Source organism: Brachyistius frenatus, unplaced genomic scaffold (genome assembly GCF_029030835.1).
Source record: "Brachyistius frenatus isolate BFR_SWC_R1_liver_20210118 unplaced genomic scaffold, ASM2903083v1 Contig_16, whole genome shotgun sequence".
Taxonomy (NCBI): Eukaryota; Metazoa; Chordata; class Actinopteri; family Embiotocidae; genus Brachyistius; species Brachyistius frenatus.
This window is the reverse complement of record NW_027210615.1, coordinates 2,399,610-3,551,794: the sequence shown is the minus strand read 5'-3', so window position 1 is coordinate 3,551,794 and position 1,152,185 is coordinate 2,399,610. Positions and strand designations below refer to the sequence as shown.

Below are 1,152,185 nucleotides of genomic sequence, written 5' to 3'. Positions count from 1 at the left end.
AGATAAAAGTTTTCGGTCAAGTCTCAGCAGAGTTGTTGTTGCTCCTTCCTTCCTGTCGGTTGCCTGTCTGCAGTGAACTGAGCAGCTTCCTCGCACTTTAGTTATTTTACACTAAAATAGTGTGAGTTATTTTACACTCACACTGGGACACTGCTGACGCCTCAGCGTGACAGATAACACCTGCTTGTGTTGACACTGAAAGACAAGTTGACCGAATGAAGGCAGAAAAAAAAAAAAAAGCTCTTCGTGCTGATAAGACGAGCTCTCCGATGCCCGACTTGTTGAGAGGCGTGGGGATGAAGCAAGCTGTCCTGTTGGGAAACACGAGGCCATGCCTGCCTGTGTTTACACGCAGCGAGCTTGAATATGGACAGACAGGAGAGATAATTATGAGTTATGACACGAGAGGTGAAGAGCTGCCATCAAAACAAGCTACAACAACTGTAGAGTGGAGTCTCGTGTTGATCTTCCTGGTTGGGCAGAATGACTGACGGATGTCTTTTCTATTAGACACTTGCTGTTAATTTGAGAATGAAGGTTGTGTGCTATAATTACACAAATTAAAGGCCCTCTTTCTGACTAATTCTTCTCCAAACAAGAGGACATAAAATGAAATGAGACCAGGTGATACTGAATTGTCAGAGATAAATATGTATTTTATTGTTGCATTACATTTTCAAATTTTTTTTTTTGGACAGCACCAGATGTCCAAAGTGCAAACAATTTAAGGCAAAACTTTTTTTTTTTTTTTTTTTTTTTTAGATCACAGCAGTTTGCATATTCGGCATCACAGCTCCTCTTTTCGACTCTTTGTGTCGTCTTCTTCATGTTCGTCTACACACGCAGGAAGTCCAGCACGTTCAGGGAAATTCACCTCTGGAGAGTAACACACAGAGCTCTGCTCTCTCAGAGCCAGTGATGACAGCGACATGATCAGCCTCACCTTCTGCTGAGGGTGCGTCGCGTCATTTTCAGCCTTTGAATGATGAATCAAAGTACATTTGCTCGGCTTAAGTTCGACCCGAGTCCTGCTGTTCTTACTCCTCACGGTCCATGAGGTGGTTTGATGAAGGGGTGAGGTGGAAGTGGAGGTGGCGGGACGGTGGCCAGACTCTGAATTACTCCCCTCATCACCGCTGGCTGAAACATACAGAGAATTACCAGGAGATGCTGAAGGAACAGTCTCGCCCTCTGATCCAGACTTACACCTACTGGGTTCAGTCTTTTGCATCTTTTTGGTGGTTTTCTGGTTGAATTCGATGTTTGCGTTGCTCTTGCTGCTGGCCAGCACAAATTCAGGAGTTGCAACACCGTTATACAGCAGCACAAACTCTCTCTGACTGGACAAAGAAAGGATGCTCTGCCGGAGACGACACTTGTTGAAGATCTCCAGAGTTAAATCTGAAGAAGAGAACGACGCAGTGGTGAGCAAGTACATTGATAACATAACACATGTAATAAAGAGAACTGTGGCTGTACCCTGCAAACAGTGAAATAATGTGAGAACATCGTTGGTTGAGTGGCTTTAAAAGAACATTAACTTGAGCTTCTGGCCTCTGAAATGTGCTACGAAGATGATGATGATGTGAGTTGTGAGCTCACCCAGTGTCTCCACAACAGTGCTGGGTATCACCTCCTTCAGCACCTCACAGTTCGTGTGTAGAGCTGGATTACAGTTCATCTCCAACAACCACACCTATTACAACCACATGATTAATACACATGTTGAACACCAGCTGTCAGTCAGATATTCAGTGACGCCTCATTCACCTGGAAGTCCTCGTCGATCATGAAGTCACAGCCGATCAAGTCAAAGAATCCCAGGCGGCAGACCAACTTGGACTTGACTGCCAGGAAACACTGGTTCATAATCTGCTGCATGCGCTTCTGATGCATGAAAAAGAAAACAAAGTCAATCATTAAAGTGCAATAATTCTGCATCTATATCTGAAAAGCAGTGGAGACGATTTATTTCAGTGCTATTTAGGAATGATTTGATGATTTCTTTACTCGTGACTGACTGGACTGATTGATTTGTTCGGCCACGGAAGTCATGATGCTCAGACTTCTTATGTGATTATCAAATAACAAATACAAAAACTTTGGAATTGCAGATACATTTGTATTTGTAATACAACAGCCTGTTTCTATTAAGCATATCAGACTGCTCTCATTCCCAGGGTGACAAATACTCCTGTTTAGTCACAGGGGGGATCAGTTAGATACGTACAAGGTACTTTATGTCTTATGCTCTGTGACGAGGTGGGTTGAAAAAGGTCATGTGACTTAGTACAATGTGTGAAAAATGTGTGTAGGGATGAGGTCATGGGTGGTTAGATGAAGCAAAGCCAGGGATATACCCGGGAAAAACAGCGTTTGAATCCATGAAAAAGCAAATCAAAGTGAATTTCATTTAAGTGACCCCAAACATTATCTTTTACTAACAATAACAAAGTTGATTTTGGTGCCTAAACATCAGGCATCCATATGAGACGCGAACAGCGTTAAATAAAAAATTTCAGGATTTGAAGCATTGGGAATAAGAGGGTGTTGCGTATATACGGACACATTGTGGATGTCTGTATGTACGTCAGAGTGTGTCACAATCAGGGTTTGAGGCATTATTCTGACAGGTGAAGCTAAAAATGCAACAACAACAACAAAATGTGGTGCACTGCCCTATTTGTTGAACTACATGGCAATCTGGAGAAAAACAACACGTGTGATGTTTCGTTGGAGTGATAAGACGATGCATCCTTCGACAGGAAGGAGCTCATCCAAACTTAACCATAACCTCAATTAGCTGCGAGTGCCAACAGCCGTCATTAAAACGGTAATTGGTCCCTGAGAGCTACGACACTCACTGCAAAGGCGCCCAGCACCCAGTCCCTGGGCAGAGCCTTGGCAACCTGAAACCTGTCGTTGACGTAAGTGTTGAAGTCCTCCATGGACCACACAGTGTCCTCCTTCAGCAGGCTGTACAGAGGGTTCTTCTTCTGCATGTACTGGAGGTGGACAGCAGGGGGACCAGAGACACACGGAGCAGTCAGCAGAGGCAGGCAGACGTTTAACGCAACAACTGAACTCTCATCTATTTAACCTCTTTAGAGACAAGTACTGAAAAGAAGGATGAGCAGTATTTTTTAATATCATACTACGTCTTGTTACTTTCAAGTAACCGTATCTTTAGCAGGTTAAATATTTAACATGCACATAAAAGATTCTACACTGAAAGTAGAACCAAAACTGATCTGTGATGTTGTACCAAGTTGAAATGAAAGAAAGTCAGCATCAGAAAAGTGTTGTCAGTCCTGATCTAAAATATACTTCATGTGGTCACAGTAATCCTTCATTCGTTATCTAAAGACCTCTACATGCTTCTCTCTGGTTCAGTAAAATGGATTGTTGCAGAGAACAGCAGTGCTGGATATATGACATGAAATCATCTGGTCCTTCAGCAGCATTTAGCAGCATTTCCCTATAAATATTATGAAGAGAGCAAAACATGTCCATTCACTGCTTGTTCATTCCTGGTTCTTCTTGTTACTGAGTGTGGGCATATCACTATTTGACAACCTTTCAACCACAGACCACTGAGGTATGTCTATGTGCGATTAAAAGACGTATTTAACAGAATGAGCAACCTGCGTTGATTTCGTATTCTTTCAGTGCAGGAAATTATTTTTAAAAAAGCAACATCAAGAAAGTTTAGAATGTTTGCTTAGCAGAGACATGCCAGTAGCATGAAGGCCAATACATTTATATATATAAATGTATTGGTCTTCATGTATTTCTACTATATATATATATAGAATATATATCATATATTCTATATATATATATAGTAGAAATACTAAAAGTCTCTTAATTCATATCACCAGACTGGAAACTATAAATAAGAGAGTAAATAACAGCTTTATAACAATGAGTCAGTGACACTTGTGTTATTAAACCTGTTGTAAGAGTTCTCAACTGCGATATGATGTGAAAAAAAGGACGTGCAACCAATACGACATCCAAATTAGTCATAACAGTATTAGGCAGACTATTCTGTGAATTTGCCACATTCAGCAACCTTCGGGAAATCACGGCATTTGAAAAGATACAGCTTGATGTCGGTACAGAGTGGAAGGAGTTAATTGGACTCATTATTCCAGGAATTCAAGGCTGTTTCGAAGCACCGCTGGAATGATCCATTTTTTAACCTGCTTTGATGAAATGTATCACGGAGATGTTTCTAACAGCCGTGTGATTTCCAAACAGCAGATAATCAAAAGCCAGTGTGGGAATTCTTCTGACCAGCCAGGGAACCTTTGATATTCTGACAGAGTATGTCTGGTGTTCGGGGTCTACCTGGTTGGTCAGGTGGGCAGAGAGGTTGTTGGAGCCCGGGTCATAGAGGTCGCAGGTCAGTCGCACGTATCCGTGACGAAAGAAGACCATGTAAGGCGCGGTGCAGGCGATGAGAAGGTAGGAGCGCACGTCAAACTTTTTGCCTTTCAGGAGCAGCGGGCTCCGGAGATAACTGAGGGCGAAATGTGAGGTTACCTTCCAGACAACTTCAAAAGCTACATTTTCCATTTTTTTCCAATTAGAAGATGTAAATGTTTGAAAGCAAAGTGCCTAAAAAAAAAAAATCCCATTGAATTCTGTGAATACGAGCACATACGAGTACAAACTTACTGAGAGCAGTATTTGTTAGTCACTCTTTTCTCTAAATGGGGCCGGCCTATTCACAAAAGGTTACCAACTTTTAGTGTTACGGTATGGTTTTCATGTCAGTTATATTGCTATTATTATTCAAAAATTAGGCAGAATGATGCAAAACCTCACAAGTGTAGTTGAGAACTCCAGCTGAAGGGTAAAATCATTTTTTGAGTCTGTTGGTGCATCTAAAAAAAATACACCAACCCTTCTGAAAGCAAAGCTCATCAGGCAGAAATCAACGGCATATATTTTCTATTCCTCTTGGAAGTTGCCTTGATGAGGACATCAAATATCAGTTGATATTAATTGTTCACCCACTGTTGGACGACGTGGGCCTGAGGCTGGCGGTGAAGCAGCTTCTTGTTTGCCCGGCTGTCCTCAATGTGCTGCAGCTTCAGTCTGAGGGCAGCGACGTCCTCGCTGCTCTTCAGCAGGAAGATCCCTCGGCCCTGGTTCAGACCGGTGGGCTTACAGATCCACATCTCGTTGTTGTTCACACCTGGCAGGAGTATCAAAGGGACATCAGATCAATGTTGTACAGGCTTTTTTTTTTGTAAAGTGCTATAATAACAGCTCTTATAAAAACATACGGCACGCAGAGGTATGTAATATACAGTAAGGCCCCATAGTGTCCCGTTCTATACTGTTTTTTTTTTTTTTTAAATAAGCTCTTTGCTCCTGTTATTTTTATTCTGTTACCTTTTTGTGTGTTTGGATGAGACTTGTGCTGTGTGTGAAATGAATTCCCGTTTGCCCCTGAGTGCGCTATATTTGCACTGCACCACTTTAGCAAGCGCTCACACCTGAAATGTGTGTAGTATTCTGCAATAGTTAAACATAACTAAGTTTATCTACTGGATTGAACTTTAAAGAATGTGTACTTATGTCTTTGCTTTTCTTTCTGTTATCATATTTATACTTTGCTGTTCTACTCCACTGACATTTCATAGATTAATATGAAAACAAACACACCAATCAGCTTCTTAATAACCCATTCAACTTACATACAGTATATAAAATAGAAGAAATTAGATACATTACTAAAATGCTGCTTACATCTTGATGCATCAGTTACAATTACGTCATTTTGCAGCTTTTACTTTTGTATATGTACCAGAGGAACATTGTGAATACTGCACTTACTTATAATAACGTACTCTCACACTGAAGTATTTCTACTTTGTTATGTGACCTACATCTCAGTGATGGTACACAATGAGGATACCCAAAGTCTCAATTTACAGACTCAGACCTTATTCTCAATTGTAGAGGCCGGTGGATCAGTGAATTGTGGAGCGATGTCAGTCTTTCTTTTTTTTTAAATTCTTATATATATTTCTGTTCCACTCTGTAAGGTTTGGTTCTCTGGTTTATTTCATTTTCTCCAGTCTTATCTTCCACTGATTCATCCATCAGCTACAGATCTAAACCAGCTGTCTGTGTCTTTCTGCTGTTTACTTAGTGATAACCATGTTTGTCAAAACCTGTTCACCACGTATCATAATGTTGTGTTTGTATTACTACAATCAACATAAAAACCCAGAGGAGCACCTCATATCCAGTCCCTAACATCAGGGTTTAATATTAAATGTGTTTTATTAGGCTCCGTTTCGTCCAGTGTTGCAGCAGCAGCAGCAGCAGCAGCAGCTCACTCAGATCCTGCTGAGCCGATCTCCTCCTGTTTGTGTCTCAGCCCCGCCCTCTGCTGACTCGTCTCCACGGCGACAGCATGTTCCCCTGGTGATTTTATCAGGGCCTTATGGGAGGTGAAGTGCATAATTGTCCAACGTCCTCAACCTTTTGATTAAACACTCACCGAGGTAACTGTTGTCTTAACACCAAGCACAGTTCCTTTCTGTTTCCTTTCATTGTTTGATGTATGACCGGCCAAGTTAGATTTATCTTCTGTTAAACTGAAGCCGGCAGCCCGAGGGTGAATCCAGCTCAACCAGTTTTGTTTATCGTTGAATGAGGATACCGGTGTGTAAGAGGTCAGCGTAGGTGAGATGTGTTCGAGCACTTTACCCTCCTGTTGGGCAAAGAAAGCCTCCCTCTCTTCCCTCACATCCATGCGGTAGGTAGTGGGAATGAAGTCCTCCATTTTCAGCCTCCTGCAAAGTAAAATACAGCAAGAAGGAACATGAACAGCTGAGCATGAACTCTTATGAAGGATCTGATGAGTGTGTCATATAAATTAAAGACATTACATTACATTTAGCTGACGCTTTTATCCAAAGCGACTTACAATAAGTGCATTTCAACCATGAGGGTACAAAACCAGAACAACAGGAATCAAGGAAATACAATTTCTTCCAGAAAGCCAAACTACAAAGTGCGATCAGTAAGTGTCATTTTAAGATACTAAAGTTCTGCCGTTCAAAGTAAAGTCTGAAGAGGTGTGTTTTTAGTTTGCGGCGGAAAATGTTCAGAGTTTCCGCCGTCCTGATGTCGGTGGGGAGCTCAAAATCGGGGAGAAATCAAAACTGCCTGAAAAAAATTGTTCTCGGTAGAAGTTACACGTCATGTTTAAACCACAAAATTATGAAGGATTTATAAGACCACATCAGTGTTCCTATGTTCTGTTTATATGTACCGTACGTGCAGATGTATTTCTAATCTCACAATCTTGATTGACTCATTAATGTCGGGTAGAACTTGTTCTGATGGAACACTTTCACGTGTAGAGATGAGACGTGCCAGTTATGCTTTTCGGCGTGTTGATTGTTGGCTCTGATGTAGTCATTGTTGTTTCCTGTTGCGACAGGATTTTAAAAAGGGTAACACGCAGGAGGAGGATAATGACTGAAATAGTCAACGTTCTACTTCCAGTGAGTCAGACTCGCATGTGGTTGCCCAGTATCTGTTCTGTTGACTCTTCACTTTGTTTTGTTTCTGTTTTCCTAAAAAAGTTACACTTCTTATTTAGTCAAAGGTGTGAGTGTATATTTAGGTAATACGTTCCTTCCTTTGACATTTCATGCATTCATTTAAAGAATCAGGTCGTACAACGCTCTGTTTATTATTTGAATGATTAACCACTTAAGTAGTTTATAATACCGAGACATAAAATGCTAAATAAAAAGCAGGTGTGATTTAGTGTCAATGCCCGATTTTTTTTTTATGATAAAATTTTGCCGTGCTTATTGTCGAGTATCACAGATTTTCTTCTAATCAGTATTTACAGAGCCGGGCCTCTACTGAGCCACCATGATGGTCCAGATGGTTGCTGGGAAATTTGTGACTCAATTATAAATCCTTTAATGGAAATATATCTGTGTGTTTATAATCAATACAGCCGGTCAGGATAAGAGATGAATATCAGAGGAGACAGAAACCGAAAAGAGGTCCAGTTCACCTGAGTTCTTGACCGTGGTTGACTTTGCTGCTGACTCGCTCGTACTCTCGCAGACTGCTGAGGAGGCCGATCTTCGTGGTGAGCACGCTGTTGTTGGGGATCTGGAACACTAACTGCTCGCCTGAAATGACAATTTTAAGCTTTCTTTCTGTGATTAGAAGACAATAAACCTCATAACAAGAAAAATAAGTACGTTTTTTGAGATACACATCATTTTCGGTCATTTTCTTTCTTGCTTGGTAAAACTGTGATATGTTTTTACCATAGGAGGCTGCAAATAAAGTGAAATACAGCATCCAGAGGACATCTTGTGCTTTCTCTCTACCTTCTCTGAAGTGGCAGTAGTTGGCAGTTGATTTGGTCTCACACCACTTCAGTTTGAAATCTTCCCTGTGCTTGTCGTAAATCCTCGTCCATCCTCTGCTCTCACAGTAACTGCTCACTCTGAAGGAAGAGTCCCAGAGGAAATCAAACACACTTGTTCTTTAATCACATTGCAGACCAGAGGTGAAGGGTCACATGTAAAACCAGCTTTAGACTCACAAAGGGCCATTTTTTGAATACTGACTACTTACATTTCACCCCCATTGGTTCCTCCAAAGAAGTAGAAAGGCCCCAGCCTCCGGGGCTCCTCTGTCTGCCCCTCCCTGTCCCTGTCTGTGTAGGAGCGCTTCGAAAAGACCCTCGATTTGGACCTCCGGAGGCGTCGCTGCGCCTTGCATGTACCGGATGCTTTTACATCCATAAACACATAAAAATCAAGCGTGCAAGATTTTATCACGTGCACATGTTTTTTTGTGTTGATGAGTAGTAATTGTCTTTATTTTTTTAAAGTGTCAAAATGTGCAGATTTGTATTTTGCTGTGTTGCAGCTAATAATCACTGAATGGACAGAAACTGCCACTTTTGTTCCCGCTCTTCCCCTCACACACCTGAACCTCCATTTTGCCTCTGCTGGTTGACAGTCAAGTGGGAAAGCCTCCCACTCTCGTCACGAGTCAGTGCCTCCTCCCTCTGGACCTGCTCCAGTCCACTCTCTGATGTCACCACCTGTATGCCTACATGGTCGGGTGACGGAGGCTGATCTGTTCCTGGCTCCTCCTGCTTCAGGCTTCCTGCAGGCTTCTTATCCCCACGGGGAACCTCAGTTCCCTCCATTTCCGTTTCTTCCCCTTGTTGCTTCTCCTGTCCGCTCTCCTCTGCCTATCCGTCGCTGCAGAGCTCCACCCAGCACTCACATCACATAACCTCACTTATAACTGTTCCAACACGGAGGACCGTCTTTTGATGTGCAGTGAGCTTGTTGAGAGAAAGTGAGAAAAAAAATTAGATGTTTTTCAAGTGAATCAGAGTACACCAACAACATAAGAGACAAAAAAACAAAAAGCCCCAGTTTACTCTTAATTAATAGTATCGTCCATTCGATTCGATATAGATTCCCATGAACTTTGTTGTGGGTATTTATAGAGCACAGAGTGGGGTTTCGTTTCCTGAAGCAACAGCATCTGATCAGACTGAGATGTCAACTGAGTGTGCAAAACATTTCGCAATCTAATGTTCCTGACTGTGTTAATGTCAGTGCGTTTGTATTCAGGTATAATCCCATTTCACCAAGGAGGCCCAGTACTGGGACCAGGCAGTATCTGCTATCAAAATGATCAAAATACAATTTAGCATTTCTTGTGCTATATTCCTATGGTATCATATTTAGTAGAGTTGCAGCAGAGGATTCTTTGAAAATGTTCAATAACATTTGTGTTTATTGTCTCATTGTTAAAGCTGTAATTTACTCTCCTTTGTACAGTTTTGATGAGGCAGAAGTAAAAAAAAAAAAAAAAAGTCCAAGTCACCAAAAAATAAGGCCAAAGTTTGGCCTTAGAGTTTTGCATCTGTTCCTGACTAAATATGGTGATGTTGTGTTCTGGAGGAAATTTCAAAAAAAATAACCTAAAGGCTTAAAGGGTTAATAAAAAATTCAGCTTCTGGCGGTAGCTAGCACCTAGCCTGATGTTTCCAGACCCAAATTCACTGTGTGAATATAAATGGGTCTGGGCATACATAAGTAATTGTTTCCTGTCGTTGCATCCTATGAGGTGAAGGCCTCAGGTTTATTTTTGAAACTATTGGACCAGCCTTTAACCAATCAGCATTGACCACCATATGCGCTCAACCGCACACACTGGTCACTGATTGGTCCGCCGTTTAGAGCGGCTGAGCAAACGTTAATGGATGGAACAGGATTTCCTGACTGATCACAGTGAGGAAAACTGAAGTTGTGAGCAATAGTCTGGCAGAGCCAGGCTAACAAGCATCTGCCAGTGGCTTATTTAGACTTTTAGTCTTGTTTTTGTCTGTATAGCTGAAATATTAAAATACTTTCCCATACAATTATAAACAAGAATTAATGTGGGGGAAAAAAAAAAAAGGTACCTCTTTAAAATGAACGTGGTGTTTTGCATTAAAAGACAGGAGCTGAAATACTGTAGCTGTATGTAGAAGTGAAGAGGTTTACCTGCAACGGCAGCGTCACACATGGACAGGCAAGACTCTGTGAAAAACCTCCACAGCTATTCTTCTTCCTCAATGTGCACTCGACCTTTCAGTCCAACTGCAGCGCCAAGACAAACCGTAAAAAACACAGACTGAAGGACAGACTGGACACGGGGTGAAATCACATGGTCTGTCTGCAGCTCAGCCCACTGAAGTTAGCCATCGTGTGCCACAGTGATAGTAAGCAAACCCATTAGACCAATGTAAACAAGCGCCTGTTACTAGGGTAATGGGACCCTTAGTAACAGTTGCTACCTTTAGAATGAATCTTACAACAACAGCGACTGAAGACAAACCAACAACTGAAGATTATGTATCCCACACCCACCCCACCTCCACGTTTAGCTTCATTCAATATTAATCACCTGTAAGCCTCTGTTGTGTGAACCCTACGGTAACACGAGAGCCAAGTGTCAATCAAAATGGATTTGCCCGGTTTCCAGGTTGTTATTATCTGACTCTAATGGTACAGTAATATTGTCTTGTCTGTTGACATTTATTTTGTAAAGTGTCCTTAAAAATGTTTTATTGGTTAATTATCAAACTAGAAAATCCATGTTATAAGTTTTACATTCTATAAGAAAAGTAAGGAGATAAAAAGATTATTGGTGCAAAACATAATAAGGAATTCTACCTTCAAATCTCTTTTAGATACAAAATAACTTGAGTTGTAAGTACACCTCCATTAAACCTAACAGAGCCAGACATAAACATCAGTGTATTTTAACATTGATTTATCCAGCTGAATCATTCCTGACTCCTGCTGACAATATCATTAATCACACAGTCTAGTGCCAGATCCAGCTGCAGGTATGCAGTTGAGCAACATAGCATTTGTCTGCTCGCATGGCAAATCCACTAATTACCTTCTGTCTCAGTGATGTGACTCGGGAGGAAACACCCAGGCCATGCTATGGTTGGCAATTATGCATAATCTCCCTTCCTGCAAACAGCCTGATAATTGACAGGGGAAGGTGACTCTTAGACCCATGCAACCATATAATTACACATATAGTAGGGTAACCATGAGCGACACATACACCAATGTACTTTAAGTACAAACCAAAAGTATAGTGCTTTTAATACATATTTAGAGACAAAGAGAGATGAAGAACTGAAGTGATATGTTTTTATATCGTCAGTGAGCTACAGCGGAGACCCAAACATGCGACGCTTTATGGGGGTAAGAAAAAAAATGTCTGTTATAAGTTATATCATTAACTGGAATGAAGACCAGAGAAAAACAGCAAAGTCCACAATGTGTCGGGTCAGCTTTGGTTTGACCGACACATTGCCAACATCTGTAACCTGATGGGATGACGGGCTGCCACAACTTCTTCCAGTAACCAAGCTGCTGTCTGGCTTCAGTCTAACGGCGCTGGTTTGCTTGTACTTGTACTAAACACATAGAGAAATGCTGCTTATCCTGCAAAATAAAATCTACAAGAAGGAGACAATTGTCACCAAACAGTCTGGTCACTTCAGTCATTTGCACACACACACACACACACACACACACACACACACACACACACACACACACACACACACACACACACACACACACACACACACACACACACACACACACACACACACACACACACACACACACACACACACTCTCTCAGTTGTAAATGTAAAATGGCAGCGATAAGACAGAGCTGCTCTGTAATGATGTGACACCCCAGTCATTAGACGCGGGCCTCCCATATTCCTGTTTAACAGAGCTTTGTGTGGAGCCACTGTCAGCCACACCTTGATAAAGAGCCGCCATCTGATAGACACACTGTACAAAGTGCTGCGTAGGTGGACAAAGAGAACAGGCTTGTTTTACAGCCCTGTCGACCTCATGGTTCACCATCTGCCAAGAGGTTCAGTGTGTGTGTATTAATATATGAGCTTACATGTAGATGATTGTGTACTCTGCTACTCTGTGTTCCTTTCTTTGTTTTACATATTTTACAGTTTAAATGTGAACTAATAACGTTCCCATTTTGATCTGAACTCCATCTGTTAAATGAGATACTTTTTACTTTTCCTTGCTTTTTCTTTACATTACTGGAGTTTAACCTTCTGTAGGTGTCGCTCTTCACATATTCATCCATGGCAGCCACCACTGCTCACATTAAAAACCTAGATCTCTAAAGAAAGCCAACACATCAGAGAGGATACGTCGCTACGTTACTTCGTTGGGAAAATCCTTTGATGACGGAGTGAAAATGTGAAAAGAAAAAAAAAGAAGAAACAAAACGTGAAGACGGTGATATGGAAACTAAACCCGTGAAAATAAAATATAATTATATAAAAAGTAGGTGTGTGCGTTTGTGCCTGTCTGTCAGTCTCGGGGCGGTGAGACTATACGTTGTGTGTGTGTGTGTCTTTGGAGACTCGCCCATTCTCATGTCATTTCAACTGCCTCCTACCAGGAAGTGCAGAGCAATTACAGGGATGCAGCCTGCAGCAATGGTGTCCTTACACAACCCATTATTTGGAAGGATTCTCCTTGTCATGGTGTTATAGTGGAAGAAATGGAGTTAAGTTACGATGTAAAGAAAAGCTTGTCTCAATAGGGTCTCTCTCTCTACCGCTATTCATGATTTCCTTACAGAATTACAGCGGTGAAGCAGAAGGGCTGTTGTAGTGAGGGGCCACGCCGTGTTCCCAGGGTCTTTATGCACTCACTCCCACTGGTGATAAATGCACGATGGAAACACAAAGATAGTCAGATTTCACCACGATCTACAAGCTATTATGTCATGTTTTTTGTCCGAACAGTTGTTTTGTCAAACTCCATGTTATCTTTTATACATTATTAAGTCAGACTAGACACAGAGTCTGTGCTACTCTTTCTATCAGAAACCTCCACAAACTTCCCTGCTGTGTCTTTTAACTTTAACATGCATGATGCTTGTTTTTGGGACACGGTGCGAACTGATGGCGAAACCCTGGATTAGCGTCAGTTGGTTACACCTTCAAGAGCTATGAAAAGACACGGGAGGAATAACATTTGATTTTCAGCTGGAAATGAGTCACCGATAACAGCAAAAACCTTTGGCATCAGAGAGAGATGGAGAGATGCTCCAGATTTAAAACAGACTTAAAATACAGAAACTAAAGAGGAAGTCTGAGTGCTGAGACCTCCAATCTGTGGTCTGTGCTTCAGGACTGAGGCAGGTCAGTCAGGTAAAACCTCTCAGCTACTGGACCAGGGCTTGTATGTGAATGTCTTATGCCTCCATTAATGGGATATAACTAAAACTAATATATCAATCTATCAAAAAAAAAAACAACAACACAAACACTTGCTAAAAACACATTATTCCAGCCAATTACCCTAAAACCCAGGATTTTCCAGGTTTCTGGAATTATGCATTTCCCCATAATTTTTGTAACTATTATCATTTATCTAAAAGTGCACTGTCTGGGATTAAAATAATAATCAAGAAACATTGGTAAAACTTAGGAGTGAGGCTGTAGTGGCTGTAGCGTTGTGTTATAACGGGGGAGAAACCCCGGAAACAATCCAAAAATGATCCACGCTGTCTTCCCCTGTTTGATGAAGGCATCGACACTTCTGTGTGTACAAAAGTAACCGGAGGTGACCGAGTTCAGCCACTACGGAAATTTTCCTGCAGATATGATGACATGGCAGCCAACTATGCAGATAGGCCTGCTCAAAAACAAAACATCAGGGGGAGACCTGCCATCTAATGTTCCTGCGTTTGCTTGTGTGCATGAGCTAAGCTACATTATCTCAGCATGTCAGTCTTCGTGTTTAACAGCAACACAAACTTAACAAACTAAGTCTCAGAAAGGTGAAATCAAAGTTACATGCGACGGGACGGGTCTGATGTGGAGCCTGTTGGTTTTTCTGTTGCATTTTACTGCATTGTAAGTAAACCAGCTGTTAGCTCTGGGAGCTACATACTGTATCACAGGACCAGTTTGGTGAAGTTGGATCAAATTCGTTCACTTTGTTGCAGGAAGTACGTCAAAATCAAGCACAAAAGCTGCCAACGCAACCTGCAACCTAACAGCACTTCATTTCTCTGCTTTGTGACGTTCACGTCGGCTCATGGTTGGCGTCGTCCACGTGGCAGATATCCTTCTCCTCAGCTGCTCGTTGTGAGTTTGTGTTTCTCCTCCTGTTTGTGTTTGGATGTGGCCTGCTGCTGTTGTTTATTGTGTTCGTGGCTGCTGGGTTAGCTGCACAGGACAAGGAAGGTAAGAAAGAGTCTCATTGATCATGTGGAACAACTTATCACATTATAAGATCAAACGTTATTCCAAGATAAATATGATATAGTTATATTATTATGAGTTTAGCGTAATAACATGAAACAATTGTATGTTGTGATAACGTGAAAATATCTTCTGACAACATTAAAATGTGTTTTTAACATGAAAAGCATCTTGTTTTAAGAATAGACTTGATATTGATCCGTTTTACGTAATCGTACGCCAACTACATTTTCACTGTTTTGAATGCAGCGGTATCCAGGTTGGGTTGGATGTGAACACTATTTTACTTCTTATGTCTTTCTTGAGAGCATACAAAGTAGTTATTGGTAAATTATTGTTGCTACATCCAATATTGTGCTTTCAAATATCCACAAAAATGTTAGCATGCTAAAATAGCCCTACTGTTCCCTTTTGACAAGTCGGAGTTTCAGAGCAAATGCATGAAGCATTATGGGTGGTCACATGTCTGAATAGATCATTTATGGACACGGTGATATATGAGATATGATAGGACAATATTTTAGGAAATAACAGAAGGAAACAATTACAATTATTGCTTGGAAGCTTGACATTTCCTCAATAATGATGGCAAACTGTTTCCTTTAATGACAGAAAAAAAAAATAAACATATAAGGAGAGACAACTCTGACGAATCAAAAAGCAGATGCAGACTAACATCTGGAGGAGGGTGCATAGAAAAGTAAAAGCTTTCCTGTGTTACTTAGTTATCTGTTACAGGCCTGCCAACCACACAGTGTGATAAATCTCTCACATCTCATGTCTTTATCTGCAGGTTTTATTTGATAGATTCTTCTATTCAAACACAGACCTGTCAATAGATGAATGATTGTGTTAAAGACTGAGTCATTATAACCGTTGTCATTATGCCTTTAATTCCTTTTACACGTCAGAACAGAGCACAGGGGATACAAAAAATGGGAATATGACGAGCAGCTGAGATTGCAGTGAAATCTTCATGAATGACTTATTTCTTTTGAATGAGAGTTTCAATTGAAATAAGTCACCCATGTAATACCGCGTGACAACTGTTCCTCAGATTAAGAGGGTTCAAAACCAGTTTTTTTGCATTACACGGGGCACCGGGTTTCAGAGTATGCTTTCTACTTTGTAAATGTAAAAGAAGAATATGAGACTTTATCCGAACGTTGCTAGACTCTTGAATTGCATTTTTCTCGTTAAGGCTCTGCTATGAAACTGTTTTTCTCAATCCAATCCTTGATGAAGGCATTCGTTTTAGTACTGCAGCAGGAGTTCTGCTTATAAACAGTTAAGAAACGTAATAAACCTATCAGCTCGACTCCTTTACCCACGAGGTTTTTAACTGCACATCAGCACACAGAGGTATGTCACAGCCGTTTAGCCTCTGCGGTGCTCTTGTTCCACCCCACTGACAAACCCAGCTAAGTGAAACAAGCAGGAATCTGGTCGGACTGCAGCAAGCATGCACAGACCAGTGTAGGAATCCTCCACCGGCTCTCTGCCAGCCAGGAACGTGACGTCACCAAGGGAGAAAGTAACTCATTACAATTACTGCTTTGAAGCAATTAGTTTTAATTTCACTGGTGCATTTTAACTTGTGAGTGCAGGGTGAACCATAAATACACTGAGAACCGACTGAGGCCCAAAGGTGGTCAAGAGATCAGTTTTTGGAGAGATACAAATGATTTATGGAAGGTGAAAAAAAATCATTTATACATTGAAGACGTTTCTGAACCTATTCTATTTTTTTTTTTATCACAAACAATATTTGTAGTGTTGGCTTTTCATAATAATTTAAAGACATCATGTTGATCCACACCGAGAAAAAGCGGTGCTTTTTAAGTCAAATAACCAAAATTCCATCCATGAACCTTTATCTGATAATCTATCTCTTCCTGTTGGTTGACTTTACTTTATATTCTATTGGATTATTTGAGGATTTATTTCCCAATTAACTTTATTTTACATAAAAATGTCTGACATTGAATAGAAATGTCAGAATATATTCCGGTGTTTTTCATAGAAAAAAGCGTACGAGGCCGAATTTTCCACACTATCAGTTCAAAAAGTAGCTGTTTGTCCTGCACTTTTATCTTTTAGTATTTTGGTCCACATTAGGCAAAATTATGTCTTAATTTTCTTCACACATTTAGATATCACATGTATTCAAGATGGCTGCCACCTGTTGTTTGTAACCCTATAATATAGTGCATCCTTTTCTTCCGCTGATGCTGCAATTAGTAAGCTGTACGATTTAAAATAGCTCTCCCAAAAAGTTGACTGTTTTGACCAAATCATATTAACAGTGTCTGTCTCAGTGAGCACCAAACACAACAGGCCTTTTTCACATCAGACGTTTGGACGTAGAATAAGGTGTTACTAATAACATAACAATGGCTCTGTTATATTCAAATGTCACACCCAATAATAAAACAATGAATCTAATTAATTATTCATTTTATAATCTATACCTGTACATTCCATCGTTGAACAAAATGACCTGTTAAGCATTCAGGCAGTAAATTACTGAACTTTGAGCATATGCTTTCTATAATGTACCGTATATGAGCAGACACTCTAGTCATATATGGGACATTGGAGTACATTATAGAGGACTACGCTTTCCTTTGTTGTTCCTCCTAAACTGTTAACTGTGTCTTGTGATCACAGACCTGTGAAATGTGACTCTACTGTGAGTGCTGGATGGAGATTAATGATTAAGTCAGCCTGAGCTTCGATTCTGTATTTGTGTTAAGTAGTTTATTTTTTTACCCTGTTCGTGATGCCGGACCGAAATCAGTAATATATTAGGAATGAGACAATGACTAGGAACTGGCATTGTAACATGAAACATTTCTAATCAGCTAAATGTTACATACAGATGGACATGCTGCTGGATCTCATCATGTAAGCAGTATTTCATGTAAAGTGTTTATCAAATGAAGAGTGACAATCATTAAGTCTGGGATATTGCTGTAAGGGATTTAACATTTCTGGGACTCACAAACTCTCTCCTCAGTATGGGAGATCAATGAGGCCTGAGGTCCGTTATGTGAAGAGGCTAAATGGTTTTTTTTTGTGTGTTTGTGTTCCAACTGATAAAATCAGAGCTGTGTTTAACCAGTCAACTGAAGCCCCGGGCTCACCGGCCTAATTAAACAGCACATCCATACTATTGGCTCTGCGTGTGTTGCTGTGAGAGCGAGCGACAGGGACAGAGTGTGTGTTAAAAATAAATACACCTTCTCGTCTGAGTCTGTAAGTGGAACCCCTGATTATACAGACTATGGATTTCTGTAGGCAGCCTACTGTTAAGTCGCCCAGGAACCTGGAAGTGAAAACGCGCCTTGTGCTGCTTCGCTTCTTATCAAGCTAGCCTACTGTGTGCTGCCATAGAGCGGGACACAATGAGGGCTTAGCTGATGGGGGGGACCTCACGGGTAAATTGAGGCATTTAAAAAGAAGCTCTGTTCGGCGGTAACCTGATCCACACCTGACTGGGGCTCGGCATTCCGGTGTGGCCGAGGGAAGAGTTCAGAGGTAGAGACTGCCACAAAGGAACAGCGCTATCTGAGTGAATAAAATAAAGACTCTGCAAATGTGCTCGGAAAGAGAAAACCAACAAGAGGGACATTTCAAGTGTTTTCCTACTTTATTTAGAATTTCCATTTCCATTACATAACATCACATCACAGTGAATGCAGTTATAATGTTATGTACAGAGTGTATCATAGATAGCAAAGTTTCAAAAACGGTGCGCATTGTTCTTCTGTACCTGGAGAAAAGCCAAGTCCCCAGCAGGAATTCAGTTATTACAGTAAGAGGAAGAAAGCAGATCTTTCAGCAGATAAAAGAACTTTTTTATAATACTTTACATTTACATCAACATTCCTGCCAGAAACTAATTTGGTGCGCAGCATTCATCTGAAAAGCCCTCTGTGAGTCGAGCAAACGTATCCTGGACTGCTGCTCAGTGGAGAAACTCTGACTCAAGTCACATGGAAGAAACCACAAGAAATCAATCCATCTTCCAGTGCGAGGATCATAGTTCCATAGTCATCATCACTCAGAACCATCTGCCACTACTATTAATATGTTGATGTGCTTCCCTGGACTGCCCTTTGTCAATACACCGCATGTCAGATGCACGAGAGCGAGAGAAGGGGAAGGGAGAGAGCAGAAGGTGATGCCATTCAATGGACGGCATTACCAGACAGTATTAGACACCAATTATTACATCTAACCATGTCTGGTAAGACGCCTATCAACAGGCTGGAAGGATGACCTCTGAGCTTTCACCTGTGCAAAGAGGAAGACGAGAGCTGGAGGAAAAACAGAACAGAGCAGCAGAAACAGGCTGGAATGAGCAGTTCCTCTTTCGTTGCGATCGCAGATCCTGCACGCAGTATAATGTCCTCTCATTCATACATTTAAACCGGTCAAGCATGCAGACAGAGAGACAATAAAACCCACGAGAACACAGACCAAGAAAAACAAGCAAAGTAAGCTTGAACGACACACTTCTGGTCCAATCTTTCTACATTTTTCAATGAATACAAAATATGTGACAACACAAAGCAAAGAGATAACTGGAGGGGGAAAAAAGAAGGTATTTCATGTTCTGTGGTTTGGATAATGGAGCTGCATGGGCAAATAAAGGCGTGGCTCAATATTTGTGGGGTAATTCACCCTCCTTTAACAAACACTGGGCTTCAACTCGCTCCATGTCTATTATTCGCTTTTGTTTCTGATGTCTGTTTGAATACTTTAAATTCACATCTGTGTCCAGATCATGATAATTGTTCATTGCGTAAATTAATCTCCACTTGTTTAAGTTAACAGCAAAAGATATCAGTGTAGGTTTTACATTCTAACACACTGCCTTAAGTTTGTTGTAAGAACTCTATTTAATATCTACATGAAATAGGTATCACGGGATTTTCTTTGGAAAGTTGGGGGGGGGGGGGGACAGAGCCTCTGTATTTTTTTTAGTTTTTTTTTTTAGCAGTAAAGCACTCTGAGATCAGGTCATGTGTCAGTTTCAGGATGTGCCACGCAGGTAAGGCCAGGTGGACCAATCACTGCCACACAACACAAAGACCAACGCTGTTTAGGGGAGGGAACAAGGAAACAAGGCCCTGCTGGACCGGTGGAACCGTCAACCAACTGCTATTCTTTAACTTGGGTGTGGTGGGGTTGCCATAAAAAAAAAAAATTAAAAAAAAAGAAACAGGACAGGGAGGTGAGGAAAGAAGTAAAAGAAAAAAAAAACATAAAAGCTGACCTTTAGGGCTATATCTGCATAAAAGATCTGCTCTTGCTCAAAGGAATCGGTCTCATGAAAAAGAAAAGGACAAAAGTTCATGTATTTTTACACAAACTGATGCCTTGTCTGTCAACACTGCATCTGTGCCGCGCTTCCCTTTTTAAGTTTGACAGATCGGCAGTACAGTGCAGCCTGGGCATCTATAATGCAGGTGTATTGTAAACAAAAGGCAGTGAACATTTCCTGGAAATTAACTCAAAAGGTAAAATGCGAGACACTTGAATATTTACTCACAACTCTGATCCAACTCTGCTTGCTGAATTTACCCTCGTAAACATGTTGAAATTTAAAGAGAAACGGTCACACAGGAGTCCATCGAGTCACCCAGAAAACATCGTTACCAGACAGTGTTAGAACAACAGTTGTACAATCCAGCACTGTCGGGTAAGATGGATCCTGGGAGCCATTTCTGAGTCGATCCAGGGGCCCGGGGTGGGCAGCACGTTGCTGCTAGCGCTGCTAAAGTGGTGTGTCTGGTTGCAGTCTGCAGATGACTATCATCATCATTACCAGGCAGTATTAGAGAAAGTGATGATATCCAATGCTGCCTCGTAAGATGGAGATACTCACCTAAACACGGAAAAATCTCATTACTACACTCCGAACAACACGCGCTGGTACAAAGGCGGTGATATCAGGTATTATATATCATACCTTTTAAGACCTTTGCCTAAGAGAAAAAGGGGAACTCGGCTTTAAAAGTTAAGTGAGAAATAAATTAGGATTTGACACAAACTGAATCTGCAAAATGATGCAACTTTTTCTTCCCACGACTCTAGTTAATCTATAGTTTTGTGATGGTAAAGTTGAAGCTAAAACTGCCCAAAAATAGCATCGTAAATAGGCGTGGGGAGGTCCATATCCGAGACCACGTCTCCTTTGTGTAACGACTGAGCCCTTGTTGTGTTTGGGCTTTTCATCTTAAACTCGCTGTCACAGAAGACTGGGCCACAGTGGTTGTTAATGATTGCCAAAACCTGTTCTGACTAGTCTAAATCTATGGCACGGCAAGGCTGGGAGGGCTGCTTTTCACACACGGCTGGCTGATACCGATTTCAAACGCCGCACATCCGCTCAAAAAGTGCCACAAAGTGTGACGCACGTCACCCAAGGGGGAGCCGCTTCTGTCCCCACATCTCACTGCGGCACAGCACTGTGTTTAAAAGTTACAACCTGCTGCTCTGCCTCTAATAAAGCGCTGTTGCCAAGTCGGGTTTCAGCAGATGTTTTTATGGAATCGCAGAAAGGAAGAGCCCATTTTTGTTCCTGTTTTCCGTTGGTGGACCTCTCAAGCCGTTGTCTTTGTGTTTGCCGAGTGATGAAAGGCTGATGGAATGCTGCTCAGCTCGACCTCAGCCAACGCTGTGTACGCAGAAGGTCACTGAAACAGCCCTCGTTTACTGAATAACGTGGATCGTTCGCAGGTACAGCGCGTCAAGTCCTCACACCCCATACTGACACCTTAATGTACATTGTTATTAGATATTTTAGCCATTACAGAGTAGTGGAGAGTTCCCCTTTTTCTTTGACAAAGAATCGACGAAATCTCGATTTTTGCTCTTTTCCTAAATAAAATGAACCCTCTCCGAGTTAAATCTCGACTAAAGTGACAACATTATTGTTCTCAGTAAGAAAGAACAAGTTTCCAGTCATCCTGCAAGCTATGAAAAAGTAGAGCCCAGGCGAGAGAGAGAGGGGGAGGGAGAAGGGAAAGAGAGTACAAGGGAGGGAAAAGTTCGGGAGAAAGAAGGTGGAGAAGGAAATAGAGAATGCACCTGTAACCTTACCGTCATGAAAGGTACCCCAAGGAAAGAATGTAACAAAACCAACATAAAGTGAGTAAAGTTGGAGGGAGGGGGCTGAAAAAAGAAAGAGAAAAAAGATCTTGAATTTCCAGCCCGCTGCCTGAGAACGCTCCGTCTTCCTCCCGGTCAGGCAGGCCCCATGAAATGAGAAAGCCAAGCAGACCTGCTCTCCCAGACTCTATTTAGTTAATCATCAGCATTATAAACCAGTGCTGTAGGCCCTCTGAGGAAGACAAGAGGAAGAGAGAGAGAAAGAAAGAAAGAAAGAAAGAAAGAAAGAAAGAAAGAAAGAAAGAAAGAAAGAAAGAAGGAAAGAAGGAAAGAAAGAAAGAAAGAAAGAAAGAAAGAAAGAAAGAAAGAAAGAAAGAAAGAAAGAGAGAAGGATAGAAAGAAAGAATGAGTGGAAAAAAGATTAGCCCAGAAAATTTGTGCTGGTAGAAACAAACAGTACCTGATCAAAGTAGAGCATGTCGTGTGTCACTTTACGAGTATCTAGCCAACCACTACGTCCTCTTAGTTTGTCCTCCATTTGTCCAAACACTTCCTCTGCTGCTCCTAGCCATGGGTATAGCCTGCGCACAGTTTCTTCCCATTGTTGCACGTAGCGCTCGGTGCAGTGGGAGTCGCAGGCGCTGAGGCTACCCACGCTTTTTGCCTGTTGGAAGTGAGGCGTGATCAGGTAACTCTGCCCTCTCTCCTGGAATGTGACTCTGCTGTGAAGTGAACAACCCGATAGGTAAACCGGCCTGGCCCTTAATCAATAGTTGCTGCCTTTGTGAGAAAACAATGGCGGGGGGGAAACCCAAAACCTTATTTAACTCCAGACCTTATCTCAGCGCCGCCTAATTGGGCCTTCAGACTGCCGAGGAGCAGCGTGGTAACCGCGATATCTGGGCCACGGTGCCGCTTATCGTCCGTGTGTCACTCAAGCTGCTTGGTTTGTAAATGTATTCTCAGTAAAGCAGGTTTACATGCGTTAGACTCCTCCCATCTCTGGCTCAGTCTCATTTGACCTCTGCGTTTTGAATATTTCCAACAAAGGAATAAAATATTCACCAAATTTGACTATCAAACGGGATGTCAACTTTTCCTTTCAAGCTTTCCTACATACGACCTCTTCCCCTGACCAGCAGCTTCCTTTGGCCTTTGTGTTCTGAATATTACAAATACAGTAAAAAAAAAAAAAAATTAAACTTATTATTTATACTGCTATGAATAGCTTCACAATTAGCATGTTGTCATCTCCCTGGAGACTGCAGAGTGATGCCAAAAACTGCCCAAAAAATATTTGAATTTTGTATTTTTAATTATATTACCTCATCAAAGAAAAAAAGTAAACTCCATGCTACAACATGTTAGCACAGCATTAACTTTTTGAAAATCCCCCGGGCCCATAATGCAGCGTCATTCGCCTTATCAGCTGAATCATAACCTAACCTCTCACCTCATGAGGCGACAAGAGCCGCACTTCCCTTTGAGTTCAAACCTGCGACTCAACAAGTCCACCACTTCTTCTGCTTCTCCCGATGATTAAATGTCACCCTGTTGAAATCCTATTCTGCACTTCCCGCCCTGCTGCCACACACTGGCAGGGCCACTCGCAACTCATGTGACTCGCAGCTATTCAGGTGTATGAAAAGAAATGAACAAATGTTCCTCTTTCCGCCAATCAGAGTCCTCCACCTCGCTCTGCCGTTGTCGCCGTACAGTATGCGGTCGACATTTTTCCCTCCATTTTCTTCTTCTTCCCAGACTTCCGCAGCCCTCAGCTGCTCAAAAAAAAACTCACTCTTAACATCGGCATAGACAACTTAAATCCCTTCTGTCTGGTGGGAATTCTCTCGCTCTGTTCAGTCCAAAGCTTCTCTCTGTCTCAACTTGCAGCCAAAACCTCAGAGGCAAGAAAAATGGATGAGCAGACATTTTGCGTCCCGACTCGCATCAACTTCGTAACAATCAGATCTCGACGTTGAAACGCCCAAAGAGGAAATCGGTACCAGGTTAAGTTATATCTGTACAAGATGAAGACTTTACAGTTCAACAAGTTGTAGAAAAAAAAAAGTTACCGTACGAGTTCCAGACTCAAAGGAATTACCACATATTGTTGTTAAATTAATCAGCTGTAGCTGTATTAATTTGTGAAGCAGTTTCATACCGTGATGTCGTGGATTTCTCCCGGTTTTAACGCTCTAAAAGCAGCAGACAGCCTCTGTCTTCATATCCTCTGACAAGTCTGGCAGTTTGCCTTTACCTGCCCCAACTGGTCTATCCAGTTTAGGAATGAGCGTTGGCCTCTATTGTTTCCTCTTCTTTCTCTCTGGTTTAAATGGAGCCGCAATTTGATACACGTTATTTTTGCTTCCCATCGAAACTACCCGGACCCTCCTATATCAACACGCATTCGCAGAGGGCTTCGTGCGATGACCTAATTCGGTCACCGCACGTTTTCCTGCTCTTAGCCGATTACCGAATATCCTTAAAAGTTTTAACCGTGCCGTCGCCGAGCGACAGGTTATGACGACAGCTCAGGTCTTAAAGATGGAGAGTGAAGACAAAGAAGGGATCGCGGTTGTGAATTTACCCGGTCCGTCCCAGGTGCGGTCACCGAGCCAGAAAGCCAAGACAAGAGGCATCATTGTATGAGGGCTCTTGACGCCCGGCTGGCGAGTCTTCCTCTTTTCCTGCGCCTGCTGAAGGACGGTCGACCTCTGGAGTGGCGATTATGAAGAAAACTAAAAAAAAAAAAAAAACTAAAAAGCCGTCCCCTCAGGTGGATGCAGCCGTAGAGTCGGAGGAAGAGCCAAACACCCCGGAACAAACCCGACCAGTTTGAAGCGCGTCACTTTATCTTCCCGCTGCCGGAGCGAAAACTTGTTTTTTTCCACGAGCTCTCGGTCGGTTGGTGTTGGGCAGTTAAGCTCCTCGAGAAGACAGAGGCTGAATTTGTAAAGGGCTTGGTTTACATGTAGCCTGACCCCCCCACCCCACCCCACCCCACACACACACACACACACACACACACACACACACCTCCTCCTCCTCCTCCTCTTTTCCCCCACAGGTGTAATTTTCAGGTCATAGCCAATCTCCTTAGCCTCTGGCGCTCACAGGTGTGTCATCCGCGCCGTCTTTAGCCAATGGGTGTTGAGACGAAACCCCCCCCACAACCCTTCCCACCCCACCGCTCCCACCTCACTGGTTAGTTCACCTGCGCCCTCCCCGTCGGCCCCCAGGTACCTTGTTGTGTGTTTTTATGATGTCAGCTCGAGCTTCTGTGGGAACGACCTCCTCTGTTCCTATTACAACACAGACAACAGCTAAACCACCATCATCCTCAACTGCCCAAAACACCCATCCTCTCCAAATACAGAAAATAAATTCAGAGGTCCGAGGCACTATGGAGGCCAAGTATTCCAAAAAACATATACAGTATGTGTAAGGTATTATCACCTGCATAAACCTTTACCTACTTCTCAGCTGAATAAGCCTGCTACAACCTGAAATACCTGCACTTTGCTCTCACGACTTCCCTCTGCCTGTCTTTGTGTCCACACACCTTCTTTTTTTTTTCCGTCCAAACAATAACCCGGTTGAGTTACAGCGGGAGCGACAGGTGAACAAAGTGCAGGTGAGTAAAACCTGAGAAAGACACACCGTCAGTTTTAGGTCAGTTTGAGTAGTGGGAGGTGGGGGGAGCAGCGACAGGGAGCCTGATGGGGCTCTCGGGCCCTAAGGCCAAGCAGGGGGCCTAATCCGAAGCCCGGGCCGGGGCTTGGCTGGGTGCTGGGCATGGCAGCCACTTTCGGTCTTGAGGTGTAATTGTCAGGATTAGTCTCTCAACAATGAACACAATGCCAGAGCCGTATTCTGTTTCAGCAGGGGCGTGGCGCAGGTTGCTGCAGAACTACATCGGCAAAGATGGAAGAAGGCGATTGTTTGAATGTGTAGGCTGTGAAGCAAACAGACATCTGTGATCCAAACTACAATAAAAAGCATCCATTATCCACCAGTCAGTCAGTTTTACCTTTAAATTCGGAGATATTTATAACGATAAAACAAGCCTTAGTTAACTGTGCGGAGGATATTGAACTCACTGAGGTTGAGTGGTTCTCTTTCCTTGACAGAAACCCTCGTTCAGACTGCAGCACCTTGTCCTATAAAATCTGAAAATGCAACAAAGAAGCAAAAGCATTGTTTGTGGGTAAACAACATTAAGGTGGCCGCAGTGTCGAGAGTCTGAGGAACCAGCTTTAACCAAAAATAGTAATCAGAATCAGAAGAAATTATATTTAGGCCTACACAATCAAAAGAACACCTCTTGCAGAATTATTAGACTTTAGTTAATGGTTTGCTGTTATTTACTATTTTCCCAGACCACTAGATGAGACAAAGTCCGGCCTTAAGGTATTAAAAATAATCTATTCGCTTTTTTGTCTTTCACACCATCAGACTTGAGTCTCTTCAAAGGCAGCAGTTAGCAAATTGCTCTGCTCTGAAAGGTTTGCTTTGTTTGGGCTTTTAATTTGCATCCCAAATGAGGTTTGGAGAGCAGCACAGGGGCCTGACCTGAACTTATTTGGGTACTGATGGCTATCTGGCCGGCCAGTCACGCAAGACAGGATGTAAGGACATCCATCAGCAGCACTGAGCCAGATGCACAACAAACACACACAGGCAAATACGTCTGCTTGTATACACATGCTCGCACACTAAAACTGCAAACACAATGCTGATCCAAGGCCATAAGAAACAATCAGGAAACAACCCCCCGAAAATGAATACTTTTTTTTTTTTTTATATACTGGAAGGTATACTTCAGGTTTTATCTTCGTGACCTTTTGAATGTGTTTTACAGGAGTGTTTGATGAAACTTTGACACTAAAAAGGTGATCCACGGCTTAACTTCTCCTGAATGTCTTTAAACTTTCCCCTGTCTGAACGCGGCACACAAAATGCTTTTGCTGCAACATGTGATAATAAATTAAGAGCAACAATAAAGTCATGTGTGCAACAGTTGTTTTTCCTTCATCCTGCTGGCCTTCATACAAAATAGATATGGGTGTGTATATTTTATTTTATGTGTTTGTTTTATAAGGCAGTCCCTGTAGGAATTCATAATCATGCAAGTCAACCACTCTCCGTTATATTTGCGGGAGTTTGCAATTTTGCAAAATTTCTGCTATCTCCTCACATTAAAGCTACTAATTAAACCTCTATTAAATGCACAGCCTTTCAAACAAACCCTGTTTTATCTACCAAAATAACTCATAACTCATTTACTGTGTACAAAACTCTTCAACCTCTCCTCTCATCATCAAAACAAACCTCATGACCTGCAAAGCCGGGAGTGACAGGTTTTATGGGAAATGTGGTTTCGTCATGAGAATTGGGCTCCTAATCATCACACTGTGTCAATCTAATCATTCAGTTAAAGGACATGAGTTTTATACACCTTACAGATGGAAGAAACTGCACTTTGTTTTTGTGCATACAGTATGTTCTTCATTATTACTAAAATCATTGGAAGCAGTTATTCTTACAGAAGATGTAGTCTATGTATCACATAATGCAGTTACAGTTACAGTCTGTTTTGTAAACATACAACACTTCTTTGACTCAGGAATGTGTTTGTATCTTTGAGCCCAGGGTACTTTAGGTTCAGAAAATAAAAAAGTGGATGATAACTAAAATATTTCCAGATATTTCTGTAATGTGTAGTATACTTATTATTGTATTGTATTATTATACTTATTATTATTTATTGCGATGACATATAACATACAAGCAAAGAAACCCCCCCAAAAAATAACAAATCAAATGTTGCACATTACAAAAGTGTTTATGTCTTTAACCGCGTTAACAATCCACTGGACAGAAGGGATTATATCTGGTATTGGTGTGTTTGCCTTTATGACAGCAGACGTGTGGATCGCAGCCTGGATCTGTGCCACTGCTTGTCATCTGAGAAAAGGAAAACAATGACTCGTGTTTTTTTTTTTACCCACGTACAGTTGCAGAACATTTCCATGTACCCCATTGACTAATCCGCATTCAGTATCCAAGGTGACTCGTAAAGCCGGACATGTGTCTCCCCCAGGCCTCTAACATAAGCCCTGATGTTGCTTTTATTGTTCCTCGCCAACTGAAAATCACAATGCACTCAGAGGTGACCTTTGAGTCACACTTAGTGCTTCAAAGCACAAGACGGTTGAAGAAAACCTGTTTGCTCCCAAAATATATCAACAATTATGAATTAATATTTTCACTTGACATAATACTGGATGTTACGTCATCACCTATTACCCAATGACACCTGACAAAGTTACACATGAATGTTTAAATCAGTCTGTTTTGTTTTTTTAAACGCATTACTTCATTGTAATAATATTACCACACAATTTCTTGTGCTTTATCCATTAAAAACATTTAAGTCCTCACACCTTCATCCAGTAATTTGTTTTGTCCTGATGATGGCCAGAGAACCAGAAGCCTGTCATTTAATGGACTGACAGAGTGGAACAACCTCAGCTATCAGTCTGATGACGAACAACGGCCAATATTTGTGGGGTCCAGTTTAGCCAGCGGAGATTCAGGCCAATAGTTCCTCTTCTGTGCACTGGTCACAGCTTACAGTCTGATTAGCAGCTTTAGATGTCAGACTAAAGTCAGTTAACAGTTTAAACCCACAACAACAAAGCTAATAAGAAGCTAAACTGTCGTCAGTCAATACTGCCGTTCAGCCAATTACCTGCAGCCACTCGTACCTGCATGCACCCTGTATGCAGCACGCTCAAAAGTGAACGTTCAGTAACACTCGGACAAATGGACTACAAAGAGAAATCAGAATGCTTCGGATACCTGAACTTTGTCCTACTGTATTGATATATTTTCATAGAAATTATGGAACATTTTTAAAACGATTATTTATATTGAAATGTGAAGGAAACAGGAAGTTTGTCTACATGTTGCATGTTAATTTACCGTACATAGAAAAGTCCTGCGCTATAGTTTAAAGACACACTGTGGAAAATAAGCATAACCTGCACTTTTTAATGACACTGCAGAACAGTGCTAGTGACAGCAACATCAAATCAGAGTCACAAGACAGAGGCGAGTTAGACATAATAAAATAACATCTAAAGATTAAGGTTAATCTGAAGCAGGTGGTTTATAAACTGTACCGTACAACTTTGTACAAGATTTTGGGCCTTCTTATACACACTGAGGTTATTACACAACACATAATCTGAGACTGTGCACTAAAACAACTCTACCAGCATGACAACTGTCTGTCAGATTACTGTGAGTATGCTGCTGGACTCAAATAGATCACAATTATTAAAGAATGAATAACAAACATGAATAAAGCTGTATGCTGATGCTTTGCGCTGCTTGTTTTGTAGTAAATAGACACCTCCTACTGTAAACCAGACAGCCCATGACACTGATCTTGAACAATACAGTATGATGTGTCTTATAACATATTCATCAATGATGAATAATGAATAACAATCTTTCCATGGTCTCTAAAAAAGTCACGGCCACAATGCAAAGCCATCGATGGCTGCTGTTCTCGCGGGTTTCCCAAATTAGAGACCTTATCACTGAATATGCAGCATCTGTCTGTTCGGTCCTTTCTGTTGTTTCATCCACCTGTCTCCTTGTGCTGCCCTTCTGGTCAGGTGACTACGGGATAATTACAGAGATTTACATTGTCTTAGAGGAAATTGGAGGACTTAGACCAGGTGTGATGTTTAAAGGGCCCCTCATTACACTGATCAGCACTCAACCACTGATTTCTACCAAGTCTCTCGCCAATTAGCTCTTTGTCTACCAGAGCAGCACAAGCCCCTCACCACCTTCCAGTACGTAAAAAAACAACAACAAGGAATACATCTTTTTTATGTTCTGCTTGACCTTTTTATACCGTACAATATCTTAAATGGGATATCAAACTTTTTGTCTTTGCCTGGTTGTGCTGAGAAACACATCTCGTTTCTTTCTTCACAAAGCCAGAGAATCACCAAGGGAGCAGCGTGCATACGAGCGGTCTAGCAGCCACAGCCGTGCTCCGACTTGCCGCCCGCCACCAGCAGCGGGTAATTGGCCCCGAAGGATTTAGGGCGGGCTGGTGTGTGTGGATGGTGCGGCCGTATCCCATAATCTCCAATGGGCCATGTTGCTATAGGGAAGCCGAGCGAGGCATAACAATTATTACTACATCTTATTTATGACACACCTGTTTGGCTCATCTGCTGGTTCCAAACTGCTGCTGTGATCTATCAGTGACATGCACAATGATAAATGAAGGCCCATCCAAAATCCAAACACAATCAAATAAATGGACCCATATTGTTATATGTAAATGTATAAAATACTCTAAGAACTACAAATATGATTCTACTTCATTTTTGAGGAAAAGCTATGTTTTTCTATGTTAACATGCACTTTTAACATTTCCCGGTTGGTTATGTTGCACTGTAAATTAGTTATAATCAAGCTAAGTGCACGTTCAGAAACTAAAGTCACTTTACTGTCTGGGAAAGAGGCTGATTATGGTTCAACAAGAAAACTGTCAGCATTGATAACTCCTGACCTCCACACTCTGCTCTCAACATGACACTGAACATTTCTATTTGATGTCATTTACTTGAAGATGTTCATGTGAGCACAGCTTTAAAAAGTAATGTATCCAATAATACTCCAGAACAAAGAACATCATGCCCATATGAAAGGAAATCCATGTGTTTTGAGTTTTTGTTTTTATTATTGAATCGACCAAAAATGCTTGATTTGATTTTTACGTGATTCTTTTACATGAATTTGGCAAAAATTCCAGGAATTTCTTCTTTTTTTTTTTTTTTTTTTTTTTTTACTGAGTCATATATCATATGTAATCACTTCCTGTAATGATAAGCATACTGCACATCACAGAAAGCTGTAAATCTTTTTGGTCTTTTTATTTTTCAGCTTTAAGAATCACTGCTCAAAGTTAGGAAAGGATCATAAAGTCATAAAAGTGATTTAGCTTTACAAACTACATCTTTAGTAAAAAATAAGTTCTTTAAATGCCTTTTAAATTACTTCAACACACAAGAGCTGATGGTCATTGACACCTATATTAATTCCTTGCTTTTATTTTGCACTGTAGTATCATTTTTTATCAAGTACATAGGTTGTAATGATTCTCACAAGAGAACTATGCCAAACAAGTCGATGTTCTTTATCATTTTAAACAGAGCGATAAAGTTCAGTGGGGAATTGCGTGATGCATCAAAGGGGCTGTAGATTAAGTGCTCGGTCACTGTCACAGCGCGTGTACGTGTGAAGCAAATCTTCTAATAGTATTGGCTGTCTTTCCTAGGCCTTCATGTGCATACACACACACACACACACACACACACACACACACACACACACACACACACACACACACACACACACACACACACACACACACACAGGTACTGAAGTTTTGCCAGTCAAACACACCTGCGCTCCGCAGGGGTCAAGTTTCAATCATTCACAGTGGAGACGTTGCAGTTTGTTTAGGAAATGAGCGTAGATGCTGACCTGAAGGTCGTCGTTCATTGTGCCCCGTTTTAAATAGCGTGTCGGCCTCGCCTTCCTCACGGCCAAATGTTGTATTGTGAAGCTTTAAAGAGTTTGTGTGTGCTCAGTTCAAGGGCATTATGAGGTGCTGTGTTTGGCGCACCATCTCCAAACACACCTGCCTGTTTCCTCCAAAAGACTTTCTATTTGGACTCATGTAATTAGCCCGCTGTGTAATGTGTTTACTGAGGCATTAGCATGAGGCAATGACAATGATTTTCAGAGGAAGAGCGATAAGCTTTAGTTTATATGCATGCTGAATTCATCCAGGTATGAAAAACTGTGAATTGCACCAGCAGAAGGGGAGGGCCTGTTCCAGCAGCCTTTAAGATGTTCGGGCCAGGATTATTCTGGAAGGAGGATCGTGTTCAGAGGCAGGGCATACAGCCGATTCGTGTTTGTCTCAATAGATACATAGATAGACAGATACTTTATTCATACACTGGGAAATTCAGGTTGCTCACACATAAAAAAAAAATCTAAGTTTAAAAGACGGGACAATAAAATAAACAAGTGGGTTAAAAACATGGGTAAGAACAGAGAGATTACTCAAATCAAACCATCAATAAATAAAGATAAATAAAAAGTGCCAATGAGGCCAGCGTCACGCTGATTATTATTACACAGAGTAAATAGTTCCTTAAAGTCCTTAAAGGACTTGGAAGTCCTGACACAACTAATACACAGTCCAAAGGAATGTAAAGAGAGAGCAGAGACAGCAGAGGACAGGGGACGAGCAACTGTCCAGGTCATGAGCCACAGCTCTGGCTGAGGGGTCGTAAAGCCTGATGGCTGTGGGTAAAAAAAAGTTCTAAACCTTTCAGTCCAGCAGCACAGCGAGATGAGCCGACTGCTGCAACTGCTCCTTTGACCTGCCACAATGTTGTGAAGAGGGTTTTCGTATTAGCTTAGTAGTTTTAGCTGCAATTACGTTTAGGAATAACTCCAGGTCAATCAAGCAAAGGGTTTTAATGTCAAAACATTTGGTGCAAGCTTTGGTAAGATCACCAGAAATGTAAAAAAAAAAAACCACAGGTGTTTTCCAGCAGCCGAAGTTAACCACTGCTTTCGATTTGTGTCTATTCAGTAGCCCCTTTCAACCAGAGGGTACCAGGAACCAAATATCACCCGGACCTAAACCAGGAAATAAGTGTTCCTTGTGCAATCCTGTTTGCTTTTCCACCGCATCAGAACAACACATGTCTGTGACAAATTAGAAAACGAAAACTTATTTTGAGACTCGGTTTCAGTGCACGATGGAACAAGAACCTGGAGTCACTGTCCCATGTCTGAAAGTCACACAACTGACAGGAAGTTGCTTTTAGTTTTGACTGTCAGCAAACATCCCATGAAATGTCCTCCCCTCGTCCTTATATTGATGCTACTGGTAGGCAGTATTTAAACGTCTTACTTTCAATGAATGCTGCTGTTGTTGTAGAAGCTTCAAAAGGTGTGTTGGAACAATAAGGGATGCTCAGTACAGGAGGCTGCATCCTGAGAGTTGCTGCTCCGTCAGAAAGTACAACCTGTAATGCAGGGACAATTAAGGGACCAGGGAAAATGGAAAAAGAAAAAAATGAAGACCTAAGTTTAAAATTATCAGTCCGTGAAGTCATAAAAAAGTTCCTGCACTAGACGTACTCTTTTTAACACTACTTCTGAGGAAACTAAATGTTAAACTAAATCATGGCCTTCACTTGACTCTGACCATATAAATGACTCTTTTGATAATGTAGTAATCCAATTTTAAAACTTGAAGTATCTATCTTTTTGGCTGACTGAACGCTAACTTCATAATTTTAGCAGTTTTTTTTTTTTATCCATAGAAACTGTAGGTCAGAAGATTCAAAAAAGGAAATTAATGTTAACTTTTGTTTGCAGTTGTGTTACTTGTCTTTAGTCGTAATATTCACACACAGTAATGTGCATTTAAGACACGTTAATGATCTAATACTGTCCATTTCTTGGTAGAAATTGCTTTGATGAAGACATTTACTGATGGAAATAAGTGAAAGTTTGACCTCAGTCGAAGCATTTATTACTGTTTCTATTATTAATAGATCTTCTTTATAACCTTTGTAAATCTACATGTTTCAGTCATACTATTGATCTAAAACTTTGACTTGTACAGTCCATTCACTGTGCTGAGCTGATTTCTCCCACAGACTGTATCATGGGGTTTGGTTGCAGGGTAACAGCAGGTCGGGCTAATGATGCAAGACGTGTTTGTGATGTGGAGGCTCTCTGGGGAGGCAGGGTTCAGGTGAAGACACCGTCAGGAAGCTGCCCACTGGGACCAGTTACCAAGCCACACAGACCTCCTCCACCCAACATCCTCACACGTACTGAACCTCTGCACTTCCTCTGCATGAGGGCTACGACCAAAACAAAATCTCACACTTCAGCAGATATCATGAAGTGACTGAAAAGAATCTGAAGTCAGTCGCTGAAATTAAACTAGTAGAAACACACAAGTAGGCTTTTAAAGTCAGAATATCTACCTTGGTGTAATGACAGCATGACCACATGACCCAGAATTCCCCCCAGAAGTAATTTGCTTTAAATAAAATAGTCATTATGACAGAACAGATATTCCAGCGACTTTTCATAATAAAAAAAAAGTTGGTATTTGTTTTATCCGTTGACAAAAATACAGATGTCCCTGCACATCCAATAAAATAAAAACTGATAAAAAAGCTGGCAGAAGCTGTCAAACTCATTGATGAAAGTCTAAATGTATGTATATAATATAATAGTACTATGTCAGAAAACCTATTTTCATGAACAAGGCTCAATCAAGAGGCTTATACTTTCCTTCTAAATTCACCACAAGGGGATTAACCATTACAACCAACATATATTGTATAATATAGAAGTGATGGCAGTTTCAAAAACAACCAATCATTTCTACAAAATGGACAAACATAATCCAGTAGTTCACACCGAGAAAATCATCAGCCTGTTGAGATGCTGCAGCTGCTGCATCCGGCTGAACGCTGCCTGTTCATACAGAGCAGCTGACATTAACTCCATGTAAAGCAGTATTTGCTTGATGTTTCCATATTCTCTGGGCTGTATAGACTTGGCAAAAATGTAATTGGCTGAAATGTCATTTATTGTTGCTATTTTGTGCAATAATCACAGGAAGATTCCTCTAAATCTGGCAGCAAAAAAACTTCTATTTGTGTCTGAACATTGAACATACAACACAATTTACTGCAAACTACTTTTTGATTTGTTACATGTGCAATGTTTCTGCATGACCTCATGATATAAAACATCAGAAAAACATGGTTTCTCATCACTGTCTGTTGCCAGTAAATTATTGCTGAGTAATGTAAAAAAAATATCCAATTAAGTGAGATTTATAGCTCAGAGAAATATGGTTGTTCTTTGTAAATCCTGATGGCCCCTGACAAAACATACATCTGACCTCGGCAGTGAGGAGGGGTGGGGGGGGGGGGGTACGGCGATACAAAGACATTCAATCATCCAACTCAATGAACTAACAGGAGGAGAAGAAGCCATAAAAAGCAGGTTCTTACTGATTCATTCGGTTCATTATTAAAGATTAATATCTATTGTCACAAAGCCTGAGCAGATGTGCAGACAGGTTATTCTAAAAGTAAAGCAGCTTCCAGTAAGTAGCGCTTCGCTATGTGGCTAAAATGAATGCAGGTAAACCAAATGACTTTGGTTCCAGTTGTAGCTTTTGTTCCTCATGCAGACAGTGTTTAGCTTCCTCTTCTGTAAATCATGAAAAGGGCTGTTAAGGAGATATTTTAAAGATAACAGATTTTTTTTTTTTACCGCACTGATTAGACTCTATTGTGCATTTATTTATTGTACAATATATCAGTAACAATAATTAGCATATAAGTACACCAGGTTCATCTCATATCATGTCATGGAGCATAAAAGGCATTTGTGTTGGACTACATGCTGGCGGTGCTTGTATAATGAGCTAGTCCTCCGTAGTAAATTCAACTTCAGCTGAACATCGTCAGTATATTGGCAGTAGTAATTAACCACAGAAAAATATTTGGTTTATAGGAAGTAGGAAGTAGATTGAAACTGAAAACTCCTAAATAGCTACAGGTGTCTCGGTCTGGAAAAAACCCACGATAGCTTTGACCCGGAGTGACTCATCACTGTGTCCTTAATACAACTCACTATGCAAGTAAATGATCGTCACATTTTATTATTTCACATGAATCAGGAAGAAATGAGTATCAAAGTCCACAGGCCTAAACATTATCTCAGCGTCCGTGATGCACAAACCTGCCGCAGTCAGAGAGCTACACATTAACACATTCAACACACTGGCTCTTTCAGCCAGCGTTTTACAACCCTCCAAGCACACCCTTTGGATTCGGGTGCCGCTCTGTCAACATTGCCGTTTCCAGACGCTAAGCTAGTAGGTTCATATACATAGTCCTTACAGCCAATCAAAAAGATGCAGCTAGGTGCGATACGCTCTCGTGAGAGCCTGTGGGAGAGCGGGCGCCATGGAGACCAGCTGTTCTCAGGGTGTTGGGTCAGGAAGTGTTTGGACTGCAGGTGACACTTGTATGTTGGTGAGCAGAGTGTGTACACTGATCTGGTACGATGCTGGTGTTTTATGGCCAGTATACTGCACATAGCTGTGTGTTTATAGAGTGTAATCTGTGATCGTTCATTAAAGAGGCTCTGAACCAACATCCTGACATTTAGTTAAGCAGCAGACTGCATAAAAACAAATGCAAATGCACAGCAATAAAAGTAACTATCTGATTCTGTCTGTGCATTTCCCATGAGACAAATCTCTCTTCTCTGTTTCCTCAGTCTGTTGGTTGGAGGGTAAAAACACTCAATAGATGTGGGACCACCTGCAGCTTTAACCCCAGCTGACCTACCTCTTGGTGAGCGTCACCTCTGGCCTGGAAGATCATCCAACCTCTCCATCTCTTCAAGACAAAGTAGGCAGAGAGGGAATCTTCAAACACGTCGTCTTAACTCCTATCTCCTCTTGACCGCCTCAGAACAGGAAACCCTCCAGCTCATCCAGCCCTGTAAGACAGACTCTATGTAAATGTGAACTGGGAAAAAAAACAAGGAAAAGATGCTGGCAGCTGTGATGTGTGTTGGGAGGAATGCACCGGTGTTATCACTCACTGAGTTATGCAAGAGCGACTCGGTGGAAACCTTTGCCTGGTACAGTATTGGGCCTCAGCCTCCTCAAGCACAGGCTAAACACACATTCAACAGCATGCTGGTACACACACACACACACACACACACACACACACACACACACACACACACACACACACACACACACACACACACACACACACACACACACACACACACACACACACACACACACACACACAGAGCCAAGCAGATCCTGCCCTCAGGACTTTCTAATTACCCTCAGTGAATGGGAGGCAGTCGGACACACAGAGAGCCGACTGCCTCGGTTATCACACACACACACACACCCAAGACTCCTCTTTCTTCTTCAGAGTATACAGGACTATTTTTAGCTTTCATCTATAGCCGAGTGGTCATGAGGTGTATGGGCGGCATCGTTAGAAGATGTGTTTAGGTGAAACCGTAGACTGTATATATAAGAGTGGACGTAGCTTCCGGGTCTGAAAATGAGGCCAATGAGGAAATGCCTTCAGCTGCAATACCACCAAGGGCCACTAGGGGCTAGCTTCAAAAATGCTATGGCTTCATACACTTTAATGAAATACAGAGTAAATAAAAAAAATTCTATAAGTTATCATGGTGTTGGTAGCCAAAGTCCCTCCTTAATTTTCAGGCAGTCTATCTGAAAATAATTTGTCGTTAATCAGATATTAGTGCTCAAAAAGATGTGTTTTTGACATGCAACCATCAAAAAATTCCCATCCATCACATTAACTGAGCTCTGTAAGAATGTCAGTGGGTGTAACTCCTCCACTTCCTGTATTGACCCAAACCAACAGCGTTTCTTAAGCAGGTATTCAACAGCATTTATTATTATTATTATTATTATTGCAAGTCATGTCCTTAAAATTATAAACACATCTCTTCAAACAGGCATTTTCCCAGATGCCTTCATAAGAGCTGTTGTAAAACCGTTACTAAAGAAACCCACCCTCAATGTCAATGCATTGACCAGCTACAGGCCAAATATCCAACCTTCCATTCATTAGTAAGATCCTTGAAAAGATAGTTTCAGTGCAAATAAACTCCTTTCTTAAAGAAAACAACATCTGGAGGAGTTTCAGGCTTTAGAGCACATCACAGCACTGAAACAGCACTTACTAAAATAATCAGAGACCTCCGACTAAACTCTGATGGAAATAAGGTCTGAATTCTGATCCTCGTAGACCTGAGCGCAGCCTTTGATACGATTGACCGTGATATCCTGATCAATCTTCTTGAGAAGTTGGTTGGTCTGTCCGACAGTTTCTTAAACTGATTCAAAACATACATCAGAGAGATGAAGTTTTATGTCAGCATTGGAAATCAAGTGTCAGAGAAACATGACAGCTGCTTTGGGGCTCCACAAAGAAGCTGCCTCGGTCCTTTTCTGTTCTCACTCTACATGCTGCCACTGGGGAACATCATTAGAGAGCACAATGTTTGTTTTCATAGTTATGCAGATGTTATGCGGAACCAAATGATGATGCAGCTATGCGCTCCATCACCAAATGTCTTTCAGCAATAAATAAATGGATGAGCAATCATTTCCTAAAATTAAACGAGGATAAAACAGAAATCCTCCTCGTCGGCCCCAAAACAAAAAGAGAAATCGTAGAAAATTATCTGGGGCAACTAACTCCGTGGATAAGATCAGCGGTAACACGTTTTGGTGTAATCTTAGACTCAGATCTAAGTTTCAAGGCCCACATTACCAAGGTGACTAAAACTTATTTTTTCCACCTTAGAAACATCTCCAAGGTGCCGACTGGACTACTGTAATGCACTTTTTACTGGCCTACCAAAGAAAACAACACAGCAGCTCGAGTATTAACCAGAACCAAGAGGAGAGAACATCAGTCCAGTTCTGGCTGCTCTGCACCAGCTGCCTGTAACACACAGGATTGACTTTAACCCTCCTGTTGTCCTCAGGTCAAAATGACCCACAGCTGTGTTCAACCAAGTTCTATTTTCTTTCTATATTTTTATATTTTTGGGGATTTTTTTGGGGTTTAAAGAAACTCTCACAGCATCCTTGTCACCAATGATCCCAAAAAATATGAAAATATAGAAATAAAATAGAACTTGGTTGAACACAGCTGCGGGTCATTTTGACCCAAGGACAACACGAGGGTTAAGGTCCTCCTCCTCACATACAAAGCTCTTAATGGGCTCTGACCATGTTACATCTCTAACTCTCTGGTTAACTATGTGCCTTCAAGAACACGGAGATGATCTGCTGCTGGTTTATTGGAGGTTCCCAGCAACAGCCGAAAGGAAATTGGGGATTCAGCTTTTGTCAGCTACGCTCCAAAGCTGTGGAACAAACTACCTGCAGATATCAGGGAAGCTGCTCAGTTGATACTGTTAGAAGAAAGCTCAAAACATATCTCTTTACATCAGCCTTTAACTGGCTACTCTTGAAGCTCTCTTGCACTTGCCTGCACTTGAACTACCGCACCTTTAAAATGCATATTGCTTATTTTATATTTGAACTCTATTTGTGTTTAATTTTATGCATTTGATCTGTTCTTATGCATCTCATTTCTTTTCTAGATTTTTAAATGTTCCTTTATATCTGTTTTTATATGAAACACTGTATGTCATTTTCTTGCTGTAAACCACTTTGAGCTGCATTTCTTATATGAAAGGTGCTATACAAATAAAGTTTATTACAATTATTATTATTTCCGCTTAGGTGCAAAAGCATTTACTGCCTGTTGTTTCTCCTTCACAGAGGAGCTCATCAGTCCTCGGTTTTCTGTCTTTAACTCATTTGTGGTCACTATTTAGTAAAAGCAACACTTACAGCGTCACAGGAATAAGTGATTAGTGATTAGTGATGCAAATTTCTGAATACATTTTAAATGAACTAGTTTACTGAAAAAAAACCTTCACACACAGTAAACCTGATGGTCTGGGGCTACTAATTGCCAACTTTACCCAACTGTTAATCCAGCCTTGATCACACTCCTGAATTCAACAAGTGTTGAGATCAGATGTGTTTCCTGGAAATTCTTGTCAAAATCTAGAGTTTTCTGTAAAAAATACTCGCAGGAACCATGATCGCTAACATATGTGCTTGAAAACCTTTGAATGTACTGAAACAATTACAAACGCTACTGCCGCTCAACAGTCAAATTCTCAAAATAGTAGTCTGTAAGTATTGAATCGAAAAACATTTCATTCAGCAACAAAGAAGCATCCTGATGCAGCACTCCTACTCATTTCCTAGTCAGCCTGCAACTTTCTAAAAGCTTTTTCCTCTCTCTCGGACACATTCGGAGGGAGCCAATGCCTCCGTGGCCTCTAGAGGTTGAACGCAGTGCGGTAACAAGCTGCAGCCTCGGGCCGCGGAGCTGAATGGAGTGACAGTAAGGTGAGGAAGAGTGGTATCAGATGAACACATGAAAGAGGGAGGTCGCTGGATTTAAGGCTTTTTGTCTTTGGCCGTTCAAAGGAGACAGCTGTCGACTGCACAAGGCCCGGCTCTATTCATTGGGCGGGGGGGGGGGGGGGGTGTTTGTGTGTGTTGGGGGGCGGGGGGCAGACAGAGACCACGCCAACATACACACACACACACACTTCAAAGGAAGGTGTGTGTGTGTGCGCGCGAGTGTGCATCTAACTCAGCACTTCTCCCAACAGATTCACACTGGATTCAAGTATTAATAACAGCAAATCTGTTCACATAATCTTAACGTCATTTATGTGTTATTTAGCTTTGTAACACCACACAGGACTTGTTCTCTGTCACACGAATGTACTGCGAGCTGTTTTAAGTTACTTCCAGCACCCAAACAGGTCCTGCACTTTAAAGGAAGCATCCAACATTTCCGGAAATTCCCTTGTTTGTTGTCTGGTAACATTTTACTGTCGTCTCTTTGTGTCCAGTGAGCATGTTAGCCTCGCTTTGCACAAAGATGAATTACTGACTTCATTACATGACATAGCTTGTCAGTATAATTAAATAAACACATAGAAATGAGATATATTGTTTTTAGAAGGTGTTACGCAGTCAGAACTACAGTATTTCTCGATAAACAGCCCTTTATTTGTCCAGTATCTGTTGGCAAACCATGGCTTCATTGTATGGCATCGAACCAGTGACGTCGGCCCACTCATGCAGGCAGAATGATTTATTCCTTTTCTGAATGGCAACACTTGAAGGCAGGACGTGAAACCTATGATCATAACTACACCTTTGGACAGCCTTTCCTCAAATGTCCTCCTGTTGTTGCTCTTGTTTGTACACAATAAAAGCTACGGAAGAAGTTCACTTGTGTAGAAGAATGAAAAAGAAGCTAATATTGGACCAGTCACTGCATAAAGTGGTCCGATTGTCGGATCGGAATCAAAAACTTCTTGGAAACAGACAGCCTTCCAGCAATCCCAACATCAGGGGGGATTTGAGGGTTTCAAACGCTGTTCACCGAGACCACGACCACTTAGTCTGAAGCATACTGACGCCTTTAACATGCAGCAGCTGGTGAGGCTCGGTGGGCAAACTGTAGGTGAGGCGAGCACCTGTGTTTGAACAAACGTATGGATCTGTCCCTCAAACCAGACACCCTGACTGTGTGTCATCACCACTTGCCTTATTAATGCAAAAAAAACAACCCACAAAAACAATCTTACTAGCTGCAAACTGTGTTGGAGCTTTGTTCACAGCAACCCTGCTGGACTGAACTTGGCTTCGAAATGTGAAACTACTTCTAAAAACCATATCCATATACAGTGGTACCAAATTCTGAGCAGGGGATTTATGGTTTACTTATTTAAACAGCACGGGTATGAATTACAAATCATTCATGTTACAATCTTTGATGTAATCATTCATTTTCCTCCCTGATTTTAGCCTTTCAATCCACAAGTTTTATAGCTCGCATAAATGTAAACATAAAGCAAACACATTGGTTCATTATTAAATTTGTATTTTATTTCTCTGAGCATTGCTGCTCTTTTGTGCGAACTAAACGTGATGCACACAGATCAGGCCGATATCAATCTTTTCGTCTATTTCTAGGCAGAAAACTGTGAGCAAAGGTTGAAAACTGAACATGGAATAACAAGACCTTCATGTTGAAACTTTCAGTTTCACCAGGTGCATAAAAAAGATCCCAGTCTGACGCAGAAAGTAAAATCTCTATTTGCCTGAAGCAACTTTTTGTCAGCCGCCTGAGCTGCGTCATCTCTGCAGCACGTCTTCAGTTGATATTTGCATCAGAGGCAAATCAGTCGGACTCGCTGAGGGAGAGAAACTAGCTCCACCGGCAGAGCTGCAGCAACTGAGCAGAACATACGAGCCATATGTTTGGTAGACGGAGCATGTGGAAGTCTTTTTGAACCTATTTATTCTTTATTTGTTGTTTACTTCAGCACTAATAGTATAATAAGTATAAGTAGTAGTATAATCTATTTCCATATAATGACTTGTATTTAATAAGCTATAAAAAGGGACTTTAACGACAAGCATGGATAAAGGCCCAGTAATATGTAATACAATTTACTATGTGCACTATTCATACTGAACCATGCAGTGATCGGTCACTCACACTAACACTCACGCAGGGGAGTCTGCTCTCAAGCACTGGCATTTTCCTATGCAAATAACTTTGCATCCACTGATGGGCTGCAGTACTGGCTGCAGGAGACAAGGCTGCTCTGTCATGCTCGTCTCTCTTCCTGACCTCTTTTGTTCAAATCAAACCGAGATGCAAAACTGGCTGCAGCAACAGAGAATCACTAAGGTAACCGCTTTTTGTCTACGACAGTTTGTCGAAGGAAACTGACGAGAGACGGCCGGCAGCGACGCTCAACTGAACTCATGAGGAAAAAGGTTGAAGAAATGTATGAAAAAATGGGATTCGTTCAAATATCTTTACGCTGCCTTGCAAAGAAAATCCTGATGTGATAAGATTTTACATTATATATGGTCTCCAAAAAATGTTTAGACATTAAAACCTCCCTGTATATTTCCATATAGTTAAGGTCATCTCCTATGAAAGGGCAACACATGTCATCAGGGTCTCATCAGGCCGTAAGTGACCTGCTTTCCCATCTAGTTTACCCATCTGCTGAGGGGGTCCCTCTACATATGGGCTGTATTATCCTATAGGAAATGTAATGACCACCTTCTTAACAAATCTGCTGTAAAAAGGGGCACTTTGGGCCAAAGCAACAGCAGGTTGACTACAATGAGGGCAGAGTGGGAGGAAGGGGGGGCTCGCAGGTTGTGGGATGGGTGGTCTATTGAAGTGTTAAGCAGGAACACAAAGGTGTGGCTGGTCTGCGGGGACTAAAAAGAAGGCTGTGCACTGAAACACGGCTGTTCAGGTGACCTATTATCACAATGGAGCCGTTTAAATTAAAGAAAACTGTGATATGTACTTTATGACAGTTGTAGAATCACGTAGAAATGATCGGCTGTAGCTAGAAAACACATACACACAGAAACAAGATGATGTCTCAGTTGTTTCAGACCTGCTGGTGTATCGTGAGCAAAAACACTTCAGACCAGAATTAGACGAGGCTCACGTACCCTGAGAGTTGAGCCAAGCTTGGCTGATGTTGCATCAGTGTGAATCCCATCGTAGCAACCGGGTGCCTGCAGTCAGCCTGGGAGGATGGAGGGAACAGAAACCTGAACTACTATTCATATCTGTTGTACATCTAGTTTCTGTAATATTATCAGCACTCTGATCGGAGTACAACAAAGTAGAACAACATACTAAACCTGAGTGTCATCAATCATTAACACCAATGAAGAATTGACCGCCAGCCCCTTTGGTTGATGTTGATGCTGTAATGGCAAACTTTCTAACCCACATCCTCAGACAATCATTATGTGAGACGTAATAACCTTGAAGATAAAACAATGACTGTTTGAAATGAAAAAAGCAGATGAAGACAGAGCTGTCTCAGGTGTGACTGCAGCTCAGTGGGTCTGGTAAGTTGGCTATCAATTAAGGGGTTAGTGGTTTAAATCTAATGCAGTATTAAAGTATCATTGGGCAAGAAATCAAGGCCTAAATATTAAGTGACTGAGGGATCAAAGTTACACGGTCGGCTGAAAGAAATTGTTTCTTGTATTATTCATCAATTACTGTTACTGAGGCAATGTATTGAGACTTCAAGGAAATGTAAAAAGCAGAGGTCAGAGTTATTTGAGATCTACTCCACCAAAACTCAGAAAAAGATTTAACCTGGTTCGGTTTGGTACATCATCCAACATGTCAGTTAAATGAACCCTCATTAATTTAATAACCATAAGGAGAGCTAAACAGCCTGCGAAGACAGTTATACTATAAAATGTCCTCTGTAGCTCTGCAGCACCTCATGAATTGTCTCAAGGCTGGGATCTGTAATACAAACTGCACGCGTTAAAAAAGGAGTTTAAAATATGTGGGTTTTCATTTGGCAATGAAAGAAGCTGACTTTGAATCCTGGGAAATGTAGGATGCAACGCGAGTTTGACCCCAGACAGAAATCCTAGAAGTCAGGATATCTTGACTTTTGCTGCTTTGGTTTGAACTTCTCTTTTTGTCTCTCGCAATTCTCCAAACTTTATGGAGGTGAAGTTGTAAAATAGTTGGAGTGCCCCTTTAAAGCTGCACATGTCAAACACTGGGCGGCACAGTTAACTGTGAAGAGCCGCTCTGCAGCTGCAACACGAGAACTGAAAGGGTTTATGAACACAGGGGACGTATATTGTCCTACTTGACAATTAAGCAGCAGGGAAGTCGTATCTTTTAGGATATAATTTGGTGATTTTAAGTTGTTTATTGATATAGTGAAGTGTTGTAAGTATAAACAGAATTATTTTTTTTTAACTTTTCCTCAAATCAACTGAAAAGACAAAAGCTATTGTGATAATTATTTACAAAGTGCTGGACAAAAAAAAACTACAAATTCTTTGCAAAGACGTGAATTATCAGATGAAATTGGGGGAAAAAAATTCCATAAAAGTTGATAAACACTATGGCAACAACCAGATTAAAAAAAATATGTGCAGCAACACACAGAATTTAGAGATTAAAAAAATGGATTTGATTCAAAGGATTGCAATTGCATAATAAAGTGTGTCTAAAAGATATTTATCTATTCATTGGATCTCCTTTGTTTTATCGCCTCAACCTCTACCAGAGGATCTCGGGCTGCATTCAGGCTGAACGGGTTTAATAGGACAGAGCTACAGTAGATGATTACAGGAGCCAACCACATACCTTACGGGTTTATTCTGACACATACAGGCAAACCAATGTAGCGATGTGAAGGGGGTTATCAGCATGCTTTTGGTTGGATCAGGCAAGATGTGATGCTGCTGCATTCTGGGCCCATGAATCTTGGAGAGGTCGTACTAACCTATTCACAACGTAATAAGCAGGAAGGATAGTTTCCATGTTCTTAGCAGATAAAAAAAAAAAAAAACTCTGAAATGTTAGAAGAGAGACCTCAGACCTCGCATGAAAGTCTGAATTACGCACGTTATCAGAGATATCACTTTGATTCTATTTTATGGGGTTTAATGCAGGAGGACGGAGAAGCCAAGAGAGACTCATCCTGTGATGATAGTGTTGCTTTATCCGAGTTGAACCGAAGAAAGTTTTGTGATCGCCTGCGTAATGGATAATAATGAGTTTGAAAAAAATGTGTCAGAAAGATTAAAAGGACTGAAAAATGAGCTTGAAGCTGTTAATTGTGTCTCCGGGATATTTAGAGGGTGAGAAGGGAGCCATCTTTCACATCTTCCTTCTCTTATTCAGCTCCCTGATCGTCTTATTTTAGTGAAATAAACTGTGTGATCTGGCACATCTGACTTTTTAAAATCAGGCCCCAAAACAGAAGGAACCTCCATCTCCTGTTCAGCACCTGCTCTTTTCCCCCCAGATGTCGCGTGAGATGAAGCTCGGGGTTCCCGTGGGGATCGCTCCGATTCTGCATTCACGAGACAACAGCAGCTCCCTCTGACCAAAACAAGCCTCTTTAATGACACAAACCGCATCAGCAGATCCTCAGCGACTGTTCAGCTGCCGCTGTTTCTTGTTTGTATGTGAAATGAGAAGCAACCGGTGCAGTGCAACTTGTTGATGGGACAACAGGTGTTTAGTGACAGTGTAAACAAAGCCACCTCGTATTGCTGGTTTCCTCCTGCGGCGGGGGAGTCGCGTCGCTAAACTCCCACCTGCTTTCCACCAAAACATCCAAACCTGATTACCGTACAGACTTCAGAGATTAAAGAGGTGAACATGCAGAGAGCCCAGAGGAAGCATTTTGATGTTTTTAAAAAAAGATTTGGTGTTTGTTTTACACCTTCATGATAAACTTCCTCATCCTGCTTGTGACAAACAGCTGACTCTTCGTGGACTGAGGATCTGGTTCCAGCTTTGTGCCTGATCTACATGTATCAAACAGATAAAGACAATTCTGCCTTTGAAATGAACGGGAAAAAGAGGCCGAATAATTATCTCCAAAGCTACTATTTATCATTTACTTATTTTGATCAAATGAAAGATTATTTGTGCTATCTGGTTACAATAAACGAGGCAACAAACATCAATAGAACTTCTTTTAAATTACAAGCTTTGTTTCCTTCTCTTTGGCGGCACCTACGGTGATAAGCAGTAATTGCAGCTATGTTTTTGAACTTGCATTAGTCAACTCATTTTGACTGTGACAGTTGGCAGTTGACAAGCTCCGCCTACCCTCTCTGGCAGAGCAAATGCTGGGCGATGGAAAGCACGTGGCTTTTCCCGGTAATGTCACCACAGACACGCCGTTCATTTCGTAACACTGTGAAGCGAAGGCCGTCACTCGACGGCCACCAGCCTGTGACGCCCCTCTATCCCGCTGCCTGTGGGTGTCTCTCTTTCGCTGTGTGTTTTGTAGGCGTGGCAGCTGTAGGAGGTCCGTCCCGTTGGTTGCTTGGGAGGGGCCGAGGAGTATAAAACGTCCGTGATTGCTTGCGAGTTGCTTAGTTTACTTTAAAAACCACTCTTTTCTTTTCGGATTTGTGTGTGGAGTCTCCCATTTGCTGTCCAGCCTTGAGTCGGGTTGCGACACCCGTGTTTCCTCATTCAGTGATAAATGGTGTCTTAACAGATATTCATCAAAATAAAAGCCTTTGAGATTATTACTTCAAGCCGGTTCACTTACTGGATCTTCCAACCAGATCCCACAGCGTTACTCAGGCCTTGTTTGATCAGAAATGTGTTCCAGAGGTCAACAAGGATGTTCACGCGCAAACTTACAGCAGCTAGCAGCTTAACCTGTTTTGTTTTTTCACGGTAACCAGGCACATGTACAGTAAACATAGTGAGTGTGAGCCAACCTGAAAAACCTGCCAACAACCTAAAACTGGAATCTGGGGCAGCATGAGACGAGTCAGCCGGCGGGTCCTGCTTCAGGCTACCTCGTGGCTGAATCTCTACCATCGTCGTTCTGTGCTTTTACTTTGGGTCGGCCTCCCTGCTGAGGTCAATTAAAGAACCTCCTTTCATTGGTTTTGCTGACAACAAAAGAAATATACGACATCACCAAAATGACCCTGTAAGTATTGATAATGGCGTGTGATCATTACAGGAAGAGCTTGTTTGATGCGAAAACCAAGTCCTGTTGGAGATGTTGAGAAACCATTAAAGGACCAATTCATAGAGTTTCAAACCTCATTTCTATCTATCCGAGGTAGGGATATAATGTGAAGAACAACAACAGTTGTCTCTGGGAAGCAGCTGCAAAATCTGTTGTTCTTACAGCACCACCACCGTCATTTGACATGTAGAAAAGAAACTACAGGCTGACTCAACTGCCTGGGGCGCCATGGGGCTCTCTACAAGCCACTCAAACGCAAAACCTTTTCCTATTTGTTCGTATTGAATCTACTACTCCCAAAACGCAGAGGATGCTGCGGTCAAGGAGTACGTCATTGGACAAGGACACATTTTACAGTGAGTATTCAGATGTATTCCAGCCAGAGTATACGGCCAATGAAATGCAGTGGTGAAAGGTCGAGGCTGCGGCTGCATTAGTCATGCATGAGGATGTGGCCGGGTGGGGGACCATTCGGCTGCCATGGCTCAAATTATCCTAAATGATCAGTGCTTGATGAATAACCACCTCCTTTCCTGTTATTTGCTTTCTGCAAACAATATGGTCCGGCTGCTGATGGTTCCTTTGTTGAGAGGGTGCGACAAGAGGAGGGACTTTGGCAAAGGGAGCCAAAGGATTGAGGCGTTTTACATCAGAGGTCCGCACACAGCGCATCTTGGTACATGTAGGCACCGCTCTGCTCGCTTCAATGGAAAACGTTTACCATCAACACCGAGTGGACGTCCCACACAAAAAGTGGCAAAACTTCCTTTACACGATAAAATCAGTGACACCAACCCACCGCTTTGTCCTGTCAATTAATATGATGCAGTCAGCAGCTTTTAACACCTCACCACCTACCGGCCTCGATTCAAATGTGAGGGAGACAAAAAGCGTGCGATCATCGACTGAATCCTCGACCGACTCAAATATTCAGAAACCGAACAAGAGTGAAGACAAACAACGGACTTGGACCACTTGTTTCAGAAACCTGGTCAGATGTAATGAAGCCGAGGACCGGAGTATCAGGAGGAGGTACGTGTAATGTATTCAACAGAAAGTAGAGCAGGCCTCCGACCATTTGGAAACAGATTTATGCGTAAACCCAGCTGGAGAAAAGAAGCTGGGTCTGTGCTGACAGTGAAGAATTAGTTCTTCACTCATTTTCATGATTTCAACTCGTCTTGGTGTCACAGGAACGTGACCAAATACCGGCAGGCAATTAACATCCCCCAAAAAAAGTTTGACTCCAATCTGTAATATATTTCCACAGTCAATATCCTGTGAAGAAGTCATTTCCTCCTCATTGAACCAATGGTTTCCTGTTTAATGCTGCACGCTGCACTAATTCAGAACCAAAGAGGAAACCTACTTTTTAACTGAGTGCACATGGCAGTCTGATATCTGACATATTTAATTCACAATAAAAACAACTAGCAGTTAAACTGGCGGTGCACAAACAGGAGGTTGTGAACAAGTTAACTTTATTTCACACTAACCTAACCGTTGCCTGCTTACAAAGTAAAGCCAACAGCAAGCTAAACCATTGGCGCGAGGAGTGATTTCACGCACACACGGCGGTCAGTAAAAGTAAATACAAAGACAATTTAATACAAAATGAAAAATAGAATTAAATAGAGTTGTAAAATACTTACATGCAGGTGAACACCGGGAGACAGCTGGCCTGGCTCTAAGCTAACGGCTGCCAGCGGTAGCTCCGAGCTTCGTTTTTCAAACATGCCAGTTGTATCTCGTGAAGTAAATAAACCAATTTACCTGAAGGTGGAAGACTTTCCTCACCTGACTGAAGTCCAGCTTTTTTGGCTAAGCAGCAACAGAGGCCGCTCCTGTAACCTGATATTTCTGTGACTGAGGGATCAAGGTCACATGGGCGGCTGAATGGTGACGTCCTCTATCCGGTGAAAATAAAAGCACAAGTTTCAAAATAAAAGCCCTCTGGCGTTTCATATAAACTGCTGCACAGCCTTATATCGCAGAGGTTTGGAGCAAGCCCTGTTCCACTTGCACTTGTTAGTTTAAGAAGTGCAAAGAAGAAAGTCAGTGTGACCCACAGTGTAACCTAAATATTCTGGTAATGTCTATCTGATCTCAGAATCATCTTCACCGAGTACAACCTTATCTGCTTCTTTCTTTTTTTTTCTTTTTTTTCATTTCCAGGGTGAGAGGCAGGCTGAGATCTCCTTCACACTGTACATCCATGAACTCACCTGAGATCCGGGGGCAGTTTTGTGAGCAAGTGCGCCCCCTGTAGGAGACATGAGGCAGTAAGCTCGCTTTACCAGTTAAATGTGACTTCCTGCTTCACAATGCAGTCCACTGAAGGAAATTGAATGGAGATAAATCACAATGTGTGCATCTGTGTGGTGAAAGTAATCAGGCAAGCAGGTCCAAAAATGGATCAAATGTCAGAAATAAACTCGACAGAAATGCACCCAACATTTTTTATAAGGTCAAACTCATTAAATGCGTTGTTTTCCATAAATATTCCTGCAAGCTGACAATGTGGCTTGTTGCGTAACAGGAAGCAGCTTTTCTTAGTGGGATTTTCCACTTGCCACTAGATGGCGCGCTCCCCCCATCATGATCACACGAGCTCTGCTGCTCTGAAATAATAGGAAACGTTTACCTGCAAACACAGCTTTAATAAAAGCTTAGAAAGTACTGGGTTTTCTTTTCAGAGTGCATTTTGATGTCCATCTGTAGCAATGATCTACGGTCAGAGTACACACATTTTATAACGGAGATAAACAATACAGGCGTTAAGAGTTCAAATCAAAGACAGAAAAAGACAGCAAATTCTATATTACACTCTGAATATGTAAAAACGAATAGAAATAGGTAGAACATATTTTTGTAATGACAGTAGAATAAATAACTATTTTTAAATTTAATTTGTCAAAAAAATAAGACGAGTACTGTATATTCATCAGGCCAGATAAAAATAACAAACCAAAAAAGACAGATTTTACGGAACAACTTTATTCCAAGCAATAATCCAGTGTGAAGAGAGATGTCATTTCATGTCTGAAATATCATTTTTCATAGTTGCCGTGACATTTTCCACCAGAATTTGTCATCTTCAAGTATATATTTAGAGAATTAAAGTGTGTTCAACTACTTTATCTGACTTTAAAGGCTCACACCTTAATGCTTTAGCTCCCGGTTGAATTTATGTGAATGAATAGGACAACCTTGCTGCATTTCTATTTCACCAACACTTCCCTTCCCACCAACATTAGCCCGTGTTTGTGGCAGCAGGCTTTCAATTTCATTTTACGGAACAAGAGAAGCATTAGCTTTGTTTTTAATTAAATTGAAATTAATTGAATCATTAAACCACATCATGTAACTCTATTAGAATTTGTAGGTATATTTTTTGGGGGATATAGCGGAAATATAGGCTTATACTTTTACTGTTAAAATATGTGCAGTTACACCAGTGAAAGTTTGTATGTTTTACCAAACTGCATTCACACATACTGCACACTGCAGCGCAGCCCACCAGTGTTACACTGAAACACAGATGACTTTTTTTTTTTTTGTAGCTTCTTTTTTAAGCATTGTATCTTTGTGACAATCAGCAAAAAAAAAAAAAAAAGAAAGAAAAGAAATGTGACTGTTATGGCTTCATGGTTGGTCCCCGTGTTCAAGTTGTCATCCCGTCCTCAGAGAGGACGTCACTGCTAAAGCGCTGAGTCATATGCCAAAGCCATCTGAACCGTAAGACAATTAACGACGAAGAGCACACGGAAGCGTTTAACTAGAAATGCTGCTCACATACCAGTCAGCCTAAGTGGGTTACAGTGAACACAACCTGCTCACCTGCTGTTTGCCTCCACGAGGAGAAGCTCGAGTGGGGGATGCGACTTGTGAATGTGAACACGCTGTGAGTCTTTTTAAACACTTCTCAATCATTTTGATGCTGCTGTGAAGATATTTCAACGAATTATCAGTTAGGTAGCAAACTTTAGCCGGCTGTAACTGACAGTTAAATCACAAAACAAATGTAACGCGAACACTTTAAAACCAGAAACGTTGGTTCCAATGAGGTATTTTGTGAAATAATACCATTTGTGATGTAAGATGAAGTGATTTTAATGCACTAAATCGGTAGCTTGTAGTAACAAGAAAATGCAGCAAAGAAATTGTTGAGGAAATATTTTGTGGCGGCAGCAATAACCTGCCATACACTCTGGGTTTTCCCACCCGCAGCCTTTGGTGGCTCATTTTAGCCAACGTAAACTAACGTTGGCAAACTTCAGCTCGATCTATTGTCACCGACAATAAGGTCGAGTTCACCGACCGGTCATTTTTCAACGCTGGAGAATCTGTTCAAGGCCAACAAAGCGAGCCAAAAAACATTTCTCGGTTGAAATTGAAATTTCCTGACGTAAAAAGAAATTCCAAATGGCTTCAAAACATAAAATTAAAAAACAAAAAAACTCAATAAAGCCAAACAAAACTCCACTATTTCCTTAGAAAACAGTTCCATATTTATTGCAAAATATTTTTGTACAGAATACAACTGAAAAAACATCAACAGAGGAGGAATGGACAGTAAGGCCAACATCAGAACTCCAAGAGCTGAACTGTACAAACACCAATAGTAATATTTGCTGCTTTAATAGTATTTTTTTTTTTATACATAAATTGTTTCCCGCCCTCACAGCGACCTCCTTAACGGGGAGAAAAAAAAAAAGAAAAAAAAATTCAAACATCTTCCCCATTTATCGAAAACATTATTGCCTTTGCCTGTAAACCCATCAACTTAGAACACCAATGGACAATCCTTAAAATGCTGAAACTTCTGTAAGAAACTTGTCCCTTGATTGATAATGTCTCACAAAATATAAATATATATACTTGTAAAAAGCTCCAAACCATAAGGGGCTGAATATTTTGGAAGTGAGCGTAGCGTCACCTTTCATTGAGAACACGAGGAGGTTCAGAGCACTACTACTACTAGTTAGAAGGCTAACACCATTAGCTCAACTGCTAACACCAGTAACCGAGTGTGCCGAGAGAACACGTCTGATTCTAAACAAAATACGAAGTCTGCTTTGAGTTTACTTCACACTGCTGGAATAATTGAACCCTCGCTTGAGCTTGGAGGGGTTTAGCATAGTGCGTCTGGGTTAATTTCGGGCGTGCATGCCCATGCACATCCTCATGCGATTTGGCACTGATGTAAAAGTTCTTTCTCCAACGTAAACCTCGTGGTACATCTCGCGTTCTCCAGCTCCCCCTCTTACATCTTTTTTCTTTACACGTTTAAAAAAAGGCAGAGTGACACAGGATACATTTTTTTTTTTTTTTTTCCCCAACATTCAAATGTACATCTTTAACATTGGCTCTCCCAAAATTTGGGATCTAATGAAGACAACAAAAAAAAAACCTCCTGTCTCTGGAAGTTTATCATAGAAAATAAAAATTAAATTAAGATTAAAATAGATACGATTTTTTTTCTCCTCATAAGCCCTTCAATAAAACACACCGAAACATTAGAAAGGATGAAGATGATGTACAATCCAGAACTCCAGTGGAGAGAGGGAGGGCTTCTTCTGAAATGACTGGACTACAAAAGGTAGACGTGGAACTACAGATGCAACACGACAAGTTCATGTTTTTGCCCTTCTGTTTCTATATCTTACAATACATCTGGTGGGTAGGAAACAAAACATGAATATCCTCCTTTAAAGTGTGAACCCGCTGCACTCTGGGCTTTTTACACCAGTCAGATGACAGACAGACTGTGGTCTTCAGACGCTAACAGGCAGACCAACACGATGCTTTCTGTCCCAAATCAAACACAGAAATAAAGCTGACTGGTGCTTCCGGGAAGCTTTGAGGACGTTTGTTTGTAGATTTTGGAGGAAAATGTCGGTTTTGTTGCAGCATTTCATCCGCAAACATTCATTTCACTAATGAGAATGGAAATTTGAGTTTCTACTGCATTTCTAAGTCGATACACAACTTCATGACTGGTTACTGATAACCGTTTCTTTGAGTGACCCTCCACTAAAATGATCTCATCCACTATAATGGTGTGTGTGTGTGTGTGTGTGTGTGTGTGTGTGTGTGTGTGTGTGTGTGTGTGTGTGTGTGTGTGTGTGTGTGTGTGTGTGTGTGTGTGTGTGTGTGTGTGTAGCAGGCCTTCTTTAACCCTGTATGGATATCCCAAGTGCTTTCAATGATTTGATACCCTGAGTAGAGGACATAGGCTTGGGGTGAACTTCAGTAGAAACAAAAACATTTTTGCCAAGCAAACACCAACTGAAAAAAGGACATTACTAAGTAATACCACCTCTCACACATAAATAAAAATCTGTACTCATCGGTACATTAAAAACCACAAATGTAACCAGAGAGAAAGAAAACAACGACGACAAATCACCCATGACGACACAGTCATTTTCAGCTTTACAATATGCATATATTCATGCATATATAGTGTGTATTTCCCCTTGCATACAGACAAGTGGTTGGGGACTATATAGAGAGCCTTTAGTTATACCAACTCCCTCTGCAGAGACTAACACTGATTATTAAGAGATTGATACAAATGAGAGCAAACAATTCACAGGACAAGCTGAGGAGCAAGAAGACGAGAACTGATTTCTGTGCAGCCTTGTAAACAGAAGAGGCCAGAAAGCCAGAGAGAATGATGGGTAACAGACATCCACTGAAAGCAGCAAAGATAGGACAGATGACAAGAGGTGGAGGCTGGGTTGGGAGTGAGGAAACTAAGAGGCGGGGGACCATCCCCCCCCCCCTCCCTCCCCCAGCTTTACCGATCAGAGTATTCAAAATGGCAGCATCGCCTCACGACCTCGTCTGATTCCTGTCGGGCTCAGCTGAACATCAGTTCCTCTACTGAAATTAAAGCGATCGACGTGTTCCTGCCTGCGCTGCTCGAGAGGGAAACTACTCAAAATGTAAGAAACAGTAGACTGTCAGCGGCGTATCACAGCGTCTTAGACTAAAGCAACCGATGGGCTGAGTGCGGATTCGATCGCGCTGGGTGGGTGCAGGGGGGTGCGACAGGCAGATATGGGTCATCGGGGTCATCAAAGGTAACAGCTGCCCTCCCTCCCGTCCCCACCCTCACTTTTGTCCAGCCCCCCTCCAGTATCCTCTTTGGATCGTTACGCGCTGAGGAGAGAGAAGCTCAGACGAATAGCTGGATCCGCTCGCGGATGGTCTGCCGGCAGATGGGGCAGGTCTTGAGCGCGGCGCTGCAGTCGATGCAGGAGGCGTGTCCGCACTGGAAGACCAGCTTGATGTGGTTGTCGATGCAGATGGGGCAGGTGATCCGCTCCTCCATCTGCCGGTAGCGAGACTGCAGCTGCTCCAGCAGGTTGTGCTGCTCCGAGTTCTCGGTGCCAGGGCTGCAGTCCACCTCCGTTTGGTCTGCGGAGGGAGGAGGTCATCGCAGAGAGTCAATTTTAGTCACGTCAAGTCATTTTTTTTTTATGCAAACTGTGCAGCCTTGTGCAAAATGAGACCGTACCGCTGTTCCACTGATAGCAAGGTTAGACACTATAGCAACCGAGCAGGGATATAGTATGGAAGTATGGATGGGCCACAGCAAACAGGAGCTTTGATTTATCCTTCAAAACCATGTTTCACTGACACCTCAAGACTTAATCACTCAACTTCAGGGCGACAGTCAGTCGCAACACTAAAAGCTCAACTCAAAAATGGTTTAAAAAGGATGTATACAGTAAAACATTTAGACAGCACATGCACAAAATTGAATACAAGATACAAATATGTTTCCTCTATTTAAAAAAACAACAACTGAATTAAAAGCTGTTAAATCGCTAATCTGCCCATCAAAAGTTAGACATATAATAATTATAATATATTATAATAAATCCATGAAATAAATATTGTTTTATCTGAAACCTTTCCACTGTATCCTGTTTGCAGAAAATAAGAATAAAATGATTTGTCTTACCTTGTCTAATTTTCTTGGTGATTGTGACCTGGCATTTGATGCATTTCTTCATGCGATGAGCACATTCTGTTTAGACAAAGATCAGGTCAGCCGAGATTTACAAAGGCAAAACAACAACAAAACAACAACAACAAAATGTACCATCTTATTTAGCAACCCAACACAAAGTGAAGCAAACCGTAGAGAAGAGTTTGTAAAAGATTTTTAAAATGTTAAATTGTTTGGTTTTCTTACAGACCAATTATAAGCTCCTAACAGTGGAGTCTGCCCCCCCCCCCACACACACACACACACACACTGTCACACACAAAATCCTGTTAGGTTTCCAGATCACCAGAGCATCTTCTATATTTAGTGGTTAATGCTGCTGTTTTGAGAACAAAGTTGCGTCTCCTGCCCACCTCTATTACATCACTGATTTTTCCATCAGTATTTTACATTTTGTGGGCCATGTCTCAAATCTGTAGTACCAGTTTTAGTTTTATTGCATGCAACAGCTTCCCTCACTGGGCTACATGTCTGTTTTTGCCCCCCCCCCCCCCCCCATCTCCTCTCCACCCACCTTCACAGGCCACGCTGTGCTGGCAGGGGCAGAAGAGAACCAGGAGAGCCAGCTCGGAGCAGATGAGGCATTCACTGGGCCCGGGCGGTGTGGGAAGAACCAGGTTGGTCATGGTGTTGGGGGTCGTGTGGACCCGCCGCAGGCTGGCGCTGCTCAAGCCCTGCCCACATGTGATGGCCTGCAGACGCTGCAACCTGACGGACAACACACAGCTTTAACAACACACAAAACCAAGTCCTTTTTTTATATATATATATATATATATATATATATACAAAGTGACTCCCACACACCATTACTTATTCCTTAGCAACTGACTTCAGCTCATCTTTAAACTCCCAGTTCATTTGCATATAAAAAGCCACTTTCAAACAGAAACTGTAAACATGGCCTTAGAAATCTTCTCTATGTTGTGAAACAATACCATCCAACGGCTTTATGAATTTCAACCCTCCCTGTGCAAACAACTACCTGTGCTTCTCTGAAAAGCTCTTGATGAGCTGCAGCATGGTGCTGTCTGCCACCAGGTCCAGAGGACTCTTGCCCTTGTGGTTGGCGTAGTTGATGTCGGCACCTTCCTGCGCTAGAAAACAGGCGATAGCTGTGCCAACACTCAGCTCGGTGGTCCCCAGAAGACCCGAAGAGTTCAGCTGTGGATCCACGATGATGATGATGATGAAGAGAGGATGCAGAAGACAAGGGAGAAGAAATCAAAGTTTAAAACAATTATTTTACAGACCCTGTTCTACAAGCGTACTCTCGATAAAGCCGAGGCCCGATCTCCGCGTAAATGGTGGAAGTTGAGTATAATTTAAAGACTTGGTTGAGGACACGTGTGAATTTGAGCGCAACAGAAGGTAACTGAGGTAAAAACGAGCACAATCCAGTTCAGGCTGACACATAAACCCTCATCTAATCAGCACAGAACAACTCCTCCAATAACTCCTCTGCTGACAGTGGCCAAAGCAGCCACAAGCACTCAGATCTAGCTACCTTCATGGCTGTGTGCGTGTGCATGTGCATGTGTTGGCTTGGCAGGAGGCCATGACGCTGAGTGGAGCTGCAGTGTTTGCAGTCATGTACACCAGAAAGGACATTCGCCATTGGAACAATGATACCGACACCGGCGGAGGGAACGATATCTGAAGTGCTCGTATAGAAAGTGCTGCTTAAACGGAAGAGCAGAGGCCTCTTAATGAGTAATATTAAACTTGTTCCTGTGAGTTAATGGCTCCCTGAACGCATGCAGGAGATTAAATGACACGCTGTGACTTCAGTATTCTGAAATTCATCACCCGGTGGGTACAATTACAACATTAACACCTGCTGAACAAATCCTTCAGCGGGCATTTAAAGCGTCTTTAATCAATATCTTCATTGATTAATAATGAGTCATATGACTATGTATCATGTGAAAGGTGTTACTAATCATGAATCCACTGAGAATTATCACCCGTCTCGGCATTTCTCAGAATTTTGCATCTTTTGGCTCGTTGTTTTGGATTTACCGAAACAATGAGCTGAAAGACGCTAAATAGCTGTACTATTTTGATTCAGTCTTGCTGAGATCTTTAGCATTGTTCAGAAGCAGCAGGCAAATCTTTTCAGCAAAAAAAAAAAAAAAATCTCTGATAAACCAACACTACATGTACAGATGACTTTAAGATGACCCGGTTACATAGTGGAGCAGATAGCAGGAGGAGGAGACCAAATACAGAATTAAAACAAGAGGGACTCTTAAGACTTTTGTACCAGGTTGCTTAAAACAAAACTCACTAATGACTTTATAAGGTGCAATGTCAGTGCTGTGCTCCCAAGAGATGAAAAAAAAAAAATCAGTTTAATATGACTAAACTGCAGTAAATAGTGACGTGCAGATTCCAGCTTTATACAACAACCTCATGAGTTCCTGTCTCTGCTAACAGTAGCGCTCCTTTCCTTCCAATAACATCTGTGCTTCTGAGGATGAATAAAGCCGCACGACTTCTTTAAGATTTCTCAGATAAATGAGTGCAGTCCTCTCCAAGTCTTTGACATCATGATTAAGACGTCCTCTGGGGCGAAAATGACGTGGTGTTTTTACACCGTATATTTATCACGGACATCTTAAGCAGAACTCAATCTTTGCCAAATCTATATCTCGCTTCAGAAAGTGGACCCTCTTCACTTCTCAACCCTTCAACACTTATTCGCTCCCTTTATTACACCATCAAATTCAGTCTCTCGCCAGTATTTTGTGATGAGATTGAATTCAAAAGCAAGGAAATCTTTATATCTTTGAAAATAAATGTCCTAAATTCTGAGGCTGAATTGCTCAAATTCATGTAGCTCTTCGGCTCTAAAATACATTTTTCAAGTTCTCTGCTTTTGTCCAAAGAAGCCACACACTGCTTTAATTTATATACAGTCGCACTTCTACCTTATTACTTTCTCCTCAGCTAACCCCTCTCTCTCTCGCCTTGTTTACACAATAAACCAGAGTCCTTTGTCCTCAGTTAAGACTCACTTTAAAGCCGTGTCATCTGACTTCCTTTCCCTCCTCTTCCCTTTCAGCCAAAGTTTACCTGGTAAAGCCAACTAACTCCTTTATCTTCAATTAACGCACAGGAAACATTCATTGCCTCAGGCTGTGTTTACCATCCTGTCCTTTGCCCTCCTTCGTCAGTCTTTATTTACCTCACTACGACACGTATTTACCTCCTTAAGACCACATTAATCCGTCTTCCAGACATCAGAGTACATTTACCATGGGTATTAATTTACCACCTTAACCAGTCTATATTTACTCCCCTTCTAATCTTTCTGTGTACTCTTCCTTTAGAAACCATCTCTTTTCTCTATATTTACCCTCCTGCCAGTTTCTATTTAGCCATAATGTCATCCTGTCTTCCCATTTTGTTGTGATGTTAATGGTCTAATAGGTCTTTCAATAATTCTTTAAACTGACAAGCAAGTAAGTTCATCACTTTGCAACCCCCCCTTCAGTTCTCACCCGGCAGTAGAGCGACGTGGCGGGGCACCCCTCGCTGCTCTCCTCGGTGCTGCTGGTTCCTACGGTGGGGCTGAGCACGACGTTGGCCAGCTGCGGGCGGAGGAGGGCCACGTGCATGGCCGTGTCGCCGTCCTCGTCCTCCATGTTGACGTCTGCGCCCTCGGCCACCAGCAGCTGCACCAGCTCGGTGTGGCCCTGCGTCACGGCCAGCTGCAGCGGCGTCTGGTTGCGGTTGTTGCGGATGTTGATGTCGCAGCGACCCTGCGGAAGAGGCGGGAGAAGCAAAACTGTAAAAACCGCTGGTTGTGTCGCAGTAGTAAAGGAAAGACGTGGAGGATTTGCTCCTGCTCTCACCTCCTTGACGAGGATCTCGGCGACATCCCTGTGGTTGTTGAGAGCAGCCAGATGCAGCGCTGAGAAGCCGTCGTCCTTCTTAACGTCCACCAGCTGCCGCGCTCTGGCCAGGATCTTCTCGGTGGCCCTGCAGCCAGGACAAACAACACGAGACTCAATCAGCCACAACACTCCTCATGGCTCATGGCTCAAATTAAGGACAGTTATATCTGCAACAGTTGCGCCCAAGCTTTTTACCCAATCAAACGCTTAAATCAGAGGGGAAAAACATACCCTTTCAGACCTTCAATGTCTCAATAAGCATTTTTTTTTTTTTTTGGAAGTGCCAAACAATATTTTGTGATTGCGTATGATAGTTTTTAAGTTTACTGGCAAAATTACATATTTTTCCTGACATGAACCTGACCAACTACTACAGACTGCCGACTATAACATGCACAAAGCACGAGGCCCACAGAAGAGAAGGCTCGTATTATCCTGTGTCTCCTGTGGATTTGACGTGAGCTCGGACGGAGCCGTTAAAAAAGCATCTGACAGCAAAGCTCGCCACCACGTTCAGTATTCAACCATTCAACCACATGGACAGAACATCACAAACATCACAATCAGCTCCTCGCAGCTCAACACGCAACACAACTGATGCTCCATTCTTTCAAGGTCGCAGGTTTAAACCGTCCTCATCGGCGTCCATTTTGTCAGATGACAGCGTGTTATTTTGAGTGTGAGGGTTAACGAGGAAGAAGAAGTTGAGTTGCAGTGAAGTGTGACTATTAGAACTTGTTGTCGTGCTTCGTGCAGCGGGCGGATGCTGCAGTGCGAGGCTGCGCTGCGCTGCACTGCTCGACTTGTCCCTCTGCTCCGGAGCCGAGTCTGCTTTATGATGTGTGAAATTGAAGCTGACAGCCTTCGCCAGGCGCCCAGGAAGCTGGCATGTCACCGCCGAGGCTCGGATGTGACGTGAACCAAACTTTCTCTGGATGTTCGGTTCATTTTCATGTAAGCTCTGCTGGGCGGAAACTCTGGTGCTGTTGAACATGTTGGTCTTTTTTTTTTTTCTACAGAAAACCATCAAAATGAAGCACACTGATGGACAGCACACAAGGGATTCGTACCGTTATACAAATACAACTAGATTCAATAATTCATAAACAATCCAGCAACAAAAAGCCAGATACTATATAACAAAACACAGCCAGTAAAGAAGCGGTTAATATGAGCAAGAACACATTAACAGATACAGATAACAATTGCGACTTGACAAAATTCTTACTTAGACTGTATGTAAAAATCTCTCTACCAAGAACGTACATCGCATTGATTTGAATCTCTCCTTACAGCAACTAAAAACCTTTTTTTCCAGACTTTTTTCTTAATAATTTCTTTATAATGGCTGACCCGATAACCGAGTGATCAGAGTGCATACTATGTGAGTACCGACGTCCCTGGTTCTGGTTCTGGTGTCCCAGGCCAGGCAGACCTTTGCTGCATGTTATTACCCTTCTCTCTTCATCATTATTTCCAGTCTCTCTCACACAGTCACTATGAAATATAGGCAAAAATGACCAAAAATAAAATCTTAAAAAATAACAATTACATTGTTTATTGCAACTGGCATGCCTGCGTGTCTGCACGTAGTGATTTATATTCTTGCTGCAAAGCATTTGCACAAACTACTAGACCGCAATATATTGTCTACCTTTTATTTTTAGTTGCAAAATATACCAAAAAAAAAAACACACAAAAAAAATCGTCCTACTTTAAATAAAAACATTCCAACACAGATGACTGTCCTGCTTTCTTTACCCGGGACGTTGTTGTAACATACTGGTGGCTGACCTGCAGCTATTTTTGCATCAGGGTAACGGGGACGGTTTTAATTATGAAAACATATTACGGCATTGACAGGCTAATTAGCAGCACACTGTAGATACATTTTAAAGGCATCACTTAGGTCTTGACAGGCGGTTTTGTTGCATGTGCAGTCACGTATGACTGGGATCGCCTCTGTGTTTTAAAGGATGAAGGCTGTTCGGGGGACGCTGTGTTAGAGGTCATTGGTACCTGCAATGCAGCTGTGTGTCTGCATGTCTGTGGCTGAGGTACTGAGAGAAGGGCCTGCATGCTTTCGAGTCGGCTCCAGACCACCTCGTCCTCTCACTTCTGAAGCAGCCTCTCAGACTGAATAACAGCCGTGTTCGTTGCGTGTCACCTTCGTACCCGCCGTGCCCCACAACTCTCTGCATTAATTCCATAATCGTTACTCCTGTGTGTTCATGAATATTCAGACCTGAGCTGGCGTTTTCAGGCAGTTTTGTACAAACATGCCTGCACACGGAACAGCCGGAGGGCATCTCTGGCACACTCGTAATGACTTTCCAGGGGACAGAAGTCATCAGTTAGTTATTTTCGGGAGTTTGCATCACTCTTGTTTGTAACTTGCTTCTTGATCAACGCTTGATAAAAGCAGAAGGAAATGCACAATGTGCAAGAATAAGCTGTTGGACTCTTAATTAAAATAAAAGATTTTGATTTCATGTATTATTTAGCTATGAGAGTGAGTATGCAGCGTAATCCAGCTGTCTCAGCCAGTCTACACTGCACACTGGAAGAAGGGGGTTTGAAGAAAAACGAGACAAGGAGGAACTGTTGAGGAACAAAAGGGATCTGGTGACAGTGAGGAGAAAACAATGATGCTACGAGGAGCTAAAATTGCAGGAAAAGAGGAAGAAATCCAGCCACGTCATCTTTCTTTTTGGAGTAAATAAATTAACCACATTAGCCATCCTGTACATTGACTCGCCTCTTCTGTCAAACTAAAAGCACCAGAAGAAATCTGGCTACATGCCTTGTTTCTTTTCTTTCCCAGGACTGTTTGTGAACTTGGCCTCTAGCCCCCTTTTTCCATTTCCTCACAATAAATAAATACTCTAATAAACAAAACATTCTTGTCTTTCTGTCACAAAGAACAGGGCCACAGCTGCTCTCAGGATCTCATCATGGATGCTCTTTACTTTTGAAGATAAAGACAGTGAAACAGTTTATGGTCATGGTAAATCAAATTGGGGATTCTCAGCAAAACATAGTGAGGAAATAAACATTTAAAAAAAGAAAACAGAATTTATCTTTAATTTACTCCACAGAGTTTAAAGCTTCAATCCAATGCCTGAGTACCTTTAACCTTGGTATTACAACTCCCACTTCAGCTACAACAAACTGGAGCTACATAGAAAAAACACAGTGATTGGAATGTATCAATGTGCCTTTGGCCTGCTGATGATATATGGTGAGCCGAGTTGATCCTGAACGCTGTAAATACTGCGTCTCTACTTTTGGTGCAGCTGCTGATGTCAGGTTAAATGAATGCTGGGGAGCGCAGCCTAAACTCCCAGAACTGCACATATGACACTTGCCAGAACAGATCAGACATTTATTAAATGACTGTCCACCGCGGCCTCTGCTCCTTTTCCTCTCTCGCCTGCAGTTATTGCCTGCCAACTGTCTTTTTTCTTTCTTTCTTTCTTTCTTTCCCACTGCTCAGTCGACGTTTGTTCACAAATTGCACTCATGTACAGGGCTGTTCTGAGATGACATTTTTTTGTATGATCAGCAGGGGCCTGCTTGTTGGGAATGTGGGTCACTGGGAGGTGAAGTTTGGAGGTCAGAATTTGGTACTTTAAGGCTTTTCTTTGATTTGTTTCCTACTTAACAGACTTGCAAAAAAAAAAAAAAGGTGGTGGAGATTCTGAGGGGAAATACGGTAATGTTTTTTTCTGATGACAATAACAGGGCTACCAGTCTTTGGAATATACATTTCCAGTATATTTTCCATCAAATTACATAAAAAACACTTTTGAAGTCTCTAATTGAAACCTTGAATGAAGTTGCATTGCTTCAGGGAGGAAATTTATAGTGATGCTGATGTTTTTAATTCTTACTTCCTGTCTTTTGTGGCACCTCTTTAAAAAGCGCCAGGGACAATTTTCCATTACATGGTTGTGTTATAATTTGGGAGGGAAAGTTCATGAGAGGTCGTAAAAGGCCCAGAGCGAAGAGGCAGGAAGCTCAACGTGGTCGGGCAGACTGGGTGAACTGAGGGAAACATCAACTCTTCAGAAGTCACTAAAGAGACATACAATCCTGCTCATCTTCTACTCCTATGTTCTTGATCTCGATCCACCTCCCTCTGACTTGTTTAAAGTGACTGACTGAACCGGAAACATCTCAGTTCAGATTTTCACTTGACTAAAAAAGGATTTATTTAAATATGATGTGATAAATCACCTGTTAAAGGTGTTTTTGAAGCATTTTACAGTAATGAATCAATTGATCTAATAAAAAATAATGCAAAAAAAAAATGATATTACAGATCACAACAACTCTGGTTAGCTGCAGCAATGCATGCATTAAATTTAGTCTGAGCAAAGGATCTGATGTTGCACCATGTAAGTAGCCTTTGAATATCTAATCTATGGAGAAAGTGCACAATTGCTTTAAAGACATTATAAAAGTATAAATCCTATAATTATTATACATTAGATTGAGACTTTAAATTCAGCAGTTAAATGATTTAAAACAGGCAGAGAACTCCTGAAAACTGTGATAAACTCTTAAGAGGAGAACCATGACCGTTCACTTTTGGCACACTCTCTCTATATTTCCAGGCTATTCGAAGTGTGTGGGAGCCGATGTGATGCAACATGGACAGAGGAGGACACAGGCTCACCAAAAAGGAGCGCGCCATAACAGTTGTGTTATGCCTGGCTGAAACCTTATCGTTGTGGGAACACTCGGTTATCTGCTGCGTTTTCTGCCTGCCTGCTCGCCGCCACGTCGAGGCTCTGCTTGTGATTAAGAACCTTCAGTGTCAAGCAGCTGAGAACCAACACAGACAGAAGACAATGGAGCCTTTGTGACAGATGTCAGTGAGGCATCTTTGATGTTTGGCCTCAAGCACCTCGGTGAGAGTAAAACGGCTGAGTTGATCTTTCACCAGTTTCTTATTGGTGTCACTTTTAGACACTTAGTTCCAGTGAAGGATAAAAAACAACTCAGAGCCTTTTCTGGAAGAACTAGGTCAAAAGTTATGATATTTTCATAAAAATAAGTGCAGTTAAACAGCAGTGACACAACAGTCGGGTAATGAAGGCTTTTGTAATTGCTGATATAAGCAAGTCTTTCCCAGGAAACAAAAATGTCTGCCACACTGTTTAGCATTTGTTTGGATTTTAGGAATTTTTGCCCACTCATGAATCCCGAATCTGCATTGCTGAAAAATGACGACAGCGAATGTAGTCTGGAAAAAATTTGGAGGATGAGAGACACGATGCAAAAGTAAATGTTGATGCATTTTTTATTTTATTTTTTTGCCTGATACTGACTGTCAGCCTGCTGACAGCAGCAGAAGCTGTGTGGGAGATGAGCTCTCTATCTGTAACGGATAGCGTTGAGAGTTGACCTTTGAATACTCAACTGAACCCACAGGAGAGGTTCCTGCGCACACACACACACACACACACACACACACACACACACACACACACACACACACACACACACACACACACACACACACACACACACACACACACACACACACACACACACACAACCATCATTTCCAATGTTCACATCAGATGCAAGCATTTAAACTACCAAGACACTGAGCAGACTGTAAGGAATGGAAATGACACATGATATTGTTCTGCAGGTGGAATAATTTGGTGCACATTCAGAGACTGCACATCTGGAAACTATGGCTATACCTGGGTCACTTCACAGTGTCCTAATAATCAAACCTACCTATATCAAGACTCCAAACTAATGTTTACTCACAGTTTGTTTCCTTTAAGGGCAGCATGATGTAGCAGGTTGAAGCCTCTGTGGTTCTGCTGGGTAAAGTCGATGTTGGGCACCAAAACCAGGATCTCGATGATATTGCGGAAATCTTTAGCGATGGCGTCGTGGAGCGGCGTGTCTCCGTATGAATCCTGGTGATGGTGTGGGGGGGGACAGACATGTAACCCGGTGAGTGAAGCTGTTGCATGCAATACAAGTAAAACTGGTACTACAGGTTTGAGACATGGCCCACAAAATGTAAAATACTGATGGAAAAATCATAGTGACGTAATAGAGGTGGGCAGGAAATGCAACTTTGTTCTCAAAACAGCAGCATTAACCACTAAATATAGAAGATGCTCTGGTGATCTGGAAACCTAACAGGATTTTGTTTACTAGAATTTACAGTATTGTAACTTGGTCTCAATCCATTTGCCTCTTTATATTAAAATAAACAAGCAAATTCTGGACTGGCATGTTTGTAGCTGAGTAGCCACACTATTCAAGCAGAAACCAATGAGTTAGTTAGTGAGTTGTGGGCATGGTTGCAGGCGTGTTAGACCATCTGAAAAATCCCCTAAAAGAAGCACTAAATTCCCTTAATGAGGCTGAGGGCTGAGACGGAGCAGGGTCACAGCCAAATACCATAATTGTTTGAATTTGTGTCACAACTGCTTGAAAGGGCAATGTGGGACTTGCTTATGACGTGTGTATGGAAATGACTGACAGCCAGAGAAGCTTACTTATTGGCTACCCAGGCACTCACTCAGTGGTTGACCAACTTTCATTGGTCAGTCGCTTAATGAGCTCAGTCTGTGTACTCTCCTGATGATGATGAACCCAGAGGGGCATGATATGAATTTTAAAGCCATTCACTCAATTGCTTTTAAAAAGACATTCTTGGGAGAAAACAGTAACGTGACTGATTGTTGTGAATTATGTTGCACAAGCAGTTCAAGAAGTATAGTTTCTGTGGATTTTGGACTTGACTTGTTTTTTCACAGTTAAGAATGAACTCGTCCAGTTGATATTAAAATGAAATATTGAGTGGAAAATGATCAAAACAACAACAACAATATCACAGGCTTATTCATTAAGCCCTCTCCACCCTCTCACCTGCAGGTTGACATCAGCCGAATGTTCGGTCAGCACCCGCACCACGTCAGTGAAGCCCTTGTTGACAGCGATGTGGAGCGCCGTGCACATGGAGTTGTTCAGGAGGTTAACATTTGCCCCCTTGCTCAACAGCAGCCGTGCGATCTCTGCCTGATTTCTAAACCAGAAAAATAGACACAAGCACATTAATCCTCAATTTGCTTAATTTTTGTTGATTAAAACTGTCCAAAGCATGCTGTGAATTATATCTATTTAAAGAAATATATTTTTTTTTTAAACTGAATTAATTCCAGGGGTTACACAAAACTCATTGGTTGTTGCCCAACTTAGACAAATATCCTTCTTAAACCTTGCCATTTTGTTTACATATTGAATACATGCTACAAGCAGGAGTAAAACTGATTTTTTTTTTTTTAATCTCGGAATAGATTTGATGAAATGCCAACATGCTGAGCCTGAGAAGATGTGGTGGACTTATTACGTTAATGCAGCCACTTCTGTGAACAGATTATCACATTACAAGGAAAGAGACAAGCCAGAGCTCTTCTGTACACCTGTCAGTCACAAGATTTTTCCACCCGGCAAAGCCGCTCATGTAGCGGACTCCAGCACTGTGTGTCTTATCCATTTCTCCTTTGTGTATGCTAAAATCCCTAAACGTGTGTGTGTGTGTGTGTGTGTGTGTGTGTGTGTGTGTGTGTGTGTGTGTGTGTGTGTGTGTGTGTGTGTGTGTGTGTGTGTGTGTGTGTGTGTGTGTGTGTGTGTGTGTGTGTGCGTGTGCGTGTGCGTGTGCTACTCCTTACCCGAAGGCAGTGTAGTGCAAAGCTGCGTCTCCATCCTCATCCTTGACTTCGATGGAGCTGTTGGCCTGCAGCAGGGCCTTCACCACCTCCATGTGGCCTTGGTGAGCACCGACCTGCAGCGCAGTCTTGCCCTGGTTCTTGATATCCACCTGCCAGGAGTACAGACATCAGTGAAGATTCATCAGAGGTGGAAGTGACCTGGACGCTAACAGAGCTGAGGAAAGTCTGGCCGGAAATAATCTGCGCATAAGAAGCAACCACGGTTGTCCTACACTCGGTACACGTAATCTCATTAAGTAGTGAAGTCATCACAGAGTGGAACTGCAGTCTCCTGAACACAAACAAATAAACACGTGTATTGTGCTCCAATTTCATCGTGACAAGGCATTTTTTTTTTCTCCGATTAAAAGAAATACACACTTATACATACTTTTGTTTATTTCAATTTGAATAGTTTAAGACAGTCACATGCAGTGAAAGATCATGTTAAATACAAAGCTTAAATTGCAAGGATTCAAAAGTATTTGGGCAGTTGGCCACGGTTTTGGCTGCTGTGTCATTTTAGAGTTGGTTCATGCTCAGAGGAGCTCACATGTGGCTGAGAGTTCACTAAGAGTTACCATTTAAAAGAACACCAAAGAAGATAACGATTCCTTTCAGAGACATATCAACAATTGCTGGTTTGCCAAAATTACCATGTGGGCAAATTTTAAAAAGCAGGTGTGCAAAGGAAGACTAGAAAATAGCAAAATATCTGGTAGACTGGGGAACACAAGTATTACATTGACCACACAGTCATCCACAAGTGTTGAATGACTGAATGTTCAACACATGGTGAAGAAAAGTGGTTTATGACTGCACAGCCAGGTGTACAGGTTTCCTTGTAAACAATCAAGACTTAGACTCATGTCTTATGGTGTCTGTCCATATGGGTTTTACTAATGAGCACAAAAAGACTGACAAACAATATATGTGATTTAATGTAGCAACAACAGTCAACAGAAGATATCGGAGCCTAAAACTCATTCACTGTGTAACTGTGTCTCTGCAGTGAACAGGTGAACAACCCTCACCACTAATCTAATTACCCAGAGGGATCGCAGGTGTGCAGTCTAAGTGACTGACAAATAAACAACACAAACTAAACATACACATTTGTCTTCTACATACAATGTCAGCTTGTGTTATACAACTGGTGACTTTTGTTGGATTCTACATCTGATCACTTATTCATTTCTATGTTATTGGTGTGTTGAAGCTTTTATGTAAATTCTCAACATCAATTTGGAGTGCAGATGATTACAAATGAGAAACAGTAATAACTGTAACAAATATCTTGTAATTCTGATGTCCTCATCGCCTGCTGAAAACGTAATAGAGACAATAGCCAATGAATTTAAGGAACACGAAGAGGAACCCAGAACAGGATGTAGTGCAAATAACCTGCTTCCCTATCTTTATTCATGAAAATGAAAAATGTTAGTGTGTGAACAAACATCTGACAACACGCTTCTCTTTTTTTTTTTTTGCTGAAGTATATTAAGAGACACCTTTAAAAGCATCCTGAGCCATCCAGGCTAAAAATCCAAAGAACAGACTCAAAGTTTCCCTCCAAGATCCTCCATCTGCCTGAAGTCTCAGATAAGATAACTTATCTTTGATGTGAACAGCAATGTTTCATCTTGTGGAACATTTTGTTGATGCTCATTTTTAACAAAGGTTTGGAAGTCATTTTAAATTTTTCACATCTTTGGAAAGCACCATGTCCAAACATGTCCATGTTTTCTAATAACAGGTCTTTGGGTGTCTCGACCAAACATGCCAATGAAATTCTGAGAAATAACTTCATTATTTATTAAAGAACATTCAGTCACCCTTATCATAGGTAGTGTTGACTATTCATCTCATTTCTGTATGTTTATTATATGTGTAAATATGATAAATTAACAACCAAATATGACAGAAGTTGTTTACTTTTTTGCGTGTGCTAATATCCTAACATGGGAGTGCCTGAAGTACCCAAGAACTAGAAGATCAATATGTTGTCTGGAAATATATTTCATGTACTTCAAACCTTACTAAATTAATTAATCCAATATAACAAACTACCTTGTGTTTTATGCTGTGTTGTGGCATAATATCATTGATTTGATAACTCCATCAGACAGACTGGTAAATACCAGACTATATAGTGTTGCCTCATCTGGCTGTGTAAACCAATCTGGCTCTTAAAATCCCCCCCCCCCCCCTCCCGTCTGGGTGCCCCGGTGGAAGGAGCTCTTGGAACAGGCAGTGGACTGCAGCAGAGAGAAGGAGTGCTGCACTAACCTTGTCAGGATACTTCTGCACCAGCTCCCGCACTTTGCTGGCACTGCCGTGTGCTGCCTCAATGACGAGCCGGCTGGGATTGTCCTGCTCTGTAGACTGAGAGAGCAGCTTCTCCAGCACCGAGATGACAGTACCTGAACACAGACACAGCCGGATGGAAGAGGAGGAGGAGGAGAAGGAGGAAGAGGAGTAGGTTGTGAAAAGGGGAAGGGCAGGAGAAGATAAAGAATTGAATTAGCTTTTTCTGTCCAACACCATGTTAGCCTTGCAGAGGGACAAAAAAAAAAAAAAAAAAAAAAAAAAAAAGCACCTAAAAGTCACACTGGTTAATGAATTTGTCAAAACTGAAGAGAAACCACAGGAATGAGTCAAAATGTCCCTCCATGCAGTGAAATCTGACCACACACATTCACAAACACACAAACACATTCACAAACACACACACATTCTCACACGCACACACACACACCACTCTGTTGCCAGCCTCCCATCCTCAGAGGTGACCACGAACACAGAGTAGATGTTTTCATGATTAAGAGACTGCTGAGAACTTCTGACACAATGACAAATGTCTGCTGTGCCACCAAAGCCTCTCGCTGACAACATGCAGGATGGTGACATGCTACAGAGAAGAACACTTTGAGAAATGGACACCCTGTCCAACACACTGCCGCAAAAAGACAAGTAATTGATGCCTGTATGAGAAAGCATGCGTAGCAGAGACATAGCTGAGGACATAAATGAGGACAGGGGAGGATGACTGGAAGAACGCAGGAGGTAAAGCTGGAGCCGGAGCGTTACAGATGAGCCCATCGTCCCGGTAGAGGCCTTACTTCCAGATTCGTTGGGGTTCTCGGCTGTCATGAGGTTGGCATCCACCTCCACGGTCTGGGCCGAGAGGCACGCGGGATTAAACGTCCATGTCTGGCCTCCAAATGCCACCCGCAGGTCACCATCAGCATATACTTTCAAAACCTTCCCGATCTGGCCAAGCACCTACGAAAAAAAAACAGTAAGTAAGGTGGATGCGGTGTGGGTATGTGAAAAAAGGGTTGACAAGGACAAATTAATTAATTAAACCGGATCCAGTCAGGGATTTTACAGGAACAGTTTCCGTCTCTCTTTAATTTCAGGTAAATAACCAGGTCAAACTCTAGGAAACGTCTCTAAACTTGCTAAGGTCCTGGTGTACACCCAAATGAAGTAGGTCAGTCTTAATTCAGACGGATCAGAAAAAAGGCTTTACTTTAGCAAGTGGCACAGTTAACATTGCGCCCACAGACAGGAAAGGACTCTGAGACGGCCAGAATACCGAGACAGAAAAAGGTTTCAAGCCATAAGTACGTTTCAGGTACTAGTTATGAAATCAGTCAGACATGCAAGTCCACAGTGGAGACCACCAAATCACAAGTAAAGTCTGTTCGGATAGTTAGCATATATATTAAATAGTAAATCATTTGTTGGTTATTCTAATTCAAAAGGCCGAAGGTCAAAGTTGAGTGACAAAGTTATCGCAACTTTAGATTAAAGATTCCCGTCCAAGTCATGTGATTTAAGTCCCCACCTGTGCTAGACCACCACATAAAGTCAGCTTAGTAACTAATGCTAAAATACCAGGTATACTATATTCGTATACTAGCATTATCAGGCTACCACTTCTTAATAAATGAGCATACAGGAGTCATGCTGTCTGTCCACTCTCCATGGCCAGCCTGCAGTCTCTTCACGCTCTCCATGTCCTCCAGCACTCTGACAAGTTCACCAACTCCAAAAGTGTTCACCTAAAGGAAGGACGGGTGGACATTTGTAACAAAGTCATAAAGCTATCATGTTGAAATCAAAACTGAACGTACGACCGTCTGACAGAAACGTGTCTGTATCTCAATACCTTGGTGAGTGCCCCTGGATGGAAAGTCCAGCGGATGTTGTTGCTGTACTGGACTCTGACATCTCCTCGGTCAGTGATTCTATGAACAGTCCCGATCCGGCAAATGTACTGCAAACACAAATAGGCTGTTTCACCTCTGCATGCCTGTGACCTTAATGTTGCCTTTAGCAGCTGTGATTTGAGAGTTGGATGCTCTGTTTCATTTCACTCTGTTGTAACATCCATCTGAGCCACTTATATAAATATTCGGTATGCCAGGCTCAAGAGGCACACGTGTTCTGACTCTCATGTTTGTCTAAAACATAAAGAATGTGTACAAAAGTCATTGCGACTTGCTGGAAAAACGCAGGAAGTACACTTTGTACTTCTACATTTTAGAAGGACTCAACGGAGAGTGGCATGAGGCTGTCTATTGTTAACTTGTATTGTGTTATTCATCGCACTGGCAGAAGGGAAGCTTTGAATACCTCTGCCATTTTGGGGTTCCACCCTCCGTGGCCTTCCTGCATCTGTCGCAGGATGTCCACTTCCAGGAGACATTTGACCTTGTCGCCCTGCTGGAAGGAGTGGCCATCAGCACTCTCCTGGCGCTGCAGCTCTGCATGTTCTCCTGGATGGACAGGTGTCAGCATCAACAGATGAGCACCAGTTATTAATGACAATAGTTTAAAGCCAGTATGTCTATATCTCCCGCTGATAATCACATTTTCAAAATTCTAATCATAGGTGTAGTGCTGCCGCAACGTAACCATGCTTTGATGCTTTTTTTTCTCCACGTAAGGAAATAACATTTTCACAGTTCTTTTGATCTGCTCCCGTCCGTCCTATTAAAGCAATTGCATTATAGACTGGTGCGAACCAGACCCAATTTCAATGCGGGAATATGTGGGACCGGCCGCACTCCACAGGGAGTCGTTTGCAGTCGTTTCATCCTACTGGGTGTAGACCTCGGGTTAATTTGGACCAATCAGCATGTGCCATAACCGGCCGCTATCGCTACAACTACCTAAGGCCCTTGTCCACTAAAGCGCTTTTTCCTGAGGATAGCATTTTTTGGACATTATTTAAATAAACACCAGCAGCTCGACGAGGCGCTGAGCGTTTATTCTGCGCTGAGCGCTGAACATGCAGCGTTTTATTTTCCGGTCACAGAGAGCCGCCCAATCACAGTGAAGGAGGGGCAGTGACACTCGCCGCTGATTGGTCCGCCCTTCAGAGTGGCTGAGCGTATGCTAATACGAGCCGGGTTACCAGACTGTATTCACAGCAAAGAAAAGCTGTGATCGACAGTCGATGCAGCCAAGCTAACTGCATTACAATGTTAATACAAACTCAACACTTCCTGTGTTCATCTCAAATTAAAAGTCCTATTGCTTTTCAGTAGAATGAAACTTTTATTTTAACAAAGCTTTTATTCTGAAACATTAACAGGAATGTGTTGTGACTGTAATCATACAATATTATTGACTATTCTGAGTAAACATGCCACTGTAGAAACAGTCGTTACACAACCTTAGAAACAAAGCCACCACTTAACCATGGGTTCACACGCTTCACAGTTGCGCTCCGGCACTAAACAGCACTACACCCGATTCTGAATGTCTACAAATGTCATGTCGAGACTCCAATGATTTATACATACTGCTTAAGTTTGCACTTTTGTGATCCATTAAATGAATAACTTTGAGTGTTAGAAATGCATGCTTTAAAAGAGTAATAAATCTGTCTTACCGAGCTTTGGTAGGTGATCTTTGTAATAGAAGCCTCCTTGGCCATCTGACACATATTTGAGGTCTACTTTGCCCTTGTGGCCCATTCGGTAGACATTGGTGGTGCCATTAGACCAGGTGACACTAGCCACGCTGCGACCAGACTCTGTGTCCCAGCCGCGAATGTCCACTACCTTCCCAACCTTACCCTCCCCACCTACACACACAGAAATGCACACAAACAAACAAACACGCGCGCGCGCACACACACACAGACACACACACGCACACACACACGCACACACACACACACAACATGTGCAAGAAACAACAATGCATCAGTTTGTGGGAGAAAGGGGGAGTCAAAGGCAATTAAAGGAGGACAGGTCATTAAAGGAGGAGAGGTCATTAGACAGAGAGAATTGTGGTGTTTTTAAGAGCAGAAAAATGTGTGAAAATCAGAGTACCGATGTAACAAATAAGGTGACAGACAGAGGTGTGAGAGAAATGTTTTCCCTGTAGGGACATAAGCTGCCAAATGTCAGAGTCATTCACTTATATTTTCTACAGCACCTGACGCAACACGACTTCCCCTTCTTGATTCACGTAACATCAAAATGCAAAATAGGAATTAAACAATGAACATTTCCAAGCCACATTATCACAGTTTCACATCTATACATCAGCTCATCTGATGTAAGGAAACCCTTGTAAAGGCATTCAAATCATCAAGCTGCTTCAGCGCCTAACCACACCAATTAAACCAGTGACCCGTAAGACGATATGGTGGGCTGCGGGGATTCTGAGCATGCTCAGAGTGTCCTTTATGCACTTACCACATATACCATTTAAGGCTGATGAGTGACTTAGCCCAAACCCCAGGGCGTTGATTTCAAAGACACCAAAAGGACATTTTGACTCATTCGCTCGTAAGGAAAAGGGAGCATTGCTACTCTGACAACAGTTAGCCCAAAACAGCAAATATAAAGGCACATTACCATTCCTTCTCTCTCTAAAGGGCACATTCACAGGCTTTCATTTAACCCACTGGTGGGGAAGATTGTTTTCAATTAAGACCGTTTCAAACATCAACCAGTGCAGACTGTTTGTATCTGAAAGAAAGAAGATTTATCAAAGCAGTGGTCACATATTGTACAACTGCAGACAATCATGGAGGCCATAAAGACATAATTCACTGCGAGAAATGTTCTCCACTTTCTCGAAACTCGCAGCACAGACTTTTAAGTAAAGATGTTTCTCAGTTTCTGCCGCTACGCAGGGATGGAAAAAGAAATGCACGCAACATAGTTGTTACAAAAAAAAAAAGAAAAAAGGACTCAATAAAGACAGACACAAACAGGCAGGCACATCTGTGGGACAGACTCAGATGAGTCACTGACAATATAAGTGCACGCAGACACATACTAACACAACACTTCGCAGGTTAATGAGACATGAGGTTAGAGTGTTATGGCTTGTGGATGATGAAAACACTTTGAAGAGGTACGCCTCCGCGCTCAAGGAGGCAGGGGGGCTTGCTGAGTTAGCAGTGTCAGGTTAGTGGTATGAACAGTCCCCACATACCCACCCACCCAAGCTCACACGCACACCACTCACCGTCTTGGTTGCCCCAATCCCAGTCTGGTCCACGAACCACTTTAACCCCCTGGAAGATTCCTTTGAGGATGATCCGCGGGAGGTTCTGCCTCGGTGCCAAGCTCACTCTGTGATAAGAGCACGAAGACGCAGATGAGCAAACGGCTCCACAGATCATAAGATGCACTATGCATTACTTAACACGAGACCTGCTCTGTGTATGCATATTAAAACCCCTGCCTACATCACAGAAGCAATATAGCACAAAAAAAGGTCCCAACATTACGCAACAGCTTTGAATCTGTAGAAACCGAAGCGGACAGATGTGCATAAACAAAGAAAATCACAAGATTTTTTAACAAATACATTTACAACAATATTCATGAAAACATTTGAATGTTTGGCTTTCGCATCGCTTTCTTTTTCTCTTCGACCAATTTATCATTTGGCTCAGTTTGTCGGATGATATTATCCTGTCATTGTCTAACATATGAATATCAGCGTATATCTTGTCTGATATGAAAACTCTTTTCAAAGAAAATAATGTAGAAAAAGATGTTTGGAGTAATTTAGAAATTGCTGTACTTGTTTTTGGTTTTTGAAAATATATAGTCATTTCAAATTATTACATTTCCAGTGAAGCTGCACTGCAAAATTTGTTTAACTGTAATAGATATATGGATATAGGAATTTGTTTTACTTCCTGATATCAGTAGTTGTATCGGCCCCAAAGATTTAGTACCAGCCAGGCTCCAATATTTCTATATAATTATATGTATATATGACCCACGGATATTGATCCACTGATCCCAGCTACTGACACTACGCCATTTAAAATTCTTTAAATCCTTGAACACATCTACTTTCATATCAAACCATAAATCCTGAGTTTCATCCATTCTGGTGTGATTATTCACAAAGTGTTTAAAAATTAGCAAGATATCGAACCTAAAACTGTCCTTTTGTGTCAAAGACTTTGAGGGACTGTGAACATCTAAACTCCAAAACCCACTGAGGTAACCAACAGTTTGTTGTCGTACTGATCAACTGCGACCAATAATTCAAAAGACAGGTGGGACAGTCACATCCTCAAAGCCAGACGTACCTTATGGTAAAGATTTGATCAGATCTCGGTGCAAAGGAGCTGCCTATTCCCATACTTCTTGACGAGATCAAACCCCAGCTTTCATTTCAACCAAGCAGTTTTTTTTGGATTGCCTTGAAATCACATAAAATCCAGAGTGACGAAAAGAAAAAGAGCTTTAAGAGAGCTTGTGTCGTCCGCCTCGTAGAGACTTCGCTGCTCCCGCATGTCTCTGGCGCCGGGATTCTTCTGAAAGTTAGCCTTGATTAACCTCATCCCCAATGTTGGCCAGATTTCCAAGTTCATACAGGTTACGACAGGAAACGCAGTTACTATTGGCTCTAACGGTGGATCTTAACGTGATACTGAGCTTGGACATGTCTCTGATGGTAATGGCGTGTATCTGTCTGAGCACAAAGCTTTGAGCCTAATCCTAGATAGCAGAGTGATCACAAAGAAGGCCGCCTAAGGTGAAGTCACTGAGCACGCACATGCCGGCGTGTAATATTGTGTTTTCAAATATGTATGTACATGTGTGTATGTATAGCATTGATGTATTACATCGCTTTGTGTGGCTTTGTTTTTAGAGATTCTCAAGGAATTTTTCATTTTTATGGTACAACTGTGACAAGGTAGTGTTGCTTGAAGTAAAAGACTTGTCGTATTAATTCATAGTATTTCGGGACGATAGCGAGCCGTGTCATTTTCCTCATGGCACAAATCAGAGTTACTTCAGACAGACCAGACTGACTGGAACAATATCATGACCGTTTATGGCAGTAAAGCTAGCTAATTAAGAGAAACTATTATTCTTACAACTTGACCAAACATTATTTTAAGGGTAGAGCGGTAATAAACTGACAGATATTCTATTATTATCTTATTGCTTCCTGTATGCTGCTGTAGCGAAAAAATGTCCCCTCGGGGATTAATAAAGTAACTACCTAACCTAACCTAACCTAGATGTCCTTGTTACATGTTTATTTCTCAGCGCAGCTACCCTTTCAAGGGATCAAGATTTCTAATCCTGCTCAGGCCAAATGTCACCTCTGGTCACAGACAGGATGAGGATGACAGACATACAAACAAAGGCCGGATCACCAGTTAGCAAAATGTAAGCGTTAACCTTTAAAAGGAAAAGCAGTGGCATACTCAGGACACTGAAGACAAATAAGAATTCACAAAAATAGGTGACATCCGCTAGAAAACCACAGTGAAGCTATGTTTCTATGGAAAAAAATATCAGGTGGGAGTGGTTTAAAATGTCAGTCCTATCTGCATTTACTGTACTCAATGTTTAAAACACCATAAATCCAGGCTAGAGTCTGGTCTTATTGGACAAATCTTTAGAAATCAATCCATTGTCATCGTTGCTTTACTCCTCACGTCACCTTTTAAAGCATCTTTTCCAATAAATTTAAGAACAGTTTGAAGCAGTTTTGTGATGGGATTAGTGATGAGAGAAAAACATACATAAACTTCAAACAGGAAATGAGCAGATAAATTCCATCTCGGCCACTGGAGCCAAACTTGGATGGAAACTCGATTCTGTCTCGCAAAGAGAAAGTGCTGGAAAACTGTGGCGGTGAGCGATGGGGACCGTTCAGATCTACTTTAAACGTGACCACATGGTGGAGAACTGAGGAGGTCAGGTGGAGCTTGATGGACAAGGAAAGGATTAAGGCATTGACTTGCCCTAATGGGTTCCCTGGAACTGCTTGTGTGTTGTTTGTGTGTTGAAGAGCCGATTAACCAACTGCATACCAACCATCCCCGTGTAAACATATGGTGCACACATATGCTGCCCTGAGCACTGTCAGCATGGACACACACCTCTACCAAGGACTCTGTGAGATACTCACAACACATATTACGTTTCAAAATAAAAGTCAGATCATGAAGATTCACAGAAACAAAATAAATAATAGAGTTAAATAAGGCCCCACAGCTATATATAGACGTCTAGCCACACACAGCTTAGTACTTTGTGACCAGCACGTATTATTACACCTTTATATCTCTGTATCCGACACCCGTTATCTAACACGTCTTCTAGGAAGTTGAAAATGTTAGAAGGCTAATCTGCACAGCGGATAATGGTATCCTGTTAATCCAATGAAATCTACTGTCATTACAAATGGAAAACTCATGTACAGTACATCTGGCTCAGGCCTCACACCACGTGTGTGATGGTGCAGCGCGAGTGTCAGCGATCTGCCAGCAGTTTGTAGGGTTGACCACCAGTAACGTTACCGTCACCAGTATACTCCGAAACTACAAATAGATCCACTCTGCTGAAGTCGCATTTAAAGCCAGACCCGTTTGACCCACATGAAAGAAGTCCCTCATAAGTACTCTGAGCACCGAACTACAGTCTGTTCACATAAATCAGTGCCGGCACTACATGCAGTCACACACGTTATGAAACGGAGTTAAATTTGACTTTCCAGGCAAATATCAGAGCGTCCCATGACTGCCAGATTATAAATTAGCTTTTTGAAATGCTGTCAGTGAAATATGGGTCAGTGTGGTCTGGAAATAAAGAGGCACTGTCTGTTTGGCCCCACATATTGGAAGACAGCTCCTCTATTTTATTCATCTGATGGGAACAGAAGTGATTTTCATGTGATGTTCTCCCAGATGTACACAGTGCTGGGCAACAATTACGACTTGGTTTTCCCTCTCGGTACACAAAGATGTCTTTGATAGAGATTTAGAAAAAAGGGCAAAGACTGAGTGTTATAAATGGATACAATTATCTTACCATGATGAGTAGAAAATTGTGAATTATAATGATCAAAATTTTACTTTTGATTTATTCATCTTTGCTGTCTTGCACAATCTGCAGTCACATGTTTCTTCACCACAACCCGGCGAGCTCAACACTGACAATGTGGTGACAGTAAAACTAAATGGAAGGATTACATACTCATTTTTGATCCAAAGAGCACACATACAGGAGTCTTTTCTGTCCAAGCTACACAGAAAGCAATGACTTTTCTAATCGAAAAATATTGATAAGTTGGAAAACTTGAAAATCACTATAGAAGACAGTAAAAAAAAAAAAAAATAGAAATTATGCTTTAATATGGTATTTGTTTGAAATTAATTTCATCCAAACCCGCAGTTTCAAGCGCAATTGTCCTTGTAAGGTGAAATTTCAATCCAATTCAACACTACAGTAAAAAACTTTATTTGTTTGCTGATATGCGATACTTAAGTATGTTTTCTAAAAGCTGAGGTTTCACTTTAAATTCAACCCCAGGAGGTTTATAATTGCAAATAAGACAAGCTTTGGAGAACTTGCAGGAATTATTGTAATACTGAGAGGAGCAGAATAAGCAATGCTGTAGTTAAACGGCTGAAAATATGGCAAATCATACTGAAAGAACAAACACTAAAACAACATTTGATACTCTTTCTCTAAAGTAACTAATGTTTTCCACAAAAAGCTTGAACCATTGATGTTTGGAGATTTAACTCCCATCACGGCTGGCTGACTGACTTCGGTTGAGTCACAGTCTTTTATGTCACTCATGGACATCACTCCATCAGTCATGTTTCAGACGACATAAAAGTCATCTCCCTGAGAGCCATACAGCAGAGGGGTCCGGTGTGGCATCACTGACGTCAATCCATTCAGAAGTGACGCTCACAAACCTGTTAAACTCAGCTCCATGTTATTAAATATTCAAATTAGTGAATCTAATTAAAGGTACTCCAGTATTTTAAAAAGCCACATTCACCCATTCGTGAAATTAAGTTCTCTAAAGAGGATTCTTTGTATCTATTACAACAATAACAGCATATAAATGATTATTTATAAAGTGTCCTGTTTGGTGGTCAGTATCAAATGACCTTGTATTTAGCAAAATCATATAATGTGCTATGTGGCTGCAATTTGATCCACATTCATTTGTGCTTCTACTGTGATCTCTAAGAGTTCTTCACACAAATTGAAAATAAAATCCCACAGTATAAAGATGAAAATGTATTACAGTAGGCAGGAGCATGTTAGATTAGTGTAATACAGTACTGGATAACACATTTAAATGGTCACGCTGATATAGAGGTGCTTCTTTTGACTTACTTTTAGCTGTCCAAGTTTAGCCTCGTCTCACTCCCGTTATGTACCACCAGTGTAGATGACAAAAACTTTTAAATAGCTCACACTAAAGCGGTAGATTATAAAAGAAGCACTGTTTGTCTCACTTACCAACAAGGGCCTACTGTATAAGCCATTTTCTACATCAGTTATAAGAAAACTGTCCATCTTTCAATCAAATGATAACTTAAGACACACTTAAACTGAAATTGTGTAATATTTTGAGAAACCATTATCTTTGTTAACATGTCTAAAAATGTTTTTCCCAACTCACTCAAATGAATAATGACCTGCCAGTTAGTATGAGCCATTATTTGTACGATGTTAACCGATGTCAGGCGGTGATCTACTCTGACCCAACTGGAGGCTCACACACACAAGGTGTTTCTTCTACCACATAACACCATCGTAATGAATCAATACGTTTGAAGAGAAGCTGAGGTGAGACTCGAAATGAGATTCCAACTACTGTCAGCATGTTAAATGATCCCTGCAAAGGCCAGGTTTCACTTTAAGATCAAATCTGCAATTGGTGCGCAGTTCCATCACCAGGACCACAAACAAATAGGTACCCAACCTAAATCTACAATGAGACTTTAATAAAAGCATTTCTCATATTTATTGAGAAAGATATTACATCAAATCAAAGCAGGAAGTGAGAACAAAAAGGCATGAAAGGAAATTGGATTCAAGTCATGACCATATTTGGAGGTCGGGGTGTTGCAATTCATTTGTAGCGGTGCTACATAAATAAAAGACTTTCACTGGCATATTGAAAAAAATAAAAAATAAATAAATGTTGTGTTGTCTGTGACGTTCTGGTTTTCATGAGATTTTAATTAGTTTCTACTTTGACTCTTCCGAACTGGATCAAATAATAGCTTCCAAACTTTCGAGGAAAAATAACTAGACCTGAATATTTCATCAAACCGAAAAGACTAACGAGTCATGATTCACGCACCTATTCGCAGCGCTCACTGGATAGCAAGCTCAGAAATATAAATGGAACCGTGCTGGACCTGGACCAGGCTGAACGATAGACGAAATCTGGGTCATACATATCACCTCGTTAAAAAGAGAACAGGCCATCCAGCTGACATTCAGACAAAGCCCGAAGCACTTTGCAGCGTTACTGTGAACTGATGCAGAAGAGCGGATTCTGAAGGGAGAACTCACTCCAGTAAATCTGGACACATAGGACACTTGGAATCAGCTCCATAAACATAATCCACAGCCAGGACACGTGTGGTTTGCCTAAACACATTCAACACTCAAACAACAGCACTATTTAATTGTTAAATCATATAAATGTGCTAATAATTGAATGGTAGTTTGTCTCGTATCTGGTTAGTCTACAAAATGTCAACCCTAGATTCAGCATTTGTCATTTTTTTATTTATTACATTTGTCTCATAAATGGGCATATTTCAAATAAATGCTGCACAGTATTGCAAAGAACTTTCAGTCAAACAACGTCTATTTCATCATGTGACATCGAGTAAGATTTACTGTTTATTTGTATAGAATATAGCTATGGCTGATTGAAGCACTTACATTTGTCATTTGGCCAGAATGGACTGTGACATAAAATACAACTGTGGAGAACTTTCTGCTTTACTTTATATTATTCAATCAGTCACTTAAAACCTTTGGATAGGACATCTTTGGTTTCAGTGAATTATGATGGACATCTTTTTACTCTTTCCTGATATTTTACAGATAAAACAATTGATTGATTAACTAAGAAAATAACTCCCAGAATAATCAATAAAGAAAGCAATTGTTACTAAGCTCTCGGCCTCTTACAATTATTACATAATTGCCTGATTGTGACTATTTGAGCTGACAGCAATCATTTTGGATAATCGCCATAATTGTTCATGTCCACGTTGTTTTCCACCATCTGAGGTTTGACTGGCGCTCTTTTAATGATGTCATTTCGTTGCACCTTCTTCTGTGGTTTAATGTCAAGAGTGAAGAATTAGTGACACCAACTGTTCATCTCGCAGAGATTAACCTCGAATGTTCGATCGAATGCATTTTGAAGAGCATCTATTGACTTTAGACCTTTAAATTAGATGGAAAGCTGAACACTGTAAACAATGAATGCTTCTTCTTCATAAGGTGGATGTGCATTAGTAAACTATGTAACAGTGGTCTAAAATGAACAGAAAAAGACAATTAAATGGCAACTAAAATTTTAAAAAAGTGATTGTAACAGCCCTAGTCTAAAGTTGGGTAAGACAAATGAAAAAGACAAAAGAAGACACTTCCTGGTCTCTTCCAGGTCATTCTACGCCTTGAAAAACAAAACAATGACTGTGATTACTGTTGGTACGAAATGATCAGCACAGACTATTTGACCCGATACTGTGACTCCGCTCATGAGCAAGGCTTTAGGCTGGACTAACACTGCTCTCCTTTAATATTAACATGTCAATTATCACTAATATTCAGTGTCATTAAATTAAAGAATAAATAATTTTGTTTACCAGCACTTTTTCTGAGAAAAGCAAGCAGACACGAACAGAAGCGGTAAAGTAACAGATACCTCATAATATTACTCTGACTGGACCTGCAGGTCTGTGTGGCAGCAGACTAATTAAAGTTAATTGGCAGAAACAACACTAATGACATCTTTCCTCCAATGAACTGGATTCGAACAGAGAAAAGTGATACAGACCATTTAACAGACGACACCATAATACTATACCGTAATTCATACTATAATTAGAATATAAATGAGGATCAGTGGTGCCGGGGAGCTGGCGGGCGGCGCTGTACTCACGGCTGGGAGTGTGCCGTCTCGTAACGTTCGAACGCGTGACTCAGGTCGTGTTTGTTGTTCATGTAACACTGGGTGCACAGGTCGTAGTCGAAGCACACCTTGCACTTCCACCGCATTCCCATGACCCCGTGCTTCTTGCAGCTGTCACAGATGATATTGGAGTGACGCACCCCTGGAGGGGAAGGAGAAGCAGAGTGAGTGGGGTCATACGTTCATCGTGTCTCTCTTTATATTCTATTTTTGTTGAAGAGAAATACATTTTTCCGGAGAACTTGCCATGACCCGCAAAGCAAGTACAACAGTGCTAGTTAGCTCCATTTCCAAGTCACTGAAACATTCAAGGCATATGCCATGTCCTCAGCGAGGTTACATATCACAGTGGTTAATACCATGAGATGTGGGAGAACTGAGGCACAAACAGCGTGACAAAAATACTCCCACCCCTTTGGCTTCCTCATCTCTTCTCCTCCTCCTCCTCTTTCGCTCCATTAATTGAAGGGCAAGCTTCTGAGGCAGAAAAATGTCGCTTTAAATGGAGCAAAATGCTAATGAGTCCTGCATTAATGTGTGTGTCATTCAAGTCCAAAATAGAGTCGGATGGCTGACGATGAGAGATGGCCTTTACTGTACCAGGCTCACTCAAAATGAGCTTTGTGAAGGTGACGTGAGCCAATACAATGACAAACGAGCACCAGAGTGCAAGACAAACAACAAAACAACGCGTGACTGTCACAGCTGATGGAGACGTGACTGAGGAGACTTTATATTCTTTGATGCTATTTAGAAAAAAAAAACTGGGTGGGAAAAATGGGGTGTTAAAGCAGAAACCAATATTTTAGTAATAATGTTCAATTATGACATTTTGTGCTGAAAATTAGCTCCAGAATTTGACCACAGGTCTGTGCGACTCGACATGAGCATGATGATGTCTCATCAGGTTAAGGCGGGGTTGTTCAGCCAATCACGACAGTTTTAGCTCCCAAATGCACATGACCCCAGCAGCAAAAGCAGGTATGAGAATTGAGTTTAACACAGTTTTCAAGGTTATTTGAACAAAATGTAAGCATTTTTACGTAATTTTATCATTACATTTATTTATAAATGCATGTCTGCCATAAAAATAATATAAATGTATAAATTTTACCAAACATTGGTAAAGAAAAAGCCTATAGTGAAGTTTAGGTGCTTAGGTGCTGTGAAAAAAAAAAAAAAACGTTTCAATGCTGCACCTAAATGTTATAACAGTAGGGACACAGGCAGCTGAATATTAATAAACACAAAATCCCCACTGAATTAATGTTTCATTAAAAATCTAAAAGTTCTCACTACTCAGAAATATTTTTTAGGAAACTACCTACATTGTTTCTGCAGTTCTTTAAAAAGCTTTTGGGAAATAAACAAAATGTATGTTGAGTATTAAAAACGGGTTAAGTACCAAAAGCTTTGGACATAATTCATTTAGAAAAAGTTATTGAACATGAATGCATTTGGCTTACTTTGTTAAGCTGAAAAAGTTTGAAAAATGTTTGTTATACTTATTGTTTCGGGTAAGTATAGAAAAAAAGTAAAGTTTTGGAAAATCACACTGCTGCTGGTGTTGAAAAATTTTACAAGAGATCCGGAGTTTCAGTACGACCTTCGGCTTGAGTGCTTACCAATTTGAGCGTTATCATAAAGCAGCAGGTCATAGGCACCCTGGTAGCCGGTGCGGTAGTTGGTCCGTGTGCCGCTGTCCCACTGCACCACCACTGTCTTGTCTGGAGTGGTGGTGCTGCCCTGCCGCCCAATCTCCACCACAGTGCCCACGTGGCCCTCGCTGTCGTCCTGGTTTCCCCATTTCCAGTCCAGACCGCGCACCACGCGCATGCCCACCTCCATGCCGCCTCTTTTAGGGCCCGGCCTACGGGCTGAGGGCACCGGCCGGGGCCTGGCAACGCTGTCACCTCCGCTGCTGCTGCGCCTCCGGGGCTTCTGAGGTGCAGAGCCGGCTCGCGCCGACGATATCGCTGGCAGGGACGGCAGCAGGGGTGTTTCCGGGAACAGATCAGGGGTGACTGCAGGTAAGAGAAGAAGATTCAGAAGAAGGTTCAGAGACATCTGGGAGATAGACAGCACATGACAGTAAAATGCTGCAAGCACAAAAAGTCCATAAATGGATGTAAAAAGTTCAAAGAAGCAACTTTACTCCACTTTTCCAGAACAAACAGCTCATCCTTTTGACTCCATTTCACTATTCTTAAACAAGCAAGTCAGGCAACCTGTATGTTGTTTCACTGCGCATCTGTCAGTGGCTGCTGGGGGACTCAAAGCAACATGCCATATGTCTCATTAATTTCAGAGCACTTTTCTCTTTGCTGGTAGATCATTCACTGGCAGCTTCGCTGTGTGTCATGGCACACTTTTGTAAAGAGCAGCTGGACACGACTGCTATGCCCTGCTGTGCTAATCAAGCCCTGACCTGACACACACACACACACACACACACACACACACACACACACACACACACACACACACACACACACACACACACACACACACACACACACACACACACACACACACACACACACACACACACACACACACACATCTTTAGCAGGTCAGTCCACTTGCCCTATTCTTGTCCCAAATCTCAGCCATAAAAGTAAACTAGCAGGGTGCAAGTTGTACACATGTAAGGTGAGCATCCTAAAACAAACAAAAACCTATTTTGACATAATAAAAACAGATTTTAAACTTTTTACAAGGATAGAAACTTCAGGTCATAGATACTGAGGCAATAATTTAGTCTTGCAGAGCACCTGTGCTGCCGCCTATGTGATCAGCCATTCAACCATCATGTTGAAATTTCCGGTGCTGTGGTTACTTCAACAAATGTTTATCACAAGAAAGACCTCGGCCATATTCCTCTAGCCAGCAGTTACCAACAAAAAGGTTGTTGTCACGTTTGTAATGAAGAAGTGAACACCCAAAAGTGTCAGCGAGTCACAGCAGCAACACCAAAGCAAAACCAAACTGCAAGAACATCTCACGGTCTCTATCAATGTGAACTTGTAGGGAACCTGTGTGAACCCATCTTTTTTTCAAGAGGACATAAGAAAAGTTTCATCACAAGGACAAAAGTAGAAGTCGCACATTTCACTGACTGATGCGCCACTAGTTTAAATGCATGCAGCTGGAGAAAAGAACTAATCCTGACAGGAAGCCGCATTTACAGTATGTGGAAGCCTGAGTCAGCAATACAGAAAGGAACTTTTGCTGAAGAGCATGTTCATCAGCAGACATCTAATCACATCCATTAATCACATGCAGAAATATTCTCTCATGCACTGCAGCAGTATCAATCTCCACCAATACGAAAGGTTTTTAAGTAAGTAAGTAAAGCATTCCTGCTTTGTTGATGACCAAACATACAACAAAAAGGTTACAGTAAGGGGACGTTGCAGTCGTGGAAATCTAAGACACTTCTCCTTTTGTACTGCCACAGACAAGCGTAGCTTTTGAACAGCAGCCCACAGAAACACATTGTGACCGTCTGTCTGTGTTTATGCTTCTTTCCTAAAACACACAATCAGAGGATGAAAGTTTGCTGATGATATTTGACATGTGGCACACAGGAAAGGCAAACAAGACCCAGTTCCTCAAAATGGACTGTTTGAGAATGCTGACGTACGATTGCAATTTTATAACTCATTAATGAATATCCAGCCATATCAACAGCCCGGGAGTCAACCATTAGTATCGGTAGAGTTTATGAACCTGAACCAAATCATTATGTTATGCTACACGAGGTGTGATCAAAATGTTTCCAGACTGCGCCCCAACAGAGTGATGTGTATAATGGATGGGGAAGGCAAAGACTTTTAGCAGTAAGTATTCCAAGTTATGTCACTTGATCAACACAAGCAACAGCGTAACATGTGTTTTTGAGACGAGTGGTTTTTGAACATTTGCAATTTTACCCTGAACTGGACCGGAGGGTCCACATCAAAGCTCGTGTGAAATTTGGAAAATCAGCAACAAAGAGTCTTGGGATACTTTAGAAACCCTACAGGGATGAAGCAATGAGCCAGTGAGGTGCTTCGAGTTGCATTCGCGTTTCAAGAGAGGCAGAATGTCACTGTCCAAGACTGGAGAAGGCGCATCAGGTGAGGAGCGCAGCCAGGTGGGTTTTCTTTGACATTTGCAGAGTTGTGCATCTTGAATTCGTCCCGCAGGTTCAGACCGTCAACACCTGGTTCTACTGTGACGTTCTGAAACATCTGAGGAAAAACGTTTGAACTGTGTCGCTATGGCAGTATGAGGTTCTCCAGTGTGCTCACAGCTTTCTTGCCTGCAATAAAACAATTGTCACTTCCCACCACTCCTACTTGCTGGAATTGGCTCCAATGACACAAAATTGTATATGTGCTCTTTGCTTAAGTTTCAGGTCCATGGTGAAATCACTAATGCATGACTATTAGTGGTCACAAGAACATGTGTAACACAAGTGCTGACGTTGATGAAGCAAAGTCACTTAGAATAATGAATGCTTCATCAGCATTAACGGTGCGATTATCTGCAGGAACCGTCTCTGTACCGTGTGATTGGTTGGACTGCAACTCAAAACAAGTGTCAACAAAGAGTGAGGTCAGATAGCGGTACTTATCCTGACATGAAGTACCATGTCTGTCAGAAACATGTATCTGACCACATGCTTGAGCAGACGGCGGTTGTAATCCATCAATTCCCTGTTTACAACAACCATTCATTTACATCATACGCACAATGAAGGGACTTCAGCGTTTTCTGTGAGCAGTGTGGACAGAGAATGAACTTTAAGTCCCGATGCAGAGAGAAATTTTCGACATCTAAATGTCATTATGAAGTTCATCTATATTTGTGTGAAATTACCCATAAATTGACCGAATACTCAGCACCCATCTGGTCATTTTTTTTTACCTGATATGCGTTTTAGTATACAGCGTAGTAGTTCCGCTATAGTGTTTGTTTAAAAAAATACACAAAAACAAATAACTTTCAGTAAGGTGGACAGATGTCTGTAAGCAGCTGAGATTACACCCGCACGCTCATCAAGATTACAATGTCATTTAGGTATTAATGGCATCTGTTTAGGCATGAAAACATATTGGATGAAGGGGATCAAAGGAGGGAAAGCAGGCTGCTTATACTCAATGTTCTGTCCAAAATGACAGCTTAGCCTCCTTTATGCACTGAAATAATACCCCAGTCATCTAATGTTTCAGCATGCACACAAGAGGAGCTTTCCAAGAAGCTCCGGGCATTTTGCACGAGGACGGGTGTCGGGAAAGTGACGGCTGACAATACAGTCATGATGAATCTCTAACTTCCACTTGAATCTGCAGTAAAGCAGAGTGAGAGAAAAGCAGCCGGCTGTGTACAATCTAGCATTCGGAGCTGAGGACGTGTTTTGCAGATACAGACAGCTAAAACCTAAACCTGCCACCTACATCTAAAGCCCACACGTACCAACACCCCCCCCCCCCCGCCCCTCTCACCGGCCCCCTCACTGCGTGTTCCAGAGAGAACTCGGAGCGAACGCTGATATCTTATCATTATTAAATAGACCGATGCTGACAAGTAGACACAACATGGGGGATTCAGTGAATGACTACCTACACAACAAGGTATTTTCCCACATCGTGCATTCAGTACTGAGACACAGGATGTTTATGCCTCTACAAAAAACGTCCTTTACAAATGCACCTGCAGGGAAAGGGTGAATACGCCGTTCACAGCTGCACTCAGCAAACGGATTTAGTCAAATATAAGGCAATTATCTTTATCCCCAATGCTTTCTTTTTAAAGGTGACAGATGGTCACCACCAGAAAATCTCCTCCACGCAGAAACTTTGGAGAAAATACGAGTGAATCCCAAAATTGCTTCTTAAACAGCTGTCAGTCATCAGTAAAACAAAGCTGTTACCTCTTGTGGAAATCTCTGGGGGGGGGGAAATCGGAAGAACCTCATGTTGCCCACGAAGTAAAGAACAGGCATGTTTTATGCCACCAAACCTTTCTGAGAAGTTTAAAGGTGACTGTCGCTCTTGTTTTGGGACAAAAGTTCTTAAGAAAGAAAGAAAAAAAAAAAGAAGCCTGCAGATGTATTCAGTGTGCTTCAGACCAGTCTGAACAGTGTGCACTTCAAACTTAAAGAAAACATTGAAAATATGTGATGTTTTGCAAATGCAAATATTTTATTTTCTGTGAGATCATGTTATCTGCAGGAGTCAGCAGGACCAAACAGGACAAAACAGGACAAAAACAGGACTGTGCCAGTTTACTAGTTCACAAACCAAGAGGAGGATCAACGGGTTTTTTTTAATCTTTTAAATACTTCTTTAAAAATGTTACAATTTTCCCTTTAAATTCTTTTCAATTCTGATCAGATCAAACAAGCGAAGAAAAGCGACTCAATATAATTGCAAGGTTTTGAGTCAGAACAGGCAACAAAATGGTGGTTTATAAAGTCACGCTTTTCGTAAAATGTAGAGTAACTGGTTGCCAAGGAACTTAGTATTGAAAAAAGTTTGGGAAATGTCAAAGACTTGCAGCCATTATATATTTTGTTGTTTGAAAAAGTAGGTCAAGTTATCAAATGTACAGTAGTCAACTTTGGTCACCAGCTTTACAAACAGCAAAAATCATAAAATGATCGCATGTGATGGATTTTAGTTCCCGGGTCTCTCTTTCATTTGGAAGTATCACAATAACAGCTAACATCTATTTAGGCTCAACAGGTGTAGCTGCAGCATGAGCTCTGTTGCTCCAGAGGTTGGCACGCCACCGTACATTCCTGCATTTCTGTGTGTGTGTGTGTGCGTGCGTGCGTGCGTGCGTGCGTGCGTGCGTGTGTGTAGGCAGTCCTGACCAGGCCACCTGTTGTGCCAAAATGTCACTGCCAATCTGCACCAGAGGAAAGACAGGCCCGCAACAACAGATGGGCTGGCTTCCGTCACATCCACTGCTGAGGACCAATCTGTGAGGGCAACGTCAACCCTCCTTCACACACAAACAACCAGACACTCCTTTGGCCAGGACACAAGTGTGCACTTCACCATAAACATATGCACACCCCCACAATTTTTTTTTTTTTTTTTTTTTTAAAGCCTCAGAAATATTATGTCATTTCCATAAAGCATGTGTACTATGTTACTGAGGATATAATTTGAAAGCTTGTTTCAAACTGCTACATATGGCATTCGATGTATTCAACATCAATACACAATTGACAATTTTAACTGCAAAATCATTTCAACTTTTTGTAAACAAAGTGGAGAGCAACTTAAGTGTTTTGCAGTTGTTACTGCATATATCAAAAACATAGTAAATGTAAAATATAGTGCACAATGGAGACACACAGGGCCTGAATTTCTAGAGGTTTGTGTGTGTAAAATCACGCGCAAACTCCACACCACCCGCAAAAAAAATGTCCAAGCAGATTTACTAACGAGGTGCAGTGAGGATCGCATCTTTCAAATGTGCAATTTAACACACGTTGTCCATTTTGCGTGTTTGCCTGCATGCATATGTAATATTGGGCGTTTCTGCTTGAAGGTGCAAAATACCAGGAGGGACCATTCAAATAGAACAATTTAGCACCCGCAACGATATTTGCTGAACCTGAAAGTAGAAACAGGAGAAGTGATTGAGTGTGTATTTTAGTATGACTGAAAGGAACGTATTAATCAGATGCGCACATCTGGAGAGACGGTTGCTTATTGTGGTGAGAAGGAGACCCAGAGAAAGCAAATAATACTTAGAGAACGTGTTTTTACATAAGTGGAAACATTTAGGAGATGACAGAGGGAAATTATTATTATTCAGAAATATCGTTTGTCCAGCGATGACATTTCTGAGTTATTGAATGAACTGAATGATGATTGACAGCCAACAACAAGGAGGACCCACGAAATACCAGCAATTAAAAAAAACTTCTTACGACTCAGCATTTTCCTGCCTCCGGGTCGTTCCAGCGTATCGCTGCTTGGATACTCCCGCCCGGTCCCGCTATTCAAGGTGTGCTGTCACAGGTGCTGAATGTGTCCCGCAGAATTCACAGGTAGCTTCATCAGGTTCACGAGCACTCGCGAGGCACTGAATGAAAAGTACCCACAGAAGGATCTGGACCTGCTGATCGGTGTTTGTCAGAGGATCTCATCCGCCGTACTTCCTGTTTTATTTGCCGACGTTTCATGATTAAGCCTTTGTTTCGCCTTTTTGTTCTTGTTATGTTAATATTTCTTAATTTCAATGGGATCAGATTTCCTTCTCCTTTTGCGGTCGCTCTGTTTTCCGTTGCTGGAATCACTTTAACACACGTAAACACCTCATTTAAATACAGCGATTTGCACCTGATTTCAATGACGCAATTACTCTCGAGTAAATCACCCGCAAAACGGGTGCAAAAAAATGTGCTAACATTTGGAAGGAACACCCAATTTAGCGCCCTTTATTTGAGATCTTAGTAAATCAGGCCTTCAATGTCCCGTTTGTAACTTTGTAACTGACCGCGTATCTCTTTGTGCTCTACAGCAAATAACCTTTATGCTGTAAAGCAGATCAGCACTTCCCTCTAAAATGTCACCCAGGTGTAGCCGATGTAAAATATAGGGTCTCACTGGTGGACTAAGCCACCGCCAAATGGAGGCCTGCAGTGGGACTGTGGTTCCACCCGTCCCACATGACTAGAACCTCTGAGGGAAGAAAGCGGAAGCGAGATGGTGGGTTTGTGGGAGGAGGAGGGAGTGACGCTCCCAGAGCCTACAGTCGCAGGGCTGAAAATAGTCCATTAAAGAAATGCTTCAGAATCAACAGAATAATGGCACACATGTCCCAACTTCAATGTTGAACTATGACAGTGTTGCATAAGCGTCAGGGGGCCAGCGACATTACAAACTATCTGCAGACACTGAGGGTTTCACTGAGCAGATATTCATAATGCAACAAGAGGACCCAGACCCACTCTGATAATAATCACCGAGCAGCTTCTAAATGGAAAAGGACTCAGGAGAATTATTATTGGCAAACTCAGTGCCATTAGATGCTGTGAAGCTGTAAAGGACTACTTGGGCTGCATGTCCTGTGACACATGGTCTAACTGGCTTATATACTCACTCTTATTTCTCATAACAAAAGCCTGTTTGTCTATTGCGCTATTTCTCTTTTATATCACTGTAACTGGAGCTAAATTCTTATCAATGTGTAACCTTCGCTAAAGAGTTCAGCAACATCAGCCTCGTTATCAGAAATAACTAAAGGCCTGCTAGAACTGGTTCAGGTCAGAAACATCTGGTGGCCAGAGGACTTTCAGGAAAATCAATAAGGACCCAGAGTAAATAACACATGTACAAAGATTTCTCCAGCGGATGTGTCAAAGCCTGGATGAAAACTCACTAGTTGTCCATTTCAAGTTTCTGTTTGTCCTATCTTCCTTTTCTTAAGTATCACTCAAAGGACCGCTGTGGATTTCAGTTCATATTGTCCACAAGGGAGTTTTGAGTGTTAAATGTTGAAGATTTCTAATGTTCGCATATTATTTCAATAACATGAAACTATTGAAACAAATTCACAACGTACTAAACAGAATTATTCACATATTTATCCTGTAACCTTTGTCCAAAAGCCTCCCCGCAGAGCTTACTGGCTGTAACAAAAAGCTGCTTAATACTCACAGAACAGTTCAGATGATAGCACTTTATCCCGAGTCTTTTATAAAAGCACTATCACAAAAAAATAAAACGCACTCCCACATCCCTAAAAACACTTACTATCAATTTAATAACCGTGTGTGCAGATTATCATGGCACGCCATCGTGGATTATCATACTCACTCCCCATGATCTTCAGCCCACTTTTGAACATGCTGGCAGCTGTATATGATCCCAGTTTGCCCTGACCTCCACAAGCTCTGTGCTGCTGTTGTCTCCACCAGCATCTGGCATCTGCAGCAGTATGAAGCAGTACAGCCCATCCACAGGGGAGTGAACCCTTTCCCAGTATTTGGTTGGCTGTGAACTTTGATCTTTGCTTTGGAACGTGCAGTTTTTGTTTCCTCTGATTGGTTATTTTTTTTTGTATGACAGATGTTGATCAAGGACTGGACTAACCTGATGCCTTATCTTTAAAAAAAAAAACACACACACACATCCTGGCTGAGTAGGGTACAGACAGATGTCACAAATGAGCAGAGCTGAGCCCACAACAGGACTGTGTTTCAGGGAAATACATCACTTTGTGAACGAGTGGGCATTGTCACATCAGCGTCGATCACTTCCTGTGTTTGATGAGGCGGGTTTCTTGTAAAGCGAGCTCACTTTACACTTAAAGGATCTGACGTGTTTACAATCTTTTTTTATTCTAACAGCACTGAAGCCATTGTCTACGTGAGATATCTAATTACCGAGTACCTCACGTTGTGATAGCTAATTCTAATAAAAATCGAATAACCGGCGATCCAGAATCCACACGCTGAAATACAAAACGACTTGCAGCGCTTTGACATGGCACCGCTGCGATGCAGCGTCAGGACAGACGTGTTTTTTTTTCTTTGCCTGTTTGATCATCACCAGTCTGCTCCACCAACAGTGACAGCAGCAGCCGAGCCAGCCAGATGTCTGCTTGCTTAGCTCGTCCGTAGCTTTACTACAGACCGCAATGACATGTGGCACAATTGTAGCAGCGTGGCCACGGACGCATACCAGCTGCATGCGTGTTGTCTTTGCACGAGATCGTTTCACCTTTGCACTGAGAAACCAGCCCGTCCGCGTGTTTACTGTGCCAGCGGGATGACAATGTAAGCAGTCATGTTTGATTTAAAGAGGAAGGACACTGTCGGTTTCATCATCTTCCAGAAACGTATTTTTCAAAAGATTCAAACTGATGAGAAGGACATATTTTTGCTGTTTCTTTAAATGTTGACAGCATCATTGGTTTCAACGTCTCACAGAAAAGACATGCTAGCATTTAATCAAACAGACAAGACTCACTGCATCACTTGATAAATAAGGCATGTGCTGTTGGCTGGTTTACCTGTTGGTACAGTGATGTGCAGCAGGGTGAACAGAGAGGAAGCGGCTAGTACGTCCTGCTACATAAAAAAAAAAAAAAGCTATCAGTGGTCCCACCAGCTTCCAGCGAGATGAAAAAATGCCTCTTCGGGGCTGGAGCTTAGCTCTGATGCGCTCCCTGAATGAACTGGCCGAGGAGGAGGAGGAGGAGATACAGGGGGCGGAGGAGGAGGACAGCCGGGCCGGTATTCCAGAGACGTGCTACACACTTGCAAGCGGTCTTACAGAAACAGCATCCCGGTGTACAGACGGACGGGCTGACTGAAGAGGATCAGAGCTGTCAGGGGAAGAGGACCGAGCCGTGCTGCTGGAGGATGCAGCCAGCATTTAGTCCTTTGTGCGTTGTGTCAGCACAGATTACCACCATGGAGGAGGAGGAGGAGGAGGAGGAGAGGAGAGGAGAGGAGAGGAGAGGAGAGGAGAGGAGAGGAGAGGAGAGGAGAGGAGAGGAGGACGGCCAGGCAGAGCGGCTGCCCGACCAGCGCTGCGTTCAGCTTGACGTTCCCGTGTTCTCGCATAAAAACAGGCCAACGGGCTTTGCTCTGTACAGACTCCCTCTGGTGCTGTGATCCATCACGGGGTGGGGGGTGGGGGTGTGAGGTGAGGGGGGGGGGGGGTGAGCATCAGTAACACGCGTGTGAAGCCGACACACTGTGTTTACAGATCAATATGTACAAACACATGCGCATCGAGCGCTGCATAAAGATGCACAGCCCTCTCTTTCATAGCCCATGGGAACACCATTCGCTCTGCTGCCAATGAGCAGACAGGCAGAGGACGGAGGGGGAGGGGCATACATTTCAGGGGGAGGGTCTGGATGTTGTTTTTTTGTTTGGGAGGGGGGTGGGGGGAGGGGGCTGCTCAGGGAGAAGGAAAGGGGTGGGGTTGGAGATGATTTTGATGAATGGGCACCTGCCACAGTCCTCATTTACAGTCGCGAACGGGTTTGTGCAACCGCTGCTGGTTTGGTAGCAGCACCAGCCCTTCCTCTTCCAAGGCTCACACAGGAAGGACAGATTTCTTTGTTTCCCAATGCTTTCCTGGCCTTGAACAATTCTCTTTAATGTGGCCACAGCTGTGGGAGACATCAACAATATGGTTCCGAAAACCAGCCAAAACGGCATGCTGTTGATGTTGGCACACACATGAATGTACAGCTGGTAACGCCACGACATGAACAGCCAACGAATGAGCGGGGGCTTCGGAAGTGGTTGAGGCCACAGGCTTATAATGAAGTTCATTACACCGCTCTCCCATCTTGTAAACAAAGCGGCTGCTGTCCATGTAAGAGGCGTGCTGGTCTGGGACATTATAAAAGGGGGCATTTATTCACACTGCTCCTCTTCCAATCGACACACACACACACACACACACACACAGAGAAACACACACAAACATGTTATCAAATGTTAGTCATATCACCGGGAGGACAGTTGAAAGATGGGCTTGTTACAGCCCAAAACAACAGCAAGTTTAGACGTTGGGATACAGCTGCAAAGTGTTTCTGATCAAACAACCGCCCCAGCAGGTGACCTAGCTTTATTTAGAGCATCTATCATATCAGCAAACACAACAGGGAACTGAAAACATGTTTAGGGACTACAAAATCAAATCATATAATCAATTCTATTTGTGTTCTGTGTTCTGGCTCAGGGTCTGTAAGCCATCCTTCCTGCTCAGGCTAACCCTCTTATGCGTTGTGAATTGTCACCTATGAATAGTACACGCCAGCCCTTGCCTCACTTATGTCCACAATTAATATTTCCAATGCTGGACAGGATTTATGGAAAAAGAATAACAAACTTTTAAGAGTTTGCTAAAGGTTAAATCAAGCCCCAAACTAGAGCCCAGCCCCAAAAGGCCCTCGGTGGTACTGAGCTGTCGGGCACTTCCGTATTGGCTTCACTTTTCAGACCTGGAAGCTGCGTCCACTTTCATACACAGTCTATCGGTCAAATCCTCCTCTCACAGCTCATGTACGTCATTTTATTTTGTGATACGGCACCTTTTGTGGAAATTCAACTGAGTAACTATAATGAACAGAATCACACGAAAGGAAGGTCTACTGTGGACACAATTTGACACGTGACAAATACATGGACTTCCCGTCACGTTAATCTTAAGATATTGTGACTCTAGTTTTACCATTCAGCGGTCACGCTAATTCATTGTCAGCATTGTCCACAATCGCATAATGCAAACAAAGCTTTATGAAGACAGACACCTTGAAAGAAATCAAAACCTTCAGCCCATATTGAGTGTCATCCGTCTAATCTATCCGATTTCTGACAGGTCACAGTGGCAGCAGGCAAAGCAAGTAGTCCAGACATCCCTCTGCCCAACAACAATTTCCAGCTCCTACTGGGGATCCTAAAGTGGTCCCAGACCAGAGGAGATATAACCTCTCCAGCGTGTTGCGGGTCTATCACGGGGTCGGAGACGAGTCCAGGAAACCTCAACAGTCAGACACCATGAGGCCAAGCTGATAGCCACCTAAACGGACTCCTTCCAACACAAATGAGCAGCAGCTCTCCTCAGAGCTCCCTCCCGATGTCTGTAAGATTGAACCCAGCCACCCTACCAAGCAAAGTCATTACCACCGCTTGTATTCACGATCTCATTCTTTCAGTCAACAATAGGTGTGGCGACGCCGCACCAATACACCTGTCCATCTCATGCTCCATTTTACCCTCACTCATGGGTCTAAAGATCTAAAGATACTGAAACTCCTCCATCTGGGACAGGGACACACTCCCAACCCACATGGAGGAATCCATCATTTTCTGTCAGAGAACAATGACCTTACTCTCAGGAAATCCCCAATGCAGTGGAGGGGTTTGAGCATCCCTGTCACAGACGACTGCCCCTGGTAGAGACAAGAAGGAAAACTGGTCTCAAAGAAGGACCCGGAAGAGGAGCGATTAAAATAATGGAGGTGTGATTAAGACACCCTGTGCCCCTCCTTCGTATTGGGATCGGGTGCAATGCAAGTCAGGCAGCAGTTTCATTGAACTGCTTCAGTTTGATGACATTTTCTGGCACAAATTCTGCTTTCGACAACCTCCATCAAACAACACAGGTGAAATACGTTGCTGTACTGTCAAGCTCCACATTTCAATAGCATGCCAGTTATTTTAAAATTTTGTCAGATAAGTTAATAAAAGAAGACACTGTATGTTTGAGAAGTGATGTGGAAACCACTCTCAAATGATTAATATAACCTTCAACGAATACCAGGAATTTTTGGGAAATGATATGTCCAGATATTAAGCACTAAAACGCAAACAAACAGTAACAGGATCCATAAAATCATCTCTATTAACTATTACTTTGTCTATTACTTTTACACTGATTGTCTTCAAATTGGCAAGACAGATAAACAGAGTCACAAAGCCTTCCCAAAAGTTAATCCAAGTATCAAAATGTCTTACCTTGAGTATTTCCACATAATGATTCCCCCATTTCTTCTCAACTTCAATCATCTGATCCCGGCTGCTACTCTGAACCGCGGGTCATCACTGTGATGTAAGCCGGCAAGCGTTTCAAACCTAACTATTGTAATGTAATGTAATGTAGGTTGAGCAAATAAGGGGGACGAAGACAAAGACACGGGCCGATGACTGAAACTATGCTCCCGTCCCGAGTAGGTGTGGCTGGGAGCTGCCCCGGTTAGGACCAGTTGCAGCTCCAGTGTGTGGCAGCTGCAGCTGGGCTCTGCAGGGCCAGAAGGATGACAGCTGTGCAGGGTTAGGTCTCACATAGTCATGTCACAGCCCCAACACATGTCGGCGCAGACAGACACGGAACAGTAAAACTAAGAGCAGCCAATTCTTCCTTTAACCTCCTTCCTCAGCGATGATGTAATATTTTCTACTTTTACTTCCCACAGTTCTGCATTTTCCAGCTGAAGTCAGGTGACCGTGAACGTCCCCCCACCGTCCGACACGAGGTAAAGTGGAGACGAGCACCTTCACCGGTGCTGACGGGTCCAGTTAAACCACCGTGACGCCTCACGAGTCGGGCTGCCCGTGATTACTCACTGACGAGTCAAGGGAAAGCCCGGACACGAGCCGGGTCCGTCATGAGGTGACGGCGGCACACCAAACCTCGTTCACAAATTGTCCGGTTTAATCGCTCCGATCGCCGCGAGGGGCACCGACACGACACGGGGAGGGTTTGAACAGCTGGCAGGACGAGTTTACTGGAGGACACGCGTGACGACTGACTTATTATAACCTCGGTGTCCGTTTCTCAAAGGACCAGCTGACGGGAACAGCTGAGTCGAAGCAGCTTCCTCTCGCACACCGGAACAAAACGGTGTTTTCATCGAGGGGGCTCTCTGACAGCTAAATAAACTGGACGCCTTTTCATTCCTCCGGAGGACAACAACAACAAAAAAACAAAAACACACGCAAATCCCCGTTTCGTCAGCAGCACAGTGTTGACATTCACCGACAACTCTTCATCGGTGGAAGTGAGGTTGTGCGTAGGACTAGCTCGAGTAACGTTGACGCTCGCTAAGCTAACTCACGTTTGGCCACCCTGCACCGATATATATATATATATATATAACAACAACAACTCCTCTCACTGTGCAGCTACTTACCGGCTCTGTGTCAAGAGTGTTTACTTTGTGGTCAAATACACCTCCATGTCGCTGTCCACTAACAAAGCTGACATGGCTAGTTAAGGGACAAATAAGTCAACACTGGACTGAAAGGCTCTGCTGCACACAGCCATGACAACACGCCCATGCGTTGCGTCACTACTCATGATGCCTTCACGTGCTCCTCGGAATAAAGCAAACCAGTCTGGGGTTCAGCTGAACGTGGTGTCAAACGACCGTCTGCAGAAGAAAAAAAAAAAAAAAAAAAAAACTGTTACCAGTGGTAAATGACAAAAGTATTTATTTTCAGTGTAACGCAAACAAAAGCATTATAATTAAATTCTAAAAGAAGCCACTTACTTTGGATAACATGGCTGACTAAATGTGTTATACTACCATAATAAAACCATTAAATATGCACCAATAATGTATGTAAGAGAAGCAAAACTGGACTAATTGCAATGTACAGTAGTGGAAAGTAACTAAGTTCATTTACTCAATTAATGTAGCTTTCTTAAGTTCAGTTTTGAGGTAGTCCACTTTACTTGCTTATTTATTTTTAAAGCTACTTTTTACTTCCACTCCGCTACATTTGAGAGGGAAATCTTGTGCTTATACTTAGGTGTTTTTCAGATGAAGACACAGTTGATGATATAACAAACTTTTAAAATACGACACATTGTAAAAGATTAAACCAATGGGTTCCAACCTTTTTAGTTCCTCATTAAAAGCAGTGTGTAGTTACTTGTCTTGAGTTGTTGTCGGTTCCAACAAACAGGGAGTTTTCCCTCTAAATAGCTCGTGATTCACATTTCAGTCCAAAACTTTAAAAGTGATTTGTTTTTCTTCTTTTCTCTCCCAGTAATCATCCGACTTCCTCTCAGATGTATCTGCTGTCCCTGCATATAAAAGAAGATATAAAGTAGTTTCAATAAACCCGGCAAACCCGCAGTTTACCCTTAGGGGGGCTGGCACTCTGTGGATGAGGAATTGAACCCTTGTCCGCATGAAGTCGCTTCCAGCTTTGAAGCAGCGTCGTAGAACACTGGACTATTTTCAGCGCTGATGAATAAGTCGCGGTAGGAGAAAGTGTTTCAGGGAGTTCACTCAGAGCTTCCAGGGACTCAACCGACAGTCTGGTTAACTCAACAGGTAAAAGATTCTCCTTCACCAAGGTTGATGTTAATGGTTCAAATTCCACCTTGGCCTGTTGATGGTGATTCGACTTTTAGTGAAGTTGAAACGTTTGGAGAAATTGAAAAAGTTTTGCATCCACTACACATGACAGGAAGATATTTAATATCACTGCAGACCCCCTTGAAAACATCTATATCTACTATCCAAAGAATGTCTGCGGCAATTTTGGTCACATTTGAATGAATATTTATGGACGGTGGAGTTATAGGTTAGTGAGCTAAAGATTTGTCACAATGCAAACTCTCTCCTGCGAAGATTTGTGCTGCAGTGGTTTGCACTGTTGCCTCTCAAATAGAAAGTTTGGGGTTCAAGCCCTCCTTTGACATAAGTTTAAAAATAAATAAATAAATAAATAAATCATACTATAGCAAAAAGTGACCCAAAAGTAATTTTTAGGTCACTTTTTGAATGACACGCTATAATATGACCTTTGGGTCACTTTTTGTCCGTCACGCCACAGGCACACCGATCTACGAAAACGATTTCTTTTGATAAATTTGAATTCCAAACATGTTAAGAGTGCACAGACTAAATTTCAAGTCGGTCCGACAAAATCTGTAGGAGGAGTTCGTTAAAGTACAATGTGTGAATCGCCAAAATGGCAACTAAATTCTAAATGGCGGACTTCCGTTTGAGTTGACGTAATGATGCAATGGAACTTTTTTGTACATCTCGGTGTGATACACATGTCTACCGAATTTCATGCATGTAGGTAAATGTCACCTTAAATTAACACACATCTGTACATTTACATCTGCAGTGGCTGTATATTATAAGCATGGCTGCATTTCATTTTATAGAATGATCAAATTAATATTGTAATCAAGGAACTTTTTATTTCGAATTTTGATAATTATTTACAAGAGGGGAGTGGCCATTTTCTAATTGCCTTAATTTCCCCCCCAGGTCCTGGGGCTATGGGTGGATATAGGAGCTCAGACAACCCACAGAGATGCAGTGGGAAGAAAGGTGATTATTAAAATGAAGCTTGGGATGAGTTTCTTAATAAAATCCAATTAAAGCATTGGACTCTAACCGCACTCAAACACTGTAACTAATGTGAAAAGGTCATGTGTTTTCTTAAAACCACACTGAACAGGGCAAAGATTTTGTGTAAATACAAGGTATTGAATCAAAAACACATACGAAGAAATTATATCTGTTAATTTTATGGCTTCGCGTTTCTACTCTCATATTAAAATTATTATTAAATTATGAAAATAACTTCCTTCAGATTGTTTTAAGGAGACAAGACAAAATTACAAAACAGAAGTTATGAGTGTTGTTTCACCACAAATCAAATTAGTGATACCAGAAGACATTTTGGATCTTTAGATACATGTTATGTACAAATAATTAAATATTACACCCGACAGTTGAACTGATCTGACCCTGCAGATTACACAGAGCACATTAACAGCTGTAGCTGCAGGTTTTATCAGCTGTTCAACACTGCCTCCTGCTGACAAACCACACAAACTCAAGTTTCTTGTCAATTTGCACTTAGTAAATGTTGAGAGTGCAAGTTTGACTGAAAAATTGTCCCAAGTATAATATCCCACAACATTGAAGCCCTTTATTCATTCATAGTGGCTTAATGTAAAAACAGTATCCTTATATGATCTACAGGACTCTTTCTTGAATTGACAAAAGAGGAGGTTGGTACTGTACGTGTCTCCGTATATATTTTGTCTGCAGCCAGAACATGTAACAAACGCAGAAACAATAAATAGACTTGTAACTTTTCCTGTAGTAACGGTCAGAATGAGCGGCCAGTCAATGCCAGATTTGTATCTCTAAATGTTAATGTCAGTATGAAGGAAGATTTACTGCTCTGTACGCGTGGTTGTAACAATACTGTTGTTTTCCTCTTCGTGCGGTCCACTCTGCACTTCATATTTCATCAAAGGTTACTGACACATTTAACGCCCACATTTTGAATGGAGTTAAAGGTGCTGCGTTTTCTTTTTAGTCTCCATTATTTTGTCACATCATAAATCAAAACTTATTGTAAATATTTGTCATGCTCTGAAACCCTTTTATTGTGTTAAAAGCTTATCTCAAACTCTTTATTTCAGTTTAGTATCACCCCATTTAACAATTTTCTCTCCTGCATGCTTAATTGTATTATCATATTTGTTTGGCTCAAAGACAATTTCATATCTTTGAAATGAAGATATGGCACATCAGCGTTAGTGAGTTTTATTACAATCCAATGAAATACTATTTGGCTGTAAAATCACAATAAACAAATGAACATTATGTACTGTACAGAAAGTACAATGTTGAGAAAAATGGTTCATTGATGGTTTTATGTACGTGTTAGATCTTGAAAGACTACAAATATGGCAACTGAAAGAGATCGTCTGTCCTTGAAATGATGAGAATGTTGCCTGCCTCCAGAAAATGACACCAACACTTCTTATTTTTACCAACACATTATAGCAGGCTTAATTTGGGAAAAAAAAAAACCAAAAAAAATACCCATTATGTCTTCAGCGTCACAGAGGAGGACCTAAACTAAATCTCTGCTCAACATATAAATTAAACAATAAATTAAAGCCAGTAAAAAGCTTCATCCAAATACAAAGAAGTACATATACTAGTCGGTATTAAAAGAAGCAAGTTAGAAATGAGAGTAAATGAATCACAGTAACGGCAAGCTTCCCGGAGGCGCCAGGATGATCCCGAACACGTAGAAAAGTCCCATGAGGAGGTTGAGCTTGGCCGTTTTCTGGGGGATCTTGGCGTAGTACCGGCTCCGGAACTGCTTCTCCAGCGGGAAGGCCATGGGCAGCGTGAGCAGAGGCAGCGCCATGCTGATGGTGTAGCGGGTGGCGAGGATGCAGAAGAGCACGTAGGGGACGAAGAGCAGGAGGTTGTAGAGGACGTAGGACAGCGTGGGGCCTACGAGGATGGCCAGGGTGACGATGCCCGCTTGCTTGTCCGAGTCCATGTCTCTGGTGTTGTTGCTGTGGAGGATGGCTTCTGTGTTGAGGGCCAGCGGGACGGCGTACACCAGCGGCAGCACCGACAGGTAGCCGACCTGCACGGCGTGGGCAAACATGACTGCCAGAGGGCCGAAGGTAATGAGGATAACTACGTCTCCCAGGGCCACGTACTTAAGGCCTATACCTGGAGAAAAAGAAGAAGAAGCCACGTTTAACCTCGAGATTATTACAACACCTGTTTTTACTGTTTAGTTCAAACTCTGCAGTGTCACGGGTGCAAAACACAGTTTAATTGATGGCAAGAATAAAATCTTGTGTTCTACTGAGCGTCACAGGAAAACTCTGGTGCCTGTGCAGAGTGTACACGTCTTAAAGGAGCATTCATATAAAGTTTGAAGTCTCAAAAACGTTTGACTAATAAACAATGGTTAAAATCACTGCATCCCACACTTCCCATGATGCAACTACTAATATCAGCTTATCATCGGACACCCCCCCCGGCCTGGTAAACACAGTCCTTCAAGCTCCACACTTCCTGGTTGGGACAGACTTTCTGTTGTATATGTTTAGTCTTACAGCTCATGCTGAGATAACAACACAGATGAAATCATCCGCATTATTTTCACACATTTGACAAAACGTGTGTGGAGCCACAGATGACACCTATTTTTACAGGCTTAGTAGGACTAACAATGATGAGCAAATTGTTCTTTTGGTTTAGGATGCACCATAACATCGGTACATAATCTTATTGGCTGATAAAAGGTTTTAAAAATGAAATATCGGCCCAAAAAGATCATTTCTGCATATATGACGGGCAGATAAAGCCATGCTTTAATTATGTCTAAGTGCTCAAAGCTTGACGGCGTGTTGACCGCCATGTTGAATAGGTGTTCCTATTTTGCCCAGTCAATGTGTACGTTTTTAAAGCAGTGTAGGTTTTGTCTGCCAGTATTACAAGAGAGGACATATTCATGTTAATTCCACTTCAGGAGAGACTCGATGTTCTCAGCATTTAGGTGGAAAATATATGTGCATGTATTAGTAAATACCAGCATATCAGATAGAGAAAAATAACGCATCACTGCTTTTTGTGCGCGAGTGATGATGGAGTTCACTCTTTAATGAAAATATATTTTTTCAATATCAGGAAATTACTTCTATAAAACTAAAACAATAAAAGAAAAGAGCAGCCAGTCGTTAAAACAAACTGGATGATTCCCCCCGTTTTCATCAGTGATATTCTGACGGAAAGTGTGCATTTCACTTCATGAAGTAATGTGACACGTCAGTGTCAAAACAATTCAGCCTTAAAGGGCCAGTTTACTCAAAAACCCAAGAAACAGGTGACTGTAGGGAGCGGATGTTTCTGTGAGAAGGTTTTCAGATATCCGTCTCTGCTGAGAGCTAAAAAAAAAAGGAAATTTTTCAGTGCCGAAAGTCACAAAGACGTTTCAGAAGAAAATATCTGACGACCTGAAATCAAAGTTATTTGCATTGCTGCAAACCACAAATGGTGAGCGAGACGTGTTGTGTTGTGTTGTGTTTAAAGTGAATGGATTGTTGCTCACTGCTCGTTGTTGGATTATTTATTTTTTTGCCCTTTGATGAAAGATGAACATGATGGTAAACATTCGTAAACTCTGCCCGCTTTCCTGGCACCGTCCCACCAAACAAGAACGTTGAAACGCAAGACGCGTGTGCTTTTAGTGATAAGGCCGATAAACAGAGAGGCAGCACTTCCGAGAGATTCACGTTAACATTTTACTCACCTCCGGTGTATAAAAAAGAGCTGGACAGTCCCCCAAAGTAAATCAGGGCCAGGTGCTCCAGTCTCAGTGTCGACAGGAAGTAGAGCAGAGTGGCACACAAGCACCCCAGAGAATATAACAAAGCGCCAAACATAACGACATCCTGCGGCGCCAAGATTTCATCCACAAGAGTCCTGTCGTCACTCTTCTTGTGGTCAATCCCTTTGGAGAAGTCATAGTAGGTGTTTACGAGGTTCCCCGCGCCGTGGACCACGAGGACGGCCACCGCGCACACCATCAGGATCACCAAGTCCACCGAGCCCTCCAGTTTGTACGCCAAGGCGCTGCCGAGGGCGACGGGCGTCAGCGAGGCGCTGAAGCTCCACGGCCTCAGCGCCAGCACGTAGGCCGCGCACTTGTGCCGGACGTCCGAGGCGACGCGGGCCATCCTCGACGTGCGGTTGGCGGCCGCCGGGTGATTCGGCAACAAGTCGCTCAAGCTGGTCTGCCACTGTTGGCCGTTGTGGCCATTGGATCCAGCCAGCACAAATGTTTCAGCCCTGCTATGTTTCTGCTCTCTGGCCATTCTTCTGCTTCTTCGTCTGTAACACGAGCGACGTTCCCAAATGTGTAGTCTGGTGTTCCTGCGGGAATAAAAACACATCGGCGCAGTTACACGGCGAGATTAGTTTATTCCATGTTCTAATATATCTGTTGACATGAAGTTATTTGTAGCCAATGATCGACAACATGGTGTGTGCGGTCCCTCGGTGATCTTCCCATCCGCCCTGTTGTTACCGTGTCTGAACTGTGATGGATCTATAGGACACCTGTCAATCAAATGCAAAGCAAACATCCCCGTTACCCAGAACAGGTGGAAAAACGTGGTCTATTATTCACATAAAAATATACTATACTACAGAAATGACCTAATCCCATAATATTTTCACATATTGTATGAATTTGGGGCTGGATCCTGCTATGTTCATTATTTTTGCAAACTACTTAGTTTTAAGGATGAATCTGACAAATACAGTTGCTGCATACTGAACCTGAGTTTCTGTCAACTCTGCTGAGACACTTTAAATCCAGTGAGGTGGTTTTGATGCTCAGCAGATTGTCTTACTCTTTATTTTGGTCAATACACGTCACATTTCACCTGTTTAATACCAGACACATTCACCTGTTGATGAAGCGACCGACCGACCTCCCTCCCTACCTCCCTACGTCCCTACCTATCTACCTCTCTACCTACCTACCTCCCTCCCTCCCTCCTTACCTGCTTCTCTCCCTCCCTACCTCTCTACCTCCCTCCCTAACTACCTCACTACCTCCCTCCCTATCTACCTCTCTACCTACCTCCCTTCCTCCCTCCTTACCTCCCTCCCTCTCTACCTCCCTCCCTCCCTACCTACCTCTCTACCTCCCTCCCTCCCTCCCTCCTTACCTACCTCTCTACCTCCCTCTCTCCCTACCTATCTACTTCCCTCCCTCCCCACCTCCCTCCCTCTCTACCTCCCTCCCTCTCTACCTTCCTCCCTCCCTCTCTACCTCCCTCCCTCCCTACCTATCTACCTCTCTACCGACCTCCCTCCCTCCCTCCTTACCTCCTTCCCTCCCTCCCTCTCTACCTCCCTCTCTACCTCCTTCCCTCCCTACATCCCTCCCTCCCTCTCTACCTACCTCCCTCCCTCTCTACTTCCCTACCTACCTATCCACCTCCCTCCCTCCCTCCCTCCCTCTCTCCCTCCCTCCCTCTCTACTTCCCTCCCTCTCTACCTCCCTCCCTACCTCCCTCTCTTCCTCCCTACATCCCTTCCTCCCTCTCTACCTCCCTCCCTCCCTCCCCACCTCCCTCACTTCCTCTCTACCTCCCTCCCTACCTATCTACTCCCTCCCTTCCTCTCTACCTCCCTCCCTACCTCTCTACCTCCCTTCCTCTCTACCTCCCTCCCTCCCTCTCTTCCTCCCTACATCCCTACCTCCCTCCCTCCCTCTCTACCTCCCTACCTATCTACCTCCCTACCTATCTACCTCCCTACCTATCTACCTCCCTCCCTCTCTTCCTCCCTCCCTCCCTCTCTTCCTCCCTCTCTACCTCCCTCCCTACCTCTCTACCTCCCTCCCTCTCTCTCTTCCTCCCTACATCCCTACCTCCCTCCCCACCCCATTTCCTCCCTCTCTACCTCCCTCCCTTCTTCCCTCCCTCCCTCCCTCTCTACCTCCCTACCTATCTACCTCCCTCCCTACCTCTCTCCCTCCCTACCTCCCTCCCTCCCTCCCTACCAAACAGCTTCAGGCTCACGACCGGGATTATGGGATTAAAGCTAGCCGGCTAGCCGCCGAGCTACCGCTCCTGTGACAGTCAAATGTCCGGCAGCAGCTCTTACCTGCTATCTCTTCGATCCGCGCCACGAACCGGGCTCCTCGCCGCTAAAAAACATTATTTCTGTGTATGCCGAGTCTGGTGCGGTGACGGGAAGTCGGACAGTTTACGTGTCAACTTCGAGGGTATTTGACTGGTCGGCCACTGTAAAACCTGCTGCCCCTGACGGCCGCCATTTTATCCGCCAGAAGTGCAACGTCGCACGCAGGTCGAAGAACACGCGTCGCGTCTAAATGGTTCCGCTATATATTCATTACTGCAAATCATTCCTAAAAAAAAAAAAAAGTTATAATAAATAAACAAACAGATAAGGCTCAAAGTAAAATGTTTTATTTATTTATAATATTCTATGTATATAGCCTACATCTAATTGCCGTTATCAGTCACAATGATGATCTCAGGCTATCTTCTCAGTCATGCTTACTGCACTGCGGGGTGATGAGGAAATGTTTGGGCTCCCAGTCATAGTGAAAGACACCCTATATGGACAAATCAAACTGTTGTGCAGGTGGGGAAAAAACAATGGCAAATCAGAATTATAAAACAACAAATACTAAAGTAGATATTGGCCTAGATTAAATAATGAATTCAAAAAAGGCTGCAGGAATCAGTACCATGAAGTAACTTTATATTTAGATCCAGTGTGTTTTCTTGTCTTAAACCTCTGTTTCACCTTCTTTTTCAACAAATGGAAATGGGCAGAGGATGTTTATGAGCAGGTGGAGGTATGAACTGAAACATCCCTCCCGCAGGTTGTTCAGTGGGACATTGACTACGACACTTTCATAAAGCAAAGGGTGAAAGCTGCAGATGCTTACTACTTTAGAAGAACGATGCTTTAGACAGCAGTGCAGCGGTGGAAGAAGTATTCCGTTTTTTTTATTATGTAAAAATACCAATATGCAATGTAAAAATACTCCATTATAAGTTTTAATCTGCATGAAAATAATTAAGTACAGACGTACAGCAAAACATAGTTAATGATATATTTCATATGACGTTAATAAAGCATCAGTGTGTCAGCAGCAGGTTACTGTTGCAGCTGCTGCAGGTGGAGCTAGTTTGAAGCACTTTATATCGTTTTAATTTCAGGGAAAGCAGATTAATCTGAGTTGGGTAACTACCGAGACAGGAAAGAAGAAAAAAGTTCTGATTCACAAATCTGTTTTCAGTTTTTGGACTTTTTCTCTCATATTTGATTTTTTTTTTTTTTTTTTTAACATGTTGGATCATTTGAATATTTGTTTGAAGTGAAACAAGGTCAGAAGTTTTGAGGGGAAAATTACTGTTTGGTGGAGCTGTTGATAACTCATAAACATCTGAGACGTGACTCTGGCAAGACACTGATTTTTCTAAGATGTCAGAAACTAAAAAGGCTAAAAGTTGAGGTGAAAGTACAATGTTTTTAGCAGTATAATGTAGCATCAAATTTAAATACTCAGGTAAACTGTACTTCAAAATTGTACTTAAGTAATTGAGTAAGTGTACTTAATTACTTTCCACCTCTGTAGCAGTTTACTACACATCCCATTATTATTATCCACAAGGAACCACTGTCACCAGCAGGGCTAAGATACAGTATTATTGCTTATTCTGCTGGTTCACAGTCATGTAACATCCCAGGGTGTCCCTAAACTGAGCCTCACTTTGACCCCCACCAGTCACCGGCCTTTGTTCTACATTCTCCATCAAGTTTAAAGGCCAACAGTGTTTCATTAGAACTCCTGTTTTCACCCACCGATGACATTGTCCACTTTCCTGTTTCAGAATCTGCTATGCACACTCTACATGAGCCAAAACTATATATATACACAACTATATATAATTATATATATATAAGACAGTGAGGTACACAAGAGGTGGGGTGTCGTGGATGCAGGTATCCCTCTCCTGAAAAAGGCAAACCAAACTAAAATGCAAACTAAATCATCCATTTAAAGTCAAGACGGGTCACAGATGAAAGTATTTTGTAATCTGCCTTTATAAATATCTTGGCATGCCACAGAGGTACAGACTAAACTTCTTCCCCCCCCCAGCAGCATTACATAAACCTCCGAAAATCATGTTCCGAAGAAGCCATCTGATTCTGCTTTAGCTGCGCTCTGCTGCTTTGCAACAAGTGCTTTGACGGACAGCGCGCGTTTGGTTTTCATTAGATTGTCTCGACACTGACCCCCTGCCCCATCTCCAGTAATGTGAAACCAGCCCGCTGGCAGGCGCGCTGTGCGGAAGCGAGCCGAGCAGAGCTGATGCAGTCTGCGCTGCTTTCACCACCCGGTCCGCAGGCTGGAACCAGAAGCTCCCCAAGTGGCAACTGGTAACACGCAATGGCCAACAAGTAGTATCCACGGGCACAGATGGCAAAGTAATCTGCGCAGAGGGATTATTAGTTTTTTTTAAATTTACTTCCTGGAGGTGTGATATCGCAGCCATGGTGTGCTTTCAGACTCCCAGAAGTTTACGAAGTGGCGAGCCGGGCTTCGCTTCTCTGCCGGCTGCTGCGCTGCTGCTGCCGCTCAGCCTGCTGTTTGCAGGGATGCATCAGACCTCGGCGTTTCCCTCCTGGAGGTTAGAGGTAGGCTGTGATCACTTTGTGACATGTAAGGGCTGAAACTGCACCTGTGAAGTCCGCTATATTACCAGGTTATTACGTTATATTAGTAAGATGGTACTTATCACTTCAAATAACATAACTCCTCTAATAATTCTGCTTCTGCAACATTTGCCTACATTTACTGTGAAGCCCATAAAGCTAAGGCTTAAAATTATTTTTGATTTTATCATTTTAAACCCTCTTTTTTTGAACTAAGGAGCTTTTGGAGGAAAAGGGTTCAATTCATGATTCCTGTCTTCATAGTTGTAAAGCCAAAAGTGAAAGTTTAAATCATATTGAAATAAAATAATATTCGGTGCATCTGTTACACACAGAATTTGCCACAAATACTTAATTGTGAAAAATAGTTAGCATTTTTTTATACAAGCAGTGTAAATTTGACAGTCAGATTCAATTATACAATTCTTTAGTGGAGTCTGCTCAACAGTGAACAGGTTAAAACCAGAAAATATCAGATATTTTCTTTCTCTGCAAGACTTTTAATGCTGTGCAGTTTCAGTCATTTTTTTGGGTCTCTTTAAACCCTTCAAGACCAGTTACGATAATAAGCATCAGATTCAATTAATGTTGGCTTAAGGTGCAGTTAGATGAATATCATAATTAGGTTAGGCGATGGAATGGATCCCCGTACGGTCATATCTGCACACACTTCAATCACTGCCACCCACCCACGGTGCTACAGAGCCTGAGGGATAGCTTCATGTCATTTACTCTGCCACACTCTCATTATGTGTCAATCAAAAATACTGCTGGCCGGGATTATATAACTGCATAAGCTTTTTGTAGCCTATACAGCACAAGTAAAATACATATTGATGTATATATTTATAAGTTAGTGAATAAAGTTGAGTCAAAATATTATCACAGTGCATTTTAGTGTGTTTCCTTTGATGGTTACAAAATATAATGCACTACTTGCATCATTCAAAACTTCCAAGATGTAACAAAATATGCACAAGTCATACACAAAAAAGCACTTCTGTCACTAGATCACGTTCATTTACTCTATTTTCTATAGATTTTGACAATTTAATACATTCTTATAATGTAATTCTTTGCCCAGCAAAAGGAAAAGTCTAACAGACAGGTTGTGTTTTGAATTCCGTCAGAAATAGCCTTTGTTGAATAGAGTCCTCCGTGTCTCCGAGACGGAGGATGAGGATCATAATCCCTGGTTTAGCAGTCTCTGGAACTGAGCGTAAACTCTTCCAGACTCCCCCTCAGGATCCTCTGGGACGTGTCCTCAGATGTTTTGCCCTCCGAGTCTGCGCTCACCCCTGACTTGTTTCGTGCCTCATGGTTCATCTTCATGTGTGCCAAAGTGCGAGATTAGATTTTTGGTGAATGTAACGAGACGTGACACCGAAAGAACTGCGCTGGCCTTACTACATTAAACACCTCATAAGTTACTGAACACATGGCTCCAGTGTGTCAGCTGAGGTCAGGAAAGCAACTGTAACTGTATAAAACAATGACCTGAGCGTGTAATTCAATGGAGAAACATTATTTTTTTGCATGAGAGCAAAGAGACGTCATTGAGTTCAACAGCAGTGTGGGACAGTGCGCTAGACCGCCTGCCACTGTTTCATTATTTTGGGAAGGAAATGAAGGAAGTGCTGCATCTATTTGTTTTGACTGGGCGAAGCAGGAACAGGAACCAGAGGATAGGGTGTAGAATACAAAATGAAGGGATTTTAGATTTTCTCTCGCTCTTCAGCAGGTTTCCCCTGTAAGAAAACGCTTAAGCAAAGGTTGCAAAGGGCCCAGTTTGTTATGACTGCATGCACTGTAAAAGGTCCCACTGTTGACACTTTTCACATGTTTAATTTGCAGTCTTGACATCCATATGAAGATATTTCTAGTGGTTTTAAGTACCAAAAATCATCTGGCCATAGTATTACGTCTATATACTACCAAGAACAGGCTGTTTTGTGTCTGTGTCTTTAAGGCAAAATGGTATCAGTGATCCTCTCTTCTGGTTGGCTGACTCTTTCCTGAGTGACACGTGCCCAGGCCAACCACAGGTTTTCTTCAGTCTTATAGCTTAATAGCTTCGCAAAAGAATGACCAGCCTGTGTTTTCATCTACATAAAAGGTTGGATTGGACAGTTGGACCACTGGCTGTGTTGAGGGTGGACAAATTACAGAGTGAGTTTGTGACATCATAAACGTACAGAAGTCCAAATGGCTCATTTGCTGAATATGGGCCGTGTGAATTTCTCCATGGAATGAAAATTTTGACACTTTCACAGTGTTTACATAAAACATAGACCAGCTCTATAATCAAATGGAAACAGAAATTTGAATTTATAAACTATGGGACCCTTCAAGGCTTTAAAAGAATATGGCTGCCCCATGTCTTGTCTGAACCAATGACCAAATCTGCCATTATATAGATTGGTAAGACACGATAAATTATACAAACTTTGCGTCAAATCTTCATAAAGGACTTTTGGACTCAAAAGGTGAGAGTAGTCAAGTGAAAATTTGTAAAAAGTTTAAGAGAGAAGTTTAAACCCTGTCAAAATTCACACCTCAACAGCCCTGGCTAGTATCTCCATAAACTTGGGGTCCTTGTCAGTTTTTTTTTGTTACGGAAAGTTATAAAAACAGTTGGACGCACACCTCAGCTGCATGAAAAAAGGTGTATGGAGGAGGGAGTTTCGGATGCAGCTGGATGGTCTTTCGGGCACTTTTTTTTTTTTTAAGACCGTAGCCTCCTCTTAGATCCGGAAATGACATCTCTGATGTGTTTGACAGTGTAGGAAATACTTAGTTCGAAGCATATCAAACCCTTTACACTTATTACAAGCTGTATCTGGTAGGCAGACTGTGTTCATCCAGAGCTGCAGTATTAGCTGTATGCTTTATGCACTGTATGTATGCTTATTAGTCTTGAAGTACATTGAGTTAAGGCTATAATTGTTGTACGTGCCCACGAAATGAAAGAAATACCCACTCACTGCTGTCTTGTTCCCCACTCTCCTTAGATTCTGTGTGGATTTAGCGTTTGAACCACAAAAACTCTGCGTTAAAAAAGAACTGAGAATAAGACAGCAATGTTCTTGGTTTTGTTCGTGTGGCCTATTGCCACCCAGCAACTGCAAAAATGTACGATGTGCCTGCACTTCGTGATGCTTGCCAGTTGTGTGTTTTTCAGTCTGAAGTTGCACCTCCTCATTAAAGTCATCAGAAAGGACAAGAAACGTTCCTGTTCTCAAGCAGAGAGCGGGCTCGTTGGGTCGGCTCTTCCTCAAGTGTTGAAAAGTGGATTTATTACTTAAACCCATCTCCATAAAAAGTTATAGATTTATCAACCGGTGTGATCACCGTTATGGAACATCGTGGCCAAGACGAACCGCAGCTTCAGTCAGGGGATATTTATGAAAGCAAAGCACCACAGACAGCCTTTTTAAAGCTATGAAAGTATGAAGACTCCAGGTGGGATTATTTGGAGTTAATGTTGCCCCGTGCTCGAAGATATTGTGTATCAGGTGTGTGAAGGATCCTTCTTGCAAAACAAAGATACAGCAGCTCAGAGCAGTTGTAACTGGGAAGCTGACACACGTGGTTTAGTGCTTTAAAAGTTACACCTTGTAATATTCATTGATCTGACCAAAATAGAGTCTTAATCTCATCGAATTCTTTGGGAAACCGAACTGGAGTTTATCGTATTTAGATGTTCGAGGCGTCGAGCTTCTGCTCCTAACTTGACTTCACAGTGTGAGGTGATTCATTAAAGGTCTTTCTTTGTCCAAGGAAGAAGCTCACACCACTGTGTTGCTCATCGGGATCCGCAAAGAGGCCCGGTCACAAGTGCTTCACCTCTCCAGGAACAAGCGCTACACCCTCACCCCGGAGCAGCTCAAGTGGGACAAGTTCAAGCTAACATACAAGTATTTATTTGCGGTTTCTCCTCTCGTCTGCAACAGCAGTCAGGCACAGTTGTAGAAAATAGAGTAGATAGTCCCGGCACCGTAGATGAAAAGCAGCTAGACGAGGCTTTGACACACAAGCACAGATTATTCTCAGCTAAAGTAGGCATTCATAAACATTAGTGCAGTTCTGAAGGTCTTGATATCTGAATAGTATTGATGTGCGTAAGCTGCACTTTAAAGGAATAATTCATTGCTTGCCAAATCTTCTCATCCCAGTCAACATGAGCATTAAACGTCATCCAATGAAAGTTTGTCAAACCACCAAAAGCTGGTCGAAGCCATCAATTGACAGCAATCTGTGCTTACATTTGTCAAAGAGAGAAAATAAAGAGGCGACTTCTGCACTCTGCAGTCGCTTGGCTTCATATTAATTTGGATTGCGCTGCACTAACTGTTTGGAGGAGTTCCAGCGACTTTATTCTTTCTGGAGCTGTAAAATGATCCCATAAAGTCCTCTAAGTAGAGATTGGATTGAACCAGAGAGCTTCAATCACCGAATTTTGGTGATGCGACAAACTTTGCTGGACAGTAGACAAAAAGCACTTAATTAAGCAAATTTAAATCAGTGAAATGGTTTGAATCGCTGATTAACGAGCTTTATCAAAAGCACGAGTGTCAGTCGAACCCCAGCTGAGGTACAAGAGAACATCAAGTCTCAGTAATGGAGCTGTACTTGCAGTGCTTGTGGGAGTTCTGGTGTGTCTGAACAGTAGCCATTGTGTTTTGGCAGTTCCCTCCGCTGTGGAGGAATGTGCGTAGCGACCAGTATTAACTACATGATGCTGTTGTTTCTGAGCAGGTTGCTCTCCTTCCCCACAAACTTGATAAATGCCAGCGACACGCGCCGAGGCTTCGCCAAGGCTTTTGGCATGTGGAGCGACGTCTCGCCGTTCAGCTTCAGAGAGGTGCCAGCCGACCAAGATGCAGACATTAAGATTGGTGGGTACTCCGCACGCGGCTGTATCAGACCCCAGCAGATGTTCCTTGGCTCGAAGCTCCAGACTTCATGCTTTGTCGTTACTGTTTTCTCTCCATGCTGTCATCGCTGAAATGTCTTTGCCCCTAAATCACAGTACCGTGACTATATTACCAAGCTTATAGTCGCCATGATTCATATTTCAAAATGAAAAAAAAACAACAACCCATAAATGCTTAACAACTCCCATACATGTCAGCTCATGGTGAAGCAGTCTAAATTATGCTTTATCTGTCCCTCTGGGTGCAAACTCCGGGGCTCTGCATAAATCCTCCGTAACAGTGAGAGGAATAGTTGTCATTCTGCGGGGTGAAGGCTGAAGAAACAGCTCTGTCTTTTGTAATTCATCATCTCCCTGCTGTAGTCCGCACAGAGCAGCAATAATGGAGCGAGGGTTTCCCTCCTCAGCTCTGAGGCGTGCGTGTGTCTCTCTCTCCGTTTCGGCAGGCTTCTACCCCGTCAACCACACAGACTGTTGGCACTCCCACTTGCACCATTGTTTCGACGGCATCACGGGAGAACTGGCTCACGCATTCTTCCCGCCAACAGGCGAGATCCACTTTGACGACCACGAATACTGGATTCTGGGAAACATGCGCTTCAGCTGGAAGAAAGGCATGCATCTCTTATCACGTTTGTTGAAACATCCAATATTTGACTCATAAGGTGACGGATGCAGCAGACACCGAGGGGAACTCGCGGGGTGCACGGCAACGGTGAGAGAAAATAATCAACGGTATCTTTGTTGCAGGGGTTTGGCTGACGGATCTTGTCCATGTGGCAGCTCATGAAATCGGCCACGTCCTGGGACTCATGCACTCCATGGACCCCAAAGCTATCATGCACCTCAATGCAACTCTGACAGGGCGCAAGCTAATCACACAGGATGAGGTGTGGGGTTTGCACCGTCTCTACGGTATGTTCACGGCTCTAATGTTTCTCAGTCTAGTGTTCCCAGACCCCGATTCGCTGGGTGAATATATGGGTCTGGCCCATTGACTGCATGTAAAAGTACACGTAGCTTCCGGGTCTGAAAAAAATGAGGCCGATGCAAAAGTGCCTTTAGCTGCAATACCCCCGGCTGCCGCAGAGGTTGGCTCCAAAAAAAAAACTCGGGCTCCGTAGACTCCCATTAAATCATAAAATTCTAAAGTCAATAAAATTTCTTCATGAGTTATCTCGTCCATCTGTAAATAATACCGTCATTAGTTAGAAAAAAAAAGCTTCAAAAAGCTTCAAAAAGCCATGTTTTTTGGGCGCACGTCTGTTTGATTGACAGGCCAGCGGTGCAGTTAGGTTACAGCTATCGGTGGGCGGGACGTAGTATCGGCGGGTTTGCAATCGGATCGAGTCAGATCCACCGCTCGGTCTCCCCCAGTTTCAAACTGCTCGGTACTAGCAAGATGGCGCCGGACAAAATCCTAAATCAAGGGTTCATAAAGGCTGTTCACAAACCACTGGGTGACGTCGCTGTTGCTTGCTGCTTGGTCTGGACACATCATAGGGAATCTTTTCTAGTGGTTTCACCCAGCTGTGCGTAGGTCTCGGATTCAGTTCGAAACTATTGAAGCAGCCTTTAACCAATCGGCATCGACCACCATGTGCACCGAGAGTCTACAACCGCTGAAACAAACTCATCCATCCCCTCTGGTCGCTGTTCAGTCCGCCCTTCAGATTGAGTGAACAAACCTTGATGCAACAGGGTTTCTAGACTATAATCGCAGCAAAGAAAACTGAAGCTTTGAGCGGTAGTCTGGTGGAGCCGGGCTAAATGTCTCTGCTGTTTGTGTCCTGGCAGAAACGCGAAAGGTTTCCTTCGGGCTTCGTCTGAGAATTTTGGACTTACTCGGTCTTGATGACTTTTCGTAGTTCATCCAAAAGCCTCTTGAATGAGTAAGAACCTGAACAGCAAGTCCATTTCTGGTGCTGGGGTCCAACTTCATGACGAGTCTGATCGCCCAACATGACAGATCCGATGTTTCAGCAGCTAAAATGAACACGGAGTACCCAGCGGTCATTCACAGTGGCAGACAACTGACGCCACATCTGGGCAGCCTCTCGACTTCCTGACAGAAAGACCGGCGGGAGAATTGCTTTGCCCGCTTTCACCCAGTTTGACAACTTCTTCAACAGATTCCATGATGTTGTCGTTAAACATGCCAAAGCGAAAGAGAACTGACGTTAGCGCTGTCAGGTGGAGCAGCGAAACAGTCCGTCCTCGACTCCGACTTCCCGATTCACTGCGTACGTCCTGAAAGACGGCAAGCTGCTAGTGGTTGCAATCCAACATGTAGTCTGTCACGTCAGTCAAGAGTAAGAATTTAAGGATTTAAGTGATGGCAAAAAAAAAAAAAAATCCAAACTATAAATGCAGTCTGATTCCGGCATTAGGAGAATTACATGTCGAAACACTTGAGAAGAACCAGCAGTGCAAAAGCTGTGATGCATTTTTGGTCAGAACTAAGTAGGATGTAGACCACAGTGTTTGTCTTTGACAACTGATACCGAAAGCCAACGTGGCATTAATGAATACTGTATAAAGTACTCATGAGTCATCACTAGCGTGTATTATGGTGAGTCATTTTCATTGGAAGAAAAAGCAGATTGGGGATCCAAATACTTTTACTGCTGACTGTCTGATCCTCCTCCTTCCCTCCCTCCCCCCTCCCCTCCCCCTCTCTCCTCCAGGATGTTTGGACCGGTTATTTATCTGTCCGGCCTGGGCTCGGAAAGGCTATTGCGACAGCAAGCGCAAGCTGATGCAGAAGCACTGCCCCTCCAGCTGTGATTTCTGTTACGGTAAGACGCAGCAGCAGCAGCCGTCCAGGGAAAAAAAAAAAAAAGAAAAAAAAAAAAGAGAGAAAGTTTTCTCTCAATTGAGCAGCGCAAGGAGCTGCTGTGAACCGTTTGCCAATGGAGCAATAGGAGCCAACAGGTCCAGCCATGCAGAGCTGCGATGGAGGTTTTCAAGAATCGGGTTTGAAGGGAGATTACACTTGCCACTGGAGGAGTTTGTGTTTTATTTCTGGGGAATTGCAGCGTCCCCACAGAGGCAATGTGCATTCGAGCCCCAGATAGCCGACACAGAGGAGCTGGTACCTGTTGGTCGCCGTCTCAATGCGTTACACCCAGTATGACATATCAGCAGTCTGACAGCCGAAGCCGCTTTAGGTTTATTGCAGGATGCTCTGGTGCCGAGGTCTCCCATTGCACAACAGGAAATGGCTCTTCTTAACCATCGCAGACCCGTAGATTGTTGTGGCTTTCTGAGATTTCTGTCAGCAACAAGGGACAGTGAGGAGAGAGGCAAGAGGATACGATTCCTGGCTCGCAGTAATCTGTTCCTCATTGTTGATTGGGAGACGTTGTACGGCTGTGGAAAATTCCTGAGCGACTCCAAACCGCTGGAATTTCAGACTGTGGCTTGAGGGTTAGAGACACACAAGGTCAATTTGGATTTTTGCGGCATTAACGAGAACGACTGGGTTTTTTTGTTTTGTTTTTGTTTTTTAGCAGACTTTGAGTTGATCGCGCTGTTGTGTTTGTCAGAAAGCAGATGGGAGAGATTACATTGATAAGAAAGCCACGGCGCCGGCAGGTCAGCTTGCCGCCTTAACGCCCTTAACCTTATAGGGTTTGCTTCAAAAGTGTTGACGCCGATCAGAGTTTTGGTGTTTGTGAGGGAAAACTGTGGCGTCTCCAGATTACAAAAGACATGAAGTTATATTGAAATCTTTCAGCTCTTCTCTTCTCCTAGACGGTCATTGAATGCTGAAGAACATTGTAAACTCATTGAAGTTTGGATCTTTGCATTTCTTTGGCGATGTGTTTCCGAGGGAAAGTTGTGGGATCTTCAGATTACAAAAGACACGGAGGTATATTGTTTCTTACGTATTTGATGCCGTTTTATCTCATTTCTTTTCTATATTTTTTAAATATTCCTTTATATCTGTTTTTATGTGAAACACTGCATGTCAGTTTCTTGCCGTGAAGCACTTTGAGCTGCATTCCTTGTATGAAAGGTGCTATACAAATAAAGTTTATATGGTAAACTCGTAGCTCCACTCTTGAATGTTCGAGAGCGTTGACCATTGAAGATTTGACCTTACTGTCCCACGCCAGCTAACGGTTTTCCCCTTTCAATCCTCTTCAGAGTTCCCGTTCCCCACTGCAGCTCCCACCCCGACTCCCCCGAGGACCAAACACAAGCTGGTCGTTGAGGGCAAGAAGCTGACTTTTCGCTGTGGGAAGAAGATCGCGTCGAAGAAAGGCAAAGTATAGTGAGTGTCTCTAATCTGCCATCTGGCTGCAGCGATGCCACCGTGCGACCGCGCCGTCTAACCTCTCGCCTCCCGTTTCAGCTGGTACAAGGACGGGGAGCTGCTGGAGTTCTCTCACCCAAACTACATCTCCCTGAAAGACGACCACATCACCATAGTGGCCAACGCCATCAACGAAGGCACATACACCTGCATCGTGAAGAAAAAAGACAAAGTCCTCACTAACTACTCGTGGAGGGTGCGCGTGCGCTTCTGAAGGCCTCGTCGGGATTCCCCGCACACTGAACAGGACACGTTCGCATACTTGGGTCACCAGGAGACCTCATTCACTAGGGCACATACTTCTGTTGTTGTTTTTAAGTGTTTTTCCAGTAACTTCCACATACAGCTGTCTTGTCGTTGACTCATTGTGTAAATGCATACGTGCAAATTAATAAATGTTCCGTGACAGGTCGTGTTTTCGTGGAAAGTCCTACCTGACTGTGACGAGCTGTTCTTGGTAGAGTTTTGAAGTTTGGATTTTTTTTATTTGGTGATGAAAAATCGGCGCAGCCCTCGTCAGCCGTTTGGGACGATAACGTCTACTCTGGATTAATGAAGCGTGAACTTCTGCAGAGCTCCTGCTGATAAGGCAGCACGGCTGTCCAAGGCCACCCGTCGGTTCTTGGTGAACGTCTGCAAAATGGAGACTAATTAGTTGGATAAGTGTTATAATTTCATTCGGAAGATATTCGCACTGCAGGGCTTTACAAAACCGACCCCGGGGAAAACATGTCATAAAAAAAATGATCCATGCTTCTTTTCAGAGGCCTTTACAGAAGCTCTTACATAGATGCATGCCATTTGAATAATTTACTCCCACCGACCGAACTGAGCTTCCAAAGCCAGAATAAGCAATGTTGTCTACAGCCTCTGCAGCTATTTGGACCTTAAACCGCATATGGAACACCTCAGACGTCTAGCTTACTTTACTAGCCTCGCAGCGAAGCCAGGAGTCTGTCTCCGGAGACGGCGCAGTCAGTTCCACTCGCAGCTCTCCTTCCAAGCTTATTCAACACATCAGGTGTAATAATCTGCAGAAGGGGCTCCGGTGGGGGCAGGGGACAGATAAAACTGATTAATGAGCATTTCCATTTAGTGCTGGCTAAAGGGCGGCCCGGAGACGAGAGGGTTTTTCTGTGCCTGTTCCAGTGAAAGCAGCGAGCAGTCTTGCAGGAACCGAAGCCGTACTGTTTATTTTTCTTTGGCTCAAAAATCAAAGAATTTATTGTTTAATTCTGAAGTCGCGAAACCATTTAAAAACAAAGGCAGAGCGAAGTCGGGGCCTCTTTCCCCCTGAAAGAACAAAGTACTGAGACAAAGTGTGCAGTGCAAAGAATGACATCACTTTTGGACAGCGACTTCCAAGTTGGGTTGAAGGCTGAATTTCTTTTAGGCTCGACTTCCCTTCATTTTTTTTTTTTCTCCTCTGGCAGTGTGCGGTGCTGTTTGCATAACTTGGACGGGGTTTATAAATATAGGGAAAACTGCAGACAAAACAAAGTTTCAAACTTTATTTCTAGCCAAAACATCGTCTCCCTGTCATGAGGTGAGATGACATTCCCAAGTAAATTTCTAAAATAATGCTGGATGGAGCCCACAGCGAATGCTGCATCATTATACAGTAGCTCAGGCAGCCAGGAAATACCAACCATTTATGAAATCTGGTCCTCTCTCTCATGAAGTATAAAAGGGAAAATAAAACAAAAGTCAAACATGAGAACTAAACTTCTGATAGATTTATGGTTGCGTCTCCTCCTTAAGAGCTAAAATAGTCACATTTGAAATGATGAAATGGCTTAAAAACACAGAAGCCGCCGAGATTCAACATGTTGGAGCCATCAGTCTCGCTGTTAGACAGTCCTGACTCAGATGCTGATCTGGCCTACAGCGAAACCAGTGATAGCGTCCGGTTCCAAACAAACAACAAGTCCCAGAGCTCTGTGCTCCATCTGTCTCTGTCGGACAGCCGGGCGTCCCGCGGTCTGAGACTCAGAACTTGAGGCTGAATCCCGGGCCGACTGCAGACACTCCCTGGTTGCTGGTTGTCAGGTGGAAGCCGGTGTCCTTTAGGTCGTCGTCGCCCTGGAGACAATGCAAACACAGTTGACTTGTGGCAACAAATAAAACAGTTCATCACACCTCTGGTATCGTTATGGGTTCATTTCTTGCATACTTATTACAGAACTGATCAATACTACCTGGTTATCTTTAGAAAACCTGAATTTATTGAGACATTTTGATTGTGATTTCACAAAAGTATGCATGAAGATGTTAATTATAAAGAATATTTTGTTATTATTCTTGCTGGGATTCAGTGGAGAGTTTTAATGTGCCTCGGTCTGTTTCACAAGCTGTTCCAGCCTGATACAACTGAAATAAACAACCGATACCTTTGCTCTGGTCTAATTTGTGCGCAAGGAAGCAAAGATAAAATATTAGTATTAGCCTTAAACTCTTGAGTGAGTGGGACCACTGCAGAAAACATTAGGAGCTAAAGGGTGCTCATCATGGAAAACACAAGGAGGAAATACACGGACAGAAAGCAGGAGCCTGTTGGTCTGTAATCTATTTAACACAGACAGCATTCAGAAAGCCTGGTAGCTGTATGTAATGGAGAAAGTGGAGCCTAATGTCCTTACCAGGTGACTGTAGCCCAGGCCTCCCTCGGGTGGACGAGGACTGGTGCCTCTCTTCACCCTCTGCTGCTCGCTCTTGGCCGGCCAGGTGGGGAACATGGAGGGGTCGATGGGGAGCGGCGTCTCTCTGAAGTACTCGTGCTTCAGACCCTCGTCTGATAAGATCCTCTTACTGGGGCAGAAGGTGAGGAATCTGGAAAACGGTCAATAATTCGTTTTAGAAGGAGTCTTTCAAAGTGGAAGCAAAAGTAGCAGGGCGGCTCTGGTTGTTGTGTGGTCTCTGATTACACTTCACTATGAATTTATTTTGGTAAAGAGGTGACCTGGTGCCGCTCTCACCTCAGATTTTCTTTCTGCAGTTCTATTAGGTCTGGTGTTTAGCTCATCGAAAGCCGCTTCCGCAGTTGGAAAACCAATCAGGGCTTTGTAGGGCGGATTAACCGTGGAGGAGTCATCTTTGTGGGCCAGAGCCAGAAAAATAGTGACAAGAAACGGCCAACACATGACGCAAGCCGGGATGACACTGACGCAGCTCTGCAGGTTGTTTTAAGGAAGCCGACCCAGCAGCCAACAGCAGTAACCACATCTGTGTCGACTGAAAGTGATGCTGATGAAATCTATGTTGTTGTTTTTTTGGTCCACCCCGATGCTTCTATCCGATAGCTACATTATCAGAAGTGGACGTGGGAGGACTGCAAGTCAACCAGCTGAGTTTTACTTTAGTTGCATGGGATGAAAAATCTCCTGCATTCATTAAACTACATCTACACAGACAATGTGGACACAAGATGCCGCCCAGACATGAGGGGCCAGAGAGTTTACACAGGGAGGCCAAATTGTACATGACAGGATCAACACAGAATAATAGAGCTGCTCAATTGTGATAATTGGCTTTCAGACGAACCGCGTCTGAGTGGAATCGCCCACATGTGAGCAGGGAGCTAAAATTAACAGCAGCCTGAAAAGATTTTACCAAACAAATTGTGGAATCCCTGATAGGGGTGAGTGACTGGGATTAGACTGATACCAGCTCTGTAACACATGGGGCCAAATACTGGATTTGAAGAGGACAATCTGCCACTTGTGTCCAAATCATTGTTTCTGTTTTGGAATTGGAGGAACGTGTGCTCTTCCCGCACCCGTGAGCTCGCTCCTCCTCAAGAACCCTGAGACCCCGCTGTTTTCATTTGAGCAGTACAGACCTATTAACACCTGGATGATGGAAATACATGATTTAATAGGATAGAAAACTGTATTCTGGGTCTTTAGGAAGGCGGTTGAAGTCAAAATCTCTCGACTCCTACATTTGAAGTAGTGAGTCTCAGAGGTTCGGAGATGCGCCGCGCGTTGAAGCGCCTCCTCGGGTCGAACACTAAACGCCGACATCTCCAAACGCCCTCCTACACAGGGGCGGGTGTGATATTCCAAACAGCTCTGCGATGTCTACTTGCCAAACTACACCTCCGTACGTCTTCTGCGCAGCTCTACTCTGAGGATTTTTCAAACAGTGTTGACCGTGCTGTGGTCCCAGTGTGTCCCGGGCTGAATGCTCCGAGTCTTCTGACAGCTGGACGGTTTCAGCGGCGCTGGACACGCGCCAAACTTCCACTGAACCGTGAACCCTCCGGCAGCACAGTGGACATGTTGTTACCCTCCTCTGCAGCCGGGAGCTCACCGAGCTGCATGGTTTTGTCATTTGCAGGTGTAGACAAAAGGCTCTGCGGGAGGGTAAAGACCTGAGAGGCGAAGCTCGTCTCTGCTCTTTGCAGCTGCGAAACAATACTGATCTCCTGAATGTGCGGGAAGAATTATGAACCCATTTACTCGCTGTGTGAAAATGAATTTTCCGTTTTAAATGTGTTTTCTAAAACATTTTCCTGTAGTGTGGCGCATCACCATGGTGAGTGTGTGTGAGCGTGTGTGAGAGCGTGTGTGTGTGTGTGTGTGTGTGTGTGTGTGTGTGTGTGTGTGAAACGGAACATGGGGATAGAACGGGACTCTTGCTGGGGCATGTTGATGAATTACCAATCCACTACCGCTGTCATGTTTTATGTCAGCTTGCCAGAAGTGCACTGGCTGAATAAAAAGTTCTGGAAAGAGCAACAGAAGTTGACAGGGAAGACATGTGTTTGTCCAAGTACGGCAATTTCCACTGTAGGAGCCTTGCTGATCGTTAGTTGATACATGCATGCCTTTCGTTGATGTATGATATTCAGGGCTTTCCCTACGATTACAACACTTAGCGCCACATCCAAGTGATTTTTCACAGCACCTTAAGGCCTCCAGAAACCTGAGGAAACCCTTAATGTTCTGTCACGACTGTACGCGGTGACATCAGATATGTTAAATCATCCACACAGGCGTTGTGTTCAAACCCAATTCTAGACTTTTTAAACTTTGAGAAATAACAGCTCAAAATCCTCAAATCTGGTCAATTATATCGTTAACAAATACAAGCACAAAAATAGATTTTTCAACTGTTTGACCATTTTTTTTTTTTTTTCCAGTTAAAAGCACAGGTCTCACATGGTATAATCACTGTGTATTAATACCTATATAGATTTTGGTGAACACGGTTAACTAAACACACAGATAACAGCTGGAGCCCTGCAGTCAGATTGAGGGGAGTGCAGTGTATGAGGAGCATTGTGAGTGTGTGAGCTGCAGTGTGTGAGTGTGTGAGCTGCAGTGTGTCTTGTGTGCGGAGGGAGACGGTCTTTGAGAATCCTACTTGTTCATGAGGTCGAAGCCTTGGTCTGACAGCAGCGCTCCAAAGCGCTTTCGCAGGTTGTTGTAGGGATACTCTGTGAAAGTCATCTTCTTCACAGCGGGCAGCTCGTTGTAGCCGGGCCAGATCTTCTCGCTGGGTGACCCCAGGTCCTGCAGGCAGCAGACATACTTTCAGTGCGAGGAGAGATGGATATGAGATATTCCCTATTTGCCTAATGTATTCTTCCACCGCAGACATGTGGCATCAGACCAGCCCTGAAGTGCATTTCAGTACTTGACCTGATCGCTGGTAGCGACTGTGACATGGGATGCCTGCATGACATCAGTCCACGTGGTTGTTATGCTTTACATAGATCATCTACTGAGAATTATTCAGCCAACTGTGGTGAGCCTCACTGTTTCATAACAGCTCCATCAGCTGGGTGGATGGCTACAAATGGCTCCACCCTCTGGTTCACTGCAGAACCGCATGCCGACATAACTCGATAGATTTACAGGCAGTAAACATTTCATTTTCATTTATTTTATTCTAGAAAAACAAACGAAGACATTTACCTTAAAAACCTTGTTAATTTGGTCAATTTCAGATTTTCCAGGGAAAAGAGGTTTCTGGGTAAGCAGCTCGCCAAATATGCAGCCCACTGACCACATGTCCACAGCTGTGGAGTACTCCTGCGGAGAGAAGAACAAACACAGTGGCAGTCCGCAGAAACATAAAGTAGACAGTCTGCCTGGCACGTTTCTCTCAGAGTTTGTCTCGTGTGTGAAAGTGGATGTGCTCTGACAGGTTACTGGGCCGCCGCCGTCTGGCTGCGTAAATCATCCACGCCGAAACTCAAATAGCATTTTGTGGTATTTGGTATCTTACAAGCCAAATGCTTCACAGATGTTGTCTCCTCATGGAAATTTATCTCTGGCTGAATCAATCAAGATGATGTAACCGCCTCTCGGAGAGTACATCACCTTAATGTTTGCGGTGTCAGATATTGCGCTGGTATTCGGTCCGGCTCCTGCGGTGTGGGCAGGCGGGCTGAACTTCAATTCTCACCTTGGCTCCGAGCAGCAGCTCTGGCGATCGGTACCACAGGGTCACCACGACGGGGGTGTAGGGCTTCAGGGGGGAGCCGTACTCCCGGGCCAAACCGAAGTCACCAATCTACAGTAAACGACACGGTGAAAAAACAAAAAACTTCAAGACAAGTAGATTTTATTTTGGGCAAAAGAACGACGCCTAAGCATTAAAAGGACTCCTGTTTATATTGTGATCTTCTGGCTTTTTACAGCAGATCAAATGATCATATACCCTGGCTACAGGCTTGAGGTGACATTCATAGTTTCAAGTGGCAATTTGCATAAAATTCAAAGATAAATGAAATCACGAGAATCACTATTTGGACCTTCTCTCCTCTGCGCACACAAAAATAACTTTATTTTAAGATTGATGTTTTTCTATTTTAGGTTTAAAACTTCTTTTCTTTCATATCGAGGTATTATTTAAGAAAGAAATCATAATCTCAGAGCTGGAAGTAGTTTCAGATTTTAGGTGCCACACCTCCATCTACAAATTCCCCACCTCCTTACACCAAACAAGTGACTTACTTCCAGACACTCGTGCCTCTTTCACAGCTAAAGTAAGACTTGTGTTTACCGTTGGTGTCAAAGAGTTGTTTTGCCACCGTGGCTCCACAAACATGCTCATGACCTCAGCTTCAATGTTGTACTGAGAGCCTGACTCTGTTATAAACAGGAACTACCACCAAATGGAGCGGATATCAACAACTTTAAATCACTCAGCCGCAAGGATCCCTGGACTTGAATTTCGAACATTAACTTTTCATCAGACAGCTGATTACCAAATGGTCCATATATGTGCTTAATCACTAGTGGTAAATAAAACTAGAGCGCTCGAGGTGAAATATGACAACCTTGTTCAGCATGCGAGGGTCGAATATTCTGTTACACATCATCTTGTGATGTTTTATGCATTGCAAGGCAACCAACTTCCTGTCATATCAGCTTCAATTAGGGAGTCTTACATTTCACAGGAAGTCAACTGTCGAACTGTTGTAAATGTATCATTTCCATTCAAAAAGTGGTTGTGTGGGATTATTATGAAGATGATTATGTCTGGAAGGCCAACTAGTCCTTCAAAACGATAAAAAGACTCACATTATTCGTAAGAAACAGCAGTGAACAAAACCTACTTCATTCTCTAATTATGAAATGTGACTTATTATTTTGCTGCGGGCTCCCGGAGTTGCACTCACAGTCCATCTAGAGTCATCTAAAGGGTCATTGGGCCTCATTCGCTGATATGTGCGCAGAAACGTTCTTGCTTTGCGCACAAAGTGAGCGCGCACGCAAAATCCCTGAGGGATTCATGACAACAATTTTGTTCTCACCACACCGTGCGTATGTTCGTGAATCAGAATCATTCCAGAGAAAAGGTACTTTTCAAAAGTGTTTTAAAAAATGATGCGTAGGCTGCCGTTACCGAGGCTGCCGAGTGCGCACTGTGACACAGGTTAACCCGTAGAACCCGATAGCGCGGCGAGTGTTTATCGTAGAGAGATAAAGCGGGTATCTCCGGAAAACTGCACGGCTTGAGCTTTCCAAAATTGTCGGTGCCTCGTCTGTGTAACGAAGCGTTGTGGAGATAATCGCAGTTGAAGTTGCGTCATCGTTACAGTCTGCGTGACGCTGCGTCCACCTCCACCGCCGGTATCGCCGCTGCTCTTAATTGAATAATTCCCAAAGTCCCAATCGACTCACGACTTACTGGATATCGTATGATAAAAGGTGTGTGCTTACATTTTCCAAGACAGGCAGGTAGTCATCATTTGTTTGTACGCGTTGTCTAAAGTCATTTGTTTGTTTCCCAGATTTGTGCGTCAAATGTTGGTACGCACGGTTTAAGCATAGATATGTGCGTACGCAGTGTTAGTGAATGAGGCCCAGTGTTGCCACGGTAACAGCAAACTAGCCCCTCTAGTTAGCAAGACTGAGAGTAAAAAAAACTGCAGTATTAGCGTACCTTTAGGATGCCCTTGTGGCTCAGCAGCAGGTTGGACGTCTTCAGATCGCGGTGAAGAATCCAGTTGTCGTGGAGATGCCGGACTCCTCGAAGCAGCTGAATCATCAGAGTCTTTACTTCTCCTGAAACAGAGGAGCATAAGAGCTTCTGTGAGGTAGAGGAGAGACATTCACTGCTGAAACACCCGTTTCAGACACAGAGAAACAGACCAAAGCTTCAAAGTGCTTGTCATCACCTGGCAGGAAGGGCTGCTTCATGGTTTCCATCAGACTCTTCAGGTCGTGTTCTACATAGTTCATCACGATGTAGATTTTGTCCATATTGCTTCCGACAACTATTTCCTAATAACGAAAAGGAAAGAGGAGATTAGATTTACCCAGAACACTTTTGGATGACCAACAAAATCATGAAAGCTAAAGAAAAGGTCCTCTCACCCTCACAGTGACGATGTTTGGATGCTGAGCTTTCAGAATGGTATTGATTTCTCTTAACGATGTGATGGGAAAACCCTCCTTCTCCTTTTCCATCTTCAGCCTTTTCAGGGCTACAATCTCATCTGCAAACATCACAAGGTATTTACTGTGTCATCAATAAACACGCCTGAAAACCCTGAAAAGATTAAATTGATCTGTATGTATATTTTCATACCGGTCTTTTTGTCCTTGGCTCTGTACACCACGCCGTAAGTTCCCTCCTCTATTCGGTTCAAACACTGAAATTCCTCAACACTGCGGCAACCCTGAACGCCAAATGTAATCAAAGACCGTATTAAACATGAAATAAATACACATACATGTAAGAATTTGTCTCTCGGGGATGGCGTGCAGAGTACTTGTGCCGTGCTGGCCCTGACCTGTAATGCCGGCAGATATTTGGGCAGCTCCTTCTTCAGCTCCACGGGTGAAATTGGGGGAGAGTCGGGGATGTAGTTCTCTTCAGGAGTGGGGGAGCGAGAGTGAGTTTGAGACTGAGGGGTGGGGTCATTCTCTCCTGCTTCATCCTCCTCCTCCTCCTCCTCCTCCTCCTCCTCCTCCATGTCCTCGCCACTCTCCTCCGAGTCGTGGTCGAAACGCGACTCTGGCACTGTGAGGTGATGGGTGAAGTCAGTTTAGCATTGGTCAGCGCGTTAAATGACAGCAGCTCGAATAAAGACACGGCCTGCTCACTGCCGCTGATTCACTCTGTACAACTGTGCTTCTGCAATTATGTTTACAAACACATTCAATTAGTGCAAAATCAACAATTATTATCATTAACAGTTAATATACAGATTATCGTCTTAAATGATCATTACGTGTACAAAATATCTGAAAGAGAGCAGGTTCATACATTTAAAAAAAATAAATTAAAAAAAGTTGTTTTTTGTGTGTGTGACCTGCAGTAAACTACTCAAATTGATTTAATTATTATCAAAGAAAACAACACATATCAAACTCTTCCAAATCTTGACATTTTAAGAACTGGAACCAGAATATTTTCCGTCACGTCCTGCTTGAAAAATGACTTAATTTTAACTTTGACATTTCTGCCCACTGATATTCAGCTAATTGAGTTATCAGCTGTTTTGGCTCCGATTCATGTTAAGATATCATGACGGTGGTTCAGTTGTCATCAAGGGACCCTTGTACAGAATTATGTTCCTCGAAATGACAGGTGGTTCGGGGCGACCCTCCCACCGCTGATGAAGACATTAAGACGCATCTGAAAGCTCCAGAAAAAGCCAGGAAATCAAATCAAGACCCATTTTTCTATACCATCTTTCAGATCGTGACTTAAACTTAGCACTGAGCTTTGTTAGTTGATATCTACTGTTAATAAATGTTATCCGAAGGCAAATGGACTTGCTTGATGTTCTTGAAAATGTTTCAACTCTCGTCTAAAAAGGCTTCTTCCGTCCTTTTTCAAGAATCTCAAACGAGTCCAGTTTCCTTCTCAGATAACACTTGGATCGTGACTTGGATGACTGAGAGTCTTCCCAGATACATTATTCACTGGTAGTCCCTGTAGTGTAGGACCTGCCAACAGCCCCGGCAGGAAAAGCACAGGTGTAAGAAACAAAATGAATGATGGCTAAATACCGTTTGATTTGGTTTCAGGGTCTTGTTATTGTGGACGGTGGCTCACTGTCACACGGTCATACTATATTCTAACCACACTTGAATGGAACATAGTCTTTGTTAATGGTTTTAACATCTGTGCTGGTCCAAGGACAAGTCAAAATGTCCGCCGTTAAAAAGGTCACGATATCAATCTTCACTTCTGCCGTGTTGTGAACTTGTGGTTTCGTTGGTATTTGGATCACAGACTGCAGCAAAGCTTTCACTGTTGCTGATGTGATTGCGCAACGCCACTCTTCCATCTAAACTGACTTCTAAATAAAAACTGGGAATTGTTCAACCTGCCGATGACTTTCCTAGTTCAGAAGATCTCAAATTAGATGCAGTCCGTACAGTGACATCACTGGTGACATCAGAGGTTCACTCACATGCAGGTATGTGATTTCCATTCTCTCTCTCCTCTTCGAAGTCTTCCTCCGACTGCTCGTCCTCACTCACGTCCTCTGACGGGGAGAAAGACGCTGCGTTAAACCTGGGACTTGACAAAAAAACACATAAACTACAGCATTAGATCACTTAAACATTTTACCTGCACTCTGCTCAGACCTTCCTGAGCCCGACACAGACTCCCCCTCCTCTTCCTCTTCTTCCCCCTCACTTGGACTGCTGGACTCCTCCTCATCGTCGTCGTCGTCGTCTTCCTCTTCGTCAGACCCCGATCCCGATGCTAAACAAGATGGCTTTTTAATAAATAATCACGAGCAGTTCAACTTCAACGCTAAAACTGCTGGGACATCCCATAATCATAGTTACGTGTTGGCACCAGTACATTCTTCTAGTCCAACTACTGCTGCTGAAAATCGAAACGACTAATGACGACTATGTGACCATGTTCATTACAGTCCTCTGATTATCATCTGAAGGAGGTTCAGCCATTTAAAGAAACAGGACAACCCTGTTATTACCAAACATTCGCTGTAGCTCGGTGTTTAAACGTGGTGTCAGCTGATTGCTAAAAGTCACGTGGTCCATTACCGATGGAGGATTCTGCAGTACTGGTCTTCCTCTCGCTGTCACTGATGTCCTGGAGGTCAGCGAGCAGGTCTTTGCTTTCTGGCTTTTCCTCCTTCGATGCTGAAGGAAAAAAAACATCGTGTGAGTGAAGCGGAAACAGAATTAGTCTCTCGTGAAGTCAGATACAGTTATGAGAGAATCAAATATGCAGGTATGATGATCAAATTACTTGAACTTTTCCGTGGTTCACTTTGGTCAGCCCTGTCCCGGGGAACGCGGGTGGGACTGCGGCTGCGGTGACTTTGTTTTGGCTTGTCCTCGTACTCATCAGGTAGCATCCGATGATGAGACGGCACTTTGGACGAGAACGTCTTACGTTAATCACTGCTGCACATCTTGTTTCGCAATTCACAGGGTTTAAAAATCACAAACTTTACAGTTGGTGGTAAGACAGACACCTTTTGTGTTTGTGCTTTTTAGAATAGTTCGATATTTGCGGAAGTTTGCTTACTTAGCCTAGCTTAGCATAAAGACTTACAGCAGAGTGAAGTGGGTACATGGTTTCGTTCATAGTGGAGAAAAAAAAAAAAAAAGGCCCCTGCTGTCCAGCGCGTTACAGCTGTTTACCTTCTCGTCGTGGCCCTCTCTCTTTGCGCCGCTCTTCAGCCCTTCTTTCCCGATCTTTAAATTCCCTTTGCTCTTTTTGTTGTTCGCGCAGTTTTCGGTCCCGCTCACGCTGGCGCTCCAGCTGCTCCAGCCGGTCCCTGTGGTCCAAAAAAAACCCAGGAGAGTCCACTCGAGGTCTGTTTAGATAACCAGAAGTCCAGTCTTGTCACCACTTTCTTTGGTTTGTAGTTAAGAGTTAACTTGATTCTGCATTATCTATGTGGCCTTGCATGAGTAAACACACCTACAATCTTGACTTAACGACTTGTGTTTTGTGTAACTACAGATGCAGTGAAAATTACTTCAAAGAAAGAAAGAGAGAGAAAAAAGAAGGAAATAAATCTAGACCATGTTTTGTGTAGCTTAAAGGCTTTAACAGCTTGTCAAGAAATTAATATATGAAACATACTGAATAGCAGTTCCAATCTAATTAAACATACGTGTTATCTTTAAAAAAAAAAAAAAATGTGAATGACTTAAACTCAGAAGACTAAATATATCTGTGTTTAACTGAGTAAATAAACGGTGTCTCTGGGAGGTCGGTGCTCACCTCTCTCTGCGTGAATGAGCTCTGGCCTGTTCCCTTCGTTTCTGCCTCTCCCAGTCTCGCCGGGTTTTTTCTTCTTCCCACTGACGCTTCCTGCGATCGCTCTCTCGCTCTTTTTCTTTATCTTTGGGGCGTGCGTGTTTCCCTGCTGTATTAGTTAAAACGGTGAGTGCAAACAGATCTGAAAAAAAAAAAAAACCCACCAGTCTCAAGCATGGTGTATTCAGCTGCAAAACATGTCTGCTTTGATGTAAGCGAGCGGCGCTGCCTCACCTCCTTCAGCAGAGTGACTGCGATGGCGTCTTTTATCTTTTCTCTTCTCCTCCTTCCGGTGGTGAGATTTGTCCTTCCTCGCGATCTGCTGTGGGGGCTTGATTGCTAGTGATTCATCTTCCTCTCCCCTACGATCAACACAAAGGAAACACTGTCAAACTGTAAAAATATTACAGATATACCAACTGCCACCATAAAAGTACTCTTTCCTAACTTAGCAATATATTTATTTGCTTATATTTGTTTCCTGAAATTCTGAGTACCTGTCCTCGGTTGAGTCTTCCCGTGTGTATGGGGAGTTACGAATTGTTATTTCCATCCTTTGATCCCGTAGTTCTCCTTCCTCCGGAGTATCTCGTTTGGCTTCCCGATCATCCGCCTGTGGAACAAGGCCCTGGGAGAACTGTGCCAGACAAGAGGAGCACAATTTTGGGTTAAAATGTCCTCAGATAATGAATTTAAGAAAATCAATAAAGGCACTACGACATTTGGATGTAGCTACTGGCATCATCAGTTTTAATCAATTTATTGCCAAAACATAAATACATTAAAAAAAAAAATTAAAAAAACATTACCTGTTCCCACCAGAACTGTTTCTTTCTCTATTTATTAAGCAAACGCTTCTAAAGCAGCATGCAGAGACTGAGACACTAACACATTCATTAAAGCACAGAATTATAATAAAAAATAACCAATATGGTGGATTTTACATATACAAATTTAAATACAAGGCAAATGGATAGCTCGGATATAATAAATCACTGTACACTGTATCAACATGCATTAATAATATGGGTCTGACATTAGCTTTGAGATACTTTACATTTTTCTGGCGCTTAGGATCTGTTTTCTCTTCTAACTCTCTTCTACGTTTTTTCTCTAGTAGGATTTCGTCAAGAGTTTTTACTTTCCAGGTCTCCTTTTCGTCCCCCATCAGCGTCCACTCTCCACCGCCTGTTTTAGGTCACAAACACACAACACAAAGGGGTCAGCACAAAGAGGTCGACTTAATCTGAACCAGGAAGAGAGTCTGAGGGAAAAGGTACAATAATCCGTCCTAAGTGATCGGATCACAATAGCAGGGATGTTGAAGCCAGGTGTGCCGAGCCCGACCGTCCTCTGTACTTCAAAACCGAATGAATCGATGTAGATCCAAGACAGAGAAGAGACAAACACTTTCTGGTGTGTTTCCTCAATGCAATATCCTGGTTGTTGTTTTTTACTTTTATGTAAGCTGTCAAGATAGAAATGATCCTGTTTCATGAGCCTGCTTTGTGCATCCTTGGCCAATACAAGAAAAACGAGTAAGTCTTTGCAAAAAAAAAAAAAGAAGGTGAGATTTGGAGGCCATACAAATGAGCACGTGTTTTAAATCCACCACAATAAGAGCTTTAAAACAAATCAAAGTAAACAAAAAAAAAGGTGGAGTTTACACCTGTTCAACGGCATGACGTGATGTCAGTGCATCTTATTTCAACGAGCTGCTGTCCCACCGAAATAAACAGGATGTGAATAATCCCGAGCTGAGACTCGAGTCCGCTCCGTGTTGTCCCCGAGCGAGGCCAGCCACGGAGACACAGACGGACTCTACAGCTGCTCAGAGCACCGACGAGCACATGGGGAACGAGCCCGCACGTGCCCGCACACCGAGCGAAGCGGTGGGAAAGTCAATAACTTCTCAACCCGATGTGTGACGTCAGTCCGACCGGCGATGCTAACGCTTCAGATAGCACGCGTTAGCAAGCGAAAACTAGCGACTGTTGCTAAACAACTTCTGGAGCTAACTCCACCGTTTTGACAGAAATAATTCATATGGCCGTTAAGAGTTATCAGCTGGGGAACATGTAGCAGCGTCCATAGCTCAAATTAAAAGCCTGAAGGCGACGAATGATGCAATTGTTCAACGAGCAGATGAAATTGTTAAACAAACCTGAAATATGCGCAGCGGTATTGTGGCACACCGGAAGTCTAAAAGCGTCGGTCTGAAAAAACGTCCGGTGTGAAACAACGACTTCCCTGATTCGATTATATTATATTATATTATATTATATTATATTATATTATATTATATTATATTATATTATATTATATTATATTATATTATATTATATTATATTATATCATATTATATTATATTATATTATATTGTATTGTATTGTATTGTATTATATTATATTATATTATATTATATCGTATTATATTATATTATATTATAATATATTGTATTATATTATATTGTATTGTATTATATTATATTATATTATATTATATTATATCATATTATATTATATTATATTATAATATATTGTATTATATTATATTGTATTATATTATATTATATTATATTATATTATATTGTATTATATTATATTATATTATATTATATTATATCATATTATATTATATTATATTATATTATAATATATTGTATTATATTATATTATATTATATTATATTATATTATAATATATTGTATTATATTATATTATATTATATTATATTATATTATATCATATTATATCATATTATATTATAATATATTGTATTATATTATATTATATTATATTATATTATATTATAATATATATTATATTATATTATATTGTATTGTATTATATTATATTATATTATATTATATTATATTATATTGTATTGTATTATATTATATTATATTATATTATATTATATTATATTATATTGTATTATATTATATTATATTATATTATTATTATATCATATTATATTATATTATATTATATTATATTGTATTGTATTATATTATATTATATTATATTATATTATATTATATTATATTATATTATATTATCATGCTGTCTTATTCAGACCATTCACAATATTGTTTGCAGAACACAAGTTCATTCACATTCACCTTTTGATGTTGCCTATAATCATTTTAAAGCCATGCAAAAACGTGAATTGACGTGACGTGAACCACAAAATTGTTGTGGTTGCTGCAGCAACATTTATGACAAAAATCCCTGGATCACCAAGACCTTTGTCACTAATTAACCTATTTCTCATTTCACGTTGATACTTAGATCAGTTTCCATGGTGATGCTGGATAAGGTCTGACATTCTGAATATTCTGAATAATTATGGGTGAATATAATATTTAATACAACAGATTCTTCTCAATATGACAGATCCGTAGCAGTTGTTTCAACCTTCAACCTGCCACTAAGGAGACAGCCGTACACAAAGCTGAAGTAAACAGATCCATCACCAGCACTGAGCCTTCCAGAAATCCAGAGTTACCGCCTTCTCCAGTTCTGAAGCCTGTGGGTGCCTTATCATGTACCATTGAGGCCCAAATTTACGGAGCTTTAACCTCTTCCTTTGGTGGAACAGTACAGTGCAACAATTTCATCCAACATTTGTCACAGAAGTTATTTTCTGTCTGGGTAAAATCAAGTGGAAGATGCAAGTAAATTTAACTCTTGATCTCAATGTAAAAGTTGAATCTGTCTAAACATACAAAAACAAATGACTGTTTGGCTTCTTAGAGTGTAATATACAGGTCAATAGATAATATTTACCATAATAAAATGAGTGAGTTCCTGAGATTACTGGATTTCATAACATCTACAAACCCAGCAGAGTGCTATTAATATAATTCCAGTGAAATCACTGAAAAGAAAAACATAAATTGGATTAAACCAAGTCTGGTTTTCAGTCACATCATGAGTGTCACGAAAATCTTCAACTCATAATTGTGTTGCTTGGTGAACTATTATCTGCACGGGATGTGAGGCAACCAGAGATGAGTAAACCACACAGGCCTTGAATTGGTCCTTATCATTGAGAAAGACAGATATACAACGAGGCGAATGACAATTACTGCCAATAGATTTATGAGGTGCTGACCTTGGTGAACACATGAGCTTGGGCTAAGGTCTCATACAGAGCAGGAGTTATGGCTTATTGTGTCAGTCGAGGATTTAAAAGTGTTGGAGAGCAGAGCTTCCTAAGCAGTGTGGCGACTGTTTCAGACTCATACAGGTGAGCACAGCTTTTATTTGAATGTTGGGATATGAACTGAAATCTGCTTCAGGGACATTAGCACTTAATGCATTATAATCCGATTATTAGATTTGATTTTTACAAAGCAATTAAATAGCAACGAATTACCTTTACTCTCCTAATCACATGACACGTAATGATACCATATTCAACTAGAGTTGTTTTATTGTTGTCAAGATGTCGCCACACTCGTGATGCACCTGGAAGGAACAAGTTCATTTCATTTGCCATTTTAAAGCTGGAACAACTTCATAAAATTAAGTAAATACAACTTTATTATAAGATAAGAGGTGAATACAAAGTAAACATGATAAATAGTTTTATTCAATGCATTTTTAAAGACAATCGGTTTCCTAGATCTTTTTAAGTAAGGTCAACTTGCCTATTTTATAGTGATTTTGTTCCACACAGGCAACTCTGTGTCGGAGTTCCTGTGTCCAGGCTGAAGGGTCAAACAGCGAGTGAGCTCTGATTCCAGCAGATAAACCTCTGAGGAAAGAAACGACTTCCCACATGGACGCCGACAGTGCCGGCAGGGTGCAGTATGATCGCTGGAACGAGAACAACATCCACATGAACGTGGAGGCTTCACAGTCTACTGCGATGAGGTGAGATTAAATAGTGCCTGCAACATAAAGATGCAGATCGAATAGACTTTGCATATTATTTATAATGTTCTGATGCTACCGAGGAGCAAACCCAGAGTTGTAGGACATGTATGGACTAAATTTGTGTCTGTGTTTGATGGCGCTGAAAAAGGGTAATTTTGTGTTACAAGTAAGCTTCTACACCCAACAGCCTGATATGCTTTGTAAAATCATTATAGTCAAACTAAGGAGACAATTTGGTGAAATCAGATAAAAGTGCGTTAGAGTGACAATATTAGAACAAATATTGTTCGACCTGACTCCGCCTCCCTGTCTATCACATCCACAGGATCTACAACACCGTGTGTGTCGGCAGCATTGGAACAGTGGTGAAGGCAGCAGGAGGTGTCGCTGCGCTGGTATCCATGTACATCCTGGGATACTTGACAGGATACTACGTTCATCGGTGTCCATAGTGGAGTCCCGTCAGGAGGAAAAGAGCTTGGACATTTCGAATGAACAGCAAAATACCAATGAGGAGGTTCTACGCTGAAATTCAATTCAACTGTGTTAAACACCTGAATAATGTTCTCATTCTTAAGGAAAATTACACAAATCCATGATTCATGGCGAACTTCACCAGTAGAATTGATCAATTTTGTAGGATTCTGTGTCTGATGAACCAATGTGAAAAATGTTCAATCAAAATTGTACAAAAGTCCTGATCAAAATATGTTGAAATAAAACTGCAGCGTTGCAACCCTGCAACGTTGGAGGGTTGACTGAATTTTAAAGAGCACTGGTTTGTGCTCCACCAAAGTGGCCACTTTGTTTTCTGCTACAACACAGCAATTTGATTTCCCACAACATTTTTTTATTATTATTTTATTTTATTGTACTCTATTAATCCCCGAAGGGAAAATTCTTTCGCTACAGCAGCATCCCGAGGGGGAGCTGCTGCAACAGGCTGCCACGACCGCGGCGCCAACTAACCTGAGGTGCATGTTTTGGGAGGAAGCTGGAGAACCCGGAGAGAACCCACGCAAGCACAGGGAGAACATGCAAACTCTGCACAGAAAGGCCCAGGACCGGATTCGAACCCGGAACCTTTTTGCTGTGAGGCGACAATGCTAGCCACTGCACCATGTAACCTATGCACAAAATGTGTTTTTCTTTACACAAAATGTGTAACACCTGGGTGATCATAGAGCAGCAGTGTATTTTACAAATACCTCTGGATCCAGTGATCCTGTCTTTGGGGGAGGGATGTTTGGTGGTTTGAACAAAACCCAAGAAAGATCTTAGCTAGGTCATGATCTTTATGAAGTTAAAGATTGATCGAGTATAGTTTTAATGTTTGTAACAGTGGGCCTGTTAATTTGTTGATCTCCAAGCAACATTCAACAACCAATATGCAACCTCACAGGAGAGCCATTCTCAAATCTTTAAAGTCTTTGATTATTAATTCATGCCATTTATCCTGACTGATATATTTGTAGACTTGGGTGCAAAAACGCAGCATTCAGTAATTTACACTTAATATGAAGACCAATTTTTACAACAAACATTCAAAATAAATAGAAATGATGGAATGGGTTTAGAATTAAACTGTAGATCACCGTATAGCATTTAAAATCCAGTAATCAAAAACAGGAATAAAGTTTATTAAGGCTCATTCTGACACTCTTGGCTCGTGCAGATAGAAACACACAGTCATCATTCTCAAAGTCCCATAAAGTAAATATGAATTTGTTAAAGCTACTTGGTATGGCATGTTAATCAGTGTAAAAAGGGTGAATACAAAAGGGTGGTCAAGATGGAGAGTGTTTTATTCTGACAGGTAGATCACCTTTGGGTTTACTGCTGGTGCTTCCTCTGCCTCATGAAAAGTCATGAAAAGTTGTGCCAGGAAACCCCTTCTCCTGGGAAGTAGTTTCTAATCAACAGAGCTGGATGTTAATTGTTCTCAGAGGATGAAGCCAAATATTTTTGGTGACCTGGTCCGGTACATGTATCCATCAGGACAGCACTATGCACAGCTCATATCTCAATGACTGAAAATCTCAGGTCATCTCTCTGAGCTGTACAGTACAATCTGCTCATCATGAGAAAAAAATTATATTACAGAGCATGTATTCTATATACATTATACCCATTATTTATATTACACCATAAAACAGAAACATTTCCAGACACAATCAGACGATATGGCACTAAGAAAAGCTGAAACATGCATTTCAGACAGATTAATGGGTTCATTTTTATGTTAGTCCAGATCAGTTCCAGTGTATCCGGTCCAAACGCTTTGACAGCATATAATTTGGAAGTGTCTCTTATCTGAGAACATAACTATGATAATGAGGAAGGAAATCCCGTGCGGAAGCAATAAAAGAACATTTCTGTGTGTCGCCTGTCCTGTGAAAACAAACAGCACATGTGGTGTTATCAGCCAGTCTCATTTTAAATTTCAATACATTTTTATAGTACTATGTAAACCCCCGATATGTTTAAGATAATTGCATGATGTCGGAGCACATCTGCTTTACTTTATTAAATCAAGATGACATTAAGAAAGATAAGTGTGTGGTTCTGGATTAAGATCAAACATTTGTGTTCACATATCTATCTGTCCTGTCAATTTGATCAACAGCTTAATTGTTACGCAATTCATTCCACATTTTGTAATATTTTGAACGTTGTATTTTTTTTTATTTTATGGTCTGATGAAAATAACCTGCTCTCACAAAGTGATGCCTCCTAAGATTATATAATGTGCACAGCTTTGTGAACACGTGGTTACGAAGATTTCTTGCCAGGTTTTTTTTATCAAGTGATTTAAAAACAGATTGTTCACACAAGCTCCAAACCGAGTTTGAGCCTTTGATCTAACTCTGATTAAAAGCATCAGCTGTGGTTCAACAAATACTGCCCCCATGTGTCCAAATAGAAACAGCCTTCTCACAATAGGACTCCAAACTGAGGCGATGCTTGATAGAACAATGTTTAAACGCTCCCAACGCAAACAAGAACGTGCATTTATTGTTCTTAGAAATGATTACTTTAAATACAGAGACACAAATAAAGAAGTAATCTGATACCTCTAAGTGGACTCATCATCTCTGAGACTACTGACTATTAAAACTATATGGGCTGTATGGGACGCTCCGAGCCTCAATGAACTTTATGTTGCAGCACACTGTAATCAAATTCCATATAAGTATGTATAGGAATCAGATGTGTTCATGCATACACACACTGAGTATGTTCATTAGACATCAAATATGTCGTCTGACACAACAGATTAAAATACTCATATTTAATTATGAGGTTTGGTTAAGAAATCTCTGCTGACTAGGCAACTGTCCTTCGATGTTTGTGTCTACAGCAGGACACACCAGGACATGATCGTCTAATTCTAATGTTTTAACACCACGGAAGAGTTGCGGGTTGCCGATATCAAACGGAAATGCTGTCTATATGGAAGTGAATTCATGTATGAGGAAACTTGAAGTTTAAAATGAGATGCTAAAGTAAAAGTTCCTGTAATTTAGTAATTAAATTTCCACCATATCTGAATGTCCAGATTTGAACAGTATCATAATCATGATTAGGATCATCATCATTGGAAGAGCTACAGTAATAAAGAGTATGTGAAATTACACCACCGTATAACATATTTGGATATGATGTATGCCCCTGTGTTAGTGGGGGGAGGGAGGTGAGGGGGGAGGTGAGGGAGGTGAGGGGGGAAATCCGTCAGAGTGACGTCACGGCCCGCAGACAGCCGAGAGGCGGACCTGAAGGAGCTCAGCGTGTCTGAGCGAAAATGAAACATGGATGAAGAGGTCGCTGAAAGTTGGGAGGAAGCCGCCGACAGTGGGGTAAATAACGAAAGCCTCGCGACGGCTTCGGTTAACGACGAGCGCGCTCGCGGGTGATGATTTTAATAACGACGGCTCCGCTCGCGGCGGGTCTCGTGACGCGGTGCCGCGGGCCAACAATGTGGCTACCAGCTAGCGTTAGCTCCAAGAAACTTGGGCGAAGCTGACGTCAAGTAGCGGCGGAGCTAGTCGGGCTTAACGCGGACGTAACGAGCCCCAAGCGGCTGTTTCGGAGTCATTCTTGCGTTAAATGTCGGTAATGCGTTGATGTTGTACCTCGTAAACGCCCAGCTGGCGGCTCGGCTCCGCGCGACGAGCTGAACCCGCGGGACGGGACGTCCAGGGGGGACCAGGGGGACATGCTAAAGGCTGAGGCTGGCTAACGCTGTGCTCGGAGCTAGCTGCCCCGTTGCGTGGCTCCCTCAGTAAACACGTCGTTTAAGAGCTCGTTTGTCTCCTGACAGGTGAACGCACGTCGCGGGAGACAACTGAAGGCCGTGTCCAGACCCGCTGTCGTCTTGTATTCAATTCGGCGTACGTCTCGTAAACACGGCAACTTTCTTTTTGAAAAAAAACCCCGTCACGTTAGAAACAGACTTCCTCAGAGACCCGACAGACGTGTTTCCTGTGAAGAGCTTCAAGAGGGCGGAAACGTGTTTTTGTTACGAAGTGAACACGTGGAAGACTTTCTGAAGATCGTCGCTTATTTGTCAACGAAGCTTTTTGACCCTAAAGCCAACCGTGACGTCATACCGCCACAGCGTCAGCGCGCTGTGAGTAACTCGGTGCTTTGCCCGGTTTGTCGGGTCCATGTCGAGCACAAGTTCCGGTGGTCCGAGCTGGTTCCGTTCTGGACCGGCGGGTTCGGGAACATCCACCGACGTCAGCGAGCTGACGTCACGTCAGTTCGGCCGGGGTCGTGACGTCAGGGACGTCCGGGCAGCTTCTCGGGGTTGGCCACCCCCTCCCCCCCCGCAGAGCTGTTCAGCGTATCTGGCTGCGACTACTGAGAAACCTCAGCTCACCTCGTAGTGGAAGTTGTCAGCCGGCTCATGTTGGTGAGCTGAACACGGTCTGTTTGGACTTGGCAGCTGTCCTACACGTTTATAAATAGGTAGTAACCGAACCCCGCTGTCCGTCCACTCTCCGTCTTTACTACCTGCTGCACCTCTGTCGATCAGACCGTGTTGTTTTCTTTACCTGGACACTTAACTGGACTGTTTTTTTTCCCTCCCCCCCCGCAGGAAATGGAAAAACGGTTAGAAGAGAAGCTGCGGATCAACCAGAGAGAAATGTAAGGACCTCAAACGTTGAAGAAAAAAAAAAAAAAAAGGTCCAAATGTGTGTTCTTTTACGCTTTCTTCAGTTCCCGCGGATAACTAGACTTTATTGTGTATTGGTATTAACACACACCTGAACACAACAACAGTAAAACATTTGACAGTGGTTTTCACAGTGAATTCATCATCACAAATCAGAAAATCACACCTTGTACCGAGGATGTACATTTTGCATATAAGCTCATTGATGTCTGCGTCACTTGTGTAAAGTTGCCTCACTCGTCTGTTGTCTTTAAAGGACACAACTTGTTTGCAAAAGGACAAAGCAAATAATTTTGTCGACAAGTTCTTCTGCCGTTCTTTACTTCGGAGGTCATGAGTATTCTTCAGTACTGTAATACCACGTGGTACAAGTGTGTGTCCACTACGTCAAAGTCAAAACTGCTCCATCGAATATCATTTGCCAACCATTTAAGAAACTGGTGTTGTGTCCGAAACAGAGAATACAACTTGTTCCCAATCAAACGCAGATACCAGCGTACGTGTTTGGACGGGTTCGACTGAAGCGGTGCACCAGTCAGTCTTAAAATTAGACATGGCACTTAACCCCAGATCAAATCTATACTTTTGTGTGTGTCTTGGTTATAATTCAAATGCAGCTACTGTGATGCACAAACTATTTTAGACTTGCCTGACCATAAAATATCATCATTATAATTCCTGCCTGTCATATTAATGACGTTAGTTGGACTGTGCCTTGTTGTTTTGCCCGCAGGGAGGCCAGCAACTCTTCCCGATCCCCGTTGAAGACCACCGTGATGATACAGGACGAGTCTTTACCAGCAGCACCCCCGCCCCAGATTCGCATCCTGAAGCGGCCTGCGAGTAACGGCTCGCTGGGATCCCCCTTGAATCAGAGCAGGCCCACACCGCAGGTCAAGTCTCTGGCCCAGCGAGAAGCAGAGTACGCCGAGGCCAGGAAGAGAATACTGGGCAGCGCCTGCCCAGAGGAGACGCCTCAGGACAAGCCCAACACTGACAGGTAACCGTCACCGAGCGTAAACGGCGGACGAGGTTTTCCTCTCTGCCTGATAAAAACTTGCTGAACTGCTCCGGTAACTACTTTATTTCTCGTTGTGCTTAAGACTGTATGAAGAGTATTTAACCGAGAGAAATGAAATGGTGTGATTTTAGAGTCTTTCACTCCACCGTGATCTCCAGTATTTACAGGATACGGCTGTCAGACTAAAACCTTGAATTAGAAATGTTAACGCGATAAAAAAAACAAAAAACTTTTAATGAGTCAAGTAATGGCAGCAACACAAGTTAAAAATCAGACCAACAACTACGGTAAACTACTAAAACAGTTGGACTCCTTTGAGCTGAATCAGATGAACTTTCAGGTCCCACACGTCTGCAGGGTTGTGACGTCCCGATCTGATGTGACTTTTGGTTTAACTTTCCGTCAGACTCCAGCCGGCAGCAGCACATTCTGTCTGTCCGTTGTTTTGGCTCGACCGTGTTTTGATTGAAAAGTGACTAACAATGATCGCAAAAAGCTTTCTGATGAAACTTTGCATCACGTGATTGCCTTTGAGTTAATGGAAGAGAAAGTGAAAGTGTTTCTGGATTTGAATGGCAGTGAATTGGGCCAAAAGGAATTTAAAAAAAAACAACAACAACCCCGAAGGTAGAGGAGAGAATAGGCCGTGTAAAAACCGCGTCAGCCTCAAATCATCTAATTCTGAAGGAGACTTTCCTAAAACCGAGGTAACACTGACTAAAATCCCGCGCGGGGATGTGTTTGATGTGAGGCTGCAGGGATCCACTTCTTAGGACAGTTCACCAGATTGGAAACCAGAAGTGCCGGTGAGCAGTTTCCGTCTCGCAGGTGGGAGAAGCTGCCGTCCCTGATTCATGTCCTCTTTTTTCCCGCCAGGCCAGGGCGCAATAACTCGACATTGCCTTCGGAGGACACCCGATCAAACAATCACACTCTCCGGCAGCCAGCCGGCCCAGACGGCACCCAAGGGTTCCGGCAGCACAGATAAGCGGGCCTCGAAGGCCCCCAGCCATCGAGGGGAGAGAGACGAAGGGCCGCCGGAGAGTAAAAGCAGTACTGTATTCTCGAGACTTCCTTCCTTCAGTTCCCTTAAATCAGATGGGCTGCGAGTTCAGCCGCATCCCTGCCCGGCTCCAGGAGGAAGTCCAATAGCAACGCGCTCTCTTCTCCCCCTCACTCCAGTCTGTTCGGCACTGTGATTATGGACATCTTCTGGACTCACTGTGATGATCCCCTTTAAGAGACGCCCCTCACCTCCGTCTCCCTCCTCCTTCAGCCCCCCCAGTGGCTCCGTCGAAGGACGCCAGCAAGGCAAGAAGCAAAGACTTTGATCAAAGGACGGCTCGGAGAAGAGGAGCCACGAGGGGCCATATCAAAAATGAGATGAGCTGGTACTTGTGCAGCAGCTTCTTCCCAGCAATAATACCAGACATCACCTTTCATGTTTTTAAGTTTTCAGATGTTGGCTCATTAAATTTGTATCTTTTGTTTTTCTTGCTTGTCTTTATCAAAACGAGGGATGCTCTGATGTCTAACAAATATAGATAATAGTCTTCATAGTATACATACACAACCAAGAATCTATTCATTTAATATTGAGATGATTTAAAATAAACTTCTGCAGTTTTTTTTTATGAAATAGGAAACATTTTTCTACCTTTATTTGGTGGCGAAATAGGTCAAATGCTACATTTTCATATGGTTTAAACTGCAGCTTGCGGTGTCTTGCATTAAAGTAACTCTTGAGTACTGAAGCGAGCTGTTAGGCTGATCAGCGCACCCCTAATATGTAAATGCTCATTTGTTTTTGAACGCTGACGAGTTGTGTATCTGGCAAGTTCTGTTTACGGTTTGTCTTTTGTTTTTTTTTAATTGAGCTTCTCAGCTGTCTTCCTTGGACTGTCACTTCATCGTTTCTATTTAAACGTAAAAGGACAGATGGAAAGGAGGATGGCGGATTTAAGTCCCATTTTTAAAATAGCTTTTCTGCCTATTTGTACAAGACGGCGACGGCGGCAGCAGCAGCGTCTGAGCAGAGCAGTATTTTAATTGAACCAAAAGCCCTTTTTAAAAATCAACTTTAAATGTCGTCATTATTGTTTGAAGTTGGTGTTGGCAGCGACTAAAAAAAAAAAAAGAGGAGGTTCAGACGGTGGACGAATTTACTGCTGTACTTATTAGCAAGCCTCTGTCAGCGGTGTGCATGTTTCTTCATGTCCTCCCTGAAGTGCAGCACGTAGGAACTCAGGTGCAAGTGAACGAGACTGAATGAATGAAATGAACTAAGATTGTATTTTTCCAGCCGGTTTGATCACTCAAACAGCTCCGCGCCGTATTGAAGCTTGGGTTGGCACTTAGGAACGGTGCTCTGTATAGTGAAATGTAACTGAAATTATGTCCATGTCCCAAAATGAATGAATGCCTGGTGGGTTTTTTTTTTTTTTTTGTCTTAACTGTTGGCATCTTGGTCAGTTTGAACGGTAACATCACTTCCTGTGTGACCGTTCAGTAACTGACGGGCCGCTGCTGACACGTCGACACGGCTGGACGCGAACAAGGGAGGAGTCGACTGCGGCTTTTCCAGGACCGTTGTGCCCAATAGATGTTCTGAAGTCTTTCATTTGTTCTTCAAACACGAGAGGAGATGTCAATAAAGCCATATTCTGTGGTGCAACATCATCAGTACAAAGTTCTTCTAATGGTTGAATTCAGCTTGTGCCTCCTGTATCACGTCTTCACATCCTGGTTGTTGATCTTATCGCTGTAGTTCCAGAAACCGAATCTATCCGAAGGCGAGTTCACACGACCGGCGAGAGATTTTAGTTCAGGAAATTTAGCGGCAGAGCAGGGAGACAGACGGGTTTTGCTGAGCTCTTAGTGCAAACACAAACTGCCTGTAAATACTGGTTTAATAAAATGATTTGCAAAAAAAAAAAAAAAGGTCGTTTGCATGTTGATGCAGTCATTGCGTTCAAAAAAAAAAACCACCACGACTCAATAACACACACACACGCTACAGTTTACAAAACAAATAGTTTAAATTACATCGAACATCAGGTAAACATAACTTTCTGTTGTTGGTGACGCAGCTCAAGATGCCGACAGCCCACCGGCGGGCCGGCGGACGCTAGCTGTAGCAGACCACTGTGTGATCCGCGGGCGACAGAGTTTGATTGATGGGCGGCCACGACGTGGAGTCGGACAGGAGGACGTTCAGACGCTTGTACAGTTTCTTGGACGGACGACTTCCACGCAGCAACCGCAGACAGTTCAAAATACCCAAATCTATCAGCAGCTGCGAAACAAAACACAACGGCGGCGTTCACGAGGGCCTTTTAGAAAATACAACACTGGCAGAGAAGATGAAAATGGAAACGCAGCGCACATGTTGATTCGTCATACCCAGAAAAGAAGTTACTGAAACATTACCAACGTCGACAATGACAGCTAAACAGCCAGCGTGCACAATACAAAGGATTCTGAAGGGATTATTGAAGGTTACGTTTCTACACAAACACAAAAGTAAAAGAATAAAACGCTGCATACCTCCAACACCTATTGTACATAAATAATGTGTGTAGGCTATTTTATGAAAAAAAAAAAAAAAAGGTGTTCTCGATACACGTGACGGTTTCACACTTTTCAGCCACGAAAACGTGTCACCGTTGGAAGTCCTTCACGACCGACATAAACTTAATATGACCGGAGCAGCCGTTTTTCTTCACAAAGTAGGATATTACAAACCTAATAACCGCCACTGTAATCGGTTTCCTAACGAATGAGCAAATCTTAAAAGCGTCCCTCTCGTCACTCACCTCCACAACGAAACAAATGAGGAAGTTGAGAGCGGCAACGGCAACGAGCAGCATTTTGAAATTCATGTCGGCGATGTCGTAGAGTTCAAGTATTCGGCTGAAGAAAGGCCCGGGATACAACACCAGCCAAGTCATCAGGGCAAAGTGGATGAACAGCAGAAAGAGGAATACCACTAGAGACAAGAAAATAGCCACTTATGACCACTAAATGGTTCATTTAACGATGATGATGATGATGATGATGATGATGAATAGCCAGTTTATCAGATTAATGTGTCACTTTCCCAACTCCAAATCACCCTGTGGACATTTGTGAAGACTTACCGTTGTGGTAGAGAGGTTTCTTGTGAGGGTAGCTCTTCGTGACCACCACGGCCATGATGATGTACTGGAAACCCGACAAGGCAAACACGCTGGTGTTCTCCATGTTGGGCAGATTGGCCGTTCCATACACCGTCGAATTGAGCGGGATGAACCTAAAACGCACAAGTGTAATGGCGCGTGTGAATATAGAAACCAGTATAAAATAGTTGCTTTGAGCTCCGAGCAGTCGTCTTTTTTTTTGTTTGTTTTTTTCTGACCAGTCCTGTGAGGTGGTGATGAAGAGCGCAGCCAGCTGGCCCAGGATGATCATGCAGGTGTGGATGAAGAGGCTCCCCAGGACGGGCACGGCCAGCAGACTGGCCGGGGGTCTGCTGTGGTGCAGCTCCTCGCTGGGGCCTCCTTTCCCCATCACGATGGCCAGCAGGGTCACCAGGAGCAAGTCACAAAACAGGAACTGCAGGTCAGCCACGCTCGTCCTCACCTGAACACAAAACATTTATGCAGGAAGTGATTGAAAGCTGCTACCGAACGTGATTTAGGCTGTAATTATGAAGTTATGCTCCCACTAAACGTGGATGCATCACATCTTATGATGTGTTTGTTGTTCTTACTACCAGCAGAGCAAACACTGTGTCATCAGCTCTACACCTGCAGTCCAGACAGCTGGAAGACGTCTATCCCCCCCGGTACTCACGGTGTAGAGGATGAGGACGGAGCAGAACTGAATGAGGCTGTACAGGGCCATGTACCGAAACAGACTGAAGGAGGTGACCAGAGAACATCGGCCCTCCCTGCAACGGACAAGGAAGGAAAGTGATTTCTTCTTCCCTCGCAGGTACTTCGCCAAAAAAACAGAACAGGTTTGTTCGGTGGACAAAGACGTCCTCCGCATTTTGCCTCCGATCTTCTACCTCGGGCTTCTAAGGCCTCCTACGTCCTCACCTGATGAGCAGCGGCACACAGCTGATGTCTTCGGTCTTGGAGGTGAAAGGTGAGGCGACCGAAGCCTCGGCTTCGGAAAGGGACACCCCGACATCGGCGGCTCTCAGGGCCCCGCAGTCGTTGGCCCCGTCCCCACACATGCCCACTCTGTAGCTGCAGAACGAGAAGCAGGGCTGAACTCATCACTTGATGAAAGTCAGGTCATCGCCCGTGCTGCCCGGCAAGCTTCATTCGCATAAATGACAAACGCTGCACACCGATTAGGTCTTTTTTTTCCCATGCCACTGTGGAAAGCCCTCAACTTCTGGTGCAACATTTTGTGCGGATTCCACGAATGCACCAGAAAATGATCAAACAGGATTTTTCTGTTTTTGCTCTGCGGAGCAAAGCGTTAAAAGTCAAAAGCAGACGCGCTCTAAGCTGCACTTCACGCAACGTACACGAGATGCTATTTTCATAAAACGCCCTCAGATATGCGCATTTTATCTACCAATCCATTTACCCACATGTAAACTAGATATTGAACCGTCTACGCGGGACATTGAAGATCGAGGTTTGATTCGCACTAATTGGCTTTCTTTTGGTATTTTCCAACTCTCGTTTTATTTCCTTCCTGAACTTCCTTTGGTTTCCTTCCTGTTGTTTGTCTGAACAGAAAACTGAACTCACTTCAGGTTCTGCAGCTCCTTCACCAGCTGGGTTTTCTGGTCCGGGGCCATTCGTGCAAACACCGTGGCTCGCATCAACACCTGCGACGGCAGCACGTCGAGTCATTAGTACATCGATGTGCTCCTTTGTCCGAGCAGTTCTGCTGGGATTTACACGGTTCACTTTACCTTTGGAAGATACTCAGGGAAGTGGTCACAGAGGGCAACAAAAGACTTGCCATTGATAGCCAAGTGATAGTCGAAACCACCCTGATATAAACCCTGAGAGGAGAGAGGAAATGATCATATGATGGCAACATCAATTCAATCAGTCTGTTGGAAAATAGGACATGACTGGACATGGAAGCTGCTGGAATAGAAACGGTCCTTTCCATGAAGTAAACCACAATCTTGTGTGGCTACAAGTAAAAACGAGCTTCTTGTAACACTGCTTGTGATGCAAAGACGAGGAGCAACAACATCACTGCTGCCTGTAAAAACCTAAAGCAGAGCCGCTTGGGGAAAGGCCACGATTCATGTTCAACCGGACATGTGATGAAAGTCAACCCGTCTAACATTTATCACAGAGTGGCACGAGTGCAGCTTCAGTCCAAACTGCTGCTGCGTCTCCTCTTTCTCGATCTCTAAAAATACATTTCAGCAGCGAAGGAGCCTTTAAAAACGACTGAGGGGAAGTGAAGTGCGGCGTTGTCCAACCTGGGTGATGACTTCTATGGAGCTCGGGGGGCCGGCGGCCCCCCCGTCTTCCACGGTGAACCTCAGGGTGGGCAGAGACTGGGCAGTGTGGGGGGTTGCAAGGACGAATATCACCTTCTCGTCACATCCCACCATCCCGCAGCTTTTTGCTACATTCACTGCTGTTAAAACGTTGTCGCCTGTGAGAAGGAGGAGAAGAAACAAAACAACAAGCTTGGACATTAAAGAGCGTATAACAATCTGGTATTTAGATATTTTATTGGTATTCATCTTGAAAAGGAAACACTGAAATCCGAAAGACAGAAAATGAAGGAAAGTAAACGCATGTTGATTCCAGCGCGACTCACCAGTGACCATTACGCTGCGGAGGTGGGCCAGTCGCAGGACGTTTATAACTTCTGCACTCTTGGGCTTCACCAGGTTCTTTAACATGAGCAAGCCCAGGAACTGCATGTCTTTCTCTACTTCCCCTCTGTGAACAGACACACAGAGCTAGTAGTTGTAACTTCATTTGCATTTTAAAGTGCGTGAAGAGTTTTAATGCAACAAACGAGCCAGAAATAGACATTTCTTCTCACCGTTCAATGTTCCTCAAGTCAGAGTTGACGTCTATTGGTTTACAGGCGAGTGCGAGAACCCTGAGGCCTTCGCTGGAGAAGCCACGCAGTTTGCTGGAGAACTGTGCCGGCACTGCAAACATAAAGCAACTCTTGTTTTATCGAGATGTCGCGTAAAAGACGCAGATGCATTTTACATGAATTTTGGGTGTTACGAGTTTCATTTCCAAATCACTTCAAATGCTGCACAAAAATAGTTCACCTATTTAAAACATAACCGAGTGAGGGCCGAACCTGTTTCAGCTCGACAGAGGCCGGCCACCATCTCTGGGGCTCCTTTGATGAAAGCGAGAGCGGAGCGCCCCCCGCGGGCCACCGTCACCACACTCATCCGCTGCAGGGCCGAGGAGAACGGAAACCTCTGAACAATGGCCGCCGCCGCCACGCCTGTGGCCTGAAAGAGAAGAACAAATGCAGAACATCCGGACAGACAGATATTTTTAGAAGCTCACTTTTTTTTTTTTTTTTTTAAAGGTTTCAAGTTTTCAAGAGAGAATGGAGACAATAACAAAAACCCGGACTGAGAACACCATTAAGAGGTCAAACTGCTCAGCTGCTGTATGCTGCTTAACTATATCGAGTTAGTTGTCAAAATAGAGCACCGACGCTCGGAAGCAGAAAGACCGATGGCTGTACGATGGTATTACAGGAGTTGGGATTCTGTCTGCTTTTTGACAAATAACCCCTACTGATCGAGCGATATGAGTGATGGCGGGGACACTCACAGTTCCGTAAGGAGGAGGTCTCATGACAGCCAAAACTTTGTGGCCGCCAAACTCTGCATCCAGCACATCCCCGTCTCCCTCTGGCTCCTTGAGAGCCTAGACAATTAGAAACATTACAAAAATACTGATTTTTAACATTGTTCTGTGATGCAAAACCAAAACAAATCAGTCCTATTAGTATTCTGTAATTGTGAACAAAAAGGAAACAGATGGCAGATTGCGTAAAAATACCAGTTGAATTTTCAAAATAAACTAAACAGCACCTTTATTTTACAAATACACATTTTCAAGTCAAACTTTGAATTATCCAGTCGCAGTAATGATGTGGTAGCTTAGTACTGATAATATTACTGAAAAAAAAAGAAAAAGAATGACTTACATTCAAGGTTAAGCCTCCCTTGAAATAAATAAAAGGAAGATTTCGAGTATCATACCCAGCCGGTGGACTCCACCATCTTGAGCTCCAGAGGGTCTCCCAGAGGCTGACCTCGCAGCAGCGTAACCGTGTGACAGCAGGCCAGGCCGGAGAGCATGGGCCCCGGGGGCAGGAGCCTCGGCTCTGGGACGAGCTCGGAGAAACCAGCAGACCCCCCCTCCATCACTCCCCACACATCCAGACCCTCCTCTGTCAGAGTCCCTGTCTGAGAACACAAGTGTACTCCGTTCAACTCCGACCACCACGGCTCTTCTCTGCATTCGCGGTAAACTTCTGCTTGCCGATCCCTCCTCACCTTGTCAAAGCAGAAGATCGAGACCTTGCCGCAGATGTTGATGCGCGGTGGACTGATGCAGAAGATACCCCGAGCCTTCAGCCTGCGCTGGGCGTAGATGGTGCCGGTGGTGATGGCGGCAGGCAGCGCCGGAGGCACGGCAATGGTCACAATATCCAGGCTTTTGATAACCAACTGCATCCACGTCACCTGGACACACATCCGACCCGAAGTCAGCGGAAGTACCATATTTATTGACGACACGTCAAGTACACGCGGGCCAGAAAATAAGCGTGTACTTACATTGGATCTGAAGAGGACCACGAAAATGTAAACGGTGCCAATGAGCGCTAAAGACAGAAGGACAATAAAACTCACTGATTATTGGCAACATAAATAGATTACAACAGCAGTAGCTTCTTTCTTGAAACATAATTAATCTGGTCGCTGTTGAAGCTCTTACCAACAAAACTCAGGATGAGCAGGAACTTGACGGCATCTTTGTAAAAGCGGAAGTTAATTGGCTGAGGATACAAAATGGAGCTGACCAGGTTTCCTTTGGCTGTGAAAAACCCTGCGGATGAGATAGAACCAGATGAACCGGCTTGACTCGGAGAACAAACACAAGCTCTTGAAGTTGCCCTCACGGGTGTATTAAGAAGTGAGATTAGCATGTTTGCGAGGTTTGTTGAGACTGAAGCCAGAGTTGTCAGTGACACGAAGGTGGTTCTCTTTCAAACTGGCTAGATCACCGTGGTAACTTACGCTGCAAACTTAACCTGATCCTGGGCAGGAGCTGTTGGGAGAGATCGGATCAAAATGTGCAAAAGTACCACCCAGTGACCAATCGGGTATCTTGAAAAAAAAAAAAAAAATGTCATCACCAATTGTAGAAGATCCCGCGGAGCTCGGTGAGTGAGACGGTCCTCAGCGGGGGGACAGAGAGTTCAGAGAAAGACAAACCTGTCTTTCCTCGTGATTCTTTTTTTTATATATATATAGGTTAGAGATATAGATTCTATTTCATTTTTTTTTTTTTTTACCAATATCCTCTTACAACAGAGAACAATTGAAGCACTAAAGCCTTGTACATGATGTACTTATAAGATGTGTCAGTAAGCCAATTTATTGCTTTGAGTGTTTTTATATTCATTTCCTTTTTGCTCCTCAGTCCGTTTGACACTGTAGCTGAAGGTGACAGTCCAAGACCAAAACATTCATACACATCATGAGAATACATTCATTTAATGAAACATGAACATGTAATTAGAGTCAGATGTGCACTGTGCACTTTATGGTAAAGTGATATTAGCCTCTCAATTTAGGCTCCACACTCACACAATCTGCGTTTTGTTTTTTACTTGCACATCCTTCCACCATTTAGCAGCTGTGCTGCTTTCAGCTGGATTATGTATTCAATTTCCTCCTATTTTTCTAAAATAAAAACGTTCTCGTTTGTAAAATATGTCACTCTGCTGTCAGTACACTTGTCCGTGTTTGTGATTGGTCAGATGCTGCAAACCCCGCCCCTTTTATGTGAACTCGCTCAGAGCCGAAAGCAGAAAGCCTGATAACCATCGTCATAGTAGCGATCACCCCTGACTGCGAGCAGCTCAGACAGAGAAAGCCTGGGTATGTTGAACTTGCTTCGTAGTACAGCCCTCCGAACAGTTTTCCTGTTACCAAACTTTCTGTTTACCTACAGGTGTTACTCACCAAAATGCAATATCCGCATCTTTAAGGCGTAACAAACGTGCTGAATGCATTTCGTTACTCATTTACAATCGCAAAGCTAATTAATTCGAATACTTTGAAAAGTTTATACTTCATAATATATATTTATGAGCAACAGGCTACGTAATAATGTGAAGTCATCGGCAGGACTGTTCACTGTGTGGAGAACCGGTCACGGAAACGTCGCCCCGTAGAGCCACGAGTGGTCAAAAACTCCAGATGGAGACCTTTAAACGGCATCATAAACACCAAATAGTATTTGTGTGAACTTAACGTGGTGCCTCAAGTTAGATCATCAGTTTCTCTACTCACCGGTGCTTGTAACCACAGCAACAGCACCGCCTCGTCCCGGCCGGAACCCTTTGGCCTGAATGAGCTGGGTACCACAGAAAAGCGTGTGTCTGCGCTCAGTTTCCGAGCTGTACCTCCCGTCACCAGGCGGCAGGGGGGTCTTCAGCACTGGGATGCTTTCACCTTGACACAGGAATAATGAGGACAGATTAATGCACCGATTCCTCACTGATAAAACTTTAAATAAACTAGCAGGGCAGACTGGAAAAACAACGCACAAAATGACAGATTTTCATAAGATTGTGAGGGGTTTGTCAAATCACAACAGAGAGTCCAGATTTAGGATTCAAAAACTGTGCATGTCTGAAGTCATTTGTGACGGGCAGCAAATTAAAAGCTTGAGGTCTCAGCACGGCGTCATATAATAAACATGGCTTCCTTAGAAGAAGTCACACAGAGGGGATTTTCCAGATGACTTCCAATCAGAGGATCAATTTGTGACTCTAATCAACTTTAAGATTGTGACATAATCCCACTTCAGACGAGTTTGTTTTTTTAATTGAATCCTAGAAAAGGTGAAAAAAAAGCTGAAGAACATGAAATCCCTCCAGATAAGGTGTGCCTGGTGTTGCTGTTGAGGTCTGATGATTACCGGTGAGCATGCTCTCATTGACGAGACACTCCCCAGCCAGCAGGGCAGCATCACACGGCAGCAGCAGCCCTTCCTGAGGGATGATCAGACAGTCGCCGGGGACCAGATCCTCCGAACTCACACTTTCCTCCTCTGAGAAAAAAAAAATACACACCACCAGGAGTGAATGTCGGAGTGGAGAGGTCTGGGTTTAATGCAGAATGACTTGACACAATGAGTCTGGCTTTACTTTACCCAGTAAAGCAGAATTAGCTCCTGATATACCTCCTTTCTTCTTCTTCTTCTTCTTTTTACATAATTAAGAAAATATAAGTTTGGGGTCTTTTTAGGCCAAGTCTTCTTAAAATAAACCATTCTTTGTTCCTTCAACCTACTAAAATTAAAACTCTTTCTCAACCAACAGTAATCTTATTTGCCACTTGTTGTGCAATTGTAATCCCTCATGACCACAATTTTCTGTTCTATATTCTTCCATGTTTGGGTTGTCTAAAACTACCCAAACATCAATTTTGACAAATGGTGAAGCAAAACATGAACAACAAATGTTAACAATGTCAGGTCAACTCAATTGTATTTTTATAGTACATCGCAAAAAATAAAGGCTTTACCCTTTATTAAATTCTTTCACAGTCTGCACTACATATATGATATGAGTGTAGACAGACGTGGATGGAACTGTCAACTTGATTGGTTGGTGGCGGCGTACAACCGTGAAGTTCCAGTTTTTAATAGCTGCTGAATGTTGCTAAGTTGTTAATTGGTGGGAAACAAAGAGCTCAGGTGGGTTTTAAAAGTATTTCTCTGAAAATAATTGCTAAGCTGATCTGGTGAAAGTTTTGAACCTTGCACTGTTTCCATGACTGCAGTTTTATTCGTTGCGCTTCTTTATAACTCGAATGGCTTTTGAAAAACATTTAGGACGCACTTGTACTAATGCTGTGATGGAAAGAAAAGATTGGTCTCTTCCTCTTGTTTGCATTGTGGCTCCGGAAAGTCTCTTGTCAAGCGGGCTCCACAAAGTCTCTTTTGTTTTATCTCTTATTTGCAAGTGATTACTTTTTGTTTTACTTTCCACACCTAATTGACGACTCCCCTTTGTCCTTATCTTGTGATCTACAACCAACTCAGTATTACCATACGAAAGCAGATACAAAGGGAATGGGAGTGACTGTCAACTGTATAAAAGCTACATGGAGGAGTGACGGGAGCACTGCTGGACACCTCTCTTTGAGGGCGGCATGTATTTGCTCCTTCTTGCAAGAATAAATGTCCGATATGTTTGATTTTGAACCAAGCCTCTGAGTAATTTTTCTAACATGCTGTAATTTGTAAACAAAAATATCACAGGGAATTTGTTGTGCCAAAGTCAGTCTTTGTTCTATCCTCCTTTATTATATAAAACTCTCAAGAAAGTTGAATAAATTACCACTTATCCATGGTCATTCTTATTTCAAATTTAAGGTAAATGGGAGAACAAATCTGTAATTCAGTTGTAATATAGAATCCAAGAAAAACTCTTACGACTGCTTCCTTCTTGCTATTAACTTTCAGTCCTGACAGAAGGTGAACTGAAACATCGATGGTTCAAAAGATGCACCTATTTATAGAGAACACATGGCTGCTATTATTGGCTTGTAAAGAACACCTGGGTACTTTCAGAATCAGTTAACAAATTAAAACTCATCTTTTACCGTTTCAGACTCGTTCAAATAGGCTTATTTATGAATACATAAACCTCTTAACCAACCTCTCAACACTGAAGATCAAAGTGATGCCCAAAGACGTCTCTCTCCGTCTCTCTCTGTCTCTCGCTGTCTCTCTCTGTCTCTCTCTGTCTCTCTCTCCGTCTTGTTCCTTTAAAGATTGTAAATTCTTTCTGTGCGAAGACTCTTTGTCTTCCACCTTCAGATGAAGCCCATTATTGCAGGACTCATGTCAAAATGGTCCTAAATTTTGATCTATTAAAATTCTACACAGATTATTTTCTGAAATTCTGAGAAACTCAAGAACATGTGCACAAACTTACCTCCGGAGTTTCTGCGTATTGTGACGTTTGTGACCAGCCGGGCCATGTTGCGAAGAGTGATGCTTTGCTGTGGAGTAAAAGCAAATTAAAAAAATTAAAAAAAAATAAAAAAAATATATATATATTACCATTTACATCCATATCCAGGGCTAAACACAACAATAATTATAATTAAATCATTTATGCCACTAGAGGCTCACCTTGCGTGTCTCATAAAGTGAGATACTGATGGAAATAACAGAGATAATTAATATACATAAGGCATAAAAATAATAATTATCGAACATCCACAGGGTGATGCTGAACACTTGGAACATGTAGAACGGGTTGAGGACCTACAGAAGAAAAAAAGAAAAAAGAAAGTGTGGGTTCAATTTCATACTTTATCTGAAATTTGAATAAATTACCACTTCAAACATTTCAGACCACCATGAAATAAATCAACCCGAGGCGATACAAATGTGATCCTTCATCTCACCTCCTCAAACAGCAGCTTGGTGTAAGGCTTCACAGGCACATCAATCAGGTTGGCTCCATACATGCGTCTCCTGGAAGAATTCACGTGGTGAATTACTCGGCTGTGCCTTCTGAGATTCAAGAAAGTCTTTGTCCATTCGTACAGTCCTACCTCGAGCTCTGCTCCACAGGACTCAGGCCCTTCTGGAAGCCATATATGTCTTTACAGGTCCAGTCTTCATTGAGGACACTACAGGCAGAGAGGGAAGAGTTCAGCATTGTTAGAAACATCATAAGAAAAACATTCATCAGCTGAAGCAACACGCTTTTCAAAAAGGCTAAAGTGTGAGGTACTTTCTTCTCCCTAATTGACACGAAAATGGCCAATGACGGAGCAAATACATGATTAATCAAACGTCTCAACTTAGTCTAGTTGGGTGCCACTAGTTTCTGTTTTTCCTGTTTTAGTACCTAACACGACAGAAAGCTCCCTTCCTGTCCAGCCAGACGTAACGCAGCCCTTCAAACAGGTAGTAGCACAGCAGTGTTTTCTGCAACGCAATAAAAGTCACTTTCAGGTCTGGGAGGAAAATGACGAAGCAGCTTACTTTGCAAGAAACTCCCTGAGTTGAATTCTTCCTTACCTCCTCCTTGTACAGCTGAACTGTGTCTTTCCATTCAGCATCCTCCAGCTGTGCCAGCAAGTCCAAACTGGAAGGAAACAAACAAGTAAGCAGAGCATACATAAAGTTTCCGTGGATAGTTTTGAAAGGCTGATGGTGATACTGTCAAGAGAATAGAGCCGTGGAGCTCACCTGCCCTCCCCTATCTCCTCTGTGAGGACCTGCACCACATGCTGCTGCCCAAAACTGTCCTGAAAGAGAGGATCATATACACAAATGTGATTGCTCAAAAGACAGGAAGCACAAAACATGGAATACTTCCTGTTTTTGATGGGTGATCAGAATATCATAAAACAGAATCAATAAATATGTCACAGTATGACATCAAGGTAAAAGTGTTTTTACTTCACACACACCAGCCACAGTAACTTGGAATATGAAATATACAAATATTTTTGAAGGACAATATTCTAAATTGAAGCTTGTTGATCAAAGTTAAAATTAAGTATACTGTGTTTTTTTGTGTCATTTATTTCTTGGCAGTGTCAAAAAAAACATTAAATGGACAATTCTTACAAGGTTAAAGTGACACTTTAAATGAAGATAAAACTCATTCATAATTCAACATTAAAGTCATTTGTAAAATGGACTGAAAAAGATTTCAAGGCGGGTTTTATAATAGCTGTGACTGCTTAATCTACTGTTTTAGGAATGGGCCTCTGTCAGCGATAATGAACCTAAATATAGTCCTGTATATTTCTTAGAACATAAAAGAACAATGTGGATCACGGTGATAGGCAGCTCAGCTGCAATTTTTGCAATGGCTGGAGAAATCCAGTTGTCAGGTATATCAAGTGGGTTTTAATTCGGCACAGGAATTGATTTATTTTCTCACTCTTAGCAGCAGAATATCTGCCAAAGCCAGAGGGCAGGAGCAGCAGCGGGCGAGGACAGCAAGCCGAGGGCGCCAGTGAAACAAAATCAGGAGGAGACCCAAGGACAGCAGGGCAGCCAGACGACACAACCACACCCTCCAGCGCACCCACTTATACCCCTGAACATCCTGGTGGGGCAAAGAGTCGAACAGTCTATTCAGATTCACACACACAGGTTCATTTTCACATTCAAAGAGAGGCTCATTTCCATAAATCTGGTGAACTTATCAGCACTTGCATTGCATGATTAAAAAAAAAAAAAAACATCGAGTCAAAAGACCAGATTGTGACAGCGGTGTGCTTTGGCCTTTCCAAGAGATACAGAAACCAAATGTGACAGAAATATCCACAACCACTGCCTCCTTTATATCTGAGCGTACCAGAAGGGTGGAGGCACCAATGCACATCCTTTAGTTCTACATCCACAGCAAAGCACACCACCAAATACAGCTTCAGCATTTCCATCTGTCACCAAAGAATCCTTTACTTATGTTGCCGGTGTTTTCCTTTTCTAGTCTATGATTTGCCACTCAGGTGGTTCAGCAGGAACACTTGAGGAGGAACTTACCATGTGGGAGTCAGGACTGAGCAGGGGGTCTCGTGGGCTGGGTGAGGGGAGTCCGCTCAGAGGCTCCACCACACTACCTACGGGACAAGAACAAGTCATTTGCGATGACGTATTCACCTTCAAAGTCAATATTCACACACTGCGAAGCCCCTGTCTGGTCCGCGTTGCACAATGCAAGAATATTTGAGGTGGCGTGTTCACACGATCACGCCGTTTGAATGAGCTCAAGCGCGGCGAGGTAAGAATATGCCAGGTGGCATCTGATGTGTCTGAGCCGAGCTCATAAATAAGCGTTTGTGGATGTTCAATTCATGTTCTTAATTTATGTACTTGAAATGCAGTTCAACTAATTCCGCTGCAAGAGGTATTTCTGGTCAAAACAAACAATGCAAACACTGCTTCACTTACGGGAAATAAACGGTTACGAGGTCACTAAACACATCTGACCGAAACGCTGAGCTCCAACAGAAACATCAACTTTTACAGGCTACGGAGGAGATGGATTATCCCTTAAAGTGTTGCACGTTTGCTATAAACTCAATAGCAGAGCCGGTAAATTAACAATTGACTGTAACCCGAGGACACTTAAAACATAACGAAGCGCAGCAAAGTAGGTGATTTGTTTGACTAGATGCTCACTTCCGCCTCCAAACAGCTGGGAAAGATCGAAATAAAACCGGCTTCTTTTGCAGTAAAACGCGCGAGGAAGAAACCGAGCTTACCGTCAACTCGGGACCAAGCGTCTCCAATACAGATTTCCCCGAGATGAAAAAGTTACTGGATGAAAGAAGACGTTGCAGCGCTGCCGGTGGAGAGTCCCACCTCACAGCTGTGCTCGCGCAGCTTCTTTTTTATTATTATTATTTTTTTTTTTAAAAGCCTGCATGCGCGGTGCCTCGCGCGCCCGCTACCTGGCCGCTGAGCTCGTTCGACCGGTTCTGGAAGCAAATGTGGGACACGATCCACCTTTTGTCATTTCTGACGACGACAAGAACCACCAAACATCCTCTCGTCAGCAAACACAGGGCATTTATTTGCCTTTTATTTGATTTTTGCCCGCGCAGACAACTGAAAACGGGTTCGGGGAAGTGCTGGGAGACGGACAGGCTTATGTTAATTAAAGGAAAGATTCACAGCAATATGTTTTATGATGACATCACCAACAACCAATAGGAAAGGCAGATATCTCAACTGTTTAGAATAGTTCAATAAAAAAAAAAAAAAAGGGTAAACTCTTCCTCATAGATATTTGATAGTTTCACTGTCCTTCGGTCACAATCTTATCAAAGCCACTGACATCGACAGTTAAACTATTAGTTTTAAGTCTGCTCATCCCTCTTGAATCATTTTTATTGAAGCAAAATGGGATTTTAAAGCAGACAGAATGATTAGGTAGGTAGTTACTTTATTAATCCCCAAAGGGACTTCTTTTTTTTTCCGCTACAGCAGTAAAATCACAGTAAAAATATGAAATATAAAAATGCACAGTATATACAATAAAGTAGAATAAAATGAAATAGAATAATTAAATTAAAACTAACTAAACAATAGTGCAAAGTTTTTTTTTAGTTTTTTTTTTAAAACAAACAAGAAAAACAGACAACGGTGTTATTGTTGTGTGATGGATTTAACCAGAGGTGAGTTATTGTAAAGTCTTATGGCAGTGGGCAGGAACGATCTCCTGTATCTGTCCTTGTGACAGCGGAGCTGGAGGAGTCTTTTGGAGAAAGTGCTCCGCTGTCCCTGCAGCAGGTGGTGGAGACGGTGGACGCGTCCACCCCCACCACCCGCAGCTTCTCACTCAGCAGCAGTGGTTGGATGGTGTTGAATGCACTGGAGAAATCAAAGAAAGTGATTCTCACAGAGTCACCGGTTCCATCCAGGTGAGACTGAGCTCGTTGCAGCAGGTAGATGATGGCGTCGTCCACTCCCACACGAGGCTGGTACGCAAATTGCAGAGGGTCCAGAGAAGATTTCACCAGTGGCCTGAGGTGGGCCAAGACCAGCCTCTCCAGCACCTTCATCACATGAGATGTGAGGGCAACCGGTCGGTAGTCGTTGAGGCCGGATGGAGTCGTCTTCTTGGGGACAGGAACCAGGCAGGACGTCTTCCACAGCACCAGGATCTCCTCCTGCTTCAGGCTCAGGTTGAAGAGGTGTTGCAGGACATCAGCCAGCTGGACGGCGCAGGTCTTCAGGACCCCGGGGCTGATGCCGTCAGGCCCTGCAGCCTTGCGCTGGTGGAGTCTCTCCAGCTGTCTCCTAACCTGGCCAGTCGTCACAGAGAGAGGGGGGGGAGGGGTGTGTGTGGGGGGGGGTCATGGCGTTGATGGTGGAAGAGCCCTTTGGAGTTGAGGGCTCTGTGTCCATGCAGATCACCAGGGGGGACAGAGGGGGGAAGGGGGAGGCAGCAGAGGTGTTTGGGAGGTTTGGTGTGTGGAGGAGACAGATGAGGGCGGTGAACTAAACCTGTTGAAGAAACAGTTTAGCTCATTGTTCCTCTCCAGGTTCCCCCTGGTTGTTCCTCTCCAGGTTCCCCTGGTTGTCTCTCTCTCCTCTTGAACCCAGTAATCTCCTTCATACCGGTCCACACCTCCCTCACGTTGTTCTGCTGGAGTTTGGCCTCCAGCTTCCTCCTGTCGGAGTCCTTGCACTCTCTCATCTTCTCCTTCAGGTGGCGCTGCACTCTCTTGAGCTCCTCCCTGTCCCCAGACCTGAAGGCTGCTTTCTTCTGATTAAGAAGAACTTTCAGGTCACTGGTGATCCACGACTTGTTGTTGGGGAAGCAGTGTACAGTCCGGGATGGTACGGTGGTGTGTTCACAGGATTTGATGTATTCTGTGATACAGTCCGTCACGCTGTTCATGTCTTCCCCATGTGGTCCACACAGCACATCCCAGTCCGTGGACTCAAAGCAGTCCTGCAGGGCGTCTTTAGCCTCCTGTGTCCACCTCCTCACAGTCCTGGTGGTTACAGGCTGCCTCTGCACCAGAGGAACATACTTTGGTGTCAGCAGGACCAGGTTGTGGTCTGATCTACCAAGGGGGGGAAGGGCAGTAGTACTGTATGCATCCATGGCATTAGTATACAGGAGAGCCAGAGTTTTATTGTTCCGGGTGGGGCAGTTCACATACTGGTGCAAAGTTGGCAGTCCTTTATCCAGACTGGTTAAAGTCTCCAGTAACTGCCAAAAATGCACCGGGATGCTGAGTCTGCAGTTTAGACACAGTGGAGTGGATGGTGTCCACTGCTGCCTCTGCGTCAGCTGATGGAGGAACGTACACAGCGATAACAATGGCGGACGTGAACTCCCTCGGCAAATAATACGGGCGCATCCCCACGGCTAGAAGTTCAATGTCCGAGCTACAGAAACGTTCCTTCACACACACATGGTCGGGATTGCACCACCTCTCGTTCACATAGACTGCAATCCCTCCACCTTTCTTCTTGCCGCTCCGAACAACGTCTCTGTCCGCCCGAACAGTCCTGAAGCCGGGTACGGCCACGCTGTGGTCCGGGAGATGTGAGTGCAGCCATGTCTCGGTGAAACACGTGATGCTGCACTCCCGGTACTCCCTCTGGGTCTTTACCAGCGCGCCGAGCTCATCCGTCTTATTAGCCAACGACCTCACGTTCCCCATTAAAATCGCCGGTACGGATGGTTTGAATTTCCTCCTCTTCGCCTTCAGCTGAGCTCCGGCTCTGCAACCCCGACGTCTTCTCCGAAGTTCGTCCGGGATTTCAGGCCTCGCTCCGGGCAGCAGCAGTAGAGGCCTACTCAGCGCAATCAGCTGATCACGAGAGTAAACAATGACCCCAGTCCACTGTGCGTAGCTCTCCGTTATGAAGAGGGAAAAAAGTAGAAGAAGAGCCACCAGAGAAGTGGAAAAGTTACGGTCCATTGTCTGACCGTCACTTAACAGAAGTGAAAGAAAGAAAAAAAAAACAACTCCGAAGAGAGGAGAAAGAAAGAAAATACTTAAAACAAAACACACTCGGGGGAGCTGCTGTAACAGCACGGCGCCATCTTAGGTCACTAAAAACTTGTCATAATTTTACTTGACAGATAGAAATACAAATAAAATAATATTAAATTGTAAAAAAATATATCAAGGTACTACAGTGCATGGACTCCCCCTACATCCCTGTCAGTTAGACATCAAGTTATCACTAAGGAAATCTTTCCTACATGATAAAAGATAGTGTTTGGTGTAAAGGTCACTATAACATGCTGCATGTGCCTAAGAAGAGCTTGTGCCCTGTACTGGAAACTCTAGCCGGCACAATCTGTGCACCAGAAACAAAAAGAACCAAGTCTTCTATTCAGTTGTTATGCTCATACTTGTACTACAAGGATGTGAAAGTTTATCGGCCGTGTTATTTTTGTCAAATCACATGCTCGTTTTGTTTGAACATGGCCTGAAACGGATCAGATCTGCAATCAAAAACCTTCTGGCTTTGGAAGTAATTTCCCACCGCTTGCTGTGTGTCAGAGTATTTGAAATATCCCATTTAAAGACACATCTATCAGGCAATAAAGCTACTCCAGTATAACCTTGATGTCTCAAAGTGGTATTGAATTCCAGCTGGTGTCAAGTGACCAATTCATTCACATTCCTCCGCCACATTCCTCCGCCAGGAATCTGAAAGTTGTCATTATACCTTATCTAATTCACCCTGAATTAATCACGCTGTTCAAAGGGCCTCGATTTTGAAGGAAGGAAAGCTTCTAACTGAAGGAAATCAGAATCAGAGAACTTTCCTACTATAGGGAAACTGCTTTTATACATTTGCTCCACAAACAGTTAGGAAAAGAGGAAATATGAATAAAAACAGAACCTAAAATGTAATAACAGCAAAAAGGATGATAAAAACAATTGTGTAAATTGAAAATGTACACGTGCAAATGTATAGACAGAGTACCACTTTATAAATCCTACATTGTGCAATAAGTTGTGGACAAACCTAGAAAAGTCCAGACTTTCAGTTTAATTTCCAGGCAGACCTGTGAAAACCTTCTGCAACGTCCAAAAAAGGGGAAATGTGGCGGGTGTGCACAAATAACAAGACAGACACAAGACAGTCATCTGAGCTGAGGAGGCAAAAAGCAATCCTCAACCTCAAATAGCACAACGGCGGGCTTCACTAACAGGCTACGCCAAGGCCAACACAGTGCATGTACACTCAAGGAAATTTCTGCATTCAAGTCTTTAATGAGCTGAGAAGGAGTAGATCAGGAAGTAGCAGCTTTTTACTACTGGCTGTTGTCCTGTACACAACTCTTCTCTATTTAAGTGGCCGTTTCTGCGTGTTCTTCATCATTTGTTGGCTATTATTCATAAATAATTCCACACCGTACAGAAGGACCCAACATTTTCAGAGCATATTCCTAAGGGGGAAACTTAGGTGAATTTTTAAGGATGGAGAAAATACTATTCTCTGTAAAAGTGATTGATCTGAACTTTTCACTCAGTTTATCTGTTTGTTTAATCATCATAGCTGTCTGTTTGTCCTTGACCTGCATGGCATCATAACTAGATATAGAGCTGGGATGACTATTGGTGCTTTCACTAAAAATATTTACACTATAAGATTTTATAGAACAGTCTGGTAACTTCACTTTACTGTAATTACAGCCTTTAAAACCAGGAAAAGACAAGAGTTATGCCATAACATGATATTACAATACCTAAAATCTAAGAAGCGTCATATGATGAATCATTGATATATCGCCCAATCCTAACTGGATGTTGAATTCACTCGTTTGTAGTATGTGGCAGTTGTTTTTGTTTGTTTATATTGTTTGTGTTTATTGTTGTAACAATGTTTAAACTGCTCTCTTGACCGGGGCCAATCTCAGTGAGACTTTTACCAGGTTGAATAACGTAAAGTGTACTGATCAAAGTCCAAGCAATACTGGAGTCGCTGCACTAATCCATTTTTCTCGATTAATAATGGGTTACATGAGTTTGTGAACTATAAAAGGAGCTAATAAAGGCTGGTTAACCTCACTAACACACATAGCATGGTTGTAGTAGGAGCACTAGTAGTCACTGTAGCGCTTGTATTAACACCTGTATCAGCAATAGTAGGGCAGGAGTAAGGAGGTCTGTGGATTAATTGAATTTATCTCCAGTTTTCTTTTCTTTTTGTAATTTAGTTGAAACAACTTCTTCTTTTTTTTTTTTTTTTTTAACTAAAACACAGTTCCTAAAAAATAAACAAGGCTGGTGAATGTTTATTAATTCAGTTATAGTACATGTTTTAGCCTCTTCTCTCTCCTTCTACTACACTACATAATAGTAGTGTGCACAGGTATTTTTTTTAATATATTGCTGGCGTTGGATTTACCGAAGAAAATGATGATGCATTTTGCAGACGAGCAGACAGCTTCTGCAAACCTGCACACTGGTCAGCACGCAGCGTCCTCCTTCAGCACGGAGCTAACACTTAGCCAGCACACCGTGCCGGCCCCTCCGGACAGGACTAGCACTACAAAAACAACATTCAGATACACTTACCACGCCTGTCCATCTTCTTGTCACGTTGTCAGCCACCACATATCTCCTGTCACGCCACCGTAACGGCGAGGTGTCTTCCGACCAGACAGGGACTCTCTTTTCAAAACAAACAGGGACCGCAGCTGGTGCTGCACACCTCGCTACGGCAAGTCTCATTGGACAAAATGGTCACGAGCGTTGCCGCGTATACACGCAGTGACTGCAAGGGCATGGCGTCTTGCAGTGGTGTTTAAAAAAAATAAATAAAATAAAGTGGAATTATAATCCCGACTAATATCTGCTCAGGTCCTCCATGCCGCACGTTTCTTTTTCCACTGAAATAAATGATAATTTATATGTGCGTTTTATCACATTCAGTAACTGAAAATCCCTTGATGAATTTAATTAAACATTTCTAACTGAATTTTAGTTTATCTCTCTTCAGTTTTTTTTTTTTTTTTTTTGGCATTTCCTTTAAGGCTTTTGCCAACAGCATCCTACAAATTCCAGAAATCCAAACATATTGCTACCTCTAGTGCATCGTTTGGGTTGCCGGTTTGTGAATGGCCTTGGCCAGTGTAACATGCATGATTGTTATATTAACCTGGATACTTTTTAGCAAAACTCTCCCTGCCGAGCATATTCAAGGTCAGAAAATATTTCTGTTTATGCTGTTTCTGAAGATACCACAGAATGCCTGGATGTCATTACATGGTACATTGTAATATACAGTACTTCTTACAAAGGCTCTATAAACTGCTCAGTACTCAGTAAATATCATTTAAAAACATACAAATTAGTGAACAATGAAGCTGAACTACAAAGTATTTTGATATTGATTATTCGTTTAATTAATTAAAAAAAATTAAATTCTTGGATTGCAGCTTCTTAAATGTGACTATTCTCTGGTCCTTTCATCCTCCATAATAACAAACCTAATGTATTTTGGTTATGGACTGTTAATCAGGACAAACAGGACATATTAGGTTGCACCTTCAGCTTTGAGAAAAATGAGTCACTGTTTACTGACATTTTAAAGACAAAACATCTGATCGTTTTGTAAAGAAAAAACCCCACAAGATTAATCAATAATGAAAATAAGTTGAAGCCCTATTGACCACGTCTCAATAACTGTATCCTAAAAGCCCTTTTCCCAGAAAATATTCCGTCTTCAAGCGTGATTGAAAGCACAGGAGTAAATAGTAACGTCAATGATGGAGGGTTTCCATTTAGCTGCTTCAGTCTCAGAGGTTGTGTTGCTGCACGCTGGCTCACAGTCATGTTACTGGGCCAACTGTGACTTTCCTACTTAGACAAATCAAAACATTTTGTTCTCTCTATGTAAACGTGGCCAATTTTCCTACCCTAAAACCAGACCTATTTATTTCATAACAAAAAAGATTTGGTATGCCATTTCCTGATTAGATCCTTCAATAGTGTTTATTGTACTTTAACTCGCAAAAGTCAACAAAAGGGTACTTTGTTTTTTTCTAATCCTAAATTGCGCATGTAACCCCACAATGATTTCAACACAACTTTAATAGAACACATATTTAAATATTAACAGTGTGTTTACAATATCATGCAAGCCTTGTAATTTCAGTAAGCAGACAAAGGCCAGAACTGTGGTCCAACATGTGGCAACACTCAATATGCAGCTGACTGAATATGTACATTAATATGTCTCATTTATTGTTATTGTGCTCTTTTTGATATTTATGATTTGATATTTGTTCTTTTCTTTTGTGGCTGGAATGGAAGGAAGAATAATAGTTTTACTGTGTAGTTAAACTCCCCGTTTGCTGAGAATATGACGATCTTAATGGTTCTTTACAGTACACCTTCCCTACAATCTTTTGTTTTCTGTTCCCTTATACAGTCACACTCACACATTCAATCACAATCATCAAAGGTGCTGATGGAGGCAAAAGTTTGCAGTTGGCTCCTCTCTTCCTTCTGACTCAGTTTGAGGTACTAATAGTGGATCTGGAGCCACTTTCTTTTTTATGTGTTCATGTTGCTGCTGCTTTCTTCTCCTTGTACGTCGCCATCATTTTCTTGATCTCTGCGATGGCCTTTCCCGGGTTAAGACCCTGTAGACAAACACACAGTGAGACACTAAAACTCTTGCAAATCTGTGTGTGTGTGTGTGTGTGTGTGTGTGTGTGTGTGTGTGTGTGTGTGTGTGTGTGTGTGTGTGTGTGTGTGTGTGTGTGTGTGTGTGTGTGTGTGTGTGTGTGTGTGTGTGTGTGTGTGTGTGTGTGTGTGTGTGTAAATGACTTTCAGGTACCTTGGGGCAAGCCTTAGTGCAGTTCATGATAGTATGGCAGCGGTACAGTGAGAAGGGGTCCTGGAGTTTAGACAGACGCTCCTCAGTGAATTCATCACGGGAGTCAATCATCCACCGGTATGCCTGTGGGAAAATAACAGGGTTTAGTGTTCCTGAAATTTTACATTCAACACCTTTGGAGGAACTTATTAGCACTTTAGTTTATGACACTGCGGGACCAAATTTCTGTCATGATATCTGGAGCCTCAAAGTGAAGCCTCAGCTGGAACAATGCTGAATGTAATCAACATCCAATAGATAATGTTAGCATCCCATCTCATCTGCATTAGAACAGCTGAGGCTGATAGAGTACACCAAAGTGTGAGATGTACAAAACAGACACAAAAGAGAGTTTATTTGGACTAAACTTGGACTGTACACTGCTTCCCCAACAACAAGCCGTGGATCACCAGCAACCTGAAAGTTCTTCTTAATAAGAAGAAAGCAGCCTTCAGGTCTGGGGACAGGGACGAGCTCAGGAGAGTGCAGCGCCACCTGAAGGAGAAGCTCAGGGAGTGCAAGGACTCTTTCACATCCAGTGATTTTCTTTCCCAGTGTGTAATAAGGATGACCGCCTAATTTAATATTTGAGTTATCGGGATATGTATCTCATAATTAAATATGATTGAGGTTTACCCACCTGCATGAGGACGGCAGGTCCCAGGTATTTGTCTCCGTTCCACCAGTAGCTGGGACAGCTGGTGCTGCAGCAGGCACAGAGGATGCACTCATACAGGCCGTCCTGTTGAGGTGCACAGAGTAAGATACCTGCTCATTCTATCTCTGTCTCTAAATGAATCAGTTATATTAGTGATGACATGATCACTTAGTCGCTTACAAAGCATTCGAGAACTACATCTTCTGTTATTGTCATGTCAGCCACTCATTCTAAGACATGTAGACCTCCAACATGGCTGCCGAAGGGTGTCATACATCGAGTGTGAGAGGAAGAGGTTGGTTTATTTACCAGTTTTTGTCTGTCCTCCACTGACTGGAAGTACTGCTCCTTCCCTTCCTGAGCATCATCCTTCTTCTTCAGGTAGGGCTCGATGGATTTGTATTGGGCGTAGAAGTTGCTCATATCCTGTGCAGACATCCGACATGAAATGAATGTACATGTTATAATCCTATTATTCTTTCATATACTGCCTTCTACAGTCGTAATATTCCCAGACTCATGTCAGTCCACATGATCCTCCAGTGTTCATGAACATCGGCTATACTCTATCAAACATATAAATCAGCTTTTTCTACAACTGCTGTACTTACAGGCACCAGATCTTTGACGACATACATGTGTGGCAGCGGGTAGATTTTGGTGGGTTTGCTAGCGTTGGTGTCGATTTTGTTTAGGCATGCCAGGGTGTTGCCTCCGTTGATGTTCATGGCGCATGAGCCACAGATACCTGAAAAGAGTCACAAATATCAGGTTGCTGATATCGAGGTCCATTCAAAAAGATCTGCTGTCGTGTTTTATTTGCTTTAATTTATCATCAAAGTGGAAATTGTTAGCTTCATCTTGTGCGAGTTGAATCCAGATGGCCTTTCTTTCTTACCCTCACGGCAGGAACGTCTGAACGTGAGCGTGGGATCGATTTCGTTCTTGATCTTAATGAGGGCATCCAGGACCATCGGACCACAGCTGCATGAACAGAGAGATGTCAGCAGACATGACAACAACATTCACGCAAGATCCTGCTCAACAATGCTCTGTTCTCTGATCCCGTCATGACTTACGTGTTGAGATCAATATCGTATGTCTGCATTCGTGGTTTGTCTCCGGCTGTGTCAGGGTCCCAGCGGTAAACCTGGAACTTTTTGATCCTGGGTTCAGGAGCCGGAGCAGCTGCAGTCTGAGCGTACCGCACCGTCTGGATCACACATAACAAACCAGAGATGCAGCATATATCAACACAATGGAAATGAAATACTGTATTCAGCCATTTTCTCAGGTATGTTTTATTTACTTCCTTTCAATAAAGCATCACAATAAAATAAAGAGCAATAGAAACAATACTTATGCACACATCATAATGTGACCTCGTTGTTGGTTACATCAACCAAAGTTAAAATGGGAAGCACTTGGTAATTGTATCCTGTAACCCAAGAGGATAGTACTGACATGTCAACTCATACGTTGGTGACACTTTATCTAAATTGCACACATCTAAAAGAATGAACAAGTATGGCTTAATATGAGAATGAAAAGACATTATAACACAACATAGTATAAATACCATGAGATCACATGAACCAAAAATAATAAGTCTTTAAATACAATATAATTAAACAAAACACAATATTTGAAATATTTAAAGTATAAAAATACACACACTATCAAGTTATATATCAGAATTGTTATAATTTTTTGGCCATTTGTATAACTTATTATTGTACTGTCCTTTTGTATGAGACTGTATGGAGTCTCCCCCTATTGGTAACTTGGATGAACTGACATGGACGTGTTACATCACTGTACGGTCTGTGGTTACCTAAGGGACTCTTTTAGGACAAAGAAACATGGACTTTAAAGCACAACCACTGAAAAAATTCGATATAGTTTATGAGGTGTATATTAACATTTATGCACTTTAACTGCTAGAAGCCTTCAGACTTGATATATGAGTTTGTGAGAGGACAGCTCAGCTCATTCACTATAGGGCGGTTGACTCAGTAACTCCTACAGAAAAGTGGACTGTTGAGTTAAATGTAAATAATATTCACTCAAATTTTACAGTCTATTAGATAACACTGCAGTACTCAGCAAACCAATGAAAACACGCGGTTAGTAATATTTATGTTTCTCAAAGAAGCCCCATGATGTATAGCTGTTCTAATACTAATAAAATAAATGTGTTGTACTTACCACCATCATACCAGAATTCCTGATAGCCAAAACATTTCGACTCAAACCGACACAAACCACCGACATCTTTCTGGCTAGATATGTTTCTGACAATTAACTTAAGCCGCCGGGCACGCAGCCTCAATGTTGTCTACACTACCCTGTGCGTCAGAGGAAGCCACGCCCCGTACGTACAATCACGTAAGGAGAACGTTGCCTTCATGTGCACTCTCCCAGCTCTCTCATCTGACCGTCAGTCTACAAACAAATACTGTGGATATTTTACTGTGCAGTTGACTCACAGAAATGAGCATCACGTTTGAACGTTTTTTTCAAGCAATGTTTTCAAACAGAAATATTTCTTCGTTCGATCACTGAAGTGGATCTTAATGTAAACATGATCGAAGAGTCACAAAAATACTATTTATCCGACGGCACCTGAAGGGCCCATACATAGTAAGTATAGTTCTTTCACAACTATCATTGTCAATGACGGTCAGTTATATATCCAATTGAAAACAGTACAGTGCTGCAGATTGTGTAATAAAAACGATTTTAATGATTATAATCTTTGCTTTGCCCTACCATCCCAATCATTCTTCCCGGATGGACTTGTATTAATCATTGACTTCTTTAAAAAGTTATTACTTTTCATAGAGATATTTTAGAAACTATGTACAACTCTAGTCTTCCATGTTTTCTTTTTCTATAGCCTACTGGTTCTCTGGAGATGTACAGCCATCATTATTTATATCCACTTGACCCTGAACAGGGTTACAGGCTCAAGCTTATCCCAGGTGACTTAGCGCGCGGTACACGTTGGACAGGTCACCAGTCCGTCAAAGGGCCAACACAGAAAGACAGACAGAAGATTTACAGATAAATAATCTCATATCATTTCAACAACGGGTTCAGTTAAACATGATCATATAGTCTTTTTTGTTTTGTTTTGGTGTATGAAGAAAGTTAGTATAGGCTATGATAGAGAGGGTAAAAGAAATAATCACTTGATGTCATGTTTGACTGAAAGATTTCTCGCCTTTTCATGACCTTAACCCTCATGTTGTCCTCGGGTCAAAATGACCCGCAGCTGTGTTCAACCAAGTTCTATTTTATTTCTTATATTTTTATATTTTTGGGATCATTGGTCATCGTTTCTTTAAAGAAACCCTCACAGCCTCCTTGTCACCAATGATCCCAAAAAATGTGAAAATAAAATAGAACTTGGTTGAACACAGCTGCGGGTCATTTTGACCCGAGGACAACATGAGGGTTAAGGTATTATTTATTAAAGTGAGGAGAAGAACGTGATTTAAGTTGTATTATTTGTATTACCAGCATTGATATAGCTGGTATGGTTCAGGTAACCAACAAAATAAAAAAAATAAAAAGCTGCAGATCCAAATTGATATTTGGTGCTATGGACACATGTTGTTCTGTACTTAGTAAGTAAATTAGTAGAAGGTATCGTTCAACATGAAAAATATTGCAAAATATGAACATAAAATATTCAAGTTTAAGGCCTATGGCTCAGGTAGACCTGAACCAACCCTTAGTGATGCTGTTATAGGCCGAGGCTGCTGGGGGACCTCGTTACACACCGAGTTTTTTTTCTTTCCTCCTACTCTTTAACTGACTCATACCTCACCATCTTTTTCTCTCCCATAGTTTCTTCTTATCGTATGTTGTCTCCATTCAGTTCCCTCGCTCGCGTAGTTTCTGTTCTTTCTTTTGCAGATGTCCCGTCATGGAGCTGCATGTCTCTGCCCTGCGCCTGTCGTCTCCACCAACAGTTCTTCTCTTCTATCTCTAGCCTGTCCTTTTCTCTCTCTGCTCTCCTCTCACTCCAACCGGTCGAGGCAGATGGCTCCGCCCACCTCTGAGCCTGGTTCTGTCGGAGGTTTCTTCCTGTTCAGAGGGAGTTTTTCCTTCCATCTGTTGGAGGTTTTTCTCCCTTAAAGAGGAGGGTTTTTTTTTTCCCCTCCTAGCTTGTGGGAATTGTTGAATTGTTGGTTTCTCTGTATATTCAAAACATCTCTCTTTGTAACCCAGTACAGTTCTACAGCACCACAAATTAAAGTCTCCAAAATGACCCATCAACATCAATCAACACCTCTCTCAATTAGACTGGATCTTTGTTTCATACTTCACCTCAATGGTTTGAATGCTATGACTGATCTCCGTATGGCCCTGACCTATATGAAGAAACAGCATGTTGCAGCTTCTCTTAAATGCTGTCAAGCCTAATAGAGATGAGACCCAATAACCTGCCTTACTAATATTCTAATTAGCTCATATCTGGCCTCTTAAGCAACAAACATGTTGCAATAAGCCAGCAAAGCTATTCTTATCTGAGAGCAACACAACAGATGACCTTGATTTAGGCAAATAAAAAGGATGTGGTTGTATTCTGTCTATTTCATCTATGCATCATGTATTTACTGTCAATCTTTTCTCATTCAGTGTGCATTTGTGTAGGAATTATTCATTAGTCTTTATTCACACAGTCAATAAAACAGAACCATCACTACCGACCCTCAGACATAAACTGTACCTCATTTGTGAAATTACAGCATATGAAGATGGCTCTCATCCTCGAATGTGTTACACCCCTATTTTCCCGTTAGATATTGTTGTCTGGTGTTATTTATTCTGAATTTAACACTGTTTCTATCTTGTATGAAATAATAAGCATGGATGTACTGAAAAGTAAAATATACATCTGAAGGCCTAAAGTAGGCTAATATTATTTTCAGAATAAAAGCTTTCACTTGTTCACCTTACCTTGATGAAAAACACCAAGATAACTTTTCCTAAGACACTTCAACCTATGGTGCCTTTTATATACAGTTTATGGTTGAAACCCTGTCGTGAATTGAAACTGACATTACCATCAGCTTTTACAGATTTAATGTGAAAGTTTTGACCGGAAGTTTATTTTTGTGGGCGTACTTTTTTCTGTGGTCCAATAAGCATTGTGTACAGGAGCACATTGGAGACACTGAACCGCTAAATCGGCTGTGATTTGTTCAGCTTTTAATGTTCTAGAAGTCTTTTCGATACACAGTATAAATGGCACATTACAATGTGACATTTTGAGCAACACAAAAAATATTTTATTAGTTTCACATCCAAAAAAACGTTTTTAAAATGACATTAACAAATTTATTTTGAAAGTTTTGGCCGGAAGTTTATTTTTGTTTGTGTACTTTTTAGGCTGGTCTAATAAGCATTGTCTACATGAGCACATTGGAGACACTGAACCACCAACTCCAACTTGTAATTCACACTACAGGAGCAGCATGTCGTGGCTCTTCGGATGGAGAAAGGGCTCCGGGTCGCCGCCAGCGGAGGACCAAACGGCCGCTGCAGCGGCTGAGGGGGTCGGGGGAGCTCCAGGAGCTTCAGGGCAAGACAAACCCGGGGACAAGTGGAGTAACTTTGACCCAACTGGGCTAGAGAGAGCTGCAAAAGCTGCAAAGGAGCTCGACAAATCACGTGGGTCATTTTACCAGTTTTGAATTAAAATACATGCTTTCTTTAACCGTTTTCAAAGCTCTGTTTTTTTTTTTTTTTTACTGGTCTGGACAAATTTTAAAAGTTTGGCACGTTCTGTTCTTTTCGGGTCAGAGTGCTTAACGCGGACTCCAATTCAAAATGTCAAGCTTTATCTTCACTGACAACTTGGCATATAATACACGCACTGAAAATGCTATTGTAAGAGCACATATTAACTCGAGGTGTCGTACTTTAATACGGCATACACCTGTCAGATTGAGCAGCACAATGTAGAAAACCTTTAAAAAAAAAAAAAAACTTAACCGGTAAAACTCTAGCAGGCTGCAGCTCTGAGGTGGGTGTAATTTTCCGGTGTGTTTAAATGGAGTTTGGTTGCACGAATCAGGCTGATGAATTGCTTACAATGTATCACAAGCTTGCTACAAATCAATAACAAATGCATCGCCGTACTGCGCGTGATTCCAACTGTCGCTACTTTGTCACAAGTGCACATGCAGTCTGCAAGCAAAGTTGGAGATATTTTGAATGGGTGTGGCAAAAGAGCAATAAAGAACAAAGTGTCCCAGGCAGCTCAGCCCCTCACCTGTTGCACACATCGTGCCCTTTCGCCTGAGCGCGCGTGTCCATGTGAACATGCGTCCTGCTGGTCACACTGTGGGGTAATTTTTTTTTTATCCTGACAAGCAGAGCACATTGTTTGTTTTTAAAGGTGCAGTATGTAAGATGGAGATCCTGGCTTGTAATACCGCTTTGTTCATTAGGAAGCGGTAGTGAGTCACTGCATGGTCCAGGTGGGCTGCCCTCTGTCCAGTTCTCACAGTTTAGAAAGTTTTGTTAGATTTTGTTTATTCTTGCCTTGCTTTTTGTAGTTTTCTTTTTTTTTTAACTGATGAATGTAAAGTTAGATTTTATGGACCAATTAGTGAATTGACTGTTAAAATGGTCATTGTTTAAGCCTATAATTTATTATATTGCTTTCTTATTTTTGTTTTCAGCATGACCGTATTTGCAAGTGAACAGCCATAGCAACACCATGTATTGATACCATTTGTAATGATGTTTAGTATGGGATGTGTTGCCATTAGCTGCACTGAAGAACTTGTCCAAACAATGTCAACACGCCTGGTTTGTTTTCTACATGAAATTGCTTCAGTTTGATAAATAGTGAGATGACGAGCTAATTGAGCTCATCACGCACGGCTATTCTAACTTATCTGAACTGCATATCAACAAGCAGTAAACTCAGCAGACATATATTAACACTGTCAGTGGTTATTCAATAAGCTACCTTTATACGCTTCATGGCCAACGTTGGCATTAACAGCTGTCTCGCCAATCTAGAGGAAATGTCGCAAGTTTGATGTCAAATTTCATTCCTTTCCTCGCTAATTGACTGTCTCCAGTGGTGGAAAGCAACAACAAAAATGTAACTTTTGTTTTTATTGTATTTTGCTAAGTGTCAGCTATTGTTGTGGTTACTGTTCTACTCATTCAAACAAAAGGTTGGAGCCAAGCGGAAACCCACAGTGACGTCAGTCAAACAGCAATGGCCCCAAAAGCACAGCTTTTTCAGGGCTCATTTCTAATTAATTACGGGATTATTTTCATATGGACTGTCAGGAAACTAATAAGAAGGAGTGACTTTAACTAACAACACCTAAATAGCTTGTGGAAAAAAAAATTGGGCTTCGTATTCGTAAGTCAAATGGGAGTCAGTGTACCCGAAGGCTTTTTGGAGCCAACCTCTAGCTGCACTTGGTGGAATTGCATTTTAAGGCGCTTGCGCATTGGCATAATTTTTCAGATCCAGAAGCTACGTCCACTTTTATATGCAGTCAATGGTTAGAACACACTTCATCTTCTCATTTTGGACTGATGGCAGACTGGACACAACACTGACTCACTATCGCCTCTTGAGGTGTGGGGTGGTATTACTAGGCGGCACGAGCGGGCCTAGCTGGTTAACATGCTCACTTCAGACATCTGTGCAACACAAAACATGGACGTCTTTGACATAATGTCAACACTGTAATTTATTCACATTTTGTTGATCATTTTATTCAATTACTGAATGTTTTAAGCAAAATGATTGTATATATTGAACCTTAAATAATGGTCGCTTAATTCATGTTTCGATTTCAGCAGTTGTTTTTACTAACTCCCCAAGAAACAGGTTCACTTGTGCACCGCCTTGTGGTGCCCGTCATAGGAATATTACACTCATAAGTCCAACTACAGTTACCTGTTGATGGTCAAAATTTAAATGGTTGAACTGTTCTTACCCGTTTCAACAGGGCATGCCAAAGAAGCGCTGGATTTGGCTCGTATGCAGGAGCAGACTGTACAGCTGGAACATCAGTGTAAAGTGAAAGTAGGTGTTGCAGATGTGATTCTGTGATGCACTGATACTGTTTCGATTAAGTGACTGTTAAAACTGTGTTGTCAGTAAACAAAACGGTAACCAACCCCCCCCCCCCCTCCCCCAAAAGGAGTATGAAGCAGGTCTGGAGCAGCTGAAGGGAGAACAGATCCAACTCCAGGGGGAGGAGAGACGGAAAACACTTGCAGAGGAGACAAAGCAAAACCAAGCAGTAAAACATGACAGCAGCAGATATATGTGCATTAGGATGATATGATCCATCTAATTTCCCTCTGATGTTTCCAAGTACTGCATATTAATATAATTGGTTATTTTTTGTATCACATCTAGAGGGCTCACTATCAAGACAAACTGGCTAGACAGCGGTATGATGATCAGCTGAGGCAACAGGTAATCCTTACACCCTCAAACAGACACTGAAAAAGAATGTCAGCTGTACCTGAATGGAGCGTTCATCATATGTTTTGTTTACCTACAGCAATTCCTCAGCGAGGAAAACCTTCGCAAACAAGAGGAATCGGTTGTGAAGCAAGAGTCCATGAGGAAAGGTAGAACATCCTTGTATTAGGATTAATTCATCCACTCATGATATTATATTTAAAAAAAAAGAAAGTATTTTATTATCCTTTTTAAAGATGCACTACGTATGATTTGTGTTACTCCACTGCAAATAATGACCATAATAAATCTGCAAAGGTCAATAATGTTATTGATCAGATGACTCAGCGATTGCATGGTTTGCTGTGAGATTTGTGGCCCTTTAAAGTCTCTCAGAGCCCCCTGCTCTCAGAATCAGGACAACCCCACGGTATTACTTTTATTCTAGTATTTATTATGATAATGAATTAGCTCTTCACTTTGCATTGTGTTTTTGTATATTTAATTAGTGAATAAACCAAAAATGTGTCTATTATTCAATAGTAAAAAAAAAAAAAAAACTACAGTGAGGATGGTTGGCTCACAGAACAGCTGATGTTCCAACAATTTATTTGTCTCAATTGAAGATGGTTGGATGCATTTTTCTATACATGAAGGGAGGTATGAAAAAGTAAATAAAGGGAAGACTCACTTAATTTACTCACTTGAGATTTTCATTATATTTAAGGTATTAAACAGAGAAGTCGAAATTGATATAGTACAAATACCGGACATTCAACACAACCATCGAACACTCATTACCATGAAATGACAACCAAATAACAACCAAATAAAATAACAGATGAGGTTAGAAAGTCCATGGTTCTTTTTTTTTTTTGGTCACAATGGTTTGGAGAGTTAGGTGTGGTGATTTCAGGATAGTTTAGGTATTTAAAACGTATGATTTAACAAATAGTGAAGGGGTGCAGATGGTGATCATCATTGAAACCATATGTGCTTTTGTTTTGAATGGATTTGTTGCAATGTGAAAGAAGTCACTTGTAGTGCCAATTTATCACTTGACTTTCAACTCTGCTAAACTTTTAGCCTCTTTTACTCAAATTGTTTTTGTTTTTCAGCTGACAACTTTGATGTGTTCATTCAGTCCCATCTAGATCACTGAGCTCCTCTCTGGCTGCAGTAAAGCATTTCATTTTTACATGGACAAAAAAACCAATTGATAAACCTCTGATATAATTTGGTGAGCATATGTGGACCTATAGTATTTAGCAAGAGCTGTGTGTTTCCTTCAGGGGTCAGTGGACACTATAAAGAGCTTGAAATTCATCAGGTGACAGAAACACAGCTCCAAACAAATCCTAATTTACTTTTTTACCTGTTAGGCAACTGTTTGTGAATACTTTAGCCATAATAATTTAATAAGATGATAAAACAGTTCGTTGTGTTGAGTGTATAGCTTGTTTCAGTGCCCTCATGTGGCAAAATCAATATATTGTTGCTTTAACTTGTGTCTCAACACAGTAAACTGACTGACCATGTGTGCTGTTTTCCTGCAACAGTAGACATTAATGGAACAGAATAGATGATACACCCAGAACAGTCTCAATAAAAGTTGTTACAAAAATTGTAGAATTGTTTTAATTTCTATGCAAATATTTTACATCACAAGTTAGAAAATGCATTTATAAGGAAGGAGCTGCTGTAAGCTGGCGTAAAGCTGTTATACTTCCTGCTATACATACATAGAGATTGATGAAATTGATATATTAGTTAATGTCCACTGCAGGGCCGAAAGGTGTCCCACATTACAGTAGAGGAGCCAAGAAGTACGAAGGAACTGCATCTTTAAATCAGATCAATCTAGTATTCACTTTGTGTAAAAATAATTTAGGCCTTGCTGATTAAAAGTAGGTCAAATGCTCAGTCCTGTCAGAAGTGGTCATCAGCAGGTAGTTATTAATATTTGCTTCTTTTTTATTTTTCAGCTACTATTGAACATGAAATGGAGCTGAGACACAAAAATGACCTGCTCCGGGTTGAAGCAGAGGCCAAAGCCCGTGCTCAGGTGGAGCGGGAGAACGCAGATCTGATCAGGGAACAGATCCGCCTGAAAGCAGCTGAACACAGACAAACTGTCCTTGAATCTATAAAGTGAGGACAGAATGACTTTCCACTTTCCTTAATCCTCAGAGTAACTGGCATGCTATCCTCTAGTATCTGTCTGAGCTGTAAGTCGCAGTTAAACACAAACCCCAGAGGGCAGCAGCGACTGTAGCTGCCACGGCGGAAGCAGTCGGTGTGATAATTATGTTTTGTTCCTGGCAGGACGGCGGGATCGGTGTTTGGGGAGGGATTCAGGGCCTTTGTCTCCGACTGGGATAAACTCACAGCCACGGTAGATCATGTTCGACCTGTCATGCTTTGTCACGCTCTCACCACAGCAGGACTACAGATGTTTGTGGGAGGCAGTGGTCTTCATTTATTGTTTGTTGGTTTGATGATGTGTTTTTTTTCCATCCTCAGGTTGCAGGATTGACCCTGTTGGCAGCAGGTGTTTATTCTGCCAGGAATGCCACATCGGTGGCTAGGAGGTACATCGAGGCTCGTCTGGGCAAACCGTCTCTGGTCCGAGAGACCTCCAGGTTATCTGTTGTGGAGGCTGTCAAACACCCAGTCAAGGTCAAATTACACTCAAATTTGTATGTTTTTACTATTTATTGTGTGGTTGGCGGCCTGCTGATAATATCTAACTAACATCATCTGCACAGGGATAAAATACATGCAGGATGTGTGTGTAAATGACATATTTTAATGAGGTATCTTTGCATAATACATTTTACATTAATATTATTTGATCATTAAGATGTTTTTAATAGCCACTGTCCATAAACAATAATGATTGTTGTAAATGAGGTATTTGACATCAGCCTGGAAGCTTAATTATTTTCCAAGAAAACAAATAGCTGAAATAGATTTGTTAATTTGTGTGTTGTCTGTGGTGCATTCTGTTAATTCTGCCAAATAGACTGAATGTGCAAAAATTTTAGGACTTAACATGAAAATACCAAAATCTCCAGAAATCATTTCTACCAATGATTTGTTGAATACATTAATTTTATTTCTCGGAAACTAAAATAACAGATCTTGGTCATTTGCTGAATGTTTTGAGTTATTTTCAGTATTGTTTTTTGTTATTTTTCACATTCTGACTGAATTATAGGAAATTCTGTTTATAGTTGAAATATAAATTCCCCTGACGAGCTGATAACCATGAAATGATTTGTGCTAAAACAAGTCATAATGCAGTTCCCTCTGTTTCTCTCATTTATAGACAGCCAAGCGCCTGAGAAGCAGACCCCAGGATGCTTTACAGGGCGTGGTGCTCAGCGTGAGTGTTGCACTATACATGGTTTTATGTATTCCATATTCATGTGTTTGGATGAGTGTTAAAACTTCCAGATGTTAACATTGTGGTTCACACAGGCAGGCTTGGAGGAGTGTGTGAGAGACATTGCCATCGCCACTCGTAACACCAACCAGAACAAAGGCTTGTACAGAAACATCCTGATGTATGGACCTCCTGGAACTGGAAAAACTCTCTTTGCGAAGGTATGGCGCCTTTTGATTTTCCTCACTTTCCATGTTTTTTGACGTGTCTGGCTTTAATGGATAGTTGAAGGTGTAAACTCTGACCTTTTATAGAAATAAAAGATTGTTTTGCTACTTCTTTATGCTGATTTACATACTGCAGTATTATTTTAACAAACAAAACTACCCATTTTATTCAGTTCAGTTAGTGTAACACAACAGTTAGTGTTGGTTATTTCTGGAAAAATCTCTGATTATGTAATGTAATGCTTCATATTTCTCTGATTTGGAAGCTATAGAAAAATTGTTAACTAGCAATGATGGCTTCACAGCAGTTATTGATTAAAAAAACATTTGACAAGAAAAACCTGATCCTACAAATATCATTCTTTGTACATATAATGGTACATGATAATATTTCCTCATACATTTTTATATTTCTTTCATTCTTTGAAGATGCTCAGTTGTGAATCCATATATTTTCTATATATTTAGCTTTATACTAAATGTCTTTGACATGACAATTCTATTTTTTGCCTCTCTCTTCATTGCTTTCAGAAACTAGCTCTCCATTCAGGGATGGACTATGCCATCATGACAGGTGGGGACGTGGCACCCATGGGGCGCGATGGAGTCACCGCTATGCACAAGGTGTTTGATTGGGCCAGCACCAGCAGGCGAGGGTAAGGCATTTGAATTCGCTTCATTAACAACCAATGAATTAGCACTATAATGTGTTTTAGCTGTTAAGTATGGACTGGACACAGTCTTACATACAGAGCTGCAGTTATCTTTCTGGCTAATTACATCAAAGGCCTTTAAGAAAAATGTCCGTTTGTAAGCTGCTTCTCTTTGACGTCCTCTGGTCTCTCTGCAGCCTCTTGCTGTTTGTAGATGAAGCTGATGCATTCCTGCGCAAGCGAGCCACAGTGAGTTCCGCTGCAGTGCCATATGCATGGTGTTGATGCCCTGTTTTTAATCATATATTCATGAGTCCTGATTTTTACATTGCAGGAGAAAATTAGTGAGGACCTCAGAGCCACGCTCAATGCATTCCTCTACCGTACCGGGGAGCAGAGCAACAAGTTAGTATCTCGCTTTATTCCTTGTGTATGGCTGGGCATGAAAAGGTCATCGTCATGACTGAAAAGGTCACTGGCCGGGTCTAAGTACTCTCATTTTTCTCTCCTCAGGTTCATGCTGGTGCTTGCTAGTAACCAGCCAGAGCAGTTTGACTGGGCCATCAACGACCGCATCGATGAGATTGTTAACTTTGCATTGCCGGGTCTGGAAGAGAGGGAGAGATTGGTGCGCTTGTATTTCGACAAATTTGTATTGGGTCCCGCCACTGCTGGGAGACAGTGAGTATTGTATTTCATTAAGAGCTAGTGTTGCTGCTCCGTAGCGCAGGTACTTTTCCATCGCTAAGGAAAGCATTTGTTCCTAGAGAGTGCCTTGCTGGCTCAAGTTGCATAATGGTGTGCATAATGTGTTCAATACGGAAACCACAGTGGTGTCTGAATCTTTCTGATTGCTTTCATGAAGTGGTGTTTAAGTAAGTCCTCTGAAAGTAGTCCACAAGCAGAGTGCTTCGGTCATTTGAAACCAGTAAATGTAAGGATAGTCAATTATAAGAAACATGTTAAAGCCCACTTACTGAACAAACCTCCTGTGCTTTAACTCAACAGGAGATTAAAATTGGCTCAGTTTGACTATGGCCAGAAGTGCTCAGACATTGCACAGCGAGCAGACGGCATGTCCGGTCGTGAAATCTCTAAACTTGGTGTGGCCTGGCAGGTGAGTAGGAAAGCCTGTTGACACAAAATATGAATTCAAAACAAACCCAGAAACAGTCATTGAATAAATGTGTTTCCTGTGAAGGCTGCTGCCTACTCTTCTGAAGACGGAGTCTTAACTGAAGCAATGATTGACTCAAGAGTTGATGATGCCATCAAGCAGCACGCACAGAAAATGGACTGGCTGCAGATGGAAGCAGGTGTGGGGGTTGGCAAGGTCGGCATTCACCTCCCCAAGGAAATGGCTGCAGGACTCACCACGCTGAAAACTGCTTCACTTGCACAAAGTGAAGATACAACGGCGACTATACAACAAGTCCTTCCACTGCTTGAGGTTGTAAGCAGTGCTGCCCAGGCACACGCAGCCACGCCACCTTCAGAAGTGCAAGCAGATGTTATCCTCCAAGAGGCAGCCGCTTTGGTAAAAGAAAGTGAGGTTGTTCATGCAACAACTGTAGATAAAACTATCTTGAATGAAGCAGAGGCAGTTGAAAAAATTGTGGAGACAGCTGCTGCTGTCCCATTGGTGCAGGAGGCTGAGGTTGTTAAGGACCCAACGGAGGAGGTTCTAGGAACGGCTGTAGCTGCAGAAAGTGTTGTACCAGAGGTTAAAGAGATAGAAGCTGAGAGCGCACCAGCTTCCACTGTACAAGAAGCTGCTGCTGTGAGTAAAGAAGAGCCAACTACTGATTTAGTGCAAGAAACCGGGGCCTCGGAAGTAGTCAAGGAGGAGAAGAAGGTTGCAGCACACCTTGACACATCAACACTCTCTGCTGTTGCCCTGGAGAAGGAATTAGACGCCGTCATCTCTAATGGTGTCCAGGAGCCAGAGGCTATAGTAGCCACACTTTCCCAGGACACTGTTGTTCAGGCAACCACTCCTACAGATGGTGTGGAAACTGAAGCCAATAAGGCTGTAGAGGAAGCCGCAACTGATTCTGTAAAGGTGGCAGAGGAAGTTGTAAACAATGTAGCTGAAATGACCGAGTCCTTGGCAAACATCGTAAAGGAGGCTGAACCTATAACAACTGATGTGGCCAAGGTGGTTGATGCTGTAGCAACGCTCACTGATGAGATGGAGGCAGCAGTCATGAAAGAAAGCGAACCCACAGAAACGGTGGTTGTCAAAGATACAAATGAGGTTGCAGTGGAATCAGAAACATCAGAGATTACTAAAGTGGCTGAAGTGACGGAGATGGAATCTAAAATTGTGGATGCAGAGATAGTTAAAGAGGTTGAACCTCCGATGACTGAGACAACTTTGAGCGAAGTTGTAGCCACGCCAACTGAGTCTGCATTGGAAACTGAATCCCTGGTCTCAGAGGAAACCAAGATCACTCAGACTACGACCACAGAGTTGACCACAGAGGCTGAGATTGCGAAAGAGCCTTCACCTGCAGAGATTGCTGCCAATGAATCTGAGGTTACAACAGCAGAGGCTTCCAAGGAAGCGGAAGTCCAACCAAGTGAGGTACTCTCTAGAGAAAATGGCATCAAAACTGAAGCCACAGCCTCAGAGGTAGCCAAAGAGGCTCAGGCAGTGGCTGCAGACTTTGCCACAGAGGATGCAACTGCAGAAATTGTCAAAGAACCTTCACCTGCAGAGACTGCTGCCAAGGATGCCGCAGAGGTTTCCAAGGAAGCAGAAGTCGTATCAACTGAACGGGCCGACACTGCGGTCACAGAAGATGAGAAAATGCCTGAAACTACTGAGGGTGCTGCCAAGGAAACGGAGGCCAAAACAACAGAGGCTGCAGTTGAGGTTGAAGCTGTGGTTTCTGAAGTCTCTGATGAGAAGCGCTCAGAAGCTGACTAATGTGAGAAGTCATCTGCCTCTTAGACTACCAGCAACGAAGAAGCTGAACCCAGTCAGACAGAAGAGCCTTTATCAGACAAACAGAGTGGGGTTGCCAGCGACAAATCACAAGCCAAACCTAAGCCAACAAAATGATCCTTTGGGAACTTTGATGCGGTGATACTGTGAATGAAGAGCTGTTGTAATTCTCCAACTCCTGAGCCTTGAATTCTTCCTGCTCTTCTATCAGTATGTTTGTGACTCATTTGCTGTGAATCCCAAGACGAAGGTAATAGTAGCAGTATAATGCCTGTGGGTTTGCAGTAGTCTTCGTAAAAGGATGTATAAACCACTGGGATTGATCGACTGTTGCATTCTTTCTTTCTTTGTCTCTTCTGGTCTTTTTTGCAATTTTCAAAGTCTGTGGATGAGCAACATTAGTTCAATTACATTTTGGCAAAATGCTCGTTAGCAGCATTTCTTGGCTGGCACTCAATGTCGTGTTGAATCATTAAAATTGAAAGAAAACTAATAAACAATCTTCTTTTTTTTTTAATTGCCAAACATTCCCGTTCACTCGGTTTCAGATTACTGTAAATGTTATATTTTTGGCTTCCAGACTGCTGGTTCAGCTCTTTATCACACCAAAGCCTGTAATAGACCTGGAGTCAATGAGAGGATACTGTCAGTGCCATGTTTTTGCCTTTGCGTGAAAAGTACACGCATGTCTGACCCTGGTCATGTGACCAAATACAAAGACTGATAATATCCATGTAGGGAAGAGGTTGGATGGATGGAACAAACACTGGACTTTTACCAAATAGACTGCTGTTCGTGTGAGAAAGCAAAGGTCAATAGGATTTAAAAAAAAAAGTAATGTAAGTTACTTGCGTAACATAATGTACTTAACTTATGTAATGTACGCTAAGTAACTTACATAATGTAACATCACTTACCTTTGGAGACTAATTTTAACCCAAACCATTATCTTCTAAACATGACTACATGGTTTTTGGTGCCCAAACATAAGGCACCTTACTTTTCACTCCTCGGTAAGACAAAATGTGACGCATTATCCTCTAGTGGACTAATGGTGTATTACACCCTTTGGCATGGTACTGGATTGGCTGGTCACAGCAATAATAAATTGTCTGCCTCCAAAAATAATGGAATACTGGAAATTTAGCACCGTCTTGAAAGATTAAAAAAATGTGTATCTATGACGGAACATCCAACCAAAGTAAAAGTATTCTTTCAAATGCCCTCGCTGCCTATAGTGTTATACAGTCTGATATCAGCATTATCCAGTCATAATACACCACTGGATAATAGTGGAGGGCATTTCTCAGTTGCATCAGGGTGTCTGTCATTGGTATTGTTAGTAATTTCAGAAAGTGTTGTTAGTCCGTGCTTTTGTAATTTCTATTTGACTTATAATAAAGCAAACCAAAGCTGTCAGCAGGACCTCTCTGTATAATCAGTCTGTTGTTGGTGCTCTGAAATAACCCACTCGCTCGGAGAACGTGCTCTCATCTCCGCTCATATGATTGGAATGACACAATCAAACATCAGAGGTCACTGTTGTGCTTCAATGGCACTTTTAATAAAACAGACATTTCATCCTCACAACAGCAATGTCTGGACAGAGAGGGCGAGGGGGGGGCTGGGTGAGGGTTCCCTCCGCTGATAGGCTGGTTGCTCCTGACAAGTGAGAGGGAATTGGATAAAGAAAATTGAACTGTGCTGTTGAGCACAGTGTGGCCAACATGGACGTGTGTGTGTGCATGTGTGTGTGTTGGACTGACTCATCTTGGCTGGCATTTATTTCTCCTCCCGTGTCTACTAAACGGTGATGATATAGCAAAGAGAACCCCAACCACGACTGTACTCGCTCCCCTCCCGCTCACATATTTACAGGAAAAATTAATACATTCAGTTAATTCACTAAGTAACAAAGCTAATTAATCTGTGTTTTAGCAGAAATCACATGGTTTCACATCCAGTTTTCAAACAGACTCGTCTTCCTGTATCATTCCTATCATCTATACCCACACAATCCATCGTTAGGTTTTCTATTGATAAACGACTCGCACAAAAATCCCCCCCACAGACCCCTTTTTAAAGACTGTTCAATCCCACTTGCCCATATTTATAACTATTTACAGAAGCAGCAGTCTAATCGTCACAAAAACCCGCCCACCCAACGGTCTCATTCGCCCCACCCGATACGCCAACAAAGACACCCGTTCCACCCAATAGAGAAAAAAATAAATAATGACACCCGTCTTGCCGCCCCGTTTCATACACTGCCCACATCTTACCCTGTTCTAAAAGAGCATGCCAAGTTTAACAATGAACACAGAAAATGTCTCTATACAGAAAAAACACCCTTAAAAATGTTTTTTTTTTTTTTTTTTTTTCCTCTTCCTCCTCCCACAACGGTGGACATGGACATAAGACAAGATTTCAGTGGCAACAAATAATCGTCATCTTGCTCCATTTTGGGATTTTTTTTTTTTAAAGTGCCGACAGGGACTGGGGGTAGTCATAAGAAAGTCCTGTCACAGGGGTTTTAAGGGGGCCATGTTATGAACAGTGGGAGGGCAGTTTTCCAGGGTCTCTGAGGCAACAGTTGGCCATGGGGCAGTTTGGGTTGGAGGGGGTGAGGTGTTTTGGAGAGGAAGGAAGAAGGAGTTTTAGGGGAGGAGGTGGGGTCAAGGTTAATTTTTTTTTATTGTTTAGTTGATTTTTATTTTATTTTTTTAGAGTCAGAGGTGGCGGGGGCTGGGGTGGCCGTTGTGGTAGAGCTTCTGCTTGATGTGGACCATGTTGCCGCTGGAGTCTTCCAGCTGTCTGAGCTGGGCGCGTCGGCGAATGTCTCGAAGGTTGCAGAACTGTGGCAGCCATGACCAGGACGGAGTATCTGGAGGAAGAAGACGAGAGGCAACAGGGAGATCAGAGGTGGTTAGCGTTATATAGGCGTTATGGTGTGGAATCAATCGGATCAACAAAATAACACCTCGGGTAAAATACACCCCAGCCAACATATTTTGTTGAGTAAACCCATTTATGAACATACACTTTTTAATATACATTGAAGTATTGATGGCTTTTGGCCCCAGGCCCCCTCTACAAGACAGAACCTCAAAATACAAGAATCCAAAAAGTTTTGATCCCTGATTTTATTACAAACTATAACAAAACACAACCTCCTGAGGCTCTGGGTCAGTTTCTCACCTGCCCTACTGGTTACACAACATTTGGTAACACAGAATTAGATTACTGCCAAAGTTCGTTATACAATAAATGAATTCACAATACATGTTTCTAAAATTTCTGCCTTTTTTTTTTTTTTTTATAACAAAGCAGAAGTCAACCTGTTTCTGCATTTATTTACTGGACTATAAAGTGCTTTCAGTTTATTAGATAATTGAGATAAAACAGGGTCTGGTCTGTATGGATTTGGAGAACTTTTTTTTTTTTTCCGTAAAAGAAAAAAACAAACCCAAAGTTTTCAGGTTGCTCAATTTAATCTTTTCCAGGTTAATGTATTAAGTATTGATGTCTTGTTTTTTTTTTAATGTAAATGTTATAAAAAGTACAATTGCAGAAGCACAAAGACATACATTTTACAATGTAAGTTTTATTTTATTTTTCAAATATGTTCTCCGAGGCAATCATTTCTTTTAATCCACACCACAACTGCACAGCACAGGACCTAGCGTATACTGTTTCACCATGGCCCTTGAACAATGTTAGTGTAAACCCTTCTAGCTTGTTTTTTTGGCATTTGCCCTTTATTCCACAGTGGACAGGAGATCTAGACAGAGAGCATGAGGAGAAAGTAAAGAGGATTGCTTGCAACAGAGGTTCCTGGTGAGAATTAGACTGGGGAAATTCAGATTACATACAGTAGTATGAGCCTTGGACAATAATATCAGGGTGACGCCCAGAGTCCGAGCATTTTCGACGCATATCATGAACAGGCATAAAATGGCCAAAGACAAAACGGCCAGGAAGAAAGGAAGGAAAGGAAATGCCTCTGCATCAGATTCAGCAATGCAACGCAAACTGTGATGCTGATGACACAGTATCGATATTTGGTCATAATCATATGCCACAATATTGATCGTGACATGTCCTACTCGTCTGCTTTACTCCTACTCAGAGTATCAACGAAAAAGTGAACTGACGTTATTCTGAATGTGCTTTTTATTGTTCTGCAACATTGTTTCACTCGTGCAGTTTTGCAGACATGAGCAAGAACAATTGAATTCAGGCTTTCAAAGACACCAAAGCTGACTAGCGAGACGACACTCATGAGATCAGAACACACAATGGTGTAAAATCCTTCTTAGCCTGGTTTTCTGGCTTTAAATCCAGTTAGAGGCAGACAAGACGCATCAACAACCGGCAGCTCAGAGGATTGATCTCTCTGCTGGCAACTGGTTTTTTTTTTTCTATGTAAATGAAGCACCTGTTTGTCACTCACTTTCTCCTGAGATATATATATGAAGTGACAATCAGGCCGACACTAGCTTTCAATACAAAATTAGATATTGGTTGTCAATTTGTACTTCTCAGATATAATGTACTTTTATTCCAATTTGATGCTCAGCTTCGGCGGAGAGATTAGGAGTCTCATGATGTTCCACATTCAAGTGGAAACCCGCCATGACGTCACCAGTTTGTTTTAAAGCTTCCAGTCTGACATTTTGGCCGTCGCTTTCTTGTGTTTTTTTGGAGCCAGTAGCGACCATATTTGGACTAGCTGGGAAGGAATGAGAGGTGAATCTGACTAAACATGTGGACACTAGTCCCACCCACCTTTAGCAGAAACCTGACCGCATCCCAGGCCTGTCAATCAAACCAGACATGCCACAAACATAAGCCCTTATATCTAATGAATTATGGAATTATTTTTATAAGGACCACCAGAACACTGATCAGGAGGAGGTAAATTAGCTAATGACATCACAATAACTTACAGAAAAAAATGATTTACTTTGTTTTTCATGAAACAGAAGTTGATGCTTTTTGAATGAATGAATGAATCTATTGAAGCAAGGTTTTTCTTGTTAGTTTTTTAGTGGCCCTGCACTTTAAGGTACTTCCACATTGACTTCACTTTTCAGACCCAGAGGCTGGATCCGTTTTTAGATACAGTCAATGTCCACATTTTGCTTTTTGATCTTTAATAAGAATATAATTCTGATTTCAGTGTTGAATGTGTATCTCAATGGCCAAATTTTAAAGTAAACCCAAAAAGGTTAAACTTAAAAATCAAAGGTCATGTGTCCATACACCATGCCATATTTTCATAGATGGAGCAGTTGTACCAACCCTCAAAACAGACCCAGTATGGGATGCATTAAGGTTTTTGTAATTCATGGTTCTAGGCATTGAAATGAGTTATGGGCTCCAGAAAGTGAATGAGCTGGTGTTTAATATGTTTCTCATCCACATGCGTCATCACAGCTGTAGCTTGTAATTCAGGGAAGTGGGGGTGAGTTCTTTACAGTGATGGGAGATAAAAGATTGGACCATTGAAGTATTGAATGAGAACAGTAAATGGCATCAATCTCTTGTAGTGCACCAGTGGCCTTGCCCTTGATCCTTCACATTTGTGTCTGGACTGTTGCACGTGCGACAACGTCCTGATATTATTTCTCCATGTTAAAAGGGATTTAACAGGTGACCGTGAAGACCAAACTCAAATGTACCTTTCTGTCTTTGACCAATTAGCAACCACCATGCTGTGCATGCAGAGTACACAGGCTTTTACAATAGAAAGGCACAGCCGCCGTGAAATCGGTGGGATTTCATGAATGTGGGGCGCATAACGTGATGGTGGAGCAGACATTCGAGCTCATCAGGTTATAAACTGGAGCCAGCGAGGCGGAGCGAGGTCCACAGAGACGGCAGGGAGAGAAAGAAAGAGGGAGAAGGAGGGGAGAGCCCCAGACAGCAAACCCAGAAGCAAATGGCCCTGCTAGAGGATGAGCAAGAGGGGGAGGGAGGTGGTGGAGTTAGGGGTGAGGTGCTGGGTGGAGGGGGAGGAGGAGGTGAGGAGGAGGAAGAGAGAGAAAGAGAGGGAGAGAGTTATTTATAGCTGTGAATGGGTATGCTGTCCACAAGGACTGCTCTGAAGGGTATCCAAAGGAAAAGGGGCAACGCAGACAGGTTTCTCTCATTTGAATAAAAGGATGGAGATGGAGATGCGGATGGAGGAAAGATAATGCACAGCAGAAAATGGGAGGCAAAGACACAATTGTTATGCTCTTTTGGAGCACAGGGAGGTGAGGAGGAGGGAGGAGTGGGGGGTTGGGGGGGTTAATGCTGGACGCCAAGTCATCATTTTCTTTCTTTCATTCTTGTGTTTGGCTTTCCTCAGTGTCTTTGCAAAAGAGACTTTGTTATCAGATATTCACGACAACTCAATGACAGAGAGAGAAAAGAAATGTAGCTGCGGGAGGTAGCATTGTAAAGGAAATGGCCAGGAGTAGATTCAATAAGTGAAGAGGGAAGGGGCGGAGCCAGAGATGGAATTAGGAGGAGAAAAAAAAAGAAAAAAGCAATGGGAATCAATGTGCATCTCAATGCAGTGTGTGTGTGTGTGTGTGTGTGTGTGTGTGTGTGTGTGTGTGTGTGTGTGTGTGTGTGTGTGTGTGTGTGTGTGTGTGTGATTCGCACTTGCCATTCCAGCTGCTCTCTCATTCTATTTATAGCTCTGGAGAAGCAAGTGTGTGTATGTGTGGGGATGTGACAGCATCTCCATCTTGCCTCCCCCCACACCTCCACCCTCTTCTCTCACACACGCACGCACGCACGCACACACACGCTCTCACACACACACGCACGCACGCACGCACGCACGCACGCACACACACACACACACACACACACACACACACACACACACACACACACACACACACACACACACACACACACCACCGCTCTGTCAGCTTCACCTTCACTCCTCATCTCAGAGAGGCTAAAGGAGTCTGACCCAGCACCAACGTCACAGTCAACACACACACACACACACACACACACACACACACACACACACACACACACACACACACACACACACACACACACACACACACACACACACACACACACACACACGAAAGCGAGGGGCATTCCCTCCCTGTACAGAAGAAGAAACCTATATCCCTCACTCTATAAGCGCTGCTGATGAATATGGATGTTCCCTCCTCTCTGGGTGTTTTTTTTTCTATTTTTTATGACGATGTATTTTACACTGTTGTACTAATGCACGGGAGACAACAGCATTGTCTCACTTGCAGCTGCAAAACCTTCCACACTTCTGTGCAAAGCAGCTGCCTGCAAACACCAAAGCTTGAACAATTCAAATACCTTGTTTATTGTTGCAACTTAAAACAGTGAAAAATCTAAATTTCACATAATTTTTTAGATCCTATGAATGACTTCTAAGTTTTAACCATCATTTTTTTGCATTCTTGTACTGTTGCTGGAAACTTTCCCCATCCTGCCTAAGGAGCTTTTCCATGGCGCTCCCAGTATCCAGGTCACATATCACCTACTTTATTCTTAAAACTGAAGATCCAGGCCACCTCCACGTCACAGCCCCGACACTGAAGCGCCGTACAGCAGAGAGACAACACAATCTGTTTGTTTCAACCTCTAAATTTAGCTCATTTGTGTCAAAAGAATGCTAAAAGATTTTTAGTGTTTCCTCACTTGAGTTTGATGCTGGTGTGTGTGTGTGTGTGTGTGTGTGTGTGTGTGTGTGTGTGTGTGTGTGTGTGTGTGTGTGTGTGTGTGTGTGTGTGTGTGTGTGTGTGTGTGGGGTGAGCCTGAGAAACCACCATGACAGTGAGAATCTAAAACACTGTAATCCAGGATGTAACACATCAGTTAGCATCTTCCCAATGCTAACAGATGAATCCTGTGTTGTGGGTGCCTGACGTGTCTTCAGCAGACCTTCGGGCTGTGAGGGGATTTCATGCTGTCACGTCATGATTTCACAAGTATGTCTAATAGCTGCTTCGCTTCAGCGTCACTGAAAGCCTTTTATTTCTTCGCTTGTGTCTGCAACAACCACACATGCCCAGTAGTGTTGGTGAAACCATGCACATGTTCTGTCTCATTAAATCTGCCGCATTCCTTTTCTTTTTCGCCAAAGTAACATGCATCCTTCATCTGTCAGGAGGAGAAATGAAACAGATATTTCAGAGAGACAGAAGACAGGAAATTAAGCAGCAACTATCACACTCGATTGGATTTAAACACACGGTATGTGGGACTGGAGCATTCACGACAGCGCAGCAGATGGTGGGAGTGAACTCATATCTCAATCTCTGTCATTCGGGCCTGATTTCAACCACTCCTAGTAACTGCTGTATGTCCATATGTGTAATATATTACTTATCACAACAAATGTTTCCTCAGAAATACCATATAAATTCCACATGTGCAAAAACTCAGGTGAGCACGTGACCTTGTTTATAGTGGATCATCTGCAGAAAGATATGATCATTTAACCTTTAAATAATATATATAAAAAAAACAACCTCCAACTGAGTTATAAATACAAATGCTATCATGGAAAAACAAGGCAGTTAATGATTAAAATGAACACAAAGGGCAGTCAAACAAAGTGTTTCAGTCACATATTTTTGCTCATTGGAAACGTGGTTTTGGAACATTTTCATGGTGTAATATTTGATGGCCATACAGATTTCCCAGGTTATCATATGTTGCAAAATGTGGTGTTTTTTTTCTGTAAGAGTTAGCTTTAAACAAATAGCGGCTTGTCTAAATTTTATTATTAGACAACAATACAGTGAAATATAAACTACAAATTTAGTTTGCACTTCACCCGAACTGCTTGTCTTTACACTGCAGTCGGAAAATCCCGCAAACACCCAGAGAGCACACATGTAACTCCCTTCAGAGGGTTTGAACTCGGACGTTCTTGCTGTGATGTAACAGCAATAACCACCAAAGAGCTGCACAAACATTCAGTGACTGAAGATAACCTGCAGACATTTCTGGGACAAGCAGCTACTCAGGCAGAAATAATATTGTTAGATGAGTTAACAGCGCTGCACACCCATGGTATACCCATTTTTAGTATTTGGCTGTGTTCAGGCTGCCTCACTCTCCTGTTAGCTTTGTTGGGTGGAACATACAGTATTACATCTTTATCACCGGATCCACTACAAAACCTGGCCACCATGTTGCCAATATGCGCTGGCAAGGTGTTGTTACCACTTGATTTCTCGTACGCATGCAGACATGAACTGACAGCTGTGTGACCAGGAAAGCCTTTACATGATCTACCAATAGACATATAAAGACATATTTCACGTGGCTGAATTCAGGTGGAAAATGTACCGGCTCTGGAAAGATTCATTTAATCGACTGATATTGATTCAACGTCATACCAGCCACCTCATATGCAACCTGTCCTCCGTTTAAAATGGTCTCCTGACCTTGCCATTGCGTGATAAGCATCACGCCCAAATGGAGCGCATCCATTCTTTTTAGTTCATGGTGTCCTGTGACCTCACATAAATCCTAGCGTAGCGCCGCCCACCTTCAACCTGAGAAAATGTCTAATCAGCAAGAATAATTGGAAACACCCGTGTTGGTGTGTGGACTTTCCCTGCTGAATGTGTGAAAATAAAACTCTTCATAGGACTCTTTCTGACCAAAGTGAAGGCCAGAAATCTTGATTTGCTTTCTGTGCGAATGGGTCAACGCATCATCCTGGCTCAAAGGGGTTTCTACAATAAGTATAGTATCACTGTAGGACCTAGTTTTTGATCCATTGTCCTTTAGTTGGAAATCATTTATTTTTTTACTCCAAATCTTTGATGAGAATATATCAATCTCATAAACACCACTGTGGACAATAGATGTTTGATGTTTCTCTCTGCAGTTCCCCTCACTCGCGTAGTTTTGGGCTTTATTTTGCAGATACCTCCGGCCCTGGAGCTGCATGTGTGGTCTGCGATTACTGGCCGCGCCAAGACTTCATTGTCTTGCTATGCTGTTCTTTTCTCTCTCTGCTCTCCACTCACTCCGACCGGTCAAGTCAGACGGCCGCCCACCTCTGAGGCTGGCTCTGTCTGAGGTTTTCTTCCTGTTAAAGGGGAGTTTTCTTCCTCCAAGCTGTTGCTCTCGTGGAATTTTTTGAAATGTTGGGTTCCTTTATACAATGAAGTAAAGTTCTGTTGTAAGAACTGGAGTATGTTGAGTGCCCTGAAGTAACTTGTGCTGTTATTTGGGGCTATATAAAAAAATTGAATTGAATTAAATGGGTCTCAGCAAGTGGCTAGAGCTTTGTCAAAAATACAGTGAGGGTTTGTTTCCTTAAAACACTGTATCTCAGTAGCAGTATGGTGATTGGTTGCTAGGCAGAGACTCTGAGAAGTCACTATACTCAAAATTATTTTAATTGTCCTTGAGTGTAGTTTGGTCTTTGACGCAGTCATTTAAGCTTTGAATCATCAGTGATGGGGTGCAAGACACAAGAAGTGTATTTCTTGCCCCTTATTGGGGCCACTTTTTTTCGTGGAGTTCCCTAAAGATTTATACTCGGCCCCTAATTATTCTCTATTTGCATGTTGTCCTTGGAGGATATCATTGACAGACGCAACTGTTATGCAACTGACACACAACCGTTGATTCTGAGAAAATCTTGTATTATAGATGTATTCTTCATTACGTCATGTCTCATAATACATGATAGATCTGCTACTAGCAAGATAAATTGGCTTATATAACAAAGCTGATGTTTAAGTGCAGAAGTTTTATTTTATTTAACTAGGGCACATAACATAAGATTACTGGATTTGTTTTTCTGTTTCTTTTTTGCAGCCCTGGACAAGGTCACACTCCTCCACGCTTGATTGTTGTGATGCACTTGAACTCATTGCAGGAGAAATATCAACACAGTTAATTGAGAACACTGCTCCTGGACTAATCATGCTCTTCAAGAGAGATGACTGCGTTACCTAAATCCTCGTCTCCCTTCCACACCGTTCTATCTACTCAAATGTAGAACTGATTTTAAGGTTTTAAGTAAGCTTATTTGTGTGATTGATTCGTTCTTCATGAGTGCTGCTTGAGATCCTTTTCAGAGGCCGTCCTCATCACCACGGGAGACTCTGGGCCCCTCAGCTGTCAACATCCATGAAACTCAGGCTGGCAAAGCTAGTGTCCTTTATGATTTGTCCACAAAACTCACTTTTATCTTCAGCATTGTCCTATTTATGACTCATAATTATATTTCATAATGTTCTCTTTCAATTTCTACCATGGCATTGTAAATTACTTTTGAGTGCATTTCAAAAGTGATACATGAACAACTTGGGAAAAAAAAGAAGCTACCTAGTCATGAATGTCATAACAATAAAAGTTAATTAAGTTAATTGCCATTTTACCCATTTACAAGCTGCAAAGCTGTTTCTTTAGTCTTCAGAAATAAAACTAAATGGAAGTATTAATTGGAGGTTGCATCATTTCTATTATTTCAGTTCTTATTAATATTCTATTTCACCTTACTGCACTGCTTTTCTATTTTGCTCTTGCAGTGTCCCCAATGACATTATTTAAGATTTAACTTAGCATAGGAAGGAAGCAGAGATATTCTGTTACAGCGGGCTTTAATACACTAAATGCTTAATCCAAACCGTTGCTGAAGAGCGATTGGACCAAACATGCTGAGAAGTGATTTTGTTTGACATGTGCTGTCACAAGGACATCAACTTTTCTATTTGGTTCATTGCTAATACAACATTTTGGCTCACAGGCTTATACTGAATGACCTACCAAAGCACAGCAATACAGTGCAGCGCTACTGTAATGTATGCCATCAAAATTAATTTAAGAATGATACCCTAAAGTAAATATCTGTGGGGAATTTCATGAGTCAGCAGTTTGTGAAAGACGAAATATACATATTTTCTGTTCTGAAAAAAGCCCTTCTGTTATGTCACTCGTCCATTTTTAAGCATCAATATTATTCCAGTTCTCATTAAAGTGTGATTGTATGTCGCTTTATTAAATAATTTTCTCATAACTAATGAGTTGAATTTATTCAAAGCATTGTAATTGCACTTAATGATGGCACCATTACATGAGCATATGACTGCTGCTGTTTCCTGAAAACAAATTAGGGAGGATTATTGGTGCAATAAGGTTTGAGGTATTTAGACTGTACAAAACAGAAAGGCAGACGTTTAAATTTAGCTTCACCTTAACTGATGCGTCTGATATGCCTATGTCTGAATCACCACACAGTTGGAAGGTTTCACTGGGATTTTTCCGAGAGGTCGCAGTAAACTGAGAGAAAAATCTGAGAGAAAAATCCGAGAGAAGAGCCAAAAAAAAAATGGGCCAAGCAACGGGGGGAAGGTCATTTTCCAGAACTCCACCAACTGCTGTGTTAACCTGGCAAGCACTTAGAGATGCAGAAGGTAGAAAAGCACACATACAGGTATTTCTGTATGCATTTTGATTATATAATTTGCCATGATAAGTCCTGCTTTTAAGTATAAATACTTTATATGATTTCTTTTTCTGTCATTTAGCAGTGCATTCCCACTTTAGCACACGCAACTAAAGTGAATAAAGAAATATTTGTATGACATTTTAAGGATGGCTGAGCTTGCCTTTCAGACCATGTGAATGTGCAGCAGATAAACAGCAGACAACGTCCATCTTACCGTAGTAACGGCTCGCCCTCCAGGCCCTGACGGCACAGTGTAGCACTCCGTCCAGCCACAACAGCAGCCAGCTGATGCAGAAGCCCAGCAGCAGCCCCAGCATCAAGTCCATCTCCTGCTTGGTCACACTGTCACTCACAAAGTAGTTCTCCGAAGAGTCCACCAAGGAATGGTCCCCATCGTACGGGATTACATAGTGGACATGATGCCTGGGGCGAGGACAGACAGAGGCAGGTGATGGAAGTGTTAGATACACTATATGTATGTACAGTATGTATCCAATATACCCTTTCTAACTCCAGAGGATGTCTGGAGATTTCTAAATTATGATAAAATTGCACTAATCCGCACTTTGCTGGAAGCCCCCGAGGCCCTCTCAAGGACCCTTGGGTGTCTCCAGGCTGCACTTTAGGCAGAAAAGTTTATGCTTGGGTTGAAATTTTAAATTTGCAAAAACAGCTAAGGGCTTGAAAGGAGAATGAGCAACACTTTCTTTACCTCCCTCAGTGAGTACTGCTAAGGTGCCTCTTCACAAGGCATCGAATCCAATATTCTACCTGGTCAATCAAAACTGTTCTGAAAAAAATAAACATTTTAGAAAAACAATATGCTACTTAAAACGTCCCAAATGTGCAAGCAAGGTTATGTTATAGCCAGCACTTATTTGGTCAAAGTGGGCTTTGTTTTTTCACGTCATTTTAGAATGAAAATTGTAGTTTAAATTTAAAATTTACTGACTGGAATGTCTCATTTAATTTGTTTTAAAGAGGAAAAACATTTTTTAATTGTTTTCCTACAAATTCACACAGTACATGATTGCTGCTAACCAGGTGTTCACATCTCAGGGGACAAAGTTGTGGTGAACAATTTAGAAAATGATACACAGATTTAAGACAGCAGATGTTTCTCGTAGATTACTGAACGCATCACTCTAAAAGACAACATACATGATAAACCCCTCGTAAAGCTCTGCACATCCACTACAGCAGCAGCTATCACCCAGAGACATTCCCTTCGCCTCATTGTCCTGCGTCGACTCAGCTCCATTGTAAAACAGACAATGCACTTGATATGAAAGCCTTACTGTACTGGTATTACCTGCCCTCCTGGGAGAGGATGAAGGCTTTTTTTTTCAATCTAACAACACAGGCAGCAGTCTGACAAACACCGTAAGGGAACACAGCGGGAGCAGAGAGATTTAACTGCTGGAAGTGAGTACAGAGGCACTCGCACACTTTGGGACATTACATTGATAACAGGGTTGGACTGATGGAGCTTTTTTGAAGACGGTCTACAATAAAGTAGCACTGCAGCGGTTTAGAGATGCACTTCTGTAAATCGGGCTTGCATGAGTCAGATTATAAAAATCAATGGTAGCAGCAGAGACTGCGATATTTTGACTTTTTCATGCTCCAACATCAAAAGATTCTACATTTTCTGTATGTCGTGTTTTTTAACTTGGATGTAACGCAGTTGACTGCTCCTTTTAAACTACTTATATCTGAAATATTTTTCAACTGGTCATTTAAACAAATGTAAAAATGGAGAATGGTCTGCACTTATGCAGCGCTTTATCACCATATCTGTCTCAGAGACAATTTAAACTATTTTGTTATTCATCCATTCGCACACCAATGGGAGCTAAGCTGCCATGCAAGGTGCTCGTCTGCCATCGGGTGCAACTCAGGGTTCTGTGTCTTGCCCAAGGACACTTCGGCATGTGGACAGGAGGAACCTTGTGATTAGTGTGCAACCCCGTCTACCATTGGAGCCACAGCCACATACATTTATTTTTCTATCTCTGACAGACGTTGTGATTCTTAAAGAAAACTTTTTAAGTTAATACTCATTGTCTGACAGCTTTTTACCTGAAAAATCCTTTGACACTTGAATTTAAATCGAACTTCTACTGATGTTTCCAGTTCATTTGGCATTAAATTGAGGAACAAATGAGCAGCGATACACAAAGAAACAGTGTCAACCTCCTGAAATTCAACTTCATTAATAGAAAATCCACCCACACTGTGACTGACCGATGATCTCTGGAAAATGCAGTGCAGGAATACAACAGCACTTCACTTTGGAAAGATAGAAACACATCTTGCAGATTAGCACCCTAAGTATCTTATTGAAGAAGTGTGGCCACATGGGGGATCAAAAACCCACCGTGAGACCTCCCTAACCTGAGCCATGGAGCCACCAAGGTCCATTAATGGCAAAGCATTATTTAAAAGAACATAAGGCTAACCTATATGAAAAGTTAATGCCAAATTTCCCCCAGGCTTCCTTCTTTTCCCTAAATACCTGTAAATATTACAGGATGATTTCATGCTTCCTGTCGTCAGTCCTGTGCCTTCTTTTCTATATGACAAAAAACTAAAAACGCTCGGCAAGAACTTCCGAAAGCCTCAACAAGAACATTTAGATCAACTCACTCTGTCCACTCTTGTTATCTCCCCTGCAACAGTGGCAGTCTTCAACCCCATCAGAGAGGCTACAACTACATCCAGTAGGATCCAAATCAGAGCACGGAGGCTGCCAAATAAAATGACACTGCCTGTGTCCTCAAGGTTGATAAGGTGAGCGCTGTGGGCGTCCCAACACCTCCACGTCTCACGGATGGAAGGGCAGGCAGGCGAAGCCCACAGCTCTCCTTCGATTCACTCCACGTTTCTGCTGTTTATGTGAAAACAGACGAGCAACTCTCATCCAGGACTGTTTCCAGGTCAGTGGAAGACACTGTGATTACAGTAACCTGAACACTAACAGGAGGAGAACAGGTTGGACTATGCAGTCTCTCCAGTGCCATTTGATCAGTGGCTATGGATTACACAAATACTCATATGGAAGTATAGGAGATTTGGCTGTATCGACACAGAGATCACTGCTTAAAGCTGCTGGTATAACTTTTTCATTTTCAGCATTCTGTTTGTTTTTAGAAGCAGAGGCAAGGATGACATGAATGTCTAAATACTTCAAAATAAGACTTTCAGTGATGCATCATCTCTTCTCAAAGCTACAAACAGGCTATTTTTTTGTTTGTTTTAATTAATCTATATAACCTCACAGTGTGTGCAAGTGTGTGGAGGAGGCCGCTCCAAACTTTGCCTCAGATTATCCTTCTCTGACAACCATCCTCTAATATGATTGATGATGACCCATTTCTGGATTTCCAGTCTAAAATAAAACAAAATAAAAGAACAGTGGAACTGGTGTCTGAATAAACTGCGAACACATCAGCCCCCTCACTGCAGCATGCACAGTATACACTGCTGTTTAGTTTTAATGTGCATCTGCTCAGCTTGCACCAACATGAAGAGTGAAAATTCCCTTAAAGCCCTGGTGTGTTGCCTGCAGGACATGAGCCAATCAGGATCTAATATCTGAGGACAATTTAGACCTTCATCCATGTGATAAAAGGAGTCCTGGTTTTTAAATCTTACTCCAACATTGTGGAGACTTCACACCAGAAAAAAAACAAAACAGAGGCCCACTTGTGCCTGTGCTGAGCTACACAGTCTAGTCTGCTGAACGACATGCTTACTGTTGATGGAAAACACAAAATAATGCTGATTGAATCCCAATGAATATATTAATGAGTGTCTTGCTGCTGTTTTTCCACACTTCAAACCGGGTCTCAGTGTGACAGCGAACAGCAGGTAGGAGCTGATGAGCAGCCTCAGCCCCGACTGCACTTCTTAAGCCATAACCACCTCACTTCAACACTCATATGTTCATAATTGGCTCCGCAGGTTTACATTGTGACACCGTGCAGGCCCGTGTGAGCCGCACCAGCGCACTTGATGCTCAGATTGTTTTTGAACGGCCTTATATTGCTCATAGTTCATTACCTATTTATGGCTCCGACACACACCTTTCGCATATGCAGCAAAGCCGAAATCCTCGCAGCCGGTGCAGAAAACATAATAAAATGAAATCACACCGCGATCAAACGTGAGATCTGTTAGAGAGCGAATAATAAAAAGCCTCTACGGAGACATCCGCCGCTATGTTCGCGCACAGACAGGCGGTGAGCAGGTTGGCTTTGCGGGGTTTCACCGCCAGAAATCTTCGAGGCCTCTTCAGCAATTAAGAATTGACGGGTAGAGAGAGAGAGAAAAAAAAAAAAAAAAAAAACAGAACACACAACACCATGTTTATCCCAGACATTGTAGAGGATGATGGCATTTACCTTCCACAGTTGCAGTGACAGACGCGGTCCTCCCCTCGTAGATGCGGTAAGATGTAGTTGTGAAAGCGATCCAGTAGTGCGTTCATGTCCATTAAACAGGCTATCGCCTGCAAAGAACCATGCCAGTCAGCTGGGACATGTCAAGCATTAGGCTAGGCTATTACTACAGACAGCCAGTGATTCTTTTCATTATCGTCATAACAATAAAGGCCATAAAAAAAAAAGGGCAGGAGGCAGATCCTCCCCATTCTAGCGGGACTTTTGCCTCAAAACGGACTCAGATTATTTATTTATGACAGCAGGTAATTATAGGTAGGCTAACCTACTTCCACATGTCATTGATAGGCCTTCTCTAAGGTAGTTTTCTCGTAAAATGGGATAAATGTAAGAGACATTTTGGATTTTCTGATGAAATATCTGCCTCCAGTGAGGAAATTAGAAAATCCTACTGTGGCTGAGGGAGGTGAGATGTCTTACCATTACAACTGAAGCACCAAGAATCATAAAAATCATGGTGGTTGTGATCATATGCATCAAAACTTCCAAACTGGCCGCCGTCCTGTAGCCCGGGGCTCTACCCGCGGCAGTGGAGACGCTCCGGCTGGGCTCTGGGCACTCTGTCCCGGCAGGAGCCGCTCATGGAGCCGCCGCGCCGCTCCTGGCTCCCCGTCCCTTCAAACTGCCCGGTCTCCCTCCGTCCCCTCCTACACACGGCAAGCCGCTCTCTCAGCCCTCACTGCACCCTCTCCATCCAAGAATTTTCTTTCCCCCCCCCCCCCAAACCCCCGGTCGGTCGGATGCGGCTGCCGCTCACTCCAAAGAGGCAGTCCTCACCTAATTACCGATGCAAAAGTGATCCGTTCCTCCAGTTGCGTTTCTATCTCTATCCCAGTTTAAAAAGAAAAAACATCAAGAAAAAAGATGAAGGACTCCCTTGATATCCTCTAAGCGGTGCCTCGGTATCCTCGCTCTCCTTTTCCAAGTTATTCCAGAGATTCCAGTGTCTGCGCTTTAATGCCGGTGAATCCTGTCCTCCATCGGTGAAAACGCTGGATTTCTCTCGCCTGGACGTCTCAGATAGCTGCACCAACTCCTCTCACGGCCATCGCCCTCGTCGTTCTCGGAATGCTTGATAACATCGACATGAGGTCCAGATGCTCCAGTCGATGGGGAACTAGACCCACCCTGCGCCCCGAGTCCAGTCCGTAGCCAGCGACGGCAGCTGCATCAACGCCCGGAGCCAGACACGCATGATTATCCCATCCTGGCTTCCAGCAGCTACGCGAGCATCCACTCCCACCTCTAAGTGCGTGTGCGCGCGCACGCGTCCGTGTCCGCGCGTTTGTGTGTGCGAGAGAGTGTGTGTAGTGGGCGGTGTGAAAGGGAAGAACTGCAAACTCCCTTTAAGGCATCGGCCTATAGGCTCAGTATTTATAGTGGATACCTGCAGATGCACCGGAGTGAGCTTCAAGAATGACACTCCTCGTGATGATTTAACCTTCTGTCTCTCCGGAGTGTTCACTCCTTTCACCCCTCAGTGCTGCCACACATGCTCACACGTGCCTCCTCCAGACATTGCTGCTCTTCCCTTTCTGATTCTGCGCCATTTCTGATCACTATCCTGCATGATGTCCAAAGTGAGTCTCAAGATTGTTTTAAAAATTCAAATAAAATCTAAATCTCAAAAATTCTGCTGTAAACCTCTTTTATGAGTATTACTTGCATTAAGACATCTGTGACAAAGCCCACTGAGCTTTCTTAGAGAAGATATTGTTCTTAAAAGCGTCTGTATCAGCGTCATATCCAATGCGGATGTGAAACCGTCTGCATGTAAACCAGCTCCAAGCCATCCAACTGTGAACCAATAAGGAGAAATGTCAAAATAAAATCTAGGCCAGCAGTTTAAGTCCCAGGTTCTTCCCCGAGTGTTGCTTTAATGAGTGAAACTAAGTAAATAATGTAAAACATCAAGTTGACAGAGAAATGTCACATTCTTCCATGTGACTTCAGCACCATGGACAGCAACCATCCAGCAGCCTCCATTCACAAGCATCATAAACACAGTCCTCCTCCCTCTCCTAAAATAGAACAGAATCTCAGGATTGTTATATTAATTATGTTATTTTAAATGCATGTTGAACCAACTACTAAAATGGAAACATTGCCCAAAAATAAAATAAAAACTCAATCGCCATTCTCACTGCGCTCTTTATCGTTGGTGGAGCAGAAATTCGCAAACATCTGCTGTCGTCACCCACAGGCGCACTGCTAGTGTTACTTCATTTTGACCTCCTCCCGTGAAGAAACGCAGCCGAGCTGCGCACCAGTGTAGCAGACTCTAATTAAAATCTACAGGGGGCAGAATGGGGGTAATGTAAACACTTAATAGTAAAAGGACCTGAAACCTGAGAAATCACATTTATGAGCGCAGCTGCAAGTTAAGAGCATATTAAAGTGGTCAGCAAATCAACTCCAATTATCTGCACACACAAACAAAGAAACATTAAAAAAAAAAAAAAAATTTAAAAAAAAGGCCACACAAACTAATGATAGGCCCGTTTTGAGCACTGCTTGCAATTGTAATTTCAAAAAAGAAGAGGTGGCCTCTGGTTCTTAACCATAGTTTTGCAGGTGGCATCCATTTAGACAAACTTGTGTCATGTCAAAAAGCCCTTGAGCAAGTCAGTGAAGCTTACACAGATGTCTCTACGAAAAAAAAGAAAAAAGAACCAAGGGGCATAGATTTGACATTGTGAAACCAGCTGAAACTGACTTGCTTTGACATGTTATGCTATTTTAGCCCATATTAAGTGCAGAAAAGGAAATTCTTATAGCATACTGATTTGATGTGCCCTATTTGCTGATCCAAACACACAAACATACTGCACATGCACATATTGTACATACAGTATAGATGACATGTTGTCCTTTAGTCACACTTGGCTGACTGCTCACCTGCTCCACTCAGGTGTATGACGCTGATTGCTGTACAAACGCATGGGTAGCCTTCAGACCGTTGCATCTGTTCACAGAACGCCAACACTCACTAAGGTCTATAATAAGCCATACAACAACTTACATCAGTAGATGTATGGCCTTTTTATTTATGCCAGCTGGTTTGGTACCATTTTTGTTTTCTAGTTTTAGGAAATAAGATAGTATTACAGCCTCCACTTGTTTTTTTGATGCAGTTTTATGTCTTGAGGCTATATTTTTTGGGTCTCAGTGAGTCTGCTGGTCTTTTTTACACAGCAAACATCCTGTTTATTGCTTTTCGGCCCACTCCTCCCCCACATAATATGCACCAACTGTGTGGAGTCATCAGAAGGAGTTGGTGATGAGTAGATTTATTTAGGCAAGCAGAAGGTGGAGGGATTTTCAAGTGCAAGATTTCTTTCAAAAACCTCCTACTTGTCCTGAGTCCTGAGTCACAGTCTACAGTATAAAATGACGAGATAGATAGATAGATAGATAGATAGATAGATAGATAGATAGATAGATAGATAGATAGATAGATAGATAGATAGATAGATAGACAGACAGACAGACAGACAGACAGACACACACACACACACACACACACACACACACACACACACACACACACACACACACACACACACACACACACAGGCAGAAAGAAAGAACAAATGGGGGATACAGTACTAATCCACATGATCAAAGTCACACACAAACTTTTCAAGTCGTGCCAATTAAAATCCCATTTTCGTTTTCAATGAAATACGTTTTTACGTTTTGCCTAAAGCAATTTTTAAATCGCCTTCGCCGTTTGGCCCATTCCCTTTCCCGTACGTTTTGACGCACGTGCCCCGACGTATGCGGAAGCTCAGTTGTAAACAAAAGCGGACAATCACTATATTTCTTTTCTGACCCAAACCATAAAAAAACAAAACATAAACAAGTCTCGTTGGTCGCAGTTTCTTAAAGGTAAGCACCCTTATATTAACTGCGTCAAGTAATCGGAAGTGTTACTGATGTAGTTCCTGTTAAAACGGGGGGAAATGGTTTGTTATGTAATATACAGCCGTTGATTTCTCTTCAGCTAGCTAACGGCTAACATGACGCCCATGAGACTCCGTTTGTTTCAGTGAGCTCACCGTTAACGTGACTCGTTAGTAGTCGGTACGTAGTTACACGTTAACGTTCATACCGTTGATCAGTTGTCTCAATTTATATTCAACCCACTGACTTGTTGTTCAGATTCAGCACCAACGTTACACGGAGATAGTAAAGAAGTCTGGAACAGTTCATGTTGTTTCACCAGAAATTATCTCTCCAAAACATCTTCTCTAAAACATCTTCTCTAAAACATCTTCTCTAAAACATCATCTCTAAAACACCATCTCTAAAACACCTTCTCTAAAACATCTTCTCTAAAACATCTTCTCTAAAACATCATCTCTAAAACATCTTCTCTAAAACTTCATCTCTAAAACATCTTCTCTAAAACACCTTCTCTAAAACACCTTCTCTAAAACATCATCTCTAAAACACCTTCTCTAAAACATCTTCTCTAAAACATCTTCTCTAAAACATCTTCTCTAAAACATCATCTCTAAAACATCTTCTCTAAAACATCTTCTCTAAAACATCTTCTCTAAAACATCTTCTCTAAAACATCTTCTCTAAAACATCATCTCTAAAACACCTTCTCTAAAACATCTTCTCTAAAACATCTTCTCTAAAACATCATCTCTAAAACATCTTCTCTAAAACTTCATCTCTAAAACATCTTCTCTAAAACATCTTCTCTAAAACACCTTCTCTAAAACTTCATCTCTAAAACATCTTCTCTAAAACATCTTCTCTAAAACATCTTCTCTAAAACATCTTCTCTAAAACATCATCTCTAAAACATCTTCTCTAAAACATCTTCTCCAAAACATCTTCTCTAAAACATCTTCTCTAAAACATCTTCTCTAAAACTTCATCTCTAAAACATCTTCTCTAAAACATCTTCTCTAAAACTTCATCTCTAAAACATCTTCTCTAAAACATCTTCTCTAAAACATCTTCTCTAAAACTTCATCTCTAAAACATCTTCTCTAAAACATCTTCTCTAAAACACCTTCTCTAAAACACATTCTCTAAAACATCTCTAAAACATCATCTCTAAAACATCTTCTCTAAAACATCTTCTCTAAAACATCTTCTCTAAAACATCTTCTCTAAAACATCTTCTCTAAAACATCTTCTCTAAAACATCTTCTCTAAACATCTTCTCTAAAACATCATCTCTAAAACATCATCTCTAAAACATCTTCTCTAAAACATCTTCTCTAAAACATCTTCTCTAAAACATCTTCTCTAAAACATCTTCTCTAAAACATCTTCTCTAAAACATCATCTCTAAAACATCTTCTCTAAAACATCTTCTCTAAAACATCTTCTCTAAAACATCATCTCTAAAACATCATCTCTAAAACATCTTCTCTAAAACATCTTCTCTAAAACATCATCTCTAAAACATCTTCTCTAAAACATCTTCTCCAAAACATCTCTAAAACAACTCTAAAACATCATCTCTAAAACATCTTCTCCAAAACATCATCTCCAAAACATCTTCTCCAAAACATCTTCTCTAAAACATCTTCTCTAAAACATCTTCTCCAAAACATCTTCTCCAAAACATCTTCTCTAAAACATCTTCTCCAAAACATCTTCTCTAAAACATCTTCTCTAAAACATCTTCTCTAAAACATCTTCTCTAAAACATCTTCTCTAAACATTTTCTCTAAAACATCATCTCTAAAACATCATCTCTAAAACATCTTCTCTAAAACATCTTCTCCAAAACATCTTCTCTAAAACATCTTCTCTAAAACATCTTCTCTAAAACATCTTCTCTAAAACATCTTCTCCAAAACATCTTCTCCAAAACATCTTCTCTAAAACATCTTCTCTAAACATTTTCTCTAAAACATCATCTCTAAAACATCTTCTCTAAAACATCTTCTCTAAAACTTCATCTCTAAAACATCTTCTCTAAAACATCTTCTCTAAAACACCTTCTCTAAAACATCATCTTCTCTAAAACATCTCTAAAACATCATCTCTAAAACATCTTCTCTAAAACATCTTCTCCAAAACATCTTCTCTAAAACATCTTCTCCAAAACATCTTCTCTAAAACATCTTCTCTAAAACATCTTCTCTAAAACATCTTCTCTAAAACATCTTCTCTAAACATCTTCTCTAAAACATCTCTCTCCAAAACATCTTCTCTAAAACATCTTCTCTAAAACATCTTCTCCAAAACATCTTCTCTAAAACATCAAAACATCTTCTCTAAAACATCAAAACATCTTCTCCAAAACATCTTCTCTAAAACATCATCTTCTCTAAAACATCTTCTCTAAAACAAAACATCATCTCTAAAACATCATCTCTAAAACATCTCTCTAAAACATCATCTCTAAAACATCTTCTCCAAAACATCATCTCTAAAACATCTTCTCTAAAACATCAAAACATCTCTAAAACATCTTCTCCAAAACATCTTCTCCAAAACATCTTCTCTAAAACATCTTCTCTAAAACATCTCATCTCTAAAACATCTTCTCCAAAACATCTTCTCCAAAACATCTTCTCTAAAACATCTTCTCTAAAACATCTTCTCTAAAACATCTTCTCTAAAACATCTTCTCCAAAACATCTTCTCTAAAACATCTTCTCTAAAACATCTTCTCTAAAACATCTTCTCTAAAACATCTTCTCTAAAACATCTTCTCTAATATGTGTAAGAAACCGATAAACAGCGGTAAAAGAAGTATTTAAATTCTTTACTGAAGTAAAAGTACCTACCAATACTGCAAAGTAAAAATACTCCGTTACAAGTAAAAGTCCCGCGTGACAAATCCTACTTAAGTAAAAGTACAAAACTATGAGCATCAACATGTAGTTGAAGTATCAAAGTAAAAGTGCAGGTTTTGTCCCTCTTACTGACGTGTTAAGTGACATCATTGCATTATTAATAGTGACACGTCAGTGTGAAGTACTTTATGTCCAGTTTTCAGATGATTACTGGGAGAAGAATGAAGAACAACAAAGTTCTGCTCTTTAGACTTGATATTTGCCGATATATTGGATCATTTGGACATTTATTGAAATGAAACCATATGAGTTTCGGGGGGAAGTCACTGTTTGGTGGAGCGGCCAACGACTCCTCCACATCTGAAACGTGACCCCGACGACACACTGCTCTTTGTACGACGGCAAAACATGAACGAGGTTGTGGACCACTGGTTTTATCTGCAACAATGAGTGGTTGTTATGTATTTTAAAGGATTTTATATAATCCATTGGGTTAAATCTTCACCTTAAAAGTAACTAAAGTTGTCAAATAACTGTAGTGGAGTAGAAAGTTCAATATCTCCCTGTCTATAGTGGAGTGGTCGTATAAAGTAGCATCAGATGGAAATATGTACAGCATAAGTACTTAAAACTTGTACTTGCGTATATTATTGACTAAACACTGCACCACTGTAGTAATACGATGTTTTCCTCCTATTTTGAATAGTCTTCGTTTTGGTACATTGAAAGTTTCAGATGACACTGGGAAAAAAAAAATCTATTTTAAATTAGCGAGTTATGCAGAAGAGAATCAGGCAAAAAAATATATAACTAATGACTTAATTATGAGAATCCTAAAAGTGGCAGATTTTCAGAGAGAGTCTGAGATAATGTCTTCAACATCAGACCAACTATAGCAGGATGTCCGTCTCTTACAGCTGAACAGAAGACTGATTGATTGATTCTGTATTTCAAAACAGGTTGCAGATGTTTGGCAGTGCTCAATGACGCGCCACATCATTACCAAAGGAGGGCATACTTTGGTTCTGTAGGCCCGCAGAAGCAACTGCAGCCGACATGTCCAGGAAACAAACATCGAAACCTGTACGGAGCAATAAAAAGAGTGAACTTGAACGCAAGCGGGATGAGCGGGCAGCACGCCGGGCCGTCGTGAAAGACCGCAAGAACCGCCCTCAGGACGGGGACGAAGGTGCCGAGTTTGTCAGTTTCTCCAATCAGCTCCAGGCGCTGGGGCTCAAGCTCAGAGAAGTCCCTGGAGATGGGTAAGAACAACTCTGTGTTGTTCCGTAGTATCTCTGATTCCCTCACATCTGATTATATGCTGATGAGCCGAGACATTACGACCACGACCGCCTAACAGGCTGTTTGTGCGTCGCACGCCGCCAAAGCAGCTCCATCCCACTGAGGCACGGACTCGTTCTACGAGACCTCTGAAGAAGCCCTGTGATATCTGGCACCAAGACTTTAAGCAGCCGAGCCTTAAAATCTAAAGTAAATAGTGATTTGGAGGCTCAGACTTAATCCAGCATCATCCTCCAACTCCCTGCTGCAGGTTCACGGTTTGTCCCTCCTCAGACCATTAGCGTTCGGTACTCGGTGTTGCTGGCTGGAAGCTCCCCACAAACCTTTGCTCCGACTCAGCCGCCCGCCTGATTTGGCTCCTACCCCGCAGATCTTTACACCCAGACCGACTCTTCGCTCGCTGTCTTAATACGTCCGAGACTTTCACATGCGCGGATGTTATGAGATAATCACTGTTACTCGCTTCAACTGTGAGTTGTCGTAATGTTTTGACTCGGCTTTAAGCCGGAGGCAGCTCTCTCTGTCCGTCAGTAACCAGGATGTACATAATGTTATCGGCCTGTAAGTCCATTTCTATCGAGCCCACGGTCAGTAACAACGTACTGTAAACTAAACCGCATTAATTTAACTGCATGACTGCTCAGTTCAGACATTTATGCCTTAATTTGTCCATCGGTCGTGTTTACCACCGGGCAGGAAGTGTTATTGGCCAAAACCCAGAACTACGCCATCCATCACCGTCTCTAACAAAAGCACCAGTGGAGTCTTAGCCTTTCACATCTGATAACTTTCCATCGAGAAACCTTAATTTTGTCCAACACACTGAGCAGTTGAACATTAGGCAGTGATGTGTCATACCTGCCTCTCTCCTTTTCTGCTGCAGGAACTGCCTGTTCAGAGCTCTAGGCGACCAGTTAGAGGGTCACTCCCGAGGTCACCTGCGGCTTCGCCAGGAGACTGTCCAGTACATGACGTCCCATCGACAAGACTTTGAACCCTTTGTCGAGGACGACGTGCCCTTTGCACAACACTGTAAGACCTCAGTGGGCAACCCTGACTAAATCACGATCGGGGAATAAGATAAAAGACTTTGATCGTTCACAATCAACTGTTCTATGATGTTGTGTGCAGAAAATTGATTTCAATGGGATGCAGTTTTGACTAGTAACCATGCAGTGACCCCTGGTGGTCATTGCTTCTGCTTGCAACAGAGAGACATACTTTATGTATGTATGCCTGTGGTTCCAAATAGGGGACAAATATGAAGCCAATATAGAGGAACCATCAAATTCTGTTGAACACAATTTTGTGTTTTGTGAATATTTTTCCCCTTTTTTCTGCATAATTTTACTATTTCAGGCCTCTAAAACGTTTGAAAAAGTAACTAAAACAAGGCGAGACATGGTCTTTACTTGACAGTAGCTGTTGATGAGGGATTGCATTTTGTTTAAAGGTAAAGGAATTTGTATTCTTGACCAATCTTACATATTTTACTACAATAACATTTATATGAAACCATAAATCACGTCTATATTTACTTTACAATTAGATCAGCAACAGAATTCTACATTACCTCGCTGTGCTGTAGAACGTTGATGTAACCAGTCCTGTCGGTGATAGTTTTTGTGTTTCCTTACCCAGTGTCCAACCTCTCTCAGCCCGGTACGTTTGCCGGCAACGACGCTATTGTGGCTTTTGCTCGCAGTCAGCAGGTGAAAGTGGTCATCCACCAGCTGAACACGCCGCTGTGGGAGGTACGGACAGACAGACAGGCCATTCAAGGACATAACATGATTTAATGTGTGGTATCTAACACACACACACACACACACACTTTCATTTGTTTTCATTGCAGATAAATGGTGTGGAAAAGCAGGTTTCCAGAGAGCTCCACATCGCCTATCGCTATGGAGACCATTATGACAGTGTTAGGCGGGTCGGAGACAACTCTGAGAGTCCTGCTCACCTCCGCATAGAAGTATAGGACACTTCTTAATACTTCTATGAGTGTGAAATAAATTCTTTTGGAAGTCAAGAAAGCATCGTGTCATGTTTAACGTTTATGGGCTCACGTATTGTAATGGTACACTTACTGATGTGTCTTTCACGTCATCGCTGTTCCCCAGAATCTGCAGAATTCACAAGGCCATCAGCGTGAGTTCGGGGACGGTCAGAGGGACAGACAGAAAAACCCTCCTCCCACAGCGTCTGAGGAGGACAACGTGATCCTAAGCTCCATCAGGAACCGAGGAATACAGGGTCAGAAGTTCCACTTCGCTCATTAACTGCAGGAAGAATTAAGACAGTCAGGAGTCAACTTAATTACAAACTTCATAAAACTTCACGCTTTCCTTCCTCAGCTCAATTATCCCAACGGTCACATTAACACGTCCGCCTGTTGGTACGCAGACTGTTTCTGTGACATTCACAGTGACGGATCACACCGACTGATTCTGCTCATGTGTTTCCTGCCTCAGGTGATGAGGAGAACCTGCTCCAGCTCAGCGCGGCGACGATCAATGCTGAATGGCTCGTTGGCTGTGTGCTGGGACAGTCCTGCCAGGGCCAGTGTGCCTCAGGATCCTGCTCGGCCTGCAGAGCGGCCGCCACCAGCTGCAGCGAAGACAAGCAGCCAGCAGAGGGCAGCAACGTGCAAAAGCATAAGGTGGGCACACAAGTCTCACCTTTTGGGATTCCTTTTATTCACAATGCAGCAATGTTACCGTTTTATGGATGTGAATAACAATGTGGAGAAAATAATACACCATTTCAAGAGAAGTTTCTTAAAATCTTACCTTTTTTTTTTTTCTTCTCGTTGTCCAGGTGTCCAACAAGCAGAGGAAAGAGCAGCAGCGGCAAGAGAAGAAGAAGCGTCAGGAGGATAGGCACCGGCAGAAGTTTCTTCAGAGTAAAGGAAGCCAGGACCAGAACCAGAACCTGCCAGATTCTGTTACTTTAGTACCAGCTCTCAACACTCTCAGTATATAGACTGGGGCATGGCCAAAAATGACCTCCTGCTACTCTAGCTACCAGTGGCTGTCCACAAAGTTTTGCACAGTCAAATTTGATTCAGTCACAGTGGCTAACTTTTCATAAACAGAAACCCTCGTTTCTTTGCAAACAGTATAATGGTGCCTGTAAACTTGTGTGAGTGAGTGAGTGAGTGAGAGAGAGATGTGTGAAAGCTGGAAGAATGACAGAGCATGACTATCTGTGTTTTCGTTGGATTACTTTTAATTTACTTCGATTCCTGGCTGGTGTATGTAGAAGCTCCTCAGACCTGGTCTGTCTACTTGTGCTACCTGGCCCCCCTTTTCTATGCTGGACATCTGGCTTTTTCATGACAACCATGCGGATAATCTTTGTGCAGCTGGGCTTTTTGATTTGCCACAGATTTGAGTTTATTCAGATGTTCAGATCATTCTGTTTGTGATTAAAATAGGAAGTCAAGGATGAAATGATTGTCATGCACACTGTGTAAGGAATGTGGCAATAAATAATAAATGATAATTTACCATTTTTGTGTGAACCAGATGATATATCACATAGATATTACAGTGAACGGTTTATGTTGTTTTTCCAAATGAGAGATGCATAATTACAAAAAAATCTTTACTCTCTGACATCTTTATCTTGTAACATGTTAAAGGATATTGATGACTTTATTTGATCCTTTTTAATGAGCTCTGCTGTTGGAGAAAATAGTAAAAAAAAAAAAAAAAATTAACAAAAGCAGACCTAAGGCACAAACTATCAAAAAAAAAAAAAAAACAACATAGCTAACGTGTTCACATTAATGTCTTGGGATTTTGTCCATTTTTTGTCACTATGAAGTGTCAACCTGATATTTACTGCAGGAAAAAAAACAAGCTGAGAAATTATACTCTAACTTACAGAAACTAGAGTTGCAACGATTGGTTAAATAATCAGTTAATTAACAAAACTATTTTGATAATCAATTATTGTTTATTATTGTTTTGAGTCATTTTGCAATTAATTAATTTTTTTTTTTTTTTAAAGAAATCTCTAATTCCAGCGTCTTAAATGTGAATATTTTCTGGTTACTTCATTGTTCAATGATCACAAACTGAAAATATTTTGGCTGTGAACTATTGTTTGGGACAAAATGAGACATTTTGAGCAGCACCTTCAGCTTTGGGAAACACTGGTTAACATTTGTCCTTGTTTTTATGACATTTTAAAGACCAAACAGCTTTTCGATTCGAGGAAATAACTCGCAATGAAATGGTTTGGTGTCTTAAATGAGGTTCATCAGAACTGGAAGTCATAGCAGCCGTCATTGAGCGTGTGTCCACTTTAAGGTGGTGGGTTATTTTGGGGTCTTTCAGTTGTGTGCATGTTGATCATTTTAACGAATCGGATGTCAGAAGTTCCCATTAAAATCAAGTCCTGATTTCTGACATACTGGACCCTCGGTTGACTGAGCTGTATTGCCAGCACTGCAACACATGGTGGAACGGAGCCTGTTGACTCAGAGGCTGCATGTTCATCACATTGGAGGCGGGGCATCAAGTCCAGCTTTACGTAAAATAGGAAATCCGTAGCGGAGACGACCGGTAGAAGAAAGATGCAAATACACACACTGGGAAATATTTAGAAAAGTTTGTCTTATTAAAACAGTGTAAAAAATGACGACTTGGAGTCAAGGTTGGGCACACAACGATAACTTCAGTCTTCAATAGACTTGACGTACTATGTACACTTATTCTGAGCACACTCCTCTGGTGGAAGGCAGCTTCAAAGACTGAAACCTTCAGGCTGGTGTTCAATAAATCACATTTTAAAGCAAGACTAAGCAACTTTTGCTGAGTGACATCACGAGGCATTTGCGGGAATAATATTAAATGCTTACGGTAGTAAATCATTTTCATTATATATCGAGAACCTTACAGCCAGTAGACAGACTGTCAGGTACACGGCGATATCTGTTGAAAGGCTGCTAACATTAGATAGCAAGTGAGGCTATAACAGCAACACCTGTGTCTCTTAAACTGAGTGAAGGGGGTGTTTTATTGCTTGTGATCAAGTTTTCATTTTTAAGATGCTGAATGTGTTCTATACGTACGTCGTCTTGCTTTAAACATATGTGACTCTTGAAGAAAGGTACCCTGATATATTCCATGACCCACCATTGTTTTTACAGTAGGTGTAAAATGTGTTTGAGGTTTCTGGGAAGCTCCTTCTTAAATGTATCATCCAGTTACTTTGTAATACAACTAAATCTCCTCCGTAGGGGTAACTTTCCGTCCTCGGGCTGCTTCCAGTCAGCCTTATTAAACAAGATGAAATCTGTCTGAGGGGTCCTTAGTCTGAGGATCAGCCCTGGGAGGGTGGGAGTTGTTGCCGTTGCTGCCCTAAAAGTCCTGTCGGATGTTCTCCTTGTTCTCGTCCCCCTGCTGTTGTCTCAACTGAGTCACCTCGTTTTCCAGCTGGACGATGGCCCGCTCAATCTCATAGTTCTTACTGACCAGGGACACCCAGCTGTGGAGGGACAAATACAGATGTTAAGACAGAGGTGGAATCCAACCTTCTTATTCCCTGTGTGCAGTGTTATGAACATGTAAGCTCTTCAAACGACATACTTAGACTCCAGCTCTCGCAGTTTGGCTCCTGCTGCCAGCTGATCGTTCTTACGCTGCCAGTTCAAATCTTGAATCTGCTTCCTGTGTACCAAAATAAACAAACAAATAAAGCGGTAAATGTGAAAACAGGTTTAACAATATTTTTAGTAAGCAGAGAACTTTTCAGTGATGAATTCACCTGAATTTGTGAAGTTCCTTTTGAGCCATCTCGATCATGAAGGCCAAGTTACTGAAGAAGAAAGCGGAGACGACGTGTTAGCAGTCAAATTGTATTCCCTGACTTAATGTCTGTAAGGAAAGGCTTACAGTTACGTACTCGTTGTAGTGCTTCCATGCATTGGTTCCATACTCCGACATGAGCTCCAGGTTTTCAATGCGGACTGCCTGGTGCTCCAGCTGAGCCATCGAGTTGTTCACACACTCCTGCCACGCTGTGATGTCGTTCTTCTGTCCCGACGATGGCGCCGGCAGCTCATATCTCCACAGGAATAAGATTTTTTTAAAAAGTAGGTTAAAATGCTAATGCGCATATTCTCTGAGGAACATAAGGGAAAAGCACAACTTGAATCTAGAGTTGCATCCGGCTGTTACAGTGTACAGCGTTTACCTCTTCATGCTCAGCAGGTCCATGGGCTGTCGGGCCGCCAGCCGCTCAAATTCATTCCTCATGATTTCTGTCTGAAGAGTGACAAGAAAAACAAAGTGCTGTTATTTCTGCGTCACGGGCCGATGCCACGAAGAAGGCTTCAGAGGTCGGATGAGTTTATCACCTCAAAAGTAGTAAAGTCAGGTGTGGGCATGTAGCTCAGGTAGTTCTTCGTAGGTCGGTACCTTCTGGTCTCCTCTTCAACCAGAGCTGCAGCCTTGAGGATGAAAACAGGATTTATGTTAGACGCAGGAAAAGCTCTGCAGCTTCCAAGAAGTAAATATTTATATTTTTGTACTGCAGTTTAAACATTCATTGGTACACAGAACACACGACTATTTAATGAGGCACTTTGCTGGAGGTTGTTTTACTTTCCCAAAATCCAGGACTACATCAGTTCATCAGTCATACACAGAGAACGAATGAAGAACTTCCCAATCATGTCACACAACAATATTAATATGTTTTTTTAATTTTTTTTAAAAGCACTAAAAGAGAAATGGTTCAGAAAAAAACTTGAATTAAATAATAAGCCTTCTTTGGTGTTTATGGGTTTCATAGCAATGCAATGTTATATGATGATATTTTGATCATCGTAGATTCAGTCAGAGCCGGTCTGCACATTATTTCCTTTGCGCTCGTGTTATTTAGATCGTGTCAACCGTTTTATTCAACCATGTAAAACGACGCGTTATGTTGGTGAATTGTGGTGAGTTATACGAATGTGTATTTTGTATTGCAACTGAATAAATATGAGGAACCCAGAAAGAACAGCTGCTACGATGCAAAGCGTAACTTGCAGGGCAGATACTTAAAGTGAAGTAGTTCAAGTTTAATCTGGTTATTTCATGACCAGAAACGGTCAAACTCATCATCTGTTGACTCCGACCAGCTGATTTCACTCATGATGCCTCACCTCTTTGATTAAAGATAGACTTATCAGTTTCTTGTCATATTGTAAAAAGATAAAGACTCTTTTATCACGCATAATTTCTCGTGGCTGACAGACACGGTCCCTTGTAATAGAGGGAGCCTAATTCAAGTGTCTGAAAAGCGGTGGGGAAACTCGCACAATTTGGAAGCACACACAGAAATATTGAACTCGGTCTTCCGAGAAGAAAATAAACACATCCACAACCACAAAAGTTATTCCTGCCATTGAAAGGTCTAAAACATTTCTAAAGAGGGAAACGGTTTCTACCAGACAGACTTTAAGGTTACACAGGTTTTAAACATGTGCTCTAATGGCAATGCTCCACAACTCATTTAACAAACGAGCACAACAGCTACATGTGAGTAAAAAAACCAACAAACAGCTGAGGGGGTTTTGAACATGTCGCCACTGAAATGCACCAGTGGGCCATTTCCATGCAGCACCGTTAGCTCCCGCGCTGTGGTTAGCAGGTGCCCCGAGGTGCCCGTGAACGGTGCGTCTACTCACCGCTTCTCGGACACCTGCCGCATCGTAGCCTTGGTCGAAATACGGCAAAGCGTCGACGAACACTTCACCAGCCACCGAAGCTGTTCCGGCCATGTTCAATCAGTCCGTAGATTGTCGAGTTTGACGACTTGGTTCTCCGAAAGCGACACAAACTCCCGGCTTGCCGAAGAGCAAAGCTTTTCCGGTGACGAACTTCAAAATAAAAGCCCGCAGCGCGGCGTTTGGCCGTGAGATTTTGTTTGGCGACATCTAGCGGAGTGGAAGGCAACTGCTGCTGCTGGATAAAGCCGCGAGCTGAATTGAAATACGGTGCAAGTACTCCGGTGAAAGTCTTTGGTTTGTGTGGCTTTAGCTTTTTCTTTAAGGAGCCTACTTTAATAATAAAGCAATGTTACAGTGATAGAAAATTAAAGCCAGTTGTTTAGGGTCCAGCTTAAAAAAAACTGTGCACTGTTATCCAGTAGTCCCAGAGATACCAAACGTATGTACAGTATACAGCTATTCATTATATATGATCTTTAAACAGTTATAAGAGGTATACATTTGGTTAGTAAATGACTATATTGACTGCCCTCAACACTATCCTGCAAACATATCAGCATCTGTTTCAATGGTAGTGCTATCTCACTTTTGAACTGTGGACATGAACGAGAGATACAGAATACTTTTTGTCAAAAAGTGGTTTATGACTTGATTTATGACCTGTCAAGTGATTTGGCCAGACCAGTGATTTGGCCCATAAGACCTGCCCCCTTTTATTCCTTCCTCCAATCACATAACCCCTTTGATCTTAGTAACCCCCCCCCCCTTTTTTTTTTTTTTTATGACATTAATCATGGCTGTCAAATGATTTATGACCTATTGATCTTAGTCCGGTGCCCTTTGATAACCCCAGGAAGGAAGGAAGGTATGATCCTTTGATCTTAGTTGACCTTAGTCCCCATGCACCCCCGCCCCCTTTTCTTACCTTGAAACCCTTACCAGAGATTTACACCTGAAACAGCAAACATTTCAACAGTTATTAGGTTTAAAATTAGCTCGTCATCCACAACCTGTTCCAGTACCTGTTTTACCGGTACCTGGCGACGTGTCGTGGACCGCACATATCTCAGAACGGGAACGGCTGGTAGGACTGTTGACTTTGTTTTACTACAACTGTCAAAAACAGAGAGCACAATTTGTGGCAGCATGAAGAAATGTACATATTCAGCTAACGTGTGCAATGAAGGAAAGTGATATATTTAATGTCTCTCTCATGCTTGTGGTGATTTAATGTGGATTACTTATAGTTTACGGTTGGAAAATGTTGACTTCCCTCTTCCCCGCAACATTCAAATTAAAAATTTGAATGGTTGAAATCAGTGAGTATGCAGAAGTAGATAGCGACCAAAAAAATGTTGTAGAAGAAGTCAGAAACAGGATCTCAAAAGTATAAATGCTGAATCAACATTCACACAATAAAGGCCAGTTATTTTTTCAAATTTCACTTGGATATGGGAGTGTTATGAGGTGAGGTGTAACAGGACCTAAATGCAGGCACACACACTCGGGTACAAGTTCAAAACACGGTCTTTATTGAACACAGGTGGTACCTACAGTCTATTTCCCCCCCGAGTCGGGAGGGCAACTCAACCGACTCTCACTGAGAGGGGGGGGGACTGGACGGACCGCTGGACGGACAGTTGGCAGGAGTGTTGTCCAGTAGCGCTTACCGAGAGCACTGACCGGGTTGCAGAATGAGAGCAGGGACAGGAGCCGGAGCAGCCACAACCACGGGAACGGGAACAGAAACAGACGAACCGGTGACTGACTGACGGACCGGTGACGGACTGGTGACTGGCAGAATCTAGCAGTAACTAGCAGTATGGACCGACACCGGATGACTGCAGGGGCAGGGCAGATATAGTCTGGTGAGGTGATCAGTGGAATCAGCCACCTGCAGGTGGTGATTGGGGAGAGTGGTGGCAACTGCTGAGACCGGTGAGGGGTGTGGCCATGGGAGGTGACGGGAGGCGGGGAGAGGAGGACACAGAACACATAGGGACACAATAACAGACAGAAAACATGAGGAGAGGTGATTGGGGACAAAACAGAGGAGCAAACAGTAGGAGCAGACAGGAATCCTGACAGTACCCCCCCTCAAAGGGAGCCTCTTGGTGACCAGACTGGGTGGGAGGAGGGGGACCAGAGGAGGGACGGAGGACCACAACACAAGACACGAGTAGGGAAGCCTCAGTGGACAGAGGACGGGCATGGGGCAGGACAGACCGGGGTGACCGCTCCAGAGGACGGCCGCGGGGCAGGACGGACCGGGGTGACCGCTCCGGAGGACGGCCGCGGGGCAGGACGGGCTCGGGGGACCTCTCCGGAGGACGGCCACGGGGCAGGACGTGCTCGGGGGACCTCTCCGGAGGTTGTGTTGGGGGTAAACAACCGCTTTCCACGGTCGAGAATAGACACTATATCTGCACACCGCTAGATCTAAATGCAAAGATCTGTTTGTTTGATTTTTGGGAAAATTTGAGTCAAACAACCCATTAATTCTCATTCAAGAATATCTCTGGGCATGTTCATAAATGTCAGCATATGCACCATGCGACTACACCACGATGTACTTTATCTGACTTTTGCAATAACCATGCATTCATTTCTAAATTTGGCAGAGATGCAGAATACAGCCGAGACAAGCTGTTAACTAGCAAACACATTCACAGTTTGGCAGATTTACCAGTTAACCTGACCTGCAAGTATCTAAACTGTGGCAGGAAAACAGAGCACTTGGAAAAAGCTAAGTAGACAACGTGAGACCGTACGACGTCCACACAGAGAAGCTTTTTGCTGTGAGGTGACCGTGCTAAGCACAGAGCCTGTATTTTCTTTATCATGAATTTAATTTTATGAAGAAACTTTCTCAGCCTGAACATATTGATCAAGCTGAGGGGCTTTCCTCTCTCACAGGGATCTGCACGAAAGGCTTGAAGATTACATTTCATTACCTTTTAAAAAGAATAGTAAGCCGTTAGTAGTCAAAATGCTTTAGCCCAATGGAACATGTATTGTCCCCATAATTATGCTAATATCTGGATAATAACTGCATTACTACACACTGTGCATACAGTTTTCCCCGGAGGAATATTAGTTTATCATCTAGGCTTTGCATCGGGGGATGCCCGGTCTCGCAGCAGCCCCCATTTTCACAGTAGTTTATTGGGGTAAAACAATTAAGCTGCTGTTTCCCCCTTATGACTGAGTGCCGGGAGGATAACTGCTCTCCCTGGTGCCTAAGATGCTCCAACCCAACAGTGACATGGCAGGACAACAGTTACAGTATGCGTCTTTGGCATGAAAATGGTAAAAAATGTGTTTGTTGGTCAGCAGGTGTGTATCGACCTGGCAGGTTAAAGGCCTGGTAAGACCTGGGCAACTTTAAATCATTCCAGTGGAACTGCTACAGCAGGGGAATTGCTTGCCGAGAGAAGGTAAATCCACTGAGTTCAACTTTTTTGATGAACTCTGACCGCCTGCCTTCTACAGATTTCTGACTCATTCACTTCTCTCTACATAAAGTACACACCATGGTTTACTAAATAGCGATCAGTAAAGTTTGTACACTTAATCATCATCACTTCGCATCAAAACCAGCAGCTGTTAAGCTGAACAATGGGAATTTCAATGTTTGGAAAATGTGTTGATTTCATTGTTGGCATAAAATTGTGGACACACCATAAACACTACTTTTTTTATTGCACGGGGACATTTTTGAATGCAATGAACAAAATTACACCGATAATTCTGACACTCAAATGAAATTGCAGACGGTAGTGCACTAAAAAGTAAACAGGAAGCTACTAAAACAAAGCTACATAGTCTGGGGGAAGATATATAGATTATTAGCTGTGTTGTATTAGTAACATTTATCAATCTTTTTCTGTCCAATAAAAACTGGTTTACAAAAAGGCAATGAATCGCACACTGGAAAGTACAGATGTGTGAGTTGTTCTTTTTAAACTGTGTAAACCTAAAGTCCTAAAAGTGATCACACTAAGCTAAAACATTTGGTAAGTGACCACCAGCCAGTTTGTTGGTTTTGTTGGCCAGGGACATGTGGGGACAGCACTCACCAGGGGTTGACAAGGGGGGACAAAACCTCACCGGGCACTGGATTATTATTATTATATTAAATCAAGTTAAAATTACAGATTGTGTTTCGTCTTTCTTCAAACAGCTTGTTTAAATTTTCCTATACTATGCCTCTCATTATGCGTGAATGGATTGTGCAATAATTAGCAAAGTCATTTAATAGTAATGGTACAAGAATTTGCGTTTAGTGACCAGAGGGTAGCAAATCACTGAGTCTTAGACCGAAGCGGAAAAAGTAATAGCTGCTTCAGATGCACTGGTAGCAACTAGCTGATTGTGAAGCAGTTATACATGGCTATACATGGACAGAATACATCAAATCCTGTGAACACACCACCGTACCATCCCGGACTGTACACTGCTTCCCCAACAACAAGCCGTGGATCACCAGTGACCTGAAAGTTCTTCTTAATAAGAAGAAAGCAGCCTTCAGGTCTGGGGACAGGGACGAGCTCGAGAGAGTGCAGCGCCACCTGAAGGAGAAAATGAGAGAGTGCAAGGACTCCTGCAGGAGGAAGCTGGAGGCCAAACTCCAGCAGAACAACGTGAGGGAGGTGTGGACCGGTATGAAGGAGATTACTGGGTTCAAGGGAGAGAGAGAGACAACCAGGGGAACCTGGAGAGGAACAACCAGGGGGAACCTGGAGAGGAACAATGAGCTAAACTGTTTCTTCAACAGGTTTAGTTCACCGCCCTCATCTGTCTCCTCCACACACCAAACCTCCCAAACACCTCTGCTGCCTCCCCCCTCCCCTTTCCCCCCTCTGTCCCCCGTGGTGAGCTGCATGGACACAGAGTCCTCAACTTCAAAGGGCTCTTCCACCACTGATGCCGTCACCCCTCCCCCTCCTCTCTGTGATGACTGGCCAGGTTAGGAGACAGCTGGAGAGACTCCACTAGCGCAAGGCTGCCGGACCTGACGGCATCAGCCCCGGGGTCCTGAAGACCTGTGCCGTCCAGCTGGCTGATGTCCTGCAACACCTCTTCAACCTGAGCCTGAAGCAGGAGGAGGTCCTGGTGCTGTGGAAGATGTCCTGCCTGGTTCCTGTCCCCAAGAAGAAGACTCCATCCGGCCTCAACGACTACCGACCGGTTGCCCTCACATCTCATGTGATGAAGGTGCTGGAGAGGCTGGTCTTGGCCCACCTCAGGCCGCTGGTGAAATCTTCTCTGGACCCTCTGCAATTTGCGTACCAGCCTCATGTGGGAGTGGACGATGCCATCATCTACCTGCTGCAACGAGCTCAGTCTCACCTGGATGGAACCGGTGACTCTGTGAGAATCACTTTCTTTGATTTCTCCAGTGCATTCAACACCATCCAACCACTGCTGCTGAGTGAGAAGCTGCGGGTGGTGGGGGTGGACGCGTCCACCGTCTCCTGGATCACTGACTACCTGACAGGCAGACCACAGTTTGTCCATCTGGACAGTGTGCTGTCTGATACGGTGGTCAGTGGTACTGGACAGTCTGGAAAAGGTGGTGGAGAGGAGGACATTGAAGACCACCCTCTCCACCACCTGCTGCAGGGACAGAGGAGCACTTTCTCCAATAGACTCCTGCAGCTCCGCTGTCACAAGGACAGATACAGGAGATCATTCCTGCCCACCGCTATCAGACTGTACAATAACTCACCTCTCGCCAAATCCATCACACAACAATAACACCCTTGCACTGCTGTTTTGTTTGTTATTTTGTTTTAATTCATTGCACTGTTGTTTAGTTTAGTTTATTTAATATTATTCTATTTCATTTTATTGTATAGAATGTGTATTTAAAAAAAATTATATTCAATATTTTTGCCCCGTACATGCTGCTGGAACGTAAACATTTCCCTCTGAGGGATTATATAGCATAGATGATGTTATAGATATCTATCTATCTATCTATATAGATATATCTATTGTATGTATCATAAAATCATTCCTTCCTTTCCCATGATAATTAAGTAGTTTTATTACAGGTCAAGAAAATCAACATCAAAGGACACCGGACTAAGATCAATCGGTCAGAAATCATTTGACAGCTAAGATCAACGTCATAAAAAGGGGGAGGACTAAGATCAAAGGGGTTATGTGATTGGAGGAAGTCATAAAAGGGGGCGGGGCTTATATGCCATAAATCACTTGACAGGTTATAAATAAAGTCATAAATCACTTTTTGACAGAAAGTATTGTGTATCTCTCTCTGACATGTCTCCCTATGTAACATTTTTTAGTGATCAAAAGACAAATTTAAAAACACACAAACACAATAAAAAAACAACGACAAACATTTCTGGACAAACGATCACTTTGTGACATCAAAATGGGTCACATGAGTGCAATTTCTCACACATAATCTTCTCCATACATTCTTGCAGAAGTATGCAGTAATACTAAACTAGACAGTATTTCATTTAAAGGCATCTACAAAACTCCAAAAAAAATGACAGATGATGAAGACCCAAGAAAAGGCAAAGAGTCAAGGACGGTCACAAGGCTTGGGTTCAAATCCAACCATTCTTGAGGACTCATGTACCACCACTGCTGACGTGACTATAAGTGCAGACTCACCACAGTACAGAGGCAGCATTTAGGACTAACTCACTCCAACCTCTAGAAGTTGTCCTTTTCAACTAGTCATCTTTAATGATGCCAATTTATGTTTGTCAGATTGTCTATATTATCAACTCTTTGATCAGCTGTTTGACTTTGCAATTTTACGGTCTAGATGTGTGACGAACAGTGATGAAAGCAACATTTCCTAATATCTTAACACACCACTGCTGTACACAGTGACAGTTCAGCCTATTTTGTTGCTCACTGTTTAATCTGTGTGTACATATACTTTTTTTTATCAAACGTAAAATATTTCATTTAATCAATACTTTCTGAATAATATCGATTTCACCAGTTGTAGAAGGAGATCGATCGATAGATAGATCGATAGATAGATCGATAGTGCATTCTGCATGATTACAGGTTGCGCTTCCTCATTGATGGGATTGAGTAAACAATCAAACTAACACGACTCTTATGTTACGTCATGACGTAAGCATACGTACTCGTGGTTCGAGAAGTTACGCAGGACGTGCGGTGCTTCTAAGAGGAAGGAAGATGGCGGATAACAAAGGCGAGGAGGATATGGAACCGTCTGTTAATTCGGACTCAGTGCCTTCAGCGCCGGACAACGAGGAGCCAGAGACGAAAACAGAAAACGCGGTAATAGTTTCAGAAACAAATACGAAAGGAGACGGGGAAACAGAGACCCGCGATAACGCGAACGACCCACCTACACCCGCCAGTGAAGGAGGGGACGTTAGCAGCGGCGGGGCTGCCGCCGCCGCCGCCGCGGTAGTCGAAACCAACGGCGGCGCCGGCAGCACCGTTAGCCCGGCGGCGACCGGCAGCAACAATGCGGAGCCGGCGGCGGCTGAAGCCGTCGGCGGCGGGGACGTCGCTGTCGGCGGACTCGCCACCGAAATGTCCCCCCCTCCCGCGGCTCCGGTGGCCGCGCCGGTATCCACTCCCATTAATCTGCTGGATACGTGCGCAGTGTGTAAACAAAGTCTTCAGAGCAGAGACTGTGAACCCAAACTTCTGCCTTGTCTGCACTCGTTTTGCCTGAAATGTATCCCGCAGCCTGACAGGCAGATCAGCGTCCAGGTGCCTGGACCGCACGGACAAACCGACACGCACATAGGTGAGTGTTTTTTTGTGTGTGTTTTTTTCTCCCTCTCTCTCCACGCATTAAGTAGATCCACCTGTGAGCAGGCCTCTCTCTGCTCGCTCATCGGCTGTTGGTCAGGATGAAATGTTGTCAGAAGTTTTTGGGCTTCAACAACCTGATAATGAGTTTCTTGTAGGAACAGCTGGGTCTTTTTTTTTAATTTTTTTTTATTTTTTATCGGCTGGGTTTCATTTCGTAGTGTTGAATACGTTTTACACGCGGGTTCAATTTTTTTTTTAAATAAAATATGTGCCTGCAGAAACTGCATCCTGCTTGAGGTTTCAATCTTTCTCACGTACCCAGTGAGAAACGGTTTGCACCTCGCTGGACCACAAAATCAGTCCTTGTGAAGATTTGACCACGTAATGGATGAGCTGAAGTCTACTCCATCATATATCCGCATTTAAAATGGTTTCCTTGATTAATCGCAATACTTGTATTGGTTTTACTCTTAATATTCGTCAATGTGTTTTAAGCCTAATTTAGGTATTCAGATTTATTCTTGTGAGGTTTGTGAATGAAAAATGAATATGGGATGTCAAATTGATCAAATTTTGCTGATAAAACCATTTGGTTCCTATCAAACTTAGACTTGAAGTGTCATACCGAGTGTGAAGAGGTGGATTATTCGTCAAAATGTATTGTTGTTGCCAAGTCATGTAACTCCTATTACATCAGCTTAGGTCATTATAAAATGTATGAAAGGAGACGAAACAGCCCACAGTAAAACTGATAAAAACCATTTGATTCACAGATCAGTGTGGACGGTGTAGATACACTCTTTGATAAAAAGGTGTGTTTTGTGAGGGTCTTGGCAGGCAGACCGAACTGAATGACACCGACACCAGAAGGGTTCTTCAGTACATGCAGTGCATTGATTTGTGCACACAGTAATGAGAAGGGGGGGACGTCTGTCGAGGCCTGCATACGAGGTGTTTCAAGATTTAAGAAAATACGCCTTTATTTATCATGATAAACGTATAATCTTCACAACAATTTTTGGCATTTATTGAACAAAGATATGTCAACAACCACCAATATGCTGTAAAAATCATATAACAATAATACGACGGCAATCAAAAAAGTCTCTGCCTACAACTCGCCAAAGGAAATTGTGTTTCCATTTGCTCTCCACCAACTCAGCTGTAAAATCAAACAAGCAATTTAACAAAGGAGCGTTTAGTTTTGGTTTGATCTGTGTCACAGTGCGTGACTGTTTACATCCACCTGGTGAGAGCTGGAAGTCATTCATTCTTCCTGTTCTTCATTCGTAACGGTCCTTTTCCCCTGAATTAACTTGCATCACCACACGATTGTATCGTCAGTGTTAATTTACTTAAATCTAATGACAATTTCAGTGATACAATAACTTGATCAAATGCTGCCCAAATAATACTGCATGTCAAGCCAATTTATCTGTGAAGGAATCTGTCAGTTGTCTTTGAGTTTGACAGCTTTCGCATGTCACATAGTAAGGCCGTCTCCAGTAAGGAGGAAACGATCGGTATTTATGGATTACCTACCGTCTTTGTTTCATCATCATCTACCCGATGCTTGTTGTTGCACTCGTTTGTGTTCATGATCAGCTCGGTGCAAAGTTTCTTGTTTATATGCTTTTACTCTCAGCTGTGTGAACTGACCTCAATATGAAGCGTCCTTTCGGAATTTAGCTAAAGGAAAAGAATCAGCCATCTGTCCGTCCGTCCACCCATCCATCCGTCCACCCATCTGTCCGTCCACTCACCCATCCATCCATCCAGCCACCCGTCTGTCCGTCCATCCACTCTCCTCTCCTCTCCTCTCCTCTCCTCTCCTCTCCTCTCCTCTCCTCTCCTCTCCTCTCCTCTCCTCTCCTCTCACTCTCCTCTCACTCTCCTCTCATAAAAAAAAAATCATCTCTAGCTGTGGGTCGTATTCCAGCAGCGGCGTACCGCAGCTGTTAGATGCATATAGGGGAAACACTGCTGTACCACTTAACACCTTAAGCACACTGACGCTTACAGGTGAGGGAATTGAATTTCAGACTATTATGTTGCAGAAGAAGGTAGCTGGTCTGTCTGTGCTTAGATACGGTCCCATTTCCCCCGAGAAGATGGTCAAACAGTAATCACGTCTTCCGACATAAACCCGCAGCAGTGAGCAACATGAACCTAAACGATCAGTCGAGTTTAAATTAGAAAGAAGACTGTTCGGGATCATATAAACACTGAATCAATTTTTGCTGCAGCCATAAGTACCAGACTTCATTTTATGTTCTGTCATACACGCCGTGATCAACAGCAAGGCCCTTTTACCTCCCTCCAGAGATGTAGTCATCATGTTTATTGCTGTGGCGGTCATACATTTCACAAGGAGCTAGATCACAAGAATATAAAGTGGATGCTGATCAAACATTGTGGGCTTAGAGTCAAGCTGAAAGTGCACAACTGCGTATTCAACCGGCGACAGAGGGACAATCTCTCACGGGGAGAAAATAATTATTGATAAGTTTTTAATGTTCACAAGAATTCATACTAGTTTCCCTAGAAATATCATGTTCACATGTAAGCAGCATTTTATAGACTTATGCATGCTATGTTGTTAAATTAATGTATCAAAATACAAATCCAAGATATACCTATAATAATGAATTCATAATTACCACATATGTATCTTGAAATCAGGAGATATTTTTATGTAATAAGAAGATTCACATATCCCAATCACTGTGTTTTTTTTTTTTTGACTTTCAGTCGGTACTTATGCAATATGGAAGTCATGATTACAAGATAAGGTCTCCAGTCTGTTCTGTCTTCAATGAATGCAATACATTATAATGTCTGAGGGATTGTAAGTGCATAGACAAACATGTCTTGTCAATAGGTTTGCTGCCTTACTACTTTTATAAGATGCACACATCAGTGTGTGATCACACCGATAGACTCCATGGTGCCGATACATTTTTGGATGGCTTCATTGTCAGACAGCTGTCAAAAGCCCCAAGAGTCGGTCCACAGCAGCTCAGCTGGTTTACGAACGCTTTATCCTGAGAACAGTTAGGCTCAAGCAAAACCACAGTGTCAGCAGGTTTATCACTTCTGTTCTGTCTAAACGGGAAAACAGACCAAGCTCAAAAGGTATATTTACCCTTCAGGAGAAAATGTATTTATTCTGTGTCATTTTATGCTGTCCAATCAAAGATGATCCCCACATTGCCTTTTTATCTAAAGGTAGAGTTCAGATTTAATCTCAGTCTTTACTGCCATCAGCTGACATTTTGCAGAGCATCTGAACTGCTAACATTCGGGTTGGTGCATTAACTGATTTCATATTTCTTTCAAGTTCTACACGACAATATGTTTTACTCCACTGTTTTGTGGAACCATAAAATGTCACTTCAACACTCCTGTAAAACCAGCCTGTAAAACTGGCTGCCTTAACTAAACAAGTGTTGAATTTCAAGTCTAATGAAGGGACTGTCTCATGGTAACATCTCCTGTTACTCTCTTCTCCCTCTTGCTATGCGTGTGCAACTTTACTTCCTGACAGTACCTGCCACCAAGCTCGATATCATTTTATTAGTCCGAGTCTCAGTGGAGAGTTTTAATAACGCGCGGTCTAAATTTTGTTTTCAGGAATTACATTAGTATTGGTTTCAGAAGAGGTTCAGTGTCACGTGGTCTGAATTGTGTTTATAGAGCTGCCTGTCACTGCAAAGTGTTGCTACTAGGGGGAAATTGGAATACGTTGTCTTTTAGGGGGATTTATATATTTACCTTTAGAGGATGATTTGATAAATATCATATGAAACCGGCATTTTCCCCAAGTTTGTGGAAGACTTAGGCGCTCAGAATTTAGGTGGGAGTTTTGGTGTCCTCCCCCCAAAAAAGGTACCTTTTTTCAACTGAGAATATGCAAGTTCCCATGATGTTTGACCATTATTATTATTATTATTATTATTATTATCATATCTGTGTAAAACCTTCCAAAATTTTGGTAAAAGTAGAGCAGATAATAAGCAACAGCCACAAAGTCAAAACTTGCTACAGAAGGCCACTGAGGAACAACTACAATGGGAAATCTGGGGGAAATTATTTAGTTACTTTTGATATTCTCCACAATAATTTTACAATCATTCATATTAAATGATGCCCAAAATGGGAGGGTGCTGCATCTTGCCCTTATGATGGACGGAGAACCCCGGACCGAGCCCGGCAGTGTGCGACTTGACGGGGGAAATGTCTTCACGTTAAACTTTTCTTCTCTGTCATACCTGAGCTAAAGTTTTGGAAATCAGGGTTTTAAAGCGCTGTCGCTCAGTTAATATAATAATGACCTACACAGCAACTTTCCACAGAGCCTTCCTCAGTTTGTGAAGCCCCTGACATTTGTTAATTGGCCACCTTTGCTGTAACATTTGAATCTTGTGAAGGGTTCGTTAGTAACCAGATTTACGGCTTGGATTAACATGATATTAAAGGATTTCAAATTATGTCATCCCTGCCTCAGCCACAACACTGAGCCAGACTGCTGATTGACAGTGTTAAACCCTGAGCTTTAACCGAGCGCAGGAAGTTGCTAAAATGTGTGATCACCAAATTTTTAAATGATTTATAAAAGCAGCCTGTTCTCTACGGCCCAGGACATAACGTGTTTTTGTTTTTTTAAATGTAGCATCACTACATTACACTTTCATTTCATACTTTTCAGTTGTTTCCAAGTTGATGTACATTTTAATACTTTTGAAAATGGATATTAAATTGTTATCAGGTATGTTTAATTTGTGGCTCAGTGTGTAATGAAAAGGAGTGACTGGTTTGGCACATGCTGGACTATGACACAATATATAGTGATTTTCTTTCTATTTATAGACTCAAGAATTGATTCTGAATAAAATTGAGGCATGAACAACCATAATCGTATGGTGAGATTGCCAAAGATTCTCATTTCCATCATTTTAAGTGATTATTTATTACTGAAGTTGAATGTAGAATGAATGAGAAAATTTAAAAGGAGGGCGAGTCAGCTGAGTTCATAAACAACATAAGTATTTTCCACTTGGGCCGGTCAATTCATCATTCGTCCATGTACTTAACTTCATTGTGTACTTCTTGTTCGTCACCTCTGCTGTAATAACTGGTAGCAGCTCGTTGTTGTTTACATCCTTACTAATAATAGACCTTGAAATATCTGGAAGTACCTGACGGGTGTGTTTCATACAATCCTGATTCACAGTTAGATGTGTCCGAACATCAACACACAATACTGCTTGATGACAAGTCTTCTTTTTCTGCCTCACAGCATTACTGACAGCTTCTGCGAAAGTATATTTTAGCTTTCACAGAAGATACAAATTTCTGCTCTACCAAAACATTAGATTACAATCTAAAAATTGTAGTAAGGTTCTTTAAAGCCAAATCTTAATCTCTACTTTGTGGTTACCACGTAGTTGGAAATAAGTGATAGTAACCAACACCAGGCAGAGTTGACTTGTAAAATCACTTCTGTGAAATAGGTTTGTCCTTTCTTGGTTTAATCTTAGATTAGGTTTTAATGGCAGCTTGTTTTGGTCTGTTAATTGTGCTACTGGCTTCTGGCACATGCAAAACAAATAGGTTAATAATTGACAAAGTAATATCCTGATTTAGTCCAACTAATGTAATTGGGGTTGAAACAAACCGTTATAGTTTTCTTTCCCGTTCATATTTTATTTAGCAGAGTGGTGTGCTTTTGTTGAATGTAAGGAAACACGACCCCCTAACCTGTTAAAAGTAAGGTTTTAATTTTGTATACGTGTATTATATACAGATGTGCAGCTGAGTTTGGACTGTACCAGGTCAAAGTGTGTGTGTGTGTGTGTGTGTGTGTGTGTGTGTGTGTGTGTGTGTGTGTGTGTGTGTGTGTGTGTGTGTGTGTGTGTGTGTGTGTGTGTGTGTGTGTGTGTGGTGTGGGGGGGGGGATTGTGGGGGATCCTCAACACAATCCCTGTCCAGATGCTTTCACAACCAATCACACAGTGAGCCTGACAGCTGGAGCTTACACAAACCGGCTGTGTGCTGCTCAAGTCGGTGTAGACCAGCTTATACCGGTTTTTACCTCAGCTGGCTGGTGACGGGGGATTTATGGTTAGTGAGGTAGAGAAGGGGCAACATATTATGCTGACTTAATTTAAAACATTTCTGAGAAGTGAAATCTTGTGACTAATATTATACTTTAGAAAATAAGTGGCAAATTTAATGTGCTGAACTAATTATTTATTGGCATCTATGATTATAGCAGTAATTCCCCTAATTCTATTAAGAAATCCAAATAAAGTGATTAAGTCAAACAGTCCTTGTTATTTGGCCTTGAAATGTAATATTCTAATAAACATGCCAAGGATGATGAGATTGAATCTCCTGGAGACAAGCGCTAAATCAATTAGCCTCCATGAATAGGCAGAGATGTCCCACTGTGCCAAGAATTTTTAATAACAACAGGAATTTACCTAAAGGAAATTAGAAGAAAGTCTTCTGAAGGCCTCTTATTAATCCTCTTGTTACAAGCAGAACTATTTTTAGTTTGGAGTTAAGGGACTTTATTAGTCAGATAAAAGATTACAGATGGGCTTCTCGTTGATTGTGACTTCTTGGGTTTTCTTTCCATTTTTCTTCAAAGATGAGTCATAAGTGATTTCTCACTTCGGCCTGAATTTGTTGGCCAGTCTTTGATCATTTGACTTCATTTGACCTGTCCCCCTCCTCTCTTTTGTCTCCAGTAAATGTGATGCGGTGTTCAGTTTGCAACCAGGACTACAAACAAAGTGACATTATCGACAACTACTTTGTCAAAGACACGACGGAGGCCACCAGCACATCTAATGAAAAATCTGCACAGGTATGTTAAAACTGTTGTCTTTGAGGCCCCAATGCTTTGCAGATAAATGTGTTCGTATCAATGCTCGTAGGCTCTTCTCTGCTGTTCGGTGGGGCCGCTGCATAACCTTGGGATTCTGATAATATCTTAATAAAGCAAAGACCCGATAAAATCTTTTCCACGCAAATGCTTATGTTGTTTTAAAGCAGCAAAGTGCAACGCTTACTATTACTTTTTTGATGTGAGGGCATGTCTGCAGCCATTCTGCTGCAGTAACTGTCACAGGTTTGTCTGAGGCTTTGCTGAAGAATAACGTTAGAAAATCTAATTAACTTTTATTCAAATTCTGCGTCTATTGAGAGCCGAGCTTTGGCGCCTTCTCCGGGTCTTTGCTTCTCTGACTCGGTAACGCAGTGCAATCTTTTATTTGGATATTTTTTTCCATCTGTCTCATTATTTTTTTTTATCATTAGTTCTCAGACAATCCGCCATCCCCTAAGGAACTATTGCTATTAGAAATCGGAAAGTTAGTTTTGTGGATATAAAAGACGTGCCGCTTCTCTCCTGTTGAGCTGCGACAAGACAAAAGGTGTAAATGTCAACTGGATTTTGAATGTGGTTTTCTTACAGAACCTGGAAGTTCCAGTTCCACTTCAGCTCTCCATCTTCTGACTTTACTTCTTTTTTTTTAATTTATTTTTTTTAATGAAAATGGTGTGCTTCTTTTTTTTTTTCCCTTCTCCAAAGCGTGACTAACATTATTCAGTCCCAGAATGAAAGTCTGTATTCAGTTTTCTAAGTCACAAAGATTCAATTATTGTCTTCAACCAGGATTCTTGCTGAGACATTAAGGTGAAAGATTTAGTGTGTCTCAATCATATATTATTCTACTCCTCATCCAGCCAGACTCAAATGTCTTGTTTGGGTAGCTTGTATTGTCCACTGATCTTTGGAGACAGACCCTGGTGGTAGTAAAGTATGGAATTAGTTTGGTTAGAGAGTGAAAATGTTTTACATTGTCCCAACGAAAGTGTTCACAAAGTACTTTGTCAGGAGAAAGTCGATATTGATTCTATGTAAAGCTCCTTCAAATGCTTAATGGTGTTGTCCTTCCAAGGTGTGCACAAGTTGCGAGGACAACGCAGGAACCATCGGCTTTTGTGTGGAGTGCGCAGAATGGCTGTGTAAGACCTGTGTGGAGGCCCACCAGAGGGTCAAAATCACCAAGGACCACAAGATTCGCACAAAGGAGGACGCTGACGCTGGCTCGGGTAAGATGGCTGACCCTCGGAGTGAAGTATCGATCCCTGCTTAGTGAGGCTGAAACTGCAAAAGCCTGAATGAGACAGCCCGTAGTTGAAGCACAGTGAATGTGGTACTGCTGATTGGCTGTTGCCATGGTAATGGTGCTGCAGATCTTGTTGCATAGATGGTACCTCTGGCTGAGAAGACAATACATCCTGAAGCTCTTAACAGAGTTTTTAGGCCCTCTCTGCCTGTTTTTTACCTTTTTGTTTGCAATCATGAACAAGCTTTGACAAATCTTTTGTTGCTTTTTATTTTTGTTATTCTTTTGTTCTGTCATTCTCGATGTATTTGCTTTAATATGCTTCATTGGTTCCTGTCTATTTCTCCTGAGCATCACTGGTGTCCTTTCTCCTGTGTGTCTACAGAGTCTGTCGGTCCATCTGGACAGAGGCCTGTTTTCTGTCCAATCCACAAGCAGGAGCCCCTGAAGCTGTTCTGTGAGACTTGTGACGCTTTGACCTGCAGGGACTGTCAGCTGCTGGAGCACAAAGAGCACAGGTAGCTCAGCATATACACTTTTATTTTATTTTTCTAATGAACTGTCCATTTCTTCTTTATCTGGTTGGGTGCCAGTATTTTTGGATTAACTGTGGCAACATTCAGTATTTTACACCGGCATTCATAATAACTCTGGTTTCTGCATTGGTTGTGTTTTGGTTTGACATGTCATAGCTCATTATTTACAGTTTGAATCCTCTTTGAATTCGTGCTGACTGTTTCCTACAGCAAACAATAAGGCTTTCACTGACTGTCTGCCCTGCAGGCAGCCCATTGGTTTCAGTTCATTTCAGTGTAAAAATCAGTTGCCGAGATCTGAAACATGCTTGTTGGTGCTAAAACTGATGGTGTGAATGTACATGGCAGATTTGATGTCAATTTAGCGGTCAAGATTTAAGTGTTGGTCACAAGCAGATTGATAAAGGAGCCACATTAGACACGGTCTTGGAAGAGGTAAAACAAGGACAAGAACAGTTTTTTTCCCATATTATTTTTTTTTTTATCAAGTCCTGTTTATTTGTGTAGCTCATTTTCACATGCTGTGCCCGAATGGATTTTACAAGACCACATGGACGATAACTTCCAATCCAGCTGACAAAACCTAAATATCTAAGGGATTAAATCATAAAAAAAAGTGCAGCCAAAGAAACTCAGAAACAGACTCCTCTCCTACCAGTGGTATAACTGAGGAATATACAAAAAAAGGAAAACGGTGTATATCATTTACAAGAACTACAAAACATCAAATGGGACAAAGAATCCAACAACTGGATCATAATATGTCCAATACTTAAAATAGCCCAAGGGGCAATTTGTGGGTTTAAATGTTTCTTCAACAGATGGATGCAGCTCAATATCCCCCCCTAAATAAAAAATAAAAATCATAAATCCCCTACAATTGACAACAAGAGACAGTAGTTGCATTCATGTATGTTGCTTGAGTACTAATGAATAATATGCAAAGTGTCAGAGCATCATTTTGGTAAAAAAAATAATTATTTGTCAAGTTTTTTGCCATTGAAACCTCATTAATATTTTGAAGCCATTTCTTGTTCTGTTTAACATTAATTTTGTCATTAATTTGAGTCATTCAGTTCATCAAAAGTTGTTGGTGACTCATTCCTAGGTACCAGTTTCTGGATGAGGCTTACCAGAACCAGAAAGGCACCATTGAGTCCCATATAGCCAAACTACAGGAGAAGAGGAACTACGTCCATTACTCTGTCTCTCAGGTGCAAAGCAGGTACGAGTTTTTCATGACCAGATTCCGCTCCAGTAATCCCCATTGACACCATTTCTGTATATACTGTTGGCTAGTATTGAATCACTTACTGTCTTTTTTTTCAAATCCAGGTTAAAAGAGCTGAATGAGACGCACAAGAAGGTGGAGCATGAGATAAAAATTGCAGTATTTACTCTTATAAATGAAATCAACAAGAAGGGCAAGTCCTTGTTGCAGCAGTTGGAGGTAAGAGAATATTAATGAATGTTAGTCTGGCCTTCATATTGTGCTTCAAAATCACTAGAACAAATAATTGCATTGTTGAAATGGATGTGGAACGGTACTTGCATGTATTTGAGAGCTCATGCTCTGCTTGTTGGTTCTCTGTAACAGTAATTTCACTCCTGAAGTTTATGTTGACATTACTGAAATTACACAGGTGTTCGTAAAAGGTTTGCAAAAGGACTTTGTGTTGTTTGTGTGTCTGGTCTCTGGTCATACATACAACTATAATGAGACATCCAAGAACACATTGTGTAACTATACTTTCTCATTTATTATAGATATTAAATCCATTCTTTACATACTCAGTTCTGTCATTGAATTCACTTCATGTCATATTTCCGACTACCTCCCCATTTTCTGTACGCTCATTTAATTTATTTGTTTGACTTTGTTGCATGCTATTACCTCTACAGAAGCATCCCATGGTGATGGTTAAATTGTGTAAATGTAATAAAATCTTAGGATCTATTCCATCTCCATGCATATGCTAACATATTTGTAGTAGCTTAGAGACTTGTCTCAGTCAAGATTCAAAAAACATTAAAACACCTGCAGAGGTTGTCTGAAATTATATTGAAATGTTGATCTGCATAATATGGAGTGGTTTCCACAAATCAAATCAAAGTTAATGGTGGAAATACGCTTGCTTTTAAAGTGTACAGTTGCCAAAAATGTCTGTCACTTATACACGTAGTCTTATCAGTTTCCTAAGAAGTCTTTACAGTAAGTAACTTTTAACCTCTTAATGTTACACACACACACACACACACACACACACACACACACACACACACACACACACACACACACACACACACAAATACAGTGGGTACGGAAAGTATTCAGACCCCTTTAAATTTTTCACTCTTTGTTTCATTGCAGCCATTTGCTAAAATCAAAAAAGTTCATTTTATTTCTCATTAATGTACACTCAGCACCCCATCTTGACAGAAAAAAACAGAAATGTAGAAATTTGTGCAAATTTATTAAAAAAGAAAAACTGAAATATCACATGGTCATAAGTATTCAGACCCTTTGCTGTGACACTCATTTAACTCACATACTGTCCATTTCTTCTGATCCTCCTTGAGATGGTTCTACTCCTTCATTGGAGTCCAACTGTGTTTAATTAAACTGATTGGACTTGATTAGGAAAGGCACACGCCTATCTATATAAGACCTTACAGCTCACAGTGCATGTCAGAGCAAATGAGAATCATGAGGTCGAAGGAACTGTCCAAGGAGCTCAGAGACAGAGTTGTGGCAAGGCACAGATCTGGCCAAGGTTACAAAATAATTTCTGCAGCACTCAAGGTTCCTAAGAGCACAGTGGCCTCCATAATCCTTAAATGGAAGAAGTTTGGGACGACCAGAACTCTTCCTAGACCTGGCCGTCCAGCCAAACTGAGCAATCGTAGGAGAAGAGCCTTGGTGAGAGAGGTAAAGAAGAACCCAAAGATCACTGTGGCTGAGCTCCAGAGATGCAGTAGGGAGATGGGAGAAAGTTCCACAAAGTCAACTATCACTGCAGCCCTCCACCAGTCGGGGCTTTATGGCCGAGTGGCCCGACGGAAGCCTCTCCTCAGTGCAAGACATATGAAAGCTCGCATAGAGTTTGACAAAAAACACATGAAGGACTCCCAGACTATGAGAAATAAGATTCTCTGGTCTGATGAGACCAAGATTGAACTTTTTGGCGTTAATTCTAAGCGGTATGTGTGGAGAAAACCAGGCACTGCTCATCACCTGCCCAATACAATCCCAACAGTGAAACATGGTGGTGGCAGCATCATGCTATGGGGGTGTTTTTCAGCTGCAGGGACAGGACGACTGGTTGCAATTGAAGGAAAGATGAATGCGGCCAAGTACAGAGATATCCTGGAAGAAAACCTCTTCCAGAGTGCTCTGGACCTCAGACTGGGCCGAAGGTTCACCTTCCAACAAGACAATGACCCGAAGCACACAGCTAAAATAACAAAGGAGTGGCTTTGGAACAACTCTGTGACCATTCTTGACTGGCCCAGCCAGAGCCCTGACCTAAACCCAATTGAGCATCTCTGGAGAGACCTGAAAATGGCTGTCCACCAACGTTCACCATCCAACCTGACGGAACTGGAGAGGATCTGCAAGGAAGAATGGCAGAGGATCCCCAAATCCAGGTGTGAAAAGCTTGTTGCATCATTCCCAAGAAGACTCATGGCTGTACTAGCTCAAAAGGGTGCTTCTACTCAATATTGAGCAAAGGGTCTGAATACTTATGACCATGTGATATTTCAGTTTTTCTTTTTTAATAAATTTGCACAAATTTCTACATTTCTGTTTTTTTCTGTCAAGATGGGGTGCTGAGTGTACATTAATGAGAAATAAAATGAACTTTTTTGATTTTAGCAAATGGCTGCAATGAAACAAAGAGTGAAAAATTTGAAGGGGTCTGAATACTTTCTGTACCCACTGTACATACATATACATACACACACTCTCACACTTTGGCTGGCCCAGGCTGAGTCACATCATCATAATCCTAAAATCCTAAAATAAAATAAGACAGACTTTTTATCTTTAGCTGTCTGAGCACAAATGATCACACAGAGATAAATGATATTATTATGAATAGATGATTAACCTATCAATAATTCACAAACATCCGTTCCTTAACCAAAGTAATCTTACTTTCTGTCCAGAGTGTGACCAAAGAGCGCAGTGTGAGGCTTGTAACTCAGCACAAGGACACCACCCAGCTGGCCCAGCAGATCCACCACGTGCTCAACTTCTGCCACTGGGCCATCACTACTGGCAGCAGCACCGCGCTGCTCTACAGCAAGAGGCTGGTATGTTTCTCTGCAGCTTAAGGAGCTACAGCTGACTATGGGCTCAAAAACAAAACAAAATTGACATCAGATGGCATGACTGGTTTACAACCAGGGAAAAGTGTTGAGTTTGAGAGGATCCCAACATTTTGTTGTACATCAAAAGAATTGCATTGAATTTTTTTTTTTTTATTCTTGAGTTGATCTTAATTGCCTCTGTTTGTGACAGAACACGTCACAAAGTGAACATCATCAGGTGTGAACAACAGTCTCTGAAGCCTGTATAAAGGAGCAGTCTATGAACACTGCATTATGTCTGAAGTAACCTGCTGGCCAAGTTTTGGCGAGATATATTTCAAGTTGCTGAACGGTCTCCTTTTTCCCCGAATTACGTTGATGTGGGTTTGTTTTCTTTACTCACACAAGACAGGCTGCTGTCCTGTGGATTAGACCACTCCCCCCCAAGACCATCTGCAAATTAGATAATTGCGCTAGTGTTATTGTAGGATTAGGCAGTAATGCTGCCAAAGGGCATGTTGACAAATGGGGTATTTGTTGCTGTCACGTAGTCAGGCTCAGTAACCGAGGAATATTGTTCTGTCTGTGCTTGCATTTAGATTATTTTCCAGCTTCGCCAGCTCTTCAAGGCTCGACTGGAGCCGGCACCACAGGCCAATGGAGTTGTGCGATTCTTCTGTGACCCCACCTTCTGGGCCAAAAATGTAGTGAATCTAGGTGAGAGAAATTTGTTACCTAATTATCCCTTATCAATCAGTATTTCCTGTATTAATTATTGACTTTCAGTTGCTTAATAATTTGTTCTGATTAAGACAAAGAGCATCTGATACTCTCAGTCTTTGGTTATTTCTTTGTGACAGATGAAGGAATATTTCAGAGCATGCGCTCTTCTTCCAATTCAGCTCACTAACGTCCACCTTCTTGTCGTTGTAGGTAATTTAGTAATTGAAAAACCACCTCCACCGCCCAACATGATGGTCGGAGGACCGCCTATTTCTCCAGGACAAGGTCACACAGGCAAACACCAGGGTCAGATCAATCTTGCCCAGCTCCGCTTGCAGCACATGCAGCAGGCAGCCTATGCACAGCAGAAGCAGCATCATCAGCAACAGCAGCAACAACAACAACAACAACAACACCAACACCAACAGCAGCAACAACAACAACAACACCAACAACAACAACAACAGCAGCAGCAGCAGCAGCAGCAGCAACAACAACAACAACAACAGCAGCAGCACCAGCAGCAGATCCAGCAACAGATGCGCATCGCCTCACAAATGTCCCAGCAGCATGTCCGACAGGCGGGCCCCCCCTTGGTTCAGCAGCAGGTATGGAAAACACTCGTCAAGGTACCACACTGGAATAGAAAACAAAACTGTGCTCTAATTCAACTAAACTTTACAAATCTGTTATTATGACTGTTATGATTATTTAATTAGTTACATTTTCACTCTTAATTTTTTTTAAATATATTTATTCATTCAGTTTTGGATCAGATTTGATTATAATTATTTTTAAGGGGGGCGTCTGAGAGGATTTGGTGACAGACCACCTTGAGAGCCTCATCCAAAATGAACACACTGATGATCACTGACTGAAATATCTCAAGAAGAACATGTACATCGTTTAAATGAATACTTTTTCTGTTTTCATTAACCACAAACGACCTGCTTAACATTGTTGTCAATTATCATCCGAATCATCCGATGATTTCAGAGAGTTCATAACAAGTAAATAGTTTCTTGTATTTACATTTAAAGTCATAATGCGGTGTGGTAATGAATTGATTAGCAGGAACTGAAAATTCTCCTTAGAGGTGCGTTAAAGGACAGAGACATCTAGAACGCAGCACAACACCACCACATGACAAGAACTTATGACATGTTCCCTGTGATGGATTATCTATCTTCTATCTGCAGGAGGGCTTTATTATGACTGCACAAATTATGATTTTTTTTTTTAAATGGTTTTGTTATTTAAATTGCTTGACTCCGAAGAGTGCCTGCTGTTTATATAATCCTCCATTGCTGTGTGTATTGAGTGATATGATTTTCACGCACAATTTATCTTTAACCAGCCTCCAAGACTCATCAGTATGCAGCAGCTACCAAGAGGGCCCGGGGGTATGAACGGTGGCCCCGGTCCCCCCATGTACCCTTCCACCCACCACATGCGCCTACCCGGTCCACCACAGGGCCGAATGGCCAGCTCTCAGCCAAGACATAACGGGCAGCAGTACACCCCTATGATGCAGCTACAGAGACAAGTTAGTACAAACACACACTGGTTTCATTTCATTGAAATAGATAAACAGGATAGTTTTGGTATTTTATGGCAAATTATGACTGGCGTTTTTTTTTAAACTCTCAAAAAGATTTTATTGGTCAAAATCTGTATTAAAATGAACATACACGTGTTGCTCAGAAAATACTTTTGAAGTCCGTCTGTGATTGATGGCTGAGGTGTACCGTATGGAGGCTGATGGTTTCGCTATCTATCTTGACTTTCCAAGGTATTGTGTTCTGAGATGCCATATTTAAAATGAAATAATTTAATCCAAGTGAAATCTCATTTGCTGTGTGCACATTCCATTTTCTTGTTTGAAAATGCATTATTACTGATCACATTACACTTAAAACTGCAGCTATCTAATTACTTTGAAAACTTACTGTCACGATAGGCCGGCGCTGACGGAAAGCCCTGAACGTACTGGAACCTGAATATACAATCACATCTTGAGCAGCGCCAAAATCCAGTTCCAGGAACTTGTGGATAGTTAACACTGGAAACAAGGCTGAAGCCTGCAACAGTGGCAACACACTAACATTATGTTTTGTGAAGTCCCTGCAGTGGAAAAGGGCGACTTCATGTTACATCTGCCCTCTTGTCTTGACTTCTGCATTTCCCATTTAGCATTCAGTTTCAGTACAATATCGGGAGGGTTAGTCTACAAAGTGAACGAGAAACTATTTGTCAGTAAAGTTTTGATTTTACTTCAGAATATATATTACCATGAACAGGAGATATTATCCTAATTTTGTGCACACAAATGGCAAATGAAATGTCAATGTGATGAATTATATTTAAATACAGGCATACCTGACCTTTATAGGCAAGATGACGGTGAGCCAACTGAAACGGTGGTTTCAGAGGAGGCTGCAAAAGTCTTCATTCAGCTCTGCCTCACCAATGTGTCTATCCATATCAAGCTGACTGTTTGCTCAAGTAATGTTTACAGTTCAGTATGAAAGTACATTCACTGCATGCATGTGAGACTAGGTAAGAGGCACCTCTACTATATCTAGCCCCTTTTTCTTTTTGTCCAGATGTCTATAGAATCTGAGATGAGCCACCCAAGGTTTCGTTTCTTACTACAATCAGGGGTTTGGCACCTTTTTCCTACTTTGTCATTTATGTGTCTTGTGTAGCATGTGTGGCCACTCGAATGCATGAGAAAGCAACCATGGTGTTTACACAACAATTTTTATTTTATTTTTTAAAAAACCTCAGTGAATGACCCCCCTCATTGTTGCTGTTGTCCCTCCTCTCGTCACTTCCTTCTTTCTATCTTCCCGACATCGCTCTTCCTCTCCACTTTTCCGGTGCTCATCTTTTCCTCCATCCTTCCTTCTCTCTTGTTCTGTGTAGCATTCCAACCCAGGACATGCGGGGCCTTTCCCGGTCGCGTCCCTGCACAATGCCAACCCCACGAGTCCCACCAGTGCCAGTATGGCCGGTGCCCATGCTCACCGAGGCCCTGCCAGCCCCATCATAGGTCCCATCGAGCTCATCCCCTCCGTCACCAACCCTGAGAACCTGCCCTGCCTTCCTGAGATCCCACCCATTCAAGTGAGCACAGTTTAACCACGGTTGTTTACAGTTTTAAATTAAAGAATTATAAAATGATCACTTAGAAAACATTTAAAATGTGATGGTGTTTCTTTAACGTATCACATAATCATTTTGATGTAGAATGAGTACATATATCTGAGATAAATATATATAACCTAGACAGATCAGTTTTACCTTTATTTATTCTAAAAATGTCATCAACATCAAGTCATTTATTCAAAAGAACACACGCAGCCTCAAAACTACAGAAGTTGCATTATGAATCTAAGCTACGAGTGTCTCCAATTTAGCAGTGTTGGAGTTTATTCTACTAGAAAGTTGTAACTGGAAAAAAAAAACACCTTTTAAAGCCAACTGATCTGGTTGTGTGTCTTTTAGCTCTGAACTCAACTAATGATCTGACATTTAGCTGTAGCTTAGACTGAAAGTTCAAAGTACAGGGAAAGTCCAATTTAACAGGTCAGAAAATATTACAAATATTAATCTCTTGGATTGTTATATTTTCCCTTGTTGTTTATAAGGTTTAATATATTACTTTTAGAACAATTGTTGACTCTTTGAGTAACATGATTCTCTGTTCATATTTTCTCGACCATTGTGCTTTTCTGGCATCACTAGTTGGAGGATGCAGGTTCCAGCAACCTTGGACACCTCCTTTCTCGTTACATCACAGCCAGCACGCAGCATCAGCTGGGCTCGATGGACATGAACCCCTCACCTGGACTCTCCACACACTCTCCTGGGTCTTCAGGTACCCACATGTTCAGGGAGAACCTCCAACAGAGCTTCCTGTTTGTCCTTTCATGCTTTACTTCCTGCATTCTTCAAGTTGAAAGTTGAAATAGTTTTATTGAATGTGTAAGACATTCTTGAATTAAATTGCTGTATAATGATAAACTATATGTCATTACCTTGTTATAAAATGGTATATACTATATTTTTTTACCCAATTTTTGCACCTTAATTATTTCTTTTGTGCTAAATGTCTGATTTTTCTCATTTATCACTGTGTACATGTTAAACAACCTTCATGTACTTGTACAAGAAGTTACCTTTGCTGTTTGATCACCCGTTTCATTTCTGTCTGCAGGTCTGTCCAACACTCACACGCCAGCACGACCTTCTAGCAATTCCAGCACAGGCAGCCGCGGCAGGTAAGAGAGTCTGAAGCTATTGAATGAGCAGAACACTTTGCCCTTAATTTAAAAAAGATTTGCTAGTGCACTAGTGTACGTTTGACCTGTAGCAAAAGCAATTGTGCTGGTTTACTTAATCGCAGGTTTAAAGACTTTGTTCAGTCCATTAAAATATGAGCTGTAGGGATGTCCCGAGCAGATCTCAAAGATCGGTGTCAGGGAAGTCATTTTTTTCAAACTGATTGGTATTGCCTACACTGAGCTATATTTAGCTCCTTGTTTTATGTCAACTGTCACACCGGTGGCATTAATGGAGAACACATTTTGTGTCAGGAGGCAGAGTATACTCTGGCATGTGGCATACGTGCACGACAAAAATACGTGCAGCATGGAAATAATTTAAAATTGAAAAGAATAGCAGCTCAACAGCTAGTTGTAGTCTCTGCAATTTAGCATTTTGTTAGGCGGTACGAACTGAGCTGCGTTCAATACTACTAATTTGATACCACACCTAAAATATATATGAACACTCAATGACATGCAGTAAGTTTACTCGTGTAACTTTGATCAAGTGGAATTGTGACATTAATAATTAAAAAACGGTGGTCTATGGAGCATTTTTAACACAAAAGCCATGATTTGATTTCATTTTCAAAGTGTTGAAGGACAAAGCCTAAAGATGAAACAGTTCTAACTTTCCAAATACTGACAATCTGTGTGATTTTAAGCTTGACAGCAGAATTGTACATAGACCAGACTGGGAGTTTAAAACAAGTCTTCGCACATTACAACGTCGTGCAGTTTGGTCGTTTAAATATAATGCATTGTTTTTCTTTCTTTATCTTTTACCCCACAATCCAGTCATAATTCACGCATTCGGCCGTTTCCCTCCACATTGGAACTAATGATGAGAACTTGAATAATAAAGTTTGTGAAAACAGGGAGATGGGTAACAAGGAAAGTCTTTCATCTTTATTTCTTAGCAATTAAATGAAAGATGGCAGCTCATAAAACTCGGTCAATGCTGAGGTGGAGGGAAAATACGCATTAGTGAGTGACACTGCTAAAAAAAAAAAAAATCAATAACACTATCAAAGGCACGCAAAAATGAAGAAATATTGACACAGACTTGCTCAAACATCAGATGCTCAGAAACGGCCACATATATGTATCTTCACCATTTGGTTTGACCCTTCATGTGTTGCAGCATAAATCAGGAACTCAGCGACAGGATGTGGACGTTGTGACACCTCTCGTTTCATACGAGAACTTAGCATTCATAGATTTCATAGTTAACACGGTTATTAAGTACAATCTTTCCCTTGTTGTCTAACCTTAACCAGCAGCTCCAGTAACAACAAGTGATTGTATGTTTGTCCTGTGCTCGACAAACGGGTTTAGTCAAAACGGTTAAGATTCCTGTGTTGTGTCCGGGAAGCTGTAGCTCTGCAGGGAGGGCGGGGCCAGGAGGTGCAGTGGAGCAGGTGAGGGTGAAGCAGGAGCCCGGTACAGAGGAAAGCTACAGCTGCCCAGCTTCCACTCTGAAGACGGAGCGGGGCAAAGATGCCGGGAGGAGCGCCTGCATGGTATGAGCGCGTCTTTTCACCCACCAGTTTTAAAACGGGCCGTTGGGTTCTGGAAAGTGATGACATCAGACTGCACTGATCTGTAATACTGGCAGCTGGTTATTTGTGCTGCTTTGAGCTTGTTGTCAGTTTACATCATGATATGGCAAACCGTGTTGGAAGGAGTCTCCTTCCAACATTATGGAAACAAAGGTCCAGGGGTGCAGGAAGATCAGTTTGAAAAGTTTGGTAAAAAAAAATATGTCAACAAGTGGAAATTCAACTCCACACTGGTGACAACAACTTAACTCAGATTACACAAAGGTCCACATTTAAGACAGATTCTGTCAGTCTTTTCCTCGGATATACTGAGATTCACACTTCTCAATGATATATTAGTAACAGAAAATGTTATTATTATGAAGTGTTAAAACAATCTAATGATTTTGTGTGTTTCCCCCCAGATGAGCAGTCCAGAGGACAGCCCCCTTCCTGTATTGGGAACCATATCTACAGGCCAAGATGCCCTCAGAGCTCTAGGGGAGCGCATCAAAACGGAACCCCAGTCGGACACACCTTGTTCTGGACTGAACGGCTCCAATGCAGCCGCGTCCTCTTCCTCATCTACCACTTTGACCTCCACTACCTCGTCGTCCACGGAGAACAGCGGCTGCACGATGGGCGCTCCCCTCACTAACGGAACAGAGACCAAAGAGAGCGGGACGTCCGCTGGAACGGGGAAAGAGGACGACCCCAACGAAGACTGGTGCGCTGTTTGTATCAACGGTGGTGACCTGCTATGCTGTGACCGCTGTCCCAAAGTGTTTCATATGAAATGCCACGTTCCCACCATAAAAATCTTCCCCACGTAAGTGATCAGTACGGCTCACTTTTTTTGGTGATGCAGTCTTGTTTTACATCAACACAAACACACGAACATGTTTGAGACATTGACCAAATTCATTCCTAATTTGCAGTTAGAGCTCCGTACTTGCAGACAGACACGTCAGCCTGAAGCTAGTAACATGTCTAAATGCCTTACTCCTCCAGCTGTTCTGAATGTCCTCTGTGTGATTTCTGTGCGTCAGGGGGGAATTTCTCTGCACGTTTTGCCGGAGTCAAAGCAACCCCGAAATAGAGTACTGTGACGACAGCAGGAAAATCAAAGACGAGCAGGCCCTGAGTCCTGAGGACCAACGGGTCAGTACAGCCACCCCATCCCAGACCTTCTTCATGAAGAGTACGAAGCAGCTAATTCTCTCTCTCTCTCTCTCTCTCTCCCTGTCTGCAGAGATGTGAACGCCTCCTGCTGTACATCTACTGTCATGAGCTCAGCATGGGCTTCAGGGAACCTGTTCCAAGCTCTGTAAGTGGCTCTACAAGACACACTCTCAAACACACACAGTCCTGTCAGTTACCAGCGCCGTCACAATCATGAAATTATAGATGCCAATATACAAATTTACAAATAACTGCGGTTAATATTTCGTGTTTTTCTGTTCTTTTCAAGCCATCACAATAGTATAAGCCCAATCATAGTTTGTTAATACAGATATTATGAATAAGAGGAGGCATTTATTGGCATTGAACCTCAGAATCCACAAATCACGACCTCTCGTTTTTAATTTAGCTTCAAACCATAATGTGCCCCCAGCAAATGCTCATCAAAATGCACTCTGTTGAACACTAGAAGTTAGGCGCCTTGAGATAATCATTTTCTGGTGCTTTCCTCTCATGCTGTTAACTAGAGCAGAGGGAGAGGGAGCAACAAAACAACGTCACTAAAAGAGCTCCAGTCAAACCTGGAAAAATGTTGGAAAATATATGTGGAAATATTGTTGGAAATATGCCTTTTTTCTTTTTTTTTTTTCATTTAATCCAGCTGTTTTCTACAGATGAATGCTTTTTTTTTTTTTTATTCTGCAGAATGATTGCAGCCAGCTGAAATAATTGTGATCGGGCCGTTATGTAATAATTGTAACGGTCATACCTGTTACAACTTGATGGCCCGTCATAAGCGTTGTGAAACATTTTGGTCAGCTTTCCAGTTGCCTCGTGAATCCCATAAAAGTTCTCCTTCCTTCTATTTCTCATGTTGCAGCAAAATTTCATCATTCTTCATTTCTTTTATTAGTCCACATCCACTCTCATCTGCGTCGTTGTTCTTCCCAAACAGTTTCACACAGTAATCAGAACATTTCCGAGGCAAAAAATAAAAGCCCATTTACTTCATTGTGGAACTAACCATAAACCTGGTTAAAATGCCAAGACATGTTTCCTCTTTTTTATAACCCAGGACCATCTTCTAAAGCTCTGACAAACCTGGAAGCACCTAATTTGTGTCCGGTGTGTGGACATTTTTTTCCTCGTTAAACTGTATTGTATAATTTCTTCCTCTGATCAATAATTGATGAGCTAGCTCTGTGCAGGCTCATTATTATTATATGACTCATAAAGTCCTTTGAGGGTGACTGAAGTTAATTTCATTCCACAGGTCTGTAGCTTATATAATGTACATAAATATAAATCAGGTCTCAGGAGGGTTGAAATGAGTCTGTGGAAATTTGCAATATCAAAGTTGATGGGGCAAAAAGAAAATGTTCTTGTTTGGTTTTTTTGACAAAATTCTGCTGTATATATATATATTTTTTTTAGCTTTATTTTTGTTTTCCTCCGTTAGTACAACATTTGACCACATTTTATTTACAGCTCAGGCCCTTTTTGGCATGTCTTTGTCCTTGTATAATTTTTTTTTAAACAATACAATAGTGTTTCGGGGTGCACTGTAAATGCTTGAATCCCTCGAACAACTCCTAAAGTTGTTGTTCTTCTTATTCCTGTCTCCTTTTGAACTGGATTTTAGAAACTCTTAAGCTACAGTTACCAGACTGAACAGGGAGGTTCAGATCAACCTGTAATCAACAGAAATCGGAGTATTTGAACTTGTGCTGGCAGCATAACAGAGTTTTGGTGTATGTAAATATCTTAGAGAGCCTCTTGATGGGTTTTATGCGAGTTACTTAAAGTTTTAAGTTGAATTTGTTGTATGTATATTGGACAGCAGTGTGGTTGCAGATCCTTGCGCTCCACCTTTGCATAGTGATATACACCTCACAACTTTAAGCACATGTTGTAACTTGAACTGATTTTGTTTTGAGGGTTGGTTTGCTGGAGCTGATTTCTGCTGCCTTTTAGAATCGTTTGATTTCTATGTTTCTGTTTCACTGCCAAAGGAAAGAAGAAACGATCATATGCAATAATCGGAGCTGTTATCTGACCCACTTTTGTTGAACCTAGGTGCCCAACTACTACAAGATCATCAAGCAGCCCATGGACCTGAAGAAGGTGAAGAAGAAGCTGCAGTTACGCAGCTCGCACTACTACCAGTCCATCCTGGACTTTGTGTCCGACATGCGCCTGGTCTTCACAAACTGTGCAAAGTACAATGAGGTGAGCAGCACGAGTCTTGAGCCTGCTTTTGGGGAATGGCATCTGCTTATATGTGCATGCAGACATGGGTTAGACTGATATGGTTTGAAGTCTTAGTGGCCACCAGCTGATTTGAAAAATTGAAAAATGACGAGGCAAATGATTATTACGAGTCTAAACTTCCTTTGAAGACGGGCTGATCTTGGAGAGGGAAGTGAGAAGTGGTGTTGAGGGACTATATTGTGCAACACAGTTGTTTCCACTAACTAACACTGGCTGTCGGAGCATCGAGTGTTACGTTGTCACTGTGCTCTCTTCACACTGGCTGCAGGTACACTGTCTGAACTCCATTAACACTGTGTATCACAATGACAAGTGTGTTTTTAATGGATAGCTGTGGTCATGTGATAGTTTTAACATCATATTTCACCACATTGTTCTTGGTTGATATGCAGGGTTGCAGCGGTATACTGGTTATCATGCCATGTAAAAAGCGTTTCTCCTTCTCAGCTTCCACTGCCTGCCTGTCAGACTCAACAGTGGGCAGCACACACACACACACACACACACACACACACACACTTAGCAGAGAAAGCAAAATCAAAGTGGGATACCTTTTTATGTCTTACAAATGAACATGGGCTTGTCCTCGAGGACCAAAGGAAGGAAACACATCCAACATGCTCGAGGATCCCTCCGCGCAGATCAAACCGTGTTTTATTTGTAACGTTTGAAAATGGGTCGCGAGATGTGCTGCCCACATCCCGGCCCGGCCACATCTGCATCATCGATCTGTTCATCTATCGGTAATCTCTGACGCGCGCGTATGAGCGAGTTTACGGTACAGACGGTTTCGGTCTGGCTGAGCTGTCGTGCACCTCCAGTGAACTGGCAACTATTCTGATAATAGTTTACAGCACTGGTGGCGGCATTACTCGCTATATTCTGAATCTTTCAAACCAAACAATATATTAAATTTAAAAAAAAAAAACATCCTTAGTGAAAATAGCTGATCATTAGTTGCAGATATAAAACAGTTGAAAAGAGTAAAACTACAGTAAAATCCTGCTTTTACATTCAAACATTTCATTTATTTTCAAAATGAAGACCCACTTCAGTTTAATAAAAGAAAGAGTAAAGCTTTTGTTTAATCCAAAAAGCCTTCAGTTTTTACTCCTTTAATGATCATTTAAACTGATAATAAATATAATTGTGAAATACCGTACACTGATGATATGTTTTAAGAGACGGTCATCGATCTCATACCGTTGCAACCCTAGTGATATAATGTATTTTGAAGTATAATGAATGCATTTATTTGTGTTGCTTCTTGACATTGAGATGCTGTTTATGATGTCATGTACTTTCTGTGTGTACTGGAACATTTACATACACTCATGCTTTTAATGTGTCACCTATATGGGTCAACTACAAAGTACACTGTATGTTCATGTACTACACCTTCCTACAACACCGGGAAGCTTCTGCTTTATCACCACGTGAACAACGTGTGGAACTCAGACTTCCTCGACATCACTTCTCTGTAACGTCTCGGAGCCTCGCTGGACAAACTCACCACGCAATATCATAGCGTACCTGAACTTAACAGCAAGTAAGGTCTTCACCTGTGAAGGATGTCGCTAACACTCAAGACATTTAGTTGAAATGACATGCTATGATATAACGAAAGACATTTCAGCCTGATATCACTGCAATGTCATTAGAATACAGTAATTAGAAAGTAAAGAGCGAGTGAGTGACGACTCGCCATTCGGGTGACACGGCAACATTAGTGGTTTAAAAACGTGTGAAACTGTTCTTCCTTGGACAACTCGATCCATCAAAGAGTCGCTTTTTTTTTTATATATTAAGTCTCTGAACTCCAAACAGTCGCCGAGCGTTGCTTTGCTCCGGTTCCATTTTTCCTGACTGTGGAGTCATTTTTCACTGCAACAGCAAGTCCTGCACCTCCTGCGGAAAGAAACAACACAATCCCGGTTAGAAGTAGGATTGAAATTAAAAACTGCTCTCTGCATCCCATCTCTTGTGTTCTCGACCTTCCAGTTCAGGTGAAAGTTTGTCACGTGACTGTTGATCTCAGCAGAGTCATTCAAGGCTTCCCAGTTGCGCTGAGGAGCACAGAGTCTTTGTTTTTTATGGGAAATGGATAACGCGAACGCTTTATTTATCATTTATTCACATTTTCTACATGTTCTGATACAACACTGCCTCCATAAAACAGAACATTGGATAAGAGAAGTTGTTCTGTTTGAAGCCTTTGATCATGTTAATAGACTTTTTCCGAGAATCCATCAATAATTATTGAGTATTTTGATGTGCATGATCCTGTATATGATCGAGTCATTAAAGACAACATACACACTCTCAATAGTGCATTTATCTACATAAAAATGGTGACGCACGAAATGTGGCTGTTAAAAAAAACAACCAAGTGTATTATATGGTGAAATGATAAATGTGCCACACAAAAGTGAATTGGTTGGATTCCTGAACTAATATTACCACTTGTTTCCTGTAGTTTCTTGTAGTTTCCTGTAGCCTATGTGACCTTTTACTTGCTGTTAACTTCTGCAGGAACAACTTGGGGACACACACCTCATATTTGAGGACAGTAGGCCATAAACAGATTTCTGATCTGTTGTTATCTAACCTGCCTGTGCTGTGAACTCTTTTCTTCCCGCTGCTGCTTCACTGTCTTTGTTGTAATGTTATTGCCCCTTTTAGATGTCTCGAATAATCCAGGTTTATGATGAGGAGAAACAGATTAATACGCAGGTAAGCCGTTTCGAATAGAGCAGAGATGTCCTCTCCTCTCCCACTGAGGCTCCAAGAAATGTTTGTGCCCTTTATCGAAGCGTAAAGAATTCATGAGCAGCGAACTGGGGCCGTGATACAGTTTGTAATTTTAAATATTATGCATAGAAGGGTGGAAAGTGAATTACTGTTCTGCTCTTGGGAAGGCTGATTTCATTCATCTTAATGAAAGGTGGGTAGGGACAGCGTGATAGATTACAGGTTGTCTGGAGGTCCTGAAAAATGTCTCCTTGTCTGATTTTGGTGGAATTTCCTTCAGAGGCCTTCAGACGTGTCGATTTAATGAGTTGACCACAGGGAGGAATTAGCGTTTTCAAAGTGGGCTGAACAAAACATAAGAAACCCTGGGCTGCTTAGATGGACTTGTTTTGCTTTCATTTTTACTCTCATTTTAAATATTTTCACTTTTAAAAGGATGTTATTTCTATTTTGCTTGCATGTGTTTTCACTTTTAAGTCTTGTCATTGGATGATACAGAATATGAGTGTAACGTGAGAATAAGGGATCGTGTCAGTAAGCTTCTCCACGCCGAATAAGTGGAAAATCAAAAGATGTGCGATTGTAGTGTATTTATACATTTTTGTGATTGTTTTGTTTTTGCAGCGGCTGTTCTTAAAAAAAAATCGCGCCGTAAGTTTGGGCAGGAAAAGGTTGTAAGATTGCAAGTGGAGGAAAAGTAATTGCGATATTTTAGTTCTAATCTTTCTTTCTTTTTTCTTTTAATTTTTTGAGTTCAGAGAACCATGGGGCTCAAAGTTACAAAAAAATTCAAAGAGATGACGCAGTTTAATAATCTGTGACTAATGCAGAATACAACTGCAAGATTTTCTGTAAAAATAATGGCTTTAAATATTTTTTTAGATAATAGTAAGTCGACACTAAGGCCTATCGTATGCACAGAAACAAAGACGACTAGTGCGTATACAACTAATTCAGTATATTCCTCATTTCACATAAACCCCTTCACTTCCAGTGGTTCCAGCTCGTCCAGTCAGCCAGCATGCAGTTTGTTTTGATGATGAGAGGAGAGGTTGAAGAGCTTTGTTCACTGTAAAGCAGGTATTTTTGTGTAGGTTTGAAAGTGTGTAAACATGTGAGTGAAGCTGCCGTCTGCATGCGAGAAGCCCAAACTTGAGTTTTGACTTTCACAGCCCTTTGTAGTTTTGACCACAAGTTCACCATTTTAGAAGCAAAAGAGCATCAGTTCTGATTTCATATAGATAGATAGAAATATATAGATAGATACTTTATTAATCCCACAAGGGGAATTTTTTTTCGCTACTTTAGATCTTGTGCTTTCTAAATCTAAGGGACTGGTAGCTCTTCATAAGAGTGAACCTCTGAGCTCAGGGCTCGTTTGACAATATATTGATACCCTAAAAAGTTGATTTACCGCCCAGCCATAGCAGGCGAGGTTATTAGTGGTTTCTGATGGATGCTGGACGGCATTTAGGCTTTTCTGTCCATGGAAGATCTACAGAGTTGCTTTTTATGTCAGTGGTATTAAAACTTTTTTTTTTTTTTTTTTAAATAGCATTAAAGGTTCAGATTCTGTATTTCAGCCTCACTGGTTGATTCATTGAACTAAGAGTTCAGTAGAAAATATGAAAGCAGCCGTATTGAAGCTGTTGACATTCAGTGAATTGATAGAAATGCTTCGTGGAGCCACAGTGGAGGAGGGCGGCAGGATATCCCTGCTCTGTACAGCAAGGTTGACCAAGGGGCCCCTCGCCACCAGACCTTAACCACATCTAATTTGTCTCCTCGTTCTCCTCTTCCTCCTCCCTGCTTCAACCCATTCATTCTTCCCACTCAATGGTACGCCCACACCTTCTTCATCCATGTCACTCCTTCTTCTCCTCTTCCTCCTCTTCCTCCTCTTCTTCTGACAGGTGGGATCGGAGATGGCGATTTCGGGCAAGGCGGTCAGCGTGTACTTTGAGGAGAAGTTGCAGGAGATGTTCCCAGGACAAATCTTCCCCGAAGCACCTGAACCTGAAACCACGGAAGAAAAGGAAAAGGAGGACAACGACACGGACGAGTCTGAGGACGACTTCGTACAGCCCAGACGCAAGCGGTTGAAAACGGATGAGAAGTTGTTCCACATCAAGTGAGAACCGAGAGAAGTGACAAACTGTCTTCCTCACGTCCTCCACTTCTCTTTTTATTTTATATTCATTTTTTGAGGCAGCAGACAAAAAGGATGAGGTTTTTCTGTACAAACTCTGCTTTATCTCATCTTTGCCTTTGAAAGAATCGCCGTCACCGACACAAGACGTCTGCTTTTCTGAGAACTCTCGAGGACAGCAAATAGAGGTTTTCCTCCTCGTTTAACGGACGTTCAACTCGCTTGTACAGATTTTGGAGTAAGACTTGTTTTGCAGTAGTTAGCAATTGGTCATTTTTTTTTTTCTATCATCCATTTTCATTTGTAGATTTGTTGTGATAATTTCTTTATAAAACATTTGAATTCCCGGTTCTGTTTTAATGTATTATATCTATTCTTTGACATGAAGCCTACCAAGTATTTGTATGACTTTGTGGAAACGTAATGTACATAAGAGAATCTAGCCGGCTGAAGGTATTCCTACAGTATAGATGTTTGGGTGCGTCATCAATAAAACCTGTTCTTGAAATATATTCGAAGGAAATGTGTTGTGTGGAGTAGCTGTGGGGTCGCCAGATCTGGCACAAAACTTTCTCACAAAAGCCGTGATGGTGTCGAGTCATGTGGTTTCACACGTCGGGGGGGGGGGTTTCACACGTCGTCTTCACAGCAATAACAAAATACATGTGCAACATTTGAACAGTTCGATTTCTTTGTAGAAACCAGTGCGCCCTGTATTCGGCCTCCTGTCGGAGGTACAGCAGGAAGATCACTGGTGGTACTAACAACGTGGCTCTATTTGGTTCACGTGTGCCCATAAGTTGTGCCGGTGAGCCTCCACGTTTCATAGCAGGACGCTCTGACTGAAGCAGCTACAAAGAGCTCAGACATCCTTCTATATTTACACTAGTAAGTTCTGTGGCGCTTAATACTGACTTACTGCTACACAATAAACACATTTCTAACAAATCATGCACATTATTGGTCAACAACAGAGTCAACAGAAGGTCCGAAACAAAATAACCGGACATATCGGGTGTCTTGTTAATCTCGTATAAAGTGGAAGATTTGAACTCCCGCAGTACTCCGTTAGAAGAAGTCATGATCAGCCAGTGGTAGAAAGTAACACCCGGGTATTAGTTTGATCTCCTTTACTTGAGCCTTTGAATCTACTTTATACTTTGAAATTGAGAAATTGTACTTTCTACTTCATTTATTTTGACGGCTTCGGTTGCTTTTCAGATGAAGATTTGACACGATGGATAATATAACGAGCTTTTACGATACAACACATTGTTAAAGATGAATGAATAAGCGGTTTTCACCCTTTTGTTTCTTCCAAAAAGGGTCAAATTTCAAATGTGTGAAAGTTGTTAAGAGCTTCACCAAATAGGGAATTTACCCTCTAAACTTCTCACATGCTTTCATTTCAGTAAATGTTCAAATTATTCAATAGTTGAGCAAAAATCACTGATTGGGAAAAAGTCCCCAAAAAAACCCTAAAACAGTTTTGTTGATCAGAACTTTGTGTTTTTCCTCTTTCAGTAATTGTCTTGACAACCTCACATTTATCTGCTGTCCCTGGATATACAGTAGTTCAAACTAGCCGCTACAACAGCCTGACTATTAATAATCCAGTCATGTCTTATATATTTATATGTGTCATAGGGACAAAAGCTGTACTCTTAATACTTCTGTACTTTAAGAAGGATTTTTTTTTTTTTTTTTTTTTCTGGCAGGACTTTTACTTGTATTGGACTTTTTGCACACTGCTGTACTTGTACTTTCGCATTAGTAAAGGATCTGACTTGTCCTTCCACCGCTGCTATTGGCTCTATAAAAGAAAATGCTGCCTCGGCTTCTGCATTTCTGTCCCCTGTCTTATGTTGTAATCACTGACGCGACGCCTGCAGCCAATCTGAAAGTAAAACCGCACGAGCTGACTTCTGTTAAACGAGGTGCTGAGTCAGCAGTCTGATCGAGCATCAGCTGACACCTCCGTCATACGACAAATAGCACGTATTATCTTTTCCCTTTTTACTCGCTGTTGGATTTAATCGGGTTGTTTTTTTTTTCCAGGTAGGATTTTTCCTCATCGTCTTTAAAAAATAAAATGTAGCCTGTCATGTCGAAGAAAAAGGTCCCGGCTCCAAAAGTGTCACAACAAACTATTGACATTTTCTCTCTCTCTCTCTCTCTTTGTTAAAGTAAACAAGATAATACTGACGAAAAATGTCCCAGATGGATTAACCTTTATGGATCTGATAATACTGTTCTTCACAGCCGCATACTAAAATGCAAAGTTAGTTTGAAGAATGTAGGAGGCCACAGGACTACTGGCGGCTCACAACTAATGACTGAATGACCATGTGGGGCCAAATAATCCAGTATAACGAGGCTTGTTGATATGTGACGAGAGTATGCGAGATGTGCGAGCTCCGCTAAATCGCCTCACTCCTACAGATCTGTAACATAACATTGAACTCAAAACATACCATCAGCTCGTTCCTCAGCCTTAATCAATCAGAGAACGTCATCTAGTGATAACTTTCAAATTCATCATGCGTTTAACACTCAAATGAAATGAGATCTAAAAATCTAAAATCACTGTGTTTTAACATATATGACCGATAGATTGGAAGAATGCAATCGATGGATATGATCGTTATTTCACCCTGTTGGGTGATGTCGGACTTTTATTTTGAAGGCCCTTCTGGTCTGTTTTGGAGCTCACAGGCGGACGTCCAAGTCACATGATAAGTGACGTTTTCGAGAAACGACCAATCAGCTCGCAGGCACAGCCCTGGCTGCTCATTGGTTGCTTCCGTGTTTACGTCCCAGTGTCTGAGACGTTGTTGTTCCTCTGAGGACTTGGTCGGACTCTCCATCAGGCAAGACTCATTTGATGCTTTATTCATATCCAGTGTGGTATTTTGTTGGTGTTTTCGACGTGAAAGCTACATACGCGTTGCAAGGGTCCGTTATTTGGTAGTTTTTGTTGTATTTTCGGGGTTTTGTTGAGTGTATTTTGTGTGAAAACACAGTTTCAAAGCGTCGCTCGGTGTATAAATGTAATTACTCAAACCTCCACTTCACTGAGCCACCACTGTCTTGATGTAATCAGCGGAACAACAACAGACATCTGGTTTAATCCGGCTGTTTGTTTTTTTTACACCGGGTTCAGTTTCCACAACCTTTGACCCCGTTACGACCTCGTTGAGGTGAAAACATGTAAGTCGACAGTTGTGATCCGGATGTGAAGTTGTTTTTGATGCGTGATGCAGCTGTGCTAACTCCACATCTGTTCCACACGGTTGAGATATTTATGCTCTCTTTGAGGCACCACGCAAACATCACCTTTGTGTTGGTGTTTCTGAGAGAGCCGAAGATGGAAGTTACTTTGAATTGAAGATTTCTCTCCCCGACAGAACATGCGGTCAGATGAAGTCCTCACACGCAACCCCTTTGGATGGACCACTGCAGGAAACTTCACTACTTTGTGTCCCAATGGGTCCAAATGGGTCTGGGACGGACTCGGGGAGTGTGCCCAGGATGCGCGGGATATGGCCAGCGTCTACCTCGGCCTCCTGTCCATCCTCTGTTTCATGATGTCTTCAGTTCCGTAAGTGTTGTTGTGTTGTTGTGTTGTTGTGTCTGTACCTCCCAGAGTGCATTTGCTGTTTCTATGTATAATTATGTCTGTTCTTTCCGCTTGCAGACAGTATTACAGCTCGTATAAAAGAGGGAATATGGACAGCGCTATTTCCGTTTGGTTTCTGCTGCTGTGGTTGGCCGGCGACAGCTGCAACCTGGTCGGCTCCTTTTTGGCAGATCAGCTTCCGCTCCAGGTGACTTGTCGGGATTTTAATGATTGCCTGACTGGAGTGTTTCTTCCATGACAAGAATATTATCAATTGATCTATAAATCGTCTCGTACAGGCCAAACTGGTGATCCATAAAATGTTGAAAGCAGTGATAAATGCTCATTAAAATGGTTTAAATTCAGACATTATGTCTTAAGAGTATCATTTTTTTGATTTAAAAAACAAAAATGTATGTGTTGTAATATTAAGACCAACAATACCAAAGTGTTACATTTTAGAGCTCTTACCAGGTAATTACTGTTTGTTTCTTGAGCAGTGATTTAAATGATTAATTGATTATTCAAGTTGTTAACGACCATTTTATCAACAGAATAATTGATTCAGCACAACAATGACCTGCCCAGAAATAGACAGATAACATTTTCTTTTGCTCAAACGATACACATGAAATACAAATTTGTGTGAAGAAAATCTAACTTTTGTTTTAATGTGTCTTTCTCCTTGTCATACAGAAATATACAGCAATCTATTACGTGCTGGCAGATTTGGTGATGCTGGGCATGTATATGTACTACAAGATAAAGAACAGAGCTGAAAGTGAGTGGTTGTTTTTTTTTTGCTCTACTACTCAATTGTCCACATGAACTAAATATCTCCCTTTTGTTTTGTAAGTTTCAGTACCTTATTTGCATTCCAGAGTCCAGATATTGACCTTTGTTCATGTTATCCCCAACAGTAAAACTAGTCATAATCTTGAATTATTCAGTTGTTACAACCTTTAGTTCTAAGACCAGTCTTGTCTTTGCTGAGTGGATCAGCTATTTATATCATTGCTGATGAGCCGAGATCCAGCATGAGTCCTGACAGAGGAAGAGGGTAATCCGTGCGACCTGTAAAGATGTCATCACATGCCTCATATTGCTGCGGAGTTTGTTCCTTTTCTGGCGACCTTTGAGGCAGTAACTCTTATCTATTGGAATGTGGTGAGATGTCTTTCTCAGTACTGATGGTGAACCCAGATGTTGTGTTCTCTCATCAGGCAGGACGGCTTTACACGTGGTGGGCGTAGTCTGCGTCCTGTGCTTCACCACAAGCCTCTCTCGCCTCCCCGGGGTTGGAACCCAACAGGAAATGATTTCTTCTGGGTTCAGAAGTCGCTCTCTTCTCTCAACCTCTGAGAGTGGTTCCATCCAAGTAAGTTCTTTTTAATTCAATTCGATTTAATTCAATTTATAAGGGCTTTACTGGCATCAAAGTTTCAAAAGCAATGTTGCAAGAGCATTAAAAAAATATGTATTTTAACACAACATCAAGGTTAATGTTACTGATATCCATTTGCTAAATTGAATCTGAAGGAGGTGAAGTTTTTAATGTATGATTGGCTTTTTTTTGCTGTTCTAATGTTGAATCTGCCACTTTGTCACTTCAGGCTTTTACCACGAAACAGATTATTGGTTTCTGCATTGGGTCAGTGTCGTCAGTGCTCTACCTCTGTTCCAGACTTCCACAGATGTACACTAATGTGAGTATGACAAAGTGGCCTCTGCTACTATTGTGTCAATTATTTAGTACTATACGCTGCATACGGCAGGCAGTAGACATCAACCGATGCAAATCTGTATGCTAATACTATAAATAAGTGGATAACATAGATAATTAGAGCAAGTATTTTCATCACAATATTACATCAACATTGCAAACTTTCAGAGTCTTTCTCTAAATGCACTTATTTTAAGAAAAATCTAGTCGAGTCGAGTCTTGTACAATCAATACTAAACATAAAATGTGACATAGAGGTCAAAGACAGTGTCGGATATCCAGTGGGTTTCAAAGAGTAAAGACAAATTAAAACTGCAAGCAGTGATGTACGGGCCCTCGCACTCCCGCGCGCCGTCTCCCCGTAGAATGTGAAAGTATGAAAAGTGTCATTTCCGGTGGCCAACAGGGGGCGCTATGACTATGAGCGAATATTACCCCACAGGGGTCTTCAGGGCGGGGCTGTTATCATACCTGTGATGTTTGGAGAAGGTCGGTCCATGTACATAAGATTTAAAACAACTCCTAGTTTCATGGCGAGACGCTCAAAATGGCCGCCTCTTTACAGGCACACGCATCGATGAAAACAAATTATTTTGATAAGATTTAATCCCAAACATGTTTTCTATCCATAGAAACTAAATTCAAGTCGGTCCGACAAAATCCCTCGGAGGAGTTCGACAAAGTACAACGTGTAAGAATCGCCTAAAATGGCGACTAAATTCAAAATGGTGGACTTCCTGTCGAGTTGACGTAACGGTGCGATGTAACTTTTTTGTGCGTCCAGGTGTGATACACGTGTCCACCGGATTTGGTGAATTTAGGTAAATGTGGCCGCTGGGGCATCTCTGTAGGGGGCGCTCTCGAGCCATTTGGCCACGCCCACTCGCGACTCCACTAGAATACGAAATTTGTCGCCGGGAGACATGTGTGTATCCACTTTCATGAGGTTTTGAATATGATAAAGCCTCCAAAAAGGAAAATCACTTTACGTAAGAAGAAGAACGTCGAACGACTAAGAACATTTTTTTACGAAAAACAACAGGGCTTTCGCCCTAAAAATGTAATTTACAGTTATGGGAAAATAATAAGAGAGACACGCAACAGCACGGGAGGATGAAATAATATGAACCCATTCCATAGAAGGAATGTCTGAAACATTGTCTGATCTTTTGCTCACTTCCCTTCTTGATGTCTCATCTCCCGGCAGTTCAAGAGGAAGTCGACGGGAGGATTGTCTTACTTCCTCTTTGCGCTGGTCATCCTGGGAAACACTACATACGGCCTGAGTGTCCTGCTGAAGAACCCTGATCAGGGCCAGACCGAGAAAAGCTACCTGATCCATCACCTGCCCTGGCTCATCGGCAGCCTCGGCACCCTCACCTTGGACCTCATTGTATCCTTTGAACGAGGAAAACGCGCCGCTGGTGCCCCTTTAATCCCACCTACAAGCTACATTTTAGACAATGCTGGGTTCGAGGCGGGTTTAGGTCTCATGACTGTGTGTGTGGAAGCACGACGAACAGCATCAAAGGTAAATTGGTTCGCCACCAGCAAAGAAACACGACTCCCAAGAGTCGCCCTGCTGGCCCCTGGAGTTCACCGTTTGTTTTCACCACATTAGTGGCAGACTTAAAGTATCAAGTTACTTGCTGCTTTGTTTTCATATGGATATATGTACATGGACAATGCAGAAGCGTGGGGCTTGATGATGCCGGGGCGGGTGCAGTTTTTTTATTAAGCTACCTCACAAAAGCAGCAGGTGAAAGGTTTTACTAAACGTATAGTAGGATTAATTTGGTTCTCTAAAAGTGGTTATAAGTAAATCTTAAATTTATCATCCAGCTTTGCTCTTACTGTCATCCGTAGTTTATTGGGTAGCCAAGGAGTAAAAATATGCTGTTGGGTCCCTTTTGACCTCACGCCAGCTCACACACAACATTTTGGGAAATGCGCTTCTTTTCTCTGTCGCAGAGTTCAATGACAAGTTTGAAACCGGCTGTCATATCTGGACGGTCAATATGATACAATATTTATATATATTTATTTATGATGCGTAAACTAACTGTGCGTACAAAAATCCATACTACCATATCATTTAGTATGACAGAAAAACATTTAGTATGTCCCAATAGATAGTGTGTGAAATGCAGCACGCCAAAAAAATAGCAGGACGTGCGACCACATCCAACGATCCTCTGCTCAGCGGAAGATGCATCGCACCGAATGAACCGCAGAGAGAGTTGGTGGCGGTGACGCTCCGCCTGTTTGCAATTCAAAAAAGAAAAGAAGAAGAAGAAGCATTAAAAAGAAGTCTAACATTCAGTTAAGTGTTGTTCCAAATCTGAAATGATTTTTCTTCAATTTTCACGGCACAGATTGTGACGCAAACAACGAAGAGGGTCAAAATTCAAAGCTTTAGAAATATATCTAATTTCTTTAATTTATAAACAACAAAGTCTCTCATCATTTTGTGGGCAAATATTCATTTAAGAAATTAAAATAGCTGTCATCCAGGTCATGGAAAAAAAGTGTTATCCAAAGACAACAATAAAGTCCAGTTGTGACACTTAGATTGAACATAACAGTTCTATCCTGCTCTTCATAATGGGTTATTCTTTTTTTCTCTGACACTTCCTGTTTTTCTGTTAAACAACTTCTTCTTTCAGGTTTTTTTTTTTTTTTTTTTCTTCTTGTTGTTTCCTCAACACGATGATTCAGATCTCGGTCCAGTTCATAATTTACCGTAATTCCCCACCGCGGCCGGACGCCGAGCGCGACGAGACGAGTCCTCTGATCGGCGGTAGACCAGCACACTGAGCGTGTACCGGTGGGACTCGGAGCAAACCCGCGCCTCCAGGGGAATCCTCCAAATCAACCAACTCCGGGATGAAAACAAAAACTACACTTATAGTTTCATAGTTTTATTTATTATGCGCTCACCCCTTCGTTTACAATTCATTTTTTTTTGTTGCCGAGTAGAGCGAAGTTCTTGAATTCAGCTGATTTTGATGTGCTGGGTAAGTTCAAGTTTTAAAAGGGACAGTTGACGGTTCGAGGCCTGGTTAACTCCTGTTCACCTGAGCGCTCAGTTTCATGTTTCATGTTTCATGTGCACGTACAACAGGGTGGATAAATAACCTGAGACTGCTCCTTTTTTTTTTTTTTTTTTTTTTTTTTTTTTGCGCTTGGATGGAGCGCAGCACCGTGACGTGCCGAGAGCGCAGAGGACCTTTCGTGAGCGAGTGTTCGTGGCTTGATCGTCATCGGCTCCTTCGTTACACGCGTTTTTGCGAGTGTCGGTCCGGCCGCTGAGCATTCATGTCTCTTGTTCCCCAATCGTTCGTTTTTCCTCGCTGCTCGGGTTTTCAGGTGCGCACAAAACCGCAGGCCGGCCCGGCCCGGCCCAGCCCGGCCCGGACCACCGCTCACAACGGCACGTGTAACTCGGCTGCTCGATTCGCATCAAGTGGAAGAAACTTGCTCACGAAGGTGCTCCGTGCACGTCGGAGCTGCGCCACAGGAGGAGTCTCTGAACTTGTTGATCGGCCCCTCGGAGATGTGAGGAACCTGCCGACGGGAGGGACCGGAGGCGTCTCTGAAATGGATTTGCCAAACACTTCCGACAGTCGGCTGAACCACTGCGTGCACGCCCGTCTGATCTGGTTCAGCGTGTTCAGAATACCTCATGTAACTTGAAGCTTTTGTTTTTCAGGCTCTCTGCACATGTAAATTCAGTGATATTTCTATTTAGTCCATTTTAATAGACGGTTATACCGAGTGCCATAATCCAAAGAAAAAAAACAACAACGATGTGGAGCGTTAATTTTTATTGTGTATTTTATCTACCTTTATCTTTGTGATTTTACGGTTGAATTTTCCTGTTTTCATCGTTTTGCACATTTTGACGCATAGATTGGTTTTGTACCTAAAAAAAAAAATGTTAAAATTTATTTTGTGGGTCAGTGTACTGTAAAGATTAAACAAATAAATAACACATTCTCTGTTCCTCCTTATGATTATTCCATTTCTTTCACTCTGCTGTTACAGTTTTTTTTTTCTTTGCTCTGATTTATGAATTTTATCGTAACTGCTCTTGAGAAGCAAACCTCTCTGGGAGTTTGGCCTCCCCAACAGTTCACTCTCTTTACCTCCCACTTTTTCCAGCCCTTGTGGAGGTCAAGGTCTGCTCTCAGCCTTAACGATGACCTTTGACCCTTTGGCTTCAAGGACCCAGCCACTGTGTTTGACCTGCCCCTGGGAGGCCTTGACAGCCATGTTGTTATTCTTCATTAGCAGATTCACCCTCCTCCCTCGTGACACCCACCCACCCACCCACCCACCCACGCACACACACACACACACATAATGCAGCCCCGCACGCTGCTAACGGTAAGGGCCCACCCACCGAGGAAGTCGGGTCAGGAGAGAACATATCAAGGGTTCAGTAAGTGTGTGTGTGTGTGTGTGTGTGTGTGTGTGTGTGTGTGTGTGTGTGTGTGTGTGTGTGTTCGGGGGTGTTACAGTGTGCGGTTGTGAAACAGTGGCAGAGAGATTATTGGGGAGTGAGCAGGAAGAGCAGCGATAGGGCGCCTCCATCCATCAACAGGGGTGAACAGGGGCTTTTTATAAACACTATACACGGAGAATTTCTTAATGAGATGATTCCAGGGGGGGTGGGGGGAAGGGGGGGGGGTCCTGGTTGCCAGTACAAATCCCCAGTCCAACTAAAAAGCCCCTCATGTGGGAAAATTGATGGAAAATGTTTGATTTTCTTTTATTTACCAGTGTTTTAATACACAGTGACACACTTTACCTCCAAACCCTCAAGTTCTCCAGATTTGTGTTTTAAGTTTTCCACAATTCTTCCTCATTAAATGTCTAAAATGAATCTCCTTCATGACAGTTTTTTTTTTTTTTTTTTTTTCCCTGATATACAGGAAAACAAGATCTTTGGTCTGGTTCCCGCATGTCGAGCTAAAACACACACATCTCATTTGAAAGGCTCTGTTTACTCTGTGTGTGTGTGTGTGTGTGTGTGTGTGTGTGTGTGTGTGTGTGTGTGTGTGTGTGTGTGTGTGTGTGTGTGTGTGTGTGTGTGTGTGTGTGTGTGTGTGTGTGCGTGTGCGTGCGTGTATGTGTGCGTGCGTGCGTGCGTGTGTGAGAATAGAGGCTGGACTGCTGTCAACATGACAAAAAGTGAAAGTTGGACAAAGTGAGAGGACGCTGGGACGCTGGGACGCTCCGCACGCCAGGAAGACTCCCACCACCAGCGGTGAGTCCACCACTAACACACATGAAAGCCACCACAGTCTCACTCATCTACAGAGATTTCATTAACTGTGTAATAGTAGATCTTTTTTTTTTTTGCTGCACAGTGTTAGTGTTTGAGATTTTCAACTTTATTTCCCACAGCTAATTGGAATTTGCTTTGGTTTGCCCACTTAAAACAGGAACCCAAAAGACATAATATAACCGCAGTGGAGCTATAAGAACATAAAACAACAGTAAAACAATAACAAATTAAACCGCTGATCTTTTAGAGATGTGTAATATACAACTTTTTAGTCTTTAAAAGTGAGAAAAAACAAAACAAAGTTGGTCAGGTAAGAAGCGTCCTGTAAAACCTCTGTGACCCCTTTTCCAACTTCGTGGCACATTTCTGGGAAGGCTGGTCGCCTGTGATTTTTAATATCACTTTGATTACGGTTACTATGGATACCATGTTCTTACATGCTGCATAAAGGTAGAGTTGGGTTGGGTTTCATTAAATCAAGCATCCATAATCGCTCTGTATAACTTACACAGAGGAAAATGAGCAAACAATGTAGTGTGAAAGTCCAAATGTCACAATAGCCTTTAGAGAACGGAGGAAATGCTTCCAAACAAATACTTAACTAACATTTGACAATTTACATTCCTCCCCATGATAGTCAAATACCCTCCCGAACACACTCACTCACATACGCTCAGACACAAGTTAGACACAAGGCCACTTTAGTGCTAGCGCCAGTGGCATGCGAGGGTCAGTAAACAGTGCAAGGCCATTATCAAGCTGCAGCAACCAGCCAGCAGCCGTGTGATAAAGACAGGATGACCACACGGAGAGGACGAACGGGATTTATGATGTGTTGAATTTATCTCCAGGCTTGTGCTGTGAGGGATTCAGGACTAATGAGTTTAAGGGTTAGAATATGCCAGCAGTTATTTATTTATTTTTTAATTTGTTTTGCTTTTTTAGCCACCATAGAGGGAAAATTATATTTTTCCAGTTTGTGTTTTGTAAAACTGCCAGACTATATTTGGCTTTATTCATCCTCCGGCGTACCTTTTCTTCAGGCATCGTGTTAGTTGGTCCATTCTTTGAGGGGATGTTCCAGAGTCCATGTGAACTCTCCATGCTTGATGTGAATGTGCCCTAAAAGTCTTTCCCTCTTCACCCCTCCTCCTCCTCTTCTTGTTTTTTCACGACACTCATCTCCCATGAGGCCGAGCGCTCGTAGTTAGGACTGCGTTCAACAATGTGTCACAGTGTGACACCTCCAGAAGATCCATGGTGACACGTGCACGCTCTCAGACATCGTCCCCATCATTTAGAGTCAGTCAGCGCTGCTGCCTGCTCTCTGCTCTGCTTCCACTCCTCAGAGGTCACAGGCAGATAGAGGGATGGGTTATTATTATTATTAATAATATTATTATTATTATTATTATTATTACGGCCTATTTTGTCACATATTTTGGGATGTGACACACTGCATTTTTAAGATACACTTCACTATACGCAGGTTATACTAATAAATTAGGTTATTAGAGAACTTTCACACTTAAACTGTCACCAATACATTTTATTTATTTAATCTATTTATACATTTCAATCAGTTTTACTATTTAGTATTTCCTTTTACTTTACTTTATTTTACTTTATTTTTTTTATTTTTTTAAATGGCCTATTTATTGATACATTTGGGTTATTTGTACTTCTTAATCTATCCATTGACTCAATTTTATTATTTCATTTAACTTCTTATCTTTCCCCTGGTGTTTCCTCCTTATAAATCTATTTAATCTGTTTCTATCGTCTTTTATTTACAGCGTAGTCTTTTAATGCTTATGCACGGATGTGGAGGATGCGTGTCTGTGTGCATGTGTGTGCGTGAGCATGTTTGTGTGTGGGGGTATTGTTTTGATCATTTTTACAATGCAAAGCAGTTTGCGTTACAATGGATTTGTATGAAAAGTGATATATAAATAACGTCTGATTGATTGAATCGTACTTTTAACAAGAGGTTAAACGTTCTGTCTCTGACGTGGTTTCACTGCATAAGTTCACTTAATTTCGGCCCGTTACTGAGTTGATGTTCCTTCCCTGGTAGAGACACGGTTGTAGGAATGGCCCTGTTGGTCTGTACACCACAGCTATTGATAGACAGCCGTGAACTTTGGTAGAAATAAACATGGTAACCTCATGACCGCCAACTTTTTCTCTGAAGCCACCAGCAGATATTTAGTGACATATCTATTAAAGTGGCACAACATTTTGTGACGATGTTCATGATACCAGAGGACGAATCCTGACATTTCCTCTAGCGCCACCATGGAGCTGACGTGTGGTTTCAAATAAATTGATTCAATATCAATCAATGCATCTAAAGATTTAAACAATTGTTTCCATAAAGTCAAAGACAGGATCTGTTCCTACCAGGTCTATTTTTTGCACATCTTCATGTTGGTAAATGATGATATGATAAATTCATCCAATCTGTTTATAACCGCCGGACATTATGTCCCTCAGTAATTTGTTTCCGATAGAAATCTATAGTTTAAAAATGTTTTTAAGACGCAATGTTTCTAGTTAATACATTTTTTTCTGATTTGCCCTTTAATTGTAATTCAAAAGATCTTCAAAAAACAATATTTGTCTCTAAATCCATATTACAGCAAAAGTTATTGTAGATTTATGAGAAGCAGGACACATTTTATTTGTTGTAGCTTTTGCTTTGTTTTAGTTTGTTCTTTTCCCTGAAGTTGAATTTCTCTTGAAGCAGTGTTGTCACCCTGCAATGTGACCACATGTACCAATCTACCCTTTGGACATGCTCTTCAAAGAAAAGACACCGTGTAGCTACAGCAACTAAATTCCTGTTTCATTTGTCACTGAGATTGATGGTGATCAGAGCAGTGAAGGTTTCAGTGAGACTGATGGACTCTCCCTCTCTGCTGTCCACCAGCGAGTCCTGGTTCCCATAATGATCCAGTGAAAGGCTGATAGGCGGGTGGGAGGACGTTATTATTCTTCGGTAAGCATGCTGCATGTCAAACGGCCCCCTCAGAGATCTACAGACCCATGTTGGGGTCAGACCTCTGTCTCCTCTTCGCTCTGCCCCGGCCTAGTTAACCGTCTGTGGGGGAGGCGGAGGTCCCCGAGATCCTTAAATTTAACTGCTGTCCAATATTAACCACAGCACAAACAGAAAAGTGGTAAACAAAAGGCAGAGTAAACACACTCCCAAGGCCTGGAGGACAAAACATGGACAGATACATTCTCAGCACTCTGAGGAAGTTTAGTCAATTAATACAAAAAAAAAAAATCAATTGGAAAATGTTGGAAATTCTTAAATTAAATTTAGAAAATGTTTCCTTTGCCCGGTCCTGCTGTTGCACTCTGGGATACAAACCTCTACATGCACACACAGTGTAGACAGACCATGATTGTTTGAGTGTCTCACACATGGAACAAGGTCGTCATCTTTCCCCTCCGTCTTCTGATCTGTGAAGTCCAGCTGTTTGGACTACATCCCTGTCCTTCCTGGGTGTCCCCTCTTTTCCTTTTGTCTACTCCCCTGAGACACTTAAGCCCTCCTCCCAACACATCATCCACCACAGACCAAGAGCTCAGCTGCACTCGTCCTCTCCCTGCTTTTTTTTTTTTTAATTATTATTATTTTTTTCTTAAATAGGCTGGAATATCAGCCTGGACAGCTAAGAGACCTGAACGCATCGTGGGGATTGAGGAATGTCTCTGCACTTCCCAGATCCTTCATATCTGTGCGAATCCTCTGAGTAATTGTCTGTGTGTGCGTGTGTTTGTGTGTGTGTGTGCAGATAGATCCTGTACTACTAGCTGGAGAGAGGATTTTCTGTCCAGATGAGAGAGTGGACTGAGTTGGAGATGAGCTTTTCAGCGGGGGGGTTTCTGTCCACCTCGGATGGTTACTGCTCCACGGAGCAGCTCCAGTACTACGGTGAGTCCAAAGTCACACTTGTGCTTCTGATTTTTTTTCTCTCTTTGTCTCCCTCTTCAATTTAGTTGCTAAAATATTGCCATGTTTTCACATCTGCTTATCATTGCCGTTACAGACATGTTAATGTTTACGATGATAAAACACTGACTGATGGACTGATGTAAGAATGTCTGATTCTCTGTCTAATCTGTGGACATGTCAAGGCAATACATTTAAACCAACACTTCAACATATTTAAATGACAGCAGGAAAGACTGAAAATTCAGACATTAATGTTCATGTCTTATGTGATTTGAATGTGTGTTTCCCAAGCACCTTCTGTATTACCAGTTTGTGGTAATTCAAATGATGCCGTGTGTGTCGTTGGTTTCTCCACAGCGTCTTGGTTCACTGCCATTTTCTTACTTATTTCTGGTCTTATCATTCATTGCAGGGTGTTTTGTTTTATTTTTTTGTTTTAATTTTTCATTCAGTTTTTGTCTTCATCCCAAAACAGTGAATCTGTGGTGCTCACAGAGTTGAAAATGTAACTTTACAAAGCTAAAACAGGAATATAATTTAACACGATTAGTGTCAATGAAAATATAAGTCTGGATAATCCACAGAACACGCAGTGAACCGTCGGTGCAGGGACTATTTCTTCAGTAGAAAATGTAAATGATGTGCGCGTGTGGTACTGATAGTTTTAAGAGCAAATATGTTTAAAAACTATCAAGCGCACTAAACTTCTGTGAACTCAGTCTGAACTGTCACTCAGGAAAGAGTCAGCCAATCAGAAGAGAGGGTCATTGATATCAATGATATCAATTAAGATATATGTATAAAACAGCCTGTTGTTAGTAGAGCTCCAGAGAGAATCTTAAGAGTCAAGATGTAAAACTATTTTGGAAAAAAAAAAATCTTCTTATGGAAATCAAGACTGCAAAAAAAAAAACCTAAAACATAACAGAAAAGTGTAAAATATTTTTAATGACAAAATAATACATCCTTCTTACAAATGGAATGTTGAACTCGTGTGCAGTTCACGACTCTCAGACATTGTGCTGCCACCGCTCATGACGTCCAATGTTCTGTTTACGTTGTTTCAATCCATGTGCAGATTCAACATTATCGTGATATCATCACTTGCGTTTAACCAAAGTTACGTAGCTGACGTGAGTTAATAGGTCGTTTATACATTATTTTGTTACACATTCAGACCTTGTGTGTGCAGCCTCGTTTCATTCACTCTGACAGTTAATGAATGAACGCGTAGCCTTTATGTACCGCCTATGAGAACTCAATGACACGGAGAAAAACAGTTCTTGAGGAGAGTCAGCCGGCTCGCTTCATTCACAGCACCCAGGGAGGCTGAGCGTGCATCTATTTATACTGACATGTATCATCAACGAAGTGCCCCTGTTGTCTCCCCTCCTGCCCTCTGGAGGAGGAGGAGGAGGAGGAAGAGGAGCAGCAGGAGGAGGAGGAGGAGGAGGAGAGAGAGAGAGCTATGGGGGTGGGTGGGGGGGTAGTTTGCTGGTGTCATTTGGCTCCCTACGCCAGTGCGTGGGATGGAAGGGAGGCTGAGGAGTGTTTAGACAGCGTTCAAACGGTTTACAAACACACAGCCCTGTCACAACGACACACACACACACACACACACACACACACACACACACACACACACACACACACACACACACACACACACACACACACACACACACACACACACACACACACACACACACACACACACACACACACACACACCCCTTCCCCTCCGCCAACCATCAGTCTGGTGAAGACAGGAAACATCTGGAGGGAGAATGAAAGAGAGGAGAGAAAAGGAAGGAGTGAGGAGGGTTAATAAATGCCCTTTAAACTGATCAGAGCAGGGACGACAATCCACTGAGATTAAAGATACAGCAGCTCTTCACACGTCGTGTCATTTATCATCCAGACTCTTGATAATGTGGCGCCAAACTTTGTCAGCTTTTGAAGAATCCTCCATCAGTTAGGAGTAAAGATTTATGACTGATCCGTGGTGACCGTGACGTGCACAGACTCTGGAAGGAGATCCTTGGGCACATGCAGGAACAGGCTTAAGTTTAAGTTAAGCGTTTATTCTGCCTGGGGTCACAGCAGAGGAGCATTCGGACCTTTCAAGAGAAGATTTGGTGCTCGGCATAGGAGCCAGTTTGAGATAATTATGATGGCAACAAGAACAAAAAAAGATAAATTGGAGGAAAGTATTGGGATTCCAGCTCTTTCTGTTTCACCAAGATAAGTTAAATTAACGACATGTAATTGATTAAAGGGTAGCTGCACTGATTTTACATTTCAAAATCATTTACTCATGATAGGAAGTTGTGTTCCCCTACTTTGCCAAGTCTAAAAAAGTAACCAAAGTGATGTCACCAGAATGGTTGAAATATGATGAGCACTGACCTTCACAGTAAAAGGCCTTCATTCCTAGCCTGGCTCTGCCTTTTGGTCCCAGCTTCAGGGTTTGCTGTGATTATAGTCTGGAAAACCTGTTCGCATGAGGGTTTGCTCAGCCACTGTGAAAGGCGGAAAAATCAATGACCAGTGGGGGTAGCTAAGTATGATTATGCTGAAGGCGAGCATTTGTTTATAAAGGAAGTTGCAACAATTGCAGCAGTGGTAGAGCAAGATGAAGTGATACAAACAGTTGTAGCGACGCTAGAAAATATCGAGGAACCAAAGCAGGAGCAAGAACAAAGCCTGGAATTCTGCAACGGTCATTTGCAGACATGTTATTGCGCACTGCTATCAATTGGCGGAGGTTCTCTGTTGTGAGTTTCTGTGCACGACATACGTCATATGTTGGTCAAAGCTGATGGGATAAAGGCTGCTCTAGTTAGTTTCCAAAATGTATCCAAAGTTCACACCCATTTTGATGCAACGACTGCAGACAGCGCTCAGTAAATTGTGTCCAGACTTATATATGCACACAGTGAGTTTGGGTCTGGAAACACAAGGCTGACTCATTCTTGGAGGCTCCTCTAGTTTCCTGGCAAGAAAGTCACTGATTCTTCATGTTAATTCGAGAGCTTCTGAGGCGCTTCTCGACGTATTTTATTCTGCTCACAGGTCCAGAGCCCACGACCGTCCAGCAGTCCATCCGTTGTCATTAAAGTAATCTCTGCTCGAGCCATTCCAGATGCTACTCGGTGTGATATTGTGACCTTCGCTGCTTTGATCCGGACCATTCTTTATAAAAACAGCGTTGTCTCCTGGGATTCACCAAACTTTATAGAGGTGCGGTTCTACCTCTGCTGTGCCATTTAAAAGTGCTACAGAGCTACAAGGATGGTTGGTTTCCCTCTCAAAGCTTGAAGGCACACTTCAATCACAGTTTCAAATAACATATATGCACATATTTACATTGATATTTTCCGCCCTCGTCTTCATGCCACATGTTTTTACCCCTTACATTTCCGTCTCCAGCAGTCCTGAGACTCCTGACAGTTGGGTGGGCTCTCCGTTTAATCAGTGACTAGCAGTCCCAGTCGTACTGGTCCAGCTGTGCTTTAAGAGGCTGCCAGTGGTCACGCATGTTTTCTCAACGGAGACACGACTTACAATACACAAACCTCTGACCCACAGTCCAAGAATTTTCGGGCCGTCACCAACACTGAACGGCCATTACAGTCTGAATGTAGCATCCAGGAAAAGAGGATCAAAAGGTCCAAAATGGCACTGGGAGCTCTCAGCTGCATCCTGTTTCATCAGACTGAACAAGTTCACAAAGGTCACGCTCAGCTTTTATCGTTTCCCTTTGGAGCCATAAACATAGTGAAGTCACACGAGTCACGTAAAGTCACATTCCTGTGACGCTCTTTGACTTTGACCAGCGTAACTGTGTGTCTTAAAATATTCATGCAAGTGTCAGTCACGCTAGTGCAATCTGTCTCCCTCCAATGTTATTCTTTCTACTATTTAGAAATGTTTCTGAAATATTAGCACTGTTTAAGTCACATTGACATATTAAAGTAATTTTATGAGTCATAATTTAGGTTTATGACAGCCTGAAATAAACATGTCGGCACTCATCATCCTCTATTATGTTGGCCATCTTTGTGAACTTGGATGCCACATTGCAGGATACACAGTGAGGTATGAATCTTGAAAAGACAAAACAAGCATTATTTGATGTTTGTCTTAAAACCAACAGTCTATTCCATTGCTCTTATTCATTTTCAATGTCCCTGTCTTTGTTTGTGGCTCTCAGCCGTCAGTACAATTGTTCCTCATTGTTATGATCACAGGAATCCTAAAATCTAAAGGTTACAGTGCCAATCAGCCTGTCCTGGAGGCTGTAAAAAGAAGTTGGTGTGCAGTTCATTTGCTGTGTATTTGCGGTAATTGTGTGTTTGAAGTTTTGGACTCTTCTTTTTACTTTATTGCAATGATGTGGAGGGTTGCTACCTTCAGCTCCCTCAAATTCATATTATTTTCTCTTTCCCAGTGATTTCCAAGTTTGCTTCTGTTTGTTTGGATCCAGTTCTTTTGTTTTTCTATCATTTTGATCGACTTAGTGGTAGGACACCCACAAACTAACTACTTGTTAGTTTCCCAACTAGCGAGCCCCTGTTTACCAGCGTTTTGTATTTTTGTAAATGTAACACTAAAGAAGATGGAGATCTTTCTTAAAGTTAGTTCCATTTTCCCCCAAAAAAACAACAAATGTTCATTTGCCACAACAGCTGCGTGCTGTAATTTTTTGCGTTGCCCAAGCATTAGTAAATGGTGAATTTGTTGGGGACAATTTTAAGCTTCGGATTTATACAGGTGCTATAATGACTGTTTTTCAAAAATGTTGTCGTGTAAACGCTGAACGCTCATGATTGAATCACAGTTTGGTATTATCAAGGAAAACTGAATCAAATCTAAATATGTCTGCAGGTGTAAACAGACCAAGTAAGAAGTTTTTCCCCATGGACTTCTATTTCAGACATGCTGGCTGACCCTCTGGGCTATCCCCTGCAGGACCCTGACCTCCAGCTGCTCCCTTACAGCCAACAACAGTACAGCCCTGCCAACGTGCCCTTCTCCCTCTATGGTTCTCCACCCTCCTCCACCCCCTCTCCTTCCTCCTCCTCTTCCTCCTCGCATCTGTGCCATCCTCCCTACCACTACAGCCCTCACTGCCTGGAGGCCCCCTCTGATCTCGGTCCAGAGCCCCTCTGCGGGGGTCTGTCTCAGGGGTTCGGAGGGGTGGGGCTGCCTGTCGGGCAGAGGGGCCGGGTGGGACCAGGAGGGAAGATCAGAGGTCAGGACGAGCTGTGTGTGGTGTGTGGAGATAAAGCGTCAGGGTATCATTACAATGCTCTTACCTGTGAGGGATGCAAAGGTATTTCTTACACTTATGTATATTTTCTTATCTATTTACTTATTTTTAGGTTTCAGCTGGTGCTTCTTTTCCTTTCGCTGTAGGTTTCTTCAGGCGTAGTGTGACTAAAAAGGCTGTGTATCACTGTAAGAGTGGTGGGAGCTGTGAGATGGACATGTACATGAGGAGGAAGTGCCAAGACTGCCGGCTGAGGAAGTGCCAAGCTGTGGGAATGCTGGCTGAGTGTAAGGACCATCTGGTTCAAATACATGAGAAGATCTGTTTAAAGGTCCCATATTGTATAAATTCAGATTTCCTCGTCCTTTTTTTTTTGTTTTGTTGTTATAAAGCTGGTTTAGTTGCTGTATAAATAGTGTGAAAGTGTAAAAACATTCAGTCCATGGAAAAGTGCAGACAGCAACTGTGTTGTGTGGACGAGCCGTTTGGACTGGAAGTTTGTGATGTTACCAACTCGCGCTCATGTCATATGTCTGCCGTCAGCGCAGCCTTCTGTCCAAACTTAACTTATTATCTGAAAGAAAAAACACCAAGCACTTCTGTTGCTGGGTTAGCAGCTGCAAGACCAGAGAAAACCTTTGATTGGCTCGGGCTTATATCATTTAGAAAAGAGTCAGCCAATCAGAAGAGAGAGTCACTGATATCAATTCACCTTAAAGACACGGACACAAAACAAGCTGTTCTTGCAGGAAGAAGCTAAAGACAGGAGATATAAAACTATATTCAGATGTTTGTTTTTTTGTAATAATCACAAAAATATTTTCTTATGGATAGCAATACTGCATATAAACCACAAAAGTGTCAAATATGGGACCTTTAATGTAATGTAATCAGAGAAGCTATAAATTATTAGTGGGATTCCCAAAACAATATATATATATTAGACTGGTTTGCTACTTTCAGTCTGAAAATGTATATTTCTTTCTTGCCAGGCCTTCTGACTGAGGTGCAGTGCCAATCCAAACGACTGAGGAAAGGAGGTAAAGGCAGAGGGCAGGAGGAAGAGGAGAACACAGACAGTAGGAGAGTCAGCTCGACCAGCAGGTTACCTGGACAGGTACTAAACAGCAGGACTGACTCATCCTGAGCTTGACTGGATGGTTGCCTGAGTGGATGGCAGTTTTTATGCACTCTCGCTGAGGGGGATCGAAATAAAACAATGTCGACCTGTCAGTACAACACACCGCTTCGATCCAGACTGAAATGTCTTCAACAACTAATGGTTGCATTGCCATTTCAAATTTTGCAAACATACACTGCTCCAAAAAAATAAAGGGAACACTTAAACAACACAATGTAACTCCAAGTCAATCACACTTCTGGGAAATCAACCTGTCCAGTTAGGATCAATACTGATTGTGAATCAATTTCATCTACTGTACAAATGGAACAGACAACAGGTGGAAATGAGGCAATTATCAAGACAACCCCTATAAAGGAACGGTTCTGCAGGTGGTGACCACAGACCATTTCTCTGTCCTCATCCTTTCTGGATGATTTTTGTATTTGTGGCCCAAAGAAGTTGATCTAGTCTCCACATTTTTGCAATCAGACTTTTCCTCTAGCGCCATCATGAGGTTTACAGCAATCATAAAATGGATTAAAATGTAATTTTTGTCCCCCTCGGGGTGATCTATTGATGTTAGTCTGTTAAACCAGAACCATCCTTCGGTCCAACATTAAACTACTGACATCCACATCAGCTATACTTCCTATTTGATATTTAGCTAATGTTAGCATGCTTAAATGATAAACTAAAATGGTGGTTGTTGTAGACATCACCTGCTAAATGTTCGTTATTTAAATTAAAAGGAGGATCATTTGACAAACTTTGTCTGGACAACAACTAGATGGGAAATCTTTCTTCACTCTAATGTAGCAAATTACATACCTGACAAAGCAAACATGGCCATGAAGCTGCCCTGCTCGTGGATTTTAAACATTTTAGACAATGGCCCTTGGGCCCTTGAGATCCATGACAACTGGCAACTGTCCAGTCTCGTTCTATATCTTCATAATGACTAACTGCTATTGGTTGAACAGTCTGTTGGACGGTTTGTTTATAATGGTGTAATCGGGTGTTTGCTTAGATGTGCGGATGGATGGTGGTTGGTTTATTTTTGAGTTAGATGGTGTTGGACTTGGGCTCCTGCTAGTACAAAGCCAATATGTGTCAGCCCCCAGTCCTGCGTGTTTTTTTTAATGAGGCAATAGGAGAAGATGTCAGGCTTCAAGATATTTATTGAACAGCCGCAGAATAATCAGTGTTACAGAGCTCTGGGTCCAGACTATGTTTCCCTGACCGCAACAGAGTCTGTGTCAGTTCATGAAGTCTGACCTCCTGACTTTCCCTGACCGTCTTCTTATAGTCCAGACACCAAAAAGTCACGTATGGTGATGTGTCCTTTGTTGGTTGGTCGAGGTGGTGGTTGTCTTCCTTCACACACAGCCGTCTGTTCCTGTTTATGCCTCAAAGAACAACAGCATGTGACCCCACAGGTTGCCGACCCCCCTGTGACCTTTTGGTTTGGCACAGTACTTTCACTCTCATTCACAAACACAGCCTTTCGTCTACACCTTCATTCACAAACACAGCCTTTCGTCTACACCTTAGGATTAATAGTTGATAATATGACCTATATATAAGTAATATGATATGGCATACATATATGTTGTATTATTGTAAACATAACCTAGCACAGAATCGCACAATGGTTGGGTTGGATGTTTGTCGAATGTTTAGTTGGCTGATTATCACGTTGACTGATGTTATAAAACACAGATGATGTGGTCAGTTAGATGGTTGGTTTAGCAGATTGTTGTTTGGTCTGCAGGTTGTTTTGTTAGATGGTTGGTTGGGTCCTCGGCTGGTGAGATTGTTTGGTAAATGTCGGACATTTGATTGTTCTGACGGTTTCTGGCTGGTTAATTAGATGATTGGATGGATTATTGGTTGTTTGGCTTCTATGGTGATTAACTAGACTGGTGTTACCAAACCAGAATTCACTGTGTGAATATATTGGTCTGAAAACTCTCTCCACAGGGAATAATTTCAAGTCGTTGCATCATACTGGATTTAGACCTCTGGTTAATTTGTATACTATTGGAACAGCTTTTAACCAATCAGCATTGACCATCATATGTACTGGAAGCAGCTGAAACTCCACCACCGCAGCAAGAACCTTTAGAACAAGATCCGCTTGTTTCAACGTCATGACACTGAGCCATCGACACTGGTTGTTGATTGGTCCGCCCTTCAGATTGGCTGTAAACATGAATGTAAACAAGGTTTTCAGACTAGAATCACAGCCAAGAAAACTGAAGCTGTGAGCATTAGACTGGTGGAGCCATCCTAATGATTAATCCTAATTACATATGAATGCCAAAGTAAACTCTCCTCCACTACTAGTGGTCAGATTCACATGCTAACATTTACCTGCCATCCCAAAGCTCTGTCTGCCTTGTATTTGTACCACCAGGAAATGATGTAATCCTGAGACTGTTTGTGTTTTTGTCATCCGCCCCAGGCTCAGTCAGCCAGTTTAACCAGTGAACAGAAATACATCGTGGACAGGATGGTGGAGGCTCACCGACTGTACCGAGCTCAGGACAGCAGCTGTGTCAAGGTAGGTCACACTACATACAGTCAGTGTGACCTAGGTCAACAGGGTTCATGTTGTCCTCATGTTGTTTGGTGTGTGTGTGTGTGTGTGTGTGTGTGTGTGTGTGTGTGTGTGTGTGTGTGTGTGTGTGTGTGTGTGTGTGTGTGTGTGTGTGTGTGTGTGTGTGTGTGTGTGTGTGTTCAGGTGTTTGACTGGTCATGTCCAGAAGGGGAAACTGTGTCGGATGTTGTACCACCTCACCTACAGAGACTGCTGCAGTTTACCAGGACAATTCCAGGTACAGTATGATGGGTGGAAAGCTGTCAACTTCAAAGTCTTTAAATTACTATTCTGCTGTGTTCACTTGAGGAAATTTTTGGAATTTAGAGGGGAAAAATATTCAATTGTAAAAGGAATGAAGGAGCGAACAGAAACTCTCGGCTGTCCTTTTTCAAAATGAAGAACCCCTGCCAGCTATTTCTCACGGCTTCTACGCACAGTTTCTAGAAACTCATTTCATACCAAAAATTATTTCAAAGGATAAGTCTGGAAATATTCTATATTTGTATATTTCTGTTCCAGTTGATAAATCCCGTGAAAAGACCAAAACGTACATGTTTGTCCGTCTCATAACACTGTCCAACTTACCTGAGCTTACTGTTGTACACTGCTCAAAAAAATAAAGGGAACACTTAAACAACACAATGTAACTCCAAGTCAATCACACTTCTGGGAAATCAACCTGCCCAGTTAGGAAGCAACACTGATTGTGAATCAATTTCATCTACTGTTGTGCAAATAGAACAGACAACAGGTGGAAATGAGGCAATTATCAAGACAACCCCTATAAAGGAACGGTTCTGCAGGTGGTGACCACAGACCATTTCTCTGTCCTCGTCCTTTCTGGATGATTTTGGGTCACGTTTGCATTTTGCCAGTGCCCTCACCACTAGAGGTAGCATGAGGTGTCTACAACCCACAGAAGCTGCTCAGGTAGTGCAGCTCATCCAGGATGGCACATCAACACACGCTGTGGCAAGAAGGTTTGCTGTGTCTGTCAGCACAGTGTCAAGAGCACGGAGGAGATACCAGGAGACAGGCCGGTCCACCAGGAGACATGGAGGGGGCCGTAGGAGGACAGCAACCCAGCAGCGGGACCGCTATCTGCTCCTTTGTGCAAGGAGGAACAGGAGGAGCGCTGCCAGAGCCCTACAAAATGACCTCCAGCAGGCCTCTAATGTGCATGTTTCTGCTCAAACTGTCAGAAACAGACTCCATGAGGGTGGTATGAGGGCCCGACGTCCACAAGTGGGGCCTGTGCTTACAGCCCGACACCGTGCAGGGCGATCGGCATTTGCCAGAGAACACCAAGATTGGCAGCTTCGCCATCGGCGCCCTGTGATCTTCACGGACGAGAGCAGGTTCACACTGAGCACATGTGACAGACGTCTGGAGACGCCGTGGAGAACGTTCTGCTGCCTGCAACATCAACCAGTGATGGTCTGGGGAGGCATTTCTTCGGAGGGCCGCACAGCCCTCCGTGTGCTAGCCAGAGGTACCCTGACTGCCATTAGGTACCGGGATGAGATCCTCAGACCCATTGTAAGACCAGATGCTGGTGCAGTGGGCCCTGGGTTCCTTCTGCTGCATGACAATGCTCGGCCTCATGTGTCTGGAGTGTGTCAGCAGTTCCTGCATGATGAAGGCATCGATGCTACGGACCGGCCTGCCAGTTCCCCAGACCTGAATCCAATCCAGCACATCTGGGACATCGTGTCTCGTTCCATCCACCGACGCCACGTCCACCAGACTTTCCAGGAGTGGACTGATACTTTGATCCAGGTCTGGGAGGAGATCCCTCAGGAGAACATCCGTGGTCTCATCAGGAGAATGCCCAGGCGTTGTAGGGAGTGATACAGACACGTGGAGGCCACACACACTACTGAGCCTCATTTGGACTTGTCTTGAGGACTTTCCACAGAAGTTGGATCAGCCTGTGATCTGATTTTTCCACTTTTATTTTGAGTATGATTCTGAATCCAGACCTCCATGGGATAATTATTTTGATTTCCATTGATCATTCTTATGTTATTTTGTTCTCAACACATTCCACTATGTAATGAGTAAAGATTTTCAACTGGAATATTTCATTCATTGAGATCTAGGATGTGTCGTTCAAGTGTTCCCTTTATTTTTTTGAGCAGTGTATTTTGGGCAGCATGGAGGTGTATGTGGGTTATAGACAGTGCCGATGTTCATGGCACTGGAGGAACATGGAACCAGGAACTGGAGGGTGCTGTAGCTTTTACTCAAGCAGGAGTGAACGATTTATTTGCTGGAAACTATTTTCCACCTGTGGCTTTGGTGAGCTTTGGTTTGCCATTCCCACAGTGTTACTGATAAATAAACAATACTGGAGGAACAACAATAGATTCTGGGCAACAATGGAGCTCTGTGGCACAGAAGACTAAACTACATCAATATATACTGTTATGTAGAATAAAAGCACTACAAGAGAGTGAGTACATCCAGGGAAAATTGTTGACTTTTTCACCGTATTTGAACAAGTAGATACAATAATTGATCCTTTTTAAAACAGTGCTTACAAATAAAGGTGATATACTTGGATAACTCCACAAGAAAATTTTGCTTTTTCAATTCAACAAAATTGTCCCGGGATATCATATTCTTCTGTGGAGAAAGTAATTACACCCTCGGCATCAGAAGCTAGTATTGCCGCTTTTAGCAGAAACATTTGTTTTGCATGATTGACCACTCTAACATTGGCTTGCAGAAATTTTTTTTACCACTCTTGTTAAAATTCAACTTTTCAATCACACTATCTTCAGAGCTCTTTAATACGATGCACTATTCATAGTTGAGTTTGTGCCTGAAGCAGCAACGTGACCCCAGACCGTAATATTTCCATCACCATTCTTCGGTTAGTTTGAGGCTCTTCTCCTGAGAAGCTTAATACAAGTGACCACAAGGCAATGAATGTTTTTCAGAATGATCACGCATTTGTGACCGTACACCTCAAAGGGTTGAAATGTTTTTAAATTTTGGTAGGAGATGCACTTGACAATTCTGACACCGATCAGGCCTCATCCACCGAAAATGACAATGAGACCGTTGTTGAAGAGATGAAGCGGCATGTACCAGGCCAAGACTGTTCCAGATGGAGCAGACAATAGCTCAAACACTCTCGTTGATGTTGTTGAAGATGCCGAGCAGACTCATCCGCACCATGAAGAGGACATATCTGATGATGATGATAATGATGATGATGTCATCAGCGATCCAGACTATACCCCATCCTGTGATGTGTCCTCTGCCCCAGAAAATGAAGACAGCCTAACCGTGGTGGCAACAACTCCAGAACAGCAGGACGAAGATGAGGACGTTGATTTAAACAATACGGTCAAAAGGAAAAGAAATAAACGCCTCAGTCCGGGAACATGGAAGCAAAATGGATCCAAGGAGAAACGTCTCAAAGAATGTCATGCAAGAGCCAAGGTGGCAAAGAAATAAGTGCAAAGGCTATGGGTCCTCCCTGCAACTCCAAGTTATGTCAGCGAGTCTCAACTCGAGACTGCCAAGTCATTACAGAAGAGCAGCGGCAGTGGATATTTCAGAAGACCTACAAAGACAAGAAGTTCCTTCACCCAGGCACAACCATCTCCCAACCACATCGGGAATATCAACAGGCAGCTGCAACTGCCGGAGCGATGGCCGCTGGCTGTCCTTCTCGGAGGGCTCCGCGTGGGAAGCACTGTCAGAGGGTGCAGGCGCCAAATGAGCCGATAGCGTGGATAAGAACGTTTCCATGCGCTCTGCCAATCAAAGAGAGAAAGTTCCAGGACCTCCAGTCAATGAAACGCGTCATGCCCGTCGAGTGTCATCACTTCGTTGACAATTTGCCACATCAATAGGCGTCAGTCAAGAACCCAGCAGAGAAGATCTGGAGGGACAAGTGAGGAGATGCACATGCCTCCTCAGCATTACGTTGAGTTCGTTTGTTAGTTGTTGCTTTATTGTTGACAGAGTTGAAGGTTTAAAATTGCTTAAGTCACGAAGGCGTGTTACATTTTTTTTGCCCAAGTCAATTTATTCCTCTTATGTTCCATAATTGACCGACATTGTTATTAGTATGTCAATAGTCATCTGTTGTCATAACCTTTTTGAGTGAAATCATTAGTAAATGTCATATAATCAACATTTGGTTAAGTTTTTTTGTTTGTGTTTCCTGAAAAACCTGAAAAATTGACTTGGGCCATTATTTTAGGAAGGTGACGAAATAAAGAGTTTACCTCCCATTCATCCACTCACACACCAACAGTGGCAGAGCTGCCACGCGAGGTGCTCCCCTGCCACTGGGAGCAACGTGGAGTTTAGTGTCTTACCCAAGGACAGTTCGGCACGGGGACAGGAGGACAGGAGGACCCAGGGATCGAACCACCGTCCTCATGATTAGTGGGAAACTCGCTCCACCATCTAAACCACAGTACCGATATAAAAAAAAAAAATAAAATAAAACAAATAATGATGTTGTCCTCGCAGGTTTTGACCTCCTGGGTTTCTCAGACCAGAGCGCTCTGCTGTCCGTCTCCTCTCTGGAGGTCATGTTCCTGCTCTCAGCGCAGCAGTTCTCCCACAACCCAACAAGCCCCAGTCCAGGTGAAAGAAAATCACGCCCGGCTTTTCACAGCATCTGCAGAACACGGTCATGATTCATATTTGAAAATAAATCTTTTAATTTGTCTCCATCATCAGCCCTGCAGCTTTTCAGCATGTCAACACACAACTGGCTCAGAAACGCGGAGTCGAAGGAAAACATCCACAGCAGGACGCCGATCAGCTCAGGTCGGTCCACACGTGTGCAGACTAAAAACGTAGCCTTAAAAGACGGGAAACAAATGGTTCGGTGAATAAGCGAGGGCTCTTTCTCCGTGTGCTGGTGTGAACAGGCAGCAGCGAGGATCTCTTCGGGCCGGTGCTCGGCTTCTTCCACAGCATGACGGCGCTGCGTCTGACGGAGGCCGAGTACGCGCTGCTCACCGCCACGGCTCTGCTCTGCTCAGGTCAGACCAGCAATCTGTGTGTGGGCGTTTAGTCTGAACTAATCAGCTGTCGAGTGAAGAACTGCAAAACTGCAGTTCGGCTGTGAGTAATCATTAACAAACTGTCTGGGGGCTCTTCACAAAGTTCTGATAGGAAAGTGACTGATTGATCCGCTCAGCGTGTCTCCAGGGGTCTGACTTTATCAGGGCTTAAAACTGACTTAAGCCGCTTTCATGCTCACAGTCTCGACAGCTGCGGGGGGGGGGGGGCTCCAGCGGATCAACACCGAGACGCACCCGCTCATGCAACGCATTTGATTTCTCATGTGCCGGGGTCTGTTTTGCAAGTCAAATGTCCGTCCATGTTTGGATATCAACACAAAGGAGCAGATCTCGGGGATGTTTCAAAGTAGTGAGCCCTCTCTCTCTCTCTCTCTCTCTCTCTCTCTCTCGTTCTCTGTCCCCGCCGATGTGCAGACCGGGCGTCCCTGCAGGCAGCCGGCTGTGTTGAGAAGATGCAGGAACTGGTCCTGGACCTGCTGTCCAGAGTGTGCGGGGCCCAGGGGGGAGCAGCGCGAGGGGGACCGCAGCGGTTCGGGGGCCTGCTGGGCAGACTGACGGAGCTCCGGACCCTCCGTCACAACTACCTCCTGCTGACCAGACAGCAGCCGGGACACTGACGGAGACGACCTGCATGGGGAGCTCCATGTCTTAACTTCAGCTTAAGGACAAACAATGTTAGTAATGCAGAAACAAGGTTTTCACCTGCTGTTGATGGGACAGTGTTGGACCAACAGCTTGCAAAATGGACACACAAGTCTTCCTTTTCTCAGTTGACTTCAGTCCTGCAGTCGTTATAGAATATTTGCCTCTAATGGGACAGAAATGTGCCCGTGGACTGCCGTCATTTCTTTGATCAATGACATTTTTAAAGGTCTTTTTATACCTGTTGTAAACAGTCAACATAAACACTTACAGTACTTTTCACTTTGCAGTGACGTTGAAATAAAGAAAAAAGAAAAAAAAGAAAGCCGATGTGCTGACTGGAGGTCATCTTGTTAACTCAGACTGATTGTGAGCTAATGTCCCGTATCCTGACTTGAAAGGCATTTCAATATGTTCCAAGGACTTTTTTTTACATACAAGAAAAAAAAAACAACCAAAAAACTTCAGGTGAGTATCCCAAAAGGTTTTTTTTTTTTTTTAATAGAGCATTTATTTCCCAAAATGAGGAAATACTTTTTACAGACAAAATATTTGGTGAGCAGGTAAAGTATGCAGGTAGTACAAGCTTATGAAGGTGTAGTTTATCCATCTGATAAAATGGGGCTCTTGATAATAAATAGAATCCTCTGGGTCGGGGGTCAACGGTGGCGGCTGGTCTCGAGCAAAATCCCAACATGTGAAGTCGTCCGTTAAAATGTTTTTTTTTTGAAACCTCACTCCATTTGTTTTAAATAAGATTTAACTCTCAGCTTTAACCAATATAACTATTTCTATAATTCTGTCTTCCATAAATAAATTATTCCTCTCTGTATCAAAAAGAGAATTCAAATATAAAGAACAATGGCTCGCTGTGTTGTATGCAGACACGTACGCACACGTACACACGCACCACAGTGAAATTACATCAATGATAAGCTAAGTACACTGCAGCAAGTCAGGAATTATTTTATCTCCACAAATATACACAGCTTCGCTTTGCCCCTCGTGGGTTGATTGAAATTCGCATTTTAAAACGGCAACATTAAATTAAATTGAATTTGATAATACACAAACATATGTACAAAAAGTGTGCCTTTATAATATACAAGTGTCTTTGTAAAAGATTAAAATGTAAAAAGCTATTGTATAAAAGATGGCAGTGATCCATTCATTAGTCTTCTGCAGTTCATATAAATATGTCAAATCTCGTCTTGACTATTTGATTCCTTGGCAGTAGCATTATACAAAATAGAGGGGACGTCGTCTCCGTGTGATGCGGACACGCAGCGCCGACACGTCCGGGTGGAGAAAGCTCTCGCCTCCCTGAACGGAGAATTCCCGCCGACCGACCGCAGCGACGGGGGGCCCTAAACACAACTTCATTCACATCTGGACTTCCACATCCTCAACAGCGACTCGAAGGCACGCCCCCCCCCCCTCCCCGCCCCGCCCCACCCGCCCCTCTGTGCCACACGCTAGTGGTTTGGTAAAGAACTCTGTGCTGCCGTGGCAACCCTCTTCGGACCACAGCGCGAATACAAATTCAACTGGCGGCGGGACTCGGCCCGCCTGCCGCTCCGACGCCCGAGCGACGCGTGGCGTGCTGGCTGGGAGCTCGCGGTCGCCCTCTACAGGTAGTTGGAGGCCACGAAGCCGTGGTTGTGGCTCACTCGGCTCTGGTGGATAATGGCGCGGTCGTACGCCACCTGCACGGACTTGCGAATGCTGGACTTGCGGCCCTCCATTATGCGCAGCTTGTCAGCCGTGTCGTCTGCACCCAAGGGCGTCACCTTGTCCCGGGGGAGCCACTGCCTACAACACCGAGGACAGAGATGCAGATTATTGAACAGGACTGACGACGCCTTCTTTTATTGCTGCAGATCAGATTCGTGGTTAAAATGGGAACCGAAAGATAAAACGGTGATATTTAAACTTGATAAGACACATTCGGCCACGGATGTATCGTGTGATGAAGATGAGTCTGTTGTTGTTTGTGTCGGGCAGCGGCTCGGACAGGTTACTGTGAACCTCCCTCCTCCGAGACGGTTGCTGCGATCTGAACGGTGTCCCCGCGTAACCGACGCTCACTATTTGGAGTGTATCAGTGCATTTGCCCCGTCAGGTACAGAAACCTGCAGTGAGCTACAACTACCAGGATGATGCAACTCCAAACGCCCCAAAAACAAGACGTGTGAAACGCTGGACGAGTCCAGATTCAAGTACCACACGCAAGTCCCGTGTGAGATTACTGTCTCGGAGCGTCCTCGGTGACGTACGTCGTCTGGGACGAAACGAGAGCAGCTCCGTGTGACGTCGGCGGGCGAGACTCACCACGTGCGCTTGTTGTCAAAGAAAAGCACCAGGTAGAGCCTCTCGTCGGCCTCCTCCTGCCGCTGCTCCCCCAGGCGCAGGACGTCTTTGGGCGGGACGGGGATGGGCACCCCGTTGTGCAACAGGCCCTCCTCGGGCATCTCCGGGTCGATGACCTGAAACGAAACGCGGTCCGACGGGGAATTTAGAGCTGCGCCCGTGCGTCGACGGGCTCGCGTGAGACGGTAATGATCGGGCGTTTACCAGAGCAGGATAGGAGGGGTACCCTCGACACTTGGCCCACACCAGCTCCAGAGGCTCCAGCTCCGGCTCGTCCTCGGACGTCTGGCTCCCGTTGCCTCCAAAATCAACAGCAGAAACTCAAAATGATTTCATGAACGAGAGACAAATTAAAAGGACGAAGAATGTAATTTATCTTCGAGGTGAAGTAGGGGAGTAAATTACCGGTGTAATCCGAGTCTCCGTTGACGATCTCCAGGAAGGGGACTTTGGAGAGAGCCGGTTTACCGAGGCTTCGTTTGGGTGGCGAGTTGCTGGAACAGTTAGTCGTATTGTTAGTTTGCGGTCGGCCGTTATCGCAACCGGACACGGGACGACAACAAGAGATACACTGTGTCTTACGTTTCTTTGTGGAGGACCGGGCACGGGCTGTCCTCCGAGTCGGACCCGCCGTCTTTGTGCTTGTTGAAGCCGTTTGTCAGCCCTCGAAGCAAAAGATAGAAATTACAGAACGGCTGCTGCTGAAATTATGACAGAAATCTGAGTGACGGTTGTCAATGGAAGAAGCACAAAATGTTTTGTTTTATGGACACGGTGGACTGATGTCAGCACAGACTGTTGATCAGCTGCTTTGTTTCCTCCTGAGAGAGCGCTGGAAGACGATTGCTTCTTTAAGTAGACCGTGAATGATACGTCAGCCAGCTGATCGTATTGGCTGACGTTGGACTATCACGGGTGTGTCGGTATCGACGTACGTGTTGGCCAATATGAGAACTGTCGTTTTACAAACTATGATGCAGAAAAGATGCTCGGGCCAATTTAAAATGGTTCTATTTGTGTTTTTTTTTAAAAAAATTTATAGTAATTTAGATTTGACTGTTTCAGTGCGCTGATGTCCGTGCGGACGATAAGCTGCAAAACATGCTGCTTTCATTCCACGCATTCGTTGCTCGTTTCAAAAATGTTTGCTGAAGCACGTTTTAAATGTACGAGGGAACAAATCAAACATCGTTATTGCTGAATTTTTCCACTCGCTGAATCTATCGATCCGGCTCCCGTGTAAATTAAAGCTGGACGTGTTGTAGACTGCGTGTTAAACGCAGAACGCTGAACATGAAAACGAATGAAAACCGGCGAAAGGATCGCTCTGATCCGAAAGCAGCGCGGCAGCTCCATTTAACACGACGCGGTAGAAAACTAACATCTGTAACATCTGTAACTGTAATAACATCCACTTCCCTCCGCTGTTTAGCTTTCTGACATTTTCATGACTTGTGCTTTGGCTGTTTAAACAATCTACCGGGAGCTAATAAGACATGCACAGTCAGCACACTCCACCTCATGTGGTCACATCCTGCTGGACGTCTGCAGTGTTTCGAGCAGCTGTTTCTGAACCGTCTCTGTGAAGAGGACCTCGACTTTGTTTAGAAATGTGTGTGGTGTCTGGAACAGAGTGAAACGTCTCACCACGTTGCAGCGCGTGATTTGGGTTCTTCTCCAGCTCGCTATCCGAGCACGCGTCTCGACCGGGGGTCCACCGCTCATTGAGAGTCGGGGGTCCTGGGCTTTTCTGCGGGGTCTTGCGCGGCGTGGACAGAGGGGTGGAGGAGGGGGTGCCGGCTGCCGATGCGGGTGGTGTCCGGTCGCCGCTCGGATTCTCGTCCCGCGGTCCCTTTCCGTTCAGCAAAGCATTGTCTCTCTCTCTGAACAGCTTGGCTCCGTTTTTTGCCTTCTTGAACAGCACGGAGGTCCGTCGCCCGACCCCCCCGGTGGTGGGCCGCGGGGGGGAGCTGAGCTCGGGCGCGCCGTTGGTCACCGCCGGCCCTTCGCTGTGCAAACTGGGAGGCGACGATGCCGACCGCTCTTGAGCTTTAGTGCAATTAATGTTCTCCGCGGCGCTGTTTGAGAGGTCGCCGTCCATCTTAAGGCGCTTGCAGGGCCAGCTGGGGGACCGGGACTCCCTCGTGATTGGCCGCAGGGTGGGGGGCTCCAGAGGTGCGTCCCCCAGGCGCGGGGGAGGAGCCAGCCCGGTCCGTTCCAGTGTGGGCGGCGAAGTGGATTTGAGGTCGTCTGAAAGATGAGGGGATAAATGACAATTAATTTCACTCGGCGTTTTTTTGACGTGAAGGTCCACTTAGCATGTAGTGATGTGGTGGTGTAGTAGTCACACTGGAAAATGGTGTCACTTCGGAATGATATACGTTTCAGTCTAACACTGACCACAGCCCAGAGGGAGGTGAGATATTCTGCAGATATGGAGGACCTTATCAAGACAAGTGAAGAGATAACTTCGCTCTCACAACTGTACACCAGCGACATGGTAGCATGGTAGTTGTTTTATGACTCGAATCACAGGCGTTCTGCTGCCGTCTTCTACGGTGGCTACAGACTGCTTGACGGGACAAGCCTGCGGTCAGAAGTGGGATGACATGGCATGACTGTACGTGGCCAATGGAGAGTGGTGAGTCCATGAGAGTGATGTATAGAAGAGGTGCAGACATAGAGTGCACTGGGAGAGAGGAGTTGTGAGGCAGCCATGGCTAACGAGACTCTGTGGGCCCCTACTTACTAGACTGGAGACAGTGGGGTGGTTGGGGTTGGTGCGTGGGGGGGACCCTGGCTCAATTACCTGAGGACAATGTTCCGTTAGCTCATGTTCACAACGGGTCTCATTGAAAAAAAAAAAAGAAGTGGCTTTTAAAGCTTCATGCATTGGCAATTTCATTCTGTTGGAACGTCGGCGCTTTTCGTCACCCACCTTTGTCCGAAGACGAAAGGCCGTTGTCCGCCTTGACGTCTTTGTCGTCATCTTCCTCCTCATCGTCGTCTTCGTCGTCGTCTTCTTTGAGATGTCCGTTGTGAAGGCCGTGACGGGGGTGTTGGCCCTGCCTGTAGCGGACGCTGTTGATCTCGCGGCGAAGCAGGCGGATGCGTCGAGTTCGGGCGCCGCTGCAGCGCATCGAGGAGACGAAGTCCATCTTTTCCAGCAGCTCCTTCAGCTGTTCTTCCACCGTCATGTGGAGCCGATTATCCGGATCCAGCACACTGTCGACTGAACGCAGAGATGAGTTACGCTGACAGCGAAGCGTGGATGAGTCATCGAGGCACAACAAATCAGTCCAATACGTATATATTCATTTTTAAAAAAAAACAAGACGAACACTGATTCTTATAATGAATTCAGTATTTACTGGCTGGATGGACAAAACCAAACAAAAAAAAACCCAACAACGTTGAAAGTGTTATGTAATAAGGCTCATCGCTCTGCTTCCCAGCAGAAAACCCCCTAAAGAAGGAAAAGTCAGGCTCCGCTGCAGTCTGGAATCTCAACAGAAGTGCAGTAAAAGATCTGCAACAGTACCACACGCTGCTCAGCACCGTGTTGTCCATATATACAGTGCATCTGGAAAGTATTCACGGCGCTTCGCTTTTTCCACATTTTGTTGTGTTACAGTTTTATTCCAAAATGGATTACGTTCATTTTTTCCCCTCAAAATTCTAAACACGATACCTTATAATGATGTGAAAAACTTTTGCAAATCTATTAAAAATAAAGAACAAAAATATAACACGTACATAAGTATTCACAGCCTTTGCTCAATACTTTGGTGAAGCACCTTTGGCAGAAATTACAGCCTCAAGTCTTTTTGAGTATGATGCTACAAGCTTGGCACCTATTCTTGGGCAGTTTCTCCCGTTCTTCTTTGCAGGACCTCTCAAGCTCCATCAGGTTGGAAGGGGAGCGTCGGTGCACAGCCATTTTCAGATCTCTCCAGAGATGTTCAATCGGGTTCAAGTCTGGACTCTGCCTGGGCCTCTCAAAGACATTCACAGAGTTGTCCCGAGGACACTCCTTTGTTATCTTGGCTGTGTGCTTCGGGTCGTTGTCCTGTTGGAAGATGAACCTTCGCCCCAGTCTGAGGTCCAGAGCGCTCTGGAGAAGGTTTTCATCAAGGATGTCTCTGTACATTGCTGCATTCATCTTTCCCTCCATCCTGACTAGTTTCCCAGTTCCTGCTGCTGAAAAACATCCCCACAGCATGATGCTGCCACCACCATGCTTCACCGTAGAGATGGTATTGGCCAGGTGATGAGCGGTGCCTGGTTTCCTCCAAACATGACGCTTGGCATTCAGGCCAAAGAGTTCAATCTTTGTCTCATCAGACCAGAGAATTTAGTTTCTCATGGTCTGAGAGTCCTTCAGGTGCCTTTTGGTAAACTCCAGGTGGGCTGTCATGAGCCTTTTACTGAGGAGTGTCTTCCGTCTGGCCACTCTACCTTACAGGCTTGCTTGGTGGAGTGCTGCAGAGATGGTTGTCCTTCTGGAAGGTTCTCCTCTCTTCACAGAGCAACGCTGGATCTCTGTCAGAGTGACCATCTGGTTCTTGGTCACCTCCCTGACTAAGGCCCTTCTCCCCCGATCGCTTAGTTTGGCCGGGCGGCCGACTCTAGGAAGAGTCCTGGTGGTTCAAACTTCTTCCATTTACAGATGATGGAGGCCACTGTGCTCATTGGGACCTTCAATGCTGCAGAAATGTTTCTGTACCCTTCCCCAGATCTGTGTCTCGATACAATCCTGTCTCAGAGGTCTGCAGACAATTCTTTGGACTTCATGTCTTGGTTTGTGCTCTGACATGCACTGTCAACTGTGGGACCTTATATAGACGGTGTGTGTCTTTCCAAATCATGTCCAATCAACTGAATTTACCAGGTGGACTCCAATCAAGTTGTAGAAACATCTCAAGGATGATCAGTGGAAACAGGATGCACCTGAGCTCAGTTTTGAGTGTCATGGCAAAGGCTGTGAATACTTATGTACGTGATTTTTTCCTTTTTTATTTTTAATAGATCTGCAAAAGTTTCAAAAAAACTTTTTTCACGTAATCGTGATGGGGTATCGTATGTAGAATTTTGGGAAAAAAATAAATTTAATCCATTTTGGAATAAAGCTGTAACGTAACAAAATGTGGGAAAAGTGAAGCGCTGTGAATACTTTCCAGATGCACTGTATGTGTTGACAGCACCTCCACCGTGACTTACCATCCTCCCAGGTGCAGCTGTAGAAGTCTCTTTTCTGGGGGGATTCTGGAAAGTGCATGCCGGTGTCCAGGTCCAGCCCAGTGTTGGTGGCTTGTCGCTGAGCGTGGCGCAGTATGGCTCCTCCGAGATCTCGAATACGCAGTGCTGCCCGGTGGAAGACTGTGTCCTTGGCGTTGTACAGGAGGCAGTTGGACACCATCAGATTAAAGTCGGCCTCCAGGTCAGCCACTGAGCGGTAAGCATGGCTTTCCAGCTTGGAGCACATAGATGAAAAGTCCATTGGCTGGCTGATAAACTCAAGGTAGTCTGGGACCTGAGGACAAAACAGAAACCCAAGACTTAATCACAAAAATGCACATAGTTTGAGCAGTAAAATACAAATTTGATGAAGTGCAAAAAAACGTCTGTGAAACGTAGCAAGAAGCACCACTGGAGTAACCTGATATCTGAGTGGTGCGGTTGCATGCAGTTCTACACACATGGCCGATAACCCCCAGAGCAGCGAGCTGCCAGTTCGATTCCCAGCTGGGCCGACTTTAACTACCCCTGTGCAGCTCTGCTCTCCTGCCCCACATTTCCTGTCTATCTCTACTGTCTCTATTAATTAAAGGCAAAAAATAAAATAGCACCACTTCTCATTCATAAATTGTACTTTACACTAACCTAGCTAATGTTCTGCCAGAGGCTCATTAACATCTCATTATGTTAAAGTCTGGCAAGACATTTTTCCAGCTGTTTGTGTTGCAGAGAACATTTGGTTCAAGTCCAACTAAACCCATCTCATTAACCCTGTGCAGTTCTGTTTTCTTCCTATAGAGGTGGTATTTTAGGTGCCCTGGTTCTACAGGTGTTAAACCCCATGACTTTTTTTTCTCATTGACAACAATACAAAACTCACAGTTGGAGCAATGTGTTTTTTTTTTGTTTTTTTTAACAAGTGCAACTGAAATGTTCTCAACTTGCTACAACTGATTTTGGCTCGGACAAACATCTTCTCCATGGTAACACCAGCCAAGGCTAACGGGTGGTGTAATATTCAGTGACGATATCTCCGAAACAAACGTGAAACAATTAAAACTGGAGCAGTGAACATAAAGCTCGAGGATCCTTACAATACCTGGAGAGCCCCATGTTTCTATGTGACAGTCCTCCTTAATTATAAAATGCGTCTTGGTGATTGTTACTTCTCTTTAATGTTTGACGTCAACTCTGCACAATGTGACATCCCAACTCGTCTGGAAGCCCCATTAGAACACGATATGTGTTGAAGCTTGCGTTGCATATACACTGAGTGGGCTCCCAATGATACAGAAGACAGCTTACATCCAGTCGTTAAACTTGTAAAATGAAAGGTTTTTCAGATTTCTCAGTGAGAGAGGAGGCACGGATGGAATTTTCAGAACTTCTAGACAGGTAATAAAAAAATTACGACACAAATTCCTCTAATTATTTATCAATGACTCAAGATATATTTGAAGGTACGACAGAGTGAGGAAACACACTTCCAGAACCAGCAGGCCACCCCACCTCCGAACACTACGTAACCTGTGCGTCTGGAGTCAGTGTTATAACAGTGACAAGCACAACATGTCTGACCTCCTTGATGTTCACTGGCTGTGAAAAGATCTGGGCGGAGTCCTTCTCCTGCAGTTGGTCCAGGGTGGAGCGCAGCAGCACCAGCATCGGGGTCAACTGCATCTCCAGAGCGGCCTGGTGAACTTTGACCTGTAGTTCAAGTCAGATGATATGAATGTGATGTCAACCTACGTAGAAGCTGCAAGCTACAAGGAATTCGGTCTGTTTACAGACTAATGTGAGGAGTAGCAACATGACCTGATAAGTGTGAATATGTATCTAACGCTAAACACCCAAGAAAGTGGTTGTCTGTATGAAACATGATAAATATTTCTCCAAAAGATATCCACCAACAACCAGAATATCATTTCAAGTCCTGATCTGGATAGAGTTAAAGATTCACACACCCCTGGCTGCTCATTATCTCATACAGATAATTGTTAACATTTAGGGCCTTTATTTTTAAAAAGGTATTTGCTTGTTTTCCTCCTGGGACGGCCAGTCCATATCCATATCCATAACCATTCAAAGCAGCCACCTGTTTGTTTTGCCACTCTGTGACAGAGAGGGAATAGCATTACCTTGAAAAGAGATGCCAGCATACTCTCTATAGAATAGGCTAAAAAAAAAAAAAAGGAGATCATCCAAACACAGAACTTCAGATTACACTGGAGAATATTTTAAGCATCCACATTTTCCAGGTACTTTACGTCTCCAAACTTTTGGTTGTGAAATACGGTATTCTGTATATTGTACATTTTTTAAAAGGTAAACGGTGAATTGACAGCGTCGCAGCCTGTGAGCATGATTCACCCGTGAATGTTACCTGCTCTCGTTTGAGTTTCTCCCTCTTGCGGATGAGCTCCACCAGCAGTCTGGCTTTTTCAAGATCGTGCCGAAGCTTCTGCCAATACCTCAGTGCTTCTCTTGCAGCAGAAATCTTTTCGTCCACTTCAGGCTGCAGAATACAGCGCATTTTAGAGCTTGTATAAACACGGTCAGAAATCAATTTAAAGCCAAGCAATAGTTTTTAAATTAGGTTGTTAAAAAAAAATGTAATCATCAGAGCACAGAAATAGCCACATAATGCCAATAGCTGTAGTTCTGTGTCCTGCCCTGACCTGTTCAGTATTCCTTTGGGACTGGATGTTAGAGTGCAACCGCCGGACCAGCGGCACACCGTTTCTTGACTGACGCTTGAGTAACCAATAGTTGTGCAGCCTCTGCATGAACTGGTTTTTCCTCTGGAGGAGGATTCCTTTGCAGATGATATTCAGCCTGTACAACAGAGGAAGATGCAGGTTTGTGTTACTGTGAATATGACCGACATCGATTCAGGCATCTCCACAAGAGAGCTGTTGTAATTGTACACTCTTGTTTACTTGGGACGGGTTAGTAAATCCCCAAATCTATATTGTGTTTTGACCATTTGCGTCTTCACTAGGTGTCTTGACGATCTAATTAAAACCCTCTCTGTGAAATGTTTCCCGAAAAGAAAGGATATACATGTTTTGTTGAACAACAGAGACATTTGATCAAAAATAAAGGTAGTCTAACCTGCTTGTCGGTATCTGGGGGACTATGACTTGTGGTGAAGTAGTCTGTTGTGCTGTTGACTCTGTATTCTTCTTCCCTTTCTTTTTATCTGTCTTGGCATCATCGTCACACTTTCTGCCCTTTTTCGGCGTTGTCGGACCCTCCGTGTAGGCACTCCGTCCTCTACTAGCCCTCCCTCTGCTGCCCACCACTCGTCCTTCACTCTCCTCATCTGACACTGTCTCTTGTCCAGGCGGAGAATGGGCTTCACAGAAGGCCGTCTTTTTAACTGAAAATGTGGTCCCGTTGATGTTTGTTTCTCGCACCGGATCGATCTTCATAAACAGGCCGGCACGCTGAGCACATGTGACATGAAACGCAGTGTAACAGTTGGCCTTGTGGCACTGAATAGATGCACCGTGGCCTTTCTGCTTGCATAGGTAGCAGGTCAGTTTCCAGCGAGCTGTGGGAATGTTATTGACTCCTTCCACTGGTTCCAGAAATACTGTGTTGGCAAAGCAGACTTCAGGGATCCATATAGCGCAGACCACATGTGCCCAGCGGCCGTCACTCGTTTGCTTGAAGGCGCCACCGCGGTTTGGACATAGAACACAGTCAACAGGTTTCTGAGGGGACTGGAGGCAGCAGCGGCACAGCCACTGGCCCTCCGGGATGTAGGGCACTCCGTAACACTCCTGGTGCACAGCCAGGTTGCAGGAGTCACAGAAGAGGATGACGTTGCTGTTGAGGCACTCGTCATCCAGGCACACGCAGCAGAAGGCATCGTCGTCTATAGTGCTTTGAGAGGGTGCCCGGCTGCGGGCTTCCCGGTATGCCTCCTCCTCCAACCGGTCCACCAGCAGCTCAAAGGTGTCTTGTGAGATAGCGGAGTAACCCTCTGATGTCCGGCCGTTATTGACCATCTCCAGCCAGGCGGTGTCCTCTTCGTCCATGTCATATTCCGCCTCAGCTTCTTGCTCCTCAACGGAGCGTTCAATATAACGGTAATATGCCGCAGGCAGTGGGGGTGCCTCGGCGGGTTTGAACGTTTCCAGCACACGAAACTTAGGTTCAGGGAGGGCCATGTGAAGATAGTGCGATGTGTTCAGCTTTTCAGGTGATTGCGGATGAGAATTGGAACAGTTGTTCTTAGAAGGTGGTGGCGACTTGAGAGAGGAACTTCTGCAGTCTTTCCTGCGGCCTCGGGGTGTGATGGTTTTGCGGGGTGTTTGGGCACTGCTGGTGGGAGGTGACGACTGCTCACTGTTCTCTTTGTTGCTGTTACACTCACTAATGTCCTGAGCCATCATCTCATCTTCAGTGATGACTTCCAAAGGCTCAAGAATAGAGATGCGGTGAAGCCGACCCTCCAGTTCCACCTCCACCACCTTCTGGGCCTGAGCATAGGTCAGGGTTTCTCTGCTTGGAGATGCCTTGAGGCTGTAAGGGGATGGTGATCGCTGGCGGGCACCCCCACGCCCGCCAACTGTCCCATTGGATTTTTTGACATCTACTGCACTTCCCGTGGCCACCTGGCCTTTTCGACGTGGCTTCCTCATAGGCCACCAATCACACGTTGCCTCCTGTTGGTTAAAAAGGAAATAAAATGAGAAAACTGTGGTGTCAGACCATTAAACAATAGTCAATACATAAAACATATTTTGTATAAGCACTTGAATATACTAAGTACCTACAAAATCTGTAATCTCCCTTGATAATGAGTCATTCATACAGGAAAGTTTCAATGCCTTTGTTATATTATATTTATTATTTATACAGCAATCGCTTACTCCTATCTATCTATATCCATGCTTTGCTGCTTCAAAAGATTATTTTCCCTTATAATAATTATATTTACATACATTACACTACTGCAAAAATATCACAAAACTAAGGCCAAGGAGGTTTAACTCGGACTAATTAGGTCATTCAGATACACCCCTGCCACACGTTGACTATTACTGCTGTGTTATTAGTGCTCAGTATCACCTGTAGTGATTCCTTCACACACCGGGAAACTCTTAGTCACCCAAAATAGATAAATAGGTAAACCACCGTATTGACAGTTGGCCAGATGTCAAGCAGACGGTTGTTCTTTTCGGACTAAACACAGGCGACCGGTAAAGAAAAATGATCTGTAGATTATTCTCAACTTTATCTCATAAACTGTTGGTAGCCACAACACGACGGTGGTTATCCAATCAGCGCGCAGGAAAGTTTGACTGACGCCCGCCGCAGCCAATCAGCTTCAAGAATGCCACAGTCTCAACAGATCGGCGTCCTTATTTCGGGAATAAAATGTCAGCCATATTTACAGTTTTTTAAAACAGTTAAAAGCTCTTCTACGGTTTACGTGTTTATCAGAAGCGCCGCGAGGCTGAAGCAGCGGGTTATATTTGTCAAGCCGCGATAAGTACGCGGCTTATTGACGGCGCTCTTCCCCCTAAAAGTACCGAGAGAAGTAAACACATCAGCTAGCCGGGCTGCTAACTTTAAAAGATGGGGCTGTTTTTTTTTTTTTTTTTTATATCTGTTCAACGTTGAACGCATAAACACGATATTAAACTAAAAAACCTGGATCAAATTAAAACAAAAAGTTCACACCCGCTCACTACGGAATTTAAAACACAGCCGTACCTATTATGGCAGCTGACAGGCTCGGTCGACAGCCGGCGGGGTGAAGCCGCTGCTCCGGTAATGGTCGCCCAGACAGCTTCCTCCAGCCGGCCACAGCTCGCTGCTACAGCCGGTGTGTTCCGCTCTTTTCTTTTCTTTTTATAAATATATATAACGCGTCCGTTTCTTTCACAACACTGCGCCTGAGGAGGGAAGCAGCCGGGGTCCTGAAGGCTTCCTGAAGCCGAGGCTGATGTGTTTGCAGTAACAACCCGAGAAACGGAGCTCGTAATCGACACAGTTTGAGTGAGAAGGAGAAATATTAGCCTCCTTCGGCTAGTTGGAGTCCAGAGTGCTACATCTCGACTAGCCAACGGAAAACACGCTACTTCCGGTTTGAGATTTCAAAATAATATCCCTCTCTCGGAGGTAGGGAGGTACTTTATTAATCCCCGAGGGGAAATGTTTTCGCTACAGCAACATACAGGAAGCAATAAGGTAATAATGGAATAATAAAAAGCAATAAAATAGCAGTAAAAAAATATATATATATATAAAATGCACAGTATATACAGTATATACAGTACAGTATATATCTATATATATATTATATACAAACAACCAAGAAACGCAGACAACAGTGTTATTGTTGTGTGATGGATTTTGCCAGAGGTGAGTTATTGTACAGTCTTATTGCAGTCAGCAGGAATGACCTCCTGTATCAGGAATGACCTCCTGTATCAGGAATGATCTCCTGTATCTGGAACGATCTCCTGTATCTGGAACGATCTCCTGTATCTGGAGCGATCTCCTGTACCAGGAACGATCTCCTGTATCAGGAACGATCTCCTGTATCTGGAACGATCTCCTGTATCAGGAACGATCTCCTGTATCTGGAACGATCTCCTGTATCTGGAACGATCTCCTGTATCTGGAACGATCTCCTGTATCTGGAACGATCTCCTGTATCTGGAACGATCTCCTGTATCAGGAGCGATCTCCTGTATCTGGAACGATCTCCTGTATCAGGAGTGATCTCCTGTATCTGGAGTGATCTCCTGCATCAGGAACGATCTCCTGTATCAGGAGCGATCTCCTGTATCTGGAACGATCTCCTGTATCAGGAATGATCTCCTGTATCAGGAGTGATCTCCTGTATCTGGAACGATCTCCTGTATCTGGAATGATCTCCTGTATCAGGAGTGATCTCCTGTATCTGTCCTTGTGACAGTGGAGCTGGAGGAGTCTTTTGGAGAAAGTCCTCCTCTGTCCCTGCAGCAGGTGGTGGAGAGGGTGGTCAGGATTATCCAATATGGATAATAGTTTGTTCAGCGTCCTCCTCTCCACCACCTTTTCCAGACTGTCCAGTTTGTAGCCGATGATGGAGCCGGCCCTCTTAACCAGTTTGTTAAGTCTGTTGGTGTCGCCGGCTCCAATGAGTCGTACGTTTCAACGTGTCACCACCAAAACAACTCAAAATAATTCCATTCAACGTGACCCCGAAAATAATGATCATATTTTTTTTAACCTCCAACATTACCTTTTCATGGTATTTATCTTTCTGTATGTGGCAAATTGTTGTAGTTATCAATACATACTAATATGTAGCAAAGTATTTTAGAGGTCGGCCCATGTATTTCAGTTGTAACTGATTTTAATCCACGTATATTTATTCTTGCTTTAACTATATGCAGGCTATATTTTTCTTATGTTTCTTATTAATTTCTAAAATAATCACAGGAAAATATAAATACTCATTTGTCTAATCGTGGTGTTATACTCAGTGTTCAAAGTTGTCTCATTTGTTCTGAAATGATGTTTTTACACTTAAATTTTGCTGTTGTAAATATATTAATTAAAAAAGTATAAGATTTACATTGTTTTATTTTGATGAGAGTGCCTCACTTCCGCTTTCATATCAGCCTGTGGGCTGCCTTGATAACAGCAGTTTGATACAAGTTTAGCCTGACCAGAGCCTGCCCCCTTCACGTCACCACGCCATGATTTTCGCGCTCAAGCTACTTTCAGGGCCAATTACGGATCAGTCTGCATTGATCTCAGTACAGTTTTATGTCTTCTAAATGTGCAGTTTTTAAAAAAATAATAAAAAAAAAATTTCAGATTAGGCCTTGCAACGCTTTGAACTATATGTTCACAGGAGAGGAAACCTGACACGTATCCGGTCCCTCTGTGTACACAAAACGTGTGCTCATTAATAGGAGTTCCTTATTCTATGTGAATGCACACATACAGACATACAAAAGCACTTAAAGAAAAATCTAAAGATTGTTCTCGTATTTCTTGTACATGCTTCAAACGAGTCCCACCAGCAGCAAGATTTGCAGTGCAGGATGGTTTTATAGATTAAACGAACACTTAACCTAATTGAATGATCCGGTATTATGCTATATGATACATGCTACAACAGTCATTTAATGTACTAATCTAGTGAAGTACATGTTAAAGCAATGCCTCGCACTGGAAACATGGGTTGTGCTGAACATTTTAAGTGTGCAACTGTGCATGATAATTACAGCAAGAAAAACATTACAGTGATAAATTATTGAACCACAAAGTGATCCACAAGTAGAAGCACAAATAAAAGGAATAGTTGCTTTCAGCATCGTACACACTGTAACAGGCACACATTCCAGCAGGCGCCGGTGACATATTGCACATTCACAGAGTAGCTGCTAATCTTTCTGAGGCCTCTGTGGCATCCATTGGCAAAACCCAGATCCAACACGGACAGAGTGCAGACACTGACAACATATCAAGATGCTATTTTCACCTCAAGGGAGAACTAATTCTCATGATGAAATATGTCAGTTAAACCCAAATTGTTTGGTGTAATTTCTCTGCTGCAGCAAAATTTCCTATTTGTTGCATAAAAACCCCCCACAACTTCATACACATTTTGTCTTATTGTTTAATTGGAAAACAATATTACAATAAATCATTTTGTCACAATGAATTTGCAACACAATTCACCGATAGGGAAATATGTAACACCAAAAGAATCTACATCGAGAAAACAACTGCATATTATAACAACAAAAAAGATGGGACAGTTTTAAAACAATCTTCTGAACACTGATTTTAAATCAAAACATATCCAGAGTAAAAGAACAACAGTGAATCCAGGGTTGGAAAATACAAGGGCACCATTGGCTGTGTGTTGTGTTGGTTGGGGCATCAGTAGTTACATGACATCGATCTGATCATGGAGTCATAGTCAGGGTGTTTTTCCTCTTGGAGTCCCGCCGTGGGAAGGGCACAAAGCTTTTCACCTCTCGGAAACATAACCCTGCGGGCGAAGGGGGAAACAAATATTTGTTTCTGTGTGTGCAGCGTGTCCACAAAGCTATTCATGATTTAAATAGGAAACCATTAAAGACATATTAACATTAATTATTCATTTTCACATGAACAGAAGCCCTGCAAAAGAATGTTAGTGTAGCTGTAAATCATCCAATGAGGCCAAAAGGGTGAACAGTTAAAACTGCTCTTCATGCTGTGGCAGAGCAGAAATGTAGGACAGTGATGTTGTTCCACTGTTTGCTTTGTTTGTTACTTGTGTTTTCCTATAGAATAAATTAAAGAAAAAGGAATCATTCTGACTATGAATGGCAACAGTGTACACTACAGTATGTCCGTGCTCTACTTAAGTTTGTACATTCATAGCTATTTCTTTCTGTTCGTGTTTGCGGTTTCTTTGTCACTTACGCTTCCACTCATCCAGAGACAGTGTGGCGTTGTCATGGCTGTCATCGTATGGTGCTGGCTCTGGAAAGTCATCAGGGTCCCGGAGGCTGTCGAAGTACGGGTGCTCCAGAGCCAGTTCAGCTGTGGGCCTCTCGTCTCCATCCAGAACCAGCATCTTCTCCAGCAGATCGATTCCTGCCGATGGTGAGCGGTGCAGAATAATGCAGCAATTTCATCAAACATTAAAAAAAAAAGGTCAAGTTACAAAAATATCTGAATTCATTGAACATTTTTATGGACGTTAGCCAAATGGCAGGTTGCTGCTGCCTTTTCAGAAGATTAACATTAAATCATACTTATTATAAACATTTTTTAGACACTTTGAGATTAAAAAAAGAAAGAAATACAAGAAAGAAGTGATTATGCCACTGCCAGAAACATAAAATACATCACTAAGGGAATTTATCCTGATTTGACCAACGTGACACTGACTATTTGGAGCAGTGAGTGGAAAAGTTTCCTTAATAGCGTACAGTCATTATCCTCATTCAGAGACACAAAGTGCAAACACTGACATTACATCCAAATGAAACACACAAGAATCTGCAGAATTTGTCCTACTGTGGTAGAAGAAGCACGTGGTTGAACTCACCGTGTACACTGGCTCTGGGAAACAACGTTGAGAAGTCTTTTCTGGGGTAGCGAGGAAGGGCCTTGACATAATTTTTGGCCTGTTTTTGAGATCAAACAATAGATATGCAAATCAAAAAAAAAAATGGTTTCATCCCTTTAAATATGGACTAGAATTATTGGAATGATATGCATTTTAACTGATCTACAAACTGTAACTAAGGGTATCACCTATCTCTGTATAAATGCATATAAAGATAGTAAACTTTAGTATGTAAGACATCAGTTGATTGTTAGTGATTAGCTCATGTGTAAATAAGTTCTTGAGTTTGTCTATAATTTGTGTGCTGTTGAACTCTGTTGAAGACATATTTTGTATTTATTTCACTGCATTCCCACCTTGCAGAAATGAATACATGTGATTTTATGCTCGTATCGGATCCCCAAGTGTCCATTGAAGGTGATTTCCATGTAAGTCTGTCTTTTATGCAAAAATGATTTCCACAGATGACAAAATTGAAATGGTATTTGTTACAACATGTTATAACACTAAAGTGGGCAAAACTTGGTCAGAGTCATTGAAAATTTGATTTCAATACTATCTGGAAACTAAAACCATGACTGAACCATCTTGTTTGTGTGGTGCTGAAGATTAGAAAGGTAATTCCTGGAATCCATCAAAATACAACAAGAAAACGGATTAAAAAAAAGACTCAAAGAGAAGCAACATGTAAAACGCTGATGTCACCAAAACTGTCTCAACTGAACTTGATTTTCTGTGAGCACATCCTGCTACATGATTTTGTTGATGCCCTGACTTTTCCACTAGTGCCCCCATCAGGACAATGTATATATTCTACTGACCGCTACTGGTAAAACTTGAGTAATGGCAATATTTTCAGTCAGAAAGTACTGTAGGATATAATGTATATAAGCACTTTATACTTGCTGGTTTTCACATTTCTTTAAAATGTTCCTGGTTTAGAGGTAGTTAATATTTGCAAAGCATTGGCTATTGGTAACAGGGCTTTCTGTCAAACGGTACCTTCATGATATACTTTAACATTTATGCCATCCATACTGTAATTTGTCCTACCTCTGGGCTGTCCAGCTTCTGTATGAACTCTGGTCCTGGCACTCCGGTCACTTTCATGATCTGAGTCAGCTGGTCCATGTCTGCTCGTGAAGGGGTTACAGTTAAGGATTGGTTCAAAAAGCAAACAGTCATATAGAGGCAGTCAAAAATATGGTTCCCAAGAAAGCCAATAAAACGGAATAATAAAGGAGTTGATGAAACAGTGACATCTTTATTTGCTTGTTTAAATCAGTGAAGTCATCAGGTGCATAACAGGACTTTAAAAATTAATATAAAACATGCAGAACTGCATAAAATATAGTGTAGAATTAGCAACTGCTTCGGTAAAATTTTGAATTTTCTGCATTGGATACACTGTGATTGTTCCATTTTGTGCCTGATTCATAGAGCTTATCATCAGATAAAACGGTTGCTGTTTAATCAAGTGGCTGTCAATGTACTACATTACTACAACAGTTTGATAACGTGATATTAAAACTTGATAGGGTCAATCATACTGTGTGTTTTCATCTTTTTATATGTTAGTTTATTATTTAAAATTGCACAGGATTAAAAAGTTGAGGAAGACAACGAGGCTGATGAAAGGATACAGTCTTTGCCTTTGAAAAAGGTTTTTCCATTGATCATTTCTGCCATGATGCAGCCCACAGACCAGATGTCCACTAGAATAAACAACAAGGAAAAAAATACATCGGTGAGAACCTGAGCAGAATACACATCAGAGTGTTTTAACTTTAGTTGAGTGCAGTAAAAATGAGGAAGGTGGCATTTATATGCAAGAGCAGAGTTCCTATTCACAACAGAGAGCTGAATCTGTTGTGCTGTTTAAACTGGGGGATGTTTGTTGAGTAATACTATCTCATGCAGGGCGTAAACCTGCCAGAGATGCTTTCTGGGCTACATCCCACTCTGTAGAGGCTGCTTACAAAATGAAAAAACACCATCTCCTAAAGAGACATAAATCCTGGGGAATGTCGGTTTCATTGCAGTGACAATTCTGTCATTGAGTCTCAGCACTATCAGGCAGCTGTCAGACCCATCTGTGACAACTGCGAACAGATTAAGGGAAAAGAAAGATTTATTTTTCAGAATGACATCTGAGCGTTTCAGGAACTAGCGACAGGATTACAAAACTTGCTGACCCATGAAGTGGCGTATAACCTAAAGCTGGAGTTGGGGATGTTTTAAAATGACACATATCAAACAGTCACAGCGCCGACCGACCAACTGTGTACTTAAGACGACAGCGAGGACGGAGGTAAGAATATGTAATAGCTACAATTGTCTTGCCAGTCTGGGTGTAGTGCATCCAGTTCAGAATGACCTCAGGCGCCCGGTACCAACGTGTCACCACGTAGCCGGTCATCTCTGCGTCAGTGCTGCGAGCCAGCCCGAAGTCCAGGATCTGCATCATCAGCAAAGAAAGGGATCTTAGTCTGGAGCATGTGCACTGCATGTCATACACAGCTGTTTATACAGTGTTTGACAGGGTTGTTTAGATTTACATGCATGACCACATATGTGGACGCATTATGCTTGGGGTGGAACGGTTTGGTTTGTTGGTCACAGTTTGAGCTGCATTATTCGCTTCATTTGAAATAAGCTGCGAGGCATAGACAGAAAAGAAAAAAAAAAATAGCGATTAGGAAAAAAAGTATTGCGCCAATAATGCAGTGAAACATTCACCAGCATCATTTCGGTCTGCTGCGTTGGTTTAGTGCGAGCGCTGCAACACGTGTTGCTTCTGCTCGCAGTAATACTTCCAATGATTAAACATTCAGAAAAGACATCACCCCAGTGATGTGACAGCGCCAGGAGGAGAGATTCGAGTGGGAAAGAGCAACTCCGAAACAGCCTCTCCATATTCAGATTCAGTCAGGGCAAAGTCCACTACTATAGTATTCGGGTAAAAGATGTGTAAACCTATGCAGTCGTGGAGGATGCAGGATTTCAGCATATGATAAAGCACTTGCGCCGGACTATAACATCCCTTCCCACCGACACTTCACGGCGAGGAATTGTGAAAGAATTTTCCAGCACAGCTTTCACAGCTCTAACTAAAGACTGATTGACCTCCGGGGCTACTCAACTGTGACTGCCCACAGCATCACTTGAGAGTGGCAGATAAAAAGGTCAGTTTTGTAGACAGTATTCCTTATTACAGAAACACAAGCAAGCATCTCTCTGATGCTTTTAATGTTGATGACCTGTATGTCTTTAATGCCAAAGCTGTATTTTTTGCCGGCACTAATTAAAAAAAACTATTCTTTTAATTAAGATTTGACAAAATTTGACAGAATGTTTATATTCTTTATGTTGTTAGCCAGAATTTTGTAAGGGCAATTTCTTTTTGCTATGTAAATGAAAAGCAGATTGAACAGGTCAGTATGCTCCTCACAAGTTTTAAAACATGTACTAAACTGTACAAAAAAAAAACACGATATGAACCAAACCGTAAATTTTGAGAACACTTCCACCCTTACTTTATGCACATGTTTCAATCTTCTTTGTGAGAATAGGGAAAAGGAAGACTGTTTTGACTTGATCTGTTTTGACTTGTTTATCATCATAGTCCCATAGCTCTAAACCCATTAATCCCTATTTGAAATACAAGTCTTTAAAAATGTGTCACACACATGGTCCACAGTTAAATTTTTGAAATGAGGTTCATTCATTTGTGTTTCTTTGCCAACAGCTGTATGTAAATTCTGCTGCATCCTGTGTATTGCTAATTACATAGACTATTACCAGCTGAATGTCCTTGTTTCTGCTGCTGCAGCCACCCTGTCACTGAAGTGTTGTTTCTAGTGTAATCTTTAGAAGTACACACCTTTAGTTCACAGTCTTGATTAACAGCCAAGTTTCCAGGCTTAAGATCCTGTAAAAGAAAATGAGTTGAGTGCTGGTTACTTAGTGCACATGGTAATTATAGTCATTACACAGAACACTCTTACTGGAACCAGTAAGAGCTTTAGAGCTCACAGTTGCTGTGGTCTAACATGGCTCAGCTGTTTGTCCCAATACGAGAACACTGTGGGTATTTTAGCCGGGGATTCACGGGTGTGACTCAACAACAAGCTGACCGTGAGACACACTGCAGCATTTCTGCAGTCAGTATATGACATAATGTGTGCCAAGTGTGCCACTGTCAGTGAGTGATAGTGACACCTTTATTGCTTTAATAAGTACAACAGTAACAGCAGAGGAACAGTTTTCTACACACTAAACACACATAGACACACAGACGTCAAACAAATGTTGAGAGCTCAACCACCACTCACCAATATTGCAGTTCGTAATTATCATACTGGATCAATGTGTTATGATCAAAGCATGAAAAATAAACATTGGCCCAAGACAATGCTCAAGACAAATCTTAACTACAGAGTGAAGATTAATCTTGGTGTAAAGTTACTCTTTTCATGGTAGGCTTTTCCCAGTGGCTCTTGTTTGTGAAATCCTGTACAAACTGTCATGGTATGCCTTCAAACAATAAAATCATGTTTTATGTTATTTTGGCAACATGTCAGTGTCTCTGGGAGTCCAACAGATAAAAAAAACAAGCCAACTTTTATTATAGTAATATAGTTATAATATTATAACTACTATTATTATCTGCCTAATGCCAGGCATATCTCAATTCCCTTGTTTACATCAAAGTGTAGGATTAATAAAGTATCTATCTATCTGTCTGTCTGTCTGTCTGTCTGTCTGTCTGTCTGTCTGTCTGTCTGTCTATCTATCTATCTATCTATCTATCTATCTATCTATCTATCTATCTATCTATCTATCTATCTATCTATCTATCTATCTATCTATCTATCTATCTATCTATCTATCTATCTATCATACAGTAAACAGTTGGTGGCGCTAATTGTCCACTCATGTGCCTTGACACCATAGTAGAAGAAGCAGGCCCAACGAGATGGAGCCAGTCGAACCTCAAACAGTGGAGGATGACGTGGAAATAGTGATGGAAATGTAACATTTCTGTTAGTTTATCCCAGCTGTTCTTATACAGATGAATGGAAACGACTCTAACAAATATTGTAAATGAGTACAGTCAGCTAAAATAATTGCAATCAGGTGATTATGTAATTATGGGGACAGGTCTATCAACATCACAAAAAATGTTAATATTTGCAATATATCTGCATGTTTTCAGTTTGACAAGCATCTGCAACTCATTAAAAACCTGTATTCTATATTTTTACAAAACAAATCGAATTGTAACATTACTGCCAAGACCTTAGAAGCATGAGCCAGCAACACTTACTATTTATTATTTGCCTCTCCATTTATATGCAATAATTCAGGTTATGATGAGGCCGTATCATAATGTTTTAGCATCTGTTTTAGAGAAAGTATACATTTATGTAAATGTAAGTTATGACAAAATATCCTTTCTACAGGACACACGGGGTTTATTACACTCAAAGAAACTGATATCTAAATAATGTTTTTTTACTGAAAGACAACTGCTCATCTCCCTGACTATAAGATTATCCATGATATGGGTTTGATTGTGGAAAATGACTGACTGACTGACAAAGAAAAGAAAAAAAATCTTTGATAAATGATGAAAGTTGTTTTATTTGATTTTATGAATCAGACTTACAGCCACAACAGATCCAATGATTTTAACCTTAATGCTCAATGAGGACACAAATCATTGAAAAAGATTGAAAGTCAGTGGTGATTCTGCACCTGAGTTGAAACTGTAATTTGTCCCGATGTGAACCATCCCACTCAACTGCAGAGTCTAATCACTAACAGGTTTCAAGCGAAGGGGTGTGTTTGTCTGATACGGCACTTTCAAGAAGAAGAGTATCATGTTTCCTTTCTCATGTCTCCTCAGAGATCACTCTTTGCTCTTTGAAATAAGAGCTTTGGAAAGAACTTCAAGATGGAGGACCGGAGTGATTTCCAGGTCAAGCAGAGATTGAAGGGCGAGGAACAACTAACAGCTGTGGGAATCCAGATTTACTGACAGAAGTTCAGGTCTAACCCTCCGTTCCCTGCTCCACACATACACCCACAGGTGTTTAAGGGTGTGGCCTGACGTCTCCAGACATGCAGTCTAAAATCAGAGGAGTCGACTCATCCTACCTGTTGGGGCAGGGTTTAATCTGACTCGTTAGCTGTGAATAATTAAATAAACATTCCCAAAGTACAGGAGTCTGCAATCTGAGACAGAGATATGCTCAGCACAAAGTACTGCACACAATACAATCTCCTTATATTACCGTGTAGAGGTCCATTTGTGAATATATAAAAAAAAAAATACTTCCAAAATATATTTTTTTTGGTCAACTAAATCTGTTGTAAGCACTCCACAATGACATAGTGATCTGGACTCACCCTGTGGATGATCCCAGCCTTGTGAATGTACTGCAAAGAGACAAAACAGAGCAGGTAGCAGACATCTTAATTGAACATCCAAAATTCGTGGCATGTATGTTTGACAAGCCTGTTTACATACAATTTTCTATAGCCCACAAGCAGCTGTCTGACATGTGTGTGATATGAGTGATGCAACTAAGGTATAAGCCACTGAGCTACATTAAGACATCTGTAAGGTGGAGGTAGGAATGTGCTTCTTGACTTATAGACGATCTATGTGGGTAACCTTGGCAACAGCATAGTATTGGGACCGGGAGGATCATGGAAACCCTATATGTGTTAGCGACATATGTGCTGGGATTTACTGCAATGGGAATACTACATCAGCTCCAGACCTGTCGAATAGAAAGTCATGTTAACTACAACAACAAGCTTTAAAAGTCTCTCTTTAAACCAAATAATGTTTAAGAAGTGATACTTCCGCCCATGGCTTCTGAACTGCACATTTGTTTCTTTCTTTTATGAGTTTGTGTTTTAATGACTAATTTAAGGCATGAAAGGTTGACTCTCCACTCATAATGCATGTAATTATTGTAACATATTAAAGTAAGGATTAGCTCTTGCATGACTGTGTTACACATGGTTAGCTTGGAAAGTATTCAGTGCAGCTTTAACTGGTTACAAATCTACTTCACAAGTGTAATGCTTCGAGATGAAGTTTAGGAAAGGTCATCTTCACCGACTCACCCTGAGTCCACAGAGCATCTGGTAGACAAGAAACTGGATCTTGTCCTCTGAGAGGTGACCTCGCACCTTCGACAGGTCAGTAAACAAGTAAGGCATCACCAGGTAGCTGAGAAAAAGAGTAATATGATTAACTCTACTGATTTATTCAGTCAAGATCAAAAGTAATACACGAGTAGGAGCTTCCCTTTGCCTCAATAAATCCTCCAACTGTTCATTTCAATACCCTATTAATACTGTAATCCATGTCTTCTTGTGTTTTTATGAAGATGCTTAGGTTCCTTATGTATGTTTACATAACCCATAATAGACAGTGCAGCCCGAGATTTGAACCTTCATGTATTCATCTAGCACACCAAACGTTGTCAGAAAAGTAAATAATGACTCAATTAACTAATAAATACATTCTAACAACAATTATAGATACTCTAGTATAGATACATTTAATAATAAATGGGGAAATCATTAATGTGCCTGCTGTGTCAGTGGGCGTTCATCAAATTCATCAATAAAACTAAAGCTTGTAGTTCTGTGTGTCTCTGAGTGGAAAGAGCAATAAGACTCTGACAGCCACAGCAGATGTTTGAGCAACACTCCCTGAAAACCACACAAACAGTCCGGTTTGGTATTTGTGATATTACGTCTATTATTAATTAACCATGAAATGATTCATCTGTTGGTTGACATCCCTGTCTGGGGCTGTTATTCACTGCTTAGGCATTGATTTCAGTTAATAATGGTACGGCACGATTTGAGACACCATTGTGCTTCCAGTTTTTGAGAAGCCTCTTTCACAGGCAGACTTTTACTTTAAAGCAAAATAAAGTACATTTGGATTCCTTCCCAGACTCTTAAGATGTTAAAGGTCCCATATTTTACATATTTCAGATGTTTTATTGTCTGGTATTGTCTCTGATATGAGTCTTAATATCCATAAAAATATATTTTTGTGGCCAAAAATATCATCCTGATAGTTTTATCTCTAGCTCTACCAAGAACAGGCTGCATTGTGTCTATGTCTCCAAGGGCCATTGATATCAAAGACCCTTTCTTCTGATTGGCTGACTCTTTTCTGAGTGACGCACACCACAGCCAACCACAGGTTTTCTTTCTTGTAGCTCGCTAACACCACGATGCAATGACAGCAACGTGTTTTCTTTTTCATAAAAGGTTGGGCCGTGGGCTGTACTGATGACTGACATATGATATAAGTGTGAGTTTGTGACATGAGTGGGTCCAAATGGCTCACTCAAAATGCAGTTACTAAATATTGGCTGAGTATTTTGACACTATTTATATGGTATCTAGTGCTTTTTTAATATAAAAAAAAACCACGTTGAAATCTGAAGTTAAACAATAGGAACCTTTAAGGGGATGTGTTACATAACAAACGGACAAAATAGTGAGGAAATTTAGGCCAAAATAAATTTTTGTTCATCACTCTCGAGATGGACCCGATGTTTAAGCGCTGGTTGTTTCTGCAGGTGATGACAAAACCTGAAGTTCATCAGAAGTGCTGTACTTACAAGTCCTGCAAGTCATCCAGGCTTGAGGCAGGTGTAAACACATCTAGAAGTCCTATCACCTAGTAGGAACGAAAGAAGGAGCAAACCAGTATTTGCATATTATCATTTCAAAAATTCACAACAATTGTGCTATTTAAAGGCCAACAATAAGTGTAAAACTGCTGAAAGTGGCAGGAGACATTTTGGGTTCAGTTCACTTACATTTTCATGCTTCATGTGTTTGAGTAGTCGCAGCTCTCGGTAGGCCCTCTTAGCAAAGATCTCTGACTGGAAGGGCCTGTGGAGCTTCTTAATGGCCACTTTCTCTTTTGTCTTCTCATTTATTACTGAGCTGAGGTGAAAGGTGGAGGAACAAGTCATTAGCTTTGAGCTCAGTCTGCATGCGCCTTCTTGTTTTCCTATCATTTCACCCTTTTGAAGTCAGAACAGACAGAAAACGACAGAGAATGGTCGATTTTCAGGTTTCACTTCTCATTTAGAAGCTTCCCATGAAAGAAGAGCAAGCAAGTGCTCAGAGAGGTCCTGTACATGTGACTCATTCTCTAACTGAGAGATGGTCTGTGGTTGATTGAGTACCAACACGTAAATGTTTGACAACTCGTAATGTGCGTGTTTGCAGTGATCTGCAGGGCAACACATCGTAGGAGGAGAGGCTTGTTAGGCTATTTGGAAACACATCCACCAACACACATAACACACACCACTTGTGCATCGTGTTGTGGACAACACTGAGGCAGTAACGCAGGATATTACAGTCCGTTTTACACACAGCAGCAGGTCCAGGCCACACAAACATCTACAATATGAAACTGTTATGTTTCTGTTTCTTGTTTCTTCCTCCTACTGCGCTCGCTGCCTCCCACATGTCAGTTAATTAAAGATGAGCAATTTGGTGATCCCAGTTCATCAGATGGTGCTTCTTTTAAAAGACAGCCATTTTAAGCTTTGACAGATTATAACTCCCACACTTTAATGCTGAAAACGGTGGTGAGCGTCGTCAGCGGGCCGACATTTGCAGCTTTGAAAACAGGAGATCAAAGTCCACTCTTAAAAATTACATCGTTTAGATTTTTTTGGACTAAATGTCTTAAAATGTGAACAGTTTTATGCAAAACTATTTAAAGTTCCAATCAATGAGAAAATAATTTAGTATTCTCTGTTACTAAACACTCTCCACAGTGTAGAGATGACTTTGAAATTGAAATTTGAAAATAATTCGGGGGATGATAAGGAAGACACTTTAAACAATGACAAATAAGACGCAACATTTTGAAAATTGTACGAATACCCAGAGAATTGTCAAATATTTCTCGGGGTTAGTGCGGATCTGAATCTTGGATTCATTCATGACCAGAATGTCTCTTGTCTTTAATATCTTTTTTCAAAAATGATGATGATGTGATGGGATGTTACCGATACGTCAATCCTAAAATTATAAATATAGTGCGTTACAAATTTATCACCCAACATCAAGCATTGGAGGACCTACACATTGATTTGGTTTGTATAGTCATCTGCATAAACAACATGGTGGTAGGACTTGAACTCAGCATTATTTTCATTGTTGATTAATCTATGAATTATTTTCCTGATTTATCGATTTATTTCAGCATCGTTTCATTAACAAAAGACACAACATCACGAATCACTTATCAAAATAATTGGTGATTAATTTTCTGCCAATCCACTAATCAATTAATCAACGGATAGTTGCAGTGTTATGTGGAAGCTGTAGATCATACATGATGCGTGATGGTTGTGTCCAGTGTTTGTACTAGGTGTATTTGTTTCAAGAACAGTAAATGTCACTGAAACTTGCTCCTTATGGCCTGCTTTCTTATGTATGCCGAAAATGTCATTCCATTCCTCTACCATGTTTGTTGCTATAAACAAGTACATTGATGCACACAATAAGTAATAATATACATGTTATATATGAACATACTCTACATGTGCATATATATTAAGCAATATGCGCATCTGTTTGTGATCTATTTTTATGGACTTCACAATGTATTACTGTACATGGTATGTAACTGTATGTAGACAGGAAAGTGGCCATCTTTAATACTGGCATAGCTCCTCTATTGGTCTGCAGGTAAATACATATGTGGTTGAAAAGTACGTGTTATGACATTTGTGTGTGTGTGTGTGTGTGTGTGTGTGTGTGTGTGTGTGTGTGTGTGTGTGTGTGTGTGTGTGTGTGTGTGTGTGTGTGTGTGTGTGTGTGTGTGTGTGTGTGTGTGTGTGTGCGAACACACACGCCACACGCCGTAAATGTGTGTTTTAACATGATGTCAGGTGAGTTTAGTGGAAGTGACATCACTGTTCACAGCGTGCTGGTGTACACAGGATACAACCCAGGCCCACCACAGGCTGCATGCACCCCGGTGAGGCTCACGATAATAAGTGCCGGCCTCACACCGGACACCATTTAACGCGGTCCGGTCCCAACTGTGACACACACACACACACACACACACACACACACACACACACACACACACACACACACACACACACACACACACACCGTACAGTAGAAGAGGAGTCACTCACCACACCGAGCCGTACGCCCCGGTTCCTATCTGTTTGAGGCGCGTGTATTTCTCCGGGACTTCCCACACCGTGCTGTTGATTTCCTCCCGGGAGAAATGTGCCTGAGTCTCCATAATGAGAAGAAGGCAATGCCAAGGCAAACTTCTCCTCCCTCCTCCTGTACGCCTGTCACTCGCTAGGAGGTAAAAAAAAAAACCCAACCAAAACACCTCTCAAGTACGAGAAACGTACCTCACGTCCTACTTCCGTTCACAGTTTTCAAAATAAGACTTAGACACTAAGACAAATAAGTGCAGGGGAGTTATGCACTTCACACGTTAAAGTGTTAACTATAGGAAGCATACTAATTCAAAAATGCCTGCTGTAGTATAAAATAATGCACAGAAAAACATTTATGTGTACATGATAATGCTTTATTTTCTTTAGCAAAGAGTTCAAACAAAAGGCTACATTTTATTAATCTCATACTCTCTGACCAAAAGCATTTAAAACGCACTCCTCAAATTTAATTTCATTACGTTATGTAATTGTAAATCGCTGTTGTTAAAAAAAATAAAAATCGAAAAGATTAAATATAGGATATATATAGGCTGTATAACACGTAGTTGTTGCGGTTGACTGAGTTTGTTCCCATTTCAATTTTCAGACTTTTAGTTTGTACATTTTCTTTTGTAATTTTCTGCTTTTAAAATAGTCATTTGTTTTTACTTAACAAACAAACAAACAAACAACAAAACAGAAAAAAAAAAAAAAAAAAAAAAAAAGTTGGCGTAAACTAATGCCAATGAAACAAAACGTTAATTTGAAGGCGAAATCACGAATGTTCCGGTCTAAGCCTACTGCAGGATTTATGTGGCGCTGTATCACCTCGTATCGTGTTGTATGTAATCTAAACATCCTTAATTGTAGGTAAGTAACCTGGAAGACTACATCACATGTTGACTTCCCTTTGCAGAACATTTCATCATGAAAAGTTCTGTCAATCGTGAGGAAAACAACTAAACCACGCCAAGACTGCACGAATCATGAGATCCCCAGTGAGAAAAGTCCGACGGCTTGCCTGCTGAAACATGTCACTATGACTCGATTTGCTCCCGCCCACACATAGTGTTACTTGTCATGAATAATTACTGTACCTTGCCAGAAGTTTATGAATCATGACAGCCTTCAGCAGGACATTCACACTTACACGAATCGACAAAAACATGCACCGTACTAAGCATTTGCATTTTATAGCCAATGTAGCTTTATATACTGTATAGCCTTAAAAGATCTTTATCTATTAACCTTTTTTTTGGTTTGTTTTGGTCACAATTGTCAAAGGTGTACACTGGTCATAAAGTTATGACATTTAAACACGAAATTTAAAAATATTTAATCTTTACTGCAGCTTTTCAACATTTGTGTAAAGAACATCTTTCACTTAAAGCCTAAAAAGCCAGAAGATAACACTGAAATCCACAGTGCCATGAAGATATACTAACCTGCTGCTGCTCAGGTGTGTGTCTGGGGGTTAAATGTATGGGTTGAGGTGGATGACTGAGTGGTTACATTGAACATATTAGAGAGTTTGTTTTTTCTCTGTCTGATGTTAGTCATGAGACAGATCTATGTAATCTTTGTAGGTAATAAAGATATTCTATTCAATGGGAGAATATAAGCAAATGTAATTGTGTGAAGGTGGTACCTATATAATCTCATCAATTGATTATAAAATAAAAAGTGGATAACGTGTGATTCTCAGGGGGTATTAATCTGTAATGTGTGTTCAGGATGACGCAGCACTCTTATTTTAGAGGCATCGAATACAGTAAAACAGGTTGATGTGACTGATTTTGAGTGTTTCTAAAAGCGCTGAAAAGTCATGGATCAATACCAATGACTCAGCTTATTACATGACCTGCTGCTGAACCTTCTCACTTCCAAAACCCACTTTACAGCCTCAGTTTTTGAAGTGTTTCAAGAACTCATCGACTGCCTGTTGAGTTATGTGAGACTAGCCTTAACAAGGGTGAAATATGTCCAAAACTCCTTTTGTTGACTGTTGTCCCACAAATTCTCCCTATCAATAACTTATTGCCTGTTGCCTACTGGCTGTGTCCGACCTGGTTTTAAAAATGCAATTGTTTGACCTCTCCTAAAGAAACCTACACCTGACCTTCTCATTGTAAGCATATTTAGAGCAGTTTTAAATTCATCTTTTTTTATCTGAAATGTTTAAAAAAGTATGAGGCCTCTGAATGAATCACACACATGATTAAATCATAATTTTCAGGAATATCAATCAGGTTTCTGTACCACGTATAGCACAGAAACAGATCTTATTAAGGTTACCAATGATTTAGTGCTCGCTGCTGATTCTGCGGCCTCTTCAATTTAATTTAGACTTTATTTGAGTTCCACATCTGATACGGTCGACCATAATATACAGCTCTGGAAAAAATTAAGAGACCACTTAAAAGTTATCAGGTTCTCTGATTTTACTATTCATTGGTATGTGTTTGAGTAAAATGAACATTTTTGTTTTATTCTATAAACTACTGACAACATTTCTCCCAAATTTCAAATACAATTTTTATCATTTAGAGCATTTATTTGCAGAAAATGACAACTGGTCAAAATAACAAAAAAATGCAGTGTTTTTAGATCTCGAATAATGCAAAGAAAACAAGTTCATATTCATTTTTAAACAGCACAATACTAATGTTTTAACTTAGGAAGAGTTCAGAAATCAATATTTGGTGGAATAACCTTGATTTACAATCACAGCTTCCATGCGTCTTGGCATGCTCTCCACCTCTTTCACATTGCTGTTGGGGGACTTTATGACACTCCTGGCGCAAAAAAAAAAATCAAGCAGCTCGGCTTTGTGTGATGGCTTGTGACCATCCATCTTCCTCTAGATCACATTCCAGAGGTTTTCAATGGGATTCAGGTCTGGAGATTGGGCTGGCCATGACAGGGTCCTGATCTGGTGGTCCTTCATCCACACCTTCACTGACCTGGCTGTGTGGCATGGAGCATTATCCTGCTGGAAAAAACCCTCCTCAGAGTTGGGGAACATCGTCAGAGCAGAAGGAAGCAAGTTTTCTTCCAGGACAACTTTGTACTTGGCATGATTCGTGCGTCTCTCACAAAGACAAATCAGCCCGATTCCAGCCTTGCTGAAACACCCCCAGATCATCACCGATCCTCCACCCAATTTCACAGGAGGTGCGAGACACTGTGGCTTGTAGGCCTCTCCAGGTCTCCGTTTAACCATTAGATGACCAGGTGTTGGGCAAAGCTGAAAATTGGACTCATCAGAGAAGATGACCTTCCTCCAGTCCTCTATGGTCCAATCCTTATGGTCTTTTGCAAACCTCAGCCTGGCTCTTCTTTGCTTCTCATTGATGAAGGTCTTTTTTCTAGCTTTGCACGACTTCAGCCGCCCCTAGGAGCCTGTTTCTAACCATTCTCGCCGTGCACTTCACCCCAGCTGCAGTTTGCTGTTCTTTTTGGAGGTCACTTGATATCATCCTACAGTTGTTGAGTGACATTTGAATGAGTTGGCGGTCATCCCAGTGAGTGGAGAGTCGTTTTCGTCCTCTGCCGGTCTGTAGCTTCGTTGTCCCTAATGTCTGCTGCTTGACCTTGTTCTTATGAACCGCCGTCTTTGAAATTTTAAGGATGGAAGCAACCCGACGCTCACTGTATCCCTCTGCCAGTAAAGCCAGAATTGAACCCTTCTTTTCCTCACTCAAAACTTTTCTTTTTAACTCTTTTGGCATGGTCAATAGTCACTTCTTTTATTCCAATTACCTTTGATGTACTACTAGCACTGTTTCTGCCATCAAGCTGGTCCTATTGCAAGAGGATTGGTTTTTTATACTTTTCTTCATTAAATAAGATTTGGTTCAGGTGATCACCTAATGAGTATCTCATTAAGTAGATTCAGGTGTGCCTGTATTGGAATTCAACAGACACTGGAATGGAACGGCTGTCATACACGTAGAGATGCTGATTTAAAAAAAAAAATAATTCCTGAGCTGTATTTCTAAATACCAACTGTGTTGGTATGAAGGACATTGCTCATTCCCTGGTTTCACCTTCCTTTCATACAGATTGTTCTCTGTTGTAATGGAAGAATTCTCCTCAACCTTGTAAAAGTCCTCAATGCTTTTATCTCGTCACGTTTGGATTACTTCCTGTATTCAGGGCTCAGCCAAAAGTCCATCTGCCGTGTCTAGCTCTTTCAAAACTCACCTGTCAAACTTCTGACAAACTCTAAGAGACCAGACCATATAACAACCATTTTTACAACTTTACACTAGCTATCTGTTAAGTATAAACTAATTTAAACTTTTGCTACTTACGATTAAAGCTCTATGTCCTTGCTCCTACATACATCACAGGTTTAGGGTGCACCCTCTGAGCCTGGCTGCTCTCTGCACTCCTCAGGTATAATCATTGTAACTGTTCTATCAGCTTGCCTCTCTACCAGATGAAATAGGGCATTTTCTGTTTGAGCCCTCCAACTGTGAAACTGCCTACCTGAGGAACTCAGGTTGGTTAACTTGGTACCTTCCTTTATATCACTCCTTAAATCGTACATTTATAGGAAGGATTTTTTTTTTAATAGTAAATCAGTTCTTTCTATCCCTCCTTTATCATTTTAATTGTGTGTACTACTTCAGCTGCCTTTTCTTTGATCATTTCAGGCCCTCACCTATCATCATGCACAGTTGGTCAGTCTCAGATAATCTGTTTAAGCCAGTGTTACAAATCAAAACCTGTCCTGCTGCAGAGAATCCTCTAAACTTTATGAAAAAAACTGCTGTTCCTCTGATAGGAAGGTGAATGTCCAACTGTGTACCTGTGTTCTGTCTCTCTCTTTGTCTTTGTTCAACAGCTCTCCTTCTGTTTCAGAAAGTACTGCTGATTACAGATGATTATTTATTCTATGCAAGGTCACCTGAATGGAAGTTAACTACAGCACACCCACATTTCCCATAAGGTTACCAGTTTATCACAGGAACAATCTGTACATACAGACAGATTTTTGGACTGTGTGGTGAAACCGGAGCACCCAGAGGAGCGCAGGAATGACTCATCCGAGGTCCCAACCCCAGACCTTTTAGCTTTAACCACCGTGGAGTACAGTAAATCAACAGTAATTTTAAAATCAATAAACTTCAGATGCATTTCCGTTCATAAAACACATAAAAGCCCAGTGTCATAATATCACGCTCATATTATGTGGTTTACAATGGGCTTTCTCTTGTAAAGTAGAATTAAAGGAATAATCTGCTAATGGCTGGGGCCAATGATCTTTAAAGGACAATTTAACACCTGGCACAGACTTAGTTTAATAGTCTAACTGTAAAATGAACCAAATGAGCTAAAAGTTTCATTCACCTTGTCTTTCACCTTGACCAAATGCTAACTTTAAATACATTCTGGCACCTGCACTGTCGCGCCGTCCTTCTGTGCAGTTTGGGTTTGTGAATTTAATTTAATAGTTTCACCTTACCACAGATATACATTGTAAGTAACTCTGCATACTTTCCATTGTTCTATATAATTACTTTACTTGCTGCCTGCTGGCTAATATATCCAATGTTGAAAAACCCAATTTGACAGACATCTGTTGTCTGTTCGCTGTTGCCAATATTGATCATAAATCCATTTGCTCTTCTCTATTTATTTGCAGTTTGTCAATCTTTTGAGGTCATTTCCAAAAATAGTTTTCGTCAACTGCTCAGACTGTCAGTCAGTCTGTGTAAATGTCAGTGAAATGCCAAATTTCGGAGATATTTTCAGAATCTTTGAGATCAGACGATTTTGATGAAGTTCTTGAGAATGAGTTACAGCAACCTATCTGAAATAATCACACACATTTTGTGTCTCTATTATGAACTCTTGACGCCAAAAGTATGACGGAGTAGTTGATTCTTGTTAATTAGCTAGATTTGAGCAGCAAGAATTGTCAGTATTTTTTTTATATAAGGTTTGTTGTAAGATAATCATGTTTCCATTCCTAGTTACACAGCACTTTGAATAATTTTCATGCCATTTGTCAGTCATATAGAGCAAAATGGATTACGTAAAAAGATTATATGCTTATGCATATTTAATATCACCCACACAGCGATTAAATAAATAGTTTATATTATGAAGGCTTCAAACAACAGCTATAATCATCTCAATCTACCGGTCTATGGTTAGCTCAAACAATGCAACGATCTCATTTTCAAACATGCAGCTTTATATCTCCTTTTTAAGCTTTAAGCCTGTTTTAAATGGGGCTGATAGAGCTCAAAGATTGGTGAAATCACCGGGCATCACCGTCTCCTGATCCTGCTGCACACAACTCCCTGTTCAAGCTCAGCTTGGCTGCTTGAACAAAAGCAATGGATGTGGAAATGTGCGAAGATGTCATATCCAGGTTGCAGCTCTGTATTTTCTTCAATTTTCTAAATGTAGCCCACAAGATGGAGCTGACGTCTAGCAGTGAGCCGCAGGATGAGCTGCATGGTGCATTCAGGCCATTTAATCAGATCAGTTACCAGTGCAGGTTTGTTTAGGCCTGGCTGTGTGCACAGTTTAAATCTGTCCATGCATTTACTATTTAGAGAATAATATAAAATCAGGTCAAAGGTGGGCTTGTAACTACATAAAACCTGAGTTATACAGTAGCAATCCAAAAGTCCATCTTTTTCCATCAGTTTTATTTCAATAATATTTGAGTTTGTATAGATGCTGCTTGTTTCTTTCAGCAACTGCGGCCGTCACTACTAATGCTAACTCTGTTCACGACAAATCAGAAATGTAAAATGCATCTGTTTCTGTGCGCAGGAGGATTTCCTTACAGGGAAAAGTCTTGCAGACTGTATAAAAGAGCAAACATAACAGCCTCATAGGTTGAATCATTACTCTGCTTTAATAGTAGGCAACTGAAACAAAGAGACTGAATGAGATAGTAGTAGATGACACATTTATTTATGTGTACATGTCACAGAGTATTACTTGAAAAAGTAAAAGCCTCTGGGTGCTGCATTGCATCAGCTCCTTTTGTACAGCGTGGATTGGTAGATAATAAAATAACTTGACATGTCCTCTATTGTTGCTTGTGATGCAGATGCCCTGGTATGACTAGTGGCTCACTTGCAAACCTGACAGTGTCACATACAAACATAAACATGCTTGTATACATGGCTGCGAACATAAAGGCACACACTGACAGTCATACAATCATTCAGAAACACACTCTGAGCCTGTGTGCCTCTTCTTTTCCCCCAATCGTGTGCTTCAAACCCATCTGCCAAAATCTTGTCAAGCTAAATCTGACTTGACATTTTCCAACACTGAATCAGCAGACAAAGTAGGCTAGCACGTAGACAGAACGACATAGGAAGTGAGAGGAGGAGGAAAGAGAGGGGGAAGCATGTTGTTTCACAAAAGGCCACGGCAAGAGGAAGACATCCATTTGCCCCCCATGCCACCCGGAGCAAACGATGGCATTAACCTAATGAGTCTTTACATAGTAATTAAAGGTTCCCCACTGAATGATACGCTGTGTCGTTCTGTACCGAAGGAGAATTAATTATTAGTATCAATCAATGATGTTATCTGGGGGTGTTACTTGGTTAAGAAGGGAGATGGGCAGACAGTGGCATTTAGCTGTGATTAATGAAGTGACCTTCCCTACAGCCTTGGCTGAGATCTAGAAAAATCTATTCCATTTCAAAGTGACCTCCGGGGGGATGGCTGGTTAGAGCACCCATACACTCAGCATCCAAATGCAACCAAACACACACATGCGCGCACACACACACACGTGCGCGACCTTCACTGTAAGCACTAGACAGTAGTGCAGATACAAAAGTTAATGTCAGAGAACATCACATCTGAAGTTCGTCACTGAACTTGCTCTCGTATTCAGAGGAACCTGACACATGACTGATGATTATCATCTTTGTAGGAGAGTGAGCTGATGTTATTCTACAGAAAACCTTAGCACACAATTCACTGGCATGACAATGGGATGGTGGTAGTCGTGGTGATTATAATGATATTAATGTGTGCCCAAAGACTTCGAAGAGAATTTACATATTTCATCCCATGGGCCTTAGTTGGTTAGAGCATGGCATTAACATTTTCATATTGGTACCATTCCCACTAGAACACGACAAGCCAGGCATGTAGGCGCCATTCATTCTTCACACTACAAAATAGCAGGATAGAGCTGTGTTTCCAACAGTCACAGTGGAGGCATGGAAGTATAGTTAAATGACTGTAGAATATACTGTGTATATATTTATATCTTATAGAAAAGCATTAACAGTTCAATTTTAGTTAATTGAGTCTTTTCTATTACATTTTTGACACTTTGAACATGTATCATGCCACATGTGAACAAGTACTCTTTTATGGCGAATGATAATTGCTGTATGTTTTGTGGTTTTATTCCAAATTTTATTCCGAAGGGCTCAAACCTCTGCCTTCATGAGGTCTTTTCTAGCTCTGAAGCGGTGTTGTAGACCGCTGGACTATCTTTGGCGCCTGAGAGTAAGGCGCGGTAGGAGAAAGTGTTTCACAGAGTTCACTCAGAGCTTCCAGGGACTCAACCGACAGTCTGGTTAACTCAACAGGTAAAAGATTCTCCTTCACCAAGGTTGATGTTAATGGTTCAAATTCCACCTTGGCCTGTTGATGGTGATTCGACTTTTAGTGAAGTTGAAACGTTTGGAGAAACTGAAAAAGTTTTGCATACACTACACATTACAGGGAGATATTTAATATCACTGCAGACCCCCTTGAAAACATCTATATCTATTATCCAAAGAATGTCTGCAGCAATTTTGGTCGCATTTGAATGAATATTTATGGTCAGTGGAGTTATAGGTTGCAGTGAGCCAAAGATTTGTCACAGTGCTGTTGAAGTCTGGGGAAGATTGGTGGTGCAGTGGTTACCACTGCTGCCTTTCAGCAAGAAGATTAGGGCTTCAATCCCCCCCCTTTTTCATGACTTGAAAAAAAAATCATACTATAGCATGTCGTCCAAATTATGAAAATAAAACCAGGATGACTTTATTTGTCCTATTTTAGACGACAGGCTAAAGTATGACATTTTATTGCTATTTTGGATGACATGCTATAGTATGACTTTTTTGTCACATTTCGTACAACATGCTTTAGTATGACTTTAAATTGTCACCCAAATTATGAAATAAAAGTCATACAATGACGTCCTCAAAAGGACAAAAGAAAGTCAGCATCACAGGCACAGTGGTGCAGTGGTTAGTGCTGGTGCCTCTCTGTCAGAAGGTAATTTTTTCAATTCCTGCTGGAACCAGGCATGTCAAAAAAATGTTGTCTGAAGTATTAAAAAAAAACCCTCATACAATAGCGTGTAGTTTCCAGGTTCTAAAATTTCAAATTTTTGACTTTATTTTCATATTTTGGATGATATGCTATAGTATGACTTTTTATTTTATTTCGGACATGGTACAGTATGATTTTTTTTTTAAACATATTTCAGACATGCTATAGTTTGCCTTTTTTATATTTGGGATGACATCCTATAGTATGATTTTTTTTTACATATTTCAGACGACATGCTATAGTATGACTTTTTTTTTTCTCCTATTTCGGACGACATGCTATAGTATGACTTTTTTTTTCCCTATTTTGGACGACATACCTTAGTACCACGCCACGGGCACACTAATTGACGAAATAAATTTCAAGTCGCTCCAACAAAATTTGTAGGAGGAGTTCGTTAAATTACAATGTGTGAATCGCCAAAAATGGCAACTAAATTCAAAATGGCAGACTTCCTGTTGAGTTGACGTTAAAGGTGCATCGGAATTTTTTGTACATCTCGGTGTGATATACGGCCACCGAATTTTGTGCATGTAAGTAAATGTAGCCACCAGGGCATCTGTTTAGGGGGCGCTAGCGAGCCATTTGGCCACGCCCACTCGCGACTCCACTAAAATACGAAATTTTGCACCGGGAGAGACGCGTGTACCAAAATTTTGAATATGGTAAAGCCTCCACAAAATGCAATTCTTTGCGGCGAGAAATAAGGAACGAAAAGAATGATAATTTCTTGGATAACAATAGGGCTTTCGAACCTTCGGTGCTCGGGCCCTAATTAGATGGGGTAACTGTGGTAAATGACTACAATAACATTAGAAATACAGGCCATATAGCAACCATATGGGTAGATAAACTTAATGACTAATAATATCTGTGTTCGCCTCAGTTTTAACAGTGTGGAAGTCTCCGACAGTATAAAAACCAAGGTAAAGCAACATTAATTATTTAATGTAGTAAAAGTAACATTGCAACCAATACCAATGACATGTTTCAGGGAAACTGCAAATAAATTCCTTTCATTTTCCTTCCTGTCTTTGTTTTTAAACCATAATCCATTTTTGGATTGTCTTTATAAATTTGTGCAATACCTGAAAATAAACCCTCATTAATCCACAAAAATGTAGTCCAAATAGATTTTTCATTGAATTATACAAGATCGCATTAAAATTGAAGTTATTAACGTTTTGAGGTGCAGTACATTTATGAATGGGGGCATGTCGAAACAAAAGTGTTGAACTGCACATTTTCATCCTTAAAGCTGCAATAATTTATTGTTTTGGCCACTTGTTGGCAGCAGAATAAGATAAGAGCCCAACATCTGGGATAGTATTATCACTGTTTAAAGTTGTTATGACCAGTGTTGCCTCCAGAGGACAATGGGTAACATTTGCATTCATTTGGAGTAGTGTTTCAGGCCATGTGGCAAATTAACGTCAATATTAAGTCTCCTTTTTGCTCAGTTTTTTGGTTTCTGCCAAGTCCTGAGGGAAATATGTCTGTCTCTTTAGCAGCTAAATGTTCCATTATTTAGCTGCTAAATGTTCACCAGCTATAGCTGCAAATGTCGCCTGGCTGTTGTTTAGTGCTGGCAGAGATGGTAGTGAGTTTAATGAGAGCAGAACTACAGGCCGGAAAACTAAAACAATGAGCTAAAGAAGGCTTAAAAGCTATGTAGAGCTCAGAGAAACAGCAGGATCTGGTTTTCATTCTTTGTGAGTTTTTCATTACGAGCATCTCATTTGGAGACCGTCCTTCGTAAAAAACAGCCCCATAGGTTTTTTTGTTTAAGCGGTTTATATGACCCACTGTTACGTTTTAAAGTTAAGCGACCTCTGGTGGTCATATAAATAAAAATAATCTGGTCTCTTTGACAAGTGATGCAGTTAAGATGACGTCTACACAAAGTGAGTTTGTTCTTGATAGGAGGGGGCACTGTGTGTGGATTGTTTATTTGAAATTTTAGTGAGTTAAAATATACTGTATCAAACATAAAATAAATCTCAATTTCAACATAACTCAGACAAAACAGCACAGGACGATTTGATTCCAATCCTGATATTTCCCTTCACGTATTTCCCTGTTTCCCACCCTTTTCTCACTTATTTACTCAGTAGATTCTGGTACAGTGTTTCATGGTAGGTTACCACTCTTTGTGCAAGGTATGAAAGTAGGGGTTACCAAATTGTGGGTGGATTGTTTGGATTACTGTCTGCTTTCCGTTTCCAACCAGTTTTACAAAAGAACATGTTTACTATTGCCATGACATCAAAGGTTACATAACTTTAAGAAAGTAGTAGCATTATCTTTCCCTTATCTTAACCAAAAACTACAGCCGTTTATTTAGCAAACACTGGTGTGATTTGTATTTGATGGTAAGATCAACCTATGGTCGTATGTGTTTGAGGACCTGTTGCCCATGTCATATCACACATTGTCACCTGATTCTTTGTTAATATAAAAATATTCAATTGTGCAGTTTTCCAGATGATTCAAGACCTTAAATGTCCAGTAGGTTTTGTAGCACAATAAAGTGGTGCAATTAAACTTGGGCTTGGCCATGTAGACAGCTTTCATTGTTGCCAATGAAAGCTGTCTACATGGCCAAGCCCAATAGGCACATCATCCATGATGATCAGGAGCCACATTATGGACCGTTTACAATCCTAAATGTGTCCATTGTGTTCAGACTGCCACCTGGCTCTCTTTACCTCTGACCCAACAGCAGGTCAGCTCATATCGCCCTCTAATGAGGGTGAAAGAGGAAAATACATTTGTTAAAATAACTCTGAGCGCTGCAGGTGTTGCATTTGTCTTTTCACAGATTACCTTTTGCTAACAGATGGGTATGCACACATGCGTATGCACACAAACAATGCCATCCTTAGCCAACCAGCTAAGCCTGGTTTATTGCCCAGACAATGACAGCTCCTCGTGCAGTACAGGACATCCCTGTGGTGCCACTTTACAGAGCCTTGGAAGCATGCAAGTCTTTGTGCCATGTTTCATCTCACCCACTCATTAAGGATGCTCGCTGGCCAGCACATGACAGACTTCAGCTTTACCACTGTTTGTCTGCTGGCTGCCTCCGTAGCAAAGCCAGCCAATTTTAATGGTATACATTGCATGTAATTGAAGCATTTCTGGAGAGTACAGCAATAATGGGCTATAGGAGGCAGTTACTTGGGTGACCCTTAGCATAATGACCCAACTAAGGCCTTATAAAGTATTCAGGACATTGACTCTTCATTCATGAGTGTGAAACTGAGGAGAAAGGAGATAATAATGAGTATTAGCCAGGCTAGTGTATTCATTTGTGAGACTGATGACCCAAACAGTGACAGAGGTTGCAAAGCCATGTGACTGAGGGGATATAATAAGACAGTTGTTCTTGTCTGCAAAATGTCTTCATGTCATTCAGTATGGCTTAAATGGCTATTTTATTGCAGCGGTGGAACAATGTGATGTTATTATGCTACTCTAAAGAGAAAGTGCAGCCAGTGCTGATCAATAAAACTTTACAATCAATCCTAAATAGCCCCGGTAGCCAATGAAGTGAAGCTAAAACGGAGTATAAGACTGTCTTCTCCACTTACCGCCCATCAAAGAGTGGCTGCAGAATTCTGGATAAACTGTAATCTGGATATAATCAGACGGGTTCGACAGCTTTCTGGGGAGGAGTAATGAAGGAGAAGCATGGGTTGCAGTTTTAGCTGTGAGTGAAGGACAGAAAACCTCTGGGGTTAAAGGAATGTGACGCACAGCAGCATAACTACCTCAACATGTTCCTCTAAACTTAGATAAGACTTGGAAAGGAGTTTGCCTTAGCTCAGACAGCAGGCACAATAGGATTTAATGCACATATGTCATACAAGTATGAACAAGATATAATGCACTGATCTTGAAATATAATTTTAGTTTATTAGAAAGTTGGTCTCATTTTCATAGATTTGGCTATAATTTATGGCAGTTATGATAACGTTATCGACATCACGATAAAGCCTGATGTGGAAGAAACACGAGCAGTCACACAATCAGACATGTTGTAAACAAAACAACAAGTAAATCCTGCTATTGTTCCTTCAAATTATAGCCAGAGTAAGAGAAAGTAACACTCAAGTTGTTAAACCAGAGAGATCCTTTAATCATGTTATTCATTTTCACTAAAAAGCCTTCTTGTATGTTGACAGATGATGCCTTAACTGTTAAACATGTGTTCGAAACAAGCAGGATTTCCTGCTGTTGGTTTTGTCTTGTTTCATAGTGCTACATTTGTCACAAGAGACACCAGCAGTGTCAGAGCAGTGTCTGCCATGTTGTGTGGTGTCGCTGTCAGCAGTCTTGTCCTCGTTTGCTGTTGTCTTGTTTCCATAATTTTTGTTTTCGACAGTTAGAAAATACCTGACAGCAAAACAGCGGGACTGCAGCAATACAGAGCCTAATAACTAAAATTGAAAACCCATCTGTGATCACCTTATAGAAATAAACTATAATAAACAAAAAAGTGAGGTAAGCTGGATAATTGCTATGCTTACAGTAGTATCTCTTAGATTTACAGAAATACAGAAGTGGAAACTAAAGTTTTGTGATTAAAAGCAGTTTCTTTCAAACGTTAACTTCACTGTGACATCTGGTATACTGCAAATACACTTTACTGGCTATTATGCAACACCATAGCTCAGGAAGCAAAGTGGAGTTGGTGACCACATTTCACATTTGGTCAGATACTGAATTGGTGACACTAATGTTGGGTGTCCACCTTGAAACTGTGGTGATTGGAGAGATCTTCTCTTCTTTCAGGAAGAAGTTATATTTGAGTCATCCACGTTTGTAGCTTCTTTGCAGCAACATGTATATTTAAAGCATTGGCCAAGTATGGTAACGCATGGGAGGAATTTTACTCTTTTTTTCCCTTTTTTCTTGATGACTTTACTTACTGATGCAGCAGACATACAGCAGAAGACCAACAACGCTTAACAATGTCAGTTCAAATACATTTTACTTATATATCCTAAAAAATACATTAAATATCTTCTACTAAATTTCTTCAAAGTCTTCATTACAAAAACTGTACAAGTCTCGACAGACATGGATTGTGGAGGTATACAACCGCAAGGTTGCACTTTTAGTCTCAGTTAAAGTAATACAAGCACATAAGCTTCAGACTGTCCAAACATGTGTTTTCATTTGCTTCATGGGTCTGGTCTGGCACATAAACAAACTGTGTAAAATTTTAATTTGATTAAAAAATCAACACAAAATTATAGATATGAGATTGTAACAGCTGCACAGCTGTAAACTAATTCAGCCTCCTCACAAACAAAAGGCTCATTACTTTGAAAAGTTTTCATTTGACTGAAGTACCAGACACGATTTTACATGCAGCTGTGAAACAGCAGCAAGGAGCAGCATGTGTGTAAAATCCACATGTTCCCCATGTGTTCCTGCAGTGTTCCAACGTGTGGCTTCCTATATTTGTACACACCACGCTGCACATAGCAGCAGAAATTCCTTGTGTATGCATGAGTTTTCACTGCAAGTGATTTTGCAGTACAGTTGATCTTTTCTATAACATACACTGATGTCACAGATACTTCTCATATCATGCAACATGCTGTTTTGGCCAAACCTTACCAAGAAAAACAAAATTATAATTTAGGGCAAATGATACACAACAAACAGTACAGACCACAGACTTTAAATGAACTTATATTGTTCTCTAATAGAAATGTACATAACAGCTGATCAGTTTCATCCATCTCAGGTATGACAGATGTACTATGTTTCATTGTAAAGATAATTCAATATGGAATTAATTTTGATGAACGTGATGAAAATTCGGAGCATTATGACTTTGAGTCAGAAGACAAGCATCCACATGTCTGAAGTCACTTTGAGCAGAAACAAATTTAATATTGTGGTAAATAAGAGATCCTGTGTGTAACTGAGCCTCTGAGTGGAGATGCACTGTGGGGATCTGATAAATGATTATCTAGAGGCTGAACATCCACCTTTGACTGAAACGTGTTGTTGGAAAGTTTTCCACGTTGACCCGGTCAAATTGTGAAGAGCTATGGCTACTGGCACTATACCTTTTATTCCTCGGCCTATTCTTTCTTTGTTGTGTTAAGTAATTTATGTATAAACATCAAGCAAGCATTCGGTTGATTGACGATAGATGGGTAATTACAGACACATAAATTACATGTTTGCTAAACATGAACTGACTCTGTTCCCGACAGCTACTCTGCAAACTGTGGAAGAACAAGTCAGGTTGAGGAAAGTGTGATACAAAGAGAACTGCAACAGTGAGTCACAAAATTACACCCGACACATTGTAAACATTATAGATTGATGATCCACGTAACTCCATAAGACAATATGTGGGTGGGAATTTTCTTGAGTTTCCTGGCCTGAACTTGCATGCCGATAGAGCCCATTAGCGCTCATTATGCTTGTTGATTGAGCTTACCAACAATAAAGAGTGGGGGATTTTTTTCCCCCCTCTAAATTGAAACTTGATTAAGAGAAACCAATGACTTGTAACATCTTTCTACTCCAAATACTTAATTTGTCATCTCAGTAAGTGGTGTTACAAATACATTAGAGGCTTCGTATCTGAGACTTCTGCAGCCGAAACACAGAAACACTCTGCAGCACAAAACTGGCTGTGCATCACTGACAAAGGTGCAAACGGCATAATTCCAACAAGTTCCATCCAAATCACTGGTGTTTCACTGAAAACATTGTGCGATGCCTATAATTAGTGTAGAAACTGTAATTGGTGAGTCCTGAGCCCGTGTGTGTTCGAGAGCATATGTCACAGTGTGTTAGCGTCCAGGCTAAAACGTGTTACTTACGCCTGTCATGGCCGTCCTGGCTGCCTGTCAGACCAGCCGTGAGGTGACAGTGATGCGTCTTGTCTGTCCAGCTCAGTGGCCCAGAAGACCTGTAACCTGTCAACACACACACACACACACACACACACACACACACACACACACACACACACACACACACACACACACACACACACACACACACACACACACACACACACACACACACACACACACACACACACACACACACACACAGTACACATACACACAGTACACATACACACAGCCTTTTCCCTCACAGATGAACCAAATACAACACACTGCTGCAACATGAGCAAGTAAAAACTCAAGCAAGTCTGTTTTCATGAAAATACACAAATGTTTTTTCCATAATCTCAATCAAAATCATTTAATATAATTTAACCACCAAAATTTAAGGCTGCAGTAATCAATATTTTTAGATCACTAGTGAATCAAATGACCATGTACAATATGATGGTGGTTGTTTTGGTTTTTCAGCAAAATGAGCCCTGCTCTGTGTCCTCTGCAAATATTAATACGGCCTACCATATCAACTTCATAAGTTGACAGCATGTGGTTTTAATATAGACTGTACATAAAAGTGGATGTAGCGTCTGTGAGTGAGGCCAGTGCGAAAGTGCCAGAAAGTGCAATACCACTGAGAGACGCAATGGGTCGGCTCTAAAAAGCCTCTGGCTCCATGACTACTGAGTTATTATGGTGTTATTAGCCAAAATCACTTCTTCGTATTGGTTTTCTGCTGGTCCATTTGAAAAAGAATGTCGTCTTTAATTAGATATTAGGCCTCAAAAAGCATTATGTTTGATTGAATACCTAATGGTACTGTCAAGTTTACAGTGCGGCTGTAAATGGTTTGCACTTAAATAGCAATTTATCACATTAGCCGTCCCAAATTGCTTTACAGTTTGCCTCCCATTCACCCATTTACACACACCAATGGCAACAGAGCTACCGTGCACGGTGCTCGCCAGGAGCAACTTGGGGTTCAGAGTCTTGCCCAAAGGACACTTCGGCATGATGAAAGGAGGAACGGGAGATCAAATGAGGTCAAGGCTTCAGAATGACACTTCACATACGGATGGGCGAAGGTACAGTTTGTTGCCACTTGGTTTTTTTAAGCTTGGTCTGCTGCCCCTGGTGGCCAAAAACAGAACCAAACAGACCTGACTGAATATTGAATTGCTAATAATTTACTGAGGCATTGCTAAGCCAAGCATCATGTTAATATATTGTTAAAATACAATATTGATAATTTCATTAAAGGACTCACCCTTTGTTGTGAATGACATGAAACAGTTTGCTTTTAATGGGATAGTGTTGATGTACAAAACACCAACAATGAGAATACAGTGCAAACTATTTTATATTCCAAATTCAAATCATTTAAGTACACTCACCAGCACGCTGCATTACTACCTGTGACCTGCAATTTGCTTTATTTTACATCCTCTCATTGTACCCTGCTCTTATGTTAATCCTATGTAGCTTCACTGTATCTAACAATCTGCAGCAACCTGTTCAAATGAGAGTCAGTGAGGTCTCATCTTATCTTATCACCATCTTTCTTCTCCATCTCTCCTCTGTCCTTGCGGATGGCCCTGGTCCAAACAACTGCCTTCCTCCCCGGAGCAGATCAGTTCAGCCACACTTGGTCCGTCTCTCTCACATCTCCCTCCTCTTCCTCTCTCTCCTGTCTAGTTGCCCTTGTCTAAGTGTGTATTTGTGTCTCTCCCTCTCCGAGGCCCAGTGTGTTAGTGCCACATGACCTGAAGCCACCCATGACCAGTGGTCCACGGCTAAAACGATAAGGCAGGGGACTTCTCTTCTTGCTGTACCTCCTAGTTGTTGTTTTTTTCATTTCCTTTTCCTTCCCTTCTCTATCCATCCAATGCTTATGTCCATTTTATATTTAAAACCAGAAGTGGAATTAGTGCTGATTGACATCAACCTTTCATGCATCGCTGTTTCCTTAATGTGAGTAGGACATAAATAAATAAATAAAACATCACGATATACCTTTCAGAAAATTAGCAGGGAGGAAATTTGTCATTAGTATTTGCACAAACACATACTTGAGATTTAGTTAGCTCAACCTAGAGACTAATAAAGAAAGCTGAATTCTTCAAATTCAAATGGGGGGCTCTTTCCTTTTTGCAGAAATGTATTTAATTATTAAGCATTACATTCATATTATAAATATGCCAGTAATTAGCATTTTTGTTCACATTCAGAACCCCCCATCCTTTTACAAATGCTGCACTGTAACTCAGAATGATTTTCTCAAGCCTCTATGACTGATCTCCAAACATCAATTCTTTCAATCCAGCTAAAAAAAAAAAATCTCGGCAGTATTGATCTACTTTTGGAGAGGCAGTCAACAGCTTTTCATGTCTCTGGTAATACCCATGGGAGTCTATGGGAAATCTATTTATTTTGTCTCCAAATCAAATCCTACGATATCTTTTGCAACCCAATGAAAGTGTTTGTAAATGATTTTGGGTGAAATGGTCCGTGTCCCCATTGACTTTGACTGCAGCTTTTCAGCCCCGTGTTGGCTTCCAGAAACCCCAGAGAGTTTTGATTAACCACATCTGGTCCTGCTCTTTATTATGATTCATCACTGCAAACTCTTTGGTAATTAGAAAGACCGTCCTTCATGTCAAATCAAAAACATGACTGATGGCTATTTGTAATCTTATGAGTGCACGTGTGTATGTGTGTGTTGGTAGCATGCAATAGAAAAATCTGATTAATGATGCTCATCTCGGCCTCCCTTGGCTGTCCAAATGTAAACAGAGGACTCAACTGTTTGCTTGCAGTGTAATTAGTCAGCGGTGACAGGTCTTTTCTCTCTCTCCTTCTCCCTCTCCATCTCTGTGCTCGTCCTGTCAACAGGACAGATACGCACCATGCTGTCAACAAACCTGATAGCCAGCACTGGTAGAAAGGTTAAGATTTACATAAAATATAGAAATCTGCTTACACACACTCCACATCAGACAGATTTCCCATTATTGTTTTTTTTTTCTAATCCTTTTTCTTTCTGAGCTCTCTACCTTTATTATTTATCTTTTCTAATGCAGTCTGTCGCTCTGAATGAATCTCACTCTCCCACATCAAGGAGGGAATGCATGCATGATTGAGTGCACACACATACACACAAACAGCCATAAACATTCCTCTTCTTCAAGCAGGTAGACAGCAGAATAACGATCATCTGTCACAGTCAAGGTAATGTCATTCTAGTACACCCTGTCCTACATAACACTGTATACAATATGTATATATATATATTTATATATATATATATATATATGCACCTTATTGTTTTATTGTGAAATCACTGCTGTCATGAAGTCATCCTTGGAAACATGAAAGCGCTCCATGAAAGACAGCAATAGACTGATGAATGTAGATTTTCATTCTCTAACAACTGCAAATCTAAGGAGCTACATTTTCTTGGAAAATAAACCTTGAGGATGGAAGTACTGTTGACTGCCTATTGTTACTATACAAAAATGTTTGTGGTTAATGTATAGAAGCTGTAAATACACAAAACTCGATAGATGGTCCCTCTCTCTGGTGACAGATTGTAAGGGTTGTATTTGGGGTCGACCGGTCACCTTGTTCCACTGAAATGTGTGCACTCGGCCAGTTCATTTTCACATTAAGGCAAACTTGCCCTTGACATTTTGCGATACACTGAGTATCGCTTTTAATAGGTGCACCTCATCATTTAGAGTAGCGCCCCGCTCCAGACAGTGAGTCACATGTGACTAAAGTGTGAAGCGTGCAGGCAGGGTTGAGAGTTCAGGTAATGTGTCTGTAACTTACTGAAGTACTGCTAGGTCCTCTATATCCTAAACAAGGTGTGTGATGGAGGAACTGTCTCTCCTGATAAATACATGAGCTTAAATCTTAGTTAAATCAATTTAATAACAAACTGAGCACACACAAAGGATGGGATAAAAGAAGTTGCAGCAGTAAACAATGTTATTATGAGCACATCGGCAAAGTAATAGTGAAAAATGTCATCTACTTATGGCCTACAGTATGACTATGATTGTTAGTGACAGTCCACACTGCTGATAAAATGACCAATTTATTTAACTGACTGCCTGCCATTAAGGACAAGATGGCTAACAACTTTTTACAGTTAATTGCAGATAAGACGGACATCCGTCTTAGCAACAGATAGCTAAATCTATGAGGTCGCTCAGTGTATTGGGTCCCTTACTTCAGCTGTACAGGTTACTCTTAGAAATCCCCATGTTGTATTTAATCAGGCTGTTTTGATCAACATATCAAGTCTAAAGTCTGCTTCATCACAAACTGAACAAGAAATGATCATTCATGCTTTTATATAATCTGACTGGACTACTGCAATTCCCTGTTCACCTAAAAACACTGCTGCGAGGCTGTTCATCAGGTCCAACAGGATCACTCACATCACATCTTTTCTGTTAGCTTCCCATCAAGTTCAGGATGCAGTTAAAGGTTCTTGTTTTTACATGTGGTGTCCTCTATGGTCAGGCACATGACTGTAGCTCGGACGTGCGCCATCCTTATGTAGCAGAATGGAGCTTCTTTCACTCTCTGGACCTTTGTTTTGATCCCTTAATCACAAGGCTATCACTAGCCAAATCACTGTGGATGGGCATCACATAAAATGCTGCGAGGGATTCCCTTTGCTCTCCCCTGATGTCAAACGCATGTCCCGCTTCCGGTCGACCTGACTTCCGCCGCTGTTGCAGCTGATCTCTTGGGCTCCCCTCATCCTGCACAGATGACTCACCCGTGGATCACTGTCGCTGCCGGTAGCAGCGCTACATGCCCTCCTCCGCCCTTCTGGAGTGGACAAACGTTGCTTGATCGGGGACTTTTGGCTGGGTCGGCGCACAACTTTGCCAGAAAGTGACTCTAGCTAACCCTGCTGCTGCTCTGCCTACCGGGCTTTGTCTTGGCCTGCCCTGCGTTGCCTACAGTGCTGTACCTGACGCCGCTTGTCTACCGAGCTTTGCTTGCTCATGACAGCATTGCGGCCCTGTTTCATCACTGTTCATGTCAGCTTCGACCTGTTGCCTTAACTGGGAAAAAACAACAACTCCTTTTACCTGAGCTCTTTAACTGGATGTGTATTCTGACAAGGGGGTTTAGGCTCACCTCGGTCATTTCTGTTTTGTATACCTGATCATCCCACCTGGATGATCAGCTAACGTGATCCATTTTGTTTTCTATTGTGTTCCTGATTTATAGCCACAAGTTTATTTCCTTCCAGTTTAATTTTTGTTCTGATCAGAAGTTTATCTGGCTGATTAAGCCTGGCAATTAACGCTTTTCTTTCAAAGAACATTTTGTTTAATTGAGTTAATATTGCTTTGTGTAGTTTATTTTGTGATTTATATTAAGTTGCAGACCTGCAGTTCACCCTTTAACAGTCAAGTGTGTGCGTGCTGGATGGTCTGCTTAGTTTCTTTTCTCCTTTTCTTGTTTTTCTTTCTGTTACGTGGAGCCTTGTTAATTCTGTTTCCTGTCTTTTTAGGAGCTGCAGGGCCTAAGGTGGTGGGGTTGGTGCCTGGGCTTACTGGTTGTCCCACGGACTCGACTGAAAACAAGTGGTCGTGTCTTTGACACTGTGGAACGCTCTACTGTTGACGCCTTTAAAAATGAGCTTGACCCATTTGTTCCAACTTTGTCTCGCCTAGCACTTGCAATTAAATGTTATTTTCAAAGTTTAATGATGCATGTTTTTATTGGGTTTTTTTCTTTATATTTATTTTTAGACATTTTTTTCTCTTTCTTTTGTGACGTATGTTGTGATTTTGCTCTGTGAAATGTGCTATATCAGATAAACTTTCCGTGCATATATACAGCTGTGAATGAACCATGATAATAAGATAAGATAATGTGTCCACAGCCACTGCAGGTGTTTTCCCTTTAGATTTTGGATAGAACTAACCACAAATCCACAAGTGACAGAAAATGATGGACTGAGACAGGGCCCTCACCAGCTCCTGTGCTCCACGCAGACATGTACACGCTCACACTAAAATAACAAAAGCATGCAAATACTGGAAAGGGTGTGCAAAAACAAAAAACAAAATACCATCAACCACACAATTAGGAATGTGAGGAGCAGGTGAGAGACCCAGTCACCAAACCCACCACCGTCAAGGTGACCACACTGCTGCCAGCCCCAAGCACTCCTAAAAGGAAAATCAAACTTAACGACTCAATATTATGGAAATTAAATTCTTTGGGGAAAATACCAAAAGGGGTTTAGTAAAGAACAGGAAACTAACACCAACAAAAGTAATCTAAAACTGAATGCAACAGAAATACAGAAACACAAAACAGTAACAGCAGTGGCTTTCACTTATTTCTGGCCTGAATGTCATGCCTCCTCCATCTAGGAGGGCTCACACCTGGTTTGGGCCTCCCTAAGGAGCTGGATCTGGAGTACAAACAAAAGGTAACCAACAGCAGCCGAGCTTTACTTTAAGCATGAACCTCAAAGACACCTACCAGATCACTGTGAATCACAATGTATGTAGCACTCAGACACCAGAAAGGAAAACCAGCCTGATAGCAGCTCATTTGGTGCAGCTTTTATACCCTGCCTAGCGGGTGCCTCAGGAAGTAGGAGGTGCCAAGGACTGCCTGAACCTAAATTAGGTCAGCAGGGACATTTCCTCACTGGCTACAATAAGACAAGATAAGATAGTACTTCAATAAAAAAGAGATATTAGCAGTGAATACATTTTTTATATTATCTTATTGAGCAATTTCCACATGAGCGATAGATGGAAGGAAAAACTCCCTTTTAACTGGAAGAAACCTTCAACAGAACTAATGTCAGAGGTAGGCGGTCATCTGCCTCAACTGGTTGGGGTGAGGAAAGAGCGGAGATGACTGATGGAAACTTCAGTTGAGGCTTCCAGGAATACCTGACAGATGAGGTGGTGATAGGTGAGAGGAGGGTTGTGCGTCAGAAGGTCTGGAAGACAGAATGAATTATAATGGCATTTAAAGAACAGGGACGAGAAACTGACTGGCTCTGATTAGAAAAATCATTGTGCAAGTCTGGTGACGACATGATTATGTGAGTGACTCGAAAGCATCGGAACGTAGGAGTGATGACAAAATAACAGCAGGAAGAGCACATGTTCACCCACAGAGAAATAAAAACTAAACATGAGGCAACGCTTTTAAGACATTGTTCAAAAGGTTAAAACAACATGTGAAAAAAAAATCAATAAAGGTAAAAGAAATACAAAATGTAATATTGCTTTTTTACATGATATTGAAAAGAAAAAATGGCTATGATATTAGAAAAATAACAAAAAGTAATATTTTTGATGATACTAAAAAGTAAGTTTAAACATGTTACTTTACACTTTTACTGTTTCAGGAGTAATTACTATACTTTTTACTTTGGTACACAGATGTAGTTGTTCTGCATCTAACATAACAGTATACAATCTTCTCTTGTCAGATACATGAGTATGAAGATGAAGAGATGACAAAACTGGAAATATGAAAAGAGTGAAATAAAGTTGGGTGGATGAGCTCCTACTGTGACATGTTAATGACAGAATCAGAAAAACAGCACAAATGACTAGAATCCTCTCCTGTGCCAAAACAAAGACCGTGGGTGATGCTGTTCTTTATACTGAATGCAGCGTTTTCCACAACAATGTTTTTGTAATTCTGTTCTCCCGGGGCCATCAATAAACGTAGCTATTAAACGAGCTTTTAGACTTCTGAAACCACATGGTGGCTTCTATTATCTATGTGTCTGATTTAGTGGAAGTGGTAGACTATGAGTCATGATCTTTAAGTGCTCAAAATGTATTGCGGTCGCACTCCAAAGCTCTTCAGCTGTTGTTTGTTCGTGGGATTAAGGTTGTTCCTGTAATGATTTTACTCAGGAAGGGAGGGACAAGATTATTGGAGGATGTTAGACCAGTAAAAACTAATCAGCAATGATCGAAATCTGCTCTCAGGCCCCAAATATGTCCCTCCTCCACATTTGTTTTTCTAGTACTAATGGAGCCAAAGATTGCGAAGTTGTTTTTTCAACAAAGATGAGTAGCTGAAAAGCCTCCAACATAACGAAAAGGGTACATGGAAAATTACATTTTATGAAACACGTTTACTGATGGAAATATGAAGGAAACAAACAACACAAGGAAAATGAAGTTCTTTAGCTTGGTATCAAACATATGAGCATACATGTACATGAAATGCAGAAAAAAATGGGATTGCATTCATATCATTTGTGAGCTGAATAACCACTTTGGAAAAACTAAATATGAAACTAAATAATGATCAGTCAATAAATCAACAAAAATGTAGAGAAATGAATAATAAAGAAGTAATACATTTAGTGAGTCAGTTGACTAAATCTTATATTTTATTAAGGAATGGGCAATCAATCATAACCAGAAGTCAAAACTTTAAGATTTGTAAACAAAACACACACACACACACACACACACACACACACACACACACACACACACACACACACACACACACACACACACACACACACACACACACACACACACACACACACACACACACACACACACACACACAAAAAGCAAAGGAATAAATGCTTTTCATATAAAATGTAATTAAATGCATGGTGGAAATATAATAATAGATAATATTCTCAGATCAATTCAGAACCTAATCACATTAGATATTAATCACTCAGAATATTTTTGCTGAGTCATCCTCAAACTCATCTGACATGAAAAACGAATGTGCTATGAGTAGGAAAAGTTTCAGAGTGTGACTGTAGCAAAGAGAAATGTGACAGGCACTCTCAAACCAATTTCAACAGAAAAAAAGTTTCCCCAAAGAAGCCCCTGGCTATCAAAATGTTTGACTTTGTTTAAATCTGTGCACATGACTTCTGCTAGTCAGAGACTGGCAAATACTTTAATCCGAGGGATCACCATGAAGGCAGTTGATATGGTGGGAGTTATACAAAGGTCTCACCAGTGGAGGAGGAAGTATTCAGATATTTTAAATATCCCTTCAGAGAAATGCAATGTTGAAATACTTCAAGTAAAAGTGCTGCATTTCAAGTTTCACTTAGAGCTTCACTAATCAACGTTTGTTACTTTAGAAATTATTTAAATGTATTTGAACAGTGTGAAAGAGATCACCTACTGTCGAATAAACCCTTTTTTTCAGTGGTGGAGTAAAACTAAATAGATTAATTCCAGGGCTGTGAATAACATTTCTAAGGTGCTTTTACTCAAGTAATAAGTTGTTTCCCCTACTTTATACTTTGCCTCCACTACATTTATTTCATTGCTAAAGTTACTGATTGTTTTGCAATTTAAAGGCTCTGCACTCCAACACAGGTGTTTCCAATTAGACCTTTAGTCTGGTCTAAATTGGGTGGAGCTATACTGGGAATTATGTGATATCACTGAATGTCAATCAAGCACAGCACAGAGGCAACGTAAATGAAAACAGCTGTGTGGGTGTGACTACGTGTGCAAAGCCTTTGAGATTTTACTCACAAATTATATGACATGTTTATAAAATACGATACATTACTATAAGCTACAAAACTGTATAATAAGTCATTTACATTAGCTCTATATCGATCAGTTGCATCATTATAATGCTGCTTTCACATAAATGCATAACGAGTGAATTTACTTTTGATACTTGAAGTACTTTTCCCCCCTTAATATTTATGTTAAGGATCTCACTATGGGACTTTTATGCAGTGTTTACACCAAACTATTACTGCTTTCACCATGTAAACCATCTAAATATGTGCTGCTGCTTCTGCTCCTTTCCAGCAGCAGCAGATTAACCCACTGTTTGCTTCAAGCTCAGCAGCAGTAGACAGATAAGGTTATTGACAAGCCATTACATTTTGAAGCGTTAATTCCATTCAATTCAATTCAGCTTATTTATGTAACTCTAAGTCACAACACAAACTTATTTCAGGGCGGTCAACATAGTAAAGTCCTTTCAACAGAATTTTATAGCATTATGCAACGAAACCCAACAATTCAATAATTCCCACGTGAGCAACAGCTGGGAGGAAAAAAACTCCCCTTTAACAGGAAGAAACCTTGAACAGGACCAGGCCCAGAGGTGGGCGGCCATCTGCCTCGACCAGTTGGGGTGAGAAGAGAGCAAAGAGGAAAAAAGAACAGCATAGCGATCCAGGACAATGAACTGTTGGTATTAAACTGCTAAAGAGAGTGATTTTCTCTCAGAAAGAGTTAAGTCAGTTAACTGACCACCTTAGTGATGACCACAGCAGATACAGAATATTTGACTAACACATGGTGGCCAGAAACTAAATAAAGGCTACTGTCACCAGCATGTTTTCAATAAACATGTCAGAAGTAAAGCACCTCATGCAGCACCTCATGCAGCTTTAAATATTAATATGCAAGCCTTTCTAAGGAATTGAACAGAGCCAGTGAGTAGTTAACACCTATACTACCAAATATGACATGTATTAATACAATTTTATTTGCAGCAACACTTACCTAAATGGATTTAACAGTAAACTGTTAAATGCAACTGTATTTTAAAAAGATGACTGTGAAAGCAACATTTTAATCTGAGGTTGGAGTTAATTTCAAATACTTTACAATTGCTGTCTAGTGTGTGCAAGAATGCATTGTATGTTAAAATTGGTTGCATATTTAAATCATATGTAAATGATTGTCTTATAAAAGTAGTGCACATTTAGTGCAATGTTAGCCTTTAAAATGTAAAGTGGTAGGAGCAGGTGTTAATAAGGGGAAGTTTAAATTGGCATAACATGATAGTAACAAACTTACTACAGTGAATTTGACTGTAAACTTTTGAAGTTCATGTTGCAACTTTAACTCATCACAGGGCAGATTTGACTTTCATGCCAAAGTGTCTCCTGGGTGTCTATTCTAAAACCCAGAACCTCCCAACCCCTTTTCCCCCTGCCCACCGCTTCCTCAAAAAAATACCCAGACACCCTGCTGGCTCTGAGGCACGAGAGAGTGAGCGAGCTGGCATTAGTCAACATTCTCGGTGAGATTTCTTCCCACTGATGTGCCACCCACTCCCATGAATGCCAAACAGTTCCTTTATTATCTCCGCATTTACATGATTTTCGGGGAGCAGCTTAAGCTCTATTCCTCCACGCATCTCTCTCCTCCCTTTCCTTTCCTCCTCCTTCTGCCTTTCTATTTTATCAAAGTGCTGTATCATTACACCTGGGATAATCCTGATCCCCCTCGCCCCTCCCTCCTCCTACAAGTCTCGAGCTTCACCCTTCAAATTCTTCTGTTTTACAGGGTGTTCAGCGTTGTTGGAGGAGGCGGAGGCGGGGAGAATGGGGGGGCTGGAATGTCTTTTTCTTGTGCTATACTGCAAAATGATGATGAAACCATATGGAGGGTGGTGGTATCGAGGTTTGCAGGGAGGGAAATGGGGAGATGGGGGGGGGGTTGTAGGGGTTGGGGGTTGGGGGTGGAGGGGTGGCTACACAGCAGCATAAATGACTTCTTAGCAGTGCAGCGAGATGTGAAGGACAGACTGACGTGAGATGGTGTGGCGAGCAAACTAATGAGCTACACATTTCATGCCGAGAAAGAAAAGGAAGGAGGGTGGGGCGGAGAGAGGGAGGAGAGACGGAGCAGGAGGGGGGTGAGATGATGATAGAGCTCGAGAGAGATGAGAGGAGGAGGAAAGGAGAGGAGGCAGGAAAGGGATAGAGGAAGAATGATGGAGGGGAGAGGAAGGAGGGTGAAGCCTTAAATTTGCAAAGTTGAGAAAAGAAAGCGGAAGACAAGAAGGAAGAGAAAGAAGGAGGGAGCATGAGGAAGACTGACATGAGAAATGACCTTTTTTTTCACCAGCTCTCCTCATTCATTCTCTCAATGACACTCCACAATAAAGTTAGCTTTGTTGAAATATTGCATTGATACACAATCTCACAGATGGCTCATACCTTTCATCTTTTTTCATTATGACTTTCAAAGATTTCTATTTCATTTGACTGCAAATGAAATAGGGATTTGATGCAGAAAGTAAAGTTCCAAAGGAATGCAGTGTATTTGTGTGGAGCTGATATATGGCTCTTACATGGACTGAAATATCAGATACCAGCTTGTCAGCAAAGTCCACATCTGATATGATGCAGTCTACTTAATTATATTTGTTTAATTAATCAATAGTACATTTGATGATTGTGAGATGACCTACTACTGGAGGCTTTACAAATCTAGCAATGATGAAATACAGAAACATCAATGAATATTACTTATTCGTATGAGAATGAAATTCATAAAACAGGCTAAATGATCAACGTTTCTAATAAGAGACAGACAATAATGTACTTGTAAAACAAAAATTGTAGTGTAAAATCCAATTATATTTACCTATAAGAAAACAGCATATAGTGACCTTATGCTGTATAAATATGTTTCTGATCAAATGTTTTTAATAAACATCAATTCCCACCACCCATCAGCTGAAACTTCACAGTTTTCAAAGAGACATAAGCAGCAGCATGTTGCAGCAGTACTTTCTGTTATTTTTGGCCTCACCCATACTGCCTTCTCTCACCCCTCCTCCTGGGCTTCCTGCAGCGCCAGTCTTTTAGTACCTGGAGTGATGGCTGTTGGAGGAAGCCTGTGGTCTTCAGTTACTGAATACAGGCTGGCATTCAGCTCGTCTGAGTCACTTCCAGTGTTTTTGTTTTTTTTTCTTTCCAACCCTCCCGACACCCCACAGTCCCTCAATGCATCAACATTTAAATTTAAAGCACGGGGTGTATATATATGAATGTGGTAAGGGAAAATACGGGGCTTTGCCTCAGAGGGTTCAGCCTTTGCTTGGTGGGAGCTAACAGCAAACTTTACTTTGAATCACATGAAGCCATGTACTTTGTCAACCAAGACGTGTCTAAATATAATCATCCAATAAGTTAGAGGGGAACAAGACTACAATTTGGACTGTGAAATAGTCGGTCCATCCACATCTGAATTGCTCTATTCTGCTCATGTGGTCAGAGACAATCCAGCTGGTGGAAGTGCACCTATTACAACCCTTTTCTTTTGCCACATGGCTCGGGAGTTTATTTACACTATCAGGGTCATATATTCCTAAAATCCTTTGTTTCAAGATCCCTCATTCCCAGGGTCCTTTGTTCCCTGAACAAAGGCCCTAAGTTTCCATTGTTCTATGTTCTCAGGGTCCAGTGATCCCAGTGTCCTATTTGGTCCCATGTTCCCAGGGTCTGGAGAACACAGGACCTGAGGAACATATGATCACTTCCCATACCTCTATGAATGGCAATGTCTGTTGGTTGGCACCATTAAGTTAGTATTTGTTTGTGCAATACTTTAGTCTATGACTAAGTGTTTAAAAAAAAAAAAAAAATCGAATTCCCAAAAGCCTGAGCTATAACTTTTGTTTAGCGCTAATCTGCAAATATTAGCTTGCCAACATGCTAAAGTCAGATGGTAACAGTAGTTTACATTTGCCCCACAACTCATTAGCATGTAATTGTGCTATCATGTTAGCATTTCACTCTGCCTCACAGCGCTGCTAGTATGGCTTCAGATTTGCAGACTATTAGCTTTGCCTATGATTTTTGGCAATGCTGCAACTTTTCTACGTCGGGGGGTGTTTCTCACCCTGGTGGATTTGGTTTGAGATAAAAAAAAAACAAACAAGATTTCTCTTTTCTTTTTCTTTCATAATCATTATTACAAATGGAATGAACAATAACATTATAAAAATGACACTCAAGTTGTAAACTTGACTTATATCACTTACACTTATTGCTTTGAAATGTAAAATTTGAAGCATAAATGAACAAAGGATGTGTTACAGAGCACCCACTGGTGTTCTCCAGATAGAGCAGTATGTTAGAAATATTCTGGTGTCTGAATAAAATCAGGCTCACATTTATCATCAGTGAAGACGTTCTTGATTTTTGATTGTGATGATGTCAAGGGTTGATGTACATGATCTCTCATTTGTGTGGTGGTCTGGTAGTGAGTTTACTCAGTTTGCTTCCCATATAAGGAATACATAATTTCATATATGAATGTGCTTGACTTGTTAAACGTATACCTTTTAATTGTCAGTGTAATAATAGAATGTAATTTAGACACGTGATTGTCCATGTTTCTGCAGTTTCCTGTTACCATAGGTGTTTCTGCAGTATAATTTGGTTCATCCTAACCAGAGGTTAAAAAGGGCTAATGTGTGAATAATCAGCTTTTCCTCTCTCTCTGTCTCTATTTATCTCTCAACCCCCCCCCCCCTCCTCTCTCGCTATGCTGATATATTATGCTATTTAAGTCTCCCTCTTTTCCTCTTTTGGTTGCGATAAGACTTCATTTCCACTGCCTCTTCTGCTTCTCTCATTATTGTAAAAGTCCTTCTTTTCATGCCAAAGAGCCTGGCAAAGAGGCAAATTGCTTGTCCTGCTAGTACTTTATTAGGGGCAACTGGTGTGCACGAACTCCTTTAAACTCAGTTGGACTCAGTCTCTCTCTCAATCAATCACACATACTCCCCATCAGCTTGCCCTATCTGGTGACCATTTGTGCTAAAAATGAACACACACACTCAGGCCTGAATGAAAACAAAAAGGAACATCCTGGTGTTAAACTACACCTCACATTAAATCATTTAATTGTATTTTCTTAATACACCAAGTTTGTCTTCAGTTTGCACATTTTTAGATCTCTTCAAATGAGTGTGGCCAATAAGAATGACAGTTACCATATTAAATTTTGATGTACTTTTTCATTTCCTTTTTCTATCACAGGTTATGCAAACTCCTAGATGTTTCCAATTTGTTCAGAACACACACAAACACACTTTGTAAACCTTTCAGCTTGATTTGGAGTTCATGCAAAATGCTTCTATTGAGTTGAATACTCCATTGGTAGCAGTGGTAAATCCTGCTTGTAATTCAACCTGTTATCTTGTTTAAGAGTTGATATTGATGGATATTTGTTGTTGACAACCTACTGCAAGTGAATGTGTGAATTTGTAACCACTGCATGGTGGGTGGCATTAGACAATACTTCAAAAAACATGTCATTACATTTTAACCAAATAGCTGTTGGTATATGTATCGCCACATCACTAAGACTGACTCAGGTAAGTCCTTCATGAGCAGCTCCCTGAGGTTTCGGAGGCACTGTTGTTGCTTAATTCTGGCTGCTACATTCAGAGAGCCGTGACCCTCTGACTCGTTTAGCTGGAGAGAGATGGGTCTGTTCAGAAGCCACACACTGAAGAAGTCCTCTCGGTATTCATTAGTGAAACACGCCAGCAAGTTAAAATTGTGTTAAATGCACAGACAAGGGTGTATATCTTTAAAGGGAGCCACAATGAAGCAGAAGAGTGGTAGTATTGTAAAAAGTATCATGTTCAAGGACATTTCCATTCAGAAATCATGTGGCTTTTGGTGGAGATATCTTTTGATCATCAGCAAGTGCTTCCAAACCATTGGTGGGCTGCTCGATAACTAAAATGGTTTACATTTTTTATGTCTACATGTTAAATACATGGTGTCATGGTTGTTTGTCTGAATGCTCTGTAATGTGTTTCATCCCAGCGTGATCACTGGCTACTGCACACGCAGGGCAGCAGATAGTCGATTTCTGTTGAAGTCTAATGTTGCTAAGTAGATAGCAAAGCGTATTGCGTCATGAACTGAAAACTGATGACTTCTGGTGCAACTTGTTCCACATTGATAGAGTTCACACAGACTTTAACTCAACACTTTTGTCCTCACACTTAAATACACCCTGACACACACACACACACACACACACACACACACACACACACACACACACACACACACACACACACACACACACACACACACACACACACACACACACACACACACACACACACACACACACACACACACACACACACGCACACATTACATGAGCACATTTAGACAAAAACACTGAGCAATAGGAAGCTTGTCTGAGTCTGGAGGAAGAGGAAGACCTGCCATGACTGCTGGAGGCTTTAACCAGTGTCTGACAGGAGGAGGTGAAGCAGCTCATCTAATTGAGTATAGACAGCATCTCTGCACTCAGGGCTGCTGCTGCGGTCTCCAAGACGCAGCATTGATCTCAAGGAGAACATTGTCTGTCTCTTACTTACCCTCTTTCTTCATCCATCTGTCCCCTATTCCTCTTGCTTCATTTCCTTTCTCTCTCTTTCATCCAGCGCTCCTCCTCCTCTCCTCCTTTCACTCTACTAATCACTCCTTCCTTCTATCTCCCCCGCTGCCGTTTCTTTCTTCCTCATCAACATATTTCACTACGAGGGATCTGAGCCAAGCCTTTAAGACAGATGGATGATGATGAATGGTGAGGCGAACCAGATCTCTCTCCCGCCCTGTCTTTTTCTTCCTCCCTTTCTTCTTTTCTTTTCACATGGTCTTGACTTTGTTTTCTTTGATGCACTTTTGAAGCTAATGAGAATATGCCATTGGGAGGGGGATGATGTTCTTTCAAATGATTAGGGCCAAAAGCTACTTCCGTGGCCATCGTACATCAATAGAACAAAGCCAGTTGGACACAAACGGGGTTGAGACAGAAAAAATGTTCAACTCAGAAGTCGGTTAAGAACCCTCATGTGGAAAACCAACGAGGGTTGTTGCCAACTTGTTAGAGCTTCCACCCCTCCAGTCTTCTTTACTTCCTTATGATAATGATGTGATTCTGCTTGTATCTTTATTGGATTCAAGGGCTGTGGAGGATAAAGATCTGTGAGCAGAGTGACATGTAGCTTTTGCCTTTGAAGACACATAGATGAGGCCTTTTGGGAAATCCCCCCAGGAACCAAGTTGGACTCCCCTTGGTCTCAATTATACCAGCCTCCGCTTGGTTCTACAGAGTTTCCTCTCTGCAGTCTCTATCTCTCTCTGCATGACATCTCTTTCTCTCCTGTAGCACTGCAGGACAGTTCTGTCCTTCACCTTTTGATCTGGGCCAGATCAAACACCACCTGCTCTTTGATGATAGCAGCGATGGTGGTGGTGCTCGGGATCCCGGGGCATCAGATCCCCTTCGGTTTATCACTGGGAAACCCTAACAACATGTAGCATCAGGCCTGCAGTTTTGCTGTTGATTGCTCATCGCAGGAGGCACCATTAATAATATCCGTCTGGCTATGGTGATGCAAGATGTGAGTGTAGATTTTGCTAGCTGTTGCGCTTCAAGGTGGTGTTTGAGGAGCTGCTCTGTTGGGGCGCACTGTGATGGAGGTGGTGGAGACAACAACTACGTAATACAAATTGAGTAGCAGAGGCCTCGGCCGACCCATCAAAGCTGTCAAAGCTGCTCAAAAGTTCTGTCTGCAATTGTACTAAACAATGACTTTCATGTACATACTGTACACTGAGCTGGTTTAAATTATGATTTATGTTTTGTTCTGATCGATAAAAGTTGAGGGGCAAAATTAAAGCGTTTTTAACAGTTTAGCTGCACCCAACAATTATTTTCAAATCATAAAATGAAATAAATCAATGTTAGTGGGTCAGTCACACAACCATTTGATGGTTGCCATCTATATGTGTACAAATTTAAGTTTGATCCTCTTGCCCCTAAACACACATACACACACACACACACACACACACACACACACACACACACACACACACACACACACACACACACACACACACACACACACACACACACACACACACACACACACACACACACACACACACACACACTCTTTCTCTAGTTCTCTACCCCGCCAGCGCCGAGCAGATGGCTCCCCCTATGAACTGGGTTCTGCTCAAGGTTTCTTCCTGGTAAAATTATTTCCTTGCCACCGTCTTGCCAGTGTCTTGAGAAAAGTTAAATAATTATTGCCGCAACACGAATAATTTTTTTTTTTTTTAAACTGAATTGAATTTGATGATCCCCAGACTTTTCCTCCTTTGCCACCAGCAGAATGGATGAATCTCCAAGACAATTCTGTTTACCTGATGAATTATAAAATGAATTGAATTATGAACTTTGAGTCTTCCCAAAGTCAGTAAAAAGCAAAATGAGAACATTTGTCATGTCCAACCATAGAGCCATCGAAAAAAATACCTGTACAAGCCCGAATTTTTGTTGTGAGCATGTTTGCATGCTGATGTTTTGGTCAAAGGATCCCCATGCCTGAGTACAACAAGGCGGCTCCAGCCTCCTCACTCCCTGCATATGTGATTACATAGAGATATTGGTGAGTGATAAGCAAATATCTTAAACCCTGAAAATACAGGCAGCAGGGCAGCAGTGCCTTTGACAGGCAAGGAGGAGAGATTTGTGCGGCTTAAATAGACTGCTAAATTAGGAGGGTGTGTACATTAGATCATTTTGGATTATAAGGCACGTCATATGATAAAGAGTAGAGATGCTCCAGTAGACGGCCTGAAGAAGCTTCCAAGCACCGTTCCATTTAGTAGAAACAACAACTGCCTTTCATGGCATTTTGGGACCACCATTAAATAGTATTCCAAATTGTAAAAGTTGTCAAGTCACATTTATTCATACAGTCAATTACAACGTCTCTTTGGGCAAAATGAAAGAAAAACAACAATAACAACCCCCTAAAAAGAACTGTGGGACTTTTAAAATAGGAAGTTGTGGCCCTGTAAAAATGTCTATCTATGGATTGAGTATATACAAAAAAAATTGAACCTCTGGACTGTGCCGACCTCAGCCCGAATTTTCTTATCTTATTTGGCTCAAAACATGTACCTTATCCATACGGGAACCATATTAAATCTTACAGCATAATGATAATTAATAATGTAGATATCCATATGACCTTTTACATTGTAGAAAACCATTAACCATCCAAATTACAACATATTAAACCAATGAACAAATTGAGGAAAAGATTAGAATGAGCACAGTGACTTTTAACACAACATATTAGGAGATTTATGACTATCATCATCATCTAGTCAGACCTTTTCATCACCTCGGGAGCTTACCTTCTCAAGCCCTGACTAATACAGCTCAGGACGGTGATATAAAATGATTACGGCTGATATGGTCATTTACGGTGCCCACATTCATACACAGAAGAGACACAGAAACCTGAAGGTCAAGTGGAGGGTGGGGGAGGGGGACAGTCAATTTCAAAGAACCTTTTGTCAAGTCCTTATTGAAATTCATCAATAAAAATGGGCCGCCCTAAGCCTTTTCAGAAATAAAATTGTCATGCTAATTCATTTTGATTGCCACATTGGAATGGCTAAACAAAATGAATGGCGGGGGCCAGATGCGCCCGCCGAAGCGTAACTCAGGATATTTCATAGTGAATTACCCTTGATCGACTTGCCCCATGGATCTTAGTGCAAATTCTGATCAAATGCCCACATGTGTGGAATTTCAATCACCGCTTTGCTAACTCATTGATTTGCATGCCAGAGAAGTACATATTAAAAACCCAACTGAAAAAGCAGCATTGCTGACTGGGGCAGTATTTCTTTTTTTAAATTGAAGAACGAAGAGAATTTTAATTTTCATCCCAAGTGTGCTCTTCCTGATAGTAAATGAAAAAAATTATTCACCCATTTGTGAACCGAGCGATGAATATTCCCCCTTATCACCTCCAGAGACATGCCAACATTTGCAGAGTAATATGTTTCACAAACTTTGGGGTTGATGTTTGTGCTTAAAGATGTGATATCACCTATCAGCACACTAAAGTTCTTTGGTTGCTATTCACACAGCCACTGATGCACATACAGAGCAGGGAGCTGATGTGTGCATCAAATACATGATGGGTCCTGAGAGCACAGACTATAGTATGGAGGAACAGTAAGGAATAACAAGCTCTCTGTGTTGCATGAGAAACAAGACTCTAGTGGATGAGGGGGAGGATACTTTCCAATGAGCCATCTGGACATGGACATCCCTGGGGATACGGAGCAAAATATGCTAAATGTGACTGCCTTTCTCGCCCTCTCATATCCTATTTATTTGTCTATCTATCTATCTATCTATCTATCTATCTATCTATCTATCTATCTATCTATCTATCTATCTATCTATCTATCTATCTATCTATCTATCTATCTATCTATCTATCTATCTATCTATCTATCTATCTATCTATCTATCTATCTATCTATCTATCTATCTATCTATCTGTCTGTCTGTCTATCTATCTGTCTATCATCGACCAGATGTATGCTTGGCCCCGCCCAGAAGGTAAAGCTCCGCCCATAATACAAAAAGAGAATGTTCACTGAAGAAGAAGAAAAAGGTTGCAATGCTAAGTTGTTGCACTCAATGTTTCCAATCCCAATTGACAATGTTTTGTCGACTCATCCATCCACCCCAACATCGTCCCTACCTGCGTTTTGTGGCTCTTTCAGTACCTCACCTTGTTTTCTACTTCATTCCTGTTATAATTACAATGGCCACAAGAGGGCGCTGCAACAATAAAATGTGTGGGTTGGAAAGTCAGGTGCAGAAATGATCTGTATCGTCATTTTTTTTTTTTTTATAGAAAGGTAAGCTCTAAAAATACTCTCCACTTTGGATACATTTGCAAACCTTCTTTGGCAATCCCACTAATTACTAAATGTTTCCGTATTATCAAGCTTTCAGAATGAAAACAGATTTGTATTAACGCAACACAAGAGATTGTGTTGGTGGGGTTGTGTTACTTCAGGCACTGGAGAGATAAAACAGTCCAGGTTAAATAACAGATCTATGAGTTTGAAAGTGTCTTAGCTGCCAAAATGCTGCTTTGAGACATGGTGGTTATCATGGCGAGTACTCTTTGATTTTTTTGCAACAATCACAAGGTAAAGTAGAAATAGGTTGTTCATTTTACAAAGTCATTCACCAGATTTGTACATTTGCATCTGATTGGTCATCACAGTGTTTTGCAATATTACATTGTGTTGTCATTCAGCTAAAATAAGCCAGGCTCACCTGTTTTGGTGAATGACCAAAAAAAAATTCCCCTTGGGGATTAATAAAGTATATACCTACCTACCTACCTACCATGACCCTGTGTTTTTTTTGGAACCATCTAAGTTGGAAACGACATGCAAATGAAAAAACATTTTTTTCACCCATAGTTGAATTATTTGTGAACACAGCCTCAGTGTGAACATTCCTACCATAATTAATGTCAATTTAGCCTCAGGGATGTTGCTTTGAGTACTGTAGTTGACACTTGGAGGGAGTCCAAACAATCTCAGTGCATCCAGCACACACAGAACATTCGCATTTATTGGAAACTGGAGAATATAAGACCAATATTCATTCTAATTTCAGCTGTTTTTGGTCTCCATCTGCTTCTGCAAGGAAATATCTGGGTTTTTATTTGCTAGCTTGTTGCTACATTTGTCTGCTATTTGAAACTGGCTGTATAAAGCAGTGACAGTGAACCAATGAGGTTAAATCCTGCAAAAATTCAATAAAGCAATGGAGCTTCAATTGGAGCAGGACTCCTGGCTAGAATATTCTTTCTTCAAAGATGTTTTTGCAGACATTTTCTCTAGTTCTTGTCACAGCTACTTTTTGTCAAGATGAGAGCTGTGGAGTTTCTAGTGACAGTTAGTCAGGCTGAAAACTTTTACAAAGTTTCCCAAAGTCGACTGTTGTCTATTTCTGCATCTGTCTGCCTTCCGTTTGCACAGTCCTAACAATGAGCTGAATGTCATTATTATTCTATTTTCCTCACTTAAAAAAACAAACACTTAGATAGAAATTTTAAATCATCAGAAGGGTTAGTTGTAGGAAAATTAGGCTCGGAATGATCTTCTAGATGCCACATGTCCATACCTAGCTTTGTTGAATTATTTATTATAAATCTCACAGTCTCAACAGTTCCCAACAATTTAGTCCCCAAACAAGAAGTATATATTTTGAGATTAAACATTAGACAAATATGGGAAGATAAATAAGACAAATTTGGGAACATAAATAAGGCAAGGGAAACTTAAGCTGCAAAGAAAATGTAGCACTGGAGTCTCATCCATCACTTTGCAAGTCATTTCTCCAATACACGCTCTTTGTCTCCCCTTCTCAGCCTTTCCTCAGTCACCCTCTGGTGTGTCTGTCTCTCTCTCTGTGCCGTTGCAGGAATCGGAGGCCCTCAGGGTATTGATTGGGCCCGGCTTAATGCTGTCAGACTGATGGGAGACGTGATTCACAGATGAGATCTTGGCCCTGGTACACTCAGCCTCCAACCACACACTCACACACACGTAAAGACAGCACATGTGTGTACTCACACTTACAGTATGTGGACAGTCAGCACATACTGTACTCACAACTGAGCACAAAGGCACATGTATGCACACACACTTAAATGGGCAGCCCACACATGCACGACTGTACACACACACACACACACACACACACACACACACACACACACACACACACACACACACACACACACACACACACACACACACACACACACACACACACACACACACACACACACACACACACACACATGCTTGTCTCTCTATACTTGTGAGGACACTCATTGACATAATGCATTCCCTAGCCCCTTACCCTAACCTTAACCATCACAACCTAATGTCTACCCCAGACCCTAACCCTAATCTAATTTGAACCTTAACCCCAAATCCAAGTTTCAACCCTCAAATTGCAATTCAAAGTAATGAGGACCAGCCTAAAAATGTACTCACAAAGTGTGTTTGTCCTCATAAATATGTTTTTTTACCCAAAATTGGTCCACACAACGATAGCAATACATGCCCCCCCTCCTCCTCCCTCTGCACACACACAGCCTTGGGAGTCCCTCCTGACACCCTCAATCTGTCATAGCTAAACCCCAGAGGACCTTGTCTTCAAGTCAGGAGGGCTGGGATTGTACATCGACCTCAGCGGAGTTTGAGCTAATCAAGACTGGCAATGACAGACTGCCTGCAATGACAGACATTTTTTTTCACTTTTACATATTTCACAGTTGAGGATATCTCATTTCTTTGGTTGAAGGCATGAAAAAGGGAGTTTTTCCTAGTGAGCAACTGTAGATGGTGCTTAATCACCGTCATGGAACAGAGGCACTGAAGCTTGAATGGACAGACAGCTTCAGGTTATTCAGCCATGTTTCCTGATAATAATTACATGAGCAATAAAGATTTTTATTTCAGCGCATTCTTTATGGTTAGAAGAAAAAGCAGGAAAATATTTATCCGCACAGCAAGTCAACACTGTGAGCAACAAGTTGATATTTAATGGTCAGGGAAGGAAATGTATGGGTGTTAAAGAACAGCAGAATGAAGGCCAATCATAGTACATCCAGAAAAACATGAATTAATGCCTGCCTTTAAAGAAGACTCAAGGGGTATGTTGCAATGTATCACCAAGCTGAGAATGTCCACATATAAGATTATGAATTTGCATATTAAATATATTTATGATGGGTTAGGCATATAAAAATAAGTTATATTAGGATCAGGCAACACAAATAACGTGTCAGCAGGACCGTTTCATGTTGGGTTTGGTCTTTCTATTGCCAGACTTGTCTTCTAGGGATGTTTTCCCCTCCACGGTTGTTGTCCTAATAAAATGTATAGTTGTTATTTTTCCTGAGCGAGCAGAGCGTCCTCTGTGACATGTGGATGTTCTCTGTGTGCGTCCCGGGGACAAGTAGCCGCTATCGAGTCCAAAGGCAATAAGCATTCAAATAAACAACCGAGTCCTCAGCAGTAGGCCTGTTAATTGTCTGCATGCAGGGCTGGGGATCAGTGGGACAGATGTGGCAGGAAGTAATCATGTGATGAATTGACCTCGGTGTTAAATGGTGTCACTCAACCTTTCAAAATTCGATAAACAAGTCAGTAGGCCCACATGGAGATCCATATCCTCATCAGGGTGAATTTCCTGCAGCGTGAATAGGTCAATAGCAAAATGTGACCTCTTCCCAGGGTGGTCCAAAAGGCAGGCCTGATACTTTCGATCATCATTAATGTTGTTTATCAAAGTCCCACAGTGCTTTTAGAATAGACACTGGGCTTTTGCGGTAATACTAATTATTTTTCAAGTGATAAACTGCTAAATGATACATGTAAATTATTTAATTAACAAACTCTAACGTGTCTTGCTGTTATGTAAGTCACCATTCTTCAACACCCATCTAGCTTAGATGATAGCCTATATGAAAACAGTTTTCTTTTGCGTTAAACTATTTCGCTATAGGACTGCTACATCCATACAACCCGCTTTGTTAGTCTGTAAATAGACAAAGCTAGATAATAATAATAGATAAAGCTATATGCTTGGTGCTAAATGCTAACATCAACAGGCTGATATGATCAAAATAACAATGCTAAAGTGTAGATAACGCTAAGTTTAGCAGATATGTTCACCATAGTTTAGTGTCTCAACATTTGGTAGGCTAAGTAACAGTAAACGTAAGTGAGGCTCATGGGACAAAACTAAATTTTGAACTACTGGTGGCACTAGAGAACAAGTCAAAGTCAAACAATTCACCCTGAAGGGGGAGATAAATTTTGTCTACCTCCAAGTAGTTGCTGACACATTTAACTTAAAGCCAAAGCATCAACCTGCTGGTAGAACTAAAGGAAAAGTTAGAGCATCACCAAAGTCAATAAAGGTCCTTTTTCACTGCCGGTGCCAGCTCTGCTCTTTTCAACTCTACTCGCTTTTGGTACCAAGTTTGATAGATTTTCGACTGCAGATAGCCCCCCTTAATCTGGCATAATTTTTATAGCCCCAATGATTGTGATGATTCTCTCTGACCAATCAGTTCTCTGCAGTGCACCTTTCAGTACCATCTGAGTTTGCATGAAACCTCAACAGAGGTGATACCAAATAGCACCAGCTCCCACGTACCAGATAATCAAGCTCAGCCAGTAAGGGTCAAGGGGGTCCAAAAGTCTTAAGGTCTGTCTTACATTTTAGTGCAATCCATCCACTATGTATTGAGATATTTTTTCTGGACCAGTGGTGTAAACAAAGCCAGCCCACACTGTAATCCATAGTACCTTGTAGCCAGCATGGCATCATATACCCATAACACTGGACATCAAGAAGAAATGACTGAAAATGATAATGCAAAAGATTTTGCCAAATTCTAATATAATACATATTAATGACCTTGACTGAGCTCTTACTAAAGTATCAACACTCCTTTTACGTTTCTTAGTTATCTGGCATTCACAATCTGAGAGTGCAGCACAGATCTTCAGAAAACATCCGAATGACTCTCATAAGATTTCGAATACCATCAATATTTCACCTCACTGTGTCCTATTAGTGTAAGAAACTGATGACTCCATTGGTTAAATTTGGCTCCGGCCCCTCTCTCCTTGACTCACTAAATGAGCCGAGTGAAGGATGTTGTGCTCTTCTGCATAAACGCTTGCAGCAAAATAGAGTTTATTAAGACCCATAAAAAACAACATTAAAATTCACAACCAAGGGAGCGTCGCCTGACCCCTGGAGAATGATAAATTAGCTTGTGTTGCTCTAGCAAAACGACCATTTTATACCTTCATCTCCCCCCCCGGAGCCGACTCCAATTCACAGTGGAAGCGTCACAATGGACTCCGGACTGAGAGGTTTTTGCAGTGAGGAAATGTTTTCAGATAACGCTGATATCATTCTGCCTTCATCTTTCCGCATAAGACATCACTCATTAGTGTGAAAGTCATTAAATTCAGCTGTGTGTATGTTTTTTTTTTACATTTATCGGTATCAAGTGGTCATAGCATAGTGCTGTCCTGCACATTCCTTCATCTACGAGGGTGGATCAAAAAATTCGGACATTGCTCCTGTTGCAAAAATGGAGCGCAGCAACATCATGTGCACGGAGCAGGTGGAAGCTATAACCTTTGTAAGTAAGTATTTCAAGTTTGGTCACTTGATGAACATCAGCACCTGAGTTACACACGTTTCTGTGACCACTGGTCCAAGCGCATCAGCGATTTTCCCAAGCACCTAAAATGCACCTTTAGGGACCAAAGAGAAGTCACGGGGAACAAAATCCGGAGTGGTGTAGAGCAACGGTAGTGTTGCTGATCAAGAGAAACTTTGTGTGTTTTCATTGCGCGGTGAGTGGGCACATTGTCATGTTGGACGCCATTGCACCACATATTAGATCGTTTGCACCAAATGTTTTCCCTCAGATGCCTCACAACATCATAGTTGAAATCGGTATCAGACAGTCTGGCCCTGTGGGCCAAATTCACAGTGCAAAACCACAAGAATGTCAAAGAAACCTGACTTGATGCGCCTTTTTTGGTCTTGGGCAGTGACGTTCTATTCCTCTTCAGGCTACGATTTCCCTGAGCTTGACAGAAAAGTTGCTGTGCGCCCTCTGCTCATGCAGAAATCATTGGTGAGCCTGGACAAGTGCTCTCAAAAAGATGTAACACAGGTGCTGATGTTAATCAAGTGACAAAACTTGGAATACTTTCTCAAAAAGGTTATAGTGTCATCCAGCTCCGTGCATGTCATGTGCTGCAGTCTGTTCACGCGCAGCATAGAGCTCATTACACTAAAACATTTGATAGTATTCTACTTTTCACTCACCATGTCAGAAGGGTTTTCTGCAGCCAGTGCTGCTCTGCTTATCTGGAACAACTGTAATTGTTGAGTGCTGCCTCCTCCTCATCGTTAGTTTGAGGGATGGTTTAACACATTTCATGTGACAGTGGCATGCCAATTTCCCAGAAGCCAAACATGCAGGTGTTTGAGCAGCATTTGAGAGAGAGAGATGGAAAAACTTTAGTGTTAGAACTTAACCTTACACATTAAAACTGAGGTTCATATTATAGAAAGGTCTGGTACTCCCTGGTACAGCCCTGCCCCTCTTTACATGTGGAGCTGTTGCCTTGTGAGAGTGTACCTTTAATGACGATTCGCTTGCTAACCCTAGTCCCTCGCGAGTCATCACCGGCAACTCATTAGCACTATGCTAAGCTAATGGATCAGTAAATGGATTTTTATGTGGGCATAAATGCTAATTCGCTACACTGTAGCACTGTTCAACGACGCTGTGTTTATAGCAAGTCAGTGTGAGCCTCGGGGGTGTGTTTGTGTCTCATTAGCCTCGGCCAGGGATCTATTGTGGATGAGGAGGACTCAGCGGAAAAACAGGAATACAATGACGAAGGCCTGCAGTGCTCAGGCACTTGTCCATCCTGCCCCTCATGGTTTTATTGAGGAGGACAAGTGCAGACACAATTACTTTTGTAAGCGGAAAAACAGCCTGTAAGACCAGAACAGATCAAGTGCGGCTTGTTATTTTGTTGCATGACGCTTGTTGCTTGTTTGCACAGACACAAACTGGAGCTGCATAATTACACTTGAGGATGTAGCTCAGAAATAAAGCTCTCATGCAGATCGGATGACTTACGGCCTCTCCGTTTTTCTGACAACACTTTTCCATTATTGGCATACATTTACTTTACGGCTATCCATCCACAAATACAACACATGCCCTCTTCTTTTTTTTTTTTTTTTACCGCATCAGTCAGTGAGCACATTCCCAGTTCTAACTGGTGATCATATTTTCTGATCGTTTTATGTGTAGGAAGGTTATTTACTATGATCCCTATATCTACTATGTTTGAGCCCTACACACAGTAACACATTTCACATGAATAATGTATCATAAGACTTTCTACAAGCGGTTATACCACATAATGGTCCCTTCAAACAAAGGTTAGATGTCAAATAGATCGTAATAATTATGTCACCTCATGTTGTATGAACACCACGGTACTTCCTGAAATCAGAATACACAGAGTGTAGTCACAGTTCGTCATAGCAGCTTCATAACAGCTCCTTGTTGGGTGCAGTAAGGGTTTTGTGATATCCAGTGAAAATGCTGCACTCTGCAATCGATAACAGGTGGGGAAGAACACCATCGTCATACCATTTGTTGATCTTGACAGAAGCCCACATCCAAAACCCTGAGACCGCAAAGACAGACATTGAAAATGGAGGGAATCAGCTGCAGGGCCCGGTTGAAAGAACATCTCTGACTGAGTGGGAGTTGAGTGGGAAACTTCTCTGATCTTTTACTGCCAACTAGAATATTCTTGATGATCCTGAGTGCTACATTTTGACCTGTCTTACAGAAAATAGTATTTGCTATTATGTCTGCAAGACGCTGGAGCAAAAATAAGAACACAGTCAATGAATCAGTCAGTCAATAATGGCTGGAGAAAGCATTTTTTTGATTCCTTAGTTTAACATTTCTTTAAGGTTTCCTGGAAAGAAGTCTGTAATTTGGTATTGAATGCAGGGAGGATGCAGAAAAGCAACAGTAGAGAGCCTTTTATTTGTGTTTAATGTTGAGTTTAGCTGCAGTCAGCAGTTCCTTTAAAGAGGGAAGTCTTTAAAAAGTTGATGTATTTAGGATTTGTTCAGACTGCAGGTAATTTGGATTTGTTTCTCAAATCAGATCTTTAAGACGGACTGTTCTCACTGTTATTTGCAAGTGAGCAGATCAGATTTGATGTCAGTAGACATCACCAACTATCTGCATGGGTTGCTGTGGTAATGACAAACACATAGCTATGCTGCTGACTCGGCTTTCCAGCACGGAAGCAAGGTGCCAGCAGACGATTATTTCAGTGTCTGTCCACAGATTGTTGTTCTAGTTGTCCTCCATAGTACCAAAATCTCCACTCTGTGCTAGTGGTAGCAGAGATTCTGCTCACTCTGTCCCTCCCATAATGACATCATCATTCTGTGTTGCGCTACGAGTGACACAATAAATCTAACAATATAACACTACGTCTATTTTTTAATGTATATTAATCGTTACCCAAAGCAAAAATTTGAAAACATTTTAAGCAGAATAGGTTAAGTGATAGTATGCAAATAAGCTAATTGACCAGGTACAGAAATTTGTGTGACCATATCAGCTGGAAAATGTATCACCGTGTTACATTTTGACACCTGCACTTTGTTTGTTTTCAGTAACTGCATAACACATTGCCTCACATAGAGGCCTATGGCACTTTTTGTAAAGTTACACGCCGCTGTTATAATGCATTATGCAGCAGTTCACATTACAATACATTGTATACTGTCAATTGGCTTCATAAAAAGTGTTACCAAGCTCCATTTTAGCTTCATTTCATTTATTGTTCTAATTTGTCTCAGATTTTGTAGCTGTGTCCTGCTTGGGGAATAATTGGCCTGCACTTTTTTCAACCAAAGTCTCTTTCAAGAAAAGGACAACTAAAAGCATTTATAGGGCTCAGGATTTATCGATGTCCGTGGTATGAGTGCCCACTAGATTTAGACATTTTTGACATACTGACCACCTAATAAGTAGAAGAGGAGGTCCAGTTATTTGAGCCTGTTTTTATGTAAATTTCACTAATATCCTGCTCTGCTCTGCCACTGCCCTGCTGAGTGCAGCTCCTGCACTGACAGTGAGTCAAATCAAAGGAACGATTTATTTATGGTGAGTGCAAACCAGAGAAGCAATAAATAACGGCAGCATGAAATCAAAGATATGGGATCAGGTGGAAATTGGTATTTTCTCACTACACAGGCCATTGTTGACCTGGAAAACACACATATGCGCACACACACATACACACACGTACACACCAAATACACGTTCCACAGCTCCCGGAGCAGATGCTCAATTTATATCCTCAAATGCATACATTAAGATGGAGATGTACAGGATTTTTTAGTACAAAGAAATGAAAAAAGGGAGTAGGGAGTAGGCACATTAACAGGAACACTGGTACAATACAGTATAATTCAATTCATTGCAATTGCCCTGTGTACACTACCAAAGTGAGTTTTCTTTTTTTTCTGAGACTGCATCAGAGAAATGTTAATTCATCCTGCAGAGCTTGTGTTGTGGTATTTGGGTTGTCTTTTATTCTATTATGCGCCTTGGAAAAAATCTCCCTGGTGTTCGTGTTATTGTGTCCACCTCTTGTACTTCTCTTGTGCTCCTCCTCAGAATGATACCCACAGAACATAAAATACATTGGTTGTATACATATATGTATATACATAATTTCAAAGCATCTAAATCAGCAAATAGCACATCCAGCTGGCCCAAAACATCTCATATCAAAATATAGTCAATTTAGACAAGGATTCGGAAATACATTTAATCACACATGAATAAATTTAATTACATAATTTAACTTATGTGACCGACTGTAGATCTTTCCCCAGTTTCAATAATATTTTCCCCAATATAAATATCTCTATGTACTAAAGAAAGGACGAGAAAGAAAAGAAAAAGTTAAATCCAGGATTCAAATGAGATCCAACATCTGTAAAATCCCAAATGCTTCCTTTTAACCAGATGGCGAGCTCTGGTGTGGGTGTGTCCCAAAAATATACAAGAGTATGAATAATGCATTGAATATGACTTATTTCACAGTGTATCGCTGGATGTGCACTCACACATTTTTACTCTTGGACAGATGCAAACATGCACCGGCCCCCACACACACACACACACACACGCACACGCACACACACACACACACACACACACACACACACACACACACACACACACACACACACACACACACACACACACACACACACACACACACACACTCATTAAAATGAGCCAGGAGTCCACATCCGCTAAATGCTCCCAGTGGTGTGTACAAGATGTGTGAGGTTCATTGACAAAAACTACTCTTCTAGTCTATGTTGGCACCACATAAAAAAAACATAAGTTGTAAGCTAAGTCATCCTACATGTCCACATCACGATCTTCATTCACTGAGGAAAGACAGTCAACTTGTCTCTGTCGTCTCCGCTGTGACTTTCATGCTTTTTTACAATGTCCATCCTGTGCGTGTGTGTGTGTATGCAGGGATTTTTTTTTTTTGGCGGCGTCGCCCTCGTAAAACTTCACCCAGCCAAATAAGAGAAAGGTGTTAGCGGCTAGAATCCAATAGACAATACGGCCCGTCTCAACCTCAGTAAAGTCACGACTCTTTAGCAGCGAACTGTCATTAGAGGAACTTGGCTGGGATAAAACCCCGGCTTCATTGCGGTGATAGTAAAGAAGATGAAGAGGCTGACTTTTGAAAGACGAATTTAAAATCAAACCACAAAGATAAAAAAAAAAAAAAACCTTCAAGGAGCCGTCCCCTGCAGATCGAGCAGTGGCTCACACAAAAACAATAAAACAAAAGGCCAAGTATTTCAATGAATATTCCTCTGTCTGCCCTGTTGATGTCTGTTCCTCACATGATGTTCTTCTACGATGAGTCCATGAATGGGAAAGTTTGATGTTGATGGTGTACCATGCTGCTCACTTAAAAAAAAACTTCTCAAAATGTTCATGAGCTTCAGCCGAAGGTTTTTCACTGTGGTGAGGCTGTTTTTTTTTTATTTTATTTTTTTATTGAAGGTCAGAACTGGTGTGAAGTTTGGGAGCCTCGTTGGTGAATGGACACAATGTTAAGGTGGAGTGATTTGGCCTCAGTTCCTTTTGTAACATGGACGTCACTGAACCTACAGTGGAGGACAGAAAGAAAAAGACATGAGTGCGATACAGAAAGGGTTTTCTATAAGCCCCTTTCAGACATGCACCTTGTGGCTTGATTCTTATATTTTTCTGAAAGAAAATTTCTACTCCTTCCTGAATACAGTCACATATTAAGTTTGTGTTCTCTGCCTCGTTGAGAACAATATATTACATTTATGAGTTTTATTCACTTCAATTCACTTAATTATCATTTCGCATGCACAAAGAAAATGAAAAACAGTCTTGTTTTTAATCATGAAGCGACTCTGATAAAGGCTTTTCACTTCAGTAATAAAGCAGTGTGCCGTGACTTTAGGGGAATTTGTTTCTGTTTTGTTGTTGTTTTTGATTTGTGGCCATTGATTGATCTGTTGTCTACCTGAGTTTCTGAAGCACCTGTTTTGTGTCACATTATTGTCAGATCTGGTAGCACTCCCTCATTTATATTTCTTTTAATCAAAAATGAAAGCAGTGTTAATAAACCATAAAACACTGAATGTACCAATTTAAAGCTGTTGAGGAATTTTTTTTAATTTACTGTCATTGTGCAGGGCGATGAAAAAAAAAGGTAATAAACAGACCAGCATCTCCATACACCTGCACTGAATTGTTTTTATCCATGCCAGCTCCGCTGTACATGCAGCACGTGAGCAAGCTAAGAATTAATTAACCCAAATTAATGCATTTGCTAATGCCTTGTTTGACATGAGTAAACAGCCATTCTACATTTGGCACATTTTACAATCTGTATTGTTAATTCTCAAAAAAATTATTGAATTCATGATAAATATCCTGTATTATTGGATTCACAGTGAGAGTGTCCCTCACACTGGTCACTGATTTTGCAGAATATGTTTTGAAGCCGGTGAGAACAGAAAACACTTTTCTTTCTGGATATAATTACCTCCTTTAAACTCACTGCTGTGCTTAGCAGAACTGCGACCACTCAACAAATATGTTGGTTGCCTTGTGTCTCTTTCCATGACAGTTGGAATAATGCCAAATATCTCGCAGATATGTCTAATTGATAAAAAGGAATGACTTCAACAGTATTATATATTTCATGTCTGAAAGGCAAAAAAAAGAGCTAATTTTATGAGGATTTCTGGCAAGGAATGAGTATATATATATATATATACATAATATATTTCTTTCCTTACGGAATATATTTTTCCTCCAGTAAAAATTCTGCAGTTAATGACTTTATTTAACCAATTATTTGATCAGGAAAAATATTTGAATAATAATGGAATTCCTCCATGAATGTGTTATATGGATAAATCCATAACTGTTAATACATAAATGATTCAGGGTGACAGTGGACAAATGTGACACCCCAGGACTGCCCATATAAATCATTCAGACACTTAAATATGAGTTGGCAAATCCACACAGAATTGCACAAATTCCCAGGGTTGGCAAATAAATATTTATGACGCCCCCAATTCCCCTTTTCTCCCTGTCCTTGGTAATTGCACGTGATTCATTTTGTTTTCTCGGTGGAGGAGGGAAAATCAATCTTAGAATATTGGCTAGGAGACATAAAGCATGCAGATTCCAAATGCCTGTGGTTTTGCAGAATATAAAAGCTTCACAGATACTTAGTCAATGTTCTCCACAGAGGAGTTCACTTCAATCTTTGGTACATTTCCTTGTTTTTTAGAAAGAGGAAAACTGTTTGTAGAAGTGATGTGAACTTGCCAGTAGTCGGGGTAACCTAGTACAGGTGTGGATGAATGTGTGATGGGCAGCTGAATCTTAGGGAATCTGTTATTGTGGTATTTAGAGTGACTTTTTTTTAAACATTAAAACTTGGTTTTTGCTTTTGTCAGAAACATTCTCCCATCCATTAAAGTTTTCTACCTTTGTCCTGAAAGAGAACTTGAAGTAGCTTCTCTTTTTGATGTCACCACAGTGCAGCTTTTAGGTTTCATCCTTATGCATTTTAAAACTGCCAAAAACTCATCTGATTTCCCTCCTTTTTTAAGCATTGATACATCAAAGTGACTACATCCTGAGAAATGGAGGACTGTATTGTGCATTTTTAAAGTCCTGGATGACCTTGGAAAATCCAAATGAATAGACACTAATGGCTGATTCTCTGCAGGTCGGAGCGACTCTGAATCTTTATACAACACAGCATTTGAGGCTTTTTTGTCTGCCTTTTTTTTTTTAACTTAGCATTTCTGCTTTCTACACGATCCACCAATCAAAATATCTTTGGTTTCTTGTCTTGAAGTGAACTCAGCCAGGGTTATGCATCCAGCATGCAAATCAGCACAAAAGAGTACATCAAAAACAAAAATTGAAAAATCTCATACTTGCTGTTTTCCTCTACATCCTACGATGGCTCCTTGGGCAAAGGCTGAAAAAGAGAAGTAGGTGGTCAGCATTGAGGGAACAGAGGGTCATCCTCACAAACACTTTATTCAAGTTTCCCTCAGCACACTGGCCTTGGACACAGAGCAGCATATGTCCATTTAAAAGCACAGATGGCACATTTTCCAATTATATCTAAGACGAAGGAAGCTGAAGGTTATTTTGTTTGTTACCAGTTTTTATGACCTCTGAGGACGCCGCTTCTCCCCTCGACCAGAAAATACGAGCGAGTAATGGCCACCTCATCATCTGCATTAACTAGTGAGAGATCTTTTTTCTCTTGCAGCACACAGAACATTTTGTCACATTAGGTATAGCACAGGGTGATAAAAAACGTTCCACTTTCTTTCTTAATGGACACAACTTCTTGCCTCCTATACAGTCATCTTAAAAAGGAAACCACAAGATGCTGTTTTCTTCTTGACCAGAGGAAGAAAAAAGCTTTCTTTCCTTCTTAATATTGGTGAATGAGCCACTTTTGTGTAGATAATGACTCGGCTAATCATAATCAGAAAGCTAATGGCGCTGCTCTTCTCGCGGCTGTGCCAGGCTCTTTTCTGCAGCAGCAAGGCCAACTTGGTATTCCGCTGCCCGCCCGGCCTGTCGTCCTGCGATCTGTCTGTCCGACCAGGCCGACTGGCCCCGGCGCTGTTGAAGAAATTCAGTTCTCTGAAGAGGCGCTGATCCATCACACCTCTGCAGCAGCATGTCATCTAAATGCTAAGTACTTCCACTGCATCTTTAAATCAAAACAAGAAAAGAAATGAGCACGCGGGGCGAACGGTTGGATGGAATACAAGCTTCTAAGGGCACAATAGAATCTGACGAGCAAACCCTTAGCTTTTTGATTACATTCATTTTTGAGGGCGAGGAAATGGGGGAGAGGCGAGAGTGAGTGAGAGGAATGTGCATGAGGAACCCAGAGACCGTGTTATCTCTTCAAAATGTACAAGGAAAAAAAAAAAGAGAAGGCATGGCTATTGTTACACTCGCCCCAAAGGTTCCTTTAAGGAAAATAGTTTGCTGTTTGATTTCTCTCCAAACATCATCATAAACGTACCTGAGCTGCTCCCACAAAAGGACTCCCTCCCTCTCCCCTATCTCAGGCCAAGTCCTAACTATCGATTGAAGCAGTTCTCGAAGTCGGAGCAGAGTGCTGAGGCGGCAGATGCGGCCGGCACTATTAACTGCTCCCACTAATTAAAAGGGTAACAAGGTGAGTTTGGCCCCACGGGACGAGCTGTGCAAGAGATGGAGCCGGCTGTTTGCCTGCCATGCACACCGGTAAACAGTGCTCACCGCCTATGGTGTTTACAAGACAGGAATCCAAGGACATGGAAGACATATTCATCTCCTGCTGGCACGAGGGATGAGGCAGATTCATGGATAAGGAGGGAGAGGGACAGAGAGAGAACGCGCACTATCAAACGCTTTGCTAATTGCTTATGTTGCGGTGAAATTGAAACATTTGGACCTTGTCTCTGAGCTGGGGGTGCCCTCGTTTCATCATCACTTGTAAACACTGAGCGCTGTGCATAAATGATAAAGTTTCACAGTTCAAATGAGGTGAACAGCGTGGTTTTTTGAGAGAGTGCCAGTGGAGATTGGCAAAAAATATTAAGGGATTCAATTAACTTCCTTCCTTATCATCAACGCAGCATATTTTAGGATCAAAGTAGTTTTAAGATACAATATGCCTCGCATTACACAAATAAAATGCTCAGCGAGGTAGTATTGCGACTGGCAGAAATCTTTGTAGCCGACAGGAAAAGCCACTGCAGGTACAGCAGACAGCTTGTTTTTCTCAGTGCTCGAGGGGGAAACAAAGCAGACATTGCATATTTGGTGGCACTTCAAGCTGCAAAAATTGTCACCAGCAGCCCTTCCTGCTATTGCAGACACAGGCGCTGTGCCATTACTGCAGTAACTAAAAATCTGTCTCCAGGGGTCTTTCCTAACAAGTGGACTCCTGACCAACTTTGGTTGGTTTAATCATCTGGAGCCTCATCGAGGTCCCGTTCATTACCTGCCACTAAGGCTGCTGTTGTTATCAGGCTAATAAGAAAAGCTATCACTGAGGACCCTGAGTGAATGTCTCATGGCCGCAGTATGAGCCTGATGTACAAAAGCATCAGAGCAGCAGACGTAGGGCGATCTCAGAGGAACAAAATCAGATTAGTTACAAAGCATCTGTTTGTGTTTGCTGCTTTATTTCTAGGGAGGCAGCTTCAGAAAAACTGAGCATGTGTTACCCAGATTTGAAATCCTTTACTGAAATAAAAGTAACAGGTTAAGAACAGTCCATTGCAAGAAAATAATTCTGCATGATTAAACATTTATTTTAGTTCTTTAAAGATGCATTTATTGATTTTTGTTTTTACTCTCTGGGGCAAAAGAACAAGCTGTAAACACATGAATGACAATATAGCGTAATAAAGTTGTTGTGTAAAGTTGATGTGCAACTAAAAATTAAATACACAGTAGACATAGAACATGAGTTGTTGAGATATGTAATCATTGCATTGCATCAGATTTTGTAAATGTTACATGGCCAAAATTAATGCACCCTTTATGTTCGCTGTGAGCGATAACACAAATAAAGGAAGTTTCAAAATCCTGCGTATTAATTTTTGTACTGTAAAGGCATTTTGTGGCCCAGAGGAGGCTTGAAAGGAAAGTTAAAACACATTTACATTCTTAAAATACAACATGCTTTACAAATAGGTCAGCTGGGATGTAACGTCAATGAGATGTGAAGTAATTCAGCTAAAACACACAAAACCATAGGTAGTGTCCTTTAAATCAAAGTATCATCAGCATATTGTGGAAGTATCAAAAATACACAGGATTATGCTGAATGGCCTTTTTTAGAATGTCATAGTCTGATCTATAACAATATATTGTATTTTATAGACTGACGACATGTTTTGTTTATAAAATCTTCACTTTCTTCATTTTGTGTCTTTTCTATGCAACCATAAAAACCTGTTTTAAGAACAAATGTCTTGCACAGCAATCAAAAATCACATTTGTAAGTAAAAGATATATGAACTGAGAATAAAATTATTTGGATTGTAAACAAATTCTCCTTGTTTACAAGTAAAAAACTTTTGGCTTTTTATTTTTTTATGCTTGCATAAAAAAAAGATACAAAAGTACTTCCATAGACAGGTTCCCTATGTAAACATGAAGGGTTCATTCTAAGACAACGAAAACCCAGTTATTCTGAGTTTCTGGTGACTACATGAAAAATATACAAATATATTAATATCATATCCCATTTCTGCCAATAGATCCCCTAAATTATACATACTGGTCCTTTAACTATAGCTGTCAAATAAATTGTATGTGGTAAAAGGAGTAATAGGAGTTTCAATGAAACCTAATGTACTAGAATGATGTAGTAAAAAACATCAAAATACTTCAAAAGTTCACTTTGTACTGCTAAATTTGTATTTGAGTGTGTGCTTCCTTTCTACCACTGGAAACAGGTCTGGGGATATGTTTTTAGGACAACTACAGTATGTTAAACAGGCAGAAATGTTAGCTAGTAGCTGGGTGCATCATAGGGCAGCTGCACAAAACAATTTATTAAAAATACATCCAAAAAAAAGATCCAAAGGGCTGAAAAGCATCACAGTGAAATAGGATGCTGCCGAGCATGCATGAACGTGCTCGGTCCGTAGTAGGGCTCTCTGCATTGCTTATTACAAAAACACTGTGCTGAAATGTGGCCTATGGCTCTGACAATTTCACACCAGACGCAACTCTGGAGATGAGCAGCATGCAGGGTAAAACACAAATGGCAGTTCAAAGCCTGGCAATGACAGAACTTCAAACAGAGGAGCGGAGAACAGAGTGCAGAAAGTGACAGCAGAGGGGACCGCATTCACTCTGGGTCTCAGACTGAAAAAGAGCGGGGGGCAACGCAAGCCTGCTGAAGTCAAAGTGACAAAACAACTCTTGTAATGAATAATGGCAGCACCAGAGGAAACAAAAACAACAACAAAAAGTAGGTGCTGCCTTTTTTACACTGTGTAAATGAATGACAATGGAAACATTAGAAACTGTAATCATGAAGCTTCCCGCAGTAATAACACAACACCTATGATGACACAAATGAAAAAAGGGAAATGGGATGGTGGGCTTGTGTTGGCTGTTTCTCTCTCTTTTCTCAACATCTCTATCAATCTAACCTATTTCAATATATTTTCTGCATCACTTCACACGCTATCTGCTCAAGACTGATGATCGTAGTGCAGCATCCGACAAACAGATGAATAGAAACCAAAGAAGCACATTCTTCTTTTCTGCTTGACAAACAGACGATCTGCAATTGAAAATGAAATAAAGAGTATATTTGCTTATCAAGCGTAACCTCGGGCTGTGTTTGGCAGGGGCACGCGTGTCTCTTGAACATCAGTCATTTTATAAACGTATATCCGAAGGCAGAGTAGCCGGGCTACAGTTTGTTATCCCCGTGGATGCAGAACGAGCCTCCCAGATATGACAGGAGAGCTGTCAGTTCACAAACAGAAAGCCTGGAGGTGGGCCAGAAAAAACATGAAAGCTGGACCCATGCTCTTTTGTCTGATGCAGGTATCAAAGAAAGGATGGTGGTGCATTCACGTCATCTGATTAGCCGTGAATTAAAAATAATAGTTTCAGTTAATTACAGGTTTGCATTCAACTTGGCAGGTACTGCAAGGAAAGAAAAAAAAAACCTCTGCTTCTTTAAATCCAATACTGCTGAAATAGATTTTAATAGTTGAGCATGATTGTTGGAATTTACTTGCTGCTGCACAGAATTCAACTGCAAATGAGACTGAAAGCCAGCAGAGCATTGAAGGACACGGTGCACATCATGCATATCTAATATTTGAGAATGTTCTGGCCTGGTTTTTCAAAGCATTTTGAGGATGCAAATATTCCTCTAATGACCTCCACTTCTGATTTCCTTGCTAATATTTTCCTGCTGTCAAAGAAACACGACCATTAATCACACATCCTCTTATTTAATGGCCATTTTTACTCTCTGTGTCCTTCAGAGCCTTCGGCAAAAGGAGTCAAGGAAGCACCTCCTTTACTCCTCTTATTATGCATCTTATTTGGGCTGAATGAAAGCTGCGGGTCACAGCGCTGCAGCACCGAATGAAAGGGATTCCATCATCACATAGCACCTTTATCTAAAGATGGCATCCCGCAGAGAAAACAAATCTGTTTGCAAAAGATTCTGAAGGCGACAAATAGAAGAGCCGTAAAAGTACAAAAAGCATCAATTTACATAACCTAAAAAAATACACTCAGATTCAGATACAGTCACATTCGCGCTAATGAAACTGCAAATAAGACTGAATATCAAAAAAGTTCTCCACGACCTCTTGAAAACAAGCTTTTATTCTCAGTCAGACGAGCTCTTTAGATCAAGATTTGGTTGAATCAAGAGAGAAACTGTGTTAATAAAAATTAAATTACCTTGGCAGATAATAGATAGGCTGATAACGTGAGCCATCACCACTGCCAACGTTCACTTTTGCAGCTTTTGCTTGTCTTTTGAAACCCTTTTCAGCAGGTTCGTATCGTCTGTCACAGGTTGTTTGCAACACTTTTGTTGTACATCAGTCTGTGTAAGATGTGCATGAATCACTGTGCAGGTTAGAAGGTTAAATATAACGTGCAAAAAATGTTTTCTCCTCAGAGACAAGAGGTTCAAAATAATAAATTAGGAGACAAGGTGACTGTTTTCTTGTCTGACTGATTTTGTCTAAACTGGTGCTGTTGCATCAGCAGGTTTACTTTAATAGCGTAATTGAAAATGAAAACAATTCAAGCATCTTATTTTTTTATATTAATATTTTGTTAACAAATGTGACATTTTTAAAAAGCAGGCCACATTTGAATAATGTATAAATTGTTTTCTAAAATAACTAGACTTGTGAGATTCTATATTTTCCTCTTTGTTAACAAATCCCATGAAAAAGCCAAAACTATCAGTATGTTAATCCATCTCACAGTACATGCTCCTCACCCCAAGTCCACTAGTTCATACTGAAAACATAAATCTTTGAAAGAGCTCACAAGGAAAAACGTTATTTCTAAACAGGCTCTGTATATTTCCCAGCAGTGGATCATTGTTGTTTTTAGAAAATCCAACTGGATAAAACTTCATATTTAGGGAACTATTTTCAGTGGTGGGGACTTGTCGCGACTACATTGGACTGTATAGTGGACAGGATCCGTTCTGATTGTCTGTGTTCATTTTAATGAAAAAATCTGTCAGCTGCTGGAAAAGTTTGGCTCAATGATGTGTTTTTAATCGGTTTTGGAGAATGATGGAGCTCTGTGCCAGAGGCATGAAACATATCAGACTTTGGCTTCACTTATGAGTAGATAAATTAATTGTTGGCGGTCTTAATCATTTATCACGTTTAAAATTTTGCCTGTGACGTTGGAATAAGTCCACATTTTTCTGATACAATTTGGAATATGTCCCTATTTTAAAGGAAAACATAAATTCAAGAAGAGCTGCATTGCATTTACTTGAAAGGTGCAATGATGTCGCCACAAAATTATTACCTGTTTTGAAAAATGGAACTCGATTTGATAAAGATGACATGCGAGGACATTTTTATCAGCCGCACCTGAAACTTAATTTGAAACCTTATTGCTTTCTGTTTGTTCTTCCTCAGACACAACTCCCTTTTCTATCCTTTTACACTAATGACACCAAGACAACCAGAGATCCGTCATCTCCACCACGATTCTCCAACCTCACCAACTAATCAACAATTCATTTCAAGAAGCCGCAGACAAACAATTGTTCCGCTGACAGAGCTTGGGAGTGGGCTGCGCTGCCTTTGAGGAGCGAGCTCATTAGAAGTCAGTCTGTGGTCAGATGGGCTGCCAGCACAGCAGTGACCATGGTGACACATGACTTGGCTGCCTGGTCATCTGGCGTAGACACTGAAGCCTTTATAACTGAGGTGCTAGCAAGTGTTACATAACGCCACTGTTATGAAAGAGGTGAGAATTTCATAACTCCTTCATAATTGAACAGGAACATTTGTACCCATAAATCCAGTTTTTCTCTTTGTTTTGCCTCCCTACATCCTATTTGTATTATTCTCTGCTCAAACACCTGCTCTCCTTTTCTTTATTTCTCATGAAGGTGCACCTATTACTTGTTTTTTTTTCCTGCACAAATCAAGAACTTTGTGTCATGTGGCATCCTTTCAAAAAGCCTGCAGTGCTAACTGGCTATGATGTCTTCATGTTTACAGCAATATGGGCAGGACTACACACATTCCACTAGTTTTTTGTTTGCCCTGGCTGATGCTGGAACAAGAAGCCCATAGCTGGAGGTGGGCCACCAGAGCAGAAAAAAATAAAAAATAAAAAATGCTAAAAAAAACATGATGCAAGCCTCGCTGACCTACTGGGTCGCGCAGTGTGTGTATGTCTGTGTGTACGCTGTTCATTTTGCTCCTCTGCTTCGTTTGGCTAAAAAACAAACAAAGCCCAACTACAACCGTTCTGTTTCCCTCTGGGCTGCACATAGCTGAGCAGTGGCATTTGTTGTGTGGGTGTAGAAAGATTTTTTTTTTCCAGCTACTGTCGAGTATTGCCTGTGGGATGAATGCATATGAAACCGCAGTCTGAATACGATCAAATTAGGGTTTCAACTACTTACATTCTGTAATTTAAGTTCCCTCCAACCCACGAAGTATATATTTAGGAAAATAGTCTAATCATATTCTGCAGTGAAGAAGCATTTCTGATATACACAGTTTCAATTTGAGCCCATCACTTTACAAAGGCAAAAGCATTAGTAAACGCTGGTCTTAGAGCTCAATAGTGCTTTCAACAGAACTCTCACTCTGCAGAGAGAAAGTGATGCAATCTCACAACCTTCTTGCTTGCCTGAAAGAGTAAAAATCAGTTTACTATGCAAAATTCTGCCTGTCTGTCTTGTCAATTTTCCACCTGATGGCCATTTCCATCCTCGGTACATTCACACACCCAACACACCACTGAGCTCTTATGTAGCCTCGCAATTCACATCCACACCCCACACTCCTGTCAAGTGTATGAAACCAACCTCATAACACCCCGCCCCGGCCCTCCTGAATTGCGCTTTTCCACCTCGGAGAATATCATATGTAGACCTTTCAGCGGCTCACTAGTGAAGACAAATTGCCAGCTTGTTTGGGGTGGGAAGAGGGGGGGGGGCCTCCAGAGAGTGATTCATATTAATGGGTAGCTGGCAGTGGAGAGCGGGCTGCATATGCAAACTCCATTAGCAGGTTAGGCTGAAGTGTGTGACCTGGCAGTGCCACCGTGAGCTGCACACGCAAGAGGGTGAAGCTGAGGGGACCGTATTTAGAAAGAGGTGCAGATGAACGTGTTCGACCAGTACATCACTTTATCAACACATCAAGTTAATCTTGTATTAAGACATTTACTGCAATATTCAGCAGTTTTATTGATTGTTTCTGTAGAACTGGTCAATCTTACACAAACAAAAATCTTAATCACAATAGACGGACATTCGTTTGTAATAAATAAGGAACACAGAGGGGGTACTAATTGCATTTTCTTATTAAATATCTTTGTTTTTACCTTCTCCTGGAAAGCAATTTGAACTGTGTTTTATGTACGAAAGGTGCTCGGCTCGGAGTGGGTGCAAAGGCCCTATTTTTTTTTCAAGGGATTATTATTCCCTATTATTCTTCTTACAAACAAATTGCCTTTTTGACAGCTTTAAAATACTCAAAAACTCATGAAACTTTTTTTTAATTTATGTATTTCCAGTTTTCTTTTTGCTATTGTTACAGCTATATTTGGCCCCCAAAAAAGCTTGTCATGAATAGGGCACTGAAGGAAATGCCATGGTGTTGTTAGAATAGTTTGTCCTCCTGTGAGTACGACTGTGTAGCATTAAATGTATGACAATATGCCTATTTCATTAAAAGTTTTATGGTATGCAAAGTTATGTATTTTGGCCTGCAGGTGGCTCATGTCCAGAATGCAAAGAGTTTCTCCTCTGAGCAGAACTTATGCACTCAGTTAATTTCCCTGCAGCCCGCTTTTAAAATTTCATATCTACATTTTGGCCAGATAGTGATGTGCTAGAGGTAATGTCAGAGAGTTCACAACAAAACCCAATTCATCCTGAAAAGACCACATCACAGGCAAAACTCAGCCACGTTTTTTTTTTTACATTGTTTAGGTGTTAATCAAATAAAATATTGGTGTCAGAGAGACGCTCGAAGAAAAGGCGTAATCAAAGGATTCACATCGGGGGTCATCATCAAACCAAATTACAGAGTAATCTATCCAATAATTATTGAGATGTCTTTCTCTGGACAAAAGTGATGGAAGAACAGGTTGACATGTCCATTGTAAGAGCTCCACCACAGACAACACGGTCAGTGGGTCTGCTTCAGTTAATTCCACTCAAAATAAAAATAGCATATGCTGGGTGACCCACTTCCCTTCATGTTGCTAACTCAAAACACTACAATAGAGATGGTTTCCAACAGAAAAAAAAAGAAGCAGAAAATGTCATGTTATTTATAAATGTATTAATTTATGAAAATCTGTAAATAAATAGATCTGATATATGAATTCTTATATGACAAAACTCTATAAACCTCTAACGTATAGTTAATATATATATATATATATATATATATATATATATATTTCATTAGATGCATGATTTTGCTGAATAATCTGCCACCATCAGGTATGTTTGCCTCTTTCTTTTATCTGTGAACTCCAGTTCCATCAAACCTGCACACCATAGCATGACTAATGAGCGCAGCCATTATCAGCTGTCAGAAACCTGCACTGTCACACTGAACGCAGGTATGTAAAATGATTTTGACCATGTTGAAGGCAGATTCTCTCAAAATTAAAACGCCCTCTCTGTACTCTCTTCCTCGCGGACACTTGCGTACAGATGTGGACAGACAGAGTTTGGCCAGTTGCCGAGCAGCATCCTAGCGCCCCTCTCTCTCCCTCCATCCTTTCCCGGCGCTCTAGTCTGATCAATCCTCTTTATAGATTTCTCATTTCCATTTATCTTCCAGAATGTGCTTTCCTCCCATTTCAGGTCTTACAACAAATACCTCTGAATACCCCGTCTCTTCTGCTGCCAAATCCTCCCTATCCCTATCGCCCACTCAAAACATAAAGAAAACCCAACACCAGCATCACTTGAGATTAACTTCTGCAATAAAAAAAAAAAAAAAAAAACAACTGCTCAGCAACAGCGAATTAAGAATATGCAGTAGGACAAGTAATCTACATTTTTGTAATATATGTACAAAAGCAAAAACACCAACCTAAGTGTGCTGTCAGGGTACATTACAGCACGGTGGGAATGTGTGCGTAAAATCTGCCACAGCTGCCCAGGGCTGCTGGACAGAGGGGGGAGGGGGGGGGGCAGAGGAGCGAGAGACATGAAGAGACATGAAGTCAGAGAGAGGCTGAAAATCAACAGACCCGGTCGCAGGTTGACCTTTGGCCCCGTGTACCTGACGACGGGGACGGCGGTTTCTCCCGTTCGGTCCATCTTGTCATCTCCTGCTGACATCACCATGCTGTATTGTGCCGTTTCACCCACACTGTCTCTTTAAGTAACATCCCTTCACTTCTTTCTTGAGGCTTTGTCTCTTAATGTTGACATCTTCACACCTAAGGCAGATATCAGCGTATCCGCTGCTACTCGAACAGATTTATTGTACATTACAATCAAAATGGTCTTTTGGTCCATATTTCAGATAAGTTGATATATCAGCCAATAAGATAAGATATTGGATTCTTTAAAGGTTACCGTTTTTGGCGTTTGACTTAAGATCGAGTGTCTGTGTGGATATATTGTAAATTCTCTACATTAAATGAAGCCAATGGCAATTTTTCTGGGCGGACTAACTAATAATGGTACATGTAAACAGGTAGTGAAGCACTAACACAAATTTAGAAGAGTCATTACGTCAGCCAGTTGACTCTGCAATGTTATTTGCACAATATCTATCTGGATTTTGATAGCAACAGCTAACGTCAGCCTCTATAGGTTGCTGGTCATACCAGAACAAGCTGGACTGCATTAAACTAGGTAAATTGTTTGAGAATTAAACTTGAGCATGCAATTTGTTATTTCAAATGTGACTGAGTCTTTCCTTAATATTTGTTTTTACTGGTGAGAGAGCCTTGAAGTTGGAGGCTATTAAGCCCTGACAATATTACATGTATTATTGGTTTCAAATGAGGACGAAATGAGGGTCAAATGGAGCAATTACTGTGAAAGGAGTCGGTTGTTTCAATGAAGCAACAAATAAATTACCTGACTCTGTAGGTCCTCTCGGCTCATTGTTATTCCAACTCATTTAACTCGGGCCACAGCTGGCAGTTATTTCAGTGAAAAAACTGCTATAAACCTAACAGCCAAACAGTAGATGGAAAAAGTTAGCGACAAGGTGAGGAACACAGTGGAGGATTTTGCTCAAGAAACAGATATTTCTCTCAGCAGTTGGAGACCAAAACCAAAGACTCTGTGCTTTACATTACATTAAAATTTATTTAATAAGTTATAATATGTTAGACTGTTTAAAGCTTGTTTCTACTGCCCTGAAATGGACAAAAAAAACAACAACAAAAAAAACAGTTACTGTTTGTTAAGGAGTTACCGTTTAGTAAAAAGGGATAATTTAATGGAAGTTCAGATTAGGTGGTTTAATTTTTTAACAGGTTTAAACTTTTTGCAAACTAGATCCTGTTGCTTTATCAACACCTTTGACAAAAATTTGGTCCAGTTATCCAACCCAAAAACAAATTCTCTTGCATACCGTTAATCTACTGTAGCTATTTAGAGAGTTTATATATTTCCCCACATCAATACACAGAGTTTTTATGAGACTATTTTTGGATAAAAAATTGTTCCAAGCCATTTTTTTTTTTACAGTGACTTTTGTGAATTATTCTGACTGATAAGGACTTTTTCTGATGAGGTCAAGTTGTTGTTTAACACAATAAGTTTCACAAACACAATTCCAATCACTCCCATTTGATCTCAAACCTGGGCAAATAAAAACAAGACTATATGCTCGGCTAAATACTACTCGAGGCACCTGTGACTCTAAAATGTTATCCAAGATAAAGCAAACAGTGGCTGTGAAGGGAAACCTAAACAACACAAGTTTTAAAAAAAATGCACACAAATTCCAGCAGTATAATGAGGATTACTTGAGAACTTTGGTAGAAGTGTGAAGGGAAAACAGTAATTGTGTCCCTTGGACATGTCAGAGACAGGTTATCTATCAGCACCATGTCGCCAAAAGTAATTGGTGGAGGTTATGTTCACCTGATGAGTGAAAGATCTTGCAATGCATCAAAAGAACAGAGAACTGCTCCATTTCTATTGAGCTTAGAGTTGCGTGGTGTGAAATTGCCAAGTCTTATAGTGTGAACTACACAGCAACAGTGAGACCTGTATCCATGGTGACTCAGCCGTTCGCGAGGCAAGCATTGGTGCCTGGTGAGTGATTATTTTTTTTTTTCACGAGTTTTTTTTTTCCAACACATTTATAATGATATTTCTGATATACTGATACAAAAAAACCCTGTAAAAGATCAAGTTAACCCTCTGACAGACTGGCAGGATACAGCATGATGGCTTTAAGCTTCCTGTTTATTGTTTCACAGCTGAATCAAATGAGAATTAATCAGTGCTCAGTCAGCACTGCAGCATTGGCAGCTCTGAGGCATTGGATGCATGTTGCACTATGAGAGGAGCCTACAGAGGACCAGATGACACCATATTGAGGGTTTTAAAAATTCAGCATGCTTTGTATTCATTTACAACTCTAACAAAGGGAGAGGTCATTGACTGTTATCTGTTTTCCAGCATTACAGTGATATTTTAAACGCCTGATCCATAAGATTTTCATATTTTACTTGTCTCGTTTAAACAAGTTAGTGAATTCTGTCCGACCAATCTGCTGTTAAACTGTCCCCTATTGGTAAAAAAAAAAAAAAAATCTGAAGTGTGTTACATTCGGGGCAACACACTGATATATGATATCCCAGCATATGTTTTCCATCAGCTGTTTATAGATTTTTACTGCTGTTTGTTTTTAGGATCCCCGTTAGCTTCCAATGTGCCCATGAATACACAAAAATAACATGGGGCAAAAATCCTGACATTAGCAAATAAAACTGAAAAAATAACAGATAATAATAACACACATTAATTTAAAAGAAACAGAATAATAACTAATGAAGAGATAAAAACAGGCCCAGAATTACATTTGACCAAATAACTTAAAATATATCATATTTTACTGGCAATTTCAAGCTCATGAGTTGGTATCAAACTCAGCTTTGTGTAGAGCAGTGATGTAGGAAGAGTGCACAGCTAATCCAGCTCTGTTCTAAACTAACAGATGGTTTTGTATTTCTTTCTTAGTTGCTGCAGACTGAACCAAAGATTTCACTGTTCATAGGATTTCCTTTTATGTTTATGCTCATGATCAGTGTGTCAGAGATTGTGATTTGAGCTTCATTGATTTGTTCCAGTATTTTTAGTTCATTGGTTAACAGGTCCTCTAACTTCACTGACTATGTTGAGGTCTGAAACTGAGAACTCTTCAAAGTTTTAAGCTCACACAGAGCAGGGAAGGATTAGTTGTCTGACCTTTGTGATTCAGTATTGATGCAGCCTTCGAAACCTGAAAGCTGGCCTGCTGTTCGACTAAAATGTTCTGCCTCTCTCCGAGGGCCGAAGCGTCACATGACACTACCAGCTCACAGGGGGTTACTCATGCTGAAAACGCGGGTGCGATGCTGTTAAGTGCATATGGCGTGTATTAATGTCACGTCTTGTAAATTACCGTGACGGTCTTGATGCGACCACTGCCCCTGGTGCAGGTCCAGCCGGATCGGTTGAACAGGAGGCTGCAGACCTCCCCCTCCAGGCAGGGAGCCATCTCACACCACTGCCGGCTCCGCACAATTCGCGCTGGGAGGGTGAAAGACAAGAGGGCAAACAGGCAAATTAGACAGACAGATTCACAAAGTCAGAGAAAACTTTGAAATGTCAACTTTTTCTGGAACAAACTGTCCTTTACATGCTCACCAGACAGAAAAGTATCCTTGTATGTTGTGCATAAAACACTGTAGTATAATGAGGTCCTTGTTGAAATAGCATGTCTAAATTGCCTGTGGTAGTAACCTTTACAGACCAGCTGGTGGTCCATAAATTACTCGCTTTCACTGCAACTGCATTCAGAGATTGCATTTTCTTTTTGACAATTTTTCAAAATAAATACTACTGAAAGAGATTTCTGGGTAATTCTAGGAAAAAAAGTATTTTTTAAACATCACATAAGTTGATTTTATTTAAAGCTGTACAGTTTTATTTGCCTCAAACACTCAATGGACAATATAACCGAACAAACTCACTGAGCTATTAATTAAGAAAACCTTGCAATCACGAGCAATCTATTACTAATAGCTCTGTTATCAATTCTACTTTTTACAAAGCTTATAAATGTTCCGTTTTTGTTGACATTGGCAAAAAGGTGTTAATTCTACTTTATGTTTATTATTGGGGTCATAGAAACTGATGTATACAAATTTGTAGACGTGAGTAATCTATCCTCATCATCTAAAAAATATATTTTGGGGGCCATTTTAATGAGTGTATTAAAAAGCGACTGTTGAGATGACAGGAAAGTGGTCAGAGAAAATGGCCAGAATTAAACCAGGGACATTGTGGTTCATCGTCAGCATCTGGTGCTCCCTTTGTTTTCAAAATAGCTGTGCTCTCAATATAATATCCCCTTAATGTAGGAGCAGAGAGCTCCACTGATTTATCAGAACAAACAGTAGCAGAGGTTTTATGTTTCATGCAATATTCCCAAATGGCAACCCAGTTGACAAACCAACTGCTGCCTGCCTATACACCAGTAACTTGACCCCAGACACCCCCCCAAACATAACCCTCCTTGAGGCCTAATATGTAAATCCCTATGAATGTATTTTCAGACCACCAGTACACTGATAGGAAGGAGTGAATTTAGCTAATCACACCATAATGACCTGTGTAAAAATGTATTGACTTTTTTGAATTTTATGTGAGAAGACGCTTTTTAAACAGGAGTCTATTGGAGCCAGAGGTTATTTGGAGCCAGCCCCTATTGGCCCTCACTGGTATTGCACGTTAGGGCAATTACGGAATGGCTTCACTTTTCAACCCGGAGACTACATATTATCTACAGTCTCCAGACTTGACCACCGATGGGTCAATCAAATGCTGGCCTCAACCTGAGATAGTGAGCAGGTTACAGAGGTCTGGTAAGTTCACTGTTTTCTAACTCCACAAACCTAAATCTTTTATTTTCAAACTTGTAGTCTTCAGCCAACTGAAGTTGAGTCAAACGAAGTCACGGTTTCAGTTTCTGTTGATCGTCTAGCCATTCATTCATGTAGTCATGTTAATCCATCAGTAACTCTCCTGCCATTTCAGACCCGGCTACTTCTCTCACTGCTTTCTTGCAGGTAATACCACCTGACCTGCCACTCTTACCTGCTCACCTGCATCCACTTTCCTGATTAGATTCTTCAGTATTTACTGTATACTCCTCGTTCACTGCCTAGACCTTTCTGGATGGTAGTTTTGCTCCTAGCCTTTGCATTGTTTCTCTGACCACCATGCTCCCACGCCACGCAGCCGCTCCTGAAATTCAGTTAGCGTGACGGTCTTTCCTGAGGAAAACCAAGGGTTGGTGGATTACTACATTGAGTTCCTGACAATGGTTACATAAATGAAGAGAAACTCTCCCTCTCTTTATGATGCGTCCTACCACAGCCTGATGAATTGCCCGCTCAAGAACTCATTAACGCTGCAGACTCACTGCTAGAACTTCTCTAGAAGTATTGATAATCGTATGAGGAAGAAAGAGACGGACAGCGTCCAGGCCAGTTTCCAGAGTTCCTCTCTGTTCCCTGCCTTGCCCTCGAGCGCCCCTGTCGACTTGGACACATGCAGCTGGGGAGGACCAATCTTTCCGTGGAGGAGCGTGCCAATGCCGCCTAGAGAACTGCTGCATGTACTGCAGCCAGTTCAACCACTGTTGTTTCCCGCCCAGTAAAAGGGCAGACCCATCACTAATCTGGAGGATACTAATGGCTCAGGGCTGAAACACCCTACCGACCTCTGATGCACACCCAACTGTCGCTAAGGGCACAGATTCATGCACCATCTGACTTTATTGACTCAGTGGCAGACCCAACTTTATGAATACTGAATTGGTCAAGAAGTTCAACAGCACCCCAAAAAGACTCCCGTTGAATACACTCCTGTTATACAGCTCAGCCTGTCAGGCAATCATCATGAGACACTCCACAGCTCTCTGTAATTTTTGGCTATTGACAGCTGGTTGAGCACATTGACCAGAGCAGTGGGGTGATTTGGGGCTGGAGAGAACATTATACTGTGTGTCTCAGAGATGAACCCTGTCCCAAGTTGTCCCTCTTCCTCTGAGTTCCCCGACCTGAGTACCCGGGACCTGAAGGAAAGCGAGCAAGATTCGGCCGAGCCAGTGAGTCATTGGTGGCAGGGATTGTTCAACCGTCTTCCTCGCTGGCAGGGACAGGACTCTTTATTGTGGAGGAAAAGAGCAAGACCCTGCACCCCCACATAGATTACTCTGGTCTCAATGCTGTCAAGGTAAGAAGAGTTCCTTTCTCCCACACATCTCGGCAGCTTCTGAACTGTTAACTACGATTTTCAAGGAACTGGACCCAAAAAATCCGTACCACTTAGTCTGCATCCGGAAGGGAAATGAGCAGAAAACAGCCTTCAATATTGTGGTGGACTCGATGAGTGTCTGGTATTGCCGTTGGGGCTGACGAATCTTGCTCGCTTTCAAACCTGTGTTAAGGATGTGCTCAGAGACGTGTTGCTTTATCCTTATGAAATCCTGATCTTCTAAAGGTCTCCACAGGAGCACGTTAAGAGGTTGGTGTGAAGTATGAACTCTATGTCTCAGAGGTCACTCTCCTGGGTTTTGTTCTCCAGTGGTAGCATCCAAATAGTTTTTTTGTGTGTCTTGCTTTCGAGTCTTCTAAACCGGAATACCTTGTCGAGAATTTGTGCACTGTAGTGGCTAACTCCTGGATTAAACGAAGGACAGCAAGTCAAGTCGTGTCTTTCTGTGAGTTTTAATTCAGCAAATGCAGATGGAATCACAGTCACAAGTTGAATTGAGAGAATGAGCGACGAATGACAGGAGACATCAATTTTTATAAATACTGACAAGACATGACATGAGATAGATGGTGAGTTACACATTATATTGATCAAGAAAGCAATTCAGCCCTCCTTATCTTGTCCTATCCTTGGACACTCAGAGGTGTTTTCAGCAGTTGCTTTTTGCAGTGACATCAAATGTGTTGAGCAAGAAGTAGAATATGAGGTTTTTCTTAATATTTTTCTGCGTGCATCGTTACAAAAGATATGGTTATATGTAAGTTCAAGGAGCAATGACATGACTGAGGGGAGACATGGAATCTAGAAAATTCCACCACAGCACATTCAACAGATTTCAAGCACTTTGAGCCAAAAAGGACATTATATAATTCTCTTTACATAAACGGTAGTGTTCCCAGCACATGTAAACACTCTGAAGTGTAAAACCATTACAAACCTGGTCATTTCATCAGGGACACTTATGCAGGCTAACAGCTAGTGTGATGTGTTTTGGTATCGAGGTGTCTAAAACTAAATTCATTCTTTCATATCAGTATCGTTATGCTGTTGGATTAATTACATTTGTTTTTATACAGTAATATATCTTCTATATCTGACAGCTGGCTCTGTAAACCTGAAACTAAAATTCAGTGAAGTTTCAATACTTAGATTAGAGGATAAGGATTACAGAACAGAAAGGCAATAAAAAAGCCTTTCTGCAGTCTTCTTAAAAGTTATTTGTCGGCAAGACATGTCAGACTGTCAGAATGTAAGCTAGTGATGCTCTCATTCTCCCACTTGCAGTCTGACTGCATGACATTGAATTAGCATTTGCCTGTAGTCGAGGCTGATAAGCACTGATTGTTCTTTACACAGCGTGCTAAAGCAACACTGAAAGGTTATCAGCTCTCTGCGGACCTGGCCGGGGCCGCTGCTCCTGCCGACCCACTCTCCCCCGGGGCAGCACATTGTGGAGCGAGGTAACATGGTCGGCAAATTGAAAGAGAGGAACTACAATTCGTTGAATGTCCACGGGAGAGCTGAGGGCGGAACGGAGAGGGAGCAGGAGAGGGAAAAGAGTAAAGAGGTGTGGAAAGGGAGGCCTTGTGACATTTTGCTGTGCGGTATTTCATGTCCAGGCCTTGTTAACAGTCTGAAATAGGTCTTTGGAGTGTCAGACCCGGACTGCTACTCTGCAATAAAGATCTGTCATCTTGTGGTATTTATCAAGCTGGCCGAACCGTCGAACAGCACCCTCATCTATGTAACCACACACACACACAATTACTGCTCTGTAAATATACTGTAAAGCCATTCTCCCTCAGCAAATAATAGATACTGTTGACACATCGCCAGAAGAACAACTGCGTTTTTTTAGTCTGCTCCCACAGAGACACAGCAGAGGAATAAAAGAATCCAGAAACCTGTCACCTCATTGAAGAGACCAAGCTTAAGCAAATATTAAAGCCTCACAACAAGATTTGGAGACAAAATGGCTATTTCGGCATCACTGAGTGAAGAAGAGGGAAATCTGAAGTGACCTTCCTTCCTGACACAGCAACATGCCGTGGTGAATTTATATTTTCACAGCCATCCGTCAGGCGCAACAAAGCGTAGATTTATCAGTCAGTTGCAGATGTAGTTTTGAGTACATTACAGGCCTAGCAAAACTCAATTTCCAGGGCACGGAATAAAAGCTGAGCTGGCAAAGCGGCGGGAGTGCTGACTAACCGTGGAGTGCATCAGCGTGGCCAGCCCAGAGTCGCGGAGGTTAGCTCAAATAAATGCATTTTTCAGCTCCCTCCACTGAATCCTGGCAGTCAATAGCTTGCCCTTGTTACTTTTTCAATGCCATCGTTGACAGTGTGAGTTGATCTGTGATGACTTGATGAATCTCCCCATGCCGAGAGCCGTGGTGTGGTCACATAGCGTTGGTTGGGATGAAAAGCGTTTGCTGTGATAACCTCATAAACAAACGGCGTCATGAATAACACAAAGCAGCACCAAAACGGCACTGTTGCAGTTTGGCTTCAGCCCGTCTCCATCCATCAAACCTATCTCTCCAATGTGCTGGCACACGCAATTGTAGAAACATTAAAAAGCTTATACGGTAGGCTACACCTGCCCACACACATCAACGGTATCCAGAGCAGACTTTCAGCTTTTGAGCTGAAGCTATCTGAAAATATCTGTCTGCTGCTATATTTCACCCTTATGTGTGTTTAACATGCTGCTCTTAATAAACCTGACTTGCTGGCTCACTCACATGGAGCTCATGGCTGGGAGATATTGGGGCTATCTTGGCATTATGTTTCTATTACGGTATGTATCTGCTTTGTGCTGTGTTTGAATACGATTTCAGGCCTGTTGCGTAATGTTTCCCTGTTTGTTATGGTGGCAGTGTGAAGCAGCAGTCAAACAGCTGGCTGTGGTGGTTGGATGAGAGAGAGATGGAGAGAGAGTCTGTGTCTGACGGGCTGACACCTGGGTGGCCTGTCCTGTTGCCGTCACTGTCGGAGTCCCGCCCGGGGACCGCGGACGTCAGGCCAGGCTTGTCAGCTGCCAGGATCCCTGTTGGGCTGTGGCTCCGGACCTCCATCTGCATCACACATATGACCATCTGTCTCTCCCCCCCCCCGTGTATAGTGCCAAGCTCTGCCCTGTACTACACAGCACTGCCAGACAACACTGTGAGCAGGGCAGAGGGCACAGCAGTGTCTTCTGAACCAGACCCACTGTTAGTATGATGCAATGCCGCCACTGCAGAAGAATAAAAATACCATCAAATTTGTACTAAAGCCACAGGCAGCTCATTCAAAATGTATCTACATGAGGTACAGCAAAAAAGAGACGGTTTCTCACCAGAAAGACACCGAAAGATTCATTAGATTGAAAAGGAATCAATCACCACAACAATGAATTATGCATCTCTTTTGCTAATTTAATAACCGAGCTAATACTTATGCTTCTTTTGCGACAGTAAGCGCCAGACAAGATTAGCTAACTTGCTTAGCTGTGCACCAAAAACACTAACAGGTTTTTATAGTCTTTCTGGCTGATGTAAATTAAGCTACAAATGTATCCGAACTGCATCGTCAAATTTTGTTTTGGTGAGCGAGCTGATATTTTTCTGTTTTTTGGGCATGTGTGTTTGGTTTTGATCACTAATTATTTTCTGTAGGTATTCGTCTCCATTTTTTTTTTTAATTAAAGCCCAGCTGATATATCAGCTAGACCATTTTACTGTAGTATATGCTGGCCAATATGCGCCGATATGAAAACTTTCCTTTACAACATTATGCAGAAAAAGATGCTTGTAGTAAATTAGAGCTCTTTTTTGTAATAATAGTAATTTATAATTTGTTATTTTCCAGTGAGGTTTACTGTCACAGTGCACTGATGTTAGTGTGAACAATAAACTATAAAATATCCTTCCTCCGTCTTTGTCACAAGCGTCAAAAGTCTTTGACAAACACATTTGATGGAACCTTGCAAAAATACATAAACTATATACACATATATAAAATATATTGCCCACGATTTGGATTTCAGAATGTTTTTCTCACTATTATCACTATCTGCATCTGTCCTAAAATCCAGTATTGATCTGGGTCTAGCTGAAATCACGGTTAAGCTACCATCAACGGTTTCTTTATATGTTTGAAATCAAAATCTTTCAAATTAAAGGAAGTGTTTTTACTCTTTGAACTGCTGAAAGAATTTTAATGTGAAACATAAATGCATGCAGTATTGTATTTTATTGACGGTGGATTAACAATTGCAAAAAATTGGAAGGAGAACTAATTTGAAATCATCAGGGAATGAAAACAGTATTTCTGCTAGAAAAGAGACGCTCAGAGCAACAAATTAGCAAGTCATGACTGCGTTGTCGTTCTCACAGAATTAGTGCTGTGAAATATAAATGTATATTATACTGAATTTATCAAGACCAGCGTAAAATGGTGGGAGTGTTGAGTTTGTATTACAAGTACAGCAGCAAATTAAAGTTGGATCAGAAACAAAGGAAATATGATGCAATCTACTTAACCGTTTTTTATTACTTGTGGCTCTGACAGAGACTTGTTTCAAATGAAGGACTGGTTTTCTCTGCAGTACAAGTAAACAAAGACTGCAACTATTCTTCTTAGTTATGTCTGAAACATGACTCTCATGAAACCTTTCCTTTTGTTGAATCTCTCTCTCCTCCTCAACTTTTTTTGCTCATTTATTGTCAATAATCATTTCACTGATTGTGAAAACCGATGCTTCCATCCAGCATATAAACATTCTCCCTGCAGCCTGCACACTCTTATCGGGGTAGCCATCAAGCTTCATACAATTACAGTGTGATGTGGTGGCATGGCAACAACAGGCCAAGCAGAGAAAGGGAGCGGGAGAGACTCGGGGAGCAGATTAGAGGGAGAGCAGGGAGACGAGCAAGGAAAAGCACATAATCCTCCTGTGTACAGTGTGCACACCAAACCTGCACAACGGTGACATGCAGCAGCACAAAAAGAGGCCAAAAAAGCCTGAAATATGTCCTGGAAAAGACTAACAAAAGATGAAAACTTGCAGGAAAACACACTGCGCTCGCGGCGCTGTCAGAAAGTGTTGAATGAATTAAAACCAATAAGGAATAACAGGGTAAACATGTCATACTGCACGAACAATGCAGCTGCCATCGGCGCCAATCACCCCATGAAGTAACTCACATATAACAAAACTTTTTTTTCACTTTGGGGCATAGGTAGGCTTGTTGGTATATAATTATGGAAGGGAAAATACCATCAGGAAGCAAGGTGCTAAAACAATATTTGTCCAATAGTCTCCTCTAAGCCACCAGCTGCAGATTTTTGTCACTTTGAAAATGTCCCAAAGGCTACATCAGACGTGCCTTAGATTTTAAGTTTCTATTCGTTACAGGAAACGGCAAAAACACTCAAATCCATCAGCTTATAATGGTGATTAGAACCATTCAGATGAGCTCCTCCAATCGGAGCTCACTGTATCATGTTGTCCGAATACACTCTGAAAGATCAGCTGCTCACACTGTCAAACATCAAACAGCGCACTTGATCAGTGTACCATGTGAAAAGTCTCTCTGCCGCCGTTCTGTTCGCAGAAACCCAAGCTGATGATCCCTAACCTCTGCTCGGCGACTGAGGTGATATTCAAAATAATAGAAAATCCATAAAACATAGACAACCTAAGGTAAGTTTGCAAGAATAGCTGTATGTGTGCACCACATGAGTCAGACCTGCAGGGTAGGAGGGGATGTTTCAGTCCTGATGTCAGTTACTATTACTGACAGTGGAAATGTTTGAAGGTTGCATTAAGACAAATCCTATCTCTCACTTTCATTAAAAGTCCAGTCAGTCTTATATTGATGATTGACAGCTTCCAAAATCTGATGATATATATACAAATATAATTTTTCCTCCTTCAAGACACTAATAAGAAATAAAGCATGACCTTCCTCAGTTCAGTGGCTAATGTTAGCACGGTTGAAAACTCAAGAGCTTTTCGGATGCATATTAACACCTTTGAGAATACCTAACTGTGTCACCTTTCTAGTGTGAACACACCACATACCTAAAACTAGTAGGAATTATGCAGGAGTGTGTCGTGTGGAATTGGGACACATCTAAAGTCTTTCCAAGAAAATGAATCCACTCAGTAAATCTGTCTTGACCGCTGTCCATGGTGCTGATCTGTGAGCCGTCTTGGGTGATTTTCAACATTTGTGCTGGCAGGCAACAGTCCCACTAGTGGGGAGTGATGGCTGGTAGCTTGCCGTAACTGATCAGCATCATCATATTGCCTCAGTGTTCAGCTCCCTATATGTCTGTCTTATTAATTCACATCCTGTTGCTGAGTCTTGGAGACATCTTACCAAGCAACTGTTATTCCTGTGCCTCTTTAAGAAAGTCAGATGCCTAATGTTTGCAGCAGGTTAAGTTATTCACGCCCTCTATATAAGAAGTATTTTGTTTACGTGTGAACGCTTTGTAAAGTTTTGAAGGCAGAAATAACATTTGTTATGTGTTACAGCTCCAGTATCTCAAGGTGATTTTGCATCCAAAAAAAGATCTGACGCCATTAGCAGCCATTATCACTCCACGGCAAACAAAGACGGACTGTGCGGAACAGATTGTGGAGTTTTTATTATCTCTGGCACTGTTTCACTTGTGAATCACAACTTTAGACAAATGCTCAATAATTTCCAAGAGATGCAAGTGTTCTTACGTTACTCCCTGTGAACAGTTTTTTTTCTTTTTGAATTTATTAGTGTTTTTTTTTTGTTTTTTTTTAACAATATATATGTTGTCAGGAAGCAGGGAAGCTAAAGAGGGCTTTGACATGAAAACAACATCCACCTCCAGAACTGAACCAGGGATGTTGTGGTTATTTGGTAGATACAAAGCTGTCAGGATATCTTTCAATTTTTCTGTCATCAGATGAAGACATGACATTTGTTCTCATCTCCACCATAATGATCCATGTTTAACTCACACATACAGTAACACTGTTCTCCCTCTTTACAAAAAAGAAATCCTACTAACCCAGAAGTGTCTCAGACTTCATGTCCTTTTTGTCTTGATACATTGCTTTGTACTCGTGGTTGTGAACACAAAGCAAAGCAACATGATTGTTTTTTCACGTTTACATTTTTTTTTCTAAATGACAGAAATACTACTTTTATGCTATTACAGAGATTTGGACCTGAACAAGTTGACAGTAAAATAGATGCCATACATACTGTATGTCTACATGTATGTTTCAATTATCAAACATCAGGCTGTAAAAGGACGGGCTTCTTAGCCTTTGTTCAGTCCCTACAGTCAGTCCGTGATGGTTCCTCTTTCATTAAAGGTCACTATTCTATTACAAGATCACAAAAAGGCAGTGGCACCCTCCTGCTGCTGCTGTGAAGGGTTATATTAGCTCCATCCAGATGACAGGTGAGTCCCTGCTGTGTTAATAAAAACAACTGAAGTATTCGCAAGCCTCAGCAACCAACACAAATGAACAAACATCTTTATAAGTCAGTGGATTGCTTCTGTGCTTAAGAGGGGCATTTATGGGAATTCACATTAGAAGAGAAAGTAACTGAATACGCTCTGAGCTAAAGGTTAAGAGAGGATATCTGAGCAGTGGCAGTACTAAATCCAATGCGTTCTCATGCAACATGCTTTAAATCCTGGTGATGATGGACACTAATTCAAGTGTCAGCAGAAAATCTTAATATGACCCTGCAAGCAACAAGTTCCATCTTTAATGCACTGGCTATTAATGGAGTGTAGGGTGTGGTGTGGCAGGAAGCCAGTTATAATCAATTTCCTGCAGCTGTAATCATAGTTCTCTGCAAATTAATTCGCATCTCTTGAGTGTTATGGAGAGACGTCTGCAGAGAGGGAGCGGTGGTTAAAAGCAGTGTGGGGAGGGGAGGTGTGGGGAGGTGACACAGGCTGCGGGACTGGTGAGGCTATTAGATTAAGGCCAACATGAGTCATTGCACGATGGAACTAATGTTGCATCTGATGCATGTGATCATGATGTAGTGACATCCAAACCTCCCACCCCTCCTCCTTCCCTTCAATCCGCTCATCTTTCTTATCACCCTTCTCTAGATAGCGTCCTATAACATAAAGAGGGCTCTAGGGTGTAAAATCCTATCTTCAAAGTGGATGAACACTGCACACTGTCCATTACAAGTGACCTTCATTCAGCTGGAATACATTCAATAATTCAACCTGTTACACCCCGAAGACAACGAAGGAAGCGTGAAAAGCTGTAATTTGATTATGTCACAGCGGCAAACTGGGGAAGGCCTAATGTAGACAACCAATCCCACAGTTTGGAGTCAAACAAGTCTAAAAGGCATCAAAAAGGAAGACATGCAAAGTGACTATCGATTGTTGGTTAAACAACCAAATTACATTGGCTCTTACTTTTAATGAAGCAAGAAGGAAGCCCATACTTTTTGTTTAACTGGACTTTTCATCTAGTGTCGAGTGTTGGGTGATACCGCTATAAATACAAGTATTTTTTAAGATAACTAACTGAATACTGACGGAATAAAATCCAGAAAACTCGTGTTTTTGGAGAACTTCAGAACTACCATATGATATTATATATGTAATACGATGGAGACTGTTTGATAAATTGCTGTTTCCAATTTTAAGACTAAACTTTGGATCGCACCTTTAAAGACAGTTTGAAGCTTGAACTTCACCGATTCCATTACAACTAAGACTTCATTGCTGAGGAAGATCATGTGACATGATCGGTGAATATCGATGCGTTCAAACGCAACTCATGAGCTCGTGGTTACAGCATGGGAAGTAGTGTGCACCGTATGCTTGGCGTTCAACTGGTTAAGTGGTAGGAACACCGTTGCTAAACAATGGCAACATGGACAATGTTTAGAAACCACAGAGACTAACAATCTAGCAAGTTAACAAGCGGGTAAAGTAATACAGGAAATGCAAAGGCACAGAGGGAAAAGATGAGGCGGTTGGGAAGATCAACGTTTTCCTTAGACGTAGGCTATTATCTAAGTTATGAGGACAAACTCTACATGACTAAAATTACAATTTATTAGCTTAACATCCAATTAAAAATGAAGTTCTATGGCCTCTGACATATTAGTAAATGTCAGCAGAAATGCCACAACTCGTGAACTCGAGGCACAGAAAATGTTGTGTTCCGGCGTCGGAAGATTGCATGCCAGATATGCAATTTTGTTTGTAAATGAATAAAGTGTGCTGTATTGTCCCCTTCTGCTGTTAAAGTATCTTCTCACACAGTTACAGTTTAGTTTTAGGCAAAGCACAGGTCTAATTGATCACAAAATTAACAACTGCACTTCATTCAGGTGTGCCAAATGTAGGTTCCTGGTACTGTGAACCGGTGCTTCACTGGAATGGGACCCATAATGGAACGGAGACATCATTACTGTTAATAGTTATACACCTGTGCTTTTCCTGTTATGATTTTTCATGATGTTCCTGTTATGTCAAAATGTCTGGCATGAAATAGGTCTGTGGAGGCTGTAGTTGCAGAGTTAATGATTCCACATGCTGTTACAGTTATTGCTGTTTATTTCATGTATTATTGGACATTGCAGTATTTAAGCTGCTATTCGCTATTTTATTTTAGAACTCTTATTTACAATATATTATATTAGTTTTACACTGGGACTTTTTCAATAAAACAGGAGAGCCCATGCAGACTTGAGTGATAAACACCACAATTTGTTAGCAGTCTATCCTGTCGGCTTGATAGGCTGGTTTGAAAAAAAAAAAAAAGCTGTTAAAATGCTTTGATAATGTTCTATTTAGTATATGTTTACTATATGTTGTGTGTTCTGTCTTTATTTTAACATTTTTCTGTTACCAGTAATAAACAGCTGGTTTGTCCAAAGAGTGGTGTTTTTTGTCCTATGTATTAAAAAAAAACAAGTAAATAACTGCTCCACTGAAAAAAAAAATGAAAAAAAATTTTTTAAATTAAAAACGAGACCAAAGTTCTCATTTTGTACCAGTTTACCTTTCTGAGTAACAAAGCTCGACATTTTGGGAAACACATTTTCCGCTAGCAGCACATTAGCCTATATAAAGACTGGAAACAGGAGGAAACTGCTAACCTGGCTCTGCCCATATAATAAAATCTTGACTTATTAATTTACACAACAAGTGTAAAAACAACAATATTCAATTTCAGAGAGGACCATTAAATATAAAACCAGAAGTCTAAGTATAAAGATTGAAAATGTGGGGAGCCAGGCACATCCTGGAGTCTCTCCTGGTGCTCTGGCAAAGCTAAACCGACCACTTGTGGTGATTGTTAAAGTGCTCATAAATTATTGACTTATACGGCTACTATTGGGGACACAGAGGTTCCTATTAGAGGAATGGCAATTGCAGTGAATTAAATATTCAATAGAATTAAAGTTCCTGATGTTCTTGAGGACCAGCTAAGGAGCCCTTTTTCATTAATTCAACATTTATTCATAAACATGTTGCTCGTTTCCTGACACACTTTCTATTTTAGTGCCTTGTGTAAAGCGACTGCAGCAGTTGTAAAAAAAAAAATTTTTTTTAAAAAAGGAAAAAACATTCACTTTTCTATGGGACAGCTCACTTTTTAACCACCTGTCTCAGTCAAACTAAGATGTGTAAAATTTCCTAGAGAGGTCATTGAACTCACCATCCACACAGGCTGGCCTCGCCCTGGTGGTGCCGGCGATCTGGCCTCTCCGGCAGGCGCAGCGGGCCGTCTGCCTGGCGATGGTCCGTCTGGGAACACTGCTGTCTCTGTTGATCGTCACTATCTCGCAGGTCCCCACCGCCAACTGGCCTGCCAAACACACAGCAGCGAGGAGCAAAGTACATCACATTAGCATAATGAGACTGTAATGAACATATTACAGAGTAGCAACTGGTGTTTGAAAGTAAAAACAACAGGCAGCCTGTTGTTTATGCAGCCTTTCTTTTTTGCACGGCACCAAACAGTTTAACAATCTCATTTATAATCTCAAATAGAAAAATGAGATACTGATTTCAGTGTTTTAAAAGCAGCAGGCTCCACTGCCTCTTTGGTTTTAATACAGTATGGCTGAGCACTCCGTGATAAGAGTGTCTTATAGTGATCATGTGGAAAACAAAGATCCCTCCAAGAATCTGTTAAAAGGACATTTTATATTTGCAAAGTCATAACTGCAAGTTAACAAGCCCACAAGTCAGAAGCTACAAGATATGAAAGTGCCATTAAGCAGGAACAACACACTGTTTTGCTTCAGGGATAAAATCTAAAGAGTTTTTCTGACTGGGAGAATGAATGTCCTCAGCAATTTTCAGCCCATTAATCAACGAAAATTCAAGACTGTCCTCGCCATGTCACTGACGGCAGTGATCATTTGTTGTTTATGTGTACCCGACGAGGACTAGGGCGTCACGATCATGAAGTTTCGATGATTAATTGTCATCCAAATAATTGTGATTTAATTTTTCGGTTTATTTTATGCCACTAATATGGTATAAAGCCTAATCATAGTTTAATAATATACCTAATGAGGAAGAGACCATTTATTGACATTGAACATCAGATTATATAAATGAGATGACGTTATTTAAAGAGTGCCAGTCAAACCTAAAATGGTGGGAAAGTATGTAGAATTAATGATGGAACTATGATAACATTTCTGTTAATATCATTTGGTTTTATACAGGTAAATGGAAACAAGTCTAAAGATTAAGCAAAATAATTGCAGTCAGCTCAAATAATTGCAATCAGTCGATTATGTAATAATTGTCATATAATTGGCTATAAGGTTTGTGAATAAAGACTTACATCAGTTAGAAGTCAAAGTAGAAAAAGCTTGACGTTGTTATAAAACAGAATCTCACAGAGAGACAAGTGTGGCCACAACACGCATAAAGGGAAATCAAAGCCACACCAAGCCTCACTTATTTCTGGTTAATGCATATTAACATATTGTTAGAGACCAGTATAATCTCAACTTTACATTTTGTCCCGGGAAGCACAAAATTATACTTTAAAGTATTGGTAGTTTCATTTTTATTTTTTATTTTTTTACTTGACTATTGAAATCAGTTCATGAAAAGTGGACCAACTGGCAGAAATAATATGTGACTTGGTTGAAAGAGAAGAGGCTTGAAGCCCTGAGCTCCTGCAACAGACGGGCCAATTTTCAAGCCAAGCTGAGCTCTACTGACACAGCAAATGGACAGAATGTCTTAAAGTGATGATTACCTTGCTCAGAAATCTCTGCGGTATGGATGTGCTATTCTTATACTTCTATCCAAGCAGAGACAATGACTTCAGAGTCCTCCAGGCATTACAAATTGATGGACAACCCCCTGGCCATAGCTGTGTCTTTAAGCAGGATTCTTATTTAAAGTTTCACGTTAGTCAGAATGGGACCTCTAAATTAATTACACAAATTGGAGAAACGTACATTTGGCGAGGATGTTTCACTGCAAGTGAACTAGCTGGGAGGGGCACAAGGAACAGGGGTGCTTCTTTATGTTTTTAAATGTAAATGTTCTTCATCTTGACTTTTTCATGTCAGGGGAATTAAAAGAGTTGATAAAACATTTGTCCTTTAAACATTTTCCTTAAAACTCTTAAAACGTTGAGCTTTTTCCAAATTTGTAACAGAACAAGATGAATTTCTTACATCAGAAACTCTTCTCGAGGTAAAGAAAGGAGCTTTGTTCCAACGGGAAAATCTGTAACAATGATGTTTTCTATGTTTGGATTTATTCAATGAACCTTCTGCATAGCCTTTTGTTGCAGCAGTTGTATTTGGGTAAATAATTTGGAAACCCGAGGGAACATATTTCATTATCTTTTATTTAGTTTGAGGGAGTTATTAGCTGTTAATAATATTGTGTCTTATAGATAAACAAGCTTTAATAACAATAAAGTGCTTGAGGGCAGCTGCTGCTTACAAAAACACATTTTGAAGAACAAATATCTCTGTGTATTAAAATGACAGATTTTTACTGCAGCGCTTTTGTCATTTAGCATTAAAGGGAGTTCCTTGGAGCCTCAAATGAGAACTAAAAAAGTAATCAATAACCTGCAGTTATGCAGTATTAATATGTGGGAGTACAACAAATGTGACTTAGGCTGAACTCATCACTTTTCTTAATAAATGTAATATAAGTACAGGTCAAGTTTGCAGACTGTCAGAACTTATCTGCTCCAGGTTGAGGAGTAAAACCCAGAAAAAATAGCGGAGACTTCCTTCACCTTTTGTAATGATCTGGAAAAAGTAACAGTTTCTTCCTTCTTTTCTATATTAAATGGAGAGCTGCCAGTGAAAGCCATTCAGGCTGACTGTGAAATAAAATCAGCTCAGGGAAGGGAGATTAGAGAAAAGTCTGTGCTGCAGTTCCTGTAAGGTCAATCTCTGGCATTCAGCAACCATCGCTCCTTTATACTGCTGCCTCCACTCACTTCCCTACACCCTCAAAGGTTCATTAAGTGAGACACTAACTGCTGTATAGCATGAAATGAGCGTAATAATGGCAAAGGTTGAAAGGGTTGTTGATCAACACAAATGGCTCATAACATTACCTGAGCCGCTACTGAGACACCCAAGTTTCAGGAGCTACAAAGTTTCATAGCGAGATATCTGGAACGGACTTAGTATCCACGTGCTCTGAAGAAAGTCACCTGACCCCTGAAGTGCAACAGCTGTAGCTGCCCAATGCTCCAGGTGTGTGTGTGTGTGTGTGTGTGTGTGTGTGTGTGTGTGTGTGTGTGTGTGTGTGTGTGTGTGTGTGTGTGTGTGTGTGTGTGTGTGTGTGTGTGTGTGTGTGTGTGTGTGTGTGTGTGTGTGTGTGTTTTTATTACGCACAGATGGATGGAGTGCAGAGGTCAAACTATTTATTTATACCGGTAATGAATAAAGATTGATCGTCTTCAAATGGCGAACATTCTAAGTTAAATGCTGATATTCATGGCCTCCAAAAGATGGATCTTATTTGTACTTAAGAGATATTTACTTCAGTGTAATCATCAGGTCAAGTTTCCCTGAACTTCCATCCAATTATTGTCTATACCCACTTTATCCTGTATACGGTCCCGGGGGGAGGAGGGGTTGGGGGGTGGAGCCTATCCCAGCTGACTTTGGGCGAAGGTGGGGTTCACCTTCAGAGGTTGCAGGTCCAATTTATGGCCAATTAGAATCACCAATCAACCTAATATGAGGAAGCCGGTGCACCTGGAGAAAACCACACAGGCACAGGAAGAACATACAAACTCCTCACAGAGAGGCATCGGCTGAGATTCGAACACAGAACCTTCTTGCTGTGAGAACCACTGCACCAGTGAACTTTGCTATGGGATCCTTCTTTCTCCACCCTCACATTTGTGAACCTGAATCATCAAATCAAATGACCTGACTGGTTTCGCTTTACACTTTTCACAAAGTACCTTTTCTCTTTCAGCAGCCACACTTGACACCAAGCGTTTGCCAGGCTCCTTGGACAAATCTGCATTTCAATTAATGGATTAGCGGACGGGCTGCTGCTCTCAGCGCCACCCACACGCTGTGATTTAGGGCTGATGGGGCTGGTGTATTTTTACACAAAATTATCACCTCAAGCATTCTTGGGAGTCATAAAACACAATCACCTCTACAAAGCACTGTGATGCACATTTCATTTCATAGCATCAGCTGTGCTGCCCACCACACCCCCATCCACCCTCCACCCACATCCACCCTGTTTTTATTTCCGAGGCAAGTCCCCGTATACTTGGTGGGTGCTCAGATATCATGCTCTCTGCCATGTTTCAACACTGAACAGATGAATGGGCTTCATACAATAAGCCTGAAGGGGGAGAACAGTGAGGCAGAGTTGAAGTGGGGAGCTGTGGGCTATGTGGGTATGGAGCTGCTTTGTAAAAGTGCCCGTAGCCACGTCCAGCGCTCCATCACACGTACAGGAGTTGATTCCTGCGACAGGCCGTTTTTGTCACTCAGCAGTGTGAAGACGCTCGGCTTCGTCTCTATATCACACGATGAAACGCACGTATGGCTGCGGCGGCGAGGCAGGTGAAGGATGGCAACGGTTGCCGACTTGGCTCCGTATATTGTCAGAAACAACGTATAGATGATAACAACATGCCGTTACGGAGCGCAGAGACCGACTCCCAGCACTTACTGGCAGTCTGATGACCTTATCAAGCGAATCAAAACAGTATACGAGTGCAACGTGGCAGCACAGACACACACACATGGGTCCAAACACACGCAGCTCAGAGCAAAGACTCTGTGCTCTACATATCAGCGCTTTGATCAAACACACTGCAGATCACCAAAATACAGAGACACAAATATCTTAATATCTGAAACAGGCTGCCAGGAGTCTACACTCGCTTTCACAATGTTCCCCTGATTCACAGTGCGTCATTGCAGGACTGAGAGCTGGTGGGCACGATAAAGTTATTAAACTCTAGATAAATTATACTGGCTGACCCCGGCACCAAACTGTAACTACAGAAAACCACCAAATATCATCATCCTGTTAACGGCGCAATCTGTTCGAGCAATATACTCTGTCTTATAAACAGCTGAACTCACCAATAAAACATTCAGTCCATTACAGCTTATCTTTTTTCCTTGTTTGTGTCTTTAATTAAGACTGTGCAGACACATCAGTAGTTAGCCTTAACTGATAAAATACCTTTATCAGGTTTAACAGGCAATCAGACGCAGCTTTTGCACTGCCCCTGTACAACTACAACTTGTGAGAAAGGCTGTGCTTCTCCTCAGGGAATTTTCCATAAAACTATATGACAAGCTGCACTGAATGAACGATGACGATTGTTTCCATATTAAAACAATCATCTTTTATAGATTATAATTACTTGCAGCCTGCTAAAGACGGAGGTGAAGTTTTAACTATGTTTTCCTGCAAAGAGCCCTTTTGGAAACTACAGTTTTGCACTGTATTTATTAAAAATTCCAGTTCTTGTAAAGCTGGTGCAGTTGATTATTCATTACAATATGTATTGTATTTGGAACTATTCCCCATAAAGACCCCGCTATAGCACAGAGCCCTTCTGTGCAGCCTTGGCTTAAACATCCTGGCATTGATTTGCACCAGTTTTCTAATCAGGCTCTAATCACTGCGCTGACATACAATAATAAGTCTGAGTGATTATCTTCATTCCATTATATGTTTCCTTCTTGACATGTGCCCTTCTCCAGGATGAAAATGGGGCTGCTAACAAAGCGCCACTTTAGAGAGCATGAAAATCATATTAACATGTATTCAATCAGATATGAATTCAACTGATCTTTTAGAGAAGATTTCAAACATTGCACAAGACTTTATAAATATTAATGGTGGAGGTAGTAATAAGTCAAAATTAATTTGTAGAGGCTGCAGTTAACACATTTTAAAATGTAATCAGAAGTTGCTAAACCCTCCGTACAGCACTGATCTGAGATCCAGCCGGCTATGTCACACTACTTCCAGCAGATTTATGCTTTTCTCTTTGAAAGCCTTGTGTTTAGCCATGCAGCTAATTATTATTTTGATCAAGGGTTAATTGAACTTTTTAAATGGACTGCTTTTAGAAAGTGCTTTTCAAGCTTCTTGAGCACTTTGCGGAAGTTTCTCATTCAGCCACAGATAAATACACTCACATACCAACGGTGGGAAAACGTGGGGTTCGGCACCTTGTTCAAGGATGCATCAACAAAAACAAATTGATACAATAACTTATAAAACTCAATCACTGAAAAAAAAAAAAAAAAAATCACAGTACAACAGTTGGCATTGACTGCATTCCAAATGACATACCCTTTGTACACATACAGTACACATAGTACTCGTACATCTAGGTGCACTTACTTGTGTAGTACTTGAATTTTGACACAGTAGTGTTGTCTCAGATTGTCATTATGCACTCACCGGAAATAATGTAACATTTGAAAGCATCACCGACCAACATATCTGGCAGCTTTTTAACCAGAAATCAAACGTTGTTTTGCCCTTCGTTCAACGCACACAATAAACCCACCGATGCCTTCAATCCAACAGCAGTATGGTGGTACATGCTTCCATAGACACAGCAATTTGAAAATTCTTTCCATCGGTGGTCCCGCCCTTTCTGCTACGTAGCCAAGATGGCGACTGTTGAGTGTGGAAAGTGTCCAGCTTTTTACACTCAATTGTTATACAGTTCTGAGTGCATCATCTGGGTACTTGTAGACGTAGAACTTGGAGAAAAAGGTGTGAGCAGAAGTGGGAAAAACAGGGTTTCAATTTCCTAATGCAGACTGCACTCAAATTATGGGTCAAATATAAAAATGAGGCTCATACGTTATTATTATATTATTATTGAATTCAATATGGAAGATCTCTTCCCTCACGTTTAATCTTCGTGTCTCTGTGTGAGCTATTTCCTGCTGCTCTGAGCCTCTTTATATCTTAGGTTTCTTGCTGTTAAAAGGGAGTTTTTTTCCCTTCCAGCTGTCTAAAGTTGTATTCTGTTAAAGGACAGTTTTCCACTTGCTGCTGCAGGAGGTTTTTTTTTCCTTTTAAAAGGGAGTTTTTCCTTGTAGCTGTCGGTCATGTGGAAATTGTTAAATTGTTGTGGTCTGGTCTACAGTTCCCTGAGATAACTTATGTTGTGATTTGTTGCTACATAAACATTGCTGATATCTGACAGCACTAATTCAAGCTCTGCCGTGTGAAATTCTTGTTGTAACTCCTGGCTGACATTTTTGTCAATGAAACTTGCTCACAAATTGAGCGGAACCACCAGGCTTTTATAGCAATTAGTGTATGTTGGATATGCTAATGAAAAAAAACTTCACAAACATGCACCCAATCATTACCAGATGGCAATCATCAAGTTGAAATCAGAGTTTCCTTACTTTAACTTGAAACATAGATAAAAGGGACAGAGGTATAGGAATATGTTTCTTCATGTGCCCCATTCGCTAACTGAGCAACTATTTCACCACCACTTAAGGCATATATTAGGTCAGCTAACCCAATAGTGACCCCTCTGTAATGTTACTGTGTTTCACTACTTTAACTCAACCCCAAAGTAGGTGGTCTTTGTGAGTTCATCCGGACTCCTCCTCCATTGCAGCCCTGATTTTGACTGCGGCGCTACGACCTAACCTTCCCTTCATGTCTGTTCTGATCTCACATGTCTGTCTGCTATTAACAACTCAGGATGACATCAAACAGCAATCTTATTTGACTGAGCATATGCTAGTCAAGGCAGCCGCAGCCAAGTGCATCTCATTACCTTAACACCACTTGACGCATGCGGTGCAGTAGGTAGCTTGTAATAGGACACCAGGTGAGAGAGGCAGATGTTTGACTGACCCCGTGCTTGCCGCTTCCTGACACCACCGTGATCCTCCGCTGCTAAACAAGTAGGGCAGCGGAGCAATGGAGCGAAACATGCACTTTATATAAATGTGTTGGGTTTAAAAGGCAATACCACCACTTGATTTCATATGCTAGTTGAATACTCTACAGCAGTCTAATCAATATTTATGCAAGTGAACAACTCACTGCTGATGTCAAAGGCGCTGTAATGGTACCTAAATATGCCATTTAATCTAAAGTAGTCAGAAATGGATCAGGAACGATGGTAGAGGGAAGTGTGGGAGCAGCTGGAGAGACTTCTGGATATGAAGAGGGTCTTTTTTTTGTGTAGCTATTACTGGATGAAGCTCATTTATCTGCACTGTGTTGGCCCTGCACTCACTGCACTGTTTATTGTTCTGAGGAGTGGTTCCAGCTCTTACATCCTAATCACAGCGCAGGCTGGAGCTTCTGCTCTACAAAAGCTGTTCACATTCGAATGTGCAACGCATTCGAAAGAGAGAATTTTTCAAGCTGCATCAAGCATGATTTTTATGCAATCACAAGCACCCAGTGGGGCTGCAGAGAAAGCAAAAGAAGCACCGCCCCCCCACCTACAACTGAGATGCCGGAGATGTGCTCTATTTGCCCAAATTTAATTCTCATGTCAGGTGTACACACTGCTCCCCCCACAGGGAATGACAAATTGAAACTTCTCAAAGCAGCACTAGGATGGCGCTCCTGTGGGAGAAAGTGGGACTCAACTGCTTTAGATTGTTTCCTTTGTCACTGGAAAGCAAGAGCAGGACTTCTAGATCCTTGAAATTCAGGTTTCTTGTACAGTTTGTCCACAACCACTGTGTGACATTGCCAAAGGCGGCTTTAAAATAGAAATTATTCCCCTTCCGAACATCCCCTCGCAGAGCTGACAGTGTAATTCAGGTTTGTCCTGTGGTACTGTACACACGACTGAGGTGGCTTCGGATAGATTTCTGTTGCAGTGATGCAGCACAGTTGCAGAGATATTACAATGTAGGGTATACTCAGAGAATTGGTTGTGGATGAATACAGGCTTGAGGCATAAAGAGTGACTGTGCAATATGCCTTGCAAAAGCAAACAGTAGCTCCACTGAATGCAACGCGGAGAGGACTGTACAGCCACAGTGACTCACTTCGCATTTCACTCAGATAGCCCTTTCACGACCCCCACCTCCTCTAATGCAAACACAGAGAAAACGGTGAACATCACAAGACTATTAGGCCCCATAAATACAGTAATACGTGATTGCCTGAACTGCGGCTTTAACGCTGAAACACAACCCTCTCGGAAAACACGATTGTTGCATCAGGCAGAAAATAAAACAGGACACAAGGCTGAAGGAACATAACTCAAATCATTTACACCACTCTGCCAATGATGGAGCCGTATCAAGCCCGGAGATTTCCGCAGAGAAAATAACAATGCAGAAATACACTGAGCAGCGCACTACAGTCAACCACAAGGGAGGTCAAAGCTGACGGCTAGAAAGAATTCATATTCAGGGAGCTATGAAATATGAGCTTTATGTGCTGCCAAATTGATTTAGCTGTAAAAATTCTTTTCATTTCGTTCCATAAAGATGCTCATACTTTTAAAGCCTATAGAAGCAGGCCTCGATGATTTGCTTACAATTTAAGCCAAGGTCATAATCAAAGTGGGTCTCCCTTTGCATGCCTAATGCCGCCTTGATGAAGACTAGAATGAAAATCATCCTTTCCACTTCAAAAAGTCAGTAATTCTCTGGTACTCTGATTAGTTTAATGCTTGGCTGGAGAGGCCCTGCTCCCTGAGTTAAAAGAGAATACCAACCATAGATTTTTTTTAATTCATATTTTGGTGCCCCAAGTAGACTCGCTGTCTCCCACACAGGAGTGAATTGGTTAGAAATGGAAAAAGTAACCATGATAATATACGGAATTATTTACCAGGGTGCAAATTATCTGGTTTGTGAGACTTTTGGACTGTGTGCCATCAGTGGATCTCTGTACGGATTGTGCAACCACGTTGAGTCACTTCAAAATCTAGTGACACATCCTGTAGACTTATCTCATGAAATGTGTGCTCAGTCCCATCAACAGCTTGTACTGCAGAGCAGGGTGACAGGATGGATTGTTGCACTGATTGGATCATTCAAACAAATCGAAGTGACATGTTAATTATGACATGTGACATGTGATATAAAGATATCGTCTGTTGCACTAATATAACACCAAGAGTAGTATACCGCTATTTGGAATAGTTGTTTGGTTTATCCAACTTTTGTTATATTAATTATGTTTCTCATTCTACACTTTGTAAATAAAAATCTGTTTTGCTGAAACGGATGTTGAACATTTATAGATTATCTGGAAAGAACAGAAAGAGCTATTTATTGACATTTTAGCCACTTGACAGCAGCAGAACAACCATGCTTAATATTTTATTCCTTTATAGATTGCATATAAAAACTGACAGTTTCTGGGTCTGAAAAGTGAAACCAACGTGAAAGTGTCTTAAAGTGCAATACCACTGAGGTCCAGTTGGGGCTGGCTCAAAAAAATGTTGGTTCCGATTGACTAATATTAAAAAAAAGCATCAACTTCTGGCATGGAATACTAATGGTGTCATTAGATAAATTCACTTTTGATCTGTGTTCTCGTAGTCCTTCTAAAAATAATTACATGAATAAATTCAATACTAGGCCTGAAAGAGAGGTATGTTTGGGGGCATTTCTGATGCAGTGGACATGCCTTGGGCTTGCAGTCAGATTGCAGATGTAGGTGGGCGGGCAGCCCATCCTCAGATTCTCAGTCAGAACGCCATTGAACTCACGAAAGTTGAAAAGATTTTCTACTTTGTTCCCCAACTTGTTGCTTACTTACTTACTCTCTCTACTATTTGGTGCTGGGTAATAGTGCTCAGGGTTGTTTCTGGTTTTTTTTTAATCAAAATTATTTACCTAAAAACAGTTAACTACTACTAGTCGAAATATAACGGGTAAAGGAAAAGTTTATGGTTTGACAAGTAATAGTGCTGCGTGTAGGAGGCTAAAAATCTCCGTTCAACCAAATGGAACCACAGAATTTTTTTTAATTTTTTTTTATCTTTGGCCGAGTCACTACAACCCTTTCATTTAATTCATTGTTAAAATATAAAACTAATGACGCTTTGAACTTCTTAGATGGGAAATCCAAAAAAGGATACTATTTTCTAACAAGTGATCTTTGGAAAATGCAGAGCAGAAGCAGTGCAACCTAGGATCACCTCAAAGTGTGTAATACGCCCGTCAGTCCACAAGAGGATAGTATGTCAGTGTCACGTTTAGCCTTGCTAAAAGTAAGGTCCCTTATATTTGGACACCAACGACCATGTGGTTTGGTTTAGGAAAAGATCGTGATTAGGATTAAAAATAAGTAATTTTACTCTCAGTAACATCTCGTACTTGACGTAACTTAAATACGTTACGTTGAGTAACAAACTCAAAAGAAATCATTGACTCTTGCTTTCTCGTGCACTCACATCAATCTCAAAGGTGAAAGTCCTGTGTTTGTTTCATCCAACTACCCCCAATCTCGCCCTTACACTGACTTTATCACTCTTTGTACTTTGTCACATGACCTCCTTCTTCAAACCTTGTCATATGTGAATGTACTTTTTACACCTAGGTGCGTTAAACTGACACAGTGTCCTCTAGTGGACTAAAGGGTGTATTACTTGCTTTGACATGATAATCGGCAGCACAATATTGTTGCTTGCCTTTGAATCAAAGGTGCATTAACATCTAAGATGCTTACTGGCCAGGTCTAATTGCATTATTTTAGACTGACTTTTCTTTTCATGCTCCCACTTTGAGGGGAAATTTTGTCTTGGCAGTACAATTCTTTGAGCTATTCACCTTCAACTTACATTTCCAAATTTATCGCTGAATAAACTGGCAACGTTGAGAGCAGCTGACAGGCCATTTATCGTGGCCGGCGCTGGCCCAATGGCATCCGCGGACAGGGCTGCTGTGCCTTGATTTCCTGTCCAGGCCGCCATGACAGATGAGCTATGGAGACTGTGGAGGCAGCACAGCCTCTAACCAGCACTAGGCTTCACCTCTCTGCCCACCAGTTCACCAACACTCAATGTGGTTTCTGGGCCCTCAGGGGCCATGCAGGTGGATGTGGTAGAGAGATGGTCGCGGAAAGTAAAAGGTGCTTTGAGTGGGTCAGTAGAGTACAGTCATAAATACTAAATAAAAAATATACTGGAAACCGAGTCTTGCACTTGCTGATGAAGTGCTATCAAGCAGTGGTGGTCAGAACTGCTTTTATAGCTTCACTGACTGGTCAAAGCCACCAGTTTCAAAGGAGGACTTGAAAGGATTTGAAGATTACAAGTACGGATTAAAAAAAAATAATACATGCTTCAAATTCCACTCAGAGCTGGAAAGAGGAGTGAACAGCACACATAGAATATCAACCCTCAAATCATATCCTCAGGTTTTAACCACCAGGCCATACAGAATCCATTTTCTCTGAGAATATTAAGGGGAGCAAAGTTCACAAGAAATTGATTGAGCGATTTGTACAATAATGCACTAATGAGATCATTTTCAGATGAAAATGAGACAATAACAAACGGCTGAGGGGAAGGGGAGGGCTGCTGTGGCTCCTCAGATAATATGGACAGTCTTGAGAGACGGTTCAGGGGTGGCAATAAGAGGCTGGTGACAGCAGCATTTTGGGAGAAAACACTGCAAATTAGAGGCAAAGGGAGCACATTTCAACACACGGGCAGTTCATTTTTCACATTACTGTCTACTTTTGTTCCCGGCAAGCTGCCAAAGACATTGATGTAGGCACTATCCCTCCTCCACAGTGGTAATTATGCTGCTGGCCAATGCTTGATTAAAAGATCTAATCTGCAAACTTAGTGTTCAACATCTCCCAACAAGTTGCACTGCTTTAAGCCAGTTCTCTGTGTCTTTGACTGCACTGGGATCCGAAATGTACTGTCATGGACAGCAGCCAATGAGGTGCAGGGAAACATCCTTTTGCTTTCTATTCTGTGTCAGGGTGAAGGTGTAATTGCACTACTGGATGTATTATTCAAGGAAAAGCACGGCATAGATGGATACAGCCTTAACCCAATTGAAATTACAAAGCTCTGTTGGCAGAAATCAGGCCTCTTTTTGTCGGCACCAAGAATTAAAAATATTAAACTGTGATGCTCAGTAATGGATTCACTAAATTATCATTCCACAAGGTAGCAGAGAGCCTGATTTATATTGCAGCATTAGATTACAATAGGGAACGTTATTAGGGTAGTTTGGCAATTTAAAATACATTTCAAATTTCACAGATTAAACTTTAAAAACGTGTCCTGTTGAGAAAAACAAATTAAAAAAAGATGGTCTCTAGCATCAGACAATATACAAATTAAACTATTTAAAATAATAATGTCACTATACACTGTTTGGGAATATTATTATTATAGAGATACCAATTCAGATTACAATACACCATAAGTTCAACAAGGTCACCATAAATTGACGAGTGATGAGCTGGGATACATTAAAGGCTGTTTTATTGGACATTATTATGGATTTATTTTTTTCCTCCAGGATTATAGGATCTGACCACACCATGTGCAGCTGCATCCCAATAAGAAGACCTCAGAGACATTGCTGCTGCTGCTGGCAAAGTAATAAATAGCTGTAAGTGTCCTTACCCTCTCTGAGCAGATGGGAGTAGATGAGCCAGAGGAGCAGTAGGCAGCAGAGTGACGCACCTCCACCTGCGGAGAGCGTCTTCACTCCAGACTGCATCCTACACCTTCAGCCTTTTAGATTATCCAAACTTTGAACGCTCGTGCCGCTCAGATGTCAAGCAGATCAACGGAAGAGTGGCTAATCCAGTGGCGTCTCCAAAGCCTGTCGTCGGCATCCATTTTGAGGTTATAATAGGAGAGGGACTGATAGTAATCCCCCCTTGCTTTTCAAATTCCCTCGGTGAGCCGCATATCCATCCAGGCTGCTCAGTACACACACTCTCTCTCTCTCTCTCACACACACACACACACACACACACACACACACACACACACACAGGCTACAATGTCGCCAGATCTGGCCAAGTTTACGCAGCTGTGGTTTCAGGAACTGGAATTCACTGGCAGGCTTCTGCCGAAAAAACTGGAAGTGTGCTGATGAAGAGGAGTGAGCAGCAGCACTGCCCCGCAGTTTTGATTCCTCACACGGAGATGCTGGTAGTAAATTCAGCCGCTCAACACCCCCTGAACGCCGCTGCCACTTCTCTGTTGGTCCTCTGCGCTACGCAGTTATTATCATCGTTCCCAACCAACTTCTTGCTTTGAGCCGGGCTCCGTGTGACTCTACGGAGGAACGCGTAAGTTAACCCAGGCGGACATGACTAACATACCAATCAGCACGGAAACTTCCGAAAAACGCGACACTCCAGCGCCCCAAAACCGGCTCTTGACAAACAGCTAAAGGCGCAGATGCGTCATATGTGGCCACATATGCACCAAAGCGCAGCGAAATGTCACGTCAAAACAGGAGCGGCGCAGGTCTCACGCAACGCACATGCCCCTGGACAAAACGCGCTCGGAGTGCGTCAACACACGCAGGCGGTGGAGGAGCGGTGAAGTTGGCCGCACTTGTCACCTGTATGAGCCTTTGTGGAGGGCTCTGGGAAATTCTAGGTGATGCCGCTGCTCCTCGGGTTCGAGGAAAAAGCTCCTCTCCTCGCAAAGTCAAGTGTCGGCTACAGCTGAGTGTGTTAAACCAGCCTTATTCTAAGAGGAGGGTATCCCCCCCTTTAATCCATGGAAACGCTGCTGCTGCTGCTGCTGCACCCTGAGTTGCCTTGAGTTACAGTGTTTTCAGATGCTCTCTCTGTGGGAGTCTCTCTCTCTCTCACACACACACAAACACCGTGCCCCAATTCTCCCTCAAAGTGCGCACAAACTTTTAGCTCCCGGGCTATAAATCCCAAACTGTACATGATGATGCTTATAAATACACATTAAGAAATCCAATCTGAGCCCACAGGGAGACACAGCGAAGTACCAGGCTCCACCTTTTGTGAAATGTTACTTTCCCCCCTCCATGTCTTTCATCCCTCTTTTTCAGAGGTGGTAAACGCCCTTGAGGGCTGCCTGGTCTGGGGACTATAGTAGTTAACATTTAGCACACTGGCATTCTGGGGAAATGTGAGAGGTCTGTTCCTTCAGAGGACCGCTGCCATGGCATGCAGGGTGCCTCAGAGCTCTTTAAAGCAGAAGCTTCATTATTATATACAGCCTAATATCACATCAAGACTTGAGTGTGCGTACAAAGGGCCACATTCTTCCCGGAGTCTGTGTAGCTATATATATATATATATACTGTATATGTATGTAAGTGTGTGTATGTGTGTGAGAGAGAGAGCTAAATCCCTGCAGATGCCAGTCTATCTTCTAAAAGAGCTCCATTTAGGACTCCCCTGCCACTCGAGGACCATTACAATAACTCACCCCCCTCCTCATGCGCACACATTCACCAGATTCCATGACCAGTGAATGTGCACTTTATTAGCAGATGGAGAAGTTCCCCCAGTGTGCTGCTGTGCTATCAGCCTTTCACTGAATGGCTTTTATGATGACGTATTGGCTCGGGCCACGGCCTGCCACATCAGCGCTGTAATAGATGAAAAATGACTGGTCCGCACACTGCAAAGACTATATGCATTTGTTGAGTATTAAAGGGATACTTTGGCCACTTTCCACCTTCAGGGCTCTGCGTCTTTATAGCTGCTGATGTTTTCTGCATTACTGAGACCAGGTTACCTTACTCGGACGATGGTTTGAGAACTATAAATGAGAGTTGAGCTGCTGAGACGAGGTTTGTTTTCCCCTCTCGTCTGCAGCTCGGCTCAGCTATCAGAGTGACGAACCACCTTTCAGTCTGTCTGAGTGATGTCCCAGCAGGGGTTGCAGTGTAATTAATCATAATCCATCACTGTGACTGACAGGGTTGTGGAAATTCTGCCATTTTTTTTTTTTTTACCCCTCATGTTTATTTTCATGTTTACCAATAATATCCAGACTTCTTTTTTTTAATTGCATTTGGGCATGTGTGGATTGTAAGAATGGTAATACCAGTGATACAATACTGTAGATGCATTTTAAAAAGGCTGTGCTCAACAAAAATGTGAGAAGATTAGGAATTATGACTCAAGGACGCTGGCAAACATGATTTATGCTTTTTAACTCAAGTACTGAAGTTTATTACAGTTTTGATTTCCTTGTGAGGATTTCTTTTTTATGCTATTCTATACTTCTTTTCCTGTCTGAGTTACCTTGAATATTGAGTTTACGTGCAAAACATAGTCATCTTAATGACCAAAAAATATACATAACTTTAGATTAAACTACTCAACACTATATGATGTGAGGAACTTCCTCCATCTCAACCAGCTGAGATATTACAATGTTTTTACATCAGTAACAGAAACCCAATACAGACACAGATCACTTTTAGGGTCCACCCTGCTGCATTTTGATACATTTTCTGCTAATAACTCTGTAAGTCAGTCACTTGTGAATGTAGTCCATGCAGTAAAGAATGAGCCTATTACACAGCCTTATTTCAGCTCATTGTTTTGGCTTTACAACCTTCAAATGTACTATGTTGGATTTGCTTTCATGGTGTCATTTTTGGGAGTTGTTTTTAAAAACAATCTACTATTGATGCAGACCAAAGCAGAGTTTAAAAGAGTAAATTTGGGGCTTACATTCATTAAGTGGTCAGAAATTAAGCTCCAAATCATTTCGTTTGAACTGCTGTTACACGACTAAATGGGCACTTATCAGCACACATCTGCCCCAGTTATATAGGCTAGCAGGGGTCTGCAGAACCTTCTGATAGCTTCAGGAGGCTATTATCAATGACATACACTTGCACTTGCACTTGACATGCACTTTTGTTTACACACGGGACACGAATGGGACAAGAACATTGATCTCCTTGGTAAAAGTGCTGTGATTCATTCATCCAAAAACCACCAACTGGCCTCATTATACGGATTTTGTCACTCTTTATAGGACATCACATGACTTTCTCTTTCACTCCCGTCTTAATTGCTACGACCACTAAAGTTCTCACTTACTGTGACCCTCTAGCCTGCTAAGGTAGTTGCAGTTGGCCTGATAAGTTCAGTATTTGTGTACTAGCCCATACATTTGTCACATATATCTGATGGTAATAGCCTATTCAGTCTGATAACAGTCAATTCAGATGTCCAAATATGTGCAAGTTGTCTTGTGTTTATTTTAGATGTAGTGTGGCATTCTAGCTTTTTTCTGCTGCGCCCAAGTGGGATTTTATTGTAGCCTCTGACTTGTTAGCTTGTGTAACTGGCTTCCTGCACAGTTGCCCATAGTTCCACCAATCAACAGGAAGCTGGACAAAGTAAATTTTACAAATACTTATTGCCTTGTTTGTACAGTTTAGCAGCTGTGGAGTCACTTATTAACTCACGTCACGCTATTTTGTGAGCCTGATTAATCAAGTAACATTTTAATGCAGTTTAGTTACACTCAGAAAATCCGACATATTACCAAAGGAAAAGCACAGGTGTTGGACATAATGAGATTAATGGTGGCTGCTTCACTTTCAGGGTCCTATTGTGCATGTTGACTCATGGTCACAGCTTCCTGGGACACTTGAATAGAACAGAGCCTTTGTTAACGTCATTAGTAACACCTGTGCTTTTTCCTGTTATGCCATGTCAAATTGTCTGATTTAAAAATGGGACTGTTTTGTAAAACTCTAATATGTGTGTGATCCTGCAGCTGTGCCAGCAGTGTTGACAGCTGTAAAAAAAAAAAAAAAAAAATGCAGATGACATCTTCAATTATCTGTGAATGCTTTTAAATCCTGGTGAGAAACATTATATATCCAAGTATACTGGATATAGAAAACATATTGTAATGTAGATTTGTAAAATGAACTGGGACTGTTTTGACAAAGCACTGCTGAGGAAATGCGACAGAGTGAGGCTGAGACTCAGGCTGCAGCACTTCCAGCTGGAACAATAAAGCTGAAGTGTGCTGACATCAGTGTAGAGGGAGTTCTCCTCTTTGACATAACAAGGGGGCTGAAGACCATCAAAGCTGAATCAAGAGGTGGAAGGATTTCCAACACGAACAAAGGAGCAATTGTATTTTTTAATCTAATTACACTCACATTTATTAATTTGGCAGAAATTTCTGTCCAAAATGATGTTCAAATTGAGTGCAGTCAGAGTAGATCAAAAACCCTTTGATTTTTTTTTTTTTTTAAAGAGAGATTGAAGGAGGGACAAATAGAGAGAGATTTAGATAAGCGCACATTAGGTAAACACATACTCTCAAAAGAGGAAGGTTCTCAACGCCGTTTTAGGTCTGGTGCATTATGTTTGTATAAAACTGCAAATTATATATTATACTAGTTGTTTTGATTATACGGTATGTAAACGCTGAGTGCAGTCAACACAGTTCTGTAATAAATGGCACGGCAAAGCTCAAATAACATGATGATGTTCTCACACACCAAACAAAATATTGCATTTGTTCATTTGTTGTGTATTATAGACCATGAAATGCTTATTATGTGAACATAAGACAGGTGAGAAGAAACAGTTGCTTGTGCAGGCAGTGCTGGTCTGTGTGTAGGTTAAGATAGGGGGTCTCCTGATAGGGAGGTCAGAGGTCAACTACAAAAAAGCAGCCGTAGGTCTGGTAGGATTCAGTTTCTTGCTCAAAGAAACTACAATAGGGACACAGTGGTGTGAACCCAAAGGTCAGTACAAATTTTGTTCATATGTTTACTCTCCAAAAGCTACCGTTGCACCTTGCAGCAGAGTTTTTGTTTTTTTAATTGTAGCTGTTCACAAGTTTTCTCATAAACATGGTTTTGCTGGAACAGGTGGAGAATTTGTTCCAGTTAATTTGCAACATTTGTTAAATTACTGGGGGGAAAAAAAGCAAATTAGGACCCCCAGAATTTATGAGCATGAACACTGGGATGTGTAGGCATCTCAGGGATGTGATTTGTTAGTATCAAACCAAGACAGGCCACAGCTACAGTACGTGGACTCATATCTCCAGCCCTCGTTTCCCGCCACCGGCTGTTCATCGGCTCTGCTTCTATGCCGGAGAGGAGCATATGGTGCCTCGGAGCAGCTGCTCCAATGGACCCGTCTTCTGCAAAATATTCAAACAGCGGGCAGATATTTCCTCTGCTGCACACTCGGTGTAGTCATCAGGAGAACTCAAACCTGAACACTCTAAAGTTGTGACTTTGTTTTTGCACTAGGAACTTAAAGTAATGCTTCACAGGATATATATACAGTGCATCTGGAAAGTATTCACAGAGCTTCACTTTTTCCACATTTTGTTATGTTACAGCCTTATTCCAAAATGGATTGCATTCATTTTTGTCCTCAAAATTCTAAACACGATACTCCATAATTACAAAGTGAACAAAGTTTGTTTCAAATTTTTGCAAATCTATTAAACATAAAGAACGAAAATATAACACGTACATAAGTATTTACTCTTCACAGAGCAACGCTGGATCTCTGTCAGAGTGACCATCGGGTTCTTGGTCACCTCCCTGACTAAGGCCCTTCTCCCCCGATCGCTCAGTTTGGCCGGGCGGCCGACTCTAGGAAGAGTCCTGGTGGTTCCAAACTTCTTCCATTTACAGATGATGGAGACCACTGTGCTCTTTGGGACCTTCAATGCTGCAGACATTTTTCTGTACCCTTACCCAGATCTGTCCCTAGACACAATCCTGTCTCGGAGGTCTACAGACAATTCTTTGGACTTCATGGCTTGGTTTGTGCTCTGACATGCACTGTCAACTGTGGGACCTTATATAGACGGTGTGTGTCTTTCCAAATCATGTCCGATCAACTGAATTTACCAGGTGGACTCCAATCAAGTTGTAGAAACATCTCAAGGATGATCAGTGGAAACAGGATGCACCTGAGCTCAGTTTTGAGTGTCATGGCAAAGGCTGTGAATACATGTGATTTATTTATTTTTTTTATTTATTTATTTTTTTTTTAATAGATTTGCAAAAAATTCCCCAAAACTTGTTTTTACATTATCATTATGGGGTATTGTGTGTAGAATTTTGAGGGGAAAAAAATAATTTAATCCATTTTGGAATAAGGCTGTAACAACAAAATGTGGAAAAAGTGAAGCGCTGTAAATACTTTCCGGATGCACTGTATGTTCGAGACAAATGAGACACAGGAAATATGCAGGTTCCTAAAGTTGCAGCCCCATTTTGAAGTTTAAACACATAATGAAAGTTGCACCATACTGTATGTAAAATGAGTGGACTCTGTTGACCTACATAGTAGACATAAAGTAGAAGTTTCAAGATAAACTGCATGTAACTTGAAGATTTCACATTTCTACCTTGATTTTACACCATGTCTTCAGTAAGAATGAAATAACTCAAAGTACTGTACTATATACATTTATATACATATTTAATTGATGGCTCATTGTGAAGGTTTTCAAGTCCGCCCCCTGGTCGTTCTGGGATGTTTCCGTTTCTTGGTGAAGCTGCAGTTACTCTGTTGATCACCGCAGGTCAGAACAGAAGAGAGGCTGGACGATGACTGACATGTCACGTTGACAGCTCTGGTCGTGATGGCCACGTTGGCAGATCTCTCAGTTACCAGCAATGCCATTTGTTTATTCATGACCACGTCTGCCTCTTTCATTAAAGCCTCCCTCATCTTCTGGATGGCAGCTCTCTCTTGAACGTAGGCTTTCCTCACCTCTTCCATCCTCTCCCTTTCTGCCTCCATCACCTCCCTCTCTTCATTCATAGGATCTTTTTCAGCATTGAAGGCGTTCCTCCTCTTACATCTGGCATTCAGTTCTTTGATGAAGGCTTTTCTTTCCTGTTCTATGTTTTGCTTCTCAAGCTGAAAAGTGTCTCTCATCTTCCTGATGCATGTCTTCTCTTGAAGGTAAATCTTCCTCAATATTGCTATCTCATCTTTTTCAATCTTGAACGACTCTCTGTCATCAGCCATGGCATCGTTCTCTGCGTTAAAGGCCTTCCTCCTCATTCGTTGTGCCCTGAGTTCTTTATTAAAGACCTCTGTTTCTTTTCTCATGCTCTCCTTCTCTGACTCGAAGGCCTCCCTCATCCTCTGGATATCTTCCTTTTCTTGAATGTAGGCTTTCCTCATCTCTTCCATCTTCTCCCTTTTTGCCTCCAACACCTTCTTTTCTTCATTCATAGCATCTTTTTTAGCGTTGAAGGCGTTCCTCCTTCTACGTTTGGCCTTAAGTTTATTGTTGAAGGCTTTTCTTTCTATTTCTATGTTTTTCGTCTCAAGCTGAAAATCTTTTCTCATCTTCCGGAGGTTTGTCTTCTCTTGAAGGTTGACCTCCCTCATGGTTGCTATCTCGTCTTTTTCCATCTTGAACGACTCTCTGTCATCAGCCATGGCATCTTTCTCTGCATTAAAGGCCTTCCTTCTCTTCTGATTCACCCTGAGTTCTTTCTTGAAGGTTTTTCTTTCTTTCTCCATGTTCTCCTTCTCCAACTGAAAGGCGTTTCTCGTCTCCATCATTTCAGCACACTCTTTTTGAAAGACCTCTCTCTCTCTGGTCATTGTTTGTCTTTCCATCTCCAGCTTCTCTTTCATTTTGTTTATGTGTGCCTCTTCACTTAAAAATGTCCTCCATGTTTCCTCAGCAGAGAGTTTGTTGGCTTCTGCCTCCATCTGGCCATCGTCTTTCTCCACAGTGTGATGCAAAGACTGTTTCTGCATCACTTTGATGATCTCAGGGTGGAGGTGAGCATATTTACCGTCACTGGTCATTTTCTACAACGAAAAGATAATCAGAGTTTATTTAAACAACTTTCAGTTTAAAAATCAACGTGTAGCTTTTCTACTTCTCAAATGTGCGTCATGTTTTGTCCTTTTGTGAGATACCAAAGATTCACTTTGACTTTTATTATTGGAGAAGAAATGATGAAACTGTGTTTGTAGTAGAAGCTACAATCACGTTAACAGTAAAACTGCTTTACTTCTTTGCTCTCCAGTTCTTTCTGGGAGACGAGACGATGAGCCTCGATGCTCAGATGGGCGTTTTGGGTCAACAGGTTCATCTCTCTGTCCTGTGCTTGTTGTTGCTGAAGCGCATAGGGTTCATGGAGATTCATCTGGAAACACAAAAACACAGCATTCACTTTAAAACTACTGACAACTTAACCTGTTTGGTTTAGTTCAAACAAACTACATAAAGTACAGCGTAAATGTTTTAGGCACTTATCTATCATGCACTAGTCAGAGGCAGCAGGACAATGACATACAAAAATACAGCCAGAGTTATAAAGAACTATGTTCAGAGATCAGAAAAGAAGTCCTGCAACAGTCACCAGCCCTGATCTCAACATCATCTAGTTAATAAATGGATCACTGTTTGTTTTGAAACATGTAATTCACTTTTAAGTGAACATGTATTTATTGGCAGTTGAAATTAAACTTTAAACAAGCATTTCATTTGTTTCTAAGGTTGTCTTCACTCACACACAGTAAGACTATTTATTTTGTGTTTGTAGTTTTGTCTCCGTGAACTCTTTCTGACACCAAGTTGAACAAACACACGAGGTGCAGAAAAGCACAGAGAGCCCACAGGGTCCATGTAGAGCTGCTGATGTAGGATGACAGTCCACATGGCTTCATGTTCACACCTCTTTGGCTGTTTGTAATAAGTTAATAGGGCTATGAATTGAACCTGAACTAAAAGGTTGTTTTTGATGCTTCTGACTAACTTTCACACTACAGGAGTGAAATTGTAACTAAATAAATGCAGAACACACAACCGAATGTTCAATATAGCCTGTGTAATACAGTGTTTTTATGTCATTTAACTATGTAAGTCAGCATTAACACTGAAGTAGTCCTGCAGCTGATTTTAACTCATGTAACTTTCTGTTTTTGTAAAAAAAAAAAAAAAAAAAAATCATATTCAAGTATTTAGTACTTACCAGCACAGAAGGAGGGTCCTGCGAGAGCTCCATTGATGAACTGTCAGAGGACAAACTAAAGTGAAAACACTATTTAGTTTCTCAGTCGCAGTATGTTCAGTGCTTGGTGGGCTGAAATGACTGTAGATCACCACAGTTCTCTTGAGCCACTTCCATTATGATGCTCTCAGTTCTGGAGCTAAGTTCTTTGTACACATCACAACAAGCAGCTTCCTGCAGTTGTAGCCATTCTAAAGCCATCAAACTTCCAAAGTTCATACAAGGCTGCATTGTTTAAAGTCAGATTAACACAAACGAGCCTGATACATCTTTTCCTCTGGAACTTCAAGAACTGATCAAATGACAAAATGCTACCATTTCATTCGCTTTCCACATCCTTCACTCGTTAAAACATGTAGTAACCAGCTACGTTGAGTCTTTTAGGCCATTTTAGTCTGTTGCAGCGCTACCTTCGTAAGGTGCCTACAGGCAGCATTGCAGAGTAACTATATCTATATCTATCTCTAAACTAATGTAATTGCACTCAGTTGCTGAGAAAAAAACCTGTAATTAAATTAGGTAATATTTAAAATGTTGGTGATTACAAAGGGGAATACAAAGAGCGGTGTCCAGCAGTGCTTCCCCCCCCCCCCAGAAGTGCTCAAGTCACTCCTCCGTAGGGCAGCTTTTATACAGTGTGACAAACAGTTGACAGTCACCCCCGTTCCCTTTGTATCTGCTTTCATATGGTAATACTGAGTTGGTTGTAGATCACAAGATAAGGACAAAGGGGAGTCGTCAATTAGATGCGGAAAGTAAAACAAAAAGGAATCACTTGCAAATAAGACAGACAACAAAAGAGACTTTTCGGAGCCACAATGCAAACGGCTTGGTTCAAAATCAAACATATCGGACATTTATTCTTGCAAGAAGGAGCAACTACATGCACCCTCAAAGAGAGGTGTCCAGCAGTGCTCCCCCCCAGCAGTGCTCTATGTCACTCCTCCGTAGGGCAGCTTTTATACAGTGTGACAAACAGTTGACAGTCACTCCCATTCCCTTTGTATCTGCTTTCGTATGGTAATACAGAGTTGGTTGTAGGTCACAAAATAAGGACAAAGGGGAGTCGTCAATTAGGTGCGGAAAGTAAAACAAAAAGGAATCGCTTGCAAATAAGACAGACAGCAAAAGAGACTTTTCGGAGCCACAACGTAAACAAGAGGAAGAGACAAATCTTTTTTTTCCATCACATTTGTTCTGTTGCTTTGCATTATTTTTGCTGTGCAGGAGTGTCTTCTGTCTACAACTGGACAGGTTTCATTCATTTGGCAGTATGAACTCAAATTTTGATTGGTTCGCTCTTTTGAATTTGCACCGCCTCTTGTTTGCCAGTCAAATCATTGTGCATTGCTCTCAACAACAACGGAAAGGCATTTGGCCATGTGGTCAGATAAAACAAAGAGATACTTCTAAAAGAGTCATTCAGGAACTAGTGTCCATAAACTGTAAACAGCACCCAGCTGTGTTGATAGACGTATCCTCACTCAGCATGGAGTCGACCTGAATGTAGCGTTGGTTTGAGATTCTGGAAACATTTTTCTTTTACTGCAGTCATTTGTGATCTCCATACTTGTGAGTTGTTTAGGTGGTTTCGCTGTATAATTAAATAATTAACACATTTAATCTTAATTCAAGTTAAATTGAAGAACTTTTCATCAATGTTAAGTTCTGTTGGCAGGTTTACACGGCCAAGTTTGAATTAATTTATTAGGACTTTTTAGCTTCGGTGCCCCGTATCTAACATAAAAAGTTACATTACTTTCATGAAGTAATTAAAATACATTTCTTATGACAGTTTCAACAGGGTAACTAGTAATCTGTAAACTATTACATTTTAAAAGTAACCTTCCCAACACTGACAATAGGCCTACACAGCGGGCATTATTTAATGCTCTGCAGGAGGATGTGTTCATGTTAAAGACTGAACATAGACCCACATAATAGCTCCCCAGAGGTGAAGCCAATAAGTCATTTGATGACAAAGGGGGTATGGCTCTGCATGATTGACAGATGATTTCAAAACTCAATCAAATGCATCAGACACTTGATGTTTAGTTTGTCCGTTCTGAGCTTCTGTATATATATATCCTGTGCACAGCCTGCCAGTACCATAACATATAACACATCGGTTAATGCGGCAGAGGATAGCGTGTCTGTGTAACACTGTGCCTCGCCTAGGTGGAAAAGCACACGTATGTATGACCAGGGTCAAGAGGGAGGTCATGTGACAAAGAACAAAGAGAGATGAAGTCCCATGTGTGAGGTCAGGTGTGGATGGATCAAACAAACACAGGACTTTCACCCAGGAGAAGTCGGTTAGAGAGCAAACGTGGACTTCTTTTAGGTTACTCATATAACACATTTAACTATGTGGCGTGCGTTACTTTTGTAAAATGATTCATTTGAACCAAACCATGATCTTTTCCTAAATGCAACAAAGTGGGTTTTTTTGGTGCCTAAACCTAAGGCCCCTGGCTTTTCACGCCTAGGTGAGACAAAATGTAACACTGACACGGTATCAGACTGATGAGTGTATTACACGTTGTGAAATCGGGGTGCAGTGCAACATGTCGGCCTCCATAGTAGGAACAGAGTTACATTTGTACCGTCCATACTGTTAATGTTGATTCCTTCCTTACTACCGAAACAACGGCCACATTTCTGTAAGTTTGTGTTCAACTCATCCTCCTAGTTTTTCTTGGTATTCTCCTCCAGTCTCTCTTTTTTGTCCTCTTCTTTCTGTATTTCTATTGCAGATCCATAAGTGCTAATTTTTGATTCAAGTTTGTAACATTTTGTACATTTGCATTTGTGTCTTTGCATTAGGTTGGGTCAAGTCCCCTTGTAAATTTGTGTCTGACTGTGTTTTTCCATTGGCCTCTCATGCAATCATACTGCCTCTAAAATTACCCTCACAGCAGGATTCAGCAATGAATAATAAAATGACTGTGAAGAAAAGGACATGGAATTCAGTAGCATGGGGCATTAGAGTGCAACTTACATCTTGATTTGTAAACCTAAATTCAGGGTATATTAAGTAAATTAGGACTGAATGAAATCTGGATACAGATTTAAATCAATGTCATGGCTGTCATCTTTTGCAAAGCTCCCACTGAGGGGCAAGCAAACAGATGAAAAGCTTCCAACTGTGCTTTAGGTATCTCAAAATGATCAAAATATGAAAGCATGTGAGCCCTGAGGACCCTGGCAGTATGATACGAGCTTGTGACCTATATCTCTTCATGTTCCACACAGATGTCTGCTTGGCTTTTACAAGCATAACTTCCTTCTCGCTTCCTTCATCCGGACAATGTGAGCGAGATGCCAGTCAGATGGGATGCGGAATGGACCCTTTTTTCTGCTCCGCTGGACAGAGAGTCGTGTTGACAAGTCGCTGCAGAAAGGCAAAGGAGCATGTGTCCTTTTAAGATGCAGCGGACCTTGAAAGAACAACACAAACAAATTTGAGCGCAAAAGCAAAGTCCCTCATGCAATTACTGAAGATGCAACGTGATCCCCATAATGATTCACAGTGAGGAGATTTCTGCTTTACGGCTTCTTCCTGTGTGGATCATCAAAAGAAACTAATCTGCTGCTGCATTCACACACGTCTGAGTGTCCCTCATGAAAAAAAAAACACATATTAAAATCAAGAATGGCATCTTGACATAAATAAATGTGTGTTTTTCTGGTCTCATATGCAGATAAATATGATTGAGCACAGACAGTTTGTGAGGGTGTTTATGTTTCCTGTTCCAAACACACACGGCCAATAATCTTTTCAGCACACCATAAAACCCTAATAGATCTCCCCAGATTTGCATATAATAATATTTGCATGCATTAAAATATTTATTAGCAGTAGCATGAGTACATGTAATGTGGGAATAAGAAGAATGCACGCTGGATCACACATTATACATGCCCATGTAATAAAGCAGTCTGATGTGATGGTTAACAACAACATCAAGTTATCAAACAGCGTCTGGAAGATATAGAGACTCTTATTTACAAACCAATATTAATACCGAGACCTGCTTTTTACTGAACGGGGCCATGTTCTTTGATTGACTGGAGTCTATGGAGCCGGAAGCTTTTTGGAGCCAAACTCTAGCGGCACTCGGTGGTATTGCAGTTTAATGCACTTCCGCATCGGCCTAATTGGTCAGAGCCGGAAGCTACGTCTACTTTTATATACAGTCTATGGGTACACCATGGACAGTGAGCTAGTCCATCACAAAGAGACAGACAGAAGACAGACAACCATTCTCCTAAGGGCAATTTAGAATCTCCAACGTCACCTACCCAACTTAATATTCATGTCTTTGGATGATGGGACGATGCTGGAGCACCCGGAGAAATCCCACACAGGCATAAAGAGAACATGCAAACTCCACACAGAAAGGCCCCCAGCCCCCTAGATATAACCATACAATTTGATATTTAACAAGTGATCTAAAAGTATTACGATGGCAGTAAAATTATGAGGAGGATTGACCGAATTTCACAGATTCCATCCCAACTCCACAAACTACATTTTAACATCCAGCAGTCCACAGGGCTCAAACAGAGGTTCGACTTGTTAACTAGTAATATTGACCCGCCAACTTCATATGAGTTGTGGCGATACTGAAGTCAGATCAATAGTACGAGTCAATAGAGTGGCAGTGATTTCCAACACCCCAGCACGCTCAGTGTTAGTGATTTACTGACCTGTTTGCATGTGGGATGGAGCCTCTGAGAACATTTCAATTACACACTGTTTTTCTTGTCTGTCCCCTCACAGCTGTTTGCATCAAAACTTGGCCGAATTCAATACAGCGCAATGCCCCGAGAAATCCAGCCTATTTTCTGGCCTGTCAAACTCTGAACTGTTAGCACTCATAGCCCAACAAGAGAAAACAAAGAAGCAACCCTGCAGACGAGGGAAGATGTTATTTTTTATTTTCGATTCAAACAAACATGCTCCCAATGTTGTTGCTGCTTATTGTTCTGCAGGAACTATGGCTTTGGAGTGTTTGTTTTTGATTAGGAATGTTTAATGGCCTCTACACATTCAATTATCAGCGGCCCGCTCCGCCAGTCGATAGTCATCCTTTCATTAATGGCCCAGAACTGATTACCAAGGACAGAGAGAGAAATGGGTGAAATGTTATTCATTCAAAGCGTTAATTAAATCCTCCTAGGTGGGACCCTCAATCCCACTAGAAACATCAACAACATTAGGCTGAGCACTGCTTTTAGTGAGAGAAGGCCTGAAACTAAAATCATGCATCTGGATTTATCTCTCTGTCTAGTGTTCTGGTTTCTGCTGCTGGTAGAGCTACGAAGTTGTGTTCTGGCTGCTCACATCTAATCTACCCCAGATGTAAACCTCTCAGACTGCCATTGAAACTTTCTACCAAGGAACATTGCTTAAATTGTTACCCTGCGGAGCAAAAGAGGAGATGAATATTGATGTCACATGAGTACCTTTGTCTGCGTGTGTTTGTTCTTATTGTTGAACACAGTGTGGAGTTATAAATGGCAGGAAAGTATTTCCAAGTGTTTTTGTTTCCAAAACAAAACCGTGCAGCTTTTTCTTCTCTCTCTTTATACGAAGCAAAATTTGAGATTCTGCTGTCAAACAAAGTGGAGGACCTCCGCTTGATGAACACTTTCCTCTATAGTCTGGATCAAATAGTTCTCTTCACATCCTCAAAGAGCATCATGGCAGCGCTGAGAGGAACCATTCAGCTCAAAACTTTCAAAGGCTGAAGTCGGCACACTGCCAGTGATCTATTGTTCCTGTACCGGGAAACCCAGACTGGGAAAAGAGGATTCACACAGGTTTGTGTGTCAGAATTAATGCTAGCATCATCAACAGGATCTTTTCTTTTTTTTTTTATCTCATGCTTCTCCACCTCAGAAGGCCTTGTTGCCATGCAAGACCAGCAACATCAGCTATGGCACACAATGAAAGGAATATCTGCCAGGGTCATTTTCCCTCTCACTTGAACAGCCTCATCATTTATTTTGTGTTCATTCATTCCATCCCGTTCATCTCCAGAGAATGATTGAAATGTGAAAAGGTATCCGAAGGGCGCTCAATGTCTTGCATCTTTTGTTGGATGCATGTCTATCTGTTTTTTTCAAGTGCACATTAAAGTTTCATAGGACTTGAAAAAAAGGTCTACAATAATTACAGCAAAATAATAAATAATAATAAAACCGAACAAGATGAATTATGAAGTTAAACAAAATCGAGGATAAGGTCGCAAAAAAATATCCAAATATAACAGTCGGAATAAATTAAGGAAAAATCAAGCAAACTCGGGATAAGCTCTCTGGTAAATGTGCTTTGCTTTCAGTTAATTGCCTCTATTGTCCACAATTTACAATTGTAGTGTAATGGCACACTGAATCTTCCTTCATTACCCAAGGCCATCCTGATTTGGTTGCTAAAAGACGTCATCACCGGCATTGAATGTGGATCGTGACGTGCAGATTCATCCAATTTCCCAAGAATACTGGGCTGACCGAGCAAGTCAGTCTGTGAGTTCATATGTTACTGGGGGACTCTGAAACGAGGTCGCCACGCTTGGACTTTCAGATGTATTGAACGTAGTACTGGGAAATATACAAGTACTGACAGCTGTCCAGATCCATAATTCATTAAATGGGCACAATGCTTGAGATCAGCTGCCTGTTGACTTCTTCAGTGCCCACATTTGGCGCAGATGACACCAGACTTGGCTCACTTGGTTACTCATAAATCAGTGCAATATTTTATGGATGTGACAGTAATGAAAAGGAATACAAAGAAAATGTTTGGTTTTCATCCAACTTCAGAAAACAGTTTATTATACATTGTCCAGCAGTAAATGAGTATTATCAGGGAAAGTTTTACCGTTGTTCTTTATTTAACTTCAAAGGAATAATAATGGTCTGGATTTTGAGGCTAAATCAGTCCGTGTTGGATAACTGCCATAACTGGATATCTATTATGAACGCATAATTAAATTTATAAAAACAAAAGGTGAAGGAGAGGACAGACAGTTGTACCGCTGCCATGAAGCCAACCATCCACTGTTGGAGCACTGTAAGTATTCTGCTTGTAACACTAGCATTAACACTCAATGTAAAACCTCCATGTCCAGTAAAATGTGCTACAACGAGCCTAATCAAAATCAAAAGTGACCGAACTGCCAGCACAGTTACACCACCTGCAGCTGGAGGCCCCCACAAGCACTAGAAACAAAAAGAGAAAGAAATTAAAATACTATCCTAGAATCAAAGCTACTATGAATATGACTAAAAACAATCAGACAAATAAGGCTAGAATGTCAGCCAGTGCTCTGCTGCTAAACCAACTGAGAGTTGTAACATATTTGGTGCAAGCTAAACACTGATCCTTGTAATATTAACTGCTCCAGCTGTCAGACAGTTCTGTTTTCAGCTTTGTAACCTACAATAAAAGTTATGTACCGTAATGATGAAAACATTTCATACCTAGGGGTTGTACGCTCCCATTTTACCTGAACAATGATTTACTAAATGAATAAAACATTACTGATGATAAAAAAAACACAAATTTGACTAACCAGTGGCACAACTGCACAGAATGCACTCTGTCATACAATATATACGTATAAAAAAAACATAATTTCCTTGCACGAGTTGCAAATATCAATACTGTAAAAAAGCCAAGGGTCAAAATTTTCACTTATATACTGAGACTGAGACTAGAGATCATGTCTCATAGTGAAAATGTAATTCCTTAGTGACCCAGCACACAGACTGAACATCATGATGATGAAAGCTTCAAACACCAAAGTGTGCGAAGAGTTGCTGAACACAGAAAAGGCTGAAAAGTTTATCCGTGCTAAATGGTGAAATACAATTAACATAACAGCAGCACAAGTAGAAAAGCGAATAAGTATTGTCTGTTAGACTCTAGTATCTGACTTTCTGACCTAAATGTAAGAATACAAGGAACATTCTTCTTGCCCGGCTTTAATTCCTTGATAGGTGCTACCTGTTCATATTGCTTCATTAAGCTCCACCACCAGCACCACTGTTCAAGCTACATTTTCAAACAAAGCAGTCTCTCCAGGATTTCGCAGAGTTTTTTTTTGTGATTGTTGCAATCAAAAATGCTTGCAGATTTTCTCAAAAATGTCAATGTAATTTGCAGAGGTTTTTGCTCAAGATTTCAGGAATTGGATAAAAATGCAAGTTGAGAAAGAAAAAAATATATTTTTTTTTAAGCACTACCTGATAAAAGAATAAATATGTAATCACTTCTTTTGATGATAATCATGCTGCACATCACAGAAATATTTTTTTTGTATTTATTTGTTTATTAAACTTAGAAAAGCATTGGGCCTCGCAATTTCAAAACAAATTCAGAAAGAAATTCTGGAGGGACTGACAAACGCTCGACTTCAACGTTATCACACTCCCACTGGTCGCTGATTGGCCCGCACCTCAGAGTGGCTGAGCAAACCTTAATGCTAACAGGATTTCCAGACTTTGATCACAGAAAATACTTTAACTATGAGAATTGGGTGGGTGGAGCCAGGATACGTCAGGCAAAACCCTTTAGTATATGAAATTGAAGTCGGCTGTTTTTGTTCCTAATGAAATTAACTTTTCATGTGTAATATTAATATTTTGTTATTTCACATACATAGCCTCACCTCAAATACTATATCTGAGTAATGCTGTGCTTTGTACAGTCATAGCTACTCAAGAGCCAGACTCATAAAGACAGGAGACACGTGGTTTGACGTCATATAACTGGAGGCCAATCATTTAGACGTCAACAATACTGTTATACATCTTCAAAGCGGCAGGTTTCTTTGAGCTGTGGGATTTCCGTGAACTGAGAGAGCAACCACAACTCACATGCTTTAACTCTACATGCTACCGACTGCAGTCACGTTCTGGTATCCTATTTGCCACGGAGGAAATGTTGTGACAGTCAGCAGTAGTCACTGCTGCATATGTTCCACTATCACTAACTCTCAACCCTGGCACATTTACTGCCTTATGTCTACAAGGCGGCCGTGAACGCATCCTCTGCCTATCTCCTCCCCATGGACAAACGCCACCTTGGATTTCCATCAGGGCTGCTTTTAATGGGAGTTGTTGTAATCACTGCCTGTAGGCCTACGGGCGTCTCTGGTTTAATCTTGGTTCAAAACTTCTCAAGCCCCGGGCTCTCTTATGCGTCAGCCCTACTTTCATCACACGGGGGAACTCAACATGGAGGAATACCTTCAAACCACTGAAATATGTATGGGCGTACCCTGGAACCGACAAATATGCTCGGTTTGTGCTGGTTGAGTGGGTGACTTGGGTGCCTTGAATTTCAACAGCACCTACATGCTGCGTTGCACTTTGGTCTTCACCTCCGACAGAAAGAGATGTGTGACAGGGCTTCCTGTCACAGCCAAGGAAAGCAACGAGGACAATCAAGAGTGCAACAGTACAGCAACAACGTATATCAGCCTTGTTTTCCCCCCCATCTCTCTCAGTTCTGTCTATCTTTCAGCTCCTTTGATGCGTTTCCATGAGAACAACGAGACAGAGCAGGTAGGTGTTGTTGCCCCTGGTCTAGGAACAACCAAACTGAACAGAGAGGAAGCAGTGCCGGAAGATTTTTGTTATCTGAGTCTCTTCAGCCCAAACACTGCAAGGAAATTCAATGCAAAGCTTTATTGGAGTACACATGTGGCATTGCATATGCACAAAATGCAAACACATAAATACAGCACACACCTATACACATGCACCGTGAAATTATAGTGAAATAATGCATATCAAGGCTGTCAAACGTGTTGCATACAAACACTTCACTTAACACTGCTTTTATTTGAAGCGGGCAGCAGCTCACACATGAGACTTTAAATCTCCTGGGTACGTTTGTATCAGACACCTTCAGAGATTCAGTCTGTTTTGTACATACAAGGTTACACAGAGCTGCAGAGATCCCATTTGTGAGTGCCTAAGCATCTCTCAATGCCATTTAGGTCCTTCTTGCACAACAAGACAAAGTGGAGTGGTGCAGCAACATTCATCTTTCAGCTGTGGCCAGGAGCCTCTGACACCCCAGCAGACAGGGGGAAATGAAAAGAGGGTGCAGCAGCCAATGGCGCCGTACTTTATCTGCCAAGAGACTTAGCTTATCCCCCAGCTGTGTGGGCACTGCCTTTGAATGCAAACAATATGGCTGCAGAATGTAGGGCAGGAAAGAGAGGAGGCGCGCACGGTTAAGTTGCGGCTGCAAGGACAGGTTGTTGTTTTTTTCAAAAGAAACTTTCTCTGCAGAGGATTTAGATGCAGGGACGTATTTATATTGGTGGTATTTGCATGACTGAACGTAGTGTTAAGTGTCACATTGTTTAAGTATAAATTTAGTTTACTACAACTTAGCTTTGGCCATAGGTTTATTGTACAGATTTATTTCATTCACAAAAGTTGCTGTTAAGATCAACTGATTGGCCGCTTGTGACCTCATTCAAAATAGCAGGTGTGAAAGTTGCCTTGAATCACGTTCCAGACCAAAGCACCCAAATTTGGTTCAATCCTAAGAGGTGGTCCCAGTCTGATTAAACTGAACCATCGTTCGACATCGTCTAAACCACTTTTTAAATGGTTTCGAAACAACTACAGGAAATTGAGGCAGATTATTTTTTACTCATTTGACAGTACGAGACAAAAAAGAACCAGAATAGAAGTAGAAATGTGCCCCAGTAGCCCATGGAGAGAGGAGACAAAGTATGAAATTGTAATTTGGTTCAACGAAGAAATTAAAAGACAGCTTTGGAAAACACACAAAAAAAAAAAAAAAGCTCAGACTTATATCTTATTTTCTGAGAGGAAACTAAATGCTAGTAACAATATCATAATAATTAAATAGTAGTGTAGAGGCAACAAAGTGACGATGTTCATCCTTTTTTCTGCTATACAAGTGGAAAAGGCTCCCGGCTGAATTAACAACATACCAACATCAGACGCACTTCTGTCCACCAATCAATGTTAAGTTTAGTCAGATGCAGCCTACGTAGGTGATGGCGACAGGATGTAGGTACAGTATGTCATGAAAAGTTCTTAGGCGCACTCGCAAAGTTGCAATGTGAAACCAAAACTAACCAACTCAAATATCTGCAATGTAAAAGAAACATGAACCTGAGTTTGGACTTTCAGGTGTGAAGACACCATAAGAAAAGGTTGAAATGAAGGTGTAACACGTTCGTGTTACCGTGTGGGTTTCCTCAGACACAAATTACACGTCAGCCACAGAGCTCGGTTCAATCGGTTTATTTCTTAAAGCAGATCCACCTGCCACTGTCCCGGCGCTCTCCTGCCGTGCCTCCGAGCGCCGGTCCAGTCTGTCTGTTTCCACCTGTGAAGAGTCTCCAGGTCCCGCACTCCTCGGTGTTTCCCTGCTCACTTTTTAAGGGAGAGACAATCAGTCATAATTCGGCTCAGCCGGGCTAATTACACTTTTCCCCGGCACCGTTCCCTGAACCACTTCCCCACTCTATCCCCTCTGCAGCTGAGCTAAACCACACCCCACCACCGCAGAAGAATTACGGGAAGAGTAGTAGGTCCAGGCTGAACCACAAATTTGGTCTGTACACTGTGATCAATATTTACAATGAAATAATTTTACCAGTCATCTCTTCAAAAATAACTTTGGCTTTGATAGCTTGTATTGCTATTTCAAAGCTCAAGAATAATTTTCACGCTCAAAAGTCAAAGTGTAAACCAGAATTATCCTTTAAAATGGCTCTACTGAGCATAAATGGCCCTGTCACAGCACGTGTCATCACTGTTCCACAAGTCACTCAGACCATATTTCCTCCACAGCGGGAGCAGCCAGCAGGTGAGCTCTCAGTCCTTCAGACTTCATGTAACAAGGCAAATTTATTGGCCACATTTAATCATTTCTCCAGTAAAAGTGTGAATTACAAGGAATGCTTTTTTGATGATCTGTCTGATTTTCTACAGCAATTTAAAAGTTATCTGTCTATGTAAGAGCTGCTGAAATGAGAGGAAGTAATTTAATCTATGCTCCTGAAATTGCACTTTGAGCGAGACAGAGAGAGTGAGAAGCACAGAGCGAGAAGTCTTGTGGGTCATCTCTCCGGGTTGACATGAGCTGAATCAAAGCTGCCAAACTCACTACTGTAGTTTTTCCTATAGTCAAATATTCATATCGTAATACGAGGAAGTGAGGCGACCTGTTCAACACCATGCAAGACTGCTGTACCTCTAAACTGCAAAACTTAACGCTGTGTTTAAAACAGTGGAGGGAGATTCAGGTTAAAGTACACCACAAAGGGTCAGTTCACTGAAGTTACAAAAACAAGACTCATTTATCCAAACCAAAGAGGTATCCTTAGAGAAAAAAAACTGAATTTCACATGTGCAAATACTCATGTGACCACATGCACATGTGGAACATGTAGATTTGGGACATTTTAATGGTGTAATGTACCCATGGAGATTCCCATGTTAAACTTTTCCACATCATTTTCCCCGTGTTGCAGCGTGTGGTAAACATGTGTCATACATGTGATCACATGAATGTGTTTTTTCTGTAAGGGTGTACGGTGCCCCAAAAGGTCATGGTGGAAAATATTTTGGACTACATTTCCTCGCATCAAGTTTTGCATTTTGCATTCCCCCCAAGCCATCAGAAGAGTAAAAATGTGTCAGTCAAGTGCACTAATAATAAACTGCCAATTTAGGTAATCACTGCAGACATTACAGAGATGTGGCACTTTTCAATAAGCATTTATTGTGCATTATTCGGCTGAAGTTGTGGCCGTTGATATGCCTGCTCAGATTATGGCTACGTTTGTGGTTCAAACGTCTGTTGTTATGAACATGGTTGCAGTAGTTTTCCCGTGTCCTCCCTTCACCGCATCAGATATGACAGACATGTTACCAATACTCCTCGGGAGCCCTGGAATATAATAGCTTCAATCCAACGCAGCCACGTCAGTTCACGGCACACACACAATCCATGTGGTGGTAAGTGCTACATCATCTATAAACTACTGTGTCACCTCCATAGTCATAACAACCAAGGCACAGCCTTAGCTGCTGCCGCATTCACAGCGACAGCAACAGCCAAGGCCACACTGTGTCACCCCGCGGCTACAGTCCTATTCACAGCGAGAGTCTCCATCGGCCTCTGCAGCTGTCATCAGAAAGCTAGATAACTATCTGTCTAGCTACAACGTGTGACCGTGCCCGACCTGGTCTTATTACAGGATAGATTATCAACTACCGTCACACTGGAATTGTCACTCGGAGGATACAATCATTCGATTTCATATATTATTTTTTGTTTTCAAAACAAGACGGTTCCCCCCAGAACAGGCGATTCCACAGAGAGACAGGGACAAGATCTACTAACAAGACCATTTATTTTCTGTAAAGTCAGTAAAATGCTCAAATTTGTTTTTATGAATATAAAAATACAGAAACTACAAGTGCTATAAAACTTGAATGTCTTTCAAGACAGCATCTAAAAACAATATCAGTTGACTGGAAACCTCAAGGGTAGGAGAAAATATATGTTTATTCTTTTTACACCAGTAGATATTTGAAGGTTATGTTATTAAAGCAAATATCTTTCTCCAAAAGTGCCCACTGTAATTACTTTGTTTATTTTCCGCCATGGAGTTAAACTGTAGTATGGCAGTCAGCCAGGCGCACAGTCACAGCAGGAAGTTTGTGTTTGCTTGTCAAGCAGTCGGGGGCCAAGTGACTCAACGGTCCTGAAACTGCAGTCTTGTCTCTGCAGCTTCCCTTCATGTTGTCTTGTTCTCAGCGGCGGACATTAACATTTTATGGAAAAGCATTCAACGCATCTACAGAAATATTGTTTTTGTTTTTTTTAAAGGGAAAAAGCTAATTGGAATTTGCAGTGGAAAATTTCGCCACCCTGACATTTGCCATCAACGTTCCTTTCACCTCCCTCAGGAGCTTGTGCTCTATTGTTGCTGGAATCACAGCGCTGTCCACTTAAATGTCGAATGGCTGCTTCCTTTACTTTTCATAGTGATTACAATGACTCATGCTCTTACAGAGCAGCTAATCTTAGCATCCATTTAGCAAAGAAGTGTTCCACCATTATGACAAGTGACCCCTATTTCTTTTCATGGAAACGACTGCTTCCTGCCTAAATCAGAGAATGGCCAGCAGGCACATAATTCAAACGCTGTCCAGAAAAGTGCTGTGGCTGCAGATTACAAAGGAGGCCTTGAACTGCATGAAATATTAAAGCATTAAGACCAGATGAGGAAGTAAGCTACAAGATCCCAACAGTGTCTGAGATGAGAGGATGAGAACTGGCGACACTGAGAGGAATATCTGGCCTTCCTCCCCCACCGGAGGCAGTGAATAAACTCCAGAAAGTGGACATTACATTCAGAGATTTGGAGGCTGATGGAAGTTGGATGCTGCGCAGAAGACGTGTAAGGAGGAGTGATTGTGAATGAGACATTATATTATCTGTTATTACATTCTAAAAGAAACGAATATGATACCGGTCACAGCTGAATAAATATAGTTTTCAAAAGAAACGAGCACAGGAAATGAGAAAAACATAAGTAAATGCACAGAGCAAAACAAGAGCAGAGGCAGCTCGAAGATAAAGAGAGAAATAAAGTAAAACAGACAAAATGAAAGGAGGCACAAAGAGCTGCAATGAAAAAGGGAGAGCGAAAACTCAGATCAGAGGTAATCAAGCATGAGGCAGCTGTGCAAAATTTACAGCCGTAATTTGGAGTCCCACAGCCTCTGCATCTGGATGAAGGGGGAAGCACAACGGACTCTCATTTGCCAGAAACAATCCATGCTTGGTGGGTGTTTCTGTCACTGTTTTCCCTCTCCCTCCACTTCTTTCTGCTCTCTCTGTCTCGCTCTCTCTATGTCTCCCCGGAGTATTTCTCCGTCCTGCACGGTGCACAAATGAAACCTGCGTCACACGACAGGCAGCATATCTCCACTATACCTGGGCAACCAGCGTTGAAGACAACGCCATGAGGGATCGTTTCAATTGTGTGTGTGTGTGTGTGTGGGGGGGGAATGGAAAATGTGAATTGATAGAATCGGCAGACAAAGAGAAGGACACATTTCTTCTCGGGCATGTTAAGTCCCTTCCAAACTGCTGTGGCATTTTGGATTTTCCTTTAAGTCGCAATCCGCAAACAACTTTATATCCATCTTACATGCAAATATTCTCCGGGGGAAGTTTTTGCCAATTTTCAACTGGGCCTTACATGTGGACAGCTTTGCCAGGGATTATAGATATGCACTGTTTCAGGGTCCCAAGAGAGCTGTTTCCATGGGGCCCAGACTTACTAGCAGCATCCCTGGAGGGAGAGGCCACAAGGCAGAGAAAGGAAGAGATGGCAGTGCTTATTAATTCTTCTGTTTAATCTCCCAGAAGGGCATTGCAGAAACCAAAAGAGATAAAGTCCCTTTACAGTAAATGCATTTAAAAATGTAATTGGCGAATGAACTCTCGTAGTCAATGACATTTACCTGCACTAAATTAGAATAATCCGTCCGTTCGTATTCGGTCTTAGCAGGCCCCTCTGGAGGCATCCAGAGGCATTTCCAGGTCAGACGGGATGCATAGAGTCCTCCAGGGAGTTCTGTTTCCACCTGGACTCTCATCCCAGGTGAACATCCCCACAATGCCTCCCAAAGAGGTGTACCATGTAGTGAGCTTGAATTGCCCAAGAGCCAAGTACATGCTCGGAACAAAATACGTCTTACGCAATCTTGTCTGACCTTGTCAGAAGGCAAGTGTTTCTACTTGATTTCGATGGGCGCACATGGAAGTGGAGGAGGTGGCGCAGTGAAACGCCAGGCAGCTGAGAAAAGCAGCAGACTTGATAATCCAGACAGTCTCTTGTGGAATGTATTCATAGTGTTGCCCTCAGTTGTACATATCGATTCTGATGTTGCAAAGGTGTGGGCGACGCAGTCTCAGATTCAACCATTTGACAAGCAGCTCTGACAAAGTATACTGAAGTCTTAAACAGCCTTGTTAAGCTCTTCTCATCATAAAAGAGCAGCAATACTTTTGTTTCCTGCCTTTAATACCAGCTAGTTGGTCAAATGTTACAGCACTACAGCTTACCGAAGTCGAATTTAAAGAAAAGGGCGAGTAAAGCACAAATCAGGCACAAGGCTGGTGTGTTCAGCTGTATACTGATGAGCCAAAGCGTGATGAACACCTGCCAAATATGCAACTATGCAGAACCATACACAGCTGGATGCAAAGCTCTGTGCGTGTGTGTGTGTGCACAATCCTCCAATAAAAAAAAACATTCAGATTTTCTGTGAGTTGTGCGACAGTACGCCTCCTGTTGGTTTGGACCAGGTAGGATAGCCTTTGTTGTCCTCAATGATCCTTTGCAACCCAACTCCCTGGTGGTATCTGGTTTGTGTCCTCCTCAGATGACAGTCAATAGGTACTCAAACCTGCTCTCATCCTAGCGGGTCAAATATTGACGTTTTGAAACAGCCGGTCGGTGTCTCAGGGATACTCACAAGGCATTTTGGTTTCTCATACATAGGCACAGATGCCTTAGGAAAGTCACGAAAAACCACGTGTCTAGGAAAAGATCACGGTTGGGGTAAAATCAGCAATTCTACGCAAGTAACGTTATATATATATTACATCATTTGATTATGTATACATTCGTAACTTAGCCATAAGTTCTGTTTGCTCCATCCAACCACCTGTGAATTTGACTTAGTTGTTCTCTCTTCTTCTTCACATGACCTCCGTCTTCAACCTGGCTGGTCACGTTGCTCATGGGCACCGTGTGTGTTTCTCTCTGACGTCAGTGACTTTAATAAAACAGCAGTACTTGTCATCATGTGAATGAGAAAAGGCTGGTACTCACCACTGCTGACCGTGACCATCCAACGAGCTTTGACAAGTCAGATATGCTTTGTCCCAGCCTGTCATGGCCGTAATGATCTGCCCTTGTCAGGTTTTTAAACACCTGCCAATATGTCCTGCACCAACACAATAACAACAGTGACTGACTGTTTACTGACCCACTAATTTATCCCAGACTTTAACACGCACTGGTTGTTACGAGATAATCAACGTAAGTCACTTTATCTGTGAGCAGTCATGAGGTTTTGGCTCATCATTGCAGATATCTCTTTCTTAAACATGCATTAAAGAAAAACAGCTAAAAAACATGGCTAAATTTCACTCATGTCAACAGCCTGTAAGTGTTGGAACAGTTGTTGCTCTGTTCTCGTGGTCGCTTCTAGCTTTCAAGCAAAACACTTCAAATCCCTCTCTTTGTTTTTTCCAAAAACTTGAGAGGGCATTTTTTCCAGACAGTAATCCATGTCTGCAGAGTTGAAGGTGCTGACCAGGTCACAACTTGATGAAGTCAGAAGAAGTCCATCATCAGCAAAACACAGAGATTCAATCCAAGGGTCAAGAATCTGGACGCTTTCCAGTCCTTGAAACTTCAACTATTTCGATGCATTATTGTAGCAACACAATCCACCCTGTACTTTGTCAAAAGACAAAATCAATCTTTAATTTAATATTTATAAAGACAAAAATCTGTTGCAACACCCACTGGAAGTGCCTGTCATTTGCATTTCAAATGTAACACACGTTTTTGTTTTCGGTCAGACTGACTTGCCAGTCACACTGATGCAACAGAGCAGAAAACAAAAACCACTCACTGTTCCTTTTTACAGCTGCAAGTCTCAAATGAAATTAAAAGAGGCTGAGCAACAGAAGCCAAAGTTATGTGCCAAGAAAGAAAGTTTCTGTTGCCTCCTACATGGCCACGTCTCACTGAGCAGATTTTTGGATTGGACAATACAGCGATCTTCAGCTGCTTTCACTTCTAATTTGTCTGGCTGTTTGATCACGGGCCATTACTTCAAATATATTTCTCTCTTGTACCTCATGAATAGAACAGCGAGGTAATTTGTTAAGTACAACAACAATCCACACCAGGACAAAGTCCGCTGTCGATAACGTTTAAAAAAAAAGCTAAACTGGGGGCACATTTCAGCACCACATCAGTGATATTCATTTGAATTAATGGCCAAGCGCTGCATATTCACTTCACAGCTTTCAAACTATGGTTACCCAGAAGAACAGCCTGCAGTTTAATTAGAAAGCTCTTGGCTCTGTTGTTCGGAGGAGGAGGGGGTGGAGAGGGAAGGAAGAGGAGGTGGAAGTAGTCACTGATTGAGCACTCCGTCTTCAAACCCATTTAGTAGACAAGAACTCAGGAAGAAGTCTTAAAGAGGAGGCTAAAGAAAGGCGTAGGGTGGGAAGGTGAGAAAGTAGAAGGTGTGATTGTATCAGAATCCTAATAAGGGGAGAAAATTAGAGGACTCGCTCTAAAACATGAATCTGCAAGTTTTCATTCAGCCAGGTGAACCCACTTATTAGCATGCCTGACATCAGTTGTCATAGTCTTCAATTCAAAACCTGGACCTGCGCATGAGTTTCATGTGGTTGTGGTTTCTTGTGGTTTCTTGTACAGCAAGATCTTCCAGCTGTTGCCACAGCTTGGCCTGAAGCTATCCAAACAAGCTGAATATGTTGTCTGTTTGGTTGGTGTCCGTGTTGCCCCGTGGATAACAAGCCCGCCGATGACACCGATGCCACCACAGGCCTTGACTGGGCCTGCAGCTGTATTGAGTAAATGCCATAATACTCCCATGATGTCTTCCTATGGAAGTAGTGGGCCACCACTGCCTGCTCGCCTGTGGTTTCGCTGCGTAATGAAATATGTCTCCCTTGATGTATGGCTGCAGGAGAAGCCTAAATCGAAAATTGAATCACACTAACTTAATTTGTGGTTGGGGCAATCAAATTACTTGTTTTGGCTGCAGTGCTGACGATGAATTCATCTTTGTGACAAAGCTGTCAGGACAGCGTAGAGGGGGCGGAGGAGACAGAGTGTATATGTGTGTATGTGCTGCATGGGGTAATGGTGAAAAGACGTTGCCGTCAGTGCTGCAGAATAAAGGTTATTTTTTTTCTACAGCTACAGAAGTAAGCAGCTTACACAGGCTTGGGGTTGCCCTGTGGAGTAGTTTGGTGAAAAAGTGTCAGAAAGTGTCGGCATCTACGGCATGTGTTCATTTCTACTGCAGCTCAACAGCTTGACATCAGTGCCTTAAGACCCAGAGCTTCATACAACTGAGGCTTAGCTGAATCGCTCATTAAAGGATCAGTTCATGCGAAAGGCAAAAAAAAACAAAAAAAAAAAACACATATGTCCTCACTTCCTCCTTTAGCCCATAAACTGGATGTAAAGAGGGATGTATGTAGCAAGTGATGATGTCACCCACTGGTTTGCATTGGAGCTGAACTGAAGCCTGGAAAATTGCTTTGCGATCGTCAGCATCTTTTCACATTGGAGCCAGGACCTTCCCAATGTGGAGAGCCGGGTGAAATGACGTAATGTCACTCGAAATCTGATTGGTGCACATAGCTATTGTATACAGCATCATTCGTAATATATCAACAGACTCTATTGATGAGATTCTATTTAACACTAAAGCTGTGCATTAAGTGCAGTTAAAATGAGAAACCATGAAGAAAACAGTCAAACATTTACTTACCAAATGGTAAATAGATCCCTTGAGCATCTGTTAGAAAAATTAACCAAAGAACAGGACATAATTGAAGTTAACTGAAAACTCATTAAGTCAACAAACAGCAATACTGTCTGTGGAAAATGTAACGCCTCAGGCGACGAATGATGAAAAAAATAACAGCCATTATAATTGAATCAAAACAAAGTGCATGTGAACTCAGTTCACCGCTGAATAACCCTGCTAACCTGCCTCGCACAAGTGATGTCAGTAACTCCCGACCAGGTATGTCAGTGAAGCCAGTCATGACCCAAAATAGATCTCTCTTTGATTGACCAAAAGCACACTGATCAGGAGTGAATTTATGAACTGACATTACAATGACTTGTGGAAACAATGAGTGGAGTTCTTTTTTGAGTCAGCACCTCTCTGGTATTGCAATTCAAGGTACTTCCGCATGGCCATCAATTTCAAGCCATGTTTGTTGCCATTCGATCTAGCCACACACCGATAGTTTCAGTTTTATTTCCGCATAAATTTTGAGATACAGTATTTGCCTTTGACATTTCTGCCTGCATTCTAGTACATTGGAGGTTAAGATTAGGTTTGGCAATTTGTCTTTGGTGCTCAAAGCTTTGAAAAATTATATTTAAATAACATTTTAGAACAAGGCCATCAGATCTCTGTGTACTTTGGCATAGCTAAATGTCAACATTAGAATTGATCCAAAATGACAATGTCAACATACTGATGTTGTTAAGTAATTTAGACGAACAAACCCATTAATTTGTACACTTTGAGTTTAACTAAAAAATGTGTTGTTGTTTTTTTGTTGTTTTTTTAAAAGGATTAGGCTCAACTTCATTTACATCCCTGGCCTTGGTTTGGGATGGATTCTGGTTGGTTTTCAGCTTTCATCCAAACTTCATGTAATAAACTAGAGAAAAAGAAAGTGTCTGAGAATGAGGTCAGCGACAGTGATGCACTGTACCTTCAGCAGGTCATTGTATGGGCTTCTTTATGGTGTGGCAGGGTCAAACTCAGCAGTGGACTTATCCAGGAAGTGAGGCTGATAGGAGGAGGCAGAGAGGTTGGGGGCAGCGTTTGTGTGTCACTCCTTCTTCTTTCCCTTCACTTCACACGTTGTGAAGACCAACGCCGCGGGCGTCAAATAGTTACGCATTGAATAACTCGGATAAATGCAGAAATAACGGAGTTTTTATTCACTGAGGTGAAGCAGAATTAACGAGTTGCAAGATTTGCTCCCTGTTCAACCAATTTCCCCAATTGGGAATAAGTGTGTGATGGGCCATCGCAAATAAAGCCTGTGCATGCATACATGAAGTATACACTTCACATCCATCGATTTTTCACGCAGACTGATGCAACACCTAAAAACTTGTAAAAGGGTGTGTACCCCCCCCCCCTTTTTTTTAAACTTTGGACAGCAAATTAGCACCAAGCAGCTTAAACTTAACACAAATAAAACTTACCAACATTGCTTAAACACTCTTGTATTGCTAGATGGTTAGTTGTGATGAAAACAGTGTAGGACGTGTGTTTCAGCGATGGGCCTTTAGATGAGTAAGCGTAGCACAGGGGTTAAAGGTGAATGGAGGCCGATAGCCGCTCCTTAATTAGTGAGTATCCATTTATTTTGGTATATCAGACTATATATATTTTCCTGTCAAGTCAAACTATCAACTGCAGATGATGTAGTTGGAGGGTTTGTGAACCCTGCTGCAGGACTGGAAGGCAGTCACAGGGCTAATAAAGATGCGTTGGTGAAAGTCTGTGAGAGTCAGAAGTTTCTTTTGATTTAGCTTGGCTGAGAAAAGATTTGGTAATAACAAACTGATTACCTTTTTCAAGCAACCTTCCCAACACTAAATGTTAAACCTGTAATTCCAGAGTTTTTTTTTTTTTTTTTTTAGGCCACTAGGGGGAAAAATGCCGTGACCCCGACACTTTCATACACTCCAACACCCGTCACCTCCCCCTCCCCTTCCAAGTGTTAGAAATCTACAGTGGCGGTGCAACATGACTCGTTCTACGGAAGTGGACCTGCTCCCTGTGTCGGTATGAAGGGCTCATTCTAAGGCAGATGTTCCCGAACTTTTCGGACCATGTATGATTACGTATCAGACCCAGTTTCTCATGTACCATTTCCCACTGCAGACACCAACAATATCCATCTGTGTCAAGCTAACGTTAGAGTTATGTTTGGATGTGACGTGACGTCACCCTCCTAAGCACAGGTACATTTTTCTACTAAAATAACTTAATGATGATTCAACTAAGTTTTACATCGTTCTATCATTTATATTAAGTTTCATAAAATGAACATTTGTTTGGACTCTGGCCAGTTGGAGTGTAATTGTTAGGCCGTTCAGCAAGATTCTTGCGTACTACCAGGTGAAGCCTTGCCAGAGGTACCTCTGTTAGACAGACAGGTACTAATAGACTGTATATGAAAGTGGACGTAGTTTCCGGGTCTGAAAAATGTGGCCAATGCAAAAGTGCTTTTAACTGCGATACCTCAAAACGCCACCAGGGCTTGGCTCCAAAACGTCCTACTTATGAGTTTTCTGGTCAATATGAAAATAATGCCATCATTAATTAGATATTAGGGCTCAAAAAGTGGAGTCTTTAGGGCATTGTCTGTTTGATTGACAGGCCTGTGGTGAAGTCAAGTTTCCATTATCAGTGGGAGGGGTGTAGTGTCCTCATGTTCCCAATCAGATCGAGTCAGATCCCCCAGCTCGTCCAAATAGGGACAACAGCTTAAATCCAAACTGAAGGCTTCATAATGGCAGTTCACAAACCAGTGGGTGACGACACTGTTGGTTGTCATTTGGTGGCTCCACAGTTCAGAAATCACTCCTCAAAGGTAACAAAAAAAACAACGATTCTTAGTGTCAGGTGCTTATACACTCATGAAAAAGTATTTTATGGATATTATATTCCTTTTCTGGCAATAGATCACCCTACACTCCAGTCCTTTAAACCGATATAGTGAGTGTGCTTACAAATCCAGCAGAAGCAGAAGCATTATTCATTTAGAGTTGTATTTTGAGGCACGTTATGTAAGTCCAATATTCTCTCTTTTTTTAGCTGTTTTTTGGTCTCTACCTAAAATATCTGGCTCTTTACCAGCGAGAGGGAACCGAAATAGTGCTTTCACTTACTGGACAGTTAAAAATCAAATTTGAAGTGATAATTCCTTGTAGGTTCCACACTTCCCATTGTACGTTAATGTACTGAACATATCTATTTTCACTTTTTAATGTAAGGAATTTGTAATAAATGGGCTAAAATACGCAAAACCTTTGGGATGGATTCCACAGTACACCTTCCTTCTTACACTGCTGGTCATAACATCTGACATAATATTACACATGATTGAAATTGGCTCCCAGCAGCACACCCTTGCATCCAATCCATCCCTTGTCTCATCAAGAACCACAGCAGAACAAATCTGGCCCCTCGACATCTTGATTACATATTCGCACACAGGAACCACACTGCTTTTGGCTTCGTAAAGACAGGTGACAGCATCCCTAAAAATAGTCCCTGTTTATCCTCCTGTGTTTTGTTGGGCCTGTGTCCTGCTGCGACTTTCTCTGCCAACTCACTGTTTTTGCATTGCAAGTGTCACCTTCGATCGCCTTAAGAGGAGAGTGAGCAGATGAGCTGTTGTGGAGAGAAAAGGGTGGACGCAAAACGACGACTAGAGATCGGCGATATTAAAAGGATAGAAAGATTCTTTTTTTTTTTTAAGAAAAGGGAAGACAAGAGGGAGAGAGAGGAGGCTGCAGAGGAGTCAAAGATGAAAGATGAAAGATGAGACATTTGGAGGGGTGAGGGGAGGACTTTAGAGCTTTAGAAAGAGACAGCTTTTAAGAAAGTGAGGGATATGGAGGGAGAGACTGAGAGGGAAAAAAGCTCGGGGGAGAGGACAGAGATGGAGTCTTAAAAAGGGCAGAAAGAGAACGACTCGGCAGAATGAATGGAAACAGCTGGAGAGAGAGAAGGGAATCGAGATGCAGAAGGAGGGAAGAAAAGTGTGTCAAAGAAAGCGACTGCTCTTTTGAGAGCTCTCTCTGTGTCCTGGCGGGGCACCACTCTGCTGTCAGGTCCACCTTCCCCGGACAAGGACTGCTTGTCACGTTAATGGCCTGGAAGGAAGACCATGTCACTTTATCACCTCACCACGTCGCCAACATGGCCGAGGCTTTTGTCTCCTCCACTCCCTCTCCGCTCCACAACTCCCTGGAAGTGACTAATTGATCCTGGGAGACGGGCTTTTTTTTGTGTCTCGGGGGCTGATGAACAATGTGAGAAAAAGCCGCTGATAAAGGAGGAGAAAAAAAAAAGAGAAAGAAAGCAGGATGTGCACCCAGCTCAGGATAATGTAGCCTACTGTCTGCTGCAGTGCTATCTCATTTCCCCACACAAAAGTAACATCGCCACTTTGTAAATGAAAGTCAGTCAGGCGAAAGATGCCCCTCACGCTCTGGCAGCCCCTTCTTGAGATAATGGGCGCATGCACATTATTTCTGTAGACACAAGATCGACAAAAAAAAAAAAGCAGTGTGTGGGTAGTCAATGAAATTCATTCAAGTGTGTGTGTGTGTGTGTGTGTGTGTGTGTGTGTGTGTGTGTGTGTGTGTGTGTGTGTGTGTGTGTCCCCTGTATCCATCCCCTCCTAGCATCCCTAAGTCTTCTCAGGAATGCAGATAACGAATGGTGGGCTTATATCCTGTAAAGATGCTTCACAGTACGACTCCATATCTCTGCTGGATCCAAAGCCCTTCTTGGCTGCGGCTACAGGAGGAGTTATTCTTTACTCATCTGCCTGTTGATGCTAAATGCCCCGGGACGCAAACAAGTGGGGTAAAAAAAACAGATGAGCAAACCAAACAAAAAAAAAAGAAGAAGAAAGAAATCAGTTACGTTTGAAGGAGTAGGAGGAGGAGGAGAAGAAGAAGAAAGAGGAAGAGGAGGGGGTTCAGGACACAGAGCTCCCGTGGAAACAAGCCAAGAGAACATAAGGGTAGAAACTATCTAAAAGAAGGAGAGAACCCCCTCCACCCCACCCCCTCTCCCCTCCAACCGCCACATACACACACCCTCCTTCAATAGCTCTGGCCTTGTCAGATATGGTTATGCTTATTGGAGACACAGGCGAGGGGGGGTCACTGCACCAGCATGCCTCAGAACATCAGCGCGCCCGGGATATGATAAGAATAGTGCACTGAATCATAGCTTACAGTGCAGTTATGTGTGTGGATGATGCATGGTGAATGAATTGAAGATAAGGCCATGGAGCTGGATGGGCCGGACACAGCTACACCTCTCGACAATGCAGGGCGTGTGTGTGTGTGTGTGTGTGTGTGTGTGTGTGTGTGTGTGTGTGTGCGCGCGCAGATCCGTTCGGCTTGTGAATCACAATTTTCAAAGCTCAAGGGTCCTTAGAAGGCTGAATTCCCCATGAGAGGAGTTTAAGTTTTCCTAAACTGTTTCTGCTCCTCATTTCTCTCGTTTCAGACTCGACATCTTCTGCTGGACAGATCAGAAATGTTGCTAAAGATTTCTGGTTACATGTGATTGGATGAGGGCTGAGGGAGGCAAAAATATGCTTATGTTTAGTGTATAAGATGTCTGAATTGTAAGTTCCCAGAGCCCACTGTGACAACTTCAAACTGCTCGCATTGTGAAAGTCCAAAACCCAAAGATTTGCAATTGTGTTAAATACAACAATCATGTCACAAGCAGCGAATTTGAATATTTGAGAAGCTTTGACGAACAAAGCTAAATTTCTGCCACACAAACATTTAGGAAAAAATAAAGCTCCTGTCTCCTTCATTATACACTAGTGTCCTCAAAATGTGCACAACACAATGAAGATAGTAGTATCTGTCAGGAGTCTGGTTTTCCTCCGTTTTGCCCCCGATCCTCTCTCCTCCGGTGTCCCCTCAGTCCTCTGTCTGCTTGTTCTGTGTCCTCCGCTCCTCACCTCCCGTGGCCACGCCCCTCACCGGTCCCAGCAGCTGCAGCCACTCACCCCTGATCACCACCTGCAGGTGTGCTGCATCTCCCTGATCACCTCCCCGGACTACATGTACCCTGCCCCTGCACTACTCTGGTTGTCGGTTCATTTGTTAGTCACCCGTCCGTCCTCCGTTCTGTTCCCGTTCCACCGGCTCCTGTTCCACCTGCGGAGCCACCTGTCGGAGTCACCAGTCGGTGGAGTTGCCCTCCCGACTCGGAGGATTACAGACGCTGTTTTTTCCATCGGTCCTGTCCGCTGGTCTGCCGGCTGTCCTGCCAGCCGTGTCTCCCTGGATCAGTCGGTTGAGTTGCCCTCCCGACTTGGAAGCAAGTGGACACTATAGGTGCCACCTTTTGGTTTGTTTGTTTGTTTGTTTTTATTTATGGAAATAAAGACTGTATTTTGGAACCGATACCCGAGTCTGTGAGCCTGCATTTGGGTCCTGGTAAAACACCCACCTCACAACAGTATCCATATAAAATATGAGGAAGATTGACAAGTGTCAGAGAATTCAATTCAACACTTTGTATAGGGTTAGTTCATTTTAATGCATAGTATTGGATATCTAGGTAGTAGGGATCAGAGATGTTGCCAAACCAGTGTATTTTGCTGCATTCAAATCGTCGTCATATTTACTGTGTACACGAGAAGAGTCCATATGAACTCTTCTGGTATTCACACCGTGGAACTTGAAATTGTCTATAAGCCTCCGTGTGACATGTTTGCTGACGTTTACGTAAATGGCAGAGGACATGGAATTGAATTTTTCTTTATAACTTGGATCAGAGGTCTTCAACAGGGGGTCCGTGACCCCTAGGGGGTCTGCGGAGGTACTGCAGGGGGTCTGTGAAATTTTTGGTTGATAAGCCAATATTTCTTTTCTTTTTTTCCCCCACAAATTTAAATGCCTCTAAATACACATTAACATGAATCCAACATATTGTAGCGAATGGATAAATGGAGGCAGAAGATGTTATCCTTCAGTCAGAAATGCACATATTCAGCGACACACAGGAGCTCTCAAGCTGGACACCGGTTCACTCAGCGCGAGACTAGCCTGGACCTGTCCCTCCAAGCCTCCTCCAGTTTAATATAAAACACAATTTTTATATATATATATATATATAGTAGGGAGTCCCTGCTCCATCTCTCTATCAATTTGGGGGTCCTTGGCCTGAAAAACACTGAAGACCCCTGACTTGGATAATAGTCCGATCATAATGTTGATCTTCCCAACGGCCTTATCTTTTCCTTTTGTGCCTTTGCATTTACTTTACCTCTATCCTACTAAATTCTTAGCCTACGTGGCTTCTAGACGCCGTCTGTGCTGCAGTTGCCTAGCAACGGTGTTTTTACAACTTAACCACTTGAACGCCAAGCATACAGTGCATACGATTTCACTTGTGACCAACAGCTCATGAGTTCCATTTCTATGCAGCAGTTATCTGTTTCTTTCTACTTTCCAATTTCCTTACCCTGTCCTCGAAGTCCATTCAGTCCAGCTTAACATGTGTCTTTAAAAACGGGTTTCATTTCATAGTTTTATTTCTAAATTGAAAAACATGTCTCTTTTAGCAAATGCTACTCAAACAGGACATAACTGTGATTTTGTATTGGGGACTGTTTGCAGCTTCTTTCATGAACATGTTTGTTGGAGCCCAATATTATGTTGTTTTGAGATTACCTCATGTTAATAAATTATGCATAAACATAATACAAATTCTGGCAGTGGCGATAGACTCATTATAAATGACTGTGTTAATGATAAATTGCTGTTTTAATGAATTGTTGCTGGAACAGTAAATACAGAAACTCCCCCTTTGCCAATCAGCTGATTGAAGTGATAACCGTAGTAATTGTATGGAAGACCAGAGCCGTCAGGAAGTCAACGTTCTTTGATTTGTAGTGAGTTTTTTTCTTTTTTGGACAGCTGAATGAAAGTAAATTTAGACGGTCTCTTTGACATCTACGCTTACGTACGTCATCTGGTAAGAACCACTGGAGTCGATAGAGTCTGAATGAGTGAGAGAGAAAATAAACATGACAAAAAAAAGCAATCAGTGCACTGTAAGTGCGTTGACCCTGATGCATCCGGGAGCAAATAGGCAGCGAATACATTCCTTGTAAGTTGCACTTAAATGTTAAGCAGTGTGTATTTTGTGCATAACAATGGAACACGATGGCACAAAGGAAGACAATCTATTCAAGTCGTTGTTTTAAATCTTTTTAAAGGAATCTGTCAGTGAGGGAAATATAGATTATCATTTCCTGTCAATCAACAAGCAGTAAATAAACATTTCTAGTTGGAGACAACAACAGACTTTCAGACTTATCACTGCAGGAAAAGCTCAGGTGCAAGTGGATGCTTCAGTGAGTTATGACAGTGATCAAGCCTGCACAATACCAGGACCTAGACATGGAGCACCTTATCGTATAGCAGCTTTTATTAAGGTTGTTAATTACACCACAGCTTTTCCCACTAGAACGTAAAAATGTCTGCAGTGAGAAAGGTTTATTCACTCACTTCGATCCTGAGTATTGAATGTTTTTGTTCACATTTCTAGCTGAGCTCAAGGTGCTGCTTTTGAGAGACACTGATTGGTGCAGGCTGAAAAAGAAAATTCCTCAAAGTCCAAGTATGATTGAAGAAAAGTAAACAAAAGGTAAGACCAACAGTTATGTAGTCATGTGAAAACATTAGCTTTCTCTCCATTTTCTCCACAGTCCTCCAATCCCACCTCATCCCATTCCTCCCAGCTCCTCACATCCTTTCCTCACCTCCAACCCCCACTCCTTCTTTCACACCCTAATCGTTGAGACTTACAGAAAAATCAATTTCCACTACCCAGTGGAGAGGCCCAATGTTTCACCACTGTGTCTGATTGATGACGCGCAGACACCATCTCACACCCCGCTGCTTTTTATAGCACCTCGGAGTTGGTTGCCATTCAGCGCATTTTTATGGCAAATAATAACAGGAGATGTAATAGCTATTCCCCGCGGTGAGTAAATCTGAAGGGGGAGACAAGAGGATGGCCCGCCCAGACAGCTGGAGGACAGTCCCACGTCAACAAGTTACTTAGGCTGAATGATCGGGTACACGGCTGTGAAGGGTTCGGGGCGATTCAACAATCAGACGTGAAGGCTGCTTCTGAGATCGCTGGTCTCCAATCTGAGCTTTCAGGTCCTCAAGTGACAACAGCGCTTTAATACTGCAGAGCTGCTAATGCAAGCTCCGGGGCCACCCTATCAGGTGCACCTCGGAAACACACAACTCGGTGCATACTGGAGAGCACGTTAACGCTTTCAAGAAGCTCACTTGCTATTTGACGACACGCTATTTAAGGGGACACGTGGCTGAAGTGCAGGCACGTAGGCTCTCAGTGATTCACCCTCCACCCCCGAGATCTTTACACAGAACATGGAGTGAAAACAGAAACACACTGACAGCTCTGTATTAGAAACACCTCGTCTCTGAGACGGATCGGAGAACGAACAGACAACAAGCTAAATCACCGAGCGGTGAAATGAGTGCTGATCATTTCTGTAGAAACGCTCTGATCTCCAGCCAAGGCTCAGTAGATTTAGTCTCGAGTTTAACTTCTTGTGTGAATTTGTACCATTGATCTGTTGCAAACTATCCTGAAAGTGCTGACCTAAACTCAGCCATAAATGACCAGTATTTTTTCATCCAGGCTCGTACAACTGCTGAATAGAGAGCAAGAGTGGAGCCTGAATTTTCAGGTAAAAAAAAAAAATCCTTTAAGGATGTTTCCTATTGTGCATTTTCAATAAGCGCAATTTAGAAAAAAAAAAAAAGAAGTTGTCCTGACAATTTGAAAGTGACTCTGGGATGCTGATTATCAGACAACAAGAACATCAGATGGGACTGTAAAGCTCCTCAAAGTGAAACATTTCCATTACATTTTCCACACAATGTTAATGTTTCAATGGCAACACAGTGGACAGTGAGTGCCACTGTTTGCCTCAATTTGGGGAAAACTTAATGCTCACAAAGCAGTGACTATGGAAATTGGCAAAAATGTAATGCACATCTGCCAGAAAAAGAAAATTCAGTTTGGCTACATTTTTTATGGAAATTTGTCTATTGACAGAATTAAAAATCAGGCCGAATTACATCATCTTTCTAAACACTGTGTTTGTGGTTCACCCCACAGACATGCCAGCAACAGAAGGGTTAGTAAGGGTAGAGAGGAACTCGTGCTGGAAGGGTTGGACATGTGGGAAATAAAGTAACGATGATGTGAGTAGCCACGCTGATGGGCTGGATATTTACCTGGCAGCGGTAACGTTCTCCTGTTCGACTTGTTAGTTCTCTTCTTTCTTTGTTCAAGCACAAATTAATCGTCTCATGTTAAAAAAAAAAAAAAATTCCCCTCGGGGATTAATAAAGTATATACCTACCTACCTTAAGCGCTGCCGTCCGCTATCTTAAAATATAGAAAGTAAGCCTCAGAAACACGTTTTATTCTCTCAAAAAGATTGCAAAAATAAATTTGCCACAAACGAATCAAGCCACGGCCAAAGGACAAAGTGGTCACCACAAAAAGAAGCATCCAACGTCTGCATTTCACAGGAATGTACAAACTTCTGTATCACTTTCTGGTGCTGCTGGTTTATTCCCCCGAAGAGAAGAGTCTAATCTCGCTCGGTGTCAAGCCAAACGCTGTAATACACCCGTCCGTCCACTAGAGGTGCGAGGTACAACGTGACACTGACACAATATCCTCTAGGGGACTGAAGGGTATTACATGCTTTGTACTTAATACCGGGTTGATACATTTGCATTGAGAGAATGGAAAAGTGAAGCTTGCCTCTTCTTCTTTCACAACTGAAGTATCGGTGAGCAAAGCAGGATTAGCCTCAGCTGCTTCTGGTGCTCGTTGGTGCAAAAATGCAATACGTAGTATGGTATTTAACAACTAAACAAAAGAATGCCGCAGAACAAAAAACTAAATTCTTGGACCACAACACTTATAGAGTTGTGCTGCAGCAGGCTGATGGCTCAGTGTCAGAAACAGTTGCTGGTAGACAGAGTGTAATGATGAGGGCAGTGATTTCTTGGCACACACGATGGCCACTAATAGCATCATTGGAATGCCTCGGACTACCTGAGCTGATCAGGTGCAACCACTTCTGAACAACAGCCTCCTCTTTCTGAAATGAACATTTTGGGATGCAGGATAAAAGAAAAAGAAAAAAGAGTCAGGAGGCCTTTTCTGATCTCAGGGTGACTGTAGGGGTGAGACTTCAGTCTGCCAGAGTCTCCTGCCATCAGCCTTTGTGATTATATTTTTAAAACTCTACATGTAACACTTAAAATGAAGGATTCAGTGATATCTATGTATTTATATCTACATCTAGTTATGCTTCAGGTAAGGGTTTAAACATCTATGCGTTCCTGTTGGATACTTGCTGTTCATATCAAGGCAAATACGATTGGAGTCCTGCAACACACACACACACACACACACACACACACACACACACACACACACACACACACACACACACACACACAGGTACATGATTAAGAACATTACACTTAGGCTGTGAATGTTCACTTACAGCATGTATAAATGCAGTTTCAATTGTCACAGAGCTTTCTGATCTGATCAGAGCCTCAGCTGCTGATTTTCACTTTTTAAGCCAGGTATGAAAATGTGTTTGAAAAAGTGCTAGTTGAAGCATCTGTCTCCCGTCTCTGTCTGCAATCCAATAAAGGTGAAATGTAATAGAAATGTCATATTGAATAGTGTCAGTCGCTGCGACCGGCGCCGCAACCAACCTCATCTACAGAGAGCACTGAGACAAACAATGCTTTAACTATCTTTATTTATCCGGGGAAGGATTTTGCTGAGTGTGTAGCCCTCCCTGAGCACATTCATACAGTCCCACACACACACTCACACCTGGGAGCTGTCACACACAAGTGCAGACGGCCGGCAGGCGCTGCGCCGCAATCTGCCGAGCAACTCAGCTGAAGCGAAACATACTGTTAAGGTCACTTTTAGTCAGACAGTCCAATAACTGCATCAGGTTTGGAATAATATTACCAGCCTGTCAGCGCTGTCCTCTGACTGCCCAACAACAACAACAACAACACCGCCTTCTGCCTGAGCCTCTGTAGTGCACTGTGCTGCTACAGTAACACATGGATGACTCAACTGTCCGGGCTCACGGCTAATGGAGACCTTTACCACGCAGTGACCTGCCGCACATCACTGGCGGTACACACAATGCTGGTGGGAGGACATGTTGACACATCACCAAGATGCCACCAAACACTAGAAACAATGCAAAAGGTACCTGCAAAAAAAAAAAAAAAACTAGATGTATCTTTATTTTGATTTGACTGATGCTGGACTCTCATCCAGAAGCACTGCTGAATCTCCAGATCTCAGCAAGGAAGACAGAGGAATAATGACCGGAACTACAAAACTGGATTATAAGTTTTGCCTAAACACTGACACTATTTTCTGCCAAATGCTGAAAACATCTCTGGTATCATGATACCTTTTCAACAAAAAAAAATAGCTGCTTCCTTTAAAGCTGCAGTGCGTAGTTTTTGTCTCCCCCCCCCGCCCCTTCTGCCAGTGAGAGTAATTACAAAAACACTGTTGAGCTAAGGTCATTGGCTCCGCCGCAGCTACTCCATCTCTTCTGTTGGAGCTGTAAAACGGTGGATAAATTGTATTGAGCTTCACAACCCTGCAGTACACCTGCACATCATGGCAGCAAGCTGAGCCATTAAACCACAGAAGGTCAGCAAAAACAAGTCACTTCTTCACACTCACTGAGACATTGGCACATTGGGAACTCCACACCTGCTGATGAGTTTCTACATCCACATCCATGTAAACTTTGTATGAATTTTCAAGCACCACTAAGTGGTTTGTTTACCACTCGATGTTAACATTATTTATTTAGTATGATTTTATGTTCATTTTAAAAATGTATTTAATAACGATTTCAATTTTTTTATTTATTTATTTATTTTTTATTATAAAACAGGTCTGGCTGCTTAAATACTGTGAAAGTGTCAAAACATTACAAACAGAACACAGCAATGCACACAGCAGCTATGTCATTTGGACAGTTTGTGAGTCTGCGACATGACTCAGACTCATGTCATGTCTCCTCTCGGCATGGCCCACTGTCCAATCTTTTTATCTGGAAGAAAGCACAGAGCAGTCATTCCATTGTTGAGTTAGTGAACCACAAGACCAAAGAAAATCTCTGATTGGCCTTGGTGTGTGTCACTCAGAAAAGAGTCAGCCAATCAGAAGAGAGGGTCACGGACATCAGTGGCCTTAAAAGGACAGACAGAAAACAGCCTATTCTTGGTGGAGCTCCAGGGAGAAACCTAGGAAACGTCAAAGTATCCCGTGATGGATTTTGGTGCTTTAAACCCCATAAAAAATCTTCTTATGGACATCAAGGCTGAAAATAAAACACCAGAAAAGTGTGAAACATGGGACGTTTTTTTCCACACAGCCACATCTATAAATACAGTTGTTACTTCCGAGTATGCCTCTTTGTCATTCAAAAGCTCTGACTCACATTTAGGCAAAACACTGTATGTACCTTCACCACCATGATTGTAGTTCATTTATCTGTTTAGTAGTGTGCATTTCTGTCTGCCTAGTAGTTAAACAGTCATGGGGAAATAAATCATATGCTACATACAGAAATTAGTTAATTGTCAACAGTATCTATTGTAAATATTTTTTTTTACCAAAGAAACAGCGTTAATGAATGGTCTATAGATTATTGCTACTGGAGAGCGATGAGAGATCTTCTTTTTAATAACAGCTTACTAGATATCAATATCTTGGTATAAATAAATAAAGTAAGGCAGTAAGAATGAGTGTCACCTATGATAAACATGTCATTTATTTAAGCATGCTATTTAGTCAGATAAAAAGTGGTGTCAGGTTTGTCATGTTCAGGTGTAAATGCTGAAAAATAGAAGGTGAATCTGTTCAGTTAGCTGCTGTCCTTCTGTATCTGTTGGTAGGAAACCATCACCGACCGGCAGACTTGGTCAACACAAACATGAGCATACTGTGTGCCATTTGCTGAAGTCACTGACTATTACACGTGTAATTTTTCAAACAGTTAGCTACAGCTCGATGCCATTTGGAGCTGCCAACATGCAAAATGCCCAGTGCTGGCTTCAGTTGGGACTGGCCCAGTTTTTCATTTCAACTGTCCTTGGCCTGCTTCTGTTTGTGTTTACAGCAGTTGCAGGAACTACAACAAATGTGCATTTTCACTTTTACTCACTCAACAATGAGCCACTGTTACTGCCTCGGTGGACTAAATCCATACTAACTTAAATGGTTCTACCGTTTGATAAAGAGATGATTAGAAACAGAAAATCGTCCCAGCTCTGAGGAACATTAACAGGCGGCGTAAACAAGGCCAAAGCTGGCAAGGAGAACATGTCTAAGAGTGCAGCAGATCTCAGGCGGCCTAAACTGCTGTCAAGTTCATCGATATCGGCTTTGCACCACAGTGCACAAAGACAGCCGGAGTCCTGGCTGCAGGCTCCGGCTTTAAACAACTCCAGAGCCTGCTATCGAATGGGCTCTGGTTGGCCGTCAATATCGCCTCCGTCTATGTCTTTCTCCTCACAGCTGTTAGCCGTGCCAGAGAGCGAGGGGGTGGGAGGTGGGGGGGGGGAGGGGGTGTAGTATGAGAGGCAAAGTGTTCTTATAACCGTAGGGAGGCAGAGGAGTGTGCCGTGTCTCGGTGAATAAGTCAGGTGGGAGAGCGTATCCAGTCAGCATGTAGTTCACTCGTCCTGGACTCCAGCTGAACCGGAGCCCTCCAAGTTTCTCCTCCAGCTCCACTCCTTCACACCTGATTTACATACCTTTAAAAAAGGGCCATAGGTTTTATACGACACCTTAATTAGATCCAGTTGTCACGCTGAAGCGGAGACCTGTGCTCCGTCTCACATCACCGGCGCTCCCCAGAGACAAAATGAATCGTGCCCCTCGTTCACCGGCCGCACATGAATTGTTCTGTTCCTTTGAACCTCGCACATCCCTCCGTATCGAAGGGGAGCTTCACTTGTACACACCGACATCAGTCCAGTGGTTTTGAGGAGAACTCCTCAGCCTGTGAGAACACTTGCAATAAAAAAAATTAAAAAAAATGACAGACCTGATGTCATGCTGAAGTTCCACTGACCTCCGTGTCTTTCTTTCATTAAAAAGTGATGCGTTCCTGGAGTGTACTATCCATTACTTTAACATAAAGGAGTAGTTAAACAATCCCAATACTTTAAAACTTCTTTTCACATTCTTTTCAAATATGATTTTGCAGTTTTATAGCTGAAATCTCTGCCTCAGTCCTCTCAATGATCCAGGATTTTAAGAAAATGGGTTTCATTGGAGACGGATACGAACTAATACAGTAAGTAAACTATGGTGTGACATTGTTTTAATAAAGACTGAGGGATAAAGTTGTGTTGCTGCCTGGATTTTGAGCTATTCATGTTATTATAAATGTTGCTGTGTCTTCATATTATAAGATTCATTGTACCGGTCTATAAAAACACCTCTATAAATATTATAACACTCTATAACAGACTCCTCCTGATTATTTATGCCTCTTGATTTACTTTTTCAAAATTTCTATTTATTATTGTTTGTTGGCATTTTGTACATTTTTAGTCACATTTGGTATTGTTAAATCATGTAGCAATTTTTGTCTCTTTTTGATAAATGTTTGGACCCTTTTTTTTTTTTTTTTTAAGTGTCTGCATGTGTTAACGTTGAGGACCCCCTGGAAAATAAGATGAGAATTTCTAATAAAGAATTTCCAAAATATGATTTGAAATGGAAGGTCTGTTGTTTTACCTGTTGCGTAAGCATCTGAGGATTTGTTTTTACCCAGTTAAGACTGTGTGAGCTGCTGTCAGTCTCACTTTATCTTATTGTATTCAGACACTGTAAAACAATCCTCAAAGTTTTTAAGTAATCTAAACTGATGGACTTGCAACATTTGTTTTATTCTTGATTAATATCTGACTTTCATATTATATTCACAATGAGAAATTTAAGGAAATCTGCTGCTTTCGCAGACGACTCCATCCTTGGTTTCTGTGACTGCACTCCAGGCACGGCAAGACTTGAACAGAGCATTTATGAAATCTCTTGGGCTCACGGGAAGCTAAAGGGGGTGCATGGATGTGGAATAACATTCAGAGGGGAGCTCTTGTGGAGGAATACAAGCTCAAAGATGGAGGACCGACTAACAAGCAACAGAGACAGGCTGGGGTCCCGGCGGGGGAGCGTCTACGTGTGAATTTATTGCTATTCCCATCATTCTTAATGTCTTGGCTCAGGATGCCGGGCCTGCTCGGCTTCATGTGACAACCTCAAAGGCTGATGGAGCGTGGCCTCCTGCCTCCCCCTGCGTCCCCCTGCGTCCCCCCTGCGTCCCCCTGCCTCCGCTGCCAAGCCTTTCACCTTCCCTCATTTCGGGGCATTGTCTCCCGACAAGTATCATTTGTCACCATCGACTTGCTCCATGCAGACACCTGTGCTGGTTTTCTGAGGCCACAGCCCATTTCCACAGTTGGTAAACAGCTAAATCCCTCTCCCAATCAATGCAGCCTATTTAACTTGAGCTATTGACTCGTCTGCCCCTCAACAGACTTGAGAGGCCAACAAAATGCAAACAAATTAGACGGGTGAGAAAGAACAACAGGAACGGTGGCGCGGACTATGAAAAGTCTCATTTTCAATAATGAGCTTTTGGCAGCAGGAGGGAAGAAAGTGACAGAGTGGAGGCAGGGGGAGCAGGAAAGCGAGAGAAAACAGAGGAGGGATGGATCGATATGAACAGATAATCACCAGGCCTCTGTCCCGATGTGTAAAGAGTGTGACATTGCAGCGGTGGGCACGGCAGGGAAGAGATCAATGGGCTGCTTTATGTTGATCCGTAATCCTTAACTATCTATAAGTAATTAACCTTCAGAGGAGAAAGCAGGGAAGAAATAAATGGAGAAATAAGCGGGGGAATAGCAATGAGAGCAAGTAAAACAGAAGCTACCTTGCACTCTCCAGATAACAGCACAGGAAACCAAATTAATAGCCGTCTCCAGTGCTGCCTCTGCAATTTGCAACATCAGATTCAGTTTTGTTTCTGTCAGAGACTGCATTCGCTGTAATGACTGTGTCTGCCTGTGGTCCCAAGATGACAACAAAATATAGTAGCTGCTTTTAGAACAATAAATCTCACCTCAATTCAAGAGCTCATGTTTGAAAATACAGGATTTCTGTGTTTTGTTCTGGTTTCTGTTTTTTTTAAGGGGAGAATCTAGTCTGATCTTAACATTTCTAGCCTGACGAGAGTCCCCCGAAGCCTTTCTTGAAAAGACGGAGGACAAAGATCTTATTAGGAGTCAGAGTGCCCTCTGTGGGTGTCAGAAGAAAAACAAGGAGAGAGGTGCACCGATGGAAACCAGTCTGATGACAGCGATGCTACCTGCTTACACCTGCTGTAGGTGTGACGAGCTCAGACAGGTCAACTATCTGCACAGTTAAATGAACGCAGCACAGTCACTGAGGTATCTGTACAGGGTTTAATGGCACACAGAGGCCCATACAGTACATTATGATGGTCTCAGCACATGAGCATCCTTTGACGAAAGTTTCATTTAGCAAAAGGCATACATGTTATTAAACTTTGTCACATTAATACACAAAGATACAACAGACTGGTGGGTTTGTAAGAAGCATACAGTGTGTGTGTGTGTGTGTGTGTGTGAAGTAAGAAATGTCATAAATTATTACAATATGGCCGCTGTAGAAAGCTTTTAGCAAGTGATTATGATGTTAAAATATCAAGAAGTTCATCTGAAGCAACGACTACAGCTTTACTTAAATTATGGTAAAAACAGAGTTCTGAAACTTATAACATGCCACCGGTGTGTCGTACACCTTTATACGCTGTGACATTTATCTGTGGATACCGGTCCGAGTTGAGTGCTGCTTCTCGGTTTATCAGTGAGAAAGAACGTCGGTGTGACCGTGGCTCAAAGACACGCCTCTTCACCAAAATGGACACCTGAGGATTCACAATAAAACGAGTCAAACGAAGATCGAGTTGTGATCGAGCATTTTGAAAAAGAGCAAACTCCAAAAAAGCTGACTGTGTACTGCCTTCCGTCGTGCATACATTCATATCGTCACGACGCGATTTAAGGCAGATTTCCGCTCTAACTGAACTCTGAACTCAAGAGAGGAGTACTGACCATCCGATGTAGCACTGGCACAGGTTTTCATGGGAGGTGGCTTGCTTGATGAGGAGCTCCACTTGCGTTGGCACATCCAGCGTCTCGTCGTGAGAAAAGTCTCGACCTGAAGAGGGAACAAACTCGTCACAACGCTGGAACTTTTTTTTGGAGAAAAATCAATCTGGTAAAACGTAAGTTCCTTCAGCGTTTGAGAACACCACGGTGTTTTCAGGACTGTGTAAGATCTGAACAGCCCTCCTCAACAGAAAAATGTGATGTGCTAGACAACAGTATAATAATATGTTTATAGATGTCAAAGTATGGATAACAACTTTGACAATGCGACAATTTCTTTACAGCAATTGACAAAAATATTGATATCTTTTATTATGTTCTTATTTCACAATAAATCTTTTTTGTTTGGTTTACATGTTAATTCATAAGTGGCGAGACAACGATGCAATATTAAGGTCAGATTAAGGGAAAATAATAAGAGGAGGACGATTTTTTTTTTTTACTTAGAATTTCAAGGGTAAAGTGGAAATGTTGAGAATAAAAATCTAAACTTTGAAAATAAAGTTGACATACCATTTCGAAAACAGAAAACATGTTTTATGCCTTGCTCGTATATGGCAATTTCAACTTTATTTAAAAAAAATGTTTTTAGTGGCCCGAATACTCTGTCGTAGGAAAGTGATGCTTTATGTACAGTAAAAACTTCCACTTGACCACAGGATTTTTAACAATGCGAACAAATGATTGAAACGAAGGGTTCTGTATTTGCTGCAGCAGCTTGTGTAGAAGAATGAGTATCACGACTTCAGCTGCTATTCATCTCTAGTTTTGACCCTCGTGCTTGTCGAGCGCTGCGCAACTCACCTGTAAGTTTGTCCCGCACCCTGTTGATGATCTGAATAGCTTTCTTGTTGAGTGCCTCGGGCTGCACCAACCCATCTCCGACTTAAAGAGACACAAACACGCCACCATCAACAACAACTGTTGACAACTGGAGAGGCTAATTCTGCTCACTCCACACCGAGCCTCTTTGCAGCTGAAGGAAATCGGAGCGGATCTAAGTGCTGCCTTACAATAGCGCAGCGGTTGCACCGATCATTTATGACAGCGCGGGCGCTCGGTATTGTCGTGGTGAAATGAGCAGAGGAAGACTAAAGGGTTGTATAACGGCACATAATCCATGAAACGTGAGGATAACTCACTGAAGGAGTGAATGGATTCAGGCACGGTGGTCCCTGGTTTCTTGTGTGTGGTCTCTCCGAGGTCTATTCCCTCGAGGGCCTCTGCAGACGACACCACACAGACACGGATTTAAACACAGATTTGCATTACTAAGAATAAAACAGGAGGCTCGTAGGGAAGACGTACCCACTGACTGTCCAGCGGTGTACGAGTCGGTCCTGGTGCGGGAGCGCTTGTTGCCTTTGGTATTTGCTGTGGATGAGACAGGCACTGCTCATGACATTAAAATGATGACCTTTGTGAGTACTCCTTATTCTATATTTCATACACCACACATGAAGTAGCAACACTACTCTGAACTTTATAGAGGCGGAAAAATGAAGCTTAAAACATTAACATGTCGACTGATCTTTACTAAAAATTCTGATGTTACAAAAATGCAGATGTGTTAAAATTGTGAATTGTAATACATAATTTTTATGATAAAAAAAATATACATCTACAGATGCCTGGATTATTATTATTTCTTTAAATAAGAAACCTCATTTATAATGAAACAGATGTCTTGGATAAAATGTCTTGAAGGCAACCTTAACAGCATTATTTGAGAGTGCCAGAGAGGTTCATTCACTTTGTTCGCTTGAGTTTTAACCAATGACCTTTAGATGTCTGCACCACTTCTTTAAGCGTTTGCTCAATTTCTCCTCAAAATACAAGTGCAACAGAAGTCCAACGCAGCCTGATGTGATTACATTTAACGCTGCACATTCCTCACCACCTCAAAGAAGTTGTTCTAGCTGTAAGTGGAGTAATTGACCTTCACAAGGATGTTTGACTGGTTTTTTTGGACTGTTGTGTTTATTTGAGGCAGAAATATGTCATTTTACTGTCAACTGTTTTCCTTTTTCTGAAACTCAGGCATTGTTCACACTACCAGCCCAAATCTGTTTTTTTTTTGGTTTGTTTTTTTGTCAGATCCAGATTGTGTCTTGAAAGTTCAGAGGGCAAATCCAATCCGCTAATTTGTAAACAGCTATGTGGAAAGTCCGTCCTAAAGGTTTGAATTGAGAAACAAATCCAGTTTGCTTGCAGTCTGAACGAAGCCTCAGTGAGCACCATTAAAACATCCTGAATGTAAATCTGATGATGTCTTACTGTCCATGAGCCTCCAGTTGAGCAGCGGGTCATAGACGAAGGCCTCCAGCACGGCCATGACGCTGTCCCGGTGCTCCCTCAGCACCTCCATCACTGTGTGGCAGGTGATCCTGTAGTTACCGTCCAGGCCCGTCACCTGACACACAACCAGACACAAACGTTACTAAAGGAAACAAACCCGTCACAACGTCGGACAGCTGTTTGAACGATAACCAGTGATCAGTGTGTTTGGTGTTGAAGAGCAGAATCCAAACTGGTGTTGAGGTTTAGTGGTGGTGCAGCCATCGTGTTTATATGTAGCTGACTGAATTGTACTTTAAGAGGCTTTTCAAACATATTTCTAACAAGAAAAAAAACAAACAAAAAAAACGTTTCCGGTAGCTTAAGCGATGACACGTCGTAAACCTCTTACATGCTGAATTTTATTTCTTAATGCTTTCGTATTTAATTCCTTTTCTTCTTTGGTCATTAAGTACAAGGTACAGTGAGTCATGGTTTCTGATAAAAACCCTGCATACTTGGAAAAGAGCAATTATTATTTTGAATAAAATAAGGCAGACAAAGGAGAAGCAGCTCAGAAACGATTCAGCTGAAGTACAGCAGAGGAACACTGCTGGTGTTTAATGTTGGGGACTTTCACACTTGAATACCTTGGAAAAATAAGAACCTATTAAAAAGATTTTTCTGCTACAAAGTTTTTGACTGAGCTGAGGCAAGCATTCTTTTAAGTTGTTTAAGCTAGCGCGCGCGCGCACACACACACACACACACACACACACACACACACACACACACACACACACACACACACACACACACACACACACACACACACACACACACACACACACACACAGTAAGTAACACACTTTAGAGCGTCTCTCACAACACAGCAGAGTTACGTACCTCCATCGCATTGGTCAGCATCCTTGTCAGCCGGAACGGGATCTTCTCAGGGAACTTTTCTCTGGTCATGGCCACCTGTTTGACGTTGATATGAAGGTCAGTCTCTTTAATAAATTAATCAAATGTATACACGCAGATGAGTTAAGAAGGCGTCTGTCTATGTTGAAGGAAATGCTGGCAAAGCATTTCCATATATTTTGGAGCCGTCCTGTTGGCAGGAGGTGTTACAGAATGTTCTTAGTGAGGGATTTTAGTGACTGCTCCTTCTCAAGGATTTATTTGAGCAATATTCCAGCTCAGTTATTAGTGCAAGACAAATATCTTTTAAAGATATTATTAGCAGCCAGTAAGAAGGCTGTAATATAAGAATGGCAACAGTCTGACTGGATAAATATTGTGACTAATGCTGAAGATATGGAGAGAATGACTTTTTCACTAAACCTGCAGGTTGATAGACTTTTGCAATATTGGATAATAGATTGTGTGTGTGACCCTAAGAGATGACTTAATGGGTGAACTAGCATGTATTTCCATCATTGTAACGTCTGAATGAAGACGTAGGTGACCAACTGTGTTTTATAATGTTGTATGTATTGTAATTCTTGGTTTCTTTAGAAAAACAAAGTATTACAAAGAAATTAAGGTCAGTCTCAAATGACTAACAAAACAAAAAACAGTTGAGAATGGACTGAAAGAAAATCCCCACTCACCTCAAAACAGTCTCCAAAGTCAATGTGGAGGATCTTGCCGCTTAACCGATCCAACATCAAGTTGGATGGATGCCTGAAGAATAGAAAGATCCTATTATTAATCATGTTTTATGTTAATTGATAGTTTTCTAACCTTTCAATCAAAACTGAAGCTCACCTGTCACCCAGCCCAAGGATGTAGCCCACCATGGACATCACAGCCAGGGACCGGGTGTAGTTGGTTCTCCTGTCAAACCACACCTGGAGGAGAAATAACATCTGTATTACGAGAGCTCTCCTGGTTTCTCAACATACGAGCAGAATATTGTGACAAATAGAGCAGACATCTCTAGCAGGCTGCTGAAAACATCTTTCCAGACACATAAACAAGTAGAACATCTGGTACACCGAGTACCAACGCTCCTAAAAAAAAAAAAGGATTCAATTTGAAGGTCTGTTAATGAAATCCTGCAAAGTCTGTACTTTGAAAGTAGGACACACGCACAACCCAGAAAAAGCCGTTCTTTAGGTAGAACTACAGCTTTATTTCATTACAACTGTATTCTTTCAATAATCAGAAAAATAAGTGACTAGACGGATCATGTTTCCTCCGCGTCTAATGAAATCCTTTCCGCAGTGTCCACCAGGTCGTCAGTGACACGCCGTCTCACTGAGAAACATGTTCATTTATAGATATGCGCTTTATCTGTTCTACAAATGAGCACACTTGACATTTTACCCGGGAGCCACTGAAATATGAAGACGGATCCTGATAAGATCAAGTACCCTCCATCATCCTCCCCCAGAGCTGACAGAGGGAAGACACGGCGCCTCGTTCTCACCTCCGAGCTGGGGCTCTTGAGCCACAAGAGCTTGGCCAGGTCGTCTCCGGCCGTGTTGTTGACAGCGTGCTCGAACACCTCCACCTTCTCCATCAGCGTCAGGTGGTCGTAGTCTGGGGCCATCTGAAATACACAGTTGAAATACAGACACCCCTTAAAGCAGCCTCTATGTAGTCCCAGCAGAAAGTCAATGACACTTAATTTTGCATGTTAAATAAAAATGGAAACAAAGGATATGAATCGAAAAAGGATATAAATCATTTTCAAAAGGTGTATGAAGAAATTGAACAACTTCTTTAGTCCTACCGCTTCTATACCAGATATACTAATCTACTGATAAAAGAGAATAAAGTGAGAATAAAGCCACCAGAGAGCACTGATGAACAGCAGCTTTTAAAGACTGCTAAATATTATTGGAAGAGCTTAGAGGAGACAATGATAGTTATTTCAACTTTAGCTGTCATCACCATGGTGATGGACTGTGTTCAAAATGTCATCGCTTACTTCACAGCAGTGATGTCATTTCAGTTACCAGAGGCGCTGCTGATTATTACACACCCACAAGGAAAAAGACATTTCCTTCGTTGACATACCTACTATACCTGAAAAAGTGAAATCAAGTGGGAAATATAGGCCCCAAAACATTCCCACATATTCCACATGTGATTGCCATGTAAAATGAATCTGCTTCAGGTTTTAGAAAATCACCAACTGGGTATGATCAGGTCCAATTGTAAGGGTATTAATGATCAAATACCGACTAATTGGCACGTAAACTTGCCATCTTGTAATTTGAAAGGCTTAAACTAAATGTAACACATCATTAATAATTCAAATATCATTTGCAAAAAAGCCATGTTATTGACTCTGCGACATTTCCTGTTTGTCTTCTCACAGTCTGGCAGTGTCTGTTGTTTTTTATTCTTGCGGAACAATGATTCAGGTCAAGGCTGGACATGATGTCATCATCCGAGTGTGGATCAATGAGAATTGAACTTCAGCTCCGTCCTTCTGCCTCGGTGCTTTCTTTCTGTTTGCCATGATTCCTTGAGGATACTCTCAATGAGCTCGTTGCACAGTGAGTGTCAAGGTCTTAACCTGCGGTTTCTCTGCTCCCACATGACATCTTCCTGCAGTGACCTTACAGCCAGAAAAATGATGTATTTGTGTGTTCTCCTTTGACTGATTGTGAATTCTGAGGCAGATATGTAGTTCATTTGGGACCATTGCGAACCTGTGAATGTGTTTTCATTAATGACTGATTTAATATTCATTAATATAATCCCTGAAAACAGATGCTTCCTCAGCTTTGATGAATCTATTTACGGTGAATCAATTTACATAAATATGAACTATTGCATTCACTATTATATATAGTATTTACTGAATGAGAATGAATACCATGTGAGCACATGAGCTAATTACCACAGCACGAATAAAAAACAGCTTGATGTTAAGTTAACTGGGTGAGACAGAGAAAATGGAACTATTACAACGTAAATAAACACATTTGGGGTGAGAAAAACTGATTTCACTTATTAAAATGGTGGAAGCAATGAATCTCAGTAGTCTCACCCTGAGCATGATGCGATGTTCAATGTTGAGTAAAATCTTTTTCTTCTCTCTGTAGTCTCTGATGAGGGCATGCAGGGTGTCACAGTGGGGCACCCAGCCAATCAGGCCGGAGTTGGTGGACAGGGGGATCACTGCGTAGCGCTGAATGCTGATGAATCCAACAAACACAAGAGACAGACACAAACACACAATTCTTTGTCAGATATGTGTGCTCAAGATGTGTACAACAGACTCAGACTTTGTGTGTGTGTGTGTGTGTGTGTGTGTGTGTGTGTGTGTGTGTGTGTGTGTGTGTGTGTGTGTGTGTGTGTGTGTGTATGTGTGTGTGTGTGTGTGTGTGTGCGTGCGCGTGTGAGTGAGTGAGTGTGTGTCTACCTTAGGTTCTTGCGCAAGGACGCCGGGTCATTGGCCAGCAGTGTGTTGACCAGACCAAACAGTTGCATGACTCTCTCATCCTGCCTCAGGTCCTCGTGGCCCTTCAACAGGAACATGAACTCGTGGCCATTACTACCTGCAGAATGGGCCATAAAACACAACATTGATGCACTGCTCATAGAGGGTTCGCGCATTATGTAGAAACCATTAAACTGTTGGATTTGGCAGCACTTGCTGTTTTCTCCTGGGGGCTCCCCTGCCGCTCTGCAGCTGCATCTCCACTATCATCACCTGAAGTAATGTCTAGGAAGTTTGTTGCAGGCAATAAATGATTCCATAGCAACCACATCACTTCTGAACTAGGCTTTGCTTTAGTAATCCATCGCTTCTTGGTAACCCTCGGTTTGGATGGTACTTCAAAACAACAGATGGAAGAGACGGAAATAAAAAAAGAATCCCCATTTGTAATTTCTATAACAGAACGGCCACAAAGCTTCACACAGCTTTATTTTTTTTTATCACAAAATGTGGATCATAAAATGCCGGCACACCTGCCTTCACAGATTACGCTGCTCACCCAGCTATGCTGCAATCAGCACACAGGTCCATGTGTGTCGGCCCTGATAGCAGCCACACCGCCGCTCTCTCTCTCTCTCTCTCTCTCTCTCAGTCAGCCGACCAGCTCTATCTCTGGGTGTCTGCTTAACCTCAGCGCTCTCCCCTTAGGTGATTTCAAGTCAACTTTTGACGCAATGGTACCCCAAAACTCTGAACAGTGTGGTGATTCAGTTCCCTCAAATAATGCTGCATTCAGGGAAGGTCAAAAATGTGTATTTTAGAATTTGTTTAAAGGCAAATGTCTTCGATCAGATTCAATAACAACTGAACATTATAATCCTTATGAGGGGAGGATTTATTGTTGGCCTGTTGTCTTATACTTTATGCCTCATCTGTGTCTGGTTTTAATGTTTTGGCGGATCAGTGTATATCTGGTGTATCTGGATGAGCTGTGACATCAATTCTGAAGTTTTCAGCATGACAAGAGAGGAAAATGTACTTAATCTATCTGAAGTACGGATGATGTCACTTATCTAAATGTTCCACTATTTCAGCAGTGCTGTGACTTCTATATTACCTTCAATGGAGTAAACTGATCCTTCCAGTGGAAAGACTAAAAACAAAGTCCATGTTCTATCCCGAGTCTGCGTCTAACGACAATCCCAGTAAGCAACGTGTTGTGTGCCACTCGGGGCACCGAGCACCGACAGTAAATCTCGACTGCCTGCAGTGGGTGACAGGTCTTAATCTGAAGTCTTGCTCCAGAGGTCAGTTGATTTATTGGCCATCATCTTTTACAGGGTGTGTTGTGTAACACTGATGGGATAGATCAGAACAAAGTATCGCATTGTCTAGCAAAAAAGTGTGAAGCAGAGGGAGCCATTTGTGATTGATATTTTATGAATTTGGCTTCAAGACAAGGTGACTTTATAGTGCTGTGCCTTTTTTAAAAGCACTTCACTGTCATATTTCACATGACGCAGCAGAGTAAGGGATAAAGTGTCAGAAATATCTATTTCTGGATTCAATTTAATACCAATGAACGGTGTTGGGAGGGTTTTTGTCTGCATGCACTATTTCTCCTGGGGCAAAAAACCCCCCAAAAAACCACATGACTTCTTTAATGACTGAACACTGAGCATGTTTTTTGTAGTGACTGGAATTCTTTTTTTTTTTTGTTGTTTAATTTTTATTAAGTTCATCACTGGTTTAATCCTGCTTTAGTTGGGACAAAAGATTTTTACTCTCATATTAACCACACAAAACTTCACCTTGACTGATGAATTCACAATAACCCGTGGCCTTGGAGCTGTTAATTGTTTGGATAAAGCTACTATTCATATTGAATTTCCTCTCCTGACCATGCCTGCTGAAAGCATACGACTGGAAATATTCTTTAATCTATTTTCCTGATGTAATGGGTTCAGCGCCACAAGGCCCGAGCAATTTCCTCCTTATCTTACCCATGATGGTCAGCTTGCGTGGGCGCTGCTTGGAGGTGATGACCTGCAGCGAGGGGGCGATGGACTGTATGCGAATGATAGGCTGGTTGGGGTCATAAGTGCCGGGTACAGCGAGCTCCAGGTCCCGACACATCAGCAGCTTCGGAGACACATATTGTAGCTCCAGGGAGGTCAGCTGTGCGGAAAGTTGAAGAGGTGGAGATGTGACACGGGAAGAGACAATTAGTTTTTAGTCTGTTGTGTATACAAACTGCACTGACAACGCAGCGCCTGCCAACAGTGCCATAAGCAATATGCAGATCGTAGCAGACACTGGCTCTTATCCAAATGAAGGTTGTATCTTGAAAAAAAAAGTTGTTTATACGGCAACCTTTTAAAATCACTCTGCAATGTTTCACTTTCTCAATGCATTCACTGCTCGTCTTCATTCAACCATCAGTTGTTTAAACTGCATCAAATCTGACTCTGGCAGACAATTTAAAGAGGTTTGTGGTTAAATTCTGATTGCACGAATGTACGTTTACAACCCCAACCTCTGGATCTGCTATTCATTGTATCCTGCAGAGGCTTTATTTCTATGTTAATGCCCTGTGGGGGAATACGGGCACTACTCCCAGCATGTTATTATGTTGCTGTGTATTTCATGCTGTGTACTATAATGTCCCAACAGGGTGCATCCCCCAGAGCAGCTCTTTGCCACAATGTCAAATAGCGATGCAGTCTCCATTTTTTATTTGAAGTAAGAGCTGCTGACAGAACTATCTTTAATGTCACTCCTCTACAATGCGATGACAGTTGTGAGGAATGACGTGTATCAGTTCCATTTCATCTTCTCTCCAAAAGCAACAAGACCTGCGCTTAGGAAAGTTTAGGGCATCTCCACTCGATCCTGTACCAAACTAACTTATAGTACGACCTGTGTGCACAGTATCCGCATCACTTACCATTACGCAGTTTCAAAAGTGAGCTTAATTATCCAGGTTCAGGTATGCAATATCATATGAGCAGGGAATATTTTAAAAGGAGGATTAAGATACTTACTGAATGTATTGAAATCTATAATGGTGAACATTAAATGGTTGAAATCTGATGGAAATCTCTGTGTTTTTCATGTTTACTTGTCTTATTTACTTGTGTTTTGGAAGCTATCGAGAGAGTTACCCAGAATAAACTAGAACAACCGCCTCGTGGTTGTATGTCTCTGCCAACCAGTCAAAATGCAGTTTGCATAGAAATCCTTACAAAGAGATATGTAAATAAAATGTATTTGACTTTGTAAAACTCTGTTCTTCTTTTTCTGCTGTATGTTCACTCATTAGTGTGTAATTTTGTTGAGAGAATTGAATTCCTTGAATGTGCTCACATGCTTTTAGATGTGTTCCTCAGATAACACGGTCATAATAAGTGATCAGACGTATACGTATGGACAGAGAACCCTAAAACATATTACCGGTGGCCACATCTGTCCCCAGCCCAGAGGCATAAAATCAGCAGTTCTTATGATAATTAGTTGTGTAAAAAGCTGAAGGATAACGGTACTATATGAGCAAGCTGAGCAACGGGCCAGAATAAGATAAGAGTACTTGTACCTTGTGAAATTCATGCCACAAAACTATTTTGACTTTTGTGAATTTTACCTGATATAATATTATAATTTAGTGAATGAACTGGCAATAAAAGCAGCGATGCTATTCAATGAGGTTCTGCATTCCTCTTGGACCTGCATCATCACCGTCTCATCCTGAGCTGACAACTTTCACCACTATTTTTGGCATCTGGTTCGATGACTTCAAGGGAAATAGAGGAATGAAAGAAGTTCTTTTATTCTCTATCGTTATCTTCCATGTATATTTGTATGTTGGCAAAAACACAGTATCCATCACTGCTGAATCTCTTCCCCTTCTCGCCACTTTGCATGACTGAGAGACAGTGTGTTGGATTTACCTGTCATCGGATCAAAGAACAAGTCAGGACAAGAAATGCAAAATATATCTCATCACATCTGATGAGAGATTGGAGTGGACACAGGAATGCAGAGGAGGGTGGATGTTTCCCCGGGAGCTATGAAAGACATGCTGCTTCAGCGGACTCTTAACCACATTTCTTTGATTTACATTCCTTTTTCAAAGATGAGATTCACTGGTTGAAGTTTATGCCTCTTTGTCCTTTGCTTATCTATGAATTGTACACATTCTTGCTGGTACATTTTACATGAGGCAGAAGGCAGATGAAGATAGTTTACAAAAAAAAAAGATAATAATTGCAGTGATTCAATATTTTCGCTCACCTGTGGCAGCTGTTTGGAGATGCGTCTGAACACATGGTAGTAGAGGTCCCAGGCCTGCGTCAGGTCTTTTACGTTTCCAGAGCGCATGTACTTTCTGCACCAGTCCTGAGCCTCCATCAGGTCCCTGCCGTAAGCCTGCAGCACGAAGTCAGGCAAACACGTGTACCGAGTGACTTATACAGTTAAATGAAAATGGTTCACCAAAGCAGGTCAATAAAACTGAATATCAGGCAATTGAACATCAATGTTCCAGCTTGATTAGTAAAGGATTTCTCAAGAGCATTTTGTTTTTATCGCACATCTGTAAAGAGCTTTGAAGCACAATTTATTAGAGATGCTGTTTTGGCACAGAATAACAGAAACTGAGATGTAAGAGTAAAAAATATCCCACCAAGCTGTGGAAATATAAAGCACAATAAACATTTCCTTCTCATCCTTCAGGAACTGAATGAAGAGCTAAACGCATTAATTTGTTGCATTTGTGTTTGAGGGTTTCTAGTGAATGTCAACAACAAAACCACAAGATCAGTTTGTGGACACACTATTCTGCAAACATTGAGAGGTGAGGTTCAAGACCACGGTTTAAAAACTCAACTGAGGATGACACAAACCTGGTTAAAAGAGGTTTCTTTGAGCGTCTGGGGTCCCCTCTCCATCATGGCATGTAGAGGTTCCAGCACAGCGAACATACCTTTGACGTTGCGCTCACCAAAGTACAGACGTGACGCTTCCTCGAGGCCCTCGTGCCACATCTCGTGCCACAAGATGGCCACTCGGATGAGCTCCTCGCTCACCTGGATGAAGAAAAACAAAGATGAAAAGAGAACACTGATATTGCCTCTCAAAAGTCAGAGGCATGAAATATCAGGTGTCTGGTCTTCATGGATAATATTTATAAAGATACAGTGGCAGCAGAAGGAGAAGTTCTTGATCTGCAGTTGATCTCATGTCAGGATGGGTAAACAAAATGAAAGGTTAACTGATACATGCATAAAAAAAGAACAAACAACCACAAGGAATGTATTCTATTGAGGGATTACAGACCAGCAGAAACTCCCATTGACCCAAAATGAACAAACGTACATCTTTTTTCTGTGTGAAGGTTCGGGATGATTTAATGTGGAATAAAAAAAACATAAGAGATTAGATCTCTGTACCATCATGGCCTGCTGAACCAGAGTGTTGCAGTGTTCACACATGTTCTTCAGGATCTTGTTAGCAGCATTGTGGCGGGCGGTGGTGGTGGACTTAGAAGCCACAGTCAGTGGGTAGATCAAAGCCTGCAGGTGAACAGAACAATCACTGACTTCTAGTGTTCCAGCTTTGAGTAACTCAAATAAAGTGCTGTATTGGTTCTGTTCTATATTGCGAAACAAAACACGTAGCAGTGCAAGCAGACTTACCTGAGGATGATACCGCCCAATGTCTGTGAGCAGCTGGTGGATGAGACGACCCACCAGGGCTCGCGGGGTGTCGATTCGAGCAATGAGCTGAGGGATCACCTGCACAGGTACAGAGAAAGTAGAAAAGATTGAATAAACGGGGTTGACGTTTGAAATATGAAATATATATTTTGGCTAAAAACACTTCAAATATGCGTTTATGCATGTGTTATTACCTGTAGCCAGGTGTCTATTTGAATGGTCTTGATGCCCTCCACCAGAGCTTCATTCACTTCGGGCCAATGACCGTAATCAAACCACAGAGTCAAAACCCTAAGCAGTTAAAAAAAAAAAAATCAAAAAAAAAGATCAAATCATGAAACAATGTGATCACATTCCACCACTAGAGGTCCTCCTATCCTCACAGACCACATCTGCTGGGTGTCCATGAATACGGATGTCTTTTGGTTGCTTGGACTGTGTTGCAGTCATTTAACTCACCTGAGTGTGTCCTGCAGGTTGTTTCCTCTGGATAGGGAAATGGAGCGGAAGAAACCTTGAACAGCAGGGACTGTGTACAGCAGCAGTGTCTTTGAGAGGTCCTGCAGAGGGACAGCACATAGAATTTTAATGCTTTTTAATGCATGGAAAAAAGAAGAAAAAAAAAAACAGAGGAACACACTGTACTGTAGATGTTGTTTGTAGGTGGGGATGTTAAGGTCTGGAGAGTTACTGTGATTCAGAATTTATCATTTCATCTTTACTGGAGACAGCAAAAATTGGGAAGATTTTATAGATTTTTTTTTCAAAGCTGTCTTCACAGTGAAGGGAGAAGATAATTGCAAGAATAATAATATGGTTGGTTTTTTTTTCCCATTTTGACTTATTTTTTCACTATAGAAGATGCAGGGTCTTTGTCAAACAAATTATGCCTTCTTAGAAAGTATATGTGCATATTCTGTAGTTGGTCGGTAGTTTTGAATGTGTGGCATAAACGTGTGCACAAGATCACACATTGCTCCCTGGATGAGGTATGTTGCATGTGAAGGTTAAAACACTGTGTGGACAATGCAGACTGAGAGAAAACACCACTGAATGTCGAATGTAGATTTTCTGTGACTCTCACCTCATTGGCCTTCTTCTGGCCCGGTGAGGGAACGGGACTGTGATCGGTGCTGTCCACCTCACTGTCGCTGTTGCTGGCTTCACTGTTAGCGCTGGCACCGCTGGCGTGTCGCAGCTTCTTCTTATCATCCCGTCCTTGGTTCTGGTGTTTGTAGTGCAGCACCGCCTCGAAGTTCATCACAGCCCAGGCGTGCCAGGCCTGCCGACAACATGGCACAACCTGAGTGAAACTGGTTCTCCCAACAGCTGGTTACTGGAAATAACTTGTACATTTGTTCATGATGTAATTTTCCAGTTAACCGTGGGACACATATCTCCCGGAGGGCTGTAATTTTTTTGGATCCAAACATATGAGTTTGATGTTTGCTGTGTTATGTAACCAGCTATTAAAGGCTGGAAGCTGAAGGGGGTTGGTGAAGATGGATGGTGAGAGGGCATGGTGACATGTTTCTAGCCTGAAGTAAAGGCATGGACAAGAGAAAACAGAGAGGGCTCTTTCATTAACTCGTATCTTTTGATGTGTCACAAGGGGAAACCACAAGTATACCGATGTAATGAGAAAAATAAATGAGCCTTGCAGACAAAAAACAAAAACTAAACAAACATCTATGTTATGACGTGTTTGGTTCAAGGGCAATAAACCGTAGGGGTCTTAGGTCTTCCCGGTGACACATCAGTGTCAGGGTCATATCTTACAGACACAGCTGGGATTTTACTGCAGCGAGCGAGAAGTCAAAAGTGAAAGGTCGGAGTTGAAAGGTCGGGACTGACCTTGTACCAGTTGCGGTCATGCTCAGTTGAATTGCTGTAATACTGCAGAACTTTGGGGATGGTGCTCTCATTAATGCCCTGCAGATTGAGCTGCCACTCCCCCAGCTTCAAGAAACATCTGCATGGAGAAAAAGAGACAAAGAGAGGGGGAAAATTAGTCTGATACTATTACTTAAATGACTTGTTTTCAACCGATCAAAATATTATATTTACATGTCCTCTATATTTACAAAAAGAAGCCCAGTATAGTGTAAATTATAAGCCTTATTAAATCCCTTAAAGGCAGTAAATAAAAACAAAGACATCTTTGGGCATTTCTGAGAAAAAAAACCAACATCAAAACCTTTCTAGTAGGTGTTAAAAGTCACTGAGGTGTGAGGTCAATGTCATGAACGCTGTCACTGATATGTTGCTAAGCACAACATTCCTGGAAGCGACCGGGACCAGATTTTTACCTTGAACATTTCTCTCCTGTTGAGCTCTACGAGCTAACTGCAATTATTTCCTCATCTGGATCATCTACCTGTCTCCTGGATAACATCCCAACTAAACTCCTCCAGGAAGTCTTCTCTTTAATTAATACTTCCATATTAGAGCAGATCAACCTATCTATTGTAACCGGCTATGTACCACAGAGTTTTAAAGTGGCTGTAATTAAACCTTTACTTAAAAAGCCGACTCTTGATCAGCTGTTTTAGGAAACTATAGACCAATTTTGAACCAAAGGTTTATTTCTAAAATCCTGGAAAAAGTTGTTGCAAATCAACTTTTTGATCATTTACAAAGGAATGGTCTGTTTGAAGATGTTCAGTCAGTCTTTAGAGTTCATCATAGCACAGAAACAGCTCTGGTGAAAGTTACTAACGATCTTCTAATAGCCTCAGATAATGGACTTGTCTCTGTACTTGTTCTTTTGGACCTCAGTGCCACTTTTGATACGATTGATCATACGATCTTATTACAGAGATTAGAAAATGTTACGAGGATCAAAGGAACTGCATTAGACTGGTTCAAATCCTACTTATCAGATAGATTTCAATTTGTTCATGTAAACAATGACTCTTCCAGACAAACAAGAGATAGTTATGGAGTTCCACAAGGCTCAGTGTTAGGCCCAATACTTTTTACTTTGTACATGCTTCCATTAGGAGATATCAGCAGGAAGCACTGCATCAACTTACATTGTTATGCAAAACCTCAGAAACTATTTCTCTAATCACTTAGTTACTCTAGATGACGTTCTCTCGGTCTCCAGCACCACTGTGAGGAACCTTGGAGTCATCTTTGATGAGGATTTTTTTCTTTAGTCACCAGATAAAGCAAGTCTCCAGAACTGCCTTCTTTCATCATCCTGACAGATCTTATAGAACCACATCATCCTGACAGATCTTATAGATCCACATCATCCTGACAGATTTTAAAGAACCACATCATCCTGACAGATCTTATAGAACCACATCATCCTGACAGATCTTATAGAACCACATCATCCTGACAGAGATCTTCTCTCTCAGCCTGCTTGTGGTTCCCAGAGTTTCCAAAAGTAGAATAGGAGCAGATCCTTCAGTTTTCAGGCTCCTCTCCTGTGGAACCAGCTCCCAGTTTGTGTTTGAGGAGCAGAAACCTTCTCTAGCTTTAAGGTTAGACCCAAAACTTTCCTTTTTAATAAAGCTCATAGTTAGAGCTGCTCAGGTGAACATGAACCAACCCTTAGTTATGCTGTTACAGGCCGAGTCCGCTGGGGGACCTCGTTATACACTGAGCTTCTTACCTCTCACTCTTTCACTCTCTATAACTCATATCTCACCATCACATCTCATCAACTTCATGCTTTTTCTCTCCCATAGTTTTTTACTTATTGTCTGTTGACTCTCCATTTAGGTCCCTCGCTCGCGTAGTTTCTGTTCTTTCCTTTGCAGATGTCCCGTCACGGAGCTGCATGTCTCTGCTCTGTGATTTTCAGCCCCACCAACAGTTCATGTTTTGTACCTCTATGCTGTCCTTTTCTCTCTCTGCTCTCCTCTCACCCCAACCGGCAGATGTTCTCCACCCCTGAGCCTGGTTCTGTCGGAGGTTTCTTCCTGTTAAGAGGGAGATTTTTCCTCCCTCTGTTGGAGGTTTTTCTCCCTTAAAGAGGAGTTTTTCCCTCCTAGCTTGTGGGAATTGTTGGATTGTTGGGTTTCTCTGTATAATGTTGTAAAGTTCTGCTGTAAAGACTTTAATGTGTTAAGTGCCATGAAATAACCGGTGTTGTGATTTGGCGCTATATAAGTAAAATTGAATTGAAATTGAAGTGTATTGAACAGAAGCTCTGCAGTGGCAATAACTCAATGACTACATGACTACATTAGTAATAAGGAAACAAATGCTCTGTCGGGACAAGCCAGAAAGAAATATCACAAGTTTATGAGTATGCTTATGTTGTCATTGCTTATTGAGAGTTGGCAGTGACGTTCTGTAAATCCAAGGGCAGTTTATTAAAAAGAAGTCATATAATGATACTCAACTCGCAAATCTTGAAAGCATTTATCAAAAGTATCCCCACTTAAGGCAGCAGTGCATTATTCTGCTGAAAGGTTGTGGGATCACATCTGGAGATTTTCAATTATCCAAACCAATTTTCCTTCAATTTCAGCCGACAGTGAGCTTTGTGGCATCCCCGAGGAGGACAAAGCTCGATCCATCACCCACAAACCCAGACTCTTACAGGCAAAAGTCAAACTCGCTGAGCTCAGCACGGCCAAGATGTATAATTCACATACAAGTACACTAGAGTGAGAAACTGGCAAGCGCTGTATTGTCGAGCCATCCATCAGAAGTTAGAAAACTGTTTGCAGAGCACCTCCAATAAAGTGTCTTTTGGGATTACGTAATTTCTTGAGTGCATTTCCATGCGAGCATACAGTTTGGTTTTAGAGCGTCAATGCCAAACTGTCAACTGTTCACGGGTTCCCAGGTTCATACACATGAGGAGGACCTCCTCTTGTGGATGTTGGAACAACATGTTTATTCAGACAGCAGACGCCAGAGTTATTGATTTCAAGTCAAGTATCAGTGAAATGACTCTGGATTCTGTAGGAAGAGCGGAGGTGTCCATGTTACTGTGAATGTGAGTGTCTGACGGAGCAGTCCAGGTGTGCTGCTCCATACCATAGCCGACCTTTATCATGAAAGTGTGTCAGGACGTCTGGCCCGGGATGCGTGTTGACTGACATTACACAGGTGTTATCCCTCACAGGCATTCCTCAGACAGCCACACGCTGTGTGGGGGGTGCAAAAATGGAAAAAGCCCCTTCGGCCTGTCGTCTCGCTTTTGTGTTGTCTTGTGTGATTTATGAGAGGGGAGGTTACACACGGCTGCTGTGTGTGTGCACACGGCCAGATGACACTACTGTATCATTTACTGTACACAGGATTATACCTGTCTGTTTCCGTGTCACGACTCTTGTTTGTTGTGAGTCATTTGACCAACATGATGCACAGCGCAGTGCGGCCAAATGTTATCATTCACTTTTCTGCACTGGCAGGCAGCTGATTTCTAACCTAAAGGACAGGGATTACATATCCTCCTCAAATATTTTGATGAGCCCACAAGAGCTTCGTAAACAACCTTTTCAGGACTTTGAAGTCGTTTCCAGCATTTTTGGGAATATGAAACTTTCCATTTTGTAATTCTCTAAATCAGCATGTAGAAACACATGATAGTTATTTGAATGTCAATATTTTCTAAACCTCTGCTGTTTTGTTGACAACTGTCTGGACAGACTCCACACTGCTGCATCTTTTCCCACAGTGCGGTGAGGTGATGATAGTGGAAAATGAATAGTACAACGCTCACGAGAAGTGATGAAGGTGCGAACCAGCAGCGCAGTGGCAAACCCGGTGATAACTGCAGGCACGGTGCCACATTTACTGCCAAACGAATCATTTTATAGAGAAGTTCGAAGTGAGACATTCGGAAGATCTGGCCAGCCCTTAAAAAAAAGCCCACAGGATGCCAGTGGACTTGTGAAAGGTGTGATGCCAGATTGGGTTATGCTCAGGGAAAAGAACAAACTGCACTGCACATGACCCTGTGTTTACTACACAAGGGAATTGAATACATGAGGCTACTTTTTTCTTGCCTCAGCATGTTGCTTTGTGTTTTCTCTGTCATGCTAGAGTGGGTATATAAATAAAAGGTAATAAATTCTTAGCTTGATTAATGTCAACATGGGATGAAATAACACAAGTTTAACAGTAAAGCTACAACATTTTGGTTTCAGGACACGTTCCCCTCCTCCTTCCCATCTGTAAAGGGAACTCAACATGCTTTTTAAAATGTAAGAACTGTAATAATTAAATCTGCATTGGGCCAATCCCACATTAAAACATTAAAACTGAACGTGTCTGGAAGGCATGTTGACATTTGATATCCATCGCAGGCTTTTTTAACACCACTGCACAGGCCACAGCTGTTAGTAATAATATTAACGATGGCTCTGTTCTAGTCAATTGTCCAAGTAAAGCCGCGACAGCGGGCCAGTGTGCAGGATGCAAGCATGCTGAAACTGAAGAAGCTCAATGGAATTTACCCATTATTAGTTTTATTGTTTCCACCTGTGCTTCTCCAACCGTGATATGTCCTGCATGATGAGTTTTATAAGGTGTTGAGCTGCTGATGCTAAAGAGCTTCCAGAAAGGGACAGACCTGGCCATCAGTTTGTGAAGCTCCTGCTTGCGCTGATGGTCCTCGGCCGCAATGGCGTGTTGCGCCTGCTGTTGCACACCTTGTACGAAATGCTGCATGTGCTGGAAGGCATCGATCTGGAGGGACACAACACAAATACCAACATTAAGTTAAGACTTGGTGTCAGTGCAGGAAAGATGATTGTCTGTTTTTGCACTTGTGTTTAACTTTTTGTTTTCTTGATTGATTTGTCAGTGGTACTCGTGTTTTGCCCAAGTTGGTACAAGTATTTGTTGTTATCCTTTTCCTCCTTCTGCAAGGTCGACAGTTCAGTCTAAAGCGAGATGACTGACAAGAAACTTTCTTCTCTGTTCATCGGTGCTGCTGGACTCACCAATGCTCACTGGGGAAAATTCGGCGACTCCATTGAGCCAGAACACCCCTGCTGTCCTGGCTGCACTGTTTTTGTTCCATGAACTTATCGGGGCCACTTTAACATTGTGTTTTTGATCTTAACAAAGTTGAGAGAGTCCATCCTGTATGCCATGAAGCTTCCACAGATTTTGGATGCTGATCACAACGACAGAATGAGCAACTCTGTGTGAATCAAATATGAACATCTACAAAAGTTTACATGTAAAGCTAACTTCATATAGATGTCTTGCCTTGAAAAGTGACTTCAAAATTAGAATCTGTTCATTGAAGTAAGTCTTGCCTTTACTACCAACTGACTAACCCGAGTAGATGACCAGTGATTTACGCTGCAGCATGGCACGTGGGATGAGTGACAGAGCCACAGTCCCCTCATATTTAAAGCCCCGGAAACAGTGGATGGGTTCTTTCCAGGTATGCGTGTGTGTTTGTGTGTGTGTGTGTGTGTGTGTGTGTGTGTGTGTGTGTGTGTGTATGAGACATGCAGCTGGCCCTGGCGACAGCAATGTTTAGGCTCACACTTACCTAAGTCCCCGAATGAGACATGCAGTCTGGAGTCACAAATGCTACTCAACACCTGGCAATAAACGTGGGTGTGTTTATGTGTGCTTTGGGGGTCTATACACAGTATGTGAATGGGTGTATACATGTGTGGCAGCCAAGTGACACAGGACTTCAATCCCATGCTGCTCTGGTGACACATAGTTTGAAACATAGAGACTAATGTTAGGTCACCAGTGCGGGTAGTTGGAGGTTTGGCAGGTGTTCATGTGCTGGATGCTGGACCACAGGAACCACAAAATCTTTCTGAACAAATACCAACATTTACTAGCCATCTCTCGGGTAAGCCTTACATCATCCACTGTTTCCATGGATATTCAAGATTATTAACAACATTCATCTAAATGTAACAGTTGAGTTGGTTTTAATGATCAACTTACCTTTCATAAGACGAGGTTTTCACAAAATCTACACCAGACTGAGGCGCATTAGTGATCTCTACAGGAATCACCATAATTAATGCAAATGATGAGCAGTTTCACTTTCTGAGTAGCTGTCAAATCTCTCTAATCACAGCACTCTGCAAAATGAAATCTTTTTAATTCAGAGCTGCTGTCTGGGGCCCTAATTAAATTAAATCTGACATTAGCAGCAATTAAACAACTGTTCAATACAAATATGTAACAATGAACAATTTGTCCCCCCCTCTAGCTCTGACAAATCAAATTTCAGCAAACAATTTGTAATGTTAACCATAATAACATAATGGCCTTCCTCAAACCTATGATTGTATTTATGGAGCTTGTTGGGGAAAATTTTACAAGCTTGTCTGAACATAAAATTACATCACACATTTCAGCTCCTGGCTGGGTGCCAGAACTGACTATAACAGGAATTTACCAATTAATATAACAAGCAGAGCTTATTACATTGTTAATAAAGCTGGTTAAAACCTGACATGACTGATGCTTTTAAGCTGTTTGAGGGCACATTCTACCTTTTAAGTTGACATGGTGAATGTGATAGCAAAGTTACATATTTACACATTCAGCAGTTAATTATCCAACACTTGTGGAGAAACACAATCATGTATTTTAAGTTTCTGGCCACCTGGCAATTTTTTCTCACAATGTCATTTCATACATTATAGTAATACTGATTATAGCTGCTGTAATCCACAAAAAAATCTGACTGTACTGTCAATATGCTGATATTATATAGACATCCTTTTAATGGCATCTTACAGATCTAGTTCATTTGTGTTAATATTTCCTTTAAATTCAAACATACATTTTTTTAGATTAGAAATACTAAATTTATATTTCATTTTACATAATTTACTGTCATTTCTCTCCAGTTTTAGATTTCAAAATAAAAAAAATCAGCTCTTTCAGCCACTAATCTGACATACAATAAACAAAACTGTAATGTAAGACTTCCCTTTCTGGCCTGCATGAAACTGAGCATAGCCTCATGTTCCACTAAAACCAAAACATCTATATAAAAGTGAAAATTAAACCTGCGGACATGTCTGCTATTTCTTAAAATGTAAAATGTGAACCATCTACACAACAAGTTCACTGTCCTACCTTGTGATCGCTCTTCCACATGTACTTCATATATGCGTATGTGACGTGTGGGTGGGTTGTGGGCAGCGGGTGATCGAGCTGCTTGGAGGGGTCAACGCCCAGAAGCAGCACCAGGGTCTTATGAGCCAGTGCCTGGAGGGATGAAGTGGAAAACAACAGGACAAAAAGTAACTGAACTGTCAGAGACCTTGATTCTTTTTTAGGAATAAAAGATTAAAATAGGTAAGAACATTCGTATTTACTTAATACTCTGTGAATATAAAACATTTTAAAAACAAAGAGAGACTGAGAGAATAAGAGAGCAAAAGAGCTCTGATCACATCACTCCATACGGTGAAAATCTTAGGTCATCTTTTCCAGCTCCTCGTAATCACATTTCCTGCCCTGTTTGGTGTTAGCCAATCACATCTTTTTTTTCAGTTACATCATAGCTGGTAATTCTGGCATCCTGTGTGTGCACTTAAATGTAACAGGAAGGTGGAGATAGAAAAATTGGCCGATTGTCCGCGATTCCTTGCAATCAATTAAAATAACAGTGAGGTCAAGGATGGAAAATTGCAACACTTTAATTGAGTAGATATGTGGCTTCAGGTTTCTAAACAGTGTGATTGAGGCTGCTATGCTGCTTCCATCAGTGCCAACTTGAAACAGGTTGAAGTTGGGGTGAATTTCATGGCTAGAGTTCATGGTGCCACTTCGTCAGAGCTCGACTTCCCTTTTCTGTCTGACAAAACTCATTTAATCAGCTGTGATTTATCCCCCCTGAATGTTATGGGATTCAAAATAATTAGGAAGAACACTGAGTGGATTTGTAAAAATATGTCAAAGTACTGACCAGGCGTCCGCTCTTGCCACAAAGGCTGGCATATTTCAACCAAGTTCGCATGTCTTCGTGGGGGCTGATGACCAGCGATCTGACCATAAGGATCTTCTGCCAATCTTCTACAATTCGCTGACAACCCTGGAAGGAAACACACAAAAACAAAAACACAAAAAATGTATTTTGTTACTCTCTTCAAAGAGAAACACATACTTGTTAAAACTCACGAGAAAGAGCACACGTGAGAGAGGTACGCTTCAAACCCTGGCGGCTACTATTACTACCAGTGGTCCCTGTGTTTACGGTGCCTCACACGCGAATCCAGGTTCACGTGCCAGAAAAAATAAGGACACACCGGTCTGAATTAATACATTTGTAAAAAAACATTTGCTGACTTCCTCTATTAAACATTTCCTAACCTGAACCTCATCATCGTGCTGCTGCAGAAGTAGACAACACAGAGAAGACATTGTAATCAAACTCTGATGTATAATATGCTGTATAATCCTTTCTGTATGATCTGAATTAAAGACAAATTTACAAGGGGGAGACAAAATAATATAACTTGATTGTAATTCCACTGCTACAAATAAGGTACAGATCAGGTTGCATGTAAACTAGTAACAACAAATGAGGTCTTGAAATCAGTACTTTGATGAGATTTTTTTTTTTTTAAGAGCAGCTTTAAAGAAAATTCAACCCATCGTTTTGTCTGAAATGGGGATCTATTTACTTCATAGTCCTGTTTTACCCTCACTGACCTGTCCTTAGATGGCAAAACTCCGTTGGGACAAGCCTTTTAGTAAGCTGTCAAAATCTGAGGCTAGAATTAGATACTACAGTTTCTGAAGTGGGCTTTACATGATGGGATAAGTGGCCGAGCGCAGGTCAGATCTGGCAGGAGCTTTGCTCGGTGATTACAGCCACTAAGATAGTTTGGTCTGGGTTTAACTGCAAGAAATTACTGAAATCATTCTGCTGTGAAGGTAGAAGGCCAAACGAGCCGCTTTATCCAGCTTAAATGAAGGGAACAAATGAACTTTAATGGGGGCATCATGGTGGGCAGGTGGCCAAAGATGAGCAACACATCATTGCGATGTGGCTGTGGGCATATGTTGCATGTTATCTCCTTTACTTTGTTCCTACACGGACATAGCGATGAACTAATTTCCTTTAGATATTTCAAATATTTTAAAATTTGCATTAATTTTTTTTAAGCAGTTTTGAATGAAAATGAACCGCTAGCTGTCTATATAATAGAACACAAACAAAACAATTAAGAGTTAAGAGAGCAGAAAAAACTGCCTTAATTTGCCAAAAGACATCTGTTTGACTGTCAAGGGATTTGAAAATGGATTCATAAATATCTAAAAGAGGTGCAAGATGAACATTAGTGAAAGAATACATGAAGTAAGTTCTGATGTCCTCAACTTTTTCTTGGAGGATTAAAATGTTTAAATGATGTTCCTTTGTTTGCCAAAACACCAAAAAGAACAGAGAACAAAAAAGATGAATAACGCTGAGCCGAGTCCAAAATTCAAACTGGAGCGCAGTGAAGTGCAAGAAATCACTCTGATACATTTAAACACAAACAGTGGGGCGCTGTGTTTTCATACACTCTTGGTTGTACCTCCATTCCTTTGATGAGGGAGAAACTGTTAAAGGAAGAAAGGAGTGAAGGAGCAGGACATTGACTCCATGACAGATGTGTGAGGTCAGCCTCCAATAAATCACCATCGGTGGGGGGGTGGGGGGGTGCAACCTGTCAGACACTGCTCATAAATACCCCTTATGATCGCAAATATTCTCTCCAACCAACATCATCCTCAGGAAATGCAAAAAGTCAAGAGTGTCTATATTTTACTGAGCAGCAAAATTAATGCTCAAGCTCATTTTATAGACATTTTTGAAAGGGAGAAAAGTAGTCGCAGTTAAGTGCATTAAGGTAATAACTGTCAACACAAATTTAGGGATTGTGCTAATATCAAGCCTTCATCGAAAAAAATATTTTACGTTCACAACACTGTCTACCAAAGATCATCAAACTGGCTTCCTTTATTTCCATCCACATTCATGTTTCACATCTGTTTTACATCCATGTGGGATTTTCGGGAACAAAGACCATCTTATTTTCTTTTTTCTGATGCAGTTGTACTGACAGTTCTAAATGACGTTCCCTCATTATCAAATGTTTTTTCATGCAGTTTGAATCTAGTGCTGTCCAGCATCCTCTCTCATTATTGTGACCTTGTGAAGTGGAAAGCTGACCTCCAGATGCATTAAGTGTACTGGTACTTGCACTCAGCACCGCATTCAACAGGCACTTTGTTATTCTGGAAAAAAATATACTAAAGCACTCTTGGCACATACAGTCTTCAGACAAGTACGATCTTCCAGGGCCGTGGCTGAGGTGAAGGATAAAGAGGATTTAAAAAAATGTCTGTAACATCTGAGCAGAGTAAGAGGGGCAGGATTGCCGACACGGACTCAGCTCAAGCGGCATTATACATTCTGTACTAAACTGACCACTGTTGCCATGGTGTAAAGTGTGCACCACAGATCGACAGCTTAACAGTTTATCTCTCTGACTTCATTTTTTCCCCTCAATATGCACATACAAGGCTGAGGTGCATTTTGATTCTAGCTGTAACTTGGCAACATGGAAAAGATGAACAGTATTATCTGAGATCAGATGGCATTTGTCTCAAATTCCAACGACTTGGCAGGCGGTAAATGTTTTCTAACTGCTTCTAGATTAGTGGTTCCTCCACACATTCTTTTATCTCATTTAACAGCATGTACAACACTGCAACTCAATTATGAATGGTAATACAAATAATCATAATCAGTCACAGGAAGGAGGGAGAGTTATAATATCTTAACAATGTGGATTAGAGGAAATGGGCTACATTTTTATTTCTGAAAAAATTCCTACAGCTTTATTTCATGCTGCCGATGGCAAGCAAGGCCACTATTAAATCAAAATGTATCTCATATTTTTTGTGTAGGTGTGTTTGCAGTTTTCTCAGAGTTGGACAAACTTACAGCCAGCTCATGAACTTATAAATCCATTTACTGTTTCTTGCCGGTGGTCACGACCTTCAAGTTGTTCAACAAAACAACCAGAAACAGAGTGGTTGAAGTCCTAGTTCACAAATCATTTTTTCAACAGGCAACTCACTTCTACCTCTGTAATCAGATTCCCTGGCTTTCATTCACATGAAATCATTTGCTGTAACTTCAGTGGGAGGCAACAAAAATGACGACAGTGATAAAATAAAAAGAGGAACAATTTACACCGACTTCCTAAGCTACTGGTGTAATCCACTAAAAGCAACCTGCTGCATGACTAGAAACAGCAGACACCCAGAACCATAAGCTCAGTGGGTAACATTAAATTTTGGCTCATATCATATTAGAGAACTTTTAACCTGCACAGTAGACAGTGTGCTAAAACCTGACATTTATAAAAAAAAATATATATATATATATTTTCCTGCTTTAGGAATGTGCTGTAGCTCCAGCAGTCATATATAACCAAAACTCAAAGGTCGTGACTGTGAATTTTAAATAGACCAATTTGGATTGTAACTGGTTTTTAATGGATGTGGAACATATCATTGACTTTATTACAGCTAACCTTCTGATATTTGGTCCAAGCAGAGAAAATAACACTTTACTGGAACACACAATGATTTCTATTTTTACAGTGTTGCTTTCAAATTAATTTAAAAATTAGAAATAGCAATATAAACTAAGGAGATGGGGACTGCAGGGCCCTTATTCACTGAGACATTAGTGTGTGTGTGTGTGTGTCTCTGCATGTACATATGGTGGCTGGCTTGTAATGTTTCCTATTAGTAACACTAGTCTTTCCAACATCTGCTTTACATTCCATCTGCTGTCTGTTGTTGCACACGTGACTCTGTGTGTGTGTGTGTGTGTGTGTGTGTGTGTGTGTGTGTGTGTGTGTGTGTGTGTGTGTGTGTGTGTGTGTGTGTGTGTGTGTGTGTGTGTGTGTGTGTGTGTGTGTGTGTGTGTGTGTGTGTGTGTGTGTGTGTGTCCATATATCATATACTGTAGTTACCTGAAGCCTCTCCCACCAGGTTTCCCTGATGATGTCCCTCCTCTCTGGCACCAGTTTATACTGGATCACCTCTTCTAGCTCTGACAGCATCTGGGAAGATACCATGGCCTGGGAAACAAACAAACAAAAACAAACACATATTAAATCTTATGTCACCCAGATGGAGCAAAAACCCTGTCTGTACAATATAACAGGATCATTAAATTAATCAGAATATGCTACTGAATGCATTCAGCAGCCCACTGAAGCTACATGTGAGTTATGTGTCATAAAAAGCTGGCTGTCTCTCACATTTCTACCATTTAAAGCAACATACAGAACATAGATGCCGACTGTGGTGTGTCTGCTGTCAGCCTTAATGGTAAACAGCTACACTGTGTAAAATCTACGAGGATCAAAAGGCTTTCATGATGATGATGTTGTCTGAAAACATGTGTACGAGAGGAACACTGTTGTTTTCAAGTTCGTGCGGTGATTTGAACTATTGTTTGGATACATATTGAGATAATAAAACAGGAACACAGCACGTTTTAACTTCCAATGACTGTAGGTTAGAGATGTGAATTTGAATATCATCACTTTAATAAAATGTTGTTGCTGTAACATAATTCCACTACACATGAGTGCTATAAAAAATGAGACGGTCGAATGAAAGCCAGACACTGAATATTTCTGTCTGTCTCGTAGGAACTCTTACCCCGTAAGCTCGACTGTAGCTCTCTCCAGCCATGGCGGTCAGCTCAGCATCCAGCAGATCTCTTGCTTTGTCAATACACTGCATGAAAACAAAAACATTTAGATTATGATTTTAACTTTGTCAACTTTATCGTCACTCTTAAATATAATAGTAACATATCTTTTTGTCCTTTTTAAGTATGGCTGAACGGTTCTTTGAGGTGCAATTGTGATTTAGCTTAGTTAGTGAGTTAAATTCACTGGTAAAAACCCAAGACTTCACTTTGTTCCTCTCCAACAAATATTTACAACTCCAAGGAAAAGCTAACAAACAGTAAAAGCAGCATTTCCTGGCATTAGCATGACCCCAGAATGTACCATGACAAAATGTCACACCCTCCTACAAAACTCTTCGCATCAGGACTTGCTGGGTTCATCATAAAAACACTTTGTACAAATGAACGTAAGCATGTTACTGCTTGCTGTTCACACCCTTCTCACTCAAGAGCTGCCAACAGTGGGACATTAGAGCATCGGGGACTAGAATGCCTGTTTGTGTAGCTAAATGATTTGATGCATTGCTGGGTGCCAAGTGTTTTATGAGGGAAGGTAAATGAGCTGTTGAGGGCAACAGTGCGAACGTTATGTAACCAAGGTTTTGAATTTCAAATGTATTTTCTAAAAAAAAAAAATAACAGCACATACGCACATTCAGAGAAAGAGAAGGCCAAAGAATAAAACCAACTGACAGCATGCATTCACTCCGAAAAAATGTTTTTTGTTCCTTCCTGTTTTTGAGTGTATTACTGTATGCTCCTGGCTCATCTGAGAGATTCCAGTTCTCTGACTTTTCCTACGAGAACAACACTTTTCCAAATTCAAGGATACTGCAGACATTCCATCACCAGCTTCAACCCTGAGGGGTGGAAAAATAGTAACGCAGAGAAAGACCTGGTCCAGAGGAGCAGGAGGGACAAACAAGGACGCAAGTACATTGGCTGGAAGTCTGCTGATTCCTTTGGGCTTCCACAGCCAATGTTTTTGGGAACTGTTATTAGAGGGAAGGTAAAATGTGTGAGAATGACTGAGGGAGCTCTCAGAAGCCAGGACACACAGCTGTTTTAGACCGACTCCCAACAATTATTTTTTTTCGTGGGGAGGGAAAGGAGGAATGGCATGCCAAAACACCTCTTCAGGCACGCACAACAAGAGGTGGAGCTGTGGGAGGATGGTGGGGACGAGGTGACAATGAGGCTGCTGCTTTATAGTCTCCACTCAGTTATGGTCCTGTTTACTGCTGAATTACTATGCTGGGGCCTCATTGGAAATGTGCAGTCCAGACGACTCCTGATAAATGCAGTGTCTGGCTTCTGGTAGCACAAACAAACTGGGACCTGATCTTCTATTCTCTTCGATAAAGGATGCACTTATGTAGGTTTTAGTCCAGTGATATTACTTCATCATTACAATGTGGTATGATGGCCTGTTTGAGTGTGGTTGGGGCCGAGCCGGCGGCTACAGGAAACTTGAAATGAAGCCCAAATATGACTGTGAAGTCGAGTTTGTAGAACCCACGAGACAATTTACAAATCAAACGCACACTGGAGAGCTGGACATATCATGAAACGACAGTCGAAGCAGCCTTCTGTGCCTACACATCATCGGTGGGACAGACCAAACACTGAGATTTATAAAGCAAAGCAACCTGAAACCTTTCACAAGGTCGCATGGCAAGACTCGTGGAGCACATGTCTGGTTGTTAGCGGTACGGAGGGAAGTAAAGAACAGGCCCGTGGAATCAAAAGAACTTAAGTACAAGTATTACCAACCACATCCGGAAAACTAGACTGAGCTCATGTTGACATTTAAGCTTTCACCCTCGCTCCATCTGCTTCTCATTCCTCTTCATTCATCGTGAGCGGCTCATTGTCGGCAAGAGTCAAAAGTCTTGCCTTCCCCATTCAGTTATGCAGAATCCAACAGACCACACCTTGACCTAATCTCTAAATTAGAGAAGGGGTGGGTGGGGGGGAATGTATGGGGTGGGGGGTGGCTCGGAGGATGAGTCCAGGGGAATCGAAGGAGCAGGTGTTTACTGGTGTGTGTTTGTTTGTTTGTGTGTGCGTGTGTGCGTGCCTGCGCGTGCGTGTTGAATATGCTGGCATCCAGCTTGAACAAATCCATCTCCAGGGACCGTAAACTCGTCTACGATCTCCAACCTTCATTAAGTGAGGAAAACACCCCCCCCCGACCCCCCTCGTTGACAGGCAGACAGACGAGTAACAGGCTGTTTTATTTGTTTGGAGCTGAATGCTGTTATATAACATTTCCACACTACGGAGGCACAACAGTATAAAAGAGAACAAAAAATAAGCCTGGTGCATTTTATTACTTTTCATGAAAAGCCAGAGCTGATGTGGGAATCCGATCCCGTCTGGAATAACCGTAAAGCTATTATATGCTGTTCCTTACTTCTCATACATTGACTATAAAGACTGGCAAGACCAGGCGAATTCCCATAAAGCATGTCTTTATAAGATGCTGTCTCAAAATATATACATTCAATCTACATCATCTCCATTGGGTGTATTTATGAGTGATGATGTAACCCACCTGCTGGGCCAATGAGAAGAGGTCCTGATGCAGAGCTAGCACGGCTCTGTAGAAAGCACCATCATGCGTGTCTCTTGGGATCATACACGTGTACTCCTCCATGCTGTCCCAGTGTCCTGGTGAAATATATATCAAGTAAAGAAAAAGAAGGGATGAAGCAGGAAGTTTGTGATAAGGAGAAAAACATCTCATTAAGGGTGTCTTTCTGAACTATTGAGACCTGAAGCAGATTAGCAGCCTGTCAAGGCTGCTTTGTAACACACACCAGCTTGCTATAATATTCTGTACTGCCAACATTTTGCTTCCCAACATGTTCAGATCGACAGGCCTGCTGGTTGGGTGCCACCTCAGAGTTTGCGGCTGAGTTTGAAAAGTCAAAGCCACAGAGCAGAACGCTCGGAGGTTGCCTCTGCAGTGTGGTCCCTGGTTCTCCACCATTGCACGTTACGATATGTCAATGTTATGACTGGATACCATTCCCATCTGGTTATGTGAGGGAGACTTGGCAAGAGATGTCACTGTTTTTACTGCAGTCAGAGTGAGAATGGCTTGATGCTCCATGCATGTCTCTTCCTCACCCTGCGCTGACTGTTTGTTCACTGTTGACCTTTCCCTCCAATTTACTATCTTTAATTATGACTTCATATCTGATATGAGGTATCCGAGTGGTTACCTAGACCCCACGCAGCAGCTGCGGCCATACGAGCCATCTTGGCCTGGGTCTCCTCGCTGACCAGCGTCCATTCTTCACAGCACTGTTGGTGCAACTGGCCCCTGGAAAACATGAAGCACAGGATTCATATGGTAGAAAAAGAGAGAGATAACATTAGATAAAGGCCACAGCATGTACAGAGGGATAGCTCAGTTCACAAGAAACAGATTTCAGGTACTCTTGTTGATCAGATGCAGAGTATTACTGTGTGCACTGCAGTATTACTACCATGGACTGCGAACAAGACATTAGAGCACAAAAGAGGGTGACACTAAAGTATGCTGCTTCATTGGACAATTTGAGAAGATTTGCATATCACATTGTTTGAAATAATTAACATAGAATATGCATTAATTAAATGGTGCTCTGCAGAACATGATGTATCTGGCCAATAGGTACAATATATGTATAAAGGAGTGATGTGATCATTCTTGACTGACCTGAATTGGATAATCATTAACTACTGCTTAAGACTTGTCTCCAGTGATGCTACACTGCACTGGTCTTCATCCTCAGCATATTAAAAAGGCTTCCGAACGCCCCAATGATAAAACATACATGTTTACTTCTCCTGCACCAAACTGAATCAAAGAAATCCTTTTCTAGAATAGCCAAGCACTTCTGGCCATGGATGAAAAGGAAACTGACTGGAGATAAGACTCGGGTTTCTATTACATCTGCTATTATTTATTTGTTCATTTGTCCTTACAGATGAACATCTTAAATCAGTGTACCGGTCCACGACGGTCTGATAATATCAAGTAACCCAGCAGAAACAGATGGCTGGTCCCATTGGGGTTGGGTGCATCTAACCAAGACTAATTCTTCATTAACAACAATCAGTGAATTGTCCAGGAGGAGATCAAACCCTCCGCATGTGTTTTACAGGCAGGGTGCCGGAGCGAGCTCGGAGAGGAGGGGCAGGTGGAGAAGAAGAGAGAGGCAGGTTTTGATGGGGGTCAGTGAAGCGGAGTCGTTTTCCATCTGCCTGGCTATCGTGAAAGTACAAAAAGCTCCGGTACACTAGCATATGTGTCTACAGCAGATAAACACAGTCCATCGGGAGGACGTGCTTCAGCTGCCGTACCACTCCGCCATCCACCATTTACTGTACATCTTTGGAATTGCAATTTAAAAAAAAAGAGGTAAAATCTTAAAAATATAATTTAGCAATGTAAAGAATTTTTAAGTCACTACATTACACACTATTTTTTAAACGCACTCGCATGTTATCATTTGTGCCTGATTAAATCTCTTCTCAGGAATGTGTCGTTGTGCACCAACCGTGCTTTACTGACATCTCCCTCACTCTGCTGGAACTGTTTGGACGGAGTAAACAAGTCTGTTTTTTTTTTAAAGCAGACATTTTGACCTGATGCTGCATGATAAGCACAGGCAATGTGGTCCAGTTCCATTAAGTTTTCCAGTGCTGACGACGCGGGATAACTGGAAACACCTTGGTGGGTGTGCAGAGAAATTAGAATACCATACGAGCAACATGCTAAAAACACCTGTTGTTTTTCTGTGTGTTTGTGTCTGTGTGCCTTAGTGTTTACATACTAAGGACTATCATATGTACCGGAAAAAAAACACCTTCTCAAGAGTTTAATCTTGAAAAGTGTTAACAATAGTAATATTACTTTTCAAGCTAAATGATCATTTACAGTTCAGCTATGTGGCAAAACATATTTAAGATAAGTGTGAACCAACTGGAGTCTAAATCTGCATAAATGGCTTTGTTACACGTACAGACCACTGCTGCCAAATCGATGCGCCCTGTGTACAAATTAGCTTTATGTGACAATTAAAAATCCCAAAACAATGTTACCATGCACCGACATAACCTGCTAAAACAACTGCAACATCTGCAGTGATCATCTTAAAATAACAACATTTCCAAAAACTGACAAACTACACTGACAAAGACGGATACTGGACAAATACAGAATGTTTATGAGTACATCAGTTCCTCCTAATATGACTCGGCATTGTAGCAGCGATGAACTACTAATTCTAAAGTCCTCTTTCATCAAGTTTGTGCAATTTAAGATAATATAATGAAGGACTTTAAACTTTAAAGATTCTCTTAACAAAGTGTCCAACTCTCCAATTGAAGTTTTAGTGTCAAAAACATGTACTGTACTTTAACAATGTGTCTCATCAGTTTTGGATTAGCAGAGAGAGGATCTGTACAATATCAGTATGTAACAATGTGTTCTCTAAAGTCTGACCTACTTTGACTTTGACCCGGTCAACTGTTATACCATCTCCAAGCCTCTACCTATCCTCACAAAAGCATAAACACAAAGCTCTATTTCAGCTGAATCATTTTCATATAAAATCACTGAATAATTTTCTAGTGAAATGATTCATAGAGTATACAACAATGACACAAACACAGCAGGTTATATAAGCAAAATTAACATCTGCTTTGCGTCACGAGGTCTATGACGATCTGCATATTTGGATCGTCTGGACATCTTGTGACTTTCTTTTTCCCTAAAAAAAATGCTGTTTGAAAGTGGGCGGCCGGTGTGGAGTTGAACCTCAGTTGTGGTGAGGTTTCATTGGAGTGGAGGCGCCTCTTACTGCCGATGGATGTCTGTTCAGTCATTTCCCGGTAGAATTACTTCGGTGAACTCAGAGGAACCAAAAGAGAGACCTAATGTCAGGACTCATTAAGAATAGGCTGCCTACACACAGCAGAGCCTGATGCTGTCTTCATCCATTTGAGCCAATGTTAGTAACTGAAGAACCCGATGCACTCATTATTTTATCACTTCAGCGAATCACATGATACCAAAAAGGCCAGGGCAGAATGTGTGGTCGAAAAAACACTTATGGTAAAATAAAAAGTCATTACAAACACAGACTTTACGAGAGGTATCAGTGAATGTGAGACCGAAAGGCTGTAACAAGGATTTGAATGTATTTTTTCAGCCCTCATGAATGCACATCACTGTAGGTATGACTAATAACATACCATTCTCCGAGGGCCTCTAAGCAGCGCATTCTGCCCAGGATGAGCTCTGGATCCTCTTTGTTCATGTCGATCTTCTTGTCATACGACACCAGGGCATCCTCCCACTCGTGAAGCTTCTCGTACCAGGTGGCTTGGATTTCCTAGTAGAGAAAATACAGTAGACGTCAGTCACAGAGGAAACATTAAACTGGAACCAGGCAACTATGAAAATCCACAGAACTACTAATCTGACATGGCCTCATGTTTTTATTTTATTTATTTATTTTTTATCTTGATCATTTGACAATTTATTTGTTTTCAGTGTGAGTAAAGCTTTTTGGAACAACAATACATGTAAATGTATAATCGGAGAAAGACTTTAACAGCTAGCTTTTATTTCAATATTATGTGACTAAAATTCCTAACTCCATCAACCAACACTGGATCTGTTACATCTATCGACAGACGCGTTTACATGGAGCCTAATTTTATTATCAAAATCTGTTTAGAAGCTCAAACAGAATAAAAATGCTCCATATAAACACCTCATTCAAAATAAACAAGCCAAAATTAAACTTCAATCGGCTGCAGACCGATACTTTTTCATAAACCAATCAAATGAAAAATTGTAGCATGCAAACAATGAAACTGATTACTTTCTGGCTGCCTTCTTTCTGCGTATGCTCTGTCTTGATGTAAATGCGTGAGGAAGTACGTTTATCCCTCCACTTACAAACAAAGGTAGCTTCCAAGCTGAGCTGGACCACAGCTGAGTTTGTTTTTGATACAAACTCTTGCAAAATTGAACATTATTGGACACCTAGCTTGTGTTGTTATTGAGGTATTGCTTAAAAGCAACACTAATGGCAGCTACTGCAGTGAACAGATGATATACACGCTCCCCAACTCATCCTCTGATTGGCTCTGATCCATCTCACCAGTCTAACAATGAAGGCAACAAGTACTGACCACTCAGAGGCTGACTAGCAATGCAAGTAAATAAAGCGATCAAACACGTAATGTATTCATCACCTCTGTGCATGTTACACATCTGTTCTGATTCAATGCCTTTGCACATGTAAACACCAGACTGTATGAGATCGCATCCGATGTAAACAGTTGACCCCATAACTTCAATCACAAAAAAAAACGCTTGCATGTGACCGAAGCCAATGGATGTATTTTGGGAGCCATCAACAATTGATTAAGTCCACAGATCCCCTGCTTTGCTATACTAATAATTTCTGAGTTGTATACACAACAGGAAAACATTGCATCCCTCCCACAGTAAAGCTTTCCAAATAGTCACCTCATAAATAGGGTTTCTGAAAGTCCACAGTGAAACTGTTTTTACCATGTTTTTACAGAGAAACCATAAATGCAGTTCACAAAGGCAGAAGGAAAGACCTTTTCCAGAGGAGTTCTCATAGTTCAGAACAGTCATTTGACTCAACTTCAGGCGAAAATGTGTTCACTTTCTGTCTTCTAAGATTAAATGTCATACTCTGAGCATTTTTATGTTGTTTTTTTGTGCTTTGTTCTTTTATATAGAATTTTTGAATGTTTGATTTTGATGCCAGTGTTTAATGTACTGAAGCATTTGTTAATTTGTAATAAAAATAAGTTATTGTTTTTAATAAAACAACAATTTAATTACATTTGCAATGCTTTATTATTTTTGTATTGTAAAGAAGTAATACTAAATATACCAATGCAAAAGAATAGTTTGCTATCCATTTATTTCTGGTAACAATATTAGGCTTTAAGTGGACGTGTTAATGGAATAAATGAACCACTGGCTTTGGAACTTAAGGGGAAGAAATATGACATAACACCAGTTCATTTAACTGATTGATAATGAGCCTAAAAAGAAGCCTGTCTGGTACATTTAGGCAAGTAAAAAAACAAAACCCACGTTTTCTAAATGATGCAATTTTGGTAAAAGGGAGGGAGACAGATCAGAATAAAAAAAGAATGTTTCCCGTTATATAATTGATGTGGAAAATCTGTGTGATCGTGTCCAATGCATGTCACTGTTTGACAGCTATTTCATGTGGACCAGGTCCATCTACAGAGAACATGACACACACCATAGTTTTCAGTAATATTAGAGAGGTCTACTCTCCGAAGTGAAAACAGACAAAAATATGACTCCATGGTAGAAAGAAAGATTTTGGGTGCGAGGTAGCTAGTATAACTAAGTGAATTCAGGTGACATAGGGACCTTAACACCCTTTAACCATTAACCGGTTGCATTTGGTGGGTTGAAGCATTACATCCTTACCACTGTAAAAAGGATGCAGTAGTCCCAGGTATTTTGAGAAAAATACACAGCAGAGACATAGAAAAGGAGTGTAAGAAAATCCAAACATCCCATTAACTGGACGAAAACGTCCATAATTCTGCTCCTTGCATGTTCAGTCTGATCAACTTAGCAGATGTCTTTTTCTCACACTGAACATTAAGAACATAGTGTTCTGTTGGTGTGCGTTTCAAATAACCTTCATCCCCGTGTTAAAATGTGTATAGGAGGAGAGGATACCCCGGGAAGAAGTATGTGCGACAAGAGACCTTGTATAAGAAGGTATTTAGTTTAAAAAAAAAAAAAGCATAACAAAATGCAAGCGTGTGATATTAGGGCTCCTGCTGCAGGTATTAGTGACAATATAGGATACCAATCAGTAAGTTGTGCTTTAAAATACATGACTTTAAAGACTTGTCAGAGCTAAAGACACTGAAATGTGGTTTACTTTAACGAGGCAGAATTCTAAAACTCTAGAAACTGGTTGGAGCAATAATTTCCTACTGTGTCATGTTGAATTAGCACCATATTACATATACTGTACATACTACAGGGTATTTTACCTCAAATATATGCTTGCATGTATTTAACAGGAGGGCCCAATATGTTGCCACATGATGCTGGATTAAGCTGTGGACTGAGTATGTTTTTTGAAAGATACATTTTTGGCCTTTTGGAGGTAGAGACAGAGAGGAAATGTGGGGAAATAGAGCAGGAGAATAGCATATAGTAACGGTTTGGCTAGCTAGGAATCAAACCAGGGCCTCACCATGTGGTATATGCCTTATGCTATTGGTTAATTGGGGTTGTCCAGTTTCAAAATTGTCAAAGAAAAAAAGAAAAAAAAGTTTGGGCCAAGTGTCAGTCTGAATTTCAGAGATACACTCTTCTTTTTCCATTTCAAGGCACAAACAAAAGAAAGAAACAAGACTCACCAGTTCACCAAAATGTTTCATGGCGTAGTCCAGCACCCCAGATGCTGCTTCTGGCTGCTGCAGTTTGTTGTTGATGCTGAAAGACATGACAAATACAATGACAGGCTGTTAGGCCAATTTGAACACAAAACGTGGATGTTTGACGAGAACTGTGGGTAAATTTTTGAACAACGTGTAGATGCAGTTATTATTGTTGTCAAAAAATGGGCAAAGGGAAGCCATTTGGGATGACATACATACATACATACATGTATGGCAACAATATTTTCAAATAAAGTACTGTGCTCTATGAAGCGTTATGGTTCCACATGGATTTGCAAGTCCTCCCTGTGAGTGATTATGCACAGGTGGGCTATTGAATAGATGTTGATACTATTTCAAATGTCCAACCTTTTCTGAGAAACTGCTGAAACCTTGAATGTGTTACCACACCTATAACTAACATTAGTTCAAAGAACAATCTGCTCACTCCAAAGTTGACCTGGGAGGGGTGTAGAGATTTAGCAGTTCACCAGCCAGTTTCTCAAAGAGGTTTTGGTCTCCAAGATGCTACCGCTTTACGTGTAAGAGCCAACTGCCCATTAGGAGTCAGTAGTATAGAGACGAGGACGTGATGCCTCACCAGCTTCCCTCCCACAAACAGTGCTGACAACAGACTGTATAAAACATGGACATAGCCTCCTTGACGTGGTTTCCTGATGAGTGGCTTTGAAGCTCAAAGTTACGGTCTTTGACCATTACCATCTCGGCAGTGCCTGACTCCGTCTAAGTCCTGGCTAATCCAAAATTAGGCAACGAGGTGTTGCGTGGGTGGAGCTGAGGTGGTGAATCCTGGTGGCTGAAACCAGCAACGAGCACAGTCTCTGTCTGTAGGGCTCTGTCTGACATTCAATGGCCAATTCTTGAAGGCAGTAAGCCAACTGACAGTACTCACCTGTCACTCAAAGAAGCCCACTCTAATTGTGTGCATCTTTAGGCTTTGATACAATTTCAGTGGGTGAGTTGTATAAAAATGTCGACCAGTGTACAAATGTCCTTAACGGGGTAATAAACTATTTAGAGTTATTTAGTTTTTTGATCGAAACATGTTTATTTCTGCTGTAAAGTCAGGCATTTCAACATGGGGGTCGAAGGGGATTTACTCGCTTTTGTTGCTAGCCCCAAGGGGCCACTCTGGGAACTTCAGGCACTTACGCTTGGTGCAAACTAAAATTTGTGAGGATACAGAATCAAGCCAATAGAAACACTTCCTTCCCTTTAACCCCAGCTTTCTTTAGGACTGGTTCTTCTAGGTTCCTTGAGAAAAAGTAATTCACACAACAATGAGGCACTCTTACCATAGCCAGTCAACTGAGAAGCCTGCCTCAATGCATTTTGGTGAAGCTAAACAAATGTTTCATCTTTCAGCAAAGGTGTTTATTGTAAAAAGCAAATGCACCTATTGACATTTGTCAAGCTTGTTTGAAAAACGACGCGTCATCTGTCAAGTGACCACAATTCCCATTTGTGCACCCTCCATTCACCCATACCGCCACCACATCTGGAAACACTCATTTGAGCCGCAAGTCTATTATATTTCCTCAACTGCAAAACCCGTGTGCAGCCACGGCCAATACATCTGTAAAATGTAGCGTTTGAAGAGCGCTGGTATGCAGTGGAGTTCCTGAGGATAGTAGGCAAAAGTTGATGAAGGATATCTGAGCCTGTCAGAAACCGGTTGGACAAAGGGCAAAGGCCAAAAAATTTGATGAAAAGGCCCAGCAAGGGGTCATGCTAAGGCTAAGGGACCTGCTGGTACTGACCTGCATGATGACAAGTAAAATAACGAAACATTGTAACAGGAGCTACCTGGTACGTAGTTGAAAACAGAAGGCAATCTGCTAACATTTAAACAGTTTTCGCGCTGGGTAAGATGAGTGTCCCTGTGCCTTCCTGGTCCCTGGAAACACTTGCCAACCACGGCCTCAATACTCCGAGTTGCAAAATTGTTCAAACACAAATAAAATATACAGCAACATTTTTGTTGGTCCACATATTTGAAGTCTGACGATACAATATCAGTGCTGTTTTGTTCTTTTCGATGAAAACTGCTCATAAACCAATATTCCATAGGCAGTATATTTCTTAATGATATACAGTGCACATATAGATCTGCATTTAGTGTATTGGATAGTTGGCTATGCGCAAAAACATATACAAGCAACACAATACGGTATAGAACAAGAACAATTACAGATGTGTGGGGATGCTTTAGGGAGGCAGCTACAGAGCGTCACTGCAGTCAAGCATATAGTGTATAAAAATATCCATAGATTAAATGAGAGATTATTACATCTTCACACTAACCCAATTGAAAGGTATTGGCCAATAATAGTTCTGAAGTGTCGATATGATTATGATATGGCAATTAAAACAGGGTCCTCAAAATTTTAATACAAGTTCAAACCAAATACAAATGAAACCAAGCAAGCTACACTTAATGTCCTTTAATCTTGCAGAACAAGGAATACTTTTCTGCATCTGAAAGGATTTTTTTTTCAAAGGCTAATGGTGTAAACAGACGACAGAGGGTGTAAGACTTAACGACCTAAATGAAATCAAACTCAACAGAGTGTGATTACATAACATGAAAAAATGAGCTCATTTTAGTAAATAAGCATTTGTCTGTGGCTCTCCTGATAGAGAGCCATGCACTGTTTCAGTGGCCAATTAAAGATCTATCCCACAGTCTTCAATAAACACAACTACCACCCGGTACTCTGACGATATCAAACGGGTATGTTGTGTACACTTTGTCATATAAATTGGACCTACAAAATGACTCCTTCTGTTGTCAAATAATCCTCTTTCACCACCAAATGACCAAAGAACTGAACGGCCTCCGTGCCCCACCACACACAAGCTGCTGAAGTATACTAAAGCCGCCCAGATGTGGTTTTATCTGGGAAGACAGACAAGAATACGGGCTTTCTCTCCTGCAGACCCAGGAGATTTCATTGTCCCTCAGCTGAAGCCATCTGGCTGCCAGCTCCAAGTACACGCAGTCTAAATATATCCAGATGACAAGGCTCACGTAACTTCTCCTCAAGTTAAAACTTATTAGCAAGCAGAAAACGTATTGAGACCTCTGCAGAGCCTCTTTCTGCACAAGCAAGTATCACTTCCTCACTTTTCTCAGATTTGCTCCTGTGAGGCATGAAGAAGTCCCCAAAACAAGAGGTCGAGCTGATGGTCTAACCTGTGAAGCTGTCAAGATTTATTACATCTGACCATGAAATTTTGACAATTTGCTGTGTATCCTAAATCATTTCTCTAGGTTTAATTCAAAATCTTAACTGAGGTTAGCATGACTTTCTTTTCCACAGTAGCTGAGAAGATCCTTGATACCACTTTTTAAATGCACAAGGCCGAACAGTAGACTCCATAATGTAAACAAAACAAATAACTACCACATAAAAAACTAAATACCATATCTGGCAGGACAAATGCAGACCATATATCTGAACAGCCATATGCTTGGACAAATTCAGATCGAACAGCTTCATTTTATCCCTTAGGTTAGGCCTGGGGTATTGCCCCTTCTTTACAGAAACAGAGCAAGGCACCAAAGCAATTTATTAGGCTAACTACTATTAAAATGACGGTGGTGGTATATGGAATGTATTTTCAGCATATTTCAATCAGAAATGTTTGCTCAATCTTTGAATTCCCGCCTAGATTCAGACATGTTATTTTTTCAACGGAGAAACAAATGACTTTACTCAGATGTTTCAGGAATGTAACAAATGATAAACCAGCACCTCCTGTATACATTAGATTCTGATTCATTTAACACATGGACATTATACATTCAGTTAGCAAGCACCAAGAGGGAGTAGAAAAATATATTTTCATTTCAAATGTAAAACTCTTAATCACAAATTACATCTAACGGTATGGGATAGAAAGAAAATCACCTGTACGCCAGTAAAATTACCCACAATCCCCTAACGCGACTATTCTAAAGTAGCTTGGCTTTTTGTTGAGAGGAAAAGTATGATCCTTGAGGAAACTATACATATTTCCCCCCTCCGAGGTCGAGATGTGAGAAGCTCAGAGGAAAAATAGGGCTTCACTACTGGACATGATCAAATCTAATTAGGAAGATATCCATTTAAGCCTTACTGATTTTTTGGCTTTCTGCTGGCCAATAGCTGACTCCAATCCCTAATGTTGAACATAACAAAATGTTCGGGGAAGGACTAACTTCAGATTTACTGAATTGAATCACTTTCTCTTTTGTTTCTTATTTATATGTTTGGATATTTCCTAAAAACATCTTGTGTAATACTGGCAGAGGATATGAACAGACCCAGAATGCTTATATACTAATTCATCACTTACGCCGGGTATACTCGTGTTTCCGGAAAGTTAAGTCCGGAAAGTTTGTCAGATCCCTTGTGATGCTATATTGTCAAGGAACGCACAACTAATCAGAGAAACTGTTGAATTCAACTATGTAGGTTAGATTCTTTATGAGGAAATCATACATGTAGACCCACATATGATTCTGTATGCTTGCTCAATGTTGTTGAAATGGCCATGAGTGAAGCTGTGGCCAATCCAATACAGGTGGGCAAACTGTACCTTCACAAGAGAGAAGAAGCTTAACTGTGATGTTTTTGGTTGACATTTTAGTTTGGTTGATGGTAGTTGGAAGTATGGCTTTGGACACTTGTGAACTATGAATTCTTACATGTGACCGATGTTAGCCAAAATAGCAATGGCTACCAAGAAAACTGACAATGGCTGACAATTCCCTGGCATTTGTGTCTAAAGAAGTTTAATTTTTGGGGCAGCCAAAATGCAATCAACTATATTCCCGGACAGAGAGGAGCAAACTATCTAGCACCTTGGGGTAGTTCTTTCCACTGCGTAGGCTTGGTCCGAGTCGGCCACAGATGAGAACACTGTTTGAACCGACCCCTGTATTTTAAACAAAAATGTCCCTGGCTAAAGGACATTTGGAGAAATTAAAAGGAGATGAGCAGGCAAGATGAGCTCATGTTTACGAGAAAATAAGCTAAGCAACATGAGATGCTACGTAGGGCCTCAATTGAGAACGGGTGGTACGAGTGTTAATAGGAAGTTCCCAAATATACAGAAAAAAAACACACACACAAACAAATAAAACAGCAGCTATAAAGAAGAAAACAATGAACCTGTGCAACTAGTGCTGCTTATAAGGTGTCAACAAGAAAGCAACAATTTCTTCAGAGAATTATAACCAGAGCAGGATTTACATTAGAGCTCTTGAAAGCATTGTTTGAGAGTATTTTAAAACGTTTGATAATATTAAGACGGTCTTTGCATTCAATTTGTTCCTAGTTTCTAAAACTTCCTTGAAAGAAATAGTCAGTTTCAGATTATCCTCATTTGTTCATTGTACCACAGTGACCGATATAGCCTGGACTGGCTTTGTTCTCCTTCTATGTCTAGAAAAGTTGCTCCAACAATCCCATTGAGACATCAGTCTTGGGCAATTGGGAAATGATTGACATTAATGGGTTGAAAAGATTCCTATTTTTTCTATTGTATATTGTTTTAGCAACATGTCTGAGTTTTGAAAGAAAATGATACGATTCAACTGAGTGTTGACGCGTGAATCAGAGGTGAACGAAGGCAAGGCGAGGTATGCTTATTTGGATAGTCCCTTTTAACCGCCGCTACAAATCAATGTGCTTTACATAGGGCACTGGAATTGAGAATAAATATACAATAAGGGAATTGCAAGAAAAGAAAATAGAACAGATTAAAATGCAAAAGGTGGAGCAATACCAAAGAACACCTTGTTGTACAAATTCGTTATTTAAACTGCTGTATTGGAACGATCTTCAACGCACTTTAAAATTCAATTCTTTGCTACCTTATAGCCACTTTAAATCCATGATCACAAGCCTCCCTGTCCAAACTTGTAACTGTTTTTAACTGATTTTCTTGGTGCCTTGTCTGTATGTTACTAATTAATTGAGCCAACTGGTATAGTTTTATAGCTTATTTAAGTCTTACCTATATTTCATTGTTTTAATTTAGCCTATTTTGTTTATTGTCAAGTTCTATTAGGCTTATTGCCTATATTATTGATTTAATCTTTTATTTTATTTTGAATGTAATCTCAGCATCACTGAAAATGGGAGTTCAATGACGTATCGCCAAGAATTGAATTAAAGGTTGAATAAATGACTGTTTGAAACTCACATTTTCCATTTTACTTCAAGCGTTTAGGGGTCTAAACCTGATGGGTCTGATTTTAAGCCAAAAACGAAATAATTATTTCAAACTGTTACATTAATTTCATGACAGCTAAACACTCTGAACAATACCATATCGGAAACAGTGTCAGTCAACAGTGTCTAAAATGAGAATACATAAACGCAACATAAATCTTCAAGTCTGAAGTAAGTAATGAGCAGCATGTTGTCACATTGTGTCATCCTCTCATGCTCTGGGTTTCTTAGAGACACAGCAGTACATCACTGCATGACATGAGCAGGCAGGAACAGGAAGTGATTACCTCAGCCACCCGCTTCCGTCCAGGTTGTCCTGGGATGTGTGTGGGTAAAAGAGGCTTGAACTCATCTCTGACACCATCTGACTAGCCCATTGTTTCTTGTTTCTCCACAAACGTCGAGACAAAAAGGTGGTTGTTTCGTCAGCAAGCAGATGCTGCAGCATAGGGAAACACTTAGTAACCCTCCACTTTGAAACAATATATTTAAAATGAACAAAATCAGCTCTACCACGGTTAAAGCTGACCGTAAAGATGACGAGGGAAATAAAGCATTTTAAACTTTTAACGAAGATGATGCACTTGATGCCAAAAGAATAAAACGGCTCAGTTAACATTATATTCATGGGGAAAAACGGATTACTAAAAAGTTGCATGACTTTACATGACATTTATGTTGTTCTTTTTCCTCAATGAAGTTAGGCGTGTTAGAGGACCATAGAGACATCAGCCGGAGAAACCATTCCACCCATGTTTACACCACGCTATCACCACACTAGGACGCTGCTGCAGAATGTGTCTCCTGGGTTCCTCACCTTCAGGTCAAAAGGCCGACAAAACAACGCGTCTCCGGTGGCCCAAGCGAAGAAAGAAAAAGCCCAACAGTTACCTCATTGGAATGCTGCTGTTGCTATGTGGATAAAGAGATCAGTAAACAATGTTTCTGAGACAGCTTGAGTTTACAGAGACTAAATATTGACTACATTTTCAGAGAAATTCTCCTTTATATATTTCCAATGAAATATGCCAGTTCCTCGATGATTTTTTTTTTTTGCTTTGATCAATTGAAATTAACTCCTGCTATGATTGATTTTTCTCCTAAACAATGGAAACAAGCAGTGGTTGCGGTGATTGTATTTAAAAAGAAGGATTACGCCAGTCATAAACAACAAACCGCCATCTGTTGGTATTTATATTTACAGTATTTACACTTAAATTGCTATTTGATTATTCTAATCTAAATGTAAACAGATATGGTGTGGTTTATATGGCTTTATGAAAAGGACAAAGTAACAGTTTTGGAAATTTAACTCACTTTAAGTAATAGAAAGAACTACGTAAATGCCAGAGATCACTTTCATACCAACAAAGCTAAAAACTCTTTAATGTATAGCAAAAAAACAACAACAATGGAATCTGTCGATGTTGGCACAAGTGTTTTTTGTTTTCTGTCCTGTGACACAACTGTTTTACATCCCAGTGTCACGAAACGTCTCTCTGAAGCAATGCCACATGGCCAACAGTGCTTACACAAAGCAGGGGGAACTATTCTTAAGGGATAGTGCATAATCCATCTTCTTCCCCTGCAGTACTCTGTGTCCCAGCTACTGGTTTGTAGGGTGGTGAGCAGACAGCCCCTCCCTGGCCCGCATCCGCTGTATGACAACAGACGCCACCTGGTAGCCATCACCAGCTTAAGCCATCGGACCTCTTGATGGTCTGCCAGGGCATGAAGTCTGCCACTCTCAGAGCTGGAGGATACCCTGGTGCATACGGTGTCCCTCATTATGGAAAATATGGAACAGTTTATTTTGCCCCTATACGTGACCAGTTTTAACTGAGCTGCCGATCATTATCCATGGTATTATTTTGAAGTTCAAATCTATGCTAACTCAGCTGCTAGTTTAAGGTGCCCATGCTTAGCTTACCATGGTGATTTTAGAATAGTTTGGTGACAAAGTCAGACATGTCATTTATATCCTTCCTCTTGGCTTTCAGACTGTACTATTAATCAAGCTTGACTGTGAATAAATAACTTCACAGACTGCAGAGTAGAAGTATCTATTTTATGTTGCAAAATAAATCCAGCAAGTGTGTTTTTACTTTAAAAGCAAAATGTCACCTTAATGGTCTTCTGCCTTACTTTGTTCAAACTAAATAACTGAATAAAAGCAAGTGCCGTACAGCATTTCCTATACATGCTCAGTCCAGCCATATATTAGTCAAGTCCTGTGTTTGGGGTGGGGATCCAAATTGGTTTGGATTTAAAATTAATCCAATAAAGGGGCTTTGCAGTGTAAAATGAGTATTTAATTAGCATTAATGTAGCACACTGTCTAGACAATAAAAATGTCTGTCCTGTAGTGAGTATCAATTCTTTTTATATATATATATATATATATATATATCGATTTAAAGATTTGCCTTATATTATTTCAACCGTCCAACAACTAATCAAAACTGTACTCTTACTATGATAAGCCAACATAAAAAGTTGAAGTGTTACTTGCAGCGCTGATATGTTTGGTTATTCTTAACACAGGATACATTAACGATTCTGGAACTACTGAGCACCCCAAGGAATTATAATGTCTTCAAATACGCCAAACTGACACCAAAATGTGTAAAATTCAAAGTGAAGAGCGTCTGTGCTGACAGGTGGAAGAGGTTACTGTTAATGAAGATTATATAATTCAGAGTTTTGAGGCAGAAGCCCTGGAATCCACTGGCTCCTGCTCTCACCTCCTACCTTTCCTATAATTGAACCCATGAGCGCTCTGCGGACAGCTTGGCCCCGCTGGTCACTGTTTGATTACAAAACCTTTTTCCAGTCGATTTAAGAAATTTCCCTCGGGGATTAATAAAGTGTATAAAATTAAAAAAAAAAAAAAAAATAATTAAAATTAGGGATACAAAAAACGCTTCTGAACATATTCTTACGAAGACACTTTTGGTTTTGTCAACTCGCACTTATCTAAGAAAGAAGACTAGAATTAGCACAGCAGGATGTCCAGCTTGTCTTTAAAAACAAAGGAAAAAGTCTGTTCAATGAAACGTGTGGGCTTCCAGAGGAAGTCATATAAAGAAAGGGCTTCGGTTAAAGTTTAGTGATTACCTCTAATGCTAAGAGGAGCCTTGCATTCTTCACAAAGACCCTGATGAGACACGGTTATTGCACAAATGGTGTTTAAAGAAGCTGTTCCGAAGGGGAAAAACAGCATAATGCTAAACGTATAAAACAGCAGTCGAGTCCAGCTGAACCTTTGTGTACTCTGACTGAGTGACAGAGTCCAGGGCCAGAGGAAAGTGATGCCGCTGGGAAGCATTGCTGGAGAGTGAGATATGACTCACAGAGCAGTTAAGGCAATGAGAAAATCCAGGAAGGCAAATTATCCCCATTTTTCCAAAAGAAACTGACGCATATCAATGATTTAAAGTTAAGATTTACGGGGAGGCCAACAAGCATTATATATAATCACACATTATAAATTTGAGCAGTTACAAAACATCTGAAAAACACTCAAAATAATATTTAGATGGGCTGAGACAAAAATGATGGAAACAGAGCAAATTGTTTTAAATGCAACACCAGTTCAGATTCGACTGTCTCTACAGGGGACGCTCAAAACATTTTAAGACGTTTCCTCTGGCACACAAAAGAAGCGCACCTCAGGGACGTTAACAAAGAAGGGGGAAGGCAATTCACTTTCATGACGCAGTATTCCAAGATACATCACTTGATCAACAACAGTACCCGTGTTACACGCCCTTTTGGTGACCAATGATACATATGAATTTGCAATTTCCCCATGGATCTGAAACTTGAGCAAAAAGCACAAAAAACGTGTCAAACCTGGGAACTCAGCAACGGAGACCCTTAAAATAGTTCAGAAAGCCTACCGCAACGAAGCAATGAGCTGGGTGAGGTGTTTGGAGCGGCATTTGTGTTTCAAGAGGGACAGAACATCACTGTCCGAGACCGAAGAAGACACGTCAGGTCAGGAGAGTAACCCGCGATGGCATTTGGGTTCTCCAACACGGCATTGCACCCACTCACAGCGTGTTGAAAACGTGTTCGTTTCTCAGCCACACCTACCCAATTATCACTTCAACCCACCCCTTCTTACCGGATTCGGCTACTTGAGCCCCAAAATGAAGTCAAATCTGAAGGGTCAGTGTTTTGACACTGTGGAGAAGTTATAGCGCAAATCGCAGATGGTGCTTGACACGCTTCCAGGGAACACTTGAAGCGTGCCAGGAGCTCTGGGAACGGTGTGGTGATGGCAACCAGATTCAGATCAGGTTCGGGTTTTGGTTGTCATCGGCGCCATCTCTGACCTTTTTGATTGCATCTCCTATGTTGGCAGCTGAGGTGGAAATGTAAACTAGTTTTTTTTATTGTAATTCAGTTATAATTAGCGTAACTGAATTACCTTTAAATAGCTTCTCTCTGGTAGATATCATCTGAAAACTAATAAGGTATAAGACTGAACATCCAGAATAACAGTATGTGGTAATTCAGCTTAACCTAAATGTTATAATCATCACGTTTGCTATTTTATGCTAAAAGTACTAGTAGATACATGTGACTGAGCTATAAAAGCCTTAAGGCTCACCACGACATTCTGGAAAGTTGTTGTAATAAGTTACTTTTGACAAATGGCCGAAATCAAGATGAAAATCATGTCTAGGATCTAATCAGAGTTTAGAAATTGTCAGACAATCAAAACCTTGCAGCGAACTGAACATGAAGGCTGCCTAATAGCTTTCCAATATGTGTGTATAATTATTACTCCCATATGCGTTTTGCAAATCAAACAAATACAGGAAACTAAAAGCACATGTCAACATTCAACAACAACAATATAAAAAACTGCAACGACTTAAGAGGAAATTACAAAGAGGTGATTATCTTAAAAAAAAAAAAAAAAAAAAAAAATGCCAGCAACAGACGGGGATCATGCGGCCCTGGAAAAAGAAGCACTACACATCCAGAATATTGAGTTTTAGACACGTCAAAACAATAGCCGACCATTTAATAATTAGGTAATATTTTTGGAATTTGATGAAAGTAATTTTCAATGAGTGCTCCAAACCGCAGTTCCGATGGAACAAAGATGATGATGAGCAGAAAAAGCTAAACTGTTTCCTTATTTGTTCGTCTGACCAATTGAGAATAAGTGAGGGATGTGTGCCAAACATTTGGCAGGACAGATACAAAGCGCATACAAACTAGTCGTGTAAGATTATGTAATATTAAGCTAAATAAGGATAAAGTGTCAAGCTTTGTTTCTGCTTTATATTTGTGATATTCTGTCAATTCCACCTGCACCGCAGTTCACAGCTCTGTGCTTCCAGACATTACATCATTTTATATAATTGAAAGGTTTTAGGTTTCTTTCATAGTTTTTAAGTCATGCACACACAAGTGACCAGTCCACAAACAACAACAAAAATACAGTTGCAGTGATGATATATATGTCAAGGTTCACTTTCTGAAACACATCTGAAAAAGTGTAACTCTTACATCATCATATAAGGAGAAACAAATGAAAAAAAGGACATTGTCTTCCCATACACACACGTTTCCTCACAGATATTAGATTTTTAGTTAAATTCTTCTTCGTGTGAGGCTAGTTTTCCATCAGTCAATATGTTCTTAATTTAGTTTTGTATGAATCATCAACAATCCATTGTTCATATTAAAATATTTGATTGTTTGACTGATTGATTTTTATTGTAGCGTCATGTAGTATAACCAAGCCAAACAGGCCCACAGGACGCCATTATTTAGAAGAAGAAACCAGAGCCAGAGTAGCAACATAAATTAAAAACAACACCAAACAAATAAACCATCCTGACCTTTTTTTCCACTCCCGAGTCACGTAAGTCACGCAACCTGTTCTCCTTCTGGGTATTTTTAAGTCTGCCAACTTGGAGGGTCACAGGAAGGATTCTTGCTCTCAGCTGTTTAACTATATACGTTTCATATAGAGTCAGCTATTTCTACATTTCTAATTCATTATTAGTAAGTCAATGCACTCATGCTTGGGCATTATCATGTATCTCAAATTGCAAAGAGTAGGGTACTCCAATGATTTACTATAGCACCTCTATAAAGTTAAAAAGTTCAACAATACAGATGAAAATAAGTTGAAAAGAGAACTGTCAATGGTCAACAATCAAAGTGTTTGGAACTGACTCTGAAATATCTTTACTTAGAGGCAGATACAGACGCCGGCATAAAAGCATCACTCCATTGTGCTACAAGTGGTCAAAACCTCCACAGGGTATCTTTAAGGCAAATATACAGGTCTTTAAAGACTTACAGACTGTAGTTCAGGGTTGTTAAATGCTACCTTCTCCTTACTGTACTCTACACTGTATTGTCAATGTTATTTACCATCTATAAACATGCCAAAACATCCTCATCCTTGTCTTTTCCAGACAGTTCATTTCCTGTCCATGTTGAAAAGGGAAGCGCCATAAAGATCAAGTCAAAACTGACAGGAATGTCCCGTTTCAGTAATGTCTCCGTTACCGTCCCTGTATCACAGAATACACACTTCATCTATTTTGCATGGCACACAGCACCACAGAAATCACGCCTGATATATTGCCTCAGTGGCCAAGGCATACTCTGGCACCCCGCAAACCCCACAACTATCCGTTTGGCCTCCTCTGCGAAGGTGTCTTCTTTAAGTTGGCAGGACAGGCAACTCCTCGGGGGAGTTGGGATGAGATAGAAATTCCACTGAGATGAGACTCCAGACAGCCTCCTGATGTTTGCAGACGTATTATTTCACCCCCATCTAATGGTCAGCACGTTACAAATTTAAAAACAGAAGACAAACGAGAAGCATGAACTGTGCAGATGTTACTAAGATGTCACACAGACACACCACATGTGGAATTAGAATTGTTTCAACCATCAGCGAACAGTGCAAGGACCAAATTCACCGGCCCAACGGCTTGTATCTTCCGCAAACTCCCAACTGCAATGATCATATTGAGTTTGTTCCAATAGTTTTTCTCTGCAGTGTTTATGTGCATTAATTACAGTTAATTAGTTAGCTAATTAGCCCCAGGAAAGCCACAAGAATACCACTTCATTTTGCTGCTCTTCAGGTTAACAGTGCACCGTTTAAAGTACTTAAAAAAGTACAATACATGTGTAATGGAAAAATGTTAAGCCTTTACACATGTACACAACATATTCAGACGTGGCCTGAACATTTCTTTCCACTTAATGCAAACTGTATTTTGGTCTAATTTTATCCCGAAGGTTTCACGAAGCCGGTTTCTCCTTGTATCGACGACCCTTTGAAACCTGATGCTGAAAAGCTCAGTGGAAAAAATGCTTGCCTCAACCTTTGTCAAAAAAAGGTAGAATCAAGAGAACACTTAACCGACAATTAAGAGTACTTAGTGACTTCACACAATTCTTGGCATGTGAAGAGCTCATTTACGGAAGAAATGGTCAGCCCCGAGGATATAGTAGAAATCTGTCATGAAGTGGTAAGTAAAGTGTGAAAACAGGTGAAAGAAATTATCTGCAGCTGTTCTAAAGCACAAAACAGGTATTTAAATGTTTCTCTAGTGTTTCAAGTGTTTCTGTATTGCTTAAATGAATTTAAATGAAATACAGTTGAAGCGTTTTCGCAGTTCCCCATAACAACGGTGCAACAAGTTCAGACAGTAGCCTTTGATGTGCTTTCTCAACCCCTTGCGTGGCTCTTCCAGGCAGAGGCAACAATACATTACTGCCCAGAAACCTTCAACACCTGACAAAGAGAGCAAAAACGTGGGCAGAATTTCTCCAGAATGAGTGAAAGTCAGATGAGGGAGGGTGCCACGAGGGAGGAGGAATGAGACATGTCCTCCACCCAGGAGGTTGGAGAGGGTCAGCACGGTGACGGGTGTGTACCAGGACAGAGGGGGCGGACCCACATGCAAAATATTTAAGGTGCTCAGGCAGAGGAGGGCTTCACTGAGGAAATCAGACAGAGCCCGGGTGAAAGGAGAGCGAGCTCCAACTCTACTGGTCAACACTTCTGTTAGCTGCTCGTGCCTTTTTCCATCTGCAGGGACTGACTGCTTTGCACCAAGAGAAATCAAGAAGACCTCTGTGAAGATCTCCAACTCTTGCATCTAAATATGGCAAAAATAAATTTGATGTTAGTAGCTTTCTGGGTGGCACTGCTCTTTTTAGCTGAGACGTGGGCCCAGAACCCCAAGAAGAGGATGGCACCTCCGAAGCCTCCCAAGGCTCAGTGCTGCGACGAGGTGCGCTCGCTCAAAGTTCAGGTGGCCAATCTGACCAGCATCCTCGAGGAGCTGAGTCGCAAGCAGGAGACCGACTTGCTGAACGTTGTGAGGCAAATAATGGAGCTGGACCAGCAGAACCGACAGCAAGAATCCAGAGTCACAGAGGCAGAGAGCAAGTACTCAGAGATCAACAACCGAGTGGAGATCATGCAGCTGCAGACCCTCCAGTCTGCTACTCAGACCTCATCAGGTGAGCATCAACACTCTGCTGCAGCTGTTAACAGAGGCGGAATTAAATCACACACAAGCTTAAGTTTTGTATTCAGCTTGTATCAGTAGATCTAAAAAGATTGTACAAATAAGTTTAATTAGAAGTTCGAAGTAATTTCCATGATAAAAAAAAATAGTCCTGGACTGAGGTTATAAAATGGTCACACATGGCAAACGTTATCCATCACAGATTCTAGCACACCATGACCTGTCTCTTACTCTCTCTGGCCTGTTGAACAGCTGCTGAAAAAAAATTCCCATTCTTGTAAATGGAAATTTAAAACAAACCTTTTGTCTGCCTATCTTTTCAGCCCTTCTCAATTATGTGTAGAATTGAGTTTAGTTTTAATACATTGCTTATTTTTGAACAAAACCAACTCAATCTGCTGTGAGAATCCAAAGTAATCATTTTACTGGGTGTACAGTTCCCAAATAAAACAACTGTTCTGCACGCACAAAATTATATCTTTATCTTAAGATGCAAACCAGTATAATCAGCCTGGTCCGTTGCTTTGTGGGTGCCAGACAGCTGCTGTGAATCAGTTGCGAGGCAGATTATAGTGTGCACACTAAGGTGAGCTGCCCGACAGCAGTAAAAAGCCTCAATTTGGAGCCGCTGAGCCCCATCTGCACAGCTGTCAATACAGAGCTGCATCAAAGCCACATCATCGCCACCATTCAACTCAACTCAACTTTAACACAACACTAATCAGCGCTGGCTTCCGAAGAGTGGTTAACCAGGCATTACGTTGTTTATTATTTCAATATCTTAACTGTGTGGTCTAACAGGGCCACATTTATGACACTAGCAAAGAAAACACAGAGACCCTTTTTAAAACTTTGGGTAATCAGAGAGACGAGAGCAGAACAGGAAGGGATGCAAAGATTAGAAAAAAGTATTGGGCTCATTGCTCCACAGTGATCTCATAGACCTATTCATGGCATCACCATACTGTACAGGGATATGGGGGGACATACAGTGCATATTGCCTTCTGTTTTGATTTCTTTTGCTTTTAGTCAGGGGTAAAAGGTCCTTTTTTTTCATCTGTCCAATCACTCACATAGCCATTAAGCTGTATTTTATTTAATTCGCTTTTTTGCTCATAAAACTACATATGGTTAAAGTATAATTTCATATATCCTTTTTTTCCCAGATGCCATATATGACTGTGCATCACTCTACAGCAAGAACTACAAGATCTCTGGCGAATACAAACTGCCCAAAGATGAATTTCTGGGTACACCCGAGCTCAGCGTAAGTTCAGTCTTCAATGTCTTCTTTGTTTACTTTTTGGTAAAGCATTGTGAGCTTTCCCTCTTCTCTGCTTTCTTTTATAATCTGGTAAATGAGTGTTATTTTTTTGGTTTCAGGTCTTCTGTGATATGGAGACAAACGGAGGTGGTTGGACTCTGATTCAAAGGCGCAAGGTTGGCCTAACATCCTTCAACCGCGACTGGAAGCAGTACAAAAGTGGATTTGGATCCATCCGCGGAGACTTCTGGCTGGGCAATGACCACATCTTCCGCCTGACAAGGCAGCCCACTACGCTCAGGATCGAGTTGGAGGTACGTGTTGGAAAGCATGTAGGCTTGGGTTTAAGACGCTAAAGAGCCAGAATACACAAACCATGCATAAACCTTTCAACAGCCAGGAGTAAAAAGGCATAAACACACACAGAACCACTTTATACCGACTTGTACTGAGCAAAAGAAAATTAATAATAAATCAGAATAAATAACTGTCCCTCTCTAAATCATCTTATATGGGTTTTCCAATGCAGGACTGGCAAGGAGCGACACGCTACGCTGAGTATGGCTTTTTCACTGTGGGTAATGAGCTCAATAGCTACAAGCTCTTCCTTGCCAACTACAGTGGAAACGCTGGCGACTCCTTGCGCTACCACAACAACACCAACTTCAGCACCATCAACAAGGACAACGACAAGTGTGTGGATGATTGTGCTTCCCTGCGCAAAGGTAAATAACGAGAGCAAACCCAGTCAAAACAATCCATGAGGTCATTTACGGTAGATAATACAGTTAGATATTTCCACAGTCTAATTCTATTCCCTCGCCTCCTCCCAGGTGGTTACTGGTACAACTGCTGCACCGACTCGAACTTGAACGGCATCTTTTACCGCTACGGAGAGCACACAAAGAATTCAGATGGGATCACTTGGTATGGCTGGCACGGGCCCAACTACTCCCTCAAGAAAGTGGAGATGAAGGTCCGGCCAGCGGGATTTCAACCATAAGTGCTTCAGCTGTGGGTCCTGGATCAAGATCATACGCATGAATGCTGAGAGATCTGACTAATACCTGCTCAACCAAAATTGGGTGGCTTTCCCTTGACGGCGAAAGGAATGAAATTGCTGTTTGTGATGGTCTGGTTGAATCTCAGTCAGATGAATGTGTATCGTTTTTGCCGTGTATGATTGTAAATTGTAGTTTGTTTTGTGTATTTATCAGTAAAATATTTTATTTTTTAAAAGCTTTGATAGACGCTCCTTTACCACTGACCCCTATGGGTAACTGGACTTTCTTTCATTTGTCTCCAAAGTGTTTCTAGTTAACACCAGCAAGAGTCAGTCCAGACTGGTCTGGTTCAGCTATAAATCATTAAGGACTGTTACAAACTAATTAAAGAGGATGTCTGTGAGTTGCTGGGATGGGACCAACCACCAAAGGTATTTCCTATAAATTACGCTGCATTTTTTGTTGTAAAACCCAAACCCTTCATGATGGGAATGTGTAACTTGTAAAATGTGTACAGCTATGTAATTATGTTGTTTTATGTGATAGAAAATAAAAAATATTTTTTAAAGGAAACATACCTGTCTCAAACCAAATTATACTTTTTACTTCACTGGATAAATAGCTTAGTTATAAGGTGGAAAACTCAAAGGAGTCTGAAAACAAGTCAAGGTCTTGTGTCCATTCATGTCTAATAATGGCTACATATTTGACTTGAGTCACCGACCTCTGACTCTGAGATCATCTCCTGACATCCCATTCAAAGGTCACCTGGTATTTAAGCCAAATGCAGGACTGAAGACCACACACACACACTCTACTCTTCCATCTAGTTAAACATCTCTATGTTTGCTACCTTAAAACCAATGACAGCATTTTTCTATGCTTAGAACCAACAAAGAATTCCTTAAAGCATTAAAATACCTACAAACTGAGCTCACTGCCTATTCAGGCTCAGAGGTCTGCTGATGCAGATTCTCCTCCTTTCACTAGGTGACACCTTCGGTCAGTGTAAACATCTAATTAAAGCTGGACATTTATCTCTTCCCTTTAGAAGAAGTGACCGCAGCAGAATAAAGGGCACTTGAAAAAGACCTTCGGATGGTGACAAATGACAAGGTCTTTCTATTTCAAGGGTCCAAAGTATTCAAACATGTGCCCCCAACAACAAAAGCAGACCTTAAACAGCGGTGGACAACGTAAGTGCAAGTAGAGGCCGGTTACTATTGAAGTAACCTCTGTTTACATAGAGGGAGTTCTAATGGTTGCCATGCTTTGTTTAGGAAACCCAGCTGCTGCACATGGCATGGATAGTTTTTCCAGTGATGCCTCAAGGGGCAGCTTTAAGTTAATCAAGATACTGCCTGAATGGGACTTGACCTTTGAAAACTATGGTGTGAAAATGGATTTGACTATCAAAATATTTTAATACAGTATGTCAAGTTTACCTCAATTTAACCTAAAAAGTTATTTCAGATTCTATATTATATTATAAAATGTTGAACTCCAGTCATCCTGGCTTTGTTATTATGAATTGGAACACAATGATTAAACAAATACCACTGTACCTTTGGAAGAGTAGTAGCAGAGCAGCTTTGCGAGACCACAGTTTTCCAGTTTGTTAAACTGAACTGCATTAGATTGTTATTCTAATACTTAGTAACAGAACAGCGCAGTAGTAGTATAAATAGTCGTATCATTATGTAGTACAATATACAATATGATGTGTTCCATCTGTTATTTTCCTCAGACCAGTTAAAGCCACACATCTAACGCAGTCATAACAAAATCAAAGTATCCTCTGGTTAACAAAGCTAGCACATATCAGGGTGGCTGGATTTCATCCCATTGTATGTGTTTCTGTTGTTGTCTCCACCCCCTCTACTCAAGACATTAAGTCCATTTGAGCAGTTGAGAGGTAAAATAAGATAATGCACAAGAGCCACACTGGTTGGCGTGCAGAGGATGAGATTTTGCTTAACAGCTTGCAGGCCTCTGTACATCTGAACACACTCAAATTTATTTAAAATTCCATTTCCAAGCATTACCATGGTGCACGGTAACATTATGGCTACACATATATTATTAACACATGGACCAGATGCAAAAAGGCCCCGCTCCAGTTGCTCCAGTGGTGATGGGAGCACAAAATCCTTATTTAGACTGTAAATTAACACTTCACTTTTACAGACCTGTATGACACCTAGCACACAGTTTTCACCCCAATCATCACACTCCACCAGATATTGTCAAATAAAGCAAGATTTTCAAAAATAAAATGAACAAAACAGAACCAGATGACTTCATACGAATGCATTTGAAGACACTGCATGATGATCGAATAACATCACAGGCCAATTGCCCAATTAGCAGCGTTCCTCTGTTGTTAGGAATAATGGGGAAAATGTGACCAATTTCCTGGCTAAATCCAAAACTATGGGGCCTGTGAATATATTTAAACCACAAACTAATCCTTTTGATTTTCTTAAAATGCCTCACACATTATTCGGACCAGTTACAACTCGTAAAATTTGTACAATTATGACTGTCATTAATTTAGATTTAAAACCCTGAGCTTTAACTGAGGATCCAAACGAGAGAACAAAAAGAAAAATTCCTGAAATAATGACAGTCATCCACAAACACAGCTTTAGTACTCATCTGGTACTCAAATAGCAATGACGATGCCAGCTCATCATCAAAACCTGTGCATCAGATATTAATAAATTTATATTTTTTCTAATACAGCCAAGACTCAGTAAAACCCAGCTTTCGGAGAGCTTTTTTTTTTTGCACACTAGCAAAGCGTCTAGATCTTTTTATGGGAAATCCTGGAGAGGTGAGAACCAGATGGGGATACTGAAAACACCAGAGTGCCGGCTCCCATCATTCATCATCATCAAGGCTCCTGAGAAATTGAAAACAGGCCCCCGAGAAACACAAGTCCAGACACTCGTAGATGAAAAGGAGGCAAGCATCCAATTAGATGCCTGGAAAACAGATTTCTCCGTGCTATGCCAAAGGCATAGAAATAAAGAAGGATGAGAAAACGGGATGGAAAAGATGACAGAAGATATCAAAGGGTTATGGGACAGGAGGATATGCATAATGTCATTTTTCTATCAACTTATGAGGTAAAAAATTGACTGTGAGTGGGTAGTATAACTGTTTGTTTTAAGCCATAACTTTTAATGCGATAACAGTTAATCACTGAGGACTGTCGAATAACGCACCAAAATAAAGGTGAGGTGGAATATTAAATACTCAGAGCTCGTTTGCTGTTTTCAGTCAGATAAAATGATGAAGAAAGATGGAGATCAACACCTCACAGTTTATAAAGGCCGTAGTTGTTTCCCTTAAAAAAAAAAAAAAAACTTTTTGTTCTTTGGAGATTTTCAGACCACCTACCTGATAAGAGATTCCAGGATGAGAGGAGAAGGACCTTTTTGGAACTCCAGCTCTTTGTAATGCAGCGCCTTGGCGTAGGCACGACATTTAGCAGCTCTCTCGCCGAGCAGCACAATGCCGTTATCGTCTCTGAGGGGCAGAGGGCCCTGTGGAAGGAAACACCAGCATGAAACCAAACCAAATCGAACCAAAGCTATTTTTCCTAAATAAAACTAAACAGTTGCCTGTAATTTGTAAGATTTGCACCGTCAAACGTCGCTGTTCTTTCCACTGGCTCATAATAGGACACTTGATATGTGTCTTTACTGAGGCCTCGCAGCAAGGGGTCCATGTTGAAATGCTATATTATGACCCAACCATGACTGTGTCAAAACTCAAAGCAACCGTACTGTCACCAATTAACTCAACATGTGGTCAAACAGTGGAAGAGAGAGGAATTCTCATCTTGAGACCCATATATAAGCCTCTGGGAGCCTACGGACTTACATGGATGCAAACCTATTCAGACCACTTCACTTTTTGCACACTTTATTGGGCTGTCAATTTCATTTTAAATGGATAAAATTGACATTCATGCAGATCAGTTTAGAGTTTTACCCACTTAAAATGAAAACGACAACACAATTAAGTGTGCAAAAAGTAAGTACATCTGAATACTGTCTTAATGTGATATCACGTTATAGTTGAGTCTCCAGCTGTGGTGAAGAATATCAAAACCTTGTACTTTTTAGATGGCAGTTTAAGATGAGCCTGTATGAGCCCTTTAGGCATCTAAATACTGGCTAATACCAAAAACCTTGAATTTAGAAGGATTTGAATGAAATTTAGAAAATGCAGCAATTTTATTATGTATCCCAGTGACTCCAGTGTTTAATGTAGTTCACTGCTCACCTTGTCACTGTGCTCCATGAACTCCGCCAAGTTAAGCAGCGTCTGCGTGACCTCGGCAATGTCTTGGGAGGTGAGAGCTAACTCGATGCTGCGGATGAGCTCGTCCTGCTGGTCCTCACTCAGCTCAGACCAACAGGACAGGAAGGCGGCGTTGAACAGGTCTCTGGACAACAGAAACCACATTTACACATTATAACCAACATAAACAATGTATGACAAGACATTACAATTTGGATATTTTACATAAACAGGCACCAGTTGCTGGAGTTTCCACAGCATGTAAATAAGTGTACAACCAAATAAAATATGAATGTATAGCTTTAAAGAGCTCAAAGTTTATAGATGAGACAGCATTTTAGTATGTTTTGGTACCTATCTGCTTCACGTGTACTGTTACACACAGTCCCATCTGGCCCCATCAAGTACATTCCGTCTTGTACGGCTAGTAACAGCAGTTCCACAACAGCTGTTGTTTTGGTGCTTACACAACAGTTGTGGTGTGAGCTACAAAGACCGAGTTTCAATTTCTTTTATGTCTCTAAGTTATAGGGACTTATGTGAACGTTTTTAGCTTTTGTGGTTTATCAGTGTTCAGCAGTATTAAAGAACTGACTGACGAAAAAAAATAAAGAAGGAACAGAAGGATAGAGGAGGAAGTGTGCTGGAAAAGTAGACATGACGGCAGTGCTGTACCTGGCGAGAGGGATGTAGGTCTGAGCCAGCGACCAGCAGGATCGCAGCGCTGGCGAGGACGACTCTTTGAGCAGGACGACACTCAAGCGTCTCAGCCACTCCAGCCAGTCATCTTTGGACACCTTCCTGGCTGCTCCCCAAGCCTGTGTACAGAACAGAAATCCTCCACTTTAGAGGCCACTGTGAACCTTGAGGGAGCAACAGGCTCTCCAGACTTGAGTGTCACGGGTTATGTGTGTGGGATGATCTGGCTGAGATGCACACATTCAACTTTTACTAATAGTCATCAAATGTCACAAAGAGTTCAACAGCATTGGACCAAAAGATTGTAGTGTTTTTGTTTTTGATTACGGTAGTGGAGTGGACTGCATAATGTGTCAGTCAACACGTCAAATCTTCGGTAGGTATTTAAACCCCAGCATAAAACTCAAAGTATTTTCATACTCATCAAGCCATTCAGTGGCCCTTTTTGCTCTACAAAGAAGCATCTGTATTTGTTGTGTTCTTTTACTCTTTTGATGAGGTTTTCTCTCAAATTTATTGACAGTCTGTTGATTCATATGTCATCACCACAATCCAACTTTGGACTTGTACTCAGGGCTGTTTACAGCAACACCAGCAACAAAGCCAGTGAAACAAACACTGAGCTCGTGTGTTATTTTTCACCACGGAAGTATGAATCAGGAAAAAATTCCAGTTATTCCCTCTGACCTTCTGAAGTGCAGTAGTGCTGACATGCAGCTTCTTCATAGGCCCCGCCTCCACTGGCCCGCTGACCAGAGCATCGCCGTGGTTACCGCGAAGATGGCGATGTTGGAAGATTAGAGGGTCCTCTTCCTCTTCTGCCAGAGTATAGCCCTATTATGGACACAGGGACACCCCCCCCCACACACACACACACACACACACACACACACACACACACACACACACACACACACACACACACACACACACACACACACACACACACACACACACACACACACACACACACACACACACACACACACGTTTTATGAATGTGGAAGTGCATTTCCTTCCTGAGGGACTGTTGATAAACAGTGCATGGAAAGGACTTGCTCATTGTGCATTGTACGTTTGTTATTTTGTGATTATGTAATGTACACCGCTTGACCATGTGTGGTGATTTTGTGTCATGAAGGGTTATAATACTCTGACCTGACTGGGTAAGAGGCAAAGAACAATGCACATGTGTTCATAAGTTCAGGGGACATGTTGGAAATGTGTGATTTGATTAATCTGGACACAGTGGAGAGTCTTACCTTAACAATGCGACATATGAGTATATCATAACGCTGGTGGTTGATCCTGTGCTTCAGCATCACTTTGTTCACCATGGGGATGAAGATCTGGTACTGAAAATAAGAGGGAAGGAACGGAGAGTAAATAAAAGGGTGCATGTGTGTTTTATGTGGTTCAGCATTGCTATTTTTTTTCCCTTCACCATAAAGTAAATAACTGGGTATCCAGCACTTGTATTTAACTTCCGTGAGTCTAAGATCAAAAGCTCCCCCTACACTTGTTGCCAGACATGGCTGCACGTGGGCCGGTGGTTCTGAAAACGATACAACGGTGTAGGGATAAGGGAGGAGAGGCAGGCGTAAATGTGACCTCATCCGCTCTCATAAACACCACCCCCTGCCGTCAAATGGCCAATGACATCAGCAGTCTAGCAGGAAGTAATAAAGACTTTGGGGTGGGGGTTACCAAAAGGCAGTTCATTTGAAGCCAACAGTAGGGAGGCTGGAAGTGGTCTACTGAATAATAGCTACATCTAAAAGAAGCCAGAGGGAGAAGTGTGGCTACCTTCTTGCCCAGCTGGAACACTAGCGAGGACAGGGTGTCCATGGAGGTGGAACGCAGCTCAGGCGTGCTGTCAAGAGTCCTAACAATTGGGTGGATAATGCGTGAGGCATAGTCTGTGAAGTCCAGGGACTCTGTCAGCCGGTCAAGTGTCTCCAAGGCAACCCTGAGCGACAAAGGACAAACAGAAAATGCTCAGCTTCACTCAAAAAATTTAAGACACAGAGACAGGTCCAAAAGCCCTTAAAGGCAGACAAGAAGAAATGTGAAAAGGTTGAAGAATTTGCCAGTTAGGAAAAAAAAAAAAAAGGACATAAAACAATTCCTGTAAAACCAGTGAACCCCTTTTTTTTTTTTGCTCATATCACAAAGCTGGTCTACTTTTCTCCTTCGGTGGTGCAGATGTAAATAATTGAAATCATATTTTTGCTGAATCAATAAATTCCATTGAGAAAATAAGTGAGAATGATTTTTAACTTCACACGAGATCCCTCTCTAAAACTACATGAGCACATGTGGTACTGACTTGCGGGCCTGCAGGGGAACATCAGGGGCATCAAACAGCTTGACAATGGGAGGCAGCAGCAAGTGGAGGTAGTCGTCTAAGTTGGCACCAAACAGCTGAATGGCATTGAGAAGCTGAAAAGGAGAGCACACATTGCTTAATCCCACGTACCGCAACACAGAAGCCATAAGCCGTTTTAATGAGCTTGTTATGGCTAACGGTTTTCTTCAGGAGCTCTAAAAGAAAAAGCGGATGGTGTTTTATTTCAGCGAGGTGCTGGCACACATGCAAGCCTTCCAGGAAAATTGTGAGTGACGAGGAATGAATGAGTGAGTGGATATCTTATTAGCAGGTCACTTCACAGGATATGGATCATAAAATTAAACACAAAGTACATGAGAACTACAAATATGGCACATATTAAATACTAAACAGAAACACACAATGTGGGGAGTTCTGCCAGGCCAGCAGTTATATACATGAATGGATAATACCCAACAAGTTATATGTTCCATGCCATATGTAACTTTGATCTCACTTCCCTGTTTTAAATATCTTAATTCATATTGCTTGTGTTGCTAAGTAGCATCTGACTGCACCCCAGACATGTCAATCAAGTCAGGTACGCCACCAAACATACCTCTGTTTGAGGCCAAATATGGATGGGTGGATAGGCGGATAGATGGATAGATAGATAGGTAGGTAGAAAAATGGAAAATGTACATTATATACAACTTGTATACAAATAAAACTAGAATAATATTAAATTAAACTAAACTAACTAACCAATATCTAATTAATCATGGAATTCTTTTCAGATGGACCACCAAAACACAGGTCAGAAGGAGTCAATTCAGCTAATGACACTTTAAGAACCTGTGGAAATAAATGAATTTATTTTTCACGAGAGAAATTGGGGCTTTTTGAATGTGAATCTAATAGAGCCAGAGGTTTTTGGGGGCCAGCACCTAGTGGCTGTGTGTGATATTACACTTTAATGCACAGTGCTAAGGTTATATAGGACTCTTTTTCTCAAAACAAGCCTCCACTGCAACTGAGAAGCTTTTGTTAGTTGGTGGTGGTTACCCAAATAACTGTTGCTTAAAGCTCTTTCCTGTTGTTGCCTTTACCTTCAGTTTGATGCTGGTGAAGTAATTTTGATCAGCGAAGCATCAACTGTCATAGACGTCCAATTAAATTGATAATTTTACTAAAAGTTAAACAACACTTTTCTAACCAATCAGCCACTAATGACCATTGAATTACTCGTGCATGAATACATTTCTATAAGAATCTGGTGGTGCTCGAATGTTAAAATCCTGTACAATATATTCATAACATCCCAATGACTGAAATGACTAGCTTAGCTGATATGGAAAAAAGTCATGGAAGCTTGTATTGGGATAATAAATTTGTGTTTTTATTATTAGAGAGAACTAAAGTATTCACATATTTCCTAGTTCAAATTTCTAATTGAGTTCTGTCTTCATTGAATGAGATCTTCCTCTCATCATTAGTCAATATAATCACAATGTATACATTTTTTCTCAGCTTTGGAAATGCTACATGCATTTAATGGTGTGACACCAAATCAGACAGTGACACAGGCACTTTGAAGCTATGTGAATATCTATCCATCCATCCATTAGCTATACCCGCTTTATCCGGAACAGGGTCTCGGGGGGGTAGGGGGGGCTGGAGCCTATCCCAGCTCACTTTGGGCAAAGGCAGGTTACACCCTAGACAGGTCGCCAGACTATCACAGGGCCAACACTTACACACAGACGGAAACAAAGACCATTCACACCTAAGAGCAATTTGCAGAACCGTCAATTAACCTGAGGTGCATGTTTTTGGATGGTGGGAGGAAACAGAAAGGCCCAGGCCCAGATTCGAACCCAGAACCTTTTTGCTGTGGTCACTACGCTTGCAGGACTTAATGTCAGCTGTCTACAAGGTATCTTAAATACAAACATTAATAACAACTAAGAGCTGTTTTTTTTAGAAGGTTTTCTCTAGTTTGGTCTGACAGTAAACATCCTGGGGTGTGGAGCATGTGTGCACAGGGTGGGTGGATGCATGGTGGTCTTAAAACGATGACGTATGTTACAGGCAACAAACTCCCCCCAGCTCCCAACACACATCATGAGATCTTTCCCGTACCTCCACCCCATGTCTAATGTGCACATGGCGAGACAGCAGGAAGCTGAGGTGGAGGTGGAGGGGTGTGTGTGTGTGTGTGTGTGTGTGTGTGTGTGTGTGTGTGTGTGTGTGTGTGTGTGTGTGTGTGTGTGTGTGTGTGTGTGTGTGTGTGTGTGTGTGTGTGTGTGTGTGTGTGTGTGTGTGTGTGTGTGTGTGTGTGTGTGTGTGTGGTGGCTGGGCAGAACAGCTTCTTGAAATGATGGAAGTATGTTTTTCTTTTCTTCTCCTTTGGACCAGAGGGTAACCCGATTCCAACTTCCCTCATTTCATGACCCCCATCCTGTGTTTAAGATTAGATTCCAGACCCAGACCCGAGCTATAGACTATCCAGATTGTGGTCTGTTGGATTATCTAATACTGCAGACTTTGAAACAAAACAGCACCGGAGTAGAAAGGACTAGATGACTGTACTCCTTATGATTCTGTCTTTGTGGTCTCTGCCCAAACCATGATTTAGAGTTTGAGGGAAAACCCTGACAACTACTGGCAGCAGCTGCTGAAACGGGAGAGTGTGTTAGTTACAGGTCTATGTTGTCTTTGAACTGCTGCATTACAAGCGAACGGCTTAGACCTACATGGTTTTGATGGATATTGATGGAAACCGCGAACACAAAACAGCACCTCAATAAGTCAACTGTGGGCTGAGCTCCTGGACTTTGTTGGACTGTGGAGTGACGGGAACGTTTTTAAAACACAAACTCTTCTTGGCAGTTCTTGTAAAATTCAGTTATCTGCTTAAATCAGACATGTGATCTTTTCAATCAAGTAAGTGAGCTTTGCTTTCTCCAGCAGATTTATGCCACACTACGTGTCACTTACTGTCAGCGCAGCTCTCATGTCAAGCTGAGAGATCAACTCTGACCTCAAAAAAATCCATCGCATAACACATTACTCAGGGTCATGCTACACTGGGCCATGGATACTGCTGTTTTGCTACCATTACTAATTATGGGAACTAAACTGGAATTCTTCTCTATACCGCAACCTTATATTTGTTCGTGTTGGCAAATATTTCATGTTTAGTAATCCATATTTTAGTGGGAACTCAGCAAAAGTTGGCAACAACTAAAAGAACATCAAAAAGTCAAGAGTTTTTTTTTTTTTTTTTTCATTTGTACAGTTTCTCCTGTTCGGAGAGTTCTTATACTGCAGTCACACCAAAATTCAACACTTACTGGCATGGAGTGGCTAAAAGCAGGGGAAAGAGGAAATAGCAAGGGTCAGATTTAAAAAGATACTGGTGTACTGTGGCATTTCTTGGCACATAGGTAATCAGTAACCATTAGTTAGTGGAAGAGTATTTCATTGACAGCAGGAATGTGTATCATGTAGTCCGTGAACGTGTGCCTGTACAAGGACCCGCACAATATCCTTGCTAGTGGTCAAAATTAGCTCAGGCTACCTTTACATCTCTGGTCAGTGTTTTGCTTTTATGTTGAAAGAATGATTGATCACAAGGGGGGACCATATTGTATAATTCACTATAATATCAATATAATTATTATTTTTATTTAAAAAAATGTAAATTGTGATAATGGAAATATTCCAATTTGCTGACGTCATACTGTTACACAGTATAACAGTATGAAAGCATCAACAACAAGCAAACGTGGCTCTAAGGTGGAGGGTCAGTAGTGTAGAAGTGGTTTTTTTTACATACACAAAAAACCCACATATACAACAAATCACAGTCATATGTTAGTTTTTACCTGTTATGTTATTGGAATTAATATTTAAATATTTTTCAGTATTCGGGCATATCATTAAGGATATCATTATCCTAAAAATACCCTGAAATATTATTTTAAGGTCATTTCACACCTGTTGGTCAGTGTGGTCATATTACTAAATGAGATCTAACTGATCAATCAACAAACGAGAGATCATTCCAACCTTTCTACTTTAATTTGTCAGTCATTCATTACCTGTTCAACATAAACAGTTCTCAAACCGTACTTTAATACCTTTAGAACTTAGTGGTTAACAAGAAAAGCAGTATATTAAAAATATGATTTTCAAACTGTGAAGAAATAAGCATGATAACGCACTAACAGTATCTGTTCTTGTTTGTCATAGGGGCTGTTTCCATTTATCTATTTCAATCCAGACATCTGGCCTGGCCGTGAGCGGATCAAATAGTGGCCAGCTTTAGGCCGAGTGTTTCCACCTTGCATCAACATGGTCCTGGGTGACCACCTGAGGTTGAATCTCACTTCCTCCGCTGTTTATGCAAATGAACACGTAGGCTACGTCACGAAAATATACAAGTAAATAAACACAAGAACAGGAACCTGAACATCCGAACCCCAATGATTCGGGTCAGATTAATTCATTGTTCCATCGCGTCTCCGCTGCTGTGGCTCAAAGGGGGCGGGGCTGTAGATCAAATGGGGTGTGGCCTCTCAGCTGTGTGTCTGATGTGTCAGAAATTACAGGAGATAAACTACAAGACAGATACATGAGAAGAGTTTATGCTACAGGTTAGGCTATCTATGACATAGTTCACATTTGGAAATGTCTGAACACTGGAGTTTGTAAATCTAATTCACATCCTGAAACCCAAAGTCCTGTTCGGCTCGTTAGATGAATTAATTATGAATTAATTATTGATCCACAGCGCGTGTCCGCTGCGTCTCTCCCATTGCTATGGATGATGTGTCAGAAATAACATACGATATTAACTAAAAGAAAAAATGATAAACCCAGAGGAGGTTTTGGTGAAACAAGCATCATGTGTTTTAATTCCCTAATCAGCTGCTTCATAACGTCAGTTTGCAGTAAGTTTCTCCTGCTGTCAGTCGGCTACAGTTCAGCAGAATCACACAGAACACTGAATACAAATAAATGAAGAGCAGGCAGAGATCAGATCAGGTGAAAGGGCTGAATGGAGCAAAAACATCCAAAGCTAACAAACCTGCTTTAACGTGTCGGTAACTCACCGGAGCTCCGGGTCAGATACCAACTCAGGAACGTGGAGCTGCTTTTATTTGTATTTATATATCAAGAGTGCGTCAGCTGAGTAGTCGGTCTTACAATGCGTCCTCAGGATGGATTGTGTTTCCACTGCTAAACGAATGTGGACACATGCGTGCCAGACCACCTCCGAATGTGGCCTGAACAGATCAGACCTCAATGTTTCTTGGGTGTGTTTCCACCTGGACGTTTGCTGGCCACTTGTGGTCAGATCCAACATGTCCGGATTGAAATAGCCAGATGGAAACAGGGCCATACGGACACTTCTGCTACGACACGTTATCGCAGGTCCTTATCAAATGTATTCAAGCAAACTGAATTAATGTTAGGCAACTACACCAGAAAGAAAGAGCTGGAAATAAGGTTTGAACAAAGAGCCGTTCAACGATACAAGCTGATCATTAAGGAATATCCAAACCAAGGTTTCTCTGATGCTGATATTCCCGATGCGACGGGCCACAGCAGGCAGTTTGGTCTGTTTTTATCTCAATTGTTTTTAAATGACTTCATTTCTTTTTTAATTTCAGAAAGTGCTGTGCACTCTGTCGAGCAAGCGTTCATGGCTTTCCAAGTAATATTCATTGTTTGTCAAGCCACTACTGAGGGTAGCGAAAGCACTTTTTAGAGCACATCGATTTGTTCAATTAGATTTTTTTTCTGTTCATATTGCTTTTTTCATCACTGATTTACTTGGTGAGTTTTCTCATTTCCAAAATGTCATCAAATCTGAAATTCTGATATGTTAAACTTCCATGTGTCACAGTTAATGACTCAACCTGTAATTCTGGAGATAAGAAATGCAGGTACAGCCAGACAACTGAAAACTTTACTTCTATGGAAGGTTTTATTGCTTCGTCATCCATTATAAAAATGAAAAAAAAATATGTTTTATGCCAAACAAATGCATTGGAAAAAATTAAAAGCTTAGAATTAGTTTTGATCAAATATGATTTTGTGTAATAAAAACACTGTAAATCAATCTGAGGCTGGGCAGCTTTTCTCCTGCGCTCTGATTTCTGTATGTCGGGCTCTCAGAGTGCACACAATAAGAGACTGTGAGCTCATGAAAAACACCCAATAGTAGAAGCAGATAGTGATCTGCACTGCACTCACCTTGATGGTAACGCTGCGCCCGGTGCTGTTGTCGTGCATGAACACACGCAGCATGTGTGGGATGAGCTGAGGCAGGTAGAGCTTGAACTCTCCACCCAGCGCCACCACAATCTGCTCTATCAGAAGGATGATGGTGTTCTGCATGGGGTTGTTTGGTGTCCAGTACTCCTACAGCACAGATCAATAAATGTTGGTTAGAATATCTTCACATATAGTCTTCTACCAGAACTACAAAACACTGTCTTGGCTGTGTATAATATACATACAGAATACATTTTGCTACATTACAGCTCTACAGATGCTTCCTCAATAAACACTTCACCGTTTCAGATTTTAACTATAGACTCTCCCACTGACTTGGGGATGAGATTCAGTTTTCCAGCTCTCATACTACAATATGTGATGATAATATAAGTTGAAGAAGAATTAGTTTACTGCTTAACTGAACAACATCAATTAAATAATATCACATTAATCTATGTAGAGAATCACTTGCCCAAAATTCTTTCTGAAACACACAAAATGCCCGACAAATATACACAATAATTCCTAAGCTAATGGACAGATGTGACTACCATAGTACGCCATATGTTTGTCCTAAATAACTATGACCTAGATTCACACAAGCCCAGATTCTGTATATAAATTTTTACAATATTCAGAGGGTACATCCAAAGCACTACCTCATCCGCCTTGCTTGATTATAGTGCTGAGGGTTTGTGCAGGTCTGTGGAATTGGGTCAAAATGTGTTTCCATCAATAAGCTGAGTGTGAAGGAAATGTCTGGGTAGATTTCCCTCTGGAAACACAAAACCTTCACGTGCCAGAGGCGGAGAGCGAGCAACAACACTCGATGTCAAGGAATGGAGATAATTTCCCGTCAACTAGGACTGACATCCACCCTTGTGTGGATTATGACACCGTTTTGGAAAATCTAGGCACGGCCACTGTGTACATTAGACATAATAGCAATTGGAGTTAAGGTGGAGGGCTTAAAGTCACGCATTACTTCAATCAGTCAATGGGCTTCAGCTGTGAGATCTGGCGAAGGTGTTTTGTCAGTGACCAGAGGTCTCGAGCAGCCCCCAACTTCCTGCTCTCATTGCCTGTGGCAGCTGACGAGAGAGCAAGCGAGAGTACATCCTGAATAGCTATTCCAGCCCCCTCATCTGGATGCAGGAGCCCAACTGGAGTAAAAATGAATAGATTCTTTGTTTCATTTGCCATTTATTAACTCACAGGGACTTGAGGCGCTGTGGTCCAGTTCTCTCAATTACTTTCCACCAGGAGAAGTTACCGTCAATGCAAAAGTTTCGGCAACAGTGTTACCAAGATTCCGACACAAGGACGGTCATATGGAATATTTTGTGCCTTGCTGTATAATAATGTGCTAGACAAGTGTTTTTGTGCAAGTGCAGCCTGCTGTGGCTTTCGCAGTTTCTCAAAATCATGTGATAAGGATGAGAGTCACGAGCCACCAGCAGTTTTCTCTTGGAATGAATTGGAAAGTGTAAGTGTGAGACACATCTACCACTACTGTCAGAAAGTTTCATTTTAAACAACGAGCGGCTCTAAAAAGGAGAGTAAAAAGAATATTATCAAAAAATAACAGGATTCCTTGTTCTCCCAGAGCCACAGCCTCTTTCATCTTCTTAGTTAAGTGCAACAACACACATACTGCTGTGCAACGTGGGGCCAGACTTCATCCAGGGGCCCCGAACACATTACTTCTAATGAGGAAAGTAGGGAGCGCAACTGAGTGCAATTAGGAGTTTGCAGCTGTTTTCCTACTCACAGGAAAAGAAGAGGGGCTGGATGATGGGTGTTTAGAGATGTTGACACAGTTACTCACTCTGATGAGGGTGAAGATGTCGTCCATGTAGGGGCGGATATGAATCTTCACAAAGCACACCACCATTCCCATCTGCTGGAAGAGGAACTGGAGCACAACAGAGGCACAGTGAGGAAATATAGTATACGACATGCTTCGTGAAGAACTTATATTATTAACAACAAGAATAATCAGAGAACAAAATCAAACCAGACGGCTTCTCTGAACTACTTCCTACCTCTCGGATGCTGGCGTCACAGACCCGGATGACATTGAGGAAAGTGGGCATGACCTGCGGCAGAAACTGGACACACTTGAGGCCCAGAGACTTGAAGATGAAGGTGACGGCCTGGACTACCATGGTGTGGTGGTTGGAGAGCGACGGGTCTCTCAGGATGCGCATCAAAGTGACGATTGCAACAGCAGGGTAGAACTCATCCAGGGGCAGGTTGCCCATGTTTACAAGCATTTCGCTGGTGCTGTAGTCCGCTGGGGGGGAAGAGAAAATTGAGGGTGTTCACTTTGTCTTCCTTCTACCAACTAGTCATTTAACAATTTCAGTATTTCAAAGTCTTGAAGAGTACAGGCTGCATGGTGTGACATAAACCAGCTGTTGTGCTGGCAGTATGGGTGGTTTCCCAAGTGATCAAAACAGAAAGGCAGCTGGGTTTTCCTGCTCCTCGCACCTATTGCAGATGTATACTGAGCTTAAACCATGTTAGAACATAATAAAACAGGGGCAACCAAATAGTTAAATGCTTAGGCCACATACCAAATGGGCTGAGATGCCCGAAGCAGCGAGTTCCTGTTTAGATTCCCAACTGGTAGGCAGAGTTTCACTATCAATTAAAGGGCATAAAATGCTCCAAAAAAAAAGTCATCATAAAGAAATAAAACAATACTGATCTGATTCTTAAAAATGAATGCTGTGCCTTTAAACAATGCATGCCTTTTTCAAATGTCAGCCATCAGCCCAACCCCTCCGACAACATGCTGATGTTTACTTGTTGATGGCTACTCGTCAGCTCTGGAACCATCTGCTGGTACCGGTTCACCTTGAACCCTTAACTTAGCTCACTTTTGTTGCTTTTCCATTGGGCGAGAGTTGTGGATAGTACAGAGTACTCTGCACAGTTTTTGGCATCACCTCTGTCAAGTTTCCAAGCAAGCTGAGCCAAACCTAAAGGTGACGTTAAAACACTGCAGACCACTAATTGGTCAGAGAAGTGTCCCAATCATTGCATCAATGTGTGCGTGCAAAACAGGACGTCCTGCGCAAACCCTCCATTCCCAAACTCTCCATTTATTTTCACCAGTCTTTTGTCCTGCTCCCTTCAGCCTTCTCTGAAACACAATCTATCTCTTTTCTGTCACAAACAGCCACAGACTGAGAATCAAGAACAGCATTCCCTCCACATCTTCTACTATTCACGTGTGTCAAGTTGAAGATGATATCACGGCAGTTTCATGCGGCGTAACTATAGTAACAATGACACATTGAGGGGATACTGTCTGCAAAACAAAATCCAGAAAAGCACCTGGGACCAAAAATGAGTAGAGTCAAGTCAGTCAAAACAAAGAAGCAGCTTTAATAAGTTGGACCAAAATAGTCAGATAAGATCTTTTCTGTCTCACTTCATATTTTCTGTCTTTCTTTCATCTTTAATTCATAGCACGACACTTGATTGCAGCAGTAGAGGACTGTACCATGTGTGTGGTTTTGTTTAAACCCCAAGAACACCTCTGGAAATATAACTTTATTTGCCAAAATAAACACAGCAAAAGAGAATCCATTTCTCTTCATTGGCTTCATGAGGTAATGCACTAATTATATGGGTTCACTCCGTTACATTAGTTTCAATCAGATGCATTTAAATCCTCAAATTAAATACACTGAACACAGGATCTAACATGTTTGTTCTGTGCTACACAAACCGACATTAATCGGCCGGTTACGGCTGAATTCAGATCGGCGTTTGCACTGCGTGACAAAATAAAGCCTCCTCATTCATTTGATTCCTCGGTATTGTGGCGGACATTGGCAACCTGATGCAGACAGCTCTGGATATTCATTTAAAATTTTTGAAGCTGAGCCCAATTTTGCCACAACACAATGTACAGGCTCACATGTCTCATACGTTATAGATGGACCGTGGAGTGAGCAGCCAAGTGAGGGCTCCAGCAGTCATTAGTGGAATTAGAGAGCACAATTCTTTGCCGTTATTAAAATAAACCAAGAGAACAGTGGTGGTCTTGTTAACATTTCTAATGTAAATATATATATTTTTTTTTTTGAAAGCAGCTTTATTTTGTTTTGTGCCAGGCAATGCAAATGGAGTCTCATCAGTCATGTATCTATGCAGGGCTATTGAATTTTACAAGGCATCAGAGAATACAGACGTCTGGTATTCAGCGTTTCACTCTGCAGTAGAGTTTGAGCTGCTGCTCCACTCGTCTCCCTTCAGACTCCGAAGACAGAACAGACTGGCAAAAAGTTCCCCGGCTGAGGAGAGAAGCTTTACTGTTGGATCTTTTATTATTCTGGCCTTTGCCAAGTCAAGATTAATGATAGTGAAAGATGGCTACACATCTGTAGCTTTACAGCCCACAAACATGCATCAGTGTAGCTAAGTGAGGCAACAGTGCTACAGTAATTCAGATTTCAGCTGATAGAAAAAAATAAACTGTTCCCCATCCATAATGACAGATATAAATACAGCAGCTGACTTGAGAGAGGATATGCAGAATTTCATCAGTTTTATGATCATTTTATTCTTTACTGATGTGACTGGCCCTCTTTCTGGTCAGGTGAGGAGATGGACCTTGCTAGTGTCCTCCCACATTACAAAAAAATATGCTGTCAAATCCACTGCTGCTACAGACGGTGACCCTGACAAATCTGCCAACAGATATACAGCCTCCAGTTCTGGTCACACTCCATTTAGCTGCAGAACAAACTGGTAAAACTATTAGCATATTGACCGAGGTCACATTATGAGACACATGACTGGAAGTGGAGACCTGGATTCTCCATAACACAACGCACATGACTGAAGATAGAGGCACATTTTTACTGTCATTATTATGCATTTTCAAGATATCCAGAGGATGACGGCCTTTGAGCGACAGCATGACCTTTTCTTAATGCACCACCTTCAATCAAAATGTTGACGAGAGTTCCTGCAGTTAATCCCAGTCAACAGAGATTGAATGCTAGAGTTTGAAGCGATACTGGGACTTTGTGTTGTTCACAGGTTGAACCCCATTAAAAAGAGCAAATCATCATTATGTCAGTTCTTTAATATTGTGGAAAGTAAATAACTATGCAGCTTCGTGGGATCCTAGATTAGCACTGTTACCACTTCTTATGAATATCGTTGTTTATAATGAGAGCAAAGCTACCCAAATGTTTTGAATTTTAATCGTTTATGACCACAAACATAGTCAGATCAGATGGCATTAGAACAATGAATCATGTGGCTGATATTGTTGATAAATAAAAGTGCATATGGATGTGCTATAATAAGATCTCCTACCCAAAACCAGTAATGTAAATCACTGACAGTATATTAAACAGATGCTTGAAATCTGTCTAAAGTGGGTCATCTTAAATTAAATAGCTCCACTTTAAAAGCTCCCACTCCAGTTGTGGCAGTTATATTTCCTCAATGTGGAGGATTTTTACTCGGAGATCTGTAGATCAGACAAGAGCCAGAAATTAGATCCTAAAGAATAACAGCTCCCACAAATCTCAAACCCAAAGCCATAGAGGCTGTTGACTTTACAAATGCAGCGTCAAGACCTTGAAAAATCGTGTTTTGTCTCGACTACACAGACATATCACTTCACTGTGCTCCATTTTAATGAGCTGTAGATTTATAAGATGAAAAATAGCCCAACTGTAAAGTGGCTTTTGGGCAGACAGGATTTCACTGGTTGATGAGAGCCAGATTCAGAAATTCATATAACTGAGGAGAAAAATCTGTTCCTCTCTACAGCGATCATATTCTGACCGACGAGAAACTGCTGCATGGCGTGTTTAACCCTATACACAGCACTAACCTGTAAGGAACTGCAGGGATTCTGTATGTGCATTCACGTTTAAACAGGCGACCATTTGTTATGATCATACGTGTATAAAGGGGTCAGTACACAAATTGTATTTCACGTAATTAAATATTAAATTCTGTGGAGCAGCAAATGTGTCATATCACTATAAAAAGCTGCATTTTCAAATTCTTTTGTGGTCTATCCAATCGCCAACAATTCCACTATGATAAATGAGTCATCCAAGTCCTCTATATACACAAACTCTTTACAACACTATTCATCGGGCTCAGACAGACTCACTCTCAAGGTTCCCACTTTACAGACCCACAGAGAAGGGTTGGAAAAAAAAAAGAGCCATGTTAGTTTAGTGCCTTTCCAGCTGTTGCACTAAAAAATGTGATACTGCTATAAGTCCGAGGAATGCAAATAAACGGTTTGCTTCTTGGTGCACAAATAAAAGGAGACTCTTTGAACAACTGTTATTGGTTAACAATGATCACAGGCCTACCTGAGTCCTGACTGGACTTGGACTCTGAGAGGCTGACGGCGGAGGCGTCTCGTGACTGGTCGATCATGCCGATGTTCACCTTGTGCTTGTAGGGATCCAGAGCACCAAGAAGACCCAGAACACGTATCGCCTGTTGGAGACACAGAGTTAGCAATCTTTGCTCTGAATCATGTGTGACCTTCATAATACCAATAAAGCAGAAAAGTGCATTTCATCGACTTTGTGACACAAAGATTAACTAGACTCCCAGTGTTTAAAATGACGTGTCCGATTGTGGTCATTCAAAAAGCATTCAAAAAGGGATGGCAGGCTATTTATAAGTATTTTGTGAAAATGTCTTGTCTGCAGCCTCTTCAGGCCTCTGGAAGCAGAATGTTTAGCCACATATTTGGATCAGAATAAAAATATGCATTAATAACCAAGATCTGTACGACAAGTGTGCTTTAAAAAGTTTCAATGGACCATGTATAGTGACAATACACTCTCTGTGCCTCACATATTGGCTTAAGGAAAGGGAACAAACTATGGCAATTACCCCTTAGCTCAAGACTTGGGGAAAAGTTCCATATAATCATGGAAAAAAGCTATAGCTTCATACTGTACGTAGTCATGTGATTATGATTCACCAGTCAAAGTCAAAACATCTGAACAGACCATCATTTACTTAGTAAATGCTGACAGGAAGGGTTTGTGGGCCTAGAATGAGTCATTATGAGTGCCAGAGCTGCGTTGACATTGCTACTAAGAAAACCTCGGAGGGAAAACAAAGAGGTGAGGAGCCAAGATGGAGGCACCGATGCATACCTCTCTCCTGATGCCCTGGTTTTGTTCAGTCTTGAGGAAGTTGAGAAGCACCTCTAGAAGGGAAGGGTACTTGCGATAGGGCTCCACCACATAGCCTGTACTGGCCACCTGCTGGCCAAGTGTCCACAGCGCCACCTGGTGGAAAGTCAGAGGAAGATACTCTGATAAAAGCCATTGACAAAGAAAGATTTATGTGTGGAATGTAATTTCCTTTGCATTGTAACCTAACCATTAATGCAATAAAATGAACACGTGTAAGAGAACATGCTAAAGATGTATTTAACTTGGATTCTAGTGTATGTTTATCTGCATTGTAAGCTCTAAATAACCAAGACATGACCAGAACAAGATATTAATTTTCTTCACGTACCTGTCGCTTGGCCAATGAGGAGGAGTCCTGCAGCATGTCCATGATGATTGGAAAAAGCTCATCCATCCACTTCCTCATCTCCAGCCCACTCACCTGACAAGGCAGTCGAAGAACCAATCAAAACGCTCATAATTTCTGTCACTAAAATCATGTAAAATCTAAAGGGGTCTGAAATGGGAAGAGGTACAAGGACCTGATCATTCTATCACTGACAAAGTCTCATATGTTGTGCTATTTTAAAGATGTGATTGACAGATGGCAAAAAACTAAACTCAATTAAAGGAATGAACTGCTTTGTAAACTGTTTCACATTAAAACAATGAGTGATTCTGTTCAATCTGACCATATCAATTCACAGCCCTTTTGTGTAAAAGTTTGATGTCATTAAAGTATGTCAAATTATTCTGAGGGCAACTTTTTCCTTGTTTGTGGAAAAATGCCTGTGAAACTTTCAGCTAATATGCTCTCAGTCCGTTTGTGTCAACAACCACTGCCTGTTAACAGAATTTTAAATGTTCAATTATACACAGGGGAGGGCTTTTAGATACTACTTTTTTTTTTGACAAAGCATACAATTGGACATGGCATTTAATGTCTGTTATCTGTATTCCCTACGTTCTCCTGTGTCGTCTTTGAGTGTTGGTTCAGCTGGGCCTCCACCTCTTTCTGCACGGAGTCAGCCGTGTACACTTGGTCTACCTGAGCATCTCCTGCACTCTGTCTGACCTGCCTGCCTTTAACTGTACTTTCCTGACTCCTCTGTGGGGACCGTTCAATGTCCTGGACAAGGTGGAACAAGGCAAGCATTCATAGGCAGGGCACTACCTCCTTATTTCTGTCTCAGCAAAAGACAAGCTCAGATTGTTTGCATTAAAACAAAAGACTCACAATAAAGTAATTATGCACACATGGCAATAGATTGTGCTCAGATGTATTTGGTTTCAAAAAGCAGCAAATGTAAAATCAGTATGAAAATAAACAGGCTAATAAAACCTCAGGAACAAACTGAGACGAACAGCCTCACCTGAGCCAGCTCGCCAATGGTTGCAAGGACACTAATGACCACTCCAGGGTTGGGGTCTGGGTCTTTCAGCTTGAGGATGAGAGCCTGCAAAAGTAAAAGTAAGGTGTACACTGACCTCACTGAAACCCAGAATTCCTTTTATGTTTTGCAGGGGAAAAAAATGAATTCAAAGAGCTCATGGAAATGAGGCGGCAATAGACTTTTGCTTTTTCAGAGAAAGTCTGCTTGGTACATAATATGTTCTCTCAGGTACCAATGTGGTTTACATTCATGAACTCATACCCCTTCACCATGGAGATCGTGCACAATTGTACCTTGAGGATGGGTTCCATGTATGGCCGTATGAGGCGGGGGGCGTTGGAGACCAGGTGACCAAGCATACGAGCACTCTGCTCTTTGTTCCTGCCGACACCACTGTGCTCCAACTCCGTTAAGATCTGCAACCAAAGTACAAAACAGAGTCGGCGTTACACACCTGTTGCTCTCCATCTGGACAAAAATCTTAAAAAGGTGAAGTTATAGCACATAACACCAGTATGTGAACAATGACAATTTGACTTTGCCCTGCAGAGGAATATTTGGGGATTTTTAAGCTTGTCACAATACCACAGCGTTTGCTGCCCTCTAGAGGTATCCAGTAGAAACAGCACAAAACAGGTGATCTTTTGAAGCAGAACAAATGCAGTAGCTTTGGGAAACAGCTGTTTAAATACTTATGTAAACGGAAAAAAAAATGAATTTAATTCTTGCAAAAACTTCTAAAAACCCGTTTTCACACTGTTATTGCTGTTCCCCTGAATAGGTTAAACAAAACTCAATATAGGACCTTAAACACAATAAATCCTTGAGCTCATAGCGAGCCATCTGTTGTGCCTCTCCTACCTGGATGAGCATCTTGCGAAGGAAGGGCATTACAAAGGCAGGGTTCATGCTGCTGAGGCGTCCAATTGTGCAGATGGCCAGCTCTCTGATCTCAAACACCTCATCGTTTAGTGCAACAAACAGCGCCTGCAGGTTCTCAGCCTGCGCCAGGTGAGCGTCAAAACGCTCATCAAGAGACGCCAGCACACAGTATCGGATGTCTGGATCTACAAGGGAAAAGAGACAAGGGAAAAAAACAAAACCATTTTGACTCTCCTATCACTTTTATTCAATTTATAATCATGGCTCATAACAGCTGTTCACAGTACTGCATTTCCCCCCCCCAAATGCAACACAAAAACAAACGTCCAGTTTTGTGTCTTACCTGGATCAGTGATGCCAACAACTAGCAGCTTGCTGAGCACATCTGCAACAACCTGCACAGCGGTCTGGCTGACCACATGGCCACTGATCAGATGGATGGAGGGAGTGAGGAGGCGTGAGCAGGTCCGAGCTGCCTCCATCCGGATTTCCTTGTGTTCACTGTTCAGGAAGTGATCAGCACAGTGTCGCACAAACTGGGTGAGGGAGTGACCTGGTGAGAGAAGTAGAGATAATATAATGTGTGTGAACTGAGAGACTTGGAATTGCAACTGCTTTTATTACTTGCATTAATGCCCTGACAGATAATCAGAAGGTGTCTTTTGTCATTTTTGACTGCATGTATACAGCTATGACTTGATCCATTCTGTATTTGTGTCTCTACTTTTGTGAACAAACTATTAGCCTGAGGACTCCTCTTTATCCAGATGACCGTTTGGTGCTTTGGGATTTCCAAACTAAACATTGAAAGGTCTGGTGGCGCGCTGCAGTGAAAATTGAACTACTTAACAAAAATATTCCATGAATTATAACAATAACTATTCAGCCAAATCCACCCAGCAGTCCACTACAGGATGAAAACAAAAGGAAAGTAATAGTTTGACCTGCGCTGCTGTATGTCGCTCGCAGCAACAACAAAAAATCATAAAGCAAGTGAGCTTAGTGACAAACTGAACAGGAGTTCTTTTCATCCATCCCCAGCTGGACACATTCATCAACACAACTGGTTCAGCTGTTTCTGCACTTTACTTAATCATTTCTTTTGGACCATGTTTTTCTCACCTCCTGTGGCTCCATTCTTGTTCCTAATGATTGAAGCCTTCGGTTTGAAAACACATTTCTTTTCAACTCAACTGAATGTGGAGTGTGTTGACAGCGACACATCAACAACAATAGTTAATTCCTTAAGATTTTCTTGGACTTCAATACCACTACTCGTACTTGGAAATGCTCATTTTCCTCCACCAAAAAACAAATTTACAACACAAGTGGAATTAATGAAAGGAATGTAATGCATTATTACATAATAATAAGATGCCATTTTTACCTTCAAATTCAAAGCTTCCCAGTGTGCGCAGGGCCAGGGTGATGCTGCCAACATCACTGGCCTCTGGGATGTTAGTGAGGCTCGGCGAGGCCAGCTGGTGAGCCAGGCCTTTGGGCATGCCGGGGTGACGCAGAGGCTTGTGCATTAACACCAAGGAAAGCATCTTCAGCAAACCATCCTGGATGTCCTTCTTCAGCTGCGGGATTTGACGGCTTAGGTCGTACAACACTGCTGTCAGTGCAGGACTAGACCAAAGCAATGGACAAACAACCCAATATTATCATCAAAAAGTGGGAGGTGATAGTTTTTGTGGAAACTAAAAAATTGAATTCAAAGCAACATAGTGTAGATCAGACTCTGAAATGCTGAAAAGTGACCCGTCTGTCCTACCTGAGGCCCACAGCCAGCATCGGCTCCAGCAGCTCCTTGATGTCTGGCTGGATGCTGGGACCCATGGCTCTGGAAAGCATGCTAATACAGGTGAACACTGTGGCATCCACCTGCATGGTCTTCTGCCTCCTGCACATGGAAGACAACATCCAAAGATCATTATTAATCAACTCTGCCACAAAGCAGATACTTGTCAAAATATGAATTTTAGGCTTCATCTTTTTTCATGTTGGAGATGGAGAAGGGTCTCATCCAACAACTACAAAATTGGAGTTAAACAACAGTAATATGAAAGCTTTTAGAAAACTGTGTAGTAAGGCAATAACTTCAAAAAGGTTAATAATTGATAAATCAAACATATATCTCAATATCAAAATATATCATTTGTTATATATATAGACAAACTGCTGTCAGTTACTGACTTGTGTGCAAAGTCCTTGGGTGGCAGAGCAGCCTTGATGATCTCGAGGATCTTGGTGAGGTACGGCTGGATCTCTGCCCTGACAGCAACCACCAGCAGCCCCAAAGCCTGGAAAGCTGCTGTCCTCTCCTTCTCCTTCTTCAGACAGGCCAGCAGGTAGCCCATAGTGTCTGACAAGTATTGATCTGCACAATGGACCAACCACAAGGCACATGGTTTAACACCGATGCAGAGCTTTGTACAGGCTGCAAGACATTATATCGACTGTCTGCTAGAAACTACAAATGATGTATTGAAGCAGAGCCCACATATATTACTCCGGGGGACCAAAAACTATTATATTTCATGTCCACATACAAAGGCCCAGTGGATTCAGAGATGGGAAAGAATACATAGCTGCAAGTTGCTGTTTGAATATTGGATTCAGCTGTAAATGTATGTGGCTGGAAGGCAGCCAAGCGTGGCAGCAGGTTGAGGGTGGTCATCTGGATCAGCGGGTTTTTACTGGTCCTGTATTTCAGCACCCATCGACACACCTGCAAAGATCAATGTCAACTTTGTTTATCTGGTGCACAAAACAGCACTGGTCTTGTGTTGTTAACCCGCTGCAATGAAGTGGGAGTTAAGTAGCATTATTTCTGATATCAAATTTAAACATCATAACATCATAAAAACAAGAAAACACCAGCACAGCATTTCACTTACAGCTGGAAGATTTCACAATATATATTTCAGTATGTTGAGCCATCATTTTGAGTTTCTGCACACACCAATGCAGTTTTACATATAAAGTATACATAGAAGCCTCCTCAATTATTCAATCGGATGACCAACAAAAATGATTCAATTGGTAAACAAACTACCTTAACTGAACACATATTGCTGTAAACAGGTGAAGAAAACATCACCAAGACTGGCACCAACCTTATAAATACCAGAAGTATGCCAAATATATTTTGAAAATGTGACTTTACCATTGTTACCACTGGGGAGATCAAGAAACTTCTGAGATTTCTTGCTGTGAATGTGAGTTCAAAGATAACTCAGTCTACTTTCTTCCCCCCTCACACATCATCTGTGCATTAAGAAAATAACACCGATGCAGAGCTTTGTACAGGCTGCAAGACATTAAATCGACTGTCTGAGCGGTGAGAGTCAAATAAACACTTCCTGAAGCAATCAGTCTGAAATACTCATAACTATATAATCCCAGACTGACATTGGGAGAGGACAGAATAAGAGGAACACTTTATAATATGATACATAACAACTGACACTGTGATCTAAAATACAAAATAGTTAAATAAACACCTCTTTGACAGTCTAAATAAAAACGGAATGATAAACTTAAAGAGCATCATGTACTGTAACAAACTTACCTAACATAGCCTTCATTTTAGAGTGAAACAAGTAGGACAACAAAAACAGGTCAAATCTGCATACCACTGCAGAGATTGATGTCATTGATGACGTGTTATAATCAGGCTTTTGATAAATAGTAAATGGTCTGTACTTGTATAGCGCTTTATCACCTTTCGGTCTCAAAGCGCTTTAACATGGTTTTTCCCATTCACACACTAATGAGACAGATCACCATGAAAAGTGCTGCCATCAGGAGCACATTCACAACTTAGGGAGCAACTTAGGGTTCAGTGTCTTGCTCAAGGACACTTGGGCATGTGGACAGGAGGAGCTGGGGATCGAACCACCAACCTTCCGATTAGTATGCAACCCACTTGACCGTCTGAGCCACAGCCTCCCTCAAATAGTGTAAAAGAAACTATATTTCTAAACTCAGCTCCATTATAGCCATCAACAGCCGTCAAACTATCCCCTCATTCTTTGTCAGGGGGCAGTAAAAATCCTACGAGGTTTTTTTGGCACGACAAAAGATTATCAGAATTGCAGTGTTCCCACTGTGCAGTACAGTGCTGCCCTGATCGTTAATATGCAGTAACAAAAACAATTTCGGCACTTTCAGCTTCTATCAGTTGTTGTATTCTTGAAACACAAAGACCTCTGCTTTCAAATCTACCTGGTCGAATCGCTCCTCCATCAGCTCACGGCAGTACCGACTCTCCACCAGCGAGCTCTTGGCAGGAGCCGGTGTGGCTCCAAAGCTGAGGAAGCCTTGAGGCGTGCTGTAGCCCAACAAACCCAAGAGGGCGTTGGACTGTTGCGGCTGGACCGACTGGAAACTAGTGAAGGGTGTGATGTGGCGTGGCTTTGCTCCAAATCCCATCATTTCTTTGCAGTATTTATCGTGGACCAGCTGTTGCTGTGTGATCTCCTCCATCTCCTCACGCATACGCTGGGGAGAAATGACGACAGTGAGTGCAATGTTTTGCTTTTTAAATCCAAGAAACAGTCCACCGTGAAATCAGAACTCACCTCTCCCTCCATGCTGCTGATGCGAACCAGCTCATTCAGGATGAGAAGGGCACCGTGGACCCTGTCATCACGGTTCATCCCTTTCTCTTTAGCCAAAGTCTCATCGAAGCCTTTCTCTGCCTCCTCAAAGGTTTGCTGTTACAGAAAACACAAACACTTTTAATTACTGTTAAACAAAACATTAGTGTTCCCCTGGCAAATACAAAATATACCGAGTTGAATGTCTTACTTTGTACCACTGTGGTTTCTGCATTTCTTTGGTCTCCCTCTGTGTTGTGAGGATGAGCGAGGCGCGCAGGGCAGACACAGCGCCTTCTCGGATGGCCTGCTTGGGGTCCCATACCGCGTAAAAGATGTTGTCAAAAAAGGGCTGCACTTGCTGAAAGAAGAAGGTGGGTGCACTCACGGCCAGCTCCCTCAACACGAGCACCTGAAGAGAGAGAAAACCATTTTGTGTCTCATCACTCATAAGTGTTCCTCTCCAGTTTACTGGTTTTCAGTGTAAATAAATGTAAAGTTTACATATTATCAACAATTCAGAAGTTATAATGCTATTTTGAGGGTGTCAAAAAAAAGGAGTGAATCAGTGTTTATATTTTCCTTCTTTCTTTGTGTATTCCTAATAGACTATTTAGCCCTATCAGAGAATAACTACTGCTCTCAGATAACATTAAAAAGGTGCATCTGTTTTACAGAGATGTTCTCTAATTTCTCAAATTACACTGCACAGTACAATATTCACTGAAAAAACAAGCTCATATTGAAGAAAAAACATCAAACAACGTGGTAAAAGTAAGTATCCCGAAGCATACTGGTACTATTTTAAACCAAATCCAATGGTCTGGTCAGCAGTGACTGAGGTCACTATCCAGGGAAAGATAGACCAGTCACAAAGAAGCTTATTATAGCTTTCTAAAGATAAAAAAAATAATAATAATCAAAAGGCAATGGTACAATGGAACAATCCACAGTCAAATCATCATCTGCCCTCACCTCCAACATACACAAACACCACCAATAAGTTGTGGTATTTAAACAACAAACACCAGTCCCTGTTTTGCACGGGTGACTTACTGCAGCATGACGTCTGCCTTCATTTCGGTCTGCTCCCAGCCACTCCAGGGCCCTCTTCACCTCAAACTCCACATACTCAGCAGTAAAGGTGTCCCCAGCCATAGACAAGTGGCCCATGGCTTTAGACGCCATCTCCATGACCACCTGGTCGCTGGAAGGGAGCAGGTTGCGCAGGTAGTTGGCAAATCGGCTGATCCGGGTGGCATTGCCTCCCTCGACTCCAATGAGACTCACTGAAACAATAACATAACATTTAACACATTATTAGTACATAAGGTTATACACTATTCCATGTAACCCACATCAAGGGCAGTAACAATCACAGTACAATAACACTGTTGACTGTGTTTCTTGGTTTGTTTGTATATAATATATAGATATATACTGTACTGTATATATATATGTGTTGACTGTGTTTCTTGGTATGTTGTATATAATATATATAGATATATAATGTACTGTATATACTGTGCATTTTATATTTTATATTTATATTTTTTACTGCTATTTACTGCTATTTATTTTATTGCTTTTCTATTATTCTATTATTTTATTCTATTATTTCTATTATTATCTTATTGCTTCTGTATGCTGCTGTAGCGAAAAAATTCCCCCTCGGGGATTAATAAAGTAAATACCTACCTAACTTATCTAAATGTAGTTCTGTGAAATCTTAAATAAGTTTAAAAAGTAAAGTATATAATTGTTATCACTGTTTAAAGCTTACCTATGGCAAGAATCCCTCCTTTCTTTTCATTCACATCAGAGCTGGATACCAGCTCAAATATGTGGTGGTTTAACTCATCGTAGAAAGTCGTGGCTTCATCTTGGCTCAACTGTGGAAAACAACAAAAAAGTGACATAAAACCAGTTTTGTGTAGGAAAACTAGGTGTCTCCAGTCCAGGGGAAAACGTTTCACATCACTGAGTATGTAGTTCCCACCCAATCACCACTGCAGCTCCAGCGGGCAACAGAAGCTCAACCAAAACATCAACATGGGAAACAGGACATAACTACATCCTCGTGAAAAGTTTCTACAAGTGCATGTTTATCGTGGCCGCTACCTCTCTGAGCTCTGTAGTCACGTAGTGCTGCAGATCTTTGGCAGATTTCGCCCGTGTGTCTTCATTTCGACTCTTCAGGCCGCCGACAAACTGTTGCAGCACGGTGGCTGTGCCCGACATGATCACCATTTCGGAAGCTTTATCTGCAAATGAACAGCTTATTTACTTCAGCATTCCAGGATATCAAAGGTATAAATGAAACGCAGTAAAATAAAAAATAAATTTAAAAAAAGTATTGGTGCTAAACTTTGAAATAATGAATAATCGTACACACGCGATGTTGTTGTTAGCTGACGCTATAACCAGCCTGCTAACGTGTCCGGCTAACCTCGCAGGTTAGTTAGAAACATAACAATACAGTCGGCTGGAAGGACATCGTCCTGGGAAGGACATCGTCCTGGGAAGGACACAACGTTCAGGAGGCAACTGAGACGTTCAGGTAGCATGCGTCAAGTACACGTAAATTCAGGGGTGAGTCACGCTTGTTTTGTTTGGCTAACGTTAGCGAGTGCTAACAGGACGCTATCTAAACAGAGCGAGCCGGTTTGCGAGGCAGTAAAGACACGTGGTACCACTCACGTGTTTGTCGTCATATGCCGAGACCCGAAATCCTTTTCCACTTGTGCAGAATATCAGAATATCTCTCATTGTACGACTACTTGGCTAGCACAGCGCGAGCTCGGCCAGCTCAGGTACCTCTGGTGGTGGCTCGGGCTTCAGCAGGGTTGCGCGCGGCGAACCTCACGAGCGCGGCTGCTGCGCAAGCGTGCGCGCAGCTCGTGCGCAGTTGAATAGGTTATAGGTAAGGTTAGGTAGGTTAGGTAAGGTTAGGTAGGTTGGTTAGGTAAGGTTAAGTTGGTTAGGTAGGTTAGTTAGGCAAGGTTAGTTAGGTTAGGTAGGTTGGTTAGGTAAGGTTAGTTAGGTAGGTTGGTTAGGCAAGGTTAAGTTAGGTATGTTGGTTAGTTAGGTTAGTTAGGTTAGGTAAGGTTAGTTAGGTTAGTTAGGTTAGGTAAGGTAAGGTAAGGTTAGATTAGGTTAGGTTAGGTAGTTACTTTATTAATCCCCGAGGGGAATTTTTTTTTTCGCTACAGCAGCATACAGGAAGCAATAAAATAATAATAGAATAATAAAAAGCAATAAAATAGCAGTAAAAAAAATATTAAAATATGAAATATAAAATGCACAGTATATACAGTAAATACAGTATATACAGTACAGTATATATCTATATATTATATACTTTTGAGGTTCGAGAACTTTAGTGCGATATTTTTGGTTTGTGGGACTTTATACTGTTTGTCTTTCTGCTTTTCAGGGAAAAACTGTACTTGAGGTTGGATTTTCTATATTTTACTCATGTAGGCAACAACGTTTGTATTCTTATAATATGAATACACTTGGTGTATATAATATATATAGATATATACTGTACTGTATATACTGTGCATTTTATATTTATATTTAATATTTTTTACTGCTATTTTAATGCTATTTTATTGCTTTTCTATTATTCTATTATTATCTTATTGCTTCTGTATGCTGCTGTAGCGGGAAAAAATGTCCCCTCGGGGATTAATAAAGTAACTACCTACCTACCTACCTAATTATCCACAACTTTATAAGGCCACTCTTCAATCCTGTTTTCAACTCTAGAGCTGTAGTATTGTGCTTACTCAGTCACAATTGCACTTAAATGAAAGGTTAGGTTAGGTTAGGTAGTTACTTTATTAATCCCCGAGACATGCATCTGTTGACTGTATCCTGCTGCCTTGCTGTGATCACTGCCGTTGTGTTTATATTCAGGGCCCGAGCACTGATGTGTTTGGGATTAAATCTTATCAAAATAATTAGTTTTCGTCGATGCGTGTGCCCGTAAAGAGGCGGCCATTTTGAGCGTCTGAGTGTCTCGCCATGAAACTAGGAGTTGCTTTAAATCTTATGTACATGGACCTACCTTCTCCAAACATCACAGGTATGATAACAGCCCCGCCCTGAAGACCCCTGTGGGGTAATATTCGCTCATAGTCATAGCGCCCCCTGTTGGCCACCGGAAATGACACTTTTCATACTTTCACATTCTACGTCGAGCTGGTTGATCACATGAACGTAAAGTCGGGTCACAATAACCTAAACATGGGTCACCTCAATGATTTCTCGAGTATAAATAAAGGTTGAAAAAATGAATGGAAATGGGGCACATTTACGCCATGATCAGTAGTGAAAGTAGCTCAGCATCTGTGCTTAAAAGTACAAATTTGAAGTAGCCTACTTGTGCTTGTGCTTGAGGTAGGCCTACTGTGTAATTATATTTCCATTTAATCCTGCCTTATACTTCCACTCCACTATCTTTTGGGAAATATTCTACTTTTTACTCCTCCATCTGACAGCATTAGTTACTTTTAAGATGCATTATTTAAGAAGCTTTTAAAATACAACACATTGTTAAAGATTGAACCAGTGGTTTCTAACCATTTGTTATAGTGAAGGTCAAATTTCAGAAGTCTTTGAGTTGTTAACAGCTCCACCAAATAGTGTTTTTTCTCTCGAAACTTCGTACATGGTTTAATTTCACTAAATGATTAAATGATCCAGTATCTCTCCAAAAGTCAAAGATTGGAGAAAGAAGTTTCGAACCTGCTGAATTGGTGCTTTTATTAAAGTAAAGGATCTGAATACTTCTTCCACCACTGACCATGATAAGGGGAATAGGATCCTTCTATAAAACAGGCCCTGTCTTACTTTTCTAAGATTATTACAGTGAATGCCGGGAAATCAAGAATATTGTTCTCTACTATTGAGCAGCTACTCAACACTAGTCCCGCCCCTTTGCAGGTGTCAGCATCAAAATGCGAAGAACTGGCACTGTTCTTCAGAAACAAAGCTACTTCCATCAGAGTTAGTATTGCTGCTCATGTAAACACAGACGAACTCCAAAAATCTTGTAACACAGATGCAACCATGGAAAAAAAAAAAGTCATCTCCATCACATTAACTGAGCTCTGTAAGAATGTCACTGAGTGTAACTCCTCCACTTCCTGTATTGACCCAATACCAACAGCGTTTTTTTTAAGCAGGTATTCAACAGCAGTCTAGTTATGTCCTCGAGATTATAAACATCTCTTCAAACAGATATTTTTTCCTCGTTGTTACTTAAGAAACCCAGCCTTAATGTCAATGCATTGACCAGCTACAGGCCAAATATCCAACCTTCCATTCATTAGTAAGATCCTTGAAAAGATAGTTTCAGTGCAAATAAACTCCTTTCTTAAAGAAAACAACATCCGGAGGAGTTTCAGGCTTTAGAGCACATCACAGCACTGAAACAGCACTTACTAAAATAATCAGAGACCTCCGACTAAACTCTGATGGAAATAAGGTCTGAATTCTGATCCTCGTAGACCTGAGCGCAGCCTTTGATACGATTGACCGTGATATCCTGATCAATCTTCTTGAGAAGTTGGTTGGTCTGTCCGACAGTTTCTTAAACTGATTCAAAACATACATCAGAGAGATGAAGTTTTATGTCAGCATTGGAAATCAAGTGTCAGAGAAACATGACAGCTGCTTTGGGGCTCCACAAAGAAGCTGCCTCGGTCCTTTTCTGTTCTCACTCTACATGCTGCCACTGGGGAACATCATTAGAGAGCACAATGTTTGTTTTCATAGTTATGCAGATGTTATGCGGAACCAAATGATGATGCAGCTATGCGCTCCATCACCAAATGTCTTTCAGCAATAAATAAATGGATGAGCAATCATTTCCTAAAATTAAATGAGGATAAAACAGAAATCCTCCTCGTCGGCCCCAAAACAAAAAGAGAAATCGTAGAAAATTATCTGGGGCAACTAACTCCGTGGATAAGATCAGCGGTAACACGTTTTGGTGTAATCTTAGACTCAGATCTAAGTTTCAAGGCCCACATTACCAAGGTGACTAAAACTTATTTTTTCCACCTTAGAAACATCTCCAAGGTGCCGACTGGACTACTGTAATGCACTTTTTACTGGCCTACCAAAGAAAACAACACAGCAGCTTGAGTATTAACCAGAACCAAGAGGAGAGAACATCAGTCCAGTTCTGGCTGCTCTGCACCAGCTGCCTGTAACACACAGGATTGACTTTAAGGTCCTCCTCCTCACATACAAAGCTCTTAAAGGGCTCTGACCATGTTACATCTCTAACTCTCTGGTTAACTATGTGTCTTCAAGAACACGGAGATGATCTGCTGCTGGTTTATTGGAGGTTCCCAGCAACAGCCGAAAGGAAATTGGGGATTCAGCTTTTGTCAGCTACGCTCCAAAACTGTGGAACAAAGCTCCAAAGCTGTGGAACAAACTACCTGTTAGATATCAGGGAAGCTGCTCAGTTGATACTGTTAGAAGAAAGCTCAAAACATATCTCTTTACATCAGCCTTTAACTGGCTACTCTTGAAGCTCTCTTGCACTTGCCTGCACTTGAACTACCGCACCTTTAAAATGCATATTGCTTATTTTATATTTTAACTCTATTTGTGTTTAATTTTATGGATTTTATCTGTTCTTATGCATTTAATCTGTTCTTATGCATTTGATCTGTTCTCAGGCATCTCATTTCTTTTCTAGATTTTTAAATGTTCCTTTATATCTGTTTTTATGCGAAACGTATGTCATTTTCTTGTTGTAAACCACTTTGAGCTGCATTTCTTGTATGAAAGGTGCTATACAAATAAATTGTATTATTATTATTATGATTATAAATTTCAGCCTCAGGGGGGAGACATTGTCCGGGTATACAGCCAGCTTTTAACATTGAGAGGAGCATACAGTGTGTCTGACTTCATCAACCTGAGCTCACAGAAGTACATGAAATGGCTGCGACCTCTTAACATGTCTGAGTGGTGACATTTACTGCAGCACCACTTAGACTCGTTCCCTCTCATTTCATTTACAGGAAACTGGAGCCTAAATGTCAAATTAACTTTCATCATCGAAATTAACCATAATTACCACATTGTTTTTACATTTCTAGAAAAAGATCATGATGTGAAAGATTAGACTTCTTTAGTTTTAGTTTATTAGGTTTATTTGTACCGTATACAAATTTCATTAAGCTTACAAAGAGAAGAGATGCTGTGTATTATATTTAGCTATTAGTTCAATTCCATCTGCAGTCCCTGGACAGTGTTTTCGGGCCTGGGGCCTGGAGCCCATCAGTGGTGCTTTAGGAGGTACACATCCTCAGAGGACTTCAACAAATTCTTCTTCTAACCTTAAATTACAATATAAAGAACGGATACTGGAATTTGTTTATGGCCATACTTCATCGTTTAAAAAAAAAAAAAAAAAAAAAAACACCAGCAGCAAATCCATCTAATCATCACACACACACAAAAACACATTTTGTAATCATTTTTGTACGGTATCATGAGAGCATCACTGAAAGCATCAGCTGTCACTTTGAATGTGATTGCAGCAGATGGTATTGCTACTGTGACCCTGTCAAAAGTGGGTTTCAAGTGCTGAATTCTATTCAGTCATTCTCTAAAGTCAGACCATGAGCCTCTCATTTAGAGAACTAAAACTGTAGCTGAACCCAACTCTTCACATCCCTGAAAGAAAAGATCACCACTTAATATGAAGGTTAATGCAACGCACGAGCATCTCATTTAAAGTAATGTTAAACTGAAGTGTCTTCAATTTAAAAGGAAAGAAGGTGATAGAAGCAGCTCCTGCAGTGAATGGCAGACTTGACTGATCTTGACACAAACACAAGGGATTTCTGGCAGTTCATGTTTTTATTAAATAATTCAAGCACTTATTCTAATGGGAAGATGTATAGCTCCTGGCTCTTCTGCTTTTGAAACACTGTTTGGCACACTTGCACATTTACAACATATGTTGCAGATTTCATTGTGTGCAAAAATTGGTTAAAAGCTTCAAGTTACAAAAGGTAAGGAAACCCTAGTCAGATAATCAGGTGTGTGTGCAGTGCAGCAGTGTGTCTGTATGTTGGTATCACACATGTGTGATGTGCTGTGACATGCAATCGTGCAAATGTGTACGTTAATGGGTAAGGCTGTGTGTGATGTGGTTTTGCAGAGGAAGAAGAGCCAAAAAGACATGCAGCCTTGCAGCAGTTTACGTGAAGAAAATGAAAGGGTGAGTCAGTGTGAGGGTGGGAAAACAAAATGCTACAACACCAGGAGGGAAGGGGAGGAGATCCCTACTTTTGCACCCAAGGGCTTCTCAGGCCCGGCCGAGCCAGACATATTTCACTGGTGAGACACTGACTCGCTCAATCGGCAGGACTCACCTTTCTTTCAGACATGTGCTTTCACTGGAGAGTTTGTGTGTGTGTATGTGTGCGTGTGTGAGAGAGCGATGGGAAGACGAGGGGAAGGTGCTTTAGGGAGATGAAAGACACACGCAGTCACTTGACTTCAACACACACATAAAACCGCCCGAGCGCCACAAATGTATGCACACTCACAGCCACACAGGCTCTTGTCCTAACAGGCAGCCGGCCTCCTCCTCTAAGTGACAGACAGGATGTTGGGCGCACTTTCATCAGTTGGAAGCTTTGATTCCGCTGCCGTCACTCCTGTTTATTTTCTGCTTTGCCTCTTCACTCAGCCGTGCTTTTGAAATATTTCCCCTATGATGCATCCTGTCATTCCATCTACGCTGAAGGAGGAGAGAGTGGGGAGGCAGAATAGGTGAACTCACTGCTGCACTTACCTCTCCACCCACATTATTCATCTCCATCTATCCATCTGCTAATGCTTTCCACCTTCTTTCTTCCCTCCCCCTGTCACGCACCTCATGATTTACCGTTGACTACCTCTCCCTATTCCTTTCCCCGTCCCCTTTTTTTTAGTCCTCCAGAGGTTCTCTGGGATTTTTGTTTTAGCAGAAGGAGGGATTTCGGTATGAGTCACAGATTCCTGGCCAAGGATTCATGAGATAACATCTGGTTCGAGGTGCTGGAGGCAGCTTTTATCCCCTACCTGGCTGCAGCCCAGCACTATATCCGGGTCTGAATGTATCTGCCCACCTGCCTGGGCAACACTCCTGAGGATGAGTTCAGAACGATACTTCCATCAAGCCCACTTTGGCACCAGAAATTGGTATAATCACTATAGAATAAAGCATTAATGCTCTTAATTAGGAATAGGGGTGTTTGCTCTTCCCATTCTACAGATAATGCATTATAAAGCCCAACCAAACCATGATGCATCTTTTTTTAGCTAAGGTAGCTATATAAGTCAAGCAAAAATGGCACTATCAGCAGTCTATGCAGTGTTGGGTGATTGGTACACAAGTAGACGGTCACTGGTTTGTAAATTTGTATTTGTAATGACTTAATCAGTCATTTTAAATATCCTTTTTATGGATCCAGGTATGTCAAAACTCAGTCGAATTAAATGACTGCGATAAATAATTGACTGGCTTTGTTGATTCAATTCAGTCTGTGACTGAATTGAATCAGCAAAGCCAGTCAGATGAGAAAGTGCAAAGTGTTGCAGAGACAATAGAGGAGGGGAGGGGTGGGGGCGTTGGGGGCAATTAGCTAATGCAACTTGAAAGGCATTTCAGATCGAAGTGAGTCTGCAGAGGAGGAATCCATGATGATGCTGCACTTTCTTGTCACTGCTTAGTTTGTCTTCTGGCCCAGCGCTCAGCTCCCTGACTTCGGTGAGAGCAGCTACACCCACACACACAGCCACCGAGTCAACCTATCGAGTAAGCTTCCCTCCCTCAGCGAGACGTATAGATCAAACACTAATGCTAATCCATGAATCACAGTGCAGGGAAAACCCAAGGCTAGCTTATGGAAATGAGGATCCTTTCTTACACTGAGTTCTTGTACATCAGAAAGTCACTAATCAGGAAGCATAACAGGATAAATGCTGGTGTCTCTGGCTTAAAATGGTATTAGTATTTCCACAGATGCATTACTCATCATTTCTACAACTATCGTCCAACTGGTAATCATGTTGTTATGATGGGATCCAATATGTCAAACAGAAAGGAAATGACAAAGTGCATTAATAGTGATTTGGAGCAGTCGGTTTCACATGAAATTACTCTCATTAGGAATCTAGCCAAAGAAGCAGCCGACACAACCAGAATACCAAATCAGTTCGACAGTGGCAACTCAATCACAGGGAGTCAGACAGGCTTTGATCTTGCCATTCATCAGCATTGGCGTGGTTGTGTGCATTCGCAGTGCACTCATTTCCTAATGGACTGTGGTGAGCACCTGCCAAAGAGCACGATGGGAATGAATAAACACTATCCATTTGGCAAAATGGCCGTCTGTAAATTGTGGCCACTCTGCATGAGCAAGCAGGAGCTGGAGCAGATGGATGGAGAGGTTTTTTGTAACAAGCCTATGGAAACAGGTTTGCTATCACTCACTGCTGCCCTGTTGTCAATATGGTCAGTAAACAGTTCACAGCTGCTTTGAAACATAATGATTTGCAGAAACTCATACTGTCATATTGCATTTGAGGTTAGCTTCTGGTAACCTCAGTTTGGGGGATTTTTTTTTTTATCCAAGGGAAAAGGTTATCTGACCTTGATGCTGACTTTTAAGTATCATATGCTTGTGTGGAGACATTACAGGCTGAAGACACTGTAGGAGGCAATGCAGTCGACTTGTGTGACATGAGGAAGTGAGGGGACTTAATCTGGCTCCCTATCTGTGATGAGGCAGACACGGTCTACATGGTGTTCCTCACTGACACTCGTTTATCTTGTCTCCACTCGACCTTATCTATAGCAATCCTCTGAGATAAGACAGATACTAAAAGAAGACAACCTCAAGGACCACGAGGCTATTGGTTTTATTTAAAATGAATACTCAGAAAGACATTGCATATTTTAGGGAAAGAGAGAGGAGGGAGGCCACCATGAGTCTAAACATAATGAAACAAGATTGTGAGTATTTTTTGTGGTCACTCCATGGACGTTAACTTTGCACTATGTCGTCAAACTGCAGACTTTCTGATGAAAACAAAGCTGGAGCATGAAAAAAAAGAAATGGGAGAGGCTCCACGGGGCATTGAACTATCTGACATTCCAGTTAAATGCACAGGGATAAAACCAGGTGTGAAACCAGCTCTCCTGTTTAGACTTGACGCCACAAAGCAGAGCGCCATCTGGCAAACTGTCAGACAGCTAAACACAGTCTGTTAGCTGCAGCTCTTCTCGTATCTTGGGAAAGTGGATGAATACAGGACAATGTAGAGCTGGAAAACACTTAATTTTCTCCTTTACTTTCCATCTAACTTCTCCGTAAGCAGATAGCACGAAAGGCTGGAGATGACATCTGTCTTTTCCACGAAATAGATATCATCAAAACTTACTTAGAAGTAACTGCATCACTGCCTGATATACACCATAAACAGCAGAATCAAAAACATCTGCAACGAATGACTCCAACAAACAATATGCAACACCTAAAACAAACCAATCTAATGTTGTGAATGACAAACTGCACCTTTTTGAGAAACCAATCAACTCCAAATGAGCCTTCTACTAGACGGTGTAATAGCTCCAAAATAGATTAGAATTGTGCAGAAATGCAAAATCCAAAAAGCAATTTTCTTATGGAAATGCAGAGAGCTGCTACAGGCATTTCATATACGGCATTTCAACAAGCACTTGATAAAATTCCGACAATTTTGCAGACACATTAGCAAATGTAAATGCCGGCCCTCATGGCAAGAATTATAAAGACACAAGTACAAAACTATGTGACAATTGTCTCGCTGCAAATATGAAAAGTATACAGACTGACGCCAAAGCTATTCAGGAAGTACTTTCATTGCTGCACTTCAGAAAACTGAGCAAGGCTTCAGGCATATTCTGTATATTTACATTCTTTTTTCAGCTGTATTGTTCATTGAACTTGTCACCCACAAACTCTGCACATGTGTACAGAGTATTGGTGAAAAATCATAACTGAGTGTATCATTTAAACCAGTTTGTTGTATTTGAAACTTTGTTTTATACATACATTTAACACAGACAACGCAAATGATGAGTGATTTTTTTTTTCAATATATTTCTGCCTCTTTATGAAATCCTAAACATTTGAGGCACTTTTTGCATGTTGAAGCATGAAGATAATTATCACACCAGTCGAGGGCTCCACCTCTCAGTTATCATCCAGTTATTTCACTCGGCCGCCCTGTCAGCCAGTGCTCATCTCATTCAAGTGATATTTATACAACCTTACCTGAGTCGCACGCTGCTCTGCCTCTTCACCCACCACCACCAGTGTCAAGGGCCTGTTTATGGTTTCCTTAGGGAGAAACATCATGTTCGTAATTTAAGTATCTTTGCAAATTAAACAAGATAGGTTTTATGGCTTTGGCCAGGCAGGGGTCCTTGCTTCAGAGTGATAGAATGAAGGAGACCAGTTCCAGGGTTTTGTCGGGTTTTATCAGCTCATTGCAGGGGTCTTGGAGCCACCTTAGGTCCTTTAACAGCTTTATGTATAGTATACCTTCAGTGCAATTTTAAAGCAAATCCCTATCTAGACCAGATATTGTATGCTCCAAATCTTTAAACAACTGTGTGGTGAGCTAATAGATTTTTTTTTTCTTCTTCTTTTTTACAACCAACAAGTCAAACCAAAATGTTTTTTATATTGCCAAGGCACCTTTCATTTTTTGTGGACTTTCGTTAAGCCCTGTCTTTGACACAATGTTTTTCGGAACAAGTAGGTCGAGGCTACAGTGTAAAGTTCACTGATTTGTCTTATCTCTTTCATGATTCTGATTATTACTTGCATAAAGGTCATTCATGAATCCATACAAATATACAACAAACTCAGCCATACAACAGCTACCAGGACTTTCTTTTCATGTTAAGTTTATCTTCAACATTTCTCCATGTGGCACCCAGAGACAACAAAAACAGTGCAGGCTATGCTGGAGGAAACTGAACACCATGCCTGTAGCCTGAGGCGGATAGATGCCAGGCAGCTCTGTTCTCATGCTGATACCTGATAAAGAAGAGTGGGCCTGTCCTCTAGAAAAACAAAAGCGCTACAGCAGCCTCGTCTGATAACACTCGAATGTCTCAGTGTGTGTGTGTGTGTGTGTGTGTGTGTGTGTGTGTGTGTGTGTGTGTGTGTGTGTGTGTGTACTTAGTGTATATGTCTATTGCATATTGTGGGAATGCTGAGTGGGTTTGGGCGTGCACGCTATCTATAAGAGCAATGTAAAACATGACGTAGAGAGCAGAGGAAATGAACAGACATTATCAGGATGAAGGATGTTGAAACTGAACACATAACTGAATGCCAGGGCGTTGAATAGCTTTACCAGGAGTGGTGCATCACAAGATATCACTTACACGACTAGGACATAAGCCCGAAGGTTGGATTGGTTTTCACTGCTGCACTGCACTGAGATTCTCGGACTGACCATGATGCAGTGATACACATGGGTGCAGCACTGCAGCTGCTCCTTGGTCAAACTCAGCCCCTGGGCTTTGCATACAATTTGGCTGCTAATGTTGTATCTCGGGTTACACCTCTTTCTTTCCAGTGACACACGCCTGAATACAGTCAGCTTCTTCCAGCTGCAGCGGTTCTTCTGTGTAAGCCATCAACATAAGTATAACTTATCAAAATAGATTATAATACAAGGCTCCATCTGCATCCATCATGTCATAACTGAAAAATACAAGTTGACTGCGATGGGTTTTTTAAGGCCAAGACCAGTATAACACTGCTAAGAGCTAATATTTCATGCAGATATTTGACATTTTCAAATCTGATTCTTCTCTTGCCATGAACAAAAACTGACCCACTGGATCGCTTAGACTGTAAAAGGATGTTGTGAAGAACACACCGTCAAGTGGCTCTCTACCAACTAACAGTTTGTGGCAAGCGGTGGTTATAGTGAAATGGTTCTCACCAGTAGTACACACTACTGCTGTTTTACTCTTTATGATGGACATTGACTTTTTTGCAAACACAAGCTGCCTGTGCTCTTATCTGCCTTCTTCATAGCAGGTTATCTGGGTGATTCATAATGGCCCTGAATGAACTACTGTCCATCACCCAGATGACGTGAGCGTGATGCTCACCTGGCGGCTCTCGCCTCCCTGCTGCTCTCTGTCGGCCGCTAGTTTAAGTAACGTTATATTAACCTTACATTGATGTTGGCGTGGCCTCAAAAGGGCACAAAGAGCACACAAACAAAATTAGACGTTGACACAGCACAGCTTCAAAAGTAAAACCTTTGGAACCAGCTCTTAATGCAGACTGGAAGCAGGAAGCTAGTGTTAGCATATTGGAAGTATGTGAACATTTTATTCATATGAATAATAGTGTTGTTTGTCCACTGACACACTGGGTAGTGTTTGCTGAATTAATTAACCTGGTGTATATTAGAGGATGGCTGAAGTCACCATTGGTCGGCCGACTACTAGGACGTCCTCATTAAATGTTTTAATTGAAAGGCCTCCAGCGTCCCGCCATGTAGGTTTTGACCTGTGTTGTTATTTGAATAATTAAAGTGTTTTTCCCCTTGATGAACTAAAGTTATTCTGTGAACATCAGCAATATAGTAGCCTATATTCACAACAGATTTTTTGGGGGGAATGTTATACTTAATGATTCTCTGACACCGGCTAACACACGCCAGCATGTGAAAAAGGAGAGTCGTGGCACTTGGTTTTTTTTCCCACTTCAAGCAAGCGAGAGAAAAAAGTTCAAATTAAGTAATACACCAGCTTTTTCCACACACCCTCTCCACCTCAGCCAGTAAATCCACTGTGAGGGAATAAAGGCTGGTGTCTCCGCTCCCCAGCGCTTCTTTACCTCCTGCTATAATTGCATCTGCCACCGCTTTGATTCACAAAAGATCCCATCAAATGTCTTCGTTCACTTGTTAAATACTTGTTAAAGCTTGTTTACTTTGTGGGGCTTTTGTGTTGAAATATTTGTGGGAGGAGGAGGGGGGCTGTCACGAGATAACTGAGAAGGAGGGCTGCTGGGGGTGGTGTGTGTGTGGGTGGGGGTGGGGGGGACTGCTCTGGTAAGTGTCATATTGTAAGAGATGTAGCACTAAGCGTCTTGTGTCCATAGAAAAAGCATCATCCACAGTTAACTTTGAATTTACACCTGATACAGAAAATCATTTCCCCCTCTGACCCAGATATATTTTTGTCTTTTTGTAAAAGACTTGGTTATGTTTTTTTGTTGTGATTTTTGCTCATACTTGTGTTCTGATATTTTTGAGTCAAGAATATCAAGCATCATCCCTGCTTGTAAAAATAAGCTTAATTTAGCTGTAATATAATATAGTTGAATGTAAAAATACAGTTAAGCTTCTTCATGGCTATTCAAAAGCAGGAAGTAACTGTCACCTGCTGCATTTATCTGTAAAGATTTATTTATTTATATTTTAGCCACTGGGGGGCAACAGACCAAGCTGGAAACTCAGCAATGAAATAAAGTTGCAATAGAGCATAGCAAACAATTGTCTTACATATCCAGAAAAAAAACATTTTGATAACACACTTTTTGTATTATAGTGTTTGAGAAGGATTTAATTTACACTCATTACTGTTTACTGCAAACCAGAAACAAAGGAAGATTGATTTGACTGCAGATTACAGCAGTGACTCCTGTCCGACAACAACATCCAGCCACATTAAGAATAATTTATAATACATAATAACCTGCAGTGGAGATGCTTTTGCATTTGGGTGTACTTTCTGGTTCAACTAGTCATTACTGCCATGAAATGAAGCTCATTTTATTTTGCGGATGCCAGCGGGAATTCTTTCAGACCACAAAGTCAGTCTGCTATCGACTCTCAGAGGAGCAGCTCAAGGTTTTACACCCTAATGAAATTCTATTTTATGTCATTTGTTGATTTGGAGGATTATTTGTGTATGAACAGTGGTGATTTAACTGTACCTGGCCAGAGGTACAGGTTGTCAGAGGCTTTTGTATAAATTTGTCTAACAAGCAATGACAAACTATTATTTGAGATTCAAGTGACAGTTGGGTCTACTTTGGTTAACTCAGCTGACACTGCCGAGATCCCACTTGAACAAATTTCTGCAAATATCCTCACAAGCGACTTTGCACAACCAAGCCTGTCATTTTCCCAGAAATAGAAGGGTAGTTAAAATTACAGCTTTTGAGGAGTGGAAATTTACGCAGTGTCTGTTCTTAAAAAGGAGCTCTAACAAAATAGCCACATGGTTGCATTTACAGATTTAAACATGGGAAGTTTTACGATATAAGGGGGATCTTTAATGATATATGGCGCAGGGGTGAGTTTTGCATCTGCCTGTTCAGTGGTAAAGAACGGTTTTACATGGATGTTCAATCCCTGAGGAAGTTTTGCGGCGGGTGTTCACACAATAGTCACAGCTCAGCTTATCAGCTTCCAAATCTTTCTGTCAAAGAGGCCAAAGTTAATGCTTAAAATTAGATCTGATAAAGGTTTTTATATTTCCAGTTGTTCTGTATCCTCCAGTAAATCATATCACAGTGATTTTGAAAAGACAGGTGTTGGACAGCCTTATCACTTTCAAGAACAAGCGATTGAGCACTTTAATCTAAGTTTGGGGGCGGAAGCTCAAGTTTTAAAATAGTAAGTAATGCAAATTAGAGCCCTCAAAAAACGTAATGAAGTCCAAAAATTACACTGGGCAATAATTGATAGTTGCATTCATAGGACTTTATGATCACTCAGGAGCAGCGAAACTTAATTAAACTTAACACTGACATATAATTCCCTTATAAACATTGCCTTATAAAAGTTGTTTACTGGTGGAGATTCTCTACAGAAATACTCTTAAATTGTAAAACAATTTGCAGAAAGCAAACAACTTAAAAGGGAAGTGTATACCCTCTTCCCCCAAAGGGACCTTTGGCCAACATTACTGCCTTTTAGAGGCTGTAGCGGCTCAATTTTAAAGCTACACTGAAGGTACTAGAATCATATTAAACAAGAGGCATCCATTGGTATCAATAAGGTCATGCTGGCTTGTTGGGAAGGGGGCCAAATAAGTCGACACAAAGTGCTGAACGGCATCTCAAATTAATCTTCAGGCTTTCGGATGTCGTACATCACTTCTATGAGGCATGTATCTGCTGATCTGCTTTCTCCCCTTAACGATCCCCTGCCCCCCCCTAAAAGAGACACAGTATGTGTGGTGGGTCTCTGAGGTCTCTGAGGGTTAAACAAAATTCAATTTGAACTCATATCAGTGGCAGAATAACTTATAAAGCTTATAAGAATGTGAAATCTGCTTCCTCCCGCCTTGGAAGTCTGCAGGGAATCAGTGGCCTCAAACCAAGCTACATTTAATATGATTTCGATCCAAGATTTTCAAAACTGTATGTGAGGTGTAGCAATATGTCTTGACTAAAAATGTGCTATCATTTGCTGAAGGTGACAAACTACCAATGATAATCAATAAACTATGAGCTAAAAGGATTCAGTTCTTTATGCTTTGCTGTTATGACATCTCGAGGTTAGAGGTATTACACGTGCACCCATCTTCTTAATGTCAAATTTGAATGGTCTAAGAGGCATGTGTGGCATCCCTCCCTGTTCATGCAGGGTCTTTTTGGGGGTAAAGGGTGGGGTGGGTGGGATTTGGCGGTTGCCGCCACTCACGGGGACCAGAGGCAGAGACACAGTCTGTCCGACTGGGGGCGGCGTTGGACAACCACTTTCTACAGGCACCCCAGCGTGCAGCCCTCCAGCCACCCCCACCATCCACCTCATCCTCACTTGTGGGATCAGCATTTCAGATTGCATGCAAATCGGGGAGCGTCATCGTGGACTGTTTGTGTGTGTGTGTGTGTGTGTGTGTGTGTGTGTGTGTGTGTGTGTGTGTGTGTGAGAGAGAGAGAGAGAGAGAGAGAGAGAGAGAGAGAGAGAGAGAGAGAAAAGAGAAGGGGGGGAGAGAAGTGGAGTTGCATTCCTGGAGAGAGAGATCCCTGCCCCTTCCTCCTTCTTCCTCCTAGTTCCTCTCTTCCCTCCTGGTCTCCCAGCCGGCGGCGGCAGAGAGGAAATTTGAACCCGGGCTGCAGATGCGAGGCACAGGGCTGCAGGGTGAAAGAGACGCCGGTTAAACGCAGGGAAGTTGTGCAGAGGGGTCTCGGTGCAAACATTTAAACGCCTTCGAAGAGTTTGGAGTTTGTCGCCGGACGCGCCGGGCGGTCACTTTTTTTTTTAATTTGAGAAAAAGTTTAACTTTTAGGGTCACATCCGTGCGGTGATCATGGGCTCCCAGCGCACACTCCAGGCCGGCCGGAGAGCGCTGCTCCTGGCGGGGCTGCTCGTGGCTCTGTGGCAGCAATGCGCCGCAAGTTGCCCGGAGAAAGACTTGGAGGACAGGGAGGAGGAGGCCAACATAGTTTTGACCGGCACCGTGGACGAAATTATTAACATGGACCCGGTGCACAACACCTACTCCTGCAAGGTAAGTGCTTTCACGCGGTTTTCTGAAACGATCAAGTGAAGCAGCGTCAGGAGAGCTAAAGGAAAAGACACCTGCTGACAGGGTTTAAGTCACATTATCACCTAATATCTTTCCCCTCGTGGAGCTGATGGAAGCCATTACCACCTAGTTTATGTTGCAACTCCATCAAAGGCATCAGCAGCTTGCCTGAAAAACATTTTACAAACTCATTCATCCAGAAGCATCTGGCAGCGGTTACATGGACACTGACAGGGAATCCACTTTGCCCTCAGAAATACACAGATAGGGTTTTTTGTTTTTATTTCCTCTTTAGAATTACACAGCGAAGGCTGAACTAACAGACCATGTCATCATCCGAAACATGTTGCAGCAGGAAGCTGGTCCCTCAGTGGCCCCTGACTCTTAGCTCTCACTTGATGTCTTATCATAAATGTTGGAAACCACTTGTCATCATGTCCCAGTGGCTGCATGGATATTAATCTGAATTTTGATAGTGTAGTGTATCCGACAAATGACACCTCTTGCATCCCTACCTAGGGATTTTCTGACATTTGGCAGCAGCATTGATTGCCCCGGGTGTAACAAAGTACATAATATATCAAAAGATTAATGTTAGTTACCACAACAACACTTATAACGGCCTGCTATACTGTGTAAGAGACAATAATATGTTTTTTCTCAGCAGAAAGCTCTAAAAAATGCTACAAGATGTGCCCAAAGTAATACGACGTGTAGTCGTGCACTGCCATTAGTCACAAATGTGAGACATAAGACCTAAAACTATATATTGTTTCAGTTTTCTTCGTGTCACATGTTTGTCTCTGATTAATAGACAAAATTATAACACTCATTTGGGGAAAAAAAACATCCACCGATCCACAAATAAGCCCATTTTTAGTCAGGAAGCACTCTTCCTCCGTTTTCCTTCCTCACCCATTCATTGTGAAACTAACTTTTGCACGACGGCAGACTTGTGGTTGACCACTCTATAATCTGTGAAAAATAAACAAGATGTGTTTGGTCAGCTCTCTCGCTGCTCTTTCCCTCTGCGCCCACTTGCTTCCCGTCTGCCGGTGAATGGATGGAGTAGATTAGAGGTATGCAGCTCTTGTTCTAGAAACAGAAAACCAGCAGCAAATGCTGACATGAGACAAGACGGCTAGCATGTAACGGAAGGGGGAGCTTTCCCATGACTGTGCATAAAACAGTCTTCGCTGTACTTCCTGTGATGCAGTGAATATGGGTGCATACTGTATCATAGACACCTTTTCCAGTGGCTGGACAAAGTCTATATCTGCAACTGTTGGATGAGATTCATTTGAGTAGAAAGAATCAGTTCAGACGTTGAACAGTAAAGTCAGAGAAACCCCAAAGTGACATCACAAAAGCCTCAATGTTCAGGAGGGTTCGAAGGCAGACCCTGGCCACAGCTCAACAGCAGCCCAAAATCTCCAGCATGCACCTCTGTTCATAATCATTTTGTTTTTCACAATATGCTAAATCATGTGCATTTCTCTGTTGTCACTCTGTAAAGGTCAGAGTGTGGCGCTACTTGAAAGGGAAGACCGACGTCAACCATGAAATCCTCCTGGACGGCGGCAACAAGGTGATGATCGGCGGCTTCGGCAACCCCGGGATCTGTGACAACCAGGTGGCCACGGGCGACACGCGTATATTCTTTCTCAACCTTCCCCTTGACTCCATGGGGCCCGAACACAAGAACGAACTTATGCTCAACTCAAGCTTGATGAGGATTACCCTGCGCAACCTGGAGGATGTGGAGCACTGCGTGGAAGGTAAGCAGGCAGTTTGTCGCGACGAAGGGCCCACAGTTCGCCTTGTATGAGGGAGAAAGGAGAGCGCTTGTGTTCAAAGTTCTAAAAAAGGAAATCTTGCAATGATAAGCATTTATCTTTGCTTATCTTTGCTGTTTTCCAAATCACTTTCAATATAGTGTGTGACGTGAGTGATTTAGTACATGATCCATGCTGTGGTTTGACGACTCCCCATAAAATTACACAGCTTCAGGCCCACATGGTCAAAGTTTCCCAGAAGTCCATGAAACAAGGACACCTGAGTCATTTCAGGAGCTTTGTTGCCATGGTGAGGCTCCAAGTCTGGTCATAGCGAAGCCTCGAAATGTGGGTGTGTCTGATAAACACCTTAAAGACAGTCATTGACCGGTTAAGGGATGACTCCCGACCTTTGCACCTTGTAGCTGGACCATTTTTATTAAGCCAGAGGAGAAACTCCTCAACGTTTACATGCACAATAACACATGACACGGGAGCTTTACGGGGCAGTACGGGTTCCCACACTTCTCTACGAGTGACTCACACATTTCCCACCATTTTAACATCATTGTAAAAGAAAGACAAAATGACTTTTTAGAAGTCGAAATGAGTGATGTTTCGAATATTATCATTTATTCTGTTGATTTCCATGCCAGAACTTTAGCATCAGACAAGTTACTCCTCTGAGTCCTTGTTTGGTTGAGAAGTAATTTGTCAGGCTGTTATGAGACAAACCATGCAGCCATGACTAATAAATCTCAGCTTCTACCGTGACTGTGAGACTGTAACAGCCTGTGCCCCCGTGCCACCGAGCAGTGAACTTGCTGCTGTTTAACTTTTTACTGGTGCTTGACAATGTTGGCAGACGTTCAAAGTTTGAATCTAACATTTAGACCGGCCGGCCGGCAGCACCAGGAGGAAATGAATTAGAGCACAAATCACCTTGCTGAGGAGGGCTTTCTGGGACAATCGCTGTTTCAGAGTTGCAGCGTCAATATTCTGGGTACTTTCCTCTTGAACAGTTCTGGGTGGCACGATGTTCCAATGGATGGAGCTTGTTTGCAGTGTTAAGTTGCATTTGGCACACACATAAAACTTCTTCTGTTTGTCTGTCTAGGCACGAAACACTGCACTGCTAACCTTTTTATTCAGCTCCCCTTTTCTTCTTTTTGGACTCCTGTTGTGGAAATGGGAGTTTCTTGGCTCTGGCAAACTGTCTAGAATGTGCCCTTTTTGTTTCAAGGCTTTGTATTTGAAGAGGGTTTACTTCGCATAACCTGATTTTCTCATATTGCCTTACAGTTGAAGGAATAGCGGTAAGGAAATACTTCAAGGAGTCATTTGGCAAAAATCTGACAAAAGTCTTTGATGTAAGACATCTGAAGAGATTAAACATCTTCCGAGGAAGGTTCTGGAGCTTCTGATTTCCCAGGTCAACTGTCAGGTGCAGTTTTGTGTTTGGGGAGTGAAATTAGCTCATCATGAGGAGAATGAGCCGAGAGGCTTGTTCAAGGGAAGAGTTTTAATTAAGAGAGTCAAGTCAGGTCTCATCCGTTCCATGCAACCACTACCCCCGTGAGACCGTGGGATGTTAGCGCAGAGGGACAAGACTCTACCTGCCGCAGTATTCCTTGTACCCTCGTCTGCTTTCTCCTCATTCTTGACATTTTCGATAGCTAGGATAGACTCAGGAATGCCTGGCAGAGTTCTCTGAGGTGGAAGAAAAAAGGCTTTGCGTGCGAGCTTTCTGCCACCAAGACTTTTGAGAACGACACAGACGCAAGAGAAAATAAAATGAGTGATGTAGAATGAAGGAAATGCTGATTTTTTTTTTTTTTAGGTTGTGTTTGCTGTGTTTTCCTGGATCGGGGCTGCGTGAAGATAGATGCCTTCAGGCATCGAGTTTCATGCTTTTTCTACTCCTGTGCTCCTCGCGCTGGGTGGTGGCACTTCAGGGCCACTCCGTCCATGTGTGCAATCGCTTCGCTGCAAGTTTTCATTTGCCACGGCGCTGCCCTCCACCAGAGGAGTGTTTACAAGATGTCAGTGAACACTTTCAGCGCCGATCACCTCTTAAAATGCTGTCCGCCATTTTTGCCGCGAAGAAGAATGCCCTCTTTTCTGTTTCCTATGCTTTATCTCTCTTACCGAAGCCCTTACAGGCACTTCGGTTGGTTGAAATAAGAAACTGCAACACCAAAAATCTGTAACCCTTAAAACTCAAACTGCACCTCGTCTGCATTGTTGAATTTGCACCTTGTCGGGGGCAGATAAGCAAAGAGCCTCTGGCACAGAATGTCTTCCTTTGTTTGCTTTCCCTGCTATTCAGTGAAACGTTAGCACTGTCATTTGTGCTGTGCAGAGAGTTGACCGATAATGTGTCAAACAGAATCAAGCAGTCATTTGCTGTGTCTTTGGAAGCACAAATTAAGTCATGGTTCTGTAAAAGTGTATGAAGGGGTGCAATTAAAGGCTCAACTGCACGATTTGTCCTTCAGATTTCGTAAAGAGCTAAGAAGATAGAAAAAAATAAAAGTGTGTGCTGCTGTGTTTGTTATTGTTTCCATGCCATTTTTTCCCCCCAGTTAATGACAGTAAAGACTGAAGGCGGAGGTGTTGGCGGTTTGGAAGGGAGGAAGCCCTCTTGATGGAGAAGTGATGAGCGCACAAGGAGATCGTATCTGTCTTGCTCTGTTTATCAGCTGCTTTTGTTTCAGCTCTTGATGACTCGATGCCAAAGTCTTTTCCTCAAGGCCCTGACGAAGAACAGCAACAAAGGGCTGTTTCTTCTTCCCTCTGTCTTGATCTCTTCCTGCCCTTCCTTCTTTTCTATCTCACTTCTTTTTAGAGTGAGAGAGATGAGCCAGTCAGAAGTTGGTGCACAGTCATGCAACAGCTGCATCAGAGATCATTTCTTTGTCCCTTTGTGTTACATCTATTTAAATCCACAATGCTGAGTGCAGCTAGTGTGCATGCTGCCCTTGTGGGATGTTAATGAGCAGCATTTTACTGCCCAGCATACCACTGACTCTTTATGATTTGTGCGTACAGCAGTCCAGAGGCTCGCTGGTAATGGGGTTAGCCGGGCTTGTTGAGAACATGATGGGAGTTCTGATTTGCCAGCAGGTGGTCTTGCTTAATGATGGGCGAGCGGACAGTCCTGAGGAATGTTCTTTGGGGTGGGTGGGATGTGTGATGACTGTTCGAGCCCCCCGTCAACCAACCCCTCCCCTCTTTTTTTCCTCCATTGCTCCTTCAGTGAATGAGCCGAGGTCGTGTGGAAAACTTTGAGCTTTTTTCCCTCTGTTTGTGAAAGGAGGAGGCCCGGAATCGGCTGGAATTTCTAACCTGGCTGCCTCCTCCCCTCTTCACCTGATATGTGAGGAGATAATGACAGAACGATAACAAAATGGGGAGTTTTCAGTTTTGGCTCGCGAGTCTTCATATTGCCAATCATCCACAGGTTAGTTGACTCCGCTGCCTCAAGAACAATTAAAATGCAGAGTCATGGCAGGCGTATCAACATACTCTTAACATGGAATGAGTATTTTCCGGGGTTTTCAGTCACTGATTAACTATAGTAAGAAGGTTGAAAAAAACATTTGGAGTCTCCTTGAGAGTACATTCATGAGTACATTTTCCAAGTTACATCAACTGATCAACATCAGCCACAGAGATCCTTGAATGATTTAGTAACCTTAAGACAATGACACAGTGAGTCAGATGAAGTGTTTTGAGTGACATTCGTGTTTCAAGAGGAGCAGAAACAGAAAGACCGAAAAAGGTGGATCGTCTCAGCAGGAGTGCGGCCAGGGGGTTTTTCTTTGAAATTCATGGAGTTGAGCTCCGTGAATTCATCCTCCAGGATCAGACTGTGAACCTCGAGTTCTAGTGTGATGTCCTGAGGCATCAGAGATAAAACCTCAGGCGCAAAACTGTAATATAATGGCAATTGGGCTCTCCAACAGGACAACGCACCACAACAACACAATGGTAGCTCCCCATCACCCGTACTCGCCAAATTTGGCTCCCTGCAACCTCTTTCTATTCCCCAGAAATTTGACACAATATGAGATCCATTGTGACATCACAAATACACATGTGCCAGTGGTCACAAAAATGACTTGGGATACTTAATCATGAAGGTTTTTGCTTCCCTCTGCTCCAAATGCAGCATTCCGTCCAGAAAGGGGAAAAGTCTCTAAGCTTTCTGATTGCCCCTTGTACTACAGTTCATTAGTGACCTAATGCCCTTGAAATTACTTATATTGAGAGCATGTTGATATACAAGCTCAGATTTTCAGGATTTTTTTTTCAGCACAAGTGGCTGTCTTAGCTCAAGTGAGATCCTATTGTGTCTCATCATTAGTTTTGCAACTATATCATTGTCTTCAGAGAAACCTGCGGCATTAAATATATGTATTTCATATGTTTCTGCTGAAGGTTAGTTACATTTCCAGTGTAATAATATCCTCTGAGTGTAGCAAAGGCTCTCTTTATTTTAGGTGAGGCGTCTCACCTCCGCTATAGAACTCTGGGAAAATTTTCTAGAATGTTTGCTACCTTATAATTAAAATATTAGACCCCACCACCACCTGCTCATGTTTTAATCTTCCAAAGAAGTTCTAGATACAGATTAGACCATCACTGTTGCACAGTGACGCATGACAACCAACCACTTTCTCAGGTAGAAAAACATATGGCTTGTGGGTAATTGCAAAGGGGAGATGGAATTTATTTTATTGCGGCTCTGGAAAGTGTGTGAGAACACGGCGGTGCCGCACCCGGATGACTGAAGAAAAGCACCGGGGTCTTTATCCAGTCCGTGTCTCCACAAGCAGCCTTTTGTCTTCGGGGAGTCATGGGAAGTCAATAAGAGTGACTTTGAGGATTGGATTTTTCTCAGGGTCCTTGAATGGATTAGGCAATAGTCTAAGAGTGAGAGTTCATTCGCCTGCTGTAGAGCTTTTCTACAAAGGTGTACCCCTGGTAAATCTGTGTACCCTGTGTGGCTTATGGCAAAGCATTTATGCAGTGAAGTGAACAGAATTGGACAAATGGAAAGACTTGATGGAAGTCTTTGATGAAATACGCAACAAAGGCAGGAAGAGAGAAGAAGGGACCGGTGGACCTGTTTGCCAGCTAGCCCAGAGTCTCCCGAGTTATTGCAGATTTCAGATTTTAATTAAAAATGTGGGAGCGGAGGGCCTGCTTGGCATCGCGATAAAGGACTTTGAAATGAAAAAGCCATGAAAGATGGAGGAGAGCAAAGGAGGAATGGACCACTTAACCGCAGTCTGCTCACCTTGGCTTATGTCCCAGCCTGAACCAGGAGTGTATCACTCTGCTGCTGATAAGAATCACAGATGGTATTGATAGTACGCAAAGACGCCTACATGTAGTGACGTGCCTATCACTACATGTGAGATGTTAACACACTCAGAGTGTACACACAGACCTACTGTCCAAAAATACTTTATATATATACGTGTCAAAGAGCCTGTTCTTGCTTTATGGAATAAGAGATTATTGTTAGAGCCTTACAGATTTATTGGTGTGCCGATAACAGATCTATATGTTGATATTGACGTATATATTATCTGATATAAAAACTTTGTTTTTACAGAACATAATATAGAAAATTATGCTTTGGGTAATTTAGAAATGTTTTTGTTGTGTTATTCATTTTTACTACATTCTTGGTGAAGTTGCACTAATGTTATTTTGGACAATAATGTTTATTTTGAAACTGTAAAATATCCTGCTTCCATGACATAGCTTTATCACAAGTGTTAAATAATCACATTTTGGCAGATATATCCATATCCGAATTTTTGTACTTCCTAATATCCAAAAATCCCATATCATTCAGGCTCTAATGAATATACATATTTCTTTTGGATGTAAAATGTCTGTATAATTTCACAGCACCAAACCCTGCTGTACTTCTAATCTTACAACCCCAGAGGTAGACTTTTCAACGCACCCCATGCCGGTTATGTGACTTACACACAGTAGAAGGAAGAAGATCTCTCGATCAACATCTCAATCCAAAAAATAACCCACTGCATCACGATCAGATCATTTAGTAATTGTAATGATTAAAACCCTTAACAAACAGTGTTGTTCTGAAGCTAATGAAACTGAAAAGAAGATGTAAAGTTAGCTGGTGTCAAAGTACCACTTAAGCTCTTCTTTAGTTTAGGACCAGGGAAGTGAAATTGACCCGGGAGGCTCTGTGCAGGGCCTTGGATGTACAGTGACCCGGAAACCTCCCTCTTCTATCCGCCGACATAAAGACCTCAGAGCGGCAGCCTGCATGAGATCTGGGCTCCCTCCAGGGGAACTGGATCCATGTCAAAATTCCTGCTACCAAGGCTGCATTTCTGGAGCGGGGCAGCTGCTGTGGCGAGTGCAGCTACTTACTGTCAACACGCCAAAAACATCAGATTTGGAGAAAAGGGGGTTTATGGTGAGACACCGGGGGGGGGGGGGTAGCAGAAGACCTAATGTGGTTAGTATTTAGGTCAGCTCGGCTGTCGCTCCAGAGCCTCTCAGATCAAGACAAAACAAGAGAAGATGAAAATGTTTTTTTTCTGCTCCTTTTTGTTGTTGGATACATTCGGGACTTCTTTTATAAATGTTTCCTCTGGAAATAGTTTGACTCTCACTTTCATGTCAAAAGTGAACAGATGAGAACTTCTTCATTTGTGGCAGATGGTAATAAAAAGTTGGGGATGTTGCCTTTAAATGAGCTCATGGTTGGATTAAAACAGGAAGAACTGGGGTCAGAGTTTAATTACATTCTGTCACCCTTTGGATGTAGGCTCCAGATGCACTGACCCAGTGCTTTTAAATTAGAACTATCATGTTCGCTGTTGTCTCGTGGTATGCACCTGTTACATACACCCTCCATTGGCCTGACTGTACTTGTATAATGCTGGTAAATCCTTGTTTCCAGGCTCCTTAGTGCTGCTGAAACACCTTCAGAACCCCCCCACCCATCCCCATCCATCTATCTTTCTGTTGTAAAGGACTTTATGATGAAGCCGGGACAAACACCACTTTCTCTCCCTTGTATTTTGTCCTCCACGTTTCCTTCTGTGTTTGCCATTATTTGTTTACCCTGCTTCCTACTTTCAGTTGGCTTCTTCAACCATGTTCTCACGTTGTGATGATGAAGACCTGCACATGTGTCTGTCTGTCATTGTGTGTTTGTGTGGACATGTTTCTTCGTCGCACCTTCATGGCAGGCCTGGTTGATATGTGGCAGCTCAGATTTTACAACTCCATTTGCACATGTTAAAGTCTTTTCTTGCTCCCGCTCCTGGCCTCCCTCCTCTGCGTTCTCACAGTCGTCATCTTCCTCCTCCCAATGTTCCCATCTCACTGCACTTCCACCTGTAATTAGACTGGAATCCCATGCCCCGTAAAGCTGTCATAGTCCTAACAACCAGGTGGACTTAGTGCAGCCTCTGACCTAATTCCGTCTTTCTCTCTTTCAGCTCCCTCACAAACGAGAAGTGAATTCATACAGTCACCTAAATGATAAGGCTGCTTTTGGAGAACTTTCAAATTTTAAAGGGGAATTTAGTAGTACTGAAAATGAGTAAAAAAAAAAAAAAGAAGTTCTATCAAGCCTTTTGTGGCTCCAGGGGGGGCTGCATGAAGTCAGTGAAAATGCCCCAAGAGTTGTAATTTGAGGCAGGAACCAAAGACTACAAGTCTGAAAATGAAAGAAAATCTGAAGTTTAAAAGAATTGCGCTCACACAGTTAAAGGATTGAATTGCTAAATCAATGCAGTTTTGTTGTAAATCAAATTCACTTTGTAAGAAATCTGACTTATCTTTTAAGATGTTATGAAGATGGACTTATCTGAAGTTGCAAAAGAAGGAGTGAGCAGATGGGTGTTGCATGTACTGATGAATGAAACTGGATACTTGGCTGTTGATACCGATGTTATGAGCAGCTCTATAAAAGAGATCAGTACTTCGGAGCTTTAACGCCAGCTAAGATGCTCGAGTTTCCTTTGTTTTCCCAAAGGGATGGAATTTATGAAATGTGTCTGACAAGCCCCTTAAGATGACAACTCTCCTGAGAGATGAACCGGCCCTCCCCCCTCCGCTCCTCTGTGCTTGCCCTCCAGGCTGACAGATTTGTCTGGCTGGGGGAGGCGCTCGGTCTGCTCCTGTTGTTTTAGCCAACAATGGCAAGGACGTGATGGCTTTCAGAGACAAACAGAGATATGTGGCAGAGGATATCTCACTAGGTTGAGCTTGTATCTGTATACACATACACACACACACACACACACACAGACATGGAGACAGACACATAGACTTTATTATCTCCCCATCAGAATGAAACGTAAACATAACAAAGTATGTTTCTGAGCCAGCCATTGCATTGTGATTACCTTCAACAATGATCAGTTTACAGAGTAATGTATGACTAAAATCCCTATTTCACAATGTTGTAGTAATCAGTGCACACAGAAGAGATGAGTCCACAGAGGGTTTAGGGTGAAAATAGTAGTTCTACATTATTACATGAACCATCATCCAAAAACATGCACCTCAGGTCAGGTTACCTGGCGCCACGCTAGTGGCAGCCTGCTGCAGCATCTCCCCCCTGAGAGCCCCCCTGCTGTAGTGAAGAAATTTCCCCTCGGGGATTAATAAAGTGTATAAAATCAAAAAAACAAAACAAAACAAAAAATCAAATTTTTTTGTATTGAGTTAGCAAATCTATCTGTATTATGTGTAGCAAAACCATTACTAAAGCTAAGACAGTTATGACCAGGTATGAGTGACAGTAACAAAGCTGCTTGTAATACATGTTCAGTCAGTCTTGATACACAGTTTTTGGACATGGAATAGACCACATCATCAAAATTTACCAAAATCGAACTAGAATTTTCTAGAATATTTTCCTTGTCAACATATAATTCTAAAACTAATATAATCTGATGTTAATAAACTATAAAATAGTTTATAATATAGCCTATAAACTCGTTGAAATCGGTGACTAGAATATGTGAGTTTAAAGCTGGAAAATGATTACGGTGACCTTACTAAGAAACTTGAAACAAACCTTTGACAAGTGAGGCAAACGCTGAGAAGCAAATGAGTAACGTGAAACATAATTGCATTATCAAATGGCATCAAAACGAAGTGGTTGTGGGCCAACTGACGCAGATAAATACTGCAGGCTCTGACACACGTGTTTAGCGTACTGCAGCAGACTGCAATTCAGAATTGAGAATCTACAGCAATTCTTCAATGTAGCAGTTAACGTGTCACGTGCTGGTCAGGTTGAAGGCATTGTATTCACTGTTTGAGGGATGGAGTGCAAATGCTAGCACGGAAAACAGGTCTGCAATGGAGGAGATGTGACCGCTAATGTTGCCGGGAGAGAGGAAAGAAATGGGGGAATTTCTAAATTAAATGGCATGAATGATGGAGAGAGTCAGAAACAGACAGACAAGGGCAGACAGGAGAAGGATGGGAAAGAAGGGAAAAGGATATAAAAAGGTTGAATAGAGTAAAAGGAAAGGAGGAAAAGAAAAGAAAAACAAGTTTGGATAAAAGTTAGAGCAATTGAACTAAGATGGGAAGGAAATAGAAAGATGAGAATGTGGGAATGAGGTGAGAAGTATCTTCTTTCTTCTTTCCTTCTTTCAGACTAGCAAAGTGTAGCAAAAGCCACGGAAGAGGTGTTAGTGATGATGCCTGCATTATCACGATCACTATGTTGAGTTTTATGTGCCGAGACTTTGGCATACCGGACGTACACACGTCCGGTATGCCAAAGTCTCGGCACATAAAACTCATTTTGGCTGGACACCATTTGGAGTAATGTTTTTCTGTGAATGCCTGCATTATCACTGTTACCTCTTCTGGCTTTTGCTACAGTTTGCTGGTCTGAAACCCCCCAAAAACAAAGAGACTTGAGACTGCCAGACTTGAAGTGAGTGCCATGAGGCAGCTTTTGGCATTTTCCAGCAGAAATATGGCGCCTAAGAGAGGCTTGGCCTGAGGTAACAATTTCTATCAGAGACTGCAAGCTGTTGCCAGAGGTATGCCTAGGGTAGCCTCTCTGAATTCCTCCTTATTGTCACTCTGAAGCTCCTTGTATTACCCAGACATTGGAGCCTTATTACCATACAGTGCTGTCAGCCATTTTGAAATGTCCCTAAATCCTCTTGCGACCATGAGAGCTACAGTAACAACTATGAAAAAAAAGTTTCTACTCCATCTTTCAGAGATGATTTTCTCCCTGCTCTGTGAGTGGGTACAGGCATGCCCTGAAAGTGCACTTGAAGCAGACATGTTTGTGAGGGCTCTTAGAGAAATATATGGGCATTGAGATGGATGGAGGCGTTGAGTGCGGAGAGTTTGGGTTTGAGCTGTTCTAGTTTTTCAACAGGCAATGCGACCTGCTTGGATTGTTTGTCAGAAAAAGGGCATCGCAGATAAATCAGGCTTTCCTCTTTAGGCTGTGCCCCACAGGGGAAACTTCAACCTGTTTGCAAGTTCACTGCACTGTTTGTCTGGTAAATGACAAAACAACATCAATCTCCCATGGCCAGCTATAGTCGTGTCAAGTTCAAAAAGTTCTGTTTAAAACAGACACGGTGCAACCTACAATAATCAATAAAATCAATCTACAAATCCTCCAACCCATACGACTACATAGGTCGCTTGTTACCTGAAATACCACCCACAGGTGTGTTTCCTAAATTAGCACCCCTGGTTAGGTTTTGGCACAAAAGCCACTTGATTAGAATTAGGGAAACAGAATTGTTAGGGTCCAAATGATCACTTGAACTGTGTTGTGCCTTAAAGTTGTGACTTCTTTAAACTTATACAACCTTTGTCAGCATGGCAACAGTAAATACGGTTATAAAAAAACTTTTGCAACTTGTGGTTGTGAACAGGAACCGAACAGGGGGCTCTTGCACCAAAATAGGCTGTTGTATCAAACCACCAATCCAGCCCACCTCCTCCTAACAAGAAAAAGCTCACATTATATAGATGTGACCTTTTTCTTGAAGCATCTGAACCACTTCTACTCCTTCTTCTCTGGGACACCAGGTTGTCATTATTTATACAACTGCTTGAGGTCGCTAAACTTATTACAACCCACAGTCACGCAGGTTTTGCTTGCCTAAAAGATCAAAGGGTTTGGTTTGGCGGAGGACCGTCTATAATGACACTTCAGGCAACCAAAAGCCAAACAGGTTTCTGGTAAATGGGTATAAATAAATCCAAACAACATACAACTTGAATAGCTTTCCAAACGGCTAATTATTACCCGCTTATACTTTATACCTGTGATACGATTTTCTCCAGACCACTGAGAACTAGATAAAGTTGTGGCTGCAGGATTCACATGCAGCTGTTGGTTTAGAATTTTACTGGTTTCCTGACAGTTTAAGATGTGTAGCGGTCAAAAGCGAGTGGAATATCCGTTTGGTCCTGGCAAGTAGATTTACATGCCACCTGTCAACAGAAGGAAAATGCTTTACATGAGACATAAAAAGCATCATGAAAAGAAACACAAATATGAAAAGACAATATCAAAAGCGATTTGTGAAAAGATAAAGAGATTGAAAGAAAAGACGATCTTATGTTTGGACAGATTTGAGGTTGCCAAACAGAATATACATTCATGAGTCGATGGGTTTATGAACCCTTGCAGTTCTTTATCTTGAGGCCATCCGTGCAGTGTTCCTCTTCAAGAACCGGACATGTTTCAGCATGTGAGCTCAATATATTCACTAAATGAGAAATGTCATGTCTTTTGTTGACTGTCTGCAAATATTTGCTTTTGCTGCATCTTGGATGAATGGACTGGATGTCTAAAGGTGCTCCAAAGGTTGAGCATACCCATCTTCGTGATCAGTTTGAACTTGCGTTCATTATGGATTTGATGTATTAGTGGTGTTGATGCAGTCTCTGCAGGTTTTGGTAACTTTGCCAAAACAGATAGTACCGACGTTGTTTTCCCTCATCTGCACACAGTTAATCTTGATCAGACACGGGTTACAAAACTCCCTCTGGAATTCCCCCTTGGTTATTTTTCACCCGTTGACTTCCAGGGACTCGCTTTGACTCGGCCAGGCTTCAGGCTCGTACAAGAGTATCCTGCCTCCAGACATCCCATTCCAGTTAAAATGAGGGAAGAGTGAAAGGCAACGGGTCAGCCTCCAGTTAGCCTTTACCTGAGGCCAAAAGGAGCGTGAATGGGTTAGAGGTTGAGGGGTGGAATCGGGGTCAGAGGTGTTCACTCCACCAAAAAAAGCCCTTGACACATTCCTAGCGTGAGGATCAGGCAGCGATCTGCAGTCCTTTTTTTTTTTTTTTTTTTTTACTAACTATTGCTCAGAGCTGTTGCTGAAGTTTCTTCATGTTACTTATGAACCATTGAGTTGTAACACTGCTAAGCATCAGATTTTCTTAAATTCTCGCTGACTTTGTGTTTATTTGCATTTAAACTCTTTTAAATTCAAATGAAAGCTGATCACTCGGCCTCTTCATGAATCTTTGCGCTGAACAAGTTGTATCGAAATGTAGGATGTGTGTGTATATATATATATATATATATGTGTGTCTGTGCTATTTCCTTTAAGTACATCCACCCCCTTCCTCTTCCTTTCATTGCTATGTTGGTTCTAAAGTGGTGCATTTGTTGCTCCCACTCAAGCCAATCATTCTTCCTTTGTCCCCGTGTGTGTTTCTGCATGTCTGTCTGTATGCGAGTCACTTCTAAACACACTGTTCTTCTCCATCTATGTCTCCCAGTATTGCTGTCTCTTTCTCCGTTCAGTCTGTACAGATTCAACTTGCTGGTTAGGATGCAAGTGGAATCTTGATCAGCTCCAATTTACATGGAGACAATGGTTGGAGCTGAGAGGCGATTTCTCTCCTCTTCATCCACTGTTTTGCCCTCCTTGAACCTCCTATTCCTCCTTTTTGTCCTCTCCTCTGCCTCTCTGGCTTTGCCAACAGCCCCCCATCCCTCCTCCTTTATTGTGTTTTTTGGAAGATGGGATATAAAAGGATGGAGAGGGAGCCACCTCGACAGTAGACTAAACTGAATGCTTCTGGACTTCATCTGTGCTCATGAGAACAGAAGCCTCCTGATAATGAACTCCACACACTCGTTACAGCGTACACCCACACTCACACACACTCTTATGTTAGCCTTAAACAAGCTTTATGTTGTGCCGTCTCCCAAGAATTTCTAAAAGGCATTGTGCATACTTGACATGACACTGCTCAATTAACACGCATGTAAGCTTCATTTGGCTTTAATTCTGGTGTAATATTTAGACACTGCACTTTAAACACTGATCTTCTTTGACAGAAGGCACCCTCTCAAACAACAGGCTGCTCTGTGCAGAAGCATAAAGCATCTCAAATTTGACTAAGTGCTCTAAACTAAAACTGACTTGGCATAATAATTGTTGTTTAGACCAAGTGTGTTTAATAGACAGCTAGGTGGAGAAGCCTGTCAGGGTGCGTTTACATCCATGTTACTGTAGTTTAAGTCTTAAAATATGGCTTAGATAATAAGGGAATCATGTGAATATGGCTATTCAAAGTTAGGCGGTGATCATAGACCGTGTCTGAAAATGGAGGTAGCCTCTGGGTCTGAAAGGTGAAGCCAGTGGGGAAGTGTAATACCATGGAGATTTGCTAGGGGCTGGCCCCCAAAAAAACATCTACCTGCAATATATTTCCACTCCAAAAAAAAACTCAACTTCTCTCAAGAAAAACAAAGTCGGTCAATTTTTTTCCACAAGTCAGTGGGTTGCATCTGGGCTGTAATGCATCATTGTCACAGAGATACACATTAAGTGCAGGAGGTGGGGCTGTCACTTTTCCCCAAAATTACATTTGAACGAATATCGAATGATTCGTTCAAAAATAATTCGTGCCTTGACCTAACCAATTTGCAGCCTTGTCGAATTCAACCTGAACAATGATCTTATGCCTATATATGGGACACCAGCGAGCTGTGACAAAACTACAGCATTTGTCATCGTGGGATTAGAACAGGTTGGGGTCTTCTGCTGGATTGTTGCAGTGTCTGGGACTGTTGGCTGACTGCTTGTTAAACCATCTTGTGGATGGGTCGAGTAACTGAAGGTAGTGCAACCGATAACTTATGCTGTCGTGTATTTAGGAATGAAGGGAATGTAATTACTGTTTCAGGGAGTTATAAGAAGTGTGATTGATCATATTTTTCAATGCTGAATCCTACGGATACCTACAGGTGTGTAGCACAGCCTATGGGGCCCTTTGTAACCAATATAACGCTCAGGAGTAACTAAGTGAATTAGAGCTGAAGTCCAGAATAAATGTTCCATGAAAGCGAGACCAGTATATCAACCCTTCAACCCACTAGAATAACAGATTTGGTTTGATATTTGCTTTATTTGGCTTGAGAAGGAGACTTTTTAACGGTTGTGTTTGAAATGTTCTGTCGGCAGGTCAGAGAGTGAGTTATTATATTTCAGAAAAAAGTACCAGGTGCTCCAGTCCATGAACAATTCTTGCATATAATATGGTCTGGTTTTGCTTAGGGAAAGTGAGGATCTTTCTAATTGCACCTAAATTAATAAATTAAAAAATGCCAAGGAAGTGAGATCATTCCACTTGACTCGGTACAGTTTGTAGCCATTTTGAGAATATCTAACAACAGTGGAAACATATAGAGTTTTCAATGCAAGCAGAACTCTTTTAACTTCAAAAATATTGAATCAAATTGTCCTCCTTGCCCTCACCCAATCCTCTACGTTTTCAGTTACAGTGATACTTAACACGAGGTGCATAACCAGTGTCCCCCCCCTCCATTGGAAATCAAAACAAATAGGAAGGGTGGACATGAAGTTACAGGGGCCCCCGGCTGTGGGCCAGGAGCTGTTCTTCCTAAAGGTTTACACTTGGTGGATTACCTGCAGTCAGTCATGGCTGTTGGGTTTTGGATTCGCTCGCTTTAGCCCCGCCATTACTCCTTTTGAAGAAGCCAAAATGAGATCCACCATGCAAATCACCCACTTGATTTCAGATGAAGTGCCGACAGTCCTGATAAAAGGTGATGCTTCATCACCCCCTCATCTCTGGATAACCGATAGAGTATGACGTTTATTATAAAGTCCCTTTCCCAAGAGGGCACTTTTTCCATTTTCGCACTAATAACGGAGACGTGCAGCGGGTGATGATGCTGAAACATGTGCGATGTTGCCGTCCTGATTCCTGTGTGTCTCTTTCTGTGTATTGCGTGTACTTTCAAATTGTATTGTGTGTTTGCATGGATGAAGGGGAGTGGCAGTCCTTTATTCTCTGCGGCACCATGGCAGAGTATGAAAGCTCCTGAGAGCGAGCAGACGGCTTTTTAATTTCACTCGTCTCTGCTGCCAGTCAGTCGGCTGAATTACGAGGAATTGAAATGTGCTGTGGAGAACAAAGTTTTTTTTCGTCAACACCAAACTTCGAGACCAAACTGTTATCAGACTCGGTCATTTATTAAGCACTGAAAAGGGAGATTGAGTTCAGCTCGTGAGGGGAAGGGCTGGGAGCTTCATTATTGTACTGGCTGTGTGCTGTTAAGTGAGGCCTTCGCAATACACGCTCGGAGTTGGAGCAGGTTGTAAATTATCACCCTCAGGGCGCCGCCAGAGCTTCTCCTTTTTAGATCAGTGTTGACAAAAGCTCGGAGGCCAGCTTCTGGTGTGGTGTGGGAGCTTTGGGGAGGGGGTGGGGGGGGGGGGGCCTTTGTTGTTGACTTCTCGTCTTTTTGAACCCTCCCCTCCCAACCACCTGTCCACCTATCAAAGCTCTGAAACTGAGCTACTTGGTCCCGACTTTGACTATCACGTACACTACCCTCTTCTTTCTCTAACCCTTTAGAAATTAGGGATAACAAAAAAAAAAAAAGAGTGAGCCCCAGTCGTGCACCACCCTGGGGCGGCAAACTCAAGTTCACGGAAGGAGGAACTGTTGGAAGGAGAACGGATTAAGGAGAAGGGACCGTGGTGGCTCTGAAGAATCAGGGCATTGTTGCGACCTGCTCATCAAAGCGTAAACAGAGTTTTAAAAGAGCAAAAGGGGCTTTTATGGAGATACACTGCCGTCCTTGCTCTCTGTCTCTCTCACACACACACACACACACACACACACACACACACACACACACACACACACACACACACACACACACACACACACACACACACACACACACACACAAATAAATGTAGTCTTATAGAGCTAAATGTGTTGCTCTGAACTTTTCCAGACTCTTAGTCTTTATATCTGAAGGATTTTTTTTATGACTAATTAACAGATTTAATTCTGTATCTCTGAAATCATGACAGAAACCCTCTTGACATTTCAACTTTAGTGGTAATAATCTGGTTTCTTCTTTGTATGTGTTACACTTCATTTCTACCACACTCTCCAGGGATCACTTAAAACGTTGTCGGCACTGTTTTGTACCTTTTGATCTGCAGTTTTTCATGATTTTTCGTCATTATTTACCTGCTGCGGTCGTGCTAACCTAACCACCCACATCCTAGACAGAAGTCAGTCCTAGTAGGTTTGTGGACAGCCCACACACTCACCCCAAGCGCACTTTATCCTGCCCGCTAGGGGTTAGGAAGACAGGTTCTCATGTCTGCAGATTATTCACGGAGATTTCATCCTAAGTGAGGTGAAATTATTGCTGTCTGTGAACCGGCTGTTTCAGAAGTCACTGCCAGAGCTCAAACTGCTCCTTTTTGTTCTGCTTGCCTTTGTTGGACTGCATGGCAGAGTAATTCGACCCCGGACCTGACAGGACCCTCAACAGAAAGAAAAAGCCATTTTTAGCAGTGACTTTAAGTAATGTTTATTCTTATGGTGAAGGTGTGTGCTTGGCTACGTAATGCTATCAAAGACAATCTCTCCCTTTCTTTCTGTTGTTCTACTATTTATTATTCGTCCAAATAATAGATAGGGTCTTACTAGCAAAAAAAAATGCAGATAACATTATAGTTTTAGTTACATCCTTGAATGGTTTGAACGGGCGCATGACACTTTTTCCCCAGCTGTGTAGTTTAGACTTTTTTTGAAATGATTTTTTTTAAACAGGAATTGGTTATATTTTTATTTAGTTTAGTTTAACAGTTTAACATCACACAGTAATGGTAAAAATTGACACAAGTGCACGTTAGTTATTAATTGCCTATAACTAGATCTGTCACAATTACTACATACTCGCCTGGTCGCAGTTATTTGAGCTGACCGCAATCATTTTACTGAATCTGCAAATGTCGTTCTCCACCATTTGAAGTTTTCTTTTAATGATGTCATCATATTTTGTCCCCCTTCCTCTGCTACAGTTTAATGTCAGATGAGCTGACACTTACTGCCACAACTATTTATCATGAGGCACTTAACTTTTAATATTTGACCTACTGCATTTCGATGAGCATCTCTTGACTTTAACATCACTGATTTAGTTGCAAAGCCACACATGACAGTCCATAAATGGCCATTCTCCTTTAGGAGGTGCATACACGTATTTTTACGATATGATTAGACATGAAGTGAACAGAAAAAGACAATTTAATCCTTAATCTCAATTAAGTGTATAACAATTAATCTGCAAATTTGTTGGCAGTCCTATCTATAACTTGGTTAGAAATATAATAATGTCATTATGTATGCCTGAGACTTCTTTAATTTGGAATATTATTCATAAAAATATGATGTATTGATCCCAGGATATAGGCTAAAAGAAAGAGTGAAAAGTGTGACAGGATACCCTAAGTGGCTTTTGTCTCCGACATGGGAAAAATAAGTAAAGAAAAATTGAAAACCCTCAGTGTATGATTTCAGTTTTTTGAAGTTTTTAGTGCTGAAACAATCAAATGAGATTGTTAATATTATTGTTAATAAATCATTGTTTAGGTTTTGGGTTTGCGACTAATTGATTCCTAATGAAAATAAATCTATGCCTGAAATTCACCACATTGTTTCTTTTAGTTGGAATTAGAATAAAACACATGGCTGGCTGCCATTTGTCTAAAACTTGGAAAACGGAAACCCAGAGACATGACATTTCCCAGTAAGCATAACTTCACACTTACTTCCCACAGTCTCAGCGGAAGAGTTTGCATGTTGTTGTTGTGTAACTGGAGGTATTTGCGCTCTCCAGGCCTGGCTCTCTGCCTGGCTGTGGACCCAGGAGTGTGTGTGGAAGTATTCCTGTGGTCACTCGGGCTGTAAAATGCTTGCATGCACAAACACACCACGCCACTTTGATGTCTAGACCACAAGTTCATTCAACATTTGAAGACAGTCAAGTGGGACGGGCCTCTTTGTATGTTTTTGTGTGCGCACATGCTAGGCTTTATGCGCATGTAAAGCATGTCAATGGGAAATGCACACAAACTCAGCTCCTTTCAAACCCTCCTCACAGTCGTCCTTCAGGTCCTCTTCTGGCCTCCCAAGTCATCTGCAAACATCACTGACATACTTGCTGTGATGACTGTCAGCCCCTCCCGGTCGGCCGTGGCGGATGTTTGCGCAGGACTATTATCAGCTTCAACACAAGTTCAGTCATTCGGATTGCCTCGGCTGAAAAGCGGCCAAATGCAAACATCCCAGTTAATTTTTTCCATTCTAGATTTATCCACTTGCTTCATTCCTTTCCAACTTGGGAGTGTCCTTTTCTGCTCCGTCGCTCACACAGGACTGAAGTGTGATGGGAATCAGGGGTAGACGAGTGTTTGCGGCTACATTTGGAGTCCTCCCCTGACGTTGGGGTGGTGGTGGTGGTGGGGGGGGGGGGGTGGCGGCAGCTAGCTGGTAGTTGGCGGGTGTACTCCTTCTGTTTGGCCTGCCCTTTTGTCTCCCTAATGACCCGGCTACGTAAAGTTAGCTGCTCCATTCAGGAGGCATTAAGGGTCATTTTACCTGATGACCGCCGTTCCACCCCCCCCCACCCCTCCCCCACGTTACTAGCCTGGGGGAAGGGAGATGTTTGAGAAGGTTCTCTGCCCTACGGAGCCACAGTGCCTTTTGGAGAGCGGTTTTAACTGTTTTCTTTACCATATGTTACTTTGTGGTGAAAGAAACATCCTTATTTTCTTTGTTAATCTGGTATTTGGTACATTTAACAGTTCAGTTAATGTGATAATTCGGCACTTTAAAGAACATTTTGAAAACTTATTTTCTCCTCTCTTTCCCCCCTCCACTTGAAGGTCAGAGGTCAGGGTTTAGTTACGGGACAGCAATCCTGAAGCTGGGAGGGATTCACTGCCCTGCTTAAAGACACTTTTGCTGGGAGGATGCTTACTGACACGAAGGCTTAAACCTGGATCCTCCTATATAGGGGTGAACAAGTACACCGCCAGACTGCTTAGTATTTTTACGGCTTTGTTTCCAACTTCAGAAACAGTTTTTCTTTTTATGTGGAGGTTTACCATCAGGGTAGTTCTTACCGGTCACACAGATGCACTTAAAGTATCAGTTGTGCCAGGGACTCAGAGAGTGTCCTTATCAATCATGCTTAATCAAGTTATAGGGACATTTATGGGACAAAGTGACAGACAGTTAAACATTGAGATCTCCAAGTCCTGGCAAAAGCCCAGAGGCATTGCATTTATTTAAGAGGGCTGCTTAGATGTATTGATTCACCCCCCCCCCATAAAATTCTCCAGATACTTTTTGAAGTCACACAGTTTGTCTCAATGTACATTCGACCAGTCGGCAGAAGTCAGCTCCTCTAAACACCAGTCAGATTCAGAGTAAGCATAACATGATTAAGAGAGCTGCATTACTCTGTCTCTTTCAAATTACTCTTGCATGTTTAGAGCTTTGTCTGGCTCCTGGAAGTGATTTGATTGTATGAATGCAACAGAGGTCACTTTGTATGCTGTATAGATGCAGTATATTTGTAGACGCAAACAAACACTGGTAGAAAGTAGGACGTTTTAAGGAAGGACAACGCAGGAGAGTTTTAACTCAATAAGTGTTTTTGATTCTTAAATCAAACTTATCGTCCAAAACCAGGTTATACATACCATTAGCCCTAACGTAGTTATATAATACAACCGTAGATATATTGAGAGAGGGTTAAGGATCTTGCATGAGTTTTTTTCATTAGCATTCAGTCTCCGGCTTGTGGTTAAGTGCTGGAGTACCTGCTCGGTTGCTAAGGAATTAGCACTTAGGTAATGAAATGCCCATCGCTGATGGGGGTACTTGATTGTGCTGAGACTGAGAGAGTGGGGCCAAGTGAGAGGGGAATGGGAACTAGAGCAACGGACGGCGCTTGGGAAGAGCCCAAGCGAACATTAAAGCACATAGCCGAGAGTTGGAGGAGAATAAGTGGCAAGGCTGCTGCTGCTGCTGCTTCTGCTGCTGGCACAGATGGCTGGCTTCAGAGGAAGGGTCTGATGAGTCTGCTTACAAAGTATGCCCTCCATAAATCTAAACTATTAAAGATTAAAAGGAGGGGCAAGGTTGAAGGCTTTGCAGAACATCAGAAGCTAAATCTGTCAAACAGATGAAGATGATTTTCTGCTAAAATCTTTGCAAGCAAACTAAATCTAATCTTCAACATTTTCTGAAGCAACTTTTTTTAGTCATCAGACGAGCAATACCAGACTCGTATACAATTTTTACTAAGGTCTGGGAATGCATCAACATTTCTAAAGAATTTCTGCATTTCCAGAACCAAGCATTTTCTTTGGTGAGTGTCATTATTAGCGTAACTGAAGTAATCTACAGAAGCGACAGAGACCTCAACTGTGATCAGCTCGAAAACTCCTCTCTGCCAAGTCACCCACTGTCCTTCACATGAAGACCTTTGCCAAGTTGTTTTTCAGCTTGTTTTCTTTGTCGCACCATAGGGGCTATCATTGAAAGGATTGGCACTTTGTTTGCTTTTTCCCTGTTTTCGTCTTCCTCTTCTGTTTTTCATTTTCAGTGCTTAGTATTTATCTCAGGCCGAGCTCCACCCATTTATCAGGGTTTTAGTCCTTGTTGTTATTATAGTCTGGAAACCCTGTTTGCATTAAAGTTAGCTCAGCCACTATCAAGAGCGGATCAATTGGTGACCAGTGGGGTTGGTTAAGTTTGATGATGTTAAAGTCAAGCGTTTGTTTCAAAATCTAGGTCCAAAAATGGCAGAGGTGGTAGAGCTACATCAATCGGTATGGACACTAGCAAATATTAAAGAATTGGAGTAAGAACAATGCCTACATTAAAAAAACAAAAAACAAAAAACAAACAGGTCATTTACCTATATGGTGTTGCGCTCTGCTCACTTTTGGGGGAAGGGTCTCTGTTGTTTACAGCGCAAAACATATGTCATATGGTGGTCAAAACTGATTGGTTAAAGGAGTTTAGTAGTTAGTTTCAAATTTTAACCCGAGATCTACGCCCATTGAGCTGCAACATCTGGAAACAATCTCCAATGGAGTGTGGCCAGTGAATTTAGGTCTGGTAATACCGGGCTATTCTTCCTCTAGCCATTAGTTATTTCTTTCTCTTTCACCTCCAGACAGCTCCATCCTTTCCTCTATCTCCAAACCATACACAGTCACCTGAGTATGAAAAGCAGCACATATGGGTTATCCTCAGAGCTTCCGCACCACTTTGGCTCCATTACCTTCAGGCCTCCCACAATATACGACCTTTGCTCCTACTTTCTGACCCCTGTCCTCAGATTCTTCCCAGCATTGTTCTGACCTCAACATGACACATCAACTACATTCATGCTTCAAAAGCTAGCCAGACATAACAATACTTTTCTGTAAGTCACCTGCCTGTTCATTTATTATTAACGGCTTCAGTGGGTGGTGGAGGCCTAACGGGCAGGCCGCGATCTCTGTTTTTCTTGCTGCAATAAGTAATGGCTCAAGTTAACATTGAAACCTGAGGAGGCCATTTAGTTGAGTATTTGCACCTCTGTTGACTTTTGAACATTTCTCAAATTCCTCCCTCCATTCATGTTTGTGCGTATGTCGTCACGTGTCACTGCATCGCTGACCACGCTCTGGTCTAACCTCAAGCGATACTGTGCCTCCTGCACTCAGGTGTAAGTAAGTGCATGGTCCTGCTGTCACTGTTATGGTATTGGGAAATTCTTTGAATTCTGTTTTGAAGGCTGACATTTAGAGCTGCAATTAATGCTGAAGAGAAATATGCTATATTCATTTCTTCTCCAAGGGATATGTTCAGATAGCTTTTTTTGTTTGTTTGACCAGCAATCATAAACCAAAAGACAATTGTTTTGCAATGATATTGCAAAGGTGCCAAACATTAATTCTTATTTTCAAAAGCTGGAAGTAGGCAATGTATGACATATTTACTTGGTAAACATTTTTTTTAATTGAGTTTCTGTGATTAACTAACTTGTTGTTTAGCACCTTATGGATATATATGTAATCTATTGCGCAGTCAAAAAAAAAAAAATTGAAGTTAGTACTGTAATCCCCTCGGGGATTAATAAAGTAAATACCTACCTAAGATGGCTAGTAATTGAAAGATTCTTTTTCTCTCCAACCTTACCCATTATTTTGGTGTTTTTTTCTTGCCTTAGTTTTTTTCCTTCCTTTAAGTCATAGACTTTTTTTTTTTTATCAAACTACATCCACTATAATCTTGACTGTGATTGATGGTTTTCGTTTTTCATTCCCTGGAACTGCCTGCTTAGTCCTTATGGCCAGTGCACACTTTTATTCTCCCAACTTCAAACGCCAGGGGTGAAATTGATTGAAGTTGCATGTTCACTAAATTGCTACCTGTAACATGGAGGTCTTAACAGAAACCTGTGCTGTGGAGACACGTGTTTTAAGAGAGTAAGAAGAATTGAGAATGAGGGAGGGAGTGAATAAAAAGGAGACATTATTGAGGCTGGAGATCTCTGTGACAGAGGGACTGTTTTAAGGGTACGATATGAGGAGGGAACTTGCATACAAAAGTCTTACTCTAGTCTGGGGTGGTGGATTGTACAGGCAAGCAGACAAGGGAGAAGTGGCCGAGTTAGTCTAGTGCCAACAATAGACGATGGAGCAGCAGGGACATCGTGTACAAGTGCATACTAGATTGGGATTCTCACTGTTAAGACTAGCTACACAGTGCCATTCAATACAGGCTTTTTCATTTGTTCTATTTCGGTAAAGTCTGGGTATTATTTTGCTAAAAGTATGTGGACACACCCCAAAGCACATAATTGTCTAAAATGTCATCATTTATCTTGGCAGCTACATACCAAAAGGTTGCTTTCACGCTTTCATAGTTTGTTTCGGACCTTTAGACTTCAGTTTGTTTTGAACCAAAGTGGCAAGCATTAAAGGTGTTTCTGACCACAGTCCAGACCAAAGGACCATAATTTGTTGGTCTAAATCAAAGTGAACCATGGTTTGGTAGTTTGCAGTGTGAAAAAGTTTTCTGGATGGTTTATATTTTTGGACAGATCACAGGCAGTTAAGGCAGGCTACCGCCACCCATTAAACAAAAGAAGCAGTGAAGTAAAAATGACCTGAGGTTGGACATGGCGAGAGGAGGAGACATAGTATTTACTCCATAATTTGGTCTGACTAATAAATCATAAATTCATTTGAAAAAAACTCTGACAAATTACGCAACTCATAACTTATTTTCTAAAAGGACAATGGTAGTAATGCCATAATAATAACAGTATAGAGTATTCATTTTCTCCATTCAAACTGATATAGCAAACAGCTGAATTTACGCCACGCCAGCATCAGACCCATGCCTGTCTACAAACTAATAATTGCCAAGTATACTCACCTATGTGATGGCAACAAGACATAGGTATATCATGTAAAGTAGTTTAGTCTCCTCAAAAAGTTGCAATGTGAACCAAAACGAACCAGATGGAGTCTATACAGTGTAACAAAACCATGAATTTTGATTCAGACTCTTAGGTGAGAAAATGTCTGAAGTGTGTGGTCAGAGAAGTCCATGTACTTTTGTTGCTCTGCTCTCTTAAGTGAGAAGAATAACGGCTCGAGGAAGGGATGTTTGTCAGCTGTGGGAAAACCTATCTTGTAATTGCTGTGGACGTGTGAACGAATCGTACTTCATGTGACACTTGGTTTTCAAAGCACATTTTTCTTTAGACGTGACATTTGGTGAGGAGATTAGAACTTTCTTCTTTGTTTCATGTATTATTTATTCAAAAGGCCAGTTTTGTACTTAAATAAGTTAGACCCAAATATCTGTTGTCGATTGTTCAAACAAGCCTCCTCACTGTAAACTATCTGCGAGGCCTTCGTGGCAGGAGATCTCTTGTTCACTTCTTACCTCTGGCCCTATTTTGCCTGCTCACCGTGCAGTGGGAGGCGGCGTTGGAAGTGAAGCTATTGTGATAAGTTGCTGTGATTGAAGGTCGGAAATGCCGGTGCAGTGACTCAGTGTTTGCTCATTTGGATTTGTCAATTGGTGGAGATAAGAAGCGAGAGGGGCTGAATTGAGAGAGAGAAACAGAGAGGGAGGTGAACCTGTTCATTAAAGCAGCTCAGATAATGATTTACAGGAGTTTGAGAAATGCACTCAGCAAAGTTAGTGAGCCAAAATGACGAACCATGACAGCCCTGTTTGTCTCAGATTTCTGGATGTCCAGATATATGAAGACATGATTAAACGCAGTAATTCAAACAGTCATTGCTGCCATAATGAACCTTTTACGGTTTATTTTATTTTATTATTTTTATAGCTAGCTTTCCAAACAGAGGCACTATGACATCATGCTGAGGTATTAATTTGACAGCTACAACTGGGTTTGACAGCAGGCAGTTTTTTCTGTCTAAACATCAAAGGTATGGAGGGTTTTATGTTTGAGATTCTTAAGGTGTGAAATGTAAAGAAAAACCTCACATCTGAAGTCAGTGGAAAGATGCAAGCAGTTGAGTATTAGGTTTGGCAGGTGTGGATTGAGGCATTGAAAATGTATCAACCTTTGCTAAAGATGTTGAAGACAATGAGTAATGTACTGGCTTCTGTGGCAAAATAACATGAAGAACTGGTCAGAAGTAGTCTCTGTGTCTGAAAAGGGAAGTGAATGTGGAAGTGCAATACCACTGACAACCACAAGGGGTTGGCTCCAGCAGACTCCCATTCAAGAAGCTTCAACTTTCATGAAATCCTAAAACAATACATTTTTTCCACAAGTCATTATGGTGTCATTAGGTAAATTCCCTCCTTCTGAGGAATAGGACTGAATAATTCCATAATTAATTAGATGTCGGGGGCGTGTCTGGTTTGAATGACATGCCTGAGATGCAGTCAGGCTATACATGTTTTCAGTATAGGTGTCATAGGTGTGACAGGGCATAGTGTCATCGATTTCCCAGTCAGAATCAACCCTTGCTCATCCCCAGCTCGATCAAATATGGTCACTTCTTGCTCCAATAAACTAAGATGGCGATGGTCAAAATACCAAACTCAGGGCTTACGTAAAGTTGGATTGCCACTTGGCCAAATTTTAATCTGTGTTTAATCTACGCTCACTCAATTTAGGTCGGCCATTTCCCATTCATGTCCAAAAACTAAAAAGGGGTTAAGTCTATAACACAGTTATAAGTTATAAGGTTGAGATATCTCCAGTGATAACATAAATAGAACAGAATGCAATGAATCCACACACGTCAAGGACGGGAAACTGCTTGTTCAGACACACCCAGCATTCATGAACTGCTTTGACTAGCATATTTAAACATGGTCATATTCACAGTTTTCATTGGAAGCAACGACTTAATGCTAGATTTTTCAGTATTGAAAAAAAAACCCAGCTTTAAAATATGAACATTTATTTATTAATTCATCCAAAAAGCTTCAATGCTTTAAAAACAGCCAAAAGGTTGGTTATATTTCAAAATTTTAAAAATGAAAAAGTAGATAATATTTCAAATTTTTCTTCAGGAAATCTCAGACTTTTTAATAACCCAGGAAGAACTTCTGCTCCCAGCTTCACACAGATAACTATCTTTGTTTGTATAATGGAAAATCACTTTTGGAACTACTGCCTTGGAACTGAAGAAAACTTCCAACCCCCACAGGTTAAAAGTCAGTCAGATCCCACTTGGGAGGATAGGTCTCATGTCTAGTGTCCTCCATAACCTCCTTCCCTTTGGACTTGAAGGCAGAAACATAAGCGTTTGACATCTGGTTATCATTTCTCAACACTTTAATTTGGATGTTAGGATTAGCCTGGGCCATGAGTCCCTGGGCTCGCTATTGATATAATCAGATTGCGTAGCTTGTCGTGGGCAGAGAATCCCTCCTGACTTTCCCAGGGCTCATACAGCAATCCCAGCACTTCCACTACACAGTAATGAGCAGCTGCAGGCTTCAGGTTCAACCATGGGGGTTAAAGCCCAAAGCTGAAGCATCCACAACCACCACCAGCCTGGACCGTAGCCCAGACAGTAGAGCACACTGCCGTCCAGTAAGCCCCTGGGCTACAAACACAAACCGTTCAGTAGAACAAAAGACAAAACCAGCACAACTAAACCTCAAAAACCTCTTCAATTTCCCTTGAGTTTAGTTTGCCTCTTTGTGTGAAAGCGAGGCATCTCATCTCCTGTCAGATTAGCCACCCCAGTTATAGATCATTCCACATCAATTCTTTATGGGACCAGTGGGAGCTCTGCAACACTATTCATGTGCACCATTATTTCATTGTGGGCTTCAACTTTTTCACTCCAAACTTATCTCTTCCTGGCACATTTTACTCAAAGCTCAGTTCCTTTTTAGTTGTCAGGAAATGTAAGAATACAAATAGTTGTCAACAGTTTTCAGATACGATCTCTGTGCTTGGAGGATCTGCAGTCACAAGATACAGAACATGATGCAAAAAGATAGTAAGGCAAAGCGTTTGCTTTATTTTTTTTCTAAAGACTGTAAAGCTTCATGGAAGATTTGAATGTACTTTTCAGAAGTTACTTTGTGATGAAGTGTTTGGAGTTAAATGTGTGCAATTTGCATGTTTATTTCAGTTCGTGATTCATCGCATTTGTCAAAATGACTTTCAAAAGCCTCTTTGAATTTGTGGCATTCGGCTGTGGAAAGATTAATTGTGGCAAGAACAAGAGTGTCTCAGATTAGATGATGATAAACTGTCGCAGTGATGATGTTGATAAGGAGGACTAACGCAAACAAGCTCTTGCTGTTTAGACTCCGGTCGTCTTTCATTAGTGTTGATGTGTAGTGTAGTGTAGTCTTCCACTGAACTCCTTTGTCACTAGACTGTATGTGACATTATGATATTATGTTGTTTAATTATCCGGAGAAAATAGACATTTTCATACAAATGATCTAACGTGTTTTTCCAAACCCGTCTCCAAGAAATTATGTTTTATATACACAATTCATTTCTTGAGCTGAAAGATACTGGAATTTTGGGGCCAATACAGATAACAGTAAGTAAAAAAAATAATTTCCCAGAGTGATAATTAATATGTAGAGTATATATAACACAATTTTTACTATCATCTCTCAAATGTGGTTAGCAATGTTTTGACATTTGTGACAAATACATATAATGGAGGTAGGATATTTTAAGGTTTATTGTCCACACTGACATCAGTGCACTGAAACAGTAAACTTCCCGGGGAATTTAATAATTATAATTATAAATACATATAAAAACACACACATACACAAATAGATTTTTTTATTTATTTACCTCAAACATCTTTTTCTGCATAAGGCTCTGTGGAAAAAAAGTTTTCATATCGGCCAACATATTCGTCGATACAGATATATCTGTAATAGGACAATATTAACAGATCAGTTGCAACAGCAAATACAATTTGAAGGAAATATCAAATGACCAAATGTTTTATACTGTATATCTTAGGACCCTGATTAACAGCCAAGATATTTAGCCTACTTGTACTGTCGACAGCATATTCAACTTGTTTATGGCTATGTTTAGGTTCCAGCAACGCTTGATTAATGTTAGGGAGAGATTTATAGACCAGCTGAATATACAAAAAGTTTGCAGTGACTTTAGTGGCAATGTGATAGTTAACATCAAAACTACTGTCAACAAATTACAGTCTCTTTCTAACCTTAACTAAAATGCTTTTGTTGCCCTTCATAAATTCAGGCTAAAACAAACCACAGAAGGAAGTCAGGATGGAAACTATGGCCATTATGTCACAGTCGTGCACTTTGTATTCCCACCATCAGCCCTGTCACAGTTAATAAATGAAGCGCTTAGTCATTCAGGAAAGAAATGTTCCCAAGGATTAAATTTGTCACAACAGAAAGGAAAACAATTCCGCAATAAATAAACAGTTGATAGTTTTAGAGTTGATACTTTTCTACAAATTTTACATGAACAAAGTATCCCCTGCTATGGAAAGGAACACTTTTACAAATTCAGTTGCTCTCCTGGAAGTCATGCCAGCATGTCAACATTCATGCTGTGTTTAAGTGAAATGTTTGCCCTCAATGCAACTGTAAACTATCACAGTCACTACATTAACTTGTAGTAGCTCTTGCTAGTAGTAATATGCTGCTCTTGCTCCATCAGCCACAGTTATCCATCACTGTGGCTCCTTGTGAAATTTAATTTAATTTTGCTTTTCGTAAATGAAATGCATCCCACATGGCTCAGCAGCAACAGATCTCGGCTCATAAAGGCTGCTGAAGCCCTCCATAGTAGCAGGGGTATTAATTGCCTATAAAGTTTATGACACGGCTCAGCCCATCAGTTTCTCCCTCTATCAATGACCTCCCATGGTTCAGCTCCCTCAGATTGACTCAACCTCCCCTGCAGCCATCTCTTGGCTGAGACCTAATGTAACCATGGTGATTACCATGGGAACACCTCTGCCAGGCCTTATTAGGCCCCGGCCTCTCAAAATCCCGTTCTCGACAGCTGCCGTATGGCGGCGTCTTCCCACCACCTCCTCTCAGTTGACCCAGGAAGTGCTCCCTTTTCCTTCGGGATGTGACCTGGAGGTATGGAAATCCTTGGCACCCCTCCAGCGGACATCCCAGCCAATTTACCCCTCAACTCACTTCTGCATGGTGTGGATGCTTAACTCTGAGTGTTAGCCCAGAGCCACCTGGCTGCTTTGGAGAGTGAGGGTACTACCGAACCTCAGCTGGTGTCAAACTAAACAGCTTTAGGCATTTTCGAACCTTCTGTACTTCACTAATCCAGTGTCTGGAAGTGCTACAACCCAGAGCCGAGAGCTATAGGCTGGCAGCTATTATACCTAATAAGACCCAGATTCTTAAAACATATGGTCCTGCTTGATAAAACCCCCAGAGCTCAGGAAGGAAATGTTGTATTTCCGTCTTATGAAAGCGGCCTAGAAGCACCTGTCACTTCGTTAGTTTTTCATTTCAACTGCTTTTATTACATTACTTCGAACCTCGGCAGGGACAGACAGCTGTTTAGGGCTTCGATCTATTTATTTTTCCTACAGCTTTTCATACAGCCATATGTTTCTCATCACGGGGAGCTAACCTACAAGCATGAAATCATTTAACACCCACATGTTCTCAATTACAGCACTGCCAGCAAAGTGGTGTCCAGCCACTGTTGAAATACTGATGATTGAAATGTGCTGCAAAAAGGCCAGCCCAAGAAAGTTTGAATCTCTGTATTTTAAGATGACTACATCTTAATTTTGCTGAAGAATAGTCTTTTGAATGTGATGATTAGATTAAGTAACTATATCTATTAAAAGAAAACTTCAAACAGTTACTGTATAACTTCAAACTGAAATGTTGGTTTCCCTTCATTTTGCTCACAATGAAGAAGCAAATGTGTTGACTGCAAACTTCCTTAACTTTGACACACAAATTCATCTTTAAAAGCGTTTGCATTTAAGGACCCAAACGTTGGTAATCCAGAAACCATTAAACATATAAAAGTCTGCAGAAATTTGCAATAAACTTGTCAACAAGGAAACTAAGAAGGAGTTTTTTCAAACTAGAATAAAAGCGAGACCTAAATCTGTGTGTAGTCCTGTTTTAACATATTAACTCCCAAATGTAAGAAAAATCTAGTTTTATAACTTTTAAATGTTCGAAATTTAATTATTAATATTTAATTATTATTATTATATTTAATTAATATAATAATTATTATTAACGTGGGTATATGTTAGTTTGAAGAAATCTTAGACAACTTATGTTTTCCTCATTTTGTTTGGTCACAACAATCTTAAATTCTTCCCCAATAAGCAATACTTGTTGTTTTTCGGGGACTTTTTGCCTTGCACTATGTATGTATATGTTGTTGTTAAGATGTGACTCGGGTCTAGTATCTGTTATCTGGCGTCTTCTGTTAGCTGTGGCTGGAATTGCCAAACCCTCAGACAGCTCTGGGGTCAAAAAGGCAGATAAAGAGAAGATGGCGTCCAAGGAGCCGCCGATTCCGATACCATATCTGTGTGGTTTATGATCTCGCGTCATAACTTTGCTCTGCCTGTCATGAACTCTTTAAATGCTTTGTTCTTGTGGACGCTCACTGCTATTTATCAGCCCAGCTTGCTTTTATCACAGCAACATTCTCCCGTCTTTATCAGAGGGTAATTGTCTCTGAAAGGGTTTCGGAGACATGTTGGCCTTGGTTGATCGCCAAGATCTACAACGGTGCAGTTCTCCTCATTTGCATTATTCATTTCCCATTATTGCAGTTTTCATATGCTAATCTAATTAGATTCATGTGGAACAGTTTGTTAATTAAATATACAACGAAGAACAAAATGCGGAGCCTGTTCTGCTCTGTGGGAATCTTTTTGAGCCTGAAAACACCTTTCCTCACTGGAATCAAACCCATGACAGGCCTAATGCTGGAGATCAGTGTAAAGTCGTGATATGGAGCACATTGCTGTGTAATTATACGAGCGCTGCATTTCCCTCAGCTGCTCATTTAGAAGAGCTCATTGTCATGTTAAACCATCATTAGCATAACACTGACTGACATGATGGTAATGATATTAGAAATCAGTGGTAATTCAGGCATCTGGGAGGCGTTTTTTCTGACACTGTAAATAAGTGAGATCAACCTGAAGTCTGCTTTGTCTGCTCGTCTCGTAGCTCTCGCCTTTGTCGACTTTTTGTCCCTCATTCCTCTTCTCTGCAGTGCGGTTTTTATGTTTTCGTTTAATCGGGAAAGGATAGACAAAAATACGGTGTATATTTTCTGGTCGAGTTTGACTCGTACAACGAAGGAAACTTTTGTGTCTTCGTGTAAAGGCCCAAATATGGTCAGATTGTAGCACGGAGGGAAACATTTCTCAACAAGGGAATGTCCTTGACTTCCCTGGCTTACTTGGCTGCGAGTGCTACAATCTTAACAAAGTTAAAACTCTTAAATATGTAATGAAACTGTCAGTTTGTTATTCTAAGTGTGCGTGATCGTAATGTCCAAAGAGTGCACTACTAAATGAAGACAACAATCAGGGCATGTCTTTTACACTGTCCACTAAGATGGAGAACATTCTCGCCGGCATTGTCAGTTCTGTATAACCGCTCGAATCATCGCTCAAGCACGACATTTTCTTCAATATTTTATTTAAATTTATGCAGTCCACAGAATTAATTCCTGACAGATTCATCCGTCCATTTAGTTTGTTGAAATGATCTCCACAGAAGTGTCTCCCCACGCTGCAGAATCATAACACGAGCTGACAGATTCTTCATGAGTTTGATTATTAAGACAAAAGTGTTGTGTTGTGTCTGACAAAAGGATTAGAAGCATTTTACATGGCTGACTTGATTTAAACGCTTTTGAATCCCCATCATAATCCCCTTCATTTGAATAGCTAATGAGAAGGATTCTGTCTGGATTCTCACGCATGTCTGAGAGAGGCCGTTATGATTAACGCTGTCAACCGTAATTGTACCTGAAAGTTCATTACCTCAAAACAGTCATCAGGAAACCGCACAATAACTCCAGCTGACAGTGCATCGAGAGGTGTTTGAGTGCATGCGCCAGAGTTTTCTCGAGGAAGCTCTTCCAGACTTTGCCTTTACCTACAAACACCCGTGTTCCCTGTTAACATCAAGCCTTTGGAAAACTATTATCAGCACGATGGCGGGCCGAACAGAGGCTATTCATTAGCTTTAAACAACAGTGGCCATCTTCTGTCCTTCGTTCTGCTGTTTCAAAGGCATCTTAGCAACCACGTGAACAATACCAGCACTGGTCATGGCCACAGCGTGTGTGTGGTCCTGTCCGCGCAGTAAAAGAGGAAAGACAAAGCACTTTGCGAGCGCGGACTTTGGCTTGAGCAGGTCAAGCCGTTTCTGAAAGTGAATGCGCTTGTTTGTTGAGGGACACGCCAGAGGAATGCCGCCTCAGTGGCTCTCAAGTGTTTTGTGTGACAGACTTGGACAGGATTTTGTGTACGGGAAGCCTTGTTACTGTCTCATTGACATGTCAAGCATGTTTGACCTTTGGCACTTGCCTAGCCGGAGGCGATCTTTCTCCAGTCTCGGTCCGGAGGATGTCAATAGGCAATTTTGTGAAAATTCAATAATGTTGTTTTTCCTGAGAAAAGTTCATCTGATGGATGAGATTTGATGGGAGGTCTTTCAATAAGGGTTCTTTATTTCATTTAACTATGTGAGGGTGACTTTCATCTCCAGTGAAGACACTGCGGCAATCCAGTGGCTGCTTCTCTGCAGGACTGATGGAGATCAATGCAGCCTCATCGTTTAGCCTTCTGAGTCGACGGTCCCCGGGCTTTTCTGTAACTAATGCGCTCTTGCATTTAGTCTCAGCTTCTCTGTGATGAGGAGCTGACTTGATGTGAGCATCGGCCTTCTTTTCTATTCAGAAGGAGAATGGTCCCATCAGCTATGCTTGGGGAGACGACTTCATCTCTCCACTGGTAATTAGATCACAACCACCGCTTGCTGAGGAGCCAGAGAAAAGCACATTGGGCCCCCAATAAATGAATCAATGCCACTGTATCTCCATTGGCCCGGTACCGGGGGGATGACGAAGAGAATGGAATGCTTTTATGGAAATGTTGTGGCGACCTGGGCAGTGGAGGCGGGGGGCAGCTTTAGACTGGTCGTTTGGGAGTCCTTTGCTTTTCAGAAGTTCTTTTGTGCCTCCACCAGTCGTAAAATATGCGACAAAAAGGTTAACTTTGTTTCATTTCTTTGGGACATGGATAAGCAGGAAGTGGTCTGTGGCTCAGGGTAGATTTTCCCATTCACCCCTGAACCGTCCCTCCTTTTCCTTGGATGTTGGAAGTCTGAGCTGGGAATGACGTCACACCCAAGCTCACCATGTTCTCATACAAGGCGGAGAAGCAAAGCATTGCATGGTATTTTGCTATAGAAACACCGTAGCAACATGTCCACAGATAGAGGTAAACAAAAAAGATGGAAGTAAACTTGTTTTATTAACGTTTTTATTAATTATTATGTGTCAGGCAGCCATCTTGGATTTTGCTGTCAGACTTGTGATCATCTGACTTTAGGGGGCTTTCAACTTGAAGTTTCCTGCTAAGAACTCAAATTCAGATTTTTTTTTCTAATGGAACACAGTAATAGTTCAAGACACCAGGTGAGCTGAACCTCCCTGAAGACCCGACTCAGCCCACCAGGCAACGGCACGGCGAGGCCAGCCGAGAGAGGGTCCTCTCATGGTGCACTTTGGTTTTATACCCAAAAAGTGAAAGAAGTGGTTGCCTGCTGAAAAAAAAGAATTTGAGAGAGAAATTCCAAAGTTGAAACTCTCAGTTTATGTCCCATTTTATGCCACAAGATCAATCGCTGGGACCGAACCAAGGTCAGAATCCAAGCAGCTGTCTGAAGCTCTGCGTGGCTTTTTCCTCCTTCTTGTCATGTTTTTTGAGCTAGTGCATGCTTTCTCTGTACAATGCTGGCCTTATTTAGCAGAATACCTGTGTCAGGGTGCCTCTGCACTCTTATTCCTTTGCAACAATGGGATCCTTTCTCATTCCACTCCTCCCTCCTTCACTCGGTTTCCCGCCGAGAGCCCTGCAGGCAGGCTTTTTTTTGTCGACACATTCAATAAAACCTCTCAGCTTTGCCTTGATTCATTACTGTAGGTCAATATCATTTGCTGCCGTGCAAATTCAGAACCGATGCTTCTATTAGCATAACAGATGTCATATTAAGAAATGCATTGTGAATTAAGGCTGCCTTTTTGGCTCTTGATTGAGTCATGGCGTGTTACCAGGAACTCGTCAAGGGGAGCTTACTGGCACTGCCACCCACCCACACACACACACACACACACACACACACACACACACACACACACACACAAATATGCACATAATCAACACTGACACATTCAGCCTGATTCATGTAGAAGATATTTTAGCAGGCTTACAGTGCATCTTATTCTGCCACTACAGGCTCGCTCACGCTTCCTCTGTTTGTTCTTTTGCCGTTTCTGTGTAAACTCAGTGTGCTTTCGCTGTCTGAAATTCGGACCCGCAGGCTAAAAGCTCGGCAGTAGATACTAATACAGACTTGTTTCTTCACAACGCTGCACTGCAATGATAAACATGTTCTCTCATGAGTGTAGGAGTTGTCAAACAGAGCTGTAGATTCATTAGTTGTGACTGAAATAGCTGAAAAATATCAGTGTGCATTTGTCTTTTTTTTTTTTTCAGAAAACACTGTAGCGACGGAGAAAGGGTTCGGTTAACACCAGCAAATTAGATGCTTAAACACATACAGTACCGACAATGACTAAAACACGGCATTACTAATAAATAATTTAATTACCACAATCCACTAAAACTTACTTGGAAGGTAAAGTTGGATGTTTTTCAGTCACCCAGGAGGGTAAGAACAGAAGTGTTCGGGAGTGTCTCCGGGTAACGCCATTCAAGCCTTTCAGTCTGACCCCAATTTCAATTATGCCTCCGCCTGACTGGAAAAGTCCTCGTTTGATGAACCCTCTTATCTCATCGAGTTTCCAAGAGATTCAGTGTGGCTCTGATGAGACGCTCTCTCTGTGTGTTTGTGTGAGAGGGAAATGTATTCTAAATAATGCATAGCAGTGGGTGTGCGTTTGCGTGTGTGAATCCATGAAGGAGGCATACTCGTCTACCATCCCAACTTGACCCAAATTGGGTTGTTCACGTGACCTCAAATTCAACATAATACTACATACACTACAGTGACTGTTGGGTGATGACCAAATTAATGTTTAATGAAGAAAAAAACCCTCTTTGTCTCAGTGCTTTAAATGTTTTCCCAGGGTTTATCTGCTTTCAACAAACTGCTACCAGCAGACTAGATACAAATCTATTCCAATAATTGAACCTTTAATTTGAGGATTTGGGAAAGTTTGTCCCCTCACACACACACACACACACACACACACACACACACACACACACACACACACACACACACACACACACACACACACACACACACACACACACACACACACACACACACACACACACACACACACACACACACACACACACTGATAAGTAACTTGAGAAACAGAACCACAGCTACAGAAACAGAATCAGACACCTCCGGTGCAACAATTCCCATCGATTTGCAAATACACAAATATTTTGACCTCTTTCCTGTTTTTAAAGTTAAAATTTTTTCATATACTGTTTGGATTTATGGAATATGTTTTATTCATTATTCATATAATCAAATGTCTTTTAACCTTTTTCTCATGAAACAACATACCATTTTTAATAGATTTTTATTTCTATATTTTCCTTGATTTGACTGTTGATTGTGTATAATGACAGGCATACAAAAAGGTTCCCGGACAATATATATATATATATTTTTTGGTACATTTATACACAACATCCAGTGCAGCACAATATTAGACAGATGTTCTTTGTTTTTGTTTTTAGCTAACTCTGTTCCTGGTATATATTACTCAATAGATTCAATAATATACAGGTTGCATATTCAAAGATTTGGGTATATATTAACAAAAAGTGAATGAAGAAAATGTCAAAAAAATTTACCATGTGTCGTGTGTGATGCTTCAAAAAGGCCGCCCTGTTTTTTTGTCTCGAGAAAGCAGTCTGACTTCAAAGGAACTTTTCAGACTTACCTGTGTAAAGAAGAAATATGCTGAGTCATAGCTGTCACACTTAGACAGTGAAATAAAAAGGTGAATGCTGCTGTAATGTCATCTGTGATATCTTGACATTCCCCCATTTTTGTTCTTATTGATTCTGGGAAAATCATAAATCTGTCACAGAGCCGATTTGAGTAAAAGCTCAGTTTTTGTCAGTTCTTTCAGTCTTATCTTCATGACACGGTACGGATAAATTACACATGACAGACAACTTGCTGCAGGAGTATCCCCTCTCATTGGTTTTACACCCAACCATTTAGCATGAGTGAGGGCGAGGAGAAGGTGTAATTTGTCAGTGTAAGTCAGTATAAAGCAGGACAAGAAAAAAAAGATGGATTTTCAAGACGCACTGTTTTCTATTGTTTACGTTACAGCAGTAATCAAAGGGTTTTAGCTGCTTGTCTGACTCGAATTTACACATTTCTTGAAACTCAGTTAGTTAGTTCTGCAGTTAGAATCTCACCCGATCCTCCCACATAATAATAATAATAATAATGTTAATAATGACAATATATATATATATATATTTTTTTTAAAGAAATAAATTATATCACCTTTTATACAAGAAATGCAGTGCAATGTGCTTTACAGCAAGAAAATGTCATGCACTTAGTTCGTCACATAAAAAGATGTATAAAGAAACATAAAAACTTGTTATATTCTAATTAAAAAATTTAAATTAAATGCACAAGAATAGATTAAATTAAACACAAGAGAGTATATTAATATAATAGAGTCAATAATATAGAAACACTTTAAAAGGTGCAGTAGTGCAAAGTATGGGCAAGTGCAGGAGAGCTTCGGGTGTAGCTAGTTAAAGGCTAAAATAATTTTTTTAAACTTTCTTTTGAAAGTATTTGCAGAGCTAGCTTCCTTGATATCCACAGGTAGTGTCTTCCACAGCTTTGGAGCAGAACTAACAAAACCTGCGTCCCTGATTTTCTTCTGGCGGTTGCTGCGAACCACCAAGAAACCAGCAGCAGATGATCACATTGTTCTCGAAGGAACACGGTTAACCAGATTTGAATGTAAAGAGAAGGAGCTGATGATGATACATGCTACATGTTGCACTTACTGAACTTCTACAGACATGAAGCTGCTTCATTCAAGTATATAATTGGATAGGAATTAGGGGAACAATGCCAAGCAGCAGCCAAATAGCTTAATTAAATAAGAACTCTTAATTAGTCAGTGTACCCATTTAAGCTTAACATACATATTTTTAGCTGAGCTTTTGTTTTGAACACTTAACTAATGTACAGTATATATATAGTGTGTGTCAGGGAAGCTGAGCTGCCAAACTGGATTAAACCCTGATGCGTTGTGCTGCCGTGTTTTCTCCACTCAGGCTAAATTAGATGAAGTACATTGTTCTGCCCACACTGTAACTGTGAGCTTGTCTTGTCTGCAATGTAGGCTAAGCTGTGCTTTAGTTTATTGTTTGGGGTTGAATGGCACGCACTATTTCAGAAGAGGAAGGTCTGGGTATCCTATTTCTCCTCTGCATCTTTGGCATCTACCTTTATTTAACATTAATCTGTCCTTCATTACTTTGAGTTATTATGTTGTTATATTTAGCTCCAGTTAAGGATCTAGTTCCTTGAAGCAAGGCAGCCTACTGTAAGTGCAAGTTAAGCTGAGCAGTCTGGTTTAGAAGTTATAAGCATTTCTTGATTTAGTCATAATCTGGTTATAATCTCAATCAGAAACACGATCTCTCATAACATCAACCACAATCTGGATTTGTCTTTTTAAATCGCAGGATTCAAACATTAAACATCTCTGTGTCATTGGTTATGGTGTCATTTGTGATGATTCAATATTTTGTCTCAAAAGATTGTCATGTTTTACTCCAGTGCTTCTGAAAGACTTCTTAGATCCCAAATCGTGGTAGCAATCCCTCCCGTCTGCAACACAAATAAGGCTTTGATTTGTAGCTGATAACTTATCAGAGCACTGACCCCAAAACATCAAAAGGCTTCACACCTGGTGCGCGATAAGCCCGGCCTACTGTGACGTGATCCGGGGCCGATTGTATTCACTCATAACTCAGCGGAAACTCGAGCAAAACAGCAATAACCAGGGAGAGAAGAGAACAACCTCTCGGTGTGTGTGTGCTTAGTGTCCAAATGAATTGAGTCCATCCATCTCAGTAATACCGACCCACCATCCTGTCCGTTCATTTCACTCAGCACATGCGTCTTGAGAGAGTGTCAAGTACAGGTCAATATGCTCCTGGCAGCCCAATCAAGTCTGATGAATATGAGAGCAGCTAAGTGCATAGCCTCGGCAGTGAAGCCACACGAGTAAATGAAGGGTGACCCCAAGATCAGGGCCGGAATGCATTTTCCATGACCGTCCTTTGCATTCAGCTTCATGAAATATATGAATGTTTAAATACATTATATCATAAGTGTGGTATTCATTATGGAAATATATGATATTGAGTTTTACTTGAGCTTTATGCAATAATTCTTTAGAGTTGCCGACCAAGGGCCTGCCAGCGATGTGACCTGGACATTTCACACATCACCTGCTGGGATTGATGCTGACTCCTTCCAGAAATTAGGTTTAACCTCATGAGTACGTGGCCTTGTGCAGAACCACCCTAGATTATTGTCTGTGGTTGTTTTAATGCTAAATTTGTTTGTTTGAGTCTGGAGCAGAATTTGACCTGCCCCCATTCAAGTCCACTTTGATCCTGGCTTTTAGACTTTCAGTCTTGAATCTGAGGGAATTCAGTTAGTAAAGACTGAAATTTTGGATAATACCAACCTGATTTGTCTGAGCCTACTATGTCTCGTGAATTAATAATAACTTTTATTAAACTTTTCCAATTTATTGTGAATAGGACAACAATAATTCATGTGAGCCGACCGATATTTCAGACGATATTGACCAATCTCGGATATATCAATATCGGTATAGAAGTTGGCTGATATGTGCAAATATTATAACTTTGTTTTACAAAGATAATTTGCTTAGGGAACATTAGAAATTGTTCTTTTATTTTTAAACTTTTTTTTTTATGTAGTTGTTTAAGATTATTAAATTCTCAGTGAACTTTATTGTTTTAGTGCACTGATGTCAATGTAGACAATGAATTGTAAAATGTTGTTTGGTAACCACATTTAAGGGATCATCGCAAACATTGTGCCTTTACATGTACTATATATATGAAAAGTATCGGCTGATATATTGATACATAGTTTATATACTCCCTAATATCGGTATAAGCATCATCCTCAAACATACACTAATGGTTGGGACCTAATGGCAAGAACACATTTTCTTTCGGTGGGAGTATGCATTGTGTTCTCATTACACAAAATAATACACACCTATATGACTGAAACCCATTTTACATGACGCCAATATGGTTTCTATCATGTTTACCTGGTCTTGAAAATAGTTTTCAAACCACGACTTAACCATCAGTGCAAAAGTGTCTTCTTTACATTGAGTCCTAAAATAAAAAAAAAGAAGCAAAAAACACTTACGTTTTCAGAGCATCCAATGACGTATGCTTCTTCTTTTGTGGATGAAGATCTAATGCAAAAACCTACAGGATTAACTAATGAATGTCTTTGTGGCTCCTGACAAAGCCCTGTGGGAGCTCCTGTAGTCAGCTTAATTTAATGACAGGGCTGTTGGAAACAAAGCCCCAACAACTGTTTGGATTTTTGACTTCCTGGATTTGAAAATCAGCATCTGCCATTTTACTCGTCCCCCCTCGTAGTCTCGATCTTAAACCCCTTTATTAATGACACCATAAAAACACAATACTCCCTCGCCACAGGATTGTTGGAAATACTCTCAGCTCTTTCAAACTCCACACGATGCAACTGGAGAATTATCGACCTTGAAACATGAAATCATTCATAAGTCGGCCTAAATCCTTTCAAGAAAGGTCAAAAGGGGATTTACTGTATTTTATGTCTCTGTCAGGCCAATTTTCTTCATTTGTTCAAATCTCCACTGTTTCAACAGCGGCATTACGCGCCTCTTCGGTCTTTGCACAGGTGTTAAGGGGTGAATTGAAGTCAACATGCCTCCGGAGAGCAGCACACAGTATTTATTGCCCTGACCCAATAAGCAAAGGGTCAGCGAGGGGACTTCCAGAGTGGAGTGTGGTGGTGGTGGTGGTGGTGGTGGTGGGGGGCCTTGGAAGAAGAGTTGACAGTAGTGTCGGTGGGGGTCGTCTGGCTAGTTGTTGATGTTGGGGGGAGGTGGAGGACCAAACAGCTGGAACACATGGCTGAGTGTCAGCAGCTCAGAAACCTGGGCCTGCTCCTCCTCTTCATCTCCAGATCTGTTTATTTATCTCCCTTTCTCCCAGTTTGCAGAGGGCAGGAAGCCAGCTGGCCTCGAATAAGAAAAGAGATGATTTAAATGTGAAAAAGAAGGCAAATGCTACTCAAGCGGTCATGCCAGCTGCTTTGTATGACCGGACCAGGAATGGGTGTGTACTTTTTTTTTTAACTAAACACTGGACGTTTCAACAAAGTGCTTGACTCTTGACAATCTGTCAGCCTAGAGGGTCTCCTTTTTTATCTTGTGAGTCTTGTCATCAAGGACAAACTGATGCAACTCTCTTCAATAGGCGGAGGATAAGAGCAATTTCTTGAGATCTATTATTTAAACACAAACTTTAGAAGAATTTGACTCATCACTTTGAGAGTGAGCTAAGAATTAGATGTAGATAAATGTACATTGCAGGGAACAAAATCCTAATAAAACATTGTTCTTATTGGCCTGGAGGAACTTTTGCTGTTGCTAAGATTTTAGCTATTAGCACTATTAGTGTAGGCATCATGCTGCATCCTGTACAAAACTGTTCCTGCAAGAGTGGTGCCAAATTAATTAGCTGTCACTGCAAAGGAACATATGAAAGACCCCCACTCTAAGTCATGAAAAGAGAAAACCTTTTGGTCCTCAGTCAGACTTCAGGTTGTTTCCGGGAGTCCATGTCGTGTCAGCTTGTCCTATTGTCCTTATTCAAGAGATTTCCCTGCAAAAGTTGCCAGCGTCCCTGATCCTCATCCCCAGCCAAGCACCTCCAGCATGGCTGTAAAGAAAAATCTAATGAAATTGTTGCATTGGATCCTGCATGCTTATTGCATTAAGTGCAATCAATAAATCCTTTTTGGTACGCTAGAAACTTTCCCTCCCCCTGAATTTCAATAAAGCTGAGTGCTCTCTCCGTAATGAAGATTGCTTCGGAACTTGATTACTCTTAGTGCCGTTGAACTTAAGGGGCTGTTCTTGGCAATTCCCCCAGAACTATATGGGGCTATTTTAATATATGGGGGTACTGTATAATTTCAGCTTGTGTGTGTGCTGAGTCGAGCTGCGTCACGGTAGCGGGAAATTGAGGTTGAGCGTTTTCATGTAAAGCCAATGCCTTAAAAGTGTCACTGACTCATACGAGCCATTTATAGTGTCACTATAAGCTTTAAACATCACTGCTCTGTTAAAAAAAAAAAAAAAAAAAAACTACACAAGCTTTTGATAAGTCTTTTTCATATGAAGTGTGCTTACTGTCTGGGTCTTGTGTTTACCGGTAGATTGCACTTTCCAGTTTTAAAAGTGTCCAACCTTGAAAGGAGGGGTCTACTTCTGTGCACATTGAGCTGCTGAACCTCATGGGGCTGTTTTTAAGAGTTTCAGACCAGTTTCAGGAGGTCAACCTTGAGGTCCTTTGTTTGTTGCCATTTGTGGCTTTACCGCTGAAAGCCTTAAGAGAGGATTGACTCAGTCTAAGTGCGCGATTAAGGCCCCTTTGCCTTTCTGTTTCTTTCTGCCAGCACTAGGTGAGACTCACTTGTCCCGGTTTACTTCACAGACCACTTTGCCCCTTCTTCTCCTCTGGGTGAGAGGCTCTCGGGACCTGCTCGGTTCACCCGCCGCTCTCGTGACCCACACTAGATGGACAGGAATGGATGTCACTGCTGACTGGAAAAAGAGTGGCAAAACAGAAAAGGAGAGCAGTCTTGTTTTGTCTAGAGCTCTTTTCCCACTGCAGGGTATCTCTCCATCAAGGCACCAGGCTGGGAGATAAACTAAGAGCTTCTCTTGTAATCTCCCTCTTTCTTCTTTCCGTCCTTTCCTTCTATCCCCGTCTTGCTAGTATTATTGAGGGAGATGTGAAGCTCATCAGTCTGTCCAGAGAATCATTTCAACCAAAATCACAATATGGATCACGGGTCAAAGCTTTTCTGCAAAGCGCATCATTTATCCTTGGGTTAATGCTCGCCATTAGTCAGCACTAATAAGTCATGCATTGTTACCTCAAAGGTTAAGCTCGCAAGATTGCATTTGTGAACGACTGTACTTTGATTATGTATCACCAAACAAGGCAAAATCAGGCTTTATTTCAATCAAACTATAACGAGACAATAATTTCTCCATATAAATATAGCTCTCGCATTCTATTTCCACCTCCTGCTTTGAAGTCCGATCAGATCACTTTGCTGAATATGAGTTTCAGTGCTCATTTATATTCTGGGTCAGCAAGCCTGCCTCCGCAGTGCCCCCAAACGCCTTTCTGAAATATGGATGACAAAGGAAGGTGACCATGGTGGCTCCTGCGTAATGCCAAGTGGAGCTGCTTGGCGAACTGATCCTCAGGCTGTAAATATTTCAGTGCGTGTCACAGAGCTGAAGGATGGTTGGCAAGGAGTTGGAACGGATGGAGATGGAGTTGCTCTGAACTGACATGAACACTTTTCCTCTCTAGTGAGAGCGTTGGAGGAATACATATTTTCTGTAACAGGGAGGCAAACTCACTGACTCTGACTACTTATTATCGCTATCATATCTGCTATAGATTTCACTCTGGTTACGATTTATCCAAATAAACAGCAACTGTTCTCTGGAAGTGACTGAATGGCAGATAAGTGAAGTTTATGACTTTTATATAACCCATTGCAGTTCAATTATAACTAGCAATTCTGCTAAATAAAGACCCAAGATAGAGCAAATGGAAGTATTCAAGCATGGGCTTACTGATGCTCAGTGATTTACTTTTTTGAATGTCAAAATATACAACCCATCGGACCCATATTAAAATGTGACAACACATAAACTTAGGTTGTTAAACTTGGGAATATATAAAGCATGATGGTTAATTTTAGATGTGCACATAACGTAGCAAAATAAAACTTAACACAAGGTCCACATGTTTAGCCTGACTCCATTCACCTGTTACTCACAGTCTTTGTTGTGTTTGTAGTCTGGAAACTGTTCACATTAAGGTTTGCTCTGACATTTTGAAGGGGCATACCAATCAGAGACGAATAGTGTTTGCTAAGAGCAATGTCGAGCTTTAAGACATGTTTGTTTCTTAATGTAGTACCAACATTGGCAGCGGTGGTAGAGTTAGATAAAGCGATACGGACAGATGTAGCAATGGCAGCGAATATCGAGGAATCGAAGGCAGAGCGAAACCAATGCTTCTTGTATCCTGAAATTCACTTCTTCGATGGTCGTTTGCCGACATGGTGTTGCACTCTATTCATATTTGGGGAAGGTCTCTGTTTACAGTTCAGTGAATTTAGGCATACAACATACATCGTATGATAGTCGATGCCGATTGATTAGAGGCTGTTTCAGTAAATTGAGGTCTATGCCCATTAGTCTGCACAGACTGAAAACATTCCTCAACGGAGCATAGCCAGACCCATATATTCATGAAGTGAAATTAGGTCTGGTAATAGCAGGCTACCACATATTTGCTTTTTCGGTGCATATCTCACTGTCATCATCACCAGGTGGATGTTTCCTTCTAAACCAATTTGTATCTCAGTGATAGGAACTAAAAGCTGCTGCTATGCCAGCATTGAAAATACAAAAAAACACGTATTGGGTTACATGTCTCTCTATATTACATGTCTCCCTCTTTTCTGTACTGATATGACATTGCTAAAAATATCCTAAAAACCTTAGGAGACACTGAACAAATCCAACAACATCAGCTAAAACAGGCTATCTATCCAGTGCAAGAACAATCAATACTTATTGAGTTACAACGTCCAAGTCAGAGGTCTTGATGCAATTTTGTTGTGATCCAGGAAGGCTAATGCTTTCAGTGCCAGTCGAAATGCAAGTATATATCTTTACCTTGGAAAATGAAGAGGATTGGGGATTTGTGCCATTATGTAGTTTGATGGAAAACCATTTACTGCATGTGTCCATTATGGAAGTAGTAAAAACCCATAGGTCTGTGTAGACAGCATTTTATTACTGCAGGGGTTGTTATTTTGTACAAATGTGCAGTTTCTAATGTTTTTTTTCCTTTCTCTTTCATGTGCTGTCTCCTCTTTTGTCCTGCCAATGCCCTACCAGGTAAGACCACTCCCTTTACTTTAATCTCCCGCTTTCTCATAGGCCCAGTTTCCGTTTGGTTATTTCAATCCGGACATGTGCAATATGACCACAAGTGGGCAGCAAAAGTGCAGGTGGAAACACACCCAAGAAACATTGAGGTCTGATCTGTTCATTCGGAGGTGGCCTGGCATGCATGTTTCCACATTCGTTTAGCAGTGGAAACACAATCCATCCTGAGGACGCATTGTAAGACCAACTACTCAGCTGACACACTCTTGATATATAAATACAAATAAAAGCCGTTCCACTTTCCTGTGTTCATATCTGACCCGGTGCTCCGTTGAGTTACCGTTTCTCCATTCAGCCCTTTCACCTGATCTGATCTCTGCCTGCTCTTCATTTATTTGTATTCAATGTTCTGTGTGATTCTGCTGAACTGTAGCCGACTGACAGCAGGAGAAACTTACTGCAAACTGACGTTATGAAGCGGCTGAAGCTTCATAAGCAGCTGATTAGGGAATTAAAACACATGAACCTCCTCTGGGTTTATCATTTTCTCTTTTAGTTAATATCGTGTGTTATTTCCGACACATCATCCATAGCAGTGGGAGAGACGCAGCGGAGACGCGCTGTGGATCAATAATTCATTCATAATTCATTAATCTAACGAGCCGAACAGGACTTTGGGTTTCAGGATGTGAATTAGATTTACAAACTCCAGTGTTCAGACATTTCCAAACGTGAAATATGTCATAGATATCCTAACCTGTAGCATAAACTCCTCTTCTCATGTATCTGTCTTGTAGTTTATCTCCTGCAATTTCCGACCCACAGCTGAGAGGCCACGCCCCCTTTGATCTACAGCCCCGCCCCCTTGGATCCACAGCAGCAGAGACGCAATGGAACAATGAATTAATCTGACCCGAATCATTGGGGTTCTGATGTTCAGGTTCCTGTTCTTGTGTTTATTTACTTTATTATTTGTATATACTTTATATTTTCGTGACGTAGCCTACGTGTTCATTTGCATAAACAGCAGGGGAAGCGAGATCCAACCTCAAGTGTTCACCCAGGACAATGATGCAAGGTGGAAACACTCGACCTAAAGCTGGCCACTATTTGATCCGCTCACGGCCAGGCCAGATGTCTGGATTGAAATACACCAATAGAAACAGGGCCATAATGGCCAAGGTCTTTTCCCAAACCACATCTGCTAACCCGCCCCTCCAGCTCCATCATACCTCAAAGGATGAACCGATTAGTAGAAGTTGTTGGTTTGGATATTGTGGAAACAAAATGTCGTGCATGTGGTTGATGTGCTTGAGTTACAGTTGTCAGTATACCGTTTATATCTGGTTATCATCTTTATTATTTCACGTCTTTTATTTTCAAGTCCAACTTAATCAGTTGTTCTATACTTGGGCAAGAGCTTTCTTGTCATCAATGTCATTCCCATATTGTGTCAAGAAGCCGCTCGATGTCACACCAAGGCGCGTAACACACCTGTCAGGCCACTAGAGAATATTGTGTCAGTGTCACGTTTTGCCTTGCCAAACCGTGAAAAGTGCATCGTGGGGAGGAAGTTGGGTGCTGAATGGAACAAACACATGACTTTCACCTGGACGACCATGGTTTGAGTCTGGGAGAAAGCAGTTATTTTCATAACATAGTTTATTGAACTTAGGTGAAATTACATGAAATTATGTATTTTGACCCAAACCATGATCTTTTCTTAACCCTAATTAACTACTTTTTACGACTAAAACCAATCTCATTGTTTATTGGTTTGTGGTGCCTAAACTGAAGGCCCCTTACTTTTCATGTCTTGTGAGGCAAAACATGACACTGACATGGAGTATTTTAGTGGATTGACAGGTGTATTAAATGCATTGGTAAAATACCGGGTTGCAAGAACACATCACCTGGACCTTGTATTCTCTCTGCCGTTTTCCATGTAGTCATCAGCTCCTCTGACCTTGACATGGTGCTGCATAGAAAATTAGCCAATTTATAGCAATTTGGGTGGGTAACTGGGAATTTGCTGAATCATTCATGGTACTGCTAGACAGAGCGTAGACGAGTGATTTAAAATACATGTTTTAGCTTTTCAAGAGCGGCTGCCAAATGAGAGTTCACTGTCCTGTTCTGACTATTTCGTGTGCTCATAGTGCTCTTCACAACAGCGTTTAGTGGGACAGTGAGAATGATCTGCCCAGTCTTGGCTCACAGTCGATTTAAAAGAACAGACAAGGACATGGAAAGAGGAGTGGAGAGCTCTACACAGTTTGAGTAAAGGAGATAACAGTGAGTAAAAGCTTAGTGCCCCTTTTCAACAGCCCGGCACCTGAACTGTCAGTCTTTTTGTTTTGAGCCTGATGTGCACAAAGAGTGCAGATCTTGAGCACACTGGATGGGCCATCCAAAGCAGACGTTTTTGCTTTTGACAAAAACCTTGACGACACGATGAAGAAACAACAAGAGTTTGTCTGGGGATTCTGTGTTGTTACCAGGAAAGGTCCCATAAGGATGTCTTTTGTCGTGGATATTAAAAGAGCTCTTTCGTCAAAACAAGGCCGCTCAGTCTGTCATTAAAGCTCCCAGCTGACGGAGTTGTCCTTTCATGTGTTCCACACTCCGGGCCCTTCCCTTCCTGTTAAAGCAGCCCCAGTCAAGCCCTTCTGTCCCTTTTAGCTCCAGCAGTTCCGCCAAAGTGGCTTTCAAAATCCAAAAGGGCCAGAGATGATGGGATGAGATACATTTGAAGCTGCGGTGAAATACTAAAATGTATACCTTTGACGAAGGGTTCAGTTGTGATAAAGTCAGACAGTCAGATACACAAACATAACCAGAAAGCTGGCCCTCTCAGCAAATGTCAGCATTCATGCAAAGTCTCAGTTTTTCTATTTTGTGCCCACTTTAGAGAGGGTTTTTGAAAAGTCCTGTTACTATTGACTGAAAGTGCTGGCTTAGAGTGAATGGAAGGCAAAACATTGCTGAACAGATGCACAACTCATTTGTGCCTACAGCACTTGACTTGAAAGATTTTGGTTCTTTTGATTGAGGAGGCAGTGCTGCTGCTAGTTAGCATTACCATTTAAGTACCTTACCGTGTGCTGTAGCATTGCTGAGAAACAGTGGAGGCTTTGTGCATGGCAATAGGATTTTAATGCCTTCTTTTTGTGGCTCAGAGAAGATTTCTACTGATTAAATTCCTGGCCAGCCTTGTGAATTGAACCCGCTTTTAAGAATAAACACACTTGAAACCTCCTAAGAAGGACAAAAGCGGCGGTGAAGTGCGTTGTGTGGCTTTGATGTGTCGTTCGCTCCATTCGCTGCTGTTTATACCCCTTCATTGTCACTCCGGCATATTGATTGATTGATGTTGAGTTTTGTGCAAGCTCTGGTTTATAAAAGACGAAGTGTTTGCTGCAGTATGCCGAGCTCTTCTCCCTGTTTGGTGTGGGATTTCTTCAGGCCTATCAGTGGAAGTGGCCGCAACAATGGCCGCATCGCGCCGCTCAGAGTGGGACAAAACACCTGTCAGGAGTGGTCACGCATCATCACGGTGCCCGTTGAAGTGGGAGGTCCTCCTGTCACTCAGTGCAGAGCCCACATCTTTTCCTTCATGCCATGTTTTTGAGGAGAAGGCTTTGAAAAGGGCCTCTTCATCTGTCCACACAAGTTTTCCAGCGTCAGATTTACTTTTTTGTTCTTGTAACTGCGCTTTGTGCTCTGGGTTTGATGCGTGTGTGGGCATATGTGGATGTCAGGATGTTTGTGTGTAGCCATTACACCATCACAAAGTTGGATAGCCTCAGCCATCATGTCACACTCTGAGGGGTCCCTCTGAGATGAAATGGGAGTGCAGCGCAGATTGTGTGTGTGTGTCTGAGGAGGCTGGAATGCAGATTTCATATCCCCAGATAATGAGATTAAAGACGTGCCATCTGAGGAAGGAATTCCAGCAATCTTTCTTCCAGCTGCAGACCTCTGCTGCTCCGACAAGGAGAGCTGTTGCTGGAGAGGTCTATGTGCCTCTCTTTATTTTTCTTATCCTCTTTTAACACTTTTTCTTCTGTCCCATAGTTTTCCAATAGTTTAATTAAAAGAAATTCGTATGTAGTGGTTTCTTTGAAAGACCTCGGAAAGGAATATATAATTCAAACTGTCCTTTCAAGAGAAATGCCAAAACTGCTCTAACATTTACAAAGTTCAAATTTTTAACCCAAACATTGATCTTTCTTAAACCTAACCAGTCCTTTTACCCCAGCACTATGCCACCATAAAGCAGTTTTACTTTTCAACTACAATTTTGAAAGTTAGAGACAAAAGAAGCTACCCTGCCAGGAGAGGTATCAGATCAGAAAACATTTCTACGTGGTAATAGAGAAGGCATGGTCCAAGGAAATATTTTGTCATTTCATTTGTAGGACTTGCTGACATAATTAGGTATAAATTAATAATACTAAGTAATACTTGTTAGGGAGCCACATGTAGGATTTAGAGGCATCTAGTGTTGAGGTTGCAGATTGCAACCAAATAAACACCCCTCCACTCGCTGTCCTCCTGTACACAAGTAAGATAATTTAACGTAAGGTAAAAACACAAAAGAAGAGATCTAGTGTTTGGTTGGTTCCTTCTGGGCTACTGTAGAAACATGTCAGTGCAACATGCCGCACTCCCCAGAGGAGGACCCGCCCCCCTATGTAGATTTGAAGGGCTCATTCAAAGATAATGAAAACACAACTATGCCTAGCTATATATGAAATTACTAAATATCATATCCCATTTCTGCCAAAAGATCCCACATTGGACCTTTTTAATTAATTTCAGTTATTTATTCATGTCATTTAGAGTCTTTTAGTCCAGTGACACCAGCTGTTTAACTAAACATGTTAAGTGTGAAGCAAGCTGGCAAACAGTTAAAGAAATATGGACGTTTCTGACAAAAATGATGTTTATTTGGAATTGAAAGGAAGTCTGTCAGATTTTGAGTATAAGTTGTGTCAAAGGACCAAATTTGTAATTATTCCAGGGACCCATTATGTGTCAAATTTATTTATACAATATCGAAAAATCAAGAATTTCTATGTACTCTTAAATCTCTACGATCAGTGGCATCCTGCAGTCCATCCCATATCTCAGCAGGACCGGTTACATTTTATCGTAGGAACATGAGCTATATTTCATGCTGACATGCATCTTACAGAGTTACGATGAGAAAACGCTGATATGCATATAACTACATGTACATAGGAAAATTCTGGTCCACATATATTTAACAAATTCTTCTCCATAAATATTCACATACAAATATGCAGATTTTGTTCATCAATAAACTTGAACAGAAAGATTTGCTGTAGGATTTCGTATAAATGAGTTATTTCTGTTCAGAACTCGTATCTCTCTCATCCCGCTCCTTCCCGTATCTTGGTTCGCCACCATGTGTCTGTCTTTTCTGTGGAATGCTAAGAGCAGTTTAGGAAGTAGATGGTTTGCTCAGACAAAATTACTAAACACTTATTATGGCTTGCAAAATTACAGCCCACCGTATCCTCTTTTCTTTTTTAACCGGTGCTTTCTAACACGTCAAATCATGACAAAATTGTCACTCTCAGGTGTCTGTGAATTCACAAGCAAAAAGCTTTTGAAAACTGCGTGTGCGTGTTCTCGTGTTAATCCCTGCATGCAATCATACCAGTGACGTGACTGCCTGTGTGTTTGTGTGCATGCATGTGTGTAAAATGCTGCGTGCCTCTGTGCCAGTGTACGACAGGGGATCCCACACAGTGACAGGCACTGGGACGCCCACCTATTTTACGGAATGTGTGTGTGTGTGTGTGTGTGTGTGCAACTTGAGCCCCTCCACGTGACAGCTCTAGTCCCATCCTGCCCATTCACCCATAATGACTGGCCCTCCTGAGACACGCACACACACACACACACACACACACACACACACACACACACACACACACACACACACACACACACACACACACACACACACACACACACACACACACACACACACACACACACACACACACACACACTCCCACTCCCACTCCCACTCCCAGCATGGGTGACTTCCGACATGGGACTTTGGTATTTTCCCAGAGCCTCTTCCTCGGTTCACGGCTAAATGAGAAAACGATGTACTGGACAGACTTCAAAGCTGTTGAAGTGTGTGTGTGTGTGTGTGTGTGTGTGTGTGTGTGTGTGTGTGTGTGTGTGTGTGTGTGTGTGTGTGTGTGTGTGTGTGTGTGTGTGTGTGTGTGTGTGTGTCACAGGAGAATAGAGAATGAAAGGCACACCTAAGCAAAGAGTTGAGATGTCAGGCAGGAATGGTGCAGCTCTGAGAGGCAGAGACTTAAAGAGAGAAGAAGAGAAGAGAAGAGATGAGACAAGTTCATACGTGTCTGAAGCTGATCCTGTGTCAGCCTGCTCCTACATTCCTCTCTCTCTTCCCTTCTGTCTCAGACTGTGTGAGCATTAGTGGCTGGTTGGTATGACCCTGAAACAATATAAGGATATTTTGGGGTATTTCTGTGTTAACAGTATTCTTAATGATCCAGCAAAATACTGAAAAATACTTTATTTTTTAGCTTAATGAACAAGCAATTACACAAAAAGGTTTTATACGTAAGCATAAGCGAATCAGTTAGCCTCCAAATGATCAGTAAAAGTAACATGTTACTGTGGTTTGTTGTACATCTGATCTTGTGTTACTGAACCACTTTCACACAACTGAATTTGCTTGTAAATTACAGTTAACGTTACACCAACAAATCGGAATATTTCTATGCACAGTATGAGTACTGTTTTTTTTTATCATATTAAAAATTATACATGTTATAGTGAATCCCTAGTGAGCATGTGTGCGTGTTAATTCTGTTTCTGTGGTAAATCTGGTGGGCAGAATTTTCTCGTGTGGCCCTGATGTGTTTGCGTCTAACTGCGCTCAACACAGAATGGGCTACTAATGTCATTTTAATGATGCTGTAATAGCCTAATAATCATGAGCCAATAATCATCATTTGCCTAATGGGTAGAGCTTCACAGCTAATCACTTGGACATGGATGTGGATTTCAGTCTTTCATTCGCTCATTATTTCCCTCTTCTTCCATTCACCCACAATTGTGTCAGTTCCACTGTTGTAATCCACCAGTTATATTCAGCTCTCAATATCACTCAGTAGTTTTTTCTTTCCTCAATTAGCTTGACCATTTAGGTGAGCTTTCAGGTTTTGAAACTTGCCAGCAGCATCTGCTTGTCAGTTTGTTTGGTCCACCGCTTTGATCCAGACTGAATTATCTCAGCAACTATTACAGTGATTTCCATAAAAATTGGTGCCGATATTTCAAAGAATAAATTTCACTGACATTGGTCCTCCTTAGTTTTGTGCCCCAAAACCAAATATCAAAACTAATGACATTCCAATAGTCCTCACTTTATGTTTGGTGCCAAATAGCAAATTTGAGCTAAAATGCGAAACCAAAATGGTGACCAAGTCAGACATTCCACCTGGATGGACCGTTTCTTGTTACTTCACTCTCTAATGATTATGCACAGCTGTGGTCGGCTGATGATCTTCCAGCTTCACCTAGCGTTTGCACTGCAACTCATCCTTGCTTTTTTAATGGAGTTCCACAATGAACTTCTTGACGGCTGTAGTCATCTTTCTAATCTCACAGCGCCACGTAGTTTTACCTGCAAAGCTGCGAAGCCTCATAGCGACGTGTTCTTCTTATCCTTATGTTGCTTAAAAGACAGCTTTTAGTTGCATTACCGCCACCTACTGACGGGCATAATGCATCACAACCAGGCACAGTTAAAAACAGGGAAAAGGACAAAGAGCGATATTCACATATACTAACCGATATTGTTATATATATCAACTACCATTTGAATATTTGAAAATCAGGATTTAGGTAGGTAGGTAGGTATTTACTTTATTAATCCCCGAGGGGAATTTTTTTTACAATTTTTTTTTATCCCTACTTAAAGGTGGGTTAAGGTTGGGCACGTCTCTGAAGAAGCTGAAGCTCTCCTCCAGTGGTGCACTTCCTTCTTATGGGAGCTGTGCTTGTATAATACTTTTTTTTGGTGTTATTGCAGCACTGTGGAGAGTGCTATTAACAATGAATGAGAACTGTCACGATACATTTCGGTTTTATAAGCAGCATAGATACATTCACACACATGAATGGTGAAGAAGATGCATGATATGTATCAATTAAGGCCAGGAAATAACTAGAGGTCCACCAGAGGTTAATATTCATATTTAGGATTATTTAAAAGAATTGACAGGAATCAGGTTGATATTCGCTGACCTTTTTTGTATATAGTTACTGCATATCATTTTACTGTGAAAGTCAGCAGTAGATTAGTACAAATTAATAAAACATTCCTTCAGTCCTGTCAGTCCCTTGTTTTATTGATTACTTGATAATTCAGTGTTTCCTGTAATCAGTCAAGGAGACTACAAATTACTTCAAACATAAATGCCAAACATCAGGCTTCTATTCATGTTGACGTTCTTGAACTTACGTTTTTCTACTCCAGGTTGATGCTTTAAAGCTCCCTAAGAAACGCTGACACTGTAAACGACTGCTAATAAAAGTTTTGTACTGTAAACTTTTGGACTTCGTTATCGTACAACTTTGTTTTTTATCAATGCCTGTCATCACTGTCAGCACATCGTAAATAAGTGGCTGTTGAGACTCCTCGGTTGTGCTGAACTACTTAGTGGTGGTGGTAGCGTGACATCAGGTTTTAGGCGAGGCTTAAATCTTCCTGTCAACAAGTAGACAGCATGCTGGAGTGTCCTTGAGTAAGATGCCGTCCCCCCTGCCAGTCTGTGACAGGGTCCGACCTCCCTCAGGGGCTTCAAGTAAAAACTTCCTCAAGAATCACGCAACGGTTGTATATTATTCATTGTTGTGATTTCACTGTATCCTGGTTCCTTCTACATGCTGGCAGCTCCTCATGGCAGCCTGTCTGTTTGTGTTTTAGTAGATAAGATGGATTGTAATTTCTCCATTGTCCCCCCCCCCCGGTGAACACTTAGTATGAAACCTAACTCCTCAACTCACAAAATGGCTTAACCAGATGGCTGCAGCAGCATCTTACCCTGAATTCCACTTCCCCTCTTTCTCAGAGTCTGACGTCTCCGCTTTCACTGTGTCTGATGTCGAGTCAAAGACGTGAACGTAATAGAGAACCGAAGCATCCTGCGCACTACAACGCCACACAAAACACCAGCCGTAGTTACAATGGCATTGTTTTCTGTGCTGTTTATTGTGGTTAGTCTATAAAAAAAGATCTCACCTCGTGAAAGACTGGGTGTGGAGGAATGTGTGTGTGTGTGTGTGTGTGTGTGTGTGTGTGTGTGTGTGTGTGTGTGTGTGTGTGTGTGTGTGTGTGTGACGTGTTGGGAGTCCTTTCTGTTTCCCTCATTAATTTTTTTTCTGCAAAGCTACATCATATTGGGAGAGTTTACTGCTGGCTGGAAATGTGGTGCATACATGCATAAACACATGCAAGCAGATATATACACAGCTTTCCATGTGGACCTTGTCATGCCAACCAAGCTGTGTGTGCGTGTGTGCGTGTGTGTGTGTGCGTGTGTGCGTGTGTGTGTGTGTGTGGAGGGCACAGCATAGCGGCATCCCTTGCTCTCCCTGTGGGAACATAGGTGGCCATTGTTGGGTGCTCAGAGTGCCGAGCGGATGGGGGTGAGCTGCTGACGTAAAACTGGAAGGAAGCCCAAAAATAGTGGGGCAGCACGACTCACAGGCCTGTGTGTTGTAACACACACACACACACACACACACACACACACACACACACACACACACACACACACACACACACACACACACACACACACACACACACACACACACACACACCCATCATGTGCACGCTCACACGCTCACACACCGTCCTCTCACATCCCTCCTCTACCTTCTGTCGTCACTAATTGAATTATCTGTGTGGAGCAGATTTTGCAGCGAAGCCCTCATTCCCATGTCACTAAGCTCAACATAATAATGATGGCATTTAAGTGGAGGATTATGGGAAATGGAGTTAGCAGTGCAGCTTACTCTTGTGCTACTGCTGTGATATGATGCGATATTCAAGGTACGATCGAGAAGTTTTAAGACTGTTCCTGTTCCACATTAAGTACAGCACAATAAAAGCACAGGGGGAAGTAATAACTTTCAAGTATTTCAAATAATGTAGCTCGATCAGCATCAGCACCTATGTTCCACGTGTTTTTGCGGCCACTGGCACATGTGCATTTGCAATTTCAGCATGGACGTGAGCAAAGAGAGCACATACAAATTTGTGGCAAACTCTGGAAGTCAGCAACTGAGACCCTTGACATGGCTTCAGTAAGCCTACGGCAATAAAGCAATAATAATAAATAATAATAATAACTTTATTTATATAGCACCTTTAAAAACAGAGTTTACAAAGTGCTCTACAGAGAAGCAAAGCATAGTCGTACATAACGTCAATACTGGTAAACATTTAAGAAAACGGGAGGCAAAAAAAGACCAAACCATAAAGGTAATGAATACAACAAAACCAAACAAATAACCAAAACGAGCAAATGGAATAGAAAACAAACAAATAAATAAATGACCCAGGCGGGCCTTAAAAGTGATCATCAAAATCTTAAAATCAATCCTAAAACCAACCGGGAGCCAGTGGAGAGAGGCCAGAACTGGAGTAATGTGATGTCGTCTGTTAAAACCAGTAAGAAGCCGAGCTGCTGCATTCTGGACTAGTTGGAGGCGGGAGAGAGATTTTTGGTTTATGCCAGAAAGGAGGGAGTTGCAGTAATCGAGTCGAGACAAAATGAGTGTGTGAATTACTTTTTCCAGGTCAGAGTGTGACAGTATGGGTTTGATTCTGGAGATGGTTCTTAATTGAAGGAAGCAGGACTGGACCATTTTTTTGATCGGTGTTTCAAAGCTTAACTGAGAGTCAAACATTACTCCCAAGTTTCTGGCAACAGGTTTTAAATAAGCAGACAGGGGACCAAGTTGACTTTTAATGAGACTGGTGGAGACTCGTTTGGGGAATTGAACAATATGACTTCTGATTTTGAGTTGTTGAGCTGAAGAAAGTTTTGAACATCCAACAGTTAATGTCAGAGAGACAATCTAAGACAGCATCCAGGCTCTTTGGGTCGCCAGGTCTCAGCGGAAGGTATATCTGTGGGTCGTCTGCATAGCAATGAAAAGATACATCGTGTCGTTGGAGGATTTGGCCGAGTGGAAGCATGTAGATAGAAAATAAAATTGGACCTAAAATGACAAATGACCTAAACTGTGGTACGATGGCAAGCGGGTTCTCCAACGTGACAACACACCTGCTCAGTGTTCTGAAAACGCACGAGTTCCTCGCCTGCAACAACTCAATCGACCCTCCTCACCACCCCTACCCACTAGATCTGCCTCACTGTTACATCTTTCTGTTCCCCAAATATTTGACACAAAATTTGATGTGCGCTCTCTGTTTAACATTCAGGCCCATGTTGAATTCACAAATGTGACCAGTGGTCACAAAAACAAGTGTAACTCAGGTTGATGTTGATCAAAGGATGTAACTTTGAGTACAAAGGTTATGGCTTCCCTCGGCTCTGCATGTCACTGTACTGGCATCACAAGAACAGTCTTGAAACTTTTTGATCTCACCTCGTACATTACAACACTGTACTTATTTTGTCCCCTAAGGGACATTTTTCTTGGGCTATCGTTGCTGAGTGCAGAGACAGTCAGTCACATACCACTATTTATATGTACATACATCCAAGTGCTGTTTGCACTTTTTATAACTTAAAACCAATACTGCCCACATGACATTGCACAAACTAAAGACGACATATTGTACAACCTGTCCATCCTAACAAAGACCCTGTGGGCCTCTGTGTCCCATAATTTGTCTTCACTGTTTAGCATGTTAATGGAAGAAGGCACAAGCGGGTTTTGGTTGTTATAAAGGCTACAGGTGGGTGTTCATGTTGAAGCATTCATTGTAGAAGCTCCAGATGTCACCTCATAGTAACTTCCATCAGTCAGGATGGTTATATTGGTGCTTACTGCAGCATATCACATCTCTCATTTTGGGGAAATGACCCTTAGTGCAACCTCAGATGTTAAATGGCTTCAGCTACTCTCTATCTCTCCTGCTATTCAAACAGCTGGAAGATTAGCAGAGACAATTAGATTTGTGCTGCTCCTGGGCCATCTGCTGCGGGCTGGTAAATGTTGGGAAGCTAATGGATGTTAAATAAGGCTGCGGTTTGTCTGCAGCGTGAGGCCAGCTCTGGAGTTTTACTGTGGATCCAGTTTGTGCCCTGGCAATGATGGTTTCTTAATCCATTAAAAGGAGATGTTAAAAATTGGTAGCTTGATCATAGATCATTTATTTCATATTGACTCTACGGGCTCTTTTCCATAAGAAAGAAAAACAAGAAAAACAATCGGCAGCAGAAAGTGATAAGAATTTAAACCTAGAAGAGTCGGACAGTCACAATAAACATGTCCAATAAAACTTCTTTTCACCTTTTGGGGTTTTATTTAGGTCAGAAGAAAGTTTTCCCGAGAGATTATTTTTAGGGATGTAGTCGGAAGTCAAACCCACATTTTTATCTTTTCACTTATAGAAACATAAATGTAATACATTCAAGATAGAAACCGAGGGGAGTTACATAAAAGCAGGGATTTAAAAGGAAACAATATGTTTTTATGAAAATATAACTGAAACAGATTTGATCATTTCAGTCATTTTTTTAAAGCCTTACTGCTTAAACATTCTCTGTATCCTGCTTGTCCACTGGAAGGATTTTCTTCTTTTCTGTTTCATATCATCACTGATCAGATTATGTTTGGTTTTGGACTGTTGATCAGACAAAATAAGACATCTGATGTTGCTTTGGGCTTCTTCTTTTTTTTATTTTTTTTTTTTTCAATACTTCACATTTCATACAAAACAATCACTTGATTGATTGACAAAGTAATCAGCAGCCTAGTTGATAATACCGATGAGCTTCTTTTTTTATACAATCTATTCACGATTATTTGATGATTCAAAATAGTTAATAGATACATTATCCACTTCTGAAAGTAATTATCAGTTGCCCGTTAATATACCCAAAGAGCAACTAAGCTCATGAACCCCCGAAGCCTTTAGCACCTCTCAGTTATCGAGCACATCCTCTCACCACGTCTCCAGACTTTCAGCCTCAGTGGATCTGTAGATCAAATGGTGCCTGCCTGCACACCTGCTCCAGCCCATGATGATAGTGTCAAGGGATGGACACACACACACACACACACACACACACACACACACACACACACACACACACACACACACACACACACACACACACACACACACACACACACACACACACACACACACACACACACACACACACACAGATACATGCATACTTGCACACACACACCCTCCTCTTTCCAGCCCCCTGGCATGACTGTTGAACACCACATGAAAAGCTCAGTATACGAGGCGGCCTGCTGATTACAGCATTTAATTAGTGGTTCGTGACATGACTGTTGTGTGATGCTATTAAATCCACCAAGAGCCAATTAGACTGATTTCACATCCCTCTCCTGGTCCATTATACAAGAGGCTGGCCTTGTTTGCTAATAGAGCGGTCTGGTTTGGAGTCTCAAAACACAGATCTATTAGATCAATTTCATGAGCTGTGGGTTCCACAGGATAAAAAAAACTATTGTGATTTGAATGGCGTTTTATGCAATAAGCCTAAAATGAAATCTGTGATTAAGACATGCTTCAGATGGTTGTGAACTTTTGTTTGGTGGGAGAAAATAAACTATTAAAAGGCCTTTAAATTTAACTGTTCTGTTTTCAATTTAATCTATTTAATTTAGGTTTAATTATATTTATTCTGCTTATATGTAAAATACAGCTATTTATACAAAGCTACAAAATATTTTCTAATTCATAAAATAGTGATGTTGCTGAATTTGTCTACAAACAAATCACTAGACATTGAACCTTGTAAATGTGTGCAAGTAAACAAGCCAGTAGCTTTATGTGAAGGTTTTCACTTTTTTTTTTTTTTTTTTTTTTTTTACTTCTTTCATGCTGTTTCTTCTAAGAAATTTGTTGAGAATTTTTAAAGAGCCTCCTACATGTTGAAATATAGGGATCACATAAATGTTTTATGTAATCTAGATCTCTATAAAACCTTTTTCATTTCTAATTTAATGGATCTCTACAATGTCCTCCAGATTGGAAGAAGAGAACTCCATTGTTGCTTTTCAACTATGTAAGGAATTATGTATTATATAAGATTACTGTTGTAACCTTACTGTTGTTGTTTTTCCTCCTAAAGTCTCAGGCTTAATCAATTTCAGACCACATTCACATACTGCTGTTACGCGTCAGGGCCAGTGATGATCATGATAAAGCTTCAAATTTACAGTATGCATTTACAGTCAGAAAAAAACTCGTTTCAGTTCAAAACAATGTAGGGTAGACTTCATGTCCAATTTCTAGCTTTCTCAGAGCATTTATTCCCATCTCCTGATGGAGTTACTGTGACTCGACCCCTTCCGAGGTGTTCTTCAGTACTCGTTTAGTGTCTTCTCCACAGCCAGTTTGAATGATGCTGCTAATCACGAATCAGCTTTTGTAAAACTCTAATTGTCAGCAGGTCAGTCTGTAGTTCTCTTTTTTGTTATGAAACATAATGCTGGTTGCAATATTGCTTAGTCTTGGCATTCATCAAATCGCAGCACCTTTGGAGGATGCCTTCATTTTGATGCATGAAGTAAGGAAGGCAAACAAATCCATGGGTGAAAAGCATTCATAACTTCCCACTGTCTTTGACTTGTCTGCTGGCTTTTAACGTTTATGTAATGACACATGACAGAGCAAGAGGAAGCGGCGCCAAGATTGATTTTCTGACACCAGCATCAAGTAACGAAAAGTTCATCAAGTTACAATCTGTCACGCGTGTCATCAATTTTGCGTGCGTCTCATCCTCCGTAGAACACAGTTGTCAGTGGAGTTATTATTCATGTGTAATGCTCACAGGTTCATTTGTGTTGAGGATCTGGGCTGTGCAGGGACTCATGCACTTTGGGGGCAGATTCCTGTTTATATGGTAGTCTGTGATTCAGACAGCTGGTTTGGATGGATGAATGACGACTGCTGATGTGAAATCAAAGAAACTGCTCACCGGCTGCTGGAGAGAAATTTCCTTTTTTTTCTTCTCTCTTCTCAGATTGGGTTTTGCTGATTCCCCACTGGAAACCTCTGTTGCCCTTTATTTTAGATGAAATAGCTGAACCGGGGTCCCCAAGGCTGAGAGGATTATGGGAAAGGTGCGCCGAGTCAGCAATGTCTCGCCTTTGTTGCTGAGATTTTCTATCACATGTAATGACGTCCTCTTCGAAGGTGGCCATAAAGAGATTAGAATGACACTGACATAGATCCTGACCTGAAGCATGTGACAACTCTATCGGAACAAAATTGAATTGTAATGGACTCTTTTAGATTGGTTTTGCACCAATGAAAATATTTCATCGAAATATACATCAACTCTATAAGTGGGCAAATTGTTCTCTTCCTTTATTTTTCTCCTGCGTGGACCATGGTTTTAAGGTGAAGAAGTGAGTTTTGTTTGTCGTGTGCAGGGATTTATGATTAGATAAAAGCTTCCAGAATAAGGAGGAGGAAGTGAGAAGGCACAGATGAGCCGCCAACATTTGTATGCAGTGCAGGTTGGATCAGAAGCTTACCTTTGCCAGCCAGAACTCTCAGGAAGGTTTCTCATCAGCTCTCATTGTCAGCCAGAACACTTAAGACGATTGCTTCCCCAGCGACCCTGAAATGTGTGGGAGGTGGCGATGAAAGGATGTCGAGAGAAAGAGGAAGGGGTGGCGAGAACGAAAAGGACAGCAGGGAAGGAGGCAGTAATGAGGGAAAGGAAAAGAGATACAGGACATCAGTACATGATGCTGATATCCCCATTTTGAAATGTTTATTTGATCATTTTCCATATGTTCCACATCAGTTATGGTCAGACTGACCTATTGAAAACAAAATGAAAGGGTTGGCATTTAGCACACATCACTTCAGTTATGGAAATTCAGGAAGATCCTGCCATTTGAGAAAGTGCTACCCAAACAACAAACATTTGAGAGGTTGAAATTGGTTGAAGGAAGATGTAGCGCTGGGTATCATTCAAACAGTTTTAATAACACTTGTGATATCTTGATTTTGAAATAAAATTCTTTTAAAGAAAATAAAATTCTATAACACATTGCGGTACAAATCCTTAATTTTCATGCAGTTTAGAGGGGGAGAGTGTAATTCAGGTTTTTGTTCTGCAGCTACACTTAACAGATGTCCCCTAAGCGCGTTATTGCTAGACGCTACAATTTACTGATGTCCTCCAATCACCTCGCATGCTATCACTCGCCAAAAATGTGAAGAGTGAAATAAGGCATCCTGAAGAAAAACTTACCAAAGTTGAAACCAAATAATTTTATCTTCCTGGGTGTCCAAATAGAGGCTACTTCTGTGGCTCACTGATGATGATGAGATTGACTTCGGTGTTACCGGAGGAAATGTTATGCGTTTTAAAATGAAAATGTATTATATTAGTGTGGATGTAGCCTAGGCATCAAAATTTGGTTCTGAGCCACGAGGCGTATTTTGATAGTAGATAATACTGAAGCAATTCAGTCGGTGCCATAAAAGAGCTGGAGTTTGGTACCCAGCTGTCGGAAGATCTGAGAATTTTAACCTGAATTTAAATTGGAAAGAAAAACAAACCTTTAGAGAACCTATTTGGCATCCGGTTAATAAACGTGTCTGTGGTCATATGCAGAGATCTCGTCGTCCCAAATGTACAACTCTGAAGACCGTCCCCAGGTGCCTCTGTGTTGGTTTATGTAGACGTACATGCTTGTCTGACGAGCATAGAATTACATTGAGTCTGCTTAATGAAGTCTCTTTCATTTTGATTGAGGAAGAAAGGTGGATGCACTTCATTAACCTCTGTACTACTTCCAACACACACGCGCGCACACGCACACACACACACACACACACACACACACACACACACACACACACACACACACACACACACACACACACACACACACACACACACACACACACACACACACACACAGAAATACGCACATACAAAGAGAGCATAAAGGACACAGGCTACATTGAGGGCGGATGTAACTAAAGCACATGCCAGACGGATGAAGATGGATGGCAACCTTTTCACTGGGTGCTTTATCTTGGCCCACACAAGACAAAAACAGCAGCTTTGTCCACGTTCCAGTCAGTTTTTCTGCTGGAGAATAGAAAGACAATGTCTGATGATGAAAGACTCTGACTTTTATGGATATTGATGACATCGCGGTTAGGCTTCAGATACGGGTGCGGTTCAAACAAACAACATCTGCTCTTAAATATCTTAAGTCATCTGCATCCATGCTCGGAAAATCTTTTGGGGTTAATAAAAATGTAAGCTGCAACTGCAGTATCACTTGTTTTAGGAGTCAACACAAAGTGTGTCTTTATTCAAGGCCAAAGTCTTTAACAGTATTGATTTGTTCTGGAAAAAGAAGTACAAAAATAAATCTCTTCTCACCTGAGAATAATCAGATTCAAACAACTGTAGGTATTTTGTGTTTCTATTTGCAATTAGTCTGTTAACTATTCCTATCCTCTCAGTTTCCCACACTTCAGTCTGACATTTTTTTGATTTGTCAAACAGTCAAAAACCTGAAGATATCAAAGTTGTAAATCCTTCAATCCGTCTTTATACTGAAACCCAAAAATTGGTTAATTTCCAATGACCCCCAATATCTCAAATGTTCTCAGCCTCCTCTGTAGGACCAACGCATCATGATAGCTAAACAACATTTGGAAGATCAACATGTAGTATATGGTCGTTGGACAGTACCAGCGAAAGTCATACTGGACCTTTGTTGTCATGGTAACACTAATAAAAACATTATGAAAAGGTCGCTGTTTGGTAATGATTAGGCTCCAAAACTACTTGGTGAGGTTAAGGGGAGGATCTTGGTTGGGGTGAAAGACGGTAAGTATGTTTGTTATGTAAGTAATGAAAGTTAAACAGTTAAACTTTACATACGTAAAAATAATTCAGCGTTGACTTTTGTTTCCACCTGGGACACAAACAGTCGTCTCCATGATGTAAGTCCCTGACCTCACCCTGTGTGGACATTCTTTATACTACGTCACCTGACTTCCCCCTTTCCCCCATCTTACTACGACCACTAGAGGTCGCCTTTGTAAACATCGGCCATTTTTAACTCTCTTGAACAATCAGCCAGTGTTTTCATTTTCTGGTGAAGTCGGACTGAATCCTGGAGTGTGAAAGGCTGGATTCCACTTTTAAGTGCTTAATTTAGGCATGATGAACTGATTATCCAAAAATGTTGCAAATAAATTGTATGCCGGTCGTGCATCTTCAGCACAGACTCTTCAGTGAGAACAGGAAAACAGCTGCCCTTAACTCTGCAGGACAGCATGCTAACTAGATTATCGGCCTATTTAAGATAATAACTTTCACTGAATTATATGTTCTGTTTGAGTTTGTGAAGAATACTGAATGCTTATCCCTTTGAGACCCATTAGCTTACATAGTGAAAGACTCCAGTTCCCCTGTAGAAACATGTCTTCAGTTTGGGGTGTGACAGCCTTTCCTGCCTCATTTGTTTCAGTAGGAATCCTGACTGGACCTTTTAATGGACATTTACCTTTTAAACGCGCCAGGCTGCTCCTTCATTAACCACTACACTGATCTCGCAGTCCTCTCTGCTAGTGGGCAGACATGAATCAAATTAAAATACCCCTCATCTACCTGTCAGCAGCCAAGGACGTTACACTTTTCCATTACCGTCCTCGGCACACTCCTGTCTGCTGGCTAACCACTTCAGCCCGCATTCATCATCAGTTCAGATTTCATCTCTTAAGACTGGATCAAAGTTTTTGTGTCAGATCCTAACAGAATGTTCTGGTCCTTTGTTTATGCGTTTTTTATAATTACACCCTGTAGAGCCCCCTGAGTGGATTGTGCGAAGCTGATGGTCCTTGTCCTCCCCTCCTTTTCCCCTCACTCTCGTACTTGCTGTCTAATTCCATGAATCTCTGGCTCGACTGATGAATTTATGAGCTTGTTAATTGGCCAAATTAAAAGCCATTTGCGCTAACAGTGAGAGCTTTAGGCTCCATTAAATGATCCGTCTATTTTGCTGACAGGGAGTAGGGCTGTGTTTTTGATAGGGATAGAAATGATCTTTAAGGAAGAGGCATTAAAGCGTGGGACACCTATATATAGATATACTAAAGTGGGGGTAGGGCAATGGATTCAGTGATGTTATTGGCACCACAAGGAAAGAATGACTGGGCTCATTACTTTATGGAGAATTCCGGCACTTTTCATTTCCCTGTGCCTTTTTGACTTTGACCCGGCCAACATTAACTGCTTGGTTGAATTACTCAGTGAGACCAATTGGACCCCTATGCCAAACCTGTATTTTGTAGTGGACTCTTCATTGTGATCCGTTTGATGAATGCGTCTGGGACAAAACCATCATTGCCTAGCTTTCAGGGAGGACTTGACAAGCTAAAGATGAGATGGCAGTTTTATTTTGAGCAATCTAGTGTTCTCTTAAAAGCCAGGTTTCACTTTCTGATTGTGGCCAGTGGAGTTCTTTTTACTTGTAAATAGTGTCTCGAGGTTGTGCTTGAACGTTAAGTCTCTCCACTCACTGTACAGATTTCTGTAGAAGATATTTGCACAAAACCAGCTGGTAGTTTAGGATTTTGCAACACAAATGTAAGTTGTGAAAAGGACTTAACAGCAAGTTAGTTAGTTTGCATCATTTTTCAACCAACCGAGCAAACATATTTTGCTAGCGTTCAGAGTTATCACCATTGGTAAATGGTGTGCATTGATGTAGAGCCTTTTTACCTTAGCGGTATACAAAGGTCTTTACAATTTTTGCAAAAAAAAAAAAAAAAAAAAGTAATGGGGAACAAGAAAGTCTCCATTTCACTCATGCACAACAAGAATTAGTGGCCAAGTAAAGAAATACAACTATACCTAAAACACACTGCTGGGCAGTAAAACTCAGTCTTTTCATAACCCTACTAAAATTGGTAGAACCTTCATCTTAAACTTGTACGGTGTGGAGGTTTGAGGAGAACCAGTGGAGGTTTGAGGAGAACCAGTCGAGACGACTGACCCACCACAGCAGGAATGTCAGGAACGCGGGGCCTGTCAGCCTCAAACCTCCTCGTTAATGTCATCAGCTGAAGGGCTGGATGTAAAAGGACCACAGAGGAGGAGTGCGAACATGAAACCCCCTTTAAATCGCAGCACATTACTGCAGCACGGCGTGCATAGAGAACATGTTCGACTGGGAGTGCGCGTGTAGGAGCACCCTGCTCAAAACAACAACAGTCCCTCCCTAACAAGGAGCTGAATTCACGGTATCTCCATGATGAGTTGTGGAGAGAGATGAGCCTTCGAGGACTCTGGAGCGTGAAACATTTTCACTCATCAAGTCTGAACTCACCTTCAATCACATAATCTAGGTTTTTAGATGAGTATTCCTGATGCCAGACTGTATATAGAAGTCATTTATGTGGGCACTTAAGGAAGACAATGAAGATGCAACTGAATAAAACCAGCAACGTGAATTCATTTTCACTGCAGCAGTGGCTCTCTCAGCGTGTCCTGGCTGTCTATCTTGATGTCTGCTTTGGGGTGTTCAATGTCTCCCCTCGCTCTAAATTAATCAAGGCAGGCCCAGGCCCACGGAGAAGCGGCAGATTTGCATGGCGTGAAATTACACTTTTGTGAAAAGGCTCTGCTTGAGCGAAAGGAAAACCTTCTTTGCGTTTCTATCTTCTCTTATATATGATCACAGTGCCTCTGCACTTGCATATGCAAATGGTTCATTATGGAATTTAAGTGGCTGCTGTGCTTTGAGATTAGGCTAAACTCAACCAATTGTTTATGGACTCAGTCACACACTCTTAATCCGACTGGGAAACGCGTTTGTGTTTGACACCCTGATCCAACTCACCTCCACCAATTTATCCAAAAATAAATACGAGAACCAAATGGTCCAGCATGAGGACAGGCAGAGATTTTATAAAACTCACTCGGCATGACCTCATCAGTCTCGTTTCCTGTCCTCTGAGGCAGATCCATCACTGTGAAAATAAGCACTGCGAGACTTGCTTATTCTTCTGGCAAGACGGTTGTTTGGCAAAGTCCGCCACGGCCACGTGAAATTGGGGCGACATGAGGGATGTGTTGCATGAGGTAAACAAGTACCAAAGGGGATCCTTCCCTCCTTTTTTTGTTTTTTCTTCCTCTTTCTTCCCGTCCGGCCCATTTCTCAGCCTCTATTTATTCAAGCGCTGGAGAAAAGGAGGGGACGGTGAAAGGGTTGTATACACCTCACAGCTGGAAACTGATAGGACTTTTTATAACCCGCAGTGTCCTGCGTGTGAGAAAATGCAGTTGTTGGTCCGAGTCCCTTTTCCCCCTCCTTTTTTCCCAGTTCTTGCCCTGTTTGTGGCTGACCTAGAGGCTCTCCAGTCCAGACTCGCATATGTTGTCTGAATCTCCAATGCATCCTTTGTGAATCTTAAAAAGCTGCTTTCATCCCACCTCCTGATGTCCACTACTAGTTCGCAGCTAGGAGACAGACCGTGCAAAGTATTGGAGGATTATCAGTGTTTGGAGAGGCGGTTTGAGACAACAGTGCCCAGTCACAGTTGTGACTCAGTCATTATGAAGCAGGCTGATTATTGCCGTCACAGACTGATTTGCCACTTCTCTGCAAACACACAGCTCCCCCCCCCCCCCCTTAAAGCCTCGACCGATGTGAAAACAGAGGGCGGTGTTTGAATGTGTACAATAGAGCTGGAGAGGGGGAGGGAGGGATGACACATTTTTCTTCCTCTCTGTAAAATCCTTCCTTTTTGTTTGGTGTGTGTGGGGGTCTTTTTTTGAGAGGGGACAGTATTCTTGGAGGAGGGGGAGGTCTCTTTTTGCAGTCAGCGTACAGCTGAGTGGCAAACAAAGACCCCCTTCCTCTGTTACAAACACACTCATCCTGATGGGAGTCCTCGTCGTTACAGTTGACAGCATTAACATCATTAACAGCATTAACAGCATTAACAGCATTAACAGAAAAAGCTGCTTTCAGTATTTGATGTTTAACACGTTCTTTGATTTCTCTGTAATGCTGAAATGTTGAGACCAGTATTTTTTCTGTTTGCCTCTGTATCTATATCCACTTACTGCTGAGAAAGTGTTGATACAGAGAACAGTTTTTTTTTTTTTCTGTGTTTGAGAGCTGGAGTTTGAAGTGCCATTGACATTCTGTGTCTGTCTGTATAATGTCTGTGTGTGCAGGTGGCAGCACACAAAAACCCATTCAAAAGTCCAGTGGGTCCATCTGCCATGTTCGAGGCCCTGCACACACACACACACACACACACACACACACACACACACACACACACACACACACACACACACACACACACACACACACACACACACACACACACACACACACACACACACACACACACACACACACACACACACACTACTGTCGTCCTCTTGCTTCTAAAGTCGCATTGCTCTTGCCCAAATAAAACCTTTTGCTTTTTTAGTCCAATCAGGCCATTAAATAATGAACTATTACAAACACTGGACGCCCCATAAATAAGGAGTGTTTCCCTCAACACGCACACAGATTTCATGTCACGAAAGGAACATATATTGAGCAGTTGTGTCAACTGAAAGCACAACATCCTAATAGGGTCACCTGTAGTATTAACTTATCCTTTAACAGAATTAACAATCATTAAAAAAATATTAAGTTCATAATTTATACACATAAATTACATTTACTCAGAAATGTCAATAAAAAAGGCAACAATATTTCTCCCGACTAATCCAGTTGTAATGAAAAAAGAAGTATACAAAAATCGTACTTATATTTCTGCTACACATTAATGGGTGGATTTGGTTTTGTACTTGATAAAATACAACCTGTTTTCACCGAGGGTGTCTCATACTGTCATTTTGTCACAGCCTGCTGACCTCTCAAGGATACAGACAAGGTGCTTTACGTTTAGGTGGTTAGGTTTATGAAAGGATCACGGTTTGGGTTAAATGTGAAACGTTAGCAATTTGGCATCAAAACTACTTAGTTAGGGTTAAAAGAAAGATCATAGTTTGGGTTAAAATAAGTAATGCTACATCAGTAAGATTATATATGTCATACAAGTTAAATACGCAACCTAAGTAGGGTTAAGGATTTTTGCTTACTCATGAACTTGAACATTGGTCTCGCAGGTGAAAATCTGCGTTTGTGTTTGCGTTAGAAAAAGATCATGGTTTGGGTTAACATGTTGTATTTAATATATATATATATATATATATATATATATATATATATGTCACACTAAATATGTGATGTAACGTACAGTAAGTAGCTTACTTACGTAAGAAAAACACACTGACTTTTGCTTCCTCACAGACTTGAACTCCTGGGTGAAAGTCTCCTGTTATTCCATCCAAACATCCCAGATTTCCTCCTTTTATGCTCTCTGTCACTCTTTCAACTGCGACACATGACCTCCTTGTCTGACTCAGGTGATCACGGTGTCGACATCAAAGGGCTCCTTCTGCATATTTCTCTGGCGCCAGCGGCTTTGACAAAACGTTATTATTTGATGCTGCAGAAACGAAAACATTTCGTAAAAGGCCGTCAGATATTCCTCATAAAACAAATAGATTCAGCAGAGTGAATTCCTTGAGGTGGCTTTGGAGCTACATTTCTGCACGAAAGTTGACAACTAAATGAAAAATAATGTGCATAGCATGAGATTTAATGAAGGGGACTGTGTTAATTTGTGACCCACGGTGGTACCAGTGAGCTTTGTGTGTTGCCATTCATGTGTGCTAATTATGGTACCAGGCACAGAAAAACATCTTGACTACACACCGCCGTTCTTATTTGATCATGGAAGTCCTGTGACCCCCCCCACACACACACACACACACACACACACACACACACACACACACACACACACACACACACACACACACACACACACACACACACACACACACACACACACACACACACACACACTCCCTGACATGAATCACTTAGAACCAACACACTCAGAGCTAAATGAAATCCCCCTCTCGCTCACCCTTAATCACATTAGCCTAAGTGATATGGGAACGCCAGGCCAGACACACACTCCCTCCTTCTTGCTCTTGTCTTTCAACCCAAATAAATAGCCACTCCTCCAGAGCTTTAAGTTGTCTTAAGCTCCATCTTTGGATAATAGACCGTTTGCTCCCTCAAAGACTCCAGTGTGGAATAATGAGGATCAAGACGAGAGCAGAGAAAGCAGGATAAGAGAAATGCAAGAGGGTGGAACAGAGGAGGAGAGCTGACATCGGGCTAACACCCGCCCCGGGACAACCCATCAAAACACCTGTTTTGTCAGGGTGTGAGGTTATTGTGCACAACCACTGCTGGATTTTTGTAGTTGACTGTTAGTGGGCTGGTAATGAAGCTGCCTCATGGCTGGATGGTGGCCTGGACGGCCCGCCGAAAAAGCAAAGGGGAGATCAACGGTAGGCTAGTACTGTCATAATGCTATCAAAACAGGATATATTTCTTTACACACAACTGAGGGTAAGTTTAAAACATAACTATGACTATAAGCTTATAATTTAATGTCTTTTGTCGGACATATTTCAGGCCTGATCACATACTTTTTTTTTACAATATAACATATACTAGTTCTTCATACGCTGTGATACCTACAGTTGCCAAAACGTTAAAAGTAAAGTTCCCTTTTTATATTTGAAGAATTATGGCATGGAACTGCTTTGTTTGCTTAAGCCAATTAGTCTTAATGTTGTGTGAAATAAACACATTGCTGGACAAATTAGCGTTAAGTTAATGTTTGCTTACCTTAAAGCCAGACAGTTTATGATTTAGTCCATGCAGGTGGACTTTTGCTTTTTATTGGCTGACCATCTCAACAGGTTGGAGCAGCCACACAGTCTGTGTGAGACGCAGCTCAGCTCAGCTCAGCTCACTGCAGTGCAGCATCCTCTAGAGCGCGAGGCGCACGGTTAACCTTTAACTATATGTATATTTTTTGTGTTATTAAAGGAGAAAGCGGAACCTAAATGTGTGCTAAACATAGCGGACATCCAAAGCAGGCTACACTTATGTTATGACAGTAAGTATGAACATCGGGTGCGCTCTCTCTCTCTTTCTGTCTAATCTAAATATGAAATTAATTTATAACAAAATCCAACATTGTATTACGAATGGGTTAGGGTTACAACTACCTCCGACTTCCTTCCACATCGTTCCATACATCCTTAATGCAGCCGGGCCGCCTCCTCCGAACTCTGCATCACAATGTCTTCTCCAAGCTCCAAATATCGTCTGAAACCAGCGGCAGTTTGTCAGTATTTCCCGAAAGAGAACATAACTTGATCCGAGGCCAATATGTACCTCGGACACGGACAGAATGTCTCTACGTGTGCCTGGTTAATAATCGATGGAGGGATCTCTGTGGTGTCTGTGTTATTCCCTCGTAAATAGCTCCCTCACTCAGCCCGGCTCGGTCCATGTTTTATGGATGAGCCTCTCGTATGCCCTGTCAACACTGCTCACCCTCAATCTGCATCAGCTGGGCAAACAGCAGATTGACAGGTCTGTGTGAGCCCGAGTGTGTGAGATAGAGGGAGATGAGCATGATTTAGGATTTTGTATATCTGAGGGGATTCCCTGTTGGTGGTGTGTGAGGTGGATGGGTTTGTTCAGGTCTGCCATACTTAGAGTTTCAATACTTTGTTGGCACAGGGCCTTGTTCTATTGAATGTAGCCTGCCTAAAGGGACAAAGGTTTTTGTATCTTTACCTCGGTATTATTCAAAATAGATGCAAGATGGAAGTGATTTTATGTATTAAAACATTTTTGGGAGGCGATCTCGCATTTACAAAGATTGATATGCAAATTTTTGCCAGTGACACTGATTATTACTTGGGGAAAAGACTCCTCATCATCACCCTCCCTCATCTGCTTTCTGTCACTAATCCGTCCAGGGCTTATTCATCTCTTTCTCTTTCAGTTCACCTTTCCAAAACATCCAAAAACAAAACTTTAATGGCTCTTTTTATGTGCTAATATTCAACTTTTTTTTCTCCTTCTGCTTTTCTCCCTCTTTGCCTACTGAAGCTCACAAATATATCGTTGCAGGTAAGCGCTTGCTTTTCCCAGACTTTTCTTCACTTTGCTGCTTAATCTTCATGTCCTGTGGGAAAAAAAAAAAAAGAAGTCAACTTTACATGGAATTTGCATCCCGCTATGTCGCCGTTTAAACCGTTTATCTGATGAAAACAAATTATATGTGAGCCATTCTCTTTATGCAGGCCTAATTAAAATGACAGTCAATGTGAGGAGCCTTAAGATCAATGCCACATACTGCAGATGCACATAGCCGCCATTGAAGTGCAGCCCCAGGAGGTCTGTATGTGTTTAGGGCCCCCATCATTGGGAAAAGCATTTGAGACTTGGCTGAATGGCAATGAGGATTTCCATCAGTCAACGGCCTGAACAAAAAGTGTCTGAGTTGGTGTTCGCTCCTGATTTAATATGGCAGGGATTTGTTAAGTATGTGAGCTGTGCTAGGATACAAGGTCTCAGGGAACAAGAAGCTGTCAATGCATGAACCTGAATGCAAAACATCGCTGCAATTTGCTATTCAGTACTTCTTACTTATACTTGCTGACAGAATTAAGGGTCGTGGTCTTTAATTTAATGCATGCTGTATGTACAGTGGGTACGGAAAGTATTCAGACCCCTTTAAATTTTTCACTCTTTGTTTCATTGCAGCCATTTGCTAAAATCAAAAAAGTTCATTTTATTTCTCATTAATGTACACTCAGCACCCCATCTTGACAGAAAAAACTGAAATGTAGAAATTTGTGCAAATTTATTAAAAAAGAAAAACTGAAATATCACATGGTCATAAGTATTCAGACCCTTTGCTCAGTATTGAGTAGAAGCACCCTTTTGAGCTAGTACAGCCATGAGTCTTCTTGGGAATGATGCAACAAGCTTTTCACACCTGGATTTGGGGATCCTCTGCCATTCTTCCTTGCAGATCCTCTCCAGTTCCGTCAGGTTGGATGGTGAACGTTGGTGGACAGCCATTTTCAGGTCTCTCCAGAGATGCTCAATTGGGTTTAGATCAGGGCTCTGGCTGGGCCAGTCAAGAATGGTCACAGAGTTGTTCCGAAGCCACTCCTTTGTTATTTTAGCTGTGTGCTTCGGGTCATTGTCTTGTTGGAAGGTGAACCTTCGGCCCAGTCTGAGGTCCAGAGCACTCTGGAAGAGGTTTTCTTCCAGGATATCTCTGTACTTGGCCGCATTCATCTTTCCTTCAATTGCAACCAGTCATCCTGTCCCTGCAGCTGAAAAACACCCCATAGCATTTAGGGCGGCACGGTGGTGCAGTGGTTAGCACTGTCACCTCACAGCAAAAAAGGTTCCGGGTTCGAATCCGGTCCTGGGCCTTTCTGTGCGGAGTTTGCATGTTCTCCCTGTGCTTGCGTGGGTTCTCTCCGGGTTCTCCGGCTTCCTCCCATCATCCAAAAACATGCATCTCAGGTCAGGTTACCTGGCGCCGCGCTAGTGGCAGCCTGCTGCAGCATCTCCCCCCTGAGAGCCCCCCTGCTGTAGTGAAGAAATTTCCCCTCGGGGATTAATAAAGTGTATAAAATCAAAATCAAATGATGCTTCCACCACCATGTTTCACTGTTGGGATTGTATTGGGCAGGTGATGAGCAGTGCCTGGTTTTCTCCACACATACCGCTTAGAATTAACGCCAAAAAGTTCAATCTTGGTCTCATCAGACCAGAGAATCTTATTTCTCATAGTCTGGGAGTCCTTCATGTGTTTTTTGGCAAACTCTATGCGGGCTTTCATACATCTTGCACTGAGGAGAGGCTTCCGTCGGGCCACTCTGCCATAAAGCCCCGACTGGTGGAGGGCTGCAGTGATAGTTGACTTTGTGGAACTTTCTCCCATCTCCCTACTGCATCTCTGGAGCTCAGCCACAGTGATCTTTGGGTTCTTCTTTACCTCTCTCACCAAGGCTCTTCTCCCACGATTGCTCAGTTTGGCTGGACGGCCAGGTCTAGGAAGAGTTCTGGTCGTCCCAAACTTCTTCCATTTAAGGATTATGGAGGCCACTGTGCTCTTAGGAACCTTGAGTGCTGCAGAAATGATTTTGTAACCTTGGCCAGATCTGTGCCTTGCCACAATTCTGTCTCTGAGCTCCTTGGACAGTTCCTTTGACCTCATGATTCTCATTTGCTCTGACATGCACTGTGAGCTGTGAGGTCTTATATAGACAGGTGTGTGCCTTTCCTAATCAAGTCCAATCAGTTTAATTAAACACAGTTGGACTCCAATGAAGGAGTAGAACCATCTCAAGGAGGATCAGAAGAAATGGACAGCATGTGAGTTAAATGAGTGTCACAGCAAAGGGTCTGAATACTTATGACCATGTGATATTTCAGTTTTTCTTTTTTAATAAATTTGCACAAATGTCTACATTTCTGTTTTTTTCTGTCAAGATGGGGTGCTGAGTGTACATTAATGAGAAATAAAATGAACTTTTTTGATTTTAGCAAATGGCTGCAATGAAACAAAGAGTGAAAAATTTAAAGGGGTCTGAATACTTTCCGTACCCACTGTATGTAATTTGGTGTGGTGTGGGGCTGCAGAGGTAAGATGCCACTGTGGTGTCAAAGTGCCTGCAAAGACGACAGCATCACCACAAATGGGGGTCAACTTTTGTAGTTTTTCTCAATTGTTTGTGTATTTTTTATAATTATTTTAACGAGAATATTAAATCACGACAAACTATATTTCATATTCCAAATTTGGTGTCCTTTAACCAACATGTATTTTTATTTATTACTTAATTTTTACTGGCCAATATTCAAGGTTAAATTGGTGTACATAGATTTTTTCTTTTCATCCACTTGAAAGCAGAAAAAAATCCACAATATGCCCAAAAAAAATGCTTCTTCGGCCTTTTTTTAACTGAAGTAGATATTTTGATGCGTCACAGAGGAAAAGCATCGGTGTCAATAATAGAATTAAGGATGGTTGAATTCCATTTAACCACTTCATTTTCAGGGTCCTTGTCTCATCGTCACATTGTCGTGACTTACAAGGACAGTGTGACTGGCTTGTCATAGTTTTGATCCCTGTGGGCAGATAGACTTGAAGCGTAAGAATATCCTTCAGGTTGTGATTAAAACACGAGCAGTCATGCGGCCTGTGAGCCTGAGAGATGAATTGATTTTTTTAGCAAGTGTGTGAACGTGTGTTAAAATGTGCATGACTGTGTGTGGTATCAAATCTCAAAAGTGAGGCTTCAGACTTTCACAAGATTATGTGGCAAGGATGAGGGTATGGGTGAGGTCAAAGGTCATGCATGGTGGGGTTATGAATGCTCTGGTGCTTGCAACAGTCTGTGACCTGCTTAGCACTGGGTTTCCATGGGGATCTCATTAACTGCCATACAAGCTGGTCCAAGAAACATGCTGCAAACAAGCACCTGCAAGAGGAGCCAGAGCTGAGACTGGAACTTGTATTCCCCCATAACTTAAAGGAGGTTGAGACTGTAGGGTCCTAACAAGGGGGTGGGGCATTTCTTTCTGTGGCTTTTGTCATTGCCATTCCTGTCCTGTCCTTCCCTTCTCACTGGTAGTATGGTCTTGTTCTGTTCTCAGTGCTGTAGAAGACAGTAGCAGTATGGTACAGGATGGTTCCCGGTACCTGCAATTATGGCTGTTTTACATCTACAGATCCGTTATCAACTTCTATCTAGTGCAGGGTACCGAACTTTTATGGCACCGACCAAATTGTTTCGGGACTATCTACTCTTGAACAATGGCATGTTATTCAGTACCAGGTTTCATTTTGTAGGTTACATGAACACTGAAACATAGCCTGTACTTTCACAGTTTGATGATGTAGATAAAATCATTTGTTAAATTCTAGCATCTAGTGACAACTTGCATTTTATGCGTTTGTGGGAGGTCTGTCAATTGCATCGACAGAAAATAACCTGTACACTCTCCCTCCTAAATTGAATGAAAACTGAAGATATGTACTGTGATGTGTCATAATTTCTTCTTTTTTTTTTGGTATCAAATAAAAGTGTTGTTCAGAAGCTGGTATCAAGGTCACGCTGCCGGTATGGAACGTTTTTGAACAAAACCCAGCGCTGATATTAATTTCACACAATTACATGATTTATCTGCTTTGTAGCTGCACGTCCCATGATTCTCTTGGATTTCTTCCGAGGATGAGGTGGACGCGATAATTGTCAGTTGGTCATGGTGTGGTTATTTAGTTTTTAATGACAGCATTTACACTGGTTTAAACCAACTAAACCAAATGGACCACAAGAGTTTTATATAAACAACTCGACTGCAGTTGTTCTGTCGCCTCTCTTGCTCCGATTCAAGTAGTGTGTTTTTATATTTCAGATCTCTTGGATTTCTGTAGGGTCTATGGGATTCCGGCTCTCACATTATCCTCCAGTGTTGACTACAGTATATTTCCTCTGTTTTTCTCCTGTGTTTGTGCTTTGAATTGTTCATGATCTTTCTTTAATCTCTCATGCATGCCTTTTCCCTTGGATTCCATTTTCTTGTGCTTCATGTTAACTTTGACAAAAAAATGAAGCAATAAAAGTGGCAGCATAGTTATATTATTTTTCATACCCTGTGGTGCCTTTGACCATTTACAAGACTTTTGTCAAATTTGCAATCGCCAGCTGGGACTTTTTTTTTTTTTTTTTTTTTTCTCATATCTCCATTACAGTGCATGAAAGCACATGAATAGCACATTCGGTTATGAGCTGCGGGTTTCATCAATGACGGACACCATTATCTGCACACCGGTATTTTTCTAGAAGCAGCTCCTATTCAACAAGAAACAGGTATTTTTGCCCTTTACAAAAGCAACACACCAATAACAATGGACGCCAGTGGAGAGCCCATCCTTTGTCGGCTTTGCTATGAATCAAGCAGATACCAATTTCCTTCCCCAGCCAAAGACAGATCCGTTGTTCCTCTTGTCCGCTCCAGTGATCCCTTTTTTTTTCCGAGCCAGAACTCCATTATCAGGCCCTTTAATGTGACTGTCAAATGCAAGGGGGTGCAATTATCTGCTGTCTGGTTTGGGAGGTCAGTGCATGCAGTAATCAGGATTGCAGGGTTAAGGCCTGCAGCTTGTGGCTCTTTAGCTTTCTGTTCCCGAGAGGGTTGACGTCATTCATTTTAAATGAAAACCTGTATGATCAATAGCATATGGATTCCTTCACTTCTGTACATCCTACCCGAGTATCTGTTGACTGTTTGTTGAAGTACACTTCCTTATAGCTGACAGCTGACATTGAAAGAAACAGGCATATAGGAGGATTTCTTCTTGAGTTCTTCTATCTCTTTGTCTCTTTTTTATTTAGGTCGACTTGGGTGTTGTGAAAGTAAATGACCACATGGCCGAGAGAGTTGAAGAGATTCACATAAGGAATGGAGTGTTTTTCTAAATAGTTTGATATGGAGACTGCCAGCTGTGACCTTGATGTCAAGACAACGTTTTTGTGTAAGGCTCTTTATTCAATAATCATCCCAGGATGTATGATATGAGACTCTACTGCACAACACGATCTCAGTGAAAAGGAATTTAAGCTCAGATTGGAAATAAACTGCAGATTTTTTTAAAAGTAAAATAATAGAGATTTAAAAATATGTATTTTTTTTTATGTAGACATTAATGAGGCTATCCTCCAACTGGTTTAATCTCTTTGGTACTTGTTTAGACTAATGTTTGGCAAAGTTCAGATTTTCCAGATATTTTATCATTGGCTATTTATCACTGGCATCCCCCCTGTCATGTACCTCTCACTCCTTCTCCTGTTTGGCTTCCTCTATGTCTCTTCCCTTGAGGTCAGTCTGAGGGCCCCGGCCCCCCTCCGGGAGCCCAACCTTGGATAGGAGGCATCCTCATCCATCAGTCAGAAAAACCCTCCCTGTACTCAGGGCCATCCTGACCCTCTGTATCAGCCCGTCTCCAGATAAGAAGCTAATGAGCTGACATGTTCACAAAATAGACAGCAGTTTCAAGGAGAACGATGGTTTTTCATTGTTGAGTTATTACATGAATTAATTCTTACATTAATCCACCAGAGGAGAGCAGAGAGAGAAAATAGCAGCATAGAGAGACAACAAACAATAAACTCCGGGCAGTTTGGTAGAGGCCTGTAACAGAAGATAGTTACTGACATGCATGTAAATGCATGGCTTATTAGAGGTGGAAGTCTTTGGCAGGAGTGCCCCTGTGTGTTGTTGTTAACATCATGTCTCCAGGAGTGAAGAACGGCCTCTCTGCTGCAACGCTACTATCAGAGAACACTGCACAGTTGCAGGTCTTTTGAAACTAAACACACTATGAACCAAGTTACTTTCTTCACCCTGCTGGAGTGGGTGGATGTTTTATAAAGTGCTGAAGTGTGTGTTGGTCAGCACTGTATTGCATTGTACCTTTTGTCAAAATCTATTTTTGGCATTTGTGTCTCCGCTCACAATCACGCAAGTTGAGTCACGTTCTACTAAATGTTTTCACTCACCCACGTTGTCCATACTCAACCGCAGACTACGTTCTTCAGGATGCTTCGAGCGTTAGTTGATATGTTGCTATTTTTTGGATCTGGCATTCGTCAGTGTGTTCTGAAAGTAAATTTGCAGAGACTTGCTCGTGATCGACCGGAGAACCCAGTCTGCTATATTTGTTTAGTCAAAGTTGTGTTATCATTGGAAATACAGAGACTGTTTTGAGAGCTCTCCCTCTGTGGATGTCAAAACACTCAAGACATTCAAGATTTCACAGTTCAGAAGAAACTATAATAATTCATATTTCATTCAAGTCTCTTCAGTTTAATCCTACAAATTGCTACCAATTGAAAAAAAGTCATGTAAAATAAAGACTGTTTGTAGTTAATCATACTTTGAATGTGTTGCCGTATCATGGCATGGGTGATGCTTGAGGCATGGTTATGACATTAAGCACTGATGCTGTCTCGTAGTTTCTGAAGGTTTTTCTTTTAGTGTTTATCCAAGTACTTCGGGATTCATCCTTCTCAGTAAATATCAAGTTTATCTTGTGCATGTTGCCATATCCATTTCAAGGTGTCCGGGCCTCTGAGCTTTACGTGTCAGCTCTTGCTCGCTGGTATGCACAAGCATTTATTTCCAAAAGACCGCATGACTGTTTATTTCCATGGGCGATTGGGCAGACAGGGGTGTTTATTTCCATCTCCATCTGTGTGTTTACTTCCAAAAGACAGTGAGCTGAGTGTGTGTATGAGAGGAAGCACTCCCAGCAGCATGTATTTGGTGCCGTGAAGCAAGGCAGGGTCGACAACTCCTATTCTCTCTGAGGAATTCTCAAACGTTACAGAAGCATATTTTGTCATAAAATAATGTTATTTACAGTGAATTGTGTAGCAACACAATTGTGGTCACCCTTATAATTGTTCTTTGTTCATTGTCAGACAATGGCAGGACTGTAAAAGACAATCAGTTCGATGTCATGTAATATTAACGGGTTAGAGTTGGCTGCATTGCTGTGTTAGAATACCTTTTTGGGACTGCTTTTTCACAGGACAATAGACTTTACAGATATCAAAGGTATGGCAAATGCAGTATGTAAAGTATGAAACAAGATTATTGATATTTTCCTCTACGTCTGTTTTTTTGAACATTTAATGTTGCATTTATATTGTAAAATCATTATTACATAATGATTAGTGCAATTCAAATTTTCCTTTTGACAAAAAAGACCTTACATTTTTTTCCCCAGTTCAGATATAAATAATAATAATAAAAATCCCTCGTATCAGCTGAAATAATGGCTGCCACAGATGATTGGCAGCATTTCATTTAGCTCAAGATGCTCAAACAATACATTTTTTTCATGTTGTAAATTTCCATCAGTTTTTGTTGGACCTCGTGCGTCTCTTTAAACAAAGCATTTTGAGTTTGTGCCTCCTGATGGCGAGCTGTGATTTGCAATGACTTGTGAGGAAGATTATTGCGGCCCGGAGGCATGTTTATTGAGTTGTACGTATTCTTTTCGGCAGCTCGGCTGTTAACTCTTTGGCATGGTTATGTTTTTCTTCTCCTCTTCCTTATTGGGAGGGATTCTCTCCTTCTCTCTTTATTTTTCACGCACACACTTGCACAACTGGCTGTAACTTAACAGACGTTGTTGGAACAGGACTGCGGATTCTTGCAGTGATCCAAACCAGCTCCTGCTGGCCCGAACACGGGCAGCACCTGAGCCGTGTTCTCTGTCTCCTCCTCTGCAGTGAGTGATTTCTGACTCGTATGTAAACTCTTATCTTCAAGGCTCTGTTGAACTTTGTGTCATGGCCAGGCCTGTTAGTCACACTTGTTCCTGCGCTGTGTGTTATCACCTCCGTCTGTTGCTTTGACCTGCTGTAAATTGTGGAAAACAACAGTGAGCACAACACCTATAAAAGGTTGCCACTCCAAATGGCTCAAAGGCATGTGGGAAAAGTGTGTGGAATACTTTATGGGTCCAGCTCAACGGTCTTCCGGTCATATATGTAAACTGCTCTGGTGTCCTGGAGACCCTGCAAGCAAAATAAAGGGACTATAAAGTGGCATTAAGTTGATTTGAACTGAGTTTCACTTTTGTTTTCAGCTTGATAACTCCTTCTGCCACAGATGCTGCATGTCCAGTCTAAATCTAACTTCAATAAGCCGCCAAGGATGACTGCGTTATATAAAAAAAAATAATAATAATAATTTTAAGAAGCAGCTAACTTATACAAGACATATTTATAGTACTACAAGTAATAATCATAAATGTAGTGGATAATAAACTCACACCGTATTGATTAATCTATCTTTTTCATTCTCAGAATCGATTTCATTTACCCACACTGCACATATTGTAATGAACAGTGTAAATCTGCTGCGACAGTGATGGCATGTCTAAACAGAAAGGGGGCTAGTCTTTGCATCTGCTGCCACCTAATGGCTGTTTGGTGCACAGAGCGAAGCAAACACCTGCTCCTTCAACATACTGCACCTTTACCTGGTCAAATCTGTGGAGGAGTAGTCAAAGAACATGACGTAAATGTCAGGAAACTGGAGTTGAATGTCTCCTGTTGTTCAGATTTGCTAGTTGTTTGCTTCATGACTTTTGTCTGAGTGGATTTGAAGTCTTTCTGCTGCTTTTGCTTTCTTCAGGATACAATAGCGGTGCAGTTTACATTCCATAGGCCAAATAAACACAAAGTTTGATTTTACAGGCTAAACTGCAAATGCCTCGTCCTTCACCTTCCACTTAACCCAACATCTTGTGTTATCACGCTCTCCTGAAACATTTTTCTGTGGAGGTTACTTATAAATGAAACATGACACTGCAGATCTGCATGAGGAAGGAGGAGAGGGAAATAGGAACAGATTTGACTTGGAAATAACTGTTGTGGCGCTGTAGCTCTTTCCCAGATCGTGCTTGTTTTTGTTTGGGTCTCGCTTATGTTGATTTTTTTCCCCTGCATTTTCTCTATTTTTTTCTCAAAAGGAGCTCCTCTGTTTCTGACCCCCAGAGCATCCATGTGTCCATCATCTCTCTTCAATTGGGATGCACACTCTGGGTTACGAAAAAAAAAATGCTCTCCTTGGTTCAGACAACCAGGCTCACAAGATCCTGCAGATGCACACCGTGAATGTGCACCTCCTTCAGTGTGTTGTATTTGATCTTTCTTTACCTGACTCAATACAGGAGCCTACAGTAACTTTACCACCATCGAACATGGAGAAATAGCTCTTTATTCTGCACTGATTTCATAATAGTTTGTTCATGTGTTTCATCTTTAAACTGCTCAGGCGTTAAATCTTTACACTTCCAGTATCAAGATGCTAGAACAAGCAGATACACTAGGGGGCACAAATGCTCCAACACTGAGTGGTGGGGAGGCGGCTCCTCCAGCTGATCACCTCCTCAGTCCAGGGGTCTGCAGAGTCCAAACCTGGGCTCAGCCCCTCAGGTCGTCTTCCCTCTCCTCCTCCTCCTCCTCCTCTTCCTCTTTCTCTTCCTCCTCCTCGTCCTCCTCTCCGGGGTCACGCTCATCAGTGCTTCAGATAATAGAGTCATGGCAGACTTGAGGATATTATCATTCAAATACACACTTTTCACATGAATAACAACCGCGGCTCAGGCAAAATGTGCTGTCAGAGAGGTATTTTAGTTTAATGATGTTTTTTTTTTTATGGTGCATCTGCTCTTTGGAAAGAAAAACATAGCCGAGAGTGACAGGAATGAGAAATGAGGAATGAGGGGAGGCCATGAGAAGGATTTGAACAAGAAATATTATGAGCGCATCATCAACACCCGGATCGTTAAAAGAAAGAAAACCGGGAGGGAAACTATGAAAAGGAGGGCGGCGGTTCATGCGCATTCATATTTAATTGATCATCTGAGCTGCTGTTGCATCAACGCGTGTCATCCTGGTGGCTGAGTAGCCAGCGCAGAGTCTGTGCTTTGACATTGTGGCGCACTGCTGGGGTTATTGTGTAGCCAAGAGAAAAGCCTCTGTGGTAACCCAGTAGGTCGTGGGGGGTTAGCATATCTGGGTTATGGTAATATAATCTCTTTCACCCATGATCGCACTTAGTGTACAAGCAGAGGGGCTGCAGTGAAGGGATAAGGGTGAGTGTGTGTGTGTGTGTGTGTGTGTGTGTGTGTGTGTGTGCATGCACGTGCCCAGGGGCATGCTAAGTAGGTAAATGTAGATTGAGGGACCCATCTGGTGTGTGTGCGTGTGCGTGTGTGTGTGTGTGTGTGTGTGTGTACACCCCTCCTTGTGTCCATCTCCAGATTAGGGGGCCAGCGCTGAGTCGCTGACCCAGAATTCTTACCCCATGTCCCGTCCCAACACACGCCCACACCCTGCTCCTCCTGCCATCACACCACCCTCCGCCCCTCCCCACCCCCCCCAATTTCCTCCTCAAGACAGACAGACAGCCTCATGGGAGAGACACGGGGTGAGGTCTCCATTAGCGGGCCCCGGCCCCCGATGTGTGGCTGTGGTGTTGCATTGAGGGAATCGGCATTTGAGAAAAAAGTGGGAGTTAAAAGCGATGGTGTCATCTGTGGATTCGGATAGGGGGGCTTAAAGTGTTACAGGAGGGTGGGAGGGGGGCTGTGATTGCTCTTAGCCCGCATGGAGTAAAAATGTGTTTCCACATGGAAATAGCTTTCAGTCTAAATCTTTGGATCTCCTGTAGGCTGCAGGTAAAGATTGCCATCGGTTCAGGGAGGAAAATTAGATTTAGACTGCGACCACTATTGGATTCTTGAAGCCTATATTGACATTTGAGTGTAATCCATCAGATCATGATATATGCTGGCACAGATTACCCGATCACACAGTGATATAAATACTCGGTAGATATATTGAGGTCATTTTCGCCTCGCATATCTCCCAATATATTCGATTCTATTTCATGTAGCAATGACTGAGATCCATTTCCACCCTCCTCCTCCCCACATATATCCATCTGCTTGTCCTCTGCCACTCCTCCGGCACCCCATTGTTGTCCCTGACTCACCAGGGATCCAGGCTGCTGTCCCCAATACATCCATGGACAGACTCTCCTTAGGCGCTGACCCACCAGGGTCTTTGTTTGAATCCAGGCCACACCCAGAGCAAAGGACCCAGTTTTGTGTTGTTTGTGCTGGAGGCCTGTCTGTGCTGCTAAACCTCCACAAACACCATTCAGCACCAGAACATGCTCCAGCGCTCCGTGCAGACCGTGTGCCGTATTAAAAGGGGATGTAATGGTTTTTTTTTTTTTGGTTTAAAATTAAGATATGTCTACGTTAAAGACGTAAACTAGAAAAGAAGATGCCCCGAGTAACAGACTGTGTGTATGGTTGCGTGTGTGATGCCTTTAGTCAACCCAGTAACGGTGCTTTTCTTCCCTTTTTTCAGTACCAATTACCGTCATTGACAGTGATGAATTTGGATTTTGACACGTTGGCTTTCATGCAGCGCTGTCGCCCCACGCTGTAGCAGCGAGGAGGCTTGTTTGCGACAGAGCCGGGGAAAATAACAACGCAACATATGGGGCTTTGTGATCGAACTGTAAGCATCCAAAATACTTTCACTTTAATGGAAAGCATGCCCCATCAAGTAGGGTGTGGGAGGCAGCATCTAAAAGCCATTAACGGCCCCGGCTTCCACTGAATCCTTAATGACGACGTGTTGAAAATAATGCGTCCAGAACTGTACCAGTGTTTGAAATGATTGTTGATCAAACGGTAAAAATGGCAAACTGCGCCCTTTGACTTTCACTCAATTAAAAAAAAAAACACGAAACAGCATTTGTCAGACAGACAGCTGTTGTTTGAATAAGTCTTCCACCTGATTCTCTACCATCCTTTGGGGTCATTTAGAAATGCCTTATGAAATTTTAACTTTTTTCTCAAGTGTCCACTCCCATTATCACTGAAATTAAGCTATAATCCATTGTATGCTAAATTGAATAAATTGGTTTGGGGATTTATTTAGCAACGTACTTTATTTATGAGGTGATTGTGCCCCGTGGCAAGCCCGATTACTCATTCCAAAAAATATTATGGCTTCCTAATTGATAAGATAAACAAACCGTTGTTGGGTTTCTTTGCAAAAGCGTTGCAAACTGAATTGAGTATTTTCTTCCCTGTCAAAAACACTATTCCATGTCCCCATACTTAATGTAGTGTTAAAAAAATGTCCCCTCGGGGATTAATAAAATATATACCTACCTACCTACCTAGTGCATATAACAGGGCAACGTTGTTATCGGACAATTTCAATTATCATGTGTACTCCAGGCTAAATAATTGTGTGTGCTCAAAACATCTATCCTTGGACTGGATGTTAAAGTGGACCCACTGGTAGGTACAGACTTGGACTTAGCTGCTGTGATGTAAGTGGGAGTGCTGGAAGAGAGATAGAGGCATGGAAATCCATTAAGGACTCAGCGGGAGAGGAAGGTGGAAGCTGCAGCAGGGGGAAACGATGGGGAGGTGGGTATAATGGGGGCGGGGGGGACATGTCGCAGAGGTAGATTGGCACCTAATTGGCACTTTTGGCTGTCTTGTCACATACCTGCTTAATTGGCGTGCCGAGAGTTCAGGGGAGAATATAAGCAGGGGGCTCAGAAAGCGGGTGGCTTACGCCTGCAAATGTGTGGGATTGGTGTGTGTGTGTTTGCGCGGCTGTTCGGTGGGGTATCGGAGCGCATCTTTCCAAGAGACCGATAGAGCGTCGGCTCATCAGCATAACGCATTAAACATTTACGCTGACCTACAAACGCTGACAACCTCTCCCCTTCAGTCACACCCATCGCTTCTCCTCCCTCATATCATCCGCTCTCAATCTAGCAGCTCCCCCTCTCCACACATACTCTATATACACTCGGGCACATCAGCTCTGTTTCCTTTGGTTGATAATGAGGACCCAGCAGAGGGAAACTGGAGGCATTGGTGGTTTGGATGGAGAATGAGGGTTGTGGGGCGGTTTGTTGTTGAAATAATAGGAGCGCTTTAGGATTTAGACAAGTGGCAAATGTGATACTTTGTTTGCGCGCTCTTTCTTCCGTCAACCAACCCATTTCTGTTAAACATGGGGGTTTTATGACCTGCTTTTATTTTGAAAAAAAGAAGAAGAAAAAAATTCCGTCTGCGATCATGCTTTCTCCTCTTTGTAAACAGCTAATCTTTGAATAGTTTGGATTTGAGAAAAGAAATGTATGGTTAAATAAAGATCTAAATGTTGTATCCAGTTCTTATGCCTCTTAACAGAACTCATTTATAGGAAATAAAAATACGACTCTCTTCTGTTCCAGCCGGATTTTGCAGTATGTCCAACGAAGTGTGTGTTTTCTCGAAGACAAAGACATGAATGTATCAGCAGCTGCATCTCCAAAGTGTCAACACCAATATTTGCTTTCCCGAGTGTTAACTCCTTACGTCATGTTTTAATGCAGAGCGCAGTCCGTGAAGAGGCAGCAGCTGTAGCTTTTACTCATGCATCTCTGTGGTTTGTAAAGAAACAAACGAGAAGGATGCGGACTGTTTATCATGATGGACTGCAGATGTCTTCCTGCGGCCGGCGCACTCTGCTGTGGAAATGGTTTGGGCAGCGAAAGAGCGAAGAAAAAATACAACGAGGATTAAAAAGGGGAAATGAGAGTCTCTCTCGGTCCGTCTCTCCCGCTCTCGTTCGTTCTCGGTCCATCGGTGGTCTGTAATAGACGTGATGGAAATTGATTTCCAGGGGAATTATTCCGTGTGCCCCTCAGTCTCAGGCAGATAATAATCCTTCCACCTTCCCCCCACCTGAAGAGGCCTGAGTGACTCTCAGGCTGTCCTTTGCTGTCCGTCTTCCAAGAGGGACTGCTTTAATTGTCCATTTCAACATGCTGCACGGTCTCCATGACTCTTTCACCTCAAGCCTGGCCTCTCTGCGTTGAGCGCTACCTGTCTCTTGTGCATCTGATTTGCTGATCGATACGATAGAGAGAGATGTGAGGAAAGAGCAGGGCCAGAATCTCTTGAGAAAAAGAACGATTTGAAAGGGCGAGCGCCTAAATCATTTCTCTTTCTTTAGCCAGGCAGCAGTTTTTGGTCCTTCCACCCACAAATCATCACCTTGTTAATCCCCTTTCAAAATTGTATCCTTCAGGGTAAATGCCAACATGATTTCTGTGAGTTATAGAACGTAAACAGCCACAATAAAATACTCATCCCTGTGAAAAGGGCTTTATCATCAGCATCGGCGTCTTTATTCCTGGGTCCTGATCAGTCCTTTGGGGTCTTTTCTTTTGTTTCGTCTTTGCCGAGGCAAAGCAGAAGCTAAAAGGCTATGGTGTGCTTTATCGACAACAGAGGAAGAGGTGGTCGATGAGTCAACATTATTGACCTGGGGATATGGGACTGAGCAAAGATAAACTCTGCTGAACGGATGATCAAGCTTACTCTAAGTTATGTCTTGCACCATCAGCTTTTTGGGCTTTGAAGCCAAATCCTGCTTTGAGCCAAGGTCAGACATCTGGGCTTTTCTGACTGTGTTGTTTTGGAGTTACATAGCTCAGTATTTTTCTTTGTGCGGTACATGTGTGACACATGGTCAACCTTTCAAACTAGTTCCTTCTTTTGAGCTCCAAACACGTCATCCACTGAGACAATCCATTGACTGAATTGCTTCTACATCCTGCAAATTATGCACGTCAACCCTCACGACCAGATTTCACAATAAAGGCTGTAATACACCCGTCAGTCCACTAGAGGGTACCATGTCAGTGTCATGTTTTGCCTCGCCTAGGCAAGAAAAGTGTGTGTTCAGACCAAACGTGAAGAGAGTTTTTGCCTCGCGTTACTTGAGTACAGCCGTTCAAGTTCAATATTTTCAAATCACGCGGACGCTAATTTGCGAACATTTGCTTCTCGGCATTGACTTTGTGTTTAATCACTCCGCGGGAATAATGGTGAAGGCACCGAGAAAAGCTCATGGTTTGGGCTAAAATAAGTAATTTTACATAAGTCACTTTACATACTTCGCGTAAGCTAAACATGTTCTGCGATGTGTGTATCTTACTTATATTACTCAAAGTAAATACATGCTGACTTTTTCTTTCCTACAGACTTACACAACCTCCCCAGACCTCCTCCCACTCTGACTTCTGCCGCATTCGGATTGTCCACTATATCGTGAACAAAATCCACTCACATCTACTTTTCAACTATGTAGTGTGCTATATAGTGGACAAGTGGACAATCTAAACGCAGCCTTTAGAACTTTGTCACAAGAACTCATTCACATGACCTCCTTCTTCAACCCTGCTCATGCATGCGTGTGCTTTTCACTTTTTACTATCCTATACACGAGGCAAAACGTGACAATGACACGATATCCTCCAGTGGACTAATGGCTGTATTACACGCGGCTGTATTACCAGTTCTGACCTTCCACAATAAGTCAAGTCAATTTTTACAAACAGTCTGTCTTCAGAAACATCTCTCTGAACTAGCACTTTGTGCAGATGGGGAGTTTTCCATCTTGGTTCGTTATGCTTTCTTGGTCACGAATCATTGTTAAAACTCCAGCCTTGAACACAGAGTTGTGGAAGAAAAGAGGAAGTAATGCTGGTTAAAGGTCAGAATAGTAGCATGCAACTAAGTATTCATATTTTATAATTAATCTTTGGTTTGTGTTGAATTTCAATGTACTGCATGATAATTGTTCAACAATAATAATAAGTGAAGGCTGTTAAAATTTGAGCCACAATGATTGCCTTGAAAGTAATTAGACATGAGTACTAGTATTAGTGCTAACAAGCAGGATGGGCTGACATTTGAATATTTTTTTTATGAACAGTTTATCTGAATGAAATTTGAATAATCCAATAAATATTCGACTATAAATTAATTCTCCAAACATGGTGAAAATGAATTCTGAGGAAAGGAACTGTTTTGCCGCATGGTTTCAGTTTCTTCATACTTCCACCTGTATGTTACGAAATCACCTCAGGATGTATGTTGGCTGGTGATTTGGTGCTCAGACTTGGAGCCAGAGCTCATCCATCTGCGTCTCACTTCCTGGGCTTCATCCAGAGTCAAACACACCCCCACACACACCCCCTCCCCCCACCACCACCACCACCACCCCCTTCACAATCTTAACCACGTACAAGCCGAGGAGCCTGACACCAACTCTCAGACCTGCCAGCGCGGCGTGCATCACAGCACCGATGTACAAACACACGCGTGCAGGAATCGACCTACAAGCACCATTCTCCTCGACAGACAGCGGGGTCTTGAGGGTTACGCTGCTCAATTTCTCTCCCTCTTTTCCCACTCTGGTTCTTCCTCTATCTTGGCACGAGCTGCTCGCACCTCTCCCACCAGCCATTACCCTTGCGCTGTCTCGCTCCTTGCTGTCATTCCAGCTCCCCTGTGTTTTCCTCTCTCTCTGTTCATTCACCCTTTTCAAACTCTTAACATAGAAACTCTCTTTCTCACTTACTGCACCTGACTCTTTATAGTACATCTCTCTCTTTCTCTCATCTCACACCTCTCCTACCTTTTGCTATCTTTACAACTCACATGTCTCCTGCCGCTGTCGAAACAGTCGGTCTATTCCACCTGTCTGGCCTCCCCCAACCCCCCGATCTCTCCCTCTGCTCTCCATCTACCGCTCCGCTCTTTGAAATCTTGCACTAATTTGCCTCCTCCTCCGAGCCGGGCCCTGGCTCCAGCTCCTTTTCCCCTGGGATGTGATTGCCTGCAGAGTGTGTGAGAGCAACTGAGGTTGTGTGAGATTGTGTGTGTGTGTGGAAGTTTGATTGTGTGTGCCTGTCTGTGATAGAAAGTGTGTGCAGCTGTTTGGCTCGTATGTGCGGGTGCATGTGTGTGTTTTAGAAAAAGACAGAAAGCGTGAATTCAGTACAGTTGGAGTGCAATATTGTATGGATATGTGTGTGTGTGTGTGTGTGTGTGTCTGTCTGTCTGTCTGTCTACCTTGAACCCCTCCTCTCACTTTGTAATGAAGCAGATTGCATTAACAGTATGTGGGTGCCAGGGGATCTTGATAGAAGTAAGCCACAGGTTTAACCGCCTTGCCCCACCCTGCCCGCCACACACACACACACACACACACACACACACACACACACACACACACACACACACACACACACACACACACACACACACACACACACACACACACACACACACACACACACACACACACACACACACCTCTGCCCCACCGTTTCCTCTCAGGGTAACTCACCAGCTAGCAAATCATTTATCATGCAGTAATGGCTCTGATGATCTCTCTCTCCCATCTTTCCACTTAAGGGGTTTGTCCTAGATTTTCAATCACAGGACGGCTGCGCCGCCCCATCACACACATATGTACAGCGGGGTGGGATCACATGTTGAAAACATCTTAAAGCTGCTCAAGGCACAGATCTTAGTAAAGAAATACACCGGTAATGCCTCCACAATGGCACAATATCCTAAAATGAAAGACTAGATTTACATTTGTAAACCAATGCTGAGATAAATTGTAATGATACATAATTAGTTATTTAATGAAGTTGCAAAAAACAACAACAAAATGATCAACAATTTTGATGATCAAGTGTAAAAGTTTTTTTTTTTAACTTGTTGCATGTAATGTTGGACTAAATCAATTTTATTCCAATCTATGATGAAATCATAAGCAGATGAAAACTGAGACCGGGTTGACAGCTCCAAAAAAGTAAGAAGTTCTTGAGTTAGGATTACTTTGCCTTATCTTAAAGTGAATAAATCAAGTATTAACGCCTCATACTTGCATAATAATTCATAAATAATTCTTACAATTGTTCTGTAGATACGAAGCAACAGCGAGCAGCCTGATTAGCTTAGCGTCGTAGAAAAAAAATGGAAAGAGAAGGAAACAGCCAGCCCCACTTTGTCAAAGCACATTAAAGAAACTCCAACAAGCAGCACCTCCAAAACTCACTGGTCAATACATTACATCTCATTTGTTTGATCGATACAAGAATATATTACCGTGACAAGTAATGGTCACAGAGAGGGGCTTTGTGTGCGACTGTTTCTTGGCTTAATGCCGTGACTGTCTCTGGTCTCCGCTGGTTGCCTGGCAACCTCACAATGAAGACGAGACTCCTGCTTCATATGTATGTACTGTACAGACATACTGCAAGAGATGGGTTGTCTTTTAGTCTAATTCGTGGCAGTGGGTGAATCAGCACGAGTGTGCGGTTTTGAGGATTTCCTTGTATATTGTTGTAATTTGAATATCAGAGGATTTGAGTCTGTTGGTCAGACAAAACAAAGCCATGTGAAGATATCACCTTTGGCTCTGGGAAATTATATTTATTGTTGTTTACTATTTTGTGGCATTTTACAGTCTTAACTGTCCTTTGATTAATCAAAATAGAAGAAAATATTCACTAAATTAGCGGATAATAAAACTAGATCTCAGCTGCAGCCTATTTAAATGTAAATTCATAATCTAACATTATCAAAACGATTTCATGCACATAAATGAGTGTTTTCCTTCTATTTTTGTCGTAATTCCAACAAAAGGCCTTTTCATTTTTCTGTTTCTAATGTTGGCCACATGTTTCTGGGGGAAGAATACTCGCGTTCACGGGACTTTGATTGATTCTTCGGCTTTGTGTGGTAAGAATAGAACCGGTATGTGGTTAGCATCAGTAGTAATAGCCACCAAGGTTGAACAGATGGAGAAAAATAAAAACAGAGAGAACACAATTGAAGCAGACAATCCAAGGAGAGGGGCACCACTGCTGGCACTACAGAAATGACTGCAATCCTCAAAATTGAAAGATAAAAGAAAGAAGAGAATTCAAAGATTACCACTGGAGTGAAATAATATCTCGCAAACAGCAGCGAGCGAGTGCTCCATCTTAAGAACGCAGGACTCACCAGTGTTAGATCCCTTATTTTCTCTCTCATCCCTCTGGTAGCCCTCAATATAAAGCCTCACACAGTCGTGATCTGTAAACATGAAGTGCTGCATACAGATTCTTAATCCTTAAAATTCAAAAACACTCACAACTGTTGGACATTTTGGGGGCTTACCAGTCTGTAATAATTGCATATTTGCTGCTTAAAAAAACCTCACAGATGTATCGTGAATAATATCTCAATTCAGAACTTTAAAAGTTTCTGAGACTGTGAGCCTTAAAATTCTTTTTTGAGATCTTCAGACGTGTTTTTTTTTGCTGTGTTGTATTTCTCATGAGGGATCAGCCCAGACGAGCAGAGCTGCTCGCTCTCTTCGACTACAGTTGTTTTAATCTTCACATTCCCTCCTCGTGCCAAAAGAGGGTCTATATTTCATTCCGAAAAGAATGTTAAATCGAACTTGATGGAGCTTGCCAGGATCGACACAGCTGCCCAGCTGCTCGGGTATAATAAGCTAGTAAATGCCCGTGCAAGAAAGAGCCGTGGCCGCGTAGAGCTTCACTGTAAGCAATGATAGCATAGATCTTACAACAGCCAATCAGGCGAGCTATTGAGTGCCTGGTTCATTCGTTGCTGTGGAGAGGTGAGTCATATGATCTGGCCTCGGGTCCCCAGGGAGTCACTAGGCCTCTGCAAGGGCTCGTACGGGTCAGATGGCAAAAATCTGGATTTGATCAGGAGGGTGGAGGGGGGTTGTTGATGGAAACCTGAGAGGCGGTGGGGGACTTTAAGGTGGAGGGACGAAGAAAAAGAAAGAAAGTCAAAATTGGAAAAAAAAAAATGTCCCCCTGCTTTGGATGCAGGCAGTGTTGTGTCCTGGCCCGTGCTATGCCAGTGTAAATTGCCAGTACGTTATCATTCAGGAAATGTAGTGGCATGCGGAGAAATGAAAGGGAGAGGTAAAACTGACAGAATGCAAATGACTTGCAGGTGTCGGGATGGAAATGAAATGAATGGCAGACGAGGTGCGTTCTGCTCGCCTTACAGAAATACAGTGACAGAAGTGACCCAAATTGTCTAAAGAACTGCTGCAAGTGAAGCCCTGCCTCATTTCTCTTCTTCTTCGTCTTCCTCTCTGTGCTCTCACTCTCTCTTTCACTGCCGATCTTTTTTCTCTCATTTGTCACTCCTTGCTTCCCCCTCGTCATTGCAATGGTTTTCCAAATGAAATCTCGCAAATCACCATTTTTCAGACCACGGCATGGTGTTTTCTGCATACGAGGTGTTACCGTAGCAACTGGGCAATAATTCATGCCCCTGCTGTCTCATACAGATCGTGTGTTGCATGAATTTGGCATGACATGTGAGACCTGGGATATCGTTTATGCTCTCTGTACCTGTGCTTGAAGACTGATGCAACAGTTTGGAACTTTACCTTGCAGTGCGAAGGGAGTGGTGGTTTGATTTGTGATGCTGGATAGCGGTGAGGGCGTCTCGAGGGTGCTGGGTGCACATGGTAGGTGGGTGATTGACAGCGTGACAGCTATGCACTGCATGTGTTGATTTTCCAGAGATGTGAATTCTCCCCATAACACCGGCAGCGTGTCTCCACCAAATACCATTTTCTAGAGCTGCAAACTTGTCCATATTATTCTTTTCAAGGATGAGAGGCGCTTTGCTTTGTGCTTTGACCCTGTGTCCGGACCTCGTTGTTTACCTCGCAGATTAATATGCGCCTCAGGATGCCGCTGGCACCGCCGGCTTCTAAATGTCTCTTTCGGTCCATCGGTGGGATTTTCGCTGCCGTTGTTCCTCTTCATTTACCTCGTTTATCAGTTTGTTACCCAGATGAATAATGGATGACGGGTCGCTTGTTGCCTCGGCGACACGCCAAGCTCATCATTGTCACGCGTTCGCTCGCAAAAACCCGGGTCCACTGCCATCCCCTGACTCCACCCCCGCCACAGCTGGTTGACAGACAAGTTGACATATCAGCACACAGTGTTTCCGCTGTGATTGAGTCTTGGCTGTTGTGCACGAGCTGATGAAGATGAAAAGGGAAGGCCATGATGGAAGGACATGCAGAAATCCATACAGGCTGAAACTCCATTTATATATATATATATATATATATATATATATATATATATACTCTCTATCCTATAAAAAATAGTTTGGTATTATTTAGTAATCTGGAAACACCTTTTACTGCATGATCCATCCATCTATCTGTTTAGCACCCCATTCAATCTGTATACACTGACTTATTCTTACTCGAGGGCACATGGGAGCTCTAAACTATCCTAGCATGCTTCAGGCGAAAGGATAGGAAGCACATTTTTACCCATGGGCATTTATCAGTCTCCAGCAAACCAGAGCTTTGGACAATGGCAGAATACCGGAGAATGCAGAGGAATGCTAACCAAGAGTTAAACTTGACATTGTAAAGTTTGCTCAGGAAATGCAGAGATGTTTCCGAACTTGTTGAAGCACATTTTAACTTTCTCCATCCAACGCCTACAGTCTTACCAACGCCTACAGTCTTACCAACGCCTGACAAATGATTGAAGTCCTTTAATGTCTTTCAAATCTGCTTTGCCCTTTGAGGATGCTACGATCTTCCAACCTTTACCGGCACTAGTTAGAAGCTAAAATTGAAGCTAATCATAAGCGGTGATTGAGGTGCTTCTGCCGTGACCCCAGCATCAGGAAGAACGATACTTTATTGATCCCTGTGGAGAACTTCTCTTTTCACTCGTCTCCTGATAGATGGAGGTCGGAAGTCAGGCTCGGACGCAGGACGGCAATCAGGGAACTGGATGTAATTTGCAGTCATGCTCAAGGACTCATAAGCAGGCAAGATGTTTGTCAGAGCAGGGGTTTGGGTTTTTGACTAAATCACAGTCTAGACATGTGAGGTAAATGACTCCTTAGGTGTGAGCAGTTAAAAGCGAAGTCATGAAACAAGAGTAAGTCCTTTAAACTGGCTCAACTTTTTTTCTCTTTGTAGAAGGAATTATAAAACATATCTCGAACCATCCGCTCTCCACCCTTTTGTTCTTGTTGTAAATTTTTGTCAGTCCATTTATTTTAACCCTCCTGCACCTCGTGGCATTTTGAAGTAAGAAATGTGTCTGTCTGTCTCTATATTTTTCTCGTCAAGTGTGTGAATGCTGAGACGTCATGCTTATCTTGTAAGTGTGAGTGAGTGTGAATGAGTGTGTGTGTGTGTGTGTGTGTGTGTGTGTGTGTGTGTGTGTGTGTGTGTGTGTGTGTGTGTGTGTGTGTGTGTGTATTCGAGAGTCTCAGAGCATTTTGTGGCTAGAAAGGATGCAGCTAAAGCCTTGTGGTTGACAGGCAACCTGTTTCAGGGTTACAGCAGGACATATTGTCTTGACGATGGCTGTTTTAACGGCCAATCCCTACTCTCTACAGCCGATAATGGTCCTCTTCCCAGGCTTTGCTTCCCTTCTAACTGCAGACCATCTATGACACCGCTGACCCGGCTCATCCTTAAGCTCACAAATATAGTCATGCAGGAGGAGCAAGAGAATCCATTTCACTTCTCCTGCACCAGCAAAAGAAGACTGATGATGGTGGCTGGGTCATCATGACTGCTGCATGTCATGTCCATGGTGGTTTGACATTTTTTGAAACTAAGGCTTCCGTTTTTGGTACCAACACCAACTTGAAAGTAAAGTTCTGCACAACAATATTGCCCAAATAAAAGATCCCTGAATAGGCCAAAACGTAGCACAAAGGTATTGAAGTGAACACTGTAGATTTATTTTTGTCAGAAAATATTGCAAATTACTATCACAATATCCAGAGCTCCCTGTTACATTTGACAAAACCTAAATATAATCATCAACATACGGTTTCAATAACCAGACTGCATCCCCATTAAGAAGGAGAGCATCAGTTGCTTCATCAAGCTCCCTTAAAAAAAAAAAAAAGGTAAACAGTGAGTTTCCATTAAGGCGACAAAGCCCTCTAGCAGCTGTAGAATTATCATGTGAAGGAAAGAGAAAGTAAGGTGAAGTTTTGATAGAGAAACAACGTCCTCATTGGGATGAGGTCAGGGTAAATGAATAGTTCAACAAAAGTTTGGACTTATGCACAGGAAATGGATGTTTTGTTTTTGGACATGGCTACTGGTGATTTTACTCTACTCGACTCTACTTGCTTTTGGTACCAGGTACCAGTACTTGTTAACAATGGTGAGTTGGTGTAGGATGTCTCATGTCAGTTAATAATGACACAATGAATGTGATGAATCTCTGACCAATGAGTGATTTGCAGTGTTTTCTTATCACTTTTTAGTATCAGCTTAGCTCGCTTGGAACCTTGCTGGAGGTGATCTAAAAAAATAATGGTTTTATAAGGCACGGACAAATGATGTCATCCTGCTGAATAAGTGTCAGATTAAATTTGTTGTGAATCAATTATCAAAATAATCTTTTCTATTGATTAATCGATGAATTGACTTATCGTTCAGCACTCATCCAAAGCTTTTCTGTTATACGAATTAAAATCTATCACTAATTTGTATTAATCTCCTGGTTGGATGTGCAAATGTTTTTTGTATCTTGTTATGTAATCCCTGCTTCTGTTCTTCATGAATCACTCACGTTTCATTTTCACCTGGTTGCTAATACTTTCTGTGCATTTACACCTGAAGTTTTATCTGTTTTTGATCTATCAGAATAAAACTCTCCAGACACGAGATACATTTTAATGCCTGTTGCTAAGCAGGTCATTCATTTTCCTGACCATGATTGCAGCTATTTCGTCATCGTGGCACCATATTTTCATTAGGCTTTGACTTCCAGCGCGCAGACTTGTCTGACTGCACTCTTATCAAAAGGAACTAGAGTTATTTACTCGGAGGAGAAAACGAAATAGCACAGAAGCTGTCTTGTTTGAAAGAATAACTTGAGCACATGCCATCTGATTTGGCATATAAATAATTTATAGTCGTTTCAGTTATGGGCAGCGTCTCAACAAGAGGGTATTGCTCGCCAATTAATATTCCCTCTCTGCCCTCTATCTGAGAAGATCCAGCCAGCAGCCAGTGACGAGCTGAGAAAAAAGAGAAAAAGAAGGAAAAAGAAGTAGAAAGCAGAGAGCGAGTTCATTACTACAAATGCAAATGAAAGAGTCCCAGTGTATAATAGCCTGTCAATGTCAGCTTGGATGCCAGAAAGCTGATCAGGTAATCTGCTTGTGTACAGTATGTATGTCACAGTGACATATGCCGAAATGTCATGCTATAGTTAAACAAAGGTAAAGGCAACAGTAATTATATGTTGGGAGAAGGCAGGATTATTGATGTCGAACACGAGGGATTTGCAGCACACTGGAACAGGAGGCCTTTGATGGAGCTGGAATCTGAAATAGAATATTTCTGGTTCAAGTCAATGTGCATAATGACAATGTTCCGCTTCAGACACGCTGCTCATTAACGGGAACCTTTTACTTGCAAGAAAAGCTGAAGAAGGTTTCACTTTCTGTGGGCAGCAACGCACTCCCAAGGCCTTAGCGCTTGTAAGATTCTGAGATTTCCCTTTAACACTAGTGTGAACTTTCTTAATGGTGGTAATCAGGTCTCCCACACATATTTGCCTTGCATTATTTCACTGCCGCCTATAGAGTCCCTCACATGTTCAGAAGGCTGTGTGTCTGAGCGTTCTTGATCTGTGCCGGTGTAATGCTTGAGATTCAGTACGGATGTCCGTGTCTGTTCAGGCCGGCACAAAGTGAATCGTAAAGTGGACGCGAGTCGATGCAAATTCAGACTGCAAATTGAATCGAAGACATGTTTGTGAATGCTGAAAGCTTTTGAACTTGAGAAAATTATGACATGTAGTGAGATCAAGACATCTTATTAGAAGTAAACAACCCTAAAATTATGAACAACTTTGTCTATTTTGAGCCCTCCTTGATCACCTGTCTGTCCTCTGTCTTCACCGATGCAAAGTACTAAAGGGAATCGGCCATGTTGAAAGGACAGCTCCCGGCTCATAATGACCAATCATCACTAGTCTCCTGCCACTTTCCCCGCACGACCGGGCCAGTGTGTCTTGGCCCGTTCCCCTTGACAGATGGCTGACTTGGCCTGAGACTGACATCTGTATCATCCGTCAGCTCCGTCAGCCTGGCCTCTCCTATGTAAAGGTTGTCAGAGACCGCCAGTCCTCCTCTTGATTCCCTGCTCCTACCCTTGTGCTGCTGCCACAATTGGCTCCATATGCCATCCACATGGAGAAGTGTCACTCTCCACTAGCTCTGCATACAGCAGCCAAGCCCCCAGGTTTCTCTCGCTCTCTCCATTTGTTTTCTTTCTGTCACTACGCTTCTCCCCCCCCCCCATTTGATTCTCTTTTTCATTATTTCCTTGTCTGTGCCCAACCATTGAAATAATTTCCTACATGGCTATTAAGGGAAAAATGTTAGTGCCGAAGACCTGCATAAACAGGCCAAGGCAGTGGAGCGTGGAGGATATTACATCCTGTAATCATTGTTGTTGTGGGTGTTGATGTGAAGGAGGGGTTGGCTAGAAAATCAGAGCTGGCTAATAACAACTTACTCCTTCCTGAATGAGCTCCTCTTCATTTAGAGGAGCAGTCCAAAAGAAAGGAGGGTCAGTGGGCAGCAGGTCAGAGAACATCCGCCTTCAGGCTAGAAGCATCATCTTCTGGTTTCAGAAGAACCCTGAGGTGAGGAGTACCGTCCACGTCCTGTGAGAGGGACCTGGATGTCCAGCTGTGGAAGGGTTTTAGTTCAGGCCCCAGGCTAAGAGCTGGCTCAGCAAAGGCTGAAAAGCAGGTCATGGCAGTGTGGGATGGAGTGGGAGGAAGAGGCTAATGTGGCCAGAGATGTTGATTGTAGACAGGTGGATCGTATTGACTGGATACTCCTGGATGGATAAACAGCAGTAGCTGGAGGACTGGCTGGAAGTCTAAAACCAAGTTCACACAGACAGATCAGCCTTCTGTACTGAAACGGCTAAATGGAAACTCGTTGCCAGATTTCAATTTGACCTGAGCCCTGTGATCCGTGGACTTGTGCACATTAATGTGGGCAGCGTTTCACTGCTATCAGCGTCATAGTGTACCCAAGTTGACACCAAATACTGGGTGATGTGTCACATAGTGAGTCACAGCGTGTGGAGCCCACCCAGCGTGGGAACGCTCTCATTCACACTTACATCAGTGCTGGACAATAGTACCATCATGCACTGAGTTAATAATAATGTTGTCATAAAAACACAATTTTGATCGACTTAATTTTGCAAATATTTTAATGCTGCTAAAATATTTTGGGGGATGGGGTATCACTGAGTAAAGTCCAACCACATTTCTAAAAGATTATGCAGTGTTGTTTGCACACTGGCTGACGGTTTAAGTGAACTTGGATTTGTATGAAGAAAAGGCAGATCATTTTGAGTTTTTGTAGTACAAAGACAACCAGAGCCTGTTAACCATTGTGATGTACACTTACAAATGGATTTAAAATCAAATGAAAAAAAAAAGAATACATGAGTAAAAATGAATATATAAATGCATATACATTTAATTCAGAGTCTAAAGTCTCACAGATGGTTTGATGGGTATAAAAATGATGTGAATCATAGTCTTTGGCCATGCCAGTCACTGGAAAACAATCCAATGACACCCTGTATAAAATAAATACACAGTCCCCCTGTGCCCTACTGTGCTGGCCGAACACATATCAAGTACATATTCCTGGTAGAACGTCCACCCATCCATTTCCTGTACACGCTTTATCCTGATCGGGGTCACAGAGGGGCTGGAGCCTTTTCCTGTCGTCTTCAGGCGAAGGCGGGGTAAACCCTGAACATGTTGTCAGTCCATCACAGGTCTAACTGAAAAAGACTCGCATTCACACCTACAGCCAATTTATATTCACCATTTAACTCAAACATGCAAACTTCACGCAGAAAAGGCCCTAGCCAAGGTTCAAACCCAGAACCTTCTTGCTGTGAGGCGACAGTGCTCCTGATAGAATATGTAACATGAAATTGTACTGCTTACCAATACATTTTTTATTTAACCTTCTAAACTTGAAAATCCTTCCTCACAGTCTGCGTAAAAAAGACTGTGTAGTGCCATTTGTTGTTTTGATCGTCAATTCTCTGAGAGACATCTTGTTTTTGTCCTTCATCGTCATCTGTCCTGCAGTTCCTTTTTTTCTTTTTTTCTTGCGTCTCTGTGTAGCAGAGGTTAATGCCATTAGCTGCGCACATCTGTGAGAGGCCCCAGCTGCCTCATCGCTGAGTGACTGCTGCTCAGCTTGGCGGCCTTGACGACTGGGAAGTCTGGGATTGTGCTGGACGGTGTAGCAAAGTCAGATTTATGATGATTGGAGTTAATACTATAGTATAACAATTGACTCACCTGCTGGCATCTCACCGCTGTGGCCCGCAGGGTGAGGAGTCTGGGCTTCCCTCCACCAGCCGGGCTGCACGGCTCGATGCACATGAAGAACTCAACATGGCCTTGTGATGTCGACCTAATGTCCCTGAAAGCAGAATTTGTGGCCTTGAATTTATAGTTCATAATGGAATTAGATATGAAGTGTCACTCCTACTACACGGGGCAAAAGGTCTTTATAAGCACATAGCAGGAAATAACAGTCATTAAGCCTTGTGATGTCATTGTCTGAAATGACCGCTGTGGCCTATACATACACATTTACCAAAACAAAATACATATCTGGGAAATGAGGCAGACATGACCAGTTGAGTGGGCCAGTAGGCCGGCTTTAGTGCAGGCAATTACCAAATCCGTCCTAAATTTTAACCGACTTTATTCTTTCCATCAACATCATTAAAATGCTCATTTACAATGGACAGCAGGAAAGGATGATCTTTAATGCCATTAGTGAAGGCAACAGCTTCGCTTTTGATAGCTCCTGCTTTGAAAAATGGACAGAAACCCACTCTAATGGGGTGCTATTGTGTTCATCGAGAGATTTTCTTTTTTCACGCCCCCTTATGTACAAAACTGTTTAGCAATACATTTTTACCTGCAATTTTTCCCCAAACGCATTATTTGATGAAAGATTTAGCTGAAGAACTCATATTTATTTCATATCCAGGATAGTTGTGTGTTAGTGAGCTTGAAAAAAGTATTAGAGTCACACAGAGAGCCAGAAAACAAAGCCTCCAATGTTATCAAAGCAGGTTTAATGACTGTGTTTTGTATCAATTTGAGCAGTTCTGAACCAGAAAATGCAGTTTTGTTAGAAATCGATCCACTGAGTGCTGCTCAGTCACCTTTACCATCTTTTACAATTCACTCCCTGTGAGTAAGCGCCACGCTTAAAATATTGCTGAGGCAAATTTGATATTCATATCGGCCCATAGGAGAAACTTCTGCAGATGACGGCTAGGTCTTTCTTGGCCAAAGTGAAAAACATGTTCCAGAATGATACTGAATTTTTTTTGGGTCAATGGCGATGCCAGGAAGAAAAAAAAAATCAGATATCAAAATATTCACTGATATTCTCTTTATAAAAACCACATTTTTTGCAATGACCCTCGAAAGTGGTTATGTATCACTTTTTGTGATACAGATATGCAGTAGCCGGATATTTTACAGTTTATTGTCACCACTGATATCAGCGCATTGAGACATTAAACTTCACTGGGAATTTACTAATTATAAATAAATAGAAAAGCACAAATAGAACAATTTCAAATTTACCACAAGCATCTTTTTGTGCATTATGTCCAGCTTTTTGTTTCAGACCACAAACCCCAGAGTGAAAACGTGCTTTCAAGCAAAACAGTATTGGATACCATATCATTGCAGAACTTTAAAAATATCACCGTATATGAGCTGACTCTCATCTCTGTGCAGCTGAATGTATAGGGATGGGAAATGTGGAAAGATGATGCAAAAATAGAGGGAATGTAGCCTTTCTTACTTTGATGCTAATAAGTAAATCTCAGTGATAACAGTCTCTTTTCTTCCCTCTTCACCTGATAATCCTTTTGGCCTTTGTAGGGAAAATTGTCATTCCGCAAAGGCAGCAACTGTTTTCTCTTAGATCAATTAGACGAGCGCCGGCCAGCCAGCCAGCCAGCAGACTGGGATGCGCGCTGGGCTGCTCACACTCACACTCACTCACACCCACACAGACATGTACACTCACACCTTGATTGAACTATCAATCAGTTATTGAACACGACAAATTTCTCACTCTTTTGCATAAAGACTGGCAACACACTTGTACATATGCGCACACACACATTAACTTTTCCTCCTGCCAGACCATTAAACAAGAGAGCAGCTCTTTTGGCTCCTTAATGGAAATTGCCATTTCAAAGGCTTCAGAGAGAGATGTTAACCTTGTGCGATACTTGTGCCATTAAAAATGGATCAAAGAGGCTGAGCTTTGATGTCAATGGAAGATTTTATTTGGGTCGTGGCATCAGAGCAGGGTGATTAGCTTACTGCTCAGCGCCCTCTGCTGGGATGATGTGGCATTTCACTCATCAACTTGTTATGTTCTTTTCTTTATTGTAATTGTTTAATCCGTTGCCTAAAATCCCGCACAGATAAGAGGCGAGACGATCAAGACACAGTTTCAGATATAAATGGAAAGACAGACTAAAGTAAGGGCAGCAAATCAGAAGCAGCTGTTTCCTTTTGCTTCTCAGTCAGTCCATCAATCAGGTTTTGTTATGCAACATGAGAGCCGATGTGGACTGTCTGGGGTATCGTGTCTGGAAACAGCAGAGTGGCTGGGAGGCACCTCTGGGTGGGTGGGTGGTGCTGATGATGATGTGGGGATGAACTTTTGACCCTCAGCAGGCAGTCTGGAAACCTCTCCTAGGCTATTAGAGTCTCCCCCACAGAGCTCAGCTTCGGCCTGGGAATGAACACACTGTCCAAGGAGATAAATGACTTTTAGGGGGGGATAGTAAGATCCCCTTACCTGTGTGTGTGTGTTTGAGAGTGTGCTGTCCAAGTTGTGTACGTTTGTGGGCTGACAAAACAGGGAGAGACAAAGAAGACAGAAGGAACCATTTTGCTGTGTGTGTGTTAGTTTCTGCAAGACAGAAGAGGCAGTTGTGTCTGTGCAATTCCTCTGTGGGTGCAGCCACTATATGCATTAGTACGCATACCCTTGTGTAAAGCGCAGAGAGTGTGTGTGTGTGTGTGTGTGTGTGTGTGTGTGTGTGTGTGTGTGTGTGTGCGCGTGCGTGCGCGTGTGTGTTGGGGGGAGGGTGGGGTGGACGGCAAAGATGGAGATGGAGACACAGATCGAGAGAGTGAAAAAAACCCATAAATAATTGATGCTAGATACCGCCTTGCATCTGCCGCCTGCTGCCATTGAGTTTCTTCAAAGTAGATGGTGATGCACGGTCCTGCTGAAGCACTGCACAGCCACCCATCCATTCTGACCTCATTATCACATTAGAAAGGCAATAATGCATTGGCTTTAAAGCGAGCAAAAAAAATGACTTTCTATGAAATGGATGCAAATGTTTCTGCCTCAGATCATTTGCCAGATCTGCTGAATCTTATAATTTTTTTTACCATATTATTTAACATGGGAGGAAAAAAAAGAGACCAATTCCGAGTTGTCATGCAAAGGTCCAAATGGGATTGCTAATTACTTGAATATTGGCGTGTGAGTGTGGAGCGGATGTGGAGTTTCTCTCTGGTTGCCATATCAGTCACAAACAAGTGGGTTAGGCTGTTTGGAGAGTCTCAATACGTGATTGACTTTAATGTGTTTAAGTTTTGCTCCCTCCCTCCCTCTGTAGGCCTATTTTCTCTCAGTTTGCCTCATTAAATCTTTGTGGAAATTCTCCAGCTCTTGTGGAAGAGACTTTCCTTTGATTAGGCTATAAACAAATGGAGGAGTTGGTTGACATCTCCCAAGACTGTGGCCCTCTTTTGTTTTGCTGCTGCACTGTTGCTGCCCCCCCCCCTCCCTGCTTTGACAGGACTCCAGTACTATTCCCCAAAGCCTTTATCCTCGCTCCTTTTCTTTTTTTCCCCGTGTTCCCTTACCCAACTCCAACCCCTCCTCCCCTCCGCCTTTGTTAAAGACGGCCCCTCATCCACTCCCCCCACGTTTCTCTCTCTCTCTTGCGCTGTCTCCCTCTCTCGCTCTCTCATTATGCGCTCATCCGTTCCGCTGGCTGGGAGCTGAGAGCAGCGCTAAGGAGGAGAGTGGTTTGGGAAACCGGCGGCATGTCGCTGCAGTTTTCACCAAAAGAGGAAAAAAAAAAAAACCAGGAAAGGTGGACCAAAGTGTCAGGAGCTGCTTTTTCTTTTCTGCCAACACTCCTCCTCTCCCTCTGTCTGTCCGCTCACTTCTCATTGACTCACTCCTCCCTGCTTCAGCCGGCTGACTGAGTGCGCTGACACTGGGACCACTACCTGCTGCCTGGGGATTAAGCGCGCTATGAATACCCGGAGCTTAATTTGTTGTTTTGGCTGCCAGTGAGTGTTGGATCCACACGGAGGCGAAGCGGGAGCGTAAATCCTTGTGGCCAGGACACTGGGAGCGCCTCTGGACTGAGACATCCCAGTGAAGAAATAACTGGACTGGACTGGATGCTTGAAAAGAAAAGAAAGACGGCCAACCACACAATGAGAGACAAGTTCTTTCCTGAAAGGCAAAACTGAAAAAGCACACTCACCCTAATACGGAGGAGGGTCAGAGGAGAATGAGAGGCTTTTCCTCTAATTATTTGGTTGGAATTTTTCTTAACGGGCTGCTGACACCAGGGACTAAATCCCAACAAATCTGCGCCTCGAGCGCTCTGGTTGATTTGTGACCACACAGAGGTTTTTCTCCTTTTCTTTTCACGAGTTTATTCATTCAGAGTGTCTTTGTATTTTGCTCGTCATCTGTAGCATATTAAGAGCAAAGACAGCCGTGGACTGACAGGTCGAGTGGAGATTGCGATCGTTCACCTCTAACTTTTCTCATCCTCTCCACCACTTCCTTTGACCTGCTTCTGGCACCAGGAGATTTTTATTTTTTGGGGGGGACAGGAGTCAGCTGCTTATCCCCCCTCCATGAGACTGGCTTGGAATAAAGGGTATTGAACCAAGGAGGAGTGGCAGGCACGCAGGAGACACAGGGAGGAAAAGCCAACCATCTCCGTGATCCCGGGAGCATATGGTTTAGCGAGAGTCGGCCAGCTGCTTTCCAGCCATCCTCCTAATCACGCGACGGCAGACACAAGTCGCTCCGGTGACGGTTTCAGGTTTGGATGGATTATGGTGTGCCGTAGACCATAAAACCAAAGAAGCAGATCCTTTCGGATACAAAGAAGTTGTGCCGAGTTAGAGGAGTGAATTCAGATCATTGCGGAGGAGAGCACCTAACCCGTGCAGGCAGCAGCCACAGGGAAGCTACAGAAGATGCACAGCCATCTCCTCTTAGGGAAATACTTGTGACAGGTATTTTTGGTGTGCACCAGACCTCGGCTTGGTTTCTAAAGGTTTTTGACAAGAAGAATGAGGGGGAGTGCTTTCGGAGCCGGCATCCTCAGACCTCTTTCGTTCGACTAATTACCAGTCAGGGTCACTGGGAAGAGAAGAGCGGATTCCTTCTGTGGATTTACTCCTGGTCTGCTGTGGAAGTTTCCCCGTTTGGATATCTAGACAATCCAAAACATCCTAACACACACACACACATCTCTGGCTTAGGTGTATCTCACATACATGCTAAAAGCACAGGAACACACAGTGTCAAATACAGCATCACCACCCACTTAAATCCACACACATGTTTGCACTGTAAGTATAAACCACAACACACACACACACACACACACACACACACACACACACACACAGACACACAGACAGACAGACACACATACTCCCACATTAAAATCCCATTTGTTAGTCTTTTTCCCAGCGGGCACAGCATAATGGAGGTCGTGTGGACAGGTGGGGGGCTGTAGGAGTCCAACATCCCGGCACCCCTGTCTGTCCTTTTTCCCAAATGGATGTTATTATCTCTAAAAATGTGTTGCTTGGAAACCGCTGAAAGCTTGCCGCCGCAATTCTCTGACAGTCACCGGGTCCCTTCCACGGTGCACAGCTGGAACCACAGCTGAGACAAGCAACCATCACACATCTTTTTTTTTCATTTTTTTTTTCCTTCATCTTTATCCTTATCGTCTTGGCCGTCACTCCACCGCCATCATTTTTTCCAACGGGTCTTTGGGCACCCCTCGGCGCGCTCCTCGCCCCGTCATCTCCTCCACCCTGGAGGGGAGGGGGTCGCTGGAGTGGAGCATGAGCGGGTGCCACTATCCCTCGCCGGCGCCAGCAGAGCGGGACCGCAGGTACCAGCACAAAGTGTCGCTGGTGGTGCGCTATTTCATGATCCCCTGCAACATCTGTCTGATCCTGCTGGCCACATCTACACTTGGCTTCGCCGTGCTACTCTTCCTCAATAACTGTATGTTTGCTCATCTGAATCACACAACTTCACTCTCTGAACTCTTTTCTCTTCCTCTGCAGTTTCATATCAACACATCGGTCTCTGCTTTGCAATAGATTGCCTGCCTTAAACCCAGATTCGAAGCATTGGTGCTTCCTTTGCTGCAGAATTTAGCTGGAAAAACATTATTTTGCATTGCAAATACTACATAGTAAATGTCCTTGTTGAAACAAATGCCCCCACCAAAAAAAAAAAAAGAAAGCTCACCTTCCCTCTCATGACAGCCTTATCTGCACTTGAAGTAGGGACATCAGGACAGCTAAAGTCACAGCCCTCCCTATCCTTGATCCTGTGTCTGCAGGCTTCTAAGACTGCTTCATATCTCCTCTCCAAAGCCTTGGCATTTACTTTGAACTGTGCGATGAAGTATTAAATGGCGATTAAATGCCTTTGGTGGATGAAAATGTGTCTTTTGGCCTGGAAAACCCTGACTGCTCCTCCGCTGCAAAGTTCTTTCCCCACTTTATATTTAAAGTACAGTCGCTCCTTTAAGAGCCCGAGACATAACATTTGGTTGCCGTAGTTACTTGTGGCAGGTTTGATGGTGGCATTTTGTCAAAGAGTTCTGAAAGGAGAGTTAATTGCTTTAGTAACCTCCATGCTGGGTGTCACTTTCAAGCACCAGCGCCAATACAATAGATGACTTTCTGCAGAAAAGTAATGCCTTATTTTTGTTTTTTCTTCAATAGCTTCATTTGAAAAGTGTAAACATGGCAAATGTCTCTCAACACCAGTGTTTTGTCTTCACACAAACAGCACTTAAAGAACTGCACACACTTAAAACCTGTGAAACAATCTGACTGAGCGTCTGAGGCCATCTCTTGACACCTGACAGGTTTCGATACTCAGTTCCAGAGACACATTTCAAATATTGCTCAGAAATTATAGATCTGGTACCTGTCACAGTTAGGGCTGAGTATCAGATCTAATAGCTGCAACTATCTGGGGGCCAACAAGTTTCCTTCACACACAAATCCGAAATAGAGATTCACCAGACACTGAAAAACAATATGCAATAACACACCATCAGGAGTTCCCCACCACAGTTTGATGACACTGACTCATTCATTCTCCTCAGTCTCTCTCTCCAGACGTACACAAGTCTATTTCTGAGTTCAGCTTAAAGCATGTCAAAGGGGACATTTTATCAACTCCAAAGTGGGCTATTATTCATGCATGACTGGTGCCTCAAAATCAGTAGCAGATTATAATAAGTAAGTAAATACATTCAGTAAGCACAACCATAAAGGTAATTGCCATTGTGCCAAAGTAGGGTTGAAGTGGTATTTGAGCACCAATTTAAGTTGAAAGGTTTTGTTCAGTCTCTTGATTGTTGTTCCCTGTCAAGCTATTTTTGCTGGATTTCTCTTATTCTATTATAAGGCTGTTGACTGTTGATTGCAGCCACACAAACATGTTTTAGTTTTAAAACACATTAAGGTTTCTTTGTTTACGCTAGCATCTACTGAATAAACCTGCTGATAGCATGTATAGTTTTAGGAACATCGGGAAATTGTAGCATCTAGCGAAAACTTGTATGCGAGACGTTTAAAGTACACTGGCAAATTGTAGTGTCTAACGATATCTTGCATGTGAGCCATTTAAGGAAGATCAGTAAATTGTAGCGTCCAGCAATAATTTGTGTGAGGCATTTAAGCAACATTGGTAAATTGTCGCGCCTACCGATAGTCTGCATGAGACATTAAGGTGGCATCTGTTAATTGCAACAACAGAAAACAACCTGGATTAAATTCTCCCCCTCTAAACTGCATGAAAACTAAAAATGTGTACCACAATGTGTAATGTAATTTTCTTAATCTTAAAATGGATATTATAAAATTAGTACTAAAGAAGGTGTTGTACAGGAAAACATGTTGAAGAAGTCCCCAAAACCCACGGGATGCACCTCCTTCCATTTGTCAGACAGCCTACTGTTTTCCGTGGTTTGTGTCTTCCCGTCGTCTGTGTCAGCCATTCCCTCTCATTCTTACTGGTGGTTGTGGGTAACTGGAAGTAGAATAGTTCATTTGTAACCTCGCCGTGTTACTGAATCACTTTCAGCCAGACAGATTCTATTGGATTTAATACAAACTCAGTTAAAGCAGCCCAATCTTCACCTCTCAGATGACCGAGTGAAAAGAAATGTTCACGGCAGAAATTGATGAGCTGAAAGGGGCTCTATTATGCTGCCAAGAGCCCTCGCCATGTGGCCACAAGGACAGCTGGATGGGATAGTGATAGTGCTGCTAGTGGTGTGTGTGTGTGTGTGTGTGTGTGTGTGTGTGTGTGTGTGTGTGTGTGTGTGTGTGTGTGTGTGGAGGGGGTGTGAGAGGAGTCATGCAACCTCAGATTCGCAATTTCTGTTGTCACCATATGGGGTGAAGCATGTCCACACATACGCACAGTTTGTAACCAAATCCAAATTCTTGCTCTGCACACGCACACACAATCACTTTGTCATTCTGTACCACTATACATCAGCCGCAGTAAAGGGAGAAGGTGACACACATGCAAAGATATGCACACACACACACACACACACACACACACACACACACACACACACACACACACACACACACACACACACACACACACACACACACACACACACACACACACACACACACACACACACCTCTTTCTTCACATGGCTAAATGTCACAGTCAGACACATATTGATTCGCTGAAGATATAGGGTGAATGATGGCCATGTTGTGACATTCACACAAGCACAGGGACTTGCGCAGGCTTTGCCGGCTGCAAAAGGGAGATTTAAATGGCTGATATGTTTATGGAAAGACCTTATCTTGTCCTTTCGTTATGGAAATGTGAAGGAATCGCTTAGCTTCGTCCCAGCGTCTCCGCTCACTTGTGTGCGACACCTTCTCTGTCACGCTCTTTGCGGTTCACCTGGTGTGACAATACTATCTACGTATGTTTGTTTGTGCATGTTCGACACTCCTTTACACTTCACCCAGCAGAACGTCTTCTACATCTTCCTCGTGCCAATTGCTGCTCCCCTCGTTTTTATATGTTGTCTTGAAATCCCCCCCAGATGGAAATCAGTTACCGTCATGACTGACTGGGCAACAGCTTCAGCAGACACTTCATTATTCACCTATAGCGCCAACCAGGCCTCTCTACTCCCCTCTTCTCATTTTTTCTCTCTCTCTCACGGACACCCCCCCCCCCTCCCCCTCCACCCCCACAGCCCAAAGCCCCGGCCAAATGACAAGCAATTTTAAGCGGGCCTAAATTTAAATCTCAGCCGTGTTGCGGGATGCCGATGGATATCGCACAAGTCCCGAGAAAGGCTTTCGGCTGGGGCGGTTGACGGGGGCCCCGGAAAAATGTGTTAGTGGGGTAATTGATGTGATGTGTTTTATCTTCCTCATTATCCCTCACAGTGCGGAGACATTGGAGAGATGGCTGGGTGGTTGCGCCGCCTTTCTGAATGTGTGTGTTGGGGTGTTTGTTCAGCGCAGGCAGCTCTGACAACTCACTGGGGGCTTTGCTTAGTGAGTCAGACAGCCGAGTCGACTGGCGGAGTGCAGATGGTGGTTCGGTTGAGTCCTGCTTGGTCGTATCACGATGGTCTTGGCCGATCATTTGGTGAAGTTCACTGGTAAAAGATTAAATAATCACCGCTGTAGATCAGCACTGATGTTGATTTTTTTATTTTTATTTTCTAAAAACTAATTATGATTCTGCAGGAATCAACCAGCTGGATATGTTTTTTTCTTTTCTTCCATGATGTTTGGTGCCATATGTCTATCGTGTCTGTACTCTTGATTACCCCACTCCATGTTTTCTATTCGCTGCTGAAATGATTAGCTATTTAATCAGTTTGTCATTCCACAGAAAATTAATCTACTGCAATCTGAATAGCCCATTGTTTAGCAGACAACCTTTTTCTGGTTCTCAAATATAGAAATTGGCCGTTTAACATAAAAAAAAATAAAAATTAAAAAAGGCACAATTTGGGGTTTTAAGACTGTTTGTCTGAGAATGGAAGCAATTTGAAGACCTCTCGGGGAAATAGTTTTTTTCTTTATTTTCTAATTCTGTTGCCTAAACAATTGGTCGTATAATAGAAAATAATCACGAGATTAAGCAACAATAATAAATCTGTGTCTGTTTTAGTTTTTCTGCCCTTAACAAGATCCCTAATTTTCCTGCTGAGTAAAGTAAAAACTAACTTCATCAATCTTCATTACACACTGCTCAGTTTGAGGCCTGGTCATGTTTGTCCTCATTTGCAAGCATCAAGGTATCAAAGCTTTTTGGGGTTTTATGGTTCCCACGAACCTGCGAGCCTGATGTCATCGTCTGCTGGGTATTGACCAGGAGAGTAGCATGATGTCATTGAGGGGAAAAAACATTGATTTATTCAGCATATGGTTGCAAAGGAGTGGGGGGCGGGGACGGAGGAAGTTATCCCTGATGTGCTTTACGCTATCGCTGTTGTGAAATTTCCAATCTTATCTCACACTGTTCAACTCCAAAACAAATCCTGAGTCCTCAACTCTCATGTGCACTTGGAATTTGAACAGTCCTGCAGTGGTTTTAAAATGAGAGGACCGTAGAAGCAATGCACGACAACACAGCGTTGATACTGCTATCACTGAAATGTACTCCTGTCGATTAGTTCAGCCGGGTTCCTGCGGGGGGCCCGGTCTCTGCATTAGAATGTGTTAGATAGAAAAAGCCAGGCCTCCAGACAGAACATGTTCCCCCTTTTCTTTTTTTGTCTTTTTTTTTTTTTTTTGGTAGCAACTCAATTACTTGGCCTTTGCCCCTGGGAAGTCGCTGAATCTCCCCAAAACTAAAATCCTATTTCTCTCTTTTATCTCTTCCAGACAAACCACCTCACTTCACACCAGCCCAGCCTCCTGATGGTAAGTCCTCTGTGCTTTCTGTCTGCTCGCCTCCGTTGACCGCTGGGTTTCAGGGAGGGGGAAGGGGGGGTGGGGGTGGAGGTATCCGCAAATAATGACTGCAGAGAGCGGATCCCTGCCTTTGAAGTGGGCAGCCGTCTGTGCGCGTTGCCAGATTTGGCAGCTCCGCTTTTTGTTTCTGTACTGTTGGTATGGCAGGCACGTGGCCAGGTTTGCTCAGGGCTTTGATGTAAGTAGAATCTTTTGATGACTTGATTTGAACTGCTCCGCATGGCTAGTTGGGCTGATGTTCAATACCTGTTACCACAGCAGCATTCACATCCTTCTGATAGGGTCTAATAGGATAATAGCACTCCTTCTCCGTGAGTCTTCAGCATTAGTTTTAGGCTGCTGGCTGGTTTGTAGGCCAGGGGCACTCAGTAGCACCATTACCTCACCTTGTTATCCATATGTTAGCGTCCAATCCAGCACAGTTAAATCTTTACAATGAGTGTTATATTGCTTCAGTTGTTTTCTGGCCCAGTAGCACGAGCCGTTAATTATGAAAAAGCAACAATTTATTTCCCAAACAGAAGATCTCGGCAAGCTTTAATTGGAGGAAAACAGCTGGTTTTCAAGCTGCTATCATGAATTTTTATCAGAGGCTGCACAGTGAGACCGTGTTTGATAGACTTTGGTGGTTTTTTTTGTTGCTGCAGTGACAGCTCGGGGATGGACTCCTACCAGTTCTGAAGGTGTTGTATCATCCTGCAGGCTACAAAGCCGGAGGTTTGAAGGGAGAAAAACACGAAGAGAAAATGTTTCTAATGATCCCAGTGCCGGTTGATGCCTTGCACAAAAGGCCACATTGTGGGCTCGCTGAATCTGTTTCTGATAATTGCTCAATCTCTTGCCCCGTAGGCCAGCTTGTTTGGGAAAAAAAAAAGAAGCAGTTTGTGAACGATGACAGCTTTAAACTTTTTTTTTTTTTTTGTATCAAATTAGAGGTGGTTTATGATGAATGTAATTGTCTGACGGAGTCGGGACAATAGGCTGTTCACCGTCAATGTGAAATGGCTGTGGCGTTTGCCCTCAACGAATAATTGTGTTTGATTGGAGCATTTCTGAACTTGGCCTCACCTCAACAACACCTGAAGAGTGTATGAGATATATATATTTTTTTCTCCATCCTTTTGTGCCTCATCACAAAACACTGGAGATTCAATTGCGGTCGGTCGAGTGTACGGCAGTTATTTGTTTTTGTTTTAATGACAGATGAAATTGACTTGACAAATGATTATATCTTACGGAGTGGTTTCTATTTGTCTGTTTCTGAAGCAAATATTGTCATAAAAGTTGCTTCTCTGCTGGGAAAATGAGAAACAGTATGCAGCCAGTGAAGCAACCCATTTCTGTCTCCCGTTGAATTTCCCCCTACAAAAGAAATAACGCCCTCCTTATTGATTGAGCCACTCATTTCCCATGTATTCATGTTTTCTGCTGTCTGAAGGGCACAGTTTGTTTCTGCACTAGTCAACCGTTTAAAAGCTGCTGCTAGCCCTTAATTACATTTCCAATAGTTCTACAAGGTTTCCATCAGTGGCCTATGCTGTTTTAATATGCCAAGCAAAACAAAAAGCAAAGTCTCCAATCAGTGGGGTAAGCCTGCCTTGTGGGACCCAGTTTCTCTGGGTCATTTAACGCTGAGGAGATTAGTGAGACAATTAGAGTTGGCCCAAATACGGCAGTAGGCCACTTTTTTGTAGACGTACACTTTTAGCAGTGGTGGAGGGGGGCGATTTAGAAGATACTGGCAGAGGGCTAATACAGCGCTGCCATTAGTCAAATCTGCTCCAAAGAGCACAGGGCTTGTTCGACTGAACTTGTCCTCAGCGCCAAGGACGCGCCGCTCCCCAGTACTTAATTACAGGAAATCACAGACAAGATACCAAAGAGCCTGCATTTTTAAACAGCCTACTTTGTCTCTGATATGCCGTTGATGAGGCGTCCTTATTAGCGCGAGGAGATTCTGCAGAAAGTGAAGGAATTTTGTTCCGCAAATTGCGGTGAGAGACTCTCAAGGCTCACTTGGGAAAAATGCAGGTTCGGCACAACATAAGCAAAGCTCTTACGATGATATTTATGGGTAGCGCCACCCGCAAATAGCTGACGAGTCCTCCCCAGTGAATGGCCTATAATCACCAGTCAAAAAAAGTGACAAAAGTCACAAAGCAGCCTTTAATTAGGCGCCTTCTTTGAAAGCTCAAAGCAGCAGTTGCTTGGCTCAGGCCATACTCATTATTGCCTGTCGTCTCCTGATAATAAGACAGTTGTTGCGTATTTGGCCAAAGCTAGAAAGCTTCACAGAATTTGCAGCTTGAGGGATTAGTATTGGACTTTGGAAAAGGGGGTTGATGCAGAGAAATTCTTGATGAATGAGGCGCTTCCTCAGCTGTTAGCGTCCACGTCCAGAGAAAACATAGAAAAAGCTGTTTGAGGACACAGAAAGGAGGCACTGGTGATAGTAGATGTGATGTCTGTTAAGGCTTTAAGATGGGCTGTTGATTTGTGCCGAATATAGCGAACCAAATAGATCTTGAATTATTTCTCAAGGTCTTCAGGCCAAAAGGAAAATCAGTGAAGATGGCTCCTGGGAGGTTTCTCCTTCATTACATCCTATTTCCACCTGAGGTGACTAAACAAAGGCCAATCAAGATTGAAAATAGGCCAGAGACTCCAAAAAGAAGAGGAAGTGTTATGGAAGAGCGGAGCCTCAGACAGTTCAGAGGTCTCCAGTGACTGCAGCCGTCTCCGGCACCACCTGCCTGGCGAGAGCCCGTCCGCTGTGAATCTTTCAATTTCGCATTTGTCAATGACAGCTCTCTCCTGAGGGTGCTCTTCACTGACAGTCAAAATAAACTCTTGGACTGAAATGTGATTTGATCTAAGATGGTGGCGCATCTGTGAGGGGGAAAAAAAAACCAAAAACCAAATAGCCGGGGGGCTCACTTAACACTTTGGGAACTCTACCTAGGACTGACATAACTGTTAGTCAACTCCGGGAGAATACAGTAACTACGTGCTCCACACCCATTACCCTCTCAGACACACACACACACACACACACACACACACACACACACACACACACACACACACACACACACACACACACGATGCTCATGTAATTTATTCTGCCGGAGCCTTTCCCTGTGTTCTTGACAGTAAGCCTGACTCGGAGAGAGGCAGAATTAATTATGACTCCTCGGCCTATCTTAATTAAATCTTTTCACATCATAGATTTCACACAACAGAGGCAAAGTATCTACCTCATCTTTCAGCTGGAATGGGGCGCGTTTGTGTGTGTGTGTGTGTGTGTGTGTGTGTGTGTGTGTGTGTGTGTGTGTGTGTGTGTGTGTGTGTGTGTGTGTGTGGGGTGTACTGCCTAAGAATGTCTCGCATCAAGATATCAAAGGTAACGGTGTAAAGTTGCTTCTCCAGGATTATAATTTCACAGAAGAGTCGTTATGTCCGGCTTTTAACGGAGAGTAGCCTGTTAGCCCGCTATTGTGGCGGCTGGCGGAGAGACAGCAGGGCAACGCAGCCTTGACTTTATCAAAGGGGAGTTTGTTGCCCTTTTAAAGTACACAGAGCTTTCAAACCGCGCGGCTCGACTCTGCAGCCTCACCTTGGCCTGTCTCGTTCCATGTCTGTGGACTCAGCAGATGCTTACGTGAGCATCTAAAAAAGCCTGTAAGTAGCGTGTTTTTTTTTCTTTTTCTTTCTTTCTTTTCATAAACAAAGGTGAAAGCCAAACGCATTAGCCACATTTTGTAATGCCTCCACATCCGACCATTCGTCACTGACAGCATTCCCGCTCAGGCTCGCCTCACCTCGCCTCACCTCAGGTTTAGCTGCTATTGATCTGCCAAGATAGGTTTAGAAGCAGCCGTCCGCAGAGAGAAAAACAAAAATATTAGCCGGAGAGGAGCGAGTGGGCCGAGGCTGTAAAGTGCAGCACTATTTGCCTTTTGATTCCCTATGACACAAAGTAATTGGTGACGGAGTTAGCCGAGCAGGGCTTTTGTTGATGTGTCCCCCAGCTGTGGAGCGAACCTGACTGATTGCTGATGCCGGTTGTTCTGGGACCTCGGACCTCGGATGGAGCAGCAGCTCTTTGATGTGGACCGACGGCACACTGAGCTTCCTGTGGCTGTTATCTGGAGGCCGTCAGCCATGTCTGACTTCGAGGCGTGATCTCTGATTATTGCAAATCCCAGAGTCAGTTTTATTAAGATTTTTTAAAACTCCTCTTGTTAATACATGTTTTTCCAGTGCGCGTGTATATTTTTAGTTCGGCCTCAGACTCCCATTTCACTCAGAAATGGAACTTCACACTGATGAAAGCTCTCTGTGACGGCAGCTCTCTTTATTTTGCCTCGTTAGTCCCACATTAAATTCATCCAAACTTTGTGCGGTTGAATTCCCTCTTCCTCACGACAATAAAGCAGAAAACAGAACAAATTTCCTTTATGCCGGGTCTCTGAAATGAAATCGAAGGAGTGACATTAGCAGGATAAACAAAACCCCATCGACTGTATGAATCCATGCGAGCTCATTAGGAGTTTCTAGCTGCTCGTGGAAGCCCTTATTGCTCAGCATGGCGGCGCGGAGCGATGTTGAAAGCACACCCCTTCTCGGCTCTTCGTCACAAACTGAAGGTAATTAGCACGCAGAATTGCCTGATGTCACAAGAACTGCGCTCTTTATGTTGTTCGCGTGTTGACGGCAACGGTGGCTATTCAGCAGCAGTGGAAGGCCACGCTGCTCATTGAGTCTCATTAACACATCAGGAAGTTGTTTTAAATCAGGGCTCCGTCGTCACTCTACTTTAAGCTGTGATGGGCAGCTGCTAATTTAATTGTTGGGTGTCAGGAAATAACTGGGAAGTTGAACTAATGCCGCGCATTTCACTGTCGGGTTGTTAATTAGAGGAAAATAAGTGGCTTGTCGTGTCAACGTGTTGCCCAACAATATTGCGCGGTGATATCCTGCTATTAGCCGAGTCCTGCATCACATTCAGGCTTTCCGTTATTAAGAGGAGCGAGTTGGAGAAGAAGTGTGGTGTTCAGCTCTGACAGCATCCTTAATGTTACTGTATATCTTGGTTTTCTGCAGAAGCAGAGAGTCAGGCGTCTGCAGTTCAGGGCTCTCTCGTTCTCTCTTGTTCTGTCACACACACACACACACACACACACACACACACACACACACACACACACACACACACACACACACACACACACACACACACACACACACACACACACACACACACACACACACACACACACACACACACACTCTCTCTCTCTCTCTCTCTCTCAATCTCTTACTTCCCCCTGAACATTTCACCCCTTGCTTCTTGTTTTTCTTCACTCAGCCAGAAACATTGTTTACAGATTGCAGTTGAACCTCAGGATGTGTGCATGAACATGCATACACTCCCGACACACACACACACACACACACACACACACACACACACACACACACACACACACACACACACACACACACACACACACACACACACACACACACACACACACACACACACACTCATTACAGAGCCCCTAACATCCTATTTTACAGCTTGAATCAACTTTTATCTGAGTCTGTGTGCTTTGTGTTCCTGTGTGTTGACTTTGTGAAGAATTTGTGTGTGCGCGTGCATGTTCCTTTGAGTCTCATACACAGAGAGGGCAGGAAACTATCCATTCTGAACATCCCACCCTCAACGTGACCCTGAGACACAAAAACACAACCTGACTCACACACACACACACACACACACACACACACACACACACACACACACACACACACACACACACACACACACACACACACACACACACACACACACACACACACACACACACACACCTCCTGAAGGTTTGAAAGTTTAAGGGTGTAATAAATGATTGCCTCTATCACTTTCTAAAATGTAATATTTTTAAAGCGCCGGTATTAGTTTGTTTGTTGGTCCTCCATTACCAGTACATTTATTGGAGGTTGTCATGGCAACCACATTCACAACTTGTTGTGGACCAGTCCAGTGGAATCCTGGTAAACAGTCTATTCATAATTCACTGCTCATATGGTTGAACCATCTGTAGAGCAGGGAATCACACACACACACACACACACACACACACACACACACACACACACACACATATTGTCGTCATCCTCTTTCATAGGACTTCTGGATCTGGAAGCCCTGACGTCAATCAGTATGTGTGTATATGTGTATGTGTGTGTGTGTGTGAGTGTGTGTGTGTGTGTGTGTGTGAATATATGGGTTTTGCTTCACTTGTCACAATTACTACACACTGACACTTGGCCCAGCAGCACATCAGCGACACCATTTATGCACTGCAAGTTTTTTTTTTTTTTTTCATGGAGCCAGGCACGCAAACACCATGCATAAATGAGAATTTCATCAACTTGGGCATTGGTGTGTGTGTGTGTGTGTGTGTGTGTGTGTGTGTGCGCCACGCTGATTGCTGCCCTCTCACTGAGCTTTAATAAGATTTATGATAGCAGAGAGCGAGACAGAGGGCAGCAGATATTGAGACAAAGAGGGAAAGGAAGAGAAAAAGACAGTAACTCAGTAATTTGAATGTGTCTGTTTGGCCTTTACACTCTGAAGACACACAGATAATAGACTGTATATACTGTAGCGAGGCAGTGAATAGAGCCAACACATTATACTGTATGTTACAGGGGAACACAGAGCCAGCCAGAGGCATAGGGGAGGGCAAAGACACATTACGCTGTTTATTTTCTCATAAACCTCTAAAAAAAAAAAGCCTTTATGCACGTCCCCACAGGATGTCTGCATTTTATATGTATTTATATGGCTTATATGTAAGCCCTGATTTGTGATTGCTGGATTTGACCTCCACTGGTCAACAGTTTTCACACGGACTGAACTGCCACCTAGAAGAGACAAGAATAAGAAAAACGGACTATCCTATTAAATAGATGCACAAATCTTCAGTTTTGCACTTCATAAATGTTCTTTTACATATCAGCCATGCTTTTAAATTTGAGCCATTTTTCTAATGATCTACCTGCTCAGGAATTTGTAATATTTCCCACAGCTGAATACAAAGTCCCACTTGAATGATAGAGATATATGTGATGTATTAAATGGATGATATGAATTTAATCTCTTGAATCAACCTCTTGTAATACATGTTCTGTTTAATGGTGTTTCTAATGCAGAAAGAAAACTATAGAAACAGCACACTGCAAGGGAGCTGGTGAGAAGTTATATATTATCCTTCTAGATCTTTTATTCTCAAAACAAGCTTTTTACATACACAAACAAGAAAAATGACGTTTATTTGAGCGCCGCCGTATTGCCACATTTTCCCCTTCAGTCGTAGCCTCTGTGTGCTATGCATGCGCAGCAGAATTTACTAGTTATTTTTAACAGAGCTGTGGCACCATGCTTGGAGGTGCGTACAGCCCAGAGTCATAAATTAGAGTTGCAGTCGGGAGCGGATGAAACAGTTTACATCATATAGACACTCCCTGTGCGCATATGGAAAATATATTTAAGTGGTCAGTATTAAAACCGCTATCCAGCTATCTGTCTGAAAAGAGTAGCTGGATGTTTTGAGCACTTGTGAAAAAAATCGGGGGGAATTAATTTCCCCCCCAAAGCTGGCTTTAGTTCTATACTTTTTTGGTTTACTTAATGTGCCTTTAACTTATCATTACATTGCCCTCAGTTTTTTTTTAGCCATACACCTCAGCGAGTGTGGGTGCACCAGAGAGAACAAATAAGAGAGTGTGCTTTGTATTCCTACTACCTCGCATCTCTGCCTGCTTGCTCATTTCCATAATGAGAGAGAAAGAGGAAGAGGAGAAAAAAGAACAAGGAATTGAGGATAATTTGAACAATTTAGCTGTTGTCTCTTTTTTTTTTTTTTTTTTTTTTTTGCAGAGAAAGAAATAAGGAAGTTATTGTATATTTCCTGATTGTGCACAGTGAATGAGCACACGAGCCTTCAGCAATTTGGTTATTTGAACAGGTTTTCAGTTAAGTTTCATCACTCACACCATGTCATAAGCATAAAAACAGAAAGTAGTCCTATGAAATAAGTCAAAGGTTTCCCATAATAAGCCAACAGGCAGGCTGGAGTCTCTGTGTGTGTGTGTGTGTGTGTTGTCTGTGTGTATGAGTGTGAGTGCATCTGCTCTGCACTTGCTCAGTTAAGCTTGTTTTTCCACTGGAGTTGCATGCCCCCCAGTACACTCTGTAACTCCATAATTAGGGTTTGGTGTCACTGAAGGCAAACAGTGTGTGTGTGTGTGTGTGTGTGTGTGGCGCTGGGTATGTACTGTGTGTATTGTGTGTGCTCTTGTAACTTGTGGATACTGCCTCATTTACTGCAAATGGATGGTTGGTCTAACTCCTTTTTAAAGGTATGGGTTAAAGGTTACACTGCCAAAAAAAAAAAAAAAAAAAAAAACAGCACATCTTGAACATTCATCATTTTAGTGTCAACACATTTCCTCCATCACAGTAAAATAGTGAAGCATTTAATGGAGGAAATATAATGCTTTTTAAATGAGCATTTCACCACTTTTACACATTAACATCCATTTACTTGCCATGTGTTGTACTTCACTGCTTGTCAGGCAGGAGAGTTGTCAGGACAAGATGTTATTGGTTGCATTATGGGAAGTGCAGGATTCAGCATTATTGGAGTTTGACCATACACTGTATGTGAAAATGGATGTAATTGTGAAAATGACTTAAAAGGCTAATACCACTGAGGGCCAGTAGGGGGCTGCACAAAACCTTCAGCTCCAATAGACTCCCATTCAAAAAGCATCAACTTCTCTTATGAAATACAAAGTCAGTGAATGTTTTCCACAAGTCGTTTTGGTGTGATGAGCTAAATTGACTCCTTCTGATCAGTATTAAAGTGTGTTTTTCTGAAGATGATTCCATAATTAATTAGATATTAGGCCTCCAAGAGAGGTATGTTTGGGGGTGTGTCTGGTTTGATTAAAGCGGAGGTGAAGCCGGGTTTCCAATATATGTGGGCGGCGCATAGTGTCCTCAGGTTCATAATCAGATTCACTGCTCCCCTGTCCATTCAAATATTGTCCCTTCTTGTTGTACAAGGCAAAGATGGCGACAGCTAAAATGCCAGTTTGCAGTTCACAAACCAGCAGGTGACATCATGGTAGGTTGCAACAAGAACTTCACCCATACTAAAGCCTACGTTTGGATATCTCAGCTCCTGCTGCTGCCAGTTTGATCATTCAATTTATCACCTGTGTTTCCCAGAGTTTTATAGCAGTGCAACAATACATCACCAGAGTACCTTTAAATGTAAAAAAAAAGAGACAATTTTCAATGAAATTTCTTTATTTGTATTTGTTGCACCTGTAGTCTGAAAAAAACTGTCCATTGCTGCAGTAATAATAAAGTTAAGTTTGTTTTTAATTTCCTTGACAAACAACACACAACTGCAAGCACGTATGCAGGAGCAGCTCAAAGTGAAGCATTTTATGTTCGTGTCTGTCTTGATATATGGCTCAGTCGCTTGTGCATCCAATAACCACCAAGCATTCAAATTCATGAGACAACACACATGCTCTCAACATGTGCTGCACACATGTGGAATTTCATTGGGAGTGACCTCACACACACACACACACACACACACACACACACACACACACACACACACACACACACACACACACACACACACACACACACACACACACACACACACACACACACACACACACGAAACAAGGCATCCAGTGTGTGCCCCTCCACATGTGATATGTATTAGCTGTGACATTTCCCACTGGTGTCAGACAGCTCCTATCTCCCACAGCTGTCTCCTGCCAATACACTGCAAAAATGTATTCTTACAGTAACAAATCAGTTATTTCTGAGACCTGAAATTGAAGTATTACATTTTAAAAGACGTCTTATTGCTTAATTTGAGTTATTTTCCCAAATTAAGTGACAAATCGCTCAACCTCCTCCTTATCAATATGTCATAGCTTTGTTCAGAGATACAATCACGAGTAAGAGTACTTGAGAAACCTGATTTTTAAATATGGCCTCATAGTTCAACTGAATGTTTAATCAGCTGAGATTATCCGAAAAATGAACTGGAACAGATTTTTGTTGTTCCTGCATTGTGCAGTCCTCTTAATCATTTATCCTTCCCTTCTTTATGCTACTTCCTCTTAAACTAACACCCAAACACAGACACATCCAAAGACTAAGCTAAGACACACACACACACACACACACACACACACACACACACACACACACACACACACACACACACACACACACACACACACACACACACACACACACACACACACACACACACACACACACCTTCCTTCTACACACACAAAACAGCACTAAGACCCCCGACTGTGACTACAACCTTCTGCTGTATTTTAGTCTGCAGGAAATGTTGCTCACCACGTATACAAGTGTACGGGCTCCTGTGAATAATAAGTGTGTGTATTTAATTCAGTCCATTAGTCGTGGGTGCAGCTCATGAATGGCAGTTGGAGGGAGAGAATGGGAGGGGGAGGTGGAGGGGGGAGGGGGTCCTGCGCTTGAACCGAGAGTTGCACAGTGATGTGCATGAAGCAGGAGGAAGCAATAACTTTCATGAGTAAGTATTTAAAGTTGTGTTACTTTATCATCATCAGCACCTGTGTTGCACCCATTTTTGTGACCACTGTCACGTGCATTTGAAAGATTTCATGATGGGCCTCAAACTTGAGCTGAGATCACCCATCAAAGTTTGTGTCAAATTTTTGGTGAACAGAAAGAAGTTGCAGGGAGCCATATCTGTCAAGTACAGGTGTTGGTGTTGCAGGCGAGAAACTCGTGCTTTTGCAAAGCGCTGTGAGCGGACCGATTAGCCATCGCACCACAGTTCAGGCCATTTGCACCGACTCAGTGTTGACAGTCTGACCCGGCGGAATCAGAATCACTTTATTGGCCAGGTATTATAACACATACAAGGAATTTGACTCCGGTTGTAGCTTTGCTCTCAACGTCCAAAAAAACAAACAAAACAAACAGACATAAATAGACATAAAAAACATAAATAGATATATTTACAGCATAGCAATTAATGAATATGTACATATATACACCTAAACAATGGTGCAATTGCACCTAGTGCAAATGGTGCTGATGTGGTTGGGTGTAGTGCAAAACGTCCAGTGATGTAGAACATGTTAACTGTTTAGCAGAGGGATGACCTACGGGTAGAAACTGTTCTTGTTTCTGGTGGTCTTGGCACACAGTGCTCTGTACCGCCTACCACAGGGGAGGAGGTGAAACAGAGGGTGTCCAGGGTGGGATGGATCTTCAGAGATGCTACCAGCCCATTTTCCTGACTCCAGATGTGTATAAGTCCTGAATGGAGGGCAGGTCGGCACCGATGATTTTCTCTACAGTCCTGACTGTCCGTTGTAGTCTGTTCCTGTTTGGTGGCCGAGCCAAACCAGACGGTGATGGAGGTGCAGAGAACAGACTGGATTATGGCTGAATAGAAGTGGATCAGCAGCTCCTGGAGCAGGTTGGGCTTCCTGAGCTGCCGCAGGAAGTACATTCTCTGCTGGGCTTTCTTGATTATGGAGTTGATGTTGGACTCCCACTTCGGTTCCTGGGAGATTGTGGATCCCAGAAACCTGAAGCTTTCCACAGCAGACACGGTGTTGTTGAGGATGGCGATGGGCGGCAGTGTTGCAGGGCTCCTCCTAAAGTCCACTGTCATCTCCACAGTCTTGAGCGGGTTCAGCTCCAGGTGGTTCTGACTGCACCAGAGAACCAGCTGTTCAACCTCCCGTCTGTTTGCAGACTCATCACCGCTCCTGATGAGGCCGATGACCGTTGTATCGTCTGCAAATTTCAGGAGTTTGACAGATGAATCCCTCGCGGTGCAGTCGTTGGTGTAGAGGGAGAACAGCAGTGGGGAGAGCACACACCCATGGGGGGCGCCAGGGATGATTGTGCTGGTGCTGGATGTGAAGTTTCCCAGCCTCACCTGCTGCGTCCTGTCAGTCAGGAAGTTTGAGATCCACTGACAGGTGGATGCTGGCACGGTGAGCTGGGAGACCTTGGTGTGGAGGGTGTCCGGGATGATGGTGTTGAACGCCGAGCTGAAGTCCACAAACAGGATCCGTGCGTATGTCCCTGGGGAGTCGAGGTGTTGCAGGATGTAGTGCAGTCCCATGTTGATTGCATCATCCACCGACCTGTTTGCCCAGTAGACAAACTGCAGGGGGTCCAGCAGGGGGCCTGTAGTGTCCATCAGGTGGGCCAGCACCAGTCTTTCAAAATACTTCATGACTACAGACGTCAGGCCGACGGGTCTGTAGTCATTTAGTCCTGTGATGGAGGGTTTTTTGGGAACCGGGATGAATTTACAACCCCACAAGTATCAAGGAAAACCTACCCGGTTGCACTTCTGGTGTGGTGAGCCTTCTTCGGTCTTAGACAGTGACCATTTGCCTTTCTTGAATTGCGAATGCCACTCAAATGAACTTGCTCAGCTCATTGCTTACGGTAATTGCAGAAGGCTTTCTGAAGCATTTTGAGGTTCTCTGTTGCAGAGTCCGATACTAAATTTGATCTGCAGTCTCTTCAAGTCCATAATGGAATTGCAAAGGTGCATGTACCAGTGGTCACAAAAAGGCGTGTAACACAGGCGCTGATGTTTATCAAGAAACATAATTTAGTCACAAAGTGCTCCATTACAGGGCTGCGCTCCGATTGTGCGTAAAAGAAACTGATTGCACCTTATATGTACTGTACTTCATACTGATGTTTAGCCTTTGCTTTTTAGAGAAACTTTATCGTTTAATAACAAGTACACAACTTGTAAAAGTCAGGAGTTCACAAGGGAAAAAGACCTTTAAAAAAAACCAATGGACAAAAAAAATACACAGTTAGACTGAAGTGAACAGGGAGGAACTAAGTAAAGACAATAAAGATAAGAAGAAAGACTTATAACGTTACTTATTGTGTGTGTGGGCAAAGAATGTTGACACGACCACCATCCTGCACACTGACAATATTAAGTTAGTATTAAGTTATCATCGTTCAGAAATTGACCTGAACTGAAATTCGCCTTCGATTTATCTCCCTCGTCTTCATCCTCCTAATTTTCTCTCTCTTCCTCCTTCCAAAAATCCCTTCCCCTTTGCCCCAGCACTGAGGGCTTGTCAGCCTGGGGGGAGGACTTAGCACCTTTAGTGTGTGTGGGAGCGAGAGAGAGAGAGAGAGAGAGAGAGAGAGTGTGTGTGTGTGTGTGTGTGTGTGTGTGTGTGTGTGTCAGTCAGAAGCAGATCAAGAAATTTAATTAAAACAGATTCTCACGTTGGTGCGTTTCACAGTCTACTGTTCCCGGCGTGCTTTTGAGGGGTCATAGACTGCCGTGCTCCATCAGCTGTCCCCTCCTCTGTCATTTCAAAGGCCAACATTAGTGAATGGCTTTAATTAAAGGATGAAAATCAGCTCCATCGAGCCAATCATCGCAACAGCTCCGATCTGCATTACTAAGTGACCGTTCATTGGGGTAGGTTCTCAGTTGGATTTAAACGCAGCATGTGGTCACATTTGTGTCTGCGCGGGGTGGGGATGTAATTCAGAGACTCAAAGCCATGTAACACTCATCAATCCCCCGAGAGGCAATATGTTTCCTCTTGTTCAAAATGAGACTTTTATGTGCAAGCAGAAGCACCAAAGGAGGAAAAAAAAAAAAATGTGCAATTACCTCAGCGTCATGCTGGGTTCATCTGATGCCATGCTACGATTCAATCACTCCCCACCCCCTCCCACCCGACCAGTTCCATTATAGCTGAGAGGAACAGGAATTGGTTTGGGTGATGATGTGAAGCTCCCTATTTTTGTCTTTCAATCAGATAACAGAGTTCTTTGGTATTTTTCTTCTGCTCGTCGAGCCCGTCTGAGATGGAACTGTTAGAGATGGCAGCCAGGTTCAGCGGTCTTGTTAGGCGGCCGCACAGGTCAGGAGCTGCTGGGCAATGATGGGCAGAGGGCAGCCAACACACACACACACACACACACACACACACACACACACACACACACACACACACACACACACACACACACACACACACACACACACACACACACACACACACACACACACACACACACACACACACACACACACACACACACACACACACACACACTTTCTGTTCCTGGGGCAGTGTTAGATTGGTCACAGTGGTCCTCCCACATAAGATGAGATATGACGTTAAGAGATAGGAAACAGCGAGCTTCAGGCGCTGGATATATACACATGATGCTCCCATATAGCACATACATAAACACACACACTGTCATTAATATGCATCAGCACACCCTCCAGCCAATGCAGGTAAACAAACAGGCATCGGTGTTTATCAAAGGATGCGGCATAAAGCCAACTTAAGAAGGAGATGATAACTTGTCTTTCCCTGCTGCTCACTGACTAAATACATTCTCCATGAAAAGTCCAAGCAGCTCAGTAGTGACTCTTCGCTGTATACATGAGTGTATATGGAGTAAACAATGATACAGGGTGAATTATGTTCCAATCCACGCCTGTGCAGTGGAAGTTTTCAGGATGTGTGGGCGTCTTTGAAGGGATCGCACAGAGTCCCCGGGAAGTTAAATTTTGCAAACGAGCCATACATTTTTAACTCTCCCAGATGCAGCTTTGAGATGCTTTTAAAAATTTTAAAAGTAGCAATCTGCAACATTTTCATGGAAATTCATCTCCATTTGGCTGCTCCTGTTTGTCATCCATAGATTTTACAGTGAATTATTCAGTCTATATGGAATCAGATAATGTTTTCTGTTGGTTGTTCTGGGGAAACGGTTGCTGTCATGCAGTAAATGAGGTCGAAGACTAACTATATAGAGAGCTACATCAACAGAAAATAAAAGAAAAATGCCATGAATACAGGATATATGATCTCTCATAATTGCATTATACAAATCACCACGTTGGACCACAGCCTTTAACTGACACTCAAGGTAACAATTTATCGTTCCATTCAAATCTTTAAGACCTACAGCTTCTTCTTCTTCTGTTCATTATCTAACATTGTATCTGCTCAAGGTGTGTTTGCAATTGTGAGATTATCAGTTTTTCACTGAAAACAGACATGTGCTGCAGATGGAAGTGACGCTGGTGAGAACATTGAGAGTCGAATACAACAGTGAAGCTGCAGACCACTAAAAATAAAAAAGCATTAAGCTCAGACACTAAAATCCTTCTGTAGAGCTGAGGGAAACTTTGGAGTTGGGTGATCATTTTCTCTGGGTTTGTTGTTATAAGAGATACCTTTCTCCCTACATACAGTAATTGGACCCATTGTTAAAAGAAAATTGTGACAAGAGCTTGATTGATAATGGATTTTTAAGGCCACTATCAATCCTAGGGAGTTAAAAATACAGATATAGCTACATCAGTGAGCAATCTTTACATATAAACTGAAAAAAAAACAGTACATCTAATTTATAATTGTTTTTGTAATGATCCCTCAAAACTTGACACTGCACTGAAACAGTAAACTTCCCTGGAAATGTAATGATTTTGAATAACTATAATACAAAAAATACAAAGAATAATTTCTGATTCACCCACCCCAAGCATCTTTTTCTGCAATATGGTCTTAAAAACATGATCAATATTGGCTATTATATACAGTGAACCCTCGTTTTTCGCGGGGGTTACGTTCCAAATAGAAACCGTGATAGGCGAAATCCGTGAAGTAGTAACCTTTATTTTACAATTGAAATAGATAGAACTGGACATTAAATATATCTACGTTACATATAGTCGTAATGTGATTTCAATGCACGATGCAAATCCGTGAAGCAGCGAGACCGTGAAAGGTGAACCGCGTTATAGCGAGGGTTCACTGTACACCAATACTGATATATCGGCCAGTCAACATATCAGTCAGGTTTCAGTAATTGGTGCCTCATTAATGATTTGGTGAGATGCTGCAAAAATAGAACTGAAAACATTAGAACATTATTTAAAAGGTTTTCCAAAAGCCAAAGTTCCTTAAATCCTGTATTCATGATCTTTCCCATTTCTGTCACTGAGCACATTATGCTAATGGGAAGAGGCCAGCCCTGCTCTGTCAAAGAGCCACTGCTGCTTTTAGAGGGAGTGTTCAGCTTCATCCAGTTTTAATGAGCTAGGAGAGAAATCGGCAAAGACATTGCACACTTCACTTTATCCCAGTGCTCTCCTCTCAACTATATGCAGCACACAGGTACAGCAGAGCTGTCAGCTGTTTAAATTTTTCAGCAGCTCTCCTTTTATTTAGGAAGCGGCTTTCAATCTAGATTAAACAGCTAATATTGCACATAATGAAAAACAGGATTATCACAGTAATGCCTTTTTGCTTTCCTAAATAAGGGAGGCTGTACAGATGGGATGCGGAATCTCAACCAAAGCTTGTGCTTCCATCTCTCCAGTCTCTTCCGCTTCTTTGAATTGTGTTTTTACTGTTGTTCTCAGGAGACATTTCCCAGGAAGATGTATTATTTAAGAAAGACGTATGCTTGAAAATACGTTCACACATCGTTGTTTAAATATTTTAAGGCTTTTGTTTGTACTTGAAGCCATGCTAATGGTGTGAAATTTTTATTTTGGGGTATTTCGGATGAGATGAATTTAATGGACAATGCTTCCTTTGGATTGGCCGATCACGATGCATCAAAAACATTTCACATCAGATCGGATAATTTGGGTCATCGCAGCAGCAGAGAAGACACTGTCGATAAGACCACAGCAAACACAGAGTGGTGAAGATAAAACTGGCTTTGAAATATGTGAAAATGTCATGATACACACAGCTCACAGTTCAGTTTTGATGAAGACTTCAGTAGGTTCATGGCTTATTTCTTTATTTTGGACCAAACCTCAAGGTAGATGATGAACAAATTTCTGTTTATATCACCTCCTCATTCCTAAATTAGCCTGAGGCTTTTTCAGCTCAGGGTCTCTTTCATTGGACAGGTTGAAACAGGAGAGCAGCACTGCTTTGCTGTGGTGATTTGTATTTTCTGTTGCAAATCATGCTGTGAGTACAGGTATGACTAGTTTTACAAGGAGCGCAAATATTTGTTCACCTTTTTGACAGAATAAATAAAAGAGACCTCTGGGTCCAATTATTACCTTTTTCCATTGTTTACAACGGCATCTCTCTGGCTTCCTCTGTTATCACATAACTGTTCCACACTTTAGTTCCACACTTGTGATGACAACTGAGTCAACTTTATGTCAACTGAGGAAACTCCAACCCCTGATAAAAACTGTGAGATACATTTGAAAGGTCTGGAAAAAAACAGCAAGTGAAACACAACTTGTATAATATTTTTGGGATTCAAGCATGAACTTTTATGTTCCAGTCTTTGTCTTCTCTGCTGCCTTGTTGTTTCCTTCTTTACTTGAAAATCCAAGATGATTGCTTTAGTTTGAATGTCATTTCTCACGACTGCTGAAATATCTTAAACTCCATGATGCAAATCATCACATATTTTACTGACATTTTTGTCAGACAGACCCCTTCACTGAACATCTATTTCAAACACCGATGTGAAGATTTCAGCTTTCATCCATCCATTACTATACCCACTTCATCCTGAACAGGGAGGGGGTGGAGCCTATCCCAGCTGACTTTGGGCAGTACACACTGGACAGGTCGCCAGTCCATCACAGGGCCAAGGCCGAAAAAGAGACATTTTATGAGAGAAGTTGAATGGGAGTTTATGGAGTCGGAGGCTTTTTGGAGCCAACCACTAGTGGCCCTTGGTGGCATTGGAGCTTAAGGCGCTTCCGCATCGGCCTAATTTTTGAGACATTGAAGCTACGTCCACTTTTATATACAGTCTATAGTTCGAACGCAGAACCTTCTAGCTGTGAGAACACAAGGCTAATTCTGCAACCTATTGCAGCCTTCTTTTTCCACAATACTTAATACTTAATAGCAACAGTTATTGCACTGGAAGTCTATACACAGAAATATATGAGTGGAGGGATCTCACAGGAGTCTAAGTTGTTAAATTTCACAGATGGAGGTAACCAACCACACATATTCCAACAGGAAGATGCATCAGTAGGCCTCCAGTGTAGAACTGTGTTTCTTGTAGGACATGTATCTTTGACAAGTGCAGTTACATCCTATTTAAGCTGAGAAAGACACCAGAGTTCATCCTCTGTTTGTGAGCTGCATTGGAGCGGCAGCGTTGGAGCGGCAGCGTTGGAGCGGCAGCGTTGGAGCGGCAGCGTTGGAGCGGCAGCGTTGGAGCGGCAGCGTTGCGCTCTCCTGCCATTTAGCGAGGCTTTCATCTAGCTTTACTTCCTCTGAACGTAAACATATGTAGGCCCAGGTGGGATGTGAAGCCATAACTCAGGTCGTGTCATCTCGCCGAGCTGCTGCGCCTCACACTTGGAAACTCTATCTTATGGAGATAGATTATACTCTTTCACAGCAGTTGCACTGTTAGCACATGCAGTATGAACTGCTCTGGGACAGTACGACCAGAGGTAGTATCAGTGAGCAGAATCAAAAGTAAGGATCACGATTTCTCGCCTCCTCCCCCTTGGGGAACACACGCACACAAACAGAGCCATGCGCACCATCTGCAGTTTGCTCTGCTGTGTGGTGGAAGGTGCACTGATTCAAAAGGAAGAATTCACATGCATCTTTAAACTGTTGGGGGAAAGACGAGGCACTAATTGGAGCTCTCTGTAATGTAATTACACCTTCACTCTTTTGTCATGAAAAATTAATACTCCTGGTGCCATTTACCATCTCATTTACACCACTGGATATCTTGTATTGTTAAGGTGCAATGGAATTGGGTGACGACACAAGAAACCTGGCACCACCTGTGGACATTAAACCTCATCTTACACGAGAGAACAAATACATTGCACATGCACTTTATTAATTTAACTGTGTATGTTCTTCTTTTTCTTTTTTTTGTCCTCTCCCAGTAGCATCTCTGTAGAGCTCAGCAAGCTGAAGCAGGGAGGGTACAGTAAGCAGTGTTTCCCACACATAGACTTTACTTGGGTAGGCCTCCCAGGTATATTAATGGCCACCCAAGCATGTTTTAGCATTTTTAATTTTGTATCTTTCTGGGAGAATAACAGCATCAATGATTGATTCGTAGTAGTCCTCGTCTATAAGAAGTAGACGATCTCTTCTTGTTGCCCCAACAGCTGGGCCAGCCCTGTTAGGAAAATATCACACCATTGTTCGCCATTAGCATGACTTTGATTTCAAATTAGGTTAGGTAGGTAGTTACTTTATTAATCCCCGAGGGGAAATGTTTTCGCTACAGCAGCATACAGGAAGCAATAAAATAATAATAGAATAATAAAAAGCAATAAAATAGCAGTAAAATAGCAGTAAAAAATATTAAATATAAAATATAAAATGCACAGTATATACAGTACAGTATATATCTATATATATTACATACAAACAACCAAGCGCGGCGCCATCTCCTAAAAGCCTATGTTTCCAATTTTAAGCATTTCAATCATGGTACAGCCATATACTTGATTTGTTGTGTGTCTCTTTCAGGGGAGGTGGGGGTCCCCATTGGCAGGGCAACCACTGGAATCCAACTTCGGTAAAATAAGATTTACCAAAGTTTAATCCCAGTGACCGTTATGAAACCTTGAGTTTGGATTTTGCTAGTTCCGAATGGATTAGAACGCCTTGTCTCACCCTTTCAAAATATCTTCGGTCACACAGTGTAGAGACTGGAGTGCATGGTCAGCCGCCGACCTAGAATCTACTGATAACCTGCATCTGAAGCATTTAGTTAAGATGGTAAATTGTAGGATTGACAGATGGTCTGCGTCTGAGGCATTTGAGTTATCTGTAAGTTGTAGCTACAGAAAACAGTCTGGGTTACACTCTTCCCCTCTAAACTTCATGATTCCCTGCATGCAAGTCAGTCACATGTCATGCCACCCACCACCACAGGCAAATTCTCAACTTGTGGGAAACACTGTCAAAGCTTTTTGTACCTTCTAAACGTTCCATTACCGTCTGCACTGGGATAAGGACTCAAGGATAGTCGAGGATTATGTATGATTGCTGCAGTGTTGCATAAGCTAATATAGAGTCTCATTGGTTTTGTGTGTGCTTGGGTGTTGGCGGGGCCATATGTTGCTGCCTGGGGGCCCAACAGGGGATCAGGGCTGAGCAGGAAGTGTTGTGTTATTAATACTGCAGGTGTGAATGTCTTCCTTGAGCCTTCATTTTTATCTCTCTCACCTCCATGGAGTCAAGGATTAATGTGTGTTTGTGTGAGACAGGTATGAATTCATCCTAAAGTCTGCACTTTGCCCTCTATTCTGGATGCTGGTACTTGTGAGGAGAAATGCAGTGTAAATAAGGCAAGGTTGATCAAACTATTTTTAGACAGAGTCCTGGGAAATGTATCAATTATTGAAGTGTGTGTGTGTGTGTGTGTGTGTGTGTGTGTGTGTGTGTGTGTGTGTGTGTGTGTGTGTGTGTGTGTGTGTGTGTGTGTGTGTGTGTGTGTGTGTGTGTGTGTGGGAGGAGTTCTGATTGAAGAGAGAATTGGTGTAAAGATGAATAATGAAAGACTGAAGTGTCAAAAGAGTGAAGGGAGAAAATGGAGACGGGATAGATGAGTGTACCAGGTGGTGTGTGTGTGTGTGTGTGTGTGTGTGTGTGTGTGTGTGTGTGTGTGTGTGTGTGTGTGTGTGTGTGTGTGTGTGTGTGTGTGTGTGTGTGCGTGTGTGTGTGTGTGCGCGTGTGTGTGTGTGTGTGTATGCATAGCAGTGGAGGTTGTACTGCCTGTTCTTTTACCTTGGGTGATAATAACTCAGTCCAACACCTTTTCGGACACATTTCTCAGTACTGACACGTGGCTTGCCTGGAATATTATAAAGGTCTTTAAGGATTAATGTGTTGAGTCTGTTTGGTCTGAGATCAGTGTTACTCTCAAATAATGTTAAAGTGAATTTATTTGCTTTTGTCTTGTCCCTCTTTTTATTCCCTCTGATGCGCTAAAATATCTTCAAGTCTTAACATTTCTCACCATGTTTTACAGCACGGTAACTTTTGATGCAGCTGTACAATGTCATTGCTGCTTACAGATTCTTTACAATCACATTACGCCTGTATGAATTTCCAGAGGGGTCGATAGATTCTTTGTATCTGCTGATAAATGCATCTCCAAGTTCGGTGATTTGTAAGAAAAAAGGTTCAGGACAAGTAAAGTAGAGTACAAATTTTCCTTTTTCTCTTTAGATCCTACACTTCCCATAATGCAACTCAATCGGGTCACATGCTACCTTGAAATGGAGCCAGTGGTTACGACGTCTGTGTTCAAGTGGTTAATTCATGAGAACACATCAAGGCGACGGGAACACTAATAGCATCTTGAAAGCACCAACTAGCAGTTTAGCAATTCAGCTGGTGGGTAACGTAATGCAGGAAATGCAAAGGCATAATGACAGAGGAAAAAGATTTTCGGGAACATCAACATTTTCCTCAAAACGATGATTGAATTACAAAGAAAAACTTTATGCAACTAAAATTACAATATTATAACCTGCCGCAATGTAAACTGAATTTCCACGGCATTTGCCATTTCTGAAGACGTCAGCAAACACATCACAACTCGTGAACTTGCAACTTTCAGAAAATTCTGCCATTGTAGATACCACAGAAGGAGGGTGTTTATATTCACTCTTACCACGGTAAACACGACCGCATTCGAAGACGGCATTTAATTAGACCGTGTCTTTACAACTCCATGATTTAAAAAAATATTCTCTGACCCTGATGACATCATTAGGTTTATTTTTCCAGACTTGTTGACAGATCTCCTACAGAGGCACAGAATATCTTTCACAGATGTTTTCACACTGAATATGTCCTCTGACTAATAAATCAACTTGACACATGAAAACAGTGGTGTACCCGTGTCAGGCCACAAATTACAACTACTTTTTGAAAAACTATACTTTCTGGCTCTGATTGTGTGATTGTGACAGCAGTTATACTTAAATGTTCTATTTTTGAATCATTTCTTTCCTGCTGCACTTAAAGTCAGTTTAAAATTAGACCCTACACTGAGCGGTTTGCCAAAAATATGCAAAAATTGTAAAACATAAAAATTCTATTGTCAGTTACTTCTAATTCACTTTTTTATGCAGTTATTCACTCACATATCTGATTACACAAAGCCTGCATCAATAAAATAAAATAAATTAGCTCCTGCCCACATATTGATAAAAAGTTTTTGTAAAGCCAAAGCAAAACCTCTCAATGATTGAGCTGTATTTCATTCTTTTCTGGCTGTTGCTGACACGGCTCTCAGCCCTGCCCCGCTACTAATTGGTCTCATTTTAGTAAAAGAGCAAATGTTTGAAGATGTGGATCTGACCATCGTGACTGTTATTAAATACCATTCATTGCAGGGCAGAAGGCTATTAAAAAATGTATTAGAGGGACAAAATGGTGCGAGATGTGTTTGTCCTTCTATTCTATTCTAGACGCTGTCTGTGCGTTTATTGGTGGAACTCGACTGAAACGTAATCGACAGGGCAGCGTTGAGAATTACTTTTTTTTATTGAAGCCATATGGGTTGTATCTGTGTAAATGTTTTTGTTTAACCAAGGCATCAATTGAAACTATCTACACTAATCAAGGCTGTTTATTCGAGCTTTCCTCCCATGCACACACACAAAGTGGAGGTCAGAGGTCACCCCCATGTCTCCTCCCATTATTTCCAGCCCAATTTCCAGGATGTTAAGGGTCTCGTGTGGTGCTGAATACATAAGGGTAAGGTTGAAACATGAATATGGAAGAGGTGGCTGCACATGCACGCACATGCAGAGACACAAACCAGTGTCTGCTCAGTCACACCCCCCCCCTGCTCACACACACACACACACACACACACACACACACACACACACACACACACACACACACACACACACACACACACACACACACACACACACACACACACACACATAAACCAGCTGGAGATCTTCTGCGGGAAGGTGATGGACATTGAATAGCTTGACCCCTCCCAACCTAATGCACTATTCATGATGACCTTTCTGTCTCCCCTTCCTCCATCCCCAAAACACACACACACACACACACACACACACACACACACACACACACACACACACACACACACACACACACACACACACACACACACACACACACACACACACACATATCCGTCATCATAGACTGCTCCAACCTGTGCCCCCTGGGTGGCTCACGCAGGTGCATTCACTGTCAATGCTATTAGCGTTTTAGGCACCAGTGACGGGCAAGAGAACGACATTTAAGTGCAGGAGGATGGATGGAGGGTTGGATAGAAGGATCAGTGCATTTAAAAATGGATGGATGTGCAAGAAAAACAAACCTTTGCCTGTGTCAAGTCTCTGGTATGGTGCCTTCACACATGATGGGGAAGTGTAGGCGGGGAATGTGAATATACAATAATTGTGTTTAAATGCTTTTTGAGACGGCAAAGTGCGGTCCGCTATTGCAGCTCAGCTCAGCGCAGTGAAAGGAATGTGTGGAACGGCATGATGGTAAATGTTTGATTGAATTGGAGTTGTGTGTAGATGAAGGTAAAGCCAAAGTAAGAGAAGGTCAAAAATGCAACTTCGACCCCAATCGTGAGCGTCAAATGAATGAGTTCCGAGAAGAGCTAGGCCTCCGTGTTGCAGTGTTTCACTTTTTGCACTGTTAATGTACATGTTGCTGGCAGATTTTCACAGCACAGCAGGTTTCTATTGATCACCTCGGAGAACACAATGATGACATGACTGTAGTGTGATACCATCAGCATAAGTCCCTGCTTCCTTCTAGAAAGAGCTATTTACAATCTGTGGGATATATTCTTTTTACTTTTTAGTTGTATGAAAACCTGCATAAATGTGAATATTCCTCCTAAAATTTGAAATATTTTACATATTGACGAAATGAGTCTGTGATATGAAAGAATTACTGTTGTCTAACTCAGAGAATCAACACCTGCTGTTCAATGGAGCTTTTAGTCTCTTTAAGTTCATTGTTTTTGTTTATCCAGCTGTACATAGACTATATAACTGAGTCTTATGGCTCTCATCCTCCCATATGAAGCCACAGGCAGCAACAAAGAAACAACAGCCAACTAAGTGTGCCTATTACAAGTCACGCCATGCACAGGCCCTTTTCTTTTTTCTTTTTGGTTCTTTGTCAGTTCATATGCAAATAAGTAATTTTTTAACACATTATGCGAATTAGTGAAGATTCAAACCGTGTCCTGCTTCACCCTCCACAGCTGGTTGAAAAGCTCTGACACCTTAATGCCCCTCAGAATAAATTGTAGGTCATTTCTGTCACTAATCAGAAAAATGTTTCTACACAAAACTCTGCTTTGCTAAAAAAAAAAGACTGCATCATTTGTTTTTATCACAAAATGTGGATCATATCTTACATATGAGGCTGAATTCACAATTTATACTGTTCACCCAGCTCTGCCCTGATCAGGACACAGGTCTCTGTCGGTCAGCCACACCGCTGCTCTCTCCATCTCTTTGTGTCTGCTTACAATGGCGCTCTCCCCAGGGCTGATTTCAAGTGAACTTATGACGCCGAAACTCTGAACTGCATGATGATTCACTTCAGCCACATGATGCTGCGTTCAGGGGAGGTCAAGACATAGGTTTAGAGTGTTTGTTTGTAGGCACGGTTGTCGGGTGCACCTCAATGTTGGTGTTTGCGTGCGTGTGCGGGGGTGTTGATCACGACAATGCCGGGCTCCAATCGTAATGATCGTCAGCCTTTGTCAATTGGCCCAACAGAACTGTATTTTGTTGTTACTCTCTTTTTTATTTTTTTTAATCAGTGACACACCATGTGTAACACATTTAATCCCCTGACGATATTGAAGCATTTGAAGCATTAACATGAATCTGTTTTGGTGCTGGTTATTAGAAATTACATTTGCAGCTTATGCACCGCTCTGTGGGGAAATTCTTTTTGTGAAATGACAGAGATATTACTGCAATAGAAATTGTCAGTGGACGTGAGCATATTAAATGCTCTCAATTTATTCTTGCCATAATGCACTTAACAGTTTCATCATTTTTCTGTTAACTGTTCAGTAAAACTATCTGTTGTACCCTGCACAGTACTGGATGCTCCAACCAGAGGTGAAACAGACAGAAACACACATACAGCGAGAGACACACACACACACACACACACACACACACACACACACACACACACACACACACACACACACACACACACACACACACACACACACACACACACACACACACACACACTCACACTCTAGCTGACTTTTTTGTATCTCCTGCTGTCGTGTAAGAAAATGAAAACGCTGCATGCATTATGGGCAACAAGGCCCTCGGGTGTCTCTGTCTGTTTCTGCATTATATTTCCTAACGAAAGCGGTTGTTACTTTTCATATCTTTACAACACAGATGCCAATAAACGCAAGCTGGAAAAAATACATACCTTCCACCACTTACCATATGAATAGCCCCATATTTAGCATAAGTGATTCAAGTTAATGCAGTCTGGCACTTCATTAAATGGAATCTGATGCAATCTAAATTTCAAGGCTGCTTGCCTGAAATGTTCTGGCTTTCACTCCAATGACAAACTCTCCGCACCGTTGCCGAGTTTAGCTGCAGCAAACCCACGTACTGCTGTCTCTTTACTCTGCCTTCAAGTGCTTTCGGAGATATCATAATTAAAAGTTAAATGCAAATGAGTCATCAACTTGTAATTTCCTGTGATTCCCTAGCTTTAGAAATGCGGTCTTTACGCTGGTGAGAGTGTTTAAATATATATGATCAAAGTGATGTATAAACACAGCACAGGGTGGTGATGCTATTATTATTTGTTTGCATACTGTTCTCATAAGTCTCTTTGGACCGGATGCAGCAGTAGAAATGGAACTGAACAAAACAATAAATGCATCAGACACAGTTTCTCCTTTTCTACGGCAACTCTAAGCAGCTTTTCCCTTCTTGCTTTGCAAAATTAAACAACAGCCACTTAGTCAATAAAAAGGGCTTTTGTTGCAGGGTCCATTTTGCTGTTATATTCAAAAGAACTTGAATGGGTGACAAGTCATATTTACTATTTGTGAGCTTGGAAGGAGCTTCTAAGGAGACATTGAAGGCGTGAGATAGTAGCACGCCACATGAAAAGAAAAACAAACGGTTGGCAAGGAGGAGCACATACCGTCATGTTTCCCTGAGGCAAGCAGGGCTCCAATCAAAACCAAAATGAGGATTCTGCTCAGTGAGGTCCACCTGCAGCTCAAAAATGCCTCAGTTTTTGAGTATGTCTGCAGTTGTTCCTATGCAGCTCAGAAATGAAACGGCAAACACAAAGAAAGAATACCACATTGGTTGCAGGCTTCATTTTGCATGTGATCACCCATGGAGTCATGCTTGTGATGTAATTCCACCTGTCTCATCTATCCAAACTTGTCTCCAGCCCACCTAAGTGGAGCTGAACTAATTCAGCCTGACATGATCCCCGTTGATACCATGTCAGGATGTGGCGTCCTAATCGGCCTCAGACATATGTCATTCAGGCTGAGGATCGTTAGCGTGCCCTCCAGGGGGAACCGTATCATGCAGTTGAGTCGATTATGATTCAGAAATGAATACCTTCCCCACGTTCCCTCTTCCCACTCGGTTCCCAAAGGTAGAAAGGGAAGACGGCTGCAGAGCGAGCGTGGCGAGCTAGTGCGAGACTGCGGAGACAAAGAGAAGCATTTATCTGTGTTTCCATATGTGTTTAACATTGGGAGATGCTAAATCGCTCAGCCGAAAAGCCTTTAATAGATGAAACATGTGTGCCATATGCTTTAGAAGAGCATGTCGTTTGCAGGCGATGTGTTTGTCGCTGCACATTAAAAGTGTTTTCCATATAAATTGGTTGGTGTACGGTGGGATAGATAAGCTCCACAGCAAAAAAAAAAAGGGACAGAATTGGGAGGGAGAGAAACCATGTGCCTCTGAACGAGCCATGTTATATTTGTGTTCACACATTTTGACTTTTATTTTGACACTTTTTGACAAAGAGGGGGAGGTGTCACACGGCAACAGAGTACAATTAAAAGCAGGTTTTTTTTATTTTTTAGAATGAGGTTGTTTTGGAAGCTGATCTGATCTCTTCCCATAAACCTCGCCTGCCGTGATCAGACCTCACACAGTCGCACGTTGGCCAGATGAAGTACACACATCACTGAACATGCCCCAAGAACAGGTAGCATACACACCTGCAGGTGCTCACATGTTGTTGCCCACACACACACTTCTTTGTGTATCCTGGAGAGGATGGAGCAGCGGTAGGTTTTAACTCTGGTCCATTACACACACACACACACACGCACGCACGCACACACACACGCACACACACTCTCATAAACCGGCCTTGGAATGCATTGTCTCGGTACAAAATGGGATCATACGCGCCCTCACACACGAACGCACAGAGAAACACACTCAGCAGTCAAGGCTCCACTGGACATGGAAACAAACATTGCCATCCTGCTTTCCAACTCGCTGCAGGGCAAAGTGTGGAACGTTACAAAAGTGTGTGTGCATGTGTGTGTGTGTGTGTGTTTGTTATACGAAAGCCAGTTTAAAGAAATATAGTGCTCATAAAAGACTAAAGAGTGAACCTACATCCTTGATGGCCCTCTTAGTTGAAAATCCCAGAGGGAAACACACCTGTAAGACATAAATCAGGACAGTAAGGTGGATGCGAGTGATATATTTTCCATCTGTGGCAACAATCTTATACAAGCAACTTTATCTCTTTATAAATACGGATGCTTGAAGTTTACAGGTGGTGGTGTCGGCTCATTTTAAAGGGTTAGTCGATCTAAATCGCCTCCACACTTTCCTAAGAAAACGTTAGGGCACCAGTTGGAATGACCTCAATTTACCTGACATCTGAGCTTTGCACTGCAAACTCAAGCCAGCACTTTGCTTAGCCTGCACTCCTCCTGTTAAGGCACAATCCAGATCCACTCTGCTGCTTTTCTCTTCTGTTGGGGCAGTTTGCTGAATGGTACATTTTGTTGGAGGAATACAGCGGGCCATAAAAGTCACGCACAGTGGCTGACTTAATTCTGTCCTGTGCTGCTTTTAGCTTAATTTAACCTTTTACAGCAAAAGGTGGTGTAGTTGGATCTGCAAACTTCTGTCTTTTTTTTTTTTTTTTTTCCCCCAAATCAGTCTTATTTTTTGTTCGGATAAAAATGGCATTTCCAGATATTGGAGAAGAAGGCCTCGCAGAGGAATGAGATGACAGCAGATGGATGGACAGACTGGGACTGATGTGAACAGAAGATGCTCTATTGGTCAACTGTTAAACACCACAGCTGAAACTCAGTGGTTTCCGTGTGTTTTTTTTCCCTTCAGATGCTCTTTTTTTTATAATTTTTTTTAATCCAAACTTCGCTAAAGTTTTCATCTCCTTTAATATCTTTCTTTTTTTCCCTCTAAGGTCATGCTGCTGCTATTCATGCTTCAACTATCAACGCTTTGTACTTCTCTTTCATCCATTGACAATTAAGATAATAACAAAATGGTTTTCTCTTCGTTCATCTTTACTGTGCACTTAGTCTCCTCTGCTAAAAGAAAAAAATCTATTCTCAAGGTCGAAATCATTTACAGTTCATCGTATCTTGTTTACATTTGAGTCATTTCACACTTCACAATCAGAGAAAGTTTGCTTACAGTGGTTAGTAACTAATGAATATTTTTGTCATGGATTTAACTCTTGATTGTTTTTTTTCAATTAGGTAATTGATTGTTTACTCTGCAAAATGTTAGAAAACTGTAAAGAAAGTGATGTCAAAGTGTTGATTGTACGGCAGGGTGATAATTCAATAGGTGAAATAATATTATATTGGAGTCTGTGGTGACAACCATATCCATCGACATAGACTTCGTTAACCAGCTGATTGATCGAGCTAAATAACTGATTCCCCTCTACAGGCCACTCTATAACTGTTTGAAGAATGTGTGGACTTATGAGTAAAGTTATTTCCAGCGGTGCCTGTGCTCATTTAAATTGATCCAGGATACTTGTTAACTTGCAGTTGATTGATTTACACAGCTCCTTTTGTTTCTCTTTGTTTCGCTGTCAGACTGAGAAAGTTGCGAACATGTGACTGCAATATGCAATAACAGCGCCAGAGCTGAATCAAAGCAACGCACGCACACACACACACACACACACACACACACACTCACACGCACACACACGCACACACTCACGCATGCACGCACAGTTACCTTGTGTTGTTGTTATATAGGGTCCACTATGCTTTAGCACAATTCAGCCATCTGCTCTATCTCTCTCTCTGTCGTGGAAAACTATTGGCTTGGAAAGGGGGAACACTGTGGCAGCTATTAAATATGTCGGGTGCTAACTGCCAAGTCAGATTGTGTACGTGTGTGTGCGCATTAAGTTCACACATTACCTGTGTCACGCTTTTACACTCACAATACACACTCCAATCAATCTGGTATCGGTCAGTCAGGGAACCAATCACCATCCGTGTGCTGCATGATGAGAAGGTTTCTCCCACACACACACACACTCACACACTCACACTCACACACCACACACACACACCAGAGTAACGCACTCAAACAAGCCACCTCTTAGTAATACCGAAGCAGAGTGAAAAGGATTACAAAATGGGAGGGAGAGAGCAAAACAACAGGGTGTGTGTTGGAGGGAAAGATGGAAGTGTGTGTGCTTGTGTACATGGAATAGAAAAGAGTATCGTATTCACACCTGTAAGGAACATGGAGTTGTGGATAAGCACATCATAATACAGAAAGATATCGATGCCAGAACCTTTGTTAATATACCGTATTTGCTCGGATCACACTGTCGATGACTGATTTCCAACAAGACCTAAACTTGTGAGTAGAGTTTATCTTGCAACAACGGCTGTTGATTTATCCTCCACGTATTGGTGTTAGAGAATTGTTAGACTTCCCTCAGGCTACACTGAACAAATGGTATGAAAAGCAGAAGCTTAGTATTGTATGCAGAAACAGGCTTTTAGCATGAAGAATATTTCTGGGTATAAAAGGCAATGCAGTTGAGCTTCTATGTCTACACTTCCTGGATTTAGTGGTCATTTAAATACAAATTTCACAAAAATAAACAGTTGTAAATGCCTAAACAGTGAACAAGGAATAATGATGAACACAAAGTAAAGTAGTTGCATTTTTTTGATAACTGAATTTTGTGCTGAGGCTTAAATTAGTGTTTATTGTCATGTTTGATCAATCAAACAATTCATCATTTAGATGACAGAATGTCAAAAGAGTAAGAGCGAGCCCAAGGTGATATCTTTCTTATTGGTCTGTCCAAAATTTGCCATTTGATAAATTCTAGTTAATAAATATCGATACTGTATATTCTGTCAAAATACCAACACTAACTATACTAATATTTACTGAAATTCAAATGTTTTCCTCTACAAGTCAAAAAACCTGGGGCTGCAACTCATGATTTTCAAATCAATAAATATATATTTAACATTTAGTTTTTTCCAACCAACCAAAGCTCCCAGTTTATTATCACAGGAAGCAAAAAAAAAAAACCAAGATATTTTTCATATTTAAGAGTTGAGTACGTTTGCAAATCTGCCATTTTTGATTGAAATATACATATTAATTGATTATAAAAATGTGTGCAGATTAAAATTCTGTTGACGGACTTATTGTGTCAGCTATCCAACATCCATTAAATGTAATCACTCGTATATTTACTGTCTTTTCCTTGCTGTCTGTTTGTATTGAACTGTCATTAATCAAAAGTAGTGTTGCATGATCCGGTTCACTAACTGTTCATGCTCACTTTGTCCTTTAGTGTTCCTCATGCTTGAGTACCTCATGCAGTGTATACCTACTGGTGATACCGCCAGCCACAACAAGCCTAGTTTCACATGTCCAGCAGTGCGTGATATATTGGGAATAGAAACCTCCTTTAAAGGTCCCATATTTATTTGACATGTTTCTGGTGTTTTATTTTCAGTCTTGATATTCATATGAAGATATTTCGCTGGCTTTAAGAACCACAAACCATCTCAATATAGTTTTACATCTCCTATCTATAGCTTCTCTTTAGAGCTTTACCAAGAACATGCTGTTTTGTGTCTGCGTCTTTAAGGTGCATTGATGTCAATGAACCTGTCTTCTGATTAGCTGATTCTGATTGATGCAGACCCAGGTCAGCCATGTTTTTTTTTTTTTTACAGTCTTTTAGCTTGTTAACTGCACGGAGGAACGACCACTCTTTGTTTTCTTCTGCATAAAAGGTTTAACAGCCGGCCGTATTGATACCAGACCATGTGACATCAGTGTGAGTTTGTGACATCACAAACTGACAGCAGTCTAAGCAGGCTGTGTTTGTTTCTTCCTGGACTGAGCAATTTGACATTTTTACAGTATTTATGCAGCACATAGACCTGCTTTATAATTAAGAAAGGAATGGAAATCTTACAGTATAATACCTTAAACCAACCACCACACAGCTCTACATAATACAAAGCCCTTCACCATTTTCCAGACTGTAGTCTCTTTGACCAAAACCCTTTCAACTCAAGGCTGTAGCTTAAGCAAAGAGAGGTTCCCACAAGGCAGCATTAAACCATCGTGTCGTTGCCACATCACTGAACCTGTGATTCAGAGTTAACCTTGTACCGTGCAGACTTAACAGCACGACTGCTCATGTCAGCATTCAGACCTTTTAGATTTATCTCCCGGATTAAAATGGATCCACTTACATTAAATAAATGCGTTTGTGGAGGCTTTCTTATGCCACCACTAGTCCCGCTGTCTCAGCAAACATCTGCTCAACTACCGAAATGTCCTTGAACCAGACACAGAATCCCTACCAGCTGCTGTCCAGTCACTCAGCTCGGCCTCTGATGTCCCAGAAGAGGGATGAACTAAAACAAAAGGCATCAATCACGTGTAAAGGTACACAGACCTCACTGGGGTGCTTAAGATCAGACAGTGAATCTTTTTGCATCACTACGTGCAGCAGTGAATCAGTCAGCCACACACACACACACACACACACACACACACACACACACACACACACACACACACACACACACACACACACACGCATGCTCAGTACGCTCAGTACCACTTTATCTTTAATGACATCATTAGGCAAAGCCTACTCCATTCTCCGGTGTTAAGACGCCTCAGAGGGAGCTTTATTAAAGAGCAGTGAATGTTCTCTGCTCCTTTTTTCTGCCCATACAATACAAGAATGGAAATATGACTTCACATAATGAAGCTTTTTGTTTAAAATTTTTTTCTGATGTATGCATGCTATGTGTATCTAAACATGTACACGGTGTGTTTCGATCTTTGTGACGATCTAAACAGTGCGACGTGAGCCCGAACAGACAGACAGGAGATTGATGTCGTGCCGGTCATTTGCTTTGCACTGATTGGAAATTCGTCTCCACCTTTTTTTCCTCCATCTCTCTGTGTTGTTGTTGGGGTTTTTTTTCCACCTTCCATCTCTCACAACACACAATAATACCTCTACTTTAGTGGTAAACTAACTAGTCTCCATCTCTAGAGAAACAGATACTTGTCCTTGAGTCAGCCTCCATGCAGTGTCCAACTCTCCCAGCTAGTGATTGTATGTTTATATGTTTGCAGGTAGGTTGCAGGGTGTTTAAACAATGTCTCATTATGGAGGAAATATGCAGCACACTGGGAGTGGAATGTGGTGTAATTTGATAAGCGCGTCCACAGGCATGCCAAGCCGCAATCAAGGACATAGGGGAGTGCAGAGAAGGACCGATATGAATGTGTGTAGGGCCCTACAATAACAATTGACTGGTTTCCCTGGGCAACCAAATTGCACCGCTGTCAATCATCTTGTTTGGCCCGGTTGGAACTGTTGACAACCAATTTTCTGTTCCAGGAAAATGCATCTTCGATGTAGAGTCTTTGTCCTGGGTGACATGGAGCACAGCAGAGGTAACAGAAAAAAAGTTTGAGGGGAAAAGCATTTTCAGGGGCACCTGTAGAATCAGCTTTAGAAGTAAAAACCGAGGTTCTTCATTATCATCCGTCATAAACTCTGAAACCATTCATCTTTTTTTTTTTCACTTGTTTTAGGATGACAAAATAATGAATACGATAGTGATATTTCTCTTTGTTCTCTTTTTAACTGTAATGTTTATTGCATATAAACATCTACGCCCTTCAACCCTGCAGCTCATTCTCATAGTTCATTTTGAACAAAAGAATTTTTAAAAGATCCCACATTGTATAAATCCAGATTTCCATTTGTTTTTTGATCATAAAGTAGATCGAGGTGCTGGATAAATAATGTTAAAAGTTTCAAAATGCTGAATCCACAGAAATACACAGACTGTATCCAGCAAATATGCTGTTTGGACGAGCTGTTTAGACTTTCGTTAGTTTGTGATGACACAAACACCCTCAGCACAGCCCACTGTCCAACCTTTCATGTAAAAGAAGCCACTAAGTGGTCATTCTGTTGTGGAGCTAACAAGCAACAAGGCCAATGAAAACCTGTAGTTGACCTGGATGTGTGAAAGGAGTCAGCCAATCAGAAGAAAGGGTCATTGACATTAATGTCCAGAGAGAAGTTAAAGAGAGGAGATATAAAACTATTGTGCTATTGTTTCTGGTACTTAAAACCAGAAAAATATGGATATCAAGAGTACAAAAAAACACACCAGAAAACTGTAAAATATGGGACCTTTAATTTTTCTACATATTAATTATATAATTAATTATTATTACATATAATATTGTCTACAAAAATATAATATAAAACATAATTATAGAAGGTCATTGTGTTGGAGAAATGAGCATGAATTGTTTGTTTGAGCATGCATTTTTGCAACAGAACCTACAATGACAGTTTTCTTTTTGTCTCTTCAAATAACAACCAGATAAACCAGACATTAGGCATCTCATAAAACCTTCAAACACCCACTGGGTTTAGAAGACTTAATAACTAAGAACTCCTTTTAACACCAAGTCATTTGCTGCATTTCAAATTAGAGAATGGCTTTTATCTGACACGGGTGACAGATATCACAGCAGGTCATTTTCCTAAATATGCAGAAACATGATTTCATTGCTTTTAATTTTATTTCAAAACTGATTAGTGAAATACAGGTCATGTGCCAAAAAGGAAAGGGTGATACAGAAATCTGTTACGATAGTAACCGATCCCGATACCATTTTGCCATGACTAAATATTGAGGCATATTTACACAGAACTATTATTATCCCATTAAAAACAAATAAAATATGGTAACCGTTCTGCCAAAATTGGGAACCAGAAGCCTATTTGCCATCCTGCCAACCATTTTTCAAACTTCCTGCCGGACTCTGGTGGATCTCTGAGTTGTATTTGTGTGTGTGTGTGTGTGTGTGTGTGTGTGTGTGTGTGTGTGTGTGTGTGTGTGTGTGTGTGTGTGTGTGTGTGTGTGTGTGTGTGTGTGTGTGTGTGTGTGTTACCTCACACATGATTTTATTGGCATACATAAACAGGGAATCACTGGTTCACACAGTATGATGTTACTGCCTGGCTCTGATTGTTACTGTTACCGCATTTGTGAGGATTTGCATATTGTAAGGGCCCGCCTGCGTGTGTGTGTGTGTGTGTGTGTGTGTGTGTGTGTGTGTGTGTGTGTGTGTGTGTGTGTGTGTGTGTGTGTGTGTGTGTGTGTGTGTGTGTGTGTGTGTGTGTGTGCAGGTGCAGCCACTTGTGTGTTCAAGCGCACAGCTGTTATATATTGGAGCTACGGTGGTGTGGGTCAGGATGGGCTAAGCATTCCAAAGAGAGGAAATGAAGACAAATGAACAGAGATGAGCTAAACACTCTTCTCGTCAGCTCCGTATTACTTATCACTCCCCCTCCTCCACCTCCTCCTCCTCCTGCTGCTTTTTCCTTTCTCTCCCTCCCTCCCTGCCTCCCTCCCTCCACCCCTCCCTCTCCCTGAGAAAATATTACAAAGCCACACAGAAAGACTCCCGGCACAGTAATGAAAAGCGCAAAAGCGTGGCACTTTTTGTGCTACTTTCGCGTCACCGGCAATTAATTCCACAGCGATGGCTGGCGGGCGCCCGTGGTGCTATAATACTAATGCTGAAACCGGCAGTGCATGGACGCTGCCTATAAATTTGAATCCACGTCAGGCACTTTTTCCCCTCTCCGTCCCTTACATTTACCTATCCACTCCGAGTGTGTGTGTACACATTATGGGAGCTTATGGCCTCCAAGGCACCTCAGAGGAAAAAAGTTCATGTTGATGGATTGGAAGTCGACAGCGCACTTTGATTTTTCTGAAAATAACACAATCATACGCTACATTCACCTTTTGCGGCTATTAACAGAGAGAATATGGAATAAAAGTGTGTGTGTGTGTGTGTGTGTGTGTGTGTGTGTGTGTGTGTGTGTGTGTGTGTGTGTGTGTGTGTGTGTGTGTGTGTGTGTGAAGGTGTGTTTGTCAGCGTGAGTGGAACACCGAATGATGACCGGGCTTAAAATGAGCTTTACTGTTCTGAATTACACAAGAACGTCTAACAGGCTCTATTCACCTTCTTAGTTTCTCTTTGGACTTTTGCACAAGCACGTAAGCCAAGAAGGAAGCAGAGAGAAAAGAGGAGGAGGTCACTTTACAATGACATCGACCCCCACACCTCCTTTTTATTTTCCTTCTGGTTGGCTGAGAGGGACACTGGTGAACAAGGGAGGGAGGAGAAAAGAAAATGAAGTGATTTGTGGCTGTATCGATCGGGAGGTCAGGGCTATTGATCAGAGAGGGAGAGAGAGAGTGGAGAGAGATGGGAGGAGTGGGTGGGGGATGATGTCGGCTTCTTCTGGGCAGGAAAGAAACGAAAAGGAGGACACCCCCATGAATGGCTAGAAGGCCCTTGGGGTTCATTATGGATGGGTGCAAAACTAGGGCACCCAGAGCTCAGCTGGCCCAGACGGCTGCCTCGCCGAGAGGCGTTCATCAAATCCCCATGATGGGGAGAAGCTCTGCGCTCGATATTTCCTGCAGGAGCTTTTCAGCTGGGATCATCAATATCAATCTATATTCTTTAGGGGAAGATAATGCCTTTTACCTGCCTGGATCTCAAATTCACTTTGAAATGGAGACATCAGGAAGGATCTCCCTTTTTTATTTTCACTCTCCATATGGTGGCACTAATACCGACTGGCAAAAGGGTCGTTGGCTCCATTCCTTACTTTAAACACAATTCTATACACTTTTGGTTTAATTGGTTATTTCTCCTCCAACTATTCTGAATTCCTTCCAGTCACAATGGCAATGAGTCTATGGGCACCTCGTTGTGATTAGGCATAGCAATGAGGAGCATATGGAGGAGGCCGCCTCCCTTTTATCCTGCGCAGACCAGCTCAGCACTTGAGAGCTGCCGCTTCCTGGCTCGCCTTCCAAGCTCTCCCCAGGTTGTCTCTGAGTCTCATCCTGCTGCCATCTGCCACTGACTTGGGATCCCTCCAGAAATTCTGGGGGAAAAAAAAAATGGAGCGCCCTCTTCTCTTCATAGCAGGAGCCAACATGGAGGCCCAGTTTCCTCTCCAGCTCTTTACTTTAAAGGAAACTGCTGGTGGCTCGAGCTCCCTCTGGCAATAGCAACCATATTGAATTCTGGTCGTGTGGGAGTAACTGGTGGAAGGATTTGATGGTTCAAAGAAGTGACTTGAAGTGGTCCCATGCTCGAGCCATCAAATGTCAAATCCGAGCACTCAGCAAGTATTTGAGTTCATATTTCACTGCAAAAAGAACATTGCAGTGAAATCCTGCTCACTTAGTATTTCCTGTGTCTTACAAAACTGTAATCATATAATACTGTAATGTAGGTGCCTCAAAATAGTTTTGTTAATTTGAAATAAAAAACATCATTTCCACCTTTATAACCAGTGCAGGTGTTGAGAAAATTCAGGGACTCAGGCAGTAATCAGGCATGCAAACAGTATCTGTAAGAAACCTTCAATGTGATTTTCAAGTTCTGTTTTTCTTCTTAGAACATAAATGTGAAAAAAAATGACGTTTCTTCCTTTTGCTTTTTCCCCCCCTCCATATTCAACGTTACGAGGACTTTTAATACCTATTGAGTTGTGACGAAATAATCAATACAGCATAGTATTTTGATATTTTGTGTGGCAATATTGTATTAATACACAAGTGCCAAGTATTGATATTTTATAGTATAACTAAATAAATGAGTTTGTCAGGTGCTTGCAAGTTATGACAGTTATCAGTCTGTCTGCTTGAAAATTAAATTTATCTGCAATAAAAATAATTGGAGGGGAATAAACTGACTGAAAACTATTTTATTAGTTGAGGTTGACAACGTTTTTCTTCAGGGACATGCTGTAATTTGCAGGGGAAAAAAGAGCAATAAGTTGTCACAAGTTATTACAATTATCAAAATATATACAATGTTTTAAAGTCCAGTTATATCATGTCATGCCATAAGTGTCGTTATACTATTGTACGTTAGGGCCTCTGTTGATTCCCACTCCCACTTACCTTTAGATTGTTGCTGAAAATAGAAGACGTTATGTAGCTTCTTAATGCCTGTTACTCAACTGTTAACACATCATGTTGGGATGAAATATGTCCACCAAGGCCTTGGATTGCAGAGAGACCTAAATATCACACAAAATGTGAGGCAGTCAGTCTCTTACAGCCTTGAGTCTGCCAGAGAGATGCATGCTGGGTAACAGCAAACAATCCAACAGGGTATTGTTCCCAAACAGAAGACATGATACAAAACTATACCGGCTCCAGGAAGGCAAACGAGACATTTTTACCCAAATTAAACATTTATATTTGACAATTTCTCAAAACCCCGAATTATGTTCAATGTCATTGTTATAAAAAAATTGAAAACAGCTATTACACAAGAAGCCATTTCAACCATTTTTTGACAAGAAAACTTTGTCCAAGCTCTTAGTTTCCGGAGTCTCATATCGATTTGCCTAGTATTGATTTGTAGTCAAGTTTAAGTTTCCTAATATTACACAAAAATACTGACTTAGTGAATAAAACATAAAGAACAAACTTTGACAATGTACTCCCATCTATATTTTTCCAGGCATGTGTAATGTCAGAATGGTGGAAGTGAAAAGCTATAGATGCACCACCCACATGAAGCTGTCTGTCTGGATAGTTGTGTTTTTTATACAAAGAATACCAGTAAATCACACCTCTACAACTCAGTCAGATCATAGACTGTATATAAAACTGGACGTTATCACTGGGTTGTGAAAGTCAAACAAATGCGTCAGTGTTTTAAAGTGAAATACCGCCGAGGGCCACAAGGGGCTGGCTCCAAAAAACCTCTGTATCTAATAGTCCCCAAAAACCAAAAACAATATTTCTCATGAACTAAAACATCAAAATCTTTCAAAATATTTTTTCCCACAAGACATTATGGTGTCATTAGCTAAGTACACGTCTTCTGATCAGTATTTTTGTGGTTCCTCTGAAAATACTTCTATGATTTAATTACATTTTGGGCCTCAGAGTGGTATCGTTGGGAGTGTGCATGGTGTGATGGCCCTTCCTTGGGTAGCAGTCAGATTGCCTGCGTGGGTGGTCGGAGCATTGTCCTCAAGCTCTCAGTAAGATCCAGCCTTCACTCCTCTCTAGATCTCCTCTATTGTCCTATTGTAAGTACCTGAAGTGAAGGAACATCCTGGGCAAAACTAACTTAACTTAAATTATGAAAAATCTCTAACCTGAATATAATTTTGACCATTGAAGTTGAGGCTTTAGCTCTGAGGTGACATTAACTGGCTCTTTGCTAGTGTCATTGCTTCCCAGTTGTCCTTAATAATCTCTAGACTCCACTAACTCTAGGAAAGTACACGAAAGATTGAGTGGTGTGTAGTGCAAATGAAGAAATGAGAAAATGTGCCTGAGCCCCCCTGCTGTGGTAACAGTGGCAGAGGCAAGCTTTACCCTCTGCTACTCCTCCTCCTCCTTATACACACAGACTCTTCTTTTTAATGAATGAAGTGAGAGGAAATGCAATGCTGATGAAACGTTTGATGATGGTGCGGAGAGATGGCATGAGAGACACTGGAGTGTGTGAACAAGAGAGGAGTAGGCAGGCGTGGAGGTGAGGTGGTGTTAGCTTTCGGCACGTTGGGTGTTTGCAGGCATGATTACACGCATCAGCATGTGCGTGTCTTTGCATTCATTCCCTGTGCATGTCTGTGTGGACGTTTATTTTGAGAAAATGAATCATCACGCAAACTCCTACACGATACCTACCTGCAATTAGCAAGCATGAAAATACCACTGTGGGTGTGTGAGTGAAATATAAAACCCATGTCTTTGTGAAAAGAGTCCATCGCAGGTCTCTGAGAGGTGACGGTGAGCTCAGACATCGAGCTCAGAGACATGAACAAAAGAGGTGTCCTCTCCTCATAATACTGGCTTAGCTGAATAATTGAATTCAGGAGGGTGCTGGCAGCCATGCTGGTTTTCCTTCATGTATATTGCAGACGAGCTATAATCTGTTCTCGGGGAGCATCTCTGCCTGCCTGCTGCTAAGTTTGTGGAGGAGATGTGAGGTGACAGAATAGGGCTCTGTCACCAATGCCTCCATTATTGATAAGAGAGGGCGGAGGGAAGCTCGGAGAGAGAAAAACTGGAACGCTGTGAAGCTCCAAAGTTTGTTCATGCCAAACACACAGATTGTTTTCATTTCCTGTGGGACTCATTAAGCAGAGCAAGGCACTACAGCTGATGGAGTCCGTGGTTGCTTTTCTTTAAAGCACTTTGGATTGAACAAAGCACTATTAACACTAGAGGGGGTAGAGTTGCTGTTAAGAAGAGTATCCTACTCAGGATTTGAGGTTCTATTCCTCTGTATTTCCAATTAGAAAGTGAGTCATGACTATGAGTTCAATTCCAAGCAAAGGCAATGTCAACTTTTCTGTCCACTCACTCAACAGTTTGGTCCAGAAGACATAGATCTTGATAACCATCGGCCACTTTGCCCTAGATTTAGGTGCTTCTAGCTTCCACTGAATTACTGTCAATTCCCTATTTAGTTGTCTTGAGTGAATATGGCCGTCTCTGCCAAGATGACTTCAGTTCCAAGCGTTGAATGCCTTCACTATTTAATCCTCATTACATCCTTCTGTCTACTGAAGTTCCTGTTTCCTTTCCCTCCTCTTGTCCTGGCCTGATCAAGACAAATAACCAACTGTTTTCCCTCACATACCCTTCATGTATTTTTCTCCCATAACAAGCGTGATTAGGCAGATGTTCAAAGCTGTCAGAAGCTGTCATATTTCAGGCCTGATTTATGAAGACGCAGCACCTGCTACATTCTGGAACCTAAAAGATAGCAAAGAGTAAAAGAGATGAGGCTGGAAAAGACAGATCATTTGCAAAGATGAATCCACTGGCCATTTGGGTATGTTGATGGTGCTGAATGTCAATGTATTTAAGTAGCACATATTGTATGCTTCATGGCGTGTATGAGGATAAACGTGTTCAGCTTTTGGCTTATTATACAGGAGAATTGGAGATGAACCAGGATGAATAATTAATGCTTATTAAGACCTTTATTGATCTCAAACATGATGTACGTAGGAGACCACAGTTTTCCTGGCTAAACCTACAGGTTACCAATAAATGACAGTGTGCACAAGCCATAATGAACAACCTTTGTATTAGTGCTGGATGGCTGGCTGATTGCACTTCCACACGGGGTACAGCTCTGGGGGTTGGTTCCTGAAACATATTTTCAAAGCGCTCTCAACAAGGTCTCAGTCTAATTGCTTTGGCAATCATATGGGCCTCTCATATAGCCAAACAAAGTGAACAAAACAGAGGACTGCTCCAGGGTTTGAAATAACTTCTCACACCCAAGTAGGTGTGAAGAATGCATTTGCTCGATGGTTTGAATGCCAACAAAAATGAAACAAAAAAAGTGTATCAGTGGTGCCAGTGCACGCAAAGTTAATGGAAGAAGGAGGGAAATGGTGAGAGAGGACTACATCAGAGAAGACATATTTCAGCTTAAGTAAGAAGTTTAACCTGATTATTTTACAACCATTGTCAATCAGTCACAGAATTTTTTTTCTTTATAACCATTGACATAAGCACAAAACACAAGTGCCACATTGATATTGACGTTGCCTAATAACTTTTGTCTGCTTTTATAGAGAAGCCAAAAATGATGAAGGTCAATGCTAACAAACTCCCAGACTAGAGTGCGCCCTCGAAATGTTTTCTTATCTGACGTCTCTGTCAGCAGGAGAACACTGGTACAAATCTCTGTTGAACATTTAGTCAGGTTGTTTACACAACCCAGTCGGTAACACTTCATGGTAATGGTACATAGATTACCGTGAATTCCTGCATGACTTAAGCATTACATTATGCATTAATACCTCATAAATCATCAAGAAGTAACATGACTTCAAAGTCTTTCCTTCCTGATCTCATGCATGAACAAAACATGAATTAAAGCATTAACTAAGGTTTGTACATCATCATCAATTGTGATTTATTCAGCATGATCATGGTGTGTTCTTTACAAAAAGTTTGGACCACTGGACCAGACTGCAGCACATCATGAAATCATAAATCCATTGATTTTTACTATGAATTGTGGGTAAAACTGCAGTAAGTGTACACAACGTTCAACACTTCATTTTAAGGGCCACAAACATTATAAACTCATGAGTAAGTAATGCTTGGTTAATTGTGATTTCGTGATGTGCTCTGTGCTGCAGAGATTGGTTCAGTGGTCCAATTTTTTTTTTCAAAGAATACGCCATGATCATGTTTAATCATTGATAATTCATAATGATGCATGAGATCAGAAATGAAAGACTTTGAACTCATGTTACTTTCTGATGATTTAAGAGATGTTAATGTGTGAAGTTATGCTTAAATCGTGCCAGAATTAATGCATGTATCCATGATTATTCATGTACCCTTACTGTGAAGTGGTACCAAATAAGGGTTTCAATAACAAAGATGTGCTTAAGGTGGCTGTGATGGCTGTGACACTTGAATACAAACATGTGATTTGGTGGCGCAACACAACATAGTATTATTATTTTTACGCAACTTCCTGTCAGCAGTAAAAAGCTGCTGGCAGTGAAACTGAACTTTCATCAAACTCCAAAAACCTCTCAGTTTAAATAGATATATGTGTGTGCTCAGTGTAGCTTTTGTATGCTTTGTTTATTTACAATTAATGCCTGTGGGACATCATTAAAATCAAAAAAGTAACCATAGCCGAGGGAGGCTAGAAATAGCAGTGACAAAATCTCAGAGCAAGAACAACAGTAGTAGTTGTGGTGACTCAGCAACAAAGTCAGCAGGGAAACTAAAAGGATCTACAGGCTGTTTGATTCGTTTAAAACATGCAGATCTCCTCTAACGAGCAAAGACGCCATATATTAAAATTCAGACCTGTTGATTTTACATTGAGATAGACATAATGGCAATGGACACAACTAACTGTTGTTGAAGGAAGAGACATTTGGAGATTTCCTTTTGTCCTTTTCTTAATAAAAACCCAGAAGAAATAAAGTATTTGCATCAATTATTCCACAGCCTGCAGGTTATTTGCAGCTGATGTGGGTTTCTTTGACTTACTGGATTGAACAAGACACGTGTGTAGAAAGTGGGAGGGATTCGAATTCGAGTTTTTTTTTTTCTATCTGCCTTTCATATTTCATTTTGGCCTCCCCTCACCTCTGTTTCTTCCTCTCAGACAGTATTTCTTCAAATAAAAAAATGCCTCCCCTCATCTCCCCATCCGGACTCACTCTGTCTTCAGCTTTATCTCTCATTTTGTGGAAAGGCATAGGCCTGTGCAGGTTTAAGCTGTGGAGTTTGGTAAATAAGTTCATCCTGTGTGTGAGCCGGGTCAGGGGTCCGGCGCTCAGCTGCACGAGCGTGTGTGTTGCGTTCAGGAAGCAGAGGGAGAAAGAAATTGATTGCCCCCTTTATGTGAGAGAAGGAGAAAATACTGTACTATACCAGCCCTCACACACACACACACACACACACACACACACACACACACACACACACACACACACACACACACACACACACACACACAACTCTCCATGTTGAAGCAGAGATCTGCAGCTAAAGGCACAGAAAAAATCCAGTAAACGAATAGCCCTGACCTGTTTTTTTTCTTTGATTTGTTCACTCCGTTGTTTTCTTGATAAGAACAGTGAAGTTGGAAAAGCAGGACAAGAGAAAAATTGTTTTCTTCAGAAAAACCTATGAAAGTGTTTGTATTCTATTTTTCCTTTACCTTTTTTTTTTTTTTTTTTTTAATCCAAAGATTAGGTAGGTAGTTTTCAGGGAAATACAGCCCCCCTCCCTCTGTTTTAAGCCCCTCCCACCAGACAAGCACAGGTATGAACACACATTTTATACGTGCAGACAACGTAGCAGTTGTCTGAACGCTGGCCCTACTCTAGGTGAGCAGCTGTGATTTGCCTTGTCTCCGGTTGCTCATGGTTCTCTAGCCTCCGTTGAGGGGTCAATTTCTCCTAGGTAGTTAATGTTGGAATAGCAGTTATTTCTCCAGGATTTTCTTCCATTGAGTCAAGCTTAAAATCTGAAGGGACATGCACGCACAATTGCATTTGTAGAACAGTTAAAAGGAAATGAACAGTGATAAGTCTAGATTTACTAAAACCTGAAAACGGAGCAAAGAGGACCACCGCAATTACAAACGGCTACCCTAGTGTGACCGGTTTAAAGAAGCAATTTCTCATATTGAGCTGTTAAGGTGCGGTGTTCCTTTGTGAGCAGATGTTTTCTTTATTTCACGCTGGTCGTTGTATGATTGCAGCGTGATCAATAATTGACTGCATTGGTCCCCTGAGGGCCACTAACCAGTGATCAATAGAAGCCATGTAGGGTTGACTTTTTCTTCTCCGATATTTTACCAGGTGTAGCTGCTGGCCACCGTTGTGTTTCTTTCTTTATCTTTTCTCCAGTCACTCACAGCATTGCATCACTTTAGGAGTCTTTGCTGTAAATAATCATATCGACGGGTGAGGAAGGCAACTGTTAATCTATACCGCACCGATCTATTGCTGCTCTCCAGACATATGCCAAGCACCTATAGCCTCAGTGTTGCACATAGTCACAGTGAGGAAATTAGATTTTCATCCCGACGTGTCGAGTGAAGGCAAAGTCACGTAAAAACTAAACGGGAATAAAAAAAATTCAATAAAAAAAAAAGCACTGCAAGGAGTTTAACATGTGGATCCGTACAGAAGCTGCACGTATATGTGTGTACATATATAAACCACCTGTGTGCATGGCGGAAAATTTCCACTCCAAGCCCGAGGAGAGGAGCTGCTCTGTGCGGATTGCATCACTGGCTGTTGCCATAGCAACCTGTCCCCTCACTGCCAAGGTCCTCTGGCGCAACTCCACTGATAGAGAGGCTAAAGCCCTCTTATAGAGAGAAGTAGAGAGAGAGGAGAGGACTGTTTAAAGCTGCCCGGTCGAGGAGCACATCTGTATTACTTAGCGTCAGCTCAGAAGAAAGGGTCCCTTTATTAGGAAGTAAGTGGAAGATGTCCCCGAGGAGCGCTAGAGCCTAATGAATTTAGACTCATTCAACATTAATGTGATGTCGCTTCCATACCACAGAGCTGTATCTCCCTCCATCAACTTTTCCGCCCTGATTTCCTGACAGTCAGTAGGTCATTAGGCAATGTTGAAGCCACCGTGTGGAGATTTAATCAGATCACGGTACAACCGGCTTCACCTGAACGGGTTCCTCAACACGTTTGTGCACCGCTGCCCCGGCTGTCCCGGTAATTCAGCCGCTATTCTTGTCACCCATGTAAAGTTCAGGAATGTTAATTATTCATGCGCACCTTCCTTTCCCTTCCTTCCTTTCCCTCTTCTGGTGTCCTCTCCTCTCCACTCCAGCTGCAAGAAGCAAACTGGACTTCTGTAAAATAATTCAAAAACGTGACGGGTACTTCCACCTCCTTCCAGTGCAGAGAAAAGTGTTCCATCCCCAAAGTAGCCATTTTGAGTTTGTCTCGGCGATTCTGTCATGAGCGCGTTCAGACCCAATAAGGCTATTGGGTCTGAACGCGCTCATGCTTGCCACAGCAGTCCATTTCTTCCCTTTTCACTTTGTTTGAGGTAAATGCAACAAGGCAGCAAAACAATGAACTGATAGAGCATTTCATCACAAACATAGGCTGTGGGGACATTTTCTCCTATTGCTAGTGCTATTTTAAAATTAGACCTAAAATGTTTATCGTCTCAGACCCACATTGAATCCTGAAGTATCAGAACTGGAAGTAGAATCGGTGGAAAATTGCCACAAGATAACTGCAACACTCTCTTTCAACTCTCAAACCATGACATTTTTTTCAAAGCACCTTTAATCACAACAGCACAATCCTTTTTCCTTTCATAACCAGCCGATGCACTGAGAGCATCCTTAAGGCTCTGACACCGTGTCATATTTAATGGATGAGCCGTCCAAACACTGGATGACGTGTTACCTGGACAAGACGCTTGCCTTGACAAGCACAAACTGGACATGCTTGTCTTTTCATCCCAATGGGATTTTCTTTCTCTGCCGCCAATAGAAAAGAAAAAAAAAAAAAGAAGAGCATGGAAGTGAAGCTTTTAAGGCTGCAGGGCTGGAAGGAGATTACCTTAAACACTTACATGGACCGATGAGCGTACACACTTATATACGTACACACACTCATTGCGCTCGAAAGGATGTTTGCACAAAGAATTGTTAAGCTTACATTTATACTTAAATGGCATAAGCGTAAGTGGGCTTGCACAATTTTGTATACAAAAGCACACACCTGCACTGAGGAATGTTTAAAGCTCTTTAGTCTTGAGGTATGTCAGTCAAGTCTGACAGATGAAACCACTTAGGTTGGTACAAGATGTTATAATATTCTATTATTTCCTGTTATAAATATCAAGAAATGTTAAAACAAAATATAATATTAACTTTCATAGATTTGGAGATATTATACAACAGTGCAGTCCACCGTTCCATACTAACATGTCCCATCATCTCAGCTCAGTTGGAAGCGTCTGTCTCGGTTGGACTTTCTATCAGAGCATTCTTATCATGCCTACATACATGAAATATGCACTAAAATTACACTATTTTCACCTTTCAAGTGAGAGAAAACAAACCGAAGGTCATGCCTGTTAGTCCCAGTGGAACAGCATGGTTGTTATCATTTTACCCACATGGAGTTGTGGTATTCTTGCATTAAATGAGGGCTAAGCCTTTATTTTGAACTGATGGTAATGTGCAAACAAACTGGCCTTAAAATGTAAACTGTAAGTCAGACTACCATTTTAAAAGTTAGACAGCTGTTTAAATAAAGACTTTTAGAAAAGAGAGCTAAACCTAAACCCATAGTCTAAATCCTAGAGCTCTTCATCACAGTAATAAAGTGAGGGGAAAATCAACACCTAAAACATCAATGGAGTCCAATAAACGCTAATCCCTATTAAAATCCCTGATCTTTACTGGTTCGTTGGAATTGTTAAAAATGCAAGAGGCTCTAAGACTCTTGGAAGCAAGCCATCAACCAATGGGAGCAAAGCAAGCCCTGAGGAGCAGCGCTTTGGCAACAGTTACAGGACACTTATCGCCCGAGGGCCTGGAAAACTTTTGACTGTGAGCATTTATTACAATACATAACATGCACTCAGTTTCCAGTTTATGATGTACACCTATAGCTGCAAACAATAACACCTGTCTTGTGTTGTTTGTAATATTCTGTTGGGTCTGAAGTTGTTTTAAAAAGTAAAATAGTCATTCTTGAGGATGTAGTTTGTGGTGCTGCTCAACTTTATTGTATTTTACTGTTTTAATTATTTTGTACACCAAGTTAATATCAGTAAACATTGACAAAATATCAGAAAATCATTGTTGTTATTTATCTGTGCGAGCCGTTTGCCTGCCAGGAGGCCGTTGCAACGCTATTGTGGCACACAGCTGGAAAGGAAGTGGTGAAAAAGCTTTTTTTTCTCTGAATTTGCACAGCATGTAGCTTTCATTGGAACAAATGAGCCAACAATGTGTGTACACCTCATTCATTGGTAAATACACGTGGCTGCGTACTGAATATTTAAATTTGGTACAAAATGTTGATCTCTATGCCGCTGGAGGCTTCTCTATGTGCATCCGGCAATCTTCTGGTGGCATGTGAAGTGTTTTAAGGGACATTATAAAATGTAGCATCAAACAAATAACTTGAGGCTTTTATGGGACATCTTTTAGTTGTCACTCAAGAAAACAACCAGGCTGACACGCTCCCCTTCTACTGCATGAAAATGAAATAGTTGTACTGTAATATGTAATGTAATTGTACTTTTCTTAAAATGGCTTTTATAGAATTGGTACCAAAAAAGTAGGCCATCGTTAAGGAACCGGTATTGAAGTCAAAGTACCAATACTGATACCGGGAAGCATTTATTTTGCCCTTTTATTACAATTACATTATACATCAGTGAGGAAGAGGAAATAGCAGGAAATAGTCCTGAGTTGAAAGAAAATATTTTCGCATTTATGCTAGCTCTAAATTGCTTCTATATCAATATCATATGTAACACTAAATTGCTCTTAATTACCATGAACTCATAACTTTCACTCAATCATGTCTACACCACATTGGTATCTGTATGTGGAACAAAGTCCAAGTTAATGTGTAAACTCATGACTGCATGTTTGTTCAGCGGCCAAAGGAATAGCAGGACACCGAACACTTCCCTTCTGTGTGTTACCTGTGTGGAAAAGCTTTACGCGGGGGATTGCGTTTCATCATGTTCGTGGTCTTTGTAAAGTAACGCTTACCTGTCTCCAGGACATGTCCACTGGATCCCGGCTGTTTTTATTATTGTGTTTAAACTCACAGAGACCACCTGTCAATCAAACAGGGTCAGGGACAGCAGTGCTGGAATTTGTTTTTGTTGGTGGTGTACTTTTGTTTTTAGTTATGGTAGCTGCCGTTGTTCATATTACCTGACAATGTTTTTGGCAGGTTTTTTTTCCTCTATAGAAATTGGAGGTGTCAAATATTTCTGTTCTCAGGTGCCAGAAGGATTTTTCCCAGGAAATAACTCTCAGTACATAAGTATGCAGTTTGTACACTCAGTCCAGTGCCTGCACTTGATACCTTCACTTTGAAAGAGCCCTCAGCTCTGGTGTCACTCTTTTGTGAGTCATCTAAGCTCGAGGCTAGTGGGAGATTTCCTTATAGGCAAAAATCGCAGAATAGATTTGGTTTCACTTCAACGCTGGCATTCAGGATTTGTCTCTAAATGCAAAAGTTTGTTAATAAGCTGTATTTTTTGTGGGATATTACACCGATAATATTAAGAATATTTCCTTTTTGACTTTGCTAAAATATTATCTATTGATAAGAAACACGGCTGATACATTGAAACCATAGTGAGACCAGTTTTTGGTGACCTGCAACCTCAGTCACTTGTGTTTTTTTTTTTTCTCCTGTCATAGTATCAGCCACACTCCCTTTCTCTTGTACACATCTGACACAGTTCGATTGAATTTCACCTCTTGTCACTCGGCTCGCATGGTTTTGCCTCGGAGCCACACACTAACACACACATGCGCAAACACACAGAAACACACAGAAACACACTCAGCGCATTGCGCGACGTGATGGCAGAGCAGCAGGCCAGTCATGACAAGGCCTCCATGCAAGCACCTGGCCAAATGCACAAGTGTGTGTGTGTGTGTGTGTGTGTGTGTGTGTGTGTGTGTGTGTGTGTGTGTGTGTGTGTGTGTGTGAATGAGAGAGAGACACCTAATACCTACACACACACACACACACACACACACACACACACACACACACACACACACACACACACACACACACACACACACACACACACACACACAGTCAGAAATACAGATGCATTCATGGATATCTTCGCTGTTCGCACATACACACTCACTTCTCTTTCCCTTGGTACAAGAGAGCGCGAGCTCAGGTAGCTGTCAGGCGCTCCCCCACCGGGAACAGTGGGCAAGTCAAAAACAGCCTCCTCGCCTGTCACTCCGCACACACACAAACAGACACTCACACACACACACACACACACACACACACACACACACACACACACACACACACACACACACACACACACACACACACACACACACACACACACACACACACACACACGCATTCATATAATGTGCTCCAGTGTGAGGAGAGAGACTGAATGAGATGCTTTGGGCAGATGCTGGGCCAGTTGCTGCACACAGAGATTTCATGTGTGTGTGTGTGTGTGTGTGTGTGTGTGTGTGTGTGTGTGTGTGTGTGTGTGTGTGTGTGTGTGTGTGTGCGTCTATCAGACTGTCTGTCTGCCTCGCCGGTACCCCAAAAGCCACCTGTCAGTGAGTCCAAGCGGACATGCTGCCGTTCGTTTAGTCCTAGCCTGGGAGCCAGTGATAAGAAATACTTAAGTGTGGGTCCGTGTGTGTGTGTGTGTGTGAGTGTGTGACATGTTTATCCTCTGCAGTGACACTGGCTGCTTGCCTTTCCAACCAAAGACTCATTTTTCCGAGTGGACTTGGATTTGTCTGTGCTTGTCTACTGATTTCCAATCAGGTTGGCTACCTGTGGGACCTTGCCATTTCTTTTAATGCCCCTGCCCCCGCCCCCTGTCCCCCCAGTGCTGAGGCAAGGACGTCATGCCAGCTGGCTGCCCAACAGCCCTCTAAGTGGGCACCGAGCCACAGCAGCTGTAGCTGCCACAGTACGGGTCAATTACTCTCTAAGTTGATATTGTGTACACACACCACAACCACATGCACGTACTCCCTGCTTGCTTTGCACATTCAGCAGCCTCTGACAAAGTTCACACTTTGCTGTTTCACACTTGATCAAAGCTGAGGAGTCAGTGGGAGGTTTAGGATCAAAGTCTCAAGAATTGTTGTTGCTCATCTTGTGAAGGCTCCAAGTGTTTGGCTAACCTCGGTTTGTCTTCGTGTTGCCGTCCTTCCACGTTTTCTCGGACGGTGGATCATTGATGTTTCAAAGACTGCAGATTCTTCAGAGGATGAAAACTGAACTGTATGCAACGCTGTGTGCATCGGGCGGCTGCCTGTAGATCGATTTTAAAGTTGTTGCTGACTTTTTTGAAAATTTTAGCATGGAGGCTTTTCTAAAAGCCTGCAAAAGCCTCAGCACGCCCAATAACACACTGTGCCTGCTCTGCATGGTTGGACAGATTCTCCCTGAATGAATTGAGAGCATCTGTTTGCTTTACGCCAGGATCACATTTAATCCCTGATGCTTTTGTGTTGCTGAACTGTGCAGAATTCTCCACAAAGACCCCAATGGCTGACACATATTGAGATGAATCTGTTCAGGCTTGGCTGTCTGGTGTTAAAACATTAACTTCCTTTGCAGTAACTTATGAAAACTTACCTCAGAAGAACTGAGAGAAAACCAACTTTATTAGAGGACGTGCATGTATGATCGGTTCAGGTAGGATAAATATAAAAGCAGCAGCACATTGAACTATGCATTGGCAAGGTTTGTGGTCAGACTGCTTCTTGACCTGAAACTGTGTCAAGAAGCAACAATCAGATGAGATGTTCTTACATCAGTCCTAACACGTTCTCCTTTTTGTCTCTGTCTCCGGCAGGCTGTCGTGGGATGCTGTGTGGCTTCGGTGCCGTATGTGAGCGTGACCCGACGGACCCGGCCAAGGCTGAGTGTGTTTGCAAGAGAGTGGACTGCCCATCCTTGGTGGCGCCTGTTTGCGGCTCTGATTCCTCCACCTACTCCAATGAATGCGAGCTGGAGAAAGCCCAGTGCAACACACAGCGACGCATCAAGGTGCTGCGCAAGGGACCCTGCTGTAAGTACCACCACCCGCCTTCGAACCACCTCTAACCCCTCACGGAGAAACTGGCAGAAAATGTTCATTTTAGCAAATCGCCCGCTCTCACATTGAGTCTGAAAATGGTCCTCTTTTAAACAAATGGAGAATGATCTGAGATAATTCCATAGGCTTTTACTGCAGAGTAACTCATTTTCGAAAATCCCCTGATATTTGTGGAGTGATCTGCCTTTTTCTGTCTCAGCTTGTTTCAAGACTTACGACACAAGCTGTAATTACTTGTAGGAATGGGAATAAAAGTAAGTCAACTTGACGTTTGACATTTAGATACTTAGTATGCACATACAGTAGTTACAAAGAACACATTGTGGGTTACATATTTGGAGACAATATTTGGACAGTCCACGTATTTATTAGATCTAAACATCTAAATAAGAGTGACTGTGATCTTCTTTAGCAGAATTTGTTATGTTTTTCCAGTGTTACCATTATCATATACAAGAATTGGACATTTTACCTCATATTTTGATCCAAACTATGATGATCAAAAAGGCCATGGAATCTACAACATTTCAGAAAGAAGTCTGATCTGAAACTGACACTTCCACTAAACCACTACGAGAGTTGAATGTGAAAGCTGTGAGGTATATGTAGATTAACAGCATAAAGCAGGCCCATTCATCTTGCACCAGCTTGCAGGGCGGATACAGCTCTTTTAAAGTTTTTCTATGACCCACAAGAGGCTGCCTGCAAATCAGACTGGAGTGTGTGATATGATGGATAAAACTAAGATGCATATCTCTGAGCTACTTTGAGACATCTGAACCGTAGACATATAAAGATTATATGCAAGTAAGAGTGAGCATCTTAAGTCATAGACGATCTATGTGGGTAACCTTGGCGACAGGATAGCAAGAATGAGGATAAGCCCGGTTGTATGTTAGCGACAGCATGTGCTGTGATTGACTGCACCATGATTACACCTCTCTGCACCTGACATTCTGTCAGTCAAGCCTCACGTTGAACTCTGGGCTAGTGGGCAACAGAGAAACCCTGAAACTAAGCTTACAACCAGCTTCCAAATGTCTCTCGTAGCGAAAAAAAAAAAAGAAGTCAAGTTGATTGTGAAATTCGCCAATTCCAGACCAACTGGCAGGTATTTATTTACTTCGCTTGCCACAAAAACTAATGAATGGATATGTGTATTGTGTAACAAATGCATATCTATTAACATTATACTGTAAGAGCTATTTGTAGCCATTAATAAACAAGTATTCTGTGTGGCCCACGAGCCCCCAGTGTTTTTTGTTTTTTTTCATATATGGCTCCCTTTTCATTGAAGTTGAATGGCCTTGGCTTAAAGCATTGCAGTGTGGTTGGAGGTTTTTCATTTAAACAATAGAAGCAGGATGAGGGATGTTTTGATGTTTGGGACAGAAGACTAGCATGGCCACTTCACCCGACAATCACAAAGCCGCAAGTCTCTGAGTGACACTACATTTCTTGTTATTGTCAAGTAAATGGATTTTTATTACACCATGTCCTAATACAACCGGCTTTGCCTTCCTATCTTTATCCCACAATAATAAAACATGTCCCCATTGTGTCCAATCTATTGTCTTTCCAATATGGCTGTGCTCCCAGTGCTTAAGCGCCACCTGCACCCTCACCAAAAAAAAAAAAAACTGTGCCACTTACTGCTCCCACTGGTCTTCATCCAGTGTATTTTATCCCTCCGCCCTTGGTGGGTGCCTGTACTCCTGCGTTACCTCTCATTGCTTCTCTTTAGCAAAAACCATCACAATCCAAGGCTCTGAGGTGCAGATTGCTGCCAAAGCCGCAACATTGCAGCAGCCTCAATAATAACTATAGCGTTTTGTCAGCGCTGTGCCTCCCTGCCAGTGCGGGCCCCACTGCTAATTCCAGGGGTCTGATTACAGTGCAGGCTTGAACCTGGCACTAATAACAAGCTTGGTGACTGCCATGACTGGCAGAGAGGAAGTAAAGAGATAGAAAGGACAGACAGAAGATAGGAGGAACACAGGGTACAGCAGAGATGGGAGAGAAGAAGCATCTGGAGAGGGAGAGAGGGAATCATATTAAAAGAGAATGAGCTATATGACGAATTTCGACAAAGAGTGGGGTGCAAGGGGAAGTGAGTGAGTAATGGAGTGAACAGATTACAGGAGAAGATGAAATCCAGAGAGAGAAAGTGGTGGTATGAGTGCTTTAATGATGTTTTTTGGAGGGCTAAGGCTACCACAAGCACCATTATTACCACCGGCACCAACAGCAGGCAGTCATAAGGAAAAAAACTAAAGTAAATACTAATAATAATGATGATGACCCTAATGATAGGATTGCTGATAATAACTACATGCTCACCAGATCAGACTTCCTCTCTTATCCCGTCACATCTGCAACAAGCACACATTTGTTCTTTTCATCCCACCGATTGCCTTTATTTTAAAAAGCCCAAAAATGTATGCTAATGGTGAGGTAATTTCAATGTCAACATTTTCATAATATGAATGAACCTGACTCCTTTTTGGAGAGCACACAGCTTCTTGGAATGAAATTTGGAGACAGGTGTGTCATCGGATGGCTCCCACTGCCTTGTGTTAGAACATTATAACAGAACTGGGATTGAAACATTTGTGGAACAAAGGTGAAAACACAGTAAAGCTCGTTAAGTAACCTGCTGCATTTATTATTATTTTACCTCTGTTTAGTCCTGACCGAACAAAATGCTCTCACAAACTTTATAATAATGTAGTGACTGCAATCAATGTTCAAACCAAAAACTAATGATTTAAGGACAAGGACCAGTTCAATTTATTCGTAGCAAGTTAGCTTTTCGCCAAAACAAAAAATTACATCCTGTAAACAGATAATTAAAGTCACATCAGGATCACAACACATGTTGCTTTACAGCAGGGTTATTCAAACTGTGGCCCGTGGGCCTGGATACAGCCTGTTTGGATTTTTTTCTGGCCAGCAAGAAGATGCCTGTCTAGATATTGTTTCACTGTTTTTTTTTTTTTACCTTTAACTGATAATATGTACCTGCTATAAGCTCCTTATGTCTTTTTTTATTATTATTATTATTGTGCTAGGAGCATAAGCAGGCTCTAACTGTTTTACTATGTTAATCTTGTATTTTGCTGTCTGAAATTCATACCATAAAAGGGATTTGTGATTAGTTTATTTCATGTACTAATATATCTATTAACATTTGTATTTATTAATTGACCAAATATTCTGTGTGGCCCTTGAGCCCCGAGTGATCTTCCTATCCTGCCCTCCTGCTATTCAGTTTGAATAGCCCTGTTTTATAATTTCCATATTAAAGTTACATTAGTACAGTGTTTTCCCTTACATTCTTCAACATATGGGACTGTTACCCATGAACCAAAAATCTCTGCTCAGTGTCTGGCTGGAGAAATGTACTGTAGCATTTATTTAAGTAGGAACTCGCAAAACAAGTAACAAACTCACATTCTTGCGCTAATCTTCTGACAAGTAGATCCACCCAGACCTCTCACACTTAACCCTGACTGTTGAACTGGGTGCCAGGTGTTGATGCAAGTGACCTCAAAGTATAAACTTTGGATCATCGGTGCTTTTACAAGTTGAAATCAAGAAAATAATTGTTTTCTGTAAGTGTCAAATTAACATTTTTGAAAAGCGGAAAACTTCCCTTACTTTTAATTCTGTCATATTTTTCTTAGCTGTGCTTTTGTCTTCCTATTTTTGTTGCATTTTATGTTTTGTAGTTGATTCAGTACAAGTAGTCACAGTCAAGTGTGTACCAATTCAATTCAATTCAATTCAACTTTATTTATATCGCGCCAAATTACAACATAGGTTATTTCATGGCACTTAACACATTAAAGTCCTTACAGCAAGACTTTACAATATTAAAAAGAGAAACCCAACAATTCAACAATTCCCACATAAGGTAGGAGGGAAAAAAACAACAACTCCTCTTTAAGGGAGAAAAACCTCCAACAGAGGGAAGAAAAAACTCCCTCTTAACTGGAAGAAACCTCCGACAGAACCAGGCTCAGAGGTGGGCGGAGCCATCTGCCTCGACCGGTTGGAGTGAGAGGAGAGCAGAGAGAGAAAAGGACAGCATAGAGATAGAAGAGAAGAACTGTTGGTGGAGACGACAGGCGCAGGGCAGAGACATGCAGCTCCAGGACGGGACATCTGCAAAAGAAAGAAGAGAAACTACACAAGCGAAGGAACTGAATGGAGATAACAGACAATAAGAAGAAACTATGGGAGAGAAAAAGATGGTGAGGTATGAGTCAGTTAAAGAGTAGGAGGAAAGAAAAAAAACTCAGTGTGTAACGAGGTCCCCCAGCAGCCTCGGCCTATAACAGCATCACTAAGGGTTGTTTCAGGTCTACCCGAGCCAGCCCTAACTATAGGCTTTATCAAAAAGGAACGCTTTGAGTCTAATCTTAACCACTTATCTAGCTGTCGTCTGGTTGGTTTAGAACCTTTTGATTTTTAGCCTCGTTGAAAGCTCCCACACACGTCTATAGGCGGTATTCGGGAGGGCAGCCAACCAGACAATCAAAGGAAGTATTTTAATAGTGGGGTGAAAGGTTCGGACAAGTTGTAGCTCACATTTAACATTCATCAACATTCCCATTTATGCATTTATGTATGGCTGAAGTCACTCAGCAGGCACAGGTGTGGAGGATAGAACATAGAGTATGCGTTTCTGACAGCACGTGTGTGTGGAAGAGAGCGGGGGTGTTAGGAGGTCAGCTGGAAGCCAATTGACAGGTTCTCATTCTCTTTCTGCCTCCAATAAATCCAGCCAGTACAGAAGGTCTGGACAGGTCACTCTGGCTGAGATTATAGAGCTGTCAGGGCTGATGGAGGAAGAGGGAAGCAAAGACAGGAAGGAGGACGAGCGGGAGCCACGGCGCAGAAGGAGAGAGAGAGAGAGAGAGAGAGAGAGAGCTGCAGGAGTGAGAGCACTTTTAACTTTAAGAATAGTGTAGGCGGTTGGATTGGTGCTTTTGTGCGAAGCCTCGTTTGACTCATTCGATTTGAATGGTGGGTTTGCATTGGGGTAAGTGAATTGGCGACCGTTCTGAGGAGCCGTCATGTCCAATTCAAATCAACTCCGGAGTCTTATCTGGCACTCAGGAGTACCGTCACAAAAGAAGTTTTTCTCTCACAGATTATCCCCTTTTTAAGAGGGGCTGCAGTTGTATGGAGCATTTTGTTGGCAATAAGTACAACTGTGAGGCTCGGGGTGTGTTTACTCAAATAGGAGGGAGCATCAACCAGCAGGTCTCTGACATGTTGAGATGGTCACAACTCAACATTTCCCAATGTGGGCTGTTTTGGTGCCGACTTAGAGCGAGACTATGTCAACTTTAAAAACGGAAGTAACACATTCATCCTCCTCCAAATTAAAAGTGGAACAATAAATGGCACCCTTGCTCACTGTGACTGTGGCTCAGATGGTGCAGCAGGTTGCCAACTAATCAGGTTGGCAGTTCAAAACCTGGGTCCTGTCAAAGTGTCCTTGGGCAAGACACTGTCACTGGCTGATCTACTTCCTTGAGTACATTAAGATATAGTACTCTTATTTGTGTAGGGCTTGAATTTCGACAAGGTATCGCACACTGCCGTTCTGCGCTTACCAGAAATAGCCGTATCATTTGAATGCATTACCTGCCAAAAAAAAATCTGCCGGCTTTAATTATTTTGCCCAGAAAAGAACGTCTTCTCTGCCCTCTGTTTAATACACACAATAAACATACTAATGATTCTATCCAACAGCAATATGGTGGTACTCTTTGAAAAATAAACACTTTTGTTTGGTGTTCAGCAACAGATGCAGCTTCCTCAGACGTCTCAATTTGAAAATTCTTTACATCAGTGGTCCCTCCCTTTGCGCTACCTTAGCCAAGATGGCGACTGCTGAGTGTTGAAACCGTCCATCGTTTCATACACTAGACCATTTTGAGTGCATCATCCGGGTAGTTTTAGTGCTCTGCATGCTTCCATAGTTGTCAGTGAACACACTTATGCACTCACAATAGTGAGTGCTAGTTGTAAATACGCCATGTGGAATACAACAATTACACTTCAGGTTTCTCAAAATGGCAGTGTGTCACCATTGGTGTGTGAATGTGTGTGTGAGTGGTTGACCAATTATAAAGCGCTTTGAGACCACTAAAGAGATAAAGTGCTATTTAAGTGCAGAGCATTTACTATTTACCATTCCTTACATTACTGAGTGAATTTGATGACTCCATGGCTTTGCTCCAGTTTTTCTTTACCACTCTTTAATCTTGGAATTGTATAGTTTCATACAACCCTGTTCTTATTTTCAGAGTTTTGGCCTTCGTTCCTATGACTAATTATATCATTTTTCTCATCAAGTAAATTATTGAACTCTTGGAATGCACAATTTTGCTTGAATTCATTTTAATGAAGTAGGAAGTCACAGGCAGTCACATGATCATACATCTTTTTAACGAACCTTTGCGGTTAGCCAAACTTGTTTGGAAGACAAAGAAAGATTGACGGTAAAATGACAACACAGAGTGTTGTCTCAGTTTACAGACTGACTTCGAGGCGCTATTTGGCCCTTCTGTTCTGGAGGGATTTTTGACTCATATTTTCGGTATGCGTGCTGTTTTTACACCAAGTAAAGTGGCTTATTTATAACCAAGCCTTTGACAGATCCCCGTAGATCCCCACTCTTCTGACTGCACACAGTTTCAAGTTCGATCGGTCTGGCTCAATATTAGAAAAATCCTCCTTAAACCACCATCGTTTAGCACCTCACTCATAACACCGAACCGTCTATTATGGCATTTAAGTTCCAAGGTAATAGTGTAAAGCTCCCTTCTGAGGGCTGGAGAAAACGACCCACACGTTGTTGAGGCGTGGGCCCTTAATTTGCCCCAGTGTTTCGCTCTAATATTCACATAACCTTCCCGGTAATGGTTCAGACCGGCTCCAGCCCGGCTTCTTCATTATCTTCCCTTTGTTCTAGATGGTTGATTTGGGATCAGTGGGGTTACATTTCCGGCGGTCAAGCAGGCACGCGGTATGCCCATAATGGCCTCAGATATCATTGAAATTAAAAGGAAGGCACATTTAAATTGTCCCAGCAGGAGAGCATGATAACAATAAGTGGGGGAAGAGAAAAAAAAGCAACCAGTTAAGAAAAGAAAGACTTTCAGAGAGAGAGAGAGAGAGAGAGAGAGAGAGAGAGAGAGAGAGAGAGAGAGAAAGAGAAACAGCCAGCAGAAGCACTTTCTGCTTCAGAGAGACAAGAGGTTTATGCAGCTGTGTGTGTGTGTGTGTCTGTGTGTGGGGAGCACACGCTACAATCGGCTGGGGAACGTGCACCATGTTGGCTCTCCTAATATTGAACTTGGAGCAGAGTGGTAAATACACTCCCTCTCCCAGAGAGACAAGTGCTGCAGAACTCATCTTGTGTAGCCACTCTAGTGGAACGTGGAGTTTTTCGTTCTTCTTTTACTTTTTTTTTTTTTTTTTTCTCCTCTTTTTCTTCTGCAAGGAGTGCAACAAGTAAAGTGGAGTGTGTGTGTGTTAGTGCATGTGGGTGAGGTGTGGGTGAGGTGAGGTGAGGTGAGGTGAGTGGGGTTCAAGAGAGTGATCAATAGAGATTGATTTTGTGTACGTGTGCGGTGCACTCGTGTGTTGTCTCGACTCGGCTATCAGCGCGGCCCCCGTACCTTCTCCTCAGCCGGTCTCCTCTCTCCTCTCCCTGAGCTGCAGAGAGGGTTTTATCTCTCCGGCCCCGACACACTTCTGTGTCCTCGCATTGAAAGCGGAAAGGCATAAAGTACTCCGCACCTGCTGCTCTGTCTACTCTCACATACTGCAGGCAGTCAGACCAAACACTCAAAGGATGTCTCCTTCCACATAAAGTACGTGGTGCTACTTCATACTGTATAATATAGAGCGCAATTTTCAGAGCCGGGCTGTGACATTTTAGGTGCAATCATTTTCTGTGTTTATTAGATGAATGGTGTAAATCTGTCTCACACACAGCTGTAATTCTCATTTTGCAAATAAGCTCTTGCAGCCATAGAGCCGCACAAATTGCATTTTCTATCAACTTAATGAGGAAACGTTCTCTGGATTTGGATTTATTCCTCCAGTATCAACTTCAGGTAACTAAATGACATAGTATGTATAAACATTTTTATGATTATGTTTTTTTAAACCCAAAACGCAAAGATTTTCTGTAGAATATTAAAGTGCAAAATGGGATGCATTGACTTTTTTGGGTACATATCCAAAAAACATGATTTGCTTTCCTTCACCTTAGCCATGTTTAGTTTTCTAAACTTAACAACATTCAGGATACAAGACACCCGCCTATTAGTTAACAGTTCTGCTTTCCTCCTCCATGTATTCACCAGAGTCCTTATTTTGATTCTGTTTGACTTTCAGATATACAAAGTTTAAAGACCCCCTCCAGTGAAAGTCAAGTTTATAACCCCGCTAACATGTCCACGTTGCCAGGAGGAGGACTTTAATGATACTGTATTCTGTATTTTCAATGTGCACTGTGTTTTTTTGCACAATATACTGTGCTGGATATGTTATGTGTATCCAGTATAATAAGTAAGTAAGTAAGTTTGTTTAATGAACCACCTTTTACAGAACAAAGTCACAGTGCATCATAAAAACAAAAACAAAAATGTAATGTTAAAAATATTAAAACAAAAACAACAGACCGACGCAATAAAAGCACTGGACAACATGAAGAGAGACAAAGGACAATTTATGACTTCAGCTGCTTTTTGAAGGTGACGACAAAGACAGCTGAAAATAAGTCCAGAGGAAGAAGAGCCACAGAGTCGCAGCCACCACTTCAAAGGCACGATCAGTTTTGGTCTTTAAACGAGTGTGAGCGGCAGGAAGTGAGCGCTGGTCAAGGATGGAGGAGGTTTAGTGATGCCCTCCTGACCATGGAGGACTCTACAGGCCAAAACAAGAGGGGGGGGGGGGGGGGGGGGGGGGGGGGGGGGGGGGGGGGGGGGGGGGGGGGGGGGGGGGGGGGGGGGGGGGGGGGGGGGGGGGGGGGGGGGGGGGGGGGGGGGGGGGGGGGGGGGGGGGGGGGGGGGGGGGGGGGGGGGGGGGGGGGGGGGGGGGGGGGGGGGGGGGGGGGGGGGGGGGCAAACAGATCCTGAACCTGAAGGGCAACCGATGGAGGGAGGATTAAATAGGTGTGATGTGAGTCATCCTGCCGGACCCGGTCAAGAGCTTCGCAGTAGTTTTAGTGAACAAGTAATTATAAGAAACTCTGATGAAACGCGAACACGTTTGCGTTAGACGATGAGCGCTCACTGACTTGTTTGATGAGCACTAAAATGATGTGAATCATTCATCGTTGCAGCATCTCTAACAGTGTAACACCTATGGGAGATGTGTGAAACAGCACTCTCTAAAACCATCATCCAAACACTAATTGAGGGAGTTTCTATTGGAAAAATAAAAGGATAAACCATTTTGATAAAGCACGTTTTACTATTTTTTTTTCTCCGTAAAACTCTTTTACAAATACTGTTTTTGGGGTCATACAAGAGAACTGAACATTTTTAAATAACTTGTTCACGTGTTTTTATCAAAGTCGTTGCTTCTCTTTGCTCCTGAACTCTTGAGAGAGAGAGAGCTTTTAAAAAAAAAAAAATGTTATCCTTAGCTTGTTCCTCCAGCTGTACATTTAGTCTTTTTGTCTTTTGTCTGGTGCTGGTCTGGGCCAGTTGTTAAGGTGTCTGAGCCGGGGCCGGGTAAAGCCCCAGATTTATCCCCTCGTAGGACCCAAAGCTGGAAGCGAGGGGGAGGTTTCAGGAAAATCCTCTGCAAGCAAGAAAAAATATTCTCGAGGAGAGCTGGAGAGTCAGGAGATGAAAGGCAACCTGCTTTATTCCTCCTTTACCCCCAAATAACCTCTTCTTTTGCTTTTCTATTTTTTGTATTTTTTTTTTTTGCTCAGGCTCTGACAATCATTTTGTTACCCCGGTGACATGCCCGGTTGCCCTCGGTGACAATGGACCGGTGGTACTAGCTGTAGATGGTGGAGATGACTTTTGGTTTTGCCAGAGCAGATAACAGTGTTCAGCACAGTCTAACTGACAAGAAGTCATCGCTACCCCCACATCTTTTCTACATTTCTCATTTTCACATCCAGTTTTTTCTTCTTCTATTTCGCCTGCATTCCTTTTCCTTCCTGTTTCTATTCTTTTTTTTTTTTTTGTCTTTCCCCTTTACACTTATCCAATTTCCTCCTTATCTCTTCCTTACTTTCTTCCTCACTCCCTCCTCTCTGTTTTCTTCTGTTGATTTTTCCTTTTCCTCTTCTTCCTTTTCATCCCTTATATTTTGCTTCCCTCTTCCTCCTTCTTCCATTTCAGTCCATCCTTGTTTCCTCGCCGTCATTCACTTGCTGTTAGCTGGTCCAAAATGACTAAGTCACACGGCCCTTCGTCCTTCTCTCCCCTTTACTTTCACTCTTCTCCTCTCAGTCCCGTCTTCTCTTCCATTTGCCGCTCGGAGACTTTAAGACAAAATCTCTCGGTTTCTTGCTGCTACTCTCATCAATAGCAACACACACGCACACACACACACACACACACACACACAGACACACACACACAAATGCAGAGAGTAATCAAATTTCTCCGGGGTGATCGCTGAACACAGTTATTCACACAAACGTGTGCACACTGGCAGACACACACACAGGGCGAGAGGTCATTGTAAATAACTCGCCATTTCGTGCTTTCATTTCCCTGGGGCATTGACTCTTGCTTGGTATTCATAACCATAGCATGCAGAACCTGACCGACTGACTGTGTGTGAGTGTGTGTACTGACAGTGTATTCATCCCCGTGTGCATGCACACACACAAAGGCACAACTCGTGAAATATACTCACACTGCAGGCATTTTGCAGGCAGATAGATTGAAAAATATACATTCTTGTTATCGCACTCGCGCACACTCACACACTCACTCACTCACTCAGTCACACACACACACACACACACACACACACACACACACACACACACACACACACACACACACACACACACACACACATAAAGAGATGATAATGGGCTTTGCTGGAATCCTCTATCCATCTTTACTTGCTGTTCCACTCGTCTCGGCAACTACTGATACTTGTAAGACAAATCCTGTGTTCTTCTTCATCTCTCTCTCTCTCTCTCTCTCTCTCTCTTTCTCTCTCTCTCTCTCTCTCTCTCTCTCTCTCTCTCTCTCTCTTTCTCCCAGTGTTCACCTCTGAAATCTGCAGGCAAAACACCAATGAACATACACACACATTTGCATCCACACACACCTGCTTAATCCTAGACAAGGGGTTGTGTTTTGTGAGTTTTTAATATATTTATGCATTTGGCTTTTGTTGAATAATACATTGTTGTTTGTTATTTTCACAGTGTATACTTAGAAAGAGATGGAAAGGAGTGAAAATAATAAAAGCAGAGCCGTGTTAGAAATATGAGGATAACTACCAGCTCAGCAGACAATAGTGGATGATTTTATTTTATTTTGTGTGGAACGAGAATGTGACAACTATTTCTAAAGAACATTTGTTTGTCTCTTCAATGAATTGATTTCCGTGGCTCCAAGTGTGTAAATGTATATATATATATATATATATATACACTACAGACATATATATATATAAAAGTTCATCATCATCATCATCATCATTTAACAGTGATTTAATTTAATCCATGCTGACTATACTGATCATTTTGTTTTGAAATCTGTACAGTAGAAGATGATCGGAAGTATCTGTACTAATTTTTAAAATCCAGTTCAACGTTTTGAAACCTGCCAAAGCAACTAGACGAGACGGTGTAACATCTCCATAGCAACAGCTCTCTGTACTCCATGCTTTTTCACAGTTGAATATAATTTTTAACATCTGAAAACATGAATGAGGATAGTGATAGTGAGGTACTTGCTATAGTTGCAGTTTTAGTTGTGATGAAAACATATAAAAACAAGAGAGTCGATAAGTTGGAGCCACCCGCGGGTGCTTCAGTGGATCACCGAGGAGACAGGAGGTCTCAGGAGGCACGTTTGTTTGTTGTTGCTGTTTGAGTAACTTTTATGGCTTCTGTCACACGGACATGACTTCTCCTCAGAGACACTGACGAGGTGATCGTCTCTTTCTTCCATTCAAAACTCTGCCATTCTGACCAGCTGACAGTTTGTAACTGATGTGATCAGCTGATTTTTCTACAAGCTGATGGGTGTGCCTTACGTTCTAAAAGTGTCCACCGGCGACATGCTGAGTCATAGGTGACACCGTTCTGAAACAAAAATGGGCTTAAGAGTTGCAAACTTTTCTAAAACCTTACATAGTACTATATATCTACAGCATATTCTTTACACTATTGTCATCACCTTTACTGAAGGTTCTTTCGTCACCACTCAATCACCCCTGCCTTGCTACTTATTTAAGGTCGGTCCATCGTCTGTATTCCCTCCCCAGAGTACAGCTGTGCTCACATTGTGGCAGGAGAAGGCAAATAAAACGCTCCTTGCTTTCAGTGGGAGGTGGATTATAAATCTCATATCCCATCCCATTATAAATCCACTTCCTGATGTAAAATAAGCAAACCGATATTAAACCTTAAGAATTTTACCTTTTTTTTTTTTTTTTTTTTTTTCCTGAACCAGGTGTTGAGATTTTCACGTGTGTTTGGGACTCAGCTGGTATTGTCTTTTCTCAAAGCCATGATGAAGTAATGCAGTGGTCATTGATCAAGGTCACTATACAACATGCAGCCCTGCTGGTGCTCCTGTTGGCCACCTAATGAGACTCTGTTTACACCTGGGCTGGAATGAAAATGTGTTCAACAGAGTGAGAGGAGAGAAATCCAAACAGTCTCTGGTCCTCTGGACCAAAAATACAGAGCAATTTTGCATCTATTTCTGCAATCTATTTCAATGTTCAGTTTCTTAATGTCTATTGCTTTTCGAAAAACATCAGTGAAAACCCCAAAAGTGGTGTTCATGCCATGTGCACAATGCTTTCCACTAACAATGCCTCAAGACAATCTGTTGCATTGGATTAAAAAAATTGCATCCATGATGACCCTTAAGTGAATCAATTTACTGCCTACTGTAGAGTAAACTATAAACTGTCTCCTGCAGTGGTGAATAGGGGAGTGATTTCATGACATATGAAAAGGAGAAAAAAAGCTTCGTTCCTAGTTTTGCTCTTAATGACGCTTGCTTTAAAGGTGTAATTTATAAGAATTAAATTCCATTCCTTTGTACTTTAGGGGGCCGTAGTGAGTCACTGTAGCGTCCAGGCAATCTGCCCTGAATTCGGTGTTAAACTGAAATCTGTGATCCACCAGAATATGTGACCGGCACTGCTGGTTAGGTTGATTCGGGTGCTGATGTTGTACAATTAGGTGTCTTTATGAGCCATTGTTGCAAAGCTACCGTGAGAATTAACAGTTGTTTATTCCCTAGAAATGTAGTGAGTTTAGCATCAAACTTAATTCCTTCTCTCGCCACGAGTTGTCTCCATGGGTGGATGTTAACTCTGTAAGCTTCTGTTTTGCCAAACGTTCCCACCATTGCAGTGTTCACTGTTCTCGTCATATTTACTATGAGGTTATTAAAAAGTTAAAATAAACTACCTCTTCCTCACCAGTGACTCACTGTACCATCTTGTGGTGCAAAGTTGTATTACACGTCAGGCCGGGCCACGCCAGCTGGTAAGCATGCTAGCTTCAATCTCTTCAACACAATACTTAGACAAAACACCAAAACTGCTAGATGCCTTAGACTCTGTGGATAGGTTTAGTACATTTTTGAACATTTTAAAACATATTACAGTTTTCCCCTTTCAACCCCCTTTTACAAAAGGAAGCGTACGGAAGGATTTCTTTACAGTGAATCTTCTAACGCACAGCAGTCTCAAGTGACAATCACAAATAACGGTGTGCTCATTTCCCTTCATTTCACATGATTCTGTTGGATCAGTTGCTTTGACTGACAGCAGGACACAGCCAGAGGAGTGGGTGACCTTGACGAGGAGTTGGAAGTGTGCAGCCTCTTGCCCGACATTGTTCATCTCCTGTTCTCTGCTCAGAAAGTGACCATGACAGAAGCATTTTTAATGCATCAGCGCAAATTGGTGACAAATACAATGTGTTCCCTGTGGCTGCTTCATTATGAAAGCCATGATTTAGTTTGCCACTTGAACGCTTTTAATGTGATGCCCCAGCAGCAGGAAATGTAAGACAGCCATCAGTTAATTGTGAGGGAAACATAATGAAGAATTAAAAAAAAAAAAAAAAAATTATAATTTTTTTAAATATAAATAACAGTGAGGTCCATGTATTTTTCATTTCCCGTAAATCCTAGCTGCATGGGCAATGGCGGACTCTGTTAGAAACATTATACATTTTTAATATAAAGACATAATTACAGAAAAGAAGTAATAAAAATATAGTGTTGGATTCAGAAAACATCTTAAGAAATATAACTTAAATGTGAGAAACCCAGCAAAGAGATTTTGGACCACTCTTTTCAAAATAGTGGGAGGAAAACTTCCAAAATACACATTTAGGACGATTTGCGTCTGTAGATTTCTCCCAAATTCCCCAAAACTAGCATATATAAAATGATACATAGCTCATAAATCAAGCTACAGATGATTAATGAAGAAACCCCTCTGTAAAAAACATCAGAACATAGATAGAAATTAACCTGGACAGTTTGGAGTATGTAAGTTCTACTGAAGTGGAGATTTCTGCCTCAGCGCATGAGAAAAAACGAATTTTGAGAAAACTGCCTTGAATTTTACAGTCCATCTTTAAAGCCTGTTTTCTCAAATTGAGTTTTTTTCTGCACTCTGAGCCAGAAATCTTCACTTCAGTAGCACTTACATACACCAAACTTCCCAGGTTTGTTCTGATCTATATTCTGAAGGTTTTTACAGAGGGGATTATTCATATATCATTCATAGCCAGACTTATTGAACCTTCTATTGCGAAAGATGTTTTTAGGGGTGTTGATTGTATTATTTGATTTTGGAGTGATAGAAAGAGATATCCAAAATCCCAAATGAAACAAAAATTTTAAACCTGGCTTCATCTAATGTTCTGAAATGTGTTTATATTATCATATTGCATATTCAAACATAAATTTCCCCAAAAATTGTAATGCAAAATATAATTGCCTTAATATCAATAATGGACTGTGATATGAAGCCTATTAGTTATAATCTTCACTTTTTTCTGAAATAATTAAATTTAAAGTGCAACTAATATAATTATTCTTTCACATTAGCAGCTGAAACAACATTTTATAAACAGATTTGAACAGTGAATTGCTTTTAGATTCAGGAACTACCGTCTCCCCTTCCTTTTGTTTGTCGCAGTGGAGTACGGCCTCCTTTCTGGGGTGCCCCACCCCACCCCCCTCTCAAAATCCTGTTTACAGTGACACAACACAAGCAAGACACTATTAAAATGCTGCTTAGGTCAGTTTTATGGTGTTTCTCAGATTCACTTGACCATTGGACTTCTTTATTCTGGAAACAGTGTAAATGCTCTCTAAATGCTGTTTACCCTAATCACATTAACTTCATGTTCTTTTTGTGAAAATTATAAGGACAGACCAATCTACCTAAATTTCCTAAAGTGTTTGTTTTCTTACTCCCACAGCCAATAATTTTCTTCACATTTAGAATAATAGACACACACACACACACACACACACACACACACACACACACACACACACACACACACACACACACACACACACACACACACACACACACACACACACACACACACACGGATAATGTGCTTGCTTGCGGTAATAATGCTTGCCAGAAAAGGAAGAGAATCAATCCAAGTAATTTTTTATCTACTATTTGCTCTGAATAAATGTCAGTACTTTCTACTCCTCCTGCAGCTTTGTGCTGCTTCTCTCTGTCTCCGGGAGGCTTATCAAAGCAGCTGAAATTAAATTGTTGTCATGTTAAATAGGGTCCTATATTGGATGGCTGAAATGGGCATGCTGATTTGCATGGTTTATCTGATTTCATGTGTCTTTCTGTGTGTGTGTGTGTGTGTGTGTGTGTGTGTGTGTGTGTGTGTGTGTGTGTGTGTGTGTGTGTGTGTGTGTGTGTGTGTGTGTGTGTGTGTGTGTGTGTGTGTGTGTGTGTGTATGAGAGGAAATAATTCAGAAACATCACTTCGTTTTTGTTTTTTAAATTATTTTTTAAACTTACTTTTTTTTTAATTCTAATCGTCTGGATCTTTGTTATTTCTTTAATTAAGTCATAATCTTTGATGCAAAGCACTCATTATCGTGGTGTAACTGCCTTTTTTTTACACGAGATAATACTTAGTTTTTTCTTGTTGATGAGCTTTGGTAATCATTGTTCCAGTTTATTCCAATAATTTATAGCCTGAACGATACTGGATTTTTAAGGCTGATGCCGATACCAACATTAGGGAGTAATAAAATTCAAATATCGGGATATAGGCCGATATTTAAACACAATTTTTGCAATGACCCCTCAAATGTGGTTATCAAACGCTTTTGACACCCGTGACAAAGATATGTGTTGGAGGCAGGATATTTTACAATTTATTGTCAACACTGACAATTAGTGCACTGAAACAGGAGACTTCACTGGGAATTTAATAATTATGAACAGCTAGTAAAAAACACAGAAAAGACCCATTTCTGATTTATACACACCATATGTTTCCATAGTATGTTCTTTCATATTGGCCAATATAGACAGGCCAATATCGGCCGATAAAATTGGAGTCTACACGAATAACTGGAAAGCTAAAAATCATGACTTAGTGTGCTGGTTTCTAATTATTTTGGCTTGGGGCAATTTAAAGCCAGGCCATGAGCTATGAACTGTGAGCGGTTCATCTTCTCTTCTCCAATTGCTAATTTTTAACAGTTTATAGAAACTTTTCTGCAGCAGCTGATGAGGGTAAAATAAATTATTTGAATAAGGTCAGAAAAAACTTCCTCTTATGTCATTAATTGTTAAACAGTCCCGACCCCCAAAGTGAGAACCACTGACTTCAAACCTGCTTTCATGATATGTCTGGATGGGATTGCTCTTGTATCAGCTGGAGAGAGAAAACTCTTCCACAGAAGTTTATTTACATGTGACCATTGAGAAGAGCCATAAAGAAGCAGAGGGAATTATCAGACTTCGAGCTTATCATGCATTCATGTGGAGTGTGTGTTGACACTATATGTCTTCACACAGATGTGTTTGTGCAGGGGACCAAACACCTACTGTAACTGACTTTCTAGCAGCGCCGAACAACATGTTGTGCCCAGCGGCCATCACTCATTAGTGAGTGTTTTGATGGCAAAGGCCAAGTATGATTAGCCGACGCTTGGATGCACATCAGTGCTGATTTTGGCTCCCCACCACCACCGGCTCCAGATAATCCAGAGCTAATGAAAGGAAACTAGTGGCATATGCGCCACTTAGCGCACGCATGAGTCCTTGTAGCACTTCGTGGGGCCGAGGTGACACCGAATGCACCGCTCTCCGAGGGAATGTCATTTATTTCAGACGCCGCATCTTTTCATTTTGTTGTCAGTTTGGGGGCATAGAGGTGTTTTACACGTTCGATTTATTCAGCTTTTAAACTATAATGCCTGCTAAAGTCATTATTCCTGTCCGTTGCTTTCAGTGAAGTTTTATTGCTGGAAATATTTCTCCAGTGAACCACAGCTGTGGTATAAATGTATGCTGTTATGCTAAACTGGGTCTAACGAGTTTCGTCTCTGTACTTCTGAACCAGCGGTTCCTCGTTTAGAACTCAACATGGATGCATTATTGATTATGGATTCTGGCCTTAAAGAGGTAAACAAAAAAGCGGTTAATAATGTCTCCGACTGCAGTTCTTGACTTATTTTGGCACCAAGATCCGTTTTGTTGCTTTCAGAAGGTCTTAATTCAAGAGCCACAAATCTTAGTATAAGCCCTGACAGTTTTTCAATAGGTAATACCGACTTCTTCCCCATAGGCTATTAAGGTGACAGGCAGGCCCTGAGGTTAAAGAGACTGTCCATCAGCTGGTGTTTGTCTTTTTGTCTTTACCTTTTATCTGTTTCAGCTTGTTTATGGATTACGAGTCAGAAATAAAGTGAGTTGTCACACTTTAGGTGCCCGGATGGGTTGACACCTGATGTATAACTATTCAGAGAGTCCTTTACCTTCATTTCAACCAGGCACGGATCAGTCAGGTCAGGTGTGTGCTGATGTTTTTTTCCTTCCCCTGTACCGCTTCTTACCCCACGGGGCAACGTTTCAGGAGCTAAACGATTTCTATTTTGTCCATTTTGTGTTCATGAGTTAATACAGCCTGCTGTGGTTTAGTCGTTAAAAATATTCATCAGCCTAATTATTTTGTAACTATTTCACACTGTGGGAGCAGGAGAATGCATTTCTTGTCCCACTTGACTGGGGTGGGGGTGGACGTCTTTTGTAGTAATGTGATCTACAATCGTGAATCTGCAGTGTTTTATTTTGAAAATTGACCAGAGGCTCTATGCTTTTCTTACTATGACTTCCTGCCCAGCTGATCATCTCTGTGCAGATTAAAACGAAGTCCATCATGCTTCCGTCAAAACAGACTCAGTACCTATCTTTATTGTGTATTGGAGCACTCAGCTGCTTCTGGGACGCTGCGTCAGGGCGCAACTGGTGGAATATCAAGCTTTGATTTGATTTGCAGTGATCGGCTCTGGTTGCCGTGTTGAAGCCGGAAAGTGATGCAGACGGAACTGATGGAAAACAGCCTCATGAAATACCTCATAAGGTGATAATATATATGTTTTGTCAGTCTTATAAGGATGCTATGTCAGTGTCAAGTAGGGGGTGGTTGGATGGTTTAAACCAAGGACATCCAATTTATTCATGAGATGAGGATTTGGGTCCACAAGAAAGTGACGTGGATTTATTTAAAGAAAACTTTTCCCAACTTCCCAAGTAGCTTTACCACATGGTTTTTGTGGCTAAACCTAAGGCACCTAATTTTTCATACCCAGGTGAGGCAAAACGTCACACTGACACGGTTTCCTGAGTAGTGGACTGACGGGTGTATTACACGCTTTGGAGTGATACCGGGTTGTCTGTTTAGAGCTTGTTCTCTAGCCCCAAAGGGGGCAAAGCACATGTTTTATATTTAGATATTTCAACCAATCAGCACTTTGATATGAAATCACCACACTGTTTTCATGAGGAGGAACTAAGGGGGCTTTTTTGGAGTCTGTCCAGATTCAACAAGGTCTTCATATCTCTTCTCGTGTCAGTCTGACCATTTCTCTCAAACAAGTCTATTTGAAAGTCTTAAAATCATGTTCAGTTTGTGCCACTTATCAAACACAACATAAGATGGTGTAACTGTCCAAAGCTCTGTTGGATCTCTAGACATTTTTGTTAAATATATATATATAAATGAGCATGTTAATATTTTCTGATGTTAAACTGAAGGATTTCTGTGTTTTTTGTGAAGCTGTGTGCTGTCCTTTGAAAGACCTGTACATCTCTGTCTGTGCTTGTCATAAATGCCAGACGATATAATCCTGCCCTGCCTTCATTCTGTCACTCAGCAGAATAAATGGGGCCCTGTGTAGTTATTTCAGCACCCCACCTGTGCTTTACTGCATCTTTCAAGCGTGAGATAGCTGCCACTGGAAAATGACAGCTATGGAGCAAAAAAAAAAAAAAAAAAGAAATCCCCAAAAATCAGAGCATTGCAACATTTTGGTATTTCATCATCTGTCATTTCTAATGTTTTTCTTAAACATTTATCTCTTTGGACAAGAATATTGTCCTCAAAACAAAATGCAACAATTAAAGACGTCATTCTTTGTCATCTTTAAAGCTTTTTTCAACCGCAGTTTATGCATTGGCTTAAAATCGGATTGGACATACAGTGCACTCACCCACCGCTACTTTGCTGTGAGCGTGGCTGGTGCCTTGGACTGTGATGGCAGCTTTTTGTGGTTCATTTTCCATTCTCAAGGGTAAAACAGAAAAGCGTGTAAAATAGAGCAACAGCTGCAGTTCAGTGGAGCTCTTTGAAGAAGTACATCAAACACAGAGAATCATCTTTTCGCCATTGGCCTCACAGTAGAGAAACCAAACGGTGTGTGTTGGTTTGTGTGTGAGTGTGTGCGCCGACAGCATGTTGGAGAGGTGTGTAGGACTTAATCCTTTGGCCTTCCCTCAGTCCATGCCTCCTGCTCCTCATCACTCGGTTCGGATATCTGGCCGCACGTTCTCATCCATATTAAGTTCTTGGATTTCAGCGTTTGTTGATCTTGTCTTGTTTATTTTCTGACCACTCCTCGCTGCCTTTTTGTTGCTACCATCCTGACCTTTTTCCTTATCTCCCTTCTACACACTTCTCCCTTATTAGTTCCGTACCACTTCTTCACCTACTGTCTCTCTCTTTTTTTTTTTTTCCAGCTTCCTATCTTTTTACTTGCTCTCTCCGTCTGTATTTAAACAAAGCCGAGTGGTTTTTGTTGTGGTCCTGCTGCATTTCACACACCCGGCTTCTCTTAAGCACATCTTTATATATATATATATATATATATATTTTTTTTTTTCTTACTTTGAAGTGCATCACTGTGTTTGAAATCCTCCCATACTTTTTTCTCATGCACTCTTCCCTACATAATAAACCTCCAGGTTAATCCACTGTGAGCAGTAAATTGACACTTCAGACCCTCCTGAATTTTTCACCATCATAATGTGCAGTGCATGCTACAGTTTTCTCTCTATTGTGGTCATTTTTAGGGCACTATAAAGTTTGGACGCTCTAAAAAACATGGTAGAAAGTTTAATGTTGTATGCGAGATATAACAAATTAGGAGTGATTTGGAACTCAGCATAAAATATGAAGGCGTTTGTGTACTATAGTTAGGTTAAACCTGCAGTTTTAATCAATGATTAGGGGCAGCGGTTCTGACTTATCTCCATGAACGGATGCATACATGTATTTGAAAGCAGAACTATGGAACTGGAGGCAGGATGTGTTAAGACTGGGTTATCATGTGTTCAGGGAGCTACAAGTTGGGGAAATTCCTATTTGTGAATATCACACTTGTGAGTTGAGAGTGTTCACAAACAGGTGACATGGCTGCCCCCACAGCATGCGCTGTATTTCAGCTGTCAGGGTACAGAAAAATTATAGAACAACCTTCTCATTGTCCATATAAATCAACTACTGAAAAAGAAAAACTGTTCAATATCACTTCATAACGTTAAAAAAAATGCATTGTTATAACAAAATGTAAACAAAATGTTTTAATGTGAAAACATATTTTTTCCATTTTATTATGACAAGTAAATGTATACATTTTTATTTTACAAAAAAAAGCACATCTTGCTATATATCTGTTTTGATATAACATAAAACATGTTTGGGCAGAGATGATATTTACCTCCGGCTGATCCGTGAGAAATGACTACCTCCAGGGGGTCTGACTCATTCTTCCTTCTGTGCAGCATTGTAATAACCCTCTTAGCGTACTTATCACATTATCATCCAGTGTGCTCAATAACAACAGAATCTCGCCATATGTCAACCCAGGCAGGAAGTAAAACGTCATCATGTAAATGAGCCATACTCCTCAGCTTATCAGTTCTCCACAACGCTTCATTCAATGGTGGCTTTCGAGTTCTCTTGTATCGTAAAATATTTCCAATTATAATGATATTTTTTATTCGGTTATGAAGTCAGAGAGCGTACATTGTTATAACAAACAGTGTTTCTTGTTATAATATGAAAGTTTGTATGTCGTAATAATAAGAAAATATCTTGTTATATTACGAAAACAGCTTGTTATGCCATTAAAAAATATCAAAGTTTTCACCCTATAACTATTCACATTGATCCATTTTTCTCTTTCTGTTGTGGCAGCAATAAGCAATATATGCGGTAAGCAGTAATATGCAGCAAAGATCAAACAATATACCTCACTCTCAGACAGAAATATATTAATATGCTTCAGAAAGTGTTGAACGTTTACTGTACAGGTCTGAATATTGTATTTCTTTTCTTCTCTGGCATTATTCTCTTGCACTATTTTCTCTGCATTATTTGAACTCCTTCCCCTCACAGCTGTTTTTGTCACACTGCCACATTCTCTCAATTTTTCTTGCCATTTTTTTCGCTCTCTTCATCTTCTTCCTCTTCTCCTGCTGGTGATGGGGTGGGGGGGGGGGGGGGGCTCTTGATTAGAACACACAGTGCTAAGTCCCCCCACATCGCATCATTGCATTTGATTAGCTTCAACCCCCTGCTCCATGCCTTATCACCACCCGCACGACAGGAAGCACACACACACACACACACACACACACACACACACACACACACACACACACACACACACACACACACACACACACACACACACACACACACACACACGCACACACACGCACGCACGCACGCATGCATGCATACATATCACAAACTCAACTTGCAAACTTATCTGAACTCCGTGGCTGCCTGTAAACGTGCTCTGGCATATATGAACACACATAATCTACACGCACACGCACACAGACACGCACACATCTGGGCTGCTGCTGGTGCCGTGGCGGCAGGGCATCAAGTAAAGCCAGCACGGCGCTGACAGCTCCCTGTCCCTAATGAAGCATTAATAAACTGCAGCTCAAAACAGTGGATCAGAGAGCAGCAGAGCTCCCCACCTGCCTGGCTGTCTGCTGACTGCCAGGGGGAGAGATGAGAGGGGAGAGGATCACTGTAATCCCCATCCTCCAAAAACCCCCTCTGCCCCACTTTTTCTGGGAGACATCACCTGCTCTTCAGTAACGTGCTGAAGGTTCTTTACTTTTCAGTTTTCATGAGTCTGATGTCAAACTAACACTCGATAAAAGACTTCACGGAATTTAACTACCACACTGAGGCACGTTCAGCAGCTCTTCACTAAACTATACAGACAGGAGTGCAAATGTTTCTACTTCACATTTGTTGAATATGCTCCAAAGTATGTAGTTTAACATGTAATATATGATGATATATTGGATTTGTATGCATGCAAACAAATCACGCTTGCAGAATTAGGAGATATAGACTTATTCACGCATGATTACAATTCTCAACAGCTTCAGTTTAAACCTGTATTTAGATGTTCTTCATAGCTTCTGATTCAATAGACTGATTGATTTGAAATCTAGCATGTCCACATGTTTGTTCTTGTGGTTGAGTGAGTGTTAAAATTTGAAGTTTAGCACAATGTAACACAACTCTGCTTTCAACTGATCAACAAAATCTTTTTTTTTTTTTTTTGGATCCAGACTCCTCTAATTCTTTTTTTTTTTTTTGTCCCTGTACATTTATAAACTGATGTAAAAAAAAAATCTTTGGAATAAGTAACCATTTTTTAGCAAATATCTCTTGTTTCTTTATGTCCACTTTGCATTGACTATATATCCAAATCATGCTTTAAAAAGTGACCTCTTCACCTTTATTGTACATCACAATCAGACTATATTTTCTGTCCTAATTGAGCCCTGATGTAAAAAAAAAACAGTAAAGCCCGGAGTTGCAGAGGTGTTCATGTGGTGACTTGTGTTTTCAGGATTCACGACAGCACATGCATTCTTAATCAGGCTCACACAGGGTAGTCCAGTCACAATACGTCTCCAACTGGCAGACAATAATGTCCCTCCGTTTCAAAAGAAGCAGACCTGATGAGTGTAGATATACTCAGGTGTGTCCATTCAAATGCTGCGCGCTTCTTATTAGAACAATTGTAGCAGTTGTTCAGTGAAAGAAACCAATCAAATCCAAGTTCAGCTGGGATGTACTGACAGGATTCATAGTATTATCAAAAGAAAATACTCTAAATGTCAATAAATCAGCATTAAGGCCACACTAAAAGTCTATATGAACACATGTAAATATGAAAAAGAATATTGTTTTAATTGGGCGTCTGAATGCCGCCTCCTCTTTGGTGTGTCCTCTCCTCCTCTAGTCACAGACTGCAGGTGTCATCTCCGTACATGTTTGTGCCAGGATGCCGCTGCTTCCATGTCACTTAGTGTCTTTATCTCTCCGTCTATCTGTTTCCTGATCTGTATTTTTTTCCCTCATTATCCTTTCAGTCTGAACCTCGCTGCGCTTTACTCCAGCGAGGAAGACGGATCTAATTGGCAGCAAGGATCATTTTAATTTAGCGGAGCCAGTCCTGCTGACTTTTTCAGCTCCCCTTGGTTTTGTTTTGCTCCTTTTACATGATAATAATGAGGAAAATATAAGCAAGAAGTCCCTTAAGTTTGCTGTGTATAGCATGTTATGTTTTCTTTCTTCCTGTGTTTTTTCTATTGTTACACCGATCACATTCACACAGGCAATTTGCCTGCTTGTCTGAGTCTGAGAAGGGAGGCTTATCTGCACTAACGCCCCGTCGAGGCTGCGCTTCGTATCCAAATCGGCCACTGTTAGCATTCATATCGAGAGCCCCCGGCTCCCCTTACTATTCCACCTACCTCTCGTGCCCCGTACTATCGCCACCCCACTCCTCTTTGGCTGTCAACACAGCAGCTTTGCACGGAGGACAGAGAAAGGTTGGGGTGAGAGAGAGAGAAAGCCTGGGCTATTATTTAATGAGATCAAGAAGTGCGCGAAGGACACTGTTTACTATCACAAAGCAAACAGAGGCACCTCTTTACTGCAAAGTCGGATCACTGAGTTTCTCCCTCATCTTGCTCCTGTTCCCCAGACTACCTACCTCCACCTTAACAACCACCATTTCATGTAAACTGTAAACTGTCTTGCTGTCAGGATACACCTCCTATTTCCAACACTAGCCCCATCAAAACAGCTTTGCTCTGAGGCCAATTTATATTTGTGTAACTATTTTTTGACACGGAAATAGTGTTGCGAATGTACCTTGTGTGTAATTGCCGCTGTAACGATTCAACATGACCTTTTACCTGCTCCAACAGATCCAACAAGGTCGTTACCGCAGCGTCGTTTCTCACAGGTCATCAGCGTCTCATTGTTCCCATGATTAGACACAAAGTAGAGGTCTAGCGTCACAACCGCAGGTTGGGCTGCCATTAAACGGCTCACAATGACTTATAATTTCCAGTAATGACTTCTGATTTCAGGAAGTCTTCCACCCTTTAGTTAAAGTCGTTATTGAGTACTTTGTTTTGAAATGACCTAAAAATTTGGTCTAGAGTTTCTAGAGTTGTTCTAGTTAGTTTCAAAGTGTCACACAGCACTCGTATAAAATAAAATAAAAAAGAAGCGTTCGTTAATGAGTCCAACGCACCAAACTTCAAATGGACTTGACAGGAGAGAGCAAAGAAAGGAAGGGAGAGGGAGGAAATGTGTCATGAAGATGAAGAAAGCAAGGTGTGTGTGTGTGTGTGTGTGTGTGTGTGGGGGGGGGGGGGTCCTTTGATCAAGAGCACTCCTCGTAGCACTCCTGTCTCCTCACATCCCTGCTACTGTATATCACTGCACACATTCAGGGCTCTTATTAACAAGGCAGTGCCGCTCCATCCTGGAGGCAGGTATTGAATAAAAAAAAAAAAAAATTAAAAAAAGACTTGAAACACGTTACCTTCAAAATGAGGACTGGTGACAGAGGGGAAAAAAACAAAGCAAAATGCACTACAAAGAGTTTATGATTCTGTCGTACACTCCCCCTTTAAATTAAATTCATTGACGCTGCTTGTAACAAAAGGGGGGGATAATATCAGGCATGGGCAAATATTTATTCTAAAAGCGGCAGGCTTAGGAAATGAGAGGCCTGCCGACGCTCGGCTTCCCTCTCATGGGAGAGCATGTTTGTCGGTGACAGTCATAAATATGTATCATGCTGCGAGATGACAGTGATTGTAATCTCATGGCTGCCTTTTGTCGAGCGTACCGAAGCCCCAAGGAAAAAGCCGCCGTAGGTGGCGAGCGCAGGCGAAAATTAAAACTTGCGCCTTCTTTCTGTCATTTGGAATAAGTCACTCAGCGACAAGTGGTGGACCGGTTTAATTAGGGTGGGTTCCTCAGGCGAGGGAGTACCTCTCTCCCCGTCTCCCTCTGCTCTCTTGGTTCTAATTTGTGGAAAGGTAAATAGTCAGCGGGTCGCTTCTCAACCGTGGCCATTAAAGCACGCTGGAGCAGAGCAATGGAGGATGTGTCCTTAATGCAAAGCTTTTGACTGCGATTGGCATCGCTCTGCGAAAATGAAACGCGACTTGTTTGTACGAGTTCGACAGCTGTGGCAGTTCATCTTTACCGAAGGGTGTCAAGTAGTTCTTCACACCCAGAATAAGTGGGCCTCTAAACTGGCAGCCACTTGAATGAGGAGGCCTGTCGTCCGTAGCAGTGAGTGCTGTGGCGTGCTGCTGCTTCACAGATGCTCTTCAGTGTGAGAGAACCCCCTCTGCTTTGGACTGACCCTTGTTTCCTCGCCTGCAGCTCTGAAGGACCCCTGCAGCGATGTGACCTGCAGCTACGGCAGCACCTGCGTCCAGTCGTCGGACGGCTTGTCGGCTAAATGCATGTGTCCCCTCGGCTGCGAGGGCAAGCAGGAGCAGACGGTGTGCGGCAGCGACGGGAAGGACTACCGCAACGAGTGCGAGCTCCATCAGCACGCCTGCAACACCCAGAAGAACATACGTGTGCAATACCAAGGACACTGTGGTAAGCTCTCTCCTCCGCTTTTCCAGAGGTTCAGTTTATCAACTGAGCATTCGAATAAGTCGATAATAGTGAAGAATGGGCATCCTAATTTTTCTCTGACAGTGACACCACCTACAAAGTTATATAATGAGGCCAAAACCTGATAGAATCCGAGGAAGGAAACAAATTTGAGATGGTGGAAATGCCAAAGTGCTTCTTAATTGATGAATGACCATCAGAAAACTGTCTCCTCCTCCTCTCTTCTCCTCTCCTTTATTCTCCTCCTCTGTTTACTACCTCTGCCTTTTGTTGTTCCTCCTTCACAGAGCGGACGTAGTAACAGCCGCCTCTGCTAATTCAAATTTTTCATTCAGCTTGCGTTACCTCACGGAGATACTCCTGCGGTGCGAATTGTTGTTTTGTCGAAGTAGGTCTTCAGAGCTCTCGTTTTTGTCTGGTATCCCCCCCCCCATCCTTGTTATCATCAAGCAATGGTTGTTTACTCCCAAGGCGCTCAACTTTTGAGTTTTTTTTTTTTTTTTTTGTGGCAAGCCAGATGGAGGGAAAGAAAAGCAGACACCAACTCCGTCTCCTAGCAGCAGGAGCCTCCAGGAGACAGTGGAGGGTGATGGGCACAGGGAGATGGATGTGTGGGTCCACGGGCTGAAGGTTGCGCGTATAAATCCAGCGTGAGTTGCCAAAGTGACCTGAGCTGCCTCGTTTTCCCCGCGGAGGGGCCGAGGCTCAGGGAACCAGTCGGCCCTGATGGTCCTCTAAATCTTCCTTCAGCCGATTCTGCTAAGTCTTGGCGATTTCAAGTTGCTAGCCCGAGCCAGACAAATGTTGCTGATTTGTCTGCACCGCTGGTTTTTGCAGCAAACAGGCCATTCTTTTTGTAATTACCCCACTTGCTCAGTAGGAAAGCATGGATCCTGGAAGCTGTTCTTCTCCGTTAATGGGAGGTAATGGTCTCCCAGATAATGGTCTGGCTGGTGGGTGAGGCACTGCGTCATGCAGAGACACTGTGTGCATTACGATAAAACCCCTGTTTGCTCAGTTGCTGGTCTCTGCAAGCCGTTGCATTGTGCTGATAGAAAACAATCCGAGGCCTGGCCAGTGGTCAGTCCGCCTCCTGGCCCTCAGCAGCCAAACCGCCCGCTCCCTTTTATATGTCCTAGCATTGTCACTCTTTGTATCGCAGCCAATGGTCTTTGGAAACCATTTCCCCTTATTCTCGATTTCTCTTTCTCTGCTCCTCTCCCCTATGATAGGGTGTTTCATCCTTGGTGTGTTTTGAATGACTCGGCGGCAGCTTGGCAGTGATTTAATATGTCACGGTGCTACATAAATCCTTTGTCTTCCCACACGCTGAAAGCGTGGCGAGCAGGATAAAGCCCAGGCTTCAGTTTCAAGGAGCAACACCCCTCGTCCCGCACATCCACAAACCAATTCCATTATGATCACGGACTGATAGGACAGAGTGTGCCAGACCTCCGCTCCCCTGGAAGGAGGGAGGTGCGAGAGAGCAAATCAAACCGATCGTCTCTTCATCTATTTCCTTGTCTCGCCGACACATCCAAGGTCCCACTCTGAGCTGCTCTCTGCTGCCGGGCCACTGATAATATCTGAGAAGTTGGTCTTCCTCTCCTCTCCTCTCCTCTCCTCTCCTCTCCTCTCCTCTCCTCTCCTCTCCTCTCCTCTCCTCTCCTCTCCTCTCCTCTCCTCTCCTCTCCTCTCCTCTCCTCTCCTCTCCTCTCCTCTCCTCTCCTCTCCTCTCCTCCTTCCTTTTCCTCTTCCTCTTCCTCTCCTCTTCCTCTTCTCTTTTTAAGGTATATGGTTGTTTACTACTAATTAAAAGCTCAATCTAACAGGACAGAAGAAGTTTTTTCTTTAGAAGGAGTTGGACACTTGCCAGTTTCAAATCAATTAAGCTGGGACTCATCACATCCTGTTATATTTTCAATGTCTTATTTATTTTGCCAATGTATTGTTGTTGTTCACTTTTCTACAGAGGACCAAACCATAGTCGGAGATGTTTTTGATTACAGTGTTGGTGCCCAATCCCCCAGAGTCTAATTAATATAAACACATGTTACTTGCCTTATCAAATTCCACATGCTGTGCTGTACTGCAGTGCATTTTCATGGATGTCTCCACAGATCCGTGCAAAAACAACGAGAACAGTCTGAACACAGTGTGCCGGGTGGAGGCTCTGACCCGCCAGCCCCAGGCCTTTAGTCCGCCGGGGTCGTGCCCCCCGGGTAACGAGCCTCTGTGCGCCAGCGACGGCAGGACCTACACCAGCGAGTGCGCCATGTTGTCAACGGGTTTCCAGAAAGGCATCAAGCTCAGGAAGATCCACGCAGGAAAATGCAGAAGGCTGGGTAAGGACGAGGCTTTATGATCTTTTAGAGTGCACGGAAGAGTCATAGTTAGATATTAGTTTTAAACGAAGGGCCTCTTTATCTTCAGATCCAGAAATTCTGGGAAGTTTGTCTAGTGCGGCTCACAAATTTCATCCTCCAATAAAATATATTTTTATTATTTTCCTTTCTATGACTGAGTGCTTTTGCTTTATTCTTCCTGTTATTATCCTAAAGAAAGTGAGATATGTTAAGACAAATTAAAAGAAATGCATGCCTTTGTGTATATACAAGGCAAACAACAAAGTGACATTTATTTGTCCATTGAGATCCTCCCATCCTTCTATTAGTCACACTCAAGTTTCACATTAATAGTCACCACTAGCCATGCAGCACACCTACTGCAGATATGTGCACACTAGATGTAACGTCTTTATAACACCCACTCTTTCACCTGCAGGATCACAATGCTTGCTTACATTTGTAGAGCGCTAGTTATTTGAAAAGTGACATTTATATGAACATCATGACAGATGAGACTTTTCGGTTGTTGTGGTCGGGGGCGGTACACATCAGTCTTTCTACTTTGTGTGGCACTCTAAATATATAATAAACCTTCATGTCCGAATTTATCTCAAGGGTCAGCTAGTTGAATCAGCCCTGTAAAGCATGTATTACACCCGTCAGTTCACTCGAGGTTACGTTGTGTCAGCGGGGCACGTTTTGCTTTGCCTAGGCTAGAAAGTGCACACATATATGAGCAGCCTGTACAAAGAGGGAGGAAGTCTATGTGGGGAGAAAGTCTGGGATGGTTGGATAAACAAACAAACAAGCAGGACGTTCACCGAGTAGAAAGGTGATTTGCGAGAAAACCAAAAAACGATTTGCTTACATAACGTAGCTTATTAAACTCGCGTATATGTGCTTAAAGTAACTTAGGTGACATAAGTGTAAAATGACTTATTTTAACCCAAAACATGGTTTCCCTAAACCCAACCTCATGTTTTTTGGTGCCTAACATCAGGCATCACACTGTCATTTATGCAGGCATTACGCTGTACTGAGCAATGTTTGCCCAAGATGCAGGTGATCTTACATTAAACTCAAACTGTGATACAGAGATAAATGACTCGGAGGTCTCGGGGTCTGTACTGTATCCATGCCAGCTCTAGCCTCCTCCGGCCTGATAAGAGTCTCCAGGGCTGTTATCTGTGCTATTAGAACACAGGGTTTAAGCCTCAGTCAACAAAGAGCTGTCATCTTCTACTGTACATCCGATAGCCATCGGAGGAAATCCAATTTGCCCACTGTGTTGTCGGCGGGGGCGCCGCAAAGCCACAGCTGTGTTGGTTTACAGCATTAATGTGTGGAGACCCCAACCTATGTACCCCCCCTACCAACGCCAGAGACAAGAATAGATCACTGCATCTCTGGTACAGTCAGCATTGAGCGTCAGATACACACTTTTTTAACACACCCTGGTTCTCCTGTTCTGTTCTGCTTGACGGGCTGATGGAGGAGTGCGAGGGCTTAAAACTGCTCAAATCCCAGCCCCAGTAGCGTTGTGTGTGTGGACATGTGTATGCATGGGTGCAAGTGGATGAAAAAAATTTTTCCTCTTTTTTTTTTTTTTTTTTGTGCGTTTTCTGATTGTGCCTTTTTCAAATGAAAGAATAATTCAATTTGAAACAGACATCCATGAAATCATGTCCCAAAGCAAATTACAAATTGGTAACTAATGAAAATGGCCATTTCGACTTGTAACCATGACATTGCACATCCTCGTAGGCCCCTCTCACTCAGATACAGCAGCGATGTAATTAAGTGTGGCATGACAGGCTTTTAAAGAATGGAAAAGGAGGAATTGAGTTGCTGTACAAATTTGATCCACTGATCAGGAATGAAATAAATTCTCAGTGTAGTGAAGGCGTCCAGAACAGAGGCCTGCTTCAAATTGAATTGTCTCACTTCAGTGGCAAATGTCCCATTTCACATTAACAGTATTTCTTTAGTTTTCTTAATTTCCGCAGAGGATTTCTGCTTAGTGAGTCAAAATGGCTTGAATATGATAATGTAGACTTTAACTTGACCCTAAAATTAAGTTTGTGATTAATTCTTGAGTTTTTTAATAAAGTTAGAGAGGAGTACAGCAAAGTTCATCCAGTGTTCCTGGGTAATTACAATGTTATTAAGTTTCCCTTAATTAATGTTTCTAATTATTTTTGTTCTTACAAAAGATATAACTTTCATAAAACAAAAGAAAATAAATCATTGAAAGGAAATGAAAAAAAAAATGCTTTTCTGAACTGAAGTAAAAATGATATTATCCATAACCAAAACTATAACTACTGCACTTTGAAAAAAAAAAAGGTAAATATAACTTTCAGTCATCCAGTCACTTCTGTGAAATAATTAAAAGGTAAAAACAAAACAAAATTAACAGCAATTATTTTTTGGTGAATTACTCTCTTCAGAATTTGCCTTCATTTCTCTATTAAACATAAATGGTGTTACTTTCTATAAGTCCACAAACTAGTTGTTTTTGTTTTTCACCGAATGTGTTTCGAACAAAATGACCGTTGGAATGATAATAAACCAGCAAGTTCAAACTATCAAACAATGAACTTTAAACAAAAGTTCAAAGTTCTTGATCGAATAGAGTGGTTCTCAACTGGTGGGATGCGACCCAAAAATGTGTTCTAGAGCCATTTTGAGTGGGTTACAAATATGGTTATATATAAAAAAGAAAAATGTAGGGGGGAAAGAAACCTTTTTATTTAAAATTCTACAGAAGTTTTGCTTCCCCCTTTTATTTGGAAAGGCATGCAATTCCCATGATGCATTGCATGCGCAGTTGCCTGCTGCCAGCGATCTTGACTAACAACCAAAACTAACATCGTCACTTCAGTCGGAAGCTTCAGTCGGTAGCACTTCAGGGTTAGGATTAAATAAGTCTGATTCTTTATTTCACATTTCATACAGTTCGGTTTATATTCTTGAAACTTGATGAGCAAGTCCAAAAGTCTTTGGAAAGCATCGTTAATCAAGATAAGTTTGCCTTTTATTTCACTGGGTTTTCATCCCTAGTTGCACTTTTCTTGCATAGTAACTTAATGACTAATGGTAAATGTGGGTCCTGAAACTGGACCAGTTGAGTACCACTGATCTAATACAATTACATTACATTACATTTAGCTGACACTTTTATCCAAAGCGACTTACAAAAAGTGCATTTCAACCATGAGGGTACAAAACCCAGAACAATACAATGATACAAAAGTAGTCCTGCTCCTCTATGACCGCTTCTGTCACCTCATTATTTATTTCCCTACCGAGTAAATTTAATTAAAATCGATTTGTAATCCATTAGGCCATTAGATGACTAACGGTTGGATCATAATTTAGTTAACAAACATAAATTCATTTCTGAGGTTTTTTTTTCATGTATTTCCACATGAGGCTTAACCTCTTCTGCTGAAATCAACCAGTCCACCCTGACATGCAATCACTGTTCAGATGAAAAGAGATTTATTTCACCATGGTTGGACCTGCAATGTGAAACAGCAGGAAGAACAATCAGCTCAACACTTTTCTCGTTTGAAAGGTTGAGTCTTAGAGTACTTCTTTTGTCCTTTCCTCTGTGGTGATCAGGGTATCACGCTGTTACAAACATTTACAGTTAAAAACAGCTCTAAAATCCTAATCAGCATCTGTACAGATGGGTGACAAATCAAAGGAAAAACCTGAATAAAGAAGTGAATGCAGAGTCTTTGAATCGTTTGATCTGTTCGAAAATAGGTTAGGGTCAAGAGTCAGTTATACCTGAATTACTTTACTTTCTCTTGCAGAGGAGTGCAAGGAGGAGTGCTTCTTCAACGCTGTGTGTGTGGTGGAGCAGCTGAACACCCGCTGCTCCTGCGATCCCATCGAGTGCGAAGGCACCTACAAGCCCGAGTGCGGCAAGGACGGTCACACCTACACCAACGACTGCATGCGACGCAAGACCGAGTGTCTGACCAAGGCCCTCATCCCCATCAAGCACCCGGGGCCCTGTGGTGAGTGGAGCTGGAAAGCGGCACTAATGCTCTATCAAACTTTGGTTCTGTGTCTTATTTTTAATGTGTTTTTCCCTCTGAATCTTCTAGGCTAACTGTGTGTGTGCATTTTCCTGAAATGTGTCAGGTGATGCTCTCTAAAGGGGGAGGGTTGGGTAATCCAAACAGGATGTGTATGCCTTCTTTATAAAAACCGTGCCTTCACTCCTCCACTCGTTCACCTTCCATCCATCTCCTCACCCCGATCCGCTTCATCCCTCCATCTCAGCCAAAACGAAACGTCACCTTCATGTTTTCATTCATCCGCTCTCCGTCTCCTACTCCTCCACTGATGCTATTCTTCTATGTCAGTGGCTTTTGTCGTGTTTTTTTCCCTCCTCTGTCTTTGTCTTTTTGTCTTTGTGTGCTCTTCTTGTATAAAAAAAAAAAGTCTATTCTTTCTTGTTTCAGTGCGTCAGTCAGTCTGTCTGTCTGTCTATGTCCATGTGGCCGTCCTCCCAGCTGTCTGGCTGCAGGTGGAAAGTGGGGTCACCCAGTGGGCGACCTCATCAAGCGCCTTCTGAGGGGTGAAGCCCTTCCCCTCTGCTCCGTGTGGACCTAACAGGAGGGGTCTTGTACTGCTGTCTTTTTCCTCTCTCTCCCCTCCTGTCTCTGTCTTTTTGTGTCATTAATGTATTTTCCTTCTGTTTACCCTCCTGCTAAGACGAGATCCGTGAGGTTGGAGAAGTCTCCCTCTCTTCCCGCTCGCTCTGTTTTATTTCCTGTCTAACAAAAACAAAAAGCTTTTCCCGTTCCTACCTTCCCAACCACCGCTCACCTCTGACTCTCTTCTTGCTGCATGCTGTAGTGCACGTCAGCTCCTAACCTCTCTGCTGCCAGAACAACCCCTCTCTCCATCATCAGAACTGTCTCATAAAAGCGTGCCGTCCGTTCAATGCTTAAACCCTCAGTCTCTTACCATTTGTGAGCGCAGATGCTGCACTAGAGTTGGAGTTCGTTAATTTTGTTGAATCACTCTGAATGCTTTGTGTCCAGACCTTTCAACAACTAAAAGTAACTCAAGTTAAAAAAAAAAAAGAAGCTTGTCTAAGACTTTAAGTGACATCTGGAAACGCCTTTGTTAACTGAGAGGGTAGAAGCGCTACAGCTTTGGATGTAACCTAGTCAGTTTACAACCTGAAAAGACAGCGCTGTGGGGCAGTCAGGTTATGGCTATCAGTGAGCAGGACGTAGTATCGCCGGGTTTCCAATCAGATCGAGTTAGGTCCCCCGCTTGCTCCCCCCGAGCTCGATCACTTGATTTTTGGTTCAGTATAGACACCGGTTGTATTTGATCAATTTAAGTGCACCATCTAAAGCACATGGTGTAAGTGCATTGAGATCGTGTCCAGATCCACTTTTTCAGGCTCATGGTTCAGAGAGGTTGTACTTAGTCTCGTGATCATATATGTGATTTGGGCATACCTTGAAATATACCAATCAGAGTGCATCTCCCATTCCCTTTAAGAGACAGGTGTGCTTGTATGCAGATTCATGTACACAATAATCATCTGTCATACTTCTTTTGCACCCGATATTATTATCTTAAGAATGACCCTTTAAAATAAGAGTAAAGTACTTTATTTTACTGTTATTTTGTTGCTCAAACAAGACATCACTTTTAGTTGCCTCAACGTGCCCGTGCGCCAACATTACACCTGACCATTCCTCATTTTAAGACCAACAAACCCATGGTCACCCAGATGGGTGTAAGTACATTTGCTATTCAAACAACATGTGTATGGCAACCAATATGACAAACAATATGTCTGAAACTCATAAAGACACTAGTGCTTGACGCCACTTTGCGCCTGGTGTAAGATAGACCTCATGGTGTTAATATGAAATTCAACCAAGCGAGTGACAAAGTGGAGTGATGTGTCTTTTATGTAGCACGGCAGGAAGTAAAGAGGTAGAAGTCAGGGTGGAAGATGTTCTCTTTTTAATGTTCAGTCATTAACTGTGGCCACAACTTTTCTTAGTTGCGAAACCTGAATCTGCCATATGTACAGTCTCTCTCTGAGCTTAACCAATTATAATTGCCACGTGCGATATTTTAGAAATAAATCATTTTCAATACATGAACACAGGCATTAAACAAACCTGTTATTGGATATAATTTGAGGTCATGCAGAACTGCCTGATATCAACCTTCAGTCTGGTGAAAATACGAAGGCTTCCCGCTGAATGTATCCTCTTGTAAATCGTTCTTTGCTAATAAAAGAAGAGAAATAAACTCTTCAATAAGAGATTTGTTAGCCTCTGAGCTTAGTGAACCAACACTAAGCTGAACACATTTCAGTAGATGTACAGGGTGAAAGCAGGTTGGCAGAATTTCAGCTGAATGTCCAAGAACCATTTAGCACACTTCTATCTAGATTTTTTTTTGCCAGTGTGAAGGCTTCATTTAAAGTGTCAATTCATCCAAATTAGGAATGACGTCTTTGTTCATTGTAGGAACACAAATACACATTTCTGCTCATTTGCAGAGGCGATGTAAAGGCCTTGTCCGAGATTAATCTCCTCCAATATGGGAAGCCTTTTTGCTCTTTTTCTCTCCTCACATGGATATCACAGCATGGACGATAATGTTGGAGTAATCTGCTAATGCTGTTTGGTGTCACATTACCTCAAACAAGAAATCAACCCCCCAAAAAATAGACATTTTGTGTTAATTTTTGCACAGAGTCGCTGTCAACACTGTAATTGTTGTTGCGACAGAGGCCGATAACACAAGAGAGAGAGAGAGAGAGAGAGATCTGTACGTCCTCTGGGCATCAGGGCGTAACTGAAAACCAAAGTTATCTCCAGTCGTCAGCGTCAGGAGGCACCAGAACTCATTTGCATTATTCGGCCGTGTGAGCTGTGAATAAATTAAGTGGTGGAAATGGCAGTGGGAGCGCTTATATGTTTTGCTCTGTTTCATTATTTCTGGCAAATGGTGTCTCAGTCCCACACTACCCCCAACTCGGAGACACACACACACACACACACACACACACACACACACACACACACACACACACACACACACACACACACACACACACACACACACACACACACACACACACATACCCTGTCCCCTCCCCTCCCTCGTTTGTTTAGTTTTTTTTCCCTCGCTCTTCATCCTTCCTCCTTTCCTCTGCACATCGCAGCCGTCAGCGACTGGTAGTATGTTTCTTTAATGCATTTTTATTGACATTTGCATATTTTTCAAAACACAGCGCCACAAACGCCACCACCCCTCGATACGGTTTTAATTAAACATCAAAAGAGGCAAGCGTAGGTGCCCACTGAGACTGTTGGTTTTCTCAGACAGATGATATGCATGCAAGGAGTGTGTGTGTGTGTGTGTGTGTGTGTGTGTGTGTGTGTGTGTGTGTGTGTGTGTGTGTGTGTGTGTGTGTGTGTGTGTGTGTGTGTGTGTGTGTGTGTGTGTGTGTGTGTGTGTGTGTGTTCTATACGTGTAAGAACTTTCTTTTTATTTTGTGTTTTTACCCCCCACTGTGTCAGAGTCCACACTAGTCGGAGGTCCCTCTCTGAAACAGCACCACCTAAAAGACTTAAAACACTTCGCCCGAGAGATGCGTGCACTCTGAAGGCGTGTGAGTCTTTCTGTCTTCCAAAAAAGACCGGCTTGTTGGAAATCAGTCAATAGCCCACGCTGATAATGTGACAGAACACACACAGATGCACGGTCGGTACAGTGCGAGATACACTCCCTCTTTGTGCTCTGTTGTGCTCTCGCGGTGACTGGCAGTGTCAAAAGACATCTGCACAATGACCGTTGTGTTGCAGTTTTTGTCACACACACACACACACACACACACACACACACACACACACACACACACACACACACACACGTCAAGACTTTAGACAAAGTTTCCTGTGTGTGAAAAGGAAGAGTTTTATGTATTAAATCATCGTTATTTGATGAATAATGCTTTCTTTTCCTGTTTCATTGGCTGAGTGGTGCGCGGGTGCGCGCTGATCGATCACTCCGCCGGCTGTCAAACGGAGGAAATTCTCTAGCTCTGACACGCTCGTAAATCTCCTCTCATGTGGGAGACGGCGCCTAATGTCACCGCTCCCCTGCGGGTGCTCACTCCCACAAAGGGTTGTCATACAAGAGAGCCACATGTCTGAAATGTCCTGACTGCTGTCCTTCCCCCGGACAAACAATTTGATCGATATCTAAAGCTCTTCAATTTAGAGATGCAGACTCGGCGTGGCGTTTAGCTGATTAACTTATGTCCAGGCCCAGTGACAAATCTGCCAGACGTCCGAGAACACGTGAGCGCCTGAAGGACTTGCTGGAAGTGAATCACAGCGGGCTGCTGGGAAAGGAGGGTGAATAGGGTCGTAGCCTTGAGGTGAAATATAAGATCTCTGTGACAGGAGGAAGAATAGATGATTGTCATCACCACGTCAGCACATGAGACGACACAGCTGCTTGCCACTAGTCATCACTTATTCCATTTAAATCCGGACTTTACTGCCATCTTGTTTGCCATCTCGCTGATTGGAGGGTTGGATTTTTCACCACCTGTTCAAAGAGCTTTAACCATGTTGCTGCTCAAGTAGAAAAATGGATTCAAACCTCACACTGCAGTGGAACATGCCTTCACTGAGTCCCTCATTAAAATGAAAAGATAAAAATGATATCTGCTAATTGATTATAAATCCATACGGCTGCTTTCACAATGTGCAACACAGTCCGGAATATTTTTAGGCTTAAGCAAAGAAATCCTGTTTTTTGTTCTCTCCTTCCCATGTGATGTCAACATAGCAGGGTACCAACACAAACTAAACAAGGAAGTATGCATGCAGGGTAAGCTATTGTGGCAGAAATGGAGTAGTAATTGTTCAGTTATATTTAAAGGACTAAGCCCACTGGCACCCAGAAGTTTTCAAAGGCTTTCTTTATGTCTTGTTTTCTTTTTTTCTTTTTATGTCAGTTGTAACATAAAAGTGGACATAGCTTCCGGGTCTGAACAGTGAAGCGAATGCGGAAGTGCTTTAATTTGCGATTCCACTGAGGGTCACTAGGGGTTGGCTCCAAAAAGGCTCTGGCTGCATAAACTCCCATCCAATTTCTCTCATGAAATACAAAGTCAATATGGTGTCATTCGCTGAAGTCACTCCTTCTTATTAGTTTCATGGTGGTTTATCTGAAGATAATCCCATCATTAATTATAATTTAGGCTTGTAAAAGCAGCATTTTGTATCTTGTTTGTATCCTCTAGAATTTGTCAGGTTTAAATAGCTCATCACATGGATAAAGGTTATACCCAAAAAAAATAGAGTAAATTCAACATGTCACTTAGCGTTAGGAGGAATCTTTTGCATGCCTATATGCCAAAATGTGAAAGTAATGGAGCCAATCTGATGGTAAAAACCAACAAGCCACCATAAAAAGCTCTTAACTTGACGGAAAACATAAAAAGGATTTTGAAGGCTGAATATAAACTTCCATTGAGGGGCAAATATTTATTTTTCTTTCAAAAAAATGTGGCTTTTTCAAATTCTATTTGGCCCGGCTTGTTATCACAGCTTACTTCCTGCCCAGTGGGGTTTTTCCTACAGCTCTAAGTCAGGCTATTTTAGTGCATATTCAGTAGTACTTTGAATCAATGGAAGAGACTGCCGGTGTGTGCAGTGGCTCACCACAAGTCCCGGGAGCCTGTTGATGTAACGGCCTCGTGTCTGGTATTAACAGAATAAGATGTATAGAGGGGTCTCTAAATTGCTAGTTATGCCCTTCATGAAATAGAAATACGAGCGGTGGTGTGGCTTTTAAGAGCGCAGAGAAGGATAATTGTGTAAAATCACCAAAACAGCTTGTGAGGAACACTTTGGCAGAGAAGTGAACAAATGAAAAAAAGCTTGTTTTGCGGACACAAATTCTTTATTCACAGCTCTTTTGTCATTTCATGTGTCCACAGCTGGGTGTGTGTGTGTGTGTGTGTGTGTGTGTGTGTGTGTGTGTGTGTGTGTGTGTGTGTGTGTGTGTGTGTGTGTGTGTGTGTGTGTGTGTGTGTGTGTGTGAGAGAGAGTGTGTGTGTGAGAGAGTGTGTGTGAGTGAGAGAGTGTGTGTGAGTGAGTGTGACTTCACGATTGCAGAAAAACTCGTGCAAGTTGCTTGAAATGTGCTGCCTGTCGCCTCCGGAGGTTAACGCAAAATCACTCAGCGGAAGACACATTGTCATTGACAAAGAGCCCTGCAAAGCAGGAAAGAAAAATCAGTCACCTTAGGTGTCAAGACTCGGTGCAGAATATTTTATCATTTGCATGTTTATTTGATGAGTATCTCCGCCTGTGCGTTTGTGATTGGACTCACAAACAGTTGTGGAGCTTGGAGTATGTAAGTCAGCCTGAGATCACCAGTGCTGTTATTTCTAATCAAGTTAATTAGAGAGAATGCCGTGGGAGCCAGATTGACAGCAGCTAGGGACCACCGGTCCACTTACTGCGGCCCGCAGGCTGTCATTGAGCAGAAATTGCAGAGAAATGTGGGTCAACAGGGTGTCAGAAGAGACTCATGGCAGCGTTGTGGTTGTCGCGCGCCATTGGACTGTGCTCAACCACGCGATTCTTCCAATTTCTACATCTTTCATTTCTTTCTTTTTTTTTTTTTCTTTTTTTTTGTTTCTTCTGAGCCCTTCCTCGTGTTGTAGCTCCAGACTTGATTGGAGATGCAGTAAATGTTTCTCTTACATTTGTACACATGTTCCTTTTGTGTACGTCAGTCTGAGGAATCATTCCTTGAGCTTCCGATGCCGCGCACATCCTGATGAGAAAATCCTGTTTGGATAGACAAACAGTGTTTACATGTCCTCTCACCTCTGATAAACACATGTCACCAGATCAGGCATCCCAGCTCGTCTTTCTTCTCCCTCTCATGCTGTTTTTAGCTTGTTTCCATTTTGAAGAGCAGCACGTTCTTAGTTGTAAATGTACAAAGAGGCTTCGACTCACCTCCTGCCTGTGATAAGTATTCAGTGGTAGACAGACACAGCCTGCGGGTATGCCTTTTGCTGTATGGTAATATAGCCTTTTCTCCGCACCTCCCTTTCCCTCAACTAATATGATACATAAATGTGTTTAATGTGCACGAGGCAAAGACAGTCAGATCAAAGCCCCCCTTGCAAGTGAAGACATAAAGGAGGCGGGGCTTGCTGCAGATTGGACTCGCCCTATCAGGGTCCTGTGTTGTAATGGCTTGCAGTTGTAGGTGATTCCCTCTGCCAGTTGGCTACTACAAGCATCACCTGGATTACACCGATTCACTGCCCTGCATAATACAAGGGGAGCGATTTGGAATTGCACACAGACCCGAGGGGGAAAAGTCCAATTAACATATGTATGAGCTGAGCGGCGATGGGAGGCAGCTCCCGCCAAAATAATCTCCCAGCATTTCCACCGACATGTTATGGGGGGTTAACAGTGCACGCCTTCTCACTGCAGCAGCCACGGAGTCGCAGCCAGAAGTCCTCGCAAAGCTTGCAACCTAACGAGGGCTTGTTAAGCTTTAGAAGTCAGATAACATCGCTAAGTGGGCAGTAATAACACTTCTGCCAGACAGGTAAGCAGATATCAGGACATCAGAGAAATGTGTCCTCCCACAATTTGATCGCCGCTGCCTCTGCTGGGGAGAGTTGGCACCGCAGCTGAACCTGAAGTAATCCTCTCTGAGTCCTTAAGCGGGGGGCAAGCCATTAAAAAATACCACACATTAAAGTAGAAAAGTTACACAGCGGCCGTCAGGAGGGGACACAGACTGAGATAAAACCCAGAATGTAAAGACCTCTCATTCGTGGTGGTAGTACAGAAACAAAGCAGAGTGCACTCCAGTTGAGGATAATTCCCCCCCCCCCCCCCCCCCCCCTTTGTTTTCACTGACTTTCCCCCACTGCCACAGCACCTGCTCAGCCACTAAAACAATGCCCTGGCTACTGTGCCATGTGTTTGGCACCACAGATGTTTCCATTCAACTGTCAAGCTAATTTTCACGTATAGATAGCTCGCTTTCAAGCCCAGCAAATTTGGTTTGTTCTGGACTTGCCTGACAGAAACACTGACACATGCATGAAGAGATGGATTTAAGTGTTTTGGGTGAAGACCAGGGAGAGGAAAGAGAGCTGGAAAAGGCTGTGTGAACACCATCCCACAAGCCTTAGTTGTGACAGGCTGCCGTTTCAAAGCTTCTGCCTGCATCCAAGAGAGAGTAAAAAGACAGCTTCAGTTTTTAACTGTGTCATAAGATTTTTACACTGAGATTTGTCTGTCTTATTTTTTTTTTTTTTTTTCTCGCACCATCTCTAGTTAATAAATCAGCCAGATTTCCCCCCCCCCCCCCAGAGGTAGAGGATGATAAAAAAAATTAGTTTTGGAAGGGAAATTCTTTCATCTTTTTTATGAGTGTGAAACAAAGAGAATGGGAGACAAAGGCGTTATCGGAGGCTGCAGTTGTGTTTCAGGAGCCTGTCCTTGGGAAAGTGGGCTGGTGAACTTTTATGGAGGCCAAGGTTGCACAGTTAAGCTGGGATCACAAGCTTTACAGCTGTTCCACACACACACACACACACACACACACACACACACACACACACACACACACACACACACACACACACACACACACACACACACACACACACACACACACACACACACACACTTGCAGACGCACACAAGGCGTTGAAATGCGATCACGGGGAATCAATTGTTTTTGAACCGGTACCAAATTAAGCAGCATTGAGCAGCTTACATATTTATGTGGCACCTCCGAGCTCTTTTGAAACAGCAGCTTGGCATCAAAACACAGAAATCAATAGCTGTGTTCCACCTGCTAATCTGGAACATTCACTTTCGGAAATGAGGGAGCCCGTGTCCTTGCTGGAGATTCGGAACGATTTCCTCAATTACAGCCTGGACAACCAATAATACCTGCTCTACTTTTTATTGTTTTAATATCTCAGCTCAGTATCATAATTCCGAAACACGATCCAAATGATTGGTTTTAAGATGTCTGGGTGACATGGATCGTTATCTAACATACCCCTCTCATCGCCTTTAATCAGAGTCAAACAAGCTAATTGCCTCAGCCTGTGTTATCGGTTGATAATTTACCCCTGCATTAGCGCCATGAGTTGAGGCTCTACTGAATGTCTCCGTGCTGATAAATGAATCATGGGGCTCCGAGCATGCCGAGTCAGCCCCCCTGTGTTGCCATCTAATCCCATAATGGTCTCAATAATGATGGAGCCATGGGTGGTGTCATTACAAGGGGCAGTTTCCATGACAGCACCTCCACTTGTCGAACCAAAAAGGTAGCGCCAAGAGGGGAAGAAGTTTTTGTTTCACTTTTGGGTGTGAAATGCACCTCTTTCAATTATCAGCCGTGCTTCTCATCAAAAAACGTATTTGATGCCTCCGCCCGCTTCTTCCTCTAATCTGCAGACACACCGCAGTTAGCTGAGTGATCCATCCCTCATGCGTGAAACCTTCCAGATGAAAACCGCTATGGAGCCAGGCTATGGTTTTTTTGGCTTGATACCGTACCCACCTTCAGGCCTCAGTCCTCTGCTATCAATCCAAGGCCACAGCACTCACACAATGCCATGTGATGTTTTCATTTACACATAAAGCTGTAAAGAATTGATGGAGTCAGGATGGAAGGCTGTGATCAAAACATTGTCCGCACCATCTTTTTTTTTTTTTTTTTTTTAAAGGTTTTTGCTTTTTCCCCGAATCAGCCTACACCCATCAGCCGCTTCCGAGAATCATCGGTGCAAAATCCAGTCCTGGTTTTAATGAAGTCATGCTGGAGTTAGTGCATGAGAGGGAGAGACTGAAGAAGACACCTCTCTCTGATGTTCACATTTCATATCTGCCTCTGCCCAGGAGCTTGCCTTTTCTGAATTATTAAGCAGAGGACTCTTTCTTCTCTTCGCCTATTTCTTTTTCTTCTCCGTACTCGATATTTTCTCTCACACACACACACACACACACACACACACACACACACACACACACACACACACACACACACACACACACACACACACTCTATCCCTCATGCTCTTCCTGTTCTTGCTCTCCCATGTCAGTTGAACCAGCTCCGGCTGAAGCAGTGGCTCTCGCTGCGATGCAAATGGCAGCCTTTGAAGGGGCACACGGGGAACGTCAATTAATCCAGGCGTTTACTCGCCTGAGAAATAAAAAAAAGGGCTGCGCAACCATTGTTCGTAAGCTTTTTCATCTCTATTGTGCTACAGGGCCGTGTTTTTATTCGCTGTCCTCATGCCAGCAGATTCGGTAGACTCTTCAAAGATTCAGGATACATCAGGATAGTCACAAAGGCGAGGAACTGACATAGGAAGCAGAAGTGTCACAGGGCTGGTTTACATATTCCATCATCTCTCTTTTCCCTCCCTCGAAACCCTTTTCTAACACAAAAACCCAATAGTTCTCCATGCAGCTATTCTCTCACCTCCCTCCCTCTCACCTGTGCCGTGTCCGTCCCTTTCTCCAACCTCTTCTTTATATTCTGCCCACTTCTCAGCCGCCCTGTTCCGCATCCTCTGCTTAACTTTGCTCTCTGTTCTCTTGGGTGATCGGCCTTCAGATCTCAACGTGCCGAGCCCCTGCTTGGACAAAGTGTGCGATCACGGGGCGGTGTGCGTGGTGAAGAATGACGAGCCAGTGTGCGAGTGCCCCGAGGCCTGCCCGCAAACGTCCGACCCCGTGTGCGGTTCCGACGGCCACAGCTACGGCAGCCCCTGCGAGATGCGAGCAATGGGTTGCGCCCTGCAGAGGGCCATCCACATCCAGCACAAAGGACCCTGCGGTGAGTAACACCGACACCTCGTTCATTATTATCAAGTAAGCATCACTCATCACTGCGGCCACGTTACACCATACAGTCATTTATAGTGCAATGAAATTATCATAAAATGGTGTGAATCATACCTCACAGGTAGGGAAGGGTCTCTCCCTGTGGAATATCATTTAGCTCAAATTAATGAATGGTGTTATATTACTCAGAGGCACAATTGTAATCCACAGACGTTAACAATTATATCATATAGAGTTATGTTAAAGTGTGACCCCCCCCCCCCCTGGGGCCCTTTTCAAATCCAACAAAGTCAAAACAATACTTATTCCACTGAAGAATTCCCCCATCCCGTGTCCGTTACTCTTCATCTTCTCCCTCGTGCTCTTCTTCAGCCCGTCCAACACCAGCACTCCAATATGCCTGTTTTGACCTTTAAGTGAAGATGCACTTTACTCCCAATGAGACGGTGTTGTATGCTACACGAATCACTTGGCTTTGTCTCGCGGTGTCAGAGCATCAGCTGGTCATTAGCACACCAGCAACGGGCGAGCTTCAAGAGGTAAAAATGATCTTCATATCCGCCATGCAGGCACGCGGCCACGTGGACAGGTTCTTACAGCCCGGTAAACCCACTCAGAGAACACTCTTGATGGCTTAATGCCATCTTGCAAGGCCAATTTTCCCATGGAGTCTAATTGGTGATTGAGTATTCTTCCTTTTCTACAATTAAGCCGTTCGCTGGCAGACACTGGCAGTTATTGGGCAAATAACTGCCAGTGTCTGCCAGCGAACAGCTTGATTGAGTAAATGAACGAGGTTACGGAGAGAATCGGCCCGACTCTCTCCGTAACCTCGTTCATTTACTTTTACTACAATAGATTTGTCTTTCCTGTATATTTTGAAGGCCGTAACATTTAAATCAGTCGGTCTCTGGGCTGTTGTGTTTGTGGATGAGCGGACCAGTTAGCAGAATGATCATTACAGCTTTGCTCCTGTGAAATTGCATTTTGTTGTAAAGTTTGCAAACACTTTCTGTTTGTAGGAACTAATCTGGTTGTTTTAGTGAGTAGTGGTTTTGAGGTTTTTTTCGTGTACTGAGTAGATGATTGAGTTTGGACCCCCCCCCCGCCTGCTCGTGTACTGCATCTGTCATCTTCCCCTCCTAGCTCCCTTTAAATTGAAATCCAGCATGTAAGGACTTACGCCAACAAGAAATGGAGCGGCAGCCACGTTTGGTCGGTGGGCCGGAGTCAATTTTGTGCGCCACCCTGCAGGTAGACAGCAGATCTGTAGGCCCCTGGGTCCCTCTGCGGTAATGAATAGTCTTTATTTTAAAAAGCGGGTGGCAGGAGCGAGCTGGCAGAGAGCACGGCTCCAGTTTGTGATCCAGTGCTGTGGATAGTTCTTGGCTCCCAGAGGAACAAGCCTGCGTCAGCGCAATGGTGCCATAAAAATGCTGAGGCATTAGCTTGCCAAGCGCGAGCCAGCCGAGGAATGATGGCGATGATAATGTGGGTTATTTCTGGGCTGTTTGCACAGCTTTACTGGGCTTTATTCAGCACCATAACAACTGACAGACTTAAGCTATTCTCTCACCCAATTATCACAGGCTATTCCCACCATTAATATACGATATACTTTTATGGAGCAGAAAAGCGGAGAAACAATGTACTCTGCCTTCAGGTGGCATTGAGCAGTAAAAACACAAGCTATGAAAGAACATGAATAAAACCCTGACCCTTATATTACAGAACAGACATGTTTATGTCTTTGCATGTTTTCATTTGTGTGATTTCTAAATTAGCCATCAAAAAGATGATGTTTTTGTTTCCTGTTGCTGTTTAGTTATTTCCCTCCAAATGGTCTAGAATGTGTAAGCTGCCATGTTGTTGGCTTTCAGGCTCAAAAGTAGGAGATTAGGAGAGGCAGAGGTGAAAGAATTGCCACAACAGGGAAAGGCAGTCTTTGTGTGTGTGTGTGTGTGTGTGTGTGTGTGTGTGTGTGTGTGTGTGTGTGTGTGTGTGTGTGTGTGTGTGTGTGTGTGTGTGTGTGTGTGTGTGTGTGTGTGTGTGTGTGTGTGTGTGTGTGTGTGTGTGTGTGTGTGTGGTTTACTACAGCCTCTCATGGGCACAGCCATAATTTCATTCCTTTCCCCCCGGGCTGGAAAAATAGTGGTTATCTATATGGCTCAGGTGCAACCTGATAGCAATATGAGTGACATTTGTTATTATTCCGAGATTTCTTCCTCCTCCTGCGTTGGAGTGGCGGGCGACCTTGCGAGGTGGGCCGGGAGAAGTGCACTCAGTTAATAGACCCCCCAGCTGGATATCAGTCGCCTTCTGGAAAAAAAATGGGCCATTCATATGGCTTTACCCTAACAGATGAGAGTAGGGGCGCCCGAATCATTTGAGAAAAGGAAATAACAGCTTCCCCTTTTTCTCCCACAGGTGGTAGAAATGATATTCTCAGTTGAGTAACAAATATAGGTCACAGCGGCTGCATGTGAGCGGTCGGTGTGAGACAGTAGAAAGAGGGCAGAGAGGAGAGAGGGAGGGGAAGGTGATAAATGTAGGGAGGGAAGAAGATGGAGGTAAATAAGATGAGAAGGAGCAAAGAAAGTGGGAGGCAAAGTTAATAGCATGCTGGCCGGGCAGGCAGGCATCGACAGGGGAGTTGTTATCAGCCAGGCATGTTCACAAGCCTTCAAAACACAAACCAGCCTACTTCTTTCTGCTTAATCCTGAGGTAATACTCCGCCCAGACCCCCTCAGATGCAATTCAGGTTTTTTTTGTCCCAGGAAGGATATAAACAACATTCTGTAAAGCTGGAGGGTCTTTGATTTTTTTTTTTTTTTTATCCTGTGTGAGTTGATCCTTCATGCTTTCAAGGTCACTTTTTGTACCAACCTGTCCCTATTCCTCAATTTTACTTCCAAACAAAACCCCAAAACACTGCCACCAAACACAACAACAATAGCTGTTGCCGTGCAAAAAATAACATCAGTGGGTGCTAACTTTAGGTGCAGGGGACTTCAAGGAGACCTTGACTAAATTCTAGCAGATCCTTTGTAAAATAACAAAGACTTGGTTGAATAGTTGGAGGAGAAATGTTGCAGGAAATAAGGCGATACATGGAAAGTTGACATATCAGAAGACTAGACATTAATATCATGTCATTCTGTCATGTTAGATTTCATATGCTGTGATTTATTTCTCAAATATTTGCAAAATTTGACAAAATATATAAATGTCTTATATAAAGTTAATATTGTTTGTCATTTTTAGAGTACAGCTTCAGATAGTTTAGGAATATGAATTTCACAGCTAATGAAAAGGATTACCCCAACAACAGCAGCCTAAATTTAGCACACCTTATTTGCCACACTCCTGCCAGACTTGTGATGAATGGTGCACAAATATCATCCCAACTCCACTGATGTTGGTGCCAGTGCTGGCTTAATGAGTGGTTGCCCAAACGTTGGTAGGTGTATCTGATGGTCAGCCCATCTCCTGACGACTCAATCATATCCAAATCTAGCAGCCGGTTGTGGGCCAGGAGCTGGTGCCCAGTGAGGTTGCCTGACTCATAGGGTTGCCTGAGTTTTCTTGCTGTAACTTTTAGTTAACTGACAGGATCAGTTTTGGGATACAGTTAGTATTAGGACTTTTATCAGGCCGCACATTATAGGCCTTAAAATCTCTTACTTTGATCCTGGACACAGTGCATTACTGTATATTTTCCTAGGCGAGAGGAGTTCTTGCTCTTTTATTTGCCTGAGATGAAAGATCCTGCGCTGTAATGTTGGCACACTGGTCTCTCAATTTTTATGTGTCACAATGCCTACCAGACTTTTTAACATTAAAGTCTGAACATTTGGTGGTTATGAAGTTGCCTCCAGAAGGATAAATGGAAGGTTTTTAAATGAAAGTGAATATTACTGACGACAGAATCAGGGATGACTGACCAAAAGTGTGCACACACACACACACACACACACACACACACACACACACACACACACACACACACACACACACACACACACACACACACACACACACACACACACACACCCTGATCCTTTCCTGGCTTTGAACTGAAGCTGCCCTCCTTCTCTGTCTGTGATGCATGTTGTCTGGAGGATCAGGCAGCGGTGAGCCAGGTGCGAGGGGCAGTAGCTGATAAAGAAGCGAGGCTACTATCAGGACACAGAGCCTGATAAAGGACAACACTCACCACCGCTACTTCCTGATTTATAGCTGCCGCAACCACAGGAGCAGAGACCGCAGCAACCCCCTTTTACAGACACTTGTATTTCATGTTTATTTATTTTTGTCACAGAAAACCTGAGCAGGGGAGCCTTTTCATCTCATATTGTTTTCAGCCAAAACTCCCAAACCCACCTGCAGTGTTTGGATAGAAGGAGTGATGACAGTACATTGTTATTTAGTCTGTAGGTTAGACATAAACTAGATGGCAAAAGCAATATGGGTAGCCTACCATTACACTGTTATGTAAGTGCTGAACACGCCGATTTAAAACCATGAGCCTTAATATGGTGCTACCATTCTCTGAAAGATTTCAACAAGATTTTGAAAGTTGTTTTTCAGGGATTTTCTCCCATCCAGCAAACAAGAGCATCAGTAAGGTCTGCCACTGATGCAGAGGCCTGGCTTGCATTGTGCGATTAATTAATTAATCCCAATTGTTGAAGGGTTCTGATCTTTAGCAGCAAACCCATGAAAACATTTTTAAAGATACCATATTGTATAAATTTATAAAGCAGGTCTAGATGCTGTATGAATATTTTGACCGTGTCAAAACACTCAGTCCACAGAGAAACACACACAACCCACATTCAGCAACGGTGCCGTTTGGACTTCAATGAGTTTGTGATGTCACAAACTCACGCTAATGTCATATGTCCGCCCGAGGTACAGCCCACTGTCTAACCTTTTATGTGGTAGAAAACATTGAGTGGCTGGTCATTCTGTTTTAGAGCTAGCAAACTACAAGACCGAAGAAAACCTGTGGTTGGCCTGTGTGCGCATCGCTCAGTAAGCAGCCAGCCAATCAGAAGAGAGTGTCTGTGATATCAATGGTCTTTAAAGACACAGAAACAAAATAGTTTGTTCTTGATAAAGCTCCAGAGAGAAGCTGAACAGAGGAGATAATAACTATAATGAGATGGTTTTCAGCCCTTAAAACCACAAAAATATATTGTATGAGCATCAAGACTGCAAACACAAAGTTTGAAATATGGGACCTTTAAGGACCTGGCAGCTTTGTGTACAGAGATAGTGACATACAGAAAAAGGTCAGGCCTATCCAAAAACTGTTACAAAGTTGGAAGCAAAAGTATCATTAGATGTTGTAGCAAAACGTCATCAGTTGCAGAAGCATAAGGATTTCTCTAAATTGGAAGTAAGGATCCGAGGCCAAACCATGAAAAACAGCCCCGGACCAAAAAAAAGTACACATCAATTTAGGGGGAAACGTGGTCCTGCATATCCTGCTCATGAAATTTAATTTAGGTATGGCTTTGTAAAAGTGTGTCATTCCCCTTACATAGAATGACACATTTGCTCCTACAGGCAATATGCTGCAAATTAAGCACCACATAGTGCCATGTCCAGTTCACAGTCAAGGCTGTTAATCCAAGAAAGGAGTGGATGCCAGCACTAGATGGAGAGATGAAAGAAATTAAAGAGTAATAAACAGATTAATAATGTGGAAAGGCTCCAGCGGCCAGCTTCCCCTCTCTCAATTAGTGCTAAATCAGCGCTGGTTATTAGCGTGCCCCTAATTGAATGTGATAGTGAGCTGTGCTAATGCAATCCTCCTGGTGTAATTGGTGTCAGAGGGAAAGGTGCCTCTACTACACCAGCCCCGTGCGTCTACGAGGCCTCGCGTTTGCCTTCTCATTCATTTTCAGTGACTACCTGGGACAAGTCTGGTCCCGCCTGGCTGTTTCTTCGCCTCCAGATACAAACAGTTCCTCAACGGATGATCCATGTGAAACCCCACAACTAATATGCAGAGTGTCAAAAACTCCACGAAGTACGTTGGGTACCTTGCGCTCTCTTTTGGAGAGAAAATACAGATTTTGTCAAAGTGAAGTGGATATTATCAACCTCACGAAGTGGTGAATACAACTAGGACAGTGTGACTTTTCTCTCAGCTCTGACTAGTTTCCAGTACCTCCTGCTCAGAAGCATCCCCAAATAATAGTGGTGGCCCGCCATGCTTCCTCGTAGGAGCCAGGTGACGAGCGGTACCTGTCTTCTACTAGATACAGCAATCGGCATTTAAGCCAAAGAGTTCAATTCTCGTCTCATCAGACCAGAGAATCTTTTCCGTCATGCTTTCAGAAGGCTGTAAGTGTCATTTGGTGAACTCCAGCCAGGCTTTTGTGGCTTTTTTCCCCCTCCGGAGTAGTTTCAGGTTCTGAACACTCTCCCATAAAGGCCTGATTGATGGAGTGCTGGACGAAGCTGCCCTTCTGGTGGCTTCCTCTATTTTTGCGAAGCATTTCCAAAGCTCTTTGTGTTCAGTTATTTCAGTTCTAAAAAGAGTGATTTTGGGTGGTTTGAACATTTCTTTAGTAATGGAGCCTGCTGGGCTCTTGGGAACTTTATGCGTTTTAGCATCTTTTTTTCTTTTTTTTTTATCCTCCTCAGATACGTGCTTCAGTAGAATTCTGTCTATAAAGAGCAGGTTTGAATTTCATTGCGTGGTTTTGTACTTCTCTCATGCATGTGTACCATGATACCCGATGAACAGATGTGTGCCTTTTTATATCATTTCAAATCAGTTAAATGTTGACTCCAATAAAGTTTTACACCACTTCTACACTCAGAATATCAAGAACTACATTATGTCATAGCCAAAGAAGACTCTCAGTACCACTCCTCATTCTGGGGGGAAACAATCCAGCATACTGCGGTGAACGGAAGGAACTTAAGACTTTTCTCCAAACTTCTACTTTGAACTAACTGGTTTAAATAATAACACTATGTCGAAGAGCTGCTGTGTAGTTAGCTGCACCAACAACAAATTAAAAACATGTATCTATATTTTTTTTCCCCCTGACATGTCCCAATAAAGATCCCGATAGAAGGGCTTTATGGTGACAAGCTATACGAAGGCGACGCTGCGGGCTATAATGTAACTCGGTCAGTTATCACAACACAGTGCCGTAGTAAAGTAAAATATTTCCCTGGTAATTTGCTTATCTGGAGACTGAGTAATTGCATTGATGCTAGCTGGGAGATTTAAGGGACGACTTGACAGGGATCAAAATAAACTTTTTGATCTATCTAGCGTGTTCCACGACAGGCAGAGCGGACATATATGTGCCTGTCATTTTCTCATACTTTGTACTGCTATTTTACATAAAAGCCAATGGCAAGTGTCACTTGTTTTCCTCCTAAAGGGGGCCGGGATGGAAGTTCCCAGATCTGATCTTGGGATGCTGTTTATATTGTGAATGTTAAAACACCATAAGTTACTGCAAAGGTTTATTGCCTCTGAAATTAGCGGGATGGTTCTGTCTTTAAACCACAATAACATTTATGTTGACATCAGTTAAATACAGTTCATACAGATCAATGTCATGACAAAGGTGATGGTGTTTTATTTGAATTAACAATGCAATGCTTCTCTAAGGACAGGAAGTATTCAAAGATGAATTGAAATGCACTTTAATATGTTTTCATATTGACAACGAATTATAAATTGAATCCATTTCTAACCTGCTGCGCAACAAAATATGAACAGTATAGAAGGTTAATATTTTCCAAATTCACTGTTTCTGTTAGAGCTGTCTTATCCCTGAAATCCCGCACACACACACACACACACACACACACACACACACACACACACACACACACACACACACACACACACACACACACACACACACACACACACACACACACACACACACACACTAACCCACTGGCCTTCCTCCTTATCTCCATCTAGATGAGGCTTGTGCCAACTGCTCTTTCGGGGCGATCTGCGACGCCCAGAGCAGCAGGTGTGTGTGTCCGTCCGAGTGTGTGGAGTCCAACCAGCCCGTGTGCGGAAACGACGACACCACCTACAACAGCGAGTGTGAGCTGCATGTGCGGGCCTGCATGGAGCAGCTGGAGCTGCGAGTGGTCAGCCAAGGAGAGTGTAGTAAGTAACGCACACATCGCTGAAGTGTGTGTCTGGTAATTACAGCATGTCATCGCTTTTTGTATGCAAACATCAAAGGAATATAAATTATCATTGCATAAACATGAATCCTGGCTCGTTAGAGTTTACACGAGAGAAAAAAAAGGCGTGACATTCGTAGGTAGTTTTTTCTTTCTCCTATAGCTCTACATGAAATGTGGAGATGGAATATAAAAATAGAACCCAACAGGAACCTCATAAAGCTGCAGGCAGGCAGTTCATATACTAACAAACTTGTCCAACTGGGATAAGCTCCTCAAACAGGGAATCATAAGGGAACATGGATTTTAAGAGAAAGTGTCATGCATGACAATGAGGAAAAGAATATCTATTTAGGAGATGCATTTTATTTTATTTTTTTTGTTTTGGTTTGTTGCATTGGCCCTTCCTGCTCTGACCTCCCTCTTCGCTGTGTGTGTAATACAGAAACATGCGGCAACACTGTTTGTGCCTGGGGTGCCCGGTGTGTCCAGAATAAGTGTGAGTGCATATATTGCACAGGCGAGCCCTTCTCCCCGGTGTGTGGAAGTGATGGCAGCACCTACGTCAACGAGTGTGAACTCCGCGTGTCCTCCTGCATGCAGAAGAGGAGAATTGATGTGGCGAAGCCCGGCAGCTGTGATGAAGGTAGGAAATGGACTTTGAAATGGTGTAATTATGTTAACCAATCGGCTATTGAAGTGGTGTAATTATCTTTATCAACTGACCTGTGGTACAGGATTTAGTCATCTGTGGATTTTCATAATGGTGGCATATGCCAAGAGCAGCATGCCAATAGTGATGACCAAGCAAGATGAAGTGAAAGTCATGGTGTGTGTCTGTAAACGAAACCAATAGAGGAACACAAATGACTTCTTGCTGATTAAGTGCAAGTCAAGTGTACTTTTTCAGAACAATATCTTAGTTGGCTGTCTTGTCTGTTTGTTTGTCTGCATGCTATTGTTAACCGATCTCAAGGCTTCCTCTATTTTTAATTGCCATCTCAATCTATTAAAACTAATTTATTAAAAAAAAATTTACTGTAAGTATTGCTCAAAGTCAAAGCTGCTTGTCCTTCAAAATAAAAGCCTGAAAAAAAAGGAATTATACACACATCATGTATGTTCAAGACTATTTGAAAACAGCATTAATATAAAAAAGTATCGTCTGCACACTTACTCCAAGCCATTGATGGTTAACCACCCCTACCATCATAGAGCTTGGTGTGTATAAAGTATACATTTGGGTGTGTTTTCCCTTTTTTATACATTCTTACCTGATGAAGAGAAAAATAGAATCAAAACATTGTCATTAAACTTGCATGGCTTGGAGCAAGTGTGCAGGCGTTCCTTTTTTCCCATTAAAATAAAAGCCTTTCACCAGTTTAGAGTCGGCATACAGCTTCCCAGTTTCCTAGTAGGTTTTAATTTGCAATATCTGCTGGAAGTGTTGTTATCCCATCAGTAATTCAAATCACAGTAAGAGAATATTATGTCTGTTAAACAGAGGACCTCTGAGCAGTTGACAGGTGGTTATCACACAGATTTTGTATTTAATTTTCATTATGAGCATGGTAGTTATTTCACTTGGCTTTAATTCAAGGTTTTGTTTGTTTGTGCTGTGAAAGCCACAGCACACATTTCTCTCAAGCCCTTCTATCCAATTAGGATTTAAATGTGTGACCGATGGCAGTTAATGCAAGTGTCCCCGATTTCCACGCCTGCAGCTCCGTCCGTTCCCCCACATTCAGAATAAACGAGATCTAATTCAGCGCGCAGATCATATCGTGATCAGCACTGACAGACCGAGGCAGGATATCACAGTCCCTCGCTCAGCCCTGACTTCGGGACAACTCTGGAGGGACCCACATGCCAACCTCTGGTTGTCATGCAGACAGTGGCGATGCTGTTCCCCTGCAGCCGCTGGGTCGTCACAGTGAACACTCATCCTCTGACAAGGTGTGAAGGGGAGCAGATTACACCTGCCAGCGGGGGGGGGGATGGCTAGAGAGGAGAAAAGAGGAGGTAGATGGCGGACAGAGCAAAAAGAGATGAGGCAAATCCACTTCCATTTTGATTGCTCGCCAGGGGTATTTTCTTTTTTGTCTATTTTATTTTCTTCCTACCATTGTCTACCGTAGTGGCCCCGGGCCTGTGAGGCGAATCGTACCGCCAAAGCTTCTTGTGGTCGATTTAACATCATTTCATTGACTGAGATGAGTGACCTTTTTTGTATGTGGAGCATGAAGAAATGTGAAACCGTATGCCCTGGATGCAGACTTACTGTCCCCGCTGTCCTCATTGTCTGTTGCTTGTCTGGTATCAGGCAAAAATGCTCTCATTCACCTCCCCAAAGGCACTGCGATGCTTGGGATGCCTGACGGCTTTGCTTTTCTATTTTATTCTCTCTCTCTCATACTGTCTCTGAACATCCTCTTTTATTCCATCGCTTGCTCATTACGATTCAGAGAAAACCATCAGGCGTACACAATAGAATTCTTTTTTTTTCTCCCTGTGCTCCTCGTCGCACCCTGCTGTCCCACCCACTCATGTCTCTCTCCATTTTGCACTTTTCTCCATCAAAATTGTGCCTCTTGACAAAAGGGGGCACCGATGCTTTGTCAGATAGGGGTGGAGATGGGATCTTCTGAAATCAATAAATTTCACCCTCGGGGCAACCACTAGTTCTGTCTTATTCTGCAGCCTCTTTCCCTGATTCTTTGAGCCCCCTCCAATCTGACCCAAACCCTCCGCAGGAAGTCTGGTGTGAATGTAAAACAGCCAAGGTGCTGCTTCCCCCCCTTGAAATATCTGTCGTGCTGCTTCTCTTTGGCTACATGCCTTAAAAAGGATTTGTTGGCCATTTATTCCCCGCTGCCTGGATGGATGAGTGGTAGGTTTTGGCAAAATTAGGAGTATATGTTGTGTAATACAGCACACCTGTCACAAAATGTAAGACTGTATTTTCTGGCTCTATTGAAGACAGCAGCAAAAGCTGTACATCACCAGCATCACCTCCCCCTCCATACTTCACAAATCTAAGATAGCAGAAATGAACATGTGATTTATTTACATATGTAGACCTGACTTAAAAAACATCCTCATTAGTCTTGTTGGGAGGAGGGGAGCACACGGCATAAAGATGGAAGTTGTTTTCTCCCGCCTTTTATTTAGCAGTAATGAAAAATGACAGTGTTCCCACTGTTGGCCATACAGGGAAATTTATCACCTGTTTAATTTCACACTCGGGTAGGCCTGGCCTCAGCTCCTTTTCTCGACACTGACAAAGTGGCAACTGAGAGCAGTGCATCACCTACGGGGGCCTCGGCCCGTTTTAATTGAATAGACATTTAATAAACAAGATTATGAGTGTAGGATCACAGGGTGATGTACGGTCCACGCCCTGCTCCTCACGTCGCACGGATCTCATCAAGCTCCGAAAAGTCAGGAAAGGGCGTGAAAAGCAAAGCGAAGCGGGCGGCTGGGTGGGGGGAGAGCTCCTGGCGGTGAGATCAGCGGATTTCTCCTGCATGCTCCATCCATCACGGGGCTCGTAACCTTCTGTTCAGGCAACAAAAACCTCTTCTCCCCCCTCTGCCGTCCTCAAACAGCCCCGTACCTTCTCCCCGCCGAGTGCGACGCAGCGCGCGCCCCCCCCCCCCCCCTCTATCTTTACGGGAACTTTATTTGGACTAACGCGCTGTCACATCTGTCAGGAGCGGGCCGTAAAAGGGACTGATAGATGGAGCCAAAACAAAGGCGTATCGCACCACGCTGCATCCTTCGGCGAATGCCGTTGTCATTTTTGATCCCACGCCACAGCGAAGGGAGGATTTGTTTCAAACGATAGCTGACATTCAGTCAGGTCATGATATCAGAGGCATCATAATAATAGCAGCCGCTCCTGGAGCCAGCGACGTTGACACCACAAATCTGGTGGACCAAACATGTTCAGGCTGCATCACACAGATTTTCACCTTTATCATCTATTACTTATGCGTATTCTTCCCTCTTTACTTCTTCTCTTTTTTTTCCTCTAACACACAGTTCTCGACAGCTCTGACAATAGCGTCTTCTCCATCACGTCTTCTATTATTTCTACTGTCACTCTCTCTCTCTCTCTCGCTCTCTCTCTCTTTCTTTCCTGGACATTATTCCACTATTAATTTCCCTTCTTCTCTCCGCTGCTGAATTCAATGTTCTTAAAGGTGCTCCCTTGGCTAAATAGACTCAGGCTGACATGATTGAGTAAAAAGGAGCGGATGGGCAGTGCAGAGAGAATAGCTGATGTAGCCATCTTAGCTGGGGATGTATTAATTGAAAGGTTCGGAGGCAGAGCGGGTGGCGGGCACATCAAAGAACAACAGCTAATTAGGACCCCTTCCCTCAGCTTTCACTTTTATTTATTCCAGTCGAAGGTCTTACCCCTTATTTTCTTTATTTATCTTGTCTCTGCGAGGGGGCCTGAGCAGAATATGAATTGGCTACTCCTACATGTCTCTTCTTATTGTGTACTGCTGAGCTGGCGTACAGTAAACACATACAGAAGGCCAACAATCAGTGCCGGAGATCTTCCTCCCTTTCAGAGCACTCCTGGACTCCGGACCTGCGGTAATGTCGGTGGCAGTTGAACATCGTTACACAGCATATTAGCTCCATTACAAAATGTTATGTTTAATTTGGACCGCGGCTCGCAATCAATAAGTCACTACAACGACAAATTGGAGTAAAAAGCTTTAGGGTCGTAGGTTGTGCTGCTTCAAAATGAAGACAGAGTGAGGCCTTAACAAGTCCTGATGTCTGCGTGTCTGCGTGTGTGTGTGTGTGTGTGTGTGTGTGTGTGTGTGTGTGTGTGTGTGTGTGTGTGTGTGTGTGTGTGTGTGTGCGCGCGTGTGCGTGCGTGTGTGTGTGAGGGGGTGTGGCCTCTGAACACTTGTATCCGCAGATAATGAAGTGAGGGCTCCTCCACTGTATCGACCAGTCAAAGCTCTCCCAGCCAATCGCTGATGACCCATATCAAAGAACAGCCAGGGCTTCATCTGCCCCTTCCCCCACCCACCCTGCACTGTGACCTGCTCCATAATCAACTTTAGAAGATTGCTTATGCTAAGTGCCACTTCCATCACTACAGCATTGATTTCACCATTAGCGGTGGCGCATCAATAAGCAGAGTTGAATGGGCCCTAAAAGTAGTCGAGAAGAGGAAGAGACACCTTGAAGGGTTGTTTTTTTTTCCGGTCTCTCAGCTGCACTGGGAGCTTTTAGTAGGAACGCGTTCCTTTTTTTATTTGAATAACAAATTTGTTTCAAATGAACTTTCTGGCATCCCCCAGGGTGCTTCTCTCTCTGTCTGACATTCTCTCCATCTTTCCGTGCTGACTGCTTTCATTTACTGCCTTCACACACACGTTCACCTAATCTCCCTCAGGAGTTGCTCTGCAGGTGAAATTTGCAACTTCTAAAGCAGGATCCTCCCACTTTTCCGTGTCGGCGCTACGCTGCAGACCCCCGATTTGTTTTTCTCAAATAAATTCCCAAACAATTCTGTCGGATAGGTTTTTCCCCTCCTCTTGGATTCTTTTTATTTTTTGTGATTAAGGGATGTTTACTAGGAACACAAGGTCAGCTCGAGCAGTTTCTCCGACTTCTATACCCAGAAGTGCACTTTTAAAACAAATAAAAAGCCTTTCAGTGTCACAGTTAAAAAGTTGGCGGAACAACTTTCTTTAAAGTCTCGGGAGATAATTAGATTTTACAGAACACTTTGCAATTAGTTGCATTCTCATATCAGGAAGCAGGCACTCATTAACCAGGCCCTGCCACCAATTCTCTCTGCATACTTGGAGGCCAGACTTAATAATTCCCTCCCCTTTTTGTTTCTGATTTAATTGAAATGAAAAGGATGCCTCACTGGTGGTGCAGAGATGTCTAATTTATTTAGTCAATCTCCAGCCCTCGCTACAGTTGGTCATTATCTTGGACTAACAGCAACGCCTTTGGTTCCTGCTCCCCGCCACCAGCGTGAGGGAAATGTAAATTATCACAACTCTATGACTCGCCCAGTGTCTGAGTGTAGCGTTAACTTAAAGAGAAATAACGCTGTGACACTGTTAAAGGGGCGTCTCCTTTGTATCTTCTCTTTGAATGAGTCTGTGTGTTTGCGGTGTGTTTATGTGCAGACTGTGGATCCGGAGGGTCGGGCTCCGGGGTGGAGAGCTGTGAACAGGACCGCTGTCGCATGTTCGGAGGCTCGTGGGATGAAGATGCAGAGGACGACCGCTGCGTCTGTGACTTCACCTGCCAGAGTGTGCCTCACAACCCGGTGAGGCTGCGTTCAAAAGACACAAACTACGAACACGGTTTAGTCCTTTTTCAGAGTCCTAAATCAGACACATTGGAGCACACAAAACACATGCTGCTGTTGATGTTAGCCGTATCTCCACAGTTGATCAGAGATAAAAAAAAAAATCAAATCTGTTTTAAAATTATAGTCATACAGACTCATTGAAGCTTAAGTTTCATCAGTACAAAAATAAATCCAGATATTTGTCTCTACGTGATGTCAAAATGCAAGCAGGAAATGTTTTTCACAAAACGAATAAGTGTGAGGAAGATTCAGGTTCAGATGTATTCACATTTGTAAATCTCTCACTAACTCACATCATGGCAAGCTTATAATTCCTGTTTAAAGTTTTTTTTATTTTTGAGAAAGTAACACAATCTGCTTGTCTTTTTTACAATGTTGGGACATTTTTACAGCCTAAAGGCCCAGACTGACCTGCCAACATGGTTCTTGGATATATCTGTTTTATGAGTGGATAAACAAGATTTACAATCACATTAAATGTCTTGTGTTTTTCCTCATAAAAACTATCCTTGAACCTGTAGTTTACAACTGACATTGCAGCTGATGGCACTTTTGAGAATTACTTTTATTCTCTACAGTGTCAACTTATTCTGAAAAAACACAGGACATTTGACCAAAAGGCCTCAGTAACTCAAGGCCTACTTACTCTTTTTTTCTAGTGACTTTTGAGCACATCTCATCACGGTCTTCATAAGCAGCAGTTTGCTTAGTTGTCACAGGGTGCAAGTAAGGTGGCTGTCATGATACCTTCAAGTGATGTTAGTTGTTTGAGCCACAGCTGAGCAAACTACGAGATGATGAAGACCATGACATGTGGTTGAAAACACCTAAATACACCTGTAATACGCCTTGAGTTGGGTTGTTTTATTGTTTGTTATTTTTCTGCCAAACTCTAATTTACAGGGCGTGTTTACAAAGCAGGTGAGACTGAGCCAAAGAGCCTTGAGCTTAACTAGACATTGTATAAAACTCTGCTTTCTGTAATTCTTCTGCAGGTTTGTGGCTCAGATGGCAAAAAGTACAGCAACGAGTGCGAGCTGAAGAAGGCCAGATGTGAGAGACAAGAGCACTTGTTGATTCACAATCAGGGACCATGCGAAGGTCGGTACATTACACCACTCAAGAGTTGTGTCATTATATTGCGCATGAGCACCCTCATCAAGACTCATTGTCACTGACATCCCATTTCTCTTCTCATTTCACCCTTCGACAGGGAAGGAATTCTCTAGTTGGAATATAATTCTGACAGATCTACCGTTGTCTCTATCCACTGTTGCCATAAGCAAATGAAATGATGAAGGTCACTCTTAAAAATGATGTGTGTGTTTGCGTAATTTGCTCAGGGAAACATGAGTCAACTTACTTGCGGCTTTTTCAGCGATGTTTTCGCTCGTATCTGGAAAGCCAGAGCTCTCATGGGGGCCGGCAAGTGCGCTGATTTCAAAATCTTTCCCGCAGCAACACGTATGGACCGAGTTGATAATGATTCACTTTTTCCACCCAGACAGTCTGACAATTTAAACCATTGAACTTGTTCACACACGCTTGCCTCCTCACCCTCAGGATAGCACTTTGCCCTGCTCACTTTAATACAAACACCCTCTCTTTGCATATAATGAATGGCATTTATCAGCCAGGATACTTGTTAGATCGGTGGCTCGGCAGCAAAGGTTAACCACCTTCCTCTCTATGCTAGATGAAGAGCTTTTGCTAGCTGAGGCCGGGGAGCAGAGCAGAAGGCACTTAAGGGATTTTGTGTGATCATTCCGGCCTGTTTGATTCCCTGTGGGTCTAAAAGAGAGGAGGATGGAGAGAGTGGAGGAGAGAATGAGGGCGCTGCCTGTGTTTTCACACACATCCCTGCAGATTCTTCTCCTTGCTAAGCTGGCCTCCTTGGGCACTGACTGTCACGCTTCTCTACCATCCATGGATAATCAATCCCCCTTTTTTTTTTTTTTTTTTTTTTTAAGAGCCCTCTATGGGTTCGAGACCTCTGGGCTCTCCTCTCCTATTGGCTCATGGAAAAAAAAACTCAGATCTCGGGGAGCTTCGCTGGCCTCCACATTAGCTATGTAAGGAGAAACTTCATCTGAACTGAAATTTATCAAAACATGCCAGCACTCTAAAGCAGCGCATGAAAGAAAGCAACCTTGTGTTTTTCAGAGCTTTGGAGTTTGAAGAACTGCTTCTTTTGCATACGGAGTCAACACTGTCATCTGCTGCATGCACGTCTGTAAAGTTTGCCTCTCATGGCGTTTCAAACAATCCTTTATAGCTTCATGCAAACTCAAATCTGGGTCAGGGATTTCAATATAATCCAAAGAAATATTTATTGGTTTACCAGACAAGCAAACACGTGTGGTCAGGGCCCTGCAAATATCAAAGACGAGCTGGAGCCGTCACAGCGCAGAAAGCAATAGTAGCAGACCTTGGAAAATGTGAGAGTAATATTGCACATCACAGTGAGCTGCATTGTGCTGGACAATGGCCACTCAAGGGGAAAAACCCTTGAAGGGTGGAAGAACATATGAAATTAAAAGTTCTCCTTGTCCTAATAGGCTCGGTACAGATAGCTGAATGGAGCACTGGAAAGTGGCAAGTTAAATGAACTGTGTCCAGAGCCCATCTCTGGAGTGGGAAAGCACTGGAAAAAGAGCGAGCCGAGTCATCACCATTAGGCTGAGGCTCATATCCACACCAGTAACAGTGTGATTTATGGCCCCTGTATCTCCAGCCTCCAAACTCCAAATGAGCAACACAAGAAAGCGAGGGGGGGTGGGGGGGGGTTGAGAGAGAGAGGGAGAGAGAGAGAAGGAAAGATTTCTCTTTTCTATCTACAGCTTTACTTTTCACTCCTAAACCTGGAGAGAATTCGAACAATGATATTTTTGCCTTGGCTATTAAACCTTTTTCTTTCCTTCCCGCTGTATGGTTTGTTGTTTTCTTCCAGCTTTTGGAGGAGCGCCAAGCTTTAGGAACACATTTGTTTTTATTTTGTGGAATGTAGTTGCGTGCTGTCACACTCGTTTGGTGGCTGGTGCATCCTTAGACAAAGGAGCTCTCCATGCACTGTGCACAGGAAGAAACTGCTTGGCACATTCCTTCACATTATGCAGCAGGCTTTTTTTTTTTTTTTTTTTTGGAAGGTTGTAAGGCGGCTGTGCAATTTCATAATATTAGACAAGAACAAATGAAGAGAACATGCCTCCTAGTAGGTGGTAAATGTCAGCTGCTATACATTCACCACAAATGCCATTGTTTGTTTTCACTGGAGGTAATAGCATCATTTTCCCACTGATTTTGAGCCATTGTGGAGAAAGTAGCAAATAGAATTGTTATCTTGAAGCCGGCTGCCAGCCTCTCCACCTCTGCCCCTCGAGCCAATCTCATTGTTTGCCAAAAGTTACATGTTGCTCAGAGATTACGTTGTCTAATTCTGCACCCTCTCTTCCTCTAAACCCCCCCACCCCAAAGTAATCACTCAAACATTGGTGTTCTTCTTTCTCTCCTTGTGCCATCTCTCATCTCCCCTCCCTTTTCTTGTTCCCAACTCATCAGCGGTTTCAGCCGGATCTCTGCCCGAGCTGAATGCGCCCCAGCACTGCAGCCTGTCCGTGTACGGCTGCTGCTTCGACAATGCGACTGCTGCCCTGGGAGTCGGCCTGGCTGGATGTCCCAGTAAGTCCTGCTCTGTGTACCCACTCTGAAAAAAAAAAAAAAAAACACGTTGTAGATGCTATCAGGCTGCTACAGCATATGGGGCTTATTGTCCTTGACTGCAATTACAGTACCAAAGTTGCAGAGCTGAAAACGTTTCATCTTAATCCAAGGAATAATTATGATAATGCGTCACTGTATCAACAGAAAAATCTCCTCATCTGATGATCTTGACAAATGATAGCACACAGATGGAAGAGAAAATGCTGCATCAAGCTGTTAGCCAGGGGATACAGTATGGATGGAGAAAATGCAGACGGAGAAATAAGGATATACTGAGATTTAGTGAAGAGGAAACTCACCTAAGCACACTTTATCCACCTTTTTATTTCTGGAATAGGGTTTATCCAACATTTGAGCCTGGCATAAATCTTCTTTACAGAATATCCGTCATAGTAAGCAGTATCCGGCTGTATGTGAAGTGACAACTGGGGCTTTCAAGGTGTGAAAAGCATGAGAAACAGCAAAGTGTTGTAGTAGAGTTTACTTCTGTGTGACATCCACGTTACTCTGCTCCTCAGGTACCTGTCAGTGTAACGTCTATGGCTCCTACAAGAAGACGTGTAACCCGGCCACCGGGCAGTGCTCCTGTAAACCGGGCGTAGGCGGGCAGAAGTGTGACCGCTGTGAGCCGGGCTTCTGGAACTTCAGAGGCATCGTGACGGAGAACATGAGCGGCTGCACACGTGAGGAATCATTTCTTTGTATCTGTGCTGACTAAGGAAATGTACTTTGTCTTAGTCACTGTATATATGAGGCTTTTTATCCCTTCCACTTAAATTGTTAATGGCATCCTTACATTTTCATTCTATAAAGGGTCTGTTCACCCAAATTTGAAAAAAAAAAAAAAAAAATTGCTTTTTTTTTTTTTCACTTGCCTTGTCTTATCTAACCATGCAGAGAAGTTTTATTGTTGGTTTTCAGAACCTGAAAAGTAAATCAGTCTGTGGACAGTTTTTTATCAGAACTACCTCCTGACAAATAAATAAATTGTTCCTATGAAAACTATGGACAGTGTGTACCCAGAATAACACGGAAAGTATTTCTTAAAAAAGAGCTACAATCAAATTTTTAAACACAAACCTCTTCCAGGACATAGATATGTCATGCAAAGTTCTTTAGTGTGTTTGCAAAGTTACAATGTGAAACCAAAACTAATCAGATTAAGTGTATACAATGTGACAAAAACATGAACTATTGTTCAGACTTTTAGGCTTGAAAACGCCCTTAAAATCCTGTGCAAATAAAACCAACTCTACATTGATAGAGTCCATTCGAGGTAAGTTATAAGATGGATAACAACCATTTCTCACTGAATTAATACGTATTATAATATTACTACAATACATCCGAGTCCAAATTTTTTGAATCAATAACCATAAAGTCTGTGTAGACCGAACAGGTAAACTGACATCTCGTTAAAGTACCTACGTTTAATATCCAGCAGTGTTTGTAGAAGGAAGTCTGACTGTGTCCTTTAGTCCTGTCGAGGCAGCATTGAATGAGCTCTTGTTTGTATTCGAGTAAAGGACGGGGTCGGGACCCCTTGTTTTTCTAGTTGTAATGCAATATGGTGACCAGCTCGTATCCTGCTGCTGAGGTATCATAGGACATACGCTCCCCAAGCCTCAGAGCATTTTCAGTCAACGGCAGGAGGCTTGCAGGTACCTCACCTGTGGCCTGACCTTAACAAGGTTTACCCAAAGCAAGCAGACAGCACACAGCACACCAATACCTCGTTCGGCAGGAGAAGGGTGAAAAAAAACAACATTATTGATTCTAGGAACATGATGGGGATGATGTCCTTCCCGAGGGTTGTTTTCTTGAGTTTCTACTCGGCCGCTTCCTCCTCCTCCTTCTGCTCCCTCTGTGGCCCCTCAGGCAGCGTGAACTATTGCCAACCCTTGACTCTGAGACAAAGATATATCTCGAGTAAAGAACAGAGGCTAAAGGTGCTTCAAACACACATTGTACCCTCTACAACGCGAGCTATTCTTAGCCTTCATCTTGTCATCAGCCTCTAATTGACTGACTTTTTTTTTCTTCTCATCAGTCTTTCTCTTCTTTTTTTCCCCCCCTCTACCTCTCCACGGCAGCGTGTAACTGCGACGCCACGGGGTCAGTGCGGGATGATTGTGAGCAGATGTCGGGTCTGTGCTCCTGCAAGACGGGAGTGAAGGGCATGAAGTGCAACGTGTGTCCAGATGGAAGCAAGATGGGCATGAATGGCTGCGATAAAGGTAATAAGAGTGGCGGGACCAAGGCAATCGGTGGAGCATTAATAAAACCGCACAACACACACACACACACACACACACACACACACACACACACACACACACACACACACACACACACACACACACACACACACACACACACACACACACACACACACACACACACACTTTTCGTCTTTGGACTCAGCTTCTCTTTATCATTCTAAAGTGGTTTTCTGTCACTTATCTGAATCATGGATCAGCCTTGCAGCAGCCACTTCTTTCTTCATCTGCTCTTCACATCCATCAGGTTTATTGGCAAAGTGGACCCAAGATAGTTAATCAATAGTGATTAGGAAAATACTGGAGTGTACAAACGGCATGTGCAGGACACATCGGCCATTGATATTTGATTTTGTCCACATCATACCTCATTTTGGATGAGTCACAATGTGTATTTGCATGTTAATCCCTCAGCATAAGGAGTATTGATTCACTTCTGATTAATAATGAAAACAGCCCCCGTGATTGCACAAGCTAAAAAGCCAGTTGAAGGAAAGGTTAGTTCCTGCTGTGGGGGCCCGCAGCTCCTTGATTAAGATGCACCATCAGATATCGACTGGAAGTCAAACGCTTAATGAAGCCAGCAGTCCCGGCACAGTGGTGGGGCACTCCGCCACACACCCTGCTTGAGAAAAAGACAAGGTGCTCAGAGGGTGCAGCACATAAAAGCGGGAGCCAAGTGGTGGTGGCGGTGGCGGGGGCACTCTAAGCCTCTCTGATGTTGCAACAATGTAAAGACCCCCGCACTCACAGCCCGGCGGGTGCATTGCGGGCTCCCCGGCTGCAGCTCCTGCAGCGGCAACTTCAAGGCCACGAGATCTGTGGGGGGAACAAAAGGAAAAATATCCCGAGAGCACACCTTCATACCGCTCAAAAGATACTCTTTTTTGCTGCAGGAAAGCAGTTGTGGGAAAATGCTGTGGTCCACGAAACTATGAACTATTTGCACTGTGTGTGATTGCATTCACACTGTTGCACTGTGGTTGTGGAGATACTAAAAAACTCACTCGCTTGGAGGACAAAGACGTACAGAACAATGAAACACAGCCTTTCAGTCCAACTCCCACCCACATTCGGTGGATCTGACTGAGAACCCCGCCCACCTATACTGGCAACCTGACTGCTCCCCATCCATGTCAATCAAACCAGACACCCTCCCAAACATATTTCTCCTTGAGGCTTAATATCTAATTAATTATGGAATTCTTTTCTGATGGACCACCAGAATACTGATCAGAAGGAGTGAATTTAGTGAATGACACCAGCATGAATTGTTGAAGATGTTTATCGACGCTGTATTTAATGACAGAAATTTACACTTTTTGGGAGTCTATTGGAAGTCTAGTGCAATACAACCGGTATTTTTATTGCAGATATATCATTTCAGGCTACTTTGAAATATTGGAGTTGAACAACCTCTCCTACTCTTTGAAATGTAATCACCTCTATACTTCCAAACACTAGAGATCAGATTTGTGGATTACGTATGTGCATTGATCACAACTTCTACTAGTCAGAAGTCGATAACTTTTTTTTTTGTTAAAATCATACAAAAAAGTACAAAAGCAACAAAACCTTCACTCTTACTATTGTTATGCAGTCTATATGGATTTAAGTTGTAAATGGTCTGCACTTGTGTGGCGCCTTTTTACCATAGATGTCCACTGAATGTTTCCCATTCACACACACTCACACACCAATGGTGACAGAGCTGCCATGTAAGGTACTCATCTGCCATTGGCAGCAACTTGGGGTTCAGTGTCTTGCTCAAGGAAATGTCAGCATGTGGAGAGGAGGAACACGCTCTACTCCATTGCTATACACTGCGTGATTGTGGGACTGTTCAGAATGTGTGACAATGCAAACCTCTTTCTTCCACAGGTCCCGACGCCCCGACTTCATGTAAAGAGCTGGTGTGCAGCTTCGGAGCTACTTGCATCGAGGTGAACGACCAAGCGCACTGCGAGTGCCCTTCACCAGACTGCGATTTAAAAAACAAAACGAAGGTGGGTCTTTCAAACAGTCGGCACTTCAGAAAATCAGCCGTTTGATTCACACCTTTTGAGCACCAGCAGGAATACACAGTTTCAGTGGCCTGCGGGGAGTTAACTTGTGTTACCGTCTCTCCATCTCTGTCACCGTGGAGCAGGTGTGCGGCTCAGATGGGGTGACCTACGCCGACCAGTGCCAGCTGAGGACCATCGCCTGTAGGCAGGACAAGGACATCACAGTGCAGCACTTTGGACAGTGCACAGGTGAGCCCGGCCGAGGCCTCCATGCATCACGAGTGACACGGATGGCCAACTGCTGTCAGTCCCCGGTCAGAAGATAATGAGGGGTGCCGTGGGCCTTCCGGTGCTTCTCCTCACATCCATCTCCGTCTCAGAAAGTAAAGGCTCAGGAACGTGGATGCAAATTCAGCTCGAGCATGTTTGCAGAACACATTAGCAGTGGAAGCAGTGGTGCTTAGTTGCGATTAGGCAAATCCAAGTACTGTCATACATCCAACATGATTATAGCAAGCAGAATTGTGAACTGCCATGTGAGAGCAGAATCATGTGTTAGATTAAGAGAGATGGAGATTCTTTTGGCATTTCAAAACACAAAAAAGAAAACCAAGTTTGACTGGAGTCTGAGCCTCGCAATCCCACATGATATCAATGACACCTCCTCTTTGCTTTTTTGGCCCTCTGTTTGGGATTTGGCTTCATCTTCAAACCCCTCCTCCCCCGTATTGGGTAATGCATCAATCCCTTCGGAGCTTCTTGCTGCCAGGATCACGGTGCTGTTGGAGTATGATTGCATATGCAGAAGTCATGTGCAACGAAGGAAAAGGTACCGCCTCTTGTCCCTCTGGTCCAGATGCTGATGGACATTGTTCGGGTCGGGTGTAATAGGTGGCGGGACACGCGCCAAGGCCACGGCTTTCATGTACTGGGAAGTTGTTGCGCCGACCGCCAGCTTGCGTCACAACAGGATTCTAGAGACGCTGTCGGCAAGAGCAGCGGGGAAGAGGGGTGCCAGCTGTGAAGCTGTGGTCACGAGCCACGGCCAGGTGTTGAACATTTCTGGGTAGAAAAATGTTCGTTCACCTCATCGCTTAGTGGGCACAGATCAAGCAGCCAAGTACTGAGACACGAGTCCCTTTCATCCGTCTCCCTTTAGTGGTCTTCGTCAGACCCCAATTAGGACACATCCGTAGAAGGGAAGGTTGTTGACAAGGTCTGGGCTGAATTGCAGTTGCAGGTACACAGATTTAAAAAATAAATAAATAAATAAATAAAAAATGCTCAGCAAGAGATCGACAAGGCTTTGATAAGTCCCTGAACATCTGGTAATTACAAATTCAGTGCCGTGGGTTACCAGCAAAAAGAGCCAAAATCCACTCTGTTTTCATATTCCTCTGTTGCCTGGCAATAGAGATGTGGGTTGTGTGTAATCCCTCACCTAGCATTGCTTCACACAGAAGGCAAGAAGACGCCTCGTAGCAGCGGCCTCTTTCTCTGTCAAACCCTCAGGGGAGGAACAGACAGGCGAGCCCGCTCGGTCCCTCCGACAGCCACAGAGGATCTTTTAATTTCTTCTCCCGGATGCGGTCGCACCGCGGGTAGCTGCTCCGCCACCGCTGCCTGCTCGGGGGTTAGATCTCGAGCTCATTTCACGTGTGGCTGGGTGCGAATTAGCATTTGCTCTGCCTCCACCCCTCACCACGCTGCAGACTCGCCTGCCCTCCCTCCCGCTGTTTACATGCGGCGCCTCCAGACGCGCGGCCTCAGCGCAGTGGCATGCTAATGCTCACCGAGCTGTTGTGTGGTTTGACAAGGGAGCAATGCCAAGGGCTTATATAAATGAGTGAATATTGATCTTTTTTTAACATCATTGATCTGTTGCAACTTTATATTATACCACTGACGCACGTTCTGCCACAAAGCGGGCTGGCTGAGAAAAAAAAATTAAAAAATATGACATCCCTGCAGAAAAAAAAAGCTCCTCAAATCTTTCTGCTTGTGACAAGAGAACTTGCAGCTAAGTGTGATGTTACGCCGCCTTTCTCTGAAGTCTCCGAGCAGCCACAGAGCAGAGGGAGGAGTTTTCCAGGGTTCTTTGCTGCGTCTCGGTAAAAGATGAAGCGATAACTGAGAAAAAAATTTAAAAAAAATATCTCAAATTGCAAGAGCTACTGCGCGAAGCACCAGGGGGGAGGGCATTTGCACCGATGAGCAAATTCTGGCACGGGGAGGAAATGGCCACCATGTTGGCGTTGACCTGCCTCTCCCATATGGCGTGATCACCTGTAGGTTTGTGGCAAATTGGCAACGAATGCCAGCATATGGCACCAGCAGCCCTCTGCCTGCGTGTTAGTCAGGGTTCTGTTGCCTCCACCGTCTCTCCACCATGTCCTGCAATTTTCTCTCATTATTCAATCTCTGTCGGTTCTCTCTGCCATATTCTCCCGCTGCTGCTTTTGTTAAACTGTTTTTTTTTTGTTTTTTTTTGTTTTTTCTGTCTGATTTAAACCCTTTTCTCTAGACAGTTTGTCCCTATTATTTCTCCTTTTCGCCTCATTCTTGTCTTTCTCCTCCGGTCTCCTGTATCCAGCTTCCTCATCCTCCTCTTCCTCACTGAGGGCGGCTGACACCACAAACAATCTTAATAACCACCTTTCAATAATAACTGCACAGCTAAGACAAGCCAACATGTCGATGATTTTTTTGTTTGTTTCTTCCCTCTCCACCCTGTGACATTAGTGTCCGTTGCTCTACAGAGAGGAAAGATAGCAAACAAGGCAAATGGAGTGTTAAACCTGATTAAGCTGCACTGTCAGTCCTTCTTTGCTCTTTCAAACGTGGGTTCTTTCGTCTCCTTATCCCATGTCACTGAGCTCGTCTCTCCAGATATGCAAACACACACACACACACACACACACACACACACACACACACACACACACACACACACACACACACACACACACACACACACACACACACAGAAACACACATTAGGCCCTTTTCTGGGGAGCTAAGCTTTGGCACCTGACTGACAGGTGTAGCCAAGAGGAAAAGCAATGCATGCCACCATCGGCGGTGATAGCATCGCTGCTCTGTGCTCTCCACTCCAAATCTCTCCACCTACAAATATCTGCAGAGCATTAAGCTGACATTCTGTGTGTCTCCCAGGCTTTCTGCCGTCTCAGTAGGTATCACATTTCACACCTCGGTGAATAATTGCCGATCAACTAGGCGATTATAGCAGTGTAATTAAGTCCTACACATAATGTTAGGCAAATCTTAATGAGGCACAAATCTATGGTATAGTTTTTATTTTATTTTTTAATCTCCTGTTCATTTCACCCTCTCACTAACACCCATCTGTACTCGTGGGATGTAAAGAAGTAAAGGAATAACGGTGATATTGTCACGCCTGCTTGCCTCTGCTAAATCTGAAGTGCTCACTTACGGAGAGTCTCCCTGCCAACTCGCTCGTCCCCCTCAGGAGTTTTTGTCCTATTTATCGTTCTTTTATCGCAGACAGTTTGTCCTTTTGCACCAGAGCTTTTTGCATTGGTAATGATGGTTTCTTTGCAGAGAGGCACTTCTCTCGCCTTCATTTGTAGTGTTTCCCCCCCCCTGTTTGTGTGTGTTTGTGTGTTGACAGCAGTGTGTTTGTGGTGGCGTTGATGGATGCTCACGCTCTCTGCGAGCAGCAGCGTGCCGTCTTTGAAGCCAGAGTTAAAGCTGGCTTTTTTTTGCCCCATTTCTATCAATCATTCATCACCGGAGGCACTGGCTGGTGGTGATTAAAGCATTGCTACTGGAGGGCAGCATTTGAATATGGATATATAATTCATAAGCACTGGCAAAGCATGCACGCAACACACAAACAAGCATATTGGACGCACAAATGTTTGCCATATGAGTCCACACACGGGCTCAAATATACTACCCACAATGCATTTTACACCAACTGGAATAGTTAACCCTAACGGCGCAACATAACTCATCTGCAGGCAAACATACTGCAGCGCATAAATCCGAATGCAAAATGTCATCTGCTGGCATATTCCATATTCACTCCTCAGATCTGTGAAATAAAGATCCGCAGTATCTCATCCTGTGGAGGATTTTTAATCAGTGGTTGCTTCTACAAACAGGAGCCTGTATGTGTTTTCTAATGTAATTTCATAAGGACACTGTTGAGCATCGGGGAGATGGGGTAGATGATTAAAAAAGGCCATAACCGTTCAGTAAAGCCAGAGGTAAAAAAGTTATTGCCAGCAGTAGGTTGTAATGATCATTAAGTGGCTTTGTTCTGCTTTATTGGCTAATGATGTTTTTATTTCCTGATTCTGGAGCTTGTTTTTGGAGTTCAGGTGAAAGCAAGATTAAGCATTTCCATCTTTGCTCCATCATTCATCCATTCCTTGCTTCCTCCCCTTCCCTCCACCAGAAACCATCTCCGAGCCGGCCGACCGACCCACCCCCAACCCCCCCGCCACCACCCCCAGCTCCGCCGCCGCCGCCGCCATCACCACCACCGCCCCCTTCCACCATAACATGGTGTGGGCCATCCCGCCGCCGAAGACGACCGAGGCCACCGAGCAGCTGCCGGCCACCACCCCTCTTTCCACCCCCACCCCCACCCGCGCACAACCAAACCACAACGGGTTGTGGAGTATCCACACCCAGCCGCAGCCCACCGCCGCCACCACCGCAGCCTCCTCCTCTCGCAGCAGCCCCACCCCCTCAGCCGCCGCATCCTCCTTTGAGGGCTCGGGCAGCGGGGACACGAGCGGGGACGACCAGGCCGAGGAAGAGGAGGAGCAGGAAGAGGAAGCGGGTAGCGGCGTCCCAACGGAGGCCAGTGGGGCAGAGGAACCTGTTGGTAAATCACCTGCTCTTTCACTTCATTACCCATAAAGCTTTGAGGGCTGTGTGGGAGGGCCTTTTTTTATTATTTTGTATGTCCCAATAAGGGGTTGGACAATCTCATAGTCTCCTATTAGCTGACATCATAACACATTCATGCCATCATCTGTTAATTGAAAATTAAAAATAGGCGCAGGCTTATGTATTTGTATGCAAATTGCTTTTGAGGCGACAAATGTCAAATCCATGCAGGCAGGGGAGAGAAATCTTTGTAAGCAGATGCCGTTAGTGTCGTTTCCACTTGCAAAAGATGTATATCTCAATTTCAGACGGAAAAGAATGTATTTGCATGGTTCACTGTTGCTACATCACCCATCCTTTTTTCTCTCCCATCCCACCAACACACCCGCTCTCAACACAGCTCGCAAAACAAACCCAAGCTCTGTAAAATACACTCTCGGAAGGCCAGATAGATAAAACAGTTGGCCCGCATCTGGGCATCTCTGGAGCCTGACTTGACAGGCTGATGTGGATGCGAGGTTGAGGTGTGTGTGTGTGTGTGTGTGTGTGTGTGTGTGTGTGTGTGTGTGTGTGTGTGTGTGTGTGTGTGTGTGTGTGTGTGTGTGTGTGTGTGTGTGTGTGTGTGTGTGTGAGGAGGGCAGCATACCTTGTCACATGACTAGCCTCAAATCTTTCTCGACATGCCCTCCTGACTGTAACAGCCAGTAGCGGTTGCTGGGCCTCCGCCCGGACAACCAGAAATGACTGAGACTTTTCAATCAGACCTTCTTCTTTTTCTTTTTATTCTTCTGATGTTGTTTTCCATCCATCCATCCATCCATCCTTCCAACTTGCCTGACAGCTCGCAGTAACAGGATAGGATTGATGGAACAACGTGGCCCCCATGTGCTTTTCCTCAGCTCCACCTCCTCCTCCTTCTCCACAAGTTTTAGATTTATTCTCTTGTCAGAGGCTGACCAGAGTGCTTGGTGACGCGAGGAGCATGTAGCCTGTCTGCAGAGGAGACCCGGCGTCTTGTGTCTGTGTGTGAATGAATGTGTCCCCAAGCACGCCTCCATGTTTTTTACATCGTGTGAGTGTGCTGACGTCGTAACACACATCAGCCTGTTAGTGTGAAATTTAACAGTGCAAATTTCAACGTGAATATTAAGAATTGAGAGGTGTATTTTTATGCATGTCAAGGTCTTCGTTGTGTGTGTGTGTGTGTGTGTGTGTGTGTGTGTGTGTGTGTGTGTGTGTGTGTGTGTGTGTGTGTGTGTGTGTGTGTGTGTGTGTGTGTGTGTGTGTGTGTGTTTTAGTATTATATCCCTTTTCTCATGTCACTGACTTTGTCCAATTCACAGTGCACATATCGCTGTTTGAGTATATAAATGTGAGGTCAGAGATGTATATTTGCACATTTCTGTGTCCATGCTCTTTGGAAATCTGCACTTATCTTAGTGTGTGTGCGTGTGTTTATTTGACAGCTCTCATGGCTCCCATTGAAGTCACAGAGCGTCCCCCCTTGCTGTTGTGCGCTGCCCTATTTCCCGCCACCAGCAGTCTCCTCTTCAGCCCAGCATCTGTAAATCTGCAGACCACACGCCAACAGATGCCCAATAAACCCCAGACCCCCCCCTCTCCCCACAACCACCACCCCCACCACCACCACTAACACACACACACACACAAACACACCCCCACCCTTTGACCGCGAGTCCTTGAGCCCAACGTTTCTCGGCACTGGCGTCTTTACGACTTGTTTAGCCGCTAGCTGTTTGCCCACGCGATTATTTCTCATCTCTGTGCAGCCATAAACTGCACCGCTTCGACTAAGACACACACACACACACACACACACACACACACACACACACACACACACACACACACACACACACACACACACACACACACACACACACACACCAGCACCATCATTAGAGAGGACGGCGGACGCTGTTACACCCTCATCCTTCAGATAGAAAAGGCCCCAGCCACTTTCATGTCTGTTATGTCCCAAGATAGCCAGATATACAGTGACAGAACGCAAACACAACTGTATGTTTTTATCCTCCCTGAGAGGCTTTGATGGTAACTGTCAGCCAATCAGCAGTGAGCACTTATCACATCGCCCCCTCATTCAAAGTGCTCCGTGTGTGACATGACTGGCAATAGTGCCCATTAACTGCCGGACAAAATTAGTTCCAGGTTTAAAATCTGTTCCCATGAAAACGCCATATAATCACGACTGACAGATGTCTCTGATAGCGTCCAATGACTGCTCAGCAGAGTGAAAACACAAACATCTGTAGAAACAGGAGAAAATTCAGAAACAACCAAGGAATACACAGGTTTTGACCTAAGCAGTGCTATTTTTGTTAAGTACCGGAGCGCCACTGTAACACATACAAACTCACGGCTTCTCAGGTTCTAATTTGACACAGAATAAACAATGATGTGGTAGCCAATATATTTTATTACTTAAACTGAATAAATTACTGTTATTTTCACACCATGTTTCTGCAAATATTTCACCATAAAAGCTGTTTTAAGAAACAAAAGTTTTCTGTCTACTAAAACACTGGAGGGCTTTAAATTTGAAACAGATACAAGAAGTGTTGAGTTATGAACGCGTAAGCGGTAGTTATAACGGGGCAAACGGTAGCAGATCAAAACAAGGTTTCGAGTGGACCTCCCGAAGCAATCAATACACCTTAAATGTCAATATGACAACTTTGACTTAGTCATTTGTTTTTATCGGCTCTCTTGTATGACATATGCTTGAGAGATAATTAGATGTTCAAGTACTTAAAACATTTAGATGAATTTCAACCAGATCAAGAGAACTGTGAACATTTGATTTCCTCACTTGGAGAAAAAGAAGTGGTGGAGCATCGTCCCAGTGCATCTCCTCTGAGATAAGCCGGCCTGAATTTGTGAATTCTTGTGAAGCTTCATGAATCATTAGGAACCCCTGTGTATCGCCCTCAGGTCCAACGATGGCGACCACCACAGTACCCCCTGCTGAGGACCGCTCATCCTGTGACAACACCGAGTTCGGCTGCTGCCCCGATGGCAAGACACCATCCAGCACTCCAGAGGGCGCCAATTGCCCCTGTAAGTCAAAATGCCTCCTCAGAAAAGACTTTCTCTCCCTTCTAAATTACCTAGATTATTTCCCCGCTCTTCCTCCTCTGTGTTTTCGTCTGCTGTCTCTTCCACTCGCTTCTGTAATTCTTGCACTGAGTCACAGAAGCTCATTCTTTATTCATTTTTTCTTTCACTTTTTTGAAAAGTTTAAAACATGTTCCTGAGGTTTACAATTCATTAGCCAGTAGTATCTACTGTACTACACCACTTGCAATAAGTTAGCATTACAATTTGAACTCTTTGTGATTTGTATCAAATTCAAACAGCAAATGCTTTTTTTAGCATTTCAAAAAAACTACAGCTCCCATCAAATAAATACTTCCAGCATTGTGTGAGAAATGCAAATTCGCTTCCTTTCCAGGAGGGAGATGAAAAGATTGATGCCACTTTAATGTCTGTGCATTAAGTGTGGTGCTGGAAGGTGATTAACTAAGTTTAGCTCAGTGTGAAGACAGGAAGCAGGAGATATCTGCTAACACATCTGTGTAAAGCCGTTTGAAAGCAGATTTATTCAGTATATAGCAAAACATATTCACTTAGAATATTAACTGAGTGTAAATATTTACTTGTATATCATCTGTTTTAGACAAATGGAGTAATTCACTCTACACACTGAATTGTTTTACAAGGTTGCAGTGTATTGTAGCAATTTGTGTTATTACGAACAATAATGATGAGATTTTCTTACTCATTGAAAAGAACCACAGACATTAATGGGATGTTCTTAATGCTTTATTGTTAGGAGATCTTATCAAATGCAGCTATATATATATGTTCATAACTTTCAGTTGTTGGTGTGTTAAGAATGAACAGAATATTTCTTATATTGAATGTTTGCTTTCATGGCCATCTGCCATAAACAGCCAGAGCAGGTGGTGTTATTTTTTTCTGCAGCAGCGCTTTCATGAATCACTTCCCTCATATGTAAATTATCTTATTGACAGGTGGCGGAAATGGGAAGAAAAAAAACAACAACAACAGCCACACACAAATGGTGAAAAATGTAGTCTGACCTGAGAAATCCATATTTATGAATTTGAAAACACTTCATAGTATGACCCTGATATTAGTTACATACAGTGACAGATTCCCAATAAGTTTTTTTTTGTTTTGTTTTTTTTCTTAAGATTTTTGAATGAAGTTTGGTTTCATGCAGCATCATAGTTTAGGGCCTTTGGTTTATAAATAGCCATCAGTGTGTCTATTCTTGCTTTTTCTGTCATCTTTCACCCTTTTAATCTCCCATCTTTCCTTTATTTTTATTTTTTTAACCCCCCATGTACACACACACACACACACACACACACACACACACACACACACACACACACACACACACACACACTCTTCCCTTTATCACTCAGTGGCACTGTTCCGTATCTCCCTCCTGAGCTATATCTCACTCTTTTCTCTCCCTCACCCCAGTCAATCTCAATCCAGTCTTGCATCAGTTCATTTCTCTCCGGAGTCGAGCGGGGAGAGAGAGAGAGAGAGAAACAGAGAGAGAGAGAGAGAGAGAGAGTCGAGGGACTACCAGAGGCCAGCGAGCGCTGTTGTACCAATCAGTGCCTTCTGCCACACTCGGTTCATAAAGATAAAGGGCTTCTTTCCCCCCTCTCTTCTTTATCTCTCTCTCTCCCTCCATCCCTCAGTTGAAATCTGCTCTCTATTTGTCCTAGCGGCGGCGGCAGTCTGACTGATTTTGAAAGGAGGGATTCTCTCTCCGGCTCCCGTGGGAGCTCTGGGTCATGACTTGAGCCGAGGCCACAAATTAGCGCGTGGAGTCGCATTTCTAGCGCGTTGAAGGTCCCAAAGCCTGTCCAATAAACCAGCAAAGTTTACTGCCACACGGTCCGCTGCGCGATACGAAGCCACCTCCGGCCTTCCACAACCCCGCTGCCGTGTGTTTCTGTCAGAATTTATAACCGCACAGAGGTGAAACATGGAAACCTCTGTTGAGGTTGAATTGGATGACATTTGGCCTCCGCCAGGCAACAAAAGAAGGATGTTTCAGCTGTAAGAGAACAGTTAAAACATATCTGCTAAAGCCTGTAAATATTTATCTCGGCTAACAATGACGGCACGCCAGCAGTCAATACTTAATTCAGCTCAAGTGTCACCAATAAAAGCAGGCAGCACGGTATGGCTGATCAATACACCGGATCTTTTCCCTCCTGAGAAGGGCTCAGCCCGATCTTCCACTCATTGGATGTGAAATAGCACGTCCCTCGATGCTTCGGCTGCCATCCCACTGTTACCATCCAGTTTATCGACACCCGCCCGGCTGTCTCGGAACTAAGCAGACTAATTGTTTCGTTGTTCCGACCCCATTTTATCGAGGCATCAAACGCTGAAGTGACTCAAGGTTGACTTGAATCCTCACGGTCACACACTGGAGGAGATCTAAGAAGCTCTTTTTGTGTCATATTGTAAAGCCTCGCAGCGGATGTCGGACCTTGTTGTTAGAAAGTGTCCGTTCATTCAAACTGCTGAAAAATTGTTTAATTTTTTTTAGCTGTAGTTGTAGCCGCGGAGAGAGTTTATTTGCCTGGATTTTGTTATTTTAAGAAACCCAAACAGCGTCTCCATATGTTACATTTAAACAAGGCAATATCATATTCATAGGACATCAAAGATAATGGCCAGCGAATGCTCGTGTGAAAGTTAATGGCACATTAAGCTCCAGATCCTGTAACCTCTTCCATATGCCAGGGGAAGTCTGACAAATCCATTATATTTAACGGTTCACTAGAATCAGATTTTATCACTCTCTTTCTCTCTGTCTTTACGTCCGTCATGGCAGTGGCTCGGAAAATCACCCTCTCTGATGTTTGTCTTCAGTGCAAATTGAAAGTCTGATCTCTCTGGCTGTCCCCCTCTCTTTACCCTCTCCCTATCGGCCGAACCGCGCCCATTTCCCTATATTTTATTGCTGCCGTCACATCTGAATCGATGTGCGCTGCCCGTGAAAGTACTGTAAAGACGAAGGGGTGGGGGAGGTGGCAGGCGCGCGCCGGTAGTGTCTCGCTGTCCCTTTCATACAATTTTAACCAGGCTGTGTCAGTCATCGGTCTGGCGGCATTAAGGAGACAATTACGACTATCTTTCACGATAATCATACAAGTGCTCCTCTCGTTCTCCCTGCCGTTGCTCAGGCAGAGGCAGCCATGATTGATTTGGGCAATTTGTTCTGCTGATTACGAGCGGCGTGGAAGCCCGGCATCAGCGCCTCGCATGCTCCTTCGTTCCTCATCTCACACACACGCACGCACACACACACACACACACACACACACACACACACACACACACACACACACACACACACACACACACACACACACACACACACACACACACAAATCCCCTCGACTTTCAGCTTTATTTCAAGCTCTCTTCTCTCCGTGCGAAGAAACCGAACAGATACTCGATAGATGTCGGACAACATAACCCCCAAGGTCACACAGGGAGCCTCTCTCTTTGCTGAACAAGGCACTTTTCAAAGTGCCTGAGGGCTGCTTCCTCTTTAGTGTGTGTATTGTTTCTTCCTGTATTTGTGTGTCTGTCTAACTTGTTGTCTTTTTACCCAGCCATCCATGCCCCGGCCAGCTTTTGGGACAAGTCTGGTAAAACTGGCCCATTTCTCCACCTTTACCTCTTCCTTTTTTCTTGCTCTCATATTTCACAGTCCACCTCCTCCACCACCACAACATCCACCGGCACCACGCTCACCTTTAACGGCCAAATTCCAGCCCTTATTAAACACTCCCCCCCTCCCCCCCTTCCGCCCACCCTCCACGTGATCAGCAACACACTTACTAACCTCCCCTTGTCAAGCACGCACAAACACACAATCCATCACTAACCCAGAACTGGCACGACCCCAAAAAACATGGAGCTCTGAGTGAAGGCAGCGGGAGAAGAGTGATAGGACGAGGTTTGAGTTGTGGTGTTTCAGTCCTCTCCTCCTCTCTCCTTTCCAGCCACCATGAGGTTCAGTGGGTTCCTGCACCTCGACCAGGTGGAGGGCCAGGAGATCTTCTACACGCCAGAGATGGAGGACCCAAAGTCAGAGCTGTTTGGAGAGACGGCCCGCAGCATCGAGAGCGCTGTAAGTGCTGCAGGAGCAAGTTTGGAATACAGTTCAACAAGCAGTGATGAAATCTAAATCTGCTGTAACACCGTTGATACAGACATCTGTATTAACTGTTTTGTGACTAAAGTAAGATCTGCTAATGTCAGCCACCAAACTTTGATACGGCATGCGTATAAAATATGATTTAATCAGCTCAAAGATTTTATTACTCTTCTCCAGTTTTGCTTTTTTTTTGCATTATTTTTTTAGCATTGATGGTGCTTGTGGAACCTTTTGCTGGCTTTCAGTCCTTAAAGGTTCAAATATATAGTTCATATTAACAATGGACAAGGGTATAGCACAAAATGCATGAAAGCTGTGATGCTGATTATTTTATATTACTGATTAATTTGTTACGCAATGCAAATATGCTCCAACATTCCTGGCCGAGTGCCTAAACGACTGCTGATATTACCCTAAACTTTTTTTTAAACTGTCAGCTGTGCTCACCTTTACGTTGAAAGAAATAAGTCAGGAGTTGTTTTTCTTCAGTTTGCTTTTTATTCTTTTGTTTTTTGGTACCCCAGTTTTCCTTTCTAGAGAAAAGACATGACTCTAACACAGTGTACATCACTCAGCTCAATTAGCTGCATTTAGAGCTGAATCCTGATGCAGGGCACACTAAAATATTGTGATTCTTTTAACTTCACTATTGTGTTCTTCTATATATTATCAGCCTCTCAACTGATTTATTCAGCCAATTTCCATTCAGTCATCATACTAAAGACTTAGCCATACCAACTTGAAAACAAAACCAAACTTTTCATCTCAGGCTTTTAGAGCAATTCCCCCGCTACCTGGATAGTCAGTTCTACTGTTTCCTCCTCTTCAACGCCCCTGACAATGGATCAAATGACGTTGCAATCTGAATGATATTGCCTACAACAAACACAGAATAATCACGATCTCCGCAGGTCTCTGCAGCTTTTAAGACATTTTTTTTTTTTTTTTTTTTTAGCCTGGCAGACATCGTTCTCATCAACACTATTTCCAGCTGCAGGTGGCAGCTGCTTTTAATAAATAGAAATGCACTCTCTAAAGGAGAGTGTCATTCATAAGGGACATGAAACATGAGACAGGCCAGCTGACACACTTTACAGACACAGAGTGACATTTGCATTCATTTGGAGTCTAACCTGCTCGCCATAATGACTTTACAATTTAATAAACATGCCACATGCTTTGTTTTCAGCTCCTTCTGCTGGCCTCTAGTGTCCAAAAAAAAACCTAGTTAATCTTGCTTTAATGCAACTGACTGATGTCACAATGTGCTGCTGTTTGGAAAACTTGCATAGTCCTGCTGCAAATGTGGTGTTTTCTCAAGAGTGTTCTTGTCAAGAATGGAAAAGCTTCTGAAACAACATTGAAAGCATTGTGACACACCAAAAGTGCTCAGCGAGAGCCAGACTAATCAAATTCTTTCAGCTCCTTCAGGCAGGTTTCACTGCACTTTTTACAGACTTTGACACCCCTGAAGCTGCCGGGTAATATTCTGCCACGCTGAGCTGGAGTGATTTCTTCTGGTCAGACATCTGATAGAAAAATAACAATGATAAAAAAAGGTATTTACCAGTTGCAGTCTGGGAGGAACATACATCACATCAGCAGGAGATGGCATAACCTGGCTGATATTTGATTTTTAATAAAAGGGGAGTATTGTCAATCTGTTACATCAGGTGATATGTACAGAGGAATATGTAATTGAATGACATTTATTATGACCCAGGAAGGTAGATCAGAAGGAAATAAGACTCTTCACTGATTCATGGTCCATCTCGTGGTTTATTATTTTGTTTTCTTCTCGAACTTTTTTCTCTCTCTTTTTCCTTTTTGGCAATATGTTTCCTCAATCAATGATTACTTTTTCCACAAATGTTATAACAAACCCTCCAACCTATACAACCATATAGGTAATTTGTTTCCCACCTTCAGATACGGCACATAGGAGTGTTTTCTAAGTGTGCACCCCTGGTTAGGTTTGGGCCATACACTGTATATAAAAGTGGACCTAGCTTCCAGGTCTGAAAAAGTGGAAGTGATTTAAACTGTAATACCACCGAGGGCCACTAGTAGTTGGTCCAAAAAGCCTTTGGCTCCATAGACTCCCATTCAACTTCTCATGAAAAAAGACAATACATTTTTTCCATTAGTCAATTTGGTGTCGTTTGCTAAAGTCACTCGGTCTTATTCGTTTTCTGGCGGTCTATCTAAAATTATTACTATATTTAATTAGATATTAGGCCTCAAAAAGGGGCATTTTTTATAGTGTGTCTGTTTGATGACAGTCCTGTCAGGTTTCTTTCATCGGTGGGAGGGGAATAGTCTCTTCGGTTTCCCAATCAGGTTCAGTAAGATCCCCACTCGCTCCTCCCCAGTTTACCTAAATATGGTGACTGCTGATTCCTAAATAGCAAGATGGCATCTGCCAAAATCCAAGCTTGAGGCTTCATAACAGCTGTTCACAAACCAATGGGTGATGTCATGGTTAGTTGCAGCTTGGTTAGGATTAGATAAAGACAATAGTTTGGGTTAAACTAGCCACTTGAACCATGCTGTATATTAAAGTTATTATTTTAATTTACCCTTGCCATCATGGAAACAGTAAACGCAGTTTTAAAAATATGTCCGGACTCTTGGTTGACAACAACAAAAGAACAGGGGCTTCCTGTATTCAACAATCCACCCAACCTGCCTTCTCCTAACATAGAAAATCTCACATTATATACTGTCATCTGAACTGCATCTCTTTTCCAGGATAACGGATCGGCATTAGTCATACGGCCACTAGAGGTTGCTTGACTTGAAAACGTTGCTGTGATTGTAGTAAGCTGCTTGCACAAAAGACCTATGAAGGAGGACATTTTCAAATATTAACAATATAAGAATTATGATGATGTCTGACTAAAATGTTCCTCACATAGACTGTTGATTACTTAACAATTTCGTTAGCAAGGAAATAAAGTCTTCTAGTTTAATAAGACAACTATATAAAAAAAAAAAAACTAACAGCTCTCTGCAGACTTGTGCAGAGACTAATTTGTCGATTGCTTGCCAAACACTTCACAGTATTTGAAAGCAGCTTCTCGTGAGATTAATTAAGATTTTTTTTAGCTTGTAAAAAAAAAAAAAAAAATCAAGTCCTTATTCCGGATATGAGTCTCATAAGTTTTGGACGGTCACGCTGCCAGTAGCTGTTAGCGCGCCAAAGCTGAGGCAGGCTCACAGCCTATACAGTAATCACAGTTTGGCCCATGTACTTTACCCTGGTCGGATTTCTGCACTGTCCGTTTTCTCTGTAAAGCTCAGACCTTTGAACAAATGCATGTGTTATTGAGCCAGGGCTTTGCTCATCTGATGAAATGTGTGTGTGTGTGTGTGTGTGTGTGTGTGTGTGTGTGTGTGTGTGTGTGTGTGTGTGTGTGTGTGTGTGTGTGTGTGTGTGTGTGTGTGTGCGCGCGCGCGCACATGTGCGTCTGTGTACACAGTACACATGTACCAGCTGTTGAATCAGTGTCACTAGCCCCCACTGGGACCTAATCTGCTACCTTACAGCGATTTGTGTGTGTGTGTGTGTGTGTGTGTGTGTGTGTGTGTGTGTGTGTGTGTGTGTGTGTGTGTGTGCTCGCAAACCACTCTCTGTTCATCCTCCTGAACACACATGTGCCACTTGACACACACACACACACACACACACACACACACACACACACACACACACACACACACACACACACACACACACACACACAAAATATGTACACAGATGTACGATATTAACACAAAAAGAGTCAAACTCCAGCACACTTCACACAACGTGGCAACCTGGTGTAATTAGGATATAAATTCAGACGTGTAAGAGAAAGAGAAGGAGAGGGAAGAAAGATTCTGTAGGTTTCTAAGTCAGCGTGGCCACAGGAGAGTTTGTCCACCGCGACTTCCATCCCTAAGCCAGCTTTGGAGGATTTTATTTTTCCACTTTGCTTTCACACCTCAGCCTACAAATTAGAGGCGTTCAGCACATGAAGGAAATAATCTTTAACAGGCTGAATTCTCAAGCTCGATAAAGTGCGACTGACCAAATCAGCAGCTTTTTTGCATTGGCACTCACCTCATTAGTGCCTGAAAGCTCGCACAAAATGATTCATAATTTCCACCACAAATCACAAGAGTTCTTTTCTCTTTGAAAGAAGTGTCCTATAATGTGGGGTTTTGTTTAACGACGTCATTTTGTGAACAATGACTGGCATTAGTGAAGTCTGAGAGATGCAGATGAGGAGTGTGGAGGAGCACTCATTGGAAACAACAGAAGTGGCCTCTCGAAGCGGGGTTAGCCGGCCTCCTGTGATTTTAATCAGCAGTTGCAAAGAGGGTTTTTGTTTCTTGTTGCTTTCGTAGACTGTGTGAATGTGATTAATGCACCACCACACTGACAACACTGAGTATGTGTAAGGTTTTTGAGGTTGTAGCATGGAAATGGACCCATTTAAGATCAAATATTGGCCCAGATTTTGGGCTGAAGGCAACTTCAGTATAACTGTTGCAATATCACCACTGGCTTAAACAAACACTTGAGTCCAACCTCCCCGTGGAGCTCCTCAGGCTGTTCCAACAAGCACACTGCAGGGGCATCCGAAGCAAAACCAATCACAATGTCAGGGTAGCACGACATTTATCTTAGCTCCTCCTGAAAACTTGTTCTCATAATTAATGGCACGACAGCAGCTAAATGTCAATTTGTGCACCCACACCCAATTTGAGAGGCAGTCTTTCTTCCTTGTAGATAGTGTACAGTCTTCTGGAATTGGACTTCACTACTAAGATAGCGTGGAGCTCATTACCAGCCTCATTTGTCATCTCCTCTCTGTGTCCGTCCTCTCCTCCCACTCTCTCTGTCTCTTCTTCAGCTCAATGAGTTGTTCAGGAAGTCGGAGGTGCACAAAGACTTCATGAGCGTCCGTGTGCGTAACCTGGCACCCAGCAACTCCATCCTGGCCTTTGTTGAGGCCCACTTCAAACCAGGTGAGAGATCTTTGAAGTGTGCGGAAGTTGAAAAACTTTTTTTTTTTTTTTTTTTAGATAATGATAAAGAGCAGCAGCCAATAGAGATATATGTGCAGAGTTCAGTGTCAGTGTTGAGAAGGTTACTTTTGAAATGTAATAGGTTACAGATTACTAGTTACCCTGTTGAAAATGTAATAAGTAATGTAACTTGTTTAATTGCTTCATTAAAGTAAAATAACAAATTACTTTTGATTAGTTTTTAAATACTTTTCTAACAAATGTCTTCAACTGGGCAAATGCCCTAAAACAATTTTGTAATCTCGGCCGTGTAAACCTCCCAGCATAATTCAACACCACTTTTCAACACTAAGTTTGATTACTGTCAAGCTTTTATTAAATTTTATTCAATATAACCTGAATTAAGATGAAAATGTTTTGATTTTAAATCACAAGCACCAAAACAAACCACAAGTATGTCGATCACAACTGACTGCAGTGAAGGAAAATGTTCCCAGAACCTCAAACCAAGTCTACATTCAGGTTGAGTCCACGCTGAGTGATGATAAAACTATTTAACAGCATTGTTTGCAGTTTTTGGACGCTGATTCCTGAATGACTATGGCCCTTCATCTGGTCCGATGACACCGCCAACCCGCCTCGGCATGGTTGCTTAGAGCCTTGCATTTCGATTTGATTGAGATACATTAGGCGGTGCAAATTCAAACAAGCAAATCAATCAAAATCAAGGCTCAGAATTTGAGCGCATGCTGCCATATGAGTGGAGCCTTTTCGGACATAGAAGACATTTCTGTGAAAGATGCAGAATGAATATTATGTACATATAAGCTTTTTACAGAAATGAATTTCTTTCTGTTAGTCTTCTACCATATTAAAGTTAACTTAACAGACCTAAAAGAAATTGGGAATAAAAATTACACAATTGGCCAAAGAAGACCTACTTTTTAATGCAGAATGAGCCATCATTTTTTCACTCACAAGTTTTGGACTGTAAGGAAGGCAGAGGATCAAAAATGAATCTGACCTACATTACTTGGTTCAGCACACATCCTCTTCTTCTACAAGTCTTCTCAAAACTTGTTAGAAAGTTGATGCAAGTTTGGCCTATTTAACATTCTTCTTCTTCAAAGCAGTTGTGCTTTTGCAGTGAAATTGTCCTTGCACATCATCAATCTGGGTGATCATGATAACGTAAATATACAGTATGTGGCACTGCAGCAAAAGTTCATTTAAATGGCTGTAATTCTGTGTTTACACCTGATGTAGCTTTTAAAAATAATCTTTTACCTTCATCGCGTTGTGTCTGTTCATGCAGATCTGAACGCAGGTTAAAAACTTCTCAACTTTTTCCATTACTGAAATAAAACATGTAGAGGATTGTGCATCCTTGGCATAGCCGTGGGCTGCCTGAGTGCTTTCAACTTATTTTTCATTTGGCTCATAACAATGTGAGTCACTGAATGTTTTTCCTCATTTGCATCTTTTTGGAAAAAATGTTCTATTCAATGCCAACCTGATTGCTTGATTACAACAATTTGCTTTCATATAGAAAAAAAACAAACATGAGAAATAAACCCAAAGACCCTGAGAAGGATTTTGTCCCTGCTGAGATGTTTCAGAGAAATCTTTGATACTGGTCAAAGCCAGGAAATAGTACTTGCATGATTGTGCCAGTGAGATTGTTGGCTCATGCTTAGTGTTTCCAGGTACAGTGTGTTATTATGAGATGAACAGAAATGTGCCCAGCAACATCCAAAATGGGACTGGAACGTGCTCTTACTTTCATTATTTTTTCATTATCAAGACAAACAAAACAAGACATGTATGTGAATTCGGCTCAAAATGATTTTGCTGATTTGCCACAACTTGTCCTTTACACTCCTTTTTGTACCACACAAAACTCCAGCCTCCTCCTTGCTCTGCTCCTTTTCATTTTTATTTTTTATGAGCCTCGTTTAGCGTCCTTCGTACCTCTCACATGGCGCGACGGGTGCCGTTATGTAGGGCTCCTCCATGGCCTGTAAAGCAAACATCTGTGGCAAACGTTATGAGAGCGATTCGTCTGGAAAAAAGAGTCGGACAAGCGACGGTTGGAGGACAAGTGGTCCACGGAGACCCTCCACCTGTCACATGCAGGGCTGTCTGATATATCCATTGTGCCATTAGAGAAGCTCCAGTTGTTGTGTTTGCTCCTCAGAGACACTGTCTTGAGTGGTTGTACCTCTTTGTTTATTGTAGATACAAGATATACCGTGGAGGACATCGTGGAAGCCCTGCTGAAACAGTTAAAGGCCTCCCGAGACACCAGCATCTCCGTGAAGAAGCCGGAGGACGAGAATATTCACTTCACCAATTATGGTAATACAGAGTGGACTTAACAGGAGTGTGTAGGATTAATAAAATGAAAGGGGTTTTAAGTTATTCATGAGGTGATTTATCAAAGGTTTTACAGGTCTTGAATAGGGAATCTTAAGACCACAGGCTCAACATACTTTATTTTTTTTATTTTTCCAATGTCCTTTGTTCTCCGCGGCTCTGTTACCAGGCCTGTCCTCCATCCCCATCTTCACCACCACGACCACCACCACCACGGCGTCAGTCACCACAGCCGCTCCCACCACCACCACCACCACCACCACAACCAGGCCCCCGACAACCACCCGCTACCCGACCACCCGCCGACCAAAAGGCACCGCCCGCAAGCCCGTGTGGGACAGACGGACCACCACAACCTCAGCGCCAATCACCACGCCGCTCCCCGTGACAACAACCGCGATGGCTCCTGCCACCACCATCGCCCACCCCAGGAGCAAGCCTAACCACAAGGCCCAGAAGCCCTGCGACCCACACCCCTGCCTCCACGGCGGAACCTGCGAGGATGACGGCAACGACTTCAGCTGCAAGTGCCCGGCCGGCAGAGGAGGGTCCGTGTGTGAGAAGGGTGAGTTTTTCCATTTTCCTCATATGTTAAGGACATAAGACATAGTATTTTTTATTACTCTTAAAATAAAGTTTCAAAGTCTGAGCTTATTTCAAACTTATCAAAGAAAATTAGCTGGAGCATATATACCCTGTAATTTAAAACTATATTGCAATTAGCAATTTCAAAGAACCCACCAAAGGCGAACATTGACAGAGATTTTAAAGAGCGTTTTAGGCCCTCCACTTTCCACTGTGGCTATCATGCCTTTTAGCTGTTTTATAATCACTATCAACCAAATCCTCAAGCACTTTAAAGCATTTGTAAAGGAGCAGAAACACATCATTATCATAAAGAATTGAAATATTAAAGGAATGTTTTAATAAATGAAACTTTAGTTTTAAAGGGGAAAAAAAGAAATATATTCCTTCTGTCATGCTGTAGTTTTGACTAATTGTATTGAGCGCAAGGTGACACATTAAGTGGCAGTAATGACTTTCAGTAGGAATATGTAAATGAAATGTAATGTGGTCACAGATGTGGATTTACGGGGTCGTATAAAGCCTGACGAGTTAACAGCAATCAGAACGGTGTCAGATTTTACTTGAGCACAAAGAGCTGAGGTGTGACTGAGTCAGACACAACATCGCTCCACTGTGGCTGCGCTTCAAACTCATCTCGAGCAAATCAGACCGGTTCAACATCTCAGAAATGAGCGACCACTGAGCCGTTCACCAAAAGGCATCGCGGAATCCAATCAGCGCCGCGGAGAAGTCCTGAAATCAAGGAGAAGTTCTTGAGAAGCACAACTCTTTTTGTTTCCTGCCTCTTACCCTACTTTGGGATTTTTGGGGGGAACGAGGAGCAACCTCACGCAGCTGCATCTTAAGATAATTGACACTAATTGCTTTGATGGGGATTAGCTGGTGAGAATCAGTGTGTATCTTTGAGTTGGAGTGGCTAAATGAAATCACACACTCACGCACAAACTGCACGCTAGTCTCCCCGAGATCAATCAAGTCATTAGAAAAGCGGGAGCTCATCAGCTGCCATTCTCCTCGGAGAGACGGACAGAAAGACAGATGGACAGAGAGGGAAGGAGCCCGGGGAGAAAATGGATGATAATAATCATAATTGTAGCATGGTTTAAAAAACAAAAAAAAAGGTTGTGTGTGTGTGTGTGTGTGTGTGTGTGTGTGTGCGCGCGCGTGTGCGCGTGCGTGCGTGTGTGTGTGTGTGTGTGAAGATGTGCATGAAGACGTGAATGTGTGGGATTTCAGGCTGTGTGAAAAACTCCTCCTCTTTCTCAACCTTCTCCTTTTGATAAACTCATCAGCAAAACATCATCCCTAAAATAAACTGATAGAAAGGCATATTAATCTATCAAGAGCCACTGACACACCACCGCCGCTCACTCTTAATTATTCACATTAAACTTCGATTACACCCAGATAAAGGAAATCCCAGAGTACTGACAGGACCGACTTGTCTTCATTCCTCCCCCAGTGATCAAGTACTTCATTCCATCATTCGGAGGACAGTCCTACTTGGCCTTCCAAACCATGAGCGCATATCACACTGTCCGCATTGCCATGGAGTTCAGAGCGTCCGAGATGACCGGCATCTTGCTCTACAACGGCCAGGGCGGCAAGAAGGACTTCATCTCTCTGGCTCTGGTCAACGGCAGGGTGGAGCTCAGGTGAGTGTAGAGGGGCAGCGACCCGGTCAGCTGTTGATTCTGCTGTGTTTGTTTGATTTAACCAAAGTGTGGCACTTTTACATATAAATGAGCGACCGTTACTTTCAAGCCTTTGCCAAATGAGTCCATATAATGTGCAACCTTAATGCTGATGGGAAACTGTCTGCATTTCACAGTATATGAGGTTTTTAAATCTGATGTCCTGGGTAGGCTGCATGCATGCAAACTGCGTATGCTCTGTAATCAGAGCGTGCACACCAGAGACGCATGCTGCGTTCAAACGGGGTCGTATGTGTACACGAGAAGGGTCCATATGAACGGCCCCCTCTTGTGGTATTCACGACGTCATAACTTAGATAATAGTCCACGTCTGAGGGAAATGTTGATCTCCCCAACTTCTGGTCTTTTCTCTGTGTACCTTTGAATTTCCTGCATTACATTATCCCCATGTTAGCTTGCTAAAATGTTAGCCCGTGTGGCTTCTCGATGCCGTCCGCGTTGCTGTTGCCTGGCAATGGTGTTTTTCCAACCTAACCACTTGAACACCACGGATACAGTGCAGATGACCTCCCATGTTGTATCCACGAGCTCATGAGTTCCATTTGAATGCAGCACTACACTGGCCGAGCCAGCTAACTTCCAGTTGAACCCTTTGCCAACTCAAACGGTGATAAAATACGGCTTTTCTAGAAAAGCTATCGCACCAAATGGATGGAATTGTGATAGGAAAACGAGTCATTTCGTAGAGAACGTGATCTGCTACCGTTTTGTAATTACTCACATTTGCAGAAGGGGGAGACAAAAGTCCCGCAATGCAGGTGTGCATTCGATAGGTCTTTTTCCTTCCTGTCCAAACTATGATGATCCTCATGAGGAAACGGGGTCATTGAAGCAGCAGCTGAGAGTAAAACAAACAGACAGCACTGAAGATAACGAGGCAAATGATTACAGCAAGTGAACATGTTGAAAACAGCAATACAGCATGCTCTTGACAGATTTGAAGGTTAAGGCGATGAAAGCGTGCTTTCAGAGACATGATCGTGTTTACTGGTGGCGGGAACATATGCACAGCAATATGTGCAGGAGGTTATTTTTGATCATATATATAAACATGTACAAATGTGGTGTTTGGGTTTTACAGATGAAAGCAGTGACGCAGAAATGCACCCACATGTACATCAGCGCTGTGCAGTCAGGATAAAAGCAACATATTGTATGCAACTATAGAAATATACTGACTCTGTGCATGTTTGAACTGATACAAATGATTAAATAGGTCGAGATTTTAACGGATGATTTATGTTCAGGTATCCATGTTACCCACATGGTTCAGTTTTTGTGACTATTGGAATGATTTTGTGTTTGATGCGTTCAGTGCGTGTCATGTATGTGGCTGTATGAGTAGCTGCAGGACTTTTAAGACCAATAAAAATGGATAAAATGGGTCAAACTACGGAAACACTAACATCCTACACCTCCCATGATGCATCTCAGTAATGGTATTTTTCAGACAATCCCTGCCTGATCTTATGTTCCCTGGAGCCAGGCTGAGTATCACTTGTCATGACTAGTAAATTGATTCTGACATGTAAAACTGGTGCAGTGCCCCTTGAAGAAATGTAGTAGGAAGTGAACAATATATTTAGTATTATCTAGTGTAACCTTCAGATGAGAACTGACAGTTTTCTGGACAATTTCCCTGCAGAAACACTAAGTATTCACCTCATCTCCTGCACTGGAATTGCATGAATAAAAAAATCATTTGGGAAAGGGAGCGTCCTTAGAAAAGACGTGAATGGACTAATTAGAGATTCCGCACCACATCTTTTTGCGACCTATTATTTCAAACGCCGTCCGCTTCTCCTATCTTTTAGCTCTCGTATTTCACCCCAACCCCTCGAAGCCCTTTCAGTTTCTCCCAACCTGCCCAGGTTAGATTTCTTTATTCAGAGTGAAATCAATAGCAAACTAAAGGAGACCATTAGTCACTTGCGCTTTCAAATAGAGCTCTGCCTCAATTCCAGAAATACAGCGGCAAGATTACCACCCACAGTTTTGCAAATCCACGACGTGGGGAGAAGAACTAATTATTTGTGGCAGATAATTGCTCTCAGGTTGTGCTAATACCACCATATGTGTGGGTGCACATACACGACAGCTCTTTTCTGTGACGATATGGCCTTTTTCTCAACAAAACCTCATTAGATAAAAGGTTGAATTAAAATGAGGGAGTGAGAGACCGTTTTTTAAGTGCTGCTTCTTTCCAGGCACATACTGTACTTTAAATCCCAAATGGGAGGTTTTGTGCCTCCTTTCTTTCATCCATCTCTGTCTTGTTGAGCAATTTGAGTAGATTTCTTCTAGTCATTAGGCGCTGCTCGATAAAAACAAGCATATTGTGGACGATAGCCTCCACAGGTGGTGCTGTAGATTGGTATAAAGTGTGAAAGTACACAGGTATGGAGTGATTTGTTGGATAAAGTTGAGTGAATCAGCATCTGACATATTTTTATACATCCTTCTTAGGTTCAACACAGGCTCGGGTACAGGCACAGTGGTCAGCAAAGTCCAAATCAGCCAGGGCCGCTGGCATCAACTGGTGGTGACTCGCAACCGGCGAAACGCCATGCTCAGCGTGGACAACGAGCCGCACATCGAAGGCGAGAGTCCGCGGGGAACAGACGGCCTCAACCTGGACACCCACCTGTTCATCGGAGGAGTGCCTGAGGAAATGAAGCTTGAGTAAGGCCTCATATCTACAGTTACAGTTACATCATTATAATAATAGTCAAGTTACAGTAGGAGCTAAATCAGTGTTTGAGATATTCCAAACAGCACGTGCATTAATCCAATTTTCCATTTATGTTCGTTTTGCTCAATAATTTTGTCCTTATTTTCTCTGTTTCTCCTTATTCACCTGTGTGGGCAAATTAACTCCGACCGGAACCTTGGAATAGAAAATTAGATGTGTGTACCTATTGATTCCCTGTTCTTCTTTCTCTGGACATTCCACTTCTATAAGCAGGTGGACTAGACAGGGAGATGAATGTTATAGACAGACAGGCAGAACCCACATTAAGGCCCTCACCATTTCAGCTGATATTCTGCATTACTAGTATCTGGTCCTGTTAATTGGTTAATGACTATGGGGCCTCCAACAGGTACAAGTATGGGGCCTCCAGGGGCCGGTGGGGTTTTTGGGTGGTCTGGTTGATAATCCAGCCTTGCTTGCGTGCCTTCTTACTGAGAGTTTTTAAACACAGTACAGCCCCACCACCAGCTGATACTGGTCCATTCACTCGTATACTACAGACTCATGTCATTATACCGTAAATAGGGCTGGGCAATGTATCAATATATTCATACCATATGAGACTTTCATTTTCTGAACTGACCAGACTGTTCTAGCTGTTCTATAAAGTGTATATAGCTTCTGGGTCTGACAAGTGCAGCCAGTGCCTTAAAGCACAATACCACCAAGAGCCACTGGGGGTCGTCTCCAAAAAGACTCTGACTCCCATTCAACTTCTCTCATGAAATACAAAGTCAATATATTTTTTCCACAAGTCATTATAGTGTCATTTACTAAAGTCACTCCTTATTAGTTTTCTGGTGGTCCATCTGAAAATAATCCTATCATTAATTAGATATTAGGCCTCAAAGAGAGGTATGTTTGGATGTGTCTGTCTGCTATGGGAGGGCGGGGCATACTGTCCTCGGGTTCAGATTGAGTAAGACCCAGCGCTCGCTCCTCCCCAGCTCGTCTAAAAAATGTTGGTCACTACTGGGTCCAAAATAGCAAGATGGCAATGGCCAAAATGCCAAACTCGAGGTTTCAGAACAGCAGTTCACAAACTGACGTGACGTCACTGTCGGTTGCCGCTTGGCCTTTACCACTTTGTCACGATATTTACATTACTGATCACTTTTTTTTAATCACAAATCTCTCTAAATATTTTGTGAACGCACAAACATTGATCCCTACAATTCTGTGGCAATATTGATATTAAGGTAGAGTATCTGATAAAAAAATATATATATATATATATCACCCTGCCCTAACAGTAAGTGAATCAAAGGTTGCTCTGTAATTAAGCAGTTAATTAAGCAATATTACGCGAAAGGGTGAGGTTTAACGTGATTATTGGCACAACAGTGATGCGATCAGGACCGAGGCCCTTTCCAACAAGCTACCAACTAAATCAAATATGTCATCTAAATGTATTCATATTGTGGGGCAATTTGCTTTCAAAATATAAAACGTTTTGTTAGCGGGAGCCCCATTTCCATAGCAATACATACTAACAACTGGAAAACAATTAGTCACGTCAGTAGAAGCGAATGTAATGCATGCACTGTTTACCACTCCAGGAAGTAGTCCAACCCTTAGCAACGACACAGCAACAGAGACAAGATCAAGTCCATTTTATTGCCTTCTAGAGATCGTTTCTCAAACTGAATAAATAAAGCACATAGAAACATAGTGCTCGGTGCGACATAAAAAGGACCAAAAGAGACCAGATTTTCACAATTAGTAGGCCTATAGCAAGTAAAAGCAACATTATGTTACATATATGAAATTACATTCCAATTATTTATTTCCATTGAGAAGGCAGAGTGATATTTCTAATGATGAGCAGGGTGTGTTTTATGGTAATTTGAGCACTTTCCAAAAGTACAGTTGACCAATCAGATCGCTGGGTCGGAACTACTTGTTGTATAATGAGATTTTGATTAGAATTGATGGGATGTTTTTGGAAAACAGTCAGAATTTGAAGAGGACCATCAACTGAAAACTTCCACCTCTTCCCTTATGGAAATAAACTGAGTTACATTGCTGCGTTAAATGTATGTGCAGTATTATACAGCTTATAGTGTTTTTCTATACCATGTTTGGTGTTATTATGTGAGAGTCTGCCGTGTAATAATTGTAATTCTCTCTCCCTTTCCGTCTGCAGTGTAAATGAAAGGACGGCGGTGGCCACAGGTCTGGTGGGCTGCATCCGCGTGCTGGACGTCAACAACCGGGTGCTCAACCTGCAGGAGAGCGGCGGCGACAGTCAGTACGGCAGCGGCGTGGGTGAATGTGGAAACAACCCCTGCCAGCCGAACCCGTGCAAGAACGCCGCCGCGTGCCAGGTCAAGGAGGCGGAGATGTTCCACTGCAAGTGTAGCAAAGGATTCTGGGGTAAGGTGCTGATAAAGGACAGTCACTGTCATACTGGAATATCTGGAGACACGGAATTGGTTCCTAAAGTGTAAGTGAAGGGATTTAAGTAGAAAAGTCTTATTTATATGGAATTTTCAAACTTTTCTAACACCTTGTAGGTCAAATTCACTTTACACAGTGTGTCTCTGTGTTGGCTTCTCCTCAGGGATTCACTGTGGTCATATGCCTTACTCACAAATCCTAAGTAAGCTTGACAGCCTAATTTGACAGTGTAACTCATGCCCCCAGCAGGAGCGCTGCAAGTCATTCCATTAACACCATCAAATCTGTGCGTCCAGCACAGAAATGAGAGATTAAATGTTGACATGAAAACTTTGAACAAATTCTCAGTGATTGGCCTTTGGTCTATCTCGACTTCCACATTCCTCCCTCCCTTTTTTTTTTTTCCCTGCAGCAGATGGCAACTAACAAGCAACTGAGAGGGAGTATAGTTAAAAGCAGAGACCATCACGGCCTAGCCAAGCGTGCCCCTCGCTGGCCATACCCGTAGCCGACTGCGGAAAGTTTCACACAAGGACCAGATTAATTGTCAGAGTTAACTTTTATGCTTGAACAATAAAGGATTTTATCCTTACACGGGGGCAGGTCAGTGGTTATGGAAACCACCTATCAGCCAAGTTTTAAGAGCCATTTTCCTTGAATTTAAAATGTAACTCAATAAAGCATCGCATTATATTATTATTAACTTTTGTATAAGAGGTGCTTTTATGTTTTTGTTGTTATTAAGTAGCTTGGGGAAAAGTATAGATAGCTCTCCACTCCAGGAATCACTGCGAGGACAAAAGTTGCGTTGGCAAATGGCGTAAAGCGAATGGTGATAAAGGGAATTGGACTGTTGTCTGCAAGTTAATTTTGACATAATGTCAGAATGTCCTGTCTTGGGACGCATCACAGAGAGAGAGTAAATGGATGGGTAGTTGTAGTTCGTAGGAGGACATGTCAGGATGGCTGGATGAATGAGGGAGGTGAGAAAGTTTTCAAGATAAAAAAAAATGGGAGAGGAGGTCTGGAAAAAAAAGAGCTCTGGTAGGGAGGAAGTGAGAGTGGAGGATAAAAGACTGCTACCAAAAGTGCGACTGAGGAAAAACGGGGAAGCCCAGTGAGCTCAGCGGGGACGGGGTTCATTAAAGCGCTCTCCTCACCACAGGCCCTGACTGCTAAAGTAATGACGGGTGAATTTAGATGGGATGTGGCAGAGGGCAAAACCATCATCCACCAGACGCTGGCGAAGCCTTTCCCACAGTCGGCGTTGGCCCAGAAACATGGCCGCGTGGCAGGGAGGCTCTGCGCTGTTTAATCTGGACGTGTAATATTTCCAAATCCTATTAGAAAATGACCTCTATTACAGAGGAAATCCTCACACCCCGCTTCTCTTTCCTTTTATTTTGTCTCCCCCTTGTCTCCGATGGAATAAAAGGAATAGAGGTTTAACATGTTTCTGTGTGTGTGTGTGTGTGTGTGTGTGTGTGTGTGTGTGTGTGTGTGTGTGTGTGTGTGTGTGTGTGTGTGTGTGTGTGTGTGTGTGTGTGTGTGTGTGTGTCTTTAGGTCCAACCTGTGCCGACGTCCACGACCCATGCGAACCCAACAGGTGCCATCCATCCGCCCAGTGCCAGGCGCTGCCCGAGGGAGGCTACAAATGCGAGTGTCCCATGGGACGTGAAGGGAGGCACTGCGAGAAAGGTAATTAGAGTACATCCTGCTTCAGATCTCCCTCCAGATCACCCGTGTTTGGTCTGAGAGTCAGCTGAGCAGCACCTCTCCTCCTGCCTAATTTCTGCCCATGTTGCTTCTCCTTTTCTCTACACTCTGCAACACTCCCATCCATCCTGAATCAAGAAGGGAGATCAAACGCAGAAGGTGGTGGTGGTGGTGGTGGGGGGGGGGGTGACCCTTCAGGGTGGGAGGGGATGGGTTGGTGGGTTACAGAACTGAGGTAGATGATTGGCCCCATCGGGCCTTCCTCCACATCGACCCAGCTACGCTTGTTAGTGGGTAAGCCGGAGCGAAGCCGCAGCCTTCCTCCACTCCCTCTCTCCCTTCCTCCCTCCCTGCCTATACGCCCACAAGTGTTGTGTTCAAACATGCTTGTTGGTACTTTGTTTTACATGGCAGAACCAGGCTGCTGCTGGGGAAAAAGACCAGAGCGCGGCTCAGCTGCTTTTGAAGTTCATCATTAGCACTTTTGGCGGTGTCGCATTCTGAAGTCTACTCCTGTTTTCCCCCTCCCCACCTTTGTAGATGTTTGTCGTGAGGATTTGCAGAAGTTGACTTCTGCAAATTAAAGAGAATATACCATCATTGCAGATTCCTGACAAAAGGAAAATATGCATCTTTGTACCCCTGGGAGTTTAGAAAAACCAAATGGAAAAAGCCTCCTTCCAAGAGTCTCAGTTAGCAGGTGACTAAAATAAATTGAGGTGAATCAAAATCAATGCCTTGTGAGCGAGAGCGTCTCCCGTTCCAAAAGGCTATTTTTTCCATTGCAATCAATGAGATGACTAATCGCATCAGTCCTCCCTGCCCGAGGTGATTAATGTGAGCGTCAGTCAGCCAGAGTGTCAGCCCCAGACAGGAACTCACAGATAAGGCGGCAGCCAGGCACACGTCCCCTCTGAGACTGCACTGAGAACAGCTAAAAAGACAGGTAGCTTAGAGCCCACTCATTACAAGCCCGAAGGTGAATTAGTAGTAATATGAAGTGTTTGTATCTCTGTGTTTGTGTGTGTGTGTGTGTGTGTGTGTGTGTGTGTGTGTGTGTGTGTGTGTGTGTGTGTGTGTGTGTGTGTGTGTGTGTGTGTGTGTGTGTGTGTGTGTGTGTGTTGAGCTGGGGTTTTCATTTCAATCCCGCCAGGGTTCGTCAGTGCAGCTCTCTGCTGTAATATTCACCGTCAAGGACTTTTCTCAAGGGTGTTCCACGAGTATTGAATGGCCTACTTTCGTCTGTGCTTTTACCCTGTGATAGTGTAAATCATTACAATTTAGTGATGAAAGCAGGATCACTTGGACTCTGGCAGGCCGACAAAGACGAACTGCAGGGGGGGGAGAGTTTCACTGGGTTTTATGTGGAGCGACGTAGCTACATGAAGTCGGGCGGTGTCTGTGTGTGAGTCAGAGACGGTGTGTGTCTAAGCAAGTGCACTGAAGAGATGATTGATTGTGGGCGGGGCCAAGAGCTCGATTGCAGCCACAGAGGGTTTTTTTAAGAGGCAAACTGCATCTCAGCTGCTCTGTTATTGCTTTCCCAATTTTTTTTTATAGGGTTTTGATTGGTTTTATTACAAACACTAATAAGGTAGAGTTACTTTAATATAAACAGAATTACCCTGGAGCTTACCATCACCTCAGTAATAGATGTAAAAAGTTCAAAGATTTAGCTTTTTAAGGTATTTGAACTCTCCTAAGTTTTCCTGGTCGTCAAGCTCAGTTCCTCCAATATGTCTCCAATGCTCTTCTTGGTCGCTGACCTCTCCTGATTTATTGATCCCGGTGCTTTCAGCCCGAGCAGTGGAAGAACTCCACACTGCCCTATAAGAAACTACCTTTTGCTCTGTGACTCTAATAGAGTTCAGTTTAGTACACCCTTCATTGTTGCGTGTGCAGGACTCTTATTTCGCTCCACTCCGTGGTACGCGCCATCATCATTAGCAGTCTTTTGCACAATAGCTAATTAGCTTCCTCCTCTCCCTCTGCCTTCTCCATCCTGACTCGACACAGCTAATCTCAGCCAATTACGAATAGAAGCTTTCTAGCCGGCTACATGGATAGGTGTGTGTGTGTGTGTGTGTGTGTGTGTGTGTGTGTGTGTGTGTGTGTGTGTGTGTGTGTGTGTGTGTGTGTGTGTGTGTGTGTGTGTGTGTGTGTGAGCGTCAAGTACAGCACATGTCTCTGAATGATGGTAGTTTCTGCAAACAACACCATAAACACATACCCTCGGGTGACACTTGAGTGATTTTTAATGTCAAGCCACTTGTTAGAAGGATGGCACAGTGCCTCTTCTAATCACTCCAGACAGCCAGAAACGGGACAGCCAGACGTAGACCCGTCGCGGAGACATGAATTTGTAAAAAGGCCTGCCAAAATACAAAGGCTGCATTATTTCATAGGTCCCGACTGTGGTGTTAAACTCTGCATGTCTCCGAAGGTTCTTTGTTACACAGTGGCGGGCTGTGTAATCAGTCTGACATAAGGATTTTTGAATTTATTTTTTTTGTTTGTTTGAATTTCTGTCAGGAGAAAGTCTTAATCCCAAATGCTATGAGAACACAAATCCATATCTTTCCATAACGCCGACAGGTCCCTCAAAGATGCACTGACTGTCCCTGAATTTAAATTCTGTCAGCAACAAAAAGGTGACGTGAGGTTAAATGTAGTCTCTCTGTTTATCCAGTGGCTGAGCGGAGAGGGGCTTACATGCCACTCTTCAGCGGAGACTCTTACCTGGAGCTGAAAGGGCTCCATCTCTACGGTCATGATCTGCGGTAAGTCCCATGTCTCGGCGGGAAGCCCACACAGTGAAGTCTTGTGTATGTATTACTGAACACTGGGTATCATGTAGTTTTCATAGGCTGCGCTTGTTCTGTGCCTTAGGCAGGTCTGCCTTCTTTAAGCCTGAACTGAATTCACAATGAGGGTTACACAAAAACCATGATCTGGGCCTGAGCACGTACAATATATAGTATCTCTTCACAATTTCTACATAGATGGAGGACCAGTGCAGCAAAAACAAGAAAACTAGCATCGTTTGCTCTGTCTTGGGTATATATCGTGGTGCGTGTCTTACATTTTTGTGTGTTTTTCCATGTGTTACATCCGCAGTCAAAAGCTCAGCATGACGGTGGTCCTCATGGCCAACGACTCCAACGGTTTGATCTTCTACAACGGACAAAAATCGGACGGGAAAGGCGACTTTGTCTCTCTGTCCCTGAACGAGGGGATCCTGGAGTTTCGCTACGACCTGGGAAAGGGACCGGCCACCATCAGGTTAACATGAGAGTCTAAAAGGGTTTACGTTAAGCCCGACTCAGACTGCACGAATTCAGCCCGACTTTGACACGATTTAGCCATCACAGACAAATTTCCAGTGTCTGACCCAAGTATGACCGTCGGCACCATCAAACGGGACTTGTAGAGTGACATAATTGAGGACTAGTAAAGCAGCTTCTGGAACACCCGACGAAACCCTGACGGAAAGCCTAGCATGTCAGAATTTGAATGCTTTTACCTGAAAAGTTTGACATATTTTACAACGCGTTCTTTGACGTCGTCCAGTAGGATGACAAAATGCTCTCTGGCGTGCAGTTGAAAACACGGCTGTAATAAGGGGACAGAGGGACGGTTGGTTGAGCTGTGGCAAGGACCCTCCTGCCTTTTTGATGTTTCCTCGAGAGAAGACCATGACAGAGTAAAAACAGATAAATATTGGCGAGAAATAGCGGAGGCGCTATAGCACCCTGGTGAGTAATAGTCATGATTGACAGCTTCTTGTCCCAGACGATACAAGAGCGATGATTGGTCCGGGTCATACTTGTAGGTCTTCCGGTCTCCCAACAAAGACCCCGCAACATTTGAATACACTTTGATTACATAATCTGACGTAGTTACCAATGTGAAAGACGAACATGTCGTGCAGTCTGAGCCCGGCTTTACACAACCAGGAATAATTGTAAAATAAAATGACACTACATGAAAAAGCATACAGGATGCTATAATCGCACAAAGATTAAAGGACATACCAAACATAACACTACCTCTGACAGTGATGAGCCTGTTTCTCCCAATATATGACTGTCTGTATGTGTGTGATTCAGGAGTAAGGAACCAATCCAGCTGAACGTGTGGAACACCATCAACCTGGAGCGCTCCCAGCGCAAAGGAGAGATCAGAGTGAACAAGAAGGAGCCCGTCAAAGGAGAGGCACCAGTAAGAAACAGCAAGCTAACAAGCTGCTGCTAATGGTTATCTTTTTCTTTTAGCATGCGTAGATGATGATGATGATGATGATGGGTCTTTGCTATGCTAAGCCTTGCCTGTACTTCTGCCCGTGCTTCTGCCCGTGTACAGTCTACTCATCTGCGTATCTCATCATCGCCACATTTGGGGCCTCTGTTTGCCCTCGTACAGGTCGTCCTGCCTCAAGCACAGTTGAATCCGCAAACTTTACGCCTCTGCTGAGTGTTTTCCACACAGCTTCACACCATTTGGTTTTACTGACAGTATCTCGAGACAACTGTCAAGGTAAGAGGGAGAGCTCCTGATGTAGAGGACCAGCTTGACAAGCTGTCTTAATTGTGTAATTCCACGTTTTCTTTCTAAACTCTCAGCCCTTTCAGCTTGCTGATTTCCTGGAGATAAAACTCAGTGTTGCATACAGAAATCAAAAGCAGTCTTTACTGCTGGTATACAGTCAATTTTTATATATTCAGCCTTTGAGGTGGTGTCTGGGGAGACGGAGGCAGATAAGGGAGATAGCAGCAGCGAGAGGAGCGTAATGAAACTCTTAAGCCCAGCGGCTCGACCAATAAAGCAGGTGCATGCTTCCAAAATGAAGGTGATCTAATAGTTTGATAAGTCTGTAAGTCATCCAATTATATTAAACAGTGTAATTTGTGGTTATGAACATGCACTCTGTCAACTCCATCATTTTCCTCTAAGATACAACGCTCGCCTTCTTTTTTTTTTTTTTTTTTTTTCTTTCCCACCACTCTCGCTGCTCAGACCTTCCCCCGCCGCCTCCCATCGTCCGTATGGTAATTGTGTTTTACTCCAGCAACACAGGCAGAAAATCTTATTAAAAGAAGAGAGCAAAGGAAGAAGCGAAGATGGGTTGGGGAGGTGGAATGGGGAGGACGCAAAGGGATGAGCCGAGACTTGTTATGGAGCTCAATGCGGAGACCCTATCCAGTGTGGCTCTCAGCTAATTCTCTCTCACTCCTGCTTTAAGGACTAGGAGGGAGTTACGGTTCGCTTTGCTCCGAGAAAAAACACACATCATATCAAAGGTGGTCTTCAGCACAGGAACGTACTGTACATGGACACGTGCTGCATGCTGGGAGTGATCATCATATCAAAGAGTGCTCGCAGGCTACCAGCACAGGGAAGTGCAAAATTTTAATGGCACATAGATATGAGAAATGAAAATCGACTTCCTCTTCTTACTGAAGGGCGTCAGTCTGTAAATAAGGTTCGGCTAAGTGGCACTGTTCACAGTCTTTCATCTTCTCCTAATGCCACCATCTGCATCATGCATGGCCTTCTTAGACTTGCTGTCATGTTTGTATTCACGCACTTGCACAGCTTGCATATATATGTACAGTATATAATGCATTTATCACAATTCTTCCTTTCTTTTTTAGTGTACTTGTCTCACTCGTCTGTGCTCCACAGCAGCTATTTTTAATGCTCTTACACGTGTGTGTGTGTGTGTGTGTGTGTGTGTGTGTGTGTGTGTGTGTGTGTGTGTGTGTGTGTGTGTGTGTGTGTGTGTGTGTGTGTGTGTGTGTGTGTGTGTGAGAGAGAGAGAGAGAGCTCTCTGGCTTGCCTAGCTCTGCATGCCGTGCACAGACACTTACTAGTCTTCCCCTAATAACTCTCTTCCTCCCTATTTTCTTTCCTTCTCTATGATGTGCTGTCTGGAAATAAGAAATCACGCAAGGTAATGAGACAAGTCCCAGTCACACCTTCGCCTGTTTTTCATTTGAGTCATTCACTACGTCCTCTCACTCCCATCTCTCCATGCAACAACACCACGAAAAGAAAAGACAAAAAAGCAGAGATGCGGGCAGCTTTATAGGTGCCAGCTCTGGAAAGAAAAAGAAAAACGTTGCCATCTCATAAACTCATACAAGCAACACACAGCATAGAAAAAGAGATGCACTTAAAGAACGCGGTTTGGCTTTCACCTCGGTCCATCTGCTGTGGGGGTGGGAAGGTGGGAGGGAAGAATGAAGCGAGGCAGTCATCTTTGTGACGGCCATTGTTTTTAGCAACAAAGAAGCGTCTTCATTAGTCCAGCGTAGGCAGGGGATATCACGCCACAGCCACGTGCCTGTCGGAAAAGTGAGAGCGAAGACAGGGGAAGGCGAGGAGGACGTATACCGTAGGAGACGATGAGGTGCTAAGCCAAGCCCGGCTGTTCATTTGTCATCTGCTCTCACTTCTATTTTGCACTCAGGAACAATCCTCCATAATATCATGAAGTCGCTCACTCTTTCACCCGCTCACTCGCCCATAACGACACAAACAAGAGTCACTGCACATCACCGAGCAAAGAATCACTCCGCAGAACCAGCTGTCCTCGTTCACCCGGTGCTGTCTGGAAAAGAAAACAGAACACGATCCACCATTTCATTGCATGAAACATCACTTTAGAGTCCTAGAAAAGTAGCTTTACATCCAGAGTAAGACATTCCAAAGAGACATTTCAAACCAGGAGAAAAACGAAGGGAGCAGGGTCAGTTTGCAACTTTACCTGCAGAGTGTTACACGGTAGTAACGGCTACATGAAGAGCTCGAGGTGGCCAACTTTGGTAACAACTTTTGGCAAAAGCCTAGAGGCACCGTCCACAGCTGGGTCCAGCAGCTTTGGCCAACATCCCTGCCCTGTCTCTGTTGGAAGCTGCTCAAGGTGCGGTGACACAGCCCTGGGGTTTCAGCCAAGCACCGCTGCCTCCTGCACTCCAAATCCCATCCTAAATAAAAACCCAGCCAATACCAGCTCGCCTGCACAAAGCCTGTTTGTTTGGCCCCTTCCATCATTTTTCCAGCAATTAACTCCACTTTACCCCTCTGGCAATTACTGCCCTACATAAAATAAAGATCATTAATTCCCTCCTTCTGAAGTGGGCCGGCTCCTCCATGCAAAAGCAGAACCTTGCTAATGCAAAGCAATTGTCCCACAGGTTTGGTGGAAAGAATCGAATTTCATAGTCGTCTGCCGCGCAAATGAATTGCAATTAATGTGTCTCTACAGTCAACTGTTTGAAAGGTCGGTACTTATAATCAGCCATTCACTGGAGATGTGTGTAAAGAACCTTCCATATCTCAAGTCCAGCCTGTTCCTGATTTCCCTTTGTACTTTCTTTTTATGCCGCACAGATAGGGGATAATGGAGCACTCGCTGAGAGACAGAGGAATCAATTATGTTGTAATGTATCAAGTGTATTGGCGTGAAAGGAAGGCAAGGAAGTGTCGTTAAACCTCTGCCAGCTATAATATGGATAAATCCTTTTTTTTTTTTTGAATGGGACAATCTATATGACTGTGACATGTCTGCAAAGGTGGGATATTTTTATTAATCTCATTCTTTATATCTCAAGTAAAAGGATGAAACTTTTTTCAGGCTCCCTGGACACGACAGCATAACTCCATTCTCTAAAGTAAAACCATAAACTATTATCTCTAAGTAAAAACCCTACCGAGAGAAAAATTGCCGTTGGCATATGGAAAAGAACAATTGGCCTTTTTTAACAATATATGTTGGGCTTTTTTGTAAGTTCTCACCGGCATAAACCTGTTTGTGTCCCGTCATCAGAACACGCACTCCGATCTCAACCTGAAAGAGACTCTTCTCGTCGGCGGGGCTCCCGATTACAGCCGACTGGCAAGAGTCGCTGCTCTCACAGATGGCTTCAAGGGAACAATCCAAACGGTAAATGTTTACAAGGCGATTTCTTAAAGGAGTTTTGTGTCATTAGTTCTGCTTGTGGATTCTGTAGGTTATTTTAACGACTCGGGTACCCTGAGAAGCACAGAAGCAAAGTCAAATGAGATGTTATTAGCTGTCCAGCTGTCATCCTACAGATCCTCATATTAGTAATTTTCCATTATAAGCTCACACTGTGACGGGCAGTGGCTCTGCTCATTTGGATTAGCATGTACTAATAATAGAGTGTACATTTTGAAGTCCCTCCATTTAGCTATTCTCAGATCTTTCCCTGACAGCTTTCCAGTTTTTGTTTTTTTTTCCCCTTCCCCTTCCACTTTCCAGCAAAAAGCTCATCTCTGAGTGCCAAAAATAACTCAGGAGAACAAAGGCAGGATGTTACTGTTTGCACAAACTTGTCATTAGTTCTCCTATGCAAACTTTCCCTTGACAGTTTCGAGCAAATCAAAAGCTAAATGTGGCATTTGTCTTACTTGGTCTGTAGGGAATAGTTAATTATGAGCGAGACAGTATGCAGTCTCAGTTTGATGTTCTGTTTAACATGTGTGTTCTATCAACACCTATTTTCTGAGACACTTTCCTGAGTGATGACAGTGGGGAACTCATCATTACAGGAACATGTTGAACTGAATCTACAGCGTCACTTATCTTTTTCTTCAGATGTGTTGCAATAATTAGGTTTAATGATCGTTCAGCAGGAAACACAGAGCCCTTTAACTGGATGCTTTTCCTTTGGATACCAATCCAGACTGGTAACAAATGATCATCTTCAACGGCTTTGCTAAGGAGAGAAAATTGTAATCGCATCGTTTTAAAACCAAATGCAATTCAACAAAGCAAGACAAGAATTATGTGTTAAAGGCAACCGACCAAAAAAAGGTCACCAAGGGCCTGATTTACTAAAAGTTTGCGTGTGTAAAATTACGTGCAAACTTCACCCCACCAGCAAAAAAAAAATGTCCAAGCAGATTTACTAACGACGTGCAGTGAGGATCGTGTCTTTCAAATGTGCATGTTCACACACGTTGTCCATTTTGCGTGTTTTCCATCAACATTTCAGTAATGTAGCTCGGGGCCAGACCCAGGCGGGTCTTAAAAGTGATCATCAAAATCTTAAAATCAATCCTAAAACCAACCGGGAGCCAGTGGAGAGAGGCCAGAACTGGAGTAATGTGATGTGTAAGGTGCTGAATGTGTCCCGCAGAATTCACAGGTAGCTTCATCAGGTTCACGAGCACTCGCGAGGCACTGAATGAAAAGTACCCACAGAAAGATCTGGACCTGCTGATCGGTGTTTGTTAGAGGATCTCATCCGCCGTACTTCCTGTTTTATTTGCCGACGTTTTATTATGAAGCCTTTTTCTTTCCCGCCTTTTTGTTTTCCCCACAGTATTGACTTTCTTGCTGATAATCTTCTACATAGCGTTTTGTTCTTGTTATATTTATATTTCTTAATTTCAATGGGATCAAATTTCCTTTTATTCATTTATTATATCGCTCTGTTTTCCGTTGCTGGAATCGCTTTAACACGCGCAAACCCCTCATTTAAATACAGCGATTTGCAGCTGATATCAGTGACGCATATATATTGTTTGTAAATCACTTGCAAAACGGGTGCAAAATAAATTCGCTAACTTTTGGAAAAAACCCGCAATTTACTACCCTTTATTTGAGATTTTAGTAAATCAGGCCATAAGAGTATTACATAAACACAAGTCTTTGAAGATTGTTTTTTACAACTGATTTATGAGATTATATGGATTTGCAGTCGGATCTTGTCGGCAAGTTGTGAAAATCTTGTTCTAATTGAGCTCCAGAAACTGACAAGACAAGGACTTTGTCTGTAATGTTGCCTAACTGAATTTAATATGTTTTATGTGCAGTTTGTACATGTACTAAAAGCCCTGAAAACATATTTTCCCAATCTGACTCTTCAGTCAGTTTGCTGATAACTGAGATATGAGTCCTGAGGATATTACGTGATATGTGTGACTGTTTGATGTGTTTCCTTAAGCTTTCCTGTGTGTGAAACTCTTGAATAGAATTACCTAAAGATGCAAAAATGATATTCAGTGTAAACTGACGATAAAATTGTATCGTATCTTATCGTAGGTTTCTGTCTGTTTTTCTTTTCGCATTGGTTTGAAGTGGGCGGGACTTAGTTGGAAAAAAACATGTCCCATATTTCTCTGCTCCAATCAGGAGTCAGCAACATCTGAACCATAATGTGATTACATTTGTGGGATTGTTTATTTCTGCTGCGTCACAGTTAAAACAGATCAAACTACGTCTACTAAGTGTCGATGAAGCAGAATAGCAGAGACTTTGAGTGGTAAACTGTTAGTAAATATTACTTGAGGATGATTATTTTTCTACAAACTTTAACTATGCTGCTTATTTATTATTCAATATTTAGCTTCAAAGGGAAATACTTGCACTACATGTTAAAGGAACTCACAAGAGACAAATTAAAACAACATTTTCCATAATGCAACCAATACCATATTTGTAAGAACATCACTGTTCACTGTAAATGCCCAATTTGTTCTAACTCCATGCCTCTTTGCAGGCTCTTTGTTATGTAAATGTGAAGACTGATGACACGTAGACTATCTGGAAGCTGTCGCGTGCTCCTTTTGACTTTGACTGTGTCCTACTTCCAGATCATTCTGATGGGCACGCCCATCCTCAGGGAAGAGAACGCCTTGCGCTCCAGTAACGTGGCCATGTTCCAGGGCCACCCGTGCTCCCAGGAGCCCTGCCACAACGGCGGCCGCTGCAACCCGCAGCTCGACACCTACGAGTGTGTTTGCCTCAGTGGTTTCTCAGGGGGACACTGTCAGAACAGTAAGTATCGCTGTCATCTCCATTGCCTATACATTTCACGTTCATTGTGATTCCACTGCAAGCCAACGACCCACCAAAACACTCAAGTCTTAAACACATTTCCTACACTCAATTTGAAGGGTCAGTGTGATTGGTCTTTGTGCAAGTTATCGGCCGACGATGCTCCCTGGGTTGAGATCACCTTATCGTAGCCGTGTGCCGTCGCAATGAATCACAGTAACTGTACAAATTGTTCTATTTCCTCCTTTCAAGATGATGTGGTTTCACTCTAAAAGGATACACAGCAATTTGGCTGCTCTTAAAGCCTAGCATGAGTGGGATTGAAACCAGCCATGCTTCATGTATGCAGCTTGTTCTTGGCTTTCCAGTATGTAAAGTAAAATATGAGTTTATTTTTTTATTTTGTTCTGTTTGAAAGACCTTTATTTCCATTGCGTGTCTCTCTGTTTAAAGTAATAATGCCAATATTAGACACGTGATGGCTCTTTTATGTCAGTGCCATTATGTTTTGAATCCAAACTAATGCGGCAGTTATGAAAATGATGAAACGTGTCAGTTGAATATTCATTATGGAGTTGCACTCCCCTTTCATCATCTCCACGTACCTCCGCCAGACATCTACTCGCTCCGGCCCGATCTGTCTTACATGCTCAGTCCCTGCTTTCGCCATTAACCTTGTGCGTGTGGCCGGCTGTCCCTTTCACGTTAATTAAAACTACAAACGAACTGGCGCCCCCCCCCCCCCTCTTTTTACCCCATTTGCTCACGCTCCATTGCCTTCAGCTCTGATAGCCGAACCCTTATTCTTATTGATTGGTGTGATCTCATCCTCTGAACAAATCCCCTCCTCCCCACTCCTCTCCCCTCTCCTCCCTCACAGCCATCTACGAGAAGTCCGCCGGAGAGACCGAGGCCGTCGCCTTCGACGGTCGGACGTTCATCGAGTACCACAACGCCGTTACGAAGAGGTAAGGCGGAGGACAAGTGGAACATCGTCGTCTTTTCAGCTTCATCTAGCACCTCCATCCTACTAGCTATTAGCCAAATAGCCCCTCTGTCTATCCATCTCCGTCCCCGGTAAACTGTGATGACAGTGTTGATGATATCATCAGTGCGAGGGCTTCAGGGTGAACTGGGCGCTCGGCTAATACGCCCCCCACCCCTCTCCCCCGATTATGGCAGTTCTGCTTCACTTTTGACAGGATTTTACTAATTAGCGAGACAGTTAACAATCACAGTGTTGCCCTGAGCGCACTCAGTTCACTCTGTGGTGTGCCGCTTAGCTCACGCTGACTCTGGACAAAAAAAAAAAAAAAAAAAAGCTCACGCCCGATTAAACTTCTCATCCTATTTTTTAACGCGCAAATGGCTATTTCTCATCAAAGTGGCATTCGAAGAGGTGTCGCCTACCGTTTTTAACACCCTCTAAGTGGAAGAAAAGTTGATGACGTAATCGTAAAATCGTTTTTGGAGCCGTTTCAACAAAAAAACAAAAACAAAGAAGAAATCCTCTCCTTCTGGGCGGATGATGAGACATTTTTACTCCTCCATCCATCTGCAAGACTGGCAGTGAGTGTGCCTCCAGGTTGGCATAAACAAAAATGTTTACGTGACGAACCTGAAGAGATTCAAGCATACGGCTCTATATCTCCGTCTCGCCGCTCCTCACACAGACACTCGGAGGTGTGAGAAGCGGGCCACAGCCTGCAGATCGTCGCGCTCACTCTCAAACAACCGACTGGAGGATCCCGTCAATTGTGTCTGTCTTTACCTGTGTCTCTGCTGTTTGTCCAATGTGTGCGAGCGCTCCGGTTTCTTGTCCTTTGTCCATGTCCTTCGACCTGACCTCCCTTGTCGTTGTCCGCACTGTCTTTGTCTCATGTGAATGTCCTTGACTGTCTTTCCTTTTCACTCAAGCCAACTGACCAATGAGATCCCAGAGTAAGTAGACTTTAAGACTGGCTGTTGTCCCAGTTTCAAATCAAGCCCAACTAACAGCAACAAAGAGATCCATCTTTGATAGTTAACCCCACTGAAGTGATTCAAGTACATTCAGCTTCCTGTCTTAATTTACACACAGAAATCATCTTTACAGCTAAAGTCAGATATTTCATTCGAGCTCCATATCCATGATTTAATTTGACAGATTTCATTATTTTAAATACGTTTTGCAGTGCCATTAGATCCTCTCTTCTTTTCTTTTTTTTTCCCCTCAGTGCAAAAGGGAAGCATGAATGTGTGCATGATAAGCATTGTGCTCAGCCTTCAGAGGAAATGAATTGCTGTACCAAGAATGTGCAATATTTTATGCATGGTTGTAACTCGTTCATAAACAAAATGAATTGCCTCGCAGTTTACGCTGAATGGCATTAAGTGTTATGCAGGAAATGAATGAGACCCCTTGAAAACTGCAAGAGGAGGATATACGAAACACCCTTAACCTAGTTTCTGGTGCCTGTGGAGTTTCTGCTCGGGAAAACCCTCGGTCATGACTTAGTTATTAACGGGATTTTTTTTTTCTTCCTGCTCATTAGCTCGGTAAGTAACCTCTTTTTAAAACATCCTACAAAAGCGGTGAAGCAGAATTCAGCTCAAATTAAGCCGACTGGATTCAGTCCACATTTCCAATCCACGCCAGGGCTTCTGTCATTTCATTTTTACCAGATCTTTAACTGTAATTGTGAATAATTATAGCGTCGGCTGTACAAAAAGGCTGTGACATGTTAATCACAGATTTGTCTCCCTTTGTAGATTAGACCTCCAATTGAGATCTCTCTGCAGTGTGTAGCCATGGGCATCAATCTCACTTAGCAGAAGGGGACAGTGGTCCTTGGAGCCAGACTGTCAAAGGTTTAATGGATGTCACATCCACTAAGAGCCACAATGAGCGTGAATCTAAGCAAAGCAGGCTCTTAGTGGAGCACTGGCCAATCACTTCAGCGTGATTTGATTTTTCTAAAGGAAATTACTACATTTCTTTTAGAGGCTTTTAAGTGCTGCTCAGGCCAAAATGTCAAACTCTCACCTTGGGTTAATGTTTCTGTTACTATTTGCACCAGCCTATGATCACCTCTCCTGATGTATCTGGAAGCTCGGGTCGATTCGCTCAAGCTCCATTATTTCAGTGACAAATCATATCAGCCCGTGACTCTCAACTGATATGCTGCTTGACCCCATTTTTTGACGATTGCCCAATTTTTCACATTCACCGCTTTCATCTCTAGACAGAAGGTAATTGCCGCAGCACTGTAGCGTGCAGCGCCATAAATATAAAAGAGTTGTTCAATAATTGGACGCTGACTTAAAGCAGGCTTTGCAGCGGGGTGGACATTGACTGTGAATGTGCTTAATCTTGACGCTTATTTTAAAAATAAATGTTGGATCCCAAGGCATTTTGGTGCATTAGTCATCCATCTTGATCTGAGTGGCTCCCTTGAGAACCTCCTTTTTATGGTTGGGCTGTTATCAAGGCTAAGCTACACACTTCCTGTGATCACACAACATTTGTTATCGACTCTTTGACGTGGTCGATATGCTAGTAGAGCAGATAAGTTATGCTTTTTGCAACTGCGGGTCTGAGCTAGACCTCTGTGAGACACCCAGTGGGCTCACAACATCCGTCCTCCCTCCCCTCCTTCCCCCTTTTTCCTCCCTGTGGCCCCCCTTTGCGCTCACACTGCATGCCGTTGACTCTCTCCCCTGCTCCCTTAAGTCCCGAATCTCTGGAGAACCCGTCTGACCAGAGGTGAGTCCGTCTCCAAGCTTTTCAAACTTTGCTCGTGTCTTGCCGCCTCATCCCCCCTCCTCCCCCCCACCTCGCCCCTCTTATCTCCTGACAACCCCTCCTCGACCGCTCACAGGGCTAAATCCTCCTCTGCAGAGACAACATTGTTTCCATTATTGAGATAGAGTTACCAATCCGAATCACAAAGAGCCTCTGCGTATGCTTCAATTAATTCAGAAGTTCAGACTTCTGATAACAGCACAAGGCCAGCCAGAGCTGGAGCCTCTCTCTGCAGGAGCTGTCCTCCCTCATGGCGGTTTCTTATTATTCTAACCACTACTGCCACCTAGAGTTGAAATGGAGGTTGGCACGCAGCGAGGTGCCTGCTGAGGATTTGAATACACATAAGAAGTAGATAAAAAAAAATTGTTTTAAAAACTCCATTTCCAAAGAAGAAACAGCATCACATCAGAAATCTATGAAGTCAGTGGTGTATGTGAGATTTGGAGCGCTGGGCGCCGGCGTTGTTTTATTCATGATATATTCAGCACTTTTAATAACCTTGACCTTATCACTGACAAGCTGCTCCGATGGAGATTTATTGGGCCCTGTAAGCCCTTTGAGGGTTTTCCAGGAGAGCTTCACTGAGCTGTATTTTTTGTTGTTTTTTCTCTGTGGAGAAAAAAGAATCAGATGCTCTGAAATCATACTTTTTTTTTTTTTTTTGCTCCTGTTTACCTCAGCAGTTTTAGTTAATCAATGGGGTCGAAGTTTCTCACCTAAGCATGTTTTGGAAGGAGAAAATCAAATCCGATTCCTTACTTGAGGTGAAGCAGCATTATTGTTGGCCGAGCTGTCAAAGTTACCTCGCCTACAAAGCTAAATATCATCGTATTGCTTTTTTGAATTATTTAAAAGACGCTACTCTGAAAAGATGAAAACAAATCTCATCCAGGTTACAGAGAAGTGCTACTGTATACTCGGTTTCTCTTCATCTCCTCCCACTCCCCCTCCTGTTTGTGCTCCCATGTGCCTCCCTGTTTGCCATGCTGACTCCTCTGTCTTGTCATCTGTCTTGTCTAATCTTTGTCTCCAGCTCTGTGCTGCTGCTGCTGTTTTTCTATTCAATCAATGTGTCATTGTCTCTTCGTTGTGTGTGTCCTCACCTTGTCTTTGTCTCTGTGTTTGAATACGCCTTAAAGAAGGTGAAAGCGTGAACGTGGCAGATGTGCAGACAGTTGTGCACTGCAAACACTGTGGATCCAGCCAAGTAAAATGGTCTTATATTTAGACTTAATATCTAGTTGGTTTTGTTTTTAGTATAAATGGATCATCTAGTGCTTCCTCAGGCAGATCATTGGACTTCATTCAAGTAAATCCCTCTAGCCTTTTCCTGATAAGCATCGTTGTCTGTAAAACATCCACTTCAAGGCTGTAGAATACTTGCTTCTATTAGTGTGTCTCGAAACTAGAATTACTGGAACTAATAAGACTTCCAACCTACTTCCAATTGTCAATAAATGTTAATGAACTTCTGTGGTGGCTGTGGCTCAGATGGCAGAGCAGGTTGCCCAGTAACTAAGGTCAGTGCTTCGATTAGCGGTTCCTCCACATGCTGAAGGCACTGAATCACAGGATGCTACAGATGGCAGACAGAGCTCCACCACTGGTGTGTGTGTGTGTGTGTGTGTGTGTGTGTGTGTGTGTGTGTGTGTGTGTGTGTGTGTGTGTGTGTGTGTGTGTGTGTGTGTGTGTGTGTGTGTGTGTGTGTGTGTGTGTGTGAGAAACGTTGAATGTGAAGCAGAAATTGTTCAGGTCTGGTATTAAATTAAATCAAGTATGGGTTTAGGCCTACTTATTTTATGTCACTACTCCACCTGTATATCAAGTAATTTCCATTTAAATTAGTGATTTATTCTCCTGTTCTTCGGCCTTAAATTTTGTCAGTGTGCAAAAGTTAAGAATTACAAAAAATAATTGAGACTTATTTGCTAATATTCACCTTGTTTTACTTATTACTGTGTTGTAGCAAGTCTGATCTCAAGAAATTTGATGTAAAAACCAGCTTTGTCCATTTATTATAAACCTTTGAACACGTATCAGCGTTCACTTATTTCCAGACTTTAACCAGTTTGTTAAGATTGACTTGTCAAGTCAAATTAACTAGATGCATGGACAGATAATTTAACTAGTATTAGGTCATTATCTCCTTAAATTCAATGTATTTTTTTATTGTATTTTGGCCAAGCTTTTTTGCAGTGTACAGAAGCGATAAATGAATGAAAATTGAAGCTACAATTGTCTGGATTTCTGCTGTATCTCCACTAGAACCTTTTGTAAGTGAGTTTGTTTTGTAGAAATCAGTGTGTGACTGTGTTTGTGTGTGCACACACGTACAGTGTAGGCACATCGCTGCGTGTGCTGCCTCTTCGGGATAGGTGGAAGTCTCCCAGTGTCTGCATCCAAATCGACCCTGCAGCTGTAGCAGTCAAGAGACGGGAGATCAAACAGCTGCCTAGACAACACGCACACAGAGCAACACAGGAAGCAGCGAGCAGCAGTGCGTCAGGCTCAGTAGGATGGAGGAACGCTAATAGCAAAACAGCCCCCTGCTTCTCCTGAGCTCAGTCTGCGTCCTGATTTTCCTTAAAAATCACTGTGACTCTGACACTGCAGAGCTCAGGCTACAAATGTGTGAGCAAACAGAGCCATATGTCATCCTTGTAATGTGCCTTTCAGACACCAGCAGAGGTCCCTTCATATGTGCAACTACAAATAACACAACCACCAACTGAGCTGCGTCAGCTACACTGAAGATTAGAAGTCTTCCTTCGAGGCATCGGACCAAAAGCTAACTAATGTATTTCCTGCTCTCCTAGTGAGAAGGCTCTGCTGGTGAACAAGTTCGAGCTGAGCATCCGGACTGAGGCGACCCAGGGCCTGGTGCTGTGGAGCGGGAAGGGAGTGGAGCGCTCCGACTACATCGCCCTGGCCATCGTGGACGGACATGTCCAGATGATGTACGACCTGGGCTCCAAGCCGGTGGTGCTGCGCTCATCGGTGCGCGTCGACACCAACCGCTGGATACGCATCAAGGCCAGCAGGTAAAAGGAGGGAGGCGGCAGTGAAAGCTTTTACGGTTAGACCAGGATTAGACTTAATCCATATTATATTTGTGTTGCGGCAAACTGTGATCTCTTGCATGAATCCTCTGCTACACAGTGATCCCCTGCACTGAGATGATTTTGATTAGTTTCAGATTAAGGTTATTTTCATGCCGGGTCATGCATGAGTATGACGCATTTCCCATCAAATCGCTTCGACACAGTAATGAATGTTCAAACAGGAGAAGCATGCTGCAACATCCCAAATTCAGTATTTATATTAACACACACACACACACACACACACACACACACACACACACACACACACACACACACACACACACACACACACACACACACACAAACATACAAGAAGTTTATTAGAAGGACTTTTAAAGATACACTTTTACAGAAAAGACAATTAAAAGATAATAAATAGGAGACAAATAGTTCAAATAAGAATAAAAGGCAATAAATACAGTTATACTGCAATATTTCTATACTGGCTTCATGTTTAATTTGATTAAACTGAATGTAGAATTATGCAATATGTACGCACAGTATCAGTCTTTTATTGCCCCGTTACATATTAAAACTATTATTAAATATGTTACCAAATAGCTCGGTGTCACATAGAAAAGAGTTTTTGAGAATACAGCCTTGTAGACGGTCTCTATATCCTTGTAGCTTGTGTATGTCCATGTTTACATAAATGATAAATAACCCAATAACACTGATTTCAGTTTACGACACGGATGATGGATGGATAATCATTCCAGCAGTGGACCAACACAAAGCACACAATACTTTTTAGTCACGCGGTGATGTCACATTAACGGATTTCTCCAACAGAAACAAATTAATTGGCTCAACTTTGAATATGACCCATTCAACACCTCCCGCATGAGCTCTGCTTTATCGCCGTTGAACATGTGCTTTCAGCATCGCTGTGAATGGACGTTTGGGAGGTGGGTTGGGGAGGATTATTAGATTGGTTTCATCATGTAAAGGAAGAGTAATCGATCCTCGAAAAGCCACTATATCCATGTCAAACAGGGATTTTGCCAAATCTCATCCCAGGTTTACAGGGAGACCACATGAGTCGCTGGAAGATGACATAATTCGGATGTTGATGGTGGTGTAAATCACAGCATGAGGCACACAGCTCACACAGTTGTCTGTGGCTTGCCTTTAATGACACGCTCTCTCTGTTGGAAACCCACTTCAGTGGCTTCAAATTTGCCTTGTCTTCACAATTCATTAGTGTGGGCTAATGCGCGGCGCCGAGCCACCTAAAACGAATCGAACGGCATCTGTTGGCAGCTAGACAGGCACATTTAGAGCGCTACTCGGCACAGGCGGTTATGTAAGTTCTTCATGGACTGGCAGTGGAGCAATAGAGTCTTGATGCTTCAGATTAAACCGAACCGCAATTTAGAGCTATTGAGTGTGACACATGCATCAGGCCAGCTCGCAACTACATCGGCCTCTTTTTCTTTCTCCTCTGCAGAGCACTTCGAGACGGCTCTCTACAGGTTGGCAACGAGGCAGCAGTAACAGGGTCATCGCCTTTGGCAGCCACGCAGCTGGACACAGACGGAGCGCTCTGGTTGGGTAGGTGCCCACACATTAAAAAAGAAAAAGAAAACAGTCATTCAGACTTTAAAAAATGTGGCAAATGACACACGTGGAGCAAAAGGGAATACTTGTAATTTTGTTGTATTTTTTCGTCCCAACCGCTGACAAAAGGCTGCCAGAGCAATGAACTCATGGGTGTTGCAGAGGATAAGCAAAGTCTCTGGCTGGTAAAAAAAAAAGGTCAGAGATTTAGGCAAAAAAGAAATAATGTCCGAGCCCATTCCAGGTACCAGGTGGAGGAATGAAAGGCTATCTGACGAACTCAAAAGTTGTCTGCTCTCTTGAATTGAAAATGACCAAAGTCGGCCCGTTATCTACCCTCCAGTTCAATTTGGTCTGAACTCGACTCAGAGAAATCGTTTTCGAAAGAACACACACGGCACGGCTAGATTGAACATTCTGAGGAAATAACAGTGAAGAAAGGCAGCGAAATAATGTCTTAAAATGCACAGCGCACCAGTTTGAAAGGAGAAGCAGCCCGAGTGACATTTAAGAGACTCGCCGCATGTCGAGGTACACTCAGGTACACACATTCAAACACACACAGAGAGGAGGCGGCGCAGTGGAACAGGTGCTGAGCGAGCCCTGCGGCAAGAATACATAATCTTCACACAGCCCTCCCATCGAGAGCCCTTCTTCTTTTTTAAATCCCCTTTTCACTGTTCATCATTAATTCATCTGTAACTCGCATGAAATTAGCCCTGTCGACTCCCGATTCGGAGGCGCGCAATCCGATTAATGGGGGCAGGGACAGGGGATGTAAAGAGCTCGACAGGGATATGAACTCTCAGTCCCAACAAAACGGGGCAAGAGAAGGAGGAGAGTCAAAGAGGGGGTGGGGGGTGGGGAATGTGTCGCACTAAAATGAAGTGAAGAAACAGATAGGATGCAGGAGGATTCTGACAGAGGAGATAACAGAGAGGGAAGAAGGAGGCGGGAGAAGGGCCTGGATGGCAGCCTGGAAAAAGAAATTTAAAAAAACTAGCCTGTCTGCCTGTAAGAACAGATTTCAGGCAACTCTTAATGAAGATGTTTCATGCTGATTTAGTGAGAAAGACACCAATGACTGCTTTGGGTTTGCTTGCTCAAAAGAGTTGCTCTAAGCATCATCAAAAGGGCAACACATAAAAGGGGCTGAAACATTTGCTTTAAAGCACAAATCTGTGATGTTTTCCTATTAAGAGCTGTCAATGTTTAAACTTCATATGACTAATAGCTAACAACTCATTATTTTGTCAACTATTACACAATTTAGAGAGACTTTAAAGGGCCAAGTCACCAATAATTAGATATATTTCCCCCACTTAAATGATGCAGTATAAAGCCATTCAGTTTTGGCCTCCAACCTGCAACAATGGAAGTGCAAAGTGTTTGATTTGTGTTGTTCACAGCACTGCAACAAACGTCTTTCCTCAAACTGTGTCCCAAAACTGTTTGTTTTTTGGGTTTTTTTTTATAAGGGCAATTTCTTTGCTAGAAGGCAGTTTCAATTTAGGTAAAGTGTCCCTTTAACATTTCCAAACTGGCTGCAACTTTTCTGATAAGTCTTTTGAGACACACAGGAAAATATAAATTGTTCTGCTCTAGGTTTGTTTGGAATAAATACAGAAAAAAGTGTGAGATATGAGCAGCCAAAGAGAAGCGGTATGCCAGGTCACACTTTAAGAAAAAACAAGCCGTCACAGTTGTGAATGCACTACTTGATGGACAGGTTTACAGCTCACCACCAAAGATGGAAACGAATTAAAAATAATGAGAATTTTAGGCGTTCATCATTTTACACTCTGCCACCAGCTTTCATTTTGGAACACATTTTTGAGCACTTTATGTGCTGTGTCGAATTAAAAGAACCTCCTCTCTTCTGTGTCTTAGCTTGGTTTTCTGCCTTTGATCTCGGTGGTTTGACAAATAAACTGTCATCCTGTCCCGTCAGTTCGCTGGTGTCATCACGGAAGATATCAAAGGCTATAATGCAAGCTGACAAAACTAAGTGACTGCTTAGGTAGTTTGGACCAAAATATTTCGGTGACGGCCATTTGATGGAATTTTCAGGTTTAATTAGTGATGAAACCATCATCCCGGTGTTTGATATTTAAAGGGACCTTCTGTGGATTTTAGGATCAGTTTACTAGTTGCGCATTGTGGAGTATTTTCTCTGCTGGTGGAGAAACCGTTGTGTAATGTCTTCTGTGGCCTCTGGACGAAAAACGAACTTTGCATTGGGCTTTGAAATTAAAAATGTGTAACAGAACATGTGTAAAAGACTGTATATGAAAGTGGGTCTGACAAGTGAGGCCAAGGTGGAAGTGCCACAAACTTGCAATACCACTTGATGACACTAGGGGTTGGCTGTAAAAAGCCTCTGGCTCCATAGACTCCCATTCATCTTCTCTCATGAAATACAAAGTCAACATTTTTGTTCTACAAGTCATTATGGTGTTGTTAGCTAAAGTCCCTCCTTCTTATTAGTTTGCTGGTGGTCCATTGAAAAATTATTGCATCATTAATTAGTTTACGCCAAAGATGGGCGGTCATAGTGTCATCGGATTCTCAGTCAGATCCTCACCCAATTATGGTCACTTTAAAATAGCAATATAGCCGAAGTGCTGAACTCGAGACCTGAGAATGGCAGTTAACAAACCCATTGATGACGTCAGTTGTTTGCCACTTGCTTAATAGCTAAAGCCAAGTTGTAAAGACAGAATGAAATGATGCCAATTGGTTTTAGCATTGGTGCTTGACAGAAATAGCCCTTTAAAACACAACATGCTAAGTTTAGAGGGCTACCATCTTAGTTGGCCTTAATATAAAGCCAATATTGTGCGATTGGTGTCTCAGTTTTCTTTAATGTGCGTGTTTATGTATGATTCACTGTCATGCTAATGCCTGTCTCTGTCCCTCCTCAGGTGGTCTGGAGGAGCTGGCAGTGGCGCGACGGTTGCCCAAGGCCTACAGCACCGGCTTCGTTGGCTGCATCAAAGATGTGGTGGTGGACGGCGTGGACCTCCACCTGGTGGAGGACGCCTTGAACAGCCCCACAATATTACAGTGTTCCGCCGCTAAATAACCCGGCAGAGACAAAAAATATTGCAAGAAACGAAAAGCAACCCTCCCACCCGCTCCCTCCATAGCACCCACGTCTCCTGCTGTAATTATTTTCTATTTTTGTATACTTTTCATCGCTTTTTATATGGAAAGAAAATAAATAAGTTGTTTTAATTTTTGTTTTTATATATTTTGCTCTCTTTTTTTTTTTTTTTTTTTTTTTTTTTTTTTTGTATCTGCACCTCCGTTCACAGTCCACAGTCCCTTTTCTTTTATGGCCCTTCAACTTTTTCCAAAAGTAAGGCATCTCTGTGAAAAAGAGATTTTTTTATTTTTATTTTTTTATTCATATCAGTTTTGTTGTTTTAAAACAAACGCCAACTTAAAAAAAAGAAAATCAACCCCGCTCTATTCCCTCGCTCATTACTTGAACGCAGAGGACCTCGCTGATGATCTCTGGTTACTGCCTTGTCTTAGTGCCATATCTATCGTCCACATTCCCCCCCAAGCATGGCCTATACATCCCTTGAATATATAGACATACATTCCCCCGTGAGAGCTGGACGCGGTGTGTGCTGGAGCCGTCGTGTGCTGCTCTCCGATGCTGCAGTCATCTGCCACTTACAGTCAAGAAACTGCGTATTCAGCCCTAGCTTTCGGTCCACTGTATTTTCCTAATGGGACTTTTCAGATACCAGTCAAGCTGCTACAGTGAGAAAGTACACAGTTGAAACCACTCGATCAACCCCCATCTCACAGCGCCCCAAAATAAATAAAAAAAACCCCACCTCTCCACTCGATCTGAATCCCATCAGAGCCTTTAGTTTTGAAATATGACTCACTAACACTGCAACCCGACGTGATGGAGAGAGAGAGAGAGAGCGCTGCGTTCCACAATGACTCGCATATCATTAGTCATAAGTCAACACATGAATCATAGACATGGATAAATGTTATAAATATAGAGTATATAAATAATACCTGAGACTGTGAATATGTAAGATGGGTTCTCCTTGGAGAATTGTGCTTCTCATGTACTATTGTGCGTTCTGTTCTACAATCAGCAGATGAACTAATGATGACCACTATAAATGCATGCACTTCTGCAGTGTTGGTTTGAATCTGGGTTTTTTTGTTCCAAAAAAAATGTTTTAATTTGAAAAATTGCTCTGTTTTGGGCTTTTCTTTTGAATTCACGTAATCAAGGTTACTTTTTTTTTTCCCCTCTTATTTTCCAATGATGTGATTTCAGAAACTATTCCAGAGTTTGGAAATTCTGTTTTAAGTTTGTTCACTCGCTGTATCTTTGTTTTTTGGGGGGGGGGTTTTTTTTGGGGGGGGGGTCTGTTGTGTTTTTTTCATGGGAGCAGTTAGTTTTGCAGGACCTTGAATGGTGCATAAAGGAAGCGCTGTTACCAGATCTGACCTTAAGGAGGTGCTGAAAGCAAAGACTGAAGAAAAGGACAGACAGTGAGGAGGAAAAAGGAGAGATCTTAACATGAGGAGAGCTACCACTCTTGGGAAATGTCCTGTCAAACAACAGTCAGTCGTCAACACAGACAAACAAAAAAAGCTTAAAAAAAAAACTCTACCTGAGACTTAAGTTCATTTTCGTATTTCAACTAGGAGTGTTCCTGGAGGAACCTTTCATCGGCTGTTGAGTGAGAGAGAGAGAGAGAGAGAGAGAGAGACTGTGATGTCCTTGTGACCTTTTCAAGCCATAACAGCCGCAAAAACTGGGAAAAAGATACGTAATCCTACAGTACTTGCAAGTTAACATAACGCATGGGTTTGTATTACTAGTGCGAATTCTGTAACATTCAGTGAACTGTTGCAACGTGGACTCGTCCTTGCTGAACCACAATAAGCTGCGATGACTGACTAAAAGACAATTGTTTTGATATGAGAACCTTGGCAATATTCTAAGACAAAGTCATGCCTGTTCGTGGTTGAGTATCAAATGGTCTTGTACTTCTTCCTTTCTTTCCTAAGTTCTTAATTATGTTTCCCTCCTTAAATCATTGAGCAACATGTTTTTGTACAGCCCTGCAATTTTTAAGTGTAAATTTAGCAAATGTGTGATCTGTGGAGGTTTATGTTTTTAGTAATATACACTGGAGCCATGTCTGACTTCTCTGTTCACCCACACGATGATATACTTCTGTACATGGGGGAGGGATAGCCCTAAAGCTATATCTTTGTTGCGCGTATTCAAGCTCTGGGTGTCCGCACCAGACAAGGAAACTCCTTTACTGGTGTCCTAACACACTTTGAATTCCAACACTCACTCTGTTAACTTCAGACTGGTCTTGTTTTATCACACTGTTCTTTGAATTTGACCCCTTCAGATGGTAACAGGTAAAAAAAAAAAAAAAAAAAAAAGGAGATAATCCTGTGTGGACTCAAGAACAACTAAGACAATTGCAGTCTATGGTTTAGTTGGAAACTATGAATTGCCTTAAAAACTGGTCACCTTGCCTGTGAGCAGGTGACAAAGACGTCATCCATGTAACTGTTTCCTTACTTTAGCCAGTGTATTAGCCTCATCCCGATAATGTAAATGAGTAATACATAATAATAATAATGATAACTATATTAGTAATAATGCTCATAAACGGAAAAAAAAAATATATCCCAGAGGGCCTCCGCAAATGTCCCATCTGGCTTTTTACAAAAAAAAAAAAAATCTTCTATTTACTGTTTTTTGAATCTATTTTCTGTTCCTTATTTATGTCTACCTGTGGATTACCCTCCATGTCCGGCCTCTGTAAACTACTGTCTGACTGCGCAAACCTCGTCAAAAGGGCAGTGCACCGAGTAAGAGTGGCATGACCTGAACATTACTAACTTTATGACCTTTGTCTTGTGTTCCTACCACCATGAAATAAAATGTCAACCAAATGGAGCCCAGTCTTGTCACTCATCTTCATTTTAATGTATTTGTTACAACTCTTTACGCAAACCCCTCCTCCCCCTTCTCGTACGACCACCTGTTATTATATGACCCAAAGCTCCATACTTGGATTCTTTGGTTTGCGTATCTATGACAACTATCTGCTAATGAAGACTACGGGATGTGGTCGGAAAAGCGAGCGAGTGGACCGACTATTGATTTCAGGCCAGAACTTGAACATATTGTTCTCATATATTTTTCCTTTGCCGGAAGACAGTTCAATACTAATAAGGAAACACATCTGATTCATGTCCATTACAGTGGAGGTACGCTCATGTACAGCCCTGTAGGTAATAAAAGAAGGGAAGAGGAACTACCCAGGGGGATTTTTTTTTTTTTTTTTTTTTAACACCGTGGATATTTACAGGCACAGGTCAGCCTTGAAATTGCAGTAATTTAAGAGGAAAGCTTCAGCATCTTATGAATTCACAGTGTCAGTCTCCTATTCATTGTTAGTTTCCTGGCACCTGCACACATTGAGGCAATCACAAGTCAAGATTTCAATCTGTGGCCCGTCTTAATAACAGGTTTCTGCTCCCATTCTGATTGAAACGTCCAAGACAGTGTTTTCTCCGAATCAAAAGCAATTTAAGCAAGCACGTTCATGCACACATCTATAAACAGCAGCAATATTGACTTGTTATATTTCAAATCACCTACAGCAATCTACTTGTAATTGAAAGCCTGGAATTCAAGAGGAGAAAAAAAAAAAGCTGCTGCACAGCTTCATACATCATTCAGCACATCTCAAATCTGTCTTGAGTATTTTCATTAAGCCCCAGACTTAATGAGTTTAATTTATTCCTTGCTAATGACAGAGAAGGACACTGCATCTTGTGTTGTGTTAATTAAAACTCCATGAATTGGTGTAGATGAAATAGTTTTGCTCTGCGAGGGATCCTACTGGGAAAAGATCGTTTTCAAGTTAATAATTGTAAGTAGTTTGACTAAAGGGTTTTCCAGGGATTAGATCACGACAAAATACACCATCCATATATAGAACCGAATAATGAAGGAGAGGATCGCTTCTCAGGGGACACCCGGGGGAGCAGACGATTCAGGCTGGAATATGTCTTTCGGAGGACACCCGTTCTTCGAAGAAACAAGGAGACACAGAAAGCTGCATAAGAGAGGAGCTCTGAGGCAGCCAGAACATTTTCAGATGTGTGTTTTTAAGCACACATTGGGGAATGCAGTTTATTCAAAAGTGGATTTATGAATTATGCAACAAACTCAGGTCTTCTCCGGATGAAATTTCTTCAGATCTGAACCAAACACCAGACCACAACATCATCATCATCAGAGGCTGCTCTTAGCAAATCTTCTTTCCAAAAAGTTGGACCGTTACTCTGCTGAAATAAAAGACCTCAGTCATAAAGCTCCTCTCTCAGTTTTTTTACGTCCACATGGTAATAAAAGTTCTTTCTCTCTGACAAGGCTCCAGCTGTCCAGTTGCATCACCCTCAGTATAAGACCTCTTTGTTTGCCTTTCCAGATTTTTCCAATCTTTGGACAGGCAGATTTGCAAGTCTCAAAGCAAAATGGGGGTCAAAGGTCAGCAGCCTATAGAAGCAGCCACCTCAGGGTAGATGGGACATCCTGGTTTCCATTCCCGTGGGGAAAACTGGGCTTTGTGTTCTTGAGTCTATTTATCCCCCCGAGACTCAACAGGACATCAGTCTGCAGGGTGATAAAAAGGGAAGGTTTCGGTCCAGGAGCTTTGTTACACTCTTCCATCCCCAACTCTACCACTGCCAGGATTTCACAAATCATCTTATTCTTTGCATCACGATTAGCTATTTAGCAAACTCTTATTGGCTTCAGAAGTTTTCTTGCATTTTGTTTTACACTTTTTAAGGCATCCATTGTTTCCTATTCATTTCTGTATGTTGTGAAAATCACCCAGAACTCTTTAAGAACTTGCTTAAATTGTGTAATCCATCAAGTCTTTAGTCATTTTGGTCAAAGTCTCATTATTTGTATAATACTGTGCCATTTTTTAAAAGATGATTTGCAATTAAACGACACTAACACAACAAGAATTACAGAATTTAAATCTCAAACTTGTACATCATTCAGAGCAGAGGTGTGTGAAGATGAGTATTTACATCTATTACTTAAGTAAAAGTACAATACAGCAAAGTAAAAAATACTCTAGTACAAGTAAAATTCCCGCATGACAAATTATGCACAAGTAAAATTACATAAGTATTATCAGCAAAATGTATTTAAAGTATTAAAGTAAAAGTCCTGACCTGGTCCCTCTGACTGAAATATTATTATGTAAGACATCATTACGTCATTAATAGTGAAGCATCAGTGTGTCAGCAGCAGGTTACTGTTGCAGCTGCTGCAGATGGAGCTTGTTTGAACTACTTTATATCCAGTTTCATATCCATGGACAGCAGATAAATCTGAGGGGTCGCCAGATGATTACTGAGAGATGAAAGAAGATAAAACAAAGTTCTGATCCACAAATCCATTTTCAGCTTTTGGACTTTTCCTCTGATCTTTGATTTTGGCTGAGATATTGAATTGTTTTAATATTTTATTAAAATGAAACCATGTGAGAGATTTAGTGGAGCTGTTAACAAGTCATAGACATGTGAAATGTGACCCCGACTACACACTGTTCTTTGTAAGAAGCCAATAAGGTTGGAAAGCACTGGTTTAATCTTTAACAATGAGTTGTATTTTATAAGCTTGCTATGTTATCCATTGTACATCTTATAAGTAACTATAGCTGTTGGATAGATGTTGTAAAAAGTACAATATTTCCCTCTGAAATGTAGCAGAGTGGAAGTATGAAGTCACATCAAATGGAAATGCTCACTTGAAGGGAAAGTACCTCGCAATTTTACTTAAATAGAGTACTCGAGTTAATGCACATAGCTCCACTACTGAAATTTAAAGCTCTTTAAAGTCTAACCCCAAGATTATTTATCGTTTAGTCTCATATTATATAATCATATCTGCATTCTCTATTATACAAGTCAATCCTGAACCATCACTTGTATATAACTTACATTCTGGGTGTCAGGTTGGCATTTTAACACAGTCCTATTGAGCCGCAGGCCACTTTAAGACTAACCTGCACTGAGGTTAAAAGTAAAAGCAAGGGACAGTTTTTAATGGCTACAATTACAATCTTTAAGGTCAAGGCTATTTGTAATACAGCTCCGAACACAAAAACACACATAAACAATGAAACTCAGCTTTCTTTTCTGACCTTTTGTCCAACACATACAGTCAATTCCTCCCACTTGTCTCCTAATATATGTGCCTGTAGGTGCAGTACAGAAGTAGTTTCAGACCATTCTTTAAATTAACACAAAACATACAAAGGGCAGCTCACTCAATGACTTTCCAAGTCTATCAAATACATGTTGGTGTTATACACTAAATGTGCACTCAGTGTTATTGCAATGTTCAGTTATCTTCACCGTCTTCATCAATTTCCACTATTTATCAATTGGACGGTGGCTACATGTGCGACAGTATGATTTTCACTGCTCACCAGACCTAACTCATAACTCTATGTTCTCACTCATCTATCCACCCCGAAAGCACAGTTGACTTGGCAGAGCAAAATAAAATAATAAAAAAAAAAAAACCCATCTAAATATTCTACAGAGTGGAGAAATTCCATCTCCATCTCCTCGGTGTTTACAACAGCACACTGGGTCAAACAATGGAAAAGCAAATCCATACATGTGAAGCCTGTGGGCTCACAGACAATTGCATAAGCCCATCCATCCCAGAGTAGATTAACCTCCACTGATAACCACAGGCTGGTGACGTCAATGCCACTCTGCCTCGATGCTCGCTCCCCTCCTGCACCACCGACACCATCGCTCCCCACTGGGTGGCTGTCACATCAGGGCTGTATGCCATCTATAGATGAGCTTTACAATAGTGCAGCAAAACTGCAGGGGTTAATAACTACTGCACAACTGGTCAAAATATGACACATCGATTGGAAAAAAAAAAAATGAGGTGAATCAATATGTAGAATCAGCCTTTATTTTCCACTTTATACTAAATGATATAGTGTTATGAGGTCATTTTTAGTTGAAATTAATTTCATTTATTTCGTTGTGTATGTTGTTGACAGTTTCACTGTCCTAAGAAGTAAAATTAGATAGATGAGGGTAATAATTATGAACATAAACAAATGCACAATTAGCCTATTTGAACCGCAGCATAGAAAGCAGCTAACAACAGAGCAGTGCTGTTGTTTTTGCTTGTTGATAATGAAGTCGTCACAGGTGTAAGGTTTTAAATGAGCACCCGTTTTCAACTTGGAAAATGGCTCAGCCAATCAGAAGCGAGAACGCGACGCACTACTTCTGCAGATTTCCAATGGCCCTCAAGCGACATCAAAGGTTTCTGAAGCTTCCTATATTAACCTGAATAACAAGAACTTTAACCATGTTCGTTAAATGGCATCAAGTTAGCCAGATTTCGTCGGAGGAGGAGGAGGAGGAGGAGGACAGGAAGATAATCTTGTCCAAGACTGACGAGGAAAATCATGAAATAAAGCTAACAAAAAAAACAATGTGCCAAACTCGTGGATTTGCAGCATGCGCAGAAGTAAAAAAAAAAAAAAAAAGATACAAAATATGGAAACACAATACAAAAAGATTGGTATTTATTACGGATACAAGAGAATAATAAATTCACCTGGTATTCCTCTTCAATTCAAATCAGCCTTTAAAATGAGGCCTTTGTTTTGAAGGTAACAACCGGAAGACGTGTCGGTAGTTACGCGTAGCTCGACGCGCAGGTTCAACAGACCTCTTCTCACTCTTCACGGCGACTCAGGCGCAGAGGCAGGAGGGGAACGTCTCAGGACACTTGACAAGCCTTCACACACTGCTATGACATCTCGCAGGTAGAGCGGAGTTTGTTTACTAAAGCTGTCATTACTTCCCCGCCGTGCTTATTTTCTTTGCACTTGCGCGAGCGGTCAGAGATTGTCAGCGCACGAGCGGTCAGAGCCGGGGGACTGAGGCAGCAGCCCACGAGAAAGCAAAGGGGGGGCGCCTCAACTTTTTAGTCGTGCTTTTCCAGACCCCCTCTGACGCGTTGCGGCTCTGATTTCAAATTGCACTGAAAGAAACCTCATTTAATTGTGCGTCTCGTGGTTACGAATTGGCACAGAGTTTATAGAAGTAAGTTAAAGTGCGGCGCTTGACACTACTGGCGACGCTGAAAAGCTTTTGACAACACGGCAATTTTCTTAAATGGAGTTCCTTTCTTCAGAGTGAAATAACAATGTCCTCAAAGTACACCTGAAGTTACTCTGTTGTCATGTCTTCTGCCCATCGCGTGTGTTTGTGAATGTTGGGATTTATTTCTGAGAAAGTACCCCCCCTCCCATAAATGACCATTAAATACTTGGATTTTTTTTTTCTTTTTTTTTCTTTATGACGTTTTTTTTAAGATCAAGTTTTTGATCGTAAACACGTTTCAAATCTACTGTTATGGACTTCTCTGCCTCTGTGCTCCCTCTTTGTCTCTGCGCTCACAGAGCAGGAAATTGTCTTGCAGCTTCCTGTGAATCTAAGCCCAGACACAGAGAGCATTATAGACAACCTACGCTATAGAGTTTGTATTGTAATGTCATCAGCATCAAGCGTGCACAAATGTATGGTACTATAGAAACAATTCAAGTGCTTACAGCAACAGGGATTTGAAAGATATCATAGAAAATGTAGTCTGCTGACACAAAGAACAGAAGAAGTGTTGCGTTAGTCATACGTGCGTCTTTAGTTTGTTTCCTACCAATAACTTGGGCCTTTACCTACATTAGATCATTTACATCTTGGGACTAGTAATGCTTTGTATGATGTGAAGACTTAGAGCTATTAGGCTGTACTTAACGCTATGCAAACACAAATGGAAACATGTATTGTATGTAGTATTATTATAGATTTGCAGTATTTGTTCCTGTAATTCAAGATTTTGTTCTTGTTAGTCCTGTCTAGTCACTTTGTAGTACAGAGTAATTAAGCTAAAATAATAAGCCGAAACGCAAAGGGTTATGGGTGCTTTGTAGTATTTGAAATTGAGCCTTTTAAACTTGAGTGCTTCTTTCCAGCCCACATTATAACTAATAGTCCCACAACAACTGTTTGTTCTGGTACACATTTCTATGCAAGGTGACCTCTGAAATTTTGACAACAGCCTTCAGCTCGTCTCTTGACCATTATGGTTGTTGTGGACTCAAGAAAATGCGACGTTGACAGTCACCGAGTTTACAGTAGACACAAATGGTCTACCACGATATGGGTGGAACAGCGAGCAGATGTGTTGTTATCATAAGGGGTTTGACATGCGATGGCTAAAAAATGTCCCCTCTGGGATTAATAAAGTAAATACCTACCTACCTACCTACCTGTGTTCTATATGCAGCGGTACCTACAAAAGCCAATGGTGAAATAATGTCGAGGTTAAAAAGTTAGCCCACTAATTTTGACATGATTCAACTTTTAAGAACACAGACATGTTTTTTTTTTTGTGCTTTGACTTGAATTCTGGCCTTTTTTTTTATTTGGCAAAATTGCAATTCTTTCTTCACCATAGAGTTTAGCTCCATTTTGCTTCAATCTCGGTGCATCAAATAGTAACTTTTTTTTTTTTTTTTTAAGTAACACTTATCCTTCATAGTCCATTGCATTGCTTAGCTATTCCCTGGTGGGGCAAAGATGTACTTGAATGCTGTACACAGTTTTGTTTAAAAAGGTACTTTGTTTTGCGTGTACTATCAAGTACATTCGAAATCGTGGTTAACGTGCAGCTGTAGCTGATTATTCATCAGACTATTGCGTGGATGTTAGCAAGTTGATTCAGTTTGATGGTCCTGCATATTTATTTGATCCGGAATGCACAGATGAAGAGCTTAACCAAACTTCGTGGATACAAATGCATACCTAGTTGGTTCATTGCTGCAAATTGAACCAGCTTCCAGTTGACTAATAAAATAGAAGGTGTTGGTTAGTCTTGAACTTCATTTTCATGTCCAAATACTGTATGTTATTCAGATTATTGGATTTGGACTAAAGGCGTTGTCACCACAGTATTATAAGAAATGCATCTTGTGATTCCCTCTAAAATCTCAGCGTACCTGTGGAGAGTAAAATGTTTCATACCTCAAAGAAATAGTGGCAAAAAACAATGAAGAAGAAAGATTGGTGTCATAATTTGTCACTTCATTTCTGGACTTCGATTTCAGGTTCATTATTATTTATTATATTTACAATAAACACTTGTGAGTTGACTGAGGGCCAGCCATTACATTGCCCCAGGGGCCATTGCCACCAGTACGCTCAGATCAGAGAGAGGAAAACACTGAGGCCAAGATAAAAGTTGTTTTCATCTCTGCCAGTTTCCATGGTTTGTCGCTGGTCGAGACACGTGTGACTGTTGCTCTGCGGCTCATTGTGTACTTCCTGAGCCGAAATACCGGGGGGGGGGGGGGGGGGGGGGGGGACACAGTACCACAATGTGTGCCATCTTGATCTAACAGGCCGACTCTCCTGTTGGTAGTCGTGTCAGTCAGGAAGGATTTTAGTTCATCATAATATTGGGGAGGGCTGGAGTTTCCAAACAGTTTGTCATTGTAGTGACGCTTCGTGGTGGGTGATGTGATAACGGAACAATTCATACTGTCCCTCATTGTTATTGTACCGTAAATGAATCAATGATTAAGCATTGTAATGAGTTCAGTGTAACTGTGGGGCCAGAGAAGGACGTAATGAGGAATCGCGTCACGCTGCTCTTCTTCCATTTTCATTTTTGCCAGTTGTTTCTGTGGAGTATTACACATTTTCCACTATTGGAAACCACCGCTGCCCCCCTTTGTTTATGGAACAGACCTCGTCTGTCACTGAAACTCGTATGACCAGCTGAGAACAGTGAGTCAGTTTTCTTGATAAGCCGACAGGAAGACAACAGTCCATGTGGTGGAATAAGATAGCACTGTCAACATTTCCAGGAGTACTCCGAAACCACTCTTACTATTTATTTTTTCCAAATACATGTTTAGCATTTTATTCATTTTTAGACACAAAACAATGCAGATAGTTTAGGGGACAAAACCTTACATTTTTGTCAGCTTCACAGGCCCATGTCTTCGAATGCCTTATTTAAGGGCAACAGGCTTAAAAAGTAAAAGGAAACGCTTTTTAAAATATTTAATGTTTAACATATCCAAACTACACTCCTCTCGGTCGTACAAATCTGGGCTGAGCTTTGATCAGCTGAACACAGCCACTACCACTTTTGTTTCTGTGTCCTCTCAGTAAATAGCTGATTTTGAATGAGTCCCGTTCATTTCAATATGATTCTGTAAAAACGCTTTTTCTCTTATTATCTCTGACTGTTGAATGTAGTAGTAAGCTGGAAAAGAGGAACAAAGTGACTGACCTACTAATATAAACCATTTAACTTCTGTTTGGTGACAGTCAGATTGAAGCCTTTGCAAACTGGCAAGTTTGTCACAGAAAGGTGAACTTTGCCTAAAATCGTGTCTGTTGCGTGATATGTCATCATGTTTGTGTGTAAACTCAGTGATCTTTCAAACTGAGTGTCGCAACCAATAGCTGCTTTTTTTTTTTTTTTTTTTTAATTTCTCAGTAAATCAAATTATCCTGCAGTCTGTCAGACAAAAAAATAAATAGCAAATGTATAATATAAGATACAAAACTCATGTCTTATACATAACTTTATCTTAACTGACAAGCAAATTGCAGTGTTTTCATTTTCTGATTACTTGAAATTGAGAAAACAAACCCCTAAACATGACCTAAATTCAAACTTGAACTTCTTTTAGTTTTGCATTAAGTTTAACCAGGTGCAAAAAAAACCACAGTAAAGTATCACCATATATTTGCTTTCAATGACAAGAACGTGATCAGTAACAATTTCTTGTGGATTAAATGCCTAACCGAACAAAATGTCTACTGCGCTATCAAACCCCTCTTGTTGAAAACACTTGCTTTTTTTGCTTTTTAAGTAGGGAAAAAAGAATGTAAACCGTTTGTCCAAAATTACCCAAATAAAACATTTGAGAAAACCATCAGTTTAATGTCAAATGTACTGTGTTTATGCCAACACAGCATTTAATTCAAATTTGAAAAGGGAATACATTTATTACTTTAAGATTTTGCTCCCAGATTTTTTTTTTTTTTTTTTTTTTTTGTCCCCACAGAGGTTGGGAAACATTGCTAGACACTAAATTTTCACATGCTTATTTCTAGTAAAGCAACAGTGCTGTGTAAAACTGTCAAAATTACTTGAGTGCGTATTCTGTTACTACATTTTTTTTTTTTTTTCCATATTTTGTATTCGCCATTTAGAGCAAGAAGTCTGGTGTATAATTAGGGTTGAGTTATTGATTAACCAATAATGCCCAGAGCCACTTTCCCTGTGTCCTGTTTACTCCGTGTAAATAGAAAAAGCTACAAACTTTATACCCTGTGCTTTAAGTTGTTTTTGCGTGTTAAAAAGATTATGTAATTGCACTGAAAGCAAGCTGTAGCATTTTCATGATCAAAATGCATGCGTGTGCACAGTGATTGCCCAAGTTAATCATTTAGCTAATTGTGCTAAGCTGACTGCCTGGTGCTACACAGGGAAGTGAACCATCCAGAGCTTTAGGGAGGGGGGGGGGGTGAGTATTTCACCTCATGTAAATACCCCAAATCATCAGCAAGGCTAAAAATAACTGCAACATTACCAAAACCCACACCCCAGGGCTTGTCTGTGACCAATATAGCTCCAGCAGAAGCTTTCATGCTGCGCTGTGGCTACTAAGTATATCACCTTTTTGTCAGCGGGCCGAGACAGGCGTGCTTTAAATAGCCGACCGGGGCTATATTGAACTTGAGACATGATGTAAGAGGATAGAGTGGTAGCTGGATGCGCACTAGGTCGCTTTCCCTTGAACCCGCCTGAGGCCTAACCTGCAGCTCCCAGCTGCCTCTGTCTCTCCCACAGCACATCCAGTTTATTCTCCTCTTCCCTGTCGACATCTTGTCAGATAAAACCAGGCTATTTGAAATTTCGTTCTACTTTGTCTCTGTCTCTCCCCTCTTCACTGCCCAAGGCCAGATGCAGGGAAATGGGGCGCCTGGTGGTTGTCAAAGGGAATCCTATTCTTGGAAAGCCCTGAGTCACTACTGCTCCTGCAGTCGTGATCTGAGGAGCAGGGGGGAGGCAGGGAATATGGACAAGGTTGTATTGGAAGGGCATGCTGTTCAGGCTGCTTTAAAGACTTCTAACATTTGACAGTGACTCACTTGCGCAGTCTCACGCAGACATCTTCTCGGTTAAATTGAAAGAGTATTCATGGTTATGTGAACCAGCAGGAAGCATTGCTCCTCACACATCTCTGTGAATTTGGATTGTTTCATGCTGTGGTAATCACATAGCATAGTATTTTAATAGCAGGCAATTTGCATTATCCATAGTAAATGGAGATAAACATTTCGCTTATTCAAAATTTGTATAATTTATTTTTTGGCCTGTGTCGACACATTTCAAAACTCTATAAATTAGGTTCATAGAAACACGGTTAAAAAAAAAAAAAAACTTCACACACTTGTATCAATAAAACAATTTGTAATGAGACTCCAATGCGGAGAGGTCTTTGCCTTTGATTGTGCACTCTTTTTATTTTCTTAAATTATTTTCATATTTTTATCTGGCAGGGTTGCAGCCATATGACAGTTTTATTGGGACAATCTACACACAGCAGCAATAATTTCATTAAATCAACACTTAACTTTCACTGGACCAAATTAGTGTGTTTTTACATTGTCTCAAAATATAGGTTAGGTGAAAACGGCTCAACAGCCCTGGTTGTAAACACCATTTTCACTGCAGCTGGTTCATGTGACATTTGAACATTTGCGTGCGAAAAAGCAACTCAGTACTTTTTATTTCACTGCCTCAAACCAGGTTTGTTTCTGCAAGCATTTCTTGGTGAGTTATGGTCTAAAAGTTAATCATTAAACAGAGCGACACAGAAAAAGAAAGGGCAAATTCATTTTGTCCTGCACAAAGCAGACAGCCAGATCACAAAATAATAGTTTCACTGCCAATCTCAAAAAGGTTTCACAGAAAATCCACCAGGAACATCACACCAGGATTGCGTAAGTGACATTCGGGGAAAATGAGTTTAAAAATAAAATGTCTCGTTTGTTCTGCTTTGCATGAAAAGGATAATAATGCTGGAATCGGAGCCAACATCTGTGCAACACGGTGTGTGGTCGTCACCGAGGAAGTAATTCTACGCAGATTATTGAGTTTAAATTAAAACTGTGAGGAACTCAACGTGGCTCTGAGGATATCAGCAGAAAAGCAGTGCCATGATCTCCTGAGGTAAATTAGGCAGCTGTGCATCTTGGTGGCTCCACATAGAAGCAAAAGGTAACTGAACATTGTGAACTTATCTAGAAAGCCTGTAACATGACGTTTTTAGACCGAATGGTAATGATGACAAGAAGCGTTTCATTTAGGTATTGGATCCCTTACCTGATCGTGGGAAGTTCGGGGTACATTTCTGTCTGTTAATAAATAAATCCTGTTGGCTTTTAATTGCACTTACAGTAATGTACGTACCTATCGGAAAATAAAAAAGAATTGAGGCGCACCTGTAATTTGTGGCCACAGAAAACAACCCTGGGTTACCCTCCCCCCTCTAACGTGCATGGGTCGCTGCATGCTCATCGGTCACAAACTGTGAAATTCAAATATTCAAAACCTGTTGAAAACACTGGGTGTGACGCTATTGACACTCGGTAAGCTGTGATAAATAATGTCAGCCAGTGTTTGTCGGACAGATAATACAAATATGATCAATAAGGACAAGAATAAAGATGGAATACAGACCACATTAAACTAAAGTCAAACTTGAAAGTGGGAAAACTTCACCTGTCGTTTGGAGAACGTTGTAAAATCCAGAGGTCACTGTAAGGTCAGTAGGAGCACAACAATGAAATTCTGCTGGTCTTTTCTACTCAGCATTTAGTTTCTAACTTGCCTACAAAGCTCCCAGCCCACCCTTGCAAAATTAATAGCCTAATGTCAGACTGCTGAATTGGCTGGATTGGGGAGGTTTAGCTTGGCGAGGGCTAACTATGATCCGGTGTAACTACGCCACGTGTAATCTCCAGGCGGGGGCAACACAGCTGTTGTATTTAGCCTCTGACAAGATAGCAAGGACCTAGTAGCTCTCGGGGACCTGGCACCCTGATCTGGCCTGGCCTGGCCTGGCCTGGCCCGGCCCGGCTTGGTCTGTGTTCCTGCCAGGGAAAGCTCTGTTAGCTTCAGGATCACAGAGCGGGTTGTGGTGCGGAGCTGTTGGAGAGGCCCGTCACCTCTTAGGGTTTGAAGGTGAGGCCAGAGGGAGGAGGCCAGAGGGTGGCTCGACCAGACTGCCAGCGGGCATAGAGGGAAGGCGGGGGGGAGCTGATAGCACTGGTATCAGGCCTGCTCATGCATGTCCAAATCCCAGATTAAAGCCCCCCCCCCCCCGCCCCACGCTCTACCTCCTGCACACTCTCACTCTTTCTCTCTAACACTCTCACAATGCACCCCCTCCACTTCTGTTGTTTCTCTCATTGTCTCTGTCTCACTCTGTCTAACCCAGTAATACTTTTACAAGCACCCCCCCCCCTCACCTCCCCTCACCTCCTTCGTCTCTATATCTCACTCGTTCCCTCCCACCCTCCCTTGTGTAACAGTGCCCAGGGCTGGATTACTAAACTCTGAGGCTGCTGAAGCAAGGGGCTGTGGCAGGCTTCGACCACAATGGTGAGGTAGGGCAGAAACGATCCCATTCAACTTGACTTTACTTTCTCCTTTCTGGACAACCCTCCCGCTCCTTTAACTCACTCTCTTCCCTGAAGTAATGTCTTTAACTCGACCGAAGTTTTTTTTTTTAACTGAATGCACTGAATCCAAAACTGAAGGATAACTCGAGAGGGCATGTGGAGACCTGGCTGTGCAGAAGTGTGAGTGCCCACGTGAAATACGTCTTTCACAATGCCATTGATGTGTGTGTGTGTGTGTGTGTGTGTGTGTGTGTGTGTGTGTGTGTGTGTGTGTGTGTGTGTGTGTGTGTGTGTGTGTGTTGCTGTACAGGTGGCTGTTGGTTTACAAAGAGGGTAGGTGTACGCTCTAATTTCTCAGAAGGGATATTTGTGTGTTTTGTGCCAAGGCGTTCAGGAAGTAGCCCCCAGGTAGTCCTCCCCCCACCCCCCCGCTGCCTTCAGCTCTCTGTAAACCTGAGAAGGTGAACAGTTGCTGACCAGTAGTTGCAGTAGCTGCTCATGTCGTGTGTTCGAAGTGTCGGTCCAGTGTTTGCGTTTGGTTACAGCCTTTCTCCATTGTTTTTCATAATTTGAAGAGTGACAGCAGCATTGTGATGAGGGATTAGAAATGGATTAGTGACATAAGGCATTTTTGTCCCACTGTTATTATTTTGTCCGCATGAATCTGTGTAGGATTAACAACAATACCACAAGTAATCTGTCCACCAGCTGACACCCATGACCTGTCAGTGGCTCCTCGGCACACTAACCTAAATGCAAGGGCCAGTTGGAGTATTACTGTAAAAAAATATTTGGCCGAAATGCAAAAGATTATAGTCAAATAAGATGAAAATAATTCCTGCCAATAGTGAATCCTGTCCGTAACATAGTAGAGTATGAAAAACCATGACATTGTCTCTTTTAGTTCATAGCGCCTTGAAAATGTTTTGCCACATCAGCCAATATGTCAGCTGATAAAGGTTGCAAGACATTACAGAAACAGTTTTTCCAAAACAAGACCACTGACAAGGTTATCTTTAACTGCAATATGTTCCTCTCATTTCTTTAAAAATAAATTACAGGAGTCCATATTCAAAATGTGTGTTTATGTTATATGTAATGAAATATCACCAGATATACAAGTGTATATGTGCACTTCAGGTGTTTAGATTCTTGTCCATCAAGCAGTCTCATCAGGGAGGCGTCTGATTGGTCCCAAATTCAGTCAGCAATGTGACCCTAAACATACAGCCAAACACCACACCAACCATGGAGTCCTGCAACAGATGGCGTGACCTCACAGAACTCTGATCTCAACATCATGGAGTCAGTCTGGGATTACATAAAGACCCTGAGACAGTCCACACGGGGACTGCGGCAAGTCGTTCAAAATGCTTGAAACAACCCACCTGCCAGGTAGACTGTGAAGAGTTCACCACAAGTGTATCAAGGGGACTTTGTGCGGTTTTAAAGGCAAATATTGATGCATTTTTTTTTCTGTTAACTGCACTCTGTATGAAGTTAATTGATAAATATAAACTATTCATTTTTTTTAAGCATCTTCATTTACTGTCAGTGCCTAAAGCATCTGCACAGTACTGAATATTGTCACTTTTTTAAAGTATCAGTTATTGATATAAGATTTTTTTTTTTTTAAATCCTGTATTCATTCAGCTTTAATAATTTGCCCCCAGAGTTTCTCATTTAAATCTTAATGTCGCGCTCCAATGTTGTGTGTATTACTTGTACCAAAACTAAAATTGGGTTTGCTAATATTGAGAGACTGATAATTAGGCATTCTTTTTGAGATACACATCTTGGTCTCAAGAGAGGCTCCAAAACAAACAATAAACACACGACAAACATGCATGGTAATTTAGAGAAAATTGGCAGAAGAAATGTTCAGCATTACATAGTTTCCAATCTGTGAATTTGATTGCATTTGAAAGAAAATAATGTCACTGTATTGTCCCTGTTTTTCTTTTTTCTTTCTGTCTTAATCCACTCTGAAATGGATGACATGTTTGGCAGTATTTTTTGTTTGTTTTTTTTGTACTGTTTTTGGACAACATACTGTGCCATGCGGACATTTGTCTTATCGAGTCTCTCCCATGAATTCAGTAGTGTAGATATTACTTCTATCACTCCCTCACTGCTTTGGAATCATTTCCTGTTTGTGTCACTCCGCGCTCAAACATACGAACATCCCCGGCCAGACTTGTAGAGATATTTTTAATGTCACCGGGAGGTCCTTGTCCAATTCACCCTCTGTTCTTACATGTATTTGTGACTAATCCCCTTGTAATCGTTTACACTTTATTATTTGTAAAGTCCCCCCCCCTATAATCGGCTCCCTCGGCTCGTGGAATGAGAGAAAGTGCAGCAGATCGGTTTTGCCCCCCGGTGAGGATAAGTGGGTCAGGTGCAGTCTGGGTCAGATGTCTCAGCTGGTGGGGGCTGTTGGTTTATTTCGTGTTTTATTTCACAGTACAGCAGCGCTTCGTTCAACAGAGGATCCACACTGGCTGCAAAGTTATTAGTTCATTTAAATTGTGTCATTTTTATCGTTCCTCACAAACGAGTCCCGTCACACTTTGGCATCACTCGGGATTCTCCTGCCGTGTCTGTCTCTCACTCCACCTGTCTCTTCTTTCACTCTTCTCATATTTCCTTTCTGTCAAAGTCAAAACGGGTCAGGCTGCTTTGCGATTGACAAGCCGTCAGCGTCGCTTTGATTCATCTGTTGAATGCAAAATAGTGACAGTAGTTCCCACTCTGAAACCGTGGACGTCTGACATTTATATTTAGCTCCCAAAAAGCAATTTCAAACTTGATCGATTTAGTTTTAGTAAATGTCACTTTCCCTTAATGTGATCTGAACAGTTATTCTGACAAAAACAAGCTCCAATGGTTGGCAATAAAAATGTAACAGAGTGATTTATATTTATGTGTTTGTGGTTTTATCAGTTATTTTAGAAATGATTGGAAAGCAGTGTCACATAAAAATGAGCTGAGATTCAGCACAACAGCAGTGACCAAAAGTATTCTGGTGTGTATTTGCCACTCTGAGGTGACACAAGATCTGCTGAGCTGACACATGAGTCTTATTTTTATCCGACTGTCATGGGTTTGTGTCATACAGTGTACAAAAACAGAAATGCCTAAATGCTCGCCCACTGTTAAAGCTTTCAGATATTATCTTCTCAGCGTGGGCTTCATGAAGGCGCTCTTGTGTCGCCCGCTGCCTCCTCTCTGCTGGGTTATATTAATCAATAATACGCTTTTGTAATGTGCCGGGGGTGCTGCTGAAAGGCTACGATTTAAAATGTGAAATGCATGATTTCCGTGACTCATTTGGTCTACATGTCGGTGTAAAAAAAAGTCTGTGTTCCCGTTCTTGTTGAATCACATTTGCGAGCACTTACGTTTAAAAGGAAAAAGTCGGGGCCTTGACTTAAAGCTTATTCTGGCATATGAATAATCGAAGGATAAACTTTTTTATCAATCTAGGCTCTGTTTACTTTTTTCCATTACTCAGAGCTAGAAATGCATTAGTAAGTAAGCCTGTGAGGAGTTGTAATGCTTGTAAATGTAATGCAGATGTGCAGGTAGTGAGGAAAGAGCACCAGGTTTTCCGTAAATGAATGATTTTCAGACATTGATATACCCTGGACCTAAATGTCAAGGTTATACTGAAACTGCATAGTCGTTCAACACTTGCACAATAATAGTAATTTCTTCTTATTTCGATAGTTGCGTTTATACTATTTTTTCATTTTTGAGTATGTTGTCACAGAAGTAGAAAACATATTAAGGGGGGAAAAAAAGAAATTGCAACTGACGCGTTGAAGGATGATACAGAAGTGTGAGATGGTCCGCTGGAGCCAGATTTGTCAACACATGTTCATCTTTGTACTGTAGTCAAAAGACGTTTGGCACACATCGCTGATTTCCAAGTGGCATGAACACTTGCCAGCCACCAGCAGGCTTAGATCCAGAGAGTTCACTTTGAAATGTCTGTTTGATGCTTCTGTAAAATGCCTTTTTATTTGAGGATTTATGCAGCTGCTTATCTGGTATGCTCCTAACGTTTTGAGGCTTCTTGTAACAGATGTAGTTTACAATGTTTGAGCTATGGGACTACTGTTTTACACAGGTTCAGTATTACTATAGCAAAAAAAAAAAAAAAAAAGTTGTATTATCAATGAGTCTATTCATTGTTTTGTTTTTTTTGTCATAATTGTTGAGTGAAATAGGATCCCATAGTCAGAGGGAAGTTCAAATTACATATTTCTCCTGATAAATAATCCAGAAACCCCAGAAACGTATTCTGTTTACAGTTTTAAAGCAGAAATGAAGCAGCTTGTCTGATTTGAGGGAATGTTTCATCATTTTACTAAAAAGACCTTGAACATACTGTAAAAAAAAAAAAGACCTAATTGTGCTCATGCATTACGTGAATAAAATCCCAGTGTGTTACCTACAAGCAGTACACGTAAAACTGACCTGAATTTAATGTCAGCTCTGCCAGCTCCACCTCCGCCTTGTCATACAATAGGAGCCCTGGATAGCTAATGGTGCGTTGGATTAGCCTGCAATGGCACCCAGCAGTTAGAGAGGTTTAACCCAATGATCCCTGCTTAAACATGAGCTTTAAATCCACACAGCTGACATGCAGCCATTCACTGGCACTTTACTATGCTCCCGACTCACTGCCTCGTCAACACTAATGCCGTCCTTCGTGCATTAAGCTCAGTTTGTACTCCACACCGCAGCACACTCGTGCCACTGGGTACGTGCACCAGGTTTATGTCTTGTGACTGTTTGTGAATAATTGATTTGGTGTGGTCTGGGTTGGATGGGTCACCGTGTTAACCCTGCAAGGGTGCTCAATCTAGATGATTGGTCAACATACCTCAGAGGTTGATGGGCTAAATGTTTGCCTGCAGTGTTTTGCAGCAGAGGAAGTAACATGTAATTATTAGCTTTGGCTTTTGCAGTACTGTAAACTGCGGCATCCTTCCCTTTCAAAGCAGGACAGGACATACAGTTTGGGTGTATTCACTGATTCATCAAAGAGGAAATGTGTGTTACTTTTATTTTGATTGAAAGAAAGATGCCTAATGTGTTTCTAACACGCCATCTGTTTGAATACATCTTCAGGAATAAGAGCATAACTGTGATCGCATATAACTCTGAGCTGTCATAATTACTTCCAATGCAGCCTTCTGCTGCCAGTTGCCTCTTTTATACATCTCACTCGCGCTACTAATTTTAACACAATTTATGCTCGAGGATTCACAAGGAGCATTACATTTATTTGTTGATGTCATTTTACTTCAACAGTGTCAGTGAAAACAACCACCATCAATCTTGTGAGACCAGCCAGCTGATTATTAATAAACGTGCTGCCGATGCGAGACTTGCAGTAAAATTGTATTTGTTTTAGATAAAGTAAGTTCCACGACTCATTAATTCTCTGTAAATTATGATATGATGGCTAATCACAGTTGGGAAAAGATACGATTGACATTATCATTGTCGGAAAGAAAGGAATTAAGATTAATATTCATTCAGTTTCTGTTTGAGTGGTGTGTGAAACTGACTCCATGAATCAGCGGGAACAATGACTATGTTCCTGATAGTCTAGTACAATGTATATATGCTCTTTTATGACCTCCTCCGTGAATCATGAATTATGACGAAGCTCTTCCCGAGTTACAAACTGAAACTTTAAATGTGATGTTATCGATCAGTAAAGCACAGTTCACTGAAGTACAACTGCTCACAGCAAAGACTAAAGCTGTGTGCGATAGTCTGGGAGAGACGAGCTTCAGTTTGTCAGCAGTGTTTGGAAAATCCTGCAACGTACATCAGGGCCACAGTTCTGATGTTCTTTTTCAGTATGGCCGTGATCGTCCTCAAAGTAAAGCTGAAAATTGGTACTTCAACCTTAAAGTCAATGTTTTTATTTTCAGTGTGATTCTGGAGTGCACAGCCAAAACAAAAAGTGTCCCGGTCCAAATCCTGATTCTGTACACTACTTTTTGTTGTTTTCAAAAGGCAGAGTTGAACATTACACATTATGACTGCTCTATAGGAAATATGTCAAAATACTCCTCCAGGTTTATGTACCTCTCAGTAGAGGTGAAACAACGGAAGCCTATCAAAGTTAGCTAAACATCAAGACCAAAATCTGACTGAAATGGATTTTTTTGTTTTTGTTTTTGTTCTTAATTCAAGATTATGTATGATGGTTGTACAGTAATTCATTTGGGTGAGTAATCAGCCTCTCCTTTATGCCCTGTTTATTTTGTTCACAAACTTACAGGTGGTTTCACCCCAACATTACTGGAATCGAGGCAGAGCAGCTCCTGTTGACTCGGGGCGTCCACGGCAGTTTCCTGGCCCGGCCGAGCAAGAGCAACCCCGGGGATTTTACCCTCTCTGTCAGGTAACCTCGCTACCTTTTAAGAGTGTTTTTGCTGCTCACCCCCAGCCTCACTATTTAACTATTTAACTGATTCAGCCCTGAGAAGAAGCTGTTGTGTGTTTTGAACGACTGATATGTGGTTCGAAAAATAATTCGAAAATTAGCATTGTAATATTTACACATTAGATACTTTGCCTGTGATTTAGGGGTAATCTAGACCTAAACATAAGAAAGCCTGAATGTCCAGATGATCAAAAATTGCTCAATAAAACTCAGGAGTGCAAAGTTTCAAGCACTCAATAACTTTAAAATAACTTGCCGACTATGGATTTAATCTGGTGTCAGTGTGAGAAGGAGGAGGAACTGTGCCGGTTTAACTAAAGTGGGAAGTTTATCACTGAGGAGCCGGCCAGGCCTCCAAGTCTCTGAAATTCTTACCTGCGGGTCAGCAAGTGATGGGAAATTTTGTCTATGGGGAATAGATGGCTTTTAAACAGCAGCTGTTTTGTATGAGTGTTTTCAGGAAAATATTCGATAACACTTTGGGAATGTGTGATTCTGACAATAAATAGCCAGAAAGTCTTAATTTTAGTCCGCAGGGTGGAGCTGTAGCGAGTCGAGCAAACACTGTGAAACTGGTCACTTGCGCCTGATTGCTGCATGTTTCTCTTTAATTAAGAGTCCTGGTGTGTCGTGTGAAATTTCTGTTTAGTGGACTCGCCATTACATGCTGTGGTGATTACAGCGAGCAGGAGACCAACTGAGATGAGAGAGTTTGAAGAGAGCCTCTTCCTTGGCAACGGAAGCTTTTAAGAGACACATCAGTTGGCCGAGCGCCTGGAAGAAAGCCCAGACACATTTGTTACTCTGTGACTGTAGCTGGCACGGTGACATGGGCAGGGAGGGAGGGAGTGAGTGAGTGAGTGAGTGAGTGAGTGAGTGAGTGAGAGAGAGAGAGAGAGAGAGAGAGAGAGAGAGAGAGAGAGAGAGAGAGAAAGTGTGTGTGTGTGTGTGTGTGTGTGTGTGTGTGTGTGTGTGTGTGTGTGTGTGTGTGTGTGTGTGTGTGTGTGTGTGTGAGAGAGAGAGAGAGAGAGAGAGAGAGTGAAACACAGCAAGAAAGACTAAAGGGAACAGGGCAGTTAGATGGCAGTGTGTGTGTGTGTGTGAGTGTGTTTGTGTGTGTGTGTGTGTGTGTGTGTGTGTGTGTGTGTGTGTGTGTGTGTGTGTGTGTGTGTGTGTGTGTGTGTGTGTGTGTGTGTGTGTGTGTGTGTGTGTGTGTGTGTGTGAGAGAGAGAGAGAGAGAGAGAGTGAAACACAGCAAGAAAGACTAAAGGGAACAGGGCAGTTAGATGGCAGTAGCTTTTAAATGCTGCTAAAGAGTGAGGGACTTGTTAAGACTTTGTCCTTCAGTGTGTGTGCGTGTGTGTGTGTGTGTGTGTGTGTGTGTGTGTGTGTGTGTGTGTGTGTGTGTGTGTGTGTGTGTGTGTGTGTGTGTGTGTGTGTGTGTGTGTGTGTGTGTGTGTGTGTGTGTGTGTGTGTGTATAGAGTGTTGTAAATCACAGACTTCACCAAAAGGTTGGTGGGGTGTTGTAGCCACAGCTTGTGGTCTTGACAGACATAAACACACACACGGTACATGCACAGTGAGGTCAAGTGGCAGGTGTGCAGAGCTTCACCACCTGCTGCCGAAGGTAGGTCACTTTGAATTAAGGGGAAGGAGGATGAAGCGGAATACATTTTAAAAAGAGTCTTTGTGACTTTGGAACAAAAATACTCAATCTTCCTGTTAGAAATGAAACATTTCATTAATTATTTATCAAACAGACTGTCGTTCAGCTTATTACAGTAAATAGTTTTACCAGTAAAGCCTGAAGTTGGTCTGGTATGACACAACGCTTAAGTTTACACAAGTTTACCATCTTTAGGAATCTGCTCTCTTTGTGCTCCTGTGGAATGCTGTTTCAGTATTTACCAATTTCCTGTTCGGCAGATTAAATTTTTACTTGCTGCTTAAATTTGTCTTTCAGTTTGATGTCGTACCACGAGCTGGAGATTTGTACCTTGCTGTATTGATAAAACATTGCAACTTAATCTAAGATTACTCGCGTACGTACGTAAACAATACTTTTTTATCAGAGGCTGACAAATCCTGGATTTTTAGGGCCAATACCGATAATAGGGAGTAAAAAAAACTTCTGATGTTGATATATCAGATGATATTCTTTTTATATATATATATATAAATATCAAAGATATGTAGGTAAGGCAGGATGATTTAAAACTGACTACTGCACTGAAATGGTGAACTTCTCTGTGAATTTAATAATTATAAGTAACTATGAAAGAAAACACAAATAGAACATCTTATCTTTTCAGAAAAATCATTTCATTTCTGCGTTATGTTTTGTCAAAAATAGTTTTCATGTCGGCGCATATCGACCGAATTATACGCCGTTAGGATTTATCTGTGATCGGCCAATATCGACCGGCCGATATATCAGTTGGGTTTTGCTTTTTATCGCCACTGTTGTGGTTATACTGTGTAAAAAGGATAAAATATTGAATAGAATGAATCATTTTTATGCTCCCATGTAAGTCGTGAATTAACACAATAATGTAAATGTACATTAAAGGAGAATTCCTAATCATTTGAGCCTGCCGTACTTCCCATACATGTGACTGTTATAGCTCTAGGGGACGAGCTTACTTTGCACTCAGTATCTTCATTAGAAATGAGTACTTGTGCAGGTTCTCATATAAATACAGTTTTTAAATGTCTCGGAGTCTGACCGAAAGTCAACATGCAATGTCGCTGCCCGGAATGGCCATTATAGTTAATCGCCAAATCTCTTCAGTCACTGTAAATGTTTAGATTGTAATGGATGCTGAGGGAGTCTCTGTGTATTATCTTCCTCGCCGTGCATCTCCTCCTCTTATCTCCACAAACTCCCTTCTTCTCTGGTCCACGAGGGGAACAGAAGGAGGAGGGGTCGGACAGAGCTGCAGCTCTGAAGTCTGAAGCCCTGATTAGAGCTTTTTGAGGCTTCTGAAAATGTAATCAGTTCAGAGTTTTATAAAACTCTGAGGAAGAAGGAGAAAGTTTAAAGCAGAAAAAGTTTGGCCATAATTTATATACAAGTTCAACTCTGTAAGGAGAAGAGGAGTCCGGTCAAGTTCTCGTCATCATTTTTCATGCTCTTTATACACTCTAAAGACCCCGAGAGGAGTTTTAAGGGCAATCTTGAGAGAGAATTTTGTAGCACAAATTACCACAGAGAGCAAATGGGATTTTCTCCCTGCCTCTGTATTATATAATGTTTGTCTGGGTTTACTGAGATATGCTTTCGATGCAGCCGGGCTATTTATAGGTTTACAGCCAGCATTTCTTATGGTGGATGTCAATCTGTGAATATTAACTGTATTTTTGGAAGCTAAATATTTATACTAGATCCAGTTATAATTCAAAATGAATTATTTTTGAATTTAAAATGCATTCTAACTTTACAGCTCTGGTATCATGACAGAGCCCAGTTTAATACTGAAAGCTCATGGTGGCATTTGGTGCAGCAAGATGCATGTCAACATGAACAATGGCTATTTTCTTAGTGCATCAACAGCAGATTTTATCTTTGTTATTCCATATACAAAGATAGCTTCATAATGCAGTTTTCTCCCTCAGGAATTATTGACATTACTCATCTGTTTTCACAAAAGAATTGTGGAAAAATGCAAGTCCTAAAGAAAACTGGAGCAGACTGTAAATTCCACTTAAAGCTCACTCACACAGAGTCAAATTGGAGCCTACCTATTGATTTCATCTTTTGAAAATATCGTCATACATAAAGTCCTATTTTTTTCCCTATACATTCAAGAAAAAAAGTTGATTGTCGCTTTAGTGCTTTGTATACAGGCAACAATTTCTATACTGTCTGACTAGCTGCCAATCATGGTAACGGAGAAGAATTATTTTGGGAATGCGTATTGTTTAGACTGACCCCTCCTAATGGTATAAAAAGTCTTCGAGCGAGGATTTGTTGTATGCTTTTGAACAATCTAGAGATCAGAAAGTTTTCTTGGTTGTCTGACACCTCTTGCGTCAAACCATCCGACCTTCTGAAGTGAGCCTGCTGCAGCTGAGAAAATGCTGCATGTACCTGATTCAAAAAGCTGCCTACTTGCCAGATGATGGATGTTTTTTTTCCACAGCCTGTCAGCACAAGCTCTTGAGACGCAGAACAAACCGACCTGTCATCTGAATTTTCACATCAGATTTAAATATGCGTCCTGTAGGATTTGGGTTCGAGTCCAAGTGCAGCCGTCTGTAGAAGTAAAAAAAAAAAAGGGGAATTGAAATAGAGGCACTATAAGGGACTTCTCAGTGGTGTCGGACTGTATTTAGTGAAAAAATATTGCTTGAATAGCTTCAAGCAAAGCAAGTTATAATTTATAGATTCTAGGCTTCGCACATATATCAATATGTGCATTTTTGGGCATTATATTTCCCAGCGGTCCATGTTTGTGTACTTCATCTTCTCTGTGTATTTGTTATTTTATGTCACTGATATAAATACTGTTTATTACTAAAACTCTCTATTTTGCTGTGCTCTGTCATAATACTTGACATGGACGTGATCTGTTTGCTGCTCTGGCTGTTAGACTGCAGCAGAGTAACTATGCAGGAATCAGATAGACATTATGTGCGTTTGCGCCTCTGCATGATCGATCCTGTCAATGCAAAACAGTTCATGCCATTACGACGGACGAAAAAAAGGACCCTAAAATTAAAAGCATTGTAAAGATTGACCTGAATTCCACTCTGAGGACATCCAATATTTATACTCTGGGCTTCTCCCGTCATGCTGAAAACTTAGTTACCCTGTTTGATTTACAGTTAAAGAATCTAACATTTATATTTTTTGCCTTTTGAGGAAAATGTTTAATATTCTGGCATCTTGGAGCTATCATATTGAACAACAGTAGTAAAGCTGAGATTAATCTAGCTTGTTTTTCTTTATCAGGAAATCCAATGAATTGTGAGCAGAATTAGAATGACAGAGTTGTATTGTCTCAGAGACCCGCTGAAATAATCGCACAGGATATTGGTGGAAATATCGATTCGAAAATGCGGAACTTCATTCAGTAAGGAAGAACACCGTTGAACTTCTCATAGCTGTAACTACCATGTCACGCTCCCTCCTGAACTTTGAACTGTCTGATGAACCAAAAGTTGTTAATATGGTGAGAGGAAGTGATCCCACAAGTATTTTAATCTTGCATGCCTATTAAAAGACTTTGTCATGTGCAAAATATTTACCAATATAGATGTGTTTGCAACCAATACGCTTCCTATATGGATAACATTACTGCCCATCTTTGAAGATTGAATTTCGTCTTGTGAGTGGGACTGGTGGCATCTAAAAATGCGGAAACTGTCTCATTTATTTTGAGACTGATTGCAATATTGAGTTGGTAATTATGCATAGATTACTATGCAAACAAATCTCCTAAAACAAGAAGAAATCCATATTCAGTCAGCATCAACATGTTGGATGTTCTGTGAAGCATTCAAAAGGGGATGCAGCCCGTTCCAGATTGTGTTCCACAGACAGTGTGCACAGAATTGCCGCCCATGAGCGTTGGTGCATTTTGACCGACGACACAATAACTCACTTTAATGCAGTCGGTTAGCAATAACGCAGCGAAGTGACAAATTAACTTTAGATCCCGTTTTTAAGACGGTGCCAGAGTGAAATTTGGATTAGATGAGTTCACCAGCAACAGCAGTATCACACTGGTTTATATTCAGCACATTGAAATTGAATACAGCCTCTTTTTTTTTTTTTACCTGTATAGTACACCTGTGAAAGAGCAACTGTGCACATGCGGGATGCAGAAAGCCCTGAAACCTCACCAGCTGCACACACAGATGTTCTGCTCACTGTCGCTGGTTCAGTTTGTTTTGGAGTTTATCACTGAATATGGAATTTCCTTATTTTATTTTTATTTTTAACATATTGTTATGTGACCAGCGACAATTACACGCTTGCTGTGCCACATCATAATTTAGACTTTATATCAAAAGAGGACAATAATTATGTTGTGAATTAGAACATGTTGTCATAGTTACTTTTTTGCTTATTTTCACAAAACACAGAATATCGTGTTGCGTCATCTGTCAAGACATGAGTGATCGAGAACAGTGAAATACGTGCTGTCCTCGCCTCCTTGTACTCTAACTGTACAGAAGACTGCCATACTGGAATACATCCACAAAGGTTATCAATGTCTCGGAGTCGGAGAGCCGGGGAGTGAATGAAAATCTAATAGGATGCGTTTGCCTCATTCCAGAGTTAATGGTGTTAAACTCTGGAGAGAAAAAAGGGGCTTTGGCCTGAGAGTTGAGGAGGGGCCGGTAACGGGGCCATAGACCTGTGGCATCCTGCCAACAGCCACTAATAGAGCCATAAAGCAATTACCAGGAAATACTGAGAGGTGGAGAGAGAGGGAGAGATGGATTATGGGACAGATAAATACAAGAATGGAGAAGAGGATTTATTGTATGCTGAGTGGGAGGATGGAAAGAAAGGGTAAAAAAAAAAAAAAAAAAAAAAAAAAAAATGGGAATGTGAAATTCATTAGGACATCAAGAAAAGTGATGCAGGGAAATGGGATTTATGCCACTTGATATGACCATTAGCTGATAATCAGTTTGAGAGAGAAAGTGGACTGTGGTATCGCAACCTGCAGATGAGATAGTACCGACTGCCCGGCTAACTCCCCTGTGGTCCGTAAATCTGTTGTACGTGTGTGTTTGTGTGTCGTCATACTTTAATATGTTTACACAATGTTTCGTTTATCTCTGCTGGAGAAACATGCGGGAGATGGGAAATGAGAAAGTCAATTTACATAGAAGTACATTTAGCAACTGAGCTGTTGAGCCGCCTCTCAGTCTTCACTTGCTTCCAGGCAGATGTCTTATAGATTACAAATGTGTGTTTGTGTGTGTCAGTGTGTGCACCTATTCAAAGCAGCCAGAGGACTTTGAATATGCAAAGTGGTACCAAATGTTTTCGGCGCTTATCAGTGTTTGAGCTCGCCAGCTGCACGCGTTTCTTCTCTACTGTACTGCAATCACAGTCCAGCCTTCCTCCAAATACATTAGATAAGGAAAATACTGAATGTTTAAAAAATGGATCATCCCTTGTTAACACGATTTGTGTTGTTTTGTTTACAGAAGTCGAAGTGAAAAATATTCTGTTTGAGATCAAATGTATTTTAAATGAGCTTTTTCTTGTATTTTTCTTTCCTGCAATAGCATGTGGCTCATTTATAATTCCACAGAGGGGAAAAAGTCTGTTATTTTATTGCATTTAACAGTTAAATACTTAACATATACAACAATATGTTCAACTTTGCAGTATTGCAGACAAACAGTTGTGTCATAGACACATGAAGGTGGATTATTGCATGTAAACAACAGGAGGCCGATGAAATAATGTCACCAGATTTGTATATTTGTAACATGGTCGGAAGAAACCTTCATAGTCTTAAAATGAGCGCAGGTGGCTTGATAAGCTGGACACATTTATAGTGTAGATACATTCATGCTATGCGAGTGTGGGTGGGAAAAGTATTGATTTTCCTCATGTGCATGTACTGTATTGGCGTGTGTGTGGGTGGCTGTTAGTGCGTGTTTAAATTTCTGCAGGGTACCAGTGAAACAAGGGAAAATTTCAAACGGAAAAAAACCCGCTTCTTTGGAGCAAAGCCACTGCTGTTTACACGCATGATAAATAAGTTGGTGGCTGAATTGTCTCTGTGTTTGTCTTTTTCCCCGCCCAGGCGTGACGATGAGGTGACCCACATTAAGATCCAGAACTCGGGCGACTACTATGACCTGTACGGAGGCGAGAAGTTCGCCACGCTGGCCGAGCTGGTGCAGTATTACACCGAACAACAGGATCTCCTGCGCGAGAGGAATGGCCATGTGATCGAGCTCAAGTACCCTCTCAACTGCAAGGACCCCACCTCCGAGAGGTGCAGATAAACTTGCACACTAACGCCCACGTGTGCACACAGCCTCGCTTTTGCATACAGCCGAGCACAATGTGGATAAAACCAGTCACACGCGGATATACATACAAACTTACATCTGAAGTCAGCTCGATATCTTTGGTCAAAACTCATTAAAACGGCATGAATGTTTATTCCTGAACACAGACATTTATTTTTATGATTGTATAGTCTCATCCTGCCATGAGAAGCAGCTAAACCACCAGAGAACCTTCATGTCAAGTAATTAAGTCATTCTGCTGCATTTCCAGCTTATTTAATCTATAAAGGCAGTTTTAGAATTTAAATAGAAATCAGTGGGGAAAAGCTGCTAATGCAGAAGCAATTCATGTACAGCTGGAAAAATAAATGAAACACATTTATTTGAGAGAATTAAATCATTTTAATCGTCATTCATATTTTAAATGTGATCTTTTTGAGCCATCACCATGGAGCTGTCCAAATATATTTCTCCTCTTAATATCTATATCACTATGGCAAATCATCTCTAAAAAAAAAAAAAAAATCTAAATTTGCTGTTTAACTCTCCACCGTTATGGATTACATTGGAAAATCTAAACACTTGAAAAGCAAAAACATAGCAAAATGTCCTTTTAGCTCTGGTTCTTTAGCTGCTAAGTGCTCCAATATGTTCACATGTTAGTTGCCTACTTTGCTGTTTGGTGACACGCTGTCGGACCTAGAGTGGATTTATCAGAGATGAAAGCATGTTGTTTAAAACAGCTGCCTGCTGTGACTGGAAAGGATGTTGATGAATGAACCAAAATAGCCAGGTGGAAGCCCTGAAAACAAAGTAATACTGTCTGTGATGGTATTGTCACAATACGATCCCTCTAAGAGGCTGTTGACAAAGATATTGAATTATTTGTTCACATCAGCAATCAGTAAACCGTTTAAAAGGAGGAAAGAATCTTGTTATTTACTCGTAACTGTTTACACGTACTGTGTGTAGACGTGGTGCACTTTTCTGTACACAAACACTCACACACACACACACACTTCCACACATTACATTTACATGCACGTCACATATACACACGAAAATAGTGGCGAATTCCCAATTGCATGTTTGTCCAAAGTGAGTGGGTGGCGCTGCTGTTTCTGTCTGTGCTCTCCAAGTATCCACACTAAACATCCCTCAGAGAGCGTGCACAGGTTGGATGCAGTGACACACTTCAGCACACCTACACATGTTCTTTAAAATGGGAGGCGAGGGCAGCTGGTATGTTTATTCATACTCGGAATACACGCATGCACTCACACTTACAGGAAACTTTTTGGAAAGCGACATGATCATATATCCTTCATAATTATAATTAAGTCATACATCTAGTGTAATTTAATACTGAACAGGCCCTTAACACTTTCCTTTTCTGCACATTGCAATGTGCATATCTTAGTTTCTATTTAGGTCCAAGAACAACTCGTGATCTCTGGCTTTGGTTTCTGTGGTTTTTCTATTCTACATGCATTTCTTGTCAGAGTCTTCCTACGTGTCACCACACAGCGGGAAAATGCAGACATGCAAGTTTTTCATCTTAGCATCAGTAAGTGAGTGAGGCTGCAGCAATCGGAGACACTATCACTCTTGTGTAGGAGTCTGCGCTCACATTGCACATATAGATAGACATTATGTTAAACCCCAAAGGTACAATATGGAACCTTTTCCCCTGGAGACAGGAAACGTATCACCAGTCCTCCCCCTCAGTCGGTCACGTCTCCAACTCTTCGCACTTGTCTTGTTAATTTGTCTACCTTTTGCAACAGCATCTAACCTGAGGCTGAGATTCTCCGTCTCCACGGTAGATGGAGAAGCAGATGGTCAACGAGGCCGGTCTGAAATAAAAAATCTTTGATATCGCTGATTGGTTGTCGTTGTGACTGATCTGTAGCCGCCAGCTTCACCTTGATACTGCAGACACGGCCAGATAATATGACATCATGTCCACAGTAAAAGGTTTTGGCCCTAAATCTCCCGAACATAACCTAGAGATGATACTTAGGAGCATTCAGACAGATGCTTTTACAAACTGATGGAATATAGTATTTATTGTTGTTTATACGTGTGAAAAATGTAACACTGTCACAAATACAATGAAAAACAACATTGCATTATAGTAGTAATTACTAGGTGATATCAGTAGGTATGCAGTAATAAGAATCGTCTTGTATTATATAAACTTGTTTTTCAAATCTATGGTCAAGATTCACAGTTCTTAGCATCTTTTTTTTGGAGAAAATGCCACAACTCGCATGATGCCATCCATCTTGTCAGTTTGCAGTTGAATATCATTTTTGGACTTGTTTGTTAATATAACATCACATTTCTCTGTCTCCTCTCCAGGTGGTACCATGGGCACCTCTCAGGGCGAGATGCAGAGAAGCTGCTCTCCGACAAAGGCAAAGCTGGCAGCTTCCTGGTACGTGAGAGCCAGAGCAAACCAGGAGACTTCGTCCTCTCAGTTCTCACCATCGAGGAGAAACATGAGAACATGGACCGCAAGACCAAAGTCACCCACGTTATGATCCGCTACCAGGTGAGAGAACACATTTCAGACTACTTAGTTTTAATGAGGAGGCTTTCAAGTATTGTTTAGGTTTGCAGTGTCTAGACGACTTCAGCATTAAGTTAATGCGTTAAGTTATTTAGTTTTAAGCAGGTCGTGAGCAGACCAGCTGTTTCTGTAGTTTCTGTGAAAAAAATTGTGATTTTTTTTTTTTTTTTTAATTTTTTTTCTGTCTTCAGCCGGACGGCAAGTACGACGTTGGCGGCGGTGAGAGGTTCGACACCCTGGCTGACCTGGTGGATCACTACAAGAAGAACCCCATGGTGGAGAAAAGTGGCATCGTCGTGCACCTCAAACAGGTATCGTGGAGAAATTCAACAAATAATTCAAACAAAGCATCCAATGTTAGATCTGTTAGAGTGATTTGAAGCTATTGAGAGTGTTGAAATGTTCATTTAAATCACATGAAAATGCTTGGTTGATACTTGTGCTGGTTAAATTTGTTTAGATCTTTAATCTATTTATCCCAACGTGTCAACAATAGCCCTTTAACGCCACAAGGATAAACGCCGCCAACATCGAAAACCGGGTACGAGAACTCAACAAAGTAGCAGACAACTCGGAGAAACCCAAACAGGGATTCTGGGAGGAATTTGAGGTATGCAGCTTCAAAACTGTTGAAAACTCTCCAAGTCATTTCGCTCAATCATGGAAAAAAAAAAGAAAAAGAAAATGGTAAAATTTTAATGGCTCTGAGTTCAACTGTCTATTAAATCAATAAGTAACATGTATTTGCTAAATAAATATCATGAAATGTCATGTTGTTGGCCGTTTGCTCACAAATGACTTCAGTTGTTCATCTGTTTCCGTTTGTGTACAGTTTCATCTCTGTTTTTTTCCGCTGACTGAATCTAAATGCATTTGTGCAGCCTTAATCTCTGAGTACTGGTGTTGGCCGAAGCTTATCTCGTAATGAGTGTAAATGTTCCTGTTATGTCATTTTCATGCAACTGACAGGTCATTCATGTGAATCATTTCTATTGTGTCAGAGCAAATTAGGCAGTGAGTTATAATCTAGTATTACAGGGTTATTATAGTTTTGGTTTGTCTGTTGTCTGGTTATTGGATTATCTGCTTCAAGTTGAAAATCCTTATTGTGATGATCATCACGTGTGCAATGAATTTAGATCATGGATCGTCTCTTCTCTGCAAAAGTTTGAATACGTTAATTACACAACATACTGTCTCATAGGAGTACACAGTGCGAGTTATTTGGAAATCAAGAATATAGAGTGTGAGAATATAGACTAGTCTGACTGTCTTTTTTATTTGTGGCATATATCTGGTTGTACTGCATCTTAAGAACTGTAGATAAACGCTGTAATTGCTTCACATATTGTAACCCTCAAGAGCAGATGTGAATTTAAAATGAATTTAAGTTGCAGTTATGAATGAAGAGCTTTCTTTGCAGTTGAAGGAAGCCCCATGGTAAAACATTTCCTCTTTATTGTACAGCCTGAACATTGAAATATGCGGTTTTCCTTGTTGTTGCACTACAGGGTGACCCCAGCTTTATTCAAGGCCCATTACACTGTTCAGAGCAATAGTCAAGCAATAGTCTGAGTATATCTTGTATATCTCCTCAGAATTGGCAGTTGTATCACGGTATATGCTTTTGTGAAGATCTTCCAGGGACATTTATAAAAAAGAAAAGGAAAAAGATAATAACTTTCCTTTTTCTTTTGCCTTCAACTCTCAGGTACTTCAGCAGCAGGAGTGCAAACTGCTGTATCCCCGGAAAGAAGGCCAGAAGCCAGAAAACAAGAGTAAAAACAGATACAAGAATATCCTCCCCTGTGAGTCAGGCAGCGACCTGCCATTTCCTGCCTGTCCAACTTCCTGTGGAAACAATGACACAAATAGACAACATATAGACCTGAACAAAATATAAAGATGTTGCTTTGATCCTGCACTGCCTGTCGGTTGACATTAAATCTGAAAACAAACATTGAGTGTGATCCCAACGAACTGACTTTTCTTTGTGTTTAACTGTGTTTACAGTTGACACAACACGGGTTGAAATCCGAGAAATGGATCCAGATGTTCTGTGTTCAGACTACATCAATGCCAACTATATCAGAGTGAGTGTGTTCAGCATTACACAAGACAATGTGTCAACGAGTGTGTAAACATACTAGTAACATGCAGCAATTGTGACTTACGGCAACCTTGTCTTGATGTGAAATAATCGTGGGCCTTTAAGATTGTTTTGTATACATACAGCTAAAATATTTGCACTTAGCAATGAAACTAAATCTATCTTAGATATTTGATTTAACATGAGCTATTACATCTTTACTTAAGTGCTTAACTGTCCATGCTGTCCTCCCATACAGAGTATGCATGAAGAGGGGCGCCACGTGGAGGAGGGCAAAGTCTTCATTGCCACCCAAGGGTGCCTACAGAATACAGTCATTGACTTCTGGAAGATGGTGTATCAGGAGAACACGCACGTCATCGTCATGACCACGAAGGAGATGGAGCGAGGAAGGGTGGGCATTAAACACGCTGCAAATATACGTCCATACAGTTCAACCGAGAGCCTGGGAAACACTGTGATTGCTGCTTTATATTTTGTATGTTGAACTAAAAGGATTTAATGGAAATGTCTTGTGATGGACTTGAATGCTGTTTCAGACACTTTCTAACACCAGTAAAACCAAAACTGTAAACTCAAAAAAATCCTCACTAATCTGACAACGATACTCAGATTTAGTGATCCAATATGAAGCACTGGTGTTCACTTATACATATAATACATATAAATATAATATATATATATATATATATATATTCATTATTTAATTGTTGAGTGAGAGAGTGTGAATGTGTTAGGTGTGGGGGTGGGTAGGGAGATGGCTGACCAGCATAGTATTACAGTTAAGCTGATTGAAAAGCTGCTTGAGATGATCTGCTTCTTTAGATTGTCTAATACCCACCACCTGCTGTCTGTCTCTCTGTGTTTATTCTGATATAGAACAAATGTGTCCGGTACTGGCCGGACCTCCACACCACCAAGGAGTTTGGGACGGTGCTGGTGAGGAACGTGGACGAGCGGCCGGCTCAGGACTACATCCTGAGGAAGCTGGAGGTGACACGTCTGGACCGGGTGAGGAAAGCTGTGTGCTCGGCCTGAGCTGACCCACTGACCTGGGGTCAGATTATCTAAAACCTCACACTTACACACACAAACCTACAAATCCTACAACATGTGTTTGCGCTTATGGGAGGATCGACCGCATGGATCCAAAGAGCACGAGAAGCAGATAGAGGAAAAACTAGATGGCAGAAGTGAACACAAACTTTTCTACAAGGCAGTTTTTTGTGCACTAAAGCCTGAATAAAAGTAATTAATTAATTTATATAACATGTAGCAAGGGTGAAAAGGGATGGCCATGTTTTTTTTCCAAGTGTGCACAGTGAATCCCATCCAATTAATACGTAATAAAAGCCGTTGCTTTGATCACAGCGTCAGACGGTTTTAACATATTCTAAAAGAGTAAAGTTAATAATATATATATTTTTTTTTAATTAATAATTTCAGGGGTATGTCATGTTTGGATAACCACTCTTGGTGCAGGTGGAAGTTTAGAGATGTAATTATGTATATTATAATGTACTATTCTATACAAATATGCAGCTCTCGACCTACGAAGCCTGTCTGAGAACATTTCAGCAAAGTTTTCTCTAGAGTGCCACTAGCTGTTTGTGTTTTGGCAAATTACAGCTAAATCACTGGGTTATTTGTTAAGATATGACAAACACATTTAATGAAGGTTACTGTCAATCACGGGTGACTGTGGACAGAGTAGTTATTCTATGTTCATACACATTCAACTCCAAAACAAAGAATTGGGTGGACAAAGTTTAAATAGGGTTTGGTAATTTCCTATCTCTTACGTATGATTACATTTTTAACTGTACACAGTAAGAGCTCCTGGTTGCTGCACTATTCCATGCTGGTCATAAGCGTTAGTTCCTTTGCATGAGTCTGTAAGAAATTAGGAACAGAAGCCACAATCCTTATTTTGTATAAAAGCATATTCCATCATTCAGGTAGAACTGTGTGATTCTAGTGTTACTATATTGCTGGTTCCAGCAACAAAATGTGACTGTCGGAGGATATTTATTCGAAACAAGGAGAGAAATTTGTACTTAACATGACCTTGAAAAATATCTACACGAGTTTGCCAAATCAAACTGTGAAACTACACACAAATATTTGTGTCGAATGAAGATCATAGATTTTGTCCCTCTTAAAATAAAAAATACTGTATACATTTTTGATAACAATATTTTTTTTTTTGTCATAGAAGGAGCCTCTGAGATACATCTGGCACTATCAGTACCTGAGCTGGCCAGACCACGGGGTGCCCAACGAGCCCGGTGGGGTCCTCTGGTTCCTGGAGGAGGTCAACCGCACCCAGAGCACCATTCCAGACACTGGACCCATCGTCGTCCACTGCAGGTACAACCAGGAAGTAGAGGCAGTGTTCCATAATAGGATGCTTCAGTTTCAACTAAACAAGTACAAAGACTAGTTTGACCTCAACTTGGCTAAAAATATAGGATCCAGTATTAAGCACTGGTGTTCACTTATAAAGCTATAGGAGAATATAGAAATGTGATTGGCTATACAGTTCAAGCACTTCACAGAAAACACCAACAATTATTAAAATCCCATCCTTCCTACGGTACACTTCAGTGCTGGGAGCCCTTTTTTAAAGGAATACCTTTATAATGCAGAAAACCCTGCAGATACAGATACAAAGCTTCAGCTATGTGCACATCAAAACATTTTATCTCTGGTATGAATGTTGTTGTCAGACAGGCTGGTTTAGGCTTTTCAGAAACAAAGATTGTTTTAGCACAACAATCTCTTGATTTTAGAAAAACAAAAACATCCGGTGTCGGTTCAACACCTGGTTGATGAGGCAGGTCAGAGAAGAATGCCCCACTGGTTGGAGCTGACAAAAAGGCAACTATAACTCGGATTATCACTCTCCACATCTCTGCTGAGCAGAAAAACATCTCTGAACTCACAACATATCCAACATTGAGGCTAACGGGCTGCAACAGCTAAAACCACACTAGGTTTCACTTCTGTTAGAATTCAGAGGGTGCAGTGACCACAGGCTCACCAAAGCCACACAGCTGAAGAGTGCAAAAACAGCCTGGTCTGATGAATCTTGATGTCTGTTGAGGCTGCAGATGGTCGGAGCAGAGTTTGGCATCAACAAGCGTGAATGCGGGGAACCAACCTGCCTTGTGGCAACAGTCCTGGGAGGTGGTAGTGTAAATGTGTGGGGAATGTTTTCTGGCACACTTTGGGCCCTTTAATAACTAATCAGTCGTGATTTAAATGGCACAGTCTGAGTATTGTTGCTGACCTCTGTGGCTGTGTTTCACCATCTTCTAACTGTTACTTCCAGAAGATTAATGCACCAAGAAAAAGTCACCTCAAACTGGTTTTATAAACATGATGATAAGTTCATTGGACTTCAGAAACCGCTCCAGGCACCAGATCTGAATCCAGTAGAACAACTTTAGGATCTGGTAAAACGAAGAACACTATCAGAGCTTCAAAAGGTCCTTTTTAGAGTTGAGGGAACCTGCTGAACGGTCGGCAGCAGCGCTCCATCAATCAGGTGTTTATGGTAGAGCAGGCAGATTGTAGCAACTCCTAGTAAAAGGCACATGACAACCTTCTTTGAGTTTGCTAAATGGCATTTAAAGGACTGAGAACACTATCGTCTGATGGGGTCAACAATGTAACTCCGAGCACTACGTCTGCTGAACACCAGGCCCTGCTCACGCTTGGCTAATACCATCGCTGCAGTGAAGCACGGTAGTGGCAGTATCAGGCTTCAGCGTACATCAGAGCACCAGGAGCAGGCAGGCTGGTGAGAACTGAGGGATGAATGTAGCCAAGAAAACCTGCTTCAGAGTTCAGCAACCTAAAAATGAGGTGATGGTAAAAATCTCAGCGCAACAATGACCAGCAAACAACTCGCACACCACTGCAGCAGCTCTTCAACTCTCTGACTCTCCCAGACTTAAGTCCCATAGAAGATCTGTTGAGAGAGCTGAAGATCTCGTCTGAAGTTCAGACACTTCCCATCCCGTCTGACTGGCTTTGACAAAATCTTCCAGGAAAAACGGGATAAACTGCACAAATCCAGCTGTTCAGAGTTTATAGAGACTTAACCAAGAAGACTTAAAGCTGTAATGGCTGCCAAAGAAGTCTTCTATAAAGAATTTAGAGTCTGACACCAAATACAGAATGCAAAAGGGATTTGAATACTTTCTGAAGTTCAGTAAATCAGCAAATATTTTAAACGATATATTTTTTGTTTTTAATGCATTCCTCTGTATTTCCTTATTGTCTTTATCTAGATTCAAAATTAGGTTTAGATTTTACCAAATGCTATTTAAGACAACCTCAATTACAATGTTAATACTTGCATGCAAGCCTTACATGTAACAAACAATGGCATTGTTCCACCTTTGGATTTCAGTGTGATCATCAGTCTCTTTAAGCAGACTGGAAATATGAGAGAAAAACACAATAATCCAGGTTTACTTATCAAGTTAGAATATACATACATGTTATTTGTTCTGTCTTTGGTTTAATGTCATGTGATAAATGTACATTCAAATTCAGAGACGTGCCTCACATACTGTTAAACACTGCACATGAATTTGTCTGTGTTTTTCATGATTTTCCTGTATGGCAACCACTAGGGTGCGCTATAATGAAGGTTCAGAATTTGGCCTTCTTTTTGACGAAAAGTCTTTACCAAACTAGTACTGCAACAATTATTTTTCTAAATATTCACAATAAACAAACTTATCAAAGGTGTCAAGAGAGGAATTTTTATGCGACGGACAGTTTTCATCATATAAACCTCAGTGTCCTCCTGCAACCTTCAGACACGGTTATCAATAGCACAAACACGTGTACAATTACTTTCACTTACCCCCTCAGTATTGACTTGACATTATATTTACTTCTAGTAACTGTTACATAAAGTTCTGCTTTAGCCAAAAAACTATTTTTCACTGGTTTTACAAAAGATGTCCGCATGACCACCTTAAAGGCTGAAACTGTGGAACAGCATGATCAGTTTTGGATTCATCTGTAGTCCGGACGGGCTCCTCGTCATAATAAAAACCAGAATTACAGTTCCGGTAGCGATAAATAACATCAGTCATTAGCTTAATTTGACACAGATTTAGTTCATCATAAAGTCGTTCCTGCTGGATTGCCAGATTTCTAAGCCTTTGTTTATTTTTTATTGCATGAATATTTATCGAGATAGACTGAAGAGCAGACTGTAGCTCTCAAACATGTTGGCAAAGGTTGTTCATTTGGTGTTCTTCTTGTATGTCTCTCACACACACACACACACACACACACACACACACAAACTTGCACTACAAACACGCTGATAGACTAACAAAACACGTGACTCATCATCACCTGCTGGTCAGTCAGCTGCTGATAAAAAAAAAAAAAAAAATGTAAAGTGGGAAAAAGAGTATTGAAGTGAGTTCTCAGAAGAGATTGAACAGTATTTCATGAGAAACAACAACAGATTTGAATGTCTTCACTTCGTAATGCTCATATAACACTTTTCATAACTGACTAAATAAAATAGTATTCTCTTAAAATATCACCTGGACATTATTACGTAATTTCTTCAAGAGTTGTAACTACGCCGTTTTTTTTTTTGACTTGTCACTCTGTTGTCTCTGCAGTGCGGGCATCGGCAGGACGGGCACCATCATCGTCGTTGACATCCTTATTGACATCATTAACCGTCAAGGCAGGAGACTCGGATACCAAACTTCACACACCTAATATTGTTTCTGTTACTTCAAATGTTTGTACTGCATCCTTACTCTTCTCTGTGTGCTGTAGGTCTCGACTGTGACATCGACATCCCTAAAACCATCCAGAGGGTACGGCAGCAGAGGTCGGGCATGGTGCAGACAGAGGCCCAGTATAAGTTCATCTACATGGCTGTGCAGCAGTACATCGACACGGCTCAGAAGAGGCTGGAGGAGGAACAGGTACGCAGCTACACTACAAGTCTAAACCACAGAGAGGCAAAAAAAAAAAAGAAATGGAATTGCATCACGATCAATCAGCCTTTACCGTGTTAAAAATAGCTGATTTATCGATTGTAGTGAAGATGTATAAGCTCACAGTCTGAAGACCAGCACCACGTGTTCTGTTTGGACAGCTAGAGCAGTGAAGCAAACGTCAGCCTGCCAACTGTCTTGGTATGTTTCCACTGCTGAATGTAGACACCATGTGGGACTTGTTTACGGTGTCTCACTTTTAAATCAGCGATTCTCAGCCGGCGGGTGACGAGCCACACGAGCATCACGGGGCCAATAAGGGTCGGTTGGTAACGTGTGCATGGGGGAAAAAAAAACAAAAAATGACAAACTGTAGTTTTGAAGTCTACAGAATTTCTGCTGCTATGCTTTTATTTTGAAGGACCTATGTTTTCCACCAGGCAGCGTGCATGCAGTAGCTGTTTGCTGCCAGCTTGTCACGACATTAATGGCCTAAATTAATGTTGTCAAATCAGTAGTTACCTCTGACAAAGGTTTAGGGTTACATGAATCAGACTTTTAATGTCATATTTCATACAGTTCAATATAGATTCCTGAAACTTGATGAGCTTCGCCAGTTTAAACTTGTTTGAAAAGCATCTCTGCTTGTAATTCAAGATAAATCTGCCTATTTTTTTCATTGGCTTTTTATTCAGAGTTGTATTTTTGTTACACTTTTTATTTCATGCTTTTAAAAGCACATGACAGCGTGTCTGCTCTTCACAAAATACATTTCAAGGGTTTTAACATTTTTCAAAACTTTGGGCCATAACCTAATGACTAAGGAAAAATGTGATTCCTCAGACTGGCCCAGTTGAGAACGACTGCTCTAAATTATTCTGATTAATTTTGTCACTTTTCAGAGGAATAAGATGAAGGAGAGAGAATATTCCAATATCAAATATCCTCAGATGACCAACTCTAGGTCCAAACCCAACATGGCGTCCTCCCGCTCTTCGTCTGTGTAAGTATAACAAATACCACGATGGGAGCATTGACGTGACTGTCGTACATATATTCATGGGACGAGAGGAGAAAATAGGTTTAAAATCCGTCTCTGTCTTTTTGAGTGAATATTTTTCTGTGCATCTGCAGGCTGACAAACGATGATTCGTCGAGTGTGTACGAGAACATCAACTTCAAAAGCCCTCAGACGTCGTTTAGCAGTAACACCAGGAGGTAAAAGTGTCGCCGCGGACCTCCACTCCTCTCTGTCTGCCTCTCTGTAAGTGTCACTTCATTTCACTTTTGATTAAAACCAGAAGTGGTTCAATATTTTCCGTCCTGCATCAGGGAACATGCTTTCACAGATTCATCACATTTTCTGGAGAACGGTGACGAAGGCAAAAGGAAAAGAGCGTGTTCGATGTAAAAAATCTAAAACTTAACTTCGGGCTTCGCTCGACGTGTCAGAGAAACTGAACTCTCCCTTAAAATCCAAACTCCAGGTGCCTCTCCGCTGATAACAGACAGTTCACTTTCTCCCAGTGGGTCAAATTCATTTTCCTCATGTAAATCGAAGAGTAATGTTCTTTTATTTTCAAGTTTCAAATTGTAGAGTAGCCAGGAGCAGCTGAAAGAAAACCAGAGCTCCTTTTTATGAAGCAACAAAAGATTCAATTTAGGTTCAAATTATAGTCAACCTCAATTCTCCCGGCCTCGTTCTTTTCTCTCCGAGTGACTAATACAGTGCAGCAGCGACGGGAGCCGAGCAGTGTTCACTTAAATAGCTTTGGTTTGGGGGTCATCTGCACATGACATACACTGAATACCATTTTAATTAACAGCGACTGTTTGGTTTTGTTTTTTTTAATTGTCTGCTACATTAATGTTGTACATTTTGTTTTTGGAGCCGTTAGAAAACGATCATATCCAGACATTTTTAAACGGGTCTTCATGCTTTAAAATTTAGTACATCAGTCAGACTTCTCAGCTTCTCTGTCTCGCTTGCATGGTTCAAACTGTCAAAACAAAACTCCCAAATCAGACCCATGTTTTTTTTTACTAACATCCAAATGCTTAATCCGAATATCCGAAGGTATTTATATTTATATTATTTGATGACTTTTCATTTTATAAGTTTGAATATAATTCAATGTTTTTTTTAATTTTATTTTACATTTTTGTTTTTTTTCTTGTGAATGTGGTTGGAAGTCAATTTAAGTTGACATTTCTAGTTGGAAAAACGTTGTTTTGAATCCCCAGGGGCACTGATAGGATTTAATTTCCTGCACGTTGTGTTAGACATGAGGATCTTCTGGCTATTTGACTGGAAGCTTTGGACGTCTGATTCTATTTATACAAATTTCTGACCTTAACGTGTCCTCTGAAACAGGCCTGTCAAAGAGCGGCGTGCCGGACACGTGAATCCATAAACAACGACGTCCTGCTGACTACGTTCCTCTGTCAAAACCAATATAAAGGATCCTTAACGATGAATGTGCAAAGCAAATTCGAACAAAGAGCATCAAAAACAACAACCACACATGACGACACGTAATCCAACCATAGAAAAGTACTTCATAAAAACATAATCAAAAACATCATACGGGAAAACAACAAAAAACAACCCAAAAAAAAGTCAAGCTCAAGACACTACCGATCCCGACTATCTGACCGGAGCTTGTTAAGCGACTGAACAAAGGATGTGAAGCTTCTTCTTGTCTCCCTGAAGATAAAAGTGCAGATTCACGGCACAGATCTGCTGCAGTCACGATGGACTGGTCTGACATACAAGTCATACTGAACGTGGTTTCCCAGTTGTCTTTCCAACAAGATTTTGATTATGGTAGTATGGTTATGTTACAAATGTATATTCATCAGATTATCAATATTTATGATTAATGTCTTCCTCAAGAATTCTACCAGTCGATCTTTATTTTACCTTCTGTTTTAAAACTCATGCAAAGGCTTTTTTTTTTTTTTTAATTGAATCCTTTGTGGGATTGATTTAAGTCATTCACACTCTCTCGCACACACACACACACACACACACACGCGCACACGCTAACACACTCACTGCACGGTGCTCCATCTCCGCATGTCTCCATAACCCGACGGGTGGAGTTTATGCAGAGTAAATGCTGTTTTATTAGCGCTACATCACGAGTTGCATCAGATCCTCGTGTTCATGATTCAAAGTGACACCAGCCGTTAACGTTGCTCGTCCTCCTGTCTGTTTGTGTTTCCTTCAGTTTCAGCAGAGGTATCGCTGCGTCAGCACCTGAATAGTCCCTCGTCAGGGGAGGAGGAGGAGGAGGAGGGGGGTGGGGGGGGCGAGGGGCGGAGGGAGCGAGGTGCTCTACACCGCACTCCACAGCGGTGGACCCCGGGCCCGGGCCGAAGGGGGCGAGCAGACAGACCCCTCTCCTGCCGCCATCCTGCTGGACCTCTCAGCCTGCAGTCCCACCTGGAGGACTCCACAGCGTAGTGCCCTGTCCAACCCCCTCCACCCTCATTCCCACCCACCCCCACTCCCCTCCATCCGCCCCCCTCGCCCCACTCCTTCCTCACACTTCCTCTCCCACTTCTGCTCCAGCCCTCGCCCTGTCTTTAAGCAGCACCAAGTGCCTTGTCCACAGGACGTGTCTGCAGCCCAGCCTCCTCAAACCCGCCGTCACCTCTCTGCCGTCGCTGCTTTCCCTGGAGACCGAGTCGACACAAGAAGCAACGTGGAGGGAACAGAGCCGCGCTGCTTGTCACGGGGCGCTCCGCCGGTGCTCCGTCTGTCTCCCGGACTCGCCGGCTGTCTTTGGAAGTCAAACCTTTCGAGTGCTTTCACTGCGTTCTGCCTCTCCAGCCGTGGCGGCTGTTCGTGTGGCTGCCGAGTTACGCAACCCGCTACAAGATCGTGAGGCGCAGGAAGGCCGACCGAGCGAGCCCTGTCTTCTTCAAATCTTATAAAAAAAAAAAAAAAAAAAAAGGTTTATTTCGGGTGTAAAATTATTGTATTTTATTTTTTCTTGGAGATGTGACTGATTATCACGATGTTGTTGTAAAGGTTTTTTTTTTTTTTTTAATGTAATCTCATCAGCTGTTCCGTCGTTGTTCTTTGACTAAATGGGAGAGCGTTTGACTTGTGGTTGCTCGTCGGTCCTGTCCGTCATGTGAACGTGGCCTCTGGTGGTCCCAAACAAACTCAATCATCCTTCTTTTTAATTAGCTTCCTTCCATTATTTGAGGGTGTGTTTTTTTTTTTGTTGTTTTCCGTCGAAGCTGTCGGTATCACGGTTGTGTAATATATGAGATGATGTTTATTTATGTACATACATATTTATAAAGGAGCGTAGCGATGGAGATTATATTTGAACACATCTCAAAGCAGCATCCCCTGCTTTAACTCAGATTCAGGTTTTAAGAGTAGTGTGAAGTTTAGCAGGAAACGTGGAGGAGAGGGTTCCTTGAATGGGTGCTCGGAGTTGGCCGAGCGCCGCCTCTCAGCTTGCTTTGACTTGCTGTCCTCGTTAATCAGCAGGTCCGGTGCAGTTCAACATCTGTCAGCGGAGATCGTCACAAGGAGACCGGGGTGGGGCGGGGTGGGGCGGGGGGGGGCGGTGATTACAGCGGGCCAGATGGCCATCTGCCTGAGATTGAAGAATAGATTTGTCTCCAAAAAGTAATTTAGAAGATGGCCGTAATCCAGGCTTGATGATAGCGGGGCGAGTAAGCCGACGTCATTGATCTGATAAGGAAGTCGGCGTTGCCGCGGCGCACTGAGGCGCCCCCCCACCCCCCTGCCCTGTGGCAGACTGGTGGCTATTTTTAGCCTCCAGGAGCAGCACCAAAATACCCTGCTCAAATACTACAGCGGAGATGTTGGTGAAATGTGAGCCAGTCCATTTCAAATGTCATGAAAACCTTAAAACATTATGATTTAAAAAAAAAAAAAAAAAAATGTATGTGTGTTCAGTCGACCTTTTTAAAGTCTAAAAGATCAGACAAAACCGCGGAGGGAGTGGCGCTTTCTGTTCAGACCATTCCTCTTCCTCCCTACGCCAACAGAAACTGAGCATGTCAAGGACACTCGCAGGCCGCAATCACCTAGTTTTCTTCAGCGCCGCGCACACACACACACACACACACACACACACACACACACACACACACACACGCAGCTGCTGCAGCTGCATGCTCAGGATTCTTCGAAAACACCATCGGTAACGAAGCCAAGCCAAATCACAGCATACAGAGTAACTCGGCCGTTGCAGTGAAATAACTAGAATATAATAAAACCAGTGATTTGATGCTGTTGAATGTAACCTGCAGCGACCGTTATCATCCTGCCAGACAACCCAGCCCGTGTCTTTTGAAGGCCCAGAGGAGCACAGATTCAGTCTGGTCGGGACGTTCCCGGTGTAAATCCTTGTTTTAACGGTGAAGGAAGGCTCTGTTTTCTGAAACGAACGGCGTCGCCGCCACGTCTCGGTGAATGCGGCACCACTTGATGCTCTCCAGTTGAATTTGAACATTTGAGGAGGATTTTAATCCTTGTGTTTTTTTCCCCTTTCCCTCTCTTTACTGTGATCTTTTGTCCGATGAATGACTTGCGGATTCTGTTTCCTTGTTTCTGAACTTCTCGCGCTGTGGATCATTTTCTTCTTTCTTTTTTTTTCCAGTGTGTTTCACTTTGCCTCTCTGGGTCAATTTGTTTTCTGATTTGGTGAAACATCAATACTTGAAAGTGTGAAACTGCTGAACCTTTGGCCTCAGGCTGTGTGGATGTATGTTTTGGTAGCGCACTAGATTTTTGCCATCAGTGTTTTCTTCTTTTTTTTCATTTTTTTTTATTTCATTAATTTCAAATTATAAACTTCTAATTGATTTGTTTTATTCATTCTTGCATTTTGTATTGTATCCGAGTTGTTATATTTTTTATGGTTGTGAGAAGTAAATCCTGGCTCTCTGAAGCAGTGTACACGGAGGTATGCAGTAACAACACAGTATTTTCTGTCTGCTCGTCCTCTTACATTTACTTGAACATGATGTGTTTTGGTTTTGATTCCTCGTTTCTCCGTCGGTGGCAGTAAGCCTGAAGTGAGTCGTGGTAAACTTAAGTGCTCCCGTGTTGCTTCCCCCTTTCTTTTTTTTTCATCATCTTCTTGCACTGACTCCACCCAAACGCCTTTTTTTTTTTCTTTGCTGTATAGGCTCCGAACCGCTGATGCAATGAGCTGCCAGAAATGGCATCAAAATGGTTTATTATCATAATAGTTTAATAAAAATCTATGATGGCACTCTGTAAAACGTACATTCCTGTTAATGTTGTGTTCACTTGTGAGGTTGTTGTTGTTGTTTTTTTGTCCCAGCTGGAGGAAGGAGATGGAGAATCTCTTTTGAATCTATTTTTGGAAGAGGCTCCTAGAAAGTCTGCCGCTGTGCGAAAGAAAGAACATTAGAAATATGAAAAGCCGGCTGCGTGTTTGGTGGACTGTTTGGCCTCCAGGTGTGGCCCCTGCAGCGGAGACGCAGCGGAGAACAGAGGCGGTGTGTTACGAAGCAGCGTTTTGAGCTGGACCTCGCTGCGACTCTTCCGTCTCGTCCACTTTAGTTGTCCTTTTCTTTTGGAAAAGTGCTCCGCGGTGTGAGCTGCATCGGGGACCGGTTAACTAATATTAACGCTGGGAAAAACAAGGCATTCACATTCGCATTCACAGCGGCAGCTTTTCATGGTCGACGTGGCCTGTAGAAAATGTGCTTTCTGACTCGAGTGAAACGCAGAACAGTCCAGACAGCCGAGTCAGAAATGAGCTCTGCGTTAGCCGTCGTGCTCGGAACACGTGAGCAGCGTAGCTCCAATAAAACGGTTTTATTTTGCTGCCGCTCGCAAGAAAATAGGCTGCTTATTCGGCCTTGTTGGAGACGAGGGGAAAAACCCGACAGCTTAATTGTGTTTCCTTGGAAAACATTCAGTTTAAATGTTGCTGTGTAAAATGATGCCATCTGACAAGAAGTTACTTTTCACTTGTTTTTTTGTTTTGTTTTTTTTAATTTAAGGAAAGTTGTGGTGAAACTGACTCGGTTTTTCTTTTTGTTCGTTTTAATTAGATTTTATTGTTTGACTGTGTTTACCGGCAGGGTAAATGATGCTTCAGCAAGTTGTACTTTTATGGCGTCTTATTAATTATTGTTAAAAATTGAACTCTTATCAAACACGTGTCGCAGGTGAGCTGTTATTGGAAAATCTCAGCCTACATTTTCCTATGTGACGCAACTCATCCAGGAGTAAATAAAGCAAACTTCCTGTAAGGACAAAGGAGGATTTGCTTGTGTAGTCATGAGGTTAAGGTTCATATAAGGAGGAAATGAAAAGCGGCCAGGGATTGGTTTGTTTTACAACTACGACCTGATATTAAAGAACGTGAGAAGCTGTAATAAGGGAAAGTCAAATGGAATCCATTTTAATAATGAGGCACAAATGAGTGAATACCTCACGTTGTTTTTATTAAAATTCTGTAAACAAGAACATATCAAAACACAATCAAATGCACAGCAGGTAAAGTTTTTAGTTGGCACACCGGGATTACATTCATTCTTTTTTTAGTGATGGGTGTTTGCAGTTAGATGGATATTTAAAAAGTTCCGATTTCATAAATAAATGTGAGCTAATATTAGCCTATCCAAACCAACAGTGGTGGCTTGGCTGCAACACTGAGTGTCTACGACGTCATCACCGAATGTTGAGTCGACACAACAAATCACCCTAATTGTGTCCCAACAACCAATTTGTATCTAATTTCAAAATACCGGTGCAGATTAAATTACTATAAATTGGCATCTGTAGATGTTTTTGTGTCAGTTCAAAAAAGACATATGCAGTAAAAAAAAAAAAGATCAAAATAATAAATTATTCTGATAAGTCTGAAGTGGGAACATAAAATCGGTGCAGTCTTTGTTGCTTTACTTCCTGCAGGGTCTGCCAGTGTGTATTTTCTATAAAAAAAAAAAAAAAATCACCACCAGGGGGTGCTGAAGTCAGTTGTCATAAAAGCCTACACACAGCAGCTTTAATATATGTGGTTCTGTTGAAAGTTCCAAATCCGAGGTGTGTGGAGAAATTTACAATGTCAGACATTTGCAACATTACCAGTGTGTTATATACAATGTTATCTACATTAGTGGGGTCCAGTTAGTAGAGGATTTACTCTGGTAGAAGACGAGACCCGGTGAAGGGGCTTAAAGTAGTCGTGGTGGGACGACTGTGGTTGGTGGGTTCTTTCATACAGCGCATGTTCCCGGTGGTGAATACACACTGCAGGGGCCACAACACAACCACAACAAGCAGCACCATGAGCACAACGAAGAGCATCATCCTCTTCCAGTCTGACATTCTCTCTATCAGGCTCAACGTCCGGGCCCTAGTCTGGATCGGTGCTTCCACCGTCTTGCTGGCCCCAATGTCGATGCAGACGCAGAACGCCGTGGGACTTTCGGGGGCGTCCTTCCTGTTGCTTTTGTAGCACAGCTTCTCCCCCTCCAGCCACACCGGCTCCTCGTGCTGCTGGTGGGTGGGCAGCTTGCAGAGGACCTCGCGGCTGGTGGCCAGGGCCGGGGGCCCTTCCTCCGGCAGCATGGTGGGGTGACGGCAAAAGGGGCACGAGAGGCGCGTGCTGCCGTTGTCGTCGTCGTCGTGGTCGGCCAGCGAGACCGCCATGAGGCGGGAAAGGCACTCGAGGCAGAAGGTGTGGGTGCACTCCAGCTGCTTGGGCGTTTTGAAGACATTGTCGTAGGTGTTGTAGCAGATGGAGCACTCCGGCTGGCCCATTACCGACACTTTCTTTTGCTGCTCTCCAGGTACTTCCTGGGGCGCGATCTGCACATGCCAAATCTTCTGCGCCTGTTCCATCTTCAGAAATGTTAGCGTTGGCTCTCTTTAGTCCTTCTCCTGTGGACTCGCTGCGCTTTTCTTTCCTCTTCTCGGGCTCGCTTTAATTTCTGGATTATCTAAAAAGAATGAGTGAAAGACAGATATTAGTTCTCATATCACGGAGACAGGGCAACCATGTGCAAACCATAATCCCACCAACTCAATCAGGGTTAGGGTAACCTGACCTGAGGTGCATGTTTTTGGATGATGGGAGGAAGCCGGAGAACCCGGAGAGAACCCACGCAAGCACAGGGAGAACATGCAAACTCCGCACAGAAAGGCCCAGGACCGGATTTGAACCCGGAACCTTTTATTGCTGTGAGGTGACAGTGCTAACCACTGCACCACCGTGCCGCCCCAATATCCAATATCCAATATTCACTTTATATCCAAGTGAATGTTTGAACTCTGAACTATTCCAACGCTGACAGGAATTTGCCCTGTCAATGAATAATTCAGTCATCGGGAGTGATGTAAAATGGGTCCGAAATGCCAAGTGACATTGGATTTACAAAATCAGCTGCACAAACAAATGAGTCATTTAAGTGACATTAACCACCCCCTTGTGTGGGCAGCTCTGCGGGAACGGTGTGGACCTCGTGAACCTTGTGGACCAGTGTGGACAGTGTTTTCAAGGGAACACGATAATAATCAGCATTTCGGCCTTCAGCAGGAAAAATCCACAACAAACCAAAAGACGCAAACATTCAGTGAAACCCAGAAAGCCATCTACATATTCTGGTCCCAGCCAAATGGGATAATCTCATTTTCTTATTTAGGAGAGGAATCTACAGATCACAGTAAATACAAAGTATGGCGGGTGTTTTTTTCTTTCCTCGTGACTCGGGCACACAGTGCAAACTTGATTGTTCTCAGGGTCTCAGAGTACTGAAATGTATCAAACAGCTTTCTTGGGGTCTTATCTGCGTTTTCAAATATCTCCGTAATCAATGTAGGTAGAGAACGGACGACTTCTATGTGATCTAATCGGTGATGAAGCAAGGAAACTTAAGTGTATCCATTTTAAAAGAGCCCAAGTGTTATCTTGCTGGCTATTTAACAATCTTCAGTGCTGCAGTTGGCTTCTAACTCATAACCCCTGGAAACACCTCATTTAAAAAAAAAAAAGAAGTTGTAATGCATGCTGTTTTCAAAAGGGCACGTTGTTATTGAAAATGACTGCATGCAAATTTTGTTCGTGGTGTTAGCAGCTGCTATTAGCGGGCTGAACACCGGCCAAAAAGCAGTGACTGACAGCATTTCTCTATATTTATATTCATCTATAGCATCGCTTAAAGTGATTGGTACACTGTAACAGCACTTCTACATTTTACATTTTGGTTATCGTGACTTTCTCTTGAACTTTTTGTACGTGATTCATAATGGCCCTAAATAGACTGCATTACCCAGGGGGCACGGCTTCTCACGCACCTGTTCCTGTTTTCATGTGCCTGATTTTCTTTGTTGGTGGCTAGTCGAAGTAATGTTACATTAACCTCGCAGTAATGTTGGCCTGGCTCCAAAAAGGTACAAACAGAATCAGACGTTTACAGCTGTGAAAGCAAGCTGACGTTAGCACCACTGCTAACAGCAAAGACCCTGTGATGCTGAGTATGAGAATATCTCGTTCAACATGAATAGCAGTGTTTGTCCTCCCAAAATGTCCAGGACGTGCTGAATGTATGTCAACATCAAATATCCAATCACATAATCACTGTTTCCTACCATCCCCGGTCTCTATTGGTCGAGCAAATGGCGCAACTTCCTTTATCCGTTACAAATTAAAAGTCTCCAAGCAGCTCATACACCATCCAGCCATATAGCTTATAGTTTTTTTATGTTTTATTTCGTGTAATTAAATAATTGCAATGGTTGCCCCCTTGATTAACTACATCCATGTTGTGAACTATAGCAAGGCCTGCTAGTATCTTTTATTCACTGATGAAATTAAGAATGAAGCCTATGGGTATGCTGATGGAGGCTGATACGGACGCAAACATGTGAATGCTGTCACTTTCCTACTTCAACCGCTGAATGTGTATGTAATTAACAAAGATTGTTGCAGAATATCTGCCATGTCAGCAAATGTGCTTTAGGTGAAAGCCTATCTGTGTAATTGCATGGAGTTTACATGCAAGACTTATTTATTGTATTTACATTTTTCAGAGGCAGTTTGCATATAAGGACATCAAGAGTGGAATGCAAATGCATACCGGGCCGATACAGGGAGTCTTTGGGTCCTTGTTGCCTCCAGCAGCTGATGAAAGCTTGTTGAGGGCGGGTCACCAGCACGCGAGTACGTCGGGGATAATTACAGGCTGCTTTGTTAATGTGACTTTTGTTCACGTCTGTATGCCACTCGGCAGAAACTAACGGACCGGGTTTTTGGGGTGCTGCGGGTGTCTCCGGGAGCAGCTCTGCGTTGAGTCTGCTCCCTTCGTTTCATGTTGTTTGAATGATAAGAATATTACATGGTAATAACCCGCCTGCTAATGTTGTGGGCTCCGTATTTAAAGTCACTAACGTGAAGGCGACTGTGTGTGTTTGTGCCTTCGGGATGAAGGATGTCGGAGCACAGGTGCTCTCCTCTCGGTGCCCTCAGGGCCGGTCTTGCCCCAGTTCTCCAATCTACACAAAGTCCCCGCTTGTTCTCCGCCTAATCGCTCCATCTGCCCTTGACATTCCTGCACCGCCGACTCTCTCTCCTCATCTCTGCTGAATTCAGACATGCTTTAGTCGGATGGGGACAGATTTTTCTGTATAATTACACCTGTCTTATCAGTTTCAAGCCTCCCTTTACCACTGATTGTGACTCAGTTACCCTATTGCTCCATTTGAATTGTAGTTACTGGGCGTGGTCTGTCTCACCTGCAGCAAGTGATGACGCGAAACGTCAATCTGTCTGTAGGTCAAATTTAATTCACCATGACAGACTGTTTTTATGGACCCAACCAACTACATAGAAAAATTATACTTGTGACAAATGAAAGTGTAAACTCAATGAAGTCCTTCATGTTCAAACATTTACACAGCTGGTGAAGCAGCTTTATAAGATCATCAAACAAAGTCAATAAATATCTGAAATATTAACCATAAAATGCATGCTGCGGCGGTAATTGTCTATTTAAACAAATGTAATAAAGTTTTCGACAGCATTGGAAAAGCCAGTATTCAAACACTGTTCATTCACTGTTCATAAAGGCTCCCATGTGGTTAACTTGTATATATTTCCTATATTTTACGGGTCAAAGAGAAAACTCAAGGTCTTAAAAAGGGAGAAACAGTTTGCCTCAGGCGGTGTTACTTGTAGTACAAGCAACAAGTAAATAGCAACCAACCAAGCATCAAAAAACAGCACAGTCGTAGATTTCGGACAGCTGAAGCACCGCCTGAGGCGGTTGTACGCATAATCTTTGTTTGACCTTTGCTTTACAGTGTGATTATAAAACCACTGAAATTAGATTTGAACTTCTAGGCTCAGGTCTCAGCTGTGTGTTCTACGTGACCTGTATGAAGTCTGAACGTGACTCCATGTCACGTGATCTGGCGACAAACTCAGCTTCTTAGTTAAAGATTTACAGCTTTTAATCTGTCAGCTGGTTTAGAAAAAACCCATCGAGGAAATGCCACAGCTCAAATATAAAGATGTTGTGTACTGGTCATCATGATCTTTCCCTACGGCAATGTTTCACTCAGTGACCACACTGGAAACAAATGATCAAGTTGGTGAAATATGTCACCGATTTTTCGGAAAAATAAGAAACGGATTGGATGGATGGATGGATGGATAGATGGGTAGGTATATAAATACATAGATAACCTACAAATCAGACAACAAAGTGTGTTAAAAAAAAATCCACCATATTTACGAATATATATATATGAATTTACATACAAGTATACATTCATGTAGTCGTTTATAAATACTTTAAGTGAGACTGTGTGAATGAAGAAGAAGAATTAAGTCATTCTTTCCTTTACAAATGAAAAGTTGAACTCGTGTTTTAAACGCACGCCTGTTCAGACGAACACTCTCAACCTTTTAGCTGCCTCAGCCTTGTTAGGTCTGGTGTGTCGCTAATGTTAGTTTCAGGTTTAGTTCACTGACTTGAATTTTTTTGACTTGTGCTACTGTTATTTATATGCGCTTATAATTAGCCTGTAGGTGTACATGTAGCCCCGGTCGCCACTAATTAGTATGAGTCTCACTTTGAGGTGGAAAAGGTTTAAATGTCCATTTACTCCCTATTCGCACCACAGACTGTTTCAAAGTGACATGTAAAAAGGACATTTAGGCCTTGTTCTCAGGTTAAAAGCAAAATGTCCTGAGAGCACGTGAAGGAAAGTCAATCCAGAAAGCTCTGGTGCCACACTGAAGGCTTGTATAACGTACAGCAGGGTCAAATAAGTCGTTGCTGGATCCAAAATACTGACTTCAAACATGAGTTATAGTTGTTGTTTTTTTATTGTCTCTGCAGCATTCTGCTCTGACCTTCACTTTCTGATTCCTCGTCACGATCAACGACACGTGTTGTTACCAGTCCCACTGACCCATTTTTCTCAAACCACCGCTCACTTACAGTATGTGCAAAGTAGAGAGTGTTTCATTTGAATGCTCAGCTCTGTACATGTGCTGCTGTATGCTCTGTTCAACTGCCACCCACAATGCTGCACTACCTGTTCCCAGTTTGAAAAGCAAATGAAACTCGATCTACCTGCTGTTTGAGCTGGGGGGGGGGCAGTTTAACTGAACTGAACTTGAGGGAACAAATACAGATCTCAGCAGTAGCTTGTGTAAGCACAAAAGACAATGCAGAAGTGAGTACACACAGGGAAACACAGAAAACTACACCTGATGACTGCTGCTACATGGCTTCAATCCACCTACTGCTGCCACATGAACACTTCTTTATAGCTGAGCACAGTTTATGAGATGAGGTAAAGGAACCTAATTTATATCAGATTAACTCAGCAGTGTGGAGTTTGGATTTTTTTTTTTTTTTTTTTAGTTTAAGGAGAAGCTTCACTTTAAAGGAAAAAAAAAAATCAAATATAAACAGTTTTTATAGTAAAACATTTTTAAAGCCGTGTAGTGTAACAATAAAAAGCACAAACTCTCGCTGCAACGTGGAGCGCAAAGGTTCATCTTACCTGCCAGATGATGAAGATGTCAAAGGATCCTCTCTTGATCTCTGTGGGCCGGGCTCACCTCTCACTCCCTTTGCTCCTGCATGTTTCTGGAGTCAACTGACTTCTGAGCTCCCAGCAGGGAGTTTGGTTGTTGTTGGGTTTTTTTTATAATTGTGCCACGGCTCCGGCTCAGGTCGTCCTGTGTGGGGTAACACCAGGTGTGTGGGTGGGTGTGTGTGTCTGAGCTCTGTGTGTCAGCGTGAGTCCTCCTTCCTCTTGCGTCCGTTGGCCAGTATCACCTGCCCCTGCTCTGCCAGCTCCCTTTTAGCACTCTATGCAAATGTGCTTCAGACAAGAGTCCTGGCCTTGAGGTGGTGTCTGAAGGCGGGGAAGAGGAGGAGGAGGAGGAGGAGGAGGAGGAAGGAAAAAGTGTCAGTACTTCTAGTGTGGAGATACCTTTTCCTTCCTTTCCTCTTCCAACCTGTCTTCACTACTGTGTCCCCGCCCTCACGTAAAAACACACACTTAAGACACACACCTTCAACTCCAGCCCTATATACAAACACATTAATGCCATAAATCCTTCAACTGAATGATGCATTTATTTTTCATGTCAGTGAGTCAAAAGTCCAAACAACGAAATGTAAACTGAATGAGACGGACGCTGTGGTGTAACATAGAAAAGACACAATCTACAGAGGTTTTGCATCAACCAGCATGTTTAACATGCATATGAAGGAGTTATTTCCATACAGTCAGTGATAAGGTAACAGGTGGTGATACAGGAATATCTTCCTGCCGCAGCGCCACTTTATTCTGAATAGCCTGTTGTTCCACTTCTTTACTGGCACAAACTGTTGAAGACGCAATTCATCAACTATAACATCCTCAATCGGTGCAATCGGACGCCGAGCAGAAAGGCTCGGCTCAACTTAAGAGACGATGATTTATGCTGCTGTCAGGAGGAAGCTGGAGCAATGCTACACATGCTATACGGCCCTATGGGATTTATGGGGGAGAATAAAGACACTTAAATAATCTGTGTATGTTGAGTTTGATCCCCAAAACGTCACAGATTAGTGGTTACAGTCAAGTCATGTGATGACTGCACATGGTAGGTAGGTAGGTAGGTAGGTAGGTAGGTAGTTACTTTATTAATCCCCAAAGGGAATTTTTTTTTTTCTTTTCGCTACAGCAGCATTTATAGATACAGGAAAGCAATAAAATAACAGTAAAAATGATTAAATATAAAAATGCACAGTATATACAATAAAATAGAATAAAATAAAATAGAATAATTAAATTAAATTAAAACTAACTAAACAATAGTGCAACAGGATGCAGGATGAGTGGGAGACCAGAGGAAATATGTAACATTTTCATCATTTGATTACTGGATTGAAATCATATCCAATATATCAGGATATAAACAAATTATAGTCAGACAGACATCCACATGTGTTTCTGAAAACATGGAGCCCATTCTTGGACCACATCAACAAAAGACAATGACAATGATCTGGTTGCATCACAACCGTCATGTATATGTTAACAAATGAAGTCTAATGTCAACATACACCAAACAGCAAGAACATTAAAACCACTTAAAAGAATAGGGTTGATAAAATGTTGGGAATACCTCTCAATGAAACCCAGTGCAGTTCAAAGACCATTAAAAGAAATCCACACCTCTCAATAACAACTGAACATTATAATCCTCATGAAGGCCTCATGAGTTTTTGACAGGGCTGTCGTTGTTGTATTTTACTTAAAACTTCACGTTTCAGTAGTTTCATTGTTGTGGCTGACCAGCGAAAACAATGTATTTCTCTAATATTATCCACACTACCTTTTAAAGTAGCAGTGTATAGGATTTGATGACATGTATTGGTGAGATTGCAGATTACAACTAACTAAACAGCGTTCACCTTCCAAGTGTAGGAGAGTCCACGGTGATTGTTTGCAAAAAAAAACAACAACAGGAAAGGCCCCTTTCTCCAGCCACTGTTTGTCCCTTTTGGGCTTCTGTAGAAACATGGTGGCGCAACATGGTGCGCTCCCTTTGTAGATGCCATCCCAAGGGAACGCAAACACAACAATTCTTAGTTTCAGGATATTTTACACTTATAGAACCCTGATTATAATATTGTACTGTATTTCTGCCGATAGATCCCCCTAAATCTTACATACTACTCCTTTAAATTTTAAACATAAAAGCAACAAACGTACATCCACCAAGGTGAGGCTCCCGCTCATTAAGATGACTGGAAGGATGTGTGTTGGAGGTTTTATTTGATTACTCCTTTTTCCTTAATGGTAATGACTGATGGCCGGGAGCCATTAGCTGTGGCATGTCTCTGCAATAACAGCTGCCTAACTGACTTGGTTATTTAGTAACCCGAGCACAAATACTGCCGTATCATATCAGCAGAGTCATTTATTGGGCATTGAGTTGTGGCTGCTTTGAGGAAGGGAGAAGGTGCACAATCAAACATTGTTTTATTCTCCTTTCTGGAATCCATGAACTTGGTTTATGATAAACACGTCAAGGATTTAGTGGGTGGCTGGGTGAGAGTAATACATTATCTCGTGAGATGGAGGGTTGGGCGGCGCTGCTGCGGAGGTTGGGAAGGGATACACGTGAGCAGGAAACTGTGTTAGCAGCGAGGCCATAAAATGACACAGTGTTGACTCTCTCCCACTCGAACTGGCATTAACTCAAACGCTAAAGAGCAAAGATGCTGTTTTCGACCTCCGTCGCCAAATCATCAAGGGCAAAATCTGAGCTTATCATTTCTCCAGAGTAAAACATAGAATGTTAGACGGGTTTGACGCAGCTGGTATGAGTAGGCAGTAAGGTGTGAGCACGCTGGTGGGATTTATGTTTACTTTAACATGTGGTAGGATGTGGTCAGTGTTCTTGACCTGTCCAACAAGATAATGCTGTGCATCCAAAAATGATTCAAGCCTAAGAAAAGGTAACCTGCATGGTCGAATGCATCTAAACTGGTGAACAATGCATGTAGAGTGTTTACATTTGTTGAGAGAAAATATAGAATCTGTTGGAATCTGCGCCAACTGTCGCTCACAGCTTCAGTTTTCCTCACTATGAATACTGTTTGGTAACTCGGCTCGTATCAGCCTTTGCACAGGCGCTCTAAAGGGCTGACCAACCAGCGACCAGTGTTGGTGAGTAACTGTGTTTGTCCCGCCCCTTTTTGAATTGGGGATGTTGTTATGTTGAATGGGTCTTTAAACAGCAAAATCCTCCCTATGTTGTGTTTTCCTTCATACACTTGTGGGACGTAATGAACACAGCAAAGTTTAAATTGAACTTAACGCATTGTTGGGACTTGATGTTTTTTTTGCAAAATCCTCATGTCAGTGCATTATGTTTTTCATGTTTGTCTTTACTGATGGAATATATAAAGAAATCAAAAATTGTTGTTTTGAATATATGGGATAATGAGACAATATAACAGGGGCAACATTATTATCAGGATGCGTTGTTTAGATACTATACGGTGATAAAGTATGAAGCATGACTTGTAATCTTGGACAGGTTAGTTGACACAGGACTTCTGGAGAGGTGAAACCAGACACCTCAAGGTGCTTCACCACCATCTGACACCCGTCTGCTTTTCTACATCAGCAACCACCAGCAGCAGCAGCAGCAGCAGCAGCATGACATCAGTGCTTTCAGTGTCAAAAGAAAAAGTGGCCTACAAGTCTAGTTAAAAGTTTAAGGTTTCTGAAAGGAGGTACTCAACACTTCTGTCCTGTTTCTTGTCTTTACTGTTAACAAATCAGATGGCAGAGCTTTGAGAAGGTCACTGCTGAAATTAAACTGCCTTCACCCAGTAAGTGTTGCGGGTGATATGTGAGAGGCTGCAGTACATTTTAGCAGAACAAGGAAGAAAAGTTTAACTTCAGGGTAAATGTGATATTTTTGACTAAAATAAAAGGGCCAAGTGTTGCTGCAGGAAGTTACTAACACTAGACTTTGTGTAAAAAGATCTGTGCATTCTCTATATCTACAGTTTATAGCTCACTCTACATGTGATGTAGACTATGATAAATCGCAGGATATTTTACGATAAATGATTAGACTAATCTGGTCCAGTCAACCATTTCTTAGACGGCTGTGGACCGAGATCATTTCAGAGTTCAAAAGAACTTGAAAGCAAAGCAGGGGGAATATTGTTTTACAAGCTTATGACTGTTTTACAGTTTACTGGAAGCTAGTTTTGGCCAACCGCTTATCTTTACGGCCCTCAGCTGCAGAACAGTCACGTTTTTTTTTATCAAATAATCTTTGGCCGCGCCACTCTCAATGTTGTGTTTTTGTTGCTGGTCGTGTCTCGGGGTAGAAGGAAGTGTATCCACTTCGAATTTCTCCCCATCAGTGTCGCATTATCATTTTTGTTAAGAAACTAAGAGCTTTCCCATCTAGAAATAAGGATGAGTTTAGAAAACACAAACCACTCTCCTTTCCAAAAGGTTAGCATAAGAATATATTTCCATAACAAAGAGTTCAAGCTTTATTTCTATTTGGCGTGAAATGATCATTTTCCAACACACTGACCTTCACTGTCAACATGTGGCTTTTATTGTTACATTTATGCTGAGTCAATTTTATGCATTATTGCATCCAGGCAAAATGACTCTTGGAAAAATGATGATACGTTGTAAAAGACACCTGTGGTCTCACACACACACACACACACACACGCACGTACACACACACACACACACACACACGGTCTGTTTTTTACAAAGAGTGTGAAACCTTGGTTGTGTGGCAGCTTAGCATTTTCTATCAAATGTTGTATTTAATCAGCATTGTTCTCTTTGTTTTTCAGTGCACCACTGAGATGATAAAAACTGCTCTGAAACAGAGAAATGTTGATTTGTATAGGGGCAAGTATGTAGCATAAACCGATGCCACACACCACAGCATTTTAGCAACAAATTAGATTATAAATGAGATCATTTGCAATGTTTAACTGTCTCTTTCAATGTATATGATTTCCAACAGGAGTTTGGTGCAAAGTGTTACAGGACAGAAGAATTACTTAAAAAAAAAAAAAAAAGATAGCCACTACTAATGTGTATTTTGACAAAAAAATTTTTTTCGGTCACTTTGATTATTTCTTCCGTCTTTACTTGCTCTGGAGCTCCTGACGTAATTCCCAAGTAAAATATTTGCGACAAAGCTGCCCTGGTTTTGGCTGAACACGTGTTCCAAAGCTCAAACTAAGTTAATGTGAGCCTTCAGCAGTCTGTTTCGGTCTTTTTAGAAATCCATTGTCCCAGGAAACTCAGGAAAGACAACATTACAGCAAAAGGCACTGCTGACTCGTCAAATTGGCTCTGGCTGAAGTTTAAAATGGATTTTTGCAATGGATGGGCAATATAGAGAAAAGAAATGATCACAGGGACCAAAAAATGTGCCGTTATATACATGGCCATGTGAGTATTGTTGTAAGATGTACTTGAAAATAATAATAAACTCACCTTTTAAAAATATATATATATTTCAACTTAGCAAGGAGCCAAAGAGGTGAGGAAATGTATGCAAAATATGAGAAATATTTCTGATTTGCTGGATTATCAATAGGGCATAGTGAGGAGCTGCCCCAAGAGCCCAGACCTTCAGGCACCCTCAAGCCTCCAGGTTCATGGGGTTATTTGTTTGTTGCAATTTGGTTTACTTCCCATTTGTGTGGTGATGCAACAATAAAGCCAAATATAAATGAATACAACTATGTATTTTTTATCAACAACAAAAAGAAGGTCCTCTGGTAACATCTAGTTTTAGTCCCTTTAATTTTTGAGTTAAACAGCAAACACAGCAGTTCTGGGGCTGCCTGCAGTTTATTTTTGGGGTTGCACTGTGTGAGTCTAAAGCAACAAGATGCTTCCAGTGCACCGTGCAGAGAAAGTGGGAGGAATGGATTGTGGTGTTGGGGCCACTGGGGGCCAACAGCTTGTTTTTGCCATAAGGACCCTTCACAGCTTCATCCAACCCCTGCAAGTACTAATAGTACCATACATAACATTATGAAGTTTAGTAGTAATAGTAGCAGTTAAAGGAGTGGCAGCGGCAGCTGCAGTAAGGCAAGGTTATGTACAGCACTTTAGCACAGAGATAATTACAACAATATATTAAAAGAAATATGAAAAGCAGTAAAATATGAACAACGGGATACAAAAATAGAAAACCTGAACAAATAAAATCCAGGTTTGGGTACAATTTTCTTTATTTCATTTCTGCACATTTTTCAGACTTTAACATTTTACCTCTAATTTCATACAAATAATATTCATTCAGAAATGTCATCATATTTTTTTGTTTTATATTGTATTACGTTGATCCATATCTGTGATTCTTCCCCTGCTTATTCTGTCTGAACTTACACTAACAGTGAAGTCTGACCAGCAGGCCTCCATCTGAGGCCCTCCTGATGATAACACTGTACTGTAATTTACTGCAGGTGAGTTTGAACCTCCTCTCTGCTCCAGGTGTGTTCAGGTGTGACCGACTGTTCCTGCATCTCCAGGCTCACAGCTCCTTCATGCGTTGCAGAACGAGTGAGTTTCCCACTTTTACAGTTGATTGGTTATAAACTATTTAAAGTCTTCTTTGACTGATTGTCCTTGTAGTCTGCCGTGGTGTTGCAATTATATTGGTCAAGTGTTTCCTTGATTGTTCATCAAAGTTAAATTGGGCCAGTAAATGACTTGCTCAGTGGACTTTAGTTTGAAGTAGTTGTCAATAAGTTTAGTTCAGTGGTTTCCAAACTGTAGTTTGGGCTCTTCACACTCACAAGATAAATGTGAGCAGTAATTAGATGATTAATTGCAGACAGGAAATGAGAACAAAATTAATTCTCCAACATATATTTTATTTTCTATTTTCTTTAACTTCTGGCTGAGATGACCTCTTTTGTAAAACACTAAAACGTTGTCCCTCTCTGGGCCTCAAACATTTTGAAATGAAACCATCAGCAGTTTGAAAGGAGTTTCTCAGAACATACAGGCCTCAGAAACATGACAAGGATGTTGTTGTTTTTATTTCTGAGTGGTCAAAGTCAAATGGTTGTGAACCACCTTCACATCACATTTGACAATTTAATGATTTGTTTATATGGAAAATCTAAATCTGTGCAATAACTCGCTGTGGGGATAAATATAGTGCCATAAAAAAGACAATATTTTCCTCTGAGATGTGGTGTAGTAAAAGTATAAAGTAACAAAAAGGATCTAGTACCATTTAAAAATGGACTTAAGTGCAGCACATTGCTGTAACATGGGGCACCGGGGATGGCAGTATTATATTAGAGGCAGGAGTAGTGGAGTTGTAATATTAAATCTCCACCACAATCTGCACTGTAGCTTAAGCAGCAGCGGAAGAAGTATTCAGGCCCTTAAGTAAAACAATAGCAGCCCCCTACAAGTACATGTCCTGCATTAAAAACTATATTCAATTATCAGCAAAATGAACTTAAAATAAAAGTACACACTATGCAGTAAATGCTTCCTGTCTGTGTTTTACTGTTATACATGATGTTTTTGGATTAATATAAACTATTGCATTGATGTGCATTTTTACTCCTGTTGTTATCTAGGGTTGTGCATATTTCAAATACTGTCCTCATATGTTTGTACCATTTCTGCTCTGTAAGAACCACGTACAGTATCTCTAAAAAGTCAACAAGCTCAGAGAAACAAGGTATTTTCAGCAAATCCAAGAGTTTATCTTAGAAAGTAAGATTGTTTTCTCAGTCTATAAAGGAACATCTAATTCTTACATGTATCAGAAAATTTAAAATCACCACATTTGGAGATACATGGTTTTCACTTGACAAAAAAAGGTATGAAACCCTGAAATTAGTATCTAAAAATGTAGTGAAGTAAAAGTTTAATATCTGCCTCTGAGACTTAGTGGAGTAGACGTGTAAAGTTGCATAAACGGGCAATATTTAAGTTAAGTACAAGTACTAACATTACATTGCAACACTAAGCTTACTTTGTTTGAAAAAAGTAAGACAAACAGAGAAAAAAGTAAGTCCTTGGATTTCTGTGAAAATGAGAATGATCCAGTAAAGGTTAAATCATTTGTTAATGTGTCACAGTCAGCCCCGGTCAGAAAGAGTTCATGGGGAGGTTTTTTTTTTTGCCTGTTTATCCCACAACAATATGAACTGTTCAGCTTCTGTGAGCACAGAGTCCGAGCAACAACACTGAACAAGGACCTGCTCTGAAACAAAACTGAGGAAAAATATGTCAGAATATGACATTTCAAATCAAACATACACTTGTACTGCAGCTTTTTTTTTTTTTTTTTTTTTTTTCCTAATCTGGTAGACATTTAGAAAATATGACCTGCTGGTGGTTGGAGATTTTTCAAAGGGGAAAGCAGTTTTGAAGTGGGATGAAATGGCATAATCAGTAATAGAAGAAGTACTACGGGTTAAATAATTGTTTGTAATTACCTTATATCAACGTGAATAATCGTGACCATGTCAGAGATGAAAGGTAGCATATTATTGGCACTAATATAACAACAGCAGATGCTGAAGACTTATATTACATTACTAATAGTTAAGTTCCTTTTTGTGAAAGTGAAAAGGTGACAGCTTTGGGTTTTGTCAAGGTTGAGAACACGTTGAATGTCACATAGTTAGTAAATGTAACAGTGTAACAGGCACGTTCACGGAGATGTTTTCCTGCTTGTGCTACAAAAATGTAAACTGTTCACATTCTGGGAGCACCAAACACTCTGAGGCATGACAACTTGAAAATAACAGTGATTATAATGCAAATTCTTCAGGGGAGCACATTTCAAATCCAACAGGAAATTGAGGTCCAAGCCATTTAAATACATGCATTATGAAAATATTGTACTTTTTTTTTTTTCTAATTTATCGGCCTTGATCTGAGTTTCTATAAGTACAGAGGGGTGAAAAATGAAATAAAAATCCAACATAAAGTGTCTCATGAAGGAATGGGTCGGGTCACCACATGCTGCCAGAACAGTTTCAATGTGCCTTTGTATTGATTCTACAAGTTTCTAAACTCTATGGCAGGGATCCAAAACATGTTCCCTCACGGTGTTTTCATGGTTGCTTAACTCGTCCATCCAAATTCCCCCATGTAGGTGCAGATCTGTGACTGCGAAGGCCAAAACATATTGTATAACAGAGCCACCGGATCCCATTTACTTTTTCTATCTAGATTTCTCCTTTTAGTTTGTCACCGGTCTGTAAATCATCAGAACTTCTAATTGATCAAATCTCCCTCCAAAGTAGGCTGTAGTCATTCATCAAGGGACGTGAAAGGAAATTGTTTATCTCTCAGCAGATAGGAAATTGTGAAAATTTGTGTTTGGCCTATGAGACGTTCACATATTCCACATTTTTGTCCACAAATTCAATGAAAAGGACAAAACCAAAGTGTCTCAGCATTTCATCTGCAGCACGTCTGTAATTCTTCAGCCCCGACTCCACCGCTTCCTATTGAATGTGTACATATACTTTTTCTTTTTTAAAAAGACCTTTACTGTATAGTTTTGTTTTTTTTTCTAATAAAGTAAATCATTTCCTACCAAAGTAAATTGTGCTTTTCTTGGTGAGTACTTTCAGCGGTGGATTATTTCATATTCCTCAGTCTTATCCATTCACCTGATCCAGACAAGTTTACAACAATAATTTGAACACTTTTAAATATAATTAGATGACCATTAGATCTTGTTATATACCTCAATCTATAAAAAATAAATTCAACTTAAATAAACGGTCAGCCATAGTAAATATGTTCTACACTTTAACACTTTTCCTACTGACTGTCTTTCACCTTTTGTCCAAAATAAATATTTATAATCTCAGTTTGATGAATACCAAACACCAGACTGCATGATGATGTCAATGAATGGAAAAAGCAGAAGCACGGGGATACAGGGCCCCCATGTGGTCATGATGGTGAAATACTTTGAAGACGTGGCTTGGCATTGAGCTTCAGGTGAAGACTTGGTGGTTTTATGGACCTGAATTTTGCCTGTCAGGCTGAGCTTAAACCTGTGTCGCATTCCAACAAGCTCCACCGGTCAGATGGTTTTATCTCTGCGAAAGCAGGAGAGAGTTAGGACCATGTTCGTGGTTCAGATCTCAGTAGACGAGGGAGGGGAGTGATTGTATGTAGACAGAGAGGACTGTCTGCCTGAGAGGCTTAATGTAAGGGGGGGGGGGGGACCCCTTTATAAAGAACCAGTTCAATCAGAATCCTTCATCCCTGCTCTCTTCAGGGTGTGTCTGAAAAAGTTCAATACATTGAACAGGGCAGTCCTCAGGAGGACGGCCTCCTCTGTACAGAGGAGCTCCTCTCAGTCACCGTTGTCACCTGTTTTGGTTTCAGGGTCCAGAAAGGGTTGAATCAGATATAATGAGTGGATTGAGGTCAGAAGAACAGGCTGAAGAATTTTACATAATGTGCTGTAAAATTGCTACGCAGTGAACATCATGGCAAGAGATTTCTGACCAGGACTTTTTTTTTTTTTTTAAACAGGCCAGAATAGTGAGGGGAAATTTAGCAGGGTGTCTGACATGGAAACGTCCACCGCCTATTCATATTTATATATATCAGAGTAAGATAACATGTTTTATATATATAAATATATATATAAAACATGTGTACCCTCTTTTTTAAAGCAGACAATCTTCATTGTTTCATTCAATATTAATGTCACTTTGTAAAACTGGGCAACCTAAACAATAGGTTTGCAACATGCAATTAATGACAAGTGATTAATTATGCAGGGTTACTTTACAGCCCAGTTTGGAAGGCATGTGCACAATAAACAGTGCAGACACATTAAATTCAGTCCGTGGGAACTCATTTATTTAAAAATTATGGAGGACACGTCATGCTTTTAATACAAAAATATTCCAAATACTGTACACTGGTTCTGAACATGTGCAAAATGTAAAAAAAACAAATATATATATTTACAACTCCAGTAAACAGGGAGAAATGTATAAAAAGGTTTAACCTGGAAACACTTTGAAATATTCTGATCAGAGTTAATAAACCTCAACTAGATGAGAAATTCAAATAGAAACACAGAAAACAGGAAGATTTTATAGTTTGTGCTGAAAGGAACGCAACAATGATAATGGAATTAACATTAAAATGGGTAAACACATGCAGCAGGTTGTAACCATACACATTATTTTTACTTGTAAAGTACTTACAAGACTAAAGTGTCATTTTCTAATCCAGTTGTAAAAACAAGTTGCAATTTAACACGTTTCCGTTGAAACAGAGCCGATGATCCCAACCTCGCTTGTTCAGGTCGATAACTTAAAGTAGCTGGAATGTTTTTGTACGCCCACAAAGACACAGCATCTCATTCTCAAGGCTTCATAATAATAAAATGCTGGAAAAGAAATAGAAAAAGTGTTTCCAGTTTTTATCCAGTGAGAAGTGCACTGCTCTCCGACACACATTCATGACTATTACATGAGACTGGTCCTCTCATAACAAACCTGTTCATTCATACCCCGACACAAGACTCTCTCATCCACACTCACTTCTCTCAGCCAGTCCAGCAGCAGCAAGTCTTCTGTTTTTAATTAACAAAGTCTCATTTACAAGTGAAGATGTTTCATTTAATTTGGAGGAGCTTCATCTTGTTCCCTAAAACAAGCAGAAGAACAATTAGCTGCTGAAAATGTACTTAAAAAAAAAAAAAAAAAAAAAGAACATCTGTGTTAGAGCGACACTTACCAAGTCCTTTGAAAAATTTGTTCACACCGCTTGGTTCTGGCTCAGGGCACGAGTCCAGATACTCGGCCACTCTGACTTCAAAGAGACCTGCGAGACAGATGGAAATGTTGAGCCATCGAAACAGGACACTTAAAGTTAGGGTCACACAGCATGTCTGCTTTAATATGACATCCATTTATCCATTTAACACATTGTTATGTGGTAACGTGATGGCTTTATTTCAATTTTTATGTTAGATCCTGTTACGATGAAACCCAAAATCCTCGCAATGATTTTACAAGCTGTCTGGATTGAGTAAAGTGAAGTCATTTGAATTGTTATTTTCTTACATTTTCCCCCCTTTTGCTTTTGAATTTTGTGGTCTGGGCTCTGCGGTGAGCATTAAAGGGTAAAGGCAGCTTATGGAGCGATGAAATGTAATCTCAAGGTATCAGAGATTCATGTTAAAATATTACTCCAAGTATTGGCCTGAAGGATTACGCGTGATTGATTAGTGTGTTTACCCCCTCCCGCCTATTGATTCATTTATGAAAAGCAATTCCACTCCGTACTGTACATTTCCAGCTCGCACCCGAGTCTCACTCTGCCCCAAGGTTTGTTTTGACACCTCGGAGCTCTAACTGCGTGGAAACAGAAAGTGGACAGTGTTATAAATGGTTCATCATTTGAGAATCACCTCTCCCTCCTCCTTTGCGCAGCTCTTTGTCCTGAATGAAGCCGGCGAACATCTGGGTGTCCATGAAGAGCTGCAGGAACTGGCGGACTCCGCGGGATGGGTGGGACTTGCGGAAGCTGTCGCGCTGGAGCTCCTTGCTGCCGTTGGAGGACTCGACCATGTGGAGAGGATAGTGGCCCACCAGCTCCACGAAGAGGCGCACGAAACCCTCCGACACCAGCGAGCTCAGGTCGGCCTGCTGGCCTGGACGAGGTAGAGACAAAAGAGACAAAAAAAAATCAACTACAGAAGTCCTCCAAAGCATTCGACTCCAACATTTCTATTAGTTGTACTGCAGACTAGTACTGAGGCATGCTATCTGTCGGCCGACTTTATGCTGACATTATAACTTAATAGTAACACTAAACTTTATCGACGCAGCACCTTTCAGACATAAAATGCAGCTCAAAATGCTTTAAAGAAGAGAGTAAAAACAAACAAAGACATAAGAGGTACCAGTTAGTAATAATTTTTTTTAAAAAAGGTTGTGGATAAAAAAATTTTTTTATATCGATAAAAACAAGTTTAAAATAAAACAGTAGTGTTAAAGATAAAAATAATTAAAAACAAGAGCATAATAAGTCCTGAGCTGTCTTTTTTTTTTTTTTTTAAACTATCAACAAGTTGCTTGTCTAATTTGTGGTGGCAGTTTGTTCTAAATCTTTGGTGCATCTTTTCTTTTGTAGTTCATTTTTTTGGACATTATTAGACCTACAGAGATGGTTTGGAACCTAATTAGAACCATTAAAAGCCTTGAAAACAAGTGAAAACATTTTCAAATCAGTTACGTGATCTCGTTTCTTGGTTTCCCCATGTGAGGTAAGGTCTAAGGTATTTCTTAGGTGGTAGAAGGCTTCAAATCTAACTCCATAATAACAAAATATTTTTACTTCTGACTGGATCTGTGGTCCAAGACTTCTAAGTCTGCTAAAGATCTTTGTTCTCTATTCACTTGTGACGATTGAGGGAATTGTAGTTTTGTCTACATATTTTCCACTGTTCTGTGCTGAAGAGGCAGTGTATCAAACTCATCAGGTGGTACAAGTGAGTCCGAGTGTCATCACCATGAAAATGATAACCAATAATCACCAATAATTTTACCTAGAGGTAGCATATATGAAAAAAACAAGAGGACCAAGAATTGAACCCTGTGGAACACCAAAACAGGGTATTATGCTTTCCAGATACATGGCTAACTAAATATCTTCTGCCAGTGAAGTAGTGAAACATCTCTACAGTCTACACACTGCTAAAATAATCATGTAACTTAGAAAAATGGGCCATTCATAACTATCTGATAACAGTTTTTACTGTCCACTTACAAACCAGAAACAGCAACAGACTTTGCAGCAGTGTGGGTCTGATTTTATAACTCATTTCTGATCTGCTTCTGATTATAGATTCAATAGACTGAACAAAAAGAAAAGCTGATGCTGCCATGAAAAAACAGGGTCTGCAAATATCCTTTACCACAATAAAAAAGGGAACTTCATCTCGCGCCACAGAGACTGTACGGGCTTCATAATCAGTGTGAAATACCCGAGTGACACACAGCATCTTGTTGTTTTCGAGAGCGCGTTTGTTTTATTTTATTAAACCAACCTCCACATTGGTTTCTGTCGTCTCGTTGCAGGATGTCTTCCCTTTCCTCCAGGATCTGCTGCAGTGCTGCCTGCAGTTTACTGGGCAGGATGCAGTCTTCATCACCCAGCTGCCACACATCACAGGGAAGGTCAACGGCAGTCACATGATGCCGCTTGCAAACATCTTATCTGTGCTACACATTGTCTGACACACAGCACAACTCCTGACCTTTCTGGCCTCGCTGGGAATAGATGCAGAGCCAGTGGACTGAACATAAACACTAGAAGTACGAGCTTCTGGCTGCATTCTCTGTGTATTGATGATGTTTTGTTCTGGTGAATTTACTAAACTTGTGTTTCAAAATTATTTTGGGTGTTTTGATGCACAAACATAGATTTTAAATCTGGCGCACAAATACTTCATGCTGTTAAACATGAAAGGTAGTTGGTCATTTGGAAAATGACCTGTTTATGGTCCAACATCCAGACGACACCGTGTGTTTGTCAAAGATTCTTTAGCTCTTAGTTCAGAACTTTAAAACAATGCTGTTAGATGCTGAAGATTATTATACATTGAATTATGAATTACAGTCACCTAACAAGCTTGTTGAAAGATGCTTTGTCTGGACAAAGATTAAGCTTAGAAAATTAAATGTAAAATAGGAAGTGAGTCTAATTTAGATATAAATATAAAGGAAGTCACAGAAGTTAATAGAGTAGACTGAGTGGTGACGGTTAAATGACAAACCCTCAGCTCTGCGTCAACCGTCTTGTTTGTGTCGTGATAGGGTTTTGTTCTTGCCTCACATCCCTCTCTGGAGCGCTTTTGTGTGTGCATGTATGGGTGGCATCATTTTCTTTGTCACCCTCAAAACACTGCATACCAACAAGGGACAAGTGTAGGCAAAGCCATGTCTCCCACTGGAACCTCGCCCATCACTCCAATTATATCCTGCTATGTGTACATACCTGAATGACAAACTTGTCTGCACACAGATCCACTATGAGCACCTGGGAGGACAGAGAGCAGGAGGAGGAGGAAGAGCAGGAGGAGGAGGAGGAATAACATCTCGTGAGTGGAAGAGTTCACTATTTATCAGCAACAGCTACAAAACGATGAGGTGAGTCTGAGCTGCAGTTTGCTTCTCCATCACCACGTTACTCACACATAGTGAATACACACAGATCAGCCACAACATTAAAACCCCAGCCTTCTGCACAATACTGGTCATTTTTATTGAACTATTTCTTGTTCTTTTTATTTCTTAATTTTTCTTTGTTTATTTTCTATATTTCTCCAAAGTTTTTTGATTTTTACAACCATTTTTTTTTTCTAATTTTTGTTGAAGGAGGACGAGCAAAGCAACAATCTCCTCGTAAAGAACGACCTGTGTTGTTACTGTGCACATGTGCAAAAATCTCTTCATATCGTGTACGTCGCCCCTCGTGCTGCCAAAACAGTTCTGATCCGTCGAGGCATCGACTCCACAGGTGTCCTGGTATCAGGAATCAAGACGTGAGCAGCAGATCCCTTCACTCCTGGAAGTTTGTTCGATGGGGCCTCCGTGGATCAGACTTGTCTTTCCGCTACATCCCACAGATGCTCGTTCCGATTGAGATCTGAGATCTTGAACTCTTTGTCTTGTTCCTCAAACCACATCCTGAATATATATATTTTTTTTTTCCCCCGCGTGTGAAGGAGCACCATCCCGCTGAAATATTAATATACAGGGTCTACAGTTGCCCTGAAGGGGTGAACGTGGTCTGCACAAGCGTTTACGTAGGTAATACGTGTCAAAGTAACATCCACATGACCCCCGGGACTTTCCAACCGAGCATCACACCTCCCCCGTCGCCTTCTTCCCATTGGGAATCCTCGCGCTCGTCCACGTGATGTAAAAGAAAACAGAATTCATCGGACGAGGCCCTCCTTACTTCTTCGCTCCTCGGTCCAGTTGTGACGCGCATGTATCCATTGCAGGTGCATTCGGTGGTGGACAGAGATCAGTATATAAACCCTGATCAGTCTGTGGCTATGCAGCCCCACACACTGCAAGCAAGGTTTGTTATGACTACAGACTGTATATAAAAGTGGACGTAGGTTTCCGGCTCTGAAAAATTGAGGCCTATGCGGAAGTGCCTTAAGCTGTAATACCACCGGGTGCCCTAGATGTTGGCTCTAAAAGGCCTTTGGCTGCATAGACTCCCATTCAACTTCTCTCATAAAATTCTCAGTCAATAAAAAAAAATTTCCACAAGTTTTCTGTATGTCATTCGCTATATTCACTCCTCCAGATTAATGTTCTGGCCGCCCATCTGAAAATAATTCCATCATTAATTATGAAATAAGCTTCAAAAAGCTGGGTTTTGAGGGGCTGTTTGATTGACAGGTATGTGGTGCAGTCAGCTTCGGTGGGCGGGCCGTAGTATCGCCGGGTTTCCAATCAGATCGAGTCAGAGTCCGCCGCTCGCTCTCAGACGGTCATCCAGCTGTCACAGTTTGGATTTTGTCTGAGTCGCTCGGCTCATTACACCTCCCCATCTTTACCAACAGGAAATGACTGTTCACTTGCTGCGTGATACGCCCCTCCCACCCCCTCTGACAGGTGCCATGATAATAAGATAATCAATGTTACTCCCTTCACCTGTCAGTGATTTTAATGTTGTGGCTGATGGCTGTACAAACAAAATATGGCACTGAAATCACCACACGGACAGAGCAGTTATTCTAATTGCAAATTAGAGAGTCATTTTAAACCACTTTCACAGAATTCGGACAGACCTCCTCGATGGGCAGCTCCAGCAGCTGCGGCAGGCACGGCGCCAGCACCCCGATGAGGAAAGGGGTGGGGGAACAGCTGATGTCCAGCATGCTGGCCGGTAACACCGGCACGAACGTGTGCTGCCAAGTGAACGGGTAGAGCAGCGCCAGCACTGCGTGGCCACAACGAGACAACACACTGCAGAGGAGAGAACGAAGGAGTGATGAGCCCCAACAATACACGGCCTAGTTCTCACGCAGATCATATGGCGCAAAGATATCAACCACAGCTCACTCAACATACAGAATGGTCACAGTTATTCTTTTTCCACCATATTTTCACAGTAAACGACTGTAAATGCTTCCAGTAAACACTCCTTGTGTATCAAAGAGCGTCTCCCTAAATGTCTATACTAATACTCTCAGTGCAGTATTTACTCCAAGTTCTGCTGACACTCTTTGTCCCTTTATGGCCACTTGCCTACATGCTGTGAAACCCCTCCACCGCTTCCTTCCGATTGGTCACTTTCTACAGCTTAAATTTCCTCATCTTTGGGGAAACAGTCTGCCAACCTCAGCACTTTTTCCAAAGCATGCTTATCCTGTAGCCACTCCCTATTATCTTCTACGTTTAAAAAAGTGACGAGTCATTCATCATTTTGCTTAGGAGGACTTTTTCTCATCGTCAGCTGCTGTTGTTATTCTCGTCAGCAAAAAAGCCTACTTTAAATCCAGCTATGTTTAATAACTTTAAACCGATTTCCTCCACAAAATCCTTGAACATTTAATATCCAATTGACTGCAAATTAATTGTGTTTCTAACCACCTTTTCGAGCCATTTCAGGTTTCGATTTTTAGGCCGTTGACACCATCTGAACTTTCTAATTCAGAATTTAAGCACAATAATCATCACTGCTCATTTTATTGTCTCTGATCACCTTAAATAATGTAATCCACCACATAGCACTCTCATACTTTTAGGACCAACATAATAGGTCACAGAATTGCCTTATTATTGATTGTGACTTATTTAACAAAATTCAAGTTTTTAAATATTTCTTAAAATATTTAAGTCAAAACTGATCTCTTTTTAGTCAATAGTGGGTTTATCCAGTGTTACTGTTTGTATTATACTAAAATATGATCGTCTAGTGTTGAACACCACAATTTTGAAGTTTTACCTGTCACAAATGAACTGTTTGTTATAAAACACTGTGGTAATAACATTAAAAACTGCAATGAATACACATAATATTAACCGTAAGTAACAAATAGTGACGTTATGAGAGCTCTAGTAGATTCTTGATAGTGATATAAAAACTGACACTGGTTCGTAACTCAATGATAAGGAATTAAGTTAACACTGTGCATTGACCAAACTCGGGACAATTTTGAATTAGTGATTTGTTATAAGTATGTTTTTATTTAACCATCATTTATTAAATTTACTGTTCAAAATGTGTGTGACATCCTGTATCTGCCAATACTGTTCAATCTGATAACAGGATGTTCTGCTTGGGCACAGTCAGGAACAGTTGTTGAACAAATAAACCTGACTAAACTTGCCTTTGGGTCTCTGCCAAAGCTTTAGTGAACCAGCATGCGAAGGCAAAAGTACACACAGACACTGATATAATTAAGCATGGACTTGGACTGGCACACATCAGCGGGTGGTCTATGTTGTGTGACCCTGCAGTGGTTTGCATGTTACCTGAGTTTGTCAGCGATGAAGATGACCCTCCTCTCAAGCAAAATGGAGGCGAATACCTGCAGCAGTTTGTCCACACTGAGACACTCCAGCAGACTGTCAAAGTCCACGTGCTCTAGTCTCGAGTCCACTGGTCGACACAAAGTCAGTACCTGGCAAAGCAACAAGAGCAATTTAAAGGCTTTTTAAATACGTCCATGTTACTGTTAAAGATGATGGACTGATGGAAGACAGACTTTCAACCCACAGAATAGGAAATGGTGTCTTAAGAGCCTCCTGACTGCTGAATCAGAGCAAAGTAGTGATTTTGCTGCATATCCTGAGTTTTTACGGGAAGGGTCATTACTTCACTTACGGTGGTTCTCTAAATAATCATGACAAAATTGATTAGGTTGTCTGTTTAACACACAAAACTATCCCAACCTGAACCCTTCAAAGCTCAAGTATAGCTAGCCCTATTGTTTCCACACACAACCTACTATTCTGAGTCATCCTGAATGCACAGAAGGGAGTGGTTAGGAGGAACCAAACTACTAATTAACATTTCCTCTTTTGGTTTCAGGGGTTACCTCATTCCCCCTCCCGGGGAGGAAGCTCTTGATGGTAACGGTCCGTCCGGGGGCTGGAAAAGGGGCCTCCATTACGCTGCGCATAAAGGGGTAAACCAGTGCAGGAGAAATCTCTCTGCGCCGCTCCACCTCTTCCAGAATCTGGAAAGACCGAGCCAGATTGTGACAGCTGAAGGAACTGGTGTTGATTAGACAATAAAACAGCAGCCAGATGCAGCTCTGCAGGGATATGTAGTTTTCACATATTGACACAAAGTTTTTAACTTTCCCTTGGTTAACTGGAGAATGGGTGAGACACAGCTACATGCATACACCTTCTTTTTACAAAAACACACTCAATGGTTGTTTGGGATTTTCTTCTAATGTAGCCTCCTTCCAATGCATACATTGAACAACTGTTCAAGAGGATTAACACTGAACTTTAGTCAAATCCAGCTTTCCATTCTTCTATAGGCAGAAACGAGTGAACACGTGTTGTATGGTTGCTCTACCTTTGCAAACAGGTTGAAACAGCCCAGCTTGCTCACAATACAGTGCACCTCAGGAAGCCTCTTCCCCTTTCCACTGGGCTTAAAGACACAATGTTTCATATGTCATAAACAAGGAAACAAAAGATCTATTACAGAAAACACCATTAAATACATACAAATATTTCCAAGCACATTATAATCAGCGGCGAATCATCAATTAAATCGTCAATCATCATATTTTTTAGGTTGATATTATGACTGTTAAAAGGATAAATAGGCCTATTTCCCCTTTTTAATAACAGTTTGAATGATGTCTTTGGAGAGTCGGAAAAAACAAACAAACAGACAAATCAAGAGTCCAAAGTCTGAACTTCATTCACGTTTAGGACAGCGGCCGTGAGCTCGTCCACAAAGAAAAGAAAGGATAAAGCTCTCCATGATTCAGCCTTGATCTGTCTATACTCTAAACACAACAGAATCTAGTTGCAAAACAGACGGCTTTGCAAGACAACATAGTGCTTCCACAATAACAGTCATAACATCAACCTAAAAAAATAGTCTTCAAGGGGTCTAAAAGTCGCTGTCCTTGTGAGGCAAATTAGAGGGGAAAATTATAAAATTCTTCTTTCTCTCCGTCATTGATTTAGCAGCGGCTTATGGTCTGTGAAACACATCTCCTCTGAGATGTTGTGTAAGCACGTGGCGGCCTGCCATGTCATCACGCGCACATAAATACATGCACACTTGAGGATTCACACACAGATGTTAACACATCCTCACTCACCAGGATCTTGCGGCAGTAACAAAACCAGCGGCTGCCGTCTTCTCCGGTCAGGACAAAGGAGAAGGTCTCACTGTGAACACATCACAACACAGGAGATGCTGTTAATTTGACTGATAAAACAGAACAAAAACAACATCATGCTTGATCAACATAAGAATATTAAGCCTGAAAACATAAAGGCAGAGCATACAGAAAGTAGGTAAATGGACATGAATGTGTTGCGGTTATTTGAACAGCCACAGATAAATGTTTTCAAGGCAGGGAGGCAATGAAAGTTGAGATTTTAATCTACATTACAACAATGAACCATACCCAGTAGAAACAAAAAGAATACCCAGTGCCCCTCAGCAGTCAGAGATTTAATTAGATCAGATGAAACTTTAATTACCCCTGTGGGGAATTAGAGTTGTTGCAGCAGCAATTTATGGGTTACAGCTGACAGCTGAGGCTATAAATAGGAAAAGAGGAAATGAGGGTACTAAACATAAAACATTAAAAGACAAAGTTGGACACTGTTCGTTCAAACTCATAAAAGGTGTTCAATGGCAACGAAAGATACCAACACAGGAAATGAAAGAAGACAAGACGAATACAGGATACAGCATGTTACCACTGTGCTGCAGCATACATCTGGCGTGCTGTTCAAACATTACTGTAGCGTAGAAGCTGACCTTGGCATGTGTGCAGAGGGCTTCCAGTCCAGAGCGTCGGGGAAGCAGAACTTGGGAATTACCCTCAGCTGATCCTCAGCTTCTCTGGAAAGCCGGGACGACTTTTCAAACTGAAACCGAGAGCCTGGAGCTTAGTACCGATACAGACTGAAGAGATTCCTGGCGGACTCGGGTAAAATCAGAGCTCATTTAACTGCTTTAAAATATCATGCAGTAGAAATTCTTTCAATAAATATGTATTGTAAATTAAGAATGAATTGTGAAGTCTTTAAGGTTTTTTTCAAGTGTAGTTGCTCTAAATCAGCCCAAAACTTCTTGTCATATGGATCCAATATGACAAAATCTTAAAATGGTGGAATTGTTACATTACAATATGTGGGTAGAAATTCATAAGGAAAAACAAATCAACAACTTTCTTTAATGAAAGGTCTTGACTTATGTCAGCCTGGGAATTTCACCTTACAGAAATCCTCTGAAGAGTACCGTGTCTTATGTCATTAGAATAATCTTTTCCCAGTTCTGCCAAAATCAAAATTTTGACATGAAATTCTCACAAATATCATTCAATGAAAACAATGTGATCCAAGTACAGTTGTGTCCGTTGCCTGGAAGGATGGTGAGGTAACGTTGCTGTAAAGTTGCCTCCTCACCATTTTGGGGAACTGCTGCGTAATTTCGGGGGAGTAAGCGTTTCCTGAGGAGCCTTTTCTCAGCGACACGACCACAAAGATCTGGAAAAGCTGCTGCTGCTGCAGCTGGATCAGGTCTCTCTCCAGGGTGCGGTAGCCTGGCCGACGCTTCAGTGTAGACTGGACGTAAACTAATCTTCTGGAGCCTGTTGGACACCACACAGTATGTTTGTCCCACCCAGCACAGGGAAGCAATATAAAGCCTTTACAAAACCAATACAGTGTATAAATATGGTGTTCACTCCGATGCCATTAGCCATGCAACAATTAGTGCATTAATCAAAAAAAATCAAATGACATCTATTTTGATAATTCATTCAAACATTTCCAGGTCAGAGGTTCTGAAATGCGATGATTTAACGCTCGTCTTTGTCATATCGGATTGTAAACTGAAGACTTGGGGGAAATAACATCAAGTGATAAAATGAATAGAAAACCCCCAAAATATGTATACTTCTATATCTCAAACCCTGCTTTTATTTTATTTTTTATGTTTCTTACCTCTCACTTTTGTGCCCTGTGTTCATTTACTTGATTGTTCCTCATTAAACTCTTGACAATTTTTTTTGTTAACATTGTTTTTTACCTTTATTTTCTATTGTTTGTGTTGTGTTCTATAGCGTCTCCACCATTGCTGATTCAGATCTATCCTTTATCTATGTACAATCATTCCATATTTAGTTTTCAGTATATTTTGCTTGCGACAATAATAAAAAACAACAACTTCCTGTTCATACCGGGGTGTGCAAACAACAAAACTGTACCCAGGAGTAACATTAAGGGACATTACAGGCAGATGAACTCGGCTGTGATACCTTTGGTGTTGTCCTCGGGGTCGCTCTCTGTCCCGCTTGTCTCCTCTGCTGGCATGAATTAGAGGGAGAGTTTAGTGACAAGCAGAGGAATGGAAAAGACTTGACGAGCCATAATCCGACACAGACAGTCAGCCTTTGTTTCACAATCAGTGGCTTTTTCTACTGCAGCTGGACTAATGTGTACCATCAAATGCTGGGTATTTCCCCCGAGACGCTCGACTTAATCTGATTGAAAGTGTTGATGTGGCTGACATTTGGTCATCTGACAGTCGGAGCGCGTGTCTCACCTCGCACCGAGACTCCTTGGTTCTTCACTCTCTTCCTCCCTCGCTTATCATCAAAGATGGTCTCAATCTTGTTGACGTACTATGTAGCAGAACACACACACACACACACACACACACACACACACACACACACACACACACACACACACACACACACACACACACACACACACACACACACACACACACACACACACACACAGGTACGCGTCAGCCCCGTCATGATTACAGGGAAGTACACTCAACAAACACATCAACGCAACACTTTTGTTTTTGCTTCCATTTTTAATAAGTTGGAGTAAAAGATTAAAGCTTTGTTTTGTAACACGTGTATTTCTCTCAAATTTTGTTCACAAATGTGTTCAAAAGTGCGGTTTTATCACAGTGACACAGATGTCACAAGTCTTGAGACCACCAGAGCTGTTGCCCATAAAATGTCCATTCCATAATCATAAACCCCCTCCAACATCATTTCAGAGAATTTGGCAGCACACCCAACGAGCACAACTGACCAGGTGTAACCACACCTGCCCGGGATCACCACACGAGGCTAAATTCTCAGTTGACTCCGGGTTTAGGCTGTACCGGGCAGGTTGCAGAAAGCGTGTATGGCATCGTGTGGAAGAGCGGTTTGCTGATGTAAATGTAACGCTGTGAACCGAGTGGCCCGTGGTGGCTGCGGGGTTATGTTGTAGGCAGGCATCAGCCTCCCTACACCCCAGGAAAAAAATCCACATCTGAATCCCTACGTTTAATCGGTGCCGAATACTGTGAAATTTTTTTTGGATTAAACTGCACATTTGTGAGTGGTGTCCAAGGCAAACCCTTCGCAACAATCATTCTGTTTAATCAGCATATTGTGTGCACAATAGAAGTCTTAACTCTTTTACTTTGACTCTTGAAAAATGGGAGGGAAAAACAAAAGTTTTTGTTTAGTCTCTATAAATACATTAGAGATTTTCAGCATTGAAACATTCCTGTGTTTAGGATTAGGATTAGGTCATTTCGGTTAATGACCTGACAATCGACTGTTTGATAGCGGATTCAAATCAATTAAAGGTCAACACAAAAACAAGCACACACAGGAAGCTCGAAAACCTTTTAGAATAGCACTGCTGGTTGAGGAAGGAAACGAATGACATGAAACGAATATCACCAAACTAACATCATGGCACTGTTAAGTAGAAGAATACATTTTCATGGTTTTAACATTTATGTTAAAGATGTAATTTTTGGAATACCTATTGACTGAATGTGATATTTGTTATTACTCTTTCAGCTATTTATTTATACAGGGTTTTTTATTTAAAAGTTACATAATGGATAATAAACAAAAACAACAACAACAAAGGCTCTTGTTGAAATGCCATCTAAAAATATACTTGACTTGCATTTAGTCAAACCTGCTCGGAGGCACAGAGTACAAGTGTCATGTAGATTTTGAAGCGTTCATTGTTTTCTAGTCTTTACTCTTACATATACATATCCAGAAGTCCGTTTTATTACCTGGTCAGTAAAGTCGGTCCCTGTCCACGATCGTTCCTCGGCCATGGGTTTTTAAGTTCAAACTAATGTGTGTCTGAATTTGCAAGAAGTATTTGTACAAGTTGTTCTACCCATACCATATTTTATCTAGTATCCTCTCCTTCCTGCTCAACAAGTCACCGCCCACTTTCTTTTCTTTCCTACTTAAGACATGATTCAGCGTTTAACAGAATGCATGACTCTTCGTCAGCCAAAGTAACCCGATACAATGGTTGGTGAAGACTTTTCTTACCGGAGGCGCTCTGTGTAATTTCTGAGTGCTTGTGCGCCGAGATGTAGCTGCTTTGGGAGCATCAGCAAGCGTTGAGGAGTTGGATGCTGTTGATACTTGGAGCCCCTTCCTCTCCACTCTGCGAGCGTAGCCTTGCAAAGTTTGGGGTTTAGGAGGCAACTGGAAAACAAGAAATGTGGAGTTAGCACTTTGTTTTAGATAATTACACGGTATCAAAGTACAACACTTCTTTCTTCCTCCCTAACAATCTCAACGTAGACGGGTATCATTTCTTACATCCACACACAACTGATGAAAAATACCCATTTACTGTGATAGGGAGACATATAGCTTCCATTTACCTTTGGGACTTGATGCCTTGCAATAGGAATACACATAGGCGACATCTTGGCATCCTCATAGGAGTCATCTCTGGTCACTTCACCTGGGGGAAATCAGAGTGACGGGAAAGAGTTGACAGGATGTCTGGGATTACATGAGCAGAAAGAAGACAGCCTAAATCCACAGAAACTATGGCAAGTTCAAGTACCTTGAGGTACTGAGGAGAATATATGTGTTGTTTTAAATACAAAGGCTATGGAAACACACCTATATACTTACAAAAAAACAACAACTATTTAACACATTTTAAAAACCTACAACATATTGTACATAATATCAATATCCTCCATGTTTTCGTATCTTGAACATAACTCTCAATGTGTCCAGCAACTGTAATATCTCTGGGAAACCAGAAAAAGGGAACAGCATAATTCTCCATTTATTAAATAACTGGCACCTGACGGTCTTTTTGACATACCGTCTTTGTCTGTTTGGAACAAAATCAATGCTAAGTTAACAGCCAGACTGATCAAAAGCTCTGGAGGTTCAGCCACGATCAGCTCCACGTCAGTTTCTATGACACGGGGAGTTCGACTTACAGACGATGTCCTCGTAAATATTATCATCGGAGTAGGCATGGTAGAGGCCCGAGTTCCTGGCCTCGTCTCCCAGCGTGCCTCGCTGTGCTGTCAGACGGGCTGCATCCTCATACTCAAAGGACTTCCTGTGGCAGGGAAGGAAGGGAAGGCAGTGAGAAAGACAGGTCCGACTGCTGACCTAAATATAGCCATCGTACTATTCACTCTATTGACTTTCAGACACCACAAAAGTCCTTGATGATGTCAAACACAATAAAACTGAGAGAGTGCTAAACTGTCATGGTAGGAAATGACTGAGCACATAGTACAGAAGCTGTTATGTGATAAATATTCTTACATGCTCTCTAGTTTACATCATGAACAAAGTAAACAAGGCTGGAAACAGTCAGTCAATTTGGCTCATGAGTCAAGTCCAGTGATGTAATACTGATTGCCCTGAGGTATTTCAGAAGATACAGGAATGACTGACAGTTCGTGGTTTTCTCTGAAGTTGGTAAACAAGGCGCCCTGTGCCACGATGCTAATCGTGTGCAGGCATGACAGGAAGACTAGGTGGATTGCAATGCTAAGTATAAAAACATCAAGATTAGATCAAAACCTAGTAGACTGTATGGCAGTGTATGAAACACGTGGAGGCTTTTCGTTTGAAACAGATATAGGTAGTCACAGCAACCAATAACTGCAACTCTGATCTCTGTCAGTCAGTGACAGACGTTCACATTTTTAAACTGACCCTACAGTTGTAGTCCAGCCATCAATGGACCACAATTTTCTGTTTTAAAAGTCTGTTTTTACAGTGTTGAGGAACACAGTTCTACAATACATCTACTTTAGACAAGAAACTTTAGCAAAGAGACAGACACTGGAGCCACAGGTGTCAATTACAGAGTGCACTCTGAATCTCTCCTCTATTTCCAGGGATTTCCTTAAACCCTTTGCTTTAAAGACATCATCACACACAGTGTTGTATGTATATCCCAATAAATTAAGCGTTCCTCTCCTCTGAAAGTTATGATTGAGATTATCAAGGCACCAAGTTAGAAGACTCAACATGAAATGATTGATAACTTAAAAACACTTAGTGAAGATAACTTATTATTGTAACAATGCAACTGGTTTTGCCTAATTCAACTAATAAAACGGTGTTTTCTTTTCTTCCACTCATCCCACCTTAAAAGGGGAAGCAGCCCTCATATAAACACACACCTAGCTGCTAGTTTACTGGACACAGCTGGCTAAAACTAATCTAGTCTAAATCAGCAGCCCTGCCGTAAAAATGGGAACGTCATAAAGGTTATCATGTTGCGTTTTTGTTGAAAAGGTTTCAAGTCATGATTCAGCTTCATTTTGAATGATTAGGTTGTGGTGCTGCAGAGTTATACAACATCAGACATGTTTCTACTATTCTGTCGAACCCATTTCTCTGAATTTGGATTCGCTAAACAACAGAAACACTTCTCTTTATAAAACAATTCACCACAAACAACATCCAACAAAATGACTATAAAGTTGAATTAATGCCACTCTAACACCGTTTCAACAAAAACGGACATTATAGCCTTCATAAAGGACATTTTCCCGGCAGCACTGTTGGACTTAGTAAATTTTAGCTCGGCACACCTCATAAATTGGCAACTGAGTGAATACACAAACAAGTTAGCAGCGATAATTTGGCTATTTCCTTTCACTCTAACAGCGAAAATGTGACATGTAAAGTGAAATGGAAATCTAAAAGCAGTAAGCAACAAACATGTTTTCTTCAGTGTGCACAGTTACTTCTGTGATAAAAATAAATAAATAAATAATCTGTGGCATGCATTAAATTATTATCTGCGACATTTGAATTGGCAGCATGACAGTCGCACAAGTAGAGAAGTGTTTTTCAGTAAGGTCAGCAAACCGACTCTGTAATTCCAGCTGCACAGCAATCTCTAAACTTTGCTAATATTAGACACGAGAGCCCGTTTCACACATCTACCAGCCAATTTTATAACACCATATTGGCCTACAACAGATATATTGATATTTTGGCCAACAAGAAAAAAAAAATTTATTACAGAGGAAAAAAAGCTGACATAAATGCTTGGAGTAAAAGATATATTGTTCTGATTGTGTCTTTTTAAATAGTTATTTATAAATATTAAATTCCCAGTGAGGTTTACCGTTTCAGTGCGATGATGCCAGTGTGAACAATAAACTTTAAAATATCCTGCCTTCACTATATCTTTGTCACGAGTTTTATAAGTGTTTGATAACCAGATTTGAGGGATTACGGCTCAAAATGTAAAAATGTGTGTGTACATATATTGCATAAAAAGTACACATATAAACAATATCAACTAATATATTGATATTATAATTATTTTAGTCCCTGCTATCGGTAGCGGCGTCGGCTCCAAAATCTCAGTACCGCTCAGGCTCCTTTAGACACCCTAAACTACTGACCAAGTAGTAGTAGTAGTATATTGAAATGAGTAAAATGTGTTTCGTTATTGCTCACAAACCTAACTTTAAAATAACTACAAATTGTGAATATCTGAACATGTGAATATATTCTGTGAACAACTTCCGTATCGGTTTTAAATAACAAAGACAATCACTGCAGAGAGGATGTGAACATGGGTTACACAGTTTTGTCTCGTTCAACTTGGCCTTTAGTGAATGAGAGAGAGACAGTGAGTGTGAGCTTGTTGATAATGACCTTGGACCCACGGCTGCTGAAGAACTAGGCCACGTCCAGACAATAGAGAACAATACCGCCAGATATCATGTGACATCACACCAGGACCCCTGCCAGCAAGTAGACTGACAGGAACCTCCCAAAATTGCTCTAAAAACATGGCTGCAATTCAGTAAACAGTGAAAGGCATTTCAGCCAGAGTCCAAAGCACAGAAAATATTCAGCTGGGTCAGTTTCCCACTATTCTACGTGCAGCAGCTATTTTCTAAAAAAAAATATAATTCAAATCAAAGAAAGCCTTGCAAAAAATTCCACCGCAACTTGATTTTTAAAAGTATTTTAAAGTTATTTGTGTTTTGCTTTTAGTGCTTTGACTCACCTTTTCTTTTTATGCCTTGAAAGTCCTTCTGTCTTTCCAACCGGACAAGGAGGAGGTGGGAAGTTTGGTGGGCGAGCCGCCCTCCTGCTCCTCACGTTGGAGTTGTTGTCATGAGGGGATCTGCTGTCCCATTGCATTGTTTGTCCCTTGTTGTTGTTGGCTCCCCGATACTGGAATGTCCGAAGAGGTTTGGGAGGCGGATGACCCTCACCTGAAGACTCCCGGCCTTTTTCCCACAGCAGTCTGTCACCTTCAAGCTTCCGCCAGAAACCCCGCGAAGTGTAGAAGTTTCCAGCAGGCATGTTGTCTTCTTGGTCGTCCATTGACGGAGGTAGAGGTTTATAAACTACTTCAACATCCAAGATGCGAGCCACTTTTTGGTGTGCATTAGCAGTAAAGGTTTGTTTACATGTAGAGATAGCACTATTAGCCTCCACTTTGGTTGATGCAAACATTTGCGTTGCAAGTGTTTTTTGTTCCAGGGATGTGGTTGAAATTTTTGTGGAACATTTCTGCAGAGGTTCTGACTTCCTACCAACCGCATCATGTTCAGATTGTGTTGGTGATTCCCGAAAATCTAATCCCAAACTATTTGTCTTTGAGAGGCTGTCTTTTGCATGAAGCCCCCCTCTTGAGCCCTGGCTGGAACATCCGTTGCCAAGGAGATCTCCGGAGAGAGATCGGGATACAGTCGGAGGGTGAGCGTTCACTCCGGCATCCTGGCCGCTGCCCTGTTGACTGCGACCTTCCCACTGGGAGATCTTCTGCTTAATGTTGATGCCCTGCTCATGAGATGGTGGCCTCCCTGACTGCCGGCCCTGCCAGGTTGGGCTGGCCTTTTTCTGCGGGCGATCAACCTCACCGACTCCCCTCCTGCCCTGCTCCAGTCTCAGAGCCAGCATGTTAAGAGGGGGCGAGTGTCAGCTCCCCCTCAGTTCTCCATTAGTGAATGCATCCAGAATTTCCACACTGATATAAAAATCCACGTAATCTGGGATTAACTAATCCAGAAATGATTGTAAACAGCAAGGGGTTCCAAAAGGTTTACGAGTGCTTCATTTATATCTTCTTGCGTCTTCTTGTGCTAGCAGAGTGTCATTTCCCCCTCGTCTCATTGTGTAAACAACCTAGAGAGAAGACAAAACACTAGAATTACTCATCACTGCACTACAAAACAAGTCCAGACAGCACACGGCAGGGTCAAACAGATACTGAAGCAACACTAGAGGACACAGTTTTCCAACAGCAGACATCCAAAAGTTGTCGACAAGGTCTGGGAAGGGACAGAGAGAAGGTCAGGGAGGGCAGAGTCCTGTCAAGATTGGTTCCCAAAAATAAACCTAGTATGAATAAAGGGAAGACAGAGGCGGGAACATGGTTACGGCAGTTTTCTGCTGCTGTGCGTCTGAGCGGACCCAACCCTCCTCTTAGCCTCAGGGGAATTCTCTGTAGCTGTCATCCTAAAACCCCATCGCTGGCCAAATACGAAATTCCAATGATACAGCAAAGCATCGCGTCTACTTTTATGTTCTTGCAACGTTCTTGTCTTCCAGATGACTGTGAAAGAACATGCATTTAAAGAGATTTCAAAGAGCTTTAGAGACAAGAAAACACACAAATCTCAAGCTCTAAGGAGCTAGTGACAGTTGACGATGGAAAACATTTTAACCACACCTATCTACACATGGCTGAGGGCTGGAATAGGCACTGATCACATGGTTGTTCTTTTTAATCAAAGACATGGAAACATCGAGTCTCATTGACTGAGGCCTCTGCTATACGCATGACATAAAGCTTTAACGCAATATCTTAACACATCTGATCAAATGCTATCAAACCCCTGACAGACGTGATGTAAAGTTTTGCACTGCATCCACCCTGATTCACATTCCCGGAGTCAACATCAATGTGGAGACTGTAAGCTCTTGCACAGCAACTCCTGTCTCCTTACTGGAACCGAACCGTTTGGACACGTTGCACATGAGGACCGCGGCTGAGAGAATCCAGAGAGGGGGAGACATGGTAAAATTCCACAGCATAGCTCCTGATCATAATAACTATGAGCAGCATTCCTGCAGAGCTGCACGAGAGGGGGCTAGGGGGGGGGGGGGATGGAGGGGGTGAGTGGGGGGGGTGAGTGGAGGGGGTGAGTGGGGGGGGTGGAAAAAAGAGACAGTCGGTCAGTCAGTCTTGTAAGTGACGCCTTTGTTTGGTTTGACCCAAATCGAATGTATGTTTGAGCTACAATGCTGCTCCATCATTGCCGGACCCAATGCAGTGACAATGCAACTCTCAAACTGACCCACTTGCAGGATTTGTCTGCGCGGTGTGTTGTACAGGAAGGCACGAGTTGCGTTTCCTGAGCTGCAGGAAGAAGGATCAGCAGACTGTCCATAATTATGGTGCAGAGAGATTTTGCACCCAGTTGCAAACCGCTGATTTGAGCTATGTTTAGATCAAGTATATTCAAACCTTATGATGCTGATCAAACACTGACTTTGAAATACAATAAATCCAGAAATATTTCCACCACGGGCTGGTTACAGTAACATTTACAAACATATCTAAAATGGCCTGTCCCCTTTTTTTTTTTTTTTTTTTTTTTTTTTTTTAATGACACACACTTCAAATATGTTGTTATTGCGAGTGAGGAAAATTGCAAAGAGCTGTGATATTCTGTGACAAAGCCAGAGGGCAAGTCCAAATGAAACTTCACAATGTTTAAGCGGCTGTTAATTCTCCAGAAAGCCTTCCCTGTAGTTTTCTTAGGTGAAACTCAATGAGTCATCAACGTAGAAACCAGACTGGGGACACATGAGTCTGAAGTACCCCCCCCCACCCCCCCGCCCGTCATAACTCTGCAACTACATTAAACCTAACTGCACCTTCAAAACCGCCACGGCACGCCTTCCAAGAGATGCATGACACGACATGTTGTAAGTGAGGTATTGTGCGACTGTAGTTTATCATCAACAGTGACAGTTAACGCTATAATAGAAGAAAAATGCTGGTTTGCTGCACGGCAGCATGAAAGGACGAGCCAAGATAAAGTGCCTTAAATTGACTGATCCATCAGCGGCAGCCACCAGAGAAGCCTCTGAGCACCAGGCATTCATTTTGACAACTCAGACCACTTTAACATGATGAGTTCTATCATTTTGTGCCATTTGTTGTTGATGATTATGAACATCACTTTGGAGAAAATGGAACCAAATTCTTTCATAAACTTAAGACCAAAGCAGTTAGAGTATTGAAGGGTTTACATTATTACAATTAGCAGTTTTACCCCCAAATTATTGCATTTAGTGAAATATACTTTGAAGACGCTGTCCTTTGTAGCCAGTTATTCATTCACTCAATTGTTTATCATGTATTTGACAACACAAGCAGATGATTTCCATATCGCAGCTCTCAGCATAAAGGCCCAGATAACTATTCTTAGGAGCTGGGTGGTGGGAACAAAATCAAATATCACATTACGTTTCACCAAATATCTCAATATCAATATTACAGTATTGTAGGGGTCACTTTTGGTGCTTTCACAAAATGTTTACCCAGCGAGATGTAATCATCAGTGACGTGGATATAATTACTAAATTGCTAAAGGCAGATAATGGTTAGTTAGAACAGTCTGGTATGTGGAGTAAATTACATCACTTTACCATACTGCAGCCTGAAAAACAAGAAAAAGAACACACTTATGTCATATCACAATATTACAATATCCAAAATCTAAGGGGATATCACAATTCATATGTCAATATATTGCCCAGTCCTGCCTGTGGACTGAATTTCTTGATTTGCTATTTAATGTAGATAATCAGTGACTAAACTGCAATTCAACTGGGATACATGCACAGTATGAGAGAAAGACACTTGTCTTGTAAAGAAAACTTATTGTTAAAAGTCCCTTGAAAACTATTAAAAAAAATAAAAAAATAAAAAAGTAAAACGTGGTAAACGGCGAGCTTAGATCTACATGAAACTCAATAACGTAAATGACTCGTGTTGAATGGTCAGAGCAATGCAGGAATAACGTTTTGGTAACTCGGGACAAATGTATATTGTGTTAATAAAGAGCATCTTTTAACTTACTGGATGGACGCCGAATTAAACCAAAAATAGTTACCGATACAAAAATAGTCGTGATAAGTTTTATTAAAACGTGACTATAGTTGTCGATAATATTGGCAGTTTGAATTTACCATATTTCCAATGGAGTTTAGCATTGACTTTTGTTTACACTAAGAAACCAAAATGTACTGGGGGGAGAAAAAAAATGTAGGCTGGTTCCACATTTGAGCCAAGAGGTGAAGTTATATCAATAAAATACAGCAGCTGTTCTGTTATTTAGCAAACGTTAACTTCCACACGGTGTCAGACGAGCTGTGAAGCAGATAAGAGAACAAAATCACCACATGAGCAGAAGTGGGGTTTTTTTGTTGTTGTTTTTTTTTGCTCCATGTGTCGTTACTTACCCCCGTGGTTTAAAACGGTCAGCAAAACTCATGTTCTTCCCTCGTCTTCCTCTCGATGAAATGGAAAACATATATAAAGTCCATATCCAACCCGGTCGGTCTCATCGTTCAATCTGGAGAGGTCGGTAGCTGCCGCTGGCCAAGACACCCCGCCTGTACACACGCACTGGTAACTTTTCACCTTTAAACTCAACTTTTCATTGGGCGTAAAGACGTGTCGCTTGTTCTTCTAACGATACACAACAACAACAACAAAGAAAGTGGCCACAGAGGAGAGAGAAGTAGCCAAAGCAGAACACTCCTCGCCCTCCTTTTCAGGACAATTACTGTTCAGGCTATCGGATCAAATCTGACTTCCGTTTGGAGATTCCAAAATAAAATCAATAATTGCCAACGCGACATTTTTCACCAACGTTATAAGTTGAGCTTCCTGAGTTTAAAAATACATATGATGTCCATCAACCTCGTGTTTTCTTCACTAAAACGTTTTTCATTGTTACTTACAATGGTTAAAAACGTAAAAACAGATTTTAGAGGTAAATGCGTTGTAATGCAAACTGCATTTGTACGGTGTGTTGGGCCAGTTATTCTGGTTCGGTGTTACAATGTACCTGAAAAAGGGGGAAAAAAATAATCGACTTGTCTTATCATAACACCTGTCACTGAAGCCTGGGAACAGCAACATTATTTTAAAATTATAATGAAAAGAGGTGGGTAGGGAAGAAGATAATGTGTGACCTGGATTCTCATAAAATTTAAAATTAGGTCATGGCTTGTAATATCAGTTGTGCAGTAGTGTAGGCTGTGTATCTTTTTTCCTTTAACCTAAACTTGGCCCATTGGCAACATCAGTCGAATCTTGCCTCCCACACTTTTGCCTACTTTAGTGTAGATATTAATATATATTTTAGTAGCCTACAGTCAAATGTCTGTCTTTTGTAAAACCTACAGTAATTTACTGTTTAATTCTCTTAACTTCCGGTTCTTCTCTAAGTGTTTCTGTGGAGCTTGATGCAGCTTTGACTGTGAGAAAGTGTGGTTGAATCCTCGAAGAGGGAAGACGTCATCACATCAACTCCTGCAGCTGTCAACGAAGAATAGATACTGTTATCTTCAAGTGTTATGGGAGATATAGGCAATGAGTCAGAAGCTACATCTGCTCGAGCCCACAAGTAATAATCATAATTTTTACTACAATTTTGATCAGTTCCCTTGGCCTATATGTGATGTAATGGTGCATTATTCCCAAATAGATCTCAGATTTGATCTTCATCTATGGAAGGAGGCTAAATATATAACCTAATCCACTTAAATTATAATAATTGTTGACTTTTTCACCCAGTTTGAACATTCATTAATGGAAATGGCAGACATTGTGGGCGCTATGCCATTAACTGATGGTAAAAGTGATACATCATGCATCAACTCTGACTAATTCCTTCATTAGATTTGCATAACTGATGCACGTTTTAACATGAAACAAGGCGCCGAGCTCATAAGATATGTGTGAAGGCAACAGGAGCACTGCCAGATCACAATCAACACAACTGGGCAAGACTGTCAAGTAAATCCTGTTGCAATGTAAGACTGATTAAATTATTTTTTTTTAAAAACAACACCAAAAGATACCTGTTACTTCACATTTTATTTCCTTTCATTCTGACACTGTACATGATGTTTCTCCAGTTGGAATACACATACTGTCGTGAACAAGTAAATCAGACAAGATGATATACAGTAAGGACAATTATCAACATACTCCAAAGGAGACAGCATCACCGTGTCAGAAGGTCAGTTTAAGATTGATTGGTTGAAGAGGTGCTGTGAAAATCATAACGCAGAAAGCTTTCTACATCACAGTAGAGATTTGATGTGAGTTTTGACCAATTCTGAGTCACGTTACTCCGTCTTCAAGCCCTCCTTGATGAGGTTGAGCTCATAGCACAGTGTCTCAAAGCGGTATGCAGTACGGATCTGGGCCACGTTGGTCTTACGAATGTCGTTGGCCGCTGGACCCTCTTTCAGGTAATCCGGACCCAGGAAGTGGGTCTTTTCCTGGAGCACAGACGAAAAAAGAAAAACATGTATTGATGCAAAAATAAAATCACCTTTATGTGGATCTGGATGTATAATCTCTTTGACTGAAGTGCAGCCTGCACGGTGTGAAGATACAATCTGTGTGTGTCTGTCTGGTTATTTGACGCAAAGCTTTTTAAACACGAAGTTCCCTGCTTTGTGTGTTACCTCGTGAGACATGGCGCTCTGCAGCACGCTGTTCTTGGAGATCTCACACATGTCACAAGTACTGAGCTTGAAGACCTGGGCTGCGATGGCATACTCTTCCATCAGGGGCTCCTGTGGATATAAAGGTTCAGACTTATACTCTGACATTATGATCACTCCTACTTCAATTTATGTGTATATGCAGTTCATATCATTAAACAGCTAATGTTGCACACATCTGAATCTGAATGTATGGCACACTGTTTATGTGTTTACAATGCTGGCTTTGTTGAAGTGTGCAGGACTTTCCATAAGACTTTGCCTATGCAACATAAATACAAAGACCGACCTCTGACATCAGAACAATTCTTATATCCGTATATGTACACCATGAAATACCCATTATGAACTGCACAGTATGCACCATTGTCTACATTATCATCTCCATGTGCTCAGACCTTGGTGTAGTGGAACTGCATGGGGTCGTCGGTGGACAGAGACACCATCAGGCCTTTCTTGTGGAACTCCAGCAGTGGGTTCTTAGCGTATTCCAGGAACAGGCTGTTGTTGCTGAGAGGGGACATGGCGATCGGGATCTGGGTCAAGAAGTACAGGTACTGCAGCACCGGGCTCTGGTTGAGACGGACAGATGGTTTGATATAACAGGGAGCAATGTTATGAGCATGTCATCACAGTTTTGAGGAGATTTTTGATTTTTCTTTTTAATAAGAAAGCAGGCAGAAAGGTAATGTAATAAACTCCAAGATTATTCATAGGATGAATCTAAAACCTGGATTACACTCATTATAATATCGATTGTACAGTAAATCAAATATTTTTGAAAAATTGAAATTAGCAAAAGATTGTAGCAATAATCCAAAAACAATGATACAGCAAAGAACTGGGAAGACAAAGATTTGAAGTCATATTCAGGATCATATCCTCACTTATTCCCATAATTAGAAGTCCCGATTTGTTACCAAAAGTCTTAGATCTGGGTTTCAAACACCGTGCCTCACCGCGTGTATCTCTGGGACCTCTTTTACATTGGGTTCTTATTCCCTTTTAATCAGATACTGCACTAATACAATGTCTTTTACAATGTCCTCTGAAAGCACATCTGTTAGCCGCTTTTAGATAAGAGATTATATCAAGAAAAAATGTCTTTGTTAAGTGCTCTTTTGTACTGTGGTGAGAGTCAATCAGTGCGTCATAGAACAATCTGAGGGGCTATTCATCTGGTGGTATTTGTAAATCTTGGGGGTTTCCATTCAAAGCCATCCAAAAAATAAGATATCATCTGCCCACATTAAATTACAGGATATTCATCGGACCTAAATTTTTAGATTCATATAGTCTATCATCATCTATGTTTCAACTAAATATCAATTAAATTGTGGTATTATGGTCAGATTGTGTTTTAGGATGATGGTTATGGCTTCTTTACAAAAGTCTGACACTGACAACTGGTGCTTGATCACATGTGAATGAATGAATGCATGTGCACTGCCAAATTAAAGTGTTATTTCACAGGAAGTGGTATGCTGAATCCGGAAGACTGACCTTCTTGAGGTTCAGGCCGTGAGAGATGTTGTCAGCAGTCATGAAGGCAGCCAGCAGGTGAGTGACAGCACCGGCCTCACCGCAGTGAGGCCTGAACATGAATGTGGTCATCCCCCTCTGTCTGGAGAGCAGAAGACAAACAAGTAAGGAGAAGTACTATTTACAGAGAAGATAGGATATAAAGAAGTGACAAGAAATTGTCGCTGCAAAATGGCAGAGATCTCTCAGCAAACATTATAGATAATCAGATTTCAAGCCAGTACTCCAAAAGACAAACTGTGTGCACAGAAAGTTCCCCACCTGCGGAGTTGGTTGAGAACAGCAATGTTGGCATACATATAGTAGATGTAGTAGGTGTAGGAGGGGTTCTTGACAATGTCCCACTCCTCTGGTTTGGGGCTCTTAGTGCAGAACATGTGTCCACTGTGTTTGGACTCATCGTCCACACTGTCGAAACCTGTCACCTACACGCCAGGAGGAGGACAGCTGATTATACCGGGAACAGAGCTTTAACTTTTCTCTGGTAGTTTTTAAAACTGGTGAATTACTGGAGGATTTTTTTTTTTTAAATCTTTTGCAACAGGAGGGGAAATATTCATGCTTGAGATTAAAGCTAAAAAATCTCTAGGCTCTTTAAAATTGCGATCCAGATGTGTGGTCATGCCAGGAGTCTGCAACTAGCTGTTTTGTCATCTTTACCACAATTACATTATTCATTCATGGTTTGGAAATCAATCAAGGTAAGGGCCACGGTTTTGTTGTATCTGAACTCGTGACTGACATGGTTGAGGAAGAGGCTGAGGTCTGGGTTGGACTGTGGGTCGATGGTGGCCTGGAACACGGGAAGGAAAATGTTCTCCAGCATCTTGCCAAAGTGGGGCACAAAGTCCCTGCCTCTGAAGATATCACTGAGATGGTAGAGGGACAAAACAAGCTAATTTAAATCTGAATTCAAAGTAGTTTAAGACATTTTCAGGCTCACAGGGAAGTATCTAATACTCAAAATGTGGATTTTAGTGGAGTACTCTTTAATATGGGCATGCAAATAACAAGCTATAATTTATCCACAACAGGATGAAGACTTTTTGATCAGTCCAACAGTTTGGTCAGATTGCATAGAAGACAGAGCAGAAACTGAGAACTTACTAGATCCTGGGTATTTGAATCATCCACTTGAGGTTTGGAGATAAAACTCTGTGCTTGACGAACCAGCCGGAGAGCTTGGTCCACTCGTTGGGGTTGCAACCATAGATGGACAGACGAGGCTCAGCATACTGGTACTTGGCATCCTCCAGGTCACTGGCTACTTCCTGGTTCACACAAGGATCAAATCAAGCTCAGGTCATTTCAAGTTTGGTGTATAAAATATTATCAATATGTTTGATCAGTAGTAGGCCGAGGAAATGCAAGCAACAAACATCAGTTTTTGAGTCTGAATAACTGATGCATGTATATGAGCCAGGATGCCAACAGAGTAAATTTAGAGAAATGTGAACTTCAGCTGGTGGAAGCACAATTATTCTTACATTCTATTAAGACATACATTCATTGAATATTTCCTGTCAATATCATATATAACCCAACCTTGATGATGGTGGCAAAGTACTCTCCGTTGATGTGGTTCTCTGTCTTCATGTAAAGGTCACGCAGCTCGCTGGCTCCCACAGGGTTGTACTTGGCGTTGAATTTATCAAAACGCTGGAAGGTCTGTCTGCCCTTCAGAGAAACAAGAGACACAAGAAAATAGATTCAGATCAAGGAGGTTCTACAATTTAATACTGCAATAATGCAAGTTTGTGAAAAAATATGAATCTTAACTTTCAGCATACAAACTTCTAGACATTAAAATTTTCCTTGACGGAAGAAGGGAAGTTAATCCTGATAAGATTTTAATACTGTTACCAACACAGGTGAAAGTTGTTGTTTTGCTCCATTTTGCAAAGTTGATTTATGTTATAGTCCCTGACACAGCAAATGTGTATGTTAAATAATTCCAGTATGTGTACAATCATATCATTTTAACAACTTGAACACCTAAGTGCCTTCATACAATGTTTTCTGCCATTCTGCCTGTACCCGCAGATATGCAATGTTTTTATACTCTTTATTCACATCTAACGCAACTAGTCTTTCCCCAACCAGAAACGTACAGCGTGCACATCCAGCGAGTCCACAGTGAGATTGTAGGGATGAAGATTAAGGGACTCAAAGAGCGCCTTCATGGTGACCTCCTTCCCTTTGAGTTTGTGCACGATGCGGTCAGCATCCACGCAGTAAGACTTTTTGATGAAGCGCAGCAGGTGCTTCTGGTTCATGCAGGCGGCCGCATGGATGTGAGTGTCCACCTGGAGGTGATAAAGAGAGTGGGTCACTGAGGTTTCAGTTTAAGGCGGTGTAGTAACTGTGATTGGTCACCAGAGGAAGCTACAGCCACTGAAAGGGGCATGGCAGCTACACATGAGGAAAACAACAGAGAGGTCTAAGTGGGAGTTATAATTCAAATGTATAGAATGTGCTAAGTCATCATTTATGAACATATTTTAAAAATGCAAGATGATGCCTTTGAACTCTAAAGTCAGGAAGAATAGAAGGAAGAGTTAACTACAATCCACTGTATCTTGCAGCAATTGCATGTCCTTTTGTTACATCCAGATGTATAAGTTTAATGTTGTTTGTGCATCAGTCTTTTAAGTAAATGACATGACTGTTTGCTTGGAGAGTTCTCGGCTACCTTTCTGCAGTTGTAGAAGTCCCTGTGGGGGTTCAACTTCAGCTCCTTCATCTCCTCCATCTCATTCAGCATCTCATGCACGTTGAACTTGGACATGAGGAACTTCAGGCGGCGGTGAGTGTAAGTCTTCCTGCAAGACAAGGAGCAGCTTGAGCTCGACTATTAGGTGATATAATGCCGCAGTTGTGCTTTGATAATTTCAATTGTTTATAGTTGTTACTGTAGCTTTAAGAAGTTAGGGAAATAATGAAAAGGGTCTTCTTATTATGTATTTTTTTTTTTGCTGTGGGCCTCTTAAGGGCCTGTGTGTGGATCCCCAGGACACACAACTTGTGATACATTTTTCAGCCAACCTTTTAGGTCATCTAAAAAAAGGGCAGCAAGTCATCAGGTGAAAGTGGTAAATTCCTGACACAGTTTCAAAAGTAAAGGTATGACAGTATCACAGTGAGGCAAATTGAAAGCTGAGGACTGTGAATTGTAAAAGGTGAACTAGAGTAATGAACACTTTTAAAGGACTCACGTTGGACCCTGTGCAATGAGAGCAATGAGGAAGTTCATGTCGTCGATGAAGGTGTTGTAGTCGGGGCAGGGCAGGTCTTTGCGCTGATCTTTGTCTGCAGCTGCGGCATCGTTGTACACGTAGATGACACCGTCCTTCATACGAGCAACATAGCCCAGATTCTTTGGCAGGTTCTTGGTGTCAAAGGGGTCTTCTCCATCCTTTGGAGGAGCTGTGAAGACTGAGGGATGGATGCAACATATAAATTGGGATACCCAAATGTGATACGGAAAACATCTTGTATGTGAGCTTCTTTATGTGAAGGCAGGGTTCATGACCGACTCCTCACCTGGCTGCATGTTATCATCAAGTTTGAAGGACTCTCCCTCGATGTCACGCAGGTACCGGGAGGCCGTTCTCGGGAAGCGCTGATAGGCCAGCTTCATGTACTTCTCCCTGATGTTCAGGGCACGGTACAGACCCTTACATGACAGCTCGAAGTCATCCATGGTCACCTGAACAGCACACAGAGGAGATGTCGCAGATTTTAGTGTTAAAAATGTGAGAATTTGAAGATTTACACTTAAGTAAAAGCCTCAATACAAATTTAATGAATAGAAAAATAATGACATATGAGCTATAAAGCATATTTATATTTGTTTGATGGCAAGGATGGCGGCTGCATTGTTAAAAAAATGGTTATTTTATTGTTTGGAACTGTCGATTTGGTGTCATCTTTTAATTAATTAGATGAATAAGTGCAAGAAAATACATTTTAATCAAAAATAATTTGAATAGGTGTATATCAATATACAAGATCAATATACAAACGGAAAAAAGTCATTTTATATTTATATGTTGCGAGCCCGAGGTGTATCTTAACAAGCATGAGGGTCTGAGAAAGTTAAAACTGACATAATAATCCGCTGCTCCAAAGTTTTTCGCTCCCTACACTGTAAATGTCAAACCCACAGTCGTGAAACCTGAACCCCGACCTGCTCTCAGATGTGCTCCCTTAATGGACCTCTACGAGTGGTTAGAACAGTGACCCACAGACACATATAGTCTGTGAAATTCAAGGTCAACAGCTCCATCATCCATGTCAATTTGACCCAAGTCTTTGGTGAAATGATGTTAAGCAGCGGTTAACAGAGTTTCTAGCGACCTCATTTCAAAACTACGTGAGTTCTTCTGGCTTTTATGAGTTAAAATAATGGAGGGTCATCCTGCTACGCATAACCTAAAATCATTGAATAACAACTATCTGAACATGGGCAGCATATTAGCACACTTAACATACTTTTCAAACGCAGTGTGACAAATGATTACCGCTGCTTTAAATTGAGCAGGTGTAACTGAAAAACCTAATCTTACTACTGTGTGTATCTGTCTAAGCAGTTGTTGACTGAACTTAAAGTCTTACAAGCTTATCATTTAAGTTTAGTGAGCTTTACAACTTTACTTTATTGAGCTGATTCAAATATGCAATTTTGTTAATGCAGCAGGAGAGCTGGTCATAAGATGAGTAACCGCGGGGGTGCACGCTCAGGAGGGGTCCCTTTGAGGCTGGATGTCTGTCCCTAATAGAGTGACACTGACTCAGTCGCTGCTGTCTGAAAGCCGTGTCACTCAGTGACCAAGTTACTGTAACCTAAATGCAGCATAAACCTGACATGTTTTTTTTTATTTATTTTTTTTATCTAAGTGGCCGATAAAATGGAGATAAAACACAAAATGTTCCTGTGCTCCTCTTTGTCATTCTTTGAACGTACCATTATAATATGAAAAGGTTGTACTAGCAGCTATTTTTTCAGATGTGAATTTTGAAATGAATTCATCAGCAGGTCCCATTCAGAGGGCTGAGAGTCTAGCTCCGCCCCTACAGCTGGCATGTTAAAGTTCACCTAGCTGGAAGTATATCTATCGGCCTGAAAAGTGTTTCACTGCTGTCTTCTGATTGGAAGTTTAAAGCCTGCTTCACTTCTGACCCCACCTGCATTGATGGGTGGCTGTAACCACACCCCACAGTGACATCACCCTGAAATACACTCCTTCATCACTGCCCCAAACTTAAAATTTAAACTCCTTGAGGTCAGCATTACTTATGATTTACATGCATGGAAGTATAAAACATGAGTGAGCTTTCATTTTTTTTAAAAATCCATTTCCAATTATGAGTTGTTGACATCAGCAGAGAGTAACTGGTTCAATTCCCAGCTGGTGACTGCTCACTAGTCTGCACTCTTTCCCCACATTTCCTCTCTGTCGCTATTGCTCCTATTAAATAAGGACCAAAAAAATGAAGGGAAATAAACGGTACCCCAGAAACATAGTCTCCAATGATGGCCACTCTCTGGAAGTCCGGCACTTCCAGGTAGGTGGGTGTGTCCACCTCCACTACTGCCTGAGGAGCAGTTGTAGCCATGGCCATGGTGTGGCAACGCCTCTTGCTGTAGATAAGAGGTGAAGTTTAGAAGTTAGCTTCGTCCACTATCAAAACATCTGAAATATTTGTAGTGAAGGCTAACCAAATTGCAACCACAATCTTCCATCTCACCGTTTCTCAGCATCGTCATCAGTTTGCAGATGGAGGGCCAACTCTTGGTGGAGGATGGGACAGTCGTCAGCCACATCGAACAAGGAGATTTCATCGCGGACGTTCTCGTCTTTGGCATCTGACGCGAAGACCTTCTCCGCGAAGGCCCTCATCCTGTCATCGGTCTCTGTCAGGCATGCCAAACATATGTGGTTTTAATGACAGAGAGGCGTTGTGCTCCCACCACCTTCATGCAGTGCCGAACTAAACCAGGCAAGCACACATTCAAGATTTCCTGACTGCCAGTGAATATGACTGCTGAAAGAGGAAATTCATGATGGCGCTCTACTTTCAAACATTCAAAGCACATTTAAGATGATGTGTACAGACTCCAGCACATGCTTTGTATTCATCACCATAAGTTGACTCATTACAATTCTATAACTGTGACACCTGGTATTGGCAGAATACACAATGTACCATGCATATATAGGAACTACAGTGATCCATCACACAATATAGGCTCACATGAGATGGTAAAGTGTTCTTTAATATAACTCCAGACCCCGTTTTCTGTCAGTTTATTATTATTTGCATCAGCCATGGTGTTAGTGGCTCTATGTGGATGATTGTAATCAGAATTCACCAGCATGTTGAAAACATAATGAGAAAAGAGGGTCAAGGTCCAGAATGACTGGAGTTATGAACCAAGGTGCAAGTTTCATAGGAAACACAATGACAATGCACAGCCTGAGTGGCTCCACATAACACGACCTGCTGCAGAGAAAACTACGCTCGAGATCAAACTACTCTACTTTTTTAACATGCACTCATTAGCCAAGAGCCCAGGCTTTCTACTCTAAGACAACAACTCCAGTTCAGAGTCTATGACCAAAGTGATTTTGGGTTCCACTCGTTACCCTCCATATACTTACTTCCATCTGATTATGCCCAGCAAGAGAGAAGCACCACCCGGGATAAACCCCCCAAAAAGAGAGCGTTAGAGAAGCATTGGTTAGAAAATGTTATATTCAAGGTGTGATACATAAAGATGTCCCAACAGTTGACCTACGGTGGATGGGTAACAAAATGCACCACATAACTGCCATTTATGAACATAAAGTTTTAGGGACTCTTATTCCTTCAACATTATTAACAACAGATTAGAAGTACATGCAACAGTAAACGTTGAGGATAAGAGCAATGAAATGAGATGTCGGACCAGTACGTATATGATGATAAATGGATAAGTGGGTAACATACAGTACGAGGATAGATAATGGAGGACACATATAAAAGAACTGCATCTTTATGACACATGCAGAGAGGATTTCGTGGTCTCCCCCTGCAGCCGCAGTGCTTAGATCACACATCCAGGATACTCGGCTGATTCCACCGCTGCGCTGCTTTCAGTTCTGAGCGTCTCCTTGCATGCGAAGAGGCATTAACTGTGACTCCCTGGAGACGAGGGGGGAAAAGGTATGCATATCCTGGTTGTTTAAACAGGCCTTGTTTGTGTGCTGTGTTGCCAATAAGATCAGCATTCCCATAGTGGAAGAGTCAGTGAGCTGCTTGAGAAAAGTTACTTTCAGTTCAGTTTTAATTTGTGATGCTATAAAACATCTGACAAGTACATCAAGACAGCTGCTGTTGAATGTGAACAGTAAATTATAACTGATAGTAAACTATAAACACATTTGTTGTCAGCTTTCAAAACCTGCTCCTGTAAATCTGCCTGCGCATGCTGCACAACACACAGTTTCAATTCCTTTCTCTGCAAAATCATCCCAACCCAACTACTTGTGAAGCTTTGCGGACTGCAGCTGGTTAAACTACCACCTTTCTTTTTGTTTCACCCTTTAAAAAACTTTTAGCAGCTGAATATGACTTGCCTGTTGCCCTGTGCCAGGTGACAGCAAGCCTATAATTAGCCACCATTATAAAAGAACTCAGAATAGTATTATTGATTCAGCTTTTTTTATGCCGTGGGTAAGAAGCAACCTAAAGAAAACATTGAGGAAATACAAACCGAGCAAAAGTTACTGCATGACTGGATCTCATGTCACACTTGATCTGGGAGAATCTGCTGACAGGACACATCCGTCATATCCTGTCCTGACATTTTCACAGCTGATACTTCATCACTCACTAGATTCTTCACTGCCAAAGGCTGATACACAACACTAAAGTTTGATAACGTTAATTTTCCTACAATAGAGCAGAAGAAAAGTAGTTTGGTGTTGAAATGAGCTGCTTGAAAACTCCATGGTGCAGGCATAGATCACCAAGGAAAGATGTCTGTCAATATGTACTGTACTTCCAATGGGATTTGTGTGCATTGTAACCCCAATGAACCTGACATTAAAGCTGTCATTACCAATCAGAGACACCATAATAAATAAAGGGGAATTTATCACCTGAATGGTGGATGATACTGAACCCTGCATGCTCCATTTAAACTTTCAAAGCAAAGTTTTAGGAGCTCTCACTTCCATACGTCTCAGTTTGCAGACCAAAAGGTGCCTATCCCCCCCCAACTATGCAACTATGAAACCTTAGTAAATCTTATCCAAACTCTCTTTCTATTGGTGTATATTGCACATTTAAATCGGTCTGCCCAAACTTACCTGGAACCAGAACTTTTGGCATGGTGATGCTCTTCTAGTGAACCGCTCCCTGAGAAGTGTTAATAAGGGTGGTCAGGCACCGGACCACTGTAGTGGGGAAGTGTGAAGCCCCGAGCTCAGTCTGTGCAATATTAAGCTCCCTGTTCCTCACGTGTAACCAGCCTGTAATCAGAACCTGCTGTGCTCACATAGAACACGCCTTGATGTAATGGGGAACTCATATGTGTCCAGATCTATTTTAAGTTGTCTATGTGCAACCAGGGCACACTGGCAGGCGCAGTGTTTTGACAAAGACACAGGTATGTGTCTCGGGTTATATAACACTCTGATAGCTGCACAGGTTGCTGTGCACATGGTTGGTGGTTAGATGGGTCCTGTGTGTTAATGTTGCGCATATTTACAACGTACCTGTCAGTTCAATGCAAAAGAAGATGATGTTTTTATTCTTGCTGTTAGGTGAAAAAGATTTGTCTTCATAAAGGAAGCAAGTAATATTAGTTTTGACATTGATTACAGTTTGTAATACTTTTGATTGATTTTTCAAAGCACAAGTGGAGCAAATTCTCATCCCATGCTGCCTTTGTAATCATTTCACCTAACACACCCAACACCAATGATCCAGAGCAGAGCAGAAAGCTGAAAAGAGAAACTGTTTTGGACAATAATTTCGGCAAAATGATAAAAATACAAAAATGCAAAAAAAAAAATCTCTAACTATTCTAAAACTTCATTTTACATTCAAAATGTTAATTTTCTGCGAAATATATCACATTTTAATGAAATGTAATTTCACATAACATAAAAATGTATTTTTAGCCCTGGATAGGAAACAATTTGGGCATCTCCTATTTATAGCTTTTACAAAAACATCCAAAGTAGTGCTGCATTACTCAACAAAACCCCTTAAGCTTCAGGCTGCAACGTTTTAATAATCTTTAAATGAAAAGTGAAATACATCATTTAAAATAGTCTAAGATTTCTTGCCACTAAATAGTGTGATAAGTGGCCAATCCTAATGCAGCACAAGACTTGTCTGCATCATATATCCTGACAATCTATCCATTAGTTCTTAAGACATTTCACTGAAAATGTTTCCAAAGGAGGTCAGGAAGAAAAGTCTGGGGATCACCAGAGTCCATTGGGGTCCACGATGAGAATCTGTCCAATCATTAAGATACTTTGGTCTGAACCAAACTGGTAGACTGACCAATTTTAGGGGAACGGATGTTTCCCCGGATCAGATGTTCTCATGGTCCTTTATTCCCCATTTCAATTCTAACCCACAATAGTTCATTCTATTAAGTGAATACCAAGCTTTTTTGAGGGCCCTGTTATGTACTATATAGAGCTGGGGAATACAGGAATTGCTCCAATGTTAGTGTGCCTAAGAAGTGGAAAAGTAACAATAAGCAATGTATAAATTGCAAACTGGTGTTATGGTTTTTTGGTATGTGAATTTAAAGCATGTTGGGAAAGGTGAAATGCTCTGATGAAGATAACGGGGATCCCAAAGAAGGAAATACAAATATTTCACAGCATTTTCCTTCGAGAGTATTTCCTCATTACTCGTGAATATTTTAAAGGTCTTTTTTTTACTGCTTTGAGCACCACAAACACAATTTCATTCCCCTCCAGTGTTTTGGGGTGGAGGTTTAGCTACATTTACGATTTAAGATATCTGACTTTGACTGATTAGATGCCACAAAATGAAAATTTGGTCAGCGTTCATTTATGTAACTGCTGTAATCTGCTGTCCACTCTGTCCATCTGGGCAGCTCCAAAACGCTTGACCAGACATCTATTTTTAGGGAATGTGATCCTAAATGTCAAAGCTCCTCTATCAGGACAACTACTTAAAGAGATCAGGTTAGAAACAGGCGGTCAGTCAATTCCGCCTTCAGAAATTAAAATACCAGACAGAATTCTGAAGACTTCTGAAGAACGTTTTCTCAATAACAAACCTTTTATAAATATTACAAATTTCACAGGAATACCTTCCAAATATTTAAACTTGAGTGCTACAGTCTATGGTCTTCTCTTAATTATAATTACGTACGAGATTTGTCTAACATGATAAAACACCAGCGATGGAGTGATCAGTGTCATGCTTTAGCTGTTTTCTGCTGTTTGGACATGTTCTAATTAGAAATCCTTGTAAAAGAAAGACATTAAATTCGTATTAACAAATTGTATTATTTTTTTTGGACTAATCAGTCTTCAGCTACGTATTTCAATTTACCTGGTAACTACAACTTTTCTGCGCAAAACGTCAATGCAACATTGTGCCAAATGGGTACATAAATGTGAACTCCAAGAATAAACTACTAAAGGTAAGTAGTCACAAATACACAGGGTAACATCAATGAAAAGTCCTCTGAAGAATTTGTCCTTGCAGTTCTGGAGAGATCTGACTGTTCCTCACCATGAACCTTAGAGATTATCAGCACCGAGCTGTGCGGGCAACAGGGAGCATGGGGTCCAAGTCTGTCTGTCTTATATTACTCGTATCATCTTCACTCACACTGCCAGGCATTACCAGATTTCAACAGGTGGTTCCCCTGTTCCAGCTCCAGCGCTGGGAGTTGTTGGGGTTTGGTCCTACAGAACTATTCTGTGATTTTCACTTTTCTAATTAGTTTGAGGGATTGTATGACGTTGCAGAACAACACCAGACTCCCAAAGTTAACACACACACACACACCTCCAACAGAAATGATTTCCCGTAGAAATCGTAAACCTCTGCTCCCCCAGCAGCTGCCTTCAGACTTGAACTACATAAACTAAGCTAATCATGGCAGAATAAATGTACTGTATTGGCTACTGAGAGACAATACGTTGCATGCAGCATGTTTTATTAGGTTATAAAATATATATTTCAGCAAAAGAATGAAAAGGGTGAAGAAGAAGTTAAACAGTGAATGGAAACTGAAAATATTTTCAGCTCGGTCTCACTGACGAAAAAGTACACGCTTAATTGCGGCTTTCGGTTGCAGCAAGTTCACATGTTCTGTTTGGATTGTAATCACTCTTCCTGTCAGAGAGATAAAGACAAACACCCAGAGCTAAAAACAGCCTCCCCACAACCCTCCTACAAGACCTGTTTGTTTTCAGGCACAAGTTTTATAGGATTTGATGACGTCAGCGTCCTCAAGATTTTCTGTTTTCTACTGTATGCTGCACATTAAAGAATAAAGGCACTCACACTTTATAATGATTTGTATGAGACAGTGGAAGGACAAAGTAAGTGAACCCTTTGGAATGATCTGTATTTATCAATGAATTGGTCTTAAAATACTGTAAAGAAATTTAGTCAGATCTCCATCTAAGTTGCAATTATGAACAAACACAATCCAGTTTAACATAATTTATATATTTGTAAAAAAAAAAATATGTAAACCTCTGCTAATAATATCAACAGCTAATTAGTGTCCAGAGTTACTGAACCTGGAGTCCAGTCAGTAAAACAAGATCGAAGGTGAAGGCTATAGACACAATTGACATCTTGAGTTTGGTATTTACAACAAACATCTGCTGATGTAAATGTGATGTGACATATGACCCTCAAAAAAGACATCTCGGACAACTTACCTTAAATAATTCTTGATTTGCATAAGGCCGGAAAAGGGTCACAAAAGTAATGTCAACAAGTTTAGATATTGATCCGTCAACAATTAGACAAACTGTCTCTGAGTGGAGATGAGTTAGTATTGTAGCAACTCTCCCAAGAAGTTAAGATGACTCCAAAAGCCAGAGTAGCAGCTAAAGGGTTGAGCATATCATGGTGCATGGAGACTATTGTCCATGTCAAGACACCATAGAATGAGCCTCTCCCATTAAAGTCTCAATACACACTGGAGCACCTCGACACTCCACTACACTACTGGAAAAATGTTTTCCAGACTGATGTAACTAGGGCAGAATAGACTGGGGCCAACATGCAGCACTGCGTATGGTGTAAAAATGGTACTGCGACAGGAAAATATAGCCCGCTGGTAAAGCACTGTGGAGAGAGCATCCTGATCTGGGATAGATACCTTCATTTACGGGGAAAAATGACCCCCAAGTTCATCAAGGTATCTAAGAAGCACTGCTTTCCACCAGCTGAAGCTGAGAAGAAACAGGACAATGACCCTAAACACCGAGGCAAACATACTACGAAGTGGATTCAAAAGTTCAAATCCTAAGAATATGGTTGATCTGAAGCAGCGCTGTGAGGAAATTCTTCTTGGATGTTGAGCAGGTAACTATGGAAATGATTGTTTATGGTTATTTAGGCAAGTCGAGGTTTGACGAGTTTTTAAGTCCACTTACTTCCTGCTGCTTATTTTCTTTATCAGCAGTGGGAATATTTAAAGTGTGTGTTCGGGTACAACTCAAAATATCATAACTGTTTCCGTGTTATTAATTTAAACATATTGTATTTGTCTATACTTACACCTAATGTGATAAATATTGGTGTGAAGACATCTGTCTAAATCTGTCTAAATTACTAAGGATCTAACGTTCGGACAGCCTGCTCTGGTTTTCTTTTGTGTTACATCATTTCACATAAACCTACAGAAATTAAATTTTGCTTTGTATTTTTCTTTCAAATGGAAACTATTCAAGATGGGTGGGATCATAAGCTGTTCCCGAGAGGTTATATGCCTTCAGGAATTTTAACTGGTCCTAATTGCGCTACTGTTCCTCCCAACCACAACGGTCAGCCCCCCGAAGCAGACAGTCGGAGTATCTGTACAGCAGACAGGACAAAAAGGTAGGTCTTTACAATATTTTACCATGAATATTCTTAAGTAACATCTATTTCTGTTATTTTTTTTTCTGTTATTATTTTTTTTATTACTGGAACAATCTGTCCGTCGAGACAGCGATTTCACCGCCTGCAAGCTTGACCAACACATGATGGGTGGACAGATTAGAGTGAATGTTAATGGCGGGTCATTTAACGGTCTCCTCCACTTCCCCTAATAGAGACAACAGCCCCTGTTCAGCGCGTCACACACTTTTAACGTCTTTTTTAAATCACAGACTGGGCACAATGGAAGTGAAGGTGTCTGTGGATGGTATCCCACGTGTGGTCTGTGGAGTTACCGAGGAAACGACGTCCCAAGAAGTGGTCCTAGCTTTGGCTCAAGCCTTGGGTATGTACAGTATGTCTGCAGCTCTGTACAGTTTATTTTCTAATATGTTGACCGAGCTGGCAACTACACTGTCATCTTTCTCTTTAGGTCAACCTGGACGCTACACCTTATGGGAGAAATTCAAAGACTTTGAGCGGTGCATGACGCCTGATGAACGCCTTCTGGAGACGCTGGCGCGGTACGGAGAGCAGGCCAGGGAGGTCCAGCTCACTCTTCTCCACAACGGACCCTTAGTCTGGGATGAAATGAGCAGAGTCAAAGTCGGCAGGTACCAGCCTTGCCCGCCGTTAAGAAGAAAAGATGCAGGTGCTAGAATGCGGCCGGGAAGTGGTTCGCTGAGTTTCCATCGCCAAAGCTTGCCACCATTGTCCTGTTTAAGAAAAAATGCCGAGCAGAAACAAGAGGACGTGAAAAGGCCTAAAAGAAAGTCTCTGACGCTCATGGAGGAGGCCTGGGATTGGCTGGAGAGTCTGGGCAAAGGAAAGTCCTACAGCACTGCCTGTGATAAGGACAGCAGTAAGAGGACCGAGAAGAAGAACCGTACCTCTTCGCACGTTTCTCTCACTGTTGAGAATGATAACTCGGCACGAAGTAGCAGAGGTAAAGCTCGAGGTCAGAAAAGTCTGAAGTCCGACTTGGACCATCAAACATCCTGCTGCATGGGAAATCAGACGAGGGGTAAAGAGATCAAACACTCCAAAAAAAAACAAGAGAAGTCCAAATTTCCGACTGACGATGAGAAAAATAGTCTCAGAGAAACCATAGTATGCCAGCTCATGTCTCTCCAGGATTTCCAGGTCCAGATAACACATGTAGACCGACAGATTTTTGACATTGAAGAAAGACACAGGGCCAAAGAAGCTGAACAAGAAGCCCGCGAGAGAATCGTTGAAGAGGAGATGGAGCAGATCAAATTTTGGGAAAACGAATTGAAGGCAGAGGAAGGTTACGAGAAAGATCTGCAACGTCAGTTCCTAGAGATGAGAGCGAAGGCTGCGGAGTGTAAAGCTAAACTGGAGGAGTACCGGCGCAGAATGCAGGGCCTCGATTTCTTTGGCGGTCCACAAGAGGATCCCGAGGTGGTTTCTGAAGTCGGTGCAAAAGCGGCCACTGAGATTTCAGCCGTTTCGACTGAAGCTGGAAATCTCCAACAATCTGATCCAGAAGGCGCTGTGAACGTTAACAGGAAGTTCCTGCCCAGGGAAGACTTCAACCCTCCTCACGCTCTGGTTCCTCCCAACCAGATAAAGGAGCGCAGACCCACAGGACCCACCGAGCTGAGGGAGTGGTGGACCCGCTGGTCTGAAGCCCAACGCTCTCAATCACCGAGTAAAACCAAAGTGATTCACCGCTCTGAACTGACTATATATCTGGGCAGTACCAAGGTTTAGAATCAGAGGGGGTCACGTATGTCTACGTGGCACTAAGTCACTAAAATAGGATTAATGCATCATTGTTTTCCATCCGGGCCAATTTCAAGCCTGACATTTCAAGACACTGATCCTCCTTGTTCAACATGTTTGTATTCAATACTTATTGTAACACGTGGCTTTTCAAGATAAGAAGTAAGAGATCGGCAGAAGTAAAAAAAAACATCTGCACGTTTTACTGAATTTTTAAATATAAAACGACATTTACAGGCATGGATACCTAGACATCGTGCACATAATGTGCGGTGAAGTAAATTGCGGCAAACCGAGTGTTAAAACCTTCCAGAAAGAGCGCATACTGACTGTCCTTGCTCTCTGAAATTTTACTTTTTCTGGCAGACAGCTTTTATCTTTGTCCATGTCTAACCCTAACCCTGGGGGAAAAGATGCCCCCCCCTCCCCCAGAAGGACAAAAATAAATGGCCTCCAACAACCATGTGGCAGAGATGGACAATAGACAATCTATTTTCCTGCTCTGTAAGTGAAATTACAGACAGCCCAATACCTCAAGAGAGCAAATAAAAGTCCTACTTGTAAATGAGCAGCTCTGACTCCAGTCAATTTGTTTGCATCTGCTGAGAAGCTCTAGTTGTTTCTCTCATTCCGTTTCATTGTATAGATAGGCCAATATCTTTTTACAACAATTCTTGGCTAATGTTTAATAACTGCTAATATATTTGGCATTTCTGAGCCTCCAGTCAATGCCCTCTTTGCCGTGTATAATTGGTCTACATAATAGAGTTGTTTTCACAGCCACTCTACGCCTCCAAGTAGTTTTCTTCAGAGGCCGTCTTAAAATATAGCAGTCTGGGAGGTTTTCTCTGAAATTAGACAACAAAACAGCAAATGATTTTCATAAAACTTTAATTCAATTGTTCATTCAAGACCATTAACAAAAGTACATGAGAACCTCTTTTACGTGGTTCAACTGAAACCCAGTGATCTCCAAAGAAATTAAATTTGACTGTAACTTAATGTGCAGAGGCACAACAGCTCACCCACCTTGTCTCCAGAGCACATAAACTTTTATCCTGATTTTTTCTAATTTTGTTTTTTAAACAGAATTTCTAATACTTTAACCTCCTTTTTTTTTTTTTTTTTTTTTTTTTTTTTTTAAGTTAAATTTTGTTTCATTATATCTGAAGTTTGAACTTTTCACTAAGAAAAAAAAAAAGCACACATTACATACAGTATAGTTCAACCCACAGGTTTGGGATGCATATCGGTATTATTTCTACTAGAAAAGAAAGCCACCCTAAGATTGTTCTGAATATTTTGGCGGTTGGCTGGGAACAGAGGATACATCTAATTTTTATTGATTTTTTTTTTGTTGTAATTATTATTTAATTTGCTCATAGTTTTTAGGCACCTTATTCTTACTTAATTCAATATTAGCAGACTGAGTTCCAATGGAAAAAAAAAAAAAAAGCAAAAAAAATATGTGCAAGAAAACAAAACATTGTATAAAAGAACTGCAGATATAAGATGCCAAAGGGAATTCTGCACCTGGGAAAAATTGCTTAAGTGGAGCATGTGAATACCAAAAAGGTATCTAAAGGCTCCAGATTGGTAAGAGTAAATCCCATTAGATTAACTACTTTGACATTCACATACATCACACACACACACACACACACACACCATGCTTTCACTTCAGCTCTTCAATAAAGCATTTTAAAACTGCTCAAAAAAACGGAGCAGAGAAGAATCCTCAGTTTAAGCTCGCACATATGAGAAATATGATCCTCCTTATGGAGGGAACTTCACTTTGCTTTATGCGTTTTGTATGGAAAGCATACAGTAGAGGAAACCCGACAATAAAATTGTTCAAGTTTCCACGGGTAAAGGAGCTAAAGTATGAGGAACAAATATGGAGCAGAGGTTCAAAGACATGCCAACAGTCGCGCTCATTCGTCCAGTCAAACTGGTTGACAGATTACAGGTGCAGAATTCCAGACAAAGCAGATTCAAAAGGTCGGGACGTAGACGGTCACACAGTCATCACTCTGATGAATTCTCATCACAATTTAGAGGGACAAAGTCCTCAGAAACAAATACCTCCGTTACACACTAATCACTTCGAGGATACATCACACACGCACACACTCAGAGATCCCATGTACACTGCTGTGGAACTCCGTATCAAATACGTCATACGCAGGGAGCAGGAATACGAAAAGTTCCCTCGCAGGTATCGATGGGGACAAAGGTTACACATGCCAATTACTGTATGTGTGCGTATGTTTTGTGGATGAATTTGTGTACAAGCATGTGTCGATTTCATATTCCCTTATGCCCCGCTGTTGCACTTTGGGAAAGTATCCCACCAACACCCAACAGGCTCTGTATTGCTCAGTCGATGACACCGGGCTGGCGAATCTTGCGTTCCACATTGAAGCCCTGCAAAGGAGAACATGAACTTTATTAAATGATCAAGTTTACATACAAATCTAGAATATTACAAAAGCTATTGAAAGGTTTGAGGAAGGGAAACCTACATCCTAAAGCAAAGCCAGACTTTTGGCCAATGTAGCATTTTCAGGTACTCCATGCACTGCATAAACAGCCTGTAATTCCATGAATAGTTCTGATTTCTAGAATAGATAATACTAAATCAAATATAGCCTATTACCAACTTTGTATGTTCAATAATTGGACATTTCTAGTGTTGGGGGTTTTGGTACAACAGATTGTAAAAACCCATGAAAATGATTGAAATGTTTTATCAGCAACAACAATTGATTTCTGTATCAATTTGGACGCAAAGCTACGCTCTCCAAGAACACCAGCTTATTTCATCACGGTACAAACTGCAGCTTCACTGTACCTTTGAATTGTCCGGACCACGGGGCTGTCTTACAATGACCAGGCGAGGAGCACTGGCGTCGTCAAGGGTGATGCTCTTCAGTCGGTTCACCAGGCGGTCAGGCCGCGGCGTTGCCACTGGTTTAGGTCCCTCACTGGGACGGTAGACACACAATGACCATGATCAACACGGATTTTCAACTTGCGTTACTTTGAATTTTTTAAAAAAAATTATTATTATTATTATAGTGCATGTTTTTCCAAAATGTGCATTATAAATCAATCAGCTTCTGCAGCCTTTAATAGTCCTGGGTCTTACCTGACTCTGCGTACGTTGCAGGCACTACATTTTCCTGTGCGTTGGTTGAGGACCACTGAGAACTCCACCTCATCGCCGGTCTGGAGCTCCAGGCCGTCCTGCACTTCTTTTACATGGAAGAACAGCTTCTTGCTCTCACCAACTTCATATGTAATGAAGCCAAACTGCGGGCGACAAAAGACACAACTCACTGATGTGCCGCAATTCACGTCGTCATAATTCGCACGGTCGTAACCAAGTATGCACCAGAAGACGAAGAACCGAACCGTACCTGGTCTTTGACACACTCCACCAAAGCTCTACGCTGAGGCACCACGTTACAGGCCATCTTCTGTCCGGTTTGGGTGACTGTGCACACCTGGAACTTCACCAGTTCTCCTTTCTGCAGACAATCTGCCTTGTTTGCCATTCCCATGATTCCAAATGGATAATTCTGCCCTTTAGTTCCCCCTGGAAAAAAACAAGAAAAAAAAAAAAACACAAAACAAGAACTTAACTTTCCCCCAATAAAAAAATGAATATAACAGTGTGCGTTAAACACAGAGTTGACAAGTCTCATCGTAACTTGACACCAACCTTCCTCTGTGATTTCAATTAGTCCTTGGTATTCTGTCTGAGAGGGGTCCACACTGCGTAAGGGACGGATGACTTTCCCCATCATCAAAGACACACTGATATCTTCACCAATGCCATTCACTAAAAGGAAGAAAAGCATCTTTGGTTTACAAGCATTCACACCTACATTACGTCCACAAATATGATCACGGTAAAATAAACGGAGGAAAATAAAGCCCTCATACCTGCAGCCACCTTGGTAACCTTTTCAGCACTGACTTTGTTTCCCTTTCCTTTAGAGAGAGTGTATTCAACCGTGTCGCCAAGCTCCAAGTTGTCCAAATCTCCACACATTTCACTGACGAGAAAACAGAAGCACAGTGGGACTTTATGAATTAGGAGATCTTTGGATGTCGTTATCAAATACATCAGCAACCACCTCATCCAAAAGCATCTGAGAACGTAAACCTCTACCTGTAATGAAAGAAAATTTCCTGGTCGTGATTTGCCGTCTCAATGAAGCCAAAATTATCTTTCAGTGTGGCAACAAATCCATGCAGTCTCTTGGCGTTGGAGGCATTGCGGTTGAGGACCCGGATGGAGACGGCACTCTGCAGGCCAGTTCGCTTCACCTCGTTGACTGAGAACTCCACCTAGAGGACAAGCAAATGCAACGGTCGCACGGGCAAAACAACACTCCAGCACTTCCGAGCCTGAAGCAACTAAATCAGAGCGACGAGAAGGTGAGTGAGCGTTTGTCTGCTACAAAAACCTCTGTGTAATCTTTATTAAAATGTTAAGCAAAATGGCCGGGCGTCTCTCAAGAGATACCTTGTCTCCAGCCTGTGGGTGACCTCCTCCCTCCAGGTCCTTGGTATGGTATGGCACAGTGAGCTTCACTCCACAGTCTTCATATGCAATCACTCCTTCCTCAGCTTCCTAAAAAGAGGGCAACAAATCAAACCTACATTATCTTTCTAATAAGTAGAAGCAGTGCTTGATCCAGCTGGTCCCAGCCGAGGTTAAATGGTCTCATCAACGCCACAACTGTTTCTCAACAGCGCGAGCTGGAAAGAGCTCGTATTTAAAAAGAATCGGCTAATTCAACCAGATGATTTTAGAGTATGTAGTGTATTAGAAGATGGTGTGCAAATAGCCTACACAAGCATGAAAGGCACTAGTGTGTGCAATGCATCGTTCTGTAGCGGACTAGTTGGTTAGCATTACCCTAATCTACTGCAACAGCCGAGTTACAGCCTACAGCGTAGGGCTGCATAATTACCCATCACTGCTGGAGTTTCAACTACTGGGAACAGTAATCCCTTAAACCAACTGCAGCCTGCAATTCACTGGAATCATCAGGCTCGACATTTAATCTAAAACAAAGTGAGAAAATGGGGTGTACATTAAAAAAAATGGCCACGTTGCATGATTACAAAGATTTACATTTTTGGAAATTTGATAAATTATGTTGAACTTAATTGTTAGAAAAGGACCAAAGAGTGAAGCAATCTGGGTGCTGGTCACATTTAGGAAGGCACAAAATATGGTTAATTAATTTTGCGATACATACACACACACACACACCTTATGTTTTATTAAAATGATAGGCTGTTCCCCACAAAAGAAAAAAAAAAACATACTAGTAATTGGAACTACTTTTTCATCTTAATTGTGCAGCCCTACTCTCTGAATCAGTGATACAATACTTGATCCACATTGCCACGGGTTAATTGGTGATCAAATACCATGCTGTCAACTAAAGAGGCAAAGGAGGCGATCAGAGGCCTGCAAAGACGAACCTTCTCTACAACTTTACCCTTGAAAAGTAAGAGAAACAGACACTCATTAGACAACAAGGCTCGGCTCGGGCACATTCGTAATTCCATCTTACTACACTGCATTATTTGTCAACTGCGATTTTTCTCAAACTAAAATGTTAAGTCAAACATTTGTATCATTTGCCCAGAATATGAACGTCTTCATTTGCGAGACATAATTCATGTGGCTTCATGCAGAAGGTCTCAGTCCTACCTTGTCTTTTTTCTAACCGACAAGGGGCATGAACAGGAGGAGGTCATTGAAGGAGAAAGCAAAGACGAACATTAGAACTACAACAGAAAAGTGGAAAGATGGGTAGATGAGGAGGGTTGGGAAATGGTCTCTATGACTACCGTTTTGAATGAGCGCGGGGGGTAAATCTATTTGAAATATTATGTCACGTTTGTGCACTCTGGTACCTTCTCTTTGCCCTTGGTAGGACTGGCATTCTTGGTGGAGGATGCAACAACTTCCTTCTCCACCACACCCACAAAGCGCTGCTCAGACTGGGTATGGAAGGACACTGTGCCTTTGGGAAGCTTCTTGATGCGAACTGCATGGTTTCTCTGAGCTGACAGCATATCCTGGCAATGAAAGGACATTTACTTTAGTTTCTTCATTGACAAATAACAAAAATATGCTTCCTTAAGTAATAACACACTTTAGGGCAACTCTAATAAACAGGACCTACAGGCACAACAGTGAATTCCACTTCATCTGAGATATGCAGTTGGCTTTCCTCCAGGACTTCACTGAAGTGAAAGAACATCCTGGCATCCCGATCCACACACTTAATGAAACCAAAGCCATCACGTATAGCTGCAATCACACCCTGGATAAAGGTTTGTGACAAAGTATTCACACTTTAGTTAAATAAATATGGAAACCATTTCCAATTAATAATATCTTTCTTCTCAACAGTCAGGCGTTGCAAAACATAACTGTTGAGAAGATTTACTTCTTTCTTTTTGCCATCCTCACCATTTCACGAGACTCCTTGGTGAAGTCGAAGGTGTCTGGGAGGATGTCGATGTTGGTAGCCCTCTCCAGCTTGTCTCTGCGATCGGTGGAGATGTTGAACTGTATGTGGTCTCCCTCCAAAAGAGTCACCTTGGACTTAGTGTCCTTCTCGCCGAACGGCAGTTCCTTGTCGGTGAAACCAATCCTTGCACTGATGCGACCTGGAAGAGGGTCGTTCTGCAGAAGCAGGAAGGAGAGATTTGTTTGTTACAGTCTTGGTTGGTAGATTGGTTGGTTCAATGATTGCTATTAAAGCCTCCACTATTAAATACAATTCCATTTGGCAGATCTTTAATCTACTTGCCTGGTTTTTGGTGGGAACCTTCGGGATGACCTTGACAACAGTTCCTTCAAACTGCTCAATACTGATATCCTCAAAGATGACTGTTCCTTGGGGGAGCAGCCTCACATCCGTAGCCACTTCCTTACCCTGTGGGAGACAGCATGCATTCATTAAGCAGGTGTTTTAAGAGCTGCAGGTCTCAGTCGGTCCATAGCAGATCTACCAAAAATCAATAGATTGTCAGATATTTGTGGATTGCAAGAGCTTGACAACACCTACATTTCTGTCTTTGATGGTGAACTCAACGTCATCTCCAGCTTGAAGAGCTTCCAGATCTCCCTTGAACTCACTATAGTGGAAAAAGATCTCTTTCACCACATCTGCCCGCTCAATAAATCCAAAGGCCTCCTGAAAGAGAACACAAGGTTCAACATGACAGTTCTATCTACCTGCTCCTCGTAATAGGAGGTCTAGGGCTTCAAGAGTTAAATGGGTTTAGCTGGGGGGGGGGGGACTCTGATAAGGCCAAAGTTGATCAAAGACTACATATTTTGGATGTATTTTAGCCACATCATCATCATCATTATCTTCATCTATATGGAAGTCACAAACAAGCTAGTTAATAGGTTGGGAATTGTGTGTTGACAGGGACAGTATTCAGCTCCTTTCTCAACTCTTCTAATTAGCGCACTCAGTTTTGTGAGGTCAGCTATGACGAAGGTAAACCATACCATGTTATGATATCGGAGGCCCTTACCTTTGTAGCGCATACCACACCCTGGCACCTCATCTGCTTTTTCTTCACAAGCTGAATGTTATGAGCACTCACTGCACCAGTACTGAAATACAAGCAGGAGAGCGATGAATATAACATCGAGTGCAAGCTGCTATTAAGACGTGACGGTGTCGAGACTTACTGCTTGTTGGTATCCATATAAAAGCTGACTTTGTCACCCGTGTCCAGGTGGATGTTACCCTCCACATCATCCGGAGTATAGGTAAGGTAGAACACTTCCTGTGGAAAGTGACACTAATGTCAAACTGGGTTAAATAACGTAAAACTATTTCACATTCAAGACCATCCACAAAATAAGAGAATGCATAAAATATGAATGGCAGGCAGCCATGTGCTGTGGAGGCTGAAGATTTTACATTTACTCTGTCACCTAGTGTGACTGGAATTAATGCATGAAGACACGGTGCTCTCCACAGCATATGGCTGCAAATCACTGACACATTATAATGAATCAGAACTTGGAAGAAGTCGTAAGTAGACGTTCCGAAAAAACGGAATAAGCATGGAAGAAATAACTTGAGTGTTTTCTGCACAAACTCTTCAAGAGTGGAAAGATGAAATTCTAATTAAGCATTTTGTGGACTAATCATACAGTAATTCATGGCAGTTATCTTACCCCATTTCTTTCATAACACACACTGCCTGTGGGCACCTGGCCAGGAGCAGACTTTCCATCCAAGTGCAGTGGGATTGATGAGACAACCTGCAGCAAATGGGGCGAATTGCAGGTGGAGACAATTAATACACTGCGTTTCCCATCTTTGGCTGAACATTCACTATAATTACAAAGCCCGATTAAAATATTTCTGGACATGCGATGGATGAAATGGCTGAATTTCAAAATGGTACAGTAACACATAAATCAAGTGTCTGAGATGTTAAGAGTTGCATGAGCATGATTGCGCTTAAGCACGAAATCTGTTTAAGCCTCGAGCGTGTTGATGTCCTGAATGAACAAGTTACTGAGTGAACAAATTAGTACGAGTGTGCTGCTTTTTGGACTCGCGTTGTGCTCTACATGTAGAATTAGATTTATTAATGTGTATCTATTACAACATAAATAGCATCACTTGCATGATATGAATTGTACACCACAAATGAGGCAAGCCCATTAAGTCTGGCGTGGCACGCCTCCGCTAATCTAAAGTTAATGAAACAGTTTCCAAGCTCACTGACTCTTTACAGCCGTGTACCAGAACTGTTTGTCTCTCAGACTAAAGCCAACTGAGCTCAACACACAAACACTGAAAAATTACACTGATAACTTGACCATATTTGTTCAGACATTCAACACCTTCAGCAAACATGCATGCCATTTAAAAAAAAACAAAAAAACAGCCAATTTGAAATTTCAAATGTTCCATAAATCTTGATTTTGTAATTTAGATGTGGTGTAAAGGGGAAACAAATTTTACACTGTACAAAGAATAACATCTCCTGCTCAAATAATCCACAATAGGCCATACATATATATACACAACGGTTGACTTGACAGACAAGGACATAACCAAAAAAAAAATGGAGTTTCTTAACTGGATGAATATAACCATGCAGCACAGTAAAGGGATAGACGTGCAGGTCTGGCCCCACCTGGCCCGAGATGCGCTCCTCTGGCAGCACCTCTGGCTTTATCTTAAGCAGCTTCACTGCTATGGGCTTGCCAGTGCGCCTGTCAGAGGATACCTCAAACTCTACATCATCTGATGAGACAAAGAGGAGAGAAAACAAAATTAGCACACTTCAAAACAACACAGGGATAACTTAGGTTTCAGTAAAGTAGCAAAAACACTTTTCTTCTTTGGACACACGAGTCCAAAGCCTCTCACCTCCTATTTTAAGCTCCTGCAGGTTACCATTGTACTGAGAGCAGTGGAAGAAGAGACGAGCCTGACGTTCAGAGCACTGGATGAACCCATAGGAAGTCAAGAGCTTCTCCACCACACCAGTCTCTCTAATGCCTGGCCCTGTGCCGTTGGCGTACGCAGTGTGCCCATTGTTATGGAGCATGCCTGGGTCAAAACTCATCTGGAGAAGAGGAGAAACAAAAGGTTAAAGTGCATCCTGTCGTGGATCAACATGGAGCAGACAAAAGAAGAAGAAGAAGAAAAAAAAAACCACAGGACGCAGTTTAATGCAGTGTTTGATGCCAACCTTAAAAAAAAAAAAAAGAAAAAAAATCAAATCAAACTGAAAACATAACATCAAACATGCAAGTACAGCACATTTCAGAGGAAGTAGGGAAGGAAACAAAAGCAAAAGTAATGCTACATTAGAGCCTTCAGAGGCAATCTGGCCATCAGTGGAAAACAAACATTATTTCAGGATTATTTAGACCATTAAGAAAGTAAACTAAAATACTGTGTGGCACTTCCTGCTCATGTCATGCACGAAAAGCTACAATTCACTCAAATGACAGGTCAGTTAAGTCCCAAAACATCTCGGCACTAAAAAAAAAAAACTTCATGCAATTCTGGTTAGACAGACAAATGTTCAAACTGTTACCCATAACTACCTTTCAACCAACCCGTGATTATGCTGGAGTATCAACACAAAACTCGCCAGTCAAAACCTGCTGCGACACCCTGGTTTAAACTGTTTTTCACAAAACCACAAACCATGCTGTTAGCAAAAGTCCCAGGACACAACAGCAGCTCACAGAGGTGTTAAGTCAGAGTGGGCACCACCGGACATGCCCTCTTACTGATCTCTGATACAAGGGGGTCCGCTTGTGCTTTTTACTGCCTGGATGGGGATGGCAAGAGACTGAGGAGGAGCGGGGGATAGGCATGGGACCTGTAGATGTAGACGAGGCAGGGCCAGTGTTGCAAGACACTGGCGGTTCAGAGGAGCCTCTTTCCATTTCTGACACTGGGGCTAGGACTGGGATATGCTGTTGGGAGGAGGCAACGGCTTTGAAAGGTCACTACTTTATTTAAATTTCACATAAATCTAGATCTCACAAATAGTCGTTATGCAAAACTACTTGTTATATAACAGTTACAAAATACTGTCCAGCTGCCCTCACTATTCTGCAGATTTTTCATACATCACCTTACGTTTACCGTTGCACCACCTTTGAGGCCGACCATATCACAGCAATACAAGCGTTCTTGTGTAGAAGATTCCTTCAATGTCTTTTCATTGTATTTAGCTCATCACCACAAAAACTCAGTCCTCAAACCCCCAAAAAACATAGTCACTAAGAAACTATGGTTCTACAACCGTAAACTCATTAAATGATCAATCTACAGCAAGTGGTAGAAAGAACTAGTTCATTCAAACAGCAACGGCTCTACAGAGAAAGCAAATTAAAAAAAAACCCTCAAAAGATCAATCAACTTCTTGGCACAGCCAGTTAAGGTGAAGTGCTGCAAATGTTACTCGAGGTCGAGTAAAATAAAACTACTGAAGATGGAGATTCAGGAAATGCAAATGACAAGTCAAATAGCAGTGCATCTACAGTGGACAGAGAGTTGGTGATGGATTATGGGTTATGAGGGGGTCCCAGAACAGCCTCTCCTGTAAGGCCCTGTCCTGCACTATCACAGTGAGCTACACCTAAAACAAGACATAACATACACGGAGGTCTTTTACCCTTTAATGTCATTTAATACAAGACATTAAAGACCTGAGAACATTTGGTTGCCAGTGCAGTGATTACTCTGAAACATCCACCTAAAAAAATGTTTTTAGTCTCAGAGAGAATGAAGTTTTGATCAATGCTGATGGGTGAGTACTTTAAATACAGACTAAAATCAGTTTTCGTAACCGGACCAAGCGGTATGTAGTTCAGTTTGTATTTGTGTTGTCTTGAGTGGAGTTTTTTTTTTTAGTTGTGTTTTTTTTACGAGCAACAATATCGTCCAAAATAATTGACGCGCGTCACGGCCCAAATAAGTGCGCAAAGTAAAAAATAAGGGAGGAAAGAAAAATCGCCAAATTTCTAAGTCTAATCGGCCTCTCGCCCTGCAACAATAAAACTGAGTAGAGGCAAGTCTCGGGAGCCTGAAAAGGATGAAAGAGGTTAGGCCATTCACAGCAAAGATGCAGGGCAAGGTGGGTGGATGGGTGCTCGATGGGGTGGGGCACGTAGAAAAGAGGTGGGAAGGTGAAACTTACGGGTCGGCCATATGGCGACAGGCTGAGTCCGACAGGGGAGGTGCTGCTCAGGTCAGCGCTAACAAACGCGGTGGGTGGCGACGCAGGCAAGGTAAACTCAACAAAGCCTTTCCAGGGGCTGCCCATATTTTCCCATAAACTCGGACCAAACTTGCTTGAGCACTTGCTGAACTTGATTACTTGTTTGATTTTTTTTTTTTTTTTTTTTTTTTTTATGCTTGACTGTTAAGTACTATTCTTATGTAACCACCCAAAGATACACCGCTGGATGTCTGCAAGGGTGAAGAGAGGAACAAACATAACGGGTAAGGCAGATAGGTCAGCCAGTGTGCAAGTGTCACAAACAAAAGGAAAATAGCTGTGGGCTTTAATCCCCAGGGCGGGTTGAGAAGGCAAAAATCAGGGAGGATATGACTTGAAAACGACAGAATAGGAAAAAGGTGCGGGTTGGGTGTGGGTAAGCAATCAAATCATGGTCCAACTAAATCGAATAACCAGTTTAACTGTTTGGAGGTGGTGGTGCTTCAGTTCAGCTGGCTCATGTGAAGTTTCAGGAAGTTATCTTTAGCAAATGGCAATGTGGAGGTCACAGAAATGACAGGATCAAATGTTCTTATTTACTTATTGCTCTAATTTCACAAGAGGGATGTGTAATCGTGTGCAAAGAATAAATATACGAGGTTCATTTCTAACCACGTACTGCAGCAGCTGCTTTCACCGATATATTCCTCTCTCCGCTTGAGGACGTGCGAATTTGTGAAATCAGCTGCTGCAGACAAACAATCGCTGAAGATGATGCCCTTTCAAATTCAAGAATCCCAAATTCTAAGCAAAAAGGCCACAAATTATGATACGGCTCCAATAAAAAAAAAAACCCAAAAAAACATATAAAATCCAGCAGATGTTTGTGTCAAAGATGGATGCTTAAACAAGAAATGCTGACAAATACGCTGTTTTTTGTGTTCAGTGATAAAAAGAAAACAACCTCTGCATTGCTGCACCAAATCAGAGCTGCTGGCCAAACGGAACCAGAATCAAGAGCTGCAGTTGAGGCTGCTGAATAACGAGTAACGTCATTAAGCAGCGAATTTGCCAATTATAGTTTCTGAATTCCACATAACTTGTGGCATCTGCTTTTATCTGAATTCTTAAACCCATTAGAGGGAGAAAAAAAAATACACATATACTGTGGGGAGGGAATCCTTCAAAACATGACAAATTCATATGAAAAGTACAATTGACGTTGGTTGGACTGCAACAGAGACCCACCTTTATTCGTCGTCTTGTATCTTGTAATTCTCAGGATCTTGATAACTTTGCCGTTTTTGCAGACTTCTTCACGCACACAGTTGAACATACACTTGTTACAGGTTTCTGGCACAAGTTCTAGATGGTTGCATAAAGTAAAAAAAAAAAAAAAAAAAAAAAAGGGGAAACTCACGCAAAAAAAAAAAAAAAAAAAAAAAAAAAAAGGCAAACGCAGGTGCAATAACACTGCTTAGAAAAAAAAAAGACAATGAAAACAGAGGGAGGAGAAGAGGGAGGGACAGAGGAGGGAACTCTGGGGGGGAAAAACTAGCAGATAGCAGCCCACTCCACACCCCGGTGGTGAGTCGGCGGTGTAGTGAGGATGAGGAGGGCTAGGAGCAGCGTTGGGACGTGTGCTTTGTCAAAGCTGTTGAGTAGGCACAAACTTCTGGTTTCAGATCAGTTATGGTCTTCTCGAATTATGCTTGGGCGTTGGATTTCTTCTCTTCTGCGTTTCAGTTGGGCTGATGTGCGTATTCTTTGGTCGTTTCAGGATTTGGTTTCTTCTTCTGTTTTAAATCCTTGAAGTGATCCTTTTTTTTTTTTTCCCCACGTGTCTATGGTGTTGCAACTTTTGTTTTGGGAGGTTTATCTTCAGTTTCGTTGTTGTGATCTGAACTTGAAGCAGTTGCAGATGGTACAAAAATTCAGTTCTGTTTCACTTCATACTGTTGGGAGAAAGCAGATCCAGTTAGACGAGGAGAACCAATTTCACTTCACAGACATGAATTTAGGCTTAACAAGAAATACAAAGGGCCTGCGGGGCTGTAAGAGTCCGCAGGGAGGCAGAGAAAATTAACTACACTGTCAGCCAAGTGGAATTTGACATTTTCTGTCACGGGAAAAACAGCAACAACCCTGTGCACCAGTGGCCTGAGGTTTGCCCCGACTCTCAAGAACAAAAATAAGCTTTCCTCAGATGCCTTTAGATACAGTGTACAACGCCAGGCAGCTGACAAGCAGGCCGGAGCTGTGGCTCAACAAGTCCTTGTGCATACCTTCAGTTCAGGCTATGATATTTACGGCAACATTTCAGACTGTTTCGTAATGCAGCTGCTCTGCATACCGATGTACACATGTTCAGTCTGCAGGTGAGGCTGATCTTACAACCAAGAGGAAACTCAGACCTCCTTCAGGAGGTTAGTGTAGAATTTTGTTGACCTACATTCTCCGCTTTGAAACCAAGCTGGTTGAGCCAACCGGGGACACAAGATACCCAGTCTGCTATAACTGTGTCGCAATAACTCCCTTCCTACAGCCCAGACGGTTAATATACGGCGGTGCAAAAAAGACCAACGGGGTTCCTGGAAGTAGACTGGGACTTTTTTTTTTTTTTTTTTTTAAGGGGTATACTTTTTCTGTAGCAAATCCAAATTAACCAACAAGCACTTTGATGTACATTTGCAACTCTTCATTGAATATTAAACCCACCAGAACTAAAACTGAACATACTAGTGGTATAAACAACAGAGCCAGTGGTCACAAGATGGATTGAGTAAGTGTGTTATAAACAGAGACATGCTTCTGTGAAAATAACCTTGGAGAAGGAGGACTATTCTGCTCCCAATTTTTTTTTCCAGCTTTCAGTGACGCAGAAAAAAAAAAAAAAAAAAAAAAAAAACACAGTCCACCCACGAGACCACCGGCAGCGATTGGCCGGTTTGACACTTTCTGACAGGCATTAAACTACAGCGTAGCTCGTTAAACATTAAACCACACAGACCACCGCAGTTAAAGCAGAACAGTCAATGAACAACGCGGTTCCGAGAATCACGAGCGGCCCCGGTCCGGTCCGGTCCGGTCCAGGCCGGGGCCGGGCCCGAACAACAACCGCCCTGACAGCACCGACCATGTGACTTCCAAGCAATCCGCCATCCTCAGCTGGAACAGCTAATGTGGCCTGATCCAACACGTTGCGGCATGCAACGCCATCACAAGCGTCACGTCCGAGCGGCTCATTTCACCACACGGGACCGACTCTAAAATACACACCGGGACAGTCGAAGCGCAGTTCATTTTATTCGTTGGCTCTTTGCTGCTCGCTGAAGACAGTGAGCCTCACGGTACCGGCCCAGCGGCCCAGTCGTCTTCATGACCTTGTGTGGACGAACAGAACCTGGTAGATTAGCATCTCGCTAACGCTAAAGTCGTAAACAAGTTAAAGCCCCCCCGGATGTTTATGACTCTTAAAAAGAGGTAAACACGTTCACTGCGACATAACAATGTACCGATGAGTGAGCGCACATCGGGAATTCAGTCAATTTGGAAAATAAATAAATAAAAAAAGACCACAGGTATGCAGCTGGTGCTCTCTGATAACAAAGTTTGTGGAGAGAAAACAGACAACCGATCGCGTAAATCGCGTCCTCTAATCTCCAAATAATAAAAATGATTTATTATTATTATTTTTTTTCTCTTTATGTTTCGGGGTTCATTTGAACACGTAAAAGACTTCGTTGAAACTTATTTGAGGCTCGTTATAAATGAGGTTCTTGGCTCAGGAGGGATTCAGCACGCATCACAACATCTGATGAACCAACAACAACAACAACAACAACAACAACAACAACTTCTTCTTCGTCTGTTTTTGCGCATCATAATGTTATTTTGTAGAAGTGGATGGGACCGCGCGCTGCTTCTCCAGCACGAGACTATTTTTTTTTAATTTTTTAATTTATTTTTTTTGGTGGTGGTGAAATTAAAAACGAACAAACAACGGGGACACGAAAGAGTGTCGATATTAAACGGTGTACGTGAGCTCAAGTGCAAACTACCACCAGCTGAGTTTACGGGTCTGTAACGGAAACGTTACGGACGCTAACCGCACGAGGACGGCACAAACAAAGAAGTGCGCGTTCCCAGAGGCTCGTGCTCCGCTCTCTACCGGTGCGCCTCGTGCGTCTTTTATTGCACAACACGTCCAATTTTTTGCACAATATTATTTTTTTTTTGAATATTTTTTTTTTTTTTTTTTTTTTGGGTACGTTGCGACGAATTTAAATCATAACGTCACCGGTTGTTTACGTCTACCTTTTAAAACGATGGTAGCTGGGCCGTTCGCAGCGCGAAGCGGCTAACGTTAGCTCGCTGTCGGCCCTCTGTCTGTGGTGATTTATGTTGGGAGGAAAAAAACACGGCCGCCCCCACCCAGGCCCGAGATACGCGTATGACTGAGCGCCACATAGCCTGTCTTCTCCTACAGACACACTGGGTGAGAAACGGGGGGAACGCTTTCCTGACACGTAACAACGCGTGTTTAAAAAAATGTTTTGAGAAAAGGTAAAATTAATTAAAAAAAAAAAACTCACCCCAACAGCTTTCAGCACTGTCACCAGCGCCGCTAGAAGCAGCACGGCACATTACGTAGTGATTAGGGAGGCAGATACCGCGAGATTTGACGGCGTCAGTTTAACCAAAGAGCCTACAAGGAAAGAGGGTCCCGCTGCAGAGGAACCACTTCTGCGGTCCCGGACGGGTCCATGAGAGGACTTGAGCACCCAGCTGCGTTATAAAAGTGGGAACATTTCATCAACTTCGCTGTCGAGGCTTTAAAACGGATGTATAGCCGTGTCCCGGTCGTGTTGTTGTAAATATACAGTCATGTCGTTCACTAGCTGCAGGCTGAAACCAAGTACGTGTCCGTCGTTAAATTCCCCGACAGCGACCTTTCTTCTCCTGCAGGAAGGTTTCTGAGGCCACACGTTGCAATTTAGGGGTATATTCAAGAATAAAAGTCTTAGTCGGGGAAATGCAATTTGATACCGAGATAATTCTCAGCTGAATCAGTCACTGATTTGATGTTATTTATTGAACCTGTGGACATTTGAAATGGACAATAACATTCTGCTTATATAGCTGATTCTGTTTTTTATATAGCGTATAAACAACATTTAAGACACGGTGTCTTATTTTTTTTAATTTTTAAATCAATTGAAAAGGATTTAAACGATGCAGCTAGAATTTAATGAATATCCACACAAAAAAAAAAAAAAAAATGTGGAAAATATCCTTTTTACTAAAGCTGCACACTTTATTATGAAGTTGATCAATTGTTAAGGGGCTAATCCTTTCGTGAGAACTCTTTTGTGACATATTGTGCGATTCTGTGTTCGGTTATGTTTACAACCTATATGTATGCCATATCATATTAATTATATATAGGTCGTATGATCAACTATTAATCCTAAGGTATAGACGAAAGGGTGTGGTTGTGAATGAAGGTGTAGACAAAAGGGTGTGGTTGTGAATGAAGGTGTAGACAAAAGGGTGTGGTTGTGAATGAAGGTGTAGACAAAAGGGTGTGGTTGTGAATGAAGGTGTAGACAAAAGGGTGTGGTTGTGAATGAAGGTACCGTATTTTTCGGATCATAAGGCGCACCGGATTATAAGGCGCACTGTGAATTAACGTGTCTATGTTCACACATGCACCGGGTTATAAGGCGCATTAAGCAAAACAACACAGTCCGGTAAATCAAACTCCGGGCGCGGGCTGCCTCACATGAATGCACTTTTAGTTTAGACATTTACATTCCTGTTACGGGCCGATCAGGTCGTGACACCGCTTTACCGTAATGCTCCGAATATCCATTGAGCGCAGCGGCTTCGTTGCTTACCAAAGTCGTACAGATTTTTGAGCGCATTGTAAAATAAAATAACAATAATAATAATAAATATATTATAATATACTATCTATATCATATATAATATATTAAAATAACATAAAATCGATCAATAAGCACAAGTAACCATACATAAGGCGCGCTGGATTATAAAGCGCGCTGTCAATTTTTGAGGAAATTTAAGGATTTTTAAGTGCGCCTTATAGTCCGAAAAATAAGGTGTAGACGAAAGGCTGCGTTTGTGAATGAGGGTGAGAGTACTGTGCCAAACCAAAAGGTCACAGGGGGGTCGGCAACCTGCGGGGTCACATGCTGTTGTTCTTTGAGGCATTAACAGGAGCAGACGGCTGTCTGGAGGACTCCAGGGGGTGAAGGAAGACAACCACCACCTCCACCAATCAACAAAGGACACATCAAAACACGTGACTTTTTGGTGTCTGGACTATAAGAAGACGGTCAGGGAGAGTCAGGAGGTCAGACTTCGTGAACTGACACATACTCTGTTGCGGTCAGGGAAACATAGTCTGGACCCAGAGCTCTGTAACACTGATTATTCTGCGGCTGTTCAATAAATATCTTGAAGCCTGACATCTTCTCCTATTGCCTCATTAAAAAAAAAAAAAAAAACCACGCAGGACTGGGGGCTGACACATATTGGCTTTGTACTAGCAGGAGCCCAAGTCCAACAATATTTACTTAGTTTTTATTATCGTAAACAAGTTTCTCAGTCAAATTTACGTGGACTCTAAAGTCTCCAGTAGATGGCAGTATCCACCGAGATCACAACATTTGCCATAGTGAAGAAGAAAATGCGGAAGTGACGTAAACATTTCGTCTCACGGAAACGACAGACTTAACAACTAAAAGAGAGACGTCTCTCTTTTTATTCGTATTTTCGGTACTTGTTCTCTCTGTCGATAAACTGACAGCGAATTCCCGCAATAGCAGCTGCTTCGGGGAAACTATGGCTGTGTAGCCTACGTAAGTTACCACTGAGAGGTATCGGCTGTCTGCACCTTGTTTACGTTGCGTACAAAGAGTTGTCATTCAATGGCCTGCACTTTAGACAAAGTGTTGGGCGATGCTCGGACCCTTCTCGAGAGGCTGAAGGAGCACGACACGGCCGCCGAGGGGCTGATAGAGCAGTCCGGGGCCCTCAGCCACAGAGTGCAGAGCATGAGAGAGGTGGGAAATGCCCTCCCAGACAAGGTAACCGAAAAAAAGCACCTCAACACGGTTACAAAACACGTGCAGCAAAGGCACGTACGCATCGAAGTGGCACAACGGGGGCTTTGTTAAACTCAATTCTGATAGAAATGTACCTCCAACTTGTCTGTTGCTCGTCTTTTCTTTCCCCTGCTGTGTCCTTGCAGCACATAGAAGACAGTTCAGAGATCCAGGAGCTCACCAAATACAAGCCTCACGTCCTTCTGACTCAGGAAAACACTCAAATCAAGGAACTGCAGCAGGAGAATAAAGGTAAACAAACGTTTTATTCTGGTTGTGGTAAGGCTGCCGGGGATGGACCGATCCACAATATCTGCAGTTCAGTTCACGTGACGGTTTTGCGGCCACTGTTTCCGGTACAGTTCGGTGTGTTGATGTTGATGTCCCTACAGAACTCTGGCTGTCCCTTGAAGAGCACCAGTACGCGCTGGAGTTGATCATGGGTCGGTACCGCAAGCAGATGCTCCAGCTGATGATGGCGAAGAAGGAGCTGGACACCAAACCTGTGCTCAGCCTCCACGAGAACCACGCCAAAGTACATCGGCTTTCTTTGTATTTAAAAACAAAAACAAAGCTCAGTCATTTGTGGGCTGGGACGCTAAATGAAAGGACGCACAGTTGAAAAGGCCTCGGCTTCACGAAAAGTCTTGCTTTCCGGGTTTTTGTCCAGGAGGTTCAGAGCCAAGTGGAGCGGATATGCGAGATGGGCCAGGTGATGAGGAGAGCGGTGCAGGTGGATGATCAGCACTACTGCTCTGTCCAAGAGCGGCTCGCTCAACTGGAGGTGAGCACACTGGGGATGTGTTTCTGAGTGGATCCATATTTCTTTGGATGCATGTTAGAAAATTACACACCGACGCCGTCAATGTAGATCATGGTGTCTCTGCAGAAATGTACTCGGATACGGTGAAATGCAAAGTAATACGCGCATGAAAAACATCTGCATCACCAACAACCAGAGCGGCCATCACTGCACGCACACAACAGTCCATTAAAAACGGATGAGTCGAGGCCAGAATTGCAACTAACAAATCCAACCGTAGCTGCAGTGCAGCTCAATAAGCTTTTGCTGCCGTCACTCGGAGAGCACGAGAGCTCCTTCGTTTATCTTTTTAACTTCAAGGCCGACTTGTGCCAAAGCAGCCAAAGCCGAGGACGCACAGACTCTTGCCGTCTGTAACAACCAGCAGCGGCCGAATTCAACACGTTTCTGTGGAACGTTTATCAGTTTATTTTTTTGCACTCATTGAAGAGTTTGGGTGAATCTGTTTTGCTCTCGTTGATATGGCAACAGTCTGATTGGACAAATTAACTCATTTTAATTAAACAAAAAAAATCAGTCACGCATAATCTGAAACAATAACTCTCATCTAAGAAATCGAATCCTTCGATATACTCAGAAAAATATTATGACAACATTTAGCGTATTTTTTGACTACACAAATATATGAATAATGTGAATATGGGATTACATGAGCGTGATGAATATAATGAGATTTCAAATACACCAGAAACAAACTTTTACGAGCTAATTTGGTCGTGGAGTGAAAGAGGGAATATGGACGGTGGAGCTAAAATGAATAATGGTTGTGGAAATTAATTTAGGAGTTTAGGAGGCGATTGAGACTTCACCCATTTGATCAAAGATACTTACTGTTGATGGAGAGTAGACGGGCGAAGCATTCAGAGATTGAAGTCCTCGTATAGACGGCGGATCAAAGAATTTGACTTCCTTTTATTGTCGTCTTGTCCCGTTGGATGTTTCTGTGCCTCGTAGTCCCGGCGTGCGCCGACAGGTTCAGGAGAGCACCGGTGCTCGGTGCGTCAGTGGAAGACGAGCAAAACTTGAATAGCTAACTGCAGTTGGCCAGACTACAGCCTCTATAAGAATAATTCACTGTGAAACTACAAAAATGGAGACAAAAATGAATTTTGCAGAATGCTTGATTCACAAAATAAGCGATGTCGCTCGTTCTTCGTTGGCTTTAATTAAAAAGTTGCGAGCTGTGAGTCACAGAGTTGTTCCAGTCTGCTGCTTTACACGAAAAATACATTTACAAAAAAAAAAAAAACAGCGCAGTAACGACAAAAACAGCGCAGTAACGACAAAGACTGAACAGCAACGGAACAAAAACAACAAAACGAAGATGACTAAACAAAATATCAACTTACTACGAAACACAAAAGTGTTTTACAAGACACAAACTGTGACGCCACGAACAAAGACTCCAACACTGACACAACAACAACAGGTCACAAAGTCATTTGACAGGGAGACAGAGGCGATCGTCCATCTGTGCTTTTGGTCCGTTAGTGTTTATCCAGGCAGAAATGCAGATTCTCGTTTTGACAGCTAAAGTTCCTCAAAGTTGATAAATGATTTAGATCCTGGGAAAGTTTGAACTAAGAGGTGTTTTATGGAAGTTAGGGGGGAGGGTTGACCCGGGTCCACACCTGTGGTCCTGAAGAGGAGAGCAGAGGTTTAGACAGCCGGGCGTCTGTGGCTGAAGGGTTGTAGAGAAGGTGGACGGCCGCGTGACCTGGAGCAAGAAATGTTTGAGTCTATCCGCTACAACTGTGTCACAACACAGCTCAGCCTGTTGCCTCTGTAGATAAAAATAATTCATGCAAACAGCACAGATATATATTTTTCTCTTACCTGTAGTGATGTCTGGACGTGCAGACAGTTTTGTTTTCATTTACCCAGGTTTTCTTAGTAATCTCATATTATAGAGCTGAATGGAAGTGACTATTTCTCCAGTTATAACAAATCCATCCAGAACTTATGGAAGTTCGCCGAATGATTTTTTTATTTTTTTTATTTCAGCATTCATGTTAACAGGTTAGAGCAGCCACACGGCCTGCGCGAGACGCCCGTCGTGCATCACTGCTGCCTCAAGTCTTAGTCTGGAGACGGTCCAGAGGAGAAGCATCTCACAGTTGGACAGGCTTTACGATGGAGGCAGAAATCCCAGAAACAGATGCTTATATCAAACAGGACTAATTAAACCAAACCTGTATGCATCGCTCGATGGCTAGAAGTAAGAACTATGTGATCGTAGGTAGTTTGGACGAGTTGACATTTTTCTTCTATTATTTGAAAAAAATGTTCCTTCAAACTTGCTGTGCAGAACTTTTGTCTTCCTCTTCTTCCCCCAGTGAGAGTAATTACAAGTGCTCTGATGAAGCCTCCTCCGTTGCTACAGTTGGAGCTGTAAAAAGGTTTTTAAAATATTTTGAGCGTCACAACCCCGGCAAAAATATCTGGTTTCAATTCATTTGATCCGATTACTTTTGAAGAGTCTAGAAGAGCCTCTGAATTGGATTATTATTATTTTTTTTTTAATCTCTATTCAATTTAGCATAGGGCTAAATGTTAGCTGACTTGGTTGGTCCAATACCCCGGTGTGCATGCTCCAGCCAGGGCAGGAACATCTCACCGACAGATTTAAAAACTCCATGTGCTGTCGAATTTATAGATTTACTGGGCAACGTTTGACTTCAATGGCAAAGGTTTGAATGTAAACGGCCTTTATTTAAGTGACCCACACTACAGGCTCAACTATCTGGTTGCTCTTGTCTCCTTCAGATTGAGAACAAGGAGCTGCGAGACCTCCTGACCATCAGCAAGAGCTCTGTGAAGGCGGCGAGAGAAGAAACTAACCAGCCAGCAGCGGAAAAAGCAGCAGAAGTAGAAGCAGAAGAAGCAGCACAAGAACACACCCCTGAACCAGAGTCCAATGAGTGATCAGATCAGTGTGAACTGTGGTTGGGGCAAAAAAGAAGTCTTTCAGGACCAGGCGACACGGTTAATGGAGTCTTTACCTGTGTTCACCACCACATAATTATTATTTTCTTAACATAGGATGGAATGCAATCAAACAGCGTATTTTTTTGTATTTTAAGGCCACTTAAAAACACAACATTAAGCCTGAGAAACTTTTACTTTTGGGTATATCTGGAGTATGTATTGATATGTACAGTAAGTGTGTTGTCACTGCAGTCGTGTGGGAGTGAATTCCACGTAATCCGTGACTTTTAATGAGGGGTCTTGGTTATTACTGATATAATATTGCAGATACACATGTAGCAGAGGAAAGGCAGTAAAGGCAAAGGGGATTTATTTTTTTGTTTTTGGCCAAAGACACATTTACTCTTTAATGACACAGTTTCTACCTCTTTGGTGCCCCTTTGCTGTACGCGCACACTCAGCATGAGTAAAGCACTCATCACCACCCCTCCTATGAGTTCACTTGAAGTCTAATTAAGAAGCCAACTTGTAGTTCACCCCATGAACAAGGCCAAGAAGCTGACTTTTAGCTGTTTCACACAGTTTGCCTGCTGAATAGTGACAGTGGAACCTTTGTATGCGATTGTCTCGTTTAATGAATTTGATATGTTTGTCAGTCGGTCTGTTTGTAGAATTCATATAGAACTTGATTTGTCGTGTGGTACCTTTATTCTTGCGTGCTCAACACCAGTTTTCTAGTTTTCAGATTTGGATGCAGAGTAACGTGTACCAGCTGATGGCACATCTTTGTTAATGGTAGCAATTTCAAACCATGGCAACTTTTTGTCTAAAGGAAGCCACTTATTTAGGCACTGTATGTCGTCAGTAACTGTATATTGTCATCTCAGGAAATCCGTGTTAATATGGTGAACGTGCTGTAAGGACTTCATGGCAGTGTACTAATTTGTGTCAAATGAAATTTCATTCTGAAACTTTGCAATACAAAATTGTGTGTCTGTGGACGACTTTTTCTTATGCAGTGTGTTCATACAGTACACTGTGTGGAGATAAATTACTGTTTTATTCTTCACCGCACGGTGGCGACCTCAATACGTTCAGGGTGTAACGCATCGCGAGGTTTGCAAGAGAGGCTGCGTTCACGTGAGCCGGCTAAAACGAGTATTCACCTCTTTAGGTTGTTGGTTTTTTAAAAATATAATGTATCAACAACATCAAGCCGATAGTTTAGATATTTTAAAGCTAAACTATGACATAAAAAAACAAACATCTTAATTTGTGTGACTTTATCGTTCTTCGGCGTTCAAATCATAAGAGAGGTATATTTCCGACTGCACGTGAACGCGGCACGGAGCTGCGTTTGACACTTGGAGCCTGAGACGACCTGATGTTCAGCATGTCCGAGAAGGAGCTGGGGAAAAAGTGGGACCGATGTCTGGCAGACGGTGCCATTAAACTGGGTAAATATCCCGGATTCTTCCGCGTATAACGACCCTGCAATGTGCCGGAACAAGGACAAAAAACCCAAGCCGCTGTGTGTCGTGTAGTCCACAGCTGTCATTGACTGGGCGAGCGGCTAACTAGCGAGCTATAAAGGGCAACTGAATGACCAGACATATATTTACCAATTCATCCTGATTAAATTTGGGCTCCTTCTGTAGTTTCAGTGAATTAATGCAAACCTCGATACTGATCCTTTTTTTTTTTTTTTTTTTTTCCCCTTTGTGGTTTGAAAGAATCCAAATGGAAACCTCATTCAGAAAATGTTAATTTGACGCGTCCTTGCAGAGTGAAACGTAATCTCGTGCTGGGACATAAATTAAAGACACAGTACTGACCACTCCTGACTTCGGCATGCATACTAAACACGAACAAACATTTATTTACATTAAATGTCAAATTTTCATTGTCTCGGGTTAGAAACCAATTTTCCAGAACAAACAGAGAGCTAACTATGGATAGTAATGGCGACAGGCAGCCGGTAAAAGTTGAGCTATCTGTTGAAATAAACCTTAACCTGATGAGTTAATGTTATCACAGATCATAAACAGTGTATACAGTATATATATATATACTATGTTACAGACTGGTGGATCCTTACAAAAATAGTTCCAAGTCGTGTAACCTTAAAATGGTCAATGTTTGAATGGACTCTGGTGCCATTAACACAGAATCAGCTCTCATCTATTGGAGCGAAGAAACCGGTTCATATGAAACGGTAGAAGTTCATTTAAGCAGTACGGCGAAATATAACCTAAATATTTTACCCGATTTCAGGGGACAAATATGGGGAAAATACTCAACCTCTCTCTGCATAGTGTAAGGAAGACATTTTATTGTCATATCCAATATAAAATTCTGCATAACAAACCAACAAAAAAAAACAACCTGTGTATAACACATAGTGCAAATGTACAAGCACCAGAGGCAGTATAAGGGAGACTATGTACACAATAATGAAGGATAACGCAATAGCTGCGTGAAGAAGGCAGTTACAAGTACAATGTCATCTGTGTCACGCTGCAACTTCTTATTCCCCCTCTGTTCCTCAGGTACCGGCCTGGGGCTAGGGATTGTGTTTTCGGTTCTCTTCTTCAAACGTGAGTAGTTTCAATGGATGTGTTACTGTACTCTCTTAAAAAAAACAACCTGATTGAACCCACTTGATTGAAAATGCTGCAGTGAGAGTGCCGATGGGACTTCCTATAAAATCTCAAATCAAATTTAAATTTCCATTTCTGACATACAAAGCCGTTAATAACCAAGCACCATCTTATTTTATAGATATTGCAGTACCCTGAAGTCCGAGTAGATATTTTTTTTTGCTGTCAGAGTTTCCTAAAGTAGAGTCGTCAGCGATCAGGCTGCTCTCCTGTGGAACCAGCTCCTAGTGTGGCTTCTGGAGGAAGACACTCTTCTGTTAAGATCCAGCTTAAAACTTCCCTTTTTGATAAAGCTTATAATTAGGGCTGGCTAAAATGACCTTGCACCATACCTTTGCTATGTTCTGTGGTGATTTTACACTGTAAATACACATCGGATTGAATTGTATGGCATCTTGAACTCAGAGGTACTTGAGAAGAGGAGCAACACTTAGAGTAACTCTCTGCTGTAGCCACTGCAGCACACATATCTAGTTGTCTTGTACTGCTCACAAAAGGAGCATTTCTTTCAATGTCCACAGTCAATACATAGTCCGTCTGAGCTGAACACATAATTCAATTTGATTTGACAAGCGAGAAAGTGTTTTTCTTTTGTTGAGAGAGGAGCACCAACAACACCGATCCTCAAAAGCCCCAAAAGAAGCATGAAAATAGTACAGAAAAAAGTGTGAAAAGGATTTCACACACCATCTCTGGTATGTTTTTATCACATTGCTAAACGCTCCTCTTTTTACCGTGTTCTGATTTGCAGGGCACACGTGGCCCATTTCATTCGGCTCAGGTGCAGGACTCGGCATGGCGTACGCCAACTGTCAGAATGACCTAAGGTCACATTATCTGCTACACAGGAGCGAAAAGGTGGGTTTGTGTATCTGTGGACCCTTCGGTATAAAACAAAGACCTTTTAACACTCTGGTTTCACTCTAAGTGAGAAAGCACTTAGCTGATGTTCTATTATCTGAGGCATCGGGTTTAAAGAAAGCAAACACGGCTATATCATTTATTTATTTTTTTATAGTAAAAATGAATACAAAAATAAGTTCTAAGATGGTTTTACTTTTTAACTTTTAATAATGTGGTGGCATTATATTCTATAGCCAGGGCTGAAAAATTACATCAGTTATTATTTTAAAGTACTTAATTTGTCCAATTTGTTTCACAGCTTGACCGATACTGGAGTTCAGGGGCTGATACAGATATTATGAAGTAAAAAAAACTCTGATATCGATATATTGACCAAAATGTGGTCATCAAACATTTGTGGCAAAGACATTGTATGGAGGAAGTATATTTTACAGTTTAGTGACAAACTTTACTGTCCAAAATATTATCAGGGCACTGAAACAGTTAACTTGACTTAGAATGTAATAATTATAGGTAACTATAAATGAAAAACATAAAAACTCACAAATGCAATCAAAGTTTTATTCTGTAAAAAAAAGTTTTCAAATGAGGTGACATATAAGGTGATATTTGTGAGAGCCAATATCGGCCAATAAAATCAGTAAACCAAAAAAATCATTTGGGCTGTAATTATTTTTTTTTAAATGTTTATATAAAAAGAGATATGAGTAAAATAAAAGCAGTGGCCACGACTCCAGAAGGTTAAAAACAAACCTACAGTAGCACTTCCTTGTTTCTAACTTTAATAATAATCATATGTCATTGTTTTCACAATATGTTTTTTTTTTTTTCTACAGGAGCAATAGCTGCAAGTCAACGAGGGACTGTCTTTTTTGTTTTGTTTTGCATTAGCTTTGTTTGGTTTTATTTAGTCTGTGGGAGCATCACTATTTGCACTCTTTGTCTCCCCGTGGACGATCCTTCCCGAGTATGACTATGATTTGTATGTGCCTAATTAGGACAGCCTGTGTTTATTTAATAAAATCATCATGACAAAAAAGTGAATGATGTCTTGGTGATCAATTGTTCCGCTGATGCTTTTAAACAAGATGAAAATCAGGTGAAATAATGAAGTAGTAAAAGAACACAAGGGTAATGTAATCAATTAGAACAGCTAGATTACACTTCATACACTCCAAGCAGCAATAGTATAGGAGGAAGTGATAACAGCCAAGGGCCGATACTGCTTTGAAAAGGTGGGTTTTTACTTCTTTAATATTAGTCGAAGTAAATTGTCAGAGGAAGGTGGGGGTGGCAGTAAAAGGGCCATAAGGTGGTGGGCCTGGTGTGGGTGAAAGGGGGTCGGAAGGTTGGCAGCAGCTGATCTGATGTGGCAGATAACAGGGGCATAGTGATGCTGGAGATTAGTCAGTTGTGAGGGGGCATGACAATCAAGAGATTTGCGTATTCTGTTCCTTGTTTTCCAAGGTTGTATTGAAACGCTGCAGTGCGGCGGATTTTACACTACGAATGCTCTTGTACTGTTCAAGTGTTCCTGGAAGTGAATAGTTATGGTTGTCAAGTCAATGTATGGACACTGTTCAGGTTCAAGGATATACTAGACTATACTTTTCAGGATCTATGGAGTCATAAAATTGTGTCTCCTTTGTGAAAAGGCATTAATTTACATGTATTTAAAATTAAAATGTGAAAATATCAAGAATCTAGTGCACATACTAGTAATTTCCGATTGGGAATATGAATTTGAGTTTGCTCGTGGTAAATGTAGATTTAAAAACAAATTTACTGTTGATAAACTGTTTTAGGCAAATGTAAATATTACTTATTTAGGCTGTCTGTGCTGATATTGAATGATATTCAAATGCACCCTTTTAGAATTGTTTTATTGTTTTAATACAGTAAACGTGAAAGCGACAGAAAAAGACTATTTTATATTGATTATTAAATAACAATGCATTATATTACCATAAACCGATCATACATTTTGTATATAAAAACATTAATTTGCAAAGTAAATCATAACTCAAGCTTCCAAATAAATAAAGTAAAGTAAAGAGTCTAATATTTCCTGCCGAAATTGAAGCATAAAGTATTATACAATGAAAATACTCAATTAAAGTAAATCAAATTCAGGAAAACATAAAAACTTTAAAGAAGGTGAATTCTTTTTAGGCATAATCAACACGGTACATTATTCTTAAACAGAGAACAACAAAATATACATGAAAGAAGAATTCTCTAACAGATTTTTTTTTAACACTAGCTATATCTTCAAATTGAAAAATTGAAATGAGAACTTTGTGCACAATGTCAGAGAAACTCCTTTTCAAATAGCTGCAGCTTTTAAGAAAACATCAGATCTTTATAATCCATTGACAAAAATGCTTTTAGTTGTACCTTGAAAACAACATGACCAAACAAGGAATAAAGACCACCCACACCAGTTCCTATGGTGTGGAATTAGCATGTCCTGGCTGTGTTTGTGCATGGTTATGCATTAACAGCTCAATGCTTTGACACGCTCCTTCTCAGTCGCTGTGCGCTCCGGCTGGGAGGCGCGCTGGAGTGGCCGACACAGGGATTAACAGGAGCGAGGGATATAAAGGCAGCATCACAAGGACCATGATACCTGTAGAGCACTTATGAACTGAGCCTTGCTTACAAATGACCCTGAACAGTTTTGTGGTGTTTTTTTTTTTTGCTGTCCTGCTATTTCTCAGAATAAAAGGACTTGTGTGTGGCAGCGGAGCTGCAGCTCAGCAAAGGACTTGCGGAAGCTGAAGAAATCCACTTTGTGAGAGGAGATGCATGTCTGTGAATTGGTCCTCGTTCTCTTCATCTCTTCAGTGGGTTCCTCTCTCTGACACGGCTCTCTGGTGCCTGAGTCAAGGCTTCTCTCTCTTTGTGCCACCCTCCAGAGCCTGTCATCACTGTGACATGCTGCTTCAAACCCCTCTGCCAGCTATCGGATGGCTCACTCTGGCTCGTAGCTGTGAATGACGATGGGACGTGCCGGCCAGGATGGAGAGATGAGTGAAACTGTGTTGATGATTTGGATCGTTATACCGGTGGCAGTGGAAGTAAGCGGAGGGCGCCTGCATGTACTCCTGCCAAAGGGAGATGGAGATATTCATCGACAACAGTCCGGTTAACCTTGGCAGGGAAAGGGTTGGACGGCTTCTCGACACAAGAGACGAGTGGCTTCTTCTCATTCCGCAATGTCTCTGAAGTGCGAGCTTTTGCTGGGAAGGAGAACTGGTTAAGGTCTCACATTTGCCCGAAGAGGAGCGCTCAGAATCTGGCTCGTTGATTGGTGCCGGTCGGCACCATGGCTGACTCTCACTTGTCCGCCTTCGTAGGAAGCTACAACAGCAGCTCTCCCACCACCAGTGCTTGGAACATCACAGGCAGCGGCCCGTGGTTGTTGGCCTTCATGCTGACCGTCATCATCCTCATGACAATCTGTGGCAACATGTTGCTCATTGCCTTGGTGTTTGCCCATCGCTCTCTGCGCTGCACCTCAAACTGCTTCCTGGTGTCCCTGTTCTTGTCTGACCTGATGGTGGCGTTGGTGGTCATGCCCCCGGCCATGCTCAACGTGCTGTGTGGGGCCTGGGTGTTGTGGCCCGCCTTTTGCCCGGTATGGCTTTGCTTCGACGTCATGTGCTGCAGTGCGTCCATCCTCAATCTGTGTGTGATCAGCTTGGATCGTTACATCTTCATCATCTCACCTCTGCGCTACAAGCAGAGGATGACCCCACCTCGAGCGTTGCTCCTGGTAGGAGCCGCTTGGGGGTTGGCGGCACTGGCTTCGTTCCTGCCCATTGAGATGAAATGGCACAGCTTAGGCCACGGGAGCGGACACTCATTGGTCCCTGGGGTCAGCATCAGTAACATCAGCTCCTACTTGGACAGGTTGTACCCAGAATCCTACTTTCAGCTGTCGCCATCAGGAGGCCTTTCCTTCCAGTGCCGCCTGCGGGTCACCTTGCCGTTTGCTCTGGTGGCGTCCGTGCTCACTTTCTTTTTGCCGTCCAGCGCCATTTGCTTCACTTACTGTCGGATCCTCCTGGCAGCGCGGAGGCAGGCGAGGAGAGTCGCGGCACTGAGTCACCCACCACACCCACATCCTTCTCTTGGTGAACCTTCCCGGCCTCCTTCACCCGGGGTTGCAGCAGGGCAAGCTCAGCAGGATGGAGATGACTGTAGTCACCAGGAGCCTCCTGTGTCACAGAATGTACCGGTAAGAAAGAGAGACCAAACCGTAAAATAGACACGCCAGAGAAGGTATATCCGTGAGGGTGGTCAGTGTATGTATGCTGACCAAACCTTCCAGCGGACCCACTTCGGTTTAAAGGCCAGACCTTTTCGTGCTTGCAAAAAAAAACCTAGGAATAAAAAAGTCAACCTTAAAAAATTTTAGAATTTGTTTTTTATTTTTATTTTTTTTTACTTTTATACTTCTTTCAATAAAAAAATAAATAAAAAAAATAAAAAAAATCACATTTGTGGAGGATTGTAGCCTGACCGTGGAGGCTATTAACAAAGCCAAGACATGCCGAAGACCTTGCGTTGTTAAAGCGTAAGGAGATGGCATTGAATGTGAACGAGCGAAATAATACAGCTCTGGTCGTTCAATGTGCTATCTGCAGGGACGAGATAGTAAACAACTTCTTTTGTTCCTTTTGCCGTAGCGAGTTTGAGATGTGTAACTGAAAAAAAAAAAAAAAAAAAAAAGTGTCCTTCAGTCATTTTGGCCCAAGAATGCATAAAAGAAGAGTCGAGGCCGAGGAAAAAGGAAAGGGGGAAAATCCTGGCTAAAAGTCTTGGTGAGAAAAGTACAGGCAGTGTGTCACATGTGCTGCCTCCGTCTGCGACAGTCACAGCCACGTCGTCTGTCACATTTTCCTGCAGCGTGACCACAAGCATCCAGAACATGAACACTCAGTTACAGAGGAACTCAAATCTACTCAATCAATCAGCTGCATTGGACGTTTTTAACATTTACCTTTTCCAATTTATCCCATATTAATAGCTTTAAAATCACTCTCTTCACTGTCCCGAGTTATTGTGTATAATACACATCAAGCTTCAATGCAGCGATTTCACATGTAGTCCCATTGAAATCATTTATTGTTGAATCTTTTCGAATTCAGCTGTATATGTTTTGCATTTTGGGGAATTTTAGAATCTCCATTAACATTTTGAGTAAACTACTAAAATAAATAGAGTTGAGATATTTGTGTTTCATTAAATCGTTAAAGGAATAGTTCATCATATTTGGGAAATACTCGTATTTGTTTTTTGTTTTTTTTGCAGTGAGTCACTCTCATGTCATCTATGACATCTACATTTAGCAGGAGCAAGCATGGCTATTATCTTAGCTTAGCATAAAGCAGGGGAAAACGGCTAGCTTGGCTCCGTGCAAAGAAGATGTTTCCCAAAACAATGAACAATTCCTTCAATTCATTAACTTGATCAAATATAATTGGACAGCTTCAAGCAAAAACATTTAAAAAAAAAAAAAATGCATGAAAGATGCCAAAATGTATGACTCTGCAATTATGTAATTCACAGCTTTTGCCAAATATCATAACAGCCAAAGAGGATTTACATTGTGTCTGTACTTGTGGGAATAAGGCTTTCTACTGTTTTCTACTGTCCACAGCTGTCAGTGAACAGTGACGGTCGTCTGGCTCACCGGCAGGGTCGGAGGGCGCTGAAGGCCAGTCTGACCCTGGGAGTCCTGCTGGGACTCTTCTTCAGTGCCTGGCTGCCGTTTTTCATCACCAACATGGCTGAGGTCGGTACAGGCACCAGACATCAACTCTTAACAGATATGACACAGAAATGTGGTCAGTGAAAATGGTAGAAAAACACGTCAGGTTATCTGGAAGAGACAAATAACTTCAATCTGTGCATATATAATTGTTATTTCTTCACTACAAACATTTGAAACCATTTTTGTTTTTGTTTTCTGGCAGAGCTCTCTTAGTTCATATAGCGCAGAGATTCAGAGGTTTGCTCACAAATGTATGTGTGTGGTGGGCACAAAAAGAGTGTGAAATAAATGGAAAAGGAAGAAAGAGAGAGAGAAAAACACTTGGATACCAATCTATTTTTGTATTGGCCAGCCTTGGCGTCACAGCCTTGCCATAGCTATCTAACCAGGAAATAGATTGGCATTTCAGCTTTGTGTGGCTGACTCATTCGAGCCCAGAAACAACCTACCAAAGTACCATTTATAATTATTGTCCTTTGTAAGTTGTTGGTTTTGATTTGATTGGAATGGATATATACACACTCATTACTCAGTAAGCAAATTAGAGAGGTCATGAAAAAAACTCATGAATGTCAAAAAACAGCTTAATCTAAATTGGTAATGACACTTGTCCTGTTTTTCAAGCTTTCAATGATCCAGTCATTTTGATTTCCCATCTGTGCCCTCGCGCTTCTCCTACCCTGCATAACATCGAGCACAGAGACTCGACAGTGCCTGCAGTCGCCTTTCTTTTCGCACTCAATGTGGTGTGTGAAATGCACCCCCCCCCTTCCTGTCCTATTCCCACCGCCTCCCAGTCTCATCTTGATAGTTTTGGAAGCTCTCCTCTAACAGCTGTCTCCTCCTTCACTGTCGCTCTCTAAACTATAGTGGCTATATTCAAGATCAATGGTCTTAACAGTCGGACATCAATGTACAATTGGCTGCAAGAACAGAAGTGGTGGACAAAAAAAATCTGTCTTATGTCAAAAAATAAATAAATTTAAAAGGAAATTGATATAATGCAACCAGGGATATATGAAAGAATGTATCGGCATTACAATTATACTTGGTCTATTTATATGTTTTGCATTATTTGTATTTATTAATTTATGTATTTATTAATGTCCAAGCTGTACATAAATTGTGGTCTGCTTTTTCAACAATTATTAGTAAATAAATCAATAACTTAAAAAAAAAATGTGCAATAAATAAAAACATTAATTTTTACAACCAGCTAAAACACATATAAATGTGATAAATGCATAAATGAATGCATAAAAAGCAATAAACAATAATTCATAGTTTATATGTGTGTATATTCTCATTTGTCCATAATTAATTTATTTAGGACTTGTAAATTGGTCTGTTTTGAGAAAAAACAATAGTACATTTTGCCAAAAAGAATAAAAAAAAATGCATGCGGATGCGGGGCAATACAAATCTTTTTTATTTTATGTTACATTTTTTAAATTGTGCCGTAAAATTAAGGTATAGAGTTCACGTTGTGTGTATCCACTGTGGAGGAATGTCCCTTGTTACATTTCAAATTGTGCATTGTGGATTATCTGCTTTGTCAATGAGAAGAACAATGTAAAACCAATATGACCAAGAGGAATATGTTTTGTGTCTATACATGTATATGTGAATATTTACGCACGACACGTACACAGTGGGATGCAATATAGAAAAAATTGCTCCACAGCGCTACAAGTAGTCAAAACTCTGCAGGGACCCTTTCAGATCGCTTTTCTCTGTATTCACTTCTTTATCTGTATAAACACACACACATAGTTGAGCTATCATAATGGTGCAGTTGCCAGCCAAATTTCAGTCGTGAGTCAGGCACTTTGTCTTGGATTACTCCCTTTACAATTTTGCAAATGTCTCCAAGTATGTAATAGTGGGCGTTTGCTGCGTCTGTGTTAGCTGTTGCTTTGTTTCGTTTAGGGACATGCTCACTACAAGTAAACTCAGCCAAAAATGATGCCGCTTTTACAGGATTGCGATGGATTCATCACTAAATGTTATCTTACTCCTTTAGACACCCCTCGCAGTTTCCCAAAAGATCTCTATTGTCCTTTCTGTATTTGTTTTTTTTATTCCTATTATTTTTTTCAATGAACTATTTTCCCATGTCCTGCCTTAATTACCTACAATACTTTTCACCATTCCCATCCAGGCAGTGTGTGAGTGTGTCCCTCTTGCGCTCTTCGACGCCATCACCTGGCTGGGCTACTGCAACAGCACGATGAACCCCATCATCTACCCGCTGTTCATGAGAGACTTCAAGCGAGCTCTCGGGAAGCTCTTACCCTGCTGTTCCTCGCGGTCACCCAGAAGACCGTCGCCGGCGCTCTCCCTCTCTTTACGCAACTCAGGGGAGCCCAACATCGCCAGCAACCCCACTTCGCCCTTCGCCTCTGACCCCACTCACCCCCCTGCCACCGCCACCGATGCCGTCAACCTGCTGGATGCTGAGCATGCTGGGATTGAGTTGCCGCTGCTTCTGCCCAATCAGGTTGACAACCTGGATTGAATGGCAGTAATGGAAATAAAAAGACGTCATGTCGGGGCTTACAGTGGGAGAGTGATTCATGGCAGACACCGAGGCTCATATCATGATTTACTCACTGTGAGGTAAGACGCACAAGAAAACCACATTTAAATACAATTCTGAAATATCTACGAGCACACTTCAGTAAGCTTCGCTCTTGCTCTACCTGGAGCACTGGGTTTCTCTCCGACACACAGCTTCAAGATGTGTTTTCCGTTCACATTGCATATAATGTCAGGGTTAAGACTTTTTCTAATTAGCAGTACCAGTATACAATGTAACCAGGCTCTGGTAGGCGGTGTGTCACATTCGTATGGGTTGAACGGAAGAGAGAAAAGAAAAGGCCTTGAAGAAGATTTATTTGCTGAATTGCCCCCAGCTCCATTGAACCCATATTATTGTGGTAATATTCATAGCAACCGAGGTAACGGATGAAAAGAAGAAGGGCGAACGGAGCATATATGACACCTATTTTGTAGCGTCTTCCAAAACCTGCAAAACACTCAAGTATTTCCAAGTATTTAATCTCACAGTAAGACTAGAAAATAAATTATGGTCCTATTTACAGTTGGTAAAAAACAGTCGATAAAATTCTAAATTATTATTAAATTAAAGCATCTAAAAACTCCTTTACGTAGTTAAACAAATGAAATAATCAAATAAAGTTCATTTAGGGGCTTTTCACTAGAAGCTGCCGTATGCGTGCACTGACTCTAGTGCAGTCTGAGCTGAGAATCGAATGAAGTTTTTCTCCAACAAAGCTTTGATGCGGCAAAAAAAAAAACAACCCCCGTAAGATGATGAGAGTTTACAAGGAAGCAGCTGGTCCCGTAACATGCTCTTTACAAGCTTGGCCGCCTTTATTCGTGTGGGTGCTCTGTAGTCCAGTTTGTGTCGTTCCAGCTCGATGATATGTGGTCATTTTCCTGGTCAGTCTCTTCTACATCGTCACACTTGGGCATTTAAATCAGACGCTGTGGCGTTATTAGCGGCATTCTGCTCGGACGTCGGGGATGAATTGTTCCCGTCTGATTCTGTGTAATTTAATGAGTCCAGCAGGTCTGAAATATCAGGGATATCCCAACCGTCACCCGTCTCCTCCGTCTCTGACGCCTCTTTCTCGTCGCTGCTCTCTTGGGTACAGGTCTCAGCTTCCTCAGCTGGGTTTTGTGTCTCAGTCCCTTGTTGCTCATCGGTGGTTTGGTCAGGGATGTCCACTGTCCCCTTTGTAATTGTCACAGACTGAGGAAGAGCAAAAGAAGCTCCTGGGACTTCTTTGGTGGGAACTCCTACTGCCACCAAGATGGTGTCCATCTGCCGCATGTAGTCCAAGTGACCTTTCACCTGGGAAGCAGGAATACAGTTTTATCATCCATAAGTTAAAAAGGGTTCATATTTCTCAGTTAATTACAATGTGTGTGTGTATATGTGTGTATGTATCTTTTGCTTTTTTAAGAAAAGTTACAGGTTACAGGTCACAATGAGATACTTTCTTTTGAAGACTACTTTTCTTTTACCTCATAATATAGTTTGTGTTGATCTCAATATATTTTGTGTGACCTCGAAGTATTTTGCGTTACCTTGCAATATTCTTTGCTCCCTCATAAGATGTTTTGTATAACTTTGCAATACTTTGTGTTCCCTTTGCACTACATTTTGTGTTACTTCACGATATGTAAATTTAGCTCTCAAGCTATTTTGCATTACCGTGCAAAATGTTTTATTCCCTCGCAAAATATTTTGTGACTTTGCATTATTTTGTGTTCCTTTGGAATATATTTTGGGTTACCTCGCAATATTTTGTGTTGCCTCACAAGGTATTTTGCACTACCTTGCAGTATTTTGAGTTTTGAGCTCTCAAATTATTAATATTACCACGCAATATTTTGGGTTCCATGGCAATATTTTGTTACCTCACAATATTTTGAGTTACCTTTCCATTTAGTTTGCATTACCATGCAATATTTTAAGTACCCTCACAATATATTCCATGTTACCTCACAATACTTTCTGTTCTATTGCAATATTTGGAGTTACCAGTCAAAATATTTTGCTGACCAAGCAATATTTTGTGTTCCCTTGCCATATGTTTTGGGTTCTCTCACAATATTTTGTATTTCCTCGCAATGTGTTTTCCAAGGTAAATCCAAAATAGTCCTAAAAAAAACTAATCTCGCTACGACCCTACGCGAGTTCCACGGAAAATGTATCACTTTGTACAAATGTGTTTAATATAATTATTTTTTTTGGTACAACAAATTTTCCTATTCCACGCGTTAAATAACAAGGTACATGCTGTACGGTGCTTTAGACATGTCAAGTATCTTCTTACTGTTTTTTTTTTTTGTTAAGTTGTTAAATGTGAAACTCTGATGCTTTACCTGGTTCAACAAACAACTACCATGATGAGTATTAAGTAATAAGTTTAATGTGAAATCTTGTTGATATGAAGGTTGGTAGAAAGGCATTGCTGTGAACTGAAACAGACCAGCAGGGGCCTTATTTTTTTCTTGAATTTCAACTTTATTTAAAAGATACAACTGTCTCTTTTAAAGTGTAAATAAAACCTATTTAATAATACTGCATCACAAAAGCTATGATTGTAACATTTCATTCAGAATGGGTCACATTTCTTCCCTCTTATAAATTATTATATGTATTGCTTCAAAAACTCAAATCCGACGAACAAATTTGGTACGGAGCACAAACTGACACTTGAACAGGGTCAATGCGAAGGAAGGCTGCTGCATGTGGTTTTAGATAAAAGATAAAAACCTTAAAATGTTAACTAACCTTCAGCTCCTTCAGCTGTACTTAAACATATTAACCTGAACTAGATCCTAATTTAAATACAACTACAAATACAATTTAAATGACTCACCACAGAAGAAAGATCCACATTGATTATGCGCCCATCCTGGATGTTGATTGGCTGTAGCCCGGCAACAGACAATTGAGCAGCTGAGCTTCGGTACAAGAACCCCAGCAGCCAGTCGCCTCTGATAGGTGGACAGTTCAGAGTCATTTATTTATGCACTACTAAAACTATAATCTTGCTGTGGTTTCCACATTTATTGCAGGCAAAACAATGGACCCACCTCTGGATAGCAGAGATAGAACAACAAATATATCAAAACTATAAAGTAACTGCTAAGTATTTCAAGTAAAAATGTAAACAATGCTAGAGACACACGACAGGAAAGAGTTCTGATTTACCTGCAATATCCGTTTACTATTTTTCCAGCCACTACTGTCGCCATCCTCTCCCAGGCCTTCTCAGAGCCGTCCACTGGGGCCCCCAGGAGGACCACATCCTCCACTACTCCTTCATTACCTGAGAATTCAAAACAGCAAAGATTGATGCAAGTTGTTGGAAAAATATGGGAAAAATAAATGCATATCGGGAATTAGCTAAATAATTCTACTCTGCAACGCTAATGATTTAGAAGAATAGGTGTGGATTACTGCAGCTTTTAAAAGTCCTGATTTTAACTGAGGAATATGTCCCACCTTGGTCACTGGCTAGTTCCTGTAGACAGTAGTAGATAACTCGGGCTCCAAGACTGAAACCTATGAGGCTGACAGGTCGCTTCCCCTTCAAATACAGACAGAAGGACAAGAGAGGATTTCATTGTCTCATGGTTTTACTGAACACAGGATAATTATTCTCTGTAACAACAAGGCAATATTCAAGTTTAAATACAGTAATTTATTTAAAGTTTTGTTCTAATATTCAATCAGTAGATTCAAGGAAGCAAAGAACAAAGATATCATGCTTGGAGTTAATCTGAGTACACAGGCACCACAGTAACCCTGGCTGTCTCTTCCTATGCTTCCTTTCTATCTCTGCAGCTGTCAAAAAAAAGGGAAAAGGCCCCCCAAAAAAATGTAGAATAATAATTGTAATATTAATGTGCAAACAAAATATACGACTAATCCCTTTAGGTTGACAGCTGACTGTGTGACACACCAGTAACATGTGTGAGGTGGTACAATACCTGCTGTCTGCTTCTCAAAACCTGTGCCAGGTGTTTCCCCACCTCAGCCGAGCGGTTCAAACAAACACACCAGGGGTTGTCGATGACGCTGGCTGCTGCCAGCAAAGACGCAGGCCATGTCAGAGCCGTCACAATGCCTGAACAGAGCGATGGTGGAAAATATATGAACGCAGTACAGAGCGAGGATCAGCGTAACATGAAGACAATGGTTAGATAAGGCAAGATAGATAATAGATAGAAATGCTAAACAGATGGTGCCTCTTCACCGGTGTCCACGCTTTTCCTCAACAACAGCATCCACTCTTCACATCCCATACCACAAGCACTCTCGAATTTAAATATATATCCAATGAATAGAGGTTAAGTGCTTCCTGCACAACCATCCTCCTACCGGAGAGCACGGTGTACTTGAGGGCTTCCTGGGCCACCATGCTGACCAGCCCATCCAACAGAGAGGTCATGGCTGAGCCCAGGTCTCTGAGGAACCGGGACTCCCACACCAGGCAGAACTGTTCCCCGCACTCGCCCAAGCTGCACCACGGGGCCTGGAACGAACCTGGAACACAGCGTTTGAGTTTTTAATCTGAGCAGCACTTGTACCTGGAGTGTTTTTTTTTTTTCCCATTGTATGTGAAGGGGGTACTGAGCTTATAACTAAGTGTGTGTTTTAATGGGGGAAGAGAGCTGCATCGTTTTATGTAAAAGCAAAACCTAAGTGGTTTGTTTGCGTAATCTCAAGGGACCCTTGACGGGTAAACTATTACAGCATTATGTGCAGAACTTATCAGCTTTCCCACGTCATCTTTTGTTATTAAAATGTTTTTCTTAATTCAAACTTTAAGTAAAATGTAACTAGGATAAATTAGGCTCAGAAACCTCACACTGAACTGGACAAAAGCACATAATATTTACAAAGAGATGACAACAAATGTGTTTGGCTGGCAGTTTGTGAACTGAAATTTAGTTTGATTCTGCTTTCCTTGTGCATATTGATGTAATGGTTCTGACACTGACAATGCTTGATCTATTCAGTGATCTGTAAACTGAACTATACGCAGGCTTAACTGTTCAAAGGTCACACTATTTCCTCAGGTTTCAGCACACATTGTACATGTCCAGTGTGTATTTTGGGCGACAGTCTCTTGTCTACTATGTTTAAAGATAAACATTTCTAAATGCAAAATATGATGCTCTTATTCACCTGTAATTGTACAGAAATAGCTTTGATATTGTTTTTAGTTTTTGATTATTAGTGGTAAATAGTGCAATTTGTTTCATGAAATTGCATAAATGTATCACTTGTCAGAGATATATGCTAAGATATCTGTTGTATTTCATATCTGAATTGTACGCTCTTAAATGAATGGAAATGGAAGCCATACTTACTGTATTTACCATTACAGAGCCAACCTGTCACCGCCACGGTCAGGTGAAGATGCTTCCCAGAACTCAGTGGCAAGAATTCAAATTCCTCTATTGCCCCAACACACTTGTTCATCTTATAGCCTGGAGAGACCGTGGATGGAAACAAAAGAAATGTAACGAATAGCCAAAAACATAATAAAAACATGTATTTTACCAAGTTCAGTGGAAATTCTGAAGATGATAACTTCAGTCCGCACACAATCATTCAGTGTGCCTACCAGTCAGTCCAGCCCCCGCAGCACCAAACAGAGAGGCTATGATTGCAATGCCAGTGGCTGAGCCCAGAGCAGCAGCACCACCGGCCCCGAGCACAGCACCGGCTCCTGCTGCTACCAACGGGGCGGCCAGGCCACCTGTCACACCTGGAAAAGGCCAAAATATGAAAGTAAGTGTACAGAACACAAAATATACTCTGTGCTAATAACTGGTAGGTGAAGAAAAAAACTCTTGAAAGTGTGTGAGGAATCGATGCAATCTTCTGATGGTCTTCACATTTTATGGGTAATCATCAGTAGATGAATCCAATCATTTTGTGCTTTCACGTAAGACGATCGATGTTTTATTTGACCACAAAAGAAGCGGGAATAATCACCGATCACAGTTCCTCCTCCCACGGTTGCTAGTCCAATGAGGAGGTACCGTCGTAACTTCCGTCCCCTTTCTCTCCTCTGCCGCCGGGACGACTCCTCTCTGATGGAGTTACACAGATCATCTGTATGAGTTGAAATATTCACTTCCATCGAAAAAACAAGGATGTCATGTGATTCTTCTAACTCTTGAAAACAACAAGTTACTTGTTTATGCCATACATTCTGGGTACTGTGTGACTGTCATGCACAGTAATTGTGTGGTTTGAACACTCTGACACACACGCACGCACGCACACACACACACACACACACACACACACACACACACAAGATTTGGCAAAAAAGGGAGGCAGGAAAATATAAACACTTACTATTTTTAAGGAACTGAGATTGAAAGTTTATAACTAGGGGCGTAATGCTATTTGTTTAAGTACCGGAGCATATCTGTGACCTACACACAGTTAAGTTGTAGCTTTGTTTCTTAGGTTGTCGGTGGTCCTGGATTTCTCATCTAAAGTTCTATTGTCGGATTTCACTCACAACACGTTCTTGCTGTTTCAGAATAAAAGCCTTGTTAAGAAAAAGGTTTCTTTCTACAGAAAATCTAAAGGCCTTTTAATCTGAAACAGATACCGGAAGTGTTGAGTTTGTATCAAAGGTGTAATGCAGTAACTTTAACAGGAAAAACAGCAGTGGATCAAGTGAACTATAGACATTACATTTCCTCACTTGAGAGAAAAAAGTGGCAGAGCATCTTTTCGCTGCGTTTCGGCAGCACTACACCTGTGTTCATAAACTGACTGCGGCATCCTGTGGTTAGCAGTGTGAAGGGTTCGATGTAACCACAGCTGCTGACTCAGTCACACTCATCTATTACCCATCTTTCCATCCAACCACAGCTTACTCGCTCTCCTCTCCTCTTTCCCTCAGACTCTCTCCCAGCGTCTCCTCAAACTCCTCCAGCTGCTGAGTAGAGACTCGCAGCAGACAGCTGACATGACGGATGAGAACCCTCGCTCTGGAGTCGTATTGCCCTGAGCACATGACAGGCCGGCAAAGTTTGTACAAGAAAAGGCTTTCCTGAATTTACAGCAAAATCATGAATTCTTAAAGGATTCTTACCGTCTTTGACAGAGAAAGACACCAGATCCTGTAACACAAAGCCAGAGCCGGTTAGAAGAGTGTGTTTGTAGAATTGAATATAATACAATTTAATTTGTTATTAAAGACAAAGAAAAAAATGAAATTGTGATTAGAACATGTGATTATAGACTTGAATATGAATTCTTGTTACTTTACATTACATATATCTTTGACTCCATATTTCTATCGTCATTCTATTTATACATTTCTACCTAATGTGTCCTTGTATTGCACTCATTTACTGGAACCCATTTGCTCTCATCTTTCTACTCTACTGTGCATTTCCTTTGCCACACTTAATGGATTTACTGTTACAACAACCCAGCTTCCCAGAAGGAGCAATGCAGTTCAGCCTCATCTCGTCCTCTATTAGAGAGACAAACACCTGTATGATAGGGGTTGCCCCTGCAGCCAGCAGTGGTTCAGCGTGCAGGATGGAGAGGAACGTGTCGGAGCCCTCGAAGCCCAGGCCTGACAGGAAAGCCCCCATAACCGGCATCACCGACTCATCCAGGTCCAGCCAGCAGACCAAACCCTGCAGGTACTGCTCCCTAAATGCACTGAGAAATAGAAGGAACAAGCACCGTCATCAACACAGCACGAAGGACATACACAAACAATGCCATGATGACATTATCCTCCACTTACTTGTTTTCAGATCCAGTAAACAACTGTCCCAGGGAGACACCACACAGTGCAGCATAGGCAAAGCGGCTCTGTTCAGACAACTGCCGGCTGATCATTTTCTCATCTCTTGTTGTTCCTGATCCCCCTGGGTCTGTAGGTGACCAATAGATAACGCTTAATAATTAACTTTAAGGCAATAATTTGATTCATTCACATCATAGAACGAACCAAATAGATGCCATCCACTATACCAGACTAAACTCACATTAGTCATAAGCAGAAATCTCAGTGATATTGTATTGGTACTCAGGAGGGTTATCGTGACAAAGAGTAAGACGATTTTCATTTTATTTATTTTTTAACACTGTTTGATGGAGCACGTACATGCCGAATTAACCACAAGACCCCAGCAATTGAAATGAGGTCAGAAGTCAGATCCACGGGTCAACTTTAATGCTAAATATTTAAAATGCAGCGTTAAACTATGCAAGTTTTGACGGGGGTTTAATTTCGTTTCGCTCTTGCCTTGAAAGAATAAAGTTACACGGAAATGGGTTAAATAGTGTCTAACTTTGTGCTACTTATCATCTCTCCGATGAACTGACCTGAATTCAGTACACCAAGGCTGCTCAGATTTGACCCACATGTTTGTTTAAGATTTAATGTGAACTAAAACCAAGGTAATTTAAACCAGTTAATCTCGACCCAGACACAACTCTCGTGTGTGAGCAGCCACACAGCTGGTTGTTAGAGGACGTGCTGCTTCAGCTGGTTAACTATCTAACGGTACACGGGTAACCTTTCCTAACCTCGTCAGTTTGATATCATACTCGTTTGCCGCAATAGTCTACAGTAAACAACATCTTTAACTAAATCTAAATGGTACCTGGAGCAAAATGTGTGTCCGTACTGCTTTGTTTTTCCTCCATGGCTGAAGATGTCACAACTCCGCGGACTGAACTTGTGATGCATTCACGTGATAATCCTGAGCTCGGATATTACACAACTATCACATTCACTCAATCGCACGACATGCTGCAGGCTATATAAAAAGCTTCACACGCACATAAAGGTAAATATGCACTGCTTTACACTAAATTGAAGAATAGAAATAAAAAAAAAGAATAGAAATACACAATAAAAACGCATTTCAGGACACGTTTAACTTACTTGGAAAAACGTGTTGTATAATTATACAATACAGCTTCTAAATGGAGCAATTTATGTGGTTTAAAACACTTTTTTAGTCGTCTCGGTGGTTATATTACATGTTATAATATTTACAACGGTCCATAAAGGCATCTTTGGTTCGCAATTTTTAGCTGACGTAACTTCCACGTACGCTCAGAGCAGGGCAGACGTTTATTTACGACTGTCATGGTTTTTAAAATGTTGTTGAAGAAACAGATATTAAAATGGTGAATTACACATGTTTAAGCCAGAAATGAGCAGTTACGCGCCACGGGTACCTGAATTTAAGCAGCAGCTGGTTTGACCAACGCTACAGAGAGTGTAAGGATCCCACTGAAAACTGACAAAAGAGCCAACAGAGCCAGTGTTGTACATGTGCGGCCAGTAGGTGTGAGTGTAACATTTATTTTCTTGCCACATGCCCTTTTTGTGAAGTTCTGTCTCCACCACCCTGATACGACAACTGATATGGTTGTTTATTTCAATTACCTGAATATGTATCCTTTTTAATAGATTATTCTGAGGTGTTGTTCAATTTTAAAAGCATTTATATGCTTTTTTTTTTAAATGGGTTATCCTTCTATTTACAAAGAATTTGAATTTGTTCAAAGTTGTTCCAAGGTCCATATTAGACAGTCTATCACTCTGCCACCAGTGGAGGAAACAGCTTCACTCAAGGACATAATCAAGAAGCACGTTGGAATCATTTGATTAGACATAGCTATGAAACACAGAGCGACATTATTCTATTGTGTGTGTAATAAACAGATTTGAATAGTGTCAGTCACAAGCAAGAAGAGAGAAGAGCAAGAAACCCTTACAATGGACAAGACCATTGCAGTACAGTATAGTAGCTACAGTATAGTATAGTAGGATATAGTATAGTATAGTACTGTATAGTGCAGTATAGTATACAATTACGATAGTATAGTATAGTATAGGATAGTATAGTATGATATAATGTAGACTATTATAATGTAAGATAGTATAGTAGTATAGTGACTTCCGTTGTGTGAAAGATGAGATGTATTACAAGCCACAATAATGTTAGTTTTTTAATAAATATTTAAAGACAAATTGTTTTGTTTTTGCTTTCATGTAAAACTATAACACACATTTTGTTGCAATTCTATGTTTTTGAAATTAATACAAAAAAATATTTTTCAGTTATTTGTCATATCATCAACAATATTATCATAGAAACACCTTCAAATATTGTGATATTATTTAGGGCCATATTGCCCACAAAAAATGTGTGTTTTTATTACAGTATATGTAGCATAGTGCACTGAAGTAAAGTATTGTATATTACAATTTGTGCAGAATATCAATAATAGAGAATTGCCACCTTAACGTGGTGGAGGGGTTTGAGTGGCTCAGTGATCCTGGGAGCTATGTTGTCCGGGGCATCAGCCCCTGGTAGAGTCTCCCAAGACAAACTGGTCTCAGGTAAGAGTCCAGACTAAGAGCGGTTCAAAAAGACTCCCCGATGAATAGCAGCCCTCGCCCGGGTCAGGGAAACCAGGGAACCCTCCCGGAGCCAGACCCAGGAGGGGAGCTCACCGGTGAGCGTCTGGTGGCCGGGCCTTCGCCCCAGGGGCTCGGTCGGGCTCAGCTCGAAGAAACAACATGGAGCAGCCACCCTGTGGACAAGCATCGGGGTCAGGTGCAATGCAGACCGGGTGGCGGGCCGGGCCGGGGGTCCGGGCGAGCCGATCGCCGGTGGCTTAGACTTGCTCTAGGGACGCTAGCGGGGAAAAAGCTGGAGCTGGTGCAGGAGGTGGAGCGGTACCAGCAAGATATAGTTGGGCTCGCTTCCATGCAGAGCACTGGCTCTGGACCCAAGCTCCTGGAGAGGGGCTGGACTTTATCCTTTTCTGGAGTTTCCCAGGGTGAGAGGCGCCGGGCGGGAGTGGGGATACTCACGAGCCCCCGGCTGAGCGCCGATGTATTGGAGTTCTCCCCGGAGAATGAGAGGATCGCCTCCATGCGCCTGCGGGTTGCAGGGAGGAAGACTCTGACTGTTGTTTGTGCTTATGCACCGAACAGCAGTTCAGAGTATTCGGCCTTCTTGGAGTCGGTGGGGGGAGTCCTGGAAAGGGCGGCGCCTTCCGACTCCTGGGTTCTAGTTCTCCTGGGAGACTTCAACGCTCGTGGGCAACGACGGAGAAACCTGGCAGGGGGTGTTTGGGAGGAACGGCCTGCCCGATCTGAACCCGAGTGGTGTTTTGTTTTTGGACTTCTGTGCTAGTCATGGTTTGGCCATAACAAACACCATGTTCGAGCATAAGGTGGCTCATAAGTGTACCTGGTACCAGAACACCTTAGGCCAGAGATCAATGATCGACTTTGTAGTAGGTACTGGCAGGCCAGAAGGGCTGCAGCTACAGTGGTTGCAGATGCTAAAACTTGGGCATGGGAGGAGTTTGGGGAGGCCATGGAGAAGGACTTTTGGTTGGCCGATTAGATCCGCCCTGAGATGCTGAAGGCGCTGGACATTTCTGGGCTGTCTTGGCTGACATGCCTCTTCAATGTTGCATGGGGGTCGGGAACAGGAACATGGACTGGCAGACTGGGGTGGTGGTTCCCATTTTCAGTGGGCGTTGGCCTCCTCCAGGGCTGTCCTTTGTCACCGATCCTGTTTGTGACCTTCATGGACAGGATATCTAGGCGCAGCCGGGGGGAGGAGAACGTCGGGTTTGGGGGTCACCAGATCGCATCTCTGCTGTTTGCAGATGATGTGGTCCTGTTGGCCTCTTCGGACCGCGACCTCCAGCACTCACTGGGGCGGTTTGCAGCCGAGTGTGAATCAGTGGGGATGAGGGTTAGCACCTCCAAATCTGAGGCCATGGTTCTCTGCTGGAAACCGGTGGATTGCTCCCTCCAGGTGGGGACGGAGTGCCTGTCTCAAGCGAAGGAGTTTAACTATCTCGGGGTCTTGTTCACGAGTGAGGGGAAGATGGAGCGGGAGATCGACCGCCGGATCGGTGCGGCTGCATCAGTACAACAGGCGCTGCACCGGACCGTGTTGGTGAAGAGGGAGCTGAGCCGGAAGGTGAAGATTTCAGTTTACCAGGCGATCTACGTTCCGACCATCACCTATGGTCACGAGCTCTGGGTCATGACCGAAAGAACGAGGTCGCGGCTAGAAGCAGCCGGAAGGTGGCCGGGCTCAGCCTCAGCATACATATTTAAACAATGCTAAAAACATGGTTATGAGCTTCTTGCCTGTACAGTACTAAATTTATAAATCTTTTTTTATAGAGAAAGTTTTTGTGTGAGATATCTGCGGCACCAGTAAAATGTATACAGCCGCCCTGAGAACAGGAGAAGAGCAACCTGTAGTATCTCATGCTCATTTCTTTGCCAAAATATACATTTCTTATGCACTTCTCGTACACATAACCTCTGTTCCGATGATCATGGATGTTTTCTCATTTGGTATTGTTTGACTGCTCCTCACCCACTTCCTTCCCCTCTGCTTCATCAACTCAAATTTACTGTACATACTTGTGTAGCTGCACAAACAGCTCTCTAACACCTCTTCATGTTTTCCAGTCTGAATTCTGAGCAATGACAAGAGAGCGAGGCAAACAACCAGAAAGTTACGTGAGGGTGAATTCAACTTCCACTTGGTCTTTGTGAGGAGGAACTCAGTACAGCGTGGGCAGAATAATATCCTGGCCTTGTCACAGAGGAATCTCCGAATCTACGTGAGCTGCATCCTGTTTATACTGCCTACTGAACTGCCTCTAGTGTGTCATAAACAAGTCTTTATATGTAGCAAAACCACAGCTTGATTACTAATGAAATACAGTAGTGTGTCTTTATCTGGAAACTCTTTCATGCACAGTGGGGATAATGATTACTGTATAAAGCACAAGTACAAAGTATACTAACCACTAATGATGTTCAGATTAGAGTCACTGTGAGAGGAGATTTGTTGAATAGAACCCCGATGAGCGTTGCTTTTACAGACTTGTCCTTTTCAGCTTGCCTTGACTTGTAATCGGGTAGAAAAGAAAAGCCCAGGGTCTAACTTTGAAAACCTGAAGTGTTGAAAAGCAATGATAGAAAAGATAATATGAGGTGAACTGCTGCTGAGTCTTGCATAATTTCCAGGCTATGTATTTGCACATCTGTGCTCGACGTACCCGTCAAACACTGCTTATTCATGTCTGCTACTACCAATGTACTTTAGTTTTTATACCTGTGGTGGGATTAAAATAACAGTTTCAGCAATTATGAATATAATAAGACTGGGTGGGCGAAACATTTTGAAAACAATTCTACACACCAAACTTGTGTTTGAGGTAAGCAGTTTTCTATTTGTGAATGCAAATCCTTTACCATGCAATTATTATTTCTCAATTTAAAGCCACCACAGGTAGATTTAACACAACATTCTGCATTGATGAGGCCTATAGTGTAAATAGAAAAAATTACTGCAGAGACTTTTAAAGAAATTTACAAAGCTTATCTGATCACATAAATTCTACACCTGCTTGTGTCTTCCCAGATATTTCATTGATTGTCATCATCTAGTTGTAAAGGATGAAACATTTTAAAGTCCCTATTCCTCTGATCTACACCTGTCTTGATGTTTTTCAAATGCACTAATGTAATATATTTAACATATTTCTCTGGTTTAAGTTACCTAAAGTACATGTAGCTGGTGTCAGGTGTATAAGCATCCCAGCTAGTGAACATACTTGTATAACAAATGTGCATTATCTATCAAGTGTGGAGTTTGAGAACAAAGGTTCTACATTCACGCTAGCTGCTCTTTAATGATGTAATGAGACCAAGCGGCAAGCCACTATGACGTAACCCACTGGTTTGAGAACTGCAGTCGCCATCTTGGTTATTTTTTAACCAGAAGGGACCATATTTAGATGAGCTGGAGAGCTGGCTGACTTGATTTGACTAAGAACAAAAGGTTTTTAGAAACCTGAATGCACCAGAGGCATGTCATTTAACCACCCCAGCTTTGACTTAATTTGACTGATGGGATGTATTTAACATGTCATGTTATAAAATAACTTCCATATTTATTTAACACAAAACATATTTTTCTTAACCTTGTTAGAAAAATTACTCAAGAGGCTTGGTTCAAAATCAAACACATCAGACATTTATTCTCCCTCAGGTGTGAGGATGTTTTGGTCCTATAGAGGGCACTTCACATTTTCAGATGTGTTGTTTTAGGATTCACTGAAAATTGACTTATTTTGTCATTTCGGTATGAGGATGTTGGCTGAATGTTAACGTCAGCATGTTAACATGCTCATAACAACAATGCTGACATGTTGATATTTTGGAGATAAATATTTACTGTGTTCACCTTGACAGTTTAGTGTGTTAGCATGCTAATATTTCAAAATCTGTGCTAAACACAGAATGCAGCTTTGGCTGATGGAAATTAGTTTTGCAGACATTTGGTCAGAAACTAAACAATTTGACTGTGGTGGCGGGGTGTGGTTAGCTCAGCTGCAGGGGGTAGAAAGTGGGAGGAGTGGTTCAGGGAACGGTGCCGGGAAGGTGTAATGAACACAGCTGAGCCAAATATGAACTGATGAGCTCTCCCCTATAAAGGGAGCAGGGAGAAGGAGGCTGGAAAAAGAACGTTGGCACAGAGACAGTGGTGTGTGGGCAGGGCAAATAAAAGCATTGATACTCGAACGTGGAACTGAGCGAGTCATCTGTGTCCAGGAGAAACCCCAGGCCTCTACGGGATTTTCTCCCTTTGAACTGCTGTTTGGCAGGAAACCACGAGGGGTGCTCGACCTGCTTAAGGAAAACTGGGAGGAGGGTCCGAGCCCCGGCAAAAGTGAAATTCAGTACGTCATGGACCTGCGAGCAAAACTCCACACACTCAGGGTCAGATGTCACGTGAGAATTTGCTCCAGGCCTAGGAGCGTCAACAACGGCTGTACAACAGAGGGGCCAAGCTGAGGCAATTCACACCCGGAGAAAAGGTACTTGTATTGCTTCCTTCTTCCAGCTCAAAACTCCTCACACGGCGAGTAGGGGACGTCGACTATGAGGTGGTGCGTTCTGACACGGGCGGAGCTACACAGCTCTACTACCTCAACCTCTTAAAAGCATGGAGAGAGGCGGAGTCTGTTTCTCTGGTGTCCGCAGTATCTGAGAGAGAGGAGCTGGGGCCAGAGGTTCCAAAGTCCACCAATCCTGCCTCGCTTCCTTTCGACGCCCATCTCTCCAGGACCCAGAGAACAGACATAGCCCAGTTGCAGAAGCAGTTTGCTGATATGTTCTCCCTCCTGCCAGGACGCACGAACCTCATAGTGCACAACATTGAGACGTCTCCGGGCGTGACGGTGCGGTCGCGACCCTACAGGCTACCTGAACACAAGAGAAAAATTATTCAGAGAGAATTGGCGGCTATGCTGGAGATGGGAGTAATAGAAGAGTCCAACAGTGCCTGGTGTAGCCCCATTGTTCTTGTTGTCAAGAAGGATGGATCTATTCGGTTCTGTGTGGACTATCGCAGGGTGAATGATGTGTCATGATTTGATGCGTACCCAATGCCCCGGTCGATGAACTCCTGGACCGACTGGGCACTGCACGTTTCTTCATGACACTGGATTTAACCAAGGGCTACTGGCAGATTCCTCTCTCGCCAGAGTCCAAGGAAAAAACGGCCTTCTCCACTCCGTTTGGATTATACCAATTCAGCACACTTCCCTTTGGGTTGTTCGGTGCTCTGGCCACGTTCCAACGCCTCATGGACCGGATGCTGCGTCCGCATGCTGCATATGCTGCCGCCTACCTGGATGATGTCATCATCCACAGCACCACCTGGGCGGAGCATGTGCAGCGGGTGGGCGCGGTGCTGGAGTCCCTGAGGCAGGCTGGGCTCACCGCCAACCCAGGAAAGTGTGCAGTTGGACGGAGGGAGGTACGGTATCTGGGGTACCACTTGGGCGGCAGGCAGGTGCGCCCTCAGGTGGACAAGACGGCGGCTATTGCGGCCTGTCTGTGTTCGAAAAAAAAAAGAAGAGGTGAGGCGGTTTTTGGGGCTGGCGGGGTATTACAGACGGTTTATCCCGGGCTTCGCGGAGCTGACCAGTCCCTTGACCAACCTGACCCAGAAAGGTGCCTCAGATCCGGTCCAGTGGACGGAGCAGTGCCAGCGGGCGGTTGAGAAGGTAAAACAGGCTCTCTGTGGACCACTTCTCCACACCCCTAACTTCTCTCTCCCCTTTACTCTGCAGGCTGATGCGTCGAACATAGGGCTGAGGGCTGTTTTGTCCCAGCAGGTGCAGGGGGTTGACCGCCCTATTGTGTACATCAGCCGGACGTTATCGGAGAGGGAGGCCAGGTACAGCACAGTGGAGAAGGAGTGCCTGGCCATCCGGTGGGCAGTCGACTCCCTGCGGTACTACCTGCTGGGACGCTCATTCACCCTCTGTTCGGACCACGTGCCGCTCCAGTGGCTCCACCGCATGAAGGATACCAACGCCCAGATCACTCGGTGGTATCTGGCGTTACAGCCTTTTAACTTCAAGGTGGTCCATAGGCCGGGGGCGCAGATGACTGTGGCCAACTTCCTCTCCCGCTCTCGAAGGGGGGGAGGGGAGTAGGTTAGGCTGGATGGCTCCCGGGCCCAAGTCGGGCGGTGGGGGTATGTGGTGGCGGGGTGTGGTTAGCTCAGCTGCAGGGAGTAGAGAGTGGGAGGAGTGGTTCAGGGAACGGTGCCGGGAAGGTGTAATGAGCACAGCTGAACCAAATATGAACTGATGAGCTCTCCCCTATAAAGGGAGCAGGGAGAAGGAGGCTGGAAAAAGAGCGTTGGCACAGAGACAGTGGTGTGTGGGCAGGGCAAATAAAAACATTGATACCCGAACGTGGGACTGAGCGAGTCATCTGTGTCCAGGAGAAACCCCGGTAGCACAAACATTGCTACATTGACAAATGCCCATTTTGACCCAATTAAAACACTGAATGAGAATGTAAGGTTGTTACTTGTCATCCTGTCCATTCGTTTCATTTCTAGTCATCCAACATTCATGGAGAGTTCTCTCGCAAAACTACAAATGATAGTGCTGGAAAAGTAAGAGGATCAACACAGTCACATAGATTCATCCTGTAGGTACAGCAAATGTTTGCTCTAAATTTCATGCTGATCCATCCAGTGGTTGTTGAGATAGCCTACTGCCATCTGCAATAGAGTGGTGGACCAACCAACGACTGATACTGCCATCTCTGCAACTACTCCACTCGTGAATGACGAATGAAGGGAAACTTGGGTAGTAGATTGTAAAACAACTTGTGTGAGCATATAACTATTTTAGGTTTACATCACCGCCTCAGAGCCAATATTGACATTTATTCAACCTCAGAAGCTTTAGCCAATTTTGAGTAAGAAGAAGACAAACTCTTTAACTTAACCAGCAGCCTTCACGTCTGCCATCACTCATTGATCAACCCGGGGCTAGAAACCCTTCTTCCCTCGTGTACTTGAGCTGTGCTCAGTCTGACAATGGATTACTCATTGGAAAGGCAGACAGGCTGAACTCAAGCCAGACAAGTTCAAACACAGCACCCCTCCTGCCTCCACCGATACCATATCACTAAGAGACAATGTCAGGCTTCTTCTCCTTTCTGTCACCTTGTCACTCGACAGGAGGGGAGCTGAGTGAAACCAACACAGAGTGGACTTTGTGACCCGCGGGGCACCTCGTAGGGTGTGTGAGCACGGTAACAAGAAAGAGCAGGAAATAGATAAGAGAGAACGGCTGAAACTCTGAGCCGGAGCAGAATGTGCTTCGAAGTGAAAGGCTCAGATTTAAGTGTACCGGCAGACAGCGGATGTGGATGACAGGTGATTGTGTTAACAGGCAGGATGGGCTGGACAGCAAGGTTGTCATCTCTCTGTCATTAAAGGAATGGTGGGTTGTTCATCACACCTGGAGAGGTGTTGGAGTAAAAGTTTGAGTTTCACCCTCTCTTAATCCTGACCTGATATTTCTGCAGCACAAACTATCAGGAGGATCGAAGCCTTTGTGTGCATTCTCCTCTTATTTGTACACTCCTTTTTGAGCAAGCAGATACAAGAGACGGGGTGGTTTTTCTCTCGGATAGCTTTGATAGGCTGCCAGGTTCTCCCCTACCTCAACCTGCCCTGACAGATTCCATTGTGGATGCACATGTAATTACAACTGATCCCTGCCCCTTTCAAACTCTCAGACATACCACAAAAGTGACTTCAGCTACCTTTTGTGCATGTATGCATCAGTCCATGTGTCTCCATGTTTGTATAGTATACACACGAGTGTTACTAAGGGTGGAAAGCAGCTGGGAGTGCTGTCGAGAAAGTGTGCGGCGTGAGGAGCAACAAAAAGGGTGAGGAATCGCAAAGGGAGGAGAGAATGGAGAATCCAGCTGTTGTCCACTGTGGCCAAAAAGCTTCAGAGCTCGCTGGAAGGGAGAGAAAACACAATGATAGGCCTGCTTTATTAAAAACATTTGAGAGGGGGAGGGATGATTGGACGAAGAATGAATATAAAATAAAGAGAGATTATACATATGATGAGAAAACGAGGCAGGATAGATTTATTAGTCTTTAGCTGGACTGTGTTTGTCTGCACGTGAGAGAGAAAACGCCTGTTACATCCAGCAAGCTTTGGCCTGCCATCCTCCTTCCCACTGCCTGCATGAGTGCAGCCTGGGCTGCTGAGAGCTCACATCGATGAGTCACCGCCACTGACCTTTCTCATGTGGTTTCTGAATAAGTGGGACTTGAGTATTTCTTGGTTTTATGGGGAGCTTCTTTCAGCAGTTTGTATGGAAATCTTTCATTTCATACAGTACAAGAGAGCACTCGGGGCACACCGAGGCTGTGAATGGAATTTCCTTTCTTTTTGCTGAACTTTAGTCAACAAAGCAGAATTTTTCAGCTCTCAGTCACTCTATTTAGAAGTTTTGGAACCAAGCTGCAGAGGTTTCTCACATGCTGCCCTACTGTGCTGTTAAACTTACTCATAAAATCTTCTTTCAGTCAGCTTCTTCATAAATCACGGGCCTTTTAACCTCAGGTGGTAAACAGAATCAGACCTTTGACCATACACTAGCAGCACTGATCAGTTTTTCTTAATACCCGGGCCAAAACGATGAGTACGTTTATCCTGTATCTATAAATAAAGCCCCACTGCCAAACCTCAACACAATAAGACCATTGTCTCAGAGGTCTCAAGAGGAGCCGAGCCAGCTATAGAGCGAACCGCCACCGACCCAACTTGGCAGAACCAGAGGCGGCCTGTGACATTTTACTGTGGAAACTTGCAGTGGGTGTTGGCCTCACCAGCGTGGAGACTCACTGGCTGTCGATTATTGCAAAACAGATGTTCTAACGAGTGAGATGGTTCGAGCTATAGTCTTACTCTAAGATAGTGAGCAAATACGGGTGCTTCTGTCCAAACTTAAATACACACTCCTGATTTATTGTGTGGAACACTATCCTGCCCTGAACCGGACAGTTGCTTGTGTTTAATGTAACTTGTCATATTTGTTTAGAAAAAGGAACGATTGAGCATTTTCTTTGATGCAGTTAAGTCTTGGATTCTTGGAACACATAGAAATATGAACAGCACTGTCTCGGAACAAAAATCTTACTCTCAATTTTTGAGGTGTCTCAGGTTACAGCTACAACTTGCTGCTGCCAGGTATTTTTTTTTTTTGAAGAAAAGATCTTCTAAAGTTTAAAAGCTTAGGAAATGCCTCCGCATGGCTTTGAAAGACAAGACCCTCTATGGACATACACAGGATGCTGATCAAAGGAGGCAGGAAAGTACCACTGACGCAGGACCGGAGGGGTCTTGCGTTGCTCAGGAAGGCAGAGGGTACTTGGTGCATTTCTGGTTTTCTGCACACCCTGTTGATGGGAAGTCCCTCCGACTTCCCTGTCTGTATTTTTAGTTTAATGGTTGTAATTTATGTGTCCACTAAGCAGGAGACTAAGAGTGTTCTCGGCTCCAGATTGCATTTGATCTTCTTCCATTTGCCTGACAGGTCCAAATGTAAATTCTGCAAAAGTTTGTGTCTGTTTCTGGCTCTTCTCCAGAATCCCCTGCATCTTATTCCCTCTAAACAATCAGTGTTTCATCAAGCCTCTCCTCCATCTTTTATATCTTTGGGGTGCACTTTTTTTCACTGACATTTCTGCTTTTCCTCCTCAAATATGCACAAAAGCAATGGTTTGCTTTAAACCAAACCTCAAAGACCATAGACTGGCAGAAAGGAGGAAAAGACTGGCAAATATAGATCTGTGGAATTCACTTCACCACCAACAGTGGCATTCCAGTAGGTAGCCAAATCCTCTGCAGCTAAAATGTTAATGGGTAATTGCAACTAGGCTGCTATTATGGGCCAACGTCACAAGAGCCTGTAGAAGAGGCAGTAACACAGGCTGCTTAAAGTGTTCCAGGCTGTGAACTGACTCCCAATGGATGTGCTGTTTTTCTACGCCTATGTCATCACACCCTGAAAGTTGTGTTCAACAAAAATGTCGTAAACTCTTCCATTGCACCGATGACATCTTACTGTTTTCGCCTCTTCTCCTGTTCCTCCCTGTGCCATGAGCTAAAAGGTCACGTTTGCCGTGCTGTTGCTCTTCTTCTCTCCGTCGTCCTTGCAGGATGGCATTTAAAAATGGGGAGAAACAGATCACCGTTCAGGTTGCATAATCTGACAAAGTGATCGTGACAGCGTGCTGACATGAGGCCGAGCTGGGTGGAAACAGCTGGTTGTGTCTGTGGATTTCAGCACAATGTCATAAATGAGATTGAGCTCATGCATTCGACAAAAGTCAGTCAGTCATTGCAGAGCTAATGTAATGTCTGACATGATGAAATATGGAGCGTGTGTGCACTCATTCAAAGATATTTTCATGGTCTGTGCACATGCATGTTCAGCTTCTTTTTTTTACTGCTCTCATGCACACATACACACCGCTACCAAGTTGTTCCATTGCAGGTGGGGGAACACTTTGTGTCTCTGACTGATTTACAGCTCGCTGACTGAACTGAAAAAAGAGAAAAGAAACATTCAGGAAGAGAATTCCCATCTGTAGTAATAACCAGCACAGTGTTGGTGACCGTGGGCTGCGAGGGCCACACATGTACATGTGGGAGCTTGCTCAGCCCTGGAGGGGAGGTGCACCAAAACCACAGAGAAATGAATGTTGCATGTCTGTTGTGCAGTAGCAGGAAGGCGTAAATGGATCATGATGCAGCAGGAAACCTTTGAGTTCAATTTTAGCAAGACCGCATCAAACCAACATTTTTCAGTAAGCGGTCACAGACAGAAATTATCACAGCAGCCAAAGTTATTGTTTTAAATGCACAAAAAGAAGATTAAAAGATGAATCATCAGCCATAAGTACAAATACAGGCTGGCACTTGTCTCCTATCTTGAGCATATTGCGCAAAGTTTTCCATAATGATGACTACAATGACATATACTGTAGGTCAGACAGAGCCATAAGAATGCTTCCCAATCACTGACTGCACTGTACTGTGTTTAGTTTGTAGGTGTGTGTATTGGAGAGGGTGTGTTTATTGTCAATGTCTCGTTGGAATAATAAAAGTATTTGGATACAATGCGTCACAGGAATCCGGAGCTTTGTTTGGTCCCACTTGAATTCTTCCATCCTCTTAAATCTATTTATTCCCTCCTACAATCTTGTTTTTGTTCCTTGTTTGTGCACACCCACACACACACAAAACGCACACACGCGGAGAAAAGTTTGCGCAGTTATCCTCGTTAGGACATTGCATTGACTTCCATACATTTAGGACAACCAACACAAAATCTAACCTTAAACTAACCACAGTACACCAACACCGAGGTTAAAGACACACACACGTGCACGCACACGCACGCACGCACACGCACACACACACACACACACACACACACACACACACACACACACACACACACACACACACACACACACACACACTGTTAATAGTTTCCATGTTGAATCATACAATAGGTCCTGTGTGACTTCATGCAGGCTCCTAATTGTCCGCTCACTTTACTTTCTACATGTAAACGTTACTGTATTTTAAAAGGCTGAGTGGTTGACCACAGAGAACAACCTACATGCAGAGCTGTTTGCCCTTTTCCACTACAGGCCTGTGTCCCGTATAATTTCACAAATTCACTTCCAGCGTTCTGAATACTGAAAGTATCCGTGGTCAGTCTTGGTGAACCACAGGTTTCCTTAATCTGTTGGATAGCTGACATTCTTGGTTTTCCTTACAATGATAAGAATTCAGAAAATAAGATTGGAAATGTATCAATATTACTTGCCCCATATGATTACTGACTCAGTGTGTACGAAAGCTCTCAAGAGGGCAAAAGAGAATTTGTGACCACAGATAGAAGTAAAAAAAAACATGTTACATTTGTACAAATTTCTTAATGTGTGCTCTTATTGCTGTTTAAACCCCATATCAGCTGATTCCTCCCTGTGGCGCATAACTCATTTAGACAAAAAATGTTAAGTGAGTTTTAGACGTGTTAACCATTTTTAATCTCTGCTGGCAGAGTAACTTGACTTAAAATCTAATTCTGGTTCAGATTCAAGATGTTGAAGCCTGGATGGTGAAGCCTCTATTCTGAGTTACTGGGGAGACTGGAGAGAGAAGGGAGGAGTGCTAGGCTGCACTACACCAACAGTTTAATCAAGCACAAGCAACCAGAAGGAAGTTAAAGTAACCTTTCTTCAAAATAAAGGGACCTCATAGTCAGCTAATTCATGGTGTCGTACTGACTGATTTATCTGTTGTTTCATGTTGTAAAACAGTTCTGCCGCATAAGAGCTGCTTATAATGAGAAGCCATCATTCAAATCTTTCCTAATGAGATAAAACATTTATACAAAGTTAAGTTACAAAGTTCAGAAAAACATATACGTAGCGAGGGCCTATATTGTATTCCTTATTATTTGTTCAGACTTAACATTGAGCTCCGCTAATCGGCTTCATGTGGACAGTGACGGGCAGCATAAGCAATCTGACAAATAATGATAAATTGATGAATCAGGATTTGACTGATTTCACTGATAAATCCTGACTGATGCAAAATGACCACAGAGGCCTGTCCCACTTCAAACCAGTGAGAAGAGCTCAAACAAACCAAAAAATGTGTAATATAAATAACAAAACTGTTAAAACATTTGCAAAAAAAAAATAATTCTCAGAATGAAATGCTAAATGGAAAAACAGGTTTCCAGGGCCTTTAAGTACACAGTTGGGACAGGCCTTCTTACTGTAGCTTACTTCACATGGATCTTTCCTTTTTATTGTTCAGCATCATCATAAATATTTTACTATTTACTAAACCAAATTTATCTGACAACTGTCATTTTTCAAATTAATCTTATCATCAACAACAATATTGTGCATTGTTTTATAGACAAGCTAACAGTAGATCATGTCAAATTGGCCACACTTCGACATCGTGGAATCAGCCATATCATTGTAATGTTATCATTACATATATAATATTATATTATTGTGCATTTTGAATGAATGCTTTGTAGGTTCTTTGATGTATTCAACATTGTGGTGCTAACCTGCTATTTGACTTTATTACTAAATGTGAAATATCTCTTTTATCGGTGACTAAACCCCTGGATTTGTTTCTGTTCGTAGTATTTGTGTCAGGACACAGAACACACATCTAATCTTATTTTGAAAAGGTTTCCCGGAAAGCTTGTATTTAGTCTACTTGTCTTGGGTCGCGCTTTATATTCGAGCCTTGAGCGCGAGCGAGGTGCGTTTGTGTTGACGAGGGGCGTCCAAACTTTACGCACAGGGTCAGAAGTTTTGCCTGCAGTTTAAGTTTAACCTCCGGAGTGTCCAGTTACCGACTGGCTGATCATGCTCAGCGAAGAAGAAAGACAAGGAGCGGAATAAAAAAAAAAAAAAAAGATCAGATAAATTATGCTTCTGACTGTGATTTACTGACTCGGAGTGCGCTCCTCCGGGCTGTGGCGGATATATGGTTGACACAAGAAGACATAACATTGGTGATACATTTTGCTTCAGTGGAGCTCATTCATAACCATTGGGATGGAGAGCCGCATGTTGTTGACATGGATGCTGTTGTGTTTGCTCCTGCGGCTGTCGGCTGCGCAGAACCCCGCACCTGAAGGAGGTAAGCGTCATTAATCCGATGGAAATCCATTTTAACATTGTAATTATTTGCATTGTAACAGAGGAACGTGCCACAAATCTATTTAGAGGAAGGGGTTCGGTAACAGTCAGAATAATAATAGAAAAAAAGGTTTAAAATAAGGCTAATTTACCATTATCTCTTTTTCTCCAGTTAATTTAAAGCAAGTTGAAAGGAATTGGTGGCACAAAATATGAGACGCAATTATTAACACTGCTGCAGTAGGTGGAGGGGCCGTCTGTGCTCTGGGTGGATCAGGGTGTGGTTGATATTACACCAGTGTTCTCAGTCAAATGGCATGACTCCAACTACTGAATTGTCAGTTGATGAAATTCCACAGCCTGAAGGCATTGCGGCATTCAGGGACCACCCAGACGTCCCGTGGATGGCTTCAGGTGCTCCCCATATCGTACACACAAAACCTTTTTCAATTCTCAGATTATTGCCAGTTGATGAAATCTCTTGGCTTTGCTGGTTTCTTAGGGGAGGACAAACCAGTCACAAGGTCTGCTAGAAAATGTTAAAAAAAAAAATTAGGAGTTGATTTATTCATATAAAATCTTAAAGTGATCGTTCCCATTTTTACAGTGATGTACAGCAGACTAACACTGAGACACTCCTCATTGTGTTCATGCTGGTTTTGATTCTAATACATGTTTCCTATTTCCATCAGTTCTGATCAGTAACTTCATGTGTCATGAAAACAAAATAAATGTTATCAAATGTTACACAGCAGTGCCTTTATGCCATGCGTTACAGCTTAAGACCATGGAGTGACTGAGAGGCTTAACTTAGCGGTGGTGCAGGTTTCTTAGTGGAAGTGGATCTTTATGACTTAGCTATGATGCTGTCACTTTTCTGCTTCCATTAATAGAGACCTGATGAGACAAGTCAGCTTTCAGTAATTGGGCTTTTTATAAGTGGACTTATTGTGTATTCATGTCATCCTTGTTAAACAAAGATCTTGTTATGCAACTGTCAGCCACAGACAGAGAAGCAATTTTAACAGATTTATGGGTAATTATTAGTAATTCAAATTTAATTAAGGGTAAAAATACAATTACTGGGTATCTCCCGGTTGTCTGCCTCTGCCAACCAGTTAAGTTGCAGTTGATATTCGTATCTGTCCAGACCCATACAAATATTTGTAGTAAAGGCTTTGAAGGAATGTTTGTTGACATTATCAGCCAATAAAGCTGAGTGAAAGTAGAAAGTGCTTTAAATATAAATGTTGCTGCAAAGGAGCTACAAGTCCTAAAATGTGGATGCTTCACACACATCTTCAACCTGACAGCATGGAAGATCTATACAATCAGCAGTTTCAAGGTGGACACCCAAAATTAGTGTCGCAGAACATTTTGATGTCACAGTGAAGTTGACCTTTGACCTTTAGGATATAGAATGTGAGCACTTTACCATTTGTCACATTTGTGTAACATTTTGTCATAATTAGCGCATGAATTATTAAGTTATGGCCACAAACTTGTGTTGTAATGCAACGTTGACCTCTGACCTCTGGCCCCCAAAATATAAGTAGTTCATTTTTGAGTCCAAGTGAACATTTGGGCCAAATTTGAAGAAATTCTGTCAATGCATTACTATAGAGATATTGCATTTACAATTGAAGATGGATGTGGGTCACTGACCTTTGACCTTTGGCCACCACCAAAATCTAATCAGTTCATCCTTGCGTCCAGGTGAACGTTTGTACCAAATTTGAAGACGGTCTGTCAAGACGTTCTTGAGATACCTTGTTCCTGATAATGAGACGTACGGATGGACAGACAACCTGAAAACATGATGCCTCTGGTAATGGCTGTCGTCGGCACAGAGGCATAAAAAGGCTGTCACTATTTCACTCTACTGCTGGATGCTTGTTAGTTTGATGATACCTTGGTGTGTTCTGAACATGCAATGCACATAATCCAAATTCTCTCAATGTCTGTAGCACACGTGTTTATATTTGCTTTCTCATGTGCGGTCTACAAATGCCACATTTCTACACATCCAGCCCACAAAACCCATAGTGCTCCTGGTTTACTGTGCATATGTCAGTGTTGGAGTCATATGTTTTGCAAGTTGCAAGAGCTGCTCTGCTCCCTCTGTGTTTTACAAGAGACCATGTGGGTTTTTCCGCTTCATTTTTCCCACCATTACATCACCGGAGGGCCTATAGTCCACCAATAAATCAGATTTATAGTGCGGCTCCATTCAAACACATCTTTTCTCTAACTAAACAGTGAAGCTGCTATCTCCAGACGTCAACGTATGGTTTTAGATAAAGACATACATGCACAAAGGGGCAGCCCACTCACTCCAAAGTCCACCCAATGAGAGAGATGTAAAGAATGCATTCAGGTTGATGGAGAGAAAGGCAGCGAGTGTGCACGTTGGCACGTGTGTGTGTTTGTGTGTGTGCGTGCTTGATCTGTGTGTGTATACTGTACATGCCTCACCGCTTCTCAACTTTCAACACCTCAGCGTCTTATCAACACCCCATCTGATGTGTTAAACTTTAAGATATTTGGAAATAGAGGCATTCAAAGAAAATTTTGAGTTTCCAAAGATCGCAAGGTGTCTAAGTCAGCGCCTGTAATTGCTGTAAAATTAGGTCAGCGTAATCCAAGGTCTTCTACTCTCACTATAGCTGTCTCTCTTCAACCCTTGATCTGAGATTTCAACCATGTTTTTTTTCTTGGATGATTGCACAATCTGAAGATCTACAACTAAATATTGCTCTTAGATTCGATCTCCGGTGCTGCTGCTTCTTTCGTGCTCTCTCTGCTCAGTATATGGCCATTTAGCATTCCTCTCCGTCTCTCACATGGAACTGCCAGTGCCCCCGTTCCCCGCCTCATTCCTGTCCTTCTAACGCCTTTTATTCTGCCTCGTCCCACCTCCCTTCTCCACTCCCTCTCCCATTAATACCCAGCAGCTACTGTTTTCCTTCCCGCTTCACTTTTGGCATCCACTTTTTAAACTTTGCTTCTGTTATGAAAGTTAGAAAATTGCAGAGGAAGAAAGAAAAATAATCCACCCTCTGGCTAAGTGCTCAAGTGGCTTTTATTCATTGTCCACTTCTGAAGTTATCGTGATGCCGGATTAATTGCGAAGTTCCTCTGTTTGTTTTCATTTCTATCTGTCTGCAGAGTAATTGCCTGTTTGTTTAATACTTCTTGCTGACTTTCTGCTGCTTTCATGCTGACAATACTCTGCATGAGTTGTGATCACAGAGAGACTGTGCTGTTCCAAGAAAGTAGATGAAGACAGGGAGGGAGATATTCCAAATATGTGTGTGTGTGTGTGTGTGTGTGTGTGTGTGTGTGTGTGTGTGTGTGTGTGTGTGTGTGTGTGTGTGTGTGTGTGTGTGTGTGTGTGTGTGTGTGTGTGTGTGTGTGTGTGTGTGTGTGTGTGTGTGTGTGTGTAAGGGAAGCATAAGAAGAGACCTGGGCAAGGCAACACGTACTGTTTTTGCCTACTTGATTTCCATGTTAATTAGTAATTTGCATGTTAAAGACTGTTGCTTGTCCCCCCTCCTATTTGCTCTCTCTCCATATTCCATTTGCATTAGCTGTGTCAGGACTTAAAGGAACTGTGTTAACGTTGTGCAGTAATAATCAGCATCACTTTTGTATCATTGACCCTTTTTATTCATCTGTTTATTTATTTATTGTCAGGTTGATTTTCGTAATCTCTATCTGTCTATCTATCTATCTATCTATCTATCTATCTATCTATCTATCTATCTATCTATCTATCTATCTATCTATCTATCTATCTATCTATCTATCTATCTATCTATCTATCTATCTATCTATCTATCTCTCTCTCTCTCTCTCTCTCTCTCTCTCTCTCTCTCTCTCTCTCTCTCTCTCTCTCTCTCTCTCTCTCTCTCTCTCTCTCTGTCCGTCAGTCAGCCCATCCATATTGATCTCTATGTTTCTTCCCCAGTGCTGAACTGCTGCGAGGGCGATGTCCTCTTCTTGGTGGACTCCTCAGGGAGCGTGTCCTCCTACGAGCACTCCCGCATGCTCACCTTCCTGTCTGAGCTCCTCCTCCCCTTTTCTCTGGGAGAGGACCAGGTGAGGATAGGACTTCTGCAGGTGGGAACCCAACCCCGTGTCGAGTTTGGTTTTGACGTACACGGCACCCAAAGTGGCCTCCAGGGTGCCTTGAGAAATGTCAAACCTCTCAGGGGGGACACCAACACGGTGGAGGCACTGGAAATGGCAAAGAAGCGGGTTCTGCGACCCGGAGTGGCGGGCGGGGCCCGGGCAGAGCTCCCGAGAGTGCTGGTGTGGTTGACGGATGGGGTCAAACCTGGGGATGTGATCGGACCAATGGCTGAGCTGCGGAAGGAAGGTGTGGCTGTACTGGTGGTCTCCACCGGGCATGGCAACTATCAGGTGTTGAGGCAGGTGGTGAGCCTACCTGTGGAAAACAACTTGTACTTTGTGGACATTGATGATATGAGCATCATCACAGAGGACCTGCGGGATGCCATCATTGGTGAGTATGGGATGGGGGAATATTGAGGTTAAGTTGTGCCACGAAAAATAATTATTTATTTTTCAGTGATTCATACTAATCAAATAATTAATGTTGAATTCATATCTTAAAATGCTCTTATATTTAGGTGGATGAAGACATTTACAGAACTGAAAGCAGGAGGCAAATGAATTGTGACTGACAGACAGATCAGTCAATGAAATAACAAACTTATGACTTTAAAAGTATACAAAAATATGTTTTATTTTATTGTAAGGCAAAATAAGAAAATATAATTATTAATTGACAGTTTTTTTGTTTGTTTGTTGGCTTGTCTCGTTTTGTATTGGAACATTTGATACAAATTAAATGAATCAGTTCATGCGATTTTTCAACGTTATCAATTTATTAAAGCTGTCTCAACTATTGATCATGTGACTATGAGAAGTGATCATAACGTTCCAAGACTGTTCCTGCAGCAATCAAATTGAGCGCAGCACAGTAATGCGCACGCAGCAGGAGGAAGCTATAACCTTTGTGAAAAAGTTTTCCACATTACGTCACGTAATCAACATCAGCACCTGTGTTACATTAGTTTTTGTAACCACCGGTACGTGCACATTTGAAATTTCAACATTGACCTGAGCAAAAAGCTTATGTCAAATTTTGTCTCAAAATCTGGAAAACTGCAATGGGGACCTTTAAAAAGCTCCAGAAAGCCAACGACAATGAAGTAATGATCCGGGTGAGGTGTTTTGAGTAGCATTCATGTATCAAGAGGGGAACAATTTCACTGTCAATGACCAAAGAAGGCGCATCATTGTCAGGCGCCGACCAGGTGGATTTCCCCCCCAGAGTCAGACTATCAACTCTGTACTTGTGACGTTCTGAAATATCTGAGGTAGAACATTATGTACAAATGGCCTGGACTGTGGTACGATGGCAGTTGGGTTCTCCAACATGAAAACACACAAGTCTCTTGCCTGCAACAACACAATCAACACTATGCACCCCACTACTCGCCAGATTTGACGTCCTGTGACTTCTTTCAAAAATTGGACCCAAAATTTGATGTGTGCTCTCTGCTCTAGTTTTAGGTCACAAAAACACATGCAACACAAGTGTTGATGTTGATCGAGGGATGTAACTTGGAACGCTTACTTATACAAGTTTTTGCTTGCCCCTGCTTCATGTGAATTACTGTGTACAACAGAAACAGTCTGTGAACTTTGTGTTCTCACCTCATATGTAACGTGAAAGGATTGGCTCACAGTTACAAACCCACAGACAATCATCATCCAACTCTGTGGTTTCTCTTAATATTTCAACATTTTAGCATCTTTCAGCTCATTATTTTGGTTTTACGGCCCATAATTTTACTGCTTTGGTTCACTCACACGATTGTCACTGGGACCATTTCTACACACAGCAAGCAGCCCATACAGTTCAGTATCTTCGTGAAACACCCTCCATTCAAACAGCGACAATCACACTGCTGGCCTGCCTCTTGGACGCAGATGTATTACATGTGCTTCTCCCTAATGCCACACATGCTCTTCAAGACAGAGACCAAATAGGAAGCCAGGACACCGAGAGTGTCTGTGTGCATGTGTAAGAGCCTCTGTAATAAGATAGGCCGATCTATTAATGGATTAATGATTCAACATCTCGCCTCATCCTCCAACACTATGCTAGACATGATACATATATAAGTATTTATATATAGATAAACTGGGGAGATCACCTATTTTCTCTGGCCAGATTAAGTAACTGCCATAACACTCCCAATGGACACCTCAGCATTTATACATTGCAGCTGAAAGACATGATGCATAGTATAAATAAGGCTTGTGTACAACAAAAAGGAATGCACCAGTCCTTGCTGAGTGCCTAAGGATCTAATCAGAGATATCAATGCCTCTGTGGTGTTATTTTGTTGCAGGGCCTCACTGGGTTGGCTATTTCAAGTTGTCTTTTTGCAAGGGTTACAAATGCATTTAGAAAAACCCACGTCTGGCTGTCTACATGGGTGGCTGTCTGAAGCCAAGGCATTTTTAGCACTCTGTCTTACCATCTTTCCTGTCAGCATCATTCGCTCTCTGGTTTTGCAGATTTATAACTGGTACATTCATCTCGAAAGACCCATTCATTTTTCTTCATCCTTTGTCCAATAGAGATCATTCGAGCTGAGCGAATCAACGTCCGAGACGTTGCCACCAACTCTGCCACGCTCCAGTGGCGACCCGTCCTCTCCGGTTTGACGGGCTACTACGAGATCCGGTTTGGTCCGGTTCAGACAGGAGGAGCAGGAGGCGGCGGTGGAACCGGGACCAGTCCGAGCACTGGTGGAAGTCAATACCAGAGACTCACCCAATCTGCAGACACCAGCACTGCCAGGCTAACAGGCCTGAAGCCTGATACCACTTACACCGCCACACTGACCCCGGAGTCCAACGAACAAGCATTTAACACCCTGTCTGTCACCTTCACCACAAAGCCAGGTTGGGTCACATCCCATTTACACTCTGTCAAAACACATTATACTCATACTGTGCTTCCTACACAAACTCTTTCTCATTGGTTGGTTGTAGTGAATGCGTTGTGGTTCTGAACACTTGCACAAACCATTTAAAGAAGGTAATGCTATGTTATGTTATGTAAGGCATCCAAGATTTTTCCCAAAAAGCCCCAATAGTTTGTTACTAACTTAGTAGAATAGAAAAAGCTCAACTGGAGCTTTATTTTCATATATTTTGGATTGTATACTGTCTTGACTCCGCCCACCTTTTCCTCACAGCTTCAGTTTTTGCTGTGATTACAGTCTGGAAACCCTGTTCACATTAATGTTCACTCAGCCACTCTGAAATACGGACCAATCAACGACTAGTTGGCATGGCTTAGTGCGATTATGAAGTCAAGCGTTTATTTCAAAATCTAGTTTCAACGATGGCGGCAGTGGTAGAGCCAGATGAATCAATATTGTAACATCATGTGGTGGTCAATGCCGATTGGTTAAAGTGTTCTCCAATAGTTTCAAAATTAACCCGAGGTCCACGCCCATTAGGATGCAACAGACACTATCTATTCAAGCAGAGAATTTTGGTTTTGATAATAGCAGGCTAGTTATATGCCTCTCTGAAGACCTAAAGATAGCTATGAACTGCAGTTAGACTGTGCTTATCTTCAATCTACTTTTTTTGTTTTGTTATTTTGAAATAACAAAATTACAAATCCATTAAATGAAGATTAAAAGTTGTCTTATTTTCTGTACTAACGTAGTGTTGTTTTTGTCTCTAATACAACAGAGGTGATGAGCCCAGCTGTGGTTACAGTCTCTGAGTCGGGACCGACCAGCGTTCGCGTGAGTTGGGGTCCTTTTGATGCGGAGACGGTCACAAGTTACCACATCGAGTACTCTGCCCTGCCCCGGGGAAAGCTGCACGCCGTCACAGTGGGCCGAACACAAAACTCTACTCTGCTCAGAGACCTCCAACCGGACACTACTTACCTGGTGACCGTTAGTGCCCGACACACCTCGGGGAAGGAGAAGGCAATGTCGGTCAAATTGTGCACTCCAGAAGGTGAGCTGTGTGAAGGAAATGTAATCAAACTTGGTGACCGAGGATCTGTTTAGTGCACACTAATCCTAATCCTACGCAGTTTTGTCCTTCCTGCGTCTTCAATTTCAGATAATTACTAGCAGTTCCATTCAGGTTTAACTGCTCCAAGTAGCTCAGTTCTGAGCTGGAGTCACTCTACAGCTCGCCTGATTTCTTCTCCAAAGCTTCTGTTTTCTGTAGCTTCTACTTTTTTTTTTTTTTTTACTCTTTTGTCTTATCAGGTCTCTCTCCTTTTGTAATAAACATGCTGACTAACTTGTCTGTGGTCTCCACCTGCAGTGACCCCAGCCCTGGCAGACCTCCAGCTGACCACCGTGGGTAGTGACTCGGTGCAGGTGGACTGGAAGGGCAGCGTGGCTGGTTTGAAGGGCTACTGGCTCACCTGGGAGGAACAGCAAAGCTCCGTGCCTGGCCAGCGCTCCTCCCTGTATTTGCCACCTGACTCCCTGTCAACACGCCTCACACACCTCCCCCCTTCAGCTAGAGTGTGTGTGTCGCCCATTTACAGGACGGCACGGGGAGAGGGACTGTGTTGCACGGCACAGTTTCATTCAAGTGAGTACAGACCGGGTAGATGGTCAGTTTTACTTGGTGAAATTACCTTTTAGAATTAGTGGGATTGATATTTTAAGGAGGAGTTTTGACTTTGAATAAACTCTCTATCTTTCCAAAAGTAGCAGAAAATCTCATTCACGTATGTCCCTAAATGCTGAATAATTCTTTTAAAGGGTTGATTATCACAAATTATCACAAGTTTTTTTAAAACCTCATGTACGTGGGGTGGTAGAGTATCAAGCTACTTGGATAGTTTTTATTTTATTGTTCAGGATTTGACATATCTGTCTCTGAGATTTCTGTTTCTGCCCCAGTACAATGGAGGTAAATGGACTTTTGTTTGTGAGGCTCAAAACATTCATCTGCAACATCCACTTCCTGGTTAAGTTGAATAATTCACAGACCTCATCATATTAGAAAAAGTCTGTAAAATAAAAACAATTTTACATTTAAATTTGCATTGCTGTGAGCACTGGAGACAGAATTTTAATGGCCTCTTTTATATTGGAGCAGAGGCAGAAATCACAGAACCCTGGCAAATAAAAGCTGTTTTCATGTCTCGATAGGAGCAAAAAACACTTTTAAATGAAACATGTTGGACTGAATCAATAGCTCCAGGTTGAGTCAATTTGTTGTCTGACGTTAGAATGTATAGATACAAGAAATAAAATAATTTTGCATTTCATTTTAATACCTTTCATATCCCATAGAAAACACTTTGAAGGGCCTTGTTGGTGAAAAGTACTTACAAATAAACTTGCCTTTTTATCAAAGGTTTAAATCAGAGGTGGCCAAATTCTATGAAAGGCCATTTAACATTTTAAGTTCAAAATAAAACTTCAGAATACTACTTTTAATCTATTTAAAATCTATTTAATTATTTTGCAGAAATTATAGTAAAAAAATGGTTGTCTTGTCATTTTTTTCTAAATGTTCTCATGTCAGTGAGCCACATCGCTCATCTTGACTGGCAACACAAAGTCAGTGATGAAGGACACACTGACAGAATACCATAATTCTTCATAGATAAGATGTAGGCCAATGTGATTTAATAGTCATTTCTGTATAACGTATATTATGTTCTTTACAGCTGCACAGAATTTACAGTTGACAGTCATTACTGTTAAGACTTTATGACAGTTAAGAATAAGGAGAATAAGCACAGGCGTGTCAAAGGTCAAAACAAAAAAGGCCCCAAATTGGGGTGATCTGATTTAAATGAATAAATGTCATTGCCTTAACTGCAGTTTTCTTCCTCTTCCCTGTAGATGCATTAGCCTACAGCTACCAATCATAGCAACCTCACCAAACTGTAAGTGCACCTTACCAAACATGGAGGGATGATGGGAAGAAGAATGTTGACTTTCATCCATAACTCCTTTCTGTGTCTCTCTCCTCTGTGGACATCATCCAGGAAAGATGTTTGTCTTGGCTCATTGAGCTCTGATGTGGAAGCCATAGACACTTTAACGAGTGGTCTGGGACTATATGGCCACATGTTGACAGAGGATTATCTGCTTTTCTGTTTTTATTGTCATCATCGGGTTCATACCTGTAGTAAATGTATAATGCTTCACTTTCAAAATGCAAACTTAAGATACAAAAACAATTTAAATAAATATTTCTAAGGTCTGTTATGCAGATAGAGAGCAGAGCATGCTGGGAATGTTAATGTTTTATGTGGCTTGTTTTGGAGAGAGGCTTTGCACCATATGTAGCCCATGTGCTCAAATCACCATTTTTTCCGCCTGCTCACTCAGAAAGAACATCTGATTTACATTTATAGTGAATACGTATAACTTGTACTTAAATGACTTCTTTCAGGCATGCTTGACAACATTTGAAACTTGTGTTCAAACTGGAGTGCAAAGACGTCAATACAAGATCTGCAGGATTGCTTTGAATTTTCCAAAAATACTGAACAGACAAACCACAGGCCCTGAAACTAGAGGGACAACGTGTACTATACAGATGTGTGTAACTGACAATAGCCCATCATTCATATTTATTAATGAAGATAAATGTAAGTATGAGACGTAATAGCTTAAGAGTATTTGCAGACAAGCTGTTTACATTTGAAGACTGTTACCTTTTTACAGCATGTCTCTGCTGCCCCCTACTGACAGGATCCTTACAGGCTTACAACAGAGCTTTTACTCTATACTGCAGGGCAAACGAATTGTTTTTATGTTTGTTGGCTACTATTGCAATTTAACATAAGCTTTCAATAAAGTCCTTTAATAATTTTTTTGTTTTTTTTGTTTTTGTCCTTGTTCGGATTATTCTCCCGCTTATTTTTCTGCGCTTAAAGTGATTGTGCGGTAAAAGCCATGTGGTAAAATCTCAGCAAATTTGTTATGTACTATAACCTTTTTACTTTACTTTACTTTTGCGGGGAAAAAAAAAAAAGGTCTGGTCAATTATATATGATCAGAGTCAACAGCACAAGGTGGGATGTGAAACTTCAATCCCCACCTGGTCAAACTAGCATCTTTACCTGTTGAGCTTACTGTTAATTGACTGAGGGTGGCAGCAGACCACAATTTATATAAGCAAGTAAAGTAAGCAGAACGTTGCTGGCTCAAATCCCACCCAGTACTTCTTCCAGTTTTTGTGGTTTTAATCAAATGCCCCAAATCAGTTGAGACTCCAATCAAACCCGAGGCAGGACACAAACCATGCTCCTTCCTGCTGAGGGGCGGCCGCGCTACCCACTGCACCACCAGTCTGCTTAGATCCATTTTATCGCCCCATGAAGGTGTATGTGACAAAACTTTAGCTCACTGCAACCTATACCGCCACAAATATTTATTCAAATGCTACCAAAATTGATGCAGACATTCTTTGGCTACTAGATGTCGCATGTTTTCAAAGGAGTTCTGTTTGGTAAGAAGGTCAGTCTGCACTGATATTCATTATCTTCCCATTATTTGCACAACATTTTCTATGTCCCCAAACTTCACCAAAATCCATCCACCTATTATCGATGGGCAATTGAGAATGAAAATCCTTTGTCCCCGTCAAGGTTCTAAACAAGCTCCAGGCGGGACTACAACCCTTAATGTTGTTATTTTGAGGCAACAAGGATAAACTGTACCACCAGTTTGCTCTAACCCCAAACATCAGCCCTCAAATCATTTTGTATAATTCCAAAACTCTAACCATTTCACAATCCACATTTCAAAAAATGACAATAAATCCCACCTACGGCCTACAGAGCAGAATTCTTTTCAAGATATCCTCTGCATTGTGACAAAAGTTTGGCTCACTGCAACCTATGGTCAATTCAGAAGTCTGTCACTGTATTTGTTAAAATATGTAAAATCACTTAACATTTATAACTCCACAAATCTTTATTCAAATGTTACCAAAACTGACACGGATATTGTTTGGAAACAGGATATAATTTTCAGTTTTGTCACAAGGGCTCAATCCACTTACCCCATAGCTGTGAAGTAACAGTGGTAGCCATTGCGCCACCATGCCGGCAACTTCTTAACATTGTATTATCATAAACTGTCTGACCTCCTTGTGCCGCAGCCTGCAAGTCGCCTTCTCTGTAGACCTGAAGATCCATGAATCAAATCCACTTGTGGACAAGTACAGCTGGTCAGCTATGTTTGCATTTACTTTTGTGTGCTTCTCATCTTCTACTACTTGCAAATTTTACACATTAAATTAATTTGATGAAGATGCTACTCAGCCAGTCAAAACTAACATGATGTCTTATGTGGTTGTGCAGTAGCTCTGAAATGATAATTTACCACGTAGATCAGGTCTAATGAAAGATCCATTGTGGAACGTGTAGCATCCAGAACAATTTTGACCCATACTAAGGATGGAAATTCAGGTCATCAGAGCATCTACTGCTTTGATTTAGAACGATCTTCTTATAATCTGCCTCTTCTAAATCCCCTAAATGTGTGGAAATGTAAAATGAAATCCCTAAAGTGAGTGGTTGTTACTTATATATAAAAAAAACCACAATCCAAGTTTCTTCAAAAGAAAAAAGGCCTCAGTTATTTGCCTTGAAACACAGGATACTTTCTTCCAAATGCTTGGAAACACAGCACTTTGGCTCATTTTCAGGTCATGTCTAGGATCTTTATTTTTTTTTTTTTAGAAACAACAGTTAATTAGGGAAGATTAAAAGAATAGAATTATGATAACAACGTCACATCACAGTTTTATTAGTACAAGATCATGCTTGATACATACGTAGAGGTCCATTTTGTTTGAAGGCTATTTTACTTTCAATCACTCCTGAAGCTAAATTCTTTCTTAGACTTGGATTATTTCATATTTTATTCACAGATTAATTACCCAAACAGATTAATGTAACAATATGCTAATGAGTGACTAAAAAGGGGGGGGGGGGGGGGGGGGGGGGGGGGGGGGGGGGGGGGGGGGGGGGGGGGGGGGGGGGGGGGCAACTTTTCTGTATCGAGGCTTCCCCCTGCAGGTCATTGGAAGCATCAGTTTGTCACAATTGTGAATCAACAATACAGATAGTAAGAATGTATGATTTGTTTTTTTTTTTTTTTTTTTTTTTTGGTTGATTAAGGTCAGTGTTCATTGAATTGTAGCATTACATTCATCTTAATTTCTCCATCTGCATATTTGAAGAGACATTTTGTCATTGAAGACTTCGGATAAAATTCTTGTTAAATTCTACATAATCTATCATGTCTCATTTAAACTTAATTTCCTTTTTCACAATGTTGACATACTTAAAAATGTGCTCTCGATTGATAATGTTGATATTTATTTTTGTATTGTCAACAGGCAAATTTATGTTACAGTAAATTACGGTAACAGCCAATGAGAAGAGCCGATGTTGACATGTGACGTTCGCTGCGTGTCAAAGGGCATGTTGAATTAAAGTCGCGTTTAGCGAAAGTTGCAGTTCAACTGACGCCCCGCGTATTTTATCCCTCTGCCACATTTTTTTTTTTTTTTTTTTTTTTGGGGGGGGGGGGGGGGGGGTCTGGCACTGGCACTGGGTATACACGCCAGCATCTTAACGCATCTTCTTTCCAGGGACAGAGATTCGGTGCGGGTCGTGTTTTGTTATTGACCGTGAGCGCTTGAAAACGAGCTCGCCGGGAGCACCTGAACGCAGCACCGGAGGCACTTCCTGTACCCGCCGACAGGGGGCGCTAACCGCCGGATCCCGTTTCCCGTTAGCCCACCAGGCTGCTTTACATTGACATTGCGAAGATGGAGGCTGTTATGGTTTAGACGGGAGGACGCACGCAAAGCACCAACTGCGAGTTTCGGAGCCCTGTTATGACAACATTTCCAGCTGGTCCAGGTAAACCGGAAACGTCTTCGTGAAGTCGAGTCGCCAGTTAGCACAAACGAACAGCTGATGTCAACGAGCGGGCTAGCGCAGCGAGCATTTAGCTCCGCTAGCTGGCACCGTCGGACAGACTGCAGCGGAGTTTGAGATGAAGTCGGAACACACGAGGGCCGGTTTTTAATCAACCATATCTTCTCGTCGTAGTCAGAAGGAGGCTCCCGTCACACGGTGTCACGGGACGAGACGAGGACGGTGTTTTGATGTCGATGCTAGCTAGCGTTAGCGAGCTACTAACGTCCAGAACCGTTTCCTGGTTGTGGTTCCTCCGGCCGGGCTGGTTCCCGACCCCGACCCGGGACGGGACGGAGCCTGCACACGGGGACGGAGGGGTTCCTTCCTTCGTTTTGGGGCATCCAGGCAGAACGAAAAGATAACATGTGCCGCTAAATGCTGCTCTTAATACTTTATTATTATTTTTTTTAGTTTCCGTGTTGGAGGGTGACAACGTTGAAATCCTGCTCGCTGTCACCCCGGTGAACCCGGAGGAGACCGTCCAACCTTCAACCTTTAACCTTTAACCTTTCAACACGGTTCACGACATGCGTTGTATGTCGCGCTGCGTGCGGGTCACGTGACTGCTTGTTTTGCTGTCACGTTTAATGTTTCGTCTGAACCAGCGTGGCGCGTTTTAATCCTGCACTCTGAAACACTTCGAGATGAACACAAACGAGACGTCTGTTTATATTTATGTTGACACGTAAACACACACACACACACACACACACACACACACACACACACACACACACACACACACACAGCTGTGTTGGTGCCAAACATCAGATCAGATGCGAAGCGTGTGCTCGCGGCTCTCCCAACTTTGTCACGTGACGCTGACTTCCTTTGCCCCCCCCCCCGTGTGTCTGCAGGTGGAGGCAGGCGGTGTGAGTAGAGAAGTGCAGCAGACGTCAGCAGCATGTACTCCGAGTGGCGCTCGCTGCAGCTGGTGGTGCAGAGTGACCAGGGCCACCTCAGCGTCCTGCACACCTACCCCACCGCCGTGGGCACCGAGGTGGCAAATGCTGTGGTCAAGCCTCTGGGCACAGCCGTGAGCCCGGTCGCCACGGAGAACATCCTGAAAACAGACAAAGAGGTGAGCGAGCAGTCGGTCCGCGCTGGAGGGCTTCCTGTGCAATGCCCAGACGTGTGTTTTCGACGCCTCGGTGGTCTGCCGAGCTGCCGTCCCCTATCGCAAACACTTTGCCGGAGCCTGTCGGCTTTTGAACTTATTTCCATTTGTCTGGAGGTGGATTCGGCCTTATTGATCCCTTTTCCATCGTTTACGTCAGAAAATGCGGACTACCACACATTAATGCCGAGAGCCGCTCAGGGATTACGTATAAAACATTACACAAGGAAGACAAGTAACAACAGAGAAGCATACATAATTAACAAATCAGTCAAGGCCGGCAGAGGATGATTATTGATTATATTCTTGATGTGTCCAAGAAGTATGAGAGTTCAGTTTTAGGTCACATGCTTCCATGATTCACATGGACTAGAGTTGAATGATGGAAATATTCCAGTCAGGGCTTTATAGATGTACATAACACCAGTGATTATTGTATCTCTCAGTCACACTCAGCGTTTTTACATGGTGATGCTGTTAAAAAGAAAAAGAAGGAAAAAAAAAGATAATTGGTTAAGATTTGGAAATAATCATGGCAACTGGATCTCTTTAAATGAGGTTAACCTAAAATATGTTGGCAAACAAGCAGTGAAAGCAACTGACAGTCTAATTTAACATGAAAGTTGAAATTAGTTTTCTATTTCTATTTTAATAGATTCTGTTTCTTCTCTGTAAATCTACACTCAGGGTTTTTCTGTGTTTACGTAAATCCAGCTCAGCAATTGGACATATTTGGGACGAACGCCAGCGCCATACTGGATTTGTGCCTTGTGTTATTGTCAAGTTGAATCTTCAGATCAGTCTGAGATTGCCTGCACTGTGAATCAGGATTTCGTCTGACTTCTCTGTGTTTGGATTCATTCATCATTTCCTATGTTTTGAGCAGTTTCCCCACTTCCTGTCGTTACAATTAATGGACAATATTTCACTGCAGTGGAGACAGTATGTGATATTGATCCGATGTAATGCTTGACACTGAGGCTTAAAGTTCAATTTTATGCCAAGATTTTTTTTTTCCTAACGATCCCAAAGTCCATTTAAATTCTACTCGGAAAAACTCAGTCCGGCTGTCATAAGTCTTTTACTCAGGAGTAACTTTTTGTAGCTACTCAAGCGTATGAAGGCCTGACAGCTGGAATACAACAGAGATCGCTTTTACACACCTGAAACTCACCACACGGTGAGTGCTGCTGGTACAGTTCAACCTCAACTTCTCCTTCTGTGTTTACCAAAATGACCGCAGCTTTGGTGCACATTTGTGTGTCTGATTTTCTACATGTAGTGAATGCATTATGGAATGAATACTAGAAAAATACATGCTAAATTCCTATTTTAATGTTTTAAACGCCCTGAAGCAGCACACGTTATGTATCCAGTGTTCTGCAGTGTTACTGCTGACAGAAGCTGATTCAGGCTATTTTTTAATGGATCGGCGTTAAAAAGCAAGATGCATTTCTGATCTTTTTGTTTACATAGTCTGTATCCACCAGCTGTCTAAAAGTCTCCCAGTCCTCTAACAAGACACTGAAACCACGGAGCTCATAGGAAGCCAGCAGCTTCAATTAATGATGTGACAGCATGTGTCAGGAAGTGATGCGACGGGAGCTGCGTCAGGGTTAAAAAATATTTCCGCGCTATTTCTCAGGTGCGCCGTGCATCTTAAGTGCTGCTGTTTCTTTGAACTTCTCGTCATGCTGAGGATGAAGCTTGGATCGACTTTACTTCCACGACTGATCCACACTGACATCTCCGCGAATATAAAACAAAACACTTTGGGAAATATCGCAGGAAACTGTCAAAGGAGAACTTGTTTGCAGGCACTTAATGTTGGCTGAATTTAGGCAAAGCATGCAGCTTTTTTGTGTTAACATTTTTTTTTAATGGATTGGACTTAATATTTGCTGATACTGAATATATCAGACTTTGAATCAAGATAAGGGCTATAAAACCCCCAGTCTTTACTGCCATCTTTGATTGATGTTTAAATGTAACATTCACCAGAGAGTAATAATCTGGTTTTCATTCGTCACTTGTCTTTTGAATATACAGTCTGTTTTTCATTTGGCGAGAGTCTCAGAAACATATGGTTGAGATTGTTATTGCTGTAATCATCTTACTCTAAACCTTTGGCCTTTATTGTTATGAGACAGTAAATCAGGTGCGCTAAACTCCTTGTGGTTGGCAGCTGTCGTTCTTTCTGTTTCATGTGCAGTTGGTTACAAAACGACTCCAAAGCAATATGCCACAAAATACACCAGTCATTAAAAAACAGGGTTTCTTTGTGCAATTAACTTGCATGTTAATATACCTCTTCAAACTGTGAGTACTTTTACACAGAACGTGAATCTTATCCAGGGAAAAGCCGAGTTATTTCCTTTATTATGAAAAGAGGTTGGTTTTTCTGCGCTTTCGCTGAGTGAGCATCGGCATCAACTAATCACATTGTGAGGAAGTGGAACAGATGTTACATAACAACTAATGAAGTTGATTGTTTGTGTCTGCAGCCACCCGGTGTTGTATGACAGAGCGTATGAAATAGCATTGTTACAGAAATAGGCGGTCAGGATAGTGAGTTGTTTATATAGTTATATATAGAGGATGTTCCAGCCACCATTTCTCTGAACAATGAGCTGATGCGAATCTATTGAAACTTCTCTTCTTATAACAACTGTCACAAATTCACATCGCCGCTGAACAGTTTTGATGTGACGTTTTTACTGGTGAATTACAATTGAAAAGCATATGAACATAAGTTGATGAGAATGGTTTGGTTCCCAGGTCAAGTGGACCATGGAGGTGCTGTGTTATGGCCTGACCCTCCCGCTAGAGGGCGACACCGTCAAGCTGTGTGTGGATGTGTACACAGACTGGATGATGGCCCTGGTGTCGCCCAGGGACTCGATGCCTCAGCCAGTGGTCAAGGAGCCCAATATGTACGTCCAGACTATTCTCAAGCATCTCTACAACGTCTTCGTACCAAGGTATGTCAGAAAAGTTTACACGGTCGACTTTAATTTCCTGAAGGTATAATTTATAAATACATGCATTTTTACTTGGTGCACTTAAATCTCTCACAATACCTCCTGTTTGTCTTCACATTTCCTCTCCTACATCCTTTTTCTGCCTGTCTCTGTGATGTCCTCCTTTCAAACCCACTTTTTCTCCCTCCAGACCTGAACAACACAATCTGGTCCACATCAGGCTTTGCCAGCAGGTTCTGACTGCAGTCCAGAAGTTGGCACGTGAGTCCATTTCCATGGTGAGAGAAACCTGGGAGGTGCTGCTGCTCTTCCTGCTTCGCATCAACGACACACTGCTTGCACCGCCCACAGTTGGAGGTAAGCCCCGCCCCCCTCCACCTAAACTCCTCCTTTTTTATTAGTTTGTAGCTTAGCTGTAATAATCCCCTGATATTTCCCCTTCTTTCAGTGGGTGTAGCAGAGAAACTGGCAGAGAAGCTAATGGCAGTGCTGTTTGAGGTGTGGCTGCTGGCATGTGCCCGCTGCTTTCCCACGCCGCCATATTGGAAGACGGCACGGGAGATGCTGGCCAACTGGAGACATCACCCTCCGGTGGTGGAGCAGTGGAGCCGAGTGGCCTGTGCTCTGACCTCCAGGTTCAAATGATTTGAATTCAACTTAATGTGGTCTTAGTGTTAGTGCTGAAAAAAAGTTTTGTGGGGAGAAGCAAACCAAACAAAGTGTTTGTCCTGATGAATAGAAAAAAAACATCAGAGACTTGCTGTGCTTTTTTTTTTTTTTTTTGTCAGTCTATAGTCTCTATTAAATGTGGTAATCTCTATATTCCTTCTCCAGACTTTTGCGGTTCTCCCACGGACCATCCTTCCCACCTTTTAAAGTTCCTGATGAGGATGCCAATCTGATTCCTTTAGAGATGGACAGTGACTGCGTGGCACAGACGTGGTACCGCTTTCTCCACATGCTCAGGTGCATAATGCCTCAATATAAGTGCTTTCAACTGAAAAACATAAGTGCTTTCCCTATTAAAAAAAAAACAACTAGTCCAAACTGACATAGATGATTTCCTTGCTCTTGTATTTTTAGGGGAAGTTGCTCTTCTTGTCTGTTTAAATGGCTGATTATGTTTGACATTATTTCATCTTTGTTCAGTTCTTTCATCCACTTTGTCCTTCTTGTATTTAAACTTTCTTTCACTCAGAATAGCCAAGAAAGCGTTTGTGGCATCAATATGCTTTATGTTATGTTATCGTTCCTTTTTATTTCCAGCAACCCAGTGGACCTGAGCAACCCAGCGATAGTGAGCACCACTCCAAAGTTTCAGGAACAGTTCCTCAACTCGAGCGGTATCCCCCATGAAGTGGTGCTGCATCCATGTTTGAAACAGCTTCCCCAGATCTTCTTCAGAGCCATGAAGGGCGTCAGCTGCTTAGTGGACGCCTTCTTGGGTAAGAGGATGCTGAGTTAGGATGAAAACCTCAGTTTTCTTTTCATTTAAGACATTAACAAGTAAACAAAGCATCCAGGTGAGGATTAAATGGCACCAAGATCCGACAAGAGCACTAAAAGTCATGTTAGCGTCATTGCTGACCATTTTGCAATGTATGGTTTTGTGGTGTTTATTTGTGAAATGTGTTATTCCCGTCTTTTAGGCAGTTGCCTGCTTAAGTAAGGTATCCCAACAATTTTGTCAAAGTTACACAATTGACAGATTTTCAAAGCCTGTGCTGCATCATATGCAAAGCAAATTTTACTTTGACAAAAATATAAGTAGACATCAAAGTTCATTTTCACACTGTATTAAAATAAGTAGATTCCAGTGGGTGTTGTAGGGTAAGAAAAAAAAAAGACCACAGAAATATCAGGTATGCAATTATTAGAGGAAAAAAGTAATCTATACAGAACACTTAATCATATGAATTATTAATAGCAAATCCAAGCATTACTTTTTGTAACAGTTTTGCCTTCTTTCCAGTGTTTATTCAGGCACTGCCCCTGAGTAAAACCAAGGTGGAGGATATCCATCAGTAGTACCTGTTAAAACATTTGAGTAGAAACATGTCAGTGTGTATTTTTCTCTCTACACTGTAGGTGTCTCTGTTGAAAAGAGAGACGTACGGGAGAGGGTGTTCACTTTTTCTCCAAAGCTGATCTCTCATGGTACAGACACCAGCTGATACGTCATATAATGAGATACTGTGGGCATATGATGGATTGGTCTATTTATTGGTGGTGATGACATTAACAAGTGGGGTTAGTTAGTTACTAGCAAAATGATGTATTCCAGATATTTATACTAAACTACAAGATCATCAACCAGGGGGTCTCCTGCAGAAACAAAAAGTCAATCAAGATGGATCAGTTGTTGATGATTTGTGTCTAACTATTGTCTTGCATGTCTACGAATGAATATTGTCTCTGATCAACTCACAGATTTTGAATTCATTGTTTTGTTTTATAACACTCAAAATTGGAAATGACTTCAAATGATTATATTTACCCAAACAAATTCTGTCCACTTGAGCAGTGGAGGAGAGGAAATCTTTTTTTCTTGTTCGCTGAGGCTAATCAGACCCCCCCCCCCCTCTATTGCTGAGGAAAAAACTGACTATAGTTCCCAGCTCATATTAACTTCCTGTCAACAGGTATATCACGTCCCAGGGCTGACAGTGCCCCGCCCACCCCAGTCAACAGAATGAGCATGTCCCCGCCCCCTTCCATCACCAACACCACGCCCCCTCACAGCCGCAAGCAGCGGCATGCAGTGGTCACCAAAACAACAAGCAAGAGTTCAACTGTAAGTCCAACTGTGAAGAAGCCCAGTTCAGACCAAAGATTCGTAAACAGACTAAACTGTTTCAGAGCAGAGTAAAAGGACCCGACTCAGCTCGATTCAAGCCTACGACTGAGCCGAATAATGCTTATTCTGCCTATTAGGAGACATCAGCTCCTATAAATGCCAGAACTGTTCCATAAAAAGAAGAGAGAAACTGATTAAACAGGACAGATCTGTTTCAAGTACACCTAACAAATTTGCATAAGTGCCCCGGGCAGTCCATTGAAGCACCCATGGGTGGCTGCAAATTCTCTACCTTCTTGCTTTTTTATGTTTACGCAGTTTCATCACAACTAAAATGCATAATGTAAAACTATATAGCCACGAAAAAGCGTGAAACGCCAGCAGTTAAAACAGAAGTGCAGGGAGTCGTTACTATGGCGACGTTTCACTGTCTCGTCCAGTAGCTTTGGTGTAAACTCTGAGCTTTCAGAAGGTTGCAGACTTGCAAATTGCGAGTGGTAGAAAATATTAAATCATCTCAAATCTTTGGTCTGAACTGACTCTTACAGAAAGTCATATCATTCAGTAAGTGCACGGGTAGAAAGTTTAGGTCCATGTTTGTTTTATTTGTTTGACAGACAGAACAAAGTTAATACTTTTGTGATGCATTGTTGTCGCCTATATAACTTAACTAGGATTTTATGGACGAGTGCGTTACACCTGTCCAAATCAGTGTGTGTTTCACATCCGCTCTTTGTTTTATGTGGAGAAAGTCACAAGAAATCATCTTTTCTACTCGTCTTTTCTGCGTGTGCTCTCGTGGTGTTGTTCGAAGCCCTAATCCAATTTCTTCCTCTATCCCACCGCACCGTGCAGGCCAGCAGTAGTCAGCCAACCAAAGCATCCCAGCAGCAGCAGCAGCAGCAGCAAAATTCGTCCTCCCCGACCCTGCTCTCCAGCCCCAACCAGAGCAACTGGGAGTCTCGGCCCCTGCCGGCCCCGGCGCGGCCAAAGGTCAACAGCATCCTCAACCTGTTCGGCCAGTGGCTTTTCGACGCCGCTCTGGTCCACTGTAAGCTCCACAGCGGCCTCAGCCGAGACCCCAGCATGACCGGTAAGAAGCGAAGCGATGGCTAATAGCGTTTCCATTAATGCATGGGCAGGTGGGTGTTGCTGTTCATTAGTATGTGTTTTCGTGGAGTTATCTGTGTTTTTGGTCTTGTTATTATTATTTTTTTTTACTATATGTTGTCGGGATATCGTTTCTTTTTTTCACCATTTTCTCTGAAACTTCCTTGTGCCTTCCTGTGTGTGGAGGGCTTGGTTAGAAATGGCCTCACATGAGATTTCCATCTGATTCTAAACCATTTGCATCTACCAACTATTTAAACTACATAGAATCATATGCTGAAGATTTCATACAGTCATTTTATGGTAAAATCATCACTAGAGGAGTCACTGACAGCACATACAGTACTGAGTATAGCAAAGGAGTTCGGCTCATTATTGACTCCATTTATTTTTCTCTTTTTGGTGTAGTGTCCTGCACGTGTCTACCATGTCTGATTAATGTTAAAGAGTTGTAATGGGTCAAAAGTCATGTATTGAGGAAAACAAAAACACAATTCATGCCTGATATGAATTGATCCCAAAATCTTGGATCTGCTTTGATTTTGTCTCTCTCCACTATTTCTGTTATCTTGCAGCCTCTTTTATCCAAATTCTCCTTTCTTATAAATCTTGTAAGTAGGAACGGCAGCTTTTTTTTCCCTCACTTGATTTGCGTTTCTTGACAACTCTTCCTGCTTTTCAGTTGAGTTCCTCATGATCATCGCCATTGTCACCATTGTTTTCCGTTCCCACTCCTTGTCATACATATGTATATATGTGTATATATATATCAAAGTTCACCAGCGTTATTTCAGCGTTTCTCCAAAGGTGATGGAATGGGTTTCACCAACTGACCACTTGTCTCGACCATAACGTTGCCAGTTTGTGATAATGCCAACCCCATTTTAAGTTGTCATTTTCTTTTCCTTTGAGTCACGCTTATCCTTTTGATTTAGTTTCAGAACCCCCCCCCCCCTTTCAAGTTAAGCATTAATGTTTTGTTTGTTGTAATTTATTTTTGTGTTGTCAGTTTACTTGAGTTTGGACTTTATTGGTTTGGTGCCTCAATGCATGAAGTGAATGTTCTGTACCTTGAGTGACAGTCATATAATTGCAACATTGAGGGAGCTGACACAGGGATTTTGCTTTGTGGCCTTGCTGCAGTGAATGACTGACACATTTTAGTACCAGCACACCACACTTGCTAATTCTTTGTGCCAGTAATAGGTGGAACTTCTATGGCAAACTCTTTGTGTCAGAGTTCCCGTTATTGAATGCTTTTAATGGGATGTGAGTGTGTGTCTGCAGTCCTTGAAGTCTTTATTCTCTCTCGTTGCGACAGCGATTAAATGTTTGCTTGTTTGTTGCTTTTTTTCTTTCAAGTTTTTACTGTTAACTTTTTGTTACAATGTGCATATAGTAGATACATGTCTATGTTTGCTTGTTTCTCATACATGCATGAATACGACTGACCACCATACAATTCAGGGTCCTTTCATTCTTTGTCTCTTCCCACTCTCTACAGCGATAGCCACTCAAGTGGGTCTGGAGCTGAGAAGGAAGGGATCCCAAATGTCCACCGACTCGATGGTGTCCAACCCAATGTTCGATGCCAACGAGTTCCCAGAGAGCTACGAGGCAGGTCGAGCCGAGGCCTGCGGGACTCTCAGCCGCATCTTTTGTAGCAAGAAAACTGGAGAGGACATTCTGCCCGTTTACCTGTCCAGGTATCGACTTCCAAAAATTGTATTGAAACAGTCACATCAGCTTTCCATCAGTGTTAATATATTGAACTGCCTAAAACTAGGTAGGATGGGCAAAATTGGATGGATCATATTTTACTGTTGTCTTCCTGCAGGTTCTACATGGTCCTGATCCAGGGTCTCCAGATCTCTGATTTCATCTGTAGACCAGTTTTAGCTTCTATCATTCTCAACTCTTCCTCTCTCTTCTGTACTGACCTGAAGGGCATCAATGTGGTGGTGCCCTACTTCATAGCTGCACTGGAGACTATTGTGCCAGACAGGTTAGTTTGGTGGTTTCTTACACCAATTATAAATCAGTTAATAAAAGATTTGTGTCATTTATTAACTGGATGACATTTTCATGGATGTGATATTTCCTGATTAAACTAGAAAACTATGATTTCAGTCTGAGGTAAGTTAGGAGGACATTTTATTAAGTTTGTCTCTGTCACGTTTGTTAGGGAACTGTCCAAATTCAAGATGTATGTAAATCCTACCGACCTGAGGAGAGCCTCCATCAACATCCTGCTTGCCATGCTGCCGCTGCCGCATCACTTTGGCAACATCAAATCAGAGGTAACAGATTTAATATCCGTCGCATTTCCGAGGCTGGGTACTGAACTTCAACACTTTATGACACAGAGCGAATTGCTTCGGTACTATCTAGTTAAAAAAGAGCTTTGTCCTTTGGGGCCAAATTTTCATACCTAGGCTGCCACATTTTCATCTTAAAATGAATAGCTTTACGCATCTGCATCAGTGAGCCACGGCAGTTAACATACGTAGTTTCTACTTGGGAGGCCCAACCAGGTGGATAAAATCTTTTTTTTAAACACGTTTCTCATTCCTGTCTGAATTATGTGCACTGCAGTAACTTCTCTCTGTTCAGCCAACAGGCTAGTGTTTACTGATAGCATGTGAGGCGTTCAGGGAACCTCTGTACATACAGAAAACAACTTGGTTTACACTCCTCCTCTAAACTGCATGGAAACTAAACCACAATGTGAAAAGTAGTTTTGTTTTTGTTAAAATGGATTTGATTAAATTTGTGTTAAATAAATATTTTTTAGGAACCAGTATCAAAGACAAGGTATTTTTAGAGGGATAGAAAATGTTTGAGCGATACTTCTCTGTGAGCTGACAATACAGTTGTGCTCTATTTGTCTTCTACTTTCTGTTTTTGACTTTGTAGCTCATTCAATCTTTCCTCATAGCTTATTTGAAATTCTTAACATGTTGGAGATGATGTCGTTTTTGTTGTTGTTTTGTTTCTTCAAGGGATAACTATAAAGGAATCCCTATAAGTTTTAATTGTTTGCATCGTTTTCAGGCAAGCAGGTTATTTACTAGGCTGACTTTGTGTGCTTTAGGTTCTGTTGGAGGGGAAGTTCAATGAGGAGGACGGGTGGCCGCATGACCAGCCTGTGTCTTTTCTATCACTGAGGCTACGTCTTGTCAATGTCCTCATAGGAGCACTGCAGACCGAGACTGACCCCACCAACACACAGCTCATCCTGGGTATCTGCCAACATCCTCATTTTCTCTTTATCCGGTGACTCTGCCTCTCCTTACTGCTCATACAGTATACGGACTTATTGTTAATTTTTCTCCACCTTTTCAGGTGCAATGCTAAATATTGTTCAAGACTCTGCATTGTTGGAGTCCATAGGTGCACAGACTGAAACGGTAAGGCTCAGATCACTGCAGTTTAACACTCCATAATAGCAGAAGCTGGACTTAATGATTACCGTGTTGTTGTTGTTGTGGCAGGGGAGTATAGATGGGAGCCACATAACGGTGAGGAGTCAGAGTCACAGCCGGACCAACAGTGGCATCAGCTTCACCAGTGGAGGCAGCACAGAGGCCACCAGCCCAGACTCTGAGCGCCCCGCACAGGCGCTGCTCCGGGATTATGGTAAGACATAAAGCTGCTGCACATACACTAACATCCTTGTGCTTGGTGAATTAACACATTAGTGCTCTCGTTGGTCTGATTATACATAACAAACTTGTAGGAGGATAATTTAAAGTGATCACTACCTGCTAACCAATCAATGCAATACATGTAACTGATGAAACAAACTCATTTGTTCTTCTTAGCTAACGTGGTTAAAGTGGTATGCAGAGTTAAGAAGCGTTGGGTAAAATGTCTTTGTAGGTGATTCATAGTTGTTTGCTGTGATGCTGTTAAACGCCAGTTTGGCCCCGAGATGCATCGTCTGATTGCAACAACAAGGTTGCTTAACCAGAAGCATTTCAGAGATGTTGCATTTTCTTCTGCAGGGCTGAGTGATGTTTGACTAATGAAGGAGCTTCTGATGCAAGAGGCATTTAGTGATTTTTCTTTTTAAAATATATTGACAATGGTCTCTCGTTTAAATTTGGCCACAAGTTTTTAGCTATTTTCACTAAACATTATGCTGCTTTTCCGTGACTTGGTCCAGCAGGAAATTAGAGGACAGGATCTTGCGGGGTTCCTGTGGGACAGAGCGGTAGGACTGTTACATTGTGTTGTGAGGCCTTCATGCTGCACAGGAAAAACAAGACCTCAGAGTGGGCGGGCAGTTGTTTCAAAGGCTGCAGCCATTTGAGCATGATTTGGGACGTTTAACTGATCTCCTCCCTCAACATTATTACTTTTTACAGGATCAGCTTGTGTGGTTTAAAAACTCTGCAGATGCTTTAACTCGAAATTTTGAAAGGGGAGTCAGAATAAGAAAAGAAAATAAATATGGCAGAACTCTCAGCAAGTAAAGGTATGTATGAAGTGTAACAAGAAAATTGTCCTTGTTTGACATCAGTCTTTGCAGTTGCTGATGTTCAAAGTTTTAAACCGTGTAAACAGTATAAACTATTAAAATTAATATGGTTTCTACAACTCACTAATAATACTTAAATTACATGTATTAAATGGTAGATTAAGCTTAGAAAGCATGTCGAGCTGTCAGGGGAATTGTGATTGCTCCCCTGTCTTAATGTCCACACCACATGAAGCCATGGCAACAGTGTGTAATAATTGAGTTTAATTAGTATGGGGTAATTATGGTATCTTTTTTTTTTTTTTTTGTCAGTTAAATCATTTTATATTGAAAATGTTGACATCGCTCAGCCCTGTTCCTCTGCAGTTTATTATCTCCAATCTCTTTAATATGCTCGTATTTCACTCAACATTATGTGCTGTGGCGATTTCAAACTCTTCTACTGCATGTGGTGAATAACAAGAAATGCTTACTAACTGGGCATCAGGAACATTTTATCCTGTATAACTTCATAGCTTTGCGGCCTTAATCCTGCTTTGCTCTATTCTTTGCGATGTTTGGTATTTCGGGGTGTTATATAGTCTAGCTCTTCCAGATACAGCGGCAGGCCTGCTGGTGCGCAGCATCCACCTGGTCACTCAGAGGCTCAACTCCCAGTGGAAACAAGACATGAGCATTTCACTCGCCGCCCTGGAGCTGCTGGCTGGACTTGCCAAGGTAAAGCGAACACCACAGAGGTTTAATGTAACTAGCTGGCCGGACCAAGGAGAGACTATTGTATTGCTTCTACTAATAGATTTTCCAGGGAAATCCTGCAAAAGAGCTCTACCTGTTACCATGGCAACTGTTGGACTGAAACCAGCTTGTTACGTGGCACGTTAACTTGATATCGACCCCTCGTCTCAGGGAAATAATGCATGCCTTGCTCCAATGAGCCGATCTGGCCTCCCGGAGAGTTAATGAAGCATTTGGATGGTTCATGTCAACTTCTATGTCAGAAATTTCAAGGGAGTTGCCCTCACGCTGTCAACAAGCACCACAAATGACCCGAACCAGCTAAGTTTCTTGAGACACTGCCATTTCTTTTCCATTTAATGAAGGAGCCATCTATTTTGAACAACACACCGTGAGGTAGATCTTTTTCCAAATAACATGAGCGAAATAGACAGTAATTAGCTATATGTAAATATCAGCAATTTGATATCACACCAATGAGAAATGTTTAAGAGCAGCGAGAGGAGAGGCCAAGGCAGCACAAAGGCTACATGACGTTATCTCACTTTTCATAATAATGCGTGCCAGTACACGGGCACTATGCTGTAATTTATCTTTAAAAACGTTTGTTCTAACGCTACAAATGATCAAATATGTAATCATTTCGGATAAAAACAATTCCTAGCAGTTGAACACTAGTGGCTTTTATATATTGACCCCAGTAGCATGAAGCCCATCACATGTACTATGTTTTCCTGTGCTTTTTGTGTCTTCGTCAGGTGAAGGTTGGGGTAGACTCTGCGGACCGTAAACGAGCTGTCAGCTCTATATGTTGCTACATTGTGTACCAGTGTAGCCGTCCAGCTCCTCTTCAATCCAGAGACCTCCACTCCATGATTGTAGCTGCCTTCCAGTTTCTGTGTGTGTGGCTCACAGAGCACCCCGACATGTTGGATGAGAAGGTCAGCTTATCGACCGATCTCAAATATCTGCTGTTTGGATTGAGGGGACTGGTACTGTATTTTGTTCGGTACAATTATCCTTCCTGTTTTGTTCCAGGACTGTTTGGTCGAGGTGTTGGACATCGTGGAGCTGGGAATCTCCGGCAGCAAATCCCGACAGGAACAGGAAGTCCGACATAAAGGAGAGAAGGAGCACAACCCAGCTTCAATGAGGGTGAAGGATGCTGCCGAGGCAACTCTGTCCTGGTGAGACTCCTCAAAGTTTATACAGGATGAATGTGTGATGGTGGTTTTTTTCGGCAGAAATTTACATTTGTATTTGTTGGTCTGTGTTTGTAAGAGACAAGCTGTTGGGTATTAATTTGTGTATGTAAAACCTCTTCTGCTCCTCTTTCATGTAGACAATCAAAACACATTTGCAAAGCATTTACATTAAACCGCAATCATAACAATTTCCTCTCCTGTGTGATGGTAGTTGAATGATATCCAGACAGATGGCTATGAAACTGATAGAAAAGAGTTACTGCCAGTCAACTGCAGCATCATCTATCTTTCTAGCTGTGACATCTCCTCCTTATCTTCAAACATAAACACATATCTGGTCTTGTGCCGTAGCTTGTTGAAAAGCAACAAAGCAAAGTGCTTAGTTGTGGTGTCTAACTACTGTCAATGCTAGATAGCCGGCAAACTGACATTAGATCAGTTGGCTTGTCAGTCACACAGTAAAGACTATACTGTCTATCCGACTAATAGAACAAGAAAATGTAGGAAAACGCAATACATACAGGCAGTCTAATTATCTCCAGAATGTTTGTTTTTTTCTTTCAACAATAAAGTATTGAAAATGTAATAGAACATCCACTTTTGCAAAAGAAGGAGTAAGTTTGTCAAGAATTTAGATCTTGGATGTTTTATTTTTCTGCTGCTTCAGTGTTGAACCGCCACACAGATGACTAATAGAAAATAAAATGTCAGTACACACTGACCCAGTTTCTTCATGTTTACGTTCCTGTGGTGTTCCCCAGTATCATGCAGGTGTTGGGGGCCTTCCCTTCTCCCAGCGGGCCGGCCTCCACCTGCAGCCTGCTGAATGAAGACACTCTGATTCGCTATGCCAGACTCAGTGCCACAGGAGCCAGCAACTTCCGCTACTTTGTCCTGGACAACTCTGTCATCCTTGCAATGCTGGAGCAACCTCTTGGCAATGAGCAGAGTCAGTAGCATCTCTTTTGATATAGTAATGGCAGAAAATACAGTGTTATTTGGTTTATTAAATGTAAAAGTAGAGACTGCATTTCCCTCTAAGTAGAAAGCACTGGCTACTTAAAATCAATAACCAATAGGCCATCTTATTTCTTCATGATTGAGAGCATCTCTGTCCCCACAGACCCCAGTCCGTCAGTGACAGTTTTGATCCGAGGGACGGCCGGCAGACATGCCTGGACCATGCAGCTCTTCCATCAACCCAGAGGAGCTCGGGCCAATCAGAGGGTGAGATCACATTGTAGATTACTGCATAGTGAAAGGCAACAATGTAGAACCAATATCAGCCGAGAAATGTTTGAAGTTGACACGCGAGAGTTTTTGTAAAACTTCCATCTTGTCCCTCTGATAACGCAACTCTCCCCCGTACCTGCCTGCTGCTCTCCTCCCACAGCAGGTGTTTGTTCCTGAAGGCCGTCCAACACCCAACAATGACGTGGGGATCAAGTACAACGTCAAGCAGAGGCCCTTCCCCGAAGAGGTGGACAAGATCCCTCTTGTCAAAGCTGATGTCAGTATTCCTGACCTGGACGACATCGTCAGCAAGGAGGTGAGAGAATCACTTCCTGTTGGAACTTGTTGTTGTGCTTGTTTCCACATTAAGGCTAATTACATGCAATTCAACTGCAGGTGTAAGGTGAACCAAGAGTGTTCGTTGGTATGGCTGATATAGAACTTTGCAGTACATTAATTATTGGTATAACTTGTTATTGTATAAACTCAGGTGTTTTGTGTGGACTGGCTGGATGATTCGAGAGCCACAAATTCACTGCTGAGTAATTACCCCCACGTGAGTTGTTGGAGACATGAAATATCCCTCGTTTGTTTTTTGTAAAAAAAAAAAAATATATATATATATAGGGGTTGAAATCATCTGGTGTGGTGATGATGATTGTTTCTTCAACCAGTGCAAAGCCCTTGGAATAATTTGTAGCTTTTACTGAAATCCGAAACCACAACTAACTGCAGTGTGAAAAATATACACAGAAGTTGAATCAATGCCTCTCTGACAAAGTTTTAATCGGAGTAATTGAAGGGCTGTTGCACTGGACTGAATTCGATTGCACAGGTTTAAAATGGTAACACTGTTTTAAAGCACAGAAGACACCTGTGAGAAGTTTTCACATTAACTATAGGAGGTGACATCTATTTGGGTTTGTGGGACTTCCACTAAGGTTACTGCTGAATTTACGACTTTTACATTTTAATTTCGTCTCATCTCCTTTTTTTTTTCAGCTGGAACTTCAGCATGACAAGCTCCGTATTCTGATGACCAAGCAGATAGAGTACGAGAATGCCTTGGAGAGACACAGTGAGGAAATCTGGAAGTCCAAGCCTTTCCCCGACCCTCAGACAGACTGCAAACCTCCTCCACCCTCGCAGGAGTTCCAGACAGCTCGCCTCTTCCTCTCTCATTTTGGCTTTCTGTCTCTGGAGGCACTTAAGGTTGGTCAAAATAAGTTCTCTGTTTTCTTTTCTTTTTCTTTTTCTTTTTTGTGGCTGAGTAGAAAACGTTTTTGATTGAAACTGCAAAAAACATTTTCTGCCAAACTCAAATATTATATTCAAGCACTTCATCTACTTATACTTTATAATAGTTTAATAGGTAGGTTTGAATTGTGACTCTATTTAAGTCTGTGAAATGAACAATATTAATACTTTCATTCATAATATCATTATCATTAATACAGTATAGTCTCAATGTATGTGTATTAATTCATTTTCTCAGGAACCCAACAACAGTCGTCTACCTCCTCATCTGATTGGCCTGGAGTCGTCCTTGCCAGGGTTTTTTGATGACATCAGCTACCTGGACCTGCTTCCCTGCCGACCGTTCGACACTGTCTTCATTTTCTACGTGAGGCCTGGACAGAAGAGCAGCCCCGAGGTGAGGGAAGGACTCAGCTCGAATGATTTTGGCAGGACACAATAGATTTAGTTTAAAACAGTAGTTAAGGTATGATGTTGATTGAGAAGTTGGGCATGTATTGAACTACAGGTGGAAATAAATGGGGCTTGAATTTTACTTGAAAATATGCAGATGTTGACCTCGTTACTTTTAAATAATATGTGTATAGAAGTGTAGAAAATATAAGAAGATCAATGGATCTGTTCTTGTTCTCGGTGATCAGATCCTGAGGAATGTGGAGTCATCAAGCAGCGTCCAGCCTCACTTTCTGGAGTTCCTGTTGTCCTTGGGCTGGCCTGTGGACGTGGGACGCCACCCAGGGTGGACTGGTCACCTCGACACCAGCTGGTCCTTGAACTCCTGCTCCGACAGCAATGATATACAACAAGCGGGTAAGCTGCAAAGCCAAAGACTGAATTAAACGAATGCACATCATGGCAACTGTGTTGTTTTTTTTTATCTACATGTTGGATATTAGTGGTAACAAAGTCAATGATAAGCTTTTTTTAATTTATTTTTTTTATTGTAGAGGAAGCCGCCACTCCTGAGGACACGGGAGGTTCAGTGTTCAACGGAGAGAAGAAAGTTTTGTACTATGCTGATGCTCTGACGGAAATTGCCTTCGTTGTTCCATCTCTGACAGAAAATTCTGGTCAGTATTCACCACCTTCACTATGAATTCATAGACATGGAAAGCCCAGTGAGGGACTCAGGGTTGAAAGAGTTTAAGTGTTCTCTTTGGTGTTTGACAGAGGAGTCATCAGTGCACAGTGACTCCACAGTGGAGGCCGACACCAACACAGACCTCATGCCCGGTATACTCAAACAACCCAATCTCACACTGGAACTGTTCCCCAACCACTCTGAAAACCTTGAGTCTGCCAAAAAGGTAACGTTTGGCTTATGAGAGAATATGTGAGCCGTATGCTGACGGCACCGATTCCAATTTTTCTATGTCATGTTTGCTTAAAGTCACTGTGAACTCTCCTGTTTTTGTAGCTGAGTCCTTTAGTGAAGACGAAGAGGTCATCGACTGGAAAGTCTTTCCCTCAACTGGGGCCTGAGACGAAGGTGTTTGTGGTCTGGGTGGAGCGCTTTGATGATATTGGTAGGCACATCCTCCTGTCCTGTAACTTAAGACTGCTAGAGGTGGGGGGAAATATATTGTCTCCCTTTCTTAGATTATAGTTTCTTCACACTAAATCTTTTATTATTAAATACTCAACCTTCACAACCTTAAACGGTGGTTGTAAGAAGGTTTTTCTAAAGTATGTGACAAAAGGACTGAAGTGCATGGTTGTCATTGTTTGTGTGTTTTCAGAGAACTTCCCGTTGTCTGATCTCTTGGCGGAAACCAGCACGGGACTGGAAGCAAGCATGAGCAACAGCACTTCCTGCAGGTATTTAAAAGTCGACACCCAAAGCACATTGCTGCCGGTATGAAAAACATGTGGTTCACGAGTTGGTTTTGGTCAGATGCAAAAAGGAAGAAAGAAAAAAACCAAACACTTCTGCAAAACCAAATGTGCTCCAGCATGCAATGCAAAACAGGAAGTACGACCTACAGTGTGCAAAAGCAGGCAGAAAAAAGGAACTGCGGCTCAGCAGTATTGGTGAAAAAAGGATGTGTTGTTTTAATCATTCTTTTTTAGGTTCAGTTTCATTGTAGAGAACAAGAGTTGTATTTAACGGTAATACTTTGTGCTCCAATGAGCACTATTGGACTGCATTATGGTGTATTTCAGTGTTAGGATATAGTTTCATCTGTTGTTTCATCCATTTTTTGGTTCCCTCTGCGTACCAACAGCATTACATCACATCAAGATGGATAGATCGCATGCATTCAAACTTTCCGTAGCCTTTTATTCGTTAATATTTGGTGACCGTTTGTCAAACGCCATCAAATGTACTCCCACATAAAATAATTGGGATTAAAAGCACCGCGCGTAGTCTTTCTGTACCATTATAGTTTGCGGCAAATCACCGACAGTATCCCCTCTTCTCTCCCGCTGTTGTTCCTGCTGCAGGTCAGGCTTACTAGAAAAGGACGTTCCTCTGATCTTCATCCACCCTCTGAAGACGGGACTCTTCAGGATCCGGCTGCACGGAGCTGTGGGTAAATTTGGCATGGTGATTCCCCTGGTGGACGGCATGGTGGTCAGCCGCAGAGCTCTCGGTAATCCTCTTCCTCTTGCTCTGACTTAACTTCTCCCAGTCCTCCCTTACCGCACTTAGGAAGAACACAGGCAACAGGTCTTAATGCATCACAGGGAATCATCTCATTAGCAGCGTGCACACATCAATATTTTATTTTGAAATTGCGGAGTAAATCCTTCCATTTTTAGTGAGTTTCCATCGTGTTTCACCTCAGAGGTTTTAAGAGGTCTATGATGCAGACGCATCGATGTTCTTTGTCTCCTCTTGTTGAACCTGCATCATAATGCTCAAAGGATACACAACAAAGCTCTAAATGCACGTTCTGTGTTCACACAGACAAACTGTGATCTCATTCAACCGTAAAGTTACATAAAACCCACATAATTTATCACATGCTGTGTGAATAGACAGGGAAGTGTGAGGATTGGTCGCTGAATTTTCATGGTAAGACAATATTTCTCGTAAACCCCGTTACTTCCTGTTTTGCTGTATTTTCTTGTCAGACGGCATGTGATTTGTTTTGATGATGAGACGAGAGGTTCAAGAGCTCCACTGTAAAAGAAGGAGTTATTTTTGTCGATTTAAGTAAGTTTTCTTTGGAGGCTGAGTTTGTGCCGTCATGTTTTCAGCAGAGTTTCTAACGTGAACATCTATTGCAGAAAAATTGTGGGAGCAATAAGATGCAGCAGGATTCATCCGTTTCGTGAAGTTTGTTTGCACACGGTTGCGTTTGAAAGTTACTGATTTTTCTTTTTTCTTTCTTTTTCTTCGTCCTCCCCGCAGGGTTTCTAGTGCGTCAAACAGTCATCAACGTGTGCCGACGGAAGCGCCTGGAAAGTGACTTGTACAACCCGCCTCACGTGAGGCGGAAGCAGAAAATAACAGAGATTGTGCAACGTTACCGCAACAAGCAACTGGAGCCCGAGTTTTACACCTCGCTCTTCCACGAGGTGGGCGAGGGAAAGCCTCACCTCTAACCCCCCTGTCCTGTCCTAACACTGGCTCACGAGCGCATACTACACCACACACACACACACACACACACACACACACACACACACACACACACACACACACACACACACACACACACACACACACACACACTTACCCCACACACCATTTACAACTGTGCGTGCACACACACACACACACACACACAGAATCTTTATATTTATACTGTACTATTTTGTTATTTATATGAATACATATATCAACACTGTTTGCCTTTGACTCCGAGATCAAAGTGTCAAAACCCATGCCAAGGTGGAACAACCTCCATTTCTGTGTCGCGGCCGCTCACTGGCGATCTGAACGGCTGCAGTTCAACAGTGACCGTCTCTCCTCGTTTAGCTTCCTGCTTTGTGGCAAAAGAGTTTCTGCTTGTCTCTTAACTGCAATACAATAGCTACACTGTTTGGCCTTTTCTGAACTTGTAAACAGTTTGTCCTTTAAAACCCTGTGATATGACTGACTTTCATGAGGTTTGGTTAATACAGAGTTGTGTACAAAATCCTGATCTGCACATCTGTTGTTTGTACATTTCAAATCAAACAGATTTCTTGAGTGGATTTTTGCCAAGGACGTAAACATGTAAGCATCATTAAAAAAAAGAAAGAAGATGTTTTGTAATATACACGGTTTCAAGGCAGGTGGCTTCAAGGAAACACAGATTGTTGCCCCGTAATCGGAATTTTTGCAACAACATCCAGACGCCTGCTCTAGTCTTCCTCGTGCGAACACACGTTTGGCGATCACAGCAGCTGACACACACACATTGTAGTTTCTTTTTTCCCAGATGATTTTAAAAGACTCCTGTTTTGTTTTGCTGTATGTGATGCCAGTTCTGACACCTCTGCTCTGTGCCGGACCATCTCATCGCACAACTTCCACTACACTGTGTGTGTGCGTGCGTGTGTGTGTGCGTGTGCGCGCGTGTGTGTGTGTGTGTGTGTGTGTGTGTGTACACAGCCACATGTTTTGCTTGTTCAGCCTGTCGGTTGACACTACAAGGAGTCAGGGAACCCTTAAAAAAAACCCATACAAGGCATCTAACAGATGAAAACTGTCACTTTAAACACACGGGAATCTCAAGTTGATCCATTCAAACTCCCCATTGAGACGTAACCTGACAGAAAGGTTTACTCTTAATGCTGGAGTCCACTGATGGCGAGAGCAGGTCCAGAGTTCCTGGAGAAAGCTCTGGTAATACCAAAAGGAACCATAGCACATCTTGACATGTCTTGCTCCTCCAAACAAAGTCTGCACGATCGACTCAAAGGCCAAAATACTCCATGTAGCTAACAGGGTTCTTCACATTTTGGCTGATCAAAGCTGTAATTTTTTTAAATCGTAAACCCAGGAAGAAAATATTTAACATGCCAGTTATACATTCTGTTTTGCCTTCACTATTTCTTTTTGGGGTTTGTTTAATCAATTGCTTCACTCTTGTTTACTCACTGTGCTTTAGTTTCGATTGAAGCCCTCTCACTGTCTGCCTGTAACAATGTGAATTTATTTATCACAGACATGGAACAGGGCAAACACCTCTAAGTTTCTTTGTTATCTTGGAAAGTCTTAATGCACTGAGCACATTTTCTGTTTCTTTTCTATTCTCTTTGGTTACCGTACATGTCCTTTTGTACTTTCTGTGCAGTTTTGGAAGAAAAAACCCTGCTGAAGGAAGAGTTTTATCTTGTTAAATCTGAATGAAGACGAGGTCGGCGTGGACTTTTTAACCTGTCATGTCTAATTGTGACTCACTTTTTACGACAGTGCTGTAAGCACATGCCTTTTTTTGGAAGGAAAGTACATTAAATATGCTTCGAAAAACTACATACAATCAGTCACGCATTGTATCCTGTTACTCCTCTGATGTTTGATCATATTTAAGGATTTGCCATGTACAGAAGTGGAGGAGAATTAATATGTAAATATATGATAGTGTAAGGCATTTACAAGTTGTCTGTTGCATTCCTCGTCTGAGATGGCAGGAAAGTTATGTATGTATGCAATTATGTGTGGGAGGAACGCAATGGGTATTGAATGTAACATGCATTGATTAAAACTATTATTGACATTTTAATTTCTCCCATTTCTAATATTTGACTTTTTTCTTAAACAGGAAGTTCCACTTCTGCTTTTTCTTTTTTTATATTTAATTGATGAACAACTTTTTCGTTTCAGAAGCAACTTGATTCAGATCTTAGTTGCTCTAATTAGTCTGAATAAAATGCTGACACTTCAGTTATTCTGCTCAAACAGAATGAATGCTGCCTGTGGCACTGAGGGCGGTATTTGAGTATGAATGCAGCGAAACGAGCCGGATACTAATACAGATATTACTACATCCCCGGGGCGAGACCAGTGGCAGCAAGTGAGTCTCCACGCCCTGAAACTCTTATTAAAATGTTTACTGGCTGTAACCGGAAAAAAAAAGATTTGGTCTACAGCTGTGGTCCTGATAGTAAAATCACACGTGTTTGCCCTTAGAAAAAAATACACAGACCATCAGTGACCACATGTTGAAGAGGACCAAGCTGCAAATTACTTTCAGATCTACTGGGGGGGGGGGGGGGGAGGTGAAGAGCACATCAATGTTACAGTATATTTACAAAGTAGAACGCGTTTTGTACCGCAGCTTGTTGAAAATAGGACTTAACCCTGCATCCACCAGAGGGCGCCTTTCCCTTAGATTACCTAAATACGTACAGGTGAGACACTGCTGTGTCAGGTCGGGGCCTAATTGAGTTTAACATATACATTATTTTAAATATTTGACACCACTGTAAAAGTCCTGACTCTTAACTTAAAATAAATTAAGACTCAGTTTTCCATGAAACTTGAAATTCGTGACAGTTTAATGTTTTAATGTGTGTTTAAGTTTGTTGGCATGTAGCATTTGGCTAAAAGGTGAAATGCAAGCTCACATTTGTATTGCCTTATAGCTGTCCAGTTACCATTGTGTTATGGTTTGTATGTTTTAGGTATAACCTAGTAACTATTGATATATTTTGAAGCATGTTATGGCTGCATAAGGAAATGCAGAGGCTATGTTGATTGAATACTCGGCTAAATTGATAAGTTTTTCCCTTTTCTTTTAGAAATGTAATTTAAATCTTCACATGCAGTTACAAAAATATTACCAAAAAAAACCTGTTTAATTTTTGAACATAAACTGTTAATTTGATGGTCTGTTAGCAGATGTTTTCACACATTTATAGCCCACGTGTAGGCTACTGTTTTAGGCTGAATTAGTTTGCAGCTGTAGTCGCTTTCAGTTCGTCATCTTGTTTTCATCGGAACATTTTCATTTCAAAAATAAATCACTGAGCTTGTCAGACTTTTTCTACTTTCACAAATATGAGCTTCACGTCGGATAGAGATGTTTCAGCCTGTTCTCTCTCTCTCTCTCTGTGTGTGTGTGTGTGTGTGTGTGTGCGTGCTGGCTCTCCGCAGCAGAGGTGAGCCGTGGCCCCGGGACCCGGGCTGTCTCCTCCTCCCTCCTCCCTCCTTCCCGCTGCTGCCTCGCTGGCTCTCAGCTGGTGCTGCGACCACACAGCCTCCCGGCGCTCCCGACTGCGTGTTGTCAGCTACTTTTCGGGGAACTTTACTCGCAGCGTGCGGCGGAGCTGTGCGCGTCCACTGCTCGGCGAGGTTTTGGGGGAAAACTTGCCGCTGCAAAATGGACTGAAACAACCAGCCAGCAGAGTGTGCGTGCGTGCGTGTGTGTGTGTGTGTGTGTGTGTGTGTGGGATACTTGCGGTGGAAAAAGAAAGCGTTTTCAGTGTAGAGAGCGACCTTTTCAAGAGGGGTTGAGTTTACCACGATGGAAGAGGACGACGGGCATCTGGAGAACGGGATCCACGCCGTGAAGGAGTCGGACCGACAGCAGCGGCTCCGGCTGTGTGTTTTAAATGAAATCCTCAACACGGAGAGGGATTATGTTCGGACACTGCTCTTCCTTCAGTCGGTGAGTTTGACATAACCTCTCACGCTGCTCGCTGCGCTCCTCCTGCGCGGACAGGACGGAGTGACCAGACTCCACTCGCACATCTTTCAATTGAAGGCAGCCTTTTCATTTCGTCCTCCTTAGCGCGTCTCGTGCGTTGTTTTGCACAACATTATCAAATGGCAGGCTATTGTTTTTAATTCGGCATATAAACGGCGGATTTAGTGGCACGCGTTGTTACAAAAAAACAACAACAAAAAAAACAACCCCAAACATAATATGTTCCACTGGTGTAGCTTTACGAGCTTGATGCGAGGATAAAACCGCTCGCGATTTGTATTGGCTTTTTGGCGTCCACGCGGACAGCTGGTTTGTTTGTGTTTTAACTTGTAACCAAATGTTATTCTATACAAACAGTTATATATATATAAACAAAGTACATGGGTTATACACACAGTTGTGGTTCGCCGTACAGCGTGGCTTTCTTCATAGAGACTCTTATTAGTGGGCTGAATTTCCTCTGAAAAACGCACCTGAGTCTGACTTTGCTGCATGTTAACCTCACGTTATCAATGAACACATTCAAATCAAATCAGAGACATGCTCCCAGGTTCACCCCTCGGATTCGTGCATGTGGATTTTCACATGGCCGCCTGTGCTGGGGGTGGGGGGAGGTGTGTGTGTGTGTGTGGGGGGGGGGGGTATCATTCACACCTCTCCATTGTGTGTTAAAGCTCAGGTCTAAAAACAATCAGAGAGCCCAGTTCACGCAACGCTTTGCAATTAAATAGATATTCATGAGCATTCAACAACCATCACATTCCCCCCCCCCCAGACAGGCAGGGATAAGAAACCATTTCAGCCCGGTTAACTTGATTCGTTCTTTGTACATCAGCTGCCTGATGAATGAACGTCCTGGTAATTTTACACGCTCCTTTCAGCCGCCACCACCACAGCGCCAGTGTGGATGGCTCCCACCTGCAGGAGACTATTCGGTTCCCCTTGTCATTTCTCGATGTCCTTTTCTTCTCCCCCCTCATCCCTCGCCTTGTCATCTCTGGTACTCCTACAGTGCAGGTGGCTTCTGCCTCCAGCTGAGACTCAAGTCAGTGTGTGGTTACCTCCGACCTCGCTGCATTTAATGTGGCAGCCATAATGCCTCTTTATTATCATGATACTTAATTGCTTGCTGTCAGGAGATTCCCTCTTTTCTCGCCCCCTCCACAGTAAGGTCGGGGTCAGCCGCAACGTGACCCTTGAGCACGCAGGGATTCAGGCTTTCCTGACGCTTGCTTTCGCAACCTGCTGACTCAAAGGCAAGCGCTGATTATCGTAATTTTTTTTTTTTTTTACAGTTTGAGCATTGTGATGATTCTGTGCATTTTATTGTTTCCACATCTGACAAGTATTTGTCAAACATGCTCGTGGTTCCTTGTTTCTTCTGCCTTGCCCTCACGTGTCAGGGAACTTCCTCAAAAAATAATTGAGTTAATCTGCACAGACGGCTCACTGTCGCATATTAAATCTTACAGTCTCAAAATGACACCCACTTAATGTCACTTCAATATGACACCTCAAGGCAAAACCAGGAATGGGTTTGGTAAATGATCTGTACTTGTATAGCGCTTTATCACCTTTCGGTCTCAAAGCGCTTTAACATGGTTTTTCCCATTCACACACTAATCAGACAGATCACCATGCAAGGTGCTGCCATCAGGAGAACATTCACACACCGATGGTACACCATCGGGAGCAACTTAGGGTTCAGTGTCTTACTCAAGGACACTTAGGCATGTGGACAGGAGGAGCTGGGGATTGAACCACCAACCTTCTGATTAGTGTGCAACCCACTCTACCGACTGAGCCACAGCTTCCCAATTAATTATTTGAATTATGTTTAAGAAAAGCATCCTTAAAAATATGGGGAGGGGGGGGCTGCTTCCTCTCTCTGTTACACAAGAGTCAGTCAATTCTTATCTCGTGGTGTAAGACAGACCAGGCAGCAGAGGGACATCCAAACCCCCCCTCCCCCCCTCCTAAAAAAAAAAAAAAAACAGTTCCGGCATAATGATAAAAGACGAAACCCCAAAGATCTATCAGAAAAAGTCGGGGAACTTTTTCATGTTGTCATCTGAAAGCTGTTGGTGCTCTCCACCAAGCTTCCCCGCATCATCACATGAATTTGCGTCTTTTGATTTAAGCCATACGTTGTATAGCCAGAGGCGAGTAATGTGGTCTGGCTTCGTGGATATTCTGTTGGCACGCATGTCTTTGGATAGAATACCCTTCATGTTTTATGGAGTGTCAAGATTTAGCCTATTTCTTATAAGGGACTCAATGGGATTTTTGTTTGATAATAATTAATACCACCTGGTAGCTATTTAAAACACACTACATAACAATTATGCACTGCTGATTTTTTTTTTTCTGTCATGTTGTCAACAAGCATTTCTAAAGCCTCTACATATGCACGTAATTGCCATCATTAGCAGTCATCTTCACATATGGGGACATACAGTACTGTGAAAACCAACAAGCCCTCCGGTCCAAATGTCCATAAAGGTCGTTTGTTCCCACGGGAGAGTTTCTGAAATTAGCGCCCCCGATGAGGTTTAGGCACAAAAACCACTTGGGTCGGGTGAGGGGAAGATGATGGTTCCGGGTAAAATGATGGTTTGAAATGGGTAAAGGTACTACTTAAAGTTTTGCAACCTTCGTTGCCATGTCAACCGTTTTAAAAAACTGTTGGAAATGGGAAGCGAACAGCAGTCTCCTGCACAAAAACCTGTTGTTGTGTTAAAAGGCGGCTAAACATGGAAATGTAGTTATGGATTGTAATTCACCTGCTTACATGTAAAAAAAAACCTTTTAGGGTCGTTTTTTAAAAGGACAGTTTCGCGTAAATAAGCTTTGATGTGAAAACATGCTGCTCCGTACTAACGTATCCTATCTGTGACAGGGTCCTCTGTATCTTCATGTGGGGTGGGGGGTGGGGGGGGGTGGAATTGGGGTTTGATCATTAAAGGAGTACATTGACATTAAAAAAAAAAAAAAAAAAAGAAAAGAAAAAGGAAATGTCAGTCTCCACCACCACTGCCTGTCCTTTGTACGTTCCCCCAATCTCGGGTCCAGCCCAGGCTGCCCCCCTTCCCTCGGTGGGGGCCGTGGCTTTGTCACCAATCACCTCACTGTGGTATTGATAAGGGAAGACTGGCTGTGGGAACTCGGGACATATGGTTTCAGTAAAGATATAGATAGGTTGAGGATGGGGGATGGAGGTGGGGGGGGTCCACAGTGTTGAAGAGGCTAATACATTGATGGGGGATGAGGGGCGAGCAAATGAGCGGTCATGGCGTAGAATCATATCATTATTTTGTAACGATAAGCCTCCTCTCCTCTCAGCCTTCCTCATCAGTCAGATAACTTCTCCATTTCTTAGATTACCTTTTGACATCTCAGAAGGATGTTTGGTGTATTTATGTGTTTACTGGCTGTTAAAGATGGACATTCAGGCAGTAATAGAGATAGTGTAGAAGATAGAAACACATAATGTAGAAGATAGAAACACAACATGGTTTGTGGGGTAAAAACCTTTCTAGTCCACTGATTCTACCGTCTCAGCCTGTATACTGAACGTCAGTGCAAACTATAAAGTTTGGATTGCGTGGAACCGATGCAAACTTGGGTTTGTGTTGAGTTTCTACTGTCAGACTTGGTTGCAGCCATCTGGACATGACATCATATCTGCATTTCATAATTTACATCCCAAGTCCCTCGTTTGTTTGTTTTTTAATTGATTTATTTTCTTTTTTTTCTTATTGATTCAACTTCTTTCCTATCTGCCGCCACCTGATGGTTTAGTTTTCATTAGTGTCATTGGGTTTCTGTCATCATGTCGGTGGTAGAAATTGACCAGTATTTGATTGAACGACAGCTCGCTGCTGACCGGCCACATCTCTCTCCATCGCCTTATCCCTGATTCATTTTCCACTTCCCTTTGTGCTCTTCCTCAAACCCTTCCTGATCTGCGCATCACCGCTTCTCAATTGCAGTGACATGACATACACACATAGGAGACGGCTTTCCGCCGTACGCATCTCAGCCATTCTTGCATGTCACTCATCCCCTGGCAATTACCAACGTGCTCATCCAGCGTGCTGGAAGGGAAGCGAGTCGGGGTGGTGGGAGGACGAGAGGTGAGACGGGGGTTCGGGGTGTGAAAAGAGGGATTAGAGGACTCGTTTCGCTCAGTGTTGTCATTGCAAATCTCAAAATCTATTACCTCTTCAAGTAGACTGGGAGCAGTATAGCTGATCCCTTTTCAATTCTGGTGATGGCTGCTCCCGTCAAGCTTTTGTTGCAACATTTCCCCTTGTTTGTATCTGAATTCATTTTGCCTCAGTGCCGTAGATTTGCTGGGATTTTCATCAGATCAGCGCTCTGTTGATTTAATCCAGGCAACTGGATTTTCCCTGACATGATCCTGTCTATGACAGGAACATGGTCAGTGGCGTCATACCTGGTAGACTCGAGGGGTTTTCCTCCAAAACCATGAAAATGGGTGGTTTCCCATTTTGGAAGCTGCTGGAGTTTTTTCTTTTTTGGCCACACTGACCCACGTCTCGGTGAATCCTGCCCAGTAAACACAGCAAGGGGAAACACGTGGCCAATAAGTTAGTCAGCTTTTGACCTTCCTTCTTAATTTGGAGAGACAGAGAAGAGTACGGTGACCAGGAAGGTCTCATTGGTGCTGAGATAATGGGAAACATCTGGAAATCCGGCCTGCTGTGACCTTTGCTTTGGGCCACACACTGGTGAGATTACTCGTCTAATACTGATGACATATAGCTAAGCTGTTTTTTTTTCTTTGCAACTCTTTCTCTTCTTTGGCTGTTGTTGACTTTTTCTATATGTTCCCCTGCAGTCGACACCACCGGCTAAGAAAACAGGATGACAAGCTTGCACACAAACGCACAACACATTATCCGACCGGTGCCCGAGAAGACAGACGTGCAGGAAGCCAGTATTGAGCTTCCTCTGCAAGCTTGAGCCTGTGTCTACCTTTTCCCTTTCCCTTTTTTTTTTTCTCCGCTTCATCCCTCCAGCCCTCCCCACACGGTGGGAAAGACCAGCATCGAATTTCTCCGGGCTCGGGCGTATAAATAGCTTAAGATCCTAACTCTCATCTTGGCCACAACGCTGGTGGTTTCAGCTCACTGCAGCCTCGATCGCGCTGAAGTCATACAAACACAGATACACATCACATATATAGCAGGGGGGGGCAGCCTGTGGAGTCGTAACAGCAGGTAGAACAGTTACTGTGACAGACAGCTGGGAGTTTGTGAGGCTTTTTATTATTACTGGGCTTTAAAACTCTGCTGCTTCTAACTTGGGACACTTAGTCGCATTTCATAACCTTCAGGTTAATCAACCTTTCAAATGCTGAAGGCATTCGGATGAATAAAAAGATGTACGGGGGACTATTTGGTCTAAAAAACATTCCATCGTCCTTTTTAATCCATCATGCCAAGTGTTATCTTCTATCTCCTGCAAGTTTTGGATTTTTTTTCCCACGTCAGTGCTTGAACCCCCGACCTGCCTTTGATATCTACGCCAATTAATGTCTGAAGCTGCCACTGTGCACCCTTCCATCTCGCTCTGGACAATTGGTACCTTGCAGTGCAGGTACTGCACCAGATTGACTCATTACAATGCGGTGGCAGTCAATGTTAGTTTTCTCAACTTAATCTCTATGCCAGTTTTTTTTTTTTTTTTTGAAGTCATGTGTTTGATAATCCATTTCTTATAGGCATAAGACTGCAGCAGGAATTTTAAGTATTCAAGTTAACAAGTCCAAACCACCATAACACCCAGAGGCACAATGTAAAAAAAAAAAAAAAAAAAAAAATTCCATCTGCGAGAGATGTTTGCAGATTTACAGCTGTCAATTAGCATATAGAGAAGTGGAATTTGACTTGGCTAGTTTTTGGTGAATTTCCCCTCTATTTGCTCACAATAAGTGTTCGATGAATTATTTTCTTGGAGTAGTTCTCTGTTTGTGGTCAGTGGATTATGTACTGTGGAATCTGTGGTGTGCAGAGGTGAGAAAGTCATAAATTAGAAGTCAGTAAGATTATATCAGTTTACAGATGTCTCTGTGCCAAATATCACATCATGCAATGTGAAGAATGCAGACCAGACAGACTTCTGTTTGGGACACTGCTGGTTTTGACTGGAGTAAAGGGTAAAACCATGAAAAGCTGTGTGAAGTGCATCTCAACAGGCTGATATACGAGACAGTGGGTGGCCGAGCCTGAATTGTAAAAGCAAGGCAACATGAGATCTGTGATGTCCCCTCTGAGATCGTGACCTGGACAAAGCTGGGACATGTACTTTCTGGTGGAGGACAGCGGGTGCAGTCACCGTGCAACTCTCTGAATGAGGAGGACGGATGGATATCTGCAGAATGACGTGGCACAGGATCTCCCAAGAGGGCTTCCTGTTTGGTTTTTGTACTGAGGCAGCAGGCTTTACAATGTTTGTTTGGTTTCTCAAATGCAACCATATGTGTTGCTTCTGTTAGGGGTCAAAGGTCATTTGGCTGATAGAAAAACGCTGGACTACTAAACAGCCGCAGAGAAACTTTACACAAAGCTTCCTCAGGGTGCAGAATGAGGCGAAGATGTTTGATAAAGTCTGGATGGGATTACAAGCCAACTCAAAACAGACTTACTTCAGGGGAATTTACAGTCTGCAAACACAATATTTTCATAATCCATTAATCTGCCAATTATTTTCTTGATGAATCAGTTGTTTGGTCTTTAAAATGTCAGAAAATGGTAGAAAACTATCGACCACTGTTTCTCATAGCTGAGGGTGCAGCCTGAAATGTCTTGTTTTGTCGTGACCAACAGACCTGTTATCATGGAGGATTTAAGGAACTAGAAAACGTTCACATTTAGACTCTGTAATCTGGGAATTCAAAACATTTTTATGGAAAAAAAAAGGCCTCAAAAGGAGTAATTGACTATCAAAATAGTTGGAGATTAATTTTCTGTCGGTCAGCCAATTCATTAATCAACTAATTGTTGCAGGTCAAATGTACAGGATATGATGCGTTCTGTATTTTAACCCCTTATTTGGATCCTGAAACTGTTGAAGTCTCTCCGGATCAGTGCGGGTTAGAGTAAACGCTTGACCTGTACGCAGTACAGCCAGGAAGTCGTGCTCATGTCACAATAGGACAAAGGAGGAGACTAAACAAGCACCTCTAAGTAGGTCTTCTGCTGTTTATGCTACAGAAGCAGTTCTACAAATGTATTTTAAAGTGAAATCACCAAGATGTAATTTCTCCGTGCAGATTAGATTTCAGTCTCACATTTCTCCTAATGTCCGTCTAGCACTCCCACTTCCTCTCAAAGACTGTGTACACTTTAAATAGAGTGTCTGAAGATACTTTGTAAAGTGTAAGAATGCCAAATGTTGTCTGTGATGGCCTGAGGGAGTGGCGGAGTGATGTGAAGGTGGTGAGAGGATCGATGGAAGACTATACAATTAAAGTTTCTAGCTCACTGACGCAGCTACAAAGAAACTTTATCAAACATTTAACCAAATCCTACCGTCACAATTGTAGCTGTGTGTTTAGAAGCTCGAAAAGTGTTGTTGTTGCCAAGAAATCCAACACGTATCAAAAAATAGATGGTGATGATTACAATTTATCAGTGCCATGTGACGAGTATGAAAGGTCACATGATCAGATCTGTTTACTTTCTGCTTGAAACTTTAGAAGAGGATGTTTCCCTTAACTTCCACAACAGAATGTAAGTAAAACATCTTAATTAACTGATTAAACTATCCTAGTTTGTACATATATTCTTTAAAGAGTCTATTACTGATATATTTTGAGAATTATATTCCTGCATATTTTGCTCATAAAAGGTGAAGATATAGTAGAAAATCTACCAAACTAAAATTAAAGTTTGTATGTCAGGACGGTTTAAGTAGGAAAATGCATGTACTCAAATTGCAAGGAAATGTTTGGAATTTAAACAGGGTTAAATAATTTCCCTTGTTAACCAATTAGTGTAGATCTTTGTCTGTTTGTGATTTACCCCACCAGTCAGAGAAGCTCCTGACTGCGCTGTTTGAAGTGCTCATGACAGCTGCTGACAAATTTCTGCCTGCCCCAGTTTAGCCGAAGGGCCTTTTTTTTTTTTTTTTGGCATTTGTTCACTGGGATGACATTTTTGCCAACTAACATTGGCATGATTAAAGGCTTGAGTCATTCACGCTTGGGCTGTTGCTGTGATGATTTTTTTTTTTTTGCCCTTACATGCTGACAGGAAACCTTTAAGGAAACTGTACTATGTTTCATTTTGATGTGACGAATTACCACAGTCAGCCATTTGTCAGTTTTGCTTCCAGCTGTGATTGACCATTTACAGGACAGATAAGAGAGTGGAAACACAAAAAAGTGAATGGACTGCTTGTTTTTAAATGTGGATTCAGCAGGAAATTGTTTGTATTTATCATATGATGACATGCGAGTCCTAATAAGTTGCACACTCTGTCATCTCTCTGCTCTAACTTTCTGGCTCCACTGAAGTGGAATAGTGTGAATCAAAACGATCCTGGAAGCACTTTCAGAAGTGGAAACCAACACTTGTGTTAGTTGCATTAGTCGCTGCTGAAATGAGAAGTTGAGGTAGAATGTAGGTCAGTTGCTTCAGTGTTTTCAGAGCTCAGACAGAAAGGCATTTTAACTAGCTGCTGTCTGTCCATGAAACACTGCTCTCCATCAGGTTGGTAAATACTGTTTGAGTCACCACTGGATAAACTCTACGATATCCCTCCGACTTTGCCAAATGACCATTATCATGTAGAGTAAAGCACTAATTTGTGTCCTGCCACCATTTCATCTCTTCTCTCTGTGCAGACTGTTTATGTCTCACCAGCTGATCGTCAGGTTTGGCACTCTTGGTTATGCAAACTGAAACCTTTCCTGGAAATGCACGTGTATTACGATGTTTACCTTCTTTTTCTGGAGCTTGTCTTTGGTATGTTGGAAGCTCCGCAGGTCTCTGATGGCTCACTCAACACCACACACTCGCCACACTCGGATCCTGTCTGTGATCCCCCCGTCTGTCAGCACCAAAAAAAAACATGCGTCCAAACGTCCAGATGGCCTCTCCAATCTGGTCCACGATGTTATCTGCAGATCACCACATGTCACATGTCACCCCAGGATGTGCCACATAGAAAAAGGACTCGCAGACAAACCTGTGCTGAACATGCAGCGTGAATCCAATTTGTTATTTTAGCAGCGTGGAATATAAATAGAGCTGAAGTTACAATTTTTTTTTTTTTTTAGCAGAGTTTCAAGCTGAAGGCGATGTGAAAGTCAGAATTGGTGGCTGTGTCACTCAGGGAAAGCAGTTTCAAGATGTTTCTATTTCCATTTCCATTTGCATTATATATAAGTATGTGAGAACAAGTGTTGTGTGCCCCTTTCGCCTTTGTTTATATACAGTTGTATACGCTCTGAGGAAATAAATTGTTCACAGTTCTCTTCATTCAGATGAAAGGCATTAAAATAAATGTAAATGCTTGAGGATCCAATCATCTCTAAAGTTCATGTCAAAGAGAGTAAATAAATCGAATCATCAAAGTTGTCATGTTGACATGTAAGGTGTACTGATGGACTCACTCAACTTGAAAACCTGTTTTGAGCCAAAAGCTTGACGAGGCTTTTATTATGAAACAGTTGCAGGAAGCTGCTGTTTAATTGCATAACAAAGTGCCTTCAGCCAAATTCAGATCACAGTTTTGTCATGTTCTGTTGAAAATTTGTAGTTGACATATTCATCATGTGTCATCTGATCATTAGTACAACAGAGCTGATGTGGGCTTGATGAGTAAGCAGTCTTAAGCAGGAAGTCTCTGGTCCAGTACTGTCCGTCTGTCCTCTGTCGTCAGGACACCGTCTCATCCCCCTGTAGTGTTCAGTTTCCGCCCATGTGAGCAGCTCAAAGAGCCCTGGAGTTTAAAGTCCTTCAAAGCGGAAGTGAACGAGATGGGGAGAAAAAAAAAAAAAAAACTGGACGAGGCTCAAAGAAGACTTTGTGTTTTGGTGATTGGCTCTGTCAAAAAGAGTTTCTCTTGGAAGACGGCGAGGGACTGGTTGGAGGGTGAAGAGGGAGCTGGGGGGGTTTTGGGAGGGTTGGGGAGACATGTGAATTACGGCTTCAGAGAGAAAGAAGTCTGCGAAGGTTTGCTGGGGTCCTTCATTGTGGCAACGCCACGGGCCATTCTCTGGCTCCGCTGCACTCAGGCCACAAAGAGGGGATTTCTTCATTTATTTATTCAATTTCATGCCATGTCGACCCCAAAATGGCCCCATTCCCTCTCCAAAACTGCCCTGTCTTCTTTTGTGGCTGGCCACCCCAATCCTATTTCCAAAAAGAGAGCCTTAATGGATGCATTGTTTTTAACTTGTTGTTGTTTTCTCTTGGACGAGGAGGGGTAGAGAGTTTCAGGCTGGTGACCTAAGAGCTCGCATAGAAAAGTCCTGAATCTGTGGTTCTGTATGAGGGCTGTTTTAGTAGGTGTGGGAACCGCGGCGAATTGAAAAGGGGCTCTCAGGGCCCGCTGGAAAAACCTTGACAAGTGTTAGAGCTTGTTCTTGATATACGGGGTCTCTTGTGAGATATGTGAATCGAGTGAGATGGCCCCGGCTTTGTTGCTGAATGCTGATGAAGGTTCGGGCAAACAGAGAAATGGCCCAGTTTTGTTCCCATTATCACTGTCTCTACTCTCATTATGGAGAATGGGAGAAATTTATTCCCAAAGAAGATAATCAAGTTTGATATTTGGAAATTAAAGCAATGATGTGCGCAGTGTTGTCTGATTGCCTGCAAGACTAATGCAGTTAATAGACTGCTCTTAAAATGGATTTGTTTCGTCAAAGGACCTATTTGACACATTTGTTAACCATTACACTATCTTATTGATTTTCCATATATTACAGTCAAACAGGAAGTACACTATGTAATCCACCAAATGAATCTGGTAATAACACTGATTGTTATATGCTGTGTCACTTGCAATATACTGTATGTCAGTGATTATTGTGGCTCATATTATAATATTAATCTCTTTGTCCAGCAAATGACAAATATTTGTAAATCTTTGTGTGTAAAAGTATTTGTCTGTGTCCATTAATACACTCCTTTTTTTTTTTTTTACTGAACCCTACTTATTTATTCAGTTTGTCTGGTCTTTCAAGAGTCCTGTGATCATGTTTTCACAGACATTAATCTTCTCATCAGTCACTGTTTAACAATCATCTGTGCTGAAGGTAAACATACAAACTGAAAGCATCCTCTGCTCCTGACTCCGTGTGACCCTTAAGAAAACATCCCGTGTGACTCCAGCTTCAACAGCTTGGACTCGATGTGCGTGACTGTACGTCTGACTTTCTCTCATGTTGCAACTTCACCCACTTTTACAATTCTGATATTTCCTTACTTCTCTCTTGTTACTTTCCCAGTAGTTTCTACTATTATAGTTATGGCTGGTTTTTCATGTGTAGCAATTATAGTTAACATTTTAGCGTTGAACCTTGTTAGACAAACATAGATAAATATCTAGCTTGTTTCAGATTCAGATTGATGAACTCTAAAGCGGTGTGTATCTATATGCAGGATTCTAGACTACAGTAGAGGCTTTTACTCCAAAAATGAGTCAAGTTAGTGTTTGGACATACAGTAACTTGATGAGCTGCAGGTAGAGAGATCTGTTCAGTAGCAGACGAGGCAGACGTGAGGGCAGCAGGCCTCTTACTCACTGTCCAGTGGAGCGAACACGGAGCCCACACCAGCATATGGTCCATCTGTATCTTCACACCTTACTGTCTGGCCCCTCTTCGCTCTGATAAACCTCAGCATTTAGCAAAACCCCCTCCACTCCAAACCACGATGACACATTGACTGATAGTCATACGATATGAAGCCTGATGCGTCTTTTTGCTAAACAGTGATAGATGAGGACGGATGCTTCAACCTGCCCAGTATGGCAATTTGATGTTTAAATACTTCAGATTTCTGTCTGTCTCTTTAAATATGCAGCTTGATTGTCATTATGTACTCATTGGTGCCTCAGACATCATACTGCCAGTACAGTGTGAGTGTTGTCCCACAAAGTAATGAACAAAGCCACATCATTTGAATAATTTGAAGTGCTCAGAGCACAGTGGGATTTATTTGTTTGTTTGCACTTTGGGTGAACGCTCGGCCACAAAACTGCTCGACTTTACTTAGAGCTGAGCCCAGTTAGTGGCCAGTCAAACATGTCATATACTTCCTTTTCACAAAAGCCACACTTCCTGTCCAGGGACGACATCTGCTGCTTTTGTGTCGAGAGGCACTGCTTCATTCTGCCTCGCTGTTTGTTTTCCCTCCCCGCTGAGCTGAACCACGCCTATCTGCTTGAAAAGAAACAAAATTCTTCTCATTGATTTGGGGTGCCTAAAAAAGATACTAGCTTTTTGTTCTGTTTGATTGCAGTTTTTACTTCCTGTTTGCATGTCACACAAACAGAGGCATGCGCGCAAACTTGGTTCTTCTTTTTTCCTTGTCTTCAGCTTTTGTTTCACATAAATTGTTGCAATAAATATGACACTGACTCAGCTTGGTGGCATCTCCCAACCTTACTTCAACCTACTCGCGTGTCCCTTCAACAAGTAGCACAATTTACAGCCTTTGCATGCAAGTCCTGTGGAGAGAAACTGTGGATGGACTGTGCAACACGCATCCATGACAAAACTGTACGCCATCTGTGCCTCCATCAGTGCTTATTAGCATGATATTGGTCATGCCTGGCTGTCATAACGCAGCAGCATGTTCAAAAGAGCTCACAACAGTGCATATTCACACCGCACAAATCTTGTTCTTTGCAATTTGCAGTTATTTGCAGCCGGGAGACCCCCCTGGGGGAGGGGAGGACTGATCACTGCTGTCCACACTTCCTGTGGACCTGAGAGCAATTTTCTGAACTGCACCTGATTTTTGCAGGAAGCTTCACATTTAGTGAACTCGCTGAACTTTTCAGGCTCACCAGCTTTTTGTTGGTTCAAGTGTGAAAACACCCTCGTACAACTGTTTCTAAGTGAAGGCAGAGGGAGGGGTGTGGGGTTGTGAAAATGCTAACAAAATGCTAGTGTGCTATACAAAGCCAACATGCTCCTTTCTGGGAACTTGGGGTCATTTTGACCTGCCTCTTACGGTCTAAACATGTTAAAGTCCAGCTGCTTTACACATTTTCAGCCATTTTAATCAGTAGATATGAATATAGCTATCAAGGCTTGCTGTTGTGGCCCTGTTTGGTCCACGCAAAGAGACCAAGCAGAGGAATTTTAATAACAGATGACATTTCTGTAATACCTGCTTATTGCTGCCAGGATTTAATAGTGTGCTTCTGTCTGTACATGTTTTATGAATAGATTTGAAGTGTACTGGCTTTTGATTTAGTTTACTGAACACTTATTGAGCAATAGAAAGAGCTCGAGTAAAATCCCTAAACACGCTGCCATGTTTGCTTAATTGACTGCCAAAAATATGAAAACACGTTATTTGTATAGATAGAAATCAACAAAAAGAAGTGAGATGACTTTATTTGTCATTGGTTTTGTAATAAACAGAGAAATAAAAGCACAGAAAGGTGTAAAAGTAACACAAAGTGCCTAGAAAACATATTACGTCATTTCATTTAGGTTCTTTCAGCTGATAATGCCATATATAGCATGTACCTTTGAGTGTTTTAATGTTTTTAGGATGACTTTGAACCACTTCCGGATGATGTTGGACTTTCCTGGGTTTACCGTCTTTACACATCAGTGGTATAATTCTGCATTAGTGTTGTACTTGGCAGCTACAGTACTTTGTGGTGCATCGCCAAGGTTTTCTTCCTCGTCTCCTGTGGGACTGCATCATGAGCCGTTTCCCCACATAGCCCATCACCCCCCCTGTGACAAGAGACCACGATGTGCAATATCTTTGTTGTGCTCCGCGCTGCAGCTGAGCTCTCTCTCAGCCGGTCTGACTCATTGTTATGAGTCCAATAGTATAAAAAAAATAATTTGTGTCCCATCTGACCAACTATTATTAACACATTGATTGATGTCATCGCTATTTTTAGGTATCAGAGAGTGACAGGCGGACCGTACACACGCGATGTGAGCTGTCCAGAGAAACATATGCAGGAAAGGCTTTAAAATATAGATGTATTTTCTCTAAGGAGATTTATGATCCATCATATGCACCACATATTGCATTTGCAGTGGCCTTTCAAAAATATAATCATATCCTATTTCATCTTCATCATACTCGTCATGGGTCAAGAGCTGACCTGCGGCTGATTCAGATTTCAGACGACTGAAAGACAAATGTATTATTTCGAACCATTGCTGACAGAGTTATTGTTATTCATCATTCATGCCAATATTATTCCTCGAGGTCCGATCCTCCGCTAAACATGATTAGACACACTCATGACACTGTGCTGATGTCAGAGAGGAGGCAGAAAAGGTCTTCCGAGATGGAGATATGAAAGTAAACAAGGACCATCAGCTGCATCCTGCCGCCTCTCTGCATGTTGATCAAGAAGTAATTAGCCGATGGGTCGAGTTTCACTGGGTTTCATGACATATCTTTCCAATAACAACTGGCTGAGCTACATAGTGTGGAAAAGGATGGGTCGTTCAATATACATATCTCTGTGTGTGTGTGTGTGTGTGTGTGTGTGTGTGTGTGTGTGTGTGTGTGTGTGTGTGTGTGTGTGTGTGTGTGTGTACATTATGCATGCGCGCACGCATGCATAATGCTCTGAGGTATTGTCCTCCACATGGAAATGATGCATGACTTGTGATATGCTGGAGGTTATCTGAGGATGCAGTCACATCTGCGTCTTTTATACTAGCAAACCAGAGAGGGAATTATTGTCTCTTTTTTTTTTACTTTTGTTTTTTTGTTCCCAAATTACCAAGAAAATCACAACATGTTAACAAAAGTCCCACAGAATGACACACAGTTTGTGTTTTTAACTCGTCGTACGGCAAGTTGCAGATTGAGACTGTAAGAAAAAGGGCAAAACAAATCAGGTTCCAGTTTCTGAGACTTGATTGTTCTCTTGGCAGGAAGTTACTTTTTCTGGTGGTCAGATTATACACACAATATCTTCTTTTTGGGGCAATTTCCTGCCGTTGATTCTGATCATGCACTCAAATTGTCGCGTGTCCAGACTGCAAAAACTGTGAGTTTAGGTAAACTCGGACATGCATGGTGTGCATGCCCGGTTCATGCTCGGTGCCGTCCTCTGCTCTGCCTCCACTGATGCGTCACGATGACGGAAAGAGAAAGCTTCCAATTTTCTCTCCAAATAAACCTGTGTGCTTTGTGATGGAACAATGAAGACAGCCAATACAAGCCTGCAGGGTGAGACTGGCCACGTTGGGGGTGAGACCTGGGCTGAAAGGAACTCTTTGTTGCTGCTTCCCACCATCCTCCCCGCTGATCTGCCTATCACCGCATCTGTGTGGCACATTTTGTTTGAGGACTGGATCCTGCCTGGACAGGAGCGGTCTAGGATGTCAGTAAGGAATGATTCTAGAGATACTTTAGTTTGTGCCTCACTCTCTGTTCTGCAATTGGCCCTTTCCCTTTCTTTCTTTTCATCTATTGCTCACTTCTGCAGCCACCCCGCCCCTCTCACTGCTCTCCGCTGTCTGAAGGCGCCGAAGAAAAAGCCCCGTTTCCTGTCTCTTTTTGTCTTCTCTGCCGGGGAAGTGATCTCAGAGGGACTCCACCAGTGTGGACACGGTACAAGTTGCCATATGGGAGATTTAATTAGTGTATGCCTCAAGCACCATCAGCTTCCTGCTGAAACCAGTCAAGAACACGACGACTACTGCTTCCCTTTAATACTAGTCTTAATTAGCAAGTTCACAGCTCACTGCTAAGGACCTTTACTATCTATTTTGGTACAACCTACGTCAATAAAGCCAGTAAAGAGGGAAAAACATTGGACGCAATCCTCCCTAAAACTCAGAGGAAATTATAAAATTGCTGCCTTGCTTGATTGGCTGGTTTCTATCTTTAGAGTAAATGTGTGATTACAAGTGTCAGTCTGTAATTATAGGCCAGTGACTTACTGTAAGTAAGTCAGCAGGGTGGTTTTATGTGTGATTGCATGGAGCATGCATGCAAAGGTTTTCTACAAAATACACAAATTGACTAAAATTGCAAAATATTATTTTATTTCTTACCTTCCCAGTTATACCTTGCCATGCAGACAGTTTGGGTTACTCAAAATAAAACTGTCAATAGTTTTCAGAGGGACTATTTATTTGGGAAATAGTAAATATTTATGTTTGAACAGTACTAAAAAACTAGTTTCAGAAAAGTCTTGATCTTTGTCATAAAATGATTGTTCAGATTTTTATGCATTTTTTTTTTTTTTGTCTTTGCCAGTTCTTTGATTGAACATTTCCTGCTCGGAATATTGAAATTGTTCCAACCTCAGGCTGTGTTTCATTTTGGCTGAAGTCTTTAGTTTACACGGATGCATCCAGTAGTCTGACAGTGTTGCTAAATAGGGCTGACCTGATGGCCGAGTGGTGAAGGTCGCATCACATAGCAGCCAAGACCCCAGTTAGACTCCCGGCCAGGTAGGCCTTTACTACATGTGATTCCCCTGCTCCTGTCTGTTTTCACTGTACTGTTTAATAAAATGCTAATACCCAATAATTAATAACTTTAATTTAATTGCTAAATAGAACAGGGTTCAAAACTTCTTTCTATTGAAACTATGGGTGGAAAACTTGCTTTGCAGTCTGCAATGAAACTCTGGCATTGATACTGACAATTTCCCAGCGATAACTCTGAGACTGTGGACTATTATAATTCAGTGGGACATTTCTTTGAGAAAGAAAAAGCAGTTGATTTTTTTTTTTTTGTGTGTGTCATTTTTAATGAATACAATGAAACTGGATTTTCTTCCACTGCATGGGGGTTGGCAATACAGACAAAATACAGATTATCTTAAAACATTAGCAAATCAAACCGTTGTGCTGCCTGTTTCTTCACTATGGCTCTCAAGTGGCAGGTGAAAGTGTAGAGATTAGAACAGCAGCAGTAACCTCGAGTGCTCCTTAGATTTTCACTATTATTCTACATCCATCATTAAACCCAGTGGCTTTTCCTTTGTAACACCCTTCATCAACATTGAAGCAATCAGTTTTCAGACTTGAGGCAGTGAAATGCAGACAGACACAACAGGAGGAGCTTGCCAGACGAAGGAGGCTTCAGGAGAAGAGTTTTATTCAGCAGTTTAGGGGATACACATCTCCTTTTCTCTATCCCTTTCTTTTCAAGACGGTGTTGGCATCTGGAGTTGAGGCAGACAGTCAGACGGAGGCAGGTTAAGCCTGTCAGACACGCAGCAATAGATGGAGAAATGGGGAAGAGAGAAGAAAAGAAAACTGTTTGCAGATTCACTTCCCTTCTCACCATTCTTCTTTTCTTTTTTTTCTAAGTCAGGACTCTGATTGGCAGGCATGAACACACGCACACGCACACACACACACACGCACGCACGCACACGCACACAAGGACAAAAGTGCACACACAAGCAAAGCTCAACTTAACATGAGCCTATTACGGCCGTCTTTGGTGAAGTGGTGTGTGTAGACGCTGCGACAATGCAACAGTTATTTCGGTTGATGTGTTCCAGCTCAATGCTCAGGTGCATCAGCTTCCTCTACTCAAGTAGGTGACACAATATGGTGACAAAAGACATTTATTCTCATAAAGTGGAAAGTACCTAAGGGACTTTGAAACAGCAGTCTGTCTCGCACCATGAAAGGCAATATTTCATAATGTGTGAGAGTTCATGTGATCGTCTGTGGCTCAGAGGCATGTGTTCATGCTAATGCATGAATTATACCAGGATTTGTATATATTGTATCGGTTTCCTCAAAGCAACAAACGCATGCATTCTACAGAAAAGGGAACCTGGACTTCCACTTTCAGACTGCCTCTGCATGCATAATTTAAAAAAACCTGTGTCATTATCTTGCAGATAGTGAACCAGACTCTGAGTGCTCAAAACTCACCACATATTCTCACAGATATATGTAAATGCTTTAACCTACTGCTGTATCAGCAATGAATCCCAATGCACGTTTTTTTTTTTAAACTTGTTTTGTCTCTGTTTCCTCTTTAGGCATTTTTGCACCGAATCAGACAAACTGCAGATGACCAACAGTGTCTGTCACCTGAACATGTCAAGGTATGACTGGCTTTTTTAATGTTTTTCTTTGTGCAACCAAATGACTAAAGCCGGAGATATACTTGCTTTGAACTATGCATTCACATGCACATCATGGCTTCCTATTGTAGTCTGCGTTGTAGTGTTTGGAGCGTTGGTTGTGCATGTCCTCAGAAATTGTGATATACACATGACTGGTAAGGGCAGTATGGAGATCTGATGGGGTCATAGACTGTATATAAAAATGGACGGAACTTCCGGGTCTAAAAAAAATGAGTCCGATGCAGAAATGCCTGATGCTGAGGACCATTAGGGGTTGGCTCCCTAAAAGCTCTGGCTCCATAGACTCCCATTCAACTTCTCTAATGAAATACATTGTCAATCAATTTTTTCAAAGAATCAATTTGGTGTATCCTTCTGAATGATTTTCTGGCAGTCCATCTGAAAATATGCCCGTCATTAATTAGATATTAGTGTTAAAAAAAAAGGTTTTCGGGAGTGTGTCTGTTTGATTGACAGGCCTGTGGTGCAGTTAGGTCACAGCTATCAGTGGGCGGGGCTTAGTGTCCTCCGGTTCCTGATCAGATCGAGTTAGATTCACAGCTCGCTCGTCCACAGCTCGTTCAAATATGGTCACTTCTGGCTCCAAAAGAGCAAGATGGTGACGGTTCAAATCTGAATTTGATGCCCAATAACAGCAGGTCACAAATCTATGGGTGACATCACTGCTGCTTGCTGTTTGGACAGGGTCAGAGACCAGCAAAACTGAAGGGAAACAAGTCGGAGATGTTACATCCGTGCAGGACACAGAGTGGGGGTGATGGCAGTGACCCACTTGATTGTCACCATGTTTATTGTTTACATCAGGCAAATCCGGATGTTCCAATTAAATCCTTTTGTCTCTGGTGTGCCTTCTATTGGAGTCTTTCAGGTTGACGCAGAGTAATAATCTTCACGACACAAATGGTTGTCAATGTGGTTTCAAAGCAAGTATATCTCCGGCCTAAGTCCTCCAAAAAAATATTGCAAATTGATTTTCTTTATGAAGATGCTCAGATCTTTTTCCACATCCCTGTCCATCTCTTTTCCTTGTCCTTCCTCCGTATTGCCTCCCTTCTCATCACCCTCTTGTCTTTAGATTCTGTTTTCAAACATTGAGGACATCCTGAAGTTGCACAATGAGATGTTGTCTGCTGTGGAGGCCAGTCTGCATCCCGAACCCCAGCCTCAGCATGCACTGGGAAAAGTGTTCCTCCAGTTTGTAAGTGCACGACACACAGAAGCACACATGAAATGCAGCAGACACGCACATGCATGTGGTAGCGTTCGCATGCATGGATTCCTCTTCCATGCAGAAACACACACATACTCTTTTCATGGGCTACCCGTAGCCACAGATGTAGGGAAGGCGTGCAAAGCCTGCTGTGAAAATACCCCTTAAGTCTCTCTTTTTCACACGAAACACCCCCCTCCCACCTCCTGGACTCCCCCTTCACTCAAATACTCTCACAGACCCTTTGCTTTTCCCCCTTTCGGGAAAAGACCAGCTTCCTGTCAGGGAAAACACCCTTTCCACCTCTCTTCATCAGTCTGTGCTACCATCTACTCCATCCCTTCATATAGAGATTCCTCTCCGTTCTGCAACTCCCAGCACACACCACCCCGCCGGCCCCGCTCGCCTCTGTTTGAACTCATTTGGCCCCAGGGAACAAACAAAGCAGGGTCTGTGTCCAGGGACGAAGAGATGGTGTGTCACTCAGCGAGGGGACAATGCTTCTGCTGCTAGCACTCAATCTCAAGCTCCGTCTCTCTCTCTCTGTGTTTGACTCTCTACGATAAACTATCCTCAGTTCACTTTCACTAAGACACAAAATCACAACAATTAGCAAGATATTCCACCATTAATCTGCACCATCATCCTACAGGATGGTGTTAAAGGAGCACATTATGAGCAAAGTTTTAGTCCCTTAGAGGCAGAAACAAATGTCATTGTTGCATCGCCAAAAAAATGCTGCCCCTTGCTTTTTCTTTTCTTTTTTAAAGCCAATGTAATGTTAGAGCCAAAGTTTTATGGATCTTTGTCTGTATTAAGATTGCAACGGTTGAAGGTTGAAAACAGACTGTTTTTTAAAATGTATTAAACAAATGCTTTACTATGAAATAGGAAACATTCAAAAGATTTTTGGTTTGTAAATGGACTGAAAATAATGAGAAATGCCGTCACAAATGCTCGAACCTATTATCAAGATACTAGCCAGTTTACTAGACCCTCGAGGATGTTTGCTGTTTTTAATTACCTTTTTGGGGGTGGAGATGGTGAGTGTAGTCAGACAGACAGGCAGTTGAAGCAGAGAGGAGATGGGCTGCATGCAGGCGAGAATCTCCGGTCATTGCATTTTTGTGTTTGTTCACATACCAGTAAAAAGCACTTGTACATGGTATGATACTCATCGGTTTTCTGTGATATCGGTGTACCGCTGCACCCCTAGTCTTTACGAAGAGTTCATTCAACATATGACACCATCTCGGCCTCCACTGCTGCTTGTCAAAATTCTATTTCGCTAACCCTCCAGCCTGTGTGCCCTTTTATGGATCACACCAACTCTTTGTCGTGAAGTCATTACACAATCAGTCGCTATCTAGCCGCTATCTGCCTGCGACTTGAATGACATTTATTCACCTCTGTGGAGAGCCGCTGAATTGGCTCATCAAAATGTATCTTCACATGTGTGAGTCTGTCACGCTCATTCAGTCCGTCAGGCCAAGTGTCGGGGCAGAGAATTGATTAAAGGAGCTCAACATGTTTTTTTTTTCCATCGCTCTGTGATCAGACGGGGAAATACAGAGAGGGCCGACTTGATGGGTAGCAGGGAAGCTGCAAGGGCTTTGATTTCTAACTGAACTCATTTGTTAAAAATGGACTATTGTCTGTCTCCTAATAATTTCTGTTTCCCGGAAATTAAGTCAGTATAGACAGAAAATACCCTTACTGACTCAAACCAGGATTGAATATTAATTTCAGATATGACTATGAGTCATAGCAATAAATGCAGTTAAATAGCAATTAAAGCAATACATATCTTTGTCACAATTATGTTGTCGAAGTAATATTTCAGTACAGTGCTTTTAAATATAGTGTCATTTAAAACATACTTCAAATCAAACCTAATTTAAATATCAGGTATTTTCAGTTAATGTATTAGTCAGTCAATAAATGTCAGAAAAGGCTGAAATATGATAGTGATTATGAAAGTGACATTTTAGAATAGCTTGCTCGTCTGTCCACCAACCCGAAAGCAAAAAATATTCAGTTTACAATTCTGGATGATAGAATTATTTGCTATAGAATAAAATTAAAGATACAAAAAGCCAGTAAATCATCACATTTAAAAGCTGCAACCAGAGAACATTTGCTCGATTAAGGATATGAATACAGTTGTGTTTATTTTTCTGATTGACAACCACTTCCACAGAAAAACCAAAAGAGAACAAATTGATCCTGAAAAAAAGTTTTGTTTCTGTATCGAGGGCTTTATGCAACAGACCTCAATCTTTGTCCAAAAACTCCACACATACTGTAGTTTATGTTGCATGGTTAGTTTGGTCTTTTCATTGGATTTGTTTACAAAAAAATAATCAAATATTGCCTGGCTTGTCGTACAAAATGTTAAATCAATTGTATATATTTTTTTTTGCATTCATTCATGTTTGTGTTTACTTGTTTGTGTGTCTGATAATATGTTCCTCTGTGTTTGTGTGTTTTCTCCTTTGAGGTACTGAGCTTCCCACACACCTTCTTTGTTAACCGTGTATCCATTACACTTCCCTACCCGTGACCTTTGTCTCCTTCAGCACTGACACCCCTCAGCCAATCAGCTCGCCCCGTCTGCTGGCCTCCAGCCGTAGCCCTTGACCTCGACCAGAGGTCAACACCATGACTGGGATTTGATTAACCTCCCACATTGTTCCGCAAGACTGTCTGCCACTCACACTTAGGGGAAGAAAAATGGGAAGATTCTTTGCTATTCAAAGTCAAGATGGTTTGGGAATCTGCAGTTGCACAAAAAAGTGCACCAGTCAGATTTTGAATAGAAAAAAAAAAAGTAGAGCTGTTTCTCATCTTAAATCTTCTTAACCAGGATAGAGATGTTACATGTTTAAATGAATAGAACACATTGTGCAGTTTTAACAAATTCATGTTTATCTTCCGAACTAGAGGCAAAAATTCTGAATATGTGCCTTTCCTTTGACCAAACATGCACACACACAGATGCTAAGCCCTTGTTTAAAGACTTTGGTTGACTTATTCAGACTCTGCAGAGGTGAAAAAGTGACTCATGTTAGAGGAGAAATCAGAGACATCAATATTTGCTCTATTTTGGGGAGTGTATATATGAGGACCGTGCAAGAAGCAACAGTCGTGTCATTATGCATTTTCTGAACTCTCTGAACTACGCCCATTATGCTTTGAGTTGTCGTGATTCCTCGGCGTGTGTGATACTACCCTCTCATCCAACCTCTGCAATAACATTCCAGTGATGAAGAATTCAAATACAGGCGTGTATTTATCAAAGGAACAAGCAAAGTCTTTGAGCTATTCTGGGTACAACTGATGTCTTTCAGTCTCTCAGAGTCGTCGTGGTGTTAAAACTCCCCCGAAATTAAAAGCTTCACCTTTTGGTTGTAGTTATAAGCTACTTTAAGGGGTCCCTGAATTGACTGTGTAGTTGTTGTCACCTGAGGAAAGGAAATACCTCGGAGTGGGACTTTAGTTGTAAACATTGCTGCAAAGAGACACGCTGTTTGTGCGAGCACAGCGGCTCAATTGCAGATGGTGATTGAGAGCTGAAATGGTTATTTCAGGTTCAGCTGCTGAACACATGCAGGAGGATCATGAGTGCAAACTGATACACAGAGGCTACATTTACATGCCCCTAAACACTCCTTTAACAGTCAGCATGCTCAAGTTTTCTGTTTGTGAGCTGCTCTGTGTGTTTTATACTCTTCCTACAATAGCCTGGAACAATTCAGTTCTGGTACAAGCAAGCTCAAAAAGTTGTGTGGGATACTGTGAAACTCGCTGGGATGCTGATGCATCGGAACATCAGTCTGTTTACAGCTACATTTCACAGCCGGGGCAAGTTGAGTACATTCGTACAGTTATGCAATCTTTGCTAAATAATTGGGGGAAGCAGACAGTGAGAATACATGTTGTGTTTGCTTTACTGGTTTAATGAGTAGCAGCCAAAGGAACAAAGCTCCACCACTTTTTAGTTTCCAAAGTGAGAAATACAAATGTTTACGGTTCTCTTTACCCAGATGAGATTTATTAGAAAATTTTAAGTACTTCAAGATCCAATCCTCTCTAAAGCAAATGTGATGCAAGAGAGACAGTAAAAGGAAATGGTCAAAGTTTTCATATTGACATTTGAGGCACATTGATTAAATCACGACGTCAACTCGAAGCATCATTTTGATCCGCTACTGTTTGCCCTGTTAAAGTTACATTATGTAACATTATGTGTTACTCAACACTTCCTGTATCCATTTCAAATGAAAAGCCCTCAAGTGTTTAAATTAACACTTAATTTCTTAACAAGGCTTTTTTTGTGAAACATTTGCAATAATGTGTTGTGACTGAAATAGGACAATCACACTTTAGAGGAGTTATCAGGACAACCTTTAAAAATAGCAGGATTCTCTTGGAGTTCATTCAATTGAAGGGATTTAATTATCTAAGTGACATTGTTGGCTATTGTATGTAAACTTGCCACCACAGTGATTACGCAACCTTAGAAACAAGCCACAATTATGTTCTGGTGTGTTCCTGCACTTCAACAAATAGCACTACATCCCTGGTAGCAGCCTGTAGGAAAGGATGTTTTTAGTTGCCAACTCTGGTTGAAGTAAGACTTTAAAGGACCATGCTAATGTTTTTTTTAAATGTTTTCATATATATATACACACATTACCATCAGCTACTTTTGTAAGCATACAAGCAAGTTTCTGACTGTTTTGGAACAAAACAGGGTTGCTTGAAGATACAAAAGTCACTTGCACATGTTGCATGTTATGCATCCATGCACATATTTGATATTTGGAGCATTTGGCTTGCTGCTGTGGACACACGGGGCCATAACCAGCTTTATTGTCACACAACCCTGCATTTGTTCCTGACTGAGTGGTATTTTTAAGATGAATAGGGGAGCCTGCCTTTTTATTATAGAGTGCTACAGTGCAAAAGCCACCATGTAAATACAACCTTAATGATTTTAAATCTGTACTTAATGAATAGAAACCATAGCTTATTTAGTAGGTCTAATAAATAGTGTTAAATATACATGAGTAGATGGACAGAAAAACAATTTATTGTTTTACCCATGCATCCAGAATCTGTTACTGCTGTCAGACTGCTTTGTATATATGATCAAAAAAACTAAAATGATTCCTCTGTCTGTGTTTTGCTCTGAGTCAGTCTGACAGTATCAGGGGTTTCACGCCATATGCCGGCACAGCTGCTGCTCCCAGTGGTGCTTTGGACTGGAGTCCCCTGTCAAACGTGGCTCTGGGTGTGTGTTTGTGTTCCTGCCTGTGTCGTAAAAACTGACCACCGTTTACATTGTGCTGCTCACTTGTGTTACACATCCACCAAAGACTTTCAGTTCCTTTTGGTCAATGGAACGGAGACACATAGCTCAATAAAATGAGCTGTTAGCTTGCCATGTAAAACAGACACATGCACTAAGCAGTGACATACGGTATGGAGCTGGGTTTGTGTGTGTGGGGGGGAGTTGAACCACTCGCATAGTTATTTTGCACATCCATGTTGGTACAGGATGCTGGTTTGGCAATCATTTGTTATTTTAAAGTTTTTTGTTTTTTTTAACTCATAAAAACTATTCAAAGATACTCTTGGGCCTCATTTATCACAATAAAGGAGTATTGTTTATGTCTTTGTAGCATAATAGCCAGGCCAACTTCAAATGCAAAGCCTTCAGGCAGTAGTGTTTCAGTTAAGGTTGAACGCGACGTCAAAGCACCTGCAGTTTTGGATTTCACTTACTAGGTTGTTTCAGATTACAGTTTCAATTTCTAGACCTCGAGATTAGACCCCAGCATGCACACAGTTTCACATCCTATCTACCACAGCATACAGACACAATAGGCTTCAATCAGCTGCAGGGTGTAAATTCAACTGCAGCCATGATACTATGTGTACATTGTTATCTACAGGACGCTGCATGAATAATGTATTTCAGGCTGCGCTGTATGTCCACTGGCCGCGGTTGTATTACGTATTGTAAAGAAGACTAAATGGCAGATTGACAAAAGCTTCTGTATTAAGGGATGTTCTATCTTGTTGCACAGTGTGATGCTATCACCTAAGACAAAGAGGAACTGCTCTATCTTTGCATGCGGTTTATTTATTTCCACAGTGACGTAGACAACTTTGAAAAAGAGAAGTGTGACAAAGGATGTCGATGAATGCCAGTGCATATGAATTTGAGGTTTTGTGAGGGTTATGATTTTTGCAGTGGAAATTGTCGTAGTTACGCTCTCGCATGATTAAAGGTAGGCAATAAAAGTACAGTTATTCTGTGAAAGCAGGTATGTAGAAATACAAATTATTCATCAAAATAACTACTTGACTACCAGTATTATACAAATATCATTCTACTGATGAGAAGTATCAAAGTAATGACAGAGGTCCTTCTAAAGGTAAAGAAGTAAACATATATCCTGTGTAATTTAAAAAAACAGCCTGCGTGGAGTTCAGCACGAGTTCTGCACGAGATTGCAAATTGTGTCCCTCTGGGATTCTTCAGTTTGGGGATCAAACCAGTTTGTTTGAAGAAATCTGAGGTAGTCAAGAAGATAATGATTTTAAAAAAAAACCAAAAAAAAAAACTTGAATATCTCATGGCTATTTAATCACAGTTAAAGACATGCCTACAAGTCTGAGCAATGAAAGCCTTCATCATGCAAAGTACAATATGGTTGCCTTTGGCCTGTGTCTTACACCAATAGTAGTCACAAGATCAATATGGACCAATGAGTTTTCAGTACATACACACTTTCAATTATAAATAACCTTTTAAAAGGACCCAGATGCCCAAAGAAAAACAATACACAAAGCAAAAATTACAGAAAAGGAGATAATCAAGTTCTCCATTCAAAGCAGGGTATTATGTAGCTTTTAATGTATAGTTTTAATGTATTCCTTCACCTGAGGAAGACCATCTGTGGTCGAGACAATAAATCGGTCGTGCCCTTAAAAGTAGCTCGTCTCTTTTTATGTGTTTAAAATTGCCATTAGCTCTAATATTTACATTATGACATAGTAGGAGGAGGAGTAGCTCTGAAGCACAATTCCCTGTGTATATACAGTAGTATTAAACTTATTAGCATTACCACAATAAACTTGTGCTGCTGTGTATCAGTTCAATGTCAGTGCGGTTCTCTGATATACTGACCTTAGATCAGCATTTACAACTGGTACTCACTACATTCCGCGATGCTAATATTTTAGTGCAGTTTAAAAGCCAGAAAGAGAGTCTAAATCTCCATCTGTAGCTTCAGGCATTCTTCTGATAAGAATAGAGTCATGAAAGGGAGGTTATCCACCACTTTCCTCACAATAGAGTGACTGAATCTGATTAAACTTCTCCCCAGTTTCTGCTCTGCATTGTCAAACCTCCTCTTCTCAGCTTTGTGGATTTTTCACGGCTGTAAACTGCTGAAATACGGTATCAATGCCCTGGCTTGCAGTCCTGACCTGTGTTTTTCTTCGACTTTGCAGAAGGACCGTTTCTCAGTCTATGGCGAGTACTGCAGTAACCATGAGAAGGCTTTGCGGCTTCTCATGGAGCTCAACAAGATCCCCAACATCAGGACCTTCCTACTGGTAAGACACTCCAACTCCTCCCCTCTGCCTCGCTACTCTTCTCCTGGAGTCATAAAATCTGCCTTTCTTCTGCATTTTAATTGGCTTCCTTCCTCTTCCCGCTATGAATGACTCTGACTTCTCTAATCTTAATTATGGAAATAAAAAAAAAATCTCCATGTTTCCATTATTTTATGCCACACAAGTTTTATGTCTCCTTTTCTCTTGTTGTGGTGGAAAAACAGTCTACATAATCCTCTCACCTCATTTTCTTCCTGGGATCTTAGCCTCCTCTCTCTTATTGCTTTTTTTCTGTCATCTATCCACCCCCCTTCCTCCTTCTTCCTTCCATCGTATCACCTCCATTTCCATGTTAACACTTGAATAAAGGGGCAGAAACCATAACAAGGTCAGAGGGTTCTTCCTGCCGGGACAGGATGCAACCGCCATCAAGGTCGCTTTTGTGCATTGTAGTGTTTCCGCTGCCAGCTGTTTCCGTGTTTTGACACTTAAACCTTTGGGTCCGGGACAATGAACTCAAGAATGGCGAAGGGGGCCTTTTGAGTGGGGAACCCAACCAATGAACTCATCTGCAGATTCAGGGCTAGCCAGCTGTGGAGTGTTGGCAGCATTTTTTGGGGGGGGGATTGGCCAAGAGATCTGAGGACCCACGTTTGTTTGCTGCCTGATGGTTTGCTTCCATGGCATTATTCTGATCCACAGGACTGGAAACAGAGGGATCAGAGTGTTGCCGTATGCTTTGGCTTGAAGCTCCTCCTGGCCCAGTCGTGCAGTCATTAATTGGTCAGGTCTTACGTGACACCGATGCTTCCAAAAGAAAGTTGCTACACAACATCTGGTTATGTGTTAAAGCAGTTGTCAGACCTGCTCAGTTAAATCTCTAATATTGGATGAGCTCTTGTGTTTTGTGTAGCAACAACCAGCAAAATAGAAACAGGAGTGAGTCAGTAAAATTCAGAAAGAAATTCTAAACATTATCTATTTAAGATATTGGACTTCTTTTTTAGAAGAGCAGAGAATACCGAATTAAAACGTATGTTTTTAATCGGTGCCGACTGCAGATACTTGTAATTAATGGCAGTGCAATATTATATTCCATTGCCTTCTCTTCAGCTGTTTTTAATTCCTTTGGAAAGTTTTTTTTTTTTTTTTTTTTTTTTTCTGGATTAAACAATTTCCATGCTAATTGAATGACACAATGAGGGGAAGCTTCTGAAATTGTACGTAAAAATGAAGTGTTAATTGCATTTGGAAGAGATGAGAAAAGGAGGTCAGAGTGAAGAGCAGAGGGAATTCTGGCTTCAAGGCTGGCAGATTATACGCAAGCAGAAGATGAGAGAGAGAAGGGAAATCTCGAGAAATTTTTTAAAGAAATGGGGTGTGGGAGAGAAATGCGACAGATGAGAGATTAATATATTTGGAATCTGGAATTTTAAAGTTGCATTCTTTTTTTTTTGTCATCAAAAATTCTACACACATCCCGGCGGCCTCTCTCCTGCTCTGGGTAGACTTGAAAGGATTTGCCATATGATTGCAATGCTCTAAACTGATCTCCTGCCTTCCTTCCCACTGGAGAGCACTCAAGTGGTTTATCTGCATGGCTGCCTTTGATCTTTCATCTCATCCCATGAGCTCATACAGTAGAATACTGGCTGCTTGCGATCCAACAAAATGTAAGGCGTAGTGAAACCATGTCTGCAACTGTAACCCCCCCCTCCACTTCTGAAGAAAACCCTCCTTTCAACTAGATGTGGGGGGCAGCAGCTTAAAGCCCACATCATCTGGGCATTTTAGAGTTTTGTCTCTAATCAAACCACCATAAAATGACCCTGAATTCTTTATTAAATTTAATTTCTTGGCTGTTGCTTTCATCTAAGACAGCAATTTGCAAACTGTGGTACATGCTCCAGCTGGTGGTACACAACATCCTTGCTGAAAGGCCAAAGGTTTGTTTTGAAAACAGTCACACACAGATAGTGTAAGGGAAGGACAATGATGACTTGAAATAGTCGACCAATGGCAGGCTTATACCTGCATTCTACTTCCAGTGGGTCAGACCAGAAACAAAGAGTGATGTTTGAGTATGCATAAAATTAGTGGCACCATCATACTCCATGGATTTATATGAATTACAATGTTAAAATCAAAACATTGCACATAAGCACACAGGGCAGTACACTGGAGATGTAAAAAAACAACAACCCCGGCATCAAACTAATTCTCAAAATGCAGCTGAATCAGAACAGACAGTTCTACTGATAATAACTAAACAAAGCTAATGTGATGTGGTCAATTTCTGCCAACTACCACTGCAACTGTTGTAATAGCTAAGTATACTGTAATGTAATGCGAAAGGAAGAAACAAATATATATTACTGCATTTTCAAAATGAACCAAAAAGGCCTGCATGACGATTCAATTTGAAATCACACCGTATTGGTTCGATGCCATTTCAAAGGCAGCAAAACATTTGTTCCACAATTACACATGTCTCAATCTGTAGAAACAGTAAAACATTAGACAAATGGAAATCGTACCACACCTAAGGCTTTGCTCGGAGACAAACAGAGAAGCCGATTATTCTGCTGCACCTGGACCCTTATTGATGAACTGCCGGTGCAACAGTCTGTGACTGAATGGAAATGACAACAATAGTCAATTAAAGTCTGTTTACTGCTGGAACAATTCAAAAGGAATGAAACAATAAAGAAAACGTCTGCCGATGCTCCAAAACAGGTTTCAAACAGGTGCTGTCTTACATAAAAAATAGTTTTAAAAGTTTTATACAGCAACTATGGAAAAGTTACGTGTACTCTTCCACTCTGTAACTGATCCAAGATTGAAAGAGTTAATGAAGAAATTACATACAAATTCTTGTTAATCTTTAAAGGTCCCATGTTTCACACTTTTCCAATATTTTATTTGGAGTCTTAAATATATTTTTTTTGTGTTTTTAAGTACCAAAAATCCACTCAACATAGTTTTAAATTTCCTTTCTTGAGCTTCTCTGGAGCTGTATCGAGAACAGACTGTTTTGTCTCTGTGTCTTTAAGGCACTCTACCATCAGTGACCCTTTCTTCTGACTGGCTGAATCTTTTCTGAGCAGCACACCGCAGGCCAATCACAGGATCTATTCGGTCTTGCCAGCTCCACGATGTAATGACTACTCTGTGTTTTCTTCCACATAAAATGTTTTGGACTGTGGACCTTGCTGAGGGCAAACTTACTAAATCAGTGAGTCTGTGACATCACAAACTTACATATGGCCAAACATCTTTTCCAAGTGGCACAGTTGATGAATACGAGATGTGTGCATCTGTGAATTGAGTATTTTGACATCTTCACAGTATTTATCTAGCACCCAGACCTGCTTTATAATAAGAAAACAAATGGAAATCTGATTTTATACAATATGAGACTTTTAATTCTCTTTCACGGGTAACCCAGCGTTGCAGAGATTTTCAGTGGAAACGTGTTTGCTAAAAGGAAGTAAAGCAAACAAAAACGGACAAAATGGGACTCGGCAGCACGTTTTCTCCTCCAACAGCCTCTTTTTCTCTGTACACATATAATCCATAATTTCTTATGCATTTTTATATATTTATGTGTACAGTGGTTTAAAATAATCTTTGTTTTTCTTTCTTTTCTTAAGCACTGTATGCTACTCGGAGGGAAGAAAAGCACAGATATTCCCCTGGAGGGCTACCTTCTCACTCCCATTCAGAGGATCTGCAAGTACCCTCTGCTGCTGAAGGTACAGCTGCTACAGTGACGTCAAATAATAACAACAGCTTTGTTTGTCATATCACACTGCAGACAATTAGCATATTCTCATCTGAGACTTCATTACATGGATAAAGTGAAAAAGAACAAAATGCGTCTGTAGTGACTCGTTTATTATTTGGCCAGACAGGCACCCACCTTTTAGTGTTGGGGGTGGCAAGTTTGAGACTCATGAGGGAAATTTTGATTATATAGTTCACACACTACTTTACCTTCTTGTTCGACTGGATATTTTGATGTGCCTGCTTCTGTAAATTCTGCAGTTTATCTTTTAAACCTCCTCTTTCCACAACGTAGGAGCTGCTGAAGAGAACTCCTAAGAAGCACGCAGATTATCCAGCAGTGGAGGAGGCTCTGCAGTCCATGAAGGCGGTCTGCTCTAACATCAATGAGACCAAAAGGCAGATGGAGAAACTGGAGGCTCTCGAACAGCTGCAGTCCCACATCGAGGGCTGGGAGGTGAGAATGAGAAAGAGAATGAGAAAGGGTTTGTGAGAAAACTGGAGACCGTCATCATGCGGCGACTCGGTTTAGTGCTGTGACATTTAGAGGATAGAAATTGAAAGACAGAGAGACAGAAGAGAATCTTGATGAATACACTCATATTAGAGCATCCTGAAATGCAACATAACCACATTTCCCTCAAAGCTTCTGCAAACGGAAGAAAAGAGAAAGTCCTGTTACATAACCACAACCCAAAGAGCTCGACTTGTTTTAGAAAAACCTCAGCCATCACCATCCTAACAGTTAAGCTCTATTGCAAATTACTGCTCTGAGCGCAGGGGCCGCAGACGGGGCTTGGGAGCCGATTGAAGGGTCCAGTGCATTTTTCACGCCTCCCTCACCCACCACAACAGAAGCCTTGTCTTAGCGGGCACCAATGGGACAATCCACCCACACAGGGTGCCGAGGGGGATGCCAATGGGCTCGCTGCCCAATCAGAAGAGAGCTAAGAAGCAGAGCTGTAGCCTCACATGCACTGGGAGGGTTGTACCGTGGGGAGAGAGGAGGAGATTGAAGGATGGAACCACAGACTGGGCCCCACAGCGACATCCCACTACCTGCTTGCCAAAATTGACCCCTTCTCTCCCTTTTCTGCACAGAAAAATCACAATTTGACTCTGATAAGTGTATTTAACAACAAACAACAATAAATAGTCTCTTAGCTTGGGTACATTGGCAGGAAGATACATACCAAATATGTTCTGCACAAAATTTTCTGTCAAAATTCTACACACAATACCCCATAATGATAACGTGAAAAGTTTTTTTTTTGTTGCAATTTTTGCAAATTTAGTAAAAATATAAAACGAAAAAAATCACATGTACATAAGTATTCACAGCCTTTGCCATGACACTCAAAACTGAGCTCAGGTGCATCCTGTTTCCACTGATCATCCTTGAGATGTTTCTACAACTTGATTGGAGTCCACCTGGTAAATTCAGTTGATTGGACATGATTTGGAAAGACACATACCGTCTATATAAGGTCCCACAGTGGACAGTGCATGTCAGAGCACAAACCAAGCCATGAAGTCCAAAGAATTGTCTGTAGACCTCCGAAACAGGATTGTATCGAGACACAGATCTGGGGAAGGGTACAGAAAAATGTCTGCAGCATTGAAGGTCCCAATGAGCACAGTGGCCTCCATCATCCGTAAATGGAAGAAGTTTGGAACCACCAGGACTCTTCCTAGAGTCGGCCACCTGGCCAAACTGAGCGATCGGGGGAGAAGGGCCTTAGTCAGGGAGGTGACCAAGAACCCGATGGTCACTCTGACAGAGCTCCAACGTTGCTCTGTGAAGAGAGGAGAACCTTCCAGAAGGACAACCATCTCTGCAGCACTCCACCAAGCAGCCTGTATGGTAGAGTGGCCAGACGGAAGCCACTCCTCAGTAAAAGACACATGACAGCCCGCCTGGTGTTTACCAAAAGGCACCTGAAGGACTCTCAGACCATGAGAAACTAAATTCTCTGGTCTGATGAAACAACGATTGAACTCTTTGGCCTGAATGCCAAGCGTCATGTCTGGAGGAAACCAGGCACCGCTCATCACCTGCCAATACCATCTCTACAGTGAAGCATGGTGGTGGCAGCATCATGCTGTGGGGATGTTTTTCAGCGGCAGGAACTGGAGACTAGTCAGGATGGAGGGAAAGATGAATGCAGCAATGTACAGCGACATCCTTGATGAAAACCTTCTCCAGAGAGCTTTAATTTTTAATAGATTTGCAAAAATTTTAAAACTAACTTTTTCACTTTGTCATTATGGGGTATTGTGTGTAGAATTTGGAGGAAAAAAATGAATTGAATCCATTTTGGAATAAGGCTGTAACATAACAAAATGTGGAAAAAATGAAGCGCTGTGAATACTTTCCGGATGCACTATATATCCACAGACCACAGCAAGTAGTTTTAGAGTGATTTATTAATACATTTTTTTGATGATATCAGTCACACAAAAAAAATCAGTCACAAAATTATATCCCAATTTCAACTGTACTATAAAGGAAGGCATTTCTGATTATTTCAGGCCTCAAACAGACTCGTTTTTTCCCCCAATTTTTCTCTTTTCTCTTTCTCAACAACTAAAGTAGAAGCTCTGAAAGCCACTTTACTCCAACCCTGCCCCCCTGTAGAGCCTTCCACCTAACAGCATTAGTCTCGCTCTTCTCCCCTCTCTCCAGACACTCTCAAAGGCTAATCACCTCCAGCCCTAATGGAGGAAGCCGTCAGTAGTGCCGAATTAGGCCTACATACATTACGACTGCTCAGATACAATGCATGTGCATGTGAATGTGCACACACACACACACACACACACACACACACACACACACACACACACACACACACACACACACACACACACACACACACACACACACACACACACACACACACATCACCACCGCGTTGCATGTGTACACATGCATTATATGACCATAAACATGTCTGCAGACTCACACTGCAAGACATGCATTGCATATGTGCAGGTACAAGCTCACCACAGACATATTCCCACCCCCACCTCAGCTCGGTGCAGATTACATCAGGGTGAAATCGATTGTCTGAAACACGACCCCCCCCCACCACCACCAGTCGTCATGCACCTTAAGAAAAGCTCACAGAATAATTTTTCTCTCCATGAACCTTGGAACTATGAACATCCATCATGCATATATACTCATGAGAATCAATTATGGACGCCCAAGACTGGGTGTGGCCGGCCACGGGGGGTTTCCACAAGTCTCTGGTGGACCCGTGTCAGAAACATCAAAGACAACAGTGAAGTCCAAATCTGATCTGTGGCGATGTGGTGGGGGATGATGGGCATCCTGCGAGCTGAAAGGGAGGAGGTTGTCCCGAGTCCACACATGGGTATATTTAGTTCCAGATGATTTGGAGTGGAATGATCCGTTTAACAATGAGTAATGAGTCGTCTTTTATTTTACTTCTTGGTAGCCTTGTTTTGACTGCTTTGGTGAACAGATCAGGGACTCTGGATAGTTATCCAGGTTGAATTAAATCCTTTAGCATTTCCATTGAGATTTTTGACATTAGGAAGTAGTTTCAATTGTTATTCACAACTTGGGCTGGAACATGTGACCGTGTGGTTGCTCGCATGTGTATCTGTGAAATCAGTTTGCTGTTCCCCAGCTAAAAATGTGAAAACACTTAAAAATGAATTTTCTATAAATAATGAAGCGGACATAATGTTAATGGTTGATGCTGATGTTGAAGTTGAGTTACTTTGTGAAAAGGTTGATTAGATAACATGCTGTGGTCATTCAACCAGACATTGTTTTCTAACAGTTCTAGATTAAAGACCAAAAAGGCTTATTAGATCATTTTCCTTAAAGTACATTTTCTAAGTAATACATTTAAAATAAGGAAGAAAGTAATCAGGCACATCTGGATCTTCAGTGATTAATATAACTCAGACAATTAATCTCATTCATGAACGTAGGTCATGTGTTGAGTGGAGGAACAACTGTCTCTAACGGTCGATTGTGATGACTGAAAAAGAGCAGTGTGTCGTTTCTGTCGCTGCCATTTATTCGGTTGCATAAAAAGAAAAGGTTGTTTCAGTCCTAAAAGGTTGTGGTGTGTTTGATAGCTGACGAGAAATGGCTTTTTATGCAAGACCTCGTCACACCCTGTGAAGGTGGTAACATAATAGCATCTGTCTGAATAAGTACACAGCAGGAGACAAGACTTTTATAACAATTTTTAAATCTTAAAAAGCAGGTTTGACCGCAGGGATCAGAAGAAGACTGAAGAACTTCTGCCTCCAGTCTGTCCTATGTTATGACTCATCTTCTTCCTCTATGTATTTACAGCTGGATTTTTAGGTGTAGGGATGCTTTTGTGTGTGTTTACATCCTGAAAGGAGAATGAAATGCTTTGTTTGTCCTAAAGGACAATAAATGTAGGCCAAGGTAAGAGTTTTGTGGGGCTGCCCTGACACTGCAGACTTTAACACATTATAAATTTGCTGAAAACTCCGTTTGATAGAACCTCGCAGTTCTGGTGTGAATCTCTCCTGCAAGTATGTGTTGCTTGCCACCACAATAATGCTAATTTTTGGTGTCGCTTGTCACAAGTACAATGATTGACAAGCAAGAGACTAACTGTCCTGGCAGAGAAACACAAAACGAGTTTGGGGTGGGGAGGACAGCTGTGTTTCCTATCATTGATGATGGAATGAAAACAAATTGTTCACAAAGTCAAAGTTGGGTTTGTGATTGTTTCACTGAGGTTATGAACTCTTACGTTTTGATACAGACCACAGTGTTTTCTTTACAGCTCTCTAAGTTGGACTGACAATGCTAACAGAGTTTCCATGCTCTGCTCAGATCAAATATACTGTAGCTGCTGCACATGACCATGAAGACTGTTTGGTGAAGTGAACTATAATCCTTTTCTTTTTCCTTCAGGGAACCAACCTGACAGATATCTGCACAGATTTGCTGCTTCATGGAAATCTCCTCAAAATCTCAGCTGGAAACATTCAGGAGCGCGTCTTCTTCCTGTTTGACAACCTTTTGGTTTACTGTAAGAGAAAGTCCAGGTGAGAAATGCAACATCTGCTCAACTAGCCACCAAAACTGTGTGTCAAAGGAGAAAGGAACAAGAGAGCTTTCAAACATATTTTTATTGGCTGACTAATGGAAGTAGACCAGACAGGGAAAATTAGAGGAAACGTCCACATTCCCTGTTAGTGTGGACACATTATTAGCATGCAAGCAAAACAAAAACACCAACACATGTCTGCTGCTACTTTACCCGCATCTGTTACACACACAGGTTATTTTTCGCAGCGCTGCGACTGGCATCAGCGGATGTTTTCCCTGCCGAGTGTAACCGCAGTGTTGTCCCTGTTTTTTTTTTCTTCTAGGGTTTCTGGAAAGAAGTCCACCAAGAGGACCAAGTCTATCAACGGGCCCCTCTATGTGTTCAGAGGCCGAATCAACACGGAGGTGATGGAGGTGGAAAATGTTGAGGATGGAACAGGTTTGTGTTTGCGTTACCTTTGGAAACTGTCTGTAAGTCCATTGATTTAACTCTCATCTGTCATGAGGCACTAGTTATATCTGATGCAATGCCCTGTAACTCAGTCCTTTGGTTTGCTTGCTTTGATATATCAGAAAATATAGAAAATGACTCGCAATACTTTCAATTTGCATAAAGTGCTCACTTTTCATTTCCCAACTTCGTTCACGAAACCGTTTACAAACTGTTGGTTGGATATGAATCAGGTACTTGTTGACAGTTTAGGTGGAGTATCGTACTTGCACCTAGTTTCAAACAGGATGTAGCTTGCGACCACCTTTTGATGTAAGCTGAAGTGCAAAAACAACCCAAGCTAGGTGACACGCTTCATATTGTGCCAGAGATAAACATCTCGTGTGGGCTGGTAGTGATACGACCATCACTCGGCTCAGTTTGCCTGTGATTCTTGTTGTGAGGCACCTCGCTGGGCTTGGTACACTCTGTCCGCTGGTATAGAAACACTTGGTCTTCCTTCCTCTCACATGTTTCTGCGTTCTTTTTTTTTTTTTTCTCTCTTCAGAATATTTTGCAAGCTCACATGACCTTTTTTTTTTTTTCGTGCATGTCGGCTGCTGGCTGTCACATTTAGGTTGCTGAAAGGGAAACCACATAGAAAAACATGCCTTATTCGCAGAACTCATGGGTTCCATGTTGGAAATACACACGTGAACTCAGAACAAAGACTATGTAACTGATTGTGTGAAAGATATTAAATGTAGGAAAGTGCAGAAAACTTGAATGGAAACATGATAATAGATAACAGAGCATTTTTAAAGGGAAATAGCTGACTTAAGTGCCAACCTGTTTGATTAAAAATTCCCTCATCTTCTCTGACTCATACACTTCTGAAGCTGCTTGACCAGATCTCAGCATTTACTTACAAGATTGTACTAGAATCCTTTTTTCTATGCTGATGACTGAAAAGAGAGTCAACACAGTAGTATGTGTGTCTCAACACACTTTCTTGCACTCCAAGAACATCAGAAGCTGCTCCCTGCAGGGCCTGAAGTATCACATCTATTTATACGACCTTCGAGGGTGAGACTAATGCACCCCATTACCAGTGGCCATTCATTATTCAATGGCTGCTCACCTGCAGCTAAATGGATGATAAAATTAGAAATGGGTACGAGGGGAGATTTTTGCTGAGTCAGTGAAACGATGCTTTCTTACTACTCTTGCGGTGCATCGTGTTTATCTTTTAATTGGCTTATAAATCTTCCCTCGAGTCGGAAATTCTCTGCAGAGATAACTTTAATGTTAACTTCGACAACATCTTTACAAGCGTGGTTTGATTACTTTACTTACCACTGACTTCACTGTTTACATAGTGTGTGTGTGTGTGTGTGTGTGTGTGTGTGTGTGTGTGTGTGTGTGTGTGTGTGTGTGTGTGTGTGTGTGTGTGTGTGTGTGTGTGTTGTTTGTTTGTTTGTTTGTTTGAAGTTCTCAATGAAAACATGAGAACAAGAGATGAAGAAACAACAAGCTTGACAAAAGACCAGAAAAATAATCTAAAATGTAACATTTCATTTGAATTGGATTATCCTCTGAACCCTTTAGGCCCATCCGGTATAATATTGGTAGTTAATAACAGCTGAGCCTAAACAAAAATAGTTAAGAAACCTCAGTTTAATAATGTATTTTAATGATGACCTCCCTTTTTCAAATGAATTAATATTTTGCCTTCCAGCGGACTATCACAGCAACAACTACACAGTGACTAATGGCTGGAAGATCCACAACACGGCTAAAAACAAGTGGTTTGTCTGCATGGCCAAACACGCAGAGGACAAGCAGAAGTGGCTGGATGCCATCTTGAGGGAGCGTGAGCAGAGAGAGAGTAAGTAATACTTTTTAAAGGCCATTTTTAATGATGCTTCTAGTGTATGGGACTGACAGCACAAAAGCAGAAAGAAATCCATTTTATACTCCATCAAAAATGTTTTACACGGAAACCCTGTGCAATCATTTATTTCAGACTTCTTGAACTTCAATGCTCTAAATTCTTTTGTGCTCCATCTCCACCTTTCATGCTGCATGATCACAGACCTTCTTTCCAACAATACATTTTGACTTGGCTCTAGAAGGATATGCACAAGTGGAAATAAAAACTATTAATGATAACTCTGGTATTAAGTGTCCCACTAAGCTGTTTCTGTGTGGCAGCATGCACGATACCAGGACCTTCTCTAAGTGTAATGCTATCACTATTGTTACACGTGTGCTTTTCCTGTTATGTCTCTCCATTGCAGTGTTGGGCTGCACGTCCTAGAGATCACTTCTCAATTCAAAGAGTGGGAACAGTATTTTGTCCGGGTGCCAGTTTTAGCGCTTTTACACTCCTGATTTCTATTCGTAGTCGTCCAGTTGGTTGGCTTCACCTGTACGCTCGTACGTTGCCCCGCATGTTGGTGTCACCTTTAGATGCACAAACGATCAAGACACCTCAGCTGGCACGCAGTAATGACTGTGGACGTACCTACGACCTGGATACACTGTTTGTGTCCTCTGGCTATGTCTCACCTTGAACAAGCTGCCTGCCTTTGTTTATACAACAGAGGCATAGGTGACATGACGTCTGTGTTTGTCCGGTTGACTCGTGCCGGGTAGGCTGCTACAAAATATCGTATTTTTCACGTTCAGAGAGTCTGTGCAGCAGAGGTGTTTGACTAGTTAAAGCTCCTGTTGGGTAGTGAAATTCAAAAGTCTCTTTCAGAAACAACCGAAATGCTAAAAACAGTATCTTGGTCAAGTGCTTAAAATAGCATTTACTGGTCAAAAAAAGTGAAACACTGTTACGTCATACACATCCACTTCAATTCATTTGCATCTATTTTTGCTGTAATACTAGTGTTTGTGTCTTGCACACACCTAAAGACACTTGTTTTAATTTCCTCAGTGTTGCAGCCACATGCTGAATCAATATTTTTTTTGTGGACTTTTATTTGGATTAACGTTCTGAGGATCAAAAAAGTATTTTGTCTCGCCCCTAAAAGTCCTCTGAAAGATAGACTTCATTCATTCATGGTAAATCGGAGTCTCAGCACCACTTCCACTGATTTGACATTAGTAATGTAAACTGATATTCTTGTTGCCCCTTCACTTGTTTTCCTTTCAACTTGTGCCTTCCCTCTTTTTGCCTCAAAATGTGTTCCCACCTGTTCAGCACTGGCCATCTGCCTTTGTTCTGCTCTGTGCATTAGATGGTGTGAAAGGCTTTGACCAGATTTTGGGGCTGTACACAACAGGCCACCTGATAGCATTGATAGCTAACAATTAAAACTGGATCCCCCTAAAGCTATCGGACCAGGATTTGGCTGAATGCTCAGCTGTGTGTGTGTGTGTGTGTGTGTGTGTGTGTGTGTGTGTGTGTGTGTGTGTGTGTGTGTGTGTGTGTGTGTGTGTGTGTGTGTGTGTGTGTGTGTGTGTGTGTGTGTGTGTGTTTAGCAGTTTAGCTGATGACAATCATCAACAAAAACATGAACTTTCTTTAAATTAGATTTATAAATTGGATCTCATTTAAGTAAGTGTGTACAGCGGAGTTTGATGTTATCAGCATCTGATCCTGTGATGAAAGGCTTCCAGAGTACGGCTAAGTACGGAGGAGTGTGCTGCAGCGTGTGGTGTAGAGTTTCAACCCGGCGGAAATCGACCTGAGGCTAACAGATGCCAGATCAGTCACAGTGCCCAATTTCCCCACTTTCTCCCCTTCTATTACCCTCTCTGCAGCATACTCTACTTTCAGTGTGCTCAACATCTCTGCTCTTGTCTAGACAGCAACGCTACATTTTTCTGCAATAAATCCTGGCAGTGATTCTTTTCACTTCTTGCCCTGAGTGCATTATTACTTTTGCTGTCACGCCTTATTTAATGCAACCTTTTTTTTCTCGATGTACTGCTGCAATCCTTCCTTGTGTCGGACATGTGTCCCAAACGACTTGTTCAACAGCTGCCAGCTGGAGGTGTTGTGTCTTATCACTGTTTTTTATGGAAGTTTAGGGGAACATGCGTGGGTCAGATAATGTCGGTAGGGTTTTATCTTGTGCCAGTGAGCGCAGGAAGATGAGGAGCAATGCAAGACAAACTCCGACAGCTGGACCAGAAGCTGTGGGGGCGCGGCGCTGGACAAGCCCCGTCTGTTGTTCAATGACAGTCATTGTTTAAGTCTACTCCAGCTGCTGCCAAATGTAATATAACCCCACCTCCATCACAGGCTGCCAGCGGAGGTCCCCACAGACTCAATGGGGAAAATTGGATTTGAGAATAAGCTGTGTAACTTTTTACATTGTTTGTCCCAGAACCCCCCCTTCAATTCAGTTGGTCGAAGCACCAACTCATCACTCAACATTCTGCCTTCAGATGGTTTAAGTTTTATTAGGCGTTTGTTAGTTTTCAACATCATTGCATAGTTTGTGCTGGACACCGCAGGAATGCTTTAGGGAGGATACAACTAGCAATTTCTAGAAATTGCTCCTGAAAACAATGTTTTTTCTTTTCTATTTACTGCCATTTTACAGACAAAATTATGACTTGTTTAATAGAGATAAACATTGGCTGGTTAATTGATAATAAAAACAGTTTATAGTTGTTAGTTGTCATCGTAATTGTGAATCTTTGAAAAGAAAAAAGCTGTAGCCATAATGCCAATAGGGCAACAAGAGAATGACAAATAGCCCTTTATACAGGTTGAAATTGCTGATTTGTTAGGTTGACCAACCAGTCTAGAAAGCCCAATGTCACAATGGCAATTTGGTGGTTGATAGACTGGGTCAGAGCTCTAGAGGAACGCCTGGCTTTTTTTTTTTACTTGTCAAAGACTCTTCAATAGATTTTTTTTTCCAGGTGTCACCAATATAAGTACTTTTCCAATCACATTGCAACTTAAAACACAGTACTTTACATTCAAGTTTAGTAGTGCAATCTGCCTCAGCAGAGTTAAGCAGATTAGGGAGTCACAGTGCTGCAGAGTTGAGCTGCCCGAGTCAGAAAGTCTCACAGTGCAGTTCAGAAGTTCATCAAAGCCCACGATGAGGTTAAGCAGCTCAAACAGTGTAGTCACTGAGGAGCTTTTACTGGGGCAGCGGGTCTTACAATGGGCCCTCACATGTTCTGCTTTACAATAGAGGAATAATAGTTACCAAATCGACACAATCAAGATCAAGATCATGCCGCCCTCCAAAAACAACTCGTCCAGGATAGATTAACATCTGGGTTTGTGGAGCCGCCATGCGCTGCTCCTGGCTATTTTCCATCTGCACAATACCAGAACACAACTAGGCCAGACACGCAAAGGCCCATTTGTCTGTTCTAACAGCACCATGACGTGCCTTTGCCCTTTTGCTTTGATACATGTAGATAGCTGTGGAAAGCAAGTTGAAATGTCTTTCCTGTAATGGGTCAGCAGTATTTGTCTTGGCTGAGATTTTGTTTGTTCATTCATTTCCCTTCACATATTCTTTTATTAACTCTTACTCCAACTGAGTGTCACTCCATTGATGGTACTGGCATTAAATCCTCTCGGTTCTGCCTTGTTTCTCTCTTTTGTCACTAGGTCTCAAACTGGGAATGGAACGGGACGCCTACGTGATGATTGCCGAGAAGGGGGAGAAGCTCTACCACATGATGATGACCAAGAGTCGGCACCTGATCAGGGATAGGCGCAGGAAGCTCAGCACTGTGCCCAAGTGCTTCATGGGAAAGTGAGTTTCTTTGCCTCCTCAGTGCCTGGCTTCTTCAGGTTCCAAGAATGTGACTGCAGTGCTCGGCTGTTCACATGGGGATCCTTACAAATTGTTTTTGGCGTTGTTTTACGTAAGATCAGCAGGCTTTCAAAAGAGCTGGTATCCAGTCTCCCCGAGTCCTGGCAAAGTGCCTAGACTGTTTTATCCCTACATCCTCTTGTCCGTAATGAGGCCCCCTTACAGTCTCACGGGTTATTGAAAGGGCCAAGTTGCTCCCCTCACCCTCATATCATCCAGCACACACAGGCACACCGAGACTTTCATTAGCGGAGGACCTTTAACTGAGTCTCTTCAACAGGCCATTCCCCTTTCTGTCCCCTCGATGTTTCAGTGCACTGAATAGACAATGAGAGACTTGCTTAAGTTTCACTCAGTTTGCTCTCCATACACACCAGAGTTTGTGAGATCCTGAGCAGCAATTAAAATTCTTTCTGGCACCATCTTGGGGAAACAAAAAATAAAACTAGGCGAGACTACGGTGGGGACCAATGACTAGTCTTGTAAAGAGAAACCAGGGAGCAACCATTAATGTGTGTACCACTGCCAACGTGGCCTCTCAGTACCTTACAGATCATTAAATGCATCCCTCATGTCAAACAGTTTTTTTCTAGCGATAAATCGAATGGACGATAACAGCGAGTTGACTGCTATCACATCAGATTCACTGCCAAGAAGTGAATTTAATGAGCTGTTCAGAAATGTAAGGGTGTTTCTGGGAGACGAGTTCCATCTCGGTGGCATCGTGTGAAGTCCTAGTCTGGGTGTTTTCCTTGCTCTGTCCGATGCACCATTTAAGTCGAGGTACCGGGACCTTCTAGGAATTACATTCCACCGCACTGTGTTTGTGTGTATTAGCATTCGGCACTTTTTTTTTCCCAGTCAGAGCTGATTCTGTGTTCATAATCCCTTTTCGAGGGAAGTAACTTGCAGGTCAGAGTTGAGAGTCAGTGCCAGAACAGTAGCCGTGGAGCTGGTTCAAACAGTCATTTCTTTAGTCGCCTCTTTGCCTCTTCCATGTGGTATCAGTCCAGTCTGTCTGCCTTTTCCACTCTCTGTTTTAGCATCCCACCGTCTTCCCACTTTATCACTCATTCACTTACTGGCGATGAGTGCAACCTGCATTAGCTCTACATTTGTCTTTCTGATGAAATTAGCAAAAGCCATAGTTTGAGTGCTTATTGCATTAAACAGAGATGCTGACTGCCGGTTTGATAGCCGTGCCCTGTTGTCTTGATAGCTTAATTCCATCAAGTGTCTGCTATCCACACTGGAAAATGGACAGCAGTTGAACACTTTATATTTTCTTTCCGGGTACTTTTAGGTTGTGTAAATGCTGGCTTCACATTATGATGGGATTTAAAGTGGTGGTGTATCATATCCTCATACTTTTACATGTTATGACCTCAAGGCATCCCTGAGATATTGTGTTCACAAGAATGGGAGGGTTCATTTCTGAACATTTTACATACATATTATTTGTTCCCTGTTTGTACCTTTTCATGCTAAGAGGAGATGTCAGGCTAGGAAGAGATATAATTTAGGTTTCATTTGTATGCCTTCGCAATGACAATAGCCAGAGCGGAAGTAGACACATTCGTCCGTACCTCCTATTCTTGTGAGCGAGAACGAGGTGAAGGAACGTCTTCAAATTTGACTCAAACTTTCACTTGGACTTGAAGACACACAGATAACCTTTTGGTGGCCAAGGGTCAAAGGTCAAGGTAACAGTGCCCTCCGCCCTCCCATTCTTATGAACACAATATCTCAGGGATGCCTTGAGGTCATTTCTTGAAATTTTGCACAAACTTTTCCTCAGATTAAAGGACGAACTGATTAGTTGTTAGGAGTTCAAAAGGCACAGGTCAAAGGTCACTATGACTTTTTTTGGCCATAACTTAAGAATGAATTTGCTAATTATGTTAAAATTTCACAGAAAAGCTTAATAAGATAGCATGATGATGTGATGACATTTTATACCCAAACGGCTAAAGGTCGAAGGTAAACTTCATGGTGACATTAAAATGTTCTGCAAAAGTACTTTTCTGGCCATTATTCAGCACCATAAATCAGGAACAGAAAGGGAGATCGTGACCATATTTCATTGAAACAGTGATGATTGTATCGATCCTCTGTGCTATCGGGTTGAAGTTTGTGTGAAGCATCCACGTCGTAGAATTTTGTAGCTTCTTTACAGCAACATCTGTATTTTAAGCATTGTCTACTGTCGATTAGCTTTATTGGCCAAGCATGTGAAAACATTCATTCAAAGTCTTCACTACATACATTATATGAGTCAAGACAGATATGGATGTAAACTGCCGCTTGACTGGTCGGCGGAGGCACACAACCGCGAGGCAGAAATTCTTGTCAGGTTAGCTTCAGTTCCACTAGCTTTTGATTCTCAATGTATTTTTTAGCCCCCTGTGGTGAAGAAACATGACCTGTGTCTCGCTTCCATAGTATGCGTTAAGTCTAAGCAGGTTTCGAGCGTGTAGTGTCTTCACTGTGATAAAACTAAATAGCTTTAAAAAATAAAAATTAAAAAAAAAAAGTCAGTTTACAATCAAAGGTTTTGTTCCACAATTCAACGCTCAAAGCAAATGGAGCTGGAACAAATTAAGTGGAATGGTGGTGAGATGGCTCCAGAAAGATCTTAGAAAACAAAAAAGAAAAGCTTGGAAAGCTATTTGTTTTCTCTTGGTGAAGTTTAATTGGCAGTGGCATTCAGAAGTTGCTGTTTGATGTACAGTGTACAGCATCCATGTTATATTATTGTACTTAGGTCTTTTATGTAACTGTAAAAACAGTGGGTTGTAAAGATTAGCATAAAGTCCAGACTTTTTACAGTTAGGTAGGTAGTATGGAATTGGGACAAAGTATGTTTCTACCCAAGCGTAGTAGGACAGGGATTCACTTGAACTAAAATGACATCTTTAAAAATGCTTACGCGACAATATGCTTCTGAACTTAAAGAAATTTCACAACAGATCAACAAATCCATTATTCTTGTCTTCCACCTCTCCCTCTGAGGATCTTTCTTCCGCCCTCTGTCTCTCGATTCACTATTTCTGCTCATCATATTCATTCCCATAACCCCTCTGTGTCCAAAATGAACCTGACTCTTACATAACAGACACACACACACACACACACACACACACACACACACACACACACACACACACACACACACACACACACACACACACACACACACACACACACACACACACACACACACACACACACACACACACACACACACAGCCTCTTCTCCCGCTCACTTCAGTCCCCTGTCAATGTCAATTAACAGCCACCGGCTTAGACATGAACATAAAGAGGGACAGTGGACACACACATATGCACAAATATCACAGGCATGAAAAAAAAAAAAGGAAAAGCCTTTGGGAATGATTCATGTCCACAGAATCACACGTATAGAACATACACAGGTTACAGCAAGCAGCTATCAAGTCACAGTGTTAGTAATAATGACAGAATATTCCTTTTCTGTGAAGAACTAGTGGCAGATGGCTCAAGGTGTCCACTACTCTACATGACCACACACACAGTACAATCATGTGCTTGTGGGCATACTTTATACACACACCCGCAGAGCTTGTACGCTTGACATTTACGCATGCTACACACTGAGACACATACACTCGTGCATCCCCACTGCATGACTGCCCGGAAGCAAAGCCACACAGAAGGACAGATTTCTCACCGACACACATGCTTTAAAATTATTCTGGTGTGTTCCCAGAAGTAATGAACACACACACAAACATGCTCCAGCTCTCTTCAATTCACTGTTCATCATTTTCTTGGGAAGAGATTTCACTCAACTGTATGAAAGACAAAGAAGGGAAGAATGTGATTTTCTCCCTCAAACATTTGTTCAGCGCCCGCTGGCTGTGAAGACAAATGAGCAGAGCTGAAGTGTTTAAATTTGGATTGTAAACACATGTAGCCAAGTGCCTTTGAAGGATATTTGTAGGAAAAGGATAAACTTTACATATATGTGGAAAACCCGTGGTCTATAGGAACCATTAACATGCTGTAACATCTTTTATACTGAAAGTTTAAACAGCATATGTGTAAAGAGCTTTTCCACAGTGTCAACATGTTGCATTGCTCAAGGCTCCCAGAAGATAGCGAGGTCAGCTCAGCTCCAGAAAGGATGTTACACTGGTTGTGTCATGTGGGCCAACTGAAAACAGTAGCCTCTGCTTGTAAGACGCGTGTGTAAACAACAATTGCAAGGATCACTCTATGTAATACAGTACAAGCAGACATTAACTTATTCTGTTGCAGTCAGCTGAACAAAATATATTACAGCGCTAGACATATACAAACAAAGCATTCGGGTAAAATCAAGTGACAACCACAGTCAATGGTGGCAACCCACTGCCACGGTTTGTAAAGGGCCTTTTTGAAGCCTTGATTCTGGCATCTTGGCTGATGCAATCTTGGATTTTTGGAACCAGAAGTGACCATATTGAGACTACCTGGAGAGGAGTGATGGGTGAATCATACTGAGAACCTAAGGACAATAGGCCCCGCCCACCAACACAGGAAACCTGATTGCTCCCTCGGCATGGCAATCATACCAAACAACCTAAAATGAAATTACTTTCAGTAGAGCCACCAGAACGATAACCAGAAGGACTGAATTTAGCAAAAGACTCAATAATGACTTGTGGAAAAAAATGTTATTGATTTATGTTTCATGAGAGTGACATTTAGTGGGATGGTGTGCATGTACACTTTGTCAAATAGTGAATTAATAATTACTTCTGCACTTATACTGAAAGGTCATTTACCAAAGTACAGAAATGCCTGTTTCAACTGAAGACTGAGCTGTACTGAAGTCACCTGCTGGTGAAGATACATCAAAGCATCTCGCATATACACACGTATTATAGATATGACTCCACTATGACTGATATGTTAAAATATCAGCAAAACGGTTCTCAAGGTTTCTTAACATTTGTCTATTTGTATGTTGCATGCATTAGCCAAAAAGAGGTTTCTTAAATGAATTGGGAAAAAAAAGAAATGTAATGCTACTTTTAGAAATACCGAATTTATCGACAGCATACCAAGAAACAAACATGGTGGCTTGGTGGCTACCACACACGCCCCATGCAAAAGCAGGATAGCAAGGAGCCCCGCACCAAAAATGTACACAGATTCAAAAAACAAAAACATCGGCACTTTAAGAAACCCGGCCTCATCTATGGATCTTTGTCTTGTGTCCTCAGTGAGTTTGTGTCCTGGCTGATAGAGAGCGGAGAGATCAGTAAACCCGATGAAGGGGTCAACCTGGGACAAGCCCTGCTGGAAAATGGCATCATTCACCATGGTGAGAACAAAAGAAAATCTTTGTTTCTTCCTCTCTCCCCTCCTTCCTTTCTCTCTATTTATTTTTCTCAGTTTTTTTTAAACCCCTCTCATCTTTTAATCCTATATGGATTTCGTAGCTCTGCTTGTCATGGTTTTTATTCTGTTTTGAATTATGTCTAATAATTCTCTGTCTCTTGGCTTGTTTTTTTTATTGACTTCTTTCCTCTGATGCTAATTCCCCCTTTATAATTGCTGGACACATTCATTTTAAGCGTGACTCCAACACGTCTTATGGTAGGAACAACCATTAATCCAAAGTCATTCTTTGCTAAAAAAAAAAAAAATAGCACTGGAAATGTGTCTCACATTATATCCCTGATTTTGTCTTTAGGGTGATACTTACAGGTTCACACACACACACTCATACACAAACAACTACAATAAATAATGTATGAAGACAGTGATCCAGGATGTTGCTGAAGGGGCTCTTGTACATAGCGAGTGCAAATCCTCGTCACAGTTTACACACACCACGTTCTCATGGAAATTTGCTGAGACCCAATGTTCATATTCATTAATGGCTGTGGAAAATCCCCAGAAATCTTCCCTCGCAGTTGCCTACAACCACAGAGAGATACAATGATGACATGCAAGGCTCTGTGGGATACCAGTAAGGCTTTGTGGGCAAACCGGAGAGGTTCGGGGCCCTGCAAGCAAAATGTAGGTGTCACCAGTTAGTCATTGAAAATAAATGAAAAAGAAAAGTAACGTGACAGCAAACTGTGGGTTTCAATCTAGCAGTATTAAGTAATGTATTAGTTTTGAGAGGAGATAAAGAAGAGATTGTCAACCCAATGCATTTTCTAGCACCTTTTATCCAACCACGTGTTCATGTTTAAGCTACTTGCCAGTTCATACTTGAATGTTTGCAATTTTGACATCTCCTTTGCTCCCACAATAATTCAGCTATCATTCAGTGTACTTTAAATCCCACAACTGACACTTTACAGAGACTGATTTGGTGGTGCATTCCTTTTTCTTTTATGAGGGCATTTTAAGTCTAGACTAAGAAAACCATCAGCTTGTTTGAGTCCATGCCAGCTTGTTGTGGCCAAACCAAACTGCCTCTGTTTTGGCAGATTTCATCCGTTTGTGTATGTATTAGTCATTTTCCATTCTCTTTTCATTATGAATAAGAACTTGTTTTGGAAGTTTTGAGTTGAAAGTTGGTAGATTTTTATGGGAATTGGCAGCTGTCTGCTATGTTAAATATTTCTGTCATTGCTAACCCAACAAAGACACAAATTTACAACTGCAGTTTTTCCCCCTCTAACATTTGGTTTTTGATTCTTGCTTGTTTTCTGTATCTACCCGAATATCCTCAGCTTATTAAAGGTGTAAAACAGTTGGAAACCTAAAGCTCTGCACTCCAAATAATGTTAAACTTACACGTAGCAGACAAATAAATGCAACATTTCTTCAGGGGTGGACTCACATGTGCTTCAACTCTCAAAATTTAGTCATTTATAATCAATTTGCTTCTTTACATTCTGAAATCATGTTTTCTGAACTATATGCCGTTCTCATCTGAGTACTGAGCTCTACTGACACATACTTGGCTTGACAGAACTGGAAAGGCACAAACAAAACTGATTTCAGCCAAACATGGGATACAATCCAATACGATCTTCAGCCTTTAATGTCTGAATACATCAGTGACAACGGGAAACCACAAATACCAGAGAGCATTGGGACTATATTATAGACATGCCATCCAGTTACAGGTGACAATAACTAACATGGATGTTCAGATTAATCTTCAGGAAATGCAGACATGATTTGAAGATTAGAAAGTCCCAAAGGAAATATGTGAAGGGCACAGTTATTACTTCACTTAGATATTATGCAATCAAGAGCTCGGAGCTAATGTTATGAACCATGAATCACCAAGTCGTCAAACTGGAGCCCAGCTGAGATGACATCCTCTCTTTCTGGTGATATTTCAGTGTCGGACAAGCACCAGTTCAAGAACGAGCAGGTGCTGTACCGCTTCCGCTATGATGACGGCACCTACAAGGCCCGCAGTGAGATGGAGGACATCATGTCTAAGGTGACTATAATGCTGCCCCCGGATATCCTCGCTGGTGTCGTAGAAGAAATGTCAAAATAAAGGGCAACAAAAGGGCAGAAGGCAAATGTCTGAGCTGTAAATGTGTAGTGCATTGTGATTTTAATTAAATTGGAAGGAAAAATATGAAGGGAAGTCTGTTACTTATCATGCCCTCTGTTTAACACACTATAAACATACTAATGGCTTCGCTTAGGTTGAAAAGTGTCCAGCGTTTCACACTCATTGTTTTGCGTGCTTATCTGGGTACTTGCAGCACCTATATATGACCTTTATTTAACCAGGTAAAATCAATTGAGAACCAATTCTCATTTACAATGATGACCTGTCAAAAAACCAAAACCTGCATGTTTCTGTACTTGACCATGTGAGCGTACTTATGCACTCAAAATAGTGAGTGTCAGTACATAAGTACGCCGTTTGGAACACGGCAAATGTCAGCTCTAAAAACGCTGCAAGTTAGAACAGAGGACAGCTCAAAACCTTGAATGACCCTGCTAAAAAAGATTAATAGCAAGGCAAAAATAAAATCTACCTGTGCTCACAGTGCTAGATTTCACAAAATAGTCAGTTTTATGTTGTCATTTTTTCACCTCCATACTAGCAACACATCAAATATTTACTTTGTATCATCTTAATGTATTAAAGTACCTTACAACTTACATTTAAATATTTTTGAACAATATATAACTTTTAATACAAATTAATTTAAGTAAAATATATATGTAAATGTTCAGATAAACTCTTTTTTCCAATAGAAAACTCAGCCAGAAGGAGATTTCCAAAAAGGATGTAAAGGTTGAAAATAATTTAGGGTGTTTGTGTCGACCTACATTTGTTCTCAGTCTTCATTCAGAGATTATAGTTTTGAAATCTCTGTCCTAAAATGATAGCCCAAGGGTAACTCTTTTCACACTCAACAGTCACCGTTGTACTCGTTTACACAAGGTGTGTATGATCTATGACTCAGCAGCTGTGTTTTTCTTCTGTTTCAGGGCATCAGGCTGTACTGCCGCCTCCACAGCCTCCACATGCCTGTCATCAAGTAAGTACCTGCCCTCCTCTCCTCTACACCCCCCACCCACCCTCCCCACACACACACACACACACACACACACACACACACACACACACACACACACACACACACACACACACACACACACACACACACACACACACACACACACACACACACACACACACACACACACACACACACACACACACACACACACACACTTTATGCTAATGTACCTGCTCTCCAGGTGCACCAATGCATATTCATGAAGGGTTCACATTCGCCCCACGTCACCCTCTTTGTAATGACTGAACAAACAGTTGCACTGCCAGGAATGACAGCCCTCAAAAACCTCTTCCCGCTCCAGCTCGGACTCTCAGCCGGGCTCGAGCTGCTGTGGGATCTCGCTTTCAAGATGCAATTCAGGTTGAGGATGCCAGGTTTTCATGACTGGAGGTTTATATGAGAAAGCTCTTGCAGGATTAAGGAGAGCCACTTATTGTGAATATTTGTCTCTTAATCTGTAGTGTTTGGGGTTAGTTCAGTATATATTAGCAAATTATTACATTGATATGAATTTAGTGGAAGTTCTAATGATGTCTGCAAACATTTTATAGTACCATCATTCTCTATTCTCTGTCTTTGTGCCTCTCTCATACAAATGCACACACACTCACTTTCTTGCTTACAAATGTAGTACATCTACTCCGAAATGTAAACAGTACAATATATATTATATGCACACATATAAACACACACCATTTCTTAGTATACAAATGCAGCCCTCTCTTAGTCCGTCGTTATTCTTCTAAACTAACCTTGAACATGATAATAACTATAAATCTGGACCAGAGACCTTAAACTAAGGGTTGCATTAGGATTAAGAGTGAATTATATTGTAATCCTGAGACCAAAAATAGTTCTGTTGAGTGGAATACAATAATCACACTTCACAAAAATCTTCCATCTGAAGGTCTTATACATCTAGATTTATACAGAAGCAAAGAAAACACACATTGTCTCTCGCTGACAACCCCTCAAACACACACACACACACACACACACACACACACACACACACACACACACACACACACACACACACACACACACACACACACACACACACACACACACACACACACACACACACACACACACACACACACACACACACACATTCATTCTGTCCACCGCAGCTCCTCTTCTACTCTTCCACCTTCATCCCTCTATCTTCCCCTCCATCACTCCACTGCTGATTGAAGTGCCAAGGGTTGCCATCGGTGCAAACAAAGAGCCTTTTGGTCCGAGGACAAATCCTATTAACATACAAAGGCAATCCCTCTGCCTGCCAGCCATTTATCATATAACACGGCCTTGCTTTTTTATTTCCATCACTAAATTGGCATTGTAAGTAGCAACCATTAATTATAATGTTTGAGTGATAGATGGATTACATTTATGGATCATAAATAATCACTGAGTCTGTTTAATTAAACTTTGCTGAGTGACAACACTCCCCCCCCCTCGTCTCGTCCCTCCCCCCCACCCGATTTCATAACATCTAAATTACTTGAATAAGAATGAGACATGATAGAATACATATAAACCAAATAAAATCATTCAGAGAGTGCCACAGATGCCTGAACCAGAAAATCACTGATCAGCGAATGATGTTTGGAAGTACAGTCACTCACTTTTAATGCACTGTCTGCAGCGTCAATCAGTGCACACATCTGTAGATATGTATAGGCCAGATTAACATCTCACAACACTGAGATGTGAAAGCAAATAGATAATAGCATTCACTTGATAAGCTCCGATACACCCTCCAACTCACACAGCCAAATACACATCCTTTGTTGTGTTTGCTGTTTCTCATGTTTACATGTTGAGCAGGCTGTCACTCTTGGTTTTCACTTGTGCTCACAAAAGCTCAAAGAATCAGCAATGAAAGGGACGTTGAATGTAGATATTTACCAAGCTGTAGAACCGAGACCTTAACAGCTCGCCATCATAGAGGGGAGAATTATTCTCAAATTTATGAAGGTATGTATCAGGATAACGTCAGGACGGCTGTCCCACAGCTGGAGCTCAGTAGAAGCTGAAGGATGCAGCTGGACAATGACCCCGAACATCAAAGTAGATCCACTACAAAGTGTCTCATACAAAGAAAATCCACCTTTGAGAGTAGCCCAGTCAGAGACACACCTCACGCCATTAGCATAACATACACAGTTGGGTATTGATACAGTCAACCACAGAGGTTTTGTTATACTTTGTGTTTTGAGCTGTATTTTTTTCTTGCAGTTGATTTTGTGAAACCTTTGTTTCTCCTTCAGGGACAGAGACCACCATCTGAAAACCTTTAAATCTGTGGTGCCTGCAAGCAAACTGGTGGACTGGCTACTGTCACAGGTACAATCAGGATCTAATACACTTAAACACACACAAAGAAAATAGACAAGGCACCAAGAATGCATCAAATCTTCATAACTGTCATCACTGTAACTCTAACTGGTTATACACTTTGTGTCACCATTTTGCTTTTGCTGCAGTGCATTTTGGGTTATTTTACAGTCCTTTCTATACAAATGAAGCTTGACACCCAACAGTTGATCAGTTTAGTTTTCTTATACATTTGGAAGACACAAACTAATGGGTTTTTAAGTTATTTTCAACAAAATATTTTGGACAGTTGTCACCATTTAAATACCTTTAAAAGCGCAACCAAGAACTGATTTTGATTTCCCTCCAAAAAATAGGAGCATAGATGCTTATCTCTATTTTTTCAGATTCTGGAAATATGTAATTGTTGTTTTCTAGCTAACAGCAAAGGTGGTGACAATGGAGTATGTAACAAAGGAGGAGTAATTACAGTTATAAAAGTGACTGGAATTTAGAAATTATACCTTTTTGATTATTATAGTTGAAATGCACACTCTTCAAAAGAGCACTGCTCCCTTTCATTCAAGTCATGGAGGCAGTTTGTTTATTAAAGTAAACCCAGTAGCTCCGATTTGAATGCACCATTCACTCAAACAGATCTGGATATAGAGAATCAGTCTTTTAATCAGTCTTCGTCTTTATTAGACACAGTTATTAAGACGTTCAGGTCACAGATTACTGTCTAACTCCAGTGGTGCAGCAGTGTTCAGTGTAAGACAAGGTGTCAACGGGCATTGTAACTGACCGAGTGTGTGCTTCATTGATTTGGTTTCCCAGGGAGACTGCTCGACCCGAGAGGATGCTGTGACGCTGGGTGTGGGGCTCTGTAACAATAGCTTCATGCACCACGGTCAGTTCAATTCTCTCACACACTCACATGGAGGATGGATAAACACACACAAGTATTTTTGCTTCAATTCAGTTTGATGACACTCTTTTTCAGCTCAATGACATTGTGATATGAAAAATGCTGAATGGGTTGTAGTGCTGTCTTTTGTTGGTCTCTGATGATTTACAGCATTTTCATTTGCAAACAGCTAAGCTTAAATTTTATTAATGCTGTTTTTGCGGGACTTTTTCCATTTGTTTTCATTCTTACTTCTCCATTATATCATCTTGCCCCTTATTTGCACCCGGTCAGTCCCTCAGTCAACACCACAAAAATGTAATATTGGCCTCTCCTCTCTCATGCCGTCATACTTTGAAAAAAAGGGGCATCGTAAATTTGCATAGCCAGTAAAAATGTTCAAACCTCACTGACCACATTGTAGTGGAGCAGCTTCGGTTTCAGCCCAGCGTGTTGAACGTAAACAGGCTTTAGCAGTGTACCCTAACCAGAGCTGTTTGGCTTTGCTACATGGCTGTCTGGATCAGTCTACTGAACCGCGACCACTGGTTAAGGCCAGGCATTGAATCGGTCATCTTCGCAGGCCGAGTGTGTGTTGTGTGTAAAGAGAGAAGCACTTAAGCAAAGTAGTTAGTGAAGTCGTAACATGATGACAGCACTTCCTGATTTCCTGATGCTTAAAATGAAATGTGCACGACAGAAATTTAAGAAGAAGATCATTATTACACCCGTTATTTGTAGATGTTGGTAAATCCTTTCGATTTATTTTATTTGGAATTTTTTTGGCTCATGAAATATGCTGGGATGGCGTGTAACTATCTAGTCCTCCTCCTACAGCCATGCAGTGACTTTTACTTCACTTTCTGCTTGCCTCTCTTGCACTCTGACACACACCTTCCTCCCGCTACCATCTGTTGGAAGGTGTCACCTATTCTCTCTTTTCTCTGCCCGTCTTCAAGGTCACGACCTCTCCTCTCAGCCTGTCTGCACTCCTCGCCTCCCATCAAGTCACTCTCTTTAGCTCTTAAGTCAGCACATCTGCTGCTCTTCACCTGCTTCTTCTTCCTCTCTTTTTTTTTCACTGTCTTGTTTTAACTTTCTGTCTGACTGATTTTGTTTGTTTGGCGGTAACAAGGCTCATCATTGGTGGGATGATCACTGATAACAGTTAATATGCCTGTCATCTGTGCTTACCTGCTTCTGTCACACATCTACACTGTCTGTCATAGACACCTGTTGCATTTTGTCCTTCAGAAAACTCAGTATACAGAGTACAAGAGTACATTTCCTATGGTTAAATGGGTTCTGAAGCAAAATGACATTTGCTGTCATCTATTTGATGATAGAGTTTACATATGATGATGTAATCAATATAAGTAACGGAGTCATAATGACTTCTATATTAACAGACACATAAATCAATACCAAAGCAGTAAAAGTTAATGATCTTCCCATGAACTTTTCTGGGACAAACTGTGTATCTGCTGATCAGTGGCATTAAATGTTTCCACAATTTTTAAAGGTGCAACTTGTGCTCAGATCAGTCAGAAATGTGTCTTTTAAATTGGCCTTTTTTCACATTGATGTATCTATTTCATGTTTGCCTAAATACTTGTATCAGTCCTTCGTATTTTAAATTTCACAGAAACATACTGTTGAGCACCTGCCATCCTCTTCCTGTGCAGAGAATGAGTCTTACCACTGTTTTCTTGGATGTTCTCAGCTGTTCTCAGAATTTAAATGATGATTTAACAGTGTGTGAGTAACTATGCGTGTGTGTCATTAGGGTATGACAGTTTCCGGACCACCACTCCCTCCAGTTGAATAGGTGGTGTTAAGGTATTATACGGCCACAGCCTCCGTGACTCAAAGGAAATCGCTTGCATTCAGGTTTCGTTTGAGTTGGCGTGAGGCCAGTGTGAGTGGGGTGTGGCGTGTGTGTAATGCGTTTGTGCTTTTGTTCATCTGTGGGTGACAGATGTGCTCCAAATCTCTGAACAGCTGGGTACCTTTAACTCTCGGTGTTGCCTGTGCAAGCCCTGTGTTACAGTGGTTTAAGAGAATCATATACCTACACGTGCACACGCACGCACACACACACACGCACACTTGTTAAATTAGTCCTCGGTTGGCTTGTTTCTGTGAATGTTTGCACTGCATGTCACAAATTTTAGCTGATCTATTTCACATAGCATATTTACATATTTACTTTTTATATCATGTCTTTTTAGTACAAACATGAAAAAGCTGAGCCTGACTGCACACTGTGCAGTACAATGGTGCATGTCTTAGTTAAGACATGAGTATGTATTTGCGCCTGTTGCAGTTGTGCTTCAGCTTAATGACTTGATGGCCATCCACAGTATAAATTATTGTCACAGAGTAGTAAGTTTTCTTCTTCCTATAATTTCTAGTTGTCAACATTCCATAGAGGGTCAGGAAGTTTTGTGAAAAGGGACTTCGCATTCAAAAAGTATTTGTTTAATGCAGTTTTGTAAGTGATTGTAGACTCGTATGGATACATGCTAATTTAAATTAAATGAGGGTCTGATTTCAGTATCTGAAAATGTAGAGTGTAGATATTTTACTCACATATGCGCCTCAAAACAGATGTTAGTCTGAAAAAAAAATTGTTTGGGAACACAGTGTGCGAGTAAACATACTGTAACGGCTGAATCCAAGACAACTGTGAACTGTTGGTTACTAAAGCCTACAGCCATTTGTTAGTGGCTGCAGATACAATGACCACCAGTCTGCTTATCTAATAACACAAAGTACCTGGTTGTTTTAAACTATCCTTTTTCGCTTGCATGCAAACACACAGCATTTCCTGTAGCTCCTGAAGTGCATTTTGGTTCAGGCTCCAAAAATGCTGTGACTGGAGAAGCATCCATGATGTGCTCCTCACCTGTCTGAAGTGCCTCATGTGCTGAAGTGAGGATCAGCGCAACCGTGGGATTTCCAAACACTCAGAAACACATGACAGACTGTTTTTTTTGTGTCCTCCGGAGGGTCTTCTTGCTAACTCTGGCCTGCACTGGCTATGACCCAGATGTGATTTGGCTCCAGATGTTCCTCATAACATCTATCAGCTAATTAGCTAATTTGCAGTTAGCTTGTTTGTGTGAAGATGTCCACACATGAAGCTTACTTTGATTCTGCAAACACCTGTGTATCTCCACAGGTCTTTGAAGTTGCAAATGACCTGCAAACAACTCTTGTGCCATTTTGGATAACGTTTATAGTATGCGGTATGAGCACAGCACAGTTTAGATACGATCCAAGCTCATTGTAAGAGGCTTGTTTAGCCTTTCTGAAGGCTTCTTCACCTTTTCTCTGTGCTCAGTTAATTAACAAGACTGAGATGTGATGCTATGTCATGGTTTCTTCAGCTGCTCAATGCTCATACATGTCGTGTGTCTTTCCCTTTAGTTTTGGAGAAGAGCGAGTTTAAAGATGAGTCCCAGTTCTTCCGCTTTTACGCCGACGAGGAAACGGAGGGAACAAGCACCAAGAGCAAGCAGCTCCAGCGAAATGACTTCAAACTCATTGAAAACATCTTGGCCAAGTCCTTCGTGGTGAGCTGGAACACACACAATACACATTTTCACATGCTGTCACACATGTACATGGAGACACAGACTGTCAGAAAACATTACAATGGTGTGAAAGAACGGGTTAGTGTGGAATATAAAAACATAGAAATCAAGATACTTTATCAAATATATCTGGATTTGTGCCACTCTTTCATGCATGATCAGTTAACGAACCTGCTTTAACGTGTCGGTAACTCACCGGAGCTCCGGGTCAGATACCAACTCAGGAACCTGGAGCTGCTTTTATTTTTATTGATATTCAGAGGACGTCAGCTGAGTAGTCGGTCTTACAATGAGTCCTCAGGATGGATTGTGTTTCCACTGCTAAACGAATGTGGACACATGCGTGCCAGACCACCTCCGAATGTGGTCTGAACAGATCAGACCTCAATGTTTCTTGGGTGTGTTTCCACCTGGACATTTGCTGGCCACTTGTGGTCAGATCGCATATGTCCGGATTGAAATAGCCAGATGGAAACAGGGCCATACTGGCCTCTACTATATTTTTCAGTTTGTTTATCTCTGTGTGTCTTCTGCTTACTGATCCCCAAAGCTAGATGTAATTAACATCACTATACACAAAGAATACCCCCTACTCCTCATCCACATGGGAGAGGGAGCAGCTTTGATGACAATAAATTCGCTCTGATCAGAATGCATCTTAATAAGTCTTTCCTTGTGAATACCATCATAATATAATCAACTGTATTGGGAGCGATGAAGTCCCTGTTGTGCTGCTGCTGAGACAAGGGATGAAACTGTTAGAGGAGTCTGAAATTAATTGTTGCAGTCAGATGAATACACTAGAAATAAACATGAGATCATGATTTGTTGCTGGTTGGTGCACAGAGATATAACAGGGAATAGTAAATGATAGCAACACCAGTTTGGATTTTCCCTCCTGTACGGATTGCTCTGATTTGGAGACGTATATAAAATACCTTGTTAGTAAGGATTTGGGCTTCAGTCTTATTAGTTCCCAAATCTAATAACATAGAAGCTGATTGATATTAAAAGTCAACGGGATTTTACTTTTCTTGTTCTCTTCATGCACATTTCTTTTCCCTTTCTTTCTTCTGTCTCTGACACCCAACAATCTCAGTCATGACGAGACAACAGGTGTTAGAAAAACAGAGTGAAGAAGAGAAACTCCTCCAAAATACGTGACGGGAGATGTTTTAGCTTTGTGTACTTTGTCTTCATTCAAATTGGTTGAAGCATCTAATGTAACTTGGCCTTTTCTTTGTAGACAAAGGTGAACGTTTTAAAAAAATGTAGGGCTTTCTTTAAAGCTAGTTCTATGCATGATAAGACAAAATACACAAAACTAAACCACTGATGCGTGTAACATATGTCAGTATGTTACACAAGTATAACTTATTGAATGACTTTATTTTGAGAGACAAGCTTTTTTTTTCACTTTCAGGAACATATAAGAACTAGTTAGGACACAAATATTTATAACACAATACAATATACAGTATATGTTACATAATAGATGAAAAAAATGACAGATATTAACAGCCATTTCTTAGGAAACAAAAAAAAAGATGCAAGGGTTGTCAATTTAATCAACAAGAAACAAGATATATCCCCACCAGTTTATGATTTGTGCTGTATGTCATATAGCATGTAACTTGTTATTTATAACTGACAATTTTGTATTTACTTGGCACATAAAATGAGGTCAATGTTTACAGTTTTCTGGGTCAAGCTGAAGGGGGGTTTCCAAAGTCTGAAACAGAAAGTGAACTGTTAAATCTATTATCTTCAGGGAAACCTAGAAGCATCACCAGCATCCCTTTTCATATCAGAGTTGGAAGTCAGTACGCTATCTGGCCTTCCACACAACGTGGAGAAGGCTCTTTCCCTTGATTAGCGGAACCAATCATCCCTCTCGCCTGTTATTGAAGGAACTCTTTATTTACCGCAGCCATCTCCTCCGATACAACAGACGAGATCCACATCTTATCAGGCGTGTGCAGCAGGAAGATGGCCTGAGCAGCTTAACTAATGGAAGCTGCTAATGTGTTCGGTGATGACAGAGTCTAAGCCTTGCCCCACAGGGGAATGCAATATGGGGAGCTGGAAACATCGTCAGACGCAGGACACCTGACATGCGATGAAAATCACAAACGAAACTATGATTTTGTGTGGATAGCTTGTATGTGAAACCACCCAGAGTGCCTTGTCTTTTTAAGGATTCCTCAGGTGAAAATCAGGTCACTGACGTCCAAATTACCTTTTGTAGTAAAAACACATGATTTATCATGAAGAGTCAAATATCTGCGTTAGAGGACTTTTACAGACTGTAAAAAACAGCAGCCGAGCCCAGTGAGGCATAAAATCTTTACGAATATGTGTGTTGCTAAAATTATTTGGCTGCTTGCTTACTGACGACGTTAGACTGTTGAGAGACATTTACGTCTGACAGTCAGTCACCAGCGTAAATGAGGGAGTAATTAGGTGATGTTCTCTGTGCTAGATTCACCCCGAGGAGGAGGACTACGGCTTTGAGATCGAGGAGAAAAACAAGGCCATCATGTTGAAATCTGTCACCAGGGGATCACATGCTGAGGTAATGGTCAACACACACACACACACACACACACACACACACACACACACACACACACACACACACACACACACACACACACACACACACACACACACACACACACACACACACACACACACACACACACACACACACACATTGCATCCTCTTCCAGCCCGAGGGTGTTAGTTCCAGTAGGTAATGACTGTCTACGGTTTGGATGGCTGCTGTCCGTCTTGCCTCTGTTCCCTTTGTAGGAACTTTGCTCTGATTGGCTGCAGAACCACTGACATGCTTACTCACATGACCTCCAGACAAAATACACACACACATAAAACTTCACTCATCCAGGGCAATTTAAATACAGATATTGCCCTGACAAAACATTTAAAATCAAAATGCCTGTTCTTAGTTTATTTTGAATAATGTGGTAAGTTTTAGGTAATGTTTAGGAGAGCAACATACAAAAAAAAAACATTCCATTTGTGGCTACTTGATTTTTAACATATAAAAAAAAGTTAGTGACACATTAATGGTTTCGCAAAAACAAAATGTACAAAGCAACTATTTTCCTGTCTTTTGTGTCATTTCATCCTCATGTTTTGTCACTCTACACTGCTCAGACGTACGGTCAGTCTGACGAGCAACCCAAGCATGTTTTCTGTTTGTACAATATTTTCAGCATCTCCCTCAAAATACAGGATGATGTCCTGGTTGTTTGTGGAATCGTCCTTTTCCACAGGTCCAGAGATGGAAACCCTTTTCCTCATCATCTCCAGTTTAACTGTCTTCCTCTGCGCCACTTCATTTCACCCTCTTTTCTCTGTGCTTCAGTAATCCTCACTGTGTCTGTTATTTTACTTACTGCAGTTCTTTCCCATAATGCTCTTCTCCTCAGTGACTCTCTTGATAGTCTTTCTTTTCCTCCTCTGCCTGCTTCCACCACAGTAAACCCTCACTCCTCTTGCTCCCTCTTGCTTCATCTCTCTCTCCCCTCTCACTCTGTTATTCATTCCCCGTGTCCTCCACTCCCCACAATAACAGGATTGCTAGTTGTGACACGGCCCGTGTGCCAGCACAGTGAATGAAGCTCAGCTGATTCCCATGGGGCTCAGAAAAGGGCTGCGAGGACACACACTCACACACACTGAGCTCTTTCACTATATGATACTATTATAGAAAGTCACGTGTAGACCGGCACTCATGCTGTGCAATCACACACACACACACACACACACACACACACACACACACACACACACACACACACACACACACACACACACACACACACACACACACACACACACACACACACACACACACACATCACTCTCCCTCATTCAGATGGCTGTGGCTCCTCCCAGTCGTTCCTACAGCCATCCATCCTGGGCTGGTATTCAGAGTCTGTGCTCGGCGCAGCCAAGGCCACCCCACCGGATCTCTGCCCAGGACACTGGACTCACACAGCGAACACACAGACGCGGCATTATTCTCACGTGACCGAAGATGTGAAAGATGACTGCAATTAATGACATGCAACAGGCTGTGGTACTGTGTGTCTGTCATTTGTGATGGGATTTTAGAAGCTGATGTCTGACTGCAAACCTGAGAATGTTTGATACTTTGGGAGCATGTGGAATAACTTGTTCTGCTGCATTTACTTCACTGTGACGGATGAGATTGTATTTAGTTAAAGGACAAAGGTCTGATGATAACTCATACCGCCAAAGGTCACGGGCTGTAACATGCATCAAAATGATGGACAATAAAAACATTCCGCTGGAAATGCAGGCAGGAGACTCGGGTGTCGATATCATCCATCTCAATCATATCTTGATATGCACTCCCTCCATAAAAACTATTTATATGCTGGAAAAGACACGCCATGATAGGCTTTTGAGCAGTACTCACTGTTTTTCCATTTAATGCAGGTTTGCAACCTTTTTCTTCCGAGAGCTACTTTGACAAAATGAGAGTGCATTTATTCACATAGCTGAGCTCCACCCAACCAGCTGAATAGGCTTCTTTTATATGAACAATAATGAATTGATAGTCAAGACAAACATACAAAGGAGAACCCTTTGTTTTGTTAGTTTGTTGCTGCTGTGCTCCTCAGAGGCACATTATACTAAAGAGGGACTTGATTGGGGGTAATCCACACTCACCAGGTCAAAGTTCAGGTCTCACAGTGATGCTATAGATTTGTGAATTGATCGCCTTCCCCACCTAAAAACACTCAATGTGCGAATGGCCCCTTCAGAGGGAGCTGATACGAGCTGCAGCCTATAAATAACAGCATTCTGTCTCCTGTCTATCCGTCTGTCCGTCCAGATGGCTGGCCTGCAGGTGGGCAGGAAGATCTACACCATCAACGAGGACCTGCTGTTCCTCAGATCCTTCTCAGAGGTGGAGACCATGATCAACCAGGCCTTCTGCATACGACGCTCGCTGCGGCTGCTGGTCGCCACTAAGGCCAAGGAGTGAGGGCGCACACGTGCACACACACACACACACACACACACACACACACACGCACGCACGCACGCACGCACGCACACACACACACACACACACACACACACACACACACACACACACACACACACACACACACACACACACACACACACACACACACACACACACACACACACACACACGGGACGGTCTGGACTGATTGGACTTTTGTCTTCCAGGATTGTGAAGATCCCTGACAACCCAGACAGCCTCTCCTTCAGACTCTGCGGCTCTGCTCCTCCTCATGTCCACGCTGTCAGGAAAGGTGAGATTTAATTGACCTCCAGAGAGACAGATCATTCACAATATCCTTTTTTTTTTTTTTTTTTTTTTAAAGAGTCGTATATCAATTGGAGAATTACTCCCTACGTTATGAACATGTGTGGAATAACAAGCAGGATAAGTGCATACTATTTAAGTTGTGATAATAATATGGCTAGAAAAAAGATGTTCTTTTCTTATCACCCAAGTTGAATTTTGGGGTAAAATGTAATATTACACGATTACAAAAACATGTCTTTTATATTCTGTTTTACCCCTAAATTCATTTGCTAAAGTCTTGTAGTGAAAGAAGGGAGAAACTGTGCACCAGTCAGTGTCACAATCACATGAAAAGAAAGTCTATAATCTAGTTTTAAAGGTAAAATAACACCATCAGTTGGTGTGTGTGTGATGGAAAAGTAATCAGTTGGGCAATGAAACAGTTTACAGCCCTCAGGAAGATGTAGTTAAATTGATATTTCTTATATTCAGTTTCAACTCTTCTGTTTATGCTGCAACACCGTAGATCTGTGGAAAGATTTGTTGGATTTTGACCTTGTTATTGCAGCGTCAGTGCCAGTAAATGCGTTCAAAGTGTTTACAGTGTCAGAAAGTCAAATAATTGTGAGTGAAATCAGGGGAAAGATGAGGTAACTCTAGCCTCCAACCACCTGTTACATTCTGCTTTTAGAGAGCCTCTATTAGGTTTTTATGGCCACCTGTCAGCCAGACAGCCTGCAGTCAAGGTTCAAAACCCTAATAGACCAAACTACCAAACTACACACACACACACACACACACACACACACACACACACACACACACACACACACACACACACACACACACACACACACACACACACACACACACACACACACACACACACACACACACGTGTACACGCACAATGTTCTGTGATCTACATGTAATAGGTAACTGACAAGACACCCACACCTTTCTTTTCTGCCTTCTTATTCTTCCTGCTGTGTCCTTTCAACCTCTTCACCAGATGTTTGTGACGCCCAGACTGACTCGAAATAGAAAAAGGAGAGATTTATTACAAGTTGAATGAGGGATGAATCCCAATGTGTAAACCAGACAGGAGTAGGAGAGGACACCCAACCCCCCCCCCCCCGCCCCCAATCCCACACGCCTTTTATTTCCTGGTGTTCTGTATTCCTTCTGGCTCTCTGTTGTTGTGCGCAGTGCAGTTTTTCCATCTGGATTCAGAGTGTTCATTTCATTTTCTGTTTGTCTTAAATCCATCTCCGTACGTGCTCTTCATGCCTGGGTCAAGTAGCTCCAGTGTTGGGTAATGGCTGGCACCCTGGGTGGAAGTGATGCCAGCGCTGGTATTTTTAGAGTGGAGAGGAAGATGATGGAGGTGTTGATTGGACTTCCAGCCTGTTAAGCCTTAGTAGCCTGAGACGACGTGTTACGGTGCTGAACCGAGTCATTTTCTGTTGTCCTTAAGGAACAAAAGGGGTTGAGGTTACATCCAGATGAGCGAATTAAATCCAAATTATTTTAACAAACTCATAAAAGATGAGCTCATTTACGTTAAGATGTTTCCCAGAACATTGGTGACACATTTACGGCACTTTTTAACTCCTGTTTTTCTGTGATGTACACTAAGTTTCATGTTTTCATAATAGCCCTAATGTGTTGTATGCATGTCCACTGTGTTTATGCCACTCTGTGACCTTTGACCTACGATCCTGTGTCAACACGCTACAGGCTCGGAGGCGGCGGGGGCGGGTCTTCAGCCCGGCCAGGTTATCCTGAAGGTGAACGGCAACAATGTCAACCGCAGTGACTACGAAGAGGTCCTGGAGCACTTCACCGCTGGGAACACCCACCAGGAGCCTCCGCAAGCGGTGAGAGAATGAAAACGCTTCATCCTTTCTTCATCAGGGCAGGTTTTTGTAGCATTAGTCGTTCTTACATTGAGATCATTAAGTCGATGAAATCTGAAAAAAAAAAAAAAATTCAAACATCATCCCACTCAATACATGATGTCCGGTGAGGTTTTACAGTCCTGTTGTGCGTCGTCATGCTCTTAGTGTACCAGGGAAATCCCTGAATGCTTTCTTTATACTAAAAACTATGTAGTACCACAAGACAGTGTGATTATAAACAGGAGTAGCTTTGAATGTTAATTTGTCAGATTATTCAGCTGTGTGGGGTAGCTATCTGAAATCACAGTCCAAAGAACCGCTGTGACGCAGACAATCCTGAGATGGTGCACAAAACAACATTAGAAGTAGTTCAGTCTAAAACTAGAGAAGAAACAACACATTACATATTGTTTCTTTATTTCTTTCATGTTCTTGGCTTCAAAAGTAGGTTATCTAGTGATTTACTACATACATTACAAGCTGACATTTTCTTGCTGGAGGCCACTTGCTGTGAGAGTTGACCTTTTTTTTTTTTTTTTTAATCAGCTCATGATAAAGTCCTGCCTGGAGCCGAAGAGTAGCAGCAACTTCAGCTTTTCTCCACTGAATTTGTATTCATTCCTGTTGCCAATAATATTTGCGTTAAATTCTTTGTTTATGTAATAATAGCAGATTTGTTTTTTTTTATTATCTAAACTGACTAGATATTAGTTTATATATTATACTCAATACCACATGGCCAAACCTGCACACGCTTGTCTGGTTGTTTTGACATTCCTAGAGCAGCATTTCATGTCTCCAGGTGGTATTTCACAAGGCTGCAGACAGAGTACGGTGTCTTCCTTGCTGTGTAAAACAGTGTTTTACTTTATTTAGTCAAGCCTACTGACAGATCCCCCTCTTCTCAAACCCAGTGAACAGGCTCAGCTGAGCAGCCTTATTTTGGACTCGTTCCAGTAAATGTTTGCTGGTTCATTTAAGAGCAGGATAAATTACCGGGACGTTGTTGATGTGGCTGACGGCGTTGCTGGGTTCGGGTAGTTGCGGTTAGGCCCGACTGCCTCGTTAGGTGAAAAGTGTCTGTGTCCACAGGACACGTAGAAATACTCCGCATTCTTTCCTTCAAATAAAGTGTAGAAAGTGCGCTCACATCTACACACAACAATTGCCTCATTCTTTCTCTCTCAGGCTCTCCCCCTTTATCTCACCTACACCTTGTAACTCTTAGCTCACATCTCATCACCTCCTCTTTCACACATTTTTAATTCCAATAAATATTTATGGAGCAGTACAATTGTACTCAATGTGACCGTTGAGCTTTCATCTTTTTTCTCACAGTGTCACTGGGTGTATCGTGCATTTGAAGATGTGGAAGAGCTACAGAGAGAAAGGGGAGCAGGTGAGAAGGAGGAAAGCCCCTTCAGGCCGTACCCGGTGGAGAACGGCTCCGACCACGAGGAGGAGAACGGCACCAACGGAACAGGTGAAACACGCTGTTATGCCTTTTTCCATTATAGTTACCCTCTCTTATCTTGGATTTAAAACTCCTTGAAAATATAATAGCAGTATATTTATGATCAGGAATTTTAAGGAGTCCATGCTGAATATTTCAAAGAGAAAATGGAAATTCTATTTTAGTTTTTCTACTGTTGGCAGCAAGTTTCATTTGTGGCCTCTCGGTTAGTAAAACTTATGAGTTTTGCATTGTAAACTGTAGCTGCTTTGTGTGTGACTCCACGTCGATTGAAGGCTTGATGTTCAAAACAAAGTGTCGCTAGCAAAAAAAACATGACATCAAAACATTATGTTCCACCTAAGTTTGCTATTTTCAGATGGCCCCTGTGTTGGGTCATAGTCATTGTGTCAGTCAGAAAGTGGCTTCAGCAGTTGGTAATTTGCTCTGGATATAGAAAATTCTCTGTTTGAAAATTACACTTCCGCACGCTTCAGTCGGAGGACGTCATGTGGTAAACTTCAGTGTACTGTACACTTAGTTGCCAATTTTTCTTCCACTGCTGGCAAGATAAACACGCCTGACGAATGTACAGCACACCTTTACATGTTTACTGTGTGTCTGTGCTTTGTGCTCTTTTTTTTATTTATTTTTTTTATCTCCAATAAACTAACAAAGCTGAAGGCATGACACTACCTCTACACTTAATTCCAGTTTTATATTAGTTTTTAAATTGGATATGGTTTTGTGAATTAAATGTAATCTTTTATTCAGTGTTTTTTAAATTACATAAACAAGTATTGTTATAAAAACTGTAAATATTTTTCTTACTTATGGATGTATGCGATGTATTTAAGTGAAAATTGTGATCCACAGACCACAGGCTCGGCAGACTTTCCCTCTCCAGTGAGCTTCCTCTGGTCAGTATGACGGTCGATAATGTCCACCTGGAGCACGGCGTGGTCTATGAATACGTGAGCACTGCTGGCCTCAAGAGTCACGTCCTAGAGAAGATTGTGGAGCCCAAAGGCTGCTTCAGCCTTACTGCTAAGGTACTTACAGGAAGATGAGGTTAGGGTTGATTAGCTTAAGCTTTAGTGTTTGTGAGCAAACGTCCTAAAGTTGATCATATGATACTGAGGAGAGGATGGAGGGGTATTAGTCTGACTTTTATTCATTTATTTTAGTTTGTATAACACTTGTTAATATGGATCTAATGTTCGCAACCTAGAAAATATCAGATATCATCAGAGGCTTTTTGTTTTTATTGGCTCTCTAGCATTACTTGCACTTCAGAGAGGATTGGATCTTTAAGCACTTTAAGCAAAAAAAAAAAATCCAAAATGGATTGCAGCCAGATCAAAAGAATTGTAAACATTTTATATTTCCTCACTTGCAGTGCACTAAACCTACGCATCTCGTATCATTGAAGATCCCAAATTAGCTGCTCACCAGTCTGTTGGCCACTGATATTTGTTCAATCATATTATAATGACAGGATTTTTGAGCTGTCAGAAGCATTTTGTTGCCTTACTGTTGGTTTCAGTTGTTCGTATTGTAGAGCTGAATGTATATCGTAACAAAAAACACTTGCTTTATGACAATTTGCCAGAAATTCCTTTTTATGCAGATGTAATCGCCTAAATCAGGTGTCGAATGTTTTATGTTGTAGTGATCCATACTTACCAGCGGTTCTTGTCTCTACAGATCCTAAAGGCATTTTCTGGTGATGACAGCCTCTTTGTTCGTAACTGCAGACAGCTCATCTCCCACAGCGACCGAGTGGTTACCATGCCACAGTACGAGTTCAGACAAATCTGTGACACCAAGTTGGAGAGTATCAGACGGCGTATCAGCAGCTATGAGCAGGTATTAGGACATACTTTACTTTCTCTTGAAGACCGATATAAACATAGGAATGTCTCCTATTGATTCATATTAACTTAGAAAACACAATTTCTGTATTCAGTTGTGACTAAACAGTTCACTGAAATATCTGTTAATCCGGTATATTCATGCTCCCCATCCGTATCTTTCATTCTGGCTTTTATTTTCTGGATGCATTGCATTATATGACTCTAACACTGTTTCTTGTGTAATTGAAACAGTACATTTGTATTTGTTTTTAAAGTGATATGTCAGTGTGTTTAAAGCACACTCAAATGTTATCAAATGTACCACGACATGGTGAAATATATTGTATCTAAAAATGGAAGTCGTCTCTAAAACGTGATGCAGAAGTGTAATACCACCAAGAGGTGTGCTTGGCAGCATACCTGGTTTGATTGACACGCCTGGGGTGCAGTCAAGTTTCTGCTATAGGTGGATGGGCACAGTCCTGAGCAGTCCTCAGTCAGATCCACCATCGTGACTCCCTAACTTATCCAAATATGGTCAGTTCTGGTTAAAAAAAACAAACCAGATGGTGACGGCCAAAATGCCAGACTGGAGGCTTCAAAACGGCAGTTCACAAATTAATGGGTGGCGTAAGGGTGGGTTGACAACTGTGAAATACAGCTCCTCTTTATATCCTTCCAAAGCTTTAATCTGATAATAAATGTGATACGAAGATAGTTAGACAACAAACTGTTATTCAATTTATTCTTTAATTACTCGAGACAGCAGGAACTCTCCAGTTAGTTGGAAGTCTGTAATAAACTTCAGAAGATTACATTACATTACCAGTCATTAACATGTCCTCATGTAAGTGTAGTGACCAGGTTTTTTTTTTTAAACAAAGTCACTGCAGATGCAATTTAAGTTTTTGCCTTGTTTTTCATAGTTTGTCTTTTTTGTTTTTTTACTTAGTTTGCCCTGGAGCTGAAGAACAAGGTGTGGCCCGCCTTCCGGCAGGCCGGTGTTCTCCCTCACCCACTGGGCTGCATGGACTTTGTTCCCACCAACTGCCACGTCAACTTGATGCAGGTCTCCTACCCCAAAAGCACTACCTCTGCTGGCAGGACTTTCAGCATGCGGTTTGGTCGCAAAAACTCCATCTTTGGCCTGGACCATGACCAAGGTAGGAGCAAGACACACGCACGCACACACCTCTATCCAAGAAGATTTGAACATTCGTATAATTTCCTCACAATCACATATTCACTGCTTAAACTAAGCTTGGCTGAGATCAATCCCTTTCATGATAATATAGCTTAACCGACTTAACACTAACTCAGCGATCATTTTGACTAATTACCCTCTATGACCATTTTAATCCCACAGCAGAGAGGCGGGAACACCAACCTCAGCCTCCTACAGTAGTCATACGGTCTCAGGAAAGATTCCCATAGTAAATTTGATGAGTGGCTTGCCATTAAGACTCCATTAGCCCCAAGCCATGCTCCAGTTATTGACATGAGAAGTGAATGAATGACGTCAGCAAAGCTGGTGCCTGAAGGCAGTGTAAGAATGTGTGCCATTCACTCCCTGCTGCTGCAGAGGTCAAAGAGGAGAGGGGAAAAAAGAGAGTGAGAAGTTGACTTTAAGTGGAATGTAATGCTGCATAAGAATAATTTCAAGAATAGTGCAAAAGGTTAGAAATCCTTTGTTCATTGATACAGAAACAGAAGAATCCTGTTAAGTGTCTATATGACCCCAACGTCATAATGAAACGGTTTGATGATTATTGTAAATCTTTAGGGTTAACTGCTGAACTCTCTCCACTCTGAACAAAGATGAAAACGCAATACAGCTGTCCAGACAGCAGACAGTTAGCATTGCTTGCATTGTTCCAAGATGCCTCGTCTTCATCTTCCCTCCCGGCACCAGCTGCCGATCAGACATCTGCCGAGCAGTTGTACTGGTGGGATGTTCAACTTCGGTGCTTTTAAGTGCAGATTTTCCCTACTTAACCAGACTACAACCATGGAGATGAGCAGTCTTTAGTTTTGCGGGCCAAAACAAGGTTTATTACCTGAGGTGATTTAAAAAAATTTTTTTTTAAAAAACACCAAACTATGGATTTTATAAGGATGTGCGGAATGTATAAAAACATCACTACTGTATTTAATGTTAGGGTTTGCACACTCTCGAGTTCATCGCAGGAATTTAAATCTGTCTTCAGTTTCTGGATGTGTCAGGTTATTACAGCTTAGTTTGGCATTCAACCCAAGTAAACAGTTTTTGCATCATGCTCTCGCCGTACATATCAGTTTCATAAGTGTCCTTTAAGAAGTTGTTTTTCATTGAGACCTAAATAGAGAACAGACAAGAGCGTTACTTCATAGGTTTTCAACATCTGGGTTAGATATAAATGTCAGAGAGTGAAGTCTTTTTTTACTTAACCACCGCTAACATGTTGTTATTCGCACTGCTCCTCTCCTCTCCTCTCCTCTCCTCTCCTCTCCTCTCCTCTCCTCTCCTCTCCTCTCCTCTCCTCTCCTCTCCTCTCCTCTCCTCTCCTCTCCTCTCCTCTCCTCTCCTCTCCTCTCTCCTCTCCTCTCCTCTCCTCTCCTCTCCTCTCCTCTCCTCTCCTCTCCTCTCCTCTCCTCTCCTCTCCTCTCCTCTCCTCTCCTCTCCTCTCCTCTCTCTCCTCTCCTCTTCCTCTTCCTCTCCTCTCCCTCTTCCTCTTCCTCTTCCTCTTCCTCTTCCTCTTCCTTTTCTCTCCTGTAGCACAACTGAATCCCATGTCCCACACTCAACACTGCATGACCAGCATGGGAGCTCCTTCGTGGAGCTGCACCGGTCTAGAAGGAGATGAGGCCGATGGCAGCGGGGAGGTGACAGTGGATGGCGGCAACGGTTTGATGGACAGTCGCCGGGGGGGACACGGAGAAGGCGGGCTGAGTTTCCTGCTCAAACAGGAAGACACGGAGACACAGGACGCTTACATTTACTTGTACAGCCGCCTGGATGTTGCCGTGAGGGAAATGAGGCAGTATGTTACTCAAATAGATGTGTAAGTGTCACAGATCATATTGAAACTCTTTTTAATATGAATATGTTTTTCGTCTACCTTCAAATGCCTTTTTTTAAGCAATTTTTTTATACCTTTTCCATATAAATCTCTTCTCTCCACCCCTGTGACAAGTGCCATCGATCAGATAAATAGAAAAGTGTTTACTCACATACATTCAGAAAATATCTTCAGTTTAGACGGCCTGGAGCTGTTATCAAATATTGCCATTCCACTGGTGTTTTTATATGAATAGACTATTTTTGTAGCCTTCACAGTGACATTTAGAGATCTCTGCATAAAAAGCCAGGAGCTTGTATCTCCACGCCAGCCTCCCGAGACCGTTCATCAGCCGTGCTTTTGTCTGTCTGCCCTTTGCCTTGTTTAAAGCTGAGGATTTACAAAAGGAACATTCTTCAGGCCCAAAATATTTATGGGTCGGACCCAGTACAGGAACAGGGAGGGAGGCCGGGATAACATCCAGAGAGAAAGACACGTATTGTGTGTCTGTGCGGAGGAAGGGGTGTGACAATGTGAATAAATAGATGTGTAAGTTTGACGGTGGGGCATCCATGCATAGTGTATTTCAATGTAAATATGAGCATAATAGAGCCTTCACATCAATCATTTAATTCCAAGAGATGTGAAACATGTTTGAGACATTTAGAAACAGATTTCCACAGTTTAATGCATCATCAGCTGATATTAGATTATGTGGCTCACCCAGTTTTGACAAACCACCAGTCTGTCCAATATGTTGTATACAATAATAAAGTCCGAAATGCTCTCTGGCCTTTGATGCTGAGAAATGGGTTTGGTCCTCGTGCTGTGTCAAGACCTTTCACAACTCGTGGAAAAGTTCATTATGGATTGCGAAACATCTGAAAAACAAACATTTTTATCTGCAGTACAGATACAGTATCAGTAAACAAGATACGATAAGACTTTTATTAGATTAATCCCACAGCGGGGAAATTCAGTCGTCACAGCGGCTTAAGGATACAGGTAGAAAAGATAAGTACAAAAACTGCAAATACAATACAAATAGAAGACAACATTTGAAAACGTTTTGAATAAAGACCAAAGTATATAGACACACACACAATAAATGGTGAGTTATATAAACTAAATACACCTTTTTAAATGCTGAAATATAGGCCAACAGTTTTATTTAACCATTAACATGAATGCACATTTCTATGAACTCCGGAGCTCATGACTGCAGATGAAGCTGTTGTCTGAACAATCCTACAAGATTCTGAATGTGTCAAAATCCTCATGTTTAAAATGCGAAAAAGGTACATGCAAAAAATGTCTTGTGACCTCTTGCACTGTCTACAGTTTGTTTTCAAATCTAATTTTGTTAATAATACCTTGTTTTTGTTTCCTCAAGCCTCTTGTCGTCTATCACCGAGCCCACGCAGCTCCAGGGGGAGGGCGGGGAGCCTCCGGTCTACGAGCCGAGTCAGCCTCCCTCTCTGGCCCCCTGCGAGGACGGCTGTGACCAGGACAAAGTGGAGCAAGGCGGCATTAAAAGGGTCTGCTTCAAGGTGAACGAGGACGACCAGGAGGACTCGGGTCACGACACGATGAGCTACAGGGACTCCTACAGGTAAATGGTGGTTTAAGAGGGTCACAAAAAAGTGGATGTTAAAGTGTAACCTGGTCCTGAGACTTACCAACTGAGAGCTGAGTAGTTTATACAACTTAAACTGAATCATTTAGAGCAATGCTGTCATTCCTCTGTTTTCAATAAGCCACCTGGTAAAGCAGCACCTTTATAAAACACAAGATTGGAGACACAGCACACACTTGGCTCACACCTGGATTTCTAACTGTGGACTCTATAAAACATAAACAACATTCAAACTCCCTCCTTACTCCACAAACCTATAATGCTTCTCATTTACCCCCGTTGGAGGCTATAATTCCTTCCAGATGTCGGCATCTTAACTCCGATCGAGGGCTAAAAATGACTTCAAAATGTTGCGCTAGAATCTGGTTATGTCATTTGCTTGTTGCGAGTTCATTCAGATGTTTGCCTCTGTGTGTGTGTGTGTGTGTGTGTGTGTGTGTGTGTGTGTGTGTGTGTGTGTGTGTGTGTGTGTGTGTGTGTGTGTGTGTGTGTGTGTGTGTGTGTGTGTGTGTGTTGCACGGTTCACTGGGCAGAGCTCCACTGAGCCCCACCCTCCACCACCCACTAAGATGTAGTTATTGGTTGTTGGTGTGGTGGGCTGGTGTATAATAGAGCCAAATGTTTGGGGCGAGGCCTCCTCACCCGCTCTGTCATTAGGGCTCGGCCACGCCATGTGGAACGCAACTACCTCATCACAATAAAATGTAAAGGAAAATGTAGGCTGTTCGTGCGCGCACACACATACACACGTGCACACACATACACACACAAACACAAACGCACGCACGCACACACGCACACATTGGGTTGTTTACTCAGGGTTTTGAATCCAAGTGGGAAAAAAATACTGTGTTCAAGGTAGCAGTGTAGCTCAGTAAATGTGAATGAATCCTCCCACTTGTACATTTTTGGACATGATGAAATGTGTTACTGTGTTTCAGAGATGGGTGTTTGGATCTTTTTTTAATTTTTTGTCCTGCTTAAGAGAATCAGGTATTAAAAGCTTGAGGTGCTGACAGACCACAGCAGAGCTCAACAGTTGGAGGTCAGCAGCCAAGTACAGCCTGTGAGGAACATAATGTTACTGAGGGACAGGAGAGACTGGCTTCTGGATACACACACACACACACACACACACACACACACACACACACACACACACACACACACACACACACACACACACACACACACACACACACACACACACACTCACATACACTCACACACATTCACACACACAGGGGTCAAAGACAGAGACATGCTGAGAGGATTGAGAAGAAGAAAAGGATTGTGTGAAGAACGTAGTGTTTGTTTCAAACTCTGGTACATTGTGTCTTCCATAAATCGCTGGCTCCTGAGTGAACGTGTGCGTCTGTGTGTATGTGGCCCTTTTAAGACCTTTTGCCGTGTGTGTGTCCCCAGATCCAGTTGAGACCGATTACAGTTCACCTTCAGTGTCAGAGTGTATCTCGGGTGATTGATTGTCCTTACATGCCGATTAGCCCCGAACATCCCTTGTTTCCTCGGAGAAGAGCCCAGTCACAATTAATTAACGATGTCCTGAAATATATTCACTGTATATTGCATTGTGGGAAAATATGTCCCTTAACGCCAACCTTAAAAAAAAAAAATCAAGTGGTTTCAGTCTGTGTGCTGGCATTTTCAGTACCCTTTATTTCAGTGTGAATCCTACCTGTAGCTTTATATTATAACAAGGAAGTTGTTGATGAGTTGTTTTCAATGTGTTTATGAATGCATTCTCACCTGTATTTAGAGCTGTAGTCGACATGTATGTGTTTTCGTGTGTGTGCGTGCGTGCGTGCATGTGTTCACCACTACAGTAGTACTAATTATCACAGTGGGGCTTTCACTTTTGGCAGGAGGGGTGTGAAGCTAAATTTGGAAATAATCTTTTTGTGAGACAGAGTGTGTGTGTGCGTGCGTGCGTCTGTGTCTGTGTCTGTAACTGAATTCAGCCAGAAAATATTACTCCCCGTGCAGATGCAGACATCCAGAAGGGGAATAATACTCACAGGGAGGGAGGCGATTATGTGTATTCGTCAACAAATACAGAGAATAGTTTTGAAAAATACTTTTTTCTTTACTAGTCCATACACACATTTTACTATAAGTGTATGATGTTGTGGGGTTTTTTTCTGTTGTGTGTGTGTGAGTAAAAGCCAGCTGAGAATTCAAGCCAAGTGATATTAACTCTCCCCATAATTGTAGCAGCTCTGCGGTAGCCACCCCCACCGCCCTACCAGAACACACACACTTTCCCACACACTTATACACACATTTAGAGACCACAGAATAACCCGGCAGGTGATATCCGGGCCTCACTCCCCCACTCTGTCATCCAGCCACGGCTCATAATAGTAAAGGAAGACAAAGCCACTGTTGTCGTTTCGTAGCTCCTAGTCCCTAGTAGCCCATTTGTCATGGTAATTCAGCTTGTGAATCACTCCGAGCTCCTCTGAGGGGATTGTGAGCGTGCTCCCTTAAGGCCATGTATAATTTGAGCCACATAAATCTTCCACATGCTCCCGGTAATCATGTTGAATCACGTAGATGTACGACTATAAATACCAAACTGAGACATTTTACAAAACTGTCCCAGAGACAGTGAAATTGTCTGCACACACCAGAATGAAGGAATACAGTTGAAAATAGTGTGTCCATAAAAGTATCTGTGTCAATGAAGAGCTGCATTTCAGTCTGATGCGCTCATGTATTATTAGTCGAATATTTGGGAATGTAATGCAGCCACAGTTTACTGACTGCTCCTCTGTGTCAACCAGCAGCGGTTGTTGGGAGAAACATTTAATTACCTTCGGTCTCACATACTGTAAATCAGAAAAGGCATTTACAATCAGAAGGATTATTTGGCAGCATAATTACCAAATGCTGCTTTGGAAATCCTCAATGCGGTTGAAGAACAGAATGAAACCTCTTTGTTTTATAATGCATTTTAACAGTGTGTATTTGTGTGTGTGTGTGTGTGTGTGTGTGTGTGTGTGTGTGTGTGTGTGTGTGTGTGTGTGTGTGTGTGTGTGTGTGTGTGTGTGTGTGTGTGTGTGTGTGTGTGTGTGTGTGTGTGTGTGTGTGCATTTTTGCAGTGAATGCAACAGCAACAGAGATTCAGTCCTGTCCTACACCAGCGTGCGGAGTAACAGCTCCTACCTGGGGAGTGACGAGATGGGATCAGGTAATACATGCCTCTGGTTTTCTGTCCATCTGTAAAAGAGTGACAAAGTAGGATTCAGATTCAGATTCAGCCAGTGACAAATTTCTGTTGTTTCTGGCTCTGAGTGTTGGATTTTGAAAGTGAAACAATGATCGTCTCAGATCTGGTGTTTGGTTGAATAGCCAGCACAAGACAAACTGTGTCGCTGTGCAAACAGACGACTGCATAACAAAGTGAATTCAGTGTAAACAACATAAGCCAGGCTTAGGCAAATACTTGCTTTTTGAACATCTAAAAAAAGACAAGAAATAATGGATATTTGCATAAGAATAAATCAGTAGTTGCCTCGTTGTGATGGCTCTTTATTTTGTGATAATGTTGATCAGATCTCACACTTCTCCAAAACAGAGAAATCCTGTGGAGGTGACTGTGGCCAGATATTTTAGAAACAACATTTCATAACCCCCAAAGCCACATTCGTGTACAGTGAGCCAAATATGTGTCCACTGCGACAGTATTTATTGCTTTGTTTTTGTCTGCATTATTATTTATTAGCCTTCATACTTTCAAATTTGAGACTTTAAGCCGAATTTACATTAACAGATGGACAAAAAGTGTGTTTACTACGTGCAGGTGGTCAAATAGAAATGAACTTGTGTCTAAATTTGTGATATTTTGGGGGGTTTTCTGGCCACCAGGGGATGAGCTGCCGTGCGACATGAGGATTTCCTCTGACAAACAGGACAAGCTGCACGGCTGCCTCGAGCACCTTTTCAACCAGGTGAGTTCTGCCATTCAGTTTATGGTAAAAGGTGAATTTTCTTTCTGCAAGAGGGGTTTCGTTGATGTTTTCTGTCGCAGAATGTGCTCTTGAATGCTTTTCCAAACCCTCAGTCTAATTTTAACTTTAAACGCAGCCAGTAGATGTAAAACTGTAAGATAGAGAAACAAGAAACCCACATGTCAGCATTAAGCATTTGGAACAGATCATGGTGATAATGATCGGTCAACATCTGGGCTGAGTTACCTCATGCAGCTCTCTGTCCTCTGCTCAGGATTCTGGCTTAATCTCTCATCTTTCACTTGACCTGCTTTCTTTCTCTTGCCCCTTCTCTTTCTGTTTTTCTCCTAACACACACACACGCAAACAGGCAGAGTTTCACTGATACATGGGCAAAGTCAAATCCATCTCAGCATGAGGTGCCCTTTGACTCCCTGTGAGGTGCACCCATTTTGGCTGCTTTATCTCTTTCCACATGCAAACAGCAGCTTGGGGGGCCTGCAAACACAAGCCTTCTTGTTGTTAATGTTGACAGATCTCTGACTGACGTGTGTGTGTGTGTGTGTGTGTGTGTGTGTGTGTGTGTGTGTGTGTGTGTGTGTGTGTGTGTGTGTGTGTGTGTGTGTGTGTGTGTGTGTGTGTGTGTGTGTGTGTGTGTGTGTGTGTGTGTGTGTGTGTGTGTGTGCATGACAGAAAGAAAGGAGGTAGTTTGAAGGGGAAAGGATGAAATAAATGGAGAATATGACGGGGGGAAGTACAGAAAAAGCTTGAATGTGTGTTTGCTTTTATTTTTACACGCAGGTTGACTCCATCAACAGCCTGCTCAAAGGACCTGTCATGACCAAGGCCTGCGAGGAGACCAAGCACTTTTACTCTGACCACAGCCAGCCAGGTGCGTATTTGTTTCTGTGTGTTTGCTGCTTGAAAGGTGGGAGTGTGTGTAAACGACATGCACTCACACATTCTCCGTTTTTATGTGACCAGAGTTTCGTCAAACAGAAGACTGGACTGTTCGTTGTCGTTGTATCATCCACAAGAACATCCAAGAGGACCCCTGGAACCTCCCCAACTCCATCAAAACCCTGGTGGAGAGCCTGCAGAGATTTGTGGACGGTGAGTGGAACACACGCATGCACACACCCGGGCCACATGGTCGTGCACGCTCTCACTCGCATCTTGTTTTCTTTCTTTCTCTACAGAGGGAAAGAACCAGCTTCTCCTGGCTCTGCTCAAGTGTACAGGTAGAGTAACGAGTCAGCGGGTAAAGAGAAGCAGTTCACATTCGGTGCAATAAAGTGGCAGATAATTAGACTAGAGTGTAATTTTCCATCAAATTACCAGAAGAGACAGGCGGTGCAATCACTCGGCAGAGCTCAGTCTCATAACCAGAGCATTTTAAATGATTCCAACAGTTTAGAGCTCTTTGCAAATGAGATCATCCATCATGTGAAATTACAGCCGGTTTTACATCAGGACATCTGCAGAGCCTTAAAACATCTTTGATAAATATTAAAATATATATAAGATGTATTCAAAATACCCAAAATACATTTGAGCTATTTTTTCTGTTTCTTGTTTATTACATGCGCTTTATTAAAAAGATAAAGCAATTTAAGTATACACTCTTTCCAGTATATTTTGCTCTAACTCTTAAGTATAAGTTTCAGCTGTCAGCAGTGTTTTTTATTTTTTGTAGAAAGGTCATATTCAGGTTGGCTCTGTGTGTTTGTGCTGGAATGAGGGTTGGTGTCGAAGCACATGACGCTCTCGTCCCTTTGAACTGAGCTCAGTGGCATATGGTGCTGGTTAATGGGACATATCATGTCAGAGCGTTGAGCTTAATGGAATAAAGTATATGCACTGGAGCCAGTTCAGGACACGTGTAATGAGGAAGGTTCCTTTCCCCGTCCTGCCCACTGACCTGCTCACCCCCATAACCTCCAACCTCTGTAGCACTACTTCATCAGTCCCTGACATGATCATCTCTCCAAAAACCACCAGACACGTCGCTGCAGCTGCGACGGGACGTGATCTTCTGCCAGGCGGCGACGGGCGCCTTGTGCACGCTGGCTGAGCAGCTGCTCACAGCACTGCGGTCGCGGTTCAACAACGCCGGCGAGTACCAGGAAGACAGCAAGGAGACCAGCCACAAGTGGCTGGAGCAAATATCTGTCATCGGGGTTTTGCTGAACTTCCAGTCCACACTCGCTCCACACATGGTGAGTACAGATTTGGTTGTAGAAACAGGAAATAACAGGGTTCGATAGTTCATAGTTGAATGTAATTTTTAGATGCATGCCCGGATCTTTTTCTGCTTTCCTGGTGTTTCCCAAATGCTCTGGGTCTGCATGGCTTTCTGGCCAATGCACCTGTCTCCACAACTATCACAGCTCTCTTCCTGGTGCCACTTCTGAGCTCTCTTTCTCTCCTCCGGCAGAAGGAGGAGCGGACCATGCTGGAGGACACCAAGGCAGCCCTGTTGGACCTGGACAAAGTCACTGTGTTCTTCAGGCAACTGGAGGACGAGTGTCTAGTCGCAAGTAAGAGACTCCACCAGCGAAGACAGAGTCGGCCCATTCAAACCACGCTGCTGCTAATGAGCAGCTGTATGTTTTGAGCAACTCGAAATAAAGTTCTATTATGTGCATGTATGGGAGCTATTGAGGGTGAAATTGCCAATTTGCCATTGCTGATTCAATTTTTTTTTCAGTGGAGAACACCTGAATAGGGAGATATAACAACATTATAATGGCTTCATAAATCATCTTAAACAAGGTCAAAGCATGCAGTCGCTTAAAGTCCTTGTTGTCCTTGTATTACAAATAACTTGGTCCCTCTTGGCAGTCTCTGAGGGGCTTCATTTAAACTTTAGTGCTGCTCTGAGACACATAAAATACTTATACAAGTGTCATTGAAGCACCCCAAAATATATACAAATATTTAAATACTTAAAAGTAATATTATTGCATCAAAATGCAATATGGGGTGGTTGAGAAATTAGCTTTTGGAGTGTGAAAATGTATTTTGTGGTTTGCATTGCTTCTTTTCTGCCAAACCACTCAAGGTCAGAACATTTATGTCAGAGTAACCATTGTAATACAAAGGTGTAGAGCAGCAGTTTCCACTGAGGATGCGCCCGGGTTTTTTTAAAAGGGCATTGTGGGCGTCTCTACATAACTGCGTGTATCAAAGTTAAAGACTCAGGTGCATTTGTGCCGCTAACAACCTTAGTATCTGCATTCATTGAAGGTGGTCCGGGTTAGCGGAAGCCTCAAAGCCAGCAGATACAAAGGATGAATGCATCCTAAATCAGTCCTCTTTTCAGCAGCCTCAACATGGCCGGCAGAGATTGCTGCTCAAAGGAAAAGCACAACACGCACTTCCCATTTTAAGAGGCAACATTTTGGATGAGGCATGGATTTGCATTTCTACATACACGCTCAGCTGCAGGAAGAATTTTGTGCACACATGCATATATTGTACTCGCATATATTAGCCAGTACATATTGCTATCGATCATTCCTACCGTACTTATTGAGTACGCATGACAGGCACGTAGTGATATATAGACTGAAAAGTTTTAGAACCAGCTTCTTTGCTGAAGTTGCACATCCGCTCAGACTGCTGCAGTGCAGGTAGATGGTTTGTGGCGTCAAGAGTCCATCGGACAGTATTGATTTGCTAATAGCATTCTCAGTCAGCTGACAGCTATAAGTAGAGTACACGCATGTAAGCACCACAGAGTGTGAGGGCCCTGAGCCTGAAGCACCGCAGCCAAATCCACCGGATTATGGCTTGATGGGTTCTCCAGGAAAGAGTGCTGACCCCACAGGTGACGCCGTAAAGGTTATCCATTCCATCTTCTGAGAAAATGTGAGGAGAATTAAGCTGATGTATAAATTATTACTAGTCATGTATTGTTGGTAGAAATAGAAAAAAAAATGATGCTCTGCATATAAGTCATATATTTATTACAGATTAAAAACAAACAAACGATTGTTTTAGATGCAGAAAGATATTTAAAAATTAAAAATGTACCAGTTAATGATCTAACCACCTAAATAGAACATGTCTTTGCCACATATGAGGAAATCAACCTCTGTCCATTTGCCCTGTGCAATGAGTTGGACACCACACATCAGATTTCCACAAAATGTAAAATATTTGTATTCTATGCCTTTAAAATTTTAATAAAATATCACTAACGCTATACAGTATAGTTATATATAAACATAACGTCTAGATACAGACGCAGTAGTGAGTGTGCCACATATTGTCCAAACACTAAAACATAGGTAAGAAACACTGTTTGTTTTAAATGGAATTTAGTCATTTTCTTTCCATTACAGTGTCAGTGTCATAGCAAAGTGAAGGAAATACTGGAGGCACAGTAAACAGTAAAGTTTCTACCTTCAGCCCTGGCAGGATGAAGCTTCTGATGTCACTGCTGTGATTGTGGTTTGAAGTAATTGTTGACTTTTATGCATATTAGAAGTAAATGTTTCACAGTTAATTTCCAACAAAGTATCTGAATGTACTTCAGGGTAACTAAATTCCTATATAGCGTGTTACAGTTCTCACATTTTCACATGTTGAGTTGCTCCAACAGCCAAAAGTGTTACAGTCTTGTTAACTCCTCTTTTGTCCGTCTGTCTGTCTGTCTGTCTGTCTGTCTGTCTGTCTGTGTGTGTGTGTGTGTGTGTGTGTGTGTGTGTGTGTGTGTGTGTGTGTGTGTGTGTGTGTGTGTGTGTGTGTGTGTGTGTGTGTGTGTGTGTGTGTGTGTGTGTGTGTGTGTGTGTTTTGCAGACACACCAGTGTGTTACCAGGTGGAGGGCAGCCGGCAGGCCCTGAGGGTCACCCTGTGCCTGGACAGCTGTCACTTCAGTGAGCTGCCCAGTCGGCTGCAAAATGGAGGCAGCCTGAAGCTCCACACTGTGCTCTTCACTAAGGGTAAGACTAGGCAGACTGGGACAGGAGAACCGGAGGGGTGTGGATCAGTTGGTACAGCGGGTTTTAAATGTGACAAGTAGGGCCAGGTGTCGTTCCCTTCATGTAAAATAGCTCAGTTTCAGCACCAAAGCAATATCTTCTTCTTCTTTCTTCTTTCTTCTTTCTTCTCTTTCTTCTTCTTCTTCTTCTTCCTTCTTCTTCTTCTTCTCCTTCTCCTTCTCCTTCTCCTCCTCCTCCTCCTCCTTCTTTTGCTTCTCCTTCTCCTTCAACTTTTCATTCTTCTCGTTTATCATGCAGCCTTTTAACACCTGCAGAATTCCTGATAGCTCTATATGCTTTTATTGAGTTAGACTGAAGCCCTTTACTGTCCATTTAAAACTTCCCACCTTCACAGTCTTCTTTGCTGCAATGCTTCCTTTAGTCCTCCATCAGTCTCAGTCTTCAGATGAATAGAGGACATTACGCATCATGCCTGTCTGCCAAATACACATTAATTTTCCATACACAAGTGCTAGTTGGAACACTAATCTAATGAGAGAGCTTATGTACTTCAAAGTGCAACTCAGCTCAGAGCTTTTCAGTGGTGCAGCTGTGTGAATGAACATTGCCACCTTCTGGAGAATAGTCTTGGCTGCAGGGGGGATGTACAGGGCAATGTGATGTTGCAGGTGTTGTAGTTTCCGTGTGTAGACATATATATGAGAAGCAGATGTTCTCATACAAACATTTTTCACATTGTGAGAACATTTGGGCCAATTCTTACTTTTTTAAAGTATTTTCTTAATGTCAAGGTCATGACCTTTATAGCCAGTTAAAGGCTGTTTAGACTGAATAGATGAAGGGTTCAGAGTTAACACAAAAATTAGGCCTAATGATGAGGTTGATTTTAATTCTGGGGTTATAAAGTCCCGTGTTCATATAAGTGTGTATCTCTTTCCTTTTTTGTTGCAGCTCTGGAGCGTCCGGAGGGAGTGTCCCAGCAGGACTACGCTGCCATGGAGGACTTCCAGCAGCGCACCAATGCCGTCTCACTAGAGAAGGTCAAGGCTTACTACCGCAAACTGAGGTACGCTGGGCTATACCGCATCGCAACTCTTCAGCGGCTTCACTCCTCTCTCGGGATATGTTTCACCTTAAAGCAGGAGTTCGCCGTGTGGTGCTGCATAAGCAAGCAGAAACTTGGCTTCTGTTGCGGTTTTACGCTCCTTTTTTGTTTTCTTTTTTAAATCAAGGTCTTGACTTTTTTTTTTAGAGCCAGACCTGCTCTCAACAGAATTCCACATCCACTAACGGGATTTTGTTGGCTTGTTCATTAAGTAAAGCAAAATGACTCCTCCATATCTTTTGTTTTCTAACACTGTGTGCAGGAATTAAGGGATAATTAAGGAATATTTCCCACACAGTATGAATTTGAACTGTCAGATATGGTTTTTTTTTTAGGAATCAGAATATTTACAGTTTTACAATATTTTCTATAATATGCTACTTTTCACATGCCTTTGATTAACAGGTCGAAATACAATGAATGTAGTTTATTTTTGATGATCTTTCTGTTTTAAATATATATGTATATTTATATTAGCATGTACAGTATGTGTTCATTCAGACTTTAATTTGACTGTTCTTCTTGTTTATTGCCCTGAAACATAATACTGTTTATAATAGCCTCTTGATCTGGTCATCATTTCTGATATGTACACACTAATTCCCAGAAAATGACTCATACAACATCAATAAATGATGAAATATCTACTGTAGCAGATGCATATTCCATAAAGTAAAGTATTCTAGATGCTAGATGACTCAGCTCTCAGACAAAGTGAGTCATAGGACACAAATCTGTACATTTTCAAAGCACACGATGAGTTTTAAAATAGAAATGCTTTTGTCCCAACAGGGCTTTCTATCTGGAGAAGTCTAATCTCCCCACAGACTCAAACACCACAGCGATGAAGATAGACCAGGTAAATATACACTTATTCTGATGTATTTCCCATTTACTGCTACATTTTACTCTCTATGGTCTTGTATCACAGTGACTTATATCTTGTTCCTGTAACATAAGTCAATTTTTTTTTATATATATATAATGTTGTGACTGAATATAAATGCAAGCACAGATACTGGGACTTGAAGTTAGAGACCTTCAACCAAGCATTTCCAAAGTAAGATGAACTGGTGTGCTTTTCCCTCCACTGGAAACCCCCCCTAGCTCAAGACCTCCCTATTAACTCTGACTAACCTCAACACCTCAGCATTATAAACTGCCTCCATTTGAACTTCAACACTAGTGTCCCGAACTGACTGTAGCTGCAATAGACTCCACTGATTAAACCTGAATAGAACATAGTGCCAATATAGAGAGCTTTATTCTCTCTATACTGTATCTAGACTGCAAAGAGGTAAACACCTTTTGAGTTATAGTTTATGGTTTATGCTGGTACTCCATCTTACAAGTCAGTTACTCTACTTTGCAAAGTATTGCATATTAAAATACTTTAATTCTACAAATTACCTTTGTTACAATGTTTTATATTCCTCCTCTTAAATTGAATTGATATTACTGCGTTATTTTGGAGTGTTCTGCTTATTTTACTGTCACTTGTCCTGCCAAAATGGCCAGAAATGAAGAAACAGTATGGGAGGCAATCACAAAGTTCAGAGACTGTTCCTGTTGCATGCAAACTCGGCGCAGCGCAGAGCAGGGGGAAACTATCACCTGTATGAGGAAGTATTCCAAGTTGTGTCGCTTGATTAACATCAGCATATTTGCTGGGTTATCCACGGTGAATTCGTCCCTCAGACTGTCAACACAGAGTTTAACTGTGATGTTTGGCGGCGCCTGAGGGAAAACATTTGGTGCAAACAACTGTGGCACAATGGCGTTTGACAACACACCCGCTGACAGGATGTCGAAAACACACAATGGTCACTCCCCACCATCCATACTCACTGGATTTGGGCCTCTGTGACTTCGCTCCCTGCTCAGGTTTCAGTTCCATGGTGACATTGCAGATGTGCACATACGAGTGGTTACAAAAACATGTGTACATCAGACGCTGATCAAGTGATGTAACTTGGAGTATTTACTTACAAAGGTTATCGCTTCCCCTTACGATTGTGCATAAAATAAATAGTCTTGAAACTTTCTGATTGCCCCTCATTGAGGTTACAAGGCATTTTTCATCCACTCGGTTTTATAAATCCAATTTCAACATTCAATGGTAGTCTAAATGACTTGTGAAGAGGGCATTTTTATAATATGCTATCGAGTCCTCCTGTTAGCAGTCCATTTAACCACTGACCCCGTGTGACGTTTATTTTACCCCCTCACAGCTGCTGCGACCCCTCAACACACTGGACGACCTCTGTCGACTGATGCAGTCCTACGTCAACGTGCGCCCGAGTGCCCACGGCCACCCGTCAGGTGTCAGCGTGCTGTGTGTGTCCTCCGAGCTGTGTAACCGCCTGGGAGCCTTCCACATCACCATGTGTGGCACGGGAATGCAGAGGTCAGTCAGGCACGACGTCGGCATCATTACGCTGCATGTGTATGATCACCGGACTGTCAGCTGGAATAAAGATTAACACGGTGCAGAGTCAGTGTGTCCTGCAGGTGCACATTATGGACAAACCCATCAGTGTGTGCTTATTACAGAGGAACAGACACAGCTAACCTTTCTCTTCTTTGCAGATGTACCCTAAGTGTGACACTGGAACAGGCAATGATCCTGGCCAGGAACCACGGCCTCATGCCGCGCTGCATCATGCAGACCATGGACATCATGCGTAAACAGGTAAACCTCAGTGGATCTCAGTCTGAGGTTCATGGGCCAGAAGAGGGCCCTTTTAAATGATTTTAATAAGACCAAAGACTTGGAAATATGGGTCAAATCGGGGTCATATTATTACATACAATAATGCAACACTTTTTATTGAAACAAGTGTATTTTTTATGATATTTATCACAACGTGGAATGCAACCAAAATCCCATACAGTAGTATGTATTAGTTTTAATATTAGTATTTAGTTTGATGTCCAGTGCAATCGGCTGTCCTCCACATTCATTTATTACATCAAACAAACTTTCAGGCACAAAATCTCGGTAACCTATTAATTTGTTATTTACGTTGTAGTTTTAAATACTTGTTAGGAATGACTTTTTTTTTTTTTACTAGCCTAAGTGTTACCAACATATATAAGCGTGTTTTGTCTTTATTATACCCCCACTTTTCATGCTTAACATTTCAGAACAGTTGAGCCATTTGTTATATGGTCATTGTGCAGCTTATAGAATATATTTTCTATTATCAGGGGGCAAGAGTTGAGCTCTCGGCTAAAAACCTCAAAGTAATGGACCAGATGCCTCCAGCAGCCCCAAGGTACTGTATGAAGCCATTATCGGACACCTTTTCCCCTCTTCTATCAGTACAATACACCATTTATGGTCATAAACAAGACGGATTCCCCTCATTTAAGGTGGTCTCTTTTTTTTCCAACAGGCTCTTCAAGCTGTGTTTGCCACCCTCAGATGGAGAACTCTAAGAATAACGTCACTTGAGGACTGCGAGGGTGTGTGGAGAAGTGGAAGATATGATGAGAGATGACAGTAAAAAAGTGTATGAGTCTCGCCTATTTCCTTCCAAGAGACACTGCCAATGGAAAGACCCCTGTCCTCCCTCCCCCGACTACCCCAGTTTCACAGGGATTATCGTAGCATGGATACCACTAGAGTCTTCAGTGCAGCGTGAAGGCTATACGAGACTGTACAGACGACTAATGTCAGATATCACGGAGCACCAACTGAGGCTCAAGACTAGTCATGTGCTTCACAACAGAGGTAAACAGGAGGAGGCCTCGTAAAGACGATGTCAACAGTGATTCTGCTACAAAACTGAGCTTGTGTTATTAACTGGATTAACCAAACTACCTGTAGCTGACTGTCGTCCTGAATGCAGACGTTATCCATTTTGCCTTGGACTGCAAACTCCAGAGAGAGCCGTCTCTTCCTCTGTTCGGGCTGGTGTTCCCCAGGGCTCGATGTTTGGACCCCAGTTGAAGTAGAACACTAGACTCCCCTGGTATTCCTGTATGATAGCTGGCCGAGTAGATACAGAAAGTCAAAGACTAGACGGACAGGTGGAAGTAGGGATTGAGGGACAGATGAGAAGATGGTAATGATGGGGTGGGGCTGCTTCTTCTTCAGCCCGTTGCATGCGGTTACTGTGCAATTACTGTAGGTTTAGTGTGAGTACTGTATTACTGCACTATATGAAGGATAGTTATTTATTGTGTCCACAAGGAGCGTTTTTATCGCTTACTTAAACTATATCAGGTATTAAAGAATTAAAAGCATTCCAGCCTACGTATTGAACAGTATTTAAAGGACCAATGGCATGCCTTTTTTTTTTTTTTAGATGTAACTGCTTGTGTAATTTCATTTAATTATATTTTTTACCATGTCAGAAAGTGTTACATTAATCTTCAGGGAGTGCAAGGGATGGATGAGCTGAAATGAGCTAATCAGAATCAGGACAAAGGAAGCTAAAACCAGAGGCTGTTTGTCAACAAGCAGCCAAGTCAACAGGTTTGTGATGTTGAATCACTCTTAAATTATTAATATATTAATTAACTAGTTAAAGGACTGCGTTCAGTTAAGTAAGACATCAACTGATTTTTAAAAAAATTGGCTTTCATGTTGTCTTGAAACTGCTGCGTTCACTGTAGGTATTAAAAGAAGCACAATGATTGGTCCATTCAGTGTTAGTAAAACGTACTGTAAACAGTGTGAGCTGAACAAAGGGACTGCTTGATGACTGAACCACAGTAACATTAGCTTACTGAAGATTTTATTTTCTTGTACATAGACTGTAACAATGTCAGAGGGAAAAGATAGGAAATGTATTACAGCAGCAGAGTAATGCTATAAATTAAATCGGATTATTTTTATGGAAATAATATAGTATATAAAACCTTTTGTATTTGTGACTGTGCATTGGAGGAAAAGCTGCATCTCTTTCTCTGAGCGTAACCTCACTGACAACTTGCTGTGTCTGACTGTTCAAATGAAATGCATTTCAAGAGCCTCTCTTGGCATGCTTGCATTCATTAGGCAGATCACTTAGTTCTCTTTTATTTATTTAAAGGCAGTCTGGGTTCAAATGAGCATGTTGGAATAGTCTCCGTAGATCCTGTGACAGTAGCATGACCTCTACACGTTTTTACATCCAATCAGTTATTTACACCATATCCTGTTTCAAATGTGCTCGTAACATGGAGCAGTGTAAATAGCACGAAGTCCCAATGCAGCATTAGTCACCATAACCTGGTATTAATCGTGTTACCGGTTCAGATGAGCTAATGACTGCAGCATGTTGGTGTAGCTGGACAAACATGTCACCGATTACACATTTATATACGTTATTCTAATATCTCCTTGTATATATTTTATCTGCAATATTATGTTGCTTGAAAATAACTGTACAAAGGATTTTTGTTCAATCTTTCTAAAATGATCATTGTAAATGGAATCTTAACACGCTAGTAAATAAAATGTTCCCAGTATGACAATGTTGTTGTTGTTTTTTTTCTTGAGGAGGCCGGGTTGTTGGGATGTGGTGGTCTGACAGAGGACGGGATGTGCAACATAAAAATGCTAACACTCAGATTAAAAGTGTTTTCCCTATTGTCAGGATTTTTTCCCCCAGCTACCATTTGTCTTGTTCTCTTTCTACTTACCGTTGTGTCACACCCATGGTGGTGTTGCCCCTTGATCTCCTGCATGTTACTTCAGGTTCTCATCAAGGAGGAGTGCGCACAGATTATTATTCCATCTCTTTCCCTGCATACATCACATCAGCAGCCTGTGACTAAGTGCTGCTGGAAGTGAACAATAGGACTTGAGCTGGCTTCTTTTTTTCACCCCACTTACTCATAATCTTACTTTACATCATGGTGCGTATGATCTGTCTCATCACGCGGAAGCTGAATTCACTCACAACACACTGCTATACATTATTTAGACATCTTTCAGTTTCAGGTTTCTGCAAATTGATCTTTCACATTGAAATGTACATTTATATGTTTGCAAAGCTGCTGAGATTTTCCATCTTTGTGTTTTAAGTCTTGCTGATGTTGACGGGTACCTCAGGGTCCTGTATGGCTTCTCATTGAGAGACTGCGAACCTTAAAGGATAGCTTGACATAGTTTTTGGTGACCATTACCCTCACTGAAGAAAGCTGCGCAGATGAATATTGCATGAACATGCATCTTCTAATGAAAGCCTTCCTTGCAGCTTCTCTCTTGTGCTGGAGTTGAGTGGAGAGGATGAAAGGTTATCTCAGGATAAATGGTTAGAATAAGACACTAATATGTCCTCTCCTCCCTCCAATGCTCCAATTTGACCACCCAGACCAGATGTTGTTTCACTAGAAGAAGACATTGAATTTGATTTGATTTTATACTATGTATTTCTTGGCCATTAAATAATTGCAGACAGTATCTAAATTACTGATGCGAATAAGTGATGAGACTGGAATGGAATTCTTGGGCATTTTCCTCCTTGCTGTGTGTCTCAGATAGCCGGAAGGGGCTAAGGCAGGAGCATACACGGTGCAGTTTCGCATAGTTATTGCAATTGGTTTTCAAGGGGGGGACCGACACCGACTGCGTTCACCAGCAGCACACACCCCTCAGCGCCGGTGATGCATCCCCGCGGCAAGGGCACGGACAACTCCTTGTCAGATTCGTCTCCACTTTAGAATGGTGAAGAAATCTCTCAACGGCGGGGTTTACCCAACTCAAGCCGGAGAGAAGAAGCACAAAGTCGGGTTTGTTGGTTTGGATCCCGGGGCTCCCGAATCCAGCAGAGACGGGGCGCTGCTCATTGCGGGTTCGGAAAGCACCAAGCGGAGCGGCATCCTTTGCAGACCGAGGTCCAGCGTCTCCGCCGGGAGAACCAGACCGTCGAAGAAAAATGCCAGCTATCGGAAACTACAGAATTTTCTTTACAATGCGCTGGAGAGACCGCGGGGATGGGCGTTCATCTACCACGCTTATGTGTAAGTGCTGTTTGTGCTTCATGTTGATTCGTGGCCTTTTTTTCTTTCTTTCTTTTTTTTTTTTTCCTTCTTTGGGCTACACTGCTGTTATACTGTGTCATAATTTTAGATGAGCTGCTGTGGAGTTTTGCAGCTGGTGGGTCTCGTTCTGCATTGATGATCCGTGTTCTGATGGCGCACTAAAGGGTTAAAGTCTGTCCTGCTGCCAAGCTGCTACAGCCTGAATATAGGATGGCTATCACTTCACCTGCAGAACTCCGGCTATAACTCCTTGTTTGAGCTTTTGCAACTCATGTCTTAGTGACATTTATGACTGACATGTATTCATGATGTAACACAGTCTAAGTTTGGCGTGTGCTCACATTTACACACTATTGTTTTCTATTCACTGGAGTTGTCATACAGTAGCATGTTGCGGCAGGTTTCAGCACCGTGGTCTGTGGACAGCTCCGGGCCGCCTCAGTGCTTTATCACTAATTAACGTTGCAGTCCGGCTCTGCACAGTGATGTGGACTCTACCACATACAGAATAGCGTGTGTGTGTGTTTGTGTGTGTGTAAGCAAAAGGGAATGCTCTGTTTTTTTACACCCAACAACCAGACAATCTGATGACTTATTGTTGCTGGAACATGATGCTTTTCTTTTCTTGCCTTTATGTGCAAGGCATTGTCTGGCAAAGAGTTAATATCAAACTCGAATGCCCCCATCATGAATATGCAAGTTGATGATCTGGGATCTCTGGAGAGTGATCAGCACTCAGAGAACCATGATAACAAAAATCACCTGACTGTTCTGTATTGAAGTGGTGCTGTAGCAATTTAGTGATATTTTTCTGTATGGTTGGGAGCTTTGCGAGATATTTTATGGTCACAATTTGTAGGGCAGATGCCAAGATATCCAGACTTTGATCCTACATTTCCCACAATGCAACCAACACATATACTTAGATCCTCCTAGCTTCATAATCACCCAACCTCCCTGTCTGTAATGCAGCCTTTCAGTCTGAGACAGCAGACAACTGTTTGCACCATCTACACCTCATTACTAGTAAACCGATGTGTAAAATCAATGGAGTTCTCTTTTATTGCATGTGACGTGCAGTAGTTTTGTGCACGTTCTGCCCATAACTGTAATGAAAAAGTGGGTCAACTGCGTCTTGAATCGTCCTCCAGCCATCCCAGAATCCCTCCAATTCATTGATACTGCATGCTTGGTAGTGAGGGGTGAAGAGACATTAAGGAATTCACTGTGCGCAGCATATCGACTCCCCTGAGACGGCTGGATGGCCTGCGCTTTGATGTGAAACGGCACACACACTCGCACAGGGCCTCTGGGTACTTTTAAAATATTAACAGAATACTACAGCAGCTGACTAACATGCCTTCTTCACCATTTGTTTTACTTTTTGGGGGATGTTCATTGACCAGTGTCTCCTATGCAAAAGTGGGTTTTTTTTGTATTGTACAGCATTCAGAGCCAAACTATTCCAAGCAGCCTAGTTAGAACAGGGTCAGTGCTTTCTAAAATAGGAATCCTCTAGAAAGTTGTGAATTTGTGTCGAACTCCGCCCGAACACAAGAAACCTGATTGGAGAAAAGTGATTGTAAACGTCACACTATTATGCACATACATTCCCATAATATGCATCTATCCTGCAAAAGAGTCTATGCAGTGTCACTATGACTCTTCCTTTTATTCCATGTGTCTGCTTTGTACATTATTCATAGTGACCACACTTCATTTCATCTCCCAACCCTTTGCCTCCAGCCAGATGATTTATAAAACTATCATGTGTCAGTCACCCCCCCCCCCCCCGTCCCCCACTCCCCTTCCCCTCTCCTCCATGTTTAATTCTGTTCTTCAACTCTGCTCCTAAAAAATAATTTGGCAAACAAAATGACACAGTTGCCTTGAATTGAGGAGGACAGAACGGCAGAATGTAACGCTTCAACAACAGATGTTTCTTTTTGGTGAGTTTTTTTTTTTTTAAATGTCGGGCAGGTGTTTTGTTCTGCGGCCTTATTTGTACTGCGTGTGAATGATCAATATGAGGAACACGAGTACTTCCAGAGTACTCTATGTGTTGCTGTCTCCGGTCTCTCTCTCTCTCTCTGTTTTTCTCCCTCTATTTGTTTATAGCTGTCTGAGACCAAGGCCACTCTTCCCCGTCAGTTCTGTAGTTGGTCCAACATCTGTTAAAGGGGGAGAGACGCAGTGATCCGCTGTCAAGGATTTTCCTGAGGATCTAAAGCTTTAGCATCTTGTCAAATGCAACTTGTCTGTGTTCTTTGCTGACAAATTCTGCCACAAAGGACACTCTGACAGTGGACCAAAAAAAATACTTTATTCTTGTGAGACAGCTGATTCTCTGCAGCCAACACTGATCCCTACAAAGCTGTGGGAACTATATATTCCTGCTCTGATGCAGAACTCGGGGCTCTGATATCTTCACTGGTTTAGCTTCAAGAGAAGCCTGATTACTGTGTCCTCTTGCAGAAAGCACCAATTGTGTGCGAGACTTGAAAGGCCTCTGAGTTCTGCACCAAAGTGGAACAGATGTATATGAATGAAAAAGACTGCAAAGAGAGGAGGGTGAGCAGAGGGGTTTAGAAGGTGATCAGTCAGTGAAAAATAAATAAATGTTCTGTTAAGTGATTCAGAGAGACAGATTGAGGGCATGGTCCAGTTATTCACTATTTTGCTGAGCTGGCTAGCTGAAGACAAACTGAGGAAGAAATAAGGCAAGGACAGAAGCAGACAGATGCTGGCTGCCAAGCTACAGGGACGTGATTGAATGGTCTGTTTTAGGAGAAGAGGGGTGAAAGTCGGAGTCCTTTAGCCAGGCTACGGATGACACTGAAGTGTCCTGCTGCTGTTCTAATGAGAAACCTTAATATGCTGCCAGGATATTTGAATATTTATTATTGTTGAAACAAGAGCCCCCATAAAATGCAGTTTTGTTTAATCAACACTTTCAGGGGATTTTCCACTACAGCTTTACTTGGTCTGGTGATTCCCTGTTGTGTTATAGTTACTAATGTTATCACATTTTAGATAAACATTATTGAGAAAATATTGAGTCAGATTGGTGACACTGTATTTATATCATCATCCTGTTGATGTCATTTGTAGCCACAGTGGCTACTGTTCAACCAAAGCTACATAGATTTGAATGTTAGTTTGTCACAATGTTGTGGCGACAGTTATGACATGCAGGGCCACATTACACAATAAAACAACTTTTATAGAATTCTTTAGACAAGCTATAACAAATATTTCTCCAATGGATGACATGGCTGCTTGTTTGTGAAAGGGTTTGCCTGCAGTGTGGAACTGTGCTTTGAATCACCTCATGCAGTTCAGTTCAAAGTTTTGTACTCACCAACAATGTAGTTTCATATGTATTGAAGCAAAGTCATCACATTGCTGCTTAAATGTGCTTCCGTACGTGTCAGTTGGTGAACGCACCACTGTAGAGAGGCACAAAGGCAGACCAGTTCAGTCTGTTGCTACTACAAGCTTTTAATACAAAAATACAAGCAATGCTCAAAGGGTCAGTGGGTTGGTAGCTATATGTAACCTGGTATCATAAAAAAACATACATGTAAAACACCCATCGGTATCATGTTTTGCCTCATTGAGGCGATAAAAAAAATAAGGTGCCTTAGGTTTAACCACCGAAAACCACGTAGTTAGGTACAGGAAAAGATTATGTTAAAGTAAGTACAGCAAGTACGTGAGTGAGTTTAAAGTTAAATACTCAGTAACTTGTGTCACTAAAAAAGAACTTAACGTTGACCGACCTGAGCACACTTTATCACTCTTTATACCCTGGGGGCTGAGAACAGGTTGGTCGTGTACTTTTCAGTCCTTGGCGAGGCTAAACGTGACATGCTTTGGCGTGATAGGAGCTGGCATGTGATTGCTTCTGTTGTCGTACCAGCTACTGCAGCTTTTAAGAAATACTCGTATAATTATTTTATAACGTTGCATGTGGCATGGGTAAACAGATTTAGCCTCTAGCTATAGTTTTTTTTTTTTTAACACAGGTCACCTATCTTGGCGGTTACATTCAATATCACATTAATTCGAGGTTTGCTGCATTTAAACCAAGAGATTGTAAAGTCCCTTAAATGTCCTATTTAAAAAAAAAAAAATTTTTTATGTCATTGCCTCAACTGGCTTCAGCTAAATTGTATATCACATTGTTTGCTGATATAGTTGGCAAACCTCCATAAAGCTTCTGGAAACATTAGTTTAGAGTGCAGGCTTGGCAGGATGTTATTTCTTGATATTTTTTGCAGGGTACCTCTCATTCTGTGCATAAAAATACTAAAGATGTCTCTTTCCAAAACAAGGAAACCTCTTTAGCATCACCTATTAATGGCTGCTGTGAATGCTCAGCAAGCAGCTGCAGCTCTGAGGCTCATGAGGAACACAATCACAGCAGGCAGCTACACTAGCAGACTACCTAGTGTAGTATTTCTACAAGATAGTGCCCGGAGCCGTCATCATTCTCAAACATCTCCACAGAGTGGACGCTGCATTACTGGCACATGGTCTTCACAGGCACTATTTGCTTAGTGAAAAAAAAAATCCTTTCTTCCTTATTTGCTCTCGTTGAGTTTGTCGCAGTCTAAATTTAGCGTGATGGGTACGTCTGGGTGGGCAATGATGTGCTGAGCGGGGAAAATCAATGTTTCTTTATCTGCAGCTCAGGAGGAAATGCAGGCTTTTCTTCATCCAACAACAACCCCCTCAGCTTGATTGATCAACAGTCACGTTGCTAGTGATGTTGTCTGGACCTCTCTGGCAACAAGTGGATGTTGTGTGTGTGTTGCTGCCTGCGGCTGTTTGTCAAGCGCAAGAAGGAGTAGGATTTTCTCTCTGGTTTTATTGTGGACGAGGTACCGCCGACAACATGCTGTATAAATTGAGCTGTGTATGGCCGTGTGTGGTTTCGTGTACACGCTGCAGCGCGTATAGTTTCAGAAAGTAAACCAGTAGCATTGAATAATTCAAATATGAATGACACTGACCAATATAATGAAAACTATAGTTTATAATTGTGAACTATAAATACAGTGATTGAAGATGGGTACAAAAAAAGATCCCACCTCTCATTTCTTGAGGAAAACCATGAGGAAAACCCCCAGACTGAAAGAGATGATTATAAATGTGTCGTCTCTTTGGGGTCCATTTGTGCCTCTTTGTTGGTGTATTGTGTCTTTTAGCTCTGAAAATGTCTCTCAGCCAGTGTTATAAGAATTTCATTTTTATATGGTAAAATACGTGGAGACACGTCCTTGAGCAACTCTTTGTGCCCGTGTAGAGATGGTTCACTGCTGTGCAACTTGTTATTTTCATCAAGTAGTCAATAACAGGCCCTTTATCGAAGAGATAATTATGAAGGCCAAGGCCAAGGCCTCAAGAGAAATGTATCGTCTGAGTCGACGAGGACCACGTCCACAAGAGACATATAAATGCTGACTGTAAACGCTCATACTCTGAGCCTTTTACTCTGTAACCACATGATGTCGGTGCATTGTTAAAACGCTCCTCTTGTACAAGTTTAATCAACTGCTGATTAAACCCTTTAACTTGTATTCTGGCTCCGGTCTCTTCTGTCTAAAAGTCAACGAAAAACTCTTTTGACACCCAGGAGCTGAGGGGACCTTGGACCCCGATCAGGCCCGAATCCAACTGGACATCTAACAGTCTTATTTGATCATCTGTCTGTTGCTCTGAACTATACATTGACAATTTGCATACATTATGTAACAAATACTTTGTGAGATATATGTGTATTTCCTTTCTTACAGCTAGTTACATGTCTGCATGCTCGGCTAAACATAAATAGCATTCTGGCATAAAGACAGGAAAACTACCACCTACAATCACCTCTTAAACACACAAACTAACGTTTTATATCTCCCTCATTTAATTTGTACAAAAATCAGTGAAAGAACAATAACCTCCGTATAAGAGGGTTTGTGTGTGGGTGGTTATTTCGCTGTCGACCAGGCGAGCTTGTTTCGAGTGTTTATGCCATGCTAAGCTATCTGGTTGCTACTAGTATGTCGCTTCTTACAGCCATGAGAGGCAAAAATCTTTTCCACTTTGTGTGAGAAAGCAAACAAGTCTATTTTCTAAAATGTCAAACTGTTTCTTGGCAAGAAACTCAGCACAAGTTCACTGTTAGTATCGTATAAGAAACTATGAATGATGTTTAGAAGTGCTTTTGTGGTCAAACAGAGCTTGTTTGAGGTCATCTCTGAACAAGACCTCATATATTTGACTGTGTCTCCCACTTGGACTCACAACCATGAGCTGCTCTGTGTATCCATGTAGGGTACATTATGACAGGGAGATATAAATGAATCTTCAAAAGCCTCACTCTACTGACGGTGAGGGGATGGACAGGAGAGTAGCCTATCTGTAGGAGTTAATTGTTTGACTGCTTCAGGAGGCAGGTTCTGTCCCCTCCTTTATCAGCAAGTGTCCTCATTAGTAGGTACTGATGAGCTTGGCAAGGTCAGGAAAGTTGCATATAAACTAATCTCCAATTAGACTTGCAGCCAGCCAGCTTCTTTGTCCACAACATTTCAGTTCAGTGTGTATTTTAGAAGTGAAAGGGATCTGATTTACTTCAGAACAATCGGTACAACATGGAGTTAAAGACTGATTTATTGCTTTTGTAACATGTTTCAGTATCAGACTGTATTTTCTGGATAAACGCGCCAACAAACTTAAAGGAATAATTCGCCATTTTGCTTTCAGAGAGTTAGATGATAAGACTGATGTCACATGAATATCTGTCAAAACAAAACAGGAAAATGAACAGCATACTGTGGTTTCTGTGCTGGACAATTTCTCTGCAGCGTGCCTTGTCATTCTGAAATTTTTGCCTGCAACGTTAGCACAGATGTCCTCACGACAAGGTTACAGGAACAATTTCTTTAAGGTACCATTGTGATTAACGCAGTTAGTTTTGAACTCTAAGCTAAATGCGTAGCTATTTCCACTCTACTGAAGCAATCGGTCTTCAGATGGTGAAATCAAAATGACAAGTCAAAGATCTGTAAATGACAAAATGTAAAGTGTCTGACTCCTTGACTGACTGATTGACCTAAATATGCCACCTGGCTACACTAGAGTGAAAATGACAGGGAAGCCACGCGTGGTATCCCTGTCTTGTTTCGAGGCTACATTCAAGCAACAAATTCAATCAGCCGAACAACAGAAAACGTATCAGTGTTTTTTTTTTTTATCTGTTCATGATGCTATAACAACCACTTGTAAAAGAACAACCTGTCCAATAAAAACATTGCAAAATTTAGTGAACTATTCACAAGAACACCATGAGAACAGTACAATATTTCTAATTTAAACTAATAAAATCTGACAAAACTTTAATGTACATCCATGAGAAGGCTCTTAGCAGTTTTCATAGATTTAATAATCCAATCTGCTGTATAATGAAAATTTGCAAATTTAACGCATAATGTAAGACAAGCTTTTTCAGTGCATGAAAAGCTGTTTTACAAGCAAGCTTTGACTGCTGTGGCCATCAATGTTGTATGAGATGCCAAAAACCCACATTTGCTGTAGATGTGAGAGAGAATGACCTCAGTCTGACTTCACAAAGTGAAGTTTGCAGAGCGGGTGTGGCTACAGCTGAAAGTGCAAAGAGATTATTTTGCTTTCTGTTGCCACGCATTATGCATTTGATGGAAAGTGATGAATAATATCATGAAGAAGAAATGAAAAAAGCTTATTCATTCACTCTACTGTTTCTACACACCATTGATCTCTGCTGCTTCATTCTGATTGGCTGACGGCCAGTGGACACTGCCAAGAGTTTGATATGACAAAACGGAAACTGCTACAGCAGTAATGAGGACATAAACATTTTACTTAAAATATTATTATTCAAGGTGCATTGGCGAGGATCCTTGATGAGGGGTGATGAGGGTTCAGTGAAGCAGAACAGAAAGCAGAAGCTCAGATGAACTTGCGTGTCAACGTAAATAAAAAAAATGGATAAACAGAAAAATGTGACGATACTAATGTGCCAGATACGCTCTGAATTTACACAGGGAGTTAGGAATGTCTGGTTAAAGCTTACTGGAAGGAAATGTTAATAGGGAAACAATGCCCCCTCCCACCCTGGTAAATTATATTAAAATTAAAACAGAAAACAAATTCATCATGTTACATTAGTATTTTTTAGAGTTAAGATATTTGCAGCTTCTGAGCTAATGAATATTTTACTGTCAGAACACATCAAGCCCAGTTAGTCTAAGATACCACAGCTAGCGATTTAAATCAAAGTGCAGTGTTTAGAGCTTCTAGGGTTGTTTCAAGTCAAAACTATCAGCAATAGTAACATTAGTTTTCCTTGAGTTTTGTTCTTGGTCAGTATTTGGTCTGCCTTGTTCCCTGCTTGGATTTTGGACTCTCATCTTCTTTGTATTGTGTTCACCTGCCTGTTTTGGATTTTTAGTAATTACTTCACATCTCAGTGTGGTGCGTTTGGGTCCTTTCCATTGTTGAATTGTGACAAAGATATGTGACCTTGGTTTAAATATACTCAGTGCAAGATTCAACCCAGGGTAGGTTGTTTTCATCAGTTTTGAGAGATGGTGCAGGTAATAATTTTGTTCTTGGACTGCAGAAGTTCAAATAGTCCAGTCTGTGATTTAAGCATGGTGTTAGCTCCTTACAGGCCCTATATGAACAATTTTGTCACGATGACCCCCGTCAACATGTTTAAAGCTGCACCAAACAATATTTTTCATATTAATACTGGATTAAATGCTTGTTAATAATGGAAAGGTGTCTCTTGTAGTGATAAATCCAACAAGATTTCTCTCAGCTCTACTGAGTATTCTTTTTTTGTGTGCCTCTTTTAGCTGGTTGTTTTGTTTTTTGGCCTTCGAGCTCTGCTCTCATCGGTTTCTTTTCCAGTCATTAAAGGTAGCTGTATACCTGTCCGGCACACAGTAAATTATAGCAACCGTAGCTGATAGCTGGATGTTTCTGTAGCTAAAGAGGCTGATATCCTACCAAAGAGTTTGTGGAGAGCAAAATAAAATATTTATTTATAGGCCTTATATAGATATGACTGCATGGCATAAGTCACACGTTGCATCAGTGTATTGTATCTTAGGCACTGTAATATTTCTGATTCTTGTTTCAGAGCAAAGGTTATATCTCACTGTATATTGTAGCGTGAGATGTAAGTTGTAACACCTGATCTTGTGCTCAGAAAGTCCTCATTACATTCTACATCTCCACTCTGATTAATGTAAGTTGCGACTGCGTCTTTTAAAATCCTGCATTGCCCCAGTATTGAGTTTCATCAGGCTCTCTCCTTTAACTCTGAGTTGGATTTCTTCCAGGAGATCTTTTCTAAAGAGAGTCCCTGAGGTCAGGTCGGCCGTGCCTCGGCCTCTTCAGATCACATGTTATCTTCTGTCCAATGAGCTGCTGGTCTGATGGCCTCAGCCAGTCTTCTGAGTGTGTAGCGCACAATTGATTTTTCTTCCAAACCTCTTTAGTGTTTCAGAATCACATCAGTCTGCTTCAACACATCAGACCATCGCTTATCTGTTCTATCCAAAGGAATTACGTTTTATACATCTTTGATCAGTTTTTTACCTGCTTCAGTTTGAGGATCGGGATGTTTAGGCACTGTCCAAGCCTAAACAGTTCTTGTTGGGTGGGTTTAAGACTGGTGGACCCAAATGTATAGCACAAAGCAGGTAAAAGAACAAAACAAAGTCTTTAATTGACAAAGACCTATGTGTCAGTAGAAACTCAATTTGAAGCATTTATATTTGAAGGTGAATTGCAAAACTTGAATAATTGCTTTAAAATTTTAATATCTCAACATTAAATTCAATTTTTTTTGTTTGAAACTGAATTTCAATAAACTTGAAACTGAATTTGAATTAATTGGCTTTGAAACCGCATTTAAATGTCATTGAAAATTAAACTCTCTAAATTCAGTTCTCACATTTCTAATTCAGTTCATGAAATTCAGATTCAGTTCGCGTCTCACACGTCCGGGTCTTTGAGGAAGAGCAATCGAGGGCAGATCCACAGAGCTTCCTTTCACAGCTCCAGCTATGCTATAACGGAGCACGGCGCAGTAACGTGCCCGGAGCAGGGGGAGCTGTGCGCGTTGTTACCGAGTCTCTCACGTTATGTTGGAAAAAAAAAAAAACACGAGCAGTTGAGTTACACACGTTTTTGTGACCATATGTGCGGCGCGATTTAATGAAGAGCATAATTTCCCCCGCTCCGTGCACGTCGCGGTGCCGCGCTCCGTGCACGTCGCGGTGCCGCGCCCCATCTGCACGTAACACAAGCTGTCTGTCAACTTTTTAATTGCGCCTTGTATAAGAAAAAGGTTTATAGCGACACCAATGGCATAACCTTGGTGTAAACACTGGCGGCATCCAAATGACAAAAATGATCCGAGTCAAAGTTATCTTGTATTTTGTTGATTTGTCTCACATCTTGTGACCATTCATCATTATTTTACCAGAGGTGCAGCGACTGACCTTGATAATCATTTATTCAATATAATTCTGCTTGTGTTCGACTGTTTTGCAATGACTGTAACCTATTTTTTTTTTTTTTTTCAAACAGCAACAGATACCTGAGTGGGTATATCTTAGTAGATGAGGCAGTAGAAAACGTTTCAGGTAACTGTTACTACTGCACATTGTACACTGTTCTTTATAACTTTACTAACAGCCCGTCAAAAGTACATCCACTAAAAGGGCATTTTTCTTTCAAATTTATTCAAATTCAGTTTCTACCGACACATATTTCTGCCCATAAAGATGCCGGTATAGTCAGTGTTACAAAAAACAAAACAAGAGGCTAACAAGACACAAAGAGGAGCTCATGCAGAGTCTGAAGCTCAGAAAGAGGCATGAAATAAACTAGAAACCGGAAGGCTGAAAAATACAGACACTACGAATTACTTTAGGAGAAACTACAAGCTGACAAAGAGTGCGGAAGAACAGAAGGTATATATTTTATTGTACATACAGAGGAGGCTGATGGCAAAGTGGAAACAGGTAGGCAGAGAGGTGGGTGGAGAAGCAGAGCAGGTAGGAGAGGATGGACTGAAGATTCAAAAGACAGGAAAAAAAGAAAACCAAAAACAGATCGAATGAAAGATTAGACGACACATGGGAAACTGAAACTGTTACAGTTCTGTTATCACTGCTTACGTTGACTCTCATAGAAATACAGAAAGCAATATTACAGCAGTCAGGAGGACGTGGAAAGGTTTTTGTCTTTCTAGTGAAGGGCTATCAATTGGCTCATCCTGTAAACACTCACCCACTCTAATGAGACTTGGCACGCAGGTAGGCAGGTTGAAGGCAGTGTCAGCTGATGCTATTCTCTACTCACACTCACAGTCTTGTGGATTTACTGACAATGTGTGCAAACATGTTCACCACAGGGTCACTTCAGGTTTCTTATGTAACTAAATTAGATTCATTCTGTTCATTCAGGCAAAATGCAGGTTTTTCTTGTCAACACTTTTCAAAGAAGTTTTAGATTTTTTTTAAAGGAATTTTTCCCTTGTATGTCTGGTGTTGTCTTTGCTGGACTGACAGGTGTCTTGACGAGAACACACATGAACAAAATGTAGATTTTGTGGTTTAACCGACCTGACAGCGAGAAGTAAAACTCCTTTAGAAATCTTTTTATTGACATCCCGGGTGCTGTTTGTGTGTTTCTTATAAATGAAGGCAGCTGTATCATTGAATATACTATATTAAACACCCTATCTGTTTTACAGCGACACAGGCTACAAAGAAAAAGCAATAACTTTCTTTCTGCCTCTCTTATCTCTTCCAGTTTCCTCCTGGTCTTCTCTTGTCTCATACTCTCAGTCTTCGCTACCATCAGAGAGTTCAAAAATAGCTCAGAGAGTGCCTTGTACATTTTGGTAGGTATCATTTGATTAGTGTTAAGCCTCTACTGCATATCCATTCATGTCACAGGGTTAACTGGTTTCCTCCACAGGAAATTGTGACCATCGTGGTGTTTGGAGTGGAATACATTGTAAGGATATGGGCTGCCGGCTGCTGCTGTCGATACAGAGGATGGAGAGGGAGGCTAAAATTTGCCAGAAAGCCTTTCTGTGTCATCGGTAAGGAAACTGGGTTGGTTTGAGTTTGGCTGCCTGAAGTTTCTCACCCTGCTCTGTCAGAGGAACATAAAACAGACACGTTGCTGTGTTTTTCTGAACCTTACATTCTTAAAAGGAGGGCGTGTAAAAAAAGCAAGGATACAATATGTTCTCTGAAAGTGAAAATTGTAATTCTAAGTACTTGGCTTAACCTTCAGACTACAAGTAAAATTATCCCCACCGTGCACAGTTAAGTGTTGTTAATTCAGGCTGATTTGATCACGGATATATTATTGCCGGCTTTCCCGTGCCTCTATACGTATGTTGTATTCTGTTATTGAGTTTTGCTTCCCTCACCAGACATCATGGTGCTGATCGCCTCAGTGTCTGTACTGGCAGCTGGATCTCAGGGCAATGTTTTTGCCACCTCGGCCATCAGGAGTCTGAGATTCCTGCAGATCCTGCGGATGCTGCGCATGGACCGCCGCGGAGGTACCTGGAAGCTGCTCGGATCTGTAGTCTACGCCCACAGCAAGGTGATCATGACACTATTTGATTTTGTCTGTAGTTTAAATTGTGTAATTAAAGGTTGGACATTATTAAACATTATGTACAACAATTAAAACTATATCTGTTCTCCACTGCAGTCAAAATCACTACCTTGAATTTGTCTTTTAATTAACAGCAGTACTATAATATGGCCTCATAAAAAAAGTCTTCACATTCCTCTCACCAGTCAGCACTTTGATATTAAACAATCTGATCCTTTGCTCAGCCTGATTGGTCCCATTATGATTGGAAACATCTTTTGTGAGAGAGACAGGATCAAGAACATTTTGCAAGACCCTCATTACCTTCACTTTACTGACTCATCTTTGATGGAAATACAGAGCACATATTTTTCAACCCAGCAGAGGAGGTGAAAGTACTGTTTTCACTGATGTTTTTACTGAGTCGACTCTGCATTCACAGCCCAACCTCAATGGATACAAGCTAAGGCAGCCAAAAATTTGCCTGACAGGTAGAACCCAGGGCATAACTAAGATTTTTAAAACATCCCATGGCATCTAAAGAAGTTATTTTAGCAACATTTCTGTATGGATATACCATAAATGCTGCCCTATTGTCCTGTTTTAAAGAGTCCTTTCTCAGTCTTCCTTAGCAGCATTAGATTATATCATCATCGTTGTGCTACAGTCCTGGATAGACTTGGATCGCCTTTGTCAACATGAAGAACTGGTGAATTGTTCGCCAACCAGATAATCAGGTTTAAATATAAGTGTAAAGTTTGACCTCAAATCTGAGTAATGGTGTGTCATTAACTGAGTGAAATTGAGTTCCAGTCTGTGACTGAAGTAGCTCATATCCAAGACTAGTTGTTAAACTGGTTAATGAAATCTTAACATGGGGTTTTAACCACCACAGTTTAAGCTAAAAGCAATCTTTTACTTTCCATTGTGTGATTTCGGTGACACAATCTTTCCAGTAGTGTCTCCTCCAAGTAATCCTGTCATGGTGAGGAAGCCTATTTCTCTCTGTAGTGTTTTAATGAGCTTTGAAATAGAAGTATTTGCTTGCACTAATAAGCTGTGGAAAATATGTATGTGTGCGTGTGTGTCGATGTGAGGAGAGACAGTGTGTCTGCAGCGTGTGTGGAGCTGAGGGAAATAAAGATGTTTATGAAATACTTGGTATGCCGCACAGGGCATAGGCCTCACATAATCATGTCCAATATTATTATGTAGACCATTTTCACCCACTGATAGAGGTTACATCACCCTCTTTGCAAGGCATCCAGGATGACACAATATTACTGATGCTCTGTTGCTCACCCTATTGGTTTTCTCTGTAGGAGCTCATCACAGCGTGGTACATCGGCTTCCTTTGCCTCATCCTGGCTTCATTCCTGGTGTACTCTGTGGAAAAGGAGTCGAATGATGAGTTTGAGACCTATGCTGATGCTCTTTGGTGGGGGCTGGTAAGACAAAAAAAAAAAAAAAAAAAGGATCTATAGGGGTCACCTTATGCTGTCCACTTCACAGTACTGAGAAATAATCATATTGTGATGATGTGATGTTCATTTTATTCCCAGTTTTCCCTCATTTTTTAAAAGCTTTTGTCACTAACTATATACAACCTGTAGCACAGTGCTAAAACAAATCAGTGACATTAGTTTATTCTCTTTCCCAGATCACTCTCACCACCATTGGTTATGGTGATAAAGTACCCAAAACCTGGAATGGACGCTTGCTGGCAGCCACTTTCAGTATGATTGGAGTGGCCTTCTTTGCACTTCCAGCTGTAAGTATGTGGGCTTGTCAGGAGCACTTTGAACCCAGTGTCACCAGCGAAAGAGTGAGACTCTTAGAAGTCTTGATATGGAAGATCCTCATTTGTATTCATTTAGTTTCTATTCATGGTGTTCTCTTAAGTGCTCATCAATGTGATGTTACAAACTCTGCATCTACCTCAGAAACTGTACGTACAGCTCTACGACATGCTCTTCCTTGGATTCAGAATTTCTACTTACAGTAACACATTCATGCTAATGTATATCAAATATGGTAAACTATTTATCTAAAGTGCCCATTGTTTTAAATGTACTGTTGTGGTTCACTCTCACTGCTCTCATTAACCTTGTTTCTGAACAAAACAATTAGTTGTTTTCATCTTTGAAACAGGTTCAGGTCCAATCAGCTGAAAGACAATATTAATTACTAGTTGGTGAACATAGTGGAGCATTAACCTGATAAAGAGATGTTTCCTTCAGGAGTTGGAAGAGACCAAAACAGAGCTAAAATGGACTATTTGACTTGCATTCATCAAGTCACAACACAAGCAGAATTAGCACATGAATGCGAATGTTGCTCCGTCTGCTTGATGCTTTGGCAACTGCTGGCTATCATGCTATTAGCTTTAGAGAGTAATTATATAGTATGATAGTGCTTAGTTTGCTGCTTGCTGCACTGCAGCCACCAAGTGACAAAAAAATTAATTATTATTTGTAACAAACAGACCAAATTATTCCATGTAAGACATGTTTTGGTAAATGCATTTGTAACAGATACAGGTGCTCTAAATAAATGACAGCAGTGACATAGGTTACCATTTTCATTTGAGTCAGTATTGGAGGCAAAAGGTGGATACAAAGACAATTATGTGCCTAAATAGGATTCAGCTATTATCAATGTTAATATATACACGTGTTTTTTTGCTGCTATGAAATGTCTGTTGTTATAAATGTGTGTGTGTGTGTGTGTGTGTGTGTGTGTGTGTGTGTGTGTGTGTGTGTGTGTGTGTGTGTGTGTATATATATATATATATATATTGGAAAAGGATGTGAAGGACTATATAGTCTTTATCATTCTGATCTTATAAATCACAAAATGAATCATTCTAACTGAGTTCATCTCTTTTTACAGATTACATCTGTTCTTTGTTATATCTAGACTGTAGAAGAAAACTGAAAGGTTCCTCTGACTGCAAGAAAACAAACAATCAACCAGACATAAAAATGCACTTTGTTATTCCCTTTACATTCATAAAGCTGTTGTTCACTGTTGTAATTTCAGTCACTGATGCATCTGCCAGTTGCTGTTAAATGTTGGGTGTTTTACATGAGAAACATGAGTCAGCTTTCAGGAAGCAGCTCACACAAAAAAATATAGAATTCTTGTGTCAGCACTCAGTTAACAGGAAACACTACTTTTGCGCAGCATTTAAAATCAGCATTTTCTCTCAGAGCTCTTTTACCTTGAGGCTTTGCAGATGTGAATGTGTGATATTCCCTTTTTTTCTACATGTTTCTGTTGGATGAATTCTCTGGACTTTGTTTTGAAGAGGTCTTACACTGTTAGATGAGACAGCTTGCTGTTGTTGCAATTCGTCCTCCAGGCCAGTTGAGGTCAATAAAGGTCTCTGATCTCATTATGGGCTCTCTGTGTGTGTGCAGGGCATCCTGGGTTCTGGCTTTGCTCTCAAAGTTCAAGAGCAGCACAGGCAGAAGCATTTTGAGAAGAGACGTAACCCTGCTGCAGGCCTCATCCAGGTATGTGTCCAAAGAAAACAGTAAGAACAACACCCTGTATGTATTCAATAAATATAATCTGTTTTGTTTTCCTGATAAAAAAAAAATACTTCTGTTTGTTCTTATACAGGGTGCTTGGAGGTTTTATGCTACCAACCTTTCCCGTACAGATCTGCTGTGCACTTGGGATTTTTATGAGCAGACTGTAGCCATTCCAATGTACAGGTAATTGATTAATTTGGCTGAATAATGCTGCACATTAATCAGCGTTTTTAGGAGATACAACTGTTTTCTGATATCACATTCTGCCATCTTCATTAAAACTGAGAGCCAAAGTGGAAAGCTGACCCCAAAGAACATCGTCCTCTTATTGTATTCTGGACTCCTTTGTTGGATCAGATGCTGCTGTCTGTCATGAAGAATCACACACTGGTGTGGCTTTTCACTTTCTGCTTTAATAAGGCTTTTTTATTTATTTATTTTTTTTAGAGGGGATGAGTCTTGGCAGTGACACTCTCTCTTTGAAAAGCTGCTCAAAAGACAAACGCTCCCCTCGGCCACTTTGAGGAATTAACCACCCATTTTGCTGTCCGGCTGTATGAATCAGCAAATAAGCGGCAATGCTTGATCTTTCACATCACAAATTGCTGAAGTAAAAAGATGTCTGGTTGTCTGTTCTGTTTGAAAATGACTTCCCGTTCACTTTCGTTCCAGTCGTAATTTGAGGTGAAAAGCTGACGACCGGCAGAACGGATAACTGCCAAACTAAATGCAATTAGCTTGAAAGAGCCCCAAAGGCGAGATTTAACCTTTCCAGACTGAGTTTGTGAGAACCATCGTGATAGACTGACAAAATGCTCTTTGTCTTTTCCCAGACTTATTCCACCCCTGAATCAGCTGGACCTGCTGAGGAATCTGAAGGGCAAGACATTCAGGTAGAAACATGACACGAAGAGTAACCAAGATGATGATGTAACTGCATGGTGTCATGATGAGAATGATGTCATGAGGCTGATAATAGGGATGATAATGACAATGACAATGAATCAGTAATTCTGAAAAAAGATCTCATCCATATTTAATACAGCGTTATATCAACAATATTTAAATCATTTTATGCAATGTGTGTTTGTAGTAACAAACCTACAGAAAACTACCAAGTATCTGGTGCTTGAAAACAGATAGCACTGGTAAAATAATTTGTTAGTTGATTATCTCTAAGCAGAGGTCAAAATATAAACCAATACTTTACAATAAGAAAAGGTTGCAGGCCTTAACTGAACGCCTGTGAGCTTCTCACACTTCCCCCCTGCACTTTGTTTGTGTTCGGGCCAGCTTCACTCTGGTTTTCTTCTCCTGTTACCGACCCTGCACTTAGCTCACCGTTGGACTCCATTCATTTAGGTTAGCAAATGGTCACCAGGAGAAATGCTCTCCTCTGTCCTCAAATTGGCCTGTTTAGACTAGCAGTTAATGAAAGCCCAAACATTAACCTGTGACCACGACACTGGTGAACATAGTGGAGCACTTAGTGAGCCAAAGACCAAATTAAAAGTTTGTGAACACTAAGGAGTACTCCTCAGTAAAACTTTATGGACAAAAAAAAATAAAAAATGTGTCAAACATTTTAACTTGTTGTGGAGTTTCGACTCCTTGAAGCCAAAAGATTAATAGTGATTTAATTGACTTCAATCAGTATTTTTATAGTAACAATGGATCAAACTTTGATGTAGTATGTGAAAGGAGACCTGACTCTGCAGTCAGAATCAGAATCAGTTTTTTGGCAAGGTATATTTAGCCATACAAGGAATTTGACTCTGGTTGTAACTTGCCCTCAATGTACATACACAGAAAAAGACATAAATATATATATATATATACAGCCTAAGGACACATATACAGTTAAACGATGGTGCAATTGTACACAGAGCAAATGCTATAGTCCCTCTCAGTTTTCGTCTAATGTTTTTGGCTTTCCAGCCTGCAACTTTACTGCTTTGTTTTGCTTTCAGAGCTCAATTTTTTGATGCAGAAGATGAATATTTTCAGCAGAAAACATTTTAGTATGATTAACTAACACACAAAGTGCCATATTATTGCAGAACAACATGTCAAAGATCGACTTGCTCAATGTTACTACCTATATTCACCAATCAAATGCCTCGCTAACTCACAGGCTGCTATTTTATCATCTTAGTGCAACTATCCACATTACTCATACACCCAAGTCAGACACTATCTCGAATAACGCCTCAGTAACAAGGTGAGAGTGTGCAGTATCTCTCTGGGATTATCAAGTGGGCACCTCTGTTCACTGGTGTTTCCTCCAGTTAAGCCTGCGATACCTCGGGAAGGCTCAACAGTTACATCTAATCTACATCTAATCTATTATGACTTGTGCCTATATACTTTGGCAACGTTATCTTTGCTCAAAGCCACAAAGTCCTACATGACTACCAATACTATTGCCTCTCGGCCAAATCCAGTTACCTTAGCGCTGCATTTATCTGCTAAAGAAAATGATAGTTCTCATAAATCAGTGGAGACCAAAAACTAAAAGCTAAAGGACACATAAACTCAATTCGACTGAATGCTGCTGCTCAGTAGTAAATATTCAGTATCTGATATGTAAATAGGCAACTGTTAGAGCTTGTTTCTGCTGCACCCAAGAGGTAACATGTTGTAATAGAAGGTTTAAACAGAAAAGGATTTTCTTATGTGTCCATATTTTGGGTATTAAGTTCCAAAAGTGGCTTTAAAATATTATTTCTCACAGCACAGCTACTTTCATTGTCTATTCTGGTTTTCCCTCCTGAACTCAACTCTACAACATGGGGTGATTTTAATTATGACTTGCAGTATAATTGATGGCTGTGTAACAGTTTGTGTCTTTTCTGCTCACAGGAAGGAGTCTCAGACAGAAACCTCTCCAAGGTCTGTGATGTGATTTATTTTTATTTTTTGTATATCTCACCTCACCTTCCTTTGGCTTCTCTTCAACTCTGCATTGAGCTGCCACTGAGGCACTCTTCTTGGGGGAGTGTGTGCACAGTCCGTCTGTGTGCGAGCGACAGGTTTTGAGTGTTGTGGTTTCAGACATGGACGCGGCTGTGTGCTGAGCGCCTCCTTCAAGAACGGTCATGCTGCATTTGCTCACATGGTGCTCAAAGATCAGCTCTCTTTGGCCTCACTCCCAACCAGCAGCTTTATTGAATATGCACCAATAAGCTGTTCTTTGATACTCTAGCTTTCAGCATCGCCCGAGGAAAAAAGTGATTTCGAACACTTTAAGAGCCTTGCTTGAATTTGATCACACTGTTTTTGTCAAAGGAAACAAGTGTACTTATTGATAATGTGGTAACACTTTATCATAACTGATTAATTTATATAACAATTTGCATATTTTGTGTTTAACTTTAATATGCAAAATCATCCCTTAAACATACTTGGAAAGATACTGGCAAGCTTTACAATGGCAACATTTCCAAGATATTCAACTACTAATGATGCGACTAACAAACAGATTGCAAATTAACTATAAATTACAGTTAGAATAAAGTGTTACTGGCATCACAGTATGGCACACACTGCTGTTTTTTGTGACTGTACCCACTGCTATTTTATCTTTTTGTGTCTCCTCTATACTGCCCACCACTCCAGTAATGAAAATGCACACAAAGACAGACTTTGCGGGTGCTGTCCGAGAACCATTAGGTATAGTTGCTGCACAGATACTAACAACTGCACTGCAAGTCTGTGTGTCTCCTTCCATTCTTACCTGTGTTTCATTTCTTCTTCAAAGTAAAGGCAGAGATGTCACAGATTAAGGACACTTTTGATACGTCACTGAGTGAAATATAAGATCAGACCAGTTAACCAGTTATAGTGTATGCAGCTCTGTCAGAGATGTCTGTATGAAATGCTTGAAGATCTACTCTGTACACACCTTTTCCATTTTCTTCAGAGAAGACGCAGATATACATCCTTATTTACCACCCTGTCACAGTTGATTTATGGTTTCTGTTTAGTGATGTCTTTATGCAGTTGATTTGCTTGCTGCCTTTTTTGTCAAATCAGCTCTTATGAAATTCTGTTCAGCAGGCGAGGTACATATTGCTGGGTACCTAGCAATTCATGTGTATCAGGCGGAGCACACAGTATGATGGTGAATTTTTTTGCATGATTTGTTTTCACTTTTTAAATTTATTTTTGCATAGACTGAAACCACAGCTCTTCCTTTTGAGACGTGCAGTATCACTTTGCTTCCCGTGCATGCCTGCTTGTAGCTTCCTGCTGCTTGCCTGACCCACTGAATGCTCCACTATGTGCGTATGTGGACATGGCTCCCTCTGCTGTAGGACATTGCGCATTTTGCGTTGTGGCTGAGGTAAGATTTATGATCACATCAGTGCTGAATTCTACAAATTACGAAGTTTACAACAAACAGCAGGATAAAGTTGTGTAGTTCCAGAGAGTCATTTACTTGAATTTAATGATGCTGTAAAAGTAAATAATAGTTGAATTGGTGAAATTTCCCCCCTCTGTAGCCGGAAGGCCAGTCTGAAGGACAAGGTGTTTCCCAGTCCTTCCAAAACTCCCTTGGCCAAGGGGAAGACTCAGTCTCCGGGGCCCGAGGACGGTGCTGAGGCGAGCCCCAGCAAGGTCGCCAAGAGCTGGAGCTTCAATGAGAAGAACCGAGGGCCGAAACATGCCTTCAGGGCCCGTGGAAGCACCTCGCGCCAAAACTCTGAGGGTGAGGGGACCTCATAAAGTACAGAGAATATATAATGACAAGTGTTAGAGCAGAGGTCAGATGCATTCACTGTGGACGCTTAAAGGACTTCCACTGCTTTTGATTTAGAGTGATTTAGAGTCGACAGTTGTTCATAGTAAAATCAATGTATTTGCCCTTTGTAGTTGTAGTTTGACGGTTTCTGAAACAGCATAAAAACCATCATAAAACAACATGTGGAAAACTCCAGGAAACATTTAGCTTAGCTAAGCATAGAGCCTGCTTCTTGTCATTTGCTATGGTAAGCTAAGGTAACAGGCTGCTGGCTCCAGCTTCATATTTAGACACAAAAGTGACATCTAACTCTGAGGAAGAATGCATGTAAGTGCACTTTCCAAAATGTCCAAGGATTCCTTTAAGCCAGTGTGACCTGCTCTCTTCAATCATTGACAAACTTAAGGTGCCTTTAGAAATATTTAAGATTAGAATTCAAATGAAAATTACATTTATTTGCCTTTTTACTGTCAGCTTTTATGCAACCACAGCCCCTCTAGTGCTAAACAACAACAGTACACCAATATACTGTAGTATGCAGAGTATTTTTGTAAGCCATGTTGGTCAAAATTCTTCATGCAAATCATTGCCTGATGCCTTTTCTTTTTTTTAACAACCCAAAGTATTCATTAATGAGACCTCGGACCATAGCTTATTGTTGATGGTGACTCCTTCCACAGTTATTAATTTAACTGATATCTAAGGCTGTGTGGAAGGAGGGTGTTGATGCCACTAAATTCCTGCAGATGCAATCACTGCGCAGACAGTACAGTAATTGTCATTTATGTAATGTTGCTATGTAGTTTTCTCCCGCAATGTGTTCAAACGTATGAGGAGGACAGGGCATTTTTCTCACAAACTAAAGCCAGCATTTCAACATTGGACTGAGGAGACAGAGGACTGTCGGTTTGGATGTCGTCATCAGTTATTGCTCAACAGCCCAGCTGCATCCATATGTCATCCAGGCCACTGTCATAATCAACAGATATATTTCTCTCTTTCACCATTTCTTTGCCTTTTTGTTAAACAATTTGAACCAATTCTCATTAGCTTTTTTTCTTCTTTCACTTCGTGGTATGTTAAAGTGCTGATTGAAATGCAGGATGAAGACTTTGGACTGAAGAGTTCTCCAGGTTAGACAAGTCATCATGACATGTCTTCAATTTAGACTGTAATATAGCCTGTAATGTGTAGATGTGTAGTTTACCATACATGTTGCATACAGCTTTGTAGTATATGCAGTTGGTACATGTAAAAGAAGAGAGACCAGGGCTTTCAAACATGAGCCAGAAACCATTCAGTGGACTCCACAAGTTTCCATGTTTGGAACTGATTTGTCTGCCATTGTCATCCTGCTAGAATCCATAACAAATCTCTCTCCATGTCTCTCCTCTCTCTTTTTGCAGCAATTGAAGGTTTAATAAGTAAGACATTGGGATATATTGTTGGTTGGCTTCTGTAGGAGAAATAATCAAAAGACAAGTCAGCTTTACTCGGTCTGAGAAACCTGCATGCTGAAATGAGAAATGTTCACTTGACATGAACCCCTTTTTATTTGTGTTTTTTTTCCTCCTGTGATGACTGAAGGCTCTAAAGCATGAGCTGAAAACAAGCATGTAACGATTTAATTGATTTTAAGTTATTATCAGAACACCACAGATATGATTTATACAGTATGTATTTATTTTAACCTGGTATCACACTAAAGCATGTAATACCCCTTTCAGTCCACTAGAGGATGTCAGTGCCATGTTTTGTCTCCCCAAGACATGAACGGTAAGGTGCCTTAGGTTTAGGTACCAAAAACCATGTGATTAGGTTTATGAAAAGATTTCGAGTTTGGTTTGAAATAAGAAATTTTACATTATTTTAAGCAGCTCAATGTACAAGTTAAATATGTTGCGTTTTGTAAATAACTTATTTACGTCACTCAAAACAAATCTATGTTCATTTTCTCTCACATGGACTCAAACAGTGGTCTCCCAGGTAAGAGTCCAGTACTTGGTTCATCCAGCCACCCCTGACCTACCCCCTCCTCACTCCTCCTTCCACCCTGGTCATACCTGCGTGTACTTTTCACGCCCAGAGGAGGGAAAACGTGACCCTGACACGGTATCCTCTATTGGACTGATGGGTGCATTGCACACTTTGGTGTGATACCAGGCTGATTTATTTACAGTGGCAGTACAGTAGAGTAAGTTGACAGTGGGTTCAAGTCAAGTGGTGCCAAGATGACTCAAAAGTGACCCAGAGACACGATGCCCAAAACCTGCTTTACTATGCATGAAGAGACCTCACTTTCCCTACCAGATTGTTATCTAATATCTGATCAACAGTAATCAGGCCTTGACACCTGTGTGCAACACGCTTCAAAGTCCATAGACCAGCCTTCTGGCTACTCTAAACATGCTAGTCACAATGCTAATCTGTCCTTGGTGGTGGGAAGAGAGTACTTGTCTTTAAAGGTTTCGGTAAAGCTTTACCACATCAACACTGTCCTTCAATTCTGCACCAAGTCTATTTTTCTGTTGTTCGTCAAAGCTCGCTCACTATATGCTCACAAACTGTCTAACTGGCTGGAAACCAACCTGATAATTGAATTTTGCACCCTTTTTTTTATTTTTATTTAAAGCAACAGCTCTGCTTCGCTCCTGCTGTTGACGCTCGTCATGCGGAAGCAGATTAAATATTCTGAAAGTGTCCTTGTCCTTTCTTTTCAGAGGCGAGCCTCCCAGGAGAGGAAATTGGTGATGATAAGAGCTGCCACTGTGAGTTTCTCGCCCAAGATTTACCACCCGGCTTGAAGGTTACGATTCGGGCAATCTGGTAGGGATTTAATTTACTGTCTTTTTTATGGTTCTGCAATGTTTATTTCACCCATGGTCACAAAAATGGCCAATAATGGTCTGTAATTTGGATTTTCCTTCACTTTGAAAAGGTCTCTCTAGCTTTGATAGTGTTTAAATGACAATTTCATTGTATTATAACTTAGGTTTACTTTGTTAGGTTTCGCAATCATTCGTGTCAGCAATGGCAACATTTAGTGGTGAGATCCATCACAGTTAACCAACCAACTTTCTGATTCAGGTTCAAACCTAGTAATTCTCCTGTAGTTGTGAGTATACCATTTTCAAACAACAGGCAATCAAGTCCTTGTTAAGTGAAGCAGAAAATAAGCATCAAATGGATTTAAATTTAAGGAAAAGCCAACAACTGGACTGCAAAATGAAAACAGAAGGGTGTGGAACTGAAGGGGGGTGTACCTGGCATGCCAGTTATCATCGTCGAGCCATCTGGAGATGTCTTGGACCAGGCAAGATAGCATCAAAGAAGGAGGGTGCCCACTTGACGACCCCAATGACGTACCTATCCTCACTTTCACCACTCCAATTCCACTGCAAACAGTGTGCTTACTTATGATATGGATTGAAAACATCAAGTCTTATTGGCTTAACTACTTTTATGTTGAATTATGAATTATCAGCAATAACTTGGGGGTATTCATTTTTAGTTTTACCTCCGAATAAAGTGGTTGCATCTAATCTGACTAACTTTCCGGTTTGTTTACAGCCTGTCCAGTCATGTGACTTGAACTTTTGCAGTGCTATTCTTCCCAGATCCCATCAATTACTTTGGTGACTTCCACTTTATAACAACCAACAGAAGGGATGGCCCAAATTGTGAAAATATGGAAATAACAGTTAAAAATTTTCCAGTTACGAGGATTTTCAGAACAACTGAGCAAACTGCCATATTTACATCACATGATGACAACTATGCCAATTCCGTCTGGTGATCAAGATCATGACATAGAGTGGAAAGTACTGGGAAAAGCTTTGAAGTGGACTTAAAGCCTAGCATTTTAATATCTGTGTATTATAATAAATACTTCCCCCCCCCCCTGTCAAATTGTTATAATAGACCTTTTGTCAGACAAGACATGTTGACATGTCACAGTAGAAAAACTATGGGTGTAAATCATAAAAATTAGTGATGGCTGAACTCCATTTAGCTGCTTTGGTTTCAGGATGTGGATATTGAGTGGGTTTAGCTCACAGTCACACTTCCAGAGCTTACTAGGAGAAAAGAACAGTGACACCTGTGCTTTTCTGACAAGACAAAACATCTGCTCATTTCACTGTGACCTGATTGAAAACAATGCGTCTTCTCCCTCAGCATCATGAAGTTCTTGGTGTCAAAGAGGAGGTTCAAAGAGAGCCTGCGGCCTTATGATGTCATGGACGTGATCGAGCAGTACTCTGCAGGTCACCTGGACATGCTGTCTCGCATTAAGAACCTGCAGTCCAGGCAAGTGCACCTCCACTGTTTCTGTCAGTAGAAGGGAGTTATTTCTTTAAGGAAAATATCTGAGCAGTGATAGTAGAGATGTCATCCACTAACATGGTGTTTTTGGTGTCACTGGATACACACATGTTGTGACACACATTTAATTTGCCTGTTTCATTTGTCCAACTACATGTGTTGTATTCAGATCTATTTTATCCTGGTAACTTTTTATCTATAAATCATAGTGTGATTCACTCCTTCAGCTCTGAATGCGCCTCAAATTCATTTTTGATGTAACATTGATGTATAATTCATGTTGTTTTCTGTATCAGTTTTGCCTCCCGCAAATTAGCTCCCCACATCTTGATCCCCTGAAGGTCTAACATGTAGAAGAAATATATTCCAGTAGTGAAATGCATAGACTTTTCATCCACGAAGCAAGTCAGACTCACCATATGTCTTGTGTGTGTGCGTGCGTGCGTGCGTGTGTGTGTATGGAATATATTGAAACGTGTTCTCCATAGCTGATGTGATTCCCCCGTTGCTTCATTTTGCATTGCACTCATATCGTCTCTGTGTACCTTGCCAGGATAGATATGATTGTGGGGCCCCCTCCCCCAACAACACCTCGCCATAAGAAGTCCACTGACGGTCCTAGGTTAGGTTAATAGACTGCACCTTTTAGAATGACCATTTTACCAGCATTATTCTCCTTATATCATAGTCCAAATACTAAAGCAGTTACATGCTACCTTATTGTTTTGATTGATGAAACCCCTTTTGAGTTCAGGCCACTTGACCTGTCTTATTGAGCTCAAGGAATACCACCATAGTACATGACAATAGAGTTAAAGATGTAACGTAGAATCCAGGAAATGGTATGATAAATGGTTTTATATGCAACATTTTCATGATGTTGTGCAGTTAGCTTGTCTGTCAAAGAAGAAAAAAAAAATCTAAAACAAACAGTAGTGGCTATCTGAATGTTAATGAGCCATATCATAAGGCCTCACTCAACAGGGGTTTGAAGTGCTAGATGCTTGTTCTCATAGTGGAGAGACAGAGGGAGAGCTCCCCCAATAGGACGCAATGGAAATGAAGCATGAAGCACCATAAATGCATGTGTTGCATTTTGGCCCGGGAAAAAAAAAAAAAAAATCCCTTCAGTTCAGTCTTTGTTTCATTGAAGAGCTGCTTTATCTTATAATGCATGTTTCACACCATTCACCTAAAATCAGCCAGTGATGTTCACTTTATTGTCCTTAAGTGTTTGGCCATCATTAATTCATTCACACCTACTTTATTTGTAGCTTGACGAAACCATCCACATTCATTATTTCTTTACCTATTTACCATGTAGGAATAATCCACATTTTGGCACCTTAAACTTCTTTAGTTAAAAAAAGTTTAAAAAAAAATAAAAATCTAAGATTGTACCTCTCTCAAATGCTAGAGTTGACCAGATAGTTGGTAAAGGCCCTAAAGCTGATGGAGAGGCTGCAGAGGACCAGAGCATGATGGGACGTCTGGTCAAAGTGGAAAAACAGGTAGGAATGCTGCACCCAGGTCTGTAGGGTCAGAACTCCTTTTATTTGTATTTGTAAAGGAAAACTGAAGAAAACAATCAAAGTCGTTACAAAACAAGGGGCATAGAAAAAAATAAAGTAAAGACAACAATGTAGATACAAGAATATGGATTAATATATAAAAAATATAGGGACATATTTGGATTTGTCCTACCCTATGACATACTGTATGTAGAGGGAGTGGTGGAGTTGGAGTAAAACACTAGTTCAATTCAATTCAATTTTATTTATATAGCGCCACTATCAAAACACAGGTTATTTCATGGCACGTAACACATTCAAGTCCTTACAACAGAATTATACAGAGAAATCACAGAGCAGAGACATGCAGCTCCACGGCCGGGACATCTACAAAAGAAAGAACAGAAACTACCCGAGTGATGGAAATTATGGAGAGGCAACAGACAATAAGCAAAAACTATGGGAGAGAAAAGGCATTAAGTTAATGAGATATAATGGTGAGATATGAGTGTATAGAGAGTGAAAGAGTGAGAGGAAAGAAGCTCAGTGCATCACAATATCCCCCAGCAACCTCGGCCTATAACAGCAGAACTAAGGGATGGTTCAGGGACACCTCAGCAGCTCTAACTATAAGCTTTATAAAAAATAAAAAAAATGAAAAATAAAAAAATTGTAGGTTATGTGTACATCTTTTATGTATACAGGTAGTGCAGGTGTTGAATACTATATACTGTACAGGATTGTATATGTGAGGTGCAGAACATCTAATTGTAAACAGACACTATGTTCAGATGAGGTCAAATCAATGTTTCCCTGATGATTAATGTATTTTAATTCTGCTGATGGGACTCTAGTTCTTCATTGTGTGTGCTTTTTTTCCCTGCAGGTGGTCTGTATGGACAGGAAACTTGATTTCCTGGTCAACGTGTACGTGCAGCGTATGGGCATCCCTCGTTCTGAAACGGAGGCCTTTTTCAACGCCAAAGAGCCATACCCAGCCCCGCCTTACCACAGCCCAGAGGAAAGCAAGGAGGAGAAGGAGGAAAAAGAGGAGGTCAAGGAGGAGAAAGAGGTGAAGACGTGCTCGGTGGCAGACGTCCCGTGTTCTGACGGGTCTTTGGAAAAGAGAGATCCTTTACTTGGTCTGTCTGTGGCGATATCAGTGGGCACGCCCTCTGGCAGCAACAGCCGCCCCTCTACCTCCTGGCAGCACCAGCTGCAGCACCCCCTCAGCCAGCCTGCCTGGAACAGCAGCGTGGCCAACACCCCTTCACCAGTCGGTGGCGACCATTCGCCCACCCTGTTCCGCCTTCCACCTCCGCCTGCTCCAGTTCACGACCGCTCCTCCTCCGGTCAGGGCGGCAGCGGCAGAGAGAGCGGCTCCCAGAGCAGGAGGCGCCACAGGAGGCAGAGGTGTCAGCAGGATGCCACCGCCGTGGAGAGCGACACGTCTCTCTCCATCCCGTCAGTCGACCACGAGGAGCTGGAGCGCTCCTTCAGTGGCTTCAGCATCTCCCAGGCCAAGGAGGACTTCTTCGGGCCTACTTTCTTTACAGGCTCAGGAGGGGGCGCTGCAGCAGCGGCTGAAGCCGGAGCTGGACCCTCACTCTGTGCCAGGGTCAGACCCTTCATAGCCGAGGGGGAATCAGACACAGACTCCGACCTCTACGCTCCCTCGCCTCTGTCCTTCACTGGAGAGGTGTCCTGCGGGGAGAGGGGATGGCCCGGACTGAAGTAGGTTAGGGAGGACTGCTCTGCCTGGCAGACAGGCTGCTGGTGAAAGAGATCGGTGCTTTATTTGCCAACAGGAGACCTGTCACTAGACCTTGTAGCCAACCGACTTAATGATGACGATGATGCTGTGACAGACAATTTTACGTTACGAGGGAGGGTATGAGTAGCTGCTCATAAAAACAAAGGGGTCATACTTTATCACTTTTATGTTTGTGATGTTAACACTTTACAAGCAATGCTTATCCATCAAGATCTTGGTTAGAAAACTAGCTGATTGGAACTTTTATTTAACTCAGTTGAACATGTTTTCCGTTGTATATATTACGGATGAAAGGTACATGATTGAGAGTGATTTATCGTACTTTTGCGTTGAACTTCTACTTGACATTCATTTGTATGAGACAAACAAGAGAAAGTTGTTTTGTTTTGAGTACTGAGTGCATTTCAGCACTTCTGTTAAACACTGATCACTTTAACGTTCAAAAGATTGTGGGAGTTTTTAATGCAAGATTGTTAAAATCTACTCACGTGGTTAGCATAGTGTCTTGATAACTTCTATACCTTTGAATGACTTGAGGTGTTATGATGCCAAAACTTTAGCTATGATAATCAGTTAGATTCTTGCAGACTAAAAAAAACCCAGCTTGCTTTCCACATCATAAATTCAGCGTGGTGATACTACAGAAGAACTCCCCTTTAAGTAATACAGATATTTTCCCCCTCAATAAACCAGTGAACCTCCTGCATGGCATGTTAAATGGTTGATTTAAGGATTTTGTTTGGCAGGCTATAAAAGCAAACAGCTGCGAGATGTCAGTTTTAAAACTGTTTTTTCTTCTATACAGACAGACTGAGTGGTGAATATAACAATGAATGTTATATGAAAATGCACATGCATGACTGGTTTCAAGCTACGTTTTAATTTTTCTAAGGGGCTTTGCGTGAATTCTAATCATGTAACTGCAGCCTGAGCTTGCTAATTTCTCGTCTGGGCAAATATGTACAAACGTTATGTACACATCAAATACAAAGGCCGATGCTGCATATATATGGAGCTCATACATTTTTGTATCGTCATCACACAATGTTCAGTCTTGAAGTTGGGCTGAGTAAATTTGGCACAGTCAGATATGTTATCATTTAGCCTGCGATGCATTGATCAATCATTTAGATTCCCTGATGATATGTCAGTTCTGCACTAAATGAGGAAATGCAATAAAAAGCAAGCAAGGCAATCAAGAAGCATCCTTTCCAAACATTGCCTTATTTTCACACCACAAATAGACCATTTCATGTTTGACATTTCATAAATGTTGTGGAAGTACATTTTCAAGACTTGTATGGGAGGTTCAGTGGCCTGAGAGCAGATGTTCTAGGTTACCTATTTAGTCATT

At 41.9% G+C, this 1,152,185-nt stretch overlaps 36 protein-coding genes across 89 annotated transcripts; 18 read left to right on the top strand and 18 right to left on the bottom strand.

Annotated features, from left to right (window-relative positions):
• Positions 1-787: 787 nt before the first annotated feature.
• On the bottom strand, positions 788-24,656 carry ttll10 (tubulin tyrosine ligase-like family, member 10). The gene is made up of 13 exons (XM_069694143.1): positions 24,570-24,656; positions 8,995-14,821; positions 8,638-8,794; positions 8,388-8,506; positions 8,063-8,183; positions 6,733-6,818; positions 5,026-5,206; positions 4,354-4,525; positions 2,865-3,005; positions 1,771-1,887; positions 1,603-1,696; positions 1,213-1,401; positions 788-1,140 (listed from the first exon to the last, which is right to left on the bottom strand). Exons 2-13 carry the CDS (start codon positions 9,218-9,220, stop codon positions 788-790), a joined length of 1,956 nt encoding a protein of 651 aa, XP_069550244.1. The 5' UTR covers positions 9,221-14,821; positions 24,570-24,656.
• A 27,197-nt stretch (positions 24,657-51,853) lies between these two features.
• mib2 (MIB E3 ubiquitin protein ligase 2) lies at positions 51,854-98,348 on the bottom strand. Of its 3 annotated transcripts, XM_069694027.1 has the most exons (20): positions 98,203-98,348; positions 97,028-97,114; positions 84,159-84,557; positions 82,504-82,675; positions 74,548-74,654; positions 72,953-73,147; positions 71,689-71,831; positions 71,222-71,329; positions 71,010-71,114; positions 70,167-70,329; positions 69,334-69,467; positions 67,006-67,154; positions 66,203-66,359; positions 65,084-65,238; positions 59,252-59,378; positions 58,898-59,158; positions 56,377-56,555; positions 55,906-56,099; positions 55,344-55,409; positions 51,854-54,793 (listed from the first exon to the last, which is right to left on the bottom strand). In XM_069694027.1, exons 2-20 carry the CDS (start codon positions 97,056-97,058, stop codon positions 54,552-54,554), a joined length of 3,087 nt encoding a protein of 1,028 aa, XP_069550128.1. In that variant the 5' UTR covers positions 97,059-97,114; positions 98,203-98,348; the 3' UTR covers positions 51,854-54,551. The 3 variants fall into 3 exon arrangements, with proteins under 3 accessions (XP_069550128.1, XP_069550127.1, XP_069550129.1); XM_069694026.1 differs by lacking the exon at positions 98,203-98,348 and having other exon boundaries at positions 97,028-97,527; XM_069694028.1 differs by lacking the exons at positions 97,028-97,114; positions 98,203-98,348 and adding an exon at positions 93,559-93,579.
• Positions 98,349-101,585: 3,237 nt separating this feature from the next.
• ubiad1 (UbiA prenyltransferase domain containing 1) lies at positions 101,586-106,666 on the bottom strand. Its single transcript, XM_069694025.1, has 3 exons — positions 106,492-106,666; positions 104,123-104,745; positions 101,586-102,534 (listed from the first exon to the last, which is right to left on the bottom strand). Exons 2-3 carry the CDS (start codon positions 104,685-104,687, stop codon positions 102,047-102,049), a joined length of 1,053 nt encoding a protein of 350 aa, XP_069550126.1. The 5' UTR covers positions 104,688-104,745; positions 106,492-106,666; the 3' UTR covers positions 101,586-102,046.
• Positions 106,667-108,738: 2,072 nt separating this feature from the next.
• mmp23ba (matrix metallopeptidase 23ba) lies at positions 108,739-118,748 on the top strand. The gene is made up of 8 exons (XM_069694024.1): positions 108,739-109,062; positions 112,861-112,997; positions 113,839-113,978; positions 114,463-114,630; positions 114,767-114,931; positions 116,704-116,814; positions 118,169-118,295; positions 118,377-118,748. Exons 1-8 carry the CDS (start codon positions 108,919-108,921, stop codon positions 118,549-118,551), a joined length of 1,167 nt encoding a protein of 388 aa, XP_069550125.1. The 5' UTR covers positions 108,739-108,918; the 3' UTR covers positions 118,552-118,748.
• A 1,085-nt stretch (positions 118,749-119,833) lies between these two features.
• cdk11b (cyclin dependent kinase 11B) lies at positions 119,834-133,263 on the bottom strand. Of its 4 annotated transcripts, none has more exons than XM_069694018.1 (20): positions 133,225-133,263; positions 132,118-132,248; positions 131,558-131,697; positions 131,295-131,422; positions 131,025-131,202; positions 130,436-130,611; positions 130,038-130,163; positions 129,830-129,928; positions 129,384-129,521; positions 129,223-129,297; positions 127,591-127,820; positions 127,386-127,476; positions 127,172-127,293; positions 126,973-127,078; positions 126,738-126,859; positions 124,752-124,859; positions 124,259-124,375; positions 123,705-123,853; positions 120,977-121,166; positions 119,834-120,419 (listed from the first exon to the last, which is right to left on the bottom strand). In XM_069694018.1, the coding sequence occupies exons 2-20, from the start codon at positions 132,226-132,228 to the stop codon at positions 120,327-120,329; spliced, it is 2,499 nt and encodes an 832-aa protein (XP_069550119.1). In that variant the 5' UTR covers positions 132,229-132,248; positions 133,225-133,263; the 3' UTR covers positions 119,834-120,326. The 4 variants fall into 4 exon arrangements, with proteins under 4 accessions (XP_069550119.1, XP_069550120.1, XP_069550121.1 ...); XM_069694019.1 differs by having other exon boundaries at positions 130,436-130,572; XM_069694020.1 differs by lacking the exon at positions 133,225-133,263 and having other exon boundaries at positions 132,202-132,248.
• Positions 133,264-139,693: 6,430 nt separating this feature from the next.
• szrd1 (SUZ RNA binding domain containing 1) lies at positions 139,694-145,086 on the top strand. 3 transcript variants are annotated; one of them, XM_069694034.1, is made up of 4 exons: positions 139,694-139,803; positions 141,048-141,097; positions 141,859-142,125; positions 143,023-145,086. In XM_069694034.1, the coding sequence occupies exons 1-4, from the start codon at positions 139,756-139,758 to the stop codon at positions 143,132-143,134; spliced, it is 477 nt and encodes a 158-aa protein (XP_069550135.1). In that variant the 5' UTR covers positions 139,694-139,755; the 3' UTR covers positions 143,135-145,086. The 3 variants fall into 3 exon arrangements, with proteins under 3 accessions (XP_069550135.1, XP_069550134.1, XP_069550136.1); XM_069694033.1 differs by having other exon boundaries at positions 141,829-142,125; XM_069694035.1 differs by having other exon boundaries at positions 141,829-142,125; positions 143,028-143,121.
• Positions 145,087-145,171: 85 nt separating this feature from the next.
• On the bottom strand, positions 145,172-164,603 carry atp13a2 (ATPase cation transporting 13A2). Of its 4 annotated transcripts, none has more exons than XM_069694029.1 (29): positions 164,450-164,603; positions 157,929-158,005; positions 157,321-157,488; positions 156,618-156,676; positions 156,447-156,513; positions 156,274-156,353; positions 155,975-156,052; positions 155,825-155,894; positions 155,547-155,681; positions 155,347-155,413; positions 153,321-153,452; positions 152,690-152,851; positions 151,107-151,217; positions 150,947-150,993; positions 150,665-150,853; positions 150,368-150,574; positions 149,934-150,029; positions 149,443-149,602; positions 149,170-149,281; positions 148,939-149,063; positions 148,592-148,770; positions 148,064-148,156; positions 147,897-147,976; positions 147,228-147,380; positions 146,980-147,076; positions 146,543-146,766; positions 146,286-146,437; positions 145,962-146,134; positions 145,172-145,441 (listed from the first exon to the last, which is right to left on the bottom strand). In XM_069694029.1, exons 1-29 carry the CDS (start codon positions 164,460-164,462, stop codon positions 145,274-145,276), a joined length of 3,474 nt encoding a protein of 1,157 aa, XP_069550130.1. In that variant the 5' UTR covers positions 164,463-164,603; the 3' UTR covers positions 145,172-145,273. The 4 variants fall into 4 exon arrangements, with proteins under 4 accessions (XP_069550130.1, XP_069550131.1, XP_069550132.1 ...); XM_069694030.1 differs by lacking the exon at positions 164,450-164,603 and adding an exon at positions 158,651-159,305; XM_069694031.1 differs by lacking the exon at positions 157,321-157,488.
• A 1,246-nt stretch (positions 164,604-165,849) lies between these two features.
• LOC138618329 (succinate dehydrogenase [ubiquinone] iron-sulfur subunit, mitochondrial) lies at positions 165,850-169,773 on the bottom strand. The gene is made up of 8 exons (XM_069694017.1): positions 169,624-169,773; positions 168,495-168,628; positions 168,314-168,399; positions 168,027-168,163; positions 167,725-167,841; positions 167,398-167,499; positions 166,719-166,841; positions 165,850-166,521 (listed from the first exon to the last, which is right to left on the bottom strand). The coding sequence occupies exons 1-8, from the start codon at positions 169,687-169,689 to the stop codon at positions 166,441-166,443; spliced, it is 846 nt and encodes a 281-aa protein (XP_069550118.1). The 5' UTR covers positions 169,690-169,773; the 3' UTR covers positions 165,850-166,440.
• Positions 169,774-172,866: 3,093 nt separating this feature from the next.
• On the top strand, positions 172,867-184,462 carry LOC138618328 (ATPase family AAA domain-containing protein 3-like). The gene is made up of 16 exons (XM_069694016.1): positions 172,867-173,100; positions 175,416-175,492; positions 175,611-175,712; positions 175,832-175,891; positions 175,980-176,049; positions 177,865-178,030; positions 178,205-178,274; positions 178,403-178,558; positions 179,211-179,267; positions 179,363-179,488; positions 180,026-180,150; positions 180,345-180,396; positions 180,482-180,552; positions 180,661-180,828; positions 181,156-181,264; positions 181,349-184,462. Exons 1-16 carry the CDS (start codon positions 172,905-172,907, stop codon positions 183,077-183,079), a joined length of 3,336 nt encoding a protein of 1,111 aa, XP_069550117.1. The 5' UTR covers positions 172,867-172,904; the 3' UTR covers positions 183,080-184,462.
• A 171-nt stretch (positions 184,463-184,633) lies between these two features.
• Positions 184,634-201,336, bottom strand: tmem240a (transmembrane protein 240a). Its single transcript, XM_069694015.1, has 4 exons — positions 200,459-201,336; positions 199,982-200,088; positions 195,790-195,998; positions 184,634-185,981 (listed from the first exon to the last, which is right to left on the bottom strand). The coding sequence occupies exons 1-4, from the start codon at positions 200,513-200,515 to the stop codon at positions 185,827-185,829; spliced, it is 528 nt and encodes a 175-aa protein (XP_069550116.1). The 5' UTR covers positions 200,516-201,336; the 3' UTR covers positions 184,634-185,826.
• Positions 201,337-203,816: 2,480 nt separating this feature from the next.
• otud3 (OTU deubiquitinase 3) lies at positions 203,817-212,004 on the top strand. Its single transcript, XM_069694012.1, has 8 exons — positions 203,817-203,929; positions 207,774-208,076; positions 209,000-209,148; positions 209,758-209,870; positions 209,972-210,094; positions 210,243-210,375; positions 210,594-210,781; positions 210,940-212,004. Exons 2-8 carry the CDS (start codon positions 207,871-207,873, stop codon positions 211,102-211,104), a joined length of 1,077 nt encoding a protein of 358 aa, XP_069550113.1. The 5' UTR covers positions 203,817-203,929; positions 207,774-207,870; the 3' UTR covers positions 211,105-212,004.
• Positions 212,005-212,725: 721 nt separating this feature from the next.
• On the bottom strand, positions 212,726-215,976 carry bcas2 (BCAS2 pre-mRNA processing factor). Its single transcript, XM_069694014.1, has 7 exons — positions 215,807-215,976; positions 214,490-214,582; positions 214,327-214,397; positions 214,036-214,197; positions 213,898-213,948; positions 213,720-213,800; positions 212,726-213,618 (listed from the first exon to the last, which is right to left on the bottom strand). The coding sequence occupies exons 1-7, from the start codon at positions 215,897-215,899 to the stop codon at positions 213,492-213,494; spliced, it is 678 nt and encodes a 225-aa protein (XP_069550115.1). The 5' UTR covers positions 215,900-215,976; the 3' UTR covers positions 212,726-213,491.
• A 7,051-nt stretch (positions 215,977-223,027) lies between these two features.
• trim33 (tripartite motif containing 33) lies at positions 223,028-252,087 on the top strand. 6 transcript variants are annotated; one of them, XM_069694000.1, is made up of 21 exons: positions 223,028-223,628; positions 230,392-230,510; positions 231,607-231,760; positions 232,163-232,295; positions 233,422-233,538; positions 233,649-233,763; positions 236,484-236,630; positions 237,227-237,344; positions 237,561-237,958; positions 238,708-238,896; positions 239,957-240,013; positions 240,279-240,479; positions 241,101-241,233; positions 241,573-241,636; positions 243,063-243,204; positions 243,648-244,051; positions 244,272-244,383; positions 244,475-244,549; positions 246,481-246,633; positions 249,358-249,408; positions 251,340-252,087. In XM_069694000.1, the coding sequence occupies exons 1-21, from the start codon at positions 223,043-223,045 to the stop codon at positions 251,559-251,561; spliced, it is 3,690 nt and encodes a 1,229-aa protein (XP_069550101.1). In that variant the 5' UTR covers positions 223,028-223,042; the 3' UTR covers positions 251,562-252,087. The 6 variants fall into 6 exon arrangements, with proteins under 6 accessions (XP_069550101.1, XP_069550100.1, XP_069550104.1 ...); XM_069693999.1 differs by having other exon boundaries at positions 243,057-243,204; XM_069694003.1 differs by lacking the exon at positions 239,957-240,013.
• A 2,333-nt stretch (positions 252,088-254,420) lies between these two features.
• slc66a1 (solute carrier family 66 member 1) lies at positions 254,421-499,546 on the top strand. The gene is made up of 9 exons (XM_069694010.1): positions 254,421-254,785; positions 254,983-255,176; positions 255,273-255,402; positions 255,891-255,975; positions 256,418-256,572; positions 256,808-256,900; positions 258,125-258,310; positions 259,636-260,806; positions 499,534-499,546. The coding sequence occupies exons 2-8, from the start codon at positions 254,986-254,988 to the stop codon at positions 259,732-259,734; spliced, it is 939 nt and encodes a 312-aa protein (XP_069550111.1). The 5' UTR covers positions 254,421-254,785; positions 254,983-254,985; the 3' UTR covers positions 259,735-260,806; positions 499,534-499,546.
• On the top strand, positions 262,101-281,353 carry nr1h5 (nuclear receptor subfamily 1, group H, member 5). 3 transcript variants are annotated; one of them, XM_069694006.1, is made up of 11 exons: positions 262,101-262,189; positions 266,017-266,156; positions 271,117-271,515; positions 271,599-271,739; positions 272,445-272,569; positions 275,040-275,138; positions 275,319-275,412; positions 279,675-279,791; positions 279,888-279,977; positions 280,082-280,195; positions 280,652-281,353. In XM_069694006.1, exons 2-11 carry the CDS (start codon positions 266,060-266,062, stop codon positions 280,852-280,854), a joined length of 1,479 nt encoding a protein of 492 aa, XP_069550107.1. In that variant the 5' UTR covers positions 262,101-262,189; positions 266,017-266,059; the 3' UTR covers positions 280,855-281,353. The 3 variants fall into 3 exon arrangements, with proteins under 3 accessions (XP_069550107.1, XP_069550109.1, XP_069550108.1); XM_069694008.1 differs by having other exon boundaries at positions 262,123-262,189; positions 266,021-266,156; XM_069694007.1 differs by lacking the exon at positions 262,101-262,189 and adding an exon at positions 265,175-265,211.
• brpf3b (bromodomain and PHD finger containing, 3b) lies at positions 282,336-294,557 on the bottom strand. The gene is made up of 13 exons (XM_069693998.1): positions 294,218-294,557; positions 291,602-293,163; positions 291,166-291,322; positions 290,871-291,002; positions 290,066-290,194; positions 288,470-288,782; positions 286,188-286,481; positions 284,897-285,499; positions 283,832-283,913; positions 283,655-283,743; positions 283,454-283,548; positions 283,211-283,365; positions 282,336-282,691 (listed from the first exon to the last, which is right to left on the bottom strand). The coding sequence occupies exons 2-13, from the start codon at positions 293,137-293,139 to the stop codon at positions 282,508-282,510; spliced, it is 3,771 nt and encodes a 1,256-aa protein (XP_069550099.1). The 5' UTR covers positions 293,140-293,163; positions 294,218-294,557; the 3' UTR covers positions 282,336-282,507.
• On the bottom strand, positions 297,114-309,992 carry mapk13 (mitogen-activated protein kinase 13). The gene is made up of 12 exons (XM_069694011.1): positions 309,800-309,992; positions 307,442-307,571; positions 307,241-307,299; positions 305,718-305,823; positions 304,989-305,018; positions 302,458-302,505; positions 300,918-301,032; positions 300,218-300,289; positions 299,628-299,707; positions 298,554-298,632; positions 297,923-298,096; positions 297,114-297,503 (listed from the first exon to the last, which is right to left on the bottom strand). Exons 1-12 carry the CDS (start codon positions 309,910-309,912, stop codon positions 297,418-297,420), a joined length of 1,092 nt encoding a protein of 363 aa, XP_069550112.1. The 5' UTR covers positions 309,913-309,992; the 3' UTR covers positions 297,114-297,417.
• tafa5l (TAFA chemokine like family member 5, like) lies at positions 355,692-401,997 on the bottom strand. 3 transcript variants are annotated; one of them, XR_011310716.1, is made up of 6 exons: positions 400,841-401,997; positions 387,443-387,592; positions 373,869-373,996; positions 370,323-370,397; positions 359,916-359,959; positions 355,692-357,581 (listed from the first exon to the last, which is right to left on the bottom strand). XR_011310716.1 is itself a non-coding variant. In XM_069693985.1 (5 exons), the coding sequence occupies exons 1-4, from the start codon at positions 400,935-400,937 to the stop codon at positions 359,936-359,938; spliced, it is 399 nt and encodes a 132-aa protein (XP_069550086.1). In that variant the 5' UTR covers positions 400,938-401,990; the 3' UTR covers positions 355,692-357,581; positions 359,916-359,935. The 3 variants fall into 3 exon arrangements, 1 of the variants encoding a protein (XP_069550086.1); XR_011310717.1 differs by having other exon boundaries at positions 370,323-370,394; positions 400,841-401,996; XM_069693985.1 differs by lacking the exon at positions 370,323-370,397 and having other exon boundaries at positions 400,841-401,990.
• Positions 407,686-410,216, bottom strand: LOC138618405 (trichohyalin-like). The gene is made up of 3 exons (XM_069694142.1): positions 410,184-410,216; positions 409,221-409,355; positions 407,686-409,014 (listed from the first exon to the last, which is right to left on the bottom strand). Exons 1-3 carry the CDS (start codon positions 410,214-410,216, stop codon positions 407,686-407,688), a joined length of 1,497 nt encoding a protein of 498 aa, XP_069550243.1.
• Positions 447,504-532,396, bottom strand: mtor (mechanistic target of rapamycin kinase). 2 transcript variants are annotated; one of them, XM_069693986.1, is made up of 58 exons: positions 532,263-532,396; positions 531,684-531,826; positions 531,346-531,454; positions 530,619-530,851; positions 529,774-529,974; positions 529,545-529,679; positions 529,189-529,464; positions 527,584-527,689; positions 527,155-527,341; positions 526,733-526,861; positions 526,343-526,587; positions 525,299-525,508; positions 524,935-525,140; positions 524,367-524,489; positions 524,053-524,136; positions 523,029-523,121; positions 522,659-522,793; positions 521,855-521,984; positions 517,535-517,785; positions 517,318-517,404; positions 515,466-515,633; positions 509,199-509,311; positions 508,676-508,838; positions 508,132-508,224; positions 507,557-507,703; positions 506,846-506,988; positions 506,153-506,315; positions 505,262-505,407; positions 484,794-484,869; positions 481,578-481,717; positions 478,556-478,656; positions 477,883-477,998; positions 475,292-475,369; positions 474,595-474,702; positions 470,523-470,648; positions 469,688-469,819; positions 467,187-467,302; positions 462,497-462,614; positions 461,727-461,924; positions 461,102-461,202; positions 460,837-460,933; positions 460,622-460,720; positions 460,376-460,498; positions 459,830-460,012; positions 459,219-459,353; positions 456,932-457,106; positions 454,911-455,046; positions 454,536-454,683; positions 452,961-453,083; positions 452,297-452,379; positions 452,140-452,212; positions 451,430-451,504; positions 450,524-450,659; positions 449,555-449,638; positions 449,389-449,469; positions 449,051-449,131; positions 448,190-448,295; positions 447,504-448,002 (listed from the first exon to the last, which is right to left on the bottom strand). In XM_069693986.1, the coding sequence occupies exons 2-58, from the start codon at positions 531,810-531,812 to the stop codon at positions 447,987-447,989; spliced, it is 7,569 nt and encodes a 2,522-aa protein (XP_069550087.1). In that variant the 5' UTR covers positions 531,813-531,826; positions 532,263-532,396; the 3' UTR covers positions 447,504-447,986. The 2 variants fall into 2 exon arrangements, with proteins under 2 accessions (XP_069550087.1, XP_069550088.1); XM_069693987.1 differs by having other exon boundaries at positions 449,555-449,620.
• Positions 499,066-502,429, top strand: angptl7 (angiopoietin-like 7). Its single transcript, XM_069694009.1, has 5 exons — positions 499,066-499,579; positions 500,755-500,855; positions 500,972-501,166; positions 501,382-501,577; positions 501,686-502,429. Exons 1-5 carry the CDS (start codon positions 499,219-499,221, stop codon positions 501,853-501,855), a joined length of 1,023 nt encoding a protein of 340 aa, XP_069550110.1. The 5' UTR covers positions 499,066-499,218; the 3' UTR covers positions 501,856-502,429.
• A 15,252-nt stretch (positions 532,397-547,648) lies between the features above and the next one.
• On the top strand, positions 547,649-831,325 carry agrn (agrin). 9 transcript variants are annotated; one of them, XM_069693988.1, is made up of 40 exons: positions 547,649-548,139; positions 549,674-549,935; positions 620,776-620,796; positions 659,530-659,568; positions 710,543-710,758; positions 737,295-737,519; positions 739,658-739,882; positions 743,710-743,916; positions 754,592-754,813; positions 762,792-762,989; positions 763,455-763,655; positions 769,186-769,328; positions 770,369-770,474; positions 772,932-773,051; positions 773,612-773,776; positions 775,187-775,330; positions 777,254-777,378; positions 777,522-777,627; positions 781,823-782,257; positions 785,236-785,361; positions 789,378-789,505; positions 794,434-794,548; positions 796,787-796,906; positions 797,094-797,489; positions 798,975-799,167; positions 801,694-801,909; positions 804,126-804,355; positions 805,944-806,078; positions 808,786-808,876; positions 809,214-809,378; positions 810,206-810,317; positions 812,038-812,049; positions 813,928-814,044; positions 816,723-816,906; positions 817,787-817,874; positions 818,824-818,847; positions 820,619-820,651; positions 823,510-823,734; positions 825,248-825,351; positions 828,282-831,325. In XM_069693988.1, exons 1-40 carry the CDS (start codon positions 547,939-547,941, stop codon positions 828,440-828,442), a joined length of 6,336 nt encoding a protein of 2,111 aa, XP_069550089.1. In that variant the 5' UTR covers positions 547,649-547,938; the 3' UTR covers positions 828,443-831,325. The 9 variants fall into 9 exon arrangements, with proteins under 9 accessions (XP_069550089.1, XP_069550091.1, XP_069550092.1 ...); XM_069693990.1 differs by lacking the exon at positions 812,038-812,049; XM_069693991.1 differs by lacking the exon at positions 818,824-818,847.
• A 4,871-nt stretch (positions 831,326-836,196) lies between these two features.
• ptpn11b (protein tyrosine phosphatase non-receptor type 11b) lies at positions 836,197-873,914 on the top strand. The gene is made up of 16 exons (XM_069693983.1): positions 836,197-836,267; positions 850,526-850,648; positions 858,470-858,664; positions 861,045-861,237; positions 861,447-861,566; positions 861,752-861,865; positions 862,967-863,063; positions 863,269-863,348; positions 863,604-863,759; positions 864,245-864,376; positions 865,581-865,735; positions 869,029-869,096; positions 869,192-869,343; positions 870,258-870,358; positions 870,490-870,619; positions 872,589-873,914. Exons 1-15 carry the CDS (start codon positions 836,254-836,256, stop codon positions 870,575-870,577), a joined length of 1,788 nt encoding a protein of 595 aa, XP_069550084.1. The 5' UTR covers positions 836,197-836,253; the 3' UTR covers positions 870,578-870,619; positions 872,589-873,914.
• Positions 873,915-876,809: 2,895 nt separating this feature from the next.
• LOC138618209 (RING finger protein 223) lies at positions 876,810-883,558 on the bottom strand. Its single transcript, XM_069693793.1, has 2 exons — positions 883,409-883,558; positions 876,810-878,334 (listed from the first exon to the last, which is right to left on the bottom strand). Exon 2 carries the CDS (start codon positions 878,234-878,236, stop codon positions 877,532-877,534), a length of 705 nt encoding a protein of 234 aa, XP_069549894.1. The 5' UTR covers positions 878,237-878,334; positions 883,409-883,558; the 3' UTR covers positions 876,810-877,531.
• A 10,706-nt stretch (positions 883,559-894,264) lies between these two features.
• On the bottom strand, positions 894,265-916,762 carry dennd2c (DENN/MADD domain containing 2C). 2 transcript variants are annotated; one of them, XM_069693979.1, is made up of 19 exons: positions 916,461-916,762; positions 911,983-913,109; positions 908,924-909,048; positions 908,345-908,427; positions 908,004-908,162; positions 906,227-906,305; positions 905,940-905,987; positions 905,086-905,270; positions 904,436-904,545; positions 903,765-903,834; positions 903,002-903,079; positions 902,511-902,651; positions 901,945-902,093; positions 900,255-900,432; positions 898,442-898,483; positions 897,492-897,600; positions 895,851-896,093; positions 895,175-895,261; positions 894,265-895,084 (listed from the first exon to the last, which is right to left on the bottom strand). In XM_069693979.1, exons 2-19 carry the CDS (start codon positions 912,882-912,884, stop codon positions 895,053-895,055), a joined length of 2,820 nt encoding a protein of 939 aa, XP_069550080.1. In that variant the 5' UTR covers positions 912,885-913,109; positions 916,461-916,762; the 3' UTR covers positions 894,265-895,052. The 2 variants fall into 2 exon arrangements, with proteins under 2 accessions (XP_069550080.1, XP_069550081.1); XM_069693980.1 differs by having other exon boundaries at positions 905,940-905,984.
• Positions 916,763-918,086: 1,324 nt separating this feature from the next.
• ampd1 (adenosine monophosphate deaminase 1 (isoform M)) lies at positions 918,087-926,202 on the bottom strand. The gene is made up of 14 exons (XM_069693978.1): positions 926,037-926,202; positions 925,800-925,929; positions 923,829-923,994; positions 923,501-923,720; positions 922,978-923,107; positions 922,397-922,591; positions 921,831-921,962; positions 921,393-921,556; positions 921,028-921,154; positions 920,547-920,710; positions 920,247-920,367; positions 919,142-919,315; positions 918,705-918,815; positions 918,087-918,515 (listed from the first exon to the last, which is right to left on the bottom strand). Exons 1-14 carry the CDS (start codon positions 926,186-926,188, stop codon positions 918,360-918,362), a joined length of 2,142 nt encoding a protein of 713 aa, XP_069550079.1. The 5' UTR covers positions 926,189-926,202; the 3' UTR covers positions 918,087-918,359.
• Positions 926,203-932,711: 6,509 nt separating this feature from the next.
• On the top strand, positions 932,712-935,572 carry LOC138618309 (ras association domain-containing protein 8-like). Its single transcript, XM_069693976.1, has 4 exons — positions 932,712-932,882; positions 933,251-933,398; positions 933,671-933,783; positions 933,871-935,572. The coding sequence occupies exons 2-4, from the start codon at positions 933,286-933,288 to the stop codon at positions 935,172-935,174; spliced, it is 1,530 nt and encodes a 509-aa protein (XP_069550077.1). The 5' UTR covers positions 932,712-932,882; positions 933,251-933,285; the 3' UTR covers positions 935,175-935,572.
• A 488-nt stretch (positions 935,573-936,060) lies between these two features.
• On the bottom strand, positions 936,061-951,623 carry csde1 (cold shock domain containing E1, RNA-binding). 9 transcript variants are annotated; one of them, XM_069693971.1, is made up of 22 exons: positions 951,548-951,623; positions 948,201-948,907; positions 946,932-947,203; positions 944,639-944,837; positions 944,346-944,512; positions 943,429-943,515; positions 942,934-943,046; positions 942,774-942,855; positions 942,296-942,424; positions 942,038-942,163; positions 941,695-941,910; positions 941,405-941,545; positions 941,133-941,297; positions 940,695-940,712; positions 939,724-939,831; positions 939,367-939,545; positions 939,138-939,250; positions 938,914-939,033; positions 938,609-938,787; positions 938,338-938,501; positions 938,041-938,173; positions 936,061-937,613 (listed from the first exon to the last, which is right to left on the bottom strand). In XM_069693971.1, the coding sequence occupies exons 3-22, from the start codon at positions 947,055-947,057 to the stop codon at positions 937,566-937,568; spliced, it is 2,613 nt and encodes an 870-aa protein (XP_069550072.1). In that variant the 5' UTR covers positions 947,058-947,203; positions 948,201-948,907; positions 951,548-951,623; the 3' UTR covers positions 936,061-937,565. The 9 variants fall into 9 exon arrangements, with proteins under 9 accessions (XP_069550072.1, XP_069550067.1, XP_069550069.1 ...); XM_069693966.1 differs by lacking the exon at positions 946,932-947,203 and adding an exon at positions 945,514-945,702; XM_069693968.1 differs by lacking the exon at positions 946,932-947,203 and adding an exon at positions 945,514-945,702 and having other exon boundaries at positions 942,934-943,031.
• Positions 951,624-953,680: 2,057 nt separating this feature from the next.
• sike1 (suppressor of IKBKE 1) lies at positions 953,681-958,951 on the top strand. The gene is made up of 5 exons (XM_069693964.1): positions 953,681-954,067; positions 954,232-954,337; positions 954,478-954,620; positions 954,756-954,869; positions 957,675-958,951. Exons 1-5 carry the CDS (start codon positions 953,909-953,911, stop codon positions 957,831-957,833), a joined length of 681 nt encoding a protein of 226 aa, XP_069550065.1. The 5' UTR covers positions 953,681-953,908; the 3' UTR covers positions 957,834-958,951.
• A 228-nt stretch (positions 958,952-959,179) lies between these two features.
• On the top strand, positions 959,180-962,404 carry micos10 (mitochondrial contact site and cristae organizing system subunit 10). The gene is made up of 4 exons (XM_069693965.1): positions 959,180-959,293; positions 960,386-960,433; positions 961,248-961,354; positions 962,197-962,404. The coding sequence occupies exons 1-4, from the start codon at positions 959,221-959,223 to the stop codon at positions 962,203-962,205; spliced, it is 237 nt and encodes a 78-aa protein (XP_069550066.1). The 5' UTR covers positions 959,180-959,220; the 3' UTR covers positions 962,206-962,404.
• Positions 962,405-964,044: 1,640 nt separating this feature from the next.
• On the top strand, positions 964,045-972,261 carry htr6 (5-hydroxytryptamine (serotonin) receptor 6). Its single transcript, XM_069693982.1, has 4 exons — positions 964,045-965,603; positions 967,029-967,163; positions 969,304-969,761; positions 970,823-972,261. The coding sequence occupies exons 1-3, from the start codon at positions 964,689-964,691 to the stop codon at positions 969,658-969,660; spliced, it is 1,407 nt and encodes a 468-aa protein (XP_069550083.1). The 5' UTR covers positions 964,045-964,688; the 3' UTR covers positions 969,661-969,761; positions 970,823-972,261.
• On the bottom strand, positions 970,189-978,405 carry tmco4 (transmembrane and coiled-coil domains 4). Its single transcript, XM_069693981.1, has 14 exons — positions 978,348-978,405; positions 977,483-977,612; positions 977,220-977,394; positions 976,814-976,841; positions 976,596-976,725; positions 975,694-975,791; positions 975,320-975,463; positions 975,063-975,182; positions 974,068-974,232; positions 973,677-973,813; positions 973,189-973,273; positions 972,895-973,012; positions 972,560-972,677; positions 970,189-971,022 (listed from the first exon to the last, which is right to left on the bottom strand). Exons 1-14 carry the CDS (start codon positions 978,388-978,390, stop codon positions 970,627-970,629), a joined length of 1,887 nt encoding a protein of 628 aa, XP_069550082.1. The 5' UTR covers positions 978,391-978,405; the 3' UTR covers positions 970,189-970,626.
• A 15,060-nt stretch (positions 978,406-993,465) lies between these two features.
• Positions 993,466-1,004,772, top strand: vwa1 (von Willebrand factor A domain containing 1). The gene is made up of 6 exons (XM_069693963.1): positions 993,466-993,843; positions 997,813-998,370; positions 1,000,524-1,000,850; positions 1,001,655-1,001,930; positions 1,002,249-1,002,524; positions 1,003,793-1,004,772. Exons 1-6 carry the CDS (start codon positions 993,759-993,761, stop codon positions 1,003,819-1,003,821), a joined length of 1,551 nt encoding a protein of 516 aa, XP_069550064.1. The 5' UTR covers positions 993,466-993,758; the 3' UTR covers positions 1,003,822-1,004,772.
• Positions 1,004,773-1,007,677: 2,905 nt separating this feature from the next.
• ralgapb (Ral GTPase activating protein non-catalytic subunit beta) lies at positions 1,007,678-1,030,476 on the top strand. Of its 7 annotated transcripts, none has more exons than XM_069693957.1 (31): positions 1,007,678-1,007,838; positions 1,008,756-1,008,979; positions 1,011,794-1,011,996; positions 1,012,187-1,012,353; positions 1,012,445-1,012,631; positions 1,012,831-1,012,962; positions 1,013,263-1,013,441; positions 1,014,639-1,014,790; positions 1,015,649-1,015,886; positions 1,016,479-1,016,514; positions 1,017,408-1,017,609; positions 1,017,741-1,017,908; positions 1,018,089-1,018,203; positions 1,018,998-1,019,145; positions 1,019,249-1,019,313; positions 1,019,398-1,019,542; positions 1,020,973-1,021,103; positions 1,021,880-1,022,062; positions 1,022,160-1,022,308; positions 1,023,088-1,023,275; positions 1,023,450-1,023,553; positions 1,023,723-1,023,875; positions 1,024,562-1,024,771; positions 1,025,055-1,025,213; positions 1,025,458-1,025,626; positions 1,025,764-1,025,886; positions 1,025,987-1,026,123; positions 1,026,234-1,026,342; positions 1,026,556-1,026,634; positions 1,027,262-1,027,410; positions 1,028,175-1,030,476. In XM_069693957.1, exons 2-31 carry the CDS (start codon positions 1,008,803-1,008,805, stop codon positions 1,028,366-1,028,368), a joined length of 4,551 nt encoding a protein of 1,516 aa, XP_069550058.1. In that variant the 5' UTR covers positions 1,007,678-1,007,838; positions 1,008,756-1,008,802; the 3' UTR covers positions 1,028,369-1,030,476. The 7 variants fall into 7 exon arrangements, with proteins under 7 accessions (XP_069550058.1, XP_069550057.1, XP_069550060.1 ...); XM_069693956.1 differs by having other exon boundaries at positions 1,023,720-1,023,875; XM_069693959.1 differs by having other exon boundaries at positions 1,007,679-1,007,838; positions 1,020,982-1,021,103.
• Positions 1,030,477-1,031,923: 1,447 nt separating this feature from the next.
• Positions 1,031,924-1,119,595, top strand: prex1 (phosphatidylinositol-3,4,5-trisphosphate-dependent Rac exchange factor 1). 3 transcript variants are annotated; one of them, XM_069693944.1, is made up of 41 exons: positions 1,031,926-1,032,363; positions 1,050,619-1,050,684; positions 1,051,802-1,051,924; positions 1,059,464-1,059,568; positions 1,063,222-1,063,323; positions 1,063,650-1,063,811; positions 1,068,294-1,068,427; positions 1,068,755-1,068,870; positions 1,070,600-1,070,749; positions 1,074,461-1,074,608; positions 1,079,918-1,080,018; positions 1,082,006-1,082,109; positions 1,083,123-1,083,172; positions 1,085,491-1,085,566; positions 1,086,374-1,086,446; positions 1,089,876-1,090,021; positions 1,092,525-1,092,617; positions 1,094,934-1,095,082; positions 1,095,299-1,095,384; positions 1,097,121-1,097,260; positions 1,098,620-1,098,764; positions 1,099,611-1,099,786; positions 1,100,442-1,100,603; positions 1,101,543-1,101,753; positions 1,103,346-1,103,631; positions 1,105,022-1,105,240; positions 1,108,387-1,108,475; positions 1,109,153-1,109,235; positions 1,110,037-1,110,127; positions 1,110,220-1,110,348; positions 1,110,435-1,110,476; positions 1,111,237-1,111,454; positions 1,111,673-1,111,775; positions 1,114,042-1,114,185; positions 1,115,137-1,115,251; positions 1,116,083-1,116,149; positions 1,116,306-1,116,350; positions 1,117,522-1,117,697; positions 1,117,880-1,117,982; positions 1,118,501-1,118,568; positions 1,118,689-1,119,595. In XM_069693944.1, the coding sequence occupies exons 1-41, from the start codon at positions 1,032,220-1,032,222 to the stop codon at positions 1,118,729-1,118,731; spliced, it is 4,983 nt and encodes a 1,660-aa protein (XP_069550045.1). In that variant the 5' UTR covers positions 1,031,926-1,032,219; the 3' UTR covers positions 1,118,732-1,119,595. The 3 variants fall into 3 exon arrangements, with proteins under 3 accessions (XP_069550047.1, XP_069550045.1, XP_069550046.1); XM_069693945.1 differs by lacking the exon at positions 1,116,306-1,116,350 and having other exon boundaries at positions 1,031,927-1,032,363; XM_069693946.1 differs by lacking the exons at positions 1,117,880-1,117,982; positions 1,118,501-1,118,568; positions 1,118,689-1,119,595 and having other exon boundaries at positions 1,031,924-1,032,363; positions 1,116,301-1,116,350; positions 1,117,522-1,117,662.
• Positions 1,119,596-1,121,764: 2,169 nt separating this feature from the next.
• Positions 1,121,765-1,151,839, top strand: LOC138618302 (potassium voltage-gated channel subfamily KQT member 2-like). Of its 9 annotated transcripts, XM_069693947.1 has the most exons (18): positions 1,121,766-1,122,247; positions 1,134,137-1,134,227; positions 1,134,305-1,134,431; positions 1,134,771-1,134,946; positions 1,136,263-1,136,388; positions 1,136,601-1,136,711; positions 1,138,363-1,138,458; positions 1,138,568-1,138,662; positions 1,139,313-1,139,372; positions 1,141,342-1,141,371; positions 1,142,098-1,142,151; positions 1,142,985-1,143,190; positions 1,144,309-1,144,356; positions 1,144,630-1,144,647; positions 1,145,944-1,146,049; positions 1,147,400-1,147,531; positions 1,148,964-1,149,057; positions 1,149,944-1,151,839. In XM_069693947.1, exons 1-18 carry the CDS (start codon positions 1,121,949-1,121,951, stop codon positions 1,150,793-1,150,795), a joined length of 2,721 nt encoding a protein of 906 aa, XP_069550048.1. In that variant the 5' UTR covers positions 1,121,766-1,121,948; the 3' UTR covers positions 1,150,796-1,151,839. The 9 variants fall into 9 exon arrangements, 8 of the variants coding, with proteins under 8 accessions (XP_069550056.1, XP_069550048.1, XP_069550051.1 ...); XM_069693950.1 differs by lacking the exon at positions 1,142,098-1,142,151; XM_069693949.1 differs by lacking the exon at positions 1,144,309-1,144,356 and having other exon boundaries at positions 1,121,767-1,122,247.
• Positions 1,151,840-1,152,185: the final 346 nt, after the last annotated feature.

Coding starts and splice junctions, on each gene's coding strand:
- dennd2c (XM_069693979.1), bottom strand. CDS start 912,884: ATGCTGGCTCTGAGACTGGAGCAGGGCAGGAGGGGAGTCGGTGAGGTT. Junction 908,163..908,344: donor CAAGGCATCAAGTCCCAAAG/GTAAATGGAAGC, acceptor CTTGTTTTCCAG/TTGCCTCCTAAACCCCAAAC. Junction 903,080..903,764: donor GTTACTGCCGCAAGATCCTG/GTGAGTGAGGAT, acceptor TGTGTCTTTAAG/CCCAGTGGAAAGGGGAAGAG.
- ampd1 (XM_069693978.1), bottom strand. CDS start 926,188: ATGAGGGCCTTCGCGGAGAAGGTCTTCGCGTCAGATGCCAAAGACGAG. Junction 920,368..920,546: donor GTTCTCAACCAACTCCGCAG/GTGGGGAACTTT, acceptor TCTGCTCTCCAG/ACAGAGGGGGATGACCACAT. Junction 918,516..918,704: donor AGAGCGCCATGTCTCACGAG/GTAACACACAAA, acceptor TCTGTGCTCCAG/GAAAAGACCCACTTCCTGGG.
- htr6 (XM_069693982.1), top strand. CDS start 964,689: ATGGCTGACTCTCACTTGTCCGCCTTCGTAGGAAGCTACAACAGCAGC. Junction 965,604..967,028: donor CTGTGTCACAGAATGTACCG/GTAAGAAAGAGA, acceptor TACTGTCCACAG/CTGTCAGTGAACAGTGACGG. Junction 967,164..969,303: donor TCATCACCAACATGGCTGAG/GTCGGTACAGGC, acceptor ATTCCCATCCAG/GCAGTGTGTGAGTGTGTCCC.
- otud3 (XM_069694012.1), top strand. CDS start 207,871: ATGTCCAGGAAACAAACATCGAAACCTGTACGGAGCAATAAAAAGAGT. Junction 208,077..208,999: donor AGAGAAGTCCCTGGAGATGG/GTAAGAACAACT, acceptor TTTCTGCTGCAG/GAACTGCCTGTTCAGAGCTC. Junction 210,095..210,242: donor CTGCTCACCTCCGCATAGAA/GTATAGGACACT, acceptor GCTGTTCCCCAG/AATCTGCAGAATTCACAAGG.
- agrn (XM_069693988.1), top strand. CDS start 547,939: ATGGGCTCCCAGCGCACACTCCAGGCCGGCCGGAGAGCGCTGCTCCTG. Junction 773,777..775,186: donor GAACATGAGCGGCTGCACAC/GTGAGGAATCAT, acceptor TCTCCACGGCAG/CGTGTAACTGCGACGCCACG. Junction 782,258..785,235: donor TGGGGCAGAGGAACCTGTTG/GTAAATCACCTG, acceptor TATCGCCCTCAG/GTCCAACGATGGCGACCACC.
- csde1 (XM_069693966.1), bottom strand. CDS start 945,672: ATGGAAAGAGGCTCCTCTGAACCGCCAGTGTCTTGCAACACTGGCCCT. Junction 942,856..942,933: donor TATATGGATACCAACAAGCA/GTAAGTCTCGAC, acceptor CTTGTATTTCAG/TACTGGTGCAGTGAGTGCTC. Junction 938,788..938,913: donor AATTGAAATCACAGAGGAAG/GTTGGTGTCAAG, acceptor GTTTTTTTCCAG/GGGGAACTAAAGGGCAGAAT.
- ralgapb (XM_069693956.1), top strand. CDS start 1,008,803: ATGTACTCCGAGTGGCGCTCGCTGCAGCTGGTGGTGCAGAGTGACCAG. Junction 1,008,980..1,011,793: donor TCCTGAAAACAGACAAAGAG/GTGAGCGAGCAG, acceptor TTTGGTTCCCAG/GTCAAGTGGACCATGGAGGT. Junction 1,023,876..1,024,561: donor ACGACATCGTCAGCAAGGAG/GTGAGAGAATCA, acceptor TTTTTTTTTCAG/CTGGAACTTCAGCATGACAA.
- mtor (XM_069693986.1), bottom strand. CDS start 531,812: ATGGTGATCATGTCGGGCACAGCCACCGTGCTGCAACAGTTTGTCGGC. Junction 524,490..524,934: donor TTCGCAAGATGCTCATCCAG/GTAGGAGAGGCA, acceptor CTTTGGTTGCAG/ATCTTAACGGAGTTGGAGCA. Junction 517,786..521,854: donor CAAGTCCAGTCAGGACTCAG/GTAGGCCTGTGA, acceptor CTTCCCCCCCAG/CGGACTACAGCACCAGCGAA.
- micos10 (XM_069693965.1), top strand. CDS start 959,221: ATGTTCAGCATGTCCGAGAAGGAGCTGGGGAAAAAGTGGGACCGATGT. Junction 959,294..960,385: donor AGACGGTGCCATTAAACTGG/GTAAATATCCCG, acceptor TCTGTTCCTCAG/GTACCGGCCTGGGGCTAGGG. Junction 960,434..961,247: donor TTCGGTTCTCTTCTTCAAAC/GTGAGTAGTTTC, acceptor TCTGATTTGCAG/GGCACACGTGGCCCATTTCA.
- ubiad1 (XM_069694025.1), bottom strand. CDS start 104,687: ATGGCCAGAGAGCAGAAACATAGCAGGGCTGAAACATTTGTGCTGGCT. Junction 102,535..104,122: donor CTCTTTTTTATACACCGGAG/GTGAGTAAAATG, acceptor CTTTTTCTCCAG/GTATAGGCCTTAAGTACGTG.
- nr1h5 (XM_069694006.1), top strand. CDS start 266,060: ATGAGAGAGTGGACTGAGTTGGAGATGAGCTTTTCAGCGGGGGGGTTT. Junction 275,139..275,318: donor AGGACAGCAGCTGTGTCAAG/GTAGGTCACACT, acceptor GTGTGTGTTCAG/GTGTTTGACTGGTCATGTCC. Junction 275,413..279,674: donor GTTTACCAGGACAATTCCAG/GTACAGTATGAT, acceptor TTGTCCTCGCAG/GTTTTGACCTCCTGGGTTTC.
- tafa5l (XM_069693985.1), bottom strand. CDS start 400,937: ATGCAGTCTGGAGTGAAGACGCTCTCCGCAGGTGGAGGTGCGTCACTC. Junction 387,593..400,840: donor CTCCCATCTGCTCAGAGAGG/GTAAGGACACTT, acceptor TGTGTTTGGCAG/GCCAGTTGGCGGTGGGGACC. Junction 359,960..373,868: donor GTCGCATCAAGACCGTCACG/GTAATTTACAAG, acceptor TCTCTTTTTCAG/CCTTTGCCCAAGGAGCCATC.
- bcas2 (XM_069694014.1), bottom strand. CDS start 215,899: ATGGCCGGAACAGCTTCGGTGGCTGGTGAAGTGTTCGTCGACGCTTTG. Junction 214,583..215,806: donor CGGCAGGTGTCCGAGAAGCG/GTGAGTAGACGC, acceptor TTCATCCTCAAG/GCTGCAGCTCTGGTTGAAGA. Junction 213,801..213,897: donor AAGGAACTTCACAAATTCAG/GTGAATTCATCA, acceptor TTTGGTACACAG/GAAGCAGATTCAAGATTTGA.
- LOC138618329 (XM_069694017.1), bottom strand. CDS start 169,689: ATGTCGGTGGTTTGTGTCGGTTTGAGTCGAAATGTTTTGGCTATCAGG. Junction 167,842..168,026: donor TCGTCAAAGATCTGGTGCCT/GTAAGTACAGCA, acceptor ATGTCTGCACAG/GATATGAGCAACTTCTACGC. Junction 166,842..167,397: donor GACCTGCCGTCCTCATGCAG/GTGGGTAAACCT, acceptor ATTTTCCCACAG/GCATACCGGTGGATGATTGA.
- trim33 (XM_069693999.1), top strand. CDS start 223,043: ATGGCGGATAACAAAGGCGAGGAGGATATGGAACCGTCTGTTAATTCG. Junction 237,959..238,707: donor CCCCCTTGGTTCAGCAGCAG/GTATGGAAAACA, acceptor ATCTTTAACCAG/CCTCCAAGACTCATCAGTAT. Junction 244,384..244,474: donor TGAGTCCTGAGGACCAACGG/GTCAGTACAGCC, acceptor CCCTGTCTGCAG/AGATGTGAACGCCTCCTGCT.
- tmem240a (XM_069694015.1), bottom strand. CDS start 200,515: ATGCATATGATCACAACCACCATGATTTTTATGATTCTTGGTGCTTCA. Junction 195,999..199,981: donor TGTCACTGCAACTGTGGAAG/GTAAATGCCATC, acceptor TCCTCGCCCCAG/GCATCATGTCCACTATGTAA. Junction 185,982..195,789: donor GAGGGCGAGCCGTTACTACG/GTAAGATGGACG, acceptor TTCTTCCTCCAG/ATACTCCGTCCTGGTCATGG.
- prex1 (XM_069693944.1), top strand. CDS start 1,032,220: ATGGAAGAGGACGACGGGCATCTGGAGAACGGGATCCACGCCGTGAAG. Junction 1,082,110..1,083,122: donor TGGAGGACATCATGTCTAAG/GTGACTATAATG, acceptor CTTCTGTTTCAG/GGCATCAGGCTGTACTGCCG. Junction 1,110,349..1,110,434: donor CCTGCAGAGATTTGTGGACG/GTGAGTGGAACA, acceptor CTTTCTCTACAG/AGGGAAAGAACCAGCTTCTC.
- ptpn11b (XM_069693983.1), top strand. Junction 864,377..865,580: donor AGGTGACACGTCTGGACCGG/GTGAGGAAAGCT, acceptor TTTTTGTCATAG/AAGGAGCCTCTGAGATACAT. Junction 870,359..870,489: donor TCCTCCCGCTCTTCGTCTGT/GTAAGTATAACA, acceptor GTGCATCTGCAG/GCTGACAAACGATGATTCGT.
- LOC138618209 (XM_069693793.1), bottom strand. CDS start 878,236: ATGGAACAGGCGCAGAAGATTTGGCATGTGCAGATCGCGCCCCAGGAA.
- sike1 (XM_069693964.1), top strand. CDS start 953,909: ATGGCCTGCACTTTAGACAAAGTGTTGGGCGATGCTCGGACCCTTCTC. Junction 954,068..954,231: donor GAAATGCCCTCCCAGACAAG/GTAACCGAAAAA, acceptor GTGTCCTTGCAG/CACATAGAAGACAGTTCAGA. Junction 954,870..957,674: donor AGCGGCTCGCTCAACTGGAG/GTGAGCACACTG, acceptor TGTCTCCTTCAG/ATTGAGAACAAGGAGCTGCG.
- szrd1 (XM_069694033.1), top strand. CDS start 139,756: ATGGATGAAGAGGTCGCTGAAAGTTGGGAGGAAGCCGCCGACAGTGGG. Junction 139,804..141,047: donor AGGAAGCCGCCGACAGTGGG/GTAAATAACGAA, acceptor CCCCCCCCGCAG/GAAATGGAAAAACGGTTAGA. Junction 142,126..143,022: donor GACAAGCCCAACACTGACAG/GTAACCGTCACC, acceptor TTTTCCCGCCAG/GCCAGGGCGCAATAACTCGA.
- slc66a1 (XM_069694010.1), top strand. CDS start 254,986: ATGCGGTCAGATGAAGTCCTCACACGCAACCCCTTTGGATGGACCACT. Junction 255,403..255,890: donor CAGATCAGCTTCCGCTCCAG/GTGACTTGTCGG, acceptor CTTGTCATACAG/AAATATACAGCAATCTATTA. Junction 256,573..256,807: donor CTGAGAGTGGTTCCATCCAA/GTAAGTTCTTTT, acceptor TTGTCACTTCAG/GCTTTTACCACGAAACAGAT.
- tmco4 (XM_069693981.1), bottom strand. CDS start 978,390: ATGGAGGAAAAACAAAGCAGTACGGACACACATTTTGCTCCAG. Junction 977,395..977,482: donor TTTACTGGATCTGAAAACAA/GTAAGTGGAGGA, acceptor TCTATTTCTCAG/TGCATTTAGGGAGCAGTACC. Junction 973,814..974,067: donor CAAGTACACCGTGCTCTCCG/GTAGGAGGATGG, acceptor CGCTCTGTTCAG/GCATTGTGACGGCTCTGACA.
- LOC138618302 (XM_069693947.1), top strand. CDS start 1,121,949: ATGGTGAAGAAATCTCTCAACGGCGGGGTTTACCCAACTCAAGCCGGA. Junction 1,136,389..1,136,600: donor ATGCTCTTTGGTGGGGGCTG/GTAAGACAAAAA, acceptor TCTCTTTCCCAG/ATCACTCTCACCACCATTGG. Junction 1,141,372..1,142,097: donor CAGACAGAAACCTCTCCAAG/GTCTGTGATGTG, acceptor CCACCACTCCAG/TAATGAAAATGCACACAAAG.
- mapk13 (XM_069694011.1), bottom strand. CDS start 309,912: ATGGAGACTCAGGCACATTTCTCCCGGGAGGAAATCAACAGCACGGTG. Junction 307,572..309,799: donor GGGGCGTACGGCTCGGTGTG/GTGAGTGACTCC, acceptor CTTTCACCTCAG/CTCAGTAATAAATGAGAAGA. Junction 300,290..300,917: donor GATGCACTACACCCAGACTG/GCAAGACAATTG, acceptor TGTTTATTCTAG/TGGACATCTGGTCTGTGGGC.
- LOC138618309 (XM_069693976.1), top strand. CDS start 933,286: ATGCCTTCAGGAATTTTAACTGGTCCTAATTGCGCTACTGTTCCTCCC. Junction 933,399..933,670: donor ACAGCAGACAGGACAAAAAG/GTAGGTCTTTAC, acceptor TTTAAATCACAG/ACTGGGCACAATGGAAGTGA. Junction 933,784..933,870: donor AGCTTTGGCTCAAGCCTTGG/GTATGTACAGTA, acceptor CTTTCTCTTTAG/GTCAACCTGGACGCTACACC.
- mmp23ba (XM_069694024.1), top strand. CDS start 108,919: ATGGTGTGCTTTCAGACTCCCAGAAGTTTACGAAGTGGCGAGCCGGGC. Junction 112,998..113,838: donor AAGTTCAAGCTAACATACAA/GTATTTATTTGC, acceptor GTTTCTGAGCAG/GTTGCTCTCCTTCCCCACAA. Junction 116,815..118,168: donor CAGCTGTGATTTCTGTTACG/GTAAGACGCAGC, acceptor AATCCTCTTCAG/AGTTCCCGTTCCCCACTGCA.
- brpf3b (XM_069693998.1), bottom strand. CDS start 293,139: ATGAGGAAGCCACGTCGAAAAGGCCAGGTGGCCACGGGAAGTGCAGTA. Junction 290,195..290,870: donor AGAAACTCAAACGAGAGCAG/GTAACATTCACG, acceptor CTTGAACTACAG/GTCAAAGTTCACCAGGCCGC. Junction 283,549..283,654: donor CGGAGACTCGGATTACACCG/GTAATTTACTCC, acceptor TTGATTTTGGAG/GCAACGGGAGCCAGACGTCC.
- LOC138618405 (XM_069694142.1), bottom strand. CDS start 410,216: ATGGAGCTCTCGCAGGACCCTCCTTCTGTGCTG. Junction 409,356..410,183: donor AGGACCCTCCTTCTGTGCTG/GTAAGTACTAAA, acceptor TTGTGTTTCCAG/ATGAATCTCCATGAACCCTA. Junction 409,015..409,220: donor AAGAACTGGAGAGCAAAGAA/GTAAAGCAGTTT, acceptor TTTTCGTTGTAG/AAAATGACCAGTGACGGTAA.
- mib2 (XM_069694027.1), bottom strand. CDS start 97,058: ATGGGGGAATCATTATGTGGAAATACTCAAG. Junction 71,832..72,952: donor AGATCACCTACCAAAGCTCG/GTAAGACAGATT, acceptor CTGTCCATCCAG/GAGAACATGCAGAGCTGCAG. Junction 59,379..65,083: donor GCCCTTAAAGGAAACAAACT/GTGAGTAAACAT, acceptor TCCTGGCTGCAG/GGCCACCGAGAAGATCCTGG.
- LOC138618328 (XM_069694016.1), top strand. CDS start 172,905: ATGTCGTGGCTCTTCGGATGGAGAAAGGGCTCCGGGTCGCCGCCAGCG. Junction 175,713..175,831: donor AGACAAAGCAAAACCAAGCA/GTAAAACATGAC, acceptor TATCACATCTAG/AGGGCTCACTATCAAGACAA. Junction 176,050..177,864: donor GCAAGAGTCCATGAGGAAAG/GTAGAACATCCT, acceptor TTTATTTTTCAG/CTACTATTGAACATGAAATG.
- cdk11b (XM_069694018.1), bottom strand. CDS start 132,228: ATGGGGGACGAAAAGGAGACCTGGAAAGTAAAAACTCTTGACGAAATC. Junction 127,079..127,171: donor CAAACATCGTCACTGTGAGG/GTGAGAGGACCT, acceptor TTTCGTTATTAG/GAAATAGTTGTCGGAAGCAA. Junction 121,167..123,704: donor GGCTTCGACCTCATGAACAA/GTAGGATTCTCA, acceptor ACCGTTTTCCAG/ATTCCTCACCTTCTGCCCCA.
- ttll10 (XM_069694143.1), bottom strand. CDS start 9,220: ATGGAGGGAACTGAGGTTCCCCGTGGGGATAAGAAGCCTGCAGGAAGC. Junction 5,207..6,732: donor TTTCTTTGCCCAACAGGAGG/GTAAAGTGCTCG, acceptor TACTCCTGCCAG/GTGTGAACAACAACGAGATG. Junction 1,888..2,864: donor GGGTGCTGGGCGCCTTTGCA/GTGAGTGTCGTA, acceptor TTCATGCATCAG/AAGCGCATGCAGCAGATTAT.
- vwa1 (XM_069693963.1), top strand. CDS start 993,759: ATGGAGAGCCGCATGTTGTTGACATGGATGCTGTTGTGTTTGCTCCTG. Junction 998,371..1,000,523: donor CCTGCGGGATGCCATCATTG/GTGAGTATGGGA, acceptor TTTGTCCAATAG/AGATCATTCGAGCTGAGCGA. Junction 1,000,851..1,001,654: donor CACCTTCACCACAAAGCCAG/GTTGGGTCACAT, acceptor CTAATACAACAG/AGGTGATGAGCCCAGCTGTG.
- atp13a2 (XM_069694029.1), bottom strand. Junction 155,414..155,546: donor CACTTTATGAGACACGCAAG/GTGAGCCTCTAG, acceptor TTTACTCCACAG/CAAAGCATCACTCTTCGCAA. Junction 150,030..150,367: donor TGGTGGAGTCCACCGGCTGG/GTATGATACTCG, acceptor CTAATTGTCTAG/GCTCTCAAGGAGCCAGAGGG.
- angptl7 (XM_069694009.1), top strand. CDS start 499,219: ATGGCAAAAATAAATTTGATGTTAGTAGCTTTCTGGGTGGCACTGCTC. Junction 500,856..500,971: donor TGGGTACACCCGAGCTCAGC/GTAAGTTCAGTC, acceptor TTTTGGTTTCAG/GTCTTCTGTGATATGGAGAC. Junction 501,578..501,685: donor TTGTGCTTCCCTGCGCAAAG/GTAAATAACGAG, acceptor GCCTCCTCCCAG/GTGGTTACTGGTACAACTGC.